Below are 1,153,433 nucleotides of genomic sequence, written 5' to 3'. Positions count from 1 at the left end.
TTCTGCCTATGTTTTCCTCTAAGAGTTGTAAAGTGCCTGGTGTTACATTTAGGTCTTTAATCCATTTTGAGTTTATTTTTGTGTATGGTGTTAGGGAGTGTTCTAATTCTATTCTTGTACATTTAAATGTCCAGTTTTCCCAGCACCACTTATTGAAGAGGCTGTCTTTTCTCCACTGTATATTCTTGACTGCTTTATCAGAAATAAGGTGACCATATGTGAGTGGGTTTATCCCTGGGTTTCTATCCTGTTCCATTGATCTGTTTCTGTTTCTGTGCCAGTACCATACTGTCTTGATTACTGTACCTATGTAGGATAGTCTGAAATCCAGGAGCCTGTTTCCTTCAGCTCCATTTTTCTTTCTCAAGATTACTTTTGCTATTCAGGATCCTTTGTGTTTCTATAAAAAGTTGTGAATTATTTTGTTCTAGTTCTGTGAAAAATGCCAGTGGTAGTTTTATATGGATTGCATTCAATCCAGAGATTGCTTTGGATAGTATAGTCATTTTCAAAATGTTCATTCTTCCAATCCAAGAACATGGTATATCTCTGCATCTGTTTGTATCATCTTTAATTTCTTTCATCAGTGTCTTAAAGTTTTCTGTATACAGGTCTTTTGTCTCCTTAGGTAGGTTTATTCCTAGATATTTTATTCTTTTTGTGGCAATGGTAAATGGGAGTGTTCCCTTAATTTCTCTTTCATATCTTTTCATCATTAGTTTATAGGAATACAAGAGATTTCTGTGCATTAATTTTGTGTCCTGGTACCTTATCAAATTCATTGATTAGCTCTAATAGTTTTCTGGTAGCATCTTTAGGATTCTCTATGTATAATATCATGTCATCTGCAAACAGTGACACCTTTACTTCTTCTTTTCCAATTTGGATTCATTTTATTTCTTTTTCTTCTCTGATTACCATGGCTAAAACTTCCAAAACTATGTTGAATAATAGTGGTGAGAGTGGACAACTTTTTCTTGTTCCTGATCTTAGTGCAAATGGTTTCAGTTTTTCACCATTGAGAATGATGTTGGCTGTGGGTTTGTCATATATGGCCTTTATTATGTTGAGGTAGGTTCCCTCTATGCCTACTTTCTGGAGGGATTTTATCATATATGGGTTTTGAATTTTCTTGAAAGCTTTTTCTGCATCTATTGAGGTGATCATATGGTTTGTGTTCTTCAATTTGTTAATATGATGTATCACATTGATTGATTTGCATATATTGAAGAATCTTTGCATTCCTGGGATAAACCCCTCTTCGTCATGGCGTATGATCCTTTTAATGTGCTGTTGGATTCTGTTTGCTAGTATTTTGCTGAGGATTTTTGCATCTATGTTCATCAGTGATATTGGCCTGTAGTCTTCTTTCTTTGTGGCATCTTTGTCTGGTTTTGGTATCAGGGTGATGGTGGCCTCATAGAATGAGTTTTGGAATGCTCCTCTCTCTGCTATATTTTTGAGGAGTTTGAGAGGGATAGGTGTTAGCTCTCCTCTAAATCTTTGATAGAATTCGTCTGTGAAGCCATCTGGCCCTAGGCTTTTGTTTATTGGAAGATTTTTAATCACAGTTTCAATTTCAGTACTTGTGATTGGTCTGTTCATATTTTCTATTTCTTCCTGGTTCAGTCTCGGAAGTTTTTGCTGTCTAAGAATTTGTCCATTTCTCCAGGTTGTCCCTTTTATTGGTATATAGTTGCTTTTAATAATCTCTCATGATCCTCTGTATTTCTGCAGTGTCAGTTGTTACTTCTCCTTTTCCATTTCTAATACTGTTGATTTCAGTCTTTTCCCTTTTTTTCTTGATGAGTCTGTCTAATGGTTTATCAATTTTGTTTATCTTTTCAAAGAACCAGCTTTTAGATTTATTGATCTTTGCTATTGTTTCTTTCATTTCTTTTTCATTTATTTCTGATCTGAAATTTATGATTTCTTTCCTTCTGCTAGCTTTGGGGTTTTTTGGTTCTTCTTTCTTTAATTCCTTTAGGTGTAAGTTTAGGTTGTTTATTTGATATTTTTCTTGTTTCTTGAGGTAGGACTGTATTTCTATAAACTTCCCTCCTAGAACTGCTTTTGCTGAATCCCATAGGTTTTGGGTGATCATGTTTTCATTGTCATTTGTTTCTAGGTTTTTTTTTATTTCCTCTTTGAATTCTTCAGTAATCTTTTAGTTATTTAGTATTGTTTAGCCTCCCTGTCTTTGTATATTTTATGGGTTTTTTTCTTTAATTGATATCTAGTCTCATAGCATTGTGGTCAGAAAAGATATTTCATACTATTTCAATTTTCTTAAATTTACCAAGGCTTGATTTGTGACCCAAGATATGATCTATCCTGGTTAATGTGCCATGAATACTTGAGAAGAAAGTGTATTCTGTTGGTTTTGGATGGAATGTCCTATGAATATGTTAAATCGATCTTGTTTAATGTGGCATTTGAAGCTTGTGTTTCCTTATTTACTTTCTTTTTCAATGATCTGTCCATTGGTGAAAGTATGGTGTTAAAATCCCCTACAATTATTGTTACTGTCAATTTTCCTTTTATGGCTCTTAACATTTGCCTTATGTATTGAGGTGCTCCTATGTTGGGTGCATAAATATTTACAGTTGTTATATCTTCTTCTTGGATTGATCTCTTGATCATTACATAGTGTCCTTCTTTGTCTCTTGCAATAGTCTTTATTTTAAAGTCTATTTTATCTGATATGAGAATTGCTACTCCAGCTTTCTTTTGATTTCCATTTGCATGGAATATGTTTTTCCATCCCCTCACTTTCAGTCTGTATGTGTCCCTAGGTCTGAAGTAGGTCTCTTGTAGACAACATATATACACATCTTGTTTTTGTATCCATTCAGCCAGTCTATGTCTTTTCATTGGAGCAATTTATCCCTTTACATTTAAGGTAATTATCAATATGTATGTTCCTATTACCATTTTTTATTGGTTTTGGTTTCGTTTTGTATATCTTGTGTTTCCTGCCTAGAGAATTTCCTTTAACATTTGTTGTAAAGCTGCTTTGGTGATGCTGAATTCTCTTAGCTTTTGCTTGTCTGTAAATGTTTTAATTCATCCATCAAATCTGAATGAGATCCTTGTTGTGTAGAGTATTCTAGGTTGTAGGGTTTTCCCTTTCATCACTTTAAATATGTTCTGCCACTCCCTTCTGGCTTGCAGAGTTTCTGCTGAAAGATCAGCTGTTAACCTTATGGGGATTCCCTTGCATGTTATTTGTTGCTTTTCCCTTGCTGCTTTTAGTAGTTTTTTCTTTGTATTTAATTTTTGATCTTTTGATTAATATGTGTCTTGGCATGTTTCTCCTTGGATATATCCTGTCTGGGGCTCTGCACTTCCTGGAGTTGATTGACTATATCTTTTCTCATGTTATGGGAGATTTCAACTATAATCTCTTCAAATATTTTCTCAGACCCTTTCTTTTACTCATCTTCTTCTGGGACCCCTATAATTCAAATGTTGTTTTTTTTAATGTTGTACCAGAGGTCTCTGAGACTGTCCTCAATTCTTTTCATTCTTTTTTCTTTATTCTGCTATGTGGTAGTGATTTCCACTCTTTTATCTTCCAGGTTACTTATCCATTCTTCTGCCTCAGTTATTCTGCTATTGATTCCTTCTAGGGAATTTTTAATTCATTTATTGCATTGTTCATCATTGTTTTTTTGCTCTTTAGTTCTTCAAAGTCCTTGTTAAACGTTTCGTGTATTTTCTCCATTGTATGTCCAAGATTTTGGATCATCTTTTCTATCATTACTTTGAATTCTTTTTCAGGTAGACTGCTTATTTCCTCTTCATTTGTTTGGTCTGGTGGGTTTTTACCTTGCTCCTTCATATGCTTCATATTTCTCTGTCTTCCCCTTTTGCTTAAGTTACTGTGCTTAGTGTCTCCTTTTCGCAGGCTGTAAGTTCATTGTTCCCATTGTTTTTGGTGCCTGCCCCAAGTGAGAAAAGTAGTTTCAGCGAGTTTTGTAGGCTTCCTGTTTAAGGGGACTGGTGCCTGTGTTCTGATTAGTGAGGCTATATCTTGTCATTTTCGTGGGCAGGGCTGCATCTGGTAGTGTGTTTTAGGGTTTCTGTGAACTTAGTTTGATTTTAGGCAGCCTCTCTGCTAATGGGTGGGTTTGTGCTCTTGTCTTTCTAGTTGTTCAGATAGGGCATCCAACACTGAACCTTGCTGGCTATTGGGTAGAGCTGGGTCTCAGCATTGAGATGAAGATATCTGGGAGAGCTCATGCCAATTGATATTACATAGGGCAGGGAGGTCTCTGGTGGTCCAATGTCCTGAATTTGGCTCTGCCACCTCAGAGGCTCAGGCCTGACACCAGGCCAGAGCACCAAGACCCTGGCAGCCACAAGGCTCAGAAGAAAAGGGAGAAAAAGTAAGAAAAAATATTTTTAATAAAATAAAATAATTAAAAAAATTTTAAATAAAAAAATTAAAATGGCAATAAAAAAGAAGATAGTAACCAAACCTATATACAAATCCAACAATGATAACAAGTGCTAAAAACTATACTAAGATAAACATTAAAATCAGAAACAAGTCAGTTGCAGACAGCAATCCCCAAGTCTTCAGTTGCTCCCAAAGTCCACCACCTCACTTTTGGGTTGATTTATTGTCTATTCAGGTATTCCACATATGCAACGTACCTCAAGTTGATTATGGGGGTTTAATCCTTTGCTCCCGAGGTTGCACCAAGTAATTTCCCTTTCTCTTCTTTGTTTGCACAGTTCCTGAGGTTCAGCTTTGGTTTTAGCTCTACCTCTGCGTGTAGTTTGCTCTTAGGCTTCTGTTCAGGCCCAGACAGGATGAGGCTAAAGCAGAGGCTGATTAGGGGGCTCTGGCTCACTCATGCTGTGGGGAGGGAAGAGTATGGTAGTTATCATTGGAATGCAGTGTGAGCCTGTGGGGGCAGAGGCCGGGATGATGTTGCAACAGCCTGAGGTGTGCCTTGTGTTCCTCTAGGGAACTTATCTCTATATGACAGAACCCTCACAGTGGCATGCTGCACAGGGTCATGGAGAGTGGGGGAGGGACGTGTGGATAGTGACCTGTGCTTGCACACAGAATTCTTGGTGGCTGCAGCAGCAGCATTAGCATTGCATGCCTGTCTCTGGTGTCCGTGGTGATAGTTGCGGCTTGTGCCCATCTCTGGAGTTCGTTTAGGTGGTGCTTTGCCTTCTGTGGGCAGACAGAGAAGGAATTCACTGTTCTCATGCACCCCAGAAGAATGGTCTCTTGCCTCTTAAGCAGGTCCAGAGATTTTCCCGGACTCCCTCCCAGCTAGCTGTGGTGCACTAGCCCCCTTCAAGCTGTGTTCATGCAACCAACCCCAGTCCTCTCCCTGGGATCTGACCTCTGAAGCCTTAGCCTCAGCTGCCAGCCCCCACCCACCTCAGTGGGTGAGCAGACAAGCCTCTCAGGCTGGTGAGTGTTAGTTGGCACTGATCTTCTGTGCGGGAATCTGTCCACTTTTCCCTCTGCACCCCTGTTGCTGCACTCTGCTCCATGGCTCCAAAGCCTTCCCCCACTCACCAGCCATGTTCACTAGTGAAGGGCCTTCCTAGTGCATGGAAACTTTTCCTCCTTCACAGCTCCCTCCCAGAGGTGCAGGTCCCATCATTATACTTTCGTCTCTGCTTTTCTTTTTTCTTTTGTCCTAACCAGGTATGTGGGGATTTTCTTGCATTTTGGGAGATCTGAGGTTTTCTGCCAGTGCTCAGTAGGTGTTCTGTAGGAGTTGTTCCACATGTAGATGTATTTTTGAAGTATTTGTGGGGAGAAAGGTGATCTCCACGTCTTACTCTGTGCCACCTTGAAGGTCTATAGCAATACAATCTCACCTCAAAAACAAGAAAAATCTCAAAGAAACAATCTATCCTTACACCTAAAGCAATTAGAGAAAGAAGAGGAAGAAGAACAACAAAAAAACCCAAAGTTAGCAGAAGGAAAGAAATCATAAAGATCAGATCAGAAATAAACGAAAAAGAAATTAAGGAAACAATAGCAAAGATCAATATAACTAAAAGTTGGTTCTTTGAGAAGATAAACAAAATTGATAAACCATTAGCCAGACATCAAGAAAAAAAGTAAGACTCAAATCAATAGAATTAGAAATGGAAAAGGAGAAGTAACAACTGACACTGTAGAAATACAGAGGATCATGAGAGATTATTACAAGCAACTATATGCCATTAAAATGGACAACCTGGAGAAATGGACAAATTCTTAGAAAAGCACAACCTTCCGAGACTGAACCAGGAATAAATAGAAAATATGAACTGACCAATCACAAGTACTGAAATTGAAACTATGATTAAAAATCATCCAACAAACAAAAGCCCAGTACCAGATGGTTTCACAAGTGAATTCTGTCAAATATTTAGAGAAGAGCTAATACCTATCCTTCTCAAACTCTTCCAAAATATAACAGAGGGAAAAACACACCCAAACTCATTCTATAAGGCCACCATCACCCTGATACCAAATCCAGACAGAGATATCACAAAGAAAGAAAACTACAGGCCAATATCATTGATGAATATAGATGCAAAAGTCCTCAACAAAATACTAGCAAACAGAATCCAACAGCACACTAAAAAGATCATACACCATGAGCAAGTGGGGTTTATCCCAGGAATGCAAGGATCCTTCAATATATGCAAATCAATCAATGTGATAAACCATATTAACAATTTGAAGGATAAAAACCATATGATCACCTCAGAAAATGCTTCTGACAAAATTCAACACCCATTAATGATAAAAAATAACACTCCAGAAGTAGGCGTAGAGGGAACCTACCTCAAAATAATAAAGGCCATATATGACAAATCCACAGCCAACATCGTTCTCGATGGTGAAAAACAAACTATTTCCTCAGATCAGGAACAAGACAAGGTTGCACACTCTCACCACTATTATTCAACATAGTTTTGGAATTTTTAGACATGGCAATCAGAGAAGAAAAAGAAAAAAAAAAGGAATCCAAGTTGGAAGAGAATTAAAACTGTCACTGTTTGCAGATGACATGATACTATATATAGAGGATCCTAAATATTCTACCAGAAAACCACTAGACCTAATCAATGAATTTGGTAAAGTAGCAGGATACAAAATTAATGCATAGAAATCTCTTGCATTCCTATATGCTAAAAAATCTGATAGAGAAATTAAGAAAACTTTCCAATTTACCTTTGCAAGAAAACGAATAAAATAACTAGGAATAAACCTATAAGGAGACAAAAGACCTGTATGAAGAAAACTATAAGACACTGATGAAAGAAATTATAGACAATTCAAACAGATGGAGAGATATACCATGCTCTTGGGTTGGAAGAATCAACATTGTAAAAATGACTATACTACCCAAAGCAAACTACAAATTCAATGCAATGCCTATCAAACTACCAATGACATTTTTTACAGAACTAGAATAAAAAAATTCACAATTTGTATGGAAACACAAAAGACCCCGAATAGCCAAAGCAATCTTGAGAAAGAAAAACGGAGCTGGAGGAATCAGGAGCCCTGACTTCAGAGTATACTACAAAGTTATAGTAATCAAAACAGTATGGTACTGGTACAAAAATAGATTCATCAATGAAACAGAATAGAAAGCCTAGAAATAAACCCACACACTTATGATTAATTAATCTATGAATAAGGAGGCAAGAATATACAATGGATAAAAAGACAGTCTATTCAGTAAGTGGTGCTGGGAATTCTGGACAGCTGCATTTTAATCAATGAAATTAATTTTCTCACTCCATATACAAAATATACTCAAAAAACCTAAATGTAATACTGGAAACCAGAAATTTCCTAGAAGAATACATAGGCATAACACTTTTTGACACAAATCACAGCAATATTTTTTGGATCTATCTCCTAAGGAAAAATTTTTTTAAAAGAAGGAAAAATAAGTAAATGGGACCTAATTAAACTTAAAAGTTTTTGCACAGCAAAGGAAACCATAACAAAATGAAAAGACTACATACTGAATGTGAGAAACTATTTGCAAATGATATGACCAATAAGGGGTTAATATCTAAAATATATAAACAGTTCATACAACTCAATATCAAAAAAACAACAACCCTATTCAAAAATGGGTGGAAGACCTGAATAGACATCTTTCTGAAGAAGATATACAGATGGCCAACAGTTACATGAAAAGATGCTCAACATTGCTAATCATCAGATAAATGAAAATCAAAACAAAAATGAGGTATCACCTCACACCTGTCAGAACAGCCATCCTCAAAAAGTCTACAGATAACAAAGGTTGGTGAGGATGTGGAGAAAAGGGAACACTCTTGCATTGTTGGTGGAAATGTAAATTAGTACAGTCACTATGGAAAACATTATGGAATTTCCTCAAAAAAATAAAAATATAATTACTATATGATCAAGCAATTCCAATCCTGGTTATATATCCAATGAAATTGAAAACACTAATTTGAAAATATACATGCACCCCAAATATTCATATCAGCATCATTTACATTGGCAAAGATATGAAAGCAACCTAAGTGTCCATCAGCAAATGAATGGATAAAGAAAATGTAGTATAAATATGGAAAACTAATATCCATAAAAAGGAATTAAATTTTGCTATTTGCCACAACATGGATGGACCAGGAGGGCATTATACTTAGTGAAATAAATCAGATAGAGAAAGACAAATACTGTATGTCATCACATATGTGGAGTACAAAAAATAAAACGAATGAATATAACAAAACAGAGAGAGAGTCACAGATATAAAGATGAAACTAGTGGTTTCCAGTGAGGAGAAGTGTGATGGGAGGGACAAGATGGTATAAGGCATTAAGAGGCACAAACTATGTATAAAATAAATGAGCTACTAGAGTATTGTACAGTACATGGAATATAGCCAATGTTTTATGACAACTTTTAATGGAATATAATTTACAAAAATTTTGAATCAGTCTTTTGTACATCTGAAACTAACATAATATTGTAAATCAAGTATACCTCAATTTAAAAAAAGAAAGATAAATAGTGGCAAGTGTGTGGAGAAAAGCGTTGGTGGTGATGTAAAAAGGGTTGGTGGTGATGTAAAATGAGGCAAATGCTATGATAAACACTATGGAGTTTCCTCAAAAATTTTTAAAAAAGAACCTTGATTCTTTTTATATGATATGATTTCATCAATCCCATTTCTCAGTATATATCCAAAAATTAAAATAAAGTCAGGTTCTTGACTGATGTTTGCAGTCCCATGTTCACTGCAGTATTAGTCACAGTAACCAAGATAAGGAAACAAAATGTCGAGAGATAAGTGGATTATAAAAATGTGATATATACATACAATGGAATTCTATTTGACCTTTATATAGAAAGAAATCCTACCATATATGAATGAACCCTGAGGACATTATGCCAGGTGAAATAAGCCAGTTACAGAAGAACAAATACTTCATGATACAATTTATATTAGATATCTAAAATAGTCACATTCATAGAAGCAGGGAACATAATGGTGCTTTCCAGGGGCAAGAGGGAGGAAAAAGTGAGAGTTGTTATTCAGCATATATAAAGTTTCAGTTATACAAGATGAATAATTTCTAGAGTTCTGCCATAAAACATCATGCCTATAGTTAACAATACAGTATCGTACACAAAATAATTTGTTAGGAGGGTAGATCTCTTGTTAAGTATTCTTACCACACACACACACACACACACACACAGTATGTGATTGATAGTACTGCACTTGAAGTGATGAAATAAAGGAAGAGATCTCAGGATGTTAAAGGTCAGGTTTTTATGGTGCACTGAAGGCCCTTCAAGGAAATAGTTGAGAAAATAGGAGAAAAAAATCAGCAGGAAGGGAAGATTTGTTGCAGTCATTTGATAATATGAAGTTCATCATGAACTTTGCTACAGTCTGGAAGCAATAACTCAGTAAATTAACAAAGATAATTGGGTGGAAAGAGACACATTGTAACTTAAGGACTTTAGACATGCTCTGAGGGTGGGTTGTTTTGTGCATATCCAGGTGTTAGAAGCCACCTAGAGCACACTGAATGGTCAAATGGAATCATTTTAATTACCTATTCATCTACCAACTGGCCATTTACATTATTTCCATGTCTTGGCTGTTGTATTTAAATAAAGCTGCAATAAATACAGGGGTGAAGATATCTTCTCAGGATAGTGTCTTTGTTTACTTTGGATAAATTCCCCAAAGTGATATGGGAATTCTTTTTTTTTTCAAATTTTTATGGTGTTAAAATTCACATAACCTAACATTGACCATTTTAACCATGTTTAAGTATACAAATCAGTGGTATTAAAAACATTCACGCATTTCCTCTAAGATCAGGAACAAGACAAGGATGTCTACTCTCACAACTTTTATTCAACATAGTTTTCAAAGTCCTAGCCACCACAGTCAGAGAAGAGAAAGAAAAAACGGAATCCAAATTGAGAAAAAGCAGTTAAACTGTCACTGTTTGCAGATGACATAATACTATACATAGAAAATTCTAAAGATGCTACCAGAAAACTAGTAGAGCTCATCAAAGAATTTGGTAAAGTTGCAGAATACAAAATTAATACACAGAAATATGTTGCATTCCTAGACACTAACAACAAAAGATCAGAAAGAGAAATTCAAGAAACAATTCCATTTACCATTGCATCAAAAAGAATAGAACTTAGGAATAAACCTACCTAAGGAGGAAAAAGACCTGTATGCAGAAAACTATAAGATACTGATGAAAGAAATTAAAGACGACAGAAGCAGATCAAAAGACAGACATGCTCGTGGATTGGAAGAATCAATATTGTGAAAACGACTATACTACCCAAAGCAATCTACAGATTCAATGCAATCCCTATCAAATTACTAATGGCATTTTTCACAGAACTAGAACAAAAAAATCCTTAAAATATGTATGGAGACACAAAAGACCCTGAATAACAAAAACAATCTTGAGAAAGAAAAACGGAGCTGGAGGAATCAGGCTCCCAGGCTTCAAACTATACTACAAAGCTATAGTCATCAAAACAGTATGGTACTGGCACAAAAATAGAAATATAGATCAATGGAACTTGATTGAAAGTGCAGAGATAAACCCACACACCTATGGTCAAGTAATCCATGACAAAGGAGGCAAGACTATACAATGGAGTAAAGATAGTCTCTTCAATAAATGGTACTGGGAAAATAGGACAGCTACATGTAAAAAAATGAAAGTAGAACATTCTTCAACACCATATACAAAAATAAGCCCAAAATGGATTAAAGTCCTAAATGTGAGACTGGACACCTTAAAACTCTTAGAGGAAAACATAGGCAGAATGCTCTCTGACATAAATCACAGCAATATCTTTTTGATCCATCTCCCAGAATAATGGAAATAAAAACAAAAATAAACAAATGGGACCTAATCAAACTCAAGAGCTTTTGCACAGCAAAGGAAACCATAAAAAAAAACGAAAAGACAACCCACAGAATGGGAGAAAATATTTGCAAATGATGTGATCAAGGGATTAGTCTCCAAAATTTACAAACAGCTCATGAGGTTTAATATCATCAAAATAAACAACCCAATGAAAAAATTAGCAGAAGAACTAAATAGACATTTCTCCAAAGAAGACCTACAGGTGGACAAGAGGGACATGAAAAGATGCTCAATATCAATAATTATTAGATAAATGTAAATCAAAACTACATTGAGATATCACCTCACACCTGTCAGAATGGCCATTATCAAAAAATCTACAAACAATAAATGCTGGAGAGGGTGTGGAGAGAAGGGAACCCTCCTACACTGTTGGTGGGAATGTAAATTGGTGCAGCCACTATGGAGAACAGTATGGAGGTTCCTTAAAATACTAAAAACAGAGCTACCATATGATCCTACAGTCCCATTCCTGGGCATATACCCAGAGAAAAACATGGCCCAAAATTATGCATGCACCCAATGTTCATTGCAGCATTGTTAACAATAGCTAAGACATGGAAGCAATATAAATGTCTATCGACAGAGGAATGGATAAAGAAGATGTGGTACATACATAAAATGGAATATTACTCAGCCATTAAAAAGAATGAAATAATGCCATTTGCAACAACATGGGTGGATCTAGAGATTGTCATACTGAGTAAAGTAAGTCAGACAGAGAAGGTGAAATATCATATGATATCACATATGCTGAATCTAAATAAAATGAAACAAATGAACTTATTTACAAAACAGAAACATACTCAGAGACTGAGAGAACGAACTTATGGTTACTGGGGGGAAGGGTGGGGGAAAGGGATAGTTAGGGAGTTTGGAATTGACATGTACACACTGCTACATTTAAAATAGATATCAAATAAGGACCTACTGTATAGCACAGGGAACTCTGGTCAATATTTTGTAAAAACACATGGGAAAAGAATTTGAAAAAGAATAGATACACGTATATGTATAACTGAATCATTTTGCTATACACCTGAAACTAATACAACATTGTTAGTCAACTATACCTCACTATAAAACAAAAAGTTAAAAAAATTTTTTTAATTTAAAATAAACATTCACATTGTTGTGCATCCATCATCACCATCCATCTCCCACAACTCCTTTCATCTTTTGAATCTGCAACTCTAAACCTATTAATTAATTTCCCATTCTCCCCTCCTCCCAGGCTGTGGAAACCACCATTATACATTTTATTTATGATTTTAACTCTAACTATCTCCTATACAGTGAATCATTCAGTATTTCTCTTTTTGTGACTGTTTTATTTCACTTTACATAACATCCTGAAGGTCCATCCATATTGTAGTACATGTCATCTTTCCTTCCTTTTTACAGATTAATAATATTCTACTATGTGTATACACCACCTTTGCTTATCAATTCATCCCTGAGCAGACATGTTTTAATTGTTATGAATAGTTTTTAATTTTTTGAGGAACCTCCAGACTGTTTTCCATTGTGGCTGAACCAGTTTACATTCACACCAATAATGTACAAGGCTTCCCTCTTCTCCACATTCTCATTAACAGGTTATTTCTTCTGTTTTTCATAATCGACACTCTAACAGGTAATATCTTCTTGTGGTTTTGATTTGCAATTTCCTGGTGATTTGTGACGTTGAGCACATTTGTATGTACCTGTTGGCCATCTGTATGTCTTCTTTGGGAAAATGTCTATTCAGATCTTCTGCCCATTTTTATTTGGATAATTTGGTTTTTTGATATTGAGTAGTATGAGTTTTATGCATTTTGAATATTAACCCCTTATCTGATAAATGATTTGCAAATAGTTTCTCCCATTCAGTAGGTTGCCCTTTCATCTAACCAATGGTTTACTTTGCTGTATGGAAGATTTAAAAAAAAAAAAAAAGGAAGATTTTTAGTTAGATATAGTCCAATTTGTTTATTTTTCTTTTGTTGGCTTTGCTTTGGGTGCCGAATTCAAAAATATCTTTGCCAAAATCAGTGTCAAGGAATTTACTGCCAAGTTTTCTTCTAGGAGTTTTATGGTTTCTTGTCTTACAGTCAAGTCTTTAATCCATCTTTAAGTTTTGTGTATGTTGTAAGATAGTGGTTCAGTTCCATTCTTTTGAATGTGTATGCCCAGTTTTCCCAGCACCACTTATTGAAGATCCTGTGCTTTACCCATTGTATATTCATGTCTCCTTTATTGTAAATTAACTGACTATATATGTGTGGATTTATCTCTGAGCTGTTCTGTTCCATGGATCTATGAGTCAGTTTTAATGTCAATAGCATACTCTGTTGATTACTATAGGTTTGTAATATAAAGAAATCAGGACGCATGATGCCTCCAGCTTTTTGCTTCTTTCTCAAGATTGCTTTGGCTATTTAGGGTCTTTTGTGCTTCCATACAAATTTTAGGATTGATTTTTCTATCTATGTAAAAAAAATCATTAAATTTTTGATAAGAATTGTACTGAATTTGTAGATTGCTTTGGGCAGTATGGACATTTTAACAATGTTAATTCTTCCAAATAATCAGCATGGAATATTTTCCACTTATTTGTGTCTCATTCAATTGCTTTCATCAATATCTTATAGTTTTCAGAGTACAGATCTTTCACCTCCTTGGATAAATTTATTTCTAGTTATTTTATTGATTTTGATGCAATTATACATGGGATTGATTTCTTAAATCCTCTTTCTGATAGCTCATTATGGATGTATAGAAATACAACAGATTATTATTTATTGATTTTGTATCTTGCAACTTAATTTATTTACTAATTCTAACAATATTTTGTGGTTTTGGAGTTTTCTATATATAATATCATGTCATCTGAAAATAGAAACAGTTTTACTTCCTTTCATATCTGAATGCCCTTACATCTTGCCTAATTGCCCTTGCTAGGACTTCCAATACTATATAGAATAAAAGTAGTCTTGTTCCTGATCTTTGAGGAAAAGTTTGAAGATTTTCACCATTGAATATAATGTTAGTTGTGAATTTATCATGTATGGTCTTTATTATGTTGAGGTATACTCCTACTACACTCACTTTTTTGAGAGTTTTTAATAAAATAAATGGATGTTGGATTTTGTCAATTTTTCCCCTGTGTCTATTGAAATGGTCATATTTTTATCCTTTATTTTGTCAATATGGTACAGAAAATATGAATTTAATTTACTAACATTTTATTCAAGATTTCTATGTCTAAATTTATCCAGGATATTGGCCTATAATTTTCTTTTCATATAATATCCTCATCTGATTTTGATGGCAGGGTAATAGTGGCCTCATATAATGAGTTTGGAGATGTTTCCTACTCCTCAATTTTTGGAAAAGTTTGATAATGATTGGTATTAATTCTTTAAAAGTTTTGGAGAATTCACCAGTGAAGCCATATGGTTCTGGACTTCGTGTCTTGAGAGGGTTTTGATTACTTATTCAATCTCCTAACTAGTCTATTCAGATTTTCCATTTCTTCATAATTCAGTCTTGGTAGGTTGTATGACTTTAGGAATTTACCATTTTTTAAAATAGTTTATTCAGCTTGTTGACATATAATTTTGCATAGTAGTCTCTTATGAGCCTTTGTATTTTGATGTATCAATTGTAATTTCTTCTCTATCATTTCTGATTTTATTTATCTGAGTTCTGCCTTTTGTTTTTCCTGGTGAATCTAGCTACTGATTTGCCTGTTTTGTTTGTCTTTTCCATAAACAAGCTCTTAGTTTCACTGATCTTTTCTACTGCTTTTGTTGTCTCTATTTTATTCATTTCTGCTCCGATGTTTGTTATTTTATTTCTTCTACCAACTTTGGGTTTAGTTTGCTTTACTTTTATTTTCTTCTTCCTTTAGAGGTAAATAGGTTGTTTCTTTGAGATCTTTATTATTTCTTAATGTAGGCATCTATCACTATCAACTTCCCTCTTAAAACTGCTTTTGCTGCATTCCATAAGTTGTTTGTTTCATGACCTAACATATAATCTGTTATGAAGAGCAACCAATATGTGCTTGAGAAGAATGTGTGTTCTGAGGGGGATCAAGATGGAAGAGTAGGAGGACATGGAGTTCCCATCCTCCCCCAAAAAAAACACATCAAAAATATATCTATATGTGGAACAATTCACATGGAAAATTAACTAGAAACTAGCAGAAGAACTCCTACACAACCAAATATTCAAGAAAGATCTCCTTGGGCTTCCCTGGTGGCAGAGTGTTTGGGAGTCCACCTGCCAATGCAGGGGACACATGTTCGTGCCCCGGTCTGGGAAGATCCTACATGCCACAGAGTGGCTGGGCCCATGAGCCATGGCTGCTGAGCCTGCACGTCTGGAGCCTGTGCTCCGCAACAGGAGAGGCCACAACAGTGAGAGGCCTGTGTACCACAAAAAAAAGAAAAGAAAAGAAAAAAGAAAGATCGCCTCATAACTGGATAGGATGGAAAAAAAAGTATCGCATTGGGACCTGCACCCCTAGGAGGGATCTGAAAGGAAGTGAAGGTCAAAATGAGTGGACTAGAAACAATCTGGGCATCCCAGTCCTGGGGTTTGGTGTGTAGGGGACAAGACCCCTTGACTGCTAGGAGAACTGCTGGGACATACAGAAAGGCTGGAGAAACCTAGATTCTACTCGTGAGGAGTGCATACATGATGGCTCACCAACAATCAGGTGGAGAGAGCTTTGTGCTGGTGGCTGCCACTTCACTGCAGTCCATCTGATCTTCTTGGATTGGAAGAATTATTTTTTTTAAATGGGCATACTACTCAAATCAATCTACAGATTTAATGTCATTCCTAACAAAATACCCAAGAGGTTTTTCACAGAACTAGAACAAATAATCTTAAAATTTGTATGGAACCACAACAGACCCAAATTGCCAAAGCAATTCTGAGGAAAAAAAGAGCAAAACTAGAGGTATAACCCTTCCAGACTTCAGACTATACTACAAAGCTACAGTAATCAAAACAGTGCTTTATTATCACAGAAACAGACATATAGATCAATGAAACAGAACAGACAGCCCAGAAATAAACTCACACACCTACAGTCAATTAGTCTAGGAGGCAAGAATATACAATGAAGAAAAGTTTTTTCACCAAGTGGTGTTGGGAAAGCTGGACAACCACATGTAAATCCATGAAGTTAGACCTCTCTCACACTATACACAAAATGGCTTAAAGACTTAAATATAAGACACCATAAAACTCCTAGAAGAGAACATAGGCAAAATGTTCTCTGACATAAATCATAGCAATATTTTCTTAGATCAGTCTCCCAAAGCACAAGAAATAAAATCAAAAATAAACAAATGGCACTAAATTAAACTTAAAACATTTTGCACAACAAAGAAACCATAACAAAATGAAAAGATAACCTATGGAATGGGAGAAAATATTTGCAAACAATGAGACTGACAAGGGTTTAATTTTCAAAATATACAAACAACTCATATCAAAAAAAAAAAACAATAAAAAAGTAGGCAGAGGACCTAAATAGACATTTTTCCAAAGAATACATACAGATACATAACAGGCACATGAAAAGATCCTCAAACTCAATAATTATTAGAGAAATGTAAATCAAAACCACAATGAGGTATCACCTCACACTGGCCAGAATGGCCATCATCAAAAAGCCTACAAATAATAAATGCTGGAGAGGATGTGGACAAAAGGGAACCCTTGTATACTGTTGATGGTAAGAATGTAAATTTGTGCAGCCACTATAGAAAGCAGTTTGGAAGTTCCTTTAAAACCTAAAAATAGAGCTACCATATGATCCAGCAATCCTTCTCTTGTATATATATACAGAGGGGGTAAAAAAAACCCTCTAATTTAAAAAGCCACATGCTTCCTAATATTCACAGCAGCATTATTTATAGTAACCAAGACATGGAAATAACCCAAGTGCGCATCAACAGTTTGACTTAAGAAGATTATATATATATAATGGATTATTACTCAGCCATAAAAAGACTGAAATATTGACATTTGCTGTAACATGGATGGACCTAGAAAATATTATGCTAAGTAAAGTAAATCAGGCAGAGAAAGACAAATCTTATATGATTTCACTTATATGAGGAATCTAAAATATAATACAAATGAATCTATATACAAAACAGAAACAGACTCACATACACAGAAAACAAATTTATGGTTAGCAAAGGGGCGAGAGAGGTGGGTTGGACAAATTAGGGGTAAGGGATTGACAGATACAAAGTACTGTACATAAAATACGTAAACAAAAGGCTTTCCTGTGTAGCACAGAGAATTGCATTAAATATCTTGTAATAGCCTATAATGGAATATAATGTGAAAAAAAATAAATGAATCACTATGCTGTATACCTGAAACTAATGAAATATTGAAAATCAACTGTGCTTCAACTTAAAAAAGAATGAGTATTATTTTGCCTTTGGATGGAATGTTCTGTATATGTCTGTTAAGTTCATCTGGTCGAACATGTTGTTTAAGGTCAATGTTTATTGATGTTCACTCTAGGTGATCTATCCTTTGATGAAAGTGGTGTATTGAAGTCCCTTACTATGATTGCATTGCTGTTTATTTCTCCCTTTAGGTCTACTAATATTTTCCTTATATATTTAAGGACTCTTTGAGGGGAATATAAAGAAGTGTCATATCTTGATTGACCCATATATCATTATATACTCTCCTTCATTGGCTCCTATTACAATCTTTGTCTTAAAGTCAATTTGTCTGATATAAGTATAAATACCTCAGCTTTCTTTTGGTTTCTATTTACATGGAATATCATTTTCCATCTCTTCACTTTCAGACTCTGAAAAGAGTCTCTTGCAGGCAGAATATATTTTTTTAATCTATACAGCTACTCTATGTCATTTGATCAGAGAATTAAGTCCATTTACATTTAAAGTAATTATGATAGTACACATGTATTGACATTTTTTAAATTGTTTTCTGGCTGTTTTGTAATTCCTTTGCTCCTTTTCTCTCCCTTTACTCTCTTTTGTGATTTCGTCATTTTCTGTGGTGGTATGCTTAGATTCCTTTCTCTTTCTCTTTTGTGTATTTACTATAGATCTTTGCTTTGTGATTACCTTTAAGCTTACATAGAACAACTTATATTTCTAACAGTCTATTTTATGTCACTAACCACTTAAGTTCTAATGCATTCTAAATCTGTACACTTTTACTATCCACCACGTTTTGTTTCTGATATCACCATTTACATATTTTTATCTTGTGTTTCCATTAACAAATTATTATAGTCATGGTTGTTTCTACTACTTTTATCTTTTAACTTCATAGTTTTAAAATTGATTAACTCATTTTATATTTATGTTAGACTTTATATTTTATTTATATTTATATATTTTATACTTTATATTAGACTATTTTGAATTTCACTGTATATTTACCTTAACAGTGATCTTTATGCTTTTAATGTTTTCTTGTCACTAATTAGTACCATTTCTATTCAGATTAAAGGATTTCCTTTTACATTTATCATAAAACTGATCCAGTGGTGATGAACTCTTTTAGCTTTTGCTTGTCTGGAAACTTTATCTCCATCAATTCTGAATCACACTTTTGCCAGCTTAAGTATTCTTGTTTAGTACTTTTTTCTTTCAGCACTTCCAGTATATAGTACCACTCCCTCTGTCTGCAGAGCTTCAATGTGTTACATACAAGGAGTTTACCTTGTATGTAGCACATTGTTTTTCTCTTGCTGCTTTTAAGATTCACTCCTTGTCTTTAACTATTAACACTTCAATTATAATGTGTATTGGTGTGGGTATCTTTGGGTTCAAATTATTTGAAACTTTCTGGGCTTCCTAAAACTGGATGTCCTGGAAAAGCTAAGAGAAGTTTTCAGTCATTATTTCTTCAAATAAATTTTCTGCCCTTTTCTCTTTCTCTTCTCCTTAAGACACTCCTATATTGCAAATATTGATCCGCTTGTTTTCCCATAAGTCCTTTAAGTTGCCTTCACTTTTTTTCATTCTTTCTTCCTTTGTTGTTCTGATTGGATGAGTTCCACTGTTCTCTCTTAAGCTCATTGACACTTTCTTCTGTTTCATGTAGTCTTCTGTGGAACCTGTTAATGGGAATTTTCAGTTCAGGTATTATATTCTTCAGCTCTGTGGCTTCTGTTTGGTACTTTCTTATATTTTCTATCTCTTTGATTATAGTCTCACTCTGTTCATGCATTCTCTTAACCTTGATAAGCATCTTTGTGACCATTACTTTGAACTGTTTTCAGGTAAATCATTTATCTTTGTTTCATTAAGGTTTTTTTTTTTTTTTTTTGAGGTTTGGGGTTTGTTATTTTTTATATGGAACATATTTCTGTCTCTCTCTTCTGTTTTTTTTCTCACTTTCCTTGACTCTCTGTGTTGATTTTTTTGCATTAAATAAAACAGCCACCTCTCTCAGTCTTGAAGGAGAGGCTTATGTAGGAGATGAAACTTATTGTTCAACCCTGTCCTTACTCTTTGTTGCTTCTCAAATCTCTGAGTGTCCAAGCAGGCTACTTTGTTCTTAGTGGCTCCCAATAGTTGAGGACATGCCAAGATCTGTCAGTGTCCCAAAGGGGAGGGTCGCAGACATCACCCAGGTGCAGGCTGATTGTAATCCAGGCCTTCAGACAGAAGCTTTTTTTTTTTTTTTTTTTTTTGTGGACACTTTTTAAAGTCTATATTGAATTTGTTACAATATTGCTTCTGTTTCATTTTTGGTTTTTTGGCCAAGAGGCATGTGGGATCTTAGATCTCTGACCAGGGATCAAATCCACACCCCCTGCATTGGAAAGCAAACTCCTAATCACTGGACTGCCAGGGAAGTCCCCAGGCAGCAGTTTTAAAATTATGCAAATATACTTATTTCAGGGGAAAACTGAGAAAAGGGTATTTCTGCCTGCTCCCTCTGCACTGATCCCTGGGGTGATAACCAATTCAAAATTATTTGTTTGTGTGCCCTCATCCCATTGAACTCATGAACACAAGCTCCACTGGCCACCACAGTCAGGCAATCAAGAAACATCCTCTGAGTAGGCAGCTACAAAAATCAGGACTCCAGACATATGCACAGGCTCATTTCTGGGAGATACTGGTGACCTAGAGTGAGGCAGAGGGAGAGCACAATGATGACACCCACCAACCTCCATGGTCTTCAGAGAGTCTTTCAGTAGGCCTCTAGATGACTGTTAAATTAGAAGCCTGAACCTCAGATTGAAACTTTAAATAAGCAAATAGGTCTCTTTCATAGAAAGACGGCAGTGTGTTTCAGTCAGATGTCACTGCACCATGCCTTGAGTGTTAGTCATTTAAGAACAGTTTTTCCATTTGTTACTGTCTTGTGGGACTTACAAATGTAAGCCCACTGGCCACCAGAGCAAGAGAATCAAGGGCTGAGCAGCAGCCACAAAGCTGGGCACCAGACACATGTACAAGCTCCCTTCCAGGAGATACTGGTGATATGGTGCAAGGCAGAGGGAGAGCACAAAGATGGTGCTCATTATTCTCCCTGGTCTTTGGAAAGTATTTCAGTAGGCACCTAGATGTGTGTTCAATTAATGACCGCCCTTCAGGCTAAAGCTTTAAGATAAGCCAATAGGCTTCTTTCACACAGAGCCTGACTTTTCAGTAAAATGCCTCTGCATTAGGCCCTAGGGTGTAACTGCTGTAAGTCCACCTTAACTGCATTGAGCCCGTTAAGAACTACTTCTCAGCAGCACTTTAAGAACTACTTCTCAGCCTTGTGGGTCTCATGGACACAGGCCCTGTTGGTTTTCAAAGTCAGATATTTTGGGGGCTCATTTTTCAGGTGCAGGTCTTAAAAGTTAGGTTGCCACATGTGGGGTTCAAACCCTTATTCTTCAAGGAGAAGCCCAGAATTTTGAGTTCCTTCCCAATTATGGGGTTTTGCATTAGGGGTGGGGTTTATGGAAAGATTATGTCTCAGCCTCTCTTACATGTTTCAATTCAGTGTTTTCCTCATTCACCAGATGTGGAGTCAGTCAGCTAGTTTTTTTATTTCTTTCAAAGGAACTTGTTTTGTATGTAATTGTATATTCACTGTGTCTACGGGAAGAGGTGAGTTCAACATTGCCATATTGAACCAGAACTCCATATTGGTTTTTAATAATGTTCTTTCACAGTAAGGAAGATGGTAGACAAGAACTAGTAAGAGGCTCTTCTAAATTTTCAAACAAGGCATAAAATGTCCTAGTAAATAGATTTATATGACTTTAGTTATTTTATGTTATGGTATAACTGTATAGATTCACAGAAATAAAGAAAACGTTCCCTCAAACAAAGGTTTTTTATTCCAAAGACATTATTAAGAAATTGGTATAGAAAATAAAAGAATTGCAAATCATAAAGAGTAATTAGTTATAAATATACATACAAAGATGCTTTTGCACATGTAATAATGAAAAGTTGGAAAGAATTCAAATGTCCTATGATAAAGAATGAATAAATAATGCTTTAATGTAAGCAATTTCAGTGATTAAGAATGATTATAAGTAGGAGTAAACCTAACCAAAGAGGTGAAAGAGTTATAGGTTGAGAAGTATAAAACATTGGTAAAGAAAATCAAAGATGATTCAAGAAAATGGAAAGATATCCCATGCTCTTGAATGGGTAGAGTTAATATAGTTAGAATGGCCATACTACTCAAAGTAACGTACAGGTCTAATGCAATCCCTATCAGATTGCCCATGACTTTTTCACAGAACTAGAACAAATAATTCTAAAACTTATATGGAACCACAAAAGATCCAGAATTGCCAAAGCAATACTGAGGGAAAAGAACAAAGCTGGAGGCATAACTCTCTCAGACTTAGATGATACTACAAAGCTACAGTAATCAAAACAGCATGATATTGGCACAAAAACAGACATATATATCAATGGCATAGAATAGAGAGTCCAGAAATAAACTCACACACCTATGGTCAATTAATCTTCAACAAAGGAAGTAAGACTATACAATGGAGAAAAAAATTCTCTTCAGCAAGTGGTGTTGGGAAGGCTGGACAGCTACATGTAAATCAATAAAGTTAGAACACTCCCTCACATCATACACAAAAATAAAGTCAAAATGACTTAAAGACTTAAATATGACATGACACTACTAACCTCCTAGAAAAGAGCATAAGAAAAACATTCTTTGACATAAATCATAACAATATTTTCTTAGATCAGTCTCCCAAAGCAAAAGAAATAAAATCAAAAATAAATAAATGGCACCTAATCAAATGTATAAACTTTTTGCACAACAAAGGAAACCATAAACAAAACAAAAATGTAACCTATGGACTGGGAGAAAATACTTCTAAATGCTGAGACCAACAAGTGCTTAATTTCCAAAGTATAAAAACAGCTCATACAACTCAATATCAGAAAAACAACCCAATCAAAAAATAGAAGAACTAAATAGACATTTTTCCAAAGAAAACATACAGATGGTTAATAAGCACATGAAAATATGTTCAATATCACTAATTATTAGAGAAATGCAAATCAAAACCACAATGTAGCATCACCTCACACTTGTCAGAATGGCTATCATCAAAAAATCTACAAATAATAAATGCTGGAGAGGGTGTGGACAAAAGGGACTCCTCCTACACTGTTGGTAGGAATGTAAATTGGTACAGCCACTATGGAAAATGGTATAGAGGTTCCCTAAAGAACAGAAAGTAGAGTTATAATATGATCCAGTAATCTCACTCCTGGCTGAGTGAGAAAAGATGAAAACTAATTCAAAAATATACATGCACCCCAATGTTCATTGCAGCACTATTTACAACAGCCAAGACATGGAAACAACCTAAATGTCAATCAACAGATGAATTGATAAAGATGTGTATATATACAATGGAATATTACTCAGCCATGAAATAATGCCATTTGCAGGAACATGGATGGACTTAGAGATTATCATACTAAGTGAAGTAAGTCAGACAAAGACAAATCCTATACGATATCACTTATATGTACAATCTAAAAAATAGTACAAATGAACATATCTACAAAACAGAAACAGACACACAGACATAGAAAACAAACTTATAGTTACCAAAGGGGAAAGAATGGAGAGATAAATTAGGGATTAACAGAAACACACTACCATGTATAAAATAAACAACAAGGATTTACTGTATAACACAGGGAATTTTATTCAGTATCTTGTATAACCTATAATGGAAAAGAATTTTAAAAATATATGTAACTGAATCACTTTGCTATATGTCTGAAATTAACACAATAATGTAAATCAACTATACGTCAATTAAAAATATTTATAAAATGTGATATCTAAAATATCTTGGATTCGAAATCATATGGGAGTGAAGAATGGGTGCTGTATTAATGAAACATGATTGGCAATGAGTTGATAATTGTTGAAACTGGGAATAATTAAGTTTTTATCAACTTTTGTATATGTCTGGAATCTTCTATAATAAAAAAGGAGGGGTTGTAAAAGAATTATATATAAATCTTTATGTAGAAAAATATTCACCATATACTGTTAAGTTATAAACATAATATGCAACTTACTCTCTTTTGTTATAAAAAACAATACTGTACATGTGTAATAGGATATAATTATATGCTGATTACTGGAAAAGGCAACTGAGATTCTCAGGTAAGAAGATTCAAATTGCCCAGGCTTCTCAGTTCAGGGATCATCCACCTCTTGGATGGATCATCCATCCTTTTACCCTGACATGTTGAGAAATTGCAGCCAGCAGAACTGCCACTATTCCCCAATAGCATTTGTAATAGGAGAGCTGAATAGGAGAATGTGTTCCATTCCTGAGAACACTGTTTGTGAAACAAGGCTCTCTCCCTCTCCTAGATCACTTATGGGAAAGTGTGGCCTTGCTTCCTGAGGGAATTCCCAAGAAAATCACTCCTAACAAATGAGGGTACAAATGCTCTTCCTTCGCACACTAAGTACTGGACAAGTAAAGCCTCTTAGCTTAAAGTTTCTGAAGCCCTGTGCAAGCTGAGTGCTCGATGTCATTAGGGTTTAAAGAAATGGGAAGACTAGAGGTAGCATAGAAGAAAGAGGGCATGCCAGGAAGCACCTTCATGTCCACCTATTAGTGTAGCAAAAATATATGTATTTCCCATGGATCAAGGGAACATTGTGGAAGGGAGTTAGGCCTGAACCTTGTTGCCATGTGTGTACTCAAGAAGGCCATCAGCTATAGGAACCCAGCAACAATAAAATTTGTGTTGGGAGGGAGGTTGTACCTAAGGTTGTACCAGAACTCCTATATCACAGGACTGAGCAGGGTAGGCTCTGGAGAGCCAAAAAATATGTCCCAAGAAAGTTCCTTTCACCCAGAGGGCACCAACAGATGTTCACTGTTAGATGAACCATAAACAAGTGAACAGCAAGTGACATAAGCCTATAAGTTTTCCAATGTGGGGCGTGCTGAAAGAGATTTAGGGAAGAACAGGTATGGAGTTTCGTATCAAGAGTTTCACTTTGGATATAAACTTAAGGTGCTATTTGCACCTGATGTCTTGACACTAGTGGAAAGATTTCAGTTGAAGATGTAAATGTGGGCATTGCAAGTACTATATGAGACACCTGTAGGGCAACACCTTAAATCTTTTTGGCCTCTTTACTAATTATAGTCATGTGGCAGAAATCAGTTCTTTGTTGGTTCTGGCCAGCTTTGGGCAGGTGCCATTTGAATGCACTTCAGCTCTCATTCAAGTCTTAGCAAGTAATGACAAGGAAGTAAACTTCAACCAATAAAGATGGATGATAATGAAAAAATGAGATGGAAGAATGAGTGTTCCATACAAGTGGCCAACTTGGAAACTACTAGCTATACCTGTTTTGCTGCCCATGTCACTAACTCTTGCAACCTGATTACCCTCCCCAATTAAACCTGCTTTTTTTTTAAACATCTTTATTGGAGTATAATTGTTTTAAATGGTGTGTTAGTTTCTGCTTTATAACAAAGCATTATGCATACATATATCCCCATATCTCCTCCCTCTTGTATCTCCCTCCCACCCTCCATATCCCACCCCTCTAGGTGGTCACAAAGCACTGAGATGATCTACCTGTGTTATGCGACTTCTCCCCACTAGCTATCTATTTTACATTTGGTAGTGTATATAAGTCCATGCCACTCTCTCCCTTCGTTCCAGCTTCCCCTTCCCCCTCCCCATGTCCTCAAGTCCATTCTCTACATCTGCATCTTTATTCCTGTCCTGCCCCTAGGTTCTTCATAATTTTTTTTTTAGATTCCTTATATATGTGTTAGTATATGGTGTTTGTTTGTCTCTTTCTGACATACTTCACTCTGTATGAAAGACACTAGGACAATTCACCTCACAACAAATAACTCAATTTCGTTCCTTTTCATGGCTGAGGAATATTCCATTGTATATATGTGCCACATCTTCTTTATCCATTCATCTCTCAGTGGACACTTAGGTTGCTTCCATGTCCTGGCTATTGTAAATAGAGCTGCAATGAACATTGTGGTACATGACTTTTTTGAATTATGGATTTATCACGTTATATATCCAGTAGTGGGATGGCTGGGTCATATGGTAGTTCTATTTTTAGTTTTTTAAGAAACCTCCATACTGTTCTCCATACTGGCTCCATCAATTTACATTCCCACCAACAGTTCAGGAGGGTTCCCTTTTCTCCACACACTCTCCAGCATTTATTGTTTGTAGATTTTTTGATGATGGCCATTCTGACCTGGTGTGAGGTGATACCTCATTGTAGTTTTGTAGTATCATCAATGAGATGATACCTCATTGTAGTTTTGATTTGCATTTCTCTACTGATTAGTGATATTGAGCATTCTTTCATATGTTTGTTGGCAATATGTATATCTTCTTTGGTGAAATGTCTAGTTAGGTCTTCTGCCCATTTTTGGATTGGGTTGCTTGCTTTTTGATATTGAGTTACATAAGCTGCTTGTAAATTTTGGAAATAAATCCTTTGTCAGTTGCTTCAATTGCAAATATTTTCTACCATTCTGAGGGTTGTCTTTTCATCTTCTTTATGGTTTCCTTTGTTGTGTAAAAGCTTTTAAGTTTCGTTAGTCCCATTTGTTTATCTTTGTTATTATTTCCATTACTCTAGGAGGTGGGTCAAAAAGTATCTTGTTGTGATTTATGTCATAGAGTGTTCTGCCTATGTTTTCCTCTAAGAGTTTTATAGTGTCTGGCTTTACATTTAGATCTTTAATCCATTTGGAGTTTATTTTTGTGTATGGTGTTAGGGAGTGCTCTAACTTCATTCTTTTACATGTAGATGTTCAGTTTTCCCAGCACCACTTATTGAAGAGGCAGTCTTTTCTCCATTTTATATTCTTGCCTCCTTTATCAAAAACAAGGTGACAATATGTGCGTGGGTTTATCTCTGTGCTTTCTATTCTGTTCCCTTGATCTATGTTTCTGTTTTGGTGCCTGTACCATACTGTCTTGAATACTGTAACTTTGTAGTATAGTCTGAAGTCCTGGAGCCTGGATCCTCCAGCTCCGTTTTTCTTTTTCAAGATTGCTTTGGCTATTCAGGGTCTTTTGTGTTTCCAGGCAAATTGTGAACTTTTTGTTCTAGTTCTATGAAAAAAGCCATTGGTAGTTTGATAGGGATTGCATTGAATCTGTAGATTTCTTTCTTCTCAAGTGCTCTTGGAACATTCTCCAGGATATATCATATCTTGGGTCACAAATCAAGCCTTGCTAAATTTAAGAAAATTGAAATCATATCAAGTATCTCTTCTGACCACAACACTATAAGACTAGGTACCAGTTAGAGGAAAAAATCTGAAAAATATACAAATACATGGAGGCTAAACTATACAATACTTAATAACCAAGAGATCACTGAAAAAATCAAAAAATACCTAGAAACAAATGACAATGAAAACACAATGACCAAAAACCTATGGGATGCAGCAAAAGCAGTTCTAAGAGGGAAGTTTATACCAATAAAATTCTACCTCCAGAAACAAGAAACATCTCAAATAAACAACCTAACCTTACACCTAAAACAATTAGAGAAGGAAGAACAAAAAAACTCCAATGTTAGCAGAAGGAAAGAAATCATAAATATCAGATCAGAAATAAATGAAATAGAAACAAAGAAAACAATAACAAAAATCAGTAAAACTAAAAGCTGGTTCTCTGAGAAGATAAACAGAATTGATAAACCATGAGTCAGACTCATCAAGAAAAAAGGAAGAAGACTCAAATCAATAGAATTAGAAATGAAAAAGGAGAAGTAACAACTGACACTGCAGAAATACAAAGGATCATGAGAGATTACTATAAGCAACTATATGCCAATAAAATGGACAACCTGGAAGAAATGGACAAATTCTTAGAAAAGCACAAACTTCTGAGACTGAACCAGGAAGAAATAGAAAATATAAACAGACCAATCACAAGCACTGAAATTGAAACTGTGATTAAAAATCTTCCAACAAACAAAAGCCCAGGACCGGATGGCTTCACAGGCAAATTCTATCAAACATTTACAGAAGAGCTAACACCTATCCTTCTCAAACTCTTCCAAAATATAACAGAGGGAGGAACACTCCCAAACTCATTCAACGAGGCCACCATCAGCCTGATACCAAAAGCAGCCAGAGATGTCACAAAGAAAGAAAACTACAGGCCAGTATCACTGATGAACATAGATGCAAAACTCCTCAACACAATGCTAGCAAACAGAATCCAACAGCATATTAAAAGTATCATACACCATGATCAATGGGGTTTATCCCAGGAATGCAAATATTCTTCAATATATGCAAACCAATCAATGTGATAAACCATATTAACAAATTGAAGTATAAAAACCATATGATCATCTCAATAGATGGATAAAAAGCTTTCAAAAATATTTAACACCCATTTATGATAAAAACTCTCCAGAAAGTAGGCATAGAGGGAACTTTCCTCAACATAATAAAGGCCATATATGACAAACCCACAGCCAACATCCTCCTCAATGGTGAAAAACTGAAACTATTTCCACTAAGATCAGGAATAAGACAACGTTGCCCACTCTCACCACTATTATTCAACATAATTTTGGAAGGTTTAGTCACAGAAATCAGAAAAAAAAGAAATAAAAGGAATCCAAATTGGAAATGAAGAAGTAAAGTTTACACTGTTTGCAGATAACATGATACTATACATAAAGAATCCTAAAGACACTACCAGAAAACTGCTAGAGCTAATCAGTGAATTTGGTAAAGTAGCAGGATACAAAATTAATGCACAGAAATCTCTTGCATTCCTATACACTAATGATGAAAAATCTGAAAGATAAATTAGGGAAACACTCCCATTTACCATTGCAACCAAAAGAATAAAATACCTAGAAATAAGCCTAACTAAGGAGAGAAAAGACCTATATGCAGAAAACTATAAGGCACTGATGAAAGAAATTAAAGATGATATAAACAGATGGAGCGATATACCATGCTTTTGGATTGGAAGAATCAACATTGTGAAAATGACTATATTACTTAATACTTGCTTTTAACAGTTTGCCTCAGGTTCTGATTTCTGGAGAAACCTAAATAGTGTTTGAGTGGCATGTAGTGTCATGGTAATGAGTGAGATCATCCAGGAGAAAATGTGTACATTGAGAAGAGAAAGTGTCCCAAGACTAAGACACCACAACCTTTCTTTAAAAGTGAAAGAGAGAAAGCAATTTTGGGTAAGGAGACAAAGAAGAAATAGCTAACGAGTTAGGAGGGAAATCAGGAGATGATGGGCTATGGAAGACAAACAAAAAAGTGTGTTTCAAGGAGGAAATGATAGATAATGTTGATAGCTGCAGAGATATAAAAAACTATAAATAAAATAAGAGCTAATTTTTATCAAAGAGCTAGCTTTTGGTTTTGTTATTTTCTCAATTGTTTTTCTGTTTCCAATTTCATTGATTTCTGCCCTGATTTTTATTATGCTTTCTCTTCTGCTTTCTGTAGGTTAGTATTGCTATTCTTTTTCTAGTTTCCTAAGGTTAAAACTTAAGTTATTGTTTTTAGATCTTTATTCTTTTCTACATTTAGTGTTATAAATTTCTCTCTAAGCACTGTGCATTCCACAAATTTTGATAGATTTTATTTCACTTTCCACTTTTCTTAAGATTTCTTGTTTAGCTCTCATGTTATTAAAAGTATGTCATTTATGATACAAATAAACTTATTTACAAAACAGAAACAGACTCACAGACTTAGAGAATGAATTTATGGTTATGTGTGAGAGGAGTGTAGGGGGGAGGGATAAATTGGGAGCTTGGGATTGACATATACATGCTGCTATATTTAAAGTAGATAACCAACAAGAGCCTACTGTATAGCACAGGAAACTGCTCAATATTCTGTAATAACTTCAAAAGAATAGATACATGTAGAATATCTACATGTATTCAGTATAACTGAATCACTTTGCTGTACACCTGACACAAACACAACATTGTTAATCAACTATACTCCAATATGAAACAAAAATTTTTAAAAATAAACTAAAGGTGTGTCATTTAACCTTCAAAGGCGTTGAGATTTTCCAGCTGTCTTTCTGTTATTAATTTCTAGTTTAATTCATTATGGTTTGAGAACATATATTGACTCCCTTTTTTTTAATTCATGAAGAGCATTTTATGGTCCAGAATGTGGTCTTTCTTGGTGGATGTTCCATGTGAGCTTCAGAACAATGCATATTGTGCTATTATTGGATATAGTCTATTAATGGCAACTAGATCCAATTGATTGATAGTTTGGCTCAGTTCAACTGATTTTTTGTCTACTGGATCTGTCAATTATTGATAGAAAGGAGTTGATGTCTCCAACTATAGGTAGATTCTCTATTTCTTCTTGCAGTTTTATCAGTTTTTCCTTCATATATATTGATGATTTGTTGTTAGGCACATGCACAGCTTTACTTAAAGAATTGACCCCTGTATCATTATGTTCTTTTGTATTCCTGATAATTTTCCTTATTCTGAGCAGGCTTTGTCTAATACTAATATTACCACTTCAGCTTTCTTTTGATTTATGTTAGTAAAGGGATATTTCTTCATCCCTTTACTTTTTTTTTTCTTGGTCTTAGCTATTCTAGGGCCTATCAATTTACATGTTAATTTTAGAATAAGCTTGTCTGTATCTACATAAAATAAAGGTAAAATAAGAACAACAAAAAATACTTCCTGAAATATTGATAGGAATTGCATTACACTTATATATCAATCTGGGAAGAATTGACACTATGTTGAGTCTTCCAATCCACAAACACAGTATGTCTCTGCAGGGCAGGTCTACTGGTGACAAATTCTCTTAGTTTTTGTCTTTCTGGGCACGTCTTTATTCTCCTTCACTTTTCATGGATAAATTTGCTGGATACAGAATTCTAGATTTGTGGGTTTATTCTTTCAAACCATTAAACATTTTTCTTTACTTTTTGCATGGTTTCTGAAAAGAAGTCCACTATAATTCTTGTTTTTCTTTAGTGTGTAAGGTGTTTTTCCCCCCTCTCTAGCTTCTTTCAAGATTTTCTCTTTGTCTCTGTTTCTTCTGCAGGTGTCCATTTTTGGATATTTATTATGTGTGTTATTCTCTGAGATTTCTGGATCTGTGTTTTAGTGTCTGTCATTAATTTTGGAAAATACATATTCAGCCATTATTACTTCAAATATTTCTCTGCTTCTTTCTTTCTTTCTTTCTTTCTTTCTTTCTTCCTTCCTTCCTTCCTTTCTCTTTCTTTCTTTCTCTTTCTTTCTTTCTTTTTTTCTTTCTTTCTTCTTCTTCTGGTATTCCAATTACATTTATGTGGTATCTTTTACAATTGCCGTGCAGTTCATGAATGTTCTCTATTATTTCTTGGTTTTCTTTTTGCATTTTGGGAAGTTTCTATTGACATATCTTCAAGAACACTGAATCTTTAATTGGCCATATTCAGTCTACTGGTAAGTCCATCAAAGGCATTCTTCATTTCTGTTATAAATTTTTATTTCTAACATTTCCTTTTTTATAAATTTATTTATTTAATTTATTTATTTTTGGCTGTGTTGGGTCTTCATTTTTACACATAAGTTTTCTCTAGTTTCAGTGAGCCAGGGCTACTCTTTTTTGTGGTGTGCAGGTTTCTCATTGTGGTGGTTTCTCTTGTTATGGAGAATGGGCTCTAGACACGTGGCCTTCAGTAGTTGCAGCATGAGGGCTCAGTAGTTGCAGTGCATAGGCTTAGTTGCTCCGTGGCATGTGGGATCTTCCCAGACCAGGGACCGAACTTGTGTTCCCTGCATTGGCAGGTGGATTCTTAACCACTGCACCACCAGGGAAGTCCCTCTAGTATTTCCTTTGATTCTTCCTTAGAGTTTTAATTTCTATGCTTACAATGCCCATCTATTCTTGCATGTTGTTTGCTTTTCCATTAGAAACTTTAGTATATTAATCATAGTTATTTTAAATTCCTGGTCTGATAACTCCAAAATCCTTGCCATATCTGAATCTTACTCTGATGCTTGCCTTATTTCTTCATACTGTGTTTTTTCATATGTTAGCATGCCTTTCAATTTTATGTTGGAAGCTAGACATGATATATTGGGTAATAAGAACTGAGGTATGCAGGCCTTTAGTATGAGGGTTTATGTTTATTTCACTAGGAATTATGCTGTGTTTACTGTTTTCCATAGCTATAGATGTCCAAGTCTTCAATTTCCATTACTATCCTAGTTTTGGTCTCTCTCTTTTCTTAGGATTGCCTGGAAATCCCTCATTAAATAGTGTCTGAAAATTGTAGCTTTTCATCTGTAATTCTCTGTTATATACAGTAGAATTATTGATGTGATTATAAGGGATGGTGAGGAGATAAGTATATTTATAGTCCTATCATTAGTCTCAAGTTTTAAGTAAGCCTGGGTTTTGCCCCAAAGTGTGACCTTCAAAAGTGCATCTCAACTTTTCCTCCCCTTAGGTAAGGCAGAAATGCTGGAGATGATTGGAGTTTGGTATTTTCCTTACCTTACTTTGACTAGGCTGTTATAAAGTAATTTCCCTGGAGGGAAGGGAGAGAAGAGAAGTCTGTGACCTTATTTCAAAATGATTACATTTTCCTCCTTCTATCAGAAGCTCATAGAGATTATTCTGTTGTCTTCACAATGAGAACTTGGGTGGTGTTCCTGGTGGTAAAATTCACAAAAGTGTGGAGGACTCCATGAGACTGAGACAGCCCAAAGTTTGTAACTTTCACGCTCATCCACACTGAGTCTCCAGGAGTTCATCGAAGTTTTTAAGTGTTTTTAATAATACTGGCTTCAGCTAGGGCTTCTAATCTTGAACTTCAGTTCACAGTAATCTCCGATTCTATGTATGCACCTGTCTGTCTCTCTACTTTTTAGCAGTGTTGCTGAAATTTGGGCTCTGTACACTGATGCCAGATTAAATCCTGGAGACAGAGATTTGGGTGAAGTAGAAAGAAATAGCTTTATTTCTCTGCCAAGCAAAGGTGGCCACAGTGGGTAATGCCCTCAATACTGTGTGTCCCACTCTCGAGGGGGTAGCAAGGAGTCTTATAGTGCTCAAGGTGCAGGGTGTGATCAGGTCATGGAATTTCTTCTGATTGGTTGGTGATGAGGTAAGCGGGAATCAGCATCATCAGCCTTCTTGTTCCAACTGGTCTGGGGTCTACATGCTTGTGGGTAGCATACAGTTAACTTATTCCACTTGGTGGGGATTTCAGTATCTGCAAAACAACTGAAAGGACATGGCTGAGAATATTATCTGTAGTCCTTGAGGAAGAACTAAAGATCCTTGACGTTGTTTAATGGCTAAAGTATTATTTTGTCTTGCTTGACTGTTTTCCTTTCATTCTGCATTTTCTCACTTCTCTGATTAAATTTATTCTTTGACTAAAGTTTTTCTACAGACAAAAGGCAGGAAGAGAACATGGGTGGGGGTCTATTCTGGGAAGGGCTCATAGAGTCTTGTTCAGTTAAAGCAGCATTTTTCCTCATTATGTTGATACACTAATGGATCTGTTTGATTTTTCAGGACTTATTGATTTTGCAATAAGAATGAGAGGATTGGGACTTCCCTTGTGGTCCAGTGGTTAAGAATCCACACTTACAATGCAGGGGGTGTGGGTTCAATCCCGGGTCAGGGATCCCACATGAGGCAAGGCCAAAAAAAGAGAGAGAGAGAGAGAAAGAGAATTGATAACTTTTACCTGTTGGAGCAGAAACCAGAAGGCTTGGCAAGCAAATTTTAAAACAGATTTATTCAACAACAAAAAATCTTAAATTAGAGGTCATTGTCTTCCACAGATTCCATCATCAAGAGGGGGAGTTTTAGTTCAAACTTCCTATCTTTGCAAAAATGTAGGTCTGTTTGTTTTTCTTTAGCAATGAAATAAGAAGTTCTTTATATGGTTTAATATTTGAAAGAAAACACTTTAGAACAAGTTAGAATATTTACCATATACAAATTAATTCTATTGTATTAAGTATATTTATTTTTTAAAAAGCAGAATGCTTAAACTTTTCCAACTTGTACATACTGGAATAAAGAGGAAGTTTATTACTACACCTAACTCACATCCTTTATGGTGAGGAGAATGCTCAGTGACAGTTCCAGTATTTCCTACTTCTGCTCTCCTTCCACATGGAAAGTCTAGGAAGTAGTCAGAATTTGGCTTGGCATTTCAGATGGCAACTCTGATCCCAGGACTACATTCTCTGGTGTCCCTGCCCTCAGACCCTAGGATCCATGACTCTGGTCTTACTCTCCCTTAGCCACAGCCTCCTGACTTCATGTTTCTGTAACAATTCTTGCTGGAGATCCTCAAGGGTCTCTGTTACTTTGGCTGGAATGATGGAAGCAATCTCAGAATTACAAACTTGCCATCTGGATCTTAATTCCAGGTGTCACATTTCCCAGGATCAGGGGACAATAGCCCTACTCCATTGAATGGAGCCTTTCCACACTTTCTGTCAAAATGACCCAGGCCCAGACCTGCATTCTGAGATTATATCCTTCTCCAGCAATATTTTTCTAGCAAGATGTCCTCTGCTATCCATCCTTCATCTCTGTTGTGCCCTGGCTACTATGGCAGAAGAGTGTTTCCTCGACACCTTGCCATTTAATTCACCACCAGTAAATGTGATGGGTCAATAGGAATATGAAGTGTTGCTCAAACTCACTAAGAATCAGAGAAGTGCAGATGAGAATTACACTGAGCTATCACCTTAGACACATGAGATTGGCAGACATTTGAAGATTGCTAACTGAAAGTATCAACCAGGATATGAAGAAAGCAGGAAACTTTCTACACAAGAGGACAGAAATGCTCAGTGAAATTAAATACACTGTTGCCCTGTCCTCCAGCACATTCTATTCCTGATGTCTATCCAAGCAAAGTCCTCGTGTCCAGGGCACATGTAGGAAAGTGCTGATTACAGTGGTATTTGTAGTAACAAGGAGTTGGCAGCAACCTAAGTGTCCTTCACCAGTGGTACCGGTAGGTTAAATGGTTTTAGGTTGGTTTCCTCCAAAACCAGACCCTGAGATGAGGATTTATATTCAAGTAGCTTACTTGGGAGGTGATTTAAGGGAGCACCACCATGGGAGTAGAAAAGTGAGGCAGCGGCTCTTTGAGACTCAAAGAAGGATACATGATCAGCACATTACCTCAGAGGACAATGGAAGCTTCCTCTCAGTGGAGAACATAGGGAGGCAGTGCTGGCCATGACCCCAGAGTAACCCCACCTTAGTAGGTGGAACACAGGGGCATTTATGCACCCACTCACATTTTCCAGGCTGAGTGGTGTTCCAGGGCCATTAGTTGCAGGTCCATCTGGATGGCCCAAGCACAGGCCAAGAGAAAGCCTTCACATAGAGAGTCCCAAGTTCATGCAGCATAATACAGGAGGCATGGACTAGAACTGTTAGTGCCAAAGAGAGAGCACAAGGCAACACTTGTGTCCTGAAGATGGTTTTAGAAATGGGGGGGGGGGGTGTTGTGGGATGAATTAGGAGATTGGAATTTACATATATACACTATTGATACTATGTGTAAAACAGATAACTAATGAGAACCTACTGTATAGCACAGGGAACTCTACTCAGTGCTCTGTGGTGACCTAAATGAGAAGGAAATCCAAAAAACAGGGGATATATGTATATGTATAACTGCTTCACTTTGCTGTACTGTATAAACAAAAACAATATTATAAAACAACTATACTGCAATAAAATTTTTTTTAATTAAAAAAGAAAGTGTAGAGGTAAGTACATTAGAAACAGCAAGAGTGATAGACCTATACCATTAACATAAATTAAAAATACATGCAGAAATAAAAGCACATTATATATGTCACACTCGTAACTTATATGTGGACAAATTTAGGACACATTATACAGTGCCTCAGGGTGGAATGGTGAATGGGACTGAAGATGGGGAAGAAATTTAGGGGCCTCATGGAAATTCATGAGGAAATGCTGTCATAACCTGAGGGAGTGATTTAAAATATCCATCTCCTTCTACTCCTCTAGGTTAATGAACCTGCTTTTCCTGGATCCCCTTAAAACCCTAACCTCCCACGTTACACTTAGGATATCTGGATTCAGCCACCCTAAGAGTAGGAACTGTATGGATTACAAGGTCACTCCACTCTCAGTCTGGTGCCAGGTCTCGCCAGAGTACATTTGAACAAGAGGTGCACAAGGACAACCCAAGTTCCCACGACTACATTTCCCAGAGCGTCCTGGTGATTCTAACAAGATTCAAGGGGTGGAGCAGTTTGCAAACCAATGAGGTCTCTTCCTGGGCTTGTCCAGGAAGTGGGAGGATGGCAGTCAGCCCGGTTCCTGGTTGTGGGACCCAGGGGAGCTCGGTAAGTGACGTGTTATGCTTTGAAATTGGGGTTTAATCCTATTTCAAATGTGAGTCCAGGAGACTAGATACTACACACACCCGAATGTCAGGTCCTAAGCCAGTTCAGAAAGTTTGGCTGACATATAACTTGAATCCTTATGCTGTAATTACTGTACAGGATAATGGAGGAGATAACACACCCCAGTTCAAACTGTCGGGGTTGATGCCAAAAGCTCAGCTTCTCTGTACACCGGTGCCAAATCAGATCTTGGAGACAGAGTTTTGGGTGAAGTAGAAGAGGAGAGCTTTATTACTTTGCCAGGCAAAGGGGTACACAAGAGCTCCTGCCTCGAAAAACTATGTGTCCCAACCCAGGAAGATTTGATAAGGAGTTTTATAACTCCTTATCAAAGGAGTTATCAAAGGGTGGGGTTGCAGACAAGATGAGGATGTGTGTAGGGTCTCAGGTGGTAAGTCTTCTAATCTTGATGAGCTTCTCTGGTCCCTTTAATCTTGCTTTGGGTGGTTTCTTGCCTGCCCCTCCCTTGATTAGCAACTGTTTGAGTCTGCCCTCTGGAACTCAGGGAAGGTCATGGAGGCTGTAGTCTTTCCGACAAGAAATCGGGGACAAAAATAAAAGGCCAAGCCTCCATACCTGGGTGCCTCACAGGGCCCTGCTTAGTTTCAGGGTTAGAGTAACAGCCATGTGACATCCCAGGTGTGAGGACTTGGGTAGGTCATTTAAGTATCTCTAAAAGTCAGTTTATCCCTCAGAAGATTGGAGCTAATAAGAGAGCTTACTTTAAAAGTTTGTTGCGAGGATGAAAGTATATAAAATATATCTAATGTGTACAACACGTGATTCAGGGGACAGGATTTCCCTCTTGGATAATTGAAACAGCAATGTCCACCTTCTCTGTCCCCACCTGGGTGTGTCCCAAAGGGCCCAGTTAGTCCTGCAGTCATCAAATTCATGATCACTCCTGCTCCTCCTGCATTAGCTCATCAGAAATTCTCTAATGATCATCCCCAAACTCCAGGGAGGCTGTGTTGTGTTGTCTGCACAGTTCAAGGGAATTCTTGAGGACATTTTATCTTGATGGAAGGAAGACCCTAAGGGGAAGGTCTTCAGGAGCCATAAATGACAAGAACCAGCTCTTTCACTGTCAGGCAGGCTGAGGACACCACTCCCTGAGCACAAATGTTTAGAATTCCACAGGAGAGAGGAGCCTGTGGAGGCTGACAGCCCCAGAGCAAGAGGTCTGTGGGCTCTCCCCTCCGGACTTTGCTCCCTTGCCCTGGCCCGATGCCCACAACAACAACACGCCTGTTGGCTCTTCTTTGATGAACTGACCTTTCCCTTCCCCCAAGTCACAGTTTAGTTCCTCAACCACAAAGTGGCTGACCCTGCCCCCTCTCACTCAGAAGGAAGTTGTTAACTGCCAACTATGTATATAGCTGCATCCTGCCCAGAGACTTATTTTGTTTGCCCTTTACATTTTAAATAGTTCAGAGCCAACTTTAAAAATAGGCAGATTTCACCCACAACTCTGAGTTTCTTCTCCTCAAGATGGGGAAAAAAAGAGAAACAAAGAAACATTCAGAACTTCCTGCTGCCTGGGTGTAACTTTTTTTTTTGGCTGTTTTCCATGGGCTTTCTGTGCAGTAAGCACTGTGAAGGACGGTCTGTGGGCACGGCTTGCATGGCAACTTCTCTTGTTTTCATCCAGAAGATCACTGGGCTGGCCACTTGTCCCTGGGGGTGGGTTGGGTTGTGGTGTCCTTGCAGTGAGCCTCGGCACCAAAAAAAGGTAAGTAAAGGGAAGGGATGGGAAGGGAAGGGAAAGGGAAGGAGAGGAAAAGAAAATCACAGCATATAGAATGAAAAGCCACTTAGAAGTACCTCTTAAAATTCTACTATTCATTTGGACAGTTCTAATGCTAGGCATATACCCAATGAATTGAAAACATACAGAAAAAAGTACTTGACCACAAATGTTCTCAGCAGCACTGTTCACAGCAGCCGAAGGTGGAGCGGAACATAGAGACAGGACGTAGACTGGTGGTTGCCAGAGGCTGGAGGAAATGGGGAGTAACTGCTTCATGAGTTTGGGGTTTTACTGGGGGTAGTGAGATATTTTGGAACTAGATAGAAGTCGTGGTTGCGCAAAGTTGTGAATGTACCAAATGACACGGAATTGTTCACTTTAAATGGTTTATTTAGGTCACGTAAATTTCACATCAATTTTTATAAATCTGTTGTCATGACAGATATGCTGGCAACAGGTACAGAAAGTTCCACCTCTGTCCAAACGTGTATTTATGCTGCTTGTAGCCCTGAGTGTGTCATCAGCATTTCACTCCCTTCCCTTGGGCCCTCATTTTAGTTCCTGAAGGATAAAACAGAGGACTCCATTCCTTCCCTCAAAAGGAGTTTTTTTTGTTTTTGTTTTTTTAATATCAACTCCCTAGTACTTCTGTCCCAGAGACTTATTTTGTTTGGCTTTTCTATCTTCAGCTGAGCAGCTGTGTTCCCTCTGGGCCTGCTTGGTAGTCCTCACAATACCTGCCTGACTCTGAGAGCTTTAGCTCAGAGGCCTGGCTGAGCTGCAGGCCTTCAGTACATAAAGCCCTATTGTCCAATGGCCTCTGAGTAGGGCTAGCCTAGCAGCTCCCTTTCCAGCCAGAAATCAAGCAGATGCCCACCTGCCCTGGGGTCAGGGAGGGTTGTAGTGTCAATCCAGTGGGATGCCATATCCTTCACTGAGACAGAGAAAAGGAAAAAGAAGGAAAAGTATAGGAAATAAAACACAAACACCATACACACACACAAAGAAAAGCCACTCACTAGCACTCCTTAAGCCTCTTTTATTCAGTCGTGCCAGAAGTTCAGGAAGTAGGTATAGAAGATTTCATCTCAGTCCATAACTGTACTTGTGGTGGCAGCATCTCAGGGGTGAACTACCTCTGGATCAACCTGTTTTTAATTCTTCTATTTTAGGCTTTTGCTTACAACTTTATTTGGGGAACGAATAAGGGTTTCTTTAGTTGAAAAATAAAATAATAAAAATGAAATAAGATAAGATAAAATAAAATAGAAAAACACTGCTGTACATGAAAGAGGTAGAGACCCTAGACTGGGAGCTGGACAATGAGTTCTTCATATTGACCTGCTCTCCAGGGCTACATCAAAAAGGTAATTTGTAACTGAAGTACCATGTCACTGAGGGATAAATCAAAGCAGCCAGTTGACTATTTTTTTTGTTGTTGTTGTTCAAAATGCCTATGTTTAATTTTTTTTCTCAGTCATCCATCATAAATACACTTTAGGCAAATTTAAGAGTAATCTAACCTACAGTTTTTGTCCATTTTTAGCCAATATAAGCATATACAGTGTTGAAATATTAATTGCAAATGTCAAAACAGAAAATGAAGTATATGTGTAAGTTTTATTTGAGTACTAAGCCCCTACAGGATGATACACCTTAAAATGGTACATATTAAAACATTTTTAGTTATCCACTTCATTAACCACAGACAAAGCTGCTTTAGGAGTATTATAAAGAATATTACCTGACTATATTCAATAGGGTAAATTATTAATATTGGTGGTTCAGAACTCTCTCTACATTGCTTTGGATAGAATTTGAAATGACGACCTTAAAAAACCTATTTGAAATCATCATTAAAAGATAATGCATTTATTTTTACTCACCTATTAGAAAAAGAAAGAGGCATTAATACTGGATTGAAAAGGTAGGAAGCAGATGAAAAAAGAACATGCAGGGTTAACTAGACAGAAAGTAAAATCAAGATATAAACAAAATACTATATCAACTCAAGAGCCTTGACTTAAAGCATTCGTAGCCAGACAACTTTCTGATTCTTCTATTAATGAAACCTACGCTATTCTTGGAATTGCCTTTTTGCACTAGTCCTGCCCAGTGTCTTGAACCAGACCACTAGGGAGAATCCGCTTCAAGAAGTTAAACTCATTTAACCCGGAGCCTCCCGTCAGACACACCTCGTACTGGTAGCTCTGGGACAGGGTCCCCGTGCCGCTGACGTCCACCAGGTGGCCTGGAAAGTGGCCCTCGGGCACCGAGCAGCGACTCACCGAGGCCGCCACGCCCCTCCTGCACAGCCGCACCGCGACGAACACCAGTACCGAGAAGAGGAAGAGCGACGACACCGACGCCAAGGCGACCACCAGATAGACGGTGAGCAGGGTGGCCGGGGCCGCGTCCGCCGCTTCCGCTTCAGGGGCCGGCAGGTAGGGCCGCGAGAAGCCGTCCACCAGCAGCACGTACAGCGTGACGCTGGCCGAGAACGGAGGCTCGCCGTTGTCCTTGACCAGCACCACCAGCCTGTGCTTGGCCGCGTCGCGCTCGCTCAGCAGCCGGGCCGTGCGCACCTCGCCGTTGTGCGCCCACACGCCGAACAGCCCGGGCTCCGTGGCCTTGAGCAGCTGGTACGACAGCCAGGCGTTCTGGCCCGAGTCGCCGTCCACCGCCACCACCTTGGTCACCAGGTACCCCGCCTCGGCCGCCCTGGGCACCAGCTCGGTGCAGGGCGCCGAGGCGTTCTGCAGCGGGTACAGCACGAAGGGCGCGTTGTCGTTGTTGTCCGCCACGAGCACGCGCACCAGCGCCTGGCTGCTGAGCGCGGGCGAGCCGCGGTCGGCGGCGCCCACGCGGAACTCGAACGCCCGCAGGGCCTCGTAGTCCAGGGACCTCAGGGCGAACAGGTGGCCGTTGTCCGGGTTCATGGACACCAGGGAGGCCAGGGGCACGTGCGCGTCGAGGGGCGGCAGCAGCGAGTAGGTGACCTGGGCGTTGGCGCCCGCGTCTCTGTCTGTGGCGCGGACGCTGCCAATGTGCAGGGCGGGGCTGTTGTTCTCGCGGACGGACAGGGTGTAGGAGGTCTGGGTGAAGGCGGGGGCGTTGTCGTTGACATCGGACACCAGCATGGTTATGTTGTGCTGGGTTTTCAGTCTCGGTGTCCCCATATCTGTGACGGTGATGGTGATGTTATATTCGGATCTTGTTTCTCGGTCCAGGGCTGTGTTTGTGACTAAACTGTAAAAATTCTCAACAGAGGGTTTAAGAATGAAGGGAACATCATTTTGGATGGAGCAAACCATCCTTCCATTGTCTCCAGAGTCAGGATCTGAAACGCTGAATACAGCAATTACAGTCTCCTGCAAGGTTTCTGGGATCTCAGTGATAAGCGTTGGCATGGTCAGTTCCGGCGGGTTGTCATTCAAATCCATCACTTGGACAAACACCACAAAACTGCCAGAAAGGCCCCCACCATCTGTCGCCTGAATATTTAATGTATAAGTCTGAATAGATTCAAAATCCAGTTCCTGTGTTAAAAGGAGTTCTCCCGATTTTGCATTTATTCCAAATGTTTTCCGAATATCCTCAGATGCTTGGGAAAGTACGTAAGATATTTCTCCATAGGTTCCAATATCTAAATCTCTGGCAGAGACAATGGCAACCTGGGATCCAATGGGGCTGTTTTCTAGGACATGCGCCTCATAGTGCAGCTTTGCAAAGTCGGGGGCATTATCATTGATGTTTAAGACTTCAATGCGGATTAGGGCGGTCCCAGACCTGGGTGGAATTCCGCCATCCAGCGCTGTGACGGTTAATCTGATCTCAGGCTGTTCCTCTCTATCCAGTGCTTTGTCCAGCACCAGCTGTGGTAATATTGTGCCGTCGGAACTGTCTTGTAATTTAAGATGGAAGTGGGAATTGGGGCTGACTGTGTAACTTTGGAGACTGTTGCTTCCTACATCTAAGTCCTGGGCAAGCTCTATTAGGAAAGTAGTTCCAGGAGTGATACTTTCTGAAATTTTCAATATTATTTCTTTGTCTAGGAAAACTGGAGAATGATCATTTATGTCCCTAATCCGTAACTCAGCCTGGAAAAACTTCAAGGGATTTTCCAGTAACATCTGGCAAGGTAGTACACAGGGCTCGGTAGGGCCACACAGCTCCTCCCGGTCCAGTTTCTCACTTAACAACAAATCCCCGGTCTGCCTATCAAAATGCAAACGCATTTTTTTCCCTTTGGAAACGACCCCGGGGGGCCCGAGCAGCTAGATCATCTACCTCCAACCCCAAGTCTTTCAACAGATTGGCCACAAAGGAGCCACTGTCCATTTCCTCGGCCACTGAATAACGCCTAGGCTCAGAACCAGCCTGAGCTATGCCCAGCCAAACAAAGAATATCAAGACTTGCCTTTGTTTCAGAAAGCATTTCTTCCTCTCTCCTGCCTCCATCGCTCTCTCGTCTCCCAGCAAACTTGACCCAGCTCGGATTCACGTTGTCGCTGATCTATCTCCCAGTATCACTCAGACACTGGGATAAGTGGAGATGCCTATGGCCCTGATTTCCCGGAGCAACTGCCTTAGAAAGCCTCCTTTTCCTGCTTGCTTCTTTAGCAGAGCATCTAGCTAGAGGAACCGCCAGTTGACTATTGACCATTCAACAAAATAACAAGAATTCATTTGGTGACAGAAGAAGTCTCTTTTGCCTGACTTTCAAGGCCCTCTGGAAGTTTCCTCATCCCTTACATCTTACCTTTCTTTCACACAGCTCTCCAAAATGACCACTGATATGACTTGTCAGGTTCCCCAGATTTAGACGCTGAGGCCAGGACCATGTGCAAGTGGCTTATGATGTGCTCCTGGGAGAACTCCAGTGTCAGCCTGAATGTGAATTATAACTCAAAGTCTTTCCAGACTCAAGGCAAGGCAGCTGAGTTTTCAGAACCTCTCACCAGTAAGTCACTGATGCAGGGCTGCCCTGGCAGGACATGAAGTCCCTGGCACTTCCAATTTTCACATAGGAAGGCAAAGCAGCTCCAGGAACCCCCAAGAAGTCTTCCAAAGAGTCCACAATGCAGCTCCTTGAGCACAAGGACACAGAAGCCATGCTAGTCAGAGGCAAAGTGGTCAAACACATCTAAAGGTTTCTGGGTGGCTTAAAGACAGCATTCTCCCCACATTAGCCTCAGTCCTGAATCCTCACCAATGCCATGTGCCCTCTCAACGTACCCTGAGCGTGCTCTGTTCTTTACCCTCTGTACCTGAGGCAGAAATCTATAGGTCTGATGGCTTCCATTACATCACATTTTAAAAATGTTTTTAAACTACTTTAGCCAAATTCTCATAACATTTCTACTCTTTGTTCTATATTAAAAGGAAACAATTCCTTATATATAGTTCTGTATCCACCTTTGATTTCTTTCTTGAATATAAGTTTACAGGTGAGATGTCTGGCTGTAGTGGAGCTTGGACTCCTCAATCTTTCCAGTGAATACGAGGGAAGATGACTGATGGCAAGAGATACTTTAATGGCTGATCTTCTATATATCGGTGGTTCTTCTTCCTTACACCATACATTAAGAACACTGCGTTATTTTTCTACCCCAATATCCCCAATTATACTTTACACATAAAGGAAGACCATGTGTTACCATTACATATTGGTCTTTGCTATGTTTGGTAATTCTTGTAGTAGCAATCAGGGACATAGAACATGATTCACCCCTCCTAACTGATCCTAGGGCAAATAATCATCTGACTGGTTCCTTCTGAGCCCCCTTGTGCTGGCTTCCACATCCTCCAGGCTCAGAACCCATCAGTGTTGCTGTCATTTCCTGTGGTTGCACTTGCTACACCCTCCCCTATGCAACTCAGATGCCCACTTTACTCTTCAGTTCTTTCCCTTCTGTTTTGTGATTTTTAGGTACTTTTCACAACTCATGTAACACTAAACTATCTTTTTGTTTTCAAAGGAAGTCACAGTATACATTTTACTATCTCTTCTATTATTTCTAGAGTTCAGTCCAGGAGAAAGGAATTTCTGAGACTTCTGAATTAAAATTGAACATCAACTTGCTTCCATTTGCTTAGAAATGTTTTAAGTGCCTTTCTGGGATTTCTCAGTAGATGCTCTAAGTGTGTTCTTTATATATCCCTTGAGTCTTCTCTAATATTAATCATGAAGCTGAAAGGAAAGGATATATCTGCACAGAAATGCTATATATCAAGAAATAAGGCTAGTTGTGTTTTCAGTTAGCTATTTTCCTGGCAACTGTTTCTAAGTTTTGCTAGTATTTCACTGTGAATCACAACTTTAGTCATAGCAATTTCTTTTGTTTAATCACAGAATACTCAAGTAATATTTGGTTACTCTTTCTGATTTACTTCACTCTGTATGACAGACTCTATGTCTATCCACATCTCTACAAATGACCCAATTTTGTTCCTTTCTATGGCTGAATAATATTCCATTGTATATATGTACCATATCTTTTTTTTTTTTTTGGAGTACACAGACCTCTCACTGCTGTGGCCTCCCCCATTGGGGAGCACAGGCTCTGAATGCACAGGCTCAGTGGCCATGGCTCAAGGGCCCAGCCACTCCACGGCATGTGGGATCTTCCCAGACTGGGGCACGAACCCATGTCCCCTGCATCGGCAGGCGGACTCCCAACCACTGTGCCACCAGGGAAGCCCTGTGTACCACATCTTTACCCCTTCATCTGTCGATGGACATTTAGGTTAATTCCATCTCCTGGCTATGGTAAATAAGGCTGCAATAAACATTGGGGTGCCTGTGTCTTTTGAAGTATGGTTTTCTCAGGGCATATGCCCAGTAATGGGACTGTGGGGTCATATGGTAGTTTATTTTTAGTTTTTTAAGGAACCTCCATACTGTTCTCCATAGTGGCTGTATCAATTCACATTCACACCAACAGTGCAAGAGTGTTCCTTTTCTCCACACCCTCTCCAGCATTTATTGTTTATAGATTCTTTTGATGATGGCTATTCTGACCACTGTGAGGTGATATGTCATTGTAGTTTTGATCAACATTTCTCTAAAAATTATTGAGCATCTTTTCATGTGCCTCTTGGCCATCTGTGTGTCTTATTTGGAGAAATGTCTACTTAGGTCTTCTGCCCATTTTTTGACTGGGTTGTTTCTTGTTTTTGGATATTGAGGTACATGAGCCCTTTGTATATTTTGGAGATTAATCCCATGTCAGTTGCTTCATTTGCAAATATTTTCTCCCATTCTGAGGGTTGTCTTTTTATCTCATTTATGGTTTTCTTTGCTGTGCAAAAGGTTTTAAGTTTAATTAGGTCCCATTTGAGTTTTTTTTTTTTTAACATCTTTATTGGAGTATAATTGCTTTACAATGGTGTGTTAGTTTCTGCTGTATAACAAAGTGAATCAGTTATACATATACATATGTTCCCATATCTCTTCCCTCTTGTGTCTCCCTCCCTCTCACCCTCCCTATCCCACCCCTCTAGGTGGTCACAAAGCACCGAGCTGATCTCCCTGTGCTATGTGGCTGCTTCCCACTAGCTATCTAGTTTACGTTTGGTAGTGTATATATGTCCATGCCACTCTCTCACTTTGTCACAGCTTACCCTTCCCCCTCCCCATATTTCCATTACTCTAGGAGGTGGGTCAAAATGGATCTTGCTGTGATTTATGTCATAGAGTGTTCTGCCTATATTTTCCTCTAAGAGTTTTATACTTTCTGACTTTATATGTAGGTCTTTAATCCATTTTTAGTTTATTTCTGTGTATGGTGTTAGGGAGTGTTCTAATTTCATTCTTCTACATGTAGCTGTCCAGTTTTCCCAGTACCACTTATTGAAGAGGCTGTCTTTTCTCCATTGTATATTCTTTCTTCTTTGTTATAGACCATAGGTGCATGAGTTTATCTCTGGGCTTGCTATCCTGTACCATTGCTCTATATTTCTGTTTGTGTGTCATTACCATATTGTATTGATTACTGTAGCTTTGTAGTATAGTCTGAAGTCCAGGAGCCTGATTCCTCTAGCTCCATTTTTCTCTCTCAAGATTGCTTTGACTATTCAGAGTCTTTTTTGTTTCCATACAAATTGTAAAATAGTTTGTTCTAATTCTGTGGAAAATGCCATTGGTAATTTAATAGGGATTGCATTGAATCTGTAGACTGCTATGGGTAGTATAGTCATTTTCACAATATTGATTCCTTCAATCCAAGAAAATGGTATATCTCTCCATCTGTTTGTGTCATCTTTAATTTCTTTCATCAGTATCTTGTAGTTTTCTGAGTACAGGTTTTTGCCTCCTTAGGTAGGTTTATTCCTAGGTATTTTATTCTTTTGGTTGCAGTGGTAAATGGGATTGTTTCCTTAATTTCTTTTTCTGATCTTTCATTGTTGTGTATAGGTATGCAAGATAGTTCTGTGTATTAATTTTGTGCCCTGAAACTTTACTAAATTCATTGATTAGCTCTAGAAGATTTCTGGTGGCATCTTTAGGATTTTCTATGTATAGTAGAATGCCATCTGCAAACCGTGAGCATTTTACTTCATTTCCAATTTGTATTCCTTTTATTTCTTTTTCTTCTATGATTCTCATGGCTAGGACTTCCAAAACTATGTTGAATAATAGTGGCAAGAGTGGACACCCTTGTCTTGTCCCTGATCTTAGAGGAAATGCTTTCAGTTTTTCACCATTGAGAATAATGTTTGCTATGGGTTTGTCATATATGGCCTTTATTATGTTGAGGTAGTTTCCCTGTATGCTCACTTTCTGGAGAGTTTTTATCATAAATTAGTCTTGAATTTTGTCAAAAGCTTTTCCAGCATCTATTGAAAGGATCATATGTTTTTTATTCTTCAATTTGTTAATATGGTGTGATTCGTGTATATTGAAGAATCCTGGCATCCCTTGGATAAATTCCACTTGATCATGGTGTATGATGCTTTTAATGTGTTGTTGGATTTGGTTTGCTAATATTGAGGATCTTTGTGTCTATATTCATCAGTAATATTGGTCTGTAGGTTTTTTGTGATATCTTTGTCTGGTATTGGTGTCAGGGTAATGGTGGCCTCGTAGAATGAGTTTGGAAGTATTCCACCCTCTGCAATTTTTTTGGAAGAGTTTTGAGAAGGATGGGTGTTAGCTCTTCTCTAAATGTTTGATAGAATCCTCCCATGAAGGCTTCTGGTTCTGGACCTTTGTTTGTTGGAAGATTTTTAGTCACAGTTTCAATTTCTTTACTTGTGATTGGTCTGTTCATATTTTCTATTTCTTCTGGTTCAGTCTTGGAAGGTTGTACTTTTCTAAGAATTTGTCCATTTCTTCCAGGTTGTCCATTTTATTGGCATATAATTGCTTGTAGTAGTCTCTTCCAATCCTTTGTATTTCTATGGTGTCAGTTGTAACTTCTCGTTTTTCATTCCTAATTTAGTTGATTTGAGTCTTCTCCCTTTTTTTCTTGAGTCTGGCTAAAGGTTTATCACTTTTGTTTATCTTCTCAAAGAACCAGCTTTTAGTTTTATTGACTGTTGCTATTGTTTTCTTTGTGACATTAAGAAAGAATTAGGTTTTTAATTCCCACAAAACACCTTTCAGCATGCTTAACTTTCTGATAACACCCTCACCTGCACCAGTTTTGTTTTGGGGGTTTGTTTTTATTGTTTGTTTTTAGATCCAAAGAACATGAAAATCCTTTTTTGACAAGGCTTAGAAAGCTGACAGTATCTCTTTTTTCCTCCCTCTATATGAAGAATGTATTTAAATGAATGTTGGTCAGTAAGACATTTGTCAGCTATGGGTATTGGGTGCTTAACTGTCTAATGTTACCATTTGAATATTGTATATGATTGTAAGGCTTATGTCACTAAAGATTTTTATTCTGATTTTTCATGATCAAAATTCATATGATATTGTATAGACATGCTTTGTAGTGAACTATAGTAGCAATAATTTCTGTACATGATCTAGGATTTATTCCAGCATTTCTTTTCCTTTTTTTTTAAAACAAAATATTTTATTTAAATTAATAAATGATGGAAATAGAAAAGTCTACATAAAGATTTTAGAAGGAGAACTTACAGGACACAAATTTGTGATTCATTAGATGAGACACTTGGATGTGATTCCTAAAGCTTTTATTGAGCATTGCCAAATTTGTAAGCTTCATAGGGATGGACATTATATTTATAAATGCCCTTCTATAAGGGTTACTGTAGATGTGAAATTCTTGACCTTAATATCATCTTTGAAAATATTAAATTGAAAATTCTGTTAACTTATATTTTAAGAATAGGCATATTGTATTACTGCAAGAGATTTGATTTTCAGCAGAGTGCAAAGTTCTTTCAAATGCACATGTCTTTTTTTTCTAATTTCATTTTGTTTTAAAGCACTTTTTAAGTGTAGTTTTTCTCATTTAGTAAATGTTGTCTAATTGAACAAAAGAGAAAGACAATAGAAATACATAGCTTATCACCATTAACCTATGGGTGGGATTCTTTGTACCATGTCACCTCAGGCCATGTCATCTTACCAATAGTAATGCACCACTGTTACAATTAGTGTCCATACTAGATTAGAACTCTGGTAACAGGGGACAGAAATTTTTTTCTACATAGGATTTTACAAAATACAGACTTTTGGGGGTGGGGTGCTCACCTTACCAGAGAGTCAAAAGATAGCCTAATCCTCACCAGTGTCATGTGCCCACTCAAGGTACACTGAACATGCTCTGTTCTTTATCCTCTGTACCTGAGGCAGAGGTCAATAGGTCTAATGGCTTTCACTTAAGTCACACTTTTTAAATGTTTTAAAATTACTTCAGCCATTATTCTCATAACTTTTCTACTCTATCCTATAATAAAAGGAGTCAATTCTGCCTTTCTCTTCCTTAGTTTTTCATTTTGATTTACATCTTCACAGGCTGATGGAGAGGTAACACTATTAGAATATATACATATATATATATTTTTTCTATTATCCTTTTTGAGTTTTATCTTTTCCTTCAGAAATACAAATTATCTTTATATTGGATTGTCTTTGACTGGTTTTATGTCTATTAACTTTTCTCTAACTCTTTAATGGCTTTATCTCTTCATTAAAACCATTGAGTATTAAGTTTTTCTACATAAGTCATTTGATATTATGCTATATATATATATTGTTCATAATTACTTATATATTATCTTTGTTGTTATTCTTAATTAGTTTCCTAAGTTATAAATAGTTCTTTTGATAATGCTGTGTTATTTTATCACCTCATTTTTTTGGCTTTTTGGTATGAGTCCATTTTAAATGTTCTATATCTTTAAGTACCTGTGAAGAATATCTTTCCATTGTTCAGTTTATGTTTCTTCTTGAGCTTGTTGTCATTTCCCCCTATCTTTTGTGTATTATGTCCTTTTCTTCTGATCCCCGTCTCATAGTATATTTGCATTCTGTTTTTTCATCATATTCATGCATGTATAGTTCTGTCTCCATCTTTTATTTGTTTCTTGAATGAAATGTGACTGGTGAGATGTCTGGCTGGAGTGGACCTTGTACTCTGCAATCTTTCCAGTGGAGATGAGGGAAGATGACTGAAGACAAGAGATATTTTGATGGCTGGTCTTCTGTATGGATGGTTCTTCATCCTTTCTGGTGACACCATACACTAAGAATATTGCCTTATTTTTCTGCTCCAACATCCCCAATTATACTTTACACCTAAAGGAAGACAGGTGCTACCATTACATACTTGTCTTTTCTGTGTTTGGTAAATCTTGTAGTAGCAATCAGGGGCCTGAGACAGGGTTCACCCCTCCTTGCTGATTGTATGACAAATATTCATCTGGTCTGTTGTGTCTGAGCCCCCTGCTGGTGACTTCCACAGTGTCCAGTCTTAGAACCCACCCGTTTTGCTCCCATCTCCCATCATTGTACATTCACTTCTCTTCTCTGTGCAACCCAAATGGCCATTTTACTCCTGTTTTGTGATTTTAAAATACTCTTCATATTCATGTCCCAATTAGAACTACTGTCCTTGTTTTCAAGAAAGAATATGATATATTTAAAACTTTTTTCTTTTATTTCTACAGAGTGAACTAAGAAGAAGAACTATCCTAAGTCTTCTGAATTAAAACTGAGACTCAATCTACATTGAACTTCCTCAGAAAGGTATGCTTTTCTGAGACATCTCAGCTGGATCCCTAAGTGTGTTCACTCTCCCTCCTTTTATTCTTTTCTTATATTTATGATCAAGGAAAATGAAATGGTATATCAGTGCACATCTAAATTACAAGTCAATATATAAACTTTGCAGTGTTTTCACCCAGTTTTATCCTGACAACTACTTTCTAGTGCCTCCATATTTCACCTTCTATCATAACTTCAGTAGTACAAAATCTCTTATATTTAGTCATGGAATATGCAGATATAATTTGGTTATAACATGTTGCTTGCATCCAGACCCTGGCTTCTTCTCAATGAACTTGAAGCTACTAAATTCTAAAGTAACATAATATTTTTTTAACATCTTTATTGGAGTATAATTGCTTTACATTGTTCTGTTAGTTTCTGCTGTATAACAAAGTGAATCAACTATATGTACACATATATCCCCATATCCCCTCCAGAGGAGCAAAGAAAAATCTTTAAAATCAAAAGATAGCTTTAAAAAATATACATTAATTTCCAAATAAAAAGATGTTGGTTAACTCAGAAATGAAATGGCCAGGCAGTTACAAATCATATTGCTTTTGTTCCACATCACCTGCCCTCCTTACTTACCCAGCACTGATTCTGGATACAGAAGCAGAAGAGGGTCTGTGGTGGTCTGGCTAAGTACCAGTTGTTCTCTTGGTGTCTGAGTCGTAGAGTTTTTGGCTTGTGCTGATGCATGTAAAGATGAGAAGAAATGAAATAAGCTTAAGAGATTTGGAGGAGATCAGATTGCAGACATCAAGAATAGAAAAAGTTGAAACACTAGCAAAATGGGAAGAATAACTGATCAAAAAAGAGAATTAGGTGAATCTGAAATAAATGACATTAAGAAGGACAACAGGGATACATAACTTATCACCATTAACCTAGGGGCAGGGCCTTTTGTAACCTCTTACCTCAGGCCATGTCATCTTATCAATGGTAATGCACCACTGTTACAATCAGTGTTCACACTGGATTATGACTCTGGTATCAGGGGACAGAAACATTTCCTATATGAGATTTTACAAAATAAGGACTACTTTTTTTTTTTCTGGTTCACCTTACCATAAAGTCAAGATATGGCTTAAAACTTGATTGTTGTCTTTTCTCATCTTTCCTTTTCCTGCTTTTCATTCCTCAACTCAATAAATTCTTTGTTGATATTATTCTTCAGCAAGTTCTCCTAGTAGATTTGAGCAAATATCCTACCAGGTTCTGGCCCTGCAGTAGAAGCATCTGCTTAGGTTTCAGCAAAAGTTCCTCAACAGAGTCTCATTGAACTGACTTGGACCACATGCCATCCACACACAAAACACTGGTCCTAGAGCAAATGTGCTTTGAATTGCGCCTACCTGGGTCATATGTCTATTCATTCAGCTCAGTATGTACAGCTCACTCTCCATACAAGCCAGACATAACAATTTGATGATGGTGCATTTTGCCCAAACTGCAGCCTTCCCCTACTGCCCTTCTCACAGTGATTACTCATCTCCGAGTAAAAGACAAAAGGTCAGATCTCATCTCAATCCATGCTTCCACTTACTCCCTCTGCTCCCTTCATCTTGTCTTCCTTGAACGTTCTTTGGAAACTCTAGGCAGGTTCCAGTTTAGGGCTTTTTTTTTTTTAACCCTCTGGTCCTTCTTCCTAAATTGTCCTCCCACATTTGTGGACATGGCTCATTCTCTCACATCCTTAAAGTCATAGTGAAGCTTCCTCTGCCCACCTTATTGGAAACTGAAGCTCTCTCTGTGCACATCTTATCTACCTTCTTTGCTTTATTTTCCCCAGAATACTTATCACTATCTAAGAAATTGCATGTTTTTAAAATTCATTTAATTCACTGTGTCATACCAGACCCCACTAAATTGTAAGATTCTTTAAGATAAGCAACCACTAGGTCAGTAACATATACATAATAGATTTTCAGTAAACTATTTATTGAATAAATCAGTTTGTGAATGAATATGAATCTTTGAGTGGGGAAATTTGTGTAAGGTTCAGCTGAAGAAGATATTGAGTTGGTCAAGTACCATGAATGAAAGTACTATATTATAATTCTCCTGTTTGTATTAGAAACTGTTTGTAAACTCTATTTTAATTGATAGCAACTTGTACCTCTCCTTATTCATCACCAAAAAAACCACATGTAAGCTCTTTATCATTTTACTCATCACTTCATCTGGATTTCCAACTTCTCATGTTCAAAACATGGAAGAAGTGATAATACTTTTCTTTCAGGGTTACTCGCACCATTAACTGAACTTATGCATGTGAAAGCCACTAATACACTAAAAGCACACAAACAAAAAGGCTTATAATTACAATTATTTATAACCATTGTTTGTGTTTACATGTTTAAAATACATTTGTTATCATTAGGCTAATCAAAGAAATTCAAGTAAAAAAGGAATATTTTTGTTTTGTTTTCCTTGCCTTAAGGAATCATGAACATTGAAGCATATTTTGAAAGAATTGGTTATAAGCACTATAGGAACAAGTTGGACTTGGAAACATTAACTGACATTCTTCAGCACCAGATCCGAGCCATTCCCTTTGAGAACCTTAACATCCATTGTGGGGAAGCCATGGAATTGGGCTTAGAGGCCACTTTTGATCAAATTGTGAGGAGGAACCGAGGTGGGTGGTGTCTCCAAGTCAATCATCTTCTGTACTGGGCTCTGACCACAATTGGTTTTGAGACCACTATATTGGGAGGGTATGTATACAACACTCCAGCAAACAAATATAGCAATGCCATGATTCACCTCCTGCTGAAGGTGACCATTGATGGCAGGAACTACATAGCTGATGCTGGATTTGGACGCTCTTACCAGATGTGGCAGCCTCTAGAGTTAATTTCTGGGAAGGATCAGCCCCAGGTGCCTTGCACCTTCTGCTTGACAGAAGAGAGAGGAATCTGGTACCTAGACCAAATCAGAAGAGAGCAGTATATCCCAAACCAAGAATTTCTTAATTCTGAGCTCCTGGAAAAGAATAAATATCGGAAAATCTACTCTTTTACTCTTGAACCTCGAACAATTGATGACTTTGAGTCTGTGAATATATACCTTCAGGAATCTCCAGCATCTGTCTTTACAAGCAAGTCATTTTGTTCCTTGCAGACCCCAGAAGGTGTTCACTGTTTAGTGGGCTTCACCCTCACCTACAGGAGATTCAATTATAAGGACAATACAGATTTGGTAGAGTTTAACACACTGAATGAAGAAGAAGTAAAAGAAAATCTAAAAAATATATTTAATATTTCCTTGGAGAAAAAGCTTGTCCCCAAACATGGTGATAAATTTTTTACCATATAGAGTAAGCAATAAAAATGGTCTCAGTATTACTTCTGGTGCTGTAACTTTTTATTATAAAAAAGTTTAAATGTCTATAAAAGTAGAGAGAATGAAATAATAAACCTGCATTTGTTTATCACTCAGTTTATCAGCTATAAACTAGAGGCCTATCATATTTTCTCAATGCTCCCAAATTATATTGAAGAAAATGCTAGATATCAAATCATTTCACCTTTAAAAATGTCAGCATATATAATTAGATAACATTTAAAAGAACATAACCATATATTTTTTCAAAAATAATAATAGCAAAGATGTTTTAATGATGGCCTATGGTTTTCTTGAGGAAAAAGTGATTTATGCTAGAAAACTTTCCACATTGGTTAATGTTGAATTCATACAACATGTTTACCTATAATTCAGTAACTAGAACCTTGAGGGAAACTTTTTTATTAAATTCTACCAGTGTATATCCAATGTCATATTTGTGCAGAAATACCACATGTATAATGGGATTATAATTCAACCAAAAGAAAGAGACATGACATTCCTTCCAAATAACCTAATATTTCTCAAGACAAAGTGTAAACCAATACTTGTTAGCATGTGATCAAGTACCAAGAGAGGGACACAACTAATAATTTCTTACATGGCTCTTTTTGCAACCACAGTTCTTCAAGTACCATTTTTCTTAATATGGGAACACTACTATTTATAATTTTCAAATTTTGGAACTCAGTATTTTTGCTTAAAAGTAATAAGTACTGCAAATTTAAAAATACTTATTATCTAAAAACTTCATATTGGAAAAGTATGTTAAAACATGTTGGCCAATACAATATCAGTCATAAAATTTTTGTTCGGCATAGTTAGGTTATTATGGGGTTTCTTTTTTTTTTTTTCCCTGCAGTAGAGTCTTCCTTGAATCCTCGTTCTTGTCTCCCAGTTCTATTCTTTTACTTCCTTTTACACTTTGTTGTAAGAGAAAGAGTATGTGCTTCAAAGTATACAGTTCTGAGTTCAAATCCTGTGGACACCAGGTGAATTAATTGATGAATCTGTGGCTCCCATTCCTCAGGTATAAAATGGGGACAATACCTATATGAATAAGTGCCTAACCGAAAGCACCATCTTCCTTCCCTCTCATTGGCCTTGTTCAGCTCTGCTGCTATCTTGCAGCATGGTTAGGTCATGTATGGTACTGTTGGACAGAAAGAATTTTCTCACATTCTGAAAAGACAATGCCAAGGGAGGAGATGTAAGCAAGAGATACATTCCAGATCAAAATGTGGCTCAAGAGAGGACCTTCAAAATGGCGGAGGACTCAAATATTAAGGTCACCTCCCCACAAATACATCAAAAATATATCTATATATGGAACAACTCCTACAGAACACCTACTGAACACTGACAGAAGATCTCAGACTTCCCAAAAGGCAAGGAAATCCCCACGTACCTGGCCGTGTGGCTGACAGGGACTTGGTGCTCCAGCAGGATGTCAGGCCTGAACCTCTGAGGTGGGAGAGCCAAGTTCAGGATGTGGGACCAGCAGAGACATCCTGACCATACGTAATATCAATCACCGAGAGTTCCCCAAAGATCTCCATCTCAACACTAAGAAACAACTCCACTCAATGACCAGCAAGCTGCAGTGCTGGACACCCCATGACAAACAACCAGCAAGGAACACAAACACATCCATTAGCAGAGAGACTGCCTAAAATCATAAGAAGTTCACAGACACCCCAAAACACACCACCAGACATAGTCCTGCCCACCAGACAGACAAGATGCAGCCTCATCCACCAAAACACAGGCACCAGTCCCCTCCAATGGGAAGCCTACACAACCCACTGAACCAACCTTACCCACTGGGGACAGACAGAAAAACAACACGAACTACAAACCTGCAGTCTGCGCAAAGGAATACACAATAAGTTAAGCAAAATGAGAAGAGAAATACGCAGCAGATGAAAGAGCAAGGTAAAAACCCACCAGACCAAACAAATGGAGAAGAAATAGGAAATCTACCTGAAAAAGAATTCAGAGTAATGATAGTAAAGATGATCCAAAATCTTGGAAGTAGAATGCAGAAAACACAAGAAACGTTTAACAAGGACCTAGAAGAACTAAAGAGCAAACAAACAATGATGAACAACACAGTAAATGAAATGAAAAATCCTCTAGAAGGAATCAATAGCAGGATAAATGAAGCAGAAGAACGGATAAGTGACTTGGAAGATAAAATAGTGGAAATAACTACCACAGAGCAGAATAAAGTAAAACGAATGAAAAAAATTGAGGACAGTATCAGAGACCTCAGGGACAACATTAAATGCCACAACATTCATATTATAGGGGTCCCAGAAGAAGAAGAGAAACAGAAAGGGACTAAGAAAATTTTTGAAGAGATTATAGTTGAAAACTTCCCTAATATGGGAAAGGAAATAGTTAATGAAGTCCAGGAAGCACAGAGAGTCCCTTACAGGATAAATCCAAGGAGAAACATGCCAAGACACATATTAATCAAATTATCTAAAATTAAATAAAAACAAAACATATTAAAAGTAACAAGGGAAAAACAATAAATAACACACAAGCGAATGCCCATAAGGTTAACAGCTGATCTTTCAGCAGAAACTGAGCAAGCCAGAAGAGAGTGGCAGGACATATTTAAAGTGATGAAGGAGAAAAACCACAACCAAGGTTACTCTAACTGCAAGGATCTCATTCAGATTTGATGGAGAAATTAAAACCTTTATAGACAAGCAAAAGCTGAGAGAGTTCAGCACCATAAAACCAGCTTTACAACAAATGCTAAAGGAACTTCTCTAGGCAAGAAACACAAGAGAAGGAAAAGACCTACAATAACAAACCCAAAACAATTAAGAAAATGGGAATAGGAACATACATATTGATAATTACCTTAAATGTAAATGGACTAAATGCTCCCACCAAAAGACACAGACTGGCTGAATGGATACAAAAACAAGACGTGTATATATACTGTCTACAAGAGACCCACTTCAGACCTAGGGACACATACAGACTGAAAGTGAGGGGATGGAAAAAGATATTCCATGAAAATGGAAATCAAAAGAAAGATGGTGTAGCAATTCTCATATCAGACAAAATAGACTTTAAAATAAAGACTATAACAAGAGACAAAGAAGGACACTATATAATGATCAAGGGATCAATCCAAGAAAAATATATAACAATTGTATATATTTATGCACCCAACGTAGGAGCACCTCAATGCATAAGGCAAATGCTAAGAGCCATAAAAGGGAAATCGACAGTAGCAAAATAATAGTAGGGGACTTTAACACCCCACTGTCACCAATGGACAGATCAATGAAAATAAAATTAAATAAGGAAACACAAGCTTTAAACGACACATTATACGAGATGGACTTAATTGGTATTTATAGGGCATTCCGTCAAGAAACAATGGAATACATTTTATTCTGATGTGCTTATGGAACATTCTCCAGGGTAGATCATAACTTGGGTCACAAATCAAGCCTTGGTAAATTTAAGAAAATTGAAATCGTATCAAGTATCTTTTATGACCACAATGCTATGAGACTAGATATCAATTACAGAAAAAAAAACTGTAAAAAATATAAACACATGGAGGTTAAATAATAAGCTACTAAATAACCAAGAGATTACTGAAGAAATCAAAGAGGAAATCAGAAAATACCTAGAAACAAATGGCACTGAAAACACGACAAGCCAAAATCAATGGGATGCAGCAAAAGCAGTTCTAAGAGGGAAGTTTATACCAATACAATCCTACCTCCAGGAGCAAGAAAAATCTCAAATAAACAGCCTAAACTTACACCTAAAGCAACTAGAGAAATAAGAAAAATAAAACCCAAAGTTAGCAGAAGGAAAGAAATCATAAAGATCAGATCAGAAATAAATGAAAAAGAAATGAAGGAAACGATAGTAAAGATCAGTAAAACTAGAAGTTGGTTCTTTGAGGAGATAGGCCATTGGCCAAACTCATCAAGAAAAAAAGGGAGAAGACTGAAATCAACAGAATTAGAAATGAAAAAGGAGAAGTAAAAACTGACACAGCAGAAATACAAAGGATCATGAGAGATTACTACAAGCAACTTTATGCCAATAAAATGGACAACCTGGAAGAAATGGACAAATTCTTAGAAAGGTATAAACTTCACAGACTGAACAGGAAGGAAGAGAAAATATAAGCAGATCAATCACAAGCACTGAAATTGAAACTGAAATTAAAAATCTTCCAGTAAACAGGGCTTCCCTGGGCGCAGTTGTTGAGAGTCCGCCTGCCGATGCAGGGAGCACGGGTTCGTGCCCCGGTCCAGGAAGATCCCACATGCCGTGGAGTGGCTGGGCCCGTCAGCCATGGCCGCTGAGCCTGCACGTCCGGAGCCTGTGCTCCGCAGTGGGAGAGGCCACAACAGTGAGAGGCCCGCGTACCACAAAAAAAAAAAAAAAAAAAATCTTCCAGTAAACAAAGGCCCAGGTACAGATGGATTCACAGACAAATTCTATCAAACATTTAGAGAAGAGCTAACACCTATCCTTCTCAAAGTCTTCCAAAATATAACAGAGGGAGGAACACTCCCAAACTCATTCTATGAGGCCAAAATCACCCTGATACAAAAACCAAACAAAGATGTGACAAAAAAAGAAAACTACAGCCAATATCACTGATGAACATAAATGCAAAAATCCTCAACAAAATACTAGCAAACAGAATCCAGCCGCACATTAAAAAATATCAAACATCATGATCAAGTGGGGTTTATCCCAGGAATGCAAGCATTCTTCAATATGCGTAAATCAATCAATGTGATTGATTATTAACAAATTGAAGGAGAAAAACCATATGATCATCTCAATAGATGCAGAAATATCTTTTGACAAAATTCAACACCTATTTATGATAAAAACTCTCCAGAAAGTAAGCATAGAGGGACTCTACTCAACATAATAAAGTCCATATATGACAAACCCACAGCCAACATCATTCTCAATGGTGAGAAACTGAAATCATTTCCACTAAGATCAGGAAGAAGACAAGGTTGCCCACTCTCACCACTATTATTCAACATAGTTTTGGAAGTTTTAGCCACAGCAAGCAGAGAAGAAAAGGAAATAAAAGGATTCCAAATCGGAAAAGAAGAAGTAAATCTGTCACTGTTTTCAGATGACATGATACTCTACATAGAGAATCCTAAAGATGCTACCAGAAAACTACTAGAGCTAATCAATGAATTTGATAAAGTAGCAGGATACAAAATTAATGCACAGAAATCTCTTGCATTCCTATACACTAATGGTGGAAAATCTGAAAGAGAAACTAAGGAAACACTCCATTTACCATTGCAACAAAAAGAATAAAATATCTAGGAATAAGACTACCTAAAGAGACAAAAGACCTGTATGCAGAAAACTATAAGACACTGGTGAAAGAAATTAAAGATGATACAAAAAGATGAAGAGATATACCATGCTCTTGGATTGGAAGAATCAACATTATGAAAATGACTCTAATAACCAAAGTAATCTACAGATTCAATGCAATCCCAATCAAACTACCAATGGCATTTTTTACAGAACTAGAACAAAAAATTTTACAATTTGTATGGAAAAACAAAAGACCCTGAACAGCCAAAGAGAATTTGTGAAAGAAAAACGGAGCTGGATGAATTAGTCTCCCTGACTTCAGACTATATTACTACAGTAATCAAGACAGTATGGTACTGGCAGAAAAACAGAAATATAGATCCCTGGAACAGGAGAGAAAGCCAGGAGATAAACCCACACACATATGGTCACCTCTTTGATAAAGGAGGCAAGAGTATACAATGGAGAAAAGACACCCACTTCAATAAGTGGTGCTGGGAAAACTGGACAGCTACGTGTAAAAGAATGAAATTAGAACCCCCCTTAATACTATATACAAAAATAAACTCCAAATGGATTAAAGACCTAAATGTAAGGCCAGACACTATTAAACTCTTAGAGGAAAACATAGGCAGAATACTCTATGACATAAATCACAGCAAGATCCTTTTTGACCCACCTCCTAGAGAAATGGAAATAAAAACAAAAATAAACAAATGGGACCTAATGAAACTAAAAGCTTTTGCACAGAAAACCATAAACAAGACAAAAAGACAACCCTCAGAATGGGAGAAAATATTTGCCAATGAAGAACCTGACAAAGGGTTAATCTCCAAAATTTACAAGCAGCTCAATTTCAAAAAAACAAAGAACCCAATCCAAAATTCGCCAGAAGATCTAAACAGACATTTCTCCAAAGAAAATTTACAGATTGCAGCAAACACATGAAAGAATGCTCAACATCCTTAATCATTAGAGAAATGCAAATCAAAACTACAATGAGATATCATCTCACACCAGTCAGAATGGCCATTATCAAAAAAACTACAAACAATAAATGCTGGAGAGGGTGTGGACAAAAGGGAACTCTCTTGCACTGTTGGTGGGAATGTAAATTGATACAGTCACTATGGAGAACAGTATGGAGGTTCCTTAAAAATCTAAAAATAGATCTACCATACGACCCAGCAATCCCACTCCTGGGCATATACCCTGAGAAAGCCATAATTCAAAAAGAGTCATGTACCACAATGTTCATTGCAGCTCTATTTACAATAGCCAGAACATGGAAGCACCCTAAGCGTCCATCAACAGATGAATGGGTAAAGAAGATGTGTCACATATACACAATGCCATATTACTCAGCCATAAAAAGAAACGAAATTGAGTTATTTGTAGTAAGGTGCATGGACCTAGAGTCAGTCATACAGAGTGAAATTAGTCAGGAAGAGAAAAACAAATACCATATGCTAACACATATATATGGGATCCAAAAAAAAAAAAAAAAAAGGTCCTGAAGAACCTAGGGGCAGGATGGGAATAAAGATGCAGACCTAGTAGAGAATGGACTTGAGGACACGGGGAGGGAGAAGGGTAAGCTGGGACGAATTGAGAGAGTGACATGGACATATATACAGTACCAAATGTAAAACTGAAAGCTAGTGGGAAGCAGCCGCATCACACAGGGAGATCAGCTCAGTGCTTTTTGACCACCTAGAGCGGTGGGATAGGGTGGGTGGGAGGGAGGGAGATGCAAGAGGGAAGAGATATGAGCATATATGTATATGTATAACTGATTCACTTTGTTATAAAGCAGAAACTGACACACCATTGTAAAGAAATAATACTTCAATAATGATGTTAAGAAAAAGTGATGTTAAAAAATTATTAATTAATTAATTAAATACTGCTGTAGCTGCTCCCCAATTAAAAAAAAATATGGCTCAAGGAAAAAATGCAGTTTGTACAAATGAGTCAAAGTCATATTGTATAATGAGTATCCTGAAACCCAATGCAGTTGTTTTGCCTTAAGTACAACTATGACATGGGGTGGGGGGTGGGGGGAGTCGGGGAAAACCCAAAATATGTTGAAAGAGACTTAGAGATATAAAATTTATCTTCCAGATTGAACAGATGTGCCTTTCTGTGCAATGTTAACATCTCTCCAGTGAAAATTAAATGAGTGGTCTCTACGGTTTAATGATTATTGACCCTGTTACTACTGCTGCTTAACAAATTGCCCTGAAACTCAGTGGTTTAAAACAACCATTTTATTTTTCTCACAAGGCCTCTGGGTCTGTACTTTAAGAAGGTCACAGAGGAATGGTTCTTTTCTGCTGTCCAACGTCCAGTCTCAGCTGAGAGAACTCCAGTGGCTCACGGTTATTTGATGGCTATGTGCTAGAAGCGTATTCACTGGCATTGTGTTGCTGAGCTGGGCCTACAAAAGGAGAACATACATGTGGCCTCTCCAAGTGGTCTGGGCTTCCTCACAGCATGGTGGCCTCAGGGCAGTCATAGTTCTAAACCGTGACTCAGAATGCTATGTTGAGGGTTCTAGCTTATAAGTTGGAAACTAAAGCACCTTTTTAAAAATTATTGTTTTCAGGTGAAGTGAAATTTGTGTACAATCACAATGTTGTGCAACCATCACCTCCATCTAATTTCACAATATTTTCATTACCCCCAAATAAAACCCCAGACCCATTGAGCTGTTTAAATCACCTGTCATGACCTAGCATCAAAGTCACATAGTATCATTTTTGCCACATTCTGTTGGTTATAAGTAACTCACAAGTCCTCTGGATTCAAGGGGCAAGAACTAGACTTCGCTTCTTGATGTAGAAATGGAAAGGTATGGAAGATATTCTTATGGTCATCTTTGGAAAATATAATCTGACACAGTCAACCCTCTGGTTGCAAAAATTTACATTGAAGTCCCCTCCCATTTTGGCATTAGGTTCAAACTTGAAATCCAGGATCTTGTCATCAGGTGCAGGTGCAGATAAGGCTCCTCAGGTGCAGTTTTGTGAGTACCTCTCTTTGAGTATCATTCTTCTTGATCAGAGCACTTGTAAACCATTGTGACAAATTACCTTTCCCCACATACCCCACACAAAACAGTGAAACAAGTGAAAAATGATCACTGTGGACAGTTCCATTCAGAGCAAGGTAAACAAGGAACACACAGCAGACCCCAGTCCATAATAGGTGTGAAATCCAAGGGGCCCATGTGGCCAGTTCCTTGATTAGGGCTCAGTCCTATTTCCTGTGAGTTTTTTCATTATTCTTGACCTTATTCTCTAGGCTTTTGGATTCACCACATGTCTCTGCCATAATTTTCATAATGGCTAAAATTGACAAAAAACTTATTTTCTTATAAGGAGATTACAGCCCCATGGGAGCTAATAAACCTTTATCTAAGGATTTTCCTCCAGGGTGAGGGCAGTTTTGTCCACAGCCCTCCCAAGGAACAGCAAGACATCCTAGACTCAAGTGACGTGTGATGACTTGAAGGATGAGTATGAGTTTATGCAATTAAATATGCAGGTAGTCATTAATATGATGGGGCAATGTTTCTGAAAAAGTGGTGTCCTCAGTTTGGGTACCCTGAAAACAGAGCTGTCTTCAACTTGTGACCATAACAGTGAGGTCAACTTAGAAGGAGGGACTGGAATGAAAGAATGTGAGGTAAGAAAAGAATACTCGGGAGCATTGGGGTTAGATGTAGCAGTTTAAGACTCAGAGACATTTATTTGGGAGGTGATACCAATAAACAGGAGAGGGAACAGGGAAAATGAGGACATGCATGAAAAGTCAGTAAGAGGGTTCATTAAGTTTGTTGCTGTGGGCAACATGAGCTAAGTGCCACTAGGACTTACAAAAGCGCATATACGAATGCCTTCCAGCATTTTCCACTAAAGAAAAAGTGGTAGGAGCATTTGTCCACTTGTTCCCATCTCCCATTGGTTGAGAGTTCCCCCAAAGGAGTTACATGAGAGTGGGCTTCTGTTGGCATCCATGGAGAAGTCCTGTGGCAAGAAGCAAGAACATCTGGTATACACATGAGTCAGGACACTGTCAGCAGTAAGCCATCAGATGCCCACACGACTGGACTAGTGACTCGGCCAAAACAGATGGTAGTGTAGGGTGGAGGGATAAAGACAGGCTGGGTATGGAGGCAGGATCCCCCAAATCTCCCTGAATTATCAGAGCAGCCAAGCTGGGATTAGTATTCAAGCTTGGGACAAATGTTTAACCATTTTTTTTTCATGATTTGTAAACACTAGACATAAATGTAAATAAGAAAGAAGCAAACACACAGAGAACCTATGGAGCAGAAGAAAAGCTGTCATTTTTTTAAACATCTTTATTGGAGTATAACTGCTTTACAATGGTGTGTTACTTCTTGCTTCATAATCAGTGAATCAGATACATATATCCCCATATGTCTAAGCTGTCATTCTAATAGTAGAAAGGTGAACTGCTAAACAGGATCCTAGAAAGAACTATTTTATCTTCCAGGTCTTTAAGGAACAGTGAGTCCATTTGATGTTTTGTTAATCTCTAACAATATCCAGCAGCTTTCTCTGTCAATAATTGTGGGGAATTTTTTCTGGATGTTTTTCAGAATAATTGTGATAGTTATAGTTTCATCATTAGCACTAAACTTTCACTCTATAAGTCACTGAGATTTAGGGCTATTTGTTATGGCAGCACACTCTAGCCTACCCTGACAAGTGCTTTAAAATAAATCAACACTACGTGGAGCAGCAATAAAGGGGTATGCTTTTTTTGTCTCTTCTTCCTTGACAAATGGTCTAACTCCTTTAGATTATTTTATTATTTTCCCAGATGTTAGTCGTCTTCTATGACTAGCACCACATGTATAGCTAAATTACATGAAAAGAGAGATTCTGAACAGCTGCTTTAAGCACAAAAATTTGGAAGAGGATAAAATGCCTAAAGATTTTTTTTACACAAAAATATGTATGAGGAACTTGTGAGGTCAGAATCATGTTGCACGATGAGCAAAGCCTCTTTTCCAGGAGGTTCAGTAAATACACACAGGTCCACATATGACTGGAGAACTGTGAAGAGAGATCTGGGGAGGCTGTAAGTGTGAAAGAAGTTTCCCTTCTGATGGAAGCTTAAACTAGGTTTATGGTCATCACGGACTCTGCCATATTCAATGATCAAGTAGGTGTTGAGTAAATACTTGTTGAATTAATGCATGAATAACTTCAGCTTGTGTCTAGCAAGATGCTTGACAAATAGTGGTGCTCAAAAGTTGTTTGTTGACTGATGGCATGAGGTATAAACACATGTTTTGTTAGAAAGGAGCTCACACACAGTTTCTTATGCTGCTGGGGTCTACTCTTCCCCACTGCCACACCCACGTTAAGCAGGATCCTGAATTTTTGGCCGCAGTTGCAGTAAGTGCTTCTCTGCTTCTGAACAAGGAGCTGGGCTGCCTAAGTCCTACACCACCTGGCAAGATGGAAAGTAGTTTCCCCAAAGGGATAACGGAAATGACCAAAACTCAGGAGTCCCTTACTTTCTCAACTCCTGGAAGTAAGAAGCAGAAGACTGTTGTATACACCTGGAACAGGTTTTGAATTTTTGGTTTTTCTTCTTATTTTTTTCTTTTTTCCATGACAAGGAGAGAGAGGCAGCACTGAAAACCAAAAAGCCCTCACTGAGGAATTGGGAAAAGTTGCATCTTGGCAGGATCTTGTCAGCAACATCATTTGGTTGGTGCCAACATGCTGAGGAAGGTGACAGGAGACAAAGCTGCCAGCATGGCTACTTTGGTTTTGCTGCTAAGGCCAGGACGGGATCCATCCTGGAGGCTTTAGCTGCAAAACAACTCACGAGGCCAAATACCAGCAAGCAGGCATCAGCCTCACCCTGCCCCTCAGTGGGTCTCAGCACCAGAGGCTCGAGGGATACCAGAGTAACCTCTGCCACAGGATAACCAAGAGATCAGACCCATGACTATTGTTCTGGCATCCTTACTGCACCTTCTTCCCCGAACCTAGCAGCCGGCAGGTAGTGGTTTCTCAACCACTTGTTTCATCTACACCACTAAACTAGGAGATCCTTTAGGAAAAAGAATATCTAAGATGGAACCAGTGAATACATAGTTTTGGCAGTTAGGTGCATAAATAAAACTCTAATTGTGTGTTCATTCTTCCCTGTGGTTTAGTACATGAGACAACTCCCAGCTTCTGGAATCAGTCATTCTGGTTGGAGATTAATTTCAGTTGCTGCAAAGAAAGCCTGTTATCCAACACTTTATAAGAATAAAAGGGTATCATGAAGCCCAAATGGGTGCCAAAAGATAAAAATTTAAAAAAATTCTTTCACCTGCCAGTGCTGTCATATTCTACTACTCAAGTTTTATTTCCAAGTGAAGTTAACAATTAGCATTTCATTTGCAACAGTATTTAAGATATATTAACAAATATCTGCTTTTTAAAATTCAAATTCTTATTTTTTTTCTCAGTTAGGCAGGATTTTAGAGATGAATAGATGTGGCTGCTTGGCTGTTGTTACTTTCTCTCTTACTGACTTTAGTTCTGACCTCCTTCAATCTGCTGACATCCACGTCCTCCACCTGAAACCTCAAGCTCAGAAGCCATTTATACACGGGGTATGTCACTACTGCTTTTCCACAACCAAGCGAAATCAGGGAGAGTTGTCTAAATCCCCAGTTGCTGATCTTCTTGTAACTGTCACTCACCCACTGGGAAACTATTAACTCTGACTCCATCAAAAATTAACATACACATTTCAAATTCAAGTTGATCAGAACAAAGGATCAATTAAACCAATTAGAATCAAGATGTGGTAGGCATTGCATCTTTTGATACTCTTTGTCCTCAAGTTCTTTCCTTCTGAGATACAGATATTCTGCTTTCTCCTTAATCTTTCATGAATGTAGTCTTTGACAGATTTTCAGCCAGACAAGTCTCTGAATGGGCTTGTCATCTCATTCACTTACGCCCACCCCTCTTCTCTGCCTTGGGTTGGCATAGCCAGAAAAACAACCATCTGGGTCTCTAACAATGGGCTATGTATACTATCACTAATTCTCCTACAACACTGCAAAATATTTTACTATCTCCACTTTATAGATGAGAGTCCTGAGACTCATAGAGACCGATCAACATACCCAAGTTTAAACAGCTACTACATATCACAGTCATTTATGTCAGTTAATGTTATGCATTATGGTTAGGGTTAGGGTTAGGAATAGGGTTAGGGTCTGCACCAGGAGGCTAACCTGCACTTAGCACCACCAACTATGCACCTGCATGTTGCCAGGCTGACTCCCTTCCCTGACCTCCACTGCCATGTGTGCACCTATTGAGAGACCCTGAAACCACAGCATACCTGCCAGCAGCCAGGGCACTAGCAGCTGCCAGTGTGCCCAGAGTTGTCCCTGATCCTTGCTGCTGTCTCTGGCCCCCACCACTACATGTGTGTCTGTAACCAGTCCCTGCCACAACACAGACACTTGTGGCTGAGTGTGGGCACACCACTGGCTCTGGCCACCATTTGTCCTGCCTTAGTCTGTACCTACTGGGTACCACACTAAAGACTCCAGCAGTCCTGGAAGCAACTACAGACTCCCTGTATCACTCAGCAAGGACAATGCAGTCGTTGACACTCTGGGCCTTAGAAGCCTGAACCAACAAGACATCAAGACACACCCAGGTGAGTTGCCACATGCCCTTGCACTTGGCACCCTGCATTACTAGACCTGGGATCACAACATATTTTAGCATTCCCCCTACCAGCAGATGATGGTCTTTCCTTACCAACGTCAGTCCATAAACTCTGGAAGAGGTGACTCCTTCTTCAAATGCAGACACCTGTGCAATACTACATGGGTCACATAAAATCAGAGAAACAGGACATCACCAAAAGAACACAGTAAACTTCCAGTAACTGAACACAAATAAATAGAGACACATGAATTTCTCAATAAAATTCCAAAACAATTTGTGTAAAGTTGTTCAAAGAATTACAGAAGAATGCAAAGAAGCAATTTAATGAAATCAGTAAAATAATACAAAAGCAAAATGAGAAGTTGAACTGAATTTTTTTTTAAGCATAAAGAACAAAACAAAATTTTGGAGATGAAGAATGCAAAACTGAACTGGAAAATTCAATAGAGAGCTTCAAAAACAGACTGGACCAACAGAAGGGTCAGTGAGCTCAAAGATAAATCATTTGAAATTATCCATTCAGAGGAGCAAAAATAACAAAAAGAATGAGGAAAGCCTATGGGACTTACAGCATGTCATTAAAAGGAACAATCCACACATCAGTGGAGTCCCAGAAAGAAAAGAGAGAGAGAAAGGAGGGAAAAGTTTAGTTAAATGAATAATGGTTGAGAAAATGTCAATCCTGGGGAGAAATTTGGACATCCAAGTTTATAAAGCTAATAGGTCACCCCATAATTTCAATCCAAAGACAGTTTTCTCCAAGGTGCATTATAATAAAACTGTCAAAAATTTAAAAAAGAGAGAGAATTTTAAAAGGAGCGTGGATAAAAAAATCTCTCATAAAAAGTGACCCTATAAGGCAATTAATGGATTTCTCAGCAGAAATCTTGCAAGCCAGGAGTGAATGGGATGATATATTCAAGGTGTTGAAGGATTGTTTCCATCTCCGGGCTATTGTAAATAGAGCTGCAATGAACATTTTGGTACATGACTCTTTTTAGTGTCCATCACAGGATGAATGGATAAAGAAGATGTGGCATATATATACAATGGAATATTACTCAGCCATAAAAAGAAACAAAATTGAGCTATTTGTAATGAGGTGGATGGACCTAGAGTCTGTCATACAGAGTGAAGTAAGTCAGAAAGAGAAAGACAAATACTGTATGCTAACACATATATATGGAATTTAAGGGAAAAAATGTCATGAAGAACCTAGGGGTAAGACAGGAATAAAGACACAGACCTACTAGAGAATGGACTTGAGGATATGGGGAGGAGGAAGGGCAAGCTGTGACAAAGCGAGAATGGCATGGACATATATACACTACCTAACATAAAATAGATAGCTAGTGGGAAGCAGCCGCATAGCACAGGGAGATCAGCTCGGTGCTTTGTGACCAACTAGAGGGGTGGGATATGGAGGGTGGGAGGGAGGGAGACACAAGAGGGAAGAGATATGGGAACATATTGATTCACTTTGTTATAAAGCAGAAACTAGCACACCATTGTAAAGGAATTATACTCCAATAAAGATGTTAAAAAAAAAAGTGTTGAAGGAAAAAATGTCAACAAAGAATAATTTAACCAGCAACATTGTTCTTCAGAAATAAAGGAGAGATAAACACTCCCTAGAAAACAAAGCTGAGGGAGTTCATCACCACTATACTTGCCTTACATGGAATGTTGAATTCTTCAAGCTGAAAATGAAGGATGATGGTTAGTAACATGAAAACATGAAAATATTCAACACACTGATATGGGTAAGTATACAGTTAGATTCAAAATCCTTTAATACTGTAATATGGTGGTGTGTTAACCATTAATTCTAGTATAAATGTTAAAGGACAAAAGTATTTAAAATAGCTATAGCTACAATAATAGTTTAGTGGATACACAATATACAAAGATGTAAATTGTGACATCAAAAACATAAAATTTGTGTGTAGGGGGAAGGGATAGGGTTCTTATATGTAATCAAGTCAAGTTATTATCAGTTAAAACAGACCGATACATCTTTAAAATGATCAAGTAATCCTCAAGGTAACCACAAAATAAAAACATATAGAAGACACACCCAAGAGAAAAAGAAGGGAAATAAAGTATTCCACTATGGAAAATCATCAATTCACAAAGGAAGATGGCAAGAGAGGAAGAAAGGAACTAAAAACAACCAGAAAACAATGAACAAAATGGCATAAATACTTACTTATCAACCATTACTTAAATGTAATAGATTAAATTTTCCAACCAAAAGATAGAGTGACTGGACAGATGATAAAAACAAGACCCAACTATATGCTGCCTACAACTGGACTCACTTCGAGTTCTCGAACACTTAACATAAAGGGATGGAAAGGTATGAAAAAAAGATAATCCACACTAGTGGGGGGAAAGAAAACGAGAGTAGGGATAACTATACTTATATCAGACAAAATAGACTTTAAGCTAAAAATGATAACAAGTCAAAGAAGGCTATTATATATTGATTAAGGGTTCAATTCATCAAGAAGATATAACAGTAGTAAATATATATGTGCCCAACACTATAACATGTAAATACATTAAACAAATACTAAATACAAAAAGAATGAGGAAAGCCAATGGGACATTGTACACCATTAAAAGGAACAATTCACACGTCAGTGGAGTCCCCCCCAAAAAAGAGAGAGACAAAGGGGCAAAAAGTTTATTTAAATGAATAATGGTGGAGAACATCCCAAACTTGGGGAGAAATTTGAACATCCAAATTTATAAAGCTAACAGGTCATCCCCATAATTTCAAAATTTTGTTTTTTTGTTTTTTTTTTAATTCAGTTCAACTTCTCATTTTGTTCTTGTATTATTTTAGTGATTTCATTAAATTATTTATTTGCATTCTCTTGTAATTCTTTGAACATCTTTACACAAATTATTTTGGAATTTTATTGAGAAATTTGTGTATCTCTATTTGTGTTCAGTTATTGGAAGTATACTTTGTTCCTTTGGTGGTGTCCTGTTTCTCTGATTTTATGTGATACATGTAGTATTGCACAGGTGTCTGCATTTGAAGAAGCAGTCACCTCTTCCAGAGTTTATGCATCTGGAAGGGAGAAATAGGCACCATACAATAAATGGTAGGGGATTTCAGTACCCTACTTTCAACAATGGATAGATTGTCAAAAAGAAAATCACTAAAGAAACATTGGAAAAAATGGACCTAATATACATATATAGAACATTCTATCCAACAGCAGCAGAATACACATTATTCTCAAGTAGACACAAAACATTGTCCAGGATAGAATAGATCATATGTCGGGTCACAAAATTTATCTCAAAAAATTTTAAATGACTGAAAGCATACCAAGTACATTTTCCAAACACATCACATGAAACTAGAAAACAGTAATAGGAGGATAGCTGGAAAAAATCATAAATGTGTGAAAATTAAGCAACAGAGTACTGCAACCAATGGTCAAAGAATAAATTAAAGGTGAAATTAGAAAATATATTGAAACAAACAAAACTGGAAGCAATATACCAAAACTTAAAGCATACCAAAAAAACAGTTCTAAGAGGAAAGGTTATAGAGATAAAGGTCTACATTTAAAAGAGAGAGAGAGGGGCTTCCCTGGTGGTGCAGTGGTCAAGAGTCTGCTTGCCAATGCAGGGGACATGGGTTCATGCCCTGGTCTGGGAAGATCCCACATGCCATGGAGCAACTAGCCCCGTGAGCCATGGCCGCTAGGCCTGCATGTCCGGAGCCTGTGCTCTGCAACAGGAGAGGCCACAACAGTGAGAGGCCCATGTACCACCAAAAAAAAAAAAAAAAGAGAGAGAGAGAGAGAGAGAGATTGCAAACAAACAACCTAAATTTATACCTCAAGGAACTGAAAAAATAAGAACAAACTGAGCCCAAAGTTAGCATGTGGAAGTAAATAATGAAGATCAAATCAGAACTAAGTAAAATAAAGAAGAGAAAAACAATAGAAAATATCAAGAAAACTAAGAGTTGGTTTTTTAAAAAAGATAAGTAAAATTGACAAGTAGTCAGCTACACTTACAAAGAAAAAAAGAGAGAACTGAAGTATATGAAACTGTAAATGAAAGAAGAAACATCACAAATGATGCCACAGATTACAAAAGTACCTAAGAGACTAGTTTTAACAATTTAAAAATTCAACAACCTAGAAAAAAATAGATATTGCTAGAAACATACAAACTGCAAATACCAAATCATGAAGAAATAGAAAGTCTGTACAGATCAATAATGTGTAAAGAGACTGAATCAGTAATCAAAAAACGTCCCACAAAGAAAAGCCTAGGATCAGATAGCTCTCCCATGAATTCTACCAAATATTGATTTGAAGAGGAGAGAGCACTTCTCAACTTCCAAGGCCAACATTAACCTGACACCATAGCTATGTAGTGATACCACAGGAAGAGAAGAGTACAGATCAATATACATGATGAATATAGATGCAATGTATCTCAACAAAATATTGGCAAACCAGGTTTAATACCACATTAAAAGGACTGTACACTATCTTCAAGTGAGATTCATCCCTGAGATGCACGAAAGGTTTAACATACACAAATATATAAATGTAATACATCACATTAATTCAAAAAAAGGACAAAAATCATATGGTCATCTCAATAGATGCAGAAAAAGCATTCATCAAAATTCAACAAACTTTCGTGATAAAAGTGCTTAGCTGTTTGGGTATATAAGAAACATATATAAACATAATAAAAGCCATAAATGGTAAAGCCAGAGCTAACATACTCAGTGGTGAAAATATGAAACTTTGCCTCTAAGATCAGGAACAAGACAAGCATGGCCACTCTCACCACAACTATTCAACATAGTACTAGAAGTCCTAACCAAGCAGTGAAATAAGAAAAACAAATACAAGACATTCAAATTGAAACAGAAGTGAAAGTGTCTCTGTTTGCTGATGACATGATCTTGTATATAGAAAATCCTTGAAGGATCTACCAAAAAACTGTTAGAACTAATAAACAAGTAAACAAGAAATAATAAACAAGTAAAGTTGCATGATACAAAATCAATATACATAAATCAATTGTATTTCTAAACACTAACAACAGAATATCTGAAAAAAATGCAAAATAGCATTGAAAATAACAAAGTACTCAAGGATAAATTTAACCAAGAAGTGAAAGATCTCCACAATGAAAACAATAACACACTAATTTTTTAAAAATTGAAGGAGACATAAATAAATGGGAAGCTAAACTGAGTTCATGGATCGGAGGAATTGATATCCTTAAAATGTCCATACTACTCAAGGTCAATAGGTTCAAAATTTCAATGACATTTTACACAGAAATAGAAAACAACCCACAAAAACAGTCCTGAGAAAGAAGAACATAGGCTGGAGGTATCACACTGCCAATTTCAAACTACTATAAAGCTATAGCAATCAAAATAGTATGGTACTTTCATCAAAATGAACACGTAGACAAATGGAACAGAATAAACATCCCAGAAATAAACCCATACATATAAGGTCAACCTGTATTTGACAAGGGAGCCAGGAGTGCTTAATGGGAAAATCCTCCTCAATACAAGGTTTGGGCATAACAGGATATTCACATACCAGGAAATGAAATCACCTCCCTATCTTACACCAGTCACAAAAATTAACTTAAAACAGATTAAGGACTTAAACTTAAGACGTGAAATTGTAAAATTACTAGATGAAAACTTAGGGGAAATTTCCTTGACACCTGTCTTGTACATGACACCAAAAGCATAGCAACAAAAGCAAAAATCAATAAGTGGGGCTGCATCAAACTAAAAAGTTTCTAACAGCAAAAGAAACTATCAACAAAATGAAGTGGTAAACTACAGAATGGGAAAAAATATTTTCAAACTATATACCTGATAAAAGGTTAATATCTAAAATATATAAGGAGTTCATACAACTCAATAGCACACAAACAAAAAAAAAATCCAGTTAAGAAAGAGCAGAGTACTTGAATAAATATTTCTCCAAAGAAATGACCAACAAGTATATGAAAAGTGTTCAAAATCACTAATCATCAGGAAAATGCATATCAAAATCACAGTGAGATATCACCTCACATCTCTTAGAATGCCAACAATGAGACAAGAGATAAGTGTTAGCAAAGATGTGGAGAAAACATAGTCCTTATACACTCTTGGTGGGAATGTAAGTTGGTTCAGCCACTATGAGAAATAATATGGAGGTTTCTCAAAAAATTAAAAATAGAACTACCATAGGATGCAGCAATTCCACTTCTGGGGGAGAATATAGGAAACGAAAATAGGATATTGAAGAGATATATATGCACTTCCATGTTTATCACAGCATTATTCACAATAGCCAAGATGTGGTAACAACCTAAGTGCCCATTCGTGGATGAATGGATAAAGAAAATATATATATATATATATATATATATATATATATATATATATATATATATATATATATAGTAGTATTCAGCCAAGAGAAAAAAGGACACCCTGCTATTTGTAACAACATATTTGTGACAACATGGATGAATCTTGAGGACTTTATGCTGAGATAAGGCAGACAGAGAAAGACAAATACTGTATGATATCATTCAAATGTAGAATCTAAAAAAGCCAAACTCATAAAAACAGAGAGTAAAATGGTGGTTACCAGAAGATGGGAGTTGAGGTATAGGACAGATGTGGTTTAAAGGTACAAACTTGCAAGGAGCAATAATAAGTACTGGAGATCTAATGCACAGTATAGTGAATATAAACAATATTGCATTATAATCATCAAACTTGCTAAAAGACTAGAACTTAACCACTAAAGAAAAATGATAATTATGTGATATGATAGAGTTGCTAACTATTCTACCATGGCAATCATATTACAATATATAAATCAAATTAACAAAATTTAATTAACTTAAATCTACACAATGTGGTATGTCAAATATAGTTCAATTAAAATATTTAAATACATATATATATGTATAGCTGATTCACTTTGTTATAAAGCAGAAACTAACACACCATTGTAAAGAAATCATACTCTAATAAAGATGTTACAAAAAAACCATTTAAATAAATAAATAAACAGCCTGACCTGTTACCCCCAGGTCATACCACATTGCAGGGAGTGGCAGGCAAGCTCAGGCTCAAGAAGTATGGAAAATTACAGATAAAGGAAGAACTGTGGCTCCCTTGGTGTTCCCTGTTGCCTAGCCTGCAGTGGCTCTTGTATGGTAAATAAAACACTCTCCTATCACTTCCCCAGAGGATACCCCCAGTCTCTCTAGTCACACCAGCTCAGTCCCAAAATGGTGATTCTGATCCTTATTTATGCTTTTTACACCCCCAAGAAAGGCAGCTAAGGCTTAGAGAAGTATTTTTAAATTCCCATTTATTTTTACATCCTTGTTAAAATGCTTCTTTTCTGTGAAACCATTTTCTGGTCTCCCAGGCAAAAATAATAGCTCCCTCCTTTGTGTTTTTTTCTTGGTGGGGGTGGTATAGTTGTTTTACAATGCTATGTTAGTTTCTACTGTACAGTGAAGTGGAGTTCTCTGTGCTTTACAGCAGGTTCTCATTAGTTATCTATTTTATACATATTAGTGTATATATGTCAATCCCAATCTCCCAATTCATCCCACCCCTCCTTTCCCCACTTGGTGTCCATACGTTTGTTCTCTATGTCTGTGTCTCTATTTCTGCCCTGCTAACAGGTACATCTATACCATTTTAAGAGATTCCACATATATGCATTTATATAAGATATTTGTTTTTCTCTTTCTACTTACTTCAATCTATATGACAGTCTCTAGATCCATCCATGTCTCTACAAATGACCCAATTTCATTCCTTTTTATGGCTGAGTAATATTCCATTGTATATATATACCACATCTTCTTTATCCATTCCTCTGTCAATGGGCATTTACATTGTTTCCATGACCTGCCTATTGTAAATAGTGCTTCAATGAACACTGGGGTGCATCTATTTTTTTGAATTATGGCTTTCTCTGTGTATATGCCCAGTAGTGGGATTGCTCGGTCATATGGTAATTCTATTTTTGGTTTTTTAAGGAACCTCCATACTGTTCTCCATAGTCGCTGTATCAATTTACATTCCCACCAGCTGTGCAATAGGACTCCCTTTTCTCCACACGGTCTCCAACATTTATTGTTTGTAGATTTTTTGATGAAGGCCATTCTGATGACTGTGAGGTGATACCTCATTGTAGTTTTGATTTGCATTTCTCTAATATTTAGTGATGTTGAGTATCTTTTCATGTGCCTCTTGGCCACATTTGGAGAACTGTCTATTTAGGTTTTCCTCCCATTTTTGGATTGGGTTTTTTTTTTAATTGAGCAACATGAGCTATTTGTATATTTTGGAGATCAATCCTTTGTCTGTTGACTCATTTGAAAATATTTTCTCCCATTCAGAGGGTTGTCTCTTCATCTTGTTTATGGTTTCCTTTGCTGTGAAAATGCTTTTAAGTTTAACTAGGTCCCATTTGTTTATTTTTGTTTTTATTTTCATTTCTCTAGGAAGTGTGTCAATAAATGTCTTGCTGTGATTTATGTCAAAGAGTGTTTTTCCTGTTTTCTTCTAAGAGTTTTATAGTGTCCAGTCTTACATTTAGGTCTTTAATCCATTTTGAGTTTATTTCTGTGTATGGTGTTAGGGAGTGTTCTAATTTCATTCTTTTACACTTAGATGTTCAGTTTTTCCAGCACCACTTATTGAAGAGACTTTTCTCCATGGTATATTGTTGGTTCATTTTTCATAGATAGGTTGACCATAGGAACATGGGTTTAACTCTGGGGTTTCTATACTTTACTATCCTTCCACTGATCTATATTTCTCTTTTTGTGCCAGTACCATATTGTCTTGATTAGTGTAGCCTTGTAGTATAGTCTGAAGTCAGGGAGTCTGATTCCTCTATCTCCATTTTTCTTTCTCAAGATTGCTTTGGCTATTCGGGGTCTTTTGTGTCTCCATACAGATTTTAAGATTTTTTCTTCTAGTTCTGTGAAAAATGCAATAGGTAATTTGATAGGGATTGCATTGAATCTGTAGATTGCTTTGGGTAGTATAGTCATTTTCACAATATTGATTCTTCCAATCCAAGGACATGGTGTACCTCTCCATCTGTTTGTATCATCTTTAATTTCTTTCACCAGTGTCTTATAGTTTTCTGAGTACGGGTCTACCTCCTTAGGTAGGTTTATTCCTAGGTATTTTATTCTGTTTGTTGCAGTGGTGAATGTGATTGTTTCCTTAATTTCTCTTTCTGATCTTTCATTGTTAGTGTATAGGAATGCAAGAGATTTCTGTGCATTAATTTTGTGTCCTGCAACTTTACCAAATTCATTGATGAGACCTAGTTGTTTTCTGGTGGCATCTTTGGGATTTCTATATACAGCATCATGTCATCTACAAACAGTGACAGTTTTACTTCTTCTTTTCCAATTTAGATTTGTTTTATTTCTTTTTGTTCTCTGATTGCTATGGTTAGGTTTTCCAAAACTATGTTGAATAATAGTGGCAAGAGTGGGCATCCTTGTCTTTTTCCTGATCTTAGAGGAAATGCTTTCAGTTTTTCACCATTGAGAATAATGTTTGCTGTGGGTTTGTCATATGTGGCCTTTATTATATTGAGGTAGGTTCCCTCTATGCCCACTTACTGGAGAGTTTTTATCGTAAATGGGTGTTGAATTTTGTCAAAAGACTTCTGCTTCTAAACATAGAGATGATCATATGACTTTTATTCTTCCATTTGTTAATATGGTGTATCACATTGATTGATTTTCATATATTGAAGAATCCTTGCATACCTGAGATAAATCCCACTTGATCATGGTGTATGATCCTTTTAATATGTTGTTGCATTCTGTTTGCTAGTATCTTGTTGAGGATTTGGTGGTCTATATTCGTCAGTGTTATTGGTCTGTAATTCTCTTTTTTTGTGTGTGTGATTTGGTTGGTTTTGATGTCAGCGTGTCAGTGGCCTCATAGAATGAGTTTGGGAGTGCTCCTTCCTCTGCAATATTTTGGAAGAGTTTGAAGGATCAGTGTTAGCTCTTCTCTAAATGTTTGACAGAATTCACCTGTGAAGCCATCTGGTCCAGGACTTTAGCTTGTGGGAAGATATTTAATCACAGTTTCAATTTCATTACTTGTGATTTGTCTGTTCATATTTTCTATTTCTTCCTGGTTCAGTCTTGGAAGTTTATACCTTTCTAAGAATTTGTCCATTTCTTCCAGGTTGTCCATTTTATTGGCATATAGTTGCTCGTAGTTGTCTCTTACAATTGTTTATGTTTCTGTGGTGTCCGTTGTAACTTCTCCTTTTTCATTTCTAATTTTATCGATTTGAGTCCTCTCCCTCTTTTTCTTGATGAGTCTGGCTAATGGTTGATCAATTTTTTTTATCTTCTCAAAGAACCAGCTTTTAGTTTTATTGATCTTTGCTATTGTTTTTTTTGTTCTGTTTCATTTATTTCTGCTCTGATCTTTATGATTTATTTCCTTCTACTAACTTTGGGTTTTCTTTTATTCTTCTCTCTCTAGCTCCTCTAGGTGTAAGGTTAGATTGTTTATTCGAGATTTTTCTTGTTTCTTGAGGTAGGATTTTATTGCTATAAACTTCCCTCTTAAAACAGCTTTTGCTGCACCCTGTAGGTTTGGGATCATCATGTTTTCATTGTCATTTGTCTCCAGGTATTTTTTGATTTCCTCTTTGATTTCTTCAGAGAACTCTTGGTTATCTAGTAGCATATTGTTTAGTCTCCATGTGTTTGTGGGTTTTACTAGTTTTCCCCTGTAATTGATTTCTAATCTCATATTGTTGTGGTCAGAAAAGATGCTTTGATATGATTTCAATTTTCTTAAATTCAGTGAGGCTTGTTTTGTGACCCAAAATGTGATCTATCCTGGAGAAATCTTCATGTGCACTTGAGAGGAAAGTGTATTCTATAAATATCAATTAAATCTATCTGGTCTGTTGTGTCACTTAAAGCTTGTGTTTCCTTATTAACTTTCTGTCTGGATGATCTGCCCATTGGTGTAAGTGAGGTGTTACAGTCCCCCACTATTACTGTGTTACTGTCAATTTCATCTTTTATAGCTGTTAGCATTTGCCTTATGTATGGAGGTACTCTGATATTGGGTGCATATATATTTATAATTGTTCTATCTTCTTGGATTGATCCCTTGATCATTATGTAGTGTCCTTCCTTGTCTCCTGTAACATTCTTTATTTTAAAGTCTATTTTATCTGATATGAGTATTGCTACTCCAGCTTTCTTTTGATTTCCATTTACATGGAATATGTTCTTCCATCCCCTCACTTTTAGTCTGTATGTGTACCTAGGTCTGAAGTGGGTCTCTTGTAGACAGCGTATATGTGTGTCTTGTTTTTGTATCCATTCAGCCAGTCTGTGTCTTTTGGTTGGAGCATTTAATCCATTCACATTTAAGGTAATTATTGGTATGTATGTTCCTATTATGATTTTCTTAATTGTTTTGGATTTGTTTTTGTAGGTCTTTTCTTTCTGTTGTGTCTCCTGCCTCAAGAAGTTCCTTTATCATTTGTTGTAAAGCTGGTTTGGTGGTGCTGAATTCTCTTAACTTTTTTGCTTGTCTGTAAAGCTTTTGATTTCCCCCTAGAAACTGAATGAGATCCTTGCTGGGTAGAGTAATCTTGGTTGTAGGTTTTTCCCTTTCATCATTTTAAATATATCCTGCTACTCCCTTTTGGCCTGCAGAATTTCTGCTGAAAAATCAGCTGATAATTTTTTTTTTTTTTTATGGCTGTGTTGGGTCTTCGTTTCTGTGCAAGGGCCTTCTCCAGTTGCAGCCAGCAGGGGCCACTCTCCATCACGGTGCACGTGCCTCTCACTATCATGGCCTCTCCTATTGCAGAGCACAGGCTCCAGACGCACAGGCTCAGTAATTGTGGCTCATGGTCCCAGTTGCTCTGCGGCATGTGGGATCCCCCCAGACCAGGGCTCGAACCCGTGTCCCCCACATTGGCAGGCAGACTCTCAACCACTGCACCACCAGGGAAGCCCCTCAGCTGATAATTTTATAGGGATTCTCTTGTGTGTTATTTGTTGCTTTTCCCTTGCTGCTTTTAATATTTTTTCTTTGTATTTAATTTTTGATAGTTTGATTAATGTGTCTTGGCATGTATCTCCTTGGGTTTATCACGTATGGGACTCTCTGTGTCTCCTGGACTTGATTGACTATTTCTTTTCCCATGTTAGGGAAGTTTTTGATTATAATCTCTTCAAATATTTTCTCAGACCCTTTCTCTTTTTCTTCCTCTTCTGAGACCCCTATAATTCGAATGTTGGTTTGTTTAATGTTGTCTCAGAATTCTTTGACACTGTCCTCAATTCTTTTCATTCTTTTTTCTTTATTCTCCTCTGTAGCAATTATTTCCAATATTCTATCTTGCAGCTCACTTATCTGTTCTGCCTCAGTTATTCTGCTATTGATTCGTTCTAGAATATTTTTAATTTCAGCTACTGTGTTGTCCATCACTGTTTGTTTGTTCTTTAGTTCTAACAGGTCCTTGTTAAAGTTTTCGTGTATTTTCTCCATTGTATTTCTGAGATTTTGGGTCATCTTTACTATCATTACTCTGAATTCTTTTTCAAGTAGACTGCCTGTTTCCCTCTTCATTTGTTTGGTCTTGTGGGTTTTTTACCTTGCTCCTTCATCTGCAGCATATTTCTGTCTTCTCATTTGGTTCACTTACTGTGTTTGGGGTCTCCTTTCTGCAGGCTGCAGAGTCATAATTACTGTTACTACTGGTGTCTGCCCCAGGGGGTGTTGTTGGTCCAGGGCTTGTGTAGACTTTCTGGTGCGGAGGGACTAGTGCCTGCATTCTGATCGGTTGTGCTGGATCTTGTCCCTCTGATGGGCAAAGCCATATCCAGTGGTGTGTTTTGGGGTATCTGTGAACTTAGTATGACTTCAGGCAGCCTGTCTGCTAATGGGTTGTGTTGTGTTCCTGTCTTGCTAGTTGTTTGGTGTGAGGCATCCAGCACTGGAACTTGTTGGCCATAGGGTTGAGCCAGGTCTTGGTGTTGTGGAGGAGATCTCTAGGAGAGCTCTCGTTGATTAATATTCATTGGGTCTGTGAGTTCTCTGGTGGTCCAACATTCTGGACTTGGCACTCCCACCTCAGAGTCTCAAGCCAGACACCTGGCCAGAGTACCAAGAACCAGCAAGGTGCATGGTGCAGAAGAAAAGGGAAAAATATGAAAGAAAGAAAATGAACAGACAGCAAAAACCCAAACAAATGGTGAAAGCAAAACCAAACAGACAAAAACACATACACACAAAAAAGAGAGAGAAAAAAAGAAGAAATCTGGGGGAGCTTCAAGATGGCAGAAGAGTAAGACGTGGAGATCTCCTTCCTCCTCAAAAATACATCAGAAATACATCTACATGTGGAACGACTCCTACAGAGCACCTACTGAAGGCTGGCAGAAGACCTCAGACCTCCCAAAAGGCAAGAAACTTCCCACGTACCTGGGTAGGGCAAAAGAAAAAAGAATAAACAGAGACAAAAGAATAGGGAGGGGACCTGCACCAGTGGGAGGGAGCTGTGAAGGAGGAAACATTTCCACACACTAGGAAGCCCCTTTGTGGGCAGAGACTGCTGGTGGTGGAGGGGGGAAGCTTCAGAGCCGCAGAGGAGAGCACAGCCACAGGGTTGCAGAGGGCAAAGTGGAGAGATTCCCACACAGTGGATCGATGCCGAGCAGCACTCACCAGCCCGAGAGGATTGTCTGCTCACCCGCCAGGAGGCGGGGGCTGAGAGCTGAGGCTTGGGCTTTGGAGGTCGGATCCCAGGGAGAGGACTGAAGTTAGCTGCGTGACCACAGCCTGAAGGGGGTTAGTGCACCACAGCTAGCTGGAAGGGAGGCAGGGAAAAGTCTGGAGCTGCCAAAGAGGCAAGAGACTTTTTCTTGCCTCATTGTTTCCTAGTGCGCAAGGAGAGGGGGTAAAGCGCGCCACTTAAAGGAATTCCAGAGATGGGCGCGAGCTGTGGCTATCAGTGCAGACCCCAGAGACGGACATGAGATGCTAAGCCTGCTGCTGCAGCCACCAAAAAGCCTGTGTGCAAGCACAGGTTACTATCAACACCTCCCCTCACAGAAGTCAGTGCAGCACGCCACTGCCAGGGTCCCGTGATCCAGGGACAACTTAACCGGGAGAACACACAGTGCGCCTCAGGTTGTTGTAATGTCACGCCAGCCTCTGCCACTGCAGGCTTGCCCTGCACTCCATACCCCATCCTCCCCCTGCCCTGAGTGAGCCAGAGCTCCCAAATCAGTTCCTCCTTTAACCCCTTCCTCTCTGAGCAAATAACAGACACCCTCAGGTGACCTACACACAGAGGCAGGTCCAAATCCAAAGCTGAATGCCAGGAGTTGTACGAACAAAGAGAAAGGGAAATCTCTCCCAGCAGCCTCAGGAGCAGTGGATTAAATCTCCACAATCAACTTGATGTTACCTGCATCTGTGGAATACCTGAATAGACAATGAATCATCCTAAATTGAGGAGGTGGACTTTGGGAGCAACGATATATATATATATTTATTTATTTATTTATTACCCTTTTTCTCTTTTTGTGGGTGTCTATGGGTATGCTTCTGTGTGTGATTTTGTCTGTATTGCTTTGCTTTTACCATTTGCCATAGGGTTCTATCTGTCCATTATTGTTTTTAGTTTTTGTTTTTTTTTGTATAGTTTTTAGCACTTGTTATCATTGGTGGATTTGTTTTTTGGTTTGGTTACTCTCTTCTTTCCTTCTATCTTTCTTTTTCTTTTACTAATTAAAAACTTATTTTTTAATAATTATTTTTTATTTTAGTAACTATTTTATTTCATTTTATTTTATCTTCTTCTTTCTTTCCTTCTTTTTTTCCTCCCTTTTATTCTGAGCTGTGTGGATGACAGGTTCTTGGTGCTCCAACCAGGCATCAGGGCTGTGCCTCTGAGGTGGGACAGCCAAGTTCAGGACACTGGTCCACAAGAGACCTCTCAGTGCAATGAAATATCAAATGGCAAAAACCTCCCAGAGATCTCCATCTCAAAGTCAAAACCCAGATCCACTCAATGACCAGCAAGCTACAGAGCTGGACACCCTATGCCAAACAACTAGCAGGACAGGAAAATAACCACATCCAATAGCAGAGAGGCTGCCTAAAGCTATAATAAGGCCACAGACACCCCAAAACACATCATCACGTGTGGCCCTGCCCACCAGAAGAAAACATTCAGCTTCATCCACCAGAACACAGACACTAGTCTCCTCCACCAGGAAGCCTACACAACCCACTTAACCAACCTTAGACACTAGGGACAGACACCAAAAAAATGGGAACTAGAAACTGCAGCCTGCAAAAAGGAGATCCCAAACATAGTAAGTTAAGCAAAGTGAGAAGACAGAGAAACACACAGCAGATGAAGGAGCAAGGCAAAAAACTACCAGACCTAACAAATGAAGAGGAAATAGGCAGTCTACTGGAAAAAGAATTCAGAATAATGGTAGTAAAGATGATCCAAAATCTTGGAAATAGAATGCAGAAAATACAAGAAATGTCTAGCAAGGACCTAGAAGAACTAAAGAGCAAGCAAACAGTGATGAACAACACAATAAACGAAACTGAAAATTCTCCAGAAGGGATCAATAGAAGAATAACTGAGGCAGAAAAACGGATACTTGACCTGGAAGATAAAATAGTGGAAATAACTACTGTAGAGCAGAATAAAGAAAAAGAATGAAAACAATTGAGGACAGTCTCAGAGACCTCTGGGACAACATGAAACACCCCAACATTCAAATTATAGGGGTCCCAGAAGAAGAGTAAAAGAAAGGGACTGAGAAAATATTTGAAGAGATTATAGTTGAAAACTTCCCTAATATGGGAAAGGAAATAGTTAATCAAGTCCAGGAAGCACAGAGAGTCCCATACAGGACAAATCCAAGGATAAACATGCCAAGACACATATTAATCAAACTACCAAAATTAAAGAAAAATATTAAAATCAGCAAGGGAAAAACAACAAATAACACACTGGGAATCCCCATAAGGTTAACAGCTGATCTTTCAGCAAAAACTCTGCAAGCCAGAAGGGAGTGGCAGGATATATTTAAAGTGATGAAGGAGAAAAACCTACAATCAAGATTACTCTACCCAGCAAGGATCTCATTCAGATTCGACAGAGAAATTAAAACCTTTACAGACAACAAAAGCTAAGAGAATTCAGCATCACAAAACCAACTTTAAAACAAATACTAAAGGAACTTCACTAGGCAGGAAACACAAGAAAAGGAAAAGACCAACAATAACAAACCCAAAACAATTTAAAAAATGGTAAAGGAACATACATATCGATAATTACCTTAAAAATGGACTAAATAATCCAACCAAAAGACATAGACTGGCTGAATGGATACAAAAACAAGACTTCTATATATGCTGCCTACAAGAGACCCACTTCAGACCTAGGGACACATACAGACTGAAAGCGAGGGGATGGAAAAAAGATATTCCATGCAAATGGAGATCAAAAGAAAGCTGGAGTAGCAATTCTCATATCAGACAAAGTAGACTTTAAAACAAAGACTATAATAATAAAAGACAAAGAAGGACACTACATAATGATCAAGGGATCAATCCAAGAAAAAGGCATAACAATTGTAAATATTTATGTACCCAACATAGGAGCTCATCAATACATAAGGCAAATACTAACAGCCCTAAAAGGGGAAATCGACAGTAACACACTCATAGTAAGGGACTTTAACACCCCACTTTCACCAATAGACAGATCATCCAAAATGAAAATAAATAAGGAAACACAAGATTTACATGATACATTAAACAAGATGGACTTAATTGATATTTATAGGACATTCCATCCAAAAACAGCAGAATACACATTCTTCTCAAATGCTCATGGAACATTCTCCAGGATAGTTCATACCTTGGGTCACAAATCAAGCCTTGGTAAATTTAAGAAAACTGAAATCATATCAAGTATCTTTTCCGACCACAATACTATGAGACTAGATATAATTACAGGAAAAAATCTGTAAAAAATAAAACACATGGAGACTAAACAATACACTACTAAATAACCAAGAGATCACTCAAGAAATCAGAGGAAACCAAATATTACCTAGAAACAAATGACAATTAAAACATGATGACTCAAAACCTATGGGATGCAGCAAAAGCAGTTCTAAGAGTGAAGTTTACAGCAATACAATACTAACTTAAGTAACAAGAAACATCTCAAATAAACAACCTAACCTTACATCTAAAGCAATTAGAGGAAGAAGAACAAAAAAACACCAAAGTTAGCAGGAGGAAAGAAATCATAAAGATCAGATCAGAAATATATGAAAAAGAAATGAAGGAAACGATAGCAAAGTTCAATAAAACTAAAAGCTGGTTCTTTGAGAAGATAAACAAAATGGAAAAACCATTAGCCAGACTCATCAAGAAAAAAGGGAGAAGATTACATGATACAAAGGATCATGAGAGATTACTACAAGCAACTCTATACCAATAAATGGCCAACGTGGAAGAATCGGACAAATTCTTAGAAAACCACAAGCTTCTGAGACTGAATCAGGAAAAAAAAGAAAATATGAATAGACCAATAACAAGCCCTGAAATTGAAACTGTGATTTAAAATCTTCCAACAAACAAAAGCCCAGGACCAGATGGCTTCACAGGCGAATTCTATCAATATTTAGAGAAGAGCTAACACCTACCCTTCTCAAACTCTTCCAAAATATAGCTGAGGGAGGAACACTCCCAAACTCATTCTACGAGGCTACCATCACCCTGATACCAAAACCAGACAAAGATGTCACAAAGAAAGAAAACTAAAGGCCAATATCACTGAGGAAAATAGATGCAAAAATCCTCAACAAAATACTAGCAAACAGAATCCAACAGCACATTAAAAGGATCATACACCATGATCAAGTGGGGTTTATTCCAGGAATGCAAGGATTCTTCAATATACGCAAATCAATCAATGTGATACACCATACTAACAAAGTGAAGGAGAAAAATCATATGATCATCTCAATAGATGCAGAGAAAGCTTTCAACAAAATTCAACACCAATTTATTATAAAAACCCTCTAGAAGGTAGGCATAGAGAGAACTTTTCTCAAAATAATAAAGGCCATATATGACAAATGCACAGCCAAAATTGTCCTCAATGGTGAAAAACTGAAACAATTTCCACTAAGATCAGGAAAAAGACAAGGTTGCCCACTCTCACCCCTCTTATTCAACATAGTTTTGGAAGTTTTAGCCACAGCGATAAGAGAAGAAAAAGGAATAAAAGGAGTCCAAATCAGAAAAGAAGTAAAGCTGTCACTGTTTGCAAATGACATGATATTATACATAGAGAATCCTAAAGATGCCACCAGAAATCTACTAGAGCTAATCAATGAATTTGGTAAAGTGGCAGGATACAAAATTAATGCACAGAAATCTCTGGCATTCCTATACAGTAATGATGAAAAATCAGAAAGTGAAATTAAGAAAACACTCCCATTTACCATTGCAACCAAAAGAATAAAATACCTAGGATTAAACCTACCTAAGGATACAAAAGACCTGTATGCAGAAAACTATAAGACACTGATGAAAGAAATTAAATATGATACAAACAGATGGAGAGATATACCATGTTCTTGGATTGGAAGAATCAACATTGTGAAAATGACTCTACTACACAAAGCAATCTATAGATTCAATGCAATCCCTATCAAACTACCACTGGCATTTTTCACAGAACTAGAACAAATAAATTTCACAATTTGTATGGAAACAGAAAAGCCTCCGAATAGCCAAAGCAATCTTGAGAATGAAAAACAGAGCTGGTGGAATCAGGCTCCCTAACTTCAGACTATACTACAAAGCTACAGTAATCAAGACAGTTTGGTACTGGCACAAAAACAGAAATATAGATCAGTGGAACAGAATAGAAAGCCCAGAGATAAACTCACACACATACGGTAACCTTATCTTCGATAAAAGAGTCAAGAATATGCAGTAGAGAACAGACAGCCTCTTCAATAAGTGGTTCTGGGATAACTGGACAGGTACATGTAAAAGTATGAGATTAGATCACTCCCTAACACCATACAAAAAAATAAGCTCAAAATGGATTAAAGACCTAAATGTAAAGCCAGAAACTATCAAACTCTTAGAGGAAAACATAGGCAGAACACTCTATGACATATATATCAGCAAGATCCTTTTTGACCCACCTCCTAGAATAATGGAAATAAAAACAAAAGTAAACAAATGGGACCTAATGAAACTTAAAAGGTTTTACACAGCAAAGGAGACCATAAACAAGACCAAAAGACAACCCTCAGAATGGGAGAAAATATTTGCAAATGAAGCAACTGACAAAGGATTAATCTTCAAAATATACAAGCAGTTCATGCAGCCCAATATCAAAAAAACAAACAACGCAATCCACAAATGGGCAGAAGACCTAAATAGACATTTCTCCAAAGAAGATATACATATTGCCAACAAACACATGAAAGAATGCTCAACATTTTTAATCATTAGAGAAATGCAAATCAAAATTACAACGGGATATCATCTCATACCTGTCAGAATGGCCATCATTAAAAAATCTAGAAACAATAAATGCTGGAGAGGGTGTGGAGCAAAGGGAACCCTCCTGCACTGTTGGTGGGAATGTAAGTTGATACAGTCACTGTGGAGAACACTGTGGAGGTTCCTTAAAAAACTAAAAATAGAACTACCAAACGACCCAGCAATCCCACTACAGGGCATATACTCTGAGAAAACTATAATTCAGAAAAAGTCATGTACCAAAATGTTCATTGCAGCCCTATTTACAATAGCCCGGACATGGAAGCAACCTAAGTGTCCATCAACACATGAATGGATAAAGAAGATGTGGCACATATATACAATGGAATATTACTTAGCCATAAAAAGAAATGAAATTGAGTTATTTATATTGAGGTGGACGGACCTAGAGTCTGTCATACAGAGTTAAGTAAGAAAGAGAAAAACTAATACCATATCCTAACACTTATATAGGGAATCTAAAAAAAAAAAGAAAACAATGGTCATGAAGAACTTAGGGGTAAGATGGGAATAAAGACAGAGACCTACTAGAGGATGGACTTGAGGACACGAAGAGGGGGAAGTGTAAGCTGGGACAAAGTGAGAGAGTGGCATGGACATATATACACTACCAAACATAAAATAGCTAGCTAGTGGGAAGCAGTCGCATAGCATAGGGAGATCAGCTCGGTGCTTTGTGACCAACTAGAGGGGTGGGATAGGGAGGGTGGGAGGGAGGGAGATGCAAGATGGAAGAGAAATGGGAACATATGTATGTGCATAACAGATTCACTTTGTTATACAGGAGAAACTAACACACCATTGTAAAGCAATTATACTCCAAAAAAGATGTTAAAAAAATAAAATAAAATAAAATATTTAAAAACTGAAGTAATCTGGGCTTCCATGGTGGCGCAGTGGTTGAGAGTCCATCTGCCGATGCAGGGAACGTGGGTTCGTGCCCTGGTCTGGGAGGGTCTCGCATGCCGCAGAGCAGCTGGGCCCATGGGCTGTGGCCACTGGGCCTGCACCTCTGGAGCCTGTGCTCCATGGTGGGAGAGGCCGTGGCAGTGACAGGCCCATGTACTGCCAAAAAAAAAAAAAAAAAAAAAAAAGAAGTAATCAACCAAAGAAATAAACCAACCCAAAAATGAAATAAACATGATAAAAACAGAAGAAAGTAGAAAAGAAAAGGAAAAGACACAAAACAACAAAAAAGTAAAGTCGAAAAATAGAAAATATAGTTTAAAAAAGATAAAAGCAAAGAAAAAACAGAAACAAGGAAAAAACACAATATAACAAAAAATAAAGTAGAAATGGAAAAATATATTAAAAATAAAAGCATAAAAAGAGAAGAAAGGAAAAAATAAATAAAAATTAAAAGAATAATTTATAAAAAGAACAACAGCATATCAAAATGAAACAAAAAAATAATAGCAATAATAATAATATTTTCCTGGGCCCTCAGCTGTCAGTGTCCTTGCTTCCACAGTTAGCCACCCCCAATCCCTGCCTACCCAGAAAGTCCTCCCATACCTCTAGGTAGGTCTCTAGACCTTCTGTGGGCACTTTGGGGCAGCTCAGTCTCTGACCTGGCCTTATTTCCACGTGTATTTGCCCCCAGAGTCCACAGTTGCCCCCCAAATCCACAGCCTCGATTGTAGGAACACTCATTGTCTACTCAGATACTCCACAGATGCAGAGTTTACTAAGCCAATTGCGGGGACTTAATCAGCTGCTCTTGCAGCTGCACAGAGAGATTTCCCTTCCTGTTGTTTGGTTGCACTGCCCCTGGAGTCCAGCTTTGGCTTTGGCCATGCCTCTGCGTGTGGGCCACCCTCAGGCATCTCGTCCTCACTCAGGCAAGAGTGGCTGAAAGCAGCAGCTGTTTAGGGTTCACTTGCTCCCTCAGGCCAGGAAGAGGGAGGGAAAAGGCAGTCACAATTGGGATGTGCAGGGAGTGCCTGCAGCGGTAGAGGCCAGCTGGAAGTTGCAACAGCCTGAGGTGTGCCGTGCATGCTGCTGGGGAAGTTGGCCCCAGATTGCGGAACCCTTGGGGAGTGGCTGGCTGCACAGGCTCCTGGGAAGGTGTGGGCAGTGACCTGCGCTTGCTCACAGGACCCTCGGTGGCAGGAGCAGGAGTGGTAAAGGAGACACCTCTGGGGTCCGAGGTAGCAGCCGTGGCTCATGCTCACCCCTGGATCTCATGTAGGTTATACTCTGCTGTCTGTGAGCACGTGGAGAAAGAAGCTCCTATGTGGACCTGCCCCTCTCCTGCCACACCCCCAACAATGGTCCCTTGCCTCTCTGACAGGCCGAGGCTTCTTCCCCGACTCCCTCAGTTGTGGCACACTAGGCCCCTCAGCCTGTCTTCACCCAGTCAACCCCAGTCCTCTACCTGGGGTCTGACCTCCAAAGCCTGAGCCTCAGCACCCAGCCCCCATCCAACCCAGTGGGCAGACTAGCGTCACAGGCTGGGGAGTGCTGGTTGGCACCAATCCTCTTTGCAGGATTCTCTCTGTTTTGCCTTCCACATCCCTGTTGCTGCACTCTCCTCTGAGGTTCTGAAGCTCCCCCCACCCTTCTCTGCCAGTGAGGGGGCTCCCTAGTGTGAAGAAACTTTTCCTCCTTCACAGCTCCCTCTCAGAGGTGCAGGTTCCCCCCCCTCAATTCCTTTGTCTTATTTTTTTCTTTTGTCCTACCCAGTTACATGGAGATTTTCTTGCCTTTTTGGAAGTCTGAGGTCTTCTGCCAGCGTTCAGTAGGTGTTCTGTAGGAGTTGTCCCACATGTAGATGTATTTTTGATGTATCTGTAGGGAGAAGGTGATCTCCTCTGCCATCTTGAAGGTTCCCCCCCCCTTTGTGTTCTGATTATAACTAGCCTGCATGGCTGTTTTGGAATCTATCATGATGAATTGTTTATTTGCTTGCTTTAGTTAATCTCTGACTAGTTTGTGAATGCTTTTAGTTGATCCACACTTGTGTTTAGCCTTTGCTTGATAAAAGGATATAGAGATGAATACACTTTTGTAAAATTAGTGCACAATTGGATGTGCTTAAGCTATAAAAACAACACTGTACTCAGACATGCAGATAATAAGGAAGATGGGGTGCTTCAGAAAATGGTTACTTTAGTGTGGCTAGTGCATAGCATCATGATGGAAGATGGAGCTGGAAAGAAAATCTGGAAAAGGACTGTATATTATGTTGAATTCCTGAGTTTGAACTTTTTTTTCCATTACGCAGGCCTCTCACTATTGTGGCCTCTCCCGTTGCGGAGCACAGGCTCCGGACGCACAGGCTCAGCAGCCATGGCTCATGGGCCCAGCCGCTCCACGGCATGTGGGATCTTCCCGGACTGGGGCACGAACCCGTGTCCCCTGCATCGGCAGGCAGACTCTCAACCACTGCACCACCAGGGAAGCCCTGAACTTTTTAATCTGCTTTAAATCTGGGTGGGTTTTTTATTATTAAACTATTAAACTACTATTAAACATTTTCCAGCCCATCATGAAAATAATTAGTTAGCATTCAAAGTTCCCTAGTCAATAATAAACAAGCTGTCAGAGATAGCTTTGCAAAGGTTTGACATATCATTATCAAAATCTACCCAAGTGTTTTGTAACTAGCATGATAGATGTTAAAAATATGCAATGCTTCATCATGGGTAAAATGAGTGGTGCTCAGGTATGTTGTTAGGTAGAAATATCATACAGATACTATCACCATTGTTTTGTGGACAAGTTATGGGCAACTGGAGGCCCAGAAGCCTCACCCTCAGAGGAGGGCTGGAGGCCTGGAGCTCTGTATGGCCTGTGTCCCCTCTGACCAGAGGACAGGGTCTGCTTTTTGATCTGAATAGAAAAGTCCTTGTCCTGACATAAGAATTTTGCTATATTTTCCTCAAAATGAACCTCTCATTCAAGGTACTTGTTAGAGATTTCTCAAACTCATAACAATAAGCTGTATGACGGTTTTTGTTCTTGATAATAAATATTACAATTTGACAGAATTTGATCTAAGGCTTGCCTTCATTCTCATATACCACCAGTTAGGGGAGAAGACAGATATAGTTCAACTTCTTCTAATCATTGGATCCTACCTATATTTACCAAAAGTCTACCACTTCGTACCTAATAGAACGGCTATAAATAAATAAATAAATAATAAGTGTTAATGAGGTTGTGGAGAAACTGGAATCCTCATACATTATTTGTGGGAATGTAAAATGGTGCAGCTGCTTTGGGAAATAGGTTGGCAGTTTCTGTAAAAGTTCAACATAAATTTACCATATGAACTAGCAATTTTACTCCTAGGCATCCTCCCAAATGAAAACCTATGTCCACAAAAAACTTGTATATGGGGTCATAGCAGAGTTACTCATTATAGACAAAAACTCGAAAAAATTTAAACATTCATCAATTAATGAATGGATAAACAAAATGTGTCATATTCTCACAACAGTCTATTTGTCAATAAAAAGGAATGGAGAGTATCCTTGCTACCACATGGATGAACTTCAAAACATTATGCTAAGTGAAATAAACTAGACACAAAGCCACATATTGTATGATTCCATTTATGTGAAATGTCTAAAAAAGCTAAATCTATAGAGACCTAAAATAGATCAGTGGTTGCATGTGGCTGGGAATGGGAATGGAAACTATCTCTTGGGGAGTTGGAAATGTACTAAAATTGGATTGTGAAAATGGTGGTACAACTCTGTAATTAATTTACTAAAAATCATTGAATTGTACACTTAAAATGAGTGATAAATTATATGCCATATAAGGTATTTTTAAATTTTAAATTATATGTCTATGTAAGCTATTTTTAAATGTTCTAAAATATATATGTATGTATAAATAATAGATGCTATATAGATGATAGATACATAGATAGATAGGGATAGGTGATTGGCCAAATTAGTTTAGGTCAGTTTGCAACATCTGACAATGGATGCACTTGTGAAGGGTTTACCTTGTCAACTAAAAAAAATGCACAACCTAAAAGTTGAGAATTGTTTTACTTGGTGGACTCTCTGAGGACTTCAAGCCTGGGAGTCAACCTCTCAGATAGCCCTGAGGAACTGCTACAAATAGGTAGGGCAGGAGCCAGGGGTCTTTGCAACAATGACCAGGTAGATTACTGTTAAGCATCTTTTCATATGCTTTTTGGCCATTTGTATGTCTTCTTTGGAGAAATGTCTATTTAGATCTTCTTTCCTTTTTTTTTTTTTTACTTTAGTAGTAACAAAAAGCAAACAAACCAAAAAACAACTAATACTAATCTTTCTTTGGGTTATTTGTATAGAGATATGTTAATATAAATGTTTCAGACATTACATGAAATTTCTAAAAATCTTATATGTTCTGGTATAATGTTATAAATCATAATTCTTGTTATTACTTTAAAATGTATATCTCAGAAATAACTAAATTTCCTTGTCAATTGTATTATTATGAACTTTCATCAAATCATTAACCATGGTCATTTAAAAAAAAGATATTTAATCATTGAAATCATAGATTAGGTAAAGAACATATGACTTTATGTATACTTTGCTTGAAAATATTTTCTGTTTACTGAGGAGACACAAATTTTGCACTACCAATATACCTAGTTAACATAATTTACATATTCCAAATTTCTTCATTTCACTTTAAAATACATGTTCCACCTTAATCTTATTTTTTAATGGATGACCACAACAAAAGCAACAATGATTGCAATTACCAAACATGAAACACACTCATACTATGTCATAATATTGACATTCAGTCCAGTAATCCTCCACTGTAACAGCTCCTTTACTTTGCAGTGAAAATTGATTTGTATATTTTTTGCCTCTGAGTCCTTGTGGGATTTTTTTTCTATTCAAACAGAAAGTCACAAAAATTATAATCATCCTCATCAGTTCACTCAGTTCCATGTAATTAATTTTTTTTTATCTTGATCTTTTTTCATCTTGATCTTAGCACTCTTATGAATTCATCAGTTTTCCATCAGAGTTCTGAAAATGCTTATTCATTCAGTTCAGCAGTATAGTCAGTTACCAGAAACCTGAGCATGTCAGAGTCTTTTCCATGAATTCCTTAAAGATGAAACCCTTTTATAGGAACATATTTGCAAAAGCATCAGAGTACACCCAGAATTGTCTGTAAATGACAAAGGACTTAAAAATCACCACGGTTAAAGATTTGATGAAAGTTCATAATAATGTAGTTGACAAGGAAATTTAGTTATTTCTGAGATATACATTTTAAAGTAATAACTAGAATTATGACTTATAACATTATACCAGAACATATAAGATTTTAGAAATTTCATGTAATATCTGAAACAATTATATTAAAATATTTCCATACAAATAACCGAAAGAGAGTTTAGTATTAGTTGTTTTTTTGTTTGTTCGTTTGTTTATACTGCAGGTTCTTATTAGTCATCAATTTTATACACATCAGTGTATACATGTCAATCCCAATGGCCCAATACAGCACACCACCATCCCCACCCCACCGCAGTTTTCCCCCCTTGGTGTCCATACGTTTGTTCTCTACATCTGTGTCTCCACTTCTGCCCTGCAAACTGGTTCATCTGTACCATTTTCCTAGGTTCCACATACATGCGTTAATATACAATATTTGTTTTTCTCTTTCTGACTTACTTCACTCTGTATGACAGTCTCTAGATCCATCCACGTCTCAACAAATGACTCATTTTCATTCCTTTTCATGGCTGAGTAATATTTCATTGTATATATGAACAACATTTTCTTTACCCATTCATCTGTCAATGGACATTCAGGATGCTTCCATGACCCGGCTATGGTAAATAGTGCTGCAATGAACATTGGGATGCATGTGTCTTTTTGAATTATGGTTTTCTCTGCATATATGTCCAGTACTGGGATTGCTGGGTCATATGGTAATTCTATTTTTAGTATTTTAAGGAACCTCCATACTGTTCTCCATAGTGGCTGTATCCATTTACATTCCCACCAACATTGCAAGAGGGTTCCCTTTTCTCCACACCTTCTCCAGCATTTGTTGCTTGTAGATTTTCTGATGATGCCCATTCTAACTGGTGTGAGGTGATACCTCATTGTAGTTTTGATTTGCATTTCTCTAATAATTAGATATGTTGAGCAGCTTTTCATGTGCTTCTTGGCCATCTGTATGTCTTCTTTGGAGAAATGTCTATTTAGGTCTTCTGCCCATTTTTTGATTGGGTTGGTTTATTTTAATGTTGAGCTGCATGAGCTGTTTATATATTTTGGAGATTAATCCTTTGTCCGATTGATTCGTTTGCAAATATTTTCTCCCATTCTGAGGGTTGTCTTTTCGTCTTGTTTATGGTTTCCTGTGCTGTGCAAAAGCTTCGAAGTTTCGTTAGGTCCCATTTTTTAAATTTTTGTTTTTATTTTCATTACTCTAGAGGTGGATTAAAAAATATCTTGCTGTGATTTATGTCAAAGAGTGTTCTTCCTATGTTTTCTTCTAAGAGTATTATAGTGTCCGGTCTTACATTTAGGTCTCTAACCCATTTTGAGTTTCTTTTGGTGTATGGTGTTAGGGAGTGTTCTAATTTCATTCCTTTACACGTAGCTGTCCAGTCTTCCCAGCACAACTTATTGAAGAGACTGTCTTTTCTCCATTGTATATCTTTGCCTCCTTTGTGATAGATTAGTTGACCATAGGTGCATGGGTTATCTCTGGGCTTTCTATCTTGTTCCATTAATCTATATTTCTGTTTTAGGGCCAGTACCATATTGTTTTGATTACTGTAGCTTTGTAGTATAGTCTGAACTCAGGAAGTCTGTTTACTCCAGCTCCATTGTTTTCCCTCAAGATTGTTTGGCTATTCGGGGTCTTTTGTTTCTCCATACAAATTTTAAGATGATTTGTCCTAGTTCCATAAAACGTGCCATTGGTAATTTGGTAGGGATTGCATTGAATTTGTAGGTTGCTTTGGGTAGTATAGTCATTTTCACAATATTGATTCTTCCAATCCAAGAACATGGTATATTTCTCCAGCTGTTGGTATCATCTTTAATTTCTTTCATCAGTGTCATAGTTTTCTGCATACAGGTCTTTGGTCTCCCTAGGTAGGTTTATTCCTAGGTATTTTATTCTTTTCGTTGCAGTGGTAAATGGGAGTGTTTCCATAATTTCACTTTCAGATTTTTCATCATTAGTGTATAGGAATGCACCAGATTTCTGTGCATTAATTTTGTATCCTTCAACTTTACCAAATTCATTGATTAGCTCTAGTAGTTTTCTGGTGGCATTTTTAGGATTCTCTGTGTATAGTATCATGTCATCTGGGAACAGTGAGAGTTTTACTTCTTCTTTTCCAACTTGTGTTCATTTTATTTCTTTTTCTTCCCTGATTGCCATAGCTAGGACTTCCAAAACTATGTTGAATAATACTGATAAGAGTGGATATCTTTGTCTCATTCCTGATCTTAGAGGAAATGCTTTCAGTTTTTCTCCATTGAGAATGATGTTTGCTATGGGTTTGTCATATATGGCCTTTATCACGTTGAGGTAGGTTCCCTCTGTGCCCACTTTCTGGAGAGTTTTTATCATAAATGGGTGTTGAATTTTGTCAAAAGCTTTTTCTGCATCTATTGAGATGATCATATGGTTTTTCTTCTTCAATTTGTTAATATGCTGTATTACATTGATTGCTTTGCATATATTGAAGAATCCTTGCATCTCTGGGATAAATCCCACTTGATTGTGGTGTACGATCCTTTTAATGTGTTGTTGGATTCTGTTTGCTAGTATTTTATTGAGGATTTTTGCATCTATATTCATCACTTATATTGGTCTGTAATTTTCTTTTTTGTAGTATCTTTGTCTGGTTTTGGTATCAGGGTGATGGTGGCCCCATAGAATGAGTTTCAGAGTATTCCTTCCTCTGCAATTTTTTGGAAGAGTTTGAGAAGGATGGGTGTTAGCTCTTCTCTAAATGTTTGATAGAATTCACCTGTGAAGCCATCTGGTCCAGGACTTTTGTTTGTTGGAAGATTTTAAATCACAGTTTCAGTTTCATTACTTGTGGTTGGTGTGTTCATATTTTTTGTTTCTTCCTGGTTCAGTCGTGGAAGGTTATACCTTTCTAAGAATTTGTCCATTTCCACCAGGTTGTCCATTTTATTGGCATAGAGTTGCTTGTAGTAGCCTCTTACATTGCTTTGTATTTCTGTGGTGCCTGTTGTAACTTCTCCTTTTTCATTTCTAATTTTATTGATTTGAGTCCTCTCCCTCTTTTTCTTGATGAGTGTGACTAATGGTTTATCAATTTTGTTTATCTTCTCAAAGAACTAGATTTTAGTTTTATTGATCTTTGCTATTGTTTTCTTTGATTCTCTCATTCAAAGGGTTGTCTTTTGGTCTTGTTTATGGTTTCCTTTGCTGCGCAAAAGCTTTTAAGTTTCATTAGGTCCCATTTGTTTGTTTTTGTTTTTATTTCCATTTCTCTAGGAAGTGAGTCAAAAAGGACCTTGCTGTGATTTATGTCATAGAGTGTTCTGCCTATGTTTTCCTCTAAGAGTTTGATAGTTTCTGGCCTTACATTTACGTCTTTAATCCATTTTGAGCTTATTTTTGTGTATGGTGTTAGGGAGTGATCTAATCTCATACTTTTACATGTACCTGTCCAGTTATCCCAGCACCACTTATTGAAGAGGCTGTCCTTTCTCCACTGTACATTCCTGCCTCCTTTATCAAAGATAAGGTGACCATATGTGCGTGGGATTATCTGTGGGCTTTCTATCCTGTTCCATTGATCTATATTTCTGTTTTTGTGCCAGTACCATACTGTCTTGATTACTGTAGCTTTGTACTATAGTCTGAACTCAGGAAGCCTGATTCCTCCAGCTGCGTTTTTCGTTCTCAAGAATGCTTTGGCTATTCAGGGTCTTTTGTGTTTCCATACAAATTGTGAAAATTTTTGTTCTAGTTCTGTGAAAAATGCCAGTGGTAGTTTGAAAGGGATTGCATTGAATCTGTAGATTGCTTTGGATAGTAGAGTTATTTTCACAATGTTATTCTTCCAATCCAAGAACATGGTATATCTCTCCATCTGTTTGTATCATCTTTAATTTCTTTCATCAGTGTCTTATAATTTTCTGCATACAGGTCTTTTGTCTCCTTAGGTAGGTTTATTCCTAGATATTTTATTCTTTTTGTTGCAATAGTAAATGGGAGTATTTTCTTGATTTCACTTTCAGATTTTTCATCCTTAGCAAATAGGAATGCCAGAGATTTCTGTGCATTAATTTTGTATCCTGCTACTTTACCAAATTCATTGTTTAGCTCTAGTAGTTTTCTGGTAGCATCTTTAGGATTCTCTATGTATAGTATCATGTCATCTGCAAAGAGTGACAACTTTACTTCTTCTTTTCTGATTTGGATTGCTTTTATTTCCTTTTCTTCTCTGATTGCTGTGGATAAAACTTTCAAACTATGTTGAATAAGAGTGGGGAGAGTGGGCAACCTTGTCTTGTTCCTGATCTTAGTGGAAATGTTTTCAGTTTTTCACCATTGAGGACGATGTTGTTTGTGGGTTTGTCATATATGGCCTTTATTATGTTGAGGAAAGTTCCCTCTATGCCTACTTTTGCAAGGTTTTTATCATAAATCGGTGTTGAATTTTGTCAAAAGCTTTTTCTGCATCTATTGAGATGATCATATGGTTTTTCAATTTGTTAATATGCTGTATCACATTGATTGATTTGTGTATATTGAAGAATCCTTGCATTCCTGGAATAAATCCCAATTGATCATGGTGTATGATCCATTTAATGTGCTGTTGGATTCTGTTTGCTAGTATTTTGTTGAGGATTTTTGCATCTATGTTCATCAGTGATTGGCCTGTAGTTTTTTTTCTTTGTGACATCCTTGTCTGGTTTTGGTATCAGGGTGATGGTGGCCTCATAGAATGAGTTGGGGAGTGTTCCTCATTCTGCTATATTTTGGAAGAGTTTGAGAAGGATAGGTGTTAGATCTTCTCTAAATGTTTGATAGAATTCGCCTGTGAAGCCATCTGGTCCTGGGCTTTTGCTTGTTGGAAGATTTTTAATCATAGTTTCAATTTCAGTGCTTGTGATTGGTCTGTTCATATTTTCTATTTCTTCCTGATTCAGTCTTGGTAGGTTGTGCCTTTCTAAGAATTTGTCCATTTCTTCCAGGTTGTCCATTTTATTGGCATAGAGTTGCTTGTAATAATCTCTCATGATCTTTTGTATTTCTGCAGGGTCAGTTGTTACTTCTCCTTTTTCATTTCTAATTCTATTGATTTCAGTCTTCTCCCTCTTTTTCTTGATGAGTCTGGCTAATGGTTTATCAATTTTGTTTATCCTTTCTAAGAACCAGCTTTTAGTTTTATTGATCTTTGTTATTGTTTCCTTCATTTCTTTTTCATTTATTTCTGATCTGATTTTTATGATTTCTTTCCTTCTGCTAGCTTTGGGGTTTTTTTGTTCTTCTTTCTCTAACTGCTTTAGGTGCAATGTTAGGTTGTTTATTTGAGATGTTTCCTGTTTCTTAAGGTAGGATTGTATTGTTATAAACTTCCCTCTTAGAACTGCTTTTGCTGCATCCCATAGATTTTGAGTCGTTGTGTCTCCACTGTCATTTGTTTCTAGGTATTTTTTGATTTCCTCTTTGATTTCTTCAGTGATCACTTCGTTATTAAGTAGTGTATTGTTTAGCCTCCATGTGTTTGTATTTTTTACAGATCTTTTCCTGTAATTGATATCTAGTCTCATAGCGTTGTGGTCGGAAGATACTTGATACAATTTCAATTTTCTTAAATTTACCAAGGCTTGATTTGTGATCCAAGATATGATCTATCCTGGAGAATGTTCCATGAGCACTTGAGAAAAATGTGTATTCTGTTGTTTTTGGATGGAATGTCCTATAAATATCAATTAAGTCCATCTTGTTTAATGTATCATTTAAAGCTTGTGTTTCCTTATTTATTTTCATTTTGGATGATCTGTCCATTGGTGAAAGTGGGGTGTTAAAGTCCCCTACTATGAATGTGTTACTGTCGATTTCCCCTTTTATGGCTGTTAGTATTTGCCTTATGTATTGAGGTGCTCCTATGTTGGGAGCATAAATATTTACAATTGTTATATCTTCTTCTTGGATTGATCCCTTGATCATTATGTAGTGTCCTTCTTTGTCTCTTCTAATAGTCTTTATTTTAAAGTCTATTTTGTCTGATATGAGAATTGCTACTCCAGCTTTCTTTTGGTTTCCATTTGCATGAAATATCTTTTTCCATCCCCTTACTTTCAGTCTGTATGTGTCTCTAGGTCTGAAGTGGGTCTCTTGTAGACAGCAAATATATGCATCTTGTTTTTGTATCCATTAAGCCAATCTGTGTCTTTTGGTGGGAGCATTTAGTCCATTTACATTTAAGGTAATTATCGATATGTATGTTCCCATTCTCATTTTCTTAATTGTTTTGTGTTCGTTATTGTAGGTCTTTTCCTTCTTTTGTGTTTCCTGCTTAGAGAATTTCCTTTAGCAGTGGTTGTAGAGCTGGTTTGGTGGTGCTGAACTCTCTCAGCTTTTGCTTCTCTGTAAAGGTTTTAATTTCTCCATCAAATCTGAATGAGATCCTTGCTGGGTAGAGTAATCTTGGTTGCAGGTTTTTCTCCTTCATCACTTTCAGTATGTCCTGCCAGTCCCTCTGGCTTGCAGAGTTTCTGCTGAAAGATCAGGTGTTAACCTTATGGGGATTCCCTTGTGTGTTATTTGTTGTTTTTCCCTTGCTGCTTTTAATATCCTTTCTTTGTATTTAATTTTTGACAGTTTGATTAATATGTGTCTTGGCGTATTTCTCCTTGGATTTATCCTGTATGGGACTCTCTGTGCTTCCTGGACTTGATTAACTATTTCCTTTCCCATATTAGGGAAGTTTTCAACTATAATCTCTTCAAATATTTTCTCAGTCCATTTCTTTTTCTCTTCTTCTTCTGGAACCCCTATAATTCGAATGTTGGTGTTTTTAATGTTGTCCCAGAGGTCTCTGAGACTGTCCTCAGTTCTTTTCATTCTTTTTTCTTTATTCTGCTCTGCAGTGGTTATTTCCACTATTTTATCTTCCAGGTCACTTATCCTTTCTTCTGCCTCAGTTATTCTGCTATTGATTCCATCTAGAGTATTTTTCATTTCATTTATTGTGTTGTTCATCATTGTTTGTTTCATCTTTAGTTCTTCTAGGTCCTTGTTAAATGTTTCTTGCATTTTGTCTATTCTATTTCCAAGATTTTGGGTCATCTTTACTATCATTATTCTGAATTCTTTTTCAGGTAGACTGCCTATTTCCTCTTCATTTGTTAGGTCTGGTAGGTTTTTATCTTGCTCCTTCATCTGCTGTGTGTTTTTCTGTCTTTTCATTTTGCTTATCTTACTGTGTTTGGGGTTTCCCTTTTGCAGGCTGAAGGTTCGTCGTTCCTGTTGTTTTTAGTGTCTGTCCCCAGTGGCTAAGGTTGGTTCAGTGGGTTGTGTAGGTTTCCTGGTGGAGGGTACTAGTGCCTGTGTTCTGGTGGATGAGGCTGGATCTTGTCTTTCTGGTGGGCAGGTCCACGTCTGGCAGTGTGTTTTGGGGTGTCTGTAGACTTATTATGATTTGGGGCAGCATCTCTGCTAATGGGTGGGGTTGTGTTCCTGTCTTGCTAGTTGTTTGTCATAGGATGTCCAGCACTGTAGCTTGCTGGTCGTTGAGTGAAGCTGGGTGCTGGTGTTGAGATGGAGATCTCTGGGAGATTTTCGCTGTTTGATATTATGTGCAGCTGGGAGGCCTCTTGTGGACCAGTGTCCTGAAGTTGGCTTTCCCACCTGAGAGGAACAGCACTAATTCCTGGCTGCAGCACCAAGAGTCTTTCATCCACACGGCTCATTAATTTGGGATGATTCGTTGTCTACTCATGTATTCCACAGATGCAGGGTACATCAAGTTGATTGTGGAGATTTAATCCGCTGCTTCTGAGGCTGTTGGGAGAGATTTCCCTTTCTCTTCTTTGTTCTTACAGCTCCCAGGGCCTCAGCTTTGGATTTGGCCCCGCCTGTTCATGTAGGAGGGCATCTGTTCTTTGCTCAGACAGGATGGGGTTAAAGGAGCCGCTGATTCGGAGGCTCTGGCTCACTCAGGCCGGGGGGGGGGGGGTGGGTGTGTAGGGAGGGTCACAGAGTGCGGGGCGGGCCTGCAGCGGCAGAGCCCGGCGTGACGTTGGCAGCCTGAGGCGCACCATGCATTCTCCCGGAGGAGTTGTCCCTGGGTCCCGGGACCCTGGCAGTGGCGGGCTGCACAGGTTCCCCAGAAGGGGGGTGTGGAGAGTGACCTGTGTTCGCACACAGGCTTCTTGGTGGCGGCAGCAGCGGCCTTAGCATCTCATGTCTATCTCTGGGGTCCACACTTTTAGCCGCGGCTCGCGCCCGTCTCTGGAGCTCCTTTAAGCAGCGTTCTTAATCCCCTCTCCTCGCGCACCAGGAAATAAAGAGGAAAGAAAAAGTCTCTTGCCTCTTCGGCAGGTCCAGACTTTTCCCCGGACTCCCTCCCGGCCTGCCACGGTACACTAATGCCCTGCAGGCTGTGTTCATGCTGCCAACCGCAGTCATCTCCCGGCACTCCAAATGAAGCCGGAGCCTCAGCTCCCAGCCCCGCCCGCCCCAGCGGGTGAGCAGACAAGCCTCTCGGCTGGTGAGTGCCGGTCAGCCCTGATCCTCTGTGCTGGAATCTCTCTGCTTTGCCCTCTGCACCCCTGTTGCTGTGCTCTCCTCCGCAGCTCTGAAGCTCCCCCACTCCACCACCCGCAGTCTCCGCCCGCGAAGGGGTTCCTAGTGTGTGGACACTTTCCTCCTTCACAGCTCCCTCCCGCTGGTGCAGGACCCGTCCCTATCCTTTTGTCTCTGTTTATTTTTTTCTTTTGCCCTAACCAGGTACGTGGGGGATTTCTTGCCTTTTGGGAGGTCTGAGGTCTTCTGCCAGTGTTCAGTAGGTGTTCTGTAGGAGTTGTTCCACGTGTAGATGTATTTCTGGTGTATCTGTGGGGAGGAAGGTGATCTCTGCCTCTATTTCATTTATTTCTGCTCTGATCTTTATGATTTATTTCCTTCTGCTAACTTTGTGTTTTGTTTATTCTTCTTTCTCTAGTTCTTTAGGTGTAAGATTAGATTGTTTATTTGAGATTTTTCATGTTTCTTGAAGTAGGCTTGTATAGCTATAAACCTCCCACTTAGAACTACTTTTGCTGCATCCCCTAGGTTTTGGATCATCGTGTTTTCATTGTCATTTGTCTCTAGGTATTTTTTGATTTCCTCTTTGATTTCTTCAATGATCTCTTGGCTATTTAGTAATGTATTATTTAGCCTTCATGTGTTTGTGTTTCTTACATTTGTTTCCCTGTAATTGATTTCTAATCTCATAGCGTTGGGGTCAGAAAAGATGTTTGACATGATTCCAGTTTTCTCTAAATTCTCTGAGGCTTGCTTTGTGACCCAAATTGTGATGTATCCTGGAGAATGTGGAGGGTGGTCTTGTAGAACTGAGCCCTTAACCTATGGAGTCTGATGCTATTTCCAGGTAGACAGTGTCAGAATTGCATTGAATTGTAGGGCATCCAGTTGGTGTCAGAGACTTGCTTGATGGTGTGGGAGAAACCACCATACACACGTTGGAATTGGGCACAGAGTTGGAATTAGTGAACAGAATCTGCACCTGATTAGTACAGCAAAAATTTGAACTGATTGCAAATGCCATCATCCATCTGCTATCCATGCCCCATCAGTGTAAAAAGCAAATGCTTTTTCAAAATCACTAAAATATCTTCTGTGAGAAGTTACTTGCTCACTAACAGAAAAGAAATGAGCTTATACAAGTAATGCATTCTTTTTCTTTAAAGGATTAAAGGAGAGGTGAATGGCTGAATACAAGTGATCTGGGTTAAGACATAGTTGATAAGAATAGTTGATTTTGATAAGAATTTTAGGCAAGGCAATTGAGGAAGGAAAAATGTCATAGAATCCACAGGTAATTTGATGGCTCTCAGCTCCTTCTTAAGATCTGGCAGAACTCATAAATCTTTACCCAAAATGAATTTCTTGTTGTTTTCTCATTTAGCCAATTTTTAATCCTGCTCACCCATTTCTCTAACAAACCCAAAGCAATTGGGATGGGGGTTATATTATAGTTTTATATTTTCTTCTTTATAGTCCCCAAATGGTCTGAATAGAAAAGCATGTTAGTATTTCTCCCACAAAGGACCAGTGTTTGAAACAGAGAATGTTCCAGGCATTGGCCTGTATTCATCTAAATTTAAATTTCAGGTAGAGTTAATATTATTAAAATGGAAATTGTGCAAGTATGTATGGTAACTTGTTTTGTGAAATTAACTAGATTTCCAGTAACAGTCAAGTACTGGGGATATGCAGTTATTGTTTAAATCTGAGATAAAAAGACACCCACTTTCAAAAAGGAAAGAACTATGGAAAAACCTTGTATCTTAAAAGATAAATATGAATCACAGGAATGAGACAGTTTTACCCTTGACGGGGAGGGAAGGGCTTTTCCTTTGGGGGCTGGAGATGAAACACTTAAAAGTAAGAATTTAAAGCTCCAATTCTCTTGAAGGGCTTTGTGACTTAGAATTGCATTTATTGGTCTGACAAATTGGTTTTTACAGATGCCGTGATTTGTAAACCAAATATACTGTTTGGCTGGTAACCTCAAAGAGGCCACACATCTCACTAAAATGCCTGAGAGGAACTTCCACTACGTTTGTTTATACAGGTGGCAGAGAACACAGAAAGGGGCTACCTGCCAGGTAATGCAGTCAATCACAAAACATGATCCTTAACAAGGAGGGTGGGATTGAATTGTCTCTGTTACCCTATACTGGGAACTTCCTTACTGAATTGGCACCTCCTGTTCTATCTGAACCAAAAGAAAGAAGGAAAAGAAACATGGCAGCAAGACATGATAGAGATTGTGTGATGGAGTTTAAACTGGGACTGGAAACCAGAACTCAAAATCTGGATTTATTGGCCATATAATTCTGGAGGTATCACTTCTCTTATGTTTCCCTTTCTCATGAGGCAGAAGAGAAAAGTGGGTAAGTGCCCGGGTTCTGAAGTCAGACACATCTGGACTTGAATCTTCTCTCAACCTCTTGCTGTCTGTGTGTCCTCTCTGAGCCTTATTTTCCATATCTGTGAAATAAGAATAATAATATTACCTCATTGTATTAGTCAGAGTTCTCCAGAGAAGCAGAATGAATAGGATGTGTGTGTGTGTGTGTGTGTGTGTGTGTGTGTGTGTAGGGAGAGAGAAAGAGATTGAGAGAGAAAAATTATAAGGAATTAACTCATGTGATTATGGAGGCTGACAAGTCCAAAATCTGCAGGATGGGCTGGCAGGCTGGAGATCCAGCAGAGCCAATGTGCTAGGTTGAGCCTGAAGGCTGTCTGCTGTAGAACTAGGAAAAGCTGATGTTGCAGATGAAGTCTGAAGGCAGGCTGCTGGAGAATTCCCTTTTGCTCAGGGGAGGCAAGTCTCTTTTTCTATTCAGGCCTTAAACTGACTGGATGAGGCCCACCCACACTTATGGAGAACAATCTGTTTTATGAAAAGATCATCAATTTAAACGTTAATCTCACCTAAAACATCCTCACAGAAATATCCAGAATAAAGTTTGACCAAATATTTGGGCTCCCTATGACCAAACCAAGTTTACACATAAAATTAACCATCACACTCGTGTCATTCTCATTCATTCCTATGAATGAGTACTATTTGTGAAGCACATCTCCCAAGCTCAAACAACAAATAGCCAAGTAGTGTGTCAAATAGTGACAAAGCCAGGAGTCACTGTGGCTCCCTCTGCTCTCAAGACATTTCCAAATTAACTGCTTCTCCTCAATATCTCCTCCATATATATTCAATAGCTTCTTGTTAAGAACTCTAAATATATTCAACCATGTAAATTTATAGTGTATGCTTATTTCCTTTTCTGACAGTTCCACCATGATATCACTACTGAGGTAAATGAAATTGAAAAGCAGTTACCTAATCCCCTGTTATCAAGAATCTTTCTACTTTAATGATTATATTCTCCCATTTATTTCCTCCTTTGAAAGATCCTACTATGGTTCCTAGAATGAGAAAAAGAGAGGAGAGGGTACGTTTAGGTGGAAATAAGGGAGGAAAGAAGGAATCACTTGAAAACATAATAGATATGTATCTAAGATAACCACATCAATAAAACAGGCAGACAAGACCATCAGCTTTCCCTGGCTTAACCCTAAAACCCATAAACCAGTTGCCTGGGGCCCTGGATAACAATTGTAAAAATCTGTTTTGAATACCCAGGCAAATTAACTTGTCTGTAGTTGTAGAAAGAACAGATATTTGTACATCAGAAGAAGAGCTAGCAACAATAACACTCTCTGGTCACTTTGGAAACCATAGCAAGCCTTGTCCTTCACATCCACACAGTGTCCTGCAACTTTGGCCCTGTAGCCCTGCCAGCTTGCTCCAACCCATGAAGGGTGAGAGTAGTGATTGTCCACAGCCCTTCTGATGGCTGTGGTGCTGCTCTCCAGGATTATTAAGGCTGTCATTTTGCAAGCCTCACATATTACTTCTTCCCTAGCATGAAGCCATTTGAGATCAAACTGCCATCTGTAACTACACTTCCACATTCCTTCTCATCTGAGGAAGAATCTCTAGTCTTGGTGAAATGTATTTATAATCCAGTTTCATTACATAGCTTTCATTGACTCAATACTGGAAGAGACTTCAAAGGTCTATGAGTCCAACTTTCTGCCTAGTGTATATGTATATATGTACACACAATGGAATATTACTCAGCCATAAAAACTATTGAAATTCTGCCATTTTAGCAATGTGGATGGACCTGGAGAATATTATGCTTAGTGAAGTAAGTCAAAGAAAGAAAAATACTGCATGATATCACTTATATGTGGAATCTAAAAAATGAAACAAATGAATGTATGTAGCAAAAGAGAAGCAGACTCCCATATATAGAGAACAAATTAGTGGTTACCAAAGTGGAGAGGGAAGGGGGAGAAGGAGATTAGGGGTATGGAATTAAGAGAGACAAACTACTATGTATAAAATAGATATGCAACAAAGATACATTATATAGCACAGAGAATTATAGCCATTATCTTGTAATAACTTTTAAAGGAGTATAATCTGTAAAAATACTGAATCACTATGCTGTATACCTAAAAGTAATATAATATTATAAATCAACTATACTTCAATTTTTAAAAAAAAAATTACTACAATTTCCCAGTCAGGTTATCATTTAATCCATCTTTCCTATTGCAATCTGGCAAAACCAAGTAGACCATGTCCACTTGAATGTAGTGACTGGATCTGCTGGTCACCTCAAAATGAAAAACTTTAGTGAGAGACTCAAGGGTGTAATCAAAAGATTCCCTTCATGCAAATGATGTGATGGTCATTAAAAATTCTAGATTCCCTAGTATTGAAAAGATTGGTAAAAAAAAACTTTTGAAACTAAAATCTTGACTTACTCTGAGTTAGGAAATCTGTTAATTATTTAAAAGAAATTAAGTTCTAGATCCATTAGATTTATCTGAATTTTGGAAACAATGAGAATCTAAATGCTTCTTCTTCATACTGGGCTGAGTAAGCATTAAGTAGTAGAGAGCTAAAAGACTGTTTCCTCTCATGTAAACTGGAGAACTTTGACTAAGTCACAATACATCAGAAAGAAACAACCACTAAGCCAGGAGGTAGCAGATACAGGGAAGAGGAAATCATGGGAAACACTCCATCACATCCTTCACAAAGCTAATTCAAAACCATTCTCTAACAAGCTTTGTTTACTAAGGACCCAGAGTGACATGTGGGGCACATAATAAAAAAATAAAACTTATTACACAACAAAGTGAAAATAAAGGTTGTCACAATCAAGTTCATTCAAAATAAAACCTTCACTATGCTTTGATCTCAGGATTTAAAAAGTAAAAATCTTCCAGTTACAAATGTTGGGTTTTAATGCTTTTCCCATGATATTAGAAACTTTCTTTTCAGATAATATTTTATGGGCAATATTTTAGACTTGTTTTTATCCACTGTAAAAATCAGGTCCACAAACACTGAACGTTTTCAGCTACCAACTTTGCCAAAAGGCAGTTTTAAAAAGAGATGATCAAGGAAAAATGCTGCTTTTGAATTAATTCTGACTGAAAAAAAAAAAAATGAAGCATTGGGCTATATTGAGAAACTGAAGAGAAAGTGGTCACTCTTGTTTTTTTTAACCTCATGTTGAATTCATTGTACTTAGTTCATGATTTTCATCTTTGGTCTGGAGGTGGGATCAAGATGGCAGAATAGGAAGATGCTAAGCTCACCTCCCCTCATCAAAACTACATATAGAATGACTTTCACTGAAATTCAGCTGAAGACTAGCAAAATGGCTTTTCTAAAATCACAACTGTAAAGAAAAATACACACTGAGTCTGATAGGAAGAGAGGAGAAGTGATCTGGTTGGGACCCACACACCTAGTGGGGGACCCAGAAGAGGAGGCTATATCACAGGTACAGGGATCCTCCCTGGGGATCAGAAGATTTAAACCACTTGTTAAACAACCCAGCCTTGGGGTCAGATATCCAGTGGACAAGCCCATTGACCCAGTTTGAAAACCAATGGGGTTTACTGGAGGGCTGTAAGAAACTGAGAATTGCTTGCTCCAAGTCACAGCATGGAGGCAGCAGATTGAAAACTGCCTGGTGCTCTGGCCAGCTTGCCAGGACCACCCCAGCACACCCCCAGCCTGCACCGGGCTTCTGTTCCACACCCTCTTATGCTGGTGCTGCTCCCCACTAAGGCAGAGTCTGCATTACCAACAAGAGTACACACACACAGAAGGAATGGAATCGCTTGGGCCCCAGCCTTGCCTCTGTCCAGGGTGGAGGTAGCCATTGCCAGTGCATGCTTCCATGTGCATACAAGGGATTGAGCAAAACCAGCTTAGTAGTGTGGCTCCAAAGCCTCCAGAGCTGACCAGGCCTCTAACCAAGGTGCTCACGCCAGAAGAAAAAGTGAAACCAGCACAAAAATGCAGCCCCAAGCCCTTGGGCTATAGCCACGCCCCCAACCAAAGTAGAGACTACCATCATGTCCCAGGAAAAACACAAATCCTTGAGTGCTCCAGATCCTTGGGACTTGATCCTGCCCCCAATTCGTCTGTGACTGCCACTGAACATAAGAGAAGTCCTTCTTCATACCTGGCTCTGGCTCCAACCCCTCCAACTCCAGCCTTACTTACACTAAGGTGGAAGCTGCCAGAACACCACATAAGAAGATGCGGCTAATGCTCACTTCAGATCCAACTTTACCACCAAAGCCACTGCACAAACACAGATAGCATGAGGACACTCCAACACAAGGACATGCCTTCAAGAATGGGATAGGTAACTGTTTTACTTACTATCCTAAAGATAGAGAAAGTTAAACAAAGTGAGAAGACAGAGAAATATGTTTCAAAAAAAAAAAAAAAAAAACAAGAAAGAAAACCCCTAGTGAAACAGAAATAAGTTACCTGAAAAATAGTCCAAAGCAATAGTAATAAAAATGCTAACTGAATTTGAGAAAAGAGTAGATGAACACAGTAAAAATTTCAACAAAGAACTAGAACACATAAAAAAGAACCAGTCAGAGCTGAAGAATACAATAATTGACATGGAAAGTATACTAAAAGGAATTAACAGCAGATTAGGTGATACAGAAGAATGCATAAGTGATCTGGAAGATAGAATAATAATAATTATTAGCAATAACAACAATGTTCTCACACAACCATCAGAGCAAAAAGAAAAACAAAATTTAAAAAGGATACTTGGGAACTTCCCTGGTGGTGCAGTGTTAAGAATCCATCTGCCAATGCAGGGGACACGGGTTTGAGCCCTGGTCCATGAAGATCCCACATGCCGTGGAGCAACTAAGCCTGTGAACCTCAACTACTGCGCCTGTGCTCTAGAGCCCATTAGCCACAACTACTGAAGCCTGCATGCCTACAGCCCATGCTCCACAACAAGAGAAGCCACCTCAATGAGAAGCCCATGTATGGCAACAAAAAGTAGCTCCCACTCATTGTAACTAGAGAAAGCCTGCATGCAGCAATGCAGACCCAACACAGCCAAAAAGAAATTAATTAATCTAAAATAATTATTAATTAATTTTAATTAATTAATTAATTTTAATTAATTAATTTAAAAAATGATATTTGAAGGAACCTCAGGAACAAAAACAAGCATAGTAACATTTGCATTACAAAGTTCCCAGAAGGAACTTTGTAAAAGAAAGGGGTAGAAAAAGTATTTGATGAAATTATGGTTGAGAACTTCCCTAACCTGAAGAAGGAAAGAGACATCCAGGTATAGGAAGCACAGAGCGTCCCAACCAAGATGAACCCAAAGAGTTTCACACCAAAACATATCATAATTAAAATAGCAAAAGTTAAAGAGGGAATTTCAAAGGCAGCAATAGAAAAACAGAGTCACATACAAGGGAACTCCCATAAGGTTAACAGCTAATTTTTCAGCAGAAACTTCATAGGCCACAAGGGAGAAGCATGATATGTTTAAGTGCTGAAAGGAAAAGACTTACAACTTAGGATACTCTACCAGTAAGGTTATCATTCAAAGTTGAAGGAGAGGTAAAGAACTTTTTATATAAGCAAAAACTAAGAGTTCATCAATACTATACTGATCTTATAGGACATGTGAGAAGATTTTCTTTAGGTGAAAAAGAAAAGACTACAACAATAAATAAGAGATTATAGAAAGAGAAAAATTCCACTGAAAAAGACAAATATAAAGACTGTACATCAACTACTTAAAGAACCTACTACAAAGTTCAAAAGACAAAAATTGTAAAATCAATTATAACTACAATAAACAGAAAAAGAATAGACACAGTGTAAACTATGACATCAATAACACAAAACATGGGAGGGGGAGTAAAGATGTAGATCTTTTAGAAGTGTTTGAACTTAAATGACTGTCGCTTTAAAACAAGTAAACATAATTATAGATCAACATATATGAACTCCATGACAAACACAAATCAAAAACCTACAATAATAGATACAAAAAAACTAGAGAGAAAGGCACAAAAACATAACATTAAGAAAATCATTGAACCACAAGGGAAGAGACAAAAAGAAGGAGAAGAGAGAAGAACTACAAAAATAACCTTAAGCAAGCAACAAAATGGCAGCAAGTACATACATATAAATACTCACTTCAAATGTCAATGGAATAAATGCTTCAATCAAAAGGTACAGGGGGGCTTCCCTGATGGCACAGTGGTTAAGAATCCACCTGTCAATGCAGGGGACATAGGTTCGAGCCCTGGCCCGGGAAGATCCCACATGCCATGGAGCAACTAAGCCTGTGCACCACAACTACTGAGCCTGTGCTCTAAAACCCACAAGCCACAACTAGTGAGCCCATGTGTCACAACTACTGAGGTCCTTTTGCCCACAGCCTGTGCTCTGCAACAAGAGAAGTCATGAAAATGAGAAGCCTGCGCACCGCGATGAAGAGTAGCCCCTACTCAACACAGCTAGAGAAAACCCGTGCACAGCAATGAGGACCCAACACAGCCATAAATAAATAAATAACTTTATTTATTTAAAAAAGATATAGGGTGGCTGATTAGATTAAAAATACCCATCTATAGGCTGCCTATAAGAGACTAACTTCAGAGCTAAAGACACACAGACTGAAAGTGAAGAGATGGAAAAAGATATAACATTCAAACGGAAACAAAATGAAAACTAGGGTAGGAATACTCATATCAGACAAAAGAGAATTTAAAACAAAGTCTATAATAAAATATTTTTAAAAGGCATTATATGATCTTAAAAGGTTCAACACAAGAAGAGGATATAAAGTTCATAAACATATATGAACCTAACATAGGAGCTCCTAAATATACATAGCAAATATTAACAGACATAAAGGGGGAAATTGACAATAATAAAATAATAGAAGACTTTAATACCCCACTTACATCAATGGACACATCAACCAGATGAAATCAATAAGGCAATAGTGCCTTAAATAATACAATAGACCAGTTGGACTGAAAAGATATCTCCAGGACATTCCATCCAAGAACAGCAGAATACAAAATTTTTCAAGTGCACATGAAACGTTTTCCAGGATAGATCACATGCTAGGCCACAAAACAATTCTCGTATAATTTAAGAGGATAGAAGTTATTTCAAGCATCTTTTCCAACCACTGTAGTATGAAAGTAGAAATCAATTACAAGAAGAAAAGTGGGAAAAGGAGAAACACGTGGAGACTAAACAATATGCTACCAAAAAACCAATGGGTCAATGAAGAAATCAAACAGAAAATCAGAAAATAACCTGAGACAAATGACTATGGAATCACAACTCTTCAAAATCTATGAGATGCAGCAAAAGCAGTTTTAGAGGGAAGCTTATAGGGATACAGGATTTCCTTAAGAAACAAGAAAAATCTCAAATAAACAACCTAACATACCATCTGAAGGAATTTGAAAAAGAACAATCAAAGCACAAAGTCAGCAGAAGGAAGGAAATAGTAAATATCAGATAGGAAATATATAAAATGAGGAAAAAAACAATAGAAAAGATGAATAAAACCAAGAGTTTTTTTGAAAAGGTAAAAAACAAAATTGATAACCTTTAGCCAGGTTCATTAAGAAGAAAAGGGAGAGGACTCAAATAAACAAAATTAGAAATGAGAGAGGAGAAATAAAAAGCAATACCAAGAAATACAAAAAAAATCATAAGAGAAAACTATGAACAGTGATATACCAACAAATTGGACAGACTAGAAGAAATGAACAAATTTCTAGAAACCTACAACCTGCCAAGACTGAATCAAGAAGAAATAAATCATCTGAACAGACCTGACATCAGCAGTGAAATAGAATTTGTAATTTAAAAACTCCCAGCAAATAAAATTCCAGGGCTGGATAGCTTCACAGGAGAATTCTACCAAGCACATACAAAAGAGCTAATACCTATATTTCTCAAACTATTCCCCAAAATTGAAGAGGATGGATCACTCCAATATTTATTCTATGAGGCCACCATCATCCTGATACCAAAACCAGATGAGACATTACAAAGAAGAAAATTACTTCTGTTTAACATAGTATTGGAGTCCTAGCCACAGCCATCAGACAAGAAAAAGAAACAAAAAGTAGCCAAATTGGAAGGGAAGTAACACTGTCACTCTTTCCAGATACATGATACTATATATAGAAAAATCCTAAAGTCTCCACCAAAAATCTACTACAACTAACAAATTAATTCAGTAAAGAGACCCACTTCAGACCTAGGGACACATACAGACTGAAAGTGAGGGGATGGAAAAAGATATTCTATGCAAATGGAAATCACAAGAAAGCTGGAGTAGCAACATTGTATCAGATAAAGTAGACTTGAAAATACAGACTGTTACAAGAAATAAGGAAGGACACTACATAATGATCAAGGAATGAATCCAAGAAGAAGATACAACAATTATAAATGTTTATGCACCAAACAGAGGAGCACCTCAATACATAAGGCAAATGTTAACAACTATGAAAGGGGAAATTGAAAGTAACACAATAATAGCAGGGAACTTTAACACCCCACTTACACCAATGAACAGATCATCCAAATAGAAAATAAATAATGAAACACAAGGTTTAAATGACACAAGAGACCAGAGAGATTTAATTGATATTTATAGAACATTCTACCCGAAAGTGGCAGAATACACTTTCTTCTCAAGTGCACATGGGACATTCTCCAGGATAGATCACATCGTGGGTCACAAATCAAACCTCACTAAATTTAAGAAAATTGAAATTGAATGAAGCATCTTTTCTGACCACAACACTATGATATTGGAAGTCATTTACAGGAAAAAGACTGTAAAAAACACAAATACATGGAGACTAAACAGTGTGTTACTAAATAACCAAGAGATCACTGAAGAAATCAAAGAAAATTTAAAAAATACTTAGAAACAAATGACAACGAAAACACAATGACCCAAAACCTATGGGATGCAGCAAAACAGTTCTAAGAGGGAAGTTTATAACACTTCAGTCTCACCTCAAGAAACAAGAAAAATCTCAAATAAATGATCTAACCCTACACCTAAAGCAACTAGAGAGAGAAGAACAAAGAAAACCCAAAGTCAGTAGAAGGAAAGAAGTCATAAAGATCAAAGAAGAAATAAATGAAATAGAAATGAGGAAAACAATAGCAAAGATCAATAAAACTAAAAGCTGATTCTTTGAGAAGATAAACAAAAATATACAATGTTCTTGGATTGGAAGAATCGATATTGTTAAAATGATTATATTATTCAAAGCAATTTACATATTCAGTGCAATCCCTATCAAATTACCAATAACATTCTTCACAGAATTAACAACAATTTTACAATTCTTATGGAAACACAAAAGACCCCGAATAGCCAAAGCAATCTTGAGAAAGAAAAACAGAGCTGGAGAAATCAGGCTCCCCAACTTCAAACTACACTATAAAGCTACAGTAATCAAGACAGGATGGTACTGGCACAGAAACAGAAATATAGATCAGGATAGAAATGGTACAGGATAGAAAGCCCAGAGATAAGCCCACACACATATAGTCACCTAATTTACAACAAAGGAGGCAAGAACATACAATGGAGAAAAGACAGCCTCTTCAATAAGTGGTGCTGGGAAAACTGGACAGCTACATGTAAAAGAATGAAATTAGAACACTCCCTAACACCATACACAAAAATAAACTCTAAATGGATTAAAGACCTAAATGTAAGACCAGACACTATAAAACTCTTAGAGGAAAACATAGGAAAAACACTCTTCGACACAAACCACAGCAAGATCTTTTTTCACCCACCTCCTAGAATAACAAAAACAAAAATAAATGAATGGGACCTAATTAAACCTAAAAGCTTTTGCACAGCAAAGGAAACCATAAGCCAGACAAAAGACAACTCTCAGAATGGGAGAAAATATTTGCAAACAAATCAACGGACAAAGGATTAATCTCCAAAATACACAAAGAGCTCATGGAGCTCAATATAAAAAAAACCAAACAACCCAATTAAAAAATAGGCAGAAGACCTAAATAGACATTTTACCAAAGATGGCCAAGAAGTACATGAAAAGTTGCTCAACTTCACTAATTATTAGAGAAATACAAATCAAAACTACAATGAGGTATCACCTCATACTTGTCAGAATGGCCATTATCAAAAAAATCTAGAAACAATAAATGTTGGAAAGGGTCTGGTGAAAAGGAAACCCTCCTGCACCATTGGTGGGAATGTGAATTGATACAGCCACTATGGAGAACACTATGGAGGTTCCTTAAAAAACTAAAAATAGTACTACCATATGACCCAGCAATCCCACTACTAGGCATAAACCCTGAGAAAACCATAATTCAAAAAGAGTCATGTATCACAGTGTTCATTGCAGCACTATTTACAATAGCCAGGACATGGAAGCAACCTAAATGTCCATCGACAGATGCATGGATAAAGAAGATGTGGCACATATATACAATGGAATATTACTCAGCCAAAAAAAGAAACGAAATTGAGTTATTTGTAGTGAGGTGCATGGACCTAGAGTCTGTCATACAGAGTGAAGTAAGTCAGAAAGAGAAAAACAAATACCGTATGCTAACGCATATATATGGAATCTAAAAAAAAAAGATGGTACTGATGAACCTAGTGGCAGGACAGGAATAAATATAGAGAATGGACCTGAGGATATGGTGGGGGAGGGGGAAGCTGGGGCGAAGTGAGAGTAACTTCAACATATATACACTACCAAATGTAAAATAGCTATTGGGAAGCAGCAGCATAGCACAGGGAAATCAGCTCGGTGCTTTGCAATGATCTAGAGGTGTGGGATAAGGAGGTTGGGAGGGAGGCTCAAGAGTGAGGGGATATGGAGATATATGTATGCATATGGCTGATTCACTTTGTTGTACAGCAGAAATTAACACAGTATTGTGAAACAATTATACTCCAATAAAGGTGTATTTTTTTTAAAAGGGACAGAAGACCTGAATAGATGTTTTTCCAAAGAAGACATGCAGATGGCCAACAGGCATAAAAAAAATGCTCAGTATTGTTAATCATCAGAGAAATGAAAATCAAAACCACAATCACACCTGTCAGAATGGCTATCATCAAAAAGACCACAAGCAATAAACGTTGGTGAGGACGTGTAGAAAAGGGATCCTTAGTACACCGTTGGTGGAAATGTAAATTGGTGCAGTCACTATGGAAAACAATATGCCAGTTCTTCAAAAAAACTAAAAATAGAACTACATATGATCCAGTAATTCCACTTCTGGGTGTATATCCTAAAAAAAAAAAAAAAAAACAAAAAGAAACACTAATTGGAAAAGATACATGCACCCCAATGTTCATAGCAGCATAATTTACAATATCCAAGACATGGAAATAATCTACGAATTGTCAAAGAAGGTGTGATATATATATATATATATATGATACATATATATAGTCCACTGAGTAACAGTCTATTACTCAGTGGACTATTACTCAGTCATAAGAAAAGAATGAAACTTTGCCATTTGTAACAACATGGATGGACCTGGAGGGTACTAAACTTAGTGGAATAAGTCAGACAGAGAAAGACAAATATTGTATCTTATCACTTATATGTGGAATCTAAAAATGAAACGAATGAATATGACAAAACAGAAACAGACTCACATATAGAGAACAAACTAGTGGTTACCAAAGGGGAGAGGGAAGGGGGTATGAGATTAAGAGACACAAACTACTGTGTATAAAATAAATAAGCAACGAGTGTATACTGTACAGCACAGGGAAATATAGTCATTACTTTATAATAACTTTAAATGGAGTATAATCTATAAAAATATTGAATCACAATGTTGTACACCTGAAACTAATATTGTAAATCAATTCTACCTCAATTAAAAAATGTCTCATGGAGGGGAGTGGTGTGATCATACTTGTGTTTAAGTTCACCTTGACTAGTGTGAAAGGAAAGGAGGGTTTCCCATTAAGAGGCAATTGTGATGATCCATGTAAGAGAGTCTAGTAGCCTGAAGGAGAGTCTACCAGGCTGTGGTGATGAGGTGACATGGCCAGACTTGAGACATATATATGAGGGAAACCTGACAGAATGGGAGAATATTTGATGTCTTCTTATGGGAGAAAGAGAAGGAAGGCACCAAAATTGGCGTGGCACCATTCACTAAGAAGGAATAGAGGAGGGCTCATAGGTTAATCACTTCTGTGTTGAGCCAGTTTGATGTTGAGAGTAGCTGAGGAAAAGTTTAGTAAGAAGGTAAGTATGTGACTCCTGAGGTTGAGAATATCTTGGCTGGAAACAAAGACATGAGGCCCATAAGCTGATGGTAACTTCAGCAGTGAAAAAGTAGGAAGTCATTTATGGTATTACCTAAGAATTTAAAAAGTCAAGAGCCAAAGGCAATAAAATAAATCTTTAAGGGATGTTCAGATAAAGAGGAGCTTACAAGAGGCTGGCCACACAGGGAGAGAGGTGGGAAAACAGAACATCAGTGAAGAAGGGGAGGGAAAAAGTATCAAGTCCCACTGGAAAACATATATTCAGGATTCAGAATTGATAGTTAATTCAAGAACAGAAGGTCATTGGTGACTGCAGCTGGAGCAGTTTCAGTAAAGTCACATAGGTGGGATTCATATTACATTCATTTGAAGAGTGAATACAGGGTGAGGAAGCAGAAATAAACTTTTCTTTCAAGAAGTTTCCTGTAAAACAAAAGAAGGAGTAACTAAGGCAGACTTGAGTTTGAAGAGTTTCTTTTTGAAATATAAATATTGAGCATGTTCACAAGTTAACAGGAAGGAGCCAGTAAAAAGGAAAATGTTGGATTTACAAGAAAAAAAGGAGACAATCAATTGACCAAATTCCTAAGAAGACAAAGCCAGATGGGACCCAAAGTGCAGAAGGAAGGATGAACGTGGACCAGGAGATGGGATATGTTCTCCCATATAGAAGGAGGAACAGAGAACCAATAAGGGAAGGAAATGAATCTGTGGTTTGGGCGATAGGGGATTGAGGACATCTGATGGCTCCTCTTTAAAAAAATGGAGGCAAGCCCATCAGCTAAGAGGAGTGGGATGAGGAGACTGAAGCTAGTGGAGAAGGCCTGAAATGGTCTCTGTGGAAAAGGAGCAAGAACTGATTAGAGAAACACAGAAGGGGCCACACTGACAGCCTAACTGAAGTTAGGACCATGATTATGAAGAGACACAGAACCTTAAGCTGCAGGATTTTCTGCAGTGGCCCTCACCAGCCTGGGTGCACATGTGAGAAAACATACAAAGTATGGCTGGTGCCTTCTTTAGATTTTCTACTCTTTGGTCAGTGTGATAATTTGTCTTTTCCTAAAAACGTAACCATCCATTTCAAGCATATTTTAAAACTTAATTAGCATTAACTTAATTAGCATTGTCTACCTAAGGAGACAAAAGACATTTACTCTGAAAACTATGAAAGGCTGATGAAAAAAATCAAAGATGACACAAACAGATGGAAAGATATACCATGTTCCTGGACTGGAAGAATCAATATTGTCAAAATGACTATACTACTCAAGGCAATCTACAGAATCAATTTAATTCCTATCAAATTACCAATGGCATTTTTCACAGAACTAGAACAAAAACTCTTAAAATTTGTATGGTGACACAAAAGATCCTGAATAACCAAGCAATCTTGAGAAAGAAAAATGGAGCTGGAGGAAACAGGCTCCCTGACATCAGACTATACTACAAAGCTACAGTAATCAAAACAGTATGGTAGATCAATGGAACAGTATAGAAAGCCCAGAAATAAACCCACACACCTATGATCAATTAACCTATGACAAAGAGGGCAAGACTATACAATAAAGGAAAGACAGTCTCTCCAATAAATGATGCTGGGAAAACTGGACAGCTATATGTAAAAGAATGAAATTAGAACATTCTTTAACACCATACACAAAAATAAACTCAAAATGGATTAGAAACCTAAATGTAAGACTGGATACTATAAAACTCTAAGATGAAAACATAGGCCAAAAACTCTCTGACATAAATTGCAGCAATATCTTTTCCAAGCCTTCTCCTAGAGTAATGGAAATAAAAACAAAAATAAACAAATGAGACCTAATTAAACTCAGAACCTTTTGCACAGCGAAGGAAACCATAAACAAAACGAAAAGACAACCCACAAAATGGGAGAAAATATTTGCAAATGATGCAACTGACAAGGGATTAGTCTCCAAAATTTACAAACACCTCATGCGGCTCAATATAGGGAAAAAAAATCAAAAAATGGGCAGAAGACCTAAATAGACATTTTACCAAAGAAGACATACAGATGGCTACGAGGCACATGAAAAGATGCTCAACATTGCTAATTATTAGAGAAATGCAAATCAAAACTACAATGAGATATCACCTCACACCTGTCAGAATGATCATCATCAAAAAGTCTACAAACAATAAATGTTGGGAAGGGTGTGGTGAAAAGGAAACCCTCCTACACTGTTAGTGGGAAAGTAAATTGATACAACCACTATGGAGAACGGTATGGAGGTTCCTTAAAAAACTAAAAATAGTACTACCATATGACCCAGCAATCCCACTACTGGGCATATACCCTGAGAAAACCATAATTCAAAATGAGACATGTACCACAGTGTTCATTACAGCACTATTTACAATAGCCAGGACATAGAAGCAACCTAAATGTCCATCAACAGGTGAATGGGTAAAGAAGATGTTGTGTTTATATATACAATGGAATACTACTCAGCTATAAAAACAAGTGAAATTTTTCTATTTGCAGCAATGTGAATGGACCTGGAGATTATCATACTAAGTGAAGTAAGTCAGAAGTCAGAGAAAGACATATCATATCGCTTATATTAGGAATCTTAAAAAAATGATACAAATGAACTTATCTACAAAACAGAAACAGACTCATAGACTTAGAGAATAAACTTATGGTTACCAGGAGGGAAAGGTCGGGTGGGGGGGCAGTACATTGGCAGTTTGGGATTGACATATACACACTGCTATGTTTAAAATAGATAACAGGAAAGGACATACTGTATAGCACAGGGAACTCTGCTCAATATTCTGTAAAAACCCAAATGGGAAAAGAACTTGGAAAAGAATAGTTATACATGTAGATGTATAACTGAATCACTTTGCTATACACCTGAAACTAACACATTGTTAATCATTATATCAATTTTATATGCTCCAATATAAAATAAAATTAAGAAAAAAAATTTGATTGTATTTAGGGCCTACCCACATATTCAAGTATAATCTCCCCATTTCAAGAGCCTTAACTTGATCACATCTGCAAAGTCTCTTTTACTATATAACATATGCAAGTTCCAGGCACTTGGAACTAGACATTTTGGGGCTACCATTCAGATCCACATCCTGTGTTCTGTGTTGGAACTGCCAGTCCTCCACAGCACTCAAGCCTGTCTGGAAATACTACAGGCAATAGGAAACAACTACTAATGGCAATACTCCTCTCTCTGAAGTCCATGTCTCGGGTGTAATTGCAGTCCACTCAGATGAGGATGTATGTTCTAAGAAGGGAGATTAGGTATGAAGCTTGAATCCCATGCATTCAATTTGAGGTGGTTACAGAAATTATGATGTATAATTTTGCAGGTAGGCGAGTGAGCTTGAGAGACTTGGACACAAGAATAAAATAGTTCACTATGTCCAGTAGAGAAAACTACACCCAAATCTCTACTCCCAGTTATGGTTTATCTGTGCCATACTTACGGAGGCTTTGCCATTATCATCTCAAACATGCTTAAGAGATTCATTAACTTTTTTTTTTTTGGCCATGCTGTGCAGATTGTAGGATCTCAGTTCCCCCACCAGGATTGAACCCAGGCCACAGCAGTGAAAGCCTGGAATCTTAACCACTAGACCACCAGGAACTCCCAAGATTCATTAACTTTAACAGAAAGATTTTTATACTTCTACATTTCATCCCTATTTGACTTTCCCTTATGAAACTAGCAATTTTCTGTGACAAAGAAGATCCCTGACCAGTATTAGCACAGGGTGCCTCTAAACCAACTTCAGTTTCTCTTTCATGTCACAGTGCCCTTAAAGTTATCCAGTTCAGTTCTGTCCCTGTTCATCAAGGGGCATTATGACAGTGCAGTGTAAATTCAAAGCATTAGAAAAAATTCATTCTGGCCTACGAAGGACAAGAAATGAAAATTATTTTGATTTAGGAACGCTGACATCATTCTATAAAACTATCTGCTTTCTGTTGAATGGTTTATGTAGCATGCAGGACTGGAGAATTACCAGAACCGGGATTTCTTCCCAATGTTCCCATTCTTAGACACAGAAGACCCCAACATCTTGAGTTTATATCCAATAATTAAAGAACATTATAATTGAGAAAGTCACTTTCACATCTCAATATATTGCTTTTCAAAAATTATGAATGACATATGTTTATGTTTCATATAAATATAAATGTATAAGCATGTATTTTCAGACACATGAGAGTCAAAGGAGCCAGGAAACCTGGGTTCTAGGCTGATTCTAGCCTGGCCCTATCACTAGATTTATCATTTGACAAACATATTTTCCCCATCAGGACCTCACTTTCTGCTGCTGAAAAATGAGTGAGTTGCACTAAATGATTTCAATGGCTTTCTCTCATAGTCCACTATTGTGTGATTTTACCCACAAGTCAAAAGGCATTAGATTAAGGACAATTATTTGAGCCTATAAAATTTTTAGCTGGGTTTATCATAGAAAAAGTGTCTATCACTCAGCTACATCTACGTAAACACCTGAGTCATATATTCTATTTACATTAGTCAAGTTGAGCAAAGTAAACATCTGGTGTCTCTGCAGCAATAGCCAAAGCATATTCCTCTTTTACAAGCCCTTTTATATTGAAAGTCTCTTAAGTCTTTGCTACCTATCTTTGGTAGGTTTGCTACCCAGAGTATTTGGGAGAGGTCACACCATTTTGGAAATGATTAAGACAATACAACATAACTGTTAAAATAAAGGCAATGTTGTTTTGATAGAAAGGAATTCCACCTCATTAGAATTTTAAAAGTTATCTTGAAGACCATGGCAAACAGGTACACATAATATATTTAGCCTCGAAAAATGTGTTACAGGATTTCACCAAAAAGGACTATTGAAACATTTAAATTATTATAGAGCTTGCAAGTTAAGTCAAGGATAAGGAAATGGCTAAAATCAGAGGTTGGAAACTGCAGGTCTGATCTGCCTGCAGATATTTTAGTCTGGTTCACACAGAATCCTAAAGATTCAAAAATTTATTTAAAAAAATTGAATTTGGGTTGGTCTTGAAAAATAGGAAGTTCAGGCCTAGCTGGCCCACTTTCTGCAGTCCCCCTGACTCCCTGTCACCCCACCCTGTGCATTTCTATCATTCACATTACTTCCTGCCTCTGTAGGAATTCAAGTTCACTCCCCATGTCTTGAACAAATGAATAAGGCATAAAAAATAAACACAATATTTATGAACATGGTCTGGAGGAGAGAACACAGGAATTTCTCCTCTTTCATCATTTACGGGTAGATTTTTAAATTAGAGAAATGACAAATTGACAGGGACAAATGCAGCAAGACCTCTGGATTGCTTTGGCTATTTATAGTCTTTTGTGGTTCCATACAAGTTTAGGGTTGTTTTTTCTATCTTTGAAAAATGCCATTGGAATTTTGATAGGAATTTCATTGAATCTATACATTGTTTTGAGAATATCTTTTTTTTTAATCTAGTGATTCCTTGCAATAAATCTAGGAATCCATCCAAGAGGCCTAAATGATGAGCTATCCACAATTGGAGAATTAAGAACAACTCAAAAAGCTTTGAAATGAAAATGATACAATTGTAAAGATGTTACTTTCAAAAGGAAATACAAGAATTTTTTCAGTTACATTGATTTAAGCATTTGACTGCATATCTAACTTAATAATTGACAAAGTATAAAATATGAATTAAAAATTTTTCATCCACAAGTAATCCTCAAGAAGATGAGAAATAATGGCTTTCATTTCTGCTCACAACATCACTGGAAAAGAATTGATCTTCACAAAAGTTCTTAACATTTGGTTGGAAGAGGACAAAGGTTTCTGAGAGAAATGTTACCTCCTTATTAAATTTGCTTAAAAACAAAGCACAGTGCCACTACATTGGCACTGAAGGAATTAGATAGACAAGTCATGTTTTCTGCACTCAAAGAACCTTTAGCTTAAAGGGAAGAAGGGTATGTACATGAATAGCTCTAATAAATGGTAGAGGGTGACAAGGGCAAAACACTATTGGATCAAGAGTCCCAGGGGACACTGAGCAGGAGAGGGTGACATCTGAGCAGGTATCATATAATAAAGAATTAGTCTAATTTTTGTCCTGTGTTCCTGGTATGGAGTTCCTAAAACCCTTGGAAATTCCTACGTGATGTTATTCATTATTAAATTAAATTATTAAATTAAACCCTTGGATTACTCCTGAGTTTATGTTGAAGAGATGACTCAAGATGGGGCTGGTCACCAGAAAGATAAACCATGTGATTAGAGGGATGGGACTTTGAGCCAAAAGATATCAACCCAACCTCCAAGAAGGTGGGATTAGAGATTGAGTTTAGTCATGTGGCCAGTGATTCAGTCATGCCTATGTAATGAAACTCCAATAAACTCTCAGGACACCAAGGCTCAGTGGAGCTTCTTTGTTGGCGAACACATCAGTGTTCTGGAGGGTGACATACACTGATTCCACAGAGAAAGGACATGGAAGTTCCATGTCTGGGACCCTCTCTTCATTTGGCTTGTTCTGGTTTATATCCTTTAAAATAAAACTGTACTCCCAAGTATAGTGCTTTCCTGAATTCTGAGTCATTTTGGCAAATTACTGGACCTGAGAGGTTTGGGGAACCTCAGATTTTATAGCCCAGTTGGTCAGAAATGTGATGGCCAGGGAACCCCTAAAGTGTAGCTGGTGTCTGATGTAAGGGAAGTCTTGTTGGGGACCATATACTTTACCTTCTGGGGTCTACACTAACTTCAGTGTTTGGTGCAAGAATTGAATTGCACTACAACAGTTGGTGTCAGGATAGCTGGGTATTGATAAGAGGACATTTTCTCAACAGGCAGAGATGGGAAGGACATGCATTCCAGGAACAAATAACATTCAAAGTGTGCCAACAACCACCGCACCACTGTGGCTGCTTATAAGGAGTGGCAAATTGCTCAGTTTGGCACCACTGTGGAAAACAGATAAGTTAGTAGTAGGAGAAGAAGCTTCAGATTCACTGGAAAAGCTTGGAGAGAATGTTAAGATGATGAGATTTTATTTTGAAGGCAAGAGAGAATCACTCACCATTATTTCATACTACTTTTTCTCATTATAAAATATATGTTCAGTGTTGAAATTAAACACCCATAATGTTACCATCTTGAGAAAACCACTGTTAACATTTGATGGCTTTCTTTTGAGTCAGTTTCCCAAATAAGTAAATATATGTATATATCTCTGTGTGTGTGTGTGTGTGTGTGTGTGTGTGTGTATGTGTGTGTGTGTGTGTGTGTGTGTGTTTGGATCCAACTGTAAATATCTTTCTAATATACTTTCACTAAACACTTTTTCCCATTTATTTATTTATTTTGAGGTAAAATTGGTATGCAACATTATATTAGTTTCAGGTGTACAACAGAATAATTTGATATTTGTATACACTACAATAAGTCTAGTTAATGCCCCATCACCATACAATTGACCCCCTTAAATCTTTTTGCCCCTCTGAACTCCTTCCCCTCTGATAAGCACCAATCTATTTTCTGTATCTATGAGTTTTAGTTTGTTTTCTTTCCTTTTATTTATTCTTGGTTTTGTTTTTTAGATTCCACAAATAAGGAAATCATACAGTGTTAGTCTTTCTCTGACTGACTTATTTTAGTTAGCATAATACCTTCAAGTTCCTTCCATACATGTTGTCACAAATGGCAAGATGTCCTTTATTATAACAGACAAATTTACACTCCCACCAATAGTGCAAGAGGGTTCCCTTTTTTCCACAATCTCTCCAACACTTGTTATTTCTTGTCTTTTTTATGATAGTCATTCTGATAGTTGTGAGGTAATATCTTATTATGGCTTTGATTTGTATTTCCCTGATTAGTGATGTCGAACATCTTTTCATGTACCTGTTGGCCATCTGTATGTCTTCTTTGGAAAAAAATAAATATTCAGAACCTCTGTTCATTTTTTAATCAGATTGATTGGCTTTTTCTTACTAAGTTGCATTTGTTCTTTACATATTTTGAATATTAGCCCCTTAGCATATATATGATTTGCAAATATTTTCTCCCATTCAATAGGTTGCATTTTTATTTTGTTGGTGGTTTCCTTCACCATATAGAAGCTTTTTAGTTGGATGTGATTCCATTTGCTTATTTTTGCTTTCATTACCATTACCTTTGTAGTCGGATTCAAAAAATATCACCTAGACCAATGTCAAGGAGATTAACACATATGTTTTCGTCTTGGACATTATGTTTTCTGGTCTGGGTGTGGTATCCTGGGTGTGGTAGTTTGCCCACAAATGTCTCCAATTGTTCCAGTCCCAGAGGAAGCATAAGCCCGTCTGGCCACCAAACCCAGGTGATCAAATGTGGTTCCCCGTGTGGACTGTGCTTGCCCACTGGCCTTAGCAAGGCTGCTGGAGAGTCGTAAGAGTCGGGCACGCCTGAGGCTTTAGCAAGGCCTGCAAATAGCTTTGGTGTTGGGCACGCTCACAGTTTTAGCAAAGCTGCAGAATGTCGCTGGGGGGTGGACAAGTTTTAGGGAGGCTGGAGCAAAGTGCTGAGGGCAGGGCATGCTATGGCTTTAGCAAGGTTGTGTCTGCACATGTCTGCCTGCACTTGCCAGGAAGAGGGGAGGGTAAAAATCGGTGCTCTCCAGCACTTCTATCCCTGAGGAAAATCCCAACTAATCCCTGCCCCTCCCCTCAAAGGCTTTAAGATTAGCAACTGAATCTCCTTCATTCATAATCAAGTCACTCTCAAACTGATGCCTTTGTGCTGCTCCCCAGGAGGAGTGAGTCTTCTTGTGAACCCCTCAGCAGGAGGACCTGAGATCCCCATAACCCTCAGGTTCACTGGACCTAAGCGCTGCCAGTTTCCAAAGCCAGATGTTTTGGGGGCCTCATCTCTCTGGTGCAGGTTCCAAGGATTTGGGTACCCAAAGTGAGGCACAAACCCCTTTCTCCTCAGGAAGAAACTCCAGTCTGTGAGACCTCTCCCTATTTTGTGTTGTCACACTGGGGGTGGGGTTTTAGTGAGATCACATCTCTGCCTTTCTTAGCCATCTCAGTGTGGCCCTTTTATTGCTTGTTGTGGAGGAAGAGGCTGTTTGGCTAGTTTTCAGGGTTTTTTTCGGTGGGAATTATTTTATATTCAGTTGTACACTTAGTGTGTTTGGGGAAGGAGGTGAGTTCTGGGTCTTCTTATGCCACCATTGTGGACCACACCCTCCAACCCCCATGCATTATTAATTTTAAAGATAATACACATTATTTTGGGAAATACAGATAATAAAAAGAAAGGCCAATAGTCCCAACAAGCAGTAATCACCCCCAGACAGTATTTTAGCATAATTTCTTCAGACTTTCTATATAACTTTAAATATATAAAGATTTAGATTGTAGTATGTATACATTTTTACTGACATTGTAAATTTCTGAGCATGCTCAACCGTAGACTTTAATAAGATAAATTACCACTACCCCTCATTCACACACACACAACACACACACACACACACACACACACACACACACTTACCTGAAGCAACAGGTAACATCCCATCATAACATAACAGATCACAACAGACTTGTTGCTTGGGCCTTGATGATGGGCAGGCTCCATCCTAAATACTGATGCACATCCATCCCTGGAATGCTTTGACTCCACTGTGCATTCAAAATATTAGCAGTCATTACACCAGAGCAGCTGCCACATTTCTCCTGGCTGTTCTGCTGCTTTTTGGGGGGCCTGTCTTTTCTGCTATTCGTGTATGTCTCTGCTGGCCTTTCCCCTCACCTCTTTTCCCCTTCATTCATAGGTTAATTCAGAAATAAAACAAGCAGCCTAAAAAAATTCTATGTGGGAAAAAATAATTTATAAAAAACCTCATCACTGTAAAATATAAAAGGTGAAGAACTGATGCCAGTAAAAATGATTTCAGCAAGACAAAAAACAAAAGAAATAAATGTTGGTGCTGACTATGATGCAAAGAAAATGTATTCAGTATTCTAAGTGTTTTAATGGAGCTTGTTTCAGAGAATATTTCATTGACCAAAACTTATCATACCACTAATAATGAGTATTTAAAATTTTGTATTCAAAACAATCATGAGGTTAAAGTGTGGGATCAAAACATTCACCAGGTGGGGACTTCCCTGGTGGTGCAGTGGATAGGTCTCTGTGCTCCCAATGCAGGGGGCCCAGGTTTGATCCCTGGTCGGGGAACTAGATCCCACATGCATGCCGCAACTAAGAGTTTGCATGCCACAACTGGGGAGCCCAAATGCCACAACTAAGGAGCCCTGGAGCTGCAACTGAGGAGCCTGCCTGCTGCAACTAAGACCCAGTGCAACCAAATAAATAAATACATATTTTTAAAAAATGATGTTTAAAGAAAAACACACAGTCACTGGGTAAAAATGATGAGAGAGTCAAACAGGGAACAGCTTGCCCTCTAGAACAGTTAACATCAATAAGACTGACTATACCAAATGTTGCTGAGGATGTGGAGCAACTGGAACTCCCATAAAATTTCTGTGGGTGATGATAATGTTCATCATCTTGAATGTAGTTTCCAACTGTATGCTTTAAATATGTACAGAAAATTTATGACAATTATACTTCAATAAATCTGTTTTTTAGAAAAGGTAAAACATGTAATTGAATTTTTAATTACAGAGGACTTTCTTCTGGGAAATAAGAATATTAAATCTTGGAATAAATACTTTAGAAACTGAACTTTTTCCATAACCTCAGAGATAATCACTGTTAACAGTATGGTGTATTTCAGGTTATTTTTTGTGAATATACTAATTCGCATTGTTATGGTTCTTATTTTACCAATGAAATCCTATGATGTATTCTGTTTTACATTCTTTTAAAATTAACCAATAAAACTTAGGTATCTTAAAAAAAAAAAAAAACCCAGGAGGGCAAAAGTGTCCAGTACCTTAAAAATTCAGATTTGCTCTCAGGATTTGAAACTAAGGATCCAGAATAGCTAAGTCAGCTAGGCACAGAGACAGATGTTGAAATGAAGCCATATGTCAATATGAAAATAAAATAGAAAAAATAAAGTCAATCTCAGCAGCAACAAAAAGTACCTAGAAATAAACCAAACTACAAATAAATAACACCCTTGGGGAGAAAACTGTAAAACTTTATTAAGAACAACAACAACAACAAAAAAAAACAAACAGACGCTAGAACAGTTTTATGGATGAAATGTCTCGATACTGTGGGGTCCATTCTCTGCAAATTAATCCATAGATTTAACAGACTACAAATCTAGATCCTACAGTGTTTTTCAAAGAGCTTGACAAGATGACTAAAATTCAAATGGAAGAATTAACATGAAAGAATAGGTAAGATACAGTTTTGAAAGAAAAATAAAAGCATTTTCCCTACCTAATATTAAGAATTGTATAAAGAAATAATAATTAAATAATGTAATGTCATCCCAAGAATAAACAGATCAATGGCATAGAATAAAGGGTCCAGAAAGTAACTCATGTATATGTGGGAATTTAGTAAATAAGAAAGTTGAACCTCAAAACAATGGAGGGATGGACAGATTATTCAATAAACAAGGTTAAAGCAAGTTTCTAGACATTAAAAAAAAATAAATTTATCCTTTCCACAACTTTATTTTCTGAATAGTTAATAAAGTACAGCTATGTTAAAGGTCCATATTAAAACAAAACTATTAAAGGATGTTTAAAATATATGGGTATATTTATCACCTTTAATTGGAAAACGACTTCTCGTTTAGTTCACAGAGAGCAAAAGTCATAAACCTAAAGACTAACTGTATAATGAACACAGATTGGGAAGAATATCTGTAGTATATATAATAGCAAAATGTTTTACCCAAAAATATGTAGAAAGGTTCTACCAGAGGAAAAAAAGAGACAATCTGTAAAATAATGGGGGAAAATATATAAAGAAAAAAAATCACAGAGATATAACTACAGATGGCTATTAATATGTGAAAAGATACCCAGTCTCACTAGTAGTTGAGGCAATGCAAATTAATCAAATAGGTATTTTCATTCATCAAATCATCAGACTGGCAAAATTAGAAGTCTGATAGTACTGTGTTGACAAGATTCAATGTTAGTGCATATGGTGCACTAAACTAGTGCATATTCTTTGGGGGACACATCTTATTATACTGGTAGACAGTGCTGATTATTCAGAATTCTACTTCTGGACTGATAGATGCTTCTTGGTATCACTCATGCATTCAAGGATTCAAGGCTAAAGAAGTTCATGGCAGCTTAGTTAGGAGTAGCAAAAATTTAGAAACAGCATAAATATTCATCAATAAGGGGAAACTGTGATATAGTTTACAGATACTGTGCAAAAATAAGCAGCAGTTTAAAAAACAGTAGATCTCAAGGACTCACATGGAAATATGTCAACATGTTATTGTTGAGTAAAATATATAATATGATGTCTTTTCTAGAAAAGAAAGATACTACATACTTCTATAAGTGTATATACTAAATGCATTTAAATGCATAGGAAAAATGTATGGAATAACCTATGCTAAACTTATGCTGTTTTTTTCTGAGTAAGGGGAGGAGCAAACTATTGGAGAAGGTAAGTAAAGGTGAATTCAGCTTAATCTAAAAGGTATTAATATTTTGTGAAGAAAGAGATTTATGTATTATTTCTGTAATTAAACATTGATTTTTAAAAATCACCTGCAATACATGCCAAGAAACATATGACTGCTTCATCACTCTAATTAGTCCTTATATATGTAAAAAAGGATACCAAAGCCCACACAGAGCCTTCCAAGGGCTCAAAGAGGTGTGGAAGGAAGGCATTAAACCTACCCTCAAGATGACATTTCAAGAAAGACTAATTTGGGGGTGGTTATTATTTTCTATTAGAACCTGAAAGCCTCGAGTACCCCAGTTGGGAATAGGGATGGCTGAGAAGGGAGATGGATGTGGAGGGAAGGGTTGCGGCAGCACCAACATATTAGTTTTATAATACTTCATAACAAATAATCACAAATTTAGTGGCTTAAAAATAATTAGCACACAATTTCTTTTTCTTTTCTTTTTTTTAACATCTTTATTGGAGTATAATTGTTTTACAATGGTGTGTTAGTTTCTGCTGTATAACAAAGTGTATCTGTTATACAAATATATATGTTCCCATATCTCTTCCCTCTTGCATCTCCATCCCTCCCACCCTCTCTATCCCACCGCTCTAGGTGGTCACAAAGCACCGAGCTGATCTCCCTGTGCTATGCGGCTGCTTCCCACTAGGTATCTATTTTACATTTGATAATGTATATATGTCCATGCCACTCTCACTTTGTCACAGCTTACCCTTCCCCCTCCCAATATCCTCAAGTCCATTCTCTAGTAGGTCTGTGTCTTTATTCCCGTCTTGCCCCTAGGTTCTTCATGACCATTTTTTTTTAGATTCCATATATATGTGTTATCATACGGTATTTGTTTTTCTCTTTCTGACTTACTTCACTCTATATGACAGAATCTAGGTCCATCCACCTCATTACAAATATCTCAATTTCATTTCTTTTTATGGCTGAGTAATATTCCATTGTATATATGTGCCACATCTTCTTTATCCATTCATCTGTGATGGACACTTAGGTTGCTTCCATGTCCAGGCTATTGTAAATAGAGCTGCAATGAACATTTTGGTACATGACTCTTTTTGAATTATGGTTTTCTCAGGGTATATGCCCAGTAGTGAGATTGCTGGGTCATATGGTAGTTCTATTTTTAGTTTTTTTAAGGAACCTCTATACTGTTCTCCATAGTGGCTGTATCCATTTACATTCCCACCAACAGTGCAAGAGGGTTTCCTTTTCTCATCACCCTCTCCAGTGTTTGTTGTTTGTAGATTTTTTGTTGATGGCCATTCTGACTGGTGTGAGGTGATATCTCATTGTAGTTTTGATTTGCATTTCTCTAATGATTCATGATGTTGAGCATTCTTTCATGTGTTTGTTGGCAATCTGTATATCTTCTTCGGAGAAATGTCTATTTAGGTCTTCTGCCCATTTTTGGATTGGGTTGTTTGCTTTTTTGATATTGAGCTGTGTGAGCTGCTTGTAAATTTTGGAGATTAATCCTTTGTCAGTTGCTTCATTTGCAAATATTTTCTCCCATTTTGAGGGTTGTCTTTTGGTCTTGTTTATGGTTTCCTTTGCTGTGCAAAAGCTTTAAAGTTTCATTAGATCCCATTTGTTTATTTTTGTTTTTATTTCCATTTCTTTAGGAGGTGGGTCAAAAAGGATCTTGCTGTGATGTATGTCATAGAGTGTTCTGTCTATGTTTTCCTCTAAGAGTTTGATAGTGTCTGGCCTTACATTTAGGTCTTTAATCCATTTGGAGTTTATTTTTGTATCACACAATTTCTGTGGGTCAGGAGTCTGGGTCCTCTGTAAAGCTGCCACCAAAAAGCAGCTTTGGCTCTGGTCTCATGTGAGACTCAACAATGGAAGGCTCTGCTTCCAAGCTCTTGTGATTGTTGGCAGAACTCAGCCCTTACGGCTGTGAGACTGAGGGCCCATGTTCTCATCAGCTGCTACCTATAGGCCATCACAGGCTGTCTGCTGGAGGCTGTCCTCATCTCCTAGAGGTCACTAATGGTTCTTTCTTACTTGGGGTTTCCTAACATGTCCACTGGCTTCCTCCAAGCCAGCAACAGGGTGAGAGAGAGACAGACACCAGCAAGATGGGTGCTTCCATATTATGAAACATAATCCCATAATCCATATATCCCATCATTTTTACTCTATTCTATTGATTAAGAGCAAGTCAGAAATCACATCCATATTCAAGGGAGGAGACATTGCAAGGGAATGAACACCCGAAGAGGGGATCATTGGGAGCGATTTTTAAAGCAGTCTATGACACATGGTTTCTCTTTTGTTCTGATATAAACCCAGGTATTAATCTTAACGTTCAAAGATGTGCCCTCTAAGAAAACTCCAGGAATACATGATATGATAATTTTTTTAAAAAATCTTGTTTCATTAGGAGAAGGGAGAATGGTTGTGGTTCATTCAAGATGATCATGACTGGGAGAGAAGGGGGACAATGGAGCAGAGTCAGTATCTTTCAAAGGAGATTGTTGGGTACTAGAGAGGATATCTGTTGTTTTTGCCTGGCCTGTCTATATTTTCAGTTAACAGCTCCCTGATTTCTCTTTGGAAATGATCCTTCCCTATTCCTAGCCCGTGTCATTCGAGTGTGGGAAGACCTCAACTCACAGCTCAAGACTGCCCAACTAGAGCTTCAGTGATGAGTTTAGTAATGAGCATGTAGCCCAACACAGGATGATCAGAATCAGACTTGGAACTTTTCTAGGTATTACTGAGAAAGAGGCTCTCAGTTCTCTGGGGGTAGTTGAGCTGGTAGAACAAAATACTAGACCTGCTGGCAGCCGTCTCTCTCACCAGTTGGTGTGAGGGAGCAAAAAAAGAGCTATGAGGTGGAGAGAAGAATAGTCCTGATAACATCATTTGAATACCTGGTTCCACCTGTTTCTGAAGTTAGTGTACACCTAGCCTTACAAATTTCATACACCAACAACTCCATTATGACTTTGCTTGAGTTAATTTAATTTGGGTTTCTATCATTTGCAACTGAGATAGGGAAGGGATGACTTTCTCAGATAAAGTGCCAATTGTAGGGGACAAGGAGTTTGTCTTACTGGAAATGGCCACTTCTCACTATTATTGTTTGTTCCTTGTAATCTGAGCCACCCTTTTGTCCACTTTAAAATCTAAAATCTAAGTGTCTGGTTCAGGCCTAGGTGATCTTATCTCTAAGAGTTTATCACTACAGCTAAGTATTAACACTGGTGGGATTAGGGAGGGTGGGAGGGAGACGCAAGAGGGAGGAGATATGGGGATATAGGTGTATGCATAGCTGATTCACTTTGTTATAAAGCAGAAACTAACGCACCATTGTAAAGCAATTATACTCCAATAAAGATGTTAAAAAAAAACCCAATCAAGAAGTTAGAAGTGATGGCAAACAAAGTCAGTAAGGTAGGAGAAGATGCAAACACCAGGAAGTCAAAGAAAAGAGCTACCTAACATACAGTGTAAAGTGCTTCAGACAGAATAAGTAAGAACTGTAACAAAATCACTTCATCAGTGATGATTAAGAGGGTGTTTGGCAACTTTGAGGGAGCATTTCCACTAGAGTGGCATGGAGTCTTTAGCATGAATCCAGGAGTCCATGAGTGGTAGCAAGTGTGTACTCCTTTGCTTTGGCAAAAAGGGAACAACAGAGATGGAACGGTAGCTCAAAGAGAGGTCTGAGGAGGGAAAGTGTTCTTGCCTGAGAGAGGATGGGAGTGCCAGGAGATCAGATGGAACCCGTTCTCCATGGGGTGAGGTCCAGGGAGAGAGTGGAAGGGCTCCCTTCAAACTAGTGTTCTCAAACCTGGCTGCCATAGAATCACCCAGCAAAGCTGTAAAAAATACCAGTGTACAAGCTTCATTCCAGCCAATGTAATCCGAGTCTCTGTGGGGTGTGACTAAGGCACTGGGATGTTTTCCTGTGCAGCCAGGGTTAAGAACCACTCCCTTAGACAGGTACATTGTTCCCTGGATCAATGGAATGGATGAAGTTTGGGACATTTAGAAACAGGGAGATTTCAAGACAGATGGCATTGATCCCTTCAATAAGGAAGAAGACAAGGTCATCTGTTAAGACAAGTGAGGATAATGGCCGGTTTGGAGCCAAAAAAAAAAGTGAAAAAGGTTTAGAACAGCCATTAGGTTAAAAACAAATGGCCAAGAAAACAAATGTCTTTGTAGTGCTTCTGCTTATGTGCAATTAGATCATGCTAGAGCTCAAAATGAAATACAGCTACAGCAACTGGAAAACAGTTCAATAACTCATCATGTTTTCAAAATGTAAAACTTAAAAGCAGAGGAAGTAAAATGGTTAAATCAACTGTGGAAAATAAATTACACAGAGGGTGACATTAGATGTGATGCTTAAACAGTAGGAACATGTAATGTCTGCTCAAGTGGTCATTTATATCTGCTTTTTTCTTTTAAGGAGTTCTGTGAATGAAATTATGTTTCTGTGTTACATCCTGATGGGAGGGCTTTAATGATTTCTTTTTCCATTTGCAAAGAGTCTTGAGGGTGGGTAGATGGGTGCAGAAAATATTAGTTAATTTTGCCAGACTTGAAAGAAAAACATAATTCTAACATTTAAATTCAAAAAATTTCAGGACTTAAAAAAAGAAGAAAAAGAAGACATAGCACTTGACCATAAAAAACATTTAATCTAGCAGAGCATGTAAAATATAACTGTAAAGTGGAGAGGGAGGTGGGGAGGGACAAGTTAGAAGTATGGGATTAATAGATACAGACTACTATACATAAAATAATCAGTAAGGGTTTACTGAGTAGCACAGGGAATTATATTCAATATCTTACAATAATATATAATGGAATATAATCAGAAAAAAAATAATATAATCAGAATAAATAATCACTTTGCTGTACACCTGAAACTAATACTGTAAATCAACTATACTTCAGTTAAAAATAATAAAAAATAAAATATAACTGTAGAACATGATGAAAGCCATGAAACAGGTACAAAGTGCTATGAAACCATAGAAACAAACACCTTGAAAGACATTACTTGCACCTGCCCAGTTTATCAAAAGAAGTTTCATGTGCATGAAGAAAATTCATCTAGGCCTTGCACCATGGGTAAGCATGCACAAGAAGGTGTTAGCAGGTACGTGGAGTGTGAAGGGAGGATGGAGAGAGAGTGAGAATCCCGAGTATGTCACTGTGGGGTCAGTGTGGGGAGCACCTAGATGGCCACATCCAGGACTCTGAGCAATGAGGGTCCCTGAAGACAGAGAAGCAGTGAAGCCTTGAGGGTGGAATTGTGTCTCTCAAAGAAGACATCTGCAGGAGTGCTAATGGGGAAGCTAGTGTGATGTTTGAGTAGAGATAAAGAAAAAAATGTATAACTTTTTAATGTATATTTGGTTTTTATTCTTTTACTTTTTTATTGAAGTATAGCTATAAATTTAAGTGTAAAAATCCCAAGTGTATAACTCACCAAACACAACTTTGTACCTACCACTGAGTTTAAGAAATAAAATATTAACAGCATTTGGAGCATCCTCCCAAACTTCCACAGAAGCACCTCCTCCTCAAAGGCAACCACTACCCTGACTTGAACTCTGGTCTTCACATTCTATATGAATGGAATCACAGAATATCATTCTTATGTCTTTGGCATCTCTCACCCCAATATTATCGATATAATAACTTAGGAGTGAAATTGTCAGCCACAGAGTATTTGCATGTTCACCTTCATTAAATACGAACAGTTTACTGGATGGCAGCACCACTCCACACTCTCAGCAGCACGTGCGAGCTCCGTGATTCCACACGTTCCTCAGGTGAGTGACTTCTGTGAGAAGTCATCTTCAATTGTTGCTCTACTGGTAAGTCTGTAGTGGTATTCATAGTGTTTCTAATTTCCATTTCCCTTATTACTAATAAAGGAGAGCACTTCTTCACATATGTATTGGCCATTTGATTATTTTATTTTGGACTGTACAGTTCACATTTCTTGCCCCGTTTTACATTAGGTGGTCTCCTACTTATTAATTTGAAATAAATTTCTATATAATCCAGATATGTGCCTATTGTCAGTTATTTGTGTTGTAAAAATCTCTCCCCACTCTGTGACTTTTCATGGAGTTTTTCAATGAAAACAGTTTCTTGATTTTAAATGTTGTTCAGTGTATTGATCTTTTCCTTTATGTTAAGCACTCTTTGTGTCTTAAGAAATTTTTGCCTATCCCAAGGTTAAATTAAATTGTTCTGGAAAACTCTGACACTTTAAAATATCAAATAATTAATCTTTCTGACTAGTGATTCCTCTGGAAAACATCTCAAGCTTGCAGGTTTAGTTTTAAGCAAATGCTGGAACAACAGTCCTAGTGATGTAGTTTAGTGTTTCATGTTTTAAATAGTAATCAAATATGAGGGAAAAATTCCAACTGAATATAGTGGTCAAGAAATTTACTTGTATTAGGAAAACAGAGATAGCGAAAGAAAAACAATCAAACAAAATCCTGAAAGAAGCACTGAAGGAGAACTCACCCTGACAACAGGATCCACTGAATTTGTATTTGAACTAAAGAAGAGAAGACCATGAGTCTTTTATATGTGTCTTTCTGTTCTTGAGTTAATTTACTTAAGTGGTGTGTGTCTCCAAGTTTTTTTGTTTTTATAAATTTATTTTTATTTATTTATTTTTGGCTGAGTTGGGTCTCCGTTGCTGTGTGCGGGCTTTCTCTAGTTGTGGCGAGCGGGGGCTACTCTTTGTTGCACTGCTCAGGCTTCTCATTGCAGTGGCTTTTCTTTGTGGAGCACAGGCTCTAGGTGTGCGGGCTTCAGTAGTTGTGGCATGCAGGCTCGGCAGTTGTGGCTCGCAGGCTCTGTAGTTGTGGTGCACGGGCTTAGTTGCTCTGCGGCATGTGGGATCTTCCCAGACCAGGGCTCGAACCCGTGTCCCCTGCACCGGCAGGTGTATTCTTAACCACTGTGCCACCAGGGAAGTCCCCAAGTTTTTTTGAATTTTGTATATTTTCTTATGCCTATCTTTTAATTGCCTTCACACATCACATGACTAAGGAATAAATTCTTGGATAAATATCATGTTTTCTCAAACTATAAATTACTATAATTTTTTCAGGTGCTAAGTGTTGTAAAGATGTCCGAAATTAGTCTGATTTTGATCATATATTGATAAACTACTTTTCCTGCCTGAATGCTTATAGGATTTTCTATTTGACATTAAATTTGAAAGATTTTGCCACAGTATGACCATATTTGGGACATTCTTTGTTGATTTTCACCTGGAACATAGTGGACACTTTTGTTCTGTAAACTGTCTATACTAAAAAGAAAAAAACACACACACTGAGAGCTGTGAATTTCCATTTTATTGGGGGACTCACTGAGGGCTATGACTCAGGAGACAGCCTCTCAGAGAGCTCTGAGGAACTGCTGCCATGGGATAAGGGGGAGGTCAGTATATATGTAGACCAACTGTAATTCCTGAGACTGAGGGGTGAAAGGGGGAAAAGAGCCTTTTTATTTAAACTCAACATGTAAACTTAACTTATTTAAACTGTTATTTATAAACTAGTGAGTTTTATATTGTAACACCTGATTCACAACTAAGTTTAAAAATTAAACTGTCAGATCTCTGTCTGTGTCTATATGGATGTATCTATGACTGGGTGTACCTTATAGATAAGATATGTCTCTACCTCCAGATGGTATCATCAAAATTAATTTGTAAATGAGCTATTTAATTTCCTTAAGGGAAAATAAGCACTCATATTTACTCTCAGAAATATAAAAGAGACTAACCCAAATGAATTTCAGGTCCATGTGAACTGAGAAAAACTCAGTATTAAATTAATGTTGGATATTAGAGTTAGTTGAAGTTTGTTGGTTTAATTAATACAGACATGCGTTTAGAGTCATCAACACTAAGTATAATATTTTTATGTACCTAAGTTTACTAGAAGTTAAATAAGATCTTATTATACCTGATGCAAATTTGTCAGCAAGGAAAATAACTTGGTATGATACAATTTTTATATGTAAATCAAATGTAAATAAGGTAAGAGTTTTTAGGCAAACTCTTTAGGAATAATTATGTTTCAAGAATATCTACATAAAAATAGATTCTCCCGATTTGGGTAACTTGAAACTTTAGAGTTTTGCTAAATTAAGTTAAATAATGGAAGTTTATTAAATATCTAGGTCATTCCCAAATAAAATAAGATACTGAAACATTATTTACTGAACATTGGCTTCCTTTTACAGAGAAACTAAAGAAATTTAGGATGATTAATAAATATATTTGATGCTACACTGAGATGTTTTCTTTAAGAAAGCACATTTTTTAAAAGAAATTATGAATAGTACCTATAAGTTTGCCAATCTGCAAGATGCTAATGTAAAAGACATTTCAAAATTGCTACTTGTTAGTTTTCACTAGAAATTAAGGTTTTTAAGAGTTGAGGATTCCAACTAGTATATGTAACTAAAACTAGTAAGTTAATAAGAAAAAACGTGTTTGGGGCTTCCCTGGTGGCGCAGTGGTTGAGAGTCCGCCTGCTGATGCAGGGGACATGGGTTTGTGCCCTGGTCCGGGAAGATCCCACATGCCCCAGAGTGGCTAGGCCCGTGAGCCATGGCAGCTGAGCCTGCGCGTCTGGATCGTGTGCTCCACAGCGGGAGAGGTCACAACAGTGAGAGGCCTGCGTACCGCAAAAACAAAACAAAACAAAACAAAACAGGGCATAAGGAATAGAAGTTAATTTTCCTAAGGGAAAATAAAGTAATTTTGTCCTAAAGAGAGGTTAGAGAGAGAGAGAAAGCATAGGGCAAAATCTGAATGTAAAAAAGGCATTTATAGAAGTTTTGTGGAAAAGAAACCATGAGGGGGGGAAAAACAGTTCTATGTGTGGTTAGAACTAAGATTATAATAAATTCAATTGAGGGAATGAATTTTAATATCAAAAGTAAGTTGGCACAAAACTAGAATTTGATTCCTCTCTTTTAGGAGGACAAAGTTTTCTTGGAATATTGATCTGCTTTTAATAACAAATTGTAAACTTTCTTTACCTTTAGCTGGCAATCTGTTATTATTTTCTGTATTTGCCTTTGAACTCTTTTATTGTCACCTTGATTAAGTGAATAAGTATTATTTCACAGCGACCTATGATCTTATTTGACCAAGTGTTTTAAAACCTTTATGATATCTTTGACAAAATTCCCAAAGGTCAAATTCTAAATGAAGTTTGTGTGACCTCTAGCCAACTCTGAGGTTTTTCCAAATGGGCCCCTGGAACACCACAAGAGATTTGTTTTCTTTCCTTATCAAACAGATATTAAGTTAATTAGGCTTATTTGGTATGTTAAATCACATAGGAAACATTGTCAAATGAGTGATAAACCTTCCTAGGTTATATTGTATGGGTAAATATTAATAGATATTCTAGAAATTATATGGAACTCCTAAAAATCTGTTATGTCCTGGTAAAATGTTATCAGTTACAATCTTAAATTATCTGTCACAACAGTAAACAAGTTTCTTTGTCAATTGCATTGTAATCAGGTCTTTAATCATGCTTGAACTCTTTTGAACTGTCATTCATAGACAGTTATTATTTTACTTTGATGTCTTTGCAAAAATGCTTCATCTTCAGGAAGGTTCATAGAAAGGACTTTTTGACAAGTATAGGTTTCTGATAACTTTCTAATCATACCACTGAACTGGGTAAAAATTTAAAGAATTTTAATGGAAACACTGATGGCTTCATAAAACAGTTACAAGAGATAAAGAATTAGTTACATAAAACTGAGTGAACTGGTGACTATGTTTATAATTTTTATGGCTTCTGTCTGAAATATTACTGCCTTTTAATCTGTGTTTTCCAGATATAAGGAAACTCTTCCCCTCAAGCTAATTTTGACTTACAGCATTTTGGCAAATTATACCTTTGTAAGAAGAATTGAAACATTTATCTTTTCTCTCTACCTGATCCCTCTCAAGATTGGAAACTCTTAGGTCCCCAGCAGCCTTATCAGGTGAATCAAGAAGGCCACCTCCTGACAGGTGCAAGAATCTCAAGATACTTTGGGAATCTTGAGAAGAGAGAAATTCACCAAATCTATAGATATTGCAGGCAGAATCTGACAGTAAACCCTTGACGGTAAATGGCTTTCCTGGCCTTGAGAGGAATTTTAAAAATTCAATCTGAGATTCCTTATTAAAAAAACTCCAGAAAAGCCAAATTTAAAAGAGCCTGTATGCTCAATTACACTTAAGTAAATAATCAGGCCAACTTTATTGAAGCCAGACTTACTTTCCAAACAAATGTCTTAATTTTGTTATATTTGGTAGAACTCATAGTAATTTTAGAGAGAAAAAAATGTGTTTCAGCAATATATCTTTGTGGATATTAAATTCTAGTGTTGTTTGTCTAAGACTCACTTCCTAGATGGCTACTTGTGGCTAGGTTACATCACTGTAAAATTTGATTGAATTATTAAAAGACACTCTAAGTTTGTTTCTTAAGCTTATCACAGTAATCTCTCTGTGAATGAAGATCAGATGCTCCATGACCTGTAACCAGGAGATTATGTATACTGAAAAAGACATCATCTAAAGACTGTCTCCAAACTACATGGAAGGATACTTAACAGGTACTATTAACTAGCTTATGCACAGCAAAACTGAAGGAAATTGACTCTTGGATTCATATTTCCCACTTAGAAAGGGCTCCTGCACCAGACTGGTCTCTAGAGAGGACTACTGACCTCAAAATTACCTTAAAACAATGCTCAAGCAGAATAGAAACTACACCCACACCAGGGCAAAGAGAAGACAACATCAAAGGTAGACAGCAATCCCAAGAAGCTGACCTGACCCGTATGATAATTTATAGTGTTTTCTTAATTTCTTGAACTTTTGCATATAAATCTAATATATTTTTCTATCATGAGCACAATCCCATGCAGAGTTTAAAAACTAATCCAATTGTGGGTTTATGATCAATTACCTATGTCCAGTACTTCTGGGTTACCTTGGTGGATTTCTCCTCTCCAAGGCTCTAATTGGATAGCCCTTAGGAAATGTATTCTAGAAGAAAGAAGTTATAGTTCTGTTTGGGCCACTATTGATATTACTAGATGGGACTCCCTCACTTGGATAATTAATCACACTTGCTCTGACCATCACCATAAATATGAATTTTTTTTTAAAGTTACTCAATCAGAGTAGTGAGCCAAATTTCAACCAAATAATATAACCTCCCTGAGTAATGGGATGGATTTATATGGTTAACACTAGGCTATGGTCATTTAAATTGAAAGGCCTCCCCCTTATGTTGGGAAGAATTAAACCATAGTAAGGAAACAACACTAGGAAATTGGTCTGGGTGCTTCATGAACAATGCTTACATATCATTTCCCTTAAAGATAGGGATTGGTATGGAACAGACCAGGTCAGATGACCTGGGAATATACTGGGTCACACCTAGTGGAAGTTCTTGGCTTAAAATCTTACTAATTCTTACCTTACTAATGCTACTAGCTTTATAACTTGTATTCTGCCAACTTTTCAAGACTGTTGTTTCTTATATTACCAAATATGTGACATATTCTCTGATAAAATGATGACTAGGTGACTTGAAATGATTGAACAAATATATAGTTCTGTATAAGACCAGTGATTGTAATAGTGTAACTCTAGATATGGGAAGAAACAACAAGATGGAATCATTTCCTGAACAATAATAGACTAGTAATACAGGTGACCCAGAGACTTTTGGCTACTGATTCATAGGGCCTAGTTTAGTAAGAGCACATTGAGTGGCCTATCAGTGAAAACCTGGCCTGACCTGGGAATGAAAATTCCTAACACCATGGGACAAGTGATCATGAAATGCCTCCCAAACCATGGTCGAGTTTATGACCAAGTGAGAGCACTGCCAGCTAGAAAAATGTCATTCGCCATCTGGTTCTACAGGAATGAAGTCACTAGCCACTGCAGTCACTAATTTTTTTTTTCGCAGGCTCAGCGGCCATGGCTCACGGGCCCAGCTGCTCCGCGGCATGTGGGATCCTCCCGGACCAGGGCACGAACCCGCGTCCCATGCATCAGCAGGCAGACTCTCAACCACTGCACCACCAGGGAAGCCCGCAGTCACTAACTTTTAACACACCCTGAAAGGAGTTCATGGTGGAGATCAAGAATGAGGCACCCTGTGCTCTGGGAAAAGTGGCAGAATAGGCTTCCAGATAGTTAGGTATTTTCAGTAGAAAATTTTATATGAACCCAAATTCTTGCATCTCCCCATACTTAGAAAAGCACTAAAACCACTAACTAAGATATCTGTTCCTCTTGACTAGCAGTAACCTTCTCCTGAGATGTGTGCTTGGTTAGACATACCCCCTGTGCCAAAATCACATATATACTGACCTCTCCCCTTATCCCATGGCAGCAGTTCCTCAGAGCTCTCTGAGAGGCTGTCTCCTGGGCCATAGCCCTCAGTGAGTCCCCAAATAAAACTGAAACTCACAGCTCTCACGTTGTATGTTTTTATTTCAGTCAGCATTTGACAGAAACAGGAAGCAAGCAGGGAAATGAGGCAGTGATATTTCCTAATGGTCCTCACATTGAATCCTTATGCTTGCTGCCTGTCTCCATCCAGTGCTCTGTCTACATGCTCCTGAACCAGGCAGAACATGGCCCATACTCTAAGCAGGTACCACCCAGTCCTGGTCAGTTCCTCCCTGGGCTTGCTCCCATGCCTCCTTTACCATCTCCCCAGCCATTTCCTTGCTTTCTGATTTGTGCAAAACTGTGAAAGTGATTTTAGAAAATAATAACCATTTACATTTGTATAGTGCTTCAGGGTTTACAGATTGCTCTCATACACATTATCTGGGGACCTGGGTAAATTCCTTGGACATTAAAGAAAACTCACTAACTGAAAGTGGCATGCTTAGAAAGAATGTCATTATTTGGCAGTGAACAAATATTTCTGGAAACAAATAAAAGACACCTCCTTAACTCTGATCTTGTTGATCCCAAAGTTGTCTACCAGCCTTTACCTACCCTCCCAGAAGGTGTATTTTGCTTTTAACAACAAACTGGGGGAATTCTCTGGCAGTCCAGGGCTTAGGGCTCTGCACTTCTACTTCAGGGGGCACAGATTTGATCCCTCGTCTGGGAACTAAGATACCGCAAGCTGTGTGGTGCAACCAAAAGAAAAAAAAGAAAGAAAGAAAGAAAAAAAAAATTGGTATTTGTCCATTTCTGGCACAGAGCTCCTAAAACTTTTGGAATCTCCTACATCATAAGAGCAATAAAGGTGCCTTTTGAAAAATTTTTTTAAAAAATCTTAGAGTAGTTGAAATGATGTTTATTTGAAATTACTTCTGACACAGTTTAATTTACACCTGAATTTAGTTTTTGTTTTTCTTGAGGCCCAATGTTTGTTGAGCAAATCTGCAATGTTTACGTCCCTTCTAATAAGATAAATTTTAAGCATGAAGTGGTTTATTAAATAGAAATATAAATTCAGATAATAATTAGATGTTCCTTTCCCTCAGAAACAAAAATCCAAAGGACCATAATGTCTAAAGTGATGCTCCTCTTCCCATTGGATACAAACTTTTTATTTCTAGGTTCATTTGCAACATTAAATTTATTATGGGTCCATTTCCATACACGACAAACAAATATACTGGAGTATTTAACACATGTCATCACTGGTACACACAGTAAAAATGTTCCAATGATGCAAATTATGAATGTTCCAGGCTTATAAAAATATATGTTGCCAAACTCTATGTTACTGATTATTTTTCTTTAAATTCACATCCAACTGACTCCCAGTCTCTCCTTCCACTGATAAGAACATTGAACTACTTGTAGTTTCCCAGGTGTTCACTAAAGTAGTATGTGAAAATAGGATCTTTGCTCCAGGTAATTTCAACCAACAGAATTTCAGTTGGTTGAAAGATATAAATGGTTAGGCTCTGACGGCATAGCAGAAATTCCATTTCCAGGTAACAGAGAGTCTGGCCATATTATCATTATTATTTTGTGGTACGCGGGTCTCTCACTGTGGTGGCCCCTCCCGTTGCGGAGCACAGGCTCCGGACACGCAGGCTCAGCGGCCATGCCTCACGGGCCCAGCCGCTCCACGGCACGTGGGATCTTCCCAGACAGGGGCACGAACCCATGTCCCCTGCATCGGCAGGTGGACTCTCAACCATTGCGCCACCAGGGAAGTCCTGGCCATGTTATTATTATTTTTCTTTATTTTTTTTTTTTTGCGGTACGCGGGCCTCTCGCTGTTGTGGCCTCTCCCGTTGCGGAGCACAGGCTCCGGACGCGCAGGCTCAGCGGCCATGGCTCACGGGCCTAGCTGCTCCATGGCATGTGGGATCTTCCCGGACCGGGGCACGAACCCGTGTCCCCTGCATCGGCAGGCGGACTCTCAACCACTGCGCCACCAGGGAAGCCCCTGGCCATATTATTTTAATCACAATCCCAGTGGTGGTGTGTGGAGCACTGGGGTCCAGCTGAAGTGCATAGTCATTCACAAGGGATGGCTGTGAAGGAGATTTAAGTATAGGCAAGGCATTTAAGCAGTTACTAGCTGGCATCTAAAATTGCTTTCAGAGATTATATGATTCCAAGGGCAGCAGAGTCTCTCGTGCCCCCAGTACATAGGGGATGCTGACTGTCGACACTAGCCCTGTGCTTTTTATCCTCATTTCTCTCAAGAGTTCCCTGAAGTGAAGTAGAGGATACAGATGCATAGTTGAACACCTTAGCACTCTTCCTGGGCTTCTCGGTGGGCAGAGGCTAGAATGAAGTGAGATTTCTCCCTGTGTTTTTATAGGCAGGACTCAGTGGAGTACTGAGACACCGGGAGATTTTTTTCCCCCTTGGAAGAGGCTCCTGGAAGAAGGAAATTGAGGATGAGTGACAGGAGAAAATTGCGGGATTTTGAAATGGAAAAATGAAGAGCTGGGTCTTGTATAATGAGAAACTAAAATAAGGATGTGTGTCACGGCAAATGGAAATGCCCATGTATGTGGGATACTTTGCTAGGCGTTGCTCCTACTCAGGCTTGGAGCTATGCCAGAAAGGAGCATTCATCGTTGTCACCTGATGCCAACTCTGACATTCACTAAGCATCTGCTACAGGCCAGGACCTGTGCTAACCCTTCCCATCAGGATTTCTGCATTCCTCACTGGCCCAAGGTCACCTGGGAAGTGGTGGATTAGGAATTCAGCACACGTGTATCTGATTCTTCTCTACCTGAATGCTGTGCTTGACCCTCCACTTGGGAGTGCCCTTCCTACAGGCCTGGGTGACAAGTGGACACTTCCTTGGAGCTCTGGAATACACACTTCTCTCACGGTGCTTATTGTGCTTCCTAGAGTGGTGGCTGTCCACTCAGTCACCTCTGTATCTGCAACAATGAGAAGAGTCCAGGAAATGTTCAGTACACATGTGAGTTGCATTCAACAGAGGAAAAATTAGCAAGAATCTGGGAGGTTGCCAGGCCAGGCAGAGGGATGGAGAGACAAGTGTAGACTTCAGAAGAGGGAAGCAAGTCTGCTTCAAATATGAAAAAGCAAATAAAAGCAATGATTTAAAACAGGATCTCACAGTTTAAAACAGACAAAAAGAAATCCCTTTACCAAAGAAGGGATACTATGGTCCCTCTGAACCCTGCATATCCTTTCTCAGCCTATGTGGAATATCACATTCACAGCTGCATTTGCTTATTTCATGCTAACCTCATTAGCAGCAAATTTTAAGATCTATTTCAAATTGATATTGGAACAGCATATTTCTCAAAGATTAATTAATAATAAGAGTAATTTTACATCTGCTCAGTTACTTGAGATTCTCTAATATCCTGGCAGGAGAAAACACACACAGTGATGGATGTGATAGCCACACATCCAGTATCTATTCTCTGTCGAAATGTGCACACAGGGCTATGGTCCTTCTGCTCTGATGGCTTTCCAATCCCTCTCTTAAAAATATTAGGTGTCCTTGGGTGAGTTATTTAATCATTTTAACCTTCATTATCCATTCTTTATAATTGCATAAAATAATAGTATTGCATGATGTGGTTGTTTGGCAGGGGTTAAATGAAACAGTGTATATAAGAGCACCTAGAAAAATGTTTCATGGATAAATTTTTCTTAAAGCTAATGTTGGAATTTTGTTTTGATATTGCCCTTTGTTTTTGCTTTGAATTTTATTTTATTTTTATACAGTACGTCCTTATTAGTTATCTATTTTATACATATTAGTGTATACATGCCAATCTCAATCTCCCAACTCATCCGACACAGCCCCACACCCCTGTTTTCCCCCCCTTGGTGTCCATATGCTTGTTCTCTACATCTGTGTCTCTACTTCTGCCTTGCATTAATATACGATATTTGTTTTTCTCTTTCTGACTTATGTCACTCTGTATGATACTCTCTAGGTCCATCCACGTCTCTACAAATGACCCAATTTCGTTCCTTTTTATGGCTGAGTAATATTCCATTGTATATACGTACCACATCTTCTTTATCCATTCGTCTGTTGATGGGCATTTAGGTTGTTTCCATGTCCTGTCTATTGTAATAGTGCTGCAATGAATATTGAGGTGCATGGGACTTTTTGAATTATGGTTTTCTCTGGGTATATGCTCAGTAGTGGGATTGCTGGGTCATGGTAGTTCTATTTTTAGTTTTTTAAGGAACCTCCATACTGTTCTCCATATGGCTGTATCAATTTACACTCCCACCAACAGTGCAAAAGGGTTCGCTTTTCTCCACAACCTCTCCAGCATTTGTTGTTAAAAGATTTTCTGAGGACAACTAGGAAGGTGGTGGAAGAGTAAGACGCGGAGATCACCTTCCTCCCCACAGCTACATCAGAAATACATCTACACGTGGAACAACTACAGAATACCCACTGAACACTGGCAGAAGACCTCAGGCCTCCCAAAAGGCAAGAAACTCCACACGTACCTGGGTAGGGCAAAAGAAAAAAGAATAAACAGAGACAAAAAAATAGGGACGGCACCTGCAACAGTGGGAGGGAGCTGTGAAGGAGGAAAGGTTTCCACACACTAGGAAGCCCCTTCGCAGGCGGAGACTGCGGGTGGTGGAGGAGGGAAGCTTCGGAGCTGTGGAGGAGAGCACAGCAATAGGGGTGTGGAGGGCTAAGCGGAGAGATTCCCGCACAGAGGATCGGTGCCGACCAGCACTCACCAGCCCAAGAGGTTTGTCTGCTCACCGGCCGGGGTGGGAGGGGGCTGGGAACTGAGGCTCGGGCTTCGGTCAGATTGCAGGGAGAGTACTGGCGGAGTGAATACAGCCTGAAGAGGTTAGTGCACCACAGCTATCCGGGAGGGAGTCCGGGAAAATGTCTGGACTTGCTGAAGAGGCAAGAGACTTTTTCTTGGCTCTTTGTTTCCTGTTGCACGAGGAGAGGGGATTAAGAGTGCCACTTAAAGGAGCTCCAGAGATGGACGTGAGCCGTGGCTAACAGCGTGGACCCCAGAGACGGGCATGAGACGCTAAGGCCACTGCTGCAGCCACCAAGAAGCCTGTGTGCAACCACAGGTCACCATCCATGCTTTCCCACCTGGGAGCCTGTGCAGCCCGCCACTGCCAGGGTCCCATGATCCAGGGACAACTTCCTTGGGAGAACAAACGGCATGCCTCAGGCTGGTGCAACGTCCCACCGGCCTCTGCCGCAACAGGCTCGCCCCGCACTCAGTGCCCCTTCCTCTCCCCGGCCTGAGTGAGCCAGAGGCCCTGAATCAGCTGCTCCTTTAACACTGTCCTGTCTGAGCGAACAACAGACGCCCTCAGACGACCTACATGCAGAGGCGGGGCCAAATCCAAAGCTGAACCCCGGGAGCTTTGCGAACAAAGAAGAGAAAGGGAAATTTCTCCCAGCAGCCTCAGGAACAGCGGATTAAATCTCCACTATCAACTTGATGTACCCTGCATCAGTGGAATACCTGAATAGACAACGAATCATCCCATATTGAGGAGGTGGACTTTGAGAGCAAGATTCATTATTTTTTCCCCTTTTCCTCTTTTTGTGAGTGTGTATGTGTATGCTGCTGTGTGAGATTCTGTCTGTATAGCTTTGTTTTCACCATTTGTCCTAGGGTTAGGTCCATCCTTTTTTTGTTGTTTTGTGTGGTTTTTTTGTGTGGTCTTTTGTTTGTTTGTTTTTTTGTGTTACACGGCATCTCACGGTTGTGCCCTCTCCCGTTGCAGAGCACAGGCTCCGGACATGCAGGCTCAGTGGCCATGGCTCACGGACCCAGCTGCTCTGCGGCATGTGGGATCTTCCCAGACTGGGGCACAAACCCGTGTCCCCTGAATCGGCAGGTGGACTCTCAACCACTGCACCACCAGGGAAGCCCTTGTTTTTTACTTTTTAAAAAACTTTTTTTCTTAATAATTATTTTTTATTTTAAAAACTTTATTTTATTTTATCTTACTTTATTTTATTTTATGTTATCCTCTTTCTTTCTTTCCTTCTTCTTTTTCTCCCTTTGATTCTGAGCCATGTGGATGAAAGCCTCTTGGTGCTGCAGCCAGGAGTCAGTGCTGGGCCTCTGAGGTGGGAGAGACAACTTCAGGACACTGGTCCACAAGAGACCTCCCAAATCCATGTAATATCAAATGGCGAAAATCTCCCAGAGATCTCCATCTCAACAACAACACCCAACTTCACTCAACGACCAGCAAGCTACAGTGCTGGACACCCTATGTCAAACAACTAGTAAGACAGAAACACAAACCCACCAATTAGCAGAGAGGCTGCCTAAAATCATAATAAGGCCACAGACACCCCAAAACACACCACCAGGAGTGGACCTGCCCACCAGAAAGACAAGATCCAGCCTCATCCACCAGAACACAGGTACTAGTTCCCTCCACCAGGAAGCCTACACAGCCCACTGAACCAACTTTAGCCACTATGGACAAACACCAAAAACAACAGGAACTATGAACCTGCAGCCAGCAAAAAGGAAACACCAAACACAGTAAGATAAGAAAAATGAGAAGACAGAAAAACACACAGTAGATGAAGTAGCAAGATAAAACCCCACCAGACCTAACAAATGAAGAGGAAATAGGCAGTCTACCTGAAAAAGAATTCAGAATAATGATAGTAAAGATGATCCCAAATCATGGAAATAGAATAGACAAAATGCAAGAAACATTTAACAAGGACCTAGAAGAACTAAAGAAGAAACAAGCAACAATGAACAACACAATAAATGAAATTAAAAATACTCTAGAAGGGATCAATAGCAGAATAACTGAGGCAGAAGAATGGATAAGTGACCTGGATGATAAAATAGTGGGAATAACTACTGCAGAGCAGAATAAAGAAAAAAGAATGTAAAGAACTGAGGACAATTCTGAGATCTCTGGGAAATCATTAAACGCACCAATATTTGAATTATAGGGGTCCCAGAAGAAGAGAAAAAGAAATGGACTGAGAAAATATTTGAAGAGATTATAGTTGAAAACTTTCCTAATATGGGAAAGGAAATAGTTATTCAAGTCCAGGAAGCACAGAAAGTCCCATATAGGATAAATCCAAGGAGAAACATGCCAAGACACATATTAATCAAACTGTCAAAAGTTAAATACAAAGAAAACATTAAAAGCAGCAAGGGAAAAACAAAAAATAACATGCAAGGGAATCCCCATAAGGTTAACAGCTGATCTTTCAGCAGAACAGACTGGCAGGACATATTTAAAGTGATGAAAGGGAAAAACCTCCAATCAAGATTACACTACCCAGCAAGTAACTCATTCAGATTTGACAGAGAAATCAAAACCTTTACAGGCAAGCAAAAGCTAAGAGAATTCAGCACCTCCAAACCAGCTTTACAACAAATGCTAAAGGAACTTCTCTAGGCAAAAAACACAAGAGAAGGAAAAGACCTACAATAACAAACCCAAAACAATTAAGAAAATGGGAATAGGAACATACATATCGATAATTACCTTAAATGTAAATGGATTAAATGCTCCCACCAAAAGACACAGACTGGCTGAATAGATACAAAAACAAGACCCATATATATCCTGTCTACAAGAGACCCACTTCAGATCTAGGGACACATACAGACTGAGAGTGAGAGGATGGAAAAAGATATTCCATGCAAATGGAAATCAAAAGAAACCTGGAGTAGCAATTCTCATATCAGACAAAATAGACTTTAAAATAAAGACTATTAGAAAAAACAAAGAAGGAGACTATATAATGATCAAGGGATCAATCCAAGAAGAAGATATAACAATTTTAAATATCTATGTACCCAACATAGGAGCACCTCAATAGATAAGGCAAATATTAACAGCCATAAAAGGGGAAATCAACAGTAACACATTCATAGTAGGGGACTTTAACACCCCACTTTCACCAATGGATAGATCATCCAAAATGAAAATAAATAAGGCACACAAGCTTTAAATGATACATTAAACAAGATGGACTTAATTGATATTTATAGGACATTCCATCCAAAAACAACAGAATACACATTTTTCTCAAGTGCTCACGGAACTTTCTCCAGGATAGATCATATCTTTGGTCACAAATCAAGCCTTGGTATATTTAAGAAAATTGAAACTGTATTAAGTATCTTTTCTGTCCACAACACTATGAGACTAGATATCAATTACAGGAAAAGATCTGTAAAAAATACAAACACATGGAGGCTGAACAATACACTACTTAATAACGAAGTGATCACTGGAGAAAACAAAGAGGAAATCAAAAAATACCTAGAAACAAATGACAATGGAGACAAGACGACCCCAAACCTACGGGATGCAGTAAAAGCAGTTCTAACAGAGAAGTTAATAACAATACAATCCTACCTTAAGAAACAGGAAGCATCTCGAATAAACAACCTAACCTTGCACCTAAAGCAATTAGAGACAGAAGAACAAAAATACCCCAAAGTTAGCTGAAGGAAAAAAATCATAAAGATCAGATCAGAAATAAATGAAAAAGAAATGAAGGAAACAATAGCAAAGATCAATAAAACTAAAAGCTGGTTCTTTGAGAAGATTAAACCAAATTGATAAACCATTAGCCAGACTCATCAAGCAAAGAAGGGAGAAGACTCAAATAAACAGAATTAGAAATGAAAAAGGAGACGCAACAATGGACATTGCAGAAATACAAAGGATCATGAGAGATTACTACAAGCAACTCTATGCCAATAAAATGGACACCCTGGAAGAAATGGACAAATTCTTAAAAATGCACAACGTGCCAAGGCTCAATGAGGAAGAAATAGAAAATATGAACAGACCAATCACAAGCACTGAGGTTGAAACTGTGAGTTAAAATCTTCCAACAGACAAAAGCCCAGGATGAGATGGCTTCACAGGTGAATTATATCAAACATTTAGAGAAGAGGTAACACCTATCCTTCTCAAACTCTTCCAAAATATAGCAGAGGGAGGAACACTCACAAACTCATTCTATGAGGCCACCATCACCCTGATATTAAAACCAGACAAGGATGTCACAAAGAAAGAAAATTACAGGCCAATATCACTGATGAACATAGATGCAAAAATCCTCAACAAAATACCAGCAAACAGAATCCAACAGCACATTAAAAGGATCATACACCATGATCAAGTGGGGTTTATTCCAGGAATGCAAGGATTCTTCAATATGCGAAAATCAATCAACGTGATACACCATATTAACAAATTGAATGAGAAAAACCATATGATTATCTCAATAGATGCAGAAAAAGCTTTTGACAAAATTCACCCTGGTTTATTATTAAAAACTCTGCAGAAAGTAGGCATAGAGGGAATTTTCCTCAACATAATAAAGGCCATATATGACAAACCCACAGCCAACATCGTCCTCAATGGCGAAAAACTGAAAGCATTTCACTAAGATCAGGAACAAGACAAGGTTGCCCACTCTCACCACTCTTATTCAACATAGTTTTGGAAGTTTTAGCCACAGCATTCAGAGAAGAAAAGGAAATAAAAGGAATCCAAATCAGAAAAGAAGAAGTAAAGCTGTCACAGTTTGCAGATGACATGATACTATATATAGAAAATCCTAAAGATGCTACCAGAAAATTACTAGAGCTAAGCAATGAATTTGGTAAAGCAGCAGGATACAAAATTAATGCACAGAAATCTCTGGCATTCCTATACAATAATGATGAAAAATCTGAAAGTGAAATTAAGAAAACACTCCCATTTACCATTGCAAAAAAACAATAAGATATCTAGGAATAAACCTACCTAAGGAGACCAAACTTGTATACAGAAAATTATAAGATACTGATGAAAGAAATTAAAGATGATACAAATAGATGGAAAGATATACCATGTTCTTGGATTGGAAGAATCAACATTGTGAAAATGACTCTATTACACAAATCAATCTACAGATTCAATGCAATCCCTTTCAAACTACCACTGGCATTTTTCACAGAACTAGAACAAAAAATTTCACAATTTGTATGGAAACACCAAAGACCCCGAATAGCAAAAGCAATCTTGAGAACGAAAAACGGAGCAGGAGGAATCAGCCTCCCTGACTTCAGACTATACTACAAAGCTACAGTAATCGAGACAGTATGGTACTGGCACAAAAACAGAAAGATAGATCAATGGAACAAGATAGAAAACCCAGAGATAAACCCACGCACATATGGTCACCTTATCTTTGATAAAGGAGGCAGGAATGTGCAGTGGAGAAAGGACAGCCTCTTCAATAAGTGGTGCTGGGAAAACTGGACAGGTACATGTAAAAGTATGAGATTAGAACATTCCCTAACACCATACACAAAAATAAGCTCAAAATGGATTAAAGACCTAAATGTAAGGCCAGACACTATCAAACTCTTAGAGGAAAACATAGGCAGAACACTCTATGACATAAATCAAAGCAAGATCCTTTTTGACCCACCTCCTAGAGAAATGGAAATAAAAACAAAAATAAACAAATGGGATCTAATGAAACTTAAAATCTTTTGCACAGCAAAGGAAACCATAAACAAGACCAAAAGACAACCCTCAGCATGGGAGAAAATATTTGCAAATGAAGCAACCGACAAAGGATTAATCTCCAAAATTTACAAGCAGCTCATGCAGCTCAATAACAAAAAAACAAAAAACCCAATCCAAAAATGGGCAGAAGACCTAAATAGACGTTTCTCCAAAGAAGATATATAGACTGCCAACAAACACACGAAAGAATGCTCAACATCATTAATCATTAGAGAAATGCAAACCAAAACTACAATGAGATGTCATCTCACACTGGTCAGAATGGCCATCATCAAAAAATCTAGAAACAATAAATGCTGGAGAGGGTGTGGAGAAAAGGGAACACTCTTGCACTGCTGGTGGTAATGTGAATTGGTATAGCCACTATGGAGAACAGTATGGAGGTTCCTTAAAAAACTACAAATAGAAATACCATATGACCCAGCAATCCTACTACTGGGCATATACCCTGAGAAAACCATAATTCAAAAAGAGTCATGTAGCAAAATGTTCATTGCAGCTCTATTTACAATAGCCAGGAGATGGAAGCAACCTAAGTGTCCATCATTGGATGAATGGATAAAGAAGATGTGGCACATATATACAATGGAATATTACTCAGCCATAAAAGAAACGAAATCGAGTTATTTGTAGTGAGGTGGAAGGACGTAGAGTCTGTCATACAGCATGAAGTAAGTCAGAAAGAGAAAGGCAAATACCGTATGCTAACACATATATATGGAATCTATGAAAAAAACATGTCATGAAGAACCTAGGGGTTAGACGGGAATAAAGACACAGACCTACTAGAGAATAGACTTCAGGATATGGGGAGGGGGAAGGGTAAGCTGTGACAAAGTGAGAGAGTGGCATGGACATATACACATTACCAAACGTAAAATAGATAGCTAGTGGGAAGCAGCTGCATAGCACAGGGAGATCAGCTCGGTGCTTTGTGACCGCCTGGAGGGGTGGGATAGGGAGAGTGGGAGGGAGGGAGACGAAAGGGGGAAGAGATTTGGGAACATATGTATATGTATAACTGATTCACTTTGTTATAAAGCAGAAACTAACACACCATTGTAAAGCAGTTATACTCCAATAAAGATGTAAAAAAAAAGATTTTCTGATCATGTCTATTCTAACTGGTGTGAAGTGATACCTCATTGTAGTTTACTTTTGAATTTCTCTAGATATCAGTGATGCTGAGCAGGTTTTCATGTGCTTCTTGGCTATCTGTATGTCTTCTTTGGAGAAATGTTTATTTAGGTCTTCTGCCCATTTTTTGATTGCGTTGTTTGTTTGTTTATTATTGAGCTGCATGTACTGTTTACATATTTTGGAGATTAATCCTTTGTCAGTTGCTTCATTTGCAAATATTTTCTCCCATTCTGGGAGTTGTCTTTTTATCTCGTTTATGGTTTCCTTTGCTGTGCAAAAGCTTTTAAGTTTCATTAGGTCCCATTTGTTTAGTTTTGTTTTCATTTCCATTTTTTGAAGAGGTGGGTCAAAAAGGATCTTGCTGTGATTTTTGTCATAGAGTGTTCTGCTTATGTTTTCCTCTTAGAGTTTTATAGTGTCTGGCCTTACATTTAGGTCTTTAATCTATTTTGAGTTTATTTTTGTGTATGGTGTTAGGGAGTATTCTAATTTCATTCTTTTACATGTAGCTGTCCAGTTTTCCCAGCACCACTTATTGAACAGGCAGTCTTTTGTCCATTGTATATTCTTGCCTCCTTTATCAACAATAAGGTGACCTTATGTGTGTGGGTTTATCTCTGGGCTTTCTATCCTGTTCCATTTATCTATATTTCTTTTTTTGTGCCAGTACCATACTGTCTTGATTACTGTAGCTTTGTAGTATAGTCTGAACTCAGGGAGCCTGATTCCTCCAGCTCCGGTTTTCTTTCTCAAGATTGCTTTGGGTATTCAGGGTCTTTTGTGTTTCCATACAACGTGTGAAATTTCTTGTTCTAGTTCTGTGAAAAATTCCATTGGGAGTTTGATAGGGATTGCATTGAATTTGTAGATTGCTTTGTGTAATAGAGTCATTTTCACAATGTTGATTCTTCCAATCCAAGAACCTGGTATATCTCTCCACTTGTTTGTATCATCTTTAATTTCTTTCATCATTGTCTTATAATTTTTTGCATGCAGGTCCTTTGTCTCCTTACGTTGGTTAATCCTAGGTATATTTTTTTTGTTGTTGCAGTGGTAAATGGGATTGTTTCCTTAATTTCTCTTTCTGATCTTTCATTTTAGTGTATAGGAATGCAAGAGATTTATGTGCATTAATTTTGTGTACTGCTACTTCACCAAATTCATTGATTAGCTCTAGTCGTTTTCTGGTAGCATCTTTAGGATTCTCTATGTATAGTATCATGTCATCTGCAAACAGTGACAGCTTTATTTCTTCTTTTCTGATTTGGATTCCTTTTATTTCTTTTTCTTCTCTGACTACTGTGGCTAAGACTTCCAAAACTATGTTGAATAAGAGTGGTGAGGGTGGGCAACCTTGTCTTGTTCCTGATCTTAGAGGAAATGCTTTCAGTTTTTCACCATTGAGAACGATGGTGGCTGTGGGTTTGTTATATATGGCCTTTATTATATTGAGGTAAGTTCCCTCTCTGCCAACTTTCTGGAGAGTTTTTATCATAAATGGGTGTTGAATTTTGTCAAAGCTTTTTCTGCATCTATTGAGATGATCATATAGTTTTTATCCTTCAATTTGTTAATATGGTGTGTATCACATTGTTTGATTTGCATATATTGAAGAATCCTTGAAATCCTGGGAAAAACCCCACTTTATCATGGTGTATGAGCCTTTTAATGTGCTGTTGAATTCTCTTTGCTAGTATTTTGTTGAGGATTTTTGCATCTATGTTCACCAGTGATATTGGCCTGTAGTTTTCTTTCTTTGTGACATTTTAGTCTGGTTTTGGTTTCAGGATGATGGTGGCCTCGTAGAATGAGTTTGGGAGTGTTCCTCTCTCTGCTATATTTTGGAAGAGTTTGAGAAGGATAGGTGTTAGCTCTTCTCTAAATGTTTGATAGAATTCACCTGTGAAGCCATCTCGTCCTGGGCTTTTGTTTGTTGGAAGATATTTAATCACAGTCTCAAGTTCAGTGCTTGTGATTGGTCTGTTTATATTTTCTATTTCTTCTGTGTTCAGCCTTGGAAGGTTGTGCTTTTCTAAGAATTTGTCCATTTCTCCCAGGTTGTCCATTTTATTGGCATATAATTGCCTGTAATAATCTCTCATGATCCATTGTATTTCTGCAGTGTCAGTTGTTACTTCTCCTTTTTCATTTCTAATTCTATTGATTTGAGTCTTCTCCGTTTTTTTCTTGATGAGTCTGGCTAATGGTTTATCAATTATGTTTATCTTATCAAAGAACCAGCTTTTAGTTTTATTGATCTTTGCTATTGTTTCCTTCATTTCTTTTTAATTTATTTCTGATCTGAGCTTTATGATTTCTTTCCTTCAGCTAACTTTGGCGTTTTTTTGTTCTTCTTTCTCTAATTACTGTAGGTGTAAGGTTAGGTTGTTTATTTGAGATGTTTCTTGTTTCTTGAGGTAGGTTTGTATTGCTATAAACTTCCCTCTTAGAATTGTTTTTCCTGTATCCCATAGGTTTTGGATCATCATGTTTTCCTTGTCATTTGTTTCTAGGTATTTTTTTATTTCCTCTTTGATTTCTTCAGTGATATCTTGGTTACTTAGTAACGTATTGTTTAGCCTACGTGTGTTTGTGCTTTTTATGGCTTTTTCCCAGTAATTTTTTTGTAATCTCATAGCATTGTGGTCGGAAAAGATGTTTGATATAATTTCAATTTTCTTAAATGTTGAGGCTTGCTTTTTGACCGAAGATGTGATCTGTCCAGGAGAATGTTCCATATGCACTTGAGAAAAAACTGTAATCTGCTGTTTTCAGATGGATATCCTATAAATATCAATTCAATCTACCTGGTCTATTGTGTCATTTAAAGCTTGTGTTTCCTTATTAATTTTCTGTTTGGATGATCTGTCCATTGGTGTAAGTTAGGTGTTAAAGTCTCCCACTATTATTGTGTTACTGTCGATTTCCTCTTTTATAGCTCTTAGCAGTTGCCTTACGTATAGAGGTGCTCCTATGTTGGGTGCATATATATTTATAATTTTTCTATCTTCTTTTTGGATTGATCCCTTGATCATTATGTAATGTCCTTCCTTGTCTCTTGTAGCATTCTTTCTTTTAATGTCTATTTTATCCGATATGAGTATTGCTACTCCAGCTTTCTTTTGATTTAAATTTGCATGGAATATCTTTTTCCATCCCCTCACTCTCATTCTGTATGTGTCCCTAGGTCTGAAGTGGGTATCTTGTAGACAGCATATAAATGGGTCTTGGTTTTGTATCCATTCAGCGAACCTGTGTCTTTTGTTTGGAGCATTTAATCCATTCACGTTTAAGGTAATTATCAATATGTATGTTCCTATTCCCATTTTCTTAATTGTTTTGGGTGGTTGTTTTTTTTTTTTTTTTTTTTTTGTAGGTTCTTTTCTTCTCTTATGTTTCCCACTTAGAGAAGTTCCTTTAGCATTCGTTGTAGAGATGGCTTGGTGGTGCTGAATTCTTTTAGCTTTTGCTTGTCTGTAAAACTTTTGATTTCTCCATGAAATGTGAATGAGATCCTCGCTGGCTAGAATCATCTTTGTTGTAGGTTCTTCCCTTTCCTCACTTTAAGTATTTCATGCCACTGCCTTCTGGCTTGTAGAGTTTCCACTGAAAAATCAGCTGTTAACCTTATGGGAGTTCTCTTTTATGTTGTCATTTTTTCCTTGTTGCTTTTAATAATTTTTCTTTGTCTTTAATTTTTGTCAGTTTGGTAACTGTGTGTCTTGGTGTGTTTCTCCTTGAATTTATCCTGTATGGGACTCTCTGTGCTTCCTGGACTTGGGTGGCTATTTCCTTTCCCATGTTTGGGAAGTTTTCGACTATAATGTCTTCAAATATTTTCTCAGGTCCTTTCTCTCTCTCTTCTTCTTCTGGGACCCCTATAATGTGAATGTTGGTGCACTTAATGTTGTCCCAGAGGTCTCTTAGGCTGTCTTCATTTCTTTTCATTCTTTTTTCTTTATTCTGTTCCACGGCAGTGAATTCCACCATTCTGTCTTCCAGGTAGCTTAACCATTCTTCTGCCTCAGTCATTCTGCTATTGCTTCCTTCTTGTGCATTTTTTCATTTTAGTTATTGTATTTTTCATCTATGTTTGTTTGTTCCTTAGTTCTTCTAGGTGGTTATTCCTTAATTCTTCTAGGTCTTTGTTAAACATTTCTTGCATCGTCTCAATCTTTGCCTCCATTCTTTTTCCGAGTTCCTGGATCAACTTTTCTATCATTATTCTGAATTATTTTTCTAGAAGGTTGCTTATCTCCACTTCATTTAATTGTTCTTTTGGCGTTTTATCTTGTTCCTTCATCTGGTACATAGTCCTCTGCCTTTTCATTTTGTCTTTCTTTCCATGAATGTGGTTTTTGTTCCACAGGCCGCAGGACTGTAACTCTTCTTGCTTCCACTGTCTTCTCTGGTGTATGAGGCTATCTAAGTGGCTTGTGCAGGCTTCCTGTTGAGAGGGACTGGTGGTGGGTAGAGTTGGGTGATGCTCTGGTAGGCAGAGCTCAGTAAAACTTTAATCTGCTTGTCTGCTGAATGGTGGGGCTGGGTTCCCTGCCTGTTGGTTGTTTGGCCTGAGATAACCCAGCACTGGAGGCTACAGGCTCTTTGGTGGAGCTAATGGCAGACTCCAGGAAGGCTCATGCCAAGGAGTACTTCCCAGAACTTCTGCTGCTAGTGTCCTTGTCCCTGCAGTGAGCCACAGCCACACCCCGCCTCTGCAGGAGACCCACCAACACTAGCAGATAGGTCTAGTTCAGTCTCCTACAGGGTCACTGCTCCTTCCTCCTAGGTCCTAATGTGCACACTACTTTGTGTGTGCCCTCCAAGAGTGGAGTCTCTGTTTCTGCCAGTCCAGAAAAAGTCCTGCAATCAAATCCTGCTAGCCTTCAAAATCTGATTCTCTGGGAATTCTTCCTCCCATTGCCAGACCCCCAAGTTGGGAAGCCTGACGTGGCACTCAGAACCTTCACTCCAGTGGGTGGACTTCTATGGTATAACTGTTCTCCAGTTTGTGAGTTACCCACCCAGCAGTTACAGGATTTGATTTTATTGTGATTGCGTCCCTGCTACTGTCTCACTGTAGCTTCTCCTTTGTCTTTGGATGTGCAGTATATTTTTTGGTGAGTTCCAGCATCTTCCTGTCAATGATTGTTCAGCAGTTAGTTGTGATTCTGGTGCTCTCACAAGAGGGAGTGAGCACACGTCCTTCTACTCTGCCATCTTGAACCAATCTCATTTCAATATTGTCCTTTGAATCCATTCTGTGTAATGGCCCTGAATAAAACTTCTCTATAACAACAGCTTTTGGAAAGTAAAGAAATTAAAAAATATTTTCATCTAGTCAAGAAAGACTCACCTATTCATAGTTTTATTGACAGCAACATAATGACACTTCCAGTTTAAAATACCTGGCTGGCATTTAAATACCACTAACAAAAGTGAAAATGAGGAAAAAAGAAACATCACAACACAAAAAATAATATAATGTATTTCCAGATTCTTGGAAGGAATTCTATTAATTACGAATCAGCTAGATATTGACAAGATTCCAACAGGATTTTCATCATAAAATAGAGGTTGGGGAGAGAGTACAGCTAGTAGAGTAGAAAGAAAACAGGGCTAACTCTCCCTCTACTAGTTGAACACTGCTTTTGAGGCAGTCAAAATATGGTTTCCCACTCCCTCCCACATCTATCTACATCTCCAAGAGTGTGACTTCAATAGTGGGAAGAAAGGGACTGGATAGCCACATATTGCATACTAGGAAGTTTGATGCCAAAGAACAAAGCCTTGCAGATGGATGGAGAGACAGGAAGTGCTCAGAGGAGGTGCTTGTAGGAAACTGGTCCTTTGGGTCAGAGTATCAGAAAAGCAGAAAGAGAGGCAAAGAGATACCTTCCTTGGCACAGCAGAGACATACTGAATGAAGCCACTAGAAAGGGGGGCAGGAGTAAATTTTAAAAGATCACTGATGTAAAACCATCTTTAAATGCCCATTCAATTGTATTCAAGAATGGCAAAATCCATCAAAATAGTGAAAAACTCCCAAAATATTGCTGCATTGTCAAAGGTGTCAAAGACATTGAAATGGGGGTGTCTGGTTAGCAGGCAGTTAAGCTACATAATATCTTAAATATTTGATTTACTAAAGCTAAAATTCAGAGAATTAAAGGTGGTTTAAGGATATAAGAGCATAAAGCACAAAACAATATGAATTATTTTTAAAAAGCAGTATAGAAGATGACTTTTTGTACATTTCTTGAAAATGTTACTTGAAGACATACATCAATCAATGAAGTGATAACATAAAGTGAATGAGAAAAGCATGCAATAAATAAGCTGGTAGTGAGGAGTGATAGCAGATAAACATGGAAGTGTTTAAATAATTACAAGAAATGTGGCTTCAAAACTGAAAAGATCCTTTGAAGCGATGATGTAAATGTACAAAATGCACTGTTAATACCTGGGGTTTTAATTCCAAAGTCAGGAAATTTGTCATAGGAAGAGCTGAGGTCCACATAAACAAGGGCAACTCAATTAACACAGTTCTATTCTTTGTTAATGAAAAACATATACATTTTAAATGAATTTTTAAAGTAGAAGTGTCCACTAGAAAAGTTGTAACCAGGAAACCTTGGAAAAGAGAAATCAAAAAGGACATTGTCCATTTGAAGCAGAGAGAGAAGGAGAGAAGATGGAGAGAGAGAGAGAGAGAGAAAGAGAGAGAAAACAAATCAGCAAGGAAGAATTAATCAAAATTAATAGATATTAATAAATTAATTAATAGATATTAATAGATAATAGACAAAAGGAGATGACTATATGGTCAGACCACTCAAGATGGCTGTTCTCTGGCTCTCTGTACATACCCTGCTTGACCAGTGCCTGCTTCACCTACACTCCACTCACATGACTGACCTTCCTACCTAATTGCCCCAGGCCCCAGTTAGTGATTGTTCTTATTAAAGGGACAGTGAGGGCATGCCCCTCTGCTGGTTGGTAACTGATGAGTCAATCTGACAACAATTCTTCTTGTAACTGGAAATCTCCCCTTCCTACCCCCAAACCCCCCAGAAGGAAGACTGCCACCACGTCCTGCCCGCCATCTCCCTGCACATGGTGGGGTGTCGCTCCAGGACCTTGCTTCAGACGTGTAAGCTCCCCCATCCATTAGACCATTGATGTCCCTGTTGCTGACTCCAGGCTCTTTCTTTGGTCTTAAGGCTGGGCAAATGCTGGCCTTGTAGACCTGTGGGGTGCAGCCCAACAATGACCTAAGAGCATCCATAACCATATTAGAAATGAATGAAATTCTCTATTAAAAACACAAAGACCTTCTGATTAGGTGAAAAACAAATCCCAAGAGCCATTATAAAAAAAAAAGATGTAAATTAAAAATAAAACCATGGATGGATACAGATTGAATGAGACTAAAAAGAAAGTAGAAGTGCAATATAAACTAATGAATTCATTTGTTCAAGAATATTTACTGTGAGCCTACTGTGTCCAGTCCTACTCAATGTGCTGGTGATACAGACAGAATTCTAGTCCTTGACAGTGAGGATGTAAACAATTCATAATATAATTTCAAATAATATAACCTCAAATAGTGTGAATAAAATATTATTTGTGGAAATAGGATTCAAGGCAAATATAATTAAATAGAAAAAAGTCATTTTATATTGATTTTTTTAATATCATAAACATAGAAGATATAATACTCATGGATATTATGCATCAAATTATATTACATTGAAATATATAAAGCAATACCTGTTAGAAATATTTATATATATATGGATCTCTCTCAGTCTTTGATGGAGTAAGTGAGCAAAAATAAACATGTAGAATATCTTAATGATAGAAATAATTTAAAAAATATGTACAGTCCGGTACAAGAGGGCAACTTGAGGGAGGGTCTCACCTCCTTCGTGGACACACCAAATCTACAGCTATATATAGAACAACTTTCTCTGAAAAGAAACCTAAAAACTAGCAGAGCAACCCTTTCACATTGGGGAAAGGAGAAGAAAACCACACTGAAGTGGGCAGGAGAGATGAGACACTCTCACCATAAACCCCACCCTGCACAGCGTCTCACAATCGGGAGGGAACACAAAACATGGAGCTTCTCCCTGAGGAGAGAAGGGTTCCTACTCCACTTTGTGCACCCCAACTTTTAACACTGGAGCCTGAGAGAAGAGCCCCCAAAACATCCAGATTTGAAACTCAATGGGGCTTGTGTCCAGGAGACCCGCTGTGGTGAACTGAGAAATGGCCCTAAGGGCTCACACACAGTCTCACACCCCGGGGCCCAATGCAGAAGCAGCCCTTTGAAAAGTGTCAGGACTTTATGTGAAAAAGACCCACTGCCTAAGTTTAAAGCATTGGTCTGAGGGGCAGGACCTGTGGGGATGCTCTCCAGGGCAGGGGCTGGTGGGTGCCATCTTCCTGTTCTCCCTCTGCCTTGCTACAGCCAGCAGGTACCATCTCTTTTTTATTTCTTTCTTAAAATTTTCTTTCTTTTTCTTTTTTTTTTCTTCCTTTTCTGACAGGTGCAATTTTTTGCACACTGCCCCTCTAGCCTGCTCCAGCCAGTGGCCATCATCTTCATGCTCTCCCTCTGCCACACTCTAGAGCACCAGTGTTTCCAAGAAGGGAGTATCTACATTGCTGCCCCAGTTTTTATGTTTGGTGCCCCAGTTTTTGCAGCTGCCACCCAAAGGATGCTCTTTGAGCACCTAGTTCTGGAGGCCAGGGGGCTTGTAATCATGGGTCCCATGGGACTCTAACTACCAGACAGACAGTTCCTGGCAGACTTCCAGCCCAGGGCACTGCACAGACAGCAGACTGACACATCCCTGGTCTTTCTGAGAAAGAGGCCTATTAGCTTGTCCATAAGGTTGGTCTGAGGGAAAGACTTTTTTGGCACACTCACAGGAGACCTACAGAGCTGCTCTCAGGGAGTGAAGACAAATGGATTTAATCTGTGTGCTCACTTGCCTCACTCCAGCTCACCAGTATCTTCCAGAAAGGAGCATATTCCCTTGTCTGGTGCCCTGATTTTTGTGGCTGCTGCCAGTGGACACCTCTACACTGTCTGGCTCTAGTGGCCAGTGGGGCTTTTACTGGTGGGTCCCACAAGATTGTAACCAACAGAGAAAGAGTTCTTCATCAGATCTAAGCCCCACCCCTCCTAGGCACAGCAAGAGGCAGCAGACCCAGAGCTCAGTCTTCTGTGAAAGAGGTCTATTAATTTATTGTCACAGTCATAGCTGCAATTAAACTCACAACTGAAAGCTGACCATAAGCCCTTCCTGAGATGTCAGAGGGCAGGCACTACCCTCATTCTCTCCCCCTGCTATGCTCCAGAGCACCAGCATCTCTCAGAGGGGAGCTCTTGTACATATCTGGTGCTCCCGTTTTTGTGGCTGCGGCCCAAGGGACACCCCTTGACAACCTGGCTTTGAAAACCAGAGTGTCTTGCATTCCTGGGTTCCATGGGACTGTAACAATTGGAGAGACATTTCCCAGAAGACTACCACTCCCACAGCACTGACAGACAGAGGACTAAAACACACCTCTGGCCTTTCTGTGGAAGAAGCCTACTTGCTTGTCCTGAATCTTTGGTCTTAGAGGCAGGCTTCCTCAGGTTTGCACACATCCAGAAGGCTACAGATGTATGCTCAGGGAACGTGGGCTGGGGAATGCCATCTTTGTGCTCTCCCTCTGCCTCACTGCAGTTCAATTGTTTGTCCAGAAAGGAGCTTATACACTCATCTGGAACCCCAATTTTTTAAATTGCCACCAGGGTACACCTCCAGATCACCTGGTTCTAGTGACCAGCAGGTGTATGCTTGCAGTCCCACAGAACTGTATCTAAATATTTGCATTCTTTAAAATCTGCTGCCTGAGGGTCTGTCTTCCAATCAGCCTGAATCTAGGTGCTGACTGAGATCCTTCCCTTTGGGAAACTGACTAGTTGTGGCACCCCCTCAACTACTTGGAAAGAACAAGATAATAAGTCAGAAGCAAAAAAAAAAAAAAAAAAAAAAAAAAAGCAACCTAAATGAAACGGAGATTTAAAATTTACCTGATAAAGAATTCAAAGTAATGGCCATTATAGTGCTCACCAAACTTGGGAGAAAAATGGATGAACACAGTGAAAACTTCAACAAAGAGATAAAAATATTTAAAAGTACCAAACAGAAGTCACAGAGCAGAAGAATACAATAATTGAACTGAAAAATACACTACAGGGGTTGTACAGCACAGTAGATGAAGTAGAAAAGGATCAGTGAGAGGAAGGCGGAAGATGGCGGAAGAGTAAGACGCGGAGATCACCTTCCTCCCCACAGATACACCAGAAATACATCTACACGTGGAACAACTCCTACAGAACACCTACTGAAGGCTGGCAGAGGACCTCAGACCTCCCAAAAGGCAAGAAACTCCCCACGTACCTGGGTAGGGCAAAAGAAAAAACAGAGACAAAAGAATAGGGACGGCACCTGCACCAGTGGGAGGGAGCTGTGAAGGAGGAAAAGTTTCCACACACTAGAAAGCCCCTTCGCGGGCGGAGACTGCGGGAGGCGGAGGGGGGAGCTTCGAAGCCGCGGAGGAGTGCACAGCAACGGGTGCGGAGGGCAAAGCGAGGAGATTCCCGCACAGAGGATCGGTACCGACCGGCACTCACCAGCCCAAGAGGCTTGTCTGCTCACCCGCCGGGGCGGGCGGGGCTGCGAGCTGAGGCCGGAGCGCAGGGAGAGGACTGGGGTTGGCGGCTTGAACATAGCCTGAAGGGGTTAGTGCACCACAGCTAGCCGGGAGGGAGTCCGGGGAAAAGCCTGCACCTGCAGAAGAGGCAGGAGACTTTTCCTTCCCTCTTTGTTTCCTGGGGCGTGAGGAGAGGGGTTTAAGAACGCTGCTTAAAGGAACTCCAGAGACGGGCGCGAGCCGCGGCTAAAAGCGCGAACCCCAGAGACGGGCGCGAGCCGCGGCTGAAAGCGCGGAATCCAGAGACGGGCGCGAGCCGCGGCTGAAAGCGCGGAATCCAGAGACGGGCGCAAGCCGCGGCTAAAAGCGCGGACCCCAGAGGCGGGCGGGAGACGTTAAGGCTGCTGCTGCCGCCACCGAGGGGCCTGTGTGCGAGCACAGGTCACTCTCCACACCCCTCTTCCGCGGAGCCTGTGCAGCCCGCCACTGCCGGGTTCCCGGGATCCAGGGACAACTTCCCCGGGAGAGCGCACAGCGCGCCTCAGGCTGGTGCAAAGTCACGCCGGCTGCCACCGCAGGCCCGCCCCGCACTCTGTGCCCCTCCGTCCCCGCCGGCCTGAGTGCGCCAGAGCCCCCAATCAGCGGCTCTTTTAACCCCATCCTGTCTGAGCAAAAAACAGACGCCCTCCAGCGATCTACACGCAGTGGCAGGGCCAAATCCAAAGCTTAGCCCTGGGAGCTGTGAGAACAAAGAAGAGAAAGGGAAATCTCTCCCAGCAGCCTCAGAAGCAGCGGATTAAAGCTCCACAATCAACTTGATGTACCCTGCATCTGTGGAATACCTGAATAGACAACCAATCATCCCAAATTAAGGAAGTGGACTTTAGGAGCAAGATCTATGATTTTTTCCCCTTTCCTCTTTTTGTGAATGTGTATGTGTATGCTTCTGTGTGAGATCTTGTCTGTATAGTCTTGCTTCCACCATTTGTCCTAGGGTTCTATCCGTCCATGTTTTTTTTTAAATTTTTTTTCTTAATAATTAATTTTAATAACCTTATTATACTTTACCTTCGTTCTTTCTTTCTTTCTTTCCGTCCTTCCTTCCCTCCTTTAGACAACGAATCATCCCAAATTGAGGAGGTGGTCTCTGACAGCAAGATTTAGGATTTTTCCCCATTTACCTCTTTTAGTGAGGGTGTATGTGTATGCTTCTGTGTAAGATTGTGTCGGTATAGCTTTGCTTCCAACATTTGTCCTAAGGTTCTTTCCGTCCCTTTTTTTTTTTCTTTTTTTTCTAAATAAGAAGTTTTTAATTCAATAACTTTATTATACTTTATTTTATTTTTACTGCATCTTCTTTCTTTCTGTCTTTTTTCCTTCTTTCCCTCCTTCCTTCCTTCCTCCCTCCCTCTCTCCTTTCTTTCCTTCTTGCCTTCTTTCCTTCTTTGCTTCTTTCTTTCTTTCTTCCTTCCTTCCTACCCTCCTTTCATTCTTTCTTTCCTCATACTTCTACTAATTCCCTCTACTTTTTCTCCCTTTTATCCTGAGCCTGTGGATGAAAAGCTTTTGGTGCTCCAGCCAGGAGGCAGGGCTCTGCCTCTGAGGTAGGAGAGCCAACTTCAGGACACTGATCAACAAGAGACCTCCCAGCTCCACATAATATCAAACGGCAAAAATCTCCCAGAGACCTCCATCTTAACACCAGCACCCAGCTTCACTCAACGACCAGCAAGCCACAGTGCTGGAAAACCTATGCCAAACAACTAGCAAAACAGGAACACAACCCCACCCATTAGCAGAGAGGCTGCCTAAAATCATAATAAGGCCACAGACACCCCCAAACACACCACCAGACGTGAACCTGCCCACTAGAGAGACAAGATCCAGCCTCATCCACCACAACACAGGCACTAGCCCCCTCCACCAGGAAGCCTACACAACCCACTGAACCAACCTTAGCCACTGGAGACAGACATCAAAAACAGGAGGAACTACAAACCTGCAGCCTGCAAAAAGGAGACCCCAAACACAGTAAGATAAGCAAAATGAGAAGACAGAAAAACACACAGCAGATAAAGGAGCAAGATAAAAATGCACCAGACCTAACAAATGAAGAGGAAATAGGCAGTCTACCTGAAAGAGAATTCAGAATAATGATAGTAACGTTGATCCGAAATCTTGGAGATAGAATGGACAATAGATTGGACAAAATGCAAGAATCAGTTAACAAGGACCTAGAAGAACTAAAGATGAAACAAGCAACGATGAACAACACAATAAATGAAATTAAAAGTACTCTAGATGGGATCAATAGCAGAATAACTGAGGCAGAAGAACGGATAAGTGACCTGGAAGATAAAATAGTGGAAATAACTACTGCAGAGCAGAATAAAGAAAAAAGAATGAAAAGAACTGAGGACAGTCTCAGAGACCTCTGGGACAACATTAAACGCACCAACATTCGAATTCTAGGGGTTCCAGAAGAAGAAGAGAAAAAGAAAGGGACTGAGAAAATATTTGAAGAGATTATAGTTGAAAACTTCCCTAATATGGGAAAGGAAATAGTTAATCAAGTCCAGGAAGCACAGAGAGTCCCATACAGGATAAATACAAGGAGAAATACACCAAGACACATATTAATCAAACTGTCAAAAATTAAATACAAAGAAAGCATATTAAAAGCAGCAAGGGAAAAACAACAAATAACACACAAGGGAATCCCCATAAGGTTAACAGCTGATCTCTCAGCAGAAACCCTACAAGCCAGAAGGGAGTGGCAGGACATACTGAAAGTGATGAAGGAGAAAAACATGCAGCCAAGACTACTCTACCCAGCAAGGATCTCATTCAGATTTGATGGAGAAATTAAAACCTTTACAGACAAGCAAAAGCTGAGAGAGTTCAGCACCACCAAACCAGCTTTACAACAAATGCTAAAGGATCTTCTCTAGGCAAGAAACACAAGAGAAGGAAAAGACCTACAATAACGAACCCAAAACAATTTAGAAAATGGGAATAGGAACTTACATATCGATAATTACCTTAAATGTAAATGGACTAAATGCTCCCACCAAAAGACACAGATTAGCTGAATGGATACAAAAACAAGACCCTTATATATGCTGTCTACAAGAGACCCACTTCAGACCTAGAGACACATACAGACTGAAAGTAAGGGGATGGAAAAAGATATTCCATGCAAATGGAAACCAAAAGAAAGCTGGAGTAGCAATTCTCATATCAGACAAAATAGACTTTAAAATAAGGACTATTAAAAGAGACAAAGAAGGACACTACATAATGATCAAGGGATCGATCCAAGAAGAAGATATAACAATTGTAAATATTTGTGCACCCAACATAGGAGCACCTCAATACATAAGGCAAATACTAACAGCCATAAAAGGGGAAATCGACAGTAACACATTCATAGTAGGGGACTTAAACACCCCACTTTCACCCATGGACAGATCATCCAAAATGAAAATAAATAAGGAAACACAAGCTTTACATGATACATTAAACAAGATGGACTTAATTGATATTTATAGGACACTCCATCCAAAAACAACAGAATACACATTTTTCTCAAGTGCTCACGGAACATTCTCCAGGATAGATCATATCTTAGGTCACAAATCAAGCCTTGGTATATTTAAGAAAATTGAAATTGTATCAAGTATCTTTTCTGACCACAACGCCATGAGACTAGATATCAATTACAGGAAAAGATCTGTAAAAAATACAAACACATGGAGGCTAAACAATACACTACTTAATAATGAAGAGATCACTGAAGAAATCAAAGAGGAAATCAAAAAATACCTAGAAACAAATGACAATGGAGACACAACGACCCAAAACCTGTGGGATGCAGCAAAAGCAGTTCTAAGGGGGAAGTTTATAGCAATACAAGCCCACCTTAAGAAGCAGGAAACATCTCGAATAAACAACCTAACCTTGCACCTCAAGCAATTAGAGAAAGAAGAACAAAAAAACCCCAAAGCTAGCAGAAGGAAAGAAATCATAAAAATCAGATCAGAAATAAATGAAAAAGAAATGAAGGAAACAATAGCAAAGATCAATAAAACTAAAAGCTGGTTCTTTGAGAAGATAAACAAAATAGATAAACCACTAGCCAGACTCATCAAGAAAAAAAGGGAGAAGACTCAAATCAATAGAATTAGAAATGCAAAAGGAGAGGTAACAACTGACACTGCAGAGATAAAAGAGATCATGAGAGATTACTACAAGCAACTCTATGCCAATAAAATGGACAATCTGGAAGAAATGGACAAATTCTTAGAAATGCACAACCTGCCAAGACTGAATCAGGAAGAAATAGAAAATATGAACAGACCAATCACAAGCACTGAAATTGAAACTGTGATTAAAAATCTTCCAACAAACAAAAGCCCAGGACCAGATGGCTTCACAGGCGAATTCTATCAAACATTTAGAGAAGAGCTAACACCTATCCTTCTCAAACTCTTCCAAAATATAGCAGTGGGAGGACCACTCCCTAACTCCTTCTACGAGGCCACCATCACCTTGATACCAAAACCAGACAAGGATGTCACAAAGAAAGAAAACTACAGGCCAATATCACTGATGAACATAGATGCAAAAATCCTCAACAAAATACTAGCAAACAGAATCCAACAGCACATTAAAAGGATCATACACCATGATCAAGTGGGGTTTTTCCCAGGAATGCAAGGATTCTTCAATATACGCAAATCTATCAACGTGATAAACCATATTAACAAATTGAAGGAGAAAAACCATATGATCATCTCAATAGATGCAGAGAAAGCTTTTGACAAAATTCAACACCCATTTATGATAAAAACCCTGCAGAAAGTAGGCATAGAGGGAAATTTCCTCAACATAATAAAGGCCATATATGACAAGCCCACAGCAAACATCATCCTCAATGGTGAAAAACTGAAAGCATTTCCACTAAGATCAGGAACAAGACAAGGTTGCCCACTCTCACCACTCTTATTCAACATTGTTTTGGAAGTTTTAGCTGCAGCAATCAGAGAAGAAAAGGAAATAAAAGGAATCCAAATCGGAAAAGAAGAAGTAAAGCTGTCACTGTTTGCAGATGACATGATCCTATACATAGAGAACCCTAAAGATGCTACCAGAAAACTACTAGAGCTAATCAATGAATTTGGTAAAGTGGCAGGATACAAAATTAATGCACAGAAATCTCTGGCATTCCTATATACTAATGATGAAAAATCTGAAAGTGAAATCAAGAAAACACTCCCATTTACCATTGCAACAAAAAGAATAAAATATCTAGGAATAAACCTACCTAAGGAGACAAAAGACCTGTATGCAGAAAATTATAAGACACTGATGAAAGAAATTAAAGATGATATAAATAGATGGAGAGATATACCATGTTCTTGGATTGGAAGAATCAACATTGTGAAAATGACTCTACTACCCAAAGCAATCTATAGATTCAATGCAATCCCTATCAAACTACCACTGGCATTTTTCACAGAACTAGAACAAAAAATTTCACAATTTGTATGGAAACACAAAAGACCCCGAATAGCCAAAGCAATCTTGAGAACGAAAGAAGGAACTGGAGGAATCAGGCTCCCTGACTTCAGACTATACTACAAAGCTACAGTCATCAAGACGGTATGGTACTGGCACAAAAACAGAAAGATAGATCAATGGAACAGGATAGAAAGCCCAGAGATAAACCCATGCACATATGGACACCTTATCTTTGATAAAGGTGGCAGTAATGTACAATGGAGAAAGGACAGCCTCTTCAATAAGTGGTGCTGGGAAAACTGGACAGATACATGTAAAAGTATGAGATTAGATCACTCCCTAACACCATACACAAAAATAAGCTCAAAATGGATTAAAGACCTAAATGTAAGGCCAGAAACTATCAAACTCTTAGAGGAAAACATAGGCAGAACACTCTATGACATAAATCAAAGCAAGATCCTTTCTGACCCACCTCCTAGAGTAATGGAAATAAAAACAAAAATAAACAAATGGGACCTAATGAAACTTCAAAGCTTTTGCACAGCAAAGGAAACCATAAACAAGACCAAAAGACAACCCTCAGAATGGGAGAAAATATTTGCAAATGAAGCAACCAACAAAGGATTAATCTCCAAAATTTACAAGCAGCTCATGCAGCTCAATAACAAGAAAACAAACAACCCAATCCAAAAATGGGCAGAAGACCTAAATAGACATTTCTCCAAAGAAGATATACAGACTGCCAACAAACACATGAAAGAATGCTCAACATCATTAATCATTAGAGAAATGCAAATCAAAACTACAATGAGATATCATCTCACACCAGTCAGAATGGCCATCATCAAAAAATCTAGAAACAATAAATGCTGGAGAGGGTGTGGAGAAAAGGGTACACTCTTGCACTGCTGGTGGGAATGTGAATTCGTTCAGCCACTATGGAGAACAGTATGGAGGTTCCTTAAAAAAACTACAAATAGAACTACCATATGACCCAGCAATCCCACTACTGGGCATATACCCTGAGAAAACCAAAATTCAAAAAGAGTCATGTACCAAAATGTTCATTGCAGCTCTATTTACAATAGCCCGGAGATGGAAACAACCTAAGTGCCCGTCATCGGATGAATGGATAAAGAAGATGTGGCACATATATACAATGGAATATTACTCAGCCATAAAAAGAAACGAAATTGAGCTATTTGTAATGAGGTGGATAGACCTAGAGTCTGTCATACAGAGTGAAGTAAGTCAGAAAGAAAAAGACAAATACCGTATGCTAACACATATATATGGAATTTAAGAAAAAAATGTCATGAAGAACCTAGGGGTAAAGCAGGAATAAAGACGCAGACCTCTGAGAGAACGGACTTGAGGTTATGGGGAGGGGGAAGGGTGAGCTGTGACAGGGCGAGAGAGAGTCATGGGCATATACACACTAACAAACGCAGTAAGGTAGATAGCTAGTGGGAAGCAGCCGCATGGCACAGGGATATTGGCTCGGTGCTTTGTGACAGCCTGGAGGGGTGGGATGGGGAGGGTGGGAGGGAGGGAGACGCAACAGGGAAGACATATGGGAACATATGTTTATGTATGACTGATTCACTTTGTTATAAAGCAGAAACTAACACACCGTTGTAAAGCAATTATACCCCAATAAAGATGTTAAAAAAAAAAAAAAAAGAAAAGAAAAGGATCAGTGAACTCAAAGACAGATCAGAGGAACTTACCCAATTGGAGGAGCAAAAAGATAAAAAAGGATGAAAAAGGTAAGGATAGCTTATGAGATTTTTGGATCAACATCTAGCAGACTAACAATCACATTATGAGATTTTCAGAAGGAGAAAAGAGCAACAAAGGGGGAAAAAGCTTATTTGAAGAAATAATGGCTGAAAACGTCCCTAACCTCAGAAAGGAAACAGACATACAGATCCAGGAAGCCCAGAGTGTTCCAAATAAGATGAACCCAAAGAGACTCACATGATTAAAATATAAAAAGTTAAAGACAAGGAGAGAATCTTAAAAGCAGAAAGCAAAAAACTACTGTTATATACAAGAGAATCCCCATAAGAGTATCATCTGATTTTTTAGCAGAAACTTTGAGGGCAGAGGGAGTGACACAATATATTCAAAATACTGAAAGAAAAACAAAAGCAAAAACTTCCAGACAAGAATTCTCTACCTAGCAAAGTTATCATTCAGAATTGAAGGAGAGAGAAGAGTTTTTCAGACAAGGAAAAGGCTAAAGAAGTTTATCACCACTAAATTGGCCTTAAAATAAATGTTAAAGGGACTTCTTTACTGAAAAGAAAGGGTACTAATTAGTAACAAGAAAACACATGAAATTATAAATCTCACTGGTAAAGGTAAATATATAGTAGAGTTAGTGGATTAATCACTTATAAACTTAGTGTGAAGGGTAAAAGACAATAGTAATAAAATAACTGTAGCTACAATAATTAGTTAAGGGGTACACAAGATAAATAGATTAGAATGTGACATCAAAACATAAAATATGGGGAAGAGAGTAAAAATGTACAGCTTTAGAATGCATTGAAACTCAAGTTGTTATCAACTTAAAATTGAGTGCTAGAAAGTTGTTATGTGTAAGCCTCATGGTAATAACAGAAAGTTGTTATGTATAAGTCTCATGGTAATCACAAAGCAAAAACCTATAGTAGATACTCAAAAAATAATGAGAAAGGAATCTAAGCACACCACTAAAGAAAGTCATTAAGCCACAAAGGAAGAGAGCGAGAGAAGAAGAAAGGAACTACAAATCAGGTGGAAAACAATTAATAAAATGGCAATAAGTACATACCTATCAATAATTACTTTAAATGTAAATGGACTAAATTCTCCAATCAAAAGACATAGAATGGCTGAATGTATTTAAACCAAAAACAACAACAAAACAAGATCCATCTATGGTGCCTACAAGAGACTCACTTCAGACATGAAGACACACAGACTGAATGTGAAGGGATGGAGAAAGATAGTCCATGCAAATAGAAACCAAAAGAAAGCTGGGATAGATATAATTACACGAGACACACTAGACTTTAAAACAAAGTCTGTAATAAGAGACAAAGAAATGTCATAATGGTAAAAGGGTCAATCCAACAAGAGGATAACAATTTGTTTTCAACATAGCATTGGAAGTCCTAGCCATGGCATTAGGCAAGAAAAAGAAATAAAAGACATCCAAACTGGAAAGGAAGAAGTAAAATCATCACTATTGGCAGATGACATGATTCTATCTATAGAAAACCCTAAAGACTCCACCAAAAGACTGTTAGAAATAACTAATGAATTCCGTAAAGTTGCAGGATACAAAATCAACAGAAATCTGTAGCATTTCTATATACTGATAACAATCTATCAGAAAGAGAAATTGAAAAAAAAATCCCATTTATAATTCATCAAAAAGAATAAAAGCGAAAATAAACAAATGGGGGCTTCCCTGGTGGCACAGTGGTTGAGAGTCCGCCTGCTGATGCAGGGGACACGGGTTCGTGTCCCGGTCTGGGAAGATCCCACATGACGCGGAGCGGCTAGGCCCGTGAGCCATGGCCGCTGAGCCTGCACGTCTGGAGCCTGTGCTCTGCAACGGGAGAGGCCACGACGGTGAGAGGCCCGTGTACCGCAAAAACAAAAAACAAAAAACAAATGGGACTAAGCAACAAAAGGAAAAATAAGTAAGTGGGTCTACATCAAACTAAAACTTCTGCACAGCAAAGAAAACCATCAACAAAAGAAAAGACAACCTGCTGAATGGGAGAAAATATTTGCAAATTAAGTATCTGATAACATATATAGTACTCATACAACTTAATAGCAAAAAAAAAAAAAAAATTTAATGGACAGAGGATCTGAATAGACATTTTTCCAAAGAAGACACACAGATGGTCAACAGGTACATGAAAAGTTGTTCAACACCACTAATCATCAGGGACATGCAAATCAAAACCACAATAAGGTATCACCTCACAGCTCTCAGAATGGCTACCATCAAAAAGACAAGAAATAGCAAGGGTTGGAGAGGGTGAGGAGAAAAGGGAACTCTGGTGCACTGTTGGTGGGAATGTAAATTGGTGCCGCCACTCTGGAAAACAGTATGGAGTTTCCTCAAAAAATAAGAATAGAACTACCATATGATCCAGCAATTCCACTTCTGGGTATTTATCCACAGGAAAGGAAAACACTAACTCAAAAAGATAGCTGCACCCCCATGTTCATAGCAGCATTATTCACAATAGCCAAGACATGGAAATAACCTAAGCATCCATTGATGGAAGAATGGATAAAGAAAATATTATATATATATATATATATATATATATATAACTTTATATATTTTTACATATATATAAAATGTAATATTATTCAGCCATAAAAAAGAATGAAATCTTGCCATTTGTGACAACATGGATGGGCCTTGAGGGCATTACGCTAAGTGAAAGAAGTCAGGCAGAGAAAAACAAATACTAATGATCTCACTTACATGTAGAATCTTAAAAAAAAAAAAAAAAAAAGACCAAGCTTATAGATACAGAGAAGAGATTGGTGGTTGGCAGAGGTGAGGGGAGAGCAGGTGGGAAAAATGGGTGAAGGGGGTCAAAAGATACAAACTTTCAGTTATAAAATAAGTCCTGGGAATGTAATGTACAGCAGGGCAATTATAGTTAATAATTCTATACTGTGTATTGGAAAGTTTGTATGAGAATAAATCTTAAAAGTTCTCATCACAAGAAAAAGAAAATTTTGCAACTATGTATGTGATGAAACTTATTCTGGTGATCATTTCACTTTATATATAAATATCAAATCATGTTGTACAACTGAAACTAATATAATATTGTATGTCAATTATACCTCAAAAATACACACACACACACACACACACACACATATATATGAATTACATACTGAAAATATATCTTTTTGAATGCCTGGAACATTCAAATTGTTACTATATCAGGCCACAAGGAAACCCTAAAATACAAAAAAACAAAAGTGGCACAGAACACATTCCCAGATCATGATGGCCTAAAACTCAAAATTACTAACAAAAACTTGTTATAAAATCCCAAACACCTTTAATTTTATATCACTATTTAACATGAGAGTGGTTTTTTTTAAGCGAGTAATTCAAAACTGTAATAAGCTATTTAGAAAATGCCAACCAGTATACTGCTTATGAAAACATAAGGGATGCATTTAAAGTTATACACATGAGACAAACTAATAATAATATTAAGAAATAAAAATAAATGATCAACTCATACTTTGCTGGTTGGAATTTTAAAAATAGTACAGCCACTTTGAAAAACATTTTGGCAGGTTCTTACAAATTTAAACATACATTCACCATACGACCCAGCAATCCCACTTTGAGATACTTACCCAAGTAAAATGAAAACCTATAGTCACACAAAAATCTATACGTGACTATTTATAAGCAGCTTTACTCACAATAGTTCAAAACAGAAAACAACCCAAATGTCCATCAGTTAGTGAATGGATAAATAAATTGCGGTACCTTCATGCAATGGGATACTATTCAGCACTAGAAAAGAATGAAGTACTGACACACGCAGCAACACGATGAATCTCAAAGGCATTACAAGAAAGAGGCCAGACTCAAAGCGCTGTATACTGTTGCTTCCATCTGTATGGCAAGCTGGAGCAGGCAAAGCCAAAGGGACAAACATCACATGTGTGATTGCCAAGGGCCAATGGTTAGGGTTAGGGTTTCAGGGTGACAGAAATCTTCTATCTTGATTGTACTGGTGGTTGTACATGGAGCACACTTTTCTTTAATTACTGGAAGTTCACGTTAAAAACCTGAATAAACCTGAATTTTTAAAAACTTGAAAAATACCTTACCCAAATCAAACTTTTACTGACCAGGGTTCTTGGCCTCTTTAATCAACAGAAATTGCTAAGAGGTCAGACAAGAAATTCAGGCAAGGCTTTACTGGGGCCCCTCCCTTGCTTCCTTGTTCACTCCCCTAGGTGGGGGGAACTGGTTCCTTATATGGGGTGAGGGTAGGGGTGTGTCTGGGGGGGTGGAGGGGTGGCTTAGGTGGTCTGCCTACCCCCTTGGTGGCATTGAGTGCTGGGGGCATGCGCAGTACCCTGCTTTTGCTCCCTGCTCTTCAGAAGTGGCAGTTGGGGTTTTTTTGGTCTTTTCGTATCCTGTTGTCCATAATTTGCCCCAAATGTGCATTCACACAGTTATTTTTAGTCCCTTATACTTTCTTTGTATTTTGTTTGTCCAGGCGCAAGCACTGCAGCAAAGGGTCCCAGGTCCAAGCCTGTCTCAAAACTAAAAAGTCTGAGAATGAACAAACTAATCATGATGAGGAGAAAAGACCGAAGATGCAACAGAGCGTTTCACACTATCACCTTCCTGACCCTCAGCAGCACTGGCGGGACAAGCAGCTCTCTGAGAGGCCCCATCAACAGCAGAGTGAGTGCCAGAACCTCCCACACCCAGCAGGCAGTGCTTGGGAAAGACCTAGAATTCAGGCTTCTGCAGGTCACACATTCTTCTCCTACTGCATTTTCCACCTTCTTGCTACTGTGCCCATAAACCTTAGGTTGGCCTGAGAACTGGGCTTTCCAGTTCCAGAAGGTACATGACTGACACTTAGAAGGAACAGGGATTTGACCTTGCATAGAAAAGACTACTAAAACCCTCAATCCAGCTCTGCTTTCTGAACCTTCATTTGTTCAATCTACTGATTGTATAAATTACTGGGAAGGCTTATATGTCCCTTCATCCCTCACTTCAACAGGGATCTGTGTCCTACAGGGGAAGAAACCTTAAACTAAAGGGATAGACAAAGGTCAGTGGATGGCTGCATGTTTCTTAGCAGCAAGAAGGAAGAGCTGAGATCCTCCTTGAGCCACGCCATTCAGTAGCAGCAGAGGTGGCAGTTGAATTCATAAACCCCACGAATGTCACAGGCACTAACAATCAGATGGGGGCCATCCCTACGGCCCAGCACGGCCGGATCAGTACTGGCCTTCACTAGCTGCAAACATCCTCTGCACAGTAGCCTGAGCTGAGGAAGAGCAAGATGGAAACATGCCCTCTGCCTACACTCACTCCAAACACTCTGCTCTCAGTAACAAATAATCCTAATAAAACTAATTATTAGAAGTGGATGCTAATAATGAAGCATCCCCCTTTAAAAATCACAAGCAAATGACTCCAAACTCTAAAAGTTATCAGCTCCTGCCAATCATAAAACTCAAATTTCTTCACACCTTTCCACCCAAAGACAAAGGTGTTTTGGAAGAAGCCCCCAGTGCTATTAGACGCAGATTGCTGTTCAGGCCTGACTTGTAGAAAAAAGACCACTAAGGATCGAGTTCAGTAGTTCTAAAAACTGTGGGTGTTATGGGGCAGACCACTTTGAAACTCAGAAAGAGGAGCTGAAAGGGGCCTCTCCCTCTATAATCAGACACCTTCTCTGTCTCCTCCTTTGAAGACTGGCTGATCACGTGTACGCCCCAAGAGGCTGGCTCAGCACCAGGCTTCCAGACTGGCTCTGGGTGTTCTCCAGAAAGGCTCGCATCACGGAAAGGGGGAGAAAGGAGAGGCAGGGCCAGTCCACCCCACCTGTACACCCACCAAGCACATTTCTAGTCCCCATCAACACCCAAAGGAAGGAAAATGCAAGGTCAGGGTCCAGAAGTCACTATGAATTCCTGGGAGAAGATGAAAGTCTGAATGAGTAAAGCAGTTTAATTAACCTTCCTTTTTTTATAAGCTCTGATCAAGTGTACTGACATTCTGTCAGTTAAACTCCCTCTAATTACAAGGCATGGAAACAGTGACGATGCTCATAGAATGCTGCCCTCACGGCCATTTGAGATGTTCCCTCTAGGACTCAGATGAGCAGATTCTCCCCGGGCTGTCCAGACTCTGGGGAACAAGCGAGGTTAGAAGGGCTGATGTCCAAAGGGCAGAACTGTGGGCTGGTCATCAGACATAGCACATGACTGGAACGCGAACGAGGAAGCCAGCGTGTGGGGAGGGCTGTGAACTAGACGGAGCACCGGAGTTGGAAGGAGTTCAGAGGTTAAAGACCAGCAGCAGGGGGGTGACTGAAGCCCCTGCAGTGGGGCAGCAACCTCAGTGTGAGGCCCCACGTGCCTTTGAGGGGAGGGGCATTGAGGGGAATGGGGGGGTGATCAGTAGGGGAGCTGCTGAGATGGCCCCAGCTGAGGGTGGGGGGCAGAAAGGATGGCAAGGAACGAATCTGAGAGAGATTAGAAAGTAGAATTGCCAGGACCTGGGATGTGGTAGGGAATGAAAGAGAAAGAAAAATTTCATGCAACTCAACACTGCTGGCTTAGATGGCATATTACTTAGCAATAAAAAAGGAAGACACCAAAACCCACAATAACAGGGATGAATTGAAAATATGTTACCTTAAATGACAGATGCAACAGGGAGATCAGCTTGGTGCTTTGCGACAACCTAGAGGGTTGGGATAGTGAGGGTGGGAGGGAGACGCAGGAGGGAGGGGATATAGGGATGTATGTATATGTATAGCTGATTCACTTTGTTATACAGCAGAAATTAACACACCATTGTAAAGCAATTATATGTCAATAAAGATGTTAAAAAAAAATGACAGATGCCAGACTCAAAAGGCTACAGAGTATGTGATTCCATTTATATGATTTTCTGGAAAAGGCGAAATTATAGGGACCGAAAATAGATGAGTGGTTTCCAGGAGCCAGGCTTGGGACACAGTGTGATGACAAAGGTGTGAGGGCAGTTTTAGGGGTGGTGGAACTGCTCTGCACCCTGATTTTAGAAGTGGTTACACCACTGTGTGTTCTTACTAAAACCCATAGAGCAATGTGCTAAAAAGGTGAATTTTACTGTATGTAAATCATAACTCAATAAATTGGACCTAAAATTCATTTCTGTCTTGGGCACCTGGGTAGGAAATTATGCCATTCCCAATACGACTCTGTGGAATGGGCAGGCAGAAGAGGCTATCCATTTGGAGAAGCTGAATTTGAGCTGAATGAAGTCCAGTAAGCAGCTGGACAACTGTGTGTGGAAGATGGCGGGGGAGTGGCCAGGAACCTGGACCGGGGTGGGGGCAGCATCTGCTCACAGGTGGCAGGGTGGTGGGTCAAGCTTCCAGGGTGGGAGGCTGGCTCTGGAAGAGGGAGAGGGGCTTGCATGGTTAGGTGGTCTCCTGCAGGATGTGATTTTAGGTGTCTTCCCTCCAAGTCCTTCCCTGAAATACCTCCACCCAGTGCCTGTATATCCTTAGAGGAATCTGACTTTAATTCACCGCTTAGCATCTTTAAAAGTGAGTGTTCCAGGAAGTGGTAACACAATGAGAAAAAAAACAAGCCTGATGTAGTGATTACCTAATGTCAATGACTGAGGTCAGATCCTCTACAGGAGCTGGGTAAGAATTTAGGAGAGCACCCTTAAAGACTTCACATATTTCTCACATTTGTCCATTTATCGTGATGTGTTACTTTCCCCAAACGTTTGAAAATAGAACCCCTCTCTCCCCATAGAATAGCTATTAACCTCCTATGGAGGGTTCTTCCAAAGAGTAGCTTGGAAAATTTTGCCTTAGCCCAAAGGATTGAGACTTGGCAGGCATTCCCAGCACAAGTGCTGGAAAGGGTGAGAAGCAGTCTGGACCCGAGGTCCTTCTTGGTACCTGGAACTGTGCCTCTGACTGGAGCCCAACTAAGCTGCAGGGGGCGGGGCAGGGTGGGGGAGGCAGCCTCCATCTGGGGTCAGCCCGGAGTTCCAGCACCAACCTCAAGGGATTACTGTAAGAATTCAAGTCCCAAATTGACAGTGGCTGCTCGTTTCCTCCTTTCCTAGTGGTTTTCTCCTGGGGGCCAGTAACCACATGGGACTGAGCTGGGGACGCTGGTGTGAGGGAGTGGGGACAGGGCACTGAGCTATTCGTGAACATGAGGCACCCGCTTCATGACCTTTTTTTTCTTCTTTTTTCTCTCTTTTTTTTTTATTGGAGTATAATTGCCTTACAATGTTGTGTTAGTTTCTGCTGTACAATGAAGTGAATCAGCTTTATGTATCCTTGTACCAACTCACAACTGATACTTTCCCATTATTGTTAACTTTGCATGTTTTAATTGAAGCATAGTTGATTTATAATGTTGTGTTAGTTTCAGGTGTACAGTAAAGTGATTCAGATATATGTATATATATCTGAATATATTCAGATTCTTTTCCATGATATGTTATTACACGATATTGAGTACAGTTCCCTGTGCCATGCAGTAGGCCCTGTCGTTTACCTATTTTGTATATAGTAGTGTGTATCTGTTAATCCCGTACCCCTAATTTATCCCTCCCCGACCCCCTTTCCCCTTTGGTAACCATAAGTTTGTTTTTTCTATGTCTGTGAGTCTGTTTCTGTTTCATAAATAAGCTCATTTGTATCATTGTTTAGACCCCACAGATATGCGATATCAGAGGATATTTGTCTTTCTCTGTCCTAGAGTCACCCATCCTGGCAGCTGTTCACGAGGCTGAACTTTGGTGGCAACAGAAACTGACCCAGGAGGAGACTCCCTAGCCTGGGTCGCAGAGGACCCAGGAATGAGTTTCCACTAAGACCCAGGACGGCCAGTGCTCTCACTGGGGTCCCAGTGGCTGTCACATGGGCCACTGCAGAGCAGCAGCTCAGCGGTGAACAACCAGAAACAAGAAAGGCGTGCGAGGACCCTGGACCTCGGGTGGTTTCCTTCTGAAGGAAAGAAAGTGTGCTCGGGGACTTCACCGCCCCACTTGGCCCCCAGGCAGGGAGAAGAGAGCTGCGGCGGGGAGCTGTGCAGGCCCGGATTGCTGATGCCTTTTGAGCCCGGAACCAGTAAAGCTCCTTGCTGCTCCTGTTTGGAGGTTTCATTCATTCGTTCACAGGTACTCATTGAGTGTACATGTCCACCACCCTCACGCTGCAGCCTGACCGCAGGTGGCAGGCAGCCCCCACAACAGGAACTCCCAGTCCAGCAAGCCCACCAGGAGCACAGTGGGGACCTGGGGGCTGCAGAGAAAGGCAGGGCCTCCCTGAGTCTGCATGTCTGAGGGCTGCTGTCCAGCGTCTACTGAACACAGGGAGCAGAATGCCTTCTCACGGGGTCGCACCAATCCTGACGTCCACAGGGTACCTGCAGACGTTTGTCCAAAAGGCAAAGCTTCCACACAATGAGTCAGAGAGGAGGACTGTCAGGACCCCTGCGGGTGGGGCAAGCTGACACTGACCACGAACCCGAGCCGTGACCATGGCTCCTCAAGGTGCTCAGGGAGAGGAGAGGAGCAGAAGCAGCTTGTTGGAAAGGCTTCCTATGGAGTTGACATTGAACAAATACCTGGAGGAAGAGTGACAGGTGAAGAGAGAGGGGCTCAGGAGGGATGTTCAGAGGAACCGGAGAACAGCAGGTTCCCAGCGAGAGTGCCCGAGGAGGACCCCGGGAGACCCGAGGTGGACAGCTGGCAGTGGGACTGGTCTCTGTCCTCATGCAGCGGGAGGCCATAGAAGGGGAAGCATCCTAGGAGCTTGAACCATGAAATCAAAAAGTAGCCAACTTGGCAGCCTCATATGAATCAGTATTTCCAAAGGAAATATTTTCACAGGTGTCTTCAGTCTGACCGTTCCAAGTTTTACTACTTGTTATGGATCTTTTAATTCCAAGTTGATTTCCTCATTTCCTTTCATGGGCAAACCAACTTTGGTGCCGAGAGAGAGAGAGAGAGAGAGAGAGAGAGAGAGAGAGAGAGAGAGAGAGAGAAAGAGACAGAGAGAGGGAGAGAGAGCGAGTTGTGGAGCAACGCTCTCGGGCAGCAGCATCACTGCTCTGCTCCCCGCAGCCTGCAAGGCCCCCGGCAGAGTGTGGATCACCAGGAAGGCTGCCCACCCCCACGCTCCCCTCACCCCAGGTGCCCGGGGACAGTCCTCCTGCCTGGAGTTGATGAGGACACCAGGAAGAGCGAAAAGACCAAGGAGATCATTTCTTGAGATCCTCAAGAAATGCGCTTCAGCAACACCCCAGCCTCTCACTGTCGAGTTTCAGGCACTCTGTGTATGTGAGACTGGAATCCAGGTCACGACTCAGCTGGACATCGCTGCCCTGGAACTCTTCCCTTTTCATTTTGCCAGCACACGTAGAACAATTACAAAGCAAGTGACAGGAAGTTCACATAAACCAAATCCAGCTATCCGGGCACAGCCAGAAATGTGTGATTCATGTCTGATGAGTGAAGACCAGCACGGCAGGAGCACCCTTTACAGGGAGCTGTTTGGACACAGCAGATGGCGCCTGTCAGACCCCACGGTGCGCCCAGGCTGGAGAGACTCTGGGGACAGCAGGGTGCTCACGTCAGACTAACTCCTGCTGCAGACTCCTCTGTGCTTCCTGGTCAAGGGCCGGGGGGCAATTTAACCTAACTCTCCTCATGCTTGAAGTCACACCCAGCACTAAACCACTTCCTTCCCAAAGCGCCCAACTCCACCAGGCGTTTACAGAGCCCCACCTCAGTATCTGACCACACTCCATCCTGATTTCTGGTCAGATTTCTCCCCCACCATCCTCCAGGTGATGTCTGGTCGCCCAGGCCTGCCTTCAGCAAAGATCGGGTTAGGTCAGTTGAAACAGAATTCCCCTCACTCCTGGTGTTTCCTCTTTGGAATCCTCCATCCACTGACCCTCTCTGCTCCTTGGCTGTAAATTCCCACTTGACCACACCAAATTCCTGGTGGAGCCCAGTCTCTCTCCCCACCATAAAATTCCATTACAGTGATCCCTATATCCATCGCGATGGCCCTGAGTAAAGTCTGTATTGCCATCTTTAACAAGCGACAGTTTGACTCTGTTTTTAACAATTTAACAATGGACGATTTTTCCTTTAACACCCATAGTTTCTCAGGTCACCTCCAAAGTAATTCTACTCTTGCTCCAACTGCTACATTGCACTCAAAAAGCAAAGGCCAGGCACTTAGCTTGCTCACCCTTCCTCTCCTTGGAAGCCACTTGGGGAGGAATAGAGAGAAATGAAGCAGAGTGGGTGAGGTCTGATTTAGCAAGTATTCATTCTACAGAACTGGCCTCTTCTTAGATGAGAACATTTAAAAATTTCCCCACTTACATTATTAATATCAGCACAAGGGGAACATAATCAGGGAGATAAAGCTACCATGTCTGTGAAGAATAAAAATCATCTTGTGCAAATAGAATCAAAGAACCATCATGTGGGGATTATTCAAGGTCACAGAGATTTTGAGAACAGCCTCTTCAATGACAGAAGGAAATGAAGCTATTGGGAAAGCTTTGGTGTGTCATGAACTGTGACTATTAAATTTTAATATGTTCAGTGCAAGGAAAACTGAAATTTATAAAGAGAAAAGCCAAAGGACCAGTGGAAGAGAAGTGACGTGGGCTCGGAGGTGGGTGGACAGAGGTGAGGTCTGAGGCCCCAGACCCAGGGTTCTTCCCCTGAGACATGTGCTTGGGAGACAGAGCTGTCCTCAGCTGCCGTGGGCCAGCTGGGTTTATGCCTTTGAAAAATGACAAAAATCACCAAAGGTAAGGGTAAACTATGGATGTAATGAAGTTAGCTTTCAATTATCCAGGAGCTGACGGTTGGACTTGATGGCCTAGACCTTGCCTCTCATCCTAGTTCTTCCTGCATTGGGGGAAATTTGTTGCTCATAGGCCCTTTACCTGGTGGTGAACAACCATGAACAAAGCACATCAGCCCAATATTAGCCTCTCTGATCAAGGGTCTGGAGAGCTGGGGAAGAGTGTTTACATTGTCAATAGCATGAATGTTGACAGTTTCGTGAATTGACTATAACTGTTGTAAACCTGCTGTTCCTCGGAATCCACACAGCAGTTGAAGATCTGCTGAGCAGCTACTAAGGTCTGCTTTAGGGACTTGGAACCATCAGCATGGAAGATGTCCAGAAACATGTGGAAGGCAGAGCTGTGCAAGAGTTAAAGGGAAAACACAGATCACATCTAACTAGGGCAGAAACCCCCTTCCCAAACCCCCTTCCCAAGGATGTACCACCTTCCCTGAGACCCAAAGAAAAATATTTTATGTAAGGAAAAAATTCAGCAGAAAAAATTCAGCACACACAAAAATGACCATACCAAAGGAACAGATATTTAAAAAGCTAAATGTTTTAACTCATATGATTGAGAACACAGCTGAAATAACCAGTAGGAAAGGGTGGAGCCTCTAGTCTGTGACCCATATGGGTATATGGCTGAGTGAGATGCTCCAGCCCTTGGAAGCTTATAATCCCGTTGTTGGCTATAGAAAGAAAAACATGCATCTAAGGGTCATCGATGAAGGACAGAAGGCCATTGGGAGCTAAATTGTTCAATCTGAACTCTTAAGGTTGTAGTTCAGGAAGACGCATGGTCGATGAGGGCTTTATGAGCAACCAAGGGCTCAGCTCTGACAGGTGAGCAGGGCTGGAGCCAAGTCACAGGAGGACAAGGCAACTGATGGGACTCCAGGTGAGGGATGTACCTCCTCCGCTTCCAGACAAGACGCTGCCTACAAAGGGGAAGCCTGATGCTTTTTCCAAGGACATATCGAAATTAAACATCCACAAGAGAGTCAGTATCCAGAGCAATCTTCTTGGAAATGGAGGTTGGCGGCGGGTAGGAAGGGGAGGGTGGAAAAGGAAGAGGTTTTTTTGCTCTTTTTTGGCCTATCCGAGAAAAATAATCTCAGCACTTCAAGTTTCTCTTGCAAAGACGATTATCCAGTTTGTTCATCCATCTTCAAAGAAGGAGCATGACAGGGTTTTGAGCGTGACAGCCTTGTTGGAATCATAACAACTACCCTGATGGAGCGCTGTCGGCCAGGTGCTTATGATAACAGCACCTACTTCATGGGGCTAGTGAGACCTAAATGGAGCCATTCCTCTGAGCTTGGTCTCTTCCTAGGCAAAATGAGGAATATTGTCAGGAAATTTATGAGGCCACACAGCAGGGCAGCCTTATGGATGGAGGTCAGAGGTTAAGCTAGTGTGTTTCCAGGGGCAGCAGAGGCTGCATTGCTAATGTTTCAGTTAGCAGGTGGCTCCGTCTAACCTACTCGGCTCTCTTGGAGAGGGGCACCTTGAGGGGGACACTGCCCTGTAGCCACCAGTATCTCTCTGGAATGGCCTCTGGTCTTCCTAGCCTGCTGCCCCTGCCACAGGGATGGTGGCCCACCGTGAAGGGTTTAGGATTCCAGGGCCGTCCGAAGTGCTCTGGGTCCTAGAGTTGGGGTGGGTGTAGGTTTTTCCCCAGCCACAGCTCAAGCCTGGCTGACTGGCCCCCCTCCACTCCCACGAGGCTGCCCCCAGCACGGTGGGGAGCAGGCCAGCTCCGCAGCAGACCCCAGGGGGCTCCAGGGGACCCTGTGGGCCTGGTGGTGTGGGCTCCAGAGCTCAGTTCCCCCAAATTCATCAGCTAATAGGGAAAGGAGAATTACAACCACTGTGTCGTACCACTCACACCCATGAGGATGGTTGCAATAAAAAGATAGAAAATACCCAGTATCAGCAGGATGTGGGTCAAACAGAACTCTCACATGCTGTCTTATGGGTATGACCACCCTGGAAATCTGTTGGCAGAATCTAATAAAACTGCAGCCACACAGCTCAGATGACCCAGAAGCCCCACTCCGAGGCCTGCACCCACCAGAAATGCACATACAAGCTCACCGAAACCATGTAGAAGGAGCTCCCAGCAGCACTATCCTTAACACTCCCTAACTGGAATGCCCATTAACAGAACAGAATGAGTCAATATTGTGGTGTGTTTACACAAAAGAATATCCTGAAGGGAAGGGAGGAACAGCCTACAACCATGCACGACCACTGAGCAGGAGAAGCCAGACACAAAAGAGCACGGCCTGCACGATGTCCTGTTAAAGGGTAGAAAACAGACAGAGCTTATCTATGGTACAGAAATCAGGAGAGTAGTTAGTTTTGGAGGTGAGGGGAGAGAGCCTGGAAGGAAATAGGAGGGGCCTTCGGGTGATAGTCTACCTCTCAATCTGAGTGCTGCTTACAATGGAGGGTCCGCGTGCTTACCATGTCTACGCTTTCTGTTTGTAGATTTTACCTTAAGGGGTGCAAAAACAAGCATGTGAGGAATAGGTAGGGATGATGGAAGGAAAGAGCTAAGAGGCCCCACATACATGACACTGGGAGGCGTTGGCGCAGCCCGTCCCAGGCCATCATGTCATCTGCACCAACAGATCCTTCGGGGAGGCACTTCTCAGATTACCTGTCTCAGAGCAGCGAGGATAAGGCTGCACAAGCAGGCGAGGGATGACTCTAGAGGGGCTGCAAAGCCCAGCAGAGGTCTCTAGACTTAACCAAGGGGGAAGTGAGTGCTCTCCAGAAATCTGATCTGGGAACGTTAAGATGGAACCAGACAGGTCAGCTGCTATCAGCTCAATGACCTCCAAGAATGGCCTGCCTGCTGGGAGGTTATTAAAAAGCCGCCACACATATATTACGATTTCTAGGTTTCTAAATAAGTTCCCAAATGCTCCAGCTCATGACTTCAAACCACAGGACAAAAATTTCTAAAGTTGATGGAGAAATTCTCCATGTTTCAAAAGTACTATATTATTTGAAGGAAAAATAGAGCTTTTTATAAACCAAGCTATAAAATAGGCTTTTGAAATAAGCTTTGAAAGGGATGGCAGGATTAGAAAAAAAGGCCAGATTCCCTATAGGTCAGGTCAACAAAAATCTGTGCCAAGGTTCAAAGTCCCAGAGGCGAGCTTGCTACATTCATGCTTACAGGAAAAGCTTTGGGTGGGAACTCTATAAATTATTTATATTTATAAAATGTATGGTTGCCGTGTGCACAAGAGCCAAGCTGAGCACGGCGACCATGGGTATTGACCATGAGACTCTGATGACCATTTGGATGTGTGGGCTCCCAGGGGAGAAGAAGACACGCCTTGGTCATAGGGAGAAACGGGAAAACAAATTCTTTATGGGTGTTTACCTGGACACCAGGAATAGCATTCATGCTAACCTTGGCCTGGACTCCGATTTAAGGTCTGACTTCTGTGGCTTCCCTGCCCTTGGGTCAGCAAAGCAGCATCATACCAGTGTGCGGAGCAAAAAGAGCCTCGGGCTGGAAGTCAGGAGGTAAGGGCCTTAACAGCCTAACACCTGGGACAGCCCTGGTTTATATCTGCTGTCTTGATGTAATTCCTAAAAGCATCCCCTTTTCTTCTCAAAGTGACCTAGTCTTTGAGATGTAACTTATAAGAAGATGTACGTTGCAAAAACCCCAACTCCTCCCTGTCTCAACATCCTTTCCAATGTGACTTTTCAGTTTCTCCATCAAAACATGGCATCTTTTTCCCCTTCTGGAATCCAGATTCATCTTACCACCTGACTTTGGCCAATAAAACACAGAGGGAGTGTGAGTGATGTGTGCATTCCAAGCCGAGGCCTCAGCCTACCTCGTATGTTTTCACTGTTTCTCTTGGAGCCCCGCCCAGCTGCCATGAGAACAAGCCTGAAGAAGCCCTCCGGAGGCTGAAAGATCCGGTGGTGCAGAGGTAAACCCTCCCGCCTGAGGCCCTGCCAGCACACCAAGCCCCACAGGACCTGGCGCCTGCCAGGAGATGCGTGGTTCAGTCCAGTCAACACCAGAAACCCCACGCAGCTGAGCCAGCTCACAGTTATGACCTGTAGGGTTGTTAGCTGAATAAATGTTCACTGTTTTAAATCACTAAGTTCCAGGTTATCTGTTATGCGTCAAAAGCAACTGATAGAAACAGTCACTCTAGTTCTAATCAGCACTTTGTCTATAGCTGTCCCTGTGAACTTGGGCAAGTCCTTAACTGCTGGCATTGAATCTTAAGTGAAGAATAAATGCATTTTGTCAATGGGGAACTAACACTGCCTGTATTCGTTTTTTATTGTTGCCGCAATGAGTCAGCAAAAATTTATTGGCATGAAAGAACACAAATGTATCTCTTACAGGTCTGGAGGTCAGAGGTCCCAAGTCAGTCTCTCTGGGCTAAAGTTAATGTATTGGCAGGGCCCGTTCCTTCTGGAAACCCTTGGGGAGAACCCGTCTCCTTGCTTTTCTGGCTTCTGGAGGCCACATGTGTTCCTTGGCTTGTGACCCTTCCTCACATCACTGCAACCCTCTTGCTTCTGTCTGAACCCCCCACTTCCTGTCTGAGCTCCTGCCTCCCCCGACACAGGTCCTCGTGATTGCAGATGGCCCAGGATAATCTCTCCAGATTCTTAACTTATCGCACCTGCAAAGTCCCCTTTGACATGTAGGGTAACATCCACAGGTTCCAGGACTAGGACTGGGCATCTCTGAGGCCATGACTCAGCTACCACATTGCCCAGGAACTCAGGGCATGTTCACCACCCAACTGAGTCCTGGGGAAAGAGCACTGCGAAGAGCAGCTCCTGCTTTGAAGTCAGCAAGTTGGACTGGAATGATTTCCATGGATTCCTGAGCAATAACAATTGAGTATTCTTTACTTCTGTGCTGCCACAACTGCTCCGTACATAGTACATGTCATTGCCTGAGGGGCGTTACGAGAACCAACATTGTTCATTAAAGGCTTGAGGTCCAAGGGCAAGTGTTTCCCAGGGCCCCACCTTAAGCCAGTCCTTTAGCCAGGATGTGCCATGTTCTACAGTCTGTACCTGAGGCAGGGATGGTTTAGCCAAGGCAGCTGGAAAGAGAAGTGGAAACTAAATGAGAGGGCACATGTAAACTCCAGTCTGCGAGGAGGGATGTTCTAAATATAAGCTATTTGTTCAAGTGACACACTGTAGAGCAATCATCTATTTGTGGGGGAAGGTGCAAGAGAGGGCAGAGAACGGGAGAGAGAGCAAGAAAAGGATGAGGCATTGGGGAATGGGAGAGACAAGAGCAAAGTGGAAGACAGGAGGAACAGCTCGGTTTAGAAAAGAGAATCTTATAAAATACCAAAAGGCAGGGGGACCACGTGCAGGCAGCTCAGGCAGAGGGAGAGGCGGGGCCACCACCCTGGTCATCCTGCTGGGATCCACAGGCATTTGTATCCATCACCACCCCATCTCCTTTTATGGTTAATTGCTTTTGAAGAAGCATTTATCCTCAGTAGAAAAATATTGGAACATTAAAAATATTTACATTTCTAGAAATGGTAGATGCTTGTCAAACTCGAATTGGGAAGGAAAACACGTGCTACTAAGAGAGAATCTAGAACTAAAAGTCAGATTCTCTTTCCCTGGGGATCCTTGATGCATGAGGATCCTGTGAAACATCCAATGTGCGGAAGACTCACAACGTGAATCAGAATAACAAGGACAATAACAATAATAATAGCAAATAAAATTTGCTGAGCACATAATATGCTATGTACTAGGCTAGGAATTTTATCTGCATTACCTCATTTGATCCTGAAACAACACTGAGGGCTAAGTTCTGGACATCCTTCTTTTAAGATAAAGGACAAAGAATAAGATAAAGGATAAAGAACAGAGAGTTCCTGGTTCTCATGGGATAACTGCAGCTGTCCAGATAAAAGTATATCCACACATCTGACAAAAACATACAAATAACAAAGGAGTTCAAGTGAAACTACCCTTAAAAACATGATACAGCATGTTGTCCTCAAAAGGAGAAAAGTCCTAAAACTATAATTATCATGTAAGTAGGAAAAGAAGTAACAGAAACAAACTTGAGACAGCCCTAGAATCCATGCTGAAGTAGAGAATCAGAGAGAAACTACACAGGAAATAGAAGAGAATAGTAGGAGACTGCCTAGTTGTGGGAGAACATGGATAAAGTCACCCCCAGAGAGATGCATCCACCCTGGTTGAAGAAATTCTGAGAACAGCTCTGAGACCTGGTGGATCTGAGAACTGGCTAAAAAGGACAGGAAAGAAAGGACTTGAAAGTGTTTGGAATTTGAGATGGAAATTTGGGGAAAGCACATTCTAGAAGAGGGGGAAGAACTTAATTGTGAGGGGGAGGGAGGAAGCAAGAGGTAGAAATTAAGGATCCTATAGAAACAAAAAGAAATCACAGAATCAGGTAACATCCCCTCCTCCAGAAGGTAACATTTGTTGAAGAAATTGAACTTCACTACACTAAGAGAAGAGGTACACTGGAATTAGGAAACTTAGTAAGCCATGCAAATGCCTTACTCCTGACATAAAAAAAAATCATCTGTTATTGCAGGTCCAGGAAAATATAATGCATTTCAAATAACAGAAAATGGCAGTTCTTATACAAACATGTAAGAAGAAAACGGAACATGAGAATCTGATAAAAATTGTCCAGTCCTCTCCCAATTCCCCAAAAGAGCAGGGGAAAACTCAACCTGTCAACCAACATCAAGTATCATAGATATCCTTGAACAAAATTTTGAAGGTACTAAAAATATCTGAATATGTGTCAAGAAATTTGGAAACCAAAAAAAAACTTCCTCCAAGACAGAAAGAAATATGAGTTGATCAAACTCAGGAAAGAAACTGAAAATAATCTCAAAAATTAAGATTAAATTATAAGGGGCACAAGGGAAAATATTTTATTGAAAATATAATGAGAAGCACTGAGGAAAGGAATAAATATAGCCAAAACGATGAAAATGGAATTAAGAAAAGGTAAAAGGGATCAGAGAGAAAGTGAGATAGATGTAAAGGTAAGAAAAGAAGATCCAACGTACATATAATTGAAGTCCTAGAAAACAGAAAAAACTAAACATCACTAATCTTTAAAACTATAATCCAAGGAAACTTTCTTGAAATAAAAGAACAAAATATATACCTTGAAAGGACCAACTGCATACCTTAAAATATTGAACCAGAATAGCCAACTATGAGACATACTTCATTGAAACAAACTTACTTTAAAGATAAAGGGGAAAATCCTTCAGTTCTCAAGGTTAGAGACCAAGCTGTTTATAAAGCAGAGGACATCATTTGGATTTAGACTTCTTGGCAGCAATACACAAAGCAAAAGTAAAGTATATCTTTAAAGTCTCAAGAAAATGTGATCCAAGGAACTTTATATTAAGCTAAATAGTCTTTCAAATATCAAAGGTATTGAAGAAGTTTTTAAAATGCAAGAATTCTAGGAACACAACATTCAGGAATCCTGCCTAAGGAGTCCACTTAAACATGAACTTCATCTAACCAGGAGATAACTAGGGAGATTTTGGCAAAAAATGTGTTGGTGAGCACTGAATTTATTTCTGTATAAAGACCAAAACAAACATAAGGACAAGCATGGAGAAATAATATGAATCTTATATGCTATGACAAAGAAATGACAAAACCAAAAACCTAGGAGGAGGGAGAGAGAAAAGGAAATGTAAAATAAGTTTAGTAATTGCCACATAGGAAATGTAGTAAAAAATATCAAATCAAATACAATATACCAAAGTTAGCCAAGGGGAGAGGAGACATTTTTTATTCTTATAAAGAACACTACTAAAATAAAAAAAACTTAAATACCATAAATATAAAAATAAATATACACTATCCTGAGAGTGAAAAGATAACCCACTGAATGTGAAAACATTTTTTCCAAATTATATATCTGATTAGGGTTTAATATCCACAATACATAAGAACTCCTACAACTCAATAACAAAAAGACAAACAACAAAATGGGCAAAGGATTTAAATAGACATTTCTCCAAAGAAGATATAGCCAAATGGCCAATAGCACATGTAAAATGCTCAGTGTCGTTAGGGAAGTGCAAATCAAAACCACAATGAGATGCCACTTCATACCTACCAGGATGACTATAAACAAAAATATGGAAAATGACACATTAGCAAAGATTTAGAGAAATTGGAACCCTCAATTTCTGCTGAGAAATCTTTAATTGCTTGTGGGAATATAAAACAATGCAGCCTCTGTGGAAACAGTTTGAAAGTTCCTCAAAAAGTTGAACATAGAATTATCATATGACCCAGCAACTCCACCCTTACATATATACCACAAATAAACTGAAAATGACTAAAATAGATACTTGCATGCAAATGTTCATGCAAGTGTTATTTACCATAGCCCCAAAGTGGAAAAAACCTGTGTCCATCAAGAGATGAATGATAAACAAAATATGGTGCATACATACAATGGAATATTATTCAGCCATAAAAAGGAACGGAGTTCTGACACAGACTACAACATGGGTGAACCTTGAAGTCATCGTGCTAAGTGAAATAAATGAGATGCAAAAGGATGTACACTGTATGACTCCACTCGAAGCATTCAGAATGGGCAAATTCATAGAGACAGAGAGTACAATAGAACAGAGGGTAATGGGAGCTGGGGGAGAGGAGAAAGGGGAGTTATTGCTTAAAGGGTATAGAGTTTTCATGTGGGATGTTGAAAAAGCTTTGGAAATACTGGCGATGGTTGAATAACACTGTTAACATAATTAATGCCACTAAATTGTACACCTAAAAGCGATTAAAATGGCAACTTTTCTGTTAATATGCACTTTACCGCACACTCACAGAAGCAAATTAAAATCCAGACAGAAAGCAGACTGGAGGTTGCCAGGGACTGGAGGGAGAGCAAGATGGGGAGTAAGCACTTGGTGAGTTTAGGGCTTCCATTTAGGGGATGAAGCATCTGGGACTGGGCAGAGGTGGTGGTGGCACAACAGTTGAGGTGCACTAAATGCCAACCAACTGTTTACTTTCCAATGGCTGACTTTATATTATGTGAGTTTTACCCCAATTTTATTTCCTTTAATTGGAGTATAGTTGATTTACAATGTTGTGTTAGTTTCTACTGCACAGCAAAGTGATTCAGTTACATATATATATGTATATATATATACACACGTATGTATATATATACACATACATATATATATACACATACATATATATATTCTTTTTCTGGTTCTTTTCCATTATGAATTATTACAAGATATTGAACATAGTTCCCTGTGCTATACAGTAGGTCAGTCCTGGTTTATCTATTTTATACATAGTAGTTTGTATCTGTTAATCCTAAACTCTAAACTAAACTTATCTAAACTTATCTCTCCCCTCCTTACCCTTTGGTAACTGTAAGTTAGTTTTTCTATGTCTGTGAGTCTGTTTCTGTTTTGTAGATAACTTCCTTTGTACCATTTTTTTAGATTCCACATATAAGTGATATCATATGATACTTGTCTTTGTCTGACTTACTTCACTTAGTATGATAATCTCTAGGTCCATCCATGTTACTGTAAATGGCATTATTTCATTCTTTTTTATGGCTGAGTAATATTCTGTTGTATATATGTACCACATCTTCTTTATCCATTCATCTGTTGATGGACACTTAGGTTGCTTCCATGTCTTGGTTATTGTAAATAATGCTGCTATGAACATTGGGGTGCATGTATCTTTTCAAATTAGAGTTTTCATCTTTTCCAAATATATGCCCAGGAGTGGGATTTCTGGATCATATGTTAACTCAATTTTTAGTTTTTTAAGGAACCTCCATACTGTTTTGCATAGTGGCTGCACCAATTTACATGCCCACCAACAGTATACGAGGGTTCCCTTTTCTCCACACCCTCTCCAACATTTATTACATGTAGACTTTTTGATGATGGCCATTCTGACCGGTGTGAGGTGACACTTCATTGCAGTTTTGATTTGCATTTCTCTAGCAATTAGTGATGTTGAGTATCTTTTCATATGCCTATTGGCCATCTGTATGTCTTCTTTGGAGAAATAGGTGATCTTATATTATGTGAACTTTACCTCAATTTTTAAAAGCAACTAAAAATTAAATGTAAAAATGATCAAAGAAACAGATCACATTGAAACAGAGTACATATATAACACCATAACCACAATAAATATAACCTAAAATAATATGACAGATTTGAGACCAAAGATATTAGTCACATCAATCAATATAAATGGAATGGGTTCACCTATTAAAAGAAAAAGGTTTTTCAAGTGTGTCACAAAGCAAACCGAATGCTATGATGTGCACATCACGCTGAAAGCAAAGTGATTTAGAAAGGTTGAATATAAAGGTCCAGGAAAAGGTTATATCAGGCAATTGCAAACCGTAAGGAAGAAGGGTTATGATTCCTAGAGCAAACAGTAGAATTCAGGGGGAAATTATTAAACGTTTTTAAATGCTAATGTTCAACCTCACAATGAAGATTTAATGGTTATGAATAACTATATACCAATAAAGCAGCAACCACCTTCACAAAGCAGAAACTGCACTAATAGGAGATTTTAATATGTTACTCATAGTCCAAGGCAGATCATGAGTGGGAAATATCTAAAAATTTAGAAGAACTAAAACAAGCAAGCCACAATCAATCAGGTAGAAGGCATAGCTATATATCAAAATTTACACCCTGATAAAAAACTAAAAATAGCGTTACCATATGATCCAGCAATCCCACTCCTGGGCAAAGATGAAAACTCTAATTCAGAAAGATACATGCACCCCAACGTTCATAGCAGCACTATTTACAATGACCAAGACATGGAAGCAACGTAAGTGTCCATTGACAGAGGAATGGATAAAGAAGATGTGGTATATATGTACAATGGAATATTGCTGAGCCATTAAAAAGAATGAAATAATGCTATTTGCAGCAACATAAATGGGCTTGGAGATTATCATAGTAAGTGAAGTAAATCAGACAGAGAATGATGAATACCATATGATATCACTTATATGTGGAATCTAAAATACGACACAAATGAACATATTTATGAAAGAGAAACAGACTGACAGACATAGAGAACAGACTTGTGGTTAACAAAGGGGAAAGGAGGGTGAGGGATAAATTGTAAGTATGGGATTAACAGATACAAACTACTATATGTAACGCAGACAAACAGCGAGGACTTACTGTATAGCACACAGAACTATATTCAATATATTGTAATAACCTATAATGGAAAAGAATCTGAAAAAAATACATATATAACTGAATCACTGTGCTGTACACCTGAAGCTAACTCAATATTGCCAATCAACTGTATTTCAAGTGAAATTTTTTTTTTAAATTTACACCCTAAAATAGAGGAGATCCGTCTTCTCAGCACGTGGAACCGTCATGAACGCTGCCCACACTGTGTCACACAGGGGATTCAACAATGCATGAAGTAGGACATTAATAAGAAACATTTATTAATAACAAACATTTCACAATCATTTAACAGGTCCTTCAACCTGGAAATTTAAAATACCTATAACAAATAAGTCTTTGGTTAGAGCAGAAGTGGAAATCTTAACTGCAAAATTTCTTTTAAATTATGATAATGAAAATACTAGGTATCATGTATTTCACAATTAAAGTAGTGATCAGAGGAAAAATTAATAACATTAAATAATAAATAAGGGTAAATACTTGAGAATAAAAGGAATTAGATTCCCAATTCAAAAAGCTAGAAAAGGAAAAATCAACTAATAAAAAGAAAGCAAAAGAAAGACAATAATTTTAAAATTAAAGCAGAAATAAACAGAAAAACATATATCAAAACACAAATCCTTTGAAAAAAGCAATGAAATATAAAACCCAGTATCTAACCTAATCAAGGGAAACCTGGAAAAAAGCACAAATATACAAAATAAGAAGTGTCAAGGGGTAAAAAGCCATCAAAGATAGTAAACAAAAACCATAAGAGCTTACCTTGTACAGCTTTATGCGAATAAAATTTTAAATGCAGACAGAATATATAATTTCCTAGGAAAATGCAATTTTTCAACATTGACCCCAGCAGACTTGGAACATTGTATGTGACCATTTTCCATAAAAGAAATAGAGGAATTTATCAAAGATCTATTCCACAAAGAAGTATTGGACCATATAGTTCCATCAGGAATTTTTCAAAGTCCAGATAATTCTAATATTCTAAAATATAGAAAAAGAAGGAACTTCCAAATTCTTCTTACAATCCAAGGATAACACTAATGAATAAACACAAAACAGAGTCAAACCAATTTCACTTATAAACATTGATGTAAAATTTTTTTTAAAATTAGCACAGAAACTAGCAGCTTATTTAAAAATAATGAATTGTGACCAAGTTATCTAGGTTTGACCTAGAAATACAAAATGATTAAAAATTTGTCTACATAATACAACATGTAAATAAAGCTCAGGAGAAAAATTCTGTGATTGTCTCCATGTGTATGTAAAAGGCTTCAACAAAATTGCTTGTTGATAAAAACACAATAAAATAGGAATTGCAGAAACTTCTTTAACATGATAGAAAATACACACGTTGGTATTAAAATCAACATCTGCATTATTGTGGGAACATTTGTGAGGGGAAAGTAAAAGGTGCTCCCAGACCACATTACTGTGTTCTAGTAAGTAGAGCTGCCAGATAAAGTATAAGATATCCAGTTAAATTTGAATTCTCAAATATTGCATGGGACATACTCATATTGAAAAACTGTTTCTTGTCTGAAATTCAAATGTAACTATGCATCCTGTATTTTTCTTTGCTCTGTCCTGCAACCACAGGTATTAATCAACAAAATAAGGCAAGAGGAAACAATTAGAAGCATAAAAACTGGAGAGAAAGTAAAAGTATGTTTTTGGATTATATGATCATATACTTGGAAAACTGAAGAGAATCACTGATAAAAAGAATATAATTCAGTAAAGTAGCAGAATAGGAAATTTGGGGTATAAAATTGTCACACAAAAATCAATAGCTTTCAGAGTCCTGGCTTCTGCATGGAATGGAGAAGTTTCCCAACACACCCCATCGGAGGCACAGCACAAAGGGAAACGGACAGTGAGAAACTCCTCAGGTCCAGCGGTTCCCAGGTCATCCACAAGGCAGAGTTGGAGGCATTGGAAGCCAGTGGTGTCCTGGGGCCACGGCAACACAAAACCCCAAACCAGCTCAACCCCTGACTTGGGTCAACCTGCTTCTTTCTCTTAGAAGAAAGAAAGGCACGACTATTTCCTGGCATAGAAAGTATTTACCTCAATTTCTACTGTCCTGCATAAGGTTTCTGGCTTTCAACAACAAAAAATTTGAGACATAAGAAAAGGTCAGAAGAAAAACCATACTGTTAGGAGGGAAAGCAATGAGCAGAAGCAATCCTAGATATGACACAGATGTAGGAATTATCAGACAAGAAATTTAAAATAGTGATAACTATCACGCTAAAGCCCCTAAGGAAAAGGGGGGTTGATATGTAAGATTAAATGAGATTTCAGTAAAGAGATAGAAATTCTAAGAATCAAATGGAAGTGCTAGAAATAAAAACTAAAGTTACAGAGATGAACAGTCTTCAGAGGGTTCATCAAACAGACCTGACATCCAAGAAAAGAATCAGTGAACTTGAAGTTATCAATAGAAATACCCAAACAAAAACACAAAGGAAAAAGGAGTAAAAAGCCAAAACAAAACCAAAACTCAGAGCAGACAGTCAGAGAACTAGAGGGCAATGTCAAGCACATCATATGTATAAGCACAACCCTAGAAGGAGAGAGAGGAAAGGGCAGAATAAATACCTGAAAATATAATTGCTTTGACCTTTGATTGATCCTGGCTAGAAGAAAAAAAAATGCTATAAATGTGTAAATATTTTTCTATAAAAATTATATAAAGCTTTAAATATTTTTGGGACATCTGAGGAATGTTAATATGGACTAGATATCAGGTAATATAATTTTATCAGTGTTATATTTCTTGAGTGTAATGGTACAGGGCTATGTAGGAGGATGTGCTTGTCCTTGGGAGATGCATGCTGATGTATTAAAGGGTGATGTTTCATGATGTCTGCAAATGGCTTGGGGAAAAAAACGTCTTTCTAACTGTTCATCTAAAATAAAAAGTGTGAGTGTTGTGTGTGTGAATGAGTGAGTGGTTATAGAGAGAAAGGTAGAAAGGCAGTTTGGCAAGATGTTAGCCTTTGGTGAATCTGGGAGCACGGATGTGGACCACTGACATCTCCTCCAGGAAGGACCTGCGGGCTGCAGGGAGCACCCCCCGCACCTTGGCCCCAGTGGTCCTGCTCTTCCTGGTGCTGCGAGGTTAGGGTACAAAGCCCAGCCACTTGGCCCTGTGGGGCTTGCTCCACAGGGTGTACAGGGAGGCGTCAGGCTCCACCACAGGCGGGCTCCTCTTCTGCCTGCCCTTCGTCCTCCTCCCTCCTCCACAGGTATTGATTCCTAATCAATACCTCACAGACAAACTCTGTCTCGGCTTCTGCTTCCAGAGAAGCCATCACGTGGCAGGTGTTCACTGTGCTAATTTTTCAAATTTCCAAAGATTTAAAAGTTTTCAAAGCAAACAAATGCTGGGAGGAAGAAGAATCTGAATCAGCACATAGAAAAGTACTCTGCTCAGAGCCACAGAGCAGGAACAGTGAATAGTGAAGGCAGGAGTCGGCCTGGGTCCCTCTGGCCTCCGAGCTCAAGCTCTTGGCCGTCATGCCATGTTGCTCCTCTCGGGGAAGACGGTTTCCGACTCAGCAGTGAGCCAGCTATCCGTGCTTGTCTCCAGTCTGAATTCACCTTCACCGCCTGCTCTGTGCAAACGGGTCTGAGTCATTGAAATGTCTTTCTTTGCCAGGTGGCACAAAGCTTTGTCAGGGGAGGTGCCGGAGAAAGATTCCAGAGGGTGGGGCTTTCCTTTCTGGATCTGATGGGCTTGTTCCGCAGGCTCCTGCTCATGCGCTGCCCCAGTGCTCACCTTCTGGTGACTGAATCTCCTCCAGCTCTCGGTTTCTGCGAGCCTGGCTCCTGCAGTGGATGCACCCGGCTCCTGCAGGATGGGTGGCCTGTCAGTGCCAGGCTCCTGCAGCGCACAGCAGTCACAGCACGTAGTGAGCAGCAGCTTCTTCCTAAATCCCCCTGGGCAGGCAGTTTTCCCCATGAGACGCTCTCCCTGGCAGTCCAGAGGACAGATGTCTAACATGTTCTAGAGACATACATCCAGCAGTGTCCACTGGCACAGAGGCACAGTATTGTATCTTCCTAAGGTCTGGATTTCAGCCCTGGGGGAGACAAGGACTCCTCCCTGGGTGCCCTTTCTCAGCCCTAGGGGTAGTTGCTGCACCTTACATCTGCAACTCCTGTTTTCTTTTGTGCTTTCATTACCTTTTACATGTTATTTCAATCCTCTGTTACAGTTAGTCATTTTTAAATGTTAAATTCTCCCTGATGAAATTACTGTGCGGTTTCTCTCCTGATTGGACCCTGTCTGATACAGGTAGTTAGCCTTGTGGCTCTGATTTCAGATGCACCCAACTGTGAGTGGTAGCTTGCAGTGAACAGCGGCTGGAAGCAAGACCTTAGCTCCCTGACCGGGAATCGAACCCTGGTCGCCTGGGTGGAAACCAGGAATCTTAACCACTAGACCAGGGTGGGCAGTGTCTAGAATCTAAATCCCCAGTCCTTGTCTACCTTGAAAGGAGGAATTTGACAAGGAACCAGAAGGTATAGAGGAAAGTAAACCGTTCAGAGTACAGGCAGAAAGAAGCACGTGTGAACTCAGCGACAGAGTTGCGACAGTTGCACCTTTGGGAAGTTTAAATCCTTTATAAGGTGACAGGCTTCTGGGTCTTTGTCTTCTTTTTGGCCAATCGTATTGTTTTGTCCCCCCTGGCTAATCTGCCTCAGGACCCTCCCCTAGGTGCGCACGCACCCCTCAGTCAAAATGGGTTTCATCGCAAGGGTGTCTGGGAGGGAGAATAGCAAGACTTTTTATGGTCTGGCATCCCCTGCCTTTTTGACCCCATGGAGACTTCCTGTGTATGTGTAATGTCTCCCTTGCCCCAAGGATGGGAAGTGTGTGACCTCTTGATCTTTCAGAAGGTTTTAGCCCTTCTCTGTTCCTGCCATACAAGTGTCCAATGTCCAGTTATTTACCCTATTCCTGTTGTTTCTTATATCAAAGTGCAGATCTGGAAATGCAGAGAGGAGACTGGTCATAAATATGTAGCCTGGAGCCCATTCGTCTCTTGCCTCAGGAAATGTAAACAGGAGGCTGGTAGTGAATGTCTGGAGCCCATCTTTTTCTCACCCTGGGGAGTGTGAACAGGAGGCCTGTTGTAAATGTCTAGACTGGAGCCCATCTATCTCCTGCCTCAGCTCTGGGCATGGAACTTTGGGCTCACATCCTGGCTCCATCACTTACATGTGACCTGGGGCAAGTCATTTGTAAGGGTTAAATGAAATAATACATCCAAGTGCTTAGCACAGATTGTTTCCAATAAGTACTAGTTTTCACCATTGTTACCACAACCATTATTTTTATCCAACAAGCTTACTGAGCCCCAAAAGTCAAGACTGAAAGTTCCCCTCAGGAAAATGGACTCCCAGGCGGGTACAACTAGCTTTAGAATTGAGCTGGGCTTTGAGGCGAATATGCTGCCTTGAAGGGGGGCTGAGGATGCTTTCAGGCAGAACCAAAATTCCCAGATCTGAGCTTTCATCTACCCCCGTCCATGGGCATGTCCCTCATTATGGGGGCAGAACCTGTTTAGGAATCGTGGGGTCACCTAAACAGGAAACACAGTGGCGAGCCACAGATCACACTGCCCAACAGCCAGCGTCTTCGGGTTGCAAACTCCACAACGGGGCTGCGAATTGTCTTCATTTCCAGCAGGGGGCAGCCCTGCTTCTAGGTCTCCCAGGGGACAAAAGGAAGGAAGGAGACCCAGGTTGTCATCCCCACCTTGCTCTGGGGGAGCAAGGAGAGGAATCGATATCCAGATTTCAAAGGTAGAAGCCAAAACAAAAATTCAGAACAGACTTGCTCATTGGGTCAAACCGTACACTCTTTTCCAGTAAGTTTCATTAGTTTTTAACTTTCAATTAGATCCCTATTATACTTTATATCATTTTTACTGGAATTTTCCTCTGAAGCTATTCGGCAGTATTGTGTCTTGTATGTACAGGTGCAAGTAATGCTTGGCTGTATTGTTTGTTGGTATTACTGGCAACAAGAAATACTTGTTGGATGAATGAATCATGTCTGGGTGGTTGGTGTGCCTGAGTCTTGATCCGTAAATGAGTTTTCATTGATACGATATCATGTGCTATGTGAATGTGTGGAAAATCTCAACTTAATATGAATCTAGAGCAGTGCTGTCCAATAGATGATGGAAATGTTGAGACATGTATGTCACGCAACTAAGAAACAGAATTTCTAATTGCATTTAACTTGAATTTAAATTGCCTCATGTGATTAGTGGCTACCACATCAGTAGCCACTTTTCTAGAGGACTGAGACCATAACACAAGTAGACAGCATAAGTGCTAAATGATCTCTACATGCAGGCTGGAGGTTGTCAAAGCAGCCTTCTTCAAAATTGTTCTAAGAGTTACATTACAAAATCAGCGCATAGTGGATGAGCCGAGATATATGCTAAAACGTAATTCTTCCTGGGTCAGAAGCAGGATGAACAAGCTGGCAATTATCATTAATGGAATTAATATTGTAGGTAAGGTAATGTTAGTTAATATTATCTATTATTATTATTACAGGGCTTGCTAAGGGCCAAATGATGTGCTAGGTATTTTATATGTATTGTTCCATTTAAGCCTCATAAAAAGCCTGTGAATTGGTTATTATATTATTCTTCACATTCTTAAATTGTGGAAACAGGAACAGAGAGGTTAGGTACCTTTCTCAAGGTCACGCAGCCAGTAAGTGGCAGAGTAGGGAGTTAAAGGCAGCTCCTATGGACTCCAGAATCCCTGTTCTTAACCATTTAAGAACAGAGGTCTTGTGAGGCCGTGTACATTGAGCACTGCCCAGGGTAGCATCCACCCCAGACCCTGTGGTTCCCTGTGGTTTTGCTGGCGACATGGCCCCTCAGTGGGGAGAAGTGCTGCAAATGATCTCGGCTGGAGGCCTTGGCCGAGAACACCTAATGGCACCTGCTGCCTGAGTCCATCAGACGTGTATATATTTATTAAACAGCTGCTCGGGCCGCCAGGTACATGGCCAGCACCTGGCACGCAGCTGAGCAAGGTACAGCTTTCCGCCCTTGAGGGGCTAAGTGCAACACAGATTATAATCTGACTCCACTGCAGATGTGCCTGAGCCAGAAAGCGTCTGTCTCCACAACAGCAGCGTTCCAGGCCACGCTGGCACTTGGCTTTACACTTCCCATCCCTCGTGAGCTTGGTCAGCGTGAATGAGCTTCCACGAGTCTGATTAACTCAAAGATATTGGCAAGATCCTCTTTTGGGCCAAGAAAGGGTAAATTCCATGAGGAAATTCTACCCAGAGGGACCCACCCGGTAGGGCAGCCGGATAAAATATAGGATGCTCGGTTCTATTTGAATACTTTTACAGCCTAAGTATGTCCCAAATACTGCATGGGACATACTTACAGTCAGTATTGTTATTTATCTGCGATTCAAATATAATTGGGCATCCTGTATTCCATCCGGCAGTCGCACCCCTGGCGGGCTGCGGGGAAGATTCCCCCGGACGCACACTCTTCCAGGCCACAAACCCCTCTCAGGGATGTTGGTGGCACGGCCAGAATGCAGTCATAGCTGAGGTCGAAGTACCTCTAGTCGGGGCAGGAGGGGCAGGGTATCCTGACAGCGAGGGTGGGAAAGGGGACTGACAGAGGGAGCGTGGGTCAGGCCGGGCCGCGGGCCTCAGGCTGGGTCTGGGGGCCTTAGGGGAGCGATGCCGCGGGCGCAGAGAACTGTGAGCGGGGCTCCGGGTTCACGTGCACGTACGAGGGGCCCCCTGGCCGCTGCCACCGCGGCGCCGCCAGCGGACATTTCCCTACGCGGGGGTGGTGGCCCGGCCTCCCTTCTCGGTGGGGACAGGGAGAGGTGCGGGCACAGGGCAGCACTGCACCGAGCCCGGCGACGCAGCAGACGGATGGCTGCCCGTGGCCTCGCGAGTGACCGGAGCAGCAGTCCTCAGGTCCCAGCTTTGCGCACAGCGTCACCCGTGGGCTCAGCCTCCGGGACGGCCGCAGGGCTTCCCAGGCCCCAGCGCGCGCCAAGCCCCGGGCGCGGGGAAGACGCCCAGGCCTCCGCCTCCCCGGGTCTGGAGGGTCCGAGGCTGGGCGCGTCCACGTGGGGCCAAGGACGCGCGGCCGGGCCGGCGGGCGGCGGTTCTCAAGCCGGCTGCGCGGCTCAGTCGGGCGAGCGTGAGCCCGGGGCCTCAGCCGCGCCCCAGACCGATTCGGTCAGACGTGCCCAGCGGGACCGGGAGTTTGGATCCAGCGCGGGCCGTTTGCTGCCAGTTCCTCCTGCAGGTGGAGATGGACGCTGCTGAGGTGTTAAAATGCCGCGGAGGACCTGAAGACATGGGGCCTGATGCAGGCTTTCCTCCCCTGGAAGTGGGGGACGTCGGTGCTCGGGCACCCAGCCCCGTGGAGATGGAAGGAGGGGCGGGTGCGGAGGGGTCAGCAGGGTGCCGCGCACCTGAGCGCCGGGTATTCGAGTAATAGCATCCCTTACCGTGTTTTCTACAACGCAACCTCCGCAGCAAGTTTTTCTGGGTCCTCAGTGCCCGCCCCCAGCCCCTGCCCCGGCGCCAGCCCACGTCCCAACTCGCCTGTGGGCGGAGGACCTGTCTGTCGTGGCAGCTTTGAGTGGACAGCTCTCTCTTGGGTTCACTGTTGTGTTTCTCCTTGTAAGTTCCACTAACCAATCCTAGTCACCCCTTGGGTTGCTGCAGCATGGCTCTCCTTTCCCTCCTACACGCGACTCATTTAAACATCCCTGGTCTGTCATGGGCTGGCCGTCTCCAGCTCATGCGTGTCCGGTTCTCCTTGCACGTCACTGTTCATATTTCTGCCATCCTGGCTGCTGCTTTTACGCCCTCCCCTGTGTTCGCATCCCATGCTTCGGGGCAAGTTCTGCAGGCGCCGTCTCCCTGATGGAGGGCAGTGTCTTAGGAACTGCACTGTGTCCCGGCACAGGGTGCCCGGGACCCTTGGCACTGGCGCCCAGCTCGCTGGGATGGAGGCCGCAGACTTTCTTTTCCAGGTGTTTGCTACACTAGGCAACACCAGGGCCTACTTTGGCCTTGATAATTGTTCTTTTAATAACTGAAGTGTAAGATCTTCACTCTTACAGTTTACATTGTTAATCTGCACCATTTCCCTGCTTGATGAGATTTTTTTTCAAATCCTGATTCTGTCATTCAGTATAATCATTCTTTCCCAGCTTTATGACATACACATTTTTAATAAACTCGCCTTTTGTAGCTTTAGTCAAGTTATTAATTAAAATGTTCAACAGATGGGGCCAAAAGGCAAGCTTCACAGCAGGATCGCCCAGGTGGACGTGTGCCTTTAATTAGCACCGTTCAAGTGGTGACACTCTCACCAGCTGTACTAATGTCCAGATCAGCCTTCTCCATTTTGCCCAGACATATTTCATTAAAGACCCTGTTAAATTCTTTGATGATATGGCTCAGATATTCTGCCTACTGCATTTTTCTAATCTACCTAATCTTACAAAATTCAAAATGAATGTGTCTGAAATGGTTTGTTCTTGGGAAACCATGTTGGCTTCCAGGAACCGCTGCTTCCTTATCACTCAAGCTAAAGCCACGACCAGAGTTAAAGTCAAGCTCACTGTGCACAGCATCCAGAATTCACACTCTTCTCTAACAGGAGAGAGGTATTTCCTGCTGCTGACAGCCTCTCAATAAAAGCTGACAGTGACTCAGCAGTCTCACCGGAAAATCCCACAGTGTATGCAAGGGACTTAGTCTAGAGACAAGATGTTTTTAGACTTGCTACTTTTTTCATTATAGTATATTAATTTTCTCTGTGTTTTAGTTTTCTCTTATGAATGTCATCTTTCAAAAATGATCTCTTTAGCTCCTTTCGTTCTAATATTATTAACTGTGCAACAAACAATATGACAAATACAGAAGACTCCTAGCTCCAGAGGACAGACAACTGGGCAGTGAGGATTCATGGCTTGTTTTGTTTTTGAATTTCTAAAATCGAGGTATAACTGACATATGACATATTACTTCCATGTGTGTGACATGATTCAGTATTTGTATAAGGGGATTCACATTTGAGGGATTTTGGTGGCAGCCCAGGCCCTCTTCTGCCCCCCATCCATCCACCCCTGTGAGAGTCACTCCTCAGGGTTTTGGTCTCTAATATCTCCAATATGCAGAAGTTAAGTGATTGGGGTGGAATTTTATTTTTCTAATTTTCCAAGTTAACATGTTATTTTGGGCATCAAGTTAGGTTAAGAGAACCCACATGCACACACGAGGCTCCACAGAGCAGGGGTGAGCACTGCACGTTAGGGCGACAATCACCCCTCGGCCCCTCTGCCTTGGTGGGAAGGCTGGAGTGGGATGCGTGTAGATTCTTGAAATTACTTCAAAAAGCTTCATCCTTCCCCCCTCAGAGCCCCTGACGAAGGCAGCAGCAGGCTTCGCACACACAGGTTCACAGAGCCCAGCGGAGGGAGGCAGGGTTGACAATGTGACTTTCTCACCTCCCCAGCCAACTCTCACTGTGGGGCTTGTGGTTGGCTTTTTATGCGAGGGGGTGTATGTACTGTGTTGTGTTAGTTGTTAATTAATTGGGGTTCAAACCAGCTGCTTAATAAATAAACAAATAAGAACATTCCCCAAAATGACTGAAATTTGTTGGATTTATTTCTTTCTAAAGTTTGTACATTTACATATATCATATACATATTTTAAATCCTTCACTATTTTGCATGATTTCTATTACATAAAAACCATTTAAATGCAATAAATTTTGTTGTTGTAAAACAACAAATTATCCCCAACTTATAAAAACACAGGAAGAGTTATATTCATGAGCATTTATACAGTAGAGAAATGTACTCTATACATCACAGCTTCTATACACATCAGGTGACTCACTGGTCTGCACGGTTAGCTTTCCTTCAACAACGGTGAGATAGGGTAATATTTATATACAACCATTTTAATAAAAAATAAAGCGATCGTAAAATGTAAACTTAATTTTCAAAATATTCTTTAAACACTTTAACAGTATCCACATAAATTACTGTTCCATTCAAAAGATGACCACCATAAATACCGTGATTCTCTAGGAGACAGCATTTCTCGAATCTGGTGGGCGAGGAGGAACAGGTTTCCTAAGGAGTTGGTGCCACGGGCTCACCCAAGTCTGCCAGTGCTGACAGTCTGGCCACTGAAAAGGAGCAGGCTGCTATTTTATCACTAATTACTTTCATGATTTCAGGGACATATGGCACCGGGACTACAATGAAACTGAAGTGACTGGTGGAGAAAGCTCTGAAGGTAAGGGACTGACCCACTCTGCCAATTAGTTTGAACCCCAGTAAACATAATCCAGTTAATAGGTTGGAAAAGTTCAAAGCTTGTTTTATATTAAAGGATACAAACCTCTGCCCTCTGCCTGCCCTACAGTAATCAAGGCTGCGGTTCCAGCTCTTCACTGCATCAACTTCTGCTCTAGAAACAGGCTCCGAAGCCGGTGGCGGGGGTGGGAGAAGGAATGCACGGAGGCACTCAGGCCTCTGCGCAGCAGGGCTCATGGGGCCTGGGGAGAACCCCGCGGCAGCGGGCTGCGTCCCTTGACCCTTCCGCGGAAGCGAAACCTTATCCATTTCCAGAAATCCAGGTGCAAAGGCAAAGAGATCATCCATCCCCGGTTATAGTTCAACCTGCCATCTTGTTTCTTGCAAAGGCAAAATATGCAGTCTTGTCTTCAGTCAGAGAATTGTTTAATACCTTTTGTCAAGCGTCACTGCAGTGACTCGGTCACCCTCAGCAGGGTCAGCCAATGAGGACAGCTGGATCCCTGCAGCCAGGGAAGGCGCACATGGACCAACCCTGGGCTCCTAGGAGCCCAGGAGGAGGGAGGCTGGGACGAAACCCTCTTTGCAGAGAGGTGCATGCCGGCCTCTGAGGGGGCGTCCCAGCAGGAGCCCAGGCCCACAGTGGGTCCTGAACTGAGCTTGTGCCTGGGGCTCCCCGGGGGGGGGCTCGGGGAAATGGTAAGGGAAACTCCAAAATTCTCCCTAGTAACCAGCATTTTCAGGAACTGACAGTAAGGTGCTTATTTTTATAGCACTATTCGTGAAAGCTGAGCCTCCACCCTGCGAAGGGAAACCCATCGTGGCCAGGCTCCTCCCCTTTCCAGCCCCACCACCAGCTCAGAGGGGAGCCTGGCGGGGGGAAGGCTGTGCCCACCCCCCCCCCCCCCCCCGTATTCCCTTCTCAAAGGAACCAGCTAGAGAGCGAGCAGCAGCGCCACTGGGGATGATGGCCACGCCAGCCACTGCAGGACGCCGGGGAGCGAAGGTCCACCGGACAGGAGATGAGCGTCCCCCAACTGCCAGCCACCCGCCTCCCCGCACAGCATCTCAAGGTCAGATGCGGGGCTCCAACTCCTGCCCGCCCGGGAGGGGCCTGCGGGCCGCTGTCACCTCGGTCCACACCTCTCGCAACACTCGGGCGCTCCGGGTCTCAAGTTTATGTCACTTAGGACACTCGCTGTGTACACGTGTGCAAGTGCATGTACACACTGCCGAGGCTCCACGTGCGCCAGATCTCTCAGAGCGGAGGACAGGCCACAGCACGTCTCCCTCAGCGGAAGGCAAGCGGCTCACACACTCCCCACATCCTCACTTTGACTCTTGTTCCTACAGCTTAAGAAAAGGTCCTAATGGCATTAAAAATCAATGAGCATGCATCCTCTCCGCAGAGGAGACGTTATTATCCATGCCAAATGGTTACTTGGCTTTATATTAAAAGTCCAAACATTTCAAATGATTAAGCCCCAAAGTGAAACTTTTAAATTTTGATATTCCTTTTGTATATGATTTCTGAGTCAAATGGACGCTTTTGCATCTGAGTCAAATGGACGCTTTTGCAAATCACTATAGTTCTTAGAAGGAAACACACTCTTGTGGAACAGAGACCCTGCTGCGCAGCCACAGAGCCAACTCACAGCGCGGTCAAAAACAGATTAGGAAATAGGATACATTGGCAAAAACGGTTTGAGACTGCAGAGTTAATTAAAAAAACGCAAGTGTAACCACCACTACTACTGCAGCCTGGAGCTGAAGCTGAGCCTCCCAGCCCACGACTCCCACCCTCTGAACTGGACACGAGGAACGACAGGCAGTGTGCGTAGACGAATACACTGCGCTCAACCACTCACTCACACACACTCAGTTTTGCTTTAAATATACCAACATGCTGGCTAATAAAGTTTTAATCTCTAGTTATCTAGTACTTATATACTTTAAGATAGGCAGTAAGCTCAGACAACTAAGGCCAGTGGCTCTTCTTTGGGGAGAGGCCGGAAAAGAGACCTAAGTATAAAAATACTAAAGTTTTAACCTGGTCCACAGCCTGTCCTAAAATTCTTTTACCTGTGTCTAGATGCTAATTTGTGCAACCGCAGGCCTGGAGGGCAGTCCCAGATCTCTGGAAGCCCTGATCTGCTGCAGGGCTGGCGATAGTTCTTTAAGGTGAAGAGGATGAGGACGCAGTGCTAGGAGGGTGGTTTGGGCTGCTGTAAAACTGACACAGGAACATAAATGATACGCTGGGCACTTAGCTACTTCTTCTGAAAGCTCTATTTTTCTGGACTAATTACAACAATAAAGAACGTGTGCCTTAAAGCATCACATTTTGTAATAAGCCCCAAATTGTCAGTTTGACTTTATGTTTAAGTGCCCTTAATACTGAAGTTGCTAAGACTGCACAGGCTGCCTGTGTTTTTTTTTTTTCCCCCCTTTCTTTCTGTATATTTCAAATTATAATGAGCTACAGCCCCACCCCGGGTATTGTACACAGTACACTGAAATAGTTTAACAAAGTTAGTTCAGAGCCATTTTTGCTCTGGTGATTCAAAGCTCACAGACGAAATTTTCTAGCATAAAATCTTATCATTAAAAAAATTAATCAAAATATCATTTGAATTTAAGTTTAATAAAACAGTACCACTGTATAGACTCTCAAAAACTGCATTATATATTCAATCCTATGAGGTTTTTACTTGCTTTTCATATCACACTGGTTAAGGACAAAAATAAATTTGATGTACATATGCCATATACTGATGTACAATCTACACGTTGATACAATATAGATACATACAACTATAAATACCCACAACTACGACATTGGAAGGTGACAGAAGGCATACTCTTGGATGCCTGACATACTATCAATATTCTCCAAAAGCCTGCAACACTACAGACACACACGTAAATTACAAAGAATGAGCCAAAGAGACCTAAGGAAACCTACTGTATATACAACTACTTAACTTGCGGTATTTTCTTGCTGTTGCAGTCAAGTCCACAGACTGTCATGCAGATTCACACCTTTACTGGCACTCTCTCTCTGAAGACATTCTCTCTGCAGGCACTGGCCACTCACTGTCCTAGGCAGAGGCTTCCCGCTCGGGCTTTGGGTACTCTGGGCACAAAAGGAAAATGGCAATGGCTTTGGACCTTGGTCCTCCTTTTGAGAGTGAGACACTGAGAAGAGAGCAGAAGTGGTGACAAAGCACCTTTCATCACTGTTGGGTTATTCTGTGTGAGCTACTGGTCTCTGAAGTCCTCTGGGTAACTTGGTACTATAAGATGTCCAAGGCCAATGGAGACACCTGTTGCCCGGGGCAGACTGTTGGCCTGGGAGAAGAGACAGCCAGAAAGCTTTGGAACCAGGAAGGCCCAGAGGCTCATCTCCTTACAAAAGCTGATCTTCTGTCAGAGTAACTCAGATGCTCCATGAGAAAAGCAGGTGCTAGTTAAGCCCAAGTCACACTAGTCATTAACCAGGCTCTACTGTGAACAAGTCCTGGGTGCCACTTTGATTCCTGTTTAACAGCGCTAATCTTATAATTGCAAAAATTCTGACAATTGAAAAGTGAAGGGATCAGGAGGTTGTCCATTGTTGCAGCTAAGGAAGGTGGCTCCCCACCTGCTGAACCCTTGGCCCGGTCCACAACAGCTACACTACAGAGCTTTGGACCACAAGGCTGAGAATGCCCTGTGAACTTGGCCTTAAAAAAGCTTAACAAGGAAAAATGCCAAAGAATCAAATTCCAGTGGCCACTAACTAAACCCAAGAAAGTGTTCAAAGTAAGACAATGGAGAAACTTCTTTAAGGTCAATTTTCTTCCAATTGTCTATGATTAGGGATAAAGGCAGAGAAGAGGTGCAGCTCGAGGCCAAAGCAAGCCCTGCCCTACCTAAGAATGTCTTCCCCGGCTCTTTCTGTGCTGGAAGGACAACAGGCCAGGGCTGGCAGGAGGCTCCTTCCCTGCTGGGTATGTAAACCCCTCTCCAGCCTCAGGGGTTCTGTGCTTTGGCCACAGGGTGAAACACAAACACAAGAGACCAACCCTAGACTGGCCTTGGAGAGCCAGCCAATTTTTCTCTCCCAGAATTAACTCCCTCACGTCACTTCTGACCAGGAAACACTCATCTTTGGAATGAGGATCACAGCCGGAGAAGCAAAGACGGTCCTGCACAGGTGCTCTCCATCCTCTTTACGCAAGAGCAACAGAAAAGGTTCACATGGTCCAGGACTGCAGTCCCCCAGACGACTCTCCACACGAGGTAATTAAAATGTGCAGAAGTGTTGCTTGGTTTAATCAGGCATTACTAAGAGTCAGCAAATGATATCTGTAAAAAGCATACTTCAAATAATGTCTATGGCTGGCAATAAAATAAAGACTCTTGCATGCTAGTAATTAGGTTTCGATTGCTAACAAGGAAATCCTGACCCCTCCCTGTAAATGTCAACATGTGAGGTGGGGGAACACACTCTGAGACACTTTGGTTCCGGTTCCACACACGGCTGCTTCTATGGACAATTCGGCAACAAGACCGTCACCAAGGTATTTTGATGACTCTCAAGATTTTCTATACTAAAAATTAATATTAGGTGTATTTCTGCAAAGAGGAATAATAACTTATTAGATGGAGAGAGATCGCAAGGCTCCTAGTACTAAGGGATGGGTGAGGGATGGGGGGCAGTACCTTCAGAAGGGAAGGAGGGGGCTCCCCTGTACCGTGAACTGGGTGGCAGGCGTGGAGGAACTGTGAAGGGGAAGGTCTTCAGTCATGTCTCCTGACTAGACACCACGGGAAAGAAATGATCACAAAGGAGACCCTGGTTGGCTATGGGCAAGGCTCTCAGGATCCTGTCACAGAAGGGGCCTTGTCTCCTACAGGATAAGCTCTTGGCCTGCAAGGAGCACTGGCACCAGACAGTCCAGAGGCCTCAAGGGGAGGTGTTCTCAGCCCATCCCCTAACGATGGCAGTCTGGGATCATGGCTCACAAAATAACCGTTGCAGTTGTTTTTCAAGATAAACTATGGGAATGCAGTATATACCACAGCTTCAAAAGTGCCCTTCTCATCTGTCTCTCTATTAGCATATCCAGAAGTTCTTGGAGATAGCATTAGTGAGTCACACAGTGAGCACAACGCCGTCGTGGTGCTGATGTTCACTGGGCATTTCAGAGCTGCTCGAGTGTCTAAACACTGCAGCAAGGTACCATTCCATGTCTGGTACAGACTCTAAGTGACACACACGGAGACATTCGACATACACAGACACACACATACTGGGAGCACACACATTCAAGCCAGTCAGGGATGTTGATTCTTCTTTAGTTATTGAAGCTCAGAGATGATATGGTCTAGGTACCTCTCTCCCCTCTGCTTAGGATAAAGATCTAGGCAGAAAGCACACACACTGATGATTCAGATTCTAGGAAGAAAGACTATTCCCTTGTAGAAACCTTGGATTCAGTCAGAAGCTACAAAGAAAGAATCAGGTACATGGGCCATGTTGGTAACTACCCTGTTTGTTTCTAGGTCTTGAAACAAATTTAGTCACTGCCTTTACCTAATAAACAAGATAGAGGGTTAGAGGGAGTTTTTCAAATGTGTGGCAAAAACACCACAAAGCAAAGCAGCTACAGCCTTACGGAGGGGTTTCTCCTTTCTGGGCACCAGCAAGTAGGGGCATTTCTACAGCTGAAGGAAGGGCATGTTAATAAATAGTCCTGTATAAATGCTGGTGCATCAGAACAAAATACCACTAGAAAGTACCATGGTTCAGGAGCAGGTTTTCTCTAATTCCCTGGAGCCATGCTACCCACACAGAGTCCCTGAGCCTCTAGTCACACAGCACCTTAACTAGTAAACCAAGTAGAAAAGAGCAAATCTCTGTGGGAGAGAAAAGAACATTCGAAGTGATTCCATTCACTCTGAACTTGTGGAGATTCTAGGTTTAAGGATCACAGAGTTTTCAGGTTCCAAAATCAGAAAGTTCTAACTCACAGTGGGCTCAATTTTCACTCCTTTCTTCTCCTCAGTAAGAGAATGTTCTGTTTATCACCCTGAATTTCAAAGGGACTGTCCCTGGAATAAGCTTATGACTGCTCTGAGCAGATACAAAGAAATGATTTAGAATCAAGGGTTTATTTTAGGGTGAAGCGGCTTCACAGAGACAGAGACAAGAACAGACTAAGGGACTCTGTGTTTGTCACCAGGAGATTCCTCAGTTTTCCAGCCATAATTCCTTCAGATTTTATTCCTTTCAGATTTATTGTAAAGAATCAACATTCTATTGCCAAACAACTATAGGGAAAAACAACTTTTTCCTTCCTTATTTTTCTTTATTAAGGAAAGAATGAAAGGGGCTCCATTTTGATATTATTTTGTTAGGAAGACCCCAAATTCTTACAACCAGGAGACAACACCATGCCTATATATATAAAAGAACCTAATTCCCGGATGGCAGGGTATCCACCACAGATGGCTCTGGATTCCTTGTCTAGACCCTGTGGGAGTGGGGTAACAACTTCCTGCAGATCAAAAACACATCTCGCTGCTGCAGCCCTCAAGAGTCCATTGTTGCCACCATCCTTTAGAAAACAAAATGAACTTGGGGCCACCTTGCCTCAGCCTTCAAAAGATGCCACTTCCTCCTTCCTTGCTTGGCTGAAATGGAATCTACACTTCAAGCGAGCTAACGTGCTTCTTAAATTCCCCAGGCCTGAGGTCCTTGCCCCCCTCTACCCCCACCAGCAGGGCCGGACTCAACACTAAGCACTCAGATGCATGAGGCCTCACAGGGGAGTGGCACCTCCCGTGAGTGTAACTCTTAACTGAACTTCTGCGAGCGCGAGAGCTGGATTCTACCTCTGTGACTGGGCAAGATTTCACATGAAAAGGCTTATATTAACTCTGGCTAGAATTTTCTAAACTACAAAGTTTGTCCAGTTAAGTGTTTCACAATAGATTAAATCTTTAACCTTTATAAAAAGTGTTAACAGCTGATTTGAGAACACACAAAACAACTGAGCAGAGTGCAAATGAGAGAACCCTGAGGGAGAAGCGATACATAATCCATTCTGAAATCATGATCCCCTCCCCTCACAAAAGGTGCATTAGTTATCAGGTAGCAGAAATCATCAAAGCAAAGAAATCAAGAGCAAAGAGACAATCTGTACAGAAACTAACAAAAATATACAATAGGAAAGGTTACTAATGCACCATTTAGTCACAGACTTTGTTTTAAATATATTCACGGATTCACCAGAAAGATCTTGAAAAACTCTATTTTGCTCCACGACCAGCACTTCCTGGCCGCAGATGGATTCTAAGTGACTTTTTGCTTAATGCCTGGAGTTTCAGGTCGGTGGTCTTTCCTTTCCGACACGTTTCTCTTGACCTTGGCGGTGACTGGAGATGCATCTGGGTTCAGCGAGGGGCTGGAGTGCGACTTCTTCAGGCCCGCGGCGCCCCCTCCACCGCTGCTACTCAGCAGCTCCAGGCCCCCCTCTTTCAGAAGGCGGACATACATCTCATAGCGGGTTTTCTGCAGGGAGTCAGAGAAGAGGGGTCAGTATACTGTCACAGGCACACGGCGCAAGGCGCCAGCGAGCTCACTTCCCGAAGGGCAGGGCTGGCACCTCAGGAGGCTGACTGATGGTTTCATCGATTCGGTAAGACATAAAGATAGAATGTGAGTTCTCCTTCATTCTGCATTCTGCAGGAATGGCTATGAGATGGAGGAAGCCTGCTCCTGAACACTCAGCACAAGAAAGTGTGAGTTGGAAGAGCTGCGGCCTCCGGTTTTGGGGACCAGATGGCTCTCAGGCTCAGGCCTGCAGCCACTGGGGCCGCCCCACAAGGCCGTGGCCAAGGCCTCCCCTGAACCTGGCTGGGGTGCGGTTCTTTACTCCCAACCTGAGGAAGCAGTTGGTGGTGAACCTGTACTCCTGTCCCCTACGGGACCACTGACACTTCCTCGAAGCTGCTCTGGGTTTCCTGCTACGGCTTTTCTGCTAGGATTACCAACTTCTCAGAGTGCTATGGTTTCTTGCAGAACTTCAAATTATCCCCTGATGCTGTTCTTTATTCCACACATTTTTTCATCAACTGTTCATTGAGTGTCTACTATGTTTTGAATGGCTCCTTGATTTTCTTGTCTCTGGGTATCTTTTTCTAAGAATAATTGAGAAGAACACTGCAGAGATTTTTTTTCTCTAACCTTTACTGGTGCTGCTTTTCTTTTCTTAAGTTTGTATCTGAGTCACTATATAGAGCTATTGTGTACATAGTGCAAATTACAGAAGGGTCGCAGATTCTCGATTTGATAGATTCTAGTCAAAATAAGTCTCTCCTCATACTGCTTCAACACATGAAGGATCTGTAGAAGGCCTAAAGTATTTTCTTTCTCAGCAAAAGAACAGCTCAGTTATAAATTGTCCCAACAAAGGCAGCAAAGTCTTTCATAACTCTAAGTCTTTTAGGGATTTTTCTGGTCAAATTGAGATTTTATATATCTGTTTTAAATTAATAATTATGAAGGTGAAGCTACTTGAAGCTACTCTTTCAAGTTGTTTTGTTCAAAAGTAGGGAAAAGCTGCTAGTCATTAAGCTTGCTCTGGGTTTGGTCAGTAGCCATGTTGAGGTGCCAAGCTTTGGTTGATGATGATTACATTATGGTGTGCCCACAGGCTAACTTGAGGGCATTAACACAAGAATCATATACAATTGGTACGTTATTATCCCTGTTTTACAGTAAAGGAAATAGAGGCAGAGATAAGTCCAAGACAGTAAAGAAGTGAAGCTGGGATATGGACTCTAGAACCCATACTCTTAAGCTGCATTTCCTTCCTGGGTATGAAAATATATGCAGGAATGTGTATTTTAGGATGACAACTCTGAGAGACTCTGTAGGTTTGGCCAATCAAAAGCCATTTTCAACCCCCCTCTCCTCCTATGTCCCTCCCACTGTTGATAAAACCAAATACTTACTTTCCCAGACACTCTTGCAGCTAAGATGGGCTGTGTGATATTTTGGCCACTGAGATATAAGGAGAACTCTCCTGGGGGACTTCTGCGAAAGCGATTTTGCTTTCTGATGAAAGGGGCAGGTTGAGAGGAGAAGCCACTGGTGCCAGCCCCTCACTCTTATTCCTTCCTTGACATGGATGTGATTCCTAAAGCTGTAACCCTGTGAAATGAGGCAGCAGGCGTGAAGGCAAAAGGACAGCATGCTAGGCCTGAGGGGAAATGGAAAGACAGAAAGAGCCCGGGTTCTTGATGACACAATGAGCTGGATCCAACTCTCAAAGCCCTTACTGCCTCTGACCGTCTTGTTAAGTATGAATAATAAATACCCTTTGGGGTTAAGCCACTGTTAATCAGGTAATGGTTTTTTCCACCACATTTTTTCCTTCTAGTTTCTTTTGAGATATAATTGACACACAGCACTGTATAAGTTTAAGGTATACAGCATAGTGATTTGATTTATATACATCATGAAAGAATGATCACAAAATGTTTAGTGAACATCCATCATTTCATATAGATACAAAACTAAAGAAATCGAAAAATTTGTTTTTTCCTTGTGATGAGAACTCAGGATTTACTCTCCTAATGACTTTCACACATAACATACAGCAGTGCTAATTATATTTATCATGTGTTTCATTACACCCCTACTACTTATTTATCTTATAACTGGCTGTTTGTACCTTTTGACTGCCTTCATCCAATTTCCCCCTCCCAACTGGCAGCCAGAAATCTATTCTCTTTTTCTATGAGTCTGTTTATTCGTTTATTTCTTTTTGATGTATAATTGACCTACAACACTATGTTAGTTCCTATTACACAACATAGTGATTCAACATTTCTATACATTTCAAAATGATCACCATGATAAGTCTAGTTACCAACTGTCACCACTCAAAGATATCACATAGTTACTGGCTATATTCCCCATACCCTTGACTCATTTATTTTGCAACTGGAAGTCTGTGTCTCTTGACCTCCCTCACCTATTTCTCTCCCCACCCTACACCTCTCCCCTCTGGCAACCACCTGTTTGTTCTCTGTATCTATGACTCTGTTTCTGTTGTTACGTTTGTTCATCTGTTTTGTTTTTAATAGATTACATGTATAAGTGAAATCATATTGTATTTGTCTTTCTCTGACTTATTTCACGAAGCATAACACCCTCTAGGTCCATTCATGTTGTCACAAATGGTAAGATTTCATTCTTTTTTATGACTGAGTGGTATTCAATTGTATATATACCACATCTTCTTTATCCACTCATCTATTGGTGGACACTTATGCTGCTTCCATATCTTGGCAATTGTAAATAATACTGCTATGAACATTGGGTACATTATCTTTTTGAATTAGTGTCTTCATTTTCTTTGGATATATACACAGAAGGGGAATTGCTGATCACATGGTAGTTCTGTTTTTAGTTTTTTGAAGGACTGCCATACTGTTTTCCACAGTGGCTGCACCAATTTTATTTTTAACTGAAGTAGAGTTGACTTACAATGTTGTGTTAGTTTCAGGTGTATAGCAAAGTGATTCAGTTTTATATAAATCTGAAAAAGAATATATATATTCTTTTATAGGTTATTGCAAGATATTGGATATAGTTCCCTGTGCTATTACACAGTAGGTCCTTGTTTATCTATTTTATATATAGTAGTGTGTATCTGTTAAACCCAAACTCCTAATTTATCCCTCCCCGCTGGCTACACCAATTTACAATCCCACCAACACTGTAGGGGGGTTCCCTTCTCTCCACAGTCTCGCCAACATTTGTTATTTGTGTTCTTTTTGATGATAGCCATTCTGACAGGTGTGAGGTGATATCTCACTGTGGTTTCGATTTGCATTTCCCTGATGATTAGCAATGTTGAGCACCTTTTCTTGTGCCTCAAGTACTGTTAATTGCAGATGAAAGCATCACTAATTGATACACATTCCAATTTTAGTATAGAAGTAACAAAGGAATAAAATATTAATCTTTTCTCAGAAAGCTATTAATACATAAGGGTTTAATAAGGGCATATGCTAATAAAAATATGTCATAAGTATTACACAGTAGTCTATGCATCAGTGAAATCTAAAGTCATGTTCATTCTAGCAATTTAGAGACTTAATCTGTCTCTAAACTGCCTTGGTGGCAAGAATAAAATGCAGGAAAGAACTGTATTATAATATGAATAAGGTTTAGTAAAATGATCTAAAGACAGTTTAAAAATACATTCAGAAAATCAATGTAAGGCATACTATTTCACAAAACTAGGGCATTTATACAATAAGAGGGATACGAAGGACAATTTTTTGAGATGACTTGAAAGAGGACAAAAGAAGAAAAGGTGACTGGGCCATTTTCTACTAGCTTTTGAAGAAACTGACATTATTGGGAAAATTCACCAAAACATGCATAAATTAAAGCAATTTCATCCACTCATTTTACAGCTCTAGCTGCAAATCTGTTGCCCCCATAAATTACATCTGTGTGTCAATCAACAAACAAAAGGCAGAGCACAGAGGAGTGGCAGTACATGAATCATCAGATGAGAAGAAAAGGCAAAGCAAAGCAAAGGGTGAAAGGGGGCCGGCAACCAGGACTGCTCAGATGTTGAGAGAAATAAGGAAAAAAATAATGTGGGTTTGTTTAGGAACTTCCAATGGCTGTGCTCTATTTCTGAGTTAAAAGGGCTTACAGGGACACAGGCTACTAAACCCAGTAATACAGCTTTGCTTTCTACCATTCTCTGTGGCCAAGCCAAATTCCTCTTTAAAATATTTTAGGAAAACTTATCTTTAATCTCAGGACTCTTCAGTACTACTGGAAGGACTGTGATCTACGTTCTTCTGGGATTACAGACTCACCAAATTTGTAAACCTCTATCCAGAGGCTTTGGGGCCAAAAAAAGATTGCCTCTGAGCAAAGACAGGCAGCTCTGAATGCAGCCCGAGGAGTGAAGGGTTAGGACTGCCTGCAAAATTCTTCTCCAAGACCTCTCCTGACTTCTCCCCTCTGGGGTGGCAAAGTCAGACTTCTTCCTAACAATGCAACCATGTGCCATCTTTGGGAGGGTTTATTTCCTTTTTTCCTTTCAGAGAAGACATGACTCTTTTTTCTAAGACCAATCCTGAAATTTTTTTTAGGTTAGAGCTGGTGTTTAGGGAAAAGCAGAGCAACAGCAGGAAGTGTACCTCTCAATCACTTTTTAACCTGATGTGCCGGTTTAGAGCCTGAGGGTCATGTTCCAATGGTCAATCTCAGCCAAAGAAGCTGGTAGAGGACAGAGCAGCAAACACTGTTTGCTGCTTCCCTAGCAGCCTCCTCTTGCAGCTGACGGAGTTGTGCTTTTCACTGAGGGTGTCATGTTCTAGCCTAACCCCAGGACAGGAATCGTGGTCTAACATTGCCAGTCAATGTTGCAGCCCTGTGACCTAGACCTGGCCAGTGACATGTAAGGAGAGCCGACTAGGGTACTTCCATGGAAGCAGTTTTTGGTGCTCTGATAAAAGTTGGGAGATGAAATGTTCGGAGCTATGGCAGGCACTTTGAAACCATGAAACGATAAGCATGAAAACAAAAAAGCCAATGTGCTAAGGATAGCAAATCAGAAGTTTAGAAAGATCATATATCTTTGGTGGCAACTCTCAAGCAGCCAGTGACCATCTACTTCAAGTTTTCTTAGATGAGATAAAGAATGTTTATACTGTTTAAAAACTTAGTCAAGTTTTCTATTATTTGCAGACTAATAAAATGGTCAACACTCAGCTTGGACTCACTCATAGAAACAACATCCCAATTGACTGACAAGGGCTTAATTTCCAAAATAGACGAACAGTTCATAAAACTCAATAACAAAAAAAACAAATAACTCAATCAAAAAATGGGCACAAGACCTAAATAGACATTTCTCCAAAGAAGACAGACAGATGGCCAAGAGGCACGTGAAAAGATGCCCAACATCGCTAATTATTAGAGAAGTGCAAATTAAAACTACAATGAGATACCACCTCATACCGGTCAGAATAGCCATCATCAAAAAGTCTACAAATAATAAATGCTAGAAAGGGTGTGGAGAAAAGGGAACCCTCCTACACTGTTGTGAGAATGTAAATTGGTGCAACCACTATAGAAAACAGTATGACAGTTCCTTAAAAAACTAAAAATAGAATTACCATATGACACAGCAATCCCACTACCAGGCAAATACCCAGAGAAAACCATAATTCAAAAAGACACACGCTGGGGAGGGGGAAGGGTGAGCTGTGACAGGGTGGGGGAGAGTCATGGACATATACACACTAACAAACGTAGTAAGGTAGATAGCTAGTGGGAAGCAGCCGCATGGCACAGGGATATTGGCTCGGTGCTTTGTGACAGCCTGGAGGGGTGGGATAGGGAGGGTGGGAGGGAGGGAGACGCAAGAGGGAAGACATATGGGATCATGTGTATATGTATAGCTGATTCACTTTGTTATAAAACAGAAACTAACACACCATTGTAAAGCAATTATACCCCAATAAAGATGTTAAAAAAAAAAAAAAAGACACATGCACCACAATGTTCAATACAGCACTATTTACAATAGCCAAAACATGGAAGCAACCTAAGTGTCCATCAACAGAATGGATACAAAAGATATGGGGTACACACACACACACACACACACACACACACACACACACACGGTATCATTTATATGTGGGATCTAACATATGATACAAATGAATTTATTTACAAAACAGAAGCAGACTGACAAGACACAGAGAACAAACTTTTGGTTACCAAAGGGGAAAGGGGGAGGGGATACATTAGGAGTTTGGGATTAGCAAATATTATATATAACTACTATATATAAAATAGATAAACAACAAGGACCTACTTTATAGCACAGGGAACTATATTCAATATTCTATAGTAAACCATAATGGAAAAGAATATGAAAGAGAATATATATTTATAACTGAATTACATTGCTGTATACCAGAAACTAATGCAACATCAACTGTACTTCAATAAAAAACAGTATCTCAATTGAGCTGTACGTGCACTTCCTGTCATAATTTTATTTAGCAAAAGATATACTTAATTAATAGGCTTTGGTATAACATAGTTTTGTTGGGTTTTCTCTGAATATTCAACAAATTATTGATGGATGTTATTCCACTCTAAGCCATACTGTGGTCACATAATAAGTATTAAATCCATTGACTATTTTATTATTTTAATAGTTTTATACCAGTTGTTTGGTCGCCATGGGTGCTAGAGTACAGTTCTCTTGGTCCTCCCCTATAAGCCTACAACACGTAGGATATCAAGATTGTAAGAGTTAGCCAACAAATTGTCCTACAGCAGTTTCTGGATCTGGGTAATGATTAGTTAGTATACTAGTATTTACTAGGGAGCAGCCTGGAGATACTTCTAAAATCCTGAGGAAGGAAATTTGACAATAAAAACTTTGCTCCTTGATCCTTCTTTCTCCCATATCCCACATCCATCTGTCCCTCCATCTTCAGAATAAATTCAGAAGAACACCATTTCTCTCTGCTGCCACCACTTCCAGTCTGGACCAAGCACCATCACCTTGTGCCTGGATAACTGCGATAGCTGCCTCTCTGGCCCCCTGCTCCCTCTCTGCCCCCCATGCATACACTTCTAGAAAGAGAGTCATGGGCTAAACTGTAAGAGTGTGTCATCTGCTCAAAATGCTCCAATGGCTTCTCATCCTTAAAAATCCTTCCAAACCCCAAATCCATACACTGGCCTAGGAAACCCCCATCAGTGCCACCCCCCACCCCCCAGTCTGGTGTCTTACTGTTCCCCCCGGGCATGCTGTGTGCCAGTCATCCTGCCTCCTGGCTGTCCTTGAACATAGCAGACACACTCCTGGCTCTAGACCTCTAGTACCTGCTGCTCTCTCTGCCCAAGAAGCATGGCCCCAGGAGCCTACAGGGCATATTCCCTGGCCTCCGTCACCCCTTTCAGTCTTCACTCAAATGTCTCCTTTATGCAGAGGCCTTCGCTGGTCATCCAGACCTAAAACTGCCACACCTGCTCTTCGCACTGGACACTGCATTATTTTTCTCCTTAGCATTCTCACCATGAGCCTTAGAGTTTGCTTATGAAACAATCTTGTCTATCTTCCCCCTGCCAATCCTAGAATGCAATCACATGGGGGCAAGGACTTGGCTTTTGTTTGTTAATATATCCCCAGCACAGAGAACACAGAGTATACACTAAGTAAACATTTGATGAGTGTATAAATGGAAGGAAGGAATAAATGAGAAAATAAATGTCTCATGTCTAATAGAAAACATATTTTGAACTCTTAATGTGGCAAATTCTAGAAAAATAAAACCATGGATATAGATGCAGAGGTAGATGCCCGATGAGCCCCTCCGTCAGTAGCCTCTAGGGAATGCTTTTTCACCTCCAGTGTTCCCCATTCCCATGTTTTCTACAAAAATGCTATGGTCTGACCCTAAGTGGCACCACTCAGCAAAGACTTATCTATGCCCCCCACATCCAGACCACGGCTGTCAAGACGCCACCCGCACAAACCCTGCAGAGTGCACTGAGGCTGCGTACTTAAGACTGGGGCTCTCTCTCTACAGAGAAAGAAAAGTAGTTTATATCATACTTTTGAGGTTCATAAAACAGAGACATATTTTCTGAGCGTCTCTTATGTAGTAGTACATGAAGACCAAATTTTATTACCCACTTAGAGCTTTAAAAAAAAAAGTGAAAAACTGGACTTTTGGAGTGTGGAGTGTGGTGGTTCTTCATTTGTTAGTGACTAGATCTCATTCTGACATGAAGGGCAGCCTCTAAATTTACCTTCTAACAAAAGCATCCATTAAAAAGATAAGAGTTTGTCAATGGTCATTTATATGTGAATTCCTTTGCCTGATGACTCTTGCATGTGACTTATATGTAACGCACCAGGATCACATTTACCCTTGGGTAAATACTTCAACACTCACCTAAGATTCTAAGCTCTGTGGGTCAGAGTAGCAGCCTCATCAATATTAACATGGGAAGGAAACTGCTGCTGACACTCAACAAGTAAATAATAACAATATGGAGGTTTTACACTTTTGCTCTGCCAATAATGTTCATAACCAGATAGTAAAAAGGGAAGAAGAAACAGCAAAAAACCATGAATGTTTTAATTAATATAATTCATGCCACAAAGTAACCACTGTGCAAGCATGAACATAGCTCCAGATCGGGCACGTTAAAGATGAGATGGGCTGCAGAACGCAAGTCTGTGGGAAGCAATGTGACAGTGAAAAGAGCAGTCTTGGGGGCAGGTGGCCACTAACTATGGCATTGATTCACTTTCCTAAATCCTTGCTAGTTTTCATTCCGTGGCCCTTCCAGGGTGTACTTTCATTAGGAAGGACAGAGGGAGCCTGAGAATGCGATGTGCTTTGGGGACAGTTACTGCCTTTGGTCACGTTATTAAAGGTCTTTTTTTTAAAAATCATTTTCACAGTTTTTCCCTTTTTAAAAAATTTATTTATTTAATTTATTTATTTTTGGCTGCGTTGGGTCTTTGTTGCTGTGCGCGGGCTTTCTATAGTGCCGAGCGGGGGCTACTCTTCGTTGCGGTGCGTGGGCTTCTCATTGCGGTGGCTCCTCTTGTTGCAGAGCATGGGCTCTAGGTGCACAGGCTTCAGTAGTTGTGGCACATAGGCTCAGTAGTTGTGGCTTGCAGGCTCTAGAGCACAGGCTCAGTAGCTGTAGTGCACGGGCTTAGTTGCTCCGTGGCATGTGGGATCTTCCCGGACCAGGGCTCAAACCCGTGTCCCTTGCATTGGCAGGCGGATTCTTAACCACTGTGCCACCAGGGAAGCCCCGTTATTAAAGGTTTTGTCGTAGTCGCTGTGGATTCATTCTCAGATCAATTCTTAAAAATTTCAGAGCTGTATGCTCAGCTTCCTTGCTCAGAGATTCTCCGACAGTATGAATAGATTCATAGCAGTATAACTGTGTGAGCTGATCCCACTATCAGAAAATTGAGATGGGATTTTACCAAATCCAAGCTCAGTGGCTACTCTCTGCAGAGAAGCATCTGAACACTGCTTTTGTGGCTTTGTCCATTCAGCAAGCTCTCTCTCTTAATTTCCTTCGTAAGATTTGCGCTTTCCATAAAACCTTCTGTGACCGCTGAGAGCCAAAGACAATTCAAATGCTTAATGGCTTCTTTTTCTCCTAAAATCAAGTTGTTTATTCACTCTGTAACCTCCTTACTACATTGTTTTGCAACGTTAATTTATTAAGTTGGTCTTTAATCACCTGTAAGAATACTTCTCAAACATGTAGGAAAAATATCCCTTTCACTAGCAGCAATGCTTACTAGGGAGGAACAAAACAATACAGTATCCAAGGCCAAGTAAGCTGTGGCTTAGGTTGAATGTTAAGTGCTAAAAAAAAAAATCCTGAGTATTGTTATTATTTGAAAAGAAGTTTAATCACATCCACATCTGATGGAGCAGTTTCTTTTTTTTGAGTATGAGTTCTGCATACCATTTTTCATTTCATTTAATATAACACTATCTCCTTTTGACCTCTGATACATGAATACAATAGTAACAGCCTAAATGAAAAGAAAACTGCAACGGCAATTCTAACTTAGCACTGCCATTTGCCTTCAGACCTCACTGCACCAGCAATCGAGTCCTGAATACACTTCCTCCTGACATTTTCCCTTCTCAGGCAGGAAGGGTAAAAGGCCAGCTTAAAATGAAAGGAGAAGAACACCAATAATGTCATGTACATAGCAAAACACTTTTTACTCCTAGATCTCTACATTGGAAAACAAAGAAACAAACCAAAACAATTAAAACAAGCCAACAAAACAAGGAGCTCTGGAAGAAACTGCTCATCTCCACTCTGCATTCTATAGGACGATGCAGAATTGACTTGCAGACTTTCTCCTTGCCCGGCTGGCTTACCCTCTGCTACCTGCTAACTTAAGAAAGCAATACATTAAAAACAGAGCTTTCTATAAGTTCTTATCTGAAAGCTATGCTAGGACTTACATTTTTAAAAGAAAATTTTAACGTTTTCTCCCTATGCCATTCCCCTATCAGGCTTCGGCATGTAATGGTAACCCACTGCCAAAATATAGCAAATACACACATTTTTAGGTTGTATAGTTTGTATTCGTGGCTTTCTGGGAAAACCTGAGGCAGTGTGAATTCTATTGTTTTATTTCAGTCTACCTTTTGGCTCGACTGCTCTCTAAATGAACTTTGTGACCTCAATTAAAAACAAAACTAAAATAAAAAGCTTACTCATAATAATAATGTAAGCAGAAGAGGTCAAAAAACTCTAATACGGACAAAAAGCACTGGGTCTGCAGAAAGCGTTTTGAGTGTGTCTTTGTCTCCATCCTGTGGTCCTGGTCTGATGCTCCTAAGGCGTCTGGTCTCTGCCCCCAGAGCTCCCACAGGCCCTTCAGGGAACAGAGAGGGCTCAATGGCCACCCCTGTCGTGCTTGTCCCTCCCAGGGCCCCCAGCTGCCAGGCCCGGGCAGGCAGATCCCCTGCAGTGCTTTTCCCTTTGCAACATCTTTGTGGAGAAGAACAGGACTTCGGTGTCAAGGAGAGCTTTCCCAATTCTGAGAGCTAATTTTTAAAACCCTGCTGCCTTTCTCACTCTTCACACTTTGTTTCTCCAGCTCTCGAAACCCTTTCTATAAACCCAGTCTGTATTAGTACCCAGATTTTTTTTCTCTTCTTAGAAATTAAACTCGAAATTCTCAATTTAAAAGTCCACAAAGCTCACTTAGAAAACAGAACACAGTTTGTTTTCTAGGTGGAAAACTCAAGAATTGTCCAGTTCCCACACCTAGCCATGGGTCAGTCCTGCAGACCTGCCATGCACCAGGCTCCTGGCTCTGGGGGCCCTGCCCAGCGTGGCCTTGCATGAGGGTTTTGACAATAGCTGAGTGTAAAATTAACGGGAAAAAGAAAATTAACTCTGGATCAATGGGATTAAAAAGTTTAATGGAAAAAAAAATTGTCCTTTGAAACACAGAGATGTGAAGTCAAGTTTCTACATACCCAAGGTAAGTAATCTGAGCTAGAGATATACTACTTATCTGGATAAGAGGCTAAATTTAACTCCTATGGGATAAAAGTTTGTCTCTCACTGAGTTTTTCCTTAGGGAACTCACATCTAAAACAAAATTTTAGTTTGTTATGACAACATTCTTATACAGGCCACACTCTTTTTTTTTTTTTTTTTTTTCCGGTACGCGGGGCTCTCACTGTCGTGGCCTCTCCCGTTGCGGACCACAGGCTCTGGACGTGCAGGCTCAGCAGCCATGGCTCTGAGCCTAGCTGCTCCACAGCATGTGGGATCTTCCTGCTCCACAGCATGTGGGATCTTCCCGGACTGGGGCATGAACCCATGTTCCCTGCATCGGCAGGCGGACTCTCAACCACTGTGCCACCAGGGAAACACCTACAGGCCACACTCTTAATCCTTGGTTTATATTTAGTTTGTGCTTCTGGCTGTACTAGGATTCCCTAAAGTCGCACACACTTTCTCTCAGAAATACGCTCCCGGGATTCTTTGTGGCAGCTGGCCTGTCACATGCACAGGTCCCAAAACGCCAGTGCCTGTCATAAGGGGACAGGTCAGTCTTTCTAGGAAATTTTAAAACTAGGATTTGAGGAAGCTTTGAAGGTAAACTACCTTCCCCACTGACTTCCCAGGACACGTCATACCTAAGATATATTGATTGCTTTTGAGCTCAAAGCAGTTTTGCACCTTCTGCAGGCCCAGTTCAAATATCTCTCTTCCATCTCACCAGTTCTGTGTCCAATTCTGAGCCTGTCTTGGTAAAGTATCTTTGACCCGTGGAGTCAGAACACTGAGCGACCAGGCCTCAGCAAGTCCCTCGCCCCCTCCAGTCTCAGGCTCCACAAGTGGCAGAATGAGGGGCAGCTATAAACTTCCCAGGACTCTCTAAGGAGGGAAGCATGACACATGGATGAAGATGCAGTGCTGGTCCGGGGAGGGGAAGGCACATGGGAAACCAGCTGTGGTTGACTCTGTCCACAAACTGGCCAAAGGCCAGACCCGGTCAGGCAGGAAACCTCCGGTTGAGGTGAGAGGCCCCAACGTGTCCCTCCTGCACATGAGCCACACCTCCAGGAGCTGTCCAGGCAGACAGGTGCTCCTGCAAGAAGTCCGTGACCGGGGGACCTGCTTCCAGCCTTCCAGTGAGGGCTGTACTGAGAAGGCTAGTACAAACATAGGATTTTTGCATATGATTTTTCCCTAATATTTCCAGAAGAACATTTCTGAAAACATTTTAAGTTTTCATTATAAGTCTCTTGAGTAATTCTGAACTAGATACACCTAAAGAAGCGCAGTAGCCTGCTCCAACAAGCCTCTGCATCTCGGAGCAGGGGCTCAAGCACACAAGCTTTTAAAACTCTTACATCAAAAGCATACAGATTCTTATGGAAAGTAGTAGGAAGAAACCTAAAGTAGTTAGACAGAGATAAAGTATTCTGGGTAAAAAGAAAAAAACAGAGTTAGCACAGGAAAGGGCGGACAGTACCAGCAGTCTGCAAAAAAACGGATGGGAGGGTCACTTACCAAAAGGTCCAAGGGAATTGCGAAGGAGGCCGCTCACACTATTTGCATGAGAATAGCTTTGTGGGGAGACTGAAGGGGCACTTCCTTCTCACAAGTCACTGTGGTGACAGCACTCACACCAGGTGGGCCTCTTCTTTACTGAATCCCCACCCAGAAGTAACAATCAAAACAGTAAACAACAGGCACCGCACAGGCAGCTAGACAGAAGCGACACCGTCCACAAACTACTGTAGAGTCCTACGGTGCACAACAGCTGCACATCTTCCATTATGCATGAAACCTGCACCCCACTTGTGACCAGGCCTCCCAGTCCCAGCTGGCTTTTAGGGAGACTGAGCAGCACAGGAGCCACTGCCTCAGGCGGCTCCTGAGCACGTGCAATGTGGCCAACTTACACTGAGATGTGCCCTAAGTGTAAAGGTATACTAAAGTTTGAAGACTTAGGAAGAAAAGAGCGTCAAATATCTTAATATTTTATAGTGATTACATGTGGAAATGATAATATTTTGGACATATTGTGTTAAGTTGAAAAATCTTATTACAATTAATTCTACCAGTTTCCTTTTATTTTTAAGTGTAGCTACTAGAAAATTTAAAATTATATATGTGGTTTGCACTATATCTCTATTGGACAGAGCTGGTCCAGATCCCCTGATATCCCCAAATTGAACTATTCTTGTTTTACGTTTAACAACACTCTTAGGGATCATCGTGAGAGTGAGTTAATCTAATAAACTATTTGCTGTTAGTATGTATCTCGCATCAAAAATAAAGAGTTGGAGGCGACCTTATAGGTTAGTTCACCCAATCCCATCTCATCTCCACAGCCAGAAACTGAGGTCCAGAGAGGATAACTAGTACCAAACACATCAAGGATGAGACTAAAGTGGCCTCCTAACTTCCAGTCCATCCCTTTTCCTAATTTTACTATTTTATAATTGCAAGTATTTTCCCGTTTCTGGCAGACAGTACATTCACCCAAAGCAGTGACTCTCCTCAGAGCAGACATTTCAGGTGTAAGGAGGGATTTAGGGACAGAGTCACTGTGGGTCCTGTGACTGGCTGTTTGTTCTGCTTCTCAATCATCTGTTTAAAATGTGATTCAAAGGATCCTGTTGCTAAGCTTCTCCTCCCTTCAGAAACGTGCACCATCTTTTACAGATGAAAATCCAGCGCTCTGCAGACCTCGCTCATTGTGTCATACAAAATGCAACTCCGAACGGCAATGCAAGACTCCTGTCTCTGTAGTTAACTGGACTTGTATGCCTGGGCAGATGCTGAACCTGTGTCTCTAGACTCTAACACTTAGTCTTCTATTAGAAAAATAAAATTCCTAAACTTCCCCAAGAATTCTATTAACCTGCCACATCTTAGCTTCTCAGATCCAGACCAGGGATCACCTCTGTGATGTTTTCTATAAAGGAGACAGTGCTGGATTCCAGGCTAGACCCTGTTACTGAGACTGAGACTCTTCTTCAAGTGAGACTGAGACTCTCGTTCAACTGAGACTCTCCCTTCGCTAGGGAGACGATGGTGATCACAGCTATCTCTGTACTTTTACAAACACGGCGACTCACAAATTAACAGCTAGATTGTCTTGTTCCAGAGATGGATTAGCTTGTGGCGGCTGGCAGTGCACTGAAATATGCCCTTGCACTGCTCCTGTGAGAGAAAAAGTGGACCGTCACATGAAAATTATTTATCTGATGTTGACAAAGACTGAGCGATCTGAGGGAGCCGGGCTAAGATCACAAGCAGAGAATCTGTTCAAAAAGAAATACATCAAACCACCACCTACCCACCGTGCAACAAATAGCCCAATGATAAAACTGAGGGCTTGCGCCCAGAAATTCATATTACGTGTGCTCCTTGATATGAGATGCTTTGAATTTCCTGAACGGTGCTGTATGGAATGTGCTCTTATTTCAAATACATCAATTTCAGAAGGAATCGCGCCATTTTACATGCCACTAAAAATTAGAAATTCAGAAAAAGATGCATCACGCCTCAAGGACGCCCTAGATTTTCTAGATTTAAAATATTCCGTCCCAAGAGATTTACATGTCTTACTAGAATGGACATTTGTTGTTTCTAAAATTGAGCTTCCAGCCATGTGGTTCGTGTGGGCCCTGCCTGCCTTAAGCCATGAGCATGTGCTACTCCAGGTCGAAATTCAGGAGTGGGCACGTGGCTGATTTCTAGCCCATTCAGCCAAGGGGACTTATTCTGCATCTGGGTAGAGCCATCAGGGACGTGGACTTCTTTTCCTGCTGGACTGGAACCTGAGAACACATGTACCTGGAAGTATCCATTTTCTAACCACAGAGAGACAGTTGATTCCAAAGCCCATGTTCAAAGATCTAAGACACAAAGCATATCCAACCGTCTGCAGCCTCTGTACAGGGATGGCAAACTGAACCGCCCCCAGGGGCCAGGCCAGCAACACAAATGTGGATGCCTGCTAGGCTTGATATACTAAGGGGTGGTGGGGAGGGCCCTGTAGGTCTTCCCTAAATGCATTCAAATCTCAATGAAAACAAATCCAGCACTGCGATGGCCAAAGAAAACATTCTGACCTTAGGTCTGCTGGCCCATGAAATGCACTGGTCTGGTGCTGCCCGCCAGGTTTGCCCTGGCTCTGCAGTGAACCCGGGAGCCTCTGTTAGCCTGCCCTCAGGAATCCCTCCCTCCTGTAAGCAAACCTCTTACAGCCCAGTCACGCTTCTCACAGGTTTGGGTTGCTATGGTCTCCCTTTCCCTACTCAGGTCTAAGAATTAATAACTTATGCCACTGAAAACATCTTAAATGTCACATGAAAAACATCCTGGATCAAACAGTATCTTCACTTTAACTGCTAAAGAGACATAAAGACAAATTTCTGGGGCCAAGTACAGTGCTAGCAAGGGCTGTTTCTTAAAGGGCCCAGGAGTATCGGGCACAGCCCTGCCTACTGTGCTTCGAGTGGCTGGAGCTTTGTAAGTTTTTATATGTGACACAAACCACCCACCTGTTCCACATCCTGATAAATTTCCTAATGTACTAGAAAGATGGAGATCAGTTAAACATTTTTAAGTGAAAAGGGAACTGAATAAAGTAGAAATAAGTTATAAGGAAGTGAGGCCATTTCTGATATTTATTTTTTGAAACTGGGAAATGATGGCAAGTTTCTTACACAGACTTATGATGCCTAACAACCCTTTCAAAACTGAGATCAGACTCCACACGAACTCTTCTAAACAAGTAACAGCCACAGCTTGGGGGAGCCAATTCAATCAAAAACAAAGCAATGCCACCCCTCCCCACCCGCTATGAATACGCAATAAAGAGAGACAGGCATGAACTTGGTCAACTAACAGCCATTCTGAGGGGAGTTTGCTGCTTACAGTAATAGTGAATATCCTTACAGGCTAAGGCTGAGATTGATGGAAGTCTCCTTGTTCTCTGTAGACTTTTTATAGACTTCAAAAACAAACAAACAAGAGAATGGACCTGAGGACACGGAGAGGGGGAAGGGTAAGCTGGGACAAAATGAGAGAGTGGCATGGACATATATACACTACCAAATGCAAAATAGATAGCTAGTGGGAAGCAGCCGCATAGCACAGGGAGATCAGCTCGGTGCTTTGTGACCACCTAGAGGGGTGGGATAGGGAGGGTAGGAGGGAGGGAGATGCAAGAGGGAAGAGATATGGGGATATATGTATTACTGATTCACTTTGTTATAAAGCAGAAACTAACACACCACTGTAAAGCAATTAGACTCCAATAAAGACGTTAAAACAAACAAACAAAAAACAACCACTGAACCTTCTTATTTACCAGAGTTTCTAATCATTTACTGTCAGTCAGGGTTTGGAGAATTTCTAAGTCATAGAAAGCTGTGAATTTGGTCCACTACGAAGAACTGTTTGTACTGAAAGCAACTTGGAATATAAATAACTGAAACGCATTAAGTTAGAAACAACCCCAGTGTTATTACCAACAGCTTAATATTCTAACAAAATAAAGGTGTTTTTCTTACCAAGATGTAAAAATTACAAGAACTGCTCTGAAACCACAGCGAGTCCCTTTACTACAGGAACAGGTGAGAGAAGAGGCTCCTGCCTGTGTTCTTCCCTGGTGACAAGGATGTAGATGGGATTCAAGCTCCCCTTCCTGTCACTGTCCATCTGAGGTCACAATGAACCGCAGACACTGCTGTCTGCTTATCACATTAGTTTTCAGGGGAGTTACTAAGCTTTCTCGGGGAACCACTTCCTCTGATGTTATCTTTTATACTCAATAACAAAATTCCATTTATTCACTAAACAAGTATGTATTAAGCACTCAGTCCATATTCCAGAAGCTGGGATAGAGCAATGAACAAAGTACATAAGACGGTCAGTAACACTCAGACCTCCTGTTCAGGAAATAGAGCAGCCTGCTAGGGAAGGCTGTAAAAAGCCAAGCACTGAATTCTCTGCAGAGCCTCTCTAAGGCACACACACAAGACAAATTCTGGTGGCTGAAATAACAGCAGAGTGGACCCCGAAAGATATAGTACTTCAATTTTAAGTTAGTGAAAAATAATGATTCACTTAAAAAAAAAAGATTACAAAAAATTTTTGAGATAACCTCTATGAAGTGAGGTGCCCGTCTGCCTTTCTGGTGACACAGGTCAACACAGTTCGACAGACAATCCAGCATGCCTGACATATTACCATATGAGAAGATTTTAATGAGCCAAAGTCCTGGAATGCAATCTTCAGGCTCCTTGATGTGACAATTTTTTTTTTTTTTTGGCGGTACGCGGGCCTCTCACTGTTATGGCCTCTCCCGTTGCGGAGCACAGGCTCCGGACGCGCAGGCTCAGCGGCCATGGCTCATGGGCCCAGCCGCTCCGCGGCACGTGGGATCCTCCCGGACCGGGGTACGAACCCGTTTCCCCTGCATCGGCAGGCGGACTCTCAACCACTGCACCACCAGGGAAGCCCTGATGTGATAATTTGATCAAAGCAAGACTTATCTCCACAGAGGTTGGTCTAAGTTCATGTCAGGAAATGAAAATGCCAGCTTTTGCTGGGTTACATTTTCAGAAAAGGGGCACCACAGTGGATGCAAAAGCAGGGAGTGCTTCTAGCAGCGGCATCCTTTCTATGGTCCTGCCACCGCCCCTGCCTCCTGGGAAGAGACTTGTAGCCTTTGAGCCAAGGGCTCAGGGCAAGGTGTTGAGAGCTGGCAGCAGGGGCCTGAGGTGCTGGGAAATTTAATTAGCACATGTGAAACTAAAAGGGCCTACAGCTGAAAGCCACTCCAGACGTGTGAAGAATTGGGATTGATTTTTGAGAACTCCCATCTCTCAAGAATGAACAAGTGTGGGGAGAGATGAGCTGCTTAGTTTTTTTGTTTGTTAAAAGGTATTTTTTCAAGTCTTTTGCTGGTAAGGCTTCCAAAGTTTTAGCTAATAAACTTTCTCCTTTAATAAAAGAAAGATCTTTCTTCATCTGCCCAGAGCAAGGACCTGCTTAACCATGAAGAAAACTAGTACATGGATCTGCAGGGGACCAAATGTTATTTTGTAACAGAAATTTTATAACTCAGAAAAAGACTTTTAAAAGCTTCCATGAAATCCTGTGCAGCCCAAAAGCAAGCACAGAGCAGAGATTAGAAATGGACCTGAGGCGCCTGCACTCCAAGGGCTCACAGCCTTGGCGCAGAAGCCATAGATACAAAGACTTCCTGAAATCACCATAACGGGAGTCACCGTGCAGGACGGCAACCAGCAGATTTAGAGCAGGCTTTTCGTAGGAGGGATTTGGGCTGCATCTTGGAAGATGAACGGCATTTTCAGAAATGAAATAAGGGGAAGAGCATTTGGGGCAGAATTAAGTAGATGAACAAAGGCATAAAAAGCGTGTTTGGAGAGAGCAGAGTGGGCAGAAATGTGACTGATATACATGGAGGTCGTGGTGGGAAGACCCGTGTTGTGGAAAGGCAGAAGGAACCCAAATCCTCTCAGACTAAGGATTGGACTTTATCTGAAGGTGAATTATGGGGAAAATCAAGGGCAGCTGTCGAGCAGAAGCATGCCTTAGAAAACTAACTGACAGGAGCATGCAGGATGAACTGATGACAGGAAGCAGCCGCCAGGCTCATGTGAGACATGAAAACTCAGCACTTGGGCAGAGAGGCATAAAAGCAACACGGGTGGCAAGCAAGGGACAGGAGGGACATCGCAGAGGCAGAGCACTGGGATCTGGCTCCTGATCAGATCCTGGGGGATGGCAGGGGCCAGGGCAAGGGTGCTCAGATGATGCTACATTTCAAGCCCAAGGAAGAAACATGATTGTAAGATGGGAAAGAAGGAGATGAATAAGTAGAATACACTAGAGCTACAATGAAAAAGAATAGTTAAAGATGGATTCAACACACTCAACAGAAAAAGACTGTAAATAATTTAAAGATAATTGTTCTTCATTTTGGACTACAGGCTATCAACTTAAAAAAAGAGATACTTTAAGTGTCTTAAAGTGGCAGCTGAAGGGGGAGAGTCAGAGGATCCTGCATAACCCTGATGCTAACTTGGGAGAAAATTTAGCCAAAGGTAACATTTACTATTTATACGGCTTTCAACTTGCTTTTAAATTTTCTGTCTTTCCAGAGTTTATGGATCCTCCCCATCCCTTTTAATGACCACACTTGCTATAGTATATGGATGTGCACAACTAGCCTCCTTGTGAAGGGCAGTGAGTGGTAAGAGGAAAAATGCATCTGTTGCCTAGCAGCAGGAAAAGGCATCATGTAGCCCTGTAGCTCATTTCCTCTGCGGTACTTTTTCTGACTAAGACTGTGTTGGAAGAGGTGCAGAAACAGAGAACGCAGCTGCCCACCCTGGCATGTCCATCTACTTGTTGTTTTTTTGTCTTGCAGCCAGCACCTGCTATTCCGACAGGCAGGCTATTTGCTTTTAAGTGCATAAACTGCCAATTATTCCTTGATGCTTGTTTGACGCTTAAACAGAACCATGAACATGAGGGGCCACCATGACCTAGACCCTGCACAGAGCTCCCCAGGGAGAGGCAGGGTCAAGGTACATTGCCCACAGTTACAGTAAGTATAAAAAAACCTGCCTCATGGAAAAAATCATAAAGTAGCTCAGGTACAGACAATTATTACATTTAGGTTCAACACACCTCAAACTCCAGATAGTGATCTTTGAGTTTGTACTCATCTACCTCCTTGGCTTTAACCTTCTTGTCAGGTGGGTAGGAGCGGTGCTCGGCTAGCTCTGTGGTGATCTGCCTCAGCTTGCTCTCGTGAGATTTCAGCTGTTCCTCCTGCAGGAAAGTATTAAGCCATTTAGCATCCAGAAAAATCAATAAACAACTGTAGCACACTTTAAAAAATCCCTTATGATGAATGACGTTAATTCATCAAAACAGTCCAACATGCCTCTGCTGCCACATCTTACCAACTTTCTCAGGCCAGGGTCCACGTGTACCTTCGAAAAACAGCAACCAAGGCCAAGGCCAGCCCCCCTAACCAGGCCTCTGGTCACAAAACCAAATGCTTTCATAGCCCTGCGTCAGGAGTAACTGCCACGGAGTTGAGACCAGGCCTCCTGAGAGATACTCAAGCAGGCAAGGCACCGGCTGCAGAGTCAAGCACCCATCCTGAGGGCTGCACAATTTGGCTTCTCCATTTCACGTCCTCAGCAGTGTTGTCCTGTCTGTCACTACAGAAGAAGACCTACCTGCATATTTTTTTTTCCTTTTTGAGACAAGCAATGCCATCAAGAAATAATTATTCTGAAAGCTGCTATTCTAAAAAATGTAGTGACCTATGCTTTTCCCTCCAAAATAGTAGAGGTTCTGACTTCCCTCAGCCTCAAATTTTACTGAAGGATATTTAAGTTGTTTTCAGGTTTCTCTGGGCTGCTATAAATGATGTTACATTCTTATGCATGTTGCCTAGTGAATATGAGCAAGAATTTCCCTATAGCATACAGGCACATCTCGTTTCATCACACTTAGCAGATAATGTGTTTTTTACAAACTGAAGGTCTGTGGAAATCCTGTGTCAAGCAAGTCTATCGATGCCATTTTTCTAACATTTGCTCACTTTGTGTCTTTGTGCCACATTTGGTAATTCTCATAATATTTCAAACTTGTTCATTATGATTATATTTGTTATGGTGGTCTATGATCAGTGATCTTTGATGTTACTACTACAACTCACTGAAGGCTCAGATGATGGTTAGCATTTTTTAGCAATAAAGCATTTCTTCACTAATGTATATAGTTTTTCTAGACAGAATGCTATTGCACACTTAGTAGACTGGGGTACAGTATAAACATAACTTTTATATGCACTGAGAAACCAAAAAAATCTGTGTGACTTTCTTTATTGAGATATTGATTTCATTGCAGTGGTCTGAAACTGAACCCACAATGTCTCTGAAGTCTGCCTGTGATCATCAAGAACTGAAATTTCTGGATTTTAGAAAATGTATATCTTTAAAATGACGCTAAACTGTTTTCCAAAGTGTTTCCACCAGTTTACATTTTCACAATAGGCTTGAAACTTCCCATTTTTCTACATCCTTGCCAAAATTTGCTATCACACTTGCAAATTTTTGCTAATTTTATGGGTATAAAATGATTTGAATTTACATCTTCCTGATTACAAGTGAGGATGAACATCTTTTTGTATGTTTACTGGAATTCCTATTCTGTGAACTGGCTGCTGAAACACTGGACCCATTTTTCTGTTGAGTCCAGATCTGTAAGTACAATGACTCACAGTTTACAGTTTATAGTGTACAGTTTATTCACAGTCAAATAAATGTCTAAATTCAACGTGCAGTGCTTTACTCCAGCTTCATCATCTTCATGAAGCAAGAATCAAGGAGATAATCTCAAAATAGAAGCATTTTAAAATGATGCCTCTTAAATGTCTATTTTCACCACTGAAATAAAAATTCCAAGTGGTTCTTACGGCCATAAATGGATACAGACCACGCAAATTATTTCAATGCTAGAATCCCACCATACAGGAGACACACAGACTTTCCTAACAAAAGTGGATGTGAAAACGGAGAAGGAGGAAGGCAGGAGCCACAAGACGCAACAAGATGTTCTTAGGCTCACGCAATTAAATCTGTAATATCCACCATGAAGAAAGACCAATCAGGAAGCTTGCTGTTCTCCTCCCTTTTGTTTTTGCCCTTAGAATCCATTAGGGAAGCATGCAGACCATTCTCATGGGACAACGCTAACAAAGGGGATTTCACAGAAGGCAGAGAAATACACCTGACAAAGTTCAAAGAAAAGGAACAGAGACAGCAAATGGCATGTACTCGTTTAAACTGTTTTAAATTAGGAAGTCACAGCTTAAGTAGTGGCATTAAAGTAATAGATGCAAGAAAACTACTGTTATATGTCAAGTGATGTACATTGGTAGTACCTGTGATAGCACATATAATGAAATTTTATTCAAAAGGCAAGTTTCAGATGATGTCACTTAATATTTAATTTTTTTCCTACTTATATAATATTTTGACTTTGAAGAAAATTTCATATTTTCCTTTAAAATACCAAACTCTAGAAGAGACCATCAAGATGGAGGAGGAGTAAGACATGGAGATCACCTTCCTCCCCACAAATACATTAGAAATACATCTATATGTGGAACAACTCCTACAGAACACCTACTGAACGCTGGCAGAAGACCTCAGACTTCCCAAAAGCTGTGTGGTTGACAGGGTCTTGGTGCTCCAGCCGGGTGTCAGGCCTGTACCTCTGACGAGGGAGAGCCGAGTTCAGGACATGGTCTACTAGAGACCTCCTGGCTCCACGTAATATCAAACGGTGAAAGCTCTCCCAGAGATCTCCATCTCAACACTAAACCCAGCTGCACTCAACGACCAGCAAGCTCCAGTGCTGGACATCCTATGCCAAACAACTAGCAAGACAGGAACACAACCCCACCCACTAGCAGAGAGGCTGCCTAAAATCACAATAAGGTCACAGACACCCCAAAACACACCACCAGATGGGGTCCTGCCCATAGAAAGACAAGAAGCAGCCTCATCCACCAGAACACAGGCACCAGTCCCCTCCACCCACTGAACCAACCTTACCCACTGGGGGCAGACACCAAAAACAATGGGAACTACAAGCCTGCAGATGGCGAAAAGGAGACCCCAAACACAGTAACTTAAGAAAATTGAGAAGACAGAAAACACAGAGCAGATGAAGGAGCAAGGAAAAAACCCACCAGTCCAAACTACTGAAGAGGAAATAGGCAGTCTACCTCAAAAATAATTCAGAGTAATGATAGTAAAGATGATCCAAAATCTTGGAAATAGAATGGAGAAAATACAAGAAATGTTTAACAAGGACCTAGAGGAACTAAAGAGCAAAAAACCAATGATGAACAGCACAATAAATGAATTTAAAAATTCTCTAGAAGGAATCAACAGCAGAATAACTGAGGTAGAAGAATGGATAAGTGACCTGGAGGATAAAATAGTGGAAATAACTACCAGAGAGAAGAATAAAGAAAAAAGAATTAAAAGAATTGAGGACAGTCTTAGAGACATCTGGGACAAGATTAAATGCACCAACATTTGAATTATAGCAGTCACAGAGGAAGAATAGAAAAACAAAGGGACTGAGTACATATTTGAACAGATTATAGTTGAAAACTTCCCTAATATGGGAAAGGAAATAATCAATCAAGTCCAGGAAGCTCAGAGAGTCCCATACAGGACAAATCCAAGGAGAAACATGCCAAGACACATATTAGTCAAACTATCAAAAATTAAATACAAAGAAAAAATATTAAAAGCAGCAAGGGAAAAACAACAAATAACACACAATGGAATCCCCATAAGGTTAACAACTGATCTTTCAGCAGAAACTCTGCAAGCCAGAAGGGAGTGGCAGGACATATTTAAAGTGATGAAAGGGAAAAACCTACTACCAAGATTACTCTATCCAGCAAGTATCTCATTCAGATTTGACAGAGAAATCAAAACATTTACAGACAAGCAAAAGCTAAGAGAATTCAGCACCTCCAAACCAGCTTTACGACAAATGCCAAAGGAACTTTTCCAAGATCTACAATAACAAACCCAAAACAATTAAGAAGATGGTAATAGGAACATACATATCAATAACTACCTTAAATGTAAATGGATTAAATGCTCCAACCAAAAGAAACAGACTGGCTGAATGGATACAAAAAAAGAGCAGCATATATGCTGCCTACAAGAGACCCACTTCAGACCTAGGGACACATACAGACTGAAAGTGAGGGGATGGAAAAAGATGTTCCATGCAAATGGAAATCAAAAGAAAGCTGGAGTAGCAATTCTCATATCAGACAAAATATACTTTAAAATAAAGACTATTACAAGAGACAAAGAAGGAGACTACATAATGATCAAGGGGTCAATCCAAGAAGAAGATATAAAAATTGTAAATATTTATGCACCCAACATAGGAGCACCTCAGTACATAAGGCAAATGCTAACAGCCATAAAAGGGAAAATTGACAGTAACACAACAATAGTAGGGGACTTTAATACCCCACTTTCATCAATGGACAGATCATCCAAAATGAAAATAAATAAACACAAGCTTTAAATGATACATTAAACAAGATGGACTTAATTGATATTTATAGGACATTGCATCCAAAAACAACAGAATACACTTTCTTCTAAGGTGCTCATGGCACATTTTCCAGGATAGATCATATCTTAGGTCACATATCAAGCCTTGGTAAATTTAAGAAAATTGAAATCGTACCAAGTATCCTTCCAACCACAATGCTATGAGACTAGATATCAATTACAGAAAAAAAAAATCTGTAAAAAATAGAAACACATGGAGGCTAAAGAGTGCATTACTAAATAACCAATAGACCACTGAAGAAATCAAAGAGGAAATCAAAAAATACCTAGAAACAAATGACAATAGAGACACGACGACCCAAAACCTATGGGATGCAGCAAAGGCAGTTCTAAGAGGAAAGTATATAGCAATACAATCCTACCTCAAGAAACAAGAAACATCTCAAATAAACAACCTAACCTTATACCTAAAGCAATTAGAGAAAGAAGAACAAAAAACCCCCAAAGTTAGCAGAAAGAAAGAAGTCATAAAGATCAGACCAGATATAAATGAAAAAGAAATGAAGGAAACGATAGCAAAGATGAATAAAACTAAAAGCTGGTTCTTTGAGAAGATAAACAAAATTGATAAACCATTAGCCAGACTCATCAAGAAAAAAAAGGAGAAGACTCAAATCAATAGAATTAGAAATGAAAAAGGAGAAGTAACAACTGACACTGCAGAAATACAAAGGATCATGAGAGACTACTACAAGCAACTATATGCCAATAAAATGTACAACCTGGGAGAAATGGACAAATTCTTAGAAAAGCACAACCTTCCAGGACTGAACAAGGAAGAAATAGAAAATATAAACAGACCAATCACAAGTACTGAAATTGAGACTGTGATTAAAAATATTCCAACAAACAAAAGCCCAGGATGAGAAGGCTTCACAGGTGAATTCTATCAAACATTTAGAGACGAGCTAACACCTAACCTTCTCAAACTCTTCTAAAATATAGCAGAGAGAGGAACATTCCCAAACTCATTCTACGAGGCCACCATCACCCTGATACCAAAATCAGACAAAGATGTCACAAAGAAAGAAAACTACAGGCCAATATCACTGATGAACATAGATGCAAAAATCCTTAACAAAATACTAGCAAACAGAATACAACAGCACATTAAAAGTATCATACACCATGATCAAGTGGGGTTTATCCCGGGAATGCAAAGGTCCTTCAATATACGCAAATCAGTCAATGTGATATACCACAGTAACAAACTGAAGGATAAAAACCATATGATCATCTCATTAGATGCAGAAAAAGCTTTCAACAAAATTCAACACCCAATTATGATAAAAACCCTCCAAACAATAGGCACAGAGGGAACTTACCTCATTATAATAAAGGCCATATATGACAAAACCACAGCCAACATCGTTCTCAGTGGTGAAAAACTGAAACCATTTGCATTAAGATCAGGAACAAGACAAGGTTGCCCACTCTCACCACTATTATTCAACATAGTTTTCGAAGTTTCAGCCACAGCAATCAGAGAAGAAAAAGAAATGAAAGGAATCCAAATCGGAAAAGAAGAAGTAAAGCTATCACTGTTTGCAGATGACATGATACTATACATAGAGAATCCTAAAGATGCCACCAGAAAACTAGTAGAGCTAATCAATGAATTTGGTAAAGTAGCAGGATACAAAATTAATGCACAGAAATCTCTTGCATTGCTATACACTAATGATGAAAAATCTGAAAGAGAAATTAAGGAAACACTCCCATTTACCACTGCAACAAAAAGAATAAAATACCTAGGAATAAACCTACCTAAGGAGACAAAAGACCTGTATACAGAAAACTATAAGACACTGATGAAAGAAATTAAAGATGATACAAACAGATGGAGAGACATACCAAGTTCGTGGAATGGAAGAATAAACATTGTGTAAATGACTATACTACCCAAAGCAATTTACAGTTTCCATGCAATGCCTGTCAAACTACCACTGGCATATTTCACAGAACTAGAACAAAAACTTTCACAATTTGTATGGAAACACAAAAGACCCTGAATAGCCAGCGCAATTTTGAGAAAGAAAAACAGAGCTGGAGGAATCAGGCTCCCTGACTTCAGACTATACTCCAAAGCTACAGTAATCAAGACAGTATGGTACTGGCACAAAAACAGTAATACAGATATATGGAACAGGATAGAAAGCCCAGAGAGAAACCCACACACATATGGTCACCTTACTTTTGACAAAGGAGGCAAGAATATACAATGGAGAAAATACAGCCTCTTCAATAAGTGGTGCTGGGAAAACTGGACAGCTACATGTAAAAGAATGAAATTAGAACACTCCCTAACACCATACACAAAAATAAACTCCAAATGGATTAAAGACCTAAATGTAAGGCCAGACACTTATAAAAGTCTTAGAGGAAAACATAGCCAGAACACTCTGTGACATAAATCACAGCAAGATCCTTTTTGACCCACCTCCTAGAGAAATGGAAATAATAACAAAAATAAACAAATGGGACCTAATTAAACTTAAAAGCATTTGCACAGCCAAGGAAACCATAAACAAGATGAAAAGACAACCCTCAGAATGGGAGAAAATATTTGCAAATGAAGCAACTGACAAAGGATTAGTCTCCAAAATTTACAAGCAGCTCATGCAGCTCAGTATCAAAAAAACAATCAACTCAATCCAAAAATGGGCAGAAGACCTAAATAGACATTTCTCCAAAGAAGATATACAGATTGCCAACAAACACATGAGAAGATGCTCAACATCACTAATCATTAGAGAGATGCAAATCAAAACTACAATGAGGTATCACCTCACACCAGTCAGAATGGCCATCATCAAAAAAGCTACAAACAATAAATGCTGGAGAAGGTGTGGAGAAAAGGGAACCCTCTTGCACTGTTGGTGGGAATGTAAATGGATACAGTCACTATGGAGAACAGTATGGAGGTTCCTTAAAAAACTAAAAATACAACTACCATACGACCCAGCAATCCCACTACTGGGCATATACCCTGGGAAAACCATAATTGAAAAAGAGTCATGTAACACAACGTTCATTGCAGCTCTATTTACAAAAGCCAGGACATGGAAGCAAGCTAAGTGTCCATCAATAGACGAATGGATAAAGAAGATGTGGCACATATATACAATGGAATATTACTCAGCCATAAAAAGAAACGAAATTTAGTTATTTGTAGTGAGGTGGATGGACCTAGAGTCTGTCATACAGAGTGAAGTAAATCAGAAAGAGAAAAACAAATACCGTATGCTAAAACATATATATGAAATCTTACAAAAAAAAAAAAAAGAAAGGTTCTGAAGAACGTTTCAGGACAAGAATAAAGACACAGAGGTAGAGAATGGACTTGAGGACATGGGGAGGGGCAAGGGTAAGCTGGGATGAAGTGAGAAAGTGGCATGGACATATATACAGTACCAAACGTAAAACAGATAGCTCGTGGGAAGCAGCCACATAGCACAGAAAGATCAGCTGAGTGCTCTGTGATCACCTAGAAGGGTGGGATGGGGAGAGTGGGAGGGAGATGGAAGAGGAAGGAGATATGGGGATATATGTATACGTATAGCTGATTCACTTTGTTATAAAGCAGAAACTAACACACCATTGTAAAGTAATTATATTCCAGTAAAGATGTTACCAAAAAAAACCAAACTCTAATTTCATGAAGAAAGTATTTCTTAGCTGCTTTGGCAATGGGGACAGGCAAGCCAGTGTTCACAGCGTTCACAGATCTCACAGTGAGTCCAGGGCTGAGACAGTGCAAGAGTCTTCCCTTCCGAAGCACAGCCCAACAGTTCAGCTACCAGCCAGGCACAGAAGTCAGCTCTCCATCCTTTTATACCAAGCATAAGACTTAAGGAGGGGAGGAAGGAAGAAGACCAGAGGGAGAGGGCAGAGGGTTGAGGGTTGGTGGGTAGGACACAGCTGTCCGCCTGCACTCTAACTGGACACATACTAGGTTGACAGGTGCTGTGCTGGGTGCTTTTTCCCACTGTGGAATACAGAACCCCAGGAATTCTAAAGTGAAAGAGAACCTGGCCTTCGACCCTCTAACCTGTTCCTCTTGGAGGCCATGGAGATCCAGAAAGGTCAAGTCTTTGCTTGAGGCCCCAGAGGCAAAGGCAGAGGGGCAGCAGCCCCATTCTCCCAACTCTGAGCCTCCAGACAATGGTATAAAATCCAAAGGGCTGCTGAAAACACAAGCTTCAAAACAGTCTGCTCCCTGCTGGATCAGTGCTGACCTGAGCCGTCAAGGCTCTTGGTAAACTCATTGGTTCTCAACTGCCTTTTCTCCCGTGGCTCTTAGACACCCAGTTTTAACAACTAGGTCCTTTCTGCAAACCCCACTCAAAGCCAGAGTTCCCCGGATTCATAGCCGATTCCTCTGCTGCGTGTACAGCACTTACAAGTCTACACCACATGCTCAGTAAAAAACATACCCTGACCCCTGCGGGAATTTCGTCTCCTCTACTGTTTATAAGCTCTCTGGAGGCAGAGCAAGTTCATTTTCCCTTCTCTCAACTCATCCAGTGTCTAGCATGGTGTTGGGCGGGGGAAGGAACGAGAGGCACCGTTCTGCCTTGTAGACATGACCTGCCTAACATCAACTGACCCCTTCAGCTTCCATTAGCTAAGAGCCAAAACCAAGTCTGAGCTATTTTTGTAATGCCCACACACCTCACACAGTACCTGATATATGGGTCTCTCAGGAAACAGGAAGTGACTTACTTTTTAAAAATGGAATAAATTGACTTACTTGTTTAAAAAAAGGGAAGGTAAAGAGGGAGACCTCAGACTGTTTCCTTGTGCTGTTTTAAAGTAGACATGATTTAGAAGGTAATGGCATTTCTAGGAATCTGCTAGGCAATTAACAAGTCAAATTGCTAAATACTGCAGCTTCATCAAACCCAAGCCGCAGGAGTTTAGACTAAAGAACACCTGCCTTCAAGTCAGCCCGAGGGGGGCTATTGCTGAAAGCACCATCAGAAAGATTTTGTTTCATCATTTCAAGTTTAAGACGGTTTTAAAGACCTTAAGCAGTGTTTAGTGAGCTTCAGCATAATAACCTAATTGTTTTATTGAGTATCTAGTATATGTTAACTATTTAATTCAACCCTCTAGTAAATGAATACGAAAGCTGTCTATTCTCAAAGTGTGGTCCAAGTTCATGCCAAGGAGTCTAGACTGCATCTTGTTGGCAATAGTGAGCCAGTTAAGGTTAAGTGACATCAAAGCAATCATGTTTTAGCCAGAACTGTGCAGGCTGGACTGAAGAGAAGCAAGATGAGAGGAAGGGAGATCTCCCGTGGTTCTAGGAAGGGTCTGCCAGAGTTTTCCAAGGCAGGGCATGCGCCCCAGGCAAGGTGATCCACTGGGATGAATTTTTAAAATCAGCACTGAGATATAATTCACACTTGACCACACAAATCACCCATTTGAAATGTACAATTCAGAGTTTTTTAATATATTCACAGGGCTGTGCAACCATCACCACATTTAATTTTATGACATTTTAGATCCCCTAAAAGAGACCCTTTTGGAATAGAATCACACAACACGTTCCTTCTGTGACTGGCTTCTTTCACTTAGCAAGGTTTCCCAGGTTCATCTACACTGTAGGATGTACCAGTGCTTCAGTGTTTTGTGGCTGAATAAAGTCCCGTTGTATGGATATATCACGTTTTGTTCATCCACTTATCAGCTGATGGCCATATCTACCTTTGGCCGTTTGAATAATGCTGCTGTGAACATTCATGTAAAAATTTTTATGTGAATGTATATTTTCATTCTCTTGTTATCAAAGTGGGGTGAAATTACTGGGTCACATGCTAACTCTATGTTTAATCATTTGATAAACCACCGAAGTGTTTTCCAAAGAAGCTGCTTCATTTTATATTCCTATCAGCAATATATGAGAGTTCTAATTTCTCCATAACCTCACCAATATATTATTTTTCATAAAAATTTTAAAAAACTTACAGCCATCCTAATGGTATCTCATGGTTCTGGTTTGTATTCCCCTAATGACTAATGATGTTCAGCACTTTTTCATGTTATATTGGTAGTAAGACATGTAATATATTTTATTTAAAAAATACACATATTGAAGGATATCTGCTCAAATATTTAGTGTTGACAAGGTAAATGACCAAAAAATTAGGATACCAGTGATCTGAGTACAAGATAATAAGAGTCTGAATTAAGAGATGTGGGTAGGATATGAAAGATGTGTAGGAAGTAGAAGTGACAGGACTGAAAGTATGACATTGAGTGGGGTGGGAAGGGTGTGGTTCTGGCCAGTGAGGGACACACTCTTGAGAATGCCTTCATCCTCTGAAAGCTCTGCTCCTAACGTCTGCCTGTGGAGAGGGGCGTTGAGAGGGCGAGTCAGCCGGTTGACCCTGGAGCTGGACCTGGGCACCAGGAGGCTCCTCACCCAGCCCCCGCCCTCGGAATGTGCATTCCGCTTGCCTTCCCCGTGCTAGGAGCTGCCCAAGGACGCGGCCTTGAGACAGTAAGGTGGTGTTAGGACCATCTGGACAGCCTACCTGACTGGAACCCACTTAAGGATGCTTATAAACTTTAAGATCCTGGAGGCGGGTGCAGAGATCCGCTGTGTCTCAGATGCCCAAGACAAGCCTCGCAAGTTCCCTTGCTTATTAAGCCTGCCACCTACCAGTCCGGGGTGGCTGCCTCTTTCTTCGGTCTCTCCTTGCCCTCCTCATATGGGGCCAGTTTGTGAACCAACATTGCCCCACTCACCTTGTCCTTAGCACTACTGCCATGTGGTCAAAGCACAGGATAGCACGAGGGTGAGAAGCAAACACAGAATCTCCTGTTTGCGACTGGGTTAATCACAAGGCTGGCCCTCAGTAGTTAGCATTTAGTGATCATCCACTGAGTCAGACTTCTACAGAACAGTGGTTGGAATTCAAAGCAGAAAACAGGACAAGATACCTGAGGAAATGACACTGTCATGAGGTACAGGTCTCCAGAGAAGTAGTGAAACGGAGGCAGGTTTTGTCACAGGGCAGGGTCTCTGGTCTGCACTGCGTAAGGCAGGACACCGGTGTGTCTCAGAAACACACATATTCCCCGGGACCCTGGCCCAGACCTGATCAATCGAGGCGGGGGGCCGGGGGATGAGAAATGTGCGCTTTAAATAAGTCCCCAGATAATTCTTATGCACATTAATGTCTGAAAACGACTACTTTGATGAGTAGAAAAGGAGGTCCAGTAGATCTTGAAGACGGCCAACCATGAAATCCTAAGTTTGGAGTGCTACACCAGAAGGAGAAACAAAACTTACATTTTCATACTAGTCTCTCTACCTGCGACAGAGGAAGAAAAATGTGCCCTGGGAACATGGTCATGAAAAACAACTAGAAGAAGGCAGCTCTTCCCACACAGCAGAGTTGCTCAGAAAGAACCATGATACTCTGACAATAATCAATTCCAATAACGACGGCTAATATGGTTTGGAGAGAAGACAAGAATAAATTAAAGAAAAGCCTGCAAATGACAGGGTGGTGAACAGTGTGTCTTTAAAAGCACCAAACAATCTTCTAATTGAATGTTTAGTTTTTTCCTCACACTGTTTGACTTTTTTCCAGCAGGGCACTCACACTGTTATACATTATTTTGTAAACTGAAATTATCCAAGTGTTCTGGCATTTAGGGGAGTTGCAGCCAGGCTGTGGGCATGCGGAGAAAGGAAAGACGGCCAGGCTAGAGCAGTGGCTCCCAACAGCAGGGACTGGCCCCACGGGACATTTAGCAATGTCTGGAGACATTTCTGGTTGTCACAACTAGGGGGATGATACTGGCATCAAGTGTGCAGAGGCTGGGGATACTGCCCAACATCCTACAATCCACAACAAAGAACTACCCAGGCCAAAAGGTCAGCAGGGCCGAGACTGAGAATGCCCGGGCTAAAGGAGGAGGCCTCACCTTCAAGGCACTGGAGGCCCTGTGGGCGCATCCAGACACACCTTCCAGGTTCACTGAAGGTGCACTGTGACTCCAGCCAAGACATGCCCCAAGAGTCTCCATCTGAAACGGAGGGTACCCCAAACACCTGCACCAGGCTGTGTGCAAACCAACGCTCTCTCCCTCTTTCTAACCTGTTCTTTATCATGTGCTTGGTTCTACATATTCGTTTCTAATTGTCCTATTACTCTCAAAGGTAAAGCACATTTTTCATTTTTAGTAAACAAACACGACGACCTGGGCAAAAAATACAGAGCTAGTGACAGAAAGAATCTTAAAAACATTCTAGAAAACTTCCTCATCTTCCAGATGGAAAACTGAGGCCCACAAAGTCTCAGTGACTTACTTGTCTGGGAGGAAGTCATCGTATTCTTTTACAAAGAAATTAAATTCCCAAAAGGGTTTGGTCATCTTATGTGACACAAGAGGATGCTTCTTTCTGGTTACTACTTGCATATTTAAAATCTTGAACCCATCATTTTGATCACATTACATATGCATTTTTTGCACCTCCATGTTCAAAATGAGGAAAAATATCAAAAAAGTTATGCATTCTATTTTTAATTCCAGTGTAGGACATTTGCTTAAAATAAGAGATTCTGCCTTGATAAAGGTGGTATGGTCTTGTGGTAAAAATATACAAATAGATAAACACATTCATTTTCACGTATAAGTGACTTAACTAATGTACAGCCCATACATAAGCAGGATAGTAACACATTTTTCAAAGTAGAAAATAAACAGAAATGTAGGTTCTACAGTGAGGAAAGAACAAGGAAAAGCGCTCATGTTGCTCTATACTTATTAATGTTCGTCTTTAACTTCAGATCACCTTTCCCCCCGGATCTTTTATAGGAGTAGTTGTGAGAAAGACCAATCTATTGAAAGACAACGATTGGAAAATTCCTAGTGAAATTAATAGAATAAAACTCAACTTTTGAAAGTATTTTTTTGCCTCTAGTTATTCAATTGCTTTTCTCTCCTCTTACCTTATGTAATGTGGCTTACTATTTATGTCAAGTACCCAAAATTACAGTGGGGAAATGCATTTGCTTTAAGAGTTCGTATTTTAGTTGGGTAGATGGAGAGGTCTGCCAACATACTTTCTCGTCATCAATAAGAGGTAAAACCTGCCTTTTCTCTTAGAATATTTATTTTCCTTGAAAGTTAAATGCCATTCTGCCTTGTAAAGTGAGCTGGCTCAGTCCTTTCTATTCCTAACAGCTTTTTCAGTAGTCAGTCTATGAACTAGACAGGAATAGCAATGCTTACGTGGGAGCATCCAAATCATGTCCATAATAATTATGAATTTACAGAAACAAAAGAATCTCTACTGAAATCATGCCTCCTCTGTTCTCAGCGCCAGCTTGTCTTTATGAACTCAGGCAGGACTTGCACACGTCTCCCCCTCCACATCCTCACTGCCTTCCACCCCCCTTAAGGATGACCAACGCGGCCGCTCCACCATCACTCCCGAAACTGCTCTCACTGTAGGACCCAGTCACCTCCTGCCACTTCACAGGAGATCTTTTGGTCCTATTTGTACCTGATCTTTCCCCCCTTCTCTTGGCATAACATTCTCTCTGGGTTTTTTCTTGACTAACTTAAAAACTATTGTTTCTCAAGTGTCTGTTTTGGTCTGCTTCTGAGCACTCATTGCAATATGTGGAGGTAGAAAGAGGAAAAGGACACAGGAAAGGACCCTGGGAAGATGCACCAGGAGGGAAAGCAGGAGACCATGGGGTCCCAAAAGCCAGATCAGACACCACAGTCCTCAGTGTCCAAGCCCAGGTGACAGCCCTTATTGCTCACTTCAGGGAGCACTAAGGACCATCAACATGCCCCAAACCCTTCCACTTCTGCCCACCTCCTCTTTAACTAACTTAGTTTTCCCCTGCATTATTGAAAGTGCCTTCCTGCTTTAGTAGTTTCCTCCTCTAGTACTTTCTTCCTATTGTAACAAGAATAATTTTTAAAGCACAGATTTGATCACATTAATTTCCTGCTTATACTATTATCCTAAGGATGCTGGGAACCAGTGAAGCATCCAAAATCCTACACCTGACAAACAAGACTTTTCATCATTTGGCATTTGCTTATCTCCACAGAGGAACGTTTCTTGCCTTTTCACAACACTCTGTACTCAAGTCACATCTGATAACTTATGTTACCTCCTACATCCCAGTGCTTTCTCCTCTAGGCCTTTCGGACCCTCTGCTGGATCATTCTCTTTCCCACAGCACACCTACCTGCTGCTCATCCTGTGAGCTTCGTATTAGCTAGCACACTTCCTCCTTCCTCCAAGGCCAGGCCCTAACTTGCACCCCAACAGTACTCTGGATTTATCCTTCATGTACCTCTAATCAAACTGCGTTACAATTACTTGCTTGTTTATATTTGCCAATTCGATCCCAGAGACCGCCTGGGTTTCACTTGCCTTCCTATTTCCAGTGCCAAAAATAGTCTCTGAGGTACACAGGCACATGATACATATTTATTAATAAATGTTCCGTTCATGATGTCAGATGTGTAGAGGAGCTAGTTAATATCAAGACTTGGTTGATTAAAGCCAGGTGAAACTATTTCTATTATTGCACCAATAAGAAATTCACAAAGACATCAAAGTAGCTTCCAAAATCCTTAACTAATCAGTGGCAATAGAGGCACTGCAGACAGGTTTAAAACTGGCAAACGTGGCTTGTATGCAATATCTTAGAACAGAGTTTTAAGTAAGAAAGGAACACAATAAAATGTGGTCTTTAGAGAGATCACTCCTACAAAAGGAGAGCAGCTCATGTGAATACATCTGAAGAGAGTTCTAGCATGCTTTGTCTGGATTAGCTGGGAAAACCACCAGGGTTCACTTAGATCCTCCCTGAGAGGTAGGGAAGGCTCTGCCCCACTGCACTGTGAATAGTGGATCCCTGGGAATATTTTTATATACTCAGCATCAGATACAGTCTGGGATATGGGAAAAGCTCAATAAAATAAAAAGTTGAATGAATGAATGAATAAAAAGCTTGTTTCCAAGCCATGATGTCTAACATTAGCCAGTTATTTAAAAAATATGCACTGTTAGTAAAAACAAAAATCAAAATAAAAAATGAGGCTGGAATGACTAAGTAGTAAACTAATATGAATTTTAGAAACTAATTCAAAGTATGTGTCCTACCAACCTTGACAATTGAGCTGACTCAATTGTGTCAGCTTCCCACAGGAAGTGTAAAAGCCAGCACACTGCATTTTGCCCCACTTGTACAACACTGTCCTCCAGGGCAAGGTCTCATCACTGCCCCCAAAATATGGAGTATTATTCAAATACAAATATTAAGAAGATTATTTTACAAAGTGCTTTTTTCCAAGGTCAAAGCACGATCAAAATGACTAACCTGAGACAATTTTGTAGTGGTGGCAGGCAGAAGTGGACGACTAAACTTCTTCTGAGATCCGATGGCTGCTGGAAATGGTGGTGCAGAAAATACAGCTGCAACACAATTAATTTTGTTTATCCACCCTTGCATTTCCTCTGGACTCCTATGAGAAACAGATATATTTATGTTAGGGTATTTCTGCATCTAAGTGCATCACATCTTGCCCATTTCTCATTACTGATCTAAAATGGCATATAAAATCATTTATTCTTCTTGGTACAAATAATTCCTGACAAAACTTCATTGGAGACTAACATTTTCAAAAGCAATCACCATGGTAATAAAAGGCCCTGGAACCTAGGATCATCATAGTGTAAGGCTATGATTATCCCCCAAGGATACAGAAGGAAATACAGCAAAATCACTTCACAATAAATATTTACTAACCCCCCTACTTTCTATTTGATACTAGGCTAGGTCAAAAATTAATTTAAAAATTAACTCATCTCTTCCAATCACATAATTTGATTTTAAAATGCAACTGAGTGATAAACTGATAGAGGGAATGTAAAAGGGTACATACACCCCCTTTGGAAAGTAGTTTGGACAGTTTCTTAAAAACTATAAACTATAAATTTATTATACAACTCAGCAATTCTACTTCTAGGTATACACTCAAGGGAAATAAAAACATATAGGCACTAAAAGATTTGTATGTGAATGTTCATAGCAGCACTATTTATAAGCATCAAAAAGGATAAACACTCTAAATGTCCATCAACTAGTGAATGAATAAACAAAACATGGTCTAGGGCTTCCCTGGTGGTGCAGTGGTTAAGAATCCGCCTGCCAATGCAGGGGACACGGGTTCGAGCCCTGGTCCAGGAAGATCCCACATGCCAAGGAGCAGCTAAGCCCGTGCGCTACAACTACTGAGCCCGCGCTCTAGAGCCCGTGAGCCACAACTACTGAGCCTGTGTGCCACAACTACTGAAGCCCGCGCCCCTAGAGCTGTGCTCCTCAACAAGAGAAGCCACCACGATGAGAAGCCCGTGCACTGCAACGAAGAGTAGCGCCCGCTCGCCGCAACTAGAGAAAGCCCATGTGCAACGAAGACCCAACGTAACCAAAAATAAAAATAAATAAAATTAAAAACAAAACAAAAACAAAACCACGATCTATTTCTGTACAGTGGAATACCACGCAGCAGCAAAGGTATGGAGTGTTGAGGCAGATTACAGCATGGATGACCCCAAAACTTCATACTGAGTTAAAGAAAAGCCCATGTATTCTGTGACTGCATTTATATGGAAAATCCAGAAAGGGCAATACAAAGAGGAAACTAGTGGTGTCTGGGCTGTGGGTGAGAATGGCACAGGGGATTGGGGTGGGGTGATGAAAGTGTTCCAAAACTGGAGTGTGTTGCACAATTCTGCAAATTTGCTAAACATCATTGTACACTTAAAAGTATGTACAGTATACTTCAGTAGGACATAAAAAAATCCACCTGAGAGGGTGTGGAAATCTCCTGATGTCGGTATCATACTTTTAACTTATATGTCATGTTTGCAGAGCCCAGCACTGACAGCACTTGTGAACTCATAAACCAATGGAAGAAATAGTCCTGAACTAGGTGAGATACCTACCATGTATATAATCAATAAAAAGATGGACAAGAAGTCAGCCCATCTAAAAATCATTTCCTGTACTGAATACGCTGAAAGCTACCACCCTAACCTGACACCACATCCAGGTGTCACCCTCATCATGCCCTGCATGCCTCTCTGACCCGTGTGCCTCTCCAACCTGTTATTTCAATCGACTGATTTCTGCATCAATCCCACTTGGAGTAATTAGCTCTCCTTAGTTACCGTATCCAGCATTTTAGACATTTAAAAACAATAATGCTGGGGAACAGAATAACGTGGGGGTCCTTTATGACTAATGGCTGTGATTACACATCCGGCTGTGGCTCCCTTGTGCTGCTAGCCATCTCCCACACCAAAAACTCCTGTGTGACTTGGGTTTCCTTACAACTTCCTCCTCACCTGATGTCAGCAATCTCATGCCTTTGCAAGCTCAGCATCCCCAAATCACCAGAGTACCTGGTTCTTGTTCTCATTTCCTCTGCTAGTCTTGCACTGTTTTGATCAGCAAGCCTGCAGATACCTGTGTTTACTCTATTGATGTCAAATTTAATGCCAGTGCCTAATGCAGCCAGTTGGTAGTGCTGTGTTGAGAGTGATTCTGAAGTCAAGCTCAGGCTGTAAAAGGCATGCCATGAATAATTAACACTGCCTGCCACGGACACTGATGCTATGTGTGCTATTAAAATTCCTGTTCTAGAGGCTCAGTTCTAAACATCCAAAGTTTCTCACTTCATAAATCCAGAATTCTCCACGTGGAGTGTTCCATTTTTAATCTAAAGGCTGTCACAGACCCCTTATTAAAATGGCACTCCATCCCATTTCCTTGCCCACAATATCATTTTATATTTTCCTTCTAGTTTAATCACAAACTATTAGGGCTCAGAAGGAGAGAGAAGGGAGGGAGCAAAATGAAAATCTACACCTCTTGAACAGCCTCTGTGTGCCAGGTACTATGTGAGGCTCTTTACATGCTTCATGTCATTTGCTTCCACAAGAACCCTGAGAAATAAACATTATTAACATTATTATTATCATTATCTACACTAGCCACCAGCTGAGGTTCAAAGAGGTTAAATTTACATGATAGGACAAAGAGTTAGGAAACAGTCATCTGAATCCAGGTCTATTTTACTCACTGTGTGATAGAACTTGCATACTAACACCCTTGAGGGTATTACAGTCTAGAGGTGGTAAGTGGTTGACAAAGGGTCACAGGGCTACTTTGCAGCAAACAAAAAGCTTGCCCTAGGGTTTCTATTTCGTATTCTACTTTTCTTAGACAGTTGTCTCTCTACTGCAACCAGTTAATGACTTTGACTCCAACTCAAAAAGTTTCCCCTGCAGATCCCGATTCTATTTCTCGGTGTAAAGTGGTGCTCTGCAAACTAAATAACCAAACCAAACCAACCAGCGAAACCTACTGGGCTTGAAAAAGCAAGACCCTCCAATCAGCAGTTTTCAGTTTGAGCACATTGGGTTTCTTCTCGTAGTCCGTGGCCCGGGATGCCAGTGCGTGGTGCACACTCACAGCGTTTTTCAGGTCCTCTTCCGACAGGGCCTTTTCCGGCTTATATTCATCCTGTGGGCAGATACGAAGAAAGCAAAGACATGTTCAGACTTCATCTTCTCTTTTTAAAATCTAAGACTATAAGAAAAATTTTAGAGAATCCATGAAGGTGCATGAAAAAAGTGAAATGAATGGTGGGTAGAAACAACTCCTTGCTACTTCATAAATGTCATAAAAAATCCTGCTCTTTGAAAAGTATGCTCAGAATGAGAAAATACACATTTACCAAAGGGGCACTTTTGAAAAAGCTGGTATATAATAATTAAAGTAAAGAGCTAAGGAAGATCAAAGACAAAATATCTATCACACATGTTTTATAGTGATTTGAAATGAAGCTAGGTCTAATAGGATGATTTGGTTTCAGGAGCTAAAGGACTTATGCAAAAGCCCCCAGGATGCATCAGCAGAACTGTACTGATGGTGAAAACCCATGCCACTGTGTTTGCCCGAAAGATACTACATTTTCCCAATACTTTCTTTTGAGGCAAATATTATTAAAAGAAAAATGAACAGTAAAATAAAACAATTTCTCCAGCTGTTCTCTGAAAGAAAAGAGGAAAATCAGTTTAATCTTAAATCAGGAGAAAGCCTAGCTCTATTATCATAAATTTGGAAAATGGGTAAAATTACATAAAAAGGAGGGTGTCATGGATAGATGCAATTTTATCTTTGGGCATGATCCAGACACAATTCATAGAATTTATAAAGGTTCTTTTGTATGGCGTCCTTCCAAATGTAACTAAAAAAAAATCCCAACTAGTAGAAAAATAAGAATTTAAAACAAATGTGATATTATTATTACTATTTTATCTAGTAGTTTCCTTGGGTCCATAAGAATAAAAAAGGCCTGGAAACTAATGTCAATATAGTAGACATTACAAAGTGTTGTAGGAGATGTTTTTTAGTTTTTAGATGTTTAAGTTCCTCTCCCCGCTTCCCATATTTTATCAGACTTGATGCTAAATAAACTTGCACTTCTTCTGTAAAGAACACACACACACACACACACACACACACACACACAAGTCCTCACCTTCTAATTAGTACTAAAAGCCTAAAGGAAGACGTTGTTTATTCTGTTATCACAGTCTGGTTTTACAAATTTTCAAACGGATAATTACACTCTCCCATACCTCCTCCTCCCTTCCCCGTGGCCCCAGCACAAATCGAGCTCTTCAGAGGTCCTCTTGCCATAGATTCAAAGTGAGTCAGAAATAAACAGCAGCTGCTGATCCTTAGTGATCACTGTCAGTGACAGTGCTGAGACAAAGGTGGGAAAACCTAAGATACTCAGTAAATGCCAACAGCAATATAAAAATTACACAATTTATTATACTAAATGATAAAATTACTACTTTAAGATTGCTACAGCTCAATTTTCTTAAGCCTCAGAGATTAGGAACTGCTGTCGACAACCAGAGAAGTATGAGGAATAAAGGAGAATTATTTTAAAATCTTAAAATAAATAACAATATATTTACATGTATCTGTTCTACAATTCCCATTAATGCATAAAACTATAATCTAGCTATGTTTTGGGGTCTTGTCTTTTCTACATGGGATTTTTCTTAGTGATTTAGCATTCCAAAACTTCACAGATCTCCTTCCAGGGGAACTGTTATTAGAGCAGGAGTATCAGCTAGAGGCAGCATGACAACAAATTCCCCCCGGCCTCAGAATTAGACTGCAATAGAGCCCCGCATGGCTGGCCGTGAGCTCAGCTTACCCACTTAGCTCCAGATAGGAATCTGGGGTGGATGAATTATGGGGAATGGGGATAAGTGATCAGGGACAAAACCTTCAGAGAGTTTATACACTAAGTCCATTTCCGTACATACTGATCTCTAACACACCTGATATTTGGGTTTGCACAGAGATCAGCCTAGAAATTTGTATGCACCGTTTTTTGATATTCCAGGTCCATAATTTGGGTTTTTATCCTAATTCTTTCTCACTAGTTTCTTTTGGTTAATTTTTTGTTGTTTGAATTTAAAACGATTAGTTTTTTATTTTTCATATTTCTTCTTTAATTAAGAATTTAAGACTATAATTTTTCCTCTGAGTACAGGATACACATAGCTTGGGAATGAAGAGTATTTTTTCGTTGTTCTGTAGATGATTTGTAGTTTTATTTTTTTCTCTCTTCTTCAATCTTAGTCATGTCAAAGAATGTTTCTCAAATTTAAAGCACCTAAAGTTTTTAGTTATTTATCATTATATATTTCCAATTTTATTGGTTTGTGACCAGAGAATGTGGTCTGTAAAATGTATTTTATTTACTTAAAATTCGCTAAGGTTAATTTCTCAAGGTTTTCCAACAACTTGTTTAGTTTTTGTTATTGTTCCATGGACATAAAAAAAAAGTTATTCTCTGGGCTTCCCTGGTGGCACACTGGTTGAGAGTCCGCCTGCCGATGCAGGGGACACGGGTTTGTGCCCCGGTCTGGGAAGATCCCACATGCCGCGGAGAGGCTACACCCGTGAGCCATGGCCGCTGAGCCTGCGCGTCCGGAGCCTGTGCTCCGCGACGGGAGAGGCCACAACAGTGAGAGGCCCGTGTACCGCAAAAAAAAAAAAAAAAAAAAGTTATTCTCTGAGGGATGAGTGTGTATTTATATTCAAGTTTATTGATTCAGTTCCTCTATGTTCTTACAGTATTTTTCTACCATGTTCTGTGTGCTATTTATTATTTTAAAATGTTCTTCTTTATCCACGTTAGTGCTTACTTACATAAGATGGAAACTTAAAAGGCTCTCTTCTCCCACCAAATGCTCTATTTCTCTGTATCAACAGGACTTTTAAAATAGTTTCACTTCCCTCCCTACCCTTCCCATTAATCCTAAATTTTGATAAAAGTTTAGTATGTTTTATTCTGCAATCTTATTAAAATTATCTTGTATTATGTATTTTCTGTTTCAAGAAATCCTATCTTGCACTTACATTACATATTCCCTGAATCTCTCCTTATTCTTTTAGATTTAATTGTGTCCATGTTTCATTGCTCACCTACTTTCTATCTTTTCTCCATCTTGAGGTCTCTTTTCTCATCCCTTTGTTATTCTCTCTTCTTGCAAGTACTTTTCTCAGGTGGGTGATGTCCTCCAGTCCTTACTTTCAAGTGTCTCTTGCTTTCTTTCTCAGGTGGAGAACTGGGTATGGAGCTTTGGGCTGCAGTCTTTTTCCACTCAGTACTCTGCAGATGCTATTCTGTCTTCTAGCTTCCAGTTTTACTAAAGTCCAAAACCAGTCTGATTCTCTTTTGCTTTTCTTATATTTTCTGTCAGGAATCTCATAGGGTTTTATTTTTATCCTTAGAATTTAGGAATTTTTGCTCAGCCATGCCCTAACATTCTCATCTATCTGATCTGGAACTAAAAAAATCCCACCCTAGTTCTCCTTATATGATCACTCACTTGCACTGCTGACAGCTGCTAAAGACAACCAACCCAGCTATGAAGATGTGTGCCACCCAGACATATGGTCTCCAGCTATGGCTGCACCCAGTGCCGACCGACAATGCTTTTACTCCTCTACGATAACCCCTCTGGTCCATTCTGCCAAACGTCCACCATTCTCTTCAACACTCCTATCCCAGGACAAAGATGGTTAAGAGCACAGGTGCCTGGGGTTAGACCCATCTCTTCAAATGTCTAGCTCTATTATGGTACTTAACATTTCCATGACCAGAGGCAAGTTATTTAAACTCATTAAACTTCATTTTCTTTGCCTGAGGAGTAGTGATAATACTTTCCTCATAGAGCTGTAGGATGAAATTCAATGAGATACTATTTTTCTAAAACTCTAAATAATGCTCACAGCAGACAGTGAGCACTTAGATGTTAGCTGATATAATCCCTAATAATAATTTTTAGTAGCATATAGCTTGAACTTGTATTTTATAAGGTCAAGCTTGTAAATTTCAAACTTTCTGCTTACATGCCCTGTAAACGCATATTTTGTGACCACCTTTATCCTCTTTCCTCCTTACACAGAGGAGTCCTGCTCAAGGCTAATCCTGTACTCCAGGATCAACCTCCACCAACCCTTCCTAGGATCTTATTGCGTTGGTTATTATCCTTCCACTATATTTTAAATCATTCGTTATCTACAGGCTTCTTCCCCACAGCCTATAAATACCCTCAAGGTCTCTCTATTATTTGTAAGATAACAGTCCCTCCTGAATATTGCTTTCTGCTAGCTGTCACCTCTAGCTGTCACCTCTCTTTTTCCTTTATATAAAATGAGTTAGGAGTCCACATTAACTACTTTTATACATTAATTTCCAGTTTACCCTTTAACCCACTGGAACCTGGAGTCCATTTCTACACTTCATTGAAACTGCTCTGGCAAAGGTCGGCAATGACCTCCTAACTGCAAAATTTAATAGATTCTTTTAAGTTTTCGTCTTACAGCACTAAAGGAAGTCAACAATACTCTTGAAATTCTTCCATGGCTTCTCCTTACAATTCTCTCCTGGTTTCTCCCCTATACGCTGACCATGACTCTGCTGTCTCTTCTTTAGCCTGTTTGTCAGCTGTCAGTTCTGCCACTGGCCTTCATTCTTTCTCATCCCATAAATGCGTCTTGGGATGATTACGACTACAGTTGACGCTTGAACAACGCATGGGTTGGGGCAAGTGAAGATCCACATATAACTTATAGTCTGCCTTCCATTTATGAAGTTCCTCCCTAACCTCTGTTCCTCTGTATCCACAGTTCTCCGTGAGTGAATTCAACCTCCTATGAATCATGTAGTATGTAGTGCATTACTATTGAAGAATCCGCTGACAAAGTGAACCTGTGCAGCTCAAATTTGTGTTGTTCAAGGGTCAAATCTACTCTTATCAGTTGAAGTCCCACCTATATCATGATGCCTAACAAACTGCTGCAGATGAATAAGAAACCCAAGACCAATCCTTAGCTATTAATATTGGATGACTTAGACCTTTGGAGCAACTACACATATTCTTGGAGCATATTCTCTCTGCTGTTATTTTCCTTTAAAACCAAGCTTAAAGGATGACATTCTTAGACCTCTCTAAAAGTGCGAAGAATTTTAAAATGCAACATTTATTATAGCTCTAAGTAAAAGTGAACAGTAATTATCAACTTGGAAGAATTGCACCATGGTTCCTGAAGAGGACTCTAAGACAGTTTCCTAAACTCTTAAGGTACCTAATATTGGAAGGAAAATACTGCACAGGCCAAAAATGGACGATAAGATCTATTTACTTAGGATAAAACCAAAGTCTAGGAATTTCAAGTCTAACATGGGCTTCCACTCTTTTAGTTGATAGTAATATTATTTTACCATTAAAACAAAAAGGCAAAATATAAACCATACATGTTTGGCATTCTGAATTCCTACTAGAAAATGTAGCTCCAAGTCCATTAAAAAAATGAGCAAAACTCAGCGTAGATTGGAAAAATTAGAGTTGACAATTGAATAAAAAGAAAAGACTTTATCCTATGGAGTTCATTCTGACATCTTTATTTTTCACTACTTAAAATTGAAGATGGTTTAAATGACGGTATTGGGAAGGAGGAAATAAGGGATAAATTATTGTAATCAAACCATTTCAAACCTAAGACTCTTGGCTGTGCAAACTAAATGAGAAAAGAGAGGAAGGTAAATTCAATCAAGAAATTCTGTAAGAAAAGAAAATGCTCTATGACACCTAATTACTATCTATTTTCTCAAATGAAGGGTGAAAATGATGCCTAAAAACATGTTACTCTCCTCTGTGTTCACTGCAATCTATGTCTTTTTATCTAGGATGATTCATTAGAGCACTCTACCACCCTAATAAGCACTAAGAATTTGATTTCACAATATGCTATTTATTTTAAATTCATTTAAAGCATGAAATGAAAAACTTTCTTCTTTTTCTTAAGAAGCTTGTTAATTAAATGTTTTGTGAAGTTGGATCATAACACACAGATCATCTACATATGTACAAATAATTGGTTGGCATCAAGTCTGAAAATCTGTACCCTCAGGTGAATATAAAGTCCAATTTGGAAAGTGACCAAATCTAAACTGAAATTCATCAATGTCAATTAAAAAATGCTCAGATTCCAGTTTTCAAAGTATAAGGCACAATTGCTATACCTAATTAAAACAATTTAAAACAAAGCTGAAATAGTCTTGATTTCCACTGAGCGAATATAGATGGGAAAACTGAGGACAGCCTTGAGAGGCTATGAGGATTTAATAAAAATGTCAGTAATTAAAATAAACTGGATCTTAAACTGTCCATTAATTCTTGATTTTAAAAAAGGCATTAAAAGCATTTTTCATAATTTGATGACTATCTTTTTTAAAAATTCTGAGTATTTCTGGTTAGGTATCTTTCTAAAAATTATTCAGCTTCATTTTTCTTTTACCAGGGAGCTCAGAGTGTGCTGTATTCCCATAAATCTGGGAACAAGACATAATAGGAAATCCAATGGAGGCATGTTTTAGCCCATCACTCACATAATCAGATATTTGAAAATCACTTATTCACAGAATGTTAAAGCTGAAAGGAGCCTAAAGGATCATTTCAACTAATTTTCTCATGTTAGCTAAACAATTTTAAAGTCAGAAAAATATGTCTTATATTTCTGTAAGGAGAATTAAGAAAGAATAAGCCAGTTAAAGTCAAAGGATTATGTTTGTTTATATTAGTTTGTTCGGTTACGGTGGACATGGTGCCGCTTCCATGTTGCGATGATGGGCCACATGGGCGGGTAGCGGAGAACTTTCCTTGTTAGCACGGGAACCCGTCATGGTCCACATACAGAGGGAGCACTTACGGACACAGTAGGACTTGAAGGACTTGAAATGCTTTCTCAGTCAGGCCTCAGACTTCAGTGAGACACAGGACATTTTCTAGGACAAATCTGGTGAGTGAACCAGGAAGCTAGGATCTATCTTTTTAATGATTACACAGCTGAACTGGAAGAGAATTAGGGCAGACAGACAACCATCAGTAGCCCTTAGAAAAAGACTATAGGATTCTATGACTCAGTATCTGAAGAAACGTAAGAGCTCTTAACATTTTTAAGCAGAAAAAAACATCTTATCACCCTTGCATACTTCTTCCATATTTCTAACTAACATAATGATCAGGGTTTTGATTGATAGGAGGCTATTCCTGCTTTCCTCTCAGTTCCAGGCTCACTAACGTTCTGTTAAAGCTGCACTTGGCACTGTCTGGACCACTTGAAGTGTCTGCCCAGCACTCACCCACCACCACTCAGTTCAGAGCCCTGGAGACCAAGTTAGTATCTAATTCATATGTTTCCTGCTACGACTTTCACATGATTGGTATGGGTATAATATTTACTGCAAGGAAGGGAGAGAGAGAGGGAGACAGAGAGGGAGAGAAAGGCACTGCCTAGGGACCCAAGTAGCAAACAGGAAAAGAGGTTTGAGTTCTGGACCTATCTTACCCTCGAATTACTTAGAAGAAGCCACAAAACACTGCAGCGCCTCTTCATGTGGGAACAAAACAACTCATAGGAATAAACTACTTTCTGTTTGCTAGACCCCTGAATGAGAATTGTGTTTTGTTGTTGTTGGTTTTTTTTTTTTTTTTTGCGGTACGCGGGCCTTTCACTGTCGTGGCCTCTCCCATCGCGGAGCACAGGCTCCGGACGCGCAGGCTCAGTGGCCATGGCTCACGGGCCCAGCCGCTCCGCGGCATGTGGGATCCTCCTGGGCCGGGGCACGAACCCATGTCCCCTGCATTGGCAGGTGGACTCTCAACCAATGCGCCACCAGGGAAGCCCGAGAATTGTGTTTTTAAACAGAAACCTTCAGAGCACAGCCTATGGGTCTTAAAATCCAGAGACCACGTGTTTCCAGCTGCAACGTTTTTTTCATGAATTGATAGTCTTAAAAAATTATGCTTATGTCCTAAATATACCTTGTATAATGGCTACATCGCTCTGCTGAACTGGGTCATTCATTTAACTTATAACTAATGAAAACTTTGATATGATCATTATTCTCCTAAGGCTTCAAAACCTAGTTAACTTTTGTTTTCTGCACTTTCCATTGTTTCGGAGAATGAGAGAGGGTCCACATGGTCTCTTCAGTGTGTGAGAGGACACAGAGCCAGCAGTTTCACAAAAGGAAATACAAATGCCCTGAGCACACAGGGAAGCTTTTTGCTATCAGGGGCCCAGGCCAGGATCAGCCAGCTCCTGGCACTTGGTATTTGACACATCAGCCCAGGCTGCCATCATCACAGTCTGGAAGGCCTGGTCTTCAGTACTTCCTTCTGCCTGGTCCAGGCTCACTCTATTGTTGCCACCTATACTTCAAACACTGCAACAAACAAACAAACAACTCCCCTTCCAATCCAAAAACCTTATAGGCAGGTGGAACAAATCTCAGTAATCGAAGGAAAGAATGGAAGATTTTGCATCGAGGACATAGAGTTCCCAGTATACTATGACAGGAAACTAAATTTTTAGCTAACAAACATTTGAAAGACATGGTAAACGCAAATAAATTCAGGTCTGAATACCTATTTTCTAGACTCTAGAGATAAAAGACATTAGAACATTATCCAGAGCCTGGCGTGGAGAATACGATCATCAAGTAATTCACGGCCATGCACTAACCAGCCACCCACACCCATCTCTCTTAACCATTCCATCGATCACCTGACAATTTATTTTAAGGATAAAATAGTTAACTTTTGTTACAACCAGACCTGTAACAAAAATACCATCATAAAGCTTACCAAAAAATATTTTCAAGAAAAAGGCAGAGACTAGCAGTGTCAGACACAAAGCCCTTGACTGAAACCGACAGAGAATTTCTGAAGCTGTGTGACAGCAAAGGCTTATCTCAGCATTTGCCAGCAGATGACTCACTCTCGGTTAACAAAAGGATATAAAGCTGATATCTGAATGTCGACAATGATGGATCTTCACCACCAAAAATTTAATCATTTTATCATCAATCCATAGCAATTTCAAAATTTCAAAGCATATATAAACTGTGTTATATTGAAATGATATTAGACTCCTCTGCCACAAAGGCTTTATATTCCAATAATAATAATTAACTCTCCATCAGGTAATATATTTCCCAAGCCTGGGCTCAGGGGCACTGCAAGTACTGGAACCAAACAAGGACAGGAGTGCTTTCCTGCCCCGCTGGAAAACAGAGCCACTCACTCCACCGCAGGTGCCTCTCAGTGCCCTGCCCAAGAGAGTTCTCAGAGACTGCAGCCCACTACCCGCACAATGGTATTCCCTTTTCACTGATGCTTTCCCAGCTCACCCATATCCTTGGTTTATATCATGTCACTAGCCATTCACTGCCTAAGACTTGTCTCTCACCCACCACCGTAAGCCCAAGCTCTTTTTGGGGATAGAGACCAAGTTTATTCCTCCCAAGATGACATTTTGTAAATGGTTCTGACATTACTATTGCAATTCTCTATGGATTTCCTTTCTGCTTGAAAGTTAGAGGCAAATGTGATTAAGTGACATTAAGTGAGGGGGCCAGAAAAGGAAATGAGGTGGTCATGAGGAAGGCTGTGTATAACCTGGAGAAGCAAAACAAGAGCTCAGGATAATATCAGAAACTGTCCAAGGGATGGAAAGAGAGAAAAGGACTTATTTTACTTGAGAGAGAAATCAATAACAGGAAAGAAAAGAGGTTCAGTAGAAATGAGATAGACACGGGGGATCCATTCTTTGCAAAAGTCACAGGAAGGGGGATATCAGGCAGGGGGTGGGGGAATGATCAGCGTGGAGCCTCCTGAAAGCAGCTGTCTGTACACTCTGCCTGTGTCTTCAACTCATTCTATCTGGCTTCCATGCCCACCACTCCACTGGAGCTGCTTTATCAATAATTTCCTGGTTGCTGAATTCCAGTGTGACTTTCCAACTCCTATCTTACTTGACCTCTTTACAACATGGAACATTTCTGCCACCTCTTGAAGTCTGTAGCAGCTCCCCCCCGCCGGCCCCCATTGTCCCCCTGGGTCTGGTCACACTGCATTCCTCACAGGGCACATATGAAATGTCTGTGTCCCACTTGTCCTACCCTGCGTCTTCTCCTCACTCTACAGCCTCTGAGTGACATCATCTACTCTCATGTTTTTTTGATGACTCTCCAGGCTCCCTTTTCAGCTCCGGATCTGAATATCTATAATTGTTTGTTGGACATGCCCATTTATTATTCCACAGACACCTTGAATTCAACACCACAAACTGAACTGTCCAGTCAGACTGTGTTTCCCCCTTCCTGTGACCCCTACCATCGTCAAGCTAGTTTGGTCTCTCTGTCTCTGACTGACACCACCCCCAATCCATACTCCATCCTATCGCCAGACTGATCTTTCTAAAATATAAATCTGATTATGTCACATCCCGTTAAAAATGCCTGACAGTCCCACACTGCTCTCAGAGCTCAACTCCTAAGCCTGGTTTTCTGGGCTCTGCAGTCTGGTCTGGACACCCTTTATGCTCCGCTGAGCCCACAGCTCCCTGGATGTGCTATGGTCTCTCACAGCTGGGCATCCATACATGTTCCTCCCTGTCTAAATCCGCCATGTGACTTCCATTTGCCTTTTAAGTGTAGGTGTAGACATCACTTCCTTCATGAATTCTTCCATGATCTTCTCTGCTCTTCCTGAGGCTCAGCTAACTGTCTTCCAAAGTGTTTCCAGAGCACACTTCCCTCTTGGTAGCACATACTAAATGGCATTGAAATGGCTTTTTATTTGTTGATCTCTTCAGACAGAGCATATGCTCCTTTAGGGACTATATTTTGCCTCGGTCAGATCTGCAGTGCACAGCATTCTGAAAAACTGCCAGAGTCCTAACCTAATAGATACATTCAGATAGATAATGATTTGCTTCCCATGATGGTCCTCTGTGTCAGGATGGTAGTTTGTTAACCTAAGTTCAGCTGATAATAGATGCTGGGGTTACTTTTAAGTGCCAATCTGGGAATCATGAAATGATTGAAATGTTGACATTTCCTTTACCACGTTTTCTGGGAACAATAAGGAAGAATATCTGAAAGTGGGTCTGGATTAGAAAATCTTAAAAGGTTAGTTACACTAATTATGGAAGGTGATTAGAGACAGCCCCATATTCCAATAGAGGAGAGGCTGCAGTCAGGAGACTGCTATCTGAGACAGGTTAACCATCAGTCCTGACCAAAGCAGGAAGCTACCTGTAGGAAAGAAGCTATTGCATACTTGCTTCATATTAGACAAAAGCTAATTGAATCTGGTTGAGGTGGTAAAAGAAACATTTCTCCAAAATCACTTGTTTTAAACTTCTAGTATTTAAGAAAGTCATAAAATAGAGCTTTAGTGTTTATACAAGAATGGTTTAATGGAAAAAATACTAGCATGGCTCCTACCACCCTTCACAATGCTGAGGAGGTTAACCAACCTCTGAGCCTCAGCTTCTTAATTTAAAAAATGGGAACTATATCCTCCTATGAAGTTGTGGAGCTCAAATATAAAAAGTATCCTAAAAACTGTATCACACTAACAAACCCATGTTATTTCTGGCTGAATGATCACTCAAGTAAGTTGGCTCAATAAGTCTGCCAGCCCCTTCCTAACTTTGTGAGGTGGGATGCTCTGATCTGGGATGATGATTCTCTTAGATATTAGATACAAAGCAATGCCCTGTAAGGATATGTGTGTGTGTGTGTGTGTGTGTGTGTTCAGCACGCATGCAGCAGAGAGGGTTGTAAGCACACAGGTAGGGTTATGAACTTTAGAGGCATGAGATCTTTATTATCTCTTCAGTTTCCTAGAGCAGTCACTGAAAAGCTTTGTGTTAAGCCTCTCTGTGCCTGGGACGAGAAGAGGGAGAAGCCTGGGTGAGTGGGGACTAAGAGGACTTGGAGCACCTGCCCGGTGTAGGTTCAGCTGTGCCTGGTTTTCTTTTTGGTGACTGTATTTTTCTGGAGGTGGTGGTGGTTTTTACTATAATTCTTCACTCTTCACTCTTAATGAGGAAATACTAATTGGGTAAAAATCATTTGTCTATTTCATAATTGAGAAATCTTGATGAAAATTTTAAGTAATTGATGAGCAACTGATCATGGAATGAGACACCAAACAGACTGTTACTCCAATGGCAGAGGGGTTTTGAGATGTGTGTGGCGTGTATGTGTTTAGAGTGAAGGGAGGGTGAGTTCCCAGCCATTACGGTATCTTTAGAAGACTGACTGGATTCCTTTAATCAGGGGAGCAGAGGTCCTGCTCCCTTCTGTCTCAGGGCAACACCGTCTCCCTCTTTTAGAAGCCAAGTTCTGGCAGCCACGATGGGTGTGGAGCAGACATGCAGCACCTGCCCGCCTAAGGAGAACAAGGGATGCAGGAGGGAGGAATCCTGGCAGCCTCTGGACAGGAATCTTCTATGCTGAGAAATTGACATGGGGTGGAAAGGCGTCAAAATCAGGATGGCGGCAGAAAGCCTGTGTGCTAGCCGGACCCGTAAGAACACGCGTGGTCCTATTATCTTTGCACCTCGGACCTGGCACAACCCCGATCCTGACCCCTGGCTGAGCAAGTCCCTGCCAGTCTGAATCAAACCTGTCTCGGGCTAGAGGAAAAGTGTGCCCTTTCTCCTTACCCATCATCCAAACAACAAAGAGTGGCAGGAGTTAAGGAGAGGAAGGGGTGACTACAGTTTTCTCTGCTTTGAATCCCAGCAGGTTGCACGGCATTCTCAGGGCACAGAGGAAAGAGCGACACGCCCCTCCCGGGAGCACCACCAGCCAGCAGGTCCTGTGAGAGTGACTGCCCAGCGCTCGGGATGATGCTGTCTAAATCCTTTGGGGACCTGGGTGTCAGTGGGAGCAGCACCCAACTCACACTCAAAGGGTTTGAAATTCTTCTGGGGAAGAAAACTGCTTCTTTGGTGAAGTGGACAGTTTATGACATTGTGACACCATTTTTTTCATTTTCATGATACACTAGCACTTGAAACATAATTTTTCATCATGTTTCTACTGCTGGCTACCCTCCGTCCATCCTGTACTCCAAATGGAAAAAACTGTTTTGCCATTCTCTGAACACGCCAATTCCCTTAAATCTGTTATTTCCCCCTCTCCGGTTAAAATGCTTTTTATTACCTTGCCTGCCTGGCAAATGTCTGGTCACCCTTCAGGTATCAGTTCAAGGCATGTTAATTCCTTAGGTAGGCATTCTCTGACCTTTGCAAGTATGACTAGGGCCTACTCTGTAAGACTTTGCATCCCTCCTTTAGTTTATACCACCGTCTGGGGAAGGTTCAATGTACCTGTTTCCCCTCTTGCTTTGTGGGCTCCATGTGGCAGAGACTGTGTCTTAGTCATCATTGGAAGCCCAGCATTTAGCAGAGTCCTTGACGTGATAAGCTCTAAATGGCTATGTGAAGACATAATCCCCAAATTGTATAAACCCCAAATCACCCTGCAGTCATATAACTTACTTTTGGTGTAGCATCTGCCATCATGTGCTGGGAAATCAGGACTCCGGCAAGGTTAAGGATTAGCCAGCAATGGGACATTAGAGCCCTTTGTAGGATACATGCTGTATCAGTACTGAGCCTCTGATATACACTACAATCCAGAGGTAATTTAAAGGGGAAGATGTCTAAGAACCGATGCCGGCCGATTCTGGTAGGCAGCTCAGTATCCCAGAGGTCCCCTTACAGCAGTGGATATCAGACAGTGCCCCGTTAACCTTACAGTCCTTGGCATTTTCAGATGTAGGGGCCCATAGGGTCTTCATGTTTTTATTGCCTCTCTGCCTTTTTGTTTTCTTAATTTTACAAATCAGGAAGAACCTAATTAAAACACCAGGGTAGACATAGCCACAGAAGAACCTGGCCTGGTATGACGAAGCTTCTGCTGATTGATGAGCTAGTCTCTAGGATCTGTGCAAAGTTCTGGGAATAGATATTGGCTGACTGCTATGTTGAGATTTTAATCACTTGTCACATTTTTTTCCAGCCCCTCCTTTTTCTTTTCTTTTAAAGAGCACTAACAACAATAACAAGGGAGGAGAGCCTGGATACAAAACCCGGCTGCCCCTGCTCAGCCTTACTCTCCATCTCAGTATGAAACAGCAAACTGAGAGATAACCCACAGCTCTACCTGCACTGTCCTAAACAAATGTATCATTTCCTTGTGTCCCATTTTTCACTTTACAAAAGGAATCTCATCCAATTTTCCCTAAGTGCACATGGGCCACACTCCAGAGGTACCATAAATATGGAGGTGCAATCTAATTTTGTAGCTCTAATCCAAACTGATGTTGACACTTCAGAATTTACAAAGTCATTCCCTTGTCAACATTTACCCCATTCTCTTTTGTATCTGGATGAGTCAAATTCAATCCACTTCACTTATCTGAGGGAGAGGACAATGAGAAAGGAAAAGCAGTTGACTTGGAAACAGCATTTCTCTTTGCATCACCTCTGTCAAATGTTGAATGCAAGAGTGTTTTTCTCCCTTCCCAGGCTTACCCTGGGGTGGAGTGGGTGGAAATCCTGTGACTAGGTATTCAATGAAATGATTTTGCCAAAGACAACCATGTCCCTCATAGAGATTTTAGGGAAAATGAAAAAGTAAGCCAAGAGAATAGGATTTATGCTGGGGAAACAGCTGTGATATGTGAAGTCTAATTTCAAAGGGCTGCTCCCTGCAGAGACAAATCTAGCTGAAAGGACCAATGTAGGCCCAGCATGAATACAACATGGTGCTTTGGCAGAGGCCAAAGCAGTTGATTTATAAATTAGAAGCTGTGCTGGCTCCATAGGGAAATAAAGATAATACAAGATATCTGGCCACCGAAGAAAATGGATGATCTCCTAACATCAACAACAGTCTCCATTTCTCCAGTTGTTTGATCCTTCTAAGTAATGTGTAAATTTTAGAAGGATGCCACAGATCATTTTCTTTATAATCTTTGGGTTTCAGCTATCTCCATACATCTCTCTGCAAAGGTAATTTAGCCACAAAAAGAGCTCTAGTCCAAGGTGAAGCATCCCATACTCTAACATTCCTTACCTAATCTATTCCAAAAGGAAGAAAACAAAAGGCTTTGTTAACATTAGATATAGTTCTCAATCTAGACATTGGAAAAAAGTGCCAATAAAGAAATAGAACGAAAGAGATTATAATAGTGCTCCTTTTAAAGCTGCTCCGGCAGTATGTAAAATGTTGACATACGATAGTCAAGGTCCTTTTAAATATTGATCTGGGTGACTCTTAAGGAAGGGTGGTTTTAAAAAAGAATAATTCTTTCAATTTTATTACATAGGGCATTATTATAACATTTTGAAATGTTTAAAATAAAAATAAATCAAATATGTTCTTCCTCAATAATTATATTTCCATTCCAAAGCAGTTTATTATCTCAGTAGTGCAAGTGTGGACGCCATCACACAGGGGCTGCCATCTGATTCAGTATTGTTGATGTTATTTCAAATGTACTTTCTTCCCCAGAGAAACACAAGTGTGGAAAGGCAGCGTTGGAATGTGTAAAGTGTGTAAGGGCATGCGTTTGTACACTGAAAACAAAAAGCCCAAAATGAATGAGACCTTGATTCTTTAAATATGCAAATATTAGTAATTAGTGTGGCGAGGAAAGGCTGTGGTGAGACAGGTATTGTTAGAAACTGCTGTAGTGGGTGAAAGTTGGTTCAGTCTTCCCAGAAGTAATTAAGTAATAGGTCTCAATAATTTTAAACAGTTCCTACTCTGTCCCTGTGACCCATGATACTTCCAGAAATCTACCTTTAAGAAATAAACAGACATGTGCACAATATACCATTATTTATAACTGTAAAAAACTGAAATGAGGGTATGTCTGAAAATGGGAAAAGATTAAATTATGATAAATCTATTTAATGGAAAATATTGTAAGCAATTAAAATTGAATGTTTTTGTAAACCCTATTAAAAGGAAAAATTAAAACCATATGACTTATCATTTCACAGTCACCAGATACTAGACTGACCAAAAAATATACTTCTGAAGAATTTTTAATTTAAAAATGTTTATGATAATAAATAGAGTAAAAGAAAAGGAAATCATTGTCCAAGCAAATTTCAGAATCTTCTCCTAGGCGTGACGTGAGCAAGATGGCAGAACAGGAAGTCTCAGTTCTTGTTCCTACACAGGAACACCCATTTAACAAGGCTACACGGATTAAAATACCTTTACAAGAATGCCAGAATGCAGTCAAGAGCTAGCAGGACTCCAACTGAGCAGAAGGCAAGAACAGCTTCACTGAAATAGATAAGATGGGTATGAGAAGAGCAACTTCACTTTAACCATGCCAGCCCCTCCCTGTGCGGGAGGGGAATGTGAAGTTTTGTAATGTAATGTCAGTGCGGGGAATGTGAAGAGTGGAGCATGCTTCCAACATCCTGGCTTTTTGCAAAGTTGCCTGAGGAATGGGTTTCTGTCTTGCTTCACTCAGACCTCGGAGTGAATCAACATAGATGGATGCCTGGAGGCTGCTGAGACCAAGGAAAAAGGTGGGTGGCTTGCTGCAGCTGGCAGGGCTTGTCAAGATTGGGAGAAAGGTACACAACTTAAGTCTTCTCTCTTGGAGGGACAAAGAGGAGTGAAGTATGCATCTCACATTCTGGCTCATCAGAGGGCTGCCCAAGGGAAATGCTATCAGTCTCGCCTGACCTGGGGTATTGATGGGGAGCTGGCATACTCTGGATGCCTAGTTGCCACTCAGAATAAGGGAGAGCTGGGTGGCTTGCTGCTGTAGAACCAGAAAACTTGCAGTGCCACAGACAGATATCAGAAAGAAAAAATATTATGAGCTCTGGAAAAAGAAACATGCAAGCCTCTCTAATTGAGAAGTTGCATGCACAGACCCAGAGAAGTTGCACCCCTCAAAAAAAATGTTACAGAGGCCCCCAGAATCTCTAGCCAAGTAGACTGATGACGGTCTTCCACTGTACAAAAGCAGTCTGTAAACACTGAGAGGTGGCTACCCCTTAAAATGTACAGATCTCAACACAAATTTACCAGAATAAAGAAGAAACAAGTGGATGTAGCCCAATCAAAGGAACAAAATATATCTCCAGAAACTGTCCCTAAAGAAAGAGAGGTATATGATGTATCTGACAAAGAATTAAAAATAACCATCATAAAGATTCTCAATGGGCTTAAGAAAATGATGCATGAACAAAAAGAGAATATCAACAAAGAAAAGATTTAAAAAACTAAAACAGAAATTTTGAAGCTAAAGAATACAATGACAAACTGAAAAATTCACTAGAATCATTCAACAGCACACATAAGCAGAAGAAAGAATCAGCAATGGAAGACAGGAAATTGAAATTATGCAGTCAGAGGAACAAACAGGAAAAAAGAACATAAAAGAGTAAAGAGAGCCTAAGGGACTTACAGGACACCATCAACTGGACAATATACCTATTATCAGAGTCCCAGAAGGAGAAGAGAAAACAAAGGGGCAGAAAGCTTATTGAAAGAAATAATCGCCAAATACTTTCCAAATCTAAGGAGGAAAATGGACATCCAGATCCAAGAAGTCCAATGGTCTCAAATTAGGATACACCCCCCCAATCTACACAAAGACACATTATAATCAAATTGTCAAGTAAAAAGTGAAGACAGAATTTTGAAATCAGCAAGAGAAGAGTGATTTGTCATATTCAAGGGATTTCCTTACGATTATCATAGGACTTCTCAGCTGAAACCTTCCAGATTAGAAGAAGAGAGTGGGATGACAGATTCAGAATGCTGGCGGGTGGAGGGGGAAAGCCTGTGAACCAAGAATACTATACCCAGAAAATTACTCCTTTAAAAATGAAAGATAGATGAAGAATTTCCTAGATAAGCAAAAACTGAGGAGTATGTTACCACTAAATCTGTCTTACAGAAAGTGTAATGAAAACAAATCAAGACTTTGAAATGAAAGGAAATGAAACAGCAACATTGGAAATATAAGAGAAAGAAGATGAAATACAAATCTCACTGGGAAGGTGAATATATAGACAATACAGGATAATGAAATACTGTAGTAGCAGTTTGCAAATCACATCTAACTAGCACAAAAGTTAAAACAGAAAAGTATCAAGAACAACTGTAAGCACAAAACTTGCTATTAGATATACAATATAAAAAGAAATAAATTCTTACATCAAAATAATAAGTTATGTGTGAGGAGGGAAAAGTAAAAGTGTAGAGTTTTTGTATGTGATTAAAGTTAAATTGTTATCAGCTTAGGGCTTCCCTGGTGGCACAGTGGTTGAGAGTCCGCCTGCCGATGCAGGGGACACGGGTTTGTGCCCCAGTCTGGGAGGATCCCGCGTGCCACGGAGCAGCTGGTCCTGTGAGCCATGGCCGCTGAGCCTGCGCGTCCGGAGCCTGTGCTCCGCAACAGGAGAGGCCACAACAGTGAGAGGCCTGCGTACAGCCAAAAAAAAAAAAAAAAAAATTGTTACCAGCTTAAAATGGATGATCAGAACTATAACATGTGCTATGTAAGCCTCATAGTAACCACAAAGAAAATACTGATGGATGACACACAAAAGAAGATGAGAAAGAAATCAAAATATGCTTTTACAAAATATCAACAAAACACAAAGGGAGAGAGCAACAAAGTAAAAGTGTCAAGAAAACTACAAAGGAGAAAACAATTTACAAAATGCTAAGAGTAAGTACTTCTCCATCAGTAATTACTTTAAAAAATAATTACTTTAAATGTAAATGAGTTAAACTCCCCAATCAATATATAGAGTGTCTGAATTGATAAAAAAAAAAAACAAGACCCAACTATATGCTGTCTACAAGACTCACTTTATGTTTAAAGGCACATATAGACTGAAAGTGAAGAAAGGGAAAAAGATATTCATGCATAATGTAACCAAAAGAGAGCTACATTTATTAGAGACAAAATTGACATTAAGTCAAAAACTGTAAAAAAAAAGACAAGAATATTACATAATGATAAAAGGATCAATTCACCAGGAAGATGTAACAATTATAAATATCTATACACCTAACATCAGAACACTCAAATATAGACAGAATTGAAGGGAGAAATTGACAGCAATACAATAATATTAGGGGATTTCACTACCATACTCTCAATAATAGCAGAAAATCCAAACAGAAGATGAACAAGGAAACAAAGAATGTGATAAACACTGTAGACAAAATGGACCTCAAGGACATATGCAGAACATTTCATCCAGCAGTAGCAGAATACACATTCTTCTCAAGTGCACATAGAATATTCTCCAGGACAAATGACAGGTTAGGTTACAAAACAAGTCTTAACAAATTTAAGACACCTGAAATCATACCCAGTGTTTTCTAATCACAATGGGATGAAACAAGAAATTAACAGCTGAAAGAAAACTGCAGAATTACTAATATGTGAAAATTAAACAATATATTCTTGAATAATCAATGGGTCAAAAAAGAAATCATAAGGGAAATGAGAAAATATCTTGAGACAAAGGAAAATGAAAACACAACATAACAAAATATGAGATACAGTAGAAGCAAGTTTATAGATAAAAAACAAACAACCTAACTTTACACATCAAGAAATGAAAACAAACTGAGCCCAAATTAGCAGAAGGAAGGAAACATTAAGATTAGAGCAAAAAATCAGGCCACCCAGGTCCCAAAGCCAGCCACCCTGGGACCCAGCCCCACCCACCAACAGGCTGGCATTATCCCTAGGACTCCTCCAGGCCCTGCAGCCAGCTGCACTGGGACCTGGCCACACCAACCAGCAGGCTGGCAGCTATACACAAGGCAGGGCTGGACAGCCAAGCAGGCCAGGGGCAGCCCTGCCTTCCAGTTCACCCACAGTACTCGACCCTGCCACAAAAGAAGGGCCCATGCAACCTGCATAGGGGGAACTCCTAGAACACATAGCTCTGGTGACAAGAAAGGAGTGTGCTCCTGGGCCCTAAAGAACAACTCCTAAATAAGGCCACTTCTCCAAGATTAAGAAATGTAACCAACCTACCTAATGCATAGAAATAAACAAAGAATTGGGAAAAATAAGGAGACAGAGGAATATATTCCAAATGAAGGAATAAGACAAAACCCCAGAAGAAGAACTAAGCAAAGTGGAGATGACAATCTACCCCATAAAGAGTTCAAGGTAATGATCATACAGATAATCAATGAACTTGGGAGAAGAATGGATGAACACAGTAAGAAGTTTAACAAAAAGTTAGAAAATACAAAGAAGAGCCAAAGGAGCTGAAGAATTCAGTCACTGAAATAAAAAATACACTGGAAGGAATCAACAGGAAATTCAATGACACAGAGAAATGGAGACGTGAACTGGAAAACAGAGTAGTGGAAACCATTCAAGCTGAACAGAAAAAAGAATTTTTAAAAATGAAGATAGTTTCAGAGACCTCTGAGAAAACATAATGCATACTAACATTCTCATTATAGGGGTCTGAGAAGGAGAAGAGAGAGAGAAAGGGATAGAGAACTTATTTGAAGAAATGAGTGAAAACGTCCCTAAACTGGGAAAGGAAACAGACATTCAGATCCAGGAAGCACAGAAATTCACAAACAAGGTGAAACTAAAGAGGAACACACCAAGACACATTAAAATGGCAAAAATTAAAGATAAAGAGAGATTCTTAAAAGCAGAGAGATAAGCAACTAGTTATGTATCAGGGAACTCCTATAAAACTATCAGCTGATTTTACATCAGAAACTTTGCAGGCCAGAAGGGAGTGGCATGATATATTCAAAGTAATGAAAGGGGGAAGAAAAAACCCCCTACAACCAAGAATACTCTACCTGGCAAGGCTATTATTCAGATTTGAAAGAGAAATAAAGAGTTTTACAGACAAGTAAAGTTAAACAGTTCAGCACCACTAAACTGGCTTTACAAGAAATGTTAAAGAGACTTTTCTAAGCAGAAAAGAAAATCCCACAACTAGAAATATGAAATTTATGAAAGAAAAATTCAAATATTTATAAAGCTAGTAGGAAGGTTAAAAGAAAAGGTAGTAAAATCATCTATATCCACAATAAGTAGTTAAGGGATATACACATAAAAAGACGTAAAATGATGTCCAAAACATTAAATGTGGTGAGAGGGGAATAAAAGTGCAGAGTTGTTGGAATGCATTCAAACTTAAGTGATCATTAACTTAAAATAATCATACACACACACACACACACACACACACACACACACACACACATTCGTTTTATATGACCCTCATGGTAACCACAAGGCAGAAATCTGTAACAGATACACACACAGAAAAGAGAAAGGAATCTAAACGTAACACTAAAGGTAGTCATCAAATCACAAGGGAAGAAAGCAAAAGAAGAAAGGAACAAGAAAGAACTACAAAAACAACCAGAAAACAACTAACAAAATGGCAATAAGTATAAACCTATCAATAATTATTTAAATGGAAATAGACTAAATACTCCAATCAAAAGACACAGAGTGGCTGAATGGATTAAAAAAGAGAGAGACCCATGTATATGCTTCCTACAAGACACTCACTTCAGATCTAAAGACACACACAGAGTTAGGTGAGGGGATGAAAAAAGGTATTCCACTCAAATGAAAATAAAAAGAAGAATGCTGGGGTAGCAGAACTTATATCAGACAAAATAGACTTTAAAACAAAGACTGTAACAAGAGACAAAGAAAGGCATTATATAATGATCAAGGGATCAATGCAACAAGAAGATATAACAATTATAAATATATATGCACCAACACAGAAGCACCTAAATATATAAAGCATATAATAATAACATAAAGGGAGAAATTGCCAGTGACACAATAAAAGTAGGAGTCTTTAACACCCCACTTACATCAATGGATAGATCATCCAGACAGAAAACAATAAGAAAACACTGGTCTTAAATGATATAAGTCCACAAGATGGACTTAAAAGATATATATAAAACATTCCATTTAAAAGCAGCAAAATACCCATTGTTTTCAAGTGCACATGAAACATTCTCTAAGACAGATCAAACATTAGGCCACAAAACAAGTCACAATAAACTTAAGTAGACTGAGGCCATATAAAGTCCTATCTTTTCACACCACAGTGGTATGTGACTAGAAATTAACTACAAGAAAAAAACTGCGAAAATAAAGAACATTTGGAGGCTAAACAATATGCTAACCAATGGGTCACTAAAGAAATCAAAGAGGAAGTAAAAAAAATACCTGGGAGGCAAATGAAAATGGAAACACAACAATCCAAAACCTATGGGACACAGGAAAAGCAGTTCTAAGGGGAAGTTTACAGCAATACAAGCCTACCTCTCAAATCTCAAAAAAAAAAAAACCAAGAAAAATCTCAAATAAACAATCTAAGCTCATACCTAAATGAAACAGAAAAAGAAAAACAAAACCCAAAGTTAGTAGAAGGAAGTAATAAAGGTCAGAGCAGAAATAAATAATATGGAGACTTAAAAAACAATAGAAAAAAATCAATGCAACTAAGAGGTGGTTCTTTCAAAAGAAACAAAACTGATAAACCTTTAGCTAAACTAATCAAGATAAAAAGATAAAGGTCCCAGATAAATAAAATCAGAAATGAAAAAGGACAGAAATACACAGGATCATAAAGATATTATGTGAAAAATTATATGTCAACAAAATGGACAACCTAGAGTAAATGGATAAATTCCTAAAAATGCAGAATCTCTCAAGACTGAATCAGCAAGAAATAGAAAACAGGAACAGACCAATTACCAGAATTGAAACTGAATTAGTAAAAACAAACAAACAAAAACCAAACCAAAACAAAAAAACTCCCAACAAACAAAAATCCCAGGACCAGATGGCTTCACAGGTGAATGCTGCCAAAGATATAAAGAAGAGTTAACACCTATCTTTCTCAACCATTACAAACAACTGAAGATGAAGGAACACTTCTGAACTCATTCTACGATGCCAGCCTCACCTGGATACCAAAACCAGACAAAGACACCACAAAAAAAGAAAACTGGGGGGTGGGGGGGGGACCTTGAAGATGGCGGAAGAGTAAGACGTGGAGATCACCTTCCTCCCCACAGATACACCAGAAATACATCTACACGTGGAACAACTCTTACAGAACACCTACTGAAGGCTGGCAGAAGACCTCAGACCTCCCAAAAGGCAAGAAACTCCCCACGTACCTGGGTAGGGCAAAAGAAAAAACAGAGACAAAAGAATAGGGACGGCACCTGCACCAGTGGGAGGGAGCTGTGAAGGAGGAAAAGTTTCCACACACTAGAAAGCCCCTTCGCGGGCGGAGACTGCGGGAGGCGGAGGGGGGAGCTTCGAAGCCGCGGAGGAGTGCACAGCAACGGGTGCGGAGGGCAAAGCGAGGAGATTCCCGCACAGAGGATCGGTACCGACCGGCACTCACCAGCCCAAGAGGCTTGTCTGCTCATCCGCCGGGGCGGGCGGGGCTGCGAGCTGAGGCTCTGAGGCTCGGGTTTCGGTTTCGGACGGAGCGCAGGGAGAGGACTGGGGTTGGCGGCTTGAACGTAGCCTGAAGGGGCTAGTGCACCACAGCTAGCCGGGAGGGAGTCCGGGGAAAAGTCTGCACCTGCCGAAGAGGCAAGAGACTTTTTCTTCCCTCTTTGTTTCCTGGTGCGCGAGGAGAGGGGTTTAAGAGCGCTGCTTAAAGGAACTCCAGAGACGGGCGTGAGCCGCGGCTAAAAGCGCGGACGCCAGAGACGGGCGCGAGCCTCGGCTAAAAGCGCGGACCCCAGAGACGGGCGGGAGACGCTAAGGCTGCTGCTGCCGCCACCAAGGGGCCTGTGTGCGAGCACAGGTCACCCTCCACACCCCTCTTCCGCGGAGCCTGTGCAGCCCGCCACTGCCAGGTTCCTGGGATCCAGGGACAACTTCCCCGGGAGAACGCACGGCGGGCCTCAGGCTGGTGCAACGTCACGCCGGCCTCTGCCGCCACAGGCCCGCCCTGCACACAGTGCCCCTCCCTCCCCCCTGGCCTGAGTGCGCCAGAGCCCCCGAATCAGCGGCTCCTTTAACCCCGTCCTGTCTGAGCAAAGAACAGATGCCCTCCAGCGACCTACACGCAGAGGCAGGGCCAAATCCAAAGCTGAGTCCCTGTGAGCTGTGAGAACAAAGAAGAGAAAGGGAAATCTCACCCAGCAGCCTCAGAAGCAGCGGATTAAAGCTCCACAGTCAACTTGATGTACCCTGCATCTGTGGAATACCTGAATAGACGAGTCATCCCAAATTGAGGAAGTGGGCTTCGAGAGCAAGATCTATGATTTTTTCCCCTTTACCTCTTTTTGTAAATGTGTATGTGTATGCTTCTGTGTGAGATCTTGTCTGTATAGTTTTGCTTCCACCATTTGTTCTAGGGTTCTATCCGTCCATGGTTTTTAAAAAAATTTTTTCTTAATTTTAATAACTTTATTATACCTTCCTTCCTTCCTTCCTTCCTTCCTTCCTTCCTTTCTTTCCTTCCTTCCTTCCTTCCCTCCTTTAGACAACGAATCATCCCAAATTGAGGAGGTGGTCTCTGAGAGCAAGATTTATGATTTTTTTCCCCTTTACCTCTTTTTGTGAGGGTGTATGTGTATGCTTCTGTGTAAGATTTTGTCTGTATAGCTTTGCTTCCAACATTTGTCCTAAGGTTCTATCCATCCCTTTTTTTTTTTCTAAATAAGTATTTTTTAATTCAATAACTTTACTATACTTTATTTTATTTTACTGTATCTTCTTTCTTTGTCTTTTTTCCTTCTTTCCCTCCTTCCTCCCTCCTTCCCTCCTTTCTTTCCTTCTTTCCTTCCTTCTTTCTTTCTTTCTTTCTTTCCTCCTTCCTTCCTTCCTTCCTTCCCTCCTTTCCTTCTTTCTTTCTTCATACTTCTACTAATTCTGTCTACTTTTTCTCCCTTTTATTCTGAGCCGTGTGGATGAAAGGCTCTTGGTGCTCCAGCCAGGAGTCAGGGCTCTGCCTCTGAGGTAGGAGAGCCAACTTCAGGACACTGGTCCACAAGAGACCTCCCAGCTCCACATAATATCAAACGGCAAAAATCTCCCAGAGACCTCCATCTTAACACCAGCACCCAGCTTCACTCAACGACCAGCAAGCTACAGTGCTGGACAACCTATGCCAAACAACTAGCAAAACAGGAACACAACCCCACCCATTAGCAGAGAGGCTGCCTAAAATCATAATAAGGCCACAGACACCCCAAAACACACCACCAGACGTGAACCTGTCCACTAGAGAGACAAGATCCAGCCTCATCCACCACAACACAGGCCCTAGTCCCCTCCACCAGGAAGCCTACACAACCCACTAAACCAACCTTAGCCACTGGAGACAGACATCAAAAACAGCGGGAACTACGAACCTGCAGCCTGCAAAAAGGAGACCCCAAACACAGTAAGATAAGCAAAATGAGAAGACAGAAAAACACACAGCAGATGAAGGAGCAAGATAAAAACACACCAGACCTAACAAATGAAGAGGAAATAGGCAGTCTACCTGAAAAAGAATTCAGAATAATGATAGTAAAGATGATCCGAAATCTTGGAAATAGAATGAACAAAATGCAAGAAACAGTTAACAAGGACCTAGAAGAAATAAAGATGAAACAAGCAACGATGAACAACACAATAAATGAAATTAAAAGTACTCTAGATGGGATCAACAGCAGAATAACTGAGGCAGAAGAATGGATAAGTGACCTGGAAGATAAAATAGTGGAAATAACTACTGCAGAGCAGAATAAAGAAAAGAGAATGAAAAAAACTGAAGACAGTCTCAGAGACCTCTGGGACAACATTAAACGCACCAACATTTGAATTATAGGGGTTCCAGAAGAAGAAGAGAAAAAGAAATGGACTGAGAAAATATTTGAAGAGATTATAGTTGAAAACTTCCCTAATATGGGAAAGGAAACAGTTAATCAAGTCCAGGAAGCACAGAGAGTCCCATACAGGATAAATCCAAGGAGAAATACTCCAAGACACATATTAATCAAACTGTCAAAAATTAAATACAAAGAAAGCATATTAAAGCAGCAAGGGAAAAACAACAAATAACACACAAGGGAATCCCCATAAGGTTAACAGCTGATCTCTCAGCAGAAACCCTACAAGCCAGAAGGGAGTGGCAGGACATACTGAAAGTGATGAAGGAGAAAAACCTGCAGCCAAGACTACTCTACCCAGCAAGGATCTCATTCAGATTTGATGGAGAAATTAAAACCTTACAGACAAGCAAAAGCTGAGAGAGTTCAGCACCACCAAACCAGCTTTACAACAAATGCTAAAGGAACTTCTCTAGACAAGAAACACAAGAGAAGGAAAACACCTATAATAACGAACCCAAAACAATTTAGAAAATGGGAATGGGAACATACATATCAATAATTACCTTAAGTGTAAATGGACTAAATGCTTCCACCAAAAGACACAGATTGGCTGAATGGATACAAAAACAAGACCCTTATATATGCTGTCTACAAGAGACCCACTTCAGACCTAGAGACACATACAGACTGAAAGTAAGGGGAAGGAAAAAGATATTCCATGCAAATGGAAACCAAAAGAAAGCTGGAGTAGCAAGTCTCATATCAGACAAAATAGACTTTAAAATAAGGACTATTAGAAGAGACAAAGAAGGACACTACATAATGATCAACGGATCGATCCAAGAAGAAGATATAACAATTGTAAATATTTATGCACCCAACATAGGAGCACCTCAATACATAAGGCAAATACTAACAGCCATAAAAGGGGAAATCGACAGTAACACATTCATAGTAGGGGACTTAAACACCCCACTTTCACCCATGGACAGATCATCCTAAATGAAAATAAATAAGGAAACACAAGCTTTAAATGATACATTAAACAAGATGGACTTAATTGATATTTATAGGACACTCCATCCAAAAACAACAGAATACACATTTTTCTCTAGTGCTCATGGAACATTCTCCAGGATAGATCATATCTTGGGTCACAAATCAAGCCTTGGTAAATTTAAGAAAATTGAAATTATATCAAGTATTTTTTCTGACCACAACGCCATGAGACTAGATATCAATTACAGGAAAAGATCTGTAAAAAATACAAACACATGGAGGCTAAACAATACACTACTTAATAATGAAGTGATCACTGAAGAAATCGAAAAGGAAATAAAAAAATACCTAGAAACAAATGACAATGGAGACACAATGACCCAAAACCTATGGGATGCAGCAAAAGCAGTTCTAAGGGGGAAGTAAATAGCAATACAAGCCCACCTTAAGAAGCAGGAAACATCTCGAATAAACAACCTAACCTTGCATCTCAAGCAATTAGAGAAAGAAGAACAAAAAAACCCCAAAGCTAGCAGAAGGAAAGAAATCATAAAAATCAGATCAGAAATAAATGAAAAAGAAATGAAGGAAACAATTGCAAAGATCAATAAAACTAAAAGCTGGTTCTTTGAGAAGATAAACAAAATAGATAATCCACTAGCCAGACTCTTCAAGAAAAAAAGGAAGAAGACTCAAATCAACAGAATTAGAAATGAAAAAGGAGAAGTAACAACTGATACTGCAGAAATAAAAAAGATCATGAGCGATTACTACAAGCAACTCTATGCCAATAAAATGGACAATCTGAAAGAAATGGACAAATTCTTAGAAATGCACAACCTGCCAAGACTGAATCAGGAAGAAATAGAAAATATGAACAGACCAATAACAAGCACTGAAATTGAAACTGTGATTAAAAATCTTCCAACAAACAAAAGCCCAGGACCAGATGGCTTCACAGGGGAATTCTATCAAACATTTAGAGAAGAGCTAACACCTATCCTTCTCAAACTCTTCCAAAATATAGCAGAGGGAGGAACACTCCCAAATTCCTTCTACGAGGCTACCATCACCTTGATACCAAAACCAGACAAGGATGTCACAAAGAAAGAAAACTACAGGCCAATATCACTGATGAACATAGATGCAAAAATCCTCAACAAAATACTAGCAAACAGAATCCAACAGCACATTAAAAGGATCATACACCATGATCAAGTAGGGTTTATTCCAGGAATGCAAGGATTCTCCAATATATGCAAATCTATCAATGTGATAAACCATATTAACAAATTGTAGGAGAAAAACCATATGGTCATCTCAATAGATGCAGAGAAAGCTTTTGACAAAATTCAACACCCATTTATGATAAAAACCCTGCAGAAAGTAGGCATAGAGGGAACTTTCCTCAACATAATAAAGGCCATATATGACAAGCCCACAGCCAACATCATCCTCAATGGTGAAAAACTGAAAGTATTTCCACTAAGATCAGGAACAAGACAAGGTTGCCCACTCTCACCACTCTTATTCAACATAGTTTTGGAAGTTTTAGCCTCAGCAATCAGAGAAGAAAGGGAAATAAAAGGAATCCAAATTGGAAAAGAAGAAGTAAAGCTGTCACTGTTTGCAGATGACATGATCCTATACATAGAGAATCCTAAAGGTGCTACCGGAAAACTCCTAGAGCTAAACAATGAATTTGGTAAAGTGGCAGGATACAAAATTAATGCACAGAAATCTCTGGCATTCCTATATACTAATGATGAAAAATCAGAAAGTGAAATCAAGAAAACACTCCCATTTACCATTGCAACAAAAAGAATAAAATATCTAGGAATAAACCTACCTAAGGCGACAAAAGACCTGTATGCAGAAAATTATAAGACACTGATGAAAGAAATTAAAGATGATACAAATATATGGAGAAATATACCATGTTCTTGGATTGGAAGAATGAACATTGTGAAAATGACTCTACTACCCAAAGCAATCTATAGATTCAACGCAATCCCTATCAAACTACCACTGGCATTTTTCACAGAACCAGAACAAAAAATTTTGCAATTTGTATGGAAACACAGAAGACCCCGAATAGCCAAAGCAATCTTGCGAACGAAAAAAGGAGCTGGAGGAATCAGGCTCCCTGACTTCAGACTCTACTACAAAGCTACAGTAATCAAGACAGTATGGTACTGGCACAAAAACAGAAAGACAGATCAATGGAAAAGGATAGAAAGCCCAGAGATAAACCCACGCACATATGGACACCTTATCTTTGATAAAGGTGGCAGGAATGTACAGTGGAGAAAGGACAGCCTCTTCAATAAGTGGTGCTAGGAAAACTGGACAGATACATGTAAAATTATGAAATTAGAACAGTCCCTAACACCATACACAAAAATAAACTCAAAATGGATTAAAGACCTAAATGTAAGGCCAGAAACTATCAAACTCTTAGAGGAAAACATAGGCAGAACACTCTATGATATAAATCACAGCCAGATCCTTTCTGACCCACCTCCTAGAATAATGGAAATAAAAACAAAAATAAACAAATGGGACCTAATGAAACTTCAAAGCTTCTGCACAGCAAAGGAAACCATAAACAAGACCAAAAGACAACCCTCAGAATGGGAGAAAATATTTGCAAATGAAACAACTGACAAAGGATTAATCTCCAAAATTTACAAGCAGCTCATGCAGCTCAATAACAAAAAAACAAACAACTCAATCCAAAAATGGGCAGAAGACCTAAACAGACATTTCTCCAAAGAAGATATACAGACTGCCAACAAACACATGAAAGAATGCTCAACATCAAGAATCATTAGAGAAATGCAAATCAAAACTACAATGAGATATCATCTCACACTGGTCAGAATGGCCATCATCAAAAAATCTAGAAACAATAAATGCTGGAGAGGGTGTGGAGAAAGGGAACACTCTTGCACTGCTGGTGGGAATGTGAATTGGTTCAGCCACTATGGAGAATAGTATGGAGGTTCCTTAAAAAACTACAAATAGAACTACCATATGACCCAGCAATCCCACTACTGGGCATATACCCTGAGAAAACCAAAATTCAAAAAGAGTCATGTACCAAAATGTTCATTGCAGCTCTATTTACAATAGCCCGGAGATGGAAACAACCTAAGTGCCCATCATCGGATGAATGGATAAAGAAGATGTGGGACATATATACAATGGAATATTACTCAGCCATAAAAAGAAACGAAATTGAGCTATTTGTAATGAGGTGGATAGACCTAGAGTCTGTCATACAGAGTGAAGTAAGTCAGAAAGAAAAAGACAAATACCGTATGCTAACACATATATATGGAATTTAAGAAGAAAAGAAAAATGTCATGAAGAACCTAGGGGTAAGACAGGAACAAAGACACAGACCTACTGGAGAATGGACTTGAGGATATGGGGAGGGGGAAGGGTGAGCTGTGACAGGGCGAGAGAGAGTCATGGACATATACACACTAACAAACGTAAGGTAGATAGCTAGTGGGAAGCAGCCGCATGGCACAGGGAGATCAGCTCGGTGCTTTGTGACCGCCTGGAGGGGTGGGATAGGGAGGGTGGGAGGGAGGGAGACGCAAGAGGGAAGAGATATGGGAACATATGTATATGTATAACTGATTCAATTTGTTATGGGGCAGAAACTAACACACCATTGTAAAGCAATTATATCCCAATAAAGATGTTAAAAAAAAAAAAGAAAACTGTAGGTTACTATCCCCACTGAACATAGATACAAAAATCCTCAACAAAATATTGGCAAATTGAATTGAAAAATACATTAAAAGATCATACACCACAATTAAGTGGAATTTATTCTAGGATGCAAGGATGGTTCAATATCCACAAAACAATCAATGATACACCACAGTAACAAACTGAAGAATAAAACTCATGACCATCTCAATAGATGCAGAAAAAGCTTCTGACAAAATTCAACGTCCATTTGTAATAAAAACTTTCAACAAAGTGGGTACGGACAGAACATACCTCAACCTAATAAAAGCCACATATGACAAACCTATAGCCAATATCATTATCAACTGTGAAAAGCTGAAAGCATTTCTTCTACAATCAGGAACAAGACAACAATGGCCACTATTGCCACTTTTATTCAACATAGGACTGGAAGCGCTAGCCATAGCAATCAGGCAAGAAAAAGAAATACAAGGCATCCAAACTGGAAAGGAGGAAGTAAAAGTCACAGTTTGCAGATGAAACTATATTTAGAAAATCCTAAAGATGACAACAAAAAACTATTAGAACTAATAAATTAATTCAGTAAAGTTACAAGATACAAAAGCAATTTTGTGTTTCTTTACACTAACAACAAACTAATAGAAAGAAAACAATCCCATTAACAATTGCAACAAAAAGGATAAATATCTCAGAATAAACCTAGGGAAAAGATGGGAAAAGAGTGCTTCTTCAATAAATGTTGCTGGGAAGACTGGACAGTTACATTCCAAAGAATTAAACTGGATTACTTTCTCACAACCTATAAAAAATAAACTCAAAATGGGTTAAAGACTTGAATGGAAGATGTAAAATCATAGAATTCCTAGAAGAAAACACAGGCAGTATGCTCTTTGACATTGGTCTAAGCAATATTTTTTGGATACGTCTCCTCAGGCAAGGGAAAGAAATGCAAAAATAAACAAATGGCACTACATCAAACGAAAAAACTTTTGCACAATTAAGAAAACTAATAATAAAATGAAAAGACAGTCTACTAAATCAGAGAAGATCCCTGAAGCAATAATATCTGATAAGGGGTTAATATCCTAAATATACAAAGGTTCCATATAATTCAACATCAAAACAAAATAAAACAAGCTGACGAAATTATGGGCAGAGGACTTAAATAGACATTTTCCAAAGAAGACACAAATGGCCAACAGATGGATGAAAACATGCTCAACATCACTAATCATCAGGGAAATGCAAATCAAGACTACAATGAGATATTACATCATACCTGTCAGAATGGCTGTAATCCAAAAGACAATAAACAATGTGTTGGCAAGGATGTGGAGATAGGAATCCTTGTGCACTGCTGGCAGGAATGTAAACTGGTGCAGCCACTATGGAAAACAGTTTGGATGTCCCTCAAAATTTAAAAAACAGAACTACCATAAGATCCAGCAATTCCATTTCTGGATATTTTTCTGAAGAAAACAAAAATGCTATTTTAAAATGATTCATGCACCCCTATGTTCATTGCAGCATTATTTACAATAGCCAAGATATGGAAGCAACCTAAATGTCCACTGATAGATGAATGTGGCATATATACATTTATAACAGAATATTACTCAGCAAAGAAAAGAATGAAATCTTGCCACTTGCAATAACATGGATGGACCTAGAGGTTATTATGCTAAGTGAAATAAGTCAGAGAAAGACAAACACCACATGATTTCACTTGCATGTACAATTTAAAAAACAAAACAAACATAACAAAACAGAAAGAGTCATAGATACAGAATACAAACAAGTGGTTGCCAGAGAAAGGAGGGTGGAGGAGTGAATAAAATAGGTGAGGGAGATTAAGAGGTACACACTTTTGTCACCAAATAAATGAGTCACAAGGATTAAATGTACAGCATGGGGAATACAGTTAATAATAATATAATAACATTATATGGTGACAGACAGTAACTAGACTTATTGTGGTGTTCATTTTGTAATATATAAAAAATATCGAATCACTACGTTGTGTACTAGAAACTAACATAGTGTTGTAGGTCAGTTATACTTAAATTAAAAAAAATAAATAAATAAATGGGAGAAGAACCTCAAAAAAACAAGATAGCAAACAATATTCGTCAAAGTTGCTCAGAGACCCTTTTTTAAAATGTTGGTGTGCCACATGCTAGGACACAGATCCAATTATTAGGGAGTTTACATAGCTTCAGTGTAGCCCTTGTTAGCAAGTGGACTTTACATACATAAAGGATTCATATCAACATAACAATAAGAAAAATAATAAACATTTTGCATCAACTGTGAAATTCTGAAGACGTAAGCTGGAATACTGATCATGATGCTAATTTTTGCTAAATATTTCAAGTTTGGTACAAAGTAGAACTATATTTTTGGGCTTCCCTGGTGGCACAGTGACTGAGAGCCCGCCTGCCAATGCAGGGGACGTGGGTTTGAGCCCTGGTCTGGGAAGATCCCTCATGCTGCGGAGCAGCTGGGCCCGTGTGCCACAGCTGCTGAGCCTATGCTCTGGAGCCTGCGGGCCACAGCTGCTGAGCTCACGTGCCACAACTACGGAAGCCCGCGTGCCAAGAGCCCGTGTTCTGCAATGGGAGAGACCACTGCAATGAGAAGCCTGCACACCATAATGAAGAGTGGCCCCCGCTTGCTGCAGCAAGAGAGAGCCCACGAGCAGCTATGAAGACCCAGTGCAGCCAAATATAAATAACTAAAATAAATAAATTTAAAAAAAAGAACTACATTTTTAAAACAAGCATTTGAGATAATTTGTCCTAAAAACAAAAACCTATCTTTATGTGCTAAAATAAAAAAAAAATTAAATAGCAGTAATTTTGACTGACTTACAAGTAATAATGTCTTAGATGTGAAAACACTAATTTTAGTATCATACCTCAAGGGTGATAATCTCTCCTTAGTTGTCTTAAAAACCTATTTGTAATAGAAGAAAAGAGTAAATCTTCAAAACGCCAGCAGCTCAAATAAAATTCACTTCCCTCAAAAAATAAAGATTAGTACAGAAATAAATGAAATAGAGATCAGAAAAACAGTAGAGGGAAAAAAATCATTGAAATTAAGAGTTGGTTTTTTGAAAATAATAACATTGACAATCCTTTAACTAGACTACTAAGGAAAACAGAGAGAAGACTCAAATAAGTAAAATCAGAAATGAAAGATGAGACATTACAACTAATGTCAGAGAAATAAAAATATTATAAGAAACAACTATGAACAATTATACACCAACAAATTGGACAATCTAGAAAAAATGGATAAATCCCTAGAAACACAATTTGCTAAAACTGAATTATGAATAAAAATCAGAATAGACCTATAACTAGCATGTAGATTAAATCAGTAATCAAAAACCTCCCAACAAAGAAAAGTCGAGGACCATTCAGCCTCACAAGTAAATTCTACCCAACTCTTAAAGAATTAACGCCAATCCTTCTCAAATTCTTATAAAATATTCAAGAGGAGGGAACACTTCTAAAATCATTTCATGAGGCCAGCATTAGCCTGATACCAAAACCAGAAAAAGATACTACAAGAAAAGAAAACTACAGGCCATATCTCTGATGAATATAGACTCAAAAATCCACAACGAAATATCAGCAAACCAAATCCAACATCATATTATGAAAGGTGCAGGGGCTTCCCAGGTGGCGCAGTGGTTGAGAGTCTACCTGCCAATGCAGGGGACACGGGTTCATGCCCCGGTCTGGGAGGATCCCACATGCCACGGAGCGGCTGGGCCTGTGAGCCATGGCCGCTGAGCCTGCGCGTCCGGAGCCTGTGCTCCACAACGGGAGAGGCCACAGCAGTGAGAGGCCCGCGTACTGCAAAAAAAAAAAAAAAAAAAAAAAAAAAAAAGAAAGGTGCATACACCATGACTAACTGGGATTTACCCCTGGAATGCAAGAATGCTTCAACTTATGAAAATTAACTAGTATGATAAACCACATTAACATAACAAATGTTACAAATCACATGATCATCTCAATAGATGCAGAAAAAGCATTTAATAAAAATTCAACAACCTTTCACATGATAAAAACATTCTACAAACTAGGAATAAAAAGAAATTACTTCACTATAATAAAGATCATATATAAAAAGCCCACAGCTAACATCATACTCAACGGTGAAAAACTGAAGGCTTTTTCTTTAAGAAAAGAAACAAGACAAAAATGCCCACTCTTGGCATTTCTATTCAACATAGTACTGAAGTCCTAGCCCAGCCATCAAGAAGAAAAAATAATTAAAGACATCTAAACAGGAAAGGAAAAAGTAAAATTATCTTTGTTTACAAATTCCATGACCTTAAATACAGAAAACTCTAAAGATTACACAAAAGAACTGTTAGAACTAAGAAATAAATTCAGCAAAGTTGCAGGATACAAAAGTCAACGTGTAAAGATCAGTTGCATTTCTATAAACTAATGATGAACAATCCAAAAAGGAAATTAAGAAAACAATTCCATTTACAACAGAATCAAACACAATAAAATACTTTAGGAATAAACTTAATAAAGGGAGTGAAAAACTTATACAATAAAAAGTACAAAACACTGCTGATAGAATTTAAAGACGCAAATAAATGGAAAGACATCCTATGTTCATGGATTGGAAGACTTTATATTATCAAAATGCCCATACTATCCAAAGTCACCTACAGATTCAATGTAATCCTTATCAAAATCCCAATGGTAGTTTTTGCAGAAACTGAAAAATTCACCTTCACAATTCATATGGAACTACAAAGGATCCTGAATGCTCCAAATGATATTGAGAAAGAATAACAAATTTAGAATCCTCACACTTCTCCATTTCTAAACATATTTCAAAGCCATAGTAATCAAAAAATTATGGTAGTGGTATGAAGACATACATGTAGTCCAATGTAACAGAATAGACAGCCCAGAAACAATCCCATCAACTGATCTTCCACAGGGTCCCAAAAGAACACAAAGGAGAAAAGATAATCTCCTCAACAAATAGTACTAGGAAAACTGGATGTCCATGTGAAAAAGAATGCAAGTTCATCCTTAACATACACCATACACAAAAGTCAACTCATCACGGATTTAAATGTTTAAGCTTTGAAACTATGAAACTCCTAGAAGAAACCACAGAGGAAAAGCTTCTTGGCATTTACATTGGCAATGATTTCTTGGATACGACACCAAAACAACAGGTAACAAAAACAAAAATAGAGAAACGGGATTATGTAAAACTAAAAAGCTTCTGCACAACAAAGGAAACAATCAAGAGAGTGAAAAGGCCACTTACAGAATGGGAGAAAATACCTGAAAACCACATATATGATAAGGGATTAATATTCAAAATATATAAGGAATTCCTAAACTCAATAGCAAAAAACCCAAATAACCTGATTAAAAAATGGTCAAAGGATCTGAATAAACATTTCTCCACAGACAACACACATATGGTCAACAGGGATATGAAAAAATGCTCATCATCACTAATTGTCAGGAAAATGTAAATCAAAATCACAAGGAAGTATCATCTCATGCCTGTTAGTATGGCCATTATTAAAAAATATTTTTTTTAAAACAACCCAGAAAATAACACATGTTGACATGCATTTGGAGAAATTGGAACTCCTGTGCATTGTTGGTGTAAATTTAAAATGATTCAGCCACTGTGGAAAACAATATAGAGGTTCTTCAAAAAATTTAAAGTAGAACTATCATATGATCCAGCAATTCCACTTCTGGGAACTGAAATCAGGATCTCAAAGACATATCTGCACACCATGTTCACTGCAGTATTGTTCACAATAACCAAGAGGTGGAAACAACATAAATGTCCATGGACGAATGAATGGAAAAAGAAAATGAAGTAAACAATGGAATATTGTTCAGTCATAAAAAAGAGGAAAATCCTGTCATATGCTGTAACATGGATGAACCTTTTACGTTAAGTGAAATCAGCCAGCCACAGAAGGACAAACACTGCTTGTTGCCATTTATGTGAAGTATCTGAGAGCCAAACTTAAAAAAACAGAGAGTAGAAAGGTGGTTGCTAGGGGCTGGGGAGAGGGGGAAATGGGAGAACTGCTGTTCATGGGGTATTGTTTGTTATGCAAGACGGAAAGTTTCTACAGATCTACTGTACAACATGGTGCTTATAAAGTTTATAATACTGTACTATTCACTTAAAATTTTATTGAGGGAGATCTCACATTATGTTTTTTATCACATTAAAAAGAAAAAGTATTTCCAAGCTTTCCTTTGAGGTGGGAGCTAGAGTCCTGTTGGGCCCTGGGACGTGGTGTACTTATTCCAGTCAAGACACAACTTTCCCATCTCCACGCACACAGAGCTAGGGAGGCGGAAGCTCCAGGGACTAGCCTTCAAAGGTCAGAATATATAAACTTGATACCAAAATAATTTCCAGACTTGGGGATTAGAAGAAAGGACCCTGACAGGAAATGGTATGGTCAAACACTTACCCAGGTAACTGGAATACATTTGCAGTGTTAAATACCAGGACTTGAAAGAAAATGTGTTTCTAGATTTAGGTAGGATCTAAATGAAGATAAATAACTAAATAAATGAGGGATAAAACTAATCTATAGTATAAATACCCATTGAAACAAGTGTTACCACAATCTGAACCTGAATAGACAATATGAAGTCTAACTTATCAACTTATATTCAGCATTTCTAATTGAATATAATTAGAACACAGCTCATCCACTCCCTCTGATCACATACACTCACATATGCATGTATATAACCTTTTATATTTATAAAATGTAATATATATACATATATATATAAATAATTTCCAGAACAATTTTTGCACCAGAAACAAAAAAAAAAATCTAAAAGAGAATTTAGATATCAATTAAACAGTCTTTTGGGTGTTTGATGTGGCCTCTTTGTACAAAGTGAGTATTTTCTAGGTAACCTGTCTAATTATCACTTCATAAAGTTTTACAGGCTTCATTTTTTTGTATCTACTTTTACCTTTTGCAAGTAAAGAACTGTTCCCTTTAGTACAGCATAAAAGGTCTTCCATCCTCGCTTTCCTCTTGGAGCTAGAAAGGGAAAAAAAATTGAAAAATTTTATTTGACGGAAATTTGCGTTTTTCGAAGGAGAACCTAAAAGGTCAACATGGTGATTATGCTTCAATGTTCCTGGTTTATTTGCTACCGAGACTAATAATAATGAGAACTAAAATTTTCTTGAGGCTTACTGTGTAACAGGCAGTATTATCTCATTTAATCCTCACAATAACACTGTGAGGTAGGTACTATTACTCTTGTCTTTTTATAAAACTGAAGCACAGAGAAGTACTCTGCTTATGGTCACATAACTAGGAAGAGGAGAAGCAGGACTCTGAGCCCAAGCAGCAAGGCTCTGCGGTCCGTGCTCCAGTAGAGGTGACTAAAAGACTGAAAAAGCAAGAGGCATATTGGAAATACACATTAATCTAAGGGCTCACGAACCAGAGCCTTCATGGCTTCGTCAAAGTTTCCAGGAGTCATAAGAAAAAAGTCCCGGAATATAAAAGGACTCCTCTTGGTCTTTCTCCCAAACATCCACCAGCTGGACTGTAACTTTAATTATTATTACTCCTGTGGCAATTTGTGATACCTCTGCTGCAGATCACGCTGCCCTGTAACATAATTTTTTTTTTTCTAAATGTCTCTTTCAGTAGACTGTGAATAACCTGAGAACAGATATCCTTCATCTTCAGAATTCACAGAACCTAGCATAGTGCAAGGCAGACATTAGGCACCTTTATAAAAATTCTCCAAACTAAGTTTCTTCCGGAAGTCCTTATATTTCCTTTATTTATATTTTCCTGGAGTATAAAGTAGAATTTCTCTATTGACTTATATAAAACTTTACAGATTGTCCTAAAGTAAAAGCACAGATTAGCAAAACAGTTTACTATTTATTCTTAATCTTGATAAAATTAAAATCCGTAACTGGAAAAGGTTATTACCTGAATACCATTTCTCTAATGTCTACCAAATATGCAGGAAGGGCCATTTATTCTTATTCTGTTATCAACTATTTGGCTGTCTTTAGGCTGTCTTTAACCTGGATGCCTGATTAAATTAGGAAGTGCATTATTCTTAAGTAAATCTTTTAAATCTCCTTTGACTGAAGAATTGTTAGGCTTGGAAAGTAGGTGAATAGCCACCTACAGAACACGGGTGCTCCTGCCAACACCATACTGAGATATCCACCTGGCAAAATAGGACTCAAAACATCCACTCTGTAGGTTTCCAGGGGAAATAAAAAAATTTCATCCCATCTGTTTCCATCACGTAAGGTTTTAAAGTGTGTACTCAAAAATAAATGATCAAAAAATGTATACCATAATCTTCTTTTTTTAAAAAATTTATTTATTTTAGGCTGTGTTGGGTCTTCGTTGCTGCACGTGGGCTTTCTCTAGTTGCGGCAAGTAGGGGCTACTCTTCATTGCGGCGCGGGGGCTTCTCATTGCGGTGGCCTCTCTGGTTGTGGAGCATGGGCTCTAGGAGTGTGGCTTCAGTAGCTGTGGCTCGTGGTCTCAGTAGTTGTGGCTCGCAGCTCTAGAGTGCAGGCTCAGTAGTTGTGGCACACAAGCTTAGTTGCTGCGCGGCATGTGGGATCTTCCCGGACCAGGACTCAAACCCTTGCCCCCTGCGTTGGCAGGTGGATTCTTAACCACTGCGCCACCAGGGAAGCGCCATAACCTTCTTTATAAAGAAAAACAAGTGGCTACTATAAAGAAAGCCATAGATCATCTCATATATATATATATATATATATATATACATACATACACACATATATGAAATAAATGTTGACTGCCTTTTTCAATAGATGTCAAATTCTGATCTGGGCCATGTGAGAGCAGGGCACACAGAAGTGGCCCCGGGCTGCAGGAGCTGCTGCAGAGCAGGACAGAGGCAGCGGTGTGGTGGAGGTACCTGCTGGAAGGCAGACCAGCTGATCTCTAGACCTTGTCTCAAACCTCTCCTCTCACCCACTAACCCTAATTCGGTAACTCCCGACCAGTCTCCCAACCTCTCAGGACTTCAGCTGCTTCATTTTAAAATGCGGATAATTCATATAACTTAAGGCAAAGCACTGACTAATGCTGGAGAAGAACTTAGAGAAACCCTTCTGTTTTCTATAGGAGGAACACAGGTCCTGGATTTGAAAGGCTTTCCCCAAAGCCCTAAAACTAATTTAGTGGCATCTTGAGATTCCTTCCGTTTAAAGATTTACAAATCTAGTTTTCTGCTTTTCAAGTAGAAATCTATTAATCTGTTACCAAGGTTGTTGCCCCAGAATCATAACCCTGCCCCTCCCTCAAATGCAAACCAATTGCTCTTATCTAAGTTTCAGGAGGAAGCTGCAAGGAGAAAAAGAAGAACTGGTCAGAACCAACTAAGCCCAAGATGGGGGAAGATTTGACTTCCAGTGACCTTGAGCCAGATTAGCTAATCGACACACCCACTGACACCAGGATAGTTGACAACTGCCATGACAACAACTGGAAAAGCCCATACAAGGACTGAAAAGGAGTGTTGCATCAGGTCCGGATCCAAACCACACCTCTATTCATGAATATTCCTCCCTCTCTTTCCAATTCCCACCCTTTTACCTGGACCCTCCTCTGTACATTGTGTCTCTGCCTGAATTGGGTTGAGAAGTTGATTTGGGAACCGAGTTCTGGCTTCTTTCCATTCTTTGGCCATTGAATAAAGGCTGTGCTGTCCCAGGCTCTTCATTGGTTTCATTAGTGGCTGTGTGAATCCGAGCAGAAAAAGAACCTCCTTGACGGAGACAAGGAGTCTCCACCCGGGTTAGGACCCCAGTGTGGGTCTAGTCCACCAATTTGGTAACAAATTGGTGTACATGTTCACAAAAACTTTTAACAGATCTTCATCTTTACCACACTAAGCCTCCTAGAAATGGATCCCAAAGATCTCTCCAACCAAACTCTGATCGCAAGTCACCTGTGGGTGACTAATGCTGAGTCAGGGAGCATTAACCCTGTGCGCCATGCTCTATTTTTCCAGCTCCCACAGAAGTGTAAAACTTAATCTTGTTTTTGGTCAATTATAACTTAGTTGTTTAACGCACACCACAATGCTAAAAATAAGACACTAGTATTACCTCCATTTTACAGAGGAATTCAGGGAAGAAAAGGACCACTGTGCACTAAACAGGATGGGAAGGCTGTAGAGGCAGTCTCAGCGGCCCTGATTTTAAAGCCACACACACACAGTGCAGCTATGGCTTTTGCACCCTCGGTGAGGCTTGCCACGTGAAACACAGGGCTGGACCCCACTGAATGAGGAGGATTGTCCCTCATAATGACAACGGTAGAGGGAGTTAAATCTGACATCATAGCACATTCATTATTAAGTACAGAAGGCTGGGGAAAGAGCTATAACTGTAGTTACATAATGAACATGGTGGAAGGAATCAGTGAAGTCACTGACTGGAAACTGGATGTATCCTACTGCAAGGCTCTAACTACAAGGGTGGTAGCGGGTTGGTAGGTAGATGCATTTTAACAAATATCTGGGTGCCTACTGTGAAAAGGTGTTTGCCAAACTTGATCAAAAGATACCGTTTTGTGCACTAGACTACACTTCCACGGCTATTTTTAACATGCATACCCAGAGTCCAAAGACTGCTTTCCTTCTTCTTGAAAACAAAAGAATCTTGGTGTATTTTAACTCATCAACTGTCTCCAACCTTACATGATAACAGTGTCTATTACTTTTGTCTTGTTTAATACTACTGAAGTAGACATTTTGTATAAATTGCCACTGTCTGCTTAGATTTTCCCTCATGTTTACTATAATATTACCTTTATTTGTTACTTCTGTAACTCAGGTTGTTTTTGGAGGCCATTTTCAACTACTTATTGAAATCTATACTTAGAAGTTCTTTTAGTGAGGGTCTTTCGGTGGCAAATCTTTTTCTGTTTTTCTTCATATGAAAATGTCTTTGTTTCATAAGAAATTCTAGGGACTTCCCTGGTGGCATAGTGGCTGAGAATCTGCCTGCCAATGCAGGGGACATGGGTTCGAGCCCTGGTCTGGGAAGATCCCACATGCCACGGAGCAACTGAGCCCGTGCACTACAACTACTGAGCCTGTGCTCTAGAGTCCACGAGCTACAACTACTGAGCCCGTGTGTCACAACTACTGAAGCCTGCGCGCCTAGAGCCCATGCTCCACAACAAGAGAAGCCACCGGAATGGGAAGCCCAAGCACCGCAAAGAACAGTAGCCCTCGCTCGCCACAACTAGAGAAAGCCCGTGTGCAGCAACAAAGACCCAATGCAGCCCAAAATTAATTACTTAATTAATTAAAAAAAAGTCTAGGTGGACAATTACCTTTTCTCATGAAGACATTACTTCATGTTGTTTACGTACAGGTTTCTTCACGTTTATCCAGCTCTGGGCTTCTCAGGTATCATTTCCAAACACTTGCAGTCATCATATGTTTGAATACTGTCTCTCCATTGTCTCCGCTATTGAAACTTCTGATACTCTAACTTCTCAGTCTACCCCACAGGCGGCTTCACAGCTCCTTCATACTCTATCTTTTTGTCCTCTGTGCTAAAAGCTGGTAGTTTTATCTCCAGTACTCCTTGGGCACCCAGATCCACAGATGCCCTGAGGGATTAGCAGTCCCAGGGCTAGCTCACTTCCTAGATTTGTACTCATTTCCCTTTCATTGTTACAGGTTCATCCACTCATTTAAAAGGTGTTTAAAAATATTTTAATCACTTTTAGATGTTTCATAATGTACGAGTTTTGGAATTTGTAGGCCATCGTGTTGCCAAAAAACAGTTTCTCATTTTTTCTTTTCTTTTGAAGAATTCATTCACAAATTTTATAATCTAGAATTCATTTGAAGCAGGATAAGGAGATAGGAGCGGAGGACAGGATGAGAGAAACTAGAACAAGGAAGGAGGCTGTTACAATCGCCCACATGAGAGAAAAAGCCCAAAATATGGATAGAGGTGCACAATAAAGACAAAGAACTGGAAAGAAAGGGGAAGGCAGCAGTGCTAACTGAGCACCTATACTACAGTGCTCTGAGCACTGGGCACGCATTATAAACGTTCTGTTTGATCCAAATGATCCTTTCAGTTAGGCATCACTGCCTCTATTTCACATTGATGTCTCCATTATAACTACATCTGCAGCTCTGAGAGGTGGTGTAAGCTACTGAGGGGGCTACCTACATACGGATTTCAAAGCTACTGTCTAGTGCAACTCGGAGGAGGAAACATGTTCTATGGATACATTAAGGGGAAACTCTCCAGGTGACAATCCTTTGCAATAGTCAGGCGTACTACTCCTGTGAGGTAAGCACAGACGGCAGGGAATGAGAAGATAGGACAGCAGGGGAATGCAAGTCAGGTGTGTTCTCTGATCTCCCTGATGCCTTCAGAAGCACCCCTGCTCATGGCGATGCAGCTCAGAACTGAGCCACGATCCTGTGTCTGCCCCCTAGCTCACCTAGCATTTTGCAGAGTAATAAGGCTAATAGCAGTAATAATTGTAGCAGTAGTGATAGCATCAGCTAACATTTATCGAGAACATACTGTTTTAAGCACTGTTCCAAAACTGGATGTATGTTAACTAAAGCCCACAACTCTGTGAGGAGCCACTTCTATATTCTTCATTTTACAGATGTGGACTCTGAGACTTCACTAACCTGCAGCACTAGGTTCCCCATCGCACTGGCCACTTTTACTCTGGTTTGTATGCAGGGAAAGAGCAGTCAAACTAGACTCATCCACACTGAGTTGGTAGACTCTGAGATATAGGGGTGATATTCAAAGTAAAACAAGAAACAAAAAAGTCAACAGGCCTCTGTGACTTTTTACACCACACACACAACACATTTCTGCAAAAGAGAAATTCGCAGTTGTTCCAAACCTGAGCAGTGGTGAAACTATCATTAAATCTTCAATATTATAAACCAGTTCTTATTAGTATTCTGACCTTATCTTTATTATACATTTGAAGAAGTCTTCTTGAAAATATGAAGTACAATGAACAATATTTTGGCTTCAGTTACTACCACTGATCTTTAAAAAATAGTTAAATGCACAACTGAGAATGAAAGCACAGCCTGTCACCCTTCTTTCATAAAGAGGAAGGTATAAAATACTCCCGAGCAATGAAATATTCAGTAAAGAGTAATGACGGATATATGCCAGAAAATAAAGATATTTATTTTTTTAATTCACCAAAAGGTATAAGCTTCATGCAAAGGTTTTTATTTGCATGCTATACTCTCCAACTTTAATTTCTTCTGAACCGAACTGGGAACAGATTGCGTTTAAGATCTTACTGTTCCAATTTTTCTATTTTCATCAAAATCTTGGCCTGTTTTTGAACACTCCACACTGTGGGTTCCCTGATTATCTACTTTTTCCTTTTCTTCAAGTTTAATATCAGAAAGACTTAAGAAGCATAGAAAGACATAGTATGGACAGTGTCTATTTTTTCTTTTAATACACAAACCTTTCTTTCCTGTCTGTTGGCCTGAAAAATATTCTTCCATTGCCCCAGTAAAGTGACAAAAATATCATTTTTTCCCCAAATGGTAGAGAAGGTCAGTAAGCCATATCCACACTAATTAGAAACAATTCTTAAGTTATGGCCTGAAAGCTAACAATGGAGGCCCTGCCAGGCTAGGAAACAAGGGAAATGTGAGGATGTAATAAGCTCCATGTAAAATACCTTCAATTTCTCTATGTTAATGGGAGAAAGACATTTAAAATATAATGCAACACCACCGAGGGCATTCCAAAATAAATCTTGGAAACAAAGATGTGCTCAGCAAAAGCCCTTCTACACTGTACAACTGGGACATGTCTGTACGAGATTTGTAAAAGGCACAAGACATTTCTAAAGTTAATTCCCTAGTGACAGCATCTGAAAACTGGGCAAAATTCTTAAAGTATCTCTACTATAGAATGAAGAGATATGCTACCTTGGTAGGAAGCAAGCTCTTCAATTCTACGTCACTGAGGCAGCTGAAGGTGCACCCCAGGCAGGGGGAGTTTGCTTTCTATGACTGGTATGCAAAGGATTTAGATAAATTCATGGATGACAGCTCTCCCTACAAATCATTATGTGAAGTTAACAGTAATCCTTGTATATTTATCCCTAACTTCCTTTCATAAAATATTCTCAGGCACCACCATAAGAAGTACCATTAAATCTTAGTTGAGTAACTGAGACACTCAGATTACTGCTTGAAGCAATGGAATCCCAGCTGTGCACAACAGAAGTTACCTTTGGGAGAAAACTCACACAATATTAAGCAACTCATAGTGTTAATTATCTCCAGGTTTATAACAGAGTGGTAGAAATAAAACAGTACTATTACTATCTTATATTTCTAAATCATTTACCTTCGAAACATTTAAGGCAATTTACACATTTAAAAAAAATCAGTTAATCTTTATAATCTTTCTCTTTACGACTGGGAGCTGTTACCTGCAGTCAACTCTATTTTGTAAAAGGAAAAACTGGGGCAGCCTTACAGGAACTAGAAGTACAACCTATACAGATTGCTTTTCCCTGAAAAACATTTCCTTCTTTTTATAATAGAAATAGGTTTACATCACTGGTAGAGAACAGAACATGAAACACAAGAGAGAATTGGAAGAATATGCTCCCCAGGATGCCCCTGGCAGGATGATGTTCACTCTGGATGTGATTCTATTCCTTTAAGAAGTCAAGACTTTTACCCTAAATTGATCTTTCTGGAATGGCAGAAAGTACTCTGGACCAAGAACCAGGAAACTTGGATTTTATTCATACCCTGCTGTCTACTATTTCTCTGACTTTCAACAAGTTGCCTAACATCTCTGGTTATAAATCTATAAAATGACACTACAACATACAATAATTACTTTACCGTGTTGTTTCATAAAGGTTATTAGGACACAAACCCTACCCCTAAACAGTTCACATTAACAGTGATAAGTTGTATAAACCGAATTACCGGTAGCATGGCACTAACCGAAAGCAACCACAGTGGAGGTTTCAAGCAGGTAAAGAGAGGAGGAAGTCACTAATTCTACCCATGTGTAGGGTTTACAAGTCAGAGAAGGTTCTAAATGAGGATTTCGTTTTCAGCAGATAGAAAAGGGGGGTTTTCTTTGGCCCTCCACCTTCTCTACAGTATATCTGGACTAAGACACTGAATCAAAACATGGATCTCAATTACAGAAGACTGATAATACTGATCACCACCATCCTTTATCAGGATGGCCTCTGGACAAAAGCCAACATAGTATTTTCCACAGAGAGCACATGATTTGAAATTCTGGTTTCACCTGAGTGGCCTTGGGCAAGTCAGCCTCCCCATGCGTCACTTACTGTCTCTGTAAAACAATAATAAAATGCTACCTACACCTCATAGGGTTATTCTGAAAATCAGATGAGTTAATACATGTGAATCTTTTAAAAGTGTATTTTTTATTGTTAGGGATACTGTCTTCTAAAAGAAAATGCATCCAATTTCCATGCTAAAACACAAAGACTTACTTTTTAAACATCATTCATGTATTCAGAAATTTTTCTTTGTTAAAGTCAATATTTTGAGAAGAACCCCCACCCCGGCCCCAGACATTCCTGATGCATTTTAATAGAAAAGGGGTAACCTTTCACCCTTAATTTAATTGGGGGGAGGATGGCGTACAGCACATTCATTAACATATTTATTGTTTCTGTTTTGTCCCAGGTCCTGTCCTGTCTTGACATTGGATACATCAAACATGAATGCAAACAGTAAAAGTGAACAGTGGGAGGAGGAACAAAAGCTGATGGAGAAATTTTTACCCAAGTAATAAGCCATAAAAATGTACAAACCCAACTTGTAAACAAATACGTTCCTCCACTCAGCTAGGAGATGGTTTCACAGCTAGCCATTGCTAGAAGCACAGGGAGAATGTAAAGGACTTGTGCTGAGGTTGGAGAAGAGGGCAGGACATAATAAGAACATATCATCATGAGCTAAGGTTACGGGAAAAGTGTGCAGGCAGCGAGAAAGACAAAAATAACCCAGAATATACAGCTATTTTTTTCAGGAAAAACAAATACTAGAGTCATATAAACTTTTTTAGCATTTTGACAGATGAACATCCCGCACATTTTCTTCGCTGCTGCTTTCCCAGATACCAGCATGACCTCTGCCCCTTCACTTCAATCAGGTCGCTGCTCAGATGTCACATCCCCCAGGGCTTCCTCTCCTCACCTTGCCTTATTTTTCTCTGGATCACTTAACAGTCACCTGAAATACCACCTATTTATTATTGAGCTCCCCCTATACTAGAATGGAATCTCCAAGCAAGTATTATTTGTTACTGTGTCCAGAGAACAGATTAAAAACTCGAAAAAGAAGAAAAGCATCAGATGTCCTAAATAGGCATGTAGATGAGGCAACTCAACAAACATTGAAGATAATTTTTTTAAAAAGTGTCTCCATCATTTAGGTGAAATACATTTGAAAACTCAGGTTGGTTAAAGAGCAAAGAAGAGGCAGGACAAAATTTTCATACAGATTATTTCAACAAGAGGATGTTGGATATGGAAATAGGATATCAGTAAAGACCCAGGCTCATAAGGAACAAACATAGCTTGACAAATTGCTATGGGTTTTCAATAATTATTAAAGAATGGACATCTGTGGAAAGGGACTTTCAATTCTAGGAAACAAACAGCATCCCATAATTCTTTTTTTAAAAAACTGACATATAATGACATGTAACATTATGTTAGTTTCAGGTGTACAACATGATTCAATATTTGTCTATACTGCAAAATGGTGACCACTGTAAGTGTACTTAACATCTATCACCATACATTACCGCAGTTTTTTTCTTGTGATGAGGACTTTTAAGATCTATCCTCTTAGCAACTTTCAATTATGTAATACAGTGTTATTAACCATAGTCACCATGCTCATAATTCTTATAAAGTGAAGGAAGATGCTGGAGAACTTGCTATTTTAATAACCACCTTAAAAAGTTGGACAATAGCAAAATGTTACTGAAGTTCAATAACTTCATTATATGTGAAAGGTATGAACACTGAACTCCAAGAAAATCAAGCATACTATGTTTTTTCATAATTTTTTGAGCAATTTACAGGATTCATTATCAAACTTACAGAGAGCAACATACTAAAATAAAATGTAAGGGTAAATTATTACAGTCTATCTGAGGAACGCAGGTAACTGCTAAATCAGATAAGCCTGAATCTGGCTCATCAAGTGACACCAAATCAAGTTTGTTCAACTTCACAAGCACCTTATGACCAATAAACTTTAGAGTCTAAGATGCTGCTGAGCATGCATTTCTACAAATAGAATTCAAGTAGGCTACCTTAACTGTAAAATAGCCCAAGCCCCACTGGCACCTTTAACACGCCCCTGGGCAAAAGCTACTACAGGTCAACAAAAATAACTCCTAGTGGCAAGGAAGAGCAGCCTGCAGACAGAGGCTGTTCTCAGGGAAGAGGACAGCAGTCTGACTGTTTTACCCCAAACTTAGGAGCTTCAGGAGAGACTGCCAGCTCCCCTTTCTAAAACACGGTTCCCAACCCTTCCTACAAGACCGCTGACACAGATGCCAGAAAACAGCCCACTGCCATGAACTGCATCTGAAGTGATGCCACCATGTGTGTAACTCAGCTTTTCCATGTCAGGCCAACGTCTTCCATTTGTTTAGACTGCCAGTGCTTGGAAGAGCTTCACCCCTTCCCACCTTGGGACTTCCCACCTTGTAACCAGGACTGCATTCCTAAGAGGACTGCAACAAGCAGCCTTGATACAAATTACTAAGTGCTGCTAAAACAACATGAAACATTTGTCAACGATCCCCATCCCCAATTTATTTATGGTAAGAACAGTACCACAACAGCCATTAGCAGATTTTTAAAAGGGAGGTTTAATACCCACCACCTTATCATAAGTCATCTTAAAAAAGAGACAATAGGCCCCAAATGGAGTCACTTGTGCTCAGTCCACCTCACCAGACCGAGGCTTAATAACTAACCTAATTGCAGTAATTGCAGTACAACCTCCTCCAGGAATGGTCTTAACCAACTAGTCTGGAAGTTTCTTGTCAGCAGCAATGAGGAAATCTGCTACACAGGCCCTTTCCATACCCCAGAAGAAGATGAGGTGACCACTCTCCCCTTTTCCCTTCTCTCCTGCCTATAAAAGCCTTGACTTTGTACGGCTCCTCCAAGCTCCTCTCTGCTTGCAAGGTGGGATGCTGTCCAATTGACTGATGGTTTAATAAAGCCAATTATACCTTTTAAATTTATTTTATTGCATTTTTTGTTATTTAACAGTCAATTTTTATTGGTAATCATGCTTAAGTGTTTGTTATACCTTTTTCCATTTGTCTTTATTTTGAAAACATTTTACTATATTTTAGACATCATTGTATTTCATTAGGCCTTTAAATATTCTATTGCATTGATGTTATATTTTAAATAACAAATGTTTAACATAAAACACTGATTTTCCCTGATAATGTAAGTTATATTCATCCAGTGTCAATGGCAAAAAATTTCAAAGTAAATAAAAAATATGGAAAATAACAGAAAAAAACACACATAGAAAAAATATGTAAAATCACCAGTCTAACCACCAGAGAGCATTTCAGTATATAAGCTCCTAATCATTTTACTACGCACACGTCTGCCACAAAATTGGGATATCATACTTGTTTCCTTTAAACATTTCTACTTATATATCATATGTCATTTTAAAAATGACTGCAAGAGTGACACTGTATTGCTCTTGCTGGTCATTCAGCTGTTTCCAAGATGATGATGGCAATAATGCTGCTGCTGCTGCTAATATTACCTAAAATAATAATTAAGTTCTTAAATAACAATTAGGTTCTTTCTATGTGCCAGACACTGTGCTAATAAGCACCTTAAGGTGGCATTCTCACCTTTGAGGCTTTTGCATTACCTATTTCCCTCACTGGAATACTCATATATGCCATTTGTATCCAAAGATGTTATGAACTTCCTTTTGCAATTCAGCTTTCAGCTGAATGACACCTGTTCAGGTATATCCCCTCCCTCTCCTTATTTCCCATCAAGAGTGAATGGACTGGCACACAGCTGGTGCTCGAAAGAATTTCTACTTTGCAGCCAATTAAGCCGACTGTGCTCTTTTCCCCATGGGGGCCTGGTGTGCAGTGGCTGCAAACAACAGGCTCCTTGGTAGTGTAGTGTATGAGCCTGTTGCCAGTATGGGTTGCCCTAAGGGATGTTGGATTCAGCCCTTTCCAGTGGACATTCGTGACTGGTATACTGTCCCCAGTTGAGGCTCCAGACAGGTATGTGAGGTGCCTTTGGAAAGCCCCAGGGTGCAATGGCCAGGGCCCACATTGGCCAAGTCATGGTGTCCATCTGCACCAAGCTGCAGAACAAGGAGCATGTGACTGAGGCCCTCCTCAGGGCCAAGTTCAAGTTCCCTGGCTGCCAGAAGATCCACATCTCCAAGAAGGGGGGATTTACTAAGTTTAATGAGGATGAATTTGAAAGCATGGTGGCAGAAAAGAGGCCCATCCCAGATGGCTGTGAAGTCAAATACATCCCTAATTGTGGCCCCTGGACACATGGCGGGCCCTGCACTCGCGAGAGCCTTGGCACTGTCCCCTCCCTACTTGCCCACCAATAAATTCTACTTTCTTGTCCAAAAAAGAAAAAAAAATTTCTAAAATGAATCAATGATCTATCTAGTTTCAAAGCTCAAATTCTTAATTCTGTACTATCCAGTGATAAAATTTTGGTACATAAATTTCCATCACCATAATTATTTTCTTTAGGAAACCAGTATTGCATTTTTAATTTCAAATTTACATCAGGTTACTGAAGACTTTGATAAACTGTAATAAACAAACATAGAGAAATGAAGATTATTTTCTTCTTTCTCCTAAATTTTAACTATACTGAAAATATAAATAGAATGAGTCAACAGTACAAACAGAATAATTTCTAAAAATCAGATGTAGTGAAAACTGTGCATTCTTCTTTCAGAAAGAAATATTCAGATTCTGAACAGAGTTTTTTTGGTGCTAAAAAATTATAGTTTCTATTCCACATTCCTTGTCAAAAGTATTGCTTCTGAGAACAGTGGGTGACCTCTTTTAACCAACACTAATGAAGGAAAGGGTGGATTTTAAATGAAAGACAAGAGCCATCAAAATGGAACTTAAAAACCTAAAAGTTATTTAGTCTAAATGTAGAATTGTGAAGAGGCACTCCTCATCGAACACAGATAAAATGCCACCAGAACTAGACCGCCACCAAACTCCTACTTGAGGACTCAAATGGCCACCCTCATGGCACTGCTCTTTGGCCTTGTGTCAAAGGGCTTCATTATACAACCCTGCTGCCACAGAACAGCAAAGTGGCAAGGAGGGGGAACTTCGCCTAGTTTTAAAATAATTGCTTTGCTTTGCCTCCACTTAAAGAGTCTTTCTCTAATAGGAGGAGACACTGTCTTCTGGGGAAAAAATATTCCACTTTTATTATCTCTTAATTACAGTGTCGCTGTTCCCAGTGTTATACAATAACAAAGAATTCTGCCTGCAGTGCCATTATAAACTCTATTTTCAGTAAGTGTGACTCAGAATATCATCTACTCTCTCAAATTTGACATGTGGGACTGAATTTTCAAAACTTTCACTGACAGGCAATGTGTAAACCCCTCTAAAGTGAGTGAAACCCCCTAACCTTCTCAAGACACTACTCAACACTCCTTACATCCAAAGCGTTTAAAATGAGATCTAAAATGTGAAACAAATATGGCTCCCACACCCTTAAAAAGCAATTAACATTTCAATATTTCAAATAGAAACAGATCTCAGGTGGGTAAAATCAATGAAGGATCTATACTGGAAATGTGATTCAAATATTTCAAAATTACTAAAGTGGTATGTCCACATAATTAGCTTCTTTGATTCACTTCTTCCCAACTCCTCCAATACCATTTTCCAAAAGAAACCACTTTTTAACATTTACTGTTTCTTGGGGTAGTTAATTTGCATCATATCCCTAAACAATGTGCTGTGATAATAGATTGTAAAATTCTCTATTGATTTTCTGCTGTGAGAGATGAGGACTAGCAAATGTGACTGCTCCATTCCACCTGCCCAGTACATTTGTATGGCTTTTTATCTGCATCTTATTTGTTGTCCCAGTAGTTTTAAGAGCATGCTAACAACATTATTTCCTGCTTCTTGGGTATTAGGTAGCCCTTTTCCACTTCTCTCTAAGAGCAGCATGATGGCTCTATCCCTGTTTCCCTTGGGCTCTCCCCTCTCCACTTTTACACCCCAAATTCTTTCATCTGTATTCTTACAGGGTCAAGGTGGACAATATTTACATTCCATTGTGTAACCGTAATTAAATCTTTTACATTTCTAAATGTGAAAAACAAAAAAACCAAAATTTTATTATTGTGGTGAAGGTTTAAAATATTATGAGGTGAATACTAATTTTGGGGTTTTCGGTTTTATAATTATTATTTTTCTTGCACAGACTTCAAGAAAAATACCAACTGCTTCTAAATTTCCCATGCAATCAGGTGTTCTATCAAGTTTTAAAAATTTTATAATGAAACATTAAGAGATCAGAAGGCTATCAAGAGCAAGAAACATATGTGTACCTAATTTTTTAAAATTGTCAATATAGTTGAATTGCTAGGTACTCCTCACTGACTGCATGTTCCTCCCCTTGCCAGAGGTAACCACTAAGCCATATTTAATGATTCCTATGTGGATGTGTTCCTATTCAAAATAGTGCTGTGTTGCATGCTTTAAGATGTTACCATATACGCACATTCTTCTGCAAGTTGCTTTTTTCATTAAACATTACCTTTTGTGAGAGTCATTCATGTTAAAAATTGTAACTCTAGTTACTTGCTTTTCACTGTTACATAGTTTTCTACTATATGAATATATGAAACCTTTCCAATCTCTTATTAAGGGCCATTTAGGTTGTTTTATTTTGATCTAACATAATGTTGCTATGAACAATCCCCTCCTTGTAAAATGGCAAGAGTTTCTGTAGATACGTACCTAGGACTGGGTTAACTGAGACACAGGTGTAGGCTTTTCCAACTTTATTGATTATTGCCAACTGTCTTCCAAAGTGGTAATACCACCGACACTCACATGCATGGGGTGGAAGAGTGCTCACTGCTCTAAAATCCTTGCCAGCATTTGGTATTATCACTCTTTCAAATTCTGGCCAATGAGACATACGTGAAATGATATCTCACTGTGTGTTTAATCTGAATATCCTTGATTACTGGAGGCTAAGTATCTCCTCATATATATTTATGGATCACTGCAATTTATTTTTCTGTGAATGGTCTGTTCCAACTGTTGTCCATTTTTCTGTTATGTCGTCTTTCTAATTAATTTAAGATTCCTTTACACACACATACAATACTAATCCATTATTAGTAATATAATATGCTACAAAGTATCTTCTCCCATACTGTGGATTATCTTCTAACTTTTTAAAAGAGGAGTCTTCACATTAATGTAATCATATACAGCAATATATCCTTTCACTGTTTTTGTTTTTCTAAATCTTAAGAAAGCCTTCTCTACCCAAAGGTCATTAAGATGTTGCTTCACATTTTGATCTAAACATTTTAGATTTTCTCTCTCAAATGTTTACCTTTAATCTACCTGAAACTGATTTTTCTGGTTGGGCTGAGGTGGGGAACATACACAGACACACACATACCACCCACCCCCCCTCATTCCATAAGCACACACACCACACCCACCTCACCCCCTCCACAGACACCACATACCTCCCCCGACCACACATATCACTGCCCACACCCTCAGCACCATTTACTGAAATAATTCTGTTGTCTTCAATATCTGAATCACTTCCTCTGTTGTATAATCAAGTTACCATAAACACTGGACGCTGCTGCTTCTGGGCCCTCTTATCTATTCCACTGTCCTTTGGATATCTTGTTATCTGGGAGAATGTCAGCATGGTCCCAACTGTACTTCTCCCACTCAATTTTGAATGTTTTATATGGTACCTTAGCTAACAATATATGTATTTAGAAACTTGTGCTGTGGATTCTAGATGGTAATTATTCTCTGTATGGTACACCTAAATGTTAGCTCCTAAGAGGAGAGAGGCTATATTTAACACAGTCTTTGTACATGTACAGTCTTAGGTACTTGTGGAGTGTTTAATTCATGTAGGGAAAAAATTAATTTCTTGCACCTCAGCTTATATAGGCTGTGGTAGCAAAACTAGATAAGCACTTCATTTTTTGCCACATTGATACCATTGAAGTACAAATTTAGCACTAGGTATGGTCTTGCCCATCTGTCTGCCCCCGTCTCCTTAAGGTTACCTCAGTCTAAATGGGAGGCAGGGGTGAGGGGAGGTGGGTCACAACCTCAAAAGACTCTGGGGTTAGAAAAGTAGCAATTATTGTGTAAGGAGGCCTGGCATAATGATATAGGGGCTTGCGGAAACTATGGTTAACCAGAAAATGCCTAACTAAATTCACACAATTCAATTTACAAAAAAGTGCTAGGTTAGCTAAGTAAAAGAAATGTTCAGGCCCCACTGGCCCTCGACTGAGACCTCTAGCCATCTAAATACATGCTACATTGTAGTAGATGGTACTGATTGCACAAAACATGGAGAACTTAAATGTTTTCTAAACATATTTTCTCATGGGCACTGCTTTTAATAATGTGCCACAATTAGTTTGGTATAATCAGATTTTAGTCCCACGAGATATCCTGATATTCTATATTACAGCTTTGGCTAACAAATATAAGATGAATTTCCTCCTCAGTAAAATGGGGATAATAGTAATAATACCTGCTTCATAAGGTGAAGATTAAATGAAGCAATGCATGAAGTGCTTAGGAAAAAGTACTAATATTGAGTAATCACTTAATTATCTCGTTATTCATCATGATTTAGAACATTCATATTTTGAGTACCTTGTTGTTTCCAATCACTTTCTTGATTTCCGCAAATATCATGCATCAGGTTAATAAAGCTAAGAGCTTATATTGAACTTTATTTTTCATTCTACCTGACAAAATGCAGAAGATACATTTTGTTTTCTAAATTTGACCGTTCAAAGCTTTCGCTTAATGTCAGATTTAATGGGTTTGGTAAACACCTATACTTCTATGAGATGAAACATTTGCTTTTAATGATGATTTGTCTCCTGGACAAATTTTTGAGCTGACCATATCTTTTTTTTTTTTTTTTTTTTTTCCCCGGTATGCGGGCCTCTCACCGCTGTGGCCTCTCCCGTCGCGGAGCACAGGCTCCGGATGCGCAGGCTCAGCGGCCATGGCTCACAGGCCCAGCCGCTCTGCGGCATGTGGGATCCTCCCGGACCGGGGCACGAACCCCCGTCCCCTGCATGGGCAGGCGGACTCTCAACCACTGCGCCACCAGGGAAGCCCGAGCTGACCATATCTTTAAAAGACTAAATAAATAAATAAGAGCAAAGAATATCTCCAAGTTTTAAAAAATGTTTATATGAGGAATTATGGAAATACTCTGACAAATTTAGTACTTAGAGTTAATTAAAAAAAATGAAATATACAAACCTTGAGTTGGACAAGTGGTCTTTTGGAGACAAGTTAATCAGGGTTTTAATCTTTCCATAGAGTTTTGACCCAAATCTTCACTTATGAAAAACTTTTAGTAGTATCTATCGTCAGATCACCTCCCCATGTTTACATATACATGCAAATGTAATACAGCGCTGGCTATAGTGAACACGATGAATCTGAATAAATTTCTACAGACTTATTAGCAGGATAATATGCCCAAAAGGTATCATTACACAAATTTCTCAAAAATTAGTTGGATCTCCTATTCCAGAAAAGCTCCACTGCTGTTTTTAATTTTTTAATGTATTAGAAATGAAAAGTGATATATTTTAAAGCACATTAGATATGAGTAATATAAAACATACTTCAAATTTGCTTATGGTGACTACCTCTCAAAACAGAAGGATGCATTCAGAAGCAGGTCAGGTGTTGGTGCATTTCCAAGAAGCAGTAGCCATCTAGCAGTGAGATAAACCAGTTCAACCAGACACGATTGGAAGTCCAACAAAAGGGATTTGGGAAGCATGGAAAAAATCAGCTGGGAAGAAGACAAATCCTGTTCTGGGACTCCAAATACACACCTGGTCATACTCAAATACCTAGAATTCCTTATCACTTTCATAACTCAGTAAATATTAGGTCTTGAGGTCTGAGGCAACTAGAAAGAAATTTCTTAACAACAGGGATCAATAATCAGTTTAGTTCTAGTTATGCTCATTAAAGATTAATTGCTACAGAAACTGCCCTCCGATCATAACAACTAGAAAATAGGACAGTATATGTAAAGCAAAAGTTTTCAAACACTGTACAATAGGCAGATCTGAACTGTGATTTAGAAGAGAAAGGAACAAATAAGGTAAGCCCAGATTACTGCTTGGAGGCAGTGTCTAAGATCTAGCAGTAAAAATAGGTGCCTGGAAGTAGTGCTGAGCTGAGGAGCTGAAGAGGGAGTGTGGTGAGGCTGAGGTGGCTAGAATTTATGGAGCAGAATAAAAGAGAGAGAAAAGCTGCACAAAGCGACAGCTCTGGAGTTCTGCAGAGGAATCCCCAGGTCTTGGCTGGAGCACTGATCTGAACACACGTGAACGGAAATGGTCCAATTCATCAGAAATACGTAGTGGAATGAGTAATTTTAAGAGCTCACAGAGGGCTAAGAACAGCTTGTGTTCTTATCAGACAGAGTGGAAAGACTTCATTAACACCAGGGCATTGAAGAGAGTCTAAAGAAGGGTAATAATGCTTTAGTAATGGAGCTAAATAAGTCTCCAAATAAAGGCTGCTCTGGATCCACCATGACAAAGGGTAAAGACAAGCCTCTAAAGGGTTCAGCTAATCTGCAAGTTACTCATTTGGACAATGGAATAAAATACAACATTCTTTAAAGGAATAAAACCAAATCCACCCACAAAAATGTCAAAAAGTCTGGCATGAAAACAAAAATTACTAGAAATGCAAAGAATGTAACAGTTCCAGAAAAGCACAGAGAGAAAGAAATTTGAAGAGAAGGACCTTAAAACAGCTATTGTAAATATGAAAAATATGCTCAAGGATATTAAGAAAGATACAAACTCGATAAGGAGAGAAATGAAGGATATAAAAGTTTCACATTGCAGTTTCTAAGATAAAAATACTATATATGGAATAAAAATACTGTAGTAAACTTGAAGATATAGCAACAAAAATTATTAAAGTACTGAAAAAAACAAAAAAAGAGTAGGAAAAAAATTGAGCAGAGTCTCAACGAACGTTTTGTGTAATACAGTCTAACATACAGGAAACTAGAGTCCCAGGAAGAGGGGTGGGTGCTATAAAAATGATGGCTGAAAAATTTCCAGACTTAGTAAAAAATGTAAACCAATGAATCCAAGAACTTCAAAAAAAAAAAAAAAAGACAAGGAAAACATAAAGTAAGGCACCTCATAATAAAAATGCTTAAAATCAAATATAAAGAGAAAAATCTTGAGAGTGGCAAGAGGGGGAGAAACCCACACTAGGTACAGAGGAACAGAAAATGATAGCAGACCCTTTGTCTGAAACCACGCAGGGTAGAGAACAACAGAACAACATTTTAAAATTACTGAACAAAAAAGAAAACACTGACAAGGAATTACATACAAGTGAACATAAATTCCTAAAATTAAGGTGCAGCCTTAATATAATTTTAAAAACAATAAAACATGAGAACATTTCTCACCAGCAGTTTACTATAAGACATACTGAAAGAAATTGTTCGGGCAGAAAAAAAAGATACTAAATAGAAACGTGAAACTGCAAAAAGGAACCCAGTACACCAGGAATGGTCAATATGTGAGTAAAAGTAAAGAATACCTTTCTGTTTAAAGGAAAAATATAACAATGGAGTATGAGTTTTATATACATAATTAAAATGTATGACAATAGCACAGTAACCTGTTATAAAGATTCCAAACTACACATGAAGTGGTAAAATTTGAAGGCAGACTGTGACAAGTTAAAGACTATACTGTAAACCCTCCAGCACTCATTATAATGATTAAACAAAGAGGTACAGCTAATATGCCAACAGTGAAGAAAGACCGAACCCCCCGATGCCACAAAACACACACAAGCCCAAACAAGTCAGGAAAAGAGGAAAAAATAAAAGATGGAGTAAGTAAAAAGAGCAAGTAAGTATCAAAGTAAGTATGGAGTAAGTATCAAAGAGCAAGATGGCAGAATTAAAGTCAACTATATCAGTAATTACTATAAATTACTATAAAGTCAAGTATATCAGTAATTACTATAAATATAAATGGTATAAACACTCCAATCAAAAGATTGTTGGTTGAAAAGACCCACAAGTATGCTGTAGAAAACAATTTTAAAGACAAGATCACAGAATAAGATTAAAAAGCTAGAAAAAATTTCTAGCAAAAACTGAAAGGAAAGGTAGAGTTACTATATTAATATTAGACAAAGTAGATTTCAAAATAAGGAATGTGACCAGGAATGAGGAAGGTCATTTCATGACAAAGGGATCATTTTTTCAAGAGGACGTAACATGCACAGGTGGCAGAAATGCAAAACATTACAGACACTTTAGAAAACAGTTTGGAAGTTTTTTATAAAGTTAAATATATACTTAGTACACATCCCAGCAAGCTCACTCCTTCACTCTTAGGTACCTTCTGAAAAGAGATGAAAACATATGTACATGCAAAGACTTGTTTGAGAATATCCAAAGCAGGTTTATTTATAATAGCCCCAAACTGAAAACAACACAAATGCCCAGCTGGTGTATGTGTAAACTGTAAGATATTCAAACAATGGAATGAATATACTACTCAGCAATAAAAGGAGACAAACTACAAACTAACGCAGCACACAATATGGATGAATCTGCAAAGAACACTTCCAAGTGAAAGAAGCCAAGCACAAAAAAATATGCATGATTCAATTTATTGAAATTATAGAAAAGAAAAAGCTCAGTGCCCAAGGACAGATAAGTGGTTGCCATGGGCTGGGAGTAAAGGTGGAAGGAATTAACAGCAAGATCTTTTTCAGGTAATGGAAATGTTATGTATCTTGATAGTGATGGTAGTCACACAACTGTATTCATTTTTCAGAACTCAAACTATGTAATTTAAATTGGTAAATTTTAGTGTATGTAAATTATCATTAGAAACTATGCACTTTCTACTGAAAAAGTTGGATTATCTGCCCATACTTATGTGATTTTAAAAACCATGAAAAACTGAAATGGGAATATCTAGGAAGAGCCTGAGGAATTAAAGGATGAAACTTCAAGACTCCTCCCCAAAACTCTCTCTCAAAGGCAGAAGTGAAGAAGCCCTCCGTGATAAAGCAACCAGCTGGAGTGAAGTCTGGAGACTGGGCCCAATTAGCCCCATCTTACCTGATTCATCTGTTTTCCCACCTATTTTGCGTTCTGAAGCAGGAACAGAAATAGAGACTGAAGCAGAGGCAGGTAACAGGCAGAACTTCTTAAGCTGCTAAACAGAAAAAAAGCCCTGTGACACTTAAAACTGCCCTAACCAGCCAGAAGTTCTCAAAGGGGATAACTAAGGCTTTTAAAGGAGTTTTACTGGCAGGAAAACCTCTGGCCTGGTGCAAGGGGACTGCGATGGTTTGGGCCTGTGCTCCTACTCATAGGGCTGCTAAGCGATCAGAGCTTCCAGCAGGGGGATTCTCTCCAAAAATTCTCAGAGGTGGCCCAGGAAAACATGCACAAAGCAAATGTCAACAGGTTGAACCTGGGGATGCTCTGGAATAAGTTACCCAGGGAAGTGACTCAGTGAAAAGACGCTCAAGTACATTAGCGTGGTCAGCCCATCCTGCTTGATGTAGCAACAGACATTGAATCAGTGACAGCCGTTCTGCTGCCTCTTTTGCCTTTTCTAGAACTGGCATTTTAAAGTGCAGTTATTCTGTTTTTTGCCTCTAGTACTTTATATGAAGTATGTCAGATATTCTGTATTTTTCAGTTAGCCTGTAGAGTTAAGTTACATCCCTACCTGAAGAGAATGGACACCAACCAGCCTTGGAGACGGGAGCCACAGCTAGACACAGGGGACAGAGGTGAGGAGATCTGTGGTTAGAGATGGGAAACTGTGCCATGTTGGGCAAAAGCACTGTTTGAACTCAATGTATGGAGAAACGGTGTGTGTGTGTGCTGGGGACAAAGAGATGAACGTCGCTGGCTCTGTCTACCAAGAAGATCACCCTTTCTCCGAGAACTGTATCTCACCCCTGCTGGAGGGAACTCTCCTCTCACCAGAGCAACCACGTGGGTGTCAGTCACACAGGTCACAGTCGTGCCACAGAATACACTACAGTGGAGGTCAGGAGACAGAACTGAACACATGCTCTGCCGTGCTGCTAGTAATCACGCATCCAGCCACATGAAAGCCTCCCCTTCCAAAGAATAAAGCTGAGTGGGGTTCCCACAAGTGCAAAGCAGGAAGCCCCTGAGCTCACCTCCTCCCACAGACACACAAAATTACAACCACTTACGAAAAAGACCAGAACCTATCAAAAGAGATCTTCTACAACTAAAGACATAATGAACGGACCACAGTGAGATGGGTTTGAGGGCGGAGTCGCAGTACAGCCAAGACCACACCCTGGGGTGGGCAACCCACAAACGGGAGAATAGTTACAACTGCAGAGGTTCTCCCCATGGAGTGAGGGGTCCGTGCCCCACTTCTGGCTCCCAAGCTCAGGGGTCCTGCGTTGGGAAGATGAGCCCCCAGAATATTTAGCTTTGAAGGCCAGTGGGGCTGACTTTCAGGAGATTGCCCAGAGGGCTGTGGGAAAGAGACCTCACTCTTAAAGGGCACACACAGAGTCTCACATGCTCTGGGACCCAAGACAGAAGCAGTAATTTGAAAGGGGCCAGGGTTAGACCCTCCTGCTGATCTTAGAGAGCCCCTCAGAGAGGCAGGAGGCAACTGCAGCTCACCTTGGGGACACAGACACTGGCAGCAGCTATTTGGGGAGCTCGTTCTACCATGTGGATGCTGGTCTAGCGAGCACCTCTTGGAATCCTCCTTCTAACTTACTAGCCTCAGGACCCAGCCCCACCTCTACCCACCAACCTGAAGGAACCAGTACGGGGACACCTCAGGCCAAGCAACTAACTAGGTGGGGACACAGTCCCACCCACCAGCAGACAGGCTGCCTTAAGACCCTCGAGCCCACAGCTGCCCCTGGACACGGCCTTGTCCACCAGAGGGTCCAGGACCCGGCCACACACATCAGTACATAGGCACTAGACCTGGGAACCCCAGGGCCCTGCAGCCAAAGACCCCATGACTCAGCTCCACACACCAGTGAACAGGCACCAGCCCCAGAATCTCCTGGACCTTGACCCCATCCACCAGTGAGCCTGCTCTAGCCTTGGGACCAGCATCACCCACCAGCAGGCAGAGACATGCCCAAGGAAAACCTCAGCCCTGGAGCCTACAGACCCAGCCCACACACCAGCTGGGCCATGGCCCTACCTACCTTCAGGCCAACACCAGCTCTGAGACACACTGGGCCCCTCAGCCAGCTGCCCCAGGGTCCAGCCCCACTCACCAGCAGTCCGACACCAGCTCTGGCACCCCTGGGTCCTGCAGCCAGACCCCAGGACCTGGCTCTGACCACCAGTGGGCCAGCACAAGCTCTGGGGCTCACCAGGAGTAAGGCTGCCAGCCACCTTGTGACTCAGGCCTACCAACCAATGACCAGCAACCTCTACACAAGGAGGGCCTGGCCAGCAACCAGACCAGGGGCCAGTCATGCCTATGAGACTGCCCACACCTGTCAGCCTACCACAACAGGGGGACCCACAGTCCACACAGGGGGCACCCCTAGAGCATCCAGCCCTGGTGACCGAGGGGAGTGTGCTGCCAGCACACACAGGATGTCTCCTACAGAAGGCCACTTCTCCAAGGTCAGGAAATGTAACCAACTTACATACACAGAAATGAAACCAGCAAATAAGGCAAAATGAGGTGACAGAGGAACATATTCCAAAGAAAGGAACAAGATAAAACCCCAGAAGGAGAACTAAGCAAAGTGGAGACAGGCAACCTACCTGAGAAAGAGTTCAGGGTAATGATTGTAAAGATGATCAAAGAACTTGGGAGAAGAATGGATGAACAGAGTGAGAAATTAGAAGTTTTTAATAAAGAGTTAGAAACCATAAAGAACAACCAAACAGAGATAAAGAATACACTAACTGAAATGAAAAAATACACTAGAAGGAATCAACAGTAGATTAAATGATACAGAGGAACGGATGAGCGAGCTGGAAGACAGAGCAGTGGGAATCGCTGCTGCTGAGCAAAACAAGAAAAAAGAATAAAAAGAAATGAGGACAGTTCAAGAGACCTCTGGGACAACATCAAATATACTAACATTCACCTTATAGGAGTACCAGAAGGAGAAGAGAGAAAGTGGAAGACAAAATATTTGAATATATAATAGCTGAAAACTTCCCTAACCTGGGAAAGGTTAAATAGACTTCTTGGTTGAAAATCCACAGAGAGTCTGAAACCCAAAAAGGACCACACCAACACACTGTAATTAAAATGGCAAAAATTAAAAATAAAGACAGAATATTAAAAGCAACAAGGGAAAAGCAACAAGTTACTTACAAAGGAGCTCCCATAAGGCTATCAGCTAACTTTTCAGCCAAGATATGGAAGCAACCTAGATGTCCATCAACAGATAAATGGATAAAGAAGATGTGATATATATAAATGTAAACACACACAATGGAATATTACTCAGCCATAAAAAAGAATGTAATTCTGCCATTTGCAGCAACATGAATGGATCTGGAGGGTATTATGCTTAGTGAAGTAAGTCAAGACAGAGAAAGACAAATACTGTGTTTCATCACTTATACGTGGACTCTAAAAAATAAAACAAATGAATGAATATTACAAAAAAGAAACAGACTCACAGATATAGAGAACAAACTAGTGTTTACTGTGGGGAGAGGGAAAGGGGGAGAGGCAAAATAGGGGTGGGGAATTAAGGGATCCAAACTACTATGTATAAAATAAACAAGCTACAAGGATATACTGTACAGCACAGGGAATTACAGCCAATATTTCATAATAACTATTGACATACATGGAGTGTAATCTATAAAATCTTTGAATCATTATGTTGTACACCTGAGACTAATAAAATATTGTAAATCAATTATACCTCAATAAAAAAAGAATAAATATGATATGCAAAAACAATACAGAGAAAGAAATGCAGAAAATGTCCTGGAGACAACTCTTCATCTTGAGGCGTCTCCTTGCCCTTTTCTCCTAAGCTGTTAGACTCACTGTCCCTTGCAGCCACTGGAGTGCTGACAGAGAAAATGACATAGCCTAGCGGGCTAGTGTACAGACTGCCCAGAAACACGGTGGGGTGCTCCTACAGAACTGGGGACAGCAAGGCTTGCTCAGCATTGTAAGTCAGTGTAAAGCTACACTGTTACAACGTTTCTCTTGATTGTACCCTAATAGAATATGCTAATACATTAAGAAAAAAGGGCCCAGCACAGGAGGAAACAGCAGGACTGTCCATCCCAGCACTGCATGTCTGTGTCTGGAGGTGGATAGAAATAATCTAGAGCTATAGCCTAATTCTGCATTAATTCTGCATGAAAGCTGTTAATTCATGCATTAACAGCTATCTTAGTCTATCCAACTATATACAATTGCTATTTCATACTCTGCAAGGGCTATTCTAAACATAGAAACAGACTCCATTCCACTCAAACTTCCAACATCATGTGTCAGTAGATAATCCTGTCACATGGGCCTCCTTCCATTTCCTAGGACGAAGCACACTACACTCACCTACACTGCACCCGTCCATCTTCCACAGAGGTCAGCATTCCACGTGTGCTTGGATCTCAATTCTAACCCTCCCTGGTTTGTCTCAAGGATCTCACACTATTTATCATTCTATGTGTTATAAATCCAACCTTTCCTTCAACCACCAGAAAATGTAAACTCCATGAAGACAGGGCCCTTGTCCATTCTATATACTACTGTATTTTTGATGCCTAGCACATAGCAGGTACTAAAAACTATTTGTTGAAGGTGAGAATAAATAAATGAATAAGAGGTTAGAAACAAATGGTCTGTAAGAAATCTTCCAGTTCTGAAGTTCTGTAATTCTACTTGCAGAAGATAAGGTGCATAATGGTTTTCAGATTTAGGGTTAGAGGCTTTACCAAATTTCAATAATACTTTTCTAAATAAACATAATACAATTTTTCTTTATCCCTTCACTTTACTTCAGATAAATTCACTTTAAATTTTGAGCCTATCTTAAAGACGAAATAAATGAAATAGAAAATGTCAACAAATGATGCTTACTCTTCTTTCCATCCATATCTGCATGGATTTTCCGAGCCAAGAAACCACTTTTGTACACAGCAGCATTTGGGTCATGAGGAATGTCCAAGAATGGGTTGGTAGTACTCCCAATACGGCTGATGGTCTTTGGATGTGTTCCATTAGCCTTCTCATCAGTACCTTCTGACGGAGACTTTTTTTTCTCTTCATCATCTCTAAAAGGATAAAACAAAGATTGAACACACAGGTTGAGTAACACAATATTCAATGTGAACACTGCGAGTAACACAATATTCAATGAACAGAGTTATTTGGTGTAATAAACTATCATATTTTCTAATGGTCTATCCGTCTTAATAACAACGGCCATGATAAGAGTAACTGCGGTTCACTAAACATCTCCTGTGTGCCAGGTATTTATGACCATGACAGTCTTGTAAGACTGATATTAGTATCCTATACCACAGGTAAGGAAAGAGACTCACAGTTTAAATAAATATGCCAAAGCACAGACCTAGGAGTTAAAGGCGGGAACAGTGAGGGTATGACTGCAAAACTCTAAAGCCTCTGGTCTTTACACCTACTGCAGAGCCGTCATGTTTGTCTTCTTTCAAACAAGTACAAGTTCTTTGGCAGAGATCATGATTTTGATTTTGATTTCTGCATGGCCTAGAATAGTACCAAGCATACAGAATACGACAAGTACAGATTAAGTCCAGTAAACAATATTGGACTATATCTGCCAAATAACCAGGTAATCTCTAATATCAAAACCTCAGGTAGAGCTACCAATGGGTTAGGATGGGGGTGCCATCCACAGTGCTTTGGCATCTTACAGCTTTCCAATCGCCATTAAAGTTTGGCGCACCCTATCACTGACCGAGAAAACCCCTAACTGCCCAGCCCCCCTTTTGAATCCCCATTCCTTCAAGCAGGGAAAGTTGAACGCTGAGGTTATAATGTACACGAAGTATGAAGGAGGTGGTCACATTCAGCTAATAAAGAGAGGGGAAGATTAGAAGAAAGCTAATAAGCTCTGATATACTGCTGGAAAACACATAACCAGAATAAGAGCATTTGTCTTAGTTCTCTGGTTTTAATGTCCTGAATCATCTCTGGTTTCATTGTTTATTAAGCTTTGAATACTGAATCTTTTTATAAAACTTCAACCAAAATAACCACCACCAAAATATATTTAAAATAAACCACAAAGCTTAACAATCATCAAAAGTGTTTATTTGGGGGCTTTCCTGGTGGTGCAGTGGTTGAGAGTCTGTCTGCTGATGCAGGGGACGTGGGTTCGTGCCCCGGTCCGGGAAGATCCCACATGCCATGGAGAGGCTGGGTCCGTGAGCCATGGCCGCTGAGCCTGCGTGTCCGGAGCCTGGGCTCCGCAACAGGAGAAGCCACAACAGTGAGAGGCCCGCATACCACAAAAAAAAAAAAAAAAAAAAAAAAAAGTGTTTATTTGGTTATCAGAGTAAAACAGACATTTCTCCCCATTGGTATTTTATAAATAATTGTGAGATATATGAAAATAACACTGAACTCAGGCAACTATACCTTATTTTTAATTTTATTTTTAGATAATTTTGGATTTGCAAAGATAGTACAGAGTCCCCTTATGCTCATCATCCAGTTTCCCCAATGTAAACAACTTTTATTTTCTTTTGGCCATGTCACGTGGCATGTGGGATCTTAGTTCCGATCAAACCCGGGCCCCCTGCAGTGGAAGTGCAGAGTACTAACCACTGGACTGCCAGGAAATTACCCCCAATGTTAACACCTTATAGAACCATAATAAAAGTGTCAAAATTAAGAAATTAACAATACAATACTAAGAAGTAAACTTCAGACTTTATTCAGATTTCACCCATTTTTTTCACTAATTTTTTTTCTTTTCCAGAATCCTATCCATGACCTCACAGTGCACTTGGCTGTCATGGCTCTTTAGTCGCCTCCAGACAGTGACAACTTTTAAGCCTTTACTTGTCCTTCATGAGCTAGAAAGTACTAGCCAGTGATTCTGTAGGTTTGTTTGATGTCTTCTCATCATTAGATTGAGGTTATACATTCTCGGGAAGGATACCATGGGTGATACACCCTCTCAGTACACCAGATCAGGAGGTATGTGTTTTATTATTAGTGAGATGCACCTGGATCACTTGGTTAAGGTGGTTTCTGTCAAGTTTCTATACTGTAAAGTTACTATTTTCCTTTGCAAATGATTTGGGGGAGATATTTTCTGACTATGAAAATATGCTGTTTCTCTTTAAACTTCTGACCACTAATTTTAGCATTCATCTGTGTATTCTGACTAAGACAATTATACTGTAGTGATCTAATGGTGATTTTTTTAAATTTCCCTAATTTCTTCTACATTATTCATTGGAATTCTTCTGTAAGTATGGACACATGGATATTTATTATTTGGATTGTAATCAAACATTACCATTATTTAATTTGTTGTTCAAATTTTTCCAGCTTTGGTCACTGGGAGTCCTATCAAGTAGGCTTCTGTGTCCTTTCATCATGCCTCATCCTTTTTCCTTTTTGTTTTGTAAGTATTTCCTTTCTTTCAGGTACCACAAGATGCTACCTCCAAGCTCATCTTGTATTTTCCTTGTCTCAGCCCCGGAAGCAACAACTCTACAAGGAGTCCCAGTTCTATTTATTGGAGAATGGTATTTAGAAACCAAATCCAGGTGCTAGGTGTGCTCACTGCCTCTAGGCCCTCTCAACAGACACACCTAGGGAAATACATAGATATTGCATATATATATATATATATATATATATATATATATATATATATGTATGATCCAGCTATCCTCCCTCCCTTCCCATGAGCTCATACTGTTATCTCCAACCCAAGCCAGCAAGACAAAATTCATCCCAGCCTTTGCCTTTTGCTTATTTGTACTTCTTCAACAGTGAGAAACCTGGCTTTCTTACCTACAATATATTTATTTATTTATATGTTCAACCCGAGTAAACAACGGGTTGTTTGTTATATATAACAACGGTTATGCAATTCATTTGGAAAACAAATTAATTTCACATAGTCTGAAATATATCTTGCATTCCCCATACTGTGGCTGATATTTAAGAAATGTACATACACAAAATGTACTCCTTGAGATGTACAATTCTATGGGAATACATAATGCATCATGTATCTACCATCACAATATCAAACAGAACAGTTCTGTCACCCCCAAATTCCTTCTGCTGCCTTCTTTTAGTCAATTCCTCTCCCTGACCAATTCCTGGAAACTACCTATCTCCCTTCCTTCCCAATAGTTTTGCCATTCTCAAAATGTCACATAAATGGTTTATTTTACTTGGCAAAACATATTTACGATTCATCCATATTGTTGTGAGAATCAATAGTTTGTTCACTTTCATTGCTGAGTACTATTTTATTTTATGGACATACTAGTTTATTTATGCATTTACTTTCCCCTACCCCACACCTCCAACTTTACTGAGGTAAAACTGATTTATTTATTGTAAGGTATTATAAGTGTACAACCTGATGATTTGATATACACATACATCATGAAAGGTTCCCCAACATTGAGTTAACAAATCCAACACCTCACATATTTATTTATATATTTATTTTTGGTAAGAAATTTAAGTTTTTCTCTCTTAGTAAATTCCAGTTATACAATGCACTGCTATCAACTGTAGTCACCATGTTTTATATTATTTCTTCAGACCTTATTAGTCTTGCAGCTGCAAGTTTGTACCCTCTGAACAAACTCTCCCTATTTCCCCCACATCATATGCCCTGGCAACCACTTTTCTACTCTGTTTCAGTAAGTTAGACTTTTTAAAAAAATTCCACATATAAGTGATTCTATATGGTATTTATCTTTATCTGATTTATTTCACTTAGCATAATGCCCTCCAGGTTCATCCATGTTATCAAAAATGACAGGATTTCTTTCTTATTTTAGTGCTGCATAGTATACCAGTGTGTGTGTGTGTGCGTGTGTGTGTGTGTGTGTGTGTGTGTGTGTGTGTGTGTGTGTATCATATCTTCTTTATCCATTCATCCACAGATGGACTTTAGGCTGTTTCCATATTTGGCTATTGTAAATGATGCTGCTCTGAACATAGGAGTACAGATATCTCTGAAATAATTATTTCTTTTCTTTGGCTATATATTCAAAAGTAGGATTGCTGGAACATATGGTAGCTCTATTTTTAAGTTTTTGAGGAACATCCATAATGTTTTGCATAGCGGCTGTACCACTCTACATTTCCACCAACAGTGCACCAGGGTTCCCTTTTCTTCACATCCTTGCCAGCATTTGTAACCTCTTGTCTCTTTGATAATAGACATCCTAACAGGTATGAGGTGATATCTCAGGTGGTTTTGATTTGCATTTCCATGATTTGTGATGTTGACCACCTTTTCATATACCTGTTGACCTCTTTTATGTCTCTTTAGAAAAAATGTCTACTTAGGTCCTTTCCAAATTTTTAAACTGAGTTATTTGATTTTATGCTAATGAACTGTGGGAATTCACTGTATATTTTGGATATCAACCCCCTGTCAGATATAGGATTTGCAAAAATTTTCTCTTACTCCATAGTTGCCTTTTCATTTTGTTGACGGTTTCCTTTTCTGTGCAGAGCTTTTTAGTTTAACTTAGACCCACTTTTGCTTTTGTTGCCGAATCAAAAAAATCACTGTCAAGACCAATGTCAAGAAGTTTCCTCCCTATGTTTTCTTCTAGTTTTATAGTTTCAGGTCTTATGTTCAAGGCTTTAATACATTTTGAGTTGATTTTTGTGTTTGGTGTAAGATGAGGTCCACTTTTGTTCTTTCGCATGTAGATTATCAATTTTCCTAACACCATTTAGTGAAGGGACAATTCTTTCTCTTGTACATTCTTAGCTGCCTTGTGTGAGTTAATTTCTGGGCTATTGGGTTCCACTGACTTATGTGTCTGTTTTTATGTCAATACCATACTGTTTTGTTTATATTATTGTTTGAAAGGAATTGTGATGCATCCAGCTTTGTTCTTCTTTCTCAAGACTGCTTTGGCTATTTGAGGTCTTTTGTGGTTCTATGCCAATTTTAGCATTGTTCTATTCCTGTGAAAAATGCCATTGGAATTTTGATAAGGATTGCACTGAATCTTTAGATTGCTTTGAGTATTATGAACATTTAACAATACTAATTATTCAAATCCATTAGCACAGAATGTTTTTCATTTGTGTTCTCTTCAATTTCTTAATCAATGTTTATAGATTTCAGTGTATAGACCTTTAAAATGTCTTATAGATTTCAGTGTATAGACCTTTAACCTCCTTGGTCAAATTTATTCCTAAGTATTTTGTTGTTTTTGATGTTATTGTAAAAATGATTGTTTTCTTAATTTCTATTTCTGACAGTTCATTGTTGGTATACGGAAATGTAACTGATTTTTGTATATTGATTTTATATTGTGCACTTCATTTATTAATAGTTTTTTGGTGGACTATTTAGGGTTTTCTACATATAGTATCATTTCACCTGCAAATAAAGACAATTTTACTTCTTCCTTTTCAATTTAGATGCCTTTTATTTTTCTTGCCTAATTGCCACGTCATCCTTATACTGTTCTTGATTTTAGAGGAAATGCTTTTCAAGGTTGAGTATATGATGTTTGCTGTGGGCTTGTCACATATGGCCTTTATTAATGTTAAGGTACATTTCCTCTATACTCAATTTTTTGAGAGTCTTTATTACAAATGGATGTTGAATTTTGTCAAATGCTTTTTCTGCATCTGTTGTGATTATATTTTTATCCTTCATTTTCTTAATGTGGTGTACCACATTTATAGATTTACAGATGTTGAACCACCCCTGCATCCCTGGAATAAATCACACTTGATCTTGATGTATGATGCTTTTAATGTGCTGTTGGACTCTGTTTGCTAGTATGTTGTTGAGGACTGTTTGCATCTATGTTCATCAGTGTTACTGGCCTGTGATATTCCTTCCTTGAAGCATACTTGTCTAGCGTTGGCATCGGGGTGATGGTGGCCTCGTAGAATGAGTTTGGCAGAATCACTCCTTTTCATTGTATGGATAGTTTAAGGATTGGCATTCATTCTTCTTTGAATGTTTGCTAGAATTCATCAATGAAGCCATCTGGTCTTGGACTTTTATTTTTTGTTTTGTTTATTTAATCAGTAATCAAATACCTGTCCAAGTAGTTACTAGTAACTGGTCTCATCAGTTTTCCGGTTTTTTTTTTTTTTTCATGATTCACTCCTGGTAGGTTGTATGTTTCTAGGAATTTATCCTTTTCTTCTACTTTGTCCAATTTGTTGTCATATAACAGTCTCTTATGATCCTTTGTATTTCTGTGGAATAAGTTAAATGTCTCCCATTTCATTTCTAATTTATCTGAGTCCTCTTTATTTGAGTCTCTATACTGGTTTATTTAAAACGTTCTGCTGAGTTTTGGGGATGAAGTTATTTTTCTCTATATAAACATCAGGCAAAAGAAGTACAGTTACAGTGTCTAACATGGTAGCCACTGGCTACATATGGCTACTGAGAACTTAAAATGTGGGTAGTCCAAATTGAGATGTACAATAAATTTAAAAAATACACACCATATTTCAAAAGACAGTACAAAAAAGGAAAATACTCCAATAATTTTTCTACCAAATACATATTGAAATGATAATATTCTGGATACACTGGGATAAGTTAAAAGTACTTTATAAAATTAATTTTACCGTTTTTAAACTTTGATGATGTAGCAACTAAACATTTTTAAATTACATATGTGGCATGCATCACATTTCTTTTAGAAAGGCTGTTGTTAGAGGGGCTTGTATATTCTAAGACATATTAAAACCAAAGACAAAAATAGATGAAGAATAATTGAAGAAATGTTCAACAAAGTACAGCTCACTAAAACCCTGACAATAAGTGAGGGCTGAAAATATTCAATCCTGAGAAACAAGTATTCTTCAAATTACAAAGGTTAATGAAATGACCATGTCACCTTACACTTAAATTCACTTTATTTTTTATTGTGTCATTAAGTAGAATAGTGTAGGACCTCCCTGGTGGTGCAGTGGTTGGGAGTCCGCCTGCCGATGCAGGGGACACGGGTTCGTGCCCCGGTCAGGGAGGATCCCACATGCCGCGGAGCGGCTGGGCCCATGAGCCATGGCTGCTGGGCCTGTGTGTCCAGAGCCTGTGCTCCGCAGTGGGAGAGGCCACAGCAGTGAGAGGCCCGCGTACCACAAAAAAAAAAAAAAAAAAAAGAATAGTATATTCTACTGAGATTCCAGACATCTTAACATCTTACAACCTACAAAATTCCCCAAAACATTCTTTAATCTGTCCACTGTGTAATCATGTATGAGTCACTGGGTGGTCAAAGTCCACAGCTTAAGATGCAGTCTATTTGGAGAACAAAAGCTCTGGTGCTATCAGAAGATAATCTTTCTATTTCTCTGTTCTTTCTAAAGATCAACTGTAAATCACAAATTTCCTATATCCTATGTTACTTATGACAGGTGTGCTTTTATTTCTAAACGAAAAAGATAGATAAGGAACCATGCAAGTCCACTGGAGTCTTATATTTCACTGGAATTCCACAAAGAACAGAAAACAATTGCTTTTTTTTTTGAATTTTATTTTATTTTATACAGCAGGTTCTTATTACTTATCTATTTTATACATATTAGTGTATATATGTCAATCCCAATCTCCCAATTCATCCCCCCACCCAGTTTCCCCCCTTGGTGTCCATACGTTTGTTCTCTACATCTGTATCTCTATTTCCACCTTGCAAACCAGTCTGTGCCATTTTTTCAGATTCCATGTATATATGTTAATATACGATATTTGTTTGTCACTTTCTGACTTACTTCACCCGTATGACAGGCTCTAGGTCCATCCAGGTCTCTACAAATGACCCAATTTTGTTCTTTCTTATGGCTGAGTAATATTTCATTGTATATATGTACCATGTCTTCTTTATCCATTCATCTGTCTATGGGCATTTAGGTTGCTTCCATGACCTGGCTATTGTAAATAGTGCTTCAATGAACACTGTGGTACATGTCTCCTTTTGAATTATGGTTTTCTCAGGGTATATGCCTAGTAGTGGGATTGTTGGGTCATATGGTAGTACTACGTTTAGTTTTTTAAGGAATCTCCATACTGTTTTCCATAGTGGTTGTATCAATTTACATTCCCACCAACAGTGCTACAGGGTTCTCTTTTCTCCACACCCTCTCCAGCATTTGTTGTTTGTAGATTTTCTGATGATGCCCATTCTAAAAGGCGTGAGGTGATAACTCATTGTAGTTTTGAATTGCATTTCTTTAATAATTAGTGATGTTGAGCAGCTTTTCATGTGCCTCTTGGCCATCTGTATGTCTTTTTTAGAGAAATGTCTGTTTAGGTCTTCTGCCCATCTTCTAATTGGGTTGTTTGTTTTTTTAATGTTGAGCTGCATAAGCTATTTACATATTTTGGAGATTACCCGTTTTCCATTGATTTGTTTGCAAATATTTTCTGAGCATTGTTCTTTCATCTTGTTTATAGTTTCCTTTGCTGTGCAGAAGCTTTGAGTTTCGTTAGGTCCCATTTATTTTTGTTTTTATTTCCACTACTCTAGGAGGTGAGTCAAAAAAGGTCTTGCTGTGATATATGTCAGAGCGTTCTTCCTATGTTTTCCTCTAAGAGTTTTATAGTGCATGGCTTTACATTTCGGTCTTTAATCCATTTGGAGAATATTTTTGTGTATGGTGTTAAGGAGTGTTCTAATTTCATTCTTTTACATGTAGCTGTCCAGTTTTCCCAGCACCAGTTATTGAAGACGTTGTCTTTTCTTGACTATATATCCTTGCCTCCTTTGTCATAGATCAGTTGACCATAGGTGTGTGGGTTTATCTCTGGGCCTTCTATCCTGTTCCATTGATCTATATTTCTGTTTTTGTGCCAGTACCATATTGTCTTGATTACTATAGCTTGGTAGTATAGTATGAAATCAGGGAGTCTGCTTCCGCCACCTCTGTGTTTTCCCTCAAGATTGCTTTCACTATTTGGGGTCTTTTTTGTCTCCATTCAAATTTTAAGATTTCTTGTGCTAGTTCTGTACAAAATGCAATAGGTAATTTGATAGGGATTGCACTGAATCTGTAGACTGCTTTGGATAGTATAGTCATTTTCACAATATTGATTCTTCCATTCCAAGAACATGGTATATATATCTCCATCCGTTCGTGTCATCTTTGATTTCTTTCATCAGTGTCTTATAGTTTTCTGAGGACAAGTCTTTTACCTCCTTAGGTAGTTTTATTCCTAGGTATTTTATTCTTTATGTTGCAATGGTAAATGGGAGTGTTTCCTTAATTTCTCTTTCTGATTTTTCACCATTAGTGTATAGGAATGCAAGAGATTTCTGTGCATTAATTTTGTATCCTGCAACTTTACAAAATTCATTGATTAGCTCTAGTATCTTTCTGGTGGCATCGTTAGGATTCTCTATGTACAGTACCATGTCATCTGCAAACAGTGACAGTTTTCCTTCTTCTTTTCCAATTTGTATTCATTTTATTTCTTTTTCTTCTCTGATTGCTGTGGCTAGTACTTCCAAAACTATGTTGAATAATAGTGGCAAGAGTGGACATCCTTGCCTTGTTCCTGATCTTAGAGGAAATGCTTTCAGTTTTTCACCATTGAGAATGATGTTTGCTGTGGGTTTGTCATATATGGCCTTTATTATGTTGAGGTAGTGCCCTCTATGCCCACTTCTGGAGAGTTTTTATCATAAATGGGTGTTGAATTTTGTCAAAAGCTTTTTCGGCATCTATTGAAATGATCATATGCTTTTTATTGTTTAATTTGTTAAGATGGTGTATCACATTGATTGATTTGTGTATATTGAAGAATCCTTATCCCTGGGATAAATCCCACTTGATCATGGTGTATCATCCTTTTAATGTGGTGATGAATTCTGTTTGCTAGTATTTTTTTGAGGATTTTTGCATCTATATTCATCAATGATATTGATCTGTTATTTTCCTTTTTTGTAGTCTGGTTTTGGTTTCAGGGTGATGGTGGCCTCACAGAATGAGTTTGGGAGTGTTCCTTCCACTGCAATTTTTTGGAACAGTTTGAGAAAGATGGGTGTTAGCTCTTCTATAAATGTTTGATAGAATTCACCTGTGAACCTATCTGTTTCTGGACTTCTGCTTGTTGGAAGATTTTTAATCACAGTTTCAATGTCATTACTCCTGTTTGGTCTGTTCATATTTTCTACTTCTTCCTGGTTCAGTCTTGGAAGGTTATACGTTTCTAAGAATTTGTCCATTTCTTCCAGGTTGTCCATTTTTTTGGCATATAGTTGCTTGTAGTAGTCTCTTATGATCCTTTGTATTTCTTCAGTGTCAGTTGTAACTTCTCCTTTTTCATTTCTAACTCTGTTGATTGGCGTCTTCTCTCTTTTTACCTTGATGAATCTGGGTAAAGGTTTATCAACTTTGTTTATCTGCTAAAAGAACCGGCTTTTAGTTTTATTCATCTTTGCTATTGTTTTCTACATTTGAACTTCATTTGTTTTGTAACATATTTATTGGAGTATAATTCCCTTACAATGGTGTGTTAGTTTCTGCTTTATAACAAAATGAATCAGCTATACATATGTCCCACTATCTCCTCCCTCTTGCACCTCCCTCTCACCCTTCCTATCCCACCCATCCAGGTGGTCACAAAGCACCAAGCTGATCTCCCTGTGCTATGTGGCTGCTTCCCACTAGCTATCTATTTCACCTTTGGTAGGGTACATATGTCCATGTCACTCTCTCACTTCTTCCCTGCTTACCCTTCCCACTCCCCATGTCCTAAAGTTCATTCTCTACATTTGTGTGTTTATTCCTGTCCTGCCACTAGGTTCTTCAGAATAATTTTTTTAAGATTCCATATATATGTGTTAGCATACAGTATTTGTTTTTCTCTTACTGAGTTACTTCATTCTGTATGACAGAGTCTAGGTCCAGTACCTCACTACAAATAATTAATATCATTTTTTTATGACTATTATTCCATTGTGTATATATGCCACATCCTATTGATCCATTCATCTGCCAATGGACACTTAGACTGCTTCCAGGTCCAGGCTACTGTAAATACAACTGCAATGAACATTGTGCTACATGACTCTTTTTTTTTTTTTTTGCGGTACGCGGGCCTCTCACTGTTGTGGTCTCTCCCATTGCGGACCACAGGCTCTGGACGCACAGGTTCAGTGGCCATGGCTCACGGGCCCAGCTGCTCCGAGGCATGTGGGATCTTCCCGGACCAGGGCACGAACCGTGTCCCCTGCATCAGCAGGCGGACTCTCAACCACTGCGCCACCAGGGAAGCCCCTACATGACTCCTTTTGAATTATGGTTTGCTCAGGGTATATGCCCAGTAGTGGGATTGCTGGGTCATATGGTACTTGTATTTTTAGTTTTTAAGGAACCTCCATACTGTTCTCCATAGTGGCTGTATCAATTTACATTCCCACCAACAGTGCAAGAGAGTTCCGTTTTTTCCACATCGTCTCTAATATTTACTGTTTGTAGATTTTTTGATGATGGCCATTCTAAACAGTGTAAGGTGATATCTCATTGTAGTTTTGATTTGCATTTCTCTAATGATTAGTGATGCTGAGCATCCTTTATGTGTTCCTGGCAATCTGTACACCTTCTTTGGGGAAATGTCTATTTAGGTCTTCTGCTCATTTTTGGATTGGGTTGTTTTTTTGATATTGAGCTTCATGAGCTGCTTGTAAATTCTGGAGATTAATCCTTTGCCAGTTGCTTCATTTGCAAATACATTCTCACACTCTGAGGGTTGTCCTTTTGTCTTGTTTATGTTTTCATTTGCTGTGCAGAAGCTTTTACGTTTCATTAGGTCCCTTTAGTTTACTTTTGTTTTTATTTCCAGTTCTCTAGGAGGTGGGTCAAAAAGGATCTTGCTGTGATTTATGTCATAGAATGTTCAGCCTATGTTTTCTTCTAAGCATTTTATAGTGTCTTGCCTTACACTTAGGTCTTTAATCCATTTGGAGTTTATTGTTGTGTATGGAGTTAGGGAGTGTTCTAATTTCATTCTTTTACACATAGCTGTCCAGTTTTCCCAGGACCACTTATTGAAAAGGCTGTATTTCCTCCACTGTATATTCTTGTCTCCTTTATCAAAAATAAGCTGACCATAAGTGCCTGGGTTTATCGCTGGGCTTTCTATCCTGTTCCATTGATCTACATTTCTGTTTTTGTTCTAGAAACATACTGTCTTGTTTACTGTAGCTTTGTAGTTTACTCTGAAGTCCAGGAGCCTGATTCCTCCAGTTCCATTTTTCTTTCTCAAGATTGCTTTGACTACTCAGGGTCTTTTGTGTTTCCATGCAAATTGTGAAATTTTTTGTTCTAGTTCTGCGAAAAATGCCATTGGTGGTTTGATAGAGATTGCCTTGAATCTGTAGATCGCTTTGGGTAGTATAGTCATTTTCACAGTGTTGATTCTTCCGGTCCAAGAACATGGTATACCTCTCCATCTGTTTTTAACATCTTTAATTACTTTCATCAGTGTCTTATAGTTTTCTGGATACAGGTCTTTTGTCTTTTTATGTAGGTTTATTCCTAAGTATTTTATTCTTTATGTTGCAATGGTAAATGGGAGTGTATCCTTAATTTCTCTTGAAAAATTTTCATCATTAGTGTATAAGAATGCAAGAGATTTCTGTGCATTAATTTTGTATCCTGATACTTTAACAACTTCATTGATTACCTCTAGTAGTTTTCTGGAAGCATCTTTAGGATTCTCTATGTAGAGTATCATGTCATCTGCAAAGAGTGACACCATTACTTCTTCTTTTCCAACTTGAATTCCTTTTATTTCTTTTTCTTCTCTGATTGCTGTGGCTAAAACTTCCAAAATGATGTTGAATAATAGCGTCAAGAGTGGACATTCTTGTCTTTTTTCTGAAAGATTTTTAAAGCTCTTCAAAATGACACCATTCTGTTTTACGCAGTTGTATGGCACATGTTATTTTTATAACTCCACCAACAATTATCAAGTTTCCATTTACATTCTTTTTTTTTAAAACATCTTTATTGGAGTATAATTGCTTTACAATGGTGTGTTAGTTTCTGCTTTATAACAAAGTGAATCAGTTATACATATACATATGTTCCCATATCTCTTCCCTCTTGCGTCTCCCTCCCTCCCACCCTCCCTATCCCACCCCTCTAGGTGGTCACAAACCACCGAGCTGATCTCCCTGTGCTATGCGGCTGCTTCCCACCAGCTATTTTACGTTTGGTAGTGTATATATGTCCATGGCACTCTCTCACTTTGTTACAGCTTACCCTTCCCCCTCCCCATATCCTCAAGTCCAATCTCTAATAGGTCTGTGTCTTTATTCCCGTCTTACTCCTAGCTTCTTCATGACCTTTTTTTCCCTTAGGTTCCATATATATGTGTTAGCATATGGTACTTGTTTTTCTCTTTCTGACTTACTTCACTCTGTATGACAGACTCTAGGTCCATCCACCTCACTACAAATATCTCAATTTCGTTTCTTTTTATGGCTGAATAATATTCCATTGTATATATGTGCCACATCTTTATTCATTCACCCAATGATGGACACTTAGGTTGCTTCCATCTCCTGGCTATTGTAAATAGAGCTGCAATGAACATTTTGGTACATGACTCTTTTTGAATTATGGTTTTCTCAGGGTATATGCCCAGTAGTGGAATTGCTGGGTCGTATGGTAGTTCTATTTGTAGTTTTTTAAGGAACCTCCATACTGTTCTCTATAGTGGCTGTATCAATTTACATTCCCACCAGTAGTGCCAGAGTGTTCCCTTTTCTCCACACCCTCTCCAGCATTTATTGTTTCTAGATTTTTTGAAGATGGCCATTCTGACTGGTGTGAGATGATATCTCATTGTAGTTTTGATTTGCATTTCTCTAATGATTAATGATGTTGAGCATTCTTTCATGTATTTGTTGGCAATCTGTATATCTTCTTTGGAGAAATGCCTATTTAGGTCTTTTGCCCATTTTTGGATCGGGTTGTTTGTTTTTTTGGTATTGAGCTGCATGAACAGCTTGTAAATCTTGGAGATTAATCCTTTGTCAGTTGTTTCACTTGCAAGTATTTTCTCCGATTCTGAGGGTTGTCTTTTCATCTTGTTCATGGTATCTTTTGCTGTGCAAAAGCTTTGAAGTTTCATTAGGTCCCATTTATTTATTTTTGTTTTTATTTCCATTTCTCTAGGAGGTGGGTCAAAAAGGATCTTGCTGTGATTTAGTCGTAGAGTGTTCTGCCTATGTTTTCCTCTAAGAGTTTGATAGTGTCCGGCCTTACATTTAGGTCTTTAATCCATTTTGAGTTTATTTTTGTGTATGGTGTTAGGGACTGTTCTAATTTCATAATTTTACATGTACCTGTCCAGTTTTCCCAGCACCACTTATTGAAGAGGCTGTCTTTTCTCCACTGTATATTTGTGCCTCCTTTATCAAAGATAAGGTGACCATATGTGCGTGGGTTTATTTCTGGCCTTTCTGTCCTGTTCCATTGATCTATATTTCTGTTTTTGTGCCAGTACCATACACTCTTGATTACTGTAGCTGTGTAGTTTACTCTGAAGTCCAGGAGCCTGATTCCTCCAGCTCCGTTTTTCTTTCTCAAGATTGCTTTGACTACTCAGGGTCTTTTGTGTTTCCATAAAAATTGTGAAATTTTTTGTTCTAGTTCTGTGAAATATGCCAGTGGTATTTTGATAGGGATTGCACTGAATCTGTAGAGTGCTTTGGGTAGTAGAGTCATTTTCACAATGTTGATTCTTCCAATCCAAGAACATGGTATATTTCGCCATCTATTTGTATCATCCTTAATTTCTTTCATCAGTGTCTTAAAATTTTCTGCATACATCATCTGCATACATCTGCATATATCTTTTGTCTCCTTAAGTAGGTTTATTCCTAGATATTTTATTCTTTTTGTTGCAATGGTAAAAGGGAGTGTTTTATTTTCACTTTTCGATTTTTCATCATTAGTGTATAGCAATGCCAGAGATTTCTGTGCATTAATTTTGTATCCTGCAACTTTACCAAATTCATTGATTAGCTCTAGTAGTTTTCTGGTAGCATCTTTAGGATTCTCTATGTAGAGTATCATGTCATCTGCAAACAGTGACAGCTTTACTTCTTCTTTTCCAATTTGGATTCCTTTTATTTCTTTTTCTTCTCTGATCGCTGTGGCTAAAACTTCCAAAAGTATGTTGAATAATAGTGGTGAGAGTGGGCAACCTTGTCTTGTTTCTGATCTTAGTGGAAATAGTTTCAGTTTTCACCATTGATAACTATGTTGCTGTGCGTTTGTCATATATGGCCTTTATTATGTTGAGATAAGTTCTCTGCATGCCTACTTTTTGGAGCGTTTCTTGTTATAAGTGGGTGTTGAAATTTGTTGAAAGATTTTTCTGCATCTATTGAGATGATCATATGGTTTTCTCCTTTAATTTTTAATACGGTTTTTCACATTGAATGATTTGCGTATATTGAGTAATCCTTGCATTCCTGGGATAAACCCCACTTGTTCATGGTGTATGATACTTTTAATGTGCTGTTGGATTCTGTTTGCTAGTATTTTGTTGAGGAGTTTTTGCATCTATGTTTATCAGTGATATTGGCCTGTAGTTTTCTCTCATTGTGATATCTTTGCCTGGTTTTGGTATCAGGGTGGTGGTGGCCTCGTATATTGAGTTTGGGAGTGTTCCTCCCTCTGTTATATTTTGGAAGAGTTTGAGAAGGGTAGGTGTTAGCTCTTCTCTAAATGTTTGATAGAAATTGCTCATGAAACCATCTGATATTGGGCTTTTGTTTGTTGGAAGATCTCGAATCACAGTCTCAATATCATTGTTTGTGATTGGTGTGTTATATTTTCTATTTCTTCCTGGTTCAGTCTCGGAAGGTTGTCCTTTTCTAAGAATTTGTCCATTTCTTCCAGGTTGTCCAGTTTATTGGCATAGTGCTGACTGTAGTAATCTCTCATGATCCTTTGTATTTGTGCAGTGAGTTGTTACTTCTCCCTTTTCATTTGTAATTCTATTGCGTCTTCTCCCTTTTTTGCCTGGTGAGTCTGGCTAATGGTTTAACAATTTTGTTTATCTTCTCAAAGATCCAGCTTTTAGTTTTATTGATCTTTGCTATTGTTTCATTTATTTCTCATCTGATCTTTATGATTTCTTTCCTTCTGCTAACTGTGGCTTTTTTTGTTCTTTCTCTAATTGCTTTAGGTATAAGGTTAGGTTGTTTATTTGAGATGTTTCTTGTTTCTTGAGGTAGGATTGTATTGCTATAAACTTAACTGTTTGAACTGCTTTTGCTACATCCCATAGGTTTTGGGGCATCGTGTTTTCATTGTCATCTGTTTCTAGGTATTTTTTGATTTCGTGTTTGATTTCTTCAGTAATCTCTTGGTTATTTCTTAGTGTACTGTTTAGCCTCCAAGTGTTTGTATTTTTTACAGATTTTTCCCGGTGATTGATATCTAGTCTCATAGCATTGTGGTTGAAAAGATATTTGATATGATTTCAATTTTCTTAAATTTACCAAGACTTGATTTGTGACCCAATATATGATCTACCCTGGAGAATGTTCCAGGAGCACTTTAGAAGAAACTGTATTCTGTTGTTTTTTGATGGAATGTCCCATAAATATAAATTAATCCATCTTGCTTAGTATATCATTTAAGAGTTGTGTTTCCTTATTTATTTTCATTTTGGATGGATGATCTGTTCATTAGTGAAAGTGGGGTGTTAAAGTCCCCTAATATGTTTGTGTTACTGTCAATTTCCCCTTTTATGGCTGTTAGCATTGGCCTTATGTACTGAGGTGCTCCTTTGTTGGGTGCATAAATATTTACAATTGTTATATCTTTTTCTTGCATTGATCCCTTGATCATTATGTAGTGTCCTTCTTTGCCTTCTGTAATAGTCTTTATTTTAAAGTGTATTTTGTCTGATATGAGAATTGCTACTCCAGCTTTCTTTTGATTTCCATTTGCATGGAATATCTTTTTCCTTCCCCTTTCACTCTGTATGTGTCCCCAGGTCTGAAGTGGGTCTCTTGTTGACAGCGTATATATGGGTCTTGTTTTTGTATCCATTCAGCCAATCTATGTCTTTTGGTTGGAGCATTTAGTCCATTTACATTTAAGGTAGTTATCTATATGTATGTTTCTATTACCATTTTCTTAATTGTTTTGGGTTTGTTATTGTAGGTGTTTTCCTTTTCTTGTGCTTCCTGCCTAAAGAAGTTCCTTTAGCATTTGTTGTAAAGCTGGATTGGTGGGGATGAATTCTCTTAGCTTTTGCTTGTCTGTAAAGCTTTTAATTTTTCCGTCGAATCTGAATGAGAACCTTGCTGGGTAGAGTAATCTTGGTGGTAGGTTTTTCCCTTTCATCACTTTAAATATGTCCTGCCACTCCCTTCTGGCTTGGAGATTTTCTGTTGAAAGATCAGCTGTTAACCTTATGGGGATTCCCTTGTATGTTACTTTGGCTTTTTTCCCTTGCTGTTTTTAATATTTTTTCTTTTTATTTAATTTTTGATTAGTAAATGCCTTGGTATGTTTCTCCTTAGATTCATCCTATATGGGACTCTCTGCACTTCCTGGACTTGACTGAACATTTCCTTTCTCATATTAGGGAAGTTTTCAACTATAACCTCTTCAAATATTTTCTCAGTCCTTTTCTTTATCTGTTCTTCTTCTAGGAGCTCTATAATTCAAATGTTGGGGGGTTTTATGTTATCCCAGAGGTCTCTGAGACTGTCCTCAATTCTTTTCATTCTTTTTTCTGTATTCTGTTCTGTGGCAGTTATTTCCACTATTTTATCTTCCAGGTCACTTATCCGTGCCTCATTTATTCTGCTATTGATTCCTTCTAGAGATGTTTTAATTTCATTTATTGTGTTGTTCATCATTGTTTATTTGCTCTTTAGTTCTTCTAGGCCCTTGTTCAACGTTTCTTGTATTTTCTCCATTCTATTTCCAAAATTTTGTACCATCTTTACTAACATTACTCTGAATTCTTTTTCAGGTAGACTGCCTATTTCCTCTTCATTTATTTGGTCTGGTGGGTTTTTTCCTTGCTCCTTCATCTGCTTTGTGTTTTTCTGTCTTCTCATTTTGCTTACCTTACTGTGTTTGGGGTCTCCTTTTCACAGGCTGTGGGTTTGTACTTCCCGTTGTTTTGGTGTTTGGCCCCAGTGACTAACGTTGGTTCAGCGGGTTGTGTAGCCTTCCTGGTGGAGGGGACTGGTGCCTGCATTCTGGTGGATGAAGCTGCTTCTTGTCTTTCTGGTGGGCAGGACCGCGTCTGGTGGTGTGTTTGGGGTGTCTGTGACCTTATTATGATTTTAGGCAGCCTCTCTGCTAATGGATGGGGTTGTGTTCTTGTTTTGCTAGTTGTTTGGCATTCGGTGTACATCACTGTACCTTGCTGGTGGTAGAGTGCAGCTGGGTCTTAGCACTGAGATGGAGATCTCTGGGAGAGCTCTCGCTGTCTGATATTACGTGGAGCCAGGAGGTCTCTGGTGGACCAATGTTCTGAACTTGGCTCTCCCACCGCACAGGCACAGGCCTGACACCCAGCCAGACCACCAAGACACTGTCACCCACATGCTATGGAGGAGACAGTGCTGCTACCCGGCTGTTGTGGGGTCCAGAGGTTTAGAGAAGGGGCTCCTGAGGAAGGAGGCACCTCCCAGTAGGCTGCTTCTGGAGGTGCTGAAAGAAGGTGGAGGCTGCAACCAGCTGTGGCCGACAGGGTGAGATGCCCTCACAACCAGCTATTACATTTATTTCTGCTCTGATATTTATGATTTCTTTCCTCTACTAGCTTTGGGTTTTGTTTGTTCTTCTGTCTCTAGTTCTTTTAGGTGTAAGGTCAGATTGTTTGAGATTTTTCTTGTTTCTTGAAGTAGGATTGTATTGTTATAAGCTTGACTTAGAACTGCTTTTGCTGCATCTCATAAGTTTTGGATCATTGTGTTTTCATTGTCATTTGTCTCTAGGTATATTTTGATTTCCTCTTTGATTTCTTCAGTGATCTCTTGGTTATTAAGTAATGTATTGTTTGGCCTCCATGTGTTTGCGTTTTTTACGTTTTTTTCCATGTAATTTATTTCTAATCTCATAGCATTGTGGTCAGAAAAGATGCTTGATATGATTTCAATTTACTTAAATTTACTGAGGCTTGATTTGTGACACAAGATGTGATCTATCCTGGAGAATGTTCTGTGTGCACTTGAGAAAAATGTGTAATCTGTTGTTTTCGAATGGAATGTCCTACAAATATCAATTAAATCTATCTGGTTTATGGTGTCATTTAAAGCTTGTGTTTCCTTATTAATTTTCTGTCTGGATGTTCTGTCCATCGGTGTAAATGAGGTGTTAAAGTCCCCCACTATTATTGTGTTACTGTTGATTTCCTCTTTTATAGCTGTTAGCATTTGCCTTATTTATTGAGGTGCTCCTATGCTGGGTGCATATATATTTATAATTGTTTTATCTTCTTGGATTGATCCGTTGATCATTATGTAGCGTCCTTCTTTGTGTCTTGTAACATTATTTTAAAGTGTATTTTATCTGACATGAGAATTGCTACTCCAGCTTTCTTTTGATTTCCATTTGCATGGAATATGTTTTTCCATCCCCTCACTTTCAGTCTCTATGTGTCCCTAGGTCTGAAGTGGGTCTCTTGTAGACAGCATATGTATGGGTCTTGTTTTTGTATCCATTCAGCAAGCCTGTGTCTTTTGGTTGGAGCATTTAATCCATTGACATTTAAGGTAGTTATCAATATGTATGTTCCTATTACCATTTTCTTAATTGCTTTGGGTTTGTTTTTGTAGGTCCTTTCCTTCTCTTGTATTTCCCATTTAGATAAGTTCCTGTAGCATTTGCTGTTGGGCTGGTTTGGCGGTGCTGAATTCTCTTAGCTTTGGCTTATTTGTAAAGCTTTTAATTTCTCTGTCGAATGTGAATGAGATGCTTGCTGGTTAGAGTAATGTTGGTTGTAGGTTTTTCCCTTTCAGAACTTTAAATATGTCCTCCACTCCCTTCTGGCTTGCAGAGTTTCTGTTGAAAGATCAGCTGTTAACCTTATGGGGATTTCTTTGTATATTATTTGTCATTTTTCCCTTGTTGCTTTTAATAACTTTTCTTTGGCTTTAATTTTTGTCAATTTGATTACTCTGTGTTTTGGCGTGTTTCTCCTTGGGTTTATCATGCCTGGGATTCTCTGCACTTCCTGCACTTGGGTGGTTATTTCCTTTCCCCCATTAGGGAAGTTTTCGACTATAATCTCTTCAAATATTTTCTGAGGTCCTTTCTCTCTCTCTGTCCTCCTTCTGGAACCCCTATAATGAGAATGTTGGTGCGTTTAATGTTGTCCCAGAGGTCTCTTAGGCTGTCTTCATTTCCTTTCATTCTTTTTTCTTTATTCTGTTCTGCAGCAGTGAATTCCACCATTCTGTCGTCCAGGCCACATATCTGTTCTTCTGCCTCAGTTATTCTGCTATTGATTCCTTCTAGTGTATTTTTCACTTCAGTTATTGTACTGTTCATCTCTGTTTGTTCTTTAATTCTTCTAGGTGTTTGTTCTTCAATTCTTCTAGATCTTTGTTAATCATTTCTTGCATCTTCTTGATCTTTGCCTCCATTCTTTTTCTGAGGTCTTGGATCATCTTCACTATCATTATTCTGAAGTCTTTTTCTGGAAGGTTGCCTATCTCCACTTTATTTAGTTGTTTTTCTGGGGTTTTATCTTGCTCCTTCATCTGGTACATAGTCCTCTACCTTTTCCTTCCGTCTATCTTTCTGTGAATGTGGTTTTTCTTCCACAGGCTGCAGGATTGTAGTTCTTCTTGCTTCTGCTGTCTTCCCTCTGGTGGATGTGGCTATCTAAGAGGATTGTGTAGCCTTCCTGATGGGAGGGACTGGTGGTGGGTAGAGCTGGGTATTGCTCAGGTGATGGGTAGAGGTGGGTGTTGCTCTGCTCTCTGGTGGATGAGGCTATCTAAGAGGCTTGTGCAGGCTTCCTGATGGGAGGGACTGGTGGTGGGTAGATCTGGGTGTTGCTCTAGTGGGCAGAGCTCAGTAAAACTTTAATCCACTTGTCTGCTGATGGGTGGGGCTGAGTTCCTTCCGTGTTGGTTGTTTGGCCTGAGGTCACCCAGCACTGAAGCCTACTTTGGTGGGGCTAATGGCAGACTCCAGGAGGGCTCATGCCAAGGAGTACTTCCCAGAACTTCTGCTGCCAGTGTCCTTGTGTCCACAGTGAGCCACAGCCACCCCCCACCTCTGCAGGAGACCCTTCAACAGTAGCAGGTAGGTCTGGTTCAGTCTCCCCTGGGGTCACTGCTCCTTCCTCGGGGTCTTGATGCACACACTACTTTGTGTGTGCCCTCCAAGAGTGGAGTCTCTGTTTCCCCCATCCTGTCAAAGTCCTGCAATCAAATCCCATTAGGCTTGAAGGTCTGATTCTCTGGGAATTCCTCCTCCCATTTCCATACCCCCAGGTTGGGAAGCCTGACATGGGGCTCAGAACATTCATTCCAGTGGGTGGACTTCTGTGGTATAAGTGTTCTCCAGTTTGTGAGTCACCCACCCACCAGTTATGGGATTTGATTTTATTGTGATTGTGCCCCTCCTACCAACTCATTGTGGCTTCTCCTTTGTTTTTGGATGTGGAGTATCTTTTTTGGTGAGTTCCACTGTCTTCCTGTTGATGACTGTTCAGCAGTTAGTTGTGATTCTGGTGCTCTCAAAAGAGGGAGTGAGCGCACGTCCTCCTACCCCGCGATCTTGAACCAATCCAACAACTGCTTCTTAAGATTGACAAGAGCTGAATATTATTACATTGACCCAGCCACTGAACAGATTTTAAAATACCCCATTTTGGCAAGTCTCAGTATAGTTGTGTTTCAGGTGTACCAAAGTTGTTAAGCTAGCACCAAACTCAAGAATTATGTTATCTTCAAGGGACTGAATTATATGAAATCCAAATTCTGAATTTAAATATAAATTGGTGGGGCTTTTGTGAATGTATGTGTGTGTGTGTGTGTGTGTGTGTGTGTGTGTGTGTGTGTGTGTGGGGAAGGGAGGGAATAACAGTTGAAAAGAAAACAAAAACATTTTCCAGAGCAGAACTGGATTATTTACTTATGCTGAATTCAATGAGAAATAATCATGAAGAATATGATAGTGCAGCAGTCCCCAACCTTTTTGGCACCAGGGACTGGTTTCATGGAAGACAGTTTTTCCACAGACGAGGTGGGGAGGGATGGTTCAGGCGGTAATGTGAGTGAGCAATGCGGGGTATGGTTCAGGTGGTAATGTGAGTGATGGGGAGCGGCAGATGAAGCTTCGCTCACTTGCCCGCTGCTTTCCTCGTGCTGTGCGGCCCAGTTCCGCGGGTTGGGGACCCCTGTGATAGTGGAGTTGGACAATAACTGTAAGCTCTAGATATTTTCAACATCCGAATTGAAATTCTAAACTTATTAAATAACAACTTCTCATTCCCTCCTCCCCCAAATACTGGCAGCCAGTATTCCATTTTCTGTCTCTATGAATTGGATGACTCTCAGTACACCACATATCAGTGGAAAGCATTTGTTTTTCTGTGACTGCCTTATTTCACTTAGCAGAATGTCCTCAAGGTCCACCTGTGTTATCACAAATGACAGGATTTCCTCATTTTTTGTGGCTGCATAACGTCCCATTATGTATATTCCACAACTTCTTTATCCATTTATCCATGATGGATACTTAGGTCGTTTCCGTGTCTTAACTATCATAAATAGTGCCGCTTCAAACATGGGAGTACAGATAGTTTCTGAAGTTACTGTTTTCATTTCCTTTGGATATATTCCCAGCATTAAAATTGCTGGATCCTATGGTAGTTCTAGTGTTAATTTTTTGACAATCCTCCATACTGTTTTCCATAGTGGCTGTACCAGTTTACAATCCCATCAACACAGCATAAGGGTTCCCTTTTCTCCACATTCTTGTCAGCATTTACTATCTCTTGCCTTTTTGATGACGGCCATCCCTAACAAGCATGAGGTGATATCTCATTGTGTTTTTTTATTTCCCTAATGACTAGTGATGTTGAGCATTTTTCATGTACCTTGGCCGTTTAAGATAACCTCTTTAGGGAAGATGTCTATGCAAGTCTTTTGCCCATTTGTTAATTGGAATGTTTGGTGTTTTGCTACTGGGTTACAGGAGTTCTTTATGTATTTTGGATATTAGTCCCTTATCAGAATATATCATATGCAATATTTTTTCCCCTTTGCAGGCTGCGTTTTGTTTTTGGTTTACTTTATTTTATTCTATTCAGAACAAGTTACTAAGTAAAATGGCTGAATCTCTGTTCTTCACTCTAGCACCTTTTATTTTTTAAGTTTATTTATTTTTAATTGAAGTCTAGTTGATTTACCTTATTATATTTGCTTTTTCACTTTATTTCTTTTGCTGTGAAGAAGCTTTTTAGTTTGATGTATTCCCACTTGTTTTTGATTTTGTTGCTTGTCCTTTAGGTGTCATATCCAAAAAATCATTGCCAAGACCCACATCAAGGAGATTTTTTCCTATGTTTTCTTCTAGGAATTTCATGGTTTCAGGTCTTACATTCAAGTCTTTAATCCACTTTGACTTAATTTTTGTGAGTCGTGTAAGACAAGGGTCTAATTTCATTCTTTTACATGTGAATATCCAATTTCCTCAGCAACACATACTAAAGAGACTTTTCCCCACTGAGTATTCTTGGATCCTTTGTAAAATACTAGTTGACCGTATATACTTGGGTTATGCTGGGATCTCAGTTCTGTTCCATTGATCTATTTGTCTGTCTTTATGCCATTACCATACTATTTTCATTACAATAGCTTTATAGTATAGCTTGAAATCAGGAAGTGTGATGCTGCCTGCTTTGTTCTTCTTTCTCAGGATTGCTTTGGCTGTTCAGGGTCTTTTGTGAATTCATATAAATTTTTTCTATTTCTGTAAAAATGCCATTTGGAATCTTGACAGGGTTTGCAATGAATCTATAGATGGCTTTTGGTAGTATTGACATTTTAACAATATTAATTCTTTCAATCCACTGATATAAGTTCCTTTCCATTTATTTGTGTCCACTTTGATTCATTTCATCAGTCTTAGAGATTTCAGAGGAGAGATCTTTAACCTCCTTGGTTAAGCTTATTCCTAAGTATTTTATTGGTTTTGATTCTGTTTTAAATGGTATAATTAAAAAAATTTCTTACTCAGATTAATTCATTGTAAGTTTATAGAAATGCCAATGGTTTCTCTATATTAATACTGTATCCTTTACTGAATTCATTGATTAGAATTAACAGTTTCTTGGTGGAGTTTTTAGGATTTTCTAAATATAATATCACATCATCTTCAAAGAGAGACAATTTTACTTCTGTCTTTCCAATTCTGATGCCTTTTATTTCCCTTTCTTACCTGATTGCTCTGGTAACAACTTTCAGTAGTATACTGAATAGGAATGGTTTGAGTAGCCATCCTTTTCTTATCCTGATTAAAGGAAAACCTTTCAATCTTCAATACTATGGTATTAGTTTTGGCTTATGTGTCCTTTATTACACTGAAGTACTTTCCTTCTATACCTAAATCATTAAGAGAATTTTTATCATAAACGAATATTGAATTTTGTCAAATGCTTTTTCTGCACCATCTGTAAGATGATCATATTACATTTTTCCATTCATTCAATGTGATGTAACACATTGAGTGACTTCTGTATGTTGAACCATCCTTGCATCCAAGGTATAAATTTCACTTGATCATGTTAAATAATCCTTTTAAGGTGCTGTTGAATTTAGTTTGCTAATACTTTATTGAAAATTTTTGTATCTATATTCATCAGGGATATTAGTCTGTTTTCTTTCGTGGAATTGTCCTTTCCTGGCTTGGGTTCTGAGGAGATACTGGCCTTGTAAAATAAGTTTGGAAGTGTCCCCTTCTCTTTGAATTTTTGGAAGAGTTTGAAAAGAACTGGCGTTAACTTTTCTTTAAATGTTTCACAAAATTTGCCAGTCAAACCATTTGGTTCTTGGATTTTCTCTGGAGACTTCTGATTACTGATTCAATCACCTTACTAGTAATTGATATATTCAGACTTTCTATTTCTTCCTGATTCAGTCATGGTAGTTTGTATGTTTCTAAGTTTTTTTTTTTCCATTTTCTCTAGGTTGTGCAGTTGTTGGCATATAGTTGTTCTTCAATTCATTGTATTTCTGTGGAATCAGCTGTAATGTCACCTTTCTCATTTATAATTTTGTTGATTTGGTCCTTTCTCTTTTTTCCTTGGTTAATTTTGTTTATCTTTTCAAAGAACCAATGCCAAGTTAGGGGAATCTTTTCTATTGCTTTCCTATTCTCTATTTCAATTATTTTTCCTCTAATCTTTACTATTTCCCTCCTCCTAATAACTTGGGGGTCAGTTTGCTGTCCTTTTACTAGTTCATTAGAGCACAGAGTTAGGTTTTTTATTTGGGATCTTCCTTACTTCTTAATGTGGGCATTTATTGCTATGAACTTCCTTCTTAGAACTCCTTTTGCTACATCCCACAAGTTTTTGTATGTTGTGTTTCCATTTTCACTTGTCTCAAGGAACGTTTTTGTTTCCCCTCTAATTTCTTCTTTGATCCGTTCATTGTTCAGGAGAGTGTTGTTAATTTCCATATATTGGTGAATTTTCCAATTTCCCTTTTGTTATTTGATCTCTCACTTCATATCACTGTGTTCAGATAAGACAGCTGATATGATTTTAATCTCTAAGACTTCTTTTGTGGCCTAACATATGGTCTGTCCTAGAAAATGTTCCATGTGCACTTGAGGAAAACATGTATTCTGCCACCGTAGGAAAGAATATTCTATGTATGTCTGTTAGGTCCATCTGATCTATAATGTTGCTCAAATCCACTGTTTCCTTATTGATTCTCTGTCTGGATGATCTAACCATTGCCAACAGGTTGAGTCATTAAAGTCCCCAATTATTATTGTGTTGCTGTTTACCTCTTTTAGCTCTCTTGTTATAGTTTTTGGTTTATGTATTTAGGTGCTCTGATGTTGGGTGCATAAATATTTACAATTGTTATATCTTCTTGAGGTATTATTACTTTATCATTACATAACATTCTTTATATACTTTCACAAGTTTTAGTTTCAACTCTATTTTTTCTGAAAGAAGTATAGACCTAGTCCTGCTTTTTTTGGGGGGAGGGGTTACCATTTGCTTGAAGTATCTTTTTCCATCCCTTCACTCTCTGTCTATGTGTGTTTTTAAGGCTAAGATGAGTCTCTTTTAGGCAGCATATTGTTGGATCTTATTTTTTTATTTTTTGCAGTACGCGGGCCTCTCACTGTTGTGGCCTCTCCCGTTGCTGAGCACAGGCTCCGGACACGCAGGCTCAGCGGCCATGGCTCACAGGCCCAGCCACTCTGCAGCATGTGGGATCTTCCTGGACCGGGGCACGAACCCGTGTCCCTTGCATCGGCAGGCGGACTCTCAACCACTGCGCCACCAGGGAAGCCCGGATCTTATTTTTTAATACAGTCAGCCATTCCATGTCTTTTGATTGGAGAATTTAATCAATTTAGGTTTAAATTACTATTGATAAGTAAGGACATACTACTGGCATTTTGCACATTGCTTTCTGGTTTTACTGTAGATCCACTGTTCCTTGATTTTTATACTGCTGTCTTTTTTGTGTTTTGATGTGGTATCAATAAGCTTTACTTCTTTATCATGTTCTTTTGTGTAATTACTACAGGTTTTCCCCTTGTGGTTATGCAACTTACATAAAATATCTTAAAATTATAGGAGGAGGAGGATGAGCTCAGCTACCTCAACAAACACATCAAAACTACAACTGCATACAGAATGACTCTTGCTGAAATCAACCTGGGGACTAGTAGGATGGCACTTCTACAACGAAGGCTATAAAGAAAGATCCACATGGAGTCTGGTAAAAGGGAGGAGGAGTGATCTGGTCAGGACCCACACCCCTAGTGGGGGACAGAGAAAAGGAGGGGATATCACAGGCTTGGGGATCTTACCTGGGGACCAAGGGGTTCAAGCCACATATCAGCCACTGCAGCCCTGGGGTCTGACACCAGGAAGACAAGCTCTCTTTGCTGGTTTGAAAACAAGCGGAGCTTACCAGCTTATAGAAATTGAGACTCCACTCTTAAATACCACATGTGTAGACTTGCTTACTCTCAGACACAGAATGAGGACAGCAGACTGAAAACTGCCTGGAGCTCTGGCTGGCTTTCCAGCACTGCCCCAGTGCACCCACCAACCCGCGTCAGGCTCTGGTTCCAGCCCCTCTTGCTCTGGAGCTGCATTCCACAAAGGGGGAGGCCACTGCTGCCAATGATAGAGGACACTTGTAGGAAATGGAGCCAGCATGGTCCCTGGCCCTGCCTCTGACCAGAGCAGAGGTAGCCATTGCCAGAGCATGCACTGGTGCACACACTCAGGAGGGAGCAACACTAGCTCTAGCTCCAAGGCTGAGACTGCCACCGCCAGAGCATGCATCACTGTACACACTTAGAAGTAAGTGAGGTTAGCTCCAGGGCTGAGACTGCCACTCGCAGAGCACGCATCTCTGCACACACTTGGGAGGGAGGATTCAGTTCAGCAGTGTGGCATCAACCTCTCTGGCATTGACCAAGCCTTGAACCAAAGCAAGCACACCAAGAGGAAAAAGTGAAACAAGCCCAGAAGTACAGCCTGAAACCCTCGAGCCCTGGAAATGACCCCACCCAAGACAGAGACCACCATCATACCCAGGAAAAATCCAAATACCTCAGGGCTCCTGCTCCAGCCCCACAGGCCCCGATCCAGGCTCCAATACAGATGTGACTGCCATGAAATAGAGGAAAAAAGCTGGCTCACAACTGGCTCTGTCTCCAGCCCCTCCAACTCCAGTACTACCTCCTACCAAGATGGCATCTGCCAGAGGACCCCAGAAGAAGATGAGGTCTGAGCTCACTTCAGATCTAGCTCTGTCACCAAAGCCACTGGGTACACACAGACTGCAGAGGGATGCTCCCACACAAGGACATGCCTTCAACACTGGGATAGGTAAACGTTTCACCTAATTTCACAGAGCAGAGAAAGTTAAACAACATAAGAATAGAGGAATATGTTACAAAAGAAAGAACAAAACAACAAAAGAACCCTAAAAAAACCTAATGAAACAGAGATAAATAATTTACCTGATAAAGAGTTCAGAGGAGTAGCAATAAGAATGCTAACTGAACTTGGTAAAAGAACAGATGAACACAAAGAGAACTTTAAAAAGGAAATAGAAAATATAAAAAAGAACCAATCAGAGCTGAAGATACAGTATCTAAAATGAAAAATACACAAGTGGGAATTAACAGGAGATTAGGTGATAGAGAAAAAACACATAAGCAATCTGGAAGACAGAATAATGGAAATCACCCAATCAGAACAGCAAAAAGAAATACAAATTTTTAAAATGAGAATAGTTTAATGGGCCTCTGGGACAACATCAAGCAAACTAACATTTGCATTTTAAAGATCACATGCTAGGCCATAAAACAAGTCCCAACAAATTTAAGAGGTTCAAAAAGAAAAATGGAGAATACACAAATACATGGAGACTAAACAATATGCTACTGAAAAACCAATGGCTCGACAAAGAAATCAGAGAGGATATCAGAAAATGCCTTGAGACAAATGAAAACAAAAGCACAACTTTCCAAAATATATGGGAAACAGCAAAAGCAATTCTAAGGGACGGTTACAATGATACAGACCTACCTCAAGAAACCAGAAAAATCTCAAATAAACAACCTAATCTCCCATCTTGGGAAATAAGAAAAAGAAGAACAAACAAAGCCCAAAGTCAGCAGAAGGAAGGAAACAACAAAAATCAGAGTGGAAATAAACAAAACAAGGAAGAAAAACAATAGAAAAAAAAATCACTGAAACCAAGAGCTAGTGTTTTTGAAAAGATACACAACATTAATAAGCCTTTAGCTGGACTCATTAAGAAAAAAAGAGAGTGGACCCAAACAGACAAAACAAGAAGTGAAAGGAAGAAATTACAACCAATATGCAAGAAATACAATCATAAGAGAATACTAAGAACAGTTATATGTAAACAAATTAGACAAATTTCTAGAAGAAATGGATAAATTCCTAGAAACATAAAATATTCCAGTACTGAATCAGGGAGAAATAGATAAGTTGAACAGACAGATTACCAGTATTGAACATGAATTAGTAATCAAAAATCTCACAACAAAGAAAAGTTCAGGACTGAATGGATACACAGAGGATTTCTATCAAACATGTAAAGAAGAGTCCTCCAACTATTCCCAAAAAATTAAAGAGGAAACACTCTTAAATTTCTTCTTAGAGGCCACCATTACCCTGATACCAAAACCAGACAAAGACACTATAAAAAAAGAGAAAACTACAAGCCAATATCTTTGATGAACACAGAAGCAAACATCCTCAACAACGTATTAGGAAACCAAATTCAACAATATATTTAAAAGGACCATACACCATGATCAAGGGGAACTTATTCTATGGATGCTAGGATGGTTCAGTATCCACAAAACAATCAATGTGGTACACCACATTAACAAAGCAAAGGATAAAAATCATATGATCATCTCAATAGCTGTAGAAAAAAGCATTTGACAAAATTCAACACCCATTCATGACAGAAGTTCTCAACAAAGTTGGTATAGAGACGCTCAGGATTTCTGTATTTAGCATAATGTCATCTGCAAAGAGTGACAGTTTTACTTCTTCCCTTCCCATTTGGATGACTCTTATTTCTTTTTCTTGTCTTGTTGCTATGATTAGGACTTCTAATACCATGTTAAATAGAAATGACAACAGTGGGCATCCTTGTCTCATTCCTGATTTTAGAGAAGCTTTCAGTTTTTCACCATTGAGTGTGATGTTAACTATGGTTTTGAAAAAATGGCCTTTACTATGTTGAGATAGGTTCCTTCTACACCAACTTTTTTGAGCGCTTTTACCATGAATTCAATAGAATTCCTAAGCTTTACACTTTTACTTTTCCTCCCCCTCACATTTTACATTATTGATGTTACAGTTTACATATTTTTATACTGCATAACTAATAACAGATTACTGCAGTTATGATTTTTACTACCTTTGTATTTTAACTTTTAAAATAGAGTTGTAAGTGAATTATACACCACCATTACTGTATTACAGAATCCAAATTTGACTAAATATTTACAATTACCAATGAGTTTTAATGATACTATCCATGAAATTCCATTCTAAGAACACCCTTTAGCATTTCTTGTAAGGCAGATCTAGCCGTAACAAGTTCTCTCAGCTTCTGTTTGTTTCAGGAAGTCTTAATCCATCCTCAATTGTATGTACAATTTCTCCAGGTACAGTAATCTTGGTTGAGCATTTTTCTTTCAATACTTTAAGTACACCATCCCATTCTCTTCTGGCCTGAAAAGTTTCTGTTGAGAAATCCGCCTAAGTATTTTGGGGGTTCTCTTGTATGTGACTTCTCTCTTTTCTCTCACTGCTTTTAAAATTTTCATTGTCTTTGACTTTTGATAATTTAATTATAATGTGTCTAGGGGTAGCCCTATTTGGGTTTAACCTACTTGGGGTCCTTTGGGCCTCTAAGATCTGGATGTCTATTTGTCTTTACAGGTTTGGGAACTTTTCAGCTATTACTGATTTAAATATGCTTTCTGTCCCTTTCTCTTTCTCTTCACCTTCTGGAATTCCCATATAAGAATATTGTTTCTTTTCATTGTGTCCCGTAAGTCCCACAGGCTTTCTTGACTCTTTTTCAATTTTTTTGCTCCTCTGACTGCATAATTTCAATTTTCCTATCTTCCAGGTCATTGATACTATCTTCTGCACTGCGAATTCTGCTTTTGAAGCTCTCTATTGAATTCTTTAGTTCAGTTATTGTGTTCTTCTGCTCTAGGATTTGTTTGGTTTTGATGGTTAATATTTCTTTTTTATTGAAGTATAATTGACATGCACATTATGTCAGTTTAAAGAGTAGAACTTAGTGATTTGATGTCTATATACATTATACAATTTTCACAATAAGTCTAGTTGCCATCTGTCAATATACAAAATCAATGCAGTATTGCTGACTATATTTCCCATGATGTACATTATATCCCATGACCTATTCCTTTCATAAGTGAAAGTCTGTACCTCCTGATCCCCTCCTCTTCCATTTCTCATACCTCCTATCACCCCTCAACTCTGGGAACCATCAATCTGTTCTCTGTATTTATGAGTCTTTGTCCATTTTACTTTTTTAAGATTGCGCATATAAGTGAAATCACACAGTATTTAACATTTTTGGTCTGACTTATTTCACATAGCAGAATATCCTCAAGATCCATGTTAAGTCAGTACGAATGGCAAAATTTCATTTTTTATTATGGCTGAATAATAGTCTGTTATACACACACACACACACACACACACACACACACACACACACACGTACATACATACCACATCTTCTTTAACCATTCCTCTATCAATGGACACTCAGATTGCTTCCATATCTTGGCTATTACAAATAATGCTGTAATGAACATGGTGGTACACATATCTTTTCGAGTTAAGTGTTTTTGTTTTCCTCAGATAAATACCCCAAATTGGAACTGCTGGATTGTATGGTGTTTTTAATTTTTCTGAGGAACCACCAGGCTGATTTCCATAGTGGCTGCACCAATTTACAGTCCCACAACAATGCACAAGGGTTCCCTTTTCTCCACATCCTAACACTTACCAGTTTTTGACTTTCTGATACTAGCCATTCTGACAGGTGTGAAGTGATATCTCACTGTAGTTTTGATTCTCATTTCTTAAAAATTAGTGATATTGAACATCTTTTCATGTGCTTGTTGATGATCTATATGTCTTCTTTGGAAAAAATATCTGTTCATCTATTTCTGCCATTATTTGCTTGAATCTGTTTTCTGCTCCTTTTTGTTCTCTCTTCTCTTTCTGGGATTCTACAATGCAGACTATAGTGCACTTGATGTCATCCCACAGGTGTCTTAAAATGTCCTCATTTTAAAAAATTCTTTCTTCTGTTTTGTTTGGGTGATTTCCACTCCCCTGTCCTCCAGATCCATTCTTCTGTATCATCTTGTCTGCTGTTGATTCCCTCTAGTTTATTTTTCAAGAAAGCTATTATATTCTTCAGCTTTTAAAATTCTGTTTGAAACTTTCTAATATTTTCTTTCTGTTTGTTGAATTTCTTACTGTGTTCATCCATTCTTCTCCTAAGGTCACTGAGCATTTTTATGACCATTACGTTGAATTCTTCAACAGGTATATTACTTAACTCCATTTCATTGCAGGTTTTTTCCCCCAGGGTTTTAACTTGTTCCTTCATTTAGAACATATTGCTCTATTTCCTGATTTTGCTTGACTCCCTATTTCTGTTATTCAAAACAGCTATTTCTCCCTGTCATGAAAGACTGGCCCCACGTGGGAGATGAACTTTATTATATAATCTTGCCCTAGTTCTTAGTTGTCTCTAAAACTATGTCTTTGCTTGTGTCAGCTCCATGGGGTTCCACAAACACAGCCCCTTGTTGGGCTGAGCCTGTCGTTCAAGGTATGTCTCCTGTGTGGGCTGGGGGTGCCCATCAGCTCTGGTGGGTGGTGTGAATGGTGTGGGGTGGTGGAGCTGTCTGTTCATTGGCTCTGGCTGGGTCACACAAGTGGCAGGAGGCTACTCGCCCTCCACATTTGTCAGTGCCACATGCAGGCGGCGCAGGGTCAGGCTCAGAACCTTCTGCCCACTGGGACTGTTGGTGCCATGGAGGGAGCAGCTTGCCCACAACCTCTCTTGGTGCCGTGCACCTGTGGCTCAGGACTAAGGGGCAGGGTTTCCATTTCTTTGTTGAACTTATTCATGCATTGTTTTCCTAATTTCATTTAGTTGTCTGTTTTCTTGTAGTTCATTAAACTTCTTTAAGAGGACTGTTCTGAATTCTTTGCCTGACAGTTCATAGATCTCCATTTCTTTAGACTCAGTTATTAGAGCCTTATTAGTTTTTTTTGGTGATGTCATATTTACCTGATTTTTCATGATCCTTGATTCCTCATGTTGGTATCTGCACATTTGAGTAAGTCGTCTCCTCTTTCAGACTTTGCAGATTCACTTTGGCAGAGACAGTTCTTCATTAGTCAGCTCAGTTTGATTTCTGGACATGTCTGCTGGTAACATCCTCAGGCAGGTGGGGGCTGTTATTATGGCCTATTTGGAGGCGAGCCGCCTGAGCTCTGAGACTGGGGAAGGGGATGGGTGTCACTGGCTGAGAACAGCTGGATAAGATGGCTGGCTTGGTTCCCTGCCCAAGCAAGGCTATCAGATGGGCTTCACAGTTGCCTGGATTCTCTGGCTAGGCTCACTAGATGGTCAGGTCTGGTTACCATACTCCATAGTAGATGGGGCTATGAATTAGCTTCCCTGCCATGGAGGGGCAGCAGGATGGGACCCAGGGTCTGCAAGGCTCATTGTTTGGGACCCTGAACCAGTCAAGAGTGTGCCCTGATAATCTTAGTGAGATGAAGTTACTGGTTTTGCTTTGTGGGTGGAGGAAGCTTTGGGCTACGCTCCATGTTCAGTACCACTGTAGCAGGGCTGTGGATGGGCTGTACAGTTTCCTGGGTGCTCTGGTAAGGTTCCCTGGTTGGGTGGGCTGAAAGCTGTCTTCAGCAGAAACTGGGGCTATGAATTAGTTTCTCTGCCTGAACTCAGCAGGAAAAGCAGTTCCAAGGCCACTGACGCTCTTTGTATGTAGCCTTGACTCAAGCTGACCTGTGCCCCAAGTTCCCTGGCCAAACAGGGTCAATGGCTTTGCTCTAGGGGGTGATCAGTTCTGCTTACCCTCCTCCTCTCGGCTTGAGCATTGGTGGGTTATGCAGCTTCCAGGTGTTCTCAGCAGCCCTTCCCGTCAGATGGGGCTGGGGGCCACACTCTGCAGCAGGTGCAACTAGGGCTCAGCTCTTCTGCCTGGGCTTGAGCAGACCAGGTTCCAGGGCCGCAGAATTCCTCTTCTGGGGACCTCGTTTAGGCAGACCTGCTGAATTGCCCTGGTCAGACTGAGCCACTGACTTGGTTCTGCAGATGATCAAAGCTGCTGGTTGGGACTAACAATTGGCCCTGCGGGTAGGAAATCAGTCTGCCAAGATCCTTGTGATGGTTACTGGAAGCCCCTGACCCTTTCCCATCTCAATTAGATGCCCAGTATCGAGACCCAAGACTCGCAGGTGATTCCCAGGTGCGAGATCAGAGCAGGCTCCTGAAAAGAAATGCACAATGCTGGGGGGCGGGGGGTTCTGGTCGGCCACTGGTTCTCTTTTCTCACTGGGGGAACCACAGGCTCAGGGGAGACATTTCTACATGGTGGGTGCTGCACTGGCTTGGGGGAAGGGCCATGCAGTCGGCCTGTAGCCTTTCCTCTTACCCTTCTAATACAGTCTGTCTCGTCTCTGAGGCACAGAGGTGCTTCAGACTCCCCTCTATGTTCCAGGAATCTCTCAGTGGTGTCTTTTTCGAAGAGCTGTTACTTGTTCTTGTGAGGGGGAGTAAAGTCAGGAACAACTTATGCTGCCATCTGGGTGATGTCTTTTTTTAAAATTGAAGTATAGTTAATGTATGATATTATATAAGTTACAGGTATACAATATAGTGATTCACAATTTTTAAAGGTTATACTCCATTTATAGTTATTATAAAATATTGGTAATATTCCCTGTGCTGTACAATATATCCACGTAGCTTACTTATTTGATACATAGTAGTTTGTACCTCTTAACCTCCTACCCCTCTGTTGCCCCTCCCTTCTTCCTTCTCCCCACTGGTAAACACTAGGTTGTTCTCTTTGTGAGTCTGTTTTTTTGTTGTTGTTTTTATATTCACTAGTTTATTTTTTAGATTCCATATATAAGTGGTATCACAGAGTATTTTTCTTTCTCTGTATGACTTATTTTACTAAGCATAATACCCTCCAAGTCCATTCACGTTGTTGCCAATGACAAAATTTCATTCTTTTCCATGGCTGAGTAGTATTTCAGCGTGTATGTTTGTGTACCACATCTTTATCCATTCATCTGTTGATGGACACTTAGGATGTTTCCATATCTTGGCTACTGTAAATAATGCTGCTACGAACACTGGGGTGCAGGTATCTTTTTGAATTAGTAATTTTTCAGAATACAGAATTTTAGGTTGGTGAGTTTTTTCTCTCAACACTGTGTCACAATACTCTCTTCCTGCTTACTAGTCTGCGAAGTCAGATGTTCTTGTGTTTGTTCTTCCATAGGTAAGGTGCTTTTCTCCTCTAGCTTCTTTCAAGACTTTTTCTTTATGTTTCATTTTCTGCGGTATGTAAATGATATGCCTAGGTGTAGTTTTTGTCACACCTCTAATTTTTATCCTGCTCGGTTTTCTCTGAGCTTCCTGGATCGATGGCTTGGTGTCTGACATTAACTTGGGAGAAATTCTCCATCACTGTTGCTTCACGTGTGTCCTTTGTCCTCCCCTGCCCCACCCCGTGTCTCTCTCTCTCTCCTCTTCTCTTTCTGGCACTCATTATGTATCTGTTTTTAATCGTTGATAGTCGTCCCACAGTTCTTGGATATTTTGTTCCTTCTCCTCTTCCTAGTGAATTTTCTCTTTTGTTTTTCCATTTTTGAAGTTTCTACTGACACATTCTTAAGCTTGCAGAGATTCTTTTCTCAGATGTGACCGGTCTACTAATGAGCCCATAGAAAGCATTCTTTACTTCTGTTATAGTGTTTTTGATCTCTAGCATTTCTTTTTGATTCTTCTTAGATTTCCATTTCTTTGCTCACATGGTTCATCTGTTCTGCATGCTGTGTACTGTACTTATTACAGCCCTTGGCATATTAATCATTGCTGCTTTATGTTCCTGGTCTGATGATTCCAAATCCCTGCTATATCTGAGTCTGATTCTGATGCTGGCTGTCTCTCCAAACCATGTTTATTACCTTTTAGTATGGCTTGTAATTTTCTCTTGAAAGTCAGAATCAATGTAGTGAGTAAAAGGAACTGCTATAAATAGGGCTTTAGTAACGCAATGGTAAGGTGGGGAAGGGAAGCATTCTACAGTTCTCTGGTTTGGTCTCAGTCTTTCGTCAGCCTGTGGCTCTGAACTGTGAACTTCACATGAGCGCCACAGTACCCACCCCCAGCATCAAACGGAACACCCTCTACCCTCTACCTAACTGTGTGGCAAACCCAGAGGATCAGGCTTTCCCTCTGCTCCTTTAGTTCTGGTTTCTCAGTCTGTATTCAAGTTAGGTGGGCTGAGCTCAGCAAGCCTGGCAGTCACTCAGGTTCCCACTGCATTTTCCAATCTAACTTTCTAGGGTGCCTTGCACTTTGGGTTACACAGTGGATGACTGAGTTCATTTGACTCAGTATTTTGTGTACATACTTCTCTTGCCAGAACATTAAAGACAGGAGTGGGGTATGAATCAGGTCATCCACCTTGAGCATCTAATCAATACCATATCATCCTAACTTAATTTCTTAACCTCACAACCACCCTAAAAAGATAGAGGTTATCAACTCACTGAAAAACCAAGCTTCAGACAAGTCAACCTCACATGGCAGGTAACAGGGGGCCTCCCTGATTAAAAAGATTTGAAAGTCACTGCACCATCCACAGGGATGCCTGTTGAGCACAGTAGCCTGCAAGTGGCCAAGCCCTTTCTTGTCTATAGGAGGGAGTCATTGCCAGCTCAGAAATGATTACAAGGAGCCTTTAGCTGCCAGGCAGTGCACTAGGCGGTGGGAAGATCAAAATGATTAAGACCCTTTGAGGGACTCATAGTCCAGTAGGGGAAAAAAATACAAATAATAATGGGTAATGTTTTTATAAAAAAGAGTATTATAATATGCACCTCAATAGAGCTGAGCACAAAACAGTGTAGGACCAGAGAAGAGGGAAGACTTCATATCAAATATGCTGAATCACAAGCACAAGGAATCTGTATGGAGTCTAATGGGGTGATGGATTGTGACAGTAATTATACAGCTCTGTAAATTTACCAAAAACCATGAAATCAGACACTTAAATGGGTGAATTTTATAGTATATAAATTATACCTCAATAAATTTGCTTTTAAAAAATGAATATAGTGGTTGAGTGCAGGCACAGAATACTAAGTTGAATATCAACCCAATATTGTGAACAGGTGATTGTTGGAAAATAAAGTGAAGAATAAGCTTATAAAAAATGTGCTGACTTGTCATGGGGCTTCGATTTTACATCATATGGCACAAGGCAGGATGAGTTTAAAATGGATCTGTCTTTGTCACTTACCAAAAATAAAAAATAACCATGAAGTTAAATTTTAAAATTTTGATGAAAACAGGAAATACATTTTATTTTCTAATATTACGTTATTCTGACACAGGCATCTTAACTGTAAAAAGGAGAATATGCTTTTATTAAAAATGTCAAGCTTCATCATTAGCCCTTTAACACTAACAAGAATGCTGCCAGCTGGGAGGAGGATGTAGGCTTTCTGGAATAAAGGATCTGACTGCATGTTTGATGACTGTAGCACCCCTTCCAAACTAAGAAAAACTTAACTGTAGATGTTAATATGGTTTTAACAAAAAGTTGTTGGAAATACACTGGGGTCAAGACAGATGTCAGATGTTTCAGAAGATGTACTACGAAATTTTTAATGGGCAACTAAAAATAACTTCCTTATTACTGATCAGGCTAAATTTTTCAACTATGAAAATGTAGGTTTGTGTGTATATCACAATGCACACATGCAAAATGCTCAATGAAATCCAAACACCTATGGTCTAAAATGTCCCAGGCACTATGTGAGCCATTGTATGCATATTATGCTCCATGTAGAAATTATGTTTATTGTATTTTCCTCTGTATCATTCTTTAACAAAAAGCAAAGGCTTAGCAATTGATATAGATGACATAAAATTCTAAATCATCAGCATATTAGGAAAAAACACTTTCCTTATACCCCAGCCTTTATAACTTTTTGCACCTTAGGGATTTAAAATTGCTTTGGGATGAGTGGGCTACTAACATTACAGCCACATTCCATTTGCTCTCCAACCTGTCTGCTCAGCATATTCTGCAGTTAAAGATAATATTTGTAAATTACATCAATTTCATCATAATCTTTGTGGATATTAACGCTGTTACAACAATAAAATCCTTAAAAATTCTAAGTATCCATCTCAGTCTCATCATTGAGATGCCACTTACACAGAGGGTGGACTTTTTTTTTTTTAACTTGCCCTTTTAAAGCTAAACATTGGATGACAAATGTGTCCAGTTTCCTATCTACCTGAGTTCAACATATTCGAGATGATTAAAAAAAAAAATACGTACTTACAGATTAAATGTTAAGTGTGAACTATGATTCAGATTCTTAATAAAATTATACTTCACAGAGCTGTGTAAGAGACTCTTCCCTAACTCTAAACCTTGAAATCTTCCTTCAAATACCAAAATCCAGGAGACTGATCCATGTTCAATATCATTTTTAGCCAACAAATTTTTAAGTGAAATCAATTCTTCACCTCAAAATCTAATTCAAGTTAATGATCACCTTTTTATAACTAAGGCATTGCTTTTCTTTCCTTATCTTATATTCAAACTATTTTCAATGAATTTATATATAGAACAATCAAACCAATAACATCCTTTACACATCCCTTACACATTTACCCTTAGTTAGTATTCATATAGGTTGTCTTCTAAATTTGTGAATTCCACCTAATATTAACATTAGAATTATTGTTACGCTAAGAGTGCAGCATGATTAGTATTCTCCAGTTAGGAATGTCAGGGTGATCTAACCGAGCAATGATGGTGGACTTGTCAAATCTTATTCTTTTCTAGTATTTTAATGAGTGCAATGTTTAATAGTATGAGCACCCCAAATGGATAATTGAGTTTTAACCCTTTTTTATAGTCAAATATCTCACACAAACAGTTTCATTAATTTTTCCATGGTTAGTTGTCTCTCTACCAATAATTCCTCATGCCAACCCTCCTACCTCTTTCTCCAAATATACACACTCCAATATTTCTCTATATACTTATTATACTCACTGTATGTACAACCACTGTCCAACTTATGGCAACTTCTCTGTCTTAGTTTTCTCACTAGTAATTACGATCAACCTACAAATGGCTATTTTGAAGTTTAAAACAAGAACTAATCTTTGAACATCTTAGATCAAAGTGCCACATAAATGTCTTGATCCAAAATAACTTGTCTGAGTAAGAAAGTTTTCCTTTATCTACATCTACTATTAAGAAACACTATTGTGATTAACAATTTCATACATCTAGATTCACTAGGACATTAGGATAATAAAGTTATCTAACAGAATAAGTAACTGCAAAAATGAATTACCATGATTTATCTCTTTTACAGAAATAAAACAATTTTACTTCAAGGTAAAAAAAAAATTTAAAATAAGACAAAGAAATGCCCTTTTCTTTAGGATACAAGTTCAAACCTAAAAGGTATACATAGGAAATTTCAATTTTTCTTCCTGGAGGACTCTAATGTTGGCAAATAAAAAATCAGGGAGAATTGTAACATGAGAAAATGATAAAACTTAAATGCAAGGTGATAAATTATATTCATCAGCTAAAGGTGCCTTATCTAAATCAGTCTAAGTTTGAAAGACTCTGTTGAGAGAAAATAAACTGTCCTTTTGAGATGGCCGTTTCCTAAAGAGCAAGAATTGAGACTACATTTTAACTGATATGTATTACTAAAATAAAATTAGAATCAACACTGTGTTAAATAAAATACAAATAGGGACCAGGTAATAAAAATAAAAGAGTTCTAGAAGAGTTCTTTTCTTAGAAAAAGGCTTTTATCAGAGACTATATAGCAAAGAGACTTTGGAAGCAGTTGTTAATGTTGGATTCAGACCTTTGGACTGGACAAAGAATTAAAGCACCACATAAAAGACAAAGCAGTCCCACTGCCTTTATCATTCTCTAACAACACACACAGACATAAACACAGGTACACACACCCACAGGTACTCACAGGCAGTGTCACCCAGGTAAAGAAGAGGGAGAAAATCTTTGCAGAGCTTTCTCTACTTCCTAAAATTAACCAATAAACGGGTAGCACTGGTTTCCTGAAAAGACTAGTCATAACTAAAGTTCATTTAAAAAATGATAAAGAGGCCAAACAACGAACTATTGGTATTTAAAACCACACTTCTGAAAGCTGAGGGCTTCCATAACACATGATCTGAAAGACAGAAAGGCCCCAATGTGCCAGGATATCACCTATCAGAGCCAGGACAATTTGATATAAGAGGGCAAATAGAAAACAATTTAATTCAGAAGCAAAGGCAAAGGTATTAAACTGCTCTGCTAAACTGAGTTATAGAGTAACATAAAATAGCAAAAATTATTCCATGATACAGGCATTGTAAAAATGCTTATTCAGAGCTAAAAGAACAACTATGCATAATGATAAGCAAGGTAAATAATGCTGCAACCTACACACTGAGGGAAGAAGCATGAGAGTGGAGGGGTCCAAAAGTATATTATTTACATTAAATACTGTTGGGTCTTTTAAAAATGAAGCTGGATATGTGAATTTTTAATATTTCTTAAAACTAGGGTAAGGGAGATTTCCTACAATCCTAAATACAATAAAATACAATAAAGCAGTACACGTGAAAGTCCAAAGTAGAAGACGACCATTAATTTTCCTAATGAATAATACTGCACTTTTATTTTGCTTTTCTGTTAACTGCTGTATTCTCTGAAAATCCTCAGGTAGCTAAATTTTAAGCAATTCTAACATAAGTTATAAGTGCCTGTATCCATTTCAACTCACCTTACCATCCCATCCCAATCAGACAGAGTAACCACTCCTCATTTAAAAATAAATAAACACGTCTATTAGGCTGTAAGATTTCTTAAGTCCAGGGAAAATGTCTTAATGCCTTTTCTTCTCTGCAAATTTCCCGCATACCGCTTAGCACAAAGAAGCTTTATGAATAAAGAATAACTGAGCAAAGGAAGTGGGGAAGAAATGGTGATTCTCCTGCACAAGGGAGCCGAGACCTTCCACAGGCAGTCTGGCTACTTGCACTTCTCACTACAGCTTTTACGTTTTAGTCTTTGTACAGTCTGCCCCCTCCAACCGCCCCCATGTTGTGTTCTTCTTAGGCAGAGAACCTCTCTCTTTTTCATATTTGTATCTAGAGCTCAGTACTGGGCCAGGCACAGAAGCAGCTGTTTCAAAGGTTGTTTGTGGAATAGATGAATGATTAGTAATTCTAGGAGCATTTCACGAGACTAAAACTTTAATATAAATCTCTCTTAATACACATTCAGATGTGACACCTGCCCAGCAAAGACTTTGATAAGAGTTATGTGGCTACAGAAAAGTGAAGCAGCATGGCGATGCCAAGGGGAGAGAGGTGGCTGGGAAAACTAATCCTCGCTTTGCTCCTACACTGATTGTGTGACTCTGCATCTGTTAATAAGTGCTTCTTGACTTCATTTGCCTAATACATGAAAGGAGAACACTGGACTGGAGTAGTACTTTTCAAAAAATTTTTCTTCAGTACTGATTACTTAGGAAAAGCAATAATAAGTAGAGCGCCAAATACATCTTTTAAAAGGATAAAAATGGGGCTGCTTTGGTCATTTGAAACAGTTGTGACACTTGTGTGAGGTAGAACTGTGTCCCTGTCATCCTCCCCTTTTCCCTCATTCACATCACCTAGGGAGGCCCCCAGACATCTCCCTGAACGCTAAGGCTCCATGGAACCCATTTAGATAGCCAATGAACTCTAAGTTCCCTCTAGCTAAAGCATCCCATAATTCTATGATTTGATTTCTTCTAAGGCTCTAAAATCAACGTCATATCCCATTTACCATCACATCAAAAAGAATAAGGAGGACTCCCTCTTGTGAGAGCACCAGGATCACAACTAGCTGCTGGACAATCATCGACAGGAGGACACTGGAGTTCACCAAAAAAGATACCCCATGTTCAAGGACAAAGGAGAAGCCACAGTGAGACGGTACGAGGGGCACAATCACAGTAAAATCAAGTCCCATAACTGCTGGGTGGGTGACTCACAGACTGGAGAACACTTATACTACAGAAGTTCACCAACTGGAGTGAAGGTTCTGAGCCCAACGTCAGGCTTCCCAACATGGGGGTCCAGCAATGGGAGGAGGAATTCCTAGAGAATCAGACTTTGAAGCCTACTGGGATTTGATTGCAGGACTTTGACAGAACTGGGGGAAAAGAGACTCCACTTTTAGAGGGCAACACAAAGTGGTGTGTGCATCAGGACCCAGGAGAAGGAGCAGGGACCCCAGGAGAGACTGAACCAGACCTACCTGCTAGTGTTGGAGGGTCTCCTGCGGAGGCAGGGGGTGGCTGTGGCTCACTGTGAACACAAGGACACTGGCAGCAGAAGTTCTGGGAAGTACTCCTTGGCATAAGCCCTCCCAGAGTCTGTCACTGGCCCCACCAAAGACCCCAGATATGCTCCAGTGTTGGGTTGCCTCAGGCCAAACAACCAACAGCAAGGGAACCCAGCCTCACCCATTAGCAGTCAAGCAGATTAAAGTTTTATAGAGCTCCGCCTACCAGAGCAACAGTCAGCTCTACCCACCACCAGTCCCTCCCATCAGGAAACTTGCATAAGCCTCTTAGATAGCCTCATCCACCAGAGCGCAGACAGAAGAAGCAAGAAGAACTACAATCCTGCAGCCTGTGGAACAAAAACCGCATTCACAGAAAGGGAGACAAGATGAAAAGGCAGAGGGCTATGTACCAGAAGAAGGAACAAGATAAAACCCCAGAAAAACAATTAAATGAAGTGGAGATATAGGCAACCTTCCAGAAAAAGAATTCAGAATAATGATAGTGAAGATGATCCAGGACCTCGGAAAGAGAATGGAGGCAAAGATCGAGAAGATTCAAGAAATGTTTAACAAAGACCTAGAAGAATTAAAGAACAAACAAACAGAGATGAACAATACAATAACTGAAATGAAAACTACACTATAAGGAATCAATAGCAGAATAATTGAGGCAGAAGAACGGATAAGTGACCTGGAAGACAGAATGGTGGAATTCACTGCTGTAGAACAAAATAAAGCTAAAAGGATGAAAAGAAATGAAGACAGCCTAAGAGACCTCTGGGACAACATTAAAGGCAACAACATACGCATTATAGAGGTCCCAGAAGGAGAAGAGAGAGAGAAAGGACCACAGAAAATATCTGAAGAGATTATAGTCGAAAACTTCCTTAACATGGGAAAGGAAATAGCCACCCAAGTCCAGGAAGCACAGAGAGGCCCATACAGGATAAACCCAAGGAGAAACATGCCAAGACACATAGTAATTAAATTGGCAAAAATTAAAGACAAAGAAAAATTATTAAAAGCAGCAAGGGAAAAATGACAAATAACATACAAGGGAACTCCCATAAGGTTAACAGCTGATTTCTCAGCAGAAACTCTACAAGCCAGAAGGGAGTGGCATGATATACTTAAAGTGATGAAAGGGAAGAACCTACAACCAAGATTACTCTACCCGGCAAGGATCACATTCAATTCGATGGAGAAATCAAAAGCTTTACAGACAAGCAAAAGCTAAGAGAATTCAGCACCACCAAACCAGCTCTACAACAAATGCTAAAGGAACTTCCCTAAATGGGAAACACAAGAGAAGGAAAGGACCTACAAAAACAAACGCAAAGAAATTAAGAAAATGGTAATAGGAACATACATATTGATAACTACCTTAAATGTCAATGGATTAAATGCTCCAACCAAAAGACACAGGCTTGCTGAATGGATACAAAAACAAGACCCATACATATGCTGTCTACAAGAGACCCACTTCAGACCTAGGGACACATAGAGACTGAAAGTGAGGGGATGGAAAAACATATTCCATGCAAATGGAAATCAAAAGAAAGCTGGAGTAGCAATTCTCATGTCAGATAAAATACACTTTAAAATAATGTTACAAGACACAAAGAAGGACGCTACATAATGATCAACGGATCAATCCAAGAAGATAAAACAATTATAAATATATATGCACCCAGCATAGGAGCACCTCAATAAATAAGGCAAATGCTAACAGCTATAAAAGAGGAAATCGCCAGTAACACAATAATAGTGGGAGACTTTAACACCTCACTTAAATCAATGGACAGATCATCCAAAGTGAAAATAAATACGGAAACAGAACCTTTAAGTGACACAATAGACCAGATAGATTTAATTGATATTTATAGGATATTGCATCCAAAAACAGCAGATTACACTTTCTTCTCAAGTGCACAAGGAACATTCTCCAGGATGGATCACATCTTGGGTCACAAATCAAGGCTCAGTAAATTTAAGAAAACTGAAATCATATCAAGTCTTTTCTGACCACAACTCTATGAGATTAGAAATGAATTACAGGGAAAAAAATGTAAAAAACACAAACACATGGAGGCTAAACAATACATTACTAAATAACCAAGAGATCTCTGAGGAAATCAAAGAGGAAATCAAAAAATACCTAGAGACAAATGACAATGAAAACACGACGATCCAAAACCTATGGGATGCAGCAGAAGCAGTTCTAAGAGGGAAGTTTACAGCTGTTCAAGCCTACCTCAAGAAACAAGAAAAATCTCAAATAAACAATCTAATCTTACACCTAAAGGAACTAGAGAAAGAAGAACAAACAAAACCCAAAGTTAGCAGAAGGAAAGAAATCATAAAGATCAGAGCAGAAATAAATGAAATAGAAACAAAGAAAACAATAGCAAAGATCAATAAAACTAAAAGTTGGTTCTTTGAGAAGATAAAAAAAATTGATCAACCATTAGTGAGACTCATCAAGAAAAAGAGGGAGAGGACTCAAAACAATAAAATTAGAAATGAAAAAGGAGAAATTACAACAGACACCGCAGAAATACAAAGCATCCTGTAAGATTACTACAAGCAACTGTATGCCAATACAATGGACAACCTGGAAGAAATGGACAAATTCTTAGAAAGGTACAACCTCCCAAGACTGAACCAGGAATAGATAATATGAACAGACCAATTACAAGTAATGAAATTGAAACTGTGATTAAAAAACTTCCAACAAACAAAAATCCAGGACCAGATGGCTTCAGAGGTGAATTCTATCAAACATTTAGAGAAGAGCTAACACCCATCCTTCTCAAACCCTTTCAAAAAATTGCAGAGGAAGGAACACTCCCAAACTCATTCTATGAGGCCACTATCACCCTGATATCAAAACCAGACAAAGATACTACAAAAAAGAAAATTGCAGTCAATATCACTGATGAATATAGATGCAAAAATCCTCAACAAAATACTAGCAAACAGAATCCAACAACACAATAAAAGGATCATACAACATGACCAAGTGGGATTTATCTCAGGGATGCAAGGATTCTTCAATATACGCAAATCAATCAATGTAATGCACCATATTAACAAACTGAAGAAGAAATACCATATGATCATCTCAATAGATGCATAAAAAGCTTTTGACAAAATTCAACACCCACTTATGACAAAAACTCTCCAAAAAGTGGGCACAGAGGGGACCTACCTGAACATAATAAAGGCCATATATGACAAACCCACAGCAAACATCATTCTCAATGGTGAAAAACTGAAAGCATTTCCTCTAAGATCAGGAATAAGGCAAGGATGTCCACTCTTGCCACTATTATTCAACATAGTTTTGGAAGTCCTAGCCATAGCCATCAGTGAAGAAAAAGAAATAAAAGGTATACAAATTGGAAAAGAAGTGAAACTGTCACTGTTTGCAGATGACATGATACTATACATAGAGAATCCTAAAGATGCCACCAGAAAACTACTAGAGCTAATCAATGAATTTGGTAAAGTTGCACGATACAAAATTAATGCACAGAAATCTGTTGCATTCCTATACACTAATGATGAAAAATCTGAAAGTGAAATTAAGGGAACACTCCCATTTACCATTGCAAGAAAAAGAATAAAATACCTAGGAATAAACCTACCCAGGGACAGAAAAGAGCTGTATGCAGAAAACTATAAGACACTGCTCAAAGAAATTTAGATGACACCAACAGATGGAGAGATATACCATGTTCTTGGATTGGAAGAATCAATATTTTGAAAATGACTCTACTACCCAAAGCAATCTACAGATTCAATGCAATCCTTATCAAATTACCAATGTCATTTTTTACAGAACTAGAACAAAAAAATCTTAAAATTTGTATGGAGACACAAAAGATCCCAAATAGCCAAAGCAGTCTTGAGGGAAAAAAAAAGAGCTGGAGGAATCAGACTCCCTGACTTCAGACTATACTATAAAGCTACAGTAATCAAGACAATATGGTATTGGCAGAAAAACAGAAACATAGATCAATCGAGCAAGACAGAAAGCCCAGAGATAAACCTACGCACCTATGGTCAACTAATCTATGACAAAGGAGGCAAGGATATAAAATGGAGAAAAGACAGTCTCTTCAATAAGTGGTGCTGGGAAAACTGGACAGCTACATGTAAAAGAATGAAATTAGAACACTCCCTAACACCATACACAAAAATAAACTCAAAGTGGATTAGAGACCTAAATGTAGGAGCAGACACTATGAAACTCCTAGAGGAAAACATAGGAAGAACACTCTATGACATATATCACAGCAAGATCTTTTTTGACCCACCTCCTAGAGTAATGGAAATAAAACCAAAAATAAATGGGACCTAATGAAACTTCGAAGTTTTTGCACAGCAAAGGAAACCGTAAACAAGATGAAAAGACGACCCTCAGAATGCGAGAAAATATTTGCAAACGAATCAACAGGCAAAGGATTGATCTCCAAAATATACAAGCAGTTCATGCAGCTCAATATTAAAAAAACAAACAACCCAATCCACAAATGGGCAGAAGACCTAAATAGACATTTCTCCAAAGAAGACATACAGATGGCCAAGAAGCACATGAAAAGCTACTCAACATCACTAATTATTAGAGAAATGCAAATCAAAACTACAATCAGGTATCACCTCACACCAGTTAGAATGCGAATCATCAGAAAATCTACAAACAACAAATCCTGGAGAGGGTGTGGAGAAAAGGGAACCCTCTTGCACTGTTAGTGGGAATGTAAATGGATACAGCCAGTATGGAGAACAGTATGGAAGTTCCTTAAAAAACTAAAAATAGAATTACCATATGACCCAGCAATCACACTACTGGGCATATACCCAGAGAAAACCATAATTCAAAATGACACATGCACCCCATTGTTCATTGCAGCACTATTTACAATAGCCAGGTCATGGAAGCAACCTAAATGCCCATCGACAGACGAATGGATAAAGAAGATGGGGTACATATATACAATGGAATATTACTCAGCCATAAAAAGGAACAAATTTGGGTCATTTGTAGAGACGTGGTTGGATCTAGAGACTATCATACAGAGTCAAGTAAGTCAGAAAGAGAAAAACAAATATCGTATATTAATGCATATATATGGAACCTAGAAAAATGGTACAGATGAACCAATTTGCAGAGCAGAAATTGAGACACAGATGTAGAGAACAAACGTATGGACACCAAGCGGGGAAAGAGGCGGGAGGGGGGGCTGTTGGTGTGATGAATTGGGCAATTGGGATTGACATGCATACACTGATGTGTATAAAATGGATGACTAATAAGAAAGAAAGAAAGGAAAAAAAGAATAAGGAACATAAGAGGTAAAAGACCTGTATTTGGAAAACCATATAACACAGATGAAAGGAACTGAAGATGACTCAAACAGATGGAAAGATAGACCATGTTCTTGGATTGGAAGAATTAATATTGTTAAAATGACCATACAGATTCAATGCAATCCCTGTCAAAATACTAATGGCATTTTTTTCACAGAACTAGAAAAAATTTCAAAATTTATATGGAAACACAAAAGACCCCGAATAGTCAAAACAATCTTGAGAAAGAAGAAGAGAATTGGGGAAATCACACTGCCTGTCTTCAGACTATACTACAAAGCTACAGTAATCGAAACAGTATGGTACTAGCACAAAAACAGATGCACAGATCAATGGAACAGGATAGAGAGCCCAGAAATAAAACCACACACTTATGGTCAATTAATCTATAACAAAGGAGGCAAGACTATATACAATGGAGAAAAGATAGTCCCTTTAATACGTGGTGCTGGGAAAACTGGACAGCTACCTGTAAAAAAATGAAGTTAGAACATTCTCTAACACCACATACAAAAATAAACTCAACATGGATTAAAGACCTCAATGTAAGACTGGATACTATAAAACTCCTAGAAGAAAACATAGGCAGAACACTCTTTGACATGAATTGTGGCAATATTTTTTTGGATCTGGTCCTAAAGGAAAGAAAAACATCATTAAACAAATGGGTCCCTTAACTTTAAAAGCTTTTGCATAGCAAAGGAAACCACTGAGAAAACGAAAAGACAATCTACTGAAAGGGAGAAAATATTTGCAAATGATATAACCAATAAGGGGTTAATACCCAACATATACAGACAGCTCATGCAACTCAACATCAAAAGAACACACAACTGGATTAAAAAATGGGCCGAAGACCTGAAGGACATTTTTACAAAGAGGACATGCAGATGGCCAACAGACACATGGAAAGATGCCCAGCATCACTAATCGTAAGGGAAATGCAAAATCACAACCATGATGAGATATCACCTCACACCTGTCAGAATGGCTATCATCAAAAAGAACACAAATAACCAATGTTGGTGAGGATGTGGAGAAAAGGGAACCCTCATACACTGTGTATGGGAATGTAAATTGGTGCAGTCACTGTGGAAAATAGCATGGAGGTTTCTCACAAAACGAAAAATAGAACTCCCATATGATCCAGCAATTCCACTGCTGGGTAAGTATCTGAAAGAAACAAAAACACTAATTCGAAAAGATACATGCATCCCAATGTTCATAGCAGCATTTTTTACAATTGCCAAGATATGGAAGCAACCTAAGTGTCCATCAACAGATGAATGGATAAAAACAGATATGGTGTATATATACAATGGAATACTACTCAGCCATAAAAACGAATGAAATTTTGCCATTTGCAGAAACATGGATGGACTTGGAGGGCATTATATTATGCTAAGTGAAATATGTTAGAGAAAGAAAAATACTGTATGATATCAATTATATGTGGAATCTAAAAAATATAACAAACTAGTGAATACAGCAAGAAAGCAGCAGACCCATAGATGTAGAGAACAAACCAGTGGTTACCAGCGGGGAGAGGGAAGGGGGGAGGGGCAATATAGGGGGAGGGGATTAAGAGGTACAAACTATTAGGTATAAAATAAGCTACAAGGGTATATTGTACAACATGGGGAATATAGCCAATATTTTATAATAACTATAAATGGAGTATACCCTTTAAAAACTGTGACTCACTATACTGCACACCTGTAATGTACATAACATTGTACATCAAGTATACTTCAGTAAAAATAAAATAAATCAATATCAAGATCTCCCCCATGCAAGTATATACTACGAAATCCTACAAACTTTGAAGTAGCAACCCCTTTCCTGTAACTATTATCTAAACTTACACAACTGTAGAAAATCTCTCAGGAAATGCAGTTCCTTGCACTGTTGCTATTATTCTTTCTATAGACTTTTATATAGACTTCATTACATATAAGCACTATGCGCCTCAAAGGAGGATATAAAGGGACAAATCCAGACATGTATAACTTCCTTAAGCTTACAGTCTTAATGGAACATTCCTATCAATAACTATAACTGAGAATAGAAATCACTGTGTCATCAGATAAAGTAAAGTGGATGTTTAAAGGCTGAGATTATTTCTGGTTGGTAAGATCAGGAAAGAATTCATGGAGCATGTTATGAGCTGGGCTGTAAAGAATGGCAGGGATGTAGATTCTAAGCAGAGGTTACTTTATGAGCACTGTCCAAAAAGCCAGAAGCCATGGGGCAAGTGCAGGGAATGGCATCTAGTGGCAGCTTTGTTGACATACAGGGTGTGTGAAGACAAGTACGGGGAATAAAATAGATTACTGGCACAATGTGCAGAGCTTAATGACATTTTAGAGCAGAGGAGGGCTTCAAAACAGGTTAAAGTAGAGGAAAGAGGCTGGAGGCGGAGACAGTCAGGAGGCAGAAGCAGGGATGTCTGAACTCGGAGTGCCGCAGCAGGAATGGTGTGGGGCTGCTGGTGGGGCCAGTTCCGCAGGAGCGAACGAGGGGCCAGAGAGGTTCAAGGATGATGGGAGCCCAGAATCTAGGAAATACTGGTGCCATTAATAGAAGTGGAGAACATGTGACAAAGTCTAGAGACAGATGATGAGTGCTGAGTGCAGAGGAAATGTCCTGCAGAAAAATGCAAATGTTGAACTGAAATCTGGGAAAGAGGGCAGAGCTGCATATAAGGTAAGAATTTTTAGATATGGCAGATGAACTCTTAAGACTGAATGAGACTGATGAGAATGGGACTTTAGTGAAAAGACAATTCTAAGTGCTAATCTTCGGGAAATACTAACATTAATGGCTAATAGGAGGAAAATGAATCAGAGAAGGTGTGACTGGAGAGATACAAGGAAAACTGGGGAAGCACAGTATTACATACAGTTACACACATGCATATATACTTACTTATGAATGAAAAAGCTTAGCTCTTGATCTGAAGATCACATAAGTTGATATATGGACAGCAGGGTTTTCTAAAGTGTGTTCTAGGGCAGGGGTCCCCAACCCCTGGGGATACCAGTCCGCAGCCTATTAGGAACCGGGCCTCACAGCAGGAGGTGAGTGGCGGGAGAGTGAGGGAAGCTTCATCTGCCGCTCCCCATCACTCCCCACGGCTCCCCACCGCTTGCACTGCCACCTGAGCCATCCCTCCCCACCCCCCTCTGCCCCCATCCATGGAAAAACTGTCTTCCACAAAACCGGTCCCTGGTGCCAAAAAGGTTGGGGACCACTGTTCTAGGGAACACTAGTTTTATTAGCTGTTGAAAGGTACTTCATTATCAAAACAGGACTCAGGGATCAAAAAGGTTAGGATATTGGCCCTTTATCTACTGAAGAAATTCAAAGAGTCCATCACACTGACCCATAAACCCTTTTTGTTTTATATCCTCTAGATAACAGCAGTGTATCTAGACAAGGAGCCAGCTTGAGAAATACTGATACGTCGTAACGTTTCAAAATTCACAGAATATTAAAACTGAAAAGGACAGCTGTGATCATTTCTTCCAATCGCTTCATTTTATATGAGAAGAAAGTTAATTATATGATAAATTACTGTATTGCCTTATTCTTGGTAGGTGATGAATAAATGTGGATAGGAAACCGTATGAACAAGAGAGAAATAAAAAGGGAAATGACAAATAAAATAGAAATCTGAGCTTTAAAAGCTACAATATTAGTTACCATTTGAGAGGTAACTTGCTTTATGCTTATTGTTTTAGAATATTTCACAGTGTCATCCTGAAGAGGAAACTGAGGCCTCAAGGATCACATGGCCAGTGGTCCAGCTGGTACACAGCAGAGCTCGAATTCAAACCCAAATCTGTCTTACTCTTGAAATCTGGGCTCTTGAACACAATGCCCTGTTGACCTGACAAGAGGGCCAAAGAAGAATCCAGTTCTTGGGTAAACATTCACCCTCATCCATGGATAGGGCCCAAGATAAAGCTTTCTTATACCGAATTGCCACTATATATAAATGTAAATAAAACCTAATGTAGCAAATTCAATATATCAAAAATCTAGATTTACAAAACAGATCCTCAGGAGTATATTTATTTGCTTTTAAAAATAAATTTATAAAAGAATCATCAAAATATTCTCTCTCACAATATGAATATATTTACAATTATTTCATTCTATTAATTTTTTCGAGAGTAGACATCCTGCATAGGTCAAGATACGCCTTTCATATTTCAGCAAGGGTCTAAGTATATCATTTATGAAATTTTTCTAGGAAACTCACTTTCATTCATGAGAAATAAGTCCAAAAATAATCGCTTTGGACCTCAGGCCATGAATTCATATTAATTTTAATGAGTTTTCCTTGAAATGATACACTATCTCTACTTGAGTCTGGTGATATACATACACAGAAACATAGGCCATCACATATACTTGCAAATATTACAGTCTCATACTTTGAATCCCCAATTTAAAATAGTACCACATTCCCTTACAATTAGTCAAACAATTTAAGTGGTATTGGTATTTTTTAATTCATTCTAGCATGTTATATGTAAGATCTGGTCAACTGGTAAACCATTTTTCCACAGTGTGCATTATGAAAGAATAAGATTTATTCCCCCAAGTTATGATTTGTAAACCTAAGTTCACTGTAGATGGCTATGTTAGGTAACATGTCAGAAAAATATTTATGAAAGCTTAATATCAGTGAAAATCAAAAATAAAATTCACATGTAGTTCTAATTTAAAAACATATTTGGCTCTAATTTTCTTGATAACTGGATTAAAAATTTAGTAAAGATTCTGCTCTAACAATTTCTAAAAAATTAAATTCTTAACTGCTATATTGATTAGTAGAAATTTAACAAGGGTGGTTTTCTTGGTCTACATAGAGTTAGTTATAATTTATCTGTAATACTATCTCCCCCAAAGTATGTACCTTGAAACCTTACATTTTACTGTCAAAATAGGTTCAGGAAACATTGCAAATTCTATTTCTCTCTTACAGATTGACAATAAACATCAGCACTGTACAAGCTCCTGGAAGTTCTTCAGTTAAAAAAAAAATTAGCTTCATTTAATCCATCATTTCTTAAGCTTATCTATCAATATCCTGGTATAATTAGTGTCACAGGAAACAGGATTAGAAAACCTTGCTATAATGATAAGAAGGAGATAATCAGAATCAGTGTATGGTACCCAAATCATCTGTGTTAGATTCTGGAATTTATGTAATTTTACCATATTTTCTTTTTGAATGCTATTTTTTATAAAAAGATAATTGATTGCATACAAGCATAGCAAACAGCTTAAAATAAGAATAGGAGCATGCTGGGTACCAAGAAAAAGACATGGGATACTCAGGGTTTTTGTGTCTTATACAAAGTAGGTAAGACACTGGTGTAAAATGAGAACAGTTGGTGCAATTAACCCTTCTCCAGGGTCACCGCTAAGGCACAAAGAAAGACAGTAAGAAAAGAGCAAGTAGTTCATTTACTAAATGGCTGACATGCAGCATACTTACACTGCCCATTCAAGCTTCTCATTCTTGATTGAGTTGTACAGAGCCTGTAAAGAGAGAAAACAAGATGGAATTATTCTTTTCACCCTGTTTCACATTTTGCGTTCAGCAAATGACCAAAGCCAAAAGGCTTGAGTGAGTCAGCAAGCAACTCCCAGGGCCCTTGTGGGTCATCCTATTGGTACTGCAGAAATGAAGAAAACACAGGTGAGGCTAAGGAGCACAGGGCAGGTAGAGCTCTGTGAAAGAGAGAGACTTTTCATGAAGTAAAAAACGTCATTTGTAAGACACACAACACTGTACTACATTTTACCACAGTAAAATATAGGACATGATTAAAATTAGACCATGTACTCTATTTTTCTTATTCAAAATATGGTCTTATAGTTTCATTGCTTTGGAAATTTCAATATTCATACCTTTTCATTAATGGAATAAATATAACTGTTTTCATAACAACTTAATGAGTAAGACACATGGAAAGGAGACTGAAGCCCAATTATGGGAGACTATCTCAGAATAATTTCAGAGTTTCTATGCCAATGACTTAAACAGCTTTTTGTTTTGTTTTGTTTTTTTATTGGGATAAAGCTGCTTTACAATGGTGTGTTAGTTTCTGCTGTACAGTCAAGTGAATCAGCTATATGTACATGTATATGCCCTCTTTGTTGGATTTCCTTCCCATTTAGATCACCACAGAGCACTGAGTTCCCTGTGCTGTACAGCACATTCTCATTAGTTACCTATTTTGTACACAGTAGTGTATATATGTCAATCCCAATCTCCCAATTCATCCCACCCTCCCTTTCCCACCCTCGGGGTCCATATGTTTGTTTTCTACATCTGTGTCTCTATTTCTGCTTTGCAAATAGGTTCATCTGTACCACTCTTTTAGATTCCACATATATGCGTTAATATACGATATTTGTCTTTCTCCTTCTGATTTCACTCTGTATGACAGTCTCTAGGTCCATCCACATCTCTACAAATGACCCAATTTCATTCCTTTTATGGCTGCGTAATATTCCATTGTATCAGAATGGCCATCATCAAAAAATCTACAAACATTAAATGCTGGAGAGGGTGTGGAGAAAAGGGAACCCTCTTGCACTGTTGGTGGGAACGTAAATTGATACAGCCACTATGGGGAACAGTATGGAGGTTCCTTAAAAAACTAAAAATAGAACTACCATACGACCCAGCAATCCCACTACTTGGCATATACCCTGAGAAGACCATAATTCAGAAAGAGTCATTCACCAAAATGTTCACTGCAGCACTATTTACAATAGCCAGAACATGGAAGCAACCTAAATGTCCACCAATAGATGAATGGATAAAGAAGATGTGGCACATATATACAATGGAATATTACTCAGCCATAAAAAGAAACGAAATTGAGTTATTTGTAGTGAGGTGGATGGACCCAGAGTCTGTCATACAGAGTCAAGTAAGTCAGAAAGAGAAAAACAAATACTGTATGCTAATGCATATATATGGAATCTAAAGGAAAAAAAATGGTTCTGAAGACCCTAGGGGCAGGACAGGAATAAAGATGCAGACGTAGAAAATGGACTTGAGGACATGGGGAGGAGGAAGGGTAAGCTGGGACAAAGTGAGAGAGTGGCATGGACTTATATACACTACCAAATGTAAAACAGATAGCTAGTGGGAAGCAGCTGCATAGCACAGGGAGATCAGCTCGGTGCTCTGTGACCACCTAGAGGGGTGGGATAGGGAGGGTGGGAGGGAGACGCAAGAGGGCGGGGATATGGGGATATATGTACATGTACAGCTGATTCACTGTGTTATACAGCAGAAACTAACACACTATTGTAAAGCAATTATACTCCAATAGAGATGTTTAAAAAAATTAAAAAAAAAAAAAGCCATATGCACTCCAGTGTTCACTGCAGCACTATTCACAATAGCCAGGTCCTGGAAGCAAGCTAGGTGTCCATGGACAGAGGAATGGATTAAGCAGCTTTTATGGGTCCCACCTCCTGACTCTGCTTTACAGTTGGTGAGTGCCGCACTGGCGGGTGCGGTGGTGCAGCAGACAGAAAGCTTCCTTGGAGCCTCCAAGGTTCCGTCCAGGCAGCAGAAGACTGCCCCACCACACCTCCCAGCTCTGGCGTCACGTGTAAGCTCCTTGTAATCACGTTGTTCCACTACAGCTAATCCAAGAAAATGCTACCCACACCTCTAGTTTCTTACTTTTGAGTGAGATGTTACAAAGAAAACACAAGTGCATCTCTAAGATATAACAGCAAATTGCGTTGAAGAGAGGACTATGTGTCTAATAACATGATGCAGTTGGAACATTTTTCTTTAAAGAAGGATTTGGACTTATGAGACTCATCTCATTCACTCTGAGATGGGAAAAGGGGGATCAGATGCCATCCAACCCCTCATCTTTCACATGAGGAAATGGTAAGTTCATAACATTTCCCAGGCAGCACAGCAGAGCAGAGGCAGAACTGCCTTGTAGATCTATCTTCTAAGTGTGAGAGGAAGTCTACATGTGTGTGATCAAAAAGACTGCATCCAGCTAGTGAACTCCCTTTCTAGCAAAGCACGTCCCAATTCAGGACAAAGATGCTTAGTTACAGATTTTATATTATTTAAGATGCGATACATGTATCCTTAGCCAGTGTCTTGACAGACTCCATGGGAGTTCTTCAGTGTGGCTACAGTAGTCAGTTTACCTACTGTATAATTATGGGAGCTAATAAAATTTAGGACACATTTCATCATTATCAGGGTATGGTAAAACGTGTCCTCAAATACAGAAATGGTAAAACATCAAAAGAAAATAAGGGGTAAATCAAGGCACAAAGACCATGCTATAAATTGGATGTTCTTTTTGAAGAACTCAAATTCACTCAAGAACTAGGACAACCTATTATATAGCTAATGTCTCTTGAGTCTGCATGTACAGAAGTGCAGAGTCAATGTCTAGCTCCAGCCTCAGGAGACTCTTGCTGATAAGCGTCTTTACATTAATTCTATTCCTTGTAGGAGCCGTCCTGAACCCACAAGTAATAGTGGGCTTTTCAGAAGAGACAGACCATTAAAGGTTTTTTATACACTATCACTCTCAATACTAACCAGAGTAATTTAACAATATGGTAAAGATTAAAAAACTACCTGTTCATAAAGGTAGAAAATGATATCTAAGCAACTAGAAATTTTCCAATAAATTCAATTCTGCCCTAGATCATTTTTTTTTTCAAATTTTTTGCCTGTGAGAATATTTTCTTGAAGAAAGAACTGAGTTTCAAATGAGAAGATTCTTGTTTCCCTGTCAGCTGCACATCACACAACAAACTCTATTATAAAGGGTCTTGTAAAATTCAACAAAATTGCTATATTGTAGGTCAAGTCCTCTTTGTGTAAATGATAACGCAACAAATCTAAACACGGGATGTTAGCCTTATCCTTTTCAATGAAAAAATTACAAAGGGATTTTCCTGAATCTTTTTAGTGCTTTATGATAGTCCATTATTTCTCTTAAAAAAGGAAAATTTGCTTTGCAAATGCATCCAACACTCATATACCCCGATCACAACTGCCTACCCTTGTATCTGCTTCACTTCGTTAGGAACTGAAGTCCCTTGATTCCCCCTCATCTCCAGCCAACAGTCCTCACATCCTTTCCCAGGCAGCCCATCACCTCAACCAGTCTTGATGGTACTTTCCACTTCTTTGTCCCATGGCCTTTCTGTTGTACCTGAAAAGAAACACTGTAACTCTTGACCAATCCTATTCTGACTTCACATTATATTAGTTAAGGTTTCTTTAGTTTCAAATTCAAAAATCTAAACTCTACCTTAAGGGTAAGGGGGACCTAACGTTTATGTAGCCAAACCATAAAAAAGATCCAGATGGAGCTGGCCACAGGGACACAGGAATTTAAAATTCTACCCCCTTGTTAACCGTTTCTCAATAAAATTGGGAAAAAAACATAAACTCTGCCCCCTCTACTTTCAACTCTTCTCTTTCCATCCCAAACATCCCCACTCCCTGTTTCTTTGCTACACAAGAAACAATAAACATGTCCATATCAACAGCACCCATTCACATCTTTGTATCTCTGAATAAGAGAAACCCACAGTTCTTTTCTCCCAGCTCCAGTTTGAAAAGATTCCAACTGGTATGATGTAGGTCACCTGTCCTCCCCACTGATCAATCCATGTGCCTGGGAGATGAGGAGTTATGATTCGGCCCTTCCCTGCAGTCAAGGGGGCTGGGGTATCTATTACAGAGGGGTGGCACTGACTGGCCGCAAGTGCAGACCTCCTGAGCTCCTGGTAGGTGACTAATTCAACATTAATAGAGAACATTAACAACAGTACACACTAACATCTCACACTTCCGCAGAGCATTCATTCATGAGTCTCTTTTAACTTTTTTGCCATTTTCCCTAAAACGTATCTGCATTGGCATCTGTTCTTTCCTCCTTTCTGACAGGAAGGGAAGGAGTGGTCCATGCCTGCCAGGCTAAGCCTCTAACACAGCTCCTGACCTTCCCTTTCTGGGGTAACAGCTCTTCCTTTACCTGCTCCCCTCTATCAGCTTTCAAACCTGTGCAGGTCTCTCCAAACCCCATCTCTGCAATTTAGTTGCCACGCTTTGTTCCTCAGAACCTCTCCTGAGAGAAGTTTCAGCAATTCTTATCTCCGCTTGATCTATTCTCTTCAATCTAGTTTCCATCCCTGTTCCTCCATTAAAACTTATCACAACAAATTCATCAGCTTTCCTCGTTCAAGGCCACTCTAGTGTTCTGTATCTCTTCACCTTCAGCAGCACTGAATACTCTCAAACATTGAATATATTCTTCCTTATTTTCTGTGACACAATACATAGTTTCCTGAATTTTCTCCTATCTCCTTTGACAATCCTTCTCCTTACTCATATCTTCCTCATCTTATCCCTTAAATGTGGCTGAACCTAAGGGTTTATCTTCGGCCCATGTGAACTCCTGTGAAGTTCAGATTCATGTGTCACAAAGCATCACAAACTCCGTAAAAAGGAACTAACTAGTACATGAAGGCCTAATAGTGAAAGTGTACTCTCAATCTTAGTAAACCCCATTGATATAAAACATTTAATTACTGGAGTACAGAAACACTACACATAAAGCCCAAGGATGGGTAGTTTATGGTGATATAAAACATGCCCAAGTCAGAATCCTAGGAATGCCAAAATTTTTCTATCAATTGTTCCATTCAAAATACTTTTACATATATTTCTACCACACAATCAAGGAAGCTCCAGGTTAAAATCATCTTTACTACCAATCTTGCACCTGCCTACTAATGGCACAAGAACAAGCCTTTTAGTAATAGTGTTTTTAGGACAAACTGTTAAAACTCAAGAAACAACAAAATGGAATTTCAGAGCTGAAAGGGGCCTTAGAGGTCATGAAATAAATTCTTCCTTTTGTAGATGGGGAAAATGAAGCCCCTTGTTTAAAAAATTCTCTTAAGGTGCTATAGCTAGTTTTCATAAAGTTTGACTCAGAAATTACATTTCTCTCAGAAATCAAGTGACTACATTCAACTAAGTACATTCTATCCTTTCAACTAACTAAATTCTTTCCTATCAGCTAACTACAGCTAACTACATTCTCTCTCCTAAAACCAAACTTGACAGCATTGTAAATGCCTGGCTTAGGTCAAGGCTCACGTGAAAGGGAAGAAGGCTCGTGCCTCTCCTGGAATCGAGTCATGTAATGCTGGTCACTGTGATATTCTCTTCTTAAGGATGAGCTTTAAACAAGAGCCACCGTTGCTGGGACACATGCTTGGGATGCCTTCGTCAGTGAGGATGATGGTTTGCTGCACTGATCGTATACTCCCACTCCACTTATGACCAAAGGTATTTGCCATACAAATGGCTGAAATTGGAGGTGTATTTGACAACTTAGTAAAATAATTTATCTCTAGCTATGTGAGGGGTTATCTGATCTAGGTCCAAGAAAGCAAGATTTGTGGGTAAACACTGTCACAGAAGGCTTCCATTTCCCTGTGGCCATGAATTGGTAGCTGGAGACAAGTGGGGAAAGGGACGAAATCAATCTCAATGGGCCAGAGCAGCCCATATAAATTATATGCAGTGAGGTGATAGCCAGCTGTCTCAGGCTAAATAATGGACCCCCAAAAGACATCCAGGTCCTAAACCCCAGAACCTGCAAATGTTTCTGCATTCCACAAAAAGTTTGCAAACACAATTAAGTTAATGATCTTGAATGGGAGAGAACATCTGGGCTGAGTGGTGTCCCTATAAGAAGGCAGCAGAGGGAGATTTAACAAAGACAGAAGAGAAGGTAACAGGAAGATGGACAGAGAAACTGAAGTGATACAGACACAACACAAGGAATGCTGGCAACCACCAGAGGTTGGAAGAACCAGGGAAGACATCCTCCCCTAGACCCTCTAGAGGAGCGCAGCACTCTCCACACCTTGATTTCAGACGTCTGGCCCCCAAAGTTGTGAGAGAATAAATCCCTGTTGTTTTAGAACACCAAGTTTGTGGTAATTTGTTGCAGCAGCCCTAGGAAATTAACACACGAGGTATAAATGGAAGACAGATTTCTGAATAAAGAATGATCATACCCACAGGGTGACTTCCAGAAACTTTTCCAAAGTCAGTCCCCAGGTAAAACACAGTTGTCTACCAGAGTGCTCTCAACTGAAAGTATGAGGGTATGTGCCAGAATGAGCCAATGAACTTTTTAAAATATTGATCACTGAGTCCCATCCCAGATCTACTGAATCAGATTCACAGATTAGGAACCTAAACATGAATATTTCCAAATGATCCACACATAACTCTGATACAAAGCCTTGGTTAAAAATCACTGCTTTGTGAGGTTACCTGTCTTCTTCAAACTGAAATTCCTGCAACTTAACCCAGGAGCTAGACAATAATCAAATACCTCCACTGAGACTAAAGAGGACAGAATGATTCCTCAAAGTTGAAGTTCATCAGTTTTAAGAATGAGAAAGCAAAGTAACTTGCTTAAATTACAGAGATCAAGGTATCTTGGTCTAAATTTACTTTTAAGTCTTTGTTCTTCAACTTTTAATTGCTTCTCATCGAGATGATAAAATGCAATTTTATTCAAAGCTTAGCACCATCTTTGACAGCCCACACACGGTTCTCTGAAGCTTTCCCTATTACCATGCATCAGGTAACCATGAGTCTCTTTCTCTCCAGAAGCACATTTTGCAATCTATGAAATTCATGTATTTTTGTTCAATCATCTCTCAACTCCAATGATTTTTCTTTCTCTGTCCTCCTTGAATTACTAGGAAAAGTATAGGGGATAACACAACTTCCAGTTTCCCTTCGTGAGACTGACAGTGACCACAGTGAAATTTGTACCCAAGAATTATGACACCATCAACGCCATGGCTATCTTGTTCAAGTGCAATGCTGCTTCATGCAGATATTCAGATCAAGCAGACTTCTAAGTATAGAACTAAATATGCAACACTCTGGAAAATGTTATCAGAGAAAGACTGTGTTTGAAAAAGACATTGGTTAAAAATTAATAAATCTAGGGGCTTCCTTGGTGGCGCAGTGGTTAAGAATCCGCCTGGCAGTGCAGGGGACACGAGTTTGAGCCCTGGTCCGGGAAGATCCCACATGCCACAAAGCAGCTAAGCCCGTGAACTGCAACTACTGAGCGTGCGCTCTGGAGCCTGCAAGCCACAACTAATGAGCACGCGCGCCTAGAGCCGGTGCTCTGCAACAAGAGAAGCCACCGCAATGAGAAGCCCATGCACCACAACGAAGAGTAGCCCCCGCTCGCTGCAACTAGAGAGAGGCCACACGCAGGAACGATGACCCAACACAGCCAAAAATAAAAATAAATTTATTTAAAAAAATTAATAAATCTAGTTACCATATGAATTTCAAATTGGTTAGAAAAACTCAAAATATCTTAAATCAATGGCCCTCAACTTTTATTTTCTTCCTTATACCTTAAAATAATATTGAGAAACTGCATTACTACCTCATTAAAGAGGGCTTCCCTAAAACCAATATTTAGAATTGACTCTTTGTTTGCCCCTCTACCCGTGGAAGTTGCTATACCCGTGCAACATACCAAATAAAGTTATGGGTGAGAACTGTGCCGCCGCCTTCTTTTTTTCTTTTTCTTAAGTGGCAGAAGGCAATTGTCAACCAGAAGTAAAAAAGGATAAACAGCCTGAAACTCTGACCACAAGAGTATTCATAGGTAGATCCATTTTAGGGAGAATAACATATAAAAGATGAGTTTCTGGAAACCGATTCCTGTATCCAGTGGAAAGTTTTCATGTACCCAAGTTTAAAGAACACGACATTAAAGAACACATATTAACAAGCAACCTTGCAGGCATTCCTCTCTTTAGCTCTCATTCAGGGTGACAAAAGCATGCTCAATATAAATAACTTATTCTGAGTTTGGCTTTTTCCCACATCTATAGTCAGATCTATTTTTTGGATCCAGTCACCATGTAAACAGGGTCAAAATCTATGTCCTGGAGCGTTAACTTACCACAGGTTGTGGCGCACTTACAAACCCAGCCAGCAATGGCAGAAACATCTAACCATTAAGTGTCTGACTCTACTGCAGAGATGAGCCAACGCCAAACCATAACAGATACCACGACAGTAACATAAAAGCACTCGCCTTACTGAAAGGGAATCTGAAGTATAATTAATATGCATGATTCATCACATAACAAACACTTGTGAGTACATCTGTAGGCCACAGTGGCATTACGCTAGGTGTAGAAGAATCCACTCTGCCTTCTGGGGCCTCTTATGTAAGGATAACAAAACGTACTGCTAATCCTGACTGAACTTGACCTAATGGAGAATTAGCTAGCAGAATCAACTTTTTATTTCCTGCCATCAATGTGCAAGGCACTTTCACACATAGTATCTAATATGTGACATCATATGACAAGTCATTTTTAGACAAATATTTAATAGAAGAGAGAACAGATCCAGTCTCAGGATCTAAGAATTTGAGGGGAGGAGGGGGTTCGACAATCATGAACTTGCCCTTTCAAGACAAATAATTTCATTTACCTGGCCTTCATTTTCTAAATATGTGCTATGAGAGGGTTGCATAAGGTTACCTTTTTTGACCCCCTTCCAGATCTACCATTCTATGATTCCACTTCAAAAGGATCTTAGAAATCACCTGGTCAAACTCTCAAACTAGTTCTTTCCCTAGTCCCTACTCCCTTTTCCTGTGTCCCTCACTTATTTTTCCCCATGGTTATTGATTAGCAGCATCACTATTTGCTCCCAAATCCCAGGTATGACTCTATAAATTAGGAAATAAAATTAATTTTTAAATTGTACATATAAAAATGAAAAAGGGGGCTTCCCTGGTGGCGCAGTGGTTGAGAGTCCGCCTGCTGATGCAGGGGACACGGGCTCGTGCCCAGGTCCGGGAGGATCCCACATGCCACGGAGCGGCTAGGCCTGTGAGCCATGGCCGCTGAGCATGCACGTCCGGAGCCTGTGTTCCGCGACAGCTGAGGCCACAGGAGTGAGAGGCCCGCGTACCGCAAAAAAAAAAAAAAAAAAAAAAAAGAAAAAGGTAAAGAGGGAGGAAGACTGATTATTCCCTAAGGGGGAGGAACAGCAAGTGGGGCTCGCCTGATTGCCTACTGTCAAATGTATCTTTGTGAGCTAAAATAGGAACCACCCTTCCTTATCACCAAAGGGGGGGAGATGCAGCCAAAGATAATACTAAATATGCACACCTACCAAAAGATTTGGTGAGCAGCTCTGGAGGTGCACTCAACCAAACCTGAAAGGGAACAAAAACGTTCCCTTTATTACCATTTATGCTGACACAGTACTCCAAACTATTACATATACACACACACACACACACACACACACACACACACACACACATATTGTTTCATTTCATTCATTCTGAGGGTAGAATTGGTCAATAAGGTGTCATGAGTATTTCTACAGAGCATATTCCTCCTAAAGTGTCTTTTCTACACCTTATGATTACCTCCCATTTGACTGGCTGCTGTGTCTTAAGGAAACTTTCCTAACTATGCTAGTTCAAATAACATTATTCAAAATGTAAATGTATTTAAATACAAAATAGCCACTAAGTTCCTTTTTCTAAATTGAGGCATGATTGACATATAACATTATATTAGGTTCAGGTGCACAACATAATGATTTGATATTTGTACTAAGCTCCTTTTTGAGCAAAAACTTAAGTAGAAAGAATTTTTTTCTCCTTGTTAATACTGTAAACATATCCCTCAACACAATAAAAGCCATATATGAGAAGCCCACAGCTAACACCCAAAGTGCCTGCATCAATTTACATTAAAAAACTGAAAGCTTCTGCTCTAATGTCAGGAGCAAGACAAGGATGCCCATTCTCACTGCTTTTATTCAACATAGTATTGGAAATCCTGGCCAGAGCGATTAGGCAAGAGAGGGAAATAAAAGGCATTCAAATTGGAAAAGAAGAAGTAAAATTGTCACTATTTGGAGATGACATGATATTATGTATAGAAAAACTTAGACTCCACAAAAAAAACTTCTAAAACTAACTTAAAAATTCAATTAAGTTGCAGGATATGAAATCAATATACAGAAATCTGTTGATTTCTATACACTAATAATGAACTATCAGAAAGAGAAATGAAGAAAACAATCCCATTTATAATTTCATCAACAAGAATAAAATATGTAGGAATAAATTTAATAAAGTGAAAAACCTATGCACTGAAAATTATAAGACACTGATGAAAAACATTGAAGATGACCAAATAAATGGAAAGATATTCTGTGTTCATGAATTGGAAGAATTAATATCATTAAAATGTCCTATATTACCCAAAGCAATCTACAGATTCAATGCACTCCCTATCAAAATTCCAGTGGCATTTTTTTCACAGAAATAGAAGAAAACAATCCTAAAATTTGTGTGGAGGCACAAAAGACCCTGGATAGCAAAAGCAATTTTGAGAAAGGACAAAAAAAGCTAGAGGCATTACACTCCCTGATTTAAAAATATATTACAAAACTATAGTAATCAAAACAGTATGATAGTGACATAAAAACAGACATGCAGATCAATGGAACAGAAGAGAGAGCCAGAAATAAGTCCACACATATATGGTCAATTGATTTATGACAAAGGAGCCCTGACTATACAACGGGGAAAGGAAAGTCTCTTTAATAAATGGTGTTAGGAAAACTGAACAGCCACATGCAAAAGAATGGAACTGGACCACTATCTTACACCATATACAAAATTTAACTCAAAATGGATTAAAGAGTTGAATGTAAGACCTGAAACCATAAAACTCCTAGAAGAAAACATAGGCAGTAAACTCCCTGACATTGGTCTTGGTGATGAGTTTTTGGATTTGACACAAAAAGCAAAGGCAACAAAAGCAAAAATAAATAAGTGAGACTATTCAAACTAAAAGGCTTCTGCACAGCAAAGGAAATCATCAACAGAATGAAAAAGCAATGAACTGAATGAGAGAAAGTATTTGCAAACAGTATGTCTGATAAGGGGTTAATATCCAAAATATACAAAGAACTCACAACTTGATCACAAAAAACAAACAAACAAACTCAATTAAAATATGGGCAAGGGATCTGAAGAGACATTTTTTCAAAGAAGACATACAGATGGCCAATAGGCAAATGAAAATATACTCAATATCACTAATCATCAAGGAAATGCAAATCAAAACCAAATGAGACACCACCTCACACCTGTCAGAATGGCTGTTATCAAAAAGACAAGAAATACCAAGTGTTGGCCAGGATGTGGAGAAAAGGGACCCCCTATACACTGTTGGTGGGAATGTAAATTGGTGCAGCCACTATGGAGAACAGTATGGAGTTTCTCACAGAAATTAAAACTAGAACTGCCATATGATCCTGCGGTCCCACTTCTGGGTATTTACTGAAGGAAACAAAAACGCTAATTTTAACATATACTGAAAAGACATATGGACTCCTACGTGCACTGCAGCATTATTTTATTTATAATATCCAAGATATGGAAACAATGTACGGGTCCATAAATGGATAAACTGCTTCCTCTCTCTCTCTCTTTCTCTCTCTCCACACCCATACACACACACACACATACACACATGCACACATATACACAAATACACACACACACACACACACACACGCAAAGGAAAATTATTCACCCATAAAAAATGAAATCTCGCCATTTGCAATAAGATGGATGAAGCTTCTGAGTATTATGTGAAGTGAAATAGGTCAGAAGGAAAAGATAAATACCATGTGATCTCATATACGTGGAATCTAAAACAAACACACACAAAAACCCCAAGCTCATATAGAGAGAAGATTGGTGGGGTTGCCAGAGGGGTGGGGTAGGGATGGGGGAGTGGGAGAAATGAGCAAAGGGGGTTAAAAGGTACAACATTCCAATCATAAGATAAATAAGTCATGGGGATGTAATGTGCAGCATGGTGACTATAGTTAACAGTACTGTGCTGCATATTTGAAAGCTGTTAACAGAGATCTTAAAAGTCCTCATCACAAGAAAAAATTTTTTTGTAACTATGTAAGGTGATGGGTGTTAACTAGACTTATGGGGTGATCATTTCACAATGTATACAAAGATCAAATCATTATGTTGTATGCTGAAACTAACATAATGTTATATGCCAATTATACCTCAATTTAAAAAAACCTGTAAACATATCCTAATGAGTTGATTTGAATATCAAGTCTAAATGCTGGTCCAATATCAAAAAACTGACTAAGACTCATCAGCAAACAGGTAACATAGCTGAGTACAGTAGCCAGGGAGATACTCTTGGGAATTAGAGAAAGCCTGATCTAGAGGGGTGGGTGACACTCAGCTGTAGCCTGATTTCAATCAGGTGGGAGTGTGGATTCACTATGCCTAGTTCTTATTATTTTTCAGAAGTACAAATTACTCAAGGCTCACAAATTTTCAAGTGTGGCAACAAAAAGAGCAACAAAAACAAACAAAAAAAAACCCCCACTGTGGGCCAAACTGAACACATCTGTTATCCAACAGGACATCAGGGTTGAAATTCTGATTAGAATGAAGTTATCAGAAAACTGCTGGGAAAGAACAATGAGAATCCCAAATAGAGAATAGATACAGCAAAACTTCCTGGTTTATGATTTAGAGACTTAACACTTCTGGATATTGGATGTTTCACTTGATGAGATTTCTCTAACTCTGTGATGATGCTCTAGCCATTTCTCAATGGCTGATATTCCACTGATGATAGATAATAATATAACCATCTATGAGGCCACACTACGTGAGGCATCGTGCTAAGAGAGTTATTTCTATTTAATCTGAGTCCTCACAGCAACTGTATGAATGAGGTATTATTATCCCTGCTTTAGAAGTGACATACCTAATGCTCATAAAGGTTAAGTAATCTGCCAAAGGTCATAGAGCAGAGCTGGGGATCTGAAGACAGGTCTGACTGAAGCCAAAGTCTGTGCTTGTAAAGTCTGCCTTAATCCTGATGCAATACTGACACATATACCATACTGTAACGTAGTATATATACAGTATATATAAAACGTTTTAAGTTAACATAGATTGAGCAATAGATTTTACAACTTCAATAAATGCTTTGTTGTTAAAAACTTACTAGACGCTAGTTTACAAATTTAAAAACGAACAACGCTATTCAGATTCTTCCATTTCTTTGCCTTTTACTTTCTGTTACATCAGCTCAGGACTTGTTATTTAGTTATTTAAAAGTAATGTTTTCACAAGGAAAGATATCCACGATCCTGAGTTCTTACCTGAGAAAACAGTGTACCTGTGCTGACGGTTATTCATTCCATTCTCGTTTAACCTGTCATGCATCTCTGTCACCTGTGTGCTCCAACTGCCTATGTGGCATGCCTGCTTGACTCACTGTATTGCTCTAGCATACAGTAACCACAACAAATATTTTATCCTAACATATGCTGATAGGTCAGGGGAAAGTATTTTTTATAACTAATAAACAATGATAAGATTGCATTTTTTTCTATAATAGTATTGTATACAGTATAAGTACTTATACAGAATAGTATTTTTTATAACTATTAGAAGACTAGTTCATATTTGGGACATGAACAGTATAGTATAACATAACAGTTGTAACAACTGTAACGATATTGTATAAATAAATCTCTTAAAACTATTCACTCATTCATTCATACATTCAGTCAACTGAGTCTCTACTACCTGTCAGGTGGGCAGGTTGTCAGGTACTCATACAGGCATTGAAAGCCCAGTGGTGAACAATACAGGCATAGAACTTAGATTTAGTGGGGGTAGAAACAGACAGTAAAAGAATAAGAAAACAAATAAAGATTATTCACTTTCTGGGAGGCTGCCAAATAATTATTATAAGGTAACTAAAATAAGGTAACAATAACTCAAAAAGGAGCTTTAGACTGGATGGTTGAAAAAGCCTCTCTGCAAGGAAATTTAGGGTGTAAGCGACAGCCATAGGAAGATAAAGGGAAAGAGCTCCTGGCATAACTGAACCTGGTGGGTCTGAGAAACAAACAAGGCCACCATGGCTAGAGCACGGTGGCTTGAGACGTGGGTCCTGACAAGGACAAAGAGGTAACCACGTCACACAGGGTTTTTGACCAGAAAACAAGGGTTAATTCCACGTGTGTTGGGCAACCACTGGGGCATTTTAGCAGTAGAGTGACCTGCTCTAATTCATGTACTTAAAGGTCGCCCTGGCCACCAAGTGGAGAAAGGATTGGAAGAGAGCAAGGGAAGCTGCATCGAGACTGGCGGTGTCTGGTGAGGGGTGGTGTGACCGGGCTTGGGGGGGCAGCAGTGCAGACTGGGGATGTATCAGACCATTTTCCTAAATTGTGGGAGAAGGATGGCCCATTTTCCCACACATTAAGCACAAATAAAAAATTGGGTAAGACAGTTTCAACAGTGGCACCAGAGACAGATTGCTCTCCATTAGTATTTAAAGTCATTTAAGCTAACACTGGGGTAGCTATATTAGAATATGCGATTAAAGGGGAAAAGTAAGGTGCAAAACAGTCTGTTTAGTATGTTCCTACCTTGTGGAAAAAATGTATCTACGTTTGCTCTCACTACATCTCTGAAAGGATACAGAAGAAACCACTGCTGAGATTTCCTTTGTAGAAGGCAACTGGGGGAATGGAGTGGTAGAGAGAATTTTCTATGGATAATCTTCTGTACCATTTGAATGTTTACCACACCATAAATGCTTTACTTCTTCAACTAAAAATCTAGATACTATATTTTAAACTCCTCACACGTGATCAAGACTCTGCCTCTCTTTAGTCCCCACGATACCTCATAAATTGTCTTGACCACGGCATGTTTTAAAGAAACAGGTGTTGAGAAGACAAGGACCTCGGTGATGATGACCCTGACACCATGACTCCCATCAGGGAGGCCACAGCACAGAACAAAGAACAGTGGACTAGAAATCAGTTCACTTGTATCGAACCTGCCCCTTCCATCAGCTGTGTGACTTTAGGCCACTAACACTAGCCTTTGGTTGCTTCATCAGTAAAGATAAGATAACAACAATCTACCTCATAGAATCGTGAGGATGAAATCAAATTGTCAATATGAAAACATCTGTACTTTGTAAAGCAATATATGAATGAAAGGTACTATTGTTACATACAGCCCATGCTTGTCCTACTCAAGACTTTACAGGACACTTGAAGTAAACATCCAGAATCCATCCATTCCATTCCCCATGCCAAGCATGCTGGGCCTGGGGAGAATCACTTATTTTGAATCAAATTGGCAGTTTGGCATTATAGACAAACATGGCAACAACATTTACTGAGTAGTTAACAAGTGCCGGGACCTGTACATGTATGACATTGTTCCCTCTTCACCACCACCCATGGGTATTATTCCCATTTTACAGATGAGGAAAATGGGGGTGCAGAGAGGGTAAAGAGAGTGTTATTAGGTGGGAGATCTCAAAAAGGAATCATAGGCAGTTTGATTCCAAAGCCTTTCACATTTTTTCCTTGACTTTTTTTCCCTTGAAAAATCTAGGCTTTCACTTCCTGTCTTCATTTCGGGGCAGAGGAGCTTGAATCTGTTATATAATTCTCCCTCTAAAACCTACAACAATAAGAGTACACATCTCTGACCACTCAGACTAGTATACTATTCTCCCAAGAGAACTCCAACCTGGATGGCTAAAACTGTTTGCAGCTACAGTCGCGCTTTAGGACATGCCAGGCTGGGTGTCTGACAACTGAGAAGATATGATCCATACAGGTAACATTTATTGAGCTGCTACATGCTGAGCACTTATATGTACTATTTCATTTAACTCTCTACAACCTATGAAATAAGTATGACTTATTCCATCTCACTGATCTCAAAGCTATAGAGTAGGCAGATTGTTACTTGCTGCAGGTTGTAGGGTACCAGATCAAATGCAGGAGGCCAGTTAAATGTGAACTTCAGATAAACAGTGACTAACTTTTTTCAAGCTTAGGTATTACCACCCCCCAACTTTGCATGAGGCATACTTATACTAAACATTATTTATTACTTACCTGAAATTCAAGCTTAACTGGGTGTTTTGTACTTTTATTTGCTAAATCTGGCAACTCTCCCAGGTGACAGAGTTCCAGTGGCAAAACTGGAACTCACACATAGGACCATCTGCCTCCAGAGCTGAGGTTTTTATTCACTGCTTTACACCTCTTGTCCTTCCCAAGATGGACTTGCTGTGACTACGTCAAAACCCTCCTGTGAAGAGGATATGTATCTCAGGTAGAAGAGGAATTCACTGAAGTACCAATGGAAAGATTACAACATATATTCTGAAAAGATCTTCATCTTCAAACAAATGTGGGCATTAAAAACTAATGTCCAAAAACATTATGTAGATGTGATTTAATGTGGCAATCGTCAGAGCCTGATAGCTTGGAAAAAGTTAATGTAATGATAGTCTTAGTAAATCACCACCTTCTTCCATAAGAGTTAAGGTTAACTTCCAAAGTATTCTTCAGCATATGTAACTATTCTCTGACCTGTATAAGCATCATGATTTTCAAATTCATTGCCTTCATAGCCATCTCCTGATTTTGCTTTTAATTCTTATACACGAATCCTCTGATTTATCTATCAAAAACTTGTCTGGATTTGGATAGCTGGGCCATACTTTTGAAAAATATAACAATAACCAATATTTTCAAAGAAGATTCTGGATTGTACCTGCCATATCTGTTATTAGACCCTCTTGTTGTAAGCCTTACTTGTTGGGAAGTGGCAGGCACATACCATAATAAAGGAAGCTTCATAATTTTAGTACATAAAGAAAACAAATTCCAAATAACCTCGTAAATTACATGCAGTAAGTTTTTAAACACCTGAGAAAATGATCAATTATATTTAATGATTATGGACATGATGATAAAGTTAATGTACACAGTTAAAAAACTGTTTGCTGAGTAACATGCAGAGTTCTTTTTATAAATGGCTTATAAAAATGATTCCTGGGGACTCTGACATTTAGAGAGAACATCAGGCATGGCATTTGTTCTCTGTCATTTCCATGCATTAGACAAAGTAATGAAGACAAACCAAATGGAAACAGATTTCATCCAAAACAATCAATACAGCTAAATTAAATAATCTAATCCAGTGGCTGCCAGGCTTTGGGATTTCACGAATAGGAAAATTTTGAAAAGAGGTTTGGGAACCCACCTAGAACTGCCAGATTTTCATTTTGTCACGTGAGGAAATAAAACAAAACACTATCTTCTACTGCCATCATTCCATCAAAATAATTAACAAGGACAACCTCAAGACAAAGCACTGTTTCCCAAGAAAGGACCATACCTTCACTAACATTTTCACTATAGACTGAAAACTTTGACAGCAACCAGCAGCAGAACACGGTCTAGTCCTATAGCTGCTAGAATACAGTGTCTGGGAAAAGATGAAATTTTTAAAAAAGAAGTCCCTATTATTTGGTATTTGCTAAACACAAAGTTAAGATACACAAACCATTCTAGTCAATGGAAATTATTCCAGTCTCATGTGTACTTACATATGTTGTCCATGTTCCTTTTTGTTCATTTTTAAACTTTTATCAAAGGAATATGTTTATCATTTTCATAATTAAAATTACTAAAAGGCATGTAATGAATAACAATCCTTTGATTTATTTACTTCAGATTTTTGTTATCCAGAGTTAACCTCTTTCAACTCCTTTTTTTTTTTTCTATTTTCAGTATGAACTACTGACTTTCAACTGTGGAGCTCTGGAGAAGAGCATTTATATCTCTCTCTCTCTCTCTCCCTCTCTCTCTCCATCTCTCTCTCTCTCTCTCTCTCCCTCTCTCCATCTCTCCCTCTCCCCACCTCCATCTCTCCCTCTCCCTCTCCATCTCTCTCCCTCTCCCTCTCCATCTCTCTCCCTCTCTCTCTCTCCCTCTCTCCCCCCCACTCTCTCCCCCCTCTCTCTCCATCTCTCTCTCTCTCCATCTCTCTCCCTCTCCCCCTCTCTCTCCATCTCTCTCCCCCCTCTCGCCCCCCTCTCTCCATCTCTCCCTCTCCCCCCTCCATCTCTCCCTCTCCTCCCTCCATCTCTCCCTCTCCCTCTCCATCTCTCTCCCCCTCTCTCCATCTCTCTTCCCCCTCTCTCCATCTCTCCCTCCCTCCATCTCTCCCTCTCGCTCTCTATCTCTCTCCCCCTCTCTCTCCATCTCTCTCCCCCTCTCTCCCTCTGCCCCCCTCCATCTCTCCCTCTCTCCCCCTCCATCTCTCCATCTCTCCCTCTCCCCCCCTCCATCTCTCTCTCTCTCACACACACACAGTATGCTCTTACTCCCCCCTCCACTCCCGATCCTCCCACTAAAATTATATCACAATCACAATTTAGAGGTACATCAATTTTCAGTGCCTACCTTGTTATGACTAGGCAGATGTAATTCACTGCTGAGCTATGTGTGCAGTAGGCCACAGTTGCTTCTTTGTGAACTTTTTGTTTTTCCCGATGTTAATCATGACCTCATTTTGCTGTTGCTGACTTCATTTTCTAAGAGCCTATCTCTAATTCATCACCACATGGGGAATCTCCTCTCCATATGGTCCAACACTTCACGTATTCTCTCAGTGACACTGCTGGAAGCATCCTTGGAATCCTCTATTCTCCCACTCCAATCCGAACTGGTCAGTTTATCCTGCACACCACAACTACTGAGACTGTGTGCTCTGGAGCCCGCACGCTGCAACTAGAGAAGCCTGCGCGCTGCCAACAAAGAACCGCAACTAAGACCCAAAACAACCAAACTAATAAACAAACAAACAAACAAACTGGTCGGTTTCTATCTCCCGCAGAGCTGCTGTTCTGGGGCTTCCCCTTTACTATCATCGTGGGGTTCCCCTCTGACTCTCTGCTATTAGATTTCTGTGTACTGGACACCATGCCTTCTCTTCTTCCAGTAACTTCAAGTAAGATGGGTGAGGAGAGAAGGAAGAGACTGCCCATTGTGAAATGTGTGTACTTTTCACTTAACCCGCCTATTTTCAATGTGGGAATCCCACTGCTGGCCTCAACTGAGCCTGATTTCCTAAGTCCAAAGTCTCTGAGAGGAGCTGCAGAAGATGGGGGATATGGTCACTAGGCTCTGCAAAGCAGGGGAAGGCATCTAGAGGGTCCAGTAACCAATTTTAAAGGACTTAGGGGATTGTTCTGTTTTGACCCACTGCCCTCAGAGGTAGCCAGTGACTCTGATTCCTAGGCCTTTCCTGTGTTCTATGGGCTTCCAGGTCTGCAGGCACCTGAGTTTCAGCTCTCTCTGCGGTTAACAAGTCTTTCCATCTTTTGAATTTTGTTGACATCTTCAGGGAATCTATCTCATTCTCTGTGTCCTTGAAGATCTGTGAGTTCTACTGTCATTTTAGTGGGGTTATGTAGGCATAGGGATAAAAGCACATTTGTTATCTTAAATTTTAATTTTAAGAGTTATGCTTTTGCAGCATATAAATACCATTTAATCATGATCTCAGACATCACAGCAGGGGGTTGATGAGGCATACAAAAACCCCCTCAAAACACTGCCCAATCATAATAAAAGCATTCTGGAGAGCTTTCTATTTTAACTGCTTTTCAAAAAGTGTTCTGAGGAAGAAAACTGTCATAAATCAGTACAAAGCTGGTACTTAATCAGTGCCTCTAAGTGACAGGAAAGAACTTCTTCACTCAAAGCGCTTTCCTTTTCTGTCTATTAGGTCTAGCTAGTGAACTAGACCTCAAACCTTCTGGTTTACTTATGCTGTGAAGTCTCAGGAGACAGCTCTAATAAAAAGCTCAGTAGGAAGTGACGCCCTTGTCATGGCTACTGCGGGTGCAGGGTCTGGAGGGGCTCCCCTGCCCGCTGTCAGCCCCTCCAGACCCCCGTCAGCTTCTCAGCTGTGGACCTGAGGCTGACACCACTAAACCGCACCTGGGTGCAAGGAGGAGACCAGCGATTGGGCTTGGGAGAGCTGCATACTCTCGCCTGATTTACTGGAGTCAAAAAGAAACTTGGCTTGCCAGATCTGAATAGAGCGATTACAAGTATACTGATGTCTCCAGCTGCCTTTGGTACCTCATGTTCCAACACTTCACTGCAGGCTGCAACCCCTGTCGTGTCAGGGGATGAGCCAGGCTAGGAAGAGGGCCTCACCCAGTACTTTCCTGAAAATTCTGACATGAAGCATTCCGAGTAATCTATGTAGAAATACAAATCCCACTGAAATCAGATGATCTGTGTGTAAACCAAAATGTTGTACCATCAGAACGTGGTAGACCAGATTTTTTCAAAGAGTGTACTGCTTGGAAGATAAGATAATGCTCAAAAATCTTAATTAAAAGCCAAAGATAGAAGAGAAACCCCATAATAAGTTACTGAGGAGGAGCTACTTTGCCCGGCTGCTCATGGTTTCTGTATCGCTATGCATGAGTAAATAAAAAACATCCTCCAAAATTTTCCCGTTAGTCCTTAAGCGGAATGCAACCTCTGAAATGTAAACCAGGCAACCAAGCATAATCTAACAACAGGTTTCAATAAAGGAAGGCATCGTCCTGGGAAACACAGGACATCTGGTCACCATGCATGTTCCCACACAAGGGCTCCTGAGGGTTGACTTCAGGTTATCGCCATGCTAACCTCCTTGCATCTTCAACAAAGACTATCTTAAAAATGCAAGTTTTTTTTGTTTTCTCCCGTAACTCCCATCTTAACACTATTTCACAGATTTCTCTTCTTCCCTTCCCTTGATTCTGACAAGGCTAATATACTAGCTTGCCAGGAATGATGACACAGACCAGCATCTTCTTTACAATGTTCAAATACTTCCTGGAAGCTCTGAAACACCAGCCTAGTACACCATCCCTGGAAGAACGTGTTCAAACAGAAAGGCACGAGTGCAGCAGAGCTGGATGCAGTGTGACACTGGGATTATTCTAAGGACACTCAAACCAAGTACAAAACCACGGGCACCTTAAGCAAATGAAAATAGGTAAATAGGAGGATAGTGAAGATCCGCTTTTAATTACATTCAAGGGTCAACAGGTGTCACCCCATCATAAGCATAGTTTGCTGAATGTCCTAAATAATCATCCTTTAAAAAGGTACTAATTTACATGAAAGTACTGGCAGGATCTGAAAAATTCAGAAATAACTTGGGGTGAGGGGAGGGGGAGTTAGGGGCTGGAGGAAAATCCAAAAACACAAACCTAACAACAAAAACCAGTATCACTGTGCTAGCTTTAGAATTTAAAATAAAACTAAAAGTGGTGAAAGCTTCTATTTGGAGGCAAGGCTGAGTCAAGTCTGAAAAGGGTTAAACAACTATTGATAATTACGTAGTCTGCAGCATTACCTTCCAGAAGGGCCAGGTATCTTAAGGCCTCCTCTGGGTAAAGACCACGCTAAAATATCAAAATGTATTAGTTTCTCAGAATCACACCTGAGGGAAAAGCATAACTTCTTGGATCACAAGAAGTGATTCCAGCGTGAAGACAGTAGAGCCGATATAAGAAAAGGAGAGTCTGGAGATAAAACTGTTTTTATCTTTGCACAACCAGATTTACTTTGTGAAAAACACCTCCTCTCAGACTCTCTCATGTGCCAGGGTCATAACTAGTAATGCGAGATGTTCTTCATATTCTGGCTCTAATAGTTTAGATCTACTGTCCTTCTGAAAGGATCCAACTGAAGGATGAATCTACAAGGTTAAAAGATGTTCTACTTCAATTTAAGAATAAAAAAATACAAAAAGACATTCGCAGGAAATTTTCCAAATTATGACTAAGGATTTTCTCCATATTATATGAGAAATACATTTTTTGAATAGGCAGACATAAATGACCCACTGAACCAGAATCTCGTTCCCGGGCTCTAAGCCTTAGTTTAAAGAACAAAAAGAGATCTGGTCAAGAATGACAATCCACAAACCTCTCAAGAAAAACTTCAGGTCGCAAAGGGGCACAGTAATGATTTCTTCCGGGTTCCTTCGTGTATAGATTTGGTTCCCAGAGGGAGAAATGATTAACATTTACCTAACAATACTACAGCAAAGCCTCTGCAGAAGGGAGAGGACAGAGTTGATGGTGTCTTTCACACCACTGCAGCGAGTTTTGCAAAGCAATGAATTAGGCCCTTCCACTTTCCTTTCATGTGTTTACGGTTAACACCAAGCACAGGAAGAGGTTTATTCAAAATATATATAAACTCACCTTCCCTGAATCTAGCTCAGTCTTTAGGTTCCTCATACAGAGGAATAACCATCACCAATCCCCACAAGGTTTCTAAAATTAACATTGCTCAGAACTAGGGTATCATTTCATCAACCCCTGCTCTTTATGGGTGAGTGTCAGGGAGGAGAAGTGACTTGTCTAGGTGCACACTGCTGACTAGTGAGCAAAACCCCGGCCCGCCACAGGGATGCTGTCACAGCACAGAGCAAAAGGCCCCCGTTTTCAGTTGGCACCACCCAAAGTGCCAGGGGTTCTGCTCTGCAATCTGACTGTTGGAGAAGTTGATTTCTTTGCTGTACTATTGAATAGCTTGAAACAGTTCGCTTGAATCCAGATGATAACCAACCAAAGAACTCCTGGTTTAATCTCTAGCCTCATACAATTTCTTAAAAAATGCCTAAGAGTCAACCATGCGCGTCACACTGACCTACAACCACAATAGAAAAGCGTCCCCGTTGAGACCCCCTCATCTATAATGCATAGTGTAGTTGGCAAGAGACAGGGAAGGAGAAAGCGATATTGTCAACATGAGCTTTTACAGGTTTATGTTTTAAACCGATAGTTGGCTTAGTCAAGTTGAAAACTGCGCAGTGCTGAAATAACTTATATTTCCAGGGGGATGTGGAAACGTGTGGCAGAACCAAGGCTTGATCGGCATCTTCTTCCATGGCGCACGCCTGACTCAGGAGTGCCAGTCTTTAGACACCGACCCGAAATGCTCCTTGGGTCAGAAGCAGAGCGAGCAGCTGGGCCGCCCCCTCACGGCCAGGAGCTCATGGGTACCCTTCCACCAGCAGGCCCTTAGCGGATAAAGAGCCACATCAAAGTCAGACTTCACTAAGACATTTAAATAACGCATGTGTTCTCCACAAAACGCGTACGTGTTCTTCTAAAGCTTTCAAGGGATACAAAACATGTTACATAGCTCCAGCTCCTTGACAAGGGACCACAATGACTGCACCTATTCTAGAAAACGCCACAGTTCCAGAGACACAAAAGTAAGTCCCAGGAGCATACCCCAAGTTAATGGTATCTTACTGGCTTTTTTTTCAGGCAGTGGTGATGGTATCTCTTCTAATCATTAGATTAGATATCTTGCATTTTGGATGAAGAGTCAGATAATGAAAACGTGTTATTTACATGATTAGCAGAAGAAGCAAGATTCCATTATTCCATTTTTAAAGAAGCTTCTTAAAAAAGAAGCACTTTTTTAAGTGCTAAAAAAGTAAGGTGAATGAAAATTCTGATTATTAACCTCCAGAGTAAAACATGTACACTGTGGACAGGAATTCATGTTGATATGTATTTATACACATCTATAATATAGTTTGGTTCAGTACATTTAGGGTATAAGCCTATAGTGTTATTCAGTTTACCTCATTTAGGGAACAAAAATGGTTAGTGAAAGATTATGTTTAATCTATCTAATTTCCCATTCTAATGATTTTCTGTTAGTTACTTCTGGGGCTTAATTTTAAAAGACTACATAATGCTATAAAAATATCTCTTGTGAGATAGTGGGTGAATGCACCCTCCAGAACTTCCTATGCCTCAAAAAATATAATTTAAAAAAATTTGACTATAATCTCCAAAGTACCATGTGATGGCCTACTGCCTACAATTCTACCAGAAGTCTTTTATGCTGTTCTCTCCTTGCTATGTTTGCAATACTCCCCCTCCCCCGCCAAAATGCTTGGCTTTCTCTTGCATAGAATCAAATCAAACAGAAGAACCTGTACTGTGTGACAAACAGAGAAGATAGTTAGAGCGTCCTTCCATTTGGCATGTATGCTAGATTCCTACATTACAGTACACAACCATAATTCTGGGCAAATAGACTAATATTACAATGCTTAAATTATCATCGGGATTGTTGGTAGATGATGATGGTCTGATACTGTAGGTACAATCCATATTAAAACAAAACCTAAACATGCTTCTTAGCACTCTTAATAGAAGCTAATCAGAGCCATGTTAAGAATCACACACCTGCCCACATACACTTAGCTACTTAAAAATATAATAAGCCATCCAGGTCTATCTCAGCAGGAAACAGTAGTCATCACACCACAGGACGTCTCCTAACAGTTCCAGTAGAAACCAATACATCCCCAGGCAGGTCACATTAACAGGACGGTGAACACATGGACGAAGAAACACATGTTTCTTCCTAAAGCTACAGCTTTAAAAAAAAAAATACAAGGAGGAAAGAGTTACATCTGAAGACATTCTAACTAGAAAATCTGCTAATGACTGATGGTGTTAGATCCCACTGTGTCACAGCCTAAGGGAGTGGGTAAGAAGCCAACATGTTTCTTAAAGTCATATGAGGTATTCTGCCCCCTCCCTTTACCCCCACCATATTTCGAGGGCACCCAGTTATTACCAAAGTCTTTCAATAGGTAAATGTCACAGACGGCGGCTGGGAGGGACCTGTGAGGAGACCGGGTGACACCGAGCTCTGCTCCTGAAGCTTCCCCTGCACACATCAAACCTCCGAGTCTCCAGCATAATCATCTACATCTACAGCCCCAGAGTTTTGTGATCCCATGATTCCATTATTCCATTTTTAAACCTGTGGAGTGGGAGTGTTTCTGAGTACCCTGCTCACACAGATGGTGGTGGGAAGAATCTCAAGAATATACTGCATGTAGTAAATGCCCATTTCACTACGTAATCACCCCCTTCACATCTCATATGAGCAGAGATGATGTTATCTTACAGACAGTCACAAAAAGACAAGTGAATAATGGCAGCACAGCATCAGCATACATATGTGTAAGGAACATGAAAGAAGAAATTCTTCCCAATTACATACACCTGAGGCTCTGAATGAGCTAAAGATGTAGTGTAATAGGACCAGGTCTGCCCTCCACATATTAGGGGGAAAGCAGAGGAGGGAAGGCAAGAGGACCTATCTGAACGATAAAATCACACACACTGTCTCTGTATTCCTGATGTTCTAAAAATACACTGCACTGACAAGTCATTTGTCAAGGCAACCTTTCTGAGACTAAAACGCGATCAATGTGCCAACCAACACTTCTCCACTATCATTTCATTTTGAGCCCTGCTTCACCCTTGTCTTCCACAAACTGGCTCTTTAGAAAACTGACCCACGCCACAATCTTAATATCTGGAGTTCAGATACCACCCTCTCACCTATTATCTTAGAGCCATTTTATGCATTGTACTTTCTCAGTTTGTCATTGCACATTAGACGCTGGCAAAAACTGTACCAAATTTCATTATCCTAACATACAACTGTCAATATGCTTGAACGTGGTGTCTCTTTACCTTGGTCTCCTTGGCAGAAAACTCTGAGGAGTTGGAAATTTTCATAGACTTTGACCGGTGTGACTGCCGCCGGATGGAATCCTCCCGGGAATATTTCACAGAGCCTGAGGTCCTCACCCGCACCTTGCTGGCACTCTGAACACTGTTCACGCCAATCATTTTGCAGGCTGACCGGGGAAGGGGCTTGGAGAAATACAAAGGCACTTTCCAGCCGCTGCAAGGCTCTTATGCTGGAGGAGCTCCGCTGGGCCGCGCCTGAGCAGCTCAGAGCTCCGAGATCGCCTTAGCCCAGGAAACACCAGGCTGCTTCCTCCAGCGTCAACTACCCTGCTCGCAGAGAGTCTGATTGTTCCAGGCACAGCTCACGTCACTGGCTGCGAACAGGAAAAAAAGCAACCCCAGCCCTGCTACTTGTCTCTCTGTTACACACACACACACACACACACACACACACACACACACACACACACACCATATTCACACACTGGAACAAATGGCAATTGGCCAGGCAAGCAATTCATTAACATTCCAAATAGCAACACTATTTCTCTTGTGATTGTGCAGCAAGCTTATTAATGTCAACAACAAAATAGAGAGACCACAAATAAAAGTCTCAAGTAATCTGTCAGGCACTACGTGGGGTGGGAACAGAGATAAATTTTCAAAAAGAAAAAAAAAATACGATGGGCATCAAAAGGCTCAGTCAATTCCAAGCAAGGAAAAGGATGACAGCCACAAAGCCATCCCAATGAGCATTTATTTTCCTCTCCCCTTCCTGTTCCAGGCCACATATCATTTAACAGTAATTCAAACTGCATTGCCTTTTGAAGAACTAAATGTTTCTTACAGCCTCAGACTACTACAGCCAGACGTTTAACCAGGAATGTGGTCAGCCCGTATGAGAAATCCAGAATAAAGATGGTGTGTCACCTCCCTCTCATACTGAAAACTTAAAAAAAAAAAAAAAATCCATCGGTTAGCACATGTTAGCTTTAAATATGGCTTAGAGTGAGACACATAAAGCCAACTCTGACCAAGAAGGAGCAAGAAGCTTTTCTAAGAGCTAGAAATGCTCTGTCAGCACAAGAATGCATGCAGCCCCTTGAGTGAGAATTACAAATTGGAAGCTAATAGAAGACCAGAGAATTTTAGTTCCTGACATGTGAAGTTCTGAGTATAATACTCAGGATTGCAATACCTCACTTATCTGGAATCCCTGGGGTATACAGGGTCAGTCACAGAAGCCTCCAGATAAAGGAGGGCTTAGTGTTAATATAAATACAATTTTAAAATAGTTTGTAAAATGCCAATCCGGAAGACAGTGCTGCCTCAACCGACCCCACTCCTCAAATCTGATCTTTTCTTTGATGACTCAGGATTACAAACTTTGTACAGTACAAGGCACAGCTCCTGAGCACTATTCAGGAATGTGGGCTGTCTCCTCTGCTGACAGTGAGCCTGGCAGGTGAAGCTTGGACTTGGGCTGGGCTGCACCCCACGTCGGGGGCTACCTCCTACCTCCTCTGGCCTCTCCACTTCCCATCTCCCACCCTTGAAGCCCATGATGCTTCAACTCTGCTACGAGCGAAACAAAGACATTAGAGAACTTTGGTAGAGTCTGGTCTAAGATGATAATAGATAATCGCTTCTGGACGATCCTGGAGATCTTCTCTGCTTTAAGAATGCAGAGTTTAGAGTCTATGACATCATTTTTGGCTACTTTAAGGTAAACTTTCCTCTCTTCCCAGGTAATCTGAAGCTACTGAACCTTTTAAATTAAAAAACTTCTGGGGCTTCCCTAGTGGCGTAGTGGTTGAGAGTTCGCCTGCCAATGCAGGGGACACGGGTTCGTGCCCCGGTCCGGGAAGATCCCACATGCCGCGGAGCGGCTGGACCCGTGAGCCATGGCCGCTGAGCCTGCGCGTCTGGAGCCTGTGCTCCACAACGGGAGAGGCCACAACAGTGAGAGGCCCGCGTACCGCAAGAAAAAAAAAAAAAAAAAAAAAAAAAAAAATTCTGCAGTGGGGCTTCCCTGGTGGCGCAGTGGTTAAGAGTCCGCCTGCCGATTCAGGGGACATGGGTTCGTGCCCCGGTCCAGGAAGATCCCACATGCCGCGGAGCGGCTAGGTCCGTGAGCCATGGCCGCTGAGCCTGCGCGTCTGGAGCCTGTGTTCCACAACGGGAGAGGCCACAACAGTGAGAGGCCCGCGTACCGCAAAAAAAAAAAAAAAAATCTGCAGTGACTTTATATTTTACAAAGCATGTTCCAAAGATATAAAAAATGATGATAAAGTCGCTCGTTTAGAACATGCATAATTCTAACTTAAGCATATGGTGATTCTATAGGCCAATATCTCCATTTAACACAAATAAGCCTGAGGTAGAACCCATGAAGGAACTAGCAGCAGAGCCAAGATAAAAATTCAAAAAGTACTAGTGGAAGACACGAGACCCTGCTTCAACGTGTCAGAAACAGGGAACATGCTGTAAAAGCAGCACATCGTTTGGGTATTTGCCAGGCAGAATAATGAGGAGTGAGAAGACACCTCCTGATGAACTTAATTTCCTTTTCCCCACCAAAAAGCTTACATAAAAAGAATGAAAACCATGTGCTGCCATGTACAGAAATGGAATCTGATATACAACCTGATTTCTGGGACGTTTAGCAGAAATATCCTATCTTTACCCAAATATGTTACCTTTATCCAAAGACTGCCCAGCTGGTATTATTCCTCCTGTAATGTCATTCCTAGTAACAACTTTCACCTGTTTAACACCTTATACTTTACAGCAGTAGCACAGGTTATCTCATTTGGGTTCTCAACTTGAAAACATTGTGAGGGGGTCGAGGTGAGTGGGGATTGTAAAACCCCCTCTTCATAGGCGGCAGAAGTCAGTTCGGGAGGTGATGGCAGAGCCGCATTCAAATCCTCACTTTGAGCCACACCACACACCACGCAGTTTCCTCATACTGTTCCCAGCACTCTCGTATCGGGACAGAGTGAAGAGCAGAGAGCCATGCCTCCACAGGGTCAGGGTGAACAACACAGGGAACACGTGAGGAAGCTGGCGGGGACCCCTAGCACTCAGGACCCCTGGGTGCTCTGACCCCACCCTACCAACCTGAACTCAGTCCCACTTCTTCCCAGCACCACCGTCCCCTTCAGTCAGGCCTGTGTCTTCATTCCCTAGGACTGCAGCCTCACTCAACCTGCACACGCAACACATGCTTGCCTGCTTGCCGAGGCTCTCCTGAATGGTCCCTGCTGGTGTCCTCCCGCCGGGCACTCTCTTGCTGCACCCTGATCCTGGCTTTCACCATTCAGGGTTCAGCTCAAATGTTACCTTTTCCAAGGGACCTTCTCTGGCCACCCTCCTGAAACAGCCCCGACCCCGACCCCAGTCACTCTCCATCACGACTGCCGTCTCCTGTCTGTAGGGCATCCCTGGCTGTCTGAAGTCCTCCGCGTCGCAGAGACTATAACAGCATCTGCAGAGAGCAGGAGCTCAATGACTACTTGTCAAATAAACTCCTTAAATGTACAGGAAGTTTCCCTTCTCTATTGTATTTCATGTCATTTTCTTTTTAAGAAAATTCAGCATAATCTTTTTTTCTGAAAAATGACTATAGTTAATGCAAAATGAACTTCTTTCCTAAAGGTAAAATAGAGCATGCAGTGAATTTTAAGTTTCCTTCCCACATTAGTTTCCCAGTCCCTTTGCCCAGAAAGAAGCAATATTGCCAGATTCCTAAGCATCCTTCCAGAGACAGTCCATCCATGGACACTGTGTGAGTGTGTATATGTATCCTTTTTCTTCTTATGGGCTACAAATGAAAGCATGATATATATTCTTTCTGTTTCTTGTTTTTCCTTACCATCAAGATCATTCTACTTTAGCACACATAAATCTCCCTCTCTCTGATTCATCGCTACACAGTATTCCAGCATACAGATGTATCTGGGTCTTATTACTGGACATTTAGTTTGCAGTCCTTTGCTTCATAAATAAGGATGCAGTGAATATGCCTGTAATGTAGCACACCTTAAATAACATTTAAACAATATGGTTTTCCAATTGTTTTCTGAATAAGTCTAATTTTCCTCCCCTTACATTTATATCACCCACAGTTGTGGTGTTAGGCACATATGGGGTTCACAACTAGATTCAATATTTAATGATGGCCCCATCCTGCCCCATCCTGCTCTGAGAAGGCTTGACCGTTTTTAGACATCAGCCAGCCTGTGCAGAGGAGCTTGCTTGCTATAAAATAGAGGCAGGCCTCCTGGAGAGCAGCAGCTGTTTAAAGTACAAAATAACTTTTCATAAAAGCTTTAGCAGAAAATAAAGGTGACTTCCATATCAAATAAAAATTGTAGAAGAAACTTACTTACGCAAATTAACTGGAAGGCTGGGAATCCATACTGTACCTTCTGATGCTTTCTCTTACTGAAGACACTATTTGGTACACAAGGCCTAACAAGTTTCTAAAAAGTGTCCCAGTTAATGGTCAAAAGAAAAACTCTCTAAACCTCTCAAAAGGCAGAGTCCCAGAGAACTGAACCCCATCTAATACATTGCTCATGTGTGCCTACCAGGTGCCAGGTGCCAGGGATACGTACAGCACCAATACCGTAAGGCCCTAACATGCAGCTGGCACCCAGTTGGGGGTGGGAGGCGGGGTCAGCAGGAAATTCTGCCACAATTACAATGGTACCTTCTGGATACCCATGAACTAAAGACTTGGCAGAACTCCAGTGAGATAGTTGGGAGGACGACAGTGGCTTCTAGGCAGATGCGTCCTTCCTCTTTATAAAGCTGGGACAAAGTGAGAGAGTGACATGGACTTATATACACTACCAAATGTAAAACAGATAGCTAGTGGGAAGCAGCCACATAGCACAGGGAGATCAGCTCGGTGCTTTGTGTCCACCTAGAGGGGTGGGATAGGGAGGGCAGGAGGGAGATGTAAGAGGGAAGAGATATGGGGATATATGTATACGTATAGCTGATTCACTTTGTTATACAGCAGAAACTAACACACCATTGTAAAGCAATTATACTCCAAAAAAGATGTTAAAAAAAAAACACAAAAAACCACTGTGGAACCATTAGCAGAAAAGGCCGAAGACTGAGTTAAGCACTCTGGAGAGAAGCCAAAGTGGTAATGAATTCTAAATATCAACTGTCCAGAGGTACAATTAACACAGTAGGGGAGGGAAGAGAGGCATGAGATGCAAGAGGAAACCAGCTTCAGTTTATTTTCAGAACAGAATGATGGCCGTAAAAGGATCTCATGGCTCTCCTAGGTTCTTTAGGTCACACTGGCTTGTATGGAACAGAGTAAAGTGAGCGAATATGACCTGGGAGTCAAAGTCACATGGCCCGACATCTTCAAGAGGCTGGTGCTACTGTCACGAAGGTGCTAATAAATGATTTCTTTTCTAGGCCATTCATTTGCACTTAATCTCATTGGGAGAGCTGGAAGGAACCTTAGAAATAATCACCTTCAGTCTCTTCATTTTATAGATGAAGATTCCTGAGGCCCAAGAAACATGAAGCGGCTTGTCCAGGGCCTCATAACTAAGTGACAGAACTGAGACTTGTGTCCAGGTTTCCTAATTTCCAATAGAAGCTGTTTTTCTCCTGTGCTATTTGCTTCTTGAAGCTAAACATTCCACAACCACACATCTTTTCACACTGCTTTTAAGGCTTAAAATGGTTACCTTGAAATCCAATATGAGGAGACTGACTCCAGAAGTGAATGGAGGCCAGCCACTCATGTAATAACTGCAGAGAGGAGGCGTGAAAAATCAACTCTACCAACAGCTTAGGAACAGTCTGGGGGGCCAGAAAAATGTGTGGAAGCTTCCTGCCCCTAACATGGCAGGAGTGAGGTAGGTATCGTTCCATTCTCTGGGTACTATTCCTTTCCATACAGCAACATGATCACAAAATTAGTCAGTCTTCCAGAGAACAATATCTACTTTACCACAGTCATTGAGAGTACATACAAACAACAAATGGCTTTAAATAATAAAAAGAGATAAATTAGATAAAAACTCCCTGCTTTTTTCCTGTCTTCTTCCAGGCTTTCCCAGCTGATCCTTTTCTAATCTGAGGACCAATTTTAAACCCCAGCAGAGGGTGGCAGCCATCTAGCGTCCCACATGGCAGGACTAGATCCTGATCCCCAGGTGGTCCAGCCACATGAGACCTCACGCAGGCTCCCCTGCCTCTGTTCTGTGCTAAGAGTCTGTGCCAGAACCCTGTTGCCACGCGTCACCAATCTACCACCTTAATGGATTAGACACCTCACAGACTACTTTCCAAAACAGAACTCATACAGCTTCTCTCGGAATACAGACTGGACCTGCTCTCTGGTCCCTTATCCTTCAATCCCAGCCTGAGGAGCTAGTTTCACAACCCATTCCCTTTGTCCACTAATACTTTTCATAAAGGTCTGATAATGCTTATCCTTGCCCATCTCAGGTGGGCACAAAAGTGAAAAGTTTTGTCTAGCCATGGGGCTAAAGATTTCCTTCACTCATAAGTCATTATCTGAAATGTAAACTAAGCCCAATTTTAATGAACAATCACTGTCTTCGGTAATTGGCAGTTGAAGGTCGAAGTTGTCTTTGACTCGTTCAACCCACGAGGATGTGCTGCTTCCCTCCAGCGGCCCTCAGCCTCGCCTGTAGGTTCACAGGCTCTAGTTCCATCTGTTCCTTAAACACACAAAGGAACAGGATGGGAAAAAAATCTTTAAATAGAACCTTCTTACATTTAAAATTAAATAACATTCTTGCTGGGGGGAGGGGGAGGCGGGGGGAGAAACCACCCTGTAAGCATGAAATAGTTCCAAACTTGAAAAAAACATTATTTATCCCTCATAAACCAAATCCAGTCATGTAAGACATTTAGACAAGAGTCATATATTAGACTTGCTATTTAGAAGCCCAGAAACACAGAAGGAAAACTGCATCTTTGTGTTCATAAGACATAATTCTGTGTAACTGACACTGCCACATTCAGCTCAGACCTTTTCAAACCATCACATGGAAAAGCAACAAAGAACTTTGTCTTGAAGTCACTAGACCTTCTGGAGGGGCAGAAAACCTCTCATGTACCACTAAGACACTAAAACCTTGTTCTGTGCTGGAAGAAGGTCCTCTTCATTCTATCCCAAAGTACATACAAAATGCAGATACAGAAGTGGTATCATTTCAGACCTCCCAGAGCTGTTCTTCTAGCTGTTGGAGGAAGTCATCAAGAGGACACGTCTACCAGTTGACCCTGGAGCCGGACCTGGGCACCCAGAGGCTCCTCACCCAGCCCCCACCCTCGGAATGTGCATTCCACTTGCCTTCCCCGTGCTAGGAGCTGCTCAAGGACGCGGCCTTGAGACAGTAAGGTAGTGTTGGGACCATCTGGACGGCCTACCTGACGGGAACCCACTTAAGGCTGCTTATAAACTTTAAGACCCTGGGCTGGTGCAGAGATCCGCTGTGTCTCAGATGCCCAAGACAAGCCTCATAAGTTCCCTTGCGTATTAAACCTGCCACCTACCAGTCCGGAGTGACTGCCTCTTTCTTCGGTTTCTCCTTGCCCTCCTCATATGGGGCCAGGTTGTGAACCAACACCAGTGAGTAAACCAGTAATTACAGATGGGATGGTAAGTGCTGAGAAAATATTCTGTCCCAGAAGCCAATCCAATAAACCCACCCATAATAATCTCATTTAGTGTCAATTCAACAAATATCCCCTAAGTACCTAAGTCATGCCAGACACACTGTCCAGAAGGAAATAAAACGGTCAGATATCGCTGCCCTCGTGGAGCTTCACGCCAAAGGCAAATTATTCTCTAAGCAAGAAACGATGCCAATTACAGTACATGACTGTACTTGCATTTTTTCCAAAAAAAGATGATTTGTACAGAGAGAGCATTTGCTGCCTCACTTTCATTTATCAGAAAGTCCTCTAAACCCACAAATTTTCATTTTCCATTTCTTTGCTTAGTTCACTTGGTAGTCTGGGTCACTTATCAGTTTCTATCTGTACTTAATAATTTCAAATCATATTTATAATTTCACCAAAAATGGTCACCACTTGGTGTTACATAAGAGTAACTATAAGCTCTATAGTGCAAAAGACAAAACACCTGTTTAATTCTGTTCACCACCATGATTTCCCTCATTTGTTATGTCAGGCACTAAGAACAGAATATTAAACAAAACCAGACAGATTCCTGCTCTCACTGAGCTTACGCTGAGATAGACATCAACTAAAGAACCATTCACTGAAAATAATCAAATAATCACACAAGCAAATGTAAAACAGTAGTGCGCCACTATGAGGTACTCTGTGTCTCCACGGGTTCTGACCTAGTCAAAAAAAACTAAACAAACAAAACCAGCAGATTTCTACTTAATACTCTCTGCCTCATCCAAATTTCAATGTGGCCAAGACAGTAACGGTGGCTTCACCAAGGTTAATAGCACTTAAGGTGGCAGCAAAGTGCAATGGTTCTGAGCCAAGCAGACCTGTGTTTACATCTTGGGTTTGTCATTGACTGAATGTATGACTTTGGGTAAGTTACTTAAATTTTCTAAATCTCAATGAAAAATGGGGGAAACATGACTCAATGGACATTTGATGATTTCACGCTACTCACCAAGAACTTCCTACTTTAGGGGAAACTCCCACTGTGTGCCAGAGTGGGGGACAAATAGTCCCTGTCCCTGTAAGTTAGCAGTGAAGGCCATGTGACCTAAGCCAGCCACTTGATGCTGCCAAGGGAATGACACAGACACAGGGTCAGAGCATCCCTGTAGCAGAAGTGGTGGCAGCTGTAGGGTCCTCACCACACCTTTCCCATGGAAGCCACTTGGCGTTTCCTCTGCTGTCAGCATTCCTTGGTGGGAAGCTATTTTCCTACTATGATTCTTAAATAGCCTCCCCCTCCAGTTTGTGAGCTACCTGATGACTTTCCAATAAATTCCTTTATACTTCAGTTATCCAGGGTCAGTTTCCATTTATTTTGTAGCCAAGAATCCTGGCTATAAGAAATGACATTATTGGAGACAGTGGAGAGGAAACACAGATGAAGCACTTAGCATAGCATCTGATATGTAAGTGGCATATCTGTGATAATTGGGTAGTAAAGCTAGATCCCGATATGCTATAAGACTTGTGATTTTGAGATCTGAAAATACTCCTGTCCAAGTTTCATGAAACAAACAATAAAGCAGCTCAAGTTAGAGCTTCACTTCAGTAACAAAGATTAAGAAGATCCTGGTTCCTATTTAAGCCTGAGTGGCCAAATACAAATAATCATCAATAAAACATTTGTGTTTCCTGTGCCTTAAACATCTATCCACCACTCCTACCCCAACCCTACTCCACACAGCAGTGTCTGCTCATCTGTTCCCACTACCACAGTGCTCTCCAAGTCTCTGGAGAAAACATTCTGCACAATGCAAGTTAATTAGAAAGTGAGGTTCCTTCTCTAGATGAAATCTTTCCTTTCTTACTTAGATAATAAATTAAAATTATTCTGATAAATGAAATGGTTTTCAACTTAGCAGTGCTCATTCAAGGGATCCTCAGAGCTGGCCAAGTATGTGCTAGAAATTTATAGTAGCATTTTTATGGGGGATGCTAACCATTAGATGTTAAAAACAGTCCAATACACATTTTTATGTAAGAGGAACCAATAAATGGAAACACAGAATCTAAGGCAAATAGCATTCAAAAGGGATCAGAGCTAGGCTTTCAATTCTCAAATTTTCTAGGGACAAAACCACTCCTAAGAAGACTAAAAATCTCTAGCAGAAGGGAAAAACCTCCTTACAAAGAAGAGCAACAACCAAGGGCTGATGAGAGCTAGTATGACAGTGAGATCGAGATCCCAACTTGGGTTGACAATCTAAAGTAAATCTTAATGTCTCTTAGAGGCAGCTGCAGACACACAGTCATTGACACCCGACAGCCCCAAATAAGCCTGGTAGACAGGAAAGTGCAAGCGTGAGGTAAAAAAGTAAGAGGTCAACAGCATCTTTCATGCCTCCTGCTCTAATATGTTAGAAACACAACTGGGTAAGATATCAAATACCTTAAAAACACACTATTAGTTCCCTTCCACGTACTTTAGAAGACCCAGAGGGATTGCACAGAACTAACGGGCAACTTCTGTCTATTCTCTTGTAGGGGGTATTTTTACTAAGTAATCATTGATATGTACAAAATAACATATAAAATACATAAAACACATTTTGTATACATACAAACCACACAAAAACACATAAAAACATAAAAGTAATGTTCATGCAAGATATTAAACTAATAATAATCAAAGTAAACACCCTTCAAACCGCCACCCCCAATATGTGAAATAGAATATAACAGGGCCATTAAAGCTTCCTGGGGTCCCATTCCACCTGTTTTGCTGTTCCTCCATCTAAACGCTCTGGAAAACAATTTGGCATTATCTCGTAAAGTAGAATTTGTCACCTTATGACCTGGCAGCTCTTCTCCCAGTACTATACTCTAGAAAAACTCTTACATATATGCTCCAGGAGATGAGTTCAAAAACTGTCATTGTTTGTAACAGGAAAGCATGGGAAACCCTTCAAATGGTTAAATTAATTATGGTAACTTCGTACAACACAACAGCATATCTTCCTATTGTGAGGGAAAGGGTAAGGAACATTCCTGGTGGACACTGTGCTGCACTGCAGGACAGCTCTGAAGGGGCACCTCTCTGCTTCAGACCTCTGCTGAGGCAGCGGAGGCCCCTGGGGAGACTGCATCACAGCCTAGCTTCTTTTCCTCTCTCCTCCAAAGTGCATCCCACCCTTCCCGGGTACCATCTGGAGAGCACTTCCCAACATACTCCCTATGAGTTAATATGTGACTCAAGAGTTTGCTGCCCAGGGATCTTTACTCAGGCCCTCACTTACCTCACTTACCTTACTCTTGTAATCCTTAGGATAAGCCCTACTAGGTAGATACTGTTAATCTCACTTTAGAGATGGGTTTCAGAGAAGTTAGCTAAATTGCCTAAAGTCATTCAGCTGAAATCAGGACTTGAATCAATGTTGACTCTACTAGTTTCCTAAAAGCTATGCTCTTACTATTACTCTGTGGGGCCTGAGCTTAGCTTGTCTTTGTATACATTCCTAGAAGCAAAGAGAACTGCATTTCTTTTAAAGTATTCTTTGATTCAAGTCCTAATTGTAACTTTTCTCCAGAATTATCAAGGTTTTACAATATATTACAGCATATATTTATTTTACTATATATTTATATATGTATTTATTTTACTATATATTTACATTCTACTATATAGTTATATAAAATACTATATATCTACTATATATTACAGTATAAATATATTTTACTATATATTACAGTAATACAGCATCACAATCGCTCACCAAGTCATGATGAGTCTACTGGTTTACGAACATAAGGTTAAATAAGAAATATTTAATTTTTATTGAGCTAGCTCTGAGAAATCTGGCTCCACCACCTTTAATCATTCTGACCAGGATAAGGGAGAGCTGCTCAGCCTCACATCACACCATCATTAGTTACGGGGCAAAGTTTAGGGCAGTACTGTCCAAAAGAAATGTAATGAAAGGTGCATATATAAGTTAAATTTTTCTAGTAATCTTATTAAAATGAGTAAAAAGAAAACTGGTGAAGTTAACTTTAAAAACATATTTTACTTAACCCGACATTATCTAAAACATTATCATTTCAATGTGTATAAAATTTGTAATAAATAAAAATCCTTTTTGTATACTAAGTCTTTGAAATCTGGTGTGTGTTTTACACTCACAAGCATCTCAGTTTCGACTCAGCACGTTGAAGAGTTGGAAACAAAGGGCTAATGATGAGATGTGAGAATTTCTAGTATTTCTACTCTCCACTCCTTTCCAGGCAACAATAAAAGTACTTGACATTCAGTAAGACTTGTCATAAAAAATTTTCTCTCAAATATGAAGCCTGTCTCCTTGATGATCTATTTAAACAAGAGAGAATTTTCATTTATTTATATTACTGAGGTCTGAGGTCCTTGACGGACCAAGACATAATTTCTTTGCCATCAGCAGACTTGGGACCATTTTGTCATCTCAGAGTATTAGTATTATTAAAACAAACAAACAAACAAAAACCCTCTTAAATGGAGGGTTCCAAGAAAGAAACAAGGTACCTTCTCTCTTCCTTTATCTTAAAATCCCCAGAATGTCCCAAAGCTCTGCCTCTGATGGTCTGAGTAACCTCCAGCAAGTCTCAATTTTTTAGGGACCTGCATTCCTCATCTATGAAATATGGGTGTTGAATGAGAAATCTCTATAGTTCATTCCAGAACCAACATTTTGTGACTACATGGCAGAGTGTGATGAACAAACTGTCTTCTGAAAAGCAACCAAAAATTCATTTCATTGTTGTTTTGCTTCTTCCTGAGAAAAAGTTGCACATTATTTACCTATCAGTGTTAAACTAAATATTGGTCCCCAAAGTCTACATCCTAATCCCTGGATTAGGAGATTTTTATGTTCCTCTGTAAATATGTTACCTTACGTGGCAAAAGAGACTTACAAGTTGTGATTATGTTAAGGACCTTGAGGTGGGGAGACTACCCTGGGTTATCTTGGTGGGCACAGTGGAACCACAAGTGTTCTTAGAGAGATGTAGAAGGTCAGAGTCAGAGGACATGTAACAACAGAAGGAGAGCTTACCACATTTGTGTTGTCTTAAGACACTAAATTTATGGTAATTTGTTACAGCAGCAACAGGAAGCTAATACACCTAATATATCATGCTAGTATCATCCCAGATGGCATGTTATGTGCCTTCTTTATTAGGAGTAGATGTACTGATTTCTAACTAATCTTCCTATTTCATTAGGGTTGAAAGGTTTTATGTTGGTTCTTATATGTGAGAACAATAACAGTATATAAGTTTCAATAAAAATAGCACTTCCTCTTTCTGGAAAATATGCAGAAATATTAAAATTTTAAGTTACCATTAATGAAGATAGCAAGTCTATATTAAAACCAAGGCATCGGGGGCTTCCCTGGTGGCGCAGTGGTTGAGAGTCTGCCTGCCGATGCAGGGGACACGGGTTCATGCCCCAGTCCGGGAAGATCCCGCATGTTGCGGAGTGGCTGGGCCCGTGAGCCATGGCCGCTGAGCCTGCACGTCCAGAGCCTGTGCTCCGCAACGGGAGAGGCCACAACAGTGAGAGGCTCGTGTACCACAAAAAAAAACAAAAAAAAAAAACAAGGCATCTAAGAGCATCTGAAGATCCACACTGCCCACCCCCTAAAAAAAATCTCAAATAGGCTCCTCAGGAAATGGATAAAAAGATTATCTGGTACAGCAGAGATATCCTGTTGTCAATCAAAATCCCTTTTCTTCTCCATGGTACAGGGTTGTTGCTGGGAAGATCCAAACACTGCTCCCAGCCCCATCTGCAGCTAGACGCCCGCCAACAGAGTGTGAGTGATGGAACCTATGCCACCTGCAGTCCAGGTCCTTCAAGAACCACTGGCCCCTCCATGCTCCTTCTCCTTTTACAAGCCAGACACAGAACAATTAAGATGTCTCTGGGGATGATGAAGGCACAGAATGCAAAGAGGCTGCTATGTTTCTGTGAAGAACCTACTCACCAGGAATGTGTGCCTCAGACAACTGGATAGGCAAGAAATACATCTCTACTGTGTCTGAGCCTCGATGCAACTTGGGATCATTTACTATAGCAATTTAGCCCACTCAGACTGATACATCTATTAACATTTAAGAAAGGAGACCCAACATTTGGTTGTTGAGTTTACTTCCATGGTGACAAATTAATTGTATGTGGTAAAAATTGTAGCTTTGTGTGTAGTGAACTGACTAATCTTCTACTCACTGGGTCAATTACTCTATATGAAGGATAGTTTCCTCAGAAAATGTTTGCTGAGATGTTTATAAATCCTGGTAAAAAATTGAAGGTAGTGTCAGTACTTCTGGGCAATATATGATGATAAGAGAAAAATAAAAGGAATTCAAACAGTGTGAAAGGTAAATTTATCATAAACTCTTGTATAGGTATACTGAGATACAGAATGGGTGTGTGGTAAGACAGGGAAAAAGTGATATGTGGTGTATTTTAATTATTTGCATTATTTAAATCAAAGTTCCAATGTTACAGATTGCACAAATTGTAAGGAGACCTTAAAAAACAAAAATCAAGCTATAGATTTTGCTCTAGTTCCCTCCTTTCTTTACTAAGCCCATTGGCAAATGGTTAACTTTTCCTACTTATTTCTAAGAATAAAATTTTCCCCACAGGCAGTTAATCAACAACCCGATTCCTGGAAAACTGTGATAATGTGAGGCTTCCTCACTTGCAAGGGCATTTGATGGAATCTTGCTTGAGTCAAATGTGCTTCATTTTCCTAGGCCAAGAATTAGAGAAATGGGATCTGAAATCAACCACCATCTTTTTGGGCTCTCATATTAACATTAAACATAATATATCTGGGCTTCCCTGGGGCGGCAGTGGTTGAGAATCCACCTGCCAATTCAGGGGACACAGGTTTGCGCCCTGGTCCAGGAAGATCCCACATGCCGTGGAGCAACTAAGCCCGTGCACCACAACTACTGAGCCTGCGCTCTAGGGCCTGAAAGCCACAACTACTGAGCCCATGTGCCACAACTTCTGAAGCCCACATGCCTAGAGCCTCTGCTCCTCAACAAGAAAAGCCACCACAATGAGAAGCCCGTGCACTGCAACGAAGAGTAACCCACGCTCGCTGCAACTAGAGAAATCCCACGTGCCGCAACAAAGACCCAGCACAGCCAAATATAAATTAATTCTTTCAAAAAGAAAATTGTACATAATATATCTTCTAAACACAAAAAACAGGGGGGAACTTCTAGACGGCAGAGGAGTAAGACATAGAGGTCACCTTCCTCCCCACAAACACATCAAAAATACATCTACATGGGGAACAACGCCTACAGAACACCTACTGAATGCTGGCAGAAGACCTCAGACTTCCCAAAAGGCAAGAAATTCCCCACGTACCTGGGTAGGGAAAAAGAGAAAAGAAAAAACAGAGACAAAAGAATAGTGACGGGACCTGAACCTCTGGGAAGGAGCTGCGAAGGAGGAAAAGTTTCCACACACTAGGGAGCCCTTTCACTGGTGGAAAAAGGGGGGTGGGCGGGGGGGGGGGGGAAGCTTCGGAGCCATGGAGGAGAACGCAGCAACAGGGGTGCAGAGGGCAAAGCAGAGAGATTCCCACACAGAGGATCGGTGCCGACCAGGACTCCCCAGCCCGAGAGACTTGCCTGCTTACTCGCCAGGGCGGGAGGGGACTGGGAGCTGAGGCTCAGGCTTCGGAGGACAGATTGCAGGGAGAGGACTGGGGTTGGCTGCGTGAACACAGCCTGAAGGGGGCTAGTGCACCACAGCTAAATGGGAGGGAGTCCGGGAGAAAGTCTGGACCTGCATATGACGCAAGAGACCATTGTTTCTGGGAGCGGGAGGAGAGGGGACTCCTTCCCTGACTGCCCATAGAAGGGAAAGCACCAGCTTCAAAGATGGGCACAAGCTGTGGCTATCAGGTCGGACCCCAGAGACGGGCATGAACCGCTAACACTGCTGCTGCAGCCACCAAGAAGCCTGTGTGCAAGCACACGTCACTATCCATAACCACCCCAGAAGCCTGTACAGCCTGCCACCGCCAGGGTCCTGTGATCCAGGGACAACTTTCCCGGGAGAACACACGGCGTGCCTCAGGATGTTGCAACGTCACGCTGGCCACTGCCACTGCAGGCCTGACCTGCATTCCAATTATAATTACCGTACCCCTCCTTCCCTCCCCCGGCATGAGTGAGCCAGAGCCCCCAATCAGCCGCTGCTTTAACCCCATCCTGTCTGGTTGGGAACAGAAACCTGAGGGCAGAGGTCAGGGCAAAACCAAAGCTGAACCCCAAGAGGCGTGCAAACAAAGAGGAGAAAGGGAAATTTCTCTGTGCAGACTCAGGAGCAGTGGATTAATTCCTCACAATCAACTTGATATACCTTGCAGCTGTGGAATTCCTGAATAGTAAAAGAATCATCACAAATTGAGGCGATGGACTTTGGGAGTTTGACTTGGGGTTTGCTGTCTGTGACTTAGTTATTTCTGATTTTTATATTTATCTTAGTATACTTTTTAGTGCTTGTTATCACTGGTGGATTTGTTTCTTGGTTTGGTTGCTCTCTTCCTTTTTCTTCTTTTATTACTTTTTAATTTTTTTATTTAAATAACTTTTTTTTTTTTTTTTTTGGTTTTTTTGCGCTACGTGGGCCTCTCACTATTGTGGCCTCTCCCGTTGCGGAGCGCAGGCTCCGGACGCGCAGGCTCAGCGGCCATGGCTCACGGGCCCAGCCACTCCGCGGCATGCGGGATCCCCCCGGACCGGGGCACAAACCCGCGTCCCCCGCATCGGCAGGCAGACTCTCAACCACTGCGCCACCAGGGAAGCCCTATTTAAATAACTTTTTAAATTTTTTTATTTTAATTATTTTATTTTATTTCATTTTTTAATTGTTTTTTCTTTCTTTTTTTCTCCCTTTTCTTCTGAGCCGTGGGGCTGACAGGCTCTGGGTGCTCTGGCCTTATGTCAGGTCTGAGCCTCTAAGGTGGGAGAGCCCAGTTCAGAACACTGGACCACCAGAGACCCCCCGGCCCCACGTAATATCAATCGGCAAGAGCTCACCCAGAGATCTCCATCTCAACACTAAGAACGAACTCCACCCAACGGTCAGAAAGTTACAGTGCTGGATGTCCCATGCCAAAAAACTAGCTAGACAGGAACACAACCCCATCCATTAGCAGAAAGGCTGCTTAAAATCATACTAAGTTCACAGACACTCCAAAACACACCACCACATGTAGCCCTGCCAACCAGAAAGACAAGATCCAGCCCCACCCACCAGAACACAGGCACCAGTCCCCTCCACCAGGAAGCCTACACAGCCCACTGAACCAACCTTACCCACTGAGGGGAGACACCAAAAAAAAAACAAAAAACGAGAACTACAAACCTGCAGCCTTCAAAATGGAGACTCCGAACACAGTAAGTTAAGCAAAATGAGAAGACAGAGGACTACGCAGCAGATGAAGAAGCAAGGTTAAAACGCACCAGACCAAACAAATGAAGAGGAAATCTGCATTCTACCTGAAAAAGAATTCAGAGTAATCATAATAAAGATGATCCAAAATCTTGGAAACAGAATGGAGAAAATACAACACACGTTTAACAAGGACCTAGAAAAACTAAAGAGCAAACAAACAATGATGAACAACACAATAAAGGAAATTAAAAATTCTCTAGAAGGAATCAATAGCAGAATAACTGAGGCAGTAGAATAGATAAGTGGCCTGGAAGATAAAACAGTGTAAATAATTACCACAGAGCATAATAAAATAAAAAAGAATGAAAAGAATTGAAGACAGTCTCAGAGACCTCTGGGACAACATTAAACATGCCAACAATCGAATTATAGGGGTCCCAGAAGAAGAAGAGAAGAAGAAAGGGACTGAAAAAATATTTGAAGAGATTATAGTTGCAAACTTCCCTAACATGGGAAAGGAACTAGTCACTCAAGTCCAGGAAGCACAGAGAGTCCTATACAGGACAAATCCAAGAAGAAACACACTGAGACACATAGTAATCAAACTGACAAAAATTAAATACAAAGAAAAACTATTAAAAGCAGCAAGGGAAAAGCAACAAACAACATACAAGGGAATACCCATAAGGTTAACAGCTGATCTTTCAGCAGAAACTCTGCAAGCCAGAAGGCAGTGACAGGACATATTTAAAGTGATGAAAGGGAAAAACCTGCAACCAAGATTACTCTACCCAGCAAACATCTCATTCAGATTCAACAGAGAAATTAAAACCTTTACAGACAAGCAAAAGCTAAGAGAATTCAGCACCACCAAACCAGCTTTACAATAAATGCTAAAGGAACTTCTCTAGGCAGGAATCACAAGAGAAGGAAAAGATCTACAATAACAAACCCAAAACAATTAAGAAAATGGTAATAGAAACATACATATTGATAATTACCTTAAATGTAAATGGATTAAATGCTCCCACCAAAAGAAATAGACTGGCTGAATAGATACAAAAACAAGACCTCCCATATATATTCTGTCTACAAGAGACCCACTTAAGACCTAGGGACACATACAGACTGAAAGTGAGGGGATGGAAAAAGATATTCCATGCCAATGGAAATCAAAAGAAAGCTGGAGTAGCAATTCTCATATCAGACAAAATAGACTTTAAAATAAAGACTATTAGAAGAGACAAAGAAGGACACTACATAGTGATCAAGGGATCAATCCAAGAAGAAGATATAACAATTGTAAATATTTATGCACCCAACATAGGAGCACCTCCATATACGCAGGCAAATGCTAACAGCCATAAAAGGGGAAATCGACAGTAACACAGCAATAGTAGGGGACTTTAACACTCCACTTTCACCAATGGACAGATCATCCAAAATGAAAATAAATAAGGAGACACAAGCTTTAAATGACACATTAAACAAGATGGACTTAACTGATATTTATAGGACATTTCATCCAAAAACAACAGAATATACTTTCTTCTCAACTGCTCATGGAACATTCTCCAGGATAGATTATATCCTGTGTCACAAATCAAGCCTTGGTAAGTTAGAGAAAACTGAAATCATATCAAGTATCTTTTCCGACCACAATGCTATGAGACTAGATATGAGTCACAGGAAAAAATCTGGAAAAAATACAAACACATGGAAGCTAAACAATACACTACTAAATAACCAAGAGATCACTGAAGAAATCAAAGAGGAAATCAACAAATACCTAGACACAAATGACAATGAAAACATGACGACCCAAAACCTATGAGATGCAGCAAAAGAAGTTCTAAGAGGGAAGTTTACAGCAATAAAATCCTATCTCAAGAAATAAGAAAAATCTCAGATAAACAACCTAACCTTATACCTAAAGCAATTAGAGAAAAAAGAGCAAAAAACCCCCAAAGTTAGCAGAAGGAAAGAAGTCATAAAGATCAGATCAGAAATAAATGAAAAAGAAATGAAAGAAACAATAGGAAAGATCAATAAAACTAAAAGCTGGTTCTTTGAGAAGATAAATAAAATTAATAAACCACTAGCTAGACACATCAAGAAAGAAAGGGAGAAGACTCAAATCAACAGAAGTAGAAATTAACAAGGAGAAGTAACAACTGACACTGTAGAAATACAAAGAATCATGAGAGATTACTATGAGCAACTCTGTGCCAATAAAATGGACAACCTGGAAGAAATGGACAAATTCTTAGAAAAGTACAACCTTCTGAGATTGAACCAGGAAGAAATAGAAAATATGAACAGACCAATCACAAGCACTGAAATTGAGACTGTGATTAAAAATCTTCCAACAAACAAAAGCCCAGGAGCAGATGGCTTCACAGGCGAATTCTATCAAACATTGAGAAGAGCTAACACCTATCCTTTTCAAACTCTTCCAAAATATAGCAGAGGGAGGAACACCCCCAAACTCATTCTACGAGGCCACCATCACCCTGATACCAAAACCAGGCAAAGATATCACAACGAGAGAAAACTACAGGCCAATATCACGGATGAACATAGATGTAAAAATCCTCAACAAAATACTAGCAAACAGAACCCAAAAGCCCATTAAAAGGATCATACAACATGATCAAGTGGGGTTTATCCCAGGAATGCAAGGATTCTTCAATATACGCAAATCAATCAATGTCATACACCATATTAACAAACTGAAGGAGAAAAACCATATGATCAACTCAATAGATGCAGAAAAAGCTTTCAACAAAATTCAACACTAATTTATGATAAAAACTCTCCAGAAAGCAGGCATAAGAGGGAACTTACCTCAACATAATAAAGGCCATATATGACAAACCCACAGCCAACATCGTTCTCAATGGTAGAAAACTGAAACCATTTCCTCTAAAATCAGGAACAAGATAAGGATGCCCACTCTAGTTTTGGAAGTTTTAGCCACAGCACTCAGAAAAGAAAAAGAAATAAAAGGAATCCAAATCGGAAAAGAAGTAAAGCTGTCACTGTTTGCAGATGGCATGATACTATACATAGAGAATCTGAAAGATGCTACCAGAAAACTACTAGAGCTGATCAATGAATTTGGTAAAGTAGCAGGATACAAAATTAATGCACAAAAATCTCTTGCACTCCTATAAACTAATGGTGAAAAATCTGAAAGAGAAATTAAGGAAATGCTCCCATTTACCATTGCAACAAAAAGAAAAAAATACCTAGGAATAAACCTACCTAAGGAGACAAAAGACCTGTATGCAGAAAACTATGAGAGACTGATGAAAGAATTTAAAGATGATACCAACAGATGGAAAGACATACCATGTTCTTGGAATGGAAGAATAACCATTGTGTAAATGACTATACTACCCAAAGCAATCTACAGTTTACATGCAATCCTTATCAAACTACCAATGGCATTCTTCACAGAACTAGAGCAAAAACTTTCACAGTTTGTATGGAAAGGCAAAAGACCCCGAATAGCCAGTGCAATTTTGAGAAAGAAAAACAGAACTGGAGGAAGCAGGCTCCCTGACTTCAGACTATACTCCAAAGCTATAGTAATCAAGACAGTATGGTACTGGCACAAAACCAGAAATACAGATCTATGGAACAGGATAGAAAGCCCAGAGATAAACCCATGCACATATGGTCACCTTATCTTTGATAAAGGAGGCAAGAATATACAATGGAGAAAAGACAGCCTCTTCAATAAGTGGTGCTGGGCAAAACGGACAGCTACATGTAAAAGAATGAAATTAGAACTCTTCCTAAACTCCAAATGGATTAAAGACCTAAATGTAAGGCCAGACACTATAAAACTCTTAGAGGAAAACATAGGAAGAACACTCTGACATAAATCACAGCAAGATCTTTTTGATCCACCTCCTAGAGTAATGGAAACAAAAACAAAAAGAAACAAATGGGACCTAATGAAACTTAAAAGTTTTTGCACAGCGAAGGAAAACATAAACAAGACGAAGAGACAACCCTCAGAATGGGAGAAAATATTTGCAAATGAAGCAACTGACAAAGGATTAATCTCCAAAATATACAAGCAGCTCATGAAGCTCAATATCAAAAAAACAAACAACCCAATCCAAAAATGGGCTGAAGACCTAAATAGACATTTCTCCAAAGAAGATATACAGATTGCCAAGAAACACATGAAAGGATGCTCAACATCACTAATCATTAGAGAAATGCAAATCAAAACTATGATGAGGTATCACCTCACACCAGTCAGAATGGCTATCATCAAAAAGAGAGGGTGTGGAGAAAAGGGAACCCCTTCTGGAGAGGGTGTGGAGATAAGGGAACCCTCTTGCACTGTTGGTGGGAATGTAAACTGATACAGCCACTGTGGAGAACAGTATAGAGGTTCCTTAAAAAACTAAAAATAGAACCACCATACGACCCAGCAATCCCACTACTGGGCATATACCCTGAGAAAACCATAATTCAAAAAGAGTCACATACCACAATATTCATTGTAGCACTATTTACCATAGTCAGGACATGTAAGCAACCTAAGTGCCCATTGACAGATGAAAGTAAAAGAAGATGTGGCACATATATACAGTGGAATATTACTCAGCCATAAAGAGAAACGAAATTGAGTTATTTTTAGTGAGGTGGATGGACTTAGAGTCTGTCATACAGAGTCAAGTAAGTCAGAAAGAGAAAAACAAATACCGTATGCGAACACATATATATGGAACCTAAAAAAAAAAAAAAAGTTTCTGATGAACCTAGGGGCAGGACAGGAATAAAGACATAGAGAATGCACTTGAGGACACGGGGAGGGGGAAGGGTAAGCTGGGATGAAGTGAGAAAGTGGCATGGACTTATATACACTACCAAATGTAAAATAGATAGCTAGTGGGAAGCAGCCACATAGCACAGGGATATCAGCTTGGTGCTTTGTGACCACCTAGAGGAGTGGGATAGGGAGGGTGGGAGGGAGATGCAGGAGGGAGGGGATATGGGGATATATGTATACATATAGCTGATTCACTTTGTTATACAGCAGAAACTAACAGAACATTGGAAAGTAATCATACTCCAATAAAGACGTTAAAAGAATAAAAAATGAAAAACAAATAACAGTGCAGCAACTCTCCGTGTTTCCCTTTGGAAACAGATTTCTTAATTTAAGCACTTAATTAGATATAATATAAAAGGTACCTACAATCCATGAATTCATCATAGGCTGTTAGAAGTATGAATATTTTATAGATTCCCATGGATGAGTCATCAAAAGAGTATATATTTATATTAATAATAGGGAACATGATGTAGTTTCTAGAGCATGGTTGTTTTCTTTTAGATCAAGCTCTTAAAGATATAAAACACCTCTAAACAGTATGAACATTGCTTAAAGGCTGTATGCCACACTTATCACCTTAAACCTTTCTGCTACACTTGTGGAAATCAGCAGTTTGCTTTGGAAGCTAACCATCAGCATGGGCACAGCTTGGTCATTTAGCCTTCCCCCTGCAGGCCTGAAAGACAGGATGACAGCTTCTAGGTCTGTAGCTATATCAATAGACGTGGTCACCTGTTATAAATTATCTGAACTCTGGAGCATAAGGACTTAAAGAAACTTCATTGTATAAAAAAGAATGTTTTTTTTTTTAATTGGGGTGTAGTTGCTTCACAATGTTGTGTTAGTTTCTGCTGTAGAGAAAAGCGAATGAGCTATATGTATACATATATCCAAGGCTCATTTCCCCATCAAAAAAAACCCCAAAACAGACTAGATACATAATACGATGCAGAAAAGGCAGTTTCATTTTTATTTAAGGGGAAAAAAAGGCCAAAAAGTTAAATAATTTTCCCGAGACACCAAAACAAGGGCATAAACAGCTTGCCTTTCTTGTCTTTTCTGTCTTTCCCTCTGCCTATGTCTGAGGAAACAGTAGAACAGAACTCAGAACACCTGAGTGATGCTGCAACAATGCCACCATCCTGCTGCACAACCTTGCAGGCCCCTTCACGTCCCCAGGCCTCAGTCTGTTCACCTGTACAGAAGTAGGAGCTCTAAGGTCCTTGCAGGTTTCAAGTTCTACAGTTGCATAAAATTACATTTTATCTTAAATACTGTAACTAAGATTTTTTGGTCACAGGAAATTATACATACCTTGAGTTGGCATAAGTAATTTCAATAACAAAGCAAGGTTCATTCAGCTTGCTATAAATTTTAAACCCATATACAGTAACCTATTTTAACAAGCCCCTATGTGAAGACTGTAACTTAAAACCTAGCATATAGCAAGGAACCTCCTACACAGGACAAAACAGAATCATAATGATTACCAGTAGAGTATAGTTGATCATTTATATTATAGTCCAGTTAAACCAAATATATATGTGCTAATGTCATCACCATGTGAGTTAAGTCCTTTACTGTAGAAAGACCAAAAAAGTGGCTTCCAAATAGAGCACAACAAATCAATTCCAAGATGTTTAAAAGGATATACACATCTATCTGTCAAGGTGAATTTTCTTCAAATGCACTGGGTTTATTTGGCAATGTTTAGTGTTTGTCTTTAAGTGGATATTTACTTAGAGTGGAATTATTCACCAATTGCAAGACCTTTTACAATAGCATAGCCAACAGCTTTCCCAAGGGTGTAAACATCTTCTTACGAAGTAGAAACTTATAAACAACATTTCATCTCAATCTTTTTCCATCTAACCAAAAAACAATCACGAACGTGTCTTGAATGTGAAACACTATGTTCACAGGACCATTTATGGAACGTAGGACTTTTTGCCTACAAATTATATGAAAATTATGTGAAAGAACTGAAAATAAAAGCAAAAACAAACTCTTTCAGATCCCATTCATTTTAACATTTTATTTCCCGAGGCAGAATATTTCCCAGGAATCCTGAGGTTGATTTCCAGTACTTGGAGTGGCACATACCACTGCCAGGCATTGTGCTACCTATCACTCATCCATCTGCAGAGGAAGCTGAGACAACCTACTTGTAACTAACAGTTCTTTCTACTGTTTAAGATCATCTGGAAAAAGATGCAACTACTTGTAAGTCTCTTTCTCTGATCCATATTCTCCCCAGTAACTTCAAAACATGACCTGGAGAGTTCAGTAAACTATCCTGAGCCCATAGAAACGGCAGTGATGAAAGATGGAGGCGGAACTGTCTGGGGAACCTCTGGCTACTTATGCTCTCTAAGTTTCAGTTTTCAATTCTGTAAAATAGACACATTTTATGTGCCCGTGTATGTATATGTAAGTAAACTACTTACAGGTTCTTCTCAGAGTTACAAGATGGAAATCACTTAAAATGTTAAGGTATATACTCCTATACCTTAAGTGATACTCTTTACAAGAGGCACTCTATTGTTTCATGCACTGCTTGCCAGGGCAATTTTCATGTTCTCCTAAAATGTCTTTCTCTCTTTTCTGAGACTATCTTGATTTTCGTGCTTTTCTGAGGACAAGAACTGTGAGAAATCCTAGCTGGAAAACTCTTTTATTTGCCAGTGGTCAATAGCTGGGTGAAATGTCCTTTAATTCTCTGCTGCTAGCACTGCACCAATCAGAAGGCAATACTACCATAGGGCCTGAGCTCCCTCACTGTTCCTCTGGCTACAGGGTCTTTTCCCCTTGAAGAACGGACCAAGGCAGAGATTTTTCTGGTGCGCATTCTGTGGCTTGTAAGACAGAATGCAGCTCACTGACCAACACGTGAATGACTCTGCAGCTACACAGACCCATCCACTCAGGAAGGGCTTACCTAGAATTAGACTGTATTACTGTCCCCTCCAAGGCACCTGAAGATGCTCAATCAGATTTTCAAGAGGTTGAAATCAAAATTGCTTTCCTTCAATTCTTCATTATCACTAGAATGTTTGAAATCTGAGGGGATCAAATATTTACATTTCAAGGAAAAGTTTGAAACAAACTTCTAATAATACAAACAATTAATGTGTCTTTTTTGTTGGTGTAAATAATCACCCACAGAAGATAGACTCCCACATAGAGAATTCCCTTGGAAGTGGAATTCCTGGTTAAAACAAACAACATGAAAGGACTGCCACAGAAGAACAGGTGATTATAGTACAATGGATGCTATTTCTAAAAGGCCAGTTGCTAATCTTCCGTTTTTTTTCTTTTTTTTTTTTTACAAAAAGTAAAAAAAAACATGAGTGTGTTTCTATTAAGAATATATAACACTGAGCCTAAAAATTAGTAAGTAAACCTTGCATTTGAAAACTACATGAATAGAAATGAATGCAATTGAATCTCAAAGCAATCATTTTCACATTTTGGCCTGAAGTATACTGACAATGAATTTCACATTAATCAAAGTGCTTTTAACCCTGAAAATACTGCAATATCACTAGCCTGTTCTTAAAATTGTGGTGATGATTTCAAAAAGCAGCTGATTCATTAAAAAGGAACTTCCTGGCAGATAAGACCTAAAACCAAAGATGCCAAAAAGATGAAAAAGCAAAAAGCAAAGCATAATGTAGCAAAATGTTGCTTCCCAATTGAAAACAAATACATTTATGTCTTCTCTTCAAACACTGACTTTACTGCCACTGAAATAAAGATCATTTGCTTTATTCCAAACATTTTTTTCTCTTACTAGACTATAAACGGAGAATTTCCCTTTAGAGGGCCAGTTCTGGGAAGATGAACTTCAACAGTGGGAAACCTTAAATACTAAGTGTAAAGGAAAATAAGTGTATCTCAATGCTTCCTGCGCTTTTTGCATTTCCATTTCAGTCCTGCCCTGTTACTGAGAGGCCTCCTACACAGTCCTACTGCTTCCATTACCTCTATTCTACCCCATTTTGCTTTTGTACAATATACCATCCATAGTATCTCTGTCCTGCTTAATATTTAAAAGCTGAAATTTTAAAAAATAACACACATAAAGTTAGAAGGAAAGCTAGAAAAAATATAAGCAGCATATATGACAGACAAGGGTAAAAAAAAAATCCTTAAAATACAAATTTTCAGACATCAATTAGAAAAAAGATAAAAATCCCAACTTATAAGTTAAATAACTTATAGCATATATAATGAAGTACAGTGCAAGCATTAACATTCTATTTAAATATATATTGACATGTGAAGATTTACCATATGACCCAGCAATCCAACTGCTGGGCATATACCCGGAGAAAGCCATAATTCAAAAAGACACATGCATCCCAGTGTTCACTGCAGCACATGGAAGCAACCTAAATGTCCATCAACACAGGAATGGATAAAGAAGGTGTGGTACACATATACAATGGAATATTACTCAGCCATAAAAATGAATGAAATTGTGCCATTTGCAGAGACATGATGGACTTAGAGGCTGTCATACAGAGTGAAATAAGTTAGAAAGAGAAAAACAAATATTGTATAATATCGCTTATATGTGGAATCTAGGAAAATGGTACAGATGAACTTATTTGCAAAGCAGAAATAGAGACACAGATGTAGAGAACAAACGTATGGATACCAAGGGGGAAGGGGTGGGTGAGATGAATTGGGAGATTGGGATTGACATATATAAACTATTGATACCATGTATAAAATAGATAACTAATGAGAACCTGCTGTATACCACAGGGAACTCTACTTGGTGCTCTGTGGTGACCTAAATGGGAAGGAAGTCCAAAAAAGAAGGGATATATGTATATGTATAGCTGATTCACTTTTCTGTACAGCAGAAACTAACACAACGTTGCAAAGCAACTATACTCCAATAAAAATTAATGAAACACACACACACACACACACACACACACACGAAAGGGAAAAGCAGACCACAACCACTGTATCCAGGTTCATTACAGCTGTTGTAAAGCCCTAAAGAAGGCGGCATGTACTGTATCTCTCTGGGGCGGGGTGAGTGCACCCTGCCTGTAGGAGGAGGGAAGCCCTCAGGAACAGGAAAGAGAAGAATGGTTGCTGTAGTACAGCACACGAGTATTTTGTGTGGAGAAATGGAGTATCTGTGACCAAAACTATCACACACTGTATTAGTTTTCACAAAATGCCTACCATGCAACCTACTCCCAAGGTTTCTGAGGAAACCTTCCTACCCCTCCACGGATGTGGCCGTAGCTGTGTAACTTGCGCTGGCGAGCAGAATAAGAGTAGATATGCACATTGCACGGGGAGCGTTCAGTGCATTGTGTGATTGGCTCAGCCTCTCCTCTTCTTCTTTCTAACACAGGAATGGGCTTGTCTGCAGAGGGACAGCTCCTCCAGGCTGGGCCTCCGAAGAGACAACACTGGAACACTCAGCCATATCCATCCCAAAGGGACACGAATACCTAGTTTAAGTCACTGAGATTCTGGGGGTGTTTGTTACATAGCAAAGCTATATAAGGAACACAATATATAATATTATAGTATAATATCATAATGTTTTACATAATAATGTATAATTACATAATATAATGGGATAATATTATATCCCAATATTATATTATACACTCCATAATATATAATAATATAAATACATGATGCAATGCTATTCCATAAAATGTTATTATGGGAGAATATTTTTCTCTTATTTTGCTTGTCATTTCCTAATTTTTCTATCATAACTATGTATAACTTAATCACATGGTAGTTCAAAAAAAGAAACAGTATAGCTCAACAAGCTAGAAGGATTCACTTTAACTTGACTGAATATGTTACAATAGCTAAAGAAATACTCATTGTCAGCTATTTGTCAGCCAAGGACAAAGAGCAAAAAAGCCACATGCAGGAGCATTGGCAGTGCCCATACAAACACACAGTCCAGGCGGGGAGAAGCCTTAGCTAATGGGCTTGGATATATTTTGGCCCAGCTGGCAATCTCCTGGCAGCTCAGGAACTCTGAGGGTGGTGGTCCATTGGCAAACTCATCTCCATGGGAAATGGCTACACTGAGCTGCCTTAGATCAATGACATGAAACATTCATCTAAATAACTCCCTTTGTCCTGATGCCACCCCAGCTAAATAATGTTCTGAGTACTATATGGTTTCTTCGTAGTTTCACCGAGTGGGAAAGAATGTGCTGATAAAATAGGCTCAGATAAGAAGTACCTTGAGTTAATAAATTGGCATAGATTTCTTTTTTAGTAAAGAGCGACGAGAGATCATTCAAAAAAAATTCCTCATACTCCTTGTCCTCTCTTTCCCAGGAAACCTACTCTCCTTCCTAACCCACAGCAGCACCACCGGGCACACTGCTCTGCTCATGGGTTAAGTTTAAGACTTCCCCACACAGAGGTACAGAAGCTCCCGGAAACCTTCTCCTGGATTCCCCACAGCAACAAGTGAGTAGCAGATCCTCAAAAAACAGCTGTGCAAGTGACTGCTGACCACAGTAATTTGGCAGCTTCAGGCCAGGGAGGTTTAGGGTTTTTAGGCAGCAGCCCTGCAGCAAACACATTTACTACTATTGCCAGGCAGAGTTATGAGCACTGTTTCATGAATGACCTCATTAAGACAAAATGTACAAGACTGTGAGATAGATAATGATCATCACTCCATAGTTCCAGATGAGACAGAAAGGTTCAGACGACTGCAACATTCCCAAGGTCAGAAGTGGCACAGCTGGAATTCAGAGCCCACAGGTTTATTGGTCTTATGTGTATTGCCTTCTGCTAATTCTAGATCATTATAATAATGTAAGACTCACTAGAAATGTCATAAGATAGAGAAGAATTATTACACACCTCCCCAAAAGAATACAGTGTGAGACTGGAAAATTTGGAACAGGACGTAAGAGCCCCAAAGAGGCATACTTGAATAAACAAAGTCAGTTACCTGCAATGGCCTACAGAGGGCAGGGACTGCGGTTTTTGTCTGGTCGAGCACAACAGGAAAGTTTTGGGCTAGAGCTTAATTTCTAAGGACAGACAGGGCTTTGCCACCAACATCCTCTTCCTCTGCTCCTGGCCCAGGTAACAAACAACCTTGCTGCTGTAATGACAATTATTTAAAAAATATTTATTTACAATCTTGGCAAAGGTGCCCAGCCTCACCCTGGAGGTAGGGGAAGTGGGAAAGAGACCGAGGAATCACGTCTAATTCACAGTTTAATGGGCTCACTTCAATCCTCAGACTTACTCTCTTCCTCCTTTACACTTAAGGCAATGAGAAAATAATTATAATAGCAATTCCTCAAAGTTGCAGTGAAAGGCCTGAAGAAAAGAGTGAGAAAATCTCCAGCGAAACTCAGTATAGGCCTGAGTGTACTCATCGGTATAGAAGTAGGAGCTCTAAGGTCCTTGCAGGTTTCAAGTTCTACAATTGCATAAAATTACATTTTATCTTAAATACTGTAACTATAAAGATATTTTGGTCAGAGGACATGACATATATCTTGAGTTGGCATAAATAATTTCAGTGACAAAACAAGGTACATTCAGCTTGCTATAAATTTTAAACCCATATACAGTAACCTATTTTAACAAGCCCCTCTGTGAAGACCGTGATTTAAAACCTAGCATTCCTAGCAAGGAACCTCCTACACAGGACAAAACAGAATCATAACGATTATCAGTAGAGTATAGCTGATCATTTATATTACAGTCCAGTTAAACCAAATACATGTGTGCTAATGTCATCACCATGTGAGTTAAGTCCTTTACTGTAGGAAGACACAAACAAAGCAGCTTCCAAATAGAGCACAACAAATAAATTCCAAGATGTTTAAAAGGATATACACATTAATCTGCCAAGGTGAATTTTCTCCAAATGCACTGGGTTTATTTGGTAATGTCTAGTGTTTGTCTTTAAGTGGATATTTACTCTTAAAGTGGATTACAGGGGGGCCTACTGCTCTCTCCTCACTTGCCACTGTGCAAGCACTGACCATGGCTTCACGTGTTGGCTCCAGGCCCAGGGTTTTAAAAAACAGTACGTTAGGTCTCTCCGTAGATAAACTTCTAACTTTCAACCTTAGCAGCACTTCTGGGTAGAGCCATCATTAATGAGTTGTAGATAATCCAGTTGAGTCTCTATGTTTTTCAAGTTTTTACTCCAATCTTCAGTAAGAAATTACATTTTCATCATGACCTGGTATATGTAAGATACACATATGTATCTGAAACAAAAGTTTCAGGAAGTAATACTTACCTGTCCTAAGTGGACTACATTTTTTTTCTATTCCACTTTAATGAAAGAAATGCTAGCCACAAAACACTAGATTAACTTAATGGATCATTAATAATGGATATTAACCTGCCATTTGAAAAGCACTGGTCTAGATTAATCAGATCTAAAAAATGCAATTTTAGGGCATTTATTTTATTAATGTATTCATGTATGTGTTTGTTTATTGTCCACCTACAAATTCGAACACTTTAAGGAAAGACAATAATCTGTTATTCTTTGAATCATCTGAATTCAGATTGTTCAAGAAAGGTAAGCGCTCTACAAATTCTAAATTGCCTAGCTTGTAAACTGACAATAATTTTAAAATGATATGCTAAATATAACAGAAGTTTTTTAAAAGGAAATCACTTGGAAGTGTTTCTGGACACAGGTATCAATCCATGCGCTGCCTCAGTGGTTGTAACCAGCCTGGCTGCTGCTCCACAGCCCGTGACAAGTACCACTTACTAATAACCCTGTTCTTCCACTGAACCCCATGCGGTCAGTCTTCAGTGTCTATCTCATTTCTCTAGGTAGGTACCCCCAAACTAGAGCTGGCACAAAAGTTCATTCAATAAGTATGTACTGAGACTCTACTACGTGCAGGCGCTGTTCTAGGTCTGGCTGGGCATGGCTGTAAAAATATAAAGCACCTACCCTCAGGGAACATACATTTTAGTGAGGGAAGCAGCCAGTAAGAGAATGAGCAAGAACATGCATAATGCCGGGATGCCAAAGTGCCCTGAAGAACTGCAGCGGGGGAGACAGGGCGGGGAGGGCAGGGGTAAGTGCTGGCTGGGAGGGGACGCACGGCGCCAACGCTGGTCAGAGCATCAGTGGGGAGAACCGGACCTGCTTAGCTAGTCCAAGACTGTGATTTATCAGACATTAATTAGTTCACAGATTGCTGGAAAGGCCGAAGGAAAAGTCCAGGCTGCGTGTCCAGGAAATACCTCCAGAGCTCTAGTGCAGAAGTGGACTGCCACAGAGCCACCAGCCTCACCACGATCAGGTTGGAGCTGCCACCAGAACACCTGGACTGCAACATAACCTGCACCCCACATCCTGCCTCAGAGATACATGCAGACGTCTGCCACAGAAAAATGAAATGCCAGCAGAAACGGCAGCGTCACCGCAAGTGGACTTGGCCTCCTTGTGGCCCAGGTTCACCTGGCACATTTCACACGGCGTCTCTGATGGTTAAACCTAAATCACAGACTGAAACCGCAGCAGAAGGGGTGAGGGAAGTAGTTTTCACCTTTCTAGGCACTGCAGTGGCACAGACGCAGTGGAGTACGTGGGCAGGCCAACGTATTCCTAAGGAGGAGCAGCCAACGAAGGGAGAATGTCCCAGGCGTGTGCAGCAATAAGGGACCTAGGGCAGAAGGCGCTGCGGGTATTCACTCAGCGGCAAGAAGGCCAGGTGGCTCAGCCTGGGCAGTGAGGGAAAAACTGGCAAGAGATGAGGCAGAGCGGGGGACACTGCTGGAACCAGACCTTGCAAGCCCTGTAGGCCTTGGTAAGGAGTCTAAATTTATTTTCTAAGTGTTGAGGGAAGTTATGGGATGAAGGGTTTTAAGCAGAGGAGTAGCATGATCAGACGAACCTTTGTGACAGACCAATCTAGTTATAGAAACTATTCTTCATCTGATTTGAATCAATGGCTTAAAAATACAGTTTTAAAACAGCTAATTTGATCTTGTACAGAATGAGAATTTTATAAATCAAAACAAAGGCCCCCAAGGTAACATCTCTCCATTTCTGTGTTTGGCGCAGACAGTGTGTGAGCACAGCCATTTCCACCTTCTGCAGGACCGAGCTGGGGGCACAGCGGCAGCAGGCCAAGCCCCAGGCACCCCTCTCCTGCCAGACTCCAAACAGACGAGGCCGATCAAGGATGCACCTTCCTCTAAGAACAAAATTCAGACCTCTGGACTTAACCTGAGGTTCTTCAAATGTGAACAAAATATTGCTAGTCAGAAGAGAAAATGAAAGTTAGCCAACAGCACTGAAATCAGACATTTTTAAAGGAGTCCCAAGATCTAGGAAGTTTTGTTTTCTTCTCCAATATATAATTTAAAACCAGAACAACAGGATGAAATAAAAATAAACAAATCACCAAAGGAAACCGTGTTTCTCCCTACTATTTTTCAGAGAGTAAGCATTTCACTCCGTGTTGTCCATCTACAACAGGCCTACTTTTTGTAAAGAGCCATTTAAAAGAAAAATTTTAAAAATGCTCCAGAATGGGAGGAAGGGGAGCTGGCGGCAAGTACACAGTGCAATTCTAGCAACTGCCATCGGCCAGGTTGGAGGTCACACATCGTAACCGTGGCCTAAGCACTCTAACTGTGCTTTTCTTTTCACAATAATAATGTTTTGAGCTTTTGAGCCAAACATATTTTGCTCCAATTTTAAAAGAAAATATGAAGCAAAATTGCAGAAACATACTGCAATTTCAGTGTTAAATATACTTGATATATTATCTTTTTAAGTATTTGTGTATTAGTTATTTACATAATTTCTTTTAGGTTTTTCTCCAAAGCTACCACAATACTGGCTTTAATGAATTCCTACCATTATGACTGAGTTTAAAAGATTAAAAAAAACATTACTTCCTTTGTTTTCTTTCCATACAGATTGCCTTGGTGATTTTTTTACATGTAAATTAAATCAGAACCAAACCTTCTCTTTCCATTTCAAACTTTCACCTGCTCCAGCTCCCCTACGAGATCCAGTAAATAAAAGGACACCAAACAATATTCCACAGGGCTGGACTAAAGGCCAAAGACAGCTCAGAAGCGTGTGTGGCAGTCAGCTTCCAAGAGGGCACCCAGGAGTCTTGCCTTGGGGACTCACTGCCTTGTACGTCACTTCCCACTTTCGTACCCGGCTTTAATAGACTTTGTTCAAGTGTATCTGGTAGAACGAAGATTTGTTTCATATCTGCTCCAGTGGCCCTGATGCACCTTCCCCTGTGAGCTGGCCTACACCTGCTCACCATTCCCCCCCCCCCCATTTCCTAACAGAGCACCCTCACAAGGTTCCTGTGCAGCTAACAGCCTTTTACCCTCACACTCCTTATTTCATCTGTTCCTCCATTCACACATGTCCATTTCTCTAGAATCAGAGAGCAGCATTTACTTATTTCCCATGTTATCCATTCCATGCTCACATTACTTTTCTCCCCCACAAGAAATTATAAAAGGAGATCTTCAGCTTTAGCACACTCTTTATGTGTGTTTTCTTTTTTGTTTTTGTAGGAAGCAGGCAGAAACAGGGATTACAAAGAGGTCAGATCATTTAGCATCACAGATAAAAAGGACTAGAAGAAAATATTCAAAAATTTTAATTTTCTCTGGGATACAGGAAAACTGAAAGCATTTTTAATACTTTAAAGATTTTCTATATCAAGTGTTTAATAAATTTTATAATCAGAAAATATATTAACAGAAAGACAGTATGGCTACAGCATGTATTCATGTCTCAGCCTTGTTCTTGGGCACAAGTCCTTCCACGACCTGAAATGTTATTCAATTGGAGCTAAAATCCCTAAAATCCCTGAGGAGATGAAATATGATGGTAAGAGGAAAACAGGAAATGATGGTAGAAGAAAGTAGCAAGTCAGAAAAATTTTCTAATTTAGAGATATAATGAGCTTGAAAGCAAAGGGGTTTGATGCAAAAAAACCCAAAAACCAAAAAACTAAAATGGGAAAAGCAGGTTAAAAACAAAAAGGCAAGTGAGGAGAGCGGAGTTTAGCACAAATCCTTAGACAATGTGCAAAAACAGATATCACAGAACTTCAGGATCCACCCAACTGCCACAGACATCTGTAAAACTGTCAGGCAGCTGACGTGGAGATCCTGTGAGCATAAAGGATAAAGGAATGTGAGCAGTAACAGAGTTATTCTAGGCCAGGAGAATGAGGCTATAAGGGAAAAATGAAGACAGAGATTGAAATGTAGGTGGCTGTGACTTCCGATTGTCAGGCAGCCTGCTTCACACCACTCTGCCCTGTTCTCCCTGATCAAACAGTTTCTGGAAGGCACCTGGAAGAGGAGTATGAGTGGGCTCCATGGAGACCGCCAAAGTAATAAGTTCGATTTGTAGCATATATAAAGTTCCTCTGAATCAAACTCTATTAGGGTATTTGACAAAAGACAAAGTCCTTATGAAAAATTAAAAAATCTGAAATTGAGGGCTTCCCTGGTGGCACAGTGGTTGAGAGTCCGCCTGCCGATGCAGGGGACACAGGTTCGTGCCCCGGTCCGGGAGGATCCCACATGCCGCGGAGCGGCTGGGCCCGTGAGCCATGGCCGCTGAACCTGCATGTCCGGAGCCTGTGCTCCACAACGGGAGAGGCCACAACAGTGAGAGGCCCGCATACCGCAAAAAAAAAAAAAAAAAAAAAAAAAATCTGAAATCGAGTGTCTGGCCTGAAAAAATGACCAAACCCAGGCCTCTGCATTACCCACTTTTAGAGGACTCCAAAGAAAAGCACTTTCTCAAGTCACATAAGCAACACTGGCAGAAGCAGCAATCTTCAAAGGCATCTCCTCCTTTATTATATGCTACTGGTCATCTTAATTTAAAACAACATTCATATCTGTGCTAAACTATAACAAAATATATACCACAGAAGCTCATTTGTGCAAGACTTTAAAAGTCATTTAGTCCAAATATTCTTTTAGCTGAACCCCTTGTTCAATATTCAGACTAACTGCCCAGTTACTGCTTGAACACCTTTAGGTCGAGGAAGCACTATTTAGTGAGGTGGTAGATCTCATCTATGGACACCTTCTAGAGAAAGACTGACTTGCTTGTTCCAGGATATTTTATGTCCATTCCTAAAATTGCCTGCATCTACTATTTTATGGTCAAGTGGTTTCATTTTAACCAATCAGCTTTTCAGGAATATAGCACACATGTGTACAGCAAAACTCAGTATTTTATGTTTTGTTTTGCCAAACATTTTTGAGGTAATAGTTAAGAAACCATTCTGTTTACCATAAACACAGGATTAAAAAGTACTACTCATACTTCTTGTGTTCATAGTGATACAAGTAGTGTATTTCTCTCACTGAAACACAGAAAAGTGAAGATATGTAAGTTTTCTTATCCTTAATGCCCAGATAGTGTAAAATAAAAACCTACATGCAATTATGACTGTCCATTGTGACACGTCCATTAAGGACTACTGCCATACCCAGTAGAGCAGAATTCATTCATACAGAGAAAACCTACAGAGATAGTCCCTGCAAGGAGGACCAAAGTTCTGGCTTTGGATACAAAAACATAACCTTGTTTTGTTGGACTGAGCATCAAATACCCAGGCACATTCCCATCACTCCTCCCTACCTAAGCCACCAGGTGTTTCCTGGATCACACATTTGGGCACAACTGCGTTCTATGAGCCTCTTAGGAAGACTCTTTGAATTTCCAGATGTTTAATAAAATATCTGGAAAAAGGAAAACAGTTTTGTTGAGTAAAGGACAAGTGATGCAGGAAGCAAAACTTAAAAAAAAAAAAAAAAGAAGAGAAAAAAACTGTATCCACATCCTCAAACTACCTGGAATTATATATGTTTACAGCTATTTACAATTGGCAAAAAGTAGCAAGAATTAGCAGCTCTTGATTGGGACAGAAATATAAAATATCATATGCAAACTGACCAAAAAAAAAGATGAATAGTGAAAGACTCTTAAAGAAGTACATATTAAATCTGCCAGGAAGATTGAAGGAGAAATCTGGCCTTTAGTACAGAACCCACCCCCTGCCTGACCACCTCCATAGTGCTCTGCACATGGCTTACAACCCATCACAGGGGTGCAGACACACTCGTGTAATGACACTCTAAACACACACATGGCTACAACAACCATCTTCCAGAAAAGAAAAGAAGGTTCAAAGGTCACTTTCAAATACAGTGATTTATTAGTAGTAGTGATGTTTTAAAACCTCTAAAGGTTTTGATTTTTCTTACTTTATATCACTCTTCCCCAGGATTTGGGGAAACCAAAATGAGCCTTTATTTTAAAAGAAAGCATGAAGACAGAAATATTCATACTGAGGGGTAAGCCTCATCAGTCAATGTGAACAAAGAGATCAAATCACGAACACTGTACTGGTTTTCTTGGGGAAAGAAGCCTTTGCCCACTGTCCATGTCCCTCTAGAACAAAGTCCTCCTGGCCCTGGAGCCCCAGTGAATTATGTTATTGCCGCCGGCCGGCAGGCGCTCTCTTAGAACATTCACTCTGGCAAGACAAGGTGTATGCAATTTCTGATATGTTTTTCAAGTAATCTTAATGTTTTCCTTTTCAGGATCAATTATTTCGGACTAAAATCTGCCAAAGTTCTATAGAGGCTCCAAAGGGGTTGGGGGAAGCAACAGTGCTATTTGCTATAAGATTCATTTTGAGATATGCCTACAAAGGTCTACCTGGATGAATCAACTGTGCCCCAGGTAACTAGGAGACCAAGGACCACTGTATTTATCCTTTTATATTTCTGCACATTCTGTAGCATAGTTAGGATCATAAAAACCTTAGAAGTTAAAAAACTGACATTTAGTGAGATGGTAATGCAATGTTTCATTTTACACACGAGGAAAGCGAAGATGTGTGTGACCTGCCCAAGGCCGCGGAGCAGTGCACCAGCATGGCCAACACAGGGCCTGGATTTCTTGACTCCTGCTCCAGGAATCATTCTGCATAGATAGAAGATCACTCTGGACAACGTGTCCTATCTTAACACAGAATGGGGAGGAGCTATTTAATTACTAGGGTAACTGTTTACGAAGTGGTTCCCTTGGACTAAGACCTATCACACGTCTTCACCCGATAAAGTCCAGCCCACAGAAAATTATAGTCAGTATGTATTTAACCTCTTGGCTGCAATTAAAAGACAACTTTGAAAAAGGCCTACAAGTCAACCGGGGGCTACACACTTACTGTTCCCACTGCAGGGACAACCATTTTAAGTAGGTCACAAATAGTAACGCCATGTAGATTAAAGCGTGATGACTAACAACACCTTCTAAAACAGAAACCACTTTATTGTTATAATTTCTAAACCAGTACATAGAGACTGTGATTTTTGAGGTTTTTTTTTTTTTTTTGGCAGGAGAAATTATATTTCAACCTCCCTTTCTCCCAGCTGCAGTACTGAACTTAAATGTCTACTAAATCAGTGGGTGGAAGATCAAAGAACATTTTTAAAATTTTAACTTTACTACCCACAAGGACGTGGGGGTTATATGCCAGGAGGACTGAGATATATGCGGCAGAGGCTCACAGATGCCCTGACTCGACGAGGAGCGGGCTGTTCCCTCTTTCAAAGAAGCACCACTAGCCCTTCCTTTGCCTGGTCTACTTTATAGAGCTGACAATTACAAGTAAAAAGGTAATCCGAATTTTAAAATGCACATATTCTCTTTCCAGCACAGTAAAAACACTAGTCACACCTGATAGCCTGAGATTTCTCTTACCGAGAAGTCCCTTAGAAAGTTTCCCCTCAGTTGGGTAATAAGTGAGATACCCTAAAAATAAACTTCATCTTTAAGAAATGGACAAATATTAAATCTTTCCCTCCATATCCTCCCCCTTCATCCTCCCTGTCCTCACAGGGAGTACAGATGTGAATAAATGTATCTAAATATAATCAGTGGAGACAGAGTCAGTCTCATTCAAGGAGGAGGAAGCAGCAGCAGCTGTGCCCGGGTCAGGACAGCACATTGGCCTCCTCACCCTGGGGGGCTCTCCCAGTGTCCCCACCAGTACCACGTCCCCTTGGTGGCGCCGTCAACTCACACCCCACTCCCTCCTACCTCCCCATTCTGCTCTTTTCTAATCTGAGAATGCCCTTCCCTCCTTGCCATAGGTAGCCTTTCCATCCGTCTAAATCTCAGCTAACTGTAAGGCCCGGTCCAAATTCATGCCCCCCATAGAGCTCCCCTGGAGTGCTATATACCCACCAGCCTCTCATTTTCTGAACTCTTAAACATTGCTATGCAAATTCCATAATTTGCACCAATTACAAAATGTCTTGTATCCTTTGCTAGTTGCCGTATGTATGTTAGCAGTTTTGTTTTCCCACTTAAACTGTAAGATTAAGGGCACACACTAGAACTCATACTTTTAAAATGTTTTCCATTGCACTAGCATGCAAGCAGACAAATAGGCACCTGGGAAAAATCCTGCTGCGTTGAATTAACACAGTCAATGCCCTGCCTCTCAGGACTAACCCACAACATCTCTTCCTTTGTGCATGAACTCACGTGCGAGTGGAAGGTGTATGGCTATAAATTACACCTATGCTCCAGCTCCTTTGAAAAGACTAGATATAATCATCAACACTACTGTGGCTGTTATTCATCTTCATCTTCAGTGCCTAACAGGAACACTTAGGCACGACTTGTCACACACATTCCTCAAGTGCCTTTGTGCATATATGGATGTAATTTTTCTTTCTTTTCTGTATTTCATCATCCAGTGCACTTTCTCATTTTACAGCAGGTTGTTAAGAGGATCCTTTAGTTAGCTATTTCAATGTAATGCAAGTTAGTTCCATAGGCATTTCTCTGCTGATGATCTATTAAATGCCCAGCACCAAGCAACATCCTGAAAGAAATACAAGACACACAACAGAGTTCCCTTTTTATTTTGTTAATTCTCAAATGTAAGAAGCAGGCAGACACACACACACACAGAGTTCTCAAGGAAAGGAACAAAGCTCGTTCCTTCGGCATGTCCAACACCACTTCCTCTGGTACTGCACGTACAGTAATAGCTCACAGTGTGTCAGGGGCATGGCATTGTTTATGAAATAATGAAATTTGTAGGTATAAACATAGCTAAGCACATGAGCCCTTTATAAATAAACAATCATATGAAAGCCAAGTACATAAAAATAGATTAATATATTTTAAGAACACATTTTTTTCTTCTGACTTAATTTCTGGAGGAGAGTTGATTCTCCCACACACTGTCACTGAAAAACCATTTATTGATTTTAAATCTCCTCTCATGTTCCCTGAAGCAGAAATTAATTTGAGAGGCAACTTCTGTATCTATACATACCAGAATACCTCTGGAAGCCTGCTGTTCCTACAGCAGTGATTTGCTATCACAGCCATATTAATACAAGTAAAGGACTGAAAGTTACACGGAAAATTATTCTTTTAAAAGTTAATGATAATAGACATAAAAAGAATGGATATACTAAAAGAAGACAAAAAATGAGCCTAGGGTTTGGGTCATAAACAAGTAGGTGAGGCTGGAAGTACACGTGGAGCAGAGATTCTGGCATCAGGACAACTGGAGGGGCACGTCTATTCTCAAGGACTGTTACAGGGTCTATTACTAGAAGAAAAATGAGGCAACAATATACTGAGAAGCCAAAACAAAGAGCAATAATGTTAAGGCTAGAAATCTCCTTATAATTCCTTCCAGGGTTGGTATAAAATTTAATGTGAGCATGTAATGGACAGTGGAAGAAAGGTAAATACTGCTTAACAAACGACTCTAGAATGAATGAACATATGAATGAATGGAGAGAGGAATAAATGAATGCATGGATAAAATAAGGAGTGAGGGGACAAACGGCTAGTAGTGTGAGCTCCTGGAAGAAGGAGGAGTAAATGGACAAAGACCAACCCTGACCAGTGGACAGGAACACTGATAAGACCTGGAGAGGCAGGTGGGCTTGGGCAAAGTTACCAGCTTGAGGTGGGGGGAACGTATATTAAAAACTCATAAGAGACACAGACAAAGTGAACTGAATTCTCCCATGTAGGAGGTCATCAAGCAAAACCCAATTTCCTAGTTCTTTTCTGCCAAGTAACCTTTCACTAAGCTCTCAGTATAGAAAACATGTTCTATTTATTGGCTCCCAATCATGTTACTTCTTTTGAAACCATGTCTGGCATAAGCCTCTATGACACCCGAATCCTATCCATCCTTTAAGGTCTAACTCAACACAAGCCCCAAGAATTCTTTCTTCTTTAGGAAACTCAGAAAACAGTCAGCTTTGAAAAGAGACACTACAGACAGGGGACAGAAATAGATAAAGGAGGAGATGTAAGTAGGAACAGAGCTTGGAAGAAACTAATATTACAGATTTCCTTGGTTGCGACCTGAAGAAGGATGAAAACCAGGTCTCTCTATCACACGGTGTCCTAAGGGGTAAAATCCTTTATACTTCCTTCAAGGAGGGTGGCTTTTGATTTCTGGAATCACTCGAGGCAATGGGGTTGGCACTCCTTTCTACCACCCTCCTACCTTATGTTCTATTTCCCCTCCTTTTGGTGACTGGGGCATCTAGTGCATATTCATTTAGGATATGTCCAAAAGTAAAAGACAACCAGAGAGAGAAAGCAGAAGTTCCAGCGAGAGGAACTTTATTTCTTTTATGAATTCCTCTAGTATTCAGCCTGTAAGATGGGACAGATAACAGCTCCGAGGTTATTGCTTGAGAACACTGCCACAACTCGAAAGAAAACATCATGCTGAGACTCTGGGATACTCCCAGAGAAACAAGGGTGAGGGGGAAGTAAAATTAGTGACACCAGTGGCAATGACGCAAAGAGAAAGAAAAAAGGAAGAAATGCCAAGCTGTAGCCAGGCAATGCTATGCAAACCATTGCTTCACGTCCCGCCCACTTCCACACCCACTGAAAGTGCTGTTCTTGGGGACAAAAAAAAACAGCTTGAGATGGCAACAGAAGAGTCAGTGCAAAAGCATCCTTATCTCTGAGCCAAGACACTAACCTCGCAGTTCATGACTGTTACTGAGAGACAAGGCTGATAGGGGAAGCTATGATGCAGATCTCTCCTGATTCCAACACCACCTCCCCAAACCCAGAGATGTACTCACATGCTAAATCTGTTTAAAAAGTCATCTGAATTGCTGGCCTCTGCTTCTTTCATGCATTCGTTGGAGACCAGCCTAAATTAACGTCGGTGAGTTAGTGAGATGTTGCCAAGTAATAAGCAGGCAGAAACATTAAGTTACTGAACTTTAATAACATGAAAGCTTAGAACTTAAAGACAAAGAAGTATGTTTTTTCTTCCACATATGGAAAAGGAATATAGCTGGTTAAAAGAGCCACAGTAATTCCCTGATCTTCTCTTATCTCTTTCTTTATTGTGCTATGAATTGCTGTATAACTGATGACAATTATTGCATTATTATACCAAACCCTAGATATAAAGATTTATACACTCAGGATTATCTGCTACGTAGACCCAAACCCCCATCCATTCCCATGACTTCAAGTCATGCTGTCACAGAAGATTTCCCAACTCTGACCTGCAATCCCATCCTCTCCTCTGTGTGCCCATTACAATGTAAACTTCATGACAGCAGAGGTCTCATCTGTCTTGTGTCTTTGTGACCCCAGAGGCTAATAAAGAGTTCCTGGGAGCTTAATAAGCATCAACTGAATGAACCTACTCTGATGAAATCTCAGATGCAACTTATGCAAAATATCTTAATTCCATCCAAAACTACTGCCCCGTCTTTCTCAGTGTTCCTGCTGCTCGTCTGGGCTCTAAATGTAGGGCGCTAAATAGTCCTAATTTATCTCTCCTTCATCACCTCTATCCAGATAGTCCACCATCTAGGAAATTTTCTTTAGAAACTATATTGCTGAATTTAAAAGAAATCCAAACATACACTCACAACATACACACACCCCACAGAAGAATGTCTCTTCTAGTCATCTTACCTCTCTGCCACTGCCCTATTCCAAGCTGGGTATCATTTCCCCTATTTTGGCAATCTTGTGTAAACTGGCCTTTTTACTTTCAGTTTCTGCATACTAATTAGAGACTAAAAGTCTCCTTTGCTCGAAAGCTATATATACGTCTCCATTACCCACCTACTTTCCAAAGTAAAATTATGCTCTTAAGGGGAACCATTCAAAGTCTGACTTTGCAACGTACCCTACCCACCAAGCTGGCCTCCTCAATGCCCTACCAGCTTATTTCTATACTCATATTTAACCCATTTTTATCCATTTAGTCCATTAAAATGTAAATTCCACAAGGGCAGGGGCTTGTCACTGCTTTATCTTCTGCACATAGAATAATACTGAAACATATTAGGCCCTCAAAAAATATTCGCTGGATGATTAGTTATTATAAGAAAAAGAGAAAAACAGAAGGGAAGGAGGAAGGTAGAGTGTGTGTGTTGAATGTCCCCATGAAGGAGTTTATCATTCAGGTCAAGGACCCACTTTCACTGATCATTTCTGTCTTCACTGGTTTCACTGGTCACACAATTCAACATGTAAAAATACTCATTCCAAGTGTCCAGTGAGTAGCTGAAGGCCTACTGTGTGCCAAGCTCTCTGTGTCAGGCACTGGTGGTGTGGTGGCCACAACAGACAGGGCCTTTGCCTTCTCCAATCCTGCAGTCTAGTGTAAGCATTAGAGTCAATTACAAATCAGATGCTACAGTACACACAAAAAGGATGCTTAATTTGATCTTCAACAACAGGGCAGCCTTCTCAGGAAGGGACATCTAAGGGAGGACGTGCGGGAGGAGTCTGAGTTGGCCGGTGAGCAGCAGAGAGGAGTCTTGGAAGCAGAGGGAGTAGCGTGGGTGAAGAGCGGGAAGGGAAAGCGGAAGTGTTGCAGAGCTAAGAAGTCCAGAGCACAGAGCTGCAGGGTTGGCAGGGACAGGAGTCTGAGGGCCTGAAATCACCTTTGGGTGACCCTTTCCTGTCCGAAGAAGAAAAAGAAGTATGAGCCATCAAAACGAATATGAAAAGGAAGTTGGGAAGGGCACAGGAAAGGGCCTATGTGTCCGTTCTGTCTCTCGGTCTAGAGAATAAATTCCTTGTAAGAAAAGCAGAAGATAAATTCCTTGTGTCTCCCTGTTCAAAAAATGCAGTGTTCAAAAAGCTGATTGAAAACTTTGATTCTTCCTGCCCCTTTTCCATCCCAAAGGAAAAAAAAAAAAGAGTAACTTTAAAATGTAGCCATTAAACAAAGAGACTAATAGACAATTTTAAGTGCAGGAGATTTCATCAGCTATTTGAACCTTAAGTTCTTAATTGGTTTTTCCCTTTTGAGACTCTGAACTTCCTTTGCTAGACAGCCAAGATTTCTGAACTGGACTCCCCTCAGAATCCACAATCCTGTAAGTTCTTACAGTTACCAGGCAATTTGTAAAGCTTAAGGAATGAGCTAAAGAAAAAGCTCAAACTGGTTTTGATTTCCCTTCCGCTTTTACTTCAAGTTAATTAGTTTTCTAAGTATGGCTTAGAAAAGGTATGGATTTTCACGAGACAATTTGTAGTAATGGTGTATTAAGAAGAGCTACCCAGCATTTGTCTCATACGTTACCTTTAAACACTGTTCTTCCTCAAAACAGCTAGCACTCACTCTGGGCCATGAACAAAATCAGGGCACTAAGAAAAACCATACATGCCATTCTGGGGGGAAATCCTTCATATCCCCATCTCTAGCCTACCACACAGGAGAGGGAAATAAATCCCTGCTAAACCTTCCTCGTGAGGAAGTTGCTAACGCAATTTTTCTTAGTATTGTTGCTACCGTGTTTTAAAAGATGTTTCCCCCCAGTAAAAACAACTCTCATTATTTATCTCATTCATTATTCATTTCCTCTTTCATTAAAATAGCAAAACCTGAATTCCATGGAGACTAGAAAAGAAAGCATCATAAAGCAAAGAAACTTCCCCTTTCCTAAAATAGGGGCCTTATCTGGAATTCTAGTCCTTCACTTTCAAAAGTAAGCAATACGATAAGTATTGTTTTTTTTCTAATTACACGAGTACACTGTGTTTTTTTCCAAGTGTACCACTTCTTTTGAGATGTTCTTAATATGGAATGTTACTTTGGAACAACTCTGCAAACCACATTCATTCCGCAACCACAGGACAACAAAATGAGGACCTGACGTTTTAGGGATAAAGACACATGGCGTGATCATCAACCTCACCGTAATTCTCATCTGTCAATGCGTCTCTCTCTCTCAGGCTAAGCAGCGAGTATTCTCCAATATAAACACACACCCCAGATCATAATTAAAAACTTATCTAGCTTTGATCTCTGTCACTGTTTGGAAGAAATGCAAAAACCCTGTATATATGCATATTAACAAGACCACCATAGTTTATATCTGAACTATCAACTTGATCTTAACAAAGCCCATCCTCAGTACCTTTGAGGAAAGAGAAAGAAAAAAAGACACCCCATATCTACTGTCACATTCACTGGCCTCTCCTCCGCGCACGCATAAGCACTTATTGATCACCTCCTGTGTGCCAGACACGACACAGTACAGAAGGCTGAGCAGCGTGCTGCCCAAAGTGCCAACAACCAGAACACCTCCAAGCAGTGCCCAGTGTCCTGTGGGAACCTCGGTCTCAGAAGCTAAGAGTATGTAGCCACCATTTTTCAGAAATTCAAAACATAACTGAAAGAAAAGATACACATACTTGAAATATGCTGGAAAAAATACATAAATGGCTTATAATAGCATTTTTGGTTTAGAGAGGTGACAACCAAGTAGAAATTCCCATGTACCTAGTTAAGGTTGAAAATAATATTTTTAAATGAAACTAAGGAAAAAGAACTTGCTCCTAAAAACCATTCCCCTCGTCCTCTCTAGAAAATTCTCTCCTCCCTCCGACCCCTCAAAAAGCCTCTTCATTACACAGCAAAACACGTATTATAACGACTGACTAATGACTTCAGGAATCAGTGTCACTAATAATGACACAAGCTTGGAAACAGTGAACAGAGCTTTAAGGTGGGCTTGATGTGATTCTCGTTAAGTTAAAAAAAGCAACTAGATCCTCTGAACCCAGCATCTTCTATCTGTCTGATACTTAAACTTTACATCCCTGGATGAAATATAATCCCAGTGATTCCTTTATTCAACTGTTTGGAAGAGTTTGAGGAAAGGAACTGTTAGGCAGAAAGACAACAGGAAAAATGATAAACCTTTAATTAAAGTACAAAAACACTAACAACAAAATGAGAAAAATACTACCTTGAGCTTTCAAAGGAAATTGCTTACAGAAGCTGATACAAGGACCTCAGAACAAGCATTCATTCTACTCAGGAAATTAAAAGTCATACGTTTAAAAATGGTTTCAGATCCTTCCAGAAATTTAAAATAAAACGAAATAACTACCTTCTGGTGTTTCCTTGGAATACTTACAATTTGAACAGAAAATGTACATTACAAACTCCCCCTGGATCTTGGCCTTTGCTTTAGTTTTTTATCTCAGAGCCTTCTGTTTTGCTCTTTGTCCACCAGCTACATGTAGAGTCTGAGAAGTGAGAATGCTCTAGTCTGGTAGCAGGAAATTTACTCTTCAGAGGAAATCAGTCAATTTTTTTTCATTGGTTTTCTTTTGCAAGAGAGGAATAATTTTTTGTTTCCTGAAAACAACTACAAGACAGTGGTGTCACTGAATGCCCCAGAGAAATGACATCTAGGGGCATTTCAAAAGACACAGAATCTGCTCCAAGTGAGGACAAATACAAAGCTGGTGAAAACAAAATGAGAAACAGCTGCTAAAGAATGTTTAACAAATTTTTACCACAACAAAAAATACTGATCAGCTAGAAGGTCCCTCAGAAATACAGGGTCATTGGTGTACTTGGACAGTCACCAGACATAAGGAGATAGACATAAAAGTCTTGTACAAGCTGCCCCAAAGTCAGCAGCTTACAACATGTACTACTGAATCTGCCCGCGACTCTGTGGGTGTGCAGAGTGGGGCCACTCTCAGGAGACCACTCTGCCTGCCCTCATAGCACTGGCGGGGCTCCCATGGGGCTGGAAGCTCAAGGACCTTGCTCCCGCATCTGGGAATGGTGTCGGTTGCAGGCTGCAGAGCCTCAATGCTCCCACAACAGGCTTCCCTCTGCAGCAGGAGAGCCTGCATTTCCTTCCTTACACAGGGGCTCAGAACCGCCCCTTCTTAAGATCTGTAATTGTTACAGCGTCACCTCTGCCACATTCTGTAACACTATGCCAGCCCTGCCTTCAAGGGGGAGGGAGGTGGGGATAATTCCACCCTCTAGAAGAGTAGGACAGCATGTGCACATGGGGATGGAAGAACTACAGGTGACCATCTCTGCAGACAATCTACCACAAACCCCAGAACTGGAAACCACAACAACACAAAGGAAGTCAAGAGAAAGAAAAGAAAAGATGATCCAAATTAAGTGCCTTTACTTGCCAATACACTCCATCTTCTGCCCTTGACTCTTCAACCAATGAAAAACATAAAAGAAAGAACAGAATGGAAATACAGTGAAGACTGTACCTTCGTAGAGAGCAACCTTGATCACAATATCTAATTAGGATATTTAAAAAAATATAGAGAGAGAACAAAAAAATGAAGTAATAGAACCACCACTGAATCTCTTAGTACCTTTAGCTAAATGTACACTTTACCCAAAAGGATAAAAGGATTTGGTACGAGGTAAAGAATATATACACCGTTAGGAAAAAAAGAAAAGTTGTTGTTAAAAAATGGTAAGTTCTACTTCTTAAGTGTCATGATTTTTAAAGGTCAAAGTTTCTAACATATCTTTCTAGAAGAAATAAACATTGGAATACCCACAGTTGAAAAATGAAATAAGAACAAAGCTGGAGGTATCACACTCCCTGATTTCAAACTATACTACAAAGCTGTCAGAATCAGGACAGTGCGGTACTGGCACAAAAAGAGACACACAGGTCGATGGAACAGAATTAGGAGCCTAGCAGTAAACCCACACATATATGGACAATTAGTTTATGACAAAGGAGCAAAGAACACACACTGGAGAAATGATCATCTTTTCAGTAAACGGTGATGGGAAAAAAGGACAGCCACATGCAAAAAATGAAAACAGACCACTATCTTACACTATACACAACAATTAACTCAAAATGGATTTAAATACTTGAATGTAAGATCTGAAACCATAAAAACCCTAGAAGAAAATGTAGACAGTACACTCTTTCACATTGGTCTTAGAAATGTTTCTGTGGATCTGATTCCAAAGGCAAGAAAAACAAAAGCAAACAATAACAAAAATAACAAATTGGACTACACCAAAACAAAAAGCTTCCACATAGAGAAGGAAAACATCATCAAAACAAAATGGCAACCTACTGAATGGAAGAAGATATTTGCAAATCATATGTCTGATAAGGGGTTAATATCCAAAATATATAAAGAACTCACATAGTTCAACAACAAAAACAACCCGGTTAAAACATGGGCAGAGGACCTGAATAGACATTTTTCCAAAGAAGACACAGAGATGGTCAACAGGCACATGAAAAGATGTGCAACATCACCAATTATCAGGGAAATGCAAATCAAAACCACAATGAGATATTACCTCACACCTGTCACAATGGCTATTATCACAAAGACAAGAGATAACAAATGTTGGAGAGATGTGGAGGAAGGGAACCCTCATACGCTACTGGTGGGAATATAAATTGGTGAAGTCACTATGGAAAGCAGTATGAAGGGTTTTTAAAAAATTAAGAGTATAACTACCATATGATCCAGCTGTCCCACTTCTGGGTATTTATCTGACAAACACAAAAACACTAATTTGAGAAGATATATGCACCCCTATATTCATTACAGCATTATTTACCATAGCCAAGATATAGAAACAACCTAAGTGTCCATCAGTGGATGAATGGATAAAGAAGATATGGTAGACACATACAATGGAATACTACTCAGCCATAGAAAAGAATGAAATCCAGCTATTTGCGACAACATGGATGGACCTTAAGCTATTATGCTAAGTGAAATATGTCAGATGGAGAAACACAAATACCATATGATTCCACTCAGATGTGGAATCTAAAAAAACAAAACAAATGAATAAACAAAATAAAACAAAAACAAACTCAGAGATACAAAGAACAGATTAGCAGAAGGGGAGGGGGTTGGACGGTGAACAAAATGGGTGAAGGGGGTCAACTGTATGGTGATGGACGGTAATCACAGGTTGAATTATGATGCTGTACAACCCAAACTTATATATATATATATGAAAAAAAATATATATATATATATGAAGGAAAGAAGGGAGGGAGGGGAGAAAGAGAGAAAGAGGAAACTGAGAAATGGAGGTAGTAACTTGGTATATCCTGCTGTGGACAGGCAGCTGCTTCTTTCCTGCACTGAACTGCAGTGCTACAGAACACCATCTCCTCTTAGATCTCCTCTCTTCATGTATAGGAAACAGTGGTATTACTCATGCATGACTTTTGCCAGAAAGTGGTTGGCAGGTGAGTTATATACCAAAGTGGCAATGTGATGGCACTATCCCGAGTCCCAAGAAACTAGTCCAGTTGAGCCTGGACAAAAATGTCACTGGATAAGAGGAGGTTTATCGCTTTCACAGAAGGTGGACAAACGCATCCTGCTTACAGTGGTATCTACCCATTTCCTAGTTTGTCATCATTCCTCTCTATTCTCCTTAATAGAAACAAAAAAAGGCAGTATCTTTCTTCCAGCTATAGATGTTAATCCTCAACTAAGTCTTAGTACATTCCATCTCAGGGGTATCCACTAAAAATTTAGCAGGAAAGCTTTGAAGCCTGCAAATCATTTAGGACCAAACTGAGAAATCCAAGTCCAATTATGGGAAAATGAGAAAAAGGTAAGGGAGCAGAAAAGCCCCTCAAATAAGACCACACAGGGGGCCAAGACCGATCACCGCAGATGAAAGAAAGTGGGAAGTAATGCTTCCTTTGCTGCCTTTTAAATACAGACCTCTAGCTAAGCCAGCACTTACTTACATCCTACAGGCATTAAAGTCTGCAGTACGGAAGGCACTGAGCTAAATAACTGCTACCGTGGGCCTAGGTAATTCTTCATATTGACAAACATCGATCCCCACATAAAAGGCAAAGGTAGAAAGATCACTAAACTTGGAAGCAGAAGGAAGAGACCTGAATCCTGGCTTTAACTCTGCATAACCCCTGGTAAATTAATCTTTCAAGGCCCAAGTTTATTCATCTATAAAAAAATATGGATTAAAAATACCTTCAATCATGAGTTACAGACTATGTGGGTTCAAAGAAATAAGTAGTTTATACGTATGAAAAACAGTACCCAATAAATATAAACTGTATATGATTCTCATCTTTTACAGATTAAAGCTCCCAAATAATTAAGATTCCCAATTTTTTTTTTTTTTTTTTTTACATCATGAAAAAGGCACAAAATTTGTAGTCAGCAGATAGTTACTGGGTCAGATTTTGCTCACTGACTGGACAGTCCTGGTTCAGCCTTTTCTCTCCCCACGTCCTAGGTTCTTCAGTGCTTGGAACCTGAATGTGTACCAGCTGCGGACACAGCAGCCACCAAGGTAAAGCAAGTCCCTGCCCTCATGGAGCTTTCCCTGTCCCGGGAAGACGTAAAAGAAACAAATGCACAGTAACTGGGCAGTGTCATCTATAAAAGGAGGTGACTGGGTTAGGTATCTTCAAGCCTCCCCCTTCTGATTTAAGTGTATGAATCTATGACTGTAACAATGAAAGTCAACAAAAGGAAAGGAAGATAATAATTTCTCATTCTGAAGTTTTGTTAGGTGTTAAATCATTCTTCCTAAAACTAAAAACAGGGCTTCCCTGGTGGCGCAGTGGTTGAGAGTCTGCCTGCCGATGCAGGGGACACAGGTTCGTGCCCCAGTCCGGGAAGATCCCACATGCCGCGGAAAGGGTGGGCCCCTGAGCCATGACCGCTAAGCCTGCGCGTCCGGAGCCTGTGCTCCGCAACGGGAGAGGCCAAAACAGTGAGAGGCCCGCGTACCACAAAAAAAAAACCCCAAAACACACACACACACACACACACACAAACTAAAAATCAAAGGCTTCTAAAGAAAAGCGGTGTCATTATGAAGTCCTTCTGTACTACAAAAGCAACACTCCTCATTTGAGACGAAAATTTAAAATTCTGCTGTTAAAGGGAAGCCTTTGCTGTTAAAGGGAAAATCTGATCTTCACATCAAAGACTATGCTTTTCTTTATACCCCTAAAGCCAGTAATCTAGAGAGTAATACTGACCACCAAGCCTTAGCATACACAATCACAACCGATGGCTGAGCTGCTCACAACACTAGTTCAAGAAAAAACTAAGCTGAGCTGGCGAATGGACCGCAGATGAGCCCGGGCAAATATACTGCTCTCCAGGCTAAGATTCACAGAGGACAGAAATGCTTCATTTGCAGCCTGTATACTTTATATTCTGTTATAGTCATACAAACATATCTGAAGCTAAAAGCAATCAGATGGACAGTAGGGTTTACAAGGTCAATTTTTCTCTGAAATTGTTTCTATGCCCCTGCAGCACGGTTTTTACTGGCAAGCTCCCTTGTATAAGCCTTACACAGAAAGACTGACCTTTCAGAATGAATCAGACAAGGACTAAAAAATAATATTCATAAAGAGAATCAGTACAGATTTTTCAGGCTGATGAAACTGTGAGAACACAAAGGATTATTGGATATCAACAAGGGTTCTTCAAATGATTTTTCAGTGTAGTCAGAAACTTTCTGTTTGAGTCAATTTAAGGAACACCCATCTGAATAATAAAATTATGTTTCAGGAAATTTATTTGGCAAATTAAACAAAGATTGTCTAGCAGAATTCATTAAAAATCTACTTTGAAGAATAAATAAACAAAATTAGCATATAAATTGTTTTTATGGAAAGCAGCTTCTGAAATACTCCAGGTTTCTTAAAACGGCATGTAACTATAACAAACTTGAGCACATCTCCTATAATCTAGTTTACCTATTTAAGTATAAGCAGAAACCTTATCCCTCCACATAACTTGTTCAACCCCGGACTTCCACCCATATGAAGCAAGGGTAATTGACTTTATGAGTCACAAGGCTTAAACTCTAGAGTTCTAGAATTCTGTGAAATACATCAATGTTCAAACCAGACTCCCTCAGACTCTGAGGTGACAGATGAATGAATAAAACCTAAATTACTTTATTTTATGTACATATGAATGTACTGCTATAAAATAAAAAGGCTATTTTCTTGTGAAAATTCAATAGTATTTGTGATTTAGAATAAAATAAATGAGAAATCCCCTGGCTTTCTTATTACTTTAGAAATAGGTCTAAGGGGCTGAAGACTGTTTTATTTGGATGTATTACATTAAAGTGATTGGTATAAATATACTCTTATTAGAATATTTACATAGAATGGAAAGAACTTGGCGGTGGCAAGGTACTTAGAAGTTAACATTCTTTTCTTTTTTTTTTTAACATCTTTATTGGAGTATAATTGCTTTACAATGGTGTGTTAGTTTCTGCTTTATAACAAAGTGAATCAGTTATACGTATACATATGTTCCCGTATCTCTTTCCTCTTGAGTCTCCCTCCCTCCCACCTTTCCTATCCCACCCCTCTAGGTGGTCACAAAGCACCGAGCTGATCGCCCTGTGCTATGCGGCTGCTTCCCCCTAGCTATCGATTTTACGTTTCGTAGTGTATATACGTCCATGCCACTCTCTCACTTTGTCACAGCTTACCCTTCCCCCTCTCCATATCCTCAAGTCCATTCTCTAGTAGGTCCGTGTCTTTATTCCTGTCTTACCCCTAGGTTCTTCATGACCTTTTTTTTTTTCTTAGATTCCATATATATGTGTTAGCATACGGTATTTGTTTTTCTCTTTCTGACTTACAGACTCTAGGTCCATCCACCTCACTACAAATAACTCAATTTCGTTTTTTTTTATGGCTGAGTAATATTCCATTGTATATATGTGCCACATCTTCTTTATCCATTCATCTGATGATGGACACTTAGGTTGCTTCCATCTCCTGGCTATTGTAAATAGAGCTGCAATGAATATTTTGCTACATGACTCTTTTTGAATTATGGTTTTCTCAGGGTATATACCCAGTAGTGGAATTGCTGGGTCGTATGGTAGTTCTATGTTTAGTTTTTTAAGGAACCTCCATACTGTTCTCCATAGTGGCTGTATCAATTTACATTCCCACCAGTAGTGCCAGAGTGTTCCCTTTTCTCCACACCCTCTCCAGCATTTATTGTTTGTAGGTTTTTTGAAGATGGCCATTCTGACCAGTGTGAGATGATATCTCATTGTAGTTTTGATTTGCATTTCTCTAATGATTAATGATGTTGAGCATTCTTTCATGTATTTGTTGGCAATCCGTATATCTTCTTTGGAGAAACATCTATTTAGGTCTTCTGCCCATTTTTAGATTGGGTTGTTTGTTTTTTTGGTATTGAGCTGCATGAGCTGCTTGGAAATTTTGGAGATTAATCCTTTGTCGGTTGTTTCACTTGCAAATATCTTCTCCGATTCTGAGGGTTGTCTTTTCATCTTGTTCATGGTTTCCTTTGCTGTGCAAAAGCTTTGAAATTTCATTAGGTCCCATTTGTTTATTTTTGTTTTTATTTCCATTTCTCTAGGAGGTGGGTCAAAAAGGATCTTGCTGTGATTTATGTCATAGAGTGTTATGCCTATGTTTTCCTCTATGAGTTTGATAGTTTCTGTCCTTACATTTAGATCTTTAATCCATTTTGAGCTTATTTTTGCATATGGTGTTAGGGAGTGCTCTAATCTCATACTTTTACTTGTACCTGTCCAGTTTTCCCAGCACCACTTATTGAAGAGGCTGTCTTTTCTCCACTGTATATTCTTGCCTCCTTTATCAAAGATAAGGCGACCATATGTGCGTGGGTTTATCTCTGGGCTTGCTATCCTGTTCCATTGATGCCAGTACCATACTGTCTTGATTACTGTAGCTTTGTAGTATAGTCTGAAGTCAGGGAGCCTGATTCCTCCAGCTCTGTTTTTCATTCTCAAGATTGCTTTGGCTATTTGGGGTCTCTTGTGTTTCCATACAAATTGTGAGATTTTTTTTTCTAGCTCTGTGAAAAATGCCAGTGGTAGTTTGATAGGGATTGCATTGAATCTGTAGATTGCTTGGGGTAGTATCTATAGATCAGTGAGTATCGGTAAATAATTAGCTATTTATCCAAACTAGGGACTCAGTAAGAGCCTAACAGGAGGACAATCACCAAAGCCCTCTAGGCTTCTTACTCTGATCATCAAGGGACTGTGTTCACTTCTGGGGAACACACTTCACAGAGATGATGGCAACCCAGTTTATCCCTAGAGCAGGATAAGCAGGATGCTGGGATATAGAAATAATGTCACATGAACAGAGATGAAAAATTGGGGGTATTTTGCCCTAAGAGACAACTTGGCTGAATCATAAGAGTAATCTTCATATATCAGAAAGGTCATCAGATATATTAGGAATTAGATTTATTATCTGTTTCCCCAAGGAAAATTTGCCTGCTTATCCGGAAAAACTTTTAAAGAATAATAAGATTCTGATGATAATGAGTATTCTTTCAACATGAATGTTGACACAAAAACTAGAGACTGCTTTTCAAATACCCAGGGATGGTTATGCTGAGTGAGCTGTTGGACTAAATGACATTAAAACTTCTCAAAATTGCAGAATATGAGAACTTTAAAGGGACTTCAAAGTTATCTGGCCTAGTGGCTCAGTCCATTAGAATCACCCAGGGAGCTTTAAAAACAATACCAGTCCCAACCCAGATCAATTAGAATCAGAGCTTTCTGGGGGTGGGGGCTTGTACTACCTCCTTAGTTTGCCTTGTGTTGCCTTTATATTGTTGCCCCAGACAATCCTAACATGCATAGAGTTGAGAAACACTGTATTAGTTCACAAATGAGAAAATTAGGGCTCACTGTTAGAAAATGATGGAACTCTTGTTTGAACTCAGGTATTTTCAATGCATTACTCAAAAAGTGTACGGCTTTATGAGGTGTGTAAGACTATAAATCAGTCTTGCAGATATCGGTTTGAGAGGGATAAAAAGTATGTATTGATATTTTAAATTTTTTTCCCAGGGTACAGGTCTATTTTGCCTTTTCTAATTTTATAGCTATGATATCACTGAACTTTAGTTAAAAAAAGACACACAAAACTAATCTCATACCATGGGGTTAACTTTTAACTTTGATTTTGATCTGCTTGAATCCGATTTCTTATTGTTCGATGTGTGTGGCCCCCTGCACAGAGCCTTATCACATGTTACTAGTACTGCTCCTTCTACTCAAACTGGTGACCAAGAGAAACTGCTTGTAATATTTTTCTACCTACAGGTGAAAAATATTAAAAGCTATCTTTGCTTGATTTTAAAAGTCTTAAATCAATGTGATATTGGGAGGAGGGCAACGGAATGGGAATCGGGAAATATGAATCCCTGACTTCGGGTCACTGGCAAAGCCCAGTAAACCAGGACCTGAGTGTTCATTCCCTGTCTCAGCATGTGCATCACAGACAATGATCCTGACTTTCTAGTAACCGATTTTGCATGATACGTCTAATTGGAGGTATCCTGGCGTGTGCGAAAACCATGGCAGTGGGAAGGAAAATTACCTTTACTCGTCTCAATTCTGGCTTCACATGTCCACACTAACCAGAGTCTTGAACAGGTCACTATTGCTCTCGGAAACCTGTTTTCTCATTTGTCAAATGAAGGGGTTCACCAGGAGCATCTCAAGGCTGACGTCTAACTCTAATGGTCTATGATTAGATAACATGCACATTATCAAGATCAACAGGGCTGGTCTACCATGTTTAACTGGACATAGCTGCTTTTTCTGGGGATACAATCCAGCAGACGATACATTTGAATCCACACAGAAACCCGTATTATAAAGGGTGCCTACCAAACACACTGCACATTAAACTTGGAAAACTCTAATCACTATTAGAAATGTAAATTTCATCACAGATTAAACAACAGCATGAATAGGTTTGAATGCCAAAAGGGCACCTTTCTCTCAGCTCCAAAATGAAAACTCACACTAGACACTAGAAGGATGACCCCATGAGAGACATATGAACATCACATGGGTTAAAGGGCTGATTAGCCTTTAATGAACTGATCATTTTCCAGAAATGGTTTTCTTGGATTGCTAAGAAGCAGACAAGATTAAGCTCTACTCAAAAATAGGAATTCTCTAACCAACCCCCCAAAAGGGTTCTATAAGAAATGTTAGTCATTTTTTTTCTAAAATTGTGTATTTGTAAGATAAAAACTATATTTGTAATATATTTGTAAGATAAAAACTACCCTAAGGATGGTTTTTTTCCTTTTAAGAAGATCCTTAGGCACCTAGATATCACAGATTATTCAGAACAGCTCAAACTAAATGCTGATTTTACCTGGTGATTTAATTAATAAATAAGTTCAATGTTCAAAAATCATTTTGGAAGGCACATAAGGAAAACTAGGAAAACTTCAAATGGATGAAAATTTAGTGATAAATATCTTTAAGAAAGAAAATATTAAACAACTGAAAAACTCAAGTTAGATTGAAAACTATGCTCAGTTATAAACAGTAACAAGAAGGCACATGACTCTCCAGCAGAAATAAAGGCTTTAGGCAATAAACAAATCTTTGTGGAAGAAAGAAGACTAGGATATATAAGGGGAAAAAATGGGTGTTCCTTTGCTTAATTATTAGTTATAGCCTCACTGTTGAAATACCATGAGTATTTAAAGAAACAGAGGGCTGGGCAAACCTGGAAAACATCAAACGTAAATACAGTGCATTTGTTCGAACTCTGTGGTGAACCATAAAATGTCCTCAAACACCTGTGTTTTATTACAGGGTTGGATATGAAGAAGAGGATGATATACTTTGAGATTTATTTTTTAAACTTCCATTTTTCATGTGTCTAATAGTCTACAGATAAGGGGTCCACTTTATAAATACCGTATCTTGCACCATTAATAAACATAGTCATAGAACTCTAAGTTATTCCATTTTTTAGTAGCAAAAGTATAAGCCAAATATTTTTAAAGAATATAAGACATCAGACGGAGTTAACACTATCAGCTAATTTTAGAACACAGGTTCTTTCCAAAAGAAATTTTAAGACACCGCTCATAATGTAACATCACATCTGGGATAACAGAGTGCTTGGTAACATTCTTCTTCATGAAAAAGCTCAGAGGAACAAAAGTGCAAGGTGTGAGCTATCAGCCAAATGTGCAAGAGCAGTGGAGGCCGGCCAGCCCTCAGGAGGCGTCCGACCTCAGGTCACTCCACAGCTGCTGTCCAGGCGGTGTCTCTGGGCCGACTCCTCATCCACGCAGTGTGCCTCTGCTTACTGTCTTCTGTTCCCGACTCTGATCTCTGACTGGCCCTAAGCTGATGGCTCCTGCTGTGTTCACTCAGTCTGGATCCCCACACTGCTTCTACCAGCACCAGGTTTTGGCAACCCAGTCACTCTCTCCTAAGAATTCTGACCTCAGCTGTACCCTTTTTCCACTTCACTATTCCCCCTCAATTCTGACAGCTTGCAGTGACCTTCTCTTGCTACAGAGACAGAAATGCCTTGCTGTTTCATGTGTAAAATTCTCAAGTAGAACGCAGCACACCTTGAGTCCTATTTTTTAGGGCCTCTTTCAGCAATCAAATCACTGCACTCCTATTAAAGCAGGGAGAGTTGAACTGAGCGACCCTGAACAAGCCTCAGCTCTTCTTTGAGCCAACCCTTACAAGTTCCTCGGTTTTCTCACCTAAAAATTCAGGGATATCAGACTAGACCACCTTTAACATTACCTCCAGCTCTAATAAAAGTGCTCCTGCATTCCTAATTTCAGAGAAACAGCACCATCAGACACTAAATCCCAGGAGTCACCTAGAAATCCTCTCTCTCATGCATCCACAGAGCCAGTGAGCACATTACTCCCTCCATCCCTTCTACTCTGTCTCCGATTCCTCCTGATTTTGCTTAGACATCACTTCCACCTCCCCTGTGAAGCTGGCCATAATGCACCCACACCTTGTAGCCCCCGTGGGGTCCAGCTCTCTCTGCTTTGGGCCTCCCCCAGTGTCTCCTAAGTGTGAACCAGCTTGAGTGCCTCCTTAGGGCAGAGGGCTGATCTCATTCTCCAGAAAGATGTTCTGCACAGTGAACAATGAATAAAGCAATGAAAGGAAGAGTGAAAACTCATAAAAATGTTCAGACCCAAATACATTAAAGAATGTTTTCTGTTGTCTGTGTGTTAAATCTTAGAAAACGCTGAGCAAAAAGTAGACTAGAACAAGTCAGGTTGGGGGAAAGGCTTGTAGATACTAGTTAGAAGCCAGAGGATGTGCTAAACATTTTGACATATGCAACCTAATTTAATCCTTATAACAACTGTTCAAAGGAAGTAACGTTATCTCCATTTTGCACTTGGAGAAAGGAGCCTCAGAAAGCTTCATTAATTGGCCCAATGTCACAAGCCAGTAAATAGCAGGGTCAGAACTTCACCCAAGATGGTGTGACTCCAAGAGTCCACTGCTCTTTCCCTGAAGCTTGTTACTGTCATGATCCACCTTCAGAGCAGTGTCCACTGCAGCTCATCAATTTTATCTGATATTAAAATCCTAGAATTTAAGAAACCAAAGTATTTGGGAAAACATGGAAAACTCCACAAACACTGGAACTGTGCTACTCAATGTATAGTCTCTACACTTACAAGTAGGCACTTGCTGTATATAGCAGTACCTTTAAAATGGAATATTCTAAAACCCAATTTTGTGCTAAAATTATCTACCGGTATTCGTGGCACAATAAATTTTGGGTTCCCCTCTCTCATCTACTTTAAGCTCTCCAGAGATTACAGTATAACGATATGGGCTTCAATGCACTGCATCTAACTTAATCATAAAAGGAAAATGCTCTGACATCCAGTTACCATAGATGAATCAGTGAAGACTGCAAACAGAAGGAAAAAGCAGGTGCCGTCCCAAAGGAAAATGTGGAATGTAAATGAAATCTAAATGATTTTAAAATAGCAGGTCAACCAGTATTGTATATTTAAACAAAAGTATTAAAGGAAAAAAGGATAAAAGATGTGTTAAAACATTACCAAGAGTCAAATGAGGAAAATATGCTTTCAACATTATCACTTTTTTCCTTGGAAAGCTTTGGTGATTCAACTTTGAGAGGCCTATTCATAGGGAAGATATGAAAGAGAATTACAAATGCAAGAGAACAGCAGATCACTTTACCTCTTATTCTCATTTCTTGGAATGGTCTTCCTACATTCCTAGCATACACTTACACTTGACACTTCATCCTAGTTCCACTCATGGTCCTTTCAGAAACCCTGTGCAGTTCAAAATCACAAAGACAGATGGGTCTTCAATCTGCTGCAGAGACCTCTACACACTTAAATCAGAATGCCCAGGCTTAGAGCTCCAGCACTACAAAGAACCACCAGCATTGAAGCAAGCATCGGGAAAAAAAACCAAAAACAAAAACCTTTATAATCACAAAAAAACTGATGTCATAGCCAAATTATGAACATAGGCATATCTCTAAAAATATGTAGTTACTTACATGTCCATTTCTATATATTCTGTCTATGCTATACATAAATATAGAAGGCTTCTGTTAAGATAGTAGTGAATTCTGGCCCCCACCATAACTCAGGAGGGCTTTTTGACGCAGGGGTCAAAAAGCAATTGAAATCTATCCTATTTATAACTATAAGCCTGGAGAGTACATCATTTTGGTGCTCTATTCCAGGGTTTAAATCATTCTAATGAAAATTATCAGAATTACTTATTTCTGGCTCAACTCCACAATTTAGGCCTTTTGGTTTATTTCCCACAAAGACAAAGAGCTTGTTACACCCATTCTCACAATAACCTTTCACAGCCTAGAATTATAGGCTGGAGTCATTAAGTTCTTCACTTTCCAAATTAAGAATCATGTTCCAGGCAATTATAGATACTGGCCAAGAGCAGAGTCAGGCCCTTGTACTTTCCACTATGAAGATGCCAAGTCATATGATCTTGGACCCCCATCTAGAATGACTACCCAATTCTGTTAGCCTGAGAGATACCATTTTCGTTTCTTAATAATTTCTATTTAATAGCAGGCTTCTATTAAAAAGCTGCCATGTATACTTCTCTAACTGTGTACTTTATGGAAAACTTTAAATATTTAACTCAGAAAGTGGAATTTCCCTGATTTACTGCCCACCTCCAACACTACCACCATTAAACACATTAGTATCTAATCTCCAAGATTCATACACACAAGATTTTTTTTAACAGAAATGGCATTGTTTGATACTTAATGTTATATTGGGGGTTTTCCCCATTTACTCCTAGAAAATAATAAAGTATTAATATTTTATCAATACTATATGTTAAGTATCATCCTGAGTGCTTTATAGGGGTTTTCACATTTAATCTTTGCAGCCAGTCCATAACTTGATACTATTATTATTCCCAATTTACAGATGAGGAAACTGATGAACAGCGAAAAGAGGAATAATTTTCCCAAGGGTCACAGAATTCATGCTAAGTGTTGGAGGTGGGATGAGAGTCCAGGCAGACAAAGTGGGGCGGGGTCATGCTGACACGCTCTGCACCCCTCTCCTCACTGTGACATCCATATCAGGTACACACCGTGCTACGTGGTTCTTTCTAATAACTCTTAACTACATGAATATAACATAATTTACCTAATCCCTGAGTATGGACATCTGTGTTATTTTTAATTTCTTGCTATAGTCAACAATAATTAATGTCCTTGAACACACACCTTTGTACATTTAAGTATCCAGCATCCTTCTTATTTTGAAATAATTTTAGACTTACAAAAAAGTTGTACAAATGGTACAGAGTTCCTGTATACTCTTCATCCAGCCTTCCCTTGATGTTAACATCTTATATAACTGTACTATAATTATCTAAACCAGGAAATTAACATTGGTACTGTATTATTAACTAAACTACCAATCTTATTTGAATTTCACCAGGTTTTCCATTAATGTCCTTTTCTATTCCAGGACCCTATCCAGGATCCTATGCTCTATTTAGTAGTTGTGTTTTCTTGGTCTCTCCCAATCTGTGACAGTTGCTCGGTCTTTCATGGTCGTGACACTCCGAGGAGGGCTGATCGGTTATAGTGTGGCATAGTCCTCAGTTAGAGTGTGCTTGGTGTTTTCTCATGTTCACAGTGAGGTTACGCATTTGAGGCAGGACAGCACAGAAGTGATGCTGTGTCCTTCTCAGCGTGTCATATCACAGGCTTTGTGACATCCACGTCTTACCACTGGCAGGGTAACCCTGATCACTTGGTTAAGGTAGTATGTGCTGGTGTCTACACTGTAAAATTCCTATTTTTCCCTTTGTAGTTAATATCTGGAAGAGACAATTTGAGACTATGCAAATATCCTGTTTCTCCTCAAACTTTCACCACAAATTTGAGCACCCATCACTGGACCTTGTGTTCAAGAATTACTGTGGTATTTGCCTAATGGTGATATTCTATTTCCCTCTTTGCTTTTATAGGTATTAACTGAAATTCTTCTGTAAGAAAAAGCTGTCCCTTCTTGCTCCATAGGGCATAATCCAAGACTATCACTCTCTGCTCTAACTGCCCAGGCTTGGCCATTCGCAGCCCCTCCAGACGGCCAGAGTGCCCTTTCGGCAGGTCTCCCCTTTCCTGAGCACTTACGTAGGTTTCTGGCACCACAGATGTTCTGTGCCTCTTGTATTTTCCCTGCCCCAGACCTAGAGCCAAACACTTCTCCAAGGAGCCCTGGTCCTTTTATTGGTGAATGGTATTTAGAAACCCAGGTCTGGACGCTAGACTGGTCATGGCTACTGGGTGTCATTGTTTCTAGAAACTCTCAGCAGGCAGAGCTAGGAAACCTCTGTCTGTACACTGACTCACACCTATCACTCAGTACACCTCTGTATCCGTCTACACATTAGAAACTATGAATACACACTTATAACTCCAATTCCAATCTAACACCACAGGTTCATTTTAACCTTCCTTCTTTTCCTGATTTGTAATTTCTTTCTCCTATAGAGAGAAACCTGGCTCTCATCATGTATACTTTATTTGCTTATTTGTTAATCCTAGTATATGCATAAAGTTATACAGTCTCAGAATTGCCAGCTCATAGCCTCCTTTGCTCACAGGAAATAAAGTGAAGTTTAGAAATCTACTGACTTTTTAAGGTTGAAAAGTTCTCCTCAGATGCAAATATTGCCAAATAATTCTCTACTTTTTAATAATAACATAAAAACAACATAAATCTGAATTTGATCTTTTCATGAGAATATATGTGGGTACCTATAAGAGTACTGACACTGGGCTTCCCTGGTGGTGCAGTGGTTGGGAGTCCACCTGCCGATGCGGGGGGCGCGGGTTCATGTCCCGGTCCAGGAGGGTCCCACGTGCCGCGGAGCGGCTGGGCCTGTGAGCCGTGGCCGCTGGGCCTGCATGTTGTCCGGAGCCTGTGCTCCACAACAGGAGGGGCCGCAGCGGTGAGAGGCCCGCGTACGGCAAAAAAAACCCAGAGTACTTATACCACTTAATGGAAGTTAACAGCACTGGAAGGATCTTTACAGTAAGCTTTTAATTCAGTGTTACAAACAAGGAAAATATAAGAACCTAAGAACCTGAAGAAACTGCCTGAGTTTCTAAAGGTTTGTTTTCACATGTTTTTAATTCAATTTTTCCTAAAGAAAAACATGAAACTGATACAGTAGAGAGGCAAAATATATATATATATATCCTGAAAGTCAACAGCATTGTGGAAATATGAAGAGGAAAAAATAAGTGAAACAACAGCAATCTCTTAGAGCTATCAGAAAATATATTTTAGCATATTAAGGTGGGAAAATGAATGGAAAAAGATGAAATCAGAAACAGTTCCCCGTATCTTTGAATATGAAAGTACAAAGCTTTAACCAGAATACCAGGCAGCAGGGATCATGGCAGGATGGCAGCATGGTGAAGAAAGCAGGGCTTCCTGTGCAGGTGCAGACAGCTCAGTCAACTGCTGTCGAGTTGCCTATTCACTACTTACTCAGAATGCACAAAGCAACTCCAAGAAAGGATGGGCTTCCTTTAGCAGGCCTCTGATCATCATGACCAACTCTTCAGGGGTGGGTGCAAGGTGGGAAGAGAAGGAAAGAAAACAAACCCTGGCAAGGGATAGGAAGACAGGTTTGGAAAGACTTTCACAGGTTTGGAATGCTTAGTTGCTCCAGAAGTTTAAAGAGCAAACTGCAAGTCATCAAAGAAAAGCGTAATTTGTTGATCCTCATTAAAAGACGCCTCAGCTTTTTGCCACCAAGCCTTCCCTTTTGAACTCTATTTCTCATATCCAGCTTTAGCAAAAAATAAAAATAAAATAAAATAACTAGCTTGCTGATTTCAGTATTTTAGCCCTTATGTACACATCCTTTAGAAGGGTGAATAAAAATGACCACAGGCAGTTAAAACCTTTGTATTTTTAAAAGGCTGGCAGGAAGTATTGTTAAGACTTTTTGTAGAGATGCATGCCTGCCTTTCAAAATAAAAATGTATACACAATCCTTTCTAACAGCTTATAAATAAAGTAAAAAAGAAGGTAAGTGGTATAGAGTAGTTAATGCTTAATGCTTACAAAAAGCATTTTTCCTTTATGTGGATTATTATAAAAATCAGTTGATAAGGCTGCAGTTTTTAGATAGATGCCACTAGGCCACAGCATCTCTCCACAGAAGCTGCGATGGTACTGATGTCATCATCCAACAAAGCTTTGTACTTTAGGGTACAAAGTCCACTAAAAATGGTCAGAGAGGTACATACTGTGGGGGCATATAAAGGAAGGCCACATTCTCTGGTTTTCATCAGTAGATATGGAGTTTTAAAGTGCTTGGAAATACTTAAATAACTTTTTGGACTTTCACATGTAATTCTACTGGGTTCTAACAGCCAGACAGAAGGTGAAAGATAAATCACATTATGAAATTCCCCCAGTCCTTTTAAAAATATTTCTATCCATTAAGTGGGTAACTTTTTGACATTCCTCCTATTTTTCTACTTTGATCTAAAAATATCTGATGTTAATCTGACAGTGGCCTGAATGACTCAGTGTAAATAATAACTAACACACACGGAGTGCGTTTTTGGAATAAAGGCTGCTCTGAGGGGATCACACTTTGTCGCGCTTCCTTTCTCCACGCTGGCACTCAAACTATTAGCCCACCTCCAGTTCTTTCTCCTATTCTGGCTCTGCAGCATCCATTAGAACTGCCTTGAGTGACTAAACGCCACCTCCTCGAAAGAGGCTCCCTGGAGGCTCTCCTGTTGAAAGTCTTTTCTCTTTATTCTGAAACCCCAGCATTTTCAATGTAACTCTCTACTGTAGGCAGAATGCTAAAGACGCCATCCTGCCAGCATTCTCGTTCCCTGGTTATTTAGCTAAACGTCCATCTAGGTGCTGCTGCGATAGAACTCTGCAGGTAGATTAAGGTTACTAATCAGCTGACCTTAACATAGGATGAGTATTCTGGATTACCCAGGTGGGCTCACGTAATTAAACAAGCTCTTCAAAGCAAAGAAGAAGGCAGAACGGTCACTCAGGAGATGTGCCAAAAGAAGAGAACAGAGGAACAATGAGGTGAAAGCTGTGGTGACAGATACAAAGAGTGACTTGACCCATCATTGCTGGGTCTGAAGATGGAGGAAAGAGTCCAGAAGCCAAGGAATGTGGGTGGCCTCTAGAAACTGAGAATGACCCCCAGCCAACATGGAAACAGTGACCTCAGTCCTACGACCACATGGAACTGGTTTCTGCCAACAACCTGAATGAACTTGTAAGTAGATTCACCCTCAGAGTTCCCAGAAAGAAACACAGGCCTACCTGCACTTTGATTTTGTTCTTGTGAAACACAGAACAGGAGAATCCAGGCCAACCCAAACCTCTGACCTACAAAATAGTAAGATAATCAATCTGTGTTGTTTAAATTTGTGGTAATTTGTTAACAACAGCTTTCTTTTGTACTTTATCCTATTTAACAGTTCAAATCTCAGTGGACATCAGAATCATCGGAGGAGCTTTTAAAATGCATATGGACCCCATTCCCAGTTAAAATTTCTGAGGGAGAAGAGGGGAGAGCAGGAAGAAAACATCAAATTTTTATTTATAGCTCTGCAAGTGACACTTTTCTCAACATTTTTTAATATTAGCATCACCTCAGAAAGTTCCTGCAAGCTCATTTCCAGGTAATTCCCATCCTCACATCCCCAGGGTAAACCATGGTTCTGATTTTTATTTTCCACCGTACGTTAGTTTTGCCTATACTAGGATTCCATATAACAAAATCATGCATTGCATACACTGGTTTACGATTTCTTTCTCCATGATGTTGTGTATATTGGTACTCCACTCCTTTCTACTGAGTATCACACTGTAAGGCTATACCATAGTTTACCCATTCCCAGCTGATGGATGTCTGGGTTGTGTACAGTTTGGGGCTATTATGAATAAAGCTGCTATGAATATTCTTGTGACGTGCTTTCATTCCTCTTGAACTGCTGGATCATAGGGTAAATGTATGTTTAGTTAAACACCTTTCTCCAAAGTGTCCATACCATTTTAAGAGTTCCTACCTGAGTGAGAATATGTCAGTTGCCTACTTTTTCTCCCCTCGTCTCAAATGATCTTAATGTGTAGCCAGAGTTGAGAACCACTAGACTAGATTAAGAATTTCTCCAAGGCTGGTTGCACATCTTAGTCATCCTTGCTTCCCCCAATATATTTAGCACAGTCTTTAGCAAAGTAGGAACTCATGAATCCTATCAGATTTCACCTTTTTTTGTGTGTTTAAACATTTATTTATCTATGGTATACCACATACCTCTTTCTGTAAGTTGCTTTTTTCTCAATATTATGTTAATGAACTCTAAATCAATATTACTAATAGTTTTAGTTCATTAATTTCCATCTTTTAGCATTCTGTGTATGGCAATTTGTCCAATAATGTAACTTGTTCATCCAGTCTCCTGTAAGTGGACATTTAAACTGTTTCACTAATATAAGCAATGCTGCTATGAACATTCTCGTGCGGGCTCACGATAGCTACATATGTATATATTCCATAACATGAAGTTTACCAGGAAAGATAATACGTGTGCATGATCTATACAACGAAGGCAGCGATTAGTTTTTATGAAAGGTACAAAAGGTCACGGGTTGTTCTGAGCAATACGAGGCTACTTTCGCTAGAAAATATTTGGGGATGGCTCCAACGGCCAAGCGACATTCACTGCTAATTAACAGTATGAGACCACACCTTTTAACCTTTAATTACTCTTTAACTGATACCCAACAGTTCACGTGTGTCCATTCAGTTCCGCAACTAGAGTGTGAGCGCCAGGAGGACCGAGCCGGGCACCAACACGCTGAGCCAATACGAGTGTGACCGTGGAGAGTCCGCAGTGGAAGCTGCAGCCGCCGACCTCCTGGCTATGCCTGGCCACCGGAAAGTGACAGCGCGAGGGCAATGTCGGCGCAACCAGGGCCTAATCTCACTTTTCACTCCTAAAGCCAAGGAAGCTGAGGAAACGGGGACGCACTGGGAGCACAGACGGCTGCCTCAAAGCCTCTCTCCACTTACACTCGCAAGGCCGCCAGATCAGCAGCTAGGAGCGGAGGCGTGGACGCGGCCCCTGCCCAGAGCGCAGCCACCCCCGTCTGGCCTCTTCCAGAGGCGCCTCTTTGCCTTACGCCAGCTTCGTGAAGAGGCGCTGAGAGCAACCCGGAGGCTCCCCCAGCTCCAGAACCTGACGTGAAACTGCGCGAGGCTGCACTCGCGGCGGCCATCTTTGATTCGGGCAAAACCACACCCCGCACCCCGCCGGCCGCTCCCTCTCCGCGTCCCCAGGCTTTTCATCCACAAACGTAAGGCGCTGACCGTAGAGGTAGTGCTCAAGAAACACGCACAGAGGCCTGACTTTCCATGACCCCCGAGGTGCCAAATGCCGCCAATTTCCACATGGCAGCTAAACCCGAGCAGCAAAGGAGAGCTAATGCCAACGAAGTCATCTCAGATTTCACCTTGATCCAGCTTCTGACTTTCGCCATATATGGCAAATCTACTAAGTCTGCCCTCCGTAACTAAACACAATAAGTGTGTAATTTTGAGTAAAGCATTTCATGATCTGCATAATCATGGGTTCAATATTTGTTTTCTCTGCCAATTCTAAGCTCCAAGAGGGCATGGCCTGTGTCTGTCTTATTAAGGGCTGCACCCATGAATCCAGCACAGAGACTGGGCGCATATCAGGGCCTCAATGAACAAAGTACAGAGGGGAAAGAAAAATCCTTTCTCCTAAATATTTTGTTTATTTTAATTGAAACAACAAGGTACAAGTCTACACTCTGGGAGAGTCCTAGGTCTATAGCTATCAATATTTGGGGGGAACAAAGGTCCTTCTGAAAATCTGATTAAAACTATGGATCCCCCCTCAAAAAAATAAAAGACAAGAAAAGATGGTTGTATGTATACATTGACAGTTCTGCATACAACATCAAGTTGGTCACATGGTGTTCACATGGTCAGAAATCACAGTACTGGGTTTTATATAAAACTGCAATCATTTCTTTCACAAATTATTTGTTGAATATCTGATTTGTCCTGGAATTATACTAGGTATAAGGGCAAGACATAGTCCCCGCCCTTAAGAATAGGGGCAGGGAGGAGGTCACACGCAAATAACAAGCAATACCATCTAATCCAAAGTCAGGCATCTCAGAATCCATGACCCTTTCCAAAGATGACTTTTTTGCCCAAGTCTACAACATATGACTAACAACCTGAAATGCAAATAACCCTTCAAGGTAGTATTTTGGGTATAGAGATTTACCTTTGACTTGTGTTTCTGGAAGTGAAAGAAAAAGAAAGAAAAAGAGGGGAAGAAGAGTAACAACTTATATATGTTGCACTCTCAAGGAATAAATGCTTCCGGTTGCTTCCAGCATTAAGAGACCCTGTGGTGAAATGACTTGCCCCAGGAGTAGGTGTGGCATCCGTGGTGGTCATCCTCACGTGGCAGTGTGTGGGGATAGGCACAGCAGCTCATTCATCTGGGAAAGAGCGGGAAGGGATGGGACCTCCCCACTGGTGGTCTCATTAGGTGCAGAGGGAACACACAGGTGGTCTGGTGAGGTGCTGAGGGGGCCTCCCCACAGGTGGTCTGGTGAGGTGCTGAGGACCCACAGGAGAAGGTGCCTCCACTGGTCAGGGGCATAGTGCACTGCACCATCCAGAGATACCTCCTTGCGAGGTGTTTCCTGGTGTTTCTGAAAAAGCAGCATTACAGCACAAAAACTATGCCGCTATCTGGGGGAAGTGTGAGAGGAGGGTAAATGTTAAAACAACTAGAATAAACAAAAAGCTTTAAAATAGCAACAATAAAAATCCAACATTGACCAAAAATGAAGTTCAAGAATGTTTTTCGGTAGAGAAATGAATTATTCTATATTAGTGGATTTTCTGATTGAAGCTAATTTCTTTAAATGGAAAAACCTTTATAAAATAGTTGCTGGCAATCTTTCCAAATCATTTCACTCTCCTGTCTCCTTAATCAAACTGAGTAAACATGATGTAACGTTCCTGGTGGCTCTCTAAGTCCATCCATTACTCCGCTGGGCTGTAACACACTCTGAGAAGCTGCTGCCTACTCAGCTCTGCCTGCCCTTCATCAAAACAACTCCAGCTGCTCCATGTGGAGACCCAGGGCTTTTTAAGTTTTCTCTTTCTCTTCACCTCATCATCAAATCACTTCTTGCTAAGGTCCATCTATCCAACTGACAGCACTCCATGCAACATTATCCTTTTAATTCCTGGCTAAACTGGGAAAACAATTGTTTCTTCAAAATAAGTTCAATTTAAATAACAACCTGGATACTGTGTTTTATTAAATTTGTTTTAGAAAAGGTGAGCTGACTCTGAGATAAGCAGTGGCAGGTACAGCGCGCGGTTTTAGGCAGCTGTCTGTATAATGGCATCTAAGTGCCCATTGGCTTAGGATACGCCAGGGAGGAAGATTAGGCCAAAATTTTGAAGAAGTAACAATTCTGGTTATTATTGAAAATAGACCATAAATGAGGGTCTGAGTAAAATTTGTAAGGTTTGTTACACAGACTCTGTATAACACCTATTTATTCTGGCTGTTCAGAGTTACTTCTATTTTAATTTTTTTGTGTTTTCAACTTCTGAGTCTTTTCCAGACAACTGACCTTTACATAAGTGAAGCATTAATACAACCACAAAACAAATTGTTTTCCTTTGTGAAATTCTGTACTGTACAGCTACAAATGCCTTTAAATTAAAATCTGTGTCTCTGTGTCCTCAATGGACAGGTAAACCCTGTGTTTAGGATGGACTATTTGCTGTGATACTTCATTTGCCATTGAATTGCAGGCCTGTTAAAAGAAGTCCATCACTGCTGTCCCCATCTGGTATATCATAAGCAAAAGGAGGACAGTTTAAATTCACAATGTGACCCATTACATTCATATCAATACCACATGTTCATGCCTGAGTGACAGGAGCACCAACCTGGGTGGACTATATTATGAAATTTAAAAATGTTCCAAACATGTGACCATTCTAACTTCTATGGATGCATCTGAATATGAAATTCTGTAGCATTTCTTTATGATCAATTTAAAATGGAATCTATCTGGGAATCATTAATACTCCATTACAGGACCCTTAATGACTACCTCCCCTTTCCCCTACTCAAACTCTTTTCTTTTCTTCTTCTTCTTCTTTTTTTTTGGTTAAAAATCTGTTTGTACTCTTTAAGCAGCATCTGTTCTGTCAAAATGTTCTAAGAGAATTCTTTTTAATAGATTGTTTTAAAGCATGAACACGAGATATAGACCTTCAGCAGCTTCCAAGTATTATCTTCCTCATCGTCACCGTCTTCCATTCAAGGTCTGAACTACACCAGAAGCAGCAGCATTGTCTGTCCAGGCCAGCACGCGACTGGAAGCAACAGCCTGCAACCAGATCTCCACAGGGAAACCAGAGCAGAAACACACCACGAACCCTGTATCACACCTCAGCTTGATTCGTTTTACTGAACAAAGCTACATTCCATATTTTAAGCCAGAACCTCTAAAGCTTTTCTCTTAAAAAGCTGCTAACATAGCTTTTCTCTTAAAAGGCTCTCCTGCTTATACCAGAATAAGCATTCAAGCCCGTTTCCTCCATAGAGACTGTTGCTACCAGGTCTCCAGGACCTTCTCTTGGAGAAGGCTCACCTACTCCAGGCAACAGTTGATGCTCTTTTTTTAGCTACACTTAAATACCACCCCTCAGTTCCTATTTTCAACTGCAAACTCCAAATATAACTCAGATCAAGTATTTCTGAGAATTCACTTCAGGCTTTTCATTTATAAAAAATTCAGACTGTTTTCAGACTGTGGCCTGTTTCTTCCTCTCATATAATTCTTCAGGAGTAATCCTTTGAGAATGCTGACACAACAAAGGTAATTTTCTTGAATTTAAATCTGAACTTTCACTATTAAATACATACTTGTCTGAACCAATAAATATAACATAAAAGTTAAAACTTGAGTGATGTGATTTGAGTTTACAAAGAAAAAAAATGACATTAAGAACACTCCTAATACTTAGACTGAGAATCCGTAAAGACCACGTATAGAGTTTTTCCAGCTTATTCTCTGCTACAAAATATTTTGCTCAGAAGACACTGTACATGAGTAAGTTTGAGCACAACAAAAAAACAGAGCAAGGAGTTCTGGTCCCAGTGGGGAGTGGGGACAGGGCAAGGTGACCCCAGATACTGTGGGCTAAAAGGAGCCTGAACTGAAAACCTGAAAATTATGGGCACGGCCCACATATCTCATTTTACAAACCAAGAAACCATGACTGAGGCGCCATCACTCATCAGCAGCAGCAAGAGGACAGGTGTGGAGCCCAGGACTCCCACAACCCTGTCACAGAGACGAGAGCCATGTGACAACACGGGGATGCACTTGCCAATCCTCACAATCACTCCTGGAGGAAGGCCTTACTACCCACGTTACACACGAGAAAACTGAAAAGCCTGCGTGGCCAGGCCGAGGTCTTCACAGAGGCACAAAGCGGCACAAAGACCAAGCATTAACTCAGAAGAAGCAGACAGGCTCTTCCTACTTTTTATTGCTCTTTATTTCATGCAGTTTAGAACACAGGTGATATAGGAAGGGACAGAGGGGCAACTTGGAAAATAATTTAGTAACATAAATGCTAATAACATCTCAAAACAATTTAAAATCATTCCCTTATTACTGACGCCACCCACGTCCTAGCTGCCAACCCTTCTCGCGTGGACAACTGCAACCATTTCTTCACCATCTTCCCCATTTTCACTCCCACTTCCTTTCAAACAATTCTCCACAGATCCCAGAGTAATAATAATAATCTTTTTAAATGGACTCATGTGACTTTCTGCCTTTCAACTCTTTAAAATAATTCCCCATCGCCTTTTTCTTAAAAGCACTGTTTTTAATGCTGCTACACCATTATAGCTTAAGCTTAAGCATCGTGACACTCACTGCTGTGAAAGAGTAATGAAAGAGCAGTAAAGTTTGAAAGAGTAGGAAAACTTCATAAAACTCATCCTTGTATGATGCCTAAATCTCTGGCTGAACGGAGGGAAATGGAACTTCCTTCTCACTGAAAGTTTTATTGAAATAATTGTGGATTCACATGCAGTTGTAAGAGATAATAGATTTCTTATACCTTTTACCGAGCTTCCCCCAATGGTAACATTTGCAAAACTACAGTACAATATCACAACCAGAGTACTGACATTGAAAACCCCGATCTTACTCAGATTTCCCCATTTATACTTGTCCTAATTTGATAACACTGGAAGCAAAGATGAAAGAGGAGAGAGCAAAATGGGGGAGAAATGCTGCTTAGGGTCAGCCTTTTGGTAGAAAGAAAAATAGGGCAATTGTCAGTGTTAAACTGTTAATCTTCTCCCTAGCTGAAAGGGTCAAATTAGATAGGTCAATGGAACTCTGAAAGCTGAGCTAGCTTTGCTCTCTTTTTGAGAAAAATCCTACAGCTCTTGCTGTCACTACGTGCAAACAGGTACTTTTCAGAGTTCGAGCTTTTACAAAATTGTTTGAATCTTTAATGGCTGGTTAAACCATCTTTAATGGTTTAATCTTTTTTTTTTTTTTTTTTGCTTACCCCTATATACAACTGTAATTGATTAAAAGCCTAATGGTTATGAACCTGCATAGTATAATTTTTATATTTCCTAATTACGTTTCTTCCTTTTTCCAACAATATACATTAACCTTTATTTAAAATGTGTTTTTCTCTTTTGATGTTTTGGATCTGTTTGTTTAAGTGCTACCCTCCTGGCTAATTTCTCCATCATTTTCACAAGCTACTGTTTCCTAAGAATAGCAAATAAGAAAATTGTATTTAAAACAAAACATACGGGCTTCCCTGGTGGCGCAGTGGTTGAGAGTCCGCCTGCCGATGCAGGGGACGCGGGTTCGTGCCCCGGTCTGGGAAGATCCCACATGCCGCGGAGCGGCTAGGCCCGTGAGCCATGGCTGCTGAGCCTGCGCGTCCGGAGCCTGTACTCCGCAACGGGAGAGGCCACAACAGTGAGAGGCCCGCGTACCGCAAAAAAAAAAAAAAAACATACAATGGTTTCAGCCAACTACATATGTTAAGTAATGGATACATGCATTTTCAGAAACTTCTTTTAAATGAACCACATCTAAATTCTGTTTTTTGGGAAAGCAAAGGAAAACAAACACATCTAAATAGTAACATTTTATTGGGATTCTAACTAATAGAATATGTAACAATTATTTTAACTTTCTAAAAAAATTTTTTATATCATTTTTAAGGTTCCTTTCCGTTGGCAGTTATTACCAAATATTGGCTCTATGCCCTATATTGTATAATACATCCTTGAGCCTTTCTTACACCCAACAGTTTGTACCTCTCACTCCCCACCCCCATATTGCCATCCCCCCCCCACCCCCGACCAGTAACCACTCGTTTCTTGTCTGTACCTGTGAATCTGCTTCTTTTTTTTTTTTTTTTTTTTTTTTGCGGTACGCGGGCCTCTCACTGTTGTGGCCTCTCCCGTTGCAGAGCACAGGCTCCGGACGCGCAGGCTCAGCGGCCATGGCTCACGGGCCCAGCCGCTCCGCGGCATGTGAGATTTTCCCGGACCAGGGCACGAACCCGTGTCCCATGCATCGGCAGGTGGACTCTCAACCACTGCGCCACCAGGGAAGCCCGAATCTGCTTCTTTTTTCACTACTTTGTTGTCTTTTTTAGATACAGCATACAGTGTTTGGATTTGTCTTTCTCTGTCTGACTTTATTCACTTTAACGTAACGCTCTCCAAGTCTGTTCATGTTGCTGCAAACGGCAAAATTTCATTCTTTTTTATGGCTCAGTAGTATTCCATCGTATTCTTTATCCATTCATCTGCTGGTGGACACTTAAGGTGCTTCCATAACTTGGCCATTGTAAATAATGCTGCTATGAATGGTGAGGTACATGTATCTTTTCAAATTAGTGTTTTTGTTTTTTTTTTAAATATGTGCTAAGGAGTGGATGTGCTGGGTCATATGGTAGTTCTAATTTTAGTTTTTTGAGAAACCTCTCTACTGTTTTCCACAGTGGCTACACCAATTTACATTCCAACTAACAGTGTACAAAGGGTTCCCTTTTCTCCACACACTTGCCAACGTTTGTTATTTGTGTTCTTTTTGATGACAGCCATTCTGACAGGTGTGAGGTGTTATCTCATTGTAGTTTGATTTGCATTTCCCTGATGATTAGTGATATCGAGCATCTTTTCATGTGCCTACTGGCCATCTGCATGTCCTCTTTGGAAAAATGTCTATTCAGGTCTTCCACCCTTTTTTAATCAAATTGTTAGTTTTTTTGATGTTGAGTTGTATGAACTGTTTATATGTGTTGGGTATTAACCCCTTATTGATAATATCATTTGCAAATATTTTCTCCCATTCAGTATACTGCCTTTTTGTTTTCTCAATGGTTTCCCTTGCTATGAAAAAGTTTTAAAGTTTAAAGGTCCCATTTGTTTATTTTTCCTTTTATTTCCTTTACTTTAGGAGACAGAACCAAAAAAATATTGTTACAATTTATGTCAAAGAGTGTTCTGCCTAGGTTTTCCTCTAGGAGTTTTATAGTATCCAGTCTTACATTTAGGTCTTTAATCCATTTTGAGTTTATTTTTGTATATGGTGTTAGAGAATGTTCTACTTTCATTCTTTTGCATGTAGCTATACAGTTTTCCCAGCACCACTTATTGAAGAGACTGTCTTTTCTCCACTGTATAATCTTTCCTCCTTTGTCATAGATTAATTGACCGTAGGTGTGTGGGTTTATTTCTGGGCTCTCTAATCTGTTCCACTGATCTATGTATCTGTTTTTGCACCAGTACCATACTGTTTTGATTACTGTAGCTTTGTTGTATAGTCTGAAGTCAGGGAATGTGATTCCCCCAGTTCTCTTCTTCTTTCTCAAGATTGTTTTGGCTATGCAGGGTCTTTCGTGTTTCCATATAAATTTTAAAATTATTTCTTCTAGTTCTGTGAAAAAAAATGCTATTATTATTTTGACAGGGATTGCACTGAATCCGTAGATTGCCTCGGGTAGCATGGCCATTTTAACAATATTGATTAAAAAAGAAAATTACAGGCCAATATCACTGATGAACATAGGTGCAAAAATCCTCAACAAAATACTAGCAAACCAGATCCAATAATATATTAAAAAGATCACATACCATGATCAAGTGGGACTTATCCCAGCGATGCAAGGATTTTTCAATTATTCACAAATCAATCAATGTGATACACCACATTAACAAACTGAAGAATAAAAACCATATGATCATCACAATAGATGCAGAAAAAGCTTCTGATGAAATTCAACATCCATTTATGATAAAAACTCTCCAGAAAATGGGCATAGAGGGAACAAACCTCAACATACTAAAGGCCATGCCATATATGACAAACCCACAGCTAACATCATACTCAAAGGTGAAAAGTTGAAAGCATTTCCTCTAAGATCAGGAAAAAGACAAAGATGCCCACTCTTGCCACTTTTATTCAACACAGTCCTAGCCACAGCAATCAGACAAGAAAAAGAAATAAAAGGAATCCAAATTGTAAAGGAAGAAGTAAAACTGTCACTGTCTGCAGATGACATGATACTATACATAGAAAATCCTAAAGATGCCACCAGAAAACTACTAGAGCTCATCAATGAATTTGGTAAAGTTGCAGGATACAAAATCAATATACAGAAACCTGTTGCATTTCTATACACTAACAACAAAAGATCAGAAAGAGAAATTAAGGAAATAATCCCATTTACCATTGCATCAAAAAGGATAAAATACCTAGGAATAAACCTACCTAAGGAGGCAAAGACTCCTTTGCCTCCGAAGACTCTAAGACACTAATGAAAGAACTGAAGATGACACAAACAGATGGAAAAATATACCATGTTCTTGAATTGGAATATGTAACAATTTAATTCACTATTATTATTCCACTAGTGGAATGAATCATGTGAATTCCACTAAGCCAGGCACACTGATTTACACTATTTCAATTTAATTACTACTCCCCCTTACCCCACACCCCCTAAACCCCCAACACACACACTTCACCATTAACTACAAACCTAAGAGAGTGAAAAAACTTTTGGTCTCCCTTAAGAGACTGCAACTAATTTCAGAGTTAATAAATTCCCAAGTAAGAAAGATGGAAGCAAACAATTTCTAAAAAAAAATTAAATTTCTGAAAAATACTCTGAAGTCAAACATATAATCATAAGCAATAGCCTGAAAGGGGGACATGTCATTGACTTACCTAAGCAAGATTATTTACCTTGCTTTATTCTTAAAGCTACCTGTGTATTTAAGCTGATTTAGGAGAAGGTATGTTTTAAAATACTCTGCAAAATGTATTCAGTTTTGTTTTTTAGTTATATTAAAATCATTTTGAAAGACTTGGGCGTTTTCTTGTTTGTCCTCTCTATAATTAAGATGATGTAAAAACTCCTAAATTCGTATTTTTCTTCTAATTCTTGTTGGCACCTACTGAATTCAACTGCTGCTCAAGGAAAAAAAAATATAAACCTAACCATGACCAGGACAAAAATATTAAGGAGACCATTGTCTGAGTATCAAATGGTAGGGGGCAATAAGGAAGCTCGGATAGAAAACATGGGTTTCATGTTTCATTGCCAAAAATATTCAGTCTGGAGCTCTTCAAAATGATATTATTGTGCAGCCAATAACTGACTGACTTTTCACCCAGTGTGCTCCTATGCCACTTTTCACTGGCTCCTTTTCTCTTATTTCCTATTGTTTCTTCTCTTCTTTCATGTAAATATATTATGAAATGGCTACTTCCCCTCTAGACATGTAAATAACTGGTAGTCACCCCCAAAGTCCCGAAGTCTCTTCCAACATGTAATGTACCATTTCTAACCAAAGTTAGAAATGAAAAGCAAACTGGACTAAAGATTCAAATGTAGCTTTTCTGTTAAAATCAAGAATAGAGGTTAATAGGAAACTCAGAAGAAAAAAACTTGGGAAACAGAAAGGCAAAGAAGCAAGGTGCTACACTTGGAGCATAAGATAGAGGATGATCAAGAAAATTTTTAAAGATTATTCTACAAAGCGCTTCAGAAACATGCATATGATTACATGTCAACACTCTCACTAGTTCTTAGAATCTGCCCCTGATGAGACTGGGTGGAAGAGATCCTCAGGATAACACAGTCAAGAATCTATAAAAACTGACGGGCAAGACCGTTAAACCGATGAGCCTTCTGAGCCAGGGCTCTCTATCTGGAGAACGCACAGAGCAGGGAGACATACAGCAACACTTCTTCCCCAGGGATTTGAAGTCACTTCAAATAATTCACATCCCCATTAATATCCCAGGATTTTCTTGGGATCTTTAAGAGGACCAGAACTTATTTGCTTCCTCAAAGGTTCTTCATGATCTCAGGACCAGTTTAATTCCAAACTCTCCTTAGTCTCTCCGCTGTTGCAGCATCCAATACCCAAACCAAACCTAAGGTATAAAAATGTTCCAAGAGGGATAAGGTGCAAGAGAAAGGCACTGTTGCTAACAAGGTAAAAAGGCAGAAAACATAGGGTTAACCAAGGTTCATTGTCAGGTGCCTACAGAATGTCAAGACAGACTTCACTGAATAATGCCTCCCGTGAAGGATTTCAATGGCCATTCTTTGGAACCAACAAGTCTTTAGAAAGAAAGGAAGCCATAAATGACGAGGATTAAAAATCTTACCACAAAAGGAGGCAATGCTCAAGGTCAAGGTCACAAATGCTTCCTGTTAAAGACCAAGATGATGTGTGTGTTTAGGCTGAAAAGGGATGGGGGATAGAGGTCTTGTCTACTGACGCTAATCCCACTCAACCCTAGGACATGTAAAACACCTTGGGTCCAAATACTCACAGGAAGGGGTGGAGTCCTTGTCCAGTCCACTTTGAGATAGGTAAAGAATAAAGTAATATTAAAAATAAAAACTTATAATACCTAACACATGCTAGGTCTCTAAAGAGTTTATATATTATTAACTCATTCAATTATTAAAACAACTAGATGAGGTGGGTGCTAATAAAACCACCCATTTCATAGATGAGGAAATCAAGAGACAAAGTTTAAGTGAATTTGCTCACAATCACTAGGCTAATCAGAGAGAGGAGCTGGGACTGGAATCCAGTCGTACAGTTCCCAAGACCATAGTCATAATCCTCAAGCTTTCATGTCTCTCAGGAAGTTCAGCCTCCAACCCAGAGCTGGCCCACATTTCACATTCTCATCCTCTTCTATTTATGTCCTGAAGATTTTTATTAGAGTTTTAGGGATGTCCTATTAAATCTATCAGAACTTTTTCCACCTCATCCCCAATGATGCCTGAAGGCAAACCACATCCAAGCATTGGGATGGGGAGGCCCTGTGGAGCCATAAAACACGCCAGATGGTTTGGCATAGTTTGGTCTTGATTTGGTGAGGAAATAGTCAGGGGTGCTAATGAGAAAGAAAGAAAGAACATTAATGTCTATGGAGAGGAAACGGGGGGGGGAGATGAAGTGGAATATTAACCTAAATAAAAATCAAAATAAGTCTCCTACTAAAACTGTACCTATTTTTCAAATGAAGACCCATCTCAAACATCACATCCTCCCAGCCAGTTTCAAGTTTAAAGAACCTAAATAATATTCTATCACTGGCTGTCTTTTGGTACCCAACTTTTTCCATTTTATGCCATAGATATCTATAACTTATGCTCTAAGCAACCTGTCGGGGGAGAACTCTTATTTGCACAAAGCACTCATATACTCATGTATCTGTTTTAGGTCATTTGAGTGAAAAGGGAAACAGCAGTGGAATTGTAAATTGTAAAAAGGGCTCAATATACCATTATCTATCCTTTTCATGTACCTTAAGGCAAATTTAAAGCAAAATATTAACTCAAGTCTCTGAATTTGAAGGCTTGAAACAAGTTCCTCATTGTGCATACCTTTAAGTACGTTAAGGTCTATTTTTCTGTAACCATTTCCATTGACAACAGCAGAATTCAGTTTATATTTTTATTTTAATACGGAATAACTGTCCATGTTAAGGGAGAAAGGACCCTCCATCGTTTTCAGTAGTTTATGATCTCTGAGGACAGGGGCCCATTTGGTTCTGACACGTTCTCCAAGTCCACACCTGAACACACAGTGGACCTTCAATAAATATTCCTGACTACGCAACCACACTGAACAGATGTAAGTTGAAATGTTACTTCCGGTCCAAAGAAATCTGAACAACAGACATAAATCCAAATGCTACTTTTGATCCAAAGAAATCTAAAAGTAATAAGGTCAATATGTAGCAATAACCATTTATTGGTTTGATCCATGTAACTTTAAATATCTTACGTCATAAATTAAACTGCATGTAGGACATGCCTGTAATTTTTTAAGTTGGGGAGGGGGTGGCAGAAGACAGAAAGGGGTTAGTCAGAACCTGTAAGATGATACCAAACATGTTTGTGTTTATCTGTACGTATGTATCTGTCTGTGTGGCATGTGTATAATATTGTCCCCCTAAATGCCAATTAATATTCCACCCAATAATTTATCTCAACAAGGAATGAAGAGTTAGCTATTGAAAGAGAGAGAGAGAGAGAGTTCTGGTGGGAGGGGAGGAGAGAAAGAAAGATATGAAAGAGAGAAAGAGAAAACAAAGGAGAAAGGAAAAGACAGAAGTAAAGAGAAACAGAGAGGAAGAAAGAGGGAGGCAGAAAGGGAGGGAAAGGGAGAAGGAGCAGGGAAGAGGGCTGGCCACACAGAAGAGTGAAATGAAACCAACGGTTTGAAGAAACTGCAATAAAATCCAGATTCCTACTGAAATGGAAAACTCTCCTCTTGCATGGGTGAGTGGCTGGGGTTTGTTATAAAAAGGAATCAATATTTTACTTGACAATTTCCATGCTAAATGCCACTGTCATTTTCAGTGTCACTTCACTGTCATCTTCCCACACAGTAAATAAAGAACAGTATAACACATATTTTTCCCTGAGATTTGTAAACGTGATCTCAAACTGTACAACTGTGACAAATCAGCCAGCAAATTCTTCGCTGACTAAATCAAAGAACATGTTTACCCCAAGGAGAATGGTAGCCACTGCACTGTACATTAACTACATTTGGTTCAGAAAGCTCCATCAAACATGCTCTAAATCTGCCCACTATGTACCCACAGTCACAAACGTTACCATAAGCCTACCACTAAAGTCTAAGAGCTTCATTGTAAAAATTATACCTGTCAATTTTCATTGCTGACATAACTTGATAAAAGCCTCACAAATCCTCTCCTAGAAAGACTGTTATTTTCCATGCTAGTACCACTAGACTGAAAAAAGACCTGTTAACATGTGTCTACTGTATAACTTCCATGGATGCACAGAACGTATTTATTAAGTCTCAATCCAACACCTTTTACTTCCCATTCCCATTTGGAATTGTAGCTTCAGAAACGGCAGCATTTATTCTATAAAGAAAAGGCTTAAAAAATACCTTCCTTATATAGTAAGCTGAAGATACATTTCTTCCTGCTTTTTTCATAATATAATTTTTTAATGAGCTGCAATTAAAGCCAGTAAGACTTGGAATCTCATAATGCCATTTTTACACCTTCTTTCATTTTTCAAAGTATATATGTCTTTCCAAATCTGGCAGAACTTGATTCTACATATTATGTAGTTTAAAAGTCACAAAAAAACATAATAAAGGACTTATCCTTCAGCTGGTACATTTCCATATTATACCATGATTCAAATGTGCTGCCCTTCTTAGCAAATTCAGTCAAAATAACTGAATCCAAAAGAAATATACATGTGTATAAAGTTTTTAAAAAGAAAGTTAGAATCAAACAGAAATCTGTAAAAATCACATTCTCAACATACACATCTTATCCTGAACTTCTAAAATATTCACATCCATTATCAATCACTTGATCAAATGCACATCTCATTTATACTGCTGCAGGATGCTATGAATTCCAAAGTTGATGTTTCTGTCTCCTAGAAAACAATCTGACTAGAGGGAAAAAGATGCTAATTGTTACCAATAATAAAGCTGAGTGCAAATAATTCAGGAAATCTACAATTACTCAGATTTAATTTAATCTCTTTCCAGAGATGACCTGAGTGGATTTCTGACTAGGAACTGAAGAGTCAGAACTCCTTCCTTTAGTGTCTGCAAATGCTTTTTGTTTCCATAAGGAATATACCTTTATGATCTTTCTCAAGTTCTGACAGTCAAGTAAATCAAAAAATGCCCACTATTTGTATCAGCAATTATTCCAAATCTACTTATTATCTCAGTATTATCAATTACAATGTGGACTTTTAGGAATTATTAATCAAAGGGTACTTTGCAGTCTGACGCATCAAGGACAATGCCCAACAGAAACATCACCAATAAAACTAAAAGAAAAAACCAAAATACTTAAGTGATCTTAGTCTATTTTAGATTAAAAGGTAAGTAGAAAATATAAGCATATTTTAAAAACCAGTATTTAAGGGTAGGGGATTAAGAGGTACAAACTACTAAGCATAAAAAAAATGTTATAAGAATATATGGTACAGCAAAGGAAATATAGTCAATATTTTATAATAACTTTAAATGAAGTATAATCTATAAAAATACTGAATCATTATGTTGTATACCTGAAACTAATATAATATTGTAAATCACCTATACTTCAATATATGAATAAATAAATAAATAAATACCAGTATTTCAATGCTTACTTTCAGTAGATCCTTGGAGAAATCACCACCCTCATCTACCCCTTGGAGGTTTGCAATGAACTCTTGGCAGGTCATCTTCTTTCCAATATTCTGGAATAGAGGCAAATAATACATCATGATGGCATATGTGGAATTAAGATTATTTCTTGAAAATGTGATAAAGCAAAGCAAGACTGATTTGGTTTTTCAAAACCAAACACACACCCCCCAATATATGCATATATATACATACAAGTTTATATGCATATGAAAAAACAGATGGCTTATTATGCTTTTAAAACTGTCATTAAATATGAATAGCAAAATTACGTTAAAGCTTTATTTTAGCCTAAGATAAAATCTGAAAAATCTATGCTACTTTTATAAAAATAATATATAATGTAGTTTTTAAAGGAAAAACATGAATAAAATGACATTTCTGAACTGAACTCTGATAGCTATTTATTTGCTTCTTTATTTGTATTTCCTACCTATTGCCAAGAACAATGAAGGACCTGAGATTTTAGCCTACTACTTCAAGCTAACAAGTTAGTCTATCACAACCTGCTGAATGCAGTCAGAAGCAGGACCACAGGAATTTATCACAACAGAAGTGGACAGAATCCCAGTGTTTTCTTGCTCCAGTTCCCTGAGTCCCAATTTTCACAGAGCAACTTAAGTGGGGCCAGCTGACACCTGCACACACAGCAGAAACCCTGAGATTTGGGAACATGAATCCCTGCAGTGGGGCAGTAACCATACCTATCCCTTTGCTCTAAAGTGAGAAACCAGCTCTTATCTTCCAAGGTCATATGCAAATCTAACCATTGCTCTGGGAATCACTACGTCTTCCAATACTGCTCACTATAGGAATTACACTGAAAAAACAAACCAGATCAAAGGCAACCAAACTTCAGTTCACAAAATATAAGAAAAGCAAGAGACCCATGGAGGACTGTCTACAAACACATTTCCAATCTGACTTAAGGATAATAAGTTTAACCAAAGAAAACCTCATTAATAAACAAAAATTTAAAAATCTGAACTGTAAAAAGAGAAAAGATACAAGTGTGCTGACTGAGAAAACTAATAAAATTGCTAGGACAGAGAATTGCCTCCAATGCCAGCTCCAATCAACTAGTATAAGTTGCCAGTTGTAAAGTATTCTGAGGTTGAATATGGGCACCAACAGAAACCCATCATGCGTGCAGGAGAGGGATGTATTGATAGAACACAAGTGCACAGGCAGGGAGTTTCTGGTAAATGTGGTCAAGTGGGGTGGTCAAGTTCACCTGAACACAAAGTTCACCAACATAGTAACATCCCTGCACACAATACACGTATGAATAAAAGGCATGCTCTGCAAGCCTATTTTATGCATAAAAGAATAAGAATAGGGTAGAACAGTACTCTTCAAGTTGGTGGAGAATATTTCTGGAGACAAAGACTTTAAAAGGAATGCAAAACCATAGATAGTTTTAAGGGAGTATTTATACAGAACTTAAAAAATACAAATCTGCCTGAGAACAGATTCACCTGTGTGTCTTAAAAGTAATCGCTTCCCAGAGAGTCCTTCAAGATGGTGGAGGAGTTAAGACATGGAGATCACCTTCCTCCCCACAAATACATCAGAAATACATCTACGTGTGGAACAACTCCTACAGAACGCCTACTGAATGCTGGAAGAAGACCTCAGACTTCCCAAAAGGCAAGAAAATTACCACGTACCTGGGAAGGGCAAAAGAAAAAAGAAAAAACAGAGACAAAAGAATAGGGATGGGACCTGCCCCTCTGGGAGGAAGCTGTGAAGGAGGAAATGTTTCCACACACTAGGAAGCCCCTTCGCAGGTGGAGACAGGGGTTGGGTGGGGAGGGGGAAGCTTCAGAGCCACGGAGGAGAGCGCAGCCACAGGGGTGCAGAGGGCAAAGCGGAGAGATTCCCGCACAGAGGATCGGTGCCGACCGGCACTCACCAGCGCTAGAGGCTTCTCTGCTCACCCACCAGCCAGGACAGATGGGGGCTGGGAGCTGAGGCTCAGGCTTCAGAGTCAGACCCCAGGGAGAGGACTGGGGCTGGCTGCGTGAACACAGCCTGAAGGGGGCTACTGCACCACAGCTAGTGGGGAGGGAGTCCAGGAAAAATTCTGGATCTGCCTAAGAGGCAAGAGATCATTGTTTTGGGGTGCGCGAGGAAAGGGGATTCAGAGCACCCCCTAAACGAACTCCAGAGACGGGCATGAGCCGCGGCTATCAGCGCAGACACTAGAGACAGGCAAGAAACGCTAAGGCTGCTGCTGCAGCCACCAAGAAGCCTGTGTGCAAGCACAAGTCACTATCCACACCTCCCCTCCTGGGAGCCTGTACAGCCCGCCACTGCCATGATCCCGTGATGCAGGGACAACTTCCCCAGGAGAACACACAGCGTGCCTGAGGCTGGTGCAACGTCACGCTGGCCTCTGCCGCCACAGGCTCACCCCACATTCCATACCTCTCCCTCCCGCTGGCCTAAGTGAGTCAGAGCCCCCAAATCAGCTGCTCCTTTAACCCTGCCCTGTCTAAGCAAATAAGAGATGCCCTCAGGCAACCTACACAAAGAGGCAGGGCTAAATCCAAAGCTGAACCCCAGGAGCTGTGCGAACAAAGAAGAGGAAGGGAAATCTCTCCCAGCAGCCTCAGGAGCAGAGGATTCAATCTCCATAGTCAACTTGATATACCCTGCATCTGTGGAATACCTGAATAAACAACGAATCATCCCAAATTAAGGGGGGTGGACTTTGGGAGCAACTGTAGACTTGGGGTTTGCTTTCTACATCTAATTTGTTTCTGGTTTGTTTACCTTTGTTTAGTATTTAGACTTTATTATCATTGGTACATTTGTTTATTCATTTAGTTACTCTCTTGCTTTTTTATATATATAGATATATTTTTTTTCCTTTTTCTCTTTTTCTGAGTGTGTATGTGTATGCTTTTTTGTGTGATTTTTGTCTATATAACATTGCTTTTACCATTTGTCCTATGGATCTGTCGGTCAGTTTTTTTTATTATGCTTTTTTTTGTTTTTCTTAGTATAGCTTTTAGAGCTTGTTATCATTGGTGGATTTGTTTTTTGGTTTGGTTGCTCTTTCTTTTTTATTATTTTTAATTTTTTAATAATTTTTTAATTTTAATAACTATTTTTTTCCTTCCTTCCTTCCTTCCTTCTTTCCTTCCTTCCTTCCTTCCTTCTTTCCTTCTTTCCTTCTCTTTCTCTCTCTCTCTCTCTCTCTCTCTCTCTTCTTCTGAGCCGTGCAGCTGACAGGGTCTTGGTGCTCCAGGCACGTGTCAGGCCTGTGCCTCTGAAGTGGGAGAGCTGACTTCGCTAAGACCCAGCTGCACTCAACGACCAACAAGCTACAGTGCTGGACACCCTTTGCCAAAAACCTAACAAGATGGAACACAACCCCACCCATTAGCAGAGAGGCTGCCTAAAATCATAGTAAGGTCACAGACACCCCAAAACACACCGCTGGATGCAGTCCTGCCTACCAGAAGGACAAGATCCAACCTCATCCACCAGAAAACAGGCACCAGTGCCCTCCACCAGGAAGGCTACACAACCCACTGAACCAACCTTAGCCACTGGGAGCAGACACCAAAAACAACGGGAACTATGAACCTGTAGCCTGCGAAAAGGAGACGCCAAACGCAGTAAGGTAAGCAAAATAGGAAGAGAAACACACAGCAGATGATAGAGCAAGGTTAAAAACCCACTAGACCAAACAAATGAAGAGAAAACAGGCAGTCTACCTGAAAAAGAATTCAGAATGATAGTAAAGATGATCCAAAATCTTGGAAATACAATGGAGGAAATACAAGAAAAGTTTAACAAGGACCTAGAAGAACTAAACAGCAAACAAACAATGATGAACAACACAATAAATGAAATTAAAAATTCTCTAGAAGGAATCAATAGCAGAATAACTGAGGTAGGAAAATGGATAAGTGACCTGGAAGATAAAATAGTGGAAATAACTACCACAGAGCATAATAAAGAAAAAAGAATGAAAAGAATTGAGTACAGGCTCAGAGACCTCTGGGACAATATTAAATGCACCAACATTCGAATTATAGGGGTCCCAGAAAAAGAAGACAAAAAGAAAGGGACTGAGAAAATACTGGGAGAGATTATAGTTGAAAATTTCCCTAATATGGAAAAGGAAATACTCAATCAAGTCCAGGAAGTACAGAGAGTCCCATACAGGATAAATCTAAGGAGAAACAACCCAAGACAGATATTAATCAAACTATCAAAAATTAAATACAAAGAAAAAATATTAAAAGTAGCAAGGGAAAAATAACAAATAACATACAAGGGAATCCCCATAAGGTTAACAGCTGATCTTTCAGCATAAACTCTGCAAGCCAGAAGGGAGTGGCAGGACATATTTAAAGCAATGAAAGGGGAAAATGTACAACCAAGATTACTCTACCCAGCAAGATTCGACAGAGAAATTAAAACATTTACAGACAAGCAAAAGCTAAGAGAATTCAGCACAACCAAACCAGCTTTACAACAAATGCTATAGGGACTTCTCTAGGCAGGAAACACAAGAGAATGAAAAAACCTGCAATAACAACCCCCCCCAAATTAAGAAAATGGTAATAGGAACATACACACTGATAACTCCCTTAAATGTAAATGGATTAAATTCTCCAACCAAAAGACATAGACTGGCGGAATGGATATAAAAACAAGACCCATATATATGCTGTCTACAAGAGACCCACTTCACTCCTAAGGAAACATACAGACTGAAAGTGAGGGGATGGAAAAAGATATTCCATGCAAATGGAAATCAAAAGAAAGTTGGAGTACCAATTCCCATATCAGACAAAATAGACTTTAAAAAAAAGACTATTACAGGACACAAAAAAGGACACTACATAATGATCAAGGATCAATCCAAGAAGATATAACAATTGTAAATATTTATGCACCCAACATAGGAGCACCTTAATACATAAGGGGAAATTGACAGTAACACAACCATAGTAGGGGACTTTAACACTCCACTTTCACCAAAGGACAGGTCATACAAAATGAAAATAAATAAGGAAACACAAGTTTTAAATGATAGATTAAACAAGATGGACTTAATTGATATTTATAGGACATTCCATCCAAAAACAACAGAATACACTTTCTTTTCAAGTGTTCATGGAACATTCTCCAGGATAGATCATAACCTGGGTCACAAATCAAGTCTTGGTAAATTTAAGAAAATTCAAATCTTATCAAGTATCTTTTCTGATTGAATGCTATGTGACTAGATATTAATTACAGGAAAAAATCTGTAAAAAATACAAACACATGGAGGCTAAACAATACACTACTAAATAACCAAGAGAGCACAGAAGAAATCAAAGAGGAAATCAAAAAATATCTAGAAACAAATGACAATGAAAACACGATGACCCAAAAACTATGGGATACAGCAAAAGCAGTTCTAAGAGGGAAGTTTACAGCAATACAATCCTACCTCAGGAAACAACAATCATCTCAAATGAACAACCTAACCTTAACATCTAAAGCAATTAGAGAAAAAAAAAACCCCAACGTTAGCAGAAGGAAAGAACTCATAAAGGTCAGATCAGAAATAAATGAAAAAGAAATGAAGGAAACAATAGCAAAGAACAATGAAACAAAAAGCTGGTTCTTTGAGAAGATAAACAAAATTGATAAACCATTAGCCAGACTCATCAAGAAAAGAAGGGAGAAGACTCAAATCAGTAGAATTAGACATAAAAAGGAGAAGTAACAACTGACACTGTAGAAATACAAAGGATCATGAGAGATTACAAGCAACTATAAGCCAGTAAAATAGATAACCTGGATGAAATGGACAAATTCTTAGAAGGGCACAACCTTCCGGAACTGAACCAGGAAGAAATAGAAAATGTGAACAGACCAATCACAAGCACTGAAATTGAGACTGTGATTAAAAATCTTCCAAAAAACAAAAGCCCAGGACCAGATGGCTTCACAGGCAAATTCTATCAAACATTTAGAGGAGAGCTAACACCTATCCTTCTCAAACTCTTTCAAAATATAGCAGAGGGAGGAACACTCCCAAACTTATCCTATGGGGCCACCATCACCCTGATACCAAAACTAGACAAAGATGTCACAAAGAAAGAAAACTAAAGGTCAGTATCACTGATGAACATAGATGCAAAAATTCTCAACAAAATACTTGCAAACAGAATCCAACTGCACATTAAAAAGATCATACACCATGATCAAGTGGAGTTTATCCCAGGAATGCAAGGATTATTCAGTATACGCAAATCAATCAATGTGATAAACCATATTAACAAATTGAAGAATAAAAACCATATGATCATCTCAAAAGATGCAGAAAAAGCTTTCAACAAAATTCAACACCCATTTATGATAAAAACTCTCCAGAAAGTAGGCATAGAGGGAAGTTATCTCAACATAATAAAGGCCATATATGACAAGCCCACAGCCAACATCGTTCTCAATAGTGAAAAACTGAAATCATTTCCTCTAAGATCAGGAACAAGACAAGGCTGGCCACTCTCACCACTATTATTCAATATAGTTTTGGAAATTTTAGCCATAGCAATCAGAGAAGAAAAAGAATTAAAAGGAATCCAAATCTGAAAAGAGGAAACAAAGCTGTCATTGTTTGCAGATGACATAACACTATACATAGAGAATCCTAAAGATGCCACCAGAAAACTACTAGAGCTAATCAAAGAATTTGGTAAAGTAGCAGGATACAAAATTAATGCACAGAAATGCCTTGCATTCTAATACACTAACGATGAAAAATCTGAATGAGAAATTAAGGAAACACTCCCATTTACCACTGCAACAAAGAGTACAGAATACCTAGAAATAAACCTACATAAAAAGCCAAAAGACCTGTATGAACAAAACTATAAGATACTGATGAAAGAAATTAAAGATGATACAAACAGATGGAGAGATATATCATGTTCTTGGATTGGAAGAATCAACATTGTGAAAATGACTATATTACCCAAAGCAATCTACAGATTCAATGCAATCCCTATCAAACTACCAATGGCATTTTTTACAGAACAAGAACAAAAACTTTCACAGTTTATATGAAAACACAAAAGACCCTGAATAGCCAAAGCAATCTTGAGAAAGACAAACAGAGCTGGAGGAATCAGGCTCCCAGACTTCAGACCACACTACAAAGCTACAGTAATCAACACAGTATAGTACTGGCACAAAAACAGAGACATAGATCAATGGAACAGGATAGAAAGCCCAGAGATAATCCCACGTACATATGCTCACCTTATTTTTGATAAAGGAGGCAAGAATATACAATGGAGAAAAGACAGCCTCTTCAATAAGTGCTGCTGGGAAAATGGACAGTTACATGTAAAAGAATGAAATTAGAATACTCCCTAACACCATACACAGAAATAAACTCGAAGTGGATTAGGAGCTAAATGTAAGGCCAGAAGCTATAAAACTCTTAGAGGAAAACATAGGCAGAAGCCTCTATGACATAAATCACAGCAAGATCCTTTTTGACCCACCTCCTAGGGAAATGGAAATAAAAACAAAAATAAACAAATGGGACCTAATGAAAGTCAAAGCTTTTGTACAGCAAATGAAAACATAAACAAGACAAAAAGACAACCCTCAGAATGGGAGAAAATTTTTGCAAATGAAGCAACTGACAAAGGATTACTCTCCAAAATTTACAAGCAGCTCATGCAGCTCAATACCAGAAAAACAAACAACCCAATCCAAAAATGGGCAGAAGACCTAAATAGACATTTCTCCAAAGAAGACATACAGATTGCCAACAAACACATGAAAGGATGCTCAACATCACTAATCATTAGAAAAATGCAAATCAAAACTATGATGAGGTATCACCTTATACCAGTTAGAATGGCCATCATCAAAATATCTAGAAACAATAAATGCTGGAGATGGTGTGGAGAAAAGGTAACCCTCTTGCACTGTTGGTGGGAATGTAAACTGATACAACCACTGTGGAGAACATTATGGAGGTTCCTTTAAAAACTAAAAATAGAACTACCATATGACCCAGCAATCCCACTACTGGGCATATACCCTGAGAAAACCATAATTCAAAAAAGGCATGTACCATAATGTTCATTGAGCACTATTTACAATAGCCAGGATATGGAAGCAATGTAAGTGTCCATCGACAGACGAATGGATAAAGAAAATGTGGCACATATATACAATGGAATACTACTCAGCCATAAAAAGAAATGAAATTGAGTAATTTGTAGTGAGGTGGATGAACTTAGAGTCTGTCATACAGAGTGAAGTAAGTCAGAAAGAGAAAAACAAATGCCATATGCTAACAAATATATATGGAATCTAAAATACAAAAACAAAAAAAAGGTTCTCTAGAACCTAGGGGCAGGACAGGAACAAAAATGCAGATGTAGAGAATGGACTTGAGGACATGGGGAGGGGGAAGGGTAAGCTGGGACGAAGCGAGAGAGTGGCATGGACATATATACACTACCAAATGTAAAATAGATAGCTAGTGGGAAGCAGCCGCATAGCACAGGGCGATCAGCTTGGTGCTTTCCGAGCACCTAGAGGGGTGGGATAGGGAAGGTGGGAGGGAGACGCAAAGGGGAGGAGATATGGGGTATCTTTGTTATAAAGCAGAAACTAATACACCATTGTAAAGCAATTAAACTCCAAAAAAGATGTTAAAAAAAAAAAAAGTAATCACTTCCCACTTCTCCTTTCACAACTGCCCTTCTGCCTTACAACATGGAACAATCTGTCCAACATGTGCTAGCTAATTAATTATAGCGAACGTGCTAAATAACTTTTGTTAAAAACTTTGCCTCTTCCATCAGCAAAGAGGGCATATAGTCACACTTACATGAAAGACTGGATGAATGTTTTAACAATGATAACTAGCTTTGCCAATTAAATGTATTTGGTAGATAATTCCTATAATTTGAATAAATTGCATCTGCAGTCCTAAGTTTTGATGAAAATTTAAAGCACAGAAAGGAACTTTAATGGAAAATACACTATACTGAAATAGACAACACAATAGAAAATAACATTATATTGAAAAAGAAAATGTCTTGAAAAAGCAATGTCTCAATTTTCCCAATCCTTATCTAGTATATCAGATCAAACAACGTGCCCCAAGGTAAAATGTAACAAGTATAATCAATAGTCATTTTGATATGACTTGCAATGCTTTTTTGGGATATGTTTCAAGGATTTAAGAAAATGAATGAATAATGACCAGGTAAAAAATTATTTTCCACGTCAGGTGATTCCAGTTCTTTGCTTTTAAAAAAATTAAAAGAGGACGTAATTTAATCATCAGTTAAGAACAAAAGTGTTTTTAAATATATAATTTGGTGAATTCAAATACTTGTAACATTATCTGCTTTTAATCAATTTTGCATTGCTAATAATGATAAAAATTTCTTTTAGAATGATTTATATTTAAACACCTGAAGTCTTTTAGTCATAAGAAATTGAAACTTTCATTTCAACTTACATAATTTTTGTTAAAATAAGTATCAAATAAAACAATATCAATAAAAGACTGAAATATAAAAACATAAAAATAAAACTATGGAAAAGTGGGCAAGGAGTAAAAAAGAGGGTTTTTTTAATATGATGGAGTGTCAACTTACTATAACTTTTAAAAAAATACCAGCTTTATTAAAATATAATTCATATAACATTCACCCTTTTGAGCTATATAATTTAATAATTCTTCGTATACTGATAAAGTTGTATGACCATCACCACTACCTAAATTCAGAACATGTTCTTCACCCCAAAAAGCTGCCTCATATCCATTAGTAGTCACTCCCCAAATCTCTCTTCCCATCACCACTACCCATCTCCTGGCAACCACTGACAAACTTTTTATTTACTAAACCCTATGGAGTTGCCTATGCAGAACATTTCACATAAATGGAATCATACAAAATGTGGTCTTTCATGACTGGCTTCTTTCATTTAGCATAACGTTTTCAAGGTTCACCCATACTGTAGCATTAATCAGTATTTAACTTTTTAAATTGCCAAATAATATTCCATTGTATAAATATACTAAATTTTGTTTATCCATTCAGAAGTTGGTAGATACTTGGACTGTTTCCAAATTTTGGTTATTATAATGTAGCTAAAAATATTTGTGCACAAGTTTTTGTGTGGACATGTTTTCATTCCTCTATGTGTATAACTCAGGAGTGGGATTGCTGGGTCATATGGTAACTCTATGTTTAATCATTTGAGAAACTGATGGCACCAGTTTACAGTCCCACTAGAAGTGTATGAGAGTTTCAATCTCTCTACATCCTTACTAACACTTACCTGCTCTTTTTATCTTAGGCAACCTAGTGGGTGTGAACTGGTATCTTCTGGTTCTGATTTGCATTTCCCTAATGACTAATGATGTTCAGCATCCATTCATGCACTTATTGGCCATTTGTATATATTCTTTGGAGAAATGCATATTTATATCCTTTGCCCTTTTCTTATTACTTGTGTTTTATTGTTGAGTTGTAAGTGTCCTTTGTATATTCTGGATACAAGCTCATTATCATATACACACTTCACAAATACTGTCTCTTATTATGAGAGTTGTCTTTTCACTTGATGGTGTTCTTTGAAGCAGAGAAAATTTTTAACTAGATGATATTCAATTTATCTATTTTTTCTTTTGTTGCTTGTGCTTTTGGTGTCAAATGTCAAATGCAACATGGAGCCCAGCTGCTCCATGGCATGTGGGATCTTCCCAGACTGGGGCACGAACCCGTGTCTCCTGCATTGGCAGGTGGACTCTCAACCACTGCGCCACCAGGGAAGCCCTTGCGTTAATTTTTGTACAAGGTAGGAAAGACAAATCCAACCTCATTCTTTTGCATGTGCTATACGGTTGTCCCAGCACCATATGTATTCTTTCTCCACTGAATGGCCTTGGCATCCTTGTCAAAAATTAGAAGACTGTAAATATAAGGGTTTACTTCTGAACTCATAATTCTATTGCACTGATCTAGATGTTTGGTTTGATGCCAGTATAATACTCTCTTGATTCTTGTACATTTGTAGTAAGTTATTTACACCTCTGCATTCTTTTTGATATGGTTAAGAAAACCACATGAACAATTAAGCACCTTAATGATTTTTACATGCAGAGTTCAGTAGGGTTATGTATATTCACACTGCTGTGAAACAGATTTCCAGAACTCCTTCATCTGGCAAATCTTAAACTCTATACTCATTTAAAAAACAACTCACCAAGCTTCCCTGGTGGCGCAGTGATTGAGAGTCCGCCTGCCAATGCAGGGGACACGGGTTCATGCCCCGGTCCGGGAAGATCCCACATGCCGTGGAGCAGCTGGGCCCGTGAGCCATGGCCGCTGAGCCTGCGCGTCCGGAGCCTGTGCTCCGCAACGGGAGAGGCTACGACAGTGAGAGGCCCGCGTACCACAAAAAATTAAAAAATTTAAAAAATAACTCACCTTTTCTCTCTCCCCCAGGCTTCTGGTAACCATCATTCTACTTTCTGTTCTAATGAATCTGAATATTTAGGTAACTCATGAAAGTGAAATCATAGTGTTCTCAAAGTTTATCCATGTTGTAGCATACATCATAAGTTCTTCCTTTTTTAAGGCTGAATATTTCACTGTACGTATACATTTTTGTTCAAAAATTCATCCACTGGTAGACATTTGGGGGTTCCACTTCTGCACTATTGTAAGTGCTGCTATGCACATGGGTGTGCAAACATCTCCTTGAGATCCTGTTTTCAGATCGTTTGGATATATAACCAGAAATAGGATAGAGGCATCATGTGGTATTTCTAATTTTTTAAGGAACCACCATATTATTTTCCATAGGGTTGCACCATGTTACAATCCCACCAACAGTGTATAAGGGTTCCAATTTCTCCACATACTTGCCTTTTTTTTTTTTTTTTATAGTAGCCATCCTAATGGGTGTGAGGTAGTTTTGACTGGCATTTCTCTGATGATTAGTGAAAGTTGAGCATCTTTTCATATGCTTCTTGGTTATATGTATAGTATCTTCAGGTAAATGTCTAATTCAAAGCCTTTGCCCTGTTTTTAATTGGGTTATTTGATTTTTTGTTGTTGTTGTAGAGTTGCAGGAGTTCATTACATATTCTGGATATTAATTCCTCATCAGATATATGACTTGCAAATATTTTATCCCATTCTGTAGGTTGTCATTTCACTTTGTTGATTGTGTACTTTGGTGTACAAAAGCTTGTAAGTTTGATGTAACCCCATTTGTCTATTTTAAATTTTGCTACCTGTGCATTGAGTGTCAGATCCAAGAAATCATTGCCAAGTCCAATGTCATGAAGCTTTTTCTCTCTGTTTTCTTCTAGGAGTTTTGTAATTTTAGGTCTTGTATTTAGGTCTTTAATCTCTTTTGAGTTAATGTTTTATATGGTATAAGGGTGCAACTTCATTTTTTTGCTTGTGGATATCCTTTATTCCCAGCACCATTTGTTGAAGAGACTAACCTTTCCCCATTGAGTAGTCTTGGCACCCTTGCTGAAGACTGTTAAAGCATATATGCAAGAGTTTATTTGGGGGCTTTGTATTCTATTCCATTTGTCTATTTTCTGTCTTTATGCCAACATCACACTCTTTAGATTATTGTAGACTTGTAATATGTTTTGAAATCAGGAAGTGTGAGTCCTCCAATTTTGTTGTTTTTCAAATCTGTTTAGGCTATTCACAGTCCCTTGAGATTCCATATGAATTTTAGGATGAATTTTTCTATTTCTGCAAAAAATGTCATTGGGATTTTGATAGGAGTTGTAATTGAATTTCAGTATTAGCTTATCAAATTTCTGGGGGGGGGGGGGAAGAAAAGCCAGCTGGGATTTTGACAATGGCTGTGTTCAACCTGAAGATCACTTTGGAGAGTATGGCACTTTAACATTAAGCCTTCCAATCCATGACCATGAAATTACTTTCCACTTATTTGGCTTCTTTCAACAATGTTATATAGTTTTCAATGTCAATGTATTGATCTTATATTAAGTTTATTCTTAAGTATCTTAGTATTTCTGACTGATATTGTAAATGAAATGAATTTCATTTTCATATTGTTTATTGCTAGTATCAGCAATACAAATGATCTTTGTATATTCAACTTTTATTCTACAGCCTTGCTGAATGTGTTTTTTAGATTCTAATCATTTTTGGATTTTTTTTTTCTTTTTTTGTAGATTCCTTAGGATTTTCTATATAAAAGATCAGGTCTTCTGCAAACAGAGAAAATTTGACCTATTTCTTTCTTATGTTCTTATGTTTTATTTTTTTCCTTGACTAATTACCCTGGATAAAATCTTCAATACGTTACAAAGAAGTGGCAAATGCAGACATTCTTGTCTTGTTTCTGATCTGGAGACAGTTTTCCATCTTTCCCATAAAGTATGATGTTAGCTATGAGTTTTTCATAGAGCTCATTTTCAGGAATTAAAGAAATTCTTTTTTATTCCTGGCTTATTAGATGTTTTCTTTTTAGTTATGAAATGGTGTTGGATTTTGGCAATACTTCTTATGTGTTTACTGAGATAATCATGTGGCTTTTCTCTTTTATTCCATTAATAAGGTGATTAGATTGATTTTCATATGTTGAACCAATCTTGTATGCCCGTAATAAATCTCAAATGGTTATAATGTATAGTCCTTTTTATATATTGCTAGATTAGGTTTCCTTTTTATTTCTTTAAGGATTTCCTGTCTATGTTCACAAGGGCTATTCATAAGGGATATTAGTTTTCTTGTGATAGTTTTGACTGGCTTTGGTATCAGGGTAATACAGTCCTCATAGAATACTTTGAAAAATACTTTGATTTTCTATTTCTTCTTGATTCAGTTTCAACAATATTTATCATTCTAGAAATCTGTCCATTTCACCTGGGTAATCTAATTTGTTAACATACAATTGCTGACACCCTCTTTCATTACTGACTTTAGTAATTTAAATCTTTTTTTTTCCCCATGGTCAGGCTAGCTAGACATTTGTCAATGTTGTTGACCTTTCAAAGAAAAAACTTCTAGTTTCATTAAAATGTTTATTGTTTTTCTATTCTCTATTTGCTTCTTCTCGAAATTATTTCCTTCCTTCTGATTTCTTTGGGTTTAGTTTGCTTTATTTTTGTTTCTTATACTGGAAGGCTACTTTATTGCTTTGAGATCATTCTTCTTTTTAAATATAAGCAATTACAGCAACAAATATGCCACTTAGCAATGCTTGAGCTGCATCTCATACGTTTTATGCTGCATTTAATTTTCATTTGTCTCAGAGTATTGTTTAATTTCCCTTGTGAATTTCATCTTTGGCCCATAGTTATTCAGTATTCAGTATTGTTATTCAGTATTGTTCATTTTCTACAAATTTCACTGTTAATGACATAATTCCGTTCCATTGTACTCAGTGAACATACTCTGTATATTTTCACTCCTTTTCAACTTACTGAGACTTAGTTTTTGTTCTATCTTGGAAAATATCCCATGTGTACTTGAAACGAATACATATTTTGCTGCTGCTGAGCGGAGTGTGCTACAGAGTGTGCTTTGTTGATTTCTGCCTAGTTATTCTAAAGATATTTGTAAGTGGGGTACTGAAGTCTCAAACTATTGTTGTTAAATTGTCTATTTCTCCCTTTAATTCTTCCCCCCCCACCACCAGATTTACTGAGATATAGCCAACATGTAACATTGTGTGAGTTTAAGGTGTTCAAAGTGATGTTTTTCTACACATGTATAGCAAATTGATCACAGTAAGGTTAGTTAACACATCTATCACCTCACATAGTTACCTTTGGTGTGTGTGTGTGATGAGAACTTTTAAAATCTACTCTCTTAGCAACTTACAAGTACACAATACAGTATCGTTAACTGTAGTCACCATACTGCACCATCTCCAGAACACATTCATCTTATAACTGGACGTTTGTAAGCTTTGACCACCTTTACCTATTTCCTCCACCCTGCAGCCCCTGGCAATCACCTATCTACTCTCTGTTTCTATGAGTGCATTTTCTTTCTTTTCTCCCAGCTTTATTGATATAATTGACATATAACATTCTATAAGTTTAAGGTGTCCAACATAATGATTTAACATATGTACATATAGCATATGTACATATAGCAAAATGACTGCCACAGTAAGATTAACACATACAGCTCTCCATATATTTACATGTTTGTGTGTGTGGTGACAACGTTGAAGATCTTGACAACTTCCAAATACGGTGCTGTTAACTGTAGTCATCATGCTGTGCATTATTAGATCCTGAGAACTAATCCATCTTATAAATGAAAGTTTGTACCCTTTGACAAGCTTCACCCATTTCCCCCACACATACCTGATCTTGGCAACCACCAATTTGCTCTGTTTCTATATGTGTGCATTTTCTTTTTAGATTCCACATACAAATGAGATCATACAATATTTGTCTTTCTCTTATTTCACTAGAATAATGCCCTCAAGGTTCATCCACGTTGTCACAAACAGTAGGATTTCCTTCTATTTTATGGCTGAATAATATTTCATTGTGTGCATATCTATCTACTTACCTACCTGCCTATCTATCTCACATTTTCTTTACCCATTCATCCATAGATGGACACTTAAGTTGTTTTCATGCCTTGGTATTGTAAATAACGCTGCAGTGAACAGAGGAGCATGGGTATCTTTTAGAGATGGTGATTTCATTTCCTTTGACTATATACTGAGAACTGGGACTGCTGGATTATATGGTAGTTCTACTTTAATTATGAGAAACCTCCATACTGTTTTCCATATATGGCTTGTATCAAGTTACATTCCCACCAGAAGTACACAAGGGCTCCCTTTTCTCCATATCCTTGTCAGCACTTGTTAACTGCTGTCTTTCTGAGAACAGCCATTCTAACAGGTGTGAAGAGAAAGCTCATTGTGAGGTAATAACTCACTGAGGTTTTGATTTGTGCTTCCCTGATGATTAATAATGATGAGCATCTTTTCATGTACCTGTTGGCCATGTGTATATCTTCCTTGGAAAAATTCAGTTTCTTTGCCCATTTAATCAGATTATTGTTAGTGAGTTGTATGAGCTCTTTATGTATTTTGATCATTAACCACTTAGCAGACAAACAATTTACAAATACTTTCTCGCATTCTGTAAGTTGCTTATTCTTTTTGTTGATGATTTCCTTTGCGGTGCAAAAGGTTTTAAGTTTGATGTTGTCCCATTTATTAATTTTTGTTTTTATTGCTTTTGCTTTTGGTGTCAGAGTCAAAAAACCACTGCCAAGACCAATGTCAAAGAGCTTACTGCCTATGTTTTCTTCTAAGAGTGTTATAGCTTCAGGTCTTACGTTCAAGTCTTTAAATCCATTTCAAGCTAATTTTGTGAGTGATATAAAGGTCCAGTTTCATTCTTTAGCATGTGGTTATCCAGTTTTCCCAACACCATTCAATGAAGAGACTATCTTTACACCACTGAGCATTCTTAGCTACCTTTTCAAATATTAATTGATTATATAGATGTGTGGATTCATTTCTGGGATCTTAATTCTGTACAATTGGTCTATGTGTCTGTTTTTATGCCAGTACCATACTGTTCTGAGTAGTACAGCTTTGCAGTATAATTTGAAATCTGGGAGGTGTGATGCATATGGCTTTGTTGTTCTTTCTCAAGACTGTGTTGGCCATTTGGGGTCTTTTGAGGTTCCATACAAATTTTAGGGTTGTTTGTTCTATTTCTGTAAAAAAAAATAAATGCCATTAAAATTTTGATGGGGACTGCACTGAATCTATAGATGGCTGTGCATAGTATGGATATTTTAACAATATTAATTCTTCCAACCATGAACATGGGACATCTTTCCACTCATTTGTGTCTTCAATTTCTTTCTTCAATGTCTTTTAGTTTTAAGTATATAGATCTTTCATCTCTTTGGCTAAATTTATGCATAAGTATTTTATTGTTTTTGATGCCATTGTGACCGGGATTGTTTTATTTCTTTTTCAGAGAATTCATCCTTAGTGTATAGAAACACACACTGATTTTTGTATATTGTATTCTAACAGTTTTTTTTTTTCTGTGTGTGAAGTCTTTAGGGTTTTCTATCTTTAAGATTATATCATTTAAGAAAAGAAATAATTTTACTTCTTCCTTTCCAATTTGGATGCTTTTTATTTCTTTTCTTTGCTTGACTGCTCTGGCTAGGATTTCCATTACTGAGCTGAATAGGAGTGGGGAGTATGGAAACCCTTGTTTTGTTCCTGACCTTAGAGGAAAAGCTTTCAACATTTCACCACTGAGTATGATGTTAGCTGTGGGCTTGTCATGTATGGGCTTTATTATGTTGAGGTACTTTTCTATACCCAATTTATTGAGAATTTTTGTCATGAAAGGATAATGAATTTTGTCAAATGCTTTTTCTGTATCTATTGAGATGATCTGTATGATTTTTAACCTTTCAGTCTATTAATGATTATTGATTTGTGTATGCTGAAACACTTTTGCCTCATAGGGATGAGGCACTTGATCATGGTGTATGATCCTTATAATGTACTGCTGAATTCAGTCTGCTAGTATTTTGTTGAGAATTTTTGCATTTATATTCATCAGTGTCTTGTGATTTTCTTGTAGTGTCTTTATCTGGTTTGGGTACCAAGGTAATGCTGGCCTTGTAAAATGAGTTTGGAAGGAGTCCCTCCTCCTCTTGAATTTTTTGGAAGAGTTTGAGAAGGACTGGCATTAATTATTCTTTAAATATTTGAATTCACCAGTGAAACCATCTGGTACTAGGCCTCTCTGTGTTGAGAGGTTTTTGATGTTGATTCAATCTCCTTACACATTATTGGTCTGTTCAGGTTTTCTATTTATTTTTGATTCAGTCTTGATAGGTTATATGTTTCTAAGAATTTATTTCTCTTCTAGGTTGCCCAATTTATTGGCATATAATTGTTCACAGTAGTCTCTTATGATCCTTTGTATTTCTGTGTTATCTGTTGTAATGTCTTCTCTTTTGTTTATAATTTTATTTATTTGAGTCCTCTTTTTGTCTTGGTTAGTCTAGCTAAAGGTTTGTGAATTTTGTTTCAAAAAGCCAACTCTTAGTATTATTAATCTTTTCTATTGTTTTCCTATTTTTCACTTCATTTATTTCTGCTCTTATCTTAGCTCTACTCTTTATTATTTCCTTCTGCTAACTTTGGCTTACTTTGTTCTTCTTCTAGTTCCTTGAGGTGTAATGTTAGATTGTTTGAGATATTCCTATTTTCTTATAGCTATAGTTTGTTCTTAGAACTGCTTTTGCTCTATCCCATACACTTTGGTATGTTGTGTTTTGTTTGTCTCAAGATACTTTTTCATTCCTTTTCAATTTCTTCTTTGATCCATTGGTTGCTCAGAAGTATGTTGTTTAATTTCCATGTGTTTGTGAATTTTCCAGCTTTCCTCCTATTAATGGATATCTAGTTTCATACTTTTGTGGTCTGAAAAGATACTTGATATAATTTTTATCATCTTCAATTTGTTGAGACTTGTTCTGTGCATAACATGATCCTAGAAAATGTTTCATGTGTGCTTAAAAATATATATGTATCATGCTACTGTTTAATGGAATATTCTATATATGTCTGTCAGATCAAATTGATCTATAGTGTTGTTCAAATCCACTATTTCCTTTTTGATTCTCTGTTGGATGATCTATCCATTGGTGAGAGTGGGGTCTCCAAGTAGTATTATACAGCTGACCCTTGAACAACATGAGTTTGAGCTCCATGGGTTCACTTACACATGGATTTTTTTCAATAAATACACTGGAAAATTTTTTGGAGATTTGCAGCAATTTGTAAAAAACTCACAGACAAACCACATGGCTCACAGCCTATCATCACAGAGAAGTGATTTTTTTTTTTAATGTAGCAATGTTTCTAATACTATATTATAAATGACTATAATGCTGTATGCCATAAAAATTTTATAACAAGTTATTCATTAGTGTACAGGCTAGGCTACCATGAAGCAATCTTATTGCTGCTTCTTTGTTATCAATGCATGAATCATTACACCTGTAAATAAATATGAATTTCTTTTCCACATTATCTTTTCATTTTGATGTCTGGCATTATTAATACATGTAACACCTATAGCATTTTGTACCACATAAGACAATATTGATGTAGGTACCGACAGAGGATTCATCTTATAAACAGGTGATAAGCTTAATGATAATTATAAGTTTAACATAAGGAGGAGAAAATACATTTGCTGTACTGCATTTACTGATACCACTAAGTTCATAAACTTACAGTACAGTAAATGTATTTTCTTCTCCTTATGATTTTCTTAATAACATGTTCTTTTCTCTAGCTTACTTTATCGTAAGAATAAAGTATGTAATACATACAACATACAAAATATGTGTTAACTGACTGGTAAGGCTTCAGGTCAACAGTAGGCTATTAGTAGTTAACTTCCGGGGAAGTTAAACATTACGCACAGACTTTCAGCTGTGCGCAGGGGTCGGTGGCCCAGCTCCCACGTTGTTTCAAGAGTCAGCTGAAACACTCTCTCACCTTTTAGCTCTGTTAGTATTTGCTTTATATGTGTAGGTCCTCTGGTGCTGAGTACGTAGTCTCCCTTCCACTTGTCAGCTTTTTATCCATGTATTTCAGGGCTGTGTTACGAAGTGCCTATACCTTAGAACTAGTGTTTTATCCTCTTGGTGGACTGACCCTTTTATCATTATAAAATGTCTGTCTTTGCCTCTAGCAGTTCTGGTCTTAACATACATTTTATTGATATTAATGGAGCCAGTCCACCTGTCTTTCAATTACTGTTAGCCCAGAAGTACTTTTTCCATTCTTTTACTTTCAACTTACTTGTCTCTGAATCTAAAGTGTGTCTTTTGTAGACACAGTTAGATGCTTTTAATCCATTTTTCTAATCTTTCATGTCCAATACCTGGCTTCTCCTAGAGGCAGTTTCTATTGACTGTTATTCATACTATGTATGGGCCATACTTTCCTATTTCTTTGTCTCAAAATTATTTGTTGAAAACTAGAAATCTTAAATAACATAATACAGCCACTCTGTAAATCAGGTTCCTTCCCCTCCCCAGCTTTTGATGTCACTGTTTACTTGCTTCTCCTAAACTAATTCTGTAAAGTCTATATTCTTTGCTGTGTGTGGCCACTGAAGTCTCTGCTCAGTTAGCTCAGCAGTCAACCTATTACTGGACAGAGGTTCCCTAAACACTCTGAATCAGGAAGTAGTCAGCCTGTGCCGTGGGGTTCTGCATGTGCTGAGGCTCCAGGAGGTCGTTCACAAATCTGTTTGAGGCTTCACTTTCTGCTTGTGCAAAATCTCAAAGTCAAGAAGAAGTGAGAACTTAGGGCCTTCCCAAGTTTTTCCTGGGCATGTAGACACAGATTCCCAAATATATTCAGAGCTTACCAAAGCCCCCTTTATGTATCTTATTTCCCAGCTTTTCCTTTTGAGTTTTTTGGTCAGCCTCTTGTTTGTCAGCCTCTTGTTTACCACCATCCCAGGCAGCAGCAGTGTTGAACAACTGCCACATACTCTGGGGAAAAGTTTGCTTTCAGTGAGTGAGTGCAGAGTCAGATCAAAGAAAGACAAGCTATGCAAGTGACGATTTTCCAGGGAACTGCCAGACAAGTCACATACATGTAATGACAATTCCCTGGGAATGGGACTTTGAGGAGAACTCCAAATTGCCCATTCCAGCGGATGCTAGGCTTTCGGTTTTCAAAGCTACCATGACTGTGAGGCTATTGGTTTTCAAGATTACTCTGGAGCGGGGGAGAGGGGAATGGTTAACAGGATAAGTGAAAACAGCACAAAGCTTTCTGTTCTTATGGAAATTCAGCTGGGTTTTATTTTTTTCCTCCAATAAAGTCTTTAGATTGTTACAAGCATTCTGGTTAATATCCAGAGTTCTGAAAATGTTTATTTTGGTCATTTTTTGCTAGTGTTCTCACTGTTTTTTGGAGGAACGGATTTTCAGAAGTACTGTCATTTAGAAATATTTCTCCCTGTGATCTTTAGACCCTAATGAAAGACAATTTTTAATATCAATAATTAACATCCACATCAAAAATTATCTCTTTTCATAAGCTTTATTTACTTAACACAATAAAATATTTAGATGACAACTTTAAACTGGATGAGAAGCTACTAGTTTTTTCCAAATTCTTTTGGAAGATTCATGAGCAGTATGTGTAAAGATCACTCAGTCAAAAATGCTTCTTTAGGACACCAGGAATTTCTATTATAAGGTGTAAATAAAACTTTCATCATTTAATTAACAATTGTTATGTTTTACAACATTTAAAAATAATGGTAAAGTCCCTGGTGTTATTTTAGTTTATAAAATCACACTCATTCTAAATTCAGTTTTATTTCATTTACTTGCTTGTTTGGTATTGCCTTTTGTATACTTTCACAGTGACTAAACATTGCCTATATTAGTATAAAGATATCAATTTGACTCACATGGACTTTGAAACAGCAATTAGGAAAATAGCAATTGGGGGGGAAATGGGTATGTAAAGTCAGACCAACAAAAGATAATTCAAACACTTTGGGTCCTCCACAGTAAGGTAGTGTTCTGGGTGCAATCAACTGGAACAATTTGCCTTGATTTGTCTGACCAATGCAGGGAATAAAGATATGCCTTGATTTGTCTGACCAATGCAGGGAATAAAGATAACCAAAATACATGGCTTTCTATAGGTCAAAGATGCCCAACAACTTCTGGAATACTTGGTTAGTTGAGGCTCTTTAAATCTGCCATTTATTGTCCTCCTCTGACTCACTGGTAATTCTTCTAGGTAAGGTTTAGGAGCAAAAGCAAAGGGTCAGGTCAGTCCATTTTGCGTGTTACTGACATCAGTGTTTAAACACTCCCCATGTTTTTATACCATTTTTATCAGGGAATAAAAATAAAATGGGTCTTCCCTAGTGGCGCAGTGGTTGAGAGTCTGCCTGCCGATGTAGGGAACACGAGTTCGTGCCCCGGTCCGGGAAGATCCCACATGCCGTGGAGCGGCTGGGCCCGTGAGCCATGGCCGCTGAGCCTGCATGTCTGGAGCCTGTGCTCTGCAACGGGAGAGGCCACAACAGTGAGAGGCCCGCGTACCGCAAAAAATAAAATAAAAAATAAATAAAATGAAGTCTTTATCATCAAGAAACAGTCCTTATGAGACCTGCATTTTTTTTCTCCTTGTTATACCAAATTGTATCAATTAATTTGAAAGACTGTTATTCAAACAAATACTGTCCACTGAACAAAGTGAACTTTAATCACTGATTTTGTATCTCAACAATTCATAGGTATCAAAGATACAGTATCATGGTTCTATCCTCTTCTTCCTATTCTATTCTGTTTTCTTTTGAAATTGAATCATGACTTTGGAAAATAGTAGGCCTGCTCTGAAACAAACGCTGGCAGTTGCATGCCAAGGCAGCGTTTTCATAGAACTTTCTTATATTCTGAATTCCTTCCCATTAAATGAATAAAGCATAGAGATTTGAAAAGGCCTCCTTATGCATTAAGAGGCACACAAATTATCCTTTGAAATCAATGCAACATTTCCAATCAAATCTGAGACGCTCAATAAGTATAAATCTGTAGATCATTATCTTTAAAATCAGGAGGCATTTTTAACCAAATATAAAATGGAAAAGCCACAAAAAGAATTCTATTTGAAATCCCAAAATACCAGGTAGGCCCAAATCTTGACTACTTAGCCAATTAAGGTACCATTATTAATGAGACAAAACATTAATCAAAAAGTTAAAAAAAAAAAAACCAAAACTGGGGGTTCACATTCCCAAACAAATTTAAGGCTATTCTCCCAACATCATTATACTGCCATTAACAAATATATTTTCTTACAAAAGAAAGAGTTTTTTTTATCCATTTGTTTCCTTTTAGAGAGAAATTCTTTGATGAATTTATCATGTCTGAAAAACGTAACTCGGACACGTTTCACATTTAGAACGTTAGGTAAAAAGATCATCCTCAACATAACCCTACTATGTTTGGGAGAGGGAATAGAAGGTTTCATACACTAAGGGGCAAGAATCTGGAAGAGACAAGTTCTGTAAACTTCTGTAAAGGACCAGATAAGAAATATTTTAGGCTTCACAGGCCATAAGGTCCCTGTGACTACTGAACATCGTCATTTTAGTTTGCAAATGTGTGTGGCCGTGTTCCAATAAAAGTTGGGAAAATCAGCGCGACCATGCTTGTGGGTCACACTTTGCCGGCCCAGTCTATGAGAAAAGGAAAAGGAGCGGCACTGGTACTGAGGACAAACCACAAGTGGGCATGCAAGCAGATTAGGCGTCCTGATGTATTCTGTGCCTTAATTTCAGGTTTTCCCTTTGTTAAAGTTGTGGCATTTTTTTCCCACCCCAGCAGATAATCAACTCCCAACTTTAGTGGTAACTGACAGCAAAGGAGGAAAGTTAAGAAGAAGAGTTTCATTCTTAACAATGTCACTTAGACACCACACAAACTATAATCTAAAGCTTAGCATAAGTGTGACCAAGTCTTTGCTTTGAGCATGCTTCCCTGACAACTAGGAGAATGGAACCTTCTACCAAGCTCCAGCCAAGACCTGACCCACACTCAGCCCTAAGGGGAAGCTGCTGATTGGGTGGCTATCTCAATTGCACATTCACCAGGAAGCAGCCCACAGCATATACTCTGATGGAAAGGTTGAAGAATGAGCAAAATAATCCTAACACTTTTCATTTTTAATAGCGTAAAGTCTGGAAACTTTGTGGAAAACATGCTTTCAGAGAAACTAAAAGCTCTCATGATCCATTGGTAAAATCTGGCTTCATAAATCTTGAAATATTAAAACACAGCAGGCATACCCTCCCACATGACAACTCCACCTCCTGCAACATGTTACAGTAAGTGCTGAAAAAGCATACTACTGATCTGGTAATTACTTTACTTCTGGAGCTCTGCTAAAAGCTCCTATTTTGCTTTTGTTTTGTATGCATCTCTATCAAATAAGCTTAATTGTGTTCTGCTGCCCTCAGGTGTCCATTTTTTAAATTATACATGAATACATGATTAGTTGGCAAAGCAGGATCCTTTGTAAATTTCCAAACCAGGAAACTATAGCTATAATATTCAAAGTATTCTTTAATAAACCCTAAACACAAGGCTAATGTAAGTGTTAAAAGTTCAACTTTTAGATATATTTGAAGTATTACTGGGATTTTTCCTACCACTTGTGTAACACATTGCCATTGAAAAAGGAGCCAGAAATGGCATAAAGAAAAAATAGATATATGGTAACTGAAAATAATGTTACAACACAGTGCTTCTCAAAGTGTGGTTCAGGGATCCTGTTCAGGGTGTCCATGAGGTCAAACCTATTTTCATAATAATAATAAAAACGTTTTTCAGTCTCTCACAAGTTACAGTGGAGTTTTCTAGAAGCTACATGACTTGTGATATACTGCAAAAGACAAAATGCAGAAGCAGAGAATCTAGCAGTCTACTATTAAACCAAATATGAAAGAGACTGGCAAAAAATTTTAAATGCTATTCTTTTCACTAAATTTTGTTTAAGTATAATTATTGTTCATAAAAAATATGTTATTCATTTAATTGGCTTCTTAATACTATTTTCTTTTTTTGCGGTACTCGGGCCTCTCACTGTTGTGGCCTCTCCCGTTGCAGAGCACAGGCTCCGGACACGCAGGCTCAGCGGCCATGGCTCACAGGGCCAGCCGCTGCGCAGCATGTGGGATCTTCCCAAACCGGGGCATGAACCTGTGTCCCCTGCATCAGCAGGCGGACTCTCAACCACGGCGCCACCAGGGAAGCCCTCATTAATACTATTTTAAATGATTTAATAAAATGTTTAAATTATCCATTTTAGTTTCTAATATGGTAAATCAGATATAAGTAAAAGCTTTTTGGTGGTCCTCAAAATATTTTAAGAGTATAAAGGAATCCTGAGAACATTGAGAAGTATTTAGTAGCATCTTCTATCACTGCTTCATAGAAAGTAGTTTCTCTAAAATTTGAGAAGATAAAGGAAAGACTGCCCTCATTATCAAATTACAAAGACTAATCTCTACTTCTAACTTGATTGTCTAGACAGGCATTAAAGAAAATAATGGTATTAGAGGTCAGAGGTTTCAGTCACCTTCCTCATCCTCATTTCCCCCTCCTTCCCCAAACTATTTGCAGGAAGAAAGAGCAAAACCTGACTTAACAGAGTTTCATCTGCTTTCCTTTATCACCATCTACAAATGAGCAGTGCAAATGTGAGAAGCTCATAATGGTAAGAAAGAGAAGGGATGAAGTTTCTGAATAATGTATCAATGAGATAATCCGAGGCCCCTAAATGAGCCCCACTGACTCAACTGATAAAAGCTATCCTTGTTGTATTTTATAAGTATGAACTGATTCTAAGAAAAGTAAAACTACCAAAAAAAAAAAAAAAAGGTGAAAAAAGAAAGAGAAGGGGGTAAGGGCAGGGAGAAAGGAATGGAGGAAAGAAAAAAAGTAAAGGAAGGCTTTCATTTTGAGGAGTCCTGGAAGCCAAGAAAATCCACCAGTGCATGATTAATTCTGACATGCTTAAATAAGGATTCCTATTAAAATCTCAGCAGTTGCCAATTTGACAGTGATGAGAGTCTGGTGGAGTCACTGTGGCTGGGGAGCCCCCACGAGGTGAAAGAAAGACTCCACATCAGGGAGGTGGAAAAGAGGACTCCAAGGGAAGGAGGCTTATGGAAATAAATACCACCCACAGCTGGAAATCAGATAGAAAAAGAATTCAGAGCCAGGGCTGGCTCTCCTGGAAGAGGACACTGAGGAAATGGGGTAGCATGGACTCGAAGAGGAGTCCACAGAGAAGACAGCTCTGCAGGAGAGAGGGACAGCAGAAGCAAAACGCACTCACAGCGGATGCCAGTTACAATGATGACGGCCGCAGAAACCCACAGAGAATCCCTGAGTTATTAAACCCACAGAGAATCCCTTAGTTATTAAATAATCCCTAGCAACCTCATGGAGATCTGTGCTGCTTTTAAGGGTGGAAATAGAAGATAGCACAATATGAAAAGTAAAAGCATTAAAAGTCTTTAATCACAATTCTTACAACAGGCATTTTCCACTTCTGATAATAAACCAAATATTTTACCCACCATTCAAAATTCTAGGATCCTAGAAAGCCAATCTACGAATTAGAAACTCACAATTATCAATGCAGTTTACAGATTGAAAAATAATGAATTCCTATGACCTATCTCAAACTGAACTACACACTACACACACCTTCTTAACATTATTCTGTTACAAAACCTATACTTTATTCCTTGACTTCTTTCTTCCCCCTACCAGTATGGTATACTTGCCTTGGTTTTACCCCTTATCCAACCTATAACCCAACACCAAAAAGAGCCAGTAAGGTCCTGCCTCACACAACAAAGCCAGACTACTGAAGATGATGCATGCCAAGTATCCCAAGGACAGAGCATCTGCAGGATGCCCAGCCCGAGACAGGAAGCCACCACTCCAGAGAAACCACACCCTACACACTACACCCCATGCACAGGGTGGGCTGGCTCTGTCAATGCTAGAAAGCGGAGACACACCTCAGATAAAACTGCTGCTAAAAATCCCAGGCCTCAGTGTTAAAGGGTAGATTCTGTCACAAAATCTTGACTTAAAATAATGCCCTGGCTACTGCCTCTGACCATGGCCTGACCTGGGCAGCACCATCTTGTGGATCTCTTCCAACTTTTAGCTGTGACACTGGCCAACTACTGTGCCCCTATCCACCCCAGTCTCTGCTGCAACTCAGTTCTATTTCTAAAACTTCCTCCCATCTCAGGATCCAGTCCTGGTAAGAAGCTCCTGACTACTGTCTTGGCCCTGCTACCTGTCTTCAGCCTCAGCCTCAGATTCAGGAGGCTGAAGCTCGACTAGGACTGAAGTACAAGAGAGCTACTTTTAGTTAACAGAGCACATCTGAAGATAAGTCCAGAAAAGGAACAGGTTTGAGTTTATTCTAAAATGATAAATCATTTTATTCATGCCTTTCCAATAAAATACAAGGCTTTAAAAAAAAGTTTCAACTCTTTCCTTGTTGATAGTTACAATATTCAATACACCTTAGTTCCAACATAGCAAGAGAAAAATAAACCTTAGGGTTTGTTTTGATAGATATTGATCTGTATGTGCAAAAGTCTAACTTACATATAGATTTCAGATATGAAGAGGCATTTTAAAAATAAGAGATCACTTAGCAAATGTGACCACAATTATAAAATACTTATTTAATCTGAGTAAACCACTTGCAGAAAAGTAAAAGCAAGTCCATACTACTGCTAAAATAATGATAACTAATGATAAATCATTCGTATTTTTTAAAGTAAGTTCAGAAGGGAATCACCATTCTTAGCTCCAGTAAAATGACTAAAACATCTGAGCCCACTTAGTGAAGGGTGTGTAATTAAGAGAACCCCAGTGCTTTTCCACCACAGCACCTTAGTTACCTACCACCACCTCTGCAGTTAACCTAAGGGAGGTTAGCCTCACCAGCCCTACCAGAGTGAGATATGGCCTCTGATCCTTACCCAGATGGCAGGGAACTTGGAATGGAGTGTACATGCTACAAGTGTTTCTTTTTTTTTTTTTTTTTCGGTTTGCGGGCCTCTCACTGTTGTGGCCTCTCCCGTTGCGGAGCACAGGCTCCGGACACGCAGGCTCAGCGGCCATGGCTCACAGGCCCAGCCGCTCCGCGGCATGTGGGATCTTCCCAGACAGGGGCACAAACCCGCGTCCCCTGCATCGGCAGGCGGACTCTCAACCACTGCACCACCAGGGAAGCCCTACAAGTGTTTCTTTAACGACAGAATAAATTAGAAAAAAGGAAGCTAGAAAGATATTCCAACATATGACACTGTATTAGACTCACTATATTAGTATACCTTCTACCATTCTATTACTAAGATTAGCAGGAAGAACAAAGGCCCATTCCAGTGCATTTTCAACACATCATTCCTAAGCACAGGAAGATTCACAAAGAACAGCTGTAAGAAGTGAACCTCCCAGGTTATACCTCCCCCACTGAAAGCATGAGGAAGGGATGAGCTTGTCTCAGCACTTCTTAGAAATGTCATGCTGTTGTACTGCTATTATGACACAATGGTAGGGAAGAAAAGGGAAGTGGTTTATTGGTTCATTTCCCAAGAGGATTACTCTGGCTTTGGACTAAGTAATGAGAGGGGATGACCTAGGCAGCACAGCATAAGGAGAAGGTGAAAAGGGGAAGATGCTAGAAATAATTCACTGTATACTCTTCATGAATGATTCACTTTCAATAAGTCAGACACTGTAACATAATTCAGGCAATCATAATGCAAGAGAAGTTATATCCAGAATTATGAATTAAAAACTTACCACCTAGAAGGAAAATTTATTTTTTAAATGAATCCAGAGGAGGAAAAGAAGAGAAACACATTTTCACACAGTTAGTTTTTATGATAGCTAGTATACTTTCAACAGACTTGAAACAGCATGCACTGTATATAAGAATAAAAAAGTCTAATATACAAAACTTAAACAACAGACAATCTGAAGTATGCAGCACACATTTTTAAAAACAAACCTAAGAACTAATAATCAATAACAACATGATTTTGAAGGCGATACAGAGAGATTTACTTGCATTCATAATTTTCTCCCTCATATGTAATTCTGCCACTGTAGCCAGTTGTTATTATGTACGATTGGCATAAATCAAGATAATATTAAACTGTTCATTTATATAAACTGTCTCTTATATCCTAGTTGCCAAAAAGAAGTGCGACGCATCATTTAATCTCCTTTCAATTCCTCAAGTGTGGAAGACAAAAGCAAATCCAAGATCTGTGGTTCTGAACCTGTGTACAAGAGGCCCTGGGGTGCCCATGGCTTGTCTGGACATCAAGCATGCGGAGTTATCTGAATAAATAACAAACTTCACACCTTTACTTACTGCTATACTTCAAATTATTGTGATTAATAAGACACATGCTTATTTGAAAGTATTATTAAAGCAATATTAGCTTTTTAAAAAGCAATCCAGCTTTTAATAGAAATAAATCCCCACAAATCTAGCAACTTCCATAGAAGTACTATGACATCCCTAACCTTTAAATAAGAATCGAACTATTACTGGATTCTCTTTTTCATTATTATACATTTTCTCAGTCAAAAGAGAGTAAATGCACAACTATCATATGTGGATGGGACCTCAAGATATCCAATGTGAAGAAGATTCCTCATGCTGGGACGCATTGGCTTGGATTAATGTTTGTATGTGGACAAGCATAATCAAAAGTGTTTCCTTCAGCTGATAGTTAGGTTAAGAAATTGAGTGGGAGGAAAAGAAGGGGACAGAGTTGCAGCTGTTATCACAAGATGAACAGAAAAGAAAGCAATGAAAACGTGCTTCACTGTTAACAGGAAAACAGAGGTTAGGACAGTACACTGATTGGTCATCCCCATATCAAGTTGAATGAATATTAGACTCATTTCAAGGCTCACACTGTGGGAATCCCAGTACCTTCATTTCCACAAGACATATTATCCACGAATGTCCCCTGAGAACATCTACATTTTCAGTCTATATAATCTCAGGACACAAGTTACATATGCCTACAAGTCACTAACGTGTTCTAAATTCACCTCCTGCAAACTGCAGAAGGAATTTCCTAGTTGAGTATTGTGAGATTTGTGAAGACGATGTTGAAATTATGATTCTATCACTGTATCTTCTCCTTCACTTTCTTGACAGTAGAACCGTTCTTCCCCCCCTCAGTCCATCTTAATGACCCCATACAGCTCCATTTTGCCTCTCTTAAAGAGGAGCACCATGTTTAAAATAAGGTGTGACCTTTTGGAATAGTAGTAGAACAAATTAGGACCAATATCTAAGTTTTAGTTCTTTTAATGTGGTTTCTTAATTGGAAGATAAATCATATATCAAATCAAGGGATGATCTAGACTCTTTAATTATAAGAAACATGATTTTCTCTTCAAAATAAATGGACCTGGGACTATGAAATAATTTTTGTGCTAAGTACATGTTGATCTATATTTAACTAAAACATTTTCTCTAATATGAACAGTTCAAGTAAATGCTAAAATTCCACTTCTATGAAAGGTGAAAGTTTACATGTAATTCTAAATTCTATAAGTTCATCCTATACTTTAAATAGAAGATGAGACAGTAGATTACCTTGATATTTCAACTAGCAAGAGACCAGGTAAGTTGAGGAGTGTAAAGAAGTCTGAGTTTTAAGACTTACTACTATATTTAGTGAAAACATAGTTGACACTTTCAGATCTAACTTATATCCTCTTTCCACTATTCTATATCAACCCTAGTAGCTAACCAAAAAACAAAACAAAAACAAAAAACATAAGTAAAAGCTCTGTCTCTGCCACCTAGTGGAGAAAGAAGATACAAGAACACACATTACAGCTAGAACAACTCCAGACGTGTAGGCATACGGAATTCACTTAAAATTATGTTCAGTGCTAGCATGTAGAATAAGTTATTTCTTTTTCCAAAGGTTTATGTTTACCTACCTGCCATGTAGAGAATGAGGTAAAGGGAGGCAGAGGATAAACACAAAAGCAAAGATAAGCCCAAAATATTTTGGAGCTCTGTAAGACAGCTCTTCACACACCTACACTTACATGGCCATGGAGATCTGTGTTAAGAAGCATCATTGCACAGGTGAGGCAATGGACTCCATCTAACAAAAGAGACAAGGACAGAAAGCATTAATTCACTATTTCCTATTGGACTCCTCAGTATCATTAAAATAGCATACCTATGCTTAATTAAGAACCTATGAAAACGCAATACTGTGGCTAGGCAAAATTAATCATATTCATTTGGGGAAACACAAAATAGATGAAGAAAAAGTTATTAAAATGATCTCAATGCACAGATTTGGACTCTACTGGTGATGAAGTAAATTATTCCTACCTCTGGAGGACAATTCGATAGTATATATCTAAAACTTTGAAACAGTGTCCTTTGACACAGCAAACCTACTTCTAGGGCTTTATACTAATGAAATAAGGAGCTACCCCAAACACAAGGATACCTAAAGAAAGACTGCTTACAATGGGGAATGAGTAAATATAACCCACCTAAAACACAATTCTGTTATGTTGAAGTCATTAAAAATGTGGTCCAAGTATACATGTTGAAATGGAAAGATATTTTACAATAAAGTATTACATGAAAAACACACTATATGCAGTATGATTCTATTTAAATATAATATATCTAGAATGATATATAATGTAATATTAAGAGATTATTATCTCTTGATAGTAAAATTATAATTTTTATCTTTTTTATTTAAAGTTTCTCAATTTTCTATAAGATATACAAATGAAAATAAATTATTTAATACTGCTACTTTTTTATTTTCTGGGAAGAAAGTGAATTAGGAAAGAAGCAAAAGTTAAAGAAAACCAAGATTTGCATCTTCCAATGTTTACTCTTTGGGTATTAGTTCTCTGGCTAAAAATATATAGACAGAAATAGTTATCCTTTTTCTTGCCATGCTTTAAAGGTAACATTTAGGTTGACTGGTCCAGGATGCTATGGATCAGACAAAAGTGAAATACTGAAATAATCACTGAAGATTTAAAATTAATATTTAGGGGAAAAACGTTACCCAAACCAGCAAAGTCATTTCACACTTATATGGAAACATCACTTTCTCTTCTTACTTTACAAAGGAAAAGAAAAAGCACTAAGAGTTAAGCTTCTTACTTCCAAACCTTAGGATTAGTTCTCCTTATTCTCTCCCTGCAATTCTCAATCCAAGTAAAGTAGACAATAGCAGTTGCAGATGCAGAAAAATCTTATTAATTTATACTAAATGTACAAAAAAGCTTGTCCCACTACTGAATTCATGAATTAAAGATAGCTTATCTTCCAAACTATGCCTCTGAGTAGGTGATTTCTCTAAGTGGACTATCTCTAAGTAGATGCTACTAAATGCTTAAAAGTGTATGTATTCCAGTATTCTAAATACATATAAAACAAATTCTTGAATGTATTTCTAAAACTCAGCAGCTAACTCTCAAATATCCTTATCAACAGCCAATTGAGTACACAAATCCATAGCCCTTGTTTCACTTAGTAATGTCAGTGTCTTCTTAGATTTGAAGAAGGTTCTAATAAAAACAATCCACTTCTATACCTTTCATTCTCCAGTCAAGGCCGACAGTGATACAGACAGTGAATAAATGGTCTACATATAGTCAAAGGAATAAAGACAGTTCCTATTTTTATGGATAGGAATGTGACTTTAACAATCAGTTAATTTAGCTACAGCCTTCAGGGCAGAGGCAGCAGGAGCAATCACTTTAGTCAATATAAAGTACACTGACACAATGTTAATTGGCAATACGGAAGCTAAGAGATAATTATAATTTCTAGTGCATCTAGTCTCAGTGATTTATTCCAGAACTTGTAAGTTTATGAAAGATACTCCAATTGTAAGTGAAAATGCTTGACTTCAAACCCTGAAAACTTTGCTTTATTATAAGAATTGAAACGGAGAAATGACCTATCTTCATAAGGTATATCAAAAATTAAATAGTTTAAAGTTGCTTTTTAAAATAGTAAATACAAATATAGACCATTAAAATCATAAACCAGAGTCAGTGGTCAGTGCTGTAATAATGAATGTCCAAAAAAAGCACCAGAGACACACCACAAACTCCAGTGAGATTTGCAAATGTTTCCAAAACTAACCATAAAACTATACATGCCCTTCATCAAGAAGCTTAGAGATCAGGTGTATAGGAAGGAGAAAGAAGAAAACTAGCATTTCACTTATTACAATGTACACTGACATAAAATCTCAGTGACAAACCATGAGCAATTTAAAGAAAGTATACTGTCATACTATGGAACTGGAAAATGGAGTAAAAGTAACTAAAACAAGAGTAAAGAATATCATGCAGTCATTAAACATCATGGCTTTTAAAGAATATTTGATAACATGAGAAAATGCTCATAATGAAAGGGAAAGACAGTAGGAAACAAAACTCTGTAATGATTCCAATTTGACATAAAATATTGTACAAATAGACTAGAAGGAAGTAAATCAAACTGTTAGTAACAGTTATCTCTAGGTAATTAGAGATAACTAGGTGATTTTCATTTTCTTCTGCATAAGTTTCCATATTTTCCATAATAAAATGTAACCTTCACACACTGAGGAAAATAGCCCTTGTTATAAGAAAGAAATTCAAGCATTTCCATCAGATTACCTTGTGAAGCAATGGTATCTGGGTTACAATAAAAATATCTATTGGAGAAGTGTACTAAAATTCTCTCTCGTTCTTGGGTTTCTCCCACAAGAGAAAATGCTTTAAAGAAATACCTAAAAAAGAATTAAGGGGGAAAAGGTGAATTTTTAGAAAATGTTACCATACTCTCTATGTTTGATAGTTAAAAGTTAATTCATTTAAACATAAGAAATTAACAATACAAAGTAAGATATTCTATATTTTTAAAAAATCACTTACTAGATGGCCATTCAATATAAATTTATATTGATGTTTATATTATAGGAACTGTCAATATAAAAGATGACAGAGCAATAACATGGTGGCCAATACATCAAAAAAAGCCTTGGGAAGGTGGATGATTTCCACATATGTTAAGTGTCAAGTAGCCATTTTAAAAGATCAGTCAGATAAAAACTAAAGAACACAAGTCTGGATGCATAACCATGTAGGCTATGTTTTAAACTTTTTTTTTTTTTTTTTAATTTTTTGGCCATGCCACGCGGCATGTGGATCTTAGTTCCCCAACCAGGGATCAAACCCACGCCCCCTGCACTGGCAGTGCGGAGTCTTAACCACTGAACCGCCAGGGAAGTCCCCTGTAGACTATGTTTTAAAGCTTGACAAAGATCACAGGTTTTTGTCATTTTGTTACTTGACTGTAATCACCACCGACCCACTATTAAAATTACAATTATATTGTCTTATGCACAGTAGATTTCTTTTTTATTATTATTCAAACAGAAAGTTGCAAAAATTATAATGATCCTCATCAGTTCACTCAGTCCCATGTTATTTTTTTTTTCATCTTGAACTTTTGTTAGCACTTGTAGGAATTCATCAGTTTTCCATTAGCACAGTAGATTTCTGTTAATTTTATTTTGCCTATTATCACCACCATATATTATTAACTTGCTACATGAGGAAGAAATTGGAAAATAAAACCCTAATTTATTTCTTAAATTAGGAATACCAATCTAGATCAGAGTCACTGAGAGTACTGTCTATTATAGATGTATCCAGGACCCTCACTTGACAAAGTAGATGCATTTACCTAAACATGAGATGGGAAGGAAAAAATCATTTAAAATGCCCTAAGAAATCTTACTTTTGAAAGAAACATACAATAAAACATATTTCAATGATGAAAGTGTTGCTGTCTTCCTTATCTGTAGTTAATCTAAATTATGTTGATCTAACTTTAATTTTTCTTAACTTTTTTTTATAAACCATATGAGAGAGTAAAGCAAAAATACAGATCCCTCCCCCACCCTTACCTGTTTTCATTGACAAACCTATGAGTACCCTTGATTCACGCAAAGAGCCAGAGACTAACTCACTGCTGTGCATTCTAACGGAACATCCTCCCTTCACCTCCCAGGCCTCAGTTTCCTGATTTGTAACACTAGAGCATTACACAAGATGATCTCAGAATTCCTCCAGGCTGTGACACGTTATAAAGTTTATAAGATTAAATGCTTACTGGGTTTTACCTTCAGCTGCACTTAGAAATTTATACTATGGTATCATGTGAGACATGAGGGTCAGTGTGTTTCCAACACCTTCACTTGAACAGATCAGCAAAAAGTGCTACTGTCTGAAACAGTTTTACAGATACTTTCTGCTGATTATTATGTTGATATTCATTTTTATCCCATTCATTAGTTAATTCCAAAGTACTGTCTTAAAGGGCTATTTGGCTATTGTAAAAAATGATTAGGGAAAATCTAATTCTACAGTCTGTAAACTGTGCCTTTTTAAGGCATTCAAAAACCAGATTCCCACAGATTCCATTTCTCCAAGACTTACTTTGCCACCATTCTTTACTAGGTCATCTATTTGGTGCAGGATATGAATTCATGTGTGATTTCATAAAAACAATATATTTTTCCCACTTTCCACCATGTTTAATATCTGTAATACAATCTGAGCTAAGATCACAAAGTAACTGTGGGTTTAAAAAACTAAAAATCAGATTTTATCTTCAGCACATTATTTTCTCTTCTCAGAATTAATTATTTAGAAGCAAAGAAGAACAGAAGTGATGTTTAATCATACCTGAGAGACTGATCCAGTGTCATTCCTGTAAAATCAAAAAACTTCAAATATTCTTCTGCAACTAGTTTGCTAAATTCATTGCTATAAGAAAACAGAATAGACTTGGTTATTAAAATTGAAGCCATCAGAACACACACATACCCCTACAAGGATACACTCAGACACCATCCTTGGAATGGGACATACTTCTTGCCTAGGTGCTTTGCCACATCCGATCTTTTGAATCTGTCTAGTTGATAAAGACGTTTGGCCAACCTTTTGGCTGCTTCTACGTTGCTGCTGGTACCATTACTGAGACTTCCTGAGGTTTCCTTTTCCAGAATTTCAGTACTCCCCATTTCAGAATGAGCCTCTAGCAGTGTTGTTTTCATCCCAGCATTGCTGTGAGAATTGATAAAGAAGGAAACAAAAGAACAGAAAAGATTGTTCTTGTGTGGCAAAAAGGAAAGTAGCTAATGAAATTATCACAATATTGTAGAACAAATGAAAAAACTATTTTAAATGATAGCATCTTATGCTTAATTATTCATAAAAATATTTTCAGTTGCTATATTTTAACATACTAGAGAAGTGATTACTTAAACCCTAGATGAGCAGTTCTCAAACCTTTTGGTCTCAGGACGTTTATATTCTTGAAAGTATAGAGAACTCCAAAGACCTCTATGTATGTAGGTTATATCTAGTGATATTCACTGCATGAGTAATTAAAACAGAAAAATTTAAATATTCATTTAAAAATAATAAATCCATTTCATGAATATAAATAATACATTTTTATTAAAAAGAACTATATTTTCCAAAACAATAACATAATATTTAATGAGACAAGCAACAGTGATTTACATCTTTTACAAATTTCTTTAATGCCTGGCACACTAGAAGACAGCTGGATTCTCACAGCCATTTCTACATTCACTCAGTAATAATACATCATTTTGGTTGAAAGCATTAAGAAAATCTGGCCTCACAGAAATATTTAGTTAGAAAAATAGGGAGCATTTTAATATCCTTAATTGTGGATATTCTTTTTTCATATGATGATGCCAAAATAAAACAAGTGGTAGTCTCTTAAAAGTTAGCTGCAATATAGAATCTAAACTTGTATCAATGAACTTTTTGTACTCATATTAAAAACGTCTCACATGGGCTTCCCTGGTGGCACAGCGGTTGAGAGTCTGCCTGCCAATGCAGGGGACACGGGTTCGAGCCCTGGTCTGGGAGGATCCCACATGCTGCAGAGCAACTGGGCCCGTGAGCCACAACTACTGAGCCTGCACATCTGGAGCTTGTGCTCCACAACAAGAGAGGCCACGACAGTGAGAGGCCCGCGCACCGCGATGAAGAGTGGCCCCCACTCGCCGCAACTAGAGAGAGCCTGCGTGCAGCAATGAAGACCCACCACAGCCAAAAATAAATAAATAAATAAATAAATTAATTTAAAAAAAAAAAAGTCTCACACTTTGAATGCATCTTACCCAGGCATGATTCTGCCACATGAACTGGTCACTTGCAAAATATCTGTTGACACATTTTATTATTTTAAAAAATAACATTTATTAATGTCACCACTAATATCCTCAGAAAAGTCTTTAAGTACTGGGAAGCTGCCAAACTTTTGGTGGTAGATACAAGTTTTCCAAAATTCTAATTTTGATTGAAACTTAAGTATTACCATTGGCAACAAAAATTGATGGTTGTTTTCCTTAAAGTAATTAAGTAACTCTATTTTCAAGAAAATGTTTGCCAAAACCACAGTTTGTCAGACTTTGAAGGAAAATGGCATTTCCATGAAAAAAGCAACTAGTTTATAGCTCACAACTCAAACTACATGAGTGCTGTTCCTAGACAGCGCTTCATGCATATTTTCCATTTCATTGCATGTGAAATTAAAAAGGCAGGTACCCAAGTGTTGAAAAGCAATTAATTGGTACTGCTTTATCAAGGACATCTTTAGGTGAAACTGCCCTTTATTTTTATTTTGAATGCATGGCAATGAAGAATGTAACAACTAGAACAGTTTGGTGCTACTACCTTGATTTGTGCTAAGGCCCCCACCATTGCTTTTGTACCATCAGTGTGTATCAACACAGTGAAAAAGGAAAACAATGCTGCACTGTTATTAAAAAAATAATTTTGACCTCACAAACCCATTGAAAGGGTCTCAGGAAGCCGCACAACCACACTGTGAGAACCTCTGCTCTAGCCAGGTGCTGCAGCATGCATCTGTAACACTAAAACCAATAACACTGTGATTTCCAGACCTTCCTTTGGACTTCTAACAGAACAAAGCTATGTTCATGGTAAACTACTTGTGCTTAAGTAGTCTTCCAACACACTTACTGTAGACTGTAAAGCAGACATAGAATTTTTCTGCAATGAACCAGAGAGTAAATATTTCAGACTTGCAGGCCACATAAGGACCCTGGTCACACATGCTTCTTTGTTTTCGTTGTTTTTTCACAACCTTTAAAAATGTAAAAGCCATTCCAGGCTACACTGAATCCTAGTCTGCAGGCCCTTGCCCTATCCCATAGCTCTTTAACTTGGCCTGAATTGTAAGTAGAGAACAATTTATTGTCTAAACGAGGACACTCTGAAAAGGAAACAGGGATGATAAAATCATTAAATATGTAGTTATAATTGTTACAAGGTAAAAAAAAAAAAAAGCATTACCAATAAAAAAAATAGTTGTAAACTTATAAAAATCATTACAGCAAAGTGAAGACATTTTTAAACAGAACTGCTTAATCTCTATTTTGTCACTTGTTCTACCTAACTTACAATTTCCCATTTCCCACTGATCCACCAACTAAGTGGTAGCCTGGCAGCTTCACTACCACTCAGTGCAGCTGGGCTACTGCACAACCAGCTGGTGCACCAAGGAGCGCCTGGGGGCTGCAGAGTCCCCGGAGTCCCCAACCACTGCCAGACTCTAGCAGCCCCTCTCCAAGCTCACTTATCAGCAAGCACTGCACAAGCTATCTCTGAAAGGAGCTTTAAGGGGAGGGAAAAGGGAGAGAGAGTATCCCACATAGTCTTTTAGACTCAACTATGTGAAATTTCTGTTCAATGCACATGTCAACTCACGCATTCCAGATGAGACTGTGGAGAAGCGGGAAGTACAAAGTGGAGGGTTACAAACCCATGCTGACTTATTCTACTGCAACTATTAATGATAATACTTCATTTTTTTAAAGTCAAAGTCAAATGCTAAACCATAGTCAACACCAAGACAACAGACACAAACCGGAACTGACGCAGGCAAACCAAGATGTTTGGTAAGCCTCCCTAAGCAATCAGCCACCTTAAACAATTTTCCAAAAGAAATACCCACCAATTAAAATAAATTGCTTCATTATGATGAATTCTTCACGTAAATACATTTAAATTTTTTTCATCTTAAACTTTACTTTATAAAGTTCACATTACCAGCCAGTTTTGTGAAATTTACGCTATCAGAAAACTGAATATTTAATTTTTATATACAGCAAACCTGTAAGTAAATTCATAGAGGACACTTCTTTTAAAGGTCAGCTCACACTTTTGTGTTTTCCTAAATAAGTGGTGAAAATGTAAAATATTTACTCTAAGAACTAGTTGAGTTACAGTCAAGTAGTTTTTATAATTATGAAAAGAAAATCCCTGGAGTTGTGCTCCCGCGCATTCTCTTACTCTGCATATTAGCTATTGTGTAGAAAAAACAATGTCAAAGAAAGGATTTTCTTCTCAATTAAACTGCTATTTAGCATTGTTCACTTCTCAGGGCAAATTCACGGCATGTATTTAATCACTCCATAAAAAAAAGTAATTGTACCACATACATAGTACTGCAAAGATGTTGTTCAAATACAACAGACTTACCCTAACGACATTGTATTTTTTAAATGCGGTATTGATTCCTATTCCTTATGTTTCTCATTCCGCATGTTTGCTGCCTCTTTCTCCTATCCTGCCCAGTCTATTTCACCTCATTTTCCTCACATTCACCAGAAGGAGGTAATTTAAAAATGTGTATGGATCAGACTTCTCTGGATCGTCTTGAGAAAACCTTCAGTAAAAAGGAAAATAAGGAATAAAATGAAGATAAATACTTCCATTCCTAGATGGCTTCATTCTGCCCCATTCACAATTTATGAAAGAACATGAACAAGAACAGAGATTGCCCCTTTTAAGTCAGAAAGCCTGGCGGTATGATGGCAATACCAACTCACCAGCAGTACGACAGACACCAAGAACCCATATCTTGGAGCAAAGGGTACGCCTGGGCCATGCTTCCTCTCACAAGCCCCTTCCCAGGACTCTTCATCCCCCATCTCCACTGTCTGCTGGTCCACTAGGGCTTCCAAGGACCTGGCTCCCTGTGAGGTCATTTGACTATGACCTCACACTCTCGCAAGTGTTTACTCTTGGGGTTTCTGTATGTTTTTACAGTACTAATAAAAACAGAAGCCAGAACACAGGGTCCACTGTATACCAAGAGCATACACAACAATGGCAGCCCTGCCTTGTTCACACTTGATAAAGCAAACTGGATGACCCCTCTCAGCAGGAGGGACACCCCCGTTTTGTTTCCTGGAATACACAAGACATTGTCCATCTAGTCTGCTGAGTGTTAGATGCTTCCAATAGTTTGAATTTTCCCTTCTTTTCTACAGTTCCGCTTTTCTTCTTGATCAAGTAACTTAAATCTCCTAAGGTGAAATCCTTACCAGTCACTTAAATATAGAAGAGACTTCCCAAAAGCTTCTCTCTGTGATATATATAAATGCTTCACTAAGGCCTATACCTCACACCTCCAAACATATGTGGTTACACTCTATCATCAATATCATCAAAAGAAGGATCAGATCACTGAGTCTGACCACCAAGTCTTTTCATAACCTTTTTATCATACTGATTACTGCGTTTTCCAAAAAAAATTAATAGGATACCCAGTTAAATCAGAATTTCAAATAAACAAAAAACAGTTTTTAGTGAAAGTATGTCTCAAAAATTGCATGGGGCATACTGACACTAAAAAAATTATTCACTATTTATCTAAAATTCAAATTTAACTGGGCATCCTGACTTTATCTGGTAACCCTATCTCCCGAATGCTTGTTCTCGATCAGACTCCTTCTGGGTTTGTTTTAACTTGCTTCTGTGATTTAATTTTTATTCCTACTATTTTTCTATTGTCTTATCAAGATCTTCTCTCAATTGACTACGATCTGCTGATTCTTCCCTAATGTCCTTCAAATACAAAAGGAAAACCCTCTTTTCTCTGTATTTTCACCCTTCCTTCCCAGCCTGCATACTGCCACCATGGATGTGATAAAACGTCTCCTTCACAAATATCCTACACAAGGTAAAAGCCCATGCTCTGCCGCATGTCGTTAAGGCCCTTCACAAGCCAACCCCAACTGCCCGTTTAGACTGGTCACCTCCATCGTCTTCATGCTTGGGCTGCACAGAGATGTAAGCTGTGCTCTTACACCCCTTCCCCACGTCCTTCCCTTTGCTGCTCCTGTCACCCCCACCCTAAAATCCTGGGGTTCCCAAAAATTCTGCAAACTCAATGATCCTACAAGAACCCAAGTGAAATAACAGCTTTTCTAAGACTCGTACTCCAACCCCCCCGGCTGCATTCTCAGAGCACCTGGATATTACAGCTCTGCTTTTTTAAAGTCCCACCTCTCTCACCTACCACTATCTTAAACTTCACTTTGTATCCACATCAGAAGAGTAGGCTGAGGTTATTCAACAGCCATCTGTTGAAAGAACGCAGAACTGAGCAAGCAGCTGTTTCCACTTCCTTTGAGGTCTTCTGCGTTCTGCCAGCAATGACATGGGGCACTAACTTTCTAGTTCAGTATAACCGATCCTGAAAAGTTCTAAGGAGACTGACATCAGCAGAGGGTACCAGATACACTGTCTTAGTTCATATTTTCTTTGAATTTAAATTTTTTAAATGTCTTTAAATTTTTATTTAATTGTGGTAATAAAACTAGGATAAAAAAATAAACTAGGCTAAGGTGCATGCCCTGCATTTAGAAAACAACCACAGTCACCTAGTTCAATTTCATACATAAGCTAGTCAGAGGCAAGTCAGAAGAATCCCAAAGAGGGCGAGGAAACAACTCCAGTCACAAGTGGAATAAAAGGACTGGAAGGGAGCACTATGACCCGGCTGCCATTCTGCAAGCTGAGGATGCAGTCACAGAGGCCTGAAACCAGCAGACCCAGGGAAGCCAGAATGAAGTCAGTCAAGAAGAGCTCTAAGTACAACACCGTAAGTGAGATGCACTTAAAACCCAGAAGCATAAATCGCCTCTAAGAAAGGAAAGGAAATCTTCTTGGCCACCATTATCTATGGCCTTTATGTCTCAGGCAGAGTAGAGATAGCACCTAATCTAATCTTTTAAAAACATATTCCTTTTATCAAAACTTTTTAAAAATTATTTTATTTTATTTTTCATTGAAGCATAGTTGTATTAGTTTCAGGTGTATGACAAAGTGATTCAGTAATACATACGTATATAACTATCCTTTTTCAGATTCTTTTCCCTTATAGGTTATTACAAAATATTGAGTATAGTTCCTTGTGCTATACAGTAGGTCCTTCTTGGTTATCTTTTTTATATATAGTAGTATGTATATGTTAACCCCAAACTCCTAATTTATCCCTCTCCACCTCTTCCCCTTTGGTAACCCTGAGTTTGCTTTCTACGGCTGTGAGTCTATTTCTGTTTTGTATATTAAGTTCATTTGTACCACTTTTTTTTTAATATCCCACATATAAGCGATACCATACAATACTTGTCTTTGTTTGGCTTACTTTACTTAGTATGATAATCTCTAGGTCCATCCATGTTGGTGCAAATGGTATTATTTCATTCTTTCTTATGACTGAGTAATATTCCATTGTTTATATAAACCACATCTTCTTTATCCACTGCTCTGTGGATGGGCATTTAGGTTGCTTCCATGTCTTGGCTATTGTAAACAGTGCTGCAATGAACACTGGGGTGCACGTGGCTTTTTGAATTATGGTTTTCTCTGGATATATGTCCCTGAGTGGGACTGCAGGATATGGTAGTTCTATTTATAGTTTTTTAAGGAACCTCCATACTGTTCTCCATAGTGGCTGTACCAATTTACACTCCCACCAACAATGTAAGAGGGTTCCTTTCTCTCCACACCCTCTTCAGCATTATTTGTAGACTTTTTGATGATGGCCATTCTGATCAGTGTGGAGTGATACATCATTGCAGTTTTGATTTGCATTTCTCTAATAATTAGCAATGTTGAGCACCTTTTTATGTGCCTCTGGGCCATCTGTATGTCTTCTTGGGAGAAACGTCTACTTAGATCTTCTGCCCATTTTTGTATTGGGTTGTTGGTTTTTTGATATTGAGCTGCATGAGCTGCTTGTATATTCTGGAGATTAAGCCCTTGTTGGTCACATTGTTTGCAAATATTTTCTCCCATTCCATAGGTTGTTTTTTTGTTTTGTTTATGGTTTCCTTTGCTGTGCAAAAGCTTCTAAGTTTAATTAGGTCCCATTTGTTTACTTTTGTTTTTATTTCCGTTACTCTAGGAGATGGATCCAAAAAGATATATTGCTGCAATTTACGTCAAAGAGTGTTCTGTGTACTTTTTCCACTAGGAGTTTTATAGCATCAAGTCTTACATTTAGATCTTTAATCCATTTTGAGTTTATCGTTGTATATGGTGTTAGAAAGTGTTCTAATTTCCTTCTTTTACATGTAGCTGTCCAGTTTTCCCAGCACCACTTATTGAAGAGACTGTCTTTTCTCCGTTGTATATTCTTGCCTCCTTTGTCATAGATTAATTGACCATAGATGTGTGGGTTTATTTCTGAGCTCTCTAATCTGTTCCATTGATCTATGTTTCTGTTTTTGTGCCAGTACCATACTGTCTTGATTACTATGTAGTATAGTCTGAAGTCAGAGACCCTGATTCTTCCAGCTCTTTTATTCTTTCTCAAGATTGCTTTGGTTATTTGAGGTCTTTTGTGTTTCCATACAAATTTTTAAATTTTTTGCTCTAGTTCTGTGAAAAATGCCATTGGTAATTTGTAGGGATTGCACTGAATCTTTAGATTGCCTTGGGTAATATAGTCATTTTGACAATATTGATTCTTCCGATCCAAGAACACAGTATATCTTTCCATCTGTTTGTATCATCTTTGATTTCTTTCATCAGTGTCTTATAGTTTTCAGAGTACAGGTCTTTTTCCTCCTTAGGTAGGTTTATTCCTAGGTATTTTATTCTTTTTGATGCAAAGGTAAATGGGATTGTTTCCTTAATTTCTCTTCCTGATTTTTCATTGTTAATGTATAGAAATGCAACAGGTTTCTGTGTATTAATTTTGTATCCTGCAGCTTTACCGAATTCATTGATGAGCTCTAGCAGTTTTCTACACCTAATCTTGAGGGAAACGTAAATGAGGTTATTCAGAACAGCTACAGCACCTCCAGTGGTGCCATTTACCTAATAGTATCTAATACTGGTTAAGCCTGGGAGTAGTGCTTTCTAGAGATTGTCTCAGGCAGAGTGTTGGCCTGACACAGGCCTCAGCACTCTTCTTACCTCAGGAAGAAGAAGGAATATATACCAGGGGGAGGGGGAGGGAGGGAGGGGGAGGGAGAGAGGGGGTGGGAGAGGAGGGAGAGGGAGGGGGTGAGAGGGATAAGAAGAGAGGAAGGGAGCTAGAGAAAGAGAGAGCAGAGAGTGTGCAAGCATATGGGGAAAAACAGGAGACAGAGGAGAAAAACCCTGAGTTTGATTCAAAGACTTGAAGACATGATAAGTATAAAGTGCCCACAGTATAACCAGGCAGAGCTACCTGTGAGAACTCAGTACAGGCACAGCACTTGCCCACACACTGATGGGTGCCCTCACAGGGTGAGAGTCTATATGACCAAGGAACTCTGAAATGTGCCACCCTAAAAACATGTCTAGCAGAGTATTCATCTGAATAAAACTCCATTACAGTGAAAGAATTAGGAGGTCCCCTTAATTTATTAATGAGATTCTCCAGGCAAGCACTCAGTTTGCCAGTAAGGAACAACTATAAATTTAGAAGATGCTAAAAGCGAGTATCTGTTGAAAAGCTCCAGTTAGACTGCCAAGTTCAAACATGGGTTCCATCAGCCACCAGTTGTGGGTAAGTTCATTATTCTCCGTGAGCCTCAGTTTGTTCATCTACAGAATGGAAAGAACGAAGTGCTATGAAGATTAAATGAGAAGATCTGTGTAAATGCTTAGGGAAGAGTCTGGCACACAGTAAACAATAAATGTCAGCTGCCATCACCAGACCCATTTTCATCACTACACCACCCCTTGCACCACTAAGATTACTACTTGGTTATTTGGATGATCAGGCGAGATCAGCATTTTATTAAACGTAAACTGCTATTAGTAATCATATACAAATGTTAGCTCTCAGTATGAATGAATACTTGATTTTTCTAAAGAAAACTGCCTCAAATGAACACATTTTTGATGTTTATATAGAATAGATTTCTCTAGATGGGACTGCATCTTACCTACAAATGATTTCAGGGCCCTTATAAGAGAACCATAAACAAAACCTTATAATCAAAACTCAGCACAGAGGCCAAAATTCAGTCTTTACCAATGATGAATTTTAGTAAGCATCACCTAGAAGGTCTGCCTCCTCAGGGAACCTTTCACCTCACTCAGTTTTCTCAGTCCTGCCTTCGGTGTTCCAGAAGAGGGCACCCGTGTGCGAGGCAGTGTACAGAGACCGACCAAGCTCACCAACGGAATGAGACAGGCTGAACGTGCCTTAGTAGCACTAATTTCCTGGAAACAATTGGACTCATCACCCTTCTACAGGTTCAGGCTCCTCTGGGCATGATCCAGAAGACGGGGGTTTTCACTTTTTTGCTTTTTGGGGTTGTTTTGTTTTTCTATACTAGGTTGCAGCTTTTCTGGGCCAGCTCTCAAATAAGCATGTAATACCTGCAATACTATCAACTTTAATACAACCACATTATAAAAATTTGAAATGAATCATTTGCAAAGCAACTATTTCTAAATACTGAGCATGAAAACTAAGGAGAAAAAAAATGATGCAAAAACATTTACATGTTCACTCTGCACAGAAGCTTCTTTGTGCAAAGTGGGATCAATGAATCCCAATTCCAGTGGGCAGGAAAGGAAGAGTGAATCATTTGCAGATAGACTAACTTGTTTTCCTGAGATACTCTTAAAGTGTCATTGGAATTCTGAGTTTACAACTTCATGAGAAACAGCTTTTGGCTATGTTGCTTCACTGCCTTGATATGGCATTAAAAATTTCTGATAACACCATATCACTCTCCACCCTGACAAAAGAAAATAAAGGGGCAACTGCACTCCACTCCCTTGTAAACTAATCAGTAGATGGTCTGAAGCTGATCATCTCCTTTAATAATGTGATTAAAATACACTGCACAGGGAGGCAGAGCCAAGATGGCAGCGTGGGAAGACACAGCGTTGGAGTCTCCCCACAACTAGGGCACCTGCCAGCCACTGGGGGGGACTGTGACGACCAAGGAGACGGGAGGAACCCCCAAGTGAACCAGTAGGAGGTAGGGGGGACTGAGGGGGGGAGAAGTGGAGGCCAGACAGGATCGGCACCCCTGAGGCTGGGAAGATCAGGAGAGGCAGGGGGGAGGGACCCTCCGGGAGGAGTGGGAGAGGAGTGGAGGGCGATCTTCTGGCCCAGTCGGGCCAGAGAGCCGGCTGAGCTCCCAGGCTGATCCCCTGGCCTCCAAAGCCCCTTCAGGCCGCATGGGTCCCTGGGGGCACAGGAGGGAGGCTGGGGAGATCAGAAGAGGCAGGCGGGAGGAACCATCCAGGAGAGGAGGAGCAGGAGAGGAGGGCGTTTGCCCCCCCGACTCGAGCCCAGGAGGCCTGCTGGGCTCCCAGGTGGGGTCCCCTGCCCTCTGAGACCAGGGGTGGGGGGCATGCCTGGGCCCTTTCTGTTCCTTGAGCCTAAGCCCCACCCCCCACAGCCCCCAGGGCCTTTTCCAGCCCTGTGGGTCCTGAGTATAGGCCCCGCCCACCACCCAAACCTTGCCCTTGCTTAGGCACCACCCTCCACAGCCAAGGCCTTTTCCCATTTTTTCTTCTTTTCCCTCCCCCTCTTTTTTACTATTGTGGTACTGACGTACCTTCCAGTTGTTGATTCATCTATATTTTTAATTTTATATTCTTTTCAATATATCTGTTAGTTTCCTAGTCTAATTTTATCTTCTACTTTGTTATTGTTCTCTCTTTTGCCACCCCACGCGGCTTGCGGGATCTTGGTTCATGAGCTGGGCCTGGGCCGAAGCTCCTGCAGTGGGAGCTCCAAGTCTGAACCACTGGAGTAACAGAGAACCTCAGACCGCAGGGAATATTCATCGGAGTGAGGTCTCCAGGAGATCCTCATCTTAGCACCCAGACCAAGTTCTACCAATAGCTTACAAACTCCAGTGTTGGAAGCCTCAGGCCAAGCAACCAGTAAGACAGGAATGCAATACCATTCATTAAAAAAAAAAAAAAAAAGGAAAAAAAAATGAGATGGCAAAAAAATGTGTAACAGATGAAGGAGCAAGATAAAAACCTACAAGACCAAATAAATGAAGAGGAAATAGGCAATCTACCTGAAAAAGAATTCAGAGTGATGATAGTAAAAATGATCCAGAATCTCAGAAACAGAATGGAGGCACGGATTGAGAAAATACAAGAAATGTTTAACATTTTAGAAGAACTAAACAAAAAACAAACAGAGATGAACAACACAATAACTGAAGTGAAAACTACATTAGAAGGAATCAATAACAGAATAACTGAGGCAGAAGAAGAAATAAGTGAGCTGGAAGACAAAATGGTGGAAATAAGTGCCAAGGAGCAGAATAAAGAAAGAAGAATTGAAGACAACCTCAGAGACCCCTGGGACAACACTAAACACACCAACATTCGAATTATAGGGGTCCCAGAAGAAGAAGAGAAAAAGAAAGGGTCTGAGAAAATATTTGAAGAGATTATAGTCGAAAACTTCCCTAACACGGGAAAGGAAATAGTCACCCAAGTCCAGGAAGCACAGAGTCCCATACAGGATAAACCCTAGGAAAAACACACCAAGACACATATTAATCAAACTAACAAAATTCAAAGAAAAAACATTAAAAGCAGCAAGGGAAAAACAAAAAAATAACACACAAAGGAATCCCTATAAGGTCATCAGATGATTTTTCAGTGGAAACTCTGCAGGCCAGAAGGCAGCAGGATATACTTAAAGTGATGAAAGAGAAAAACCCACAACCAAGATTACTCTACCCAGCAAAGATCTCTTTCAGATTACACAGAGAAGTCAAAAGCTTTTCAGACAAGCAAAAGCTAAGAGAAATCAGCACCACCAAACCAGCTTTACAACAAATACTAAAGAAACTTCTCTAGGCGGGAAACATGAGAGAAGAAAAAGACCTGCAAAAACAAACCGAAAACAATTAAGAAAATGGTAATAGGAACCTGCATATCAATAACAACCTTGACCATAAATGGATTAAATGCCCCAATCGAAAGACACAGACTTGTTGAATGGATACAAAAACAAGACCCAAATATATGCTGTGTACAAGAGACCCACTTCAGACCTGAAAGTGACACATACAGACTGAAAGTGAAGGGATAGAAAAAGATATTCCATGCAAATGGAAATCAAAAGAAAGCTGGAGCAGCAATACTTGTATCAGATAAAATAGATTTTAAAATAAAGACTCTTACAAGACATAAGGAGGGACACTACATAATGATCAAATGATCAGTCCAAGAAGAAGATGTGACAATTAAAAATGTTTATGCACCCAACACAGGAGCACCTCAATACATAAGGCAAATGCTAACAACCATGAAAGGGGAAATCAACAGTAACACACTAATAGTAGGGGACTTTATCACCTCACTTACACCAATGGAAAAATCATCCAAACAGAAAATAAATAAGGAAACACAAGCTTTAAATGACACAATAGACCAGATAGATTTAATTGATATTTATAGAACATTCCACCCAAAAGTGGCAGAATACACTTTCTTCTCGAGTGCACATGGAACATTCTCCAGGATGGATCACATCTTGGGTCAAAAATCAAGACTCACTAAATTTAAGAAATTGAAATCATATCAAGCACCTTTTCTGACCACAACACTATGAGATTGGAAACCACTTACAGGAAAAAAACTGTAAAAAACACAAATACATGGAGGCTAAACAGTGCACTACTAAATAACCAAGAGATCACTGAAGAAATCAAAGAAGAAATTAAAAAATACAAAGAAACAAATGACAATGAAAACACAACCGAAAACTCATGGGACGCAGCAAAAAACAGTTCTAAGAGGGCAGTTTATAGCAATTCAATCTCACCTCAAGAAACAAGAAAAATCTCAAATAAACAATCTAACCCTATACTTAAAACAACAAGAGAAAGAAGAACAAAGAAAACCCAAAGTCAGTAGAAGGAAAGAAATCATAAAGATCAGAGTAGAAATGAATGAAATAGAAATGAAGAAAACAACAGCAAAGATCAATAAAACTAAAAGCTGGTTCTTTGAGAAGATAAGCAAAATTGATAAACCCTTAGCCAGACTGATCAAGAAAAAAAGGGAGGGGATGCAAATCAATAAAATTAGAAATGAAAAAGGAGAAATCACAACTGACACTGCAGAAATGCAAAGGATTATGAGACTACTACAAACAACTATATGGCAATAAAATGGGCAACCATGAAGAAATGGACAAATTCTTGGAAAGGTATAATTTTCCAATGCTGAACCTGGAAGAATTAGAAAATATAAACAGACCTATCATAAGTAATGAAATTCAAACTGTAATTAAAAGTCTTCCAACAAACAAAAGTCCAGGACCAGAGGGCTTCACAGGCGAATTCTATCAAACATTTACAGAAGAGTTAACCCCAATTCTTCTCAAACCCTTTCAAAAAACTGCAAAGGGAGAAACACTCCCAAATTCATTCTACAAAGCCACCATCACCCTGATACCAAAACCAGAAAAAGATATCACAAAAAAAGAAAATTATAGACCAATATCACTGATGAACATAGATGCAAAAATCCTCAACAAAACACTACAAACAGAATCCAACAGCACATTAAAGGGATCATACAGAATGATCAAGTGGGGTCTATCCCAGTGATACAAGGATTCTTCAATATAAGCAAATCAATCAATGTGATACACCACATTAACAAATTAAGGAGTAAAAATCATATGAGCATCTCAATAGATGCAGAAAAAGCTTTTGACAAAATTCAACACTCATTTATGACAAAAACTCTCCAGAAAATGGGCATAGAGGGAACTTATCTCAACATAATAAAGGCCATATATGACAAACCCACAGCAAGCGTCATATTCAATGGTGAAAAACTGAAAGCATTTCCACTAAGATCAGGAACAGGCCAAGGATGTCCACTCTTGCCGCTCTTATTCAACATAGTTTTGGAAGTCCTAGCCACAGCAATCAAAGAAGAAAAAGAAATAAAAGGAATACAAATTGGAAAAGAAGTAAAACTGTCACTGTTTGCCAATGACATGATACTATACGTAGAAAATCCTAAAGATGCCACCAGAAAACTACTAGAACTACTAAATGAATTCAGTAAGGTTGCAGGATACAAAATTAGTACACAGAAGTCTCTGGCATTGCTATACACCAACAATGAAAAATCAGAAAGAGAAATTAAGGAAACATTGCATTTACCACTGCAACAAAAAGAATAAAATACCTAGAAATAAACCTGCCTAAGGAGGCAAAAGACTTGTATTCAGAAAACTATAAAACACTGATGAAAGAAATCAAAGATGACATAAACAGATGGAGAAATATACCATGTTCTTGGACTGGAAGAATCAACATTGCGAAAATGACTATACAACCCAAAGCAATCTACAGATTCAATGCAATCTCTCTCAAACTACCAATGGCATTCTTCACAGAATCAGAACAAAAAGTTTTGCAATTTGTATGGAAACACAAAAGACCCCGAATTGCCAAAGCAATCTTGAGAAAAAAACGGAGTTGGAGGAATCAGGCTCCCCAACTTCAAACTATACCACAAAGCTACAGTAATCAAGACTGTATGGTACTGGCACAAAAAGAGAAACAGAGATCAATGGTACAGGATAGAATGCCCAGAGATAAACCCACACACATATGGGCACCTAATTTACAACACAGGAGGCAAGAACACACAATGGAGAAAAGACAGCCTCTTCAATAAGTGGTGCTTGGAAAAGGGACAGTTACATGTACAAGAATGAAATTAGAACACTCCCTAACACCATACACAAAAATAAACTCCAAATGGATTAAAGACCTAAATGTAAGACCAGACACTATAAAACTCTTAGAGGAAAACATAGGAAAAACATTCTTTGACACAAACCACAGCAAGATCTTTTTTCACCCACCTCCTAGAAAAACAAAAATAAAAACAAAAATAAACAAATGGGACCTAATTAAACTTAAAAGCTTTTGCACAGCAAAGGAAACCATAAGCAAGACGAAAAGACAACTCTCAGAATGGGAGAAAATATTTGCAAACAAATCAACGGACAAAGGATTAATCTCCCAACTATACAAAGAGCTCATGGAGCTCAATATCAAAAAAAAAACCAAACAACCCAATTAAAAAATGGGCAGAAAACCTAAATAGACATTTTACCAAAGGAGACATACAGGTGGCCAAGAGGTACATGAAAAGTTGCTCAACTTCACTAATTATTAGAGAAATGCAAATCAAAACTACAATGAGGTATCACCTCACGCCAGTCAGAATGGCATCATCAAAAAATCTAGAAACAATAAATGCTGGAAAGGGTGTGGTGAAAAGGGAACCCTCCTGCACTGCTGGTGGGAATGTAAATTGATACAGACACTATGGAGAACAGTATGGAGGTTTCTTAAAAAACCAAAAATAGAACTACCATACAACCCAGCAATCCCACTACTGGGCATATACCCTGAGAAAACCATAATTCAAAAAGAGACATGTATCACAGTGTTCACTGCAGCACTATTTACAATAGCCAGGATATGGAAGCAACCTAAGTGTCCATCGACAGATAAATGGATAAAGAAGATGTCGCACATATATACAATGGAATATTCCTCAGTCATGAAAAGAAACGAAATTGAGTTATTTGTAGTGAGGTGGATGCACCTAGAGTCTGTCATACAGAGTGAAGTAAGTCAGAAAGAGATAAACAAATACCGTATGCTAGCACATATATATGGAATCTAAAAAAAAAAAGAAAATGGTACTGATGATCTTAGCTGCAGGGCAGGAATAAAGAGGAGGACATAAAGAATGGACCTGAGGACATGGGGTGAGAGGGGGAAGGTGGGGCGAAGTGAGAGTAGCATCAACATATATACACTACCGAATGTTAGCTGGTGGGCAGCAGCAGCATAGCACAGGGAGATCGGCTCGGTGCTTTGTGATGACCTAGAGGGATGGGATAGGGAAGGTGGGAGGGAGGCTCAAGAGGGAGGGGATATGGGGACATGTGTATGTATATGGCTGATTTGCTTTGTTGTGCAACAGAAACTAACACAGTATTGTGAAGCAATTATACTCCAATAAAGATCTATTAAAAAAAATACACTGCACACTCACACTCTTCAGGAAACAAAACAGTCTGAATTTAGACAACACACCCGTATTTCTACACAGAAAAACACTTGCTTATCCAGGCCAAGATATCACATCCCTTCCTGTCTCTCCAAATTCAAGTTATCTTATTTTACAATATTTTATTTAAAGGAAGGTATAATTTATTATTCATAAGTAAATAAATAAACCAATCAGTCAATCAATCAATCATCAACTCACCAAAAACCTCCCTCCTCTGAATGAGGCGGAAGAAAGGAGGTGCCACTTGGCCTCACAACACATGAAGAAGGACATTCTGTAAAAGGCTCTAACTGCCAGAGCCCAGCAATCTCCCTGCTGGGGTTCAGAAAGGACACTCTTATTGCTTAATTCAATACAACTATTATCAAGAAAGTTTAATACCCTTAGGCAGAATACTCACTATAGCACAGAATGAGATCAAGTCTACCTTCCAAAGAAAATTTATAGAAAGAAACATCAGATATTAAAAATTTTATTTTATTGAAGTATAGTTTATTTACAATGCTGTGTTAATTCCTCCTGTACAGCAAAGTGATTCAGTTACATATATATATACATTCTGTTTCATATTATTTTCCATTATGGTTTATCACGGGTTTTTAAAGTTAAAAAATTGTCTGGGCTAGCTCCTCTTTGCTTTTTCTCTCTGAAATTCCTACCAAATAAAAAGAGAGGAACAGACAGATAAATAATAGTCACATACAATTCCTATATAAGAAAACTAATGACAATGTCTGTTTTGGTGTAATGCTTATAACAACATTATTCCTTAGAGATTCACATTTTAATCTATCATTTTAAAAGTCATTCAAAAAGAATAAATTCCCAAACAGCCATCTGAAGACTCAATACACGCCTTATTATTACTGGTTAAATCCTAATTATCTAGTTTTTTTCTGGTTTCTTACAGGGTTTTTTTTGCATGTGTGATTATCTGATACTTGAAAGTAATCAGTTTTCTATCACTAGGGTTATATTATTGAGGAAAAGTTATGGCTAAAAAATAATGGTTTTACCATACCATATTCTGGCCCTTCCTACCCCTAAGGAGAAAAAATGCTTAATTTCAACTTAAAAAATATGAAGCACTGAATTACCTTTAATCAGATCTCAAACCGTCTTCCAATTGTTTATATTAAATAAGTATAATAAATATAATATAATAAATATAAATAAATATAATAAATGGATTGTTCCATACATTTTAGAATGCAATGAATAATTTTTATGCAAAAATTTCTCTTCTGTCCACATTTGTGCTGAGTTGAATTAGTATTAGTATATATTCACTGGGCATCAGAAGCTGGGCAACAGAAGGTGGTCCAGGACTGGCCAGCGAGGGAATGTTTGAACTCTGACCAACATAATTGTCAACAGATACTCTACAAAGTAGATAATCCTTCCATAGATAATGACTACTAAGTTAATATTGTAAGCAGTTTGCTACATAGTGTCATATCAAGAGTTGGTGTACCTACTCCATTCCTGTGAATCCCTGTTTCCTCCAGAACACAGGTCAAGATGCACCCAAGCCGGTCTGGGATAGCTGGCCTCTTCTACCTCACAAGCAGTAGCCAAAGAGTTAGAAGACAGATCCTAATTCCAGTTGAGTGTGTGTGTGTGTGTTGTTGTTGTTTTTCTTAATCTACCCCTGCTAGAGGTCTCAACTTAGAACTTACTTCTTTTTAATTTAATTTGCTTAAGAATAGCAATCATTAGGAATAAACAAGTAAAAATTAACTCATTAAACTTAAGTATTCTACCCCTAAACTAAACATTACAAGTGCTCAAAAGTATACTTGTAAACATGAAGTTAGTTTGGCCACATACCTCTGCCCCTCGCATGTCAAGGTTCTAAATAACGTTATCCAGCCAGAGAACCATATGGGTTCCACTCTCCTCTGTTCTCTCTTCTAACTGTTCCATCTTGTGAAGAACAAGAGGCTTTATGGATACTTTCTGTGGTTAGATATCATCCAGTTTTTACCATCTCTATTAGTGCTTTCTGCCCTCTCTTCAAATTCTTACAAATACCTGTTTCCACTGTCCCATCCGTGCCCAGCTTGGCTGCACCTCTCTGGTGCACTCAGAACTGCACATCAGCCCCCAGGCCCCTGTCCTGCTGGCACATCCGCCTCGTGCCTTATAGTAAAATAATGATGGCACGAAATTCTTTATTTTTTATTCCCTCTGTTTTAGACAAGCCTAGAGTTTTTTTGAAGTCCTGGTTTTTACAGTTAATTCTAGAAGTTTATGGCCAACTCCTGAAACATCACCATTCAAAAGGTCACAGACACTCTCTAACCAATGCCTTTTACAATAATATTTTTAAGTTTATCTAATATTTTTAAAGCTTTGCTATATCCCAGTGCACCAAGAAAACATTTAAGATAACTAGTATTAAAACTTTCCTTCTCCAATTTCAAGAAAACACAATCATACCAAGTTCCAAAATGCTAAACTTTAAAATTATGGGTAAATATTCCTTGTGAGAAAAATTACAAAGTAAAGGGAGGTTACATGAATTTAAGACCAGTATTTATAATCAATACCTAATAAAATTGAATGAAAACTCTTGATTTTTCTCTAACAAAATTGAATGTTAATCTGGAGGGCTGCATGTAAATTAATGAAGTTAGAACACTCTTTCACACCATACACAAAAATAAACTCAAAATGGCTTAAAGACTTAAATAAAAGACATGACAACATGTCTTCTTGTCCTAGAAGAGAACATAGGCAAAACATTCTCTGACATAAATCATACCAATGTTTTTCTTAGGTCAATCTCCCAACACAAAAACAAAAATAAACCAATAGGACCTAATCAGATTTATAAGCTTTTAAACAGCAAAGGAAGGCATCAACAAAATGAAAAAACAACATATGGTATGGGAGAAAATATCTGCAAACAATGCAACCAACAAGGCTTAATTTCCAAAATATACAAACAGCTCGTACAGCTCAATATCAAAAAAAAAAAAAAGCTACCAATTCAATCAAAACGTGAGCAGAACATCTACATAGATATTTCTCCAAAAACGACATACATATGGCCAACAGGAGCATGAAAAGATGCTCAACATCGCTAATTATTAGAGAAATGCAAATCAAAACTACAATGAGGTATGCACCTCAACCAAACAGAATGGCCATCATCAAAAAGACTACAAATAAAAATGCTGGAGAGGGTGTGGAGAAAAAGGAACCCTCCTACACTGTTGGTGGGAATGTAAATTGGTGCAGCCACTGTGGAGAACAATATGGAGGTTCCTTAAAAAACTAAAAATTGAGTTACCATATGATCCAGCAATCCCACTCCTGGGCATACATATGGAAAAGATGAAAACTCTAATTTAAAAAGATACATGCACCCCAATGTTCACAGCAGCACTATTTACAATAGTCAAGACATGGAAGTAACCTAAGTGTCCATCGACAGATAATTGGATAAAGAAGATGTGGTACATATATACAATGGAATATTACCGAGCCATAAAAAAAAATGAAATAATGCCATTTGCAGCAACATGGATGGACCTAGACATTATCATACTAAGTGAAGTAAGTCAGACAAAGACAAATATCATATCACTTACATGTGGAATCTAAAAAAGTGATATAAATGAACCTATCTACAAAACAGAAAGAGACTCACAGACACAGAAAACAAATGGTTACCAAAGGGGAAAGGGGAGGAGGGATAATTTAGGAGTTTGGAGTTAACAAATTCACACTACTATATACGAAACAGATAAACAAGAAGGTCCTACTGTATAGCACAGGGAACTATATTCAATATCTTGTAATACCCTATAATGGAAAATAATCTGAAAAAATATATATAACTTATATATGTATAACTGAATCACTCTGCTGTACACCAGAAACTAATACAGCATTGTAAATCAACTTCACTTCAAATAAAAAGAAAAAAACTGAATATTAACAATTTCCCTCACTTGTTGACCAGTTTCTGTGGAAATGAAGAATATTTCCCCCAGTAATTCAAACACTGCTTCATATTGCTTTAATACCAAACTTTTGGACTTTTACACACACATACACAAACAAATAACCCCCCTACACACACACACACGCGCGCGCGCACACACACACACACACACAGAGCTTACTCCATATGGCTTATGAACTTCTATGCTCATGGCTTCAAATAATTTTTTGAACCATAATCTATTCCATCACTTCAAACTTCATTTTGAGGAAGAGATAGCAGGAAAAGAAAATTTTCCTCGAGGACAAATACACTCCATACTATAAAAAATACGAATGGCCAGTAAGCTGAGTATTCTTTAACTTCTAAACCCACCCCTTGCAGATTCACAATGCAGGTGAGTACTCTTCGTACTAAAGACTTAGAAGTTCTTCAGAAAAGAGTCTAACCTTGATAAAATCACTTTTGTTGTTTTGTTTTGTTTACTACCCTTTTAATTTCTATCCTACATGGAACACACACTCTGTGAAACATGCATTCAAACTTTCACTAAGCTATTCAATTTACAAAATAAGATGTTTTTTACCAGAAAAACTTAGGTTTGGGAAGGGCCATGAGAGGGTCTTCAGTGGCCTGAAACCACTAGATGGCCCAGGCTGAGTGAGCATCAGACTTCAAAGAAGAAAAGCAAACAGGGAGAAGATTTGGTCATATATATGCCTTCTTAAAAAGGAATCACTATGCAGAGCCCCAGACAGCACCTGTCTATCCAGCCCAGTTCCTCGGACGGTGTCACTTGGGCATTGCTTGAGAGGAGGGGGGCAAACCTGTGTCCCTTCTTCAGTACTACAGTCCATCCCCCAGAGTGTGTTCCTAATACCCTTTCACCCCACAACACTCTTAAGAGCAATACCCCACGCCACGGTGCAAGAAAAAAAGCAGAAACATCCTCAAACTCAACTTTTTAAATGGCAAGAGGGAATGACCTAGCTGTGATGTCCTGGGCCAATATCCCCCTAGTGACAGTCCCTCTGCTTCCTTACCTAAATACCATAAGGTGTGGATGTGATGCACTTAGCAATTCCCAACTACCTGCTGCAAGAAGCTGCATATCAGAGATGAACCCAGAAGGCAGCATGCATTTAGATTTTGTGACTTTCAGAGAACACAGCCATTTCAGAATGAAATTCACCATAGAAATATAAAATATACTGTCCTCACTAGTACATTAACTTCATATAGATCTTGTCTCTTTTAAAAAATAAAAAATACATATCAGGGAATTCCTAGGTGGTCCACTGGTGAAGAATCCACCTTACAATGCAGGGAATGCAGGTTCGATCCCTGGTCAGGGAACTAAGATCCCACATGCCACCACAACTACTGAGCTCACGCACCTCAACTAGAGCCCACGTGCCACAACTACAGAGCCCACGCGCTCTGGAACCTGCGTGCCAGAACTACAGAGCCCATGTGCCCTGAAGTCTATGCACCACAACTAGAGAGAGAAAACCCACATGCCACAACTAGAGAGAAGCCCACGCACCACAACAAAAGATCCTGCACACTGCAACAAAGATCCCATGTGCTGCAACTAAGATTCGACGCAGCCAAAAGTAAATAAAATAAATAAATAATAAGTAAATCTGAAAAAAAAAAAAAAACATGTCAGATGACCCAGTTCAGATATTTTAAAGTTTAGAGAACAAGAGCATGTGCTTGACCACCCTTCTCCTGAGTCCTGGCACCTCTGAGCTCCTATCTCAGCATATAAACTCACTCAAAGATGATCATTCAACCCAGTCATTCAGCTCTATGAAGTTTTTATTTATACTTTATTCTTTAATTTTATTTCTGAAGTATATGATAAGTAATATCACTCTGGTTTTATGTAGCAGTAAGAAAAAGAGGGAGGGAGGGAAGGAGGACAAAGAAAAGAAAAAACTAAGCCAAGAGCCAGAAAAACTCCCAAGAAGCCAAAAAGAAAAAGAATCCTACCAGTCTGGAACTTCCATTTGGAGGACACACTCCTTCATTTGGGGTCTGAAGAAAACAGAATGCCCTTTGGCACCACTCTTAAAATTCATTTTTAAATTTCTCCTTCGACTACAGAGTCAAATCGCCTAGACAGTTTTACTTTCACATTCTGAATTCCTATCCTTGGAACTAGGGCTGATAAAATAAAACCTAAATACATTTTAAGTCAATCTCGCCAGTCCTCTCAAAAGATCTTTACCCCAATCACTTAAAGTAAGAAAATACCAGTCAAGTAGCAAAAATAGCAAAGGTGTGATTTCTCCCTTTATGCACCAGAGGTGTTAAAGGTCCTGCCCTACCGGAGATCAGCCTGGCTTTTTGGTCCTGCCACGGGAGATCCTAAATTCTGCAATTTGCTGCAATGCCACCAGCCCCAAGTCACCGAAGAGCTGACGTTTCTGCAGCTTGTCACAGTGTTGTCACATGCTAGTCACTTCAGAGCAACCAAAAGACTTGCAGAAGTAATTCCCATTGATACCACTTAAAACTTGCCAAAGTTTGGGGAAAGCTCGTTACTAAAAATGTGGATACCACTACCTGCTCTCTGCCCTCACAATTACAGATGGTGCTTTACACTATACACACCCATGTTCATAAATCTTTACTAATATCTGGGGATAAGGCCTGGAAAACACTACATATCAATTTAATGGAGGGAAAAAAAGTGAGGCTCAGAGAGACTAAATGACTTTCCCAAAGATACAAAGCTGCTTAGATACAAAATTGGAATTGAACCCACATCTGTCTCCAATCCTAGAATACTTTCCACAGTAAACAATCCACTGCACTAATATAAACCTTGAATAAAACTGAAAGGCAAAGCCACTGAGGAAAAAAATTACGGGTCTGGAGACTCAAACAGACCTAGTCTCAGGTCTCAGTCCCAACAAGTTGTGTCACCTCTCTCAGCCTCAGTTTCCTCGTCTGCAAATAATGAGGATCATAATATCTGCCTTAAAAATCAACCACTCAAAACTAGTGTTTACTATTAAAAATTTTTGAAGATTTCAGTGGTTTCTCTTTCCCAGAATTCTTAACTTTACAAAATAGAAATAGAAAAAAAGTTCCCCACAACTCACCAGAATAAATCTAAGAGCTATGTACCAATGCCTAAAGCACACACTTCATTATCCATGATAAACGTTGCCAAAGAAATCTGCAGTGTTTGGAGGGAGAAGTTCAGAAAAGAAGAACGAGATAGGTGCTTTGTTCAACACATACCTGACTGTGATGCAGACACTGGAAAGCAGCAAACCAGCCCCAAGTCAGAGCACCAGTAACATACAGTGCGCCCGGGCTTACACCAATCCAGCGCCACCTCTTTAACCAAGACTTTCAACAAACAAGGGCCAAGAGTCACCCTCTTTCCATGTGTCCCCCAAAACAGTATTCCACAAAACCCTAGTGCTTCAGGCTATGAAAATTAGAGCTGTACAAAAACCAAAAACACTTTTTACCTTTCCAGCATTTCTCAAAGTTATCTGACATGAATCCTTTTGTGCCAAGAACATCTATTAACACCTAGAGAAATACAATTCGGAAAACCCTGACTTACTGCTATGCTGTCATATACTAGCACAGTTTCTCAAACGTATGTGTGCATTAGAATCACCCGGGAAAATGTTATAAAGGCAACTTCTCCAGCCCTACCCCAGACCTAAAGTTTGAGAACCAAAGGGTTACTTATATTTCAAATAAGCATCACAGGCTATAACAAATTTAAAACTGCTGTACCAGTAGTTCGAGTATTATCTGTTATCTCTCATTGTAAAGACCACCAGTAGCTCTCAAAATTCAATATCTGTTAGAGTCACCTGGGAAGCTCATTTAAAAACACATATCACTGGACATCACCCCTAAAAATTCAGATTGACAGAATTGGTACAATTGTTGGATCCAAACAAATTAATATCAGCAGCAATTTTCTTTCTAACTTAAGTCCAACTTCTTGTAGGACTCACCAAATGGTATAATGTCTTATTATTTTATATTCCTTGTGATGTAAATGAGTTCCTTCTGTACCTTTCTCTTAGAGAAATAAAAATGTTACTGTTAAGGAGGAATAGAGTTATATTACACAAAACTGATTCCAGAAACACGTACTGTGTTATCACTGAAGTATGAGAATGAATGTCAGCCTGGGCAAAGGCCCTTTGGAAAATTTTTGAAGGTTTTGGTTTGTATTTTTTAAAAATCCTATTCTGGTTATACATACCCAAGGGTCAAATTCCATTTTATACTCACAACTCTGATATGAATATTTCTATTCAGAGAGAGTATGTCTTCTATCTTTCAGATGTACTGTAAGTTCTGAGCTATAAGCACTGTAAGACAATTAACATCAGCTCACACTAAAGTGACAGAAAGAGTATGATGGCTGTGACACTGTTTTATACAATGTTAACATCACGGTTAAGAGCAGAGGCTTAAGGCCTTGCAGAGATCAAGACGGTGGAATAAAAGAACGTGGAGCTCACCCCCTCCCACAAATACATCAGAAATACATCTACCTGTGGAGCAATTCTCACAGAACACCTAATGATACTGGCAGAAGACCTCACAAAACCAAAGCTGCCAGAAAGAAAACCACCTAACTAGGCAGGAAGAAATGAACAGGGACGGGACCTATGCCTCTGGGAGGGAGCTGTGAGAGAAGAAAAGTTCCCTCGCCCTCTGAACCCCCTTCACAGCTGGAAGATCAGCTGGGACAGACAGAGCCTCAGAGGCTTGGAGGAGAGTGCTGCAGCTGGCCTGCAGCAGGCAGGACAAAGAGAGACCAGCACAGACGGTCCTGGCCACCTTGCTGCACTCCCCAGCCCGAGACACGTGCCTGCTGCGCAGCAGCCGGGGACCGAAACTCCGGCTTCAGCTAACAGACCCAGGGACGGGACTGGGGTTGGCTGTGCAGAGACAACCCAAAGGGCCCACAGTGTGGTCCAGGCTGCAGGTGGGGGGGTGTGCTGGACAGAGCCTAGGTGCACCACAGGAGCTCCACTGTCAACGCACGCAGGAAGGGGTGGAACGTGGTGCAGTCACAGCAGCCTCATTCTCAGTGTGCTCATGGGCAGGCACGGCTCCACCTCTACAAGCTCTGGGAGCACACAAGCACAGGCGGGTTGCCCACACGCGAAGACAGGGCTGAAATCTGAGCCAATTCTTCCAGTTGCACAACTTCAGAGGATTTATGCCACCAGGAGGTTTGTGAGCGCAGCGCCTGTAGGACGTCCAAGCAGATGACAGGCACCCCCCTGGGCGGGGCAGGACCAGTGTCGGCAGTGGTGGGCTTTATGGTAGGCACACGCAACGGCGGGGCTGGGGTTTGGGCTGATTCCCTGCACTACCACAGCAGGTCCAGGTGCACCACTACAGTGTGTCCAGGTGCCGGACTTCGGCAGATCTGCATCTGCAGCCTTCTGAGCGCAGCACCTGAGGGACATTTGGGCCGATTGCCAGCATTCTCATGACTAAGGCGGGGCCGAGGTCAATGGCAAGAACAGTGTACATTGTGAGCACACACAAGAGGTAACAGGTGACATCACAGAGTACACTTCCCGACAGACAACTCCTGCAGAGGAATACTCAGTGGCTCCTCTCACAGCGGGAGTGCTCCAGTCCTGCCTACCTCACACGGCCACTCAGAACCGGATCTAGGGACGTCTACTCCAGCAACTGGGAAGCAGACCCTGCTGCTGACAGAGCTGTGACAACCACAGAGGAAAGAGGAGGACCAATCCAAAATCCAGGGCAGGCTCTGGTCACAACACTAATCACACCTACTCTCAAGGGGATAAGAGCCAGCACACCCTGAGGAAAGATGTGGCAGGCATCCATACTAAAAACCACCCTCACACCAAAAATATTAGAGCCACACAGGCTACCCAGGGAAGCTCCCACATAAAAACAGTAGATAACTGTTTCAAGACCACAGTAGATAACTGTTTCTTCTGAATTTATACAGTGAGAGAAAAATGAGTAAAATAAAGAAGCAGAGGAACCAACCCAAATAAAAGATCAAGAGAATGCCCCTGAAATAACAATGAAATTGACCACTCCAGTCTACTAGACCCAAAGTCCAAAAAGGAGATAATAAAAGTGCTGAAGGAATTAAGAAAGGCTGTTGATAGAAATGCAGACCACTGTAACTAGGAACTAGAAACTATAAGGGGAAGCTAATCAAAAATAGACAGCTCAACTGCTGAGACGAAAATAAAGATAAAGGCAATAAATAGCAAGCTAAGTAATGAAGAACAACGAATAAGCAATCCAGAAGACAGAATAATGGAAACCACTCCATCAGAACAGCAGACAGAAAGACAAATGGAGTGGGGGGAGGGACTGGTTCAAGATGGTGGAGTAGAAGGATGTGCTCTCACTCCCTCTTGTGAGAGCACTGGAATCACAACTAACTGCTGAAAAATCATCAACAGGAAGACACTAGAACTCACCAAAAAAGATACCTCACATCCAAAGACAAAGGAGAAGCCACAATGAGATGGGAGGGGGGCGCAATCACAATAAAATCAAGTCCCATAACCGCTGGGTGGGTGACTCACGAACTAGAGAACACTTATACCACAGAAGTCTACCCACTGGCGTGAAGGTTCTGAGCCTCACGTCAGACTTCCAAACCTGGGCGTCCAGCAACAGGAGGAGGAATTCCTAGAGAGTCAGAATTTGAAGACTAGCAGGACTTGACTAGAGGACTCTGACAGGACTGGGGGAAACAGAGACTCCACTCTTGGAGGGCACACACAAAGTAGTGTGCACATCAAGACCCAGGGGAAGGAGCAGTGACCCTACAGGAGACTGAACCAGCCCTACCTGCTACTGTTGGAGGGTCTCCTGCAGAGGCAGGGGGGTGGCTGTGTCTCACCGTGAGGACAAGGACAGTGGCAGCAGAAGTTGTGGGAAGTACTCCTTGGCGTGAGCACTTCCAGAGTCCACCATTAGCCCCAACAAAGAGCGCGGGTAGGCTCCAGTGTTGGGTCGCCTCAGACCAAACAACCAACAGGGAGGAAATTCAGCCCCACACATCAGCAGACAAGTGGATTGAAGTTTTACTGAGTTCTGTCCACCAGAGCAATAGCCAGCCAGCTCTACCCACCACCAGTCCCTCCCATTAGGAAACTTGCACAACCCTCTTAGATAGCCTCATCCACCAGAGGGCAGACACCAGAAGCAAGAAGAACTACAATCCTGCAGCCTGTGGAACAGATACGACATTGACAGAAAGATAGACAAGATGAAAAGGCAGAGGGTATATACCAGATGAAGGAACAAGATAAAACCACAGAAAAATAACAAAATGAAATGGAGATAGGCAAACTTCCAGAAAAAGAATTCAGAATAATGATAGTGAAGATGATCCAGGACCTGGAAAAAGAATGAAGGCAAAGATCGAGAAGACGCAAGAAATGTTTAACAAAGATTTAGAAGAATTAAAGAACAAACAAAGAGAGATGAACAATACAATAATTGAAATGAAAACTACACTAGAAGGAATCAACAGCAGAATAACTGAGGCAGAAGAACAGATAAGTGACCTGGAAGACAGAAGGGTGGAATTCACTGCCGCAGAACAGAATAAAGAAAAAATAATGAAAGGAAATGAAGACAGCCTAAGAGACCTCTGTACAACATTAAACGAAACAACATTTGCATTATAAGGATCCCAGAAGGAGAAGAGAGAGAGAAAGGACCAGAGAAAATATCTGAAGAGATTATAGTCAAAAACTTCCCTAACATGGTAAAGGAAACAGCCACCCAAGTCCAGGTAGCACAGCGAGTCCCATACAGGATAAACCCAAGGAGAAGCACGCTGAGACACACAGTAATCAAATTGGCAAAAATTAAAGACAAAGAAAAATTATTGAAAGCAGCAAAGGAAAAATGACAAATAAAATACAAAGGAACTCCCATAAGGTTAACAGCCAATTTCTCAGCAGAAACTCTACAAGCCAGAAGGGATTGGCACGATATACTTAAAGCGATGAAAGGGAAGAGTCTACAACCAAGATTACTCTACCCAGCAAGAATCTCACTCAGATTCGATGGAGAAATCAAAAGCTTTACAGACAAGCAAAAGCTAAGAGAATTCAGCACCACCAAACCAGCTCTACAACAAATGCTAAAGGAACTTCTCTAAGGGGGAAACATAAGAGAAGAAAAGGACCTACAAAAACAAACCCATAACAATTAAGAAAATGGTAATAGGAACATACATATCGATAATTACCTTAAACGTGAATGGATTAAATGCTCCAACCAAAAGACACAGGCTTGGGACTTCCCTGGTGGTGCAGTGGATAGGACTCCATGCTCCCAATGCAGGGGCCCCGGGATCGATCACTGGTCGGGGAACTGGATCCCACATGCCGCAACTAACAGTTCACATGCCACAACTGAGGAGCCCACCTGCCGCAACTGAAACCTGGTGCAACCAAAAAAAAAAAAAAAAAAAAAAGACAAGCTCGCTGAATGGATACAAAAACAAGACCCATATATATGCTATCTACAAGAGGCCCACTTCAGACCTAGAGACACATTCAGACTGAAAGTGAGGGGATGGAAAAAGATATTCCATGGAAATCAAAAGAAAGCTGGAGTAGCAATTCTCATATCAGACAAAATAGACTTTAAAATAAAGAATATTACAAGAGACAAGGAAGGACACTACATAATGATCAAGGGATCAATCCAAGAAGAAGATATAACAATTATAAATATACATGCACCCAACATAGGAGCATCTCAATACATAAGGCAACTGCTAACAGCTATAAAAGAGGAAATTGACAGTAACACAATAATAGTGGGGGACTTTAACACCTCACTTACAAAAATGGACAGATCATCCAAACAGAAAATTAATGAGGAAACACAAGCTTTAAATGAAACAGCAGACCAGACAAATTGATATTTATAGGGCATTCCATCCAAAAACAGCAGATTACACTTTCTTCTCAAGTGCACACTGAACATTCTCCAGGATAGATCACACAATGGGTCACAAATCAAGCCTCAGTAAATTTAAGAAAATTGAAATCATATCAAGCATCTTTTCTGACCAAAATGCTATGAGATTGGAAATCAATTACAGGGAAAAAAACGTAAAAAACACAAACACACGGAGGCTAAACAATACAAACTAAATAACCAAGAGATCACTGAAGAAATCAAAGAGGAAATAAAAAAATACCTAGAGACAAATGACAATGAAAACACGACAATCCAAAACCTATGGGATGCAGCAAAAGCAGCTGTAAAAGGGAAGCTTATAGCAACACAATCCTATCTCAAGAAACAACAAACATCTCAAATGAACAACCTAAACTTACACCTAAAGGAGCTAGAGAAAGAAGAATGAACAAAACACAAAGTTAGTAGAAGGAAAGAAATCATAAAGATCAGAGCAGAAATAAATAGAATAGAAACAAAGAAGACAAGAGCAGAGATCAATAAAACTAAAACCTGGTTCCTTGAGAAGATAAACAAAATTGATAAACCGTTAGCCAGACTCATCAAGAAAAAGAGGGAGAGGACTCAAATCAATAAAATTAGAAATGAAAAAGGAGAAGTTACAACAGACACCACAGAAATACAACGCATCCTAAGAGACTACTACAAGCAACTCTATGCCAATAAAACGGACAACCTGGAAGAAATGGACAAATTCTTAGAAAGGTATAACCTTCCAAGACTGAACCAGGAAGAAATAGAAAATATGAACAGACCAATCACAAGTAATGAAATTGAAACTGTGAGTAAAAATTTTCCAACAAAAAAAAGTCCAGGACGAGATGGCTTCACAGGTGAATTGTATCAAACATTTAGAGAAGAGCTAACACCCATCCTTCTCAAGCTCTTCCAAAAAATTGCAGAGGAAGGAACACTCCCAAACTCATTCTACGAGGTCACCATCACGCTGATACCAAAACCAGAAAAAGATACTACAAAAAAAGAAAATTACAGACCAATATCACTGATGAATATAGATGCAAAAATCCTCAAGAAAATACTAGCAAACAGAATCCAACAACACATTAAAACGATCATACACCATGATCAAGTGGGATTTATCCCAGGGATGTAAGGATTCTTCAATATACGCAAATCAGTCAATGTGATACACCATATTAACAAACTGAAGAAAAAAAACATATGATCACCTCAATAGATGCAGAAAAAGCTTTTGACAAAATTCAACACCCATTTATGATAAAAAACTCTCCAGAAAGTAGGCATAGAGGGCACCTACCTCAACATAATATACGCCATATGTAACAAACCCACAGCAAACATCAGTCTCAATGGTGAAAAACTGAAAGCATTTCCTCTAAGATCAGGAACAAGAAAAGGCTGTCCACTCTCACCATTAGTATTCAACATAGTTTTGGATGTCTTAGCCACGGCAATCAGAGAAGAAAAAGAAATAAAAGGAATACAAATTGGAAAAGTAGAAATAAAACTGTCACTGTTTGCAGATGACATGATACTATACATAGAGAATCCTAAAGATGCCACCAGAAAACTAGTAAAGCTAATCAATGAATTTGGTAAAGTTACAGGATACAAAATTAATGCACAGAAATCTTCTGCATTCCTATACACTAATGATGAAAAATCTGAAAGATAAATTAAAGAAGCACTCTCATTTACCATTGCAAGAAAAAGAATAAAATACCTAGGAGTAAACCTACCTAGGGAGACAAAAGACCTGTATGCAGAAAACTGTAAGACACTGCTGAAAGAAATTAAAGATAATACCAACAGATGGAGAGATATACCATGTTCTTGGATTGGAAGAATCAATATTATGAATATGACTATACTACCCAAAGCAATCTACAGATTCAATGCAGTCCCTACCAAATTATCAATGGCATTTTTTACAGAACTAGAACAAAAAATCTTAAAATCTGTGTGGAGACACAAAAGACCCTGAACAGCCAAGGCGGTCTTGAGGGAAAAAAACGGAGCTGGAGGAATCAGACTCCCTGACTTCAGACTATACAACAAAGCTACAGTAATCAAGACAATATGGTACTGGCACAAAAACAGAAATAGAGATCAAAAGAACAGAATAGAAAACCCAGAGGTAAACGCATGCACCTATGGTCAACTAATCTATGATAAAGGAGGCAAGGATATACAATGGAGGAAAAACAGTCTCTTCAATAAGTGGTGCTGGGAAAACTGGACAGCTACGTGTAGTAAAAGAATGAAATTAGAACACTCCCTAACACCATGTACAAAAATAAACTCAAAATGGATTAGAAACCTAAATGTAATGTAAGACGGGACACTACAAAACTCTTAAAGGAAAACATAGGAAGAACACTCTTTGACCTAAATCACAGCAAGATCTTTTTTGATCCACATCCTAGAGTAATGGAAATAAAAACAAAAAAAACCAAATGGGACCTAATGAAACTTAAAAGCTTTTGCAAGGCAAAGGAAACTACAAACAAGACAAAAAGACAACCCTCAGAATGGGAGAAAAATATTTGCAAACGAATCAACAGACAAAGGATTAATCTCCAAAATATATAAGCAGCTCATACAGCTCAGTATTAAAAAAACAGACAACCCAATCAAAAAACGGGCAGAAGACCTAAATAGACATTTCTCCAAAGAAGACATACAGATGGCCAAGAAGCACATGAAAAGCTGCTCAACATCACTAATTATTAGAGAAATGCAAATCAAAACTACAATGAGGTATCAACTCACACCAGTTAGAATGGGCATCATCAGAAAATCTACAAGCAACAAATGCTGGAGAAGGTGTGGAGAAAAGAGAACCCTGTTGCACTGTTGGTGGGAATGTAAATGGATACAGCCACAGTATGGAGGTTCCTTAAAAAACTAAAAATAGAATTACCATATGACCCAGCAAGCCCACTACTGGGCATATACACAGAGAAAACCATAATTCAAAAAGACACATGCACCCCAATGTTCACTGCAGCACTATTCACAATAGCCAGGACATGGAAGCAACCTAAATGCCCATTGACAGACGAATGGATAAAGAAGATGTGGTACATAAATACAATGAAATATTACTCAGCCATAAAAAGGAAAGAAATTGGGTCATTTGTAGAGACGTGGATGCATCTAGAGACTGTCATACAAAGTGAAGTAAGTCAGAAAGAGAAAACAAATATCGTATATTAACACATATATGTGGAATCTAGAAAAATGGTACAGATGAACTGGTTTGCAGGGCAGAAATTGAGACACAGATGTAGAGAACAAACGTATGGACACCAAGGATGGAAAAGCGGGGGGTGGGGTGGTGTGATGAATTAGGAGATTGCGATTGACATGTATATACTAATATGTATAAAATGGATAATTAGTAAGAACCTGCTGTATAAAAAGAAAGACATGGAAAAAAAATAAAAGCAATATACGAGAACTATGGATAATATAAAGCATGCCAATCTATACATAATACAGATCTCAGAGGTAGAAGAAAGAGAAAAAAGAATCAAAAATGTATTTGAAGAAATTATGGCTGAAAACTTCCTAAACCTAAAGGAGGAAACAGATATCCAGGTACAGGAAGTACAGAGGGTCTCAAACAAGATGAACCCAAGCAGACCTACTCTAAGACATATTATGATTAAAATGGCAACAGTTCAAGATAAAAAGAGGTTCTAAAGATACAATAGAAAAATGAAGAGTTAGTTAGAAGGGAACCCCCCATAGGGCTATCAGCTGATTTCTCTACAGAAATGCTGCAGGCCAGAAAGGAGTAGAAAGATATATTCAAAGTCCTAAAACGGAAAAACCTGCAACTCAGGATACTTTACCCAGCAAGATTATCATTTAGAATAGAAGGAGAGATAAAGCATTTCTTAGATAAGCAAAAACAAAAAGAATATAGCATTACTAAACCTATCCTAGAAGAAATATTGAAAGTTCTTCTCTAAATAGAAAAGAAGCGAGAATCGATAGGAAAAATAAAATTACAACAGGAAAAGCAAATATGTAAAAGCATTGTAGATCACTTCAATAAACCAGTGTATAGATTTAAAAAAAAAGCAATCAAAACAATTTTTGTGAAAGCAATTATAACTACAATGACCAGCAAAATGATAAACATGAAGATGTAAAATAGGACATTAAAATCATAAAAACAGGGGTGGGGGGAGTAAGAAAATGTAGATTGTTTTTCAGAATGTGTTTGAGCTTATATCAGCAAGTATATATAGTGGTGGACTGACATACTTGAAAACCATGGTAACCACAAATCAGAAGCTCATAACAGATTCATAAAAACCAAAAAGAAGAGAACTCAAGCATAAAACAAAAGAAAACCATCAATCCACAAAAGGAAAAACAAAAAGAAAGGAACAAAAAAGAAGTAAAACTTAAATGCAGTATCACTACAACCCAATCTACCAAAATTAGCACCTCAACTTGCTTAATTTTATTAGTCATATAGTAATCTCATGAAAACTCAGCTCAATTGACATGGATTTGTTTTTAATACTCCAAGTATTAATACTCAAAGTTCAACCCTCAGTTCAACATTATGTCAAAGAGCAGTTTTCCTCAGGAATACATAGTTTGAATAAATGAGATAAAGAAAATAATAGTAATAAATGTATTTGGTCTCCTATTTACATTTGGCTCTGAGTTCACTGTTTATAATTTATAATAGAATGATAATACAAAAAACAGAAGTATAGGAATACAAGTTTACTCTAACTTGAGAAACAGTGAAAACTGTACGGTAATTCTTTAGTCATGAACTGGTACCATCCAGGCTCACAAAAGCAAACTTTCCTTGCTTTTGCCAACGAAAAAGCACCAAGTCCTGTTTTTTTTGTACAGACCCCTGTTTTTTCCTCCTACTGCCTTTTACCACTCTAGCTTTTTAAATATGGTCTTCATTGTTGGTGGGGTCCTAAACTTTATGAGCCAGTCTGCCAGTTTAGATGTTGTAAAATCCTAGTGGCTGTACTACTTCAACCCTGAAAAGCAAAGAAATTAAAGGGTAAAAGCATGAAGTATAGAGTTGTATTCTTCTCCGTGTCCAAGGGTACATTGAGTTCACCTGTATATGAAACTCCATTTCAAATCTCTCAGAACTCTGCTCAAATTCAGTAACAGAAGGCAGGCCTTCCCTTCAGTTCCACACAGGTTCAGAAACTAAGTTTTTCTGGCACAGGCGTACACAATACCTTCCCTTCCAACTCCTCCAACTCCCTCTTGCTATCACTTTCACTAGTCAAGGCAGCTCCCTGCAGTCTCTCACCCATGCTCACTGTCCTCCATTCCCCTGTTCATCATTAATTTTGGAAGCATTTATTGAGTGACTACTTAGATGTCAGACACAATGATCAGTAAGGGAGACATGCTCTCTGGCACTGCAATTTGAGGTTATAGTTAAATAGCTCTAACATTTTTAAAAGAGATTATTTTTCAAAGCAATTATAATAATGTCATTTTAAAGAAAATACAGGGTACATTCAGAGTACATGGTAGGACCATAACCTACTCTAAGGAAATCAGTCTCCTAGAGAAGAGTGACACTGAAGTTGACCCTGAGGACGAGGATGCTAAGAGTGGGGGGTAAGAACAGGAAAGCTCAAGACAAGAGAATAAAACATATTTAAGAAAGCAAAAGAAGTTCACTGTGGTTGAGTTTGTGGGGTGGAGGTGGGAGGTACACAGAACACAAAGCAGAGAAAAGCTAAAGCTGAAGTAAGCAGCTGCTAACTACATGGGCTCATGCTGCCATCACCACCTTAAACACTTTCTATCCTATCTCTTTAAGGTCCATTTCTCATTTTCCATAATAGTAGACCAGTATCAATTACCAGAAAATCAGAGAACCACATCAGTGACATGCTATATTAGCAAGTCTGTGTTAATGGGAGGATCACATGGGCATTTTAACAGGGACTTTCTGGAGGCAATGATTTGGTCAGAAAGAGAGTAACAAGTGAAACATTCAAGCTCCAAGACAAGCCAGTGTAGATCATCTTTTGGGTCAAGACCAGTTTTCCACTAGTTTCATTTACCTCTACATTCCCAAATATTCTGACTATCTAAAAGTTGTTAAACAACTACTGCTTTTTTTTAAAATTAATTTAGTTATTTGGTTGCACCAGGTCTTAGTTGAGACAGGCAGGCTCCTTAGTTTTGGCTTCTGGGCTCCTTAGTTGTGGCACATGGGCTCCTTAGTTGCAGCAGATGGGCTCCTTAGTTGCGGCTCCCAGGCTCCTTAGTTGTGGCATGCAAACTCTTAGTTGCAGCATGCATGTGCGATGTAGTTCCCTGACCAGGGAATCAAACCCAGGCCCCCTGCATTGGAAGTGCAGAGTCTTATCCACTGTGCGCCACCAGGGAAGTCCCTATTCTGACTATCTAGTCAGAACAATTATTCCTAACAAAACACAACAGTATAAGACATTATTTTACATTCCATTACAATCACCATAATCCTCATTCTAAAAGATCTACTACAGTAAAATGAGAAAAAAAAAATGAAAAGATAGAAGAAGGCAGAAATAAAATAACTATTTGCAGATGTTGTAAGTGTCTACATACAAAGCCCAAATGTATTAAGTAAAAAAGTTATTAGAACTAGTAAAGTGGTCAGTTGTAAAATAAAAATATGAAAACAATAGCTTCAATAAACCATGAAGGACCAGATAGAAAACATAATTGAGAAAAATTCTACTCATAATAAGAATAAAATTTATAAAGTAGCTAGGACTAAACTTAAGAAAGGTACAGAACTAGAATTAAAAAAAGCTATAAAATTTTGCTGAAAGGAATTAATACTAAATAAACACTATGCTCCTAGAATGAATTAGGCAAAGATACTATTTCTCTCCCAAATTCCCCTATAATTTAATGTAATTCAAGGGGCACATAAAAAATAAAACTAAAGAACTAGAAGGTATAGCTGAATATATAATTTCCTCATAAAGAAGGTATTTCTAAACTTTACAGTAGCAAAAATCATGATTTAATTGACTATTTTAATTAAATGGTGAAAACACCAAGCAAAATTAAAATGGTAATCAGGGGCTTCCCTGGTGGTGCAATGGTTGAGAGTCCGCCTGCCGATGCAGGGGACACGGGTTCGAGCTCCGGTCCGGGAAGATCCCACATGCCACGGAGCGGCTGGGCCCGTGAGCCATGGCTGCTGAGCCTGCGCATCCGGAGCCTGTGCTCCGCAACGGGAGAGGCCACAGCAGTGAGAGGCCTGCATACCGCAAAAAAAAAAAAAAAAAAAGGTAATCAGAGGGAAAAACACCCATGAGACAAAAGACAAAACTAGTCGTCGTATGTAATGGGCTTCTGTGTACCCATAAGAGAAAGATGAACACATCATACGAAAAAATGGGCAAAAGACATGGTACTGAACATTCCAGTCACTTCATCCTTCCTAGAGAAGCTATTTCACCCACAGCCCCTGGACAGAACAGTCCCCAAGTGCCTCAACCACCGCCCCCCCCCCCGCCAACCCTAATCTCAGCTAGCTGGACCAGACACAACCACCTAATGAAATGGAGCCAACTGACTGCTCACTCCTAGAAATCTGGGACACAGATGCCCACGGCACCTGGATGATGATGGGTATCTGAACTGAAAGGTCCTGCTAAGAGTCAGGGCTGAACTGAGTGACATGGCAAACCAAAGCCAGGTGGTATGAACAGTTACAGAAAAGCAGAGGCCCTGCAGAGAGGGAGAAAAGGGAAACCCAGTAGGGAAAGAAAAGCTGGAGTGGAAATGATAGGAAGCAGGAACCCTCCCGTTCCTGTCTCTGAGAGGTCTGCCTGTCCTTCGTATTCTTTCCTTGTACATAAACCAGAGTGCCTATGACATCCATCCAATAAAACCAGCTCATGGAGGTTTTCAGTCCCCTGCAATCAGAGCCCAGCCCAAACAGACAAGAGCAAGCAAGTCACAAAAAAAAGATTAAAAGATCAGAATTAAACAGGTGGGAAAATACTTATACATATAAGTTATCAATGAAGTACAAGCTCAGGCACTCAGCTTTTTCAGCTATCAAACTGGCAAAGATAAAAAGGCACTGAGATAGTGCACCGCAAGGTTTAGGAAGAAATATAAGTGCTCATAGATTGGAGAGGGGTATGAACCAATAAGCTGTCTAGCTTCAGTAAGTCTTAAAAATATGTATATCCTAAGAATCAGCAAAAAGACTTTTAAGTGTTTATTTTAAAGAAATAATCATAAATATATACAAGAAAACTACTGAAGGGTATTTACTGCAGTGCTATTTGTAATAACACAAAAGAAAAAGACTCAAAGATTATTTAAATCAGTGTTTCTCAAAGATTATCCATTCATCACTTTCATGACTTTTGCATATCCCTGTACTAGAGGTACTGATTTATTTAATATTGTTCATTAAGTCAGCCCATGACTTTTATTTAAGCTATTCTTTCAACAAGTTTTTACTAAATGCCTACTATATGCCAGGAACTATACTAGGTGCTGTAGATTCAGTAATGACTAAAACAGACAAAAATCCCTGACCTGGAAGAGCTTATGTTTAAGTGGGGAAACATAATAAAATAAGATAACCACATTAGTGACATGGTTAGCGAGAAAAAATAAAACAAGCAAGAGGAACATGAGGCTTGTGGGGGAAGGAGTCAGAATTTTAAAGAAGGTAGCCAGGGAAATGCTTGCTAGAAAGGAACCTTTGAAGACCTGAAGTTGGGGGGCTGGCCATGGGAGTACCTGAGGGATAAGCATTCCAGGAAGATGTAATAGCAAGAGCAAAGGACCCAAGGTGGAAGCATGCTTGGTATGTTCAAAGATGTGACAGAAGCAGGTGAGAAAGAAGAATAGGAGGAGATGAGGTCACAGAGGTACAGGACGGGGAAGAGGCAGACCATGCAGGGACTTGTGGGTTGGTGGTAAGGACTCGGGCTTTTACTCTGAGATGGGAAGCCAACAGAGATTGACAAAAGACTGAAGTAGGACACTAGTTAAAAGGATATTGTCATATCCCTGGTCAGGGAACTAAATCCCACATGCATGCCACAACTAAGAGTTCGCATGCCACAACCAAGGAGCCAGTGAGCCGCAACTAAGGAGCCCGCCTGCCACAAGTAAGACCCAGCGCAACCAAATAAATAAATATATTTTTTAAAAAACGGATATTGTCATAAACCATGGTGACCTGGATCATTTGAATCCTGGTGGCATTAGGAGTGGTGAAGAGTTGAATCAGGAACAGATTTTGATGGTAGAGCTGACCAGATCACTGATGCGCTGGATATTGAAGACCTAGTGAAATCACCTAATGAGTGAGGTGCTGAAGAGGGGCTGAGGACTCCCAACATCTAAAGGTCATCCAGAGTAACTGTAACCATGAAATCATAGGTTTGATGTGTTGTTATAATTTTATAATATATATTAGAATATATAACCATTAACAAAACATGCTCATTCATATATTTCCTAAATTATTTCATGTGCCACCAATAGTGTCTGCACCAGACTTTTGGAAGCACTCATTTAAATAAACCTGAAGTGCACACGTGCGCACACGCGCGCACACACACACACACACGTTGAAAATGCATATACCAAAATGGCAACAGTAACTGATTTCTCAGTGGTGGTTCCTAGATTATTTCTTTGTGCTTTTCAAATTGTCTTTAATGAACATATACTTTAATTCTATAATGAGACTCCTTTTTAAGTGGATGGGATTTTTTAATACACGGTTGACCCATGACAGCATATTTTAATAAACTGCTCAAATTCTTCTACATAAACATCATCTAAAACATTACCCTACCCAGGTAAAATAAACATAAGTATGCATACACAGACCTCAAGAGGTGTAGAGCAAGTTCAATAAAAATCAGAGTGGGCTCTAAAAGAAATTGATTGTGCCTCCCCTCTCTGTCCTAATGGTATATTGGCATAGGTAACTAGGATTCAGTGGAGGTTTTTAGGTCAAACCACTTAGCTGGGTTATCAAAGTGTCATTGTTCCTGACTCTCTATTATTAACTAGCAAAAGACCATAAATGTACACAGTAAATGAAATGAGACTAAACTTTAAAAGTGCTCTGGTAAAGCTCTGAGGTTTTCAAGTAATCCTCCACCTTGCTTAAGAGCTAGGATGACTCTCCTCTAACCTAATCAGATCCACAACTCTGTCTGCAAGACATTGTTGCTGTACATCAGGCAGACAGCTTCTGGGGATGGGAGAGTCACTCTGGGAAAGACACAATAGAGGACTGTTCTAAATGCCTATTGTGTTTAGACACAGCTCTCCCATCTCTCTAATAAAGAACATAATTATGAATGGGTTTAAGTTGGCTCATGTATTGAATGAATCATATGGCTCAGCTAGTTAATCCTGTAATGCCATCTGACAAAGCTCACACATGGAATCACCTCACAGCCCTGAACACGGCTTTTATTTCTAAAACAATATTTTGCTAATAACACTAGAGATTTAGTTTTGATTTCATGTGAAGCTATAGCTTCATGGTATGATCGAGAAACATTAAGTATAAAAAATTACCTAAAGGTCTGCATTGTTTTACCACTCTGGGCAAGAGAGAGAACGTGGGTTTCCAGGAAAAGAAATGGTCTGACCCTCCCTTCCTCAGTTCTTCTGCTTTCCATAAGCATTTCTGTATATTGGTTAAGTCTAATTATTTGATAAATGTGTCCTGGCCTCTTTAAAAAAAATAAATAAATAAAAAATTTTAAAAAACTGAATGGACTTTGTGAAACTTTAAGAAAGTGCAAACCAAAGTTCAATTTTTTAAAATAATAATGTTCAGTAAAACAAATGTAAGCCTTCAGTGGCTGACAACCTATTTCAGTTAACTGCATTTCAAACATGTTTTGACTCTGCGCCCTATTTGTTTCTCAGTAATTTCAATCTGTGTCTGAATATTCTACAAATGTCCCAGAGGAAATGGGCTTATCATAGAAATGGAAAACTCAAAACCCACTTTAAAACAAACAGAAGGGAGAGGTCCTTAAAAAGGGAACTAAATCTCAAAACAGCACTTCCTGCGCTCAGCTCTCTCAACGATATTCTAACCAGAAGAAACACAAATTCCAAAGGTTAGTCCATCAGTTTCTGGCGTTGTTATTTCATCAGAGCATAGGCAGAAAAGACACCCCTAGTCCAAATACATTTTCTCCACTGAACTTTTATACACAAATCTAACTGCATTTTTAAGGGAAAATATTTTCTTAAGCACGAAAGAGAAAAAAGACCAAAAACAGTAGAGCAAAAGCTATCCTCTTAAAAGATCCTTTGTCAAAAAGCAAGTTTCCCTGGCTTCTCGATCAACCCTCCAGCCCCCAGCATTAGCTCTCCACCCCAGGACCCCGAGCTTGGCTTTCCTCATACAGCTCCTGGCCCTTAAAGCTGGAGCCTCTGTTCCATACAGAAAAACAAAGAGAGTGACAGGCTATGGCCAGCCCCAGAGGGGGCCTGCTGCCAAGGAGTCACTTCCGCAAATGGTGTGGGAACCAGAATTACTCACCTGGAGAAAAACAGTTTCCTAAGAAGGTTCTGCAGTTCCAGTGGTTCTGGGACACCTCACTTTCCACAGCCATCACCTGCTGTAAATCAACTCAACACTGAGCCCAAAGTAGCGACGGGTTGTCTCCAAGTGTCTTACTCAAAGCAAGGCTTGAGCCTGGCTGTGGCCCCCGTGACGCAGTGATGGCAGAGCCAACGCACGCGGTGCCTCCCCAGCTCCCACACTGCCTATGGCAGTGGACTGACAGGCGCGGCAGTTACTTACAACTCCTGGTGGCCGTCTCACCCCACGTCACTCACAGACAACGCTGTGCCATCGTTCCGTAAAAGCTTTTCTCTCTCTCCGCCCACACACTGTTAAACTCCACATGATAATATACATTATTACACTGAGGAACAAAACACTGGTTTGAGGTCAGCAGAAAATAATCATCCCATGGGCCTTTAGGAATCCTACTGCTGATCCCTTTGTCCTCTAGATCTTGAACAAAATGAGCCTGCATTATTTCAAAGGAATGTGACTACCAAGTGAATAAACCAGAAGAACTTAGTGAGAACTACCTTTTGCCTGGAAATGTCCTGTGATATCATGCTAACAGCTAAGTCACATGGCCCCAGTCACTCCCCCTGGGAGGGGTTGCTGGAGGAGAAGCTAAGCCAAAATGTCTTGGAACACCTGTGACAAACACAGTGGCCTCCCAGAGATGACCTGGGCGGTTGGTGTATATTTTGCTACTAAATGAACCCCAGTTGGTCTGCCAGGCTGAGGTAAACACTTCAGTGTTCAGGCCATAATGGTCTCTACTTAATTCCTCTCCACTGCCATTCAAAGCATTCAGGCAAAAATGACAGTTAATATGTATTAAGCACTTTCAATGTTCCAGGCATGGTTCTGAGAAGTTTACAGGCATTAATTAGCGCATTTAATCTTCATATCAACCCTACGAAGTAGATAGTATTAACAAGTCCTCTTGACAGATGGTGAAACTGAGGTACGCGTGAGCAGGATGGCAGAGCTGGGATGTGCATCCAGGCAGTGTGGTTCCATACACCACATTGTGCGCCACTGCTGTCTCGTCTCCCTGGGAGAGGTCCGTGGCGCCAGTGCAGTACCGCAGACTCACCAACAGTGGTTAGATGGGAGGCACATGGCAAAGACGCTCCGGAAGAGCACAACATATATGGAAGCCAAGAGAGGTGAATTCCTGTTTCAGTGTCATCATTAACCATGAGACTCGGAGCAAGCACCTCACTTCCTTGGCCTCAGTATATTCATTCATCTGCACAGCTCTGGGGGTGTGCAGGGCTGGATGAATATCCCCTCTACCTCTAAAATTCCACAACAGCCTACTACACCTGATAAGGTTATTATATTACTTACTGTATGACATTTAAAAAGTAATAAACAGGAACCTAAGGAGGGAAGAGAAAGCAAAACAAGTCTCATGATTTCTGTTGGATAAAAATCAAGTTTACAACCTAAACTGCCTGGTGAACCCCTGGCCATGCCCACACTAACTGGATGTGCTACTTGTTGGTACCTGTCTTTGTGCATGCTCATGGCCCAGCACGGAAACGGAGTGTTCTTAGTGAGGATAACCCACTAAAGCAGCCCCTTGGGGGTGCCCAGGGTAGAGCACAGTATCACCCCCAGTCAAGCTTCTGACAAAGCAGGTTCACTTCCAACCATGTGATAAAACTGGGAGTTCTTTGTAATCCCTTAGTGAAAAAAAAAAGTCTATTTACACACACACACAAGCACACGAGTTTTAACACCCACTAGCATGGAGTAAGTGCCCTTACTCGCTATAAAGAGAAAGGGCTGCCTGGATGCCACATGTTAGGAAGAGAGGAAGTACGGGCGTTGTCTGAACTGGGTAGGAGGAAGGATGCTGGTGAGTGGGTAGGCTTTTCTGGGTTGCACCCAGCCAGCTGGTATCAACCAGTCATGCCCAGATGACTCAATAATGATGAAGGCCAAAATTCTTTAAGTTTTTTGAGAGACCCTTGTCTGCTGCTACCCTCAGGAAGTCTAAGAGCAGGGCAGGCAGTCTGCCACCCTGAGCCGTACCACCGGGAGAGAAGCCCTGCCTAACTCAGGGCAGGAGGGTAACAGAATGAATTTAAAAGCACAAACCAACAAAGGGTACCTGTCCCTTCCTTTGTTTAATCAGAACCTGCTCTATCTGTAAGCAGAGGACTTGAGACCAATGCAGGGGTAGAAAAGGTAGAGTTGATAAAGAAACCTACCTACAAGTCACAGGAGCAGAAGGGCAACTGAGGGAGCCCTCTTCTGCTGTTTCCAACAATACAATGGACTTCCCCATTCTTCTCCCATTTTAGCCAGTACTTGAAATTCTTAAGACTCTCAGTAAGGGAGAAGTACCTAGAGTCCACTGCTGGATACACAAGGAGACTTGAGCCGGCTGACTGAGGATCACCCCAGCTAGTGTTTAGCCCACAGCCAGGGTTCCTTTACCTAAACCACAGCTACTCTCTGCAGCATCACTGTGTGAATCCCCATAAGCCCACAGCAGCTCAAGGCCACACAACGCCAAAGTTACACGCCTTTTTGTAATTCCTCTGTGCTGCAGAGACTGCTTAGAGGCCATCTATCAAAGGCAGTTTATTTATTTTTTTATTATTATTATTTTTTTTCCAGTACGCGGACCTCTCATTGTTGTGGCCTCTCCCGTTGCGGAGCACAGGCTCCGGACGCGCAGGCTCAGCGGCCATGGCTCACGGGCTCAGCCGCTCCGCGGCATGTGGGATCTTCCCGAACCGGGGCACGAACCCATGTCCCCTGCATTGGCAGGCGAACTCTCAACCACTGCGCCACCAGGGAAGCCCTTATGTATTTATTTTTAACACCTTTATTGGAGTATAATTGCTTTACAATGGTGTGTTAGTTTCTGCTTTATAACAAAGTGAATCAGTTATACACATACATATGTTCCCATATCTCTTCCCTCTTGCGTCTCCCTCCCTCCCACCCTCCCTATCCCACCCCTCTAGGTAGTCACAAAGCACCGAGCTGATCTATTTTTGACATAAAAATGCTCCCACCAGGGGCTTAAGTGGAAAAAAACTTTTTTGGTTCTTCACAGCAAGCGGATGTTTTGTTTAGTCTTCTTTTAAGATGAGTTAGACCTCACAAAAATTGTGTGGTGTTATTTACACAAAGACTTTGTTAATATCCAGTCAATGAGAGCTCTTCAGCAAAGGATTTAGATATAACATATATCAGAGAAGGAGGACATTCACTAAAGAAAATCTGGTACAATGTGAAGGCACAGAAGCCTTCCTCTGATGTTCCTTTTTGCCAGAACATGTGGAACTAGGCACGGATTTCACTTGAGCAGAGAACCATAAATTTTCCTATTATTCTAACTTTTATCAGGAGATATTCAGTTTCCGTGTTGGTTTTTCCACTGTCAAGACAACTCTCTAGAAGACTATGTCTCTGCTACAGTTGTTAATAAAAAAATAAAATCATCAGAAGGATTATAGTGACCCATTACTGAAAGTTAATTTTCTATACAGCCAACTTCCAGCATGAGGAATCAGAATCACTGTACCTAAAACTCTGAGCAAGAGTCAGACATTATTCGAATTTCTTTTCTTTTTTTCCCTTTGTACAATAAAGAGGTATTAGGAAGTTTCTTCTTCCTGGAGGGACACCTGCAGACATTCCGTATTCTGGATCTGTAGTTCTTTCTCCTCTTCTAATAATAGCTTTGAGATATAACCTCAGTCCTCACCTAGCATCCCTGACAGAAGGGCACCAAAAAAGGCAGAAGGTAGAGAGGAGAAGTAGGAAAGGAATGAGCATGGGACACTGTCCCTTGTTGCTAACTGAGCTTTGAGCTTGATGGGGTTAACATAAAAGGTGTGATAAAAGCAGAGGCACGGGCTTCCCTGGTGGCACAATGGTTGAGAGTCCGCCTGCCGATGCAGGGGACACGAGTTCGTGCCCCGGTCCGGGAGGATCCCACATGCCGCAGAGTGGCTGGGCCCGTGAGCCATGGTGTCTGAGCCTGCGCATCCGGAGCCTGTGCTCCGCAACGGGAGAGGCCACAACAGTGAGAGGCCTGCGTACTGCAAAAAAAAAAAAAAAGCAGAGGCACATGTGCCTCTGTGGAAGGACCTGGCAGTGACGGTGACAGCGAAGACATTGATGACAGCCAACATCTCCTGCACACTTACTAGCTCCAGGCACTGTGTCAAGTACTTCATAAGCATTATATCTCAACTGATCCTGGTAATGCCTCTAGAAAGTAGGTATTACTGCGACCTCTTCAAAAAGGACAGAAAGGAGGGTTTTTTGCCCAAGGTAACACTATCAGGAAATGGCCAAGTTAGGCTGTGAAGACAAATCCGCTGGTAGAGAACTAGGTTCTTAACCCTACACACAATTCTATCCATTGCATAGATAGAGTTCTGGCCCTAATAGAGGTCCAGCAGTTAGCTTGATGGGATTACAAATGTTAACATAATCATAGGAAGACTTGCATTAATACCCTTTGAATCATACAATTTACCCATAATTAAGATCTAAATCTACACAGGGAAAAACTACAAGAGTAATTATTCTTAAAATATGAAGATATCATAGAAAGAAAGTAAAGGAATGGCCCTACTTCAGGCCCCTGAGAATTCTAGAGAGGATGGAATTTTCTACAGGTTGATCTCTCCCCTATTCTTTTTCAAGCACATACAAAAAATCTGAGGTAGATACACTTCTGTCTTCCCTCAGAAACTTGAAAACCCTACGAATGACTCCCTGGGGCTCGAGCACTTTTCCTCTCTCTAATTCAAGGCCTTACATGTAAACAACTTAAAGTATGCTTTATCTTGGCTAAATATAATAACAATTAAGACTGAATCACTTCCACTGAAAAGGCACTCTGAAGTTAGAAAATCAAAACAGAACACTGGATGCATCTGCAATTTTAGCCACAACCCCTACGCCCCCTCAAACAGGATGGGCTGCTTTCTCACAGAAAAATAAGATTTATTACCAGAAAAGTTAGAGGCACAAAAACAATAACGTATAAGGGCCTGTGCACTAGCATGGCTCCTCTGCAAGAGAAGAGTTTAATCAGGAGAAATACAGGGAGGTCAAATTCCAGAATCATCTAGTCTGCACAGCATTTACTTTGGGTATAAAGAAAATGACGTCATTACAGGGTTGGGATCTGAAACAACTGTTCCATACAAAACCAGCTACAATGCCCAGTTCATTCCAAATCGGTGGGGAAAGGTTTGCACTCAAATCTAAGAATGTACAGCCATGGAAGCCTCAAAGCACGTCATATGAGTTCACAAACTAACCTAGATTTTCTAAAACCTTGTTGCTTAAATAAAGTTTTAACTTGAGGGTAAGTTTATTCTAAATGTAAAAAAAGCAGGAGGTAAGAATATGATATTTAGTAAACTAGAACACTTCCTCAAAAGTAAATAGCATATTGCACTAATACCATTCTGATTGAGACTATACTAGTTGTAGGTCCTTGGCACATGCAGGCAGACACCACCTTGGCAGGGAGAGGCCGTCACAGCAGGAGCGAGCCGGGTTCACACAGTCTCCTGGAGCGGACACCCGGGGCCTTTGGCAGCTGTGCCATCCCACCGACACAGTCCTGCTTGCGGTCCCAAAGTTAGTGACATAAGCGGGGTGGCAACTCTCTCCTCAGTCATCACTTCCAGGGGCACAGGACAGGGTTTCAGGGTTTCAAGTACTCCAAGCTGAGAGGGCTCTGGAATCACCACATCAGCACCCTGTCAGTTGTGCCCGTGGGATGGCTGGGGGCTCCGTGAGCCCTCTGACTCTCTCCTCTTCCTCCCTGTTGCCCACAAGTGAAAGTTCCAAGGTCTCATTACTACATCAGTTAGGAAATGTAAGAAGAGAGAAACTCAGATGAATCAAACTATCTCCTTGTCTAAAAATCTGACAGGAGAGAATACTAAAATTATTGTTTTGAATAAAATAAACATATATAAATGAAATCCTTTATAACTCTGTTGACCAACAGCACAGATAACTAAATGCAGTTGTAATGACCTGCACTCGTACTGATCTCCTTCAGTTAAGTCAGTGGGATGAGCCTCAATAAAAGAATTCTCCAGGACTGGGAAGAGTGGGATCCTTCACCGAGTTGGGATGTATTTTAAACAAGGTAATTTGCCAACTCTAAAGTTGCCCTGTGGTACTGAAAGAATCAGGATAGGAAAAGGAGATTTTCAGATCCCATCGTGACCAGAAAATATGCTCAGTAAGCCATTCAGTGCATGTGCTGGGCCTTACGGATGGAATACAAGCGTTCTGACTGGCACTACCATTAAAACAAGAAGGCAAAGGCAGACAGTTCCCTGGAGAAGCATGGCTGTCCCTGCTAAACCTCCCCTCGAGGTTCAAAGGCACCAGCAGCTCTTCAACCTGAATGTGAACAGGCAGTTAACACGGGCTGGGGGACGAGTATCCTTAAGGCTTATGTTGAAGGTAAACAAAGAAACAGAAAGAGGGAGATGGACAGAAACGTTTCTGCCACCCCTGGAGGGAGACACTCCTTGTGAAGGGACAGACAGTTCAAAAGTTCCATGGCCACAAAGGAACAACTCAGACGGGGAGGCCTCTCCTGTTCCTGGGCGGCTGTGCTCCTAACTGGGCGCCTCAGGCTGTGACACCTTGATAAATAAACACCAAAATCTGCACACTGACCAAAGACAACATCAATTGTAAGACGCTCTGTGGTAACTGGGAGTTAGTGCTGCACAAAAATTATGAGACAGCCTCTGCCCAAGGAGGTTGCAGGCTGGATACAAGGCGTCCGCACAAGCTGGCTGCTCCTCTCCTGTTCCCGCATGGCCACTCCCCTCCCACAACCTGCAAATGAAGAGGGGGATCTCAAGTTCCTGGCACACTGGATCCGGAAACAACCCTAAATACTGCCCTGCCTAGCCCAACTCCCTCATTTTAAACATGACACCAGCTCAGAAAAGAGTAAGGGGGCTTCCCTGGTGGCGCAGTGGTTGAGAGTCCGCCTGCCGATGCAGGGGACATGGGTTCGTGTCCCAGTCCGGGAGGATCCCACATGCCGCTGAGTGGCTGGGCCCGTGAGCCATGGCTGCTGAGCCTGCGCATCCGGAGCCTGTGATCCGCAACGGGAGAGGCCACAACAGTGAGAGGCCCGCGTACCACAAAAAAAAAAAAAAAAAAAAAAGAGTAAGGGACATGCCCAGAGTCACAGAGCTAATGTGAGGCACGATAAAGCCCCAGGCTCCAGATGGTCACGTCCACGCTTCTTCAGTTCGAAACGGAGAGAATATGTCCCCTAAGTGTAGGCCTGCAACATACACGCACTGGACACTGAGAGTCCAGAGAGGATTACGTGGACATTTACCTCCTCCGTCCTGGTTTCATTTCAGCCACTGGGGCCCACACTTCTGCCTTCATGTGAGAAACAGGGACCCTCTGATAAGGGGCGGAAAAGACGCAATCTTTAGTTCCTTACTTCAGCCAAGAGAAGAAGAATTAGTCTCCTACCATCTCTGCACTCGCCTTCCTAGAAGAGGGGCATTTGGGTTTCAGAATAAGTATTTCTTCCCAAGCAGTTCAGACTGAGGAAGGGTAACGAGTGGTTGTTGCTTTCATGGAAGAACATGCAGAAAGTCAGGCTGTGCAAAGCCACCCAAGAAAGTCGGGGAAGAGTGGACCCTGCTCCCTCATGCACCTGCTTTCTGGCCTCCCAGCCGGCCAGCGAGCGACACATGCGGTGCTCAGCCCTGGAGTTCTACCCGCTCCAATTCCAGTCTCCTAGCTGCTTTTCAATCTGTTCTTGTGTAGAAGGTCCTAACTGGTCACAAAGAGCTAATCTCAGGAGCCAGAATTAGTACGATTTCATAGAGCCAAATAATGAATTTTTTGAGTTGAGAATATGCTTCGTGAATTGCTGAATCTAATCTCATTTCCCAGATGAGTAAAGGAAGGCCTCGGAGGGAGGTTAAGAATCTGGATATGAACAGAACTAGGGCCACAGCCCACGCCTCCCAACTCCCAGCACGACGCTCTTCCTACGGCCCCCCGGCATCACCAGCAGACACGGGACAACCTCAGAGGCCCACCCTGCACAGACGGGTCAGGAGGCAACCCCTGGGCTCATGAGACTCAGGCTGGCCTCACGTGTGCAATGGCCACGGCAACACAGCAGCTTAAAGGCCTTGTCCATCTGTGCCTGTGGAGGCTCAGCATGATGGAAAGGCCCTGAAGACAGAGGGAAAGGAAGCAGGAAAAGAAAATACGCCATCAAGAAAACAGGTGAAAAGAATGGCATCCAAGCACAGAAAGGACAACCACTGGTCACATAATATATACAGTACTGTGAGAAAAAAATATCCCTAAATCCTGTTACTTCCTTTATAATGACACTTTTAACCAACTTGGTGTACAGTTACAGCAGACTGCTATCCTCAGCTGTTTTCATAAAACTGAGTGTAACACAAGATAAATATTACTTGTACACCAGCCGACCCTGGGTGGGTCGGGATCCTTACCACACCCTGGGCGGGGCAGGCCCACCCTGGGAACCAGGCCCAGCTCCTGCAGATGGACCTCGCAGCCTCCCAAGAAGACCCAGCGCCACAGGAAGGGCTCGACTGACTCAGGAGGGGCAGCTCCCCAGGAGGAGCAGCAGGGCAAGATGACACTTCACACGCTGCACTGAGGCTGCCTGAGGGTGTGTGTGTGTGTGTGTGTGTGTGTGTGTGTGTGTGTGTGTGTGTGTGTGTGTGTGTGTGTGTGTGTGTGTGTGTGTGTGTGTGTGTGTGTGTGTGTGTGTGTGTCTGTCTGTCTGTCTGTGGTGGTGGGTATCTGTTTTGTTCAACCTAAATTTCCCAGTAAAATATTTTGTTAGCAAAAATGTTTTTCTCATTTAAAAAGAAAAGGTTACTTTCCAAGGAATGGGTTGTGAAATCCACACTGCTTACCAACTGAGGAGCCCAGGATGACAGAATCCCACAGCGAAGGTGGGGCCGTGGACTGGGCAGTCTGTCATTACGTTAAATGCCACAAGCAACATTCTTCGGCTGTGTTTCAGGTGGAGACTTTTGAGTTCCCTCGTTTTTAAACTTCAGAAAATGCTCAGCTATGCAATTTCCATGGTGAATTCAAAGTCACAGCCAAGGATGGGACACACCAGCTTCTCAAGGTCAAGATGCCAGAAAATTCAAGGCAAAATCCACCTTACACCAACTTCCTCCTTAGGTTTACTCTCCATTACCTTTTTTTTTTTGAATTTTTGAATTTTATTTTTTATACAGCAGGTTCTTATTAATTATCCATTTTATACATATTAGTGTATACATGTCAATCCCAATCTCCCAACTCATCCCACCGCCACCTCCCTGCCGCTTTCCCCCTTGGTGTCCATACGTTTGTTCTCTCCATCCGTGTCTCTATTTCTGCCCTGCAAACCGGTTCATCTGTACAATTTTTCTAGGTTCCATATATATGCATTAATATACGATATTTGCTTTATCTTTCTGACTTACTTCACTCTGTATGACAATCTCTAGATCCATCCATGTCTCTACAAATGCCCCAATTTCGTTCCTTTTCATGGCTGAGTAATATTCCATCATATATATGTACCACATCTTCTTTATCCATTCGTCTGTCGATGGGCATTTAGGTTGCTTCCGTGACCTGGCTATTGTAAATAGTGCTGCAGTAAACATTGGAGTGCATGTGTCTTTTCTTTTTTTCATGGCTGCCACAGGACTAGATTCTGTACCTGTAAAAGTTACCATTGGCCACATATGTTTGTCTGGTTTTTTTGAATTTTATTTTATTTTTTTATACAGCAGGTTCTTATTAGTTATCAATTTTATACACATCAGTGTATACATGTCAACCCCAATCGCCCAACTCATCACACCACCATCCCCACCTCTCACAGCTTTCCCCCCTTGGTGTCCATACGTTTGTTCTCTACATCTGTGTCTCAATTTCTGCCCTGCAAACCCGTTCATCTGTACAATTTTTCTACATTCCACATACATGCTTTAATATATGATATCTGCTTTTCTCTTTCTGACTTACTTCACTCTGCATGACAGTCTCCAGCTGCATCCATGTCTCAACAAATGACCCAATTTCGTTCCTTTTATGGCTAACATTCCATTGTATATATGTACCACAACTTCTTTATCCATTCGTCTGTCGATGGGCACTTAGGTTGCTTCCGTGACCTGGCTATTGTAAATAGTGCTGCAATGAACATTGGGGTGCATGTCTCTTTTTGAATTATGGTTTTCTCTGGATATATGACCAGTAGTAGGATTGATGGATCACATGGTAATTCTATTTTTAGCTTTTTAAGGAACCTCCATACTGTTCTCCATAGTGGCTGTATCCATTTACATTCCCACCAACAGTGCAAGAGGGTTCCCTTTTCTCCACACCCTCCACCCTCGCCAGCATTTGTTGTTTGTAGATTTTCTGATGATGCCCATTCTAACTGGTGTGAGGTGATACCTCATTGTAGTTTTGATTTGCATTTCCCTGATAATTAGTGATGTTGAGCAGCTTTTCATGTGCTTCTTGGCCATCTGTATGTCTTCTTTGGAGAAATGTCTATTTAGGTCTTCTGCCCGTTTTTTGATTGGGTTGTCTGTTTTTTTAATATTGAGCTGCATGAGCTGTTTATATATTTTGGAGATTAATCCTTTGTCTGTTGATTCGTTTGCAAATATTTTCTCCCATTCTGAGGGTTGTCTTTTTGTCTTGTTTGTAGTTTCCTTTGCCTTGCAAAAGCTTTTAAGTTTCATTAGGTCCCATTTGCTTATTTTTGTTTTTATTTCCATTACTTTTGGTACTCTCCATTACCTTCTAAACCTGTTGGCCATGTCCCCACCTCCAATCCTGAAGCAGCACTTATAACACCTGGCACTTAAATAGATACTGATCTGCTTGTTACAACGTTTATGGTGGGTCAGTTTGTGAGACCCCACCCTTCAGAATTTAGCAAGAAGTGTCAAGTCTTGAGCAACAGAATCTTCACTCACATTGCAACTGGAAGGGTCTAGAGCAGAGATAATTCCTGTAACACACAGTCACACACTCAGATCATTCAGCCAATCACAGACAAATCTGTGTTCCTCCTATCAACCACTGCCTTAAAAGCCAGAAGTGCTGGAATTCTCTAGGTGACCTATTTCAACCAGAAGGACAACTCATGAGTCTCTAACAGCCGGCTCATCTGATGGGTCCCCCAAGGGACTCACTAGAGATACAAGTTCCAACGGTCAGTGACTGTCTCCCCTTACCTGGGCCAGTCCTGAGCCTTCTGATTTGTAAGCTGCAGAGATAAGTTTTTAACTGTCTTTTTGCTTATCTTTTAGCAGCAAAACACTGAAGAAATACAAATGTTTCCCTGTCATTCTGTCACCCAGAAATGCAGTCTTGTCCTGGGAAAGCCAGACTAAAATGTCCACACCTGCTAGATGTGCTCCTCTATTCAACAAGATTTAGACAAAGAACTTAGGAAACCAGGATGGATGAACAGCACTGAGAACCAAACCACAGCAACGCAAACATCTCGCACACACAGCCTGGCCAAAGGCCCTCCCTGACCCAAAGGGATCACTGTCTCCAGCTCCAAGAAATTCATTCTCCATTTCTTCTCCTGGTGGCATCTCCATTTCAGCTGCCAGGGCATCCTTCTTCTCTTCCCCTTCAGGTTCTCACAGCTCCCATAACAACAGGTCTGAGACACAGAAGCCCTAATCAAAGGTGACCAATTCTGGATGAATATAAAACAAACCAATGTCAAGGTCAGTGGCTTATGGGCAGGACAATCTGACACTTACCCTGAACACCCCATCACCCTTTTCCACATTTAGGGCTCAAAAGTCAACACAGCATTCCTCAACTTGCTGTTCACAGCCTCATTACTCACTTGTCTTATCTTTTTGAAGATAACTGTCCCAAGCTGTTTAAAAGGGGAAGCAGAAATTGTTCAGTAATTTGATGGATACAGCAAGGTTGAGGAAAGACAGAAAAAGGAAGAGAATCATCATTTCCATGTCAAATACAAATGTCTTAAAGATGAGGACATGCAGGGATCAAGAGAGGAAGTGACTGGGTCTCAGGATCAGTAGCAGAGCTGGGCCAACAGAGGTGCTCTGGGCCTCAGTCCCCAGTGTCTCCCTGGCTGAAAAGCAGGGCCTCCACAGAGGACCAGCTGAATCAACAAAAGGGAGTAGCTTGTTGAAGAACATGCTGAGCGCAGAAACTCTGTTGCCCGCCCTGCTTCTGAAGACAGGCTGTAGGCATGCCGGGACCACTCAGGAGCAGATGGGACACACGATACTCACAAAGAGGTTGGGTAAGGTCAAGGACACCAAACACTTAAGAGACTTAAAGAATCCACAGAGCACTTCGTAGTCTACCTAGCACTGTCACGTGCATTATTTTACTTCACACCTCACAATGGTCCCAGTTTCCAAGTAAAGAAACTGAGGACCAAGGAAGCTCTGCCCCGGCTCACAGCTGGTAAGCAGCCGGGCTGGCAGCTGAGCCCGTATCTTCCAAGCCCACACTCAGCACACCTCTCTGACGCTCCCTCAACCCAACGTTACTAATGACAAAAAGCCAAACACAACCGTACACCAGTGGGGTGACTGAATCACACCCTCAGGCCAGCTACATAATCACTAATAGCCCTGCTGGAACCCAACACAGGCTCTGCCTCCCTAGAACGTCAGGACTGGGCATTTTCAGAGCAGGGTCAGCCCTGGCATCTGCTGAGAGAGGCCCATGGCTCACTCTCCTGCAGGAACTCTGGCCTCATGGCAGGAACCACGGTGTGGCTACAGCTGGCCCTGTCGAATGCACTCAGCTCTGGTGACACAGCCCAGCTGTGCAGGCGTGCGCCCTCCAAGGGGCTGCTAAACACTCCAGCGCTGCGTGGTAGAGCTGTAGGGAGGAACCACGTTTCAGGAGGCTGGCAACTCCGAAAGAACTTTCCATCGTTTGTGCTTTCACACTGTAAGGTAGTTTAAAATTGGTCCCCAAAGAGCTGCACAGACCATGCCTTGCAAGGACACCCTACGAACCATCAGGAGGTCCCTTCGGCAAAGTGGGACCACAGGGACTTCAGTTTGAATTGTTACCATCGGCACATATTCCTTTTGTATTTCTGAAAAAAACTAGTTCAAAATTAAATTTAAAAGCTATAAGGATTAGCTGCACTGGAAAGTCATGCAGGCAAACAGAATCTGACTAAACTATTTTAAATTAAACAAAAGCTTTAGAAACACTAATCTAAACATGAAACCTTTATAAAAGCAAAACAGGGGAAAAGAGACTCATTTACAAATTGTATGATTTTTCCCCTCATAGTAACGGAAAAACATAGAGCAATTCTTAAAGGAGCAAACAAATTGTTAGGCATTTTCACATATTTTATCTCATTTAATGTCTTCAATAACCACGGAAAAAAGACATCATCCACAAGCTATAGTCCAGGAAATAGGAGCTAAGGAGCTTCGCCCAGCCACTAACTCCTGGAGCATGAAGACAGAACGGGTCAACCTGTGAACATAGAAAAACCCGGTAAGAGCGGCCACCGCTCCAGGCAGAGCACGACCTGCACCTACAGGAAGAACCAGAAGGAGCGGCCAGGTCCCGACAACGTTTCCACTGCACTCCCAGTGTGGGCTGCGTCGCCCCTGAGCGGCACGTGAGCGCACAGTGCTGTTCTCCCCATTCAAAGACGATGAAACTAACCCTCACTGAAAGGACTTGAGCATAAAGACGTTTTCACAGCGTTGATGGTTTTGTACCAACCTACCCATCTTCCTCCCTCCCTCTGTGGAGCCTTCCACAAAGGCTCCATCTGAGAGATGACTGGGGGAGAGGGGCAGGGCGGGGCAAGGGGCCACAGGCGCTGAGGAGGCACCGCCTGGAACCCTGGCACAAAGAAGCCCTGACACGTTTACTGTGTGAGCGTACCCACAAGTCCATGTTTGTGACCACCGGTCTACAGGCCCAAGCCCAGGCCCTCTCACGTCTGATGTAAGGGAGAACGACTTAAACACAGTAATAGCCGTGCTTTATTCACACCTGCTGAGCTCTGACTAAGACAGGAGAAAGGCTGCTGAACTCGCCCACGCACTGCACCTCTGTTAACCCTCACAACCGCCACCCCGAGCTCGCTCCGGTCACCGTTCCTACTTCACGTGTGAAGAGACTGAGGGTCAGGGTAATGCAGTAACTCACTAGAGGTCAAACGGTAAGAAACGGAGGTAAAACTTAAACCGCTGAGACTATGACTCCTCAGTCCAGGCTCATACATACTCACCAACACACCAATTACACTCAGCTGGCTACCCCAGACATCCAAGCCCTGAGGTTCTCACCGGCCTTGGGGTGTCCATGAATCTTTTAACTCCAAGCATCTCAAGAATGGAAGTAATATCAACGCACTGGCTCTGGCCCTTCTCTACCATCTGACCCTAGAGCTGCCCAGCATATGCCCTGGCCTGAACATGAAAAGAGACCTTCCCAGAGAGAACTGTGGAGCTCGTTCCCTCAGCTCCAGATAAAAACTCCCTTTACCTTTTTTCTTTAGATAACGGACTAGTCTTTGAAGTTTCAAAACCAACGCCAAATTCTAAGACAGATCATGTCTCTACACTAACAGCATAGCCAACTTCCCTTTAGAGCAGTGATACACCAAAATAAGAGTGGGAGCCTTGCGCAGCAGTCAGAATGGACTCCACTGAAATGACAAAGCTCAAGCTGGTGACCTCCCGACGCCTGAAGTTTAGTAGAAGGCGGCTGGCACCGCCCTGGGTGCAGGAGCGCAGAGCAACACCTGCTGGCCTCAAAGGGCAGCACAGCTCCATCAACGGAGCATCTCACTGCCCAAACATCACAGCCCTGTACAAATACACCCTCCGCACTTCGGACATCCTTGTTTAGAAAACAATATACAGGAATTATCATTTTCCTAAGTTTCTTCTAAGACTTTCTTACAATGTTTTTCACTTGAAATAAAAGTTTAAAATCCAAGGAATTTTCTGTAAGTACAATCACACATAATCCAGCACTGCCTGGGACCAGACAAAGAACATAAAGTCAATTCCAGTTACCTTTGTCAGCAAACAGCCTGCCCGTAATTTTGTCACGAATACAAAGAACATCCCCTGGTCCCATCTGTTTAGCAGAACTTCATCATCGGCAAGGGCTCTTTCAATGCACTTCTACAGCTGCTTCCTTTGGGAGCGCAGACTGCTGCACCCTGACTCGGCAGCGACGTTCTCCCAGAACGCCACTGTTCCCTCAGGACTGCGGGGTAAGAACTTGAAGAAGCTGAAGGAGTACTTCCCCTTGCCCCGCCTCCCCTCTCCGCAGGCAGCCCCCCTCCAAGAGAACTTCAGAAGTCCAGATCCTGGGAAGCCACGCATGACCTCACAAACCTCCAGCTTAACTCTTTAGAAGCCAGGAGGCCAGCTGACTACAGGGAGAAAGGACAGCTGTGCTAGCTTATCTGGAGTGGTTGCTGCTTATGTGAGAAAGAGAGTTTGTCCAACATCATTTGAAAAAGAAGAACAAAAGTGTTAATCTCAGCATTGTTTTTCTTAAGTAGCACTACAGTTTTTGAGGTCCTATTTTTAAAGACCGTCATTTCCTACAGCACACACATTCTGGCTATAAGGGAATGGCTGAAATAGGCAATAAATAGATCTGATTCATTTATATTATATAAAATTCACCTGTGTTAAATTCACACCTAATTTTATGTGATTTGTGTTTTCCTATTTTCTAGTTTTGTTTCTGTTTTTCTGCTATCCTTAAATGAAAAGACTCATTTGGCCTTTTGCTCAAACACTGCTTTAGACGGCCAGAAGCGGACTGACAACACTCACAGCTGTCAGACGCAGGCAACAACTGCCACCAAGGCATCTGAGAAACTGGGACCTACGGGACTTGGGGGTGGGGGGCGGGGGCGGGGCGGACGGAATGGACGCGCACCAGGCCTAACTAATGGATAACAGAGTACACATCAGAGCTCCTGAAGGGAAAGGAGACTGGTTTCGCTTCATTTTTTTCCCATGCTTTCTCTTTAAGCTCCTGCTATTTTTGTTGGGATTTGGGAATTATAAGGATCAGGAGGTAAAATAACTAAAAATTACTTTATAAACAGAAGTAGATAAAATTACATACTCTCAAAGAAAATGTAATATGCCCTTTCAAGAATGCCTTGGTTCACCCAGAAAATGATTATAACTTACTGTCCAGCAATTTTATTCCTAAATATATACCTAGCCTAGAGAAACTCTCCACATGTGCACAAGAAGCCACTAATTAGAATGTTCACTGCCATGCCATTTAAAATAACAAAAATACAAGACAGCCAAAATGTTCATAACTAGACAAATGGGAAAATTAGTTACAGTGTATATTCATGCAATGAATATTATTCAGCAAATAATTAATACACTAGGGCGTTATGAATCAGTAAGAATGAATTTGAAATGTTGAGCAAATAAGTGAGTTACAAAAGGAAACAAGATAGCACTTATATAAAGTTCAGAAACATGTGAAAGAATATCATATATTGTTTATGGGTTGACACCTATATAGGCACAATACACGCCCACAGGTCATGGTGACCTTTAGGAAGAGAACAAGAGAGATGGGACCACAGAGGCACTGACTGCAACATTTTATTTCTCAAATTGGCTGGCGAGATGGAAGGTGTTTATTAACTTTTACACTTCTGGGTGTGCCTAGGACGTGCAGAAGTTGTAAAAGTCAACTGCATGATGACTGCCTTTCAAGTGGATTCAGTGGCCTCAATCTAGAAAATTAACACAACAGGAGGCAAAGAGATTAATAAGCCCTGAACTCCCCACTCTCAAGCCCCCAATCCAAGCAGCTGTTCCTAACTCTACCTCCACCTGGAAAGTCTCCCCCAGCCCACAACCATGTCCACACACCCACCGGGTCCTCCAAAGCCCATGCTGGAGTAGTCCTGGCCTCGGAACCTTAGTGCCCCACCCACTAGGCCCTGTTCCAGAGTGATCTGTGAAGTTATCTGCCCCCTCTTTGGGAGACACCTAGTACCTAGTATAGAGCAGCTGCTAACTGAGTTCCTCATTCAACAAAAACTGGGCACCCAGCATGTGCTGGACTCTGTAACAGGTTCTCTGAGTCTTAAATCTAAAGACTTGTGAAGTTCACTGCCTAATAGGAGGGACAGGCTCAGACCTAAGTATAATATTATATGATGAACCCTAAAATAGTTGCTAAGTGAATGGAGTGTGAATAATGAACATTTATAATTTTGTTTCACAATAATAATTATTCAATACCTCTTAATTTCTCTATACTAAAGATTTCATATTATTACTCTTGACTAGAAAATGTCACCATTGTGTCGAGGTACAGCTGCTGTATAATTATGAAGAAAATAAACTATCATTAAAACTCCTCACCTTCAAGTAATCTAAGGCTCTTAGAATTATTATTACAGATAAACAACATCCTAAGTTGATCTGACCATGGTACACTCACAGCAGGTGACTTTGAGGAAGTTTTAAAGAGAACAGTTCAAGCAGTGTTATTACTGAAAATAAGAGCCAACATTTTCTGAGTAATCATCAAGTGACAGTAAATTATTATCCCTTTTCCCAGATAAGTAAGCTGAGGTTTAGTAGAGATAATTCACAAAATATAAGCCAAAGCAGTCTGACTCAACCCACACTCTTCACTAGGAAACCATACTGTTTCCTAGCAGGAAAATGGGTCAACCTCTATATTTCTAGAGCAGGAATGGGCACCCTGTGATCACTACACCAAAGGTGACACAAGAAATCATTTCAAAGTTCACAGCCAGGGCCACTCACTTTTATGAACCTCTGTTAAGAAATTTCTCCCTGCCAGTAGCACAGTGACATATAACAGGCCTGCCGCCCTCCCGCCCCCGAGGACACGGACTGTCTTACTCAGCTTTGTATTCTGCCTTTAACAGTTTCCCGTGCTTCTCAAACTTTAAAGTACTCATGAATCACCTGGGAATTTGTTAAAATACACATTTTGACTGAGTAGGTCAGGGATGAGGTCTGCATTACACATTTCTAACAAGCTCAAAAATCAGAGGTTGACAACTTAGGCTGAACATGAGCATCTTTCCACGAACAGCTTCCGAAGCTGTCACTGCCTGGGTACCACCCTCGACCAGCAGAGTCATAATCTGTGGTGGCAAAGCATGGAGAGTGCCTCCTAATTCCAGCTTCAGAGAAAAGTGCCTGGGGACAGAGGCCCAAGCACAAGGGCATGAGAAGCTGTCAAGGGATTTCTCTAACATTCAGACGCTAGATGGTTTAGATGGAGTTTACATTAATCCTCATTAGCATGCATGAGAAAGATTATGTTCAACTCGCCTGGCACCATGGCCCTACGGTACTGAATAGCAGGGCTCTGCTAGGAGCTTGTGCCAATTTAATACAGTTTACAGAAAGTGTCTAAGACACACGGGAGAAAAAGAAAAACAAGATTAAAGCACTGGAAACATACCCATTTGGGGCTCTGATAAATTGGTACTTCTACGTAAAAGACTTTCAGAGAACTTTATTTGGAGAAGGTCTCTGTCTTTTTTCTTCCCCAGCGGATCAATGGATAACGTTTCTCATCCAATGTTGCAAGTCTTGTGTTAAGTGACCTCTGCTGAGAGAAAACGTTATTGCTTCCTTTAAAAGTTAAATATTGCACTGATATATGAATAGAAAGATTGCTGCATCACCCTGACCAGTTAAAATAACCGCCAATCCAGTTTTTATTTAGAGCTATGATTCTCCTTGTAATAACATGTAACTCCAATGTCCTCTATCATTTGAGGTCTTGCAATATAGTCTTGGATGAAAGATCACCCACTTAGCCAGCACTCCACAGCACTCTTCACACCAACGTCCAGGTCACTACTTTGTATGTCTTAAGGTTTAAACTACAGAATTAGAATGCTTCTGGGAAACCCTGTTTCAAATCCAGGACCATTTCCTGAAGTCATCACCGAGTTATACAAGAGACCCCAGCAAACAGGGAGAGGCCAAACCCCCAGAGCCAGAGCCAGGCCTGCCTGAGAGGACAGCCACACCGGCTCCCTGACGATCGGACACTGCTGGGGACTGAAGGTGAGCACCAAAGAGCCGCCTGGAAACTCCGGTCAGAGGCATACGTCCTACCCAGGTGGCATCAGAAAGCCGCACGGGCAGCACCCAAGGGCTCCCGTGTGCACCTCTCTCCAGCCCGGCCTCAGCCGCTCCTCGCCCTCCCAGAGCTCACTGCGAGCCTCCCCTCCAAATGGTGACTCCGTGTCTCTGCATATGAAGGGTCCTCCCTCTCCTCAAATTCAATCTGTGTAAACAGACCCCACTGGGAGGCGCCCTCCTACAAACCCTGCTGCTCCCACCAACTCCCGCTGATTGTTTCCTGACTTGGTAAGTCATCCACACTGGAAATCTCACAGTCACCTTGATGCAGCCCCCGTGTCCTAGATTCACTCACTCACCAAATTCTTGCGTCTTTCCTTCTTTATCAGGCTTTTTCTTATTTATTTTCTTATATTCCTCAGACTATTACTCAGACTACTGCAAAACTCATGATAAAAATGAATATCCACAAACTAGAACTTAGCAAATTCTTACAACAGAACTGTAAACTGGGTGATAAGGTTATTTCCATTTTACCAGTAAGGAACGGGAGGTTCCTAGAAGTGAAATAACCTACCCTGGACCAAGCAGCCAGTAGAGAGGATGATCTGACCTCCTGTCTTCTGATCCCAAATCCCCATATTTATGCCACCCCACCACAGTACATTGAATTTTATTCAGGACATCCAGTACCAGGTGTTTCAGACAGCTCAGAGGCTGACCTCTTCTCCAGGTTACCACTGCTGTTCGCATTATCATTAGTTTACAGTTATCTCCTACTACATGCTAGGCATTGTGAAACCACTTGATTTTCTATTCTTGATTTTTTTTCACTTAATCTCATTTGCTTTTGAATAGGTGTTATTCATTCCATTTTACACTTGGAAAGGTTCCCAGGTTTTCTGTAACTTACTCAAGATCACACCCCCAGTAAGTACCTGAGGCAGGATCTGAACCCAGATATGACCGGCTCTGAAGCTAGGAGAGCCCCTGCCCTCAGCAATGAGCAGGGGCTCCTTTACAGTTAAGAAAAAAAAAAATGATCATCACAACTGCTTCAGAAAGCTAGAAAGAGAAAAATAAGAACCTATCTTCTACAGAACAAGTTTTAAAACATGAGAGAAAAGGCCTGAAGAGATCACCAGAGCAGCAGGAATGAACCTGAGAGGCAGGAGCTCCCCACCTAGAGGACAGAGGAGGTCAGCCAGATCCCCCCAAACAAGTTCACAAGATCAAGGTCTTTTCCTGTCACCAGCTTAACTAATGTCACATGTATTTTACATTATACTAAAATACCTGCAGGGAATTCCCTGGCGGTCCAGTGGTTAGGACTCAGCACTCTCACTGCCGGGGCCCAGGTTCAATCCCTGGTTGGGGAACTAAGACACCACAAGCTGCGTGGCACGGCCAAAAATAATAATTAATTAATTAGTTACTTAATTAAATACCTGCAGGTTTTAAGTTGGGATGTCAAAATGTATTTGAAATCGCACTTCAACAAATTTCTCTAAGTACTAATCTTGTTTCATGTGACTTTTCCTAGACAGAAAGACACTAAAGAAAAAGAAAAACAGGAAGAAAAAAGATACTTCCAATGTCTGCACTTCATTTGAGAAAGGTGAGAAGGCAGAAAACCGGCAACTACCAGCTGGAGTGGACCCAACTGAGCGGAGCACTCCCCAGGCGTAAGAGCTGCACACAGACGTAATCCACCCCCTCTGCGGGGCTCCTCGGGATCCTGAGCGCCCTCGGAAAGAAAAACTGGGAAGCCGAGACGTGGAGTATATATATCTGTTACACCAAAAATGTAATCTTAAAAGGCAGTTGTGTGTATTTCAGAGAATCAAAAGAGAAATCCCTGCCATATGGCTGTATTTGCTGTCCCTTTTCCCATCTGTCCAAACCCAAGCTCCATAGAAATAAACAATATTCAACCCTGCTAATGGTCACAGTGACCACATTTGTGCCCTGCAGGCTTCAGGTCAGGACTTACTGACTGGAGCTGCAGTCTTCAGCTGATGGGCCGGAGAGGGAGAAGCACCCAGACACAAAGGAACCCATTGGCCCTGGGTATCTGTAAGTCTCTAATTATCCTTTCTAATTTTGGAGCCACGTGACTGGATTCCACACAGCACCACTGAACCCGCTAGCTAGCCTGAGTGCTCTGCAGCTGGACCACAAAGGGAGGGGATGCTACTCTTTGCTCCTTCATTAAACTATTGTGTTACATTCACAGGGTGCGCTATTTCCGCATTGGCATGCAGCTCTCTGGTCAACATCAGTGTTCAGAGCATCTGAGAGAATTAACTATTCCTGCCAAATTGACTCCAGGATCTTAAGAGGTGTTTTCAGCTTATAATGAGCGATCTATTTGATACTGCAAAGGTACATAACCCTTTAAAAGACAGAGTCAGCACACATACTCTCTACAAACGTCCTTTCCAACCCTATTCTAGAATATTACAGATTTGAAGTATTTTCTTCTTTGACTTAAGTGGAGCTCAGTCCCGCTCTGGCCACAAAGCCTGGCTAAATCCAGGCCTGGGGGTGTTCCTGAGAGGGAACTAAGGTGTGTTGAAGTGCCACAGGTCCTCGTCACCCTCCCCAACCACTCCACCTTTCTTACAGGAAGCAACACAATTGAGAACAGTGTCATCCTGTGTTCAAAATAAATCACTGTCAGATACCGCCACTGAAATAACCTTTAATGATGTAAAAGCATATACTGATATAGAAAAGTATTTAAAAATATACCTAGGCAATGTCAAGCAAAAATATTTTTGTTTTGAGATCAAAAGTAAATGGTCTCTGAAGCCTGACTGCCTGGGTTCAAATACTGGGTGTGGCACTTACCATTTGTGTGACTTTGAGCAAGTTACTCAACTGCTCTGAGCCTCAGTTTCCTTACCTGGAAAATCAGAACATTAATGTTCCTTTCTCTTAGCTTATTATGCGAATTAAGCACCATGTCTTTACTAAAGAAAGAAAACCTATGGAATACATATGATGCATAGGACATAAGATGGTGTTTAGAGACAACCTAAAATGATCTTATAATACTGTCTAACACTTTATACATCAAAAGCAGTAACTCAATAGGAATGGGCTTAATTTTCTTGGTTCAAGTCCAGCTAGAATCAAAGCAGCATTATCAGCGCAGATTAGTCTTATCATTCCCTTTCCTTTGTGCTTTCCTCAGAGTTCACTTTATCCGACACAGTCAGACCCCCCAGTCCACTGCCAAGGAAACAGGAGAGACCAGTGAGTAGAGGTGGAATGCTAAGCACGTGCACTTGTTTTATTTATCACTTTTGCTGTGTTGCTTTATCACAACATTTATTAATAAATGAATTTTTTTCTCCTTGAAGCCTAACACTTTGGCCTTGAGTGCCTAACAGAAGGGAGTCAATCGGGGTGACAGTTGTGCAGTCAGCATCCTAGTCTGGACTTCCTTAACAGACTCAGTACCTCAGTATCTACTCCATACCTCTGCAGAGGGATGTTTTAATGCAGAAGAAATTTTTAAAAGCCTGATCATTGATTACATTAAAAAATTTATGGAGACAGGTTTATTAACAATTTGGGAATTTTTTCTCTTTTTTTTAACATCTTTACTGGAGTATAATTGCTTTACAATGGTGTGTTAGTTGCTGCTTTATATAACAAAGTGAATCAGCTATACGTATACATATATCCCCATATCTCTTCCCTCTTACATCTCCCTCCCGCCCTCCCTATCCCACCCCTCTAGGTGGTCACAAAGCACAGAGCTGATCTCCCTGTGCTATGCAGCTGCTTCCCACTAGCTATCTGTTTTACATTTGGTAGTGTATATATGTCCACGCCACTCACACTTCGCCCCAGCTCACCCTTCCCCCTACCCCTGTCCTCAAGCCCATTCTCTACGTCTGCATCTTTATTCCTCTCCTGCCCCTAGGTTCTTCAAAACCATTTTTTTTTTTTTTTAGATAACAATTTGGAAATTTTTTTCTAAAATTGAACACATACACCATCACCAACCACCAGCTCTACAATTACCAACTCAGACTTATGGCTCCATGAATATATGGCATGAGAGGAATTAGATCAAAAGAAAGAATACAAATATGAAACCAGGCAGCCTAGAACAGTCAATGTACCTGGTCTAGGAGTCACGCAATTTGAATTCTGGTGCAAGATCTGTCACCAGGTAATTCTATCCCACCCAACGGGGACTCAGATTCTTTACTGTGAAACAGGGTTATCTAAGACCCCCTTTAAGCTGGAAAATATCATTATTCTTCAACCCACGATTCCTCTGGTGCTACAACTTCTCCAAAGCACTAAGAAGGCAGAGAACGTAGAGAAGAATATGAAAATTATTCCCGATTCCCTAAAATTTCTTAGAATGATTGAGCCCATCCTAATTTTTAACCGTGAATCACCAAACAAAAAACCTCCTCCACCTGTAACTGCTTATTATCTTATGCCAAGTCCAAGAACACAAATGGCGTGCCCTTGCCAAGCTGGTCTGTCCACATCACTAGCAGTGCTCAAGGAAGGGTGAATGACCACTGGTCAGGAATCATGTGGACAGTGCCAGAGCCCATCTCTAACATGCTTCTCATTCAGTACTGGAATTCGGTCTCATGGCTGGGCAAGATCTCATGGTTTGACAATGCAGGTAACACAGCTGAAACCTTATCTCAAGTTGGCCTGAAGTATATACCACTGTCCACATCTGAGATGCTAAAATACTATAACCTACCCCAATACTCTCTCTTAACTACCCAGCTCTGCCCTACTAATGACTGGCACTCACACTGGCCCCAATGATGGCTGCTTCCTATTCTGAGTGTGCAAACTGCACCTTTGATAAACCTTTCACCTTCCTGTTCTGACTTGCTAATGTTTACTTCTTGTCTTTACTTACTTACCCTCCCTGTGGCTTCTGCAGCAAAGCCTCTCAGCCAAAAACACCTCAGGTCCCCAACAACTTCAACTCACTCCAGAAAGTTGGATTGGAATTTCAATGAAATTATCTGCATTTTACCACAACTTACAGTTCCCCGAGATGATGGTGAAACTAAACGACTAAAGTAGCACCATCCACCCAGGGACACCCCCTCTCAAGGATGTCCCCTCAGAGACACCCCTCTCTCTGGCCCCTTCTAGAAACACCCCCTTCTCAGGGATGCCCCCCTTCCCTCAGGGATACCACCTCTTAGAGATCGGGTATAAATGCGGGTTTATCAGCCAGTTCTGATTCACACATTTGCTCCAGCTTCTACTTGGTACCAGGTACTGTGCTAGGTGCTTTAATCTATATTAACTCTTTAAATCACATGGCCACACAGCATACTAAGTATCATTAACCCTACTATGCAAATAAACAAAGGGGGTTTCAGAAAGAATAAGTGGCTTGTCCAAGAAATTCAGACCAAGGTCTTCTGCTTCTGAGAGTTGTGTGACCCAAGAAGACAACCAACATCCATGGTCTATTTCACATGGAAATGCATAGCTGCAACGTTACCATGTGCCAGTCTTGAATGTGCTCAGCCAATGAACTATAAACCTATAAACTGCTTATAGGAAACACTTAACATAGAACAGACTGATCATAAAAACAGGCTCATTAGAAATCTGTAATATGGGGACTTCCCTGGTGGCGCAGTGGTTAAGAATCTGCCTGCCAATGCAGGGGACATGCGTTCGAGCCCTGGTCTGGGAAAATCCCACATGCCGCGGAGCAACTAAGCCCGTGTGCCACAACTACTGAGCCCGCGGCTCTAGAGCCTGCGAGCCACAACTACTGAGCCCACATGCCACAACTACTGAGCCCACGCGCCTAGAGCCCATGCTCCGCAACAGGAGAGGCCACCTCAATGAGAAGAACGTGCACCACAAAGAAGAGTAGCCCCTGCTCGCCGCAACTAGAGAAAATCCGCACGCAGCAACAAAGACCCGACGCAGCCAAAAATAAATAAATAAATTTATATATTAAAAAAAAATTCTGTAATATGTATACTGACTTTAAAAAAAAAAAAACTGACGTTTTTTCATACAACTTTAAAATAGTTTATCCCCATTTAACCTCCCCTGCACCTCCCCAAACATGTGAATTGACACATTTTAATTCAGGAAAAATATATTAAAACTAAATTCATAAAATGATTAAGAAGTTTAGCATTCTCTTCCCACTTATGGAGATGCTGAAGGACAGGTAAATGACCCTAGAATGATGAATGACAAGAGATGAAATGCTGGATAATCCATAAAGAGACAGGGAATCACTAAATGACAGGTACAGCACATAAAACCTACATAATTTGTGATTCTGTGTTCTAGGGAGAGTTAAATCCTAAAGTAGAGAGAGAAAATAAGTATTTATGGCGTTGACCAAGGAATCAGCTCTACCAAGCACCCATATAATTAGATCCTCCCCCACCATCTCAGGAACATGAAGACTTCCCAGCAGAATGGGACCTCACAGGGCAAACAGCCAAGAGAGATTATAGTGACCATCTAATCCAACACCCTCTACTTACAATCAAGGAGTCTCTGGCCTAATCAAACAACCTGCCCCAAGTAATCAACCAATGCCAGTGGCAGAATGAAAGCCAAGATCTCCCAGTGTCCTTTTCCCAGCACCAGGCCACTGCTACCAAAGCTGCATCATGGGACCTAATACATACTCATCACCCACAAGTATTTGTTCAGGATCCAATTTACATATGGTAATACAAGAAATACTGCCAAATAGAATGTCCACAGGTTGCCAATTTGGCAAACCACTAAATTGTACTCTACCTGCCCCCAAAACCCAAATTACTTTTCACTCACATCATTCACTTATATCCACAGAAACCAGCCAAATGCTTTTCAAGTATGTTCCACACTCAGATTTCCAAAAAAAAACTGCTACAAAAACCACCAGCACAAAATTAAGAGAATGGGACCAGTACCTTCCCCAGAAAGCAATCTCTGGGGTGCCTTTCGTGTAGGTGGAGTTACTGGAGCCACTCAGCCCATTGGTGATCCCACCAGAATAGCCCATCACTATTCCACCATCTGCAGAGATGCTCAGGACGTCCTGCTGTCCTCCCATTGATGTCCTCTCCAGGAACTGACCACCTTCTTTAATGCGCTGTTGTATCATTGGAGTGAGGGGCACTTCAAAGCTAAAATAGCTATCAGGCTCTGAATATAAAGTCTCCAAGGACTCAGCACTGTAGTATAAAGAAGTGTTGTCCAAAATGGTTTCAAACTGGGAGCTGTACACATCAGTGGAGTCCTCTGCACAACCAGACCCAAGGATATCATCATCTCTGGCCCGAAAGTGCTCCTCTTGCTCAAGAATCCTGGAAAGCACATAAAACGGACGAATTTCAATATCAGGTTATTTTTTCCCCTCCAATCATATAAAAAAGGGAACATTCTATAGAGCTAACACTTGTATTCAGTGGGCTTATGTCAATACATTTGGGAAGGAAGACTTCATAGAAACATATTCAGGCTGAAAGAACTCTTTAGCATACATACGCTATGCTACCCTCTACATAATTTAATATAGTTTTGAACTATTTCCTAATATGTGAATCAGGTCCAAAGAATATTTCAATAAAATGTTAAAATAATGAATTTTCATCTAGCCAACTAAACTCCACAAATCCAAATTAACAGCTACTATCATTCTTAATTTTAACAGAAAGAGGTCATTAACAGGTAAATGACCTGTTAGAAGATAAATATATTGTGTAAACTTAATGGACTAAAAATACACTAAACTTTCATCAGTCTGTTAATATTTTCTGATTTAAATAAGACCAAATGCCCTCAAGAAGATAAATATTCTATAATCCAAGGGCTGTCCCCTGGTGACAATAAGACAGCACTGCAGAGAGAGTTCAGGTCCAGAAACAGCCAGCCAGTAAACGACCTTTTAAAAGAAAAAATAAATAAATAAGAGCCAACAAACGTGTTTACTACAGGGCTAACCAAAACAGTGACAACCTACAAAAAACGTACAAGTTAATATACCTGGGACGTTAATTAATTAATATGCAGCATGTTCTTCAAATATTAAAAATGAACATTAGAATAACTAAATAAAATTTTAAAACTCAGTAAGAGAAAGAAGACAAGAGACAGAAAAACGTGGAGCTGAATCTGGATGTGCCAATTACTAGCTCAGCCTCAGGAACAAAACAGAAATAGGAATAAAACTACCTGGTAGGTAACCCACATTTTTAGGTATTACCAGGATTCACATTCAACAGTACAGTTGTCTCTGCTGTTTTTAAATTACTGAAGGTCTACCCCACACCAAGTACTATTCTGGGTTCTACCTCTAAATGGCTCCTCAGGGCACTTGCAGTGAAACAGGAAGCTCAGGATGAGGCCCCTCCCTACCTCTGCTCACCTACTTCCCACCCTCCCCCAGCCCCCAGGCTCCAGCCACACGGGGAGAAGGGCGGACGGAGGGCCACATCTTAAAAGGCACCTGGAGGCTTCTGCTTCACAGTGTCCAGGAAGCATGCTCCATTAGCGACAAGCAGTCCTCCTTTGCCCAGGTGGTTCCCTCTGCCTGGAATATCCTCCTCCCCATTCTCTGCTGGGCAAACACGTATTCATTCCTGAAGTCTCAGCGTAACTATCACTTCCACAGAAAGGCCTTCCCCAAGCCATCAACCGAATCAGCCTCTCTCCTGCATTCAGACTATTCTTTCTAGGGACCTCCCTGGCGGTCCAGTGGTTGGGACTTCGCGTTCCAATGCCGGGGTGAGGGTCTGAACCCTGGCTGGGCAGCTGGGATCCCACGTGCCTCGCCTCGGGGCCAAAGGGCCAAAAGGTGAAGCAGAAGCAATACTGTAACAAATTCAATAAAGACATTAAAAATGGTCCACGTCAAAAAAAACTTTAAAACAAAACAAAACTATTCTTTCTAGTATGTCTCCCTTCTTCTCCTTTACGGAACCCAGCACAATTAGAGGTCCCAGCATTATTAATGTGTTGATCTTCAGAAGTATATTCCATGAGGTCAGTGACCTCAGGCCATGTCTATTTTCCACTGTTTTTTTTTTTTTTTTTGCCCTCACCGCACAGCTTGCATGATCTTAGTTTCCCAACCAAGAATGGAACCCATGCCCCTGCAGCGGAAGCACAGAGTCCTAACCACTGGACCGCCAGGGAATTCCCAGGGCCATGTCTATTTTGAACATTCCTTTATGCCCAGCATCTCTAGCCATATCAAGGACAGAGCAGACAACTGAAAACCATTTGTGAAAGGACAGGAAGGGAAGGAGGGCGGGAGGAAAGGAGGAATGAATTAATAATCTGCACAGGCACAGAAGTGCATACCCCAGTGGGAATATAATTACCGAGCCATGTACCACATATCAGGGCTCCTTTTGAGGGGAGTCTGGAGATTTTCTGTGTAGGGGGGGTGGGGACGGGAGGGAGAGGAGTCCTGACAGCCATCCTAAAGGAGCATCTCTTCGTGGATCTGTTAGTTAACTGCGGAGAAAACGGCATCTCCTTACACCAAACAAACAAAACCCTTCAGGCATGACACAGATGTTTTCCCATGTGAACTACCACAGGTGGAGGACTGACAAGACGGCACACATTTGAAATGACTTTGCCAAGAGGAACACTCTACAGTCAGACTACAAGCAAAGGAAGTGAAGACAGACGGGTATGGCTTCCATTTTTCCAGTCTCACAGCTGGTATGGATGCCAGAAATGTAGGGAGAGACCAGGAAATACCATATGATGCCAAGTTTACTCATCAGGGCTGTAATCAAAACATGCTGCTTGTGAGAAGGGAGACCCATGTGAGTGTCATGGAAGAACTGAATTCTGACCTCCTGATCTCTTTCAATCTAGAAAACTGAGCCAGCCTCTGTGTTCCTACATGTATAAGGCTGTATGCAGGCAACGGTGCTGCACCCAGAAGAAATGCCTGAGTTAGGATGTAATGACTACAGGATGTCAAAAAGAGTTCAAACCTTTCCACATTGTTAAAGATAATCGTGGGGTATTTAGTTACCTTGATGTTGGAGAAGTTGCAACCTGTCAAATACAATAAAACATCAGAAATGGAGTCACCTAGTTTAGAGTTCACAGTCTCCCCATATGGACAACTTTATAATAAGACCACTTTAACATCTCGGAACCTTAGAAGCAACATAGCTTACAGTCACTTCTCTTCCATTCTGTGGTAAACAAGGACCCAGGATATTGTGAATCGAGTTCTCACTGGCATCACAGACAGCAGGATACTATGCGAGCTCACCTTTCCCTGTCTCTCTCCAATTCAGGTTTCGTCTCAAGATGTTCCTTGTTTTCCCTTAGGAAGACTTCATCCTCTCCACTCTCATGAAGAGGCTCAGGCAGAAATGGCCCTGAGCCAGTGGCCAGCCTCTCTGAAGGAGCTCTCCAGGTGTCATCCCAAACACTCTCAGTTAAACCGGCTGAATCACACAAACCAGCAGATGAGATGAGATGGCTTGGCACTTTAGAAAACTCTTTGCTTTCAGGAGGGGTTGTCCTTTCCAATGATGTCTGAAAATCCACAGGTTGCCATGTCCCTCTTTTCTCCCCTCCTGTCCACAATATTTCCACCCCTTGAAATTCCACATGTTTGACCTGGCCTGGGCGTCCTGAGGAGCTGCCTCGACCACATTGCTCTGGGTGCTCTCTCCCCTGATCAGAGCTCCTCTCTCTCAATAAACCAGCACTTCCCACTGAGCTGTGGGTCACGGGGCTCCCCACGGAGGATGCTGGACAAGCTGGCTCCTGCACATGGACAGCCCCCTTTCTCCCATTATTAGCTCTTAGGGAAAGCTCTGCTTGAGTTTCTCCAGTTAATAGTGCAGTCAGGTCCTCCTGGATGCTCAAATAAAAACCTTCCTCAGTCGTAACTTCAGCTGAAAGAGGTATATCGGGTGACTTTTCTCGGCCAGCAGGGAACAGTGTGTTGGCTCTCTGTGTTTTATGACTGGCAGGGTCTGGCTCTTGTTCCACCTGCTGAACTAAAAAAGTAGAAACCGCATCTCCATCCAGTACCTTTGTAGCCTGCAATGTTCCTGAAACTATTCTGGCTTCTGTGGCTTTCAGAGCTGAAATCAAAGAGTCAATGGGTTGTAAACTCTGTTCCTTGAGATGACTCTGAGAGGGGACCTCTCTGACATCTTTTGGTCCTCCGGTAACACTGAGAAGCCCAGAGGGATGGCCAGCAAGAGACTGGACCCTCTGCTGCACCTGAGGGCAGCACGGCAGAGACTCGGCATCAAACTCGAGAGAGGCTCTTAGGCCTTCTCCACTTTCCTCCATGGTCCCATATTCTGGAAATTCATTTGTGACATTCGGGGGGAGTAAAGTGCTTCCTCCATGATCACCTACAAAGAGAACAGAATGGACGCATGACTTGTTCTGAACAACAGATTCCAACGTGTGTTAATAAATCTCCATACGCATCAGGCATTCAGTCATCCTTATGGGATCCTTTCACTGTCTCCTGCCCCCACCTCTGCAACACTTGCTTCTCATAACCCTGCCGGTGGTCCCTTCCACTTAGCTTACACGAGAGTACCCACAAAGGTTTTGGCACAGACAGAGACGATCTAATGACACACGCCCTATTCAACCCTGCTTCTGATGAAGTCCCACACACGCACCTCGGTTGCTGCATACGCAAGAACAGATGAAAATAAGGATATGTATCATTTTCCAAATACCACTCATGAAATAGCAACTAAAGTATTTATATTGGGCACAACAACAAATAGTCTTACGATCCAGCCAACAATACCTGTGCAGTGCAATCTCTGAGATGGAAGCCTCAGAAAAAAGATATGATCTATTTAAAGTCAGTAAATATTTTTTTGGCTGGAAGCTTCCCCTTCACTGTTGGATTTCTGTTGTGGGGGGGAATGCTTTCAGAACATCCCTGGGGAATGAGACTGAAGTCAAAATGGAATAGGAAACTTAGTATGTTAAGAAAGATCTCTGGGATCCCAAATGAATAAAATTTAAATGGTATCATATGCAGAACCCCAATATATGAAGCAGTAAAAACAATTAGCATATATTTACTATGTAGGATCAAATTTACATCCTTTTCTTATTAAAACGGCAGTCAATGAGAAAAATGAAGACACTCTGATAACAGAATTTTAAATTGAGGATTTATGGATAACAGTTACAGTCCTATCACCCCAGGATCCAATTTCCTTCTGAACTTGGTTTTGGTTACTTTGTATCGAGAATATCCTCATCTACCCTGGAAATGTAGGGTCCTCACTTGGACAACTTTATGACAGAGGACACCTGTTGTTTTTGTTATTGCTTTTAAAGCATTGCCAGCTACCACCTTCCTATTCAGTGAAATGTTTGATGACTGTCTGAATATATACAATGAAATGACATGAAAGACTTGATTCCAAGGCATGTACAAAATGAGGTAACTTGGAAACATAAGTTAATGTATAGTATCCCACAGTGTGGAAAATCTGATAAATAATAATACATCTAAGAGTGTATTCAGTTTCATATTTCATTTTTGAAATAATTTGAAATACATTTTTTAAATTAAATTTGAATCAGTATTGATGGAATCCAAGAAGCACTTCTCTGTGATTGTAGTATTGATAGTACCTTCACAAGACAGAAGTAAGAGGATGCGGCTTGCTTGAAATCTGAGGAGGAAGCAACTTTCAAACCCTGATTTTGAAAAGGAAGACAGTTAAAAGCAATAAAGATTCCTCTTCCTGTGGCACACTGACATTTTAAATTTTTCAATAAAGACTGTGATAGGACTTTTAAGATTCAGTTGTCTTTAATATATTCACAAAATTGTGTGACCATCACCGCAACCTAATTCCAGAACATTTTCATCACCTCCTACCACCACCATAAAACCTATATCCAATCCATTAGCCACCATTCCTCAGCCCCTGGTAACTACCAACCTACCTTCTGTCTCTATGGATTCACGTGTTCTACTTCATATCAACAGAATCACACAATATGTGGCATTTTTTGTCTTTTTTTCCACCTAGCACAATGCTTTCAAGGTTTATCCACACTGTACCATGTACCAGAACTTCTTTTCTTTTTATTGACAAATAATATTCCATTGTATGGATATACCACAGTTTCTTTCCATTCATCTGCTGATGGACATTTGTGTTATTTCCACATTTTAGCTATTATAAATAATGAACATTTGTGTACAAGTTTTTGTGTCTACATTTATTTTCAGTTCTCTTGGGTATATATCTATGAGTGGATTCTGGGTCACATGGTAACTCTCTCTCTTTAATGTTTGGAGAAACTGCCAGTTTTCCAAAGCAACTACACCATTTTACATTCCTACCAGCAAAGTCTGAGGGTTCTAGTACTGCCCATATTTTTTATTATAGTTGTCTTAGTAGATGTGAAATGCTATCTCACTGTAGTTCTGATTTTGCTCAATATCATTAATCACTGTGGTAGTGATTAATGATATTGAGCATCTTGTCACATGCTTGTTGGCCATTTGTATGTCTTCTTCAGAGACATACCCATTCAAATCCTTTGCCCATTTTATAATTGGGTTACTTGTCTTTTTATTATTGAGTTGTAAGAGTCCTTTGTATATTCTGGACAGAAGTTCCTTATCATATATATACTTTGCAAACATTTTCTCCCATTCTGTGGGTTGTCTCTTCCCTTAGTTGATGGTGTTTTGTTTTCTTGTTTTTTTGTTTTGCGGTACACGGGCCTCTCACTGTTGTGGCCTCTCCCATTGCGGAGCACAGGCTCTGGACGCGCAGGCCAAGCGGCCATGGCTCACGGGCCTAGCCGCTCCGCGGCATGTGTGATCTTCCCGGACAGGGGCACGAACCCGTGTCCCCTGCATCAGCAGGCGGACTCTCAACCACTGCGCCACCAGGGAAGCCCGATGGTGTTTATTTTGAAGCACAATTTTTAAAAATTTTAATAAAATCCAACATCTATCTTTTTATTTTGTTGCTTGTGTCTTTGGTGTCATATGCAACAAATTATTGTCTAATCCAAGGTCACAAAGATTTATTCCTTTTTTTTTAGGAGTTTTACAGTGTTAGCTATTACATGTAGACCTTTGATCCATTTTGAATTAACTCTTGTATATGGGGTAAAGTGGAGCTCCAACGTCATTCTGTTGCATGTGGATATCCACTGTCCCAGCACTACTGTTGAAAAAAACTATTTCCCCCACTGAACTGCATTAATACCTTCATAGAAAATCAACTGACCATAAACGTAAAGGTTTATGCCTGTACTCTAAATTCTATTCCTTTGAGCTAGTAGCAAGTATAACACCATCTTGATTACTGTAGCTTTGCAGAAGTAAAATCAGGAAGTGTGAGTCCTCCTACTTTGTCCTTCCTTTTCCAGGTTGTTTTGGCTACTCTGGGACCCTGGCATTTTCCATATGAATTTTAGGATCAGCTTGCCAGACACCCGAAATGTTCATAGAGGCTGGGATGAATCTGTAGAGCACTGCATCCTAACAATAGTACTATTAAGTCTTTTGATCCATGACTATAGGATGTCTTTCCATTTATTTAATTTTCTTTAATTTCTTTTAACATGTTTTTGTTTTAAATGTACAAGTTTTACATTACTTTTGTTAAACTTACTCCCCTAAGTATTTTCTTTTTGATACTATAATATGCAGAAATTTTTTCATTTTCAGATTATTCACTGCTAGCATATAGAAATACAACTGGTTGCCGAACTTACTATTTAGTACTAATAGCTTTTTTGTGGATTCCTTAGGATTTCCTATATATAAGATCATGTTGTCTGTGAACAGAGATAATTTTACTTTTTTTCTTTCTTATCTGGATGTCTTTTATTTCTTTTTCTTGCCTAACTGCACTGGCCAGACCCTCTAGTACAATGTTGACTGGAAGTGGTAAGAGCTAGACATCCTTGTCTTGTTCTGGATCTTAAGAGAAAGCTTTCAGTCTTTTACCATTAAGTATGATATTAGCTGTGGGTTTTTCACAAACGCGCTATATATCAGCGTAAGGAAGATCCCTTCTACTCCCAGTTTGTCAAGTGTTTCTATCATGAAAGGGTGCCAAGTTTTGTCAAATGTTTTTTCTCTGTCAATTGAGATTTCCATGTGGGTTTTGTCTTTTAATCTAGTAAGAGTGAATTACATTAACTGACCTTTATATACTGAACCAACCTTGCATTCCTGGAATAAATACCACTTGGTCATGGTGCATAATCCTTCTTTAAAAGTTGCTAGATTCAGCTTTTTAGTATTTTTGCACCTATATTCATAAACAATATTGGTCTGTAGTTGTCTTGTGCTATCTCTGGTTTGGGTAGTAATGTGGGCTTAACAAAATGAATTGGGAAATATTCTATATTGGCATTTATTTACACCTTTTTACACTTTTTTAAAAAACATTTTTCATATTTTACACTTTTTAGGCTTTTAACAGTTTTCTCTTCCTTAATAATTCAGGGGACTTAATTTCCTCCGTAGTTTAAAAGCTATAAATTTATTGTTAAAATGCAATGAAAGAAAAAAGTATACAATCCAAAAGCATGGGCTTTTTTCTTTAACTTAGTAAAATAGCTTTAAATTGTTAGAGAAGTACTTAGATCACAGTGGGAAATACTTCCTATAGACGTTATAATGCTTTTATTTAAGTTAGAGTATGCCTTTACAAAAAATGATCATAGAATATAAAACTGCAAAAGTCAAAGGAATCAAAGAATTAATTTGGCTACCTAACATAATTAGCAAGAAAACAGGCTCAAAGGAATGATGTACTTGCCAACATGATACAACAAATAAAAACCAGAGCTTATCTATTTTACCTCTACTAAGCTTTACATCCCTCCCCTGCCCTCCATCTTTATTGGTAGTGAGATACCCTAGTATGTGTCTTCAATCTTTTCCCTGAAATTTAAAAAATCTTCTGAGGGCTTCCCTGGTGGCACAGTGGTTAAGAGTCCGCCTGCTGATGCAGGGGACACGGGTTCGTGCCCCGGTCCGGGAAGATTCCACATGCCGCGGAGCTGCTGGGCCTGTGAGCCATGGCCGCTGAGCCTGCACGTCCGGAGCCTGTGCTCCGCAACGGGAGAGGCCACAACAGTGAGAGGCCCGCACACCTCAAGAAAAAAAAAAAGAAAAAAAAAGATAAGAAATAAAAAGTGTTGGTAAGGATGTGAAGAAAAGAGAACCCTAGTACACTGTTGATGGAACGTAAATTAGCGCAACCTCCAGCGTGTGGAGGTTCCTCAAAAAATTAAAAATAGAACTACCATATGATACAGCAATTCCACTTATGGGTATTTACCTGAAGAAAACAAAAACACTAATTAGAAAAGATATCTGCACCCCTATGTTCACTGCAGCATTATTTACAATAGCCAAGATATGGAAACAACCTAAGTGCCCATCGATGGATGAATGGATAAAGAAACTGTGGTATATATATATATTATATATAGTTTATATAATGGGATATTATTCAGCCATAAAAAAGAACGAAATCTTGCCATTTGCAACAATATGATTGGACCTTGAGGACATTATGCTAAATGAAATAAGTCAGAGGAAGACACATACTGAATGGTCTCACTTACATGTGGAATCTTAAAAAAAAAAAAAAAAAACAAGCTCACATATACAGAGGAGAGACTGGAAGTTGTCAGAAGGATGTGGGGGGAGGTGAAACGGGTAAAGTGATTCAAAAGGTACACACTTCCAGCTATAAAATAATCATGGGGATGTAATATACAGCACGGGGACCATAGTTAATAATACTGTCTTGCATATTTGAAAGTTGATAAGAGAGTAGATCTTAAAAGTCCTCATCACAAGAAAAATAATTTCTGTAACTACGTACGGTGATGGACTTACTGTGGTGATCATTTCACAACATATACAATAATGAATCATTACATTGTACACCTGAAACTAATATAATATTGTATGTCAATTATACTTCAAAAAAGAATTCTCGAAATCATGGAGAAACAAGCCTGCTCCAAAAGATGAGCTTCAGAAAAACCGTGGCCCTTCTAAGACTGACCCTGCTTGAGGCCCAGTAAATGAAATGGATTTCTTTCTACTCTGAGTAGCAAACTCCTTAAAAGAAAATGGCTGAAGGAAAAAAAAAGAAGAAGAAAAAGAACTATTTGGCAAGTCTTCTGCAGACTTGGTCACAGCTTCACAGTAGAAATGTGAAGTAAAGAAGTTTATCATAAGGGATTCTGAGCAACTGGATATAGGTTTCCCAAAAGACTATGGGGGCCGCGTCCATGAAACCACAATTACGAATCATACACACATTCCCTAGGAACTAGGCCCAGTCATTTTTAGGAAAAGATTCTTTGTTTGTTTTGTCTTATTTTGTGTTGTTGCCACTAGAATATAAACTCCAAAAGAGAAGCACTTTGTCTGATTTCTTTACCATTATATCCCCAGAGCCTAGAATAACAGTACCGAGCAAAATGGATATATTTGTTGAATCAATGAATGAATGAAGAATGTCCTATAACCAACAGGATACCATTTAATAGAACCTCAAAAGAGAAACAGAAAGAAGCCTCCCAAAACCCAAGCAAAATACTACACGTCAATGCCACCTAAGTTCTGTCCCCTACTCCCAAGTACAGGCTGAAGAGAATGCTGGAAACATTGCAGGGGGTGGGGGTGGGGGGCGGGGTCGTCCTTCCTAACAAGGAGCTTGCAGTCCAGCAACTCTATCTGCATATATGTTCTCTTGCAGAGAGCAGTGGTAAAGCAGTGGTAAAGTTAAGTGGGGACAACCTTGGCCATAGTTCTAGAATTCACCATGATCCTACATGGGTTGTTACCATTAAACATTAATTTCTCAATTGTTTAACTTACTCTCTAAATGCTATGTTGCCCTATATGGTAGCCACAGCCACATATAACTACTTAAAAATTAATTAAAATTAAACTGAAAATCCAGTGCTCAATACCATATGTTGCTAGTGGCTATCATATTGCACCAGAGATACAGAATATTTTTCCATGCTCACAGAGAAGTCTGTTTGAAAGCACTGCCCTAGAACCTTCCTACTCAAAATGTGGCCAGGGGACAGCAGCATAGGTATCACCCAGGAGTCTGTTCAAAATGCAGACTCAAGTACCATCTCAGACCTTCCTAATCAGAATCTGTATTTCTAAAAAGAACCCCAGGTAATCTGTATACACTTTAAAATATGGTAGTACTTCTCCAGAGAACTACAACAATATCTAGAAGTTGTTCTGACTACATTTAAATGGTTAATTTTTATTCTGAAAGATAATCTTAAGAGTTCCTACCTCCTAACTGAAAGGTCCAAGTGTTCAATCAAGTAAACAAGAGGTAAAGAAAACATGCAGCCTCTCCTTCCAATCAAGAGAAAGCCTTGTGCATTCTGGTCTGGGTTTGCCATCCAGCTGGTCCAGGATCCTTTCAGCAGAGGAAGAGAACCACCTCGACTGTGATGGGACCTGTCTTTAGTTTACAGCTCACAGTGAATTTCTCCCACAGTGAATGGTCAATGACTCTACCTTTAGGCAAAAGACCATAAAGTCCTAAAAAAAAACCTACAAATGTAAAACTGAGCATTAGTAAATGCCTGTACATTAACATCTGTACATAGCCTTAAAGAAATTACATTGTAGCTTAAAAGAAAGAAGCTGAGGGAAAGGTAAGGTTTTTCTGGTTTTAAAAACTGGGAGATTTTCCCAGACTTTCAAGGTTCATGTCACTGGATATATCACTTGTAAAATAAAAATGCATAGGCAAATTCACTCTCGTGTGGCACTTTCAAGACAGCACTATTTTTTATAAGTACAGTTGAGCACATTTTCAATCCTTTACAAATCATGGCTAACCCAGCCACTAGAAGTCAGTTTCTCTCCTTCCCTTGCAGGTTGTTCATAAATGCAGTAATGCCCTTGGTGCTCTCTGTTCCCTAATGAATATCAGCTACCAAACATATTAAAACGTATATAATCAGTTAGTGTGATAAAAGAACTATAAATTCTTAAGTTATTTCAACACTGGAAAACTTACAGAAACAACCTTAAAGACACACTGCCCCCGACCTGTCAGGAAGGAATTCAATCCCATGGACAGATGGGTGCCTAATTGTCCCCTTTAGTCTGAAATTTCATAAATCAATAAAAAAAAATTGAAGACAAAGGTCCAATTTACAAAGCAACATAAAAAGTAAGCCTTGCAGAGTAAAAAATCTCAAATACATTTTATCTATAAGTAATCATAATCCTTAACTGTGAATAACAATGATCAATGTTTCTAACAATCAATAAACCCCTCCAGTATCACAGTGATGCATGCATGGTTTCGATTTGCAGTGCAGTAGAAAAAGTTTTATTTAAAAAAAGGAAACAAACAGGAGAATAATCCATTTTTACTAAGCAATAGAAAATACATTTAGTATGATAAAGGTGATATAAAATGAGTATGAGTAATGATAATTTGCTAAATGAGTAATCTAAGTACATTATACTTTGTTACACACTCTTAATAAAAGTCCCACTTTGGAGACGGCTACAGTATGTAGTTGAGGATGCTGGCTATTACCTGGTCACTAATAACTCTCTAAAAGCACAGATATTTAAGGTATTTATATGTTACAAAACCCAGGAAAAGGTCTGCCGACCACTACACAAGCTATTAGCATGTGCACACGAGACAGTTCTATTAATTGGACACTCTTTCCCCAAGTGATTAATAGTTACAGCTGTGCTCATCACAAACTAAATTTCACATACTAATGATTCAGAACCCAATTTTTCTCCTTCAATTCTAGTCCCTGGGGAAATGAGACTAGCTTTCCATTCCAGTCAACTGCAGAGGAGCTCTGTGGGCTAGGAGCAGCAGCACACAACACACGGTAGGTAAGACAAGTGCGCTAAGGAGCAGCCCAGTGACCCTAACCCAGGCCTCTGCCAGCGTGCAGAGACCTGGCACTCATCACGGAGGAGAAATTCTAAGCTGCAAGAGCTGAATTTAGATCTATCTTTAAAATCATTGTTTTTAAAAGCTGGTTTCCTTTTCTCAATCAGTAGGATTCTCCACTTTGACCTATCATCCACTCTCATTTGTTTCTTCTTATATCCACACTTTGTGCTTCTCCTTCCAGTCTTAGCGCTTCTGATCATCATTGCTCCTCTGATTTCATCCATTCTATCCTTTTTCTACTTCTTCCTGTTAGGAATCCACACTTTTAAAAACCCAATTTTATGTTCTAATTTTTTCCAGCTTTATTGAGATGTAATCCATATATAACATTGTGTAGGTTCAGGGTATACAACGTGTTGATTTGATAAACTTAGAGATTGAAAAATGATCACCACTATAGCTTGAGCTAACACCTCTGCCACATCACACAATTACTTCCTTTTTTGTGGTGAAAACATTTAAGATCTACTCTCTTAGCAGCTTCAAAGTACATCATACAATATTATTAACTATAATCACGATGCTTTACATCAGAGCCCCAGAACTTATTCATCTTGTAACTGTAAGTTTGTACCCTTGACCAGCATCTCCCCATTTTCCCCACCCTGACAGCCCCTGGTCACCACCACTTTACTCTCTGAAAACCCAATTTTTAAATTTCTCTGATCTTCACTGATTTTTTTTGTTTTCTCTTTATTTTTAAAAGCAAAAGTTTAAGCTTTTAAAGAACTCCACAGTCTTGTTTATAGCAGGCTCTCTTCTGCTAAAGTTAACACAGATGTGGTGGTATTAATATAAGTTCTTATTTAAGATATTTTATTAAATATTTTAATATTTTAAAATTGAAATATTAAAGAAATTTAATACTTAAGTTGAAATTCAAAATACTATACAATTCTTTTTCTTAAAAATCACAAATGCCAAGCGGCTGGAGTGCCTAGCAGTGATGATCCACTACAGCTGTGGACTTCCCTAAACCGCTGTGTGCCAAGACAGATGTCAAGTGCAGTGGAAAACAACAGCTTCACTCAGCCTCCAGCCTGTCACAAGCCTCAGCTGATCCATATTTGCATTCAGTAGTTTTCATGCTCAATAAGAGACCCACAGTTTTGGTAAGGATTCAGGCTGCAAATTGACATGAGCAATAATTCCAAGCGTCTCTGAAAATGCAAATTTCACCGAAGCCAAGTTCCCTGGTGAGAGAGAAATAAATCTTGAACTACTCTAAAAGTGACACTTTCCACAGATAAGAAAAACACACCCCCATGTGTAAACTGAGGAAAAATAAACCTCCAGCAGAGGCCACCTCAGCCTCAAGGACAGTGCTCAAGGAGCGGCTGTGGTGCTGCCTGGGGCTAGCCACGCTCTCCTCCAGAGACTCCGGCAGAGCAGGGGGAAAGCAGTCTGAGCTCTTTAAGAGAAACTCCTCCCCATTCCCATCCAGTGCCACAACATGATGGCTTTCTAAAACTACAGGGGTAGCTGGTTTCCTCTTTCTTTCTACATAATACATCAGAAACAGGGAGAAACAGGATGATAGAATTCTGTGTTCCCAGGAAAGCCGTTTGGACAACAACAAAAAACAATGAAAGGAAATAAAATTACAGGTAAGAATAATATTCTGTTTTCTATTTAAAAATAAAAATTTTGAAAAATCCAATGTCAGATGCTAAAATAAACCTTCCACGTTAAAGCCAGGGGAGGTTCTGGGCAACAGCACTCGGAGGGCAGGTGGTGTCTTTCTGGCGGCTGGGGAATTAAAGAACGGCTGGTGTGGACACCCCGGATAAATGCAGTATGTGCTTCTCTAGTCAGGATTCAGCAAAACCTCATCCAGCCCCAGCAGTCTCCTACTGGGATGGTCAAAAGACAAGACTAGTAAGCAAAAGCAGTCAATAATACAGACGGATCATTTTACAGCAGCATTTTACAAAAGATAGATATACAAAATATATTTGCCTGCATAGACCTACAAATAGAGGTTACTCACAGAGATTACTGTAGCTCCAGCAGTTACCCATTGATCATAGAAAATGCCCAGTTCATCAGATTAACGCTTGAGAAAAGTTAGCTAGAAAAGAAGCTGGCTAATTCAAAATCTGCCGTTCTAGTAACTGGAAGCAAATGAGTTTCAGATTTCCTGGCAGCCCCTGTGGCCCTGCAATGCACAGGGTGATGTCCATGGAAGCGCTCTGAGCACCAGGAGCCCGGCTGAGCGAGCTGCCGCCTCTCCCTGTGTCACAAAGGCACAGCAGCCTGCCCTCACGCTCCCGTCTGCCTCTGCGCTCTCCACCTTGGTAGCTTACCGAAAACAACCACCGTAGGGCCTTTCTATATTTGTGAAAACTACTTCCAAGGAGATAATGGAGATGACGGGAGTGAGCTTTAATGTAACCATTTCCCCAGTGCAGCAGCAGGAACCCCAGCAAAGCCTCGGAGAGGACTGTACCACCCCGGGTGACATCAGAGGTGGGGCTGTCATCTCAGAATTATGCAGCATTTTCTCTGATGCAAGAAGGACACGTGTGAAAGGAGATGGATGGGCTCCCTTTTAAAGGGTTTAATTCTTGTGTTATTTAACCAGAAAAGGCAAAAGCAAATGTAATGTTGAACAACTGCCGTGGGAGGATCTCAATCCTGCTTTCCCAGTCCTCATCTCACGGCTAAATGATGCTGCCAACTAAAGTCATTTTACTGACGACTGCATTACCATTCCTGCAATTAAATTCTTATTTAATGGGTAGCTGATATTACTTGGAAAATGTGACATGAAAAAATTCGAAGACATTAACATTTAGTTTTAAATATGATGACATAAACTTTTACATCACCAATGGTACCTCAGATGTATGCAATACCTTTCTACACAATCTCAATAAAAATACTAAATGAAAAACTAATGGTTTTGTAGATGAGAAAAGTGAAGTGAAAAATAGCACGAGATGAAGAGCATAGTGTAATATTGGTCCTTAGTCTTAGTAACAGAGGTTAATACAAACATTGAAAATATCTCATCTTCTATAACCTTAATTTTCCAACTAGTATAAAAAGCAAAGGCCAATACAAAGCAATTGATGATTATTTTTATTCACTCCGTATGCATTTACTGAGTACCTAATAGGTGTGAGATAATGTGCTGAGTTTAATTTGGAGTATACATTTCTCATAAATAATATAGCCAGAATAGAAAATATTTATAAAATGCTTACTATGTGCCAGGCACCACACTAAGCAGCTTTATTGTATTAACTTATCTATTCCTACCAGCAGCCCTGTGGGATAGCTACCATAATTAACCCATTTTACAGATAAAACTACTGAAACACAAGAAGTATCTGACTTGTATGAGTTCACATGGCTAAAACCGGCACAGGTAGGATTCAATTACAGGCACTAAGGCTGCAAAGTCCACCCTCTCAGTCCATAAAGCTACACTGACTCCTGGGGGCTTCCTTGTCAAGTAAAACAATTCCAAAGGAAGAATATAATTTTCAGAATTTGGAACCACAGCAAGTCAAAAATAGCAAGAAGATTCACCCAAATATAAGAGGATAAAGGCAGAGAGTACACCTAGAGAAAGCATACGAAGATAGTGAAAATGACACCCAGGAGAGGAATTTCAGTGTTGACTGCTCCAGTGACCTTGGGCCAATGGCTTTAAATCTTTCGGCTTTAGTTTCCTTACTTCTGAGCTATAGATTTTTAAGTTATAAAAGCACTGTTAAAGCGCACAATCTAGACTTGTAGTCTGGGTTCCATCACTTTCCAATTATGTCCCTCAAGCAAGATTTAACCTCTGAGGGGCTCAATTTTCTCATCCAAAAAAAATGAGGAAAACAATGAGGTTGTTCTGAGAATTAAATTAACTATTCATATAAATATATAAAGCACTCATACTAGCAACTAGTATATAATAAAAGCTCAAGATTATTATTATTGTTACTATAATCATCATTACTTTTAGCATTATTACTGCATTTTTAAACTACAACTGCCAGCTTCCTCCCTTTTCAAAAACTTCTCCAAGAAGAGCTGCAATTTTTCCAGAGTTGGTAGGAAAAGCAGAAAGGACAACCTTTGCTGGTGTCATACAAACATTAACCAACCCATGAATCACCAACTCTCTGTGAGATATAAGCTGAAGTTGTTGGGTGTGCTTTCCAAGAAAGCTCCTTACAAGGGGAAAAAACTCAAATACATGAATGAGGGTGCTGAATAAAGTTACTGAGATTATAAAAAGGCTACATAACTAAGATGATCCCCTTAAATGCATCTACCAGTGACTGTGAGGAAATGAAACTGTCTCAACCACACAACTGTCTCATTTCCAAATGTCTAGCGTTTCACATTAGGCTTTAATTAACAATATCTTTGACAGACATCCTAAAACTCACCATTTTAAAAAGTAAAGCTTGAAAATAAATTTGTTACATATTCTCTAGTCTCTCATGTACACTATCTCTAAAAAATATACATGTGGAAACAGCACCTGAGTCTACGACTGGGTTGGCAGTGACATCCTGAAGTCTTTGACTGTCTGGTTTTGTTTTGTTTCTGAAATGTAACCTAATAAAGCTGCCATTATCCTTGAAAGACAGATAATATCAATAATATTCAGATGAGAGAACCATTAAAGAATTTACCAACCAATATTCTGTTTATATCTCCTCTGTAAAAGATAATTTGTTTTTCTAGAAATATCACTGACAGACTGTACCAATCAAAAAAGCTAGATTTATAAAATACACTTTTTCATTAAAATTTAAGATCTTCTAAACAAAAGTATACAACAGCCAACTGCAACCAATGTTTTTTAATGAAGAAAGTATGAAATTTAAATTATAAAGTATTTTGAGTGTTAACATAAAGTTTGTATTGACTGTATCTTCTTATTTTCTGTGTTGACGCTCTGGCATTTGGGGCCTTGATCTTGGAGAGTCAGCCCCTCCCAGGGCTAGCTATTTCCTGAAGAGAGCAAAGGACTCCCCTGGGAGTACACTTCTGATGCACCAATCAACCAATCCAGAGCCACACCCCATGCATCTCCTTCCTCAACCTCTCCCACCTAAGCCAATATTCCCCAGCTCTACATCACCCAAGGGCCTGGCATGGGACAACTAGGAACTACCCCTAGACTTTAACCCTTGAAATTATTCAAACTATATAATCCTAAGCTTACACAGGTATCTACCCTGCCTTACCCATTCCTTCCAGCAAAAACCCCATTAAAGGCTGGGCTGTGTTCTTCCCCACCCCCCTCTATCCCCATGTGGCCCTGCAGGTGTTTCTAGAGATCTGTGAGTACACTTCTTTCTTCATGACAATTATTCCCATGTCTGTGTGACTTACCATACCTGATTAAAACAAATCCTAAATACAAATCTTGTAAGAAAGTTTTAAGAGAAATGAATAATTAATTATTCTTGGATAACAAAATTTAAAATCAGTAATGTATTTCTAGACTTTATTGTCACTAGCACTGACAAGCTGTAGGTAATAAATTGCTATTTGATATAACGTGTTACTTCTCAAAAATTTCCAACAAAGTAATACAAACAGGCAAGCAAACTACTGTTATCCAATTTAGTATAAAATTTTAGAATTAAAAATATTTTACAAATAAAGACTGTATAATGCCAATTTTGTCACAACATATGATATTTTATTATTTGCCTTTATTACTTACTAAATCCATGAGGAGACAAGATTATCAGAAGAACTGGTAACAATAGTTCCTTATTTGAAATAACTTCGTTTTATTGAGCAAATTTCAACAAATAAGAAGCCAGTTTTCCAGGCTTCCCTGGTGGCGCGGTGGTTGGGGGTCCGCCTGCCGATGCAGGGGACGTGGGTTCGTGCCCCGGTCTGGGAGGATCCCACATGCCGCGGAGCGGCTGGGCCCGTGAGCCATGGCCGCTGAGCCTGAGTGTCTGGAGCCTGTGCTCCGCAATGGGAGAGGCCACAACAGTGAGAGGCCCGCGTACCGCAAAAAAAAAAAAAAAGAAGAAGCCAGTTTTCCTATCTCAAGTTATTTATTTTTTAATTCTGGTTCTTAGATGTTAACAAATATACGCAGTGCCAATTTCAGGATTATAAAAATTTAGTTTTTACATATTAGTCTACTGTCTCTATTATAAGGTACATCTGAATGTTTAAGATTAACATAGAAAACAGAATCCAGGAAGACATAACATGAAAATAAATCCAAGTGAGCAGAGAGGACAGGTGTGCACACCAAGACTAGAAATAATGACAGTTATGCCAGAGCTTTATACTCTGAACATTGTTTTAAAAAAATAACAAAAATTCACTTGTAACTTATAAGAAATATATACACAGCCCTACTAGTAAGCTTGTAGGGAAACATACCTTACAAAAAGTGTGTATGTCTGAAACCTCCTGTTCAGTAAAGATATAATTTAAAATCACCTACAAACTCTCCAACTCTCCCAGGACTGCTTGGCAGGACGACCACAGTCAGTGGACCTGAGGGTCTGCATTGGTGAGGAGAGGGTGAGCCGTCTCAGAGTGCAGAACCACTGCGCCTTCTCTGCGCTACAGACTGTGTGGGGAGGCGGCGGGGGTGGAGGGTGGAGACCTGGAGGAGGAGAGACTGGGCAAGATGCTATTTACCTATAAAGCTACCCTGTCACCCTCCAAGTCACTCCCCACTGTGTTCCTGCTCCCCCACCAGCTGTGATGACAAGGAAAGAGCAGGAAACAGAACTGCAGCAGGTCTTGGTGTCAGTCCCTATTTACCCAGTGCTTACTACACAGCAGACACCCAATTAACTGTTTCATTTAACCCTTAAAATCTCCTAAGAAGTAAAGACCAGGTATACCTAAATATAAGGCAACCCAATGGACAAAAAGTCGTTGGCTACACTTTAAGGATGTACATTAAATAATCAAATAGCTTCTCATAATATTTTATGTTAATTGTGTACATATATAAAATAACATACTACATAAAACAATAAAAATACTTGCTCTGACTTACATTTCTAGGAATTATCAGAGTCAAGCTTTTCACATGCAATTGTCATTAGAATCTTTGCTACCACCACAGTCTCATTTTCAGTTATATTACATCTTAGGTTCTGCTTTAAGTTGAGATACAGCAATTTTTAAAGCTGTGTGATGCTGTAGCTGGAAATTCTATCCTAATGCACAGAATCCATTCAGTGCTACACTCACTGTCTGACCTTTAAAAGTCACCTTTAAAAGCCAGTTTACAGTGACATCCAACACCTACAACTCCAGGATCATTTCTTCAGGTATAATTAATAAATGTGTGTTAAATTTGTTTCCTCCTCTTTGTTTAAACCTGTTTTAGTGATCTCTGTAAGCATCCCAACTAGAATTATCTGTAGTTATTTCAAGCTAATACGTATTCTCCAAAAGTTCTTTGTTATTCAAAAACAATCAAACATCCCTAATTCAGAAATGGTAAAAACTTGAATATAAAGCCACTCCTCCTTTTCTGATAATTTGGGGGTGTAGAGGATTTTTTTTTAATTTTTTAAAATTTTACTGAAGCATAGTTGATTTACAATGCTGTGTTTAATTTCTGCTGTACAGCAAAGTGACTCAGTTATATGTATATGTATTCTTTTTCACATTCTTTTCCTTTATGGTTTAACACAGGCCACTGAATATAGTTCCCTGTGCTATACAGTAGGACCTTGTTGTTTATCCACCCTATTAGCAGTTTTTATCTGCTAATCCCAAACTCCCAGTCCCTCCCTCCCCCACTCCCCTCCCCCTTGGCAACCACAAGTCTGTTCTCTACATCTGTCTGTTTTTGTTTCGTAGATATGTTCATTTGTGTCATTTTTTAGATTTCACATACAAGTAATATCATATGGTATTTGTCTTTCTCTTTCTGACTTACTTCACTTAGTATGATAGTCTCTAGGTCCATCCATGCTGCTGCAAATGGCATTATTTCATTCTTTCTTATGGCTGAGTAATATTCCATTCCATATGTACCACATCTTCTTTATCCACTCATCTGTCGATGGACATTTAGGTTGTTTCCATGTCTTAGCTATTGTAAATAGTGCTGCTATGAACATAGGAGTGCATGTATCTTTACAAATTATAGTTTTGTCTGGGTATATGCCCAGAAGTGGGATTGCTGGATCTACGGTAGCTCTGCTTTTAGTTTTCTGAGGAACCTCCATACTATTTTCCAGAGTGGCTGCACCAATTTACACTCCCACCAAACAGTGTAAGAGGGTTCTCAGGGTATGGAGAATATTAACTCCTTTTTTACAGATAAGAGCATAGAGAGAGTTTAAGCCACCTGGCCAACATACAATTAGAAGATAAGAAGGGCAAGAAACATCCCTCAGATCAAATTAAAAAAAAAAAAAGAAGGAAAGGAATTTAGTTGGCAGCCCAAATGTGAGTCTAAGAAGAGCAGAAGGAAACAAAGCTTCTACTTCACACTGGGCTGTACTTCATTCCTGTCTTTTATTCTACCACAGTTTGGGAATTTAAACATTTTTCCCTTGTTGCGCATATTAACTTATTTACAATAATACTTATGTTATTTTCTACTGTATATAAACCATGTAAACATCATTTATAATGAACATACAACGTGCCATTTAGTAATATAATTCAGTTACTGTTGACTACTCTGGTTATTCCCAATATTATCTTAGGTAGATTCTTATATTTACAACTGGCTAATTAATATTATTCAGAATGTAATCAAACTATAAGCCCCACTGACTCAAAGGAAACCTCCACGAAGTGAATGATTTGTATCTGTTTTGTTCACTGCTGTACCCCCATATCACTGAGATACCCAGGAAGCACAGATGTCAAACTGCAAAGTCAGGTTAAGATGCCATAAAACTCAGGTTGCATGTAACAGGCAAGGAGAATTTCTATGGTCAGTCAGGAAACTGCCATCCTCATGTATGGGGCCTGGGATGGAATCAGAACCCAAGGGTGCAAGAATAGCACTGGAGGAGAAAGAATGCTCCAGAGTCTTGGGCTAAAGGGGACACCATACGCAAAGGTAAAACTTGAAAGCAAATTCTAGGAGGAACTGAATCTTCCCCAAAGTAGAAAAGTCAATAATTATCCAAACGACATTGAAGTGGGCAACTGAAGTAGCCAGAGGGCCCTAGGATCTGTACTCATCAAGCCGATTTCTGGCTAGCCTTTAGTTAAATTAGGATTATAATTCTCTCTCCTATAAACTCCTTTATTTATTTGCCATTTCTTTTTATTTTCTTTCTTTCAGTAAGAGATTCTGTTCATAAACTCTCACCTTGTATCAGCTATGTTACAATAAAATGTAACATCCCACCCCTTGGCAAGGAAGCAGGACCACATGGACTCTAGATCCAGCCCTAAGAGCAGAGCGCAGTCCAGTCAGTCAAGGGATGGAAGGGTAGGAATTTCTTTTACAATCCCTCTCGTCCACTGGCTCGTGTGACAATATGCTACCCTAGTCGTCGTTCTATCGCTTCTGCCATTCTGCTATTTCCCCGGCTTCTGGCATTTCTTCTGCCCTTAAATTATAGGTTGTCCCAAAAATTGATTAGTTCTCAGCTCACTGCTCTTCTCACTTTGTATTCTTCACCTTCTAAAATGCAAGAGCTTGGAAGAAACATCTATCACCCAACAGACAAACTGGTATTGTGGCAAAAGTATTCTAAATGAGTTAATACACATAAAATACTTAAAACAGTGCCCAGCACTTAGGGAACAGTCAGTAAGATCTAGCTGATGTCACTACTATTACTACTGGGGATCGGCCTTTGTTCCATTACTTACCATGTGATTGGAACAAGTAATTTTGCCTTCCTGAGCCTCAGCTTTCATCTATTACTTTAAAAATTCTCACTAAAAGTCAACTTATCCAGCCTTTTGTACTCACTAAAATAAAAATTTGCAATTAATTTTCAACATAATTTGAACAATTAATTACAAGATGTTTACCTCACAGGGCTGTTGTAAGATTAAACTGAGAAGGTTGCCTGAAAAGTTAACTGAAAACTACAAAATTGTATTTGAAAGGAAGGCTCTGCCCTGATCATTCCAGGTTCCCAGATCTGACATCTGCCCTGAGCTTCAGTCCACCTCACACTTCCATTGACTGGAAGTGCTCGTCAGACGGAGACTACTATACAGGAAAAGGGAAAGATGTCAAGAATTTAGTTAATTCGGAAGAAAATGTAATTGGCCAGACCAGACCTCTGAGGCAAGGGTCTAGATTTGGACCGGGATGACAGAACAAGGAGAAAAAACAAAGTAACTCTAGACCAGTTTGTATCCTTTAATTACAAGCCTCAAGAAAGCCAAACAGAAAATAAATCTTACCAAGTTAAAGGTGTCAAGGCTACATTCCGATCTGTGTTGGCAAAAGAACCACCCAACTTATGATAATGACAACATAATAAGAAAAAAATACAAAGTAAACCACAGCCAGAAGCAGCTCACATACAGTCTAATTAGCTCACCTCTGGTGGAGGTCTCAGGAGTCTAGAAGGGATGTGTGTCTCAGGCTAAGAGTAGAAGGGAAGATTGTGAGTTTTGTCTGAAGAACTAACTTGAGCCAACATGCTCAAGAGAGCCTCTGGGAACTGCCCCGTGCTTCTCCCACAGACAGTGATCAAGTCGCTGGCATTTACAAGCCATGTGCTACACATCCACATTATTTCACCATGCAACCCACCGCCGTCACTCTTGGAAGGCACTACCAGCAAGAAGAAAAACTGGACTAAGGAAACAGATTCCCTCTTTCCTGGGACCCTGTAGGGGGAGTTCTGAGCAATTAAGGGCAGCCTACTCTCTGAATTGTGCCTACCATTCCCGGAAAGTTGGGTCTGGCCAGAGAAGCAGAAAAAGCAAAGAGTCAATAACTTCTAACTACCTGACAGATGTATCGTCACACTCAACATGCCAAAACCATAGTGATGAACTTCCCTATAAAACTAGCTCCTATTTCAGATGCACCACTAACCCCTCCGGTCACTTCAGTGACATACTTTAGATCCTCATATATTCCCTCGTATCTCCCCATATCGTCTCCAAGACTATTATTATTTTCTTAGAGTCTCACACATCTATCCCTCCATTTACATTCTTCTTATTACTATCTCTTCCTACAGTGGATACCATCTCTTCTCTAGCATGCTTCAGGAATTAACTACTGGTCCTAAACAGCCTACCCACCTCAACACGAATTCATACCCTCCAATGCACTCTAGGCAACTTCACTAGATTAATCTTCCTAATACACTTTTCCGGTGGCATTGTTGTTACTACTGTCTACTACATACCTTTCCTTCCCCCAAACAAAACAAAACAGAAATTTTAAATGGATCCCCAATGCAACTAAATTAAAGCTGTAATTCTTTAACTCAGGAGTCAGCAGACTTTTTCTGTAAAGGACCAAAGAGTAAATATTTTAAGCTTCATGGGCCATAAAGTCATGATGCAAACACTCAACTCTGCCACTGTAGAAAAAGTCATCAGAGACGATGATAAATTAACCCATGGCTGTGTCCCAATAAAACGTCATCTACAAAGACAAGAAATGAGTACAAGGGCCATAGTTTGCCAACTCCTGCTTAACCCTGTTACTCAAGACCCTTAGCAATCTGGCCACTAACTACTCTCACCTTATTCCCATACTGCCATCTTGATGGCTCTGTATATTAGGTTTTTCTTTTCAAATATAACACATACCAAATAAATTAAGAATGTTATAAGAAAAGTACTAGTTTTACAAATTAAAATACTGAGAACAGAGTGGTTAAGCAGCTTCCAGCCAGGACTAGAAGCCAGGGAAAGAGCCACTACCCACTGCTGCCTCTCCATTGGTCAACTCAGTGTCCCCTTAAGGGGCAAAATCGCCTGTGGACCTTGCTTCAACCAGTTATTCCCTCCTCCCCAAACTCTGTCTTACCCATCTTTCAAGTCCCCGCTCAAATCCCCCTTCTCACTGAAGTCCTGCATGCTTGACCCAACTCACAGTGACCGTTCCCTCCTTTCTACTCTTAAAACATGTATTGCCTGCACTTTTCTTTGGGTCCTTATATACTCATGATTTCATACTGGCTTCCCAACCTACTTCTTATGTTACATTTTCTATAGACTAGACAAGTATCATAGTGTTCAGAAGTTAAAAGATATTCATTAATTCTTTACTAGGATGATGATGTTAACTTACAAGGTAATCCATGGATATATGAACCTAAAATAATTTTCATCACACCCCATATTTATAAAGATTATGTCAAGTGGTCTCTGTACAGTAAATATGTCAATTTAATGGGGAAAGAAACTAAAAGTGTAAATTAATCCCTTTGACCTTTCTGGTATGGGGTACATCTTGCAAAAACAATTATGACAATATATCAATAGATTCACTAATTCAAGTACTTAAAAGAGCTTACTTTATGGTAAACACCTCATTAATGTAGTTGATTTAGGGTAATAGTTGAATCTGTAGGACTAGGAAAATATAATCCTCAGAGAAGTGGTTCTTAACTTTTTTGGCATCATGGACCTCTTTGAGAAAGCTATGGATCCTCTCCCAATAAAAACATCCAGATAGGGGCTTCCCTGATGGCACAGTGGTTTAGAATCCGCCTGCCAATGCAGGGGACACGGGTTCAATCACTGGCCCGGGAACACCCCACATGCCGCGGAGCAACTAAGCCCGTGTGCCACAACTACTGAAGCCCGCATGCCTAGAGCCCGTGCTCTGCATCAAGAGAAGCCACAGGAATGAGAAGCCAGTGCACTGCAACAAAGAGTAGCCCCCGCTCGCCACAACTAGAGAAAGCCCGCGTGCAGCAGCAAGGACCCAACACAGCCAAAAAAAAAAAAAATCCAGATAAATATTCATACAAACTTCGCATTAAATGTCTGGGGGCTCACAGACGCTCTGAAGTTAAGAAACCCTCTCAGAGGGTCTCATGTTAAGCACTCACAGCCCTCACTCACCTAAGAAATTTTCCTTTTAATTCAAGTTATTCACATAAATTTCAATGCACCAAAAGGATCTGGCAGCAATGTTTTTTATTTTTACATTTTTATAGAGAAAACTCACACCCAAATTAGAAGATGTCAAAGATCATAAACAGCGGAAATGGGGAAATTTATGGTTAAGAGCAAATGGGTGGGAGGGGAGAGGGGAAATATCAGCAATGACAGAGATTTCAATTTCACTTCACTGCCTGCAAGGAAAACTTGGTGGCCTGGACACACGTCCACGCTGGAGGAGCATCAGCCCGGGCTCCTAGGGTAGCACACGTCACCATAAGACCTCGCACAGCAGAAGTGGCAATTTCACATCCTAAAACACTCATGCTAAGAAAATCAGCATGAGCAACTAATTATAAAATGTCCTTTAAAACTCAAATTCGGGGGACTTCCCTGGTGGCACAGTGGTTAAGAATCTGCCTGTCAATGCAGGGGACACGGGTTCAATCCCTGGTCCGGGAAGATCCCACATGCCGCGGAACAACTAAGCCCGTGTGCCACAGGTACTGAGCCTGCACTCTAGGGCCCACGAGCCACAACTACTGAGCCCACGCACCACAACTGCTGAGGCCCACACGCCTAGAGCCTGTGCTCAGCAACAAGAGAAGCTACTCCAATGAGAAGTCCGTGCACCGCAACAAAGAGTAGCCCCCGCTCGCCGCAACTAGAGAAAGCCCATGCACAGCAACAAAGACCCAACACAGCCATAAATAAATAATTTTTTTAAATAAATAAAACACAAATTCGGAAATAAAAATGAGTTCCTAAAATAAATACCAGTGGAGTAACACACACACACTGTGAATGCAACAGCACATAAGTGACAAACACAATAATATTAATGATACATACATAGCTGCTGAATTCTAATTCCCTTTCATTTAATCTTTTTATTTAAAACAAATTTGTTAAATGTATTGCTAAACAGGATTTAATTTTTATGTCTTTTGTGCTGAGCATGTGACAATGAAAGCAAGATGTCACAAAAATCTAAATTTTAAGATTGAAAATAAAATGGTTAAAATCAAACTATCTGTAGAAGTAACCCACTCTGATAGGTAAATTTATGAATATGGAATTTCAAAAACAGCCAAATTCCAATCAAGGTAACCAGGTATAGTCTCAGTCACATTTAGTGAAAGAAAAACCTGTAAATAAATTTGAGCCTTTCAGAATGACTGGTTCAATAACAGAGGCAGACTCTAAGGTACAGCGGGGACCCCCCCAAAGAAAGGGTCATCAATCAAACTGATAGGGATTAAATAAAGCTTCTCAAGACATACACTTCCAATGGCAACTTGCTGAACTGATTTAAGGTCTTCCACGATCACATCTTAATCCATTTCTCTACCTAAGCCAGTTTTCTGCCGTCCTCCACAACATCACTCTCATCTCCTCCTAGAACAGAACATCCTGCCTATTCTTTCCATATATTCAAATACTACCTACCCTGCCAGGCACAGAACAAACGAACATCCCTCCTAGAAGCCTCTGAGTGTGCCTTCATACCCTGCTGTGCTCTCCCTCTACTGTACCTAATATGATGACCACACACCCCTGACCTCCCAGGCTGCTCCTGATCTCAATAGTCTGTCTCCCGATAAGAACATATGTCTATCTCCATGCAGGATCATTAGCATGGAATCAGTCATCTGTTCATGAGACTTATACTAATTATCTGGCACTCAATCACACATCATCATCTATTTAATGGCTCCTAGTGTGAATGTTATCTTGCCTATAAGTTCATAAGTTTCTCATAAGCAGTGATTAGCAGAATTGGCTACATAGCAAATACTCAGTAACTATCTGTAGAAATTAATTAAATGTATTAAACAAGAAAAACTTATTTCCTGCCCCTTCTCTTCTCCCCCACTATACCTAGATATGAGAACCAAACCTATACAAATCTCAGTTCCCAAAAAATTCTGGGGAGCCTCGCACCACAAAAAAAAAAAAAAAGAATCTCTAATCATTTTTCCTTTAACCAGAAAATTAAAACAGGTTCTTAATATTCTTTCTTTCATTCTATTCATTTTGATCAGAGTTCCCCATGCAGTTATTCCAAGGACAGCTAAGGGGCCCAATTTAAGATATTTAACAATCTGTCATTGGAAGGGCGAGCTCTCTAAATTGCTTTTCCGGGTACAGCTGGATAGTGCACTAAGTGGTCCCTACTCATTTGCTAGACTCCCTTTTAACCAACAGAAACATTTTTTTAAAATAGTTTGCAATGTTCCTGGTGTACTGAAATAAAAGTTAAGATTTGACCCTGTCCTCAATGATACCACTGTTTGTATCAGTGAAGTAAGGCTGACTGAATACTTCAATATGAACAGCATGAGCACAACAAGGAACAGAAACTTTCAGGAAGGCAGAGACAACGTAGCTATGGATGAAAGAGTGCTGGGTCTTGCTCACTGTTATTTGGCATGTTGCCAAGAAATCTTCTCTAATTCTACAATGTTGAATGCAAACAGAAATTTATGTTTCAGTGTTTTATGTATTTTTTACTTCTGTCATCTTCCTCACATAATTTCCCTCTGCTCGGATGTGGGAAGTGCGTTGTTGAAAGTTTCACTGCAAAGTAAAGGGGCAGCTGGGTGCTCTGATTACAGTGGGTAAAGAATTTAAATGCTTCAGTATTCTGAGATTTGGAGGACTGCCCATCTAGAGCCTGCTTTCCTCCTAATTTAATGGCCCTGTCCTCAGCACCCTAATGCTGTCAAGTGAAAGAAGCAGGTACTAAATAATCCGGTGCCTCAGGCCACACCTGCTTTCCCTGCCAAAGGAAAAATAACAAGGAGCTGTTGTGCTGATCAACATCCCTCAAGAGAGAATGAGCTGGATAAGACCTGGAAAATCATATTGACCAACAGTTTAATTTTTTTTTTTAAGCAGAGAAATTGTGCCTTCAAATGATGTCTGACATAGAAGCCCAATATGTACAACAGATAAGAGGGGGAGCCTTTAGTTGACTGGAGTGGGGCATGGATTCATACCACCATCTCCTCATTCCCCAACCCTCAGGGAGACACAAAGACCTTGGTTTAAAGATTTTTTTAAAAAGTGGAGCTAGGAAAGTCAATTACTCAATATCATACTACCAATTAATGACAAAGTCAGAATTACAGCCCACTTTCACCTGAAGTTAGTAGGCTGGCAATTGGGGTACAGTGGCATCTCACTCTGATTCTTTGTGATACTGTAGGATGTGGTGGGAAGACTTGGGCTCTGAAGTCACACTCGAGTGGACATGCCAGTTCCACAACTTACTTGCTGTGTAACCTGAGGTTAAATTATTTAAGCCTTACTGGGGACCTAGCATCAGAGGACTCCTCTGAGGTCTAAAGAATAGCTAACATAAAAATTTCCTAGCAGAGTATCTGTTACGTAGTAAGTGTGTGTGTATACATATATAAAACAAACAGAGAACTCAGGATTGAACCAAAAAATTAATAAAAATATCCCACTCACTTTGTCAGCCATAATTTAACACAGGACAAACAAATACAACAACTAAAAAACTATCAGTTAAGAAACAGCCAATTTAGGACCTTCCACATTAGTCTTTCAATTATTACAGTAGTAGTGACTTCTTCAGAAGTTTCTGCAAAATTTACGTATACGAAAAACAGAACACTCCAGACTAGCTTTCATATGTGTGTGTGTGTATATGTATATATACATATATATATATATATATATTTTTTTTTTTTTTTTGCAGTACACGGGCCTCTCAGTGCTGTGGCCTCTCCCATTGCGGAGCACAGGATCTGGACGCACAGGCTCAGCAGCCATGGATCATATATTATTTTAATGCATCTTATATTCAAGCATTATAATTATCAGAGGTATACCAAAATGTCCATCTGAGAGTATGGGTGGTTAACATTTCTATTTCAACCACATGAATGTTTTTGCATGAAAATTCCAAATCTTTAATTTCATAACATCATAATGAGATTAAAGCATCACATATTTAAGGCATATTTGTACACCACTGGAATTTTTATAAACCTTCAGATTAGATTAAGCAGAAAGAACAAAAGTATATTAATTGACCTCTAAAACAAATGTAAAAGAAATCTGTAGCAGGAAAAGGAAACAGCACTTGACAATTTGAGAACTGCTACTAAAAAAGTGTCGCGACTTCCGGGAAGATGGTGGAAGAGTAAGACGCGGAGATCACCTTCCTCCCCACAGATACACCAGAAATACATCTACACGTGGAACAACTACTACAGAACACCTACTGAACGCTGGCAGAAGACCTCAGACCTCCCAAAAGTCAAGAAACCCCCCACGTACCTGGGTAGGGCAAAAGAAAAAAGAATAAACATGGGTAGGGCAAAAGAAAAAAGAATAAACACAGACAAAAGGATAGGGACGGGACCTGCACCAGTGGGAGGGAGGTGTGAAGGAGGAAAAATGTCCACACACTAGGAAGCCCCTTCGTGGGCGGAGACTGCGGATGGCGGAGTGGGGGACATACGGAGCCGCGGAGGAGAGCACAGCAACAGGGGTGTGGAGGACAAGGCGGAGAGATTCCCGCACAAAGGATCGGTGCTGACCGGCACTCACCAGCCCGAGAGGCTTGTCTGCTCACCCGCCGCCGAAGCGGGCGGGGCTGGGAGCTGAGGCTCGGGCTTCGGTCGGAGCGCAGGGAGAGGACTGGGGTTGGCAGCGTGAACACAGCCTGAAGGGCGTTAGTGCGCCACGGCTGGCCAGGAGGGAGTCCGGGGAAAAGTCTGGACCTGCCGAAGAGGCAAGAGACTTTTTCTTCCCTCTTTATTACCTGGTGCCCGAGGAGAGGGGATTAAGAACGATGCTTAAAGGACCTCCAGAGACGGGCGCGAGCCGCGGCTAAAAGCGCGGACCCCAGAGACAGACATGAGACGCTAAGGCTGCTGCTGCCGCCACCAAGAAGCCTGTGTGCAAGCACAGGTCACTCTCCACACCCCCCTTCCAGGGAGCCTGTGCAGCCCGCCACTACCAGGGTCCCGTGATCCAGGGACAACTCCCCCGGGAGAACGCACGGCGCGACTCAGGCTGGTGCAACATCACGCCGGCCTCTGCCGCCACAGCCTTGCCCTGCACTCCATGACCCTCCCTACCCCCGGCCTGAGTGAGCCACACCTCCGAATCAGCGGCTCCTTTAACCCCATCCTGTCTGAGCAAAGAACAGACGCCCCAGCAACCTACACGCACAGGCGGGGCCAAATCCAAAGCTGAGCCCCTGTGAGCTGTGAGAACAAAGAAGAGAAAGGGAAATCTCTCCCAGCAGTCTCAGAAGCAGCGGATTAAAGCTCCACAATCAACTTGATGAACCCTGCATCTGTGGAATACATGAATAGACAACGAATCATCCCAAATTAAGGAGGTGGACTTTGAGAACAAGATTTATTATTTTTTCCACTTTTCCTTTTTTTGTGAGTGTGTATGTGTATGCTTCTGTGTGAGATTTTGTCTGTATAGCTTTGCTTCCACCATTTGTTCCAGGGTTCTGTCTGTTTCTGTTTTGTTTTTTTTAACTTTTTTCTTAATTTTTATTTTAATAACTTTATTTTATTTTACTTTATCTTTGTTCTTTCTTTCCTTCCTTCCCTCCTTTAGACAATGAATCATCCCAAATTGAGGAAGTGGACTTTGAGAGCAAGATTTATGATTTTTTCCCCTTTTCCTCTTTTTGAGTATGTGTATGCTTCTGTGTGAGATTTTGTCTCTATAGTCTTGCTTCCACCATTTGTTCCACGGTTCTATCCATCCGTTTTTTTTGTTTTTTGGTTCTCCTCTTAATAATTATGTTTTTTATTTTAATAACTTTATTATATTTTATCTTTATTTTATTTTACTTTATCGTCTTTTTTCCTTCCTTCCCTCCTCCCTTCCTCCCTCCCTCCCTCCTTTCCTTCTTTCTTTCTTTCTTTCTTTCTTTTCTTCTTCTACTAATTCTTTCTTTCTACTTTTTCTCCCTTTTCTTCTGAGCCATGTGGATGAAAGGCTCTTGGTGCTGCAGCCAGGAGTTAGTGCTGTGCCTCTGAGGTGGGAGAGCCAACTTCAGGACACTGGTCCACAAGAGACCTCCCAGCTCCACATAATATCAAATGGCGAAAATCTCCCAGAGATCTCCATCTCAACACCAGCACCCAGCTGCACTAACGACCAGCAAGCTACACTGCTGGACATCCTATGCCAAACAACTAGCAAGACAGGAACACAACCCCACCCATTAGCAGAGAGGCTGCCTAAAATCATAATAACTCGACAGACACCCCAAAACACACCACCAGACGTGGACCTGCCCACCAGAAAGACAAGATCCAGCCTCATCCACCAGAACACAGGCACTAGTCCCCTCCACCAGGAAGCCTACACAACCCACTGAACCAACCTTAGCCACTGGGGACAGACATCAAAAACAACGGGAACTACAAACCTGCAGCCTGCAAAAAGGAGACCCCAAACACAGTAAGATAAGCAAAATGAGAACACAGAAAAACACACAGCAGATGAAGGAGCAAGATAAAAACCCACCAGACCTAACAAATGAAGAGGAAATAGGCAGTCTACCTGAAAAAGAATTCAGAATAATGATAGTAAAGATGATCCAAAATCTTGGAAATAGAATAGACAAAATTCAAGAAACATTTAACAAGGACCTAGAGGAACTAAAGATGAAACAAACAATGATGAACAACACAATAAATGAAATGAAAAATACTCTAGATGGGATCAATAGCAGAATAACTAAGGCAGAAGAACGGATAAGTGACCTGGAAGACAAAATAGTGGAAATAACTACTGCAGAGCAGAATAAAGAAAAAAGAATGAAAAGAACTGAGGACAGTCTCAGAGACCTCTGGGACAACATTAAACGCACCAACATTCGAATTATAGGGGTTCCAGAAGAAGAAGAGAAAAAGAAAGGGACTGAGAAAATATTTGAAGAGATTATAGTTGAAAACTTCCCTGATATGGGAAAGGAAATAGTTAATCAAGTCCAGGAAGCACAGAGAGTCCCATACAGGATAAATCCAAGGAGAAATATGCCAAGACACATATTAATCAAACTGTCAAAAATTAAATACAAAGAAAACATATTAAAAGCAGCAAGGGAAAAACAACAAATAACACACAAGGGAATCCCCATAAGGTTAACAGCTGATCTTTCAGCAGAAACTCTGCAAGCCAGAAGGGAGTGGCAGGACATATTGAAAGTGATGAAGGAGAAAAACCTGCAACCAAGATTACACTACCCAGCAAGGATCTCATTCAGATTTGATGGAGAAATTAAAACCTTTACAGACAAGCAAAAGCTGAGAGAGTTCAGCACCACCAAACCAGCTCTAAAACAACTGCTAAAGGAACTTCTCTAGGCAAGAAACACAAGAGAAGGAAAAGACCTACAATAATTATCGATATGTATGTTCCTATTCCCATTTTTTTAACAAATTAAGAAAATGGGAATAGGAACATACATATCGATAATTACCTTAAATGTAAATGAACTACATGCTCCCACCAAAAGACACAGATTGGCTGAATGGATACAAAAACAAGACACATATATTTGCTGTCTACAAGAGACTCACTTCAGACCTAGAGACACATAGAGACTGAAAGTAAGGGGATGGACAAAGATATTTCATGCAAATGGAAACCAAAAGAAAGCTGGAGTAGCAATTCTCATATCAGACAAAATAGACTTTCAAATAAAGACTATTAGAAGAGACAAAGAAAGACACTAAATAATGATCAAGGGATCAATCCAAGATGAAGATATAACAATTGTAAATATTTATGCACCCAACATAGGAGCACCTCAATACATAAGGCAAATACTAACAGCCATAAAAGGGGAAATCGACAGTAACACATTCACAGTAGGGGACTTTAACACCCCACTTTCACCAATGGACAGATCATCCAAAATGAAAATAAATAAGGAAACACAAGCTTTAAATGATACATTAAACAAGATGGACTTAATTGATATTTATAGGACATTCCATCCAAAAACAACAGAATACACATTTTTCTCTAGTGCTCATGGAACATTCTCCAGGATAGATCATATCTTGGGTCACAAATCAAGCCTTGGTAAATTTAAGAAAATTGAAATTGTATCAAGTATCTTTTCCGACCACAACGCTATGAGACTAGATATCAATTACAGGAAAAGATCTGTAAAAAATACAAACACATGGAGGCTAAACAATACACTACTTGATAACGAAGTGATCACTGAAGAAACCAAAGAGGAAATCAAAAAATACCTAGAAACAAACGACAATGGAGACACGACGACCCAAAATCTATGGGATGCAGCAAGAGCAGTTCTAAGAGGGAAGTTTATAGCAATACAATCCTACCTTAAGAAACAGGAAACATCTCGAATAAACAACCTAACCTTGCACCTAAAGCAATTAGAGAGAGAAGAACAAAAAACCCCAAAGTTAGCAGAAGGAAAGAAATCATAAAAATCAGATTAGAAATAAATGAAAAAGAAATGAAGGAAACGATAGCAAAGATCAATAAAACTAAAAGCTGGTTCTTTAAGAAGATAAACAAAATTGATAAAGCATTAGCCAGGCTCATCAAGAAAAAAAGGAAGAAGACTGAAATCAATAGAATTAGAAATGAAAAAGGAGAAGTAACAACTGACACTGCAGAAATACAAAAGATCAGAGATTACTACAAGCAACTCTATGCCAATAAAATGGACAACCTGGAAGAAATGGACAAATTCTTAGACAGGCACAACCTGCCAAGACTGAATGAGGAAGAAATAGAAAATATGAACAGACCAATCACAAGCACTGAAATTGAAACTATCATTAAATATCTTCCAACAAACAAAAGCCCAGGACCAGATGGCTTCACAGGCGAATTCTATCAAACATTTAGAGAAGAGCTAACACCTATCCTTCTCAAACTCTTCCAAAATATAGCAGAGGGAGGAACACTCCCAAACGCATTCTACGAGGCCACCATCACCCTGATACCAAAACCAGACAAGGATGTCACAAAGAAAGAAAACTACAGGCCAATATCGCTGATGAACATAGATGCAAAAATCCTCAACAAAATACTAGCAAACAGAATCCAACAGCACATGAAAAGGATCATACACCATGATCAAGTGGGGTTTATTCCAGTAATGCAAGGATTCTTCAATATACGCAAATCAATCAACATGATACACCATATTAACAAATTGAAGGAGAAAAACCATATGATCAATTCAATAGATGCAGAGAAAGCTTTTGACAAAATTCAACACCCATTTATAATAAAAACCCTGCAGAAAGTAGGCATAGAGGGAACTTTCCTCAACATAATAAAGGCCATATATGACAAACCCACAGCCAACATTGTCCTCAATGGTGAAAAACTGAAAGCATTTCCACTAAGATCAGGAACAAGACAAGGTTGCCCACTCTCACCACTCTTATTCAACACAGTTTTGGAAGTTATAGCCACAGCAATCAGAGAAGAAAAGGAAATAAAAAGAATCCAAATCGGAAAAGAAGAAGTAAAGCTGTCACTATTTGCAGATGACATGATACTATACATAGAGAATCCTAAAGATGCTACCAGAAAACTACTAGAGCTAGTCAATGCATTTGTTAAAGTAGCAGGATACAAAATTAATGCACAGAAATCTCCTGCATTCCTATACACTAATGATGAAAAATCTGAATGAGAAATTAAAGAAGCACTCTCATTTACCATTGCAACAAAAAGAATAAAAATAAAATATCTAGGAATAAACCTACCTAAGGAGACAAAAGACCTGTAGGCAGAAAATTATAAGACACTGATGAAAGAAATTAAAGATTATACAAATAGATGGAGAGATATACCATGTTCTTGGATTGGAGGAATCAACATTGTGAAAATGAATCTACTACCCAAAGCAATCTACAGATTCAATGCAATCCCTATCAAACTACCACTGGCATTTTTCACAGAACTAGCACAAAAAATTTCACAATTTGTATGGAAACACAAAAGACCCCGAATAGCCAAAGCAATCTTGAGAACAAAAAACGGAGCTGGAGGAATCGGCTTCCTGACTTCAGACTACACTACAAAGCTACAGTAATCAATAGAGTATGGTACTGGCACAAAAACAGAAATATAGATCAATGGAACACGATAGAAAGCCCAGAGATAAACCCATGCACATATGGTCACCTTATCTTTGATAAAGGAGGCAGGAATGTACAGTGGAGAAAGGACAGCCTCTTCAATAAGAGGTGCTGGGAAAACTGGACAACTACATGTAAAAGTATGAGATTAGATCACTCCCTAACACCATACACAAAAATAAGCTCAAAATGGATTAAAGACCTAAATGTAAGGCCGGACACTATCAAACTCTTAGAGGAAAACATAGGCAGGACACTCTATGACATAAATCACAGCAAGGTCCTTTTTGACCCACCTCCTTAGAGAAATGGAAATAAAACAAAAATAAACAAATGGGACCTAATGAAACTTCAAAGCTTTTGCACAGCAAAGGAAACCATAAACAAGACCAAAAGACAACCCTCAGAATGGGAGAAAATATTTGCAAATGAAGCAACTGACAAAGGATTAATCTCCAAAATTTATAAGCAGCTCATGCAGCTTGATAACAAAAAAACAAACAACCCAATCCAAAAATGGGCGGAAGACCTAAATAGATATTTCTCCAAAGAAGATATACAGACTGCCAACAAACACATGAAAGAATGCTCAACATCACTAATCATTAGAGAAATGCAAATTAAAACTACAATGAGATATCATCTCACACCAGTCAGAATGGCCATCATCAAAAAATCTAGACACAATAAATGCTGGAGAGGGTGTGGAGAAAAGGGAACCCTCTTACACTGTTGGTGGGAATGTAAATTGATACAGCCACTGTGGAGAACAGTATGGAGGTTCCTTAAAAAACTACAAATAGAACTACCATATGACCCAGCAATCCCACTACTGGGCATATACCCTGAGAAAACCATAATTCAAAAAGAGTCATGTACCAGACTGTTCATTGCAGCTCTATTTACAATAGCCCGGAGATGGAAACAACCGAAGTGTCCATCATCGGATGAATGGATAAAGAAGATGTGGCACATATATACAATGGAATATTACTCAGCCATAAAAAGAAACAAAATTGAGCTATTTGTAATGAGGGGGATAGACCAGAGTCTGTCATACAGAGTGAAGTAAGTCAGAAAGAGAGAGACAAATACCGTATGCTAACACATATATATGGAATTTAAGAAAAAAAAATGTCATGAAGAACCTAGGGGTTAAACAGGAGTAAAGACACACACTTACTAGAGAATGGACTTGAGGATATGGGGAGGGGGAAGGGTAAACTGTGACAAAGCGAGAGAGAGGCATGGACATATATACACTACCAAACGTAAGGTAGATAGCTAGTGGGAAGCAGCTGCATAGCACAGGGAGATCAGCTCAGTGCTTTGTGACCGCCTGGAGGGGTGGGATAGGGAGGGTGGGAGGGAGGGAGACGCAAGAGGGAAGAGATATGGGAACATATGTATATATATAACTGATTCATTTTGTTGTGAAGCAGAAACTAACACACCATTGTAAAGCAATTATACTCCAATTAAGATGTTAAAAAAAAAAGAGGGAAGAGATATGGGAACATATGTATATGTATAACTGATTCACTTTGTTATAAATCAGAACTAACACACCATTGTAAAGCAATTATACTCCAATAAAGATGCAAAAAAATAAACAATCAAAAAATAAATAAATAAATAAAAATAAAAAAGTGTCACAAACTGCGTCCACCAGAGGGAAGTGTTGTCTAACTATCAGCAGAACCTAAACATAGAATTTTGTACAAAAAAAATTCGATTTGGCCAACCCAACAATTTCTTTCCAAGCTTTCAGGAAAAAACATATATATACTTATTGAAGGAAAATGCAGAAATCTGCCATTAGGTATCTGTAAATCAGGTTAAAATGATACCGTAAAATACAGTACACCTTTCAAAATCACTTGTGCCTGTGAACTTGTCATACCTTTAGATGTAGGACTGTCCTAAATGGAACAAAGAATCATCATGTTGGGACTTCCCTGGTGGCGCAGTAGTTAGGAATCCGGCTGCCAATGCAGGGGACACAGGTTCGAGCCCTGGTTCAGGAAGATCCCACTTGCCACTGAGCAACTAAGCCTGTGCGCAACGACTACTGAGCCTGTGCTCTAGAGCCCGCAAGCCACAACTACTGAGCCCGTGTGCCACAACTACTGAAGCCTACGCACCTAGAGCCCGCGCTCTGCAACAAGAGAAGCCACCGCAATGAGAAGCCCGCGCACCGGAATGAAGAGTAGCTCCGGCTCGCCGCAACTAGAGAAAGTCCACACGCAGCAACAAAGACCCAACACAGCCAAAAATAAATTAAAAACAAAAAAAAACATCATGTCCAGCTCCACCTGACCAAGGCCGCTGCAGTCCTAAGCAGTCCCCCATCCTCACTCACAGCCTGATGCTAAAGCTCAAAGAAGGGGGTGAACAGTGGCAGTTGGGACCCTAATTTCATCACATTTTTTAAACCATTTCATGTTTCTCAAGGCACACTAGTCCTTGTATTAAATAGCTACCCCTCTCTGCCCATAAAAACATTCTCACTTAGCAATAAATATATACAGAATTTTAGCTTGAGAGACCTAGTTACTGCCCTATCACAGTGACAAAAACCCAAAGTGGGCTGCCAAGGGGGAAGGGGGGGCACAGGATATGCAGACTCTACTCCTAGAGATCAGCTCAGCAGCCATCTACCCTGAGTGATTTTGACAGTCATTATGATCATTTTGAATCATGCTGTTGATCTAAACAACTTTACACATATACACACACCCATATCTGATACATATCGACAGAGATACTGAAACACACAAACATCTATTTCTCTATTTTACTGCATTCAATCACCTCTTAATTGCTAGACACTTCAGCCTTTATTTACTGGGCCCAATTATTCCCTTCTTATTACAATCTTTTCCCTCTTATTTCCCAATATCTTTCTGTTCTGCTTTTCCTTCTATCTCCCTGGCTCATCATCCTGAATTCCTTTTAAACACCCTTTAAATATTTATCTTCTTCAAGGTGCCACTTGCAGTCTTCCCATGGTGCACATGTTCCCTGGGCAATACATCCACTTCCAAAGTCTCTTCTCCCTGGAGGAGCCACACACACCCCCTGCCCACCGGACATCCCTACATGAAAATGCCAGTGTCCGAAACCCAGCATAGTGGGCTGTCACCATTCTCCTTACCACCCCAAACCTGCTCCTCCTTCCAGCCTGTACCTTGTTGAAAGGCACCACCATCCACCCAGCTGCCCAAAGCAGAACCACCCTCAGTGCCTCCCTCTTTCCTCCTTTCCACACCCCATCAGGTGCCGAGAGCAGCGCCTCCCTCTCTGCACTCTGCCTTCCTCCCTGTTGCCACTGCCTCAGCCCCGTCATCATCATGAGCCCCTTGCATCCCCGTACTACTCTCTGTGGCAATCACACAGGTGGTCTGAGCCCACTGCCCACCTCCCCTGCCTTACAAACAGAACGCCCAATTCTTAGCTGGGCACATGGCTAAAGATTACATTTTCTGCATTTTCCATGGCACCACACTATAAGCAATGAGCTGTAACTGAAAATGTTCTGTGGTAAGGATATTCTCCAAAATATCCTTAAAGTACAGATGACACGTGCCCCTTTGCCCTTCTGATTGCCCTCTTCCTCTTCTGTGCTCTCGGGAATTGCCTGGAACTCAACCAACCACATTAGAAGATGAGAAATGTTTAAAGGATGGCAGACCAAATAGCCCACAGGAGTGTGGCTCATTTGACACTGTACAACCACCGCCCGAGCTCTCTATCATCTGTCTGGATCCCTTTCACGGAAGAGAAGAGTAAACTTGTATTTTCTTTAAGCCACGGGGGGGGTGTGCGCGCGCATGTGAGCGTGTGTGTGCTGTGTGTGCGTGTGTTGCGCATGCACGTGCATGTGTGCGCTGTATGTGCGTGTGTGTGTGTACGTGTGTGTGTGCATGTGTGTGCGCGCACGCACCTTCCTAACAAGGCACACTGCTTCCAATCTCACTTCTCCATAACTGCAATCCAATCTCCACACTGCTTTCAGACTGATTCCCTAAATCCCAAACATAAAGAATCAATCCATTATTTTAAAAAATCCAATGAAACACATATTCCTTAGCAGGGCACATAACACTGTGCACAGCCTGGCCCTTGCCTGTCCTGAGCCTTCTCCCTCACACTCACCCTCTACGCCCACTGACACCAGCTGCTCTGAACAATCCATGGTTTTCACAGCACCATAGCTTTACATATACTTCTTCCACTGTCTGAAACATCTGTCTTGCCAGCACCCATTCCACCTGAGCCTCAAAAACTCTGCTCAGGGCTTCCCTGGTGGCGCAGTGGTTGAGAGTCCACCTGCCGATGCAGGGGACACGGGTTCGTGCCCCGGTCCGGGAAGATCCCACATGCCGCGGAGCGGCTGGGCCCATGAGCCATGGCCGCTGAGCCTGCGCGTCCAGAGCCTATGCTCCGCAACGGAAGAGGCCACAACAGTGAAAAGCCCACGTACCGCAAAAAAAAACAAAAAACAAAACTCTGCTCAGATAGTCACCTCTCCTGGGAAGCTGTCCCAGCTTCCCAAAACTCCCTGTTTTTATTTCTACTGTAGCAGGAATCATATAATGTTAGAACCATCACATTACTTGTCTGTTTCCCCAACCAGCCTTCACAGCCACACTGTACACTGTTATCTCCACACCTCCAGCCTAGCAACTACAGGTATTTGCTGTATATTGAACAAGTAAACACCCTCAGGAGTGCCTTCACTCATCTTGAAGCAAGTTGTGGCATCTGATACCTGACATAAATGAAAACCCAGGCCTCTAGATTGTTTGCCCAGGCCTGTTGCTAGTACATCAGCATTTCCCTAACTGTGTTCCAATAACATCCATTTAGGGAATGTTAATAACGTTAATAACACATGGGTTTCCAGCCACCCCCAACGACTTTCAGTTCCACCAATCCACCCAAGTCCCTCACCCTCAGAAGGCCTATCACCTCAGCGCCCTACCCCCACCCCCGTTCCCACCTCTCATCCTTTCCACTCCAGCACCAGCTCTCACCTGGGGAGGACTATTACTCTCCCGTACTTCTAATAATCCTCTAAAATTTGGCTAAAGATCATCCTTAAACTCACCAGTCTCTACAATCTTCTCCATTCTCCTTTCTAAAAATAGACGTTTTATCTCTCAAAATATGTTAGCATCTACCCCTTTCTTCCTGACATCTGAAGAGTACCTTGAGTGGGTCTGTTCTTCACCTGTAGATGTGCTCAGCTCCCTCAGAGCTCCCTCATGTGAAAGGAGCAAGGGGAGTTCTCCCTGGGCTTCTCAGCAGTGTTTGCTCCACTGTTTCCAGCAGGGGTCTCACTTCCCCACTTTCTCTCAGAAATCTCTGACGTTCACCTCACACGTCCTCAGAAAGGAGCCTAGCCCCTCCTGTTCTGTGTCCATCAGACAACACATGGCTACTGCACCTACCCCTACAAGCAGACTGCCGGTCTGAATTACCTGGGGAGCTCATCACAGTAGATTTCTGGGTCACACACCAAAATCAGAATTACTGGGGTGAGGTTCAAGAAGCCAAATTGTTTTTTCAGCTTTACTGAGGTGTAACTGACAAATAAAATTCTAAGAATTTAAAGTGTATGAGGTGATGATTTGATATACATATACATTGTGCAAAGAAAAATCTGAATTTTTAATAAGCATCCCAAGCTTCCAAAGTGTCAATACATCGCTGCTGGCAGGGCAGGGCGGGAGCTGTCAGGATCCCCAGGTGGTCACCTGCAGCCTTAAGCAGCTGCTTTCATTCACCCTAGTGTACGATATGAAGTATATCATTTTCTAAGTATGCCATGAACTGGAAAAGGTTTGTAGAGTTCCTAGAATTTCCTAGGAAACCATTAAATTAGTACTGCCAGGGGAGGTTCACAATGATCATTTTCAAAACGTCCACAGGTCAATGTGATGTGCACTGTTAGTTAAGAGCGATTGCTTTAAAATAGCAATTCTCAACTTTTTAAGAGCAAAAATACCTTTTCACAACAAATATTTGGCAATGCCTCCTTTATTATCCTCAAGTGAAATTCAAAGCTAAATATAAAAATCAAAACAATCAATATCAAAAAAAAATCAGTATCATGACTTACTAAAGGTGCGCCTTCAGTGGTTTACTAAACGTAACACAAAGGAGAAATAGAATTAAAATGTTCCTCATGATGTACATGCTCAGGTTGTATCTACATGCAGCCTCACCCTGAAAGCTAGGCTCAAGCACAGACCGCAGGTGTGTTGAACTGACAACTCAACAGCACAGTCATTACCTTGTGGTAATGACTTTTGAAATGGTGAACAATTTTTAGTGAATTTCCAAACAAAAAGAAGTAGAATCTTCCCTCAATTCACATGGTAGTTATAGTTCTAGAAAATTCACTGATATTTAAAATGACATGAAAAACCTTTTGGTTACATATCCTATGCCCAGATCGTTAGAAACATGTTTTTCCCCTACGAGAATGTCTAACAGTACACTCGAAGTCATGAGCACTTGGGACAATTCTTCCTTGTGCAGTACTATCCCATGCCCTACAGGATGCCTTGCATCCCTGGCACTTACCCATTAAAGGCCAGTAGCCAGGCCTCACTCCCAGTCACTGTAACAATTAAAATCATCTCCACAAATTTCCAAAACCACTGCTTTAAAACAAGCATTCAACCTACCCAAGCAATAAGAGCAGAGGCACTTGTATCAGGCTGCAATATCATATCTCCTTGTCTGCTGTATCTTCATTATAATGACTCCAGAATCTCTGCCTGATTTCACCTATACAATAATGTTTTCCAAAGCAAATATTTACGTGACTACTAGGATAACAGAAATTGCCAGTGAAACTCCACATGAGTGGACAAACATTACAGATATAGGAAACCTCAAAAATTCCTGAAAAACTAATAATGCACACTATTTTCTTAACAATCAAATCATGTTTTCATACTGACATCACAATTTTAATTTCAGAGATGTCCTCTTAACTTATCTGATTGATCTTCAGTTGGGAGTGGTTCCTAAGCACTTCAGTTTCGAATGTCAGTAAAATACATCAAACTATAGTTCAAATGTATTAAAGGATCCCACAATGAATCTTGTTAATATTAAAATAGTTTACAAATAGCTCAGGTGACTACCTTTTTAAATACAGAAGTTCTTAAGCCTGTATGTGCATCATAATCATCCACTGGGGAGCCGCCTAAAAACTGAGAGATGCTTGGATCCCTTGCCCACAGATTCTGATTGCATAGGCCCAAGAATCTTTTTTCTTTTAAAAAGTCTACAGGTGGTTCTCATGCTGGCAGGGGCAGATCCAGTTTTGTGGCTCCTGAAATTTACAAAATTTGGGATGCTCTCTTTAAGCGAAAGAAGAAAAAATTGCTAGGCCTCAGAAGGCCTTGGAAAGTTCCCAGGCATACTTCATGATATATCCACCTTTGGATGCTAGTCAGGGTTGCAAAGCAGGACATAATGAGAATCATTACTGGAAAACATGTCAAAATAACAAGCCATACACTAGTATGACTTTAAAGCACAGACCTTAAGCCCAAACGCCTACAAGCTTCAGGAGGCAACACAAAAGGAAAGCAGGCAAAGTAGGAGCCTGCAGCACCTGAGTTCTATCTAGGGCCAGCTGCAACACCCACACGGTGGTGCACCCCAGATTTCCCCACAGACGCTTGAAGTCTGGATTTTTACATGAAATCTCCCAATGTTTTTTTCAGGTTAGCTCAATTTTTCATTAAAACACTGGCCAGGTCAAATAAAACATGCATGCCAGATGCCAGTATATGACCTCTCCTTTACAAAATAAAAGGGAAAAGATACCTCCTACCTAAAAATAAAAGGAAACTTAAGACTGGATAGTTGATTTAGGAATGGTGAAGGGAGGTTCTGCTAAAAGCAGACTTTCTAAAGTAGTTCTGGGAGCTCCCTGGTGGCCTAGTGGTTAGGATTCTGGTCTTTCACTGATGTGGCCAGGGTTCAATCCCTGGTCAGGGAACTGAGACCCTGCAAGCCACATGGTGCGCCAATAAAAGGAAAGGGGAAAAATAAAAAAACAATTTAAAAAGGAAAAAAAGAAAGTAGTTCTTACACCTGAAAATGAAAAATTCTGCTCAGGGACCCATCTTGAGGACCCAAATTTACTCTAAAACACCCTCACGGCACTCAAAGAGTTCTGTACGTCAAGGAAAGACTAGCTCTCCAATAAAAAACACATGAAGAAGAAAATCTTAAACAAAGCCTTGATAGCTAATATGTACATTAAAAAGTCTGACCTCAATTACATTTGGTGCCGCAAGTTTCTGGAGATAAAAGCTCTCTATTCTAATTGAGATGCACTGTTGCAGTGCTGCTCCAAAATTGATCTCAAGAAAGTCAAATCCTGCTCCTCAGCTTTCAACAGCTGCTTTAAAAAAAAAAAGGAAAAAAAATGAACAGGAATTTTAGAAGTAAAAAGCATTTTTTTAATGGAGGGGAAATAATAAAAAAAAAATAGAACATATATTTCCAGAGCTAAGGTATGACCTAAAGGGCTCACCAAGTGCACAGAAAGAACAATTAACGATGTGTGCCTCCTGACAGTTCAGAGGGCTGAGGTGAGGAGACCTCAAAAGTGTCTAGAGAGAGCAGGTCCCGCACAAGGAAGCAAGCCTCAGAGTCACATCAGGATCAGTGGATGCCAAGGAAAGCGGGGTCGCCTTCAGAATTCTGAGGGGAACTGAGCTGGATCTAGACTCAGTTCCAGGGGAGTGAGCAATGAAGCATAAAAACAAAATGGTCATTTCCAGACATACAAAGCTTTAGGAATGTTACCAACCCCAGAACCTCTCAGGAAGTATTACTAAAGGATAGATATACTCTATCAAAAAAAACAGATTCCAAGAATGAGGCATGTAATCCAAGATACAGTGCATCTAATCAAGAATGCAATGAAGAATTCTGTCAAAGTCAAAGGGGAACAGCTGTACAGAGGCCTAGAAAACTTATGGCACAACTGAGAACAGGTTGTCAGAAGACTCTAAGAAAGCCTTCAAGATGAAAACAACCTGCCTGTTACAAATAATACAGTTAACCTCACTCTGTCTCCTCTCTGCTCTCCTTGACTGTATCACCCCTTGAGCAGCGGAGGTCACGGATATAGGACTCGCTTCTCTCACTTCGGTTCCAACTACACCACCTGGATTCTGCACTCTGTAAATGCTGGTGCCAGGTTTTTAATTTTCAGAATCAACCTGTAGTAAAAGCATAAAAGATTTTGCTATCCTGTAGTTACAGAACAGTATATAAATGCCTACAGCCTTGTAAAAGTAAAGGTGAGACGCAAGGAGGCTGAGTTGGGGGAAGGAAAGCTAGGCAGGCTGCAGGGGTGCTGTATTCTCATTTTACACAAGAGTGTCCTGAGATTTAACAACCATAATGTAACCAAGTAAAAACCTAAAAGTAAGAATACAACCTGTGGTGCTGGGGGGGGGGGATGAAAGTGAGCCAAACTCCTAATTTTTATTATACTTTTTCTGAATAAGTAAGAAATACAGGTGCAAGCATATTATATATAAGGCAACTACCATTAAAGCTTAAAAAACAAAAGCAAAAGTAGAAGGAAAAAGAGTAGAAGAAAACAGCAACAGTCAAAAGTCACTGCCACTAGGGGAAGAAAGCGAGGCGGGGGACTTGCACATGGGCCGTGCATACTTTAGTAACAGTTATATTTCTCAGATTATACACTCATATTATTTTGATAATAAAAACTTTAAATTCATATTTAAAATAAAAAATAAATACCTATATCTGGGGGAATAAAACCTAACCAGTGCATTTTCCCCTATTAAATGTGGTGCAGTGCTTTGTCTCAGACAGTAATATAAGGAAGAGGAGGTGACACCTGTACCACAGAGGAGACTCGGAATTGGAACAATCTTTGTGAAGCAATTTGTCAAATCAGGATTTTAGTTCTGTTCAACACTCCACCCCGAGACCTAGAACAATGCTTGACAAAGAGTAACCGCCTGTATGTTTACTAAATAACGAAGAAATGTGTGTGCCTTTGGGAGATGGAACAGACAAACAGAAAAAAATCGCAAGTAAGCTTTGCCAAGATGAGAACACATTGCTTGGAATTACAAATGCTCGTTTTTTTCCTTCTTTTCACTTTTCTGCAGATAACATTTGAAAAGCAGAAAAAAAAAAAAAAAGGCAGGGATCAGAAAAAAGTTCATCAGCCCCCACCAAAAGTAAAATTAACTCAACCATTGTGCTTTCCTAAGTTTCACTATTTATGGGGCTTCCCTGGTGGTGCAGTGGTTGAGAGTCCACGTGCCAATGCAGGGGACACAGGTTCGTGCCCCGGTCCGGGAAGATCCCACATGCTGCGGAGTGGCTGGGCCCGTGAGCCATGCCCGCTGAGCCTGCGCGTCCGGAGCCTGTGCTCCGCAACGGGAGAGGCCACAACAGTGAGAGGCCCGCGTACCGCAAAAAAAATAAATAAATAAAATTTAATAAATAAATAAATTTCACTATTTATATTTTTCATTTTCTGTAAGTTATTTTTTTGTTCATATATGTATGTTCTCTACTTCATACTTTCCTCTTTTATCATAATGGTTCCCTCTTTTATCTTTTAAACAAACCTATTATAGTTTCAGAATATTCTACTATCTCTGGTTCTGTGGGTCTTGATTTCCCTGCTTGCTGTGTATGCTGACCTTCCCTCCCATGGAAGCTCCTTCCTTTTTGCAGTTTATACCACTTTATTGTGAGCTTGTCCATTTTAGGGTCACTGATCTATTCATTAATATGAGGGTCTTCTATGTCCTGGGCTGTGAAAGAGCCCCTCTGGGCGGTTTTGCATGTACTTCAGCAGTAACTCGTGGGGTTTCACCAGCCCAGCACGTTTGTGTCAATTTCCAGATGTCAAGAGATGATACACTTGGACGTCTACCCCATCTGGGCAGGCTGGGGCTTCAATTCCACACGAGTGACTCTGCCCATCAGAGCTCTGGAAAACCAGTTCATCAACCACCAACCCCCCAACTTTTCCCTGGCCTCCACCTGACTTGAACGCATCTAAACTACATGCCCTTGGACAATTTCTTCAATACTGTTGAAGCTTATTTCCTACCTACTTATCTCAAAGTTTAAAAATCAGTAGAGAAGGTAGGAGTGAGAGTCTGTAAATTTCCAAGAGCTAGTACGAGAAGTCTGTTCCCTTTCTCAGGATACCACGGGCACTTTGCTCCCTCACACGCTTCCACAAGTCACGTGTCCTCCCCACAAGCCAAGGAACAGTCTCACTCTTCTTCAAAGACTTTCTCAAGCATTTCTTCCCTCTGGATTTCGCCCCAAAAGACATACCAACCTCAGCCATCTGATACTGCCTTAGGAACACTTCAAAGAATGTACTTCCCCAAAATGAAGCCTCCTCCTGTTAGAGCGGACTCCATCTGCCTAGCTGAGAGAAGCCAGCAGCCTCAGTGCAACAGCCAGGAGAGAAAACAAGGGGCAAGGGGTAAGTCTGGGAGGTGTTGCTTCACAGGTGGCCCCAGGTGGGTTCCTGTGGCACCTCTTTTTTACCTCTTTGTAGTTCAATGTAGCTCCACAAATATTCCAAGAGCTGATCAGAATGGAAGAGGGGAACCTCTGGTGACTCGCCTCCCTGTTCCTCATTAAGTCACAGCACAACTGATGCCACACTAGCTCAAAGCTTCTCAGCAATTACCAACTACGGACTTGCCCTTGAAGAGCTCCTGAAAGCTGCGACAGCTCCCATAAAGCAGCAGGGAATAGAGAGAAGCAAGGTCACCTCTTTCACTACACTGATGAACAGATCACAGAATCCAGACCTTAATTCCCAGTCAGGGGACTCTTTCCTCTGTTCTCATGTTCTCCCATACCCCATCCAACACCTCCAAACTCTGTCACAGATTCAAAACCCCTGCAATAAGCAACACTTTGCAAATTATCTTGTATTGTCTTCCCTAGAAACTCCCACCCACAGCCCATGTTAAGTCCCCACTGAGTGGCAAAGCCTAAGCCTCCTGTCCCTAGAGCAGCGACACTTTCCTTGGGCCTAACTGGAGTCATGAGTCAACTGACCTTCACTGATTTGGCTGCATTACTACGAGGCTACCACCTGAATATTACTGGGGATGCATTCAAAACGCAATGTCAGCATTTCCATTTCTCCAGCAGGCTGTTTCTGGAGCACTTAGTCAGTTTCAGTCACTTATTTAATCCACTTGGAAAAACAAAAACAAGTGGGAAGAGGTATGCCTATCAATCAAATTCAAATAAAAACACTGTCCTATTCTCTCTACTACCTTTCCCTATGGTCTTCTGAGTTTGGGCAGTGTTTTGACAATAGATGAATGGTCAATATAATGAAACTTCAAGAGTATTTTTGAAATGATAAAAATGTGCCATCATTTCTTTGTGAAGATTAGAAAAAAAAAGTACTTTCCAAAAGTCAATATAAACTTGCATCTTACACCCCTCCTACGATAAGCAACAACTTCTGCTGCCCCTTCCAATTTCCAGATCAACCCATCTTGATTTATCTCTCTAAAATGGTACCTGGAGAAATACAGTTACCCCAGGCTGGAGTGTTAGAAAAACAACAAGAAAGGTGGAGTCAAGATGGCAGAGTAGGAAGACACAGAGTTCGCATCTCCAAAAGGGCACCAACTAGGCGCTGGTGGGGAACCTTGGACCCCTAAAAGGATGGGAGAAATCCCCACTCTATCAGGTTGGACATGGGAAGGAAGGAGTGGGGGGAAGAAAAGTGGAGATGGGATGGGACTGGCACCCCTGTGGGGGGGCTGGGGGAAGGGAGAGGTTCTCACGCTCAGAGGCACCCACTCACAGTAAGAGGATCAGCAGGGAAGGAGAGGGACCTTCATGGAATCAGGGGACTGGAGGGTAATGCGGCCAGCATCTCCCCCAGCCCCTCGGGCCCCCATGAGCCTGCTGAGGTCCCGGGCCTGAACTCCTGCCCCTACCAAGGCCTCTCCTGGTGGCACAGTTCCTGGGCCTGAATTCCTCCTCCCCACCAAGGCCTCTTCCAGCTGCACGAGTCCTGGGCCTGAGCCCCCAACACAAGGCCTCTTCCGGCCGCATGAGTTCCGGACCTGGCCGCATGAGTTCCGGATCTGAGTGGCCCTGGCCAAAGCCTCTTCCGACTGCGCGGGTCCCAGGTCTTAGGCCCGCCCCTGACAAAGCCTCCTCTGGCCACGTGGGTCCAGGTGGGCCAAACGCCGCCCCCCTCCAAGGCCTCCTCCAGCCCCTGTGGGTGTGCCTGTGAACATCTGTGCCCCAGCTGGCCTGCATGGGCACATGTGCTCCAGGCCAGCTCCAGGAACAGACGCTGGTGAAAGGAACACACACAGACGTAGGGCTGACATAGTGAGTCCAGAGACCTACGTAGAGGTCTTGGAGGGCCCACTGGGGAGGTGGGGGTTGGCTGTAGTTCACAATCAGGAGAAGGACACTGATAGAGAAGGCACCAGGGAATATTTTATCTTTTTACTTTTTTTATCTTTTTTTTTTTCTTTATTTTCTTTTTTCTTTTTTGCTTTTGCTGTTGTGGTTCTGTTTTGTTGTTTCATTTTTATTATTTTTTCTAATATATTTTTAACTTTTCTAATTCTATTTTTTATTCTTTGTTATTGTTCTGCTCTTTTCTGTTTGTTGCTTTTTTTTTTTTTTTTTGCTGCACTGTATAGCTTACAGGGTCTTGGTTCTCAGGCCACTGGCCTGAGCTCCTGTGGTGGGAGCACCAAGTCTAAGCCAGTGGACTAACAGAACTTCAGGTCCCAGGGAATATTAATCAGTGTGAGGTCTCCCAGAGGTCCTCATCTCGGCACCAAGACCCAGCTCCACACAACTGCTGGCAAACTCCAGTACTGGACACCTCAAGCCAAACAACCAGCAAGACAGGAAGACAGCCCCACCAATCAAAAGAAAAATAAGATGACAAAAAAATATGTTACAGCCAAAGAAGCAAGGTAAAAACCTACAAGACCAAAAAAATGAAGAGGAAATAGGCAACCTACCTGAAAAAGAATTCACAGTAATGATAGTAAAGATGATCCAAAATCTCAGAAATAGAATGGAGGCACAGATCAAGAAAATACAAGAAATGTTTAACAAGGACCTAGAAGAACTAAAGAACAAACAGTGATGAACAACACAATAACTAAAATGAAAAATATACTAGATGGAATCAATAGCAGAATAACTGAGGGAGAAGAACAAATAAGTGAGCTGGAAGAAAGAATGATGGAAATAACTGCCGAGGAGCAGAATAAAGAAAAAAGAATGAAAAGAAATGAGGACATTCTCACAGACATCTGGGACAACAGTAAACACACCAACATTTGAATTACAGGGGTCCCAGAAGAAGAAGAGAAAGAGAAAGGGTCTGAAAAAATATTTGATGAAATTATAGTCAAAAACTTCCCTAACATGGGAAATAGTCACCCAAGTCGAAGAAGTACAGAGAGTCCCATACATGATAAGCCCTAGGGGAAACACAGCGAGACACATATTAATCAAACGAACAAAAATTAAGTTCAAAGAAAAAATATTAAAAGCTGCAAGGGAAAAACAAAAAATAACATATAAAGGAATCCCCATAAGGTCATCAGCTGATTTTTCAGTAGAAACTCTGCAGGCTAGATGGCATTGGCAGGATATACCTAAAGTGATGAAAGAGAAGAACCTACAGCCAAGATTACTCTACCCAGCAAGGATCGCATTCAGATTTGACAGAGAAATCCAAAGGTTTACAGACAAGGAAAAGCTAACAGAATTCAGCACCACCAAACCAGCTTTACAACAAATGCTAAAGGAACTTCTCTAGGCAGGAAACACAAGAAAAGACAAAGACCTACAAAAACAAACCCAAAACAATAAAGAATATGGTAATAGTAACATAGATATCAATAATTACATTAAATGTAAATGGTTTAAATGCTCCAATCAAAAGATATAGACTGGCTGAATGAATACAAAAACAAGACCCGTATATATGCTGTCTACAAGAGACCCACTTCAGACCTAGACACACATACATAGACTGAAACTGAGAAGACAGAAAAAGATATTCCATGCAAATGGAAATCAAGAGAGAGCTGGAGTACCAATACTCATATCAGATAAAATATACTTTAAAATAAAGACTGATACAAGAGACAAGGAACAACACTGCATAATGATCAAGGGATCAATCCAAGAAGAAGACATAATAATTATAAATATTTATGCACCCAACAGAGGACTGCCTCAATACATAAGGCTTAAAAGGGGAAATTGACAGTAACACAATAATAGTGGGGGACTTCTAACCCCCCACTTACACCAATGAACAGATCATCCAGACAGAAACTCAACAAGGAAACACAAGCTTTAAATGACACAACAGACCAGACACACTTAATTGGTATTTATAGGACATTCCAACCAAAAGCAGCAGAGTACACTTTCTCCTCAAGTGCTTACAGAATATTCTCCAGGATAGATCACATCTTGGGTCACAAATCAAGCCTCAGTAAATTTAAGAAAACTGAAATCATATCAAGCATCTTTTCTGAACACAAAGCTATGAGATTAGAAAGCAATCACAGGGACTTCCCTGGTGACGCAGTGGTTAAGAATCCACCTGCCAATGCAGGGGTCATGGGTTTGATCCCTAATCCAGGAAGATCCCACTTGCCACGGAGTAATTAAGCCTGTGTGCCACAGCTAATGAGCCTGCGCTCTAGAGCCAGCGAGCCACAACTACTGAGCCCACATGCCACAACTACTGAAGCCCATGTGCCTAGATCTCTGCTCCAAAATGAGAAAGCACTGCAATGAGACACCTGTGCAGACTAGCTCGCAACAAAGAGTGGCCCCAACTTGCTGCATCAAGAGAAAGCCCACACGCAGCAATGAAGACCCAGTACAACCAAAATAAATAAATAAATTAATTAAAAATTCTTTTAAAAAAGAAATCAATAACAGGGAAAAACTGTAAAAAATACAAACACATGGAGTCTAAAAAAATGCTACTAATGAAGAGATCACTGAAGAAATCAAAGAGGAAATAAAACAATACACAGAAACAAATGACAACGACAACACGATGACGCAAAAGCAGTTCTAAGAGGGAAGTTTATAGCGATTCAATCTCACCTCAAGAAACAAGAAGAATCTCAAATAAACAATCTAACCTAACACCTCAAGCAACTAGAGAAAGAAGAACAAAGAAAACCCAAAATTAGTAGAAGGAAAGAAACAAAGATCAGAGCAGAAATAAATGAAACAGAAATGAAGAAAACAACACCAAAGATCAACAAAACTAAACTGGTTCTTTGAGAAGATACACAAAACTGATAAACCTTTATCCAGACTCATCAAGTAAAAAAGGAGAACTCAAATCCATAAAATTAGAAATGAAAAGGGAGAAACTACAAATGACACCACAGAAATACAAAGGATCATAAGAGACTATTACAAACAACTATATGCCAATAAAATGGACAACCTGGAAGAAATGAACAAATTCTTTGACAGGTACAACTTCTAAGACTGAACCAGGAAGAAGTAGAAAATATAAACAGACCAATCACAAGTAATGAAATTGAAACTGTAATTTAAAATCTTCCAAGAAACAAAAGTCCAGGACCAGGTGGCTTCACAGGCGAATTCTATCAAACATTTAGAGAAGCGGTAACACCGATCCTTCTCAAATTCTTCCCAAAATTTGCAGAGGGAGGAACACTCCTAAACTTATTGTAGGAGACCACCATCACCCTGCTACCAAAACCAGACAAAGATATCACAAAAAACAAAAATTACAGGCCAATATCACTGATAAACATAGACGCCAAAATCCTCAAAAAATTACTAGCAAACAGAATCCAACAACACATTAAAGGATCATACACCACAATCGAATGGGATTTATCCTAGGAATGCAAGGATTACAAGGATTCTTCTATATAAGCAAATCAATCGATGTGATACATCATATTAACAAATTAAAGAAAAAAACCACATGATCATCTCAATAGATGCAGAAAAAAGCTTTTAGACAAAATTCAACACCCATTTATGATAAAAACTCTCCAGGAAGTGGGCACAGAGAGAACCTACTTCAACGTAATAAAGGCCATATACGACAAACCCATAGCAAACATCATTCTCAATGGTGAAAAACTGAGAGCATTTCCTCTAAGATCAGGAAGAAGGCAAGGATGTCCACTCTTGCCACTATTATTTAACATAGTTTTGGAAGTCCTAGCCACAGCAGAGAAGAAAAAGAAACAAAAGGAATACAAATTGGAAAAGAAGAAGTAAAACTCTCAGTTTGCAGATGACATGATACTATACAGCAAAAATACTAAAGTTGCCACCAGAAAACTACTAAAGCTAATCAATTTGGTAAACTTGAAGGATACAAAATTAATGCACAAAAATCTCTTGCAGTCCTATACGCTAACAACAAAAAAATCAGTAAGGAAACAATCCCATTTACCATGGCAACAAAAAGAATAAAATACCCAGGAATAAACCTACCTAGGGAGACAAAAGACCTGTATGCAGAAAACTCTAAGACACTGATGAAAGAAGTTAAAGGTGATACAAACAGATGGAGAGATATACCATGTTCTTGGATTGGAAGAATCAATATTGTGAAAATGACTCTACTACGCAAAGCAATCTACAGATTCAATGCAATCCCTATCAAATTACCAATGGCATTTTTCATAGAATTAGAACAAAAAATTTTACAATTTGTGTGGAAACACAAAAGACTCCAAATAGCCAAGCAATCTTGAGAAAGAAAAACAGAGTTAGAGGAATCAGGCTCCCTGACTTCAGACTATACTACAAAGCTACAGTAATCAAGACAGTACTGGCACAAAAAACAGAAATATAGATCAATGGTACAGGATAGAAAGCCCAGAGATAAACCCACGCACATATGGTTAACTAATCTATGTCAAAGGAGGCAAGAATATACAATGGAGAAAAGACAGCCTCTTCAATAAGTGGTGCTGGGAAAGCTGGACAGCTACATGTAAAAGAATGAAATTAGAACACTTCCTAACACCATACACAAAAATAAACTCAAAATGGATTAAAGACCTAAATGTAAGACCAGACACTATAAAACTCTTCAAGAAAAACATAGGCAGAACACTCTTTGACATAAATCACAGCAGGATCTCTTTCGACCCACCTCCTACAGTAATGAAAATAAAAACAAAAATAAACAAATGGGACCTAATTAAACTTAAAAGCTTTTGTACAGCAAAGAAAACCATAAACGAGATGAAAACACAACCCTCAGAATGGGAGAAAATATTTGCAAACAAAGCAACTGACAAGGGATTAATCTCCAAAATATACCAACAGCTCATGCAGCTCAATATCAAAAAAACAAACAACCCAATCAAAAAACGGGCAGAAGACCTAAAGAGACATGTCTCAAAGAAGACATACAGATGGCCAAGAGGCACATGAAAAGATGCTCAACATTGTTAATTATTAGCAATTATTATTAGCACTTATTAGAGAAATGCAGATCAAAACTACAATGAGGTATCACCTCACACTGGTCAGAATGACCATCATCAAAAAATCTACAAAGAGGGGCTGCCCTGGTGGCGCAGTGGTTGAGAGTCCGCCTGCCGATGCAGGGGACATGGGTTCGTGCCCCGGTCCGGGAAGATCCCACATGCCGCGGAGTGGCTGGGCCCATGAGCCATGGCCACTGAGCCTGCGCGTCCGGAGCCTGTGCTCCACAACGGGAGAGGCCACAACGGTGAGAGGCCCGCATACCGCAAAAAAAAAAAAAAAAAAAAATCTACAAAGAATAAATGCTGGAGGGGGTGTGCAGAAAGGGAACTCTCTTGCACTGTTGGTGGGAATGTAAATTGATACAGCCACTATGGAGAACAGTATGGAGGTTCCTTAAAAAACTAAAAATAGAATTACCATATGACCCAGCAATCCCACTACTGGGCATATACCCTAAGAAAACCATAATTCAAAAAGACACATGCACCCCAATGTTCATTGCAGCACTATTTACAATAGCCAGGACATGGAAGCAACCTAAATGTCCATCAACAGAGGAATGGATAAAGAAGATATGGTACATATGTACAATGGAATATTACTCAGTCATAAAAAGGAATGAAACTGAGTCATTTGCAGAGACGTGGATGGACCCAGAGACTGTCATACAGAGTGAAGTAAGTCATAAAGAGAAAAACAATTATTGTATATTAACACATATATGTGGAATCTAGAAAAATGGTACAGATGAACCTATCTGCAGAGCAGGAATAGAGACACAGACATAGCGAACAAATGTGTGGACACAGGCCGGGGGGTGGGGGGGGCAGGGGGGGAGGTAAGTGGGGGTGGGATGAATTGGGAGATTGGGAGACATGTATACACTAGCATATGGAAAACAGATAGCTAGTGGGAACCTGCTGTATGGCGTAGGGAGCTCCACTTAGTGCTCTGTGGTGACCTAGATGGGTGGGATTAGGGGGTGTGGAGGGAGGTCCAAGAGGGAGAGGATATATATACACATATAGCTAATTCACTTCGTTTTACAGTAGAAACTAACACGACATTGTAAAGCAACTATACCCAAAAAAATAAATAAAAATAAAAAATAGATTAAAAAAAAAAAAACAGTACCTGGCACTTCATCTCCGCATACCTAAATTAAAATGCACACTCTTCACCCTCCATGATTCTGCCCCTTTCTAAATGGTTATCTTTCTAAACCTATCTCTCACAGATATGCTTTGCAAACCAACCTGGGCAGTTTCCTCCATGTTCTCCAAAAAATTTGTATTTTCTGCCACCACACCCTTGGTCATACCCTTCCCTCAGTCTGAAATGCCCTCCCCAAAACTCAATTAATCAGAATACTAGTCATTCTTTAAGAACAGTGCAACTTTCACCTCCTCCATGAAGCCATCACCAGCACAGCTGAAAATGATCATTCCCTCTCTCTGACCAAAGAATTAGCCCCCATGTGGTAAGGACTGTCTTCTGCTTCTTTGTACCATGACAGTGCCCAGCACAGGTGACTAGCACATAATAAGTGTTCATTAAATAGATTTAATAAATGCATGCACACTTACACACCTGCAGAATAACATCACACTAGAAATAAATAACACCAACCATTTTTACCAAGGCAAATAAGGAACAGGAGGTTTAAAATGTCATTTTGATTCTCCTCAGGTACACTCGGAAAACTACAAAACCTATGAGTAAGGTAGACCCAAACTCACCCACCAATAAGTCAAAGGACTATGTAGACATTTGATAGTATCTCTATATAGTGAAGTAAAAATCATGTTTTATCGAAGTTAAAAACAGCTTAATTAGCACAAAATCACAAAGTTAAGGCTATGCCAAGGAGGAGTTTTACACAGTCTTGGGGTGATGACAGTCAGTACTCCCTGAGACAAAGTGAATAAATGATTAAGTGCCCCAAACCTCTAGCCTAGAATGTTAGGTATTTATGCTACATAATAAAAGCAGAATGATTTTTTTTAAATAATTTAGCTGTTTTATACTTCATTAAGAGTCCCCAACTACTGAAATATCTAATAAATATTCATTATTAAGGTAAAAGGAATTATTGATATACACTGCATTCTTGCTAGCCCCAGGTATTAGGGAGCCCATTATATAATCCCATCTAACACATAAATCAAAATGAATAGTTAGCATTTGACTTCTTCAACTGAACAACAGCTACCAATACATTAGGTCAGATTCCTTGTCTACCCAAAACAGAAAATCAGTGTCAGACAGTGATGGAGTTGAGGAGAGTCAGGATTGTATTTTTTCTAAATGTCAGCTTCAAAGGTCAGGAATATGATGATGATAATGATCATAATAAATAATAATGGCAGCAAACACTTCCATATCATTTATTACATGCCAAGTATGGTTTTGAGATCCTTACATATGTCAATTTACCTAATCCTCAAAAGATTTCTGACACATATATCACTATAATCCCATTTTACAGATGAGAAAACTGAGGCAAAAATAGCTTGGACAACTTACTCAAGGTCATGCATCTCATAAGTTACAAAGCCAGAACTGACGCTCAAGAAGCCTAGCTAAAGAGCCAAAGCTCTTAACCACATTCAGTACCCTTCTCTGCCTGACTCCCAGGACTCCTATGGCCTTTATCTCCTGCTGATTGAGTACCTTTTCTCCATCCGCACTGCTGCCTTCCTATCTCTGTGAAACCTGTTGCTTTAATTATTCACTAATAATTCTACATCTTCCTAAGGTGCAGAACTCAGAAATACAGGATGTGATTCTAGTAGCCTGTTTTAGGTAATTTCAAGTCACTTCTTGATTTGAAGAATTCTCAGCTTCTGAGATTTGAAATTTCAATAGCACTTCCTATCTGTTACCTGAAAGAGGAAGGTAGGGATACACTTACTAGTATCTGGAGTTTTCTCTTCAGATCTGCCAAATAAAAATTCATATTTGGCCTTGGCAACACTCTGGGAATGTGCTGATGCACTGTTAACCCAAACAAATGTCTCTGCCTGCAAAATTAGAGCAAAACAAAGACATCATTAAAAGTATATCATAAAAAATACATCATAAAGCAAATCAACCAACAAGAGAATGGTTATGACATTTCTACTTGATAGAATGCTATACAGCCATTAAAAATGAAACATGAAAATCATAACATAACATAAATCAGAATACAAGATGATCACAGCAAGATTACAACTATATAGAAAGATAAACATATAAACATCTATAGGGGAACAAGAAAAATATGAAAAGGTTGGCTTGATTGGAGGGCAGAATTATGGTAGAATTTCTAAAACTTAAGTATATGTTACTTTTTTGCAATAAGAAAACTGTATTTTATTTTTAGACACATCATTTTCCAAATGATTATCATTACCCACAGTCCATACCAGGAATACTTCTGTGCATGGGTTCTGCTAAAGTATGTAAACAAAAGGTAGTCTTTCCCCAAAAGAGACCACATTTTTATTTAATCAGGAACACCATTTAGCCAAACAGGAGTACCAGGCGTTTATACTTATTATCCTAAATTCAAGCATCTGTCCCAGTGTCCTTTGGGACACTTATTTGAAAGAAAAACTACAAAGGTCACTGAAGTGGTTCACAACATGATTCTCAACTCCTATCACCCTTTTCCTGGCTGCTTTAGGCAACTGCCAAAAATCAGGAGTGCCTCCTTTCTCTGGCCTAGGATTAATTAAAAATAAGTAACAAGGCAGAAATTTCAAAACACAAAGAAATTTGACCGAGTCCAATCAGGGAGTCATCATGCTGCCTCTTCACTCCGAACTCAAAAATGAAAACCAGGATCCAGATATTACCACACTGGTTTCTATCGTCTAATCATGAGGCATCTTTCTCATGTCTGAGCAGCAACTGACCATTCACTTTAGGAGAGAGGAGCATGAAGGGTTCTATCAGCAACCAGGCAGCTACTTCAAGGAGGGAAATTTTATGACATCTGCTTTACCCTTTGGAGCAGAAATGATTGACAGCAGTGAGGAGGCGCATGGCTGGGTTATGAGTACCTCCATTACCCTCTGCAGACAGGTTCAGTGGGCCGGCCTCTCTTTGTTCTTGAATAACAATATCAAAGACCTTCTTGAACAATTTCAGGATTGCAATTTCTTAAAATAGCTCTACAATCACTTAATGTTCACAATGTGTAAAATTATTCCACTCCTCTTGGAGTTGCATGTTTCATAATCACAGGCTGTTAATTATCCTTTTCCCTGATGGAGAGGCAATATTCACTTGTTGATGTGTTTAGGGAGCCTCAGGCTGATAAAGGAGGAATTTGGTGCCTAATTTAGGTAGGGGTGGTTAAGAAAGGCTCTCTCCCACAGAGATGAGAAGGATGGGAGCTGAGGAAGGGCAGAAACATGCAGCTGAACAGAGGGAGGGTCACACACAATGGCCTCAAAGTATGAAAGGACCAGGCTACCCAAATAACTGAGGGAAAGCCAATGTGGCCACAGAACAGTGGGTACACGGGCAAGTTCAGAGGCAGACCAGAGAAACAGCACAGCACGAACAAACACTTGAAAGGACGCAGGGGCCAAAAACACAGGCTGCAGGTCAGGGAAAGGCTTGACGGGAAGCCACTGGACTGTTCTAAATGTACGGTGGTCACTAACGTTTTTATTAGATCATTCACTTACACTTTAAAAAAAATCATACGGTTGTTATAGGGGAAACTGATTGGAGTCAGTCAAGAGGAAGGAGAGACACCAGTCAGAAGTGCCAATGAGAATGCATGAAAGTTTCGAGTAGGATGACGGTAATGGAAACAGACAGAAGTAGATAAATATGAAATATACCTGTAGGGAAACTCTATATAAATTTTCTGACAAACTGGGTTTAAGGAATAAGGGAAAGGAAGAAATCAAGCATAACTGTAATGGATAACATTTACTAACCACTTAACTCCAGGCCAGGCTGTTCCAGTGCAATACCTGGGATGTCTCATGCAATACTCAGAACAGTCCTATGAGGTGGGGGCACTGCTGCCATCCCAGTCTCACAGGCAGAGAAAGGGAGGCTTGTCGCTTGTCCAAGGTGACACAGCTAGTAAACCGTGGACCCCAGATTCAGATCCTGAATCCAGAACCCATGGCCCAGAGAATGATCCCAGGAATCTGGTTTGAGCAGCTGGGTGGTGTGTTGAGATGGGGGAGACTAGAGAAGAAACATTGTCAATAGATTGCATTTGGGCCTGAGGTAACCTCAGGAAAACAACAGAGAAGAAGATTTTAAAGGAAAACTCCATTACTTGGGAAAAGAGTCTGAAAAAGAATGGATATATGGGGAATTCCCCGGCGGTCATTAGGACTCTGCACTCTCACTGCTGAGGGCTGGGGTTCAATCCCTGGTCAGGGAACTAAGATCCTACAAGCTGCACAGCGTGGCCAAAAACAAAAAAAGAAAAAGAATGGATACGTGTATATGTATAACTGAATCACTTTGCTGTACATCTGAAACTAACAACATTATAAATCAACTATACTCCAAAGTAAAATAAAAATTAAATTAAATTTTAAAATGCTGATTTCTGCATCAGGGAAATGCAAATCAAAACCACAATGAGCTATCACCTCACCCCTGTCAGAATGGCTAACATCAAAAAGAACACAAAAAATAAATGGTGGTGAGGATGTGGAGAAAAGGGAAACCTCCTACCCTGTTGGTGAGGAAAAAAACAAAACAGAACTCCATTACCATGGTGCTAGAAAATAAGAAATGCCATCGATGAAGCAGCAATTTTAAGGAATTCCAGGAAGGTAATTTTTTGACACACAGTCTTAAAGCCTGGGAACTATTCTCCAAAGAAAGGTTCCTCTTGAGCAAGAGTGCTTAACCTCAGAATTTTGGAAGTCTGAAGTTAGGGAAAAAAATTACATCTTTATTTTCACTTAACTTAAACCGAAATGTAGCTTTTTTTTTTTCAAATATGCATGTACTCAACAAACCACAGTATTATTATCAGTAACCGTAACTTTGTCACCAATTGAAATCACAGCCATTTTCACTTCATATAACAATTATTGCAAATAACTTGAACTATCATTTATACCCATTCCTACTTTGAAATGACAGTAGTTACAAGACCCACCACTAAATCTCACTATGAATAAGAAAATACAATATATCACCATACCACACATTTGTTTAATATATTGGTACCCTATATAATTGGTTTCTTTTACAGCTCCATGTATATTACTGTATACACTTAAAAAGCATTACTCTGACAAGAGATCCAGAGCTTTACAAGACTGTCAAAAGGGGCCACAGCACAGAATAAGGTTAAGAGACCCTGTTCAAGAGCATCAGTCCTTAAACTGCAGTGCATGGTCTATTAGTGGCTTTGTAAGCAGCTGTGTGGGTTATGGCCAGATTTTCTTTATAAATAAGTTTATACACACACATATATATTTAACAGAATAAAATGGAAAATACCAAAGTAGATATAGAACTTGGTAAGATAACCATTGTTTTATGAAACTTCTAGAGTGTGTGTGTGTGTGTGTGTTTTGGGTCATGATGTAAAATATATTTTTCACCGTGAGTCCAGATCAAAACTGTGGAAACACAGTGCTCCAGAGTGGTTCTCAAACTTAAGCATGAATTAGCATTACCTACAGGGCTTGTTAAAGCACATATTGGGGTTTCACCCAGAGTTTCTGGTTCAGGGGGCCTGGGATTTGGGGCCTGAGAATGTGTGTTTTCTAGCAACTTTGCCCGCGATGTTGATGCTGCTGGTCCAGGGACCACATTTTGTGAACCACTGCTCTAGACCAGTGTTTCCCATGCTTTACTGTATATATGAACTGCCTGGGAGTCTTGTTAAAACACAGATCAAGCAGGTCTGGGGTGGGGCCTGAGACTCTGCATTCCTAAGACGTTCCCAGAGGATGCTGATGCTGGTCCACAGAGCACACTGGTGCTAAGGTTTGGAAGTGAAGCACTGTTCAAAGCACAGACTCTCACAGAAGAGAAACACCTGTTAAACCGATGCTCTAACCAAGAGTAAAAGATACTACAGGGCTCCACTCTAATAAAGCACTCCATACTCTGAAAATTGTGGGGAACCCCAAAACCCAACATTCAGGCCCAGTCAAAGCACAACCATTCCCCTGACTTGCCCAGTGAAATAAAATGCACTCGGCTTATATTAGTTATTCTTAAAGCTAGGTGCCCCACTGCCCTTCCCATGCCAAGGGTTACAGTTCTTCACCCACCTATCTCCACAACAATTCTTGCAGGTCAAAAAAATTTTACTTGAAATACTCAGCACTACTTTTTCTTCTGTATTACTAACTGAAAAATATATATTCTTTTTTATCACAGCCACTGTGATAAAGTATGGGATATGAAGTAACATTAGCAAATGGACTGTCGGCTGATCCAGACTTGAATCCCAGGTGAGACTCCCACTCAGTCACACTAATGTTCAGTCCTGGACTTCAGCTTCAGTCTTAGACTTCAGCTTCTTTTTATTGGTAAAAAGAGATATTCAAATTCATCTCTAAGGTCCCTTCTAATTCTGAAGCACAAAGATTCTTCACACTTCTGAGCCACCTTCACAGATATTTCATTAAGGAGGAATAACACAAGTCTTTTCCTTGTGATGAAGTTACAATGACATGGTCACCATAATATGTAAGTCGGCAGTCCATCTTTAAATGGACAGGACAAGTAAAATCTCAACCTTACATTTTACATAGCTTTTCAAATTTACAAAGAGTTTTCACCTAATATCATCCAAGTCTCAAGATGTTGCTGATTATAATTACCAATTTCAGATACAAGAGAAACACTACTGACGTAAACTAATTTTTTTAATTGCCTAACTATAAAAAATCAAGAGGAGAAAGCAGAAAGCTGCAGGCAAATTTTAGAAGTAATTTCAGTTGACTTGGGAGGGGACGTATGGGGTCAGGGGTGGGAGAGGTGGAGACAGGGCTTGAGGGTAGTCTGAGGAGGGTGGCGTGCTCCTTCACATCCTTATCATTTCAATTTCAGGATCATGTTCAGAGGATATGAGACCACTAAAGTCAGTCAGGGCTGAATATTATAAAGTGCTTTAAGCCAGAGAATATTAAAAGCTAAACTAACGACTATAAAAATAATGTTTCACAACTCACTCAAAACTAATATGATTCCAACATTCACACTCCATGCCTGATCCCACTCAGTGCCATCTGATTCTATCACCCAGAAGTCAGGCCCACGGAGGCAGGGCACCGAGTGCGGCAACTCAAGTACAGGCAGCACTAGAAGCTTAGTGCCAATGCTGCCAAAGACAATGGTTGGGTGTTATGGGCAGAACTGTGTCCCAAAATTCATATGTTGAGTCCTAGCTCCAGCACCTTACACGTGACTGCATTTGGAAACAGGGTCTATAAGGTCATTAGGGTAGGCCCTAATCCAATATGACTGGTGCCCTTATAAGAGATTAGGACACAGACACAGGGAGAAGGCAGCCAGCCATCTGCAGGCCAAAGAAAGAGGCCTCGGAAGAAACCAACCCTACTGACACCTTGAGCCTGGACTTCTTAGATTACAGACCTGTGAGAGCATAATTTTCCCTCTGGCTAAGCTACCCAGTCTGTGGTACCTTATTACAGCAGCCTATCATCAGGGAAAGCTGAAAGAGCTAAGAGCAAATGGGAAGTTGTTTAAGATGACAGGTAACTTAGGTCTGTTAAAAGGGAACAGAACCAACCAAGCCACACCAAAGAATACTCAAAGGCAAAGGAAAGGGGGAAGGGGGAAGGTGGAAGGAGGAGGGGTCAACACAAGCAGGACTGGTGAAAAGGAAAGGTTATCAAGCAGTTAGATCCCCAGATCTGTTTCACTGGAAAATTTGCCACCCCCCACTTCATTCAGGCAAAAGACTGGAATTTTATTCATGAGTGAGATTTTTCACAGAACATCTCTGGCCTGGGGGACACGAAGCACAACTGATACAAGGACACCAGAGTAGCAAGGGGACTTGCTGCTGTATGCTAAGATGCTTAGACTTCTTCTCCAGCTCTGTTCCCTGAGCTGGTCTACAAGCAGGTACCCCCAGTAGCAATGAGCACACCCAGCCACTCAATATCCAGTTCTTTTATTTCACCCAACCTATGGAGTGCTGCACCCTGGACTTTACCCTGCAGGCAAGAGATCTGAAGAGCTTTCTCTGCAGAAAGCAACCACCTCACGAAGAAAGACCTAAATAGTTATGTCAGGGGTCCACTGATGAATGGCTTAACCAGCTCCTCCCCACAGTGAAGCTCAGAACTTCCAACTGGCTATTTAGACCCACTATTACATGACATTAGATTCCTTAACTTCCATGACTATGAGTTATTTGAAAATTACAGGCCCATTATTTTGCAGAGTGTTCTTCAACGTGGGTTTGTCTTTACATTTCCTCATGATTACAGTCATATACTTTTTTTTTAATTTTTATTTTATATTGAGTATAGTCGATTTACAATGCTGTGTTAGTTTCAGGTGTACAGCAAAGTGGTTCAGTTATACATATATCCATTCTTTTTCAGACTCTTTTCCCATATAGGTTATTACGGAATATTGAGTAGAGTTCCCTGTGCTATACAGTAGGTCCTTGTTGACTATCTATTTTATACAGAGTAGTGTATATGTTAATCCCAAACTCCTAATTTATCCCTCCCTGACACCTTTCCCCTTTGGTAACCATAAATTTGTTTTCTATGTCTGTGAGTCTGTTTCTGTTTTGTAAACAAGTTCATTTGTATCATTTTTTTAGATTCCACATATAAGTGATACCATATGATATTTGTCTTTGACTTACTTCACTTACTATGATCATCTCTAGATTGATCCATGCTGCTGCAAACGGCATTATTTCATTCTTTTCTTTTTTTCATTCTTTTTTTATGGCTGAGTAATATTCTATTGTATATATGTACCACATCTTCTTTATCCATTCATCTGTCAATGGGCATTTAGGTTGCTTCCATGTCTTGGCTATGGTAAACAGTGCTGCAATGAACACTGGGGTCCATGTATCTTTTTGAAGTATGGTTTTCTCTGGATACATGCCCAGGTGTGGGACTGCTGGATCACATGGTAGTTATATTTTTAATTTTTTAAGGAACCTCCATACTGTCCTTCATAGTGGCTGTTATCAATTTACATTCCCACCAACAGTGTAGGAGGGTTCCCTTTTCTCCACACCCTCTCCAGCATTTACTGTTTGTAGACTTTTTTTTAACTTTTTATTTTATATTGAAGTATAGCCAATTAACAGTGTTGTGATAGTTTCACATGCACAGCAAAGGGACTCAGCCATACATATACATGTATCCATTCTCCCCCAAACTCCCCTCCCATCCAGGCTGCCACATAACACTGAGCAGAGTTCCCTGTGCTATACAGTAGGTCCTTGTTGGTTACCTATTTTAAATAAAGCAGTGTGTACATGTCGATCCCAAACTCCCTGACTATCCCTTTCCCCCATCCTTCCCTGCTGGTAATCATAAGTTCATTCTCCACAGTGGCCGTATCAATTTACATTCTCACCAACAGTGCAAGAGGGTTCCCTTTTCTCCACACTCTCTCCAGCATTTATTGTTTCTAGACTTTTTGATGATGGCCATTCTGACCGGTGTGAGATGATATCTCATTGTAGTTTTGATTTGCATTTCTCTAACACTTTGCAATACTGAGCATCTGTTCATGTGCTTTTTGGCCATCTGTATGTCTTCTAGATCTTCTGCCCATTTTTTAAAATATTTTACTATACTTACTTTATTATTTATCCTTCCATCTACGTATAGTTCAATCCTTCCTTTATATCAGTATATTTCAAAAAATATTTGTAGACATCAAGTACACTTCCTTCTAAAAAATTTAATATGCATATAATCACCTAAAGGGCAATATTTATTTTTTAACACCTTTATTGGAGTATAATTGCTTTACATTGTTGTGTTAGTTTCTGCTGTATAACAAAGTGAATCAGCTCTATGTATACATACATCCCCATATCCCCTCCCTCTTGCCTCTCCCTCCCACCCTCCCTATCCCACCCTATAGGTGGTCACAAAGTACGAGCTGATCTCCCTGTGCTTCGTGGCTGCTTCCCACTAGCTATCTATTTTACATTTGGTAGTGTATATATGTCAATGCCACTCTCTCACTTCGTCTCAGCTTACCCTTCCCCCTCCCCGTGTCCTCAAGTCCATTCTCTACGTCTGCATCTTTATTCCTGTCCTGCCCCTAGGTTCTTCAGAACCTTTTTTTTTTCCTTAGATCCCATATATATGTGTTAGCATACAGTGTTTGTTTTTCTCTTTCTGACTTACTTCACTCTGTATGACAGACTCTAGGTTCATCCACCTCACTACAAATAACTAAATTTCATTTCTTTTCATGGCTGAGGAAAATTCCATTGTATATATGTGCCACATCTTCTTTATCCATTCATCTGTCAATGGACACTTAGGTTGCTTCCATGTCCTGGCTATTGTAAATAGAGCTGCAATGAATTGTGATACAGACTCTTTCTGAATTATGGTTTTCTCAGGGTATATGCCCAGGAGTGGGATTGCTGGGTCATATGGTAGTTCTATTTTTAGTTTTTTAAGGAACCTCCATACTGTCCTCCATAGTGGCTATATCCCTTTACATTCCCACCAACAGTGCAAGAGGGTTTCCTTTTCTCCACACCCTCTCCAGCATTTAATGTTTGTAGATTTTTTGATGATGGCCATTCTGACCGGTGTGAGGTGATACCTCATTGTAGTTTTGATTTGCATTTCTCTAATGATTAGTGCTGTTGAGCATCCTTTCATATGTTTGCTGGCAATCTGTATATCTTCTTTGGAGAAATGTCTATTGGGTTTGATTTTGATTGGGTTGTTTGGGTTTGTTTTTTTTTTTATATTGAGCTGCATGAGCTGTTTGTATATTTTGGATATTAATCCCTTATCGGTCGCATCATTTGCAAATATTTTCTCCCATTTTGTAGGTTGTCTTTTCATTCTGTTGATGGTTTCCTTTGCTGTGCAAAAGCTTTTAAGTTTAATTAGGTCCCATGTGTTTATTTTTGTTTTTATTTTCATTACTCTAGGAGGTGGGTTCAAAAAGATATTGCTGCGATTTACGTCAAAAAGTGTTCTGTCTATGTTTTCTTCTAATAGTTTTATAGTATCCAGCCTTACATTTAGGTCTTTAGTCCATTTTGAGTTTACTTTTGTGTATGGTGTTAGAGAATGTTCTAATTTCATTCTTTTAGATTCTTTCCCAGCACCACTTATTGAAGAGACTCACTTTTCTCCACTGTATATTCTTGCCTCCTTTGTTGTAGATTAACTGACCATATGTGCATGGGTTTACCTCTGGGCTTTCTATCCTGTTCCATTGATCTATAAGTCTGTCATTGTGCCAGTACCATACTGTTTTGATTACTATAGCTTTGTAGTATAGTCTGAAGTCAGGAAGCCTGATTCCTCCAGCTCTGTTTTTCTTTCTCAAGACTGCTTTGGCTATTTGACATCTTTTGTGTTTCCATACAAAATTTAAGGTGTTTTTGGTACATTTCCTCATGATTACATTCAGATTATGCATCTTTGACAGGAATGTCACAGAAGTGATGCTATCCACTCTGCATCCTATTTAGAGACACAGGATTTCAATTTGTCCCATTCCTGATCATATTCACTTTGATCTGCCAGGCCTCTCTACTGTCAACTGAGAACTTTCTCTCTGTAATTAATCAGTATTCTGTGGAAAGACTTAGAAACTATGTACAGTAAGTCCCCTACATATGAACGAGTTCCATTCTGAGAGCACATCTATAAGTCCAATGTGTTCGTAAGTCCAACAAAGTTAGCCGAGGTACCCAACTAACACAATCGACTATATAGTATTGTACTGTAATAGGTTTATAATACTTTTCACACAAATGATACATAAAAAACAAACAAAACAAAAAGTAAAGAAAACATTTTTAATCTTATAGTAGTACAGTACAACAGCTGGCATACAGAGGCTGGCATCAAGTGAACAGGCAAGAAGAGCTACTGACTGGAGGAGGGAGAGGAGGTGGGAGATGGTAGAGCTGAAGGATCGTCAGCAATAGGAGACAGACGGAAAGCTGCAATTTCACTTATGCCTGCCGTTGATGGAACGCACGTTCACATCTCTGAAAGTTTGCATGTAGGGGACTTACTATAAATATTCTGTTCCTCATCAAACCTGCAAATTATAAATTTATTTTTATCAATAAGGACTGAATTTACTATTTTATCCAATGAGCTGTGATCCACTACTTTCGTTATTTACTTCAATGTTCAAGCTGCCTGATTTTGGCCAGTGGAAGCTCTTTCCAGCCGGCTTCTGTTCTCTTTGACACATCCCCAGTATTCTCTGAGCACCTCTTCACTTTCTGGTACAACAGGACGTTCCAGGCCTCTCCCTGGAATCAGCCATTTCTCTACGAACAAAAACCAACCCAAAAACCTGGTCCCTTTCAATGAAGAATATTGTTTAGTATGATACATAAGAACTGGACATTGAGCAGCTGGGTGTGCCCACTGCTACTGGGGGTACCTGCTTGTCGACCAGCTCAGGGGACAGACCTAAGAAATTTTAAATAGGACCCTGCACATGCATGCGCGCGCGCACACACGCGCACACACACACACACACACACACACACTCTCACACACTGCAGTGGGCTAAATAAGGGTCCCCCAAGATGTCCACATCCTAATCCTCAGAACCTGTGAGTGCTGCACCATATGGCAAAGACTTTCAAAATGTGATTAAGTTCTTTCATACCTGGATTACCCAGGTGGGCCAAGATTTGTGGCAGGAGAGAAGGAAGTCAGCGGAAAGCAGAGTAAGAGAAAGGATGCCATGCTATTGGATGGAGGAAGGAGCTAAGAGCCTAGGAATGCAAGGAATGGAACTCCAGGCTGGAAATGCCAGGAAACAAACTCTCCCTACAGTCTCCAGAAAAACCACTACCCTCCTGGAACCTTGATTTTAGCCCATACAATTCATTTCAAGCTTCTGGCCTCCAGAACTATGAGAGAATAAATTTCTATTGTTTTAATCCACCAAGTTAGTGGTACTTTGCTTTAACAGCCATAGGAAATTAATGCAGACACACAGAAAATATGTATATACAAATACATACTTTTATATCTGTTTATTTCTGTATCTATCTAATAAAAAAACCGTGAGTTCACACTGACACGTATACTGTAAGTATATTTCTAATGCTTTCAAGTACAAATGAGTTATTAATGAAATAATCAAAGATTTAATGAGTAATTGTTATTCCACCTATATTGTTCCCTGTTATTGAAGTTCATCCAAATATACTTTGCTCTTCCACTATAATTAAGAAATTTGTATAGCTGAAAGACAAACAAGCAAAATTATCCACTCCTTCAGCTTGCCTGGCTATAAAGAGAGAGATTCAAATCCTGTCATGTGCAGCATTTTTCCCTTTAAAAATATATTTGACATACGATTGCACATAAACAAGTGGAAAAAACACCAGTGTTTGAGAATAAGGGGATGGCCCACGTAATTTGAAATTCCCTAAAACCAGCTCCTACTCCCTTGAAAGGCTAATTGGATAGATAGTCCAAAAGCCAGGAACAGTAACCAAGTAAAACTGGGACTGAGAGCCTCTCAAGAGCAGAAAGAGTCCAAAAACTGCCAGGGGACAAATGGGATAACAGAACATCCAAATCCTGACTTCTAAAGGTTAGAGACAGCATCCAAAGCAAAGGGCAAAGCAGGAATGGACTACCAGGCTAAGGAGAAGACTGTGGGGGAAAAGGCAGGACTCATCTCATCACTAGCCAGACCTGCTGCCAGTCTGTTTTAACTGTGTGAGCGCAGAGACAAGGGCTGAATTCACAGCCTTTTTAAAAGCCCCTGGAGGTCCATTCTCATCTTCCCACCAGCTGCCATCCATCTACTCAGCCCATTTCCTGAAAGCACACTCCCCTGGGAAGGGCAAGTGGGGGCTCTGCTGCTCCTCCAGACACAGAAGCCAGTCTGGGGGGTGGGGTGCAGGAGGCACCAGAGCAGAGACACAGAGTCCCCACCCCGCCTGCCACTGACATGCATGTAAAGGCAGAGGGAGGGGTATGACAGCAAGCCTTTGGCCAACGCAAAGGCTCCTTCTTTGATAATCTGCATCTTGGGCCCATTTTATAGTTGTCTTCCGACCAAATGGAAAGATTATATGCCCTTTTAGGAACTGCGCCTTCCCTGGCTTATTCACAATATATTTTATGGCTTATTGCAAATGGTGATAGTGCCTTTTTCTTTTTTTTTTTTTTGGAGTGTGATGTAGAAAGTTAGGGGCTAAGAAACTAGGATGATAAACATTCATTTGTAGCAAAGCCTCCCATAAAACTAGTGTAAGACACAGGGATCCAGTTTTCCTGACGGCTCCTTCACTAAGGCACCAAGGGACTAAAGTGTTGGAGAGCTTCAAAGAAAGAATTTAAAAGAAAACTAGCAATCATATATTATGCACTCACAATACATCCTCTGCCTTTCCCACCATTTCACAATCCATAATGACAGAGGGTGAGACCCTTGATGGCAAGTGTACAGACCCAGCGATCTAAGTCTTCCTTCTGCTTTTCTCATTTCCCTGCCTACTACTACCTACCTTTCTACCTTCCTCAGGCTCTGGATCTGTGTGCTTCTGATAATGTTTAAAACTAATAAACGAAACAGACAATATAAAGGTCCAGGTTTTAAAAAGAAAAACACACATTTGTAAGCCTCAGAACACATGTCCTTACTTGCTAGAGCTCTCACCCAGGAGGCTGGAGCCTTCCACATGCTGACAGCAAGTCAGGATTTAAGTTGGGTAACAAGAGGGAATGATGGAAAGCCACAGAGAACTTTAAAAGTCAGCCCAGCATAACTAGGATCCCTGGGAGGAAATCAACCAGACTTTGAATAACAACATTCACAAATGTTCCTCTGTGTACTCAAAAAACAACGGAGGAAGGCTAGGTACTGAGAACAATCAGAACAAGTGGTCGCAAAGCTGACACAGACTACAGGCTCACAGTGAGCGTTCATAAATATTTTTGCTGAGTCCTTATAAACTCAGCAACCTAAAAAAGTCTTGAAACTTTGGCAGAATACCACAAATTACATAAATGAAAACTAAGTACCAGCCTATTCACCAAAATCTAAGCTTCACAAATACGGAAGTATCTTCAGTTTTTTCAAATTTTCTACTAACTTCTGAAACAAAATTAAATCTACTCTAATTTTTTAAAAACATGTCATTTGGTACTTTGCCAAGAAGGAAAAATAGGTGCTAACTATGAATTACGGGTGGGAATCATGAAAAGTAAGTGTCTTCTCACCTGGTTTGCTACATTTTTATTTCCCTTAACTTGAAAGTCACCCCTGGATGGCAGCCCTGTGTTTTAGTAGAACATGTAATACCTAGAACTGGATCTTGCAATAAGACATGCTAAAGACTATTCTTGATTAAGGTAAGAAAACCAGCCATAATTTTCTTCTCAAAGAAGGTATGTGAGTGATCAAATAAATTAGTTTCTACGTGCAAAATATAAGTCATTTACCCAATATATATATTTATGTTTGTATGTATATAGAAAATTACTGCATGTATGGAGAAAAAAGTGTCTCAGGACAAACACAAACATTCTGAAAGTCATAAAATCCAGGCTGTAATTTAAGCTAAAACAGCACATGAAATATTAGAAATAATATAATCATTGCATTAATTTCTACAAGAAAATATACAATCCACCGAAATTTTACCAAAGTAAACTATCTCCAAGTACGGACCCCTCTTGAAAAACACCAAATGACCACAAGTTCGATATCACAAAGAAAATCAGAAGAGTCAGGTCATCCCCCTGGAAAGCATCTGGTTCTGCCTGCAGGACATAAACCCTGACCAGATGATACAAGCATCTCATCGTGGTGTTAACAGATGTCTATTATGAAGAAATGTGCATGCACTAAGGTAAAAGGATCTATATAACACGTATCTGTCAATATCAAGGTAAAGAAGGACACCAAAGAGAACATAGCATAAGGTCCTAAAAATAAAAATTTAACAAAAATTCCAAGTCAATTTTCAGATAAACAATGCTAGTTATCTATAGTCTTGATTTAATTTTTTTTTAATATTTATTTATTTATTATTTCACTGCATCAGGTCTTAGCTGCAGCACACGGGATCTTCGCTGCGGCATGTGGGCTCTCTACTTGTAAGCATGCATGCTTAGTTTCCCCACGGCATGTGGGATCTTAGTTCCCCGACCAGGGATAGAACCCATGTCCCCTGCATTGGAAGGTGGATTCTTAACCACTGAACCACCAGGGAAGACCCAAAATTTTTAATTTTAATTTAAAATGATACAGAAAGTGAAATATATTATGTGGGTGCCTAATAGCCCTGTTAATTACCAGTAAAGCCATTTCTTCAAAGTGACCTGACGAGGCATTTGCCCGATTTTCCACTGATGATTTCTCAGCATCCCAGCTTCAGGCAAGTCCGATGGGCAGTCAATAGGTAAAAGGCACAAACTGACACGGTGACCTGTATTTTGATTTCAGAAGATCTCCATTCTTTAAACTTAAACATTGTCAGGATACCCACACTACCTGCAATAGTACAATGTGCCCATTTTACATATTTAGCTTTAATAAAGACACAAACTGGGACTTCCCTGGTGGCGCAATGGTTAAGGATCCGCCTGCCAATGCAGGGGACACGGGTTCGAGCCCTGGTCCTGGAAGATCCCACATGCTGCGGAGCAACTAAGTCCATGCGCCACAACTACTGAGACTGCGCTCTACAGCCCATGAGCCACAACTACTGAGCCCGGGCACCACAACTACTGAAGCCCGTGCACCTAGAGCCCGTGCGCTGCAACAAGAGAAGCCACCGCAATGAGAAACCTGCGCACTGCAACAAAGAGTAGCCCCCTCTCACCACAACTAGAGAAAGCCAGCGCGCAGCAATGAAGAAGCAACACAGCCAAAAATAACTAAATAAATATATTTATTTTTAAAAAAAAGACACAAACTATTCATCATAAGCCAAAATAAGTAAATTTCTCTGAAACAAACTGCTTATGTAAACATGATAAAAGTAAATAATTCTTCCAGGACTTTAGGACTTTTAGGTCCCATTTGGTCAATTACCTCTTTGGAGACATCAAGCTATGTATGCTTGGTGCCCTGACAGAGTTCATCAGCCTCACTCACAGAAGCAAGGGATCTGAGAATTGTCTTGCTCTGACTCATACTTGAGAGAGAGAACACAGGAGGAATGAAACACTCTAGAGCATTATTTCTGCTGGCCCAGGGATGTCTGGCAACATAGTCCCCAGGGTGCTTGTGGATAAACCACAGGCTGCTGAACTCCTCAGGCCCACTGAATCAGACTCCTGAAGGGGTCACAGGAGAAGCTGACTTTGTACCTAACTCCTCTAGCTGATTCTCAGGTATGCTGAAGTTTGAGCACTACTATTCTGGAGCTCTATGAGGTATACAAGTGAGCCCTCAAAAAGACTAAGGAACAGCAGGACAGCTGAGAGCAAGGAATGAAGAAGCCCATTCCTCTTAGGTCACCTCCATCATCCCTACAACACAAACCACAACCACAAAATACCTGGGAAAATGTACTAGCAAGCTTCCTGGCTTATTGTGGGCATTTTACAACTGATGTTAAAGCTGTTTACCAATGGCCTTAAACTTGTGTAGTGAGTGAGAACAATGCTATCAGTTATAAAGTTGCTTTCGGACCCAAGCAATGCAAGGAATACAGCATGAGGAAATGCTCCTGCTGCACTAACCAGGCCAAATCATCCTCAAAAACGCTGGATTTTCAACAGACAGTGCATGAGCTAAAGAATAATGAGTAAATGCAAATTACCTTTGTTCTTGTTCCTAAATGCAGAACACTGGAGAATAAATGATTCACCAAAGGTTTCTGCACTTTATAGTTTTAAAGGCATTTACCCTACTCCCCACACACCCACCCACACATCCCACAGTCTGATCACCAGAGCGTCTGAAGATGAGAGGTTTGTGCTATTTTTACATCTATAATTGGAATATAAAATTAATGTGATACACTATATTTTTTATGTTAAGTTCAAATAACAGTGCTTTTATTAAATATTGTTAAAAGTTAATTTTAAGAATGCTCGTTTGGGCTTGCTGGAAACCTAGAAACTGACTTGTTTCTGTGCAAAAATAAAAGTAGAGTTCCAATTAATTAAACTATAAACTTTTGAAATTCACATATGAAAGTTAGAGATTACCTACACATTTTATTTACCTATACATTTAACTGAGGTTGACAGCTCACATCAATTGATGAGCAAAGACTACTCATGTGACTCTGATTACAGATCCCTAATTTTGCCTGGGGGAGCCAAGAACAGTCATCTTCTGTACAAGAGCAAAATTAATTAAAAACATAAGGAATGGTAGTATTATTAACACTTCCTTTATTTGGAACACCATAAACCAGCAAACATATATTCAGAACATAGAAAGTAGATTTTTCAGAATGGTCAAAGTACATATCTTAAAAATCCATGCAATTAAATATATATATATAATTCAGGAAAGCCCCAAGGTTCTCCCCTTGGGGGGGGTCCTTAAAAATGGACAATTTGGGGAAATTTCATTATTTTTTAACTCTTAAAAGACTCCAAACAGTTTATTAGGGAGAAGGACTAACAGCAAGCAGACACTATCAAAAATAAAAAATGACAAACACAAGTCTGACAGGAAAGACAAATAACAAAAGACAACATAAACAAAGATAAAAGACAAGCATGGACTGGGGAGTAAATATTTGCAACATATATTTAAATATCCAAAATATAACAAATTCCAACATATCAATAAGAAAAAGACAAACACAACAGAAAAACAGAAGATAAAAAGACTATTTGAGAAATGTGAATACAAATGACCAATATACATTAAAAGATGTTGAACCTTGCTAATAATCAGTGAAATACAAATTAAAACAGAAGTTACCAAACTTCACCCATCATATTGGCAAAGATTAAAATATATGAAAATAACATAATTTCCTCATATGGAATTAACAGTAGTCTGACTTTATAAGGCTTTTGAAAGGATAAAGGAAGATAACAATGTGAAGCACTTAGAAGTGTCTGGAACATTTCAAGTGTCCAAGAGACGTTAGTTGCTACTGTTATCATTATCATTATTACTGCATTTGTATTTCTGTATTATTTGGTTTATATGTCTCTCTTATTCAACTATAAGCCCTTGGACCACAGGAATTAAGTGTGTATTCTTTAATAACATAATTGTTACTCAAAAACATTGTTGATATATTCTCATTTCAGTAATATACATCTTACTTTCTTGAATATGTAAGTCTACCATATGACTAACAGAATTTATTAATTTATCTATTTCTATTATAAATAATATTGTAGTAATTAACTTTCTACACATTTCTTTACATTCTTTTCTGATGATTAGTTCAGGAAACTCTCCTAGAAGTGGAATTTTGGGGTCAAAGGAGCTGTCCTCCAGGGAGCCTGTACAAGCAGTGGGGGGAACTGTGTGTCCAGCCATGTCCGAAACCCGATCCAAATCACAGTTCTTGGCACATTTAGACACCTAATAAATCCGATGAATGGAAGGAAAGACAGGAAGTTGATAGAAAGGGACATTTCTGGGAAAATGATATAATTTGAAGAAAGGCAGGCCACTGGAGAAATGCAGAACGTGTTCAGAAAATGACAGCTAGTCCAGGCAAGCTGACTGCAGGACTAAAATGGAGGCTGAGAAGAATGAGGCAGATCAGTGCTTCTCACCCTGCAGTGGGCTTCCACACACTTGGGGATCTGCTAAAATTCTAGTTGTGATTCCACAGATCCAAGTAGGGGCTGAGAATCTGCATTTCTAACAAGCTCCCAGGTGATGCTGATGCTGCTAGTCCATGGACTGTACTTCAAATAAGAAAGAAGCAGTGAAGAGGCAGATCAGCACTAGAGTTTCAAACGTCAGGTTAAACAGTTTGGACTTTGGTATTCAATTATTTGGTCATCAGTTTAAGGGAGGGGTTATATTAGAAGCTTCTGAGCAGGACAGATCTAATCACCAGACAAAAATCAAGTAAGAAAAATCCTTATACCAAATTACCTACCAAGTCTTTCTTAGGAGATGGCTTGTTTTGTTTTGTCACTTTAATATTTTCTCAGTTTTGCTTAATATTGTACACAAACTTGAGGCTATTTTGGCAAAGTATCAGTGCTTTACATATATCCCTCTCTAGATTAATTTTTTTTTTAATAATGGAAGAGACAATCAACAAATAAAGGCAGAAGGATGAAGGGTTTTGCTCTTTCTTACCTCCCCACCCCTATCTTCTCTGGCCCATTCAGCACAGGCCATACCCCAAAGCTCCTGGTCACTGCTTTATGACAGTTTCTGGTGGCAACCAGGGGTCCTGTTTATAAAAATGACACAGGGGTAAACCAACAGTCAAGTCTCCCCTACCACGTCCCCACCCCCCAACCATGACTACAACTACAACTACTTCAAATTCAGTAAGAGATGAGTGCCAATTCTTGGAGCACATATCACCTCAAGATGCCTAAGCCTCAGAGTGAGTAATAACTCAGGAAAGAAGGGTGATTGACTGCACAAAACCGAAGAAATTAATCTAACTCAGGGAAACACAAAGATAAGAACGGCCTCAATAGAGTCCAAATCCCCAAGAGCTCATTCCATGCCATCCCATCCTCCTCTGTCCTCTCCATCCATCACTAGCACTGGAGAGATGACAGGGACAGAAGCCAGCACTCGCTGAATTTCTCTCCACTGCTCCATTACGGCCTGGAAAGGGGGTGCGGCGGGGGGATGTAAAGGAGAGAGAGATAGGTAGGTAGGCTGAACTCAACACCTGATCTCGGCATTTTGCTGGACTTCCTCTCATCTTCACAGTGATACTTCAGAACACACAGCAGTTTCCAAGGCTCTCGTGAGGCTCTCTAGCAGGAAATCCCTGCCTGCCAAAGCTCATGAGATCACAAAGTTAATGATGAACGCACTGGCACGTGGGCAGAAGTGTAGGTGCAGCCAGCATGACCACAAAACCGAGTGACCTGTGCAGTGGTAAAGGAGTCTTATGAGGCCACGACACTTCAGACATTTGCCATGGCAAGCTCATACAGTGTTGGAGTGTAAAGAGATGTAACCCATTTGTAAGATAATTTGACTATTTCTATCAAAATTTGAAAAGTGCATATCCTTTTAGCAACTCTACTTGTAGGAATTTATTCCACAAAAAAATCTACATGCCAAATAAGATGGTGAAATGATGTTCATTTCAGCAAAATGAGAAACGACTTAAATGTCTATCTAAAGGACCTAATTAACTCTACTGGGATATAATGAAACACAATAGAGATATTAAGAAAAGAATGAGGAAGACTTCATGTACTGTACAAGAACTATCTCCAAGATATATTAGTAAGTTGCTGTACACCTGAAACACAATATTGTAAATCAACTATACTTCAATTTTTTTAAATTTTAATAAAAAAATGAAACATATAAAAGATATATTAGTAAGAAGAGTAAAATGGAAAACAGTATCTAGAATATGCAACATATATGGGAGAGGAGGTGTGTACATACACACATGTGTGTACGCGCGCACACACACACAAAATCTCTGGTAACAGATTGCCAGGGGAACTGGGTGTCTGGGGTTAGAGAAAGACTTTCATTTTATAGCTCCTACCTTTTTGTATTTATTGATTATTTACTTACTTATTTATCATGCACCATGTATTATTCCAATTTTGGAGGTTCTTTGGTTTGTTTGGTTTTTTCCCCAAAGCATGGATTCCTTCTGAGCATTCAGGAGTTACAGAAAACATTTACATGTTTTCATGTGAAGAAAAACTGCAGGTCAATCTCACAAAACTAAATGTAAAAATCCTAGGGCTTCCCTGGTGGCGCAGTGGTTGAGAGTCCGCCTGCCGATGCAGGGGACACGGGTTCGTGCCCTGGTCTGGGAAGATCCCACATGCCATGGAGCGACTAGGCCCGTGAGCCATGGCCACTGAGCCTGCGCGTCCGGAGCCTGTGCTCCGCAACGGGAGAGGCCACAACAGCAAGAGGCCCGCGTACCGGGAAAAAAAAAAAAAAAAAAATCCTAAACAAGAAATTAGCAAAGTGAATTCAACAATATATTAAAAAAATAATCCATTACCACCAACTTGGCTTTATCCCAAGAATGCAAAGCTGTTTTACTTTTAAAGCTCAATTAATATAATTCATCACATTGACAAATCAAAGGAGAAAAACCTGCATGATTATCAGAATATGCAGAAAACTATCTGATGCAATGCAACATCAATTCATTATTTTTAAAAGAAGCTTTAGCAAACTAGGTATTAAAAGGAACTTCTATAATCTGATAAAGGCCCTACAACACAATCCAGAATAAACATCATACTTACTGGTGAAGTTCCCTTCCTAGACGTCCTATAAGTAAACAATACAAAAGTGTTTACTGGTAGCTCTTAACCAGTTTTTGGCAGATAAACCTTTAAAAGACCCTACATGTGATTTCATGGCATCTTCCTTCAGAACTTCCAAAGCCAGAAGTTTCATGTATCCCAACTGAAGAAGCCTTAATGTTAAGGTTTTTAAAAAAGGGTTTTTTAACTGTAAAATGAGGAACCCATTCCATGGCACTATCAGATTCATGTTACTAAAACAAAACTATACTCTTAAAGTGTTCAAAAAACTGGAATGGGTCCTCAGCCTACAAAATAAAGGATACATTCTGCAGCCCTGCACAATCTGACTCCAATCTCCATTCCAATCTGTAGTGAGCTACAGCACTGCCCCTACACTAACAACAGTGTTCATCCATTCAAGGGTTTACTGTGTGTAACTCCACCAAACCTGTCCTTCCAACCCTCTCCAAGCTCTCATCCAACCAAGAGCGAAATGGGAATCAAGACACCATCCTTATCACTGATGAAGCAGACAAGAGAAAACAGCTACAGACCTGTGGCAAGAATCAACCTGACTTCCCCAGTCACTGGCACAGCTAGACAACTCCAGGCCACCCCAGCAGGGCCAAGTCTGTTAATGCAGAAAAAGCCAAGTGCCGGCTGACTCTGAACAGAGAGGGCCGGCAGGCAATGAGCTGCAGATCTTCACTTTTTCTCCCAATTCCCCAATCAGACAAGCAACTCCACTTCCACGGAGATCCTTCTGCCTAGAAACACCAGGCCAGGCAAACGAAGGCTGCCTCACTAATTATTCAACTGCTTTTTTTCTTTTTCAAGTACTTAGCTTTTTTTTTTCCTTTTTCTATTTCATTTTTTTTTACAACTTTATTGGTGTATAGTTGCTTTACAATGTTGTGTTAGTTTCTGTTGTATAACAAAGTGCATCAGCTATACGCATACATATATCCCCAAATCCCTTCCCTATCCCACCCCTCTAGGTGGTCACAAAGCACAGAGCTGATCTCCCCGTGCTATGCAGCTGCTTCCCACTATCTTATCTATTTTACATTTAGTAGTGTATCTAGGTCAATGTTACTCTCTCATTTTGTCCCAGCTTACCCTTCCCCCTCCCCAGGTCCTTAAGTCCATTCTCTACGTCTGTGTCTTTATTCCTGTCCTGCCCCTTGGTTCATCAGAACCTTTTTTTTTTTTTTAGATCCCATATATTTATGTTAGCATACGGTATTTGCTTTTCTCTTTCTGACTTACTTCACTCTGTATGACAGACTCTAGGCCCATCCACCTCACTACAAATAACTCAACTTCATTTCTCTTTATGGCTGAGTAATATTCCATTGTATATATGTGCAACATCTTTATCCATTCATCTGTCAACGGACATTTAGGTTGCTTCCATGTCCTGGCTATTGTAAACAGTGCTGCAATGAACATTGTGGTACATGACTTTTTTTTTTTTTTAATTTATTTATCTTTGGCTGTGTTGGGTCTTCATTGCCGAGCACAGGCTTTCTCTGGTTGCAGCAAGTGGGGGCTACTCTTCGTTGCGGTGTGCGGGCTTCTCATTGCGGTGGCTTCTCCAGTTACGCAGCACGGGCTCTAGGTGCGAGGGCTTCAGTAGTTGTGGCTCGTGGGCTCAGCAGTTGTGGCTCACGGGCTCTAGAGCACAGGCTCAGTAGTTGTGGTACAGGGGCTTAGTTGCTCCACAGCATGTGGGATCTTCCCAGACCAGGGATCAAACCCATGTCCCCTGCATTGGCAGGTGGATTCTTAACCACTGTGCCACCAGGTAATTCCCATGCGTGACTCTTTTTGAATTATGGTTTTCTCAGGATATATGCCCAGTAGTGGGATCGCTGGGTCATATGGTAGTTCTATTTTTAGTTTTTTAAGGAACCTCCATACTGTTCTCCATAGTGGCTGTATCAATTTACATTCCCACCAACAGTGCAAGAGGGTTCCCTTTTCTGCACACCCTCTCTAGCATTTACTGTTTGTAGATTTTTTGATGATGACCATTCTGACCGGTGTGAGGTGATCCCTCATTGTGGTTTTGATTTGCATTTCTCTAATGGTTAGTGATGTTGAGCATCCTTTCGTGTGCTTCTTGGCCATCTGTATGTCTTCTTTGGAGAAATGTCTATTTAGGTCTTCTGCCCATTTTTTAATTGGGTTGTTTGTTTTCTTAATATTGAGCTGCATGAGCTGTTTATATATTTTGGAGATTAATCCTTTGTCCATTGATTCATTTGCAAATATTTTCTCCCATTCTGAGGGCTGTCTTTTCGTCTTGTTTATGGTTTCCTCTGCTGTGCAAAAGCTTTTAAGTTTCATTAGGTCCCATTTGTTTATTTTTGTTTTTATTTCTATTACTCTAGGAAGTGGGTCAAAAAGGACCTTGCTGTGATTTATGTCATAGCGTGTTCTGCTTATGTTTTCCTCTAAGAGTTTTATAGTGTCTGGCCTTACATTTAGGTCTTTAATACATTTTGAGTTTATTTTTGTGTATGGTGTTAGGGAGTGTTCTAATTTCATTCTTTTACATGTAGCTGTCCAGTTTTCCCAGTAACATTTACTGAAGAAGTTGTCTTTTCTCCACTGTATATTCCTGCCCCCTTTGTCAAAGATAAGGTGACCATGTGTGCATGGGTTTATCCCTGGGCTTTCTATCCTGTTCCATTGATCTATACTTCTGTTTTTGTGCCAATACCATACTCTATTGATTACTATAGCTTTGTTGTATAGTCTGAAGTCGGGGAGCCTGATTCCTCCAGCTCTGTTTTTCTTTCTCAAGATTGCTTTGGCTATTTGGGGTCTTTTGTGTTTCCATACAAATTGTGAAATCTTTTATTCTATTTCTGTGAAAAATGCCATTGGTAGTTTGATAGGGATTGCACTGAATCTGTAGATTGCTTTGGGTAGTATAGTCATTTTCACAATGTTGATTCTTCTAATCCAAGAACATGGTATATCTCTCCTTCTGTTTGTATCGTCTTTGATTTCTTTCATCAGTGTCTTATAGTTTTCTGCATACAGGTCTTTTGTCTCCCTAGGTAGGTTTATTCCTAGGTATTTTATTCTTTTTGTTGCAATTGTAAATGAGAGTATTTCCTTAATTTCTCTTTCAGATTTTTCGTTGTTAGTGTATAGGAGTACAAGGGATTTCTGTTCATTCATTTTGTATCCTGCCACTTTACCAAATTCATTGATTAGCTCTAGTATCAACTGCTTTTTTTTCAAGGCACAGTACACATCCCACCCTGACCTGAAAACCATCCCATCCCACACAACACTTACCTTGTTATCCTTTCCTTGGATTTCCTATAGCACTTAATGCCTGTGCTACTCTCTTGTTTCTACATTTACAATAACATCTCTTGTACTGATGAGAAGTCTATTAAGATAAAATAGGCAGTAAGTCCCCTGATCCTGAGACTCTATTTTATCTCTCTTTGAATTCTCACCTCCACTGAACAAAGACAACACTCAGCTATCCACTGATTTTGAAAAACTATTATTGTAAGAATGTGGAGTGCAGTCTTTGATAGGTAAGAAGGAATCCCAGTTAAGGGGGAAACATAATCAAGAAGTGTTTTCTAAACATTAATATTCAATGGCAGATCCGGCTAGAATACAAGACACAAAGAAGCAGCAAGAGGGAAACTACAGCTATTTACCTGTCATCTGGAAAAGGTTCTTCAGATATCAGAGTACTAAATTAAAGCAGAAATCATAAAATAATGGAAAGCTGTCCAATAAAGAACAACTGAATAAAAGCAAATCATGAAAACAGATTAGGAAATACATATATACACTAAGGATTGCCATGGGTCACTAGCTGACAATAAAATGCTGCTTCCATGATGTTGCTAACATAACAGGGCTGTTAAAAATGGAGGGTAATAAGTCATTGTTATACTCTCTAAGTATATATCTAACAGATCCCAATTAGATCCTTATTAGAGTTCCAAGCCTAATTGAAAAGAACAATGAAGATGATTTAAGGCTGGGGTCCCTAACCCCAGGGCCACAGACCAGTACCTGTCCCTGGCCTGTTAGGAACCGGGCCGCAGAGCAGGTGGTGAGCGATGGACAAGTGAGCGAAGCTTCATCTGCCGCTCCCCATCGCTCCCTATCACTCGCATTACCGCCTGAACCATCCCCCCTTGCATCCTGTAATGGGAAGATAAGTGTGACGTGTTTGGGTATCAGTTTGAAATACAGAAGAATTCTGCATCTCTCAAGGCTCGTCATTGAAGAGCTGTGGAGAGGCCTCCAGACTCGCCCGACAGGGTGCTTCGCGCGCACGAGCTCGTGCTCATCAGTCAGCACCGAGGTGGCCTACATCCGTGTTGCCTTCCTGTTCTGTTCACACATGTTCCCATCTTGATTTTAGGGCTTTCTAGAACTCCACAGCAACCATCTAATGATATCAATAGTGAATTTCATTCAAGTTGTTCAGGGTTTGTTGCGAACACAATTTAGAATAGTGAGGATGTTTAGGATTTGTGTATTTTCTTTAAAAGGCAAAAAGTTTACCAGACTCTATCAGTATGCTAAATCTAGAAAAGTGTCCCTTTTCAGTGACTGCTGATTTAAGAATAGTCAGGTTTTACTGAAGCCAGATTCAACTTATCCCTGAAGAGTGAGTGTGACTTGATTGCGTGTCCCGCTTTGTCACCATCCCGAGTACTTGGCAGACAGGAGCATGGGTGGTCCCTGCCCCCAGTGTGTGTAAGGTGTGTGTTTGCTCTGCAGGCCTTGAGCCCTCCCTCTCAGGGACCCCAAGATGATGGGCCAGGCCATGGTGTCAGCTGTCCCATCCTTTCAGTGTTAGGAATTCAGACAGATGCCCATCTTGCTCATCTCTGTAAGAAACGACCACTGCCTCATTCTGTCACAGGGGGAGGTCCTTATGTAGAGGGAGGACTGCAACTTCACCTCCCCTGGGGGCTCTACCTAGTGCACACATGCCGAGGAGGTGCTGGCAGGTCCGTGAATCCACAGCCACCACTCCACAGGCCTTTCCTGGTGTTCCCCTGAGGCCGGCCCAGAGCTTAGTGAAGGCCACTCTCAGGCCAGCTTATGCCAGTCTGGGATTGGCAGCTGGTGAGGCCAGAGCTCCGGTTCTGCTCTTCTCTCGCAATGTTGGGCCTGGACCTGAGGCGGAGCCCCGGGCCCGTGTCAGCCCAGGGCTGCTGGACGCAGGGACCTGAGCCTTCTGGCCGGTGTGCTCCACCCCCCGCCGCAGGGCTTGAGGACAACACTGCCCTCCCAGGAGATGTTTGGTGAACACTCCAGGAGCAAACCCTGAACCTCTGTAAAGCAGTCTTGCAAATGGAGATACTGGATTTGCATTAAATAATCCTTGGCATGTTCAAATTAAATGCTTGTTTAATGCACTCGCATCCCCCCATCGCTCACATTACCACCTGAACCATCCCCCCTCTTCCGCCCCTCCCCACACCCCATCTGTGGAAAAACTGTCTTCCACAAAACCAGTTCCTGGTGACAAAAAGGTTGGGGACCGCTGATTTAAGGAGCTGAAAATGAGACTTCTGGAGGGAGTAAAAAGGTTTAGCAAATATAAAAAATTTTCTGAGATGCAATCATACTACTGAAGACTAGCAGTTAGAACATAGTAATTAGACATTTTACAAGTGCACTGAAAAATGGAGAAATTCAGCAACAGAGAAATTTTAGCTAAATATGAAGGAGGAACTAAGTGTAAGCACTGTTAATGAAGCAGTAACAGAAACAACACTATCTTTTTTAATTAGTCAACTCAGTACTGGAGTCTACACAGTGATCAACATGACGGAACAGCAACATAAGATAGAGAGGGTTACAATTTAAGCTATCTAAAGACAAAAGACGAAAACACAACAATAGAAAAGTCATAAAAATTAAATATATACAGAAGGTATCTATAGATATAAATAGTCCTCTAGGGATCTCGGTCTTCAAAATTGCCGTAAAGGTATTTTATTTGTCCTGAGTCAAACGGCATGATAAATCAGGTATCTGCCTAACAAAACTATTTCTAAGTCCTAGTCAATGGGTATGTGCTTCCTCCACTGCCTGGAGCTCATGCCTTCAAGCCCCAAACTATGCCTGCTTTTCTGATGAAATCATGTAAAATCTAGGACACTGAGTTTCATTTCGCAAAACTTTTATGTTAGTTTCAAAACGAAGATAGGTCAACTTCCATCATCACCATCATACCTATCAGGAATTCCCTTTTAAAACTCTCCAAGGGACTTCCCTGATAGTCCAGTGGTTAACACTCCGTGCTTCCAGTGCAGGGGGCATGGGTTTGATCCCTGGATGGGGAAGTTCCGCATGCTGGGTGAGGCGGCCAAAAAAAAAAACCTCTCCAAGATTAAAGAACTTAGAAATCTTTGGTTTGCTTTCAAATTGGGAATCTACGACAATACAGACATACAGCAAAAGGGATTTTTTTTCCAGGTGGTGGGGGGGAAATAATGTTGTTGTAGAAAAAAATGGCAAATCATATTGCTAATGTATCCCCAGTGAGATGTCTCTTTTTTTTAACAGGGTAATGTAGTTATTCCGGTCTATCAAGCTGGTGCTTGAATCCTTCCACAGCATCCCAAAGTTCAAATATCTCCAAATGCTGAAGAATTGACTAGCCTAGACAGCTTTTATTAGTTAAAAAATATGTTTTAATTAAAAAAATTTATGTATGATTGCAGACTATGAGCCAGGCACTGTCTAATAACTTTACATGAATTATCTTCTTAACCCTCACAAACCCTTGAGTTCTACTGTCACACCTGTCTCGAAGACAAGGAGACATAGAAAGGTTAAAGGCCACAGCAGGTCCAGTGGAGCCAAGATCTGCCATGATCTTTGGAAAAGTTATGGTTAGATACCATATGTATCCCCATACATTACAAACCACAGAGAACTTGACCCCCCTAATTTCTGCTTCTGAAACTAAAAATTTCCTTCAAAACTTTTCTTAGGCACATACCACATTCTCTATGGGTTCCCAGTTTATGAACCTTAGTTGTTTTTTCTTCTTATTTTATACATACCTGACTAGCAAGAAACAAAATGCAAAGCATCAAGAAGACAAATTCAATTCTCTTTTTTCAAAATTATTCGGAAAGGTAAGTAGAGACCATCAAAACATTTAAAAATCAGAATCCATGATTAGTTCCTTACATTCATCTTGCCCAGGAATTTCTGCTACATAACATAGCTTGGAACAAATAAGAAATAAGGGGTGGGGGAAATGAATAGACAGTAGCCATGTTTCAGGTATAAATAACTTATTAAAAGCACTCCAAACTTAATGAAATAGCAGTATTTTTAAGGCTTTGCTACGGCTAAAATATAAAGGCCACATTATTGCAATATGAAGTACATATGTCACTGGAAAGAGTAGGCGGCATCAAGCTTGTACACAGGGTATCTTCCAGGACTAAAATACTATGAAGAGTTCAGATAAAGATTTAATGCTTATCATACTAAACAGAGAAGAAAGATATGAATCACACCGATTCAAATAATGAAGAATGAATAGCCTACTTCCTCAATCTATTTTCATAGAGAATTATCTAATGGAAGCTACTCACTAAAACAAATGAAATACAGTACTCCTCTGTCAATTAGGCTCCTCTTTTATTTATGTGTTTATAGATTCACTTACCTATCTAACTCAGGCATGTGAAGACCAAGCAGAATTGATTTTCCCCAATGATACTAAAGTAAAATATTGTTATAATATTTAGAGCAAATAACAGGAGAGAAGGGGGCAATCTATATAAGAAACTGTCATGTGCAGGCAGAACAGACATTTTCTGATACTCCAGAGAACAAAGGTGTGATCAAAGAATAGAAGCTACAGAGTCAGATTTTGACTCAACATTCATAATTCTTCCAAATATGTGAAGGAACCCAACAATGGAATGAATAAGTTCCATAGCAAAGTAGCAAGCTCCCAACCACTGGAAGTATAGGAGCAGATTAGGCAGCTGCTGTTAGAAACAGTGCAATGTGTTTGTGTCCTCCCAAAATTCATAGGTTGAAACCCTAATTCCAGTGGGACGGTATTAGGAGGTGGGGCCTTTGGGAGGTAATTAGGTCATGAGGGTAGAGCCCTCAAGAATGGAATTAGTGCCCTTACAAGAAGATGCCACAAAGCTGGGTAGCTCCCTTTCCACCATGTGAAGACACAGCAAGAGACAGCCCCTGTAAACCAGTTAAAGGGCCCTCAACAGAACCTGACCACACCGGCACCTTGCTCTGGGAATTCCAACCTCCCAGATGGTGAGAAATAAATGTTTATTGTTTAAGCTACCCAGTAGATGGTAATTTGTTATAGCAGCCCAAACTAACTAAACAGCATGAAAACTGCCAGCACTAAGTGGGTGGGCTGGTTGGTTCAGACTTCTAATTAGAACTCGGGTTCTAAAAAACTGATTCCTATAGTCTGGGGGCGGTGGGGGGTGGGGGTCGTGGCTGGAGAGTTGGAGTGAACAAGATAAAATTCTGAATTTGTACTAAAATATCAGACCAAGTACAGGATGGGGTAGACATGAGTGTTAAAGGCTTGTTCAGGTGACTACCTAACCCAATCTTAGATTTCATTAGAAGGGTAGAGTCCAGTACCCAAACTGCTGAGGCCACACAGGAGTCCTGAGTTTATCTTGGGGTTCCCCACTTTAAGGGTAGAGTCCAGTACCCAAACTGCTGAGGCCACACAGGAGTCCTGAGTTTATCTTGGGGTTCCCCACTTTAAAAAGGACATGTGCACACAAGAAAGTATCTAGACAGTAGTGACCAGGATGGTAAGATGTAAAAACTGTCGCAGGAGGAGAACTAAGAGAAGATATGATGATGCAAGAAAAGAAAAAAGGATCTGCATAAGTCTGCTCAGGCTGCTATAACAAGATACCACAGACTGGGTATCTTAAGAACCAGCCTTCAGAACTTTCTCATAGGTCTGGAGGCTGGAAGTCCAAGATCAAGGTGCCATCAGGGTTGGTTTCTGGTGAAGCCTCTATCCCTGGCTTGTCGCTTTCTGGCCATGTCCTCATAAGGCCCTTGCAGAAAGAAATCTCTGGTGTCTGTCCCTCTTCTTTAAGAACACCAGTCTTATAGGACTAGGGCCCCACCCTCATGACGTCATTCGACCTTAGTCACCTCCCTAAAGGCTCTGTCTCCAAACAGAGTCATGTAAGGAGTTAGGGCTTCAACATGAATCTGGGGGGACAAATTCAGTCCACAGCAGCATCCAACCTTAAGTATATGAAAGACTGACTGAAAATGATACGAATTTATTCTTTATTACTCTATAAGGAAAAATTAGAAACAGGGTAAGAGTACTAGATGTGGACAAAATGAAATCTAAGCTTCTTTCAACTCTAACAACTATTACAGCAACTGTCATTTATAGGCTATAAGTTACTCGGTGCTCCCTATGGGCCAAACTTTGTGTTAAGTACTATCTCACTGAATCTTTCCACCCACTCAGAGGTAAATCCTACTATTATGGCCATTTGTTGTTGTTTATAAATTAGGCTCACTCTTGCCCAGTGTCACAGTGCTGGCAAGTGGCAGAAGGAGCACCAGATCCTAGGCAGTCAAATGCCAAAGTCACCTACCCACCTTTGAACATTAAACTGAACAGTCTCCCTAAATTAGTAAAGGACAGTAAATACAACTGAGTAAATAACTCCAATTATCAATAGAAAATCACACAGAAGAAAACTATAACATTAACAACCACATCACCACCAATGCTTATTTTTCTTCCTAGATACCAGTTGTTTCCATACACTGTCAGAGTTCATCTCACCACAAACCAAGGAGGCAGGTATTATGCCCATTTCACAGATGAGGAAACAGACTCAGAAAGTCTTCCTCAAACTCATACACTGACTAAAAACATCTGGGGTCAGAACTCAAACCAGTCTGGGCTATTCCACGTGCAAATTATTTATGTCAACTATAATCCTCCACTCCTACTGGGCTCTCACTTAGCTCAGGCTCTGGGACCTGATGGGGTGGACCAAATGTCACAGGGAGGGGCAAATATATTCCAAACCTGCCTTCAAGGGCAAGAGAGCCAAGGAGAGCAAACCCTAGGGAACAAAATCAGGCTTATCTCCACCAAGTCCTGTGGCCCATTTGACAAATACTAACAGAACCCCTGCTATATGCTAGTCCCAGGGAACATGCAGAGAGCAGTAAGCAGATTAAATCCCACTCACCCAGACCCTCATTCTAGTGGGGGGAGACTAAACAAACTTCTAATATAGAACACGACAAGTTTAATACAAAAAGAGAGTGAAGGGGCATGGGAGCACGGTCAGAGGATGCAGCAGGTGCTGTTTTATAACCAGTTGTTGGAGAGGGGAAGGGGGTTAAACAGCTGCACAGAAGTGCAGCAGGCCTGCTAGCTATTACATCCGTCAGGCCCTATAGCCTTGACTACAGTTCAGTACTTCCTTGCTTTTCACTGGAGGAAAGGGTGGACCACAGTGCTAATTGCAAACACCGGGTCACAGAGAAAGAAATGGGTGAAGCCTTTTTTCCTTAAAGGCAAGGAAAGTAGTTATCTGTGAACTGTTGCCATAGCACTGAGGAAACAGAGAGAGAAGCATTCCACCACCAGAGCATGAAGAGAAATGCAGCAGTGAGGAGATGACAAAAGGCATAGAGGTTTCACTCCCAGGGTGGGCAGCAGGCAGGAAGGAAAGCTTTCAAAAGTGGCAGGAGCTGGAAGCAAGGGGAAGGGGAAGAGGTCAGAGCTACTAAGGAAAAGGTTTTTGCCTAATCCCTACTCATTTTCTACACACCCCTAGTAGATCAGGGTTCTTATGGAACAGTCAGCAGAAAAATAAAAATAAAAACACATCAAGTTTCTGAAGTACTCTATATCACATTAGAATATTTCTAAACAGATATTTTCTGAAAATTTTGTCTTTTTGGTCAAAATGTACCTTAGGTTTCAACCAGCTAATTTACCACCTAAAGTAAGTATGTCTTCTTATAAACAAGGTATGGCCCAGGAGTGGAAGAAACCTGTACTATGAGGTCAGGTAGAACAGAGCTTAAGTCCTCTTTCTGCCACTTACAACTAGGGGACCCTGGATAAGTTACTTGGCCTATCTAAACTTCTTATTCTTTATCTGTAAGATTAAAACAGAAAGATTAAAGAGATAACAGGCCTAAAGGCTGACTTTTAATTGTAAGTTAATAAATATTCACTCCCCAGCCTTAAACAGTTCTAATATCTTTAACATCAGCTTTAACACCATCAGTGATAGGAAGGGAAGGCAATTTGCTCCACTGGTAGATAACTGGAATTATAGAACTGAAAAAATTGTACGTGATCAAAATCTTCCTTAAGGCATGAAGAGGCCTTAAAAGAGGCCACAAAAGAAGAATTACCAACTCCTAATAATCATATAGAAATATCTCAACTTTAACTCATAATCAAAGGAGTACACTTTAGCCAAGTTTTTTTTAATAACACCGAGTACTATCATCAGTTATTGGGACACAGACACTCTATCATATACTGCCAGTCAATGTGCACACGATCTTTCTAGAGAGAAACAGAACAATATGAATCAAAGCCTTAAAAATGTGGATTCCCTTCCATTCACCATTTACAATTCTAAGAAATTTCCTAAGAAACTATTAAATGAATGTTCTTGACAGCACTGTAATGAAAAACTGGAAGCAAAAGGCCCACCATTCAAATAAATCACAGTATTTCCATATAATGGAAAATATACAGCCATCGAAAATACTAATGTTGGAAAAATATTTGCAAAGCATAGGAAAGTTGAAGGGCTAATTTCCTTATTTTATAGACAGCTCATAAAAAGCATTTAAAAAAAAACTAAAAAAAAAAAACTATCCATGAAATTGGATCCTCATCTTACACCATACACAAAAATCAACTCAAAACGGATTAAAGACTGGACCATAAAACTACGAGAAAAATACATAAAGGGTAAGCTCCCTGACATAATCTTGGTGATGATTTTTTGGATTTGACACCAAAAGCAAAGACAACAAAAACAAAAATAAACAAGTGGGACTACATCAAATTAAAAAGCTTCCACACAGGAAAGGAAATCATCAATGAAAAGACAACCTATGGAATGGGAAAAACTATTTGCAAATCATATATCTATTAAGGGATTAGTATCAAAAAGATATAAAGAACTCATACAACTCAATAGCAAAAAAAACCCAAACAATCCAATTTAAAAATGCAAAGGAATCAAATAGACATTTTTCTGAAAAAGACATACAAATGGCCAACAGATATGTGAAAAGATGCTCAGCATCACTCGTATTCAGGGAAATGCAAACCAAAACCATTGAGATATCACCTCACACCTGTCAGAATGGCTATCATCAAAAAGACAAGAGTGGGATAGGGAGGGTAGGAGAGAGGCTCAAGAGGGAAGGGATATGGGGATATATGTATGCATATGGCTGATTCACTTTGTTGTACAACAGAAACTAACACAGTATTGTGAAGCAATTATACTCCAATAAAGAGCTATTAAAAGAAAGAAAAGACTGTCCTTTCCCCATTAAATTGCCTCAATGCCTGTTTCAAAAATCAATTAACCCAGTATGTATGGGTCTATATCTGGAATTTCTACTGTGTTCCATTGATGTGTATGTCTATTCTTATTCTAAACACATTCTTGACAAATGTAACTGTATAATAAAATCTGACATTATGGGGAAAAAAAAAGACAAGAAAAACAAGTGTTGGAGAGGGTGTGGAGAAAAGGGAACCCTCCTGCACTGCTGGTGGGAATGTAAATTGGTGCAGACACTATAGAGAACAGTATGGAGGTTCCTCAAAAAATTTAAAATAGAACTACCATATGCTCCAGCAATTCCACTTCTGTGTATTTATCCAAAGAAAATGAAAACACTAATTCAAAGATAAACTCATCCCTGTTCACTGCAGCATTACTTACAATAGCCAAGATATGGAAGCAACCTAAGTGCCCATCGATAGATGATGTGGTATGTATTAATATATGTATGTGTGTGTCTAACACACACACACACACACACACACACACACACACACACACACACATAATGGAATATTACTCAGCCATCAAAAATAATGAAATCTTGCCATTTGCAACAACATGGATGGACCTAGAGGGTATTATGCTAAGTGACATAAGTCAGAGAGAAAGACAAATACTGTATGATTTCACTTATCTGTGGAATCTAAAAAAAACAAAACAAATGAACAAACAGAAAACAGAAACAGAGTCATAGATACAGGGAACAAACAGATGATTGCCAGAGGGGAGGAGGGGAGGAGGATGAGGGAAACAGGTGAGGAGATTAAGAGGTACTAAATTCAGTTACAAAATAAATGAGTTGGGGATAAAATGTACAGCATGGGGAATACAGCAAATAATTATATCTTTGTATGGTGACAGATAGTAACTAGACTTACCATGGTGATCATTTTGTAAAGTACAGAAATATCAAATCACTTGGAACTAATAGTGTAGTGTTGTAGGTCGATTACACTTAAAAAAAAAAAAGACAAGAGATAACAGGTGTTGCTAAGAATGTGGAGAAATGGGCTCTGGAGCAAGACTGCCTGGGTCCTAATCCAAGCTAATTTCTTACCAGCTCTACAGCTTTGGGAGGGTATTTAAACACTTAGCCTCAGTATCTTCATCTGTAAATCAGGATTAAAAATAGTATCTACTGCATAGCTTTTGTGAGGGTTAAAGGAGCTAACTGATAAAACAGTCCCTGGCATACAGTAAGCAAGCACTTAATGTTAGTTGTCTTATTACTAACCATTTGAACATGTCAACAAAGGTTGTGAGATTATGTGACTTTTTGGGGTTTTTTGTACTTATCTGTATCTTAAAAGGTAGAGACAAAGAGATTCATCTTTTGAAAATTCAAAATTATATTTATTGATATGAGAAATGTAGAGAACATGTCAAATGAGAAATCCCAGCACAAAACAGTATGTACAGCTCAAACTCATTTTTATTAAAATATTTAATATTATGCAAATAAATGTACATAGAAAAGCATTTTGATATGCACTAAAATGCTACCAAGCAGTGGTTTCTCTAAGAGGTAGATTATAGATTATTTATATTTTCTTCTTTTTGCTTTCCCTATTTTCTAATTTTCCTAAAATGAACATACATTACTTGTATAATAATAAAATTTTAACTGTCATAATTTATTTCCAACTATAGAACCTACAAAGAAAGAGATGGAACTGAGACACTTCTAATGGTATAACCAAAGACGGGCTTTAGAGTAAAAACAAGTGAACAGAACATGTCTTCCTGAGGACCGTAAGTCACGTTAATACCAAGGAACACAATTGATAATCAGTAGCTAGGACTGGGGACCTCGATCAGGCCAAGCTCCCACCTGACTTCAGGGAGGTGTGCTGGGATTTAAGAACCTGAATCCGGCCCGAGGGAAATGCATAAGCTTGGTGAAAGTCCAAGGGGCACTGTGGGCCACACGCCCACACACTGGTGTTTCAACACTTGTTTTACACCAGCAAATCCGTAATAGACCCTGAGTGAACTGGGAAAGGATAACTGAAACATTCCAAATACCTTTTGAAAATCAGTTTGCATTTTGACTTCTCTTAAAAAGTCAAACCCCAACTAACTAAGCAAGAAGTGTCACAGGATTTTGCTCAGACTTGAAAGTAGAAAGGGAAATGTGAGATTATACCCCCTTGCTAAGAAAAACCTGAAAACTGGCAAATTATCAGCCACACAAATTTCGATTTGACTCTTCTCTCCCCAACATCTCTTTGTAACCTGAGAGGCTGGCTCTACTGGTTGGACTGAGATACATCAACAAGCCTACAGACACAGACGCTCAGAATGGCGTTTATGCTGCAGGTATAGGACATTCCTAGGTCCCACCTGAACCAGTCTCCCCTCGCTTCATGTGTGCAGCAAGACCCTGCTTCAGACCGTTGCTTTTACTGGTACCACTGCTGAGAAAGGAGCAAAGCAGGCATACTTCTTTCTCTATGGTCTTCCGTCTCTCCTTCCCTCAATTCCAGTCTCTCGTCTCCCTCACTGATGTTGACTCTCTCCCTTCCTTCCCCCACCTCCCACCCCTCTTATCACTACACTAAGGTCGGCAACCACAGCAGAACTGCTGGGCAGCAACACACAGTGCAGTCTCAAAGCAAGCAAGCCAGATAGAGTCCGAGTGCCTAGTTCCTTCCAGAATTAGCCATATGACCCCCGTCTCGTCCCTTCACCACTGTGGGCCTATTTTGCTCATCTGGAGGATGAGAGGATGAGAAGAGATTTCTGAGATCCTTTTCCTGCTTCAAAATTCTGTGATTCCACCACAGTTAACTAAGGTCACTAAACAGGAGAACCACTAGGATGCTAGGGGGAAGCAGCATACAGCATCTTTAGTTCTCAGTTTCCAAAATATCTATTGCAAAGAAATATATCCAACTAGACCCTAGCTCCATGTTTTAATTTTTATACATTGTAAGTAAAAACTGAATTCCGTCATTCTTTCCATTCATAATGAGAAGCTCTTACATGAGATCAACTGAGTCTTTTCTTCAGCAGCACATTCTTCCTTAACAAGAGAACTTCAGGCATTTGTACTAATAGAATCAAGAGTATCTTTCACTCCAAAGAAAAGGAACTGCTGTTTTGGTATGCTCTGCTCAATTTTTCCTCCAAGTAATAGAAAAATATTTGTATTATTTTACTACCAATATTTTATTACAGCTTTTATATGAGTAAAGCATTTCTTTGATATTAAATAAATCATGCTTTTCAAAGTACAAAAGAATTCTCTTCTACTTGTAAAATGTATTTATGAAAAAGTAGGTCATTTGGTCCTTAATTGCAATAAAAACATGTTTTTTTTCCTTCTGTTGTGAAAACAAATCTCCAAAGCACTGAGAGGTACAATAGTATCCTTATGCAGAAGTCAGATTTAACCTTGACTGAACTAATTAAACAAGAAATATTTATTATTTACTCACATATGTTTTAGCAGGTATTATGGAAAAGTCAGAAGTATTACAGGTTCCCTGCCTGCAAAGAGTTTACAATCTCACATGGAAATCAATGTATATACAAAATAAAGTCAAGGTCTATTTATACTTATGTTTGCCGAACACTACATAATTCATTAGGGATGTGAATAAGACTCCCCCTCTGCCATAAAGCTCTCACAAGCTGGTGGGAGCCAGTACTGCGTAACCCAGGCACAGCTAACCTGCCAGCTCCCAGTGTGACCTCCACTGCACTTGCAGGGGAACGTCCAGTATCCTTCCCAGGAAGGTAGTGGCTTCAGGATAAAGGGAGAGGTGAGGAGATGGGGGTATATTATCTCATGGTCACTTCTGGTCATTTCCTGTATTGTGGTATTCTCTGTCAAGTATATCTGTTTATTTGTTTGGTTAGTTTTTTGTGTTTTTTTTTTTTTTTGCGGTACGCGGGCCTCTCACTGCTATGGCCTCTCCCGCCGTGGAGCACAGGCTCCAGACGCGCAGGCTCAGTGGTCATGGCTCACAGGCCCAGCCGCTCCGCGGCATGTGGGATCCTCCCGGACCGGGGCACGAACCCATGTCCCCTGCATCGGCAGGCGGACTCTCAACCACTGCGCCACCAGGGAAGCCCCTGTTTGGTTGGATTTTATCAGTCTGAAAATCCTTGTCTTTTTTTGGTGCATTTAGTCCATATACACTTAAAGTAATTACAAACACATTTGGGTTTATATCTATCATCTTATTTTGTGCTATCTGTCCCATCTATTTTATTTTAATCTCCTTTCTTGCTTCCTTTTGAAGTGATTTATTATCCCATGCCCCCACAAGTTTGGAAGCTATACACTTGGTTTCTATGCTTTTACTGTCAGAAATTACAATAAAGTATAAAGTGAATCAATCCTTTCAGTTTTCTGTCTGATCTTAGAACACTTTTAACACTATCTACACCCTTCTTCACTCCATTTCCAATTCAAAACACTGGACTTCAGCCATAATGGATTTGTCTGAAGTTCTCTAAACTACTTATACACCCTCTGGCCTTTGCACATGGCTGCTCCCTTTACCTAGAATGTCCTCCTCTTCTCCTCACACCTGCTTTCCAATCTGGCTTAATCCTGCTCACCTCTCAGGTCCTTGTCTCTCAGTAACATAGTAAGCTTCACTCTGCTCCATCTGCCCTCCCTCCTAGACGTTAAGCTGCAACATCAGGCCTGCAGGTCACCAGAGTCCCACAGATCAGGGCCCAGCTGGATCACTGCTGCACCACATGATGGGTGCTCAGTAAATATTTGCTGAATGAACAAATGAGTGAATGCAAGTTTCAAAACATACAAAAATCAGGATGAAAGCAAAACAGGCCACAGACAAAAAACAGTCCGCTCCTTGTAAAACAAAAAGACCACCATGGTGATAAAGAGGCAGGCTCTGGTGCCAGATGGAAAGAATTCAAATCCTGACTTGTCCACTTACTAGTAGGTGACCTTGCACAAGTACTTAACTTCCCTGTGACTCTGGAAAATGGGGATAACAAGAAACCAACCTCATGAGGTTGTTTTAAGGAATAAATAAGCTAATATGTGAAAAGTACTTAAAATACCTTTTAAGATTCTGTCTGCATGTCTGCTGAATGTCTAGTTGTTAAAGAGCATAATGTAACTAAAACGGTTATTAGGCTCTTATTTAAAACCAGGTTATTATTTAAAACCAGGTTATTCATACATTATAATAATTTACCATAACACCTTGACATGATTAGGTACAGACCTATAAGCCCATGAGGAGAACATTACTATAATTCAATACTGGAAATCAACATGGATAACTAAAAAAAGTTAAACAGCATTAAGTACATGCATTAAAAATACAGAAAAGGGAGTAATAATATACCGTTTAAAGAATTCTATCAAAATATGATCTAAAAGAACCATTTGAGCATTTGAAGGAACAAGTTTCAATTTTTTTATTGAGGTAATATGTTTGTGAATTTTGCAGTCTTACTGAATTTTATTATAATTCCTTAATTGTAGCTATAAAAAGTGTTGAGTGTTTTAAATTTCCACATTCTCCAAAAATATATCCAAATAGTGAAATCAATTATTCATTATTATCCCATAAGACAGACGACAAATTTTATTTTTTTAAACTTCTAACATTTATTTTTTTTTAATTTTAGAATTTTATTTTTTTATACAGCAGGTGCTTATTAGTTATCCATTTTACACATATTAGTGTATATGTGTCAATCCCAATCTCCCAATTCATCACACCACCACCCTCCCCCCGTCACTTTCCGCCCTTGGTGTCCATACGTTTGTTCTCTGTGTCTGTGTCTCTATTTCTGCCCTGCAAACTGGTTCATCTGTATTATTTTTCTAGGTTCCATATATGCGTTAATATACGATATTTGTTTTTCTCTTTCTGACTTACTTCACTCTGTATGACAGTCTCTACATCCATCCACGTCTCTACAAATGACTCAATTTCGTTCCTTTTTATGGCTGAGTAATATTCCATTGTATATATGTACCACATCTTCTTTATCCATTCGTCTGTCAATGGACATTTAGGTTGGTTCCATGATGTCCTGGCTATTGTAAATAGTGCTGCAGTGAACACTGTGATACATGTCTCTTTTTGAATTATGGTTTTCTAAGGGTATATGCCCAGTAGTGGGATTGCTGGGTCTTATGGTAGTTCTATTTTTAAGTTTTTTAAGGAACCTCCATACTGTTTTCCATAGTGGTTGTATCAATTTACATTCCCACCAACAGTGCAAGAGGGTTCCCTCTTCTGCACACCCTCTCCAGCATTTATTGTTGGTGGATTTTTTGATGATGGCCATTCTGACTGGTGTGAGGTGATACCTCATTGTGGTTTTGATTTGCATCTCTAATGGTTAGTGATGTTGAGCATCCTTTCGTGTGCTTCTTGGCCATCTGTATGTCTTCTTTGGAGAAATGTCTATTTAGGTCTTCTGCCCATTTGTGGAATGGGTTGTTTGTTTTTTTAATATTGAGCTGCATGAGCTGTTTATATATTTTAGAGATTAATCCTTTGTCCATTGATTCATTTGCAAATATTTTCTCCCATTCTGAGGGTTGTCTTTTCATCTCATTTGTAGTTTCCTTTGCTTTGCAAAAGCTTTTAAGTTTCATTAGGTCCCATTTGTTTATTTTTGTCTTTATTTCCATTACTCTAGGAGGTGGATCAAAAAAGATCTTGCTGTGATTTATGTCAAAGAGTGTTCTTCCTATGTGTTCCTCTAAGACTTTCTTAGTGTCCGTTCTTACATTTAGGTCTCTAATCCATTTTGAGTTTATTTTGGTGTATGGTGTTAGGTAGTCTTCTAATTTCATTCTTTTACATGTAGCTGTCCAGTTTTCCCAGCACGACTTATTGAAGAGACTGTCTTTTCTCCATTGTATATCCTTGCCTCCTTTGTCATAGATTAGCTGACCATAGGTGCATGGGTTTATCTCTGGGCTTTCTATCCTGTTCCATTGATCTATATTTCTGTTTTTGTGCCAGTACCATACTGTCTTGATTACTGTAGCTTTGTAGTATAGTCTGAAGTCAGGAAGTCTGACTATTCCAGCTCTGTTTTTTTTCCCTCAAGACTGCTTTGGCTATTTGGGGTCTTTTTTGTCTCCATACAAATTATAAGATTTTTTGTTCTAGTTCTGTAAAAACTGCCATTGGTAATTTGATACGGATTGCACTGAATCTGTAGGTTGCTTTGGGTAATATAATCATTTTCACAATATTGATTCTTCCAATCCAAGAACATGGTACATATCTTCATCTATTTGTATCATCTTTAATTTCTTTCATCAATGTCTTATAGTTTTTGGCATACAGGTCTTTTGTCTCCCTAGGTAGGTTTATTCCTAGGTATTTTATTCTTTTTGTTGCAGTGGTAAACGCGAGTGTTTCCTTAATTTATCTTTCAGATTTTTCATCATTAGTGTATAGAAATGCAAGAGATTTCTGTGCATTAATTTTGCATCCTGCAACTTTACCAAATTCACTGATTAGCTCTAGTAGTTTTCTGGTGACATCTTTAGAATTCTCTATGTATAGTATCATGTCACAGATGACAAATTTTAAACAATTTTTCTGGAGTTCTTTTCTCTCTAAAATAATAAAATATTAGAATGATGTATTTTAGTAGCATGAAAAGGTCTCAGAATCAATTCTATTTCTCTGCTCCTGATTTTGGGTGGCAATTCGCTCTATAACATTTTCAATTTTTTCCTAGAAGCCAATTAAATATTTCCTAATTAGTCTGATTTAATGAATATCTTGTAACTCTAAATTAATAATCACATTTATCAAGCTTTGTTCTGATAATCTACCTCATTTTATTACCCAATGTTCTATTTTAAAGACTAAGAAATTCCAGTTGTGTCTTAAACCTCTAACCCATGATATGTAGTGTAGGTGCAGCAATAGGTCTTTAAAATACTCAACTGGGGCTTCCCTGGTGGCGCAGTGGTTGAGAGTCCGCCTGCCGATGCAGGGGACACGGGTTCGTGCCCCCGTCTGGGAAGATTCCACATGCTGCGGAGCGGCTGGGCCCGTGAGCCATAGCCGCTGAGCCTGCGCGTCCGGAGCCTGTGCTCCGCAACGGGAGAGGCCACAGCAGTGAGAGGCCCGCTTACAGCAAAAAATTAAAAGAAAAAAATACTCAACTGGCAATGAGGTAATAAAGGCTAATTAACTGTTAAAGGTCACACACAATTGGGAGTTTTTATTTTAAAAAGAAAATTATTTTGATCCTTCACATACATGGGATAATTGAAATTAGGTTAACAGTAGAGGTCCTTGGAGAAACTGCATTAATAAATAGATAAGTTATTATAATTAAAATTTTAACTATAAAGTATACAAAGGCACATGAAAATAGTTTTATTTTACCCTTTGGTATTTAGGGGTTTTTTTCTTGTTTTTGTCTTATTTTGTTTTTGCTATCAAATACTGAGTGCTTCATATGGTAGTGCTATGCTTACATGGATTTCCTCATTTAATACTCAGAACACTTCTGCAAGGTTGGTATTATTACCCCATTATACATTTTAAAATATACTCAGGGATCAAAGGGTTCAAAAAGGTCTCTCTGGCTCACTTCCTCATTATAAGCCCATAAGCTCTTATCTGAGGTAAGGAGAATAGTCAAATCATCACAAAATGTTCAATGTTGTAAAAAGTCTCACAAGCATCTTTAAATATTCTGTTTATCTGATTAGCGTGTGTGTGTATATACACTATATACAATATATATATACATATAGTATATATATAACTAATGCTGTTTTTGAAGAGTCAGACACTATTTATTGCTGAATGCCCGTCCTTAAAGGGTTCGTTAACCCCAGTGGGGCTGATCCAGCCATCTGGGAGCTGGTACACAAGAGGCTGTCCCTTGAAGGGAAGACTAACATGGGCCAGGAGTGAGAAGAGGAGGGGGTGTACTGTCTCTGTCATGTTCTGGCTGCGGACACTTGAGGAAGCCAGCTAACTCTTCTAACCCACACAACACGCCCACTACACGAGTGCTGTGGCAGGGATGGTAATGCTCGCCCTGCCTACCTCAGAGATGACGGCAAGATCAAACAACACAACGTGTGCAAAAAGTATTGCACCGTATTAAAATTGGGCAAAACATTTTTCACTTCATATTTTTATGTTTAAGGGTCTACAGTATTCCTGCTCTTATTTATTATTTTTATAAGCAAATTCCTTGAAAAGACTTAGCTTAAATTTTAAAACTACAGGGAAATGAGATTAAGTGCACAGAAATTTGTTTTCCTTTTTTAAAGAAAACTGTTTTGCAAAATGAGCTACAACTGCATGAGCTAAATCTGAGCATACACACAAAACACAAAACAAGGGCCAACCCTTTAACCCCCTCATTCTTTCAAAAATTATTTACGTAGTACCTACCATGCACCAAGCAGCTGGGGAAGTAACACTGAATAAAACAAACTCTTTTAACTGCTAGATATCCCTGTACCTTTTGCATGGAACAGTGCCTGACACACAGTAGGCAACAAGGGATGTTAGATAAATACACTTGACTAAAGGTGCTCAGTTAAATCTGCTCCACTAGAACAGTGTGTGAAGGAGAGGAAAACAAAAAGCAGAGAAGCCCTGTCCCAAAACTCCCAAGATACGCCTGCCTCTCTGTTACCAGAGAAACAAAATTGAAACAGATGAAAACCAGGCAAAAAGATCTCTAATTTTAAAAACAAGAAAATTCCCAAGTGTAAAACCTGCTTTCCATCAATCAAATAAATCAGGAAAGGCAGCATTTCTAGGCCATTACCCCTGGGTCGACAGGGCACTTACAAAATGGCTTAACTAATTAGTCTAATCACCACTTCTGTTCCACATGGTTGTAGCCGCCTAACTACCCAAGTTAAAAATGTTCCCCCAACCCCCATATGCCAAGCCCCTCCACACCTCTATTTCCTTAAACAATGCTTCCACAGGAACATTTAATGACACGACCACATGTAAAAAGCAAGGATTGATTTGGAGGTGTAAAAGTGACCCCAACATTTGGGGACTTTTTTCCTTAGAAACTTAAGGAACAGAACTAAAATTTCTAACAGTCCTTCAGAAGTATGGAAATAAGAGTATGGAAAATAACTTTGGTTTCTGAGACTCTCCTAATCATCGTTTTTAAAATCTGTAGTAAATGGAGAAATGACATAACAAAAAGCATACTGTTGCCCCAGGTGGTTAGTACCAGCTGGGCTGGAGCCCACCATTTGGCCTGCAGAACCACCTACCAGTCTGGGCCAAGCAAACCACAGCAGTGGTTAAGTTTGAGAAACCAGCATCGCTGAGCATCTCCTGAGCCTAGCGAAGCACTGGGCTTCCAGGCCAGGAGCACATTCTGTGAAGAGGTTTTGTTTGCCCTATAACCTCAGGGAGCTGGGCCACTGGACTGATTTCTTCCAGTCTTGACCTCTTTTCACAGGCACTTCAGAATGAGCTTTTTTAGTAAAGGAGAAAAAAAAGAGACCAAGAAACTGAGAGAATCAAAGCAGCATCGAAGGGGCAGAGACCACCCAGAGATGACATAGCTAGTTATTTGATGTTTTTACTTTTCACTATGTGGAATAACACCAAAGAAAAAAGAAACACTAATTTTAGACAGAAAAAAATTACCTGGAAGCACAAAAATAGGGCAGACGATTTAATGAGAATACCAGGGATTAGAAAATGTTAAAGCACTATCAAAAGATTATCTAGGGCAGATTTCTTTATTTTGTAAGAAATGCAGTTCATGCACCTCTTCCCACATAATTTATACCATTTTAAACAAGTTTAAAAACCATCAACAAAAAATATCCTAATAAATGGGATTTGTTCTCATTCCTTTAAGCCTCCGCTCAAGGTCCACCCTGAGAGTGGGGTTTAGGATCAGCTCCCCCTGATCTATGTCCAACCAAGTGCCTATTATACACCTCAGCACTGTGCTAGAATCAACGAAGAAAAACGAGACATGTCTAACCCCTGTTCTCAAGAAGTTTACAGTCTGGGTGGGAAGAACTGAGTAACACAAAGCAGTATCCAATGAGAAACGGCCTTCTCCTCTCTGTGTCTGTGTGTCTCTTTTTCTCTTCTTATAAGGACACCAGTCACTGGATTAGGGCTCGCTACTCCACTATGACCTCATCTTTACCAATTACACTCACAAAGATCCTTTTTCCAAATAAAGTCAGGGGTTCCAGGTGGACATGAATTTGGGGGGACACTATTCAACCCAGGACATACACTCTATGACCTGATACATATACCTACTGAAATGCACATATATGTGCACCATATACGTAAGTGTTGGCAGCACCACTAGCCGTGCTAGCTAAAGTGGGAAACCACTCAAATATCCCTCAACAGAAGGGCTCAATGACTGGCAGAATATCTATCCAGGGTAATAGCAGTGGTGTCGCTATTATGCAATGACTCACATTAACCTCCCAATTTTGAGCATAGAAGCTAGACACAAAATATAATACTGAATAATTCCATTTACATAAAAGAGCTGAATCTCAACAATGGCAGCTCCATCCACTGTGCTAATCAAGCTGGAAATCTGTCATTCCTCCTCTCCTTACCCATCACTCAACAGATTCTGTTGATCTACACAAACTGTGGCTCACTTATCTTTCCACTTGTTTGTATTCCCATCCAAGAAACCTTCATCTCTCTCCTACAAAGCCTCCTAACACTCTCCCTCTTCCTTTCTGCCTAGGAGAAATGAATGGAGCGTGATCTTTTTTAAAAGCTAAACTGCTTAAACCCCTTCAACGACTTGAATTCTCATTTTCATAGGACAAAATCCAAGCATCCTACTTCACTGCCCAATCTGTCTTCAGCTTACCTTTCCAATTCCCTTCCCTCCCTCCCCATCTCCCCCTCCCAACACCTCCGCACTTGGCCAGGCTCCAGGCCTTCCTCAGTCCCTCCTGTGCTAAGCTCTTGCCTGCCCCTGCCTTCTGCACTGTTATCCCTCTATAAGGCATACGCTTCCTCTGGCCAGCCCCATTTCATCAGCCAGGGACAGCTGTTGTTTCTGCCTGCCCAGCACTCTTTCTTCTTATAACAGAATACCTCTTTTCTTCTTTAAATAATCTCTCCTCTAGTCTCACTCCATGTGTTAGGCTTAAATTGGCATCTTCCCCTCATCTTCACCCAGGGCCATGCCTCTGGGCATGTGACTCAGGCCGAGCTAAGACACTGGCCACAGGGACAGACACATAAGTCAAGCCAGGCCTATCAAAATTAAGCCGAGATTCTGGGGGAGATATAGGGAAGAGGCATGTCCTGGGCCAGATGATAGGTAATGAATGGTTCTATATGCCTAGCAGAGGCTGTCATGGCAAAAAAATGTTTGGTGACATTTATGTCACCCTCTAATTCAGTCCTGGGGAACAACTATCTCTGGTGCATCAAGATCTAGATGAAAAAGAAAAGATGCAGGACAAGGAGTCAAAGTCTCTAATCCTGGCTCAGCCAATTACCAACCACATGAACTTGGGTAAATCAATTAAATAACTGTTGTAGCTCTCAGTTTCCTCATCTGTAAAATATCATAGTAGGACTATGTATATGTACTAGATGTAGATCTAAAGATTTCAGCTCTGTGGTTCCATAACCTCCTTTTAAAGATGTGAACTTAGATAATGGCTATGACAAAGCTAGTCCTAACCTGTATCACTCAAAAATCACAAAAGTTTCTTTCTGATTCTATAGTATGGTGAGTAAAATATAAATGTAAATGGTGCCACCTTTCCAGAAAGAAATATAGATGTGGAGGACTTAAAAAGTTCACACCTATAACTCTCAAACTCCTCTTATAGGAAAATATTCTATGGTAATAATCAGAGATACAGACAAAAGTTTATATATAAAGTACGTGTGTGTATATTCAATATATGTAGAAATAAAATCACAATGAGATCCTGGAAACATCCTAGGTATCCAACAATAGAGAACTGGTTTAATAAGTTACAGAAGGGCCCTAACACTAAATAGTAGGTGGCCATTTTAAAAAGCATATTTGCAAGTAGTTTTAATAACATGGGGAAATGTCTGTAATACAATATTAAGCAAAGTAAAACACATAAAACCATATATACTGTATGAACACAAACACACGCTCAGAATAAGAAATAGAAATGCCTCAAAAAAGGTTAACAGTGTTTTATCCCTAAGTAGAGGAATTATAGTTGATTTTTGTTTTCTTCTTTAAATATTTCTGTATATCCCAACCTGTTTACAATTACCAGGTCTTTTTTCATAATCAGAAAAACATTTCCAATTTTATATTTTAAAATGGAACTTTAACAATTAATTACACAATCCAAGAAAAAAAGCTGCACATGCCCACATCTTCGCCAGAGGCCTGCCATGTACCCACCTTTTCCATGATCTAGAATTCTCATAATGATCACACTCACTCATGGGCCAACTGAAAATAATGCTGAAATATTACATTAAGACAGTGGCCTTATTTTTGCCAAAGTTCTGTCAAATAATTAAGAGGAGAGGGAGACAAAATATTGCCTCCAAAGACAGTTAAAATGTCCACATGGTCCCCGATCCCTCTCCCAATAACCCAGATGTATTTCTCAAGTCAGCTAGGTGACACCTAAAGACCCAGGAAAATGAGATGCAGAAATGAGCAGGCCATCACCCAAAAAAAGTAGGGCAACATAAAGACAAGTTTTACAGAGGTCCAATCCAATTACACATAGGACTCTCTCCTAATATCACTTGCAGACTGGCAAATCAAATTTGTAATGCTTTTAACCAGACACTGCTATTAGATACAACACTGAAGTAAAAGTCAGACTGAATTTGCAGGTGTAAAACATATGTAAAGAAAAAACATCAGAGGTAAACTTGTCCATAGAATCATAAGATGCTGTGTTTACAGTCTGGGAGGACAAAGATCCTGCGTAACAGAGTACACACACACACACACACACACACACACACACACACACACACACACACACACACACACACACACACACACACACACACACACACACACACACACACACACACACACACACACACACACGGACCCCTAAAACCCAGGGAGGCTTCACAGTGAACCACTGCCCTGCGTGTCCTTTGGCTAGAGGTAACTGTGACCCACAGGCAGGACCTTCTCTGCCTGCTTTAATCAACAGCCAAATTTCCAGAATTGTCCAAAACTGATAATGCCTGTGGAATGGGAAGAGAGTTCTAGAATGTGCCAAATTGTGACACCACAAAAACTGCTAGTGACATTTAAAAGAATTAATTCATACACATGTAAAAGAAATAGTGCTAAGACAGGTATTATTTTAAGTACTGTTTCAATGTTAGGACTTTTAGACAAAGGTAGTTAATACATTTAGTCTAAACTAAACATAAAGGCTGAGTTAGCACCCTAAATCTATCTTTAAAATAACTTTTACCCATTCTTAAAATTCCCTTTTCTAAATTATCATAGTAATTGCTGTGCTTTTGTTGAATGTTTACAACATTCCAAGCAATGAGCTGAGCACTTCATAAGCACGTTCTCCTTTTAATCATTTAATCATCAAAAAAGCCCCATGAAACAGCTTTAACCCCATTTCACCAATGACAAAACTGAAGCTCACAATTAATACATTTGCTCAGAATCAGATCACCATTGAAAGATGGGATTCAAACGTAGGTCTGTCAGATTCCATCATAAAGTTATAATGTTTTTCAAATCAGTAAATGGTAGAATAACTTGCTTATGTAACTAACAAGGATCAAAGCTCTAACTGCAGTAATTCCAACGTGTGCCAACTGGACAAAAGGTGTTTTACTAAATCAAAGCAGACTACAGCTGGCTGAAACTCCCAGATAATCCTTTTAGATTGTTAGTGATACTTTAAAAAAAAAAAAAAAAGCACATCCCCTCATCCTCTGTTCTAGACTATCTAATGGCTTCCCAACTCAGAGAAAAATCCCACAACTGTGTTTGGAAAAGCATGTGGCACACAGGAAGCCTTCAATAAATATTTGTTGAAGGAACGATAAATTATCAGAGCCACTGTATGCCTTCTTTCTGCCTTCAATGTGAAGATGCTTATGTTTTCAGTGAAATAAAACACTGTGGCATTAAATAAGTTGAAGAAACAGAAAGCTTGTCTTTAGGAAAATCACTGAGTTTCAAGTTCAGATGAGGTAACAAAAAAAGGACTCAAGTGTGCCCCAATTAGAACAAAATGAACTTAAGGCTGCTTTATTCTGTTAGCTCTAGAGAAGATTAAAAAGGACCTTTCAAAATGTGCTGTAGGTGATTTAGTCTGTTCCACCTATACATTAGTAATTGTAGTGAGAAAAAAAAGCAGTGCAGCTGAAGTCAATACGAGCTGAGTACTTGTCCAACTGGGTCTTTATTTTCTCTAACTTTCTCAGTTTCCTCATTTGCAAAATGAGGTTAGACCTCAAGATTTCTAAGGTCCTTCTTTGCTCTGACATTCTATTATTAAATCACAATCTCCAACTTAATTTCCAATCTCCAACTTAACTTCCAAAACTGAGGTAGTAATTATTTACATTACAAAAAATCTGATTTTAGAACACAATTTACCACAAACCCCCAAGACTGGAAAGAACTTAAAGGGTCTTTCATTTGACCAACTGGACAACTCACCCAATAGCCAATTCCTATAATCCGAATCTTCCAAATGCAAGCATTTAATCTAAATATCCAGGTAGGGACCTATTCTCTGTCCAAACACATGTAAACAGAAAGTGGTTTGGTTTTTCAAACAGCTCTGTGAAAAAGTGCTTTATTATTTCGAAGTAAAAATCTGCTTTTCTGTAAATTTCTCCCATAATTCTTTGGAGAAAGATGGAGTAAGTGTACATATTCCTTTCCTGTAGTCAGGTTTCTCTTTAGACCACAGTCCTTGTTCCAAATACTTAAAAACAACTATTCTGCCACTAAGTCTTCTTTCCTTAAGCTAAAGATTAAAGTTTCTACAACCTCTCCTAATATCACATGATTTTCTGACCATTCACCCACCACTCACATACCTAGCTGTCCTTTCATTGCTAATGTCTGTCTTGAAAGGTGACACCCAGAATTGAATACATGGAGTCTGTTTCAGATACAATGCACTGTTTTTGGCACTTATTTATTGAGGAAGATAAAACCAACCCTACAGCATCATTTTAATGATTAAAAAAGATAATGAGTATAAAAATAAATGACTGCTGCTGTGACTGCACTTAACTGTAAGTTATAATAATCTTTTACTAGTATTAGAGCCGTATCCTCCCAATCAAGCTGTAAGCTCTAGTCCTCTACTACAAGGAAGGTTTCCCTTATATATCACTAGCTGTTCTTTCCCCAAGTCAGGGTTGGGCAGAGAAATTAAGTGCGGAGGCCCAACTTAAATTGAAGATCAGTCAGAAGTCAAGATAAAGCAATTCTGAAATTAAGACAAATTAATGGCAAAAGATTTATTTAAAGAGTTAATTTATACTCAAGTTTTCAGAACACAACGATTTCATAAATCAAGCAATCCCCACTCTTTACCCCTGAATCACACAATTTAACAAGGCATCACTGGGACATACTGAGGAAGCCATCTGGCACAGACTTGAAATAAGTAAGCTCTGGGATCAGACTGTCTAGAGTTCAAATCCTAGATCCACAGTCTACCCACTTGGTGACCTGGGGCAAATTACTACACCTTTCTGGTCTCAGGTTCCCCATCTTCAAAATGCAAGTCATCACAGTACCTACCTACCTTATAGGGATTTGTGGGAATCAAATGAAAATGGACATGAAGTGTGTTCAGAATGGTGCTTCTCACCTTTCAAAACTCTTACTGATGTTGCTGTTGTAACTACTTCTCAGAAATCATCTGAAGAAGCAAATTATCCTAAATAATTTTGCTAAAACTTATCTGAAAGTCTCAGCCATTTTTAATTTATATAGACCCTCACCTCTGTTAGCCATTGCTGAAGTCAGCTGGCAGCTTAGCATTTTTTTGCATATTTATAATTTTCTATTTTCCATACATTCATCTATTCATTTTAGGGTAGATTTTTAAATTAATATTAAAAATTCCACCCCAATTTTAATATTTAGCTAGCCATAAATGCTATCACTATAGCAAATAATATGTTGAGATTCACAGAGAATGATGAAATAAAGGTACAAACAAAACTGTATTTATTACACCTGCAACTTCTCTGCATATAGATCAGCACTGTCCAATACAGCACCACATGGAGCCATTTGGTACCTGAAATATGGCAGAAGTGCTGTGAATAAAAAATACATGTCAGATCACTAACACTTAGGGTAAGAAGAGGAAGAAAACAGATTATCTCATTAATAATTTTTATACCTATTACATATTGAAATGACAGCATTTCTGATACAATGGGTTAAATATATTATTTAAATTAATTTCACCTATTTCTTTTTACTTTTTTAAGGTGACTACTAGAAAATTTAAAATTATATATATAACACATATTTATATTGGACAGCACTGACATAGATGATCCTAAAGAATATGCCTCATGAAAATTAAATTCAGGACAAGATATATGATCTAAATCACAGCAGAAACGAAACATAGAACTTAAATAAATTTTCAGTTTACATATAATTAATTTCAAACTCTCCCCCACTCCCCCCAAAAATGACCTTTGATGAGTGACTCTTCAATTCTAGAGCCGTTTGAGAAGCTTTTTATCAGCATGTGCTAATTTAAGAGATTTCCTCTACTTTCCACAAGCTGACAGAATTTACTTCTATAACACAGCTCAGCAACTAACCTCCATCAGGAGAGCTAGACTTAGCACAGAAGTGTCCAGAGCATTAGACAGCTGACCACGCTTGAACACACACCTGAACTGGCAATTTGGCCCCAGTGCTGGACCCTGCCTCTGGGTCTTCAAAGCACAGAAGCGTATGTTCAGATGCCCAAGAGAAAAAGGGCCTGGGGATTTACGAGCCTGAGAGTCTGGCCTTCCACAGATAATACGTATGACACTTGCCTCATTACTACCTGTTTACTAAACAAACACCCAGAAGCCAGTAGGCTTTTTGCAGAGATCAATAAAAATGCAAAGTTAGAAAGCAGAAAATACTGAAATGCTGTATGTTCTGAGAATTCCCACTAGAGAGGACCCAGTATGGAAATAAGAGAAAGTAGGAAGAGAACAAAAGCAAAACCTTAAGGAAAAAACTTAAGCTCAGAAGTAGTACCTCTGATATCTCTCTACTCAAAATGAGGTGCACCAGCATCACTGGCATCACCTGGGAGTTTTTTAGAAATGCAGGATCCCAGGCCCCACCCCAAAACTAAAGAGTCAAAATCTGCATTTCTACAGTGTCCCAAGATGATTTGCACAGCATGCACAGAAGCCACTACTAATCCACACAAGAGCCAGAGACATCTGTATCTTTAGATTCTTCCTGTTTTTTATCAGCCATCTGTTGCCCTGTGGCTGTTATCTGTAAACACAGGACCATATATGTATAATGCATGCAATGACTATTTTGTTGACTAAATATATTCTTGGAAAACCCAGAGGATTCCATACCTGCTTAAAGGACTGTGGGAAATCTGTGCCAGAGATAAGATCAATAAAACAGTGAGATACCACTACACAGTCATCTGGATGGTCAAAATCCTGAACACTGACAACACCAAATGCTGATGAGGCTATGGAGCAACAAAAACTCCCATTCATTGCAGATGGGAATGCAAAATGGTACAGCCACTTTGGAAGACAGTTTGGCAGTTTCTTACAAATCTAAACGTTCTCTAACCATACAATCCAGCAATCCATACAATACTCCTTGGTTATTTGCCCAAGCAGTTATGCCCACACAAAAACCTACACATGGATGTTTATAGTAGCTTTGTTCATAAATGTCAAAACCTGGAAGCAACCATACTGTCCTGGGTGAATGGATAAATAAATTTTGGTACATAAGATAATGGCACATTATTCAGCACTAAAAAGAAATGAGCGATCAAACCATGGAAAGACATGGAGGAACCTTAAGTGTATATTACTAAGTGAAAGAAACCAATCTGAAAAAGGCAATACACTGCATGATTCCAACTGTATGACATTCTGGAAAAGGCAAAACCATGGTGATGGTAAAAAGATCAGTGGATGCCAGAGGCTGGGGTAGAGGGGAGGGCTTTTTAGGGCAGTGAAAATATTCTACTATTATGAAGGATACACATCATTATACATTTTCCAAACCCAAGAATGCGCAACACCAAGAGTGAACCCCAATGTAAACTGTGGACTTTGGGTGATCACGATGTGTCAATGTGGGTTCATCAATTGCAACAAGTGTACCGTATGATGGGGATGTTGGTAATGGGGAGGCTATGCATGTGTGTGGGCTGGAAGTACATGGGAAATCTCTGTACCTTCCTCTCAGTTTTGCTGCGAAACTAAAACTGCTCTTAAAAAAAATGAAATCTGAAAACAAAGTCAGCAGTTACTGAAGTGTATGGACAGAGTATACTTCAGGCCCATGCATACTGGTGCAGAACTAGGGACTCCCTTAGGTTGAAAAAGATGAACAGAAACGATCCAAACAAACAAAAAAAAACATTTATTTAAAGGCTCAGAGAAAAGAAAAAGTTTGATTTTTTTTTATTGGAGTATAATTGCTTTACAATGTTGTGTTAGTTTCTGCTGTACAACGAAGTGAATCAGCTATATGTATACATATATCCTCTCCAGCTTGGACCTCCCTCGATAGAGATGGGAAGATAAGAATTTTGTACGTTGAAAATATAGGCTACATTAACAAAAATTAGTGTTCACAATAGTAAGCTAAATGATTTTAGCTGTTTTAAACTAAACCAAAGTTCTTCTGAAAGGGAATTATGCTGCTACATGAAGGATCATTCCATTTTTCCTCTTCACTGTCTTTGCTATCAGCAAACATGCTGCTACTTTCCACATTTTAAAACCTTTCTTGACCTCATTTTCCCTTCAGCCGTATTTATTCACCTTCCCTTTACAACAAGAATCCTTGAAATATTTGTCCACGTTTGATGTTCCCACTTCCTACTCCTGTTGTCTCTTGTCCTCACCATCAATTGTAGGTCCCCACTACTCCACCACAATTGCTGCTGTCAAGCTCACCAATGACCTCCCCATTGCTAAATCCCTAAGTCAATTCGAGACCTTGACCATCACTGTACTTCCCCTCTTCAGTATCTGACTCATCCTCCTTGAAACAGTGTCTTCACTTACTTGGCTCCCAAGGCATGGCACTCTCCTGGTTTTCCTACCTCATCAGCAGCTTTTTCTCATTCTCCTTTACTGGTTCCATCTCATCTCCCCAACCTCAGTGCAGAAGTAGCCCAGGTTCTTGGCCCTGAACCTCTTTTCTATCTACACTCACTCCCTTGTGGATTTCTCCAGTCTCTACATTTTGACAGCTCCCAAATGTTTATCTGTAGCCCAGACCTCTCCTCTGAAATCCAAACTAGCATATCCACTGCCCACTGGGAATCTCCAAAACTGAGCTCCTGATCCTTCCCTCCAAATCAGCTTCTCCCTACCCCCTTCAAGCTGCAGAGGTCAAAACCTTGCAATTCACCACTGACTTCTCTCACAATCTCACATCCAGTCAACCATGAAATCTTTTGCACTCTATCTTCAAAACAGACCACCCTGGTCCAAGCGGTCACAATCGCTCACCTAGATTACTACAATAGCTTCCTAACTGCTTTCCCTATCTCTGCCCTTCTCCACTTAGGTCTAGTCTCATGAGACACAACAGCAATGCGTCCTCTTAAAACATAAGCCAGATCATGTCAAATCTTTATGTGGAACTCTCCACCAGCTTCTCTGCTCACTCGAGTACAAGCCAAAGGCCTTGCAACAACCTATGGGACCAGTGGCCTTACAGGAATTGGTGTCTGCTCTCCTCCCTGCCTGCACTACGCCAGCCACACCAGTCTTGCAGTTCCCAGAAGGCGGAAAGCATGCCTCAGCCTCAAGACTAGCATTTGCTGGCCCCTCTTCCCCCAAGACAGCCACATGACTCCCTTCACCTTCTTCAGGCCTTTCATTATACAAGTCACCACAGGGGGGCCATCCTTGACCATCCTAGTTAAAATTTCAACTCCCTCCCAATTCCTAACCTCCCTCCTTTGTTTTATTTTTCTCCAAAGTACTATACACACATATACAGGAGCGCGCGTGCATACACACACATACATACATACACATACACACACACACACACACACACACACACACACACACACACACACACAGAGTCTGTCTCACCTTGTAAGAGTTAGAATTTTGGGGTCTATTTTGTTGACCACAGTATCCCCAGTACCTAAAATAATGCCTGATACTTAGGAGGCACTCAATAAATATTTGTTTAATGAATACATGAATGAATGAAAGATTACAGTAATACAGAGCTGCATGTGAACTATGATAGTATATCTTGCAGCCTTATAAAAGGGTTGTATCTTAATATGGCACTTTGTATGCATATAAATATTCAGATACTGTAGAAAAAACAAAGGTGCTCCAACTTGATAATTAAATTAATCTCATACAAAACCTGAATAACTGTAAAGAAACAGTTCTCTAAACTGAGAGATACTCTAAAACACTCCAAGGGTAGTAGGATTTCTCAAAACCCTAGACCTTACTTCACCAGAGCACAATGAAAAGATGGGTCTCAATAGGTACACCCTTCCTGAAGCAGGTGAAAGTCTCCAGGCCAATATAATGGACTTTAATATCTTCAAATGATAGAGAAATTATGACACAAAGTACAAAGCACTTAATGTTTTAATGCTGTATAAAATCTGGGTGTAACCAGTGAACGGTATGAGACAGAAAAAAAGTTATTTTGTTGTTAGCAGTGCATTCAGTTAACAGAAAGAAATGGGTGGGTCATATTTTTATAAACCATAGTTTAAAAGAACTTAAAAGTATCTTCCAGGTAAAAAGAAAGCCAACTAATTTCAAAAACATTTAGATGCAGAAATAAATTATTTAGGAGTTTAGTAACTGTGTACACAAATGGAAGTGATATGAGGCAGATAAAAGCTAAAAGTGATTCTACAACAAAATGGAAAGTGTCCCAATTTCTCTACCTTATCAATACCCACATAGTCTATCAGGTTTCTAAAGTTACATATACAGCAGAAGTTCTCACCAGCCGGCAGTTAGCCAGCTCCAGGATGATCAGGCACCCTGTGAAACATCCGAGCTGAAGCCCATTATAACCTGGTGCTCATGGCTAGTAATCAAGGCTCTGAAATTCTGCTCTGATCACCGAGCTGATGGTTACCAGAATCAATTGTGTTTGCTCCCAAACTGATTTATGCCAATATTATGTAATTTAATTAAATATTATGTAGAGCGATTATATATGTGTATAACAAGAAAGAGTTGTTTCCATGAAAGCTAAATGGAATGCTTTAGAAATAAGCCGTTAAATGACCATAACAGAATTCTACCAACAGTGGTTTATTTTTAAATTGTTTTTACTAAATAGAGGCAAAATAAAATTTATAAAATATTTGTCATATATGAAGATTCATAATGCAATTATCCCTACATACACCAAGAAATTACCATTATCCTTTTAACTCCCCTGTGAACTTTTTGGTATATAATGATATTATAAATTAAAACATTTTCTCATTAAATAATCACAGATATTTATTTTAGTAGTGCTTCTAAAATATTGACCTTAATTACTCTGAAGCTATCAAGTTCTTTTAAATATATAAATATCTTTATATACAAATAAAATAAAATTTAAAGTATTTTAAGTAAATATATCTTTACTTAAAGCTCCAGCTTTAGAATATTACACTATATTTAATTAGATTTTTTTCCCCAGATAGAACCTATCAATACAAGAGACAATCGACTGACATATAAGCCACACAAGGAAGGTAGGAAGAAATGAATCAAGAATTTTAAAAAGTGATAAAATCAAAAGAATGAATGAATCAGGTCTCTGAGACGGTTATATCACACCATGCAAACACAGCCTACACCTGTAATCTACTTCTATGAAATGCCTCTGCCAGAAGGGAAAGACCTATGTGAGGAAGTTCACAGTTAACACATTACTCTTACCTTTATGCCCTAGGTTGTCATTTGCAAGAAGGCTGTAATGAAAGTCACACACCTGGAGCACTAAATGCAGCCCATGAACATCTGCAAAGTGGGGAAAATTCCACTTCCCCAAAGCAGGAGGTACAAGAAGACCACACACCAAAGCAACGGCAAAAAATGATCAGGCCAGAAACCCTGCTGACTCTGGAAATTCTACTCCACCACAAGACCAGGGTCAGTATCAGAGCACCTATTCTGTCCACACATGCTTGGAAGGGTTCCTGGGCTTAGCGATTCAATAGCCCGTGGTGTTTAACTCATTGAGTGACTACTATGTGCCAACGCACCATTCAAAGTGCCAGAATTTTCCTCTTGGCTGCCACACTGCGTATCTACAAGCAATCACAATATAGGGAACAAGAAAAACCAGTTTTACTAGTTAACAGCTGTGTGATTTTAAGAATGGAAATAATTCCACCTCCTACCCAGATAAGTATAACCTACCATCCAGGTCACGTTTACTGTCCACTTACTGTTTTACTGCAGGCACTAAGCCCCTCTCAAGCATTATTAAGGCCACATTCTAACCATATACTGCACTGCCTCTCACTTGGTGACCCAGGCACAGGAGTGTCCCCATCCCCTGTTAAATGAAGCTGGCCCAACATCACATTTATCAAATCCTTTAGGAGACCCTGACCACCCACCCAAAACAAGCAAAGTGTAAGTAAGGATTATGTAAAATTCGAACTGTTTTCCTTTCCATGACCTCTTCTCACCACTGGGTCTCATAGAGATCTGTGCGGCTATGGAAGGCCGCCAGGGATTCAGCAATGGTAAGAAAACAGGGACACATCTTAAAGGGGAAGAAAGGGGAGGGAGGAATACTTTCAAGAGGGTAGTGGCAACCTTATGACTTGAAATGTTTGTGAACCTGGTTTAAATTTTTATAGTGGAACCACCTCTACTATATGAGGGGAGGGAAAGAGAATGTGGGTTGCCTTGGATCAAGATCCGTAGCTCCCTAAGCAAAGTAGCCAGACTGGCTGGATCAGCTCTCTGTAATCACCCTCAGGGAGGGATGTTTGCCACCCGGAGACCACACCCACTAAGACCAAGAACTTAACTTGCCCCTTAAGTTCTAGGGGCAACCACTAAAAGGTCATGATTATCACCAGTTTAGATCAGAGTTTCTCAAATGTTCCTGATCTTAATCATGTGGGGTCATTATGAAAAGTGCCGCCTCAGAACTACTGAACCAGACCTTCAGGCAGCCCTAGAAATCTAAAACCAGGTGATTCTTGTGACAAATTAGTTTGGGAACCTCTATTCAGATCATAAAATTACAGGACCTACAAGAGGGGTCTTTTAGGCAGGGTGTCCTTTTCCTTTCAAGCAGTTCTCTAATCCAAGAGGAAAGCAGCATTTTCTGTACATAAAAGACTCCAAAGAAACAACTTCGAAAATTTCTTTTCAATACACACAAAGGTCTCAAATCCTCAGAGCTTTGCTTTCCTCTTAAGTAACTTAGGCAAAAGTTAAATCCATCCTTTTTTGCAACCAGAAACCCCAAAACAATGATATTCATTATACAAACTATTTTACAAATTATTGTGGTGACTGACTTCAGCAAATATGTGAGGACCTATAAGTGTGCTATGCCCACCCAAGCTTTGCTTAAGAAAAAGAACCTCACTTACTTCGAAGGACAGAAACAAGGAAGTGAAAAGACAACCCACAGAATGGGAGAAGATTTTTGCAAAGCATATACCTGACAAGAGACTTGCATCCAGAATATAAAGAACTTTTTTACAATTCAATAAGAAGAAGACAACCCAATTTTTCATAGGGCAAATGATCTGAATAGACATTTCTCAAAGGAAGATAAACAAATGGCCAAAAAGCATGTGAAAAGATGGTCAACATTATTAGGGAAACGCAAAACCACAGTGAAATACCACTTAATACCCACTAAGATGGCTAAAATCAGAAAGACAGAAAATAACAAGTGTTGATGAGGATATGAAGAAATGGGAACTCGCATAGTCTGCTGACAGAAATGTAAAGTAGTGCAGCCCCTGTGAAAATCAGTTTGGCAGTTCATCCAAGTGTCAAACACAGAGTTACAATATGACCCAGCAATTCCACTCCTAGGTACATACCCAAGAGAAATGGAAGCATATGTCCCCACAAAAACTTGTACATGAATGTTCACAGCAACATTATTCCTAAATGCCAAAAGGGGGGGAGGGAACCACTATCTGATGAATGAATAAAATATGTCCTGGCTATTCAATTGAATATTACTCAGCAATAAAAAGGAATGAAGTACTGACACATGCTACAGCATGGCTGAGCACTGAAAACATTTTGCTAAATGAAAGAAACCAGTCACAAATGGCCACATACTGTATGATTCCATTTATATGATATGTGCAGAATAGGCAAACCCATAGAGACAGAAAATAGAATAGTGATTCCTCGGTCAGGGAATGGGGGCAATAGTAGGATTACGGAGAAACAGCTAATGGATCCAAAGTTTGTTTTGGGGTGATGAATATACTCTAAAGTTGATTACGAGTATGAATGCACAACTCTGTGAATGTACTAAAAATCAATGAATATGCACTTTAAATGGATGAGCTGTGTGGTATGTGAATTTTATCTCAATAAACTTGTTTTAAAAAGGAATCCCATTTAACCTCCATGAGCCTCAATTTCATCCTCTGAAAATGGGGATACTACCTAGCTTACAACATTGTAAAGAACATATAAGAATATGTAAACTGGGCTTGCCTAGTGGCGCAGTGGTTAAGAATCCGCCTGCCAATGCAGGGGACACAGGTTCGAGCCCTGGTCCGGGAAGATCCCACATGCCGCAGAGCAACTAAGCCCGTGCGCTACAACTACTGAGACTGCGCTCTAGAGCTCTCAGGCCACAACTACTGAGCCTGCACGCCACAACTACTGAAGCCCACATGCCTAGAGCCCTTGCTGTGCAACAAGAGAAGCCACCGCAGTGAAAAGCCCGCACCCCACAATGAAGAGTAGCCCCCGCTCGCCGCAACTAGAGAAAGCCCACGGCACAGCAACGAAGGCCCAACACAGCCAAAAATAAATAAGTAAATTAAATAAATTTATTTTTAAAAAAAAGAATATGTAAATTCACATACACACACACACACACACACACACACACATACACACACACTGCTTCACATGGTGCCTGCCACACCGTAAATACAGAATACATGTTATTCTTTCTCCTCTTCCTATCCCCACATTTTTGCAGTGTTATGCCTTGATATCATTGTGTTTTCACCACAAGTTAGAAAACTCAAAATAGTCAGGTATTCCAACAGAAGCCTAACCATGAGAATTCTCTCATGATTTCACACATGCTATTACACTCAAGGCTATTCCTACACGCCTGACCCTGGAGAAACCCTGGCATCTGTAAATGTGGCTGTCTACCTCCCAGACTGAAAAGTATTTGGGGATAAAGAGTAAGATTTTTTCCTCCATTCTGTGGTCTGAAGCACCTCTACTAACATGTACTTTTAAAGCTAGGCATGCTCCTTGCCAAAATTCATGCAATACAGAAATCTTTCCTACTCAGCTTCATCTACTTTGAAAATCTATTGGGCCTCCAAGACAGCTTTGAGGGGTCCCAGGAAAGACCTTAGCCACTTGAATATCCAGCATTACCCACCTGGACTGTGATGCTATGCAGATTCAAAGGGAGCTGGGAGCTACTGAACTATCCACAGCTTGTAACAAAAAAAAAAGTCAACGGCAGTGCTCTCACCATCTCTGTAAGTTCTCAAACAACTCACAGCCAGCTCATGAATTAATATAATAGTGGATCTCAGCCAGACACTCGTTTTTCTATTTTATCAAAAGCTTTTCCTCCATCTTGCTGAGTACTGTCAACTGCACGCTACCTGTTACACAATTTTTTTTCTTTAGTATAGTTCTTACTCTTGAATACATTTTTCTTCTTCTCATCACTTTCAATGATTCTATCTCCACTTTCATTTCCATTAAAATCCCATGCCCCCATATACTCTCACTGCTTTTGTACTTATCAGAAATGATGGGGTAAACACATACAAAACTAAAAACTTAGCAAAGCCCAGTCAGTAAACATACCATAAGCAACCAGACGGTCAAGTGGGAACTGACTGCCCAGGACAACCATTAGCATCTAGTAGAGCATTTCTGGTCTAGAGCTGTGCTGTCCCGATATATTAGCCATTAGCCATATGAGGCTAATTAAGTTCACCGAAATTAAATAAAATTTAAAATTCAGTTCCTAAATCTCACTAGCCATATTTCAAATGCTCTCAGTGGCTACATGCAGCTACTGACGGCCATATTAGACAGCACAGATATAAACTATTTCCATCACAGCAGAAAGTTCTATTGAACAATACTGATTTGGAGGTAACTCACTGATTCTATGAAAGTATTCCATGAAAGGGTTCTTAAATACAGTAGTTTCAGTATTTACAGGCTGTGAGGTTTGACACTCTGAAATATGACCTTAGTGCCTCTAAATGTTTTTTTTTAATAAATTTATTTGTTTGTTTGTTTTTTGGCTGCACTGGGTCTTCGTTGCTGTGTACGGGCTTTCTCTAGTTGTGGCGAGCAGGGGCTACTCTTCGTTGCAGTGCGCTGGCTTCTCATTGTGGTGGCTTCTCTTGTTGTGGAGCACGAGCTCTAGGCGCGCAGGCTTCAGCAGTTGTGGCACGCAGGCTCAGCAGTTGTGGCTCACGGGCTCTAGAGCGCAGGCTCAGTAGTGTGGCACACGGGCTTAGTTGCTCCGCAGCACGTGGGATCTTCCCGGGCCAGGGATCGAACCCGTGTCCCCTGCATCGGCAGGCGGACTCTCAACCACTGCACCACCAGGGAAGCCCCAACACAATGCTAACTTTGAGTACATAGAAGCAGAATGGTGGTTAAGACCACTGGACTGCCAAGTTTAAATCTCAGCTCTGCCCCTTATTAGCTGTGTTACTTAACCTCTCCAGACTTCAGACTGGAGATAATGGCAGTACTGACCGCATGGGGCTGTCATGGGGACTAGAGGTAACCTGTGTGAAAACACACAATAAGATCTCAATAAATATTAGCTGTGACTGTAACAATGCATCACGCTTGAAAATATCACATGAAATAAGCACTTTCCAAAAGTTAGGCCATAATTTGAAACTTAAAGGAAAATGCTGCTTCTCAGACAACCCACACGAAGCTACTAGGTAAAAAAAGAGGCTCAGGCCAAAATGTTCATTTTCCCTCTTACCCTAACCCCAAGGATAAACTTCCAAAAATGTCCATCGACATGTACAAGTTATTCTGATTCATCTCACTGGCCTGTGACCAGCGAAAAGGGAATTTCAAACTAGATGGTTGTTCACAGTTAAACAGGCCTGGAGAAATGAGTGGTCAGCTGTGGCCAGGGCCTGGCGCTTACACGGAGGATGGGGAGAGAAGCTGGTGACTCCCTCACACCACAGGTGTGCCCGAAAGAGAAAACGCCTCACCACCTCTGTGCCCTGGAGTGTCAACAAAATCCTGCCTGCTCAGCACCAACAGGGCCCCAGTTTGTTGACCTTCTGGGCACAGCAGTGTAAAGGTGTAAAGCAACTATACTCCAATTTAGAAAAAAAAAAAGAAAAAAGAAACACAGGAAAGGTACAAAGGGACACGCTCTCAAAAAATAATGCCACTGCTAAAATTCTTTCCAGCAAATCTCTGAAACTGCAAACAATACCACAAACGAAAGCTGTCCAGACATGGACACTATGAACAAATGCTCTGGGGGATTTCACCTGGATGGTGCACTACCCTAAACTAAGGTTCAGCTGATTTAACTGTGAAAGAACTTAGGAAGAGCTGAGAGGCAGTACCCTAGGTGGAAATGTCTCCACTCTTAGCAAAGGGAAGCCAAGGACCTCTGCGCCTGGCCACCATTGCATGGGGAGAGTCCTAAATGTTGAGAACTATCAAAGCAGCAGTGACTGGAGGTGAGCCTGGACCCCAAGGTATCTGTAAGCCTGAGTCACATGCTCAGGTAAGGGGGCTTTGGTCACCTACTGATCACCAGATTATTTCTCACAGGCTGCCTAAACCTCAATCGTGTCTGAATTCGTTTCTAAAAATTGAGAAGGATCATCATCCATTACTTATTTCTTAATCCAACCCAAACGCAAAGAAACGCTCTTTTCATAATTGGCAAGTGACAACATTACGTCAGGTAAACCTCAAACAAACCAGTCCAGAAGCCAAAGTACATACACATTTTAACATTCACACGTTTTTTGCCCCAGCACTTCTTAATCAAGACTGGGCCTAATCCATTACCACACTGGTGTCTTAGTTTATGAATGATGACAGATGACTCCAGAATTTCTAAAGAAGAAAAATCACCTCTAAAAGGAGTAATGCCTTAGACATGTTTTTTTAGAAAAATGCCAGGCTAAATCCCACTCATATTTTCCACCAGGGTCAGCAAACAAATACCAAGGTTTTAGAAAGTGAACAGAACCATGGATGGAAAGTATCACTGAATTTCCCTTTTTCAGGGAACTATTTGCCGTCTTATATTATTTTTATTTCCAAATTCCCAAGATTTACTAGCCTAAAAGGATTTCTGAGATATCTCACTTTTTTAAGTGCTAGTAGTTAATTAAGAGCAAAATTGAAGCTCTTAACACACGTACACAGTAAAGCACGTATTATTCTTTGGTCACAAATGAACAGTGTCAACAAAACCTTTTTTAAAGCCAACACTCATTCAGATTGGCAAATCAAGCTTCTTACACTTGCATTTTAAAAAATAAAATTCAACTGTGGAATTTCACCTTAAAATAAGGTTATTTTAGCTTTGCAGCTTCCATCACTCTCCCCCACTCAATGGCCAGGATGTGTTGATCCGTTCACAGAACATATAAACTGAGAGCGATTCAGAAGGTGAAGCTGAGAGTACATCACTGAATAAGGAATGCATGTACACGTCTAGGCATGAAACCATAAAATGCTGGGGCTGGAAGACTCCGAGGGAGCACCTATCCACCCAATCCCCTTATCCTACAGAGGAGGAAATTTCAGCTCCAGGGGCTAAAGGATGTGACAAAGACAGTGGCAAAGACTCACCCAGTCAGTGATATAACCTACAAGCCAGGTGTCTAAGCACTTTCCATGGTACCCACTCTGCTCCTGTTAGCACAAAAAGTGTGTATTAATGAAATATCAGACAAGACAAACCCACAGAGCTGCCATAGGACTTGTGAGAGGATATAGAGAGTTGTAGAAGAACATGCATCGAGCCACTAAACAATTGTTTGGGAAGGTGTTCTTTTATTTTGCTTTGTTTTGCTGGTTTTGTTTAGCATGCCGCACTTATTTTTAAGCGGTGAAGAGGAATTTAACGACTTTTTAAAAGAATATCCCTTGATCTGCAAACACTCTAAGGAAGGACGGTAAAGCCTGTCTTGGAAGAAACTAGAAAGTGCATTCGCTTTCCTCCAGCGGGGAGCATCCTTTCCCCACGACGCGACGGCCGCCCCAACACTCCTCTTCAAGGTCCACCCCAACATGCCCGCAGAGGCCGTCCAGGCTCTCGCTCGCCAGAACCCCGCCCTCCTCTGGGTTCCTCCTTCACAGCTCTGCCCAAGCCGCCCCTCCTAGAAGACAAGCTCCTTGACAGCAGCAAGCCTGTCGCACTCACCTGGCTACGGGACTCCGCAAAATCCTCTGCAGATACTCAACTATGGCTCATGAATTGCAAGCATTTGCTCCCAGAATCCCAGTGAGCGGAATTTTCCAGACCTCGTCTTCCCTACACCAGCACCTGGACCCACTTAAGAGCTATTCTGGGGTGGAAACCCGGGACCCCAGTGTCTGTGGACAATGACGTCGTCGCATGCGTCGCGTCCTCCGAGGGGAGCGGTAACACTACACATTTGTCATCCAAGCAACCGACAGCATTTTAAACCCACGTCCTCCAAGTGGTGCCTGCTTTTTTTTTTAACATCTCACAACATCGCCTGCCAGAACTCGCTGCAGAAACCGGCGGACAAAGTTAAACGCAAGTACCACCGAAGGGCTGCAACGTCTTTCAAGGTGCGGAATCCCCACCGCCGGCCGCGCGCCCGCTCGCTGCGCTGGGCTTCCCTGTTCTCCTGACAGAAACCAGAGCGCCGCGCACTCGGCCGCCGGGCCCCCTCCCGCCTCCCCCGCCGTCCCGGCCTCGGGGGTCGGGGTGAACCCCCCGAACCGCCACCCCACAGAGCGAGCCTTCCGCCTCCTCACCCGCACAAAGAGAGGGCAGAAAGGAAGCAGTTCCCGAACCCGACGTCCAGCGGTCCGGAACCCCGGGACCGAGCAGCCACAAAGCACCGCCGCCCCGACGGCCGCCCGCGCTCCCGCCCCCGCCCGCCCGCCCGCCCTCCGGGTCGAACCTCACCGCGGCGTCGCTTCCTTCCATCTCCCATCGCCCGCCGAGCTGCTGGAGCCTCAGGCGCGCTCTTTGTCGGGCTCCCGGGACACCGGCGGGCGGCGGGCGCGCTCCCTGGCGGAGGCTGCGGCCGGGCCGCGGCCCAGGGACGGCGGGGGCGGGCGCGGGGCCAGAGGGGCTAGTGGAGGGAGGAGAAAGAGAGGGGGAGGGCGGCGGGGCCGAGGGTGGGAGGGGCGCGGGAGATGGGGGCGGGCCCCGCGGGGGAGCGGGAAGGGGGCGGGGCAGCCGGGGAGGTAGGGGGCGGGCAGGAGCGGGGAGGTGGGCGGTGCCCCAGAGGAAGGGAGGGGAGAGACGAGGGGGAGGGGGAAGAAAGGGGGAGGGGCGGACCCCGCGCCGAACTCGCAGTCGCCTGTCTCCGGCGGAAGCCTGCCTGTTGCTTCGTTCGTCTCCCTGAGGAAAGTGAGCCGCGCTTCCGACGGAGTTTCCTGTCAGGAAGCGCCGCGAGGGGAGCGGCGTCTCGCGTGCTCCCGGGACTAGCGCCCGACACGCCCACGCGTCCCATTGGGTCGCGGCATCCGGGTGGGGGGCCTCTGGCGTCCGTGTAGGGGTTTGCTCGCCAGCGACCCGCCGACCCTTTCCAAGTCCAGTCCCTCGAGGCAGATCCCATGCTCGCGGCCACCGCGGTCCCGGCTCCGAATGCGCGTGCCAGGGGATCCCGGCGTAAAACTGCATTTTCCAACCGAAGTGCCGCACACCGATGCCCTTTTTCCTGTTCGCCTCGAGCTTTTGCGGCAGAGACCGGGGCCGGGAAGGCGCCCTCCTCTGGCCGAGGGAGGGGGAGACCTAAGACCCCCCGCCCCCAGAGGTCCGTTACCCGCGGAGAGCGCGCTCAGCACCTGGAGCAGAGACCCGCATGGCCGGCTGCACGGTGCTATGGTATGAGGATATTGCAGCCTTAAAGTCTGGCTTCTGTGACCGGTGGAAGATGCCCAAATAAAGGGAAATGGCTAACAATGGCCAAGCGTTGAGTCGAGGATGGAGGGTCAGGCTCCTTGGTGGCCCGAGGAGGCAGCCCACCAGGTCAGGGTGCAGGAGGCCCCTGAGGCTCCTGCTTTGCCTTGCCCCATTCACAGCTGCCGGTCAGCCAGCGGCGCCCACCAGCGTAACCAGAATGAGGAGGTGGATGCATTTATGCAGATCCAGTCCAGCTTCTGAAAATGGTCGTAGTCCATGCTACCTGGCCAGAGCAGAAATTTGGTCAGATGTGTAGGTTCTAAAGCACCCCAGTTACTTGGGCATTTTTCTCTTTTATGGATCCTCCCCTCTTAACAGAATGACGCAAAGAAGACAGTCCCTGTGTGCCTATTCTCAATAAACTCCTACCTTCCTTGAACCCGGAGGTCTGATGACTTTGTTGGCAAAGAATCAGGAGTAAAACCAAGTAGGAAATGCTGTTGCTACCTAGGGCTTGACCGCTGGCCTGGTGGCCTTTACCTGGAAAATCAACCAACAGCTCATACATAGAAGAAGGTCAGGATTTTGAGCTGAATCTAAACCCATACCAACGATGCCCAGACATAACTCTTCATAGAAGAGGCAGAGTAGACGGAGATTTGCATGAGCTTACTAGTTAAGGGACGTGGTAATGGACATCTATAATCTGAGGCTCTGTTTCCTCAATTACTGAAAGAGGATAATAATAGCTTGAAGAACTATTATTAGCATGACAAGTTATGTAAGGTTCCTGGCCCATAGTAAATGTTCAATAAAGAGGCATTTCAAAAGTTAGGCAACAGAAACATTTTCATCACAAAGCAAAGTTTTTATTTTTTTCTCCCTGAATTCAACATGTTTTAAGATTTTACTTACAAAGCTGGTCACACCTATTAAATGATCATTCATTCTTCCCACCTTAAATAATCAAAGGCATAATTGTTGGAGACTCTGATCGGCATAAATTAGCCAGTGTTGCCACTTTTGATTTGATAAAGCCCAAAGCAAATCAAACAAAGGTTGACATCGCATTTTGCCAGCATGTATTTTGTGGATAAATATTTTGTTAGGTTTCTTGAAATATTGGAAATAGAGTATGAATTCGCATTTCTGCTACTCTAGCCCACAGAGATCCCAGGCACCCAGCGCAAAAGATCACAGTTGTGCTCAAGTTTGGTGTCAGAATACACAGACATCCACCTTGTAAAAGTAGGAAGGAGGCACACTGGCCAGGGAGGAGCAACCACTCCGAAAGAGGTATGGGCTGGTCTGTATTTATCCAATGCCATATCCCTCCCTGAACTCTGCCCATGAGCCCCGTATTGTGTTGTGGAAAGAGAGAAAGATAACTTAGGCAAGACATTAGGTACCAGCAGTCAAAAGAAGAAATGAAAAGGAAATGGAAATTCTCTCATGCATGATTCATGCACACAATTAATCCCCGCTATTTCTCTTTTGTTGTTGTTGTTTGTTTTTGGTGGTACGCGGGCCTCTCACTGCTGTGGCCTCTCCCCTTGCGGAGCACAGGCTCTGGACGCGTAGGCTCAGCGGCCATGGCTCAAGGGCCCAGCCGCTCCACGGCATGTGGGATCTTCCCGGACCAGGGCACAAACCCGTGTCCCCTGCATCGACAGGCAGACTCTCAACCACTGCGCCACCAGGGAAGCCCAATCCCCACTATTTCTGAAGGCCAGTTTGCAGAACCAGATTGTGGATTTTTTTTTCGTTTTTTTTTTTTTGTACAAGAGTGAATATTTATTTAGAATGGAAAAAAACTTTAATACAAATTTCTAAAAGTTGACAAGTTACGCGCACACCACCAAATCCAGAAAAATCACATATTTTTATTAATTAACTTCCTAAAATATCTTTACAGTACTTTTCCCCCATGTGTTTTGGCTGCATACTTTTGATCATCTCTTTGGAATGACTTTTTTTAACAGCTTTATTGAGATATAACTCATACACCGCACAACTCACCCATCTAAACTGTACAATTCAATGGGTTTTAGTATATTCACAGAGTTGTGCATTTTATAAAAATATTATCATGCCAAAAAGAAACACTATATTCTTAGCAGTCACTGCTCTTTTCTTTCTAACCCCCTCAGCCCCAAACAACCACTAATCTACTTTCTGTCTCTATGGACTTGCCTATTCTGGACTTTTCATATAAATTAAATCATACACTATGTGGTCTTTTTGTGACTGATTTCTTTCACTTAGCCTAATGTTTTCAGTGCTCATCCGGGACCAGCGTATATCAGAACTTCATTCCTTTTGTTACCAAATAATATTCTACTACCCATTCATCAGCTGATGAACATTTGTGTTGTTTCTACTTTTTGGCTTTTATGAATACTCCTGCTATAAACACTCCTGTGCAAGTTTTTGTGTGGATGTTATATTCTCATTTCTCTTGGGTAGAATTCGTTGGTCATATGTAACTCTGTTTAATTTTATTGCCAAACTGTGCCTCGCAGTGGCTGCACCATCTCGTATTCCCATCAGCAATGTATGAGGGTTCCAATTTCTCCACATCCTAACCAACACTGGTTATTGTCTGTATTTTGATTTTATAGCCGTTCTAATGAGTGTGAAGTGGTAGAATAATTCTGTAACATCATTTCTGATGGGTAGAATAAAAAGTCTTTTCTCCAGCATAGTTGATCAAAAGTTGTTTGGTTTTTTTAATTGACACTTTAGAAAAGTTCCTGTCTCACATTCATTATTGAAAATAACATGTACAATTTTACTGTGTTGTCGAATTTAGGAAGATGTCTCAAGTTTCTTTCATATGTGAGCCGTAGGATATGGGGACATTTCAAGTTATTTAGGCAATGATTAACATTAAGTGCTCTTAAATTCATCTTTATTAATATTGTGAATTTTATCATTTCATAGATGTCAGTTATTTCATGTCAAAAGAGAAAAAGAAAATTTCTCATTGCGTTCTATGGTTCACTCCTCGTTTTTACCTGAATTCTCAAACAATCCAAGAGTCTTAAAACATGCATTTTTAAAGTTTTTATTTGAAATACACAAACTCTAACCTCTACAATATTTTCAATTAGAAGACCTCTTAACACATTAATCATTTATCAGTTGTATACAAATAACTGGTATATTAGAGTGGAGAACGTTAGCTTATTTATTGTCAAATTCCTAGCTTCTAGCACTGTTCTTGGTCCATAGTAAAGACTTCAGTGAATAATTGTTGAGTTGAAATTTGCCCTTATCCAAGGTAGAATTATTCAACTTACATACACAACAAATATTCAACTCAAATATACAACAGTCTAAAATCATGTTGTCCTTGAATTTCAGTAGCCCAAGGTGAAACTGAAAGGACAGATCTAAGACAAAATTCACCTGGCATCTGACTCTACTGAATACTGAATGGATGCTGGATGGATAAGAGGATTGGGAGACAAGAAGCAAAGAGTAAAAATCTGGTCACTGTGCTGAGGTGATTTCAAAGAGCAGAGAATCAGGGGAAGATCAAGGAGGAAGTGACATTGGCTCCCTGTGCTGCATGCACAGAAATGTTAGATCATAGGCTGGACCCAGTTCACCTTTTCCCCAGGATCCAAATAAGTTAGGCTATGTCTGGGAAGAAGAAGAAGAGGAAGGAGAAGGAGAAGAAGAAACACAAATAACAAAGGTTTCAGCTTATTTTTTATTATCTTTCTCATGGATAGCTATTCTTTTATTCATTCATATGACCAATATTTCTTGAACATTTGCATGTATTGTACTAGGTATAGTTCACTGACGTTAGCAGCAAATGAAACATCCCTGTCCTCATGAAGCTTACAGTCTAATGACCTTGGGAAGACAGAAAATATGCAAGATAAGTTAATATTTATAAGACCTGATATGGTGATAAGCATTTTAGAGAAAAATAAAACAAGGAAGAGGGACAAGGAGTAAGGAGTGTGGGTGTGGGGAGTGGATGGTTGCAAAGGGAGAAGGATGCGCCTGAGAAGGGGAAATCTGAGTGAGGACCTGAAGGAGGTGAGGCGCCAGCCTCACAGACAGACAGATGAGGAACTGTGAGTGTAGAGGCCCCGAGGGCTCGCCTGGCGTGTTCGGGCCACAGCAAAGATGTCAGTGTGCCAAGAGCCGAGTGAGGACGGGTGACGGCAGGAGGTGTGGTGTGTGGGGTCTTACAGGCCACTGAGAGGATCTGGGCTTTTAAGTGACTTTGGAAGCTTTTGAGCAGAGGAGTAGCGGGATCTGATTTCTCTTTTACCAGGATCACCTTGTATGGGGTGTCGGAAACAGGGAAGTGAATTAGGAGGCTAATGCAACAATCCAAGCAGATGAGGGTGGCATAGGCCAGGGTGGAAGCAAAGGAGGTAGTGAGAATTGTTCAGATTCTGTCGTATTTTGAAGGCTGAGCTGACAGGATTTTCTGATCAATGGAAGGTGGAAGAGAAAGAGAGTCAAGGATGACTCCAAGTGTTTGGGGGAGAACTGCTTGAAAGATGGAGTTGGGAAACTGAGCTGGGAAGAACCTGCAGGGGAGCAGGACTAGGCGGGGGACGTCAGCGCTCAGCTGTGGACATGGTAAGTTACAGGCATCTTTCAGACACCCAATGGTAGTGCTGCATAAGCAGTTGGAGATCAGAATTCAGGGAAGAGGTTGGTGCTGGAGCTATAAATTTGGAAGTTAGAGTAGAAGTGGTATTTACACCCATGAAATGAGATGAGATCAACAAAGAGGCGGATAAAGAGAAAGAGAAAGTCCAAGGCAACACTAAGAAGTTAGGGGGATGAGTAAGAACCAGCAGAGGAGGTTGAAAAAATAGGAGGAGAGCAGGTAGATGCTCTTAATGGAATATTGTCAGGTTATTTTTACATGAAAGTTTTCCCTCTCTAAAGTTTTCAGTTAGCATTTTCTCTATTCTACTGTCTCCCTACTACAATCATCACTTCTCTTTTTATCAACACGTTCATTCTATCATTTTCAAGAAGAATGGAAGAGAGTGTTTATACCTATAGTTCTAGCAATTTCTCACTTTGTCTCAAGCTAATTTGTTATGCCTGACCTAGTTACTAATATTTGTTTACTATTTTTTGCAAAAATAATTACTTCTAGAATTCATTAAAAAAGATATTTAATTAATATATAGGTTTCCAGGCTGATAGAAATTGTTTATTAATTAATTTGTATTTAATTTCTGTATTTTTTGTTACAAAAGAAAAGAAGTGTCAACCACAGCTTCTTGGAATTATACCAAGAAAAATCGAATGGAATGACTATATACATTAGAACCAGGATGTTGAATAAGTTCCATTCCTGGTATAACCAAAACTGTCCTCCACAATCATCTCATTCGGTGTCTTCCCTGTCATTAAATGAAAACTTGGCAGGCCCAGAAATTGTTCAGCTCACTCTAGACACAGGGTCAGTTCAGTAATTAAACTACCCCATCCTGGAAAGCCCAAACTTGACCTGACATCAGATCTTCTTCCCTGCTTAGCTGGAAGTGTGCTATGGGAAGGAGAGTGTAGGTGACAACCTCTGCTCCTGTTCCACAGCCCTAAGTACCCACTGGGACACCTCCTCTTCTTACTGATACTCTCCAGCCCACCCCAATGGATAGACCACAGGAAGGTAGACCCCAGGCCAACTCTCTTGCATGTGGCCCACGTCTGGTCCACAAGAACACTCATGGCCCTTGCTCAGAAACTCTGGAAGTGCAAGCTAATCCCAACCACACAGCAGGGGATCTCAGGCCCTGCCCCTAGAGCACTCAACTCTCTCTCACACTGAGTTTCCTGGAAAGCAACAGTCTCCATTAGCTTTCTGGGGCATGAGTGAGGCCACTATCCTCAGTGTTTTCCAGCTACAGGGAACAACTTCAAATTTCTCCAACGAGTCTCTTTGAAGTCCCTTTATGAGTCTTGGGGTCATAGAGTAGAACCTCCCACCTTCCCCTAATGGGGAGTAGAACCAGGCGACCACTCTAGTCACCATGTCCTCCCAATCTCCTCACACTCACTTCTTTTTACAGCTTTGATCTAACTATGGGATCCAAGATTGTGGAGCAGGATCTCAGGACCATTTCCTTCAAAATCTGTACATGGGGTGGAGGTCTGTTTCACATTCACTTTGTACACTTTCATATCTAATGCATTGACACCTCAGTAGAACCTGAGACAGAAAGAGCCCCATTCTACCTACCATCCTCTTACCTATCTTGACTTGAAAGAGTCAAAGCATTTTTTTCTTGCTATAAATACATGTGTACTTATATTTACATGGACATTTAAGTATATACATTACATATTGTACCTCTGGATATAGCCTTAATCACCTCCATTGTAGATTTATATGTTTGAAGGTGATGACTGAAAGACTGGTACCCTTGTGGACAGAAATCACTGAAAAAATCCTCCATCTCCACCTAGCCCAATTCACCACGACCACATTGTGCATATTGGGACACTTCCTATTACCTATTCCTCATACCCAACCTGTCCAACTTGATAACTACTAGCCATATGTAGCCATTTAAATGTAAAAGAATTAAATTAAATTAAAACCCAGTTTCTGAGCCTGACTACTATATTTAGACAGTGCAGTCATAGAAAACCTTTCCATCATTGCAGAGTTCTGCTGGACAGCACGGCCTCACAAGGGCTTTGGCACATAGGAGGCACTGAATGGCAAGTGAAAGTTTGGTCCAAAGATACTGTTACCAGAAGGGGAACCCAGAATTGGGCTCTTGTCTAACACCCAGAAATGAATTGTCCAAGGAGACACACTTACTGACAAAGCAAAAGACTTTGTTGGGAAGGGACACCTAGGTGGAGAGCGGCAGGGTAGGGGAACCCAGTAGAACTGCTCTGTCATGCGGCTTGCAGTCTCAGGTTTTATGGTGATGGGGGTTAGCTTTGGGGGTTGTCTCTGGCCAATCATCTTGCTTGTGCCCATATTTGGTCTGACTCAGTGTCCTTCCTGATGGTACGTGCATCTCTTAGCCAAGACGGTTTCCAGCACGAGGGTTTCTGGGAGGTCGGCAGGACATATTACGGGCTGGCATCTCCTCCCTCCTTTTGGCCCTTCCCAAATTCTCCAGGTTGGTTTTAGGTGGCAGCACCATGTTCCTTATCAGGACCTCCTATTGTGAGACAACTCATGCAAGTGGTTATTATCGTGCCTGGCCAAGGTGAGTGGTTTCGGCCAACGGTTCCCTAACAATACCATATGATTGCCCTGGTTTATTTTTCTGAGAATATAAAGCTTTTTAGTACAGTACTAAGTACTGACTCAACCATAAAGAACAAAAACCAAGGTACATAGGTATAGCTGCTTTTCTATTTCACACTTGAAAACCTATCTGCATCCTCCTACTCCACTAGAAAATGCTTTACCGTCCAAATAATTACTGAAAATATTTGGGGGAAAGTCCCTATTTCCCTCAAAAAACAAATTACTTTTTCAGAATTATTCCAGTGAAAAGGAATTGTTTCAAAAGCAGTGTTTGTATTGAAGGGGGAATCCATATAAAAACTACTTTGCTGAAATAAGCATTTCACGTATAATATTTTTCCAGAGTAGACATGACCTATGAAAATTACCAATGCCTGAGTGCGTCCACATTGTAAAAGTACCCTGGTGTTCAAAAGCAGTCTTTATTGTCACAATCCTCACAATCTTTCTGGCAATGCTTTAGTGATAATGGCAAATCCCAGAAGCTGAATCTGTAAATGTTCTGAATTGTGACCCCAAGAAACTCAGACCAGACTAGCCTTCAGGTGCAGAGACGACCACACCTTCTTTATTTACTTCCTTTTTATCTCCTGCCCAAGGCACATTGCCCAGCACAGAGGAGTTGCCCATCAAGTGTTCCCTGAATGCATAGATGAATGAATTCTCTCTCCTTATTTTGGGAGGGACTAGCATGTGGTTTAGGGATTCCTTTGATTTCAGTGGCTCTACAGAGAGAAATGTTGGTGAACACTGTCAACAAAGCAGGTAAGAGAACTTCCAATAGAACTCTCATCTCAAAATATCTGCTTTAGGAACTCTTACATTTGAAAATTTCTGTAACTGTGTTCATGAAAGGAGAGAAATCTACCCGTTCTCTCTCCATTTCCCGTTAAAAACTCTCATTCTGGACACATCTGCTGAATTACCTGCAAGAGTTGACAAGTTCCTGGGGCTGAATTCTGACCGAGTGGCTCTTTTCGAGTCACCTCACTTCTGAACTCTGTGAGCCCAGCTATTTTGGCCCTATTGATTCATATAAATCCACAGTCAGGAACCCTGGAGAAAAGGGTTTCTTTCCTTCAAAATCAGCTTTACTGATGGATAGTTTACATACTGTAAAACTCACCAATGTTAGTGCTGTGGTACTGTGATTTATAATAAGAAATATACTTGGTCTTCCTTCTGCTCCTGACACAGAGCTCCTGAAGATCTCGAAATTCCTAAGTGGTGAGAGCAAAAGCGTCTTTTGTTATGTTGATGGCATGACTTTAGAACCTCACCTGAGGGCGGGGGCTGGTTGCAAGGAGAACCAACCCTGTGGTTAAAGGGCTAGAACCTGGGCTTCCCTGGTGGCGCAGTGGTTGAGAGTCCCCCTGCCATGTAGGGGATACGGGTTCGTGCCCCGGTTCGGGAAGATCCCGCATGCTGCGGAGCGGCTGGGTCCGTGAGCCATGGCCGCTGAACCTGCACGTCCGGAGCCTGTGCTCTGCAACAGGAGAGGCCACAACAGAGAGAGGCCCGCGTACCGCAAAAAAAAAAAGGTCTAGAACTTTCAGTCCCAACCCCTTGACCTCTGGGAAGGGGAGAGGGGCTGGAGGTTGAATTGATGCCAATTGCCAGTGATTTAATCAACTGTGCCTATGTAATGAAGCCTCCTTAAAAAAAACAAAAGGATGAGGTTCTGGGTTGGAGAACACAAGGAACACAATCTTGCCTTTCGTTCCTTAAGGATGAGCCCTTAATCTGTTGGCTCTGATGGTATCTCCAGGTAGATAGTGTCACAATTGACTTGAATTGTAGGACACCCAGCTGGCACTGGGGAACTGCTTAGTGGTGTGGGGAAAAACCCACACACGTTGGAACTGATGATAAGAATTGTTAAGTTCAGGGTTCAGTGAGCTTTGGCAAATGTATTTAGTTCTGTAAATCACCACTACAATCAAGATATTTCACACCGGGGCTTCCCTGGTGGCACAGAGGTTAAGAATCCGTCTGCCAATGCAGGGGACACAGGTTCGATCCCTGGTCCGGGAAGATCCCACATGCAGCGGAGCAACTAAGCCCGTGTGCCACAACTACTGAGCCTGCGCTCTAAAGCCCGCGAGCCACAACTACTGAGCCCACGTGCCACAACTACTGAAGCCTGTGCGCCTAGAGCCTGTGTGCTCTGCAACAAGAGAAGCCACCGCAATGAGAAGCCTGCGCACCGCAACAAAGAGTAGCCACCACTCACCCCAACTAGAGTAAACCCGCGCAGCAACGAAGACCCAACATAGCCAAATATAAAATAAATTAAAAAAAAAAAGACATTTCACAACTTCTCCCCTCACAAATTTCCATGCCCCTTTGCAGTCAACCCCTCCCTCCAGACCCTGGATCCTAACAACTAACTCGCTTTTCTCTCCGCTGTAGTTTTCCCTTTTCTAGAATCCCACATAAATGTAATCATGCAGTATGAAATCATTTGTTGTCTGCCTGCGTTCACATAGATTCATGCATGTTTTTATATGGATCTGTAGTTTTTCCTCTTTGTTATTTAGTAGTGTTCCATTATATGATATATCAATATAATTTGTTTATTCACCAGGTGATGGACATTTGGGTTGTGTCCAGTTTTTGGCTATTACAAAGAAAATGTTATGAACTTCGATATTCAAGTTTTTGTGTATAGTGCATATGTTTTTTTCTTGGATAAATATCCAGAAGCAATATTTCTGGGTCATATGGTTAATGTATGTTTTTTTTTTTAAATGCAAAACAGTTTTCCAAAGTGGCCATATTATTTTGCTTTCCCATCTGCAATGTTTGAGAGTTCCAGTATTCTACATTGTTGCCAACACTTGATATTATCAGTTTTTAAAAATTTTTGGCCTTTTGTGTACGTAGAGTGGTATCTCATTGTAGTTTGACTAGCATTTCTTAATGATAAATAATAATTGAGCATCCTGTCATGTGCTTATTTTCAATTCATATGTCTTCTTTTGTAAAGTGTCTATTTAAATCTTTTGCCCATTTTCTAAAATGGAATCTTTTTGTCTTCTTTTTATTAAGTTGTAAGAATTCTTTATATATCCTGAATCCAAGTTCTATGTCAGGTATGTATTTTGTAAATACATATTTATAAATGTATTTGTATTTGTAAATACATATAATTTTCTCCCTGTTTTTGGCTTGTCTTTTCAATTTCTTAAGTGTCTTTGAAGAGCAAGAGTTTTTAATTTAAAAGTCCAATCTGCCACTTTTTCTGTTATGGTTTGTGTTTTTTTGTTTCCTAAGAAATCTTTGCCTAATATAATGTCACAAAGATTTTCTCCTATGTTTGCTTCTAGAAGTTTTATAATTTTAACTCTTATGTTTACATTACAACTGAATTTTTTTATGTGGTATGAGTTAAAGGTCAAGGTTCCTTTCTTCCTACATGGATAGCCAATTGTTCTAAAACCATTCTTGAAAAGATTACCCTTTCCTCATGTAATTATCTTGTTGAAATCAATTGAGCATATATGTGTGGGTCTATTTTTGAACTCTCTTCTATTGCATTGATCTTACCAATTAAAAAAAAATTTTGGCCTTTTGTGTATGCTAAGTAAATAAGAGTGGAAGATAAAACCACGAGTCAAAGTCTCAGCATCATAGAGGGGACTAGGAGGAACACTAGAGATGATGTAACCCGACCTCTTTGCCTTACAGGTGGGGAAACCCTTTACAGACTCTTGGCACAGCTTGAAAGACACTTATTTGAGTACCGTCGTCATAATATTTTACTTTATAAATGTCCTAGGTGGACACGTCCCATGATCTGCTCTATTTTGGAGCAATGATCACCTTCTAGGGGGGCCTTCCTGCTGCTCAGCGTGACTTGGATGCTCAGGCCACTGGACCCCAGAGCGGGGACCACTGGAGGAGGCCAACCTGGGGGCAGTGGGTCCTATCTGGGCCCTTCACTCCAGCCACTGTCTTCACTTGTCAAATGAGTTACAAATAAAATGCTTTAAGATTTGTAGAGCAATTTAATATTTTTAAAAAATCAACATTTCATCCTCTTACACTAACCCCAAACACACACCCACACACCTCAGAAATGAGACGTGGTTTTATCTATCCCTTATGTTTATTTGTTAAATATAACGTTTAGAAACAAAATTGAAAGCCAAGTTGATTTCTTTTGTAATTTAAGCTATATTAACCTGCTACTGATTTTTTCAGATGAAAAATATTTCCAAAAACGGATTAGTAATTTGTAGTTGATGGATATTCAACATTAATGTCAGACTGTAGAACTTGCCTCTCATTTTGTTGTGAATATAAGTTGAATATGCACATATTACAGTTGAAGAACTTCTGAAACTTTTAACAATAAGGAGGGCTACTTTAATGCTCTAAATTTTGTCATTTGGTTAAAATGTCACATAGTTGTCACACACACACAAAACAACAGGACATCTTCAAATCCATTTTGTTCAGAAAAAGGACTTTGTATGTGATTTCTGAAAGTTATTTAATAGCTAGAGATACACAATCATCATATTTTTGGATATGAGATTGTTTTCTCGTTTAATTTTTTTCTCCTTTGTGGTTTTCTATAGAAATTGCCTATACTAGTTTATATTGCTGATGCTGTTATGGTGCTTTTATAGTAAATGATTGATTCTAGAATGGTTATCCGTAAAAGGACATTTTTCTTTTCTCTTTTAGAATATATTTTGTTTTTCAAACCTTAATTTTTATTTCTTCTAAGGAGTAGGGTTTCTATTGCATCTAAAGGATCTATGTAGACATAGGGCTTAAAAGTGAGAATCAGGACAGATTTTAAACCTCTTCTTTCTTGCTCTCCTTCTCCTTCTGTCTCCTTTCTACCTGTACTGCTTACACCCAGCCCTGCACCCTTGCCTTGGTGACCTCCCTAGGATTTATTTTCTTTCCTTTTCCCTGGGCTCCCTCTCAGCCTCGCTGTAAAGTTCTCAGTCTATCCCTGGTCTTCTCAGCCTGTTGTCATAGTGACAACCACACTCCCAGGAGTAGCAGTCTCATGAGTGGTTGGGATGGACCTGACACCAGGTCCCACAAACAAGCCTGTAACTGTGTGGACTTCAGCGGCTCTGGGCAGACGTTTAGCAGCTAGGCCAGAGCTGTCACCATACGGTGTTGTTAGAGAGAAAAAAAGAAAAACGAGAAAGAAGCCCACACTGTTAAAAACCTAGGCTGGGGGGAGCGGCTAGCGGGCGCCGGGCGGCCGTGTGGCAGAATGAAGACCAACGACCTGGCAGCAGCCCCCGGGGATGCTCTGGGCATGGCCTCAGGACCCCCACAGCAGAACAGCCAGAAGGCAGAGGAGAACCCCAGCCTCCTGGACGCACTCCTCCGCGACTTCCCAGCCCTGCTGGGCCCGGAGAGCCTGTTGCCATGGAAGGTCCGAGGGACAATGCTGATCCAGGAGGAGGTGAAAGGCGAGCTAGCTGAGCTGGCCATGAGCTAGCTGAGCTGGCCATGGGCTTCCTGAGCAGCAGGAGCGCTCGGCCGCCACTTGCTGCCTGCCTGGCTGCTGCGGACGGACCTTTCTGAGTTGCGGAAGTTGCCGGAGCAGGTGGAGGAGGATCGCGATGAGGAGGAGGAGGCCCCTGTGAGCCTGCTGGACGCTGCGGGCCTGGTGCGGAGCCTCTTTGACCGGCTCTGGGAAGTGTGCAGCCAGTGGCAGAAGCAGGTGCCCGTGGCTGCCTGGGTCCCGCAGCGGCAGTGGCTCGTCTCCGTGCATGCCATCCGTAATGCGCGCCTCAGGATGGAGGACAAGCACGTGTGCCTCCCAGCCTTCAACCTGCTCTTTGGCCTATCGGACTCTGTGGACCGCGCCTACTTTGCCGTGTTCGATGGGCACGGAGGGGTGGACGCCGGGGGGTACGCGTCTGTGCACATGCACGCTGTTGCTGCCCACCAGCCGGAGATGCCCACTGACCCTGCGGGGGCCCTGCGAGCAGCCTTCCGCTGCACCGATGATATGTTCCTCTGGAAAGCCCGGCGAGAGTACAGATAAAAGCTACGTTTACACTGTACCCTCATCTATAAGCGTGCAGCAGAATTACGTCGAAAACAACACACGTACGGTAAAAAACATCTTATTGCTAAAAACTGCTAGCCGTCATCTGAGCCTTCCAGTCGTGATCTTTTTGCAGTAGGAACATCAAAGATGACTGCTCACAGATCATCACGACAGAGAATAATAATAATGAAAAAGTTTGAAATATCGCAGGAGTTACCAAAATGCGGCACAGAGACAGGAAGTGAGCAAATGCTGTTGGAAAAATGGTGCCAATAAACTTGCTCGGCGCAGGGTTGCCACAAAACTTCAGTTTGTGAAAAACGCACCATCTGCGAAGGGCAATAACGCGAAGCAGCAATACGAGGTCCACCTGACCCTCCCCACCCTCCAAACACCTCCCCCGGGCAGGTCTCACTAGGCTGCTGGTGTCGGCAGTTAGCGCGATGAGGCGCGTTTGTTTCTGAAAGAAGAAAGGACGCATTGGTCCCTCTGTGACCTTACCGCCCACTGAACCTCACCGCGGAACCTCGGGGGTCCTCCTAGCAGGGTGGATACTAAGATCGTGTCCATTTCTGAGATCGGGAAACAGGCCCAGAGAGCTGAGGCCTGGCCCAGTCGACAAGGCAGGAAGAGACGCGGGGTGGGGGTGGGGGGGGGGGTAGGCACCGTCATCAGATGCTCTGAGCACAGACCTCACCAGAATTAACAAGGCTGCATTTGAATCTGAACAGAAAACCTTCCAGGTCTAAGACTGTAAGCTGGGAGCCCGGCCACCCGCCACCCGGGAGCTCAGGGCTGCCACTCTAGTCAAGAAAGAATTCTCTGAAGCAGAGCTGTTTAGCTTAGGCTGTGTTTATTAAAAACACCTTTGCTGAGACGTTAACAAAAACAAACCTAGGCTGGTTCATTGCCTGCTCACTGATGAGGATTTAAAGGACAAGGTAAAGATAGGTACAAATATTTAGAGAAATATGACTGTAGACAGATGACATTCTGGATAATAAGGGAAATAACGTAATTTTAGAACACAGTGAGCCACAGACTTAAGGAAACTAGTTGGAAAAACATCTCCATTTGAAAAGGACCTAAAGGGTCTCGGAGGAAAACTTGGCAGAGACTAAACAGTCAAATTAGTGAGCGTCTTTCTTAGAATTAAGGCTAGCTCAGGACTTTCTTTCTGAAAGAGAACAGTTTGCTCCATATAATACCATTTTACCAATAACACTACGTCACAAACCTAGTTCACCCAAGTATTACATTATAGTAAGAATCCAGTGAAGCAAAGGTTGAAGGATGAAAATAGAAGTCCTTCCTCCTTCCCCTCCTCCCCAAATTCATGGAATCGTGGACCTGGAAATCATCTATTTCAACCTTACCCTCAAGGCAGGAAGCCCTTATACAGCAGTTTTAACAGGTGGCCATCCAGGTTCTGCTTCATTACTTCCAGTTGACAGAGAAGTGAGTCATTGCTTCACAAAGCAGCCCATTCTATTTTTAACAAACTTCAGGTAAAAATCCTCCACTAATAAAGAGCTAACACTCATGTTCTATTTACTCTGTGCTAGGCAGAGGCCTCCGTGCATTAGCTGGGAATCCCCACAGGACCCCATGCAGCAGGCCGGTGGCTCCGAGCAACTAACCCCACCACAGCAAGGACGGGATCTGGATTTAGGTCCAGCCTGACTCCAGAGCATCCTATGTAACCCCTGTGCCATGGGGCCGCAGGTCACACATGCCTCCCTGTAGCTTCGCCATTCACGCTGGTCTGGACACCAGCAGTCAAGCCACCACTCCCATTCCTCTTCCACTCCAATAGCCTTCAGACCCTTGAAGATGGCAACTGTCATCTCCCCACCCTGCCCCGCAACTCCTCTCCTCACTGCTTATTCAGCGGCAAATTTTTGGAAGCCTCTTTCATCTGGATGACCATCTTCTCGGGATGGGTACTGAAGAGCAAACACAGTAGATAAGGTATAAACAGAGTAATAATTACAGATGAAATTGTCATGTTTTGGCTACCAGATTCAGTGGAGGAAAAGATTTTATAGGTAATAAGCATAAAAATTATCTTTTTAAATATTTACTACTGCATGTATTTATGTGTACTCGCAAATCTTTTCATTACTAACATAGTAATTATCGTTCTAAACACATTATAGTGCTGCATAATGATAACTTATTGCCCAAGCTGAATTATATTTCAGGAGCTAAGAATGAATTTCATGGATGCAACCATTTCTGTGCATCTCTGCTACCATGGCAACCAGTTAAAACAGGTTTGCTTAATTAATTAGTTGTTGGTAAAGTACTATGAAGATGAAGACTGCTATTAATAGATTCACAGTGTTTGGTATTAACGCTAGTGTGATTAACATAAACGTAAAGTGTTTATGGCCGGAGTAGACCAATTCATTTTCCATTAACAGCCATATTTCATCATTGAATTAAGAAAAGGATTTTTTAAAACTTTTATCACCCTTTTTATTTTTAACAAATTGTCTAGTCTCTCTTTTATGCTTCTCTTGGCCAAATCTTAACCAACTCACATCATACACTCAGGCAGAAGAGAAAATTAGTGATAACCAAAGTTTCCTGATGAAAAAGGAATATCTTCTGATGGTGGTGACAATACTCAAATGCCACTGCTGAGCCTTTCCGTTTCCTAAAGCTGAATGCAGGGTATGGAGATTGTCCCGAGTGAGAGCTGGAGGAATGGCCGCATCATCCCCCAGGACCTATTTCCCAAAATGGCACAAGGGTTGTTTGCAGGGAGCTTGTCAACCTCCCTTAACTCCCACCAATGCTTATGCAATCGAAGTAAAAACCGCTGTTTGCCATGCAGATGGAACTATGTGACAAGCTCTCCAGATTGTCAAACCTCCAAACAGATGGGCTCCAGGTCTGCCACAGGTTGAAATTCTGGAGCTGCCGTTGCTCCTTTCCTACCTGCCTCCTTGCTATGATCTCTTGAGTCTCCAGGGAGATCTTCTATCATGGAATTTAGAAGTGGGAAGACCCACCCAAGGCCCTCTACTCTACCTCCCTGCATTCTAATAGGTGAGGTATTTCACAGATGAGGAAAAACGAAGTTCAGAGTTAGCTGAACTCAGAGAGTGCTGGGCTGGGCTGGGCTGGGCTGGGCTGGGCTGGGCTGGGCTCCATTTGGATTGTGGTGGGGTTACATGGCTGGTTGGAAGTCTTATCCTCAGGTAGACTGAGAATACCTTCCACTATCCTAGCTTAAACCAGATCCATGAACCTCTGGCTGGGTCCATTTAAATGGATTCAATGGACTACCTCATTGCCAGTAATTGAAATGTCCTCGTTTACATGAGGGCAAGGAGTGAATGCTCAGGCCTGGGCTCCTCTTCTTTTTTGGTACGCGGGCCTCTCACTGTTGTGGCCTCTCCCGTTGCGGAGCACAGGCTCCGGGGGCGCAGGCTCAGCGGCCATGGCTCACGGGTCCAGCTGCTCCGCGGCATGTGGGATCTTCCCGGACCGGGGCATGAACCCGTGTCCCCTGCATCGGCAGGCGGACTCTCAACCACTGCACCACCAGGGAAGTCCGGGCTCCTCTTTAGATGGTGGCACACCCCAGTGCCCACCTGGGGCCAGAATAAGACAAAGGATGAACATGACTTCAATATTTCCCTTCCTCTGAATACCCTGTGCTTTCATGTTGGCTTTTGTAGCAGCGTCTTATGCTCTTTAACATCCCTTGGTGTTAAGCATCCTCAGATGTTAACATCTGCAGCCCTCCCACCGCACGTTAGATTTACCCCTCCTTGGAGTCATCCTTTGTGACTGACAAGGACTCTTACAGAAAAGGCATCACCAGCATCTCCATCCCCAGGTTATGTATTTGTGGTTTAAAAGAATCCTTCAGTCTGTTAAGCCTAAGGAGTGATTGAAAATGGCAATTTCAAGTCTATGGCAGATCAGTGGGAGAATTCCTGTGCTGAACAGTCTAACCTGAGAAAGAAAGGTCTGGCTTGCAAGATACCAAATGGGATGCTGTTCAAATGCAGCTTATATGTAACTGCCTGCTGGAGATGCTGTGGAGGGAATTCAGGTGACCTTGGGCCAGATGACCTTTCAGATGCCTCCAGCCCTGAGATTCTTAATGATTGTGTTGCATGAATGGCGGCTCGATTCACTGCTGGTCAGTGGCCACTTGTAAAGGCTTTCTTACACCTCTACAGAGCTCTGATCTTAGCTCTGGCAGTGCTTATCAAACAGTATCAGTTCAGGAAGTTGGAATTATCAGCCCCATGTGGCGTAGTGAGAAAGAGGCACTCACAAGCTCTCAACAAGTGGGGGCCATGGGCTGATCTAACAAGATGGCACTGAAAGACCTTCTCTTTATCAAAATACCCATCTCTCTTCTTATCCTTATCATCCGTTTTGTGCTCCTATCTCAACATCTATCTTCTCTTCCCTAACACTAAGCCCTGTGTCTAAATATATGAAACTTTTTCCTTTCTTTACAGGATTTTGTTCACTCAAGAGGTCTTCCCTGAACTCCATTAATCTCCCCAATTTATATCTTATCTTTCTCCTTCCTTTATATTCCAAACTCTTACCAAAAGAAATAATACCTGGGACTTCTCTGGTGGTGCAGTGGTTAAGAATCTGCCTGCCAGTGCAGGGGAGATGGGTTCTATCCCTGGTCTGGGAAGATCCCACATGCCACGGAGCAACTAAGCCTGTGCACCACAACTAGTGAGCCTGCGCTCTGGAGCCTGCGACCCACAACTTCTGAGCCTGTGCTCCACAACAACAGAAGCCACCGCAATGAGAAGCCCGTGCACTGCAACGAAGAGTAGCCCTTGCTCGCCACAACTAGAGAAAGCCCACGCGCAGCAACGAAGACCCAACGCAGCCAAAAAAAAAAAAAGAGAGAGAGAGAAATGATATCTAAAGTTATTGAGCAGTTGCTATGCATCAGGAACTGAGCTTAACAATTTAAGTGGATTATTTCATTTATTTCTCATAATATTTTAATATGATACTTTTATCCCTATTTAGTATATGAGGCAATAAGGCTTAGAGAGATTAAAAATCTTTCCTGAGGCCCTACAGTTAATGCTGAAGTCTGGGTACAAATCCAGGCAGTTTAACTCCAGTGATCTTAACCAATAAGGCCTCATCCTCAGGACCTGGGTCCCTGGCAATCTGACCTTTGACCCTGCACTGCTGAAACTGCCCCTCCTCCAGCTTTGTCCTTGTCCTACTTGACCTTCCCTCCATTGACCTTCTTTCTTCCTTGACTTCATGAGACCATGTGCATCCTTTTTTTTATCCGCAAATTTCTTCCTTATGCAAATGTTCTGGCCTTTGCTTTTTTTTTTTTTTTTCCCCATCTTCTTCTCTCCCTTTTCTTATTTTTTGCTCTTTATCTACCTTGGCAATCTCATCCTTTCCCACATTTCAATTACAAAATCAATGCAGGTATCTGAGCTCATTTCTGAGTTTCAGTTTTTATATCTAACTGGTGAACGTCCCAGGGACACCTCAAACTCAGCATGTCCAAAGCCAAATTCATCATCTCTCCTTTATTTGTACACCAACCTCACTTCCTGCTGATGAAATGATGTCATGTCCTGGAAAGAACACAAAGCAGGGAAATGAGGGGACGTGGATTCCAGTCCCTGACATGCTGGCTGTATGAACCCTATCTCCTGAGTAAGGGGGTGTTCAATGGGTGGCATTAGATGCCATCCACTCTGTATTCCTACAACTCCTCATGTCCCACATCCATCACTCTTTCAGGTACCCAGGGATGGAATCTTAGAGTCATCTTTCACCCCTGCATATATTCAATCTTGAAATGGAAAGGAAATTTTTCTAATAATTGATTAATTAATTTTAATTTAATTTATTTATAGAATACCTACAAGATGACAACACTGGGAAACACAGTGGAGAATGAATGAGAAAAAGTCCCTACCTCATGGAGTGAGTGGAGGCTGACAGTAAACATCTGCATGAATAAACGTTTTAAATAATAGAAAGGAACAAAAAGAGCCGTGACGAAAAAGAAAGCAGGTCAATGGTTTGCAAGCGGCTTGGTGGGAAATGTTTTAGTTAGGGTGGTCTGAGGAGATGATGTTGGAGCATTGACCTGACAATGAGGGAACGTACCACAAAGACGGGAGGGGAGCCTGGGGAGAGGGCAAAGGTCGTGAAATGGGAGCAGTGAGAGGATCCTCGTGGTTGGTGCAGAGCACTAAGGACCAGAGCTCAGCATGAAGGCGGGAGTCCAGGTCTTTGGGCCTGAAGGCCATGCTCAGAATTTGGATTTAGATTTTAACTGGTGGGGATACCTTAGAGGATTTTAAGCCTGAGAATAACTTGGCCTGATTACATTTTAAAAGATCACCTACTGCTATGTGGAGAATAGATCATGGAGTTTGCAGCAGGACAAGAGTGATGACAGGAGGACCTATAAGATTCAGTTGTCAGGTAAGAGAGTCTTGGGGCTTGGACCAGAATATCCATGCAGGTGACGAGCTTGCTGAAGAAGCTACATGTGAGGGGCTGTGTCCCTTATTACTGGAAGTATCCTGGAAGGGGGGGAAGTCAGGGATGTTGCCCATGAGTCAGGTTTGGACAACATGGTATGGAAGGTTTCGCTACCGCCAACATTCTACACTCTATGAGACTTGATTCCATTTTATGTAGAATCTGCTTTATCTACTTTTTATATGGCCCCATAACCCTGTAAGTCAGAAGACAAAAGGGACAGGCATTAACGCAGAGGTCAGAGCTAACTGGAGCTGGTCTAGCTAGTTATCCTACCTTTAGGAGCTGACTGGTCCCCAGTGTAGTAGGGTGATTTGCCATAACGAATGAGCCCCAATGCATGACACCCATTTTACTTATCTATGTGGAGTCAGAATCCCCTGAGCCTTAAATTCATAGTAAAAGGGGTATCAATTTGTGAAGATTAAATGAGGGAATGCATAAAGTTTATAGAAATCTAAGTTACTAAAAGTATAAATTTTTATAGAAATCTAAGTTACTATTCTTACTTAAATGAAATTCAGTGCAAAAGTACAATAAAATGTCTTACAATGTGCTCTGTCCCTTTGCAAAGCTGTAACTGCTGGAAATGCTACAATTCTTGAACTTGCTGGGCCAGACCCAAGGACAGCTACGTGTCTTTGTATACAAAGTTAATATGTGTCAGACAAACACACTGGACTATACGCCCAGGCAAATTTCCAGTAATGAGACAAGGGTAAGAGTAAGAAGTAAGTGTTTCCCAACATGCTCTGAACCAGAATTCCTCTGTTTTGATGTCATCAGCACACTTTTTCTGCCATTTTATCTTTTCTCACAAAAAAGAAACCAAAAACTGTGATTTCTAATATTATTTCAAAATTGTGCTTTTCCTATGTGGTTTTTTAAAAAAACATCCTTTTTTTTTAGTTAATTAGTTTATTTATTTATTTATTTTTGGCTGTGTTGGGTCTTCATTGCTGCATGCAGGCTTTCTCTAGTTGCGGCAAGTGGGGGCTACTCATCATTGCGGCGTGCAGGAGCTACTCTTTGTTGCGGCGCGCGGGCTTCTCATTGCAGTGGCTTCTCTTGTTGCAGAGCATGGGCTCTAGGCACGCAGGCTTCAGTAGTTGTGGCATGCGGGCTCAGTAGTTGTGACTCGCGGGCTCTCGAGTGCAGGCTCAGTAGTTGTGGTGCACGGGCTTAGTTGTTCTGCAGCATGTGGGATTTTCCCGGACCAGGGCTCGAACCCGTGACCCCTGCATTGGCAGGCGGATCGTTAACCACTGCACCACCAGGGAAGCCCTCCCATGTGGTTTTATAGAGAGCAAAGGAATGAAGAAACATATTTGAAAAAGGGAGACAAGAGATAATCAAAACTGAATTTTGTTCTAATTCTCTTCTGAATTCTTTAACTTGTACATTGTCATAATTCAGACCTTTACATGAATTTCATCATCAAAGAAACTTTAAGGGGAAAAGAGAATTTCTCTTTTCATTAAAATTGTTTTATTTTATGTGTATGTGTTTATATGGAAACAAAACAAATCTGATGAGAAACAGCTGGATGAACATGTGGTTTCAAAACCGTTACATAATAAACGAGGAAAAGATTCAGATTCCCACATTGCACCTAACATGTGGTATTTCATCCCTACAGCACCCCTCCCCCCACTTTTTAAAGGATATCAAATTCTAAAGTGATTTCACAGGTGACCCACCTTCTAGAATTACATTCTGCAAACTTATTTCCCTCCACATGCTTAGTGAAATGCGGGGTGAGGCTCGCAGATGAGTGAGCCCCCAACATGTTCTTCTCCAAGCAAGCCTAAGTGTATGTATAAAACCAAAATGTCAGGCATGATAAATCTAGGTCTATAATATATAAAGTGAAGAAAATCATACGTAACAGCAGAATATCAATGATTGACATATCAAAAACCTTCAATTCTATGCCAGCAAAGGTTGTCTATAAGTTGACCAGGTCCAGACACCAACAGAATTTCTTCAGTTTTCTTTAAAAAAAAGTCTGGGACATAAACAAAAGCACCTCATGAAAGTACTTTTTTCATGGGTCACTGAAACTCAAAATCACTGAACTTATGAAGAGTTCAAAGGAATATCATAAATCCACATGAAAGGCTTGAGCACTGGCTTGGGTGTTTTCATTTCATTCGTAACACTTGATGTTGCTGCCAAAAGTTCAATTTTCTCTCTCTTTCTTTTTAATTGAATGAAATACCTATAAAGGAATCATACCTCCTAAAAAGAAAGCACAACTTTACAAGAGAAGAATGATGACTCTCATCTCCAGTTAAATACAACTTCCATCTTGGTAAATTTGAATAAAGGAATATACTGCCAGTGAGTTGGCCAGTAATGCAGGTAGGAGGGAGGGAGTTACAAAAAGACCGGGTCCTTACTTATCCTACCGCCTCTCCCCAGGAATCTGGTACATGTCCATAAACTACTTTGACCTTATAGAAAATGGGTGGAACAGAAAAGAGTAGAAAAAAAAAGAGTAAAGACCCAAGACTTGACGCATGTTAACCAGGAGGCCAGTTCTACGTTCAGCATCAGACCACACATTTTGCCAAATATCATAGACTGGCAAACAGCATATATGGCCAAAATGATTGTGGTAAGAATTCACAGGTATGGAATCATGCTACATAAACAGGATCTCAAAGCAGTTTTAGTGGTAGCTCAGGGTCAAAAGCTTTTCAATTTACTGTGATATTCAGCCAAACAGCTCCCACACAATCCTCTCATCTGGTCATGGTTTTGTGGGGCTGTGGACTCTACAATCCCTCCCACCTGGGAGGAAAATGGGATCCAACCTATTACTTTTGCAGGCCATGTTTAGGTTCATAGCTGGGGGGAAATACCGTGACCACATATTGTGTCAGGGCTCAGATACTCACAGAGGCATTAACCACATTATGATTTTTCTGCAGGACCTGAGTCTTTTTTGTCTCCTTCTCCCCACGCTGCTGGCCAGTCTCCCAGCTCAGGGCCTGGAGCAGCTGCATCTGGGGATCTGTGCTGAGGACTGTGCCCTGCCCCTATTGCAGTCCCCCCACCCCACCCCTCGAACAACTACATTCAGGACCAAGTAAGATGCTGTGCTGCACCCGGCTCCTCCCTGTCAGGGCCTATCACATGTATTGATCGCTCTCTGCTTATTACTCTTGCCCAGGCACTCATCACCTCACAACTGACTAATTCCTGCAATCTCCTGGCTGCCTTCCCCCCTCAAACCCGTGCTGCGAACAAGTGCCAGCCTATAGCTTCAATGGTAGCCTCCCTTCTCCAAGCCAGACTGGGGTAATGCAAACAGCCTGGACTTTGGAGCAACAGATGGGATTCAAATCTAGGCTCCATGATTAATTAAGTCACTAACCAAGTCACTCTACCCTTAAACCCATTTACTGACTTGTAAGTGTGTTAATCCCCACCTGGTTATCAAATAGATTAAATAAGATTATATCAATTGTATCCTTGAAAACATCTAGTACCCAGTTTATAGCAGATATTAAATGAATGTAAATTATTATCTATTCTTTTTCACTATATTTACTGTTCTTTGTCAACTCATTCCATGGTCTTTAATCTAATCACCAAGACCAGGTCTTTTTCTCTAGAGTTTGCAGTCTGGTGCAAACAGTAAAACATTGGTGTATTCCCCCACTTTTCGGACCAAATTCAAGACAACATTTATTCAACAAACACAGAGTTAGTGTCAACTAGATACTAGATACTGTACAAGCCTACTATATCAACATGAAATACAATAAAACATGAAAAATACTGTGAAAGCAAAAGAACTATGAAAGTTCTATGAGAACCTTGTTCTGTGGTGTACCACAAAGATTCACAGAAGAGATTCTCCAAGGATGAATAGGAGTTTGGTGGAGAGATGGGGAAGGCTATATAGAAAAATGTGAAGGCTTAGGTATGACCCGGGGAGACAGGCAGATGAGACTTTTGAAGAAGTTAAGGCCCAAATTGTGAAAATCCTTGAATACCATTATAGAGGTTTAGGACTTTGTTACAGGCAATTGAGAGAACATTTTAAGGAGAGAATGAAATGAAACCAAGAGATTCACAGTTCCATTGAAAAAGTTCACCAAAGGGTATTTCTCTTATATGTCTTTTATTTTGAATATATCAGAAGTGTTAACGGAGTTGAGACTGACAGTAGCCAAACTCCCTTGAACACAGCCAAGTATCTTTCCTGGAAAAATAAGAAGCATTTCTAAGCAACAGCATAAAGCTCTTGAAAATAGCAGTTCCCAGTAGCTGTTTTCTAGGACTGATTCTACAGAAGTTTACCCAAGTGATTAGAAAACTCTTTGCTCTTGCGAAGATGAGGTCTCTTTACATAACAAAAGAAAGGTAATAATCCCTTTCCTCTGTAACATTTCTCCATTAAGAGGGGAAGGAAATTCTAGAAATGGAAGAAAGTAAAAGAAACCAGCCCTCTGATTCAGCTCAAAATCAACTGAGGTTGGCTGTGTTGAGAGGAGGCTACTAACAATTGTTGGGCACCTTCTAGGTGTCAGCACTATGCTAGATGCTTTATACACATGATCTCATTTAATCCTCACAATAACCTACCAAGTAGGCATTTTTACTCCCAGTTGAATTCAAGGCTTTCATCAGTCTAATTACTAGTTTCTCAAATATTTTCCTTTAAATCTTCTTTTTGTCCATAACCAACATCCCTTACATCTTGTTCAAGTTTAGTTTGGGTACAAATTTTACTGGAATTATCCAATAGGAAATAAGAAAATATGTGTAGAACACAGATGAAATAACTAGATCTTATACTTTCGGACCTGACAGGGACTCTGATTTTAGCATTGATCAGTTTCCTTCCTTGGGCTATCACTTATTCATTCAGCAAATATGAGCTGAGTTCCTGGCACCATGCATCTGGCTGAGGTCAGACTTAGCAAAGGGCCATGCCTACTCTTTCTCACTCAGTCCTGGCACTCTACCCCTTATCGTTCCCGTCTGTCTCTTAAAACACCCAAGTGTAACTTTGCCTTGAATTTCCAAGGCAAGCTAAACCTCTTTTTTCTTCCAAGTTTGATGCAATATTGGATTACCCAAGTAAAACACCAGGATGCTAATCTTTTTAGTAAGATCTGATGAGGTTTTGTTAAAGCTGACAAAGGAAGTTTCAAAGAAATACTGTTGACACTGCTGAACAGTATTTAATACTGAAGCTTACTATCATTCAAGTCTTGGCAAGTGAAATGGTTGGTTGGTCTTGCAATAGAAGAAAAGGCATTAAATAGGAACAGGGACAAAGTTCTCAGGTGTGGGCCTCAGGTGAGCACCTGTTTTTGATCAGGAGTGATCGCGAGCCTCAGGTGAGCACCTGTTTTTAATCAAGAGTGATCTCTATCTATCCTCAGCTCACATAGCACCTGGAGAGTTAGGGGTTAAATCTTAGGGTTGGCAGCCCTGGGACCAACAGCTGCCAGCAATTACATTTGTCAGCATACCCTCTGCAAACCCCACTACCTCCCTGGGGCTCACTGCCAGCAGGCCTCTTATTCCTGTGTATGTGGGGACATGAATCTGTTTGCAGGAAGCAGGAACTAAGCTAGGTGCTTGAGTAGATGAAGTACTTAAGAGCCTCAGGTGAGCAATGCAGTGCTACTCAGCTGTTTATTTGCTAATGACAAAATGCATTGCTGATTTACAAGCATGGAGGTCTCTAACTGCGCAGTCCTTGGCACTCTGGGGTAGCTCTCATGTGCCTCCAGGCTATAGCAGTAAGATGCATTGTGCAGATTTCATTACAAGCAAGGGATTCAGGATCCTGTAATTGGAGAGGCCATAAAATGGTCATTTATCGTAAAATATCTCCTAGCCGGATGATATAATCCTGCCATTAGGGACTCAGGCCCTGAGATAAGCGTCATTCTTCCTGCAGTGTCTTCCTCCGATGCAAGCCTCTGGGAGGTGGAGCATGCAGGGGACAGATGAATGGAAGAAAGGACAAAGAAGAGGGAGACACAGAGTGTGATGAGGGAAGGAAACAGCCTATGCTGCATGCACAAGCACACTGCTGAGCCCAGGGGGCAGGGAGCACATCTGTCTATCAGCCATTCCCCCGCTTCTTGCATAATACAAGGTGGGTATTCAATAGGGACGTGCTGAATGACGTGACTTAAAAGGCAGAGGACCAGTTCTCTCCTGCCTAAGAACAGGAACCCATCAGAACAAGGATCCCAAGGTGCCTGTGCTCCTGGCAGAATCTCCCCCAGGGCCAATGCTGTGGCCAGGTGGGCCTCCTGCTCTGAAGTTTCTGCTGTCAGGTAACACCTACACACAGCCTAGTGTCATTGAGTGTCTTGTGGTTGGATTTTTTTTAGTGAAGTTTCATGCACATTCGCCTTCTATCCTTGCTTATGCAGCCTCTCCACGGAACGGCCTGGCAGCACCCTTGGCTTGCCCAAACCTGGAGACAAGTAGCGTTTGCACATCCAGAGTTTCCAAAGAACAGGGCAGATGCCTCTAACTCATTCTCCTGAAGTCTTACAAGAAGTGGCAGCCAGGGTGAGGCCAGGGTTGATGACCGCCCCCAGGACTAAAATTAACCCAAATGCCAGTGGGCCTGGTGGGACAATGGAGCTAACCTCCTGGCCCTTCACTGAGAAGCGGCCCCGCCCTCTCCTACAGGGCACAGAGTCCTGGCAGACCTATCACTTAGGAGGAAAGAGCAGTTAGAGGTGGGGTTTTTTTGTTTTTTTTGTTTTTGTTGTTGTTGTTTTTTGCGGCACACGGGCCTCTCACCGCTGCGGCCTCTCCCGCCGCGGAGCACAGGCTCCAGACGCGCAGGTTCAGCGGCCATGGCTCATGGGCCCAGCCGCTCTGCGGCACGCGGGATCTTCCCTGACCGGGGCACGAACCTGCGTCCCCTGCATCGGCAGGCGGACTCCCAACCATTGCGCCACCAGGGAAGCCCTAGAGATGTTTTTTATGGGATCTTTTATGAGGGCAGAGTGTACTTTCTCCCCATCTAAAGCCCACACCTTTGAAAGTCAGGTTCCTGAAGAAATGGTATATAGCTTTGAGCATGTGAAAACCATTTAGCTCACAAAGATATATGGATAAAGTAGTGAAAGGTGCTCAGCTGCTGAATTAATACTTTATGTACTCCGAGCAGCTTAACTGCCAGAATGCTATATATCCTCATATATCCTTGTGGAGAAAGGAGGGAAGAAAGACAGGAAGAAACCCCACATCAACAGCGTGGTGGGTAAACGTGAGACCTGTGAGATACTGGGTTGAAAGATGCTTGTGAATCCGTAAGCAGCTGCGTTCACAAAATAGAGAAAACTCACTGCTAGGGTCCACTCTAGTCTATATGAGCAGGGAAGCAAAGAGCAATCAGGTTTTCTCACTTTACGAAGATTTGGTAGAGCTGCCTTAGGCTCTGTAACAGTTTGCTAGGGCTGCCACAACAAAGTACCACAGACTGGTTGGCTTACATAACAGCAATGTATTGTCTCAAAGTCCTGGAGGCTGGAAGTCCAAGATCAAGGTGTCAGCAGTGTTTCTTCCTTCTGAGGACTTTCTCCTTGTCTTGTAGGCATCACCTTTCCCTGTGTCCTCTCAGGGTTGCCCTCGTCTGTGTGTTGTCTGTGTCCTAATCTCTTCTTATAAGGACACCTATTAGATTAGGGTCCACCCATATGACCTCATTTCACCTTAATTACCACTTTAAAGGCCCTGTGTCCAAATACAGTCACATTCTTAGGCACTGGGAGTTAGGACTTCAACATACAAATTTGGGTAGGTGGGTGGAGAAATAGTTCAGGCCCTAAAAGGAGGGGACATTCTCCAAGGAGGAGGGAGGAGAACCTCCCCCATCACTGTACCAGGAATCCCTTACACCTAAATCACACGTATGATGAGCTTCCGATGCTTCTAAGACTTTCCTGTGCCTCTAAGATCTGTGACAGAGGATGGTGACAAAGATGGCTTTATTTCGTCATCTAATTAAAAGGTGGAAACCTAGATATTTTCTCTCCTCAGCTCCTGAGCCTGCTTTGAATAGTGGAACAGCAGGGTGTCCTGGAAAAACCCATGGTGTGAAGCCAGACTCCCTGCATTTGAATCCTATGCCTGCCACGTATTAGCTTAACTCATTAGTGAAAAACAATCATGACAAGGGAAGGGATGGAACAATTAAAATCCTCAATTCCAGCCAGCACCTAGCAGAGAGTTGAAACTCTTAAAGAAGCCCAGATTTTGGAAACATAATACTTTAAAAAAACATATTTATTTACTTATTTATTTGGCTGCACCAGGTCTTAGTTGTGGCATTTGGAACCTAATTCCCCAGCCAGGGATAGAACTCGGGTCCCCTGCATTGGGAGTGTGGAGTATTAACCACTGGACCACCAGGGAAGTCCCAAAACATAACACTTTTGTTTGAACAAGCCAACCAATTTGTGATGGAGATTCCAACAATTCTTAGATCAAGAGTTCAGTACTTAGGATGCAGGTCAAGGAGGCCATGTCAGCTCTCCCTAGATAGTCTTTGAGGTCTGCAATTTGCAAATGAGAAAAAAGAAAGTGATATAATTTAAGTGATCCCGCCACCCCAGGGCCTGCGAGGTGAGCCTGAGTGTGCTCTTTGAACTAGACACAGAAATGCACTGGGTCTACACCCTTCACCTACATCCCCTCCTGGCAGACAAATAATGGCTATGAGGCTTAGGAAACACTGAAAAAGGTATAGGATTAAACAAATGGGCTGAAGGCCTCCTGTGAGCCAGGACTTAGTCACACACATCCTCTCCCAACTGCCTCAGTGTCCAGAGGAGGAAACCAAGCCTCAGGAAGAGTTTGCCCAAGTTCATTGGCTCATAAGACTTGAATACGACCTGTGATGTCTGATTCTGAATCCAGTGCTCTTCCAGTTTCACCAGAGTTGACCCCAAGCCCTCCATCCTGCTACCCACCCTGCAGCTGGAGTGTTCATTTAAGCCCATGTCTGATCAAGTCTCCTCTTTGCTTCAAGGCCTTCAACAGCTCCATGGCTCTTAGAATAAACACACAGCTTCTTATCCTGATCTGTGAGACCCTGCTCCCTGGCGTCTTTCACCTTCCATGTCTGCACCCCTCCATTTGCTGTCCTCCTTCCAGGCCTGAGTCCTGGTCAAGCCCCCTCCCTGCACAAGAGCTCTGTGCAGGCTGGCCCTCCTCGGGCCTCCATCTTTACCTTGATGACCAGCACTCATCCTTCAGTTCTTAGTTCCATTGTCCCAGGTCCAGGGAAGACTTCTCTGCTTTCTGGGATTAGACCACACCCTCTATTATGCACTTGCATATGACCCAGCACTGCTCCTTTCCAGCACTTTCCACAGCTCATACTTATTTGTGTGATTAAGGCTAGTCTTTGATTATCTACAAACTCCATGAGTGCAGGGACCTTGTTTGTTTTCACTCATTAGGGGGCCTCCAGCACCCCGGTAGTGCTGACACATAGTAGACACTTAATAAATATTTTTTGAATGGATTAATGAGTGTATTTGCATGCTTTTTCTCCTTTTCTATTTATTTTGCTGCTGGAATAGGGAGATTGGCTCTGGGGCAGTAGAAGGGCTTGAAGAAATTAAAATGCCCCATCACAATAATTGCTCCTCCCTGGGAATGCCTGTAGAACTATTTGTCATTGTGTCGTGCTGACTTACAATCAGGTGAATAGCACATTACCATCTACCCCTGTTCAACTGAGGGCAGGGGCCATACTTTATCCTTTATTAGATGCACTGTACCTAGCACAGTGCAGGCACTCACACACTTGTTGAAGGAGGAAAAACACAAAGAGCTAACTGAAAATGACAGCTACATAAGATGCTGGAAAGAGATGGCATGATACAGGAATAAGATCTCTCAGCTCAGATGTCAAGAAATTTAGAGCACACGTAGCTGGATTAACTCCAGGAAGGAATAGGAAAGTCTCTTCCCTTGATACCACAACAAAGGAAGAGGGAACAATTGTAGAAATAAAAATAAAGATGATGGGGATGGGGATATTTGCTCCAGGTGCCTATGTTGCCTCCTTCCAGTCTTTCCTTGGTGAGATCCTCAAGTGCGAGTGAGAGTGGATGGGAAAAAAGACATACTTGAAGAGAGCAGAGACGGTCTGGGAAAGCTACTGTGTAAGAAAGCCAGAAGGTTCATGAAAAATATAGAGAGTTAGTTATGAAAGCAAGTGTCAAGGGCTGAGAATTGGCTTGCTATAAATATGTGTACCATTTCTTGGGATTTCTTCAGCTGTGCTTCAATACCTAAATCCAGAGCTTGACGAATGGGGTGGAGACTCGGGGTTAATACAGCTCATCAAGGGGTCCCAGCTGGGGAAGGAGACCAGTGACTCCAGCAGGGGAGAGATGGTCCATGGGAAGTGGGAGGAGCCCACCCATGCACATGCACACACACACACACACACACAGTCCTCTCCTCCTGACAGAGAGAATAGGAGAACATAAGGTCCTCATGGGAGAGAATCCCAGGTCCCAGGACAGAGTTATTTAAAGAAAGGCAAGTTTCTTATAAGATTAAGAGATGAAGTGAGGATATAAAGAGATGTACAGTAAAATGGAAAACACCCAAAGCACAATCAAGAGAGGACATACCCCATGATGAAACCATTTTACTAAGAAGCAGCTTGGACCAAGATCATCTTGGCTGATCTAGTCTAGGGCTACATGTCTGGAGCTGGAGCTGGTAAACTGGTGTCTGCCCACAAAGTTACCTCGGATCACCCGGCTTGTGCTTGTGTTGTCCTAGGCTCAAGGAGAACAAGGTCACTCTGGTGGCGAGCACAGTTATGTAATAGAGATCAGGGAGCCAGACTCACTTTGCTGATACAAGAGTTTACTTGCAGTCAAGGTGACTGCGGTTGTTTGGCACCTGCCCAGAGAAAAGATAGATATTCCAAGGAGAACAACTGGTGACAGGAACCCTTAAAGCCACAATTTGTTGAATCCTTTGAAAATAATAAAATTAGTGGGGTCCCTCCCATTAGAAGATTTATAGAAGCACCCAGGGTGCTGGATTCTGGATGACCTTTTTGCAGCCAGACAGGGGAGGTAAGCTGCCTGACCCTGTTCCCACCTACCCCCTTCTCCCCACTTGGAAGCCAAATTCCCTCTCTCCTTCCCACTAGTGGCCTCCCTGCACTGCCTCAGATGCATCACCTAAGGGCAAGAAGGGAAAATATCTCCCCTGGTCAGGACCAGTAGTTGAGACACTAATCAGGAGATGCGTAGGATGTTTGGGGATGGGGCAATTTGGGAAGAGGCTAGGAGGAAATGAGTCTAGTTAAAAGGGTACCAAAAACAGTTCCAATGTAAAAACAAACTAGAGAACGACATGCTGAACACACACATGCTTACCTCCGGCTTTATCCAATCGAAACGTTATGTCATATTTGCTTCAGATTTTTCTAAGGGAGATCATAATTTATAGATACATCTAAGGCCCTCTGTGTATCTCTTCCTCATCCATTTCTCTCTGTTGCTTCCTCCTCGGAGTAACAGCCACTATCCTGAATTCTGTGTTCATCCTGCTCATGCGTGTTTTTAACTTTTAATATAAATTCACATCCATAAAGAGCATGTGGTATTGTTTTTCAGGGTTTTAAAACTTTTTTAAACGTAACCTGGGTCTATTACTAATCAACTGCAATTTGCTTTTTTCACACAGTATTTTGTTTTTGAAAATTTTTTGAGATCGTTTTTCAGACTTGATTTTGAGATTTTTTGAAATTGTTTTTGAGATGTTGATAGTTGTAGCTCAAAGTTTTTCAGTTTATCTGCTTTGTAGTATTATTCTGTTAAATAAACACATTATAATTTATCCATTTTTTCCCATCAATGGACATTTGTTTCCTTTTTCTTTTCTTTTACAAACAATAATGTAATAAACATTTTGTACATGGTTCCTTGCTTACATATACAAGATTTTCTTAAGAGTATAAGACCTAAAAATAGAATTTGAGGTTAGGAACAGTGGAAAGATTTTTGTCTGTTTTGTTCACTGTAGTAGCCCCTGTACCTAGAGTATTGCCTGGAAAAGAAGAAAGGGAAAGGAAGGAAGGAAGGAAGGAAGGAAGGAGGGAAAGAAAGAAAGAGAGAGAGAAAGAAAGAAAGAAAGAAAGAAAGAAGAAAAGAAAGAAAGAAAGAGAAAGAGAGAGAGGGAGGGAGGGAGGGAAGGAGGAAAGGAGAAGAAAGGAAGGGAAGAAAGAAAGAAAGAAAGAAAAAGAAGGAAGGAAAGAAGGAAAGGAAGGAAGGAAGAAAGGGAGAAAGAAAGAAGGAAGGAAGGGAGGGAGGGAGGAAGGAGGAAGGGAAGGAGGAAGGAAGGAAGGAGGAAGGAAGGAAGAAGGAAGGAAGGAGAAAGAAAGGAAGGAAGGAAGAAAGGGAGAAAGAAAGAAAGGAAGGAGGAAGGAAGGGAGGGAGGGAGGAAGGATGAAGGAAGGAGGAAGAAAGGAAGGAAGGAGGAAGGAAGGAAGGAGGAAGGAAGGAAGGAAGGAAGGAAGGAATGGAGGGAGGAAGGAGGAAGGAAGGGAGGGAGGGAAAGAAAAGAAAAGAAAAGAAAAGAAAAGAAAAGAAAAGAAAAGAAAAGAAAAAAGAAAATAAGGCAAACGAGTTTTTGTTGGACTAATGAATAAAATTTTTATTTTTGTTTCCCTAAGCTAAAAGTGGACTCCTTCAGTTGTGTCTCTCTGGTCCATTAAGTCTCTTCCACTCTGACCCTCCCACCTGCACTGGGACATGGAGTGGTGTACAGCCCCGCTGGGCCAGGCCTGTGGAAATCTCCCATCTGGAAACATCCACACTCTTCCCCCTTCTGCTGGCTTGTTGCAGTCACACATCTTGGAAGCTTCATGTACTATTTGTGGAGCCATGTGAATCATATGACTGATAACAGCCTCCCCCTGCCCTGCACATACATTTTGGATTGTACATGAATTAAAAGTAAACATTATTGTGTTGAGCCACTAGGATTTGGGGATTTATCTGTCAAGCACCCAGTGTTACCCTAACTCATCCAGGAACAGTGACTACTCATTGATGATTATCTCCTTGGTGCCTGGCAGAGTTTGTGGCATGTGACAGAGACTGAATAATATTTGTTGAAGGAAGGGAGGGAGAAAGGGATGAAGGGAGGAAGGAAAGGAGCGAAGAAGTTGTGTCTCCAGAGCTCTGTAATCGTCTTGCATGGAGCCAACTCCTCTGCCCCATGTGCCTCCATTTGCTTCCTCCCATCTCCTCAACTTCTCTTTACGCTGAAAAATGCAGTGAGGAATCTTCACCTGGGCATTTGCCAAATGTAGTCTGGGGAATTCATATTTTTGGTAAATTTAGTTTTAATAATACCTGTGAGCTGATTAAATGAATCTAAACCTATTTTATAGAAATAGGATCTTAAAAAGGCCTATTCTCAAACAGGAATCATGATCATAAATTTTCCCCTTAATAACATCTAATAATGCAAACAATTTTTAATCCTGATATATCTTCAGTTCTAGGCTTGAGGGACTTTTGAACTAAATAATTTAGAAAGCAAGAATATTACATACATTATACATTTTAGGTGTATGTAATATACACATTGTACACTGTAGGTGCATGTGATATTATATACATTATATATTACAGATGTATGTGATATTATACAGTACATTGTAGATGTATGTGATATTATGTACATTGCACATTGTAGATGTGTATATATATCATACATTGTAGATGTATGTGATATTATATACATTGTACATGATAGACGTATGTGGTATTACATACATTGTCAGCAGAAGGAACATTTGTGTTGAAAGCTTCTCTACCCTGTTTTCTCCTCCTTCCTGGGCATGTGGAAGATGCCACATTCAGCTCCTTGGCAGGTAGGAGGTACCATGTGATTAGCCTCAGCTTGTGTGAGTGGAAGAGATGCGTGTCACTTCTGGGTTTGCAACAGTGAAAATCCTCTGCTTGACCTCTTGATCTCTCTTCTCTTTGCCTATTTGATTTTGCATGAGCAAAAAGTAAACCTTGGTTGTGTTGATCCACTGAGATTCAGGGGTTGCTGTGTTGCCAAGGAACGGTTTAGCCTAGCCTGACTAATACAACAGCTGAAACGGGAGTTCATACATAACCCACGACACGTGTACGTCCTAGACGACTTCTAGCCTTTTTCACTGATCTACATCCCTAGTCCTAGGCTGAAAGAACTAAGCTATGTATTTCAGTCTCGAGACAGCAAGGAAAGGCAAAGGTTCAGAAATGGTAAGTGTAGATGGTGCTCAGGGTAAAGGGTGTTGACAAAGCAAAATTACACAGTTAGGACCAGTATGTTGAAATTTTAGACCCAACAGAATCCACACCTCATTCTGTGACCTGTGGCCACAGAGATTTAATCTTCTCAATGGTCCCTGTTCCTGTGTTCAGATTACACTAAACATGACTGGAAAGACATTCCACCAAACAAAGGCAGACACAGAATTCAACACAGTTCAGCTTTATTCTCCATGCCAATGATGTGGCAAGAGAACACACCGATTCCCAAGATCATCTGCTCTCATACTAAAAAGGTTGCCACGTGAATTATCAAAGATACAGTCTATGAAAGGTAGTTCTATTATCTTGAAAATCTATGTTGCTTGGTCTGATTTTTTTTCTTCCTTGATGTTAAATACTGCCTCTTGTGGCTGTTCTTTGTTTGTTTTAATCTCATTTAAATGTGATCATTTACAGCAACTTTCTCATGGGAGAACTTCCTTCCCTTTCATCTTTCTCAAATACAGGCCAACAAAAGATGTTATTTCAGAGCAAAATCTAAAACTCAGAAGCCACAGAGGAAACCAGTTCCGGTCTCTGGGTAGTTTGCTATGTTGCAGCTTTGCAAATGAGGAAATCTGACCATCCTCTACCATAATTAATCAGACCAGGCAGAATCTGCATGTTTGTATTATTTGGGACATTTGTATTAAAACTAAAATGTGTCTTGGAACTGTTCCTCTCAGTAGAAGAGAAGTAAGCCAGAATTTTGACTTGTTGTACAATTACAAGGTAAAGAGAAGGCTCCTGATGGAAAGATTGGACGGATTCCTCATTTGCAATCTGATGAGCAGAGAGAAATGCTCGGGCAGACCAAGCTATGGCTAAGTGGAGTCCAAGTCAGCAAGGCACTTAGTATCATTTTAAAATTTCAACAGGCAGCAAGCATTCCATTCAGACTCCAAAATACACACTGTGTCTGTGAATTTTTCCCATTACCAGTCATTTTTTCCACCAAGACTGTACATACTATAGGCACAATTTGGAGACTTTATGGGTTAGCGAATCGGTGCCCTGTAGATGACCTGAGACCAATGCCCAGGAACGCGTGAGAGCAGCAGACAGAGCGACAGGAGAGAGAACTATCACTGTGACCGTGCCTAGGTACAAAGTGGGCATCAGCAGAAGGGAGAGCGACACCCACATGATGGACGGACGGAACATTTTTAGGGAAATGCAACTGAACATATATAACTGTTGTAGATTTGAAAAGTAAGTCTGTTAGTGCTTTCCCAAATCAGGGGAGAGGTTATAGGGAATCCTAATATTTTCAGCATTTAGAATTGAGTGACTTTTGGATTCTTGCTAAATTGTTCTTCAGAGAAACAGTAAGTTATATATTCATCTAATAAGAAAACTCACATATGCAGTAAGTTTCAAGGAAAATCATGGTTTGTTTTTATAAATCGGCAACTATAGTAAAGGAAAAACTCCAAATTTTCATTTGTGTTTCAGTTGTTTAACTTTCACATATAAATTTTACATGCTTAACCTTCACACGTAAGTACAAAATTGATATTTTGTTTGTTGTACATTTTTCCTACAATCTATATAATTACTTAAAATTTGTCTTTTTACCTCTCATTGCATATATATTTGAAATATCAAAAATAGATCTCATCTTACAAAAATGATTAATATCTTTTTGATTAATGCTGTATGCTGATGATACCAAGTGCCTGTATGATACTATATTTAAGGCACAGTTCTAAGAGATACACATACATTACCTCATCTAAACCTTATAACAACTCTGTAAAGTGAGAATTATTATTATCCCCACTTTACAAGAGAAAGCTGAGGCATGGAGAGATTATAGATCTAGTAATTTTTTTCTTCCAGTTGGATCTAGTAATTTATTATTCTGATTCAATAATGATGCCTTATTGACAGTTCTTCTTCGAAACAAAATTGGTTGGGTTAAAAACAAATTATGTCATGCAAAAAAAATAGCTAGAAGTTCTGGTTCCAGGTGTGATGGAGTAAGTGCATGCCACACTTTCTCTCACTGAATGCAGCTATAAAACCTAGACAATGTGCCTCCCTCAGATGTTTGAAGACCTTAAAAATGAAGTATATACTAGCAGGCAGATCGGGCAAAAATGCTAGAATTCAAAGTAGTGCTGGACTTGGTGGTGAGTTTACAGTTTCATTTCCCCTCAGTATTCCCCAACCTGAACTTGAGGTAGCTGGAACTGTGGAAGTAAGCACTATGGTGCAGACAGAGAGCGATCAAGAGAAGCACTCTAGGTCTGGCTTGAGAAGAACTTCAAGATTTACAAGGAGAGGCAACTTTCTGCTCAGTGGGGCTGCAGCTCTAAGAGGTGGAACCAAATACATAGTTCCCCTGACCCCCACTCCCACTCCTCCTACCACATGACCCCAGACATGATGCAGTTGTGGAAGTGGAGAGTTTCTGGCTAAGGGACCAGAAGGGGAGACTAGTGAACTGGAAAACATCAGAGAGACAGTGAAGAGGGAACATATTGTTTATGAACCCTTAGGCTCAATCCTGACATGCTTATGTATGGGTTTGGTCCTAATTAGCATACCAAAGACTTTGAGAACTAAGTTAAAGCATAGACTCTGCCCAGGTCCCACACTGATATGAATGGTGCACGAATAGGACAGATTCAATCAGTGCTCACTGCAAAAGCTTTGAAAACTGAACTGATGTTTCAGTCACAGACCACAAAAAGAAGGTTGGAATTTGCAGCCTGAACTTAACTAGGTTGGTTATCTGTTAAAACAGAATTAATGTTCTTCATATGATTTAAACAAATCTGAGTCTCATAAAGTAATATGCAAAATATCCAGGATACAAACAACCCAAATTACTTGGCCTACAAAGAACCAAGTAAATCTCAACTCATAATCAACAAATGACAACAATAAGATGACATAGATCCTGGAATTATTTGACAAAAGACTTTAAAGCAGCTATTATAAAAGTGCTCAAATAAGTAATTGCAAACATTCTTGAAAGAAATATTAAATAGAACATATCAGAAAATATAAAGTAGAACGAAGTGGGAATTTAAAAAATGAAAAGTAAAATAATCTAAATTTAAAAACTCAGTGGATGGAAAGGAATCAATAAAACTATCTTTCTTTTTAGACTGCATGATTGTCTATGTAGAAAATCCCAAGGAATCTGTAATAAAACTCATAGAACTAATAAGTGAATTTTGGAAGGTCACAAGATACAAAGTATACACACATGTGTCCTATTTCTATATAGTAGCAATATACAGTTGGAAACTGAACTATAAAAAACAATACTATTTACTTTGGGGGTAATAAAAATTCTGGAAATAGAGAGTGCTGATGGTTGTATAACACTGTGGATGTACTTGACGCCACTGAACTATACACTTTAAAATGGTTAAAATGAAACAATGGGTCAATGGTGAAATCAAAGAGGAAATTTAAAAATTTCTTGAGACAAATGACAATGAAAACACAAACATACAAAATCTATGGAACACAGCAAAAGCAGTCCTAAGAGGGACATTCATAGTGATACAGGCCTTCCTCAGAAAACAAGAAAAATCTCAAATAAACAACCTAACCTACCACATAAAAGAATTAGAAAAAGAAGAACAAACAAAACCTAAAATCAGCAGAAGGAAGGAAATAATAAAGATCAGAGAAGAAATGAATATAATAGAGTTTTGGAAAATGATAGAAACAAATCAATAAAACCAAAAGCTGGTTTTTTGAAAGGTAAACAAAATTGACAAACCTCTGGTGAGGCTCACCAAGAAGAAAAAAGAGAGGACCCAAATAAACAAAATAAGAAATGAAAGAGGAGAAATAACAAATGATACTGCAGAACTACAAAAAAAATAAGAGAATACTATGAACAATTACACACCAACAAATTGGACAACATAGAAGACATGGACAAGTTTCTAGAAACATACAGCCCACCAAAAGTGAATCAAGAAGAAATAGATTATTTGAACAGACCAATCACTAGAAATGAAATAGAATCTGTAATTAAAAAAACTCCCTGCAGACCAAAGTCCAGGACTGCATGGTTTTACTGGGGAATTCTACCAAACATACAAAGAAGAACTTATACCAATCCTTCTCAAACTCTTCCAAAAGATTGAAGAAGACCGAACCCTCCCCAAAGTAATTCTAGGAAGTCACCATCAACCTGATACCAAAACCAGACAAAAACACTACAAAAAAGAAATTTATAGGCCAATAGCTTTGATGAATATAGATGCAAAGGTCCTCAACAAAATATTAGCAAATCGAATCCAATAATACATAAAAAGGATCATACACCATGATCAGGTTAGATTCATGCCAGGTTCACAAAGATGTGTCAACATAAGCAAATCAATCAATGCAATACACCACATCAACAAAAGAGAAGACAAAAACCACATGATCATCTCCATACATGCAGAAAAAGCATCTGATAAATTCAACATCTATTCATAATAAAAACTCTCACTAAAGTAGGTATAGAGAATACATATGTCAACATAATAAAAGCTATTTAGGACAAACCCACAACCAACATAAAACTCAACGGTGAAAAGCAGAAAGCCTTCCTGCTAAAATCTGGAACAAGACAAAAATGCCCACTCAACATAGTATTGGAAGCCCTAGCCACAGCAATCAGACAAGAAAAAGAAATAAAAGGTATCCAAATTGGAAGGGAAGAGGTAAAATTGTCATAGGCAGATGACATGATACTACATATAGAAAACCCTAAAGACTCCACACAAAAACTATTAGAACTGATAAACGAATTCAACAAGGTAGAAGGATACAAGATTGACATACAGAAATTTGTTGCATTTCTTTACACTAACAGTGAAATATAAGAAAGAGAAAGTAAAAAAAAAAAATCCTTTTAAAAATGGTATCCAAAAAAAAAAAAAAAATTAGAAATAAACCTGACCAAGAAGGTGAAAGACTTATAAGCTGAGAACTACAAAACATTGATAAAAGAAATTAAAGACAACTGAAAGAAATGGAAAGATATTCCATGCTCTTAGATTGGAAGAATTAACATTGTTAAAATGGCCCTACTACTCAAAGCAACCTACAGAATTAATAAGATCCCTATCAAATTACCCATGACATTTTTCACAAAACTAGAACAAAGAATCCCAAAATTTATATGGAAACATAAAAGAACCAGAATTGCCAAAGCAATCCTGAGGAAAAAGGACAAAGCTGGAGGCATAACCCCCCCAGACTTCAGACAATACTACAAAGCTACGGTAATCAAAACGGTGTGGTATTGGCACAAAAACAAACATATGGATCATTGGAACAGAATAGAGAGCCCAGAAATAAACCCACACACCTATAGTCAATTAATCTTCAACAAAGGGAGCAAGACTATACAATGGAGAAAAGACAGTCTCTACAGCAAGTGGAGTTGAGAAAGCTGGACGGCTACATGTAAATCAATTAAATTATAACACTTCTCACACCATACACAAAAATAAACTCAAAATGGCTTAAAGACTTAAATAAAAGACCTGACACCATAAAACTCCTAGAAGAGAACATAGGCAAAACATTCTCTGATATAAATTAAAGCAATGTTTTCTTAGGTCAGTCTCCCAAGGCAAAAGAAATAAAGGCAAAAATAAACAAATGGGACCTAATCAATCCTACAAGTTTTTGCACAGGAAAGGAAATGATTAACAAAATGAAAAGACAACCTATGGGCTAGGAGAAAATATTTGCGAATGCTGCAACCAACAAGGGCTTAATTTCCAAAATATACAAACAGTTCATACAACTCAATATCAAAAAAAAAAATCAATCCAATCAAAAAAATGGGCAGAAGACCTAAATACACATGAAAAGACCTAAATGGGCACATGAAAAGATGCTCAACATTGCTAATTATTAGAGAAATGCAAATCAAAACTACGATGAAGTAGCACCTCAGACTGGTCATCATCAAGAAGGCTACAAATAATAAATGCTGTAGGGGATGTGGAGAAATGGCAACCCTCCTGCACTGTTGGTGGGAATGTAAGCTGGTGCAGCCACTGTGGAGACCAGTACGGCAGTTCCTTAAAAAACTAAAAATAGAGTTATCATATGATCCAGCAGTCCAACTCCTGGGCATATTATCTGGAAAAGACAAAAGCTCTAATTTGAAAAGATACATGCACCCCAATGTTCATTGCAGCACTGTTCACAATAGCCAAGACATGGAAGCAAACTATGTGTCCATTGACAGATAAAGAGGATGTAGTGTGTGTGTGTGTGTGTGTGTGTATACACACACACACACACACACACACACACACACAATGGAATATTACTCAGCCATAAAAAAGAATGAAATAATGCCACTTGCAGCAACATGGATGGACCTAGAGATTATCATACTAAGCAAAGTAAATGCACCTTTCAGACAAATACAAATATCGTATGATACCACTTATATGTAGAATGTAAAAAAATGATACAAATTAACTTATTTACAAAACAGAAACAGACTCACAGGCATAGAAAACAAACTTATGGTTACCAAAGGGGAAAGGTGGGGAGGGATAAATTAGGAGTTTGGGATTAGCATATACATACTACTATGTATAAAATAGATAATCAATAAGGACCTACTGTGTAGCACAGGGAACTCTACCCAATATTCTGTCATAACCTATGTGGGAAAAGAATCTGAAAAAGAATGGATATATGTATATGCATAACTGAATGACTTTGCTGTACACCGCAAACTAATACAACACTGTAAATCAACTATACTTCAATGAGAATTTTAAAAAAAAGAATAAATGAAAGAGTTGTACAATTAAAGAGTAAGTGAAAGAGTTTTAGACAGTATAGGAAAACAATTAGTTTATTATTATCATTTCATTTAGAACTCCAATAAAAATTAGCTAGTTGAATCAGCAACCCCTCTATCCCCACCATGTACAAACGTAAATCCATTAAATATTAAAAAAGCAAAACAAAACCACAACAAACAAAAACTAAACATAAATTTTTAAAAGGTAGAATCTATGAATAAGTTTGACTCAACTCTCCTAATATATATTTGTGTATATTTATTCAAGATATAAATAATAAATAAATAAATTTAAAAAATGATTAAAGTGGTAAAATTTATGTTTCATGTATTTCATGACAATTTTAGAAAGGAAAAAACCGGCACTAAAACAAAACATATACTGTTTAAAATAATTTCAATATTTAGGTAAAAGTCTAAAAAAATGTTTAGAAGCTAGATGCTGAAACCTACAAAATGTCCATAAAAGAAATCAAAGACCAAAAAAAATGGAGACATACTGTGTTCATTAATTGGAGGACAGAGTAAAGATGCCAATTCTCCCCAAACTGATCTATAGACTTAATGTAAAATCAGTCCAAATCCAAGCAGAATTTTTTGGAGATTTAGACAAGCTGATTCTAAAATTTATATGGATGGTGGAGGAATTAGAAGCTAAAACACTTTTGAAGAAGAATAAAGTTAGAGGAATCACAGTATCCAGTTTTAAGACTTTAAGCTACAGTAATAAGAAGAGAGCAGAATTGTTGAAGAGCTACACTTAGGTCAAAGAAACAGAATAGAACCCAGGAATAGACCCACACAAATATGGCTATTTCCTTTTTGACAAAGGGGCAGAAGCAATTCGGTGGAGAAAGCGTAGCTCTTTCAGCAAATGATATTGGAAAAGTAGGTCATCTTTATAAAAAAAAAAGTACCTCAATTTAAATCTCACACTTAAACAAAAATTAAAAATGGACTTAAATGTAAACCCTACAACTATAAAACTTCTGGAAGAAATCAAGTAAAAATGTCATGACCTAGGATTAGGTAAAGAGTTTTTAGACATGATATTCCACAAGCATGATCTGTAAAATTTAAGAGGTGACAAATTGCAGTTCGTCAAAAAAATAAAAAGTTTCATGCTTGAAATACAATGTTAAGAAAATGAAAAGACAAGTGGCAGACGGATAAAATATTTACAAGCCATATATCAGACAAAGGTCTTGTAATCCAGAATATATAAAGAACACTCAAAGTTCAACAAAAAGAAAAAAAAAACCCTCAATAAATGGACAAAGAAAAAAATGGGCAAAGGAGTTGAACAATTATTTCGCTAAAGAGGTTATAAGGATAGCCATTAGGGAAGGGCAAACTAAACCATGATGAGATACCATCATGAATGGCAAAAATAAAAAACAGTGAACATACCAAATGCTGGCAAAGATGAGGAGAAACTGGATCTCTCATAGATTGCTGATGGGAGTACAAAATGGTAGAGTCATTCTGGAAAGACAGCTTGGCAGTTATTTTTATAAAGTTAAACATACACTTACCATATGACCCAGCAATCTCCCTCCTGATTATTTTCCCCGAGAAATGAAAACATGTTCACACAAAACCTGTGTGTGAATGTTTACAGCAGCTCTATTCACACCATCAAAGCTTGGAAATAACCCACATGCCTTTTAAAGGGTAAAAGGATAAACAAACTGGGGAACGTCCATGCAATGGAATGCTTAGCAGTAAGAAGGAACAAACTCTTCAACGTGCAATAACTAATCACTCGGCTGAATCTCAAAACATTGAGATTTGCTGGGTGAAAGAAGCAAGTCTCAAAAAGTTACATACTTTGTGATTCCATTTTATGATATTCTTGAAGAGACAAAACTATTGTACTGAAGAACAGATGAATGGTTTCCAGGGACTAGGGGTGGGGGAAGGAGTAAGTATAAAGGGAGAGCATGTGTTTTTTGGGTGTGTTTGCATAATTATGTGTGTATTATATATGTATATGTGTGTGTGTTAAAATTCATAGAACTACACACAAACACATGCACACATGCTAATTTTACTTTATGATAATTTTTTTAAAGTGTTGCCTACTCTACCAGTGAGGCCCAACTAAAATACTACCAGTATCCTTTCCCTTTCCCTGAACTGAAGTGTTAAGCACATTGTTATAAAAGTTCTCTGAAGTTTGGAGATGTTTCTGGAAATTAGGGAATGGTGCCGGCTCCTTACCTAGATATTTTTGATGGTGAGTGGCTGATCGGTACCTAGGCCAGGAGAGTGACAGGGGTCCGCAGTGTGGAGCACGCTTAGGAAAGGGAAAGTGAGGACGTGGCCATCCCAGTTCTCCAGAGCTTTGGGGATCAAGGCGAAAACCCAGCTGGTTTCTGTGACCCAAGTGAGGTTAACTGAGGGATGGGAGCCCAGAGCTTGCCCTTGTGATCACTCTGCAAAGCAGAGTTGCGGGGCCTGAAAGGATATAGCGCGTACTGAGGGCAGAAGCCACAGGAAAGTTTGACTACCCTCCAATGGTCTTTTGGTTTAGCTGTATTGGAGCTGAATGCTGACCATGAACACTCTGTATGCCACCTACAGTGAAATCTCCATTTTAGCAGAGACCATTAAAAACAGAATAATCAAGGTCTAAGTCCTGAGCGCGTCCTCCACCCAGGTGGTATCCAGCTGTGGCCGAGTCTGCATCATTGTGCCGGGAGCTAGACCAGGGAATGGTACCAGAGCAGGGGCCAAGAAAGGAGTGGCCATGGCCAGGCTGCTAGATTCTGTAGACCGCCATCAGCCTCATAAGAAGATGGTCCCCTGAGCTCCAGCACTATTGCTGCTTCTGTAGACAGTGCAGCTCAAAGGAAAAACAGGACCAGGTAAGCAGGGCATGCCAAGCTCTGCAACTGTCTATTTCCAACACAGAGCAGCAGCTGCTCCAGAACAGAAAACTAGCCTAAGCAGGATGCGGAGAGACTGAAGCTTTTAGAAAAGTCTAGGGTTTAAACCAGTATCAGATGGGACTGAGGTATTTTATTATTTTATTCAATGAGATGAAACGGACCCCTCCCCACCTGCCCCAGTACCTAGGGAGATTATGAGAGCAAGCTGATGATCAGGTATTCAAAACCATTAAAAATGTTCTGTGTTTGTGTAGTGCTGAGTTGAGACCTTCAATCACTCCCATGACAGAAAGCAGAAAGTTTCGGGAAGAGATTCTGGAGAAAACAAAAAGCAAGAGATGGGAAAGAAATGACAAGTGCCAGGCTTTCCTTTCTGTTGGATCATCTTCCTCTTTTCCAGCCTGCCCAAGTCCCCTGCAGCTCTCTGTGACTGGCCTCCCGTCCAGGGTACCCGCCCAGCCGACTTCTGTCTCCTATAACCATGGAAACTTCTGACCTTGCTCTGTGCCCAGCGCCGCATCCCGAGCCACTGCCTTGAGAACCGATGGAAGAGCAAGTCTACGTGGGCTGCTGTCGCACCTGTGCTTGATGTGAGTGTTTTTGACCAGAGGAGCCCTAAATGTAGCTGACTTTTAGATGACAGCCTCTATATTGTAGATGATGCTTGGAGGGCCCTGACTCTCTGCAACGTCAGGTTTTGTGGAGGTGGGGTTTGTCTTCCTCCTTATTTGTGAATAATGGCAGCTGAAGGAAGTGCGTGCATTTTGAAGTTTGGGGATTTAAGGAATATGTGTTTCAGGTGACGAGAGGAAAAGTTTTAAAAAACACTGTAAAATTTGAGTTTCCAAGAAGTGTAGGAATATCTATATAGAGATTTTTCTGTCACTACCTCTTATTTATCAATATATGGAAAACTGCATCTTCATGTGTAGGATTACTAATTCCTTGCGTCTGTCATCATGGAGACCTGGATCGTCATATGCAGCTCAACATCAGCCTATTAATACAACCAGCAGAGCTTATCAGTGTCACATACGTGTCCATACTGAAGCCCCACTGACCATCGTCTCATCTCACTGCTATTTTTCACTGCTAAGATGGAATTCTGCTTTATGATATCCTCAACTATAAAGTCAACTAAAGGAGGAAAGAGGGACATGACATGTAATACACAGAAGTAACAGGCCTGCAAGGGCCTAAGGCTGAGGAATGGCAGGTGGCTCAGAGGTGCCCACCCTGGTGTCTAGATGTCTCTTTGGCAAGGTGACAACTGCCCCTAGCTGAAGGGTCCTGGCTTCTACCTTCTCTGACTGGCCCTTTCTTTGGCCCCTTTCAATCATCCACAAAGCATAGTAGGGCACATTCATCAGCCTGGGTTTCCTCCATAGCCTTGGCAGGCTTCCCAGACATCAGCCAGGTGCATGCCTCCCACCAGTGGCATCTGCTCATGCCCCATTTGTCCTCACCGCTTCCCAGTTTCCCATCACAGCAGAGAACTTCCTAAAAGAAATAAGTGAAATCATAGTTGGCAGTCTTTATAAATAAACACACATGACCACACCACACTTACAAAACAAACAGGCCAAAGAGATGATAGAGTAATCTAATTGGTCAAGAGCCTTACAGCTAGATAATATTTTAGAAAATAAAAAAAAAGAACATGGCCAATAATTTAATCATTGGCAGCAAGACGAAATTAACAAAATGTCTCAACCAACAAGTATGTTAGATCATAAATACTGGGCTTCAATCAGGAGGAGAAAGGTATTACTATTGTGTTTGTCTGCTGGTGAATTTGTTAAATATGCATTAAAAACATCACTTTGCAGACTTTACACACATGGCTAACCCAGCTTAGAATGTTCTCCTTCTTATTATCCCTTATTTTAAACACCTCTTCCTTCAAAGTCATGTCCCATCTCCTCCTCAAACTTGCCGATAACTGATAACTCCTTCCCCCATCCTGGATAAGATTCGCCACATCCAGTGATATTTGCTGACCTACACGCCTAACTTGCCCTCTAAGTGCCTTCACAAGGGAACTGCAAACTCTCTGGGGACAGTCACCATTCCTATCACTTCTCTGGTTTCCTTCATTGCGCTTTGTACGTCCAAGGCACAAATAAACTCAATCAATTGTTAAATATTCAAGCTTGTGGCTACACGATGTATCTCTCTCAGTAGACAACTGGAAAGAAAATGAAAGTGCTGATTCCTCTAGACATAGAGGGGCCCCCAAATGGCAGAAGTGGAGGGGACAGTTAATGTATTGAATCTTCCAGTGCTGCCTTGAGCTGCGCTGCGGTGGTCCTCGCACTGTGCTGGTAGTTGGGGGAGGAGGATGAGTAAACTGTGGCCTGTTTCCTCAGATGCAGCAAGAGACCACTGTTTCCCCAGTTTCACCCCTTATGCGCCATCTGCCCAATTTTTATTGCATAGGGATAATATCTGTTCAATTCCTAATGTTTTTGTTTTTTTTGTTGTTGTTTGTTTTTTTTGTTTGTTTGTTTTTGCGGTACACGGGCCTCTCACTGCTGTGGCCTCTCCCGTTACGGAGCACAGGCTCCGGATGCACAGGCTCAGCGGCCATGGCTCATGGGCCCAGCCGCTCCGCAGCATGTGGGATCTTCCCGGACCGGGGCACGAACCCATGTCCCCTACATCGGTAGGCGGAATCTCAACCACTGCGCCATCAGGGAAGCCCCCCCTAATGTTTTTTAACGTAGTTTTTTTTTTAAGATTATTTACTATTTATTTATTTATTTTTGGCTGTGTCGGGTCTTAGTTGCTGCATGTGGAATCTTTCGTTGCAGCACACAGGCTTCTCTCTAGTTGTGGCGTAGGGTTTTTCTCTCTCTAGTTGAGGCGTGCGAGCTCAGTAGTTGTGACGCGCAGGCTTAGTTGCTCCGCAGCATGTGGGATCTTAGTTCCCCACCAGGAATAGAACCCGCGTCCCTTGCATTGGAAGGCGGATTCTTTATCACTGGACCACCAGGGAAGTCCCTAACTTAAATAGTTTTAAAAGGAATCTTTAGAATTTTTATCAATAAATGGCAAACCAGTATCATTTTCTGTAAGTAGAAGGTATATACAAATATTCTTTAAAATACAAAACTTTTAAAAATAAAAATAGTAAAATTGTGTTACTACCTAAGGTCCACACTTTTGGGAAACATTATATTACATCAAAATCCATATTGACCAGTAAGATAGATTAGCCTATATTTCACATAGATATTACTGTATACATATGTTAGGACCCACCTTTGAAAAATCAACCTTTTCAAGGGGTCATATTTATTTGATTTGATCTGTTTTTCCCCAAATGCAAGAGAAAAGAAAATTTGCTACCACTCAAAATTAGTCAAGAAAAAAGTCTATTAGCCCTACAAAAGTAAACATGCTAATAGGTATTCAGCAAAAAACAAAACTAAGACATCAAGTAGAAAACATGTGTGAGACAGTTGGACTTGAAGGATTCCAAATTAGCTTTAAAAGGCAGAGAAAAACAGCACTAATTCCTGGCTGGCACTTTATTTAAACTTTGTTAAAATCAGAGCTGACAGTTCTATTATTTAACTTTGTTAAAATAAACTTTGTTAAAATCAGAGCAGACAGTATCTGAGAGATACTCCTATTTCTCTATAGATAAAACATTGTAGTTTCTGATACAGGAAAAATCAAGTGTTTATTAATCTGAATATTTTTAAATTGGGCATTCTAGTTAGCTGACTTTAATTATAGCTTACCAAGGGTTAACCAGAAAATATTTTAATTTTAAAAATATTAAAATTCATTATTAAATGAATTTTAATATGCCTTCATATTTTCAAAAGTCGTTATCAAAAATAACTTTTGAAAATATGAAGGCATAATTTCTGTCAAAGTTAGCACAGAACAGCAAATGTAAGTAACATTTCTTTGATGATTTGTGATGTTGTGGTGGCCCAGGCTAAATCATTTTCAATGATTTGTTTCCTGAGTACCTGTTCTGAGTGGCCCTTTGCTTTCCCCATGTGATCCCATTCTGCTCTTCCCACATTAGAGTGAGACAGGTACTATGCCCCGCTTTGTGCAGATGAATGAATTGAACCATCGAAAAATGAAATAACTCGTCTGGAGACAAAACAGTTAGCATAACGAGGACTCTCAGACACACCCATCTGATTTCCAAGTTCACAATACCAAGTGTATCAGAACAGGTGTGCCCAGAATCCTGGCCTAAGGTGCCCCATCAACGTGAGATTCATTCGTCTTAAAATGTTTGAGTTGGGTTCTATTTTTCTTTTAACCCGTTATCATCTGGCAATTTCCCATAAGCCTTAGATACAATACAAAAAGTAATTCAAGTTAATTGAGAACTCCAGGTAGCGGAACTCTAGTTAATTAAGTTTTAATAGCATGTCATTCCTAATAATTAAAGATGCTTGTGTGTGCACCCAGATAAAGTAATATTGGACGTGGTCATGCTTATATTGCTTCTTTTGAAGTTAAGGTGGAAACGCTTTAATAACACTGGAGGAATCTAAACGTGGCCCAGCAGACCCTCCTCCTGAATGTTGTGAAGTCGTCCTGAGCCAAGACATGTCCAGGTTAACCCTGTAGAACCGCTCACAGTGTCAGGACGAAAAGTCCTCCTCCCACCGTTATAATATTTCCTCACTATTTCTACATTTCCCCTAAGCATGTGATTCCAAGAATGGAGAAAAATAACCTGCTGGAATCAATGCCTTTGTGACTGTGGCTAGAATCATTCTATCATTAAAACACTGAACATCTACTATTATTGCCACCTGATTGAACACCAGGTGGAACTGCATTAAAATCATTATAGAGTTTTTCTCACTTAAGGCTTATTAGAAAATTAGATTATGCAACCCCTCCCACTTCTGAGGAAATTTTACTTTAAGGATATTTTACTTCTCACAAACCTTAGTAACCTCTGACTGTGTATGAACCATTTCGTCTGCCTCTTTCCTGAATTAGAAAAGCAATTGTTCCTTCAGAAGCACGTTACTATCTGAAGGACAAACGGACAACGAGGCTGTTGGAGCTTCCTTGCAGCGTCAGCTCACGAAGCCCACGAGGTGGCACGGGGCCTGCCCCAGCCTTTGCCCCTGGCTTGTCCAGCTTCCTTCCTACCAGTCGGCCGAGACTGGGGTACAGCTTCCTGCACCCACAAGCAGGGCTATCTCCAACTAGCTGTGAGGGCATGGTTGTCACCGCTTGTGCCTCGATTTCTTTTGTCTGTGAGTAGAAACAAGAATAGACCCTACTTGATGGGGTTCTTATGAAGACCGAATGAAATAATGCACATAACATGATGACATATAAAATGGGCTCAATATATGTTAGCTCTTATTATTAACCTGGAGAATTCCTCCTGGCAGGAAGCTTTTCCTACCCACTCAGACCAGGTAGGGTGCTCCCACTACACACTGCTACAGCATCTTGACCTTCCTTGTAACATTTGTTATACTTTTAATCACCTATTCAATACCTATCTTCTCAGCTAGATGCTAGATTATACACACCACAAGGGCAGGTCTGTCTTTTTTTTTTTTTAATTCCCTGGTGTCTAGCACAGAGCCTGAAACTGAATATTTGTTAAATGAGTGAAAGTTGATTGCTGAAGCTGTAAAACTAATGGGTTCTTTGGGCAGACATTCAACTATCAGTTTTTAAAATTGGTCAATCTGTAGGAACTAGGAATTGAGAGAAATTGGTATTGTGCCACACCTCAGTTTGAGACATAATTCAGAAGAAAAATAATAATAACAGTAGTGGTACCTAAGTTTTCTGTCCCCTTTTTGCTTTATAGTGTATTCATACCTATTACCCCATCTCAGAGGCTCAAAGAATACGAAAGTTGGAAGAAACTCCAGAGCCATCTCATTCAAAGCTCCATGTGAGAGATAGGGAAACAGAAAGCCGTCATTTACCCAGAGTCACAGCATCCTCCAAAATGCCTCCTACAGAAAGAGCACAAGGAAAGCCCTTGGACTCTGACCGTGTGTTCTATGAGCTCAAAATCTTGAATCATAACTTGTGAGGGGATAAGAAATTGCACAAAAATGGGCGGATGGAACTAGAAGATGGAAATACAATCGGATGGTGCAGATAAGGAGTGATGCTCAAGGCCCAGGGTGGGAGCTTTGTCTGATGCTGAAGTGGACCACAGCCCCCAGGGCCATGCAGGCAAGAGCTGCTCCAGAGGAACCTGCAGCAGCTGCGGCTGGGTGACTGATCTCCCTCATATGAGCCAATAGGTGACGGTTGGGCTTATCAGCTCAGTGCGCTGTGCATCATCTAGCTGGCTTGGAGCAGCATGCCCGGCATTCTGTCTCTTCTGTCCACTGCAGATACCTCCCTTTAGCTTCCCAACGTGGAACACCCGGGGGTCCGAAGGAAAATCCCTCCATCATTTGGCACATGGGAAATGCTTTCTGATAATGATGTGGAAGAGAATGGTCTTCCACATGCCTGAAAGTTCAGTCCAGTTCATCTGCCCACACACTGGGAATACAGGACTGACTGCCCAGTCTCCTGATTTTGACTCCTCTGCAGCCTGCATATGGGGGATACCTACCTAGCAGAGGCCCCAGAACACCTGAGCAGAGTGGGTGGCCCAGGGGGATGCTTAGTAATAGCAGAGTTGAAATGGCGGGGAGTTAAGGTCAAGGACTTTTAAAAATAAAGTCAGACTCAGAGAGTCTTTAATTCTCACTTTAACCTTCCTTCTTGACAGCAAGCGGAAGGCGGGCGAAGTGCCTCAGTGCAGCGACACACAGACCGTTGGGAGCTGGTGTGCTGTGACTGTGAGGACTGTGCTGGCACTCTCTCCTGGGCACCGTTGCTTCCTCCCAGGGGATGGTCTGGGTGGGTGAGCATTCCAAGAAGTCTTTCCCACTGTCCCTATGGCTGTCCTGGGTTCCCTCCCCCAAACCCTTGTTATGCTTCATGACTGTATAGAAATGTCTAAGTTTCCATCATATCCAACCCACAGCTCTGAGGGGGACACTTCACACACCCTGAATTAATATCAAGCTAACGTTGGGCAAGTTGTTCTAAACGGTCTAAACTCAGCAAAAGAATAGCCGCCCGGCATCCATAATCATTTACTTTCAGCAGCTTGAATGCAAATGTCATTAAATCTTTACAGTGGTTGCAGTGAATGCCATTCATTTTCATCTGTAGTTTCAAAGATTTACACAGGGGAGTTTTTCAATTTGATATGAACGATAAATCTTATACATCCTGTGGGACCTACTGGCCTATAAAAACTGATTGAGGCAGTTTCCACAAGGGCTTAGCCTGCTTGAAATAACTTGAGAACAAAGCTTCATTCTTCCTACGGGGAAGGAAAAGGGAATAGGAGAATAGGAAGAGGGGGCCAGCCAAGAGCCAGTCAACCAGACTCAGTGGAAGTGCTTGGGCAGAAGCTGTACTTATGCAAAATTCAACAAACTGTGCACAAGTTAAGTGCAAGTCTGTGCAAATGTGGATCCCACCTTCAAGCAAAGGAGGTAAGATTTATAGTAAATACTTGAATCTGAGTTGCAACTAACAGGGCCATCTATCATGATAATACCTATAACTTAGACCTTTATCTCCTTTGTGCAGGAACCATGCTACGTGCTGATATCCACTATAAAAAGGATGCTCACAGCAACGGAGGGCACAAAGAAAGTGAGGCTCAGAAAAGCTAAGTCATTTGCCCAAGGTCTCTTAGCTAATGGGTCTTCAACACCAGACCCAACTCCAAACAAGTGTTGCTGTATAAAATACAGGACACTGCTTAAGACTGAATTTCAGATAAACAACAAATAATTGTACTTAAAAGTATGTCCCAAATATTGCTATTTTTATTTGCTAAATTTGGCAACCCTTCTCCAAATCTCATCCTTTGAAGCTATTAGTATGGAATTCTGGTTAGGAGTGAAATGGTCTATTGCCTATATGTGATATTGTGATTTATAGTAAGAAATATGTCTTTGGTCTTGTCCTGTTTCTGGCCCAGGGCTCCTAAAACCCTTGGAATTTCCTAAGGTAAGATCCGAGGAGGTGTCTTTTGTTATGTTATTGGGGTGACTTGGGGGAGGCTCCCAAAGAAGGTGGCTGGTGCCAGAGGAACCTATTCTCTCTCCATCAGAGTTGGAACTTTCAGTCCCTCCCCGCCACCCCATCTAGGGAGGGAGAGGGGCTGGCGATTGAGTTCAATCAATGATTAATCAATTATACTCATGTAATTAAGCCACCGTAAACCCCCAAAAGGACTGGGTTCAGACAGCTTCCATGTTGGTGAACACCTGGAGATTCCGGGGAGTGGTGCCCAGAGAGATCATGGAAGCCCCGTGCCCTTTCCCCAGACTGTCCGCTCTGCATTTCTTCCACCTGGATGTTCCTGAGTTATCTCCTTTATAATAAACTGACGATCTAGTAAGTAGAATGCTTCTCTAAGTTCTGTGACCCACTTGAGCAAGTTAATTGAACCTGAGGAGGGGCCCTCTGGAACCTCCCATCTGTAGCCGGTGGGTCAGAAGCACCAGTGACAGTCTAGACCTTTGACTGATGTCTGAAGCGGGGGAAGGGGCAGTCTTATAGGACCGAGCCCTTAACCTCTGGGATCTGACGCCATCTCCATGTCGGTAGTGTCAGAATTGAATTGAACTGTAGGACACCCAGCTGGTGTCTGAGAATTGCTTGGTGGTGCGGGAAAAACCTCTGCAGGGTGGAATTTGGAGTGGAAGTAGGCCATAGTAAAATAGGTGCTCCAGCCCTATTTTGGATGAATCGTGGTAGCTGCAAGAGGCATAAGACTTAGACAAAATTGTCATGTAGATGATATTTGTTTTGAATATTTGTTCTGTTAAACACAAGGCAACAGGCCCCAAATGGAATTACTTCTGCTGAGCTTCACATCACCAAACCCAGGCTTAACTTTACTAGTTTCAGCCTCTCCCAGGAATAGAGTCTTAAACCCATCCATCAGGATCACCTGGTCAGCACTAGTGAGGTCATCTGCCTGATAGACCCCTGCAGCCCCTACGGGAAAGTGACCTGACACAAGCACCCCACTGTTGGCTGGTATAACTTCCTTGTTCCCACTCCCTTGGGCCTATAAAAGTCTTTCATTTTGTACAGCACCTTGGAGCCCCTTTCTATCTGCTTAGATGGGATGCTGCCTGATTCACGAATCATTGAAGAAAACCACTAAGATCTTTAAAATTTACTAAGTTGAATTTTGTTTTTTAACAGCTCTGAGTGTGGTAAGCCTCACAATGTTTAAACCATTCCCCTCAACACCATCAGCAAAATCATTTGAGCATCTGTCCCCCAAATACACATATTTATTTATGATTGATACGTTAATACTCTCATATTAATATATCTTGTACATTTTAAAGCACAAAATAAAAATGTTAAAGATGAGATATAAAAATATAAGAAGAAGTACCACCTCTTTCTTTCTATACCCAATAGACTGCCCTGAGCACCCCCTTTGGACACTGCTGGACACTCTGGCCCCATCCTTGTCCTGGGCAAGACTCATAATAACTAAGATTTAGTGAACACCTATGTGTGGTTTTCTCACTTGGTCCTTGTACCAGTTCACGAGCCCCTATTTGCCTTTGGTGAATACTGGGGTGAGGGGCTACTTCAGAGTCTCAGTGACTCACCGAGTCCCACCCTAACCAGCAGAGCTGAGACCTGCAGAGCTGTGCTCTCTCAGCCGGGCTGCCCGTGAGGGAGTTGAGGTGGGAGGGGAGGCAGCTGTACCAGATGCTGGAAGCTGGGGTGATGCTCCCCCCATTTTACCGAAGAAACTGTGGGTAACATTTGCCTGTTGTAACACAGTTAATATGCTTGTTTTGGAATCTGAGACTTGATCCCAGAATCTGTGCTTTTTCCTGCTTTGCTATATATTCTAAGATACCTCTGAACCTGAACCCAAGTATGAATAAAGGTTGGTATTCCCTCCTCAAAAAATAAATAAATAAATAAATAAAAAGGACACTGGAACTAACCAAGCAAACTTAAACCCAGAGAACCACTAGAGTTTTATCCAATACATTTTTGTAAAATCCAAGTTTTCTTTAACTCTTTTTTAACTCTAGGTACACCTGGCTGAAGTGTTTTACCTTTAGAATGTGGTCTAACAATGAAAACCTCTTCAAAACATTCTTGAGTGGCAGGATACTTTATTAGCACGCACTTGTGCCCAGGGAGGTTTCTATGTCAGGAGCACAGGTCTCCTCAGGACCCTTCCCTTCGGTTAGACACACTGAAGAGCGGTAACAAGTGTCTGGGGAGAGGAGGAGAGGATGCGTGTTCCTGGAAAGGGGCAGAAAGAGAATCCTGTGACTCCTGGGGGGTGCGGGTGAGGGTGAGGCCTGGGGAGTTTTTTTGTTTGTTTGTTTTGGGTTTTTTTTTGTAGTACGCGGGCCTCTCACTGTTGTGGCCTCTCCCATTGCGGAGCACAGGCTCCGGACACGCAGGCTCAGCGGCCATGGCTCACGGGCCCAGCCGCTCCGCGGCATGTGGGATCTTCCCGGACCGGGGCACGAACCTGCGTCCCCTGCATCAGCAGGCGGACTCTCAACCACTGCGGCACCAGGGAAGCTCAGGGCTGGGGAGTTTTAAGCAGGGGAAAAGGGGCGGGAATTAAGGGGAGGCCGTCGTGGTTATGAAGTGGTGCAATGAAGCTGTTGGCCAGGGTTTTTCAGGCTTTGCTATCTTACCTCCCACTTGCTAACCTTGTCTTCAGGACCCTGAGGCACATGGCTTTACTCTTCCAACTACAGAGAGCTCTTTTGCTTTCCTACATTTCTAAGCTTAAACAATTTTCTGTTTCTCAAGGTCCCATCAGTTCTGGATAGTGGGTGATGAAATCATAGTGAATTCAGATATTAAGCGTATATATAACAGAATTTATGATTAAACAAAGAAAATATAGCCCCATCTTTATGGGTGGAGATGGGGGAGGGTATTCAGGCATTCAGAGAGAAGACCCCACCCCCTACTTCTGTGCTGTCATTCTTCCAGAAGTGCAGAGTCCAGCCCCCAGCCTGGGGCACAGAAGCAGCACAGGGCCTGGGGTGGGACGCAGTCTGGGGAAAGTTCCAGCAGACAGAGAGCTAATCCAAGCAGGGGTCCCCCAGCATCTGCAAACTCCATGCCAGGCATCGTTCCAAGTACTTTAAATGTTAGTACACACTTAATCCTTATTTTCTATCAGGCAGGTCCTCACTTAACCTCTGTTTTACAGATGACGAAACTGAGGCACAGAGAGATTAAGTAACTCACCAAGGCCACTCTGGAGGAAGGGGCAGGCAGAGCCAGCCTCTCACCAGAGTCGGGGCCCTGGGGCAGCTCTTCAAGGCTGCGCTCATGCTGACCACGTGCTGAAGGACAGATGTGAGGGCAAGACTTCATTAACTTCTCCTGTCATGACCTTTCTGGATCCTTGGCCCAAAGTTAGCAGACAGGGAGCCCTGAGCATAGCTGAGTTCCAATAGGATGGGGGTTTGCAGCTAGCTTTTAACGTGATTTTAACAAAAGAATGAAATGGCTCTCTCTCTGAGCATGTTGATGGATTCTGAGGCCTGCTACAGTCAGGAATAACTTATTTTGTCTTTTTCCTGCCCTTAAGAGAAGGCAAAGACTGCTCCACCAGCAGCATAGACAGGCCCAGTGAGGTTATAAAGGGAGGGAAATGAGTGCTTCAAGTTCTTGGCCTGGTCTTCGTGATTAAGAGGCCTAAGAGGTCTTAATAATCATAACGATTCCTCTGGGTGGGAAAGAGGCAGGAAAGCCAATCTACACGTTACTGTTGTGAACCGACAGGTTGATACCGTCACAGATTTCTAAACGTCATTTTTGTTCAGGAGTCACAGGGGCCTGCTCCCAGCCTGGATCACCTGCTTTGATTTGCTGTCCAAACAGCAGGATCCTTCGTGTCTACAGCAAGATACACTCCCTGCACATTTGCTCATTCACAGAATCGTCCCAGAGTCAAACTGCCTCCCCTGCTTCCTGCAAGAAATAGCTTCTGATTCACCGACTGGTCCGGCATGCAGGGCCCTTTCCTGCATCTCTGTGTCTCTTAGCAACGCCTCCCAAAGCGGCCCTTTTCAGTTGCCATCATCACCTGCCACCTGGGAAAGGAAACCGGCCAGTTCCGGTGCGGAGCCACCACTCTCTAATGCACAGACATGGGACTCTGTGTCCAGATTTTCTGGTCTTGGTTGCAAATTCTCCAGTGTTGCATTAAATTATGCTTATTTTTAAATCCTGGAATGTGTGCTTCTCTCATGATATTTTATTCTTTTCAGTAAATGTAGTTGACTAATTTAAATTTATTTTTTATACTTTCGAATAAAAGATATAAACTAACAAGCCAGAAACCTTAAATATTTTCAGTTTGAAAAGCATTCACTCTCTAAATATGTGACCACATAGTTGTTACGTTCCTTCATAATGAATCATGAAATTCACACATGAACTCAGGAGAAACCACGAACTCAAACCCTCTCTACATTCTATCAATCCAAGCTTTCCTCCCTTCATTCAGATGGCCCATCTCCATTAAGAATCTTCTCCTGACTAAATCACCCCACTGCAGGCCTACACTGATTATTACATAAAGTAGTAGACCTTTATCTTTATTCTGCTGTTTCTTGTATATATATGTCTAAAAATGCCTCTTTGCATATATGTTTGCCTACCACAAACGTTAAGCTTATAGAAAGCAGAAAAAGAATTTTCTGCCTCTGTTTTGTGCTTTATAAAGGACCTACAGAAACATTTAATAATGCTTGAAGTAACTTACAGGTAGTCAACAGTGTAATTCCTGCCATTACTTCTAACTGGATTTATGTGATGCTTTTTTCTCAAAGGGCTCCAGAAGCTGCAAACAACAAGACGACAAAATAAACAAAGGCAGCCGGTCCTCAGTGGCTCACAAAACAGCATAAAGGTGGTAGGAAAGCAGTTTGCAGAGAACTATAAGGAAAAGCTCATTTAGTAAAACAGATCGAGGATGAGAAGGGAAAGAATTTTGCCATGAGCTTTCTAATATGGCACGAAAAGTAGACTGATTTATTTAAATAGAAAAAAGTTATTTTACAGGTTGTTTAAAGCATGGAGTAAAGCTGGTTCATTAGGAGAATAGTTACCGCTATTGGGGGTCATTATTCATAAAGATTATTCACAAAGCAGATCCAGAAAACTAGGTCACCAAGCTCAGCCAGAAATACCACTGTTAATTCTTTGGCTACGGGGCCACCCAGGAACTCCTTTAATATTAGTCTAAGCCACAATACATTTTCATAGAAACACCACTAGGCTAAATTTATGACCCCAAAGATAGTTCAAAATTTTATTCTACTTTGGATGGACTCCAAGAGTGCCAACCACCACTTGCTTGCCAAGTTCCTGGCATGGATGGCCTCACAGTTCACTGCCTACAGATGTGAACCGGAGGGATGAAAGCACCTGAGGGAAGAACAGAAGGAATTGGTAAAAGAGGTCATTTAGTGTGGTTTTGCCATAATCTAAAGTTGAGAAATATTTATGGAGCACCTATTATGTGCAATGCATTTTGTAATGCTCAAAAGGCGGGGGGGAGTTTTTCTATTTAAATCATAAATTCTATGCGCTGCAATAAGTTTAACTTTTTGAGGTTACAAATATGGAAAAGATCTACTCTATTGTCTATCGTTAGAACACAGCTTCATTTGGGGAAATCTCAAATCCTTGAGTAACTGGAGTTTTCTCCCCCTTCACCTGTCTGTGTCCGCAGGACCTCATCAAACCTCTACATTTCAGAACTAAAGACTCTGAAGAAAATTAGAGCCCCCAGTGTTCAGAGGGAGTTAAGCTGTGTGCCTCAAGGTTTCTTTGACAAGATTAGGAAATGAGAGGCAGATTCAAACATGTAATCTGCAGAGTAACTGTAGGGGGGTCACTTCATAAACACACCCACCCTTCCCTTAATTTCTGTGTTTCTCTCCTGCTTAAAACTCTCCAAAGGCTCCCCAATAATAAATTTAAAAATTTATTATTTTACTTAGAATAAATTTCAAAATCCTTACTGAAAACTAAGAGGCCCTGTGTGATCTGGCCCTGCCTATAGCTCTGAGTAAGCTTCACAGTAACTTATGCTCCCCAGTGACCCTGCAGGTACAGGGGACTCTTCTGCTAACCCTGCCTAGAACCTTCCCTCCCTGATCTTCTCGTGGCTGCCTCCTGTCTGTCACTCAAGGCTTAACTCTGAGGTCACCTTCTGTCATCACACAAACTAAACCATTCATTCGAGCACCCTCCCCTCATCACCCCTTGTTTTACTTTCTTCCAAGCTCTTGTGGCCATGTGAAGTCCTATGCCCGTGTGTTGTTTGTTTGTTCATCATTCCCTGTAGGAGCAAGGACTTTGTCAACTCACTGTTGTACCACCCGTGCCTGGAACATTGCTCGTCACATAGCTGGTGGTCAAGAAATACTTATTGAATGAATGAATCTGGAAGTTATTTCTTCAGCAACTTTATTCATCCCTAGTATGGCCATAGTCACAGAAAGCAACAGTATCATCTCTGAACACACAAAATCAGAAGAGGGACTTCCCTGGTGGCAAAGTGGTTAAGAATCCACCTGCCAGTGCAGGGGACACGGGTTCAAGACCTGGTCCGGGAAGATTCCACATGCCGCAGAGCAACTAAGCCCATGCGCCACAACTACTGAGCCTGAGCTCTAGAGCCCACGAGCCACAGCTACTGAGCCCGCATGCCACAACTACTGAAGCCCACGCGCCTAGAGCTTGTGCTCCGCAACAAGAGAAGCCACCGCAATGAGAAGCCCACGCACTGCAACAGAGCAGCCCCCGCTCACTGCAACTAGAGAAAGCCCCCGAGCAGCAACGAAGATCCAATGCAGTCAAAAATAAATTAATTAATTAATTTTTTAAATATCAGAGGAAAAAAAATCCTTTCTAAAACTTGTGAGATCTTCTGCTAGCTGAGCCACTCTATCCTTCCGCTGGATGAGCCCATTCAAAACTTCCACTGGTTGAGCCCACTCAAACCTTCCGCTGGATAAGCCCACTCAATCCTTCTGCTATATGAGCCACTCAGAACTTCCGCTGGATGAGCCCACTCAATCCTTCCGCTGGAGGAGCCCACTCAGTCCTTCTGCTAGATGAGCCACTCAACTTTTACTTTATGCAATTAACAAACTTGCCTTACAATTTAAACAAATCTGCTGTCTAGTTTCCTGGCCTGTGGTAGATTAAAAAAAGTATATTAGAGGTAGACACACTAATGGCAGCAAGAAGGGATAGGCCAGCATGGAGAAAACTAAAAAGTTACTAAAAGGCAAAAAGAACTGAGAAAACAGAGTATTTGGGGCATTAAGCGTAGAAGCAAACAGTCTCACAGATCTGAAGTTGCCAGCAAGCAATACTGCAGTTACAGTAATTGCTTAAGTTATCAAGAAAATTAAGTTATGTTGTATACATGTATATGTATCTAAGGAAACAGGGAAATAGTAAATGTTAAGTCCTCCTTCGAAAAGTTTTTATCCAAAATGCTATTTTTACTGTTATTTTAAAGGGCAAGCAAAATTCGGTTTTCTAAGAGAATTGATTTCTGTGGAACATGTTAGAGGACCTCTTCCTCCCTCCCTCCCTCCTTCCATTGTTTCCTTCCTCCCTCCCTCCCTCCCTCTCTCCATCCCTTCTCACAGAACTGTGTAGCTAACCATGTCTCTTTTACCTTGAGCAGCTAGAAAGCACACAGCCAAATGTGACTTTCAAACATACTGGCTCTGTTGGCCTTTATGTTCTTTTGGGTTCTTTTCCTGATCTTGACCTTTCTTCATCTTGACACTTATTTATGTTTTCCTAGAACTGATTCTTTATTACTGTTTACCTTCACCATTATTTTTATTATTTTTTATTTTTTATTATTTGTGCTATAGTTATTTTATTATTATTTTTATTATTTTTATTATTTGTGCTATAGTTGTAGGGCACTTTAAATCCTTTATGGAAAAAGATTGAGATCTCTCTGCTTGTGGCATGAGATGGATGGAGTGACATTTTAACTGTTACTTCATCATACAATCAGATTGATAACTCAGTCAAGAGTAACCAAGCTTCTTGCAGACAAAATGGAATTTTCAAATGACAGAACATTGTAAGTGCTTGAATAGGGTCCTGGAGCTTTTTAGCTCACGATCTGCTGGACTTGGTAATTCAAAGGTTAATACAAAATCACACATCCTGAAAATTGAAAGTTAAATTCCAAAAAGTTAAAATTGACTAAATATAATCACAGGATATGTGCACAACACAAAGGGCAGCCAAAAGAGCCACAGCTGCTGATTCCTTTAGAACGAAGGAGAGCGAACTTCCTCACAAAGCAGGCTGCAGCGGCCCAGCAGTGGTGACACGGTGGAGCCAGGGTTCTTTCCTTTGCCCATCTCGTGTTTTCACTGATACGGTTCAGTTCAAGGAACATGGCTTCCCTCACTGTCCTGACTTCTCGGATTCTGTGAGTAGCCCAGGGAGTGGCTGTAATGTTGAACAGATCACACATAGAACCCAAAGGGCTACAGAACCCTGCTTTCACTGAAGGACTTATATTTATGTAAATCATGTAGCATTTTACAGTCTCTAAAAGTCTGCAAGGAAAAAAGTCTTTGAAAGAGAAAACTTACCATATTATGCCCAGTAGCAGATTCTGGAAACAAATCTATTTATAAATCATATCAGGCAATAATTTGATTCTAATACATTGCTTGTTCAGGGATGCTTTTTAAAAAAATCTCCTTAAGAGCTATAAAAACTGGCTTCCCTAAAATCAGAGAGGGCTCAGATAGGACATTTATAGAAAGCAGTGACTTTATAAATTTTAAGTGAAACTCCCTGAAAGTGTCTTTGTCATCTATTGGGTTGGCCGTCCACACCTGCCCCCTTCTCTCCATGTCCCATCAACTTCTAGGACCTGTCCCTCACACAGGTTTACATGGTTATAACCACCTTTGGGCTCTCAGTAGATCTGATAGCACCATATGAGCTGTCCCCACCACAGTAGGTTGGGTGGGCACCAACCCCCAACCTGCACTGGACCAAGAAGCCTCTTTGCAGGGGGATTGGGAAGCAGGTCTGAGGAATCCCAGTCTTTAAGGAGAGGAGATATAAATCTGGGAATTGTGGGTGACCATATTCCTCCCCCTGGAATAGGGGAAGCAGATGTGCAAAAAGAGAAAGAATAGTTCAGAGAAGAGTGCTGGTAAGGGCAGAGAGCAACAGGTGAGTTGAAAAGAGAGACCTGGGGCTTCTCTGGTGGCGCAGTGGTTAAGAATCTGCCTGCCAATGCAGGGGACATGGGTTCGAGCCCTGGTCCAGGAAGGTCCCACATGCCGCGGAGCAGCTAAGCCTGTGCACCACAACTACTGAGCCTGAGCGCCTATAGAGCCCGTGCTTCACAACAAGAGAAGCCACCGCAATGAGAAGCCCGCACACTGCAACGAAGAGTAGCCCCTGCTCGCCGCAACTAGAGAAAGTCCACGTGCAGCATCGAAGACCCAACGCAGCCAAAAATTTAAAAAAAGAAACAAAAAAGAGAACTGGATGCCCTGGAGCCCTCATGCCAGGTGATCCTGACGCAGCTGCACCCCCACCCTTGGTTCTACACACCCAACACTTACAGGCAAGGGTTCTCCTCATAATGAATCCCCCTCATTGGGGTTAAGTAGCCTTGTGGGTTTCTATCACACACAACCAAGAATCCTAACTAATCTACAAGTGATAGAACACTTTTGTTCAAGGGCACAAAACTTGAAAGTTAAACTGAGGCAATTGTTGGAACTGATTCCAACTGGCTGAGTGCGGACAAGCCTCTTCTTCATTCTGGGCCTTAATTCTGGAATCGATTTCCAATATTCCCTTTGCTAAGTAATTAAATCACGGGACTAAAAACACAAAACAATCCCTTTCAGCGAATGTATTTCCTTTTAATATGGGAGAATAACAAAACACAACTCCTTTTTGTACAGTTATAAAAAACTCAATTCAGTATTTTGTCCAAATCTCTCAGGGCAAACCTAATACTTAACTCGTGCTACCAATATTTTGTAGAGAAATTTAACACTTGAGGTTAGAAAATTGGGTATATATTGGTGTAAATTGTTTAAATATGTATTTTGGTTCCTTTTTAACCTCTGGATCCTGGAGAGGTATCTAATTTTACCAATAGAGGAGTTTCCCAACAGTAGTGACTTCTAAACATGATGGATTTTTAGAGATTTGTCATCAAAAGCTGTAGCTTTGGTAGAGTTTTCACAAACACAGCTGCAAATGGATTGGCAAGAATTTAGAATCTTGAGCTAGTGGGAAGCAAATCACAGTCTGATCTTTTCACATTTCAGATGAGAAGTTGAGACCCAGCATGAGGAGGTCGCCCTTACTTAGCTAACTTGAACCAAAGAGGGGGCCAGACCTGGGTCCCAGCTCCCACCCCGAATCGTTTCTACAAGTCTCAGAGGCAATGTGTGAAGTGGTCCGTGTGCTCTCTGCCCTCTTGTCCCATCAAGATGTGGAGGTGAGATGGGGCCATGAGGGCGGCTCCTGCACAATGACGACAGGACGTCTGTGTGAACGTCGAAGGAAGGGGTAAGGAGAGAAAAAGAGTGAGAGAACATTGTCATGGGAACGCCGAGGCAAACCACAAGATGAAAAAGAGTTGAAACCCATTCTGCTACCTCAGGTTTTATTTACTGAAATAATAAATCAAGACATCTGTGTCAAAACCAATGCAGTGTAAAACAGACTAAAGATAAGCTTTTGAATCTGATCAGCACTGTCTTCTAAATACCAGAATCCTTTAAAAGTGATACCACTGCACAGTTATCTACATCACTGTTCAAATTACTATATGGCATTTGTGCAAGCTCTCTCTTCTAGCTTCTTTTAAAACTTCTAAATTGCTCACCAAGAATGACTAATATAATGACAGAATTATCTAGAATTTTATCTTTCTATGAGCAGAACAGTTTCTAAACTCACAACAGGCCAGAAAAGTCAAATTGGCTTAAGAAATTAAGCATTTACTCCAGATGAGATCAACGACCTCCTCCTGGGGATTAGGTGTACCTGGGGGTCAGTACTGAACTTCAGAAGAGAACTTCATTCAACTCGAATCTGATCAGAGAAAGAAATATCAGGCTTTAGGGAATAGACAGCGAACGACTGTGGCCCTAAAATTTTGTGGTGGGGATTTGTGTTACTGCCCAAAGATGGCACTGACTCCTATCACTGGATGTTAACCCCCTTCCAAGTTTCATTCATTCAACTGATTGTTCAGTGCTGGTCCTATAGAGAACATCCCAGCTCCCGCTGAAATCCCATATTCCCTGAGAGATGCAAGCCCGCTAAGGGTAGCTTCCCTGCCCTGGAGCCGTTTGACAAAATAATTAATATTTAGAGACAAGCGGAGGTAGGTGAAATTAAATTATTTTCATACTTTTATTTCCTTAAACAGTTTCATTCCCTTTCTGGATTCAAAGATTCATACTTATCCCAGAAGGTCAGAGCTGGAAAGACCTCAGAGGTCAGACAGGGTAACCTTGCTTTGCTCAGTGAGTCGTCAGGGCGCTTAGCTAGTTGGCTGGCAGAACCAGAGCTTCATTTCATCTCCTGAATCCCAGTGACAGTGACCTTTTCTCTAAATAAAATCTCTCTATCAAAAATTGATACACTTTATAGACATATTTCAGACCCTGTTTTTATTTTAAGACAAAACAATCCAAGACACAGAAGGTTAAAGCTATTCTCTCTGATCTGCTGTGTACAAGTGGACCCCCCTTCCCCTCAGCACCTCAGGGAATAACTGCCCCCTACCCCCGTCCCTGTGCCCCCGCCCCCAGCCTCCAGGGAGGCCCTTTCTGCCCCGCTTATTCTCACTCTGCCTTCTAAACCCTGAACACTCCTAGCAGCTGGTGATGAAAACTCAAAAAGCTAATTGTTTTTGAGATGAGAGAGGAAGAGAAGAGGAAGACCAAAATAAAGAGGTAAAATCCTTGGAAAATTTAAAGCTACAGGTGGGGTTTGTAGAAATGGCATTTGGGGGGAATTTTTAATATTACTTACTGCTAATTTTCTTTCCTTTTTTTTTAAGTTGCTTTCTTGGGAAGGGAAGCTGTGAAATGCCTCTTTTTTTTTGTCTGGCTGCTTCGGGTCTTAGCTGTGGCACGCGGGATCTTCATTGAGGCATGCGGGATCTTTTGTTGCAGCGCCCAGGCTTCTCTAGTTGTGGCATGCGGGTTTTCTCTTCTCTGGCTGTGGCATGCACGTGGGCTCCAGGGCGCATGGGCTCTTTAGTTTGCAGCATGTGGACTCTCTCGTTGAGGCATGCAAGCTCAGTAGTTGTGGCGCGTGGGATTAGTTGCCCCGCGGCATGTGGGATCCTACCTCCCTGAGCAGGGATCGAACCCACGTCCCCTGCACTGGAAGGCGGATTCTTTACCACTAGACCACCAGGGAAGTCTTTCTAATGTCATTTACACACCCAAAGTCATTGTAATTTCAAAACATAAAATATGTAAGATAGGAAGACAGTTTAAAAAATGGAAAATTCCCAAAATGATTGTAGAGAAAGCTATTTTCCCCTCTCATTTGACTTGTGTCTGTTTTCTGTGTCTTTGTATCTTTAGCCCCAAACTCAAGTCACATATCAGCAAGGCTAGGTCACTAGACCTGATAGTCCTGAAGCCCCTTCTCCCATGTCCCAGGAGTGCTTACAGGACCCCAGTCCCGCGGCTGGTGGGCTGCCTTCCAAGGAAGCCTCGCCCTCTCAGAAGGCAGTGAGAGCAGAGCTCCAGCCTCTGCATGGACCACAGGAGCTCTGTCCAAGCTGCTGCATCCTGGCCTCAGGACGTAGCAAGTCACTGACCGTCCTCAAGCATCTGTGTCCTCATCCACAAAGTGGGCACAATGATAATGTATAACTTCACAGAGTTGTGAGGTTCTGATAAGAAGGAATCATGCTTTGGAAGCTCTCTGTAGGGCACAGAGAGCTGTAGTTTTCACTAAAGCCTAGTCATGGTTTGGATGAAGAACTAAGTGATTGCTGTACCCGCTCCTTGTGATACTTGGATACATCAGCAATGCTCACTCTGGACCCCATTTGTTTCAACAATAAAGGAGTAAATTTAGCCATTTGGAGAAGAAAGTCTACACTTAGGATCCAGACTTTTTTGCTTGAGAAGTTGATACAAGGACCTCCATCCTATGATACGCATGTAGGAATAGATTTCGCTTCCACGTAAGCAATATTTCACTTTAATAAATGTAGTAAATAATCACATTTGTATGAGTGTATTGAGTGAAAGGCCTCTTCACTGGTAGCTCACAGAAGACATTTTTAACCAGTCTGCTGTCACTATGCGGTGACTCACACAGCTAAGTTCCAACTCATGCGAGGACAGGGCGGTGCTTGCGCACCAATCTATCAGACCCAGGGAAACCGTCATGTGCCCAGGGCTGGGCGGATGGAAACCTCTCTTTGTTGATTTCTTCCTTTCTCTAACACCCAAGGCCAGGCAGGGGTCATCTGGCTAATAACAGCCATGAGGCACCTGAGGGACTTGTAGTTCTGAAGGTGCTGATTTTCCAACTCCGTCTTTGCTGTGACAGAGACCGTCACACAGTCTGACCAGCATGGTCAAGGTTAAGTTTAGCCCTGCATTCTCCCCTGACCCCAGAGTCCCCAAACTGACCCCTCTAATTCCATGCTTCCCGGTCCTACCTGCTGTCCCACTGACTTTGCTTCTCTTCTCTCCCCTAAGATAGGGCTACTGAGGGACCCTCACTGGCCCCGTGGCGACTGCCAGGCAGGTGGCATCCTCAGGGCTTTCTGATGGGAAAACTGAGAGCTCTGGTGGTTTGCTCAAGGTTAGGAGTTGAACCTGGGGTTTCCAGGATTTTAGCCAGGAATCTTGCCGTCCTTGCTTTAGATGGGGCAGATGTCTGGGGATCCATTAGCAAAAGTGGCTAAATGGGGCAGACAGGCAGAAATCTACCCACTTGGAACAAGTCCCACAGTGCCTCTCCCTAGAGGACTGGCAACAGCTCTGAGGTTTTCTTATACCTGGAAGGCGGAGGAGAAAGGAGGGGAGATGGAGTTTTCAAGTCATCAGAGCAGCATTAAAGTACACAAACAACTACCGTGTGACCCCACATCCAGAGACTGGGCTCTGACGCACGGATATGTCATTCCTCTTAAATCCCTGTAGGAAACGCAAGATACAAGGACTAGGATGGAATGTAAACCATTTCTTAAGGAAGCATGCTAGCATTTCTCTTCTCCAAGAGTTTCCCTCCAAAGAGAACTTGAGCTCATCTTTTCTCCCTGATTCTCTACTGTGGCTGTAAGGGCTGCCTGTTACGGGGAAAGGGGCAGGAAGGAGGGTGTAGAGGCACGCAGGAGGGAGGCACAGGCTCCAGATGATGCAGCATCACGTCCACACCTCTGGGAGGCCCCTCTCCCGATGCTGTGAATTTCATCCATTTCTCTGGTGACTTCCCCAAGCGTCCCTCCATGTGGACCTTCCACACAGTCCAGCAAGAGGCCCCTCCTCCATCTCATCCCACCAACCTCTCCCTCACCCTCATTGCCTGTATATGGACAAAGTATAGCAAGATGTCCGTGCTGTCGGGAAAGAGAAAACAAAAGCATAATTTTTAATTTTGTCCACCCATTTTGGGATCAGTACATTTGAGCTGGGTGGAGAGGGGAGGCTGGGCTCAAGCACCAGCCCAGAGAGGAGGCTGAGTGGAGATGCAGAGAATAAAATGAGAAGAGCAAAGAGTAGGCTTGGCCATGACTGGAGCTGGGAGAGACGCTGGAAACCACCCAGTGCTACCCTTTCCCTTCTGGTGGGAAGGGAAGCAGGGCCTGGAGGCTGACGCCAGGAAGAAAAACATCGACCTGCCGGCAGGGGTGGAAGGTGGTCCACTGGGTACAGATGGGGCTGAGTTCCAAGACTGCACTCCAGTTCTGGAAACCTCGACAAAACCCACCGAAGGCTCCCCAAGTCCCCCTCGCCCATTCCGGAGAACAGGTTTTGCTTCTGCCCTTTCCTTTTTGGGAGCAAGAGGAGGATTTTTGCCTAATCACTTCCCAATTCCTTCATCTGGAGTTGGGGATAGGAGCCTTTGTCTTTCGGGTGGCTATGCAGCTTAACACCCAGCATAAGGGCTGGCACAGCACAGGGCTCAACAAGTGTCCGTGCACCGCCACCAACCTCCCTCTCCGCTTTCCCATAAAGGACGCTAGTCTTTGGCAGAAATCTTGGGAAGGAGCGATACATTCTCTCCTTCCGCAGGATAAGCCGCTCGTGCAGGGAAGGTGGCGGAGCACAGAAGAAGGAGCCATGCCCACAGCGGACAGGAGACCCCAGCGTGAGGAACTGGGGGCCCTGCGGGCACATCGGCCCCCTCTCTCCACTCTCGCTTCTCTGGGAAGAGCTCGGGTCTCAGGGATTCAGCCACGCGCACTTTCTTACCTTGAGAGGCAGGGCGGCAGGTGGGGCCGGGCAGCTCCTGCTGGTCTGGAGGAGCGCACGATGCCTGCCGAGCCTGGCGCTCCTGGGCCGCGTGGACGTGCCCGAGCCCTCAGCGCTCTGCGGGCGCTCCGGGCGGGGGGCCGGCGCCTCGCCACTTCCCCCGGACCGGGGGCTTTCAGCCGCGGCGGCGGCAGCCAGGGGCTGGGGAAGGGAGCCTCCCACGGCGTCCTGAGCCTTCGGGTCCGTGCCCCACACGTGCCGCGGGGCAGGACCGCCCGGCCAGGGCTTCCAGCCCGCGGAGGGACTGCGGCCACCGTCGCCCATGCCGCGAGCCGGGCTAGGGGGTCTGCATGGCCGGGGCTGCCGCCGTCCACGGGTCCCGGAGGCAGGGGATCTGCGAGCGCGCCCCCTCCTTGCATCCACGTCCCGGGTTTTCTTCTCTCCCTCTTTCCCCTCGTCGGGAGCAGAGCAACTGGGAGCAGCTGGTGCCTCTGTCCCACGGCCCTGCCTCTGCGGGGGAGGGGCAGCCGGGCCCCGCGGGAGCCCGAGGGCCCGGCCTGCCGAGAAGCCGGTCCCGGGACCCGAGAGAGAGCGTCCCTCTTCCGGGCCCCCTGCGGCCGCAGTCCGGGCGGGAGCCAGGGCGGGGCGGGCGCGCGCCGGGGTGGGCCGCAGCTGCACGGAGAGGAAGGAAGTTTTCATCTGCTGCTGCTCAGCCATGTCCTCCAGGGGCTCGGCTGGTCCAGCCGGGTCGACTTTCAGACCTCGGTGCCCAGGGATGCGAAGGCCGGCAGCTGCGGGCAGGCGTGACCTGGCCCCATGGCTCCACGACGGCCTGAGGAAGCAAATTATACACCTTCAGCCCAGGGGGAGTCTTCCCCCTGGAGTGGGGAAGGAGTGGGGATGGAGGTGACCCAGCCGCGGGTCAGGACTGTGCATGAACAGACAGGCTGGGGGAGCGAGGCTGGGAGGGGACAGTTGGGACTCGGCTGCCCTCTCCCTGGTGTGTCTGATGGCTTTCCTTCTGTTATCCGGCCCCCTCCCCATGTTTGAATTGAAGACACTAAAGTTACTAGTTTCCATGCTTATCCTAAACTCCATATTAGCGACACCTGTTGTTTGGTGTCTGACACTGAGACGGATGCATGTAAAGATGAGCCCCCAGGACACTTCAAAGCTCACTTTCAATCTACCTTTCTCGCATCAGTGACACACAGTTGTAGACAACTTTAATGTTTTAATGAATTTCCACTTGAAATCATGTGGTTATTCAGGAATTCCCCAGGGGGTAGTCCCATAGTCCCACAGCAAAATACTAGGCATCACATACACACACACACAATTAGATAAGTAGAAATAAAGAGATAAAGATGAAAAAGAGAAAATAAGAAAGAGAGAAAGATGAAATAAGAAAATCTATCCAGGTGACAAATCAAGCAGGAGGTTTTTTGTTAAATTATTTTAAGAAATACTTTAGTTTTCTTAAACTGTGAGAACAATAGGAAATCACCTGAAAATTCATCCAGTAATTCACATTTAGTGGGCTACTACAGGCTCAATATCCCTCACAATGGAAAAGAGCCCTTTGAGTCCTGCTGACCTTGATCCTGGGGACAGCATAGCAGTGAGTGGAAAAGGTCTTTTCTTTATCAATTTGAGCTTGACTGGGAGGGAACCAGGAAATGATCCTCTGAGACAAACTGGCACGTGGCCTGGAGAGCTGGCAGCAAACTAGCCTGAGCCACAGCCTCCCAACTCCTGACCATGACCTCCCACGGGCAGCGTACCTTCAGTGGCCGAGGGCACCGGCCCTGGCTGACCACCGCTGGCCGGGGCGGCTCCTTGGAAATTCTCAGCCTGGGTGGATGGGACCCTGTGTTTGTTTTCCTTCTTAAACATCTTCACACAGCTTTTCCACCCAAGTTTATGGAGGCTCCTCCTTGTTTCCAGACAGCTGACAAATGACTCAGTCTACATGTGTCCAGAGCTGTCTGGGCCAGGCTCTGGGCGCTGTAGCCCTTTTATAACAAACACCATGACAGAGAAAATTGCAGCAAAACATATGGCCAAGTCTCAGACTTTTCCATTGAAATTATGACATACTGATCTGATTATATTTATTTTCAACAAAAATCCCATGTGAGTGATGTCTAGGCCTCTTTATGTAACTCACTCTCCTATAAAAGAACTTACTTGGACATTGTAACCACTCAACAAGTATTGTACTAGCTGGTTAACCGATTAACTCTGAATAAGGCCAGGGGGGAGCTCTGTCTTCCTGCAGAACAGGAATTTGGGGAGAAGTACCGTTGTCTTGTCTTAGCTTCCAGGGGTTCGAGCATCACACTAGGTGCTCTGCATTTCTGTTATTCACAGTTCAACCCCATCTTGAGAGGCAGGGGGCAGTGTTTCCACTGCACAGGTGAGGAAGGTGGAGCTCGGGGAGGGGAAATGATTGCCTTTTTACCACAACTGCCCCAGATGGGCAGGGGCTTAAGGAACCATCAGAAGAGAAGTTTCACTTCAACTCCAACCTGCAAATAAAACAATGTACCAGGGGCTTCCCTGGTGGCGCAGTGGTTGAGAGTCCGCCTGCCGATGCAGGGGACACGGGTTCGTGCCCTGGTCCGGGAAGATCCCACATGCCGCGGAGCGGCTGGGCTCGTGAGCCATGGCCGCTGAGCCTGCGCGTCCGGAGCCTGTGCTCCTCAGCGGAAGAGGCCACAACAGTGAGAGGCCCGCGTACTGCAAAAAAAAAAAAAAAAATGTACCACAAAGTCTGTGGTGGTGGTGAGTTCAGGACAATTCTCTCTTCCGACTTGTTATTAGCAAGGCTGCCGCAGAGGTGATTACTGCCAAATGTTTCATGTCTAGGTTGTTTGGGCTGGCCTGGGAGGAGAGTAAACAAATGGCGGGGATGCCACTGGGGGGTTGACAGGAGGGCGGAGGGACTTACCTGGAGGACACGTGTAAGACACCTCCTTAGTATTGGGGGGACTTTTAGGGAGCTGGGGTTCTCTGTGAGAAGTAGGGGCAGGTGCCAGAAAAACATGGGTTTCTGCTGTGATGTAAATAGCACAGGGACTGAGAGCACGAGCTTTGGTGCTACACAGACATTTTTCTGAGCCCACTGTGTGGCTTTGTGACCTTGAGCAAGTTACTTAACCTCTCTGATAATCAGTTTCCTCTTCTCTGCGTTAACAATACCCACTTCATAGGGTTGCTGAGAGGATGAAGTGGAAGTGTCTGTCAACGTCTTGTTTAGCATAGTATCGGGCACAAAAAGGTTTCTCGATAAATGTTAGCATTTCTTAGAATGCATATGCACACACTTTTCAGGCCTAGGAAGTTTGGTTGACCCAATGGAACAATTTGAGCTGTTGCATGAAATCTTTTTTTTTTTTAAACCTGCAATGGCAATCATATGCAAGTTTGTACGCTTCCTATCTGATGGGTAAGCATCTGAGAACTGAAGAAGTCACTGCGATGAGGGAAGGGTTAAGGTTAGGGTTAGCAGTGAGTTTGGGGTCTGGAGGTCTGACATGATCATTTATTAGCTGTGACTCACAGCATGTTTCTGACCCTCAGTGGACTTACCTGAGCAAAATATATTTCTGCCCTTTCTGTCTTAAAGAATTGTTTTGAAGGTCAAGGGGGATAATCTGTGTAAGAGTACTCTGTAAACACAAAATTAATATTTATTAAGTCTTTACATCAGGATGGGTGTTGTTATAATAATATCATTAATAATAACTCTAAACCATCGTCTGATTTCTCTGAAAACTCAAGATCTCTTTGTCTGAAAGGATTCTAAATTGATTTCTCCACCACCACTGACCTTCAAGATTCATAAGGTGTGAAGGCAAACAACAGATAATTTAAACTGGACTCTATTTCTGCTAATGACCTCTTCTCATCACTTCTAGCGAGAAAAGAAGATCTAGAAACTTAACACGGGTGGAGCGGGGAGTGGGCACTGAGGAGAGATGTCAGGGCTTCTCTCTCTCCAACCTTGTGACAACCTCATGCAGTCGGCAGCTGAGCCCCCTTCCAGAGACGCAGAAAGAGACTGAGAGCACCGGGGTCCGGGGTGCAGCGGAGATTTCATCGGGTCTGGCTCCCTCCTCCCCTCTCTAGACCGGTGGACGGTGCACACAGCTGGTCCAGCCCATCTGCTCCTCTCTCCAAACCTGGGCTCCCTGGAAAGGCCCACCCACCCACATGAGCTGCCTCGCTGCCCAGGGAGCTACTCGCTAAAGTTGTTTCTCTAGCGTTCTTAAGAGCTTAAATGATTTAAGATTGTACAAAATGGTACCTTATCAAGATCTGTTGTCTGAATTGAAGAAAAGTAATTCTCCCAAGAGTAGTGATTCCAGAGAAAGAGTGTTAGAGGACCATGTCCCGGGGGTCCCAAGGGCTCCTGGAAATATTCCATTCAGGAGTGACATCCTCTCCACACGCACTCATTCTCTCAGGGGAGTTCACGCCACCCGTCCTTGGCAACTAAATTTGGAGCCTTCTGGAGTCCCTGTGCCCAGTTTGGTCATGACCTTCCGGCATTAGCACCTGATAAGAAGAGAAGAATGTGGTAACTATAGTCCTCTCCTGCCAAAGGATATGTTTTGGAAAATGCACTGTTTAAAAATAATTTTCCAAGAATTTTCTTCCTTCTTTTTTTAATTTTTCTTTTTTATTTTTGACTGCATTGGGTCTTCATTGCTGTGTGCGCGTGGGCTTTCTCTAGTTGCAGCGTGTGGGCTTATTGCGGTGGCTTCTCTTGTGTAGCATGGGCTCTAGGCGTGCGGGCTTCAGTAGTTGTGGCTCGCGGGCTTAAACCGTAGACTCAGTAGTTGTGGTGCCCGGGCTTAAGTTGCTCAGCGGCATGTGGGATCTTCCCGGACCAGGGCTCGAACCGGTGTCTCCTGCACTGGCAGGCGGATTCTTAACCACTGCACCACCAGGGAATTCCCGGAAAATGCATTCTTGATTCAAGAAAGAACGAGAGACAAGGCGGAGGTGGGGGTGGGCCAGAGGGAGAGCTTGGCAGAAATGAAGCCTGAATGGTTAGGGAGGCAGAGAGAGTGGACCCGAGCAGAACTCTGTGGGGCCCCCAATTACAAAGGCCTCTCCATGTCCCCTGCCTCTCGTTTGTAGAAAAGCTGAAGTCTCCCAGGCCTCCCTGAGTCCAAAAGAGTGAGCCCAAGCAGCTAATGATCAGGACAATAGGGTCCCAGACTCAGTGTCTGATGCACACTCCTGAGCTGTTTTACAGATACTATAACTGCCACCAGAGGGAAAAAGCTCACTGCATGATGACCAGACTGCAGCCATGATATAACTGCCACACCCTGAGCAGTACTGAGTCTATGGCTAGCACAATTCCAAGAACTGGCCTCAAGAGAATGGGATTAGCACTGTTGCTCATGATCATCTATACCTTTGTGAGCATCAAAGTAATTATAGCTTGCTCTGCCTGTATACATAAGCAGGCAATAAAAACCGTCAGCAAAGAGATACTACGGACACATGTCAACATCTTCCACTCTAAGACCTCAATGCCCTTTCTCAGCATGAAGAAGTTACAGAAGATGTACCTTCGTTCCTAATCCCATAGAAAAGAAATGATATCTGATGGGGGCGGGGGTGGGGGGTGGGGGTGGGGGGGATTTGTAAGTAGCTCTTTGCAGGAAACTGCCCTCAGCAGGAAACCCCCTTTCTTGTTACTTTAGCAAAGCATCTTATGGAAAAACCCCGAACAAACTTTTTGGCTAACCCAATATATTGTAACTAAACTTAAACCAGGCACCCGCATGCTCTGCTCATCTCCAGCCCAAGCACACTTTTCAAATCTTCTGATCACACAATACCTTGCCTAACTTGTTGGTTCTTTCCTTGGATCAGAGAAGTAGAAATGAAGAATAAGTAATTAACAGATGATCAGATCTCTTCCCTAGCTTCCCCTTCAGTAATCTTGTGAACAGACTGTGTGAACAAGACAGTATCTAAAGAAAATCACAAGAAGTTGAGAAGCCTGCACGCAGTGGGGGAGGGTGATGACTCTGACCCCCTATCTAAATGATTAACTGAAATTATGCCCCTTTTTTCCCTTTAAAAACTGTCATGGCTGAGTAGAATCTTCAGAATTGGTCTTGGGACATGAGTCCACCTTCTCCCCAGATTGCGGGCTTTTCTGATTAAAGCATTTTTCCTTTCTACCAACCACTGCCTCTCAGGTATTGATTTTTTGGTTTGTTTGTTTTTGTTGAATTTTTGAATTTTATTTTATTTATTTTTTATACAGCAGGTTCTTGTTAGTTATCTACTTTATACAAATTAGTGTATACATGTCAATCCCAATCTCCCAATTCATCACACCACCACCACCACCACCCTGCTACTATCCCCCCTTGGTGTCTGTATGTTTGTTCTCTACATCTGTGTCTCTATTTCTGCCCTGCAAACCGGTTCATCGGTACCATTTTTCTAGGCTCCACATATATGCGTTAATATACGATATTTGTTTTTCTCTTTCTGACTTACTTCACTCTGTATGACAGTCTCTAGATGCATCCACGTCTCTACAAATGACCCAATTTCATTCCTTTTTATGGTTGAGTACTATTCCATTGTATATATGTACCACATCTTCTTTATCCACTCATCTTTTGATGGGCATTTAGGTTGCTTCCATGACCTGGCTATTGTAAATAGTGCTTCAATGAACATTGGAGTGCATGTGTCTTTTTGAATTATGGTTTTCTTTGGGTATATGCCCAGTAGTGGGATGGCTGGGTCATATGGTAATTCTATTTTTAGTTTTTTAAGGAACCTCCATACTCGGGTATTGATTTTTGGGTGGTGGGCAGCCAGACCTGAGATCAGTAACAAGACTGATGGCAGGAATCAGCACTGAGCATTCCTGCTCAGGCCGTACAAATAAAGCTTCAGGACTTTCCAGAATATTCTGTCTACTGGTTAGAAATGCACCTTCACAGTTGTAGCTTGGTTTCCTCCGTTATCATAAGGAGATTTGCCTAATAGTGAGCTTGATGGTGGTGACAGTGAGAGCTGCCATTTACGAAAAATCTCTTTTATGCCTGACACGGCCAAGGGCACTTTATATATATGACTTCTCACCCCCAGAACAAGGTAAATATTAGACTCTGTCTCAGACAGGAACACAAAATCTGCAGAAGTTAAACTGCTTTCCCAAAGTGACATAGCAATGAGGTGGACCCAGGTCATTCAGGATCCAAAGTCCATGCCCTTTCCACAATGCCACATTGCCTCCCAATGAATATATTTAGAGGACAGCGTTATCTTCCATTTTACAGACAAAGACTTGAGATTTGGAGAGGTTAAAAAAAGAAAATTTTGTCACATCCTCCCCAGGTTCCAGGGGCACGTGGTCCCCTCAACTCCTCCACTCCTTACTTTCTCCAAACCCAGTCCCCTGTGACTATTTTTTCCTCTCCTCCAAAAGCAAGCCGGGCTCATTTCTTCAGGAGATGACACTGTGTCAGATAGTCCCCTTGTGATGACTATTTATGGAGGAACCAGATGGGAACGCTTGGGAAATGCTCTGATTAGAAAGAGGCTTTCATTTCCATCCTGCTTCTATTTCCTTTACTGCCTGCCACCCAACTCCATACACACATGGGTGTGTTCTGAGCGATTCTTTGTATGTTAAGTTGCTATGTGTCTACACTGGCATCTGATCACACAGGCTGATGCTTTTGAAGTAAATGGAAAAATTTCTTGAACAGATCAGAGCACTGGCCTGAGGAACTTGAACGCTCTGTCCTGTGTCGAGCTTAGATGGCCATCCTCTCGTTCACGGTTCTGAGACACTTTCTACTACGAGGCGCTGGGCAGTTAGAGGTGGGGTCCTTGCAGGGAGCAGGACCACTCCACCGAGGGGCTGGGGTGGGGGGAGGAGAAGGGCGGCTTGAAGGGGAGGAGTGTGTTTGGGGTCTGTGTTCGCTGAGGCCCGGGTCAGAGCCAGAGGTTGTACCTCTTCACTTGGTCTGTAATTGTCCCTTGGGGAAGCCATCCTCATAGGGCTGTGAGTTTCCTGGAAGGAGGCTTCACGGAAGCTTGATTAGTTGAGTAGCAATGATTTCAAGTGCACATTTTGTAAGTTCCAGGTGAACTTGGTGACGGCGCAGTTTGATCCCACGTGCCCAGCACCTCCCATCTGCTCTCCTGTTTAGTCCTCGGGATGCAGAGCCTGAGGCCCAGGGAGGTGGGTCAACTTGTCCCCTGCTGCTGACCAGAGGCAAAGCCAGCCCTCAGCCCTTCTGTCATAACTGCACACAGGGCCCTGATGGCACCAGGTGCCTCCCAGACCCACCCAGGCCACACTCCCTGCCACCCCATCGCATCCTGGCAGTGCCCACCCCATCCTGGCCAGCCAACTATACTGACGCTCTGCACCTGTCTTCCAAGCCCCAGGTCTGCACGCCTATGAGCCTAGGTCCCCAGTGTCTCCAGCGTTGTCAACTCCACAGACAGTGGTTTGCCTGCACCATCCCTGCATTCCCAGACTCTCCTCCCACTCTTCCTCTGTGGGGTCCCCTCAGACAGGACAGGTTCCCCGGGGCCACCGTGCAAAGCCTCCACCCGGACCCTGGCTGAGCTCTCCCCTTCCCTGTCCTCCCCATCCTTGCTAGACACTCTGGCCATCAGTAATACTTCCTTTTCTAGCACTTTCTGCCAGAAACATTGATTCTGATGCCAATGGTAGAAGTAAGAAAGAAAAGACAGGAGAGAAGGAAGTTTTCAAAAGGCTTTAGAAATTTTCTTTTTTCTAACTCCTGACACAGTCTCAAAAGCCATCTGAAATGTTTTAATGTTACAACTCCTCTCCCATAAGTAAAATATTAGGCTAAATTGTAAACTCAGATCAGAACTACATATTGATAATTTTTTAATATACACCAGACTACAAAGTTTATTGAGACTCTACGGAACTATGACTAATTCAGCAGTGAGCTTGAAAATGTGTCTGTATATGTATATGTGTCTGATATATGTGTATATGTGTCTGATATATGTGTATATGTGTCTGATATACTTGCATAGTGAGGCACCGTTTACATAGAAGTGAAGGAGGTTTTATCAGGTCTTAATAGGAACAGTTGTACCCATATGATGAGCACCCTCTTTTCACCCTCTGGTAACGGCCCTGCATGAAGGCTTTGAAGGGAAAACACAGTGATCCTCAGCCCTTGTTGGGGAGTTTGATCTTTTGCTCTACTCCCTAATTCCTGAAAGGGTAGAATGATCCAGAAGTCAAGAACCAGTCCCCTGGATCAGTGTTAAACAGAACCTCTGTCCCAAAAAAGGTACAATGTGATCACTTAAGCAATAGGGAGGGAGAAATCTAGAATTAATAAGGCTGGATAATATTGGGGATCCTTACTTGTCCAATGGATTCACAGCTTCAGTTTTAGGATTTCCCAGCTTCTGCTGTACTTTTTTTTTTTAAGTTTCTTAAAATAAATTTATTTATTTTATTTATTTATTTTTGTCTGCATTGGGTCCTCAGGTGCGCAGGCTTTCTCTAGTTGGCAGCACGCAGTGGCTACTCTTTGTTGCAGTGCGCGGGCTTCTCATTGCAGTGGCTTCTTTTGTTGTGGAGCATGGGCTCTAGGCGCGCAGGCTTCAGTAGTTGTGGCTCACAGGCTCAGTAGTTGTGGCTCGCGGGCTCAGTAATTGTGGCACACGGGTTTAGTTACTCTGTGGCATGTGGGATCTTCCCGGACCAGGGCTCGAACCCGTGTCCCCTGCATTGGCAGGTGGATTCTTAACCACTGCGCCACCAGGGAAGCCCTCTGCTGTACTTCTTGACAGGAGCTTCAGGCTGAAGGACTGTCCCCTAACAGAGACAGACCTAGGCTTTGGTCTGGAGAGAGTGATGGAGAGGAAGGAGCCGTGGACCAGACTGCAGTACTAGCCTCACACCTTACCAGTAGCACAGATGTGAGGGTTCAACTTCTGCACGTAAAATTTTTTTTAATTTTTATATTTTAACTTCAGAATGTTACTGAATATATTTTACTTCATAGTGTTACTGAATAATTACCATGTTAGGACCATAGAAGGGAATTTGAATCCTGATGCTTTCTTCTAAGATAAGACAAATAGATTGAACAACTGATGTCATTGCCAGGAAGTGACACAAGTTCACTATTTTAACAAATGCTACCGAGCATCTCCTGTGTGCCAGGTGCTGTGAGTCCTGTGTGACAGGGCTACAGAGGTGAGACTGCAATGTCAGTGCCCAAAGCAGCTTAGACCCTGTGGAGTGCAAACTGCACAAGCAAGTAAACGTCCTTAGAGGCCATGAAACCAAAATGCCACAGGGCTCAGAAGAAAGGACATCATATTAGAGTGGGGAGAGTTAATAGAAGACGGCCTTTGTGGGCTGAATGTTTGTGTCCCTCCAAGATTCACATCGAAACCTAGTCCCAGAGGAATTGTGTTTGGAGGTGGGGCCTTTAGGAGATAATTAGGTCATGAGGGTGGAGCCCCTTTGGTGGGATTAGTGTCCTTACAAGAAGAGGCCAGAGGGCAGTTCCTGCTCTTTCTGCCACGTGAGGACACACCAAGAGTCAGCAGTGGGCAACCAGGAATAGGGATCTCGCCAGACACCAAGTTGGCCAGCACCTTGATCTTGTATTTCCCAACCTCCAGAGCTGTGAGAAATACGTTTCTATTGTTGATAAGCCACTCAGTTTATGGTAGTTTGTGATAGCAGCCCAAGCTGAGACGGAAATGGGGTGCTGCTATAATAAATACTTAAAAATGTGGAAGCAGCTTTGAAACTGGGCAATAAAGGAACTTTTAAAGGCAGTGCTGGTGCAAGCTCAGAAAGGAAAGGAGAGCTGTAGAGAAAGCTTCCATCTCCTTAGAGATCACATAAATAATCATGTACAGAATGTTGGCAGATATATGGATGGAAAAGGCCGTTCTGATGGGGTCTCAGATGGAAACAAGGAACGTGTTACTGGACAATGGAGAAAAGGCAATCCTTCTTATAAATTGGCAAAGAACTTAGCTGAATTGTGTTTGTTTCCTAGTGTTTTGTGGAAGGCAGGACATGGGAGTGATAAAATTGAATATTCAGCTGAGGAGGGTTTTTCTTGTCCGTGTGGCTTTCAGGATCTTAGTTTCCCAACCAGGGATCAAACCCGTGCCCCCTGCAGTGGAAGCTTGGAGTCCTAACCACTGGACCACCAGGGAATTCCTAGCTGAGGAGGTTTCTAAGTGAAGTGTTAAAGGAAAGGCTTGGCTCCTTTTGACTTCTTATAGTAAATTGTGAGAAGAGAGAAATGGCTTGAAGATGGTATTATTAAGCAAAAAGGAACTAGAACTTGAAGATTTGAAAAATTATCATATTACAAAGAAAATGAGAAAGCATGTTTGGAAGAGAACACTTAGGGTGTGGCCAGGCGACTGTTTGATAAGTAGATTAGTATGAGTGTGAACTGCGTCAGAGAAGACTTGAATAGACATTTCTCCAAAGGGGACATACAGATGGCCAACAGGCACATGAAAAGATGCTCCACATCATTAATCATCAGAGAAATGCAAACCAAAACTACAATGATAGATCATCTCACATCTGTCAGAATAGTTATCATCAAGAAGTCTACAAATAACAAATGTTGGTGAGGGTGTGGAGGAAAGGGAGCCCTCGTGGTGCACAATTGGTGGGAATATAAATTGGTGCAGCCGGTATGGAAAACAGTATGGAGATTCCTCAAAAATTAAAAATAGAACTACTATATGATCCAGCAATTCCACTCCTGGGTATATATGCAAGGAAAACGAAAACGCTAATTTGAAAAGACACATGCACCCCAATGTTCATAACAGCATTATTTACAATGACCAAGATATGGAAGCAACCTAAGTGTCCATCAACAGATGAATGGATAAAGAAGATGTGGTATAGGGCTTCCCTACTGATGCAGTGGTTGAGAGTCCGCCTGCCGTTGCAGGGGACACAGGTTTGTGCCCCAGTCCAGGAAGATCCCACATGCCGCGGAGCGGCTGGGCCCATGAGCCATGGCCGCTGGACCTGCGCGTCCGGAGCCTGTGCTCCGCAACGGGGGAGGCCACAACACTGAGAGGCCCGCGTATCGCATAAAAAAAAAAAAAAAAAAAAAAAAAAAGATGTGGTGTATGTATACAATGGAATATTAGCCATAAAAAAGAATGAAATTTTGCCATTTGCAACAATGTGGATGGACCTAGATGGTATTATGCTTAGTGAAATAAGTCAGAGAAAGCAATTACTGTATGTTATCACTTACATATGGAATCTAAAAAATAGAACAAATGTATGTAACAAAACAGAAACAGACTCACAGATATAGAGAACAAACTAGTGGTTACCAGTGGGGAGAGGGGCACGATGGGGGTATGGGATTAAGAGACACAAACTACTGTGTATAAAATAGGTGAGATAAGAGCCAGCATGGAGCACCAAGGTGTGGTGGGCACGTAGTCATGCCCAGCAGGCAGGTGCAGATGACTCAGGTGTGCAGGTCTGGTTCACCTTCGCCTGGCGGACCAGGCAGAATCAGCAACCTCAACCAGGCATGCGTGGATTTGCTTCTCACCCATGCTCTCTGCATTTCAGAAGGAAATCCTGCAATAGCAGAAAAAAGGCCTTATTTATCTTGATAGGCCACGTCAAGTACAAGAGGAGTGAGGGGTAGAGGGCAGCAAGAAACACTTAAAAGTGCAACTGTTTGAAAACAGAATGCTTTTCATTAGGTCTGTGCAGCTGCTTAAATAATGGAAAATGACTGTTTATTCCATTTAACACACATAGGCATTAAAACCCCTTTTTTTAAACTTTGCTTCACTTATCTCCACCTGGTAGTCAGGGGAGAGGAAAAGGTCCTTGCTTGTGAAGCAACTTGGAAGATGCCAGGAAGGCCTACTTGGCCTAAAAGTTATGCTTATCAGAGTGACATAGACCCAAAAGATCTATCCCCATGGATTCATTTCTCTGGGTTAATCATTGCCTTGGGGGTGAGGGTGGATTCTCCTTTAATACACTAATTACTCTGGGAGGAGCAAACCCACCACACTCTAGTGTCTCGGTGCAAGTGGTTTTCTTAGGCTGCATCCTTAGGAGGGCCCAGGGGTGCAGACTGGAGGAACAAGCCTCACTCACCGCCACAGGGAGCTCCCCACAAGCCGAGGATCCCGGGCAGCTGAGGAAGATAAAGGGTTAATGAGCTCAGTGTTTCCAGCTGTAGTTGCAGCCTTTTCTTTTAGTCACTTTCTACTTCTAAAATAGCGTAAGTGACGTAAAAAATTTTAAAGATAATTTTCATCCTTTCCAGCTCTTTGTTATTACAAATATTTGCTTCTGAAAGAAACATGTTCACACGTGTACACTTATGTGACTGTGCTTTTTTGGTTTGTTTTGAGTTTAGCAAGAGGAAAAAACCAGTTAACACTAAAAAACATCCAGCCAAGCAGAAAATTGGGAACAGCAGCAGCTGTGAGGAGAGATGTGCACACCGGGTACAAATGAGTTTCCTTTCCCCCGGCCCCGAGACTCTGTCCTCAGTCCTCTGAGTCACCAGAGGCCCATCGGATAGGCGGCCATGGTGTGGGCGGGATGGTGTTGGAGGAGAGAAGGGAGAGAGCCTCCTGAAGAGTCCTGATGGAAGAGGCGCCTCAAGGCTGAGGGTTTCCAGTACCGAGGAGCCGCCCTGGCAGCCCCGGCTCGGAGGGAGAAGGCCCTGCCCCTTCCGGACCCGACAGGTGATCTTGGGCGAGTCACTGGGCTTTCTGATCCTCGTTTTCTCATCTGTAAAATGATAATGGTAATGATGTCTCCCTTGCGGAATAGAAGCAAGGACTAAATGAGATACTATACAAGGAAACAGTTTGTAGGATGGATACTGCTGTGCACGGATGCATAGATGGCTCTACTCAAGGTTACAATATGTCCCTGAAAGACGTGTCCTCCTGCACGTGGCTCACACCAGTCTTAAAAACGTATAGGGGGCTTCCCTGTTGGCACAGTGGTTGAGAGTCCGCCCGCCGTTGCAGGGGACACGGGTTCGTGCCCCAGTCCGGGAAGATCCCACATGCCGCGGAGCGGCTGGGCCCGTGAGCCATGGCCGCTGAGCCTGCGCGTTCAGAGCCTGAGCTCCGTAACGGCAGAGGCCACAACAGTGAGAGGCCCGAGTACCGCAAAAAACAAACAAACAAAAACGTATAGGAATTAGCCAGTGAAAGAGGAGGGACAGTATTTGTGTTCGCAATGAACAAAACACGCAAAGAAACCCGAGGTCTGCAATGTGCAGGGCCGGCCGGGGCTTGCAGAACTGCGAGGCAGGGTAGCGATGAGTCTCAAGGGGGTTGGGCTCGGTGCCCTGTCAGGTTTGAGGCAGACAGCAGCGGGAGCTGACCCCGCAGGGCATCACGTGCCATGTTAGGGAGCTTGGATTTTTATTCCCTAGAGCAATGTTTATCTACTGTGTTCAATGAAATGTTAACAGACATGTCTGTTAAAGTTTCTATAGTCCAGCAAGTTCAGGATTAAACAGTAAATCCTGTTTCTTTGCTGCAGGACTTGTCAGAGCCTTTACTATGCTAAGGTGCTCCATGAAGCTTCAACAAGGGCAGGCACTCTGCCGTATTTCTTCACGTTTGACAGGAGGACCTTTTTCTGACCCTGCCCTCTCTGGAACGCCCACTGCACCAGGGTTTCCATTTTCTAGCTCCACAGTTGGGAAATGCTGCCACTTCAGGGAGTCAGCGTCAGGGTCACTGCATGTCTGTGCTTGTAAATGTTACTGTGCTTTTCCAACCTTTCCTGACCCTCTGTCTGCTCGCCAAGACCCCGTCCCAACCTTCTCTTCTCAAGGGCCCTGCTTCTTCCCCAGTGGATGAGTGTACAAAAAGGATGAAGTCAAGCTGGGCTGGCCCTTGGCTACATCCTAACACATCCACGTCTGCACACTCTGTCCTAATTAGTTCCAGAGATGGCGCTCCTCTTTCCTAGGGTGGACGCCAACATGTCAGTCTAAGAAGAGGAAAGAACTGTCAGCGAAGGGAGGCTACCTGTTCCAGGTCACAGAGTTGAAATAGATGGAGGCCTGGCTAGAACCTGTCTCAGCTGCGGCGGCGGGGCCTTCCGCAGGTCCCACTGCCATCCAGACACCCGGGAGGTAGTCCTGGTCCGAGAACGTGGCAAAGGCACGTCATCAGTACAGCGTTTATACCAGCACAAAATTACTTAGTCAGATCTTGAATATGTGTGGTAGAAATCTCTCAAGTTTCTTTTACCAGAACTATTTTGTTCCCTTTCTTTTCACTACAGTTTCTTCATATAAACCACTCTTAGTCCCAGAACTACCAGGGATTAATATAATGCTTTCTGCCCTAACAATTAAAACAAAAACTAATTTATTGAGCTGCCTTTCACAGGCGCTCTGTCATTTTTGCTCTTTTCCCAGCACTTTCCCTGGTTCCCACCGTGCTGGGGATGCCCAGGAGGTGGGCATGAGACGGGTACCCTAACCCTGCAGCAGCTTCAGCAAGCTCTGCCCTCAGCATCACCACGTAGAACCAAACACTCCGGGGTGTGTTGGCCTCACTTAACATTTTTGGATTTAGAGACAACACATGAATAAAATAGCCATTTAAAGCGCTTTGCCAGAGGTGGCCTCTGGGCATTGAGTCAATGAAACCCCTTTCTTTCTCCGCTGCTCATTTCTCTTGGCACTTAGAGTTAAGCTGTTCCTTGGCCTTTTTCTTTTTCCAGGTACTTTGGGTAGAATTAGTTTCTGTTTATTTGTTTTTAAATACATCTTTAAAATCTGTATGACTGTTTTCGAAGTTTTCAAAACTCATAGCTACTTTAATCACTTTTTCCGGGCACTGTTTCAATCCAGATACTTTGAAGAAACTGGGCCTTAGAGCTGGCACACACATGTCCTGAATAAAGGCCCTTGTTCTCCAAGTTTAAAGCAATCTGATTTGGAAGGAGTGAGACGTTGCTTGTGTTTAAAAATAGCCAGCTGAATATGGGAGGCTTTTTCCAATTACTGTGGAAAGATACTTTCAGGCCCGATTAGCCCCCATACCACAACTATAAATGTTTTACAGCTTGTGGGCATAAATATATTTGAGATAATTTGGGGCAGTCATTCAAAAATTGATCATTTGAACATGACATATCCAAGGCTGAACTATTTGATCAAGTCAAATATTGCTAATTCTTCATGAAGAATATAATTAATTACTATATGTAACTTAGTTCAACCGCACATTTACACAACATATTTACCTTTTTAAAGAATACATGTGTATATATATATTCAAAGAATATATATGTATATAAATATACTTATCTGCTGAATCATTTTTTCTTCCCAGCAGCTTTGCCTCCAATTTCTTTCTGATTTAATCCATCCCTTATGCTGCTGCTTGGGATACCTGCCCATAGCACATGCATGAAGCCATGACAGATAAAGGAATTTATGGCATCTGTAAACGATGATTAGAATGGTGGAGAATGGGATTGAATCTAAGCAAGAGGGGAGCCATTCATGAGGCTACTGATGGACAGGGAAGAAATGGGAGATTCAATGAAGTGTGAGTCATGATGAGATTGGAAGCCCACGAGGAGGGATACTTGAATAACTAAACTACAAGGACATAGATGGTCTGGGAGCTGGAGGTTGGCCTTCAAGCTTTCAGAGGTGGTGCAGTGTCCAGGGGCAGTGTCTGGGGGCAGCTGTCAGAGTGGGCAGCTGCTGGAGAGGGAAGAAAAGACCATTTGAGACACGACATGAAAAAACCGAGATGCTGGGGAACCTAGATGGCCTCCCCTGGGAATGTCTAAGTCACAAAAAGGATGGAATTTGAGTGGAAGGAAGCCCAGGAACCAGTGAGTGAAGAGGGTGACTGAGAGATGACAGAAACCGGGGAGAAGCCCAGGGAGGGGGTGGGTAGCATGTCCGAGTCACATGAACGTCAGAGGCAAAGGTCTGACAGGAAAATGGGTGCAACTGTGTGGAGGTAGCAGAGGTGGGCACGGAAGCAGCCACCCCCCTTCCTGTGGGCCCCGGTTACATGGCATATGGGAGGAAAAACAGCCTTGAGTGTCCGTGGGAGAGCCGTCTCAGAGAACCTCCCCATTTCAGAGGAGAGGCCATGAACAGAAGGCAGACTCAGGCGCATCAGGGCCTGTACAGAGGTGTACAGTGATTGCTCAGGTGAAGGGAGGTGGGGACTCAGGGCCTCTGGCTGCGTGCACAGCGATGAGCCTGCTGGCTTCTTAGAGGGTGGGCTTCAGCCTGGCCATCTCGGGCCACAACCCTTGTCATCCAGGGCGGCTGCCCTTCCAGTGTGCCCTGTGTGCTTCTGGGTCCTCACGGTCCCCAAGCACACTCTGGATCCTCCCACCTCTGCCCTCTGCCCCCAGCGCCCCACGGGAGATGCCCTATTTCAGTCCCATCTGTCTCCAATGCCTGACACAAAAGCCACCCTTTCTGCAAAATCCTGCAAGTCACTTCCAATCAGAAACAACCACTCTGGCTTCTGGATTTATGTCAGTGGAATTCGAAATGGAATGTTTCAAAACAATTTTTCCCCTGCTCAGCAGAAAACCTTTTTTCTGTGCTTTTTTTTTTTTTTTTTTTTTTGCATTACGCGGGCCTCTCACTGCTGTGGCCTCTCCCGTTGCGGAGCGCAGGCTCCGGACGGGCAGGCTCAGCGGCCATGGCTCACGGGCCCAGCCGCTCCGCGGCATGTGGGATCTTCCCGGACCGGGGCACGAACCCACGTCCCCTGCATTGGCAGGCGGACTCTCAACCACTGCGCCACCAGGGAAGCCCTTTTCTGTGCATTTTTGAGGGAGGTGATGTATCTCAAAGGGGGACCCCTGTGTTTCTAAGGCCCCCATGCTTCCCTTCTGGGGAGGGGAACGGGTTTTGTATTGCCTGGGATGGGGGTTCCAGGCCAAGGGAGCATTGGGCCCCCCCTGAGGCTTTGGTGAAGGTCGGGGGGAACTGGGGAGGGACTGTAGAGGGAGTCCGGGGAAAGGGACAGGGGCCGCTCAGAGAGCTCACATGGCTGCGTCCATCCTGAGGCCCGGGAGCTGCTCTCAGGGAGCACGAGGGTGAGGACGGGCAGGGACTGACTGCAGCCCCTCCTGAGGGGGCATCGTCCGTCTGGACTGGAGCCGGCACCTGTCCGATGCCCGGTGCATGCAGGTGCTGGCACTGCCGTGTCCGCAGTCCCCAGCGAGGGGCCTGGTGGCTGTGCGGTTGGGACTCCGTGTAGGTTTACTGAGTGAAGCAAACATCCTGTGAGGTGAGTGGGTTAGGTCTCATCCTTTGCACTTTACTCCTGGAGATTCTGAGGCATAAGAAGTTTAAGCTGACATCCATATGTTTATTTAAACAGTAACTGACAGGAACAAAACCCAGGCTCCGCAGGGACTGGCGTCATTGCCATTTGTTTTCCCCAGCTACACAGCTTCCCTGAACAGAGATTGAGGCTATGTCAGAAAAGAAAGGCAGAATTTTATGATTCTGTATTAAAATTATCCCTTTGGTAGAGAGATCATTTTCTGTAAAGCATCCCTTTTGTTTGCATAAACAAAAGGCCACTTAAAGACAATGTCCTCATGTGAACCTGTGGTAACCACAGGGTAAGACTTGGAGTGAGTGTGGACAGGACCGGGAGGTGATCTGCAAATTAAAGTGGTTGTAGAGTTAGGCTGGGGTTATGATAAACCTCCTGACTTTTCTTTGATACCTAACTTATTATTTTTATGTTACATTTTCAATAGATGCCTAAGAAAATCTCAACTTTAGAATAAGGCAACAACTAATAGCACTTGTTGAATTGCTGTTAAAAAGAATCACAGGTAAACAATATTTTCTTGTCTCTGCTGCTGGAAGACAGGAAGACAGTTGTTGAGATGGGAGCAGCGTTAGGGAATCCCCAGCCCCTCTCTGGAGGCATTCCACTTGGGATGCAAAAGCCCTGGTGTCAACTGGGGACTCTATGGGTTGAATGCCACTGTCGCAGTTGCCTTTTGTGACTTTGTTCGGGGACGTGCAATTGTGTGGGAGGGTAGAGAAGTGGCTGAAGAGCAGGCCTGGGGGTGGTAGGGGACCACGCTGCCTATGACATTAGCTCCACGTCTTCCTCATCAGACCCAACTCGTCCCCAGTCCCTCCCTGCCCAGCTCTCACCAGCTGTCACCCTGACACTTCCGGCTGGCAGTGCCTGAGCAAGTTCTGATGAAGGCAGATGACAGGGCATCCAGATCCACCAGAGCAGGGCCTTGAATTAGACTCGCTGCCACAGGCCTGGGGGCCAAGGCATCCTCAGGCCCCCAAGTCAGAGCCGTCCCCTGAGTCTTGCATGTAGGAAGCCTGACCAAACTAATGTCTGCTCTTAGAAGGTGGGACAGTGTTTCCCTTTAGACTGTGTGAGTAGCTCCCGTGATGGGGCAAGGAGGGACTTCTGGGGGCCAGTCAGGCTCTCCTTCCTGATCTGGGTGTCACCTGGGTGTGTCCAGTTTGTGAGAATCCCCTGAGCCAGGCAACACTTACGATGCATCCACTTTTCTGTGTGTAGATTATAATTCAGTAGATCAAAAGTAAAGAAGAAGAGAAGAGAGGGAGGGAGGAAAGGAAAAAGGGAAGGAAGAAGGAAGGGAGAAAGGGAGAGTGATGTAAAGCCAGATCGAGGCACTTGGACCTGATTCAACAGGTAAACGTGTGAACTCCAGTCATCCCATCGGGACAGGACAGGACAGTAGCTTTATTGTAGGAAGATTGATTGTGGAGAGCAGTTGAAATGGGATGAGGCTGAAGCAAGAAAGCAAAGGAAGGGTTACAGTGGCCTTAGTCTGGGGATGAGGCTTAGATTAGATACGTGGGGATGTTAAGAGGGTAGGGGGCCAGTTTCAAGGTAAGCTTTCCATTCATGAGCCCTCATGCAGCACACGCTGTCGGCTGCTTTCATAAGCTATCATTTCATATCGTGCTGCACAACATTAAAATTCACTTTCTTTACACAGTAATCATGATGCTTGCTGTTATCGGCTGGGCAGGGCCCAGGACAGCCCACTTAGACGTGCTCGTCCACAGCTGAGCTCCAGAGCTCCAGCCTGGCGAGCCTCTGCTCCCAGACGTGTGCCCTTTGTCAGGAGGTCCCAAGGTACTCTAGCAGAGACCAACCATGTGATTGGCAACATGAACCTTGTTTTTTTTGTTTTGCTTTGCTTTGGTTTGGTTTTTAATACATCGTGATAATGTTGGTGTCAAATGATTAGCCTGCAAGATAAAACTACTAAGACCAGTTCACAAGATTGATTTAATGGCAGAATACTGAAGATTGAAGAGAATATTGCTTTCCAAAGTATATAATGAAGATTTTAAAGATTGGATTGAACAGATCAAGCTTGTTCTTTGGAAAAATAATATGAAGCACAGGGTATTAGCACAGGGTCCTCAGTAGAATTTAGATTTATGCAAATGTTCAGTGTTCCATAAGCCAAAATTAACAAACTTAGAATGACACAAATCTGTTGAAATATGACGCAAACTAAACATTTTAATGCATCTTTCTAGAATTCAACAGAATGTTGACATCTAAATTTACATTATCCACCTCATTTAATTTCTGCATGATGAACCAACAGGCAGAAATAGATGAACTGCTGACACGTTGACTTTTTTCCAATTCCTAGAAGGGAAACAAAGGTTTGTAGTCAGAGATCAGGGAGGAGTTCAACTGGTCCATTAGTTTGTGTAGATCCATAATTATGCACACAAGTAATTTCTATGTGCTGCACTAAATGTGTTATTATTATTCAGCTTTGCTGCAATGCCTGTCATTGAAACATAATCTAATTTTATTAAGTTCCTCAAAGCCTGGGAGAGTCTTAGTTACAAGCCGGTTCTCTACTCATTAGCATTGACCTCTATGGTTTGTTTGTTTGGAGTTTTCTTTTTGGCCTTCTGCTCCCAAGTTAACACCCCTTTGTTTCATAATCCATCCTGTCATCATGCCCTCTGGACCCAGAAGAGAGGCAGATGAATGGAAGTATTGATGCCAATTTTACAGCTTCTACAAACAGGCAAGAGGCCTGAATGCCTAGTCACTTGGCTCTGATTTCTTTGGAAACAAAGAAGGGAGGAGTAGAAAGAGGACTTGAGCAGGTATTCAAGGCCTTCATGGACTCACACTAAGCAATGCTGTCTGTAAGATGATTAAACAGTGCACAGCACATAGGAAGTCCTGCACAGATAACACTCATTTTTGTTGTTGTCCCTGGTGTTGGTATTTTGAGGGCCTCTGCTTCAGTCTTGTACTGTCTTGAGACTTGATCCAAAGGCCCTGTATCCCCACTCGAACTCCCAACCAGCTGAGCAGCCCTCTACCCTCTTCGAAAAGAACAGGAAGAGTCAGTTAAGATGATCAGCAGGACAGGTGGTGCTACGTGAGGATGTGCAAAAGAGGGCACGGCTTCAGCCTGCAAGAGGGACCACAAAACCCACAAAATCAGAGTGGCCTGTGTAAGAGAAACATGGGTACCCCCCAAATCTAGACATATTCACATGACACATGGATTCTAAAGTTTAATGATTAAGCAACAAATAAAATGAATTTTTACTTCATTGAGTTGGTAGTAAACTTATAAAATGCACTACTAGAAAGCTCGGGCAGGAAACATAATTGAATTATAAAAACGGTCAAAATAGCTATTATGAAATTATATTATACAAACTACATAAAAGCTTGGGAAATTATGATGTTATAATTTTAAAAATAAAAAACAGAATTAAAATTAAATGGATATCACAAATACAGTAATATAAAAATATGGAAGCTTGGGACAAAAGATAGAGGGATTTATAAAAATGAAAATAATTGTGGTTAAGATTTGGGGCATTGTTTTGTTTTCTTTATTCAAAAAGGTATTGAATATAATATTGCTTTAAATAAGTGTTTATCTGTTATATTGTTTTCTATTCTTTTACTTCAACTTGTTGGTGTATTAATGTTTTAGGTATGTCTCATAAATAGTATATAGTTGGAATTTATTCCCTCCCCCTCTCTTTGGTTTACTTTGTTTTTAACTTGTAAGATGATAACACTTATATTCATTGTGATAATTTATATATTTAGATTTGCTTATATGATCTTACGTTATTATTTTGGTCTTACTTTTTCTATGCCACTTTTTTCCCCTTCCTTGCCTTTTAAAAAAATTAACAGAACTTTTATTCACTTTTTTTATCCCCTTTTTTTCTTCTTCTGGTTTGGAAGCTAAATATTCTATTACTATTTTTGCCAATGATATTTCTGGAGTAAACAAAGCCTAACTGTAGTCAATATCTTAATCTTTTCCCCCAAATGCAAGAACATTGTGTTGGTTCTAATTCCACAATTAGACATCGTTTTTATTATAAACTGCATGTTTTCTACTTTATTTTCCTGCAATTCCTTCTTGTGTCTCAGACCTTCCTTCTGGGATCACTTTCCTTGATCTTGAAGTAGGTTCTTTAGAAGTTTCTTTCATAAAGTTCTGCTCCTAGGAACACTGGGCCTTCATCTCAAAAGGTTGTTATTTCACTCTTATTCTTAAAATAGTTTTTCTACGTTGTTACTCAGCTATTGATGATACCATTCCACCATTTCTGTCTCCTTTTTGTGTGTTGAGAAGGCTGCTGTAAGTTTAGTTGTTATTCCTCTGTGGGAAACTTGCATTTTGTCTTTCACTGCTTATCAGGCCTTCTCTTTGCTTAGATATTCTGTAGTTCGTTATGGCGTATCCAAATAATTTCATTTATCCTGTTGGTAAGTTTTCTCTCATCAGAAGTCCCCTTTTCTCTTCAAGTATCACCTCTTTCTATTCTCTCCCTCCGGGACTCTGCTTATACGTTTGGTGGACTTCTCCTTCTATCTTCCACATCCCTTTATCTCTTTCCCATAGTTTATACGTTTAGAATCATATAGTCTCTCTTCAGCTACTATTAATACACTAATCTATCCATTGAGTTTTCAATTTCAACAATTATACTTTTCATTTTAAAAAGTTCTATTACAAATCAAAACTACAATGGGTTATCACCTCACACTGGTCAGAATGGTCATCATCAAGTAGGCTACAAATAATAAAAGCTGGAGAGGGTGTGGAGAAAAGGGAACCCTCCTACAGTGTTGGTGGGAATGTAAATTGGTGCAGCCACTGTGGAGAACAGTATGGAGATTCCTTTAAAAACTAAAAATAGAGTTACCATATGATCCAGCAATCCCACTCCTGGACATCTACCTGGAAAAGACAAAAACTCTAATTCAAAAAGATACATGCACCCCAATGTTCAAAGCAGCACTAGTCACAATAGCCAAGACATGGAAGCAACCTAAGTGTCCATCAACAGATCAATGGATAAAGAAGATGTGGTATATATATAAGATGTGGTACATGTATACAATGGAATATTACTCAGCCATAAGTAAGAATAAAATAATGCCATTTGCAGCAACATGGATGGACCTAGAGATTATCATACTAAAGGAAGTCAGACAAAGAAAGACAAGTATCACACGATATCACTTACATGTGGAATCTAAAAATAAGGATGCAGAAGAACTTATTTACAAAGCAGAAACAGACTCACATACATAGAAAACAAATTTATGGTTACCAAAGTGGAAGCGGAGGGAGGGATAAATTAGGGGCTTGGGATTAGCAGATACACACTACTGTACATAAAACAGAAAAACAACAGGGGCCTACTCTATAGCACAAGGAACTATATTAAATATCTTGTAATAACCTATAATGGAAAAGAATCTGAAGAAGTATATATATACACTTTGTGTATGTATATATATATATTTATATATATACTTATATATATACTTTACATAGATGCTTACATATACATTATATATGTGTGTGTATATAGATATAAATATATATAAATATAAATAAAAATAAATAAATATATATATATATATAAACTGAATCACTTTGCTCTACACCTGAAACTAACACAACATTGTAAATCAACTAAAAATAAAAAAAGTTCTATTAGGTTGTTTTGTAATCAACCCATCATTTTGTTTCTTGATCAAATTTATGATCCCATTCTTTATTTCCATAAATACTTTGTATTTAAGAATTATGTATTCTTTATCTGAGAATTTAAAAATATGAAATCCTTTGGGGTCTAAGTCTGTTTATCTCCTTTTTCTATGACATGATGTCTTGTTTATTTGTGTGTTTGGTGAACTTTTTGAACTCATATTTGCTTGAGTGCATGGAAGTCATGCAAACTTCATCAGAGAGAACTTGTGCCTCCTTTTGCTACTACTGAAGCTGGCACTGTCTACTTCAGTCCTCTCTGAAACCCCCTGGCTGATGTCAGAACACAGGCTTCCCTCGCCCACCTGGCACTGGCCCAAGGCTGGAGCTCCCGACTGCAGTACAGCTCTCAGCCTTTGCCCTCAGGGAAACACTGCACATCTCATTTGCTTACTGCTCCCAGCTCCTGACTCTGCTTTCAGCTCACTCTGTGGTTAAGGGCTGGGGTCGGGGCTAAAGCCTGCAGGGCTGTGGCATCCTGAAGAGTTCCTTTCCTTCTCATCAGTCCAGCAATCTATCTACAATCTACGAGGTATCTCAAAAGAGATGTCTTCTTCAATGCAAAGTCCTTCAGCACCCAGCACAGTGTTTGACACTGTATTTATTTAAGGAATGGATAAGTAATAAAAATGTTACAAAAATAACAACACAACCACATTCAGTGTGTCAGCCTCTATGTCACTTTTAGAAAGTGGTATCCTATTCCCTATAACCTTACAAGGTCAATATATTTATTATTATTTGTATATTTTACAAATGGTAAATGGCAACTATACCCCTAACACAAGTATATTTTGCTCCACAGTCTATGTACATAATTGCTATGTGTGTTGTTTCAGCATAAATGAATAAATATAAAAATCATTCATTTATTCAATTAATAAATGTTTATTGAGAATTTACTAAGATCCAAACATTGTTTTTAGGTACTGGCAATATAGTAGTGAACAAAACAGAAAACAAGTCTTGCCTGTGTGGAGCTTATATTATTAAGGATGGAGAGAGACAGCACAAACATGTAAGTAAATTTATAATAAGGAATTTATATATAAATTTATAATGTATATATTTATAATGAGGAATTTATATGTATAAATTTATAATTAAGGAAGATTGAGATTGCCAAGGGCTGGGAGGTTCTTACTACTTTACCTTAAGTGATCAGGGAAAGTCTCACTGAGAGTTGATATTTGAGCAGAATAAATGAATGGATGAGTTTAAACTTTAGCTGTCTGAGTACAACATGAGACAAACTACCTATAATTTAAACATAAATGGAATAGGATTTCCTTTAACAAATGTCATTTTCATTAATAAAGGGTTGTTTCTGAATATTAATATATTGCATTTATACTGTAATTTCTATTTAAGATAATGAGGTTTCATCTTATTTTAACATTGTAGATCTAGTAGTTTAGAGAATAATGATTAATAACATGGGTTTGAATTCTAATTCATTTCTCCTCAGCTCTGTGACCTTGCGAGGAAGTTACTTTACCTTTTTGGTCTCAGTTTCTTCATCTTTCAAGTGGAAATAAAATATAGTGTCTTCCTTATACAATTATCATGAGGATTAAACAAATCAGTGCATGTAATACACTGAGAACAATGCCTGTAACAAACACTGTATATTATTCTCATTTTACAGTGGTGAAAATCTAGATGCAACTGGTTACTCTAAAACAAGATTGCAAAATCTAAATTCCCTGGCTCCTGAGGGCAGGAAGCCTAACTGCATAAACACGCTTGAATTTTACTTTTGAACCATTGCAACACTTATTTACCATGTTCACGTTTGCTTTCCTCAGAGCGGTTTACATTGCTACCAGGGTTAAAGTCAACAGAGATACCTGGGTTTGCAAAAAAATTGATGGGCAAAACTTTTCCATTGCACTGTTTCCTCCAGTTTGGGGTTCAAATTGTGACTTCTGCTTAGCCAAGGAATGGCATGCGATTCTCTTCCTGAATCCTGTGTGCTTCGTTAGTTTAAGTAGGAGCAATTCTTTCCCCAGAAGAATCACAGATTGCTGAGTGTTTGGGTGCTGGCTCTATTTTCTAAACTTTCACGTTCCCCGCACAGTAGCTGATGGTCATATGTGGCGACTGAACACTTGAAATGTGGTTGGTACAATTCAAGATGGTCTTTAAGTAAAAAATACACACAAGACTTTGAAGCCTTGGTGTGAAAAAAAGAATGTAAGTTATTTCATTATTTTTTATATTAAGTTAATGTTCCTGATATATTAGCTTAAATAAAACATTATTAAAATTAATTTCACTTGCTTCCTTTAACATTTTTAAATGCAGCTACTAGAACATTTTAAGTGGCAAGTGTAGCTCACATATTTCTTTCCTTCATTATTTTCCTCCATTGAGTAGGTCTGAAGACCAAGAAAATGGCATTTTCAGTTCTTAAACTGACCACTTGGCCATTTCAAACTTAAAAATTGGTTCACAGCCAAAAAGATGACTTTACTTCACACTGGCTACATCTGTTATGCTTGAAAACAAAGTGCTAGTTATCTCAATATCCCAAATAAGGTTTTTCAAAATTTGCTCATACTTTTAATTCCATTGAACTTGGATTGGGGGCAGAGGGCTCAGTGGGGAGAGAAAGGGAGCAGATAGAAGGAGAACAGACAGGGATCCTTATCCATCTAAGTTCATTAGGAAACTAGGATGTTTTTTAATCAACTGTTGAGACAAACGATACACTTAATTTAGGTAAAAGTGAGCAATAGAGTGAAAGATTCCCCAGGATTATTTGGATACTCACATACTCACCATGCTGCACCAGATCCAGCAAATACAAAATCCTTCTCTTGGGGTGTAACTAACGAGGATCTATCTCCACATTTGACTAAAAGTCAAATACATCTCTTTCAAGACTCATTGATGGTCCAGCCAGGGTCGCACAGGGGTCGGGGCGCTGCTGTCTCTTGTTCAAGCTCTGCTGTGGAGCTCGAGGGGGACAGAGTGAAGGAGCCACTGGAGAGGACTTTCCACCCAGAGCCCAGAGAGAGTTTCCCTCCGTGCAGAGGAAGAGGGCACAGACTCTTACATTTAATTACAGGTTCACCATCTTTTGCCCACAATTCCAAAGAAATTCCTGAAAACCAAGAGATTTTCAGAATTCATTTGAAGGCAAAACCTGGTCTGAACTGACTGGAGGCTATTCTTAGTCTCCCTTTATCCCAGTTAGTGTGATGTTCATACAGAAACTGCAGACGTGCTGCTGTGTTGGGTTGTGAGCTGCTGCCCCAGCCTCCGTGGGGTGTCACACCATCTGTCACAGTATATCCAAAATAGATTACCTTCATGAAGCCCCAAACATTCAGAACTTGGAAACACATCTGACCCCATGAATCTCAGAGAAGGGACTGTGAGCCTACCTGCGAGTACCACAGCCCAGAAGGCAGGGAGTACCAGACCTCTCCACCTACCAGGGTTTTCTCCTGACTCAGGCTCTTATCCCAGGGTTACTTTTCCCTTCTGTGCTTTAGTTCCTCGTCCACACAATCCTGCCCCAACTCAAAGGGCACTTTGTGGATAACCACAGTTGCCAGATATGTTTCAGACACCCCGTGGTTCTCTTTATGATGTGGGCCAGTCTTTGTTTGCAAGCCTACATGAAATTATAGTAATGAAATTTACCTTCTCTAAACTTACTTAAACAGAAAAAGAATATAGAGGATCTTTTTCATATAACTGCAAAGGAAAAAAGCATCCCATGAGTTAGGAGAAGAAAATAATGTGTGACGTATTGTACTCTTAAGATTATACATTATTTTCAGAAATTTGCAACATTCTAATCTATTGAGAGAGCTTGATTGTTCTCAAATTTCCTATTAAGAATTACGATTTTAATTCATTTTCATGAAAGATTTTAAGGATTTGGGGAAGACCTGGCAACTAAAATGTAATCAAATCTGTTTTATCTTAACCAGGGATTTTTTTTTTTTTAAATCCTACACTGTTTCTTTAACAACACTTCTAATTATCTGGCTTTGGTGAAAGCATTTATGGTTTCTTTCTTGGAAACGTTTCCTTAGTGACTATTCATATACCACTCCAGATGGATGTTGCATATTTGTTACTGTTTACAGCCTTTGGCCCTAAATTTCATTTTACATGAAGACAGAACATGAGAAAACTAATCAAAAGGCTGTATACTTTTCTTTCTTTTTTTTTAAAGAAATCTTTCCACTTCTCTCTCACTGGGAGTGTAAATACGTAAATCTATATATAGCTTATGCTATGCAGTGGTTGCAGTCATATATCTGTCCAGTTACTCTTTGTTTGTATTTGAATATCATTGCTTCAGTGTAAACTCAGAACTCTGGGATCATCAGCCTAGGTAACACACAAGACATGACATAGCTTTCAAACTCTGTGCCCCTTGCAGAAGTCCTGCATGCCAGCCTATTGGGGCCTTCTGCCTCCCACCTGCGTGGGGTCATCTTAGTCGTGCCTTGAAAATTCAGACCAGGGTACCTACTGATGTGGCACCTCTGCAACCCCAGGAAGTCGACACCTGAACGCAGCCCCACTGACACCAGGCCGGTCCCTTACCTGGGATGTCGAGACCCGTCCTTGTGGTCCTTTTCTGGAAGTCCCTCTACCTTAAGACTGGTTGGTCTCCTTTTCCCCATGGAGCTACCACCTGGAGCCTGAGTCTCACTCTGCTTCTCCCGTCTCCCAGTTCTTACTCCAGCTGTAGATCCAGGCATGGCTTCAGGAGAAAGTTCATCTGTCCATTCGCTCCTGGACTTACCCCACCTCACACCATCTAATGTGTTTCTGTCATATTTAAAAATTTGTCTTTTGCCATTAAACTCCATTCTTCTGCCTTTTGTGTTCTTCTTTGGGGAATGAACTCAAATGCGGGCTGCTTTGATTGGATCACCCTTCCCAAACTCCACAGGTGACCAGAGAAAAGGCACTCCATGAGGAAGCAGATGATTTTTCCATGATGTATGGGACCCATGTGCTGTCATGGTTAAGCTGGTGTTTGGGGTTTTGTTCTTGTTTCCCTCTTTCTAATAGTTTCTCAAGTTTCATTTCTGCCTGAGTTTCCCAAGAACACATGTAAGTTCTGCCCTAACCCAGGCTTAGGGCGTGGTAGGCAGCCCTTAAACTGGCTTGTCTATACTTTCTTGCGGGTTTGCATCTGCCCCACCAGCACTGTATTCACTCAGCTTAAACAACGGCATTAAAAAAATATATTTTATGTATTTATATTTTGGCTGTGCCGTGCAGCATGCGGCACAGCCAGGGATTGAACCCACGCACCTTGCAGTGGAAGCCTACCTGGAATCTTAACCACTGGACCACCAGGGAAGTCCCAGACAACTGCATTTTCAAACTCTGAGCTCAACAGCAGGGGATTGAACCCACGCACCTCGCAGTGGAAGCCTACCTGGAATCTTAACCACTGGACCACCAGGGAAGTCCCAGACAACTGCATTTTCAAACTCTGAGCTCAACAGCAGTTGCCCTGGGAGCGAAGTGACCCGGGAACTAAGCCCTATGCTGCACTCAAACTGGCAACAAGGATTCTCCACAAACTCCTCCTCAGCAGAACTCTACACTACAGTCTCCTCCACCCATTTGTGTATTTTCTGGATCACAAAGTTTGTTTCAAGTTGTCTCTAAAGCTCCAAATAATAATTTCTGGAGGACAACACTTTTCCCACAATACTTGTTTGGGATATAATTCATAGAACACAAAACTCATCATTTTAAAGTGTTTTTTAGTATATACTAAAGTATATACGAATAAAGTCGTTTTCATATAGTAAAGTATAGACTAATAAAGTGGTTTTCAGTTTATCCACAATGTTATGCAACTATCACCACTGTATAATACCAGAGCATTCTTATTATTCCAAAAACCGCCATACCTGTTACCAGCCACTCACCGTTCTCTCCTCTCCCCATCTCCTAGCAACCACTAATCTACTTTCTCTCTGGACAGATTTGTCTATTCTGGACATTTCATAAATGTCATCGTACAATATGTAGCCTTTTGTGTCTGGCTTTTTCACTTAGCATAATGTTTTTAAGTTTCATCCATGTTGTAGCATGAATCAGGACTTTATTCATGGCTGAATTATATTCCATTGTATGGATATACCAAATTTGTTTAATCATTTATCAGCTGACGGATATTTGAGTTGTTTCCACTTGGGGATATTTTGAAATATTGCTGCTATGAACATTTGTGTACAAGTTTTTGTGTGAACATATATTTTAAATTCTCTTGGATATATACCTAGGAGTGGAATTGCTGGGTCATATGGTAACTCTATGTTCAACTTTTCGAACAAATGCAAAACTGTTTTCCACAGCATCTGCACCATTGTACAATCCCAGCAAGAATGTGGGAGGGTTCCAGTTTCTCCACAGCCTCATCAACGCTTATCATTACCTCTCGTTTAGATTATAGCCATCCTAGTAGGTGTGAAGTGGTATCTCACTGTGGGTTTGATTTGCATTTCCCTAGTGACTAATGATGTTGAGCATCTTTTTATCTGCTTCTTGGCCATTTGTATATATATTTTAGAAGAAATGTCTATTCAAATCTTTTGTCCATTTAAAAAATTGGATTATTTGTCTTTTTATTATTGAGTTGACAACTTCCTTACGTATTCTGGACACTAGACTCTTGTCATATATATGACTTGCAAATATTTTCTCCTGTTCTATCCACTTTTTGATTGTGACTTTTTTTTTTTTGGCTGCATTGGGTCTTCATTCCTGTGTGCGGGCTTTCTCTAGTTGCGGTGAGCGGGGCTACTCTTCGCTGTGGTGCATGGGCTTCTCATTGCGGTGGCTTCTCTTGTTGTGGAGCATGGGCTCTAGGCACATGGGCTTCAGCAGTTGTGGCACGCAGGCTCAGTAGTTGTGGCTCACGGACTCAGTAGTTGTGGCTCACAGGCTTAGTTGCTCCATGGCATGTGGGATCTTCCCAGACCTGGGATCGAACCCATGTCCCCTGTATTGGCAGGCAGATTCTTAACCACTGCGCCACCAGGGAAGTCCCTGATTGTGTCTTTTGATTCACAAAAGGTTTTAATTTTGAGGAGGTTCAGTTTATCTTTTTCATTTGTTTGTTTGTTTGCTTGGAATACCCTCTTTTAAAAAAATTAAATCTATGTGGAACGCCACTATATAAAAAGCGCTCCGGTGAAGCAGAAATGGGGATCTCATATCTGATCATGCAGGAAGCCTTCCAGCACATCAGGTTCTATGGCATCTGATGAGGTCCTGGAAGCTTTTAGAGCTGATCTCTAAATATCAGCTTTGCACTCCTCACCTTTCCCGGTGATCTATATAACACGTGGGTTATTCTACTGTCTCACAGCAGTGAGAAAGAAAATAAGTGAATGTGGGAAAGTGTTTTGTGAACTTAAAGGGGCATCAAAAAATGGAAGTCAGAGATCATAGAAATCGGAGTAAAAAGACTATTAAAGATTATGTAGAAATAAAAACTGAGGTCTTGAAGAGTCATTTTCAAAGTGCTGTCTCTTGATCATTGCTGGAGAACTTAAAGGCTCTTTCATGGAGTGTGTGAGGTGAAAACTATTTCCGTAATAATAATAACTATTTTCATAATAATTCTAAGACATTATTTGCCCTTTTCACCCTCATCCTCTCACAAGTATACAGAAAAGTTTCCCATGGTGTCATTATTACAAAATCTAATGGAATGTGTGCTTTTGTATTCTTGTGTTTTGTAACTTTTTCAGATTTAATTTATAATATATATCTAATATACATCTATCTATCTATTATCTATCCACCTACTTACCTACCTACCTATCTCTCAAGTAACACAAGCAAAGAGCTCTTAAGGGTCTTAATAATTTTTAGCAGTGTAAAGTGGTCCAGAGATCCAAAAGTTTGTAAATGTTGGTCTAAAGAGATTAAATAACATAACTAACTATATTTTCTGTGACATGTTTTATTTTCGCTATTCTGGAAAGAAAACAAAAGGTTAAAAACAGTATGGACTACATAGTTGTATACAAGCTTAAAAATCATTCATCGTACATATAAGAACTGGGCAATTTAGACACTTTACTATATTCATGTTATGCCTCAATTGAAAAGTAATTTTAAAATTTGGACATAAAAAAGAGTTCTGGTAGAGAGAAGAATTAGAAAATAAGTAGCTGCACAGATCCCAGGTAATTGTCTAGGTCAATAAAAGCAAGAGTGATTTGACAGAAGCAGATTGTACCTCCCTACTAACTATTATCTCATTCCTAGAGAATCCTCACCTTAGATTCTCACTCTAAAGAAACTGAAGGAGAAAATATCTCAAGAATGATGGGAGGGTTCTGTCAGTGCACTGATAAACAAAAAAGTTGGCTGTTTAAGAAGGTGGAAGGAGACACATGTGCAGACTGGAGAAGGGACCCACAATCAGGAACAGATAGCTAGTGAAATTGTACTTGGGATTTAACCAGCTTGTTGTGTTTTTCTACCCCAGCCCTACTCGGACTATGTGATGCAGACCAACACTTGCCTTGGGAAGAGTGTTGTCAGAAATGAGGCAAATTTTAAGCACTAATAACCTGGGGGTGAGGTGATGGTGACTCTGGAACAGGTCCCTTTTCATCCCCTCGACTCATTAAAGAGCTCAAAGATTCGGGGAGAGGGAGAGAGGGAGAGAGGGGATGAGAGGAAGACTACAATGAGAAGTAGTGCAAAGACCAAGCTCTGTGCCCCCATCTCCACCCCCCAGAACAAGTTGGTGGGGACCCAGTGGAAACTAGTTTGGGGGTCCAAAGGAGAAAAGACCTGGGCTGTAGCCTATGGGGAGCAGTAGCCAGCCTTGGAGAGACTGCTTACCCTACTCTGTGCCATCTTGGGTTATAAAGCAAAGATTAGGACATGTGAGCCTCAACAGGCAACCTCATTCAACACCACGACTCCAGTTGTATCTTACGTACCAGCAATTTCCAAATGGTATCTCCAGGCCAAACTTTCTCTTCTCAACTTTAGACTAAGACATGTGGCTGCCTACTCAACACATGCATTCAGATCTCTCACAGTGTCACAAATTTAACATGTCAAAAATCCAGTTTATGACCTTTCCCATGCAAACTGCTCCTTTGCCATTGTTTCCAGTATAAGTTAATGACATCATTCCCTAGCTCAGTAAAATTGACACCTCCACTTGGATATTTAATAGACATCTCAAAGGACAAAAAACTCTCGACTTTTTACACCTAGTCTTTACCATCTCCGTAAAAAGGTCTGTCTCCTCTCTTCCACTCATTCTCTGTCCCCAATCCCAGCACAAAACTCTGTTGTTTCTGTCCCCACTTTAGAGATCTGACCACTGTTCTTCACCTCCTCTGCCACCAGCCAAGGCACCCTCACTTCCTGCCTGGGCAAATGCAAGCTCCTTGGAAAGGTCTCCCGCTTCCACAGCAGGAATCATCCATTCTCCACATGGCAGCCAGAGAGAATTTTTTAAATACTGATCTTTCCAGGGGCATCGCATTACACTTAGAATGAAATCACAACTCCTGGTTTACAAAGCTCTCTGTACTCTGGCCCTTCTCTACTTCTTTAAGTTTATCCCATTCCACTCTCCATTCACCCACTAAGTCCAACCACAGGGGTTTCTCTGTGTTCCTAGGGTTTCCAGATAACATACAGGATGCCCAGTTAAATTCTTTTTTTAATTAATATACTTTGATTTTTAGAGCAATTGAGCAGAAAGTAGAGTTTCCATATACCCCCTCCACCTTCCCACACAATTTTCCCTGTTGATATCTTGTGATACATTTGTTACAACTGGTGAATCAATATTGACACATTATTATTAAATAAAGTCCATAGTTCACTCTTTATGTTGTACACTTCTCTAGGTTTTGGCAAATGTATAATGACATGTGCTTAATGGCACATGTTTATCTTTTTTGGAGTTACATTATCACACAGAATAGTTTCACTGACCTAATGATCCCGGGTGCCCCAGCTACTCAACTCCCCTCTGATTCCCCTCCAACCCCTGGTAATTGTTGACCATTTTATTCTCTATAGTTTTGCCTCTTCCAGAAAGTCATATTGTTGGAATTATACAGTATGTACCCTTTCCAGACTGGCTTCTTTCACTTAGCAGAATACATTTAAGGTTCTTCCATGTTTTTGTGGCTTGATAGTTCATTTCTTCTTGTTGCTGAGCAATATTCCACTGTATGGATATATCAACCTTCGTTTCTATTTACCTATTGAAGAATATCTTTATTGCTTCCAAGGCTTGGCAATTATGAATAAAGCTGCTATAAACACTCATGTGCAGGTTTTTTGTAGATAAAAGTTTTCAGCTCATTTGAGTAAATATCAAGGAGCATGATTGCTGGATTGTATGGTTGGAGTATGATTAGCATTGTAAGAAACTGCCAAACTGTCTTCTGAAGTGGCTGTACCATTTTGCATTCCCATCAGTAATGCATGAGAGTTCCCATTGCTCCACAGCCTCACCAGCATTTGGTGGTGTCAGTGTTTTAGATTCTAATCATTCTAATAGCTGTGTAGTTTGTTAGGAAATTTGCAATTTCCTGATGACATAAGATGTTGAACATTTTTTCAGAGGCTTATTTGCCACCTGTGTATGTTCTTTGATGAGTGTCTATTCAGATATTTTACCTTCTTTATAATTGGATTATTTGTTTTCTTATTGTTGAGTTTTAAGAGTTCTTTGTGCTATTTTGAATACAAGTTCTTTACTTGTATGTTTTGCAAATATTTTCTCTCAGTTTTTGGCTTGTTCTTTCATTCTCTTAACCATATCTTTCAACAGAAGTTTTTTGTTTGTTTGTTTGTTTGTTTTTTGCGGTACGCGGGCCTCTCACCGTTGAGGCCTCTCCCGCTGCGGAGCACAGGCTCCGGACGTGCAGGCTCAGCGGCCATGGCTCACAGGCCCAGCCGCTCTGCAGCATGTGGGATCCTCCCGGACCAGGCACGAACCCGTGTCCCCTGCATCGGCAGGCAGACTCGCAACCACTGCGCCACCAGGGAAGCCCTCAACAGAAGTTTTTAATTTTAATGAAATTCTACTTAACGAATTTTTCTTTCATGGATTGTGCTGTTAGGTGTTGTATCTAAAAAGTCATCATCAAATGCACCACTTAGATGTTCTTATATCTTATCTTCCAGAAGTTTTATAGTTTTAAATTTTATATTTAGGTCTATGTTCCATTTTGAGCTAATTTTGGGGAAGAGTGTAAGGTCTAGGTCTAGATTAATTTTTTGCATGTGGATGTCCAGTTGTTCTAGCACCATTTGTTGGAAAGACTATCCTTTCTCTGTTGAATTGCCTTTGCATCTCTGTCAAAGAACCATTGACTATACTTATGCAGGTCTATTCCTGAACTCTCTATTCTGTTCTACTGGCCATTTATTCTTTCACCAGTACTACACTGTCTTGATTACTGTAGCTTTACAGTCTTGATGTTGAGTAATGTCAGTCCTCCAACTTTGTTCTTCTTCAATATTATGTTGGATATTGTGGGTATTTTGCCTATCCATACAAACTTTAGAATCAGTTTCTTGATAACCACAAAATAACTTCCTGGTATTTTCATTGGTACTGCACTGACTCTATAGGTCAGGATGAGAAGCACCGACATCTTGACAATAGTCTCTGCCTATCCTTGAACTTATTTAGATCTTCTTTGATTTCTTTCATCAAAGCTCTTTTTAGTTTTCTTCATATAGATCTTGTACATATTTTGTTAGGTTTATATATTCCTAAGTCTAAGTGTTTCTTTCTTTATTCTTTTTCTCTCTTTCTTTTTTTTTTGGTAGTAATGCAAATGATACTGTGTTTTTAATTTAAAATTCCAATTGTTGGGAATTCCCTGGTGGTCCAGTGGTTAATGTGGACATGGGGTTCGATCCCTGATTGGGGAACTAAGATCCCACAAGCCGTGTGGTATAGCCAAAAAATTAAAAATTAAAAAATAAATAGAATAAAATAAAATTCCAATTTTTCATTGCTGATATATAGGAAAGCAGTTGACTTTTGTATATTAAACTTGTGTCCACAAATCTTCATGTAATTTCTATTAGTTCTAAGAATTTGTGGTTGATTCTTTAGGAGTTTTCTACGTGCACCCAGTTAAATTTGAATTTCAGATAAACAACAAAGTTATTTTTTTCTTGGTATAAGTATGTTCCAAATATTGTACGGGACATATTAATACTAAAATAAAAATATTTGGTTATCTAAAATTCAAATTTAACTGGATATCTTGTATTTTTATTTCTATATCTGGCAACCCTACCAATTTCTCATTTCACTAAGCTCATTTTTGCCTTGGAGAATTTCAGCAAATAGTCCCTCTTCCTGTCATGCTGTTTCTCCTACTTTGCACGGTTGTCTTGTTCTTGTTCTTCAGAACTTAGTTTAAATGTCATCTCCTCAGACAGGTCCCCCTGGCCACCCAGTCCAATCCAAAGTCTCCTCCTCTATCACATCAGCCTATTTTAATGCTTTGTTTAGCAGCCATCACTTAACGATTTATTGAGTAATTGACCCATTGATTGTCTGTCTCCTCCCCACGTCTCACTAAGGTGCCTTTTCTTGCTCAGCACTGCACCTTCAATACCTAGAATGCTGCCTGTCATTTGTAGGTGCTCAATAAATATTCGTTAAATTGATAATTGAATGAAAGTACTTTACGCCACAAAGCTGAGTATTTAATCCTTCCTCTTTTTCCTTTGTGTTTATATCCAATCACCAAATCATGTCCAAAAATCCCACCAAAGGTATCTCCAACCCATCCTTTCTCCTTAGGACTGCAGTGTCAGTCCTCTGACTCAGTCCTCAGCTGGGGAGGAAACTCTCACTATCTTAGCATCCTAAATTGAATGGTGCCATGCATCTCCTGCACACTAAATTTTCTTTTAGTGTCTTCTTCTCTTAGACTAAGCTCCACAAAGGAGGAATTGTGTCTGGGGGCTGCTGTGTCCTCTGTGCCTGGTGTGGAGACTGACACATAGTAAATATTCAGTAAGTGTTATCCATTATTATTTTAGAGTAGCAACAATAATCATTTATTAAAACCCATTTCACTTCAGTGAAAGATGCCTACTAACTAGAATTTGAATGAAATATAATCTTACCAGTGACATTCATGTCATGGCTCATTCATCAGTTATAACTCCGGGCTGGCTACGGATTCAGAATTTAGCAAAAATCAACAGAAAGCTTTCTGTGAGAATCAGTTGGCTAAATGGAATTGATGATAAAGAGCACTGTATATTTTATTATTTCTAAATTGTGTTACATATCCTTTATATCAGTTATAGACATATATTGACACACACGTACCTACAAATACCTTTTTTTTGGAGCTGGTTGTTAAACATCTACTGATACACTACTGCTTGTGGTGGTTTTATCAGACGTGAATTTTTCCAATTAAAAAGTTTGGTGGACATAAACTTGATGGGCAGAAAATGCTATATCCTTGTCATTTTTCTCTGTGTTTACATGATTCTGTACTAGTTTCCTGTGGCTGCTATAACAAAGTACTACAAAGAGTGTGTCTTAAAACAACGGAACTTCATTCTCTCACAGTTCTGAAGGCTAGAAGTCTGAGACCAAGGAGTCAGCAGGGCCATGCCCCCTCTGAGGCTCTGGGTAGAACCCTTCACTGCCTCGTCCTAGCTCCTGGGGGCGGCTGGTGATCCTTGGTGCTCCTTGGCTTGGAGCTGCCCCTCTCCATCTCTGCCTCTGCGGTCACATGGCTTCTCCCCTGGGCCTTCCTACTGTCTTGTCTTGAGGGCGCCAGCCATGTTGGAGTAGGGCCCCTTCACCCCAGGATGGCCTCCTCTTAACTAACTGCATCTGCAGTGACCCTGTTTCCAGTAAGGTCACACACTGGGGGTTAGAACTTCAACATAGCTTCTGGGGGGACACAATTCAACTCAACAATTATTAACGAAGAATAGATTTAGGTAAGATTCCTTATAAGATCGAACTTAATGAAGTCTGTTTATCTTTGATTTCAATTAGAACAAAGCACAGGAAACACTGCTGACACTCCCTTTCTCTCCTACCCTTCCTGCTTTCCCAATGCAATGCGATTCTTAGAATATCGAGGTGATCACTGCATAATAACTGCTTGGATTCACAGTTCTATCTGACAGCAAAAGTGCTTCCAGTGTGGATACTGGAATAGAGGTGGTGCGCAGGCTTTGTGACCAGACAGACCTGAGTTCAAATGCCAGACAGATCTTATCAGTTCTGTGACCTTGGGAATAGTACTTCAACCTCTTTAGACTTCAGTGTTCTCATCTGTAAAACGGAGATACTAATATCTATTCAGTAGCACTGCTGTGAGGATTTTATGGGATAACAGACTATGCCTGACACGTAGTAAGAGCTCATTTAAAGTAGCTGTTATTACTATTGGGTTTTTTTTGCTGTTGTTGTTACTTGATAAATCCCAGTCAGTCATCTTGTTTTAAGTAATTATTCCTCACCTGATGGAGTGTCTGCTGCAGAGAATCACGTGGGGAAATCAGTGAGGCAGGACCAGACAGACGGGGCCCGGGAGGACCAGTTCTACAGCCCCCGGGGATGGGGGTGGGGGGCTCTGGAGCTAGAGTGGCCCCAGCTGGAGCGAGGGGGCTGCACTTTTAGACGCCCACAGCAGCCAGTCACTGGACGTGGGCTCCCCAGCGAGGGGAGCGTGACCGCGGACGAGGATGCCCCTGCAGAGGCCAGCGGTCCGGGGCAGGGAGTGAGCTGCTAGCTGCCACCGCCCACGCTTTCCACGGCGGGGAGGAGCTCTTTAGTCCCTGGAGGGCGGGGTCTGCGTCGTGCATCACAGCGGCCCCTACAGCGTCCAGTAGATGTAGGATTTTCTCCCCTGCCCCCAAAGAAGTAGGCTTCTTAAGTAAATAATTTCACAGTCACATCTGCGAAGCTTTCTTCACAAACCCCAAATTCTCAAGTCCTTTCTCCACACTTGTTTACTTCAGGGGAAACTGGCTTCAGCGGAAAGAAGACTGACCTTGTCACAGAGGCAGGCAGGCAGGCTTATCTCACGGGTCACCAGCGTGCCAGACCCTCACCAAGCTCGGCGGAGCGCAGAGTCTCGTCCACGTGAAGGCTGTAATAGCGCACGTGGTGTGGTGTGCCTGGGTGTGGGAAGCGACAAGAACCGCGTCCATTTAGCAATCCCACTCCTCTCCACCTGTAATTCCACTGCTCCTTTATCCAGAAAGTTCTGGCTTGCTAGGTCACCATGATCACTTTAGTTTATACCCTACACTCTAAAAGATTAAAAGCAAAATATAAAAGAGCAGAGAGGAGACCATCCTTGTCCTGATCCAGCATCTGAATCACACTGGCCATCTGACTGTTGGCATCACGGGTCAGCTCTCCACCTGGTGTCCATCTGGCCACTTTTCTTTCTTGATTTCCGACACATGGTTGCCTCCCTCTTTGCATGACCCCTTCTTTCTTGACCACTGGCCGGCTCATGGCTGGCAGCTGCACAGGACCGTCAGTCTTAGCTGAGATCCTTGGCTTTCAGTGTTTATCTTGTTTTGGCTGTTGTTAACCCAGTGTTTTTCGTTGCTGCCTTGTTCTTCTGGATCTTACTTATATCTCTTCTGAGCTGTGGCCAGTGGGAAGCCCTCTTGGACTGTCCTGACCCCATGGCTCCTCAGGTTTTAGGGCAGTGCCCCTGTGTCCAAGTTTGGTCTGAGACATCACAGTTCTCCTAGCTGAGTAAGAGCCTGTCAGGTTGGAGCAAGGAAGGCAGGATGGGGTGGTGGAAAGAGGGATGGACCAGGAATCAGAGGCCTGGGGACTGGTCATTGAACCCTGCAATGTCAGCGCTCAAAGGAGCTTAGAGATTGTATTGTTAAAATCTGTTATTTAATTTAAAAGGGGACTAAAGCCCAGAGGAAAGTGTCTTGCCTCAGTTATAGAGCTATTTAGTGGCAGAGCTTGTATGAAAATCTGAGCCTGGAGTCTAGTCTCTGGTTTCTGCTCACAAACAGTATGAACTCAGCAAACACATGTCTCTGAGCCTCACCTTCCTCATCTCCCTCCAGGGGACAGCAATAGCCTCAAATAGGATCAATGTGATTAAATACGATCATGTATGCAGGAAGGATGTCTAAAGTCTTAATGCAATGTAATATGAAGTCTCTCATTTGTCTTCTTGACAGGCTATAGATAGTTAAGTACCTTATTTTTCTTGTGCTTATATATTGAGACATAAGTCTACATGTTACAGGAGGAGACAAACACACATCACTCCCCTAAGGTTAGACTTAACTTACCTACCTGTGGCTAGTGACAAGAGTAGCAAGTGCTTAACTAATCAAGTTATCTAAGATTTTGAAGAATAGTAAACTTTGCTGCATTTTTCATGATTAATCTATTTTTTTCTCATAATCTATAAGGTGAGTTCAATGAAATTACACATACACAACTTATTTTTTAAAGGTTATATTCCATTTATAGTTATCCAATATTGGCTCTATTCCCTATGCTGTACAATGTATCCTTGTAGCTTATTTATTTTATACCCAGTAGTTTGTACCTCTTAATTCCCTCCCCCTATCTTGTCCCACCCCTCTTCCCTCTCCCCACTGGTAACCACTAGCTTGTTCTCTATAGTATCTGTGAGTCTATTTCTTTTTTGTTATTTCACTAGTTTGTTGTATTTTTTAGATTCCACATATAAGTGATATCATACAGTATTTGTCTTTCTCAGCCTGACTTATTTCACTTAGCATAATGCCCTCCAAGTCTATCCATGTTGTTGCAAATGGCAAAATTTCATTGTTTTTTTATGGCTGAGTAGTATTCCATTGTATATATGTAGCACATCTTCTTTGTTCATTCATCTGTTGATGGACACAGGTTTTGCTTCCATATCTTGGTTATTGTAAATAATGCTACTATGAACATTGGGGTGCACGTGTCTTTTCAAATTAGTGTTGTTGGTTTTTTTCTGATACATGCCCAGGAGTGGGATTGCTGGGTCATATCGTTTCAGTTTTTTGAGAAAACTCCATATTGTTTTCCATAGTGTCTGTATCAATTTACATTCCCAATATACAATTTATTTTGGTCTCAAATAATTTGTAGAACTAGGAAAAAAAAAGGAAGGTAACCAGAATGTAAAGTTTGTCTCAAACTTTTTCAACATTTAAAACAACAAAATGGAGTAGAGGAAAGAGCACGAGGTTTGGGCTGGGAGGCTCAGATGTGAGAAGGGTGGATTTATGTAATCGGGGTAAGCTGTTCTCCCTCAGGTTACCACTGTATCAGAAAAGAAAAACGATAAGATTCCTGCCTCAGCAGGTCGTCGTGAAGTCAAGCAGGAGAACGTACCTGAAGGAGTTTCGTAAACTCTAAAGCGGATTCAAACTTCTGCTCAAGCCTGTTTAGTTTCCGTGTACCCTGTTGACCTACACCGTGCATTACCATTTTTTACCTGCTTGCTAACCTTTTTAGAAAGGGGCTTTCATATGGAACTTGGATTTCTGTCTCTACTTGGCAGCCCTGGACTGACATTCCAGGCAGCAGGAGCATCAGGACAGCCCACCTAACACGGAGACCAGGTGAGAGCTGCTGCTCCTCATCAGGCCACCGCTCCTCATCGGGCCACCTCTTGTTTTTATTACATTGAAATTTTTCTTGTAATGGAGTGAAGAAATAGTGAAGCATTTCTTAGATTCAAGTCTTCATCAAAAGTTAGAAAATGAAAGATAGATTGAGAGGGTTGCAAGGCTCAGAAAAAATGAGAGGAAGTGTGTTTCTTTGCAGAAGCTAAGTATGTGTTTATGTGTTTACTATGTAAACAAGTCTATCTGTATTCCAAGCACGTCCTAAGATGCCTTTATGAAACAAGCCCAGCCTGAATACTGTGACAGGACTCGACATGTCAGGCAGTGTTAGCGATATTATGTCAGCGTCTCCTTATCTGTTATTTCTCCTCCTCTCTCTACTTAGCAGGATAGGAATTGCTTTTACAGTCATTACATCCCTCTGCGACCCTGAAGCCCTCTATCATAACATTTTTGTAGTATTATCCAGTAAGTATCAAGTGTCTCCAGTTTAAGTGTGAATTGCTTATTTTTAACCTCCCCACATTTCCAGCCTTAAATTCCAGTTCATGTAAGGGAATATGAATTTAAGGACCAGAAGGACAGACAGTTGTCTACCATCTGCCACAGGAAGTCACTTGTGCAAGATGTAAAAATTGACTCAGAGCATGAAATTGATTATAAAGTCCAGAGGCCTGTCAGCCTGAATTTCCTCCTGATTGGCCTTGAGTACATTCCTTGCAGGTCATATGTTCTACCTTTACTTAATGGCATTTAAACACATTCCCAAACACCCATGAAACTGTGCACCTCAGATTGGGACTTGAACCCATGTGCCAGGACTCGAACCCAGCTTAAAGCCAGATTGGAACTTGAACCCACACGGCCAGGACTTGAACCCGGCCAAAACCCACAGCCTTCCAACTGAGATCACACACCTGGTTTCAGGACTTAATGAAGCTCGGGTTCTTGATGTTTCATCGTAGAAAGAATTCAGTGAGAGACAAAGTGATAGCTAAGAAGTGGATTTATTTAGAGAAAAACACATTCCACAGACAGAGTGTGGGCCATCTCAGAAGGCGAGAAAAGGCACCTCGGTGTGGGGTTGTCAGTTTTTATAGTGGTGGGTAATTTTATAGGCTAATGAATGGGAGGAGTATTCCAGCTATTTCTGGAAGGGCAGGGATTTCCAGGATTTGTGCCACCGCCCATTTTTTTGATTATGGTTGGCCTTGGAACTGTCATGGCTCCTGTGGGTGTGTCATTTAGCTCGCTGATGTGTTACAATGAGCATATACTGAGGCTCAAGGTCTAGTGGAAGTCGACTTGTCCACCACCTTGGACCCATTTGGTTCTAATCCGTTTATGTCATGTCCTCGGGCTATGCCATTCTTTCAAAAGTTGTGTTCTGCTCCCTCCCCTCCTGTTTCACCCAGGCTAGAAACTCAGTTACCTTGGGTCCTCTTTCTGCTTCACCTTCCACATTAATTTAGCTACTACATGTCATGAATTCTACTCTGAAATGTCTCTGGAATCTGTCACAATTTCCATCCTCACTGTCAAATATCATTGCAATAATTTTTAAGCTTTTCTTTTCCCTGCCTTTTCCCCAGTTCCAGGTATTTTTGTGGTAAGAATCTTTGCTGCAAGGAGTTTTGCTGCATAACTAGTTGGCCGTAAGACAATTTTATTGTAAAAGATAAGAAGGACATAATAAAAAAAGATTAAAAGGACATAATGAAACATGAAAAATTAATAACAAAAAATTTTTAAGATTTTATTGTAAAAAATGAAAACACAAAAAAATTTGACTACCTTTAAAATGTGTAGATTCAGGGTTATGTTGTATTGGGGTATATCTTAGAGAAAGTGATGATAGTTTCTCAATGTTGATCATTAAGGATTCAGGATCTAATGTCAGACATAAATTCTTTATGATATAAAAATATTTGCTGCAAGTCTCTCCAGATTTTCCTGGAAGTAAAACAAACAGACAGGGACACTGCTATTTTTCATCAGTATATGGAACATATGTAACCGCTAGAACATAGCTGGGCTATATTGAAATGTTCTATCACATGCCTAGTCCTTATATTCCACTAAATCAAGGAAGCCACATTCTGTGCCAAATACCAAAATTCCATCTACATCATGTTCTCCATTATCAAATGGCAAAAAATTTCGCATTTTCAAGAAACCTACACTCATCGGGAATCACATAACTATTTCTTTTGAGTGGGTAGGAGGACCTTGGTGCTTCTTTTGCCTCCAACTTCTAATATTGTTAATATTCATAAATTTTGTTAAAAGTACAGAAGAGAACAAGCAGTGTATCTAAATCAGCCAAAGGATGGATCATTAATGCTCTTGAAGACTGTTGTGAATTACTAGGTGCATCTTTTATATTGTCTTGAATGGCACTGAAACCAAACTGTCAACCAGCTGGTTTGCCTTTTAGAGCAAAACTGTCCTACAGCCAGATAGTTGTGCAATGAAACTGCTCACAGCAAAGATGTTTATGGCAAAAATACCAGACGTGCTTTCCCGCACCCCACTGCATTCTTAATGTTTTGTATATATTTACATGCAAACAAATGGTATAACCATCTCTCTTGTTCCTGTGATTTTCTATTGTCTGATGAGGTTCAAAGCTCTTACGGTGGCACCTTCCAGAGCTGGGCCCTTGTTTATCCCTTCAACCTCAGTTTTGATAATACCAAACCCCATTTAGACCCCACTCATTCATTCATGAATTTCACAAATTTTTATTGAAACCTGTAATATTCTGAGTGTTATTCTAGGTTCTGAGGACTCATCAGTGAACAAAACAGACAAAAATGTCTACCTTTCTGGAGCTTATATTCTGGGGATGGGTTGTAGGTGGCAAATAATAAACTAAATAGGTAGAATATAGAGTGTTTGATAGTTATATGTGATATGAGAAAATAAAAAATAAGAGGATAGGGTGTAAGAGGAGGGATGGCAAGTTTCTGTAAGAGGATTAGGAAGGCCTACGGAGAAGGGTCATTGAATAAAAAATGGAGGGGGAGAGAAGTGTGGCTCAGGGAGTCTGGGGGGAGCGCTAGGCTCCCGGGGGTGGGGGGGGGGGAGTGGGCAGTCGGGGAGTAGAAGGAGGTAGGAGGGATGGGGGGCTCAGGTCATTCAGGCATTCAGGGCCTTGGTCGGCCACAGTGAGGACTTCAGCTTTTACTCAGTGAAATGGGAGTCATGGGAGTTTTTGAGCTGGAGAATTACATGATCTGTCTTACCATATACGTGGATCGATCGCCCTGTCCGCTCTGCTGAGAATGGATTGAAGTGGGGCAGCCCTGCGAGAGATGATGGTGGCTTGGATGAAGGTGGAAGCAACAGAGCTGGTAAGACGTGATTGGGTTCTGGATCCTTTCAGTGGAGCCAAAAGGATTTGTTGACACTTTGGAGAGAGGATTACAGAGAGGATTCAATCCTGACTCCTAGGCATGTGGCTTGAGCAACTAAAGGATGCAGCTGCCATGACTAAGAAGAGGCAGACCATGGGATGGGCCAATGGAGGAGGTGGAAAGGGTAAGAAGTTCAACTTGGGGGGTATTAGGTTTGAGATGAATGTTGAAGAGGCAGCTTGAGGTGCGCCCCCTTCACACCCAGGAATAGCAGTGTTCTCACCTTTCCCTCCTTACCTCATTCTTTCGTGTTTATGTGGGTTTTGCACTTGCTTAAATGCACTTTCCTTTCGGCCTCCACTTTACCTCTTATTGCATTGCATTGTAATTATTGTTTTATCTTCTCTTCCTTTCATCATACTGTCCTGCTACTCATCCTCAGCATAATGCCTGATACAAAATAATCAAGAAAAGTCTATCGAATAATTCAAACCTATTGGGGCCATAATCTCCTATGTTCAGTTGTTAGGTTTCTTGATATATGTTGCTATTTTTTTCTCTCCCACAAAAAGAGCTGTTTGGCACACATTGTTTTAATCAATGTGAATTAAATTCTATTTTTGTTGGTGTGCTTTTTTTCATATTCCCTTGGGCATGCGATTTATCAAGCATGAGTAGTATCTGGCACACAGAGTCTCTAATAGCTTCCTTTTATTATTAGATCAATGATCGAATTCTTGAGAAAGGAACTATCTGGAAAGAGAATGCCCCAATTCTTTGAAAATGGTGTTAAAGAGAACACATGGCCATATAAACAATGAACAGTGAAGTTGCTTTGGGGGCACTTGAAGCCTTATTTATGGAAACTTGGAACCATTTTAAAGTATTTTTTCAGAAGCCAGTGAGTTAGTTATGATAGTTTGGCCTCTGAATATTGGATGCATTTAACGTGTTTTTCTTTAGTGTTTGGCATATTTTAAAAGAAACATGAAGTAAATAACTAATTTTAACAAACAAATTCTCACCCACACCTCTCCACCTTCACCAGACCTCCAGTCCCTCTCTGCACTCAGTTAACAGCTATTTTCCTCATTTTTTTTCAGAACTAAGCCTTCATAATTTATATTTATGTCTATCCTTTTTTTTTACATAAATGGGCCCCTACTGCATTATCTTTTCTGTCACATAGTTTTCTTTCACTTAACATATCTTAAGCATGCTTAAAAAGTTATAGCATGTAAAATAGCTAATACATATCAGTATACTTTTTTCTCGTTAATACCTCCATAACATCCCACTGTATAGATGGGCTATAACCTAACTTGAAACATCCTACTGCTGAGTATTCACGGTTAGACATTTACTGTTGCAATAAAAGATGCTACAGTGAACAACTTTGTGTATATACACACATATATATACCTATATATACAGATACATTAGCATTAAGTACAATAGGTATTTGTATGTATACATATTACTATATGTATTTGTATGTATATGTATATATAGATATATATGTGTATACGGTTCATGTACAGCCTTCATGCTAATTATCTGTAGGATACATTTCAAAAGGGCAATTGCTGTTATAATTTTTGATATATAATTGACAAGTCTGAGAAACCCAGCAGGACACACTGGTGTCCACAAACACAGGCTGCACAAAATTTAATCAGGACCCAGGTTTCCATTATCAAAGCCTCATTAGCCAAGCCATCCGCACTCATTTCGAGATTGCCGGCTGGCCAAAAAACAAGTAGCAGATGTTGACCTTGCAGAGGTTCACTTAATAGAGTTGAATTTGATTCAGATTCAGTCACTGCTTCCGCAGCCGTCGGGTGGGCCAGTAGTACTGCAGAGGTGAGGTCGTGGTGTGCACTGCCAGCTCGACGTGCAGGCATGACTCACACCTTTGCCTTGAAAGGCTCCACTGTGTGTTTGATCCTGGGTGTAGTGGGGATGTGACTCACCCACTGACTCAGACCCCCAGCGCCTCCCAGACCTGCTGATGGAACTTCCATGTGGGGCGTTAACTCCGTCCTACCCTGCTCTCCAGCAAGTTGGTAAAGAGAGTTGCAGCCTAGGATGGCCTTTGGCTGGGCAGAATGCAGCTTGTCCTTGGGGTTCTCCATCCCCAACTCCTGCCCTCCACCCAACTACCCAGCTCCCTAATGTCACTTTAAACACAAAGGGGTCTTTTAAGTATAAACCAACAAGTGTGGATGGGTAATATTGTGACTACACATTTCAGTTCAGTCTATGTGCTTAATTACAGGGATATAATTTATCTGTAAATAAATCCGCCAGCGTAAGTGCAGTTTGAGCCTCATCCCTCCTAAGCAGGGAGATGGTAGCTTCACAGCCTGGGCGAGTGGACCTCATGTTTTGGGTGGGTTCTTTGTCCTCTACTAAAGCCCCATGCTTCCCCTACCCCTTCCAGAGTCACTTCTGCACATGCTCTGGTTGACAGGGTTATGAATGGTACAAGATAAATTACGTGCTACCAATTGTTGGTCTTTTGGTTTATTCTTTTGCTTTCTCCTTCCTTTCAGGAGATGCCGCTGCTTCTCCCCAAATTTTCCCTTTTTCCTCATGCTCCTTGTGGTGTCAGCATCTGCATTAAATTTATGTCTGATTTATGTTTGTTCAGATTTTTCTATCTCTCAAGAGATTTTTCTGGGACTGGCTTTTTTCATGGCGGGAGAGGCTATTTCTCAGCCATTCAGGAAACCTCATTAGTGGGTCAGGAAAGATCAGCTTTTAGGCACAATCATCAGAGAGAGTGCTCCCTACACACACACACACACACACACACACACACACACGCCATAAAACGAGCCCTCTCTATGCTAAATACCATTTCTGCAATTTAAAAACCACTTGAGACTGGCAGAAAGGTCCCCTCAACACCTTCCCTGAATCCTGCACTGCATCCTCAGGCCGCCCTGCCCTGCGGTTTGGGGTGTTAGCAGATGGGAGGGATGGAGCAGATGTGCTTGAGTAGAAGTGAAGCCGGAGGGAGCATGTTTGTTTCATCATCTGGGTAGAATGTTGTCACAGGTGGGGCTGGAAGAAGATGGCTGTGATCCTGTCCCTGGGGTGATGCTTATTCTGAGCTATGGCTTTAATTTTAGCTGCCTTTCCTAAATTCTTCCAAATTGGCCAGTTAAAAGCACAATATACCATTTGCAGAAAGCATTTTTTATTTCAGCCTCACCTCTTCAATCCATGCTCTGAAAGTGTAGCTTGTCAAGGAGAACCAAGGGCACAGATGTGCTACATCTCAACACATATTGACACTCACTGCCACGTGGAAGCTCAGTTTAGGGGAAGGAGATCTGAGCAGGAGACAGGATCTTAGAAGGAGACCCAGACTGTGGCCTTGAGGAGGTGAGTTAACCTCTCCTGCCTGCCACCCACCCTGCCCCAGGCGCAGTCATCTAAAGGCGGGAGGCCAGCTCAGGCCTCTCACAGCCCCTTCTATCTCTATGATCCAAGCACTTAGTTAATTTGTTATTGCACTATTCCTCCCAAGAAAAAGAAAGAAGTACAAATAAGTGATTACCCAAGTCCCATGAGGTGAAGAAGATTACATTAATGGAAAATCTACTGTAAGTCAAATGATGTAAGTCAGACCAGATGACTGTCCAAGCCCTGGGATTCCTTGAGTACATTACTTTTACTCAGAAACAATGGCACAAGAGAGGGAGTATGAGGTCATGTAAAATGTGCTCAGCACAGGGCCGAGAACACAGTCAGGCACCAAGAAGTGAGAGCTGCTATTAAAAATAATAATAGTTTTGTTGTTAACTTTTAAAAAATTAATTAATTAATATTTGGCTGCATTGGGTCTTCATTGCTGGGTCTTCATTGCTGTACACGGGCTTTCTCTAGTTGCAGTGAGTGGGGGGCTACTCTTCGTTGTGGTGCATGGGCTTCTCATTGCAGTGGCTTCCCTTGTGGAGCACGGGCTCTAGGCGCGTGAGCTTCAGTAGTTGTGGCACGCAGGCTCAGTAGTTGTGGCTCATGAGCTCTAGAGTGCAGGCTCAGTAGTTGTGGTGCACGGGCTTAGTTGCTCCGCGGCATGTGGCATCTTCCCGGATCAGGGCTCGAACCTGTGTCCCCTGCATTTGCAGGCAGATTCTCAACCGCTGTGCCACCAGGGAAGTCCCCATTGTTAACTTTTTATAGAAAGTTCCTAATGTGATGTCATAGTCATGTATATTATCTGTCTGTATAGTTTCCACTGAGCAAACAGGAATATACTTTTAATTTAATATTGTATAGTATCTCTCCATGAAAGATGCCTCATTTGAACTCCTAAATCATGGACTAATTTTACTACAAAAAATAAAAAGTTTAGGGACACATTTACTCAGGAGAACAGGACAGTCTAGTAAGAAGAGTATGAGCTTTGGGGCTGTCTGGAGTTCTTCTTGGCTGCAAAAATTAAGGACCTTGTAGTTAGACATGGTGCTGCCTTTGAAACAGACACGTTCTGGAATCCTGGGGTGTTATTCAGCACACAAAGCCTCAGTTTGTTCCTGACCTAATGCAGGGCATCTGCCTGTGAGATGCATGACCAAATCCACCCGTGCACCCCTTCACCAGGTGAGATGCATAATCAAATCTTAAGGTGAACATCCACCTGTGCTCCTTCACCAGGTGAGATGCATAATCAAACCTGAAAATGAACACCCACCTTCACCAGGTGGTTGACCTACAATGTCAAAGGATGTGAAAGTCTGGCTTGGTTTGTGCCTCAACCCAAAGGTGTAGAACACTGACTTTGATCCCGACTCTTCAGAAGCAAGATGCTTTCCATCTTGGTGGTCTCGCCCAGTCTGCCCAGCATTGTATAGCTGCCACCTCCCTGCCAAAGTGTCCTGCCAGCGTCAGGCTTGGCCCAGGTGAGGAGGCTTGCAGTCCACTTGGAGCTCTGTGCTCAAGCAAGCAGGCTCTGGAGCTGGTTCCCTGCCCCGGGCCTGTGGTGCAGGCTACAAGGGGCAGAGCTGATGCTTCTGTGATGCTCATGGAGGTGAGAGCCACGGGGCCCTCCTCGGTCCTCACCCAGGGGGAGTCTGTCTGTCCTGCCTTGTCCTGGGGGTTCACTTTGGCCACGTGAGACCATCAGCAACTCACCCAGTACCTGCTAGTCCCTTCCTTCAGGGCAGGTACCATTGCTGTAAGAGCTCCTATCTTCCCAGTATCTGTCCTTGACCCCCAAAGGCTGGTCCCTGAGCCAACTCCGTGATTCTGAGAACCACGGCTCCCTCATGGCTCCAGGAGCCCCCCCAGCGTGGATCCCATTCTGAACTAAACTTCTGGACTTGTGATTCAGGCCCTCCCCGACAGCTCTGCATGGCCTGGCCCCAGCCCCCTCTGTACACACACCTCCTTACCCTCTGCCCTCACTCCAGGCCCACTGACCTCCCTCCTCATCCCACGGGGACCTGTTAAACTTGATCCTAGTTTTGATCCTTTGCAGTAGCTGAGCCTCTGCCCTATGTGCTCTCCCACCCAATTTTACATGAGTTGTTCCTTCTTATTGTGCAGATCTCAGCTCATATGTCACTTTTTCAAGAAGGCCTTCCCTGATGACCCCAGTCTCTTTCTCATCACCCTTTTAAAAATCTTTCCAGAGCATTTACCAGTAACTGACACTTTCATATTTGCATTATCATGTGTGTCTTTGTCTGTCTCTGGCCTTACAATTTAAGCTCCATGAGAGCAGGATGTCACCTGCTCAGCCTGTGCTACAGCACCTGGGACATCTCTTGGCATGTGGAGCTGCTCAGCAAACGCTTAGGAAATGAATGAGTGTGAACCCCACCCCAGGTGGAGGGAGGCCAGAGACCCCCACCCTGCTCATCCCTTCTTTGGTTGCCACATGGCCACCTCAGCTCACAGCCCCTACCCCACCAGGCCTGCCTAACACCTGCAGGTTTAGGCTGCACAGTGTAAAAAGATGTCCTGCATTTTGTCACAAAAGCACCACTGTTCTCCTTTTTAAAACAAAATGCAAACACAGTAATGAAAGATCGAGACTTATACTATATACTTATTTCTTCAACACATGGTTAAAATTTTCCTTTCTAACTTTTAAAAGTTGGTTTATCACGAATAAAGCCAAATCACATTCCAGGGCATCCTCCATACTCTCCCTCCCTGCCCGCCCCCACTCCCCTGGCAGAGCCTGAGGGCCCCCACGTAGCATGGAGCTGGAGCAGAGACACGGGGAGAAGAGCTGGGGGATCAGGCGGAGGCACTGCTCACCCCCCAGCGGCATGGGCTCTGAGTGTGTGTGCCAGGCTGGGTGCCAATGCTGAGAAAGTGAAAACTGTTCCCCGTGACGGAGGTAATGGATGACAAGCTGGGTTGGCCTGAACCAGTGAGAGAAACTGCACGGCCCCACTTGGACGAGAGGCTTAGCTGAGAACTGCTTGAAAACAGGCTGGAAAGCCAAGCTGCCAGGCTGCCCTCAGGGGCGTCGAATCTCACATGGATTCTCCAACCATACAGCCCACAAACCCAGGACGACCCTGGTCTGGAGTAGGGAGTAAGGTGTAGACAGTGCATAGAGAGTGTCAAGGGGAACCAGAAAAGAGATTCAGGAACCTTCAGATGAAATCCAACGCATCTACTGAAGTCCCATCTGTAATTCTAATTCCTAACAATGGTATAAACTTTGCACCCTATGGGGCATTTTCTCTACATTACCTTGTTGATCCTTATAACAATCTCATATAGGAGGCAGAGCAAATAATATCATCCTTACAGTCAAGAAAATGGAAGCTCTGAGTGGTTAAGAAATTGACCACAATGTCATAGGTGTCAGATTCTCTTGTGGGTTCAGTTCAGTAGGTTCAACTGAGTCTAAGAAACCACTTTCCCTAAGTTTTAACTTTGAATAACTTATATTAGCCTAAAGATCTTGCCATTAAAATGGTAATTATTCATTTTATAAAAAGAATCTTAATTTATCAAAAGAATATATGACTTGTTTAAATAACAAACTCCTTTAAATGTATGCTAAAATATTTTAAAATATCTTTATTGATGTATGTGCACTGGTGCATTTAAATGATCAGATTTATTGTATAAATTAAACAGGCAAACTAGAGTATGTAAGGAATTCCTATAAATCAATAAGACAAAGCAAACAAAATAAAAATGGACAAAAACTTTTACCAGCTGAGTCATGGAAAAGGAGGCCCAGAAGCCACACAAATACCTGCTTGAGAAGGAAAGCTAGTCCCCCTCCCGCCTTCCTCCTGGACACATAGCTGCCCAGCCAGGGACCATGACTCCCAGCGCCTCCTAAGGATGTGCCTAACTTTTGCCAATGGAACGTGAGTTGAAGGAGTGTGTGCAGCTTCTGCCTTATTTGCCTATAAGACAATTGCTTTCTCAGAAACTCTCTAATTTTTTTCCAAAAGTTAGTGTGTGGCAACTACCCAACTTCAACCATGGGGACGAGGAGGATGACCTAAGGGATGGCAGTGTGACAAAGGGAAGGATCCCTGAATACCAGCCTGACTGCCCAATGCAAGGTGGTTACGCAAGAGAGAACTACTGTACCTGGGGCCTCTTTGTTACATCAGCTTAGCTTTACCCTAACTAATACAATGTTCAACCTAACTAGTAATTGGGAAATTCAGGTTAAAATGAGATGTCATCTCATGCCCTAAGGATGGCAACAGTTTAAAAGTCTGATGATACTAAAAATCGGCAAGACTATGGGAAATGAGAAACCTGCATATAGTTCTGCCAGGAGTGTAAATTGGTATAACCACTTGGAGAACAATTTGTCAATATTACTGAAGTAGAAAATGAGCTCCCTACAATCTGTTCACTTCACTTCTAGGGACAGTAAACTTGCATATGGAGACCGTCTGTAGGGTGATTCCAACATCACTTTTATTAGCAAAATTGAAAGCAACCTGCAAGTCCATTAATAAGGGGAATAGATAAATAAGTTGTGATATTTTCACATAATTGAGCACAATCAGCACTTAAAATGGATGCACTGCCTCTACATGCATCAATATGAATAAATTTCAAAAACACAATATTGAAGAGAAAAGAAAGTTGAAGAATATGTATAATATGACAGCACTAGGTAAAACTCAGAGTAGGCAAAGCATAACGATGTATTGCTTTGACTACATATATATGTGGTAAAAGTATAAAAGTGTAATCTGGAAGAATACATACCAGATTCTTGAGACGGTTGTCTCTGGGGAAGGAAGGTAAGATGGATCTGTGGAGAGAAACAAGGAGGGTTTCAACATTACTCACAACGTTTTATTTCTTTTGTGAAAAGATGTCATGTGAAAATTGTTAACATTTGTTAATTATGGCTGTTGGGTCCGCTCAGTGGTGAGCTACAGCTGGATCACCCCGGGAAGGGTAGATTGTGTGCAGATCCTCCCAGCTCTCCATTCAGTGATATCACCGTGATAGCTGGAAGTATTCACACCAATTCACAGAAATCAGCAAGTCCTACAAATCAGAGCTTTGTTTTCCTCTTGAGAGTTGGTTATTAACATTGACCACTGGGTACCTACTAAATTAATCTTGGAACTTTTAAATATTCTTTAAACTTTTCAAAATATAAAAATTAAAATTCTATATCTAATTTTTCAGAATTATGCGTTTTGCACAAAGCATCCTGAAGGTGTGTCTTGCTGGTGGTGAAAAAATAAAGCATCTCTCAGAAAGAGCCAACCAAAGGTCAGGCTTTTGAGAAAACCTGGTTCATTTGGGTTGGGAGAAAACTTTGGACCTTCTACTTATTACACATTTTCAACGGCTAATGTCTTCAAATCATATATGACATTCCCTATGTGATAAGAAGTTTCCTGCCTCTTTTCTAAGAAGAAAACATCTTTCACAGCTGCTAGAATGCCTACATTTACCTCCAAACTCCAGGCATCGACACAAGTTTGAATCCTACTTCTGTAAAAATAAATCTGGTTTAAAGGGTTTACAATGTGGCCTTGAGGCTCAACCTGGTTTGAGCCAGCCTCTGCCTCCATCACCTTGGGAAATGGGAATCACATCCTCTGAACCCCACATCAGGACAAGTGGCCACATAAGGAGGGAGGACTGCGGGAAGAGTGTTTGACTTCAGTGCTGTCATTAAGATTCTGGGCTTTTGATCTTCTAATCGTAGTACCAGGTGAAAAAGGTGACTTATTCCTCATTAATCACACACAAATCAATCCTTGGAATGATTATTTCTAAATAATTTTCCATTTTTGTTATTAAAAAGTAAAACATTAAATGTAGAAAATAAAATCATCCATTCATAATTTCATGACCTAGAGATAACAACCGTTAATAGTTTAATAAATAACTTTTCAGATTATTTTGTCTATTTACCTTTTTTTCTAAAATAATATTAAACTATATACACTGCTTTAACTGGCCATTTTTAAAAATTATTTTACTTATTTTTGGCTGTGTTGGGTCTTCGTTTCTGTGCGAGGGCTTTCTCTAGTTGTGGCAAGCGGGGGCCACTCTTCATTGCGGTGCGCGGGCCTCTCACTGTCACAGCCTCTCTTGTTGCTGAGCACAGGCTCCAGATGCACAGGCTCAGTAGTTGCGGCTCATGGGCCTAGCTGCTCCACGGCATGTGGGATCCTCCCAAACCAGGGCTCGAACCCGTGTCCCCTGCATTGCCAGGCAGATTCTCAACCACTGCGCCACCAGGGAAGCCCTAACTAGCCTTTTTCACCTAAGACTCTATCATTAACTTATTTCCATGTCATTAAATTTTTTTCAGATGTGTTTTTTTATAGCTATATAGCATTATATAACTGTAATCAAATTTATTTCACCCATTCTTCCATTGTTAAATATTTGGATCATTTGTTATTCTTCCATATAAATAAGCATAGTTTAAAAAAATGAGTAAAAAAGAAAAATTAACAAAATTCATCTTCACTTCCATAGCTGATGACTTGGGGCAAGGTAATTAACTTTTCCTGAATCAGTTCATTTTTCTCTAAACGGTGTTAATTCCCAAGTCGTAGAGTCATGGCTGCTGCATTTCCTGACTCTACAGAGGTTTTCCTGCTGTGTGTCCAACCTTGTCGGCTACTGAACTATTCTGACTGAGGTTGGTTGGCTGACTCATCAGCTAGGGGGGCCCAGAAGGGGAGGAGAAGGCTCAGGGTTTGGTGAGCTGGGTGCTCAGGGAGACTTGACTCCATCTTCACCCCATTACCCTGACCTCTGGGCCTCCCTGAAGGAAGGACTTCTTGCCGCTGCTGAGTACTCTCAGCAGATGGCCTTCAGCTGCCAGCCGTCCACGGATTCCTCGGCTGCAAAGAGCTACCTCATTCAAGGTCAAGCCTCTTCCAGGGCAGCCCATACCTAGTGACTGACAGGTGGGTGCATGAACAGCCAACAATCTGGCCCAACCCAGGACAGCTCAGACAGGTGATGTTCGCTCCAAAGCTCCCTGGGTGCGGGGTGTGGGGGTGGGGTCGAGGCTGTTGAGGCTTGGCTGCCCTCCTTCCGCAGGCACTGAGCACATTCCCCAGTGAACAACCAGTCTGCTTCCTGGAGAACCGCCCCCATGAAGCTGGTACCAGGATGGGGGTGACAAAAATAATGTGGGGTTTGGAACTGGTTCACTTGCTACCTGACTTACCTCTCACTGGTGCTGAGTCAAGCACGAATAGCCCCTGCCACAAAACGGCTCTTGGTAGTAGGTTGACAAGTGTCCCCAGAGATTCGCGTCCACCCAGAACCTCAGAATAGGACCTTACTTGGAAATAGGGTCTTTGCAGATGTAATTAGCTAAGGACCTCAAAATAAGATTTAGGATTGGCCTTAAATCCAATGATGGCATCCTTGCCAAGGGGAAGCGGGGAAACCTACAGGCAGAGAGACATAGGGAAGAAGGCGTGTGAAGATGGAGGCAGAGACTGGCCCACGTAGCCACAGCCAAGGAGCGCCAGGAGCACCAGAAACGGGAAGAAGCGAGGAGCGTTCTCCCCTCGGGGCCTCAGAGGGAGCCCGCTCTGCTGACTCCTTGATTTCAGACCTCTGGTCCCCAGTACCCGGGGACAACACATGACTGTTGTTTAAGCCACCCAGTTTGTCATGGCTGCCCAGGGAAACTAATGCCCGGTCTAGTCGTTAAAACTTTTGCCAGGGACCAGTTGAGAGGGTGGAAGGAAATGCTGGTGTAAAGTGCCAGATGTGTGAAAAGTTTGGAGGAAACAGCGACTCTAATGACAGTGGAATTCAACAGCTATTACTATGGCAAAGTTGACACGCGTCATGAAAACCTGCGAGCGATTTACGGTGATGGAGAGTCAATGTGGAAGCCAGGGACCCTCCTTACAACAGCAACGAGGGTCTCACCTCCCAGAGGGAGAAGGCAGAGAAAGATGACCACCAGACTCAGGACCTAACTGTCGGAACAGCAGAACCAAGAAGGGGAAGGGTCCAGCCAAGGACCCCTGGGATGGTTTCAGCTCCCCCTTCTGTCTTGAAACTCCTAATTCCCCAAACCCTCTGGGCCTGCAGAAGCAAGCCACCCTCCCTATAAAGAGTGGCCCTCCTGCCCCCTCACCACCACCTTGCAGGCAATGCAAAGACCTCCACCCACAAGACACGTGTCCCATCAGGACCTGCTCCCACCCACCTCTTGATCCTAGTCCTATAACTGGGGCTAAGCTTCAGCATAACTCAGCCCTGAGGATACAGCATGAGCCTGCGTGCATGAGCCTGCATGCCTCACTCTTGTGGTTTCACTGGACCACAGCTCTCGGGAGTGGCCCCGGAGAGACTCCCTACAAACCTCCCTTCCGGCGCTGTCTCTGTCTCAGGACATGATCCGGGAAACCCTCCTTAAGACAGTAAGCACTGTCATCGTCCGTGGAGGCTGGCTACTCGCATACAACTTCATGTTTTTAAATAAGTTTCTAATGTATTAAAAAAGGAAATTGGGAAGAAAGGGTGGTGAAACTGACACCCATGAATCCGCCAGCAGATGGACAGCTCCGAGAGCCCCATAACTGGCACCTCCATCCTCTGTGCTACAGGTCAGTTTATCAGAGAATTGAAGAACACCTGATCTATAAAAGCTCTGTGTGCACTTACAGTTTGCTGATTGAAAGACTGCTTGACACTAAAAGCAGGCTTTGCACACCAAAGCCTTCTTACATGTCGGAAACAAAGGGCTCTCAGTAGAGTTCGGGTTTACAAAGGCACATTCGTGCTTGGAGATTTATAGGTTTAGTTTTTTCAGTTAGGTCATCTCATCTCTAGGTTGTAGATCAGGAGCACTGAGAACACGCAGGTAAGGTCCTGGACATTTATTGGGATTGATGACAATTTCTCGGGTACCTGGGAACCACTCCAAGGGAGGAACTGGATTTAAAGTCCAGGCGACAAACGAACAAACAAACAAACAAAACCCCCTGCTTTGGGGACTTCCCTGGCGGTCCAGTGGTTAAGACTCTGCACTTCCAAGGCAGGGGACACGAGTTAGATCCCTGGTCGGGGAACTAAGATCCCACGTGCTGCACAGCGTGGCCAAAAAATTAAAAATAAAAAAATAAATCGGACCTCATCAAAATTTAAATAAATAAAGTCCAGGCGACGTGCACTGTGCTGTCCCCAGTAAGACTATCTGGGACTGGATGGAGAGAGTTAAATAATTTCTTAACACATCAGAAAGCAAGTTCTGATGGTGATATGACCCTGAGGAGAGCTAGCAGTGATGCTTCTACTTTAAGCTGAAAGGCTCTGGCTGCCCTGAAGTCCAGTTAAGGAAGCACAGAGGTGCTGGCACAAAAGAAGCTTAAGAGTTCAGGCAAAAGGGCTTCCTTCTGTGAAACCACCAAGAAGGTTAATAAATGACCCAGAGAATGGGAGAAAATAATTGCAAATCCCTTATCTGATGTGGGACAGGTGTTAAGAATATACAAAGAACTCTTGGAACTCAATAATAAAGAAATAAAAAACCTAACTAAAAATGAGGAGTCTTTGAATAGATATTTCTCCGAAGGAGATATACAAATGGCCAATAAAGATGCTCAACATCGTTAGCCATTAAGAAAATGCAAATCAAAACCATTAAGGATGCTAGGATCAAGAAAGATAATTACAAATGTCAGTGGGGATGGGAGAAATTGGGAGCCCTGTACATTGCTGATGAAAACGTAAAATGGTGCAGCTGTTCAGGAAAACAGTTTGCAGTTCGTCAAAAGGTTAAGCATAGGGCTACCACATGACCCAGCAATCCCCTCCTCGGTATATAATCAAGAGACATGAGGGACTTCCCTGGTGGTCCAGTGGCTGGGACTTCATCTTCCAATGCAGGGGGTGCGGATTCGATCCCTGGTCAGTGAGCTAGGATCCCACATGCCTCTCCGCCAAAAAACCAAAACATAAAACAGTAGCAATATTGTAACAAATTCAATAAAGACTTTAAAAATTGTTAAAAGAAAAAAAATGAGAAATGAAAGTGTATGTCTACACAAAAACCTATACACAACGTTCACAGTAGTCCCAAAGTGAAAAAACCTAAATATCCGTCATCCAATGAATGGATAAGCAACATGTGGTCCATCCACACAAAGGAATATTATTCAGCCACAAAAAAATTATGAAGTGCTGATACATGCTACAGCACCCGTGAGCCTTGAAAACATGTGCTAGGTGAAAGAAGGCAGTCACAAAAGATAACATATCATATGATTCCATTTCTAGGAAATGTCTAGAATGGGCAAATCTAATGAGACAGAAAGTGGATTAGTGGTTGCCTCGGGCTGGGGGATGGTTCATAGGCAGAGACTGTTAATGGGTACAGGGGATCTTTCTGAGGTGACAGAAATGTTCTAAATTTAGACAGTGATGATGCTTGCACAATTCTTTCCATATGTTAAAGTCATTGAATTGAATTGTACACTTTAAATGGGTGGATTTTATGGCATATGAATTATATCTCAATAAAGATATTGAAATAATTTAAGAGACTTCATTCCATTAAGACTGCCCTATCCATTTCTTCTGCGAGAAGAAAAGGAGCTATTGTATCTTAGTCTCCTGGGAAAGTCTGCATGTCATTCTACAGCTGAGGTTTCAGTTCCTCGGTGTATATTTTCCATGCAGGCTAGAACTATATATGTATGACAACTGCCCAATCAAAAAATTTACAAGGATGGGAAATTAATGTGAAAAATCCTTTTCAGGGCTGTTGTTTGGCTCAGTGGTACCTTTGCTGCAGCAGGAATATCCCCTATGGATCTGCTTCTTTTCCATTCTATATTCCTCATGTCTTTGTGGTGGGTTACATTATGTTTCAGCAGATATTCCCTCTCACCTCCAAGTCTGTCCTACCTCATCCCTCCCCCACGCCAGGAGAAGTGCATTTCCCAGGGAAGTTGGGTTTGGCTGGGTGGGTCACTTTGGCTAATTGAGTGAGGGAAGCAGTGGCTCCTGCTTATCCCAAGTGGATGCTGGAAAACGCGTTGAGAGAATTCCCACCAGCCCTCTGATAACTACCACCGTGGGAAGTGAGCATACAAGATAGTGTCTCCCTCAGTATGAGTCCCAGATGGAGGACATGGGGCAGAATAGAAGCTACCCGACTGTCCATGACTGCAAGGGAGAAATAAGTGCTGCAAGCTGCTGACATTTTCTTTACGCAGCGTTATCATAGTGAAAGCTGACTGATACAACCATCACTTTATTCATTCAGAAAACATATTTGGAGCACTGCCATGCATTAGATTTCATGGTTATTCTTTAAGGAATAAGACAATCTCTTCTATTCTCAGGCACCTTTCCGTCTAGAAGGTAAAATAGGAAAAGACACAAATAAAATACAAAATATGTGGTGAGTGACACAAGAAATATAAAATGTAAGAGCTGTAGAGCAGAAAGAGATTATTTCTGACTCAGAGGAATCACAGAACTTCTTTAAAGAGGTGACATTTCCATAATCAGTTATTTTAGGAAATGAAAACCCAATAGTATATAGATTGTTCTCACCGGGTGCCACTGTAGACAGAGGAGAGCTGGAGAGCTCCTGCTTTCCCCACAGGCGCCCTCTGCCCTGGCTACAATGTAGACAAGCCTCTGGGGCTGATGTCGCCCTTCAGAGCAGGAGGAAGGGGTCAGAGAAATCATAAAGTGACTGGGAAAGCCCTGTGGTGATAGTTTTAGTTGAAACTGACTAGATTTTCTAGATTCAGGAAGGATGGGGGCTTAGGTAGACTTGAGTTGTAATTATAGGAAAATATAGGCAGTTAGGTTTCTGTGCCCCTGAATGTCACACACTGCACACAGGAAGGGAGCAGCTCTTCCAAATGAGGCCATAATCTCAGAGAGCCAGATGCTTGGGTTCTTGCCCAGATGTCTTGTTCCTTTAGGTAACTGTTCCATTTTATTCCATTTGCTAAAATAAAGGCTGACGAGTTTTCCATATATTGTGCTGTGACCAAGAGCCAAGAAGAAACATCAAACCCTAAAGAAAAATCAACACCCTTGCTTTTTTCTATATTGAAGGCATGCTTTGGAAATGAGGAAGTTCCTCCCAAATGTTTCTATTAAAACATCTTTACCAAAAAAACCCCTAAAAACAAAAACACAAACATCTCTACTCACACACTCCACTTTTTTTTTTTTTCAAGTACATTTGTAATAAAGAAAACCTGAATGTACCTTTAACACGATGTACTAAAACAGACCACACACACACTGAAAGACTCAAAACCATGGTGGAAATTACACAGGCATTTTTGACAGTCTGGATTTTAACTTTTACTTCGGTACATTTTTATGAAGTCACAATAATAGGAAAATACGTTCTCCAGTTTCTTTCAGTCAATTTTAGGATAATCTCTAGGTCTCCAGAAGGGTCAGTACAATCTCCTGCAACTGATTTTGGCATCTCCAGCAACACCAGTGGGGAGCACTGGGGTGGCCCTGGGTCTACTCCTGGCTCCACCAGGAATTCCCCTGAGGCTCTGGCAAGTCCCTTCCTGCCTCTGGAGCTCATTTCCTCATCCTTGAAATGCACGGGCCTCTAAATAATCTTTAGGCCCCTTCCAGCTGCCACTCTTTGATTCCACTTTTTTTTTTTCATGAAACTTTTAGATTCATAGCTTGATGACTGAATCCTTTAGAATTAAAAATATTTTTCTCCTAATAACATATGTTTTGTTCAAAGTCCATTGGAGCTAATTTTATTCATCTTCCTACGAGTTGATCCAGAATTTATCTTTATAGTTACACACACACAAAGGGGGTGTTAATGCTGGAAGAACCACGTCATCTTCTGCAGACTTGCCTCTTAGATCAGTTAACTCTGCCCCGTAGATTACAAGTGACTGTGGGTCACTCAGAGAAGAGAGAGTTAGCGGGCTTTTCCATCAGGAAGAGAAGCAATAATATTTCAGCAGAGGCTGCTCAGTACAAACCACTGCCTAGTCCTTTTATTCCCAGGGAGCTTTACTGGCAGATTCAAAGGTAGAGATGAGTTTGGGGCAGGTAACAGTATTGGTAGTTTGCGTTCAAGCACAATTTTTGTGAGTACTTATGTGCTAGACACTGTCCTGAAAACTTCCCATGAGTCAATTAACCCTCAAAATAACCTCACAATGTAATATTCTTACAGATGAAAATACAGACACAGACAGGATAGGTAACTTGTCTAAGGTCTCAGGGTAAACGGCAGGGTCAGAATTTGAGTCTAGACAGAGCCCAGCCCAATGGACTGGACAAAGTCTGTCCCTGGAGCTCAAGGGCAAACTTGGAGACCAACTCAAACCACGGGGCGGATGTTTGGAATTGGGGGTGTGGGGATGGAGTTTACTGTATTTAACCTACTTTCTTTCTCTGCCTTGAGGGGATTTAAATTGCTGTTACATGAATGTCAAAGGGAAAAGAAAATAGTAGCATTTAAATTCTAACATTCAAAGTAGGATTTTTTGCTTACGAGACAGGCTTAATATGACATGAAGGGAATGAAGCTGTATTAGAGCCTGGCTGGCTGTCCAGCCCAGCGTCCACATGGGGGTGGGAGACAGCCCATCAGGAAGAATCGAGGACAGCCCCCTTTCTCCTCCCAAGGGTAGTCGGGGTGGGGATGACATGGCCATCAGAGGCAGCTGTGTGCTTGATAGAACTTGGAAACCTGAATCGGGGGCAGGAGGGGTTCAGTGTCTCCGTCCCAGCATTGATCAAAGGGCAGAGAGAGTGTCTAGTTTGGGAAGCTAAGCTTCCCGCCCATCTCCTGTGGGGGGATGGTGAATTGAGAGCAAGCTCACAGCAGAAGAGCTGGGGGTAGACCCTGGAACAGGGGACAGGATGGAAGACGGAACAGAGGTTTGGAAAGTCCACAGCTGGTGGGGCTAAGTCATGGGAAGAGGCACTAGGTCTTCCTGAGCTGAGAGACAGTGAGGCTAGTGGGAGCAGCCCCCCAGGGCACAAGGGAGAGCCCCTATCAGCTGGGATAACAGAGAGCATGGCCTGGATCGGATGCCCCTGAGCTCCCCCATCAGAGGCAGGACGTCCCCCTCTCTCTCAGAGGAGCTGGATGGGGTTTGGAGAACTTCAGGTCAGAGTCTAAGCAACTACCCCCCAAACAGCATTATCAATGGGCTGTTTAAATTACTGGATCACACTCGGTCTACAAAGCTTCCTCTCCCAGAGCAGGAGGGGTAGAGGTGGCCAGCTCATGAGGAAGTCCAGGAAAATCTATAAACAAATGAAAGAAACTACACTTTATCTGCCTTACTGAGTTACGGCAGTCTTTGTTTTTGAACCGTGCACTGCATGTAAACAGGTAACCACGATGAAGCGTGGGAAGTGTTGAGGGAGAGTGACAGAACCATGCTTGCTGCCATGTCAGACCCTGCCCCAGCGCTGAGCGTCCGTTAACTCGTCTAAGGCTTAGACATTCCCATGAGGTGGTGCTATTTTTACCCTCATTTTGCAGGTGAGGAAACTGAGACACAAAGGTGAAGCAACAGGGTCAGGATCACACAGCTGATCAGCGGCGGGGCTGGGACTGAGCGCAGACAGTCCGGCTCCCAAGTCCAGGCTGTCACCCTCCGGCTACGCTGTGCAGATACAAAGTGTGACAAGCACACGGAGAAGACGCGCTCCACTCTGCCCGCTGCAGAGCAGGCTTCTTAGAGGACGTGCTGTGGGCTTGGCCTTGAGGTGGAGAAAGGAAGCAAGGTGGGTGGAAACAGGAAAAGAGAAGGCACAGAATCCTGAAGGAACATGCATTCAGGGAAGGGCAGTGCAACAGACCCCTTAACGTGCTAAAGGGATAAGTCCAGACGCCTCTAGAATATCTGCTTGTGAATATTGTATTAGCTGCTGCTCAATGGTAGGCTTTATACTCAAGATTTCTTCTTCTTCTGACCAAGAACCAAAACTTCCTAAAACCTGCACACTTTGACTTCACTTTCACTACCATGCTGCTTTCTTTCTTTCTTGATCCCTTTGCATAAAGAAACAGTTTTTACTGCTTTATGAGAACGCTTAACAATGAGTATGAAGCAGTGAAGCACAGCTACCTGGATGTTAGCATCAGGCAGGCTCGCTCACCAGCTGAATAACTGTGATCCAGATTCAAGCCTCAGCAGAGCAGCCCCGAACAGTCAACACCGGGAAAGTGAAATGCAGGACCGCAGGAGCCCGCTGTGTCCTGCTGAAAGGCCTCACATCCCCAGTTCGCCACAGGCTGGGAGCCTGGGGACAAACGGGACCGGAGAAGGACTCTCGGAACGTGGACATTCTCTCAACCTAGGAACTATTCTGGAGAGTCTTTCTGTCTTAGAGTATTTTTCTGTTTATTGCCCAGTTGTATTTCTTATTTTGTGAATTTTCAGTGTACATATTTTGTCTTTTTTTAAATTGAATATTCATCTTTTTAAGCACTTTTTAATATTCTTAGAATAGTAACCAATATATGTTGTGAATGTTTTGCTCAGTTTGTTATTAACTTCTTAAATTTTAAAAAAGTATGTTTTATATTTAAAAGTTTTTAAAGTTCATGTTGTTAAATCACCTTATGTTTTCTTCATTTGTTTATATTACTAAAAAGTTCTTTCTATCCTAGTTCAGAAAAGCAGCCCTATATTTTTTTATATCTGCTTCCTGGCTCCCTTACAGCTTAGAGGTTAAGAGCCCAGGTTCTGAGTCCAGTGAAGGTGAAGTTGAATCCTGGTTCTGCCCTTCACTGGCTGTGAGAATTTCCCTTCCTTCTGTTTCCTCACTTATAAGCCAGGTACACAACGATGCAGTGAGAGAAGTACACTCCCAATATGCAGATGGGAAAATTGATATTTAGAGAGGGGAAATTGCTTGTGCAGAGGTACTTGGTAAATGGAGCTGGAATTGGACACCACGCTGTACCGATTTACATGGAACATAATTGTTTTATTTTTTTTATATTATAGAAGAAGTTTTGCTAGCATTCTATTTGAGATGTTTGCATCTATCGTCAAAGGTGAGGCTGTGGTGCAGTTTTCCTAATGGACATGTTTCCTAACCGTGGTGTTTGAGCTACATTTAGGCTCTGCCTGTGTCTTCTGAGGCCTCAGTTATCATATTTGATTGGCCTGCTTCAAACAGGCTTGTACACAGTCCCTCTAGTGGGACCTACAAAGGACAGGGGGCTGGACAGCGATTAGAACAGATCTTCGGTTTAGTTAAAGGCTCTTAGTATGTGTTTCTCTGCATCAGAAATGAAATAAATGTGTGTAAACAGGTGATAAGAAGATTCCACTCCCCCAGGGCTCCTTGAAGCAAGACCTGTCTGGAGATGGTGTGGGTTCATTCAGAGCCTGTTTCCAAGTTTTCATTTAATTTGATTAGAAACAGCTGGAAGATCAGAATGACTGCGTAACCTCTCCAGTGATGCAGAGGGAAAGAATGTTCAAGTGACAGAACCACAAGTCACCACCCTGGCTTGACTCACACGTGGAAAAATTGCGTTAACTAAGTTACAAGCCCCAAACTTCTCATCCTTTCAATGTTCATTTTTACGTCTGTTCAAATTAATATTACCCCATGCTGCCAATTCCTGTCACAGTGCTAATTATTACAGAACTAACATCCTTTTTATCTTTACAAAGGGTTTTTAAAAAATATGCATATCAATATAAAATTTTTAACAATCAAAAACAATTATTTCCATTATTCAGTCACGAGCAGAGGGGAGAGGAGTTTCTCCAGACAATACAGGGCTTGGTGTTGACCCAGCCCTGAGAAATGTGCTCGCGGTGGGGCAGAGTCTGATTCAGTTGCTGAAGGTTCAGCCTCGTCCATCCGTACCACAGTCAGTGGCTTGTGAACCCTGCACCAAGGCCAGGCTCCATCCCCTCCCTGGAGACAGCCCTCTCAGGCAGTGGTCCAAACTGTCCTCAGATCCTTAATCAAACCTACTACTCGACGAGCAGAGAAGTTGAGAGAATTCTTTGCTAATCTTTTCTAATCTTCACTTGCATAGTGTAAATAATTAAATCAAAATGATGAGAGTATCAACCTCACAAGCCATTCTCAGAATAAACAGTAAAACTTCTACATAGTGTTTTAAATAAATCAAGTTACCTTTAAATGATGAAAACATTTAAAGTTGCCTAAAATGTGAAATACAGAAAAGGAAGGTGGTAACAGAGATAGGAAAGGTGATCCATAATCTCACCACCTCCAGACAACCACTATTAACATGTTATTTTTCCCCAATATAAGTATTTTGCTCTTTCTCCCTCTTTCTCCTCTGTTTTTGTCCCCTTCTTTCACTCTCTCATCCAGAGGTTGCCTCATTCATCTTCCCTCACAGATGAGACAGAAGGGCAAAGAGGGAAACGGGTACAATGGGATCCACACACCTGGCCTTGGATCTCCACACACCATGTGTTCCCAGCCCCGATAACCTAGAATCCTGATCAGCTTATTTCCTAATTTCCCACAACCATCTCTGTAGAGGTTAGCAGACACCCATCTGTGAGCAGGGATGGATAAAGAGCAGAGACATGTGGATGGGATACAGAAGGACTGACTTTTCCATGGCTGGCTGGCCCCGGCAGAGCTCCACAAGTTCTAGGTGTTACAGCCAACCTCACCATTGCCTTTCCAGTGGTTCTTATGGTGCCCTATTTGGGTAGTTCTAAAATTCCTTTTCTCCTGGTGGGGCAGAGACAGTTAGGGCTCACCAAGTATTCTGTTTGCTCATTGACAATCCCAGCTCTCCAGCAGTTAAGCAAGGCTGTGAGACTAATTCCCTCTTTCCTTGCAGACATGGATGCCTTGTGTTCCATGCAGATGGTGCAGCTACAAGATAGAATATTGAGGGATTATATGTTGCAAGACTCTTGTTGACTCATGTGAGACATGTCTTGTGAGAGAGAGAAATAAACATTTTTTAAGTCTTTAAAGTTTGGGGCTTGTTTATTATTGCAGCACAAACTAGCATATTCTGACTAATACAATTGGAGGGGTTCTCTCAGTCGGCCCTATACGCTGATCTTTTTATATCCTTAAAAGAACAATTTGATCGTAGCATTTCCTTGTTTAAAAATTATCAGGAGCTAGCCATTGCCTAAATAGTGACGTCAAAATGCCTTACCCCAGCAGACTATCTCATCCAACTTATCCTTGTGGGCTAATCTCCTGGTGTTCTGCCCCCCAATCTATAGCCTAAATTACAGCCACACTGACTCCTAGGCCGTTCCCCAAGTTTCCATTTCCTGAATTTCCCAGTCCTTTAAATGCTGTAAGGCCTTTGTTCATGCTGTTTTCTTTGCTTAGCTGGCCCTGCATTTCTCCACATAGCATATTGTTACACATCCTACAAGACACAACTCAAATATGACATCTGTGATGTTGAAGCCAACACCGCAAAACATTGTCAGCTCCCTCTGCCAAGTTGCCACAGTGATTGGTAAGTTCTTTTCCTCAGAAAGTCTCCTACCATATGATTTATTTGCATGTACACTTTAGGCTCTTAAAGGTGACGTTATACCATATTCTTTTCTAGCACAATGGCAGTTACATAGGCATGCGTATGCATTCTCTATAGAACCTACTATTGTGGCCACAGTGGTGGTTTAGGAGCAGCACCTATAGTTTCTGTCAGTCTACCCTCCCTAGTCATTGGTGTGTAAAACTGATGTTTCTGAAGCAGAATGTTATGTAAAGCAGCTTAAGACAAATCCTCTGGGAGGGGCCCAAGATGGTGGCATAGGGAGACCCTGAGCTCACCTCCTCCCTCGGACACACCGAATCTACACTACACCTACATATAGACCTCAGATCTAAAGACACACACAGACTGAAAGTGAGGGGATGGAAAAATATATTCCATGCAAAGGGAGAAGAAAAGAAAGCAATACTCCTATCAGATAAAATAGACTTAAAAAAAAAAAAAGACTGGGGCTTCCCTGGTGGTGCAGTGGTTGAGAGTCCACCTTCCGATGCAGGGGACACGGGTTCATGCCCTGGTCTGGGAAGATCCCACATGTCACGGAACGGCTGGGTCCGTGAGCCATGGCTGCTGAGCCTGTGCATCTGGAGCCTGTGCTCCGCAATGGGAGAGGCCACAACAGTGAGAGGCCCACGTACCACAAAAAAAAAAAAAAAAGACTGTAATAAAAGACAAAGAAGGGTGTTACATAACCATAAAGAGGTCAATCTAACAAAGACTATAACATTTATAAACATTTATGCACCCAACATAGGAGCAACTAAATATGTTAAGCAAATATCAACAGCATAAAGGGAGAAATAGATGGAATACAATAGTAAGGAACTTTAATACCCCACTTACATCAATGGATAGATCATCCAGACAGGAAGTCAATAAGGAAACACTGGCCCCAAATGACACATTGGACCAGATGAACTTAATGGTTATAGAGAGAACATTCTATACAAAAGCAGCAGAATATACATCCAAGTACACATGGAACATTCTCCAGGATAGATCACATGTTAGTCCACAAAGAAAGTTTCAATAAACTTAAGAAATCTGAAATCACATCAAGCATCTTTTCCAGCCTCAATGGTATGAGGCTAGAAATCAAGTACAAGAAGAAAACTGGAAAAAAACAAAAACACATGGAGACTAAACTATATGCTACTAAACAATGAATGGGTCAATGAAGAAATCAAAGAGGAAATTTTTAAATACCTTGAGACAAATAAAAATGGAAGCACAACTTTCAAAAATCTATGGGATGCAGCAAAAGCTGTTCTAAGAGGGAAGACCTAAATATAAGACCAGACACTATAAAACTCTTAGAGGAAAACATAGGAAAAACACTCTTTGACATAAATCACAGCAAGATCTTTTTTCACCCACCTCCTAGAGTAGTGAAAATAAAAACAAAAATAAACAAATGGGACCTAATTAAACTTAAAACCTTTTGCACAGCAAAGAAAACCATAAACAAGACGAAAAGACAACCCACAGAATGGGAGAAAATATTTGCAAATGAAGCAACGGACAAAGGATTAATCTCCAAAATATACAAACAGCTCATGGAGCTCAATATCAGAAAAACAAACAACCCAATTAAAAAATGGGCAGAAGACCTAAATAGACATTTCTCCAAAGAAGACATACAGATGGCCAAGAAGCACATGAGAAGATGCTTAACATCACAAATTATTAGAGAAACGCAAATCAAAACTACAATGAGGTATCACCTCACACTGGTCAGAATGGCCACCATCAAAAAATCTACAAACAATAAATGTTGGAGAGGGTGTGCAGAAAAGGGAACCCTCTTGCACTGTTGGTGGGAATGCAAAGTGTTACAGCCACTGTGGAGAACAGTATGGAGATTCCTTAAAAAACTAAAAATAGAACTACCATATGACCCAGCAATCCCACTACTGGGCATATACCCAGAGAAAACCATAATTCAAAAGGACACATGTACCCCAGTGTTCATTGCAGCACTATTTACAATAGCCAGGACATGAAAACAACCTAAATGTCCAATGAAAGATGAATGGATAAAGAAGATGTGGTACATATATACAATGGAATATTACTCAGCCATAAAAAGGAAAAAAATTGGGTCATTTGTAGAGATGTGGATGGACCTAGAGTCTATCACACAGAGTGAAGTAAGCCAGAAAGAGAAAAACAAGTAACATATATTAATGCATATATGTGGAATCTAGAAAAATTGTACAGATGAACCTATTTGCAGGGCAGGAATAGAGAGGTGGACATAGAGAACAGACATGTGGACACAGAGGGGGAAGGGGAGGGTGGGACGAATTGGGAGATTAGAATTGACATACATACACTACCATGCATATACACTATATACTACTATACTACTATGTAGAGTGTATATATACTACTTACATATATACTATACAATGTATATAATTGACTTATATACCACTAAAATAGATAGCTAGCAGGAACATGCTATAAAGCTCAGGAAGCTCAGCTTGGTGCTCTGTGATGACCTAGAGGGGTGGAATGGGGGCGGGTGGGAGGGAGGTCCAAGTGGGAGGGGATATAGGTATACATATATCTGATTCACTTCATTGTACAGCATTGTAAAGCAATTATATTCCTGTAAAAACAATTTTTTAAAAAGGAACAAGAAAATCTCAAACAATCTAACTTTACACCTAAAGGAACTAGAAAAAGAATAACAAGCAAAGCCCAAAGTTGGTAGAAGGAAGGAAATAATGAAAATCAGAGTGGAAATAAATGAAATAGAAACTAAAAAAAAAAAAAAAGAAAGAAAATGTAAATGAAACTAAGACTTGGTTCTTTGAAAAGATAAACAAATCAACAAACACTTAGCAAGACTTATCAAGAACAAAGGAGAGAGAGTCCAAACAAATAAAATCAGAAATGAAAAAGGAGAAATAGCTAACACCATAGAAATACAAAGAATCACAAGAGAATAATATGAAAAATTATATGGCAAAAATTAGACAACTTTGAAGAAATGGATAAATTTCTAGAAACATACATCTTCCAAGACTGAATCATGAAGAAATAGAAAATCTAAACAGAGCAATTACTAGTAAAAAAAAAAAAAAGGAAATAATAATCAAAAAGATCCCCCAAGGTACTTCCCTGGTGGTCCAGTGGTTAAGACTCTGCCTTCCAATGCAGGGGACGTGGGTTCGATCCCCATGTCAGGAAACAAAGATCCTACATGCTGCAGGGCAACTAAGCCAGCAAGCTCTAGAGCCTGTGTGCCACAACAAGAGAGAAGCCCACATGCCACAATGAAGAGCCCACGTGCTGCAACGAAGATCCTGCGTGCCACAACTAAGACCCGATGCAGTCAAGTAAATGAATAAATGAATTTTTAAAAAAACCCCAAACAAAAGTCCAGATCCAGATGACTTCATAGGCGAATTCTACCGAACATTTAAAGAAGAGTTAATGCTTTTCCTTCTCAAATTATTCCAAAAAGTTGAAGAAGAAGGAACACTTCCAAACTCCTTTTATGAGACTGGCATTATTTACCCAATACCAAAACCAGAAAGAGACACCAGAAATAAAGAAAATTACAGGCAAATATCCCTGATGAACATTGATGCAAAAATCTTCAACAAAATGTTAGCAAACCAAATTCAACAATACATCAAGAGTATCATACACCATGATCAAGTGGGATTCATTCCAGGGGTACAGGATGATTTAAAGTAAATCAATCAAAAAAATAATAAAGTAAATCAATCAATGTGATATACCACATTAAAAAAAAGAACTATAAAAATTATATGATCATCTCAATAGATTCAGAAAACCATCTGACAAAATTCAACATCCATTTATGATTAAAAAAAAAAACTCCCAGCAGAGTGGGTATAGAGGGAACATGCCTCAACATAATAAAGGCCACATATGACAAACCCACAGGTAACATCAATGGTGAAAGGCTGAAAGCATTTCCTCTAAGATCAAAAACAAGACAAAGATGCCCACTCTCACCATTTTTATTCAACATAGTTAGAAGTCCTAGCCACAGCAATTAGCCAATAAAAAGAAATGAAAGTCATCCCAATTGGAAAGGAAGAAGTAAAACTATCTGCAGGTGACATGATACTACATATAGAAAACCCCAAAAACTCCACCAAAAAAACTATTGGAACTAGTAAATGAATTCAGTAAAGTTGCAGGATACAAAATTAATATACAGGGTATTCCCTGGTCGTCCAGTGGTTAGGACTCCACGCTTCCACTGCAGGGGGCCCAGGTTCAATCCCTGGTTGGAGAACTAATATCCTGCATGTCACATGGTGCAGCCAAAAAAAAAAAAAATTGTATAAAAAAAAATTTCTATGGAACCACAAAAGACCCCAAATAGCAAAAGCAATCTTGAGAAAGAAGAACAAAGCTGGAGGTATTACACACTCCCAGACTTGAAACTATATTACAAAGCTATAGTAATCCAAATAGTAATATACTGGCACAAAAACAGACATGTACATCAATGCAACAGAATAGAGAGGCCAGAAATAAACCCACAATCACATGGGCAATTAATCTATGAAAAGGAGGCAAGAATATATCATGGAGAAAAGACAGTCTCTTCAATAAATGGTGCTGGGAAAAACTGGACAGCTATATGCAAAAGAATGATACTGGACTACTTTCTTAAACCTCATACAAAAATAAACTCAAAATGGATTAAAGATTTAAATGTAACACTGGAAACCATAAAACTCCTAGAAGAAAACATAGGCAATAACCTCTTTGACATTGGTGTCAGCAATATTTTTTCAGATATGTCTCCTCAGGCAAGGGTATCAAGAGCAAAAATAAGCAAATGGGACCACATCAAACTAAAAAGCTTTTGCATGGTGAAGGAAACTCAACAGAGCCACTATGGAAAACAGTATGGAGGTTCTTCAAAAAACTAAAAATAGAGCTACCATACGATCCAGCATTCCACTTCTGGGTATTTATCTGAAGAAAATGAAAATACTAACTCAAAAATTTATATGCATCCCCATGTTCATTTCAGCATTGTTTGCAATGGCCAAGATATGGATGCAACCTATGTGTCCATCGACAGATGAATGGATAAAGAAGATGTGGTATATATACAATAGAATACTACTCAGCCATAAAAGAAGAATGAAATCTTGCTGTTTATGGCAACATGGATAGACCTGGAGAGTATTATGCTAAGGTAAAAAAAGTCAGAGAAAAACAAATACCGTAAGATTTCACTTATATGTGGAATATAAAAACATAACAAACAGGGACTTCCCTGGTGGTTCAGTGATTAAGAATCCGCCTTCCAATGCAGGGGACGTGGGTTCGATCCCTGGTCGGGACATAAGATCCCACATGCCACGGGGCAACTAAGCCTGCATGCCGCAACTACTGAGCCCGTGTGCTCTGGAGCCCACAAGCCATAACTAGAAAACCCATGTGCCGCAACTAGAGAGATGCCCGCCTGCCACAACTAAGACCCAATCCAGCCAAATAAATAAATTAAAATTAAAAAAAATAACAAACAAAATAAAACAGAAACAGACTCATAGATACAAAGAACAAACTGGTGGTTGCCAGAGGGGAGTGGGGATGTGGGACAGATGAAACAGGTGAAGGAGATTAAGAGGTACAAACTTCCGACCACAAAATAAATAAGTCATGGGGATGTAATGTACACATAGGGAATATAGTCAAGAATACAGTAACAACTTTGTACGGTGACAGATGGTAACTGGACTTGTTGCAGTGATCATTTCATAATGTATATAAAAATCCAACCACTATGTTGTACCCTGAAACTAATATAATATTGTATGTTATGACTCGATAATAAAAGGACAAGTCCTCTGTGTACTCTTCTCCCACAACCAGAACTCCGCCCTTGACTCTCTCCTACATCAAAATGTTAGATCCGGGAATTCCCTGGCGGTCCAGTGGTTAGGATCCCATACTTTCACTGCCGTGGGCCTGGGTTCCATCCCGGGTCGGGGAACTAAGATCTCACACACCGCGTGGCCAAAAAAAAAAAAAGAATGTTATAGCCAACACTGAGGGCGACTGACAACGCCTGTCCGTAAGAGGCGCTCAACAAAAGTGTGTCCAGCCTACAAGGAAAATAAACTATATATTGTAAGGGAGGAAAGCTATGTGGGAAATGGATTGAGTATTTTTAATAATAAATTGGTATAATTATTCTTTAAATGGTTTTAAATGATGAGGGGGAAAAGCCCCAAATGATCATTTGTTCATTCATTCGAGGTTTCTTTCCCATGAGCTGGGAACAGCTGGAGGCCCTTCACGTGCCACGTCATTTAATCTCGGTCAATGCGCCCGATAATCCCACAATGGGCGATTTTTTCTCATTTACAGCGGAGTCAAGGATAGGCGGTCACCCACCTGACATGCATCCCAGCCAACGGCAGAACTGGTGCCTGCAGTTTTTACCTGATTTCATTAGCAGGGAAGCAGGAGGGGGTCCATGTTCTTCATGCCTCTCCCTGGAGACATAGTCCGTGAAGGCTCAGATCAACAGTTATCCAGGTGACCCTCCAAGCCACTTTTGTCTTTTTATTCACACCTAAACCTTAAAGTCCTCAGGCAGAAACCAGAAACTAAAGGGCCCAGGAGGAGACAATCGGCTTTTAATTACTTGGAGGCTGTTCTCTCAGACGAAGATTCATTTCATGTGCTTTTACCGTCTCTTCCTTTGGAAGCATTTCCCTGCTTAAAAAGTGTATCTACAAGCAAGAGGGAAAAGTGAGAAGGCTTCAATTCAATTCAATTCAATTGTACTCCATGGATTCAATTTTCTCAGAAGAGCTCTGGAAAACACGGGTCTGAGGGAAATGAAAGCTGACCTAGTTCAAATGGAATTTAGCAATGCTGCAACGCGGAGGTGGTCCCTGCTCCCAGGACACAGGGTCTCTAGGAAGCCCCTAAGCGGCGTCCGTTGGTACCTGGAGGTGCCTAATCCTTGCTTCCCAGGCCGCTCCTGGTCAAAGGCACAGTGTAGCCGTAAGAAAACCCTTGATTTTCAGGCAACGCCGGACGAGGGATGGGGAGTCAAGCTGGGATTGTACGGCTTGTGTTTCGGCTCTGAGACCTCTGCACGTCTCGGGACCCACGCCCCCTCCCATCCGTACCCCCGCCCCGCCTACCCGAGCGTTCAAACCCCGATTCCGCTCCTCCCGGGGGACGTCAGAGGCCCCCCCACGGGTGTCGGCTGTCAATCCAGGATGACAGCGCCTAACTGAGGACTGTCCCGAGAGTCAGGAGCACCCAGACAGGATCCAGGGCCCCGGCGCCCCTCGCTGGCGTCTGTTGGTCCCCGTGAGCCCGGCGTCTCCTCCCGGCCTTGTTACTTTGTCAGCGCCCAGGGCGCCCCTCTGGGAGCCTGGGGCTCGGCTGCAGGGGTCTCCAGCTCTCCCTGGGACCCCCTGCTAATGCTCCCGCCCCCGCGCTGCTCTCCTCTGAGAGCCCTACCGAGCTGCGTGCGCTTTTCCATTTTCATCCCCCGGGGAGGTCCAGCCCCTGGAGTCAGCCGCATGCTCTGCCGGCAGTGAATTCAGCTTGCTGGTACCTTGCACCCCAGTTGCAAGTTTGTGATGAGCAAACGGTTTCACTGCATTTTAAACCCTTTAAAGAAAAATCCGAGATGTCATCTGTGCTTGAAACACACCACCTGCTATACCTGCACTGTTCCACAGGGCAGGTGCTAACCTCACGAGGCTGTGAGCACCTGAAATGGGGCTGGTCGGAATTGAGTGCTGTGACGTAAAATACACCCCAGATTTCAAAGACTTAATACCAAAAAATTAGAATGTAAAATGTTCAAATATATTTCTGTTGATTACATGTTAAGATCCATAGGGTTAAATAAAACGTATCATGAAAAAACCTCAACTGTTCGTTTTTACTTGTTTCAATTGTGGCACTAGAAACATTTACTATGGCTCACATTGTATTTCCAGTGGCTCGCACTGTGCCAGACAAACCTGGAAGGCACAGATCCTAACTATTACAGGAATACCGCAGTCATCAACAGCGTCATACTGTTGGGGCAGCTTTTTCTCTGAAGAGATTAGGAAGCCAGCTGCGTATGTCACATGCGCTACATAATCATTAATATTTTGAAATAGTGCTTGCAGCTGTTGTATTCTCCTTCTACGTGTTGTCTGACCGTTTCTTTTACTTTATTGAATAAGTTCACAGATAAATGATTTTCAGTTGGCAAAAAAGTTAAAAATCATGCATAGGGTTTTCTATTATAAGAGTAATATAGCAGCTGATAAAGCATCTGTCATCTCCTATGGAGAATTTATAATAATTTATAATAATGGAGTCCATTTGTTTTCTGGTTTATTTATTTTTTATACATTTCAAGCTATTTTTGTCAATATTATGTAAGCTATTTTGGATAAGCAAGTCACTTTTAAAATTTTTTAACTGCCAATTGCTCATGCAAAAGTGAATCAAATTCAGTAATTACCACAACAATTCCCATGGAAGTTGCATTATTTAAGGACAGCCACTTTTCATTGCAACATCAGAACAAACTTTTCATTAAAAAATAATAAACACAACTCTGTCAAGCAATCAAGGTAATACTGTATTTCTTTGTTCTTTGAGACATATAACATTTTTATTTGATTGATACGTGATCCAAGTACAGCCTTCTAGTGCTTCATAGAATCTTTACGACTTTTGAAGGTTCTTTCTTCACATACACATCCAGTCTAAAAACTGGTCTCCTATAAGGAATATCTGTCCCTTTCAAAGCAGTTTAGAAATAAAATGACACATGCAGTCTTGGAATAGGCCAGCCAGAGTCTCATGATAGTTTTGATCATTTAAAATTTTTTTCCAGAATGTCTATTTTCAAAACATCTTTGTGTGTGTGTATGTGTGCTGTTTGATTTTCTGTAAATATTAATGGGATAATAACTTGGGGGAAAAAAAGAAAACCAACGTTTTCATTAAATGGTGTCAAAAATTATTTCTCATTGTAACAAGCTGAGGTCACAGAATTTATCAAAGTCAGCGAATTCATCAAAATTAAGCTGCTGTTGGCCTTTATGTACTGTTTGTACAGATTGTTTCACTTTGTTCTTATTTTAATCCTCCTTCTTCTTTTTTTCTTTCCTACTTAAGTGTCCTGACCTTCTTTATCTTTAAAAATTCTTCTGCATCATTTTCATTACCTGTATTTTCTTGCCTTTATTAACTCATCTTATCCTTACCTTCACGAGTTTAATTATTAAAGTTTTGGGAGTTTTTTAGTTCCCAATGTGCTATATCAGAGAGGTTTTGACATTTTAAACTCTGTCAGTTTTTCTTTCTTACAATGTGGGCTTCCACTGGGCTACTTCCTTCTTATTGTATTTGAATTTTAGTATGAACAATAAATCTGAAGAAATATACCTACTTAATTTGAAATCAAAGCCTACAGTAGAGCAAAGGTAATTTTATTTTTTTAATATAAATTTATTTATTTATTTATATTTTATTTTTGGCTGTGTTGGGTCTTCACTGTGGTGCATGGGCTTCTCATTATGGTGGCTTCTCTTGTTGCAGAGCAAAGACTCTAGGTGCGCGGGCTTCAGTAGTTGCAGATCGTGGGCTAAGTAGTTGCAGCTCACGGGCTCCAGAGAGCAGGCTCAGTAGTTGTGGCGCACGGGCTTAGTTGCTCCGTGGCATGTGGGATCTTCCTGGACCAGGGCTCAAACCTGTGTCCCCTGCACTGGCAGGTGGATTCTTTTTTTTTTTTTTTTTTTTGCGGTACACGGGCCTCTCACTGTTGTGGCCTCTCCCGTTGCGGAGCACAGGCTCCGGACGCGCAGGCTCAGCGGCCATGGCTCACGGGCCCAGCCGCCCCGCAGCATGTGGGATCTTCCGGGACCGGGGCACGAACCCGCGTCCCCTGCATTGGCAGGCGGACTCTCAACCATTGCGCCACCAGGGAAGTCCTGGCAGGTGGATTCTTAACCACTGCGCCACCAGGGAAGTCCCAAAGGCAATTTTAAATGGTTATGATGCTGCTTTGTTGCATTGAACTGTGCAGCTGTTTAATCAAATCACTCTTCTGCTGCATACATTGACTGACTGATGGTTGAGCTCAGGAGTTTTGTCACTGGACCACTTGTGTCAGTGACTGTTTGGCACATCATTTCCTCTGGAACCACCAGACTCTGCTAGGACAAGACCTACGAGGAGGCTGCCCACAGGGTGTGGCTTGTCAAGATGCATGAGCACACGGCTTCACACACACACGTTTCCCCGTGGGTAGGTTTGTGTCCTCACGCACAAGAAGTCTGATCAATTCCTCTCACTGGTTTCCGCCAACAAAGAAAAATACTGCACAGGGATTTTATCATTTTATACACTGGGTTATTGTGTCTGTTCCTGAGAGAAGAACATTTCCCTTTTGACCAGGTGCTATTGAAAGTGGAATCCTCTACCTACCATCTTACACGTTTGATAATTGGGAGAACTTTCCAAGGACCTGTTTCTGTCTCCAAGTGTTTAAATCCTACTTTCTGCTCTGCTATCTGGTTGTACCAGTGCAGGCACCGCGGGACACACACTTATCACAACCTGACCCTGCACCGTGACATCACAGCAGGCAAGCTGGGGTGGAAGCAGGGAACCCCAGGGGACAGCTCCCTGTCACTTAACCCTGCACAAACGTGACAGTGAGCCCCATAAATATACGTCACGACCCAGCTGCACACATCCCCGATTCAACGGCCCCTTAGATGGAGCACCAAGACTCCCTGCGTGCTCGTCACACCCTGTACACGAGAGGAAGCACAGAGGCACAGCGGGAGGGGACAGAGACAGAGGGCTGGACCAACGGTGCTTAAAATATCTTATTTTTCCTTTTGCGGGTATATTTTACAAGAACATGTGACCATGTGAGCACACTGCTAGGGCCCCTCCCAGAGTCTCGGAAGAGGCCCACACAGTGAGGGTCCCTGATGCATCAGCCTTACTAGCTTCACAGTGGGTCCGCCCCTACTCTGAGGTCAGCTTGAGCTGAGTTCCAGGACTGGCCCAGACGTCTCAATTCTCCCTTATGTCAGGGCATCCCTCGCCCAACCCCTGTGCCCTTTACCCAGATGGGGGCACCTTTTGTCTTCCTTGTATGCAGGAGCATTCATCAACGTGGAGGGGCCCTATCTTCAAGCCCCCTCCCACCTCGGCATGGCATTGCCAATGTCTCCCAGGTGGCAACAGCTTAATGCAAGCATGTCCCTTCCTGGCCTGTTCTGATAACCAGAGCTCCCTTGGTCCTTGCTCTGAGTTATGGAAGAAACTATCATTAGGTGAAGACCATGAAAAGTTAAACAAACTTTTTCAGGCAAAATTCTAGGAAGCTACACAAACTTTGCATGTTGACGACAAGAGAAGAAAGTTCCCAAGTATATAATGTGATTTATCATAATGTAGATAAGTTGTAAGTGATTCTGGGAAGAGCATCAAACGTCAGCATAGATGATGTAATGCAAACCCCAAAGATTTTTTAACCCAGTTGTGACATTTGAGATGGGATGTGATAGCTGCCCTCAATAATTGCTGTGTCTACTTACAAGGAAAAGGATGAATAACTTCGCTTGGTGCAAAGCAATCTAAATTCAATCAGTGAATTAAATTAAGTAAAAAATAATTAGGGCCAAATGTTGTGAAACTCCATTAGGTTATGGAAATCTCCCAAAGGAGATGCAAATAACACCATTACTCAGAACTGAACAAACAATATTATCACTGCATGTGTTATGAGTAACTGTGCTGTGCTTCTTCCAGGGCACTAAAGGGATGTCCAGATACATGTTTACTCTTTCTTTTTCCACAAGCTATGATTCTGTGGGAACCGCATCTTTGCTTACCCAGTGCTAAATTATGAGAACAAATTTCTTCATTAATATAATACTTAAATGTAAAGACTGTTGACTAGGGAGTTTAATTACTTAAAGCCCTAATTAAAATGCAGTCATCTCATACAGTAGCTGAATTTTCCATGCAAGCCAATTAATTTGATGCTGTCCAATGAAGAATGTCAAGCTGGGAAGAAAAAGATGAGAGCAGGGATGACAAGTAAGCTTCATCTAGCAAGCCTACTCTAACTTAGTAGTAGTGTTTGCTTGGAGCTCTCGGTTGAGAAAGATAATACCATGATCCATCAGTGACGTCTGCCAAGGCTTAGGACAAGCCAGCGACAGCCTGTCTGCCATTTGCAAAGCTGCTGGACCACAGCTACTGGTCAGGATCCAACACACTCCAGGCAGTGTGGACATCCAGGACTGGGGTTCTGGGCTGAGACTCTCTGCTCCTCCCCTAAAGGGAGCAAGAGACCAGGAACCCATGTTGTAGGTACCCTCCTCCTTAGGCTCTGGAATGCAATAGAGCCGTATCCACTACAGGGAGGCCTTAGGGGTCTTTTTACACAACTGTATCATTTCGATTATGAGGAAGCTGAGGCCAGAGAAGCTATTTCACCCATTATGGCCATAAGACAACTTAGAGGTAGCGTTGGGACCAGACCCCAAGCTCCCTGGCACCCAGACCTGCCCCCCCCAAGCCCCCACCTGCACACTCGTCCCAGGTCCTTCACAGCCACAACAGTTTAGCCCTAAAGCAGTGGACGTACTCAACCTCTGGGCTGTTGACCATCTACACTCACTGGTTCTGTTCCTGTTTCATTTTGGTGTCAAAGGCCAGACATCCTCTTGTCCTTCAGGGTCCAGTGGCTCACAGGTGCACTGAAATTCAGGAACAGCAACAAAGCAACCCTGAAGTGCCCAGTCAGGGCTCAGCCTGGAAAGTAGTGTCATTTGTCATGTGAGCTCTGAATCGGGATGTTCTTGACCTGCATCTGGAGAACCCTGAACAAGCCTACATTTCTTTCCAGTCTGTGAGCAGCGAGAACCCGTGAGGGCACATATGAGTCAGACCTGGTTTCAGGCTGACCTTGGGCTGACCTTCAGAGCAATCTGCCTATGAGAGGCCTAGAAACAGAGGAGCAGCTCCCCTGCCTCGTCACGGGATCATCACCCAGCACAGGACCACCTGGTCCGTTTCACTGGGCTCCCTTTCCCTTGCACTTTCTCTCTTCCCATCGGGCACCTGAGAGCATGATGACACCACTTCATTCTTCCAAGGACCTGGCAGGACGCGGACAGAACAGGTAGAATAGAATTCATATCAGCAGAAAGCTGGTCTCCCATCTCCTTCCCGGGACAATATATGTTTCATTAGCGCCCTTCTGAGCTTTCTTCTTTGTGTTACTTCCTAGGTTTGGCCTCAGGCCACAGCCAGGGGGGTGATGAACAGGACACCCAACGGGGAGATGAACCATCCCTGGAGCTGGTGTGGGTATTTGTTTTCTTCATACATGCAGTGCCTTTGGCTAGACCACCAGGCAGTGTTGCTCTGGCATAACCCAGATTGCAGCCAATAAACACGGAACCCAGCACAGTGTCCCCAGTCCTCAGAGGCTCTGCTTCCCGGGAGCCTGGGCAGACAGCAACTACCCTGACAACTGCCCCCCGAATCTTCACATGTACACCCAGGGCTCTGTGAAGGGGTCCATGTCTCTGCATCATCACCTAATGTTTAAAAATGAAATATCCAACTGCTAATGCAAAGCATCTAACACAGTGCCTGGCACATGGTAAGTGGTAGGTACCATTAACTATTAATATAAGTATTATGATTCTTATTGTGTAAGTAGTATTATCCTACAGTGTGTAATACTATGTACCCAAATCTTCATAAGAGCTGGCATATTACAGAACTTTACAGCTATTAAATAATTTTCAGTCATAATCCCATTTGATCCTCAGAAAAATACCTTAAAATCCACCTCTACATAAAGTTTTCTCCATTGGTTCCAATCTCTTTCTTCTCTGAACCACCATAGAATTTTATTTGTCTCTATTTGTCCCCCAACCCCTGCCATCCCCTCAACACACACACACACACACACACACACACAAAACCTGGGAATCATGCACATCCTCTGTGGCACTGCTCTGAGCCCCAGCAGGTGACATCACCTGGGTCCCCCGATGGCTGGACTTGGTCAGTGGAAAGTACCAGCAGGAGATCGGAGAATGTGTAGTCAGGCATTAGGGCTCTCCTGGTAAACAGAACCAACTGTGTGTGTGTTTTTGTGTTTGTAATATATGTATTAAGAGATGTTTTATAAGGAATTGGCTCATGTGATGATGGAGGCTAAGCCCCGAGGTTTACAGGGTCAGCCAGCAAGCTGGGAACCCAGGAAAAAGGATAGTTTGCATATTCTTCAAGAAGATGTCCATGGGGCTTCCTTGGTGGCGCAGTGGTTAAGAATCCGCCTGCAATGCAGGGGACACAGGTTTGAGCCCTGGTCCGGGAAGATCCCACATGCCGCGGAGCAACTAAGCCCGTGCGCCACAACTACGGAGCCTGTGCTCTAGAGCCCACGAGCTACAACTACTGAGCCCGTGTTCCACAACTACTGAAGCCCGCATGCCTAGAGCCCGTGCTCTGCAACAAGAGAAGCCACCGCAGTGAGAAGCCCGCACACCGCAATGAAGAGTAGCCCCTGCTTGCCACAACTAGAGAAAGTCCACGTGCAGCAACAAAGACCCAACACAGCCAAAAATAAATAAAGAAAAAGAAGATGTCCATGCTGGGTCTGTCTGTGAATCTATACCCATATCCAGGTATCTATGTATCTAAGTATATTAAGTGACAGAGTCCTGGTTCTGGCAACATGGGCATTTGAACTAAAATAAGCTCCATCTCATCTACAAACATAAAATATAACAAAGATTGTAAACACGTAGCCAATGTTGAAAAAAACAAATGGACTTTCTTCAATTATCAGCAATAGCAGAAAGGTCTTGGGCAGGATGAGAGACTTACAAGCTGCCTTGGGTGGCCCCCGAGACATCAACCTGAATACAGGTCCAAAAGAGTGAGGTTTTAATGCTCCCAGAAGGGCATTTTGATGTGGTCTTAGGCTCTGCAAAGGAGGGAGCTGAAACTGGGAAATACCTTATACAGCTAAGTCCCTAGAAAGAAGTTCTTAGAAAAACTCTACTAGTAGCTTGTTCCTTGAAAGGATTTTGGAATAAAAATCAAATAAATGAACAACAACAAAAATTCTTCCGTGAGAATGAAAATCCAATCCTGAAACCCCCGCAAAGTATAGAGTCCTCATTTATGGGCTCATAACCCGTATAATTAACACAAAAGTTGTTTCCAGATCATTGAAACCCATGGAGCACTTGGCAAAAGAAAATGCAAAACAAGTTTGTAGGGACATTTTCCTACCATGCTCATGGGACACCCACAGAAACAAACAACTTCAGTTGAAGATGAACTCATGGTGAAAAGTTACAAACCACAAAAGAAAATGAATCATCATAAGGAAATTATGTGCTCCCCACCGAATTGAAATATTAGAAAGAGACTATATAATACTATGTTTAAATCATTAAAAAGTTAAAAAGAGGGAATAGAAGCTGTATGAAAGATCAGGCACTAAAGAAAGGAGAATCAAAACAGAACTAAAAATGAAACATGTAGTTATTGAAGTTAAAAATTCAAAATATGGGTTAAATAACAAATCAGATACAATGGAAGAGAAGAATGACCTGAGGAAATACCCCAGAATTCAGAGAGAAAATGATTCTAAGAGGTAAATGACAGTTAGTTTAACAACATATTCAAATTTACACCTAGATACACAGCACTTACTTCCAGTAGGTGCTGTGCTGTGTTCTCTACAAATATCATCTCACTTAATCCTCGTAACAATCTTATGATCTAGCTTCACTTGTTTTCACTTCAGTTATTATCAACTCATGGCTGTTCCCAGTCCATCCTTCACTAACCCCACATGCCCCAATGACCGAGGGCTTTAGTCCCAGCATGTCTTCAAACACTCTTTCATTCTGAGGCTCGCAGCAATCCTTCAAGGGGAAGGGCAGGAATTACCCTCTGTGTTAGGCAGATGGGGCAGTGGAGACACAGCGTTCAGGAAACTTGCCTCCATCCATGCAGTCATTTAGTGACTTCGGGACTTGCACGGCCTTCTGCCTTGGTTTGTTGCTCATGTCACCTTGCAACATTATCCTAAAATGGTGATGGTGGAAACCCCAGCATGATGGGGTCTCCAGGAGTTTCCTCTTTCTTCCTGGTCTGTACCACTTTCTTCACGCAAATAGCACAAGATCTCTGAGGTCTTGAGGTCTATAAAAATGCAAGGAAATTCCATGATCTCCGAATCCCCAATAGCCCAAATGCCACCTTCTGGGTGAAGACTGCTCTCCCCCTACCTCCCTGTCTCTCCCTTTCCAGGCAAGACTCGTCACCATTCCCTCTGTGCTCTGACATCCCTCTGCACAGGACTTTACTAAAAGTTTTCACTTCATGTTACAGTTAGCTGTTATAGGTCTGTCTCTCCAGCTAGAATGAGTTCCTTAAAGGTGGGTCTATATCTTCTTCTATTAGAACCCTGGCCCCTCAAATTAATAATTTGGAGCAAGTTTAAGAAAGGGACTGTTTACAAAGATGGGACCAGGATTTAAGCAAAAGAAAGAAATCATACAGTATCTTTCCTTCCCCCCCCCATGTATTTACCCACACACCCCCCAGACCTGACCCATTAGTGGAACCCTTCCAGAACACAGAAAGCCATATGGGCACAGCTGCTGACAGGAGCCGACCCTAACCAGAAGCCAGAAGGCAAGGGTCAGCCTCCCAGGGCAGAGCGGGGAGGGCAGGGCAGAGAGCAGGACAAATGGAGGACGTGCCCAAATCTGTGCATTCCCAGCATGTAGCAGGGCGCTCAGCACACAGCCGTGGACAGAAATACTTCTGATTGAATTACTGAATCTTAGATATTCCTCACTGATGTACCCTAGAATGGTAGAAAACATTTTTAGCATTGCTACAGCATACTGATCACAGTTTAAACCAGAGAAGTACCAAACATCTGATCAAAGTTTAAAGTGTTATGTTGTCATAAGGAACTCAGGTTTCTAAACCAAAACCTAAAACTCATTGTTCTATTTAAGAATATTATAGCCAAGGTACTGTATAGTGCTGTATGAGTATGAGGTTATAATCCTTCCCTACTAAATGGATTCCAATAAGGATCCTGTATACTCCTTAATATTAGAAAAATACATTTTTTGTTCTACTTTTCTTGCCCAAATGCTGAAGCTCCTCAGGCTGTTGGGTAATTAAATCACTGTGAGACTTAAAATGACAAACGGCACCACTTATGACAAACATGCCCAAATGCCTCAGCTTCACCACCTCTGAAGAAAGCAGAGAGTGGGTCCAGAACTCCCCAAACAGGTACTGTGGGTCCTCTGGTTTCCATAGCTCTTTTCACCAGCAGTCAGATTCTCTGTTTTTATAAGTATGTCCGTGTGGTGATTTTTGCAGCATGAAATCCTTACTTTAAAGGCCACTCAGTATGTATTTCTCTAATTGACTATTTAACAAAAATGCCCTGAAGGGTTTGCATCACACACCCAAACGCCTGGCACATCTGAAGCTGATAAACCGAGATTGCGGCTCCAGCTGCAAACTCACCAGCGACCACCAATTTGCTGAAAATGAATTGCTTAAGCCAGTAATCACCCAGGGCAGTTGGTCCAGGACTTGTGGTCACTGGTAGTCCCCGCTCCCTTTCTCAGAAGTGTTCTGACTGGTCCATAAGTTATATGGTCGCCCTACTTAAGACCCACTATCAGTCTGATCTTCAAGACTCTCGGTATGTAGATGACAATGCTCAAGCAGCACCTTCGCTGACATTAAAATCTCGACGTCTGTGCTGTCGTCTGTCAGTTCATTGCCACGTTGTATTAACTTCCTGCAGCTGCTGTAACAGACTTGGGGGCTTAACACAGCAGACATTGGTTGGCTCACAGTTCTGGTGCCTAGGAGTCCAAAATCAGGGTGTGGGCTGGTGTGCACCCCTTCTAAAGCTCGGAGGGGAGCCCATCTTTCCCTTCTCCAGCTCCCCCTGGCAGCAGAAGCCCTCGTGTTCCCGGCTGTCACCACCTCACTCCCGTCTCTGCCTCTTCCCCTCGCGGTTTCCTCCTCTGTCTATGTTAAGCTCCCAGTCTCATCCTTATAAGGATGCCTGCCATTGGAGTTATGTCCTACCGGGATAATACAGGATGAGCTCTTGATCTCAAAATCCTTAACTACATCTGCAAAGACTTTGTTTTGCTGTTTTTTTCAAGTAATGTCACATTCACAGGTCCCAGGGGTCAGGACTTGGACAGATCTTTTTGGGGGTCACTATTTAACCCACTACACATATTAAGTGAAGCTTACATTTTCTAATTTTATTTTTGAAAGTGTGGGATTTCTGTGCTACATTTTTAAAGATCCTGTTGAGTCACTCACACTTGACATACTTATATCCCAGATGTCCCCGTTACAAATTAAAAACCAATTGAGGACAGCCTTGCTGGCCCCTGCCCTGAGAAGTCTGCTTTCTATAACACTCTCCACGACAGATGAGTCCAGTTCATTCAGAGGGTCCATCACTGGGAATAGGGTGACGGGACTGAGGCACTTGCCTAGGGCACAAAATTTAAGCGAGTGGCCAAAATCTCAGTGATCAAGATAAGTAATCTACTAGATCTTAGGTACTGTGTGTCTAATGTATTAGATAGACATTACTTATCTTGATCATTGAGGTCTCTGGCATCCCCTGTAAGTGTGCAAGGTGAGAGTCTCATTGGCCTCAGCTAGGCTCTGCATCTTCTGCTATTTTCCTTTGTAAGAGTGGGCATAGCTCCTGTGTTTGCAGTGTTCTCTAATAATGAATGTACAAAATCTGCTCTTTCCTTTCCACTCTCAGTATTTCTCAGCATCATAATCTGCATCTTCCATAAATAAACACAGAATGTAAATGTTTCGGAGGGTTAAGTTTCCTCAGTCCCTTCCCTGTCCCTCACCACCAGCCTGCCCCACAGTCTCTTCCGGTCCTACAGCCCAGAGAAAAAACAACAGACTTTCTAATTTTCCCTTTTTGGCCATCAAACCAGTGGACACCAGGTTTTTTTCTTGATGGAAAAGGTAACTTTAAATCAACTCGGGACCTCACACTCATCTCATGAGTTGTTTCTTTCTATTGGAAGCATGTAGTGTGTTACCACCACTGTATCTCATTCCGACAAGTCACTCTCAAACTTCTGAAGATCACAAGCCACCATCCTGAAAGGCTGGCCCTAGCGGCAGTATCTTCCAAGTTAAGCCAGCAGGATCTGAGAAACCTGGCCCCCATGACCTCAGCCCCTGGTCCTCACCCGGAGCCCTTCTCCAAAACGTCACTTCTGGAGAATTCCAGCCTGTCCTGACATTGCCCTCCTTCACCTCGGAGAGTTCTCAGGGCTTATGGGATCTCTCCCCAAAGAGTCTTGGTCTGCATCTCTGAGCCTAACTCAGAACCCCTCTTTCACGAGAGTGCAAGAGCTGTCCTTCTCAAGCAGGTGGTGTGCCACGTGCATCTAAGTAGGCCGAGGAGGGCCCACGGCCCCCAGCGAGTCTCAGGAGAGACCTTCCACTGCTCAAGGTTTGCTCAGCTTCACTGTCAGGACAGAATAGAACTTCATGGTTGGTCTCCTTCCCGAGCAATCACTCCTTCAAAGTCACTGTTTGGGTGTGAAGTCAAGTCAGAACAAGGCAGCAAATTGTGTGGAGACGATTGAAAATTTTTATGGGTTGTCTATGTGGTTCCAAATAGGAATGCTTAAGAAAGAAAGATAATTTCCTGACTTGACTTTTTACTTCAAGCCCAAATATGTGAGTCTAGTGGCTATTAGCTATTCATTAATATCTCATTAATAGATTGAATCCATGTTATTTCTGTTTTCAACTTGATTTGGTTATTGGTCTTTAGTTTTAGCACTCTCAAAGGACATTGTTTTTAAATAACTGAAAAACTATAGCCTTTGGAGATGGTAAAGAAAAATAATTTATCCTTTTGTCATGCCCAAGAAATTTTGTTATGTATATAAACAGCTCACACAACTCAACATCAAAAAACAAACAACCCAATTAAAAAATAGGCAGAAGACCTGAATAGACATTTTTCCAAAGAAGATATGCAAATGGCCAACAGGCACATGAAAAGATGCTCAACATCACTAATCATCAGAGAAATGCAAACCAAAACCACAATGAGCTATCAGCTTACAACTGTCAGAATGGCTATCATCAAAAAGAACATAAATAACAAATGTTGGCAAGGATGTGAGGATAGGGAACCCCCATACACTATAGGTGGGAATGTAAATTGGTGCAGCCACTGTGGAAAACAGTATGTAGATTTCTCAAAATACTAAAAATAGAACTACCATCTGACCCAGCAATTCTACTCCTGGGTATATATCTGGAAAAAAAATGAAAACACTAATTAGAAAAGATACATGCACCCCAATGTTTATAGCAGCATTATTTATAATTGCCAAGATATGGAAGCAACCTAAGTGCCCATCAACCCATCAACAGATGAATACACACACACACACACACACACACACACACACACACACACGCACACACACAATGGAATATAGTCGACCATAAAAAACAACAAAATTTTTCCTTTTGCAACAACATGGATTGACTTAGGGGCATTATGCTAATTGAAATAAGTCAGAGAAAGAAAAATACTGTATGATATCACTTATATGTGGTATCAAAAAATAAAACAAACTAGTAAATATAATAAAAAAAGAAACTGACTCACAGACATAGAGAACAAACTAGTGGTTGCCAGTGGGAAGAGAGAAAGGGGGATATAGAAGTAGAGGATTAAGAGGTACAAACTACTATATGTAAAATAAATAAGCTACAGGGATATATTGTACAACACAGGAAATATTTTATGATAACTATAAATGGAGTATAATCTTAAAAAATTGTGAATCACTATGTTGTACACTTGTAACTTATTTAATATTATATATCAACTATACTTCAATTTTTAAAATTTGTTTTTAACTAAAAAAACCAAGAAATCTGTTTTGTGTAGAGAAGAGTCAACTAATTACTCTTCTCAAATGTTAATTGTGGTACCAGTACTTGGTCATTTGGGATCTTTGTATAATAATCATAGGCTTTGATGTAGGCTACAGTATTTATGTACTGTAACATAAATATAAATTACATTTGTATTAGAGAATTTCCTGCACAGCTACTCTGAAGTTAATGAATCTGTGCAATACATTAAAAAAAAAAAATTTTTTTTACCATGTGGTTTACTAAATAAACCATTGGGTTGAGAACAATTATAAAAATACACTCATATTCTTTCAGTTTCTGCATCATTAAACTAGTAAGACAGAGGGACAATCAACCAATCAATAATTAAATGCCTACTAAAAATATGAGGCAATATTTATTATCAATTATCATAGAGAACAGTCACTCATAAGCTAAAATCACAGATAATATTAAAAGTCATACATTTATTGGCTTTTGCATATAATGCTTGCAGATCTTTTATTTTTAAAGTTGTATTTTGGAGAGGCTAGTATTGAATTACATTATTTGAGCACATAAATTTGGACAATAAAGAAAGTGACCTGAGAGTTTGTTGGGAACCAGAGGAGACTTCAGTTTGAGACTGAGAAAAAAGAAAAAATGAAAAAAACAAAAATAAAAACCATGAGACTGAATAACCTGGAAAATATAATTGAGAATAGGTCTATTCTAGTCACGGCTATAAGATAAAGGGACAGTTTCTCATGTGAAGTTGGGATAACCAGTATAAGACTTGGTAGTCATTTTCTCTGTCAGAAGAGGAAGAATTAGGAGAGAGAACAAGAGACCAAAGTGAAGGGAAGGGAAGAGGCTCTGGCTGGGAGGACTTCCTCGGCTCTCTTCGCCTCTTCCTGGTGGCAATCGTTACCTTTCCACTCAGTTCCCACTGTAAAGGGAAGGGAGGCAGGTCGAGAAAGAACACGCCTGACAGTTGGAACCAGATGTAATATTGCTTGTTTGTTTCCCAGAGACGACTTTGCTAACATAGACCCAGGCCCAACTGTAGGGCTGCACGTTCTCTTAGATTCAGGCTACAGGCCACAGGACACCAAGTGTTCCAAAAGAAAAATATTTAGGCACATCCACTGCTGTGTGCATTTAACACTCAGACCAACACCACTGCTGCTCATGAGCCCCTGTGGAGCTAGTGTGCCCTGGGAGCACGGCCCCCAGGCCCTCATCCTCCTGCTCTGCTGCAGACGCCCTCAGCCACCTGGGGCTCAGTTGTGGGGTCATGGCTCACTTCCTTTATGGTGTCTGAGCTGAGCTTGGACAGCTCCACCATCAATTACCTCTTTTGGCACTTGGTTTTAGCAAAGTTGAAACATCGTGTGGACGTTATTAAAAGAGAAAACTGATGCTCTGAGGATTCTACAAAAGCCATACATAACTAAAATTTAAAAAAGAGAAAGTGAGGCCAAACCAAGAAGAGTGTATTCTGGGGTACTCTTGTACCATTTCCTTGAACAGTGATGCAGGGAATCTTAGTTGGGTTTGAATTCCAAAGGCGAAATTTCCAGAGCATTACATGTAGTGCCCTGTCCCTTGGCCACAGAGGAGGTAGTGATTCAAGCTTGTTAGGGGTGGAGGGCAGTGAATGAAATATTGTCATGTCAAAAGGCCAATGGGACTGCTGGTTAGACAGGCTTCCTATGTAAATAGATCCAGCCTCAACAGTTAACTCTCTGACACAAAATCTATGGTCTGTTTGCAAAGGCAAAAACACAGAGAGATGACCCATAGCAGCAAATCACTGAGAAAAAGGTGATTTGGCTTCTTTGTCCCAGGTGTTTTGTACATGCTGTGTTACACTTTTGAGGTCACAGGAGATAGTAGGTTTTTAAAAATATAACTTTTCTCAATATGTATTCCTCCTCAAAAATTTCAGTCCCCAGGTAGAAGGACGTGTGCTCACTCCCTCTTGTGAGAGCACTGGAATCACAGCTAACTGCTGAAAATCATCGACACGAAGACACTGGAACTCACCAACAAAAGATACCCCACATCCAAAGACAAAGGAGAAGCCACAGTGAGATGGTAGGAGGGGCACAAGCACAATAAAATCAAATCCCATAACTGCTGGGTGGGTGACTCACAAACTAGAGAACACGTGTGCCACAGAAGTCTACCCACTGGAGTGAAGGTTCTGAGCCCCACGTCAGTCTTCCCAACCAGGGGGTCCGGCAACGGGAGGAGAAATTCCTAGAGAATCAGACTTTGAAGGCTAGTGGGATTTGATTGCAGGACTTTGACAGGACTGGGGGAAACAGAGACTCCACTTGTGGAGGGCACACACAAAGTAGTGTGCACATTGGGACCCAGGGGTAGGAGCAGTGACCCTATAGGAGACTGAAACAGACATACCTGCTAGTGTTGGAGGGTCTCGTACAGAGGCTTGTCTGTAAGAGGGGGTGTCTGTGTCTCACTGTGAGGACAAGGGCACTGGAAGCAGAAATTCTGGGAAGTACTTCTTGGTGTGAGCCCACCCAGAGTCCAGCATTAGCTCCCCCAAAGAGGCTGTAGCCTCCAGTGATGGGTTGCCTCAGGCCAAACAACCAACAGGGAGGGAACCCAGCACCACCCATCAGTAGACAAGCAGATTAAAGTTTTGCTGAGCTCTGCCCACCAGAACAACACCCAGCTCTACACACTACAAGTCCCTCCCCTCAGGAAGCTTGCACAAGCCTCTTAGATAGCCTCATCCACCAGAAGGCAGACAGCAGAAGAAAAATTACAATCCTGCAGCCTGTGGAACAAAAATCACATTTACAGAAAGACAAGATGAAAAGGCAGAGGATTATGTACCAGATGAAGGAACAAAGATAAAATGTCAGAAAAAACAACTAAATGAAGGGGAGATAAGAAACATTCCAGAAAAAAGAATTCAGAATAATGAGAGTGAAGATGATCCAGGAACTGGGAAAAAGAATGGAGGCAAAGATCGAGAAGATGCAAGAAATATTTTCCAAAGACCTAGAAGAATTAAAGAACAAACAAATAGAGATGAACAATACAATAACTGAAATGAAAAATACACTAGAAGGAATTAATAGCAGAATAACTGAGTCAGAAGAATGGATAAGTGACCTGGAAGACAGAATGGTGGAATTCACTGCCATGGAACAGAATAAAGAAAAAAGAATGCAAAGAAATGAGGAGAGTCTAAGAGACCTCTGGGACAACATTAAATGCAACAACATTTGCATTATAGGGGTCACAGAAAGAGAAGAGAGAGAGAAAGGACCTGAGAAAATATTTGAACAGATTATAGTCAAAAACTTCCGTAACATGGGAAAGGAAATAGCCACCCAAGTCCAGGAAGCACAGAGAGTCCCAGGCAGAATAAACCCAAGGAAAAACACACCGAGACACAGAGTAATCAAACTGACAAAAATTAAAGACAAAGAAAAATTATTGAAAGCAACAAGGGAAAAATGATAAATAACATACAAGGGAATGCCCATACGGTTAACAGCTGATTTCTCAGCAGAAACTCTACAAGCCAGAAGGAAGTGGCACAATATATTTAAAGTGATGAAAGGGAAGAACCTACAACCAAGATTATTCTACCCAGCAAGGATCACATTCAGATTCGACATAGAAATCAAAAGCTTTACAGACAAGCAAAAGCTAAGAGAATTCAGCACCACCAAACCAGCTCTACAACAAATGCTAAAGGAACTTCTCTAAGTGGGAAACATAAGAGAAGAAAAGGACCTACAAAAACAAACCCATAACAATAAAGAAAATGGTCATAGGAACATACATATCAATAATTACCTTAAATGTGAATGGATTAAATGCTCCAAGCAAAAGACACAGGCTCGGGGCTTCCCTGTTGGTGCAGTGGATAGGACTCCGCGCTCCCAATGCAGGGGGCCCAGGTTCAATCACTGGTCGGGGAACTGGATCCCACATGCTGCAACTAAGGGTTCACATGCCACAACCGAGGAGCCCACCTGCCGCAACTGAGACCTGGTGCAACCAAATAAATAAATAAATATTTAAAAAAAAACCAAAGACACAGGCTCGCTGAATGGATACAAAAACAAGACCCGTTATATATGCTGTCTACAAGAGACCCACTTCAGACCTAGGGACACATACAGACTGAAAGTGAGGGGATGGAAAAAGATATTCCATGCAAATGGAACTTGAAAGAAAGCTAGAGTAGCAACACTCATATCAGATAAAATAGACTTTAAAAGAAAGAATGTTGCAAGAGACAAGGAAGGACACTACATAATGATCAAGGGATCAATCCAAGAAGAAGATATAACAATTATAAATATATATGCACCCAACATAGGAGCACCTCAATACATAAGGCAACTGCTAACAGCTATGAAAGAGGAAATGGACAGTAACACAATAATAGCGGGGGACTTTAAGACCTCACTTACACCAATGGACAGATCATCCAAACTGAAAATTAATAAGGAAACACAAGCTTTAAATGACACAATAGACCAGATAGATTTAATTGATATTTATAGGACATACCATCCAAAAACAACAGAATACACTTTCTTCCCAAGTGCACATGGAACATTCTTCAGGATAGATCACATCTTGGGTCACTAATCAAGCCTCAGTAAATTTAAGAAAATTGAAATCATATCAAGCATCTTTTCTGGCCACAACACTGTGAGATTAGAAATCAATTACAGGGGAAAAAATGTAAAAAACACAAACACATGGAGGCTAAACAATACATTACTAAATAAGCAAGAGGTCACTGAAGAAATCAAAGAGGAAATCAAAAAATACCTAGAGACAAATTACAACAAAAACACGACAATCCAAAACCTGTGGGATGCAGCAAAAGCAGTTCTAAGAGGGAAGTTTATAGCAATACAAGCCTACCTCAAGAAACAAGAAAAATCTCAAATAAACAATCTAACCTTACACTTAAAGGAACTAGAGAAAAAAGAACAAACAAAACCCAAAGTTAGTAGAAGGAAAAAAATCGTAAGATCAGAGCAGAAATAAATGAAATAGAAACAAAGAAAACAATAGCAAAGATCAATAAAACTAAAAGCTGGTTCTTTGAGAAGATGAACAAAATTGATAAACCATTAGCCAAACTTATCAAGAAAAAAAGGGAGAAGACTCAAATCAATAAAATTATAAATGAAAAAGGAGAAGTTACAACAGACACCACAGAAATACAAAGTATCCTAAGAGACTACTACAAGCAACTTTATGCCAATAAAATGGACAATCTGGAAGAAATGGACAGTTTCTTAGAAAAGTATAACCTTCCAAGACTGAACCAGGAAGAAATAGAAAATATGGACAGACCAATCACAAGTAATGAAATTGAAACTGTGATTAAAACTCTTCCTACAAACAAAAGTCCAGGACCAGATGGCTTCACAGGTGAATTCAATCAAACATTTAGAGAAGAGCTAACACCCATCCTTCTCAAACTCTTCCAAACAATTGCAGAGGAAGGAACACTCTCAAACTCATTCTATGAGGCCACCATTACCCTGATACCAAAACCAGACAAAGATACTACAAGAAAAGAAAATTACAGACCAATATCACTGATGAATATAGATGCAAAAATCCTCAACAAAATACTAGCAAACAGAATCCAACAACACATTAAAAGGATCATACACCATGGGATTTATCCCAGGGATGCAAAGATTCTTCAGTATATGTAAATCAATCAGTGTGATACACCATATTAACAAATTGAAGAATAAAAACCATATGATCATCTCAATAGATGCAGAAAAAGCTTTTGACAAAATTCAATACCCATTTATGACAAAAACTCTCCAGAGGGACTTCCCTGGTGGTGCAGTGGTTAAGAATCTGCCTGCCAATGCAGGGGACATAGGTTTGAGCCCTGGCCTGGGAAGATCCCACATGCCGTTGAGCAACTAAGTCCGTGCACCACAACTACTGGGCCTGTGCTCAAGAGCCCACGAGCCACAACTACTGAGTTCGTGTGTTGCATCTATTCAACCCCACATGTGTAGAGCCCATGCTCCACCATAAGAGAAGCCACCACAATGAGAAGCTCATGCACCACAACGAAGACTAACCCCACTTGCCACAACTAGAGAAAGCCCGCGCGCAGCATTAAAGACCCAACACAGCGAAAAATAAATAAATTTATTAAAAAATAAAAAAAGAACTCTCCAGAAAGTGGGCATAGAGGGAATCTACATCAACATAATAATGGCCATATATTACAAACCCATAGCAAACATAATTCTCAATGGTGAAAAACTGAAAGCATTCCCTAAAGATCAGGAACAAGACAAGGCTGTCCACTCCGGCCACTATTATTCAACATAGTTTTGGAAGTCCTAGCCACGGCAATCAGAGAAGAGAAAGAAATAAAAGGAATACAGGGCTTCCCTGGTGGCACAGTGGTTGAGAGTCCGCCTGCCAATGCAGGGGATATGGGTTTGTGCCCCGGTATGGGAAGACCCCACATGCCGTGGAGTGGCTGGACCCACGAGCCATGGCCACTGAGCCTGCACGTCCGGAGCCTGTGCTCCACAATGGGAGAGGACACAACAGTGAGAGGCCCGCATACCACAAAAAAAAAAAAAAAAAAAAAAAAAGGAATACAAATTGGAAAAGAAGAAGGAAAACTGTCACTGTTTGCAGATGACATGATACTATACATAGAGAATCCTAAAGATGCCACCAGAAAACTACTAGAGCTAATCAATGAATTTGGTAAAGTTGCAGGATACAAAATTAATGCACAGAAATCTCTTTCATTCCTATACACTAATGATGAAAAATCTGAAAGAGAAATTAAGGAAACACTCCCATTTACCATTGCAACAAAAAGAATAAAATACCTAGGAATAAACCTATCTAAGGAGACAAAAGACCTGTATGCAGAAAACTGTAAGACACTGCTGAAAGAAATTAAAGATAGTACAGACAGATGGAGAGGTAACCCTGTTCTTGGATTGGAAGAATCAATATTATTAAAATGACTATATTACCCAAAGCAATCTATAGATGCAATGCAATCCCTATCAAACTACCAATGGCATTTTTTACAGAACTAGAACAAAATATCTCAAAATTTGTATGGAGACACAAAAGACCCCGAATAGCAAAGCAGTCTTGATGGAAAAAAAGGGAGCTGGAGGAATCAGACTCCCTGACTTCAGACTATACTACAAAGCTACAGTAATCAAGACAGTATGGTACTGGCACAAAAACAGAAATATAGATCAATGGAACAGGATAGAAAGCCCAGAGATAAACCCATGCCCCTATGGTCAACTAATCTATGACAAAGGAGGCAAAGATATACAGTGGAGAAAAAAGACAGTCTCTTCAATACGTGGTGCTGGGAAAACTGAACAGCTACATGTAAAAGAATGAAATTAGAACATGCCCTAAACACCATACACCAAAAGAAACTCAAAATAGATTAAAGACCTAAATGTAAGACCAGACACTATAAAACTCTTAGAGGAAAACATAGGAAGAACACTCTTTGACCTAAATCACAGCAAGATCTTTTTTGATCCACCTCCTAGAGTAATGGAAATAAAAACAAAAATAAACAAATGGGACCTAATAAAACTTAAAAGCTTTTGCACAGCAAAGGAAACTACAAACAAGACGGAAATACAACCCTCAGAATGGGAGAAAATATATGCAAACAAATCAATGGACAAAAGATTAACCTCCAAAATATATAAACAGCTCAAAATTAAAAAAACAAACAACCCAATCAAAAAATGGGCAGAAGACCTAAATAGACATTTCTCTAAAGAAGACATACAGATGGCCAAGAAGCACATGAAAAGCTGTTCAACATCACTAATTATCAGGGAAATGCAAATCAAAACTACAATGAGGTATCACCTCACACCAGTTAGAATGGGCATCATCAGAAAATCTACAAACAACCAATGCTGGAGAGGGTGTGGAGAAAAGGGAACCCTCTTGCACTGTTGGTGGGAATGTAAATTGATACAGCCACTATGGAGAACGGTATGGAGGTTCCTCAAGAAACTAAAAATAGAATTACCATATGACCCAGCAATCCCACTACTGGGCATATACCCAGAAAAAACCATAATTCAAACAGACAATGTTCATTGCACAACTATTTACAACAGCCAGGTCACGGAAGTAATCTAAATGCCCATCGACAGACGAATGGATAAAGAAGATGTGGTACATATATACAATGGAATAGCACTCAGCCATAAAAAGGAATGAAATTGGGTCATTTGTAGAGACGTGGATGCATCTAGAGACTGTCATACAGAATGAAGTAAGTCAGAAAGAGAAAAACAAATATTGTATATTAACACATATATATGGGACCTAGAAAATGGTACAGATGAACCGGTTTGCAGGGCAGAAATAGAGACACAGATGTAGAGAACAAACATATGGACACCAAGGGGGGAAAGTAGCAGGGGGATGGTGGTGGTGGTGTGATGAATTGGGAGATTGGGACTGACATATATACACTAATATGTATAAAATAGATAACTAATAAGATCCTGCTGTATAAAAAAGTAAATTAAATTTTTAAAAAGTATTTCAGTCCCCATAGTAATTTTTCAGGTTTTCTTGCATATGCAGAGAGTGAAATAAAACAGATTTCCATGCCCATGTGTAATGATCATACTGGCACTTGGTAATCTGAGCAGTGGTTTTCAAAGCGCGGTCTCACTACAAGCAGCATTAGCACCACCTGGGAACCGGTTAGGAATGCAGATTCTTGAGCATTACCAGAACCCCTGACTCAGAAGCCCTGTAGGTGGAGCCCAGCCATCTACACCAGCAAGTCCTCCAGGCGATCCTGACACAAGGCAAAGTTTGAGGAAAACCTTGTCATTGTTTATTAGTGATTACCGTGACATCATTATAAACTAAGCAAAAGGAAACCACGGAGTTGCACATTTTGGGGTCTGTTCTCACATCTGCTATTCAGCAAGATAGATAATTTTGGAATTGCTGTGTCCACATGTATCTCAAACATAAATCCTGGACTCACTCCACTGAAAATGGAATTCTGAAACAATAGATTTCCTGCTGTTTGCCTTTCAGCTTCTGCAGAGACATTAGATCCAAAAAAAAAACCTTCGCAGCTGAGTTGCCAACATTGAGGATTATTCTAAAGGATGCATGTTACGCGGTTTCAGATGCTGGATGGCACTTCATTGTCCTGGGCAGTAACTGGCCAGGGCTCTGACTCCAAAAAGAAACGTGACGCAAAACTCAACACAGGAACAAATCGCAGCTTTTTTTTTTTTGGCCGCGTTACACGGCTTGTGGGATCTTACTTCCCCAACCAGGGATAGAACCCGAACCCTGGCAGTGAAAGCACCGAGTCATAACCACTGGACCACCAGGGAATTCCGCAGCTTTTTGTTTGCATATAAATGGATGGGAATATTCAGGATACTGAAGGGAAGCACAGCGCCTTACAGTATCATTAGTGGGACCAACCTCTTCCCCCCAGGTCACTTCCATTTTAAATTAAAGCCGCATTTTATTCCAGGGTAAACACTTGAAATTGTCTGGAATATGCAAAACTGGAAAATAAGGTAAAGAAAAGGAGGAGTCTTCTGATAAACGTTTCCAACCTCACAGTGTACCTGTGGATAAGTGCTCCTTGGAAAATTATCAAGTGTTCACATCCCTATAAAAATTAAGTCTAAAGAAAAGAAAACCAAAGGACTGTTTGGAGCCTGATAAAATCAGTATCTTCACTTCTTCCAAAAAACAGTACATTGGAGTTTTAACGAGTGCTGGAAATAAGCTTTACTAAGACACGGGGTCAGCGTGGCATTGAGTTTTGAGACTCTGATACTCTCAGCCACCTCCCTGGATGGGGGGGGGGCCCAGGTGTGTGTCCCCTTTCCCGATACGTCGAGGGCAGGAAGGGCCTTGGCATCCCAGCACCACCCTGACAGCTTCTCTGCTTCCCGTCTCCTTCAGGGCACAAAGCTCACATCTTGCTCAGGCTCCTTTGCTACTTTCAGTTCAGTATTTGCACGATTTTTGTCATCTGTGTCCTCTGATCTTCAGAAGAAAGATGAAAATGCAATTTTTAGGGGTTATTCATGGTTTCCAGTAAAACAGCCCATGAGCAGGAAGGAAGGAAGGGCAGAAAGGAAAAAAATGTGGAAGAGGAAGGAAGGCTTTGCTGAAAGGAGAAGTGAGCAAGTATCTACAGTCTCTGCCCAGAATCCGTAGCATGAATGGTCCAACTTTGGAGACTGCCTTTCAGGGATTACCCCAAGCCCACAGAAAGATTTCCCTGGACAGTTCTCAACGCCGTGGTGAAGGGGTGCCGTGTGCCTTGTAATAAGGACCACCGTTTCCTAAATAGAAGATACGCACTTGTGCCTCAAAACTATTTCATGCAGTGACTCTCCCCCGTGAGGGAGTGTGGGCCTCGCCTGCGGGAACCCGGGATGCACTGAGGCACGTGGATGGGGCAGCAGAAACCTAAAGGGCCAGAAACAAGAGCTGCTCTGAGTTTTAACATGTCCTCATAAAACCCTCTTTTGTTGTGACTCATGTCAATAGCCGGTACAGGACAGAGAATGACCAAGGCCTTTGCCACTAAAAGTGACCTCCTTCCTTTATTAGGGCAAAGCAAGCAGGGCAACAAAAATGGCAACTTCTGAATTTGTGTCAGATATTTCGAAGCCTTCTCATGTCTCTAATACCCTAGGGAAGAAGAGAAATGGAACCAAGAGACGAGCCATGCCTGAAGTGTCACTGGAGAGAACACGACAGGAGCCCATGACCGAGCCCCTCTCCCCAGCCCCAGGGAAAATCGACCCCAGCAAAGAATCATGGTGACACCTGAGGTTGGGACCAGAGAGGGAGGGGAAGAGCGCTCCATGTTCCCCAGGGAGGAGGTGTCAGGAGGGAGGGCTGTCGAGAGGTCCACTCGAAGGACATTGTAAGGTGACCACTCAGAAGGACATTGGATTTGAGGTCACAGATGACCTTTGCTGTGACAATTCAGTCGAGCAGTGAGGACGGAAACCAGGTTTCAAGGGAACAGGAAATACAGGAGAGGAGAGGGAGCAGAGACGGTAGAAAACCCTTTAGTGAAACAAAGGAGAGGATGCGGGGAGTAACTGGATGGAGAGTGTGACCTGGGGGTGTTGTACACAGTTATAGGCTGGGGGAGAGGAATAAATAGATGAGAGAAACAGAGTAGGAAATTGATGAAATAAATCCCCAGGGAAGGTAGGAAAAGAGAAAGACCATTAGCAAAGATGAAAACAGTTGGCTTTGGAGGGACATGAAGGATTTCTTTTCCTCTAAGATAGGAGGGAGAGTAAGATGGGTAAGGAAGTGGACAAGACGAAAACTGAGGCTCGAAGCTGCCCAATAGCTTCTGCTAAAAGAAATTTTCACATGTCGAGAGATAGGGAAGTCATTCTTATACACGAGCTAACTTGAACGTTATGCTAACTAAAATAGCTTGTTTGTGGCCTATCAAACATACGTTGTACATCTGCTTTAATTATTAGAGAAAAGGGAACTTTGACCAGAAGTAAAGACTGTCCAGGGCTTCTGGGTGGCGCAGTGGTTAAGAATCCGCCTGCCAATGCAGGGGACACGGGTTCAAGCCCTGGCCCGGGAAGATCCCACAGGCCGTGGAGCAACTAAGCCTGTGCACCACAACTACTGAGCCCGCATGCCACAACTACTGAAGCCTGTGCGCCTAGAGCCCGTACTCCGCAACAAGAGAAGCCACGTCAATGAGAAGCTTGCGCACTGCAACGAAGACCCAATGCAACCAAAAAAAAAAATGTTCATATTAAAAATAAAGATTAAACGCATGTCTTCCTGGCATCTCTTGCTGGTCCTCCCTGATGATAAGACCCCCTTCCCAGGTGCCAAGCCCATGCTGACTTGCTGTGTATGTGCTGGCCTGTGTGACCGTTTTTGGTTTGTTTGTTTGCTTGTGTTTTGTTTAGTTTTGACCTTGAAGAAATATATCCCTGACTTGTTTAATGTTCTTTGTTCTGACAAGATATAAGACTGTGGTGGAAACCCCGCTTCTCTGGAGCAGCTCCTCAGACTACTGTGGGAAGTGCGCTTCCAGGCTAGTCCTGTTTGACGCAAATAAAACTCTTTTCTATTGCTATTATTGTTTATTGATTATTTTTTTTTGACACTTCTTTTCTGAGTAGCCCAGGGAGCAGGTTCTCTGCAGACGTGCTCATGGGGATGGGAACAAGAGGAAACTGAGTTCATGTAACAAGCTCCAGAGATGCTATGGAAACTGGTTTTTAGGGACCAAATCTTAAGAAAAGGAAAAAAACCTTGCTATTTATTTAAAGCTTCTTCCTTCAATCACGACATTTCCTGGTAAAACGGCACTTAAAACAAGGAGAAAAGTGATGCTCAGGCCAGAGCAGAGTGACATTCACAGGCACCACTTTTTCTGAAAGAGACACAACAGCTAATTGCGGCCTTAGGTATGAACATGGGACGCGGTTGTCTCAATTGCTCTCATAGGGACAAAGGGATATCTGCCAGGTGAGGTGATCATTACCTTCATTCTTGGACTCTTTCGGCAAGAACTGCGGAGGAAGCGTGTCATTGCCTCACCTCAGGTGTCCCTGGCCTGCTTGATTGGCTTGAAAGGGGCAACTGAGGAGCCACATTTCCATCTCCTTCGAGGCTCTGGTTTTTGGATTCTGCCGGGGCAAGAGGAAAACTATGCGAACCTCAGTCGAGAGCCCAAGTAAATAAGTCTCGACAGAACACCAGGTAACAGACACTGCTTTCTGGTGCTTCCAGCCACACTCAGAAAACAGTAAGCTCCAAGAAGCTATTAAAAATAGGGGCTTCCCTGGTGGCGCAGTGGTTGGGAGTTCGCCTGCCGATGCGGGGGACACGGGTTCGTGCCCCGATCCAGGAAGATCCCACATGCCACGGAGCGGCTGGGCCTGTGAGCCGTGGCCGCTGAGCCTGCACGTCCGGAGCCTGTGCTCCGCAACGGGAGAGGCCACAGCAGTGAGAGGCCCGCGTACCGCAAAAAAAAAAAAAGGAAAATATTCAGCTTCCCATATAGATACTGACACAACATGTGCGACCACCCCTTATAAAATATTAAGCCTAAAATGTGCACTATCACAAAAGGGTTGAGTATATGAACACTTGCCTAGATCACTGATTATGTTTCCAATGGAAAACGAGGTAAAGAGTGATGCTTTAAGTTTGGGTACACAGGTGAGCTGGGTATACTGTTTAGCTAAGAAGTAATACACTTAGTCACAATTCAGCCAAATATTCTTTTCCAAAAATATAGTAAGAGAGGAAAAATGTTTACTAACTCATTTATAACCAACATAAGCTGATACAGAGCAAGATTTAAAGAAACTCAAACACCCAGATATATTTTGGTACTACATGAACTAGAATTCAAGTTTAACACTTCTGACTTTAAGGTAAGACTGACTGAGCCTTTTCTTAAAATCAGAAATTACCTAAGACATTATACACACAGAACAATCTCACTTGACAAGAAAGCTTATTGTTTTAGCTGTCAGGCCTTTAATTACTTCCTTATTCTAATTACTAGGACTTTATCTGTATCTATTTCCTAATTATCCCAGGAATCTAAATTCCCTGAATCTTCTTTTCTAGGAGAAAGTTACTTTTCTTCCTGTGTGTTCACTTCCTTATGGCTAGCAGGAAAAAAGGAAAAAAAAAGAAAGAGAGAAAGAAAAAAAAACCATGGCATACACTACTAACTTCCTTTGAATGTCTTTCTTACTTCCAAATTGTATGTTACATCGAACAATTTCCTTGCTTAACCTTACAATGTTTAGTGCTGAGACTTCTTTTTAACTTTTGCAGTTTTATTGAGATGTAATTGACATACCATATACATTTAAGGTGTACAGCATAATGATTTCATTTCACTTCATTTCATATATTGTGAAGTGATTAAGAGACTTCCCAAACGGGTCAAACCTTTTCTCTTTTTCTGAATATTTTAAGATAAAACCACACCCAAGAAGTATTTTAAGCCAAGCTATTCAGTAGTTTTTAAAAATACTTATTTAGAAAAAATAATTTAAGCCATTTTGTTATACCTTCCATTATTTCCCACCATCAAATTTGTTGACTATACCTATTTTACACATGAGTACATTCAGGCGAATTTACTTCCCTCTAAATTTATTTATCTACTGAGGCAAATTTATTTTTTATCTCCAATCATTATTTAAAGTCCCTGCCTCATAAGATAGCAGTGAAAATTATATGATTAATGGAAATTAATTACATATAATGTAAAACACTTAGGAAAGTGCTTACAAGTGAGCAAGGGCTATAAAAATGTTAGCTGCTATTACCATCATTTCAGGAGTGACTAAGAAAACAGTGATCACCTGTTCTGATAGTTGGCCTGTATTTTCTATCTAAGAAATCTATGACTTTTTTTCTTTTTTCAGAGAAGCTATTTCAAAGCCAGATTTTTAAAGATATTAAATTAGTTGTTTAAAGTTGAGCAGGATTGTGGTTAACCAAACATTTCCTGTTAAAACTTCGGACAAACGTATGTAGAATAGAACAGACTGCAAGACTGTGAGCTACAGAGGGACTTTATGTGTGCCACTATCTCCTAAACAGATTTCTCAGTATCTGAATTATCAGCTTCTGCTGATGTTTCAGCCAAAAGAACACAGTGAGGTCACGTTACTCGGGAGCTCACCTCAAGTCCACACGGCGCCAGTAAAACTGTGTGAGTCATGGTTTGTTCTTTCGTAACTGCTACAAAATATGACGTTTTGTAAAGAATATAAAGTATTGCAGCATTTCCCCTTACTGTGCTAAATTACACAGTCTTTAGAATGCAGGGAGTGGGCAGTGAAGCCTGTCATGAGTGGGCATCTCGGGGTTTAGTGTAAAAGTACATGTTTCAGTCAGACCACAGGCTCCCTGGGAGCACACCTAGGAAGAAACCAAACCACTTATAGAGGCCCGAAGATGTGGTCTCTCACCGCAATGGTGGGATTTTATTTCCTATGGAGGTGTACTGATGATACTCAGGTGTTTAAAAAGAAACCAACTAGGGAAGTCCCTGGAGGTCCAGTGGTTAAGACTCCACGCTCCCAGTGCAGGGGGTCCAGGTTCCATCCCTGGTCAGGGAACTAGATCCTACATGCTGCACCTAAGACCCAGTGCAGCCAAATAAATAAATATTTTTTTTAAAAAAAGACCTGTGCTTACACTGCAGGGGACTTGGGTTCAATACCCAGTCAGGGAACTGAGATCCCATGTGCCACACAGCCAAAAAAAAAAAAAAAAAAAAGAAAAGAAATCAATTAAAGAGTTCACATAAATTCAAAGCAATTTCAATTTTTGAGAGAAATATATAAAATAACATAATCACTTTGCAAACTAAAACCAAATCATGCAGGACCTTACTTAAAAACAAAAAACCCCAAAGATCTAAAATATATTTAGAAAGGCAGAGAGCAGGAAGGAAAAGACAAAGGAGGCAGAAGGGGGTGAAGAAAAGAGAAGGAAAAAGGAGAGAAGAGGAAGTATAGGAAGAGAAAACTTTAGGAAAGTTATAACAGAGACAAGCGATACAAGAGAATGATTAAAAGAGTTGCTTCTGCATTAAAGAAAAATAAGAAAATGATTTTCTATATCTATTTCAAATTCATTTTCTGATTAAATTCTGTAGTTTTTTTTATTGCATCGGGTCACAGTTGTATGTAAAATCAAAATGTGGATCACAGATAAGAGCATTTAGGGTGAATTTTTTATGTGTTTCATTTTTATTGGCTTTTACTTTGGCAGAAGTATAAATATGATTCTTATAATAATAAAGAAAAATCAGTGTGATCCAATTAAATGAATCAAGGCAATACAGGAGGTTCCATTTGAGTTGGACCTCAACCTCCTGAATTGAAAAACATATATAAACTTATAGTAAGGAAATTCTCAAGCATACACAAAGGTGGAAAGAATAGGAAAATACCTTCATGGACTCATGACCCAACTTCAATAATGATCAACACATTGCCAATCTCACTGCAGCCTTCCCCCACTAACACACACACACACACACACACACACGGGGGCAGAGAGGACGAGCTGATGTGTTTGTGTGTGCAGATACATAGTTTCTCAAAACTATCTAAAACCCAGCAAAGCCAGCATATTTAGACACTTCTTGGAAATGCAAATTCTTAGTTGCACTGCAGACCCACTGGATCAGAATCTCTGGGGGGAGACTCAGTATTCTATGTTTTCCCAGGTTCTCCGGGTAATCCTGATGCACGCACACTCTGAGAAGCAACGTATGCAAGCAAATTCCACACATGAGGTCATGTGACCTGTAAACACTTCAATATGCATCTATAAGTGATATTATTACATCAAACAGAAATGAGTAATTCTTTAATAACATCCAACCTGGGGTAGTCACCAGTCCCGATTGGCCAAGGTCAGTCTGGTTTATACCCGTTGTCTGGGAATAATTATTAAAACTACCCCTTTTCACTCTCAAAAGTGTCCCAACTAGGATGACACACTTTATGGTAACTATACTCACTCTCAGTCTAACCTTCGCGCACTTGATATACAATTACTAGGTTCATTTGCTTCCTTTTGTATTGTTTTAAAGGTGCTTTTCAATTTCTTAAAATTATGTAAAACATTTTCATGTTTCTGAAGTAAAGGTTCATCTTGGTTCCCTCCACCCTAATTCCCCCCTACCCAAAGGTAAACATTTTTTATTAGTTTTGTTTATTCTTCACTTGTTTCTTTTTGAAACTATGGGTGAACTCATATGCTGTTTCACTCTGTCCCTCTTTAACACTGTTCCATAGCTCAGGGTTTTAGGTAACACATGGCGAGCTCCCTCCAGGGTGGGTGTACAGACCATTCGCATTCCTCTTACAGCTGCAGAGTGACCCTTTGTGTGAAAGTAACAGCTACCAACGCCTACTGACAGACATTTGGGTTTTTGACAATCTCTTGCCATTTCAAATAGAGCAGCAATAAGCAGCCATGTGCATATTGTCATGTCATAACTTTGCCTGCATGTCTCTGACACAGACTCCTAGAGATGGCACTGCAAAGTCAAAGGATGAGCGCACACATAACTTTGCTAGATATTGCGAAATGCCCCCAGGGGTGCCAGCAGCTGGCACACCCACCAGCACTGGATGAGTGGGCCGGTTTCCCACCACCTTCTCTACAGGATGTGTTGTCTAACTTTGGGATGTTTGCCTGCCTGGTAAGTGAGATGTGGTATCTCAGGGCAGTTTGCTTGTTAACTTATTTACGTACAATGTACATACAGAAGGTGTACCTATCAGAAGTGCGGAGATGGTAAATTTTCACAGACTGAGCACATTCTTGTAATCAGCACACCAATGAAGAAACAGAAAAATTACTAGCACTGCAGAAGCCCCCTCGTGCTGACTTAGTGAGTTGCAAGTTGCGTTTCTCTTACTTTGAGCAAATGTAAGCTTCCTTTCATATATTTAAAGGCCATTTGTATGTTTTCCTGTGGAATTTTCTGTTTCAATATTTTGCCATTTTCCTACCAAATAGACTTCAGTATGATTTATAGGAAACCCACAAAGCTTTTAGGAGAATTGTGGTAGCAGAAAATAACATCAACTGGGACAGAAAAGCATAGAAATGTTATAAAATAAAGAGACCCCTTTGGACCCACAAACTTCTGTACACAAAAAGCAGGATGGGAAAACCACTCAGCTGCAAACATGGGCTACATTTTACTCCCAGGGAGGAATGAAGAGCCTGGAGGGCAGAGTCAAGAGCTGTCAGGAATTTTTCCTAGAGTCATAGGCCTGACCCCTAACCAAGAACCTGGCAGCAGGTGCGGGACTGGATTTTAGAATTGCTGTGTTTCTCCTGTTACTGCCTTTTGAGTGGGAGCATCTATAGCAGTTATCCTATGCTGTCTCACTATTGTAGGCTGCACATGCAGAGGGCAGGTAAGTTCTCTCTAGCTTGCAAGACTTCAGATTGAGAGGAATATTACACAACGAGCTGTATGTGAAGAAACGCACTTGAGAAGCCTCAGCTGTACATAAGCTTGATTTAAATAACTTGATCCTGAACCTCAAGCCTGAGTCTGGTACCTTAATGCGCAAGATCTAGGGGTCTTCTGAGAGGGGATGAATGCATTTTGCATATGGAAGGGATGCAGATGACAGTAGCCAGAGGACAAACTGTAGCATATTGTATTTTCCAAAAATGGCCATGACAACACTCCTGACCCCCACATGCTCTTTCAGAACTTTTCAGCTCTCCCATCAAGAGATGGAGTCTATGTCTCCTCCACTGGATCTTGGGTGGGACTTGATGACTGTCTCAATGAATAGACTATGGAAGAAGTGACATAGAATGACTTCTAAGGCAAAGTCATTATAGGCAATATAATTTCCTCCTGTCTCTCTCAGGACACTAGCTTTTGGAGCCCTGCACCACATGTAAGAAGTCTGAGGCTGCCATGCTATGAGGAAGCACAAACTTCTTTAGTCAAAAGCAGAGACCATGTGAAGAGAGAAACACCTGGCCAGTCCCCAGATGCTCCACACACGGCTAATCCAACTGCTGCCACCCTCAGACTGACCACAACAGATGCTGTCAACCAGAGCTACTCAGCTGAGCCAACCCAACCCTGATCCACAAAATCCATGAGAAACACTACACAAGAGTCCTTGTTTTCAGACACGAAATGTTGGGCACTAGACAGCTGGAACAGATTTTGATCCCTGCTCTCAAAGTAAGAAAAAATCTAATTCTCTACTAAATTTAAACTAAACTAATACAAAACAAAACACCCTCAGGAATGGTGGCTGAAAAACAGCTCAAATTTTAGAAATTCATTCTGGAGCACAAGAGATGTTGGTTAATTTAAATTTAATTTAAAATTACACATCATCTGTAATTTAAAGTTATCTGACTGCCTTACGCTCCAATTTACAACGATGGGACTTAACGCCTGAATTTTCTAGTCAACATTTATTTACTTGATATGAGATTTCAATTGTTCCCATAAAATTAAGCTAGGTTTTAAAAAAATCTAGTCAGTACAAATTAGGATAACCAATAATAAGAACAACATTATCAAAAGCGAACATACTCTAGGAACAAAATTGGAACGACTGTTCTCAGAGATTCATCAGTTATTATAAGCTTTGCTCTGAATGGAAATGTTAAAGAAGTCAGTGGATAGAAATTATTCTGTGAATCAAAAAATATCCATTTTAAGCATAACTAGCCAAATTTATCTTTAAAAAGTTGGGACTTGACAGAAGCTTTGAAAGCCCTAATCTCTATCATTTGATTTGCCAAGAGCCAAAACACAGTCACTGGGTATATTTTCCAATACTTTTATTCTATTGTATTTAAAATAGCACCAACTCTTACCTTGACTGAAGTAGTAAGCAACAATAAAAATGTTGGGTTATACACTTTTGATACAGAGGAGATATATATGTGAGCTGCCTTGTGAGCATAGAAATGGCATTAAATTACTGAGGCATTAGATGTCACTGCTGCTGTAACTCAATTATTCAAAAAAAAGTGTTTAATCTTCTAGATGGTTCATGTGTTTTTCTTCTGAAAGCTTTTGGAGTCTCAGCACATTTCGTCATATTTAATGGGTGCTGTTCTTACTTTTAATTTTAACAGAAAATTAGGATGTGACTTGACTTGCTTTAGTTAAGACTGAGAAATCATAGGTTCTAGGGACTGCCAAATTTCACACCTAGACAAGATGCATAAGAGCTGAAGACCGCTTTTATAAAGCTTCGCCCGCCCCCAAGGCGAGCTGTAATGAGACTGAATGTGAAGACGATTGGATGTAGGTGTGTGTGGGGGGGCTTCCCCTCCACTGCCCTCACCTGCCGTGGGGAAGGGGAGAGGATGCTTCAGCCCAACCACAAGCCAAGTGGGAGAGGGGCTCCAGCAGAACCACGTGGAGAGCTTGGTGCCAGTGCAAAGGTGCCGAGATGGTGTCGCTGGGTTGACCTGAGCAGAAGAGATGCCTGCAGCGCTGCGCCTCCCCCCGCCTGCAGGCACAGGTGCACCTTCCTCCCGTGGGTCAGGATGCCCGGAGATGGTAGTGGACAGTGTCATGGACAAAAGGGGTGTTTGCCCAAGGCCTTCTTCCAGGGGCAGGCCTATGGTGCCTCAGCAGAGCCAAACTGGAGGAAGACCTCCATCAAGGGGCCAAGGGTTAAAAGAGGTTAAAAACGACCAGCCAGGCGAGTCAAGATCCTCTTCACCAGAATTCAGTGGGAAGTAACCAGAGCGGATTCTTTTAAAAAGCATGGACGCTCCCTCATCCCCAACAAAAGGCCACAGTTGTAGGAACCCACACACTTAGAGAGCAACCACACACGAGCTTGGAGCTGGACCACGAGAGCTTATATGCGCCTCACCCCCCCCTTCCTGGGTGGGTCACACCAGTTTCTCTGGGTGTCAGGTGGGGCCCCAGCAGGAGAGCAAGATGAGATCGGGGATCGGAAGTGCACTAGTCTGCCTTTATATTTGCTGCAAAAATATATTTCAGAACATTCCGGACGAAAGACATCTTGAGAAACATTTACTTGTAGTGACTTTTTAAAGCATGGACTCACACTAATAGTGAATTTATTAACCTTAGTTGTATGAAGAAATGTCTTACCCCTTCCTCCAGTTTCTGTATAAGTGATACATAATTGGAAATTTCTCTGAAAACTGCCTGAAGTAGAGTCTTGAACATATATCGGAAGTTTTGAGACATCCTTTGACCTGTAATTCCTCTTCTAGCAATTGATCTTAAATAATTAAAAAGATGTACAAAATATTAGCTGCAAAGACGCTCACTGCAGCATTGTTTATAGTGCTAAAAATTGGAAACATCCTCAGTTTTCAATAACAGATTGAACAATATTTCAGTTCAATAAACATGGCACATTCATGCAAAGGAATACTATCCATTATGTAAAATGATGTTGTAGATCATTGTTTCTCGACCTCTTTCCAATATTGTCCCTGTAAGGAGCCTTTTTAGACTTTTTTACCCTAATATCTTAATAGTTTCTCACCCACCTCCTTCCCCCATGAAATTTTTTCTTTTCTTTTTTTTTTTGGTGGGGGTCGGGGGGCATGCCATGCAGCTTGTGGAGATCTTAGTTCCCTGACCAGGGATCGAACCCCTGACCCCTGCAGTGGAAGCTTGGAGTTCTAACCACTGGACCACCAGGGAAGTCCCAGCCCCCATGAAATTTTAATACCATGATGTACATCTGTTTATGTACTGTGGTCCTTTGAAGGGTCACAATACATTGTAATATCTAAGATTTTTTTCACCCCTAAGAGCCAGTATTTTCCAACTTGAGGGCTCATTCTCACTCATTGAGAAAGCATGTTGTTGATTGATATGTATTGACATGGAAAAATGTTTACGATATTTGGGAAAGTAAAAAAAAAAAGGTTGTATGATACAATCCACATTTATTTACTTGTAAATAGGTATAGAAAAAATATCTATAAGTTTCTATATAAAGATATTAATTTTGGTTGTCTCTGGGTGAAAACCAGACCAAATATTTATTAATGTCCTATTATGTGAGGCACTTGTCATGTCATTTACCCCCGCTAACTCTGTGAGGGGCTGGGGGCTCACAGTGAGACCAGGGGAGGGTAGCAAGCATGGAGCTTTGTACAACTTGGCATTTAGTAAGTGGTAGCTATTTTATTATGATCTTTATTATTTTAGTTATTATCTTATTTTAGAGGTTCTGTTTATTTGTTGTTGTTTTTTAAGACAGCAGAGGTGAAATGGCACAGGGACCCATGGAGTCAGGCAGCCCAGGTCTGAATCTTTGCCATTGGCTGGGTAGCCTTATACCAGTCACTTAATCTCTGATGTCCAGCCCCTCACTCACTAAATGATCATGATGACAATAATTATACCCACCACATAGGCTGGTTGTGAGGATTAAATAAACTAATCCACGCACTGTGCTTAGAATAGTGTCTGGTATATAGGGAGCCCTCAATAATGTTGCCTTGTATTCTTACTTAATCTTCACAATGAACCCATGGTGGGGGGATATAATTATTTCAGTTTTACAGGTGAAAGGACTGAGGCTCGGAGTTTAAATGATGGAATACGACTGCATTCCATCCCAGGGTGAGGACATCTGGAACCACAAGACAGTGCATGGCGGTCCAGGGGCCAGGTGGAAGTTGGTGATTAAAAGAAGGTAAGTTCTCTCCAGTTTCCTACTCATGTCTGTGGTGAAGATTGCCCGCCTACGTGCACAGTGTGCGTTTTACACACATACATACGACTGCCTTGTGCTTCCGGGCGTCCTTTCTGGGGACCACATGGAGAGATAGGATCAGGGAAGGTGCGTGGCCTGAGGCTGAATCCTGGCTCCACCAGCGCTAGTTAAGTGGCGCTAAAGTGCACACCCGTCCTCAGATCCAATGTTTCCTTACATGTCAAAAAGGGGCCATAACGTACACCTCATGAAGTTAGTAAAATTAAATGAAATACAAATAGCTACCGTTTAGCACATGCCAGGAATGCATGAGTTACATTACGTTACACAAATCCCACAGGGGCTCTCAAAGGGCCACCTCCTCTCCCCCTGCCCCTTCCCTTTCCTTGTTCTTTCCTGATGCTGATCCAGGAGATGTCTCGTTCATTCTCTGTCCACCCAACAGGCCCTCAGCGAGCTGCTTCCTGGTCCCGGCATCTGCCAGCTCTGGGAGGTGAGAGGAAAAACATCACCCCAGCTCTGGAGTGGCACTCGGACTGGTTAGAGGACAGTCCCATAAAGGTGTCACCGGAGTACAGTGTGATGCAGCGCCCCAAGGGACAGGCACATGACATTTAAAAAGGCTCAGTAACATTTCATTTCAAGCTGCAAACCCTCCGTGATTAAACCTTTCCTTGTTCTGCGTCCGCTGCCAGAGAACGCCATCTCGGAGATTCATAACTGGCACCAAGGCACCTACCTCACTTTCTAGGAACCTCCTCTCACATCAGGTAGTGGTTTCTCTTCCTTCAGACCTCTCTGTTGCAGGGACAGCGAACTGCATCAAGTTCCCGAGCAAGTGGCCTCTTTTCCCAACTTTGAAAGCTCTCTCAAGGGCTTAGGTGAAAGGAACCCAGAACTCAGTCCTTAGAAGAAGGCTGAGGAGTGTGTCCCACTACATCTCTGTACGTCTCTAATACTTAATCACATGCTCCCAGGGTGAGTTAAAGTGATGACAACTCTTATAGTTAAGATCTAGTTAGGTAAAAAGAAAAGATGTTTATAATCGAAGCCCTAAAACAATAGGGAGGGTTCTCTTTCCCGCAGAAATTCCTTGGAATGATGTAGAAAGAATGCCTCCTAAAAATGGAGAAATGCACAAGGTAACCTTCTTAAGATCCATCTCCTCCAATTAGGGGGAAGCAAACACTAAGAACATTCAGTTCATACAACAAACATCGACGAAGCCCCTGGGGTACATCAGTAAACAAAACAGTCAAAATCCCCGCCCTGACTCGGTTACGTTCTACTTAGTGGAGGCAGACAATCATCGTAATAATGCACAGAGCCTGTCTTAGAATGTAATAATTGCTCCTAAAAAATAGAGCTACTTAGCAAATAGAGCTCGCCAGGGGTGACCGGGACAGGAGACTGCAATTGAAAACAGGCTGGTCGGGGTGGGCATCGCAGGGGCGTGAAGAGTTGAAGGAGGGGAGGGAGCATCAGGTCCCAGGCAGGCGAGGCCGAGGCCAGCGTGAAAGCTCCGGGCCGGAGCGTGCCAGGCGCGCTTGGAGAGCCGGAAGGAGCCCGGGAGCCAGTGCGGCAGGAGCGACGCCGGCCCGGAGGACAGCCGATATAGGGACTTGGAGGCGGCTCGCTGGCAGGACTTTGGTTTTCACTCCAAGTGAAACAGGGTTTGTGTGGCAGCACAGTGTGATCTGACTTTTGCTTCAAAGGGGCCACCCAGCCTGCCAGGTGGAAAGTATACGGGGAGGGGGTTTGTGAGGGAGCAGAGAGCAGTCCCTGCAATGGTCCAGGTGGGAAATTATGGCGCTTGGACCCCGTAGTCAGATTCTGGGTTTTTTGAAGACACAGCTGACTAGACTTCCTGGAAAATGGAATATGGGGGAGGGGGGTGAGAAAAAAAGAAGAATCAAGAATGACTCAGATTCTCGGAAGGATGGAGAAAGATGGTAGTTGGGGAAGATTTAAGGGGAGAGTTTGGAACATGTCGTGTGAGAATCCATTAGACACGATGAGGGTTTTGAGCTGCATCAGCTGAGCTAAGACAGAGCCCATTCCCTCCTGTGGCTCCTGGTCAGGCTGCAGGTAAATCTGCGCTGAGTTTGGAAGGTGCAGATGAGGTAGCGTCTAAGGTTAGGCCACGACCTGCCTGCACTGTGGCCGAAACGCTGGCCACTGCGCTGCCAGGGCGGGTAGCAGATCCTGCAGCCTCCCTAGCCCCACCCCTCCCCAGCTCTGCTGACCCCCGGGGCCGGGGTGCAGGCCGGCGTGTGGTCCAGGTCAGAGACAGCGAGAGGCAGATGTGGCCCCAGTCATCCGGCTCCCTCCTACTCCAGGTCCAGCTCTTCCTCCCAACTGCAGGTACAGCTGACCTATGGCACCTGAAGGCCCCCAGGGGCAGAGTCAACAGCTCTTCACAGACCCTTCAGCAACTCCACAACTGCAGAAATTCGAATCCCTGCAATGAATCCCGCCCCCGCCCTGCCAATTTCCTATCACTCATAGTGGTCCTGCCCTTCTGATTAGACTCTGCTACAGCATCGAAGTGAGATGCTGGGTAAGTGTTGGCCGTGAGTCTCAAGGTCAAGGTCCCAGCTGGATGTGTAAATCTGGGAGTTGTCGTCATATGACTGGTATTTGAAGCCCTGAGACTGGATTGGATCACCCAAAGAGAGAGCATTCCAACAGGAGACGAGTCCAAGGCCCAAGACCCTGGGAGCTCCACAGTAAAAACGTCGGATGGGGAAACAGCCAAAGACTGAGAGCTACCAGTGAGATAGAAGGAAAACCAGAAGAGCACACGCAGTTCAAGGTGAAGGAAGAAGGAATGTCAGGAGGAGACCGAGATCGACCGTGTCAGGTAAGATGAGGACTGAGAGATGACCGCTGTGCTTGAAATTATTATTATTGACATTTTCCAGAGGGATTTGCTGAAGTGGAGTAAAATCTGATTACAGCAGGTTCAAGAGGAAATAGGGTGAGAAAAATTGGAGAACACTCTTGAGACATTTCTTTTTGAAGGAGAGCAGAGAAATAATGAGGAAAAAATGACGTCAATAAAAAGTTGGGAGAAACAAAACCTATTTGCTTTCTGGTGAGAATGACCCAGTAGAGAAAGGGCCCGATTGCTGGAGGAGTGTCCTTGAGAAGTGATGCTGATAGGGTCTAGTTCCCAGGGAGGGCCCCTGGCCGCAGGAGCCTGGACACCCTGTGAAGGGGCAGGAACATGGGGTCACATGCTTCCTGATTGGACATGTGTCAGGAGTTTGGAAGCTCTCTTCCAATGACCTCAGTTTTCTCAGTGAGTAGAAAACAAAGCCATCAGCTGAGACAGAGCACAGGGAAAAGGTGTTGGGGGTTTTAGGAGAGGAAAAGGCGTGAAATATTTCTTTAGGTGAGCAGGAGAGCACACGGACCAGGGAAATATAGGATGTTCTCAAGGCAGCATCAGGGCCCACTTGGGGACGGTGGTCTTGAATGTCATGTGTAGTGTGAATGTGCGTGAGCCACTCTCAGCTGCGCAGACACAGTACAGAGAGAATGAGGGCAGGGTCAGGCAGGTTTGTTGAATGAGAAGGATGAAAAAGACAAAAACAAGGGGGGATGAGGGTGTGCACAAGAGAGTGATTGTAACAATTGGCCATTTAACTGGGCAGACAGGGAAGAAAGGGGGTGAGGGACAGGGAATAGGTGACAGAGTTGATGGAATGAAGGTCCCATTGGGGTCAAAGGATTTTGGGGCTCAAGGTGCTGTATGAGTAACTGAAAAGACAGGGGATGGAGGCGGGAAGTGGGAGGCGTAGATGAAGGTCATGGGAGGTAAGGACGTGGAAGTGAGTGGCTGACGGAGGGTGGAGGACAAGATTATAGGGAACAAGAATGAAAGGACCTGAAGACCAGGGCACTGCAAGGATCACAGATGTGTACGTTGAAATCAACAAGAGTTAATATGAGAAAAGTGAGTGATAGTGATTCGGGAACTAAAATGATCCAGAAATGAGGGGACTTGACTGTTGTGATCCCCTTCCATCCACTCATGGGTGAGGGAGGGGTCCCTGTCTGAATAGCATGGGACACAGGATGCTCAACACGGGACAGAGGAGAGGGCAGTGGTTCACCAGCCACACACACTCACAGCTGGGGGAGGAGGGCACCGCATGCCATGCAGGGTCTCACGGGGGCTGCTTTCAAGATTACAGTGAACCAGCGAAGCCTGGGGGCAGACTTTGTAGTAACAAGAGGGTGTGGTGCCCCTGTGCTCCGTGGGAGGGGCTGATTGGCTTGTTTGGGTAATTTTTCAGGGAAGTGAACTTGTCAGCTTGAGGACCACGTGGGGCGCAGCTGACCCAACTGACAGGAAGCCTTTCCCACTGGGGTGGGAGGCATATCTGGCAAGAGCAGGGCAACTCAGGATCAGGCCTTTGGGGCCTGTGAGGCTCCAAGGCGTCAAGGCGGCATTTGAAGTTTTAGGCTTTACAGTACACTTGACCCCAGCTGATGACTCTGACAATGAGAGGGAGTGGGTGGCAGAGTCTGATGAGATGGGGTTTAAGGCTGGGAGATGTCAGGACAGGGGGAAAGGGTGTGGAAGGAGCAATGGGGGGGGGGGGGAGAGGACATCGACCCCCTGCTACCTGAGGAGCTGCAGGGTCCTCCGGGGAGACTTGGGTTCAGTTAGGCAGTGAGGGGACCATCCAGAAAGGAAAGCTGAGGGATACAAAGAAATAAGCTGATGGCTTGCAGCGAGTTGCAGAGGCATTGTGGAAGGTTCCAGGAGTTGGGGAGGACTGAGAGACAGGGGAAGAGGGGCTCTGCAGAACCACATGGTAAATAGAGTCCAGGAGGGGACTAGGGCCCTGTGGGCTGGGCTCCTCGTGGTGACAGACGTAAACAAGGGAAAAGGAACAATGAGATTAGTCATGACAGCCTCAAGGCACAGCTGACCACTCAATGGGCAGGTTCTGGCCAGGCTTTGCCATGATTAGTTATGGAATCGTGGATTCATCTCTAGGCTTCACTTTCCAAGTGAGTGAAATGAGGGACATGGAATAGAAGATTTCTTAGGGTAACTTTTAGTCCATAATATGAGATTTTATCCAGTTTGCCCAAGTGCTGCAGCACCTTTAGGCCACGGTGGCCCTGCCCCGCTCACCCAGCCTCAGTGCACAGGCTCTGTGAGCAGAACCAGTTCAGAGTCATTTCTCACGATTCCCTCCTTTCCACCAGCCCCATTCTGCTCTGAACTCATCACCAACGTTACTTCTGTCCTTGCCCTGATCCTCAGAGCCATGCACCTCTCGTCCTTACTGTGCTCTTAACGCTCAGTGTTCTGGGTCTCCACGTGAGCCTCCCGCTCACCCCTCCTGGGTGGAGGTCAGAGATGCCTCAGTAAGCCTTGGCTCCTTCCATGGTCAGGACCCTCTCTACCACCGCTTGGGCAAGATTAACCCAGTTATAGGGTTCTCAGATTTCTCTGGATGACCCATACTTGTTCACACGGGGCAAGAAACATTTTCTACTCTCTCTCCTACACAGGCACTGCACACAAAGCACAAGGGTCTTGGACTGGGCCTGCTCTTCTCCTAAATATCCTGAGATGCCGGAGCAGTAGAAGTCCAGCTTCCAAGGCAGCGTAGTTCAAAGACGTGTCTCTCTTCCACCTGTGTGAGTTCTTCCCTTCGAACACGCTACTCATGCAAAGGAGTCGTTCTTCAACCAGCAATTCTGCACAAGTTGCAGGGGCTCATAGGCCTTCTTAGGTCCACCTCTTAGAATCCCATAGATCCCCTTAGGGTTTCTTGGCCAGGATCCGTTCCTGGGAATTTTATTTCCTCCTTTTCAAAGACAGAGAGAGAGAGAGCATCCAGAAAGGAGATGGAAGGCTCCATCTGCCCTCATTTCAGGGAAGAGAAATTCCCGGGAGAGAAAGTGGAAAAATCCCATCTCCTGACAAAGACTCCTTCCTGGGAAACTTGTCTTTTCAGTTCATAAACACAAAGGGGCCTTGACCACTCCCTGGACAGCCTCCCCTCCCCCAACACTTGTCCTTGAAATCTCAATCCTCTGCTCATATCCTGCCCGTGTATCTAATTGAGATTCTGGAATTAGGCAGAAATGTAGTCTACATTCTCATTTTCTAACACAATCATATTTGATCATTGTTATTAATGACACATTCTAATATTTATTCTTCTGAGGAACATATAGGTTAACACGAGTGGCACACCTTCTCATCTTTTTTTTCTAATTATTTATAAACTATGCATTTTTTGTAGTCATCAGCTGTCTTTCTCTAAAGGGAGTGCTGACATTTCCCATGGCTGGCAACTGCTCTGCACAGCAGCTGGTTATCTGATTTGTCTGGTTAACAAGTTCCTCTTTGACATTTAATAAACTGCAGTGATTTCACATTTAGGTATTTCCCCCCTCGCTTGATGAGGGCAAAAGCACCATATAAAGGCCATCTTAGTAGGTGTGATTGCAAAAATAGTGGCAATTTTTATGGATAAGCAGAACTAAAAAGTTACCTTTTCTATCTCTGTTTTTTTGAAGTTTAAATCTTCAGCTTTTCTTTGGAAATACACGATCTTATTCTAACATTTTTACTGTTTACAGGTTTTCTTCGTAATGTATTTGCCATCAACTGCTTTGGTCATGGTTTTGTCTCTTTAACACTAAAGATATTATTAAATAAAGGGCAAAAAGCAAAGTTTTGTTTTTTGTTTTTTTTTATGGAACTATAGCTCTTTAAATCAGAATAGACTTGAGTCTTCCAATAAAATCTTCCATCAGTGAGTGTTCAGCAAGAACTCTACACATCCAACCAGTTGACATTTCAGAATATATTGAAGAAAAGCACAATTCAAGGTCATCAACCTGCCTAGATCCTCAAACACCAAGTCTCTGGCAATTTGACTTTATGCTAGAATAGCTTTAGATGGTAAAACCAAGAATATTTTTCTGACTCTTCTTCCTCCAAAGGAAAACATATCCCAAAGCAGCCCAGCAAAATACCCCCAAATCACATCTCCCACCATGTCAGAATTCTTATTTTAACACAGTCACAGTTATAGAAAGTATAAAACTTTTCAAAACCCAAACATTTCTTCCTAAAATATATTCTTGCTGGTGTTTTGCTTCACAAGAAAGTTTCCATCTTACGCAGCGACTTACCAGGCTTGCATCTGGCCAGGTCCTTGGAGTGGTTCCTCTTTGTTTTGAGGTTGTGTCTGACACAAAATATAAAATTCGGTCACTTCCTCTGCCTGGTATTAGTGACTTGGTTTATCCCAATGGACTGACTCCACGACAGGGTGAAATCCAATCCCTTCTCTCTGCAAATCTTCAAATTATTTTCTTCCTCATTCTCCGCTTCTACACCATAGGCCACGACGAAAACCACACAATCTTGGTTTACTTGTCAAGGAAAAGGTGCCAAATGTACATGTGTCAAGCCAAGTAGGAATCATCGATCACAAAAGGATGTAGAAGGTTCTTCAAATAGATTAGTCACCCCATTAGCTCTCTGTTTTGTATATATTTGTCAAAGGAGTAAGTTTTTTCAAAGCGGGAATGATATCCAAGTGCCGACAGAGAACGGGACAGGGACTGTAAATCAGCAGGAGGGAAATCAGACCCTGTGGCTCTGACAGTTAATCCAGCAACAGGAAGTGCACTGGTTTAGCTAACGCTGGAGAAACAGTGGCCTCTTATGGAGCCAGATGTCACACTGATTACACACAGTGTGGTGACTGGTAGCTTATTGTGACAGTCATTCAAAGGGAAATACGGGATGAGAGGCCTACAACTGAAAAGCCATCTCAGGCCTAATTATTTCATTTTTATGAATAAAGTCCAAAAGTTCCATAATGTTCTTATCCTCATCCTTCCTTCCCAGCGTGTTACCTTCCTCCTCGGAGACATTTTAAATATGCAAACATACTCTAATGAGGTTTAACTTTTAAACAATTAGTATCGACATGTGAATTTTTGTTTTCCTAATGTTTCTGGCATTCTCTACCATAGGAATATCATAAGAAAAAGATATTACAGTATTTACTTTGACAACCTATATTGAAAAGTATCTTATAACCGGGAAAAATCTTCCATCTCTACATGGAGCAGTTTTGCCCACTTGCCACATAAAATATAGGCAGGCAGCACAAACACTGGGGGATGGTGAGAGGTAGTGAGAAACTCAGGTTCTTCCAATCCTTGCTATGTTCATTTCTTTTCTTTTATGCCATTTTTACAAATGTGAGCATAGCTAAGAAAATTAGTACATGCGGGTCTACCCAAAACCTAGTAACAAGCTGATCCTAAAGAAAACCAGAGAGGGTGCCCCCTTACCCTTTTCAGATCTAGTATTTACTGGGGCTTGGGGACCATGCTATTCAGAGAGCTCTGACCCTCTACCAGGCAGACCCTCGTGTGCTCACCTGTGATAAGGTAGAGTGAGATCCAGAACAGTGAGGGGACACGTGGGCCAATGTAAATTGTAGGGAGAAGAAAAAATATTTCAGGAGAGTTCTCTGAACTTTGAGTAGCATGTCTTTGGTGGAAAACAACAATACACAGGTAACTGTAAAATACAGTCAAAGATAAGCCAAAAGGGGGCTTCCCTGGCGGTCCAGTGGTTAAGACTCCACGCTTCCACTTCAGGGGGCGCGGGTTTGATCCCTGGTCCAGGAACTAAGATCCCGCACGCCATGAGGCCAAAATATAAAATAAAAAATAAATAAATTAAAACGAAAAAAACGATAAGCCAAAAGGAAGGCTCCATTTGTCAGAAACTCATCTGTTAAAGGTAATTCCCAGGGTTTTCAATTTAAGTGATAATACAAGGTCATGTGAGATCATACATTTAGCAGAAAACTTGGTGTCAAAGACCGTTTTCCCCCTCATATTGCCTCCAGTCAGTAGCCGTGTCATGTCATATTATCTGTTTATTAAGCACAAAGCCAGGAACCTTCACGGATCCAAGATTTTAAGATAATTATTCTATAGGTTTTCAATTATTATTTTCCTTGGGGTACAATTATGGTCTTATTTCCTAGAAGTATTTTATTTAGTTACATGTAAATTCATAAAAAATTCTCAACACATAAATGTTTCATGATGTCACTGGATGGTCAGTTTTCATTTATGCCTGAATGCAGGTTCACTGAAAACATTTTGCAGCCCTGGTGGAAAACCAAGAGGAATCCTGGCAGAGGTTTCCTGGAGGTTAGCAAACCTAATAAAATACTGTACAATGAAGCATTGTTTGCAATTGTGACTTAACTGCATTCTTATCTACTTCCAAAGTTGCTTTTGTATTTATCTGAGTTGTAAACAGCTTCCAAAGGTCAGACTACTTTACAGGGAAGAACTCTGATTTCCTGTCTGTGAAGGCATGTATCTCTGCTCTATCTTTGCTGTATTTTATTTTCTTCAGCCCTATTCCCTTTTTCCTATGAAGGTCACCTCTCCCTCTCTGTCATGTCTCAGGATCTATTCCACTCCACTGATATTTTTTAACTCAGATAGAGAAGGATGCCACCTCTCTACCTATTATATGCTATTTTCTTTTGAAACAGTTATAAGGGAGACAACATATCTAAAGATTTTAAACAGTAGTGAAACAGGAGGGAATGGGGCAGGGTACAACCTTTAAAAGAATGACATATCCATAGGACAAGATAAAAACTGGTTAGAACCAACTAGGTCCAAGATGGTGGAAGATTTGACTTCCAGTGGACCTTGAGCCTCATACGTTAGCATCATTGTAATACATTAGCACAAGCTAAGTGACACACCCGCCAGTGCCATGACACTTCCAAGGCCGACCATGAAAGATCAAAAAGTGGGCAGTGGCCCAATTCCTGGAGATCTCCACTTCTTCCCCAAAATAGTTGGAATAATTCTCCCACTCATTAGCTTATGAAATTACCCAGTCCATAAATACTAACCACCCCATATTTTGGGGCCTCTCACCTTCTGAGATGGCCCACACTCTGTCTGTGGAGTGTGTTTCTCTCTAAATAAATCCACTTCTTACCTATCACTTTGTCTCTCACTGAATTCTTTCTGCAAGGAGACATCAAGAACCTGAGTTTCATTAAGTCCTGAGACCAGGTGTGTGATCTTATTTAAAAGACCATGGGTTGAAGTCCCAATCTGAGTTGCACAGTTTCAGTAGTAGTTGAACTCATTTCTTATTCTTTTTTCCGAAATATTTTTTTCTCATTATAAAAGTGATAAGGCTCATTGCACAAAATTTGGAAAAATCCAAAGTACAAAACTTGATAATACAAATCAGCCACATTACCATCAACAAGAGACAATCACTCTCCCAGTCCTTTTTTTCTACATGTATTTATTCTTCATAATATTCAGATGGTATGATGCCCTCTTTCCTCCACCTACTTTTATATTTTGAATACTTATGTCCCCATGTTATTTAAATGTGGTTTTAATTTCTATACAATACTCATAATGTATTTACTTCTCCCCCCATGGGAGGCACTTAGACATTTACCAATTTTTCCTTATTTTAAATAATGTCGTTGAGAATGTCTCTCTAGACATTTTAAAGTTGCCCCTCGGGACTTCCCTGGTGGCGCAGTGGTTAAGAATCCACCTGCCAATGCAGGGGACATGGGTTCGAGCCCTTGTCCGGGAAGATCCCACATGCCACGGAACAACTAAGCCCGTGCGCCACAACTACTGAGCCTGCACTCTAGAGCCCGCGAGCCACAACTACTGAGCCCGTGAGCCACAACTACTGAACCCGCGCTCCTAGAGCCCGTGCTCCGCAACAAGAGAAGCCACTGCAATGAGAAGCCCGCGCACCACAACGAAGAGTAGCCCCAGCTTGCCGCAATTAGAGAAAGCCCGCACGCAGCAACGAAGACCCCAACGCAGCCAAAAATAAATAAATAAATAAAAGCAATCTTTTAAAATAAATAAATAAAATTGCCCCTCTTTCTCAAAACAACCAATTAATCCAGTCCTTCTATGTACATACAAGCCTCAGTCCCCTGTGAGGTGAGGGGTTGCACTTGCATTTCCTTCCCTTGAGGGGCCCAGAGAGATTCTATCACTTCCCTGAAGCCACGTAACTGGTTATTTGAAATTTAGAGTCTTTGATTTTTTTCACTTTCTCCATCTTTCATGCTCAATCAAACACTAAGTCTGTCCTTTTGAACTGCCTTTTCTCAAACCCATTTATTTTTATTTTATACCAGCTCTTGCCACCCGGTTCCAGGCCTGTCCTTGTAGCCACACCCCAAAGCCACCTAAATGGGTTTCTTGTCTCTGGACCCCCCTTGTTCTAAACCTCCCCGCACACCAGTATCAGATGGGTCTTTCTTTAAGCCACTAAGCCAGTTCAAAGCTTCACTGACTCCTCATGTAGGTAGTGAAACCCTACATGAAACATGAACCCCTGCCTGGCTCTCAAAGCCCCATTTTCCCTTCCAGTCTTACCTCATCCACTGGCCCCGCCCCTCATCGGCTCACCCTCCCATTCCTGGCTCCCTGCCTTCTCCTTATACTCTTTACCCCAAGCAGAATACTCTCATTTCCCCTCATCTCTTCAAATTTTACTCAGGCCTCTAAGGCCCAGCTCAAGTCTCATTTACTCCATGAAATAGAGTGAGCTTCCCATTGGATTTGAAGTTGGCTGACTTGAGGTCAAAGCTCTGCTGGGGGATCTGGGAAGAAACAGTTAACTTTTCTGAGTCATTTTTGCATATGCAAAGATAAATGATTATACTAATACTTGCCCTTTGTCAACCTCCCAGAACCCTAGGAAGGACGGAATGTGCGTCACAAAGGTCTGGTAGCAGCAAAGTGCTAGGCAAATGTGAGGCAATACCGTCCATGCGTTGGGCCAGTTCAGCATCCAGGTCTGCACCACGCAGTGTAGCACTGAATTACGTCCTGTCCCATCAGACTCTCTCGTTGTTTCATGTACGGTAATCATTTTCCCTCAACTTGGCTGTGAAGTCTCTGAATGCAAGGCAGTACCTTACCTCACTTCCATAACCCTCAGAGCCTAACACAGCACGCTGTCTTAAAGACTGCTCGTCTAATCCACATGAGTTCTAGCTGGATTCGGGTCACAGTGGAATTTAGATACAAAGGGAAGAGCCCAGGCTTCTGCAGGTCTTCTGGAGTAGGAAAGTCTTACACTTTGGGGAGTCCTAGAAGACTGGGATCAAGGTTAGCATACGCCTTTGTGAGTCTACGGAAATGTACTCTCAATTTGGATCTTGCCTCTCCAGAGACTTTCACTGAATTTTCACAATGACCCTTATTAAGTACATTTAGTGACATCAGAGAACAGAGGCAAGGATGTCCTGTAGACATCCGGGAACAATATCCACACCTTGGGTATCTTTATCAGAAAGATCAGGCTACCTGACCATGAAATGCTGTTGAAGATGGTCCACTGATGATCTGTTCGTAAATTACTCATTTAATCTGAAATTCATTTCTCAGTTTTGATTACCTGTTTTCTAGAGACCTAAAGAACATTTTACCCTAATAGGTCTACCCCTAAAAAAGCCAGTTCTAGGGATAAGGTTAGGGTTAGTGACAAGAAATGGGGTTCACGTTAGAGTTAAGGGTTAGTGCTGCATTTAGGGTTAGAGCTCAGGTTACTGTCAGAGTTAAGGCTCAGCTTTGGATGAGGCGTCAGTTTAGATGTGCAGATGCAGATTCATGCCAGAGTTGGTGTTAGTGTTGTCAACTACAAGTGGCACTCGCCATCGACCTCTACAAGGATTAAACTATGTGCTGTTGCAGCTGCTGATTTTCAACACCCCTGAAAGGAGTTCAGGGTGGAGCGCTGAAATGAGGCACTCTGTGCTCTGGGAAAAACTGGCAGAACAGGTCTTCAGATAGTTAGGTATTTTCAGGAGCCGACTTTATGAGCCCGGTTCTTGTATCTCCTCATATCTAGAAAAGCACTAAAATCCTTCATGGTGACATCTACTCCTCGTGACTAGCAGTAAGCTTCCCGAGACTAGCAGAAACCTTCTACAAAAAATCTGTGCTTGATTACATGTATTCCCCTTCACCAAAATCACATATATACTGACATTCCCCCATACCTCTTTGGAGCAGTTTCTCAGAGCTCTCCGAAATGCTGTCTCTCGGGCTGCAGTCCTCATTTTGCCCCAAATAAAACTTAACTCGCAACTGTCAGATGGTGCCTTTTTTTAAGTCGACAGTGCGACACGCAGGTTGGGGGTTGGGATTAGAGTTAGGGTTAAGGGGACAGGTTAGGGTTAGAGTTAAGGTTAGGGTTAGGCTAGATTCCTGGATACAAGGACGATTTTACAAAAACGTGTTCTTGAAAATTCTTTGTATGATAAAGGACACATTTTTACTGACTTCCCGGGAACTAGTGCGGCACTGTTGAAAAGAACCTTCATTCTACAGCATTTCAAGATCAAATTCAATATACAGTTTTCCATAGTTCATCAGAGTGTTTTTTAAATCTCTAATCCTGAAAGGGCAAGTAACACTTTTAATGTCATTGTTAACACCCTGAAGTTCACTTTGTAGGTTGTGTTCAGTTTGTACTGCCCGCTTCCCCTCCTGATATGCTGAATCCCCGACATAAAAGATGACACCATTAAAGAAAAAAGCCATGATCTGGAATCCACTTACATTTTATCTGAAAATTACATTTTAAAATAAACACCGTATACTTTTGAAGTGCTAGTCATTTGTCAGGTGCCATAAACATAAAGTACAATCTGTTTTTAGTAGAAACACATTTCCAAATGGTTACATGTAGCTCACATCTGCATTTCCCGCCCAGTCCTCTTTCTCAAACTATTGCAACAGGTCCAAATGGGCTGTGGAGCCCATGTCTCCACAGCCATCACCTAACACACCTGCTGCTTCTTTTCCATTATTCTCAACAGCAACACCATTAACTAAGCGTCCAAAACAAAAACCTTCTCTCGACTCTTCCTCACCTCCCACCATCCCCTCCTGTTGTAGAAACTCTCAGATCGCCACTGCATACCCTCTTTCTGTCTACCATGCTTTACTGCACTCACCACACGTTTTTTTTTAACCTTTATTGGAGTATAATTGCTTTACAATGCTGTGTTAGTTTCTGCTGTACAACAAAGTGAATCAGCTATACATATACATATATCCCCATATCCCCTCCCTCTTGCGTCTCCCTCCCACCCTCCCCATCCCACCCTTCTAGGTCATCACAAAGCATCCAGCTGATCTCCCTGTGCTATGCAGCACTTTCTTATGCTCATCTCCCTGGAGTGGATGGTAAGCTGCTGGAAGCTGAGACCATCTCATTCATTGCTGCACCACCAGTGCCCTAAACAGTGCCTGGCACCTAGTGAGCGCCCACAAAATTTTGCTGAAAAAAAATAGCTTACAGGGCTAAATAACTCTCAGAGATCCTCTTTATATATTAGTACCTCCAGTCCCAAAATAAAACTTATGCTGTGTAAGGCTTCTTTAAAAAGCACACCCTGCATCTTAACAGGAAGATACAGATGAATAAACAGCTGACAAAACAAACTAAATAGCGGCCAGTGACTCACCAGCTGACCGTTCAATTGCTGCTAACTGGATGCAGGAAGCAAGCAAAGACAGAGACAGACCTCACTCTTCATTACTAGCAGGCTTTGCAAGGTGCTCGAAAGCTCTGGGTAGCAGGACGTTCGCACATCTCACGGTGGGGAAAACCCAGGCACGGAAGCAGACCATAGCAAAAATGAAATTGGGAGGCTTTGTGAATACAGAACCTGATTAATACCAAATTGGTGGCCACAGAACAGCCAGCACACCCTCCCTCGTCCACTTGTGTAGCAGGGAGCCTGGCCTGTGGTTTTTAGGTGCCATTCATGAGAAGATGATGCCTCTATATAGACAGTAAACGTTTCTGTAACCTCTGGGTGTCTGCCCTGCCACAGAACTAAAGCGGAGGAGGTGCTGGTTTCACAATAATAAAGTCAGAAAGCTCAGCCACCATCTGCATTACAGAGCGGAAAGCCCAGAAGACGCAGCCCTGGGCACATGCCTACCGCTTGAAGTGTCTTCTCCTAGGAAAATGCTACTCCCCTACTTAGCGGGTTGGAGCTTAGTGAGAACTCCCACCGACAGCTTCCACTTGGGAAGGCGTAGGTGATCAGACGAAGCACAAGCGGATGAGTGGCGGGAGACCGTATATAAATAGGCAACTCTGACCCGCAATCCCTGCAGCAACCAGACCAAAACGGTGAGGATTTGATCAAGATACGCAAGCTTCCTTAACGTCCCGCCCCCGACTGCCCCCCCTCCCCGCCCCGTCCCGTGCTTCCAACTCTGGAACAACCGGGGAATCCCAAATATTCTTCCTAAATCAACCACGCAGAATGCTTGGCTTGTTGCCCAGTTCAACAGCCTGGGGTCAGGGCCTCCTGTCCACTAGGAAGCCTTCCGACCGCTGCCTGCCTCGCAGTCTCTCCGCCGCCAGTGGTGGCGGCCACTCCCGGCGTTCTCACGGGGGGAGGGGGGGAGGGGTCTCCGCGGGTTTTCTCCCTGCGTGTCTCTGGAGCGTCCTGAGCCCCGCCTTCTGTGATGGAAGGAGGACTGGGTGCCGCGGGCGGGGTGGTGGCGTCCGGAACTGGAAGGGGGCCCTTTGGAGTTGGGGGGAGCGGCTGGGGTGCAGGTAGAGGCCTGGGGGCCGCTGGGGAAAAGGGGAAGGAGGTGAGGAAACGCGCCCCGCCGGGCCGCGGTGCGGGCGCCGGGCGAGGGGGGCGCCGGTGATGGTGGCCGTGGGAAGCCGGTCGCAGCCGCAGGGGCGCCCCGCGGGGAGTCGTGCCCCGAGGCCGGCGCCTGCGCCCTGCGGGACCGCCGTTCGTGTGCCCGGGGTGTGTGGGGGGTGGGCCTGTCCCGAGAGCGCGGGGAGCCGGGCCGCAGGGCGATGGCGCCCGCCTGAGCACCCGAGAACCCCCGGGAGGTGGGGGAGGAGGCGCTGACTCCGCCTCCTCGTTCTCTTTCTGACTCAGTTCTTCCCATCTTTCTCCTGTCTGGACCCCTCCAGAGCGGGACGTTAGCCTGTGAGTCCATAACCCTCACGTGCCCACACCCTGTCCCCCCGCCTTGCCCCCATCGGGGGCTGGAATCAGATCCCCCCAGGGCCCTGCTATAGCGCCAAGGAACTAGCTCCAGGGCAGAAGCCTCTCAGAGGACGGGAAAAGAAGGCTTCCGCCCACACCCGCGCCTGCATCCCTCCGGCCACAGAGAACTGGGAAGGTCTTCCCCCCCCACCCTCTTTTAGGACGGGGTGATGTTTCCTTTTTCGTTGTTGTTGTTTTTTAGCTGCGTGGGGTGTTTCCAAGAGCGGAGCCTACTCTTCCATGCAGTGCGCTGGCTTCTCACTGAGGTGGCTTCTCTCCTTGCGGAGCGCGGGCTCTAGGCGCGCAGGCTTCAGTAGTTGTGGTGCGCGGGCTCAGTAGTTGTGGCTCACAGGCTCTAGAGCACAGGCTCAGTAGTTGCGGTGCACGGGCTTAGTTGCTCCGCGGCATGTAGGATCTTCCCGGGCCAGAGATTGAACCCGTGTCCCCTGCATTGGCAGGCAGATTCTTAACCACTGTGCCACCAGGGAATCCCGGAAACGCAGGTTTTTGTAACACAACTTCCTATTGAAGAATTCCAGTTGGATGTTCCACCAGCATCTAAGCAAACCATTTTAAAGACTGGAGTAGGGACTTCCCTGGTTGTGCAGTGGTTAAGAATCTGCCTGCCAATGCAGGGAACACAGGTTAAAGCCCTGGTCCAAGAAGATCCCACATGCTGCAGAGCAACTAAGTCCTTGTGCCACAACTACTGAGCCTGCGCTCTAGAGCCCGTGAGCCACAACTACTGAAGCCCAAACGTCTAGAGCCCCTGCTCCGCAACAGAAGACACCAAAAGCCCGCACACTGCAACGAAGAGTAGCCCCTGCTCGCCACAAGTAGAGAAAGCTCGTGCGCAGCAATGAAGACCCAACGCAGACAAAAATAAATAATTTATTTATTTTAAAAATAAACTGAATTAATTATTCCCCACAGCCCACACAAAATACTGAGTTCTCCTAATTGCATGTCCTTTTCCAGTGAATAGTTCCTTCTTGCACTTACCTGCTGAGGCCAAATGATTGGGAATTCATTTATGTTTCTTCTCCCTCACACCCAACATCCAGATTCACATTTAGTAAAATTTCCCTCCTAAATATCAAAAACACCCCTTTCAAATGCCACTGCACTAATTCAGCCCATCATCTCTCACCTGAACTATTGCCAAAGCCCCACAATGGATTCTCCTACCTCTTCTGCAATCCATCCTCCATAACTTTACTAAAGTTTTTTTTTTTCCTGAAAAGCAAACCTGATGTGTTGCTCTTCAGGGACTCCCTGTGGCTTTCTGGGCTGCTCTGGTTCTATTTCTGGGTGGGATAAGAGGCCAGGATTCTGGCTGACTGAAGTCCAGGGACAGCTTACTTGCCTCTAGAACAAAGACCATCCTGTCTTCAACCTCTTCATGTTTGCCATTGCCCAAGAACCTCCCATGAGCTTGACATGAACAGGCTCAAGGGAACTCACATTCATGAACAGACAGGGTAAGGTACAGCTTTCTAAGGAGGGTCTTCATAGCTTGAGGGAGGACTGACCTTCACCTCCTGGTGTTCACATCCTTGTGTAATCCCCTCCTGTGCGGAAGGCCTGGCCTTACTGACTGACTTCCAAGGAATAGGATGTAAAAAAGAAATGAGATATAATTTCCTAATTGGGTTAGAAGCATGCTGTGGCTCTGTCTTGGGTGTTCCTTCTCACATGCTCTTGGATTACTCCTGGGGGAACCACCTGCCCTGCCTGAGGCAGCCTGTGGAGAGGCCACGTAAGGGAGCCTGAAGCAGATCCTTTCTCAGATGTGCGTGAGAGGACAGCAGCCCTGACCAGCACCTTGGCTGCAGCCTTGTGAGAGCCCTGGAACCAGAACGACCCAGCTCAGCCATTCCTGGACAACCCACAGCAACTGTGAGCTGTGTTTAGAGCATTTCTGCTCATTTCTGTGAGCAATTCTGTGAGTTGTGTTTAGAATTCTAACCACGACATTTTGGAGTAATTTGTTATGCAGTAATAGATAATTAATACCAAGTCCAAGAGAAGGAGGATCTCACTGAGGCAAAAAAGACAAAAGAAAATTTAATAGAAATTTAATAGAAAATTTAATAGAAATTTAATAGATTCTTTAACAAGAATCTCAAATAGATGCAATTATACAATTTTAAAAAAGATTTGCTGTAAGTACAAAACATGACTTTGGATTTAAAAATTCAAGAAACACTAAAAATTATTATGGCTGTTGTGAAAATTCAATTGATGGAGCAGATAACTAAAAGGGACAAATAATTCACAACTCACAGCACAGAGGAAAAAAGGAAAGAATTGCAAATCATAAGGAAAACAATAAGACACTTGGAAAGCAAACCTAAGAAATCTATTATACAAATAATAGGATTTTTATGGGAAAAGAGAACAAATAGAGAAGTGATGATTAAGGGTAAAATAGAATATAAAACTATTCTAAAGTTTTTTTAAGTGTTCGAATCATTTTACTGAAAGGGAGTTCCAAACAGGATTGGGCAAAAAAGACACACGCCTAGACATATTCTGGCAATGTTTCTGAACTTCAATGATAAAGAAAAAAAATATGTCTAAGCTTCTAGCCAGAAATCACAGGATACCTATAAAGAAAAGAAGATTCAACTTCTCTGCAGGATTGGAAGCTAGAAGATAGTGGACAATCATTGTAAGCTACTGAGTGAACAGGTATAAGTCCCAAGATCATATACCCAGTGAAGACATCATCCTTTACACTTGCACACCACCCACATATTCTATCCAAGCAAAACACTTCAGGAAGTAACCTAACCAAAGGAAAAAGAAATCTGAACAAAGGGCTTAGATAAGGAAACTAAAGAGTACAAGAAACAGTGGTGAGCAATGAGTTTTGTAAGACATGCTTAAATCTAAAGGGATGACTATTACATTGTTTGACATTACATACATGCACTGAGAGTAAGAAGAGCCTTCCCATTTCTGGTTAAGTATGTAAGGAGCTTGGAAATTGTCACTGTGTTCTGACAGGTAAACAGCTAAGCAAACTGAATCAGCAACTGTTCTTAGTCTATCAGAGAAGTGAGGTCACAAAGTAACCTGCTGCTCCCCAAATCAGAGAGACAGACACGTGGATACGGAGAATCACAGCTTACTAGAGCAGAAGCCCCCTCAGGAACCAATACCAAGGTAGGGGAAACTGAACTTAAATTGACAAATTGCTGGAGGCTCAGTGTGAGTAATTCTGAGTTAAAAACTCCAGAGGGACACAGTCAAGGAGGGCCTCCCTTTACCTCTAAGAGTACTACCCTCTTGAAGTGAAGACTGGAGAAAGACCTCCTCATGCTTCTGGTGGGGGGGTGGGGGGAGGGAGGCTAGCCATTTTGAACCATGTCTGAGTTCTCTGTCCTGCCCCCCAGAGTATTCAAGGGCTGCCCTCAGGAGAAATCATTTTTCCCAACTGAGCTGCAGGAAGGGGATACTCCAGCTCCCTCTATTCTTCCACATGGGGGACAGAAAATACAAGATTTCATCCCCCTCTAGCTATTCTGTCACATGCAAGGGCGGGAAGAGCAGAAATGGAGAAGCACTTCTGAAGTCTGACGTTCAGGGGCACAGTCTCATTAAAAGAGTAAGATTTATTTAATCATAAGATTAAAGAACATTTCTTCTCCACACACACTTGACTACCATATTGCTAAAGAACTATTTACCAGTTCCTTTTACGCAGTACTTCATATCTGGCCACCAAGAAAAATCACAAAGCATACTAAACTGAGAAAAAACACAGTTTGAAGAAACTGAAAAAATAGCAGAAGCAGAATCAGGTATGGCAAGAATGTTGGAATTATAAACCAGGAATTTTTTAAAACTATGATTAATATGTTAAGGGATCTAATGGACAAAGTAGACAGCAAGCAAAAACAGACGGATAATGTAAGAGAGATGGACATTTTAATAAAGAATCAAGAACATACAAGAGTAAAAAACACTAACAGAAATGAAGAGTTCATCAGATGTGCTCATTAATAGACTTGGCATGGTTGAGGAAAGAATGTCTGAGCTTGAGTCTATTCCAATGGAAACTTCCAAAACTAAAAAGAAAATACTTTAAAAAAACAGAACAGAATATCCAGGAACTGTGGGACTACAACAAAAGGAGTAAATATGTGAATGGGAATGCCAGAAGGAGAAGAAAGAGAAAGGAACAGAAGCTATATTTGAAACAATAGTGCCTGAGAATTTCCAGTAACTACCATCAGACACCAAATCACAGGTTCAGGAAGCTGTGCTTAAAGAAACACAAGCAGGATGAATGCCAAAAAAGAAAAAAAAAAAAAACCTACACCTAGGCATATCATATTTAAAATGCAGAAAATCAAAGATAAAGAAATAAATCTTGAAAGAAGCCAGAGGGAAAAACAGTTTACCTAGAGAGAAGCAAAGATAAGAACTACATCTGACTTCTCTTCAGAAACCATGCAAGCAAGAAGACAGTGGAGTGAAATGTTTAAAATATTGAAAGAAAAATCCCCACCAATGTAGAATTCTGTACCCTGTGCGATTATCCTTCAAAAGTAAAGGAGAAATAAGACTTTGCCAGATGAACAAATTTTAAGGGAATTTGTGACCAGTCAACCTGCCTGGTGGGATATGTTCAAAGAAGTTTTTCTCAGAAAAGGAAAATTGTATACATCAGAAACTCAGATCTACATAAAGAAAGGAAGAGTGTTGGAGAAGGAATAAGTGAAAATGTTTATTTTTCCTTTTCTTAATTGATCTAACAAATAAGAGTTTGTTCAAAATAACAATAGAAACAATATATTAGGCTATATATGCTTATGTACAAGTGAAATAAATGACAGCAACAATACAGGGATGAGAGGGAGGAACGGAATATATTTTATTATAAGATGCTTGCACTACCTGTGAAGCAGTAAAGTGTTATTTGAAAGTGGACTTCAATTAATTGTAAACATATACTGCAAACTCTAGGACAAACACTAAATAAAAGTATAATGGATATGCTAAGTAAGGAGAGAAAATGGAATCATATAAAGTGCTCAGTTAAAACCACAAAAGGAAGAAAAAGAGTGGAGGAACAAAGAACAAAGGGCAACAAACCATAGAAAACAATAGCAAATATGGTAGATATTAATTCAGCTATATCAATAATCACTTTGACTGTCAGTGATCTAAATGCATCAATTGAAAGACAGAGATTATCAGAGTGGATCAAAAACCACTACCCAACTATATGCTGTCTACAAGAAGCTCACTTTATTTAAAAAAAATTTTTAATTGAAGCATAGTTGATTAACAATATTGTGTTAGTTTCAGGTGTACAGCACGGTGATTCAGTTATATATATTCTTTTTCAGGTTCTTTTCCCTTATAGGTTATTACAAAATATTGAGTATAGTACCTGTGCTATACAGTAGGCCCTTGTTGGTTATCTATTTTGTATATAGTAGCGTGTGTATGTTAATCCCAACATATGGGGGGAGAAGTGGGAGGTGGGTGAGGGGAGGGATAAATTAAGAAACCCACTTTAGGGACTTCCCTGGTGGTGCAGTGGTTAAGAATCTGCCTGCCAATGCAGAGACACGGGTTTGAGCCCTGGTCCGGGAAGATCCCACATGCTGCGGAGCAACAAAGCCCGTGCGCCACAACTACTGAGCCTGCACTCTAGAGCCCACGAGCCACAACTACTGAGCCTACGAGCCTAGAGCCCATGCTCCGCAACAAGAGAAGCCACTGCAGTGAGAAGCCCATGCGCAGCAACAAAGAGTAGCCCCTGCTCGCCGCAACTAGAGAAAGCCTGCATGCAGCATGGAAGACCCAACACAGCCAAAAACAAAAATAAATAAAATAAATAAATGTATAAGAAAAAATATAAAGAAACCCACTTTAAATATAAAGCTAAATATAGATTAAAAGTAAGTGGATGGAGAAACATATACCATGCTAACACTACTCAAAAGAAAGCAGAAGTAGCTATATTAATGTCAGAGCAGTCTTTGAAGCAAGGAAAATTATCAATGATAAAGAAGGGCATTGCATAATGATAAAGGGGTCAATTCTCCAAGAAGGCATAACAATGCTTAACATGTATGTGCCTAACAACAGAACATCAAAGTACGTGAGGCAAAAACTGATAGAACTGCAAAGAGAAATAGGCAAATCCACCATCATAGTTGAATAGTTCAGCACGCCTCATCAGAAATCCAGCAGGCAGAAAATCAGTAAGGACACAGTTGAACTCAACACCACCACCAATCAACTGGATATAACTGACACCTACAGACTACTTCATTGAATGACAGCCAAATACACATTCTTTTCAAGCTCACATGGAACATTCACCAAGATAAATCATATTCTAGGCTATAAAATACACATTAACACATTTAAAAGCATAGAAATCATACAATACATGCTTTCAGGTGACAATAGAATTAAAGTAGAAATTCATACTAGAAAGATGGCCAGAAAATCCCCAAATACTTATAAATTAAACAACACACTTCTAAATATCACATGGGTCAAAGAAGAAATTGTAAGAGAAATTTTAAAATACCTTGAAATAATAAAAATGAAAATACAACTTATCAAAATGTGTGGGATGAAGCAAAAGCAGTGTTTAGAGGGATATTTATAGGATTTAATGCATATATTAGAAAAGAAGAAAGATCTAAAATAAATCATCTAAGCTTTCACCTTAGAGAACTAGGAAAAGAATAAAAAATTATATTCAAAGTAAGTAAGAAAAATCATAAAAATTAAAGCAGAAGTCAATGAAATTGAAGGCAGGAAATCAACAGAGAAAATCAACAAAACCAAAAGCTGGTTCTTTGGAAGATATTAATAAAACTGATAAGCCTCTAACCAGGCTAACTAAGAAAAAGAAAACACAAATTACTTTAATAGAAATGAAAGAGGACTTCACTACAGATCTTTGAGCTACATCTGTTCTTTTTTTCTAGTTCCTTGAGGTGTAAAGTTAGGTTGCTTGAGAATTTTGTTTCCTGAGGTGGGAATTTATTGCTGTGAACTTCTCTCCTAGAACTGCTTTTGCTGCATCCTGTAAGTTTTGGTATGTTGTATTTCCCTTTTTGTTTGTCTCCAAAAATGTAGGGGACTTTTAACACCCCTACTAATATTGTATTGCTATCTATTTCTCCCTTAAAGTCTGTTAGTATTTGCTTTATATATTTTAGTGCTCCTATGTTAGGTGCCTGTGTATGAATAACTGTTATGTTTTCTTGATGAATTGTTCCATTTGTCATTATATACTGTCCACATGTGTCTCTTGTTACCTTTTTTGGTTGAAATCTATTTTGTCTGATATGAGTATGGCTACACATGCTTTATTTTGGCTGCTGCTTGCTCAGAGTATCATCTTCCATCCCTTCTCTTTGAGCCTATATTTGTCTTTAGAGCTGAGATCAGTCTTCCAGAGGCAGCATATAGTTGGAATTTGTGTTTTAATTCATCCTACCACTCTGTGTCTTTTGACTAGTGAATTAAATCCATTTATATTTAGGGTGATTATTGATAAGCAAGGGCTTAGTACTTCCATTTAATCTTTTGTTTTCTGGTTGCTCCATATCTCCATTGTTTCTTTTTCTTTTTCTTTTCTATTTATTTTGGCTGCACTGGGTCTTCATTGCAGCATGCAAGACCCTTAGTTGCAGCATGTAGGCTCATAGTTGCAGCATGCAGACTTCTTAGTTGTGGTATGCATGTGGGATCTAGTTCCCTGACTAGGGACTGAACCCAGGCCCCCTGCATTGAGAGTGCGGAGTCTTACCCACTGGACAACCAGGGAAGTCCCTCCATTGTTTCTTTTTCTTGTGTTTCTGCCTGCCATTTTGTTTTGGTGGTTTTCTGTAGTATTTTTCTCAGTTTCCTCTTTTGTATATTTTGTGTCTCTGCTCTAGATTTATGTTTTGTGGTTAACATGAGGTTTGTATAAAATATCTCATAGATAAAATTGTCCTATTTTTGGCTAACGCATCTTATCTTCATTTGCTTATACAGAGTCCATCCTTTTCCTCTTCCCCTTTTGTGTTTTTGTTTCCCCAAATTATCCCTTTTTATGTTGTGAGTTTATTACTGAATTGAAATGGGTATAGTTATTTTTTTTCCTGCCTTTTCCCCCTTTAATTTTTATGCTGTAATAAAGTGTTTTAAAACCTATTCTAATAAACAGTTGCAATTTTCTGTTTCTATTTATCACTTTGCTCAGAGGTTTGTATATTTTGGCCATTTTGTTTCTGGTAGAAAACTCCTTTCAACACTTTGTAAGGCAGGTTAGTGTCGATGAATTCCCTCAGCTTTTTTCTGGGAAAGTCTTTATATCTGGATGATAACTTTGCTGGATAGAGTATCCTTTTGTGACAATTTTTATCTTTTAGTATTTTGGGAATGTCATTCCACTCCCTCCTGGCCTATAGGGTTTCTGATGAGAAATCTGCTCATAGACTAATGGGGGTTCCTTTGTAAGTTACCATCCTTTTTTTCTCTTGCTGCCTTTAAAATTTTTTCTTTGTCATTGACTTTTGACAGTCATTGACTTTTGACAGTTTTAATATGATGTGTCTTGAAACAAGTCTGTTTACATTGAGATAACTGGTTTTTCTCTTAGCTTTATGGGCTTGTATATCAGTTCCTTCCTCAGATTTGGGAAGTTCTCAGCTGTAATTTCTGTATGTAAACTCTCTGTTCCCTTCTCCCTCTCTTCTCATTCTGGAATACCCATTATTATAATGTTGCACTTCCTAAAAGTGTCAGATAATTGTAGTGGAATTTCCGAAATTTTTTAGATCTTAATTCTCTTTCCTCTTCTATCTGTATTATTTCTAGCTTTCTATCTTCAAGCTTGCTAATTCTCTCTTCCATATGGTCTGCTGTATTTTCAAGGCTTTCTAATGCATTTTTTATCTTGTTTATTGAGTCCTTCATTTCCAGTATTTCTGTTTGGTTCTTTTTTAGCGTTTCAATCTCTTTTGTAAAGTTTTTCTTCTATTAATTAGTTTTATTCCTGAGGTTATTGAACTGACTTTCTGAGTTTCCTTGTAGCTCTTTGAGTATCTTCATGATGACTATTTTTAATTCTCTATCAGATACATTGCAATATCCCATGACTTTAAGTTTAGTTTCTGGAAAATTGTCATTTTCTTTTTGTAATACAGTATTACTCTGGTCCTTCATGGTGCTTGATGAATTGTTCCTCTGCTTTTCTTCTTTAGGTAAAGTGTTTGTTTTCCTTTGATTCTAATGAGACAACAGGTTAGAAGCAAAAGCCTTTCTTTTGTTTCCAGTAGGTGGCGCTATAGCACAAATTTTTGGCTTCTCTTACCTGAGCTGCCTGAGTTGGGTTCCTGGGTGCTGCGGCTGCAAGTGGGGGTTGGGGGCCAGAGTCTTGGTGCCCCCGTGGCTGGAGGGATGGGGCCACAGGTCCTGCTGCTGCTGCTGCCCAGTTATGTGTGGCCATGAGCGCCATGGCAGCTGGTAGGCCAGTATGCCACCTCCCCTGCTGCTACCTGGGGTTGTGGGCTCAGCTGCCACTTCTGGCAGTGGGGGGCAGGATTCCAGGCAGTGCTCCACTGTTCCCCTCATTCCACCTCCTCTATATGTTACAATCCACTCACCTTTAGATGTACAGATGTGTGGAATTCTCCTGCATCCTGGTGTGTTGGGCAGAGACACATGTGTTGAATTGTGGGAAACAAAGGAAGCATCTCACTCTGTCATGATTTCAACATCACTCCCCAAAGGGGAGGATCTTAGTCAGCACCTAGATTCAGGCTGATTGAAAGCCAGACCTTCAGGTAGCAACTTAAAAAAAAAAAAAAAAGCAAATATATACAGTCCTATGGGACCATAAGCCCTAGTGGCCCCCAGAGCTGGGTGCTCTTGAGGTGTTCCCTGGGCAGCAGTCACAAAAACTGGGGTTCCAGATGGGCTTACAAGCTCCTTTCTGGGAGATACTGGTGAGCTATAGTGAGGCAGAGGGAGAGCACAAAGTTGACACTCTTGGCCTATGTTCCCTGAGAGCACCTCTGTATCTTCTACATGTGTGCAAACCTGAAGCCTGCCTCCAAGCAGGACTAGCAAGTAGACCTCTTCCACAGAAAGGCTGGGGGTGTGTCAGTCCTCAGTGCAGTGCCCTGGGGGTTGTAGCCTGCCAAGAACTGTCACTCCAATTGTTGCAGTCCTGTGGTACCCAGGAACACAACCCACCCCCCCGGCCTCCAGAACAAGACATGGTAGTCATAAAACCCAGGGCGCCAGATGTGTGTTGACGCTCCCTTCTGACAGATACTGGCACTCTGGAGCATGTCAGAGGGAGAGTGAAAACATTGCACTGACTGATAAAAGGGAAAAAACAAAAAGGAAGAGAAAAAGAGAAAAAAGGGAACTATAAAGAAAAAAAAGGAAAAAAAGATGGCACCTGCTGGCTGTAGCAAGGCAGAGGGAGAACAGGAAGATGGTGCCCACCAGCCCCTGCCCTGGAGAGTATCCCCTCAGTCCCCGCCCCACAGACTCATGCTTTAAATTTAGGAAATGGGTCTCTTTCACATAAAGTCCTGGTGCTTTTCAAAGAGCTGCTTTTGTGTTGGGCCCCAGGGTGTGTGAGTCTGTGTGTGAGCCCTCAGTTCACCACAGCGCCGTGGGTCTCCTGGACACAAGCCCCATTGAACTTCAAAGCTGAATGTTTTGGGAGCTCTTCTCTCAGGCACCAGTCTTAAAAGTTGGGGTTCTTGAGGTGGGGTAGGAATCCTTCCCTCCTCAGGGAGGAGCTCTGGGTTTTGAGTTCCCTCCCGATTGTGGGGCACTGTGTGGGGTGGGCTTTATGGCGAGAGTGTCTCTGCCTCTCCTACCACTCAGTGTGGTTTCCCTCTTGTTTGCCCAGTGTGAAGGTTTGCTCTGCCAGTTTTTAGGGCTTTATTCAAAGGAAGTTTTCCATACATAGCTGTAGATTCGGTGTGCCCACGGGAGGAGGTGAGTTCACGATCATCACCATCCTGAACAAGAATCCTCATCAATACTGTATAGTTTTCAGTATACAGATCTTTCACCTCCGCGGGTAGATTTGTTCCTAAGTATTCTACTGGTTTTGATGTTATTGTAAGTGGGATTGCTTTCTTAATTTCTCTTTCAGAGAGTTCATTGTTAGTGTACAGAAACTTGATTGATTTTTGCATGTTGATTTTGTATTGTGCAATGTTACTGAATTCATTTACTAGTTCTAACAGTTTTTCAGTGAAGTATTTGGGATTTTCTGTACATAGAATCATGTCATTTGCAAATAGAGACAATTTTACTTCTTTCTTTCTGATTTGGATGCTGTTTATTTCTTTTTCTTTTTTTAAATGCTGTGGCTAGGACTTTCAATACTATGTTGAATAGAAGTGGTGAGAGTAGATACCCTTGCCTTGTTCCTGATGTTAGAGGGAAAACTTTCAACCTTTCACTATTGAGTATAATATTAGCTGGATTATGTTTCTTCTATACCCAATTTATGGAGAAAGGAAGTTGAAATTTGAAAGGAAGTTGAAACATGAAAGGAAGTTGAATTTTGTCAAATGTTTTTTCTGCATTTATTGAAAGGATCATATGATTTTTATCTTTCACTCTTAATGTGGTGTATCACAATTATTGATTTGGTACGTTGAATTATTATTGCATCCCAGGAAAAAAGTCACCTACTGCTGAGTATGATACCCACTCCCAATCGTCTAGTGAGCCTGACCAGAGAATCTAGGCAACCACAGAGACCATCCTATAGCCTCACTTGGGCAGAGAACCAAGCCAGCCATCCTATCCAGTCATTCTCAGCCAGTGACACCCACCCCTACGCCCACCCCCAATCTCAGAGCTTGAATATTTGCCTTGCCCCAAAATAGACCATAATAGCAGGCCCCGCCTGCTCAAGGACATTACCAGAAGACATGTGCAGAAACCCAAATTGAGCTGACTGGTAAAGAACTGTCTCTGCAAAGAGAACCCTCAATGTCTGGAAGAGAAGAACAATTATTCAAATGTGCAGATACCAATGTAAGGAATCAAGGAGCATTAAAATATGACACCACCAAAGGAAGCTAATAAAGTGCTAATAACTGATCCTAAAGAAATGGAGATCTATGAGCTGTTGGACAAAGAATTCAGAACAGTCCTCTTAAGGAAGTTTAGTGAACTACAAGAAAACACAGACAACTAAACAAAATTAGGAAGACAGTGCATGAACAAAACAATAAGTTCAATGAAGAAATAGAAACCATAGCGGACAAGGGGAAGATGGCGGAAGAGTAAGACGCGGAGATCACCTTCCTCCCCACAGATACACCAGAAATACATCTACACGTGGAACAACTCCTACAGAACACCTACTGAAGGCTGGCAGAAGACCTCAGACCTCCCAAAAGGCAAGAAACCCCCCACGTACCTGGGTAGGGCAAAAGAAAAAAGAACAGAGACAAAAGAATAGGGACGGGACCTGCACCATTGGGAGGGAGCTGTGAAGGAGGAAAGGTTTCCACAAACTAGGAAGCCCCTATGCGGGCGGAGACTGCCGTGGCGGAGGGGGAAGCTTCGGAACCGCTGAGGAGAGCACAGCAACAGGGGTGTGGAGGGCAAAGCGGGGAGATTCCCGCACAGAGGATCGGTGCCGACTGGCACTCACCAGCCCGAGAGGCTTGTCTTCTCACTCACCGGGGTGGGCGGGCGGGGCTGGGAGCTGAGGCTCGGGCTTCGGTTGGAGCGCAGGGAGAGGACTGGGGTTGGTGGCGTGAACACAGCCTGCAGGGGATTAGTGCACCACGGCTAGCCGGAAGGGAGTCCGGGGGAAAAGTCTGGACCTGCCAAAGAGGCAAGAGACTTTTTCTTCCCTCTTTGTTTCCTGGTGTGCAAGGAGAGGAGGTTAACAGCGCTGCTTAAAGGAGCTCCAGAGACGGGCGCGAGCCACGGCTAAAAGCACGGACCCCAGAGAAGTGCATGAAACGCTAAGGCTGCTGCTGCCGCCAGCAAGAAGCCTGTGTGCGAGCACAGGTCACTCTCCACACCCCCCTTCCGGGGAGCCTGTGCAGCCTGCCACTGCCAGGGTCCCGGGATCCAGGGACAACTTCCCCGGGAGAACGCACGGCACGCCTCAGGCTGATGCAACATCTCGCCGGCCTCTGACGCCGCAGGCCCGCCCGGCACTCTGTACCCCACCCTCCCCCTGGCCTGAGTGAGCCAGAGTCCCGGAAGCAGCTGCTCCTTTAACCCCGTCCTCTCTGAGCGAAGAACAGACGCCCTCCAGCGACGTACATGCAGAGGCGGGGCCAAATCCAAAGCTGAGCCCTGTGAGCTGTGAGAGCAAAGAAGAGAAAGGGAAATCTCTCCTAGCAGCCTCAGAAGCAGCGGATTAAAGCTCCACAGTCAACTTGATGTACCCTGCATCTGTGGAATACATGAAGAGACAACGAATCATCCCAAATTGAGGAGGTGGACTTTGAGAGCAAGATTTTTTATTTTTTCCTCTTTTTGTGAGTGTGTATGTGTATGCTTCTGTGTGAGATTTTATCTGTATAGCTTTGCTTCCACCATTTGTCCTAGGGATCTATCTGTCTGTTTTTGTTTTTTTTTGTTGTTGTTGTTGTTTTGTTTTAATTTTTTTCTTAATAATTATTTTTTATTTTAATAACTATATTTCGTTTTATCTTACTTTATTTTATTTTACTTTATCTTCTTTCTTTCTTTCTTTCTTTCCTTCCTTCCCTCCTTTAGACAACGAATCATCCCAAATTGAGGAGGTGGACTTTGAGACCAAGATTTATTATTTTTTTCCCTTTTCCTCTTTTTGTGAGTGAGTATATGTATGCTTCCATGTGAGATTTTGTCTTTATAGCTTTGCTTCCACCATTTGTCCTAGGGTTCTATCTGTCCATTTCTTTTTAAAAATTTTTTTCTTCATAATTATTTTTTATTTTAATAACTTTATTTTATTTTACTTTATCTTCTTTCTTTTCTTCCTTCCTTTCCTCCTTCCTTCTTTCCTCCCTCCCTTCCTTTCTTTCCTTCTTTTTTCTTTCTTTCTTTCTTTCTTTCTTTCTTTCTTTCTTTCTTTCTTTCTACTTCTACTAATTCTTTCTTTCTACTTTTTCTCCCTCTTATTCTGAGCCATGTGGATGAAAGGCTCTTGGTGCTACAGCCAGGAGTCAGTGCTGTGCCTCTGAGGTGGGAGGGCCAACTTCAGGACACTGGTCCACAAGAGACCTCCCAGCTCCACATAATATCAAATGGCGAAAATCTCCCAGAGATCTCCATCTCAACACCAGCACCCAGCTTCACTCAACAATCAGCAAGCTACAGTGCTGGACACCCTATGCCAAACAACTAGCAAGACAGGAACACAACCCCACCCATTAGCAGAGAGGATGCCTAAAATCATAATAACTCAACAGACACCCCAAAACACACCACCAGATGTGGACCTGCCCACCACAAAGACAAGATCCAGCCTCATCCACCAGAACACAGGCACTAGTCCCCTCCACCAGGAAGCCTACACAACCCACTGAACCAACTTTAGCCACTGGGGACAGACACCAAAAACAACGAGAACTACAAACCTGCAGCCTGCAAAAAGGAGACCCCAAACACAGTAAGATAAACAAAATGAGAAGACAGAAAAACACACGGCAGAAGAAGGAGCAAGATAAAAACCCACCAGACCTAACAAATGAAGAGGAAATAGGCAGTCTACCTGAAAAACAATTCAGAATAATGATAGTAAAGATGATCCAAAATCTTGGAAATAGAATAGACAAAATGCAAGAAACAGTTAACAAGGACCTAGAAGAACTAAAGATGAAACAAGCAACGATGAACAACACAATAAATGAAATTAAAAATACTCTAGATGGGATCAATAGCAGAATAACATAGGCAGAAGAACAGATAAGTGACCTGGAAGATAGAATAGTGTAAATAACTACTGCAGAGCAGAATAAAGAGAAAAGAATGAAAAGAACTGAGGACAGTCTCAGAGACCTCTGGGACAACATTAAACGCACCAACATTCGAATTATAGGGGTTCCAGAAGAAGAAGAGAAAAAGAAAGGGACTGAGAAAATATTTGAAGAGATTATAGTTGAAAACTTCCCTAATATGGGAAAGGAAATAGTTAATCAAGTCCAAGAAGCACAGAGTCCCATACAGGATAAGTCCAAGGAGAAATACGCCAAGACACATATTAATCAAACTGTCAAAAATTAAATACAAAGAAAACATATTAAAAGCAGCAAGGGAAAAACAACAAATAACACACAAGGGAATCCCCATAAGGTTAACAGGTGATCTTTCAGCAGAAACTCTGCAAGCCAGAAGGGACTGGCAGGACATATTTAAAGTGATGAAGGAGAAAAACCTACAACCAAGATTACACTACCCAGCAAGGATCTCATTCAGATTTGATGGAGAAATTAAAACCTTTACAGACAAGCAAAAGCTGAGAGAGATCAGCACCACCAAACCAGCTTTACAACAAATGCTAAAGGAACGTCTCCAGGCAAGAAACACAAGAGAAGGAAAAGACCTACAATAATGAACCCAAAACAATTAAGAAAATGGGAATAGGGACATACATATCGAAAATTACCTTAAATGTAAATGGACTAAATGTTCCCACCAAAAGACACAGACTGGCTGAATGGATACAAAAACAAGACCCATATATATGCTGTCTACAAAAGACCCACTTCAGACCTAGGGACACATACAGACTGAAAGTAAGGAGATGGAATAAGATATTCCATGCAAATGCAAACCAAAAGAAAGCTGGAGTAGCAATTCTCATATCAGACAAAATAGACTTTAAAATAAAGACTATTAGAAGAGACAAAGAAGGACACTACATAATGATCAAGGGATCCTTCCAAGAAGAAGATATAACAATTATAAATATTTATGCACCCAAAATAGGAGCACCTCAATACATAAGGCAAATACTAACAACCATAAAAGGGGAAATTGACAGTAACACATTCATAGTTGGGGACTTTAATGCCGCATTTTCACCAATGGACAGATCATCCAAAATGAAAATAAATAAGGAAACACAAGCTTTAAATGATACATTAAACAAGATGGACTTAATTGATATTTATAGGACATTCCATCCAAAAACAACAGAAAACACATTTTTCTCAAGTGCTCATGGAACATTCTCCAAGATACATCATATCTTGGGTCACAAGTCAAGCCTTGGTAAATTTAAGAAAATTGAAATTGTATCAAGTATCTTTTCTGACAACAGCGCTATGAGACTAGATATCAATTACAGGAAAAGATCTGTAAAAAATACAAACACGTGGAGGCTAAACAATACACTACTTAATAACGAAGTGATCACTGAAGAAATCAAAGAGGAAATCAAAAAATACCTACAAACAAATGACAATGGAGACACGATGACCCAAAACCTATGGGATGCAGCAAAAGCAGTTCTAAGAGGGAAGTTTATAGCAATACAATCCTACCTTAAGAAACAGGAAACATCTCGAATAAACAACCTAACCTTGCACCTAAAGAAATTAGAGAAAGTTGAACAAAAACCCCCAAAGTTAGCAGAAGGAAAGAAATCATAAAGATCAGATCAGAAATAAATGAAAAAGAAATGAAGGAAATGATAGCAAAGATCAATAAAACTAAAAGCTGGTTCTTTGAGAAGATAAACAAAATTGATAAACCATTAGCCAGACTCATCAAGAAAGAAGGGAGAAGACTCAAATCAATAGAATTAGAAATGAAAAAGGAGAAGTAACAACTGACACTGCAGAAATACAAAAGATCATGAGAGATTACTACAAGCAACTCTATGCCAATAAAATGGACAACCTGGAGAAATGGACAAATTCTTAGAAATGCACAACCTGCCAAGACTGAATCAGGAAGAAATAGAAAATATGAACAGACCAATCACAAGTAATGAAATTGAAACTGTGATTAAAAATCTTCCAACAGGGCTTCCCTGGTGATGCAGTGGTTGAGAGTCCGCCTGCCGATGCAGGGGACACGGGTTCGTGCCCCGGTCCGGGAAGATCCCACATGCCGTGAAGCAGCTTGGCCCGTGAGCCATGGCCGCTGAGCCTGTGCGTCCGGAGCCTGTGCTCTGCAACGGGAGAGGCCACAGCAGTGAGAGGCCGGCCTACCACAAAAAAAAAAAAAAAAATCTTCCAAAAAACAAAAGCCCAGGACCAGATGGCTTCACAGGCGAATTCTATCAAACACTTAGAGAAGAGCTAACACGTATCCTTCTCAAACTCTTCCAAAATATAGCAGAGGGAGGAACACTCCCAAACTCATTCTACGAGGCCACCATCACCCTGATACCAAAACCAGACAAGGATGTCACAAAGAAAGAAAACTACAGGCCAATATCGCTGATGAACATAGATGCAAAAATCCTCAACAAAATACTAGCAAACAGAATCCAACAGTACATTCAAAGGATCATACATCATGATCAAGTCGGATTTATCCCAGGGATGCAAGGATTCTTCAATATACGCAAATCAATCAATGTGATACACCATATTAACAAATTGAAGGAGAAAAAACATATGGTCATCTCAATAGATGCAGAGAAAGCTTTCGACAAAATTCAACACCCATTTATGATAAAATCCCTGCAGAAAGTAGGCATAGAGGGATGTTTTCCTCAACATAATAAAGGCCATATATGACAAACCCACAGCCAACATTGTCCTCAATGGTGAAAAACTGAAAACATTTCCACTAAGATCAGGAAAAAGACAAGGTTGCCCACTCTCACCTGCCACAGCAATCAGAGAAGAAAAGGAAATAAAAGGAAGCCAAATCAGAAAAGAAGAAGTAAAGCTGTCACTGTTTGCAGATGACATGATACTATACATAGAGAATCCTAAAGATGCTACCAGAAAACTACTAGAGCTAATCAATGAATTTGGTAAAGTAGCTGGAAGCAAAATTAATGCACAGAAATCTCTGGCATTCCTATACACTAATGATGAAAAATCTGAAAGTGAAATCAAGAAAACACTCCCATTTACCATTGCAACAAAAAGAATAAAATATCTAGGAATAAAACTACCTAAGGTGACAAAAGACCTGTATGCAGAAAATTATAAGACACTGATGAAAGAAATTAAAGATGATACAAATAGATGGAGAGATATACCGTGTTCTTGGATTGGAAGAATCAACATTGTGAAAATGACTCTACTACCCAAAGCACTCTACAGATTCAATGCAATCCCTATCAAACTACCACTGGCATTTTCCACAGAAGTAGAACAAAAAATTTCACAATGTGTATGGAAACACAAAAGACCCCGAATAGCCAAAGCAATCTTGAGAACGAAAAACAGAGCTGGAGGAATCAGGCTTCCTGACTTCAGACTATACTACAAAGCTACAGTAATCAAGACAGTATGGTACTGGCACAAAACCAAAAAGATAGATCAATTTAACAGGATGGAAAGCCCAGAGATAATCCCACACACATATGGTCACCTTATCTTTGATAAAGGAGGCAGTAATGTACAGTGGAGAAAGGACAGCCTCTTCAATAAGTGGTGCTGGGAAAACTGGACAGCTACATGTAAAAGTATGAGATTAGATCACTCCCTAACACCATACACAAAAATAAGCTCAAAATGGATTAAAGACCTAAATGTAAGGCCAGAAACTATCAAACTCTTAGAGGAAAACATAGGCAGAACACCCTATGACATAAATCACAGCAAGATCCTTTTTGACCCACCTCCTAGAGAAATGGAAATAAAAATAAAAATAAACAAATGCAACCTAATGAAGCTTCAAAGCTTTTGCACAGTGAAGGAAACCATAAACAAAACCAAAAGACAACCCTCAGAATGGGAGAAAATATTTGCAAATGAAGCAACTGACAAAGGATTAATCTCCAAAATTTACAAGCAGCCCATGCAGCTCAATAACAAAAAAACAAACAACCCAATCCAAAAGTGGGCAGAAGACCTAAATACACATTTCTCCAAAGAAGATATACAGACTGCCAACAAACACATGAAAGAATGCTCAACATCATTAATCATTAGAGAAATGCAAATCAAAACTACAATGAGATATCATCTCACACCGGTCAGAATGGCTATCATCAAAAAATCTAGAAACAATATATCCTGGAGAGGGTGTGGAGAAAAGGGAACACTCTTGCACTGCTGGCGGGAATGTGAATTGGTACAGCCACGATGGAGAACAGTATGGAGGTTCCTTAAAAAAACTACAAATAGAACTACCATATGACCCAGCAATCCCACTACTGGACATATACCCTGAGAAAACCATAATTCAAAAAGAGTCATGTACCAAAATGTTCATTGCAGCTCTATTTACAATAGCCAGGAGATGGAAACAACTTAAGTGTCCATCATCGGATGAATGGATAAAGAAGATGTGGCACATATACACAATGGAATATTACTCAGCCATAAAAAGAAACGAAATTGAGCTATTTGTAATGAGGTGGATAGACCTAGAGTCTGTCATACAGAGTGAAGTAAGTCAGAAAGAGAAAGACAAATACCGTATGCTAACACATATATATGAAATTTAAGGAAAAAAATGTCAGGAGGGACCTAGGGGTAAGACAGGAATAAAGACACAGACCTACTGGAGAACGGACTCGAGGATATGGGGAGGGGGAAGGATGAGCTGTGACAGGGCGAGAGAGAGGCATGGACATATATACACTACCAAACGTAAAATAGATAGCTAGTGGGAAGCAGCCGCATAGCACAGGGATATCAGCTCGGTGCTTTGTGACCGCCTGGAGGGGTGGGATAGGGAGGGTGGGAGGGAGGGAGATGCAAGAGGGAAGAGATATGGGAATATATGTATATGTATAACTGATTCACTTTGTTATAAAGCAGAAACTAACACACCATTGTAAAGCAATTATACTCCAATAAAGATGTAAAAACAAAAACAAAAAACAGTCAGGGGATCCTGAGAAGGAATAGCCAGGCAGACAGGACATAAAGCAGGAGAGGGTTGTGGTATAGATGAAGGTATTTCAAGAAGGAAGGGGTGCTCAAGAGAGTTAAACACTGCTGGGAGCTCAGATGAGATAAAACCTGAAAAAATAATGCCATCGGACTTAGCAATGCCTGTTATTGATGACTTTGGGAAGAGCAGGTTCAGAGGTCAGAGCATAGTCAGAGGAAGACAGAGCTGGGGAACAGAAGGTAATAACTCAAGAAATCTGGCGGTGTAGACCACACCACTATTGGGTGACATAGAGTTATAAATAGGTGTCTGTTTTTTAAGATGAGAGGGACAAGGCTATGTTATAAATCTTTCCACTTAACACAATTACTGTGCTTTTGTGTCTTTCTCCAGTTGTAGACTGCAAGCACCGTGAGGAGAGTCTAGACTCATATTTTTGTGTCTTGCGCACAGTAGTCTCTTTATTTTTATTTTCCTTGGCTGCGCAGCTTGTGGGATCTTAGTTCCCCTACCAGGGATGGAGCCCAGGCCCTTGGCATCGAAAGTGCAAAGTCCTAACCATTGGATCACCAGGGAATTCCCCAGACTTGTCTCTTTAGAAGGGTTTGTTGAACTAAAACTGAGCCTTAGTCCAAACTACAACAAAGTCTCCTATCACTGTCATTCCCTATTTAGTCAGGATAAGCTAGGTTATGCTCTGACAACAGAAAACCCTAGAATCGTAGTGGCTTAAAGACACAATTTTGTTTCTTGCTCATGCTATATACTCATCTTCAGTCAGGGACTCAGGGTGACAGAGCTTCCACTGTCTGGAATGCCTCCAGTCACTATGTTGGAGGAATGGCTGTGGAAAATCACATACTTCCACTAACTGGACAGAGTCACATGGCCACACCTATCATGAGAGGTGTCAGGAAGGAGGAGATGCAGAATACTGGTGACAGCCCTAATGACCTTCCATACTCCTATACATCTTCAAGGCGGTCAGAAGAGTCTTCCTGCAGTCTTCCAAGGGGTCTGGGCAAGCACAACTGCCAACACCTAGCAGAAGCTCTCCCCTTTTCTGTTCCCGTTCCACAGCTCTCCTCAGTCAGCAGACATGCTTGTAAAGCCACTTAGAAGCTGTCTTTGAGCTTCTGGATGGATCTTCCATTTTTCACCACAATCCAAATACGCTCCGAGACACAGCAGCAAGAGATATGTTTATTAAACAGAAACCAGATCATGCCACACCCCTTCTTGAAACTATTTACTTCTAAGCACTAGAAAATCCCAAACTCCTTACCCTGCTCACAAGCATCCCCTGATCTCCCGGCCTTTCCTCACTCTCACCACTAGGTTCCCACACCTGTCTCCTCTGCATTCCTCACACACCAGTGCTTTCCTGCCTGTTCTCTCTTCTTTCTAGAGAGCTTTACCTTCCAGGTTGTCTCACATCTGTCTCTTTCTCATCATTTTCTCAAAGCAAAGCAAGTATCATCTTCCTGGAGAGAACTCTCCTGAATATTCTAACTAAGGTCATCCCATCCCTGTCCAGTCACTCTTTATACCATTACCTAGTTTTAGAAATAGTTAGCATTCATCAGTATCTGAAATTATTTTACTTATATATTTTTATGTATTTATTGTCTATCTGCCCTCACTGGAATATAAGATCCATAAATTTATGAATTTTTGTCTGTATTGTTCACTATTATATCCCCAGAATGGTTCTTAACAGATATTCATTGGATTAATTAATCAATCAATACGTTTTGGACGTAGATAAGGCTAGAAGGAAACTACCTGCCAGACTGAGGCAGGTTTGAGCAAGAGCCTTTGCTAAAGATCAAACTGTCAAAGGAGCTCAGGAAGCTGAGCAGGGAGGGGAGTCAAGAAAGGGCAATGAGGAAGAGGAGGTCCCGCCACGCAGGTGGGTGGAAGCCAAACATGGGAACATTCACCCCTCGACAGCCACACCCTCAGCTGGTAAACTAGAAAACAAAGTACACAATAACGGGAATTACAACAATCTGTCGTGCAGAGTGAGAGGGTAAGAATATTTGCCTGGGTAAGTCTGGGCTCTGAAGGAAAAGAGAAAACAAGAAACAGAAAACAATTCTCCACTCAGAATCCCTAACCACAGCAGACCACTGTGGATCTGGGGCCCGAAGCCACATTACTCATGGAGGAGAAAAGTCAAAATTTAGTCTAAGGAAGTCTCAGGATGACAGGTGTCTGTCAAAAACAAGGAAAGCATTTTCAAATCCTGGTCTTTTTGAATTTTCACAAATAAATTTCCAAGGGACATGAACTCACAATAAAAAATCACAAAACACACAAGGAAATAAGCCACCTTGAACTATATCAGCAACGAAATGCAAAATTAGAACTTCAAAGACTGTAGCCCTAGGAGTAGTGGTGGCCTCCTGATATTACAAGCTCTAAAATGTTTTACCAAACCTGGGGGTTTCCCTACACTCTGTTCCCACCTTGATAAATAATCGTTTTATTAATCTGTTCTCAATTATCAAATTTGAGTGTATCATCTGTTTTCTACTGGGAACTTGTATGAATAAATTGGTTAGTTCCTGGACACTTTATCCATCTTTGTTACTATGTAAATGATACTTCATTTTTATTATATTTTTCTAGTTTTATATCAGTGGTGTGAAGAATGTAGTTCTTGTTGCACTGATGTTTTCTTGGCACTTTTGCTGAACTCTCTTATTGGTTCTATTAATTTGTATATTGATTCTGTTGGTTTTCATTGGGTAAATAGATAATCATATGATCTTCAATTAGTAAAAATTTATCTCTTTTTCTTTCACAGTTTATACTTCCTCTTTTCCCCTTATAGTATTGGCCAGAACTATACTGGGGATTGTGGACTTTATCTTAAAGGGAATTCTTTCAAAGTTTTTCCATTAAGTGTAATTCTTCCTATAGGTTTTGGATAAAACCTTCACCAAGGTAAAGAAGTTCTATTGTATTCATAAGTTACTGTTACAAAAAAGACTTATAAATAGGTATTGACCTTTATGAAATAAATTGAACTTATAAAAATTTTAAAATTTATCTCTCCATTAAGAAAATGAAAAGGAAAATCACAGACTGAGGGAAGATATACATATAGAAAGGACTTGGATACAGCTATCCAGAATATGTGATGAGCTTTAGGTCAACAATAAAAGGAAAACAACCCAAATTAAAACATGGGGAAAGGACTTGAAATTAATTTCACAAAGAAGGATCTCTGTATGGTAAATAAACACATGAAAAGAAGCTAAATATTATTAGTCACCAAGGAAATGCAGAGTATAACCACAATGAGGTACTACTTCATGCCCACAATAGTGGCTAAAATATAAAAGACTGACAACATCAAATGTTGGTGAAGTTGTAGAACAACAAATCTCTTCTACTTTACTGGCTGAAGTAAAATGGTTTCACCACTTTAGAAAACTGATAGTTTTGGCAATACCTTATAAAGTTAAATAGACATCTGCCATATAAACCAGTAATTCAACTCCTAGGAATTTATCCAGGAGAAATGAAAACACATATTTACAAAAAGACTTGTACAAGAATGTTTATTGCAGCTTTATTCATCATAACCAAAATACGAAAACAATGCAAATGTGTATCAAGAGGAAATTGGATAAACAAATTGTTTGGAATATAGCAATAAAAAGCAATGAACTGGGCTTCCTTGGTGGCACAGTGGTTAGGAATCTGCCTGCCAATGCAGGGGACATGGGTTCGAGCCCTGGTCTGGGAAGATCCCACGTGCCGTGGAGCAACTTAGCCCATGCGCCACAGCTACTGAGCCTGCACTCTAGAGCCCGCGAACCAAAACTACTAAAGCCCACTCACTCTAGGGCTGGCGTGCCGCAAATACTGAGCCTGCGTGCTGCAACTACTGAAGCCCATGCACCTAGAGCCCATGCTCCACAACAAGAGAAGCCATTGCATTGAGAATCCTGTGCACCGCAATGAAGAGTAGCCCCCGCTCGCTGCAACAAGAGAAAGCCCGCATGCAGCAATGAAGACCCAATGCAGCCAAAAATAAATTAAAATAAAATAAAATAAAATAAATAAAACCTTAAAAAACTTATGAATTAAAAACAAAAAGAAAACAATGAACTACTTATACATGCAACAACATGGCTTAATCTTTTCTTTTTTGGAGTCTTATTTATTATGGTTGAGTCAATATTTGAAAAACTCTTTATAGATAGTTAATACGCATTTTACTTTTCTAACTTTTACTATTATATTGGGTTTTAACTTCAGATATACTTGAAAATTCAAACAATACAGAAACACCAGTTGGAGATATTGAAAGCTCTCTAAGTTCTCTGCCCTCCCTGCCTGCACACTTACCCCATCAATGGTTTAGCACATCCTCTCAATTCTTTTTCATATTTTGGGGGAAGGGAGGAGGGAAGAATAATAAAAACAGTACCATTAAAATAAAAATAAAAGCTGTTATTGGTCAAGCTTTGGCCAAGTTTCAGGCAATTTCCACATATTAGCATTGACTCTTACAAAAGAACCCATAAAGGCCATTATTATTATCCTTTTCTTGTCTGTGAGGAAAGAGACTAAGAGTGAGTGAGTAACTTATCTAAAGTCACAGCAAAAGAGCAGAGGCAGGATCTGAATTTAGCTGTGCCTGATTCCAAACCTATACTCTTTCCACTGTGATGAGAGTGACAGTCACCATTTAATGAACCCCTATTATTTGCTCAGCACTTTAAAAAGTTATTTCCATTTTTCACAAGAACTCAGTGAGATAACAGTGATCATTTCTCCTTTGAAGAGGGGGTGTGGTTGGCCAAAGTCACCTGGAAAATCAAGTGCAGAGGCAGGATTCACATGCAGGGCTCTTAGACGCCAATGTCCCTGCTTTTCCCTCGACACACTTACACTGTAACATTTCAATGAAGTAGCACTTGTATCTCAACATACTCCTGTGCACAGTGTGTTCCCATAGGTTTCTCATAGGTTTGGGAATAGTTGTCCCGTAGGTTTCCACCCCTGTGCCAATTCCATAGATGGATGGTGGCTGCCTGGAGCACTTGTCTGGGAAGGGTTCTTAGGCAGCTCTGTGAAAGCGAAGTGCTGTGATGGGCTAGTGACGTCTGTGTAGTGCTGTGGTGGGCTAGTGACGTCCATCATGTGCATGGAAGGGGAGGTGCTGTGGCCTCAGTGCCCAGAATCCTCCATCCCCAACATGATTATTGTAAGATAACACAAGATTACTAACTCTTAATTACTTACCTTTCTACAATGATCAGTGGTCCCCTCACCTCCCTCAATGATCTATTAAAAAAATAAAACTCTAGTTATAAAAAAAGAAAAAACAATCTACAAGGAGGTATACACATCCACATACAAATTCTCAGATAAAATTCTATAGATAAGCTACTTTTAGTATATGCCAAAGACAAAATTATTCAGTATAATTTGACTAGCAGTCTTATTCACACAACCTGCCTTGTTTCATCATAGTGTTGTGCTCTACACAAAGATAAAAAATTCTAACCTTCTGCTCTAATAATTTCCTGCCCCTACACCTGACTTTAAGCTACCAGACAATTTTAATTCTTTGTACATCTCCAACTTAGTCATTAGTCTGTAGTTAAAAGACCAGCTTAAATGTTTTTCAATTGGACCGAATATTTGATCTCGTTTTAATTTGGTACTTTGGCTTTGTGAGCAGAGATGGGTCTGGAAAATAGAAGGAAGTTGGCATTAATATAGGAGAGGGGAATATGGGGCTTAATCTTAAAAACATTGTGTTGAGGAAAATAAACCAGGCACAAAAGAGTACATATCTATGCGATTCCTCCAAAGAACAGCCAAAAATAACCTATGGTGATAGAAATCAGGGTAGGGCTGCCTATGAGAAGGGAGATTGGTTGGAAAGGGGCACAGGGGAACTTCCTGGGGTAATGGAAATATTCTGTCTTAATTGGCGCATCGATACACAGGAGTATGTGTTCGTCATCACCCACCTGATTGCACACTGAAGGTCTGTGCACGTCTGCCTTAAATTTTATCATCGTTGTCGTCATCATCATAATGAAATGATGATATTAACATCACAAATGAACTGCGTAGTTTCATTCTCTATTTTTTGGATCAACTTTTATAAGACAGGAGACAAGTGCTCATCGAACGTTGGCAGAATTCACCAGTAAAATCAATCCGGTGTGTTGTCTCTGTATGTATGAGTTATCTCTCGTCATGTGACAAACTACCCTAGAACTTAGTGACTTCACACAACACGCATTTGTCACTTCACAGCTTTGTGGGCCTACTTGCTTCTCACTCAGGGTCTCTCACAAAGTAGCCGTCGATGTGGTGTGGGTCAGCTCTCTCCCGAGGGAGAATCTGCTTTTCATCTCACTAACATGGTTCTTGGCAGGACTCAGAAATCCACTTCCCAGCCCAATCGCACGGCTGCTCAGAAGCCACAGGTCCTCACTGACTGTTGGCAGGAGACTCAGTCCTTGGCTCTGGGCCTTTCCTTTGGGGAACCCCCAGCGAGGCGCCCTGCTTCCCCAGAGCAGGGCTGAGAGGGAGAGGAGGACAGCAGGAGCAGAATGGGCCTTAGCTTCCCTGTGGCCAAACACCTAGTGACGTCCGATCACTTTGCCATACTCGATTCATTACGAGAGTCCCTAGGTCCAGCCCACATTCAAGGGCACCAACCCCAGGAGACAGGTCACAAGGGCCACTTCAGAGGCCACCCACCACCGTATGTCTCAGGACGGCGGAAACAAGAGGGGCTGTGACACAGTCTCGACGCTGACTCCGAGGGGCTTGATTAGCCCCATCTGTCCTGTGTGTGCGTGTGTGTGTGCGTGTGCGTGTGTACATGGGCACTTGTGCCTTGAGAGTGACGGTTCATTAATTCCATTTGAAAACCTTGTGTACTCAGTGGTTGGTTTAATTTTAAAATTTCTCTTTGTGCCAATTTTTACACATTTACATTTCTAGGAATTTATCTGATTCAGGTAGTTTTTCAAATTCATTTGTATATATTCATTTACAATCACCTTTAAAATTTTTCAAGTGTCCCCCCTTTTCATTACACATTTTGCATATTTGCATTTTCTCCCTTTTTACCTCCAGATACCTTTCTTATTAATCTTTTTCACGAACCCGCTGCTGTTTTTGTTCATCTCTGTTATTTTTCCTCTTCCAGCTCATTGATTTCTGTCCTTATTTTTGTTTTCTTTCGTGATGTTTCTTTGTATTTATTCCAGTGCTCCTTTTCCAAACTCTTGAGTTGAACAGTTAGCTTGTAATTTTTAACCTTTTAAACTTTTCTATTAAACATATTTAAGGTTATAATTTCACCTGAAAGTACTTCTTTAGCTATTGCACACATTTTAACATGTCGTGTTTTCATTATCCTTTAATTATGAGCATGTATTTGTTTACTTTATTTCCTCTTAAAACCAAGGCTTATTTAGTAATGGTTTACTAAATTTCCAAACATAGAGGATTTTTTAAAAACTTATACCTTTGTTATTAACTTCTAATTTTCCTGAATAAACTACAATTTCTACTTGAATAAATCATGGGTTGCAAGTTCTCAGGGATACCTTTCCTCTTCCTGTGGGTTCAGCCCTCCCAGGCCTGCCTGTGTGGGGTTCTCACCCAGACGTCTGCTTGCTGCGGGGCCAGAAGCATCACCTCCCGGCTGAGGCCGACACCCCCAGGGCAGGGAGGCACAGGCAAAGCCGCCTGGTTTTCAGCGCTGAAGCATCCCTTTACTTTTCTGCACACTCAGCTCTGTGTTGACAGGGCTGTTTGCAACAGGCGATACTGCCCAGTGAAGTGTTTGAAGTGGAGGATTTCAGGTAACCTAGCCTTCTGCATTGCTTATAACTGGACTAGGGTCAAACAAGACAGAATGAAAGGCCGCGTGGGTGATCTCGGCCTCCAGAGGTGACCGCTGCGACCTCGTGGTCTCCTTCCCACAGGCCTTTTCTCTGAGCTCAAACAGTCCCTCAGGGTTGGGGGAGTGGAGCCTGAGGGCCTGGCTTCCCAGGCCCAGCTCTATCACAAGCTTCTTGTGTGACTTTGAGAAAAATCATTAACTTCTCTCAATCCGGTTTTCTCCTTTGGGAAATGAAAGGGCCAAGGAGGGCTTCCCTGGTGGTGCAGTGGTTGGGAGTCCACCTGCCAATGCAGGGGACACAGGTTCGTGCCCCGGTCTGGGAAGATCCCACATGCCGCAGAGCGGCTGGGCCCGTGAGCCATGGCCGCTGAGCCTGCGCGTCTGGAGCCTGTGCTCCGCAACGAGAGAGGCCACAATAGTGAGAGGCCCGCATACCGCAAAAAAAAAAAAAAAAAAAAAAAAAAAAAAAAAAAAAGGGCCAAGGAGACACTAAGATACAGTATTCATAAGCTTATTTTTTTCTCTGACTTCTTCTTTAGTCTGCCTTTTTTGGTCTCTATAGTTTTTTCATGGAAGTAGACTGTGTTTAGTAATGCATAACTTTTCTGGATAAAGAAGATGTGGTGCATATATACAATGGAATATTACTCAGCCATAAAAAAGAATGAAATATTACCATTTGCAGCAACATGGATGGACCTAGAGATGATCATACTAAGTGAAGTAAGTCAGACAGAGGAAGACAAATACCATATGATATCACTCACATGTGGAATCTAATTTTTTTTAAATTATACAAATGAACTTATTTACAAAGCAGAAACAGACTTACAGATTTTGAAAACACACTTATGGTTACCAAAGGGGAAACATGGTGGGGGGGAGGATAAATTAGGACTATGGAATTAACATATGCACACTACTATATATAAAATAGATAAACAACAAGGACTTACTGTATAGCACAGAGAACTCTACTCAATATTCTGTAATAACCTGTATGGGAAAAGAATCTGAAAAAGAAAGAATATATGTGTATGTATAACTGAATCACTTTGCTGTACACCTGAAACTAACACAACATTGTAAATAACTATACTCCAATAAAATTTACAAAAAAAACTTTTCTGTAATTAAAAGGAAAAAAAAAAGAGGATCCATGCTATGTCTAAAGTCCTTTTAAGCAGTTAAAAGAACTCTATGGTCATCTATACAAACAGTCCTGATAACTTGGGCCGATAGTTCCCACACCTGCTGTGCATCAGAATCACCTGGGAGCACTTGTTAAAAATGCAGATTTGTGTTAAAAATACAGTCCCTGGGTTTTGAAAAAAGAGCCCTGGAGGATTCTAATGAGCAGCCTGCGGGTATACCCAGCAAAGCTCTGGCATCAGGAATGTGGCCACCTGGTGGCACCAGGGCAGCACAAGGGCACTGCAGACGCCACTGCTGTAAGCGTCCTGCCTGGGGGTTCTGAATCCCCATGCCAACCCTGGGCAAAGTCCTTCCTCTCCCTGGGCCTCAGCCGCTGGTTCTACGAAATGAAGGTTCTGATTCTCTTTCCACCTGGAATCCTACTCATTCACAACCCCACTGCAGGCCCTCCCTCCCTGCCGACGCCCCACAGGATCAGAGCTGGGCCTTCCTAGCAGGACATCCCTTTGCCCAGAGCTGGTTCCCTGCAGAATCCCGGGTGACACTTGTCTTTCAAACCCTGGCTCCCAGGCATGATTCAAGGAGTCATCCTAAGCCCTTTCTCCCACCTGAGATTTGGGAATCACACTTATTCCAAGGGGGTAGTCCATCCTTCCTGGGGATGTTTCTATTCTCAAAGAGGCCCTCAGGCACGGGCAAAGTTTAACCCAAAGAAATAAATTATTGGCAAAATTAAATACCTGCTAGGCTGCTATACGGGATACTGGGAGGTGGGGTGTTGTAAATTCTCCTTATTTCAGGCATAGCCCTGACATGACCAGCCACATTCCCTGCAGGTAAGGAAAACTCTCCCTGTCTGTTAATCCTGCGTCATTAATTCATTCATTCTACTTCGAATGAGTCAGAGCCTGTGCGCTCAGGGAGCTCCAAGTCTAAGGGAGAGACGCCTTTACAACATAACCGGCCAGGATGGGTGGGACGAGGCTTGGGGGAGGCGCGGAGGCGGAAGGCCCCCCGGGATGCTGAGCTCTGACTCCCAGGTGAGGGGTGTGGAGGCCAGTGTTGGGTAGGGGGAGCGGAGGAAAGGCGGAAGGACGGTTTCACAAGGGGACTGGGCTTAGCCCGGGGCTGGTGGCCGTCAGCTGGAGGTGTCCCCGTTCCTGTGTCCTCAGGAAGTCTTTCTTCTCCTCTCTTCTCTTGAAAAGAGTAAGCAAAATCATAAATGTCCTCTCCTTTCCTCTTTTCCTCCTACCGTGAACAGATTTAATTATTCCTTCGAGGAGTCTCTGAGTCCCAAATCATCAAACAATGGGTGACCCGAATGAGCACTGTTTTTAAGACTATAAAATGAAAGAGGCTCAGTTTCCTAATACTTCCCAGCCTCAGGGAAGGGACCAAGCTCACCTTGCTGACATCACTATATCACAGTCGGTTACTGAGGAAGGCAGCGATCTCAACAGCGATGTTTCTCCACTCAGCATGGTGCCGAGCTTTGCTTCAAGGGTGGGGGCGGGGCACACCAAGAGTTCTGACCCCTGATCATAGCTCAAGTCTGATCTCTCGGTTTGAGGAACTAGCCCATCTCGGCCACTTGGTCCATTTTACAGATGAGGAAACAGCTGTGACGTGTTCTTCCCGTTGTATCACACTAACCGAGGGACACGGATGACACGACGGCGGGTAGCTTTGCGGAGGTGCCGGGATCCCGCGCGGGAATCACCGTGGAGATTGAGAACACAGACGCCCAGCCCGCCCGGACCCACCAGAGCTCAACAGCGGGACCCAGGGATGCTTATTTTGCTCTCAGGGTGATTCTGAAGCGAACCTCTGATTAAGAACCGCTGCATCACCAGAGGCTTTGTTTGCACTGAAGTTGTTTGGTTTAGTCGGCTCGCTTGTTAGCGCAGTTTCTGTCCACACAGCATCTCTGGGGCCTCACGGGATTATCCTCAGGGCACCTGGGCTGACGTGCCCTTCCCTCTCCAGGACTGCAGTCCTAGGAAGGCTGCGGGCACCCGTCCCCACGTGGCCGCTACTGTCTTGTCTGTAGAAGGATCACACGACAGTGCTGCTGGATCCCAGGATGAAATCCTGGGCACGCCACCCTGTCCTTGAATGAACCCGGAAAGCGAGTTCGTTCCTGACTGTAGGACGCGCACCTGGTCCCGAAGCCTCCGGCGGCCTATAGCGCCGCCTGCTGGAACAGCTGGTTATTTTCCGCTGCATCTGGGCCTGGGCGCTGCAGGAGCTGAAACCTGGTGTTTACTTCCGCATGCTTACCTACTACAGTTACTCGTTCTGTTTATCCGTTTCAGTAGCATAGATTTCCTAAGGACAGCAACAGTAACTGAATTACTACGAAAGACTGGGCTGAGAATGCCATTGAGAATAGAGTGGATTGGGGAGGGAAAATGTTAGAATTTTTCAAAACAAAGGATCTTTGGCTCTCAAATTGCGCATTAGGAAAATCTAAGGCCCTTCGATGGTTATTTAGAGTTTCCACAGAGACTGAAATTCCTGTGAAGTCCCTATTTTCTCAAGAGCTTCCCCAGCCTCTCAGACTGTGCCACTTTATTTGTTTAGAAGGATCTGGAACCTCCCTCAGGTTCTGTGGTGTTACTTAATAAGATGTGTCCTAGATGAATGGATAAAGAAGATGTGGATAATGAAATAGTACTCAGCCATAAAAAAATGAAATAATGCCATTTGCAGCAACATGTGTGGACCTAGAGGTGATCATACTAAGTGAAGTTATGTCAGACAGAGAAAGACAAATATCATATGATATCACTTATATCTGGAATCTTAAAAAATGATACAAATGAACTTATTAACAAAACAGAAACAGACTCACTCTCATAGAAAACAAACTTATGGTTACTAAAGGGGATAGCGCGGGGGTGAGGGGAGGGAGAGGAGGAGAGATAAATTAGGAATTTAGGATTAACAGATACACACTACTATATATAAAATAGATAAACAAGGACCTACTGTATAGCACAGAGAACTATATTCAATATCTTGTAAAAACCTAAATGGAAAAGAATCTGAAAAAGAATAGATATATACATATATGTATAACTGAATCACGTTGCTGTACACCTGAAACTAACACAATATTGTACACTAACTCTACTCCAATTTAAAAAATGGTAAAGAAAAAAAAAAAAACTTAGGATGTGTCCTATTGCTGCTGGCTGGGCAACTCCAGCCTTGAAAGAAAAGGCAAGGGCAGACCACTGAAAATAACTTTAAAGGTTGAATCCATGTGTAATCGTACTCCTTTTCTTCCTCTGCTACTCTCAGCTTGAACAGGTCTAAATATCAGTGTAGGGTAACATAAAGGATGTGAGCTTTGAAGTCAGGGAGACTTGGGTTCAAATCCCAGCTCTGACATTTACCAGCTGGGTAACTCAGGCAAAAGTAGTTAATCTTTCTGAACATCATCATTCCTCATATGCAAAATGGGAATAATACAGTGCCTGTCTCATGAGTTCTTCCTGGGGAAATCAGTGAGAGAGCATATGATATGCAGAGCCTGGTGCCAGGCTTGCGGAAGGAGGGTGGTAATGGTCCAGAGGATACGAGGTTAGTGCAGGACAGCAGGAGGAAATTGGTGGTGCTCTTCTCCTGATTCGCTGGGCAAAATGGCCAAGGAAGCAAGAGAGGTCAAGAGACACGCTGGGGCCGGTGGACCTACACAAGCCGGAGCGCCACCCCTCTGGGAGCTGCTGGCAGAGTGAGGCCAGGCAGCAGGTCCCCTGGCACACGTGCCACCCCCTGAATCCTGCCCTGAGCCTCTTCCAGGTACCTCCTTGGAGACAGCAGATCCCACCTGGTCTCTCCCTGCATGGGCTTGCTAGGCCAGCAGCTGATGAGGTGGAGGAAAAGACTGAGGTTCAAACAGTAGGAGGTCTGAAGGGCCCCGGACGAGGATAAAGGAAGGGGCCACGGCGGTCAGCCCTGGATCCCGGGCTTCCTCGAGGTCCTTTCAGGCACGGCACAGGACACGTGGGACATGGTAAATGGAGTCGCTGGTCCAGGGCACAAGGGTGAGCAGAGAGAGCCAGGCCCTGGGTGGCTCTGATGCTTCCTCTTCATCTGGCCACTCAGGACAATGACTCAGAGTGGCAATGGTCCAGCCGCTGACCAGCCCTGGGTCCCTGGGCAGATCACTTACCCCTCTGAGGCTCGGGGCGCTCATCTGTGAAGTGGAAGTAACGAGTTCACAGAGCTGTTGGCAGGATTAAGTTCAGTAATATATATTTAATACAGCACAGTATACAGTAAAAGCGAAATAAACGCCAGCATTTTGGCTGTCATCTTCATTATCATAATATTATTACTGTTATTATTATTCTGGCTTCATGCTGCTTATGTTGTTCTCCCAGTGGCTTCCCCAGTCTCAGGGCGCCCCCAAGCATAATGACCAGTCTTCTTGGGGGTAGGAACATTTCGAACCCCTGCTCAGAGCTGTTCCATTTGGAGGCCCTGTGTGAAGCGTGGGAAGGAGAATCGTGTGGTCAGAGAGCTCCCTCTTCAGGTCCAGGTAGTGACCCTCCTCTCCAGCGCTGTGTTCATAGGCAGGTCACCTCTTCCTGTTCTTCCAGCTGCGGTACATCTTTCTGCACCTTGAGCATGTGGTCTTCAAAAATGTGCTACTCTTAGATAATCACACCTTCAGCTATTAAAATAGCAGCACCGTAAAGAGAGCGGTCAATATTATTCACATTCTCATTTTATGCCCTGCTCAGTGCTGGGCCCTTTGCATGCATTATCTCATCTAATTCTAACAACTTTTGAGGTGGGTATTAGTAGCTTCATTTTGTACATAAGGAAACTGTGCTTCAGGTAGATTAAGAAACTTGACAAAGCCCCACAATGAACAGATGGTTGAACGGGCCCAGCTGTGTATGTGGCTCACCTAACACTCCCGAGAGGGTCATTTTTTATACCCCTCTTCTATGTGGCAAAATTATGTTTAGTAATAATTATGATACAAAACAAAGAATTTTAAAACCAGAAAAGAAATAGGCAATGAAAATTGTCTCTTATCGAACCTTATACTTATTTATGCCATTAAAAATTTTTTAAATAAATAAAAGATGAAATAGTACAGTACAAAAAAAGGAAAAAAATAGATTCATATTAACTATATTAATGGGTTTTTTAAGGGAATGAACATGTGATAAATAATAATGTTGAAGTTCAAAAACAACAAATTAGAGAAAATGACGATTTTTAAAGAGAGGAACACATTTAACTTTAAAGACGTCATTCCGATTCTGTGTACTAGCTTCCTAGGGTCTCCATAAAAAAGTACTAGAAACTAGGTGGATTAAAACAGCAGAAATGTATTCTCTCACAGTTCTGGAGGCTGGAAGTCCAAAGTCAAGGTGTGGGCAGGGCCGTGCTCCCTGTGAGACCACAGGGGAGAGCCCTTCTTTGCCTCTCCCAGCTCCTGGCGGGTCCCCAGGCCTCCGTGTTCCTTGCCATGCAATGTCATCGTTCTCATCGTCACCTGCATCACCTGCATTGTCACATGGCGTCCTTGTGGGTGTCTGTGTCTTCACATGGCTTTCCTCTCCCCACGTGTGTCTCTCTCCTCTTCCAAGGACCCCTGTCATATTGGATTAAGGGCCCACCTTCACTCCAGTACGACTTCATCTTAACTAATTACATCTGCAACAATACTCTTTCCAATTAAAGTCACATTCTAAGGTACTGGGGGTTAAAACTTTAATATATCTTTTGGGAGGACACAATTCAACCCATAGCATTTAGTTAAATATCTTAAGTGTTGGGACTTCCCTGGCGGTCCGGTGGGTAAGACTCTGTGCTCCCAATGTAGGGGGCCTGGGTTTGATCCCTGGTAAGGGAACTAGATCCCGCATGCAGGCCGCAACTGAGGAGGCTGCATGCCGCAACAAAGATCCCTTGTGCCACAAGTGAGACCCGGCACTGCCTAGATAAATAAATCAATTAATTTAAAACAATCTTACATGTCATGCGAAATAAAATTTGCACTTACCAAACAAAAATATTACACCTCGCAGTTCACACTCTATTTTACTCTTAAATTTTTAAAACCCTATAAAAACTCCAAGTAGTCATGTGGAATGACAGAGTTGAAGGACTCACGTTCTGTTTCTTTGTTTTTACCACTCCTGTGCTATTGTTATTTAAAATCTACTGTTTAAATAAAGTATGTGTATAGGTACCAGGGTTGGAGTTACAAACTGTGCTCCAAGTAAGTTCAAATCATTCTAAACCATTATGAATTCATTCTCTGAACCTAAGCGGGTAGCTGCATCCTCACGTATAACTAGTAGGGTTGCCAGACAAAATACAGGATGCCTGGTTAAATTTGAATTTCAGGTAAACAATAAATTTGTTTTAGTATAAGTATGTCCCAAGTAAGCATGAGACATAGCTATACTAAAGAATTAATCATTGTTATTTGAAATTAAAATTATGTGGTGCCCTCTGTTTTTCTTTAATCAATCTGTCAACCCTAACTGGGAGATCTTTGACCAACTTTCATGGAGAAGACAAGGTTTATTAAAGGATAAGAAACAAAAATGTGGTAAGTTGAAGCATTCATATATGTTATTAAAATTCAATAGTAACCATAAGAATTGCTTGGAATTCAGACCTATGAAAGACTTTTTCAGGAAAGAGTATTTTATCACTGACATTATTTAGAATTGCCAAACACAGTGATAACAAAAAGGAAGCTCACTTTTAGTTGGTTTTATAACTGTTTTTAAGTTCTTTACAGACAATGCACCTTCCTGATGGCTGACCTTGGCACACCACTGACCGGGCATAGTAAAACCTTTCATTGGTGGGATGCTTTACAGTTTCTAAAGTCCTCTGTCACATCCATTATTTCATCTGGTCCAGAACAGTTATGGAAATTAGCAAGTCTATGTAACTGACTTACCCTAAGCCATGCGCTTCCTACAAGGCAGGGCTCAGACCCAGTCCATCTTTTGACCCTTTATCTCAGGCCCTTTCTTCCCAGACACCTTGGTTCTAGGGCTGATTTTGCCACAGACTCACCTGGGTCAAGCCACGCTACTTCTCTTGGATTCAGTTTCCTCATCTATTCAAAAGGAAAGGATTGGACTAGGTGAGTTTTGAGACACATTTCAGCCCTGAGATTCTGCAACTCAGACCTTGGGACGCTGCCCTGTGTAGACATTCTCTACCTGGGCTGGAGCAAGAGAGGAGAGTCAGGAGCCAGCCAAGGGGAAGCGAGGCAGGTATGCGAGCATCACAAAGGGGACCTCCTTCATCGTTTGGCCCAGAGCAGCGAAGTGCCATCCTGCCAACGGAACACAGTTTGCCCCTGAGACTAGAGCATGGCGCCGAGGAAGAACACTCACCTTCATCAGTTCACGCTCATATGCAGCCTGTGTACACGTTCACGCCAGGGGGACCAAGATTCTTTTCAGGTACAATGGGACACCTCCCTGAGGACACGACAGTTTCCAGTGCCAGCCAATGTTGCTGTGAATATGACCTCCCCCCCATCTAATTCCAGGTGGGCATGACCTACTCAAGACACGTGTGTCCCAGATAGTCAGCCTCTAGCAGAGCTTTACCAGGCTGGATGCAATCACTGTCTCTGCCACTGGGTGATTGTGGGTGTTTGGGGGTGTTTTGGGGGGTGGGTGGGTTATTGTGTTTTAATTATTGCTATGGAGAAGTTGGTGGGCGAAGACAGGAGGATAGGGAGCACGTAGAAGGCAAGGAGACGAGAGGGGGGTGTGGCCCCAGGGACCGTGTTGTGCCCACATCCGATCATATGTAAGTCCGGGTGGGAGAGCCGGGCTGCGGGGCAGGGGCTTTGCAGCGACCTCCGCGAGCGCACGCAAGGGCGCCGTCTCCCTGAGAGCTGCCCCTGAGTCTGGGACGGGTAAGGACAGGCCAGATGGCAGGCAGGGGCTTCTGGAGGGCACATCACACTGCCAAGGTCCAGCCTGCTCTGAACAGAGATGCCAATTCGCCCGAATGCATATCTCACGATATCGGGGAGCCATGCAGTGCCAGCAGGCACGTGAGATCCCGGGGAGGCCAGAGCCCTAGAACGGCCTGCGGCAGGGTCAGGGGAGGTCACCCCTGGAGGACCTTTCCAGGCTCCGCATCAGGAGCTCAGTGCTGGGACGCTGGCACCAGGAACACGCCCACTGGGCGGGAGCAGCCCTTGTCCACACAGGCCTGCCATCCAGGATGCCTGAGGGCAGGGGTGTTGGAGTGAACTGCGCAGGTGCAGGCATCTGTGACTCAGCATCCAGGCACCGTGGGATCCTCTCCGGATCCAGGACTTATAGGGATAGACCAGGCCACCGGTCGGGACTTCTGGGGACTCTCAGCAACGCCAAGGTCCACCACAGCCTCCAGAACAGGGTTGCCGGTTCCACTGATGCCAGATCTCATGGGACCTCTAGGGAGTAATCCCGGGGAGCCCTTCAGTGAGAGTTACCTGGGAGACCTGCCTCCCATGGAGGCCTTGTGTATCGTCTGGGCTCTGACCCGACGACCTCCCCACTCTGCACCTAGTTCCAGGGTGTCACCTGCCGGGCTGGCTCTGCTCCTGTTCACACAGCCTGGAGGTACGAGATTCCTGAGGGTGGGAGGCGCAGGGAGGGAACTGCACATGCGCCCTTCCCCTCGGGCTGGGTGACCGGGCTCCCTGGGATCAGTCCCAGGCCAGGGCCACAGGTGGAGGCTTGAGGGGGACACTCTGGGCAGCCAGGGTCCATCCTGCTCCAAAACAGAGTCAGGGGTTTCCCTGATGCCAGTTGTATGTAGATGCATATATTCCACATATGCATATGTATAGCCAAATAAAAAACGAACAATAACTAATACAGCAACAGGTAGACTTCTTAATTGCAAGACTGAATTTAGTAAATTTTCCCCCATATTTAATTTACAGATTTAATACAACTCCAGAGTTGGCAGGCAGCTATGAAGTCGGCTACCTCCTGTATCAATGGTGGCTTTGTAAAGCTGTACAATCCTTTGGAAAGTTATCTGGCAATATCTGTAAAGAATCATAAAAATATTAAAGCCCTCTGGCCCATAATCTCACCTCTGGGAATCTATCTTAAGGAAATAATCCAAACTATAAGAAAAAGCATATGCTCGTAGTTGCTCACTGCAGTATTTATAACGATGAAAAATTGGAAGCAATTTAAATGCCAATTAATGAAGAATGATCATGGTACATCATAGAAAGAATGTTATGCAGATATTAAAATTACTGAACAGAAAATAACATCAAGGAACAAAGCACAATACAAGGCTCTATTGTTAAAACTAGTAAACATCTTAGAAGCAAAGGTTTAAAAAATTACACTTTATGAGTTAGAGTAACAGGTGACTTTCTCCGTACTAAATGTGGTACACTTTTCCTGGTATAATAAAAGAAAGTAAAATCAGGGCAAAGTTGAATTAGAAAAGCATACTTTGTTCTTTATGATTGGAGTAACTACATCAGAAATGAAAGGCAAGAAGTTTTGGCCTGCCAGATATCACTATTCACTTGTTAGTTTTTTTCCTTAATTGCAGGCACAGTGCCAAAGAAGAAAAAAACATTTCTTGAACGTTTTTGGAACGTCTTGGAAACCAAACAGATTAAATGAAAGCAAACATTCTGTCTCAAAGCGGCCACTGCATAGAGCAGGCCGGCCTGCACACCCACTCAGCTTCAGTCAAGCCAGGGGGCTGTGCTGCTTCCCCACGAGGGGTGGATTCTGGGGAGGGCAGCGCTCAGGAGGAGACCTGCCTCAGGGGATCCGAGGTTTTGCTGTATCATGGGAGGACGCTGTGTGGGAAAGACCCAAAGAAGAATCATATGTGGGATAAAGACCAGTGTTTCCAATCTCCACTACAACATCCTGATGAAAAATAACCTACGGAACTCTGTGTATTTCTATAAGTCATCTCAAATTCCCACTGGAGCAAGATGATTATCTACATAAATAAAACATCTAGATTTAAAAAACAACAACAAGAATTTACTGTATGCCCAGCACTATCAAAGGCATTCCGGTGGGGTTGAGTGGTAGACACTTAAACAAGGCACCTGCCCTCACAGTGCCTAACATCTGGTAGGGGAGACGGGGTGGATGCGAGGGGCTACGAGAGTGGGGCTATGAAGGTAAAGCAAGAAAAGAACGAATGAGACCAGCGTTCTACTAGATAAAGGAGGAGAAGGAAATGAGAAGAGAAGGGACAAGGGCCCATAGGGCTGGGAGACATAAAAAAGACATCCTGGGAAGATAGGGAGCCTGTGGACCACAGAACCCGGAGACATAAGAGCATCACATAAACTAAATGGAGTTTAGTTTAGTTGGCTTCATGGTCCTGCTTTCCATTTGGGGAACTAGGAAACCTCATTTTGATTCAAGTGCAAACATATCTTGTTCATTTTGATTTACCGGAGAAATTTCAATCAAGTCCTTAGCATAGCACAGCACTCAAGTTGTCATTTCTTTGAGAGACACAGGTGATGTATGAGTGCAGCCGCCTTCCGCAAGCCGTGTGCTCGCTGCCCTGCCAGCTCCAAGCCCATCAATCTCGGCCTCAGCTGGCACATCCAGCCTCTGTTGTCAGGCTGCTGAAGATGCCTTTGGTCCTGGTCAAAGATTATTTGAAAGCTTAAATAGACACTAAAATTATTCTGTTTTTTTATTACTTGAGTGATAACCTAAGATATTCCTGCAGGATATGGCCCGGGTTTTTATTACTATGCAGATAAACAAAGCTTACTTTAATCTGCTGTCAGATTAAAAAGCTGTGCTATCTTTTCCAGGAGTCCATATGACACTGGGACAGGGACATCACAGATTTTTTTTTTTAAGCAAATTGAAGACCACATGGGAATTTCTACATGAGTCAGTCAGCATCCACAGGGCATCAACTTGATGTCAGGTACTATGCTGGACAAAGCAGGTTAATACACACACACGTGCACACACGTACACATACATACACACACAACACTTACATACATACACACACATACACTTTCACATACACACATTACACACACACACACACGACAGGAGCCTAGCTTCCAGAGTACTCTGAGTGAGCCTCTTAGATCAGAAGGAACATTACATAAGGACAGGAGAATTGAGTCCCATATGTGAGGACAGGTCGCGGGGTATAAGGCTGACACGTGGCAGTCACAAGCACCCATCCACTGCAAGGCCACGTGATCTTCCACCCAACTCCTGCCATGGCTCCGACCTGGTCTTCCCTGCCCCTCCCCTGCTCCAATCATTCTGACCACCCCCCTGTTCCTGAGCATGTCAGGGCCCTCCCGCCAGGGCCCTGTACAAGCTAACCTCACCGTCTGGCACCCTCTTCCAGAGGTCTCCCTGGCTTGTTCCTTCATGTTCTTTTGGCTTTTCCCCAGTTCCATGCTCTGAGGAAGGCCTTCCCCGGCCACCCTATCTCTCTGTATAAAAGGCCACCCCTTTTCATATCCCTGTGCCCTGCGTTATTTTTGCCCTCAGCACTTACTACTGTCCAACATAATATATGGTGTACTTACCTCCATTGTTTACCATCCTTCTCCCCTACCAAAATGCCAACTCCACGAGGGCAGGACATTTTGCCTGTTCAGTTACTGCTCCATCCCCAGCACATGGCAGGCATTCATAAACGCTTATCAGACATTATCAGGTGAATGAACAAATGCCCTTTGTGTTCTTTGGTCTGTGCCGGGTGCTTCACTTAAGTCATGTGTTGGAACCCTCTCAGCAATTCCGTGGGGCAGGTGTTATTTTAGGAATTTAAATGTTTGTCCTTAAGCCCATGTGATATTTTGGAGTCCTTCTCAGGGCAAGGCCAGCTGGATGTTTCCCAAAAGCGTTCACAAGGCCATGCCCGTCATTTTGGTCCATTTACTCTGGCCCAAGGCCTGCGGCGTTGCAGCCTTGTAGACGCTTGGCCAGGTGTTTCAAACTTCAAATTCACAGCAAGAGAGAAAACTGCCCCACCAGCAAGCATGAGCACCACAGGCCGTGGATACTCTTTCCCGTGTAGCCAGACCCACGTGGAAACTAAACCATCGCAGCATCATACAACCTTCCGGCTTCCATCTCCACGTTAGGAACCCCGCCTGAGCTTTGGACCACTCTCGGCCAGGTCAAACCCCCTGGCCCCAGGGCAGCGCTTGGAGGGAGGGCTGGCCCCTCTCCTTGCCCCCTCCGTTTCTATTCGCTTTCTTCTCTGGGCCCCCCCACCCCGGGGGCAGCCTTCATCCCCAGGCTCTCGTGCCCTCAGGCCTCCAGTCAGACGCCAGCAGGAGACGCCAGCCAGACAGATGAAGGGCAGGAAGAGCAGGGTATTCCCTCAAAATGCCCACGGCAGGACTATCAATTTGACAGCAGCTACTGGGCCCAGTGACGTCATACCCCCTCAGACCTCTCATCGGCAGCGTGGTGCTAGCTCCCCGCTGTGCAAAGGCCCCAGGTGCTTCACCAGCTCTGTGGGTTCGATTTTAGATCAGTGTAGCCCTATCTTTGTCAATAATCTGTTTACTACATCCTCTTCAGTTAACCCTTCAAGCGCCATCTGACTTCTCCCAGGACCCAGGCAGATGCAACCTCACTACCAGTGTTTAACTGGAGATTCTCCATTGTCTGCAAGGTGAGTCAGCTGGCCAACTCTTCTCCAGATCACGGGAGCTTTTCTAGGTCAGCGCTGACCCACAGAGCTTTCTGTGACAATGGAAATGTCCTCGATTTGCACTGTCCAACGTAATAGCCACTGGCCATGTAAGCACTTGAAATGCGACTAGTCAAACTGGGGAACGGTTTAATTTTATTCAATTTTCATTAGTTTTAATTTAAGTCACCACACGTGGCCACCATATTGGACATCCCAGGGCTAGCCGCTCACTCAGTCAACTACTGTTGGCCTGGTAGTTATTTATTTGTCCTTCAGGTGACATATCTGTGTCTCATCTCTTACAGAAGCAGTTTTCCTAATTTCCAAGTTTTTGATGGGAAACTCACCGTAACCCCCAGAACTTACAACAACGTTACCCGAGAGTTTAGACAACGCGTCAAAGCGGGCTGTGCCCTAGTAGTTATGAGACCCTGGCCCTCCTGCAGGCGGGGATGTGGAGCAGTGAGACACAGGACCTGCTTCCTGGCGTCCCCATCTCTGCCTTGTTTCCATTGGGGAAGTGCAACAAAATTCCCCCTTTATCCAAATAGGAAAGAATTTAGCAAATGGATAATAACATAGCAATAGGGAGTAAGTTCAGGGGGAGGAGTGACTTCCTGATGGGGGATGGGGGAGGGGCACTGGGCATGCCCAGGCCAGGCTCTGTCCCCTGTCCCGGAGCCTGCTGCCCGCAGGAAGCATGCAATCTGCCCTCTCCTCCGCCAGGAGACATTTCAGGGCAGGCCGGCAGATGGAGCGGGGGAGGGGATGTCTGGTTCTGGAGCTCAGTGTCAGAAAGCCTGCTTCACAGCAGACGTAAACTAAGCCTGGCATTTATCAGCGATTAGGGGTTAAGATTGGTTCTCCCGTCTGCCTTACTCTTGTCTTATTTCTGAAATGGCTCAGAACGTGGAAAGGAAAGAAAGGTGTTATTTCAGGACTCCTCAAACACTTCAATTTAAGAGTCAGGTCAATATTTTGCGATGATGACTGTGCCATCTGACACGACAGGGAGAGCTAGCAAAGGAATGATGCAGCCCCAGGAAGGGGCTCCATGAAAGGAAGTGTGTGCAGGAAATGCAGGGGCAGGACAATAAGGCAAGACTTACCATCCTCAGTCTGAATCAAACTTTGTTTTGATGGTTACTTTATCAGTTGGGTACACAGCTCCAGGACAGAAGGCACTATGTTTTGTTCACTGTCAAATCTTCAGCACTTAGAGGTGCCTGCACATAGTAGTTGCTCAATAAACATTTTTTGGATGAATAAATGAAACACGATTGCCAGTGGTAGCAACATAGACTCCTTTTACAGGTGAATACCTGAGGCCAAGGGAACTTGATTACTCAAGGAGAAACTGCCAATTCGTGGCGGATCCCAGGCTCCCAGGCTCCCATGCCACTGCTCTTTCTTCTCCTCCAGGCTGCCTCCCAACTCTAGGCTCTGCCTCCCAACTAAAGGCTCACCTTTAAGCCATTTTATCTCAATGCTTTAGTCTATAATTTTTCTGACCAAACAAAGTGGTTCCTCTCCCCAAACATGACTTGTTTACGCTTGTAAGCTCTGTTCACTCTGAGCGTCTGTGCACTCTTCCCACCATTGAACCGAGCAGGGCCCTTTAAATCCCCATTCAGACCTGCTCCCCTCTGAGAACTCCTTCCTGATCTACTCACCTGGCTCTAGTTGCACCGTGAAAGCTATTACATAAATATCCCTGTGAGCTGCAGTAGTTTCACTAGAACCTTAGGTGGAACTGAAAGATATGGGTGTGGCCACCCAGCTCTCGTCTATTTGCCTCTGTCCACCTCTGTTCCATCCCAAGACACAGGGTGGGACCCAACAGCTCTGGCTGTGCTCCCAAGACCCTATCTCCTGGTCAGAAGTGACCAGTCCAGGCGTGGACGGCTGACCCAACCTAAGCTTGTCGGTTGTCTCTCCCAGAAACTAGAAACTTCGAGTTGAGAGACACGGAGCTCTGGGGGTGGGAGTGGGGGCAGTTGAGGCGAGGGTCCTGGCTGCTGACTTTCGTCCACAGCAATGTTCTAAAGAGAAATGCCACAGATGCAGCGGCCTAGCTTCCTGCAGCCTCCTGGTCCCTGTTGTTTCCGAGGCCTGGGTTTTCTCCCCTTCTTTGGATTCTCCACACCCCAGCATCCTTCCAATATTTTCTCGCTTTTGCATTACCCAGCGAGAGTGAGTTCCTATGAACTACTATCAAACTAAGACATAAGCCAGTCTCCTCGTTTTGAAGGTTGGAAAACTCGAGGCCTGGAGGCAGCTGCCTTCCCTTCTTGGGCAGGTCTGTCCTCTCTTCGTGCACTAGTTGGCACCTGTCTCTTTGCCGTCTCCCTCTTCGCCTACATCCCACCACCCGCCCTGGTGCGAGCTCGCGCACAGGCCACCGTGCACTCCTCCCGGCTGAGCCTGGGCTGTCCTTGGGCACATATGCTGCACCTCACTCCGCTCCCCCACTGCCGGGCCTGTTTCTCGAGGGAGGCAGCTTATAAAACACGTTGCCTTATGGCTTTTGCCCTTGCTCTCCCCACAGCCATCCATCACCGGTCATCCTTCAAGGCCATTTGCTCACTAGCTTCCGAGCTGAGATCCAGGATCGTGAAAAGCACTATTTAAGAACAAGACTCCATCGCTGATCTGCATGCGTTTTGCCGGCCCCAAGAATTAACAGCCAAGTTCTGGGTTCCATAACAACAGACAATAGCTGACACTTCCAGCTGGAAGATTTACGTTTTTATTTGCAGCTCTTCTTTTTTGTAGGACTGTGGCTGAAGGACAACATTATGTCTAGACCGCCCTCCTTTCAAGGCCACCTTCAAAGCTTCCAACTCTACCAAGGTTGGGGAGTGGGGCTGCAACACGGAAGGGAATGAAACTTCCCTCTCTGTAAAAATAATAAAATAGAATAGATTAAAATATAAACTCTGACTACTTATTTATTTAAAATTCTTCTGTGAGAAAGGTAGGATATCTGTTCATTGGACTTAATGTCTTTCAGAAACTCACTCTGAGTTTATAAGATCCCTTTTTACAATAACTACTCCATTATATTCACAAAGATGGGTCATTTAATTTGAACTTTAAAACAGAAATAGAAAAGGAGACTTGTGGTCCCTTGGGGAGTGAAGGAGAATATTTGTTTTCAAAATTAATTCTGAAGTTTTATCATTCAAGTCTTGATTTTTAGTACCTAATGATAAGTTAGTACCTGTATATTTCCTGTGCAGTTCTGCAACAATATCTATTAGGTATTGCACTTATTGTGTCCCCAGCTATCTTGAGGTATCCTTAAGGAGTTTAAAATTCACCTAAAACAATCAAATAACAACCTAAGATGGATAGATTTGTATCCCATGGAGGTCAAGAAGCAGGAGATGTTTATATAAAACTGCTTATGATTTTCAGAGACTGGTTCCCTCTCAAAAGCATGATACTGATGGAATATTCCACAATCCAAATTATGAAGCACACTTTATGAAGGCAACACACCATGCAATGACGCTAAAAACTGACATGCTTCATTAATGACATTTTTATTTAAATCAAAGAAGAATAATTCTCAAGCCATGTTTCATAACCACATAAATAACACCATTATTCAAGGAAGTTGGAAAAGTACAGAGATGCCTTAAAAATTATTTCCCTGTGTGATGTCAGTGGAAAAGCCAGTTAGACGGCTTCACTCCCAGACTCACTGGCCCGGAAGGCACAAGCTCAGCCAGATGCTCACACTGTGACCCACTCAGGGTCATGTTCGCTGCCTCACGGCAGAGGAGGCTGGTGCTGCAGACTGATTGGTTCCCATGGACGCCAGGCATATGTCAGATGGCAACACGGTTGACACAAACTCAAGAGGAATGTGGAATGTGACAAAGAAGACTCCCAATCTATTTTCATTCCAGGATGGAAGAACCTGTAATGGTTAAGGACACAAACTTAGGAGTTCAATGGCCTGAATTGGTTTCCCAAGTCTACCACTCTTTAGCTGTGTGATCTTGGGCAAGTTACTTCTCTGCCTCAGTTTCCTCATTTGTAACATGCAGATAACAGAAGGTTTAACTATGAGACATGTGGTGCCTGGCACACGGTAAACACGCCATCGATGTAAGCTGTTTTTTCACTGAAGGCTATTTGAATTGTTTCGTAAAGAATACACTGGTCCACATGGGGCAGTGGTCTCTGGACCTTTTACCCCTTTTCTTCAGGACTACATCCAGTTGTAGAAATCAGCTGGAGAAAAGGAAAGGTGAGGAATGACAGAGTCCGTGTGAGTATTCCCTGCATCCCCTTTACACGTGACTTTTGTCCACTGGTGTTTACATTCTGTTGTCTACCCACACTACGTGATCCAGAACCACACCACCTGCAAGGTAGATAACCTCCAGGATGGAGCTAATAGACCACAGTCATTGAGTCAATGTTTTCCATCTCAAAGTATGTGTACACAGAGGACAAAAGTAGAGCCAGGCAAAGAGAGAAGAGGGGGCATGGGAGCCTGAGCGAGATGAGGGAAGATGCCACCTCCCCAGTGCTTTGAGTTCTTAAATCAATCCCATGCCATCTCTCTGGCCAATGGGCCTTTTAGGAGGGTAGGTGGTGACCAGGACATTTACAGTCTGAGTGATGTTTTTACCCAATTAATCCTGGTCTTCTGCTACGGGAGCCTCGTAGAAATCTACCTGGAATCTGTCACGTCAACCTGGAGAATGGCATCCTTCCCCACTGCTCTGAAAACCTGAGAGCAGAAGCCTTGTCTTCTTGCTTTTTCACATCTTCCCCAACCTGGCACTGTGCTTCAGACGTGCTAGCACTCGGCACATCGTTTTTGACTGCTGGATCGGATCCTGAAAACCTGTAACAGAATCATCCAAATAGTTCAGCTCTACATAGGAGCCCGTGCATTTGCACCCCTTCCCTTGGAAGGGCTGGGGGACATGCTGGGGAACAGGCAGTGCACTTGGGAAGGCTCTCCAAGTGTTGGAAACCCATCAGGGGATCTGGTCTCCAAAGCCTCATATGTCACCAGCCTCTTGCTAACCACCACCGTGCGATGGGGCCTGGATCTGATGTCATTTGACCTTGGCAGATGGCAGAGTATTTTTGAAATTCATCCAGGTGCCTCCTCACAAGAAACGTCGGAAGGACCTTTAGTTCCTCCCAGACCTTGTTTTTAGTGAGGCTTCAGCAAACTGCCATTGCTGATAAGTATAATTGGCCAGCCTTTGGATTTCAGATTGATCTTTAAGAATGAAAAAAAAAGTTAAGTGGTTATAAGAACACAGCTCTAGTCCGACTGACACAACCGAATTTTCTAGTCTTGAAATGTTCCACACTTGAACCTCAAACCATTAGGTGTCTGATTTATGAAAAGAACAAGAAATAGATTGACAACTGGATAAACCCTGTCATGGGCCAGAAAAAACAGACTATTGGCATCTTCAAAAATTTCCCCAACTATTCTTTATTATAAATCTGTATAGAATATTTGTTGGAACTTGAAATTCATTGCATATGCCCTTAATTACATTTAACTCAGATTCTCAGGCTAATTAGTTGTCTGCTTCTCAAGTTTCATGAGTATGTAGAATTTTGGACTTTTAGGCCCCTTCCCTTATAAGCCTTTCGTTATGTAGTAAGGACGGGAGGGAGAGAGGAGCTGCCAGGCCCTGGGCCCCCTCTGCTCTGTTAGAGCTGAGATGAGTCTCCACGTGGTCCTACTCCTCTCTCCACTCTTCAGCTGGTCTTTGTTCTGCTCCCAGCTGCCATCCCTCTTTCAGTCACGGGCCACTTCTACAAGAGAACAGCATTCATCTTGTCAGGACTGATTCCCAGAAGCAGAGGTGTTTTAGTTAATGACTAACTCACCAATTCCAAAAGGGGCTGCAGAAAGCTGCTTCTGTCCTCCGATGAAGTCCGTTCCCTCTCAGAGACACAGCCACGCTGGGTGACAGTCCCAGTGGTGTCTTTGGTCACACGGGGACCCAGCTGGGGGGAGAAGGGGGCGCTCCTAGCCATGGTGAATACTGCTCCCACCATGCCGGGCAGAGGGTAGTGCATGGTGGCGGTGCAGGGAAGTGGGGACGGTGGCCTCAGGCCAAGAGCTGACATGTCCCCAGGGAGTGGAAGGAGTGGCTCCATTGGGGGTTCCAATGAGCTTAACAAAACAGCAAGAACCAGAGTGGACGTCATTCCACAGGCTGAGAGCAAAGGCTCCTGCAATCGTGGCCTAGAGCGGCCAGTTCGCCCTGAGCTATGCATCCTGTAGATTAAAATAACCCACCAACCCTTTCAAGCTACCTTAGTGGAAGCCAATCATACGTTTCCAATTCAAACATAAAATGTGTGCCTAAAATACTTTATATTACTTCACCGTAACACATTTTTGTTATCTTCATTTTACTGTAATATTTACAGGCTGGAATATTTAACAACTGATCTTTGAAACTCTCACCTGCTCTAATTTCAGCCCAAAGATTGCAGCGCAACACATCAGCTATTTTCCTCTCCCTTGGCATAGTCTTTCTTTTTATTTTACCTTCCAACCTTGGACATGCTCTGATTACCCACTGAGCCCATGGGTCAGTGTTAGCGTTGCTTCATGATTTTAGACCAAGGGTGGTCTTCATTCTGCCACGCTTCTGATACTGATGGGGCAACTGTGTAAACTTAGCTTTTAAAGTACCTTCAGAAGTGTGTGTAGGCAGCATTGCAAGTCTTAACCATTGTCTAACGGTACAACCATTTTTCATATGCTATCGGGGAGGTGACAGGGGACAATGAGAGGGTTAGCATCTTGGCACCAAAACCTGACTCTAGGGTTTGTAAAGGAGATCCATTATTTCATTTGTTTCTCAAACGTTAATGAAGTATCTACCAGCTGTCAGGCACTTTACCAGGTTCTGAGGTTACAGCAAGGAATGAGACCACTATTTCCCTTAAGAAAGTTACACTCTCACAGGGAAAAAGACCTATTATAACTTGATCGTATAAAATATCCAGTGAGTGCTTTGAGGAGCATGTAACCGGCATTATGCGAGCAGGCAGAGGGGCCTCTAACTCTGCAGTGGACGAAAAAGGAGGCCCAAAAAGCTTTGTGGAGGAGCTGATGCCTGAGCTGAGTATGCAAGGATGAGGGAGAGTTAAATGGTGGTTTTGAGGGGTGGGGTGAGGTGTCAATATAGAGAGGAGAAAGGAAAGAACATTCCAGGCAAGAGAGAGGGCGTGCACAATGACAGAGAAGCCAAAAATAGCATGAAAATGCAAGAAACTAGATAAATCATTAGTGCTGTTGAGGTCGAAACTATGGGACACATAGTGTGAGGGATGAAGCTGGAGAGGCAGGACACCCCCTGGGCGTCAGTGATGGGCTTTGAGATGTCACAGCACAGTTGGTTAATATATCCTGTTTTGTGGCTATGTGGAGTATGGATTTAGAGACGATGAGATGGGAAGAAAGGAGGCCAGTTAGAAATTCAGAAAGAGATGATGAGACCCTCAACCGATGACAGCAAAGCTGGAAAGGCTGTGATGAATTCGAGAAATGGCATTAGGATCGACATGGCCAGATTAGAATTAACATGGGATGGGGGATAGTAAAGAAAAAGGAAATGGTAAGAATAACTTGAGGGACTGGTTGAAATCACCAACCAAAAGAAATTAGAATAAAGGAGAAATGTTAATCCTGTGTGTGTGATGAGAGCTGACATCAGATGTGATGTCTTTGGTCACCCCTCTTGTATTGGAGAATTTCTCATATGATGAATCCTGCCTCCACAAGGTAGAAACCAGAACTCACTCTGGCATCCCTTGCTGCTGAGAGGCAGGCATGTGAATCCAGCTCCCACGGGTCAGATGCTTCTGTTGACTTGGATGGGAGCAGCATAAGGAGGTAGGTACACGCAGACTCCATATTTCGGCAAATGAAGTGGAGAAGTGTTTATCTCTTCAAGCACAGTAGGAACAGAACTTCCGGCTTTCGGTTGTGAGCATTGTCAGTGCATGGTGCGAGCTAAGGTTTGGATTCTGATAGTGGTGTTTACCATAACAGCCCCCATGGCATGGTTGGGGCCGAATAGCTTCCAAGGGCTCTCAGGTCCTTCTGCAGATTCTCTGAACTGCAAAGTAACTTCTAACAAACATGCCATTCAACCAGTGGATTGGATTCCGTTGTTTGTAACAAAGAACCCTGACTGATGCAGCCAACATATCTAAAAGCATCAGTTTTCTCAAGACAGGAGGCAGGTCATCTGCTGAAATTGAGAGATGGAGGCCTGAAGAGTGTGATTATGATAGTATTATTAGAGTAGTTGGTGGGAACAGCGGGAGAGGAAGCTAACCCAAGACTAGCGGCAGACTTAAGGTCCAGCTGAAGTTAGAGCCATGACTCTAGGTAGCCCTTATCCTCATCACTGTGTGATTTTCCTTCTCCAGCAAAATGAGGGAGGAGTAAGGGAATGGAAAGTGGCGGTGAGAAATCAGCAAAGGAGGACTATGCTGGGGAGAGAAGAAGGAAGGGGCTGAGGTAGCTGATAAGCCAATAAAATGAAAGGAATCAGGGAATAAAAGTTCCTTTGAGCTAAAAGAGCAGTGCAGTGTGAGTTCATGAGAAAATTGGGAGAACAGCAGGCTGTGGCCAGAAATTGCTATGTTCAAATACCAAATTTAAGAGGTACAGAAGATCCAGGCTGTGGACAGAGCCAAAGGAGCAGGGGATGTCTTCGGAATTAAAGAGACCCAGGAAAGGGTGAGCTGTGCTGTGGGATGGATCATCTATCAGGTAGACGGTGAGATTTTCCAGGTCGCTGGCAGGAATGGGAGTGGAGGGGAAGACTTTGTAACAGGTCTCAAAGTCTGTGAGTGAGGGGCAGTGCCTGGGAGCTGAGTAGGTGACAGTGGTGAAAGGGATGAGATGGGACAGCTTAATGAAACAGTCTGACACCGTAAAATGAGCTTTAATGCAAGAAACATAATAGATTAGAAACAGCAGTTGTGGGTGAACATATCTTGAAAGGAGACACAGCCAGAACTGACATCTGTGAAACCGAGTGTAGCCATAAATAAGAAAATGGACCAGGACAGAGTGAAGGTGGTGGTAAGTTTCCATTGTCCTTCATTTGCTAAATGATGATTACCAGAAGAGATGAGATGTCGTGAGCAATAACTGACCTCAAATTTCAAATGTCCTAATTTGTCCAAGGTATCTCTAGTACATGAGACTCCTTCAGATATTTGAGGAGGTTCCCACATACCCCCAAGCTTTCTTGGGTTCAGGCTAATCACCCCCCAATTCCTTTAACTGTACTTAACTTACCCATTCTTCCCTGGAAAAACTACACTTGTCCATGATTGATGTCACCTTTAACTGTGGCACTCAAATTCAAACGAAATTTCCCGAAGGCAACCTGACCGAAGGAGGATACAGTGAAATTGTCAACCTTTCCTTCCAACAGCCTGAAACTGAGCCAAAAGAAAAACCCTGACATCATTTCCTGTGACACCCGCTCTTCTTCTCTCCATGCCCTTCACATGCACTTGAGCCTGAACAAAAATGTGCTGCTTGGTGACAAGTGAGAACAATATGAATAATGATGACGGGGGTGATGACGAGGCTCAAGGCAACCCATGGATGACAGCACTGCATAGACCCAGCACCAGCGCTCCTGAGGAAGGGAACCCATAGGTTTGGATCTGTTTGCTTATTTAACCTGAACCTTACACACAGAACAAAGACTATGTGCCTTGCTCAGGGACCTGCTATCCTAATGCCAATTTACTTCCTGGCTTGAGTCAGAAGTGCAAGCAAGCTGAGAGCACTACTGTGGCTCCCAGAGATGCCCACCTATCCCTGCACGGTGGCTGACAGACTGGGGAACTGAGAGTCAGAGAAAAGGCACAACAGAAAGAAGTACTCAACATCCTGTTCCTATTCAGCACTCTGCTGTTTGTTAAGTTAAACCCTTAGGCTTAATGAAAAATAAAGCCTATAAGAAATGTGCTCTGAATTCACTTACAGTTACAAGCTGAGCTTTGTAAGCTTTGTAAGTTTGATGTGGAATTATCACCTCTTTTCTGAAAAACAACTGACATTATCAAGTGTCAGACATAGTCTCATGGTCAGAATACCAGCTAAAGCAAAGTAAATCAAAGTTAATAATAAACAGGAGGAAACACAGTTTGGGGAATGTAAGGTTCAGGGCTGCAGGATCTGGTTTGGGGTCATTCCTCTGTAGTGTCTCTACTAGTTAATGTTAAACATGGTAAAAATGAAATTAATGAGAGATTGTGAAGTAATAAGGAGTATTCATAGCATTGAAAAGTAGAGGAAACAGCAAATAAATTAATTATAAATATTGAAAAGCACATAAAATATTAGACAAGAAGTCCTCAAATGTTACAAAGTAAATGAAACTGGAGACAAGATATCCACAGGGGCTGGAGAGGGAGGGAGGTGGCTTATGCAGAGATCATTAGACTGAGATCTGAATTCTAGTCTTTAACATTCCCTAAGTTAGCATGGGCAAGTGAGAGGAAGGGAGGGAGGGAGGGGAGGGGGGGAGGAAGGAAGGAAAGAAGGAAGGAAGGAAGGAAGGGAGGGAGGGAGGGAAGGAGGAAGGGAGAGAGAAAGAGAGAGTGAAGGAGAGAAAGAAAGAAAGAAAAGAAAGAAAGAAAGAGAAAGAAAGAAAGAAGGAAAGAAGGAAGGAAGGAAAGAAAGAAAGAAAAAGAAAGAAAGAAAGAAAGAAAGAAAGAAAGAAAGAAAGAAAGAAAGAAAGAAAGGAAGGAAGGAAGGAAGGAAGGAAGGAAGGAAGAAAGAAAGAAAGGAAGGAAGGAAGGAAGGAAGGAAGAAAGAAAGGAAGGAAGGAAGGAAGGGAGAAAGAATGAGAGAAAAAGAGAAAGAAAAGAAACAAAGAAAAGAAAAGGAAGAAAAGGTTCTTGCAGGTACTGTCACCAGTGGTTTATCCCAGTCCAGGGGTCGTCCAGACACTCCACATGAGACATCTACAGAAACAAGCTAATGCAGGAAACAGTGGAATAAACTCCTATGGAACTCTGAGCTCTCCTGGGCAAGCTGTCCATGTTCTAGAGAGTTCTGTGCTGGACTGTGTGGTACACTGTAACAGTAATGGTCCCAGTGAGTCACACTTCCTACAATTTGTGCAGTGTAGCCCCTCCTATATTGACTCTGGAGGTGGCCTTGGGCTTGCCTCAGCCAGCAGGACACGAGCACATGTGCTGTGACACACCAGGCCATGGCCTCTTGGAATGCTGCTGCTGCTGGTGGAGAAATCCGCCTGGACCCCATGACAGTCAAAGGCCACATGCCTGCCCCAGGGTCCAGCTGCCCCGCAAGAACAAGTCCAGGCAAGACCAGCAGGATAACCCTCCCGGCAACCCACAGACCCATGAGGAATGTTAAAGGTTATTGTTTAAAGTCACTATGTTTTTGGTGTTTGTTATGCAGCAAGAGATAACTGACACAAGCTGGAAAGATCAGACCAGAGGACTAAAACTTTCTAATTAAGAAAACCTTCATAAAATCCTATTACGTGTTCAGCCTCACTGACAACCCCAAGTGCCTCTGTGACTGCCCCACGAATTCCCACCATCCCCTATGACTAAGCTACCGGAAGGAGGAAGGAATGTACGATGAGTTCTCTGATAACCACCAGAGTTTCCAAAGTCCCTCAGGTTGATGTAATCTGTCTTCTCATGAATGCTCACACCTTTATCTCTGTGGCCTTTGTAGTATTTATATTTTCAACCTCGTTATTAAAATTATTTTAATTGTTTTTATTCATGACATCTCTCTCGTAGGTATTTGCTAATGGCCATCAGGGACTGTTTCTTTTCATTACCCCCTGCCCCCCAAAGACACGTGTTTACAAAATGTTTGACAAGCCAGCAGAAGCAATCATTCATTTCCTTCTCATTTTAGCAATGGAAATTCCCATCTGTAGGTTTTCACATGCTATTTGAGAAGGAAGAGAGGGAAAAGCAGGAAGAGAAGGTGAGGTCACATGTGGTTTCTCTTCTTAATGCAAATATCCTAGAAGCAGCTCCCTCAATTCCGTCTACTTTTTTTGCCCTACCAACAGAAAGTTTCATTATACAAGTATATAACTCTTAGGAAATACTATGAGGAGTTTAATAAAACAGAATTCCATCCCAACTACAATATTAAGTTGGATCAAGATGAAAACTAAAAAAAAAAAAAATTCTCTAGTGAACATTGCCAGACTACACCAAGAGCTCCATCAAGGGAATCTACATTCTTTGCCGTGATCTGTGTACTCAGAAATCCATGTTTTGTGTTGGTCCTTCATTAGGCATGAGGGAGATAAAATACATAAAATGCACGAGTCTATCTGAAGGAATTTATAATCTAGCTGGAGAACCAACAGCAATGAAACAGTTGAATAATAACTCAAGATGGTGCATTCCTAAAATTGCAAGATTGATCATGTAAATAATCATCTTTCTGGGTCAGCAAATGCTATGTATTTCAAAACAATAGCTGCTCACGTGTGTGTCATTCACATCATAGGGATAAAAGATTTACATCATTGCACATAATGAATAATAGTTTGAAAAATAATAAAGCATTAAGGGAAAATAAAAATAAGGCATATGATTCTGTGGCAGGATAATAATATAATCCCCATGAGATTATCCCCTCCTTTCATACAGACTAGCATCTCAGGTCAGAACATTCAAGTTACATGAGCCATTCCTGGGGTTAAGATAATTCCTCAAAACACACTGATGAGTTCTTAGGCTGCAAAGCTACTTAACCTTAATTTCCAAAAATAAGCTTACCCAGACTCTGCAGGGAGGCACTGATTCTCTCTGGGCAAGCCCAGATTTAGATTCCTTCAGCTCGTCAACAAACGTGTTCAGTATCTACTCTATATCACAGCCTGGGCTAGGCTTGGGGGCTGCAAAAATAATGAGACAAAGCTCCAGCCATCCTATGCACGCAGGGAGAATGACAGGGTGACAGAGGCAGTAGGGTGTGGGGAAAAGGGCCTTGGACTAGGTGTGGGACGACCCGAGTCCCAGCCCTGGTCCACTACTACCCAAGCTAATGTATAAACCAGGCAAATCATGGAATTGCCCTGAACCCAAGTGTTCCCATTTGTCAATTAAGATCAAAAGGCCTATCTCACCAAACATGTTGGGAGGACTGAAGGAAATCATAGCTTGAAAGTGCTTTGAAATGTTGGTCTGTACAGATTTACGGTGTCATGATGATTTAGTGCACACTTGGAGGACTAGAAACCATTTCTATCTGACATTAAGTGTCATCTCTTTAGTGACATATGTTACTTCCTTGGAGTCTAACTAGGAAATGTTATTGAAAGGAAAAAACAGTAGGATTTGAGTCTTTTGTTTCCCAGGCATTTGATTAGACTTTTCTTTCAGCCATTTTGGGAGGGCTGCTCACCACACAGCAAAACTAGCAATAAAATTCATGCTTTCAAGCCCAGTATTGACCAGAAATTCCTCCTCTTCCATTAAAGACTCAAAGTAATTTCTGGATGCTGGATGCATTCTTCCCCCCCTCATGTGTGAACCCCTCCCCTGCTAGGAAGGAGTACAGATTTGAGGCTCCACAGGAAACACCAATGGGAAGCAAAGCTCACTTAGGAAATCAGCTGAGTCATGTAGACATTTTAAAAAAATCACTTCCACTCTCTTTATTCTTCTGGCGTTGATTCCTCTGTTCCTTCTTCTTACGCCTCTTCCTCTGGGCAGAATTTGACCCAAGGAAACACTCAGAATTGACTGGTGGTTCCATCAGTAACTGCTTATTGCACTGAAGAAAGAGGGAGGGTCACAGCCTCAGGTCTGCCTTCTCCAGAGGGGCTGAAAATCTCGATGTGGCACCTGCAGGTCTCCTTCTGCAAGTGCTATGAGCATGGCCAGCAGATCCCAGAGGGGAGACCTGTGCCCCATAGCTGCCCTCGAGCTGGTGCAGCCCCGAAGAGGCTCCTGTCTGCCCCTTCATTACCAGACAGAGGTGCTTATGTTGGAAGAGAAACACAGGTGATGGTTCCCTTCATTCTTACTCCTGAACTCAGTAAAGTAAATGATCTGGTTAATTTATTACAGTATAATAACTCTGTAAAGACTGTATGTCAGAAACTCTTTGTTTTCATTCTGTTTTCACCAATAAAGCTCTGTTATGGTTAACCTTGCTTTCCCCCCATTTTTTTCAGCTGCAAAATGAGGTCCAGATAACGTCCAAATTCCTTCCAGCCCTAAACATTGTATATGATGTACTATCCTTTAGTGAGGACAGAGCTGTAGCATGCACTCCCAATGACGGTTCCCAGTGTGGCTATATAAACTCTGAATACAGACTCCTTTCTCCAAAGGGAGTCTGTCCTCTTTCATATTCCCTATTTATAAAGCATGATCTGTTATCTGTTGGCCATAACCTTCCATAATACTGGATGCTATACAAATGTCCTTGTTAAAATGCTGACATGCCAATAAAAATCAACTCTCCAGTTTCAAACTTAAAACAATGGCATTCACCGTTGAGGCCATAAACTGGCTCTTCTTCAAACATACACTTAGGGGAAGAGGCATAGTAGCTTACTTTACCCCAGGGTAAGGCTCTCCTTGCTGCTAAAGAAGAGTCTTTAGGCAAACAGAGTATAATGGGGGAGATGGCCCTAGAGGGCAGAACTAAAGAGCTATCCCCAGGAAAGGCAAGGACGTGAAGAGAAGAACGTCTGGAGCCAGGAGCCTAGGTGGGAGTCTTTGGGCCAGAGTGCGAAGCCCTGTCCTCAACTAAAAGGCCAGAGGGAACATCTGGGTTTCACAACCAGGAAGTAGTGAATGGAAGGAAAGAAGCAAAACTCAGGCCTACTGAGCAGCAGTGATGAGCCAGACACTGCGTTTATGAAATGTGAGGCTGTCCATCCCCAGACAAGGTTGTGGGACTAACTTCAAGACCAGAACCAAGAAGGTGAACATCCAGTTTTATGTTTATTTTAAGACAGTCTAGGGGCTGCCGTTACTACTCCTTCAAAATCTCCCTTAACCAATTAACTTTGTTCCCACATATTTTAGTGGTTCTCACCCTTGGCCACACCTTAGGACCTCCTAGGATGCGCTGGAAAAATGTTGATGTCTGTGCTCCATCCCATCCCCATCAAAAGAACCCCTTGAGGGGCTTCCCTGGTGGCACAGTGGTTTAGAGTCCTCCTGCCAATGCAGGGGACACGGGTTTGTGCCTCGGTCAGGGAAGATCCCATATGCCGCGGAGTGGCTGGGCCCGTGAGCCATGGCCGCTGAGCCTGCGCGTCCGGAGCCTGTGCTCTGCAGCGGGAGAGGTCACAACAGTGAGAGGCCCGTGTACCGCAAAAAAAAAAAAAAAAAAAAAAGAACCCCTTGGGGGAGGGGACAAAGGGGCAAACTTTAAACCTCCCTTAGGTTATTTTAATATGTGCTTGAGAATTACTTCTGGGATCCCGGCAGTAAAGCTTTATAAAACTAAAATGAATCTGTGTAATTTTTGAAAAGATGGTACGTAAGAAAGAGGTTAGGAAATCAAAACCTGATTCTGAATCTGGTCCAAGATTAAGCGATGAGACTTTGGTTTTATTTGCATTAGGAGACCTACTCCAAGCTGCCTGGGAAGATCCAAGGATGCCAGGATGCTAGCAACAGCTTTTACAGAAACACAAGAAATGAGGGACGCTATGGTCTTGTCACCAGCCCATAGGGTGGGTTTGGAGGAAACAATTCCATAACGGTCATTCAGCAGAAACATCAAAAATTAGAGTAATCGAATTAATTTAAAAATGATGTAAAGACCAATAATTTATCTTGATATTCATGAAGATGAAAAAATAAAAGCCACACAGAGTCATAAAGGAATGAAAATCGTTCAAAATAAAATCTAACTGCTGGCAAAAAACTGAAGACAAAGTAGCCCTTCAATACGTTAAAAAAAAAAATTGATGACTAAGATTTATTTTGAGATTTGGTCAATTTTTAGTAAAATTAAAATTTCTTAGTCTTTTTCTTTCACATCTACTTCACAGTCACTAAGGGACACATGTATAGCTTACTTCTTGGAGAATTAAAAGCATGGCTGGACTTTCTGTTACTGATGATAAAGTATGACGGGAAAAACATTATTGGTGTTTATGCTATTTTCTAAAGAAAACATCTGAAGGTAACTTTCATTTTCTATAAAACTCGCACACTTATGAAAAGTGGTCTTCTTGGTCTTCCTGGCAGCACTGGGGCTGCTGTGTCTCACAGCTGGGGGATGACCTATGCTTTGTCGCCTCTGCTCGGCGCCCCTCCAGCTGCACAGAGCCAGCCGCGTGGCTGTACATGGCAGCCTACAAGCAGGGATCTTAAGCAAAATTCAAAAAGTAATGCCACGGAACGTGTTCATCAAAACATAGGCCATCTGCTTCATGGTATCCATTACTACAAATAAATGACTAATTTTAAAAATTAGTATAAAGTAAATAGATATTTAGCTCTTCTCTTGGAACACTGCCCTGGATGGGCATAGGGAACTCCTGAACACTCCTTTCAGAGGGGTCTGTGACTCGCCTGTGGCCAGCAAGCAGGAGAGGCTCACCCCCAGCCCCTGCCAATGCCCAGACCTCACACTCGACAGGGGCACTGCCAGCATGTGAAGGTGGCAACCCTCCCACAACTCATCTTGGATCACGGGGTGGGTACATGCTTTCTTCTGAGGGCATGGGCCCAGAGGGAAGATAATTGAGGGCCTCATAATTAAGTAACAGAGCCATTGTTGTTTTTAGAGCAATAGAAAACATTTTAGCTGTCTGTTTTTGAAATTAATGAAAAAATATATTTTCTGTATCAGATTATGCCAATGGAAAGAGGAAATAACGGGTGATGGGAGAGAAGGAACAGAAAGGGAAGGTGGTGGCGGAGAGGGGGACAAGGTGAAGAGGATGAAGGGGGAAGCAGAGAAAGGAGAGAAGAAGAGATATTTTACCAATACAGGAGCGAGGCCCATGGCAAGGAAGATGTAGAGAAGGCGGCAGAGAAAAGGAAAGACACACCGGGCTCCTAACTGAGAGAATGATGCAGTGTACAGTCTGTGCTCAGTCGGGCTGTTAACATCCATTCAACCAATGTGTACTGCGTGCCTGTTGTGTGCCTGGGTGTCAGGTAGGATTCAAACTTGCCTGGGATCAGTCCTGGCATCACGTTTATGATTTCAAAGAGGCATAAAACATACACACAGCTACTGTACAAGGCAGTGCTGCCCCGAGGACAGCAGCAGGGCCCGGCTGTCTGCTCCCTGTAGGTCCCAGTGTCACGATGGGCCGGGCACCCAGCAAGTATTCATTAAATGCTTCTCGGATGTGTCAAATGCTAACTTCGTAGTTCTTCAACTGCTCCACCATACAGTGTTAGGGTTCACTCTGAGTTGGCCACAGCAGCTAGCCGGGGGGCAAATGACACTCCGGCCAGAAACACCTACAGGCCATTCATTTAATAAGCAGTGGGAACCAAACCCAACCAGAAATTCTTCCCTGATAGGATCCCTAGAAAAGTTCTTAAATAGCTCCTAGGCAGTCCTGACCTCTGCCCCCAGGTTCTACCTTTGAGTATCTTCCGAGGTCTGGAGAGGCTAGAAATGGGTTTCATTTCTGAAGGAGCAAGTCAGGTGGGCTGCGTAGACGAGGTCCACACTCGCCGTTTACAGCCTCTCTCCCAGACACCTGCGACCTGGGCGTCACCAAAGCAGGCTGTTTGCTTCACACATTCTGAACGTTCCTCTAGACGTAAAATGCCCTCCAACGTTTCCGCTCTGCTTCTGCTGAACTGTCCTCCCAGATTTCCTTCTCCGTCCGCAGCCAGCTCCTCCCCCCGTGCGACACCCCGACCTGGCCTGGCCGCAGTCCACGGCCTTCCTTTACCCTCTTTCCTTCTCGCCGCGTTTCTTTCATTTTCTCCCCTGTCTCCGCTGTCTTCATCTTTTCCAACCTTTCTCCTCCTTGGTCCTGGCTCCCTACGAAGCCACACCCGTACGGACAAGCGCCGGAGAGTTTGATAATTTACTTCAGGTCAACAAAAGGGAAAGAAAAAAAAAAAAGTGAGCTCCAGCGACGCCGTAGCAGAAGCTCAGCCCGTGCAGCTGAGAAGGTCCCGCCCGCCTTGCCTGGGCCCCACCTGCCAGGACGCCCGGCGCTCGGCCGGGACCCGCCGCGGCCCGCGGGACACGCGTGGAGGGATGAGCCCCGGCGGCCGCAGGTGCGGGCGGCCCGGGCGGGCCTGGACCACGGACGGGGCGGGCGGGGACGTGCTCGGCCCACGCCTTCCCCTCCCTCGGCGCCCGACGGCCCCGGGCGGCCCAGCCCCGCGTAGGCTGGAGGCGGCCGGGAAGGGCCGGGAGGAGCCAGCGAGCGCGGGGGTTCCCGCGGGTCCGGGTCCCGCCGGCCGGCCCCACGCTCCTCCGCCCGGCGGGCTCAGGTGCCGGCGGAGCGGTGTCCGGTGTCGGGTGTCCGGTGTCGCAGCAACGGCGGGAGAGCCGCGGCGCCGAGGGCCAGGCCGGTGGTCGTGGTGAGGGGCGCGCGGGGCCGCGGGGCGCACGGGCAGCTCCGGCTCCGGGCCGGGTCCCCGAGGGGCGCGCGCGGGACTGCCCGGGAGGGAGCGCGCGGGCGGCGGGGTGGGGTCGCGTGGGGGTCGCGGGCGGGGGAGGACGGCCTGCCGGGCGCGCGCGGGCCGGGCGGCGGGGACGCTTCCCTCCTTCGAGGGCGCCGTGGGCGCTGGGGAAAGGCGCGAGGCCCGGGGTGGGCGCGCCGCCCCCGGAAGACGGGCCCGGACGGTGGCCGCAGGCGGCCCGGCGGTGACCTTCCCCCGCCCTCGGGTTCGCCGGGCGCCCCCGGGGTGGCGTTAGGGGCAGCGGGGAGTCACTGTTCAGGTTCGCTCAGAGTCGTCTTTCCCCCGCCAGAGTCACAGGAAGGAGGCAGGCGAGCTCCCCTCTTTCTAAACTTAGTCCCTGCTCGCCTCCTAAAGGGCTTTGTTTGACTGCCTGCTTAATAGAACGACTTGGATACAGGTTTTTTTTTTTTTTTTTTTTTTTTTGAGTGAAGAAGTAAGTGGAAGGCGTATGCGGGCATAGATCTGGCATGAGTGGAGTTTCTGGGTAAATCCGTGTACAGTGATTTCAAATTTCTGAAGAGGGGTGTATATTTACAAAATTTACCAAATTGCTGTCACCCTTGGCAATTCATTTTATCCTCAAAGATAGCCCGTGTGCAGATAGATTAATAACATAAAGTTGAGTAAGATAATTGAAAGTCTGAAAACAGAGCTGGCTGTTTTAAAAGAATTAGAATTCAAACTATATTCTTACCATTAAAGTTATACCGTCCATATCACACTATTTTTATTATTGATTTGGCTGTATCTCTGGCATTTGGGGTAAGGTCTCAGAGTCATTAAAAATACAATTAAAAAAAAAATAGGACAGTGGCTCTGGAAAGTGTGAGAGCTAGGCCACATCTCTAGGCATCCTGAAAGACAACTGTGACCCATTAGAAATTTATTTTTGGAAAAAGTAGCAGATGTGGACTTGTTGCTTGTCATTTCTGTCTTTTAAGAAAAGTGTTGTACAAGAAGAAAACCGAGTTAGCCGAGCTTTCCTTTTTACTGGATCTTGCGTAAGTGGAAGCCTACTGCCCTCAGTGTGTTAGACACGGAAAGTCATGCCCGTTTGGATCAGTAGCAGCACTGATTGTCCGGGATAAAGTGGGGAAACCCTGGTCAGCTAATTTCCTCATTTCCACTTCCTCTACCCCGGCTCCACTTGTCTCCGTAACTCCCCGCTAGATTATATGGCCTAGACCTCAGATTACAAAGGGTCACAGTTCAGGCTCATTTCACGGTGAGGAAACTCCCTACAGGGAAGTGAAGTGACAACCCAGAGACACACAGCCCGCAAGCCCGCAGCTGGCCGTCCCGTAAGTGGCCTGAGCTGTATTTGAGGGAGGCGTTCGTTCACACCACTGGGAGTCCACAGCCTCAGCGTGGCAGGCAGTGCATGTTATTCAGCAGCCTCGCCCCACATGAATGTTGTCAGCTGGGTCCCCAAGTTTTCTCTGAGGACAGAGGGAAGCCAGTGTCTTTCCCTTAAGGTCCATTAGTTATCTTTAATGCCAAAAAAACCCATGTTTGCTACAAAAGGCGAAACAGCACAAAATGGAAGCTGTGAGAGCTTGAACGTGTCATCCCCGAGGTGCAGAGCAGCCCTGCACCCCACTGCCCGCCCGTGCTGCTCCCAGGGACAGTGGGAGGGGGAGCCAGGAGACTGAGTGCCCGGTGAATGCCGTGGGCAGCATCGCCCACGCCTGGGCCGGCATGGCGGGCATTTCCCGCTGTCCTTCCTGGGGTGGGGGCTTTTCAATACCTGGCCTCCCCTGAGCTCACCTGCAGTTGCAGGGGTGAGGCTTCTGCCCCTGAGAGGGACCCTGCTTCGTGTGCTTTTGGTTCGTTTCCGCTTTCGCGAGAACTTGCTGGTTTTCATTCTAAAACTTCACCAGTGGTACCGCATCCCGATGATGCTCTGATTCTGGGTTCACAGACTCTGCTGTATTGACTTGGAGCCAGACTGCCTGGCGTACGCCTTTCCATCTTCTATAAAATGGGAATAGTGAGGGACTGAACTCCAAGATTATGGCAAAGATTCATTAGTTACTGCATGTCAAGCGCTCAAGGTAGTGGCTGCGCGGCAGGTGTCAGCACTTGTGACCAGGAGCGCTCTGGGTGGGGAAGTGGGGGGGGGGATTTGGCCCTTTCAGGGTTTTAGTTTTTAGGCTCAACCCACACTGTCCCTGTTGCTGGGAGTCACCCGATTCAAACTGGGAAACAGAGTGGAAGCCTCCAGCTTCACTGGGCTGCTTCCCTCCCCATGTTTAATTTCTGTGAAAGTCAACCCCTGCTCAAGGAACGTGCCAGCATAAGGACATTTACCGGAATGTCAAGGACTCTTTCCCTTTGGTTTCTTACCACTTGGTCTGGGAGCACCGGAGTCCAGTGAGCTGAGGACCTGCATTCTTCCTGCGGTTCTGACACCTACAGATAAGAGCTCAGCCTCAGGAAACCTCCCTTTAGTGTGGATTTAGTTGGCCCACCCCTGGAGAAGCTGTGAGACCCAAGAGTCAAGAAAGCATCACAGAACTTCAGTACTGTGGCCGTTACAGCCTTTGAAGATCACCTCAAAGCAAAATACAAAGCTAGCAGGGAGCCGGGGGCGGGCATGGCTGACTGAGTTAAAGTCAGACAGTGCCTTTAATTAAAATTTTCTGTTAACGTTGTGTTCCATTTGAGTTTTGGTAGTTGAATGCGGCAGATTGTAGGATGCAGTTAACGGGAGTCGTGGTAGCCTCAGTAAAGGTCCCTGCTACACAATGACTCGTTAGTGAATCGAGCTATGTGTTGTGTATGCAAACCACTCTGGGTACCCTGGCTCTTGGGCTGTTGCTCATGCTTCTCTCGGAAGACTGGTGTAAATGGAGAAACATTCATGAGGAGTATGAAAAGGTGAAGCTGCAGGGGCCTCCCAGGGGTGAGAGGAGCATCACAGTCTGGCTGGGGAAGGACCAGGTGATGGAACTGGGAGAGCCATGGTGTGGCTAAGTGACTAGTCTGAGGTTTAAGAGCATTTGAACTTAGTTTGGAGAAAAAGATATTTGAGAGGGCGTGGCTAGGTGGTGGGATTATTGAGGCATTGTAAGCACAAAAGGATTCGTCAGTTTCTTAGACCATCGGTGATCCTGGAAAGTCGAAATAAGTAAGCTTTTTTTGTGTATCCTATTATACTGGAACCAAATAAACATCTTTTTTTTTTTCAGAATGGAAATCTATACATTATTTCCTTCTGATTACAAAAATATGAAGGTTTGGTATATTTTTTTAAATAGACCAAATAGAAACATGTGAAGTAGAATGAAACCGCAGTGGGGTAAGCACCCCCATGAAACAACCTGTGTTCTTAGGTCCAAGGTTCCTTCCTCTGAGAAACTCTCTTACAGAGCCAGGACCCTTTGTGATGAGCCTGGTCACCTCCACTCCCCCAGTTTATCTGGTCTGTAAATTTAGATCCTATTAAATTAGGTTATCTGGAAGAGGTACACCTAAAACCTGGTGACCTTCCAAAATGTACATGAATGTTCTCTCCTGCACCTGCACAGTTTTCATGGTTCTAGTGTGTTGTCTGAACATTGTATTGTCCTTTTGTGAAGATGAAAGTACATAATTGTATTTATTTAGTGCTACTTTTAAGGAGAAATGGGAAAATGGCACTGTGGTCTAATGTTTATTTCTTCTTTTTCCTTCCTTGAGCATGGCTTAGGTTTGGTTTGGGTTTGGGTGGGTAATTCTGAGAAATCTCAAAAACGGTATTTCCTTTTGAAATAACTTCTTTTAATTTTTCCCTGTGCCTTTGTCTCTTTAACTCTGTTCTTAGCCATGGACGTAGTGGGTTGTTGGGCTCTGAGGTAATAGTATGTTTGCTTAGTTGGGAGAAGGCCAAACCTCTGTTCATTTTTTTGTTTCCCTGAGATTGACCTGTTAGGGTTTGTTTTGTTTTTTGATAAAGTATCTTTGGAAATTACAGGATACAGGTTACACAAACTCTTAACAAAGCTTGATTCAGCTTTCTTGTGAAATGAAAAGCAATACTGTATTTCCTCCAAGTTTTATTCCTAAGCCTGTCCTGGCCCCATGTCTGCACATTTTAACACTTTTTAACACGGCCTGCATTTTGCCTGTTGCTCTTTGCAGGTTCATGAGTGGCGTTTTGGACAGGATGCTTGGTGCCGGGAACCCAGAGCCAGTTTGTTGAATTACTGTCCCAGCCCCTCGAGTCTCGGGGAAGGTCTGCGGGTGCCTCCCAGGGCCAGCCCAGGTGAAGGCAGCCCTGGAAGCCATTTTCAAGAACTTTTGCCACAGGTGTAAAAGACTCCACCCTTGCAAAGATGCTGAAACAGATACTGTCGGAGATGTACATAGATCCTGATCTGCTGGCAGAGCTCAGCGAAGAACAGAAACAGATCCTGTTCTTCAAGATGAGGGAGGAGCAGGTCCGCCGATGGAAAGAAAGAGAAGCAGCAATGGAAAAACAGGAGTCCTTGCCAGTGAAACCCAGACCAAAGAAAGGTAAGCGGAGCCCGCCTTGCCTGGGAGCCTGCACGTGGGATGCCTCCCCGCTCTTTCCCACGTTTCACACCAGTCAGAAGCAAGCCAGGTGTGAGGTCTAATTTGGCAGGTGGACCCTCAGTGTTACTGAGATTTTAATGGTGCAGTTTATTGACTTGAAGTCTCCATGCTCGTGCATGTACACACACACACACACACACACACACACACACACACACACACACACGCACGCACATGCCAATTACCCTGGAGTTGTGAGGCCAAAAGCAGATCTCTTACTCGAAATCAGGCTGATCTTAAGCTGCAGTAAAAAGTCACCCGTGGAGCTGGACCTGAGGGGAATTAAGGAAGAGTTCTATCCCCATATTGTCACAGACAACTAATATTCTGCTACCAGCATACAAAGTCTTTGTGTCAAAATCTTTGTAGCAGTGCTGTTTGCATTTCCTAGATTCTAAGAGATATTTCTTTGAGTTTTCTTTTTTAGGGAGATTCACTCTTAAAATGCAAATACTACTAACAGGAAAAAAGTCATAATACTAATTTTTTAGTGTGAGATTATTTTTCAGATGTACTACGTCTTCCTGACTCAAGGAATCCCTGGTAACTTGAGAAGGCCTTTCGGGACCATGGGTGAGGAGGAATTCCTTGTACATCAGGATATACACACACAGATGTGGAAAAGCACACATTAACACCCCCCCCCACACACACACGCACATTCTGTTATGGATGAATACCTATTTTGTTTAAAAAAAGCACAGTTTTCGGCTTTAAATTGTCAAAGTGTGATGGGGAGCCTTTATTGAGTAATGGTCAATAGAAAGTTAATTGGTCTTAGTGATTTATTCCGTGTCACTTCTTGCTATCATTTTGAAATTGTTAAACTGGGCATAGTTCAGAAAACAAACCTGATGTCTTTACAGGAGATGGAGCCACATTTGTGCTCTGGGTGGGATCACCTCTGTAGGAGAGCATTACATTTTCTCTTAAAGGCAAAATGCTTGTAGGTTTTGCCTCTTTACTTTGTATTTACTTTTAAAGTTGCACTTGTTCATTTATCAGTGTTTATGAAATCCTATATTTGGGATGCTTTTTCTGTAATAAAATGTTATCATTTGGAAAAAAACAACACAGTTTTCAAGGTCACTTACAGAGAGGTATTCAAGATCAATCTCTCTTCATTTTTCATTAAGCCAGGAAAAATTAAATTTGATAAAACCATTCAGGGTTTCAAAGATTGAGAACATGAATCTAACTTGTATACACAGACTCAAAAAGGAAGTCAGTTTAGTGACCTTTACCTTGTACTGCCTTTCATTAAAACCTTTTTCCAATTAAGCCTTTATTTTCCTTTTAAATATTTATTTATTTGGCTGCGCCAGGTCTTCGTTGCTGCGTGCTGGATTTTCGTTGTGACATGCGGGATCTTTAGTTGCAGCATGCGGCATCTTTTAGAATTAAGCCTTTATAGTGATACGGAAACAAGTATGAGCATCTCATTTATTATTACTATCATCAATGGCAGCTATTTATTAAACACCTGTTTTGTCAGACACCACACAAAGCACTTTTACATACGTTATATGTCATCTTCACAATATTTCTGCAAAATAGGTATCAGTTGTCCTGTTTTACAGATGGAAAAACTTAGAATCAGAGAAGTTCAGTAATAAATGCAAGGTCACACCACCAGTTAGTGCCCAGATCTTCTGGGTTTCACAGTACCCTACACTCTCCAAATAGATACTTGTTTTTCCTTCTAGAGGTAACGCGTCCAAACTGAAGCATGAGCTTTTATCTTTCTGAACTGGCTCCTTCATTTCCTTGCACCCTTCAGTCAGAGTTTACCAGGTGTAACCAGGCCACTGGGCACCATGCTGGTTGTGAACATAACACACAGATGTGGTGCGTGACTCTGAAGCCTGGTGACAGCAGAAGGGCTCTTGCCCCTGGAATCGTTGGCCCAGGCTCTTTGAAACACTTTGGGCTTCTCATGTTTGCTGAATTGTTCTCCTCGTGCTGACTTAAGACAATAATTTCCGTTTCTTTGCTTAAGTTCTTCCTTTGCAGGGTTTGAATCTACCTCTTCAAAAACCTATGTTACTTTATAAGTTAAGTGATCATAAAAAATGTATGTTGATTTACACAGTGGAATAGGTGTATATCAACATACTTTTTTAATGATCACTTAACTAATCTAAAAAATACAACAAACTAGTGAATATAACAAAAGAAGCAGATTCACAGACGTAGAGCACAAGCTAGTGGTTACCGGTTGCGGGGAGAGGCAACGTAGGGGAGGGGGAGTGGGAGGTACAAACTACTGGGGGTAAGACAGGCTACAAGGGTGTAGTGTGCAACACGGGGAATAGAGCCAATATTTTGTAATAACTGTAGATGGAGTGTAACCTTTAAAATTGTTTAAAAATTTTAAAAAGTAAATTAAAATCAGAAAAGAATCAAAAGAAAAAGGTGAAATTAATTTTAATATATTTATTTTACCCAAGATGCCCAAAATATGATCATATCAATATATAATGCATATAAAAGTATTAATGTGGTATTTTGCATTAATTTTCCTCCTACCAAGTCTCTGGTCATTTACCTGTCTAGCACACCTAAGCCCAGAGCAGCCTCATTTCGTGTGCTCAGTAGTGACCTGTGGCCAGCGGCTACCAGACTGGACCCTGCAGCTTCTGCCCTCTCGTTACGCCCCAGCAGGCAGACGAGGTCCAGAATTCTGTCCCTCTCTAACAATCATATTTTCACGCTACATTTCGAAATGATTTTCTGATCTATTACTGAGTTAAATCCATACTTCTGATTGTTTTTTAGCCTCTCCTACTTTGGCCTGAGGATTACTGTAAGGTGGACAGGCTCCTGGGATACACAATATGCTAGTTATCACTAAAAGTCTAGTGATGCTTTTTGAAAACTCACCACAGTAGGCTATACAGAGAAAAAAATGACCGGATGACAGCGAAAGAACTGCTAAGTGGTGAGCTAGAATGGTAAAGGAATGGGGTGGACATAGATATATTTATGAGCCAAGAAAAGGACAAGCTCAAAGCCACAGCCCAGCTATGAACCACTAAGGAAAAGTAGCACTTAAGTCATCCAGACCGTCCAGGAGGAACACATGCTGAGGGCTCGACAAGCAGCAGCTGGGGCCTCGTTCAGCCTGGGGAGCCTCAGCCATGACAACACGGCCTTGACTCTCTGTGGCTTGATCACCGAAGACAGAGCAAGATGAGACACAGAGGAGGCCTGTCTTTATAGGGGAAGTGGAGAAAGACTCTCAGAACTTTTCCTTTTCTGTAGTCAAAGAGGAACCACTGTGGTGCAAAACGTATTGTTCCAAGTGTTAAATTTAAGGGAGTAATGAACTTCTGTTGTGAAAAACTGATAGAACTAGTCTCATAGCATTGTGGTCAGAAAAGATGCTTGATATGTTTTCAGTTTTCATAAATTTACCGAGACTTGTTTTGTGGCTTAGCACAAGATCTATCCTGCAAACCGTTCCATGAGCACTTGCAAAGAATGTGTATTCTGCTGCTTTTGGATGGAAAGCCCTCTGTATGTTCATTAAGCCTGTTTGGTCTAATGTGTCATTTAAGGCCCGTGTTTCCTTATTGATTTTCTGTCTGGCTGATCTGTCCATTGCTGTAAGTGGTGTGTTAAAGTCCTGTACTATTATTGCATTACTGTCAATTTCTCCTTTGTTAATATTTGCCTTATATTTTGAGATGCTCATACGTTGGGTGCATATACAACTGTAACAATGTTACAATTGTTATATTTTCTTCCTGGACTGATCCCTTGCTCAGTATGTAGTGTCCTTCTTTGTCTCTTATAACAGTCTTTATTTTATTTTATTTTATTTTTTAATTTTTTTTTTTATGGTACGCGGGCCTCTCACTGTTGTGGCCTCTCCTGTTGCAGAGCACAGGCTCTGGACGCGCAGGCTCAGCGGCCATGGCTCACGGGCCCAGCCACTCCGCAGCATGTGGGATCCTCCCAGACCGGGGCACGAACCCGCATCCCCTGCATCGGCAGGCCGACTCTCAACCACTGTGCCACCAGGGAAGCCCAACAGTCTTTATTTTAAAGTCTATTTTATCTGATATAAATATTGCTACTCTGGCTTTTGTTTTGTTTTGTTTTCCATTGGCATGGAATACCTTTTTCCATCCCCTCACTTTCAGTCTGTATGTGTCTCTAGATCTGAAGTGAGTCTCTTGTAGGCAGCATATATACGGGTCTTGATCTACATCCATTCAGCCAGCCTACGTCTTTTGGTTGAAGCATTTAGTCCATCATTTACAGTTAAGGTAATTATCAATATGTGTGTTCTTATTGCCATTTTGTTAATGTTTTGGATTCTTTCTTTTAGGTCTTCCCCCTCACCCTTTCTTCTTTTGTTCTCTTCTCATGATTTGATGACTGTCTTTGTGTTATGTTTGGATTGTTTTTTTCTTTTTCATGTGTATATCTATTATACATTTTCGGTTTGCTGTTACCAGGAGGCTTTTGTATAGCAGCCTATATATATATATATATATATATATATATATATATATATATATATATATATACGTGATTGTTTTAAGTTGCTGATCTCTTAATTTCAAATGCATTTTAAAAACCCTGCTTGTGTACTTTCCTCCCCCACAATTACTATTTTTGATATCATATTTTACATCTAATTGTTTTGTGTACCCCTTAACTGGTTATTGTGGATATAGATGATTTTACTACTTTTGTCTTTTAACCTCCTTGCTAGCTTTGTGTGTGGATGATCTCCTACCTTTACTGTATATTTGCCTTTTTCATTTTGTAATTTTCTTGTTTCTAGTTGTGGCCTTTTTCACCTAGAGGAGTTCCTTTAACATTTGTTGTAAAACTGCTTTCATGGTGCTGAATTCTTTTAGCTCTTGCTTGTCTGTAAATCTTTTGATATCTCCATCGAATCTGAACGAGAGCTTTGCTGGGTAGAGTATTCTTGGTTGTAGGTTTTTCCCTTTCATCACTTTAAATATATTGTGCCACTCCCTTCTGACCTGCAGAAAAATCAGCTGATAGTCTTATGGGACTTCCCTTGTATGTTATTTGTTGCTTTTCCCTTGCTGCTTTTAATATTCTGTATCTTTAATTTTTGTCATTTTAATTACAGTGTGTCTTGGTATGTTCCTCTTTGGGTTCGTCCTGTGTGGGACTCTCTGTGCTTCCTGGACTTGGGTGACTATTTCCTTTCCCAGGTTAGGGAAGTTTTCAGTTATTATGTCTTCAAATATTTTCTCAGACTCTTTCCCTCTCTCTTCTCCTTCTGGGCCCCTATAATGAGAATATTAGTGCATTTGATGTTGTCCTAGAGGTCTCTTAAACTGTCCTCATTTCTTTTCATTCTTTTTTCTTTTTTCCTGTTCAGCAGCAGTGATTTCTGCTACTCTGTCTTCCAACTCACTGATCCATTCTTCTGTATCATTTAGTCTACTATTGATTCCTTCTAGTGTATTTTTCATTTCAGTTATTGTATTCTTCTCTGTTTGGTTGTTCTTTATATTTTCTAACTCTTTTGTTAAAAAATTCGAACTTCTTGCTCTGTGCATCCAGTCTCCTCCAGAGATCTTTGATCGTCTGTACGAGCACTACCCTGAACTCTTTCTTGGGTAGATTGCCTACCTCCACTTCACTTAGTTCTTCTTCTGAGGTTTTATCTTGTTCCTTCATCTGGAACATGTTCCTATGCTGCCTCATTTTGTCTAAGTTGTTATTTGTATTTTTATGTATGTGGTAGGTTAGTTATGTTTCTTGGCCTTGGAAAAGTGGCCTTCTGTAGGAGATGTCCTGTGTGTCCCAGCAGCGCACTCCCAACCTGGTCACTCAAGGTATAGGCTCTAGGGGTGCCCCCTAAGAGGACTGTGTCGGCCCTTCTGTCATAGGGGCTGAGTGTGCGGGCCATCTGGGGGGCTTGGTTGGTCCCCAGCCTGGTTGGTTCTCAGGCCCTGCCTTGTGTGGATGCTGCTGGCTGCTGTGTAGATGGATCTGGCCATGAGGTGACTGGTTGAGGAATCCTAGGGGGCCCTGGGGCTAGTGCTGGCTCACTGGTGAGTGGAATCAGGGTACCAAAGACTCCAGGGATGTTGTGCACCCACTGACAGGTGAACGTAGGTCCTGGCGCTCGTGCTGGACTGCTGGCAGGCAGAGCCAGGTCCTGGAGTCTGGCTGCAGGGCCCAGGGATCCCAGAACTCATTTCAAATCATTGGTGGTTGGGGAGCCAGTTGCTGGCACAGTTGGGTCTGGGGTCTGGGGTGTCCTGAAGCTTGTGCTGGCCTGCTAGTGGGCAGGGCCAGGTCCCAGCTGGTCCCACAGTAGGGTCTGGTGAGCTGTGGGTGGGCTGGATCTGCAGGCTGTGGGATCATAGTTTTGTTGCTTCTGGTGTCTGCCTCCTGGCCAATGAGTCTGGTCTAGAGACTAGTGCCTGCTTCCTGGAGCGAAGGGTCAGTGCCTGCCCACTGGTGTGTGGAGTTAGGTCTTGGCCCTCTGGTGGGCAGGGCCAAGTCTAGAGGTGTGTCTAGAGTCAGCTGTGGGCTCAGGAAGTCTTTAGGCAGCCTGCTTATGGGTGGGGCTATGTCCCCATCCAGTTGGTTGTTTGGCCTGAGGCATCCTAGCAGTGCTGCCTACAGGCTGTTGGGTGGGACCAGATCTTGGCGCTCACGAGCCAAGATGGCAGCCACCAATAGCAATGTTCTCGCAATAGAATGTTCCCAGATATGTCCGCCACCAGTATTTATGGGCCCAGGGTGATCCGTAGCCACCCCCACCTCTCTGGGAGACTCTGCAAGACCAACACGTAGGTCTGGCCCAGGCTCTTATCAAATTACTGCTTTTTGCCCTGGGTCCTGGTGCATGTGAGATTTTGTGTGTGCCCTTTAAGAGTGAAGTCTCTCTTTCCCCCACTCCTGTGGGGCTCCCGAAATTAAGCCCTGCTGGCCTTTAAAAGTCAAATGCTCTGGGGGTCATCTTCCTCGTGTAGGAACTCTGGGCTGGGGAGGCTGACGGGGGCTCAGCATGTTCACTCCTGTGGGAGAACCTCTGCAGTACAATTATTCTCCAGCCTATGGGTCACCCACCTGGTGTACATGTCTCGTGACTCCTTCTTTATGTCTTTAGTTGTAGAATATCTTTTCTTGAAGGTTCTGGTCTTTTTCATCGATGGTTGTTCTGCAGATAGTTGTGATGTTGGTGTGCTTGTGAGAGGGGGTGAGCTCAGGGTCTTTCTACTCCATCATCTTGGGCAAACTCCTCTTTTGATTTTTTAGTTGGGCTACTAGAAAATGTATAATGACAGGCAGAGCGCCCACTGGACAGCACTGCTCTAGACAGTAAACATGGCACCAGCCAGCACTGATTGAGCTGAAGGCATGTCAGACCCTGAACTCTGTGATTAAATATATCATCTCATTAAATAGTCACAGCCAAGCCTGGAGCTGAGTTACCGTTCACCTTTTACAGGTGAGGAAAATGAGGCTGAGGGACCTTAATAACTTGCCCGGGGCAGCAGCTAGTAAGTGGCCCTGAGTCTGACTCTCCCGGAGCCAATGCTGTCAACAAACATTCCACCCATTCAGCTTACCTGGAGCTTTGTAACAGTTCCTGTTGTCTAGGTGCCCTGCTCGCGTCTGAACACGTGCTTGCATCGGCATCCTGCCGTGGAGCATTTATTCTGTAAGATTCTCTCTGGTAACACACACAAAGGAGGCTGCCTAGCAATGGACCTCTCTCCAGCTGGCAGAAGCCTCACGCAGGAGGCTGGGCTCTGGGCACCGTGTGTGGTGCCCGAGAGGCTCCACGTGTGCCCCTGAAACAGACTCGGGCTTGTGAAATTTCATTTGTGGATTCTCAGGCAAGTTCCTTTATGCAAAATCTTCCCTTTTTCATGAAATGATGATAAAGCCTTGCTTTGTGCCACCTGCCGTGTCTACTTCCTCCCCTCCCTTCCCTTCATTCCTGACCCAGCACGGTGACCTCTGCTGCTAGAGTCAGTTCTTACCTCAGTCGATTCCTCAGCTGCGTCTGACCCTGTGAGCTGCCTCTCAGAGTCTCTTGTTGGTGTCATGGTCACTTGCTGTCTCCATGACGGCTTCTTTTTTCGTCTCTGCCTGACCCTGAATACCCGTGTTCCCCAGGGGAGTCTCACTCTACACCGGTGGTTGGTAACCTCGAGGTGGGATTGAGGGGCCCATAGACTCCATGGAAAACTTATGAAAAGCTTGGACCAGGAAAATGCACACAGAGGACGTTTCGTGTAGAGTTTCCCAATGCTCACAGACTCCCTGAGGCTCAGTCACAGACTCAGAGACTAGGTTAAGGTTAGGGTCCCTGTATTCTCTCCCTGGGGCATCTCTTCTGCTCTTTATGCCAGACTCTCACACCCGTATTTCAAAGCCAGACCTTTCACCTGAGCTTTGGTTTCCATGTCAGTTACCCAATGAGCATCTCCGCTCAGAAGACCCTTAGGCCCTACAAACTTGATGCAAAACCAAGTTAATCAGCATCACCACGGTTCTCCCCACCCCCAGGCCTGGTCCTGCCTCTCAATCTCCACCATGATCTGTGGCCCTGAGTCACCAAAGCCAGAAACCCGGGAGTCCCCTGGTTGCTCCTGACCTCACTGCATCCCACCTGCTCCATCCCAGGGAGGTTTTCCCCACCAACCTGCTTGTCTGTTAGTGTGTGCCAGCCAGAAGCCTTGTATTTATGTTGTTTCATTTAATCCTCGCAAGAATCCAGGGAGGTGAACGTTGCCCCCCTTATTCTTACAAATAAGGAAACAAACTTGGAGAAAGTAACTTGTGTGGGTCACCGGTGGAGTCAGGGTTTGAACTCAGGTCCAGATCTACTCCAGGTCTGTTCTGAGCCACTGGTCCCAGCCCTGTCTGTGCCCCTCACTCTGGGCTGCATAGTGTAACGGACTTGGTGTCTTATGCGTTGAGCACCGGATGCAGATGCTCACTGGCTGCCCTTCCCTTTCACCTCCACGAGCTGTGGACTCAGCGGGCCTCCCTCCTGGCTCACCTTCTCACTTGTCTGTGCCACCACCTGCTTCCCTGGACCATGGTGCCATGCACATTCTCCAACTTCCTTCCTGTCCTTTTGTCTCTATAGTAAGCATAAATATTTTTGAAGTTTTAAAGGATGGACCTGTGTTAGTAACTGCAGGATTCTTACCAGGTTAACTTCAGGAAGTGCCTGTAGGACTGGGCCTTGTCCTTCACTAAATGCACGTGAGGCTGGAGCTGTCCAGCTCTGCAGGGCCGTGAGGGCACATGCCAGTGACCCCACACCCAGCTTGCTCAGCAGGGCCCTGCACGTTCTCCATTTCCTGCCATTCCTGTTGGTGGGTTTCCTTTCTTGCTTTCAAAAGTATTTCCGTTTGGACAATGCGTCAGAGGTGGCTCGAAACACAGCTTTTACCGTCTCACAGCCGAGTTTTGAATTCTGGTTCCAGTTTCACCACCTCTGTGATCTTGGGCAAGTTACCCTCCCTAAGCCTCAATTTCCTTGTGGTCAAGCAGGGTTAGTAACAGCCTCAGTGGTGCTCTAAGTATTTCAAGGCAGGCCTGGCACGGGCATCAGTCAGAAGGGACATGACCATAGCACCCGAGTCCCGGAGGCCCCACCGGCCAGGCGTTCATTCACCCTTTGGTTTCTGGGTTGGAGGTGGGTGACCTAGAGGAGCGGCCAGAGTGGTGGGAGAGTCCTGGGATGTTGTGAGTTCAGGGAGCATATGGACACGGCAGCCTGGGGTTGGTAGGAGCCCTGCTTCCGTCAGCCCTGGTGTAGTTCATGCATGATGCGTTAGGGGCCCTGGTTCTGTTGCTCTTCTGGCTTCTGTTCTCCAAGTCCGTGGTCTTCTCTCAGTGGGGGTAGAGCATGCAATTCTCCCTCTCTCCATCCCTCTCCCTCTCGTGCGCACCTGCTACTGCGCTCGTCCCTCCAAGTGGATCAGTCGGAGTGGAGACCAGATGCTGACTCTGAGGCACAGTCATAGCCCCGGGGGTCGCGTTGACCTCAGTGGAGGAGGCGACCCCGCTGACACCTCCGGGCGCTGCCTCCTGCCCCCTGCGGGCCCGACACGCACTGCATGAGCGGCGTCACCCTCCCCCGTCAGAGCGGAATGGGCCTGGCCGTGGCCTTGCCAGGGACGTTCGTGACCCGTCACTGTTTTTGTGTGACATTCTACAGCACTGCCTCTTGAGTCCCTAAGAGCAAACTTGAGAGCACTGCAGCATAGAAACGTGAGTCGAAGACTGGGAAACAAACTCATAATTCAGTGGAGGCGCTGTAACAGGTCCCTCTCTCACTGTCCTCTGAGTTGAAGTCAGCAGGAGGCCCAGGACACCTGGAGAGCATTAAGTCAGGACGAGTTGCAGTGCCTGCCCTGTTAACACCCCTCATGCTTGTACCTTTACCTTAAGGAGGCACACTGGGAACTGAACGTGGTTCCGTGCAGCCAGGTTTCAACTCTAAGCAGCTGAGCTTTTCTCTCTCCTCAAAAGCACCCTCTTTCCCTGCTCTCTCCTGTCCCTGTGTCCCCATCCCCGGCCTGGTCCCTGGCGTCCATACTCCTTCCCCTCCCAGCAACCCAGTGGAAGTGTCCACGTTCCCCTGAGCTCCTGGGCTGCTCTGTCCTGCCCGCGGGCACAGCGGGTTGTGGCAGGAGCTCAGTGATGCCTGCTGAGCCCCGCCGAACCCTCTTTGCTCCTCCCCTAGTAACTTGTGCCCAGTCCTTTGTGCCCCGTGCAGCCTGCCCCGTCTGTCTGAAGTGACCGTCTCTGAGGTCGGAACCTCTCCTCTCCTGGAGGCAAGGCATCCTCCCCACTCTCCTTCCAGTTATTTAGGAGTCAGAATTCCCTCTCCCTCTTTTTCCTTTTGAATCAGGACTCTCCTTCCCCTGTCTTTTCTTCTGTGTCCTGACGAAGCACATGCTTTTCCGAGGGTCTCTCCTGGGTTTCATTCTCTGGGCCAGCGGTGTCCACGATGGCATCTGTAAAGTAATCCCCACATTCACACTGTGCATCCTGACCTTACTCTAAACTTCAATTCCATGTTTCAGGTATGTGCTCAACCTTGCCATCTGGGTTTCTAGTAAAATTGAAAATAGTTTATTCTTCGTTTTCCAAAACATTCACTACCTAACGCCTCAAACACATGTATTTTCTTGACGTCACTGTTTATCATCCCACGTTCTCAAACCTTCGGCCTCATCTTTGAGTCCTTCCTTGCCTCGGCCGCCCAGACGCCATCGCCCCATTGGAGGCCGTCTTCCCCTCGCGCAGGCCCGGCTGGCCTCACCCCTCTTCTCTCCACCCTTTGTCTCCTGCAACATCATTGTACATCCGCTGCACACCGCCTGGTCCAGGTCCTCCCTGCGTGCGGACGCGCTGCAGGGCTTCCTGGTCCTGGCACCACCTGCACAGTACTGTCCTGGACTCTTTTTATAATTGAAGTCGAGGTGGTTTACAATACTGCGTTAGTTTCAGGTGTACAGCATAGGGTTTGGTTTTGGGGTTTTTTGGCAGATTAGATGTGATTATAGATTATTATAAGATATTGAGTATAATTATACATTAGGTATAATTATACAGTACAATAATTATACAGTGCTGTAGGTCCTTGTTTATTTATTTTATGTACCTGTTATGTGGTTTGTATCTGTTAATCCCATATTCCTAATTTATCCCTCTCCCCTTTAGTAACCATAAGTTTGTTTTCTATGTCTATGAGTCTGTTTCTGATATGGATTCATTTGTATTATTTTTAGATTCCACATATAAGCGATATTATATAGTATTTGTCTTTCTTTGTGTGACTTACTTCATTTAGTATAATATTCTCTAGGTCCATCCATGTTGCTGCAAATGGCAACATTTCATTCTTTTTTATGGCTGAGTAATATTCCAGTGTGTGCGCACGTGTGTGTGTGTGTGTGTGTGTGTGTGTGTGTGTGTGTGTGTGTGTATCACATCTTCTTAACCCATTCATCTGTTGATGGACACTTGGGTTGTTTCCATGTCTTGGCTATTTTAAATCATGCTGCTATGAACATTGGGGTGCATGTATCTTTCTGACTTAGAGTTTTCTCCAGATATATGCCCAGGAGTGGGATTGCTGGATCATATGGTAGCTCTATATTTAGTTTTTTAAGGAACCTCCATACTGTTCTCCATAGCAGATGCACCAATTTACATTCCCCCCAATAGTGTAAGAGGGTTCCCTTTTCTCCACACCCTCTTTAGCATTTATTATTTGTGGACTTTTTGATGATGGCCATTCTGACTGGTGTGAGTTGATAGCTCATTGTGGTTGATTTGCATTTCTCTAATAGTTAGCGAAGTTGAGAATCTTTTCATGTGCCTGTTGACCATCTGTATGTCTTCTTTAGAAAAACATCTGTTTAGGTTTTCTGCTCCTTTTTTGATTGGGTTGTTTATTTTTTTGATATTGAGTTCTATGAGCTGTCTGTATATTTTGAATATTAACCCCTTGTTGTTTGTATCATTTGCAAATATTTTCTCCCATTCCATAGGTGGTTTTTTCATTTTGTTGATGGTTTCCTTTACTGTGCAAAAGCTTATACGTTTGGTTAGGTCCCATTTGTTTATTGTTTGCTTTTATTTCTTTTGCCTTGTGAGACTGACCTAATAAAACATTGGTACAATTTATGGCAGAGGAGGTTTTGCCTATGTTCTCTTCTAGGAGTTTTATGGTGTCATGTCTTACAGGTGTGGACTCTTGCTTGGTCACTCAGACCAAGAACATGGAGCTAATGCTTTTTGAACACTTGTCATGTGACAGGCCTGTGAGTTCAGACTCATTACCTCTGTTTCATCAAAGAGGGAACTCTGGCTCAGAGAAATATTGTGATATATACATGGTCACGTAGAGTTGGTAGAAGCCCTGGGATTTTAGCACCACTTTCTGGCTTTATGCAGCACAGGGCCTACATTTAAACCCTTCAGCCTGGTGTCTGGGACCTGTGCCAGGCGGCCACCTGCTCCCCCTGCACGAGCCTCAGCCCACGGCCAGGTTGCTTCTAAAGCCTCCCGGCTCTGACGGAGACCCTTGTTCCCCGTGGCCCCACGTTGATTCCCTTCTCTGATCTCGGTCATGCTGTTCCTTGTGTCCAGCACCAAACCCACCCCTATTCTCTGTCCAGATGCCATATCCATCCTCCCAAACTGAACACAAAGAACTTCTTATTTCTTCCCTGTCCTTCTGAAGCATCCTCCGTCCTCTGAATCCTCAATGGACTTAAATCTCTCGTGGTTACGGTGTATGTCCCCGGCCCTCCACACATCCCGCAGCACTTCAACACCCCTCCCCAGTTACTGCGACTTCTCTAGGTAACTAGTTGGTCAGCACCTGCCTCCCCCAGCTAGAAGGAGGGACTGGTCTGTCTTGTTTGTAAGTGTTCACGCGTGTCTACCTCAGGGCCTGGCACATAGCAGATATGCAGTGAAGTTCATTAAGTCAGTGACCTACCACCCTACTCTTTCTCTCCCAGGCTCTGGGTGACCTGCAGGAGGATGTTTCACCCCACATCTCCACAGCACCCAGCTCTGCATCCTGCCAGCGTTAGGAACACAGTAGGATTTTGTGGAAGGAGCTACACAGAGGCCCTGCTAGCCCCCCTATCTTGGTACGAAGCAGAGGGCACCAGGCTGACACTCACTTTACGGGAATGATTCCCCCTCCCTGGGTTCAGGGAGCTGTGTGGGCCCCCTGGAGGACCCCAGTGTCTTCAGAGCAGAGACCCCTGTCAGGGCCGCTAAATCTGACACATCCTATCTAATTCCCTTTCTTCCTGCCCCAAAACCTCTGCCTCTTTACCTTCACTCTACTTCCTGTGGCATGGCCACGGCCCGGCCTGCATGCCAGCTGCTGCCCATGTCACACACTCAGCACCACTGGCTAGTGTGGGTCCTCAGGCCCAGGCATCTTTGACCAGCCGTGGACCATGATAGCCCTGGTGAGTCCCCTCTGGGGCCTTCAGGTTTAGGACTGCCCACCCCCTCTCCTGGGAATGGTCCACCGTCCCAGGTTTCAGGGAACATGACCTGTGTGGCCGCATCTGAGGAGCAGGAACTAGAGAGAATGTAACACAACCCCTGCTGGGAGCAGGCGCAAGTTCGGTAATTCAAGTAGCTTCCCCGCGTCTCACACTGCGGGCGTGTCATCTCTCGTGGGCTGGCCCGAGTCTCTGAGCTGGCACGTCCGTCTGTCAACAGCACAGAGGGACGGTGGCGCCAGCCTCTCCCGTGAGTCCGTCACGTGTCGTGTGTCAGACACCTGGGGACCTGCCTGCACGGCTGTCACCGCCTCCCCACAGCCATCCTCCTGAGTAGATGTTAGCATTCCCATTTTGCAGATAAGAAAATTGAGGCTTAGGGAGATCCCATTTTGCAGATAAGAAAATTGAGGCTTAGGGAGATTAAATAATTTGTCCAAGCCACACAGCTAAGTGGCAGGGCTAGGATTTAGACTAAAGCTGGTCTGACTCTCAAGTGCTGCCTTGTACTCAGCAATGAAACCTAGAAATGTAGTGGACACCCCAAGCCCTGGAGCAGCCGGGTTGCAGGGAGATTCTTAGGCTGTAGATGTTCTGGTGCCTGATGCTGCTTTGTTACCCTAAACATACTGCAGACAATGCCTGCTTTCTTCCCATCTTGCATCTTCACTTTGAAAAGGGGCACCACATTCATCATATTTTCAAACAAACGTACTGCAGCCCACTGCCGCCGCCCTGGGAATGCTGCTCATTCTGAGCAGGTTGGACGGACTTTGCCTCATCTGATTTTCAGATACTTTAATGATGGAAAACATCCTAACCCATGGCTAAAGACACTTGTTCATCCAAATTCTGTTTTGCCTGCAGACAACGGCAAATCGGTTCATTGGAAACTGGGAGCCGACGAGGAAGTCTGGGTGTGGGTGATGGGTGAGCACCACCTCGATAAACCCTACGACACGCTCTGTGATGAGATCCGTGCCCAGAGGGCACGGCTGAAGTCGGGGCAGGAGGTGCGGGAGCTCAGGTATGAACCTGCAGGCCCATGGGGGACTGGCCAGGCACCACACAACGGGGCTGCGAGGCCTCTCGCTCTCAGACCCTGTGGGGGGCCTGGTGGGACTTGAGGGCGCATGGTGACTCCCAGTTTCTGGAAATTTCCTTCAGACTTCTGGCGACTCCCTTCATTTTCACAGCGCCACCATGTCGGCCGTTTCGCTTTCCTGCTGGGGTGTGGAGGTGGTCCCCCGGTGACCCTGGGCTTCCCTAGCCTCGCGCTGGAACAGTGCAGCTGTGGGAGGGGTGAGGCGCGGGGACCCCTCGGGCTTCAGGCTCCGGGGGTCCCGGAGGAAGTGGGCCCGAGGGTGCTTGTCTGTGCTGGGTGCTGGGAGCTTGCAGTTCAGGAGGAGAAACAGGCAGACACACAGGCTGTGGTGTGCGCTGGGACTAAGGTCAGGCAGAGGGTTCCCCGAGCCCATCGTCCTGATCCACGGTGGTGAACCTTGAAAGGTAAGTAGTTTTCCAGCTACAGAAGGTCAGGCAGGACAATGCAGGCAGAGGGGTCATCAAGACCGCTCGATGGGGCATGTATGGCGCTTTGGGTGATGGTGAGTCCTTCCGCCTGTTTGGGGTGCACAGGGGTGAGGGGGGCCGTGCTCTGAAGTGCCTGGAAGGCCAGGTTTAGGAGTTTGGACCTTATTCTGTGACAGTGAGGAGGTGGTGAATGAGGAAGCGACATAATCAACTGCAGAGACAGGAAGGTAGCTTGGGTGGGAGCAGTGAGGCAGGGGATGGGTCCCCTGGGCTGGGTGCCAGGGTGGCCTCTGCGAAGTGTTGGCAGCCCCGTGCAAGCGGGGAACTAGGAACAGACACGTGGGCCTCTCTTCCGTGCCGCGGTCCTGTGACTTCACAGCCGTAAGTGGGCACACGGAGAGAAAGGGACTCTTTGCTGCTGATGACACAAAGGCCGTGTGCCCTGGCTGTTTAGCTTCCGAGCCAGGAGCCGGGCAGACCCGGGTTTCAGTCCTGGCTGCTGCGTGGCCTCGGATGAGTGATACCATTATTTTGAGCCTCTTACAGCAAAGCAAGGATAACAGCGCCTTCCTCGCAGGGTTGTTATGAGGATTAAGTTAATGTCTTTAAATACCTAGCAAAGGGCTCAGCCTACCATCAGCGCTCAGTAAATGGTACCCATTACTGGTTTCCATGTAATTTGAATGCAGACCTCTACTTTGGGAAAGCTGTCTTTGTTAAAGACTGTTTTTGATAATTCCACATTTGTTTCTCTTCAGAAGAACTCAGTCCAGAGAATTCACCAGCAGCTTGAAACCAAAGTCACACTCCTCCGATGTGCGGGCACCAGGTGACCGGGAGCCTCGGAGCGTGTGTGAGAAGGCGGCAGAAGAGGGGGGACACGGGCGTGGCCGTGGGCCAGCTTCACCCCTAGAAGAGCAGAAAACGCCTGTGAGTCTTTCCTGCCTGTAAATGTGCGGAATTTCATGACGGGGGAGATGGAGGTATTGGGGTCACTGAGCGTCAGGATCCTAAACTGGCTTTTCTGGGACAAATCCCTCCCAGCTTGAAGGCCCTGCTGTTACTCCTTGTTGGGAGATTTGGGGGTTTGGCTCACCTGCCTTTTCACAAACAGTATAAGGCACCCTTTTCCATGGGAGAAGGTGTGAGGAAAGAACTCTAGATATAAAACTGCATTTTAAGACATTTCCGGGGTTATTTTTCCGTGTTATGTGCCTTCTTTAATGGCTCGGCAGACTCTTGAAGGGCCAGATGGTGGACCATGGAGCTCCTGGGCCCTGCGGCCTCTGTCGCAGGTGTGTACAGGTTGTGGCCACTTTACTCACCAGGATGGTTGGGGCCGGGTCTGGTGCTCGGGCTGCAGTTTGCTGGGCCTGCCTGTAACACGGGCACCTCCGGGACCTAGATATGTCCTAATGGCTCCCCCCTTTTGTTGAGGACAAAGCATCAGTGTCTCTTGGCTTCGTAGGTTCTGCCTGGGATTGTGGAACAGCTGTTGCCTCAACACAACAGCATTCTATACTCAGAACTAGGATGATTCTCTTAGGTCAGGTGGTTTAAAAAGCTCAAACGTAATTTGCGGCTTGGATTATGGTTTGGAAGAATAATGAAACTATATGGTGAAGTATTTCTTCTGCCAGTGATTTAATTACCCTGGGAACTAACGGGATTTGCAGCTGTGTGGCTTCCATTAGGTCTCTGGCTCTATGACGCTGTGTGTGCTCTCTACCTCTTGGAGGCTGTTAAGTGGGAGGTGTATTGAGGAGAAGATCCCAAGATTGATTGATTTACTCATGCAATGAACAAGTACCCATTATGTGCTAGGCTTGAGATGACAATTCAGGAGTGAAAATAGAATCACTGCTGTCATGAATTTCGTAGTTGGGAAAGCAGGGAAAGACTTCACATAAAATCTCATTTCAAACGATGGCTGTGCTCCAGGACTGGGGTATGTTTCTGTGCCTCTCTCACCCCAGGACGTGAGCACTACCGCGGCGTGCATAATGGCTTTGCCGGGGACTCAGAGCTGGAGGTGACCACAGAGGCTGCCTGGGGCTGGAGGTTCCAGCAAAGGGACAGTTGGGCAGGGCTGTGTGGCTGGAATGCAGAGGGAATGACAGAGTGAGGGGCTGGGCAAGGCCAGACAGGACAGGGTCTTGGGGGCAACTTACGTGTTCTGACCCTTTGTGCAGGAACAGCTGGAAATTGTCAGTGATTTTTGAGCAAGGGGCTGACCTAAGCAGATTCATATTTTGAAAGGAACTGACCGGGCATCCCAGTGGGCAGGGGAGTGAGGTTTCTAGCACAGCCCATGTTTCCAAGGTTGGATGCCTGGGGGTGTGGGTGTGTCATCAGCATAAACAGGAACGAACTGCTGGAGCAGTTGCTGGTTTTAAAGAAGATGAGTCTGGTTTAGAAACATCAGGGACTTCTCATGCTCCTCCAGGTGGAGATGTAAGTTGATTTTATACAAAAGAATAAAACACACACAATTTGACTTAGTGTTCACAGAGCTTTTCCTCATGGATTGAGTTCATTTTACAACACAATTCAAGTATGATTTCTTTTGTACAGATGAACAAACTAATGCCCAAAGAGAGATTGATTTGCCCCCCATATCTCAGAAAGTCCTCATTTTTGTATATCTACTTGAACTTCCACTCCCATCGTAACTTTGATGTACTTAAAACAGATTGTCTTCTCCAGATCTGCTCCTTGGACAAGAACTCTAGTGAGAAACCAAGGCAGGAGCTTTGGAAGTCACCCAGTGCATGTTTCCAAATGCAATCCAGGCTTGCGCTGTAAAGATTTCCGTGTTTCGGCCATAATTTAACCATAGTATCTAGAACGATATTGTCACGTCTTTAAAATTGCATTGCCTACACAAGGCCTAAAGTTTATTATAAAAGGAAAAATCATCAAGCCATTTTTATTGATGTTAGTGATCATAATGCTTATCTGAATAACCATGGGAGGATTTAAAGAGCCATCAGTTTTCCAGAATTATAAAAAGTATTCAAGGAAAATCAGCTATAGATTTACTAAAATAAAATGGTCTTGTTGGACTTGTAATGAATTTCCACATGACAGATCATCACCAGAAAATGTGCCCCATATGCTCAGAAAGTTCTCCAGACCTGAATCTGAAAGCACTCCTTACTAGTCTGATCTAAAATCTCTGAAGGGTTATGAAGAAGAGATAAAAGTTAAATTCAACCCAAATGTTGATGTGCCTTCAGCACCGTGGAAGCTCTTGTGTAAGAGTCAGTCACTCATAGGAGGTGGTGCTTCTTAGTTAATGATTTAACTGGGGTATAAGAGTGGACTGGGTTTCTGCATTTGTATCAGCCAGTGTCTTTTCAGCTCTGCTCTGATTATCTTGTGAATGGAGGAGAACATGTAGTCAGGGACCCCTTTGGGCCTGTGTAGGACTTGGGGGCCAATCCCACAGTTAATTCCTTCATTATCCTCCCTCTTTACCCACTAATATTTTGAATAAGATGAAATCAGCTTAAAAGAATGCCAAAGCCAGCTTCAAGAGGAGAAAACAGCACATCCTAAGAGCATAGCCAGGAGCCTGGGATATTCTTTGGTGAAAAGGCAGATTTGCTTTCATGTGGGTAACTGGGGTGATCACAGCGAGGGGGAGGAATTTGACACTTCACGTGCATGCATCCCTGGACAGTTGCCAAATGACTTAGATGCACTGTCTCACTCCATCCTCACAGCAGCTGTCGGAGACGTGAAACAGGGTCTGTTCTCCGAGGGGAGGAAGAGAGCAGTGGCTTGTGCAGAGCCTGTGTTAGAGGCAGAGCTGGGCCATCTCGTCTGCCCCGGGGAAGCTATCATGGCTGCATCGTCACCATCACACTGCCTGCAAGAGAGGTTTTGCTTTTGTGCCCCCAAAGCAGGAGTGCTTTAGACCCAGATGTTGTTGGCTTTCAAATTAAACAGTAGACTTTTTTCTGTAAGAAAACACGGAGAAAGAGAAAGAGGAGAGTGGAGAAACAGACGCAATGAGATCTAACTGCCTGGACACCTGCCAGAGCGGATCCACGGCAGTGTCCCCAGAGCTCGCAGTGTGGCCCTGCTGCTGCCTCGGCCAGATTCTCAGAGTTGCGTTTGCGCTGCGCGTGGCAGCACTGAGTCTGTGAGGCAGGGTTTCTCACGTGGGCGAGCGGACAAACCTCAGAACCTTTTAGAGCCTCTGTCTTCTCACCTGTAAAAACTGGGAATTAAAAATACCTGCCTTGTTTTATCTCATGGTTTATTTTGTAAAAATTACATGACATAATATATTTGGAAACTCTTGGAAAACTGCAAATCCCACTACAACTCCAAGGGGTTATTTTAACCAGAAACACGGGAAGCCTTGCCTGGTCTGCGTGACAGTGTCCTACACCCGGCCTGCCCTGCGTGCACCCTGCACGGTGAGGCCGACTGAGGTGAATCGGTCCTTCTGTGAGCTAAGGCTTGTCAGGGGCTCCATACGTGTAGTGATAGGTGTTACGGGGCCATAAGGGAGGCACCCGACTGGGTCTTGGTGTCTCAGGACTTGGGAGGAAGAAGGGACACCCCCTGGAAAGCACTGCACCCAGTGAGGCAGGACAGAGTCAAGTTCCTGGTGGGGAGGGCGGGGCTGGCCAGGGAGGGCGGAGCTGGCCGGGGGAAGCCTGGGGGCCAGCAGGGTGTCAGAGTGAAAGCATCTTGAGTGGGTCCAGGGAGGGAGCGGCCTGACCCAGGCCTGACCCTGACCCAGGAGGGGCTTGGCTGGGACGCGGGGAAGGCACTTTGGGAGGGTGTCTAGAGGCTGTATCATGGGGGAGGAATCAGGCTCGTCCTGTTTAGTTTTGTGTTGCTGCTGTAGCAAATTACTATGAACTTAATACCCGTTTGTTATCTCACAGCCCCCAGGTCAGAAATCTGACATGGCTTGGCTGGGTCTTCCGTTCTCACGAGGCAGGAATCGAGGTGTTGGCTGAGAAGGGATCTTACCTGGAAGCTTTGGGAAAGAATTGCTTCCACGCTTATTCAGGTCGTTGGCGAATGAGCCACGGCAAGCCCTGTCAGCCTGGGGACAGTCCCGGGGCTGCCTGCCTGCCTCCTCGTGCCGCCAGTGCGGCCCCTCCCGCAAAGGCAGGTGGAGTCTCTCTCCTGCTTGGAATTTAGAGAGATGCTAAGATTCTAGACTTGACCTTCTGCTGCATCTCTCGGACTCCTGCTGGAGAAAGTTCTCTGCTTTTAAGGGCTCATGTGATTAGTTGAGGCCATTAGAACAATCCAGGAAAGTCTCCCTATTTTAAGGTCTGTAGCTTATAATGAATACCTGCAAACTTCCTGTGTCACATAACACAGACACAAGTTCCAGGGGATGAGGGTGTAGACATTTGGGGGCTACTCTACCTGCCACACCCTCTAGGCGGTGGACTCAGTACCACTGGCCTAACCTCCCTTATCCAAACCCCTGGGCCAGATGTGTTTCAGATTTCAGATTTTTTCAGATTTTATAGAAGAAATGCTGTGTATATACTGTATAATATATAGTGTCCCCGGCAGGGTTTGGTTACACTTTGCAATCAGTTACTGTAAATACTGTAAATGATCTCATGTTAGTCCAAGTCAGGTTTTCCCCTCAATATGAGTTATGTACGTTCAGAGCTTGTTGGATTTCAGAATCGTTAATAAGGGATTGTGGACTTATGGTAGGTTTTTGCTCTGTGTTAACATAATGAGAGCAAGCATGGTAAACGTAGTCAGAAGAACTGGGCTTTCATTCTCTGTGTCTGCAGGATTTCGTTTTTTCTTATCTATAAAATGAGAGGCTTTTAAAAGGTATGTAGACACAAAGCATAAGACCTCTTACGCACCTACACCTGGGCAGACATCACTAATGGATCGCAGCTCTCCTTCCCCCGACCCAGGGCACATGCGCCCTCGCGTCCTGTCCACAGATGTCTCATGCTCAGCCCTGGGAGTGAGCGCTAGAGATGGAATCTATTTGCTGAGATGACTCCTCCTAGCCTTCCAGCTATAAATGCCGGTGATCCTAAACAACACCCATGCCTGTGTGGCCTGAAGGCGAATATTTTCTCATGTCTTTATGGCTGTTAAGGAGGGTTTCCATGCAGTTTCACTGGAAAAATCACATCACCAGGGCTGGACTTTCATATCCAAGCAGGAATTAGGCAGGGGTGTGAGGTCCAAGCCCAGCAGTACAGGGCTGAGGTTAACCCAGCCCCATTTCTGGAAATAAAGTGCATATTACGTCCTCCTTAGTCAATTGACTAGCCTATCCTCAGCTTTTCACCACAGCCCTCCAGCCCCAGATTGTAAACTATACCTCTTGACTCACCTGGGTCTACTTAATCTTCTCACATATAAAAAATTGTAGAGCCCTGTACCCTTCCCTCCATGGAACCAGAACAGTAAACAGCCCAATCTTTAGGTTTGCATTTGGATTATTTTATACCAATGTAACAGTGATTTATTTTATACCTTCACTGGCAGATGGCTTCATCCAAGGAGATCTTTTCTAGAACAGTGAAAGATTTGTCCCAATTCTAAGGCTAGAGAATTTCTGCTTAACCCTTAGATCCACAAGAAGCAAACCTGGGGGATTTGAGGAGAGTTATTTGATGCCTGCCTCAGGGTTTGGAAAACTTGGGGTCCAGTCTCAGCATCTTTTTACACACTGAGGATAATCTTTACAAAATACTTCTTATATATTTATGTTAACTTAAAATGTTCATTTTAACAAATGGGTAACCAAAAGTAAGACTGCCCAGTTAAGTACCAGATACCTTGAAACAGTGCAGCTGACATAGAATACCTCTAGTCTGGGAATGGAGGTTTCCATCCTTAGAAGCAGCTCTGTGACCTGCGGGCCCCATCCTACAGGAATCAGTTCCTTCTATAGAATAGGGATTAAATTAGCAACATTGTTTCTTTACAAAGGAAGCTGAAAAAAATTTATGAGGTTGCTTGCCTAATATCATCTGATGGAGACAGCAAGAATTGCCCCTGAAGTCCTTCAGTTATGAGATGCTATTCTTACCATGAGCCCAGGCTTGGTCCTTTTCATTTTTCAGTTGAGGAGGTAGAGGCAGAGGGAGGCTGAGTGGCTGGTGCAATCTGAGGAGACAGAAATGATCCCTAGATTAGAGCTGCCTGCATGGCTTCTTTTCTGGAAGCTGTTGCCCTCTACAAAATGCCTGCCCTTTCCTTGTTTTTGGCAGCAGTGGCAGCACTTGGGAAACTCAGAAATGATGTTCTGCTTGATATCTAGTGAGAGTGTTCTGGTTCTCAGTGGATCACAGCAAACATTCAGTGTTGCTGGGAGCCTGTCCCTGAATGGGAGGTGATGGTAAATATGAGAATTTAGCTGTCACCCAGCCATGTTCTGAGACATGCAGGTTGGGAAGCAGAGGCCATTCCCAGGCAGAGACAAGTCTGATGAGCAGTTAGTAAGAGCCAGAGAAGAGGACAGATGAGGCACTGTGTGAGTAGGCGCCCCTCCCTGGGGGATTCTGGGTAAGAACTAGGAGTACCCCTCTGCTGAGCAGAGATCCTTAGGGACCCTTGGCGTGGACAGCCCTCCCAAAGCAGTCAGTGTTTAACCCCTTCCCGCATGAGAATTTGGGAGGGAAAAGAACAGGTTTGAGGGTAGTGGGTGGGATGCTAATTAAAAGATAAGCCCTTGGGCTTCCCTGGTGGCGCAGTGGTTGAGAGTCCGCCTGCCGATGCAGGGGACACGGGTTCGTGCCCCGGTCCGGGAAGCTCCCACATGCCGCGGAGCGGCTGGTCCCGTGAGCCATGGCCGCTGAGCCTGCGCATCCGGAGCCTGTGCTCCGCAACGGGAGAGGCCACAACAGTGAGAGGGCCGCGTACCAAAAAAAAAAAAAAAAAAAAAGAGATAAGCCCTTGTGTGTCTCTGTGTCAGGTGATTTGTGGGCTGGGGACTTATTCATCAGTAGACTGACTGTCCTTGCCCCAAAGGGGACCCTGGATAAAACTATCTGCTCACTTTTAGATTTTTATTTCCCGAGAATTACTTGTTTTTAACAGAAATGGCCTTCAAAGTGGACCACATTGCAAACCAGGAGATTAAAAAAAAATTAGAACACAAACATTTGGAATTCAAAGCGTTCAAAAAACCCCAAAAAGGACCTTGAAGCTAGCAGATGAAAAACCCTTGAGCAAGAGTCTTCCCCGTCATACATAGTACCTTCTTTAACCAAATGGAGCCAGAGATGAGACCTCTCACCTCTCCACCTCTACTATGCACGCGCACGCGCGCACACACACACACACACACACACCTACACCTCCCACACTGCCCCAAGGCTCTGGCACCTGCTTTTACATCTGTCATTTCACTATAACAACTGATAACAAAACATGCCACTAAAATGTGCATTTTAATCGTAAAGTTGACATTGAAACTGTGGTAGTGTTCAGTTGTGTTTTTAGGTGTTATTCTAACTCATAGCGTTATGTTCCCTTCAGTAGAGAACAGTGAAGGGGCACCTGGGAAATGATTTTCAGACACAATGGAAGGCTTCCACTTAGGTTTTCCTTCTTCCTTACCTCCTTCATCCCTTCCAGACTGAAGTTGTTAAGCTTGCTGTCTACTCAGAAGCCAGCAGTTCTCTAAAACTGGATTTTGATGGTTTGCCTTCATAAAGGAGAGATTCAAAAGCAAGGTACTGAGATCAGACCACTTGAAGAGAATGGAAAAGAATATGCTTGATTGCTACTTTTGGACCCTTATTCATCTCGAGGTGCTTCTACATAGCAACCAAAGTTTGGGGTTCTATGTGGCACCGGCTTTCTATTAAGAGTGAAAAGTAGTATTAGAGCACAGCTCCTTAGGTGACTTAACCTAGGGGAGTAGGCGGGTGGAGAACCCTCCCCCACCGAGGGGTAGACGCCCTGTGCCAGGGCCCGGTGGAGCCATCGCGGGACGGCTGGCTCTTGTCTGCAGACAGACATTTTGCCAGTCCCTCAGAGGGAGTAGGGGTCACGCTAATAATGAGGACACCACTGCAAACAGAAGGGGAAATGTATTCTTGAAATGCAAGTGGAATTTTGAGGGTTGAGTTGAATGTGAAGAAAAAAAGAGAGATAATCCCAAACCAGTAACCGTTTGTCTCTTGAGGTATATTCCCTCCTAGTATACATGAAGGAAGCATTTCAGTATTATTTTTGTGAGAGATGAAACTATTGCGTATACCAGGTAAAAACAGACGAGGAATTAACCGTGCTCATTTTATTAATTCAAGAGAAGAGCCACAATCAGAGAGTTACACAATTACCCCAGTAGTGTTTGTATAACTGTAATAGAATTTCATGGTAGTTTGTAGAATAAAATTTTACATAAGATAGAATCACAGAATCGTAAGCCCATAAAAGCCTTTTAAGCTGTTGGAGTTTTAAAAGTAGTATGTTATATTAAAAGCTTCATATAAAGTGAATTACAAAAGAGAAAAACAGTTCTGGTGTTGAGAGTTGTACATTACAAAGTTGGTAACACAACTTCATTTTGTGTGATGCACGTGATGTTGGTGATGATTCATTTATCCCTCACTGGAGTAGCATGCTGGGAAGAAAAATATGGAACCCTGTGGGGCCTAGCTGACCTTTCTGGGGCTCAGTTTCCTGGTCTGAAAAATGGAGGTTACAGTAGCTACAAATCACTGGGTTGAATGTGAGTAAAATATTATATATGTAAATACTATTTTCTATTATTTATTGTTAGGCTCCTATTTTATGTTACGTCAAGACTTCCCAAATCAACCATGTTGTTAAGACTCTTTGACCACTGTCCTAACAACCCTATGTTGCTATCCTTATACCTTATATTTATATATATTACAGCTGTATAAATATAATAAATATATAAATATTTATATATTTATAATATCCTTAAACTTTACATTTAACAATTACTTTATTCCTCTTGCTGTCTTCCTTTTCTCCTTCATGGATCACATTCTCCCTGGTGAAATTGTAAGAGCGGCCTCTGAAACTCTTTCATATCTAAAACACTTTGCCCTAACAACCCTTATTAGTTCTGATTATTGCATTTCCTGAGGATGTTACTGCCCAGTTCTGCTGTTTGCACGTCGTTTGGAGGAGTCGTGGGTGAGCTGCGACACCGGTGGACAGACCTTCATGCAGCATGACAGTTCCATGCTCTGCTCTGCCCAGAATAAACTCAGGCACTAAAGACTAATGCATTATTTAAAGAGGTGCCATAAAGTTGCACATCATACTAGAGTCCACTGTATTTTCAAGCCGGACTCTCCAGTAGTCTTTGTGCATAGATTTTGCTAGGAACAATGTTAGAGAAATGGGGAAAAGATTCCCTAAGTTCTCCGTTGTCCTAGTTCATGTTTCAGTAAAATCTCTCCACAGGGACCAACGACATACCTTCAGCAGTAAAACTCAATGTCCCTTTTTCATCCTGTTAGTCTAGTTGGCCTTAGGAAAATATCTCCACTTTCTCTATATTATTATTCTTTGTCACTTTATCAAAGCATGGTTTCATTATTCTGCCTCTCTCACTATTTTAAAAAGAAAAAAAAAAAACAATGCTAAACCCCAGTATGCTTAAAAGCTTACTATTATAGTCATCACTGGGAAATTCCCTTTTCACTTAAAATGGCTGAGAATAGAAATAGGAATCTGATTATTCCAGCGACCTGGTTAGCAAAGCGTGGGGACAGGCCATCGATTTTTGGAGAATTTGAATTAAGTCTCTCTTATTAGTATTAAAACTAGACTGAATATCTTTTTTTTTTTTTTTTTTTTTTTTTTTTTTTTTTGTGGTACACGGGCCTCTTACTGTTGTGGCCACAGGCTCCGGACACGCAGACTCAGCGGCCATGGCCCACGGGCCCAGCCGCTCCGCGGCATGTGGGATCTTCCCGGACCGGGACACGAACCCGCATCCCCTGCATCGGCAGGCGGACTCTCAACCACTGCGCCACAATGGAAGACAATTTTCCACGGATGGGGGGTGAATGGGGGATGGTTCAGGCAGTAATGTGGGTGATGGGGAGGTTGGTTCAGGCGGTAATGCGAGCGATGGGGCCGATGGTTCAGGCGGTAATGCGGGTGATGGGGAACGATGGGGAGCGGCAGATGCAGCTTCACTCACTAGCCCGCTGCTCACCTCCTGCTGTGCAGCCCGGTTCCTAACGGGCCAGGGACCCTTAGTGGTCTGCGGCCTGCGGTTTGGGGACGCCTGCCTTAATTCATCATTTTCTTCTTCACCATTAAAATATAAGCGCTAAAAATGTTCTGTTCACTGGAGCTTTCTTGTTTATTCCAAAGGCTCTTGATGTTTGTTTGATTGTATAGTCCTACTTTTAAACAGAGTGAATATTAGGTTAGAAGCCAGAATGAACCATTTTTCAAACCAGTTTAAAAAGTGAATATAATTAGAATAATTCTCACATGACACACAGTCTCTGGAGGAAATACAATTTGTAACCATATAATATTGATGTTGCTGGCAGCGTCTTTTGTTTACCCATTACTTATATAGATTTGAATGGCCATACTTCTAAGTTTAATGGTAATTTATATATACTTATAAAATCCTTTGGTCATTGTAGAGGGGCTCCACTCCCAGGTCTCCTTGGTCCACATTGATTGGAGAGGACCATTCTGACTTGGTGTCTGCAGAGAGTCCACTAGCTTGTGATGTCATTGCCTTCCAAGTTTTCTCTCTATTTTTTTGGAGCTTTTGCATAAATATTCCATGGCAGTTTTCATTTTTAAATAAAACAAATATGTAGAGGATACAATAGCTTTAACTCTGCCCATAGGGCTTCAGCAGCTGCAGAAGTCTCTGTGATGCAGCAGGTGGGAGGGGACTGCCATGGCTTCTGTGCACGAGAGCAGACAGATGTTCTCTCCGGGACAACCCACAGAAGGAGCAGGGCGAGGGTTTCAGACCCTGCTTTCCTACCTATGAACAGGTCGCCTTACATTTTTGGTAAAGGGATAATACCTGCTTTGATACCCTTATGGTGTTGATATGAAGGTCAAATGATGCATGGACTTGAAAGTTCTTTGTAAGAAAAAATTATGCAGGGAGGTGGGTAGTTTTCCAACCTTCCTTGTGTTGCAAATTGGAATAGCTAAAGAGTCTATTCCCTGGGACTCAGCGTCCTATGGAAGCTTCAGAGAGGGCCCGGCACCCTCTTCAGGACTTCTCTTCATCCTTGAGCTGGGGATGCTCAGAGTGCTATTCCTGAGGCTGTCTCCTTCTGGTACTGACATTGCGAATCATCACTTTTGAGCCATGGATCTGGCTGTTTTTTAGTAAAGGAGATCTGGCTCACACTGCTTTCAGTCTATTCCGTTGTACATGGTGTGCTTTGTGGATTTGTAAGCATGTAAGTGTATCTGAATGAACTGCTCTACGCAAGTCTTTTTTTTTTTTACATCTTTATTGGAGTATAATTGCTTCACAATGGTGTGTTAGTTTCTGCTTCATAACAAAGTGAATCAGTTATACATATACATATGTTCCCATATCTCTTCCCTCTTGTGTCTCCCTCCCTCCCACCCTCTCTATCCCACCCCTCTAGGTGGTCACAAAGCACCGAGCTGATCTTCCTGTGCTATGCGGCTGCTTCCCACTAGCTATCTATTTTACGTTTGGTAGTGTATATATGTCCATGCCACTCTCTCGCTTTGTCACAGTAAGACAGGAATAAAGACACAGACCTACTAGAGAATGGACTTGAGGATATGCAGAGGGGGAAGGGTAAGCTCTACGCAAGTCTTGATTAACTTCTTCATATTATTTTAACATTTTGGAATAAGAGCAAATCTTCGCTCACCCTTAAAATGAGAATTTTTATAAATGTGGTTCTTAGTATGTGTGAATGGTTTTAGAGTTGACAGTATGTTTTGGACACATGGAAGGATTTGAATAGAAGTACTGATCTCTGGGGTGGTTGTTAAATTAATCAGCTGTTTATGCTAAATCTTATCTACTCAAGAACCAACTTGTGAGCTTTGATGTACTAAAAACAAAACCTAAACCTTCAGACAAGGAAAGGCTGTCAACTCTGAGCGGCACCAGTAGGCGGTGCTGACGGTCACAGAGGTCCCTTCAGTCCCTGGCACCAAGTCCTGAAAATTGTCTTGTTCCTGCATCTGTGCTTAGATTTGAGCTCTTTTAACAATATTGATGACCCTGTAATATCTGACAAGTGAAGAAGCAGTGAGCATGTTGAAAGTGCTAGTGAGAGAGGGCACATGATGATGATGGAAAAAACCCAGATTGTAATTTCTTAAAAAGCAAGTGGTGAGAAAACACTTCTGTGTGTATACATGAGATCGATAGTTCCATTGAAGGAATACTGCTAAGGGACAAAGAATAACTTGTACAGTGTGTTGAAGGTTTTATGTCCAAGCAGAGGACAGTAATTGGCAAGTGATGGGGGAAAATGCTTGACAAAATAGACCACACTTTGGGATATATGACTTAGAAGAGCAACGTCAGATATCTATTAGCCTGACGCTAATTCAGGAAACAACTAAGAGTTTGTTCAGGAGCTGATCGTGGTGGAGGTGCTGCTGATGAAACCTTGGTCCAAAGCTCTGCTAGTGGCAAAGCCCAGGTCCCTCTGAAACATGAGTGGAGAAGCGGGGGCTGCAGCATTGTCTACAGCACTTGAGGAGGTATCCGTGGAGCACAGTCACCTGCCTCCTAATTTTCAGCATAGAAGAAACATCCTTTTTGCAAAGTAATGCCCCACAGACCTTATATCATTGAGGGAAGGGAGAGTGAGCCTGCTTTTACAGTTCACAGTTCTTATAGTGGCAATGTATTCAGAGACCACAAGCCTGAGCCCTTCAAAGCCATCTCAGACTTTTGAACAGACAGACATACAAAACCTGTTGGAAGAGTTCTGATCTGTTCATCGGTAGAGGAACTGGTTATTGTCCTATTCTGCTTTAGATGCAGGGCAGCTACATATCCTTTTATAGTATCAGAATAAGGAAAAAATGAGACAGAATATGGCAAGTAGCAATTGTGAAACCTATAGGATTCATTACTTTGCCAAGTAATAGGTATAAGAAATCTTTTGACCTGCAACTCATTTCCCTGTCATGACAATATTGCTATAGTGGAAGAAGCGTGAACTCTGGCACAGGCTGGCTGTGTGATCCCAGAAAGCTGCACAACTCCTCTGAGATTCAGTTCCTTCACCTGAGAATGGGCGTAATGTTGCCCCTCCAACAGCAATGTTGTGGGCAGTAAAGATGATACTTACTAAGGCCCTGATGCAGAGCCTGGGCAGGACAGGCTCCAGTGACCCTCAGCCATCAGGGAAATCAGCATCGACTGTACTCCCGTGATCAGTAAGTGACCTCAGCAGAGAGCTGGAGTCCAGGGCCGCCAGCGATTGCTGTGGCCAGCTTTATCAGCTAAGATAGAGTAGAACAAACAGGCAATGGTCAAAACATCATGGAAGTTCATCTTTCTCCCTTGTAACATCCAGGGTGGGTGTTCTGGTCTAGGAAGGCTCAGGTCTACACAGCCGTTCAGGGACTCAGGCTTTGGAGGCTCTGCTGTTTTTCTAGTAGCATGACTGCTGACACCATTCCAGCCCAAAGAAGGGGGAAATGGCCTGGAGACACATGTGAAGGAGGTTTTAAGGGCCCGGATAGAAGTGGCCAATACCAGTTATCACCTGTATTATTTTGGAGATAATTATTCACATGGGCACCTAACTGCAGGGGCAGGATTGAGGTAGCCATGCTGGTTCGTTTCATGGCATAGAAGTGACCCTAAAGTACCCACTGTGCTCCACGCTGAATCTTGGTACAGACCTTTGGCTGAAACTTTGCCGGCAATTTCTCGTCTAAGCCAGGACCCAGGAAGGAGTCCTCAGGCACAAGGCTCGTGAGTCGTGGTACCGTGGGTTGAGGGTGTCTAATATCGGCCACACAGGTCACATGGCTGCCATGCTGGCCTTGGCCCAGACTGCACTCAGGCCAGGGACCGGGTGACTGGGGCCGGTGTAACTGACCTGGTCTTACGAGGCACCCCGTGTGCTGTGCCAGCTCAGTCACTGAGCCAGAGGGGTTGGCAGGTGGCCCACAAGGATGGTCCCAGGGAATCCAGGCAGCAGAACTAGGAATCCCATTGGCAGGAGCTGGCTCCTGGGAAATCCGTCTAGAGCAGCAGAAGCCAGAACTGGGAAGTGGGGGAAGTGGGGGGACAGGGGGGATGTGAGCGGGCAGGGAGGGTGGGCAGGGCTCCCAGGCACTGGGTGTTCCAGGTATGTCTCCAGCCCTAGAAGGGGAGAGAGGCGAATGCAGTTAAGTGGCCGAAACTAAGGTGTTTCTCTGGTCCGACCCAAAACACGGGTTGGGGTAGAGCAGGGATTAAGAGAGAAGGAAGGGAATTGAGATTAAGGAGTAGTATTGATGTCTTAAAGTCATCCCAGGGACCTTGGGGCCAGCTGGGAGCAAGACATGAGCAAACCACCAGCTCCTGGCTGCTGGGCAGTGATTCATCTCTAACCCTACTGAGTGCAGAGGCTGGGGCTTCATATACCTGCCCCCTCAGTCAGGATGGGCTCAGGAGCTCACTTGCTGGTGGGAAAGGGATGGATCCAGTTGGGGGGGGGGGCAGCATTTGGGAACATCGACATGAGGGAAGCATTAACAGATTATCTTCTGGAATTGCACTGCAGCTCTAAATGGCATAAAAATGTGTTTCATTTAATTTTTAGTTGCCCTCCAGTTCCTCAAGAAGTATTCACCAAATGTTGGCAGATTCTATCAGTCGTATGAAGGAATATGGATTTCACCAGGTAAAAGACTTACCTTCCGTCTCAGGGGCTAAGTGCAGAGCCAGTTCCACTAATGTTTCACAAATTGTTTTATTAGCCTCATGCAGAAATGAAATTAAGCAGCAGACTGTGAACTCTATCTTTGAAAAGCTTGTGAGCACAGCTGTTCATCTTTACCTGTTTATCTGGAGTTGGAGAGTCTTGAGTATCATGGAAAGGATGTACCAGGACGTATCTGCTCGTCAGGACATATCGGACTCCTCCCTGAAGATCTGACGTGAGACAGCATCCCGGACAGAGGCGAACGCTGGGGAGACTGATTTCAGAGAGAGATAAACGAAGCATGAAACTTGGCGGAAATCGTGAATTCACATTAGGTTCCCTAGATGTTCACTCTTTCTCGATCCTGTCCCTTTGCGCTGAGCAGCTGCTTGGGTCACTGTGCCCACGGTGCCCGCAGGGCCTCCAGGCGCTCAGGTCTCTGGGTCCATCTGGACAGGGACCTCTCTGCTCCCTCCTTCCTACTGCCGTGTTACCATACATGCGGCTCAGGATAACTGAGGCAGAGACTGGAAACCCTGTAGGGTTTGGCCCACAGATGGTCTGAAAAAGTGGAGTGAGAGATGAGGCTGTAAAATGAAGGTTCTGGGGGCCACAGGCTGGGATGGAGGCTGTCAGGAGGCGGCTGGGGCTGGTTACCTTGGGTGGTGACCCAGGCCCGGACTCCTCTGCAGGGCCACGTGTGAGCTGGAGAGCTCGCACGTTTGAGGCGTCAGTCATGGGGAGGTCTGGAGCTGTGGGCCTGGTGTGCAGACGCTGATGTAATACATGCCTCTTTATAAAACAGCAGCAATAGTCCCTAAAGGAACTCCCCAGTGACCCTGCCCTGATTACATTATGTCATTTTAAATGAGGGCAGGTGAGGAAGAAAGGACAGGAGATCTGTGTGTTCGTTCAGATGACCTATGTTGAGTTCCTCCTGCGTGCCAGGCTCTGCTATGGGCACTAGAGACACAGTGAACGAAACAGATAAAGTCCCTGCCCTTGGAAAGCTTCTACTCCTGATGGGGAGACAGATGATACATCTGTGTGTGAACTCAGGTCCTAAGAGCTCTGCAGGAAAATCACGCAGGATGAGGGAGCTGAGGAATGCAGGGAGGGTGGGAATTGGATTTTATAGAGGTGGCCAGAGAAGTTGACATTGGAGCAGACACCTGAAGAATGAGGGCGGGGTGATGGGGATGGCTGGGGAAGTGTGTTCCAGGCAGAGGGAATAGCACGTAGGAGGGCACAGAGGCAAGAGCTCTTGGACATGGTGGAGGAACGCACAGAAGTCAGTAATGAGACGGAGTGAGGGGCTGATGAGGGAGCTGGTGGGAGTATTTGCATCAGCAGCCCGGGACGAGCGGCTTTGTGTCAGGGACCTTTGACAGCTCCGTCTTCCCATCTCTGGCTCCACACCCCGGCCCCTGGGCGTCTGGACCAGTGTCCAGGCTCAGCCCTGCTGCCCCTCCACTCCCTGGCCTTCATCCTGGACCTGTGTGCTTCAGCAGAACACTTCTAAAGAAGAAATGATGGTTTTCTAAACAGAGAAAGTAAAGATCAACTTGTAAAGACTTTTCTAAAAGTAAATTTTCTGGAGGAATCCTTACAGAAACTCGGGACAAGTTCTTGAGTGTTCTAGCTGCTTTGAATAAAAACAGCGGCCAGGGTCAGCTCTCATCTGCTATTACTCTGTGAAACATTAATTTTGTCTCCTTTCTCACTGTGCCCATACATAATGACACTGTGGATGAAAAAGGAGTGAGACTTACTAAACACAGCTCTCTCAGACACTGGAGTATCAACTTAGCAGCCAAGTACCACCCGAATTATTATTTACTTAATATATTTCTTTAAGTAGAGTCACTTGGTAAACTTCTTGCTTTTCCTAAGCAACAGTATCCTTAGTATAACAGTATGCTATGATAGCATAGTTTAATATTGTAGCTATATTTTTCTAATTATTTAAAATCATTTAAAAATATGTGTGTGGAAGACAAACAAAGCTCCCTTTGAATTTTTTTCTGTTTGAGCTTAGAAATTTCTAGCAGCACTTTTGATATTTTCAGGCTTGCCAACAGGTTCAATAAGGCAATGGCAAATTTTAAGTCATTTCAAACACCAAAAGCTGCTCTTTGGTTTTTATAATATTAACTAAAGAAGGGGGGCTTAGCTCTAGGCAGGAAAAGAATGTAAGAAAAAAAGTGAAAACAGTGAAACCACAAAAGTTTCGTTGCATCTGAGGTGAAGTGCATAATATGAATTACCACCACCTTCTGTGCTAACTGTGCTTTAATGGTGATTGAAACCAGTTTCACAGCATCGAGGCTCGTATTTTACTTGTGGTGAAATAATTTAACCACAAGAAAGTCTTTATCTTTCTATAGGAAAACACAAGAGAAAAAAGCCATTTCTGTGGTGCAGAGCAAAGCACGGCCCGTCTTTCCCGCCCCTCAGCCTGTTTCATGACTCAGCTGACGAGGCTTTTTGCCACACCAAGTTGTAAATTCATTTTTCTCATGAACACTCAGAAGGTTGTCCTCAAAGAAACAAAGGAATTTTTAAGTGCTTTGGTGTGTTAGTTTTCTCTCTGGTTAAAAACGAATTCCCTTGGGTGTACTTAGGCTATAGAACTGTACATGTCAAAATGGTTAAGATGGTAAACTTAGTGTTATGTATATTTTACCACAATTTTTAAAAAATTTAAAATGGTAATTTTATGTTATATGTATTTTACCACAGTAAATAATATTGTAAGACCACTATACTTCAATAAGATATTTCCTTTTTAAGGAAGACTCATGTTTCTTATTCTATATTTTTCCTTCTCAAAAAGGATGCTTTTAAAAGATATTTTTGTATATTTTATTTTTTCTTTTCTTTATTGAAGTACAGTTGATTTACAATATTGTGTTAGTTTCAGGTGTACAACAAAATGATTAAGTTTTTTTTTCAGATTACATTCCATTATACATTATTATAAGATATTGAGTATAATTCTCTGTGCTATACTGTAAATCCTTGTTGTTTGTCTGTTGTATATATAGCAGTTTATATCTGTTAATCCTATACTCCTAATTTGTTCCTCCCTCCCTCTTTCCCTCTCCCGTTTGGTAACCATAAATATGTTTTCTGTGTCTGTGAGCCTGTTTCTATTTCTAATCTATTTTGTATATAGATTTATTTGTATTACTTTTTAGACTCCACATATATGTGATATATAATATTTGTCTGTCTCTGTCGGACTTACTTCACTAATTATGATAATCTCTAGGTCTATCCATGTTGCTGCAAATGGTAATATTTCATTCTTTTTTATGGCTGAGTAATATTCCACTGTGTATAAGTATCACATCTTCTTAAGCCAATCATCTGTTGGTGGGCACTTGTGTTGTTTCCATGTCTTGGCTATTTTAAATCATGCTGCTATGACCATTGGGTGCATGTATCTTTTTGAATTAGAGTTTTCTCCAGATATATGCCCAGGAGTGGGATTGCTGGATCATATGGTAACTCTATTTTTAGTTTTTTAAGGAACCTTCTACTGTTCTCCATAGTAGATGTACCAATTAACATTCCCACCAACAGTGTAAGAGGGTTCCCTTTTTCTCCACACCCTCTTTTGCATTTATTATTTGTGGACTTTTTGATGATGGCCATTCTGACTAGTGTGAGGTGATAGCTCATTGTGGTTGATTTGCATTTCTCTAATCATTGGTGAAGTTGAGCATCTTTTCATTTGCCTGTTGACCATATGTATGCCTTCTTTAGAAAAATCTGTTTAGGTTTTCTGCTCCTTTTTTGATTGGGTTGTTTACCATTTTGATATTGAGTTCTATGAGCTGTCTGTATATTTTGAATATTAACCCTTTGTTGTTTGCATCGTTTGCAAATATTTTCTCCCATTCCATAGGTTGTTTTTTCATTTTGTTGATGGTTTCCTTTACTGTGCAAAAGCTTATACGTTTGGTTAGGTCCCATTTGTTTATTTTTTGATTTTATTCCTTTTGCCTTGGGAGACTGACCTAAGAAAACATTGGTACGGTTTATGTCAGAGGAGGTTTTGCCTATGTTCTCTTCTAGGAGTTTTATTGTGTCGTATCTTATATGTAGTTCTTTAAGCAATTCTGAGTTTATTTTTGTGTATGGTTTGAGGGAGTATTCTAATTTCATTGATTTACATGTAGCTGTCCAGCTTTCCCCAACACCACTTGTTGAAGAAGGTGTCTTTTCTCCATTGTACAGTCTTGCCTCCTTTGTCATAGATCAATTGACCATAGGTGCGAGGGTTTATTTCTGGGCTCTCTATTCTGTTCCATTGATCTATGTGTCTGCTTTTGTGCCATTACCATGCAGTTTTGGTTACTTTAGCTTTGTAGTATAGTCTGAAGTCTGGGAAGATTTTTCCTCCAGCTTTTTTCTTTTTCCTCAGGATTGCTTTGGCAATTCTGGGTCTTTTCTGGTTCCATATCAGTTTTACGATTATTTGTTCTAGTTCTGTGAAAAATGTCCTGAGTGTTTTGATAGGGATCACATTAAATCTGTAGATTGCTTTGGGTAGTATGGCCATTTTAACAATATTTATTCTTCCAATCCAAGAACATAAGATATTTTTCCATTCCTTTGAATCATTTTCAGTTTCCTTTATAAATGTTTTATAGTTCTCGGTGTATAGGTCTTTTACCTCCTTGGTTAAGTTTATTCCTAGGTTTTTGTTTTTGTTTTGACATGATTTTAAAATCATGTTTAAATTTCATTGTTAGTGTAAAGAAGTGCAACAGGTTTCTGTGTATTAATCTTGTTTCCTGCTATCTTGCTGAATTCATTTATTAGTTCTAGTAGTTTTTGTGTTATGACTTTAGGGTTCTCTATATAGAGTATCTTGTTATCTGCAAATAGTGGCAGTTTTACTCTTCCCTTCCAGCTTGGGTACATTTTATTTATTTTTCTTGTCTAGTGGCTGTGGCTAGGACTTCCAATACTATGTTGAATAGAAGTGGTAAGAGTGGGCATCCTTGTCTCGTTCCTTTGGGAAGTCTTTCAGCTTTTCACCATTGACTATGATGTTGACTGTGGGTTTGTTGTAACTAGCCTTCATTATGTTGAGATATGTTCCCTTTATACCCATATTGATGAGAGTTTCTGTCGTGAATGGATGTTGAATTTTGTCATGTGCTTTTTCGGCATCTATTGAGATAATCATGGGTTTTTTGTCTTTTCTTTTGTTGATGTGGTGTATCACATTGATTGATTTGCATATGTTGGGCCATCCTTGTGACCCTGGAATGAATCAAACTTGATCATGGTATAGGATCCTTTTTATGTGTTGTTGGATTCAGTGTGCAAATATTTTGTTGAGGAGTTTTGCAGCTATATTCATCAAAGATATTGGCCTGTAAATTTCTTTTTTTGTAGTGTCTTTGGTTTTGGCAGCAGGGTGATGGTGGCTTCATAGAATGAATTTGGGAGTGTTCCCTCTTCCTCAGTCTTTTCGAAGAGTTTGAGAAGGATCAGTGTAAGTTCTTCTTTGTATGTTTGGTAGAATTCCCCAGTGAAGCCATTTGGTCCTGGACTTTTGTTTGCAGTGAGTTCTTTTTTTAGCTACAGATTCTATTTCACTTCTAGTGATCGGTCTGTTCAAATTAGCTGTTTGTTCCTGACTCAGCTTTGGTGGGCTGCATGTTTCTAGAAATGTGTCCATTTCTTCTAGGTTGTCCAACTTGTTGGCATATAATTGTTCATAGTATTCTCTTATGATTTTTTTATATTTCTGTGGTATCAGTTGTTATTTCTCCTCTTTCATTTCTTATTTTGTTTATCCGGGTACTCTCTCTTTTCTTCTTGGTGAACCTGGCTAGAGGTTTGTTAATTTTGTTTATCTTTTCAAAAAAAACAGCTCTTGGTTTTGTTGATCTTTTCTATTTTTCTTCTGAGCTCTATTTTATTTATCTGCTCTCTGATCTTTATTATTTCCTTCTTTCTGTTGACTTTGGATTTTGTTTGTCCTTCTTTTTCTATTCTTTTAAGTGGTAGGTTAGGTTATTTATTTGAGATTTTTCTTGTTTCTTGAGGAAGGCCTGTAGTGCTATGAACTTCCTTCTTAGAACTGCTTTTGCTGCTTTCCATAGATTTTGTAAGGTTGTGTTTTCATTTTCGAGCTTTCTATTCTCTTCCATTCATCTATATGCCCATTTTTGTGCCCATACCATGCCTAGTGCCTGCCTCACTGCTGGAAACTGCCAGAGTCCCTCACCAGTATTTGTTTTTGGTTTTTTAAACAGAAGAAAGAATCTGTGAAGAAAACACAAGATGAAGAAGTAAAACAAATAGATGAAGAGAGAACCAAGCAGATTTATAAGAGCTGGAAAGAAGATTCGGAGTGGCAGGCCTCTTGTGAGTACCCAGAGGCCTCCATAACAGTGACACTAAGCTAGTTTGTTCACAGAATAAGATGATCCATCTAGGAAGCACTTAGAGTGGTTGTTGAGAGATTTTTTTTTTTTTTTTTTTTTTTTTTTTTTGCGGTACACAGGCCTCTCACTGTTGTGGCCTCTCCCATTGTGGAGCACAGGCTCCGGACGTGCAGCCTCAGTGGCCATGGCTCATGGGCCCAGCCACTCCGCGGCATGTGGGATCTTCCCGGACTGGGGCACGAACCCGTGTCCCCTGCATCGGCAGGCGGACTCTCAACCACTGCGCCACCAGGGAAGCCTGAGAGATGTTTTAACACTAAACTATTACTCAAAGGCTATAGAGCCATCTAAACATTGAATAACAGAAAGGTTCTCATCTAAACATTGAATGGCAGAAAGGTTCTCAATTCATCTTTGTACCATCAAAATTATGATGTATGTATATGATGAAATGGTATTTAGCTATGAAAAAATGTTTTGGAAGAGTGTTTAAAGTCCTTGGAATGTGTTTATATCTTTTTAGCTTGGAGAAGAAAAATCATTATAAAATAGTATGAAAAATATCCCTACTTAAAAATGTCTAAGTATATGAGGGAAAAGAAGTGGCAGGTTAACATATTAACATTAGTTTTCTTGGAGAGGCAGGATTCAAGGTTATTTATTGGAATTCTTCTCGTTTTTCTGTATTTTTCTCAGTTTTCAACAGTGAACACATCTTAACTTTGTAATCAGAAGAACACAGGTGTGACAGGCTGGATGCGTCAGCATCCCTTCCACACCTATGGCTCAACCCTGCCCCATTCTGAGTTAGCACTTCCCAGAGATCGTCCTCCTAGGGAGAGGCCAGTGCAGATGAAGGCAGAGCAGAGCATGTGTGAGGATGCTGGGAGGATTTGGGTTTGAAACAGGATTAGAGCTTCCATCTGACTTGGACAAAGACACCCTAACTGCACGGTCATCCCTTGAAGCAACAGGAGGAGAACAGGGGCGGCTGTGTTTGCAGAATGTTGGGAATTCCATCACAATCAACACCATTAAAATGACAATTTTTGTGAAGTGAAAATGTTTACCAGATCCAATCACTTATATGCAGTGAAATCTTAGTGTAATGGAAGACTTCAGGCATTTCTGTGAAATCAAACATAACAGATTCTGATCAATAATGTCTGAAGTACAGATACACTCAGTAAAGCTTATTCTTACATCCTGCGCTAGGGTCTTTAATGCTAGGCATTGCTGGTGCCTGTTCATTGTTACCAGAGTCCGTTCTGTTCACCGTCTGAGGTGCTGATTCTTCTAAACATCTCCGTGGCTCATGAGGGCCTTTCTCAAACCCCACTGTTTTTCTAGTGCGAAAATCCAAGGCAGCTGATGAGAGGAGGCGCTCCCTGGCAAAACAGGCGCGGGAGGACTACAAGAGGCTGTCCCAGAGGGGGAGAGGCGGCGAGGGGCCACAGAGCCCCCTTGGTGGCCCCCAGAAGCCTCGGAGGCCCCCCCTTCCACCCAAGCCTCAGTTCCTGAGCCCTTCGGGACACCCCTGCAGACCTCTCAGGTAAGAAGCCATGCAGGTGGCTTTAAGCATAAGCGGTGAAATGGCTGATTAAAATAGATGAATTGCATGGCCGCTGCGGGGAGAGAGCCTACTGGTGCCATTCAATCCGGCTCCACCTCTGAGTCTGTGATTCTGAGACACCTGGGCAGCCCTTCATCTCCCCTCATCTGTAAAATCCCCGCTGTGGGTACCATTAACACAGCCAGGAATTTTGTGAAGATGCTCAGCGAGGTCCTGTGCCACCAGCCCAGCTCACCCCCACCTGGTGACAGCCAGTGAGGGGAGGGGGGACAACTGGGGGGTCATCACAGTAGGAACCCAGGCTTGCCGGGCTTCACATCGTGAGCAGAGCTACACTTCCTCTGCTCAGGATTAAAGATTTGATGATAATTCTCATTCTGGGATATACAGCCAAGCTCATAGATTGAGAATTTGGAAATGTTTCTTTTCTTTTTTTTTTTTTAATATCTTTATTGGAGTACAATTGCTTTACAATGTTGTGTTAGTTTCTGCTATACAACAAAGTGAATCAGCTATATGTATAAATACATCCCTATATCCCCTCCCTCTTGAGCCTCCCTCCCACCCTCCCTACCCCACCCCTCTAGGTCATCACAAAGCATTGAGCTGATCTCCCTGTGCTATGCAGCAGCTGGAAATGTTTCTTTTTTAAATGAAGACTTTATTTGGCCATGGTGGTCCCTTTGCCTCCTAGGCTGTGGGGGGAATTAGGCAGAACAATTTGTTTTGGAAAATCCCTGAATAAAACTACAGTGCAAACCCACAGCCAACATCATTCTCAGTGGTGAAAAACTGAAACCATTTCCACTAGGATCAGGAACAAGACAAAGTTGCCAACTCTCACCACTATTATTCAACATAGTTTTGGAAGCTTTAGCCACAGCAATCAGAGAAGAAAAAGAAATAAAAGGGACCCAAATTGGAAAAGAAGAAGTAAAACTGTCACTGTTTGCAGATGACGTGATATTATACATAGAGAATCCTAAAGATGCTACCAGAAAACTACTAGAGCTAGTCAATGAATTTGGTAAAGTAGCAGGATACAAAATTAATGCACAGAACTCTCTTTCATTCCTATGCACTAATGATGAAACATCTGAAAGAGAAATTAAGGAAACGCTCCCATTTACCGTTGCAACAAAAAGCATAAAATACCTAGGAATAAACCTACCTAAGGAGACAAAAGACCTGAATGCAGAAAACTATAAGACACTGATGAAGGAAATTAAAGATGATACAAACAGATGGAGAGATATACCATGTTCTTGATTTGGAAGAATCAACATTGTGAAAATGACTATACTACTCAAAGAAATCTACAGATTCAAGGCAATCTCTATCAAACTATCAATGGCATTTTTCACAGAACTAGAACAAAAAATTGCACAATTTGTATAGAAACACAAAAGACCTCAAATAGCTAAAGCAATCTTGAGAAAGGAAAATGGAGCTGGAGGAATCAGGCTTCCTGACTTCAGACTATACTACAAAGCTACATTAATCAAGACAGTATGGTACTGGCACAAAAACAGAAATATAGATCAATGGAACAGGTCCGAAAGCCCAGAGATAAACCCACGCACATATGGTCACCTTATCTTTGATAAAGGAAGCAAGAATATACAATGGAGAAAAGATAGCCTTTTCAATAAGTGGTCCTGGGAAAACTGGACAGCTACAGTTGAAATTAGAATGAAATTAGAACACTCCCTAACACCATACACAGAAATAAACTCTAAATGGATTAAAGACCTAAATGTAAGGCCAGACACTATAAAACTCTCAGAGGAAAACATAGGCAGAACACTCTATGACATAAATCACAGCAAGATCCTTTTTGACCCACCTCCTAGAGAAATGGAAATAAAAACAAAAATAAACAAATGGGATCTAATGAAACTTAAAATCTTTTGCACAGCAAAGGAAACCATAAACAAGACCAAAAGACAACCCTCAGCATGGGAGAAAATATTTGCAAATGAAGCAACTGACAAAGGACTAATCTCCAAAATTTACAAGAGGCTCATGCAGCTCAATATCAAAAAACCCAATCCAAAAATGGGCAGAAGACCTAAATAGACATTTCTCCAAAGAAGATATATGGATTGCCAACAAACACATGAAAGGATGCTCAATATCACTAATCATCAGAGAAATGCAAATCAAAACTGCAAAGAGGTATCACCTTACACTGGTCAGAATGGCCATCATCAAAAAATCTACAAATGGGCTTCCCTGGTGGCGCAGTGGTTGAGAGTCCGCCTGCCGATGCAGGGGACACGGGTTCGTGCCCCGGTCCGGGAAGATCCCACATGCCGCGGAGCGGCTGGGCCCGTGAGCCATGGCCGCTGAGCCTGCACGTCCGGAGCCTGTGCTCCGCAATGGGAGAGGCCACAACAGTGAGAGTCCCGCGTACCGCAAAAAAAAAAAAAAAAAAAATCTACAAACAGTAAATGCTAGAGAGGGTGTGGAGAAAAGGGAACCCTCTTGCACTGTTGGTGGGAATATAAATTGATACAGCCACTATGGAAAACCATATGGAGGTTTTTTAAAAAACGAAAAGTAAAACTACCATACGAGCCAGCAAGCCCACTACTGGACATATACCCTGAGAAAGCCATCATTCAAAAAGAGACATGTACCAAAATGTTCATTGCAGCACTATTTACAATAGCCAGGACATGGAAGCAACCTAAATGTCCATCGACAGATGAATGGCTAAAGAAGATGTGGCACATATATACAATGGAATATTACTCAGCCATAGAAAGAAACAAATTTGAGTTATTTGTAGTGAGGTGGATGGACCTAGAATCTGTCATACAGAGTGAAGTTAGTAAGAAAGAGAAAAACAAATACTGTATGCTAACACACATATATAGAATCTAAAAAAAAAAAAAAGCTTCTGAAGAACGTATGGGCAGGACAGGAATAAAGATGCAGACATAGAGAGTGGACTTAAGGACACGGGGAGGGGGAAGGGTAAGCTGGGACGAAGTGCGAGAGTGGCATGGACATATATACACTACCAAATGTAAAATAGATAGCTAGTGGGAAGCAGCTGCATAGCACAGGGAGATCAGCTCAGTGCTTTGTGACCACCTAGAGGGGTGGGATAGGGAGGGTGGGAGGGAGACTCAGGAGGGAGGGGATATGGGGATACATGTATACATATAGCTGATATACTTTGTTATACAGCGGAAACTAAAACAACATTGTAAAGCAATTATACTCCAATAAAGATGTTAAAAGAAAAAAGAAAAATGCAGTGATATCACAGCAGAAACCCCCATCCCTTATCTTCACTAAATATAAAATTATTTTCTCCTGGTTATTGCTATTACATGATTTTTTCATATTCTGGTGTGGAGGAAGATGATATTTAAAATAACCAAGAGAAATCAAATATTGATTTAATGAAACACAACTGTCTAAAGCCTTTTCCTCTGAAATAAAAACTAAAAATCCTTCTCTGTTAGGAGTATGGAAAAATAAAAAACAAAGGTCTCCTTTTGTGTGGGGCCAGTAGTTATCTTCAGGGCTTTTTCCTAATGTGGATTCTGTCCTCAGAGGAAGCAGGAGGTGGACCATTTCCTCTTCTATGATTATTTATACTTACTCAGTTGAAAGGTTCCATCTGGGGCCTTGGGGACCAGCACTAACTGACCATGTTCTACAGAGTGACAGTTTGGGGAACGATTTTTTCCTTATGACAACAAGAGAGGCCCCTCAACGTTGTGCCTGGGGCACGGAGTGTGAACTCCTGCGCAGGTGCCTCCCACACCCGAGCCTGTCACTGTGTCGGGCCTCAGGTCCCCGCAGGCTATGTGCCTCTCCAGGCTCCCCCAAGGGTGGAATACAGCTTGTCATACACCCGCACCCACAGTATTTTGTGAGCACAGCTTATGTGACTGACAGCAATGAAGGTGCCTTTTTTTTTTTTTTGCGGTACGCGGGCCTACTGTTGTGGCCTCTCCCATTGCGGAGCACGGACTCTGGACGCGCAGGCTCAGTGGCCATGGCTCATGGGCCCAGCCGCTCCACGGCATGTGGGATCTTCCTGGACCAGGGCACGAACCCGTATCCCCTGCATCGGCAGGCGGACTCTCAACCACTGCGCCACCAGGGAAGCCCTGAAGGTGCCTTTTAATGAGGGTTTTAAGACGATGTTTTAAGCTCCAGTAGCTCATTTTTTCCAACTTAAGCCACTTGCATGAAGTGCTTTTTGTGAGGTGGCCAGACCAGATGGTTTCAGGGCTGGGACTTCAAACAGTGATGACCAAGGTCAGCTAGGAGCCAGCCCAGGGAAAGACAGACACAGGCTGTCCTTGGAGTTTCTGCTTTACCTCCAAAGATTTCCCGAAGAAAAGAACCTAATCTGAAGGCCAGGAGGAGAACTTAACATGTAATCTCATGTGTGTGCAGTGTCTGCTCCCTTGGAAAGTCAAGTATTATAAGCTGTTTTCTCCAAAATGCTATGTATGGATGTGCATGCATATACATCACGTGTATATATCTGACATGTATGTCACATGTAACTCCTGGTAGCATGTGTTACCATAAAAAAGCATAAAGAACGTAATTTACATGGCAGGATATTCCGGTAGCTCATCCAAACTTGTTGTTTTTACATTGAATTCTGCTCAGAATTTGTGGGCCTGGAACTTGGGAATACATTTGTTACACTGCAGTATTAGTTTTTATAGTGGAAATTGACTTAAGTTCTGCTACTGAATTTATTTCAAATCCATTCTGCTGCCTGTATCTTTCTCTTAACCTATCTTCAAACACCCCTCTTGCTTTTACTTTTTATTTCTGAGACTGCCTTTTAGCAGAACTCTTCAAAGTATGGGAGAGAAGGAAGCAAGTCAGAGAGGTTAGTGGCAACAGAAAGATGAGGAAAGTGAATGATGAAAGTGTTAGGGAGAAAGTTTATTCTATTGCATCTGGTTTCCTCCTTTTGCAAGTACATGCTCTCCAGGAAAATATGGCTGGGGGTGTATTTCACTTTTTAATGCTCATTTTGTCAAATTTTAATTAATGGAGCTTCTCATTCATATTAAAAATGAATTAAAATCTGTGTGTCGGTACAGCAGCAGCTCATGGCTAGCCTGCAGGACTGGAAGGGCAGGTGACAGATCTGCTCCCTTATATTCCCTGCCCTGAAGGAACCGTGTGACAGCCGTGCGCAGGGTCACACCCCGTGAGCTCAGCTGCGAGGCCAGATCTTCAGACGTGTTATACTCTCTGCGTGTGTGTGTGATTTTTGAAAGCATTATTTTCCAATAAGTTGAATCTAACTTGAAACCCTTCATGAATGTCAGAAACCAGGCAGCGGCAAGGCCGGCGTCCCACTCGGCCCATGCGGACATCGTGCGCTGGTTCCAGGAGGAGCAGCTCCCGCTGCGGGCCGGCTACCTGGGCACCTCGGACAGCATCGCCCCATGGTTCCACGGTGAGTGCATGGCCCCGCCCCTGGTAGTGGGTGAGCCGGCTCGGCCTCCAGGCACGCAGGGTCAGGGCTGCCTTTCACCTGAGCTGCCCCCGAAGAGGCTCTGACCTTGTTCTCACAGAGCAGCTTTTCCCGGCTTTCTCAGGGAGCTGCTGTCTCACAACCAGAGGCCCACGCCACGGTGGCTCCCAGCACGGGGGTGATTCATCACCCCGGACGGGCACCACCACATTGTAAAGCAATTATACTCCAATAAAGATGTTAAAAGAAAAAAGAAAAATGCAGTGATATCACAGCAGAAACCCCCATCCCTTATCTTCACTAAATATAAAATTATTTTCTCCTGGTTATTGCTATTACATGATTTTTTCATATTCTGGTGTGGAGGAAGATGATATTTAAAATAACCAAGAGAAATCAAATATTGATTTAATGAAACACAACTGTCTAAAGCCTTTTCCTCTGAAATAAAAACTAAAAATCCTTCTCTGTTAGGAGTATGGAAAAATAAAAAACAAAGATCTCCTTTTGTGTGGGGCCAGTAGTTATCTTCAGGGCGGAGGGAAGGCAGGCCCCTTGGGACGGCCCCAGATGGCGGCGCTGTCATCCGTCCCCCACCCAGGGAGGGGCTGGTGTGGCCTCTGTGGGTGGCCGGAAGGTCTCGGGCTGAGTGACCTTGAGCAGATCATCGTTCTCCGCAGTGATTCCGTTTATCTGAGCCTCACTTTCCTCATCTGTTAAGGGAAGGGGTGGGACTTTGTGATCTTGAACTTAAAAGTTGACCCATGCGATTAAGGCTGCGAAGTGGGTCTGTTGGGGGCTGAGCAGAGGTCAGCTCGTAAAGCACGTCTTCATTCGACCCTCGAAGCTAGGCTCATCCAAGACTCTGTTTACCCAGCGCCTGCCTCACCGACCTCTCCGTTTCTTGAACTTCAAGAGAAGGAGGTGGCTTCCTGCCTCGATTGGCTTCCACGAGGTCTGTGGTTGGGTTGGACTCACTGGTCCCGTGGACAACAAAAGCTTTTTTTTTTTTTGGTCACACGGTGCGGCACGCCGGATCTTAGTTCCCCAACCAGGGATTGAACCCGTGCCCCCTGCAGTGGAAGCACGGAGGGTTAACCACTGGACTGTCAGGGAAGTCCCAACGACAGCTTTAAGACAGAGATCACATCCTCTCATGGAACACACTTGTCCTAACGGGTATCTCGGTTTGAGTTATGTTTAATGCTACTTACTCTCTTTTCAGTAGGATCGTCTCACACATAAATAAAGCCACAAAAACAAGCTCCCAAACACACAGCATGGCAAACTCCTCTAAAAAGAACCACGTTATCTGCGGTAGGCTCATTGCCAAAGAGCTGCCTTTACAGGTACAGCACAGCAGCCTAGTTTTCCTGGAAAGTGCACGTTCTTTGGCGATTTAGGTTTTGTAATTGTCCATCCCCAGAGGAGCCCCCCAGCCCAGCCCTCCCGGGACCAGGTCCTTCCTTTCCATTCTGCTCTGAAGACACTGGGGGAAAGAGTGACGACAGCATCAGAAGATGAATAGAAAGAACATGGTCAGTGACCCGTCTGTCATGGTCAACTCCGCTGCCCCACATTGCCTGTTTTTTTTTTTCCTTTTTAAGATAAGCAGTGAGGAAATCAGCCACTTTGTAGCTTCTGTGTCACTGGGCAGAAGATGCTGTCATCCCTGATTGAAAGGGTGGTAGCTTTTTTAACAGCAGGGAGTGAGAAATTCAAAGTGTTGGTGTTACTAAAAATCCTGATACTTCAATGGGCAGATCTGTTTGAAACAGTTGCTACAAGCTAGGAAGACACAGTCAGACTAAAAATCTAGTTGAAGCTTTGGTTGAAAAATAAGACTCTTGAGTTTTACATATAATTTATTAATTGTTATTGAATTATTTTTATTTATACAAACATCATAGTTATAAACAAAGCAAATAATATGATACAATAAAATAAGGTAATAATAAATAAATACACAGCCAGGTAGTCAATGTAAATCATTATCTTCGGTTTTAAGAAGACAAAATTTCACATTTCTATCACAAAGAGAAGATGGATCACAACTTATCTTTTGGAAATATAATTGTTTATTTATCAGGAAGCCTGTTTTGAAATAGCGGCATGGAAGCTCTTCTTTATTGGTTTGCCATATTCCATTCATTGTCATGCACTCCGTTAATCACCCTTCCTAAATTACTGTTTTGGCCACCTAATCTTCCACCCCACAGAAGTTTCTATTTCACCCCTTTCTCTTAATTAGCTTTGGGTAAGGATGGGGCTGGGTAGGAGGAGACCAGGGAAGGGAGGGCTGCTGGGCCTTTGGCTTGTGGGGTGGGTGGAAGCTGCACGCTGTTGGTGAGACAGGAACCCAGGAGGATGCAGGGACTTAGGGGAGGGAGACAGTGCACTCGTTTGGGATATGATGAGTTTGAATGTTTTGGGGGGCCGTTGTGTGAAAGTATCCATTTGGCAATCAGATTAATGGGTCAACCCTTGAGATAATAGATTGGATCGTTAGCCCACGATTAAAAGCATGGAGGGGATGAGACTTTCCAGGGGTGAGTTGGGAAGATGGTAAGAGAGGAAGACCAGGCACAGAACCTGAGGGAGTGCCAGCCACCACTCAGCGCAGTGGCAGAGAGGAGCAGAGACCCCCCCATCTCTGTCCCAGGCTTGGTGGGTCCGAAACCTGCTGGGCAGGCCAGCCAGAGGGAGAATGGCCAGATTGGTGGCTCAGATCCAGAGGCTGTCCACCCCCTGGCAGATTCTTTCTTGCTCAGGGAAGGTCAGTCTTTGTCCTGTGAAGGCTTTTAACTGATTAGATGAGGCCCACCCACATTATGGAGGATTTTCTCTCCTCGTTTAAACATGATTTTTCTTTTCTTTCTTTCTTTCTTTTTCTTTCTTTCTTTTTTTTTTTTGGCTGTACTGTGTCTTCCTTGCTGCACGTGAGTTTTCTCTAGTTGCAGGGGCTACTCTGTTGTGGTGCACGGGCTTCTCATTACAGCAGCTTGTCTTGTTGTGGAGCACGGGCTCTAGGCATGCAGGCTTCAGTAGTTGTGGCTCATGGGCTCAGTAGTTGCTGCTCACGGCTCTAGAGTGCAGACTCAGTAGTTGTGGCACATGGGCTTAGTTGCCCTGTGGCATGTGGGGTCTTCCCAGACCAGGGATCAAACCCGTGTCCCCTGCATTGGCAGGCAGATTCTTAACCACTGGACCACCAAGGAGGTCCCTAAACATGATTTTTCTAATTATGAAATATTTTAAACAAGAACAGTACAGAGGGAAATATATCTAGTGCCAGTGATGAAACATGTTATAGCTACTCTCCAGATACAGTGAATGTTAAAAACCATATTTACTTCACATCTGCTTTTATTAAGAAATAAATCCTGACAGAGAGAATTAAGGCTTCTTTTTTATTCCCTTTTTGATTCTATTTCATTCTCTCCTTCCCAATGGGTGAACCACTCTTCTGAAGCTGTCCTTTCCATCCATATTTTTATACTCTTATTATATATATGCATACCTGTGTATTTCTATAAAATATATTTTAAAAATATAAAACATAGGTATATATATGTTTCTATAAAACAGAATATTGTGTTTAACATTTACATGGGTATCATGTTATAGACATTCTTCTGCAACGTGTGTTTTCTCTCAACATTATGTTATCTGGGTTTTTCTTTGTTTATAAATGAGACTGGCTCATTCATTTTACCTGTAGTGCAGTGTTATATGATATATGTTATTTAAATATTTATAATACACACACTATAAAACACATAATGCTTTATTTGTGTTTAACGATGATATATATTTTATTACACACACATATCATTATTCATTCATCCCTTCTCCTACATTTGGTACATTTTATTGCTATTGCGGAAAATGATGTGGTATACACCCTGAACATGTCTCATTGTAGACATTCATGATAATTTCTTCAGGGTATACATCTAGAAGTGGAAATGCTGGGAGGTAGGGTATGTGCATCTTTAATTATATTAAATATTGCCAAATGCCTTCCAAAGTGATTATACAAAGTTATACTCCCACCAGCTATACTTGAGAGTTTTTCTTCCTATATACTTGACATACGTGGTATTGCCAGACTTCTTTGTTAATCTAACAGCCTGCGGTGGAACCACCTTAATTTAATTAGCATTGATTTGTTGTCCAGTTAGCCTTTTTTTATTAGTTTATAAAGAATTTATTTTTCCAATTCTTACATTAATTTCCATGAAAAGCCTTATATTGACTTCTTTATTGGTTAAAAAAATCAAATATTATTCACCATGATTTTTTTTAATGTACTATTTTTTTAACATCTTTATTGGAGTATAATTGCTTTACGTTGTTGTTAGTTGCTGCTGTATAACAAAGTGAATCAGCTATACTTATACATATATACCCATATCCCCTCCCTCTTGTGTCTCCCACCCACCCTCCCTATCCCACCCCTCTAGGTGGTCACAAAGCACGAGCTGATCTCCCGGTGCTATGCTGCTGCCTCCCACTAGCTATCTATTTTACGTTTGGTAGTGTATATATGTCCATGGCACTCTCTCACTTTGTCACAGCTTACCCTTCCCCCTCCCTATGTCCTCAAGTGCATTCTCTACATCTGAGTCTTTATTCCTGTCCTGCCCCTAGGTTCTTCAGAACCATTTTTTTTTTTTAGGGTCCATATATATGTGTTAGCATACGGTATTTGTTTTTCTCTTTCTGACTTACTTCACTCTGTAGGACAGACTCTAGGTCCATCCACCTCACTACAAATAACTCAGTTTCGTTTCTTTTTATGGCTGAGTACTATTCCATTGTATATATGGGCTACATCTTCTTTATCCATTCATCTGTCGATGGACATTTAGGTTGCTTCCATGTTCTGGCTATTGTAAATAGTGCTGCAATGAACATTGTGGTGCATGTCTCTTTTTGAATGATGGTTTTCTCAGGGTATATGTCCAGTAGTGGGATTGCTGGGTCATATGGTAGTTCTATTTTTAGTTTTTTAAGGAACCTCCATACTGTTCTCCATAGTGGCTGTATCAATTTACCTTCCCACCAACAGTGCAAGAGGGTTCCCTTTTCTCTACACCCTCTCTAGCATTTATTGTTTGTAGATTTTTTAACTTCTTTTTTTTTTTTTTGCTGTACGCGAGCCTGTCACTGTTGCGGCCCCTCCCGTTGCGGAGCACAGGCTCCGGACGCGCAGGCTCAGCGGCCATGGCTCACGGGCCCAGCTGCTCCACGGCATGTGGGATCCTCCCGGACCGGGGCACAAACCCGTGTCCCCTGCATAGGCAGGCGGACTCTCAACCACTGCCCCACCAGGAAAGCCCTGTTTGTAGATTTTTTGATGATGGCCATTCTGACCGGTGTGAGGTGATACCTCTTTGTACTTTTGATTTGCATTTCTCTAATAATTAGTGATGTTGAGTGTCTTTTCATGTGCCTCTTGGCCATCTGTATGTCTTCTTTGGTGAAATGTCTATTTAGGTCTTCTGCCCATTTTTTAATTGAATTGTTTGTTTTTTTGATATTGAGCTCCATGAGCTGTTTATATATTCTGGAGATTAATCCTTTGTCCATTGTTTAATTTGCAAATTTTTCTCCCATTCTGAGGGTTGTCTTTTCATCTTGATTATGGTTTCCTTTGCTGTGCAAAAGCTTTTAAGTTTCATTAGGTCCTATTTGTTGAATTTTGTTTTTATTTCCATTTCTCTAGGAGGTGGGTCAAAAAAGATCTTGCTGTGGTTTATGTCAAAGAGTGTTTTTCCTATGTTTTCCTCTAAGAGTTTGATAGTGTCTGGCCTTACATTTAAGTCTTTAATCCATTTAGAGTTTATTTTTGTGTATGGTGTTAGGGAGTGTTCTAATTTCATTCTTTTACATGTAGCTGTCCAGTATTCCCGACACCACTTATTGAAGAGGCTGTATTTTCTCCATTGTATATTCTTGCCTCCTTTGTCATAAATTAGGTGCCCATATGTGCATGGGTTTATCTCTGGGCTTTCTATCCTATACCATTGATCTATATTTCTGTTTTTGTGCCAGTACCATACTGTCTTGATTACTGTAGCTTTGTAGTATAGTTTGAAGTCAGGGAGCCTGATTCCTCCAGCTCCATTTTTCTTTCTCAAGGTTGCTTTGGCTATGTGGAGTCTTTTGTGTTTCCCTACGAATTGTAAAATTTTTTGTTCTAATTGTATGAAGAATGCCATTGGTAGTTTGATAGGGATTGCTTTGGGTAGTATAATAATTTTCACAATATCGATTGTTCCAATCCAAGAACATGGTGTATTTCTCCATCTGTTTATGTCATCTTTGATTTCTTTCATCAGTGTTTTATAGTTTTCTGAGTACAGTCTTTTGCCTCCTTAGTTAGGTTTACTTCTAGGTATTTTCTTCTCTTTGTTATTGTGGTAAATGGGATTGTTTCCATAATTTCTCTTTCTGATTTTTTGTTGTTAGTGTATAGGAATACCAGAGATTTCTGTGCATTAATTTTGTATCCTGAAACCTTACCAAATTCATTGATTCGTTCTAGTAGTTTTCTGGTTGCATCTTTAGTACTTTCTATGTATAGTATCATGTCATCGGCAAATGGTGAGAGTTTTACTTCTTCTTTTCTAATTTGGATTCCTTTTATTTCTTTTTCTTCTCTGATTGCCATGGCTAGGACTTCCAAAACTATGTTGAATAAGAATGGCGAGAGTGAACATCCTTCTCTTGTTCCTGATCTTAGTGGAAATGCTTTCAGTTTTTCACTATTGAGTATGATGTTTGCTGTGGGTTTGTCATATATGGCTTTTATTATGTTGAAATAGGTTCCCTCTATGCCCATTTTCTGTAGAGTTTTTATCATAAATGGTTGTTGAATTTTGTCAAAAGCTTTTTCTGTATCTATTGAAATGATCATATGGTTTTTATTCCTTAACTTGTTGATATGGTGGATCACATTGATTGATTTGCATATATTGCAGAATCCTTGCATCCCTGGGATAAATCCCACTTGATCATGGTGTATGATCCTTTTAATATGTTGTTGGATTCTGTTTGCTACTATTTTGTTCAGGATTTTTGCTTCTATGTTCATCAGTGATATTGGTCTATAATTTTCTTTTTTTGTGATGTCTTTTTCTGGTTTTGGTATCAGGGTGATGATGGCTTCATAGAATGGATTTGGGAGTGTTTCTCCCTCTGGAAATTTTTGGAAGAGTTTCAGAAGGATCAGTGTTAGCTCTTCTCTAAGTGTTTGATAGAATTTGCCTGTGAAGCCATCTGGTCCTGGAATTTTGTTTGTTGGAAGATTTTTAATTACAGCTTCAATTTCATTACTTGGAATAGGTCTGTTTATATTTTCTAATTCTTCCTTGTTCCATCTTGGAAAATTGTACCTTTCCAAGAATTTGTCCATTTCTTCATGTTTGTCCATTTTATTGGCATATAGTTGTTTGTAGTAGTCTCTTATAATCCTTTTTATTTCTGTGGTGTCAGTTGTGATTTCTCCCTTTTCATTTCTAATTTAATTGATTTCAGTCCTCTCCCTTTTTTTCTTGATGAGTCTGGCTAAGGGTTTATCAATCTTGTTTATCTTCTCAAAGAACCAGCTTTTAGTTTTATTGATCTTTACTATTGTTTTCTTCATTTCTATTTCATTTATTTCTGCTCTGATCTTTATGAGTTCTTTCCTTCTACCGACTTTGGGTTTTCTTTGTTCTTCTTTCTGTACTTGCTTTAGGTGTAGGGTTAGATTGTTTATTTGAGATTTTTCTTGTTTCTTGAAGTGAGATTGAATTGATATAACTTCTCTCTTAGAACTGTTTTTGCTGCATCCCATAGGTTTTGGGTCATTGTGTTTTTGTTGTCATTTGTTTCTATGTATTTTTTTTAAAGTTTTTACTTCCCTTCAGTGATGATAATAGCTACTCTTTTTAAAAAATTATTAATTAATTAATTAATTTTGGCTGCATTGTGTCTTCGTTTCTGTGTGAGGGCTTTCTCTAGTTGCAGCAAGCGGGGGCCACTCTTCATTGTGGTGCTCGGGCCTCTCACTGTCACGGCCTGTCTTGTTACGGAGCACAGGCTCCAGACGTGCAGGCTCAGTAGTTGTGGCTCACAGGCCTAGGTGCTCCACGGCATGTGGGATCTTCCCAGACCAGGGCTTGAACCTGTGTCCCCTGCATTAGCAGGCAGACTCTCAACCACTGTGCCACCAGGGAAGCCCTATGTATTTTTTTATTTATTCGATTTCTTCAGTGATCTCTTGGTTATTTAGTAGCACAGTGTTTAGCATCCATGTATTTGTGGTTTTTACCGTTTTTTCCCTGTAATTGATTTCCAATCTCATAGGCACTGTGGTCAGAAAAGATGCTTGATACGATTTCAATTTTCTTAAATTTACGGAGGCTTGATTTGTGACCCAGGATGTGATCTTTCCTGGAGAATGGTCTGTGTGCACTTGAGAAGAAAGTATATTCTGCCACTTTTGGGTGGAATGTTCTATAAATATCAATTAAATCTATCTGTTCTATTGTGTCATTAAAGCTTCTGTTTCCTTATTTATTTTCTGTTTGGAGGATCTGTCCATTGGTGTAAGTGGGGTGTTAAAGTCCCCTACTATTATTGTGTTACTGTTGATTTCCCCTTTCATGGTTGTTAGCATTTGCCTTATGTATTGAGGTGCTCCTAAGTTGGGTACATAAACATTTAGTTGTTATATCTTCTTCTTGGATTAATCCCTTGATCATTATGTAGTGTCCTTCCTATGCCTTGTAACAGTCTTTATTTTCAAGTCTATTTTATCTGATAACGAGTATTGCTACTTCAGCTTTCTTTTGATTTTCATTTACATGGATTATCTTTTTCCATCCCTTCACTTTCAGTCTGTATGTGTCCCTAGGTCTGAAGTGGGTCTCTTGTAGACAGCATATATATGGGCTTGTTTTTGTATCCATTCAGCCAGTCTGTGTGTTTCGGTTGGGGCATTTAGTCCATTTACATTCAAGGTTATTATCGATATGTATGTTCCTATTACCATTTTCTTAATTGTTTTGGGTTTGTGGGTCTTTTTCTTCTCTTGTGTTTCCCACCTAGAGAAGTTTCTTTAGTATTTGTTGTTAGTTTGGTGGTGCTGAATTGTCTTAGCTTTTGCTTGTCTGAAAAGCTTTTGATTTCTCCATCGAATCTGAATGAGATCCTTGCCAGGTAGAGTAATCTTGGTTGTAGGTTTTTCTCTTTCATCATTTTAGGTATATCCTGCCACTGCCTTCCGGCCTGCAGAGTTTCTACTGAAATATCAGCTGACAACCTTATAGGGATTCCTTTAAATGTTATTTTTTGTTTTTCCCTTGCTGCTTTTAATATTTTTTCTTTGAATTTAATTTTTGTTAGTTTGATTAATATGTGTCTTGGTGTGTGTCATCTAGGGTTTATCCTATATGGGACTCTCTGTGCTTCCTGGACTTGGGTGACTATTTCCTTTCCCATGTTAGGGAAGTTTTCAACTATAATCTCTTCAAATATTTTCTCAGACCCTTTCTTTTTCTCTTCTTCTTCTGGGACCCCTGTAATTTGACCCCTGTAGTGCATTTAGTGTTGTCCCAGAGGTCTCTGAGATTGTTTTCAATTCTTTTCATTCTTTTTTCTTTATTCTTCTCCTCAGCAGATATTACCACCATTTTGTCTTCCAGCTCACTTATTTGTTCTTCTGCCTCAGTAATTCTGTTATTGATTCCTTCTAGTGTATTTCTCATTTCACTTATTGTATTGCTCATCTCTGTTTGTTTGTTCTTTAGTTCTTCTAGATCTTTGTTAAACATTTCTTGTATTTTCTCAATCCATGCCTCCATTCTATTTCCAAGATTCTGGATCACCTTTGTTATCATTACTCTGAATTCTTTTTCAGGTAGATTGCCTATTTCCTCTTCATTTTTTTGGTCTTGTAGGTTTTTACCTTGCTCCTTCATCTGTGACATATTTTTTTGCATCTCATTTTTTTTCCCTTTGTTTTATGACTGGGATTGTGTTCCTGTCTTACTGGTTGTTTGACCTGAGGCTTCCAACACTGCAGTTTGTAGGCTGTTTGGTAGAGTTGGGTCTTGGTGCTAAGATGAGGATCTCCGAAAGACCTCACTCCGATGAATATTCCCTGGGGTCTGAGGTTCTCTGTTAGTCCAGTGGTTCGGACTCGGAGCTCCCACCCCAGGAGCTTCAACCCAACCCCCAGCTCATGAACCAAGATCCCGCAAGCTGCACTGGGTGGCAAAACAAAACAATGTAAAAAATAAAATTAGACTAGGAAACTAACAGCTATGTTAGAAAAAATATAAAAATTAAAATATAGATGAAACAACAACCAGAAGGTAAAACAGAACCACAATAGTGAAAAAGAGGAGGAGGAAAAAAAAAAGGTGGAAAAGGCCTTGGTTGTGGAGGGTGGTGCCTAAGCAAGGGGGAGGTTTGGGCAGTGGGCGGGGCCTATGCTCAGGACCCACAGGGCTGGAAAAGGTGGGGGGTAGGGGGGTGGGAACGGGTGGGGCTTAGGCTCAATGGAACATAAGGGACCCAGGAATGCCCCCCACCCCTGCTTTCAGCGGGTGGGGGACCCCACCTGGGAGCCTAGCAGGCCTCCTGGGCTCGAGTTGGGGGGCAAGCACCCTCCTCTCCTGCTCCTCGCATCCTGAAGGGCCCCTCCCACCTGCCTCTCCTGATCTCCCCAGCCTCCCTCCTATGTCCCCAGGACCCACGTGGTCTGGAGTGGGCTTTAGAGGGTGGGAGATCGGCTTGGGAGCTTAGCAGGCTCCCCAGGCCCCAGTGGGCAGAGCAAACGCCCTGTGATCCTCTCGCACTCCTCTGGTCCTGGAGGGCCCCTCCCGCCTGCCTCTCCTGTTCTCTCCCCGCCTCCCTTCTATGTCCCCAGCACCAACCCAGCCCGGGGGGGGGACCTCTGAAGGCGTAGGACCTGGCCTGAGAGCCAGGCAGACTTCCCCGGCTAACTGGGCAGGGGAAACGCTGGGCTCGCATCCCCCCGATCTGAGCCCCTGAGGGTCCCCCTAGGTGTGGGAACCCCTGCCCCCTCTCAGTCACCCCTCAGGGGCACCGGTCCTGTCCAGCCTCCATTTTTCTTGCCCTCTCAGTCCCTCCACATCGTACCGGTTCGCTTGGGGGTTCCTCTCGTCTCCTTGGGCATTGGGGCAGGTACCCTAGTTGTGGGGAGATGCAAAGTCTGCGTCTTCCCACACCTCCATCTTGACTCCACCCTGTAATTTATTTTTATATATGATATGTGGTATAGAGGCTTGATTTATCCTTTTTCATACGGGTGGCCAGTTGTCCCAACATCATTCCTTAAATAGTCCTTCCTTTCTCCACTGATTGGTAATGTCAAGTTTTAAAACTCTCGTTGGGATTTTTAATGGAATTGCATTGAATTTGTAGATTAATTTGGAGAGGGAATTGCCATCTTTATGTTATCATATCTTTCCACCCGTGAACATGGTAAATGTCTCCTTATATTTCTTTTTAAATCATTAAATAAATTCCCCATACATGACATGCACTTTAAAGAAAGCAAACCAGACTTTAGTTGTATGTACTTATATTTTTTGTTTCTATTTTGAAAGAGATTTTTTAAAGTATGTCATTGGTTGGTGGTGGTGTAAAGAAGTTATGTTTTTATATATTGATCTTGAGTCCAGTAACACTGTTGAACTCTTATTAATTCTACTGTCAGAGTATTCTGTTGGAGCTGTAATATTTCGAGGGCTAACATGGGCCAAGCATTGCACTGCACTCTTGAAGAAGGTAACTTTCATTCCCACTCCATAGAAGAAGAACCCAGGAACTAAGATGGTAGGTTCTTTCCCCACCTGTGGTGGCAGAGGCAGCATTCACACCCAGATCTATTTGACTTCAAAGCCACAGTGTATCTGCACTAGGACAAGTGAGAACACCCATGTGGTGCTTTTTATTAACCTGTGAAGTTTAAATCAGTGAACAGTAATACCACAGAGATTTGCTTCTCTGATAAATGAACGAGGTCACTCAGTCTCACAGTCAGTGGTGAAATGGGAGTGTCAAAGAGACCTCATTCAGCTATGTCTTGCCCCATCCTTGCCTCTGAGAATAAGGGAAAAGCACGCTTTTGTCTGGACACTGTTTTGCTCACTTCCAGGTGGGATTTCAAGAAGCAGTTATTTGACATACAAATGCTCCAAGGCCACAGGGTTTGGAGTAACAGAAGTGCAATCTTATTATGATTGTGGCAGTAGGTACCCAAATGTATGCGTTTGTCAGAATTGATCTATGACACACTTAAAATTGGTGAATTTTATTGCATGTAAATGATATCTCAAACTGATTTTAAAAAATTTAATGCCCCAAAGCAGCACAGAGTTTTCTTAGCTCCTAGCTCGGAAAGGTAGTATGGTGCAGGCTTAGTACCAGACTCCAAGATGGATCACTGGGTTTCAGTTGTGTTTTCTCCTCTGTAAATGGGTATAGTATCTACACCACGGCATTGTTTTTTAAGTAAGTCAGCTGACATGCGTGAAGTGCTTAGGGCCTGGTGCAGTGTTTCTGTTGTAAGCAGAACCAATCAGCTTCCTATTGGAAGTTCACCCCTCCTGTCCTCCCTGCCTTTCTGTTCCTCATCACCCTCACCCCACCACCAAGTATTGTCTTGAGTAGCAGCGTCACATACGAGGAAGAGGCAGCACTTCAACAAAATAGATCTTAATTACTGCCCAAACCATCCTACGCTGTTTCCTCAAGTATTTACTTAGGGCCTGTCCTTTAAAAGCCTAGAGCCCTGGAGGTCACCCCAGAAGGCAACAGTAATTTGGAAGGACCAGCGGATAGCCACCCCACAAACAGGGAATAAAGCTGTGTGGAAAGTTCAGCATAACAAGCAGTTAGGGTTGAGCGTGGGGTTAGGAGGGAGGATGTGGTGAGATGGCAGTGAGTCCTAGGGTCACTGAAGCGTGTCTTCTCTTTTCTAGATTTATAATTTTCTGAGTAGTGTAGTTGTTAAGTCTATTTGGTTTTGTTTCCTTAAGAGGGATTGTTTTCTTCTCTGTTCCTCACTGCTTATCTCCTCGCATGCTTATGTTGAGTTCAGGACTGTCTTGACCTCGAATATAGCCTTGTTTTTATCCATTTCATTCTTGCGTGTGGCCACCCTATTAGAGCGCCTTTTGGTCTGGACCGTTTGTGCAGTTGGTGATAAGTGCTGGGGAGCCTTCCTGGCCAGACTTAACACCCCTCTGAGCAAAGTCATTTCACTCATTCTGTTTCCTGCTGTGAGTCTTCAATGTGGGTAGATATGTAATTAATCGTACCACTTCTTGGAGAAAAGGGCCAAGGAATAAATAAAACTGAAGTTTGAAGGTCCATCCAGAAACCCACAGACCTATTTCTTCATTCCGTCCATTTTCCTACTCCTGTTAAATATGCAACAGTGTCAGGAGCTTAGGAGCCAGCAGGAACTAGGAGTGGGAAGGTGGGAAAAAGATAGAAGTAAATGCATAAACAGATTTCTGATTTAGGAGATTTCTAGTTACTTCTGTTGTTGTTAGATAATTCATGTGCTTGCTTTATGCATCAACAGCTGATCGTTATTCCTCTGAAATGTAATTTATGCTTCCTTACCCGAAATTGGAAATGCTTAGACTGTTGATGAAATACTTCCACCTGATTTATTTCTTGTGGATGTCTTTGCTGTCGTGGCATATGATCGAACGTGCCCTCCAAATGCTTTACATTTTTTTAAAACTTTACATTTTAAGCTACTTAAAAAGCAAATCCTTTTAACATCCATGGGCTACCAACACAGTTCATACTGCAACTATTTTGATTCTTTCCATATTTGCTACACCCTCCAAATTTTCATTCTCCATTGGGGGTAAATCCTGTCCATTTCTGTGGAGGCAGTTATTCTCTGGAACTTAAGTTCCTAGGGATGATTGTCCAGGAGGAGTCCTGTGTCTTTGTCTTCCCAGTGTTACCGAGTCCAAGCTCATACTGCTCAGGGCATGACAGGCCGATACATTGAGAGATGAGGTGTTGGGGCAGAGAAGAGTAACTTTATTCAGAAAGCCAGCAGACTGAGAAGATGGTGGACTAGTGTCCCAAAGAACCATCTTACCCGAGCTAGAATTCAGGCTTCTTTTACACTAAAAGGGGAGGTGGTGTGCTTCTTGGTGTCAGAATCCTTTGTTCTTGCAGCTGTCCACATAGGTCACGACGTTCACATAGGTCAGGTCACAACAAGACAAAGGTTATTCTCTGTTCTGCAACTTTTTATCTCTATATGAATGGAAAGCATTGTACCTTTAAAGGTCGGGCCTTGAGAATGGGCTACCCTGTATATTTCAGGATATAGGCAGCATTCTTTTTTACAAAGGTGCAGAGCCTGCATGACTAAGCACAGGCCACAGAGCTCAAAGGTTAGAGCTAAAGGAATAGGTCCAATATGGAGTCAGGTTTGTTCTTCTCCATCATACCTGCAGTGTGCCATCCAGGCTCCATCAGCACAGTCCTCCAGGGCTGAGTGTATATACCTGGATGGGTTGCATTGAGAAAGTCTCACAGAAGCCTCCCTAGATTTCTTTCAGGCTAAAACCTTAATTAACCTGGAAACTGGCATCCATAAGCGATAATCTGTCCTTCAGCTATTTTGCTGAGGAGTGGAGGTTTCTTAATTGGGGGGCCATCAAAATTCTACCCATCTCTCACAAAGGGATTTTTCAAGCTTCTGTCTTAAGCACAAATTACTGATTTGTGTGACTTTTCAAAGTCACCCAAATGTATTCACCCTGCCTCACTTACATCTATGATTCGGCTGCCTCATGGAGTGGAAGAGGCTGTGGTCGGAAGCAGGAGGACGTCGGTGCCTGTGCGTGGCAGTGATCTCGCAGAGGCCGCAGGGAGTGGTGGCGTGAAGGGAGATCTTAGTTCCCTGCCCAGAAATTGAACCTGGGGAGCCTGGATGAAAACCAGGAATCCAAGCCACCACACCCCTGGCTCTTGCCCGCAGTGAAAAATGCATTTCTCACAGAGGCAAAAACTGTAGAAACAGGTACAAAGTTTATTATTAGAGACACAGCACAGCAAGTGGGAGAGCACACAGGGAAAGAGTTTGTTTAGTTAAGACAGAAACAAGGCAGAGATGCACACCCGGAGAGAACGGGTGTGGGCGTCCTCCCTAATGAGGAGTGCAGTAAAGAGGCGGTGAAGTCACTTATACAGGGCAGTTCTTCTGGGTCTCTGTTTACCTCTGGCCAATTATCTGGTTTCTTTCTCCGCACCTGCCCTGCCCTAGGACCCTCCCTAACACGTGTGTGCGCAACTTTTTTCCAAGATGGATTCCAGCCCAGAGGCCTATGGGACGGCCTTAGCATCACCCATTATGGAGTAGTGCCCCCTCCTTTTTGACCCCCAAGGAGGCTTTCTGGACATGTGCAGCGTCTCCCTTGCCCCAAGGGTGGGACATATGTGACCTCTTGATCCCTTACCCACACAAAGTTTAGCCCCTCTCTGTTCCTGCCACGGCTGTTATCTTCAGGCATCCACAGGAGACAGAGTCTGGCTATTTACACTGTTTCTGTTGTCACTTCCATTGCGGAGAGCAAACAGGAGGCTGATTTTAAATGTCTAACCTAGAACCTGTCTATCTCCTGTCTCAGGAAATGCAAACAGAAGACTAGTCTGGCCTGAAGCCCACTTTTTCCTGCCCCTGAAATGTAAACGGGAGGCCAGTTGTAAATGGCTGGCTTGGCTGTCTCCAGCCTCCGCAGGGGAGGGCACGGGGAGCCCTGACCTTGGGAGGAGCCAGCAGGGCCTGAGCCACGAGCCCCGGGAGTCACCTCCGTTCAGCATCAAAGCTTCATCTACAACGAGGCATCAGAGCACTTTGTCCAAATTATTCTCTGCGGTTCTCCTACGTGCCTGCGTAGTGTTAGTTCAGATTTCTGAAATACCTGAAGATGAAACGTAAAGAGGTGAAAGCTACGGTGTTTATTCAGATTTGAGAAGAGCTATCTTTTCTGCAGCAAATACTTTTTTTCTGGGAGACCCTGGCTTTTCTCATAAATTACCCAGGGCTTAGTATGTTATTCCAATAATGCTGAGAACAGTCCATTAACCCCAAACCCTCTCTTCCTTGAGTTTTTCAAATGATGCAATTGGGTCCTCACCCTGACGCTGCTGGCCACCGGGGTCAGGGCCTGCCGGCACTCGGAGCCTCACACTTCCCATCACTGACGCCCGCGGCTCTGGGTTTGCGGTTTCCACTGTGGTCTTGGAGGGACCTCGGAGGCAAGAGAGAGGGCAGTGGGTGGTCCCACCAAAGGGAGTGGCTCTGCTTGGGGGTTTACTTGTGATGCGTTTCTGGAAAGGGGCACTCTACTCTTTAGAGAAGTAGCTTTAAGTCCACGCTTTCGTTGTCAGACTTTCTTTGTCACGTGCCTTGTGTCCTGGACTTCTGCTGCCACAGCCAGAGCAAGCTAGACGCTGCTTCTTGAGCCGGTGCGGGTAGGCGAGCACGTGCGCTGGCAACAAGCGCATCTCTGGGGCCTGGCCGCCTGCTCTCAGCTCCCGGTCCCCCACCAACCGGCTGTGTGGCCTCAGCAAGTCGCACGACTCCTGCACTTGACTCTCATCAGTCTGATGCAGATAACGACGTTACCTGCCTCCCAGGGCAGGGAACAAGGTCTGGTCTGAACAAGGTAAAATACATAAAGTACTTAGAACGGTGTGTGACGCATACTCAGGCCTGGTTAGTAAGTGTTAGCCATGGTGATGAAGTGAGAGCAAACGATGTAATTTTAACCTTTGAATTATTAAGGAAACATTATGAATAATACTTTAAGAGCTCTGACCGTTTTTCATCATCCCTAAGGTGCCTGAGACGTCAAGGGTGAATGTGAGCATCACGGTGCGCCTCCTTCTACACAGAGGACCAGGGCAGGACCCAGAGCCTCTCTGAACATGCTTCCTTTACATGCTGCAGGGTCAGAGTGTGTAAAGTAGGAAGGAGCTCTCTCCCAAGTCTAAGACTCCCCGGGGATAACGTGTACACTCGCAGTCTGCAGGGCTCTGCCTGGAAGAACCAACGTGCCCGCCGGGGACAGGTGTTCCAGATGGGTGTGTGTGATCCTGGCCTCGGGTCAGGCACCGGGTCCAGCCAGCACTCGGGGCCCACCCGAGAGACCGTACGCATGTCAGGAACTCTGCAACATGGGCCTTCACCTTTGTCCTTGAAGGGCAGTGACAGTGCCTCTTCCTCAGGCCACTGTGAGGATTAAATGAGGGGATGCACACCTAGAGGAGTGCCAGGCAGACACAAAGAACCCTCAGTGCTGTTGTTATTGGGTTATCTTTCGTCTGGTTATCAAACACAGCTTTTCCAGACACTGGAAGCAGGTGACACAGATGTACATGTATCAGCAGAGTTAGACCTAGCGGTGCCTTGGAGAAACATGAGTGCACCCCTTGTCCCCGTGGTAACAATTCTCAGACCAGAGGCAGTGGTTGCTAGAAGTGTCCTAGAGAAAGAAGTAAGACAAAATTATTCGTTAGACCTTTTCTGGGCATCCTGAGTGGCAGGTGCTGAGGCTGTGAAAATAAATACGGAGTGGTAGCTGCCCTCTCGTTGCTCACGCGGTGGAGCAGGGAGACACGAAGCAGAATGTGCCGTGGTCCCCTCAGAGCTGTGGACGGCGCTTGCCCAGGTGGAGGTCGGGCCAGGTGAGCCCTTGGAGAGGCTGAGTGAGTGCTCACCGGGCCTGGAGGACCCTCAGCCTCAGATTGCTCAGGGAGAGATGAGAACGCTTCATGCTGTTGGGCTGAATCTTGGAGAATACGGAGGAAGGGCCGGCAAAGGGCATCCCGTTTACCTGCCCTCCTTCTGTAGGGAAGTCGCTGTCACTTGGCTTTCCAGTGAGGGTCCTGCGGGGGGTTCTGAGTTGTTTCAGGTCTCCTGGGGTCCATTTATCGTCTCCTGTGCAAAAACAGTTTTCCTGGGCCTGGCCTGGAGCGCTAAACCTACACTCACAGGGGTTTAGGGCTGTGCTCTCCAATATGGAGCCACTAGTCATGCCTGGCTCTTTACAGCAAAATTAATTAAAATGAAAACTTGAGCCCCTCAGTCACATGTCAGGTGCTCAGTGGCCACACATGACCGGCACAGACAACATTTCCATCGTCACAGAAAGTTCTGTTGAATAGGACTGTTCTTGAGGGCGCCGGGTGTCACGCAGATGACCGGGACAAGTGAGACCTTTCTCTCTGCTCCCCTCCAAGCCGGGGGTCCAGGCTCTCAGGAGCTTAGCCCCTTCCCCTGGCACAATGCCCTCTGCTGTCCCCCGGGCCACCGCCGTTCTGCCCCACCTGGCCTGGATTCAGCTCCAAAATAGACCGCTGGGTGAAGAGCTGGTTCATTTCAAAAAACTGGTGAAGCAGAAGGCAGCTTTTATGTATCCGTTTCCACTAGTGCGGAGATCCTTCTATGCTCCTAGACAGGTTTGATTCTTGTGTGAGGAGAGCTGGTGCGAGGGTGGTGGCCTGGAGGTGTCACAGCCTCAGGGACTGGAGGAAGACCACTCACTGCTCTAGAATTAATTTCTTAGAGTTGTGCACGGGGCACGAGTCCGTGGTGATTAATATCTGATGCTGGACTTCGGCATTGCATTCAAGAGCTCCCTTTACGGGGGAGCTTGGCAGTGACCTCAGTCAGGCCTCCCTGAAGGCACCCGCTGCCCTCGATGGAATCGTGAGAAATTGTCCATCGACCTGTATCACAGGTGCACCAAGAGAGCATGGCCTTCAGGCGTGGTGACCCTGTTGTAAAGCAAAAAGGACAAAGCCTAGTTCCCGTAGCATTCACCTTCTGCACCTGCCGTGGGTACCACCGAGTGGAAGGAGGCCCCATTAGGACCAAGTTCTGGTGTCTCTGGAGATGAGACAGCACCAGGACTTGTGTGTAATGAGGAATAGTTACAGACTGGGAGGCTCTCGGATGGTTTGATCTACAGCTACTATATGACCTGATTTTAGGAGGAATTTGCCTTATTCTGGTTATAATTTTCCAGAATAGCTTTCATTTTAGGAATCCAAATCCCTCTTGATAAAATCCAGACATTATACATTATAACATCTGTCCCATCTGTTGAAGTAATCTGGAATCTCAGAGTCAGCCTGTCAGTAAGTCGGGGAGGGGAGAGAAATCTTTTCAGAATGAGCCCCTCAGCTCGATTCTGAAGTCAGTGAAAAATACCCCAGGTTTCAGAGACAGACCCAGAGTCTTCAAACCTTGGTCCCCTGCAGGCCCCAGGCAGGCTGGTCACCTGTGGCCTTGGTTCAACCTCCGGTTGCCCTCCGTGGGACCGGTGTGTGCAGAAGGTACAACAGGCAGAGAGAAGCGGTCGTAGCGGGGGAGCTCACCTGGCCGTCACTTGGGCACCTGACGCGGACACCCAGCAGCTGACCCAGGGGCTCCTCAGGGTCACGGTGCCTGCCGTGTCCAGTGGCTCAGTCTCACTGGGGAAGGGCAGGAAGGTGACTGGAGGGGACAGAGAAGGTGCCCCATGGGGCAGGGACACAGCAGAGCTGGGGCCAGAGGAGAGGCAGCAGGCTCATTTCCTGTCCAGCGCCCCCACTCCCACCCCCATCCTGGCGTCGCCCTGGGGCTGAGCCTCACGCACCGGGACATGCAGGTGCGGGCCCTGCAGGGGGGACGGGGCAGGAGGCGGGCCGGTCAGCTGGATTTCCAGTCCTCCCTTTATTAAAGATCTGCTTACAAGAGAGAACGTAGAAGCAGTTTTAGTTTAGGCTTCACCCTGGATAATTAGGTTTAATTCTCAATTAACTTTACCACCTTTAGTCATGTTAGACTAAAGGGCTGTGATAATCCATTGCCTTTCCACCAGGAGGTTTTCTGGGTTTTCCTGATAACGATACTGAGGAGCAGCATGGGAGAAGGCAGGGGTTCCCATCTGCTGACACGGGAAAGGGCGCAGAGAACGCTGCTCCCCAGGTCAGAGGTCAGAGTCACTCACCGCCCTCACCACCCTGCCAAGACGTGTCTGTGCGCTTTCTGGCCGTCTCATCACATTGCTGGTTCATCTGAAGAATTACACTAGGCATGAGAAGGGGAACCGGGAATACGGGTCAGACGTCATGAGTGTGGACTCATTGGGGGAAAGGCCGGTCTGAATCAGTGTGAGTTCATGAGGCATCCAAACTATACACATGTATACATAGGGGTATAAAACTCATGTGTATATACATGAAGGCTTTCATTCTTCTGAATGTATGTGAAGACATAAATATTAATAGATAAGCATATATACCCATGTACATGCATATACCTGTATATCTACCCTCATTCCTGTAAATGAAGCCTCCTTTAGGAGTAGCCACAGCAGAGGGCACTGGGTAGGCCTGGGCCCATCCCGCTTCTGTCACTCACTTGTTGACACCTGACCAGGGTGTCCACCTTCGGCACTGACGGCATTGGGGCTGGATCACTCTTTGTAGTGAGGCTGTTCTGTTCACAGTGGGAGGCTTAGCATCATCCCCGCCTCAACGAACTGGAGGAAAGTAGCCCCCCACCCAGGACGACCAAAAATGTCTCAAGACATTTCCAGACATTGCCCTGGGTGGGAACTACCGTTCCAGATCAAGCAGGATCATTCCCAGGCCACAGAGTCCCCATCAGTCACCTGGGGAGAGCTCACCCTCCCAGGACGACCGTCAAGGGTCCGACGACACTCAGAAGCCACCTGACGCCTGTGCTGTTGTCAGTGGGTGTGCGAGTGGGAATGTGTTCTGAGGGGTAAACGTTTCAGCTCTCGTTTATACTATCCATTTGCTTATGTAACCTACCCCGGCCCCGTCACCAAATACCAGATGACGAATGATACTATACCGTATTCCTAAGAAGTCCAAACTGGACTTAAACTTGCTCAGATTTTTATTAGCTTTATCCACACGGCTGTGTTTAACAGAGGGGAGTTTTGGAAATGATTTGGCTGACACACTTTTTCTTTCCCACAGGAATTCTCACCGTACAGAGAGCGAATGAGCTTCTGAGCACGTGCGTGCCAGGCAGCTTTCTGATCCGGGTCAGTGAGAGGATCAAGGGCTACGTCCTGTCCTATCTGTCCAAGGACGGCTGCAAACACTTCCTCATAGATGCCTCCACGGACTCGTACAGCTTCCTGGGTGCCGACCAGCTGCAGCACGCCAGCCTGGCTGACTTGGTGGAGTACCACAAGGTGAAGCGATGCGCAGACTTCACTGGCTCTGTGATAGGGGTCCTGCAGCAGCTCTGACAGTGAAAGGCAATTGCAAGAAAAATGACTGACACAAGCAGTGGGGGATTAGCCTTTGATGACCCCTCCTGAAAATCAGGATTGTCAATGGCATTTCCTTTACCACTGAACCTAGTTCCTCCTCAAATGCTCAGGGAGAACCCACTGGGGCAGAGCATGCAGGAGATGCTACAAAATCTGTGCACTCTGATCACATCTGAGAACACTGCTTTTTTTTTTTTGAAGTATAGTTGATTTACAATGTGGTGGTAATTACTGCCGTACTGCAGAGTGATTCAGTTATACATATATATACATTCTTTTTTTTTTAATATATTCTTTTCCATCATGAGAACACTCTTAAGTTAGAGCACAAGCCCAGGAGGGAGGGAGACCACGTGGCAGTTTGCGGGCAAGAAAAATCTCTTTCAAGGCTGCCTAAGCCAAGGAAGCTTTGTGAACACCAGGGGAGACCAGAGGTTGTGTGCTCTGGAAGCTCTGTGAACACCAGGGGAGACCAGAGGTTGTGTGCTCTGGCGGGGTAGGGAGGGCAGGGCTTCCTACTAAACTGTCATAAATAAGACTCAGGAGCCGCCTAATACCTGTGCTGCTGTCACTGGGCACAGCCTGACCTGTACCCTCTGCTTCACAGGAGGAACCCATCACCTCCCTGGGGAAGGAGCTCCTTCTGTACCCCTGTGGTCAGCAGGAACAGCCGCCCGACTACCAGGGCCTGTTTGAGTGACAACCTCATCGTGTCATCCTGCAGCCGCCAGCTGGGCCGTCCTCTGGACAGACAGACACCGCGGAGATGGACACTTGTGTATGAAGCCACATCGCCCTGCAGGGAGCCGATCCTGATCAAGTGAAAGGACCCTTGGGGGTCCCATGGCGACCTCTCTTTTGCACAAATGCTGGAGTTTAATTAGCGCTAAGAGGGAATCACCTCTGCATTGTACGCACCCCAGCAGTAAAGGGAGAAGAACCCCCATCTCTGCAGCTCCCAACATGAAGGCTACAACCCTAGTGAGGTATGGAATAAACGACGAAGACATTGGAACCTTTTAGGAATTAAGGGGCACCTCAAAACCAGAAGTCCTCCATGGCCTTGGCACTCCCTCTCTGCCTCATCTCGGAAGGTCTCGGGGTCCTGTTCCTATGAAGTTCCTCGGTGGCGTCAGGGACTGGCGAAAGAGCCTGCACTGGTGGCTGAGCCCACGGCCCTGCACGCCTCACTTGCGGTGCATGTGTGGGCCAGGGTGTAAGACACACAGGGAACACAAGTTGCGGGTGTTGTGAACTGAACGAGGAGTTTGAAGGTGTAGGACGAGAGCCTTCACATGTACAGAAATACTCCAGACGACGGCAGGGGGTGAGGGGCCCTGTGTGAGGGGTTCGCTGGCTCTGGGGAGCGGGGCAGGGCTCTACCCAGGACCTTGCCGAGAAGGGTGAAGCCACATGCGTGCCTTGGATAGACAAGGGCAGAAGAGTGAGCTTTGTGGACACTAGGTGCTGTGGGTTGAGTCTCCCAAAGAGACATTGAAGTCCTAATCCCCTGCACCTGTGAACGTGGCCTTATTTGGAAACAGGGTCTTTGCAAATGTGATCAAATTAAGACGAGGTCAGACCAGATTAGGGCGGGTCCCAAAGCCAACGACCGGCGTCCTTATAAGGAGAGAGGGGTTGGGAAGTTGAGGTGCGTACGCAGAGGGGATGGCAGCCAGGGGACAGCAGAGGCAGGGCCCCGAGTGACAAGCCGCAAGCCAGGGGATGCCGGGGGCCGGGGGGGGCAGCATGGAGCAGACTCCCCAGAGCCCTGGAGGGGAGCATGGCCCTGCAGACACCTCGATTCCAGACTTGTAGCCTCCAGAACTATGACAGAATAAATGTCTTTTGTCTTAAGCCACCGAGTTTATGGTAATTTGTTAAGGCAGCCCTAGGAAACTAATATAGATGTTTATGTAATTGCAGACCCTGATGTGCATTGTGAACCTTTGGTTGCCGTACAGCCCGCCAGCCTCCTGAGGAAGGGAAGGCGGGAGATAACTCCCCCTGCCTCTTCGGCTCTCGACGCAGATTTGCTCAGTCAGGCAGGCAGGCAGGCATCTCATGCAGGAGCTCCCGGGCCAGCCCAGCAGGGCGACGGCCTCTGGGCGGCCACCAGGATCACGCGGAGGATGGGGTTTGCTGATACTCCAGGCTTGGCTCCTGTGGTGGCATTCATTTAAAGGACGCATAGGGTTGTAGCAGTCTGTTCGTGAAGTTGTTGGCTGTGCAAGACACACCTGGACAGTGTAAAATGTAGCCAGAGAAGAGGGTGGGGTACACGTATATGAGTGAGTGTGCATGGGTGTATGTGTGCTTTAATGAGAAAGTTTTTAAACTGATCATTGTTAGGTGTTTCTTGAAATGTTCCGTGTGGTTTCTGTTGTCTGAGAGACAATGGTCAGTTGTCTAAGAGAACCTGTCTCTTAGCTTTCATTTCTAACAGTAGTCCGGCAGTCATGACATTATAAAATTGCAGACATACACAGGGCTGGAAGTCAGAAACTTCTGTTACCGGGCTTCCCTGGTGGCACGGTGGCTAAGAATCTGCCTGCCAATGCAGGGGACACGGGTTCGAGCCCTGGTCCGGGAAGATCCCACATGCCGTGGAGCAACTAAGCCTGTGCGCCACAACTACTGAGCCCACAGGCCACAACTACTGAAGTCCGTGGGCCTAGAGCCCATGCTCCGCAACAAGAGAAGCCACCGCAATGAGAAGCCTGCACACCACAACGAAGAGTAGCCCCTGCTCACGTGACTAGAGAAAGCCCACGTGCAGCAATAAAGACCCAACACAGCCAAAAATAAATAAAAATTTTAAAAAGAAAAGAAAAACTTGCATTCCCATCTCTTCCCACCATTAGCTGTGTGACCTTGGACAGGTCCATCTACCTCTCTGAACTTCAGTTTTTCACTTCTAGCAAAACAAGGTGGGATAACCAGGTAATTATTATTTTCATCCATCTCTGAAATCTTAAGGTTCTGGAATAAATAGAAAAATACCCTATAGCCACTAGTAATTATGAAGACATATAAGATTCTAGCATCACCCTCTGCCTACAGTTATTTTGGAGGAAATAAGTACAGTCCTATCCGGATGTAACTACAGAGTGACACCCTATCGGAGGAAGACTTAGAAAACAGGTGATCAGACTGAATTAACCTAATATTACCAGAAGGGGCAGACTTGAGTTCTCTACACTTTTACCTCGTTGGCTATTGATATTCAGAGGAAGAAACTGTCCAGTGTTTGCTGATAAGATGGCCAAGAGTAGCACTTGATATTCCGAGGGAGAGTGGTTTACATAACTTAGAAACTGTTTACCACTAAATGGGGTTGGGGAGGCCTGAATTCTCATCCCAGCTCTGCAATTAGACTCAGTGTCCCAGGGTCTGAGCCTGGTTAAGGCTGAAGGAGAGGACGTCCAGCCTCTGGCCTGCTCTCGCCCTCCTGTGGCCTCGATAAGGCCAGCACCCAGACCTGCCTGCCGACCTTTCCTGGTCTGGGATGCTCCCCAGCCCCAGGCGCTGCAACCTGCCCACCTCCGTGGGACTGTGCTGAATACCGCTCCCTGACCGTGGTGACTCTTCTCTCCCCCAGGGAGATTGCGGGTCTCCTACAGTTGCCCCAGACCCTCCGCTGCCCCTCCCCACTGCCAGAACCTCACACTCCCACCAAACCCCCGTCAAGGCACAGGAGGGTGCACCAGAGAGTCACTCTGTACTCTGGCATCACCAGCAGGCTAAGTGACAAGCAGAAGTGTCAGTTGGCTCAAACCTTACGCCAAGAAGAGGAAGACACAGGAACAGCCAGAGAAAAAGTGAACCCGGGGCACAGGCAGATCACTTGAGACATCTCAGGGGCATTTGCACCAGAAATTGCCTCTCTGAGCTAATGCTTTGGAATTGACCATCCTTTTAGCGTAAGGTCATGGCTGATGTGGCATGAGGTCTGTTTTTAGGTTAAAAAAATTAAGGTCAGGACTTCCCTGGTGGCGCAGTGGTTAAAGAATCCACCTGCCAATGCAGGGGACACAGTTTCGAGTCCTGGTCTGGGAAGATCCCACGTGCAGTGGAGCAACTAAGCCCGTGCGCCACAACTAGTGAGCCTGTGCTCTAGAGCCCACGAGCCACAACTACTGAAGGCTGCGCGCCTAGAGCCCGTGCTCCACAACAAGAGAAGCCACCGCAATGAGGAGCCCATGCACAGCAATGAAGAGTAGCCCCCGCTCGCCGCAACTAGACCAGCGCAGCCAATAATAAATAAATAAATTTTTTAAAATTATGGTCTACGTTTTTGCAATTGCCACCTCTGCAGGGGCGGCTTTCTTCACGCACACGCATCCAAACATTGGTTATGTCCTCACATAGCTCACATATATATACCCTGGGACTCCTGCATTTGGTGCACAGAGAAGACACAGAAATGATTTGTGGGGGATGCTCGGATGTGTTTTCATGGGGCCTCTTTGCTTTCATTTTGTCAAGAACATGTTCCAGACTGCATTGCACAGTTTTCTGTTTTAGAACATAAGTTTTCTACATTTATATCTTTAAATAATACTTCAGTTTGAATTATGTGTTCCCGTCCTCCGGAGTAACTATTTTTGACTTAAAAAAATACACAACGTGAGAGTTGTGAGTTAAGTTTTATTTGGGGCAAAATAAGGACTGCAGCCCAGGACATGGCTTTTCAGATAACTCTGAGAAACTGCTCCAAGGAGGCGAGGGGGGAGCCAGGACACATAGGAGTTTTGCAACGAAGGGCAGGTAGTCGGGAACGTCAAAGGATTATTGTTAATTAAAGAAAACCAGATATCTCAAAGAATTTAGCGCTTTTCTATGTATGGGAAGATGCAAGAGTCTGGGCTCACTGAAATCATTCCTTTGACATGCATTGAACTATCTGGGGCCAGTATCCTTCGTTTTCACCTCCTGAGTTTCCTTGGGGCTCACCGCAGGGAGTGGCTGCGGTCTGTTGGCTGCTAGATGGCAGGTATTCTTTTCAGCCCTGAGTTTCCTCCGGCTCTCGTTGCAGGGCTGCAATCATCGGTGACTGTGACATCCTTTGTTTACTGATATGGCAGGAAATATTCCGTTCATAAATATTCCATTTATCACTATACATCTTACTTAGATTTCCCTCCTTTGCCTTCCATTGTTGTAATCTCATTATTATTTTCCTCTCTCCATCCTCTTCCTTGTATTTTAGGAGAACTGCTCACTCTTTCTTTTCCACTCACAGGTTACATTCTCCGCAGTGTTAATTCTGCCCGTACAGCCTGCAGTGTGGACATTAATAATTCTGTTTCCAGAAGTACTGGCTCTGCCTCTTTACCTTCCTGTTCAGGGAATCTGTAGATGTCCTACTACTGCTCCAGACTGAAAGCCACCAGGAGGCATAAAAGATCTTTTTATTGTGTGGTAAAAATGCATTATTTGGTAATGAGGTAGCTTGGTACAGTAGAGGGAAAGTCCAGCAGGTTTGAGTTTGGATCCTGGCTACTTCATTAACCAGCTGTGTGGAATCTTAAAAAAAAAGCTAAGCTGTATGAGCTTCAGCTTCATCTCTGAAACAGGAGTTCTAAAGTCACCCTTTGGGTTCTGAGGTTTAGAAAAGAAATTTGTAAAGTGCCTGGAACATACAAAATTCTCCACAAATAGCAGTTATTCCTGTGAGTCCTGAGCCCAGGATCCATCTCCCCCTTCATCAGCTCAGCTCATATAACCAATGGGCTGTGTATCCTAATGGCCCCTTTGCTAGAGTTTCTGGGATGACTTTAGGGGGAAAGGGAAACTTTTATAGAGTAAGGGACCTAATGATGAATCACACAATATATCAGCCAGTCGACTTGCAGAGAAATGGCTCACTTAGTTTGGATTTGAAATGGTATGGAAAGGGCATTCTCTAACGTCTGATTTTGACATCACCCAAGTTAGCAGTCACCAGTCTTCACCCCAAAGCTGGCCATTGACAACAGATTCAGCTGCCTTGGCATTCCTGGTCACAAATCCGCAAGTATTTGCCTCTCTTTTTGACCTCTCTTTTTGACTTGGGAGTTAACTCTGCCTTGCCTGCGAAGAGGTCAGGCCGTGCTGGTGCTAAGCCAGATGGCCAGGGAGGGGGCAAGGCCCAACACTCTTGTCAGTCTAAATCAGCTTTTACTTTTCTCCCACTGAAAGGATGTTCCTTCATGAGTCTTCCCACCACCTGAGTCCAGACATGGTACCCATCCATCGCACTGGGCCTCAACACCCCACAACCCAGCGAGCACCTCACCTTTGGAAGGTGCTCTTGATGGTGTGGCCGAGCTCTGGAGAAGGCTTCTTAACCAGGCCACGCCCTACATTCCTGGCAGCCCACACACTGTGGGTGTGAGCTTTTTTCTCTTTTATCTATTCTGTTTGTCCTGACTGGGGTAAAGTATAGGCATATGCAGGCTCTAACGCTTGCTTTTAATTTTTTTATACCCACCCCCCCAAAAAAACTAAAACAGTTCATCCATTTATCCTCCCCTCCACCCCCTGCCACATGCAACCACCGATCTTTTCTTCATATCTATGAGCTTGGGTTGTTGTTTGGTTCTTTTTTTCAGATTCCATATATAAGTGAGATCATACGGTATTTGTCTTTCTCTGACTTATTTCACTTAGCATAATGCCCTCAAGGTCCATTCATGTTGCAAATGGCAAAATTTCATTCTTTTTCATGGCTGAATAATGTTCCACTGTGTATATTTACCACATCTTCTTTATCCATCAGTGGACACTTAGGTTGTTTCCTTATCTTGGCTATTGTAAAGAATGCTGTGGTGAATGTGTGGGTACATATATCTTTTCAATTTTGTGTTTTCATTTTCTTCAGATAAATACCCAGAAGTAGAACTACTGGATCATGTAGTAGTTCTATTTTTTATTTTTTGAGGAATATACGTACTGTTTTCCACCAATTTACATTCCCACCAACAGTGCACAAGAATTCCCTTTTCTCCACATCCTTGCCAACACTTACTATTTCTACACTTTTTTTATAATAGCCATTCTAACAGGTGGTGTCTCATTGTGGCTTTGATTTGCATTTCCCTGATAATTAATGATGTTAAGCATTTTTTCATATGCCTGTTGGCCATTTGTAAACCTTCTTTGGAAAAATACCTATTCGGATCTACCTCCTATTTAAAAATCAGATTTTTTTGTTTTTGTTATTGAGTTGTAGGAATTCTTTACATATTTTGGTATTAGCCCCTTATCAGAATATATGACTTGTTGGGCTTCCCTGGTGGTGCAGTGGTTGAGAGTCCGCCTGCCGATGCAGGGGACATGGGTTCGTGCCCCGGTCCGGGAAGATCCCACATGCCGCGGAGCGACTGGGCCCGTGAGCCATGGCCGCTGGGCCTGTGGGTCCAGAGCCTGTGCTTCACAATGGGAGAGGCCACGACAGTGAGAGGCCCGTGTACCACAAAAAAAAAAAAATATATATATATATATATATATGACTTGCAATTATTTCCTCCCATTCAGTAGGTTGCTTTTTCATTTTGTTTATGGTTTTCTTTGCTGTGCAAAAGCTTTTTAGTTGGATGTACTCCCACCTGTTCCTTTTTGCTTTTGTTGCTTTTGCTTTTGCTGTCAGAATTAAAAACTCATTGCCAAGACCAATGTCAAGAAGCTTACAACGTGTGTTTTCTTGTAGGAGTTTTATGGTTTCAGGCCTTAAGTTCAAGTCTTTTATCCATTTTGAGTTAATTTTTGTGTACAGTGCTGGAGAGTAATCCAGTTTAATTCTTTTGCACGTGGCTGGCCAATTTTCGCAAGTTCATTTATTAGAGTCTATTCTTTCCCCATTGTATATTCATTATTCTGTTGTTGTAAATCAATTGACCATATATGCATAGGTTTATTTCTGGGCTTTCTATTCTGTGCCAGTGAGCTAAGTTTCTGTTTTTATGCCGATACCATACTAATCTAGCTTTGTAATGCAGTTTGAAATCAGGGAGCATGATGCCTCCAGCTTTGTTCCTCTTTTTCCAGATTGCTTTGGCTATTTGGGGTCTTTTATGGGTCTATAAAAATGTTTGGATTGTTTGTTCTATTTCTTTGAAAAATACCACTGGGATTTTGATGGCGATTGAATTGAATCTGTAGATTGCTTTGGGTAGTATGGACATTTTAACAACAGTACTTCTTCAATCCATGAGCACAGAATATATTTCCATTTATTTATGTCTTCTTCAATTTCTTTCATTAATGTCTTATAGTTTTCAATATACAGGTGTTTCACCTCCATGGTTAAATTTATTTCTAAGTGTTTTACTCTTTTAGATGCAATTGTAAATGGGATTGTTTTCTTAAATTCTCTGATAGTTTATTATTAGTGTATAAAATGCAACTAATTTCTCTATGTTAATTTTGTATCCTGCAACTTTATGAAATTCATTCATTGGCTCTAACAGTTTTTTTGGTGGAATATCCAGGGTTTATATATAGTACCATGTCATCTGAAAATAATGACAGTTTTACTTCTTCCTTTCCAATTTGGGTGCCTTTTGTTTCTTTTCCTTGCCTTACTGCTTTAAGAATTCCAATACTATGTTGTATAAAAGTGGCAAAAGTGGGCATCCTTGTCTTTTCCTAATCTTAGTGGAAATGCTTTCAGCTTTTCATCATTGAGTATGATATTAACTGTGGGCTTGTCATATATGGCCTTTATTATGTTGAGGTACATTCCCTCTATATCCACTTTGCTGATAGTTTTTAATCATAAACGGATGTTGAATTTTGTCAAATGTTTTTTCTGCATCTATTGAAATGATTATATGACTTTTATCCTTCATTTTGTTAATATGCTGTATCACTTTGAATGATTTGCAGGTATTGAACCATCCCTGCGTCCCTGGAATAAATTCCATTTGGTCACAGTTGTATGATCCTTTTAATGTACCGCTGATTTCGATTTACTAATATTTTGTTGAGGATTTTTGCATCTATGTTCATCAGGCATATTGGCTTGTAATTTTCTTTTCTTTCTTTTTTTTTTTTTTTTTGTGACATCTTTGTCCCGTTTTGGTATCAGGGTTATGCTGGCCTTGTAAAATGTGTTTGGAAGAGCTCCCTTCTTTTCTATATTTTGAATGAGTTTGAGAAGGATTGGTATTCATTCTTCTTTGAATGTTTGGTAGCATTCACCAGTGAATCCATCTGGTCCTGGACTTTCGTTTGTTGGGAGGTTTTTGATTACTGATTCAATCTCTTTGTTAATCATTCTGTTCAAATGTTCTGTTTCATCATGAATCAGTTTTGGTAGGTTATATGTTTTAGGAATTTATCCATTTCTTCTAGGTTGTACAGTTTGTTGGCACATAACTGTTCACAGTAGTCTCTTGTGATCCTTTGTATTTTTGATGTATTAGTTGTAATTTCTCTTTCGTTTCTGATTTTATCTGAGTCCTCTCTTTTTCCTGGTGAGGCTAGCTACTGGTTGGTCTATTTTGTTTATCTTTTCCATAAACCAGCTCTTAATGTGATTGATCTTTTCTATTATCTTTTTTTGTCTCAATTTCATTTGTTTCCCTTCTGATCCTTGTCATTTCCTTCCTTCTACTAACCTTAAACTTCATTCTTTTTCTAGTCCCTTGAGGTGTAAAGTTAGGTTTTTTATTTGAGGCTTTTCTTGTTTCTTGAGGTGGGCATTTATCGCTTTGAACTTCCTTCTTTGAACTGCCTTTGCTGCATCCCATAGATTTTAGTATATTATGTCTCCGTTTTTGTCTCAAGGTATTTTTAAAATTTCTCCTTTGGCCCATTGGTTATTCAGTAGTATGTTGCTTAATCTCCACATATTTGTGATTTTCCAGTTTTCTTCATGTAATTAATTTCTGGTTTCATACTTTCATGGCCAGAAAAGATCTTCGATATGATCTCAATCCTCTTAAATTTATCAAGACATGTTTGTGGGGTCTGTCTTTAATTTTCATTTATTTTTCTTACCCTTTTCAAATGAGGCTTGACATCCCAGCCAAAGAGGTGATGTTAATTGTTGTAGATTTGTAAACACTGGAGTTGGAGGTGGTTTTGGTGGTGGGGTTACAAGCTGGGGGATTGATGACTGAGGTAGGGAGTTGCCAGTGGTGCTGTACTCACCTTGATTCAAGCTAACATGTCTGACCCTCAAGTAGATGAAGAGTAAGTACAGTTCACCCAGCGTCCCCACTTGCCACCTCGGGTACTGCCTATGTGTGGAAGGCAGGCGATCTGCACAGCCAGCCACCAGGTGAGTCTTGAGCAGAGGCCATGAATGTGGCCTGGCCCTCTCTGAACCTCTGCGTGATGATGGAGGCCAAGACAGCCTGAGGCAGCACAGTGTCACTTCGTCTCCCCACCCCTGGAAGAGGGGACAAGGCAGACACAGCCAAGGGGCACTGGGCTGGCTACTCCAGAGGGTGTGTCAGAGGATCAGTGATGCAGAGATGTTTGAAGGGCACCTCTGCTGACTGAAGAGAACATTTTTTCTCTATGTTGAAAAAAAACACCACCCAAATCCCCCAACCAACTGGCACAGGCCCCATAGTTTTTGGCAGCATCAACAGCAAAGCCCTGAGTCCTGCCAAGAGAAACAGCTTTGAATTCAGATATAAAGCTCATCAGAATAGGGACCACACAAAGCTGCCAGCTATTTGATGGGTGTTGGGAGTAAAACACACCCACCCTTCCAAGGGCCCACCCAAGGGCATTCTCTCTGATCAGCAATCCTCAGAAACAATGTCAGATCCTTTCTAAAAAGCAAGAATTCCCACCTGCCCTCCCCTCCAACCCAAGGTAGACTTTACATCTAACACCTTGGGATCCTGCTTGGAGAGCTGGCTTCTGAGGCCTCCAACCTGCCAGTGATGACCCAGAGCTGGAGGGGCAGTGGGAATCCGAGGCACAAGAGGACAGGTGCTGGACTCCACCCGGGCCAAAGCTCCTGCCCCTGCCCTGAGACCATCAAGCCCTCTGGAGCTGGTCCTGGGAGGGAACATGATGCCAATTTCTGGCCAGGCCTCTGGGCAAGTTCCTGACCATTTCTGAGCCTTGGTTTTCTGCACCCGGAAAATGGAAGTAATGACATTAGCTGCCTTAGAAGGTTGGTGTTCTGTATATAAGGTGCCTGGCTATGCTTTTTACTTCAAAAACCTCTAATGTCTCTCAGCTGCCTAGGGGGTCACCAACTCCAAATCCCTGAGCACAGAATTTAAGGGAGGAGCTGTTCATTATATTTCACACTCCTACTAACACTTCTGTGGATAGACTGAAATTGTTTTCAGAATGACAGAAATAAATGACAGTGGTGCACGCATGATGGGTTCATGATCTCTACTGTGTGACCCACTGTCTGATTATACCCAAGAGGTGCAGGGTGCACTGGGAAGTACAGCAGACACAGTCGTGAATGCAAAATTGGTATCAGATAATAACAAGTGGATGTGAATACCTGCTACGTGCATGACGTGTCCTAATTCCATGGTCAGTCGTATGATATAAATGTGATTGCATTCATGAACCTGAACGAGGAAACGGGTGGAGATGAGTGTCAGGTTTAAGATCATATGGGCTGGAAGTGAAAGAACTGCATGTGAACCCAGGCATGTGGCTGGGGAAACCCTGATACTAATTCCCACGCTGAACTGAAACTGCAAATACGATGCATCCTACATAAGAGACTTGCACAAAAGCAGCCCCCGGGGATGCCAGCAGAGGACTGTCCCCCCGCCGGAGCTGACTGCAAGCTGCCAACGTGTCTTTAGGTTACAAGTGCGGAGCGGGAGGGAGTGCCAGCAACTGGCTCTCACGAGGCTGGTTGGTGCACGGCTGCTGGACGGAACCCCAGGTTCTACTAGGGACCCTGCTCCAGCGGGGTGACTGGGGCCAGTTCCTGGGCGATTTACATACAGTCACAACAGTGGAGGATGCAGAGCTGGAAGGGACCTCAGACAAGCCCCAGCCTCAGTGCTTCCCTGGTAGCATCCTTCCTCCTTTAGAAGATGTCATTCATCACTGCCATCCTTTGCTGTCTAAATTTTAAATGTCAAGTCCCTGATTATAATGCTCCAGCGGGGCATCACCAACCCTTCTGTTATAAATAAGTATCTTGGGCAGGGAACAGGACAGGCCCTGCTAGGGAATGAATGTTTGTGCCCCCGTAAGATTCTTAAGTTGAAGCCTAATGAGATGGTATTTGGAGGTGGGGCCTTTGAGAGGTACTAGGTCATGAGGGTGGAGCCCCCATGGCGGGATTAGTGTCCTTTTAAGAATACGAAGGAAAGCTAGCCCTCTGTCTGCTCTCAGCCATGTGAGGACAACAGCAAGAGGGGGTCCTCACCAGACACCTGATCTGTGGTGCTTTGACCTTGGACTTTTCAGCCTCCAGAACCTGGGAAAATCAGCGTCGGTTGATGAAGCTGCCCTGTCTGTGGTATGTGTTACAGACCAAGCTGAGACAGATCCCTCTTGCATGTGCTCTGCGAGGGCTCCTGCCTCTTGATAAAACCGTTTACCTACCTAAGTTTTGAAAAGAGGGGTAGTTTAACACTATGCTGTTGTCTCTTCAGCCACCCTCAGCATCCTTTAAAATCCCATTTTTAGGGCTTCCCTGGTGGCGCAGTGGTTGAGAGTCCGCCTGCCGATGCAGGGGACACGGGTTCGTGCCCCAGTCCGGGAAGATCCCATGTGCCGCGGAGCGGTTTGGCCCATGAGCCATGGCCGCTGAGCCTGCGCGTCCGGAGCCTGTGCTCCGCAACGGGAGAGGCCACAACAGTGAGAGGCCCGCGTACCGCAAAAAAAAAAAAAAAAAAAAAAAATCCCATTTTTTAACCCCTGCCTCAGGCACCCATGATATCCAATTTAAACCCGCACAAATGGCTGGTCCCCCCACAGTGCATCCTGGAGCCCCCATCCCGGGACCCCGAGACCTCATTCCACAATGAGACATTCGCTCCCGCTGAGGGCCTTGCCGGGACAGCAACCTCCCGACCCAGAGGAAGACAGCAGGAGTGGGCAAGGTCGGCCCCACCAAGCCCAGGACCCAGTGGAGAGACAGGTGCCCGGAGCCTCCTCTCCCAGCTCCGGAAGTACGAAATGCACGTACAGCCAAAAGGGCTCCTGGAAACCATTCCTCAACGTTTCCTAATCAAAAAGACGAGCGGACTGTATTAACTGCCAGGTTCTTCACTACAGTTCTCTCCTCTCTCTAGACCAGTTCCCCCCAGGGGACACCTGGCGGTGACAGGAGCCAGTTTAGGTGTCCCCCTGGGTGAGAGGTGCTCCTGGCTTCGAGGGGGGAGAGACCAGGGATGCTGGGGGCACAGGACAGCCCCCAGCAGGGAGTGATCTAGCCTGAAACGCTATAGGGCCACAGCCAGGGAACCCTGGTCTACACACACAGAAAACCGTTCTCCAAAAACTAAAGATGTGGTGTTCTTAATCCAAGAAGAAATCGTACCACAAATCACATTTTATTAGTTGTCCAACGCCACCTTCCATTCATGTCCTGGGTTTTAATTAAATTTTATGAACTACCAGTACAAATCAATACAAAGCTTTTTTTTTTTTTTTAACACACCAACAGCTTGAATGTTCCTGAAGCTTTTAAACAATGAGTTGACTGCGGGCAAACAGAAGGCAAGGACCCAGAGAGATAATTAGCTCATGCATCTGGTGCTGGCTAATAATTTTCACATGAATGTAGAAACCACTCAATGTTAACTGCGTTTATTTTGTTTTTAAATAGTTGGAAACTATAATAAAAGGCAATTTTCAGAAGCATCTTGGTTGACTGGGTAGAACAGCTTAATTTAAAAAATAATTAGTTACTGCCCCTTGGCTGGGGTGGGTGAACACACAGCACAGTCCTCCGTCCCGCTGGATGCCGGCAGATGGAGCGACCTTTCACAAAAGACATTTTCCTGCGTTTCTTCTCGTGGAAGCCAGAAGCCAGGAACAGCACCCTGCTTGGAAAAGAGAATGTTTGGTTCACACAGTCAGCTTTGGTTTATTTAAACAGGTAAGAAAGTGGTCCCCAGTTTCCCTGAGGAGAAAATGTGTTTTCTGACTTCTATCACCAGTCTGAATGTTTCCTTTTCTGTTAAGGTAAAAAGTACATTTTCCTTTCCCTCCAGTGTTCAGTTGCTCCTCTCTGGAAATACTCTTCAGATAAAGTATCCCTGTGTCTCGTTCGGTCAGCAGCCCCAGGCCACGCCTTCCCCACGGTGACCGTCTGCCGTCCAGCGCCCACAGGGCACTGCCAAGTCCTCGGATGTGGGTAACAATCCCATGCTCTGAACTGAAAGTTCTCATAATGCAGCTAAAAGTATCTTCTCAAAAAAATGTAAAAATGTAGCTACTTATGCTCTCTTAGTAAGGCTTGCGAACTGGTAATTAAATAAGCAGAATATAACTCATAAGCCAAAAAAGTGTATTTTAAATAAAATTAACAGATTGTTAAAACTACAACCAAAAATATGGATGAGCAGGTTATTTTTGGTTAATCTTGGGCAGAGATGATATAATAGCTATGGGTTCTTTTTCGTTTTTAGTCCATTTGGTTTTGCTTGATATATTCACAAAGATCACGATGAGCGTATCTTTGAATTTCACACGGTCTCTCCTCACCGGCCTCCTGACATTTCAGCATCCCAGACACTACAGCCCCGCTGATAATCACTCAGATGGGGAGGGATGTGCTGGCCTTCCATTCTAATGAACTTTTTACAAAACTGGTCTTTGTTCATGAATATTTCAGTAAGCATAGAAAACAAACAGCTCTTGCTTTGCTGTAAACACACCATTAGGCTCACAATCTCACGATCAGGCCGCCTTTGTCAGACACCGGACGGGTGCGTTTGGGCTGTTTTTGCAAGCCAGGTTGAGGGGTTTCAGCTCCTGTTGCAGAAGCTAAACAGGCAGAGGGAAACAGGAGGCTCTCCCCTCGCCTGCTTTACTCATCAAATTCTTTTCATCAGTCAAATTCTTTTCTTGCTCTTCAGGGCAATCTTTTCCTTGTTGCAGCCATTCATTTGGTAACTGCAAAAGGAAAAAAAATAAACCGTCTCCCCACATGGGCCGCTGGGAGCTCACGTTTTCTGGCTCCTTGTCTCCTGTTTCTGTTTGCGGAGGTGGGCCTCTATCTCGTGCCTGAAAACCAGCATCCCCAGCTGCCCGTGGGACGCCTCGTTCATGGCCTTGGACTGCATGCACATCTTGTACTGCTCGGGCGTCAGCTCGTCTACGCAGCGCTTCTCATGCCAGAGGTGGAAGAGGCCCCGCACGGGCGTCCGCACCACGATGAGGTTGCTGTGCAGGTACTTGCGGTAAAGGTGCACGTCCTCGCCACCCCAGCCTTTGATGTCCAGGTCGAACCCACCTGTGGGAGAGAACACACTGCTGAACACGCTGCCGGGGGCCCCCTGATCCGCGCCAGCACAGGACGCTGCGTGGAGAGTAGGAGCATCTCGGGGCGGTCTCCCCGCCCGGCCAAGTGACGAGTGTCCACCGGGGTCAGAGAGCTCAGACACCCCAGACACAGACGGCCTTGCTGGCAGCGGCTCCAGCTCCGAGACAGCGTGACTGCACACAGCATCCCAGCCTCGCCTGCTCCCAGGAGGCCCCAGAAGCGTGGCGGGCCGCAATTATAACAGCTCTGGGGTCAGCGATACCCCAGCCTTAGACCAAGGGCTGCCGCAGCGTCCCAACGTCCCAACCAAAACCTCTGAACGAAACCTCGTGGGATGCTTTGAACGTGGCCTCTTCCTGCAGACCAGGGCCCTGCGGTGTGAAGAATTCACATCCCACTGAAGCACTGTTCCTCCTATCGACTAAAGGGGGTCCCCGAAGCTGTGTGTCCTCCACAGGCTGGTGAAAGGAGTCATTTTAAAGGGACTGGCCTCACAGTTCTGAAGTTTGACTCACAGAATCTCGTTTCACGTTCTAGTGACTCCTTCACACAGTGAGGAAGGGTCACCTTTGAAAACTGAGACGGCCTCACATATTCTCTTCACTTCAAGCCACGGCGTCCCAGACAGAACCAAGAAGCACTGGCCTTGCTGTCGTCACCGCTCCTTTCTCACTGAGGAGATTTCTTGGACCTTTTGTGGAGAAGTGACTCAGTGTCTTTGTCACGCAGCCCCTGATTCCCTGCAGTCCCCAGGCCACGCTGCTCCGATGCAGACCTCCACTGGAGGGGGAAGTGGGGAAGCCAGCCTGCACCCCTGGCGGTAAACACGGGTGCCGTGTGGCCCCCGGACGTGGGACAGGAAGATCCTGAGTCACGGCCTGAATTCGAGTCTTGGTTATCATACCGGCGGCCACTTTCCCTCTCTTAAGTTTAGTTTCTTTACCCTGAAATGCAGCAGGTGCCATAACCAGATGAGGCAGTAGGGTAAGGGGCAGTGCTTGGTTGGCTGTGATGGATTTCTCATCACCGGTATCATTACTACTTATTAAATAAAAGGTGTACAAGAGAGACACCTGCAAATATGCACAGGATGGCAAAGAGCGAGGGGGTCCAGATGGGACCCAGAGGCTCTGAGCACGAGCCCCCTTCCCGCCTGCCACCCCCATGGTTGTCAGTGACAGCTACGCTCTATCATTAGGAAAATCCAGTGTGTTATAACTCCAAAACTGATAAACGTACATCATCTCAAAATCACCTTTGCTTGTACACAGAGTGAGGAAACAAGTTTCTCAACATGGAAATTTCCTTCAGAACAATTTAAAAATACGTCACTTTTGGAAATTAGATTTGCACATGATCATTTAGGACGACTTCTTAAAGAAATCAAGGAGCACCCGTGGTGAGTTGCTGGGAACCTGAGCAAACCCACCACTCAGAGACCCATGTCCCCCACGTCCTGCTGCTTCTAACAGGACTTGACTTCAAGACGTTTGGGTTTTTTTAATCTTTCTAACTTGGTGGTCTCTTCGAGGGTCCTGTAGTCCCTGAGGTCCACCGCACTTCTGAGCAAAAGAAACTGGCCTCCTCAGACCGGCTCACTGACCTTACAGAGAGAAGCCCTAAGCCTTAGGCAGGAGGGGACGGGGCCAGGAGAGAGCAAGACAGGGGGCTGAGGGGCCCCAGGGGGACGCAGGGGTGGGAATCTCCACGTGAGGGCGGGCCTCTAGCTCCACCCCGCTCAGGGTCCACCCGAGCCTCTGGGCCCAAGGTCAAGGCTTGGGCCTGTTCACTCATCCCCGGTCATGTACAATCCACAGATCTATTCCCTCCAGAGGCACCTGAGTAGGTGCTGCCATGGGGAGGGGGGGCGTGTGCTATTTCCCGGGAACAGGAGACCCTCGGTGCTGAGCCTGACTACGCCCCCCGACGGCTGTGAGGTCCATCTGCCTCTGAGAGGTTCGGTCCCTCATCTGCAACCAGAAGGCCTTTCCTCTCTGTGTTCTGGGAGCCGTGTGCGTGTGCGTGTGTGTGTTTGAGTGCGCTTGTGCATGTACATGTGTGTGCGTGTGCACGCGTCCATGCATCTGTGTACATGTATGTGTGCCTGCGTGCGTGTTGACAGTGACTGCGCACTCCGGACTTGAAGTGACATCTGGAATTTTCACAGGTTCAGCAGAGAGAAACCGGAATCCTCCTGCTGTGTGATTTTCCCCAGTCCTCCGTGCTGCCCTTCTTTCTGGTGGATCCCCTCTCCGTGGAGAACGTTCTGTGCGGAGGACACAGGAGCCCGGCCCGGCTGGAGGGAGGCCCTGGACAACTTGCTTCGAAGCCGCCTTTATGCAACAGCCTGACTTTGCCCTCATTTCTGTCCTCCCCCAGGGACTCTGAGAGATGCTGAAGGAGAAGACAGGGTCCCCACTGCCCGAGCGCCCTCAGCCCAGCACCCACATCCGTGGCCGGAGAGCGTCCTCCTTAGGGACCAGGGCCCCGGGCTCACCTATGTTGATGAAGTCGGACCGGTACTGGCACGTCATCCCGAACCCGAAGTCTCTCCAGAACCCAGTTTCCTTCTTTATGACCTGCAGGGAGGGCACCATCACTTGAGGGAGGAGGACAGAGTGAACATGGATGGGGGTGTCACACATGGGGGGCGCGTCGCTGACACACAGCCACCCCCTGGTTGGGGACGTGGACAACAGTCAGGACACAGCAAGCTACCCGTCCCCAAGGGGCTCTGTGATTTTGGGCACCTGTGGCCGGAATGTTTCCAGGGCAGAGGCTTGAACACACACACACACACACTCTCACAGTGCAGTGGGGTCCGGGGTGGGGAGCCAGTTTGGGGCGGCGCCATGGAAAAGCCACCTACACATCTGGCCTGACACCTGCACGGGCGAGAAGGAGGCCTGGGGCCCACAGGCCAGGTGGGCGGCCAGCAAAGGGCTCAGGAAGCTGAGAGAAGGAGAGAGAACCACCTAGAATTCAGGCGCCCTGGCCCCGGGCACGAACTGGACTCCCTCAGAGACTGAAAAGAAAACCCGAGGCTGCGCTGCTGGCCCTGGACAAGGGCACCGAGAGGCCAGGTCCTGAGGACACGCTCTGTCCATTCATCCGCGGTCCGTTTTAACATCAATTGCTCCCCACGCACGTGCGGGGCCTCCAGGCAGGGACCGGCTATGAAAAGCCGGGCCTGGCCCTGCCCCGTGTCTCACTCTGCAAATACATTTCTAATGTATTTGCTGGAGCAGCAAGACTAATTTTAAAATGGTTTTTGTCGTTTACGTAGTTTTGGCTGCACTAATCCTGGGAGTGGGTTTGCGACCCTAATGGCTGTTTTTCCGGATTTGTCCTGGTCGCTCGCGTAGGTGTTAGGAGGAAATGAGGTCCCGCAGCAGGGCCCCCGCGCTGCCTGTTGCCCGCTAACTGGAGAGAGCTCATCCCGCCCGGGGGGGGGGCTCTGGTCGGCATGTCTGCCTCAGGCAGGCCCCTCAGTCCCTCTGTTTCTGTTCCTTTAATGAGGAGATTCAGCCAAGTCGCCCCAAGGACTCTCCCAGCCTGACACCCAAATACTCACCCCTCTGCTGCCCTCCACCTTCCCGAGGGCTCACTCCACCTGTACCACAGGCTAAACTACACTTGACAAATGGCCTGCAGAAGCGGCGATGGACTTAACATTTCCTGTACTCTGCAACCTATGAAACCATCTTATTTCACCACAACCTACACATGGATGTCACTTACACTATGGTTAGCACAAATCAAGACCAAGGAGAAGAAGGGCCGGGAGAGGCCTGTCTCTCCCCCTCGACTCCAGAACAAAGGCCTGCTGTACGCTAGCTCCCCAGCCACAAGTGTCATTAGTATCAACTGGAAAGATTTCACAGGGCAGGAAAGTCAGGAAAATTTTCCACTGAGTCATTTTTAAAAAATGGTTTCTGTTCCATCCCAGTCATGGCAGGTACACTGTCTCTGCCACAGCTAATGGCTCACTGTCCTTTCTGGTGGCCGGGACACAGACATGGCCTGGGTAAAAATGCAGTCAAAGAGGGCTCCCCTGGTGGCGCAGTGGTTAAAGAGTCTGCCTGGCCAATGCAGGGGACACAGGTTCGAGCCCTGGTCCGGGAAGATCCCACATGCCTCAGAGCAACTAAGCCCGTGAGCCACAGCTACTGAGCCTATGCTCTAGAGCCTGCGAGCCACAACTACTGAGCCCACATGCCACAACTACTGAAGCCTTCGCGTCTAGAGCCCGTGCTCCTCAACAAGAGAAGCCACCACGATAAGAAGCCCCCGCACCACAACAAAGAGTAGCCCCCACTCGCTGCAACTAGAGAAAGCCCGTGCGCAGCAAAGCCAAAAATAAATAAATAAAATAAATTTATATATATAAAAAATGCAAAGAGCCGTGCAGCATTCGAACTTCAAATATTTGGCAGTGGTCTACCTGGCATTTAAGAGAGGAAGCTCCACACAGGGAAAACAATGGGCCAGCGCTTAGGGAGAAGCCCTAGAGGGACTGCAGAGGTAGCCTCCCAGGACCCATCCACACAGGGAAAACAACGGGCCAGCGCTTAGGGAGAAGCCCTAGAGGGACTGCAGAGGCAGCCTCCCAGGACCCATCCACACAGGGAAAACAACGGGCCAGCGCTTAGGGAGAAGCCCTAGAGGGACTGCAGAGGTAGCCTCCCAGGACCCATCCACACAGGGAAAACAACGGGCCAGCGCTTAGGGAGAAGCCCTAGAGGGACTGCAGAGGTAGCCTCCCAGGACCCATCCACACAGGGAAAACAACGGGCCAGCGCTTAGGGAGAAGCCCTAGAGGGACTGCAGAGGCAGCCTCCCAGGACCCATCCACACAGGGAAAACAACGGGCCAGCGCTTAGGGAGAAGCCCTAGAGGGACTGCAGAGGTAGCCTCCCAGGACCCATCCACACAGGGAAAACAACGGGCCAGCGCTTAGGGAGAAGCCCTAGAGGGACTGCAGAGGTGGCCTCCCAGGACCCATCCACACAGGGAAAACAACGGGCCAGCGCTTAGGGAGAAGCCCTAGAGGGACTGCAGAGGCAGCCTCCCAGGACCCATCCACACAGGGAAAACAACGGGCCAGCGCTTAGGGAGAAGCCCTGGAGGGACTGCAGAGGTAGCCTCCCAGGACCCTTGAGCGGACACAGTGCCCGGCAAGGTATGACCCTCACCTGGGGACAGTGTGACAGAGGCAAACTGACTTGTGAGCAGGGAATGAGCTACACAAACACTTACTAACGGGGGCTTTAAAGCTCGCAGGCCATGAAAAGCCAGTATCTGAACAGTGCGTCGAAGTGCAGCCCTTGGTGGGAAGAGATCCAGTGGTGCCCTCGGCATGTACCGTGTGGGCAAGACGGGCGCGCGTGCCAAGTCCACACCCCTCAGGTGGGCTGGGCGCTAACTGAAGCAGCGCCCTCGACAGCCCATGAGGCCTCTAGCATGCGGCAGGCCACAGCACAGCCCCTTTCCGAGCCCTCGGTGGGTTAACTGCACCCTCCCCCAGGCAATCAGAATAAAATCCACAGGAACATCCGGCCTGCAGAGGCCCCACGTGACCTGCCCCTGCCTGCCCTGTCCATCCCCTGTCCCCTCGAATGTGCCAGCTCACAGGTCTCCAAGGCTGGACACCCGCAGTCTGCCCGGCTGGGGTCACCCTTTCCTGCTCACCACTGGGCTCTGCTCAGAGCAGTCACCCTGACCCCCCGCCAGTGTCACGTCACATCAGCTGGTTTATTTTCTCTGTAACGTGAGGGCTCTCTGAAACCCTCCTGTCGAGGGGCTGTTTCCGCCTGCTGTCCTCACCCACCACCGCTGGTGAACGTAAGCTCAGGGCCTTGGTCTCGTTCAGGCTGGATGGGCAGGTCCAATCCAGCACCCAGCAGGCACTCAGTCACTCCTTCTCCAAGGAACAAGTGAGGAACAACCGGCCAGTGGAAACGGAGACGGCTGGGGTAGGGAATTCTCAGCAGTGAGGGGCTCAGCCCAGGCCTCGGAGTCCACTGAGGAAGCTCTCAGAACCTTGGGCTCTGGACCCACAGGCAGAAACGCTTTCCCCTTCCTGGGTTCTAAGCAGACGGCTCGACTTCTTAGAACCTCTGCCCCAAGCTCCTACACGGAGCTACACATGCGCGTGACGTCTACTACCGTGAAGGAGATGGAGATGATACTCTAAGAGGACCATCCCCCTGCCCTGGATCTCACTCCTCTGCTTCCAGGGCTGTGTCCTCAAGACCATGCCCCCTTCCGACCCCCAGCACCCTCTGCACCCGGATCCCAGCAGGCTCTGCCCGGCACGACACACCACAACCGGACAACCGGACAGTGGTCACGTCCGCCCTCCCTCGGGGAGCCCCCAGACACGCGCTCTGAGGGAGGTCATGTGACGGGAGTGATAACTTCCTATCAGGACCAAAACATAAAGCACAAATCAGTGCCTCTCCCCACAGATGTGGGAAGGCTCCTCCCTGAGGCCCCACAGGTTCAGCCACACCTGTGGGGCTCCACGTGGCTGACTTGGCAAATGCCAGGGAAGCAATCTGGGCTGGAAAATAAAATCAGTTACAAATTCTCAGGCAGAGTATTTCCTCTAAACCGGAGAGAGTCTCCCAGGAACCGAGGCTGCGTTTGGCCCGCCTCACGTCACCGGAAACCCCATGGGCCCCGGGTTTACAGGCCTTGTGCCTGATGTGAGGCTCTGCCGTTGTTGCCTTGAAGTCTTAGTAAATCCTGAGTACTGGGCCTGTGAATTCACCGTGCACTGGGCTGTGCAGTCACGCAGTGAGCGGCAGACAGCCTGGGCTGCAGGGGTCCCGAGGCCGGGCTGCCGCCCCCCATACACCCTGCGTGGGCTGGGCCCTGAGGCTCAGGGGTCACATGCACAGGATCCCAGGGGCTGCGTGTGGTGTGCACGGGCCTCAGGCTGGGAGGCAGCATGACCTGCCCACGATCACTCAGCCAGTCGAGGCCGAGCCCAGACCAGCACCAGGCTGGCCATGACGGTGTCCATTTCTTGACAAATAAGGTGTTTCTCAAGCCACGGCTTTCAAACAATTGGTCTAAGAATGGACTCAATTGCCACCTCCTCCAGGATTTGTACTAACCCACACTTTTCTACAAGTCTCCTTTCATCGGCATCTGCATGAAAAAGTGAAGTGTTGGGACTTCCCCGGTGGCACAGTGGTTCAGGATCCGTTTGCCAATGCAGGGGACACGGGTTCGAGCCCTGGTCTGGGAAGATCCCACATACTGCAGAGCAACTGAGCCCATGTGCCACAACTACTGAGCCTGCGCTCTAGAGCCCACAAGCCACAACTACTGAGCCCGTGAGCCACAACTACTGAGCCTACAAGCCACAACTACTGAAGCTCGCACACCTAGAGCCTGTGCTCTGCAACAAGAGAAGCCACAGCAATGAGAAGACTGCGCACGGCAACAAAGTGCAGCCCCCGCTCGCTGCAGCTAGAGAAAGCCCACACGCAGCAACAAAAACCCAACACAGCCAAAAATAAATTAAAAAAAAAAATGAAGTGTCTTCTGAAGGGCATCCTGCTGGACCAGGACTCTGCCCAGGGAGCCTGCAACCCAAAGCCAGACCCTCTGCCCCCTGGAAGCACGCGGATGTGGAGAACGTGCCCCTGCCCCCAGCTGTCGCAGTCTGGCCCCATCACTTGAGTTCCCGACCTGCCACCCAGCGCTGAGGGCGTCTGAGCAAGTGACACATGCCTCTGAGCTTCAACGTTCTCACCCGTGACATGAGCGTAGCACTCCTTTTCACCTTACTGACTGTTACACGACAACGTGGGCAGAGTGCCGGCTGCCCAAAGGCCACGGACGTGGCATCTGTTAATGTGACTTCTGTTCTCAGCGAATGTCTGCTTCCTGAACAAACAGAAACAGACTAAAAGGACGGACCAGGCCCAGTCAGCACTTTTTAGAAATTTAAACTGAAATGCAGGTCAGTGGTGTAGTACTCTTTGGACTAAAGGAGAGAGAAGGGTGTAACGAGAGAGAGGTGAGGACAGGATCCGCAGACCAGGCGTACGTTGACCAGTCGTCAGACAGTGCCGGGCAGGACCACGTGGCAGAGCGAGCGGCCAGGCACTGTGGGCATCAGTGCCGGAGAGGAGATGGCCCTCGGGGGAGGGCAGCTCAGGAGACACGGGGCAGGGGTGCTCCGGCTGGCATCAAGCCCAGGTGCTGGGGTCGGGTTTACAGACATTTGCCCGGTGATCAGTACGAGAGTCAGATTGTGGAGGGCAGTTCATCCCCCAAAGAATCAGGATTCAGGGCTGTGCTGGCACGGCCTGGACCAGCCCACCACCTGGGCAAGGAAGTCTCTTCCCAGCCCTGTCCAGAGACGTCATGGGGGAGCCTGCACCAGGCCCTGTGGGAGGACTGACTCCCTGAAGATAGACAGCCGGCGCTGGGAGCCAGCTCCTTCCCGCTTCGGAGAGTGGGCTTTAAACACTTCTGAGCACACCACTGACTTTATGCCTTCAAAGGTTTTTTTTTTAGTGGAATTAATCTGTGTTTTGGAAACGCATCTCTGGCCGAGGGTGAAGGAGAGACTGGAGTGTGAGGGAGAGATGGATCTAGATGACTCCTGCAGTGGCCTCAGCAGGAACTGACAAGGCTCAAACCAAGAGAGGGGATGTCTAAAGTTAGCGGTTACATAAATGAGGGTTATTCCTTTCTCGGAAGGCTGTTTCTACATTAAAGCATCAGCAAGTTTCACCTCAGGTTTAAAACTCTACAAATTAAATATTAGTATGAAACCCCATGATTTCACTTACTACTGATTACTAATGGTCTGTACTCAAATGTAAAGAAAGAAGTAACCTGAACACACAAAAAAATCCCTGTAAATTTGGTTTCTCGCCTCTATCTGCAGGCAAACGTTATCAACTGTCAGTGGCAACAGCCAGAAGCAATAAGTGGTACACTGACTACCAAGGTTGTATTTACAGGGCTGCTGGCCAAGGCTCCCATTTGCACATGGCAGTCATCTGTCACAGCCGCATTCTGGACCTGGGCTTTCCTGTCACCTTGATACTGATGTACTCCAGTGCAGGCTCTCAAGAATTTATTAATATACATGTGTCGTATCTTTCAAGACTGAGCCAAAAGGAACCCCTGGCAGGAAGCCTCTCCTAATTTACCCACCTCCAATCACTACCTGTTATTTTATACCTTCTCTGCACCCACATGTTTTCTCTCCACCATATTAACTTCAGGAGTTTGAGGCTCTCCTCTGGTCATTTCCCTTTCTATTTCCGCTCTCACCTAGAACTTAAGCAACTCTGTCTCTGCCACACTAGATAAGGGAATTCTGGTCTTGGCCTGAGCTCTAGCTGGTTGTGTGAACCTGGGCGAGTCTAGGAGAAAGAAGTGAGTGAGTGAAATGACCTGGGGCATCACTGCCACGCATAGGAAACTGCTCCAGTCCCTGACTGCCCCACGCACACCTCAACTAGCTCTCTATGGGCAGCAAGTGCTCCAGAAATGGCTCATCCAGTAAGAACATAACGGATGCTTTTCTTTTTTGACAGAGACCCCTTTGTCTCAGAGACAATTGCTCTTTCTAGGATAAATAGCCATAAATACTGACTCCTAAAATACCAGACCCGTGTGCTCTGTGGAAGGTCTCAGCTGTATTCGGAGGTGACTGGTAAAGGCTGCAGGATAACTCAGAGGCCTCGGAGCTGTGGACACAGCAATCTGAGTTCTGTTTCTGACTTGACCACTAATTCTGAGGACCTGAGAAGCTGGCTGGACCATGCCAGACCTTGAGCTTCCCTGCAGGAATGGCAATAAAAGCATAAAACTTTTAAACTGTGAAATGAAATGAATTCCTTGAAAGCAAATAAGGTCTTGATTTGAAGTTGAAACATTAATCCTATTCAATGTCAAATGTAAAGCAGTACTTTATTTAAAATCAAAGGAACTTTTATTCTGATTGGTTGAAAGAAAATAAATCCTGCATCCCATTCCCCGCCTCAATCCCTATTAGAAGCTTAGAACTCTATGGAAAGGAAACATGAAGTTTTTCTGTCTCAACAGGAGTGATATCACCTCTAAGTAGTGAAAAACTCTTACTGTGTTTATGTATAAAGCACATGCGTACACACAGTATGTACAGATACACAACGAATGTGCAGTATTACAATTTCGCTGGGGGAAGAGAGAACGGTGTTATTACTGTGCTGTGTGTCTCACGCCGCAAGTGAAGCCACGCTAAGACATGGTGAGAAATGAACCTGGTGCAGCCTAGAGGAACCCAGGCTGGAAAAGATCATTACATCAGCTGCCAGAGGTTAACTGGAAGGGGACCCAGGATGGGGTGGGAGGGAACAGGTTTTCCTACTTCTGGAAGTCTCAACACAGAATCAGTCTTCCCAAAGAATTCCACAGAACACATTTTCAATGAAAATCAGTTTACTTTCCCACTGCAGGGAAGCATGGAAGACTGAGTCCCATCACCTCCTCATGGTCAGACAGCGGCTTCCTTTCTCCACCCTGAGAGGTAAAGAAACACGGCTTCGCCACCTCAACAGGAGAGACAGCCGCTTGAGGCAATTCCTACTGCCGCCCCCCAGGCTCAGCCTGAGCTGGCAACAGCTTCAGATAAGCCCTGCTGGCGTCTCTACAGAAGATCACAGCCCAGCTTGGCGATGACAACAGTGGGACATTTTGCCTCGGAGGGGCACACCTTCCAGCAGCACAGGGACCTTCTGCTGGCTTCACCCTGTCCCCCTATTGCCTGTACTCTCTGCGGAATGGACCAGCGAAGACATCTCAGCTTACAGAGAGCCTGGGTGCTGTGTGGGTCCCCTACCCATCACCTGTGCGGCTGGGATCTTAGCACAGAAGTCCCTCCCATATTCCTGTGAAAGCCACCTTGCTGGTGACACTTCTGATGCTAATATGGAATGGTGACGGAGAGCAGGGATCTAGCCCCTGCCCCACTGTGTGCCTGGTGGGGGGGGGGCACCTCTTCCTGACTTCCGTTTTCCACCTGTCAGATGGGAACCTAAATCTCACCTTTCTTACCTCATAGGATTGTAATAATAAAGGGGAAATGTGCTGCAACCATAATGCAATAATACTGGTTTCCAAAACCGTAGAAGAAAACTATGAAATTACCTTTCTGTAAGGTACTGTTCCTATTTATTTTCCACTTTTAAATACTGCAAGCCTTTTAATCAACGAGGCGCTGGGAACAAAGGCCAGAACACCTGTCACACTTACAAATTACTCTGGGAAGCAATCCACAGGTTTCCACTCACCTCCACTCATGGTCAGGTGCCCCTGGTGACGAAAGACATGAAACAGAGCCCCACCAAGGCCCCTCGGGGGAGCACTCACCAGCTGCTTTTCTAAGGGAGGGATCGAGTCATGATGGCCGTATATTATGCCAGGATTGTACTGACTGAAAAGGACCGGATAAAATACCTTCTTCCCTGCAAACCAGAAAACAAACATATGCGCTAAGCGACAGATAAAGCTGTTAGGTTTGTTCATTTATATGCGACCGTCAGAAACAGCCTAGGGATCTGCGTCCACTGTCCCTTTTGCCTCCACTGGTCTCTGACACAGACCTTAGCAGTACTGCGGCAGGTAGACCAGATGGACACACACGGATTCCCGACTTCCCAGCACAAGGCTAATGTTCTAAGCTCTGACGGCCAGTGGACCTGGCACTGGGCACAACTAGTGGGCGTGGGTGTGAAAGAGGGCCCCAGTGCCCCCGTCCTGCCAGACCTTAACCCTTTAACTGCTGGCTCGTGGGGCAGTCAGCCAGGGTGACCTCAGGCAGCAGGAAAAGACTTTGGGAGCCCCGGGTAGCTGCTCTTTACCAATTTTCACAGAAGAATTTCAGTATCTGAACAACGGACATGGCCATTCCGGTGGTTATCAGCTGAGTATCGGCCTTGCCGCCGAGTCAAAGCTATGAGGACAATTTTCATACTGTGGGTTCTTTCTGTCTGGAGCCCCCCCTGCCCTGGTAAACGCCCATGGCCACTCCTTCCCTTCGGTTTCCGTGGTGTCTCCCAGGCCCAATCCTCCCCACCACACCTGCTCCCTGGTCATCCCCTAAAGCTGCCCTCCTAGGGGAGAATGGAAAAGGGCTGTACACACGAACTTAGGACCAAGAGTCCCAGAGCTATGGTGGCTGACAGGCCCCCAGCACGACACCAAAGGAGGATCAAAGCAGACGGCATCCTTGTCTTTGTCCGCGGGGTAAATAAGGCAGATCCAGGAGCGGGTCGGCGGGGCGAGCTAAGAGGTGCTCGGGAGCGGAGCCCCACCTGGCTGCGTGTTCAGCCTGCAGGTGTTGAGGAGCTCGGAGGTGAAGTAGATGTCCACGTCGCAGAAGAAGAGCAGCACGTTGCGCCCCGTCCAGGAGCGGGCGCCCACGTCCAGCCCCTTTCCCCGGGAGAACTCCCCATTCAGCTGGATGAAGGTGAAGTTCCTGAAGTTGGCGGCTCTGAAAGGTGAGACCACACACAGTCACTCAGGTGCCCGGGCTTGCTGCCGGTGGAATCCCCTGGAAAACACACAACCGAGGCCCACGACATCTCACCACGTGTCTTCTGTGACCCGAGGGCACTGGGATTAAGGGTACCAAGGACACTTGAGAAGTCTTAGCACCAATTTATTTTTTCTTTTTCTAGCAGTTTCCCCATATTGAAAACTACTGTCACGGCTAACGTGTGCTCCTCATGCGGGGGAGAACGTGAGCCAGTGAAGACCAGGTGACAGAACCCGGGACAATCCCAATGCCTCTGGAGCCAATGAAACCAGTGGCCAAGGAAATAAAGCCGCACTGCAATGGCCCCACTGAGCGGCTTCTCATCGGGGTTCCCTCCAGGAACCCGGCAGCGTGGTCCGGGTGCATGTCTATCCCTAGACACGCTTACACCTGGATCCCTTCCCCACCCGAAGGTAAAACAGCCGAGCACAGTAAGGAAATGACACTTGGATTCAGGAGATGAGGACGTTTGGGACCTGGCTCCCCTGTGGATTAACACTGTGATCTAGGCAAGCCCATTAATCTCCTGGAGGCTCAGCTGCCTCGTCTGCAAAACAGAAATAACGACACCTTCCTTAACTGCTCTCAGGGTGATCAGCGTGGTAAGTGACGCTAAGAGTATAACGCGCACCAGGGGAGCATCCTCCAGTCTGTTACCAGCACAGGCCTGAGGTAATGGAGTCCAGGTGCTTCTTCACCTGGCTGCTCTCTCCCAGAACCTTCTGAGATGCGGCACGTCTTGAGCAAAAATTCCAGGAATTCATCTAGTACCTAGTGGGACAGGGACTGTCTTCTCCCAGAGACCCACTCTGGGTCCTACTGGACTCCCAATTCCACTTGCACAGGCCTGGCATCTGGCCAGCCCCTCTCCCGTGACACACCCTTCCTGTCCTGATGGTTTCCTCGCCCCCAGCTCAGAGCCCGCCCCCCACCCAGCCTATCCCATCCCCCGATTCTCTCTTATCCTGATGCCTCAAAAGAGGTTCAAAACCCATCTCCATTGTTTAAAGTCTGTAACTATCTCGGGTAAAGGTCACCACAAATACAGTCATAAACTTTTCAACTGTATCTGGTAGTTTAATCGGTGGAACTAGTTCTGCTACCCCTTCCTTGACTTGTCACCTCCTTTCAGACCTGGCAGTGAGCTTGGGTTTTTTATCCTGGGAATCTGGGTCCAAGCTTGTCTGAGTCTGAGGCCAAACATGCTTTTCAGATTAAGGCAGAAGGCCTGGTGCCTGGAGGAGACCTGGCGTGTAAGCCAGGAGCCCAGGTTCAGGGCCTGGAGCTGCCCAGCCCCACTGGGTACCCAGTGGATGCTGGTGACTAACCGTGTCCACAGATGAATGACTGCAATCCAGCACTGCCTCTCATTATTTGGGGCAGTCACTCCACTTCTCTGCCCTCAGTTTCCTTGCTGCAAAGCCTCATGGTACAGACCTCAGGCCCTTTACATGCTAAGGTTCTACTGTTGGATGATTCAGCCCAGCACTGCTCTACCCGGTTCTACTCTTTCAGAACTCCGTTTTGACTCTTCTCTCTGGGTAGGCAGGTCCCAGTTCCTATTTTCTGTGAGTCGCCTGGGGGTTATGCCCCAGCATTCCCTAGCAGGGACAGCGCTGCCCCCTTGTCCGCAAAGAAGACATCCAGGTGGAGTGAGACCCTCGCAGCATCTCTGCATCCCCTGGAGGTTTCTACAGCCCACTTCCCCCTGCCCTACTTGATCAGTTCTCAGGAAAGTTCTACCCTTGGGAGATGCCTGGGTTTTCACCTGTTCATCTTAGCTAGCCTCACAGAACTTGTCCACTGTGCAGTGGGCCGGCTTTCTCTCACAGCTGTAGCAGGTCTCTTTTCTCCACTGTCTCACAGTTCATACTCTGTGAGACCACAGGGACTAACTTCCAGGGCAGGGAGGGCTTATGTGCCCAAGCACCAAATCCTTGTTCACGTGTATCTGACTCATGACCCAGGTGGCTCCTCCCAGAGGTTTCCCAGGGTCTATCATTAGAGATTGCAAATAGAAAAATGCTTCACGTTTGAACGATGGCAAGAAACTTTCTCCAAGAGTAGGGGAAGGCAGGTCCTTAATTCACTGTGTTAAAGACCAGCAAGATTTTTGTCCCAAACAGCTTACAGTCCATTTGTGTTGACATATCAAATATTTACACACAAATAGTATATTTGCTATTTACTGTGTAGAATATCAAACATTTACACAAAGTGGAGTCGTGTTTAATACTTACATAAGAATACAGGCAGCATTAGAAGCTGAACTAACAGCATCGAAGGCATGACCAGCCAGGGGGCTGAGTGAGTGGTCGGGAGGCAGCAGAGGGCTACAGGTCCAGGGAGAGTGGTGACTGGGGGAACACACGTACCCCACACAGAGCTTTGTCTCATTTGTTCTGTCCCCCAATGCCCCAAGCCCTGGTCTGAACTCTGCTGATGGACTGCTCTTCTCTGCCCTGCTGCAGTGGGTGGAGGTGGGAGAAAGGGAGGGGAGGAGAGGGGGAGGGGAGGGGAGGAAGAGAGGAGAAAGGGGCGGGGGAGGGGTGGGGGAGGGGAGGGCAGGGAAGGGAGCTTGCCTGTTGGTCACCGTCCCTGGGAAAGGGGGCTGGGACAGCTCACCGTCCTAGTGCTTGAGATGACCTTGAGGTAGAATTTATTTTAAAGTCTTAGAACATCAGCCTCCATGCTTCAGTGTGTGGTCTGTAGAGGAAGAGCTCTCGGGGAACGGGTGCCAGGTCCATGGCCGGATGCACACGCAATCTGCCTCCTCTCTCTTTGTCCAACCTCCCAACGAGGATGAGATAAGCCATGTTACACCCACGGCACCACCCAACCTGACTGTGCACTTTAAACCCACTCTCCAGCCCGTCCACAGGCCAGACACAAAGCCCCAGGACACAGTTCCTGCCACTTGCTGTCCACACAGCGGCCCCTCTGCCCCACGGGCCCCGGCCGTCTCTGCTTCCCACGCCTCACAGAACCCTGGCTTCCCATCCACCCTGATCAACGCCGGCCGGCAGGGGACATGAGGGACCTGGACAAGACTGCACACCGAGTCCCTGCTGGCCTGGGAAGCCCCATCGGCCGGTCCTGGGCCCTGGAGAGGCGCAGGGTAACTCTGTCACCATCCGTGGTTCCCAGTGGGGCGGCCAGGTCACTGTGCTCAGTTACACGTCTGTCTGCAGGTGGATATCGGTGCTGCCCTCTTCCTGATCACTCAGCCCAACACCCCCTATAATTAACCAGGACCCCTCCTTCTCCTCTCTTGCCATCAGGAAGGACCTCTGATAATTGACACGTGATCTCTGCTGAGAAAGAGGGCTGAGCGGGAGACACCAGAAACCAAATCAGAACAACTTCCCTCCCCTCTTCTCCAGAATGGCGAGATGAACACACTGCGAAGCATCTGGGCTGGGAGTGGGACGCCCCCTCCCATCTCGGACTCATCAGCACCAGCTCCGGAGCACAGGGTGCACGGGATGAAGGGACACCAGCTTCTGCAGGATAACCGGGCCCCCGACCTTCCCGCAGAGGGACTTGCTCGCTGGGCCCAAGCATCCTGCCCAGCAGCACGTGGACAGCATACTAAGAGGCTGTGCAGAAGCAAGGACACATTTCAACACAGAACACTGACTGGCCCGTGGGGTCGTGGGTTTGGGAATGTGCATGACACGACCACAGTGCCACAACCCCAGATGCAGGCCGCAGAGCTACACGGGCAGGGGCCCTGTTTAGTTCTCTGTTCATCCCCATCCCCTCTGCAGCGACCAGCCGGAAGATGGGCACCAAGAGCATGGACGCACTGGGGCCTCCTGTGTCAGCTCAGTGGTCTCTCCCTGGAATCCACCTCCTCCTCTGACTCCAGTGAAGATCCCACCCAATCCTCATGGCCCACATCGAGTGTCACTGCCTTTCACCCTCCTGTGAAACAAGGTGCCCTCTCTGGGCCCCCAGGCGTTTGGGCCAGTTCCGCCTCCGTTCTCCTGGGCCCAGTGCATTCTCGTGCCCTGTGCACTGGACCACCTGGTCTGTCCTCTAAACCCTGGAGGACAGGGACTGCTTTATTTTCTTATCTCTGTCTTCAGAGATTATCAGCACTGTGCGGTAAGTGGCGCCCATGGGGACACAGTGCAGCTCAATAAACACTGGGTGAATCAAGAGACGAGTCAATGTAAAACACAGAGTGCGTCTCAAACCTGTCCCTGTGGGAGATGCTGCCCCAAGACACCACCTCATCCCCTCAGGTGGGCACCGGAGAGGCCCTCACACATCCTAAGCCCACCTCCCCCATCAGAAAGAGGCGCCAACCAACATGTTCCCAAGAACAGGCACAAAAAAAGCTTTTAAGAAGATGACAAATATGTAAGTAACAGAAAAAAAGAGAGCTGAAGAAAATAAAATGCAATTTGGTTTGAAATATTTAATTTAGCCATACAAAGAAATGTAATATTTCGCGGCATGTCTGGAGTAATGGTCTCATGAGGAATGGGCTTTTTCATGGTAGAATGTGGGCATTATACTCTCTACTATGTAATTTCCTGTTATGAATCAGAGTCTGCAGTTCCAAATGGCCCCAGGATTACTTATAATTATTTCTTCTCTTTTCTTCTTGAATTGTATTATCAACTGATGAAACTCTTGAGTCTCTCATTCAATTCCTTTCTTTTATATCATAAGGCTGATGCACTGGGTCTCCTCCAGGTTATATGTAGTCATGCTGACAGAGGTTAAAATGACCTGAGGCAGCCACTGTTTCAACCGGAGATTTAATTTCTCTAATTGACATGCATTTCCCAGAACTGCTGGCTTAAAAATGATAAAAGATCTTGCTGTCTAATGTGATTTACTCTAATACAAATTTCTTCCCACCCCTGCAAGGAAATTCTCTTAATGTGACACTTCCCACAAGAGCCCTTCATAAAAAAGAAGAAAAAACCTTTAAAAATTTACATAGAAATATTATATTTGATGTATAACTTAAAAATTTAAATCTAACAGCCCTGAATATTGACATTTCTTATGAGTTCTATTTACTAAAGGGATCTGAATGTGGTAAGTAATTTAAGGCTAAATATATTCTCAGCCAGTTGTTCACAGTAGGCATTTTAAACAATTTAGAGTTTTCTAGTTTCTGAGCTTATATACAAGCCTGCTTATACAATTGTTTTAGCAGTTTCTTTTGAAAATATAAATAAAATTGACAAACCTTTAGCTTATTATCTAGAAAAATAAGAGAGATGACTCAAATTAATAAAATTATAAACAAAAAAAGGAGACATTACAACTGATACCAAAGAAATCCCAAATATTGTAAGAGACAACTATGAAAAATTACATGCTGACAAATTAGATAACTTAGTAAAAATGGATAAATTCCTAGAAACACACAACACTCAAGACTGAATCATGAAGTAATAGAAAATCTGAACAGACAAATAATGAACAAGGAGATGAAAACCTCCCAACAAATAAAAGCCCAGGGTTAGATAGCTTTACAGATGAATTCTACCAAACATTTAAAGAAGTAATTCCAATCCTTCTCAAATTCTTCCAAAATATTGAAGAGGAAGGAACACTTCCAAACTCATTTTATGAGGCTAGCATTACCCTGATACCAAAGTCAAACAAAAACACAACAAGAAAAGAAAATTACAGGCCAATATCCCTGAACATAATGCAAAATCTTCAACAGAATACTAGCAAATTGAATTCAAGAGTTCATTAAAATGATCATAGGCCATGATCAAGCGAGATCTATCCCTGGGATGCAAGGATGGTTCAACATCTGAAAATTTTAAAATGTTATACATCACATTAACAGAATGATGAATAAAAATCATATTATTATTTCAATAGATGCAGAAAAAATTCAAACAAAATTCAAACATCCTCTTATGATAGAAACTCTCAACAAATTAGGAATAGAAGGAATGTACCTAAACATAATAAAGGCCATATATTATAAGTCCACAGCTAACATCATACTCAACGGTAAAAATTTAAAAGCTTTCCTTCTAAGATCAGGAACAAGACAAGGATGTCCACTCTCGCCACTTTTATACAGTACAGTATTGGAAGTCCTAGCCAGATCAATTAAGCAACTAAAGGAAATAAAATGCATCCAAATTGGAAAGGAAGAAGTAAAACTGTCACTATTTGCAGATGGCATGATACTATCTATAGAAAACCCTAATGACTTCCCAGAAAAACCATTTTAACTAATAAATGAATTCAGTAAAGTTTCAGGGAACAAAATAACATATAAAAAATCAGTTGTATGTCTATCAATACAGATTTATAGTTACTGCTTTATGAAGTTATCTTTTTACTTTTACATCAGATAAGAAAAAAGCATAAGCAAGAAATACATTTATACTGTGTCTCATATTTCCCTATGTAGTAACTTTTACTGGCCCTCTGTATTTCTTCACATGGATTTGAGTTTGTGTCCAGTGTCCTTTCATGTCAGCCTCAAGGACTCCTTTCATTATTTCTTGTGGGGTAGGTTTACTAGTGATAAAGTCTTTCAGTTCTTAACTGAGGAGGTCTTAATTTTTCTTTCAATTTTGATGGATGGTTTTGCTGAATATTGAATTCTTGGTTGCCAGTACTTTACTTTCAGCACTTTGAATATGCCACCCCACTTTCCATCTCATTAAGGATCCCATGGACCTGATGAGTTGCTTCACTCTTGCTGCTTATGTAATACGGAAGAACAAATCTGACTCCATATTGGATCTGTTTCTTTTACTTTCTTTGTATACTGCTTTTGCTAGAAATTAAATACGTTGGCTATAGCCTGAAATATACAGGGTAGCCCATTCTCAAGGCTCTGACCTTTAAAGGTATAACTCTTTTCCATTCATATAGAGATAAAAAGTTGCAGAACAGAGAACAACATTTGTCTTGTTGGAGGTTTACAGGAACAACGTTACCTGACCTACCTGACCTACACGGACAGCTGCAAGAACGAAGGATTCCAGCACCAAGAAGTTTTCAACAACTAACCACACCCCCTCCCCTTTTAGTATAAAAGGAACCTGAATTCTAACTCAGGAAAGATGGTTCTTTAGGACTCTAGTCCACCATCTTCCAGGTCTGCTGGCTTTCCAAATGAAGTCGTTATTCCTTCCTTGCCCCAACAATTTGTCTCTTGATTTACTGGCCTGTTGTGCAGTAAGCAGTACGAGCTTGGACTCAGTAACACAGATCCTTTCTCTCTTTGTTTTTCAACCATTTGACTCTGATATGTCTAATGTGCATTTCTTTGAGTTTTCCTGTTTGGAGTTTTTGAGCTTCTTGGATGTGTAGATTAATGTTTTCATCAAATACAGGGAGTCTGGGGCCATTATTTCTTCAGATATTTTTTCCTGCCTCTTTCTCTCCTATCCTGGTACTCCCATTGTGTCTATGTTGGCATGCTTGACGGTATCCTGCAGGTCTCTGAGGTTTTCTATTACTTCATTCTTTTTTATTTTTGTTTCTCAAACTATATCATATATCAATTGACCTATTTTAAAGTTCACTGATTCTTTCTTCTGCCTGTTCAAACCTGATGTTGAGGCCCCACAGTGAATTTTAAATATTGTACTTTTCAACTCCAGACTTTCTATTTGGTTCTTTTTGTAACTGATCTCTCTATATTTGGTGAGACATGGTTCTCATACTTTTCTTTGTGTTTTAAACATGGTCTCTTTTAACTCTTTGAACATATTTAATACAGTTGACAATGTCTTTGTCTAGTAAGTACAACACCTGTGCTTCCTCAGGAACAATTTCTAATGATTGATTTTGTTCTCTGTGCATGAGCCATATTTTCTTGTTTCTTTGCATGCCTCATAATTTTTTGTTTAAAGCTAAACTTTTTTTTTTTTTTTTTTTTTTTGGTACGCGGGCCTCTCACTGTTGTGGCCTCTCCCGTTGCGGAGCACAGGCTCCAGACGCGCAGGCTCAGCGGCCATGGCTCACGGGCCCAGCCGCTCCACGGCATGTGGGATCTTCCCAGACCGGGGCACGAACCTGTGTCCCCTGCATCGGCAGGGAGACTCTCAACCACTGCGCACCACCAGGGAAGCCCTAAAGCTAAACATTTTAAGTAATGTAATGTGGCAGCCCTGGAAATCAGAATCTCCACCCCCCTCAGGGTTTTGCTATTGTTGCTCTTTGTTGTTTGTTTGTTTAGTGACTTTCCTGAACTAATTCTGTAAAGTGTACTCTTGTGTGTGACCACTTAGTGGTAAGCTAATGATTAAGCAGGGATTTCCTTAAATGTCTGGAACCAACAAGTCTCCCAGTCTTTGCCAGGGGACTCTGTGTGCATGGTGGGGACTCTGTGAGCATGGTGGGGCATGTCATCAACACACAACCAAGCAGGTAACAACTTACCTGAGCCTTTACTTCCTTCTTGCACAGAGCCTCAAGATCAGTCAGAGGTAAAAAGTAAGGGCCTGCTCAGGTCTTTCCTAAGTATGAGCACAGCCTCTGGATCCCCAGGAACGTGCTGGAGCTTTCAAAGCCCCTTTGGAGATCTCACTCCTCAGATTCACCTTCTGAGCTTTTTGGTTAGTCTACTGTTTGCCCCAACTCTTATCTACACCTCAGGCAGCCACAAAGGTAAAGACTTCCTATAATTGTTTTTTGTCAAATACCCCTGGATAAAAGGTTCCAGGGGAGGCCTCTGAGTCAGGTCAAATGAAGACAACCTTGTGAGCAGGGTCTGCCCGGTTGTGATTCTTATGCGCTGCTGGTCCTCAAGGCTACTGAAGAGCTGGGGGCGGAGGTGAAATGGGGCAAGTCAAAGTTCACAAAGCTCCCTGTTCACACCAAAATTCAGTCATTTGGATAAACACTTTCCAGACTGTTGCAAACTTTAATTTCCATAGTTCTTAAAAAAGTTGATTCTGAGAATTTTTAGTAATTTTCTCACTGTTTTTATGGAGGAAAATTTTGCAAGCTCTTTATTCCACCATTTTCACTGATATCACCTTTTTTTAACTGTTGCATTATATTCCATTGTATGAACTTAATATCATTTATTTTTTTCCATAATATATTTTCCCCCAACGTTTTACTTGGAAAAAATTTAAACCTTTAGAAGTGTTGTAAGCATGGTAAAGTACCCATATACCATCATCCAGATTCACCAAGTGTTAAAGTTTTGCCATATTTCCCCCCTCCCTCCCTCCCTTCCTTTCTTCCTTCCTCTGAACCATTTGAAGTTGCAGACATCACGGCAACTTCACTTTCAAAGATAAGTACTCCCCAAGAACCAGGACACTCTCCTTTATAACATTATAACAATGTAATAATGACACTCAAGAAATTTAACACTGTCACAATACTATAACCTATATGCCATGTTTGAATCCCCCACAGAACAACTTGGAATACCTAAAAATACAGGCATATCTCCACAAAGAGCTGGTCACCAAGCAGAGTCATGCTTAGCCCCTTCTCTGGCAGATGCCCAGTGAGATGGCCACAGGCCTAGGTGCTGCCTTCACCTATGAGGTGCTTCCCAGGATCCAAGACTCTTTATCTTCTAGGAAGGAATTCATTGTGTAGCTTTTTTCATTTTAGCAGATGAGATTCTTATCTAAAACGTCCTTGTTTATGAAAAAATATTAAAACAAAGCAACAATTCTCAAATTTCAGACAACTTTCCCCCCAATTTTCTTTTGAAATGTTCTGATAAAATGTTCCTGAGGGTACACATCAAGCAAACCCCTTCAAAGAGGCATGAAATGTGGACAACACCATGGCAACAGGGCATTTTCCTGACAACACACACACACAAAACCCTCTCTCAGACACATACTCACAGGACAGGGCAGTATCTCAGTTCTAGTGCTTCAACGTCAGAGGTGATTCTACTGAAAGATGCCTTTGTGTCCTGACGAGTGGACAAAGATGAAGATACCATGCAGTAAATTATAACTCATGCAAATCCACCAACCAGTATGAATTTTTTTAAATTTCCTAATACACAGCTCCAAGCAAATGTCCACCTAGGCCAGAATTCCTCAAAATGTGGGCCATGGACCACCCACATCAGCATCACAGGTTGAGCTCATTCTCAGTGTTGGTTCCCAGGCTTCATCTCAGGCCTAATGACTCAGACTTTCTGGGGCTGGATCTCAGGAATCTGTATTTTAAAAAGCACCCCAGGTTATTCGAAGTACATTTATATTTGAGAACCACTGAGCTAGGGTGTAATCTGAGATTAACTGAAGCTTAGTATGAAAAACTCTGTGGAATAAAAATCAGATATTGAAAACTGATTTGTACTGTTATCTACGTCAGTGGCTTCTAAATATTTTGACCATAACCCTTACCCTTTCAAAAGAATATACTATAAATCATGACACAGCGCACGCACACACGTGCACACACACACACACACTCTGAAATTAAAGTTTCATGAAACAATATTTATCTTTAATACTTGTGATGTATTCTGATAATCTTCTATTCTATTTTGATTTTTTAAAAACACTGCACCTAACCCACTAAATCAATTTCACAACCCTCTAATGAATCACAAACCGTAGTTTGCAAAACACTGCTCTACAGCAATCAACTGAGATGTAAAGCTCGACAGAGTAAGCGTAAACCGAGAGACACAGACACTGCATGCTAGTCACTAAACTGGGGTTTTTCAAGATATTCTTAAAATATATACATTAGCTAGATTTAGAACAGTTTGATCACAATGCTGATAGCCAAATGAAATAAATTTCATTTAAACTGGTTTTAAATCTTATTATTCTCAATGAACAATGATCGGTTTTTGGAGTGAGAATTTAGTGCAATGTTAAGACTTGGAGTCCGGGAGTTACAGACGAGGTTCAGATCTGGCTGTCCCCCTGGGCAGGGGTGGCAGCCTGAGTAACAACCTCTCTAAGCCTCCATTTCTTCATCTAAGAAGTGGGGTTAATAACAGCTTTTATCTCATAAGGTTGCTGTGAATATTAAATGACATCACTCATGTTAATAACAATGGTTATTATATTATTCAAAGATAAGATGCATTTGAATAAAAGCTCTAGCATCTTAAGAGAATGATAAAAATGGTATTTAAATAAAGCTTTGTATATGCGTTTTATATAGATTACAATGTGTGCAAATCTACTACACACCTGGCATTGTCCTTCTCCTGATGAATGAACACTGAACATTTTAAACCTGAGTGAGGCCCAGTGCCAAGGGCTGGAGTTTCAGAAGCATGCGCCACAGTACTACTAAGCAGCGTATAATCTAGTGAGGACAGCAGAAAGAAACGTAAACAGGCAAATCCTATGCCAAGTGCCACAGATAAGAGATGCTGAAGGGGTGTATGGTTACAGTTCAGGGAGGAGAGGACAGGTCAGGATGAGCTCCAGAGTAGGGACCTGGGTGCGGATGCACAGGTAGGGGGTCTGAGGAAATAGGAAGGAGGATGGAGGAAAGGCCAAACCTGAGAGAATAATGGGCATGAAGACAAAGGGTAAACTGAGCCCCCATCTGGCTGTGGGGCAGTAAGTCATCAAAACAAAGTTGGAAGTAAGAGCCAGCTTGGGTACCAGGCTGGGACAGTGGGTGATGAGGAACTTCATCTGGACGGTGGGGCTGCAGGCGGCCGTGGGAAATCAGCTCAGGCTGGTGGCAGAGGGCAGGGCATTCCTAGAGCAACGCCCTGGAAGGGGCAGGACACACCCCACGGCATCAGCGACATCAACGCTGCAGTGTCGCCAGTGAACAGAAAGAGGAATCAACACGGAAAATGGCGCTCCAATGAATTCGCCGAAGCTTCTGCAGCGCTGCTTTAAAGCTGACTCGGGCTCCAGACGCGTCCCCATCACGGTAGCTTCACCTCTGGAAACTTTCCAAGCCACCCCTACCCCTCAAATGATTTTACTTTTCTCGTTCAGATTCATTCTTTGCTCACCACACAACCTTCTGATTGCGAATTCAGCTTGCCAGGTCATGTGATACGGCGGAGAATGCCTTGATAGAATCCTGGGCGCTCCGGTCACTAGAAAGGGTATTTCCTGTAACACTGTCTCAACTGGCCTTCCACTCGTCCATCAGACTCATGGAAAGTTGGTTACACGTATCTATCAGACATCTGATCACCTTCTGATGTCCTCGGAAGGTGCCAGAGCCAACAGGACTGATATCTCAGTCCTGGCTGGGCTTTCGAATCACCTGGATCTCTACTTCAAGATACCCCGAAAGGAGGCAGCTGGCTGCAACCCAGGCCTCCCTCGGGCAGCCCCTGGGGGCGGGGGGGGGGCACCATTTTCCCAAACAATCGTTCTCAATCCTGGCTGCATGTCAGAATCATCTGGGAAACTTGAAAAAGGTCCACACCCAGGGGGTGGCTACTTGCAGAGATGTTAAACCCCATCCACTGGGCAGAGGACGTGAATTCTAGTAACACACTCCTCACTCCTAAGCAGAGATGAAAAGGATATTGCAATGCATTGGAGTCGAGAGATTTCTATTTCACTTACATTTAGGATATTGAATTATTTTATTCCCTTTGATCTCCCTTCAACAGGTACCATAGCTTTAAGCTGGTACTAGTTTTAAACTCTTTTAACTCCTTATTGCTTTAGAACAGAGGTCAGCAAACTTTTTCTGTAAAGGACCAGACAGTAAAGGGTTCAGCTTTGCGAGTCACACTGTATCTGTCACAACTATTCAGCCCTGCAGCTGTAGCCCGAAAGCAGCCATAACTAATACAGAAACAGATGAGCACACCTGCTAGCCAATAAAACTTTATTTACAAAAGTGTGGACAAAATTTGACCAGTGCACTGCTTCAGATGTTTGAATAATAATTAGCATTCTGATCTTGTGCTCGTAACACAAAATTGGTAATAAAGCCTGAAAATAAATACAAAAAGTGCACTCAGTCTCGGCATCTTAGACTTTGACTATCATCCTATTACCATTTACCAAAGACTCAAAACAGAGGGACTTGTTTATATTCAGACCATACGGACCTACTCAGACGACTTCTGCCCCCAGCACCTCTGACCACCCTCCAAGCTGCATCTATGGAGAAACCACCCACCTCGTCGTTCACCTGCAGCTTGCGAACGAGAGGGAGTGGGCAGTGCTGCCAGCTTCCTCACCAGTAGAAAATGCCACAGATATGTACTCATTAAATACATGCTTGTTCATTTCTTCTGGTAAGAAAAACCCCTCTCTTCTGCTTTTGAATACATTTAATCCTCCACGTAACTGATGAACAAGGTAAAAATCCAGAGCTCTCGGTCCAAAAGTGTTGGTTAAACAGCTTCTGTTAATCTAGGGTCCCTCCCCAGCATCACTGGCCCCTGATCTCTCAAAATGCAGAACGAGTGACAGTCAGAAGGGTGAGGCCATTTGCTAAGTGGATGAGAGCAAACCTTGACGAGCGGGGACTGAGAAGGAGCCCCCTGCATGGCTGTGCTCCCCAAGTCCACCCCTGCTACGTGCGGTCCCCAAACCTGCTGTGTCAGGCGGGGGCCGGAGGAGCCCTGCCCCCACCCTGGGTGCTCCGGGCAGTTGTCTCCACTGTCCGAGTTGACACTCCTCACAGTGAGGGCGGGTGTGAGGCAGGTGGTCCCCAGGAAGGAGGGCGCAGAACTCCCACCCCCGACACCACCACACGCAAAAGGCCAGCCCGTCACTCTCTCGGGTTGGGTCGCCTACAGTGAAAACGGCTTGCATGAGCTCAGGTATCTCCTCCCGCGTTAAGGTTCCAGACTCCCCACCGTGGCTCCACATCAGACTTACTTGGAAGTGTTTTCAAGTATTCCCTTGACCTCATTCATTTCTTCTTTTCCAAAGTAAACGACGGTGAGATGAACTCTCCCATCCTGCTGGATGCACATCTCCCTAGAAAACAAAACACGGATGTCTGGTCCTGTGTTCACAGCAACAGGCAAAGCCGAAACAAATACCTATCCTGTAAAGTGCAAAAGGGTCCAGGGAGGGAACTGGGCTGCCAGGAGAGCAGAGAGGGGACAGGACATTCTGGCTGGCTCTTGCTATCACCTGTATTCCTATTTCTCTTACCAAGAAAACCATGAAATTTAAACATGCAGATCTGGTCAATGAAAACTCAGATGCAAGAGGCCACAGGCTCAACCTGCCTCAGGTCCAGCCCATCAGGGCCTGGATCCAGTGTCTAGAATGGCCCTGGGTCTGTACCCTTCTCTGCCACAAGAAATCTACAAAGTACAGAAGACACAAAGCCCAATGTACAGATGAGAACACTGAAGTCCAGCGAGGGTGAGACTGGATTCCTCATCCTTGCCTTTTCTCGTGTGTGCAACACAAATAGTCTTAGAGACTGAACGAGCAAAGGTAAAAGACATTTATTTGTTTAGAACCCTAGAAACCCTGGGGACACCCAGTGTCATGGCTGTGTGGAGGGGCAATGGTCCAAAAGCATAGCTGCTGTACCTCACCCTCCCTAGGCAGATTCCTTCACTGCTCCTCTCTGTGGCTGTTGGTCCCAGGCACCCGGCACACACACGCCAGGCTCCCGGCAGCCCTCCTGGGCGGGGCCAGGCCTACACCTGCCTTCCCCACCAAAGCATATCTGTTATTTGCCCGGGCCCTGTCCTCTGCTGAGGGTTTACTTCATATACATTTGTGTATCACGTGCGTAATGTGTGTTGATGTGTGTATATGGATGTATATGTAAATATATGTGTATAAAAATGTGTTTACGTGTAAAACATATGTGTGTACAGATATGTACGTGTGTGTGTCATTTTAGCAGATTTCTGAAAGCAGATGAATGGAACGATTCTACTGGCAGGATGGTATTTGTGATACGCTGATGCTCTGCATGCCCTCCCACGTCATTCCTTTTATCGCTGTGTTGCAACTTCCCTGAACCCCTGACAACAGTCCACGTCAGAGTCTTTCAGAGTCTCCGATCTCTAACTGCAGAAGCCAATTTATGCAGTGATTTTTATCGTGACATCAAGAAGGAGGGACTGCCTACCTGGGGTTTCTGGGAAGATCAGAGAAGATACTGTTCCTGCACTCAAAAACCTTACTTGAGAAATAAATGAGCTCAAATGAAATTATCAGACACATCGTGGCATTGATAAAAGTTCACAGAATTCAGGGCTTCCCTGGTGGCGCAGTGGTTGAGAAGCCGCCTGCCGATGCAGGGGACACGGGTTCGTGCCCCGGTCCGGGACGATCCCACATGCCGCGGAGCGGCTGGGCCCGTGAGCCATGGCCGCTGAGCCTGCGCGTCCGGAGCCTGTGCTCCGCAATGGGAGAGGCCACAACAGTGAGAGGCCCGCGTACCACAAAAAAAAAAAAAAAAAGTTCACAGAATTCAGAAAGCACGGCCAAGCCTGTGGGCTGGATGGCTGGAACCCTGAAGGATGGGCCGGGTTTGGGACGGCAGAGAGGAGGAGGAGAGAATCCAGAGGGAAGAAGTACTGGGGAAGATTCTATTGACCCTGGGCGGAGGCACCAGGGCTCACCTGGTCAGAGGTTTGGCTCAGAGAATTCCCTCTCTTTCCAGAGGAAGGAAGGGAAGAGCTGATTCTAAAAGCAGATGGAGGGCGGGGCTCCGAGAAGCAGACAAGGGACCAGGAATGGGGCCAGGTGCTATTCCTGCTTCAGAACTGCGTGCTCCCCCAGCCTCAGCCCTGCAGACAGAGCTACCACCCACCGAGCACAAAATTCCCTGTACATAAAAGATCCCTTCTGCAAACCTGCCAGATGACGCTGTAACTTCCTTTGCCAGGGCAGAATAAAAGCCCACACACAGCACCAAGTGCTCGAAAAACTATGCTTTAAAAGTGTGGGCAGTTGGACAAATCCATCCCAGAATCAGCAGAGGGTCACCCACTGAGCCTGAATAAAAAGCATTCTTGCTTTTTCTAGTAACATCTTTGTTGGCATTTTAAAATCCATCAAAGGACTTCCTGTTTTCAAGGAATAAAACAGAGACACGCTGGACATTTACTTTTCATTCACCAGCTCAGGCTTCCCGAAAAGGCAAAGCAGAATTTGTTCCGAGGGCCACCTCCAGGGCCCTTTCTATTTATTCATTTATTCCTTCCTTCCTTCCTTCCTTAACCAAACAATAAATCTTAAAAAAGGAGTAGGCCGTTTCTACCTTTGAGTAGTTCTCCATCTGATTGGAGACTGCATGCTTAAAGCTATCTGCACTGCAGCCAACACACACTGCTGGAGAGAAACACCATCACCAAATGTCTGATGATCTTGTAACTTTCATATTTTTCAAAACACTTCTCACTGGACTCCACCCCCAGAAAGATGTGTAAGCAGGAGTTGTGCAGCTGGGTGACTGTGGGCACAGAGGTGTGTGTTCTGGTGCAATTATCTGTACCTGGACCCACACTCAGGTGCCCTGCTAGCTCGTTTCTGTAACAGCAGGGTGGCGGTGTTTGGGACGAACCTCAGGGAACCCAACTTCCTAAGAACCCTCTGGGAAGCTCTTCGGTTCGCCGGGCTCCACTGCTTTAGCTCCGCACTGGACTATCTTCCACCTTAACCTGGAAGCCTAAAAATTCTGTTTCTATGTCACCAAGACCTTATCTTTTTAGGACTTTAGAGAGGAAACAACAGTTCCTTCTCACCCAGGATATTGTAACACAGAGTATAGAGACTAAATAAGATATCTTTTCAGCCAGAACACATGGATCACAGCCACTTAAACACCTATATTTTTATTTCCCAAGAGGCTGAGAGCACGTCACGGTCTCTGAGTTCTGCTACTAATCTGTACAACCGCACCGTGGAAAGAAACCCTTGACTGTCATTCACACCCTACCTGTACAGGTAAGAAAAGGGGTTCCAATGTCCTGCACACCTAGGCATGCAGCCCACTTTCCCTCAGGACCAGCCCGGTATTGGTACCTCAGGTTTCCTTGGCGAGGGTGAGGGATGCACCCAGGATGCCTCACGGCTCTGGTCCTACCACTCAGGACCCCAGCACAAAACTGGGTAGTGGGCATGGCCACGTGGAGGACAGATGCTGCTGGCAGTGAGCATGGCAGCACCAAAGCCCCTCGGCATCCGTGAGGACCAACGATGCTGTTCTTGTGAGAAGCACTGAGTTTGCACCACGCAGCTGACCTGGCAGTTAGCGGAGGCTGAAGTGTATCTGACCTTGTGTGAGACCTCCCTGGTAAGTCGGACAAAGACCAGAGGGCACAGGAGCCTGAACATCTCGCCACAGAAGGTGAGAGAGAGCAGGAAAACCATGTTTCTCATAGTTACGGGACCTGTTCTTATACCCTGGGCTGAGTAGCCTGTGGAAACACAGTTTCAATGACAAACATTATTGAGTCCCTTTGTTGTGTGATGCGTAATTCTCATTGGAGTAAGATTTTAAAAGAATCATCGTGTATGGCCCCATAGGGGGACCATCCAAGTTTGCCTGGGATTCTCCAGGGTTTAGCACTGAAAGTCCACATCCCAGGAAACACCTCAAAGCAAGCTGGGACAACTGGTCACCCTTCCTGCGTCAGGGACTTGACAGGAAGGAATGGGCATCTGAAGAGCACAGGACAAGGCGGGACAGAATAACGGCAGTAACAGGTCTAATGAGCCAGGGGAGTGCGGCGGAGACGTGACTCATTTCTGATGGGTGATGGGGACGGGTACCAAGGTCAAGGCAGCATCCAGGCCGAGCCTGGACAGGTGAGTAGATGCCACGCAGGTGGAGAGGACCAGGGAAAGGGCTCTCCTGGCTGAGAAGGCGCAGATGCAAGGAAATCATGTCCTGATTATTCTCAGTCAATCTGCTACTCAGGTATATCAGGTATGAGAAGAAACCCTGTTCAGGCTTTAATTATGTCCCATGCAAATGAAATAACACATAACAGCCTGTCAGGCTACCATCTCTCCCTTTGGTCGTTGAGGACACCAGGAAGAAACGTGTTCAGGCACAAAGGGACGGAGGAGGGAACAGAGAGTGGTGGGGGCCTGTCATCATCAGGCTTTAGAAAATGACGTTCTTCTTTTGCTTTGGTGGGTTCTCCCTGCTCCTGCAGCCCACGCTGAAGTGACACACAACTCCTGGACACCGTTATCTGACAAGCTGAGATGTGAGAGTGAACAGGGACCCTCAACCAAGCCATCGGGACCTGCCCTCCTGGTTGCACGTTTCAGAATAGCAAATGGCACCATTGCCAACTGACCATTTTCTTCTCTTGAATGGATGTTTCTACATAATCTGTGGCTCAAATGAAGTGACAAACAACTTTTAGCAGGTCCCACAGAGAAACTTTTATGGAAATAAGGTGAATGATGTAGATTCGCGTTTCTCAAACATGTAAACCATAAAACTTTCCTGGGCGCAACACTGGGGTCTGAGCAGAGAAGGGGCTGCCTGACGAAAGCTAGTGGAGCGAGGCAGGGGTGGAGGACGGTACTGGGAAAGGTACGCTAGGTTTACTTCTGGGAAACACAACGAAGACCGAGCACCTCCTGGATCGCAGCCTGCGGGTGAGGCCCCGCACACCGCACGGCAGGGCTCAGCTGGTCCACGGCACACACACCGGCTGAGCCCACGCTGCAGCCCCACTTCAGTCTCAGAGAGTCCACAGTCACTGTTTTTTAAAGATCCAGAAGTGTCCACAAAAACATCTTAACGGCGCTAAGCAGGAAAAGGATTTTAAAAATTGCTGAAGAAAATTCAAGTAAAAGATGTCCCTGATACTACCTTTAAATGTTATAAATGCTGAGGGAGGGACCAAGAGAAGTTTCAGAGGAAGGAGAAAGGGACAGATTAAAACAGAAATAACCAGCAAAGTCTGAGAAGACCCACAGCAACATGGAAAAGGGTTCTCAGTCCAGTTGGAAGGAGTCAGAATAAAAATCAAGCAAACTTGGAATGAACTGAGAAAGATCTTTGAAAATCACAAAAAAATCATTTCCATAGAAATCCTTTTTTTCTAGGAGAGGCTCAGAGACAAAGACACTAAGACCGTCTATAGTTTTGTTACCGTGAGGTTCCTCCTGCTACTGCGAACAAAGTACACAATAAAACAATAGATGAGCTTAAAACCGATAAGCCAGATGCCAAGGGAAACTAAGCAGCCAAAAAGCAAACGTGAGAATAGTTTCAAGAAAGGCAGAACGAGGGGATTAAAAAAGAGAGAAGGAGGAGGGGGAGGGGGGTTTAAGCAACACAACACTGGGCAAAGGGGACTGAATCTGAAGCAAGTTCTCCTGGGGGCTCCCCCTCTACCCCTGGCCACGCGTAAAGCCGTCCTGGGAGGGGAAATGGCACGTGGAGCCTGCGAGGCTCATCCAGGGATCAGGACCACCAGAGAGCAAGGGAGGAAGAGGCTGCTGGAGCAAAGCGCCATCTTATCTCCATAGCAACAGTGGAGCCTGGAGCACGAAGGCCCCAAAGCAGCCCCACAGCAACTGACCAGAGGGTCCATACCTCTCCTCGGGGCACATCCGGGTGTCACTGCCACTCAGGAAGGGGACAAGTTATGAGGAGCTTTAGCCTCCCAACTTTTTTTTTTACATCTTTATTGGAGTATAATTGCTTACAATGGTGTGTTAGTTTCTGCTTTATAACAAAGTGAATCAGCTATGCGTACACATACATCCCCATATCCCCTCCCTCGTGCGTCTCCCTCCCACCCTCCCTATCCCCCCCCCCGCCCCCGTCTAGGCGGTCACAGAGCACCAAGATGATCTCCCTGTGCTTAGACTCCTAACTTCTTGTAAATCCCAGAACATCACCCATTCTTGTTCATGGCCTCTTAAATAAAGGCCCTTAGGGTCTAGGGCTAGGAAAATCTTGTCTCACCCAACGAATAGCAGCTTCCTTCTCATTAAGCACTGAGGCTGAAGGAAACTAGGCTTTCTTTTTCTCTCTCCCCCTTGCCTGCCAGGGGGTTCAGAGCTGGTGTTTCTGACAAGTTGCACTGCTCCCCTCAGTCCCAGAGCCCAGGTGTACTTCACCCCTGTTCCGCACTGAGTACTTGTCCACTGACCTTTATAAAAATGGTTTTATGGAATTTGTATTTTTTATAAACACACACAATTCTTAGGATTTGTTGAGATGGTTCTAATAATCATGAGAATAGAAGAGCAATCATCATAAATACCTTAGGCCATGAACTCCATAAACCCAGGAATCAATTTTGTCACGGGGGTCCACCCCACCCCGGACACAGTTCTGGGCCAGGAAAGCTTGGTCCTTGGTCCTTGCAGATGGTACCCCATGCCCAGCCATCACCCCAAGTGAGCGATTTCTCAGGTCCAGCCTTCCCCAGAGCTCTTTGTGCCTTGCGACCAGGCCTGCTCTCCCTGGGGGATTCCAGGCTCTACATCGATTTCTTCTGTCCAAGAAGACATATTTGTTATAATTCTTAGCCATTTGGGTCTTTTCTAGCTGAATACTTAGCAAACTGATACTGAAGTGGGAAATAAAAAACCTAACAACCAGCATCAGAGGTGAAAGGGACTCATGTGGACCAGTACTTTGATGTTACAGAAGATCCTAAAGCCCAGATGCATGACGTGACTTGTAAAAGTCCTCAGCCAAATGGTGTCGGAGCAAAGGTTGTTTACATTTTAAAGGAGATGCACTGGGAGAATAACGTTTTAAATAACCTCAAGTGGTGACCATTGCAACCAGGTGCCCAAAACAGTGGAAAATGGCAAAAATCTTGCCACCAACAAAAGGCCAAGAAAAGAGATACAATCTGCCCTAAACATCACAAAGAGGAGGCCAAGGAGAGAAATGGAAGAGTCCACAGTAGCCTCGTGGTTCCAGTTCCACAAGTGCTGCAGAAGAGGGGCTGGAGGTGTGCAGCAGACGAGAAGGCTGGGGGACAGGGGCCCCGGCTCCAGGGCAGGGTCTCCACGCACGGACGGCCGCAGCGGGGTATCTGGTCCCTCCACATCGCGTGGGAAGTGGCGAAGGAAGCAGGACCATCCTAATGATGCTCGGTGAACTAACCCCCGCAAAGAGGCAGGTGTGGCAGGACCAGAGGGGAAAAGGCATCGCATTAAGTCAATATCCTTCGTAAGAGCCGGAAGAGGAGCCGGGGCGAGGGGCACTGACAGCCAGACCCCTCCCCGCCCACCCAGCAAATACAGGGCCAAAACCTCATCTTTATTCCCCATTTTTACCTGTGGGAGTGGAAAGAGCTGAAAACAACCGGTGGGTAAGATGAGAGAGGAAAACGAACGGGGGCCGATTCCCTCTGACGTTTTAGCCTCAGCCCTTAACAGAGGCCCCTGCTGGGAGCCAAAGGATCCCCCCTCCACCGTTTAGGACGAAGGTCCACCCACAACCAGGTAGAATGAGGCTGGTACCACCACACGCCCGCCCCAAGGCCCGGAGGGGCTGCAGGAATCTGGAGCCTCTAAGAAAGGTGCACAAAGGCCAGCGGAGCTGTCTCCTCCTTCAGCTGCTCTTCCAGACCACGAAGAACGTGAGGAGAACACAAAATACAGCTGGGAGTGTGACACAGCCCTCAGTCAGGGTGGGGGACAGCCAAGGACAACCCACCACTACAACGTCAGAGCGGCAGAAAGCACGCCGCACGCAAGAGGGACGAAGACAAACAGCAGACAGCCACATCTGATGGACAGCAGCAAAGTTAAAGGAAGGAAGAGAGGGCATTCAGAAAGCAAGTGTTCAAAATGCGAAAGCAAAACCTAGTCTGAGAGAAACTATAACTCCAATTGAAGAAAACATCTTACAAATGTTTCACACTTTCTTAATAAAAATGTGAATTCAATAAAAAAAGTTCAAAGAGGAAATGATATAAATAACAGATTATGATGAAGAAGCACATTCTGTGCTCAGAAAAATAACGTGATAACCAAAAGAAACAGAAGAAGTAAATTAGAAATAGCAAGGTACAGAATAGATGTATCTGAAAATCAGATTACTCACATAAAGGAAAGGCTTACATGAAAGCAGATAAAAGACTAATGCATTAAAAACTAGAGAGAAGCTAGTAAGTGGAGAAAACCTATGGGATGCACAACTGGGTCTGAGAAGCAGAGAAATCAAATCCAAAGCAGGAGAAGTACTCAAAATTAGAACACCAGAAAAAGTTCCCTGAAATGAAAGAATCCACAAAACAAACAAGGAAACTGAATTACAGGAGAGAGAACAACAGGCACTGAGCTGAGTGAGACATATGCTGATTAAGTGATCACGATTCGCAACGAAGGAAAGCATTCTTCCGTCATTTTCAGGAGAGACAAAATAAAGCTTTCCTAACACTCCTCCACGGTATCATCAGACCACTGTATCATCAGATGCAGAAGAACCTCTACAAGGTCCTAAAGAAAGAAAGTGTATCCAGAGTTTTAAGCCCAGTCACGTCATCCTTAAACTGTGCAGATAACAAGCAGACATTCTATTCTCAAGCACTCATGACCCTTCTTGAAGAAATGTCTTGACCATGAAATCCAGACAACCCAAACCTCAGGAATGAAGAAGCCGCTGTTGGAGGACAGCTGATGAATGCACTAAATCCACTTAACACACAGGAACTGTGGTTACAATGCAAAGTGTAAGGGCTGCAAACCGTGACGAGGTAAAAACGATAGAGCAGTGATTTATGTCATAGAGGGTTCTGCCCATGTTTTCCTCTAAGAGTTTGATAGTGTCTGGCCTTACATTTAGGTCTTTAATCCATTTTGAGTTTATTTTCATGTATGGTGTTAGGGAGTGTTCTAATTTCCTACTTTTACATGTACCTGTCCGGTTTTCCCAGCACCACTTATTGAAGAGGCTGTCTTTTCTCCACTGTATATTCTTGCCTCCTTTATCAAAGATAAGGTGACCATATGTGCGTGGGTTTATCTCTGGGCTTTCTATCCTGTTCCATTGAGCTATATTTCTGTTTTTATGTTTTTATACTGTCTTGATCACTGTAGCCTTGTAGTATAGTCTGAAGTCAGGGAGCCTGATTCCTCCAGCTCCGTTTTTCATTCTCAAGATTGCTTTGGCTATTCGGGGTCTTTTGTGTTTCCATACAAATTGTGAAATTTTTTGTTCTAGTTTTGTGAAAAATGCCAGTGGTAGTTTGATAGGGATTGCATTGAATCTGTAGATTGCTTTGGGTAGTAGAGTCATTTTCACAATGTTGAAACTAAAAATAGAAGTACCATACGACCCAGCAATCCCACTACTGGGCATATGCCCTGAGAAAACCATAATTCAAAAAGAGTCATGTACCAAAATGTTCATTGCAGTTCTATTTACAATAGCCAGGACATGGAAGCAACCTAAGTGTCCATCATCGGATGAATGGATAAAGAAGATGTGGCACATATATACAATGGAATATTACTCAACCATAAAAAGAAACGAAATCAAGTTATTTGTAGTGAGGTGGATGGACCTAGAGTCTGTCATACAGAGTGAAGTAAGTCAGAAAGAGAAAAACAAATACCATATGCTAACACATATATATGGAATCTAAGAAAAAAAAAAAGGTCACGAAGAACCTAGGGGCAAGACGGGAATAAAGACACAGAACTACTAGAGAATGGACTTGAGGATATGGGGAGGGGGAAGGGTAAGCGTGACAAAGTGAGAGAGTGGCATGGACATATATACACTACCAAATGTAAAATAGATAGCTAGTGGGAAGCAGCCGCATAGCACAGGGAGATCAGCTCGGTGCTTTGTGACCACCTAGAGGGGTGGGATAGGGAGGGTGGGAGGGAGGGAGATGCAAGAGGGAAGAGATATGGGAACATATGTATATGTATAACTGATTCACTTTGTTATAAAGCAGAAACTAACACACCATTGTAAAGCAATTATACTCCAATAAAGATGTTAAAAAACAAAAGTACTTTAAAGGAAAAAAAAAAATGATAGAGTAAATGGGGAGATGGGACCAGGAGAGCGAGAAAATATAACTGCGCTGTTCTCCTCTTCTTATTATAATTTTTCAACCAATGTAGTCTAAAACTAAAATATGGAGTAAAAATACATAATGATTCCAATATGTTCTGGTTTGTAAAGTCACTTTTTTAATTTTAGAGGGATTTTTTATAGCACAGAAACATTTTCTCAAAGATCAGCAATTTCTTCTGTTATACTTCAGATTCTCTTCTATAAATTTAAGAAAAGTAAAATTTAATACTTTAATTAAAAATAGAACATATAGCATGTCTCATGCTTAATTACATTTCAAGCATGTTATTTTTCTATCTGTGTATATGCAAAGAAAGGTGCCTAGAATGTTCAATTAATGTTAAAAATGGCTAATTTAGGGAAGCAGGGCCAAAAGTGAATTTTTAAATAATTTACTCTTGGTTGTGTTCTACTGTTTAAACATCTCATAATAGCCACGTGTCACTTTTATATACTTAAAAGTCAGGTTTAAATTATAAAAGCAAAAAGATATATTTTGTTGAATTTTTAAAGAAAACATTAAAAAATGCTAACTATATAAAAATTTACAAAATACAAAAATTTATAAAACGGAGAGAATCCAAAAGAAGGAAATAAAAATCACTCATAGTTCCATATTCAGTGCCAACCACAGTTAACAGTTTCCACTCCTGGGATGGAAAGGACTTCATAAAGACAACATCAAATATTGAATAATTAGCCCCTTATATTTTCTCCCAATACTCTTATGGTCAATTTAATGGCATTTAAATATTTAATTGACCAGAGGTTACTTTGGGTTTTGGTGTAAAGTCAGAATTAAATCTTTTCTGCTGTTTGGTTAGTTGTCCTAAAGCCACGCTCTGAACAATGCATTCTCTGCTGGCCAACTTGAAATGCCACCTTTACCAAGTTCTGACCCGGAATTAAATACCCTAGGCTTGAGTACCCTCTATCATCCCAATTTTTCAGAGACCTCAACGTGCTCAGAAGCCCCTGGTCCACGGAGCAGACTCCCCTGTCAGCCTCTGCTCAAGCGCCTTCCATCTGGAAAGCCTTTCTTGGCCCACTGTCCTGGTCTCTATTTCTATCTCTGTGGGACTAAGATTCTTCTCTCCATGAAGCCAGGTTCCTCTTATCCCTCCATCTGGTCCAGTGTGCGGTGCACACACAGGCCCTCCTTGTCCCCAAGGAACCAGTCTCCCTGACCACCCTCTCCTGCCCACCTGCTATAGCAGGTATCTGAACAGTGACAGGCAAGAGAAAGGACCCCTGGATTTTTGTTTTTAAAACATTAACTAGAATGACATTCATTTCAGCACTTCCACTTTGGAGACTTGTAAAGGTTTTTCTTTTTTCAACAATATTTCCCTTCTAATTTTGTTCCTACTGTTAATTACTTTCCATCCTTGTGACACTAAGGCAATAATCAGTCATAATAATTAGTCATATGCACCCAAGAGAATCCTTCTTTCAGGCTCCGGAGTCCTGCAAGGAGGGCTTGGCTGTCCCCTGAGCAGACAGCCCTCCGGCGGGGGCACCATCTCGCCAAGCTCAGCTCTCTAGCGACCGGCCTGTGTGCTAAAGCCAACCTCAGGGCCCTGCCCCAGGCTCCAGGCAGCTTCCTGGCTGAGGGAACTTTCTATAAACTTGTCCTGGGAACAGGCACACTGGCTGCTGGGAGTCAGGGTTTGCCTTCAGGCCTGGTCTGTCCTCCCAGAATGGATGCTTCATCGGCCAGTGCACTCGGCCGGTCCGAAGAGAAGGCAAGAGGGACACAGACGCACCCAGGGGGGGCTGAAGGGAGCCACAGCCACACAGACACTTCAGGGCCAGAGCCAGAGGGGCGCTGCCAACAGTCGTGGGATTGTGCGCCGGGGTGTTCTCCAAACTGATGGGGTGTGGGTGTGGGAAGATCAGCTCAGCCAACTCCACAGGACGTCATGCTGAAGGCCCAGCTCCCAAACCCGGAGAAGACAAAGGCAGCCATTGCTTCAAAGGCCACAACTAGACCCACTGGGTAGAAATTACAGGGAGGCAGATTTCAGGTGCAAGTAACAACAAGCTTTCTACCCGGAGCTGCAGCTCGCCCTGGCACGCATGCGCACACACCACACGCACACAGCCGTATCAGGAGTGCCGCTGAGGGATTCTGAACTCACGGAAGACCAGGTCAGAGGGCCCCCCAAAGACTCTTGTTCTGACCTTAAAATGTAGCTAAAAAAGGGTTACTCTTTTTAGTTGGAGAAGATGTATTAAGGACCTATTTACAAAGCTTAATGATAGGGTGTAAGGAGGACACGGGGATGAGAGCAATATCCCCCCCTACTGACTGCAGAGCTGTTATCATCTCCAGGCCTGAATATGCTAGTGGAGAAGGTTCTGGAAGCTGGAATGAGACCATCTTGAGGGAAGGGCCATCTTGAGAGGAGCTGTCATCTTTGCTTGAAGGACACATTCAGACTGAGGTTACAAGACCCAGATACATAAGTGCTGGACTTCATTTACTCTCATCTCTGAAGCCTGGCCAGAAACGGGTTACTCTTCAAACATGTTCATTATCCAGAATTTTGAGAAGCATCAACTACACCCTTATACTGAGCCTTACTGGCTTTTAATAAAGTGAATTTAATGATAAAAGATTAAAAATAAGTTTGATCTTCCGATATTTATCATTAGGCACACATGACGTTCTATGTTCAAAATAAGCTGGCTAAGTCAGCTAGCCGATTGACCTCAAGCAGCGCGTAAGTGTCGTCCACAAGAGCGTAAGATCCGACACCGCACCGTCAGGAGCTTGAAGACACGTGTAAAAACTACACACCGCATCGGAACATAAAACCCGCTTAAATCTTCTTGAGTAGCTACAAAAATGAGTGCTGGGAGGCTTCTCGGCATAATTTTACATGTAATCTCCGAGGAGACACAGGTTAAAATAAAAAAGACTGACTGAATGCATTCCAGCCACTGCCAGGGCAGGACACCAAAGGAAGCCAGGCTGCAGCCGAGCACACGGGTCCACGGCCACGCGGGCGCCGGCCTTTCGGAGGCTGGGAGGGGCCCAGTCCAGTGAGGGGACAGCACGGCCTCGTGGTCCCCCAGCTGCAGTCAGAATGGAACCCAGCAGGCATGACCCTACAGATCCCAATGAAAACCCAGTCCTCCTAACCTTCGCTTCTGAAGGTAAATCCGCTTATCTGGCAGCTTTCTAATTGCTTTAGGGAAAGGCAGATACAACGATAAACTTTACAGGAAGAAAATAGAGTCGAACAGGGAGAGACAGGGGCCTTCGTGCTGGGCAGGGACCAGGGAGGGACGAGACGCGCCATCAGCATTTCACACACACGTGCCGACAGGCCCACCTGAAATTCTGCATGAACTGCCGGAACTTGTCCACCCTCCTGGCCAGTGGGACGATGACATTGACCAGCGTGCCGGCCATGTTCAAATCCTCCTTCTTCACCTTCATGACGGGGCCAAACGGTCGGAACAAGACAAGGCGTCTGAACTCGTGCTTGTGGTCTCCTCTGAACGTGAGCTCGTACAAAGTGCCTTTATCCTTTTCTGTGCGGTAGATGCCTGTTAACAGACACAAGGAGAGACAGTTCTAAAAATTAACCGTGGCTGCTGAGTGTTTTTAATAGCCAAGAGCTAGCACAAAATGCCTTACTTTAAAAAATTAAGATTAAATCTCCACACCTAATACTTATTAGAAAACTCAAAATGCTCCCACTTAAATAGCAAAAGAAATGAAAATACCATCAATTTAAAAATCGGCTATGAAGACCTCAAAAAAACACATGGCAAAAAGTTTGCAACGTTGTAATTCAAAAAGAGTCATGTACCAAAATGTTCATTGCAGTTCTATTTACAATAGCCAGGACATGGAAGCAACCTAAGTGTCCACCATTGGATGAATGGATAAAGAAGATGTGGCACATATATACAATGGACTATTACTCAGCCATAAAAAGAAACGAAATTGAGATATTTGTAGTGATGTGGATGGACCTAGAGTCTGTCATACAGAGTGAAGTAAGTCAGAAAGAGAAAAACAAATACCATATGCTAACACATATATATGGAATCTAAGAAAATAAAAAAAAGGTCATGAAGAAACTAGGGGCAAGACGGGAAGAAAGACACAGACCTACTAGAGAATGGACTTGAGGATATGGGGAGGGGGAAGGGTAAGCTGTGACAAAGTGAGAGAGTAGCATGGACATATATACACTACCAAACGTAAGGTAGATAGCTATTAGGAAGCAGCCGCATAGCACAGGGAGATCAGCTCGGTGCTTTGTGACCACCTAGAGGGGTGGGATAGGGAGTGTGGGAGGGACGGAGACGCAAGAGGGAAGAGATATGGGAACATATGTATATGTATACTGATTCACTTTGTTATAAAGGAGAAACTAACACACCATTGTAAAGCAATTATACTCCAATAAAGATGTTAAAAAAAAAAGTTTGTAACGTTGGATACAAAGCTGCATTTATACTATTCAGAGGCATTTAAAAAAGGACTGTAAGGAAATACGTCAAAATAAGACTCGCTGTGCTGTGGAGAAGGGTTATGTGTTTTTTCTTTTCTGCTATTTATCTACATTTCTACAATATGATAAGATACGTACTTTAATATTATATTTAATTTAAGAAGTGTGTTAAAACGATCTCTGAGAAACGACAGCCATTTCATATGAAGTGACCACAGTGGTCCATTCGGGGCACTGGGAGCCACTCGGGCCGCTCCCATGGGTCATGTGGCCCCAAGGAAGCTTCCGGAAGCACTAAAGTACACGGCATGTACAGTACCAGTACAGCGGCAGGTGCACGTCTTGCGTAACTTCCCCTCTGGGAAGCAGCACAGCCAGCACCTCAGAGCCAGCCTACTTGGGGCGACGATGGGCCCCCCAAGTGTCACCGTCACTGGAACTCCACTGTCTCATTGCTGGGTGGACCGTGTGACCCAGCGTTTCGCTCAACGACGGGATGAGGCTCCGCAGGCCTGACCAGACGGAACTTCCCCGCCTCGCGAGCCAACCAACCCCTGGGGCCTAAGTTCCACACCTCCCCGTGTCACTGGGCTTGTGGGTGTTTTCCTAGCGGCAGAAAAACCCATCCAGTTCGACAAGTCACCAGAGAAGCGTCCTCGTCTCTCTTCTCTTGACTGGCCAGGTTTTCTCCTTCTCGTCCTCCCTTCCTCTGAGCCCCTACTTTGGCTGGGACGCACCCTGGGCCCTGAGTAGCTACAAAGGCGACTCCACAGAAGGCATCCTCCTGGGCTTGCCGGTTTCCAGGCCTCTCCGAGCCCTTCTATTTTCATCCTCACCCCCGCTCTCCTCTCTTCTGTGGGGGCCACAGGTCTGCTGCACAAACGCCTCTGTTCTTCCTGTTCCAGGAGCTGTTCACCCCACACCCCTGGCTCTGCGGCCTCTCTGATCTCCCTCCAGGGCCGCAGAGAGGAGCTTGGGCTGCGAATCTTCCAGGGGGCCTCACCTGCCACCGCCCAGAGGTTCACACGCACAGCCCAACACCGGCGGCTCGGGGACTCGAGGACCTGGGCGCAGGGCTACGAGGATGGGGCAGAGCTCCCTCCTGAAGCCCCCTGGGCTCCCCAGTGCAGGTTGGAGAAGCTGAGAGAAGGTCTGCCGAGCTCCTGCTGGGACGAGGTCCCAGCATCCCCACCGGGACCACTCATGGGAGAAGGGAGGGGCACTTCTCACAAGGCTCGGAGGATGTCTCTGAAAACGTGAAGTGGCTCCCTTCGAAGCCTGTTCACCCTTTCAGGCAACTGGTCCTCGCAGAGGACATGGGCTCTTCCCACCTCTGTTGCCCACCAGAGCAGCTGGGCAGCCACCAGCTCCCAGGGGCCCAGGTGAGGTGGGGCTGAGTCAGGAGGCAGTCGGCTCAGTTAACAGCATCTCTGCTGGACGGAAACACAGCTGTGACCCGGGGCCGGCAAGTACCCCTGCTCTCCACAGCAACCCCCGCGCAAGGCTGCTACAGCTGAACCTGCAGATAGCAGGTATGCGGGCCGGGATAGCTTCTCAGAATTGGAGTCATTTTCTTTCTCAGCACCAGGATCAGAATCATTAACTTTTAAAATCTAAATCCACAGATTTGAAGATGCAGGTATGCACCTGTCTCAAGAGATGGGCGTGCATTTATAAAGAACCAGAGAACACAGCAGTCCTTATTAATAATGATTCCTACGACCATGCCTGCAGGGAGCCGCACCAGCATCCCGGGGGACAGGAGCAGCCTGCCTTCCTGGTTCCCGGACACACCCTCCCCCAACGCCTCCGGGACCACCAGGAGCCAGTGGACCAGGCTGATCTCAGCCACAACTCCAGCTGCTTTGTCGGCATCACCCGCATCCTGTGCCTTGAAACAGCTATTACATCAGCAACTTTTTAGCATATTTCCCCCTACTCTGCCTAATTCAATTCATTATGTCTTATAAACCTGATTTTAGATCCCTTAATCCTATCTATTTTAAATAAGTTACTTAAAGCTCTCTTGCAGCCTGTGTCCACCAGAACCCAGCACCAGCCCTCGTCCACCACACCCACAGGTACGTCCCCCCACCCCAGCCTCCTTGTGACATAAGGACAGCACCTAAACAAAGCCCACGCCTCCTGGAAACCTTCAGAGGTGGAAACTTGGACAGCCTCCCTCTGAGAGAAAGGGAGCAGAAGCACCGTGGCAGGATCGGGTTTTCAGCCAACGAGCTGCACGCACAATGACAAAGGCAAAGCAGGTTGGCCACGCGAATACCTCCCTAGTAATATTTTATAGGGCAGTATCATTCTTATCCACTATGCAAATTAAAGATCAAAATAAGGACTGGGCTTCCCTGGTGGCGCAGTGGTTGAGAGTCCGCCTGCCGATGCAGGGGACACAGGTTCGTGCCCCGGTCTGGGAAGATGCCACATGCCGCGGAGCGGCTGGGCCCTTGAGCCATGGCCGCTGACTCTACGCGTCCAGAGCCTGTCCTCCGCAATGGGAGAGGCCACAACAGTGAGAGGCCCGCGTACCGCAAAATAAATAAATAAATAAGGACTCTGGAGCTGGCTTAGAGCTTAGTCTAACGCCTTTTCCCTCTTTCCGCCACTAGGTGCCGACCTTCCTGTGAGTTTGCTGTTTCTGCTCCCTGTGCCGGCAGACCCGTGCTTGACCTGCTCTCCTCCAGGGGTCCAGGCCCCAGGACCAACAACTAGATGGGGACACCTCCAGGAATCCAAGATACAGCTCCTCGGTCTGCTGCAAATGTCTGCTCCTTCAGTAGGTGAGGAGCTTACCAGATGCGGACGTGACCCCCTCCATCCTGCCTTCCACTTAAGGACCTCAGAAATCATGATGCCGAAGGTCCCCGCCCTCACGTCCCCACCCTCACTCAGGACGAGTGGACATGGCTGCGGCCAGTGCTGCACTGCTGAGCCCAGAGGTGTCTCCACTTTCATCCCCGCCTTTCCTACCTTCCCGCATGGAGCCCAGGTCCCCCAGCTAGACACCTGCCACCTCTGACACCCCTGCCCCACTTCCAGGGCCTGGTCCATCCTGCACATACCCTGGGGCCCTTAGCTTCCTATAGCATCACTCTACTCCTGCTCTGGCCCAGCTCAGAAGCCCCGCAGCTTCTCACAGCCCAGAGAGCAAAGCACCAATACTACAGCCAAGCCTTCAAACCCTCCCTCATCTGGCTCCCGACTCCTGTCCTAATTGTACGTCCTGCCCCTGCCTCACATGAAACTGGGTTTACGTCGAGCATGTAGCATATACAACTACTCTTCCCCCTGGAAAAATTGGAACCGAAAGTGCAACGCTGGTGGGAATGTTAAATGGTGCAGCTATGGAAAGAGCCTGGCAGTTCCCTCAAAAGTTAAACACAGAATTATGATCTGACCCAGCCATTCCGCTTCTGGGTGTGCACCCAAAAGAGCTGAAAACAGACACTTGAACAGACACTTGTACACACATGTTCACAGCAGCATCATTCACAGCAGCCAAACGTGGCAACAACTCAAACCTCCACGAAGAGGTGAATGGATGGACAAAGCGTGGTCTATACATGCAATGGAATGTTACTCAGCCTTAAAAAGGAATGGCATTCAGACACATGCTACAGCACAGATGGACCCGAAAACACGAGCTAAGTGGAGTCAGCTAGACAGAAAAGGACAGAGACTGTATGAACCCCCTCGTACGAGGAGTCTAAAGTGGTCAAATTCACAGACAGGCAGTGGACTGGGGCTCACCAGAGGCTGGGACGGGGGAGGGGACTTAGCGTTTAATGGGCACGGAGTTCAGTCCGACATAATGAAAAAGTTCTAGAAATGCGTGGGGATGACAGTTACACACAATGTGTGTGTACTTAATGCCAATGAACTGTACACCTAAAAATGGTTAAAATAGGGAATTCCCTGGTGGTCCAGTGGTTAGGACTCCATGCTCTCACTGCGGAGGGCGCGGGTTCAATCCTTGGTTGAGGAATTAAGATCCCATAAGCTGCGCAGTGTGGCCAAAAGAAAAAAAGCTTAAAGTGGTGAATTTTACGTTATGTGTATTTTACCACAATAACTGCTGTCCTGTGAAAAGGCCTGGCACTTTCTCAAGACACAGGTCCCCACCGGTCCCCCCTCACCCCTTCTAAACAGGACCCTCCTCCCCTGGGAAGATTCCCAGACTTTCTCAATCCTAAGTGATCGCTCGTTCCTCCAGGCACGCGGATCTGAGAGCTTAAACACCTCTGTGTGGAGCTGCTCTCCTGGCCCGTGACACATGTGCCCCCAGACATGGTCTAGTCCAGCCTCTCATTTTACAGACGAGCACACGGAGACTCAGGGAAGCTGTTTCCTCCCTCGAGGTCGTCTTCCATACCCAACACGAACCCCTCAGAGCAAAGGAAGAAGCAGCAGCGTCTGAGAAGTCAGACAAACAGCATAAGGTCTGTGGTAAAAACCACAGTTCATAGCTCCTCCACCCTCGGATAACCCTTACAGGCCCCCTTGGAGATTTTCTCTTTTTTTACCCATAGCTCTAACAGCTGCTAAATAACAATTATCTGAGTTCAGAGTCTACAACACATTAAAAGTAGTAAATTTTGAAAAGGGGGGGGGATTTTCATGAAAAAAAAATTTCCAGAAAAAGGAGAGTATATGCGGAAAGAAAAGGTGTAACAGGCAGAAATGCTGACAGTAGTAAGTAGTGACAGGTCACCTCCTAACAGCAGGGGGAGACAGAATGTTATTATTTTTTTTAATTTAACAGAAATGTCTGGGATCATCTAATATAAAGAAAAAAAAATACTCCACCCATGTAAACTGCCTTTGAAGACATCAGCGTAGGAGCCTAATCTCCTTAGTCTGTTCAGAAAGAGAAACTGGGACATACCTGAGAAAGATTTTATTTCACAATGGTAATTTTCTACTATTGTGGTGCTTCAGTTATCTAGAGAATTCCACTTAGATGAAACGTCTCACTCTCAGGCCACATGGGATGACAAGACATCATCACAGTGCCATCTGTTGTCAGCTCTATTTTCTTAGGGAAAGTAGCAGACATTTGACATTTGCGAAAGACTGCCGTGAATCCCCAAATGCTCAGAGACCACAATGTAAATAATTCTCCCCATAAAGACAGTAAAAAGTAACCACTTTACAGCTTTCCTCCTCTGCCAGGTTACGGGACGCCCACACACCTTGTTTCTCCTGCATCACAGGGCATCAGCTCACAGCCGCTTCTGTACTCGTCCTGACTCAGGTTCATCCCCATTAACTTTCACTAAACATTTCTTTTGATAAGAAACGGCTGCACCGACTGATGTCCTTGCTGAAACAATTCATGAATCCCCTTTTTTATTCCTATTTATTGCATTTGTTCATGCTGTAGATCCATGCAGACAAACTCAACACTTGCTACTTTTTTAAAAAACATTATTTTTATTTATTTATTTTTGGCTACGTTGGGTCTTCGTTGCTGTGTGCGGGCTTTAAGTTGTGGCGAGCGGGGGCTACTCTTCATTGTGGTGCGCGGGCTTCTCACTGCGGTGGCTTCTCTTGTTGTGGAGCACGGGCTCCAACACTTAGTTCTTAATCCATCAAGAATTTCTAAGAACCTCACTTACTGAGGGTTGCTCCTTACTTCATCACTGATACTGGCAGTCGACTTCTTTTCAGAGCCATCTTTTCCCCACAAAGCTACAGATCATCTCCATGAAGACAATCATGTACCTGATACTAGGTGGGAAGCGAAGACGTGTTACGATCCCAGCGTAGCAGCGGGCTGGGCTCCTCACCAGGTGTACCACCAGCCACGCACAATTCATAGTCACATGACATGGTTATTTTTATCCTTATTGATTTTCCTTATGGGTATCATTCACTATGGACTGTGTTCTCCATTAGAGATATAAAGAGGGTTGTGATAAAAAAAAAAATCATTGTGGGAACTTCCCTGGTGGCACAGTGGTTAAGAATCCGCCTGCCAATGCAGGGGACACAAGTTCGAGCCCTGGTCCGGGAAGATCCCACATGCCGGGGAGCAACTAAGACCGTACGCCACAACTACCGAGCCCATGTGCTGCAACTACTGAAGCCCACATGCCTAGAGCCCGTGCTCCGCAACAAGAGAAGCCACTGCAATGAGAAGCCCACACGCCGCAACAAAGAGTAGCCCCCACTCGCCGCAACTAGAGAAAGCCCACATGCAGCAGTGAAGACACAATGCAGCCAAAAATAAATTAAAGATTAAAAAAGAAAATCACTGTGCTCTCAGAATTCACATTCTAGAGAGAAGGCAGACAGGTAAACCAAAGAGGCACATATAACATAATAAGCACCTGAGAGTCTGCCCACGGTGCAAGGAGCAGAAAGGAGGGCGTCTCCACCTGCTGAGGGTGTGGACACGCTGACAGACGATATTTCACCAGAACTGGAGACTGGGCGTTTGCCAAGACTACAAAATCAGAGAGAACATTCCACGGAAAGATAACAAAGATACTGAACAAACAAAACCAACTTGCTATGTTTGGCAAACTTGCAGCAGTTCAGCCAGGCTGGGGCACAAGAGGCAGGTGCAGGAGGTGAAGCTGGGCAGTGAGGTAAGGGCACAGCACGCTGGCCACCAGGGCCTCCTAGGGAGCAAACCCTCCCCGAGCTCGGGAGAGGCGAAGTGGCGTTAGTGCCATCGCCTGACAGAGGTGTGGATGGAGGACGGGGGTGAGATCAGAGCACTGAGGGAAGAAACCCTGTGACTCAGCAGGAAGCTGAGACAGCGCCAGCGAGAGGAGGGCAAGTGGCAAAGGCTGGAGAGAACCGGTTAGAGGCGAGAGGGCAGGCGAGGGGAGTGAGCTACAGGTGCGGCGAGGCCTATGAGTTAAAAGTCTGAAATGCTGACTTGAGGAGCATGTGTCTGAAGCTCAGCAGACGGGCCCTTTGCAGAGTGAGATGCCCCAGCGTTTCGGGGGCTGCGGAAGTGTAGAGAGTGAGAAGAGGGGCCCCGGAGGCCGGTGCTGCGTAGTCAGCAGGGAGGCTGCCAGGTCAGGCACAGGACGGGGCGGCAGGGAAGCTCACGGTGGGCCAGGGCAGCTCAGCGCCCGCTGCTGCGTCAAGGTCAAGTAAGATGAGGACGGCGCAAGCCCACTGGATGGCAAGCGGCCCAACGGTGGCCCCGGCCATGACGTTCCCGGAAGCGACAGGGTCTGGAGCAAATCTGAAAGAGGATGAGAGGTCGAGGGGCAGGAGTGAGCTAGGTGAGGAAAGCATCTTGTTTCTGTTTCCTGGAAGTTGTCAAGTTCCTTCCTGCGCCAGGACCTTTGCCCTTTCCTCCGCCTCTGCCTGGGATGCCTCCCTCGGCTGGGCACCGCCGGATCCTTCCCCCCCTTGTAGGTCTCAACCCAGATGCACCTCTTCCACGAGGCCGTCTCTCGTCCCCCTCGGTCCCCTCTTCCACGCGCCCTGTTCTAGCCCTGTCGCCGCCCGTTACCTGAGGGTGTTCACCCTCCTCGCCCCTGTGCCCCCCCATAGCTGAGCTCCACGGGAGCCAGAGCTCTGTTTCTGCGGCGCAGAAGGCAGGTGGGGTGGGGAGGTGCTGGGTAAGAAGGGGCGGACCCAGCAGAGTGGCAGCCAGAGGAACTCAGAGGGTTGGAAAGTCCTTCAAGTCCTTCATGAAGGACTTGAAAAGTAGAAAGAACAAGTCCGTCACGCGCTGAGAGGAAGAAGCAAACAGAAACAGATCACGGGGACACACGGATGGAAGGAGGGGTGGGGCCCCGGTGGGGCCCCACCCAGGGAAGGACCAGGGACAGAGAGGGGGAAACCTACCCCCCAGCACAGGGCAGGAGGCCAGCGGGGTGCGGACCACGCAGGGGTGGGACGAGGAACTCAAGGAAGCACGAGGACGAATGTCCAGTTTCTCCTGCAGCAGGAGGAAGGCCAGGCTGAGAACGGGGGTTAGGAGCAACACGGGAGAGACGGGGCAGCACGAGGCAGGGTGAGAGGGGCCCACAGCCGGGCACGAGGGCACAGGGGGCCCCCATGAGCCCCGACAGAGCACGTGCACGAGGGGACTGTCCCCGGCAGCTGGAGGAGCAGAGCAAGGACGGGGAGACAGGACTTGCGGATCCAGGCCGGCTCTGCAGGACACACGTGCAGGGCCAGGGGGTCGGCACCGCGAAGAAAGTGGCCGAGGGGACTCACTGGGGTCCGGCCGAGGGTGCGGGGGAGAGCCGAAGGCAATGCAGGATCGGAGAGGGGGAAATCGGGCCAAGTGAGCATCCGCAGCTCAGGGGCCGAGGTCAGAAGTGACAGCGGAGTCACGGGAAAAGGCTCCTGAGGACGTTTAGGTTTCGTGGAAAAGCGGGCTCCCGGGGAGGCCAGGCTTCCACACTGGCAGGACAGACCGCAACCCCACCCGAGCTCTCACTCTGCGGGGACGGGGTCTCAGGGGATGCACCCTTCTCCTCCCTCTAGGGAACCAACGTGGAAGCCACACAGAGCGACGCTGCCCAACTGAGCAGAGTCTGAGGGGCCTGGAGCGGGGACCAGGGAGGGGGTCTCTAGGCTCCAGAGCAAACCCGGGGACAGGAATTCGGACGCCGTTATCACGCTTCCCACCAGCTGCGGACGGCATGTCCAGGATGTGGGAAAAGCAGCAACTCAAGATACAGCAGCAGCGATGCGCAGGGGTTAAGGGTCAGAGAGCAGGGCATGTGTGACCTCGCCGTTTTTCTGGGGACCGTGAGCTGTGTGTACACGACCACTCGTCCAGCTCACCCCGAAGCAGAGGCCACGCAGCCCAAACAGCTGAGTCTGCTCGTGGCTGCTCAGACCACGTTCACAAATACCACCTCGACTCGAAGGAGGCTTCCAGAGGGTCCGCCCTTTACCACGTCCTTTTACAGACGGGAGAATGGAGGCCTTTCCAGAAGGTAAGTGAGTAACTTGTTCCACATTACGAATGACATGCTGCTCACAGGGTGATGGGCAGGACGGCTGTGAATCCAAGAGCCTGTCATGCCCAAGCTCTTAAAGGTCGATCAACCTCACCTTCAAAAGGATGTTTACAAGTCTTCTTTCTTTTCTGTTCTTCCTTTCTTTTTGAGCTTGACTTTTGAGAACAGAAAAACATCAATAAAGATACTTCAGAAAGACAATAACTGTCCAAAGTATATCAGAAAAGTCCGTCTCGAGACTCACTTTTGAAGATTGAGATAACGTATTATGGATTGATTCATTGGCACCACTTTCCTCATCTTTAAGAAACGGGATCAATAAAAATACAGCCCTATTTCTTTATACGGATGTTGTGAAGATTAAATAAATTAACACATGTAAACATGCCTGGTACCCAGGAAGCACTTGGTGATGTCAGCAGTGGTAATAACGATAATGACGTCATTACTATTATTATCAATACTATGACATCATGTCCCTTTGCCCCATTTGTCGTTGACTGCATCACTGCTGTCAGTCAGATGGGTCCGGGCTTGGGCAAGCCCTCCTCTTGCTGTGCTATATATCAATACAATGGCATCAAATATGCTTGGAAGCTGGATCCAATAACTCATTCTTTTAAGTCACTGTGGACCCAGAGACCAGGATTCTTCATTTTTTTTAATTTAATTTTTTTAATTTTATTTTTTTATTGGAGTATAGTTGATTTACAACATTGTTATAGTTTTGGGTGTACAGCTAAGTGATTCAGTTATACATACATATATATCTATCTATCTATATATATATATATATATATATACACACACACACATACATATATTCTTTTTCAGATTTTTTTCCATTATAGGTTATTATAAAATATTGAGTATAGTTCCCTGTGCTATACAGTAGGTCCTTGTTGGTTATCTATTTTACATATAGTAGTGTGTATATGTTAATCCCAAGCTCCTAATTTATCCCTCCCCTCCTTTCCAAACTTTGGTAACTATAAGTTTGTTTTCTGTGTCTGTGGGTCTATTTCTGTTTTGTAAATAAGTTCATTTGTATCATTTTTTAGATTCCACATATAAGTGATATCATATGATATTTGTCTTTTTCTCTGACTTAACTTAGTATGCTAATCTCTAGGTCCATCCATGTTGCTGTAAATGGCATTATTTCATTCTTTTTTATGGCTGAGTAATATTCCATTGTATATATGTACCACATCTTCTTTATCCATTCATCTGTCAATGGACACTTAGGTTGCTTCCATGTCCTGCTGCAATGAACACTGTGGTACATGACTCTTTTTGAATTATGGTTTCCTCAGGGTATATGCCCAGTAGTGGCATATACTACCATATGACGTATGGTAGTTCTATTTTTAGTTTTTTAAGGAACCTTCATACTATTTTTCCATAGTGGCTGCACCAATTTACATTCCCACCAACAGTGTAGGAGGGTTCCCTTTTCTCCACACCTTCTCCAGCATTTATTATCTGTAGACTTTTTGATGATGGCCATTCTGACTGGTGTGAGGTGATACCTCATTGTAGATTTGATTTGCATTTCTCTAATCATTAGCAATGTTGAGCTCTTTTCATGTGCCTTTTGGCCATCTGTATGAGACCAGGATTCTTGATATTCTGGTAAAAGGCCTGGTGATATACAAGCTAGCATATATAAAATCTGAGTCAAGGCACATTCTTAGCAATATCGCAACAGAATTTTTTTACCCGTTGCTTGAGAAACCCATTTCTAATGTATAATATCAACTGGAATTTTCAAATCACTGACCTGTAGTTATCAGATACCACAACGCTTTATCTGACTACACCCCTACACAGAGGTGGTTAGCACCACCCTGCACCGTAGCATGCCTACACCCCTTCCATCATCAACACAATTAGAGCAGCCTCCTTCCCGCTGTGGACACGTCCAGGCCTCAAGCTGTCCTGACAGTTGCTGTGCTTGACAGCACCTAAGCCAGAGACCCCGGTCTAACCCTGGCTTCACACTCACTTCACAACACTTTAAACAAGATACTTCACGAGACCAAGCTCTTACTTCCTGGTCTTAAAAATCGAATCACAGGGTAAGGTCAAAGCATCCATGTCGACTGCTTTGTGCCTCAAGGAATATCCTAAGTTGGACCTCCTGTAAGCATTTCTTTTACTTGGCTAACTTATCCAATTAGTCAGTGGTAAGAATTCACTTTAGCTTTACAGATAGGCTGTAACACGGAACCACTGGCTATCTGGGGGAAAGCATGTATGTTTCTGTGGAACTGCCACAAGACAGATCAACCACAGCAAGCGGAAGAGTAAAAGAATCAGAAGGCCTGGCACACAGGTCACCATTTTCCACCACAACAGACACGGGTCCACCTGCATTTGTCTTTGCTGGCAGGAATTGGTCAGCCTTAGAAAAGGCAGATTCTTGGGCCCCCCCCCACCAGACCTATTAAATTGGGGAACCACTGGTTTACCCCCAAACTGGTACCAACATTAGACAGTAAACACCAGAAGTAGCCATTGCAATAAATAATAATGCTCTGAATCAATGGAGCTTTGTTGGGAGGGGCCCGTGATCAGAGGCCCACGGAGCAGGCCCCAGAGCACGGCTTGGCCTGCGACCCCTGCTGCTTCCAGGGTCACAGAAAGGGAGAGGAACTGAGGCCACAACAGCCTGGAAAACTAACACGGAAAGAAAGCACTTTTCAGACCCCAATCCCCCCCTTTTTTTTTTTTTCTATTTGAACATCTCCTTCATAACATGAGAGAGTTTGGAGCTATGGCCCAAATTTTAGCAGTATTTTAAATGAAATGTGAATAATGAATCATTTCTTGCAAACACTGGGGCCACAAGGGCAGAAGGAAAGGCAAGAGGCTAGTGAGTGATGGGTTATGCTTCTGTGAACCATCAACCCAGTCGCTCCTTCACTCCACGGTCCCTTGATACGCACCTTCCATCACGGTAACGGACTAGAGCCATGAAGATGAATAAGACCCAGGCCTGCCTGGAGAGCACTGTGGTCGGGGGTGGGGGGTGGCGGTGAGAAGCCCCTGGCTCTGTCCAGGAGATGTGGGGACTGAGTAATGGAGAGGAGGTGGACGTGTCCGTGCAGAAAGCTTCGGACAGTCCTAAGGCTGGGAGAGGGTCCAGGTGGGTCCCCAGATGAACACACAGGTTATTGGTTTTGCTTGGATCCTGGTTTGTGGATTTTCTTTTACTTTTTGACAATCATTCTAGCTAAAATATAACAATCTCGATCCTAAACTGTAAAAAAGTATGTCCTAATCACCATAACAGGTTGTGAAGAAAACCCCGTTGAGATTAGCTTTCTTTTAGAAGAATGAATCCTATGCCCCACTTTCTTCCCCATCCTTAGAAACAGACATGGACACACGCCTCAGCTTGATCACCAGGGAAGCGCACACTGTGAAGAAGTGAACATGCTTCTCCTCTGGGGTGAACAGCACACTAATGGAACACCAACCACTGGGAGCTGTGAAGTCTGTCACCCAATAGGAACCTCCCATTTAGTAAAACAATCTGCTCAGAACGCCGAGCTATGTGTCCATCACCCCGTGGGGTGGCACGTCATAAAGGGACACCTTAGATGAAAGAGCCAGGGACGTTCTTACACAGACACTGCCCCCAGGAGAAAAAGACACTGAATTTAATTCCAGTCAGCGATTAACTTGCTCTGTGACTTTGGACAAAGTCAATTCTCAAAGTTTCAGTTTCTCCAACTGCACAGGACACACAACAAACAGCACATGACTCACTGCGTCCGTGAAATCACAATAAACCCAGCGAAACACATCTTAGGGTTATGAACCTCTAGAGAATTCCTACAGCAACCTTACTCACATAGCCTGAAACTGACCTACTAGTCAAGCATAAAGTAATTCCACAGCATATCAAAACAAGGTGGTCTGTTAGGCTATGCAGTTTTCAAATGATAGTTAATATAAATTTTTTTTTAACTTAGAGAATGTAAAAGAACAGATACCACTTAACCTATCTAGGTGGCAGTACTCCATAAATACTTTTTCTCAAGTATGTCATGACCCCCAAATTATCTGACAAGGTTCCCATCAAGGGAGGGCCCATGCCCTCGAATCTGAGTGGGCTTGTGGCTACTTTGTCCAAGAGAGGACCGTGGAGTGATGCAGCTGCTACTTGTTTTCTGGAACATTTTCTCCCACAGCCCAGACCACCACGTAAGAGGTCAACTACCCCAGGGTCGCCTAGCTCCAGGGACTGTCCTGGTGCTCACGCCACCACAGTGCAGCTGCCAGATTTGCAAGGGAAGGTACGTTTGGGTGATTGTCTCCCAAGGGTTGAGTCACCCCAACCTTCCCACCTTCCCAGATGTGGTCCCAGAGGAGCTGGAATAGGGACAGTCGTCCCCACTGGCTCCTTTCTGAACTCTGGACCCAGAGAATCTGTCAGTATGTGAAAATGGGGATCAAAAGCCACTAAATTCTAGGATAGTTTGCAATGCAGCAGTAATAATGAGTGAGAGCAACTGATAAGGGCGTGCAGACATGAAAATACACCATGCTGGTCACCACGAGCAGATGCAAACACTGTCAGCCACCATGACTGCAGTATTACTGACATCCTCCTATGACACACAGGGCACATACCAGAACAGACGGCCACTTGACCTCAGCAAGGAGCTGCACACAGGGAGTCCCCAGATGGGACCAAATATTCCTCAGAAGAAAGTTCTGGGTCCACCAAACACATGAACAAATGGGCATTAGCTGAGTTTAGCTGAGATGCTAAAACCCCATGCAATTAAGTGTGATCTCAATTAAATTTAGCTTAGAAAACTTTTCAAGAGGGTGACATCAAACTTTTACTTTGGCCATAAAATCATGCAAATAAACAAAGATCCCTTGGTCAAGTACCCACTGACAGCTGTTGTTAATTTCATCTCTTGGTGAGATCTCTAAAGAAAATGTACCCTGGTTATGTAAACTGTTAACTTGGGAGACAAACTTTAACACATCATAATTACCTCAAGTCTAAATGGCCTAAATATACCAATTTTAAAAAGGAGATTGGCAGAGTGGATTAATAAAAACGTAACACAACTCCAGTTGTTTACAAGAAACTCACTTCAAATTTGACAAATGACATGGATAAACTGAAAGAAAACAGGGTGGAGAAAGATGTACCACGCAAACATTAATAAAACAGGAGTGGCCATATAAGATAAAGTAGACTTTAGAGCAAAGAAAATCCTAGAGACAAAGAGGGACATTATAAAATGATAAAGGCATCAATCCACCAGGAAGACATAATGACCCTAATTACATACGCACCAGACAACAGAGCCTCAAAATACATAGAGCCAAAACCAATAACGCTGAAAGGAGAAACAGACAATTCCACAATTATAATTGGAGACTTCAATCCCCTTGTCAGCAACTAATAGAACTACTAGACATAAAATCATAAAGGATACAGAAGAAAAAAAAAATGGGGGTACAGGGCTTCCCTGGTGGCGCAGTGGTTGAGAGTCCGTCTGCCGATGCAGGGGACATGGGTTCGTGCCCTGGTCCGGGAAGATCCCACATGCCGCGGAGCGGCTAGGCCTGTGAGCCATGGCCGCTGAGCCTGCGCGTCTGCAGCCTGTGCTCCGCAACGGGAGAAGCCACAACAGTGAGAGGCCCGTGTACCGCAAAAAAAAAAAAAGGGGGTACAGAAGGTGTGAACAATACAGTCAAGCAACAGGATCTAACTGACGTATATAGAATACTCCACCAAACAATAGCATGATACACATATTTCCCAAGCACCCATGGAACGTTCAATAAGACAGATTATATCTTAGGCCATAAACAAACCAGCAATCTTAAGAGAAGTGAAATTATACAGAGTGTGTTCTCTGATCATGATGAATTCAAAGTAGAAACCACTAACAGAAAAACAAGGAAATCACTAAACACTTGGAAATTAAACAACACATTTCTAAATAATCCATGGGTCAAAGAGGGCATCTCAAAGAAAGTAAAACAAAGTACATTCAATTAGATAGTTAACTTGCTGTTTGAGGTTGTTAGATATAGAAGAGTTGGTGTTATAGGACATCAACCAAGAATAATTATTTTGAAATTGATTTTAAGTCATTTTTTTCTGACAGCATTACACAGGTCTGTTATCTGTTAAGCCACCCCTAGTTCACGACAATGAAAAGTATGAGTAAGGGCCTGGCACACTGTAGGGGCTCTGTTAATGCCTACTGAATGAATCAGTGCTTGGCTTTCTCTCCGTGGACTGAGAGGCAGGAGGCAGGAGTGCAGACCCCAGAGCCAGGGCACCTGGGTTCAAGTGCCAGCTCTGTAATCCTGGGTAGGCGACTGAAGCCTTCTTTGCCTCTGTGTCCTCGCTTGTAAATACGCAGGACTGTAATATAAGACCCGTCTCATGGGGTCCTCGTGAGGACTGAAGTACACATAGAGCACTTAATACACAAAATGCTTGAAGCACTCAGTAAGTGTTAGCTAGAGTATTATTTGGGGAGAAGGAAAGGACCAAATGAAGGTCATGTGCTAGTTACAGAGAGAAGGTCAAATATATTTCATAATGTTCCACAAAGAGTATCACAACTTCCAGAGACCAGCCCCCAAACGGGCACAGGCTTGAGAACTATTACCTGGGAGGATGTTCCAGCTCTAGGGCTGGCGACTCCTTCAAGGCAGCGGTTCACAACAACGGCTGCACACTGGAGTGACCCGGGGAGCTTTAAAAACAGCAATGCCCACACCCCGCCCCTAGAGATCCCGATTTAGTTAGTCTGTAGCGTGCCCTGGATTCCCCAAGAGATTGCAACGTGCAGCCAGGGTTGGAAAGCACTGCTTTAGGGACTATGACGTCAGTGCTTCCACAAGCCAGTGATTTCCAAATGGAGCAAGGCCATCGCAGGAGCGGGGTCTGCACTGCAGAGCAGTTCTAGGAGGTGAGTAAGGACAGGAACGATGCCCCCTTCTCCACCCTGAACCACTCTGACGCTTCACTCTAAACTGCACCAGGAAAGGAGCATCCCGGCTGCAGGGGCCTGATGTGGCAGAGGTTTCATCCCTTGGAGGCCTGGTGTTCACGTGAACTGGTGTGAACAACCCCGAAACCAAGAAGAGCTTCCTGCCCTCACTGCTTGTCATCTCCTTAAAATGGCTGTTCAGTACGCTGTGTATCTTCACCGTGTGTGTAACAATAAGGGGCTTGAGAAGCCCCGGGTTTCCCCGTTTTATAAAATCCACTTTAGGTTGCCAGTGTGTGAATGGTGGACATTTCTGTGAGAAGAAATGGAGGGGAACCCTGGGGGCACAAGGACACCATGAATGCCTGGAGATGGCTTGTCTGATGGTGTTTAGACATGGAATTCAGCATGAAAGCCCCGCAGGGTAAAAGTTTTATGCATGATGGCTACTATGGGATGTGGGTTGTCATGGTGAAGAGATGCAGTTGGGAAGAGATAGGAAAAAATATCCTTCAGGACAGGGACCCATCTGTAAAGCTTGTGCAAAAGTTGTCTTCTGGGCCCAGGGTCCCATCCGTTCCAATAAGAATGGATGTCATGGGCTTCCCTGGTGGCGCAATGGTTGACAGTCTGCCTGCTGATGCAGGGGACACGGGTTCGTGCCCTGGTCTGGGAAGATCCCACATGCCGCGGAGAGGCTGGGCCCGTGAGCCATGGCCGCTGAGCCTGCGCGTCCGGAGCCTGTGCTCCGCAACGGGAGAGGCCACAACAGTGAGAGGGCCGTGTACCGCAAAAAAAAAAAAGAATGGAGGTCATCACAGCTGTCACTGACACAGAATAAGACACCTCAAGGGCCACAGCTATAAAGAAGCTCTTAAAGAAGCAGGCATGAACTTCCCTGGTGGTGCAGTGGTTTAGAATCCGCCTGCCAATTCAGGGGATATGGGTTTGAGTCCTAGTCCTGGAAGATCCCACATGCCGCGGAGCAACTAAGCCCATGCTCCACAACTACTGAGCCTGCACTCTAGAGCCCGCGAGCCACAACTACTGAAGCCTGCACACGCCTAAAGCCCGTGCGCCGCAATAAGAGAAGCCACCGCAATGAGAAGCCTGCGCACCACAAGAGTAGCCCCTGCTCGCCAGAACTAGAGAAAGCCCACGCACAGCAACCGAAGACCCAATGCAGCCAAAAATAAAAATAAAGAAATTTATATATATATATATATATAAAAGCAGGAGTGATGTAAACAAAGGAACGACAGATACCTGATAGCAGAGCCTTAAAGAGTAATTCTCAGGACAGCAGGCTTATTTTCTCAAATTCGAATTATAAATACCTACAGCAGTGCATATTTCAGTTACCTCCTTCTCTAATTCTGATTAGGAAATAAGCAGTATATTTTATACAAACCTAGCAAAGAGCAGCGATGCTGAAACTTTGTGGTCTGGAGGGTCCGGGGCTGAGAAGTAAACGGGTAGGCACTTAGCCGGAGCTCAGGAAACATGTGCGGACAGGGGTGACCTTAGGGGTTGCCATGTAGTCAGGGATGTAACATCATAGGTCTCTAGACCCCCAACTATGGCATAGGGCAACACCCAAGTGGACCTGGGAACCACCCTGGGGACAGAGAGTGCAAAACTGGGGACGCACATGCATTCCTATGGTCAAAATTCATTTCCACGTCCTCAACGCCCAGCTCAGGAGCTGGAGGACAGAACGCACTCAGCACACGACGCCATGTGATCACGCCGTGCAGTATGTCACCCAGCACCAATGCCCCAGGAGGAGTTCAGAGTTTAAGTCAACAGACAGGTACCAACCCTGCTTTACATGCAAAGCTAAAAATTATCAAGGTACAGGGATAAAACCATGTTTTCTCTTCCCAAGTAAGCTTTTAAACACACCTAGAAGTATTCAAAATAATTTTCTAAGGGTATCACAATGCTGGCAGGAGTAGAGGGGATCTATTTTCTATTCACTACAGCTGCCTGATGGGGCAGAGGCAAACATATATTTCACACATGAGCTCTTTCCCACCCAGCTCTAAGTATCTTATGTCTCTCTCATCACACACACACACACACACACACACACACACACGCACACACACACACACACACACAGCTCAGAACAGCCACTGCTCCATTTCTTTCCACCCCTTCACTGCTCAGCATCTAGACCATGACTGTCAAACAGAATTTTCTGCGATGATGAGAATGTTCTGAATCTGTGCTGTCAGATGGCTACTGGAGACTTGAAATGTGGCTAGTGAAAGTGAGAAACTGAATATTAATCTGATAGCATCTTAACTTTCATTTGAAGTAGCCACATATGTGAGTGGCCACTGTGCTGGCAGAGCCGCTCCAGACCATGTCTGTGTCCGAGGATTCCATCTCTTCCCCTCCCTTTCCTCCACCCACTGCGATCTTATTCCTGTCCCACCACACCACTGAAAACGTTCTTGTTAGCCCAGGGCATCGGCGACCTCCTGGGGCAAATCCAGGGATGCTGTGAGTCCCTATCTTGCCCTGCCTCTCACCAGCATCCCACAAGAATGCCCACTCTCTCCATCAAAAACTGCCTCCTTTCCTTGGCTTTCAAGGTACCAAATTCTCCTGGTTTTCTGCCAACTTCCTTGGCTGCTCCTTTCTAGCCTCCTGCACAGGTGCCCTCCCTCTGCTGGTCACTCAGTGTGGGTCTTGGGTGCCCAGACTTCTGGTCTCAGGTATTTCACCAGAGCATCTCACTCCGCTCCATAGATTGGATAGACATCAACACCCTAGTAAGTCCCACCTCTGTAGCTCCAGACCTGATTTTTGTCTAGAGCTCCAAACCCATATTCCAACAGTCCTGACCATCTCCCCTCACGGGTCCCAGAGACACCTCAAAGTCACCACCAAAGCTGGGCTGATCGTCTCCCCTTGCTCTCCCTCTTCTGAGGAGCAGTGAATGGCACCAGCATTAAAAGAGCTGCCCAAACCTGAGGTTCAACCTTAACCCCTCCCTCTCTACGCCCTGCCTGGCACACAGTGAACTTCAGCTAAATGTCGGGTATTACTATCATGGAATCAATCACCATCTCTGGAACCGTCCACATCTCATATCACCAATTCTGCTAGCGCAGATCAGCTGGCATCATCCCAGCCCCGAATCACTACAACAGATCTCTGTCCCACTGGGCTGAGTCCCTCTGATTCATCCTCCACACAGCAGCCAAGTGATACTTCTAAATTCTGACAGTATCACCCTTCTGTTTAGCCCCGTCCAGTGGCTTTCCGGTGTCATCAAGGCCAAGTTCCCAGGCATGTAAAGCTAAGGCACTTTGGTCATCTGGTTCTCAGTGACGTTTCTAGCCTGATCTCAACACACCTGACCCCAACCCAAAGCTCCAGTCAAAATGGGTTCCAGCCCATGAACTCACCCAGCTCTGCCTGTCCCCAGGGCTCTGAATATCTCCACACTGGCCCTGGCCCCCCACCTCCAGTCTGCCTTCCCCCAGTCCCCACCCAGCTCCCATTCATCCCTCAAGACTCAGCACAGAGTATCTCTTGCAGGAGCCAGTCCTCCCCACCCCCTACAGGAGTGGGCTTGGTGGCCTTCCTTCTATGGAATCTCGCCACTGTCAGTGATCACTGTGGACTTGGCTGCCCATCTGGACAAGGGGCACTATCTCATTCATCTCTGTTTCGATGCCTAACTCGTCAGACGTACTTAATACAGTGCTGAGCGAGTGAGATGAATGTATGCAGCAAGAGCATGTATTTCAATGCTTTGTCCTTTAACATAAGGAACATTATTGACATTCTCATTCCAGGGGTCATTTCTCCCAGCTGCAAGACAGTCTAACCACACGGCTTCAGATTTCCAGATACCAAAGATGACCAACGTTATAGGCTGAACTTTGTCCTCCAAAAATTCATATCTAAGCACCTCCGGGTGTCTCAGAATGTGACTGTGCTTGGAGACAGGACCTCTAAGGAAGTGATTATGTTACAGAGAGGCTGGTGCCCTTAAAGAAGAGATTAAGACACACAGAGACAACACAAATGTGTGTGCACAGGAGAGACTGTGTGAGGACAGGGCGGGTAGGTGGCAGCCTGCAGGCCAAGGACAAAGGCTTCAGAAGAAACCAACCCTGCCTACACCTTGATCTTGGACTTCCAGCCTCCAGACCTGTGAGAAAATGAACATCTGTTGTTTAAGCCCCTCCCCCATCTATGGTACTTGTCGTGCAGCCCTGGGGTCAACAATGACCACCATCAGTTACACGGGGCTCTACCTTCCCTGAACATATCAGGCTTCATGTGTGCGCACGCGTGTGTGTACTTGTTCAGGAAATCTATTATCAGAGTACGTTTCTTATCATTTTCTCAAAAACAAGCTTCATGTAGTTTAGACACAAGAAAGACATCTGCAAGTTGCAAAACAGACCCCTCTTCTCCCCCTTACATACACACATATGCACTAGAGCGCACACGCGTGCACACACACACACACACGCTCTGCCCAGAGTCGGTCCATCTCCGACAACTGCAGCGTGCCCTCCGGATGCTCAGGCTGAAGTCCCCGCACCATCCCTGACTCCCCTATTTTGCTCGTCAATCCTCCGGCCAATGAGCCACTTCCACGCTCACAATACGCCCAGCATCCGACCACTGTCAACCAGCTCCCCCGTCACCACCCTGGTCCAACCACTCCACCTGTGCGCGGTCCCTGCGACAGCCCCCGACGGGCCTTCGGCTTCTACCCACCCCACGGTCTACTCCCAACACAGGATCCAAAATAACCCTTCCACAACTCAAGTGGGACCGTGCTACCCTTCAGCTGAGAGCCAGCCGGCTCTCCCCAGTTCACCGAGGCACGTGAAGCCAAGTCCCCACGACGGTCCGTGAGATGCGGCGCACACACCCTCCCCCCGGCTCCATCTCCCCTCTCCTCCCGCGCAGCTCTGCCCGGCTCGCCGGCTGCCCACACCTCCCTCCCGGGCACCGGGCAGCGCCAGCGCCCCCGCCTGTCCTCTCTGGACCCCTCTCCCTCCAGGTACGTGGAGGACCAGCTCCCTCGCCTTCTGCACGCTTCTGTCCACCTGTCACCGGCTCAGCAAGGCCTCGTCTGACCGCCTTATTTCAGACTGCAGTACTCTCCCGGGCAGCCCCCCACTCCTCTTAAACTCCTTTATTTTTCCCCGATAGAGGGGCCTGTCTTTACTCTTGCCGCATAATTTGCTCCTTTAGGTTTACGTTGACTCTCTTCACCAGCTAGAACGTAAACTCCACGAGCCAGGCTCCGTGTCTGGGTTTCCCCTTCTGGGCCCCCAGTGCCTGGGATGGCGCCTGGCACACAGCAGGCGCCCAGTGATGCCGCGGGATGAACGGGAGCGGAAAGGCTGTCTGCTGTTTAACGCCTGTGCGAACGTCTCAGGATTTACCACGCTGCGTCAGGAAGCCAGGGTAAAGAGAAATCCTTTCACCATTATTTCTGGGGAAGAAAGTTAACCTATATTCAGGTGCCAACTCACACTTCTATATGATGCTTCCTTTCTGAAGTTATTACCTCATTTTTTTCCCTCAGGCTGACAACTCTGAAGAGCTTGGATTTTATTTCCAAAAGCTGTGCTTTAACATTTACCCATCATCTGCCCCAGAGACTCATCTATCAGGTCAATACTTGAAAAGCACTATGAAATAAACTGTATCTTAAAACACAGTATTGCTTTAGAAAGACAAACAATTTCATTCCAACCGACACCCCAAAGTTATGACCATTCCACCTCCCCACAGTAGCTGTGGGGTGCTGAAATAAAAGAAAGAATTTATTTTATTTCTGCTCTGGCTTGGTCCCACTGGTCCCAGATCCCAAGAGCACTGGCCGCCCAGTCCCATGACAGAGAGGTCTGGACACAGCCCCCCGTGGAGGAGGGGCCGCCATGGCCGAACCTGCACCGAGTTCAACAGGCGGAACACATGAGTCTGGGGCCACAGAAAGGAGCATCTAATCGCAATGAACATGGTGAATGGAAAGTCAGTAAGACTAATGGGTGAAATTCCAGACAAGAAAAATGGTCAGGCTTTGAAAGACTCAGCTACTCATAGACTCCAACAGGCAAGAAGCCACAGCACTAACAAATCTGCCTGCAGCTTCAGGGCGTGGTCCACGCCCGCTGCTGACAGTAGCTCTCAGCACAGAAGTGCCTTTTCACGTGCCAACCGCGAGACCCCTCCTCTGCCACCATCTCCTAAGAGGATTCTCATCCAGAAGATCCTGCAGGGGTCACGAAATCACTGGGCTCTCCAGCAACAGGAGGCTTGGGGTTTGAGAATGGAACACAGCTGCCCAAAGAGAGAAATGACAAAGAACGCAAACTCACATTCCAGGATGTGCTGAGATCAATGTATTGATAATCATCCGAGATCCACAATTCTCCACATTACACCTTTCCCAAGAGACACCCTCTTACTTCAATAGATTCTGATGCACAAAACTATGATTAGGATACTACTGACATTTAAAGATGACCACTGATAACCATAATATTAACACTGGGTTAGATGAGAACTCTAACTTTGTGAAGAGAACTTTTCAAAACCTCTTCACTGGAAAACTTTTAGTTTTGCTTGCATTAAATGATTTTTTTTAATTAAGGGTACTTTAATTAATTAATTTATGTATTTTTGACTGTGTTGGGTCTTCGTTTCTGTGCAAGGGCTTTCTCTAGTTGTGGCGAGTGGGGGCCCCTCTTCATCACGGTGCACGGGCCTCTCACTGTCGTGGCCTCTCTTGCTGCGGAGCACAGCCTCCAGATGCGCAGGCTCAGTAGTTGTGGCTCACGGGCTTAGCTGCTCCGTGACATGTGGGATCTTCCCAGACCAGGGCTCGAATCCGTGTCCCCTGCATTAGCAGGCAGATTCTCAACCACTGCGCCACCAGGGAAGCTCTAAATGATATTTTGGAGATGAGTTAGGAAAGGGAAATGAACTCACCACTATCTCAATGGCGTGTTAGAGAAAATCAACTATAATTCAGGAGGGTATGAGGAACCAGGGAAGGAGTCTAAGAAATTTCTGGGGCTATAAAAATGCTTCCCCCAGGCCTACCAACAAATAGCAAAAGCAGTAATAATAATTAACATTTACTGTGCCAGGGGCCACTATAAAAGCATTATGTGTATTCACCCATATATTCCTTGCAACAATCTCATGAGGTATTAGTAATGCCCACTGTGCAGATAAGAGAAACGGGAGTGGTTTCTGTCTGTACATCTACAGATACAATTAGTTAGATGGCTCAGCTGAGATTTTTAACAGTTTTTTAAAAATTAGTTAATTTAGTTATTTTTGGCTGCGTTGGGTCTTCGTTGCTACATGCAGGCTTTTCTCTAGTTGTAGCGAGCGGGGGCTACTCTTCGTTGCGATGCGTGGGCTTCTCATTGCGGTGGCTTCTCTTGTTGTGGAGCACGGGCTCTAGGCGCGTGGGCTTCAGTAGTTGTGGCACACAGGGTCAGTAGTTGTGGCTCGCGGGCTCTAGAGCGCAGCCTCAGTAGTTGTGGCACACAGGCTTAGTTGCTCCACAGCATGTGGGATCTTCCCGGACCAGGGCTCGAACCCGCGTCGCCTGCACTGGCAGGCGGATTCTTAACCACTGCGCCACTAGGGAAGTCCCTTAAGCTGAGATTTAAATCCAGGCATCTCGACTCCAAAGCCATACTTATGAAAGAAGACAGCAGAGGGATGGGATAGTCTAATATCAATACATGTTTCCCACTGTGAGATCATGGAAAATATATATTGGTCTCTGCCCTGGTTCCTGGCACAGAGTTCCTCAAACCCTTGGAATTTTCTGGGTGACAAGAGTGTTTTTTGTTTTGATGAGGTGACTCTGGGTGGGCTTCTGGATGGGGCCTGGTCACCGGAAGGACAGAGTCATGATTAGAAGCATGGAATTTTCAGCTCCACCTCCGCATTCTCTTGAGAAGTGAGGAAGGCTGGAAATGGAGTTAATAATCGATCATGTCTGTGTGATGAAGCCTCCATAAAAATTCCAAACGTATAGGGGTTCAGAGAGCATCCAGGCTGGCGAACAGGTACAGATGCTAGGTGGCACCCAGAGAGACCATGGAAACTCTGCCCCTTCCCACATATCCTGCCCTACATCTCTCTCCAATCTCTATGTTCATCTGCATCCTTTATCATATCCTTTTATCATAAACCAGTCATCTAGTAAGTAAAATGTTTCTCTGAGTTCTGTGAGCTACTCTAGGAAATTAATTGAACCCAGTGGGGGCATTGGAACCTCCAATCTATAGCTGGCCAGTCAGAAGCACAGGTGGTAACCTGGGTTTCGACTGGCGTCTGAAGTTGCGGAAGGGGGCAGGCTTGTGGGACTGAGCCCCCAACCTGTGGGATCCGATGCGCTCTCCAGGTAGAAAGTATCAGAACTGAGTTGAATTCTATGATGCCCAGCTGGTGTCGGAGAATTCCTTGCTGGATGTATGGGAAAAACCCCACACACACATTGGAATTGGGCACAGAACCCTTTTACCTGCCCATGAGTCACAGCAGAATGAGAAGGTTTGCATTTTACATAGATCAAGATTGTAAAAAATTAGTTATATGCAGTTATGACACTGGCCCACACTGGCCCCCCTTTGAAGGGCAGAAGATGCATCTCCTACTGGTGCAGTATGGAGATGAACAAGAGAATGCCAGGTCACCTAAGACAGGTTAACAGCAAAGAGACTGCTGTGAATCGCAGCGGGGTAAGGCATCCTTGGAAGAGAATGAAGATGGACCAAGGGCAAGAACCAGGATGGTTACTAAAATAGAAATGCCAAACACACATTAAATTAGCTTTCTACTTTAAACACTCAAATACATAGAGATATGGAAGAATAAAAGTGCATATGAAATCATCACTGTCAAACATTTATTGAATAGTAAGTACAGTGGTTATTTTTATGTGTTTAGACCTTAAATTGCTAGTCTCTCTCTCAGAGGAAAAAAATCAAATGAGCAAAAGTTTACTCATCACACTGCAGGGCCACCCCCTCCTCCAGTTCAAAGGAAGTGTCCTCCTTCTTCCTGGGCAGGCTAATCCCTCTACCTGTGCTCCTGTGAATTAATTTACTCATTCAACCAACACCTGTCAGCGTCTATGTACCAGGCACCCCACTTTGTGTTAGGGCTAGAAAGTGGTATGAGAAATGGTCCGTCATCTCAGGCTAGTGGGAAAACTTAGCAATCACAGGACACAAATGCTATGAAAGAGAAGTGCATGGGGTCAGCACCAAATGCCCCAGCTTGGGTTTCCGCTGGCTCCCTTGACAAAGACATCTTTCTCTACCCCAATTAAAGAGTTGAGTATCTCTACTTTCAAATTTAAAACAAACAAACAAAACCCCTCTCCTTCCATCTTTTTGCTAGGAACCTTTCATTTGGGAGGCCAAGAAGAGCTGTTATCTCTCAGCTGTGATGATTCACTTACACACATTTTCTACCCAAAGCCTCTGTCCACGACTTGAACGGCACAGACGCGAAATTCTGCGCCAAGCTCAGAAAATGACCAATTGCCTCCACGGACTAGTTACTGCCTGGGCCAGCTGCCTTCATGGGCCAACTGCTCTCTTGATGTCCCGAAATGTCTCTAACTTCTGGATTCGCAGGTAAGAGCCAACAGCATTCAGCAGCCAATCCCATCAGTAGCCCTGCTCTCCCATCTGACTTTCCAGCTACTCTTGAAACAGCACAGGGAACAGTCCCAATTTAGGCAGCTAAATATATGGCACATCATACACACCAAGCTACAGATGGAAAGCCACATATGCGAGGCTGCCGCAGCTCACGCTGTCTTTCACAAACCAACTGACTGCAAGACATATTTTTGGAAAAGAAGGGAAAGGGGAGAGACAGGCTTAAAAAAAAGGCACCATTGACAGTAAGGTCTTTTTCCAAGAGGAGGAAGAAGAGGTGTTTTGTTCTCCTTCTTGACATTTGAAACTCCTGTTCCTCTCACAGGAGTCCTGGGAGGGCTTTGAAGAAAGTTAGAATTTGAAAAGGAATAGATACTGTACATGTATATGTATAATTGAATCACTTTGTTGCACATGTGAAACTAACACAACATTTTTAATCAACTACACTCCAATATAAAATAAAAGGTTTTTTTTTTAAAAAAAAAACAGCTATGTATACAGAATAACAACAACAACAAAAAATAAAGTCTATTTTGTCTGATACGGAAAAAAAAAAAAAGAAAGTTAGATAACAGAGTAAGACGTCATGGGGACAGGGACTCGGACGGAGAGCCCCAGAGCCGCGGGGATGTCGGGAGCACAGGCTCCACCAAACTGCTGTCCAGGGGCCACAGGACCCAGGGCCACCGTCCTGCAGAGCTGGTGACGAGGGTGAACATATGGCTCTCTGCCGAATCCTTCCCTCCAGCCTGGACACCTGCGATCCATCATAATGAGGATGGACACGGAACTCAGGGCACGAAGAAGCTGTGCTCAAGCCTCTTCCAAGAGGCTGGCCATTGCCTTTCTAAGAACGACCCTCACTTCTGCGGGCTGGCTGTCTTCTCCAGGCTTGGTATTTAGGGTAACGATTGGTCAAGACTGAGAAGCGACCTACAATGTGTTTTCCTCTTCTTGAGTCTCCAGAAGCAGGACAGAAATGCACTACCACCACCACCTTGGATTCTCTGTCTGTTTCAACCACCAGATTTTGTCACTTTGAGGAGATCAAACGCTACTTTCTTTTTTAATCATGTCAACATCGTTCAAGCACTGCTATATCCTTTTGCAAAATATAAGAGCAACAGATTGTCAAAGTAGAATATCTGGAAATAAAGCATCACCTATAGTTCCACCACTTGCGAATAAATCCATAAATGCTTTGATATAGCATTTTCATCCTCTTAATCTTTTTTCTTTACATAGTTAGGTGTAAACTTTATCATCACTTTCACAGCTAAAATTACAGTTTTGCTCATGACATAGGCTTTGCCCCATTTTACTTAATAGTTACTGAATAAATGATTTTTAGTTGCTATACAACATCCCACTTTAAAGATACATGATTTTACCAGTCTCCTACCGTCAGGCATCTGAGTTGTTTCTATTTTTTCACTATTATAACCATTTCTATGGAGTACATTCTTGATATAAATATTCACCAAGAATAAGTTTTCAGAAATGAAAATACTGGGAAAAGGTGTGCACATTTCAGAGGCTCTTGATACAAACCGCCTTACAGAATGGTTGTACCCACAGATATTCACATTACTAGGTATAAATGTTCATCTCACCTCACCGTCACCAATGCCATGTATTGCCATTTTTTTAATTATGGCAATTTAATATTCAACTTTTGTTTTCATTTTCAACTGTTTTTCACTTTTTAGTGTGTATTTCAGGCAGCCGTGTCTCTTCTTCTGTGATCTGTACATATCTTTAGCGCATTTATCTTTCATAATATTTGTCTGGACTTAAGTTTAAGCAAGAACTTATATCAGGCTCATTGTACCTTTAGCCAAATAAAGCAGGGTCTGTTTAGATTTCACCCTTAGCATTTGATGTGTGCCTCTCTGTTATCCAATAATCTGCAAAGGACATGACTGATTCTGAATAAATCTGGTACATAACTGAAGGGTACTAAGACATACTTTTATATCCACACACTTGATGTGAGGCCACACAGTCTGCTATTTTTCATGAATTCCAGTGCAATTTAGTTTGTGGCTAGAGGTTACTGAGATTAATGATTTCATTAAACATGTAGAGAAGGCCAAAGTATACTCCGTACTATTAATAAACTCTACTTACTGACCATCAACATATTCATAATTTGAGGTTCAGCCATGAACTTGAAAATAATAACATGTTTAAACTACAGCCTTTTAGGAACATTGGTAACTAGTGAGAATCCCTAAGAAAATGTCCAGAAATTTAGAGGATTTTAGTAACATAATATTATCTACGTGAGAACTGTGAAGGCTCCTTTCAGAGAAGCACACAGTCCTCACCCTGAGATCAGCCAACATACCCCTGGGCTCTGCCTGACACGCAGTAGACATTCAGTAAGTGTTTGTTGAATAAATAACTGTCCCAGGGTGCCGAGCTCACTGCTCCTGACCTGACTCAGATCGCATCTCCTGCCTGTTCCCTGTGTCCAGCTGAACCCCAGGCCTTTATCCCTGTTGAGCCCCTTGAACTCTGCACCTCCTGCCCTGCTTGGGCCTCCATGCCAACTGGTGCCAAACCTTGCCTGCATCGGGCCTGACACCCCAGTTGGACCAGGTTTTGCCCTAAAGGCTTTTGTCCCCTTCAACACCAGCTGGAGGCCCAGCTGTGGTTTGGTCTCACAGCGGGTCCACCCTGCAGCCCCGCTCCCAGGCCTCTGCTGATGGCCACTGACCAGCGATGGCACACACGCTTTTGGTTCTTATGCTTGAATGTTTGGCCTCAGACTAATGACAGCGTGTTTGGACGATGATTCCCAAACTGGAAATTCGTTTTTAAGGCAGTCAGTTGACTATGGTCAGAAACACGTAAACAGAGATTTTTTGTATTTCTGTCTGTTGAATTAAACTTATAGTAAAAATAAGATGTGGGTCTTCCTTTTTCAGCCTCTGTTCTACTTCCCCGCCCAGTGTCTGCCCATAATAGTGTCTCATATAAGAAGGACATGATTTAGCACTTACATATGGGGGAAAGAGGTTTGACATCAATAAATACCACTGCTGCCTTAAATTCCCTTTTGAAAAAGCCATGATGTAAGTACATATGCTCCTGGTAGCTTGTTCATTACACACTCCGGAGAAATGCCTATGGAAGAGCCCAGGATTCTATGGTTGGACCCAAGGAGTTACCACCTCCCAACATACTCAGCTCCACAACCCCCCCACCCCCACCCCCTGCCCCGCCTTCCTGTCCCACGGCTGCAGCCTCGGTACAGGAGCCTTCACCACCTCAACTGTTTATAATGCCTTGTCATTAGTCTCCCAGCCTTCACGTTCTTTTAAGGACAGAGGTTATGTCATATTTATTTTTATTTATTTATAAGTAGCTTTATTGAGATATAATTCACCTACCAAACAATTCGCCACTTCAACCACACAAGTCCCTGTTTTTACTATAGTCACAGAGTTGTGTGACCACTACCTCAATCTCATTTTAGAGCATTTCATCTCCCTGAAAGGAAACCCGTACCTATTAGTGGTCACTGCTCATCCCCACCTACCCACCCACCCACCTACCTGGAGTCCTAAGCCACCAAAAATCTACTTCCTGTCTCTACCCATTAGGTGGTTCTGGACATTTCATGTAAGCGAATTATACAATATGTGGTCTTTTGTATTTGAATTCTTCACTCAGCATCATGTTTTCAAGGGACATCTGTGCTGTAGCGTGTATCAGTACTTCATTTCTTTCTACGGCAAATACTTTTGTATGGATAAGTCACATTTTGTTTATCAGTCCATCCACAGGTGGACATCTGGGTTGTTTCCACCATCTGGCTATCCTGAACATGTTTTTGTGTGAATGTATGCTCTCCTCTCTCTTGGGTTCATACTTAGGAGTAGAACTGCTGGGTCATGCAGTAACTCTACATTTCCCAGGTTGAGGAACTGCCAAATTATTTCCCAAACCTGCCGTGACTCCCAGCCCACTCCAATATCCCCTCTACCCTGCTGTCATAGTGACCCAGCTGGAAAGCCAATCTAACCACTATTAAAAATGGTCAACAGTGCCTATGGCCTGCAGGCTAAACTAGAAACTCTAAAATGCATATAAACCCTTGATGATGTTGGTCCTAATCCTTCAGGGTCGTCATCTGGCCACACCTCCTCCCACCCAGACCAACATCCTCCTACTTAGTACTCCAGCATCCTCTGACTGCCTGCAGGTCCTCGACTGCCCCAAGCTTTCACACGCCTCCGGGTTCTGCCCATGTCACTCCCCCTGCCTGGAGCACTCCCCCGCCCCAGAGCACATGCCCTTGACCTGAGACAACTCGAATCGTCTTTCAAAAGTCTTTTCCGTGATGCCCTTTCTGACCCCGCCACCTACGGCCAATCTCTCCCCGCTGTACCACTTGTTTAAGGTGTGACTCTGCCGTCATCGCCTGTGAGGGGCAGGGACCTGGCGTGTGACTGTGTCTACCCCTAGCATGGACGATGCCGGCACAGAGGGCACGGCCAATGGATGAACAGACTGAACACCCAAGTCTTTCAAAACCTCAAAGCATAACTCTCCCGTTACCCATCTATTCCTGCATTTAAGAAGCTATGACGCTTCAGGTCACGCCGAACATAATCACTTCCTCCTGGAACTTCATTTCCTCTCGGCTCTGTCCTCTACCTTCAGCATCCTCCCTACAAGAACCTGCACGTGACGAAACCTCACAAAATCGTGTTTTCCAGACCAACTGATAAACCAATGGAACCTCCAAGGATAGAAAAGTCTATTCCTTCCCTTCATCTACGTCCACAGCAAAGACGGGGGGCTGAGGGCAGAAGGAGAGCCGGGCAGGACGCAGGCCAGCGCTTCCAAGATGGAGCCACGCCCCTTGGTGTTTTCTCTTCCCCCACCTCAGCTCCTGTGAGTCCTACAACGAGAATAAAGTCATCGGGCAAAGGCTCAGCGGCCCTGCCAGCTCATCTCCCTGCGGATGCCGACTTCTGATCAACAGCCTGGGTGGGAACAGATGGAGAGAGAGGAGAGACGGTTCACCGACCCTGGTGACCACTTACAACTCTAAGCAAAATATAAAAGAGAATCTCATCACTGTCACCCATATGCTCCCTTTCCCTGGGTGAGTCGGATGGGGTCTGACTTGTAGTGCAGGAAGCGCTGGCTGCTGCTGACAGAAACATTTACAGGGCAAAGGAAATGGGGGGGGGATCCCCTATCCACAAGTGGGCTGCGTTCAAGAGTGCACGTGTAAATCGCTCCGAAGGCACAGGAACACTAGGATCTGTGGTGGTGACGTCTTCGGGCCAGCCACAGGGCCCTGATCCACCACGCGCCTGCGGAGATGCACCCAGTGCTGTGAACCAGCCCGAGTCCACGGCCGTGAGGTCCAGTCCCAGTTACGGCTCCCCAAGTCAGCACGACAGACATCGGATGGGACAGGGGACCATCCCTCCCTCCCCCACAAGACCGAGGACAAGGGGCACTGGCTGCAGGGAAGGAAGGAAGGAGCCAGGTGACAGCCAGGGACAGAGCCCCAGAGGAAGCAGCAGGACAGGACACAGAGGGGAGAGCACAGCTTCCCAGGGCTTCCAAGTCTTGGCTTTATTTCCTAAACAACGGTCTGTGTAGAGTGACAAAGAGGTGGGGCGGCAGGTGCCAGCTTCAGCCACCAAAGTGTCCCCAGGCCTGCGGGGACGTGTGGGAGAGGGTGGAATGCAGGAAGAAGGCGAATGTTTGATGTGGGAACAGGACAGCACCTTTCCCCCATTTCCCCTTAACTCCCCCCACCCAGCTAACACAGGACCCGCATCAACACCAGCAGGAGGGTGACAGGGATCCCAGGCAGACCAAGGTGAAAGGCAGAAAGGGATGGAAAACAGTAACCCCAAGTTCTGACAACGCAGAAGGCAGGGATGGCTCCACACGCCAGTTTGGGGAAGTGTGCTTGGAAATGATCGATTGTCACAATACTGTTACTTTTTATGATCGTGTGACATTTGATAGAAGAAATCCAAGTGGCCAACACTGAAACATTAAAACTCAAAGAATAGACATATGGTACCAGATAGGCTTAAGCAACCTGCCATTTCTCTGATTCATGGCCACAGAGGAGAGACCACGGCATTCAAGGTTTCCGCTCAGAGGACCCAGGTGTGGGATGTCCCAAACTTCCCGCTCATCAGCGAGATCAATGCAATTCAGCGCTTTTAAACTGTTGGCTTGAGCATGATGGGTGAAACCATCAACAGATTGTGAGAAGAGGTTACTGATTCATAGAGAAATGGAAGCAGATGAAGTAATCAATAGATCTTAAATTATTATTTTAAAAAGTGGTTTCACACTTCTGCTTCCACTCCAGGGTATGATGAGTTTAAAGACACATTGCTCACAATGAAAAAGAGCCAGACTCCCTTCAAATGCAGGACTTTTCTGAACTTCGCGGAGAGCTGAGGCCACAGAACAAACGGCTGGTCCCAAATCTGAGGAGAAACAAGAGCCTGCAGGGAGGGGAGAGCAGGGAGCGCTGGCCCAGAGGGGCAGAGGACATGGGGCGGAAGAAAGAAGGCTGAGCACAGGCTGGCGGCACAGGGACGCCCTGGGGCTCCAGAGAATGGATAGGTCTGTACCCCCGCGGCTCTTCCTCCAGAAGCCTCCTCGGGTACTCACAGAAAATCAGAGCCTTAGAAGTGTCCACGAGGTGCAGACCCGGGGGCGGGGGTCAGCAGCCATGTCGGGGGGCCCTTTCCTCCTGTCCCCCTCTCTGGAACCAAAACCTATTGTTGGGGAAAGCGCAACAAACATTCTCACCCTCAGGAACTGGTGAAAGTTCCCTGCAGCTGGGGAGGGAGGAATAAAAAGTCTTATTCCTGGGGTGGGACAGGAGACACCCCAAGAACCAAAGACCTGGTAGGACTGAGATTTAATCAGAACATCAGAGACAGCTCCACTCCCCACTGCCCTGCAGTAAGCGAACAAGCTTGAATAGTAAGTGACAGCAGAAATGCTGGGAGGGGACAGGACAGGAGCACAAGGAGACCTTCCCCAAGGGGTCACAGGGCTGGACGGACAGCCCTCAGGCAGAACCACCTCCACCCTAACACAAGGTATGACCGAGGAATTTGGAGCCTGGGATGCACTGAGGGTAACCATAGCAACCACAAACCTCAAGCCCCGCCCACTCCTGCTCCCGTGCATGCATACACACGGCACAGGAAAGGGAAAAGTGCGCCATTTCCAGGCATAAACACTATTTATCTCAGTCTCTACTAGCTACACCAGAGTCAACAAAAGTTATGAGGTTTGGAAAAGACAAGAAAAAAATCCAAGACACAAAGCAATCATCAGAACCGGACTCAGAGATGACACAGATGCTGGAGTCATCTGATAGGGAATTTAAAATAGCGATGATTAATATGTTAAAGGTGGAAAAAGTGGACAACACATGCGATCAGATGGGCAACTTCAGCAGAGAGATGGAAATGATCAGAAATAAATGGAAATGCTAGAAATTAAAAGCGCAGTAATAGGCATAAAGAACGCCTTGATGGGTAGTCTCTCTGCTGAGGGAGAATCAGTTAACTTGAGGTGGGTCAATGGAAGTTACCAAACACAAAGAGAAAAAAAAGTGAAAACAAAAAAGAAACAGAACATCCACTAGCTGTGAGACATTCACACAGGTGGAGTCCAGAATGAGACAAAAGGCACGGGGCAAAGAAGGACTGGCTGAAATACTGGCTCAGAATCTCCCCAAATGAATGACGGACACCAAACCACGCAGCTAAGCAGTCCCGAGAACACCAGGCAGGAGAAACACAAAAACGAAGCAAAGCTGAGGCACAACCGAGGAGACAGTGCCGTACCAGCGCTGCCTCCCAGGGCTGCTGCCTGCACACGTGCAGAATACTGACCGCAGGGAAGCCGGGGAGAGGCAGGCGGGAACCCTGCGCTGTTCCTGCAACTCTCCTGTAATTCCAAAATGACTGCAAAAGTGGTTTTGGTGTTAGGTACTCTGTTGAGAATGCACTAGTAACACCCAGGGCAGAAAATGAAGATAACTTTCTAAAGACGTCCTCTCCACTCATCCCCAACCTCTGGCATTTATGTTCTTGAGTTTAGAGTTTAAATCTGATTTGTGATGGGTCCCAGGAATCCAAGTACTCTTTATGGTATTGTTTTGATGGAAAATATCCTCCCACAAACAGCTAATTTACAATGGAAATTGAAGAGCGGAGGTGAGAACTGGGTACCTTGGGTTTTCTGTAAACTTTCTTCCACAAGGTTCGAGCCATCTCTCTTATACACACGGACCGGGCAGGGTGTACTCAGAGACAGGAGCTGAATGGGCCGCGGGTCTGGTGCCCCAGGCCCATGCTGCTCACCCGGCACGGGGAGCAGGAAGCCGAGACCCCAGGGCCAGCGGGGTCGGGGGGGACCTCGAGGGAGTCAGACTCTGGCCAGGCTAGGCTCCCGAATGGGAAACACCACTGTGAGGGCTTGCAGCCACTGAACAGGGAAAGCACTGTGCACCCATCGCTGCTGCCGGATGTGGTGAGGAAGACGAGCTGAGTCTGATAAACCAAGAGCAACAGAGGGAAAAGGGTCCGCGAGCTCATCGCACGGCCTCGGGAAGATGACAGGGAACTTCTGGCTGGAAGAACCTGAAGACTGCAGAAAGGCTTACAGGGGGCAGGGCCTTGGGTGCAGAGGATGGCGCACGGGGAGGAGGAGGGTCAGGGCAGGCAGGAGAGCTGGGCACTGGGCGAGGGGGGGAAGGGCAGGAGAAGCAGCGGGAACAGAGCTGGCAGGCAAGCTGGGATCAGAAGGCGGGCAGGGGCCCCCAGGACTGCCGGCACCGTGGGCTTTCATCCAATCCAGAACTCACATAAAGTGCGTATGTTGGAGAAGAAAACAGGACCGTAAACCCCGTCTCTTCCCTTAAGCACGGGACACGCCCGCCACCCGGCTCCCTGACAGCTCCCGACTGGCTCTTCTGCACTCCATCTTCTCTCCTGACTCGTCAGCTCCCACCCCTCTTCCACACTGCTGTAGGAGTCTCAGAAGAAACGCACCCCGATCAGTTCAAGTAAAGCATTTCATGCTGAAGGCGCCCAGCCCCGCATGACCCCCTCCCCTTAATTGAATGATGCGGCCCCTCCCGTGCCGCTGTCTGCCCGTCTCCCCCAGGAGCTCATGAATTTCCTTCTCTTCCTTTAAAACCTTCTTCCCAAGAACATTTATACAGCTCACCCAGGTGGGGCCTCTCCCAACCGTCTGCACCCCTTGGACGTGCTTTTAGGTTTCCCCCATACTATCCGGGACCAGAGAAGCGTGTGGATAGGTCAGAGACCCTCGGAGGTCCGAGGTGGCATGGCCAGGAGCTACGATCTGAAGGTCTGGCATCTGAGCCCATCACTTGCCACCTGAGTGGCCTGGAGGCTGTTACTTAACCTCCGAGTTCCAGACTCACACTGACAAAACGGAGGTAAAATGAATCCAGGGTGCTGGTGGAAGAGGGGATGAGATGAACCAGTGCTGGTGAGATGTCAGGACAGGGCCTGGTGCGCAGACACAAGACCAGCTACGATAAACCATGGGGTCCCCATCTCCGACCACGGGACCCCCAAGATGCCACCGCTGCTTGAGCACCTGAGAACCACAGCAAGTGTGAGGAGACGGCGGTGAGCTGAGCGGGACTCAGGAGCTGAGCTCACTACCCACCGCCCCCCAAATGAGGGACCGTCTGACTACAGATCCAGGCGACCCTGTGAGCTAAAGCCCTTGGCCCAGGCCTCAGGGTCCTCGTGTCCAACATCCCCAGTGACTCTTGGGTCCCGCCTGCTGGCTGGGCTGATCTCCCCCTAACCCCACCCCGGTCCTATTCCCTGGTCAGTCGGCTTTCTGGCCCCCGCCCTCTGCTGCCATCTGTTCCCCTCTCGCTCGCCCCTCCCCATAACCCCATCTCCCCTTCGAGGCTGGCTCAGGTCCCACCTGCTCTGAGGTCTCTCCCGAGCCCCAGGGGCCTTCAGGCACCGATTCTGACACTCGGACCAACGGCCACTTTCCGCCACTGAACCTCAGTCACTGAGAGCTTTGTCTCCCCATGTGGGGAACCGGGTCCTTCAGGCCAGAGACCTGGCTTCATCCTCCTTCCCCCGCCCCTCAGGCCACTGGGGACGTTCTGCCCGCAGAGCAGGTGTCCCGTCCACGCACGTCGATTAAGCCTGGGCACCGGGCCTCATCCACGACCCCGCACAGGACAAACTCGGGGTCTGGCTAAAAAACTATGGCTCCTTTCCGCAAACACCAGCTCCTCCCCAACGTGGCTGACAGACTGGGCCTGCTGGGCTGCACCCCTTGCCTGCCGTCTCCCCGCCGCACCTCCCACGGAGCCCGAGGCCCGGATCCAGGCCTCCGCCCATCGCGCCTCTGCTCAGCACTCCCGCTAACGCAGCCACGTTCCTCCGTCCTGGACGTTCCCACAGCATCCCCAGCTCCCTCTTACAGCACATCCCTAGTAGGAAACGTGAGGCAGGAAGAACAGTGACACCTCAATTTAAGAAAAATCCCCTGGGAACGAAAGTGCTTCAAATGAGTCCAATAAAAAATTCTAACAACAAGGTTATCGTAAAACAAAGTTAAAGACTCGCCGGTTTCTGCAGTCTTGCTAGAAAGTACTCCACATGCACAGGATGGGTGTCAAACCAAGGTCGCGCCTGTCCCGGTCTGCCGCGGGTCCACAGAGCTGGCCTCAGCGATGGTGTCAGGCTGCACAGTGTCCTAGTTCCGTCTCCCTGCCTCACCCTCCCTCCTGGCCTCTCTATTCGGCGGTAGGACTGGCTGCCCAGTTTGCAGGGACCAGAGCAAAATGGAAAGGTAGGGCCCCTTGTTCACAACTTACTGAGAATTTCAAAATATTCTGAGACAGCAGAGCACCTCCCCTGGCAGGAGGCTCAGCCACTCCCCAGAAGGGGGGCTAGGGTCCCGCCCCCGCAGAAGGGCAAGGCCGCTACCCTCCTCACCATCCCCCCAGGAAGAATCCCTCTATAGTGTAGCCTCAAAACGTTTATTGGCATTTAAGCCTCTTATCTCTGATTTCAGAATAAAAAGCATTTCTCCCTATTTAGGAACGTAAAGCATCAGCAAACACACGAGGAGACCTCAGGGAGGAAGCAGACAGACGGAACGGGCTGCGGTGACAGAGGAAACTAACACCACGCAGGCCCGGTGGGAACTGGACAGTAAACACGCATGGTCCTTCCGTGCACGTGACGAGAGGGCGGGTGGGAAGGGCTGTCCTGGGTTCTACGGCCTTCGCCTCCCTGGAGATGCTGGCTGAGAACTGGGGCCCCGCTCAGGACCTGAAGCCCTATGTCCTGCCCACAGCAACCTCCCTGCACCACCTGCTCTCTTCCCTCCACACCCCGTCCACTGCGCGGAATACCCGTTCTCCCTTATTTCTGCACCAAGATCCCCAGGCGCCCCCAAATGCCCGGCAATGCACCTGAACGCCTGCCTTACCTTTCCTCCCCAAGTCACAAAGGAGCATCTCCCTGACATGCACGCTGAGCACGGTCCCGAGCACCCGGGTCTCCAAGCACCTGGCCCTGGGGCTGGACTCAGCAACATGGTCACCGGGCATCCTTGGAGGTTATGCGGAGGCACCAACAATGGACATACAAATCTCCGGGCCCTCACCCGGTGCCTCAGCCACCCAGGAAGCACGCGGTCTTGGCTGTGGAGCCCAGGAGGTGGGAGCTTACTGGGCAGGCGATGGTCACTAAGGCTTTAGAGCTATTCCCGTATCCCCTTGTTTTAAGACGCGTCTCAGGGTGCCTTCAAAACCTTCAGTTTCTTGTGGCTGGTGGTTTGACTCCATCTCACCGTAAAATCAAGTCTTTTGGCGTCTGAGACACTCTTGCCACCACTAACCCTGCGAAAGCTGGAGGAGGGGAGCTGCCCAGGCCGGTACAGAACCTCCCCATGGAGACAGCAGACACAGCACCTCACACAGGACTCACGGTGTTGGGGGTTTGGGTTGTAAAAGGGGAATAATTCGGGAGGCTAAACTTTTATGAAATGACGTCGAATGTAGGCCCCGGAGCTCTATTTAAATGTACCATCAAAGCCCCAAATTGTGCCACTCAGACTTAAACAGGAGCCTGTGTATCCCACACAGGAGTCATGAACCACAAACACAAAGAGCTTTTCTGTTCACTTGAGGAGATAAACAGTTAGGTTTCCGAAAGCACAGGATCTGATCATGCTTTTCTACTTTATCTTCTTTTCCCAGACGGTTGTACAAAAAATTCATGTTATTATGTGAGAATCCAATGCAAGAATCATTGCCAGTGAAACATCTGGTGAAGGGAAGCTGGGGCAAATGTTGTTCCCTCTATGTTTCAGAGATAGATAGTAATTCAATCCACATGGATAATAAATTAGATGGTCATCAATAGGCATTCGCCCTCCGCAGGCTTCACAGAACTGTAGGAAGTGACCATGGTCAGAGCAGACCTTACAGATCATCTGTCTGAATCCCTTCTTCCACAGAGCAGAATCCCAAGGGGTGGGGCATATCCTGTCACCCAGCAGAGGGGGGCAGGACACCCCTCAGGGACGGTTCCTCGGCAAAGCCAAGAAGAAAGCCAAAGTGGTGCTTTGTATTTTGCAGAAAGCTGGGCCGGGTGGGCCTTGGGGGACATGAAAGTCAACTTCTCCCCAGCCACCAGGAGGTGAGGGGTCTGGGTCAGAGTCACACAGCCTCTGCTGTGTCATCACGCCTCCTGCCCCACGGTTGGCTTTAAGTCTACTCAACTGTTATCATCCAGAAGCATCCCACAGGGTTTTATTATTATTCGTTTAAACACAAAGAACCCCCATCCTTATCACACTAGTTCAGGGTTCAGTGAATCCGTGGCCCTCGTGTAGAGCTCTCTGAGGGTGTGGAACCCAGGTTTGCCCATGGACTTCCACTCAACTGCCCCAACGTTTAGACTACTGACACCCAAACACAAAACGGTCTCTCCAAGGTTATGTTTAAAAACCCAAATACGTTATGTTAAAGATACACTTCATCCTTACAGGGTCCCATTGCTTGTTCTCACGCGTTATAAAACACAGATTTCAAATCAGACCCTGTCCGTTCCTTTCGTTCTCCTCAACTAGGTGTATGTCAAAGAACCGTGAGCCAGGACTGCGAAGGTCTTCAAATGTAATTCAGTCCAACCACGTCTCTGATGCTAGAGTCATGAATTATCACCTCCTGGCCATCCAGCTGATGACAGAATCCTTGCAGTGACGGGAATCCCACTTTGCTCCAAAACATCACTGTTTGACAGTTACTCCTTTTGCTGAATTTAACTCTGCCTTCCTGCAGCTCCCTGACTAGTGAAGTCTTTCATGATGCCTCAATTCCTGGGAATATAAAAGATCCCCTCCACCATCTTTTGTGATAAGAATGAAAAAGTGAGATCAACTGTGTATGACAATCAAATACATAGAAACATATTTAAAGTGTTTGCGTCTATTTACTCATCATATGAACATAGCTGACAAGACTTTCCCCAAACTTGGAAGGTGTGTGTGGACTGATCTGCCTTCACACACAGGCTGTGTTAAGCCCCACGGGGCAGCATGACAAGAGGGTTTCGGACAGAAAGTCAGACGTACCACAGAGCACCTCAGCTCAGGGACAAGAGGCCCGAGTCACCGAGAACCACAGGCCTTGCACTTCAGATCCTGTACACAGAAAAGCGGACGGGGATTTCAGACATGAAAGCAGATTAAAAATCACTGATTTGTAATCAAGTCCTTTTGAAAGTGCTTTGCGCGAGGGCAGCTCTGGCAGCGTACTCCACAACCAGGGTTTCCTTTTTAAGGATGTTTAATGATTTTCCCTGGGGGTCAGCTAGGCAAGTAATAGTTGTGGAAATGTTTCATAAACCCTAAAGCACTATAAAATGGGATGCTACACCCTCACGATACTTTAAACGCTTACTGAGTGCTTACCTTGTGTTTATACTTGCTAGATCCCCAGTGCAGTAGGCACTTTTAATACCTCATATAAATGAGTAAAATCCTGACATCGGTGAACGAAAACCTGTCACTTGCCATCCGCCTCTACAAGGATGAGGTCAATAGCCACGGCAGCCGCTGACCTTCAACTCACCCTGAAAGGAGTTCAGGGTGGAGATCAGGAACGAGGCCCTCTGTGCTCTGGGAAACACTGGCAGAACAGGCCTTCAGATAGAGGTTTTCAGGAGATTTTATGAGCCCAATTCTTGCATCTTCTCTTATCTAGAACACTAAAATCATGAATGGTGACATCTGCTCCTCGTGAATGGCAGCCACCTTCTGCCAGAACGTGTGCTTCACTGCACGGACCCCCTTCACCAAAGTCACACATACGCTGACCCCCACCCCACCTCTTCGGATCAGTTCCTCAGAGCTGTCTGAGATGCTGTCCCGGGCTATCGTCCTCATTTTGTCCCCGAATAAAATTTAACTCACTACTCTCACATTGTACTTTTTTTTTTTTCAGTCAACAGACCAAAAGCTTGATCTTGCAAAAGATTTCTTTGCCTAGTCTAGGTATATGAAAAATGATAATATACCAAAATTGCATTAATTTACAGTTCACATGTAAAGGGGAAAAAACCATAAGACAGGAAAGCATCCAGAGAGAACAGGCATAAATAGCAGAGGGAGGGTTTCTGGTATGACTAAAGAGGGTTTGTCTTCCTACAGGTTGATGAGACGGTCGTTACAGAACTAAAGTAGGGAGCAGGGTAAGGTGGACAAGCCATGTGTCTGGGAAGTATCTCCTTTCCGGAAACAGGAGGAAGAGCTGGATGCCCTCGAAGGCAGTTCCTCTTCCAAATTATTAGTTGATTTTTGAATCAGTAACAACGGAAAAATTGGTAAGAAGAGTCTTCCAAGAAACTCCAAGACGAGGCTGCTTTTTTCTAAAATTGACACAAACACAATTAATACTAGGTTGTTCTGTGCCCATGAAGAAAGGTGAGGCATTCACTCTCCTAGCTTCCAGGTGCTCTGCCCACCTCTAGAATATGACCTAGTGGTTAAGGACGTGGACGCTGGAATCAGACTTCTGGGTTCAAATCCCAGCTCTGTCACTTGCTAACAGAGCCCCCTTAGGTGATTTACTTAACTAATCTGAGCCTCCATTCCCTCACCCCGCAAAAGGGGTCACTGCCAGTGTAAAGCTCCCAGAACAGAGCTGGGCGGACCTAAGTGCTACAAGTACATGTTCGCGACTACTGTCCTGGCCGGGGCCTGATGACAGGGCCCGGTCTCTAGACGTGCCTGGGAGAAGGCATAAAACGAAAACTGCCTATCACACTCTATTTGGGTTTCAATATTTCATGTTTATATTTTGTTTTCTTTCTTTTTTATTGAGAGCAGGAAGTTCCACCTTCTGCCAAGAAACAATGAACCTGTCCACTCAGTGACTGCAGCTTCCACGAGGAAGTGAGTGGAAGCAGATATTTCTGAAAAATACAAAAAGCCAAGCCTTGCCTTCAGTCGCTCATTCAGAGCTGCCTATGCGTCATCCCCAAAGCCACCGCCAGCCTCTGCAGCCGGGCTCTGCCTGGGCCCAGACCCGGGTGCCCCTCCGACCACCTTCCACCCCCTTCGCAAGCGGGCCAACCTTCGATGAAGTCCGAGGCCGTGTAAGGACGCTGGTCGGGGCTGCTCTCGGCCGGGCTGTTCAGGGCCTCCACGGCCAGCTGGATGACCTCCACCAGCTCATCCCGCTTGTCCTTGCGCACGGGCTTCTCCTCGGGGTGGCGGGTCAGGCCCGTCTCCAGCTGGTACACTTTGTGCAGGGTGAAGCTGTCAAAGGGCACAGCGGCATACTCGGTGGCCTGCTTGACGCCGGTGTGCACCTCCGCCCTGTCCACCTGGGAGCGCAGGAAGGCCAGCAGGTCGGCCTGGGCCCTCCCGGGGGGGCCCGCGGGGTCCCCCGTCAGACGCTGCGCGGTCCTGAGCTGCTCGCTCCTCTCCCGCAGCTCCTCCTGGAGCTGTGTGATCTGCCTCTGGAGGCTGCTGATGTAGTCGCGGTGACGTTCTTCCCACTCCTGCATTGCCGCCTGGTACCCGTCCTTCCCCGTGGGGCCGTTGGCCCGGGGCAGCCCCAGCTGCTCCTCGTCGCCCCTTGGCGTGCAGGCCAGCATGTAGAGGACAGAGACGACGCAGCAGAGGAGCACAAGCAAGACCACAACCCGGGAGACCCAGGTGAGCAGCCCCCGGCGCACCATCCTCGCTCAGGGATCAGCCACGCGTCCAGCAGCCACGGCGTTCATCCCAGACCACCCGGCCCGCGAGGGGCGTCCCTGGACTAGACCACAGGGAGCACACGTCCGGGGGTCCCCGAGCTGCTCTCATCCATTTCGGTCTACACAGCGTCTTGTTCCTGGGAGTCCACCACCAAGGGCAGCAGGTTCCTGACTTCTAAAGAATGAACTTCCAGGCAGAGGCAACGAGCCAGGGGAACCGTCCAAGTTGTCACGCTCATTCCCATCATAGCCTTCCAGAGGGAACCTGAGGAGACCAATGACAATAACACTTAGGACAATAACCCCCTTGTGTTCACCACGGCAATCAATAATCAATATTCAATGGAGTTTACGGAAGATGCTTACAACAGGTGATTAAATATTGTTCAGTGTTTCTAAATCAGAATGCAAATATGCATCTGCAGAGTAGCGTACACAAAGAACAAAGGATGCGGAAAGAAGATTGGAAGAAAACATGGCAAAATGTGAATTCGCTCTGGGTGGAAGGATTAATGGTGATTCTTCTGCGTCTCTGTAATTTTCTCTATCTTGCAAATTGTCCACAATGGCACATATTATTTTCATGGTTAAAAGGAAAAAGCAAAACTTGAATGACAATGAAATTGCAGAACAGGGTCTTCCCAGCACCCGAGGATGCAGACAGTGAGCATCCCAGGCTCCTGAGGCCACCCAACCAGGGTAGGCCTGCAAGCTGGCTCGGGGTGGTCCTCATACTTTCTGATGAGGAAGTGAAGAAGCACCTGGAGGCCCAAATATGCAAATGCTAAGTGCGAATGATAACACTCAGAATGCATCCCGACAGTTCTTCCAGGACAGGGGATGATGAGTTTACCACAGAAAGGGATGGAGCTGGGAGAAGTAGACCAGAAATACTGCTTTGTCAGGACTCAAACCCAGGACGCCTCTGCTCAACCTCTGGGAGCAATTTCGTGTCCTGGCGGCTCATCAGAAACACCCAGCCAGACCACAGGGCCTTTCATCCAACTCCACCGCCCCCCCAAACAAATGAGGAGCCACCTGGCTCTCACCCGCTGTCCCCTTCCCCCGGGAAGCCCCTCCCTCCTCCACCCGGCACTCCTTCCTCAGTGCCCTCCCTTCCTTAATCCCCTTTCCTCAGCTCCCCTGCCCATCTGAGCCCAAAAAAAGAATGATAAATGGATCAAGTAAGGTTTCTTGTTGTTGGGAGATTTTAATAAAACTTTCCTAGATGCATCTTTTTATATCACTTCTCTGAAACAACCTCCCTGAGGGTACTGTGTCCTGGTCATTTTATAAAAATTCAACATTAAAAAAATCCCCATGAAAACTAAATTACCTTTTTTTTTTAAGGTTTTTTGTTTGTTTGGGGTTTTTTTTTGGCTGTGCCTTGCAGCTTGTGGGATCTTAGTTCGCTGACCAGGGGTTGAACCCAGGCCTCGGAAGTGACAGCACAGAGTCCCTACCACTGGACCACCAGGGAATTCCCTAAATTACTTTTTACAGTCTTCACCCGACCTAGAAATCCAGATTCTCACCTCATTTACTGGTGGGCTGTCCCCTTTACTGACTGGAAGGACTCCAGTCAATTAGCAACTTCAGGACCCCTGGGAGTAGGGAGAGATGATCCTTCTGGCATCCTCCCTACACTGAAAATACCATAAACAGTAAGGCTCACTGATGGTCTAAGTAGTCACCTGCCATGTCCTATGGCCACACTTTCGAGTTCCTCTCCTATTTCCCTGGTGATGTGCCTCTTACATATATCACTATGCTATCAAAATAGTTTATTTCCCAATTTTCCTTTAAAATTCAACACATAACATTCTCTCCAATATTTCCCTTGGCCTGAGGATTTTCTCTCTCCTATAATTTAGCACAATACACGGTTATCAGTGCTGAGTTTAAAGTGTATGTTTAGCTGTGGAAGCCTTTTCTGTCTGATGAAAATCTCAGGCTTTGTATAATTACTATAATTCTGTGATTTAAAACATCTCAGCTTTGGTATTCAGGCACCTTGCTGTTTTTAAGGAAATCGCTCCGATGAACTCATTATATCCAAGTATTAAATTACCAGTGAAGACATGTTATCATGTTATGCGGCTACTTTAAAGACTTTTACTTTAAATGGACTGTCATTAAAGACAAAATAAGCAAATCAAATAACAAAAATGGAAGGTTTAACACCATTTGTTGTACTGTGGAAACAAAGTATGCAATCTTTCTAACATATTTTTAACGGAATAATGGTTATGTTTGCATAATAAATTGAAATCACATTGGTTAACCAAAGCAATGTATTAAAGCAATGGCTAAAGAAGTTTAAAACTGTACAACAATTATTAGTTCTGTTCCGTAAGTCTCTTGAAAGTCTAGTCTGGCTTTTGAAATTCACTAGTATAAATTTCAAAGTTATTTGGTATTCCATTCTTCTGGATGTAAAAGGAGAAAAAAACAGATGTAGGAAGAAATGACTTCTTAAAAGTAATAAAAGCCGTAAAAATTACTGCCAAAGGAGCAGTGATGGATTTCTCCTTTTAAATGTCAAGAGCAGATAACGTATGTCAGAAACAAAATTCTAGATCTTTTAACACACAGTGTTTTGGGGATGTTTCTAGCAATCTAACCTGTAATGATAATAGTAACACCTGGCCACACATTTGTCTGCTAGAGTCAGGAGGCTCATCCTTCGCACTCTTGCTTCTGTGGAGACATCGGGTTTTTCATCTGCAGCAAAGATCTGACCTACTCAGCTCTACCACATACAGGAAAGAATGGCCTCAATGAGATGTAACCCTGACCAAACGTACAGCCAAACCGCAAAGGTACAACCTCTCCCGCTCTCTGCAGAGATGCTGGGAGAATTAAAGAGTTAACTTTTATAACGTGTTTACAGCTGCAGATGGAGAACACCATGTAATTACCAAGCACTATTACAAGTTAGAGACGACAGTGAAAATACAGCTGTACCATCCCAGCAGCATTGTGCTACTATTTTAAAAACTTAGGAAAGGCACCCAGATTTCAGAGGAGCTCCATCTTTGGGGTGGCTGGAGCGCGAGATACAGCCCTGTCAGTGACCAACGTTAGGAAGTGTGGGTGAAGGGAGGTGTGTGCTCCTATTTTTTAACCACAGAAAATCCCTCGTGCTCGTCAGGTGTCTTGCCACCTACACTTTAAACGTCCATCCTTCTCAAGTGCTTTCCCCAGTGCTTTCCTGCCTCTTGCCAAATCCCCGAGGATGTTCTGTGATGCACCTTGTCCAAAACACTGAACTTATTGATTAGACTGAAGAGACATCCAAGCCCAGCGGTTTTGCTGCCATTCTTACAACCTCTCTGGGCAACAAAACGGTGGGCGGAGGCTCCTCCACGGTCCTCTCTGAAGGGAGAATACGCTGCAGAGCAATGCTCGCCAGATGCCCCAGGGTGAGCCAACGTAACGCAGCGCTACTCCCCAAACTCTCAGGCTGGACAAGGGATCTAAGGACAGACTGAATAACCCTAAGAGCTCTGCCCTGGGGTATACAGGTAGGGGGCTGCGTAAGGAATTTCTTTCTGAACATTTAAGGAAGAGAGTCTGAAAGAAGCAGGGGGCCCTAGGCCAAGGGGTCCAGCAATGGGTGGGTTTCTCAGACTCCAGGTGCAAAAGCTGTCCGGCAGCCCTGACATCCTGGCCAGGCCACCAAGCATCCTGGGCAGCCCCACATCTCCAAATAACACAACGATGGTCCAACCATAGGACAGAATCACAGTCCATGCCATCCAGGATACTGTCATTATTCATCCTTGCTGTTACTGAGCATCTAATGTTATTATACACTGATAAGTTGTGACAGGAGATGAAAAGTGAACCAAACACAAATTCTATCAGCAAGTTCATGAGCTTGTAGAGGCATTAAGCCCTTTGTAAATAACTGTAACATGAGCCCCCAGCAGGCAAACGTCATTAAAACAAATACTAAGTGTTAATGCCATGCTCCCACCTACCAAATGTGTGTGGGGGGGTGTATGTGGGGATTGAGAAGAAAAGTATAAATATAAATAAATAAATTTCCAAATGAGAAAAGCTTAAAATAAATGTTAGGAATCAACAACGTTCGTTAAAATAAGATAGGCAAGTGGCCAAAGGTACTGTTTATCATTTCATCTTAAGAGTGGAAACTCTTTGAGAGTGAGACTAAGACAGGTCTAAGTTTGGTCCAGAGTCTGACACCCAACCAAAATGAGGACAGTGGAAATGAGAACTTCCACAGCTAGGACAGAGGCACCATTAGGACGGCTGTACTCATTTTACTCTGTAGACCCCAGGGGACGTTTTGGTCACGAGGGCTGTGTCCTGTGACAGAACGTCCATGAAAGGCTCATAAATCACGAGGCCCGCAGGACATGCCCGGCTGTGAGATGCTGCCGGGGCAGCGGTAGGCGGAAAGGACGGTGGCTCTGTGGCGAGACCAGGTCGGGCGGCACTACACACCACAATGACAGGCCTTGTGAGTGATAAAGGAGACCATTCAGGGAGTGGCAATAAATTCCACGGGACAGCTCCACCCTGTGCACACACACAGCCAAAATGGATGGTGGAGAAGAAAACCAGCAGTGTGTCCTGAGCCAGGAAGTGGCGGGCCAGGGCCCCAAGGCCGCTGTGTGCATCAGCTCCTCCTGAGCACAGACAATCAGCTCTTTGACAGCAGGGGCACAGCTAACCTTCAGCGGCAGGATTAGCTGTACTAACAAAACATAAATCGAGGTCCTATCTCTTGGGTAAACACACCATCCTGAACGTGTGTGGAGAAGGCAACCTGCAAAGATTCTTATTCAGAGATGTTCTCGGAAACGTATATAAAGTAACTCTGTACACTTCACCCGGCCTCAGCGCTGCATTTAGAATCCCCTCCACCTCCGTTTGGCCCCCAGGACGGCCTCCGCGTCCCTGCCTTCCCACCACGGTGTCTACCTCCCCCCATCAGCTCGGGACCACACGGCCGGAGTGGGGGGATTCTGCAGAATCCAGCAGAACACGGACCAAAGCCACTGCAGGAGACGAAGACCCCCCCAGCCCCGAGCCCCTGCTCGCTGTCTCCTGTTTAGATTCCTCCTAACTGTTCTCTACCTGGTCTCTTAAGAGAGACAAGCGTCTACACACAACCTCTGCAGTGCCGCCGCAGGGTCCACAGCAACCTGGCTCTTGTGCACACCTCTGCTTCAGAGCGAGACGCTGCAGAGAAGTTCAAGCAGCCTAAGGATGAGCATAGTCTCCCCAAACCACACCCCCGGGGGCTTCGGAGCAGGGCTCCTCAGGCGTGGCAGACCTTTCCGGAACGCAGGCGTCTCTGCTCCACTGGGGCTTGAGTCAGCACCCATCACGGGCCAAATGCTTTATCCTCGGGGTACTTCTGACGGCAGCTGGGGAGCGGAGGGAAGCCCTGTGTCACTGTCCACACAGGACAAGGTATGGGCAAGCAGGGGGGCACAGGCCTCCACACGCCATCACAGCATCAACGCTGCCGAGAAGCGTCCTCGTGGACCGCATCCACCCTGACACCAGGCTGCCCGGCCCAAGGCTCTGCCGGACACAGAACCAGGCTCCGAGGGTCGCACTCCTCCTTCGCCCTTGGCACTCGGATCAGGGGTCTCCAAACTGACCAACATAAATAGCACATTCCAGGCAGGAAATAACTAGTGGACGAGCACCACATGTTAACGTGATCATTGATAAGTCAGAGTACTGTTGTAGTATGTATTCCCAAAACAATACCCCTAAAATAACGAAAAAATTGTTTTTAATGTCTTCTCACCCTGAGGAACTGTCCCAGGCTCCCCAGGGACCCGCTTCCAGCTCCCAAGTAACTGCCCTCCACCCTGAGTTTCATCCCAGTGTCCCCGGGACAGAGCTGCATCCCCGCCCACCCCAGGGCCCCATCGCAGGTTCCCACTCCTCAGGGTGACCTTCCTGCCTCTGGACCTCCGGCTCCATCCCAGGGTCCCCAATACCTGCTCCCCAGACACTGCCTGGGCCCTGCCAGGTACATCCTTCCCGCCCTTCCAACCCAGAGGACCTGGACGTGGCCTTCAAGACACCCTAGAGGGTCCATTCTGAGGTCCTCCCTGTAACCAGATCCGGGAGCTGGTTCCCCATGGCCCAGAGGGACCGAAATCCCCTCATCTCTACACTGCTCTGCAAGAATCATTGGTTCCTTTTTCCCTACTTGGAAGCAGAAAAAAGGAAATGTGGAAAAAGAAACTGGGGTCTGCTAATCAGAAAATGAACACATGGAGATTAATCACAGCTCTGAAAGCCAAAAGTCCAGGAAACAGGCCCAAGCCCTTTCTGCTAGTCTCTTTTGATTCTGGTTTCTAATTCACTGGTGAACCTTTGTAGAGAAGAATTGAAAGAGAGGGTCTTCCTGAACACACGTAGATTTTTCTATTCCCCGGCCCTTGCCACCTCCAACCTTGTTTCAGGAAGCATCTAAGGAGGTCAACCGGCACAGGTGGCAGCCATGGGGCCTGGGGAGTGACGAGAGAGAAGGGCACCGGTACAAGAGGGCAGGACTCATGCTACTTAGGATAGGCTGAATCAAGAACCTTTTCCCGCAGGAAGATGCCCCAAGCAGACATGCAGACCTGAGTCAGCTGCCCAAACCCTGCTGAGAGACCTGCCCGGCCTCGGTCTGCCCCGTCCTGCGGGCTCTCTGAGGCTGGTGGGGTCACCCTGCCCCCAAAGCGAGAGCCCCAGAAACCAGGCTCCCAGCACCTCCTGATGCTCACGATTACATCGCTTAGAGAGCATCTGCTCTGGGCCAGACACCAGACTAAGCACTTTATAAACATCATCTCATTTAATCCTCCAAACAATCCTAAGAGCTACGTCTTATTATCCCATTAAAGATAAGGAAACTGAGGTTTAGAGCAGTGACGTAACTCACCCAAGGGGCACAGCTGGCAAGCGGCCAAGCCTGGTTTCAAATCCAGCTCAGTCTGATGCTAACCCTTGCTCTCACCCAGCAGGCTGTACCGTTCACCACCCTCACTAATCCCGAACTGCCTGCCGAGACCCGTTCCTCGTCTTGCACCCAACCTGTCCAATTTTTCTTGTTTCTGAATGCCTAGTGGATCTCGCCTGGCCCCTCAGATGTAGCATAAAGCAATCTTTTCTTCTCTATATAATGTTTTGCCTCCCCGCTTAGCTGTGGTTTGCATGTCCACATCCCTTACCAGCTCTGCAAACTCACACCATCCCTGGAAACAATGCCGATCCCAGCTGTGCCTGGTGTGAGCCTTGCTCTGGCCCCTCGGTGGGCTCGGGACAGAACACCCCCTGCGACATCCAAGGGCTTCTGAGCAGATGTCAGAAGCTTACACCCATTTATCACCCACTAAAAAGCCTCCTGGCAAGTGGAATTTCTTCTTTGAAAGGAGAGAGACAGGACATCTCTCAGTGGGCTAACCAAGCTGCTGGCTGGCCTCACCATAAGTTCTCTCCTGCCCGACACTGGCTTCTCCCTTCCGTCCTCCAGAGCCTGGCAAAAGGAGCTGCCCACGCAGTGCCACGCACCACGAGTCCCCTACCGTGCTCCCATGCAGGCAGAAGTCACCCCGACCGCTGACACCGCTGGAGACTCAGGGAAGTGTGCCGCTGGGGAGACCAGGCCCCAGCTTCCAGGGAAAGGCGCGCTACTGATTCACAGGAGAGGGTAATTAAAAGTGAGTGGTGCTCGTGCGCCCCTCCAGCTGAGCAGCAAGCACAGGGCCCCAAGCAGATGCTGGGTGGAGCTGCTGGCCAGCAAAGGTCAGCTCCAAGGGTGGGTTGGAGCTGTGACTCACCCTCCCTGTGCCGTGAAGGCTGAGGTGGGCTCAACTTCAGTTACAGCGAGGGCAGCACAGAGAGGGAAAGCGGGGCTCTCTGCTTCCTAGTAAGATGATCTGTGTACCTCATCAGCAGATCAGAGAAGGAAAGAGGAGGATGAGAAATAAGGTTCCCCAAATGCCCCCACCATGTCCCAGCCAATGCCTTTAAAACACTTCTAGACACAGAGCTCCCAGAGCAGGTGAAAGTCCAAGACAGGGACCTGGTGGCCCTCCAGGCAACCCCAGGGGCTGCACTGAGGACCTTCCGAGAATCACTGGACCACCTCGAGCACCGCCTGCTGTCTCACCTGAACCTCATGTGAGTGGCTGATCCCAGTCTGGAGACTAGGATCTGGGACGTGGGGAGGCTCGAGACTTACCCACACAGCCAGCGATTTCCACATCCCCAAACGCCCCCAAAGTCATCGACACCAATCAGCCTGACGCTCCAGAGTGCAGACAGAGCTGCCACACGTACAGAACTAAACCTCACCAGCAAAGGGGAGGCCACGCCCACGAGCAGGGCCACAGGGAGCAACGCAGCAGGGAAAGCCCCACAAAGAGGATAAAACACGGGCCCTAAAGAGGAGCAGAACCAGACACCAGCCTCTAAAAGTGCAAGATGGAGCCCCTTGGACCTGGAAGTGAGAGCTGGGGAGACGCGTGAAGCTCTCCCCGCTCCCCATCCTGGGCTCCCTGGGTAAGACTCGGCTTCACTGCAAACAGTGACGACCACGGCTTTCCTCTGGCCCTTGTGGTCATCCCGCGGCTGGTGTGTGCTGCCCCTCCCAGGGGTGTCACTGCAACCCCGGGCATCAGCCAACTTGACGTATGAGTGTGGTCACCCCAGGTGTCGTGAAAGAAGGGGGTGAGCACAGCAGCTCCTTACCCTGCAGCTCGGCCACGAAGGAACAACCCCTGGACACATCCTGAATCGAAGGTGCTGGGACCCACGCCCTCGAGCCCATTGATGTGTTTTGCTGGCATGTTTGAAGCGAGAGGGTTAAGGAGGAAACCGCCACTTTGAGTCAAGACAAAATAACCGGACTGATTCTGCCTGATTCTCCTCTTTCTTCCCCACCGACAAGGAGGCATCAGCACACAAAACGAGGGTCTGGCTTCTAGAAAGTGGCTATTACAGAACAGGACTGGAGAAAGTGCGGATGGTACAGAATTACTTTAGAAACCCCATGGGGCTAGATCAGCAGAGCCGTCTATCTGAGCAGAGAAGTAGAACCAATAATGCAGAAAAATATTAGTCCAATATTATATAAATGCAAGGTGTCGTATTATTTTCGCAAAAATAAAACCTAGAGCTGATTGCAGACTGTATTTTGTGGTCCAGCTGCGGCCCGCCACGCCACAGGCCCCTCCTCTGGCGTCCCAGCCTTTCCTCGGCTTGCACCCCACACTAGTGCCAAGACTCTCCTACTGCCCACTATACCCACTGCGGGGGTCAACTGATCACTAAGGGATTAGCTAAAGCATTTCAAGATGTTACTTCCAGGGACCTCCCTGGAGGCTCAGTGGTTAGGAATCCGCCTGCCAATAAAGGGGACATGGATTCGAGCCCTGGTCCGGGAAGATCCCACATGCCGCGGTGCAACTGGGACCATGCGCCACAACTACTGAGCCCGCGCGCCTAGAGCCCGTGCTCCGCAACGAAAGAAGCCACTGTGATGAGAAGCCAGCAAACCGCAGCGAAGAGTAGCCCCTGCTCGCCGCAACTAGAGAAAAGCCCACGCGCAGCAAGGAAGACCCAACGCAGCCAAAAATAAAATAAATAAACTTATTTAAAAAAAAAGATATTACTCCCAGAAAGAAATTTACCTGCAATAGAAATTGTCCTATTTCTACACAAGGTAGACAGCACAGAGTGCTTACTTCATCCAAGTTTGTTTTTCAGTTTAATATTACTTAATATTATGCTAATATTCCTCTGCATCACTCTTAAAATATTCCCTGCACTTCCTGGAAACATTCACCTTCCTCTCTAGGACCCCACCCTCTCTGCATCTTCTTCCTGCTTCTCTGAGGCCTCCGATGGGGCAGGTTCTATTAACATCATACCCATTTCGTAGCAAAGGTCATGGAGGTTAGCCACTGGCTCAAGTCACCCAGCAACAAAACAGCAGAACTGGGTGTTCAGCAACAAAACAGCAGAACTGGGTGTCCAGCTCAGGCAGCGTTCATCACTGGGCCCTACGCTTCTCTACAATTTTCTACGTGCTTTAACAGAGGCATGGCCATTGTAGAGGGGTGCACAGGGAGCAGTGCTGGAGCATGAAGGGCCTGAAAAGAAGGAACAAACCAGCCAGGCTGGCACCTTGACCTCAGACCTCCAGCTTCCAGAACTGTGAGAAATAAACGTGTGCTGTTTAAGCCACCTGGTCTGTGGTGTCAGAACAGTGGTCTGGCCTAAGACAGGCCTCCTGTCACGACGGGGACTTTGTACGGTAGCCTATAGGCATGGGTTAGCCAGCCAGCTACCTTCTTAAATAGGAGAACCACATGATGTGAACTGAATTTCAGCAAACGGGCAGTGCTAAGAGGGACTGGAGAGGGGAGACCGGCCTCGGGGAGATGGGCACGTGACCAGCGCACCTCTGCGGTGTCCAAATAAGGGATGTGGGGATAGCAGCCGTAAACGTGGACTGTGGTCCTAGAGCGCCGTGTCAGGTACATCTCCAGGGCCCGCAGACCGGCCTGACACGGGATAGAGAGTATCCAGGGAGCACGAGGGTGGAGGACGGAGCCACTGCTGGAAGAGAACAGGCACAGGGGAAGATCCAGGGCAAAGATGGGCTGGTGCTGGACAGGCCCGACGGGTGCTGCTGCTGAAATGACAGGGGCGGGGGGTCGCCCCGTTGACCCCCCGAGCATCACACCTGCACAGCCAGCAGTCAACCGAACGCAGGCGGAACCTGATCAGAGAGCCAAGCCGGCACTGGCACTGTTTCACTCACCAGGAAGCTTAGCCTCGGAGAAACAGCTGGTGTTTAGACAGTGAGAGGGCTCGGGTGAAGCACCGTCAGAACCAGAGCCCATGGCTCTGGACACCGGTCCCTGCCTCTGCCCCGCACTGCAGAAATTTTACATCAAAGTAGCTCTCTCACATCCTTCCCATCCCCCAAAGCCCAGTTTATTTTTTTTTTAAAAAAAAGATGAAAAACGTAGTGTATCTTAAAAGCTCTCCCCACACTGCATTTAAACAGAGAGGCGGGGACCCCAGGCAGGCGGCCGGGGGGTTTTAAAAGGCCACTGCATGTGAAGGCTCAGCTCGGTGCCCAGGCACGGGGCGGGGGTGGGGGGTCATCACGTTTCCTAGACATCACTCAGGTCTCGGGACAAACACCTCCCGGCTGTAAGCAGCAAGCAGACTGTCCGACCAGCGGACTGCCCACTTGGACCACGGGCACAGCTCAGCCAAGGTCAGACCCACCAGGTCCCTGGTGAAAGGTCAGCAGGCGCCATTTGGGAGAAATCTCAGACCCTCCTAAGATATTTCTGAAATGCAATTTTCCAGTAGCTCAAAATGACATGACTCAATACGGCAGTGTTCTAATTTTAGCTGCCAGTACTAGAGATATTCCTGGGGTTCAAAAAAATTTTTTAAACAACAATAAAACCTGCTTCTCTAAATGAGGCTTCAAGATGCCCTCTTCTGACTGCACATCATCATCCTGACACATAACAGTTCTCAGTTCCAAGCTGCTCAGGGTGGGCATAAAATGCCTCTTCCTGAAAGATAAACCGGAATACTATCCTTTTGATTACACACTGAGTCTGCAACACCTGCTAAAATGACTACAACTGCACGACCCCATCTCAAAGGAGCAAAACACACACAGCGTTTCACCCCAGCTGCAGCGACCTGCGGGCAGCAGGGACAGGTGGAAGATGACCGGGGGCTCTGAGACCACCCCCACTCTCCCCACGCCCACCAGTTCCCACCGGAGGGTAGCACGTGGAACCCTCGTGACAAGCATTTTCTCCATAGTAACAGCAGCACAGAAAATAACTCCTGAAATTCAGCAACGATGTTATAATTAACATGAATTTTATCCACCCAGTCACTGAATACATATTGAAGGAGACCCTTTGGACTATGACAGCGACAGAGGAGGGGTTAGTCGAGGTCCCCGTCCTCACAAGGTGCCGGGAAGGGGGAGAGAGGGACAGGTGAAAAATAGCTGGCTGCCAGGGGGATGTGATCAATCATCATTAAGACAAACCAGATGTCACTGTGGTTCAGAGGAGAGACTGTTCTGATTGGAACAGTTGGATCAGAGGAAACTTCCAGATGGCAGAGCTGGGGACCCTCCGAGAATCCCTCCATGACCATGGTTATAAAACATGCAGACCTAGTTAAGGTTTTCCACTCCTCCAATTCCACTACTTAGGATGCCTACTGTCTTAATTTTTAAAAGGGGAAAAAGATAAAGAACTATAAAAATTCAGCATTTAAAAAAAAAGAAAAAAAATTCAGCATTTTATTCACAGTCTCTAGTTTTTCCTAGTTTTTTCAGATTCTTTTCCATTATAGGTTATTACAAAATATTGAGTAGAGCTTCCTGTTCTATACAGTAGGTGCTTGTTTATCTATTTTATATACAGCAGTGTGTATATGTTCATCCCAAACTCCTAATTTATCCTTCCCCCCTCCCAGATTGTGTCTTTGAGTGTGTCTCTCTGTGTTCAAATCTCTTTCATGTGTCCCAAGCCAGGTGAAAACTCCATGGCCTTGTCACAGCCCTCTTTTATTTATTTTTTTAACATCAGCTCCTTCTACATAGAAAGAAGAGTTGAATTTTTTTTCCTTGAAACCAAGCTAATGGGTCTCAAGATTGACACAAAGGCCATTATCCGGTGGAGAAGTGGGTCTGAGGAGGGCTCCACTTTAAATGAATGTTGCTTTATCTCTATTAAAAGCCTCTATCGAGATGAGATGTTTAAGGAGCTTCCTGAGCTACAGAGGTTGACCCTGTTGCTTGCCTACGTTTGGCAGATGTTTATTTCTGAGTTTCTGGCTCCCGGACAGGGCTGACATAAGCAAAAACATAACGAAACGAAGGGTACCTCTGTCAAACATGGCACAACCTCAGCCTCAGAATCAGACGAAAGATGCTGAAAAGAACAAAAGGAGGCCATCCCATCCCCGCTGAGGCTCTGCTCACCAGCACTGCGGCTGTGGTCACCAGCATGCTGGCTCTGAGAAGCCTCCAGGGAATCTACAAACAGGGCAAAGCACACACTGACCACACCTTCAGGCCTCAGCACTGCATATAATTCACTGTTCCGTTATGTCTTTATCTATAGCAATTCAGAAAAGCAAGCAAGCCCCCTCAGCACGGAAACTTCATATTCTTTATCCCATTATTTGCCAGGTCAAGGTCTCCCTCCAGGGCACACAATCCCAGCTGCAAAGCTGATGAAAAAGTAACGTCAATTTTCTTTAAACAAATGTGAAAATGCAGAGTACCAACTAAAACCCTCACGATGCATGGGATCATTACTGCTTTCAGCTTCATTATGACCGGCACTAAGAACTTGCAGAAATTTCAAAGGAACAACGCTGGAGAAAACCAAATTAGGAGGTGATAATCAGGGAACAAAAGTTCTTGTTTACACAGGAAGTTCAAGGCCAAGTCTGTTCTCAGATCACTGGCCTCCGCCTCTCCCTCCCAGCTCCTCTCTCCTCCTGCCGCCCCCCGACCTACGCTCACCTGGCCCATCCTTCACCTGGCACCAGGTGTGTTCTGAGAGGCCTCCCCTCCCCCAGAGATGGGCAGCCGGAGAGACGGCTTGGTGTGTGGTCTGGCTCAAAAGGTTGAGCCGAGACCACCAGAGGCCTTGCTCAGAAGGTTGGAGTCAATGACCCAGGGGGAAGCTGCCCACTGGGAGTGGCAGCTGGGGCACGTGGCTGAGTCACAGGATGTCCAGAGCTGCAGGCCCACAACCTGAGCGCCTCATCAGACCCGACCGGTGAGGCCAGAGGCAGTTCCTCCCTGCTGCCTGCGGAGGGATTGCCGTCAGGTCCCGTAAAGCTGCTCCTTGTACAATCCCACACCCCGCCCCCACCCCTGAAATCCAACGGGGTCTAACGAACACAGGATAAGGAGGCTGGAGCCCCGGTTCCACCCAGAGGCTTGCACTCCCTCAACTAGGAGGGGACGATAGCCATTATTTAAGGACCCTTAACTTTGAGCGTATAGATACATTTAAGGTTTATAGATAAAAATTACAGGTAAAATGAAAAATGCTTATTTGACTGATAAAGATATTACCTAAACTCTCAGGAGTCATAACCCAATGGCAGTCCGTCAGAAAAGGAAATAAAGCATTCCTGAAAATATCCTGTAATTTAATGGGGGAAAACTGTGTAATTTACAAACTTCAATCCAGATACTACTTTTCTGAATTATATTCTGAGTAAAGTAAAAGACACCCAGATAAAAGATATTTGGCTTAGGTCTTCCCTGGTGGCGCAGTGGTTGAGAGTCCGCCTGCCGATGCAGGGGACACGGGTTCGTGCCCCGGTCCGGGAAGATCCCACATGCCCCAGAGCGAATGGGCCCGAGAGCCATGGCTGCTGAGCCTGCGCGTCTGTAGTCTCTGCTCCGCAACGGGAGAGGCCACAACAGTGAGAGGCCCGCGTACAGAAAAAAAAAAAAAAATTTGGCTTACTCTTTTCAATACTAAAGTCACCAAAGCTCTGGTCATTCCAGGACTGGACAAAATGCTAACAGAGTCTTTGGACAACAAGCATGCACTGAATATACTGAATGAAGTGACAAGTCTAGTTCATGGTATCAACTACCTATATCATACAGACCCGTAGCTACATGTCTGCATTTAGATACAAGTGTAAGTGCAGATATCTAAGTATAGACAAAGTATAGATGTACAGATACATCTCAAGACATAAAGATGCACAAGCTAGAGACCCTGCAGGAGGCAAGCACATGAACAATAAGCTCACTGCTGGAGGAGCAAAAGCAAGAAAGGATCGACACAGACAGGGGCAGCCAAGCCAGCACTGAGGCTAGAGAAAAGGCTTTCTGCAGGCGGTGACACCTGAGCTAGGTCTTGAAGGAGGGACTTAGCAGGGAGAGAAAGGATGAAAGAGCATTCCTGGCAGAAATAACCCCATGGCTTGGAGGCAGGAAGCAACATGGTGCACATGGGCCGTGCAGGCCATCAGGGTGGCTGGAGCGGGGGCTGGAGCTATGGGATCAGGTTGCGCAGAACATCGAGTTTAGGGCAGAGATTATAAATTTGGCTTTGGCCTTGGGCATGTTAAATGCCTCGGAAACATCCAGGTGGAGATGGGGAATAAGAGGAAGTCTAGCATACAGACGGTACAGCATCTAGGCCATCGCTGTAGAGACGGTACTGAAACCCTGAGGCCGAAGGGGATAATGTGGGGAGAGCACAGAGCAGCAAGCAAAGGTGGTCCCCACACCAGTGTAGGAACTCCAGCACCAGATGGCCAGGAAAAGGAGAGGAGCTGCAAAGGAGCTGAGAAGGGACTTCCCAGGAGCTCCGAGTTCACGGCACTGTTTCGATCTAGAGACAAAGACCCTGGGCCGCTGGGCCTACGCATCTCCCGTGCCATCCACGAATGGGTGGGAGTCTGCCTGTTCTAGGGTCAATATCAGGTAGCCCACTTTTGCCACATACTCAAACCATGTCCTGCAAACTAACCTTCTAACAAAGCTGATCTCGTGGTCTCCGTCTGCCTGAATACAGTTTCTCCACTTGTTCAGAACTGAGAAAAAAGAAAGCAACTCCGGACATTCAGAAGCTGCCCTGACCCTCCCAGCAAGGCCATGTACCCTCGTACTAGACATAAACCATCTGAAGAACACCAGCCTCCCACAAGGTCACTCTGAGACCAGGATAAGAACCAACAAACACAAACAAAATAAGTCCACTTCATAATTCTGTCTAATCACAGACAAAAACAAAGAAAGTGTCACCCACAAAATACCAAACAGCCCCTTTCTTGGCCAAAGTGACTGACCGCTACTTCTTTCCTAGTTCCCCATTTGAGCCACTGCCGCAATGGATAAGATCTATTGAGATGCCAAATCAGAGAATTAACCCCGCTTTCTGACAGCATCCAATCTGGAGCAAATCTCCCCTTCCTCAGACCCACCTGCAGGTCCTCCAACTGAAACCCAAATCCATATACTAGGTTCGAACAGCCTTCTCCTGACGCCCCCTGGATTCTCCACAGTGTGTCTTTATTGTAATGAGCAACAGACCCAGAAAGACCAAGTACCACCTTCCTGTCTGTGGCTGGAGACAACTGACGGAACTCAGGTGAAGAAGATGAATACACTGAGCCCTAGGGCCCCAGGACAGGACACTCAGGACAGCAGTTACCTCTCAGGAGAGAGCAGGTGAATGTAAGCAGGGAGGATGGAGAGCCTGGGAAGCTCTAGAAGGAAACAGGTGTTGATATTGTTAAGATTCTTTTTCTTATAGTGGGTGGTATGTGGGGCTGTCATATTCTTAATAACATGTTTTAAGTCTGAAATCTTTAACAATATACTTTTAAGAAGGAGGATGCAAAATAACAATGTCAGATGCTGCTGAGCTGTCAAGCTAAGAGCTGAGAAAAGGAGGTCACGGTAACTCAGCGAAAGCTCTCTTGCTGGCTTGATGGGTGTGAACGGCAGGTTAGGATGGATTACAGACAGAGGGGGAAGGAGATGGAGACAATGAGTATGGAAAACGTTTTCTAGTTTAGCTGCAAGGGAGAAGGCAGAGAGAGCTGGAAAGGTGCGTGATGTCATGTGACAGGTGAGACCTATGGACCTCCACTCAGGACAGGCAGCAAGGAAGGGGAGCCACATGGAGAAGAGAAGACCCTGCCTCCTGCGGCAGCCTCTGCCCTTAGGCTCTGGTCTCTGATCAACGTTCAACTATCATCACCACAAATCCCCGCTTCCCCATTACTGAGTATCACAGATAGGAGTGAATGAGAAGATTGTATCTATGAAATTTCATAATATCTGCAACTCTTTCCTTCATTAACATAGATCAGTAATAGACTTTGTATTTAGTTTAGTCTCTACATTTATAAATTATAACCATATTATATATGCTTCACTGTAATTCAGACGCTAAAAATCTCGTTTCCATAAAATTGTGGAACCAAGAGCAAAGCAGAAAAAGGCAACTGTCCACAAAGTTCGCAGAGTTTACGTCTCATCTCACAGAGGCTCGAATGAGAACGGGGCTGGTGACAACAAGAGGCCCCTGGAAGCAGCCACGGAGTTTTGTTCAGCACAGCGTTTCCCTGCACTCGGGCCTCCAGGAGCTGCTCTCCCACCACACACACAGCAGGACCAAGGCTGCAGCCATGCCCCGGCCTCTCCGGAAGCAGCTGCTTCAAGACAGAGGTCAGGGGCTTCCCTGGTGGCGCAGTGGTTGAGAGTCCGCCTGCCGATGCAGGGGACACGGGTTCGTACCCCGGTCCGGGAAGATCCCATGGCTGCTGGGCCTGCGCGTCCGGAGGCTGTGCTCCGCAACGGGAGAGGCCACAAGAGTGAGAGGCCCGCGAACCGCAAAAAAAAAAAAAAAAAAAAAAAAAAAAAAGACAGGTCAGAGGTGCTCAAGGTCAAACCTAGAACCTGGGCTGCGCTCTGGGCTTGAAGAACCCCAGTTAGTGGTTACTTGGTAAAGCTGCCATTCCCATCAAATGAAAACATGACGATGATAAATTTAAAACCTTTGACTAATTCCAGGGAGCTCGAAACTCATCACAGACAAGATTATTTCCCTAATCCTCATGACATGCTACTAAGGGATCAGATATCTATTATCCTTATTTGAGAGAAGGAAAAATTTAAATCCCCAAAGCACAAGCTTTCTAGATGAATGTAAAATAATTAATGAATCAGCCTGCCAGAATACTCATTCACATCTACACATAATGAAGAAAAAATATATTTAGAATCCTCCTTGCTATGGGAGGATAGAAGACATTTTTAAAGATCCTTTTCTTCAAGGAATATGTAATTCGAGGGGAAAAAATTCAATATGTGGAAAGCAGTGCTTAAACAGAACTTCTTAAAAATGCTAAAATGATAAGATGTTCAAAACCAGGAGGGGAGGAAAGAGAATCTTAAGTATCAACCAAAATACAGCCTCCCTGAGTGTTCTGGCTACAGGCCTGAACATCTCACCTCTGGAGCGTGTAGCCAAGGTGAAACTGTATATCAACAATGACTTCTTTGGAAGAAAAGAATTTTATCTTCTGCAGCTGAATTCAATCTGCTCTCAGGGCCCCCACCTGCAGGGAGCAGACCTCAGATTCCCGTCTGTTCTGGTGCACTCGCCGCGGCCCGATCCAGCTCAAGCACCGCTGCACACCTGAGCGAGGCCTGTGCATCGCTGTGCAGCCCAGAGCTGCACCTCCTCCAGCAGGCAGTGCCCCGAGGTTTCCCCACCGCTCCTGCCCTTCTCCTGCAGGCAAGGCTCCTGGGGGGAATGGAAGGTCCGGCCCCTGGAAACCTCTCCGCTTCCTGCTGCTGCCCGAGTTTTCTTTTCCATTCCCAAGAAAACAGTCTGGAGAGCACGCCCCACGTCAAGACCCTGGTTTACTGTAAATTCTACCCTTAGGCTGTCAGCTTGGGCTTTTGGAAAACACAGATCCTTTTTTTTTTTTACATCTTTATTGGAGTATAATTGCTTTACAATGGTGTGTTAGTTTCCCTTTATAACAAAGTGAATCAGTTATACATATACATATGTTCCCATATCTCTTCCCTCTTGTGTCTCCCTCCCTGCCACCCTCCCTATCCCACCCCTCCAGGCGGTCACAAAGCACGGAGCTGATCTCCCTGTGCTATGCGGCTGCTTCCCACTAGCTATCTGTTGTTGGACTGTTTCCTTCTTTCTCCCTCTCAACAAAGCCAAGCTTTTGGAAATATTCAGTGTGTACTTTCAGGTTACTGTCTCACTATGAACCTTGAAACAACTCTCATTTTGCTCCTGGAAGCCCAGCCGTGGTTGCTACACCCAGGCAGCACCACCCTCCTCCGGAAACAATCAAGGTCCTAGTTTCAATGGATGGAAGCTGCAGGGCAGCAAGGAACACTCAGGGGCTACTGGGAACAAGACACATTGGTATCTTCAAAACATCATCCATGTCACAAAAGGCTTTTGTATATGTCCTCTCTTTTCTAGGCCCTTAAACATCTCTCTTTCAGGTTCTGATCATACAAAGAGCTCCCCAGCCCGTCTTCCCACTCCATTACCCTCCTCCACAGCTGCCATTAGGGTTTTACTAAACTCACATCTTCAATTATGATCTTAATCATAAATAACTGGAAACACCCCTCACGCTGACCTTCAGGGTCCCGCTAATGCAGACCCCTGCCGCCCTCCAGCCTTGCCTTCTTCCACAGTCTAGCCAGGGGCGTGCCCAGAGGGCAGGTGGTGAACCCTCCAGCCCCACAGACGCGCAAGTTCAGGCTGCTCAGCCCTTGGCAGCCGGCGTAGAGAGCGAGGCGTCGGCTAGCGTACCCAGATCCAGGGCCGTCCACCCCCAGGGCCGTGCTCCACCTCTGGACCACAACTGGAACGGAAAGCAAGCCGCTTGTCCATCATGCTCTGCACTCTCCTGCTGTACCTGTTCACGGTGTAACCCTAGTCTACAACGGTCTTCTCTTCTTCTTCATTCCCTACTTTTTTTTTTTTTTTTTTTTTGCAGTGCGCGGGCCTCTCACTGTTGTGGCCTCTCCCGTTGCGGAGCACAGGCTCCAGACGCGCAGGCTCAGCGGCCATGGCTCACGGGCCCAGCCGCTCCGCGGCATGTGGGACCTTCCTGGACCGGGCACGAACCTGCGTCCCCTGCATTGGCAGGCGGACTCTCACCCACTGCGCCACCAGGGAAGCCCGAAGTTCTGCATTATTTTAATGTTAGCACACTTTTCCGGACACTTAGGACACTCGCGTGGGCACCCTATTCCCTGCAAGGACACTGAGTAGCGGCAGGCTCCGCTGGCCTGCTCAGAAGTCCAGGCCCGGAAGCCCTTCCCAGTCACTCTGTGTATGCCAAGTGTAGGGCAACACACTGCACTCTTCCTTGGGACAGCTAGATTTCCTCAGCACGCCAACAGCTCCAGGAAGTCTGTTCTCTCACGTCCTACATGCCATGGAAGTCTGCCTCATTGCCCTCATCTGAGCTGCACCTGGAAAAACCATCTGCTTCGCATTCCTTCTAAGAACTCATACCCAAAGACACCATACCATGAGGACATAGCCGGCATGCATTCCTACTGTAATTAAAGCAGAGCTCTTCCTGTTAAACTGCAGCATTTAGGAAGAGACTAAGGCCCGAGAGCCTACCTAGAGCGTTCCTGGATGAGCGAGTTCGCTACATGCTGAACACCCTGTGAAGAAAAGTTGATTCAGGGAAGGGAACAGTGTGTAGCTAGAGCCTCCTTTGACTTGTTAGAAATCACAAGGATATAGGCTGCATGTTCACTGGAAATGGGGGCCAGATGGCACAAGCCTTGTTTGCCAAATTTTTTTTTTTTTTTTGTGATACGCGGGCCTTTCACTTTTGTGGCCTCTCCCGTTGCGGACCACAGGCTCTGGACGCGCAGGCTCAGCGGCCATGGCTCACGGGCCCAGCTGCTCCACGGCATGTGGGATCTTCCTGGACTGGGGCACAAACCTGCGTCCCCTGCATTGGCAGGCAGACTCTCAACCACTGCGCCACCAGGGAAGCCCCATTCCCTACTCTTAATTTATTCCTTTCCAAATCTGCCTCCTTCTTCAAGACTCATCTTAAATACCTAACTGTTCACGAAGCTTTTCTTTACTGCTACAGATTCTCTCCTGCTTAGCCTTCAAGTCCCTTGATTTCATCTTTCTTGTGGCGCAGACATCCTGTCTCCAATCGCATATTTCTAGGCACTTCATGTCCTCTTAAGGGACTGTAAGCCCCTCGAGGGCAGGACTGGACCTGCCCACTCTGTACATCGACAGCACAGAGGGCACAGAATAACGTTCAATCTGTTGAGCATCTACAATATATTTGGAAGCCTCCATCCTGGGGAGTATAGAAGAGAATTTTAAAGATCCTTCTCTTTTCTTCAAGGAATATGCAGTATAATTGAAAAGAAAAAAATTAGATATATGACAAAGCTTAGACAGAACTTCTTAAAATGGCTAAAATGAAAAGATACTCAAAAGCATGAAAGGAGGAAAAAAAGAATCTTTTGTATTAGATCAAAATACAGCCTCGCAAAATGTTCTGGCCGGTCTCCCCAGCACCTCCACCCCCGACCAAATCCACTGTCGTAAAAAACTCAGATCCAGCGTTTTGTCTTCTTTCCTAAAGGCCTAAATTAAAGTAAGTATAATATGAAAATATATCCTATTCAGTGATGCGTGAAAATCAGAATAAAGTTTGGAAAAAAAAACCCCAAAACACACTTGCTATTATCAAGCTCATATGGGGTGAGATATTCAGCTGCAGGAGAGCAGTTACATAACAAAGAAGCAAACCGCAGGGAAATCAAACGCCAGCCTATTGAGTTGCTGCAGATGGTGGTATGCGAGCAGGAAAACACCCATCACAACCCTGCAGAGGCCGCTAAACCAGGGGCCGGGGAAGTTAAATGAAATCCACCAAGAATTATTTCTTGTCAGAACTCAAGGCAGAAGGAACAGAAAACTGAATCAGAAATGGAAAAGCCCCAAGTGACCTAAACTCTCTCACAGGTACCTAAAATGCACAGGGAATGACCGCTTAAAGAGGCATAAGAAATGCCTGGAAGAAATCGAATAATAATAATAATAGGCAGTTGATCAGGACTAATCCTGCAAGCGGCAATATTTTTTCCTCCTCCGGTTAAGTGGGGAGTTTGCAATCCAAACAGTTTTGGTGATTATAACAATATATTATATTTTGTGCCTCTCCATTGCACTTCCCAATATTTCCTCCCAGGAGAAGCTTCTGATCACAGGCAGCTGCCAAAGCGCATGGGGCTGACAGGGCCGAAGATGTTGCTGGTTAATGAAGGTGAGGCACTGAGTCTGCAGAGAAGCGTTTACAAAGGAGAACAGCAAAGGCTCGAAACCATCCGTGGAGAGAAAAAGAATGTGGAAAGAGGTCTCTAGTACTTTAAAAAATGTTAAACCGACTTCCAAATTATAAGCCCTGTGCCTGTTATCCGTGAGTAGACTAGATCATACAATACGTAAGAATAGAAACATTCTCTCCCATGTTTAATTTTTTTTTCCCGTGTTTAATTTTATAGAACAATTAGTGAAGTCTTTCAGTTCTCTAAAGGCCTGCAAAAAAATTTCAGGGCTCTCTCCCAGCACCTCAAAGAAGGATTCATCATCCAAGCTGCCCCTTAAACTATGTCCAAAATCAAGGGTCTAAGATAACTTAATAATTGACAACTTCTGTTCCAATGACAACAGTAAAAAAAATGGGATAAAAGTTGATTACTACTTAAAATAGACCTTCTTGTAATGGGTGATTCATCAACTGAGCTCTCCTGATTAGAAGGTTTCGAAAAAATATACACTCGATCTCAAAATCACTGGTTCAACTAAATGTCCAGTAATAACAGCGTTAACATTTTAAACATTTGCAATTATTTAAACAACGATTAATAGCCCCAGATTAACAACTGAAAAGTGAGGTTTTGTTTCTTATAACTGAGGGAAACATAATGTTCCAATTCAGTGTCTGGAAATTTAGAAACTAAACATGATTCCAGTTGCAAGATAGCAGATTGAACCCATACATTTAAGCTAATGTAATACACCATATTAACATGCTATAGAACAAAATCACATGATCTGATGATGCAAAAAAAGCATTTGACAAAATTCAACATCCATTCATGATAAAAAAATAACTCTCAGAAAACTAAGAATAGAGGGAACTTCAACTTGATAAAGCGTATCTACAAAAACCTACGACTAACATTACATTAATGGTGAAATACTGAACTGGGAACAAAGCATGGATGTCCACCTTCGTAACTTTTGTTAGATCTAGTACTGGAAATTCTAGCTAGTGCAACAGTCAAGAAAAGGCAGACACACTAGAAGTAAAGAAATAAAACTGCCCATATTTGTAGATGACATGATTGTCTCTAGAAAACACAAAAATCAATCATATTTCTACGTACTATCAGTGAACACGTGGACACAAATTTAAAATACAACAGCATTTACAATCACTCAAAGAATTGAAATACTTAGGTGTAAATCTAACAAAACATATATACGACCTATGTGCTGAAAACTACAAAATGCTAACAAAAGTATTGAAAGATCTAAATAAACTGATTCATGGATTGGAAAACGTATTCATGGATTCAAAGACTCAACATAGGACAGATACAGATTCTCCCCAAACTGATATACAGATTTACTGCAACTCATAAAAATCTCAGCAAAATTGTTTTATACATACAGACAAGATTATTCTAACAATTATATAAGGCAGCAAAGGAACTAGAATAGCTAAAACAATTTGCAAAAGAATAAAATGAGAGGAATCAGTCTACCCATTTCAAGAATTATTATACAACTACAGTAATCAAGACTGTGTGATACTGGCAGAGAGACAGACACACAGACCAATGAAACAGGACAGAGAACCTGAAATAGACCCAATGGATATGCCCACCTGGGTTTTCACGAAGGTGCAAAAGTAATTCAATGGAGGACAAACAGCCTTTTCAACAAGGGTGCTACAGCAATTGACTATTCACAGTCCCTCCTCCCCACAATGTCGACGAAAAATTAACTCAAAAGGGATCACAAATTTCAATGTAAGATGTTAAACTATAGAGATTTTAGAAAAATAGAACACAGGCGAAAATCTTTGGGATCTAAGACTAGACAAAGAGTTCTTTCACTGGCACCAAAAGTATAATGAATAAGAGGAAAAATTAATAAATTGGATGTCATCAAAATTTAAAACTTTTGCTCTGCAAAAGACTTTGTCAAGAGGATGAAAAGATAAGCTACGGATTGGGGGAAATATCTGCAAACCACATATCCAACAAAGGCCTAGCATCTAGAATATACAAAGAACTCTCAAAACTCAACAGTGAAAAACACGAATAATCCAATTAGGAAATGGGCAAAAGGACGTGAACAGACATTTTGCAAGGTGGGAAATCAGCCAGGAGGCCAAGGCAGTGATCCAAGCATGAGATAACAGTGGTCCAGATGAGGATGAGGGAGCGGGTGGGGCAGAAGGGAAGGAACTTGGGCTCTCTGCTGGACGTAAGACTGAAGGGCTGGGCGACTGCATGGTAACGTGGGAGGCGGGAGGTGTTATGGATTCTGGGAGCCACTGGATGGTTTCATTTCCTGAGCTGATGGAGACAGGCTTGGAGAAAACAACATCGAGGTGTGCTTCAGGCAGGGCAAGCTGCAGGTGACTGTGAGATTAGTGGAAAGGGCAGGGCTTTACGGTGCTCTTTGTGTACTGGGGTCAAGGTTATAAAGCACGTCTCCCGCCCTTGCCCCTTCGCTCCCCAGTACCCCACACTGACATGCTGTGTCATCTCCGAGTCCCCCAAGCTCACTCCTGCCCCCAGCCTTGTGTACATCTCTGCCTGGAACATTCCTCTCGAGACCTCAACTCTCAGCCCTCACTTCTTGGATTTGACGCTTCAGCCCTACTGACTTACGTTGGAGGTTTCTCAATCTTCACGCCTTCTCCTTGCCTGGAGAGCTCTGTTCGTCCTGTTCCCTTTGCCTGGGAAGGCTGTCCTCTCCCTCCAGTACCTTTGCCTGAATATTCTCGTGCATCCGTCAGCATCAGTTTGGCCTCCAGGAATCCTTGTGTGACCTCTGGTTAGACACCCTCCGAGTGGTCACCTGACACAGCCCCCCTCACATTGTCCTGTGGCCACCTGTTCACCCCACCCCATCCCCAGACTGCCCGTCACTGAAAGAAAGAGCTCTGTCCTATTCATTGCTGCCTCCATGCTGTCAGGCCTATATCAGCACAGATGGGACAATCACCCGTGTCAATATTTTCTCTGGGTAGTAGGACAATAAAAGAATTTTCTCTGTGGTTAGTTTGACTCTTACAGGTTTTCCACATTTAGCTTCATAAAAATGTATTTTGTAGTAGAGAGTAAATGTAATTCCTGAATGCTTCCACTTCCCCACTCCCTCCAGTGAGTGTCTGCAGTGCACACGAGGCTCTAGATGAGGGTCCTCCACGCTCCGGTCTAACGCTGCTGCTGGCAGTTCCCGCTGGAACCCTACAACATCTGACAGGAAAGGTCTTCAGTAACCAACAAACGCTGGAGTGGAGACAAGACACCTTTATACAAAAGAAAGGCAACTTCGGCACAGGTAGATTTTACTATGGAAAATATTTCCAATCCAAGAAGATTGTCTAGTTTTGGGTGGAGGAAGGAAAAGGAGTATTTAAATGACAAAGAACCATATTCTGAATGCTCTCTTCTGTGGGCCACTTGGTTTGTTTTGTTTTTTTAAAAAATAAACTTATTTATTTTATTTATTTATTTTTGGCTGTGTTAGGTCTTCGTTGCTGCGTGAGGGCTTTCTCTAGTTGTGGCGAGTGGGGTCTACTCTTCGTTGTGGTGCACGGGCTTCTCATTGTGGAGCACAGGCTCTAGGCACACAGGCTTCAGTAGTTGTGGCACGCAGGCTCAGTAGTTGTGGCTCGCAGGCTCTAGAGCACAGACTCAGTAGTTGTGGCGCACGGGCTTAGCTGTTCCGTGGCATGTGGGATCTACCCGGACCAGGGCTCGAACCCGTGTCCCCTGAATTGGCAGGTGGATTCTTAACCACTGCACCACAAGGGAGGTCCGGCCACTTGGTTTTGACAAGGATTTCATTCCAAGTATCCAAGAAAGAAGACAGAAGGCACATGGACACACACACACACACACACACACACACACACACACAGTGTAACTGAAGCCTCTTAGATTAACCCAAAGGAAGGTCATTTAGGTTCCTTATAAAGAAAACAGGGCTTCCCCAGTGGCGCAGTGGTTGAGGGTCCGCTTGCTGATGCAGGGGACATGGGTTCGTGCCCTGGTCTGGGAAGATCCCACATGCCGTGGAGCAGCTGGGCCCGTGAGCCGTGGCCGCTGGGCCTGCGTGTCTGGAGCCTGTGCTCCGCAGCGGGAGAGGCCACAACAGTTAGAGGCCTGCGTATCACCAAAAAAATGAAAAAGAAAACAGTCAGCCAAACCAGGGCTGTGTCACTTCAGCCACAGCAAGAAGGGAAGACTGTCCATTTCACAGAAGATTGAAACCACGTTAGCGGCAGAGGGATGGTTGACTCTAAAACCCCAGGCTGGCTGGCACTCCTGAGGATGCCCTCCCAGGCCTCCCCTCTCACCTGCTTCTCCCCTTCCTCACAAGTGCTTGCCATCCTCCCTCTTTTCAAGTCGGGTCCTGAGTCACACCTCGTGAAACTACACTAAAGGAGTAACGGAGACCAGAGATGATTCCTTTGTAGTGAGGAGCAAAACACACTTCCATGTCTTTTCATAGGAAGACAAATAGGCAGTCCCCTTCTGCTTGCCATTTCTTCATTCCGTCAATTTTATTTATTTACCTACCTAAAACCTCGTCATTCCCTTGAGTTTTTAGAACAGTTGTTATTCAAAACAGAACCAGAAAAGAAGAAAACATAATTTCTAAGTTGTTTTAATTGCCTAAATGGCTCTAAAGCGATTGGGTTAATTTATAAGAGTAACATTGTAAGCACTTTATGAAGCCCTTCCTTACATTCCAATTCTGCGTCCTGATAAATCCAATTTAGTTCTGCAAGCTTCAATAATGAAATATCAGAGAGGTAACAGCTACTCCTAGAATATTCACCCACAGGTGTAATCCTTCAGGAACACGAAGATAAACTACTGGCAATAAAACCAATTTAAACCGTATGATGCCCAAGCTCGAGCATTTCAGAAGCAATTGCCTGCATCTGCACAATGTAACCCTGACGATGACTGAACTATAACTTAAAAATATTAGGCTC

The 1,153,433-nt window shown here is 41.9% G+C and overlaps 4 protein-coding genes, 1 long non-coding RNA gene and 2 pseudogenes across 17 annotated transcripts; 3 read left to right on the top strand and 4 right to left on the bottom strand.

Annotated features, from left to right (window-relative positions):
- Positions 1-40,293: 40,293 nt before the first annotated feature.
- On the bottom strand, positions 40,294-42,652 carry LOC309838944 (protocadherin beta-2-like; annotated as a pseudogene). Its single transcript has one exon. The product of its transcript is annotated as a protocadherin beta-2-like (transcript).
- Positions 40,467-53,716, top strand: LOC309838945 (arylamine N-acetyltransferase 1). 2 transcript variants are annotated; one of them, XM_082680393.1, is made up of 3 exons: positions 40,467-40,582; positions 50,282-50,360; positions 52,828-53,716. In XM_082680393.1, exon 3 carries the CDS (start codon positions 52,833-52,835, stop codon positions 53,703-53,705), a length of 873 nt encoding a protein of 290 aa, XP_082536519.1. In that variant the 5' UTR covers positions 40,467-40,582; positions 50,282-50,360; positions 52,828-52,832; the 3' UTR covers positions 53,706-53,716. The 2 variants fall into 2 exon arrangements, with proteins under 2 accessions (XP_082536519.1, XP_082536520.1); XM_082680394.1 differs by lacking the exon at positions 40,467-40,582 and adding an exon at positions 42,246-42,332.
- Positions 53,717-212,717: 159,001 nt separating this feature from the next.
- Positions 212,718-771,139, bottom strand: PSD3 (pleckstrin and Sec7 domain containing 3; the record flags this gene model as incomplete). Of its 10 annotated transcripts, XM_082680187.1 has the most annotated exons (17): positions 212,718-212,936; positions 233,205-233,348; positions 249,088-249,232; positions 252,140-252,297; positions 289,861-289,931; positions 316,405-316,598; positions 369,893-369,936; positions 476,591-476,680; positions 507,392-507,450; positions 509,999-510,111; positions 512,075-512,155; positions 512,261-512,455; positions 534,750-534,794; positions 579,476-579,871; positions 582,808-583,912; positions 637,196-637,304; positions 770,423-771,139. In XM_082680187.1, the coding sequence occupies 17 exons, from the start codon at positions 771,137-771,139 to the stop codon at positions 212,718-212,720; spliced, it is 3,885 nt and encodes a 1,294-aa protein (XP_082536313.1). The 10 variants fall into 10 exon arrangements, with proteins under 10 accessions (XP_082536313.1, XP_082536315.1, XP_082536320.1 ...); XM_082680189.1 differs by lacking the exon at positions 534,750-534,794; XM_082680194.1 differs by lacking the exons at positions 534,750-534,794; positions 770,423-771,139 and having other exon boundaries at positions 579,470-579,871; positions 637,196-637,281.
- Positions 715,498-716,280, top strand: LOC309838858 (protein phosphatase 1F-like; annotated as a pseudogene). The gene has a single exon. The product of its transcript is annotated as a protein phosphatase 1F-like (transcript).
- Positions 771,140-791,089: 19,950 nt separating the features above from the next.
- LOC309839024 lies at positions 791,090-888,451 on the bottom strand. Its single transcript, XR_014298444.1, has 4 exons — positions 888,062-888,451; positions 823,787-823,832; positions 793,729-793,763; positions 791,090-791,170 (listed from the first exon to the last, which is right to left on the bottom strand). It is a non-coding gene; the product is annotated as an uncharacterized lncRNA (long non-coding RNA).
- A 68,573-nt stretch (positions 888,452-957,024) lies between these two features.
- On the top strand, positions 957,025-1,030,109 carry SH2D4A (SH2 domain containing 4A). Its single transcript, XM_082680468.1, has 10 exons — positions 957,025-957,046; positions 961,580-961,954; positions 976,900-977,059; positions 978,324-978,495; positions 993,333-993,413; positions 999,716-999,827; positions 1,001,198-1,001,399; positions 1,006,745-1,006,875; positions 1,027,957-1,028,177; positions 1,028,866-1,030,109. The coding sequence occupies exons 2-10, from the start codon at positions 961,774-961,776 to the stop codon at positions 1,028,956-1,028,958; spliced, it is 1,353 nt and encodes a 450-aa protein (XP_082536594.1). The 5' UTR covers positions 957,025-957,046; positions 961,580-961,773; the 3' UTR covers positions 1,028,959-1,030,109.
- An 11,632-nt stretch (positions 1,030,110-1,041,741) lies between these two features.
- On the bottom strand, positions 1,041,742-1,126,573 carry CSGALNACT1 (chondroitin sulfate N-acetylgalactosaminyltransferase 1). Its single transcript, XM_082680316.1, has 7 exons — positions 1,125,923-1,126,573; positions 1,083,481-1,083,697; positions 1,070,014-1,070,115; positions 1,056,018-1,056,196; positions 1,055,074-1,055,168; positions 1,046,183-1,046,264; positions 1,041,742-1,043,655 (listed from the first exon to the last, which is right to left on the bottom strand). Exons 1-7 carry the CDS (start codon positions 1,126,530-1,126,532, stop codon positions 1,043,366-1,043,368), a joined length of 1,575 nt encoding a protein of 524 aa, XP_082536442.1. The 5' UTR covers positions 1,126,533-1,126,573; the 3' UTR covers positions 1,041,742-1,043,365.
- Between the last annotated feature and the right edge of the window lie 26,860 nt (positions 1,126,574-1,153,433).

Source organism: Grampus griseus, assembly GCF_964374135.1.
Source record: "Grampus griseus genome assembly, chromosome: 21".
NCBI classification, from domain to species: domain Eukaryota; kingdom Metazoa; phylum Chordata; class Mammalia; order Artiodactyla; family Delphinidae; genus Grampus; species Grampus griseus.
This window is presented reverse-complemented; position numbering and strand designations above follow the sequence as displayed.

What these genes read in the sequence shown, in the direction of transcription:
- SH2D4A (XM_082680468.1), top strand. Translation starts at nt 961,774, where the DNA reads ATGCTGAAACAGATACTGTCGGAGATGTACATAGATCCTGATCTGCTG. An exon ending in TAGAAGAGCAGAAAACGCCT is followed by an intron (nt 978,496 to 993,332) that starts GTGAGTCTTTCC and finishes TTTAATTTTTAG; the next exon opens with TTGCCCTCCAGTTCCTCAAG. An exon ending in AGGAATATGGATTTCACCAG is followed by an intron (nt 993,414 to 999,715) that starts GTAAAAGACTTA and finishes TTTTTTAAACAG; the next exon opens with AAGAAAGAATCTGTGAAGAA.
- LOC309838945 (XM_082680393.1), top strand. Translation starts at nt 52,833, where the DNA reads ATGAACATTGAAGCATATTTTGAAAGAATTGGTTATAAGCACTATAGG.
- CSGALNACT1 (XM_082680316.1), bottom strand. Translation starts at nt 1,126,532, where the DNA reads ATGGTGCGCCGGGGGCTGCTCACCTGGGTCTCCCGGGTTGTGGTCTTG. An exon ending in ATACTTGAAAACACTTCCAA is followed by an intron (nt 1,056,197 to 1,070,013) that starts GTAAGTCTGATG and finishes CTCACCTTTCAG; the next exon opens with AGCCGCCAACTTCAGGAACT. An exon ending in CAGGCTGAACACGCAGCCAG is followed by an intron (nt 1,055,169 to 1,056,017) that starts GTGGGGCTCCGC and finishes TCTGGTTTGCAG; the next exon opens with GGAAGAAGGTATTTTATCCG.